General features: G+C 37.7%; 2 protein-coding genes and 1 pseudogene across 2 annotated transcripts; 2 read left to right on the top strand and 1 right to left on the bottom strand.

The window, feature by feature from the left end:
- Positions 1 to 161,261: 161,261 nt before the first annotated feature.
- Positions 161,262 to 171,611, top strand: LOC149179032 (Golgi apparatus membrane protein-like protein ECHIDNA pseudogene; annotated as a pseudogene).
- A 327,388-nt stretch (positions 171,612 to 498,999) lies between these two features.
- LOC149179031 (uncharacterized) lies at positions 499,000 to 500,047 on the top strand. The gene has a single exon (XM_089420493.1). The coding sequence runs from the start codon at positions 499,318 to 499,320 to the stop codon at positions 499,927 to 499,929; it is 612 nt and encodes a 203-aa protein (XP_089276619.1). The 5' UTR covers positions 499,000 to 499,317; the 3' UTR covers positions 499,930 to 500,047.
- Positions 500,048 to 516,263: 16,216 nt separating this feature from the next.
- On the bottom strand, positions 516,264 to 516,743 carry LOC149179030 (uncharacterized). The gene has a single exon (XM_089422328.1). It carries the CDS (start codon positions 516,741 to 516,743, stop codon positions 516,264 to 516,266), a length of 480 nt encoding a protein of 159 aa, XP_089278454.1.
- Between the last annotated feature and the right edge of the window lie 636,690 nt (positions 516,744 to 1,153,433).

Below are 1,153,433 nucleotides of genomic sequence, written 5' to 3'. Positions count from 1 at the left end.
TTCAATGGGAAAAGTGCAAAAGAAGATCTCGTGTATCTCTATATACATATACCTGTTCAACCACTCTTCCTTTGATAAGCATGGATTCCTGTTTTCTTGCACCACGAACTTGTGAATCTTCTAATCCAACCACTTTTCAATTTCTTTCTTGGTCAGATTCTGATGATGCGATATCACACATCGCCTTCAAGTAGATCCTAGTCTCGACAACAGAACCATTTTTGGCTTAAGGGGTCCTGACCCAGGTTCAGAGTTAGTTGCACCAACCAATAAAACCATACACTACTGGTCCTTTTGGCAACAATCTGTGTAGCGCAGGCTGCAGTCTCACCTGAAGCAATATGGGTGGATGCAAGAACCAAGTTTCTGCACCCAGAGACTAGTGTGATGTCTTCCAGCGCCTCAAATCTTCCTTTTCACAGATCGATAAAATCTTAGGGCACGTTGTTGAAACGCTGTTGAAATAGCCTTCAGACCTTCATAAAGGTCTATGACCAGCTCTTGCGGACCTCTAACAGTCTATTCACCTACTTACATGCATTAGAGAGCAGTTCTAAATTAGTGTTTGCATAGATTTACTTCAGTGGTTAGTAAACATAAGAGAAATCACCAGAGTCTTCACGAAATTACTTAAACATGCATTGTGTACATTATTAAGATTTATTCAAGAGAATTGCATAACATTTAGTCAATATTTCATAAACAAATCATTCATCGGCAACATATAACATTAACAGAGATAAACATAATTACTCAAGAATTCTTAGGAAATTGTCTTTATTGATCTTCAATTTAAGGTTACAGACTCATAACTTCCTTGCGCACTCAACTGTAGACTCTACCTAGGTCTTTGCGCACTCAGCTACAGAGCCTTTCTTCTTCTTTCTTACCGACTTCTCCCTTTCTATCCCTGCCTTAGACTCTCTAAGAGACACCTATTTATAGTCTTTTTCATAAAATTCCATGGACCATGGACCATCGTTGAATCTCAAAACTGACTCAAAACTTTACATAAAACAAGAGGCTAAACCTCTTTGAATCCTATTCATCTACGCACTTCGCATCCACAAATCACAAAGACTTTACATTATTTACAAAAACTGTACCAAACTTGGGTTATCTTAACCCCAAACTAACCCAGGAGACCCCATCCCAACACATATCACTATCAACCCTCCCATTTTCCCTTTGCAATACATCTTCTCTTGTCTCCCTTCCCTATTGCAATTGCAATATCGCATATCGCAAATTATCCACCCGCTAATATCGCAAAACCCTTCTTCTTGACGATTACGATATCATCCCACTCGTTGATTGGCCTCCTCTGTCGATATCGCTTATTTCATGTTTCTCCCCTCCGATTTCGATAAACTTTTCCTCACCGATTGCGATAAACCTATCCCCGCCAATTGCAATATCACATATCATAAAATCCTCCGCCGATTGCGATATCACAAATATCTCATCCTCCATTGATTGCAATATAGCAAGTCTTTCCTCCACCTCACTAATTTCGATAACCTTTCTCCTTCCGATTGCGATAACCCTTCTCCCACCGATTACAATATCACAATTAGGCATTGCACAGTCATAAGTTCCTCCTCCTCGAAGTCCTTTCCGACTTGTGATTGCAATGTGCGAGAACCCTCCCGTATGCGATAATTTATGTGATGCATTCTATAAACCATCACGTATGGAATATCGGGGAATTACCATGAATCAATGTTAAAGGTACCTTCTCCTGTGTTACGATTGCAATGTAAAAAGGCCCAGATCAACAACCCAAATTAGCTCAGATCAATGGCGCATATCATGAATATTAAAATATCTATTCTGTGTCCACTCTCTGAGACAACGAGGGTGTTTTTCGCATTTCTTTAGCAGCATGTTCATTAAATGGAATTTGAGAAAAGAGGGAAGCGAGACACAGAGGGCAGAAAAACAGAGAGGAAAATGAGGCACTCTTAGCATGTTTGACCATAAACAACACAACAAAATTCCGAAAAGCCATATGTTCAAGTTTCCACAAATACAGTGCCATGCTACAACAATTTGATTTTCCTTAATAATTGTAACTATTAGATAGGTTCTATTCATATGACTCCCATTTGTATTCAAACTATGTTGTAATGGAAATTCCTATGAAGGCTTGAAGTTTTATTAATTATATAGGATTTGATCTCATAGATATTGATGGAATCCATCCCAGTTGGCATATTTTGTAAAAGAGATATTTCTCTAGATTCTAAAATCTGCATAGAGTGTGGGGGGGGGGGGGGATCAATGTAGTGAGAAAAACATTGTTGTATTGTTTTCAATTAATAGAAAATAGAGTTGCAGCATACTCTCTTTTAACCTGAGATTCATTCTGGTTTCAATCCTATCCTATCATGCTCCTTTCTTATTATTTTTCAGAGCTTATTTGATTACTTGGAATTCAATGTTGCATTGCTCCAACTTCCTTCAATTCATTGCGATTACTATGAATGTCCATTTCCACATTAGTAAACCAAAGATGCCTCGGCTTCCATAAAATAGTGTTGTTTTTTGTTGTTTTTCTTTAATTGACTCCATGCCTAATGGTGGCAGTGATCACATTTTTCTTCACCTACAAAATCACAAAAAGAAACCAGAGTTAAACATCTACATTTAAAAATATAAAAAAAATTAGGAGAGCCCTCTGAGATTGGAAGGGATAACTTCTAGTCAAATTTTGGTTTGAAATAGTTACACTAGGTTGAAGGTTGACACAGCCCAATCCTTTCTAGCCTCGTTGATAAAATTTTGGTGTGTCTGCTGAGAGCTGAAAATCTCGTTTTCCGGGATTCATTTTGAGTCTCTTCATTCTGATTCTTGAGGGCAATAGGAAATTAAAAGTTTCGAAGGTTGTAATATTACCCTCCTGACTCCACTCTTAAAAGATACTGAAGATCGAAGTTTCATGGTGACTCTACTGCTTACAGATCAGTAGCTTGAAGGATATTCAAGATGAGTTCTATTGCAAGTCTATTTCAGTTATCATTGAAGGTGAAGTTTCTTCTAATTACAAGCTCAAGTGATGGATTCAGTTTTATTTATGAGTTGCCAATATATGATCCACTATCGATTTTTTTCAAGCACAGTCAAGGAGCCCAGGTGTTGGATCAACTCTTTGTCTGGTTATACTAGAGATTTTATATTGCTTGAATTAACAGGTGGATTTTCATATATTAGAATAGGTACATAAATAAACTTGTTGAGCTAGTATTTCCTTCAACTTTAGATTACATTTTGAAGTTTGCTTTTCAGTTTGGTGAAGTGGGTTTGAATGTTGTCTTCAGATGGGATCAACCCAATGGTAAGGCAACTAGTCTACTGGTTCTTTGCTAGCCACAGGGGTGCAACATCCCCATTGGAGCCAATGTTATCCATGATAACAACTAAAAATAGTTTTTAGTTTTATTAGTCAAGGTTTTACACCATTGATTCTTACATCTATCTGCTATTTTTCTCAAAGAGGTTGATGTGCTTTATATTTGAAGATTTAAGGAGGAGGAACAAGTCAAGTTTTATTTGTTTTGGAGAAATTCTCTAAAACTAACTTCCCTCACTCATTCCATTTAATCCTTTGTCTTTCTAACACTAGCCGCATACCCATTCCTACTCTAACCGCATTCACCCATTCCAACTCTAATCGCAGACCCATTTCCAATTCTAGCTGTGTTTTCCTCATTTTCCTTTGTAATACTTCAAAACACCATAAATATGGCATAGTCATTTTATAAGGCTGAAGCACACAAATCATATCGTTATCGACCCTCCCATTTTTCCTTTGAAATACATCTCCTCCCATCCCCCTTCCCGATTGCGATTGCGATATCATATACCACAAATTCTCCACCCACCAATATCGCAGAACCCTTTCGCTCGCCGATTGGCCTCCTCCACCGATATCACATATCGCACGTTCCTCCCCTCTGATTGTGATAAACCAGTCCTTGCCAATTGTGATATCGCATAATTCTATGCTGATATTGCATATCGAAAAATACCCTGCCGATTGCGATATCACAAATATCTCATCCTTTGTCGATTGTGATATCGCAAGTACTTCCTCCGCTTCGCTGATTGTGATATCTATTCCACTTCCAATTGTGATAACCCTTCTCCCGCTAATTGTGATATCACAATCGGGCATCGCACAATCATAAGTTCCTCCTCCTTAAAGTCCTTTCTGACTTGCGATTGCAATGTGTGAGAACCCTCCTGGATGTGATATTTTATGTGATGCATTCTATAAACCATCACGTCTAGAATATCAGGGAATTACAATGAATCAATGTTAAAAGTACCTTCTCCTGTTTTGTGATTGCAATTTAAAAAGGCTTGGATCAACGACCCAAGTTAAATAAGCTCGGATCAACAACCCAGATCATGAATATTAAAATATCTATTCTATTTCCATTCCATGAGATAGTGAGGGTGTTTTTTTGCATTTCTTTAGTAGCATGGTTATTAAACAGAATGCGAGAAAAGAGGGCAGCAAGACACAAAGGGTAGTGAAACACGAAGGAAAACAAGGCACTCTCAACACGTTTTACCATAAACAACACAACAAGATCTCGAAAAGCCAGATGTTTGAGTTTCAACAAATATAGGGCGACGCTACAACAACTTGATTTTCCTAAATAATTGTAACTATTAGATAGGTTATGTTCATATGACTCCCATTTGTATTCGAACTCTGTTGTAACAGAAATTCCAATGAAGGCTCACAGTTTTATTAATCAGATAGGATTTGATCTCATATATATCGATGGAATATAGCCGAGTTGGTAGATTTTGTAAAAGAGATTTTTCTCTATAAATATGTAGATTCTCGACTCTGCATAGAGGGTGGGGGGGAATCGATGTAGTGAGAAAACCACTGTTGTATTGTTTGAATTAATAGAAAATACAGTTGCAACATACTCTGTTTTAACCCGTGATTAATTTTGGTTTCAGTCCTATACTATCATGCTCCTTTGTTATTAATTATCAGAGCTTATTTGATTACTTAGAATTCAATCTTGCATTTCTCCAACTTCCTTCAATTTGATGTGATTACTATGAATGTCCATTTCCACATTAGCAAACCAAATATGCCTCAGCTTCCATAAAACAATGTTGTTTGTTGTTGTTTTTCTTTAATTGACTTCATGCCCAATGGTGGCAGTCATCACATTTTTCTTCACCTACAAAATCACAAAAAGAAACCAGAGTTAGCCATCTATATTTAAAAAAAAATATAAAAAAAATTGGGACAACCCTCTCAGATTGGAAGGGCTAACTTCCAGTCAAAATTTGATTTGAAATAGTTACACTAGGTTGAAGGTTGACACAACCCAACCATTTCTAGCTCGATTGATAACATTGTGGTGCATTTTCCAGGAGACAAAAAGCTCGTTTTCCAGGATTCTTTTTGAGTCTCTTCATTCTACTTCCTGAGGGTAACAAGAAATCAGAAGTTTCGAAGGTTGGTGAATCCACTCTTAAAATATACTGAAGATTGAAGTTTCATGGTGACTCCACTACTTGCAGATCAATATCTTGAAGGATTTTCAAGATGTGTTCTACCGCAAGTCTATTCTAGTCATCAATGAAGGTGAAGTTTCTTCCTTTTACAAGCTCAGGTGATGGATTCAGTTTTATTTTGGAGTTGCCAATATATGATCCACTACTAATTTTGTTCAAACACAGTCAAGGATCCCAAGTGTTGGATCAACTCTTTGTCTGGTTATACTGAAGATTTTCTATTTCTTGAATTAAGTAGGTGGATTTTCAAATATTAGTGTAGGTACATAAATAAACTTGCTGGGAAAGTATTTCCTTCAGCTTTAGATTACATTTTGCAGTTTTCTTTTTAGTTTGGTGGATTGGGTTTGAATGTTGTCTTCAGATGGGATCATCCCAATGGTAAGGAAACTGGTCTGCTAGTTCTTTGCTGTGCCATAGGGGCGCAACATCCCCTTTGGAGCCAATGTTATCCATGATAATCACTAAAAATTATTTTTAATTTTAGTAGTCAAGGTTTTACACCACTGGTTCTTACATCTATCTATTGTTTTTCTCAAAGAGGTTTTTGTGCTTTATATTTGAAGATCTAAGGAGGAGGAACAGGTCTAGTTTTGTTTGTTTAGGAGAAATTATCTAAATCCCATTTCCCTCACTCATCCCATTTCATCCTTTGTCTTTCTAACTCTAGCCACGTACCCATTCCTACTCTAACCACATTCACCCATTCCAACTCTAACCGCAGACACATTTCCAAATCTAGCTGTGTTTTCCTCATTTTACTTTGTAATACTTTAAAACACCGCAAATATGTTGTAGTCTTTTTATAAGGCTGAAACCGGAAAATCATATCGCTATCAGCCCTCCCATTTTTCCTTTAATACATCTTTCCCCGTCCCCGTTCTCGATTGCGATTGTGATATCACATACTACAAATTATTTGCCCGTTGATATTGCAGAACCCTTCCACTCACTAATTGCATTTATGTCCCACTCATTGACTGTCCCCCTCTGCCGTTATCACATATCACACGTTCCTCCCCTCTGATTACGATAAACATGTCCCTACCGATTGCGATAAACTTGTCCTCACCAATTGCAATAAACTTGTCCCTGCTAATAGCGATATCGCATAGTGCAAAATCCCCCGTCGATTGTGATATCAAAAATATCTCATCCTCAGCCGCTTGTGATATCATTATTCTTTGCTCCGCCTCACCAATTGCAATATCTATTTCACTTCTGATTGCGATAACCCTTCTCCCGCTCATTGTGATATCACAATTGGGCATCGCACAGTCATAAGTTCCTCCTCCCTGAAGTCCTTTCTGACTTGTGATTGTGATGTGCCAGAACCCTCCCGGATGTGATATTTTATGTGATACATTCTATAAACCATCACATCCATAAAATGGGGGAATTGCCATGAATCAATGTTAATAGTACCTTCTCATGTGTTGTGATTATGATGTAAAAAGGCACAGATCAACGACCCAGATTAAATCAACTCGGATCAATGGCCTAGAGCATGAATATTAAAATATCTATTCCGCTTTCACTCCATGAGACAATGAAGGTGTTTTTCAACATTTCTTCAGCAGCATGGTCATTAAGTGGAATGTGAGAAAAGAGGGCAGAGAAACATAGAGGACAGCAAGGCACTCTCAGCACGTTTTATCAGAAACAACACAACAAGATTTCGAAGAGCCAGATGTTCAAGTTTCCACAAATACAGTGCCACGCTACAACAATTTGATTTTCCTAAATAATTGTAACTGTTAGATAGGTTCTGTTCATATGAATCTCATTTGTATTCGAACTCTGTTGTAATAGAAATTCCTATGAAGGCTCAAAGTTTTATTAATTAGATAGGATTTGATCTCATAGATATCAAAGGAATCTAACCCAGGTGGAAGATTTGTAAAAGAGATCTTTCTCTATAAATATGTAGATTCTCGACTCTTCATAGTGGGGGGGAATTGATGTAGTGAGAAAATCACTGTTGTATTTTTTTCAATTAATAGAAAATATTTTTGCAGCATACTCTGTTTTAACCTGAGATTCATTCTAGTTTCAGTCCTATCCTTTCACGCTCCTTTGTTATTAGTTTTCAGAGCTTATTTGATTACTTGGAATTCAATATCGCATTGCTCCAACTTGGTTCAATTTGACGTGATTACTATTAATGTCCATTTTCACATTAGTAAACCAAAGATGCCTCAGCTTCCATAAATCAATGTTGTTTGTTGTTGTTTTTCTTTAATTGACTCCATGCCCAATGGTGGCAGTCATCACATTTTTCTTCACCTAAAAAATCACAAAAGGAAACCAGAGTTAGCCATCTGTATTTAAAAATAAAAAATAAAAAAATATTGAGAGAGACCTCTTAGATTGGAAGGTCTAAGTTCCAGTCAAAATTTGGTTTGAAAGAGTTACACTGGGTTGAAGGTTGACACAACCCAACCCTTTCTAGCCCATTTGATAACATAGAGAATGAAGATAAACCTTGATAAGCTAACACATCTAACTTAGTGTGATGTTGCATATGCTTTTAATATTTTAATATTTTCCTTAGGAGGACAATTTTGGACCCAAGTTACTTTAATGTCGGGAAGTTAATCACCAAATGTACATCCTTATTAACACCTTTTTGAATAATAGAACTAAATAGCAATGATAATTCAAGAACTATTGGCAGTAGGGATCATATGTATTAGTATAGTCATCAGCAATAGTCATGGTGTTAAAGTAGGAAGAATACTGGTGCACGTGTCTTGATTTTAGGGCTCTTAATAAGTTCAAAATCAAGGAAAAATTTCCTATCCTTGCTCTTGATGATTTCTTTATGAACTTCATTGAACCAATATTTTCACTAAGCTTGATCTATGTTTAGGATACCGCCAAATCAACTTTGAAAGAGATAAAGAACCTTATAATATACTTTAGGACACACAAAGGTCATTATGAGTTTCTAGTGAATGATTTTCATCTTCTCAATGCTCCATCCACTTTCTAGAGCCTCATGGAAAAGATATTCAAACCCTTCCTGCACAATTTTTTGTTATTATTCTTCAATGATATCTTGATGTCCATTAAAGCATGGGAATCACACATAGACCATGTTGATAATCCCCCTCAACTCTTGAGGGTCAACCAATTATATGTTAAACACTCCAAATGTGCTTGTAGGGTTCCCAAGGTTGAATATTTGGATTACATGGTAAATCGAGGTAGAATATGAATTAATCCCAAGAAAATGGTGGCTATGCAAAATTGGCCCCATCCAAAAAGAATAAAGATCTTGCAACGATTCTTAGGAATTACAAGATACTATAGACAATTTGTGATATTTTATGGTGAATTTGTAGTCCCGCTCTCTTTGTCCATTAGAAAGAATTATTATGTTTAGAAAAAGGTAGAAACATCAACCTTTGCTACCTGATGCCATGTGCACTACTTTAGTATTAACAATGCCTAATTTTACTAAGACTTATATCTTGGATTGTGATGTCTCAAGTACAGGTCTCAGAATAGTATTGATGTAAGAGTAACGCCCTTTAGCATTCACCAATAAACATTTACGTGACCACAATTCGGTAAAAAACACATATGAGAAGCAAATGATGGTTATCCTTCATCCCATGGAGACATGGGATTGATATCTCATATGGCGGTATTTTCAGATCAAGACTAATGTAGTGTGCAATATTTCCTTGAACAATAGTTTTCTTCAATCAAGCATTATAAGTGGGTCACCAAGGTGTTGGGGTATGATTATGATATCATATATAAGAAGGGTAACTAAATGTTGTGGTTGATGCTTTATCCAGAAAATTTGAGGAAGATGGATCACTCTTACCTTATCCTTACCAATTCATGGATAGCTTTAGGAATTCCATTAGGAGTGGTTGGAAAATAATACTTTAAGGTATATTATCGAATAACTTCAAGTAGATAACAACCCAACTAAAGGTTATCCATACCAACAAGAAACATTGTGGTATAAAGGGCAAATTATTCTAGAAAAATATTTGACCCTAAAATAATAAGTCTTATAGAAGCTAAATTATGCTCGTCAGTAGGTAAACTATGTGGGTCACAATGCCACTCTCCAGCTTACTAAAGTTGACTTTTCTCACATTTATTTACATATTTTGTTATATTTTTCTTAGTGAGAGGGGTGAAGGTGAGTTACTATGTCATGTGGCTTAATATGTATTAAATGCAAGAATTGGAGCAATTTTGGGTTGACTTAAGTGCAGGAAATTGAAGTGGGCAAGAAAGAGAGATTTTAGGAGATTTGTCTTCGTCAAATACTCAAATCATTCGAAGATGCCTCCACCATATCTCATCATCTAGAGTTACTAGTAGCCAAGTAAGCTGGGTCCATTGTGACTATTATTGTTATGTTGTATTTCACATTTTGATGATAATGAGAAATTCTACCTTGATAAAGCACTGATTTGACGTAGAGGGCTAAATCTCTTGGGTTAGGGCCCAACCCTAGCAGAAAAAGTTCCTCTTTTTGTATTTGTATTCTTAGATTAAAATGGTAGTTAGCTGCTAAAGTTATTTATGTTTTCTTTAGCTTAATAAGTATTTGAATTATTTCTTAACCTAGTTTCCATTAGTTTGAAGAGGTAGATCAGTGGTGCAATAGTGAAGGAAAGTACTTCAGAAAATCTTGTGATAGTGGCCTCTATCTCATCTCTCTCATGGAATCATGATTAGAGGGCCCCACTCTCACAACCCCAAAAACAAATGTTTTCTTTTGGTCGTTGCGTAGCTTAGGGTTCATTCTTAGCTAGATCATTGTTTATGATTTCTTGGAAGCACCTGCATTTGTTATCTTATTTCCTTAAGTTTTCTGTAGCTTAAAAAGGAGTTCCATTTCATAGATCTAGTATTTAAAAATAGATAGATCAACTTTCTCAAATTCAATTCATCTTTTTCATGTTGACATCTAATATTGCATAAATGAAAAGAAAAGCAGGTTTTGTTGCAGGGATTGTTGATCTATAGGGAAGAACTTATCCAACCAGCTTCACCTAGGTCCTCTCCACTGTTATAGACATTTTTGTGCCTTACAGCATAGAGCATGAAATGTCAATAATCTAAGGGATCCAAAGTCCCTAAACATGTTGTTCTTACCCTTAGAGGAACAAGGTCAGCAAACCACAGCACTGCAAATCAGTTCTCCACTGAAAAACACTCAAAAACAGGTCAGTTTTGGATAATTGCAGCTGCTCCACTAGGCATCTGCGCTGCATAGCAAGTACAACAAAGGCTACCTGCGTTGCATAGCAAGTAGAACAAAGGCTACCTGCGTTGGGCATACTTGGACATGTGGAGGAATCTTTTTCTCAAAGTGCCAGTGCCCAGGAAGCTTCTAAAAAGACACTTGATGATAAGATTCGCCTAATGATGAGTTAAGAGCTTCTAAGACTCCAAGTGGAAGACAGAAACTCCGAGTGAAGAACTGAAGAACAACTGGAGTTGAAGAGGACAACAAGTCACACATCAAGCTGACTTATCTTCACTCCAAAACTCTATATAAGGATCTCATCCCATGGGATCTAGAGGCCGGAATTTTGTGCAAAGAATTGTTGTTGGTTTACAGTTGTGAGCATTGGGTGATTGCTTGAGGGAGGTGAAGAAGAGATTTCTCTCCGTCGGGAAGGTGATGCTGGATTGGACCTCTCATGGTTGTATCACCGCCTGAACCTTACTTCCATATATTAATAAAGCATTTGAGGTTCTTCTATTCGCATGTGTTTCAATGGTGTATTGTCTTACTTGCGTCTTTGATTTATGCTAATCCTTGAATCGATTATGAATGCATGCCTCTTGTAGTTTCCTTTTCTTGTCTTATTTGCAGGATCTCGTGTAGCTGGGCCCGTGAAAAGACTTGGATCTGGGAGCAAGCGGCAAACGAAGGAGATTGGATCGACCATTTGCGCAAGACATCGGTAAGTGGATCTCTTCCTTCTATCTCTTGCATGTCATAAAGAAGAAACTTTAGATAGCTTTGCTTTCAGCTGTTGCTAAGGAACTGTCACCCTTAGAGTGCGTTAGGGTCATTCCGAGTTGGATACTTTCCCCCACAACAGACTGGCGACTCCGCTGGGGAGGCCGGAATTTAGTGCAAAGAATTGTTGTTGGTTTGCAGTTGAGAGTATTGGGTGATTGCTTGAGGGAGGTGAAGAAGAGATTTCTCTCCGTCGGGAAGGTGATGCTGGATTGGACCTCTCATGGTTGTATCATCGCCTGAACCTTACTTCCATATATTAATAAAGCTTTTGAGGTTCTTCTATTCGCATGTGTTTCAATGATGTATTGTCTTACTTGCGTATTTGATTTATGCTAATCCTTGAATCAGTTATGCATGCATGCTTCTTGTAGTTTCCTTTTCTTGTCTTATTTGCAGGATCTCATGTAGCTGGGCCCGTGAAAAGACTTGGAGCTGGGAGCAAGCGGCAATCAAAGGAGATTGGATCGACCATTTGCGCAAGACATCGGTAAGTGGATCTCTTCCTTTTATCTCTTGCATGTCATAAAGAAGAAACTTTAGATAGTTTTGCTTTCAGCTGTTGCTAAGGAACTGTCACCCTTAGAGTGGGTTAGGGTCATTCCGAGTTGGATACTTTCCCCCACAACAGACTGGTGACTCCACTGGGGATCATGTCTTTTTGGTAGCTTGTGTTTCTTGCTATTCTTTTCTTAAACAAAAGGGTACCGAATCGAAAATTGCATTCGAGTTCTTCGAATGCAAAGTAGAGGGCAGCTACTCTAGCCCAGTGCTGGGCATGTTTATGATTTGAAGAGCTGATCCACAAGGACTCTTTTTAGCTCTTTGTGATAGTGTTCATCTTCCTTTAATCATCCTCTAGAGTATACTTGACTGATAGCAACTGATTTGGCCAAAAACCGCTCATTTTTGAGCAAACTGTGAGCCGGAATCTGAGAGAGACGAGAGTTGTCTCGTTCAGTGCAGCTGCAACAAAGGCTACCTGCACTGCAACGCAGGTCCCGAAGGGGCTACCTGCGCTGCATCTCAGATTGACAGTGCAGCACCTGCGCTGATCTAGTCTTGCCTTGTGCAGCTGGGATTCTCCACTGTCTGTTGCCCAGTTTTCAGTACTGTTTTTGCAGCCTGTTGTCAACCTGTATACCCAGCTGAAACCACTTCTCTTTGCCTTCATTCCGCCTCAGTTGTGTGAAGAAACCGTGATTGTTCTTATTGTATTTCTTGCTGTCATTCACAGTTTCCCATAGCGAAAGTGAACTAGTCTTGCTATGACCTCTTGAATCTAGACCTGTGAGAAAGTGTCGTTGTGATTCTAAGAGTTAGTTTATTGCTGTTCATAGCTGCTTGAGCATTTGCTTTCGTTATATGGTTCGGATCTCAGTATTTATTGTGATTGAAACGAGTAAATCTTAAGGTGTTCTTTTGATTATTGGACAATACTTGTTTGTTTTCGCTTGAAATTGAATTCGAAATCGTACAACAGCTTTCTTTTTGTCATACACCAAACATTAAGAAAGAAGAAAAGAAATACTTGCATTGTGCATGTGCATTTTGACAGTTTGCATGTTGATTTAGGAAAAGTGCATCAGTGTGTGCTCTATGATCTGTTTGAAAAGATGATGTCTTTCTTTTCCTTCAGTAGTTAAGGTTTTCATAAGTTGAAAGAATTGAAAAAGCTTGCTTATCATTCTTAGACTGCATTTAGGAGTTGTCTCATACATCACGTGGTGATCCATAAAGGCAAACTGCTAAGCAAGATCAACCTAAAAAGAACTGAATTTATCTAACAACGCTTTGAAACATAACGAAACACAGTAGAGGTCTAGGTAGAGACGTGAACCGGCGTCGTTAAACATAGTGACTGTCGATCTCTACGAAGGTGGGTGATTCCTCCTGAGGGACGATAGCACTAATACGGACTTGTGCCCCCGCGTACCGTCGTGTATATTGGGGGACCCCTATAGGAACAAAGCCTTTATCCATAGGAAGCCGTGTCGGCCGCCCTACTGATCGCGATGCAGTGAACACAGCATTCACGAAGATCGACCACTCGTACCGTAAAACGTATTCTGTGGTTTCGCGAAAGGTTTGGCACACCCTTGCCTAGAACTCCAGAGTAGTTTCTTTTGGCCTTTTTCAAACTCTATAACTGAAAAAGTCCATCCGAGCATTTGTCACTTCGGGCTCGTTAATACATCGAAGGAGACTAGAGTCATCTTTAGCTTTTTCTCGACTCTTAAAACATGAAAAAGCAAGTTGTGTCTTAAAAGCGTCTAAAATTAATTCAATTCGAAAACACATTTTACCCTGTGCATTGTTGGTTGATCAAGTAATCCGCAATCGTGGAAGAAAGTCAATCGATGAACCGTCGTTCGCGGAGGAATACGAGACAAACGTCTTTGTCTCCGGAATCGAAAACAACCCGGGCAAAGCGACCTCGTTCAACTGGTTCCAAATCACCTGTCAAAGTTAGAACGAGTGTTCCAACGACATCTGAGGTTCCGGTTACTCCAAACATTTCTGGAAACCCTGCCCCTATTGAAGAAGTTCAACAGCCCCAGAAGGACAGTAACACTGATCCTAGTCTGAGAACAAATACTTGTGTTACTGAATCAGGTCCATCAGTGATCGGTTCAGAGAGTCTTGCTCCTCAGACAACTGTCGCTGTCGAAACAACCCCTTCTTCGGCACCAGAAATATTCTACGGACCTGACGGTCTTCCTCTTCCACCCGGTCTGATCGCAATAGAAGAGATTGTAGAAGATCCGCAAGCAACTACTCCAACACATTTTGGAGCAGGGATCACTCTACTTCCTACTGCATCAGAAGCTAGCCTACCACCCAGAGAAGTTCCTGAAGAATCACTAGGCAATCTACTGGATAGACTAAAAATGTCTGAACAACCGTCGACATCTAGGACTGTGCCAAATGACACAGCGACAGCAGAACTCCCTGCAGTCACTCCGACGATGTTCGCCGGCATACCATCTGTCCCAAACTCTCAACAGCTGGGAGGGGTCCCTTCGGGGGCCATGACGACAGTGTGGTCTGTTCTTGTTTGTTCTCCCGGGATAACACCCGGTAACTCCTATGTTGGAACTCAACAGATTGATCCTTTTGGAAATCCGTTGGGACAATCCGGTCCTCGAGGTGTATTAAATCCTCTCAGTGCCGGACCACCACCGTATGGGGGGCAATATGCTTTTTCATTACCCCCTCCTGGAGGGTACCCATACGGGAGTTCACAACCATACCCAAGTTATACTGGAATAACTGCAAGTGGTTGGATACCTATGCTACCCCAGCAACCAAGAGTTGTGTATTCTATGCAACAACAGATGCCTGTGACGAACATCCCGACGACACCAGCAATTGTGACTGTGTCGCAAGTTCAAACGATACCTGTTACATGTCAACCTCAGTTTTCTCAGGTTGTAATGCAACAACCCGTTGACCCTGCAACCCAACCGCAATCGCCGGCTAGCGAGGCGTCACAAACACAAACGGGTACCCTTACCCCTCATCTTGGCCCAGTGGTAAGCATCGCACAACAACCAATGGTATCACAACCATGGTTGGTGCAGTATCAACAACCGCAGTTCCAGCAAGTGTACCAAGGTACCGAGCAGCAAATTTTTGCGAATAATGGACAACCGTACCTACAATACGGTCAAAACCAACCACTCTATGGTGGAGCAGTCCATCAACCGTATCAATCATATCAGCATCAATTACATTATGCTGGTATGCAAAGACCAACTGCTCAGGCGATTCCGTCGTATCCTGGGTACGCTTCACCTAACTTGAGTCAACAGCTGCCATTCGTGGCAACTCTGGAGTTACCCGATCTACATCGGTTGACAAACGATCCTATCGCCTACGCCCCTTGGTGGCCCATGATTCCTCACAAACTTCCATCGGACATTCCTAAATTCAATGGAAATCCAGGTGAAGACCCGTCGAATCACGTCATGACCTTTCATCTGTGGTGTTCATCGAACACCCTGAACGATGATTCGATAAGACTTCGCCTCTTCCAGAGGACATTGACAGGTCCGGCGGCCAAATGGTATATAGAATTGCCAAGAGCCTCTTTCGACAATTTCAGCTCCTTAGCCACGACTTTCTTAACCCACTTTCAATTACCTATCAGGTATGAAACAGGAACCGAGATACTGACCAACTTCAAACAGACGACAGCTACTCACATATCTGACCATATACATGAGTGGCGTCGTCGACGTAGGATGGTCAAAACATACGTTCCTGATCAGCTACTAGCTGAATGGTTTATAAAGTCATTACTTCCGGCTATAACGGAAGATGTGGCCAAGGGGGGGGTCATAACGGAGGAGCAAGTCATTGCTCGTGCTCAGTATTTAGACTTGGTATATACTCAGTCGGGCACGCTCTATGACAAAATACCTGATGCCCCCAGACCTGAATTTTCAATTCCTCCCCCTCCTAAATCGAATATTGACTCTCATGCCGAGATGGCGTGATTGGCACTGCAAGCGCGAAGTAGAGAAAGGCTTCACCTCAGAAAGCCCGTAAGACTTCAGATCGAAATTCCCATGAAGAGATTCTTGCTTCGGAAGTAAATGCCATATCAGCAGATAAAGGCAAAGAAACCAATCAACCAGGAAGCAAGAAGAAGCAAAACAAAGGGAAGAAGAAGCAACAGGATGATCCGTCACCTGAGAAGGCTTCTTCAAGCTCTCCTAGGAAAGGGAAACAGAAAGAGAAGTCACCTGGTCCATGTTCTATATGTGACGAGGACCATTGGACACGAGATTGTCCGTACAAGGCTGAGCTCAAGAGATTCTTTAAAAGTCCAAAGAACCCAGCTGTGTTGACTGACCCGTTTCCCAACCCAGGTCAAAATATGGTTGATAGTGGAAAAGCTTCCCCGTCGCAAGTACTGATGTTGTCGATCTCTAAGCACCAAAATGATGCTTTGATTTCGACAAGGAACAAAGATTACGGGAATCCGCAACTGTCAAACGAAAAAGGTAACGATCAACCTAGTAGTTCGACAACAACTTCGTCAGAAGTTGTCCCTCCCATAATGCCGGAATTAACGATAAAACCACCTAAGGGTGTGGTACACAAGTCGACTTTTAATCCTCGTGCCAGAGCGGCGCAGCATTATAACATAGTGGAAGATTTGGCTCAATCGCCATCCGCTATGTCGACTCTAGAAGTACTACAAAATTGTCCATCCCAAAGGCAGGCATTGTTATCGGCAATAGGGGGGGTTGATCCTAAGGATTCCAATCTTGTGTCCTTTGATCACAAAGGGTATGACCCTCAGTTACCAGCTCACCTAGCTTTCCTGATTCAAGTGAAGGCCCTCAACAAAACTGTTCACAGAACAATTATTGACGAGGGAGCATCGACATGTATTATGTTGATGAGCTGCTGGAAAACGCTAGGGTCACCAACCTTGTCGAGATCTTCGACAACACTAAAGGCTTTCGACGGTAGGACATATACCCCTTACGGCATCCTAAGTAACTTGAAAGTTGAACTAGGTGGAAAAACGGTAGAGATTGATGTTGAAGTCATAGATGGAAATCTAGATTACAACATCCTACTGGGAAGACCATGGATCTATGCCATGGCAGCTATCGTGTCGACTTATTTTAGGAAGATCGCTTTCCCGTTTGAAGGAGGGATTACGGTCGTCGACCAACAGAACTTCCTCCTTAATGTTTCACAAGTTACGGGAAGCATTCCCATGATCCATGAAAGCGACCATTCAATTCAAGATATAGGAGTAGGACTGTTGAAAGACCCCACGATGATGGGGACTTTCTCACTACCAAATCATATGTACATAGGAAATGTACCATTGGTGGCCACCTGCAACATGATATCTTCCACGAAGGTCGCAAAAGACAAAGTCATCATGGATCGGGCAATGGTGTTACACCCGAGCCCAATCGAAATATTGTAGCAATCAATGTTTCAGGCATGGGAGGCGAGCCCAAATCAATGCTCGTCAAGCGTTTGGGTAGATAGGTCAGGAGAATGTGGAACCCCCTTTGATCCTTGGTCACGAGTGCATGCAAGTGACGAAGGAATCCTCCAATCAATGTGGATTGAGGGGGCGCCATGGGAGGATAACCACCATCGTTCCCTTCCTCAGGAAGATACTCAAGGCGACCTATATCACCCTTCAGTATTTGAATTCCTAACAAATACTGTAAATACGGTGGATTCCGAGAGAAACCTATCCAATATAGAAGAGACTATAGCCATAAATATCTCGACCAAAACAGACATTGTAGAGAATATTTATGTCGGCAAAGGTTGTTCCCCTTCAGAACAAGAAATATATAAAGCTCTTTTCCGCGAATTTAGAGATGTCTTTGCTTGGTCATATGATGAAATGCCAGGCATCGACTCGAGTATAGTTGAACATGAAATTAAGATGTATCCTGATGTCAAACCAGTAAGACAACGGCTTCGGCAGGTGCACCCCAAGAAAGTCGTTGCCATCAAGGCGGAAGTTGAAAAACTCCTCCATGCTGGTTTCATCTACCCGGTTCCTCTAACCGATTGGGTATCGAATATTGTCCCTGTTATGAAGAAACAAGGAACAATACGAGTGTGCGTCGATTATAGGGATGTAAATCAAGCTTGTCCAAAGGACAACTACCCTACACCCTTCATCGACCAGATAATTGATGAATGCGCCGGATGTGAAATCTTTTCATTTATGGACGGATTTTCCGGGTATAATCAAATTAATATCCGCCCACAGGACCAGTCAAAGACTGCATTTATTTGTCCGTGGGGCACATTCGCTTATCGAAAATTACCCTTTGGTTTAAAGAACGCAGGGGCGACATTTCAGAGAGCAATGAATTATGCTTTCCATGACATCAAGAACATCGTTCAACCTTATCTCGACGATCTTCCGGCTCATTCGCAAAAGTGGACTGATCATCCGCATCATTTAAGAGCAATATTTCTACGTTGCCGACACTACAAGATAAGACTCAATCCACACAAATGTGTGTTTTGCGTCGGTTCTGGTCGTTTACCTGGCTTTATAGTCTCCAAGGATGGGATTCGTCTCGACCCTTGCAAGGTGCAGGCAATCATTAATTTGCCTCCACCTTCGAACTTGCTTCAGATTCAGAAACTCCAAGGGAAAGCAAACTTTCTGAGGAGGTTCATTCCAAATTACGCAGAACTTGCTAAAGGTTATACCCGTCTCCTGAAAAAGGATGTACCTTTCGTCTGGGACCAGGTTGCACAAGCTTCCTTTGATGCTTTGAAAGAAGCGCTAGTCAAAGCATCATTAATGTACGCCCCAGACTATCTAAGGGATTTTAACCTGTATCTGGCTGCAGCAGATACGACCATTGCAATGGTTTTGGTTCAAGAAGTCAATGGAATTGAACATCCTATATATTATTTAAGTAAAAACTTAAATGATACGGAAAGTAGATATTCTATTGTTGAAAAGTTGGCATTAGCAGTTGTTCAAGCGATTCAAATATTTCGACATTATGTCCTCTTTAGGAAGACCACTGTATTGTCAGATTGCAACCCCATGACTTATATACTGTCGCGACAGTTGCTTGGGGGCAAATATTAAAAGTGGATAGCTATCCTTCAAGAGTTTGATCTGGAATTTGTGAAATCCAAATCAAAGAAAGCTTTAGTTTTCGCAGAATTATTATGCGATCTCCCGTCATCGTACAACGATGTAACGTCCAAAGAATCGATCGTGGACGAAAGTTTGTTTCTGATATCAACAAGTGATGAGTGGTATGGAGATATAATAATTTATCTCCAAACCCAAAAGTTTCGGCCAGACACCTCTCACTCAGAACGAAAACGCATTCGATACCAAGCAAAAGACTACATGATCGTCGGTGATACACTTTACCGTCGTGGTGTCGATACGGTCCTGAGAAGGTGTCTAACCCATGAGGAAGCCGAAAAAGCCCTAAATGAATGTCATTCAGGCACCTGTGGGGGGCATCAATCTGGATATGCTACAGCACAAAGAATCTTACGAGCAGGATACTTCTGGCCAACCATGTTCAAAGATTGCATAACTGCGGTTAGAAGTTGCCATGCATGTCAGATTTTTGATAGCAAAACCAGAAGACCCCCCGCTCCTTTACAGCCAATAATAGCTGTGGGGCCTTTCGCCAAGTGGGGCATCGATTTCATGCAATGTAACCCCACCTCGACCGGGGGGCATGGGTATATTATAGTCGCAGTTGACTATTTTACCAAATGGGCCGAGGCGATGCCTACATTGGATAACACTGGTGAAACAGCAGCCCTATTCTTTTTTAATCATGTAGTCGCCAGATTCGGCGTGCCACAGGCCATAGTAATAGATCATGGATCACATTTTCGCAATCACATGATGGTTGAATTAACTGCCAAACTAGGATTGTCTCACGACAGCTCTACTCCGTACTATCCGCAAGCTAACGGACAAGTTGAAGCGATCAACAAAGTCCTGAAGCGCATGCTGCAAAGGATGGTGGGGGTTCACAAAAGAAGATGGCATTTGATCCTATACTCGGCTTTGTGGGCCTACCGAACATCGGTAAGGAATGCCACTGGGTTCACACCGTTTCAACTGGTGTATGGCCTGGAAGCGATCCTACCGATCCAGTGCGAAATTTCGTCCCTTAAACTCGCAATTGATCTCCTCCCCGGAACCTCAGAAGAAGAAGCTCGTTTCTTAGAGTTAATCCAGCTGGATGAAACTCGTCGTGATGCCGCCTTGGCCAACGAAGCCCATAAGAAATGAGTCAAAGCGCAGTTCGACAAAAATGTCAAACCCCGTGTCTTCTCGGAAGGTGATTTTGTCTTGCTTTATGACCAAGAATCCGATAAATTGGGAGCTGGGAAATTCAAGTCCTTATGGATGGGCCCTTATATTGTTAAAAGTGTATTAGCAAAAGGTGCCTACGAGTTGGTAGATTATGACGGAGTTCCACTGGCGCAACCTCGCAACGGGTTGTACCTTAAGCGTTACTATGCCTAGTAGTAACCTGTATGCTTTTGTTACATTTTTGTTTTCGCTAAAGCGTTTGTTCCGCTTTAAGTAATCCACTTTTTACACTTATTGCAGATGTCAAATCCATTGGAACCGTGGGTCGGATATGCTGACGGAGCGAGTCGTAGTTCGAGGAACCTATCCTCTGCAGCATGGGCCATTTTTAACCCAAGCGGCGAGTTAGTGAGTTTCAGGGGGGTATGTATTGGTCAATCAACAAATAATATCGCTGAGTATAGCGCGTTGATAGAGCTCCTCTCTGATGCCATCACCCATGGCATACGCCGGCTAGTCGTCAGGCTAGACTCGCAGCTCGTGGTACTACAGCTCAATGGTACCTACTCTGTCCGAAATCCAGCTATTTATCGCAAGTTCCTAAGAGTTAAAATCTTGGAAAGACGGTTTGATTTTATCCAATATCAACACATTTCCAGAAACTTAAACACATTAACTGACTCGTTAGCAAACTATGTGTTAGATAGACATCTGCAAAATTGATAAAAAGAGAAGCATCATCGATGTTTCATACATGGATCACATAAAAACTGGAATAAACTCCGAAAATCAAAAATATACACAACTGTTTACGGTTTACATGTAATGTTCTGTAACCAAGACAAAATCGGTCATATGACCCCAAAACTCAAAAATGGCTGGGGGGCACCCTAGCCTAGTGATGCTCATGATAACATGCCACGGCCTGTGCAATCATGCGCAGAAGACGAGACCATCGTCTGGGAACACCAACAGTATGTCGCTGCAATCGTAGAGGCAACTCGTCGATCCGTACATCCGGAATCCCAAGGGTAAGACCCTCGACATGTTCCTGCACAGCTGTAAGAGTCTCGGCCAAGTCAAGGTCACGGAGAATAGCTCTCCCAGGAGCCTCCCCTGCGAGGGCAGCGGCTGGAGCTCTCGGACGAACTGCTGGACGGACAGGGCCCACATCTGCATGCGCACATGAGTTTGATTAGAGTCTTGATAGAGTAAAGCACAAGGACATTATAAATAAAAAACAGTAAACAGTGATAAGGTCAAAATATTTACCAAGATCACCCCACTGCTCGCCATCCGGTAGTACCAAATCTGGATCACCTCGGAAGTCCATGCCAATATATGGATACTCGGAAAAAGCCATATCCTGCCGCTCAAACCACGTAAAGAAGGCATCAGTAAAAGTAATCTTAGATTGACCCGCATGCCTAGCCATGTGGTCAACCCACCTCTGCATGCGTGGCTCAATAGGAGATGGCAAGTCGAGAATAATGTACTGAGGTTGCATGAGGGGTATCTTCTCCAAAGCGAAGGCAGTCAAAACTGAACCGAAGCCAAAATTCTTCAGTTTCCCGTCCTTTACTTTGGTCAACTGGTTTTTCATCTGAACTAATACTGCATCACACCAGTTAAAAACTTTCGGCTGAAGACACTCCAGGGCGTGCTGCACATATGACCTGTTGGCAACGTGAGGGGATGCACTACTGGCCATCCTACAAATCGTGTACAGAATAGACCTGAGAGACCTGTCAGTGACATCACAGATAGAAATCTTGCCGTCTCTGCTCGGCTGAGATCCCTCCCTGCAATACTGACGGATATAATCTTTCACGGAATCACTCCCTCGGGCCGAACCGGACAAGGAAACGGGGGCACCCCGCCTTGACAAACCAGTCAAGAAGTAGATGTCCACTATGGTCAAAGGGATGGACTTGCCCCTAATCTGGAACACTTGGTTAACAGGATCCCAAGCATCAAGCAGGTACTGCAGTAAACGTATCTGTGCCCTCATGCTAGATATGCGGAAGAATTTTAGCAAGCCACAGTTCCGCAACGCGCTCACAGTAACAGGATCATGGAGGGCAATCATGTCCTCCTCTTCATGCTCTCGTTCTCGCCACGTAAGAGTCATTCTGCTCCAATAAACTCTGCAAAACAAACAAGAGGAGGAGTAAGATCCCTGACTCAGTAAAGAAAATGGCAAAAATCTCATGAAAAATTGTGCAACCAAGATGTTTTCTGCGCCCAACGCAGGTAGGGAAGGGTCTCACCTGCGTTGGGGCACAAACTGCCTTTGAAAATGAGAACCCCAACGCAGGTTTCGATATAGGGAACCTGCGCTGATGGCAGAGCGCCCTAGAGAAACCCCAGGGGCTCATGGGGGCAGGAAAACAAGCATAAAACTGAGAAATAAGACCATGAAAAGATAGAGCTAGGGTTTAGCTCCTACCTGGTGGAAACGGCGCTGAAAATCGTCCACAGAATCTCCCGAAATCAGCTGGTGAAGAATCAAGAGGAAGAGGCACCTCCAAAGCTCCAACAAACCAAATGCACACGAAATGGCAAAATGAGAGGTAAAAACATCTTTTAAATTTCTTTTTACGTAATTCAAAGTGGAATATTAGTATTTTTACTTCATGTTATTCGTTTCTAACAAAGTTTGTTGCAGCAATTGATGATACAGTACTATCTCTGAAAAAGAAAAAGCTAGTCATGGTAAAATATGAATTTGATCTTATCAAATGAGCAGTTTTGGCAAAGTTCATGCTCGTTAAAAAATAAACGCAAAACAGAGCAGTTTTCGCAAGTGTTCATGCTCGTTAAAAAATAAACGCACATGTGAGCAGGCTTCCCCCAGTGTTCAAGCTCATTCAGAAAAAATGAACCGGTAAATAACCATTTGAGACCGTAAATTCATTAGCCATAAAAGCCTTGGTCGTGTTTGTGCACCGTCACCTCCACTTTTCCTTTGGCCGATCATTCACATCCACTTGATTGTTTACCTATTTTGAGGAACAGCTGCGAAGAGTGATCCCATTTAGCCATCCTTGTAATACTGCCGTGATTGGAAAATTCCAACCTGTACCTGGAATCTGCTGCTATCCCTGTTTATCACTCGTTCCTCAAAATACGAGTCTTCTTTGAGCTCTTTTCACTGACTCGTAAAAAAATGAAAAGTTTGCCGAGTTTTGGCCTTCCAGCTCGTTAAAAGGACCAGAAGAGCTATCCCTCCTCTAGATTTTAATCTTTTTGGACCTGAGGGATTAGTGCACAAAAAGATCGAGCGCTTGTCTGGTTCGGCTCGATAAAGATATCGAACATTCATCCCTTCTGTATTGTTTTATACTTTTTCGGACTTAAGGGATTAGATGACGAAAAAGGACCCCTGGAGTCCACTTTATGTACCCTTTTCAGACTCTCTAAAAATGAAAAGGATCGAGTTGTCTTTGTCGCTGGGCTCGTTAAAAATATTAGATAGCGACAAACTTGTCTTTAGACAAGAACGAGTTTCCCTATCGCTTGGCTCGTTAAAACATAGCGATGGGCTTGCCCGAAGGGCAGGTTATAGATCAAGCATATGTTATCCTCCTCAAGCTTGACAAAAATAAAGAGGTACTGGTCAGAAATGACTGGGGAAAAATTGGGAAGAACCTCAAAGCTTAATGGTAGCAAGTCGCTCTTGAACATGACACTTTTGGCCTCTGTAAATATCGGGTTGGGTTATTATCATTCACCGGTCCCTTCACCATGGTCTCGCCATACCATCCATACATGGGGTAATGCTACCGATCCATCACATCAGTGTCGTTATATGTTCAAGAGATGTCATTCAGAAAGTGTCAACCGGGTCCCATCCACTACCATACATCATCTTTCATCCTTCCATGACCGCCACCCTGAATCATATTTCACAGATCGTTTTCACCATCATCACTAGCTCCGTTTCGTGTCACTGATGTGGGATTCATTAAGGCCCTCCTTTGACAGATCACTTCTTGTCGACATCAGCTCATTATCCAAGAAGTTGATCTAGGAACACCCCCTCAGTACTTTGAAGCTTGCATGCCTCAATGGCAAGTTTCTCACTTCCGGCGATAGGTATACATTAATGACCTTCGACCGGGAGACTTTGCGTGGTGTTCGACGTCAGATCCTATATTCACACCACGTGAATTGTGCTGCAGTACCTTAAGGGTCATCATCATTATCGGTGATTCCTCTCGCGCTTGTTAACAGTTTACATTATTGACTGGTAATCAAGCGATGTCTTTCCATGTTCGACTTCAAGAAATTCTCACATGGATCGACTTGTACTAGAGTGAAGATCGAACAAGTTTGAAGACCCCGGATCTAGTTTCATCCATCCGGGCTGCGATATATATTCAGGAGATAAAAACATAGACATGTGCAGCAGATGAGCATCCTGCTAAAAGGATGATAATTAAAAGCAGAGAATTATCCGTCTCTTATCAGACGATCGTCTGTTTATGTACAACAAATGTATTTATAAAGCTGATCATGGGAAATGCCCGCATCAGCTAGATCATGAAAAGAAAATATGAAAAGATAATGTATTGTATTGTATTTTGTTATAGGTCACCTCCCGGCGATTGAATGAACTTCGGATCCTCCTAATAAAGCATTTCACCTGATAAACGACCTCATACTTTAGGGGGCAACTGTTATAGACATTTTTGTGCCTTACAGCATAGAGCATGAAATGTCAATAATCTAAGGGATCCAAAGTCCCTAAACATGTTGTTCTTACCCTTAGAGGAACAAGGTCAGCAAACCACAGCACTGCAAATCAGTTCTCCACTGAAAAACACTCAAAAACAGGTCAGTTTTGGATCATTGCAGCTGCTCCACTAGGCATCTACGCTGCATAGCAGGTACAACAAAGGCTACCTGCGTTGCATAGCAAGTAGAGCAAAGGCTACCTGCGTTGGGCGTACTTGGACATGTGGAGGAATCTTTTTCTCAAAGTGCCAGTGCCCAGGAAGCTTCTAAAAAGACACTTGATGATAAGATTCGCCTAATGATGAGTTAAGAGCTTCTAAGACTCCAAGTGGAAGACAGAAACTCCGAGTGAAGAACTGAAGAACAACTGGAGTTGAAGAGGACAACAAGTCACACATCAAGCTGACTTATCTTCACTCCAAAACTCTATATAAGGATCTCATCCCATGGGATCTAGAGGCCGGAATTTTGTGCAAAGAATTGCTGTTGGTTTACAGTTGTGAGCATTGGGTGATTGCTTGAGGGAGGTGAAGAAGAGATTTCTCTCCGTCGGGAAGGTGATGCTGGATTGGACCTCTCATGGTTGTATCACCGCCTGAACCTTACTTCCATATATTAATAAAGCATTTGAGGTTCTTCTATTCGCATGTGTTTCAATGGTGTATTGTCTTACTTGCGTCTTTGATTTATGCTAATCCTTGAATCGATTATGAATGCATGCCTCTTGTAGTTTCCTTTTCTTGTCTTATTTGCAGGATCTCGTGTAGCTGGGCCCGTGAAAAGACTTGGATCTGGGAGCAAGCGGCAAACGAAGGAGATTGGATCGACCATTTGCGCAAGACATCGGTAAGTAGATCTCTTCCTTCTATCTCTTGCATGTCATAAAGAAGAAACTTTAGATAGCTTTGCTTTGAGCTGTTGCTAAGGAACTGTCACCCTTAGAGTGGGTTAGGGTCATTCCGAGTTGGATACTTTCCCCCACAACATCCACCTTCTTCCAAGTCATACGAACCCATAGTCAGAACCTCTGTTTTGTAGCCACCGTGAGCAAGCCATCTTAGGGAAATCCAACCTCCTTAGAGTGTTGGGCTTAGTATTGGGTAATGTGCACCTTACCTATACCTTCTATCACCACAATACATCTCTCCAGCACCCCATATTTATTTTATTTCCCCCCTAATCCCTTCAGCTAACTTCTTATAGCAAACTAAGAGATCCTATAGCATATCAAGAGATCATGTAGCCGTTTCCTATAGCAGCTACAAGATCTCCTGTAGCAGCTACATGATCTCCCATAACAGCCTGTTTGACCCTGTTGTGACCAAAGATGATAGTATAAGAGCAGGTTGGGCCCTCATCTTGGATTACATGCCTATCAGTGCCACCTGAGATCAGCTCTCCCATGCCTTCTCCCTCTGAATGATCAGACATAATAGCATAAAATTTACATTTTCTGAATTTAGCAATTAAAAGATTCTTTTTCTGCAAATGTAAAATTAGATAGTTAGTTCATGTATGTATGAGTCCTAGAATGATAGAACAACTTTCCATTTTCAAAAAGTCCTAATATTTAGAGGATAAATTGCAAGGTTAACATAGTTCTTTTCGCAAGTCATTTGTGTCATTTCTGAGCTAGATGATTTATGTCATTTCATAGCATTTATAATTCAATAACTTTCATTTCCTAAATAGGAAATAATTTACTTTCCTTCATTAGAACTAGATTTACATTCATTGTTAGTAGTGAGACTCCTTCTAGTCAATAGAAGACTGGTCATGGAACCCTAGTGGTTTAGTGCCCTAGTTGAAAAGTGACACAAGTAGAATGTTGCATCTTTTAGGAGTACAACTTTGAGGTGATTGTGAAGCCCGGGTGATTGAATGTTGGTCCTGATCATCTAACCCATATTGAGACTAGTGATGAGCCTACTAGTTTGGAACAAGGGTTGCTTGATGCGCAACCCTTTGTTGTTCGTTTCGGAGACGATCACTTTGATGATATAATCCAGTTTTTAACAATTAGCACAACCCCAGAAGGATATTATACATAGTAGAAGAAGGATTTGGTGGTTCATGTGGCTGATTTTTCTATGATTGCTAGATACTTATATAAAATTGGGTCTGATGAAATAATGCGCCGATATGTCCCAGAGTTTGAACGATCAAGTATCCTCGCATAAGCACAGGGAGGAGTAGCAGGAGGACATTACACATGAAGAGTGACTACGCAGAAGATCTTGCACATAGGAATTTGGTGGCCAATGGTGCATAAGGATTCAAAAGAGTATTGTAGGGCATGTGATGTTTGCCAAAGGATGGGGAAACCATCATGAAGGGACGAATTTCCCTTAAATCCACATATAACTTTGCAGGTGTTTGATAAGTGGGTGATTGATTTTATGGGTCTAATCTAGCCACCAGGGAAAAAGATAGGAGCACGATATATTATTAAAGCAAATAAATACTTGATGTGATGGGTGGAAGCGCAACCAGTAAAGGATTGTAGCACAGCTACCACTGCGAAGTTTGTTTTTGAATTTATCTTGTCCCGCTTTGGCTACCCTAAGATATTAATGAGTGACAGGGTCACTCACTTCTTAAATGAAACGATTGTTGCGATGCTTGAAGAATTCTAGGTTTGTCATAAGAAGAGTATGCCCTACCAACCTCAAGCTAATGGTATGGTTGAAGTCTTCAAAAAAATCCTAGAGAGCGCTTTGATGAATGTTTGCAACACGAAGCAAAATGAATGGGATGTGTGCAAACTAGTAGTCCTGTGGGTGTATAAAAACACTTGTAAAAGTTTAATAGGCCAAACCCCCTTCAGATTGGTCTATGGGCAAGAGGTTGTGATTCCCATGGAATATATTCTGCCAAGTCTACGGATTGCAACACTGACCGATATGGCTGATCGTGATACTATGGAGGAGCGTCTCACGTAACTGATGGAATTGGAGGAGGACCAATTTTTAGTAGTATTTCACCAACAGGTGAAAAAGGAGCATGAAAAGGCATGACATGATCGACATATAAAGAAGCACACCTTCCAGGTTAATGATTTGGTATTATTATATGAAAACAAATTTATGAAATTTACTAGAAAGTTTCAAATGCATTGGCTTGGACCGTAAGCGGTAAACGGAATTATAGATGGTGGTGCAGTTTAGCTCGGGAAACTGAATGGAAAACTATTTCTAGGAAGAGTCAATGGAAGTCGATTGAAGTTTTACAAGGGTGATCCCACCCCGATGCAATGATTATATGATGGTGGGATAGTCTTAGTACTGCAAGGGAGTATGCGACTCTAAAATAGACTACCCAAAAAGTGGAAAGACGATGTAAGAGAACTGCACAATGGAAGAAAGTAGGGTGTCGAGGGGAGCTATGCCACAAAGGTTGGTGCCATGCAGCCTAGTCCAAAAGTAGTTATTGGTAGCATTGTAGATGATTGGATGGAAAATTTTCCATTAGGAGGAGAGGGGAAGGCGCATTTATGGGGAAAATATTTAGAAATCTACCACCAAAGATGCATAAATAATAACAATTTAAAGGGAGTGGTTGGATTCAAATTCAAATTCGCCTATAAATGTGACAGACCACCCCACATTCGAACACTTTGCTTCCAACAAGTTTGCCTTAAAATTTGCTACTAGGAAAAGTACCATATGTCTGAAAAGGTTTGGGACAAAATACTAGCACAACCGAAGTTCACCAACTTGTCTAATTAGCACCATGAGATCATCTTTGAGAGAATGATGGCCACTCCCCCTACAACAGAAGCAACACCCTCATTTGAAGCTGCACCCTCTGTTGAAGTAACACCCTTTGTTCCTATGGAATTTCTGAATACAACACCTAGGTATCCTAGACGTAATCCCTCTATAGCTGACAAGAAACAAAAGAACCCACAACAAGTTCTGGTGAGGCAATCACTGCAACAAATTACCACGGAAATCAGTTAGAAGGGGAGGATGGACAGAGCACAGCAGCGACATGAACTCCTTGATTTGGATGAAGAAGAACTGTCTGGAGGTATCGAGGAGATGGATTCTACGGAGGATGAGACTATGAATCAGCTACTAAAGTATATCCCACCGTGCAAGGGCACGACTAAGGTGCCTAAGGACCCGAACAATGCCAAATTTATGGTCTCTACACCACTGTTACCAGAGAAGTTGGTGTTTGAGGGCACACTGTTGGGCTGCATTCTAACGCTCAAGCTAGAGGATTGGGATTTTGGAGATCATGTGAAGTTCCCTCAGCTTGCACTAAGCAAATACTTGTCAAATATTTATTATGAGGAAACCGGGGTTACGCGATTGGAACCTATGAAGAGGGTCGTAGGTGTTGAGAAAGTAGGCCTCCTGAACATGCTATGGGTGCCTCAGTTTAGTCACACCATCATTAACACTGTATGTGTCTAACAACTACTCACTTTGGTGCACAATGGGTGTCTCTAGCTGAGAGAATTTGTCCTAATTACAGATATGTTGATCCACTGGATCACTTTGCTGCCCTAGCAAGGTGTGGATCAAACAGAAGCTTTTGGATGGAAAGAAAGGAAACAACTTACAAATTAGATGAAGAGCGAGTTCATATTGGTTAAAATTCACGCGGATATTCCATTTGCCCCATTTTAGATCCTGTAGTGCAGTCCGTCGTGCAGATATTGGCGTGCAAGATCATGCGGAAGTGTCACGCAAACGAGGTTTCGGTGCCTATGATATCTTTGTTTGCACGTTGCGCTAAAGGAGTCCAGTACAAATGGGATCAATAACTATGAAAGAGTTCTTGGAGAACTTTTGGGAGGCCTAGGATGAGGGAAATGCATTTCATTATGCCTGGCTACTACTATTGATAGAATTAGTCACATGGAGGACGTCGTAGTATATCTAGTTTCCTCCCCAAGAATCTGTCCTCCTGGAGGTAGCAAAGTTCCCTTTGCTCTGGGCAATGAAGGACCCTGCGTGGGTCACAGAGACTAAGATGTTCTAAGTGTTGGTGGAGATGGATCTGCACATGGTGATTAGCCAAAGGCCGAGGCTATCACCTACCTTATATGAGTAGTATGAGCCTTATATTGACTTCAAGGCTGAATTTCATAATGTATTTGTTCATGCGAGAAGGGATTCAAAGAAGATATGGCACAAGTTTCCTTATCTTGTTGGCGAGGCAGATGTCGTAGAGGTTGTAGGTAAATGGCTAGGAGAGTAGCTTTACCCATTCGATCCAGGTGCAAGAATGAGAAAGGCAACCAAAGGTACCACTGCGTAGACATCAGCCACACAGACACATAAAGAAGCCAAAAAGGATGCAGCTCCGAAGAAAGATGTGCAACAAAAAGAAGCCACAACTAAGGAAGTTGTTACTAAGGAAGCTCCTACCAAGGCAGTTGTTGACAAAGAGTGAGCGACCTAGGAAACCACAATTAAGGCTAAGGAGTCTGAATCTCAGCACACACAGGACCGAGAAGGGTTAGATACAACAGAGGGTGGGGGCACGGAGCAGGGAACCCCCATTGTGGTAAAAAAAAGAACAAAGCAAACAACCGCGGGGCTATGGAAGAAGAAGAAGTCGATTAGATTCTCCCAGGTGGATCTGTTAGTCATCACTAAAGGGGACATAGACAAAATTGGTGACAAGATCCGGGACACTACAACAAAACTATGGACCCAAGTTTAGCAGTAGTACTAATAGGCACTGGGAAATGTATAGAAGGATTTGCGCAATTTGCAAATCTAGACGTGATGAATCCAAGTGAGCATAGGTCAAGCAAGCAGTATTTAGCAGAGGTTGCATCAAGTGAGCGTGATAATATTGGACACAGATCTAAATTTGGATCTCCATGTGATTCAGTTTCCAGATGGGACCCTGCACGTCGACTCAAAAGAGGCAAACACCTAGCTTTCACAGATCAAGAATTTGGGCATCAACCTCGTGACACTCCCTATCCAAACAATACATGAGTTGCACCAACAAGTATCGGATGAGCTAAGGGTAAGGAAGTAGTGCACACTACTGGTTATTAATGAAGTCAAAATAAACAATGTGCATATATTTGAAGAAAAGACACAAGAATTGAAGGAAGAGGAAGAGATTGCTACCCACAGTCAGCACTTAGAAGCAACAATTACATAGGCATGTAATGAGCTGCCTGAACTCAACATTTTAGATGACGCAGTGTCAACCAAAAAGATCCAAAATTTGGCCGCAATGGTCAAAGAGTCCAAAGTCAGGAAAGTCTGTTTCCTGTACTTAGGCAAAGGGGAAGGCTCCTACAACTGAGTGTGCGGAGACCTTGGTAAGTCCACAAGCTAAGTGCCCAGGCCCCTACAGCTGAGTGTGCAGGGAAGGAAAGTATGTACTTTGAAAGATCATCTAATGAAAGACAGTTTTGATCCATACTTTGCATATATGCTTATCTATATTTACTTATGTAATTTTTGTGTTTCCACTTTGTATCTAAAGGGATATGAATAAGTGTTTATCTAATGCGTGAAAGTGGTAGATCAATATAAATTATGCATGTTATGACTAGTTAAGGACCTTTGTGAGGATATAATTGTTGTGTGTAAAATTTATTTCTATTAACTGTTCCAGAAGGGTTAGGGTTCATGAATACATGACTAAGCCCTAGAAGCCGCAAGAACCCATCACACAGAACTTTGGATGTAGAAACCTAGTTCTGTCATCCCCCAATACTACTTCCAGTGAGACTGCAGTCTGCTATGCAGGTTGTTGCCGAAAGGGCCAACAATTTAGGGTTTTGTTGGTTGGTGCAGCTAATGTTGAACCTGGGTCAAACCCCTTCACGCCAACATTAAACCATGGCTTAAAATAGAAAGAGGACTGAAAACATAAATGAAGGTTCTTTTCCCATTAGAGAGACTAATGGAGATGCTAGGATGAAAAACATAAGCCCCTCTGACCTTCCTCACTTCCATGTCTTAACCTTAGAGGACCCTGACACCTTTTAGTTTGAGTTTGTTGCAGAACTTATGATTATACCTCTGATGACCAAGAGTTAAAGTTGTTCACATCCACCCTTAAGGATGCAACCTTGCACTGGTTCATGGGTTTACCTGGGGACATCATCAGTACTTGGGCTCAAATGCATCAATCCTTCACTGACAAGTATAGGGACTACTGTAGGTCCAAGGACACCAAAGAGGAAATATGCATAATGACCTTGGGACATGATGAATCCTTGGAGGATTATGAAGAAAGGTTCCAACTCAGCTACAAAAGGGCAGATGCACCCTTGATCTTCAATCGCTCAAGTTAGTCCTTCTTAGAGCAATTAGGGAAGATATCCTAGAAACCCTAAACATGCTGTCTGGAGGGGACATCTATCAGCTATCTTATGATGATATCAAGATAGTTTTCAAAAATCGTTCTAGGGCTACTGAAAAGAACGGTAGGGCTAGTCAAGCTTTAGCCAGTTCCTCTTCCTCCAACACATCTATCAAGAGTGAAATTGAAAACATGTTGGAAGACTTTAAAAGTGAAATGTTGCATACCTTTTCTCTACAAATGGACACCATGCAGATCAAGAGGAAGCAAAGTGAGCTGTATCTGTCTTTTTCCCTAGATGCACTAAAAGGCACCCCATAAATGAATGTCCATTGCATGTTATAGAATTCTTCTCGTTTTGTGAGGAAAAGCACTCCACAAATAATTGCCCTTCTTTGCCTAGATTGAATTTTTTATATCAAGGGACTAAATATGGGGCTAAACAACTATGTTATATTAACCAAGGAGGCCTCAAGGACCTCGACCATAACAATAGGGCATGCAAGGGGCATCCTATTCATATCACAATCCCAATCAGAATTCATCCCTTCCACCTTGGTGTTCTCCTGCTCATCCTTCATGGTCCACACCTTATCCTTGGTCTTATGCACCTCAATACCCTTCCCAACCTACCAATCAGTCATTTTAGCCATATGCTCCCCCACATCCTCAGTGGAATACCCTATCATGGGGATGGACGCCCCCATTCAACCAATCTCTAGCCTTAATACCTACACCTCCATCTCAACCACAACTCCTTCATCCTGCTCCACCTAAGCAACCTCAGATGCCTACTCAACCAAATCCGAACCTGAAAAACAAACATGCACAATAGGTCTATAGTGAAGAGACATCCTACCCTACTTATGCTGTGGAAATTCAAGAAATCAACCTCAGGTATGGAAGAGTGCTTCTAGATAACCAACCTCCATCGCCACTTGAGGATCTTTAAAAGGAAAAAGAGGAGTGTGTTCCTAAACCCAATCAACCTCCTTTTCCTAAAATATTGATCCATCCTAGTCAGCACACCCCAGAAGAGACTGAACTTCTAGGAGAATTGAAAAACTTGTGTGTTAAAATCCCACTCCTCCAAGCCATCAAGGATGTCCCCATCTACAACAAGCTAATCAAGGAGAAATGCTTCAAACATCCTGGGAGGAGAAAGAAAAACACCCCTACCATTAATGTCACTAGATAGTTGTCTGACTTAATGTTGGGGAGAGCGATTTTCCCAAAATATCCAGACCCTAGAAGTCTTGTGGTAGATGTGCACATTGATGGCATCATTGTCCCCCACACCTTGATTAATCTTGGGGCAATCAATGTGATGACTAAGGAGAACATGCTCAAACTGAATCTCCAAGGATCATTAAGAAAGACAACAACAATATTGCATCTTGCATACAGATCCATAGTAGCTTCCGAGGGAGTTGTTGAGGATGTGATGGTCTCTATTAATTCTTGGGAGTACCCTGCCGACTCCTTAGTTCTCCCTCCCAACACCAAATTCAATGGTTATCATCTCATCCTTGAAAGGCCATGGCTAGCCACTATTGATGCTTACATAAGTTGCAGGGTTGGGAACATGACCATTAAGAATGGGCATTTGTCCAAACAGTTACTCTTGTACCCTCCTTCTCAACCATCCCTAGAGCATGACTTACCCTTATGGTTGGAAGAGGAAGAGGAAGATGAAGTATACCATACCACATCCTACCCAATATGTACCCTAGATACTATTATAGGAGGAGAGCAACCTGATGAAGATTACCTAATTGATCAAATCCTCCAGAACCAACCCCCCAACACCATGCCTCTTGATGAGATGGTGAAGAAATCAGAAGATAACCCTTGGACTGATTTATGCCTATTTGACTCAAGTCGTGGTGATATCAAAATGGTAAAATTTGGTCCATCTAAAATATTGAAAATCAACCCCTCTCTCTCAGCCCATCAAGAAGAGAAGTTGTGCAACATGTTGAGAGAGAACTTAGATGCTTTTGCCTGGACCTATAAGGAAATGAAGGGAGTGCATCCTTCGGTGTGTACTCACCACATCTACATTAAGGAAGGATGCAAACTAGTGCGCCAACCTCAAAGGAGAATGAACCCAGCCCTCAAAGACATAGTCAAAGAAGAACTGCATAATTTGTTGGATGTAGGGTTCATTTACCCCATCTCAGATAGTGAGTGGGTGTATCCTCTAGTTCTGGTCCCAAAGAAGAATGGAAAATGGAGGATCTTTGTGGATTACATACAGTTAAAAAAAGTCACTAAAAATTACCATTTCCCTCTACCTTTCATTGAGCAAGTCTTGGATGGTCTTGCAGGAAAGAAGTTCTTCTCTTTCTTGGATGGATTCAGTGGTTATAATCATATCCATATCAGCTGAGAGGACAAATATAAAATGGGGTACCTTTGCTTATAGTGTCCTTCTTTTTGGATTATTTAATTCCCCTGCCACTTTTCAAAGGGTAGTTTTGAGTATCTTTTTTGAGATAGTCCATGACTCTATAGAAATCTATATGGATGATTTCACTCCCTATGGGTGTGATTTCCTAGAGGCTCTCTCTAACTTGGGGAAAGTATTAAATAATTGCATTGAAATGAACCTATCACTTAGTCCTGAGGAGTGTGAATTCTTAATGAATGCAGGGACTATTTTGGGTCACTCAATATCCCAAGAAGTACTACAAGTGGACCAAGTAAAATTGCTATCATAAAAAGGGTCCCTACGCCTCAAAAGAAGAGGGGTGTCACAAGTTTCTTGGGCTTAGTTGGATACTATAGGATATCATTAAATAATTTAGCAAAGTAGCCTCACCATTGTTTGGACTATGGGCCAAGGAATCTAAATTTGGCTAGTCAAAAAGTTACCAAGTGGCCCTAGAAATATTGAAGGACAAGTTGATTACTGCACCCATACTCAGAGGCCCAAATTGGGCTCTTCCTTTCCACATCCATTTTGATGCATATAACAAATTTATAGGAGCATATCTAGGCTAGATAGATGATAGGTTTCCTTATGCCATTTACTTCATTAGAAAAAATCTATCCAAGGCTGAATTGAACTACACTGTGACTAAAAATGAACTCCTAGCTATTGTCCACTCCCTGAAAAAATTCAGACACTACATCACTAGTTATCAAACCTTTGTGAATACTGACCATGCTTCCATCAAATACTTAATGAACAAACCTGATGTGAATGCTATAATTCTTAGATGGCTGCTCCTATTACAACAGTTTGATTTAACTATTGTTGATAAGCCAGGAAGAGAAAATGTAGTTGTAGATTTTTTGTCTAGACTTGATTTGCTTGCATGTGAGGAAGGAATGGTTGATGATCAAATGTCAGATGAGAATTTTTTTGTTATCTCAGTTCTCTTCTCATGGTTTTCTTACATCACCAACTACCTAGTTTCTGCACAGTTCCCTCCAAATCTGTCATCCAAGGAAAAGAATTGTAAGGAAGAGTGCCCCATTCACTAGAATTGGGGGAAATATCTTCAAGCTGGGCCCATATCAGATTTTGAGGAGGTGTGTCAGGGAGGAGTAAGTCTTTGACATCCTTCTAACCTGTCATGATGGGCATTGTGGAGGTCACTTTGCATCCAAGAGGACAACTTTCAAGGTACTGCAAGCTGGCTACTACTGGCCCACTATCCACCAAGATGCAAGAAGATAAACTAGTCAATGTGATTAGTGAGAGAGAATGGGAAATCCTACTCCCAAGGATGAAATTCCCTTGTAGCCTCAGGTGGCTCTAGAGCCATTTGACGAGTGGGGCATCGATTTCATTGGGTCCATTGATCCACCATCAAGGGAAAAAATTACATCATTGTATGCACTGATTATTTGACAAAGTGGGTTGAGACCAAGGCTATCAAGGTAGCAATAAAAGATAAAGTGGTTACATTCTTAAGGGAGAATGTATTTGACAAGTTTGGGTACCCTAGAGAACTAGTCACTGATCGGGAAGCTCAATTCACATCACATATCATCGAGAATTTGTTGGAGCAACATAGGATAAAACATAGGTATTAAAATCCTTATCATCCTCAGGGAAATGGACAATTAGAGGTCTCTAACAGAGCATTGGAAGGCATCTTCACCAAGATTGTGAGAAACAACAAAAAATATTGGGTTAATAGACTAGTGGAGGCCAGTTGGGCCTATAATACAACTTGGAAGACAAACATTGGCTTGATCCCTTATGACTTGGTCTATAGAAATAAGTATCTACTCTCCATTGAGTTTGAGTACAACTCTTTGAGAATAGCAACATAGTTGGATTTGGATGTTACAAAGGAATAGCAGGAGAGGTTGTTCCAACTCAATGGGTTGGATGAATTCAAGATGCATGCCCTCATACACATTGAAGTTATTCAAGTACAGAGGAAGGTTTGGAATGACAAGAACATCAAGGAAAAGTTTTTTCAAGAAGAGGATTGGGCTGTGCTATATGACTCCAGGTTCAACAACTTCGAAGGAAAATTGATGACCACGTGGTTGGGCCCATATCTGATATAGAAGTGCCATGACAATGGAGTTGTTCAAATCAAGACCATTGATAAGGAAGGTATTCCCTTGCTTGTCGATAGATACAAATTGAAAGCCTATAAAAGACCTCTGTCCAGGGAAGACTTCATCAATACCATTAATAAGGAGGTAAATATGATTGGAAGTCTCTTAGCTTCTAGGTCACACAATTCTTGAAGTCTATTTTTATTTTTGTGAAAAGAAAAAAGAAAAAAAAGAAGAAAAAACAATAAGGGGCCTGATGAAAACCTCTATGAGGCGTCTAAGGTCAATTCTTGGGTTGAAAACCTCCTTAAGGTAGCTGAGGAGTGAAAAAAGAAAAATAAAAAGATCCATGTGTGAAAACCTCCTTTGAGGCACCTAGGGTAGGCAGGTTGGCTCAAAACCTCTTCTAGGGTAGTTTTTGTGTCTTTCAAAAAAAAAGGAAAAAAGAGAAGAAAAAAACTAGAAATGCCATGGCAGGGACCTCAAACCTGCCCACTAATAAATTCTATGATTTTTCAAGTTTTTGAAGGAAATAAAATATTCAGAGTTGTAGGGACAGCATGCCAAGAATCATCTCATTTTTTATTCCATCCACTTCAGTCATTCATGCCTACCATGTCCCCATCATTCATCTCCATTTTCAGGCATGAAAAATCATTTTTTTGGCATTTTTTAGATTGTTGCAAGATGTCATGTAGCTGCTACAGGAAGATCCTGTAGCACTACAGGATGTCCTAAAATGCTACAGGAAATGGGTCTCGATAGGAAAATCACTATGCATGCATATTCTAGGTTGAGTTGGTACCCTACACCTCATCATAGCTCACCCATCATCAATGTTCTAAGCCATCATATCCATACCTAGCTATGTGTCATTCAAAAATCACAGGAAAATGAAAAAAAAGGAGAGACCCATAGGACATGTCCTCCCTTGCCTCAACCATTCACCATTTCATCTAAGCCTTCATCATCATTCTCAAAGCCCTACACCACTACCTAGCCTCCATCTAAGAAAGAACACTGAAACATGAAGAAAAAGGTAGCTACAGGGTTTCCTGTAGCAGCTACATGGTTTTTTGTAGCAGATACAAGATCTCCTATAGCAGCTACAAGATCTCATGTAGCAACCTATGCCATCATTTCTACTAGCCTGAGCCTACATTCTCCTTCACCACCAGCGTAGAGGGGAGCACCAACATCTCTGAAGACCTTATTTCTCCTAGCCAAAGCTCCACAATAGCAACAACAACAAGAATGTACCAAGCACCTGCCCACATGGAACAACACGAAGTCAGCTACAATTAAGGGGAAATAAACATGAATGAAAAAAGGAACACTTACTTGAGTAGTAACACAGTAGGCCAATCCTCCAACATGCATTGATTAGCAATGGTAGGCACAGATATGACCACTCATCCAACTCTTCGCCAAACGTGATATGATAAAAATGTATAAATGTTGAGATTTTTTTTTTTTTTATAAGCTGGAGGTGGCGAGTTAACTTGGCCAACCTTACCTCGTGATAAAAAAGTGAGCTCCCAGTCAGCATGCCACATTGTAGTGTCAAATAAATGGGCATTAGTCAAAAAGGTGGTTGATTCAGTTATGTGAGAGTGGGTGATGATTACGAGGGGAAATTGTATGATCACCAACGATGGGCCAACAATCCCAATGAGAAAATCTCGTACCACTTCCAACCAGCACAACACTCCAAGCCTAAACCATAAATAGCATAAAATTCCAAAATTTCATGCATTCATTTTTCATTTCAAAATCAGAGAGACTCAGACCAGCTAGGAAGTCATCGGAGAGTCAAACATTATGTTGGCCACCCTATAGGAAACAGAGCTATAGGAAGCTATAGGAGACTCATAAAGCTACAAGAAGCATTGGAATTCCACAAGAAGTATGCAAGGGGGTGCCTAGGGTCAAATTGGTTAGAAATTCTCATAATACCAAGCATCACAGTGAAAATTAAGTGGCCCATCTCTCCTATGTTGATGATTTGATAAATAGAAATAAGAAAAGGTAAAGACTTTGCAAGCTTCGAGCAATTACAGTTGGCTAGAGAATTAGACAGAATTTTGGGAATTGTGTGCATATAGAAAAGGATAAATTGCAGTCATCCACCAAAAAAAATTTAGGCTCTTAGCCACCCAAAACTCATATTGAAGCTAACCTACAAAACCACCTGCATTTAACTATAACCAAAGAAGAGAAATAGGAGGGGGATTCAATAGAAGAGAACCCAATGAGACATCAAGGATTCACCTTCATCCCCCTGTGATAGATATCTTTAGGAGGCATCACTGGTTGGGATTCTTTGAGTTTCTCAGGGGGTACAATGATGATATAGCTCATGAGTTTGCCATGGCACTCAACCCTCAAGCAAGAACAAGTGCTACCATTATGGTGAGAGGATTATCCATTACAATCAACCCTGAGGTGATTAGCAGAGTAACCACATTTCCTGAAGGGGTACATTGGAGGAGGGAGGACAAGGCTAGCAACACCTTTGCTAAGAAAAACTTATTCCTAAATTATGAAGAGCCAATTAAAGACAAAAATGGGGTCAGGAGGGAGAGACTTCCCTATCCTTGGGATGAGGTGAGCTACCACATCCTTAAATACATTTCTTGTGAAGGGAGGCTCAGTGTAGTCTATGGCTACCAATTGAGACTCCTCCATGAGTTGAGGTTCAGAGATGATTTACCCATAAAACAAAGGTGCAATGTGCCTTATTTCCTTTTGCAGTCAATTATAGACATGAGCCAGAAGGTGCAATAAGGGAAACACCAACAATTAGCACATCATGGACTCATTAAGCCGATACTAGAGGATGCCTTGTGTGAATTAAGAATTCCTGTTCTCTAGTCCACATTTAGAGACATGGAAAGAGAGGTTTTCCTTGAAATCCAATCCCTTAAATATGGTGGGACCCCAACCTCTATTGATGAAGAGGAAGCAGAAGAAGAGGAAGAAGAAGAAGCAAAAGAAGAAGAGGAGGCAGAAACAAACAAAATAGAAAAATAAGGAGAAGAAGAACAAAAAGAAGAAGAGAATGAAGAAGAGGAGGAGCAAAAGGTAGAGACCATACATGAGAAAGATACTAAAGAAGAGGAGAGATCTCCAAGATTGTCTTGTAAGCCCACTGAAAAGGAGGTAGCTGCTACCTTGGATGCCCTAAGAACACCCATCAATTTCAATAAGAAAAGATAGAGGCAGTCTCCCCTCTATTTTAAAACAAGAAGAAGCACCGGGATCAAGTAGGGGAAGACACAAACACCTACAAGAACTCCCATCATAATTGAAGAGTCACCAAACAAGCGGGAGGAGCTAGGTTCCTGAGGAATGAAGAGTGAGGAAGGCACATTACAACAAGCAACCCCAAAGGCTCCCATCACCTATGTTAGGAAGCTTGTCACCAGGTAAACATCAGCAAAGAAAACCATGGCACCTATGACCCTCTTACAGAAAGGAAAAAGCTTGCTATAGGATCCTCATATTTTGCTACAGGAAACACTGTCAATGCTACAGGAAACATAGGAAAAGCTACAGGAAGGACAATAGGGGCAGAAAGAAGGCAAGGAAGCAACAACATAGGTGCATGGAGGGAAAATTCTCCAAAAGCATATGCGAGAGATTTCACAAAGTTGAAGGAGCCTAGCCCACAACCAAATATGAGTTCTTACTACAAGTTCATTGAGGGAGGTAGAGTAATACCACAGACATTTGGAAGCCATCTCTTCTTTGAGATTGAAAAAGAAATGAAAAGAAAACATCACTAGATGCAAATTTCCAAGTCAAAGAAAGTAGAAGATGTGGGCCATATGGAAGAAAAACTCATAGAGACGGGAAGGCAGTTCAGTGAGTTGAGAGACAAAGAACACATCATGAGATCTCAATTACAGGCATAAAAAATAGGGCCGAGGAGGCAGTTGCAGGAAAAAGAGAGCCAATTGGCCACAATGGCAAGCCTCTCCATGGAGGAACTTCAATGCAGGATTCCATCCAAATCATATGCACTATACCTCAAGGATAAATGGCTGTAATTTCAAATTAAGGCAATAGCACAATAGGGGACCATGCCATTCCAAGACTATAGACAATTCATAGAGCTATGTGATAAGAGCACCTTAGAAGACAAGGCCAAAATATCTAAATTTTACCTACACAACTTTGCCTTGACAAATTTGAATGTGTGGGACCCCAATGCAAAGTTGGGGGACTTGCAGCTAATAGCCCTTGCATCAAGGATATGTCATGAGAAGGCTAAGGCTAAGGAAGTGAAGAGAATAGTAGAAAAAGAGGAAAGAGAGCCCCTCTATATTAGAGCAGAATAGATAAATTCTATGACTGTCATTAGTAACCACAACATCATTTCCAATGATGCCCAACTTGAACCAAGGTACCTAGCTACACAAGGACAGGCCATCTCCCATTTTGAGAACACTTTAAGATTGATGGGGAGTGAAAGCTAGCAAGAATTCTAGAGGATATGGAGCAACCTGCCACACTATCTAAGGATCAGAGAGTACCACACCCCTGAGAGGTTGATAAATGCATTGGAAAGGACCCCCTGTATAGTAATTCCATGTAGAGACTAAAGATAAATTGGATTGGATTAAAAATCAGTCCAACCTTTCTATCAGGTCTGTTAGAAGGTAGGAAAGAAGAAGAGGAAAGAAAGCAGTGGGAAGATATAGAGAAAAATGCAGGGTTCTATCCTCAAGAGGAAACTCCATCAATAGATGCCTTGAATTTCAGAGAGGCCACAAGAGATATGAAAGATATGGATATAGACGAAGTTGCTCAGAGGATGAGAAACACTTTCTGTAGGGGGTTGATGATGAGCCTCATCAATAGGTAAACTATATGGGTCACAATGCCACTCTCCAACTTATTAAAATTGAATTTTCTCACATTTATTTAGATATTTTGTTTTATTTTGTTTAGTGAGAAGGGTGAAGGTGAGTTACTATGTCATGTGGCCTAATAAATATTAAATGTAGGAATTGAAGCAGTTTTGGGTTGATTTAAGTGTAGGAACTCAAAGTGGGCAAGAAAGAGATATTTTAGGAGATTGGTATCCCTCCTTGACTCCTCGAATCATTCGAAGATTCCTCCACCATATCTCATCAACTCAGAGTTACTAGCAGCCAAGCAAGCCGAGTCCATTGGTAGCCAAGCCAATGACAGTTTAGAAAGATTCATTCTCAAGTTAGGGAGCCATGTCTCCCTATTTTCTAGGGAGTTGTTAGGAGATCCAGTTTTGTATACATAAGAGAGCCAAGGGACTCATTAGGATTCAATTTTTTGTTGTAGCCAAGAGGCCATTTTGATCTAGATATTTGTGAATCATATTGTTATGTTGTATTTTATATTTTGATGATGATGAGAAATTCTAGCTTGATCCAAAACTAGGTTGACTCAGAGGGTTGAATCTCTTGGGTTAGGGTCGAACCCTAGCAGTAGAAGTTCCTCTTTTTGTATCTATATTCTTAGATTAAAATGATAGTTAGTTGCTGAAGTTACTTGTGTTTTTCTAGCTTAACAAGTACTTGAATCATTTCTTAACCTAGTTTCCATTAGTTTGAAGAGGTAGATCAGTGGTGTAGTAGTGAAGGAAAGTACTTCAGAAAATCTTGTGAAGGTGGCGTCTATCTCATCTCCCTCATGGGATCATGATTAGAGGGCCCCACTCTCACAACCCCAAAAGAATAGTTTTTCTTTTGGTCATTGCATAAATTAGGGTTCATTCTTAGCTAGATCATTGTTTATGATTTGTTGGAAGAAACTGTAGTTATATTGTTTCCTTAAGTTTGTTGTAGCTTAAAAATGCATTCTATTTCATAGATCTAATCCTTAACAATAGATAGATCAAATTTCTCAAATTCAATTCATATTTTCCATGTTGACATGTAGTGATGAATAAATGAAAATAAAAACAAGTTTTGTTGTAGGTTTTGTTGATATGCAGGGAGGAACTCATCCAAGAAGCTTCACCTAGGTCCTCTCCACCTTCTGCCAAGGCATACCAACCCATAGTTTGAACCTCTATTTTGCAGCCACCATGAGAAAGCCACCTTAGGCAAATCCAACCTCCTTGGAGTGTTGGGCTTAGTATTGGGAAATGTGAACCTTCCCTAAACCTTCTACCACCATCAACATATCTACAACACCCCATATCACTTTTCTTTCCCCCCTAAGCCCTTCATCTAACTTCCTGTAGTAGATCAGGACATCCTGTAGCAATTTCCTTTAGCAGCTACATCATCTCCTGTAGCATCATGTTTGACCCTATTTTTACCAAAGATGATAGTATAAGAGCAGGTTATGCCCTCATCTTGGATCCCACGCCTATCAGTTCCACCTTAGATCAACTATCCCATGCCTTCTCCCTCTGCAAGATCAAACACAATAGCATAACATTTACATTTTCTGAATTTAGCAATTAAAAGATTCTTTTTCTGCAAATGTAAAATGAGATAATTAGTGCATGTAAGTATGAGTCCTAGAATGATAGAACAACTTTCCATTTCCAAATAGTCCTAATAGCTAGAGGATAAATTGCAAAGTTAGCATAGTTCTTTTCCGCAAGTAATTTGTGTCATTTCCTAGCTACCTAATTTATGACATTTCATAGCATTTACCATTCAGTAACGTTCATTTCCTAAATAGGAAAGAATTTACTTTCCTAAATTAGAACTAGCTTTACATTCACTATTAGTAGTCAGACTCCTTTTAGTCAATAGAATATTGGTCATGCAACCCTAGTGTTCTAGTGCCCCAGTTGAGAGGTGACACGAGTAGAATGTTGCATCTATTGTGTATATAGCACTGTCACCTCCAAGTTTGTATGAAACCACAGGTTGATAACGTAAAGTTGGTAGCCATAGAAGTTGCAGATGCCTTGCTGCAATACTGAGGCTCATCACAAGTCACTTTTTATTTCCTAAAACCAAAGAAAGAACCAAGTGCCCATTCTTTTAGGAAGGAATTAAAATAGATATCTAGGTATTCATAGCATTATATGAATCTAGCCAAAGAGATAAGGGAGGGATAGTGAAGATACCAAGGGCATTGCAAACCCTTCAAATTTTAATATAAAAATAGAGATATATATTAATGGATTTTTTCATGGGACTCCTAAAAGTGATTAACAAATTAGTCATCATGGTGGTGTATTGACCATCTTTCAAAAGTTTCTCATTTTTATGCCCTAAATCATCCTATCACTCCTTCCTCATCCACCCTTCTTTATTGATCATATATTTAAGCTACATGGCATGTCTACTTCCATTATCTCACATTGGGACCCCACATTAACCAATTTTTTTTATAGGAACTATTTAAAAATCAAGGTACATAGTTGAATATGAGAATTGCATATCATCCCCAAATTGGCGGCGAGGAAAAAGTGGTCAACACGTGCTTAGAAACCTACTTGAGATGCTCAAATTGATAAAAACCACACCAATGGTAATAATGGCTTCTTCTTTCCAAATGGTGGTATAATACCAATTATCATGGAGCTACCAAAATGACACCATATGAAGTTGTTTATGGTGCAAAACCATTGTTAACAATGTCATATGCATTAGGCACATCCAAGATTCATGTATTAGATAGAACACTTCACACCAATGAAGCCATTATCCATATCCTTAAGGACAACTTAGTTATGGTGCAAAATTGAATTAAAATAGAAAGCTTATCAACATAAATTAGAACATTATTTTGCTAAACAGGATCAAGTGTTTCTTTTCCTACAAAATCATAGATAAACATCTCTCAAAGATAAAGTTCCCTAGAAGTGGACTCCCAAGTTCTATGATCCTTGTTACATTATACAATGCATTAGATAGATGTCCTACAAGTTGGATCTCCAAACCCATTCTAAGATTCATCTAGTCTTTGCTGAAGGTTGTAAAATCAATGTCATTGATTTCCTCTCCATATTTTGGTTCCAAAGCAATACTTTTTTCAGTAAGTTGATCTACATTTTCATGAAATGAAACTCTTTGTTGTAAACTCCCTGATCCATCTAATTGAACAATATTTCCTATTTTCTCCACTTCATTTGTCAAACTCCATAGACTCTCTAAACATTTCTCCTCCTTCGCATCTTCTTTCTGAAATATCATTTGCTTTCAATCCTTAATCTTTCACATTAGTTAGCTTGTTCTCCTTTCATACACAACTCCACTAGTTCCTTTATATGTACTTTAGTAATCCTTTCTTTACTCATCATATCCTTCACTATTTCATCTCTTTGAATTCCTTCATCTTATTCAACCACCACTTATTTTTTATTGTGTCTCTCTTCAATTCTCTCTTTTCTCTCTCCTGAACATGTGCTTCCTCCATGGTACTATTTATCTCTACTTGTTCACTTTCACTAGTCCCATCTTAGGTCAATACTAGTAATACATATTTTCACAGCCATAGCTATTGGGATTAAAGGCATAAAATATTCCACAACCAAGAAAATTTTCACCTAATTTTCAACATCTATCACCAATATTCCATGAGCTCTCTTCTTGAGATCCTCTTCTACTCTTGAAATTTACTGGTTCAACTCCACTATGAACTCAATGACGTATCCTTTTATATTTATATTGACCCAAATTTTTATGTCCCTTTCAATATTATGTCTGAAACCATATAACATAACTAAGCTTTATAGTTTCCACTAGTTCTCTCTCCTTTTCCAAGTTGTGCATCTATTCTCTCCTGGTAATTTTATTTCTTAAGTAGTACAGTCAATAACTCTACCAAAAATATTTCATAAATTTCATGGTTATAATGCATCCATCATGATCAATCATTATTAATCTATTATTCCTAAAAGTGGTAAATTTTCTAGACCGATCAATCATTTATATAGATTTAATTCAATTGAACAATTATTCTACTAGAATGCCATGCAAATGATAAATGGTCTAAGAAATGCAACCATTCATTGTCTCAATCTCAAACCAAGGTCTATGTATGTGTCTAACGAAAGGGGTATATTGTAATTTAAACATCGACATATTCAATCTCTAGGAAGGGGAAGGCATAACCCAAATAATTGTGCCAAGAATAAAGGTTGTATAAGACTTGAAAAAAATGATTGACATTCACCTCAAATTTCATAGTTTCCATTAACTATTTCACTGGTGATTTATCCATCATAGCATAATTCTAATCAATCACACAATTACCAACATAACCATCATATCTAGTACTATTATATATCTAAGTGAACAAAATATAAGATCAAATATTATGCATTCATAAGCACAACTAAGGAACAAAAATAAAATAAATCATCATCATATCCAAGGAAGACAATGGAAATTTTGGATGAGGTATCTTTCCACTTAATTCATTATGACCTAGGACTTTCTCATATATCAGATGGGGCTACACCATGCAAAGAAAAGTACAAAAATCATATCCAAAACCAACCCATACTCATTTCGAAAAATATATGAGTATTATAGTCACTAACTATATATTATTTATCAATCAATTGACTAACAACAAACCCCTTAGGCCTACACTATTATAATATATATCCTTGTGCTCAAGGGTAGGAGTATACATTCAAAACTCTAGAAATTCATTGTATTTATTTTAGTATTAGCTTGATGGAATTGTAATTATCTCGTTTTTCTTTAGTCAAGTGTCTTCCTTATTTTCCCACCTCATACTTAATGGCTAGGATCCTACCTACGGCTTTGATCCTTGTCCTCCTTCAACATCAATACTCTTTACTATTTGTAACTATATTTTCTCCATGTAGCACAATTCTAACCTATTATATTTGTTGATCTTGCACCACCCTATCCTTATTGTTGTCATAATCATGCTATTTTCATAATTAACGTAGGGCCCAACAATATCAACTTGCAATATATTTTTAAAACAAAAATTTTAACCAATGAATTAAATATATTGATTATGATTGGGATAATGTTTTCTTGTAAGAAGAAGAAGGTTATTTATTTATCACCCATAGAGATTGTATTTAAAAATTTATTTAATGCCAACATAGGTAATGTGGATTTCAAAAATAATGGGTGAGCTCATATTTCCTTTTGGGAATTCGATTGTGGTGTACTATGATAAACAACAGAAATATTGATCTCATTTCCCTTAGTAAAATAAAGCATGTGGAGCTTATCACATTGTTTGATGTAGTTGGTACTAGAGGAAGTTGTCTCTTTTTTCAGCATGATATATGATCATATTGTTAATATACTTATGAAGCAATAAAAAAAAGTTAGGTATGTGAAACTTTTGGCTACCCTTAAGCTTGAAGAATATGCAATTATGAAGGGGTGTATGAGATAATTTCACTTCCTAAATAATAGTTTTGTTGATGTGTGTAGTGGGGAGGGGTTTTGGGGGAGCGGGGTAGGTGTGCGTTGTGGGATTGATAGAACACTAAGGCCCTCATATTTCTAGAGTTAAGGGAGTCAATCAATGCAATTATAGAGACAATAAAATATCAACTAAGCGGTTTGTTAGTTAGTTAAAATTGTTAATGGTGGTCCTAATCATGCTAACTAGTGTAAAATTGGAGGCATGGAATATGGATCTTAAGCGCTCTTAAGGTGATTAAAGTGGGCTAATTATTCCTCATTTGAGGGAGCCAGTAACATATTTAAGTGTATACACCATTTCCACTATCAAAGTTGAGAATCAAGTGTAGGTTGGGATTTCTCTTTATCAGTGATGGTTGGTGTTTTTTGTTCAGCAACCAAAAGTGTTTTTAACATCCATAAAGAATCAACCTTATATTTGTTGTTTTTTCTTCACCGAAAATATCAAAAGAGAGGACTTTTCTCTTCCACTGTGGCTCTAAAATTGTTATTCTAGAGGGGTAGATAAATACAATTCAATATCTTTATAAAGTAATGATTCTTTAGTCAAAATAAACTAAAGTAGCAATAAAAGAATTTTCTATTTAGTTATTGAGAAAACAATGGAGCCCTCTTTATGTGTGGAGAATTCAAACAATGTATTGATCCTAAATCATTACTTCACATTAGTATATGAGAAGGGGGCATTTTCTTGGCACATCAACTAAGTGATAGATTTCTAGTCATAGATAGAGGCAACTTAGGAATCCTTCTTAGGGGATGTTACAATATTAATAATATGATTAATCATACAACAATATAAAACACCACATAACTTTACTAATATAACCCCCTATGCATAATAAAAACCCTTAATCAATAAAAGAAAGGAGACAAGATATGAGAGAACAAACACACCAAATTTATTTGGTAAAACCCCAATTGGGGAAACATCCATGGGAAGGTCATAACATCTTTATTATCTTCAAAAATATCCAATATTACACCACCACAAATGTTTCACCACTTTACAATGATAATAATATCATATTAATTATATGTTTCTTGACCTCTATTATATACCAAGAGGCATGGAGGAATTACATCCCAATAATACATGTGGGATAATGTAATTTCACCTCTTTATATAATAAATTAAAAAAGGTATTTTACTCCATGATGAATGTGAGATATACCTCTTTTACATCAAATTAGATATTTTTCTAATATAAAATAAACATTGTTACCTTTGAAAGGGACACATTCCAATAGAGGATATGGTGGTTTCATAGAGGTTATGTACCCAAATGAAAAAGGTTTCTTCACCTTATTTTTCAAGGAGGACAAAGACAAAGTTATAATCAAGGGGACTTGGTTTATAGAAGACATAGGTTTCTTTATAAAGTGATGGAACCTTGAATTTAACCCTCACACATATACCTTGGCATATTAGGACAAAAGATGAGTTTTCTTGCCCATTAAACTCTTAAAATAGTAAGGTAGCTAGACTCCAATATCAATAAATGCTTTGGGTAGCTTCATATCATGGCTCCTAAAACTAGAAATATTGTTTGCAATAAACTCTTGAATATGTATTTTTGTTTAATTATGCCAAGAACATCTTGATCATTTATTTCAAAGAGTGGGGATAAAATGCAAACACAACCTTTAGACTACAAAAATATTTCTTTGCAGTTTGATATTTATTTTGAAAACATATATGTCACTACCTTATGTAAAAATGAAAAATATTCATAGACCACTAAAAGGAAAGACAACATGCCTTCCTTGTAATACACCTTATCAACATAGAACACTAATATAAAAGTATATGGTAAATGGGTAAGTTCATTACCATGCCATTATGTTGGAATTAATAATACAAATAAGAAAGTAATATAATCAAGGCGCACTTGGAATATATATCCCTAGGAGCATCATGGGGAAATGAACCAATAAGAGGGGAAGTACGGATAGTCCATAGAATATTACTTATTATTGATACCAAGTGTTCTTATTTGAAGCCTCCTTATATTTTTTCCTTATGTGCCTTAAATGTCTTATGTCCTAAGTTTATGGGAGGGCATGTGGTCCTCACACAAGCCCATTTCTCATGCAAATCTTGGGAAGGAATTACTAACCTTTGTAGAAAAACAATTCTATTGTTTGTTCATTCTTTGATGGGGAGTTTATGTTGGGTATGCTATAATGTTGTGCCATAATATGCATGTTGCAAAAAGAGATAAGATGATACCATGATTATGTGGAAGCCAAGGTTGTGTTTATGGATAGTTTCTAAGATTAAGAAAAAGTAATTTACAATTGGTTTTCCTTGGTTCTTCATAGTAGAGGATTTCTACCCACCCTTTATGGAGAACAAAAGGGAAGTGGGATAGCCTATGTTTGATAGTGAATGAGAACGTGTTCCTTGTGTTATGTAGAGTTGAGGGGATCACGTTCCTTGTCATACACCAATAAATTAGGATGGATGAGGGTGTACATAAAGTAAATAGCTCCAACATTGGGTTAGGGCGATTTTTATGATAATGGTCTCATACATCAATAAATGTCTCATCATGTAGGTGTTAAGGTATGGAGATTAATGACCACACTATCATTATTTAGTCTCTACCCTCCTTTATTAGGCATGTGTTCTTATGTTCTATATGATGGATTTATGGAAGTTTGAATGTGGGTTTATTATTATGGTTTTACATTGGTTTAATGTTATTTTTTCCATCCCCATCTTTGGTATATTGTTTGGAAATGAAAATATAAAATAATTAGGTGAGGCTTTAGTTTTTTTGTCTCAATAGAATCCCTGAAATCGACATCACCTATTTTTTCTTGATATATAGTATGCAGATAGTAATGTAAAAGTTTTGGGCCTAAGTATTTTTGCTAGAAGTAATGCCTCTTTTTTAGTATGCAATTAGGGACCTCTACATAATTTTTCAATATTGATGGCTCTCTATCATTGTTGAAAGAATTGTTGTGTCATATGCGAGATTTAAGAGGTTAAACAAGGGATTAGAATGTGCGACCATGAAGTGGTGGACATACAATATAATGTGATTAATTCCACCATCTAATGGAATTACTAGCAAGAATAATGTGATAACAAATTCAAGCTAAAAAAATCAGTTTAGGGATAAATATGTAGTGGAAGTGAAAACCCAACTTTTGTGACTTAAGGAAATGAAGAAATTGGTAACAACTTAATGCAAATTTGTTATAGGAAATATTGGAGTTAGTGTTGGAAATGATTTATTTGGGATATTTGGTTGAATGGACCTCTACCCATTTGAATTTCCCCTTGGAAATTGTCTCATCTCCTTCTTTGGATTTCATAACTTTTGGGGAGCCTTCTCTCTATGAATTTTATTTGAGTATGAAGGAGGACACAACCGTACAATACATTATGAAACACAAACCTGATAAGTATTGCAAATGGACGAAACCTTGTAGCACAATTTGAAGTGGAAACACAACCTATTGATGTAGCTTTGGAGACTAAGGTGGCCATGAAATTTGAATCTGCCAAGGGGTATTAGTATTCTTGTTTCTACTACTATGTTTTCTTAAATAGTTTTTCTACTGTTTTGATATGTACAACAATACACTTATCAACCCTTTAAAGATTGGAATAGGACACTCAAATCTAAGATAATTTTGAAGGATAGACTGTATTATGTTGTTAGGAAGTTTTATGATCTAGGTGGATATTGGTGGCCACCTACCTATTCCCCTTGGACCCCCACCATTGTTTCTTTCAGTTTTTCAATTTCCTTATTTGTAGCATAATTTACTATTTTTGGAATTTTTTTGGGTCCTAAACTTCCGGAGCCGTTTTGAGGCCCTAAACGAAATTTTTGGGAAAACCGGGGCCAACATGGTACATTGCCTAATGTTGGTCCTTCAAAATTTTAGTCCTCAAATATATCTTTCTAACGAGGTATTTTGCATGTCAAACAGAGATCGTATGCCAAAGTTATGACCTCGAGAAGTTGATGTACCAATTACCCAAACGGGGCCCATAGTTTGGCGCTTCATCTCCTAGGGTTAGGTTTTTGGATGTTTAGGGTTTTCCATTGCTTTTCAATAATAAATAGGCCTTTGAGACTCATTGTAACATAGATCAAAGGCATGTAGACACCACATCTCTTCTCAAAGATAAGCTACCATTGCCCAAGCTAGTCTTATTTCCTTTCTATTTGTAAGCATATTTCAGTATTTGATATTAATGAAATGAAGTGTTATTTATGTTTCATCTCTATATTTGTGGTTATATATGTAATTTATTGTGTTCCTATTTAAATATGTATCAGTGGTATCAGAGAAGTCTGCTCTTTCTCTATTTTTCTTTGCATGTCCCCAACGAGGTCAGGATATAAGGATTTAGGTTTCAATCTAGTTGAACCTTTGCAATATCAACCTCACAAACCCTGATGACCACCCATGGGGGGAGAAAAGAAAGAAGAGGGTGTAGTATACCTAGGGGGGGTATTATGGGGTACAGAGGGAGGTACCCAAGGGAATAAGGGAATAATGAGATGTAAGGATAATAAATAAGTGGGGCATCATTAATAAATAAAGTGGTTAACCTACATCATGTAAGGGACCACTAGTACTTAGAAATAATGTGATAAGCTCGTTGTATTAGATATATGGTATCGAGAAACCCATGGTAATGATCCAGGGTATTGTATGTATGAATCCTATATAGAGGCTAGAGACTCCCTATTGAGAGAGGTGAAGGATTACTGTATTGGCAAGCATATGGCTTGTGGAGTGTTCTGCTTCCTTAAGGAGTGATTGTATGGTGTTACCCTACATCAAGGGCTTGTATATTAATAAAGATCTGAAGTTCATCCATTTCTCTCTTGTTATTTTTGGGCATATTTCTATTCTCATATATTTTCAGGTCAGATTTATTATAGAGGGAGTAGGAGATCCTATCAAAATATTGCTCAAGGAGGCCTTCAAGAAGCAAAGGAACATGATGATGGATAAATTTTCCCAAATCCTTAAATGGTTGCCCACCAACAGCGTATCAACATCTAGCAGCCACTCTAGAGGCCCCACTCCTTTTAAGTTACAAGTAAACTTTGATGTTCCAATATTTAAGGGACAAAGATGTAGATGGCATAGATAAATGGTTAAATCTGCTAGAAGGATATTTTTATGTTCATGATTTTTACAGCGAGGAAAAGATTAATTTTTCTCTTCTTAAATCCAGCCCCCACGTGAACGACTGTTGAGAAACTACTGTGAGCAAAAGGACGAAAGTGCGACCTCACTAATTTCAGTTGCACCCACATGGAATTCATTCTAATACGCCATTAAGGAGTAATACTACCCTGTCGAGAGCTATGAGGATAAATACATAAAGTGGACCACGCTACGGCAGGAAGAGACCAAGATGTGTCAAAGTTTACCAATGTTTTTCATACCCTTCACAAGAAGTCGGGTATCAAGGATTTTGAGAAACATTTGGTACTCAAGTACCACGAATACCTACATAGGTACATCCAGGATGAGATGGAGTTCCTAGGCATCTCCTCGCTCGGAACTATATACCAATATGTCGTCAAGATTGAGCAGAAGTTTAAACAGAAGAAGCGAGAATTTGGATCTACAATTCTGAAGCAAGTGAAAGGTTCCCCCAACCCGTAGAACAAAGGACAAACCAAAGGTGACGCAACCCAGGATAACCTACCAAATCCACAAGAAAATAACAACACCGCAAAGCTGAAGAAGGAAATGGGAAAGTGGTGTGAGTTCCATAAGAGCTCCACTCACAACACAAGTGAGTGTCGGGCCAAGTAGTCACTCGTGGCCGAGCTGAAGGCTTCATAATCATATGCATTTTCCAACTTTGAGTCAGAGCCCGAAAAGGGGAATGACACAGGGAAGCAGATTATTGATGCTGATCCCAATGCCACAATTTCCACTACGAATATCCAGAAGGAGGAACTCGAAGATCCAGAGGAAGAGGAGCACCTCTTCCACTCCTAGATGTGGGTAAAGGGTTCCCTGCTAGAGTTCATTATCGACAGTGGGAGCCAAAAGAACCTCATTTCTAGAGAGGTCGTGAAGCGGCTGGGCTTACCAACCACATCAAACCCACAACCGTACACCACTGGGTGGCTTCACCAAGGACGAGATATTTGCATGAGCCAACATTGTCGCCTTCCATACAGCATCAAGCCCTTGACGAATGAGGTATTATGTGAAGTTTCTCCCCTTGATGTTTGTGATGTATTATTAGGCCAACCATAGTTGTGAAAATGACATGCTGCATATGAGTCGAGGCCTCACGCAATTATTGTTATCTTGGAAAATAAGTTGTACAGGATACTAGAGGTAGCACCTCCAAGCTCATTTCCAAAACCAAAAAATTTGTTTCCCTGATGATACACCCTCACAGAAAGAAGAAGACGGTGGCCACGACCTCCACATAGGGCCCATCTGCATGACAACAATAGATGGACAAGGTCATGGAGGAGTACGAGGAAATCTTCACCTCCCCCACACGAGTGCCTTTGTACTGTAAGGTCAATCACTCCATCGATCTGACCCCAAGTGTGTTGTTGCCTAATGAACCAATATATCGATGCTCTGTTTTGGAGAACGACAAAATGAAGAGGAAGATTCAGGTGTTGTTGCAGAAAGGTCACATCCCACCGATTTCATCACCCTATGGGAGCATGATCGTGTTGGTACAGAAGAAGGATAGGACTTGGAGACTTTGTATTGACTATCGGGTGCTGGAAAAGACCATTGTCCATTATAGGTACCCAATCCCATGGATTGATGACCTTCTAGACCAACTCAAGGCGGAAAAATATTTCAGCAAGATTGATTTGAAGTCTGGATATTACTAGGTACCAATTGAGACCTCCGATGTGTGGAAGATTGTCTTCAAAGCCAAGGAGGGCCTTTTCTAATGGTTGGTTATGCCTTTTGGGTCGACGAATTCTCCTGGAGCCTTCATGAGGTTGATGGATGACATATTGCAGCCATTCACCAACTCATTTGTAGTGGTATACTTGGATGACATCCTAATCTTCAGCCAGAGGTGGGAAGAGAACCTCCACCACATTCGACAGGTTCTCCAAACACTGCGGGAACAAAAAATGTGTGCCAATTTGATGAAATGAACTTTTGGCATGACCTGGGTTTAGTATCCGGGATACATTATTGATGAACAGGGGTGCATGTGGATCCATCCAAGATCCAAGTCATTCAAGATTGGCCAGCCCAAACCACTTTTACAGAGCTCCACAACTTTCTGGGTCTTTCCAATTTCTACCGCAGGTTCGTGTTGGGGTTCTCTCCTATCACTTGGCCCTTGAGTAAGTCACCAAGAGAGTAGTGAAAGAAAAATTATTTTGGTCTGAATCTAAATAGAAGGACTTCGCAAAGTTGAAACATCATCTTTGTTCTGCACTAGTGCTCACATTACCAGAGTTGCAACAACCATTTGAGATCAAGAAACATGCCTCTGACTATGCTATTGCGTAAGTCCTTACTCAACAGGGGAATCCAGTGACATATCACAGTGAGACACTTTCAGACTGATGAGACTCATCATTATGAAATTATATGGGCCTTAATTCACCTCCTAGCTTATTCAACCAACTTTTCTCACAACTTATTACATTTTTTTTATTATATTTTGTTTATCAGATGAGTTAGAGTTGGATATTACCCTAGTGGACTAATATGCATTGAATGCAGGATTGAAGGAGAAAATCGAGGAATTTTTGCAAATACCAAGGTTAAAAATTGAATGGGACAAGGGAAGAGGATTGTAGGAGGTAAATCATCCTCATTTACTTATCCCCCATTCAAATATTCCTCCATCCATCACACCAGCTTGGAGTGCAAGCAGCCAAGCCATGAGGATTAGAAGGTAGCCGAGAAAGTGAGAGACAAAGAACTAGTTTATCTCGAGTTTGGGAGCCTAGCCTCCTTGATTTTAAGGAAGTCACTGGGGACTTTAGTTGTATAATTAGAGAGGCCTAGAGCCTCATTAGGATTGGAATTTTTGTTGTAAAACTCTGAGCTATTTTTGAGCTCCAAACTTGTGAAATTTTTATTGATGTAATTTTATGTTTTGGTAATAAGAATGATTTTTGTTTTTGAACCAGCACTGAGTTAACTCAGAGGTCTAAATCTCTTGGGTTAGGGCCCAACCCTAGCAGCCAAGGCTCCTCTTTCTTATATATGTATGTTTAGTTTAGTTTCATAGCTTCATTGTTAATTTTCTTTTAGATGCATTTCCATTGCAAGTAGTGTAGATTGGATTGGTTGTTTATTAGTTTACTTCCATTTGTGCCTTACTTCAGTAGCAGGTTAGTAGGGATAAAAGGAGCATCACAAGGTCATCATTAGTGTCTCAGCCTCACTTCCTCCCTCTGGGATCATGACTTGAGGAAGGGACCCTTATGCAGCCACAAAAACAAATATTTCTATTTATTTTATAAGCTTTGGAGTTTGATGTCCTTAAATTAGAATTTGGTCAATTTTGCAAAGTAGGACTTCATTGTCACCTTTTTTATATTAATTTTTGCAGTAGATCTCATCCATTCTTTCATTTCTTTCAGCAACTTTCCTCATGCATAATGTAGGCAATTACTTCATTAATTCTGCTTTTCTGGTTGATGAGAATGTTTCTTGTTTACATAGTTTTTTGGAAAATATACATGTTTTGTGCAGAGTAGGTACTCCAGGAGTAGACAAAGACTTCATAGCCAGCCACCACCTTCCACTTCATCCACCACAACCATTCCTTGTTTCACCATTGCCTTCACTAGTTTTCATCATTTTTCATAGAAATTCTTCCAAGCACATTGAGCGAATCCAACCATCCTCTATCTTTGTTGTTGATTTCTGAGTGATCCTAGAACTTTCCTCACTTCATTCTACCCACCTACCACCTTACCTAAGCCTTCCACCACCTACCATTTTTCTCTCAGTTGTATCTTGTAGGTTTTCCTAAATGTCCTGTTTTGAGGCCGAATTGAGGGAAAACCTCTAGGAAGTCACGAAAAGCCTCCCAAGGGTCTCCCACACCATCCAAACATGATCCAGGTGGATGTTGGTGGCCACCCACCTATCCCACTTGGACCCCCACAACTGTCTCTTTCAGTTTTTCGGTTTCCTTAATTATAGCGCAGTTTACTAATTTTAGCAGTTTTTCGGGTCCTAAATTTCCGGAGCCGTTTTGAGGCCCTAAACGACGTTTTTTGGAAATCTACCGCCAGCGATTTTTTTGATAAAAATCATCTTTTCCGTCGTAGTCCTCGGAGAGATCTTTCCAACGGGCTATCATGCGCGTCAAACGGAGATAATACGACCAATTCGCGACCCCGGGAAGTTGGCTGTCCAACTCACCCCAAAACGGGGCCCACAATTGGGCGTTTCATCTTCTAGGGTTAGGTTTTGGAATGCGAAGAGTTTTCCATTGTTTCTCAATAATAAATAGGCCTTCGAGCCTCATTGTAAAGACAGTTCAGAGGCATGTAGCCGACACATCTCTTCTCAGAGATAAGCTACCATCGCCCTAGCTGGGTTATTTCTATTTGTAAGCATATTTCAGTATTCTCCATTAATGAAATGAAGTATTATTTCCGCTGCATCTCTATTTTTTATGGTTATCGCATCTCTGTATTTATGGTTATCTATGTAGTCTATTGCGTTCCTGCTTAAATCCGGATCAGTGGTATCAGAGCGGTCTGCTTTTTCTCTGTTTTTCTTTGCATGTCCCCAACGAGGTCGGGATATAAGGAGCTAGGGCTTGAATTGGTCGAACCTTTGCAAGACCAGCCTCGCAGATCTCGATGACCTCCCATGGCGGATGAGAAGAAAGAGGAGGGGGCAGGAGATCCTATCAGAATCTTGCTTGAAGAAGCCCTCGAGCGGCAAAGGAACGCGATGATGGATAGCTTTGCGCAAATCCTTCAGCGGCTACCCAGAGGTGACGCATCAGCTTCCAATAGCTACTCTGGAAATGCCACACCGTTTAAGGTACAAGTTAATTTTGAAATCCCCATCTTCGAGGGTCAAATAGACGCAGATGCCGTAGATAAATGGTTAAATCTGCTAGATGGGTATTTTTCTGTTCACGAATTTTCAAGTCGGGAAAAGATTGTTTTCGCTCTTCTCAAAGCAGCCCCCCACGTCAAGGACTGGTGGGAAACCTACTGCGAGCAGAAGGATGAAAGTACAGGCTCACTATTTTCAGTCGCACCCACTTGGAATAACTTCCGGGATGCCATCAAGGAGCAGTACTACCCTGTCGGAAGCTATGAGGACAAATACATCAAATGGACCACACTGCGGCAAGGATGAGACCAAGATGTGCCGGAGTTCACAAACATTTTTCATACCCTTCGCACACAATTGGGTATCAAATATTCTGAGTTGCATCTGGTACTCAAATACCGCGGCTGCCTACACAGATACATCCAGGAAGAGATGGAGTTCTTAAACATCTCCTCACTCGGCACAGCATACCGATACGCTGTCAAAATCGAGAAAAAGTTCAAACAGAAGAAGCGAGACTTTGGATCCGCAAATCCAAAGCCCAAAGGACAAAGCCAAGGCGGGGTGACCCAAGACAACCCGTCAAAGCCGCAAGAAAAGAGCAACACCACGAAGCCGAAGAAGGACACAGGAAAGTGGTGTGAGTTCCACAAGGGTCCCACTCATAACACAAGTGAGTGTCGGACCAAGCAGTCGCTGGTGGCCGAGTTGAAGGCTTCTGAATCAGATGCATGTTCCGACTCTGAGTCAGAACCCGACAAGGGGAATGACAGAGGGAAGCAGATCATTGATGCGGATCCCAGCGCCACTGTTGCTACTGCCAAGATCCAGAGGAGGGGGAACGTCTTTTCCACTCACAGATGTGGGTGAAGGGTTCGCCGCTGCAATTCATTGTCGACAGTGGCAGCCAAAAGAACCTCATTTCAGCAGAGGTCGTGAAGCAGTTGGGCCTACCAACTACACCACACCCACAACCGTACAGTATCAGTTGGCTTCACGAAGGACGAGATCTCAAAGTTCGCCAGCAGTGCCACCTTCCCTACAGCATCAAGCCCTTCACAGACAAGGTATTGTGTGATGTTACACCTCTAGATGTTTGTGATGTACTATTAGGCCAGCCATACTTGTGGAGGCGACATGCTGTGTATGAGTCAAGGCCTCGCGCTGTCATCATTTCTTTGGATAATTCATTATACAGGATATCGGAGGTAGCCCCACCTACCGCCACCTCTTTGATCACTGCTAAGAAAGGCAGCAAGCTCATCTCACAGACTAGGAAATTTATTTTCTGTCTGGTTCGCTCCCAAAGTAAGGGGAAGATCGTTGCTACATCCATGACCCCCGCAAAGGGTTCCTCCACACAGCAGCAACAACATAGGGATACAGTCATGACAGAACACAGGAACAACTTCTCCTTACCCAGAGGGGTACCACACAAGTTTCAGGTGGGCGAAAAAGTTTGGTTACATTTGCAGAGAGAACGCCTTACCAGAACCCATCAGAAACTCAGACCGCTTCGACATGGTCCTTACACCAGTAACAAGGCTGTGGGCAACAATGCTTTGAAGCACAGCATTCCTCCATTCCTTCGCTTGCACCAATTGTTCAATGTGGACCATCGCCGACCATGCTTCCCACCATTTCTGGACACATCAAAGATTGCAGAACGGCTCACCAGAGACCCAGCTCAGCAGAAGCTTCCTCATCTCAAGGAGGAACTCAACGCAATGGAGACCATTGCTTCCTAAGGGGGGAGGAATGATCCAGGTGGATGTTGGTGGCCACCCACCTATCCCACTTGGACCCCCACAACTGTCTCTTTCAGCTTTTCGGTTTCCTTAATTATAGCGCAGTTTACTAATTTTAGCAGTTTTTTCGGGTCCTAAACTTCCAGAGCCGTTTTGAGGCCCTAAACGACGTTTTTTGGAAATCTACCGCCAGCGATTTTTTGATAAAAATCGTCTTTTCCGTCGTAGTCCTCGGAGAGATCTTTCCAACGGGCTATCATGCGCGTCAAACAGAGATAATACGACCAATTCGCGACCCTGGGAAGTTGGCTGTCCAACTCACCCCAAAACGGGGCCCACAATTGGGCGTTTCATCTTCTAGGGTTAGGTTTTGGAATGCGAAGGGTTTTCCATTGTTTCTCAATAATAAATAGGCCTTCGAGCCTCATTGTAAAGACAGTTCAGAGGCATGTAGCCGACACATCTCTTCTCAGAGATAAGCTACCATCGCCCTAGCTGGGTTATTTCTATTTGTAAGCATATTTCAGTATTCTCCATTAATGAAATGAAGTATTATTTCCGCTGCATCTCTAATTTTTATGGTTATCGCATCTCTGTATTTATGGTTATCTATGTAGTCTATTGCGTTCCTGCTTAAATCCGGATCAAAACATCTCCTAACCCTTCCATCCATCCTCCAAAATCCTTAATTCACCTGTCACATCACCGAAAGAAATTAGTTTGCATACTTGATTTTGCATGAAAAGACAAAATGACCAAAACAGATTTGTTTCAGTCCCTTTACTTGCACATTAGTGATGTTTGATGCTTCTTACTCCTATACTTAGTAGCATTTGGTTCATGTTAATTTAGCATTTTTGCAAAGCATAGTTTCTTAGCAGTTAATTAGCAAATAGTGTGATTTAGCATTGAATTTTGGTCTTCTCCATTATTGCAGTAGAGTACCTCTCTCTTAGAGTATATTTACCTTTCTTCCATCAAGAAATCAAGCTTCTTATGACTCCATAGAAGTATAGCTTGAAAACCCAGTGGTCTCTCGCTAGCTGAATAGTGACAACAGGCAAAACCAACACTTTTACTTGTGTATACAACATTTTCAACTCCAAGTTTGTACGAACCCCAGGTTGATAAAGTAAAGATGGTATTCCAGGAGTTGCAACATTCTTGCTGTAATACTGGCGCTCATCACAGACACAATCCAAAAATGTCCCACTTATGACAAATATATGTATTCCATTGTGCAGGCCTGCCGACAATGGAAGCATTACATTTTGGGAAGGAAATAGTGATCCACACAAACCACCAACCCCTGCAATTCATACAGACGCAATGGAAGTTGCAGAATTATCACCATCAAAAGTGGTCCACATACCTACAACAGTTCCATTTTAATATCAAGTACAAGAAGGGCAACACCAATAATGTTGCAGACTTCCTCAGCCGACCACTGATCATGCAGTTAACCACTGTGCTAAACTCTTGTGGGCAAGAGACTTCTGATTGGCCACTTCTCTACAAAAGTAACCTAGAATTTGGCCACACATACCAGATACTTTTGAGGGTCACAAAGTTCTAGATTTTCACCTCCAGGATGCCTTGTTATGCCACCTAGGACATCTTTGTGTTCCTTCAAGCAAGCGTGCCAAGATTATTTGGGAAGCGCACTAAGTTCGGGCCGCAAGGCATTTCTGGGTCGAGAAAATGATGGCAATACTACATAAGTATTTCTATTGGCCGAATCTTCGACAAGATGTTAGGAAGTACATCAGATCCTGCACTGCCTGTGCCATTGCCAAAACGACCATCAAGAAATAAGGGCTCTATACTCCATTGCCTACCCCTAGTCGACCTTGGGAATGTATCTCCATGGATTACATGTCGGGCCTTCCTTCTACTAAGCATGGCAACGACTGTGTTTTTGTGGTCGTCGACAGATTCTTGGAGGCGGCCATTATAGTGACCTGTATGAAGAATATAATAGCAGAAACAACTGCTAAACTCTTCTTTGAACAAGTGTGGGTACACTTTGGGATCCCACAGTCTATCATCTTAAATCGGGACAACAGGTTTTGTTGGGACAGGAAAAAGGTATGATTTCTCTTCATAAAATGCTTTATTTATCATTCATCCTTATACGATTATCTCCATTTATAGATTAAAATGAGGAAAATATTGGCTAAATTTGGATGAAACTATTTGGTGATAGAATAGGTAAATCTAGTAACTGATTCTTTGCTATCTATGTATGCAGAGGTGCAATTGGGAAAAAGCTATTCAGTTGGCAGAATAGCACAAGGCCATAAAAGGGAAAAACCACGGCATTTGGGGCAGACAAGGAAGCAGAAGATCAATTCGAACATTCCTGTTTTATCATATTATTAGATTTTATATTGAGAAATCCTCAAGATCCCCTGATCTTGAGGCTTCACTTTTATCCAAGTTTCTCTTTTATGTTATATATAGGGCTGAAAGGCAATTCGATACAGTTCATACTTTTAATTTGTATTTATTCTTTTTGAAACATAAACGTTGTTAATTCAGTGACTCCGTCAGTTGTTACCTGAAGTTAATGAAAGAAGGTTGTGTTTGATACATATTCGTATTCTGTGTTTTTATTAAGCAGAGGCTTCTGGCGACTCTGGGCCCAGTCCCAAGAAGTTCCACTGCTCCTTTGTGTTATAGTTTTATATTCAGTGTTTGCAATTGTTTTAATGTTTATTTATTTCATTTATCGTGAAGATTTGTGATATTGATTTATACTACTGTTCAAATAGATTCAAAGTGAAGTTGTGAGATATACTTAGGTAGTGCTTTGATTAGAATGAGTGAATGCGTGTTGAATTGTTGTTCATTTGAATAGATGTTATCATAGATCTTGAAAGACAAGACTGATTAACTTGTACAGATTGCAATATAAAACGTTTTCCATTTAAGAATCCTTTATCGCTATTTGTTATTCAATTACTAATTGTTGATTATTGTTCACTTACTATTGTTGTTCAATTGAGTAATGCAGATTGATTTGGGTTGTTATAGATTAACAGTGTTGTTCAATAGTCATAGTTTCTTTACTTGATTAAGTGTGATTAGTCTTAAGCTTATTTGAACGATTCTAAGTGTAATTCTTATTTGCATTCAGTTTCAATTGATTTCGAAACAAGTTGTATAGAATTGCAGAGTCTGTTGAGAGTATTTCTTTCATAGATAGTTCTTTTCAAAGTTGTGTGAATTGAATTGAAGAATTAGCCTTTAGTGATTACAACGATTCATCATTAGATAACCTATAGCTTAACTACACATATTGCGTTGGAACTCTTGAGATAGAAAGACCTACCTCAGCTTGACAACTAATGTAGGGATTAAGATTGCCTATAAAAAGACATCTTAGTGAGCCAACATTTTGGCATCATTGCCAGAGAGAGTGTTTCAAGTGATTGTTTTTATTTCTTTGCTGTAGGAGAACTGGGTTTTAAAAACAGAAGGTAAGAACCTGTGTACCTAGCAAGTAAAGTGTTTGCTTACCTGTCGGCTTTACAGCAAAACCTTAGAGGTTAAATAGGAATTTGTTTTTATGAATGACTAGAAATAAAAAGATAGAAAAAGAGAAGAATCCTCCACCAAAACCCACAAAACCCAAAGTATCAGTGAACCTTGGGAGAACGAACTTTATAGACGAAATCATCAGAAGAGCAAAGTCTCAAGCATCAGTAGGATTCCAAGCTATACCTGGAAAATGTTCTGATCCTATCCCTCAAGCATCAGGCTCACCATATACAGCTCATGCTAAGATTTAAAGCCAAGTAGGAGGATCAGAACAGAATTTTCAAGCTACAATAAGCTTACACTACAATCCTATACAAGAGGGAAAATCCTATAACTTAAGAGAAGGAAAAGGAGAAACTAGTGAGGCTGATAAAGCAGAACCATAGTTGTCTAAACAAGGATCTCTTGAGATTCTAGACCTAGGAAGTGTTGTAAAGCTAGCTCGGGTTGCTAACTCTCTGCTTACTCTAGAAGCACCCCTTGAAATCCCTAAAGATTATTGTAATATCTTTGATCAGATGGCAGATCAGCCACCCCAAGGTCAAACCTCAACATTAGAGTACCCCATAGTCGACCAGGTGGCCAACGCCCCTATGAAGGCTATTCCTCTGTAGAGCATCCCAACCTTCCATGGGATGATCACAGAGGATTCTAATGCTTTCATGTTTGATTTTGATGTCCCCTGTAAAGGCTATGACTATACCACCCACCCCCAAAAGATGAAATTGTTCCCTTCCACTCTGAAAGGGGCAGCTTTGAGATGGTTTATGGGTCTAGGTGGGCGAAGCATCAATTCTTAGGATGAAATGAAAACCTCCTTCCTTAAAAGATACCATGACTTTTGTAAAACTATGGAATTGAAAGATGATATTTTTAAGATGACTACAAAAGGTAATGAAACACTAGAAGAATCTGTAGAATGATTTAATTATAATTTGCAGAGGTCTCCACACACTGGCCTTCCAAAAGAAGTCCTAAGAGCTATCTTCATTAAAGGAATGAAAGAGGAATGGGTAGAAACTCTAAACTTAATGGGAAAAGGAGATATTTCTCAGGAAGATTATGATGAAATTATTCGCTTGTGTATTAGGTGTTTGTGAGGAAGCACACGTACATGAGCAGCTAGCTGAGATCCAACGAGAAGAGGAAGCAAACCACATATTGGAGGTGTAACACGGATGGAGATCAAAAACCTCCTGGAAGATTTTAAGACAGAAATCCTAGGCACTCTTACAACACAGTTGGACGTCCTATAGGCCAAACAAAAACAGGCTTTATCAGAACAAAATTTGGCCACCTTCTGCCCATGTTGTCGAAAGAAGCACAACCAACGAGAATGCCCGTTAGACATGGTTCAAACATGCGCCATTTGTACTAAAGATCACAACATTGAACAATGTCCATCATTACTCGGGCTGAAAGCAGTATTCAAAGAAGCAGAGGAAGAAACAGAACCGGTATATCTGATGAACTAGTGTCGACAATGGAAAGCTAAACCTACAGGTATGTCACAAGATGCATCCCACTTCTTTCCTTCCTCGCAATTTAATCAACAGCAGAACCTTGGGGCAGCCTGGCAAGGCCAATCACCCTACCCAAATTGGAAAAGCCTACCATTCCCTATGACATCCTAACCAGCACAATCTTTTCCAGGGAATGGTTGGCCGAATTCTCCTTTTAATCCTGTTTGGCAAGGCAATCCCTATCTGTCCCAGTGGCCTACCTCCACCTCTCAAAATCTGAATTGGTCTACAAACTGGTAACAACCTCTAGGGATATCTAATGTACCTATGGGGTCAAGCCCTCAGCCTCAATCGGCACTATCAGCTCCTTATACATTACAACAAAATTCTCAACCTCTTCTGTAGCCATAGTTACTAACTCAACCAAACTCGAATCCTAATAACATACCAGTCCAGTTGGTATAGATTATTGAAAACCTAGACTATGTGATTGAGTAGAAATAATGTAATGATCTCATATTGAAGTCAGGACATGTCATTACCCTTAAGGAAAATAGGGACCAACCTTCAATTGAAAACGTAACTCCACAAATACATATTCCATCACCTGTACATGTTCCACCACTTGTAAATAATACTAAATCAAAGCAAGGGGAAGAAACAGATCAACACAATGACCCTGAAAAAATTATAGTCACTTCTCCTTCGTTCCCTGAAAGGCTAACAATACCTAAAACAATCACCTACCCTGATTTCGACCTTGTAGGGGAACTAAAAGAAACTTGTATTAAGATTCCTCTCCTCCAGGCTATTCAAGACATTCCCATCTATGCCAAAACAATCAAAGAATTGTGTGTAAGGAAACCCGTGAGAAAGGTAAAAACCTCACCAACTATCCATGTTGTAGGAACCTTATCCGATCTACTCTTGGGAGAGGAAACTCCAATAAAGTATGAAGATCCTGGAAACCCCATAGTAACAGTTCAGATATATGGCTGCTCTTTTCCAAATACACTAGTTGACCTAGGAGCTGCCATTAACATATTAACAACAAAAACTTGTCAAGCACTTGGCATTACAACCTTAGAACCAACCACCACTTTATTAGAACTTGTTGATCGATCGGTGGTAAGACAAGAAGGGACCTTACAACATATCACAATTTCTATTGACTCATGGGAATATCCAATACATTTCCTGGTTATAAACCCGAGGAGTAGGTTGGATGGGCATCCTTTTATTCTGAGTTGACCTTGGCTAGTAGTAGCTGATGCATATATTGGTTGCCGAGAAGGCAACATGACTATTACAAAGGGAGATGTTGTGAAAAAATGGTGTTATATCCTCCTGCCAGGCCAAGCTTTCCCATTGTAAAAATATGTAAGTAGCCACCAGCGTACCTGGAAGAGAGCATTCATTCACCACTCACAGTAGCGGAAGCATTGGAATTTAAATATTAAACTAAAGATGACGTTATCATCAATTTTAAGAATCAACCAGCTAAGGTGAGTAATTTACAGTGTTAGATGTTGAAATAAATCCTTGATAACAAAGCCATGGAAGATCCCCTGAAGGATACAGACGATCAACATATTCAGACGACTGCTTTTCATAACAGCAAACCAGTTGAGATCGAACCATGCAAAGTTCTAAATATCAATGTTGATCTAGATAGCGAAAAACAAAAAAAACTTATTCAGGTATTGCAGAAAAATAAAGGGGCTTTTTCCTGGGATTATCTTGATATGAAGGGATAGACCCACAACTATGTACACACCACATTTATACAGAGAAGGATGCGCGACCCATCTGGTAGCCTTAACGGAGGTTCAAACCACACCTCAAGGATATTGTGAAAGAGGAATTGCAGAAGCTACTAGATGTAAAATTTATTTATCCTATCTCAGATAATAAATGGGTCTCTCCATTGGTGGTTGTCCCTAAGGAAAATGGGAAGTGGCGTATTTGTGTAGACTATCAAGAGCTAAACAAGGCAACACAGAAAGATCACTTCCCCCTCCCATTCATTGATCAGGTCCTCGATACGTTGGCAGGGAAGCAATTCTTCTCCTTTTTAGATGGCTTCAATGGTTACAATCAAATTTAGATTGCCCCTGAAGACTAGGAAAAAACAACCTTCATCTATCCTTTGGGCACATTTGCATACAAGGTATTACCATTTGGCTTGTGCAATGCCCCAGCCACGTTTCAAAGAGCTATACTAAGAATTTTGGCTGATCTAATAAATGAAGGACTGGAGGTATATATGGATGACTTTACTCCATATGGGGATGATTTTGATCAAGAATTGCAAACACTAGAAAAGGTCCTAGAACGATGCATTGCTACCAGGTTATGTTTAAGCAATGTCAAGTGTCACATGATGATGACTGAGGTCATGATTCTGGGACATTACATCTCTGCAGCAAGAATATAGGTAGATCCAGTAAAAAAAGAGGTAATTATTTTACTGCTTATCCCCTACACCCAGACAGAGGTACGCAGTTTCTTAGGATATGCAGGTTATTATTGTAGGTTTATCAATATTTTTTTCATAGATTGCGGCACCCTTATATGCTCTAACTGGAAATGTTGATTTCAGTTGGTCTGACAAGTGTGACATAGCTTTTGCAAGGTTAATGAAACTAGTCTCAACAACACCAGTATTACATGCAGGAGGACAATAAACCTTATGTTATATATTAAATTAGAAAAAATATCACTCCTATAGAACTCAATTACATAGTGACAGAAAAAGAATTCTTAGCTATTATTTATGCAATAAACAAATTTAGAGACTATATAACTGGCTACCAAGTCTTTCTATACTCTGATCACTCTGCCATTCGATATATAGCTAATAAACCAATCACAAATGGTTGAGTACCATGATGGTTTATAGGAGTTCAACATTACTATTAAAGATCATTTAGGGAAGGAAAATCCAGTTGTTGATTTTCTATCTCGAATCCCGAAGGTTAATGATCCACTGGTGCTAGATGACCAATTTCTGAATGAACGCCTGTTTTTCATGGCAGTTAAGACGCCATGGTATGCAGATGTGGCAAATAATCTGGAAGTGGGAAAGCTACCTAAACATTTAACGACAAGAGAAAGAAAATTGATTTTTCAGTGCAACGCTTGGTTCTCTTGGATAGGCAGATATCTTTTCCATACAAGAGCCAACATGTGTATACGTAGATGTATCCGTGAGGATGAGATCCATGAAATTATGAAGGCTTGCCATGAGAAGCCCTGTGGGGGAATTTCACAGACCGAAGGACAAGACATGAGATATTACAAATGGGCTATTATTGGCCCACTATTTTCAAGGTTGCTAAAAAATATGCCCGGGCCTGCGATAGTTGCCAAAGGATGGGTCGGCCTGACCAATCTGATGAAATGCCTCTACAACCACAATTTGTCATAGAACCCTTTGAGCGTTGGGCATTGGACTTCGTAGCTCCATTCTATCCGCCATCCAATTAGAAGTCCTACATATTGGTAGCCACGAGTTATGTGACAAAATGGGTGGAAACAATAGATTTACCAAGAGACACAGAGGAAGCAGTGATTAACTTCCTTTTTGGGCTATTTGTGCAGTATGGATTACTGCGAGAGGTGATCACAGATGGAGGAAAGCAATTCACAGGGCACAAGATTACTGCCACTCTCAGAAACCATCATATCACTCACAAGATCACTTCTCCATATCACCCGTAGGCAAATGGGCAGATCAAAAACACCAACAAGGTTATAGAAGCAATTCTGACCAAGACAGTCTCAACACACCGATGAGATTGGGCTGCTAGACTACCAGAGGCCTTGTGGGCCTATCGTATGACTTGGAGGAATACTACTGGATACTCTCCCTACCAGCTTGTGTTTGGTAAAGAACCAATTTTTCCAATCAAATTCAAAATAAAGACTCTAAAGACGGCTCTGGAAGTGGGTCTGGATTTAACAGAAGCCCAAACCAAGCATCTTCAGCAGATTAATGAACTAGATGAGGCTCAATTTCTTTCTTTGCAACGAACTGCAAGAATACAAAAGCATAGGGCAAAATGGCATGATAGCCTTATCAAGAAGAAAACTTTTCAAAAAGGGGATTGGTCACTTCTGTATGATTCCAGATTCTAGGACTTCCCGGGAAAGTTGCAAACACGATGGCTTGACCCTTATGAGATTCAAGAAGTACATAACAATGGTACTCTTACCTTGAGTACCATAGATGGATCCGCCCATTCCTTTAAGGTAAACGGGCATCGAGTGCAACTCTATCATCAACTGCTTACCAAGGAGTCTTTCTGCGAGAAGGTAAGTGAGACCCCTCCATGCAAATTCTAGCTGCAAAGAATGATAACCTTGCAGCTTTTCTTAAAAAAATTGAAATTGCTTGAAAAATTGTAAATAATGTACATACCTCTATAGGCATCACCATGTAAATATGATTTTTTTTTCATTTCATTATTCTCTTCTTTGTTTTTGTTGTTCAAACAAGTGAACATTTTCTGTTCAATTGATCGAACAACGTAGCTTTCTTTTGTCGCATTTCATTGTTCAAACATTTGAACGTTTGCCGTTCAATTGATTGAACAACGCAACTTTCTTTTGTCACATTTCACTGTTCAAACAATAAATAAAAAAAGAGATATCAAATATTTTTTTAAATAACTATTAATAGCTCCATAATTTCACGCTCTCTCTTCTCAAAATACAAATCACATTGCCCTGATGATGGACTCACCAAGCTAGTCCGAAACGTTGGTTTCATAAATTGTTCACAGGTTTTTCCACAAGCATAAAATTGAACGTTTGTCGTTCAATTGATTGAACAACGCAATTTTTCTTTTTGTTTTTCATTATTCAAACAATTGAACGTTTGCCATTCAATTGACTGAACATCACATTTTTCTTCTTTTTTTCACTGTCCAAACAATTGAACGTCTATCATTCAATTGATTGAACAACACATTTTTGTTTTTGTTTTTTTGTTGGTCAAACAATTGAACGTTTGTCGTTCAGTTGATTGAATATCACATTTTTCTTTTTATAATTTGTTGTTCAAACAATTGATCATTTGTCTATCAATTGATAGAACAACACATTTTCCTTTGTTGTTTCTCGTTGTTCAAACAATTGAACGTTTGTCGTTCAATTGATTGAACAACACATGTTCCTTTTTGTTATTTGTTGTTCAAACAAGTGAACATTCGTTGTTCAATTGATTGAACAAAACATTTTCCTTTGATTTACTTTCGATGTTCAAACTATTGAATGATTGTTATTCAATTGATTGAACAACATAATTTTTTCTTATTTGTTTTTGTTGTTCAAACAATTGAATGATTATCGTTCAATTGATTGAATAGCGAAATTTTTCATTTTCTTTCACTATTCAAACTATTGAACGAATTTTGTTTAATTGATTGAACAACACAATTTTTCTTATTTGTTTTCGTTTTTCAAACTATTGAACGACTGTCATTCAATTGATTGAACATCACATTTTTTCTTATTTATTTTCACTGCCCAAACAATTGAATGATTATTGTTCAATTGATTGAACAACATACTTTTGTTGTCGTGTTTCATTGTTCAAACCATTGAATGTCTGTCATTCAATTAATTGAACAACACATTTTATTTTTATTTTGATTTTTCCGTTCGAACAACTAAACGATTGTCATGCAATTGATTGAACAAAATTTTTGTTTTTGATTGATTTCGATGTGAAAATGATTGTATGAGTGTCGTTCAATCAATTGAACAACCCTTTTTATTTTCTATTTTAATTTTTCCATTCAAACAATTGAAAGATTGTTGTTCAATCGATTGAATCGCACCTTTTAAGAGCTAAATTGTGGATTTTTCACATTTTTCTCTTGATCATTATGCCATTTTCTTCTTCTGTGGTATTGCAAATAAGCACCATTTACATTGATTTTTGCGTCTTCTAAAGAAAATGGTAATAAAAATATCATTATGACTTCTAAAAGCCTTTTGTTGGTTATCTTTATCCATAAGCTAATACGGTGTATCTTTACAATCACTGTCTAAACATCTTTTCTTTTGGACACATCATGAAATGATTCATTATTCTTAATCCATGTTGGCTTGTTTTTATACTTCCAAATGGATAGAGCTCATCAATATAATGTTAAGGGGATAAGAGTTTAACACTTCCATTGTCATCTTCTTACTTCTTACACCATCCTTGACTCTTAAGGAGCAAATGAGCCTCTCTTTTTCTACAAGAAAGATTCCAAAAGAAAAATAAAATAGAAAAATGCTTAAAACTTTGTCCAAAGAGGATATGGGGTCTCATCACGAGCTAGCCTACCATGATCATAAAGATGTAACAGGTGAAATTCCAAATTGGCTACCAAACCAAGGCAATGACCTTCTTGATAATTAATTTGTCAGAAGAACGAGGGGTCTCATCACGAGCGAGCCTGATCATTTTTTTTACACCCTAGTGAGTGGCACTATGGTTATCTGGTCACCATGCCAACATTGATGGTCTCTTTGTGACAAAAGAATGAAATATTATCTGTAAGAAGTGTTGGCATTATGATTCTGGTATGGCTTTATGATACATATGTTGTACTTGATGGCAACCCACTCATCTCAGATGATAAATTATAGTGCAAAAAAGTTCACGCACTTATATGCAAAGAAAAGCTTATTCTATGTAGAGAAAAGTTCACGCACTTCTATGCAGAGAAAAGTTTATTTCATGTAGAGAAAAGTTTATTTCATGTAGAGAAAAAGTTCACGAACTTTCATGTTGGAGAACTTACCTTTGGTCCATGGTAGTTAGTCCTTGGTATTTGAACCTATGTTTTTGGACCATGGTACCTCGTCAAAAGTGTGTATATGTTGGAGAACTTACCTTTGGTCCATCGTGGTTAGTCCTTGGTATTATTGAGCCCCATGTTTTTGGGCCCCTTGTATTGGTTATCTATGGTATTGATCCATGATTTTAGGAAGAAGCTTGCCTATATAAAGCAAAGGAGATCACTTGGCTAATTCATTCTTGCAAATCGAATATCTTAAGATCTGAAATATTGGGTTATTGTTTTAAAAGTTTGATCTATGAAAGGGAAGTTGAAAGCGAATCTGTGAAGGGTGATCTCTCGAGCGCTGCAGCTGCGGAAGTGCAGAGGCGCCACAGAAGGCGCAGTGCGGAGGCGCCACAAAAGGCGCAGTGCGGAGGCGCCACAAAAGGCGCAGTGCGGAGGCGCCACAAAAGGCGCAGTGCGGAGACGCCACAGAGGTGCCACAGAAGGCGCAGTGCGAAGATGCCACAGAGGCGCCACAGAAGGCACAGTGCGGAGGCGCCACAGAAGGCGCAGTGCGGAGACACCACAGAGGCGCCACAGAAGGCGCAGTGCGGAGGCGCCACAGAAGGCGCAGTTTGGAGGCGCCACGAAGGCGCAGTGCGGAGACGCCACAGAAGGCGCAGTGCGGAGGCGCCACAGAAGGCGCAGTGCGGAGGCGCTGCAAAAGGCGCAGGTGCGGTGGTCGCGGCGCCACAGAAGGCGCAGGTGCGGAGGTAGTACAGATATCCGCAGATCTATACCAGTGAAGTTGCCATCCCTGCTTAAAATTTGTTTTAACTGCCTTTGACTATTCTGTAGGGTTTTGGGTGCATAACTGATGTTTGGTTACTGGTATTGAGTTCAGATAACAGCATGATTAATGACTTATCTTTATGTACTAGATCTGGTTGATAACTCTCATAATATCATTGTATCTGTATGGATCTGGTGATTGGGTGATTCAGAAGGTTGTTTGATTATGAGCTTCAATGTTGTTGTTGGATCCAGTTTGAAAATTTATGAAAAGTGGTCCTTGAAAGAAAAGAAGTAGGGGGTTGTAGCTCCCTTCCAGGAGCGACTGGAAAACGAGAGAGAGTTGTAGCTCTCTGCAGGTTGCAGCCTGCGTACTGGTAAAGGACTGCACCAGTACAAAATCATTGTAACAGGAGTTTCTAATTTGAAAGAAGATAGAGACATATTGCAGCAGGTGGTTTTCACCCACATTGGGTTTCCACCTTATATCTGGTGTTCTTTGGTGTGACTATCTGTTTTTCTTGTTCATGCTCATTATTTTATGGTACTGATATGTAAAAATAATTCGAAGTGTAAATAAGGAAGATTTGTTAAAAGAACTTGATAATACTGATTCACCCCCCCCCCTCAGTATTATTTTCAACAATTGGTATCAGAGCAGGTCCTTCAGAGAAGCTTGATCGCTTGAAGGTAGATCATTCATCATGAGCAACTACGAGAGAGAAGCATCAATCAGGCCACCAATTTTTGATGGGACGAACTTCAATTATTGGAAGATAAGAGTTACTGCCTATCTTCAATCTCTTGGTACAGAAGTTTGGGATATCATAGAGACAGGCTACACTTTTCCTTCAGCTACTCCTACAGATTCGGCCGAGAAGAAGAAATATGAAACAAATGCGAAAGCAGTCAATACTCTATTGGGATGCTTATCCCAATCAGAATTCGTGAAGGTAATGCACTATAAATCCGCAAAAGAAATATGGGACAAAATTGTCACGAGCTATGAAGGAGACGAACAGGTAAAGCGTGCTAAACTTCAAACTTTCAGGATTCAGTATGAGAATCTCAGAATGTATAATGATGAAAGTGTGGCTAACTATTTCCTTAGGGTAGATGAAATTGTTAACTGCATGAAAAACTTGGGTGAAGAAATAAAAGAGGCTATTGTGGTTGAAAAAGTCCTAAGATCCTTGTCCCCCAAGTTTGAATCTAAAGTGTACGCTATAGAGGAAAAAGAAAATCTACAAACTCTCACCATGTCTCAACTACAAGGAATTCTAACTGCTTATGAAATGAGAAAGGGAGGTCCATCAGACAGAAGAGAAGCGGCTTTCAAGGCTTCAGGCAAAGGAGATTACTATGAAGCAAGTCACGTGCCAGAAGAAGAAGAAGAAGAATCAAATTTTGTCAGAAATCTTCAAAGGGGTTCTGGAAGGTTCAGAGGTAAGTTACCTTTTAAATGTTTTGCTTGTGGAAGAGTAGGTCATTATGCTGCAAAATGTCCTTATAAGGATAAAGGAAAGGAACCTGCTAGATGGAACAAGAAACAGAGTGCAAACAAGAAAAGTTACTACACTCATGAAGATAGTGATGGTCTATCGATTAGTGATGAAGATGAACAAGGTAATGACTATAAACTGTTAATGGCATTTGAAGATGATGATTATATGGATGCTATAGATGTGGATAGCCTTTTTGAAGAAATTACTAGACTCAAGAGATGTATAGAAGAAAAGAATATGATCATTGATACTCTACAATTTCAAATTGATGAAAAGGAAAAACATCTTGAAAAATTAGAGGGTGAAATTGTTGGTCTTAGAAAAGAGATTGAGAAAACAAAAGCTATTAATCTTAAGTTTGTCAAAGGATCTGAAACTTTGGATGAGATTATCAATGTACATCGTTCTCCACTAAACAAGACAGGTCTGGGCTATAATGGAGAAACTTCTCAAGCAACCACTTCAAAAAGTTATCTTGATGCAGCAAGAAGGAATGAGCAAAAGCACAATGAAGACCATCAGGCAAGGCAGGGACGAATTGAAAACAGAGACTATCAAGGGCAATCCGTTTTAAGGGTGAACAAAAGCTACAACCAGCCACAGGTAAAATCTTCTCAATTTAGTTCAAGAATGGATGACAATAGAAATTACAATCATTTGGCCAGTAGATTTGATAACCGCAGAAATTTCTTCAATGGACAATGTTTCTCTTGCCATAACTTTAGTCACAAAGCAGCTCAATGTGTTGCATATAAAACAATCATGACTAGAGAAGCTCAAAAACAAAGAAGTATGATCGGGATTACAAAAAGGACCTATAACAACTTTTCGGCTCTTGAAAATGAAGTTGAATGTTCTATTTGCAATAACTTTGGTCATGAAGATTCTGAATGCAGGAGCAGGTTTCAACAGACAAAGGAACAAGCCTCAAACACCAAAACATGGAGAATAAAGGAACCACAAACAGAAAGATGTGGGATAGCATTCTATGCAGAGGGACAGGAAAATCTATGGTACATTGACAGTGGATGTTCGAAGCATATGACAGGTGATAAAGAAAAACTTGAGTCATATTCTGCTCTAGAAAAGGGAAAGAAAGTTTCTTTTGGAAATGATACTCCTGCAACTATAAAAGGAAAAGGCACTGCTCAGTTAAAAGAAAAGGTCAAGGCTGGAAATGTTTTGTATGTTGATGGATTGAAACATAATCTTCTAAGTGTCAGCCAGATGTGTGATCAAGGAACCGAGGTGATATTTAGAACAAATGGATGTCTTGTTCGTGATCTTGATACAGGTAAAACGGTGATCAAAGGTAAAAGAACTCCAAATAATCTATACGTATTTGAAGAAGGACAACAACAATGCTATCTAAGCAAGGATGATGAACACTGGCTATGGCATCGGAGGTTGGGGCATCTAAGCTTTTCACAAATAAGGAAAGCATGCAAATATCAGGCAGTTCGCGATCTTCCAGATATCAAAATTCCAGACAACACCATATGCAAATCATGTCAGTTTGGAAAGCAAACCAGAACTAATTTTCCAGAGAAGGAAGGATCAGCTAGCATGCCTCTTGAGCTAGTACATACAGATACATGTGGTCCATTCAGAAAAAGAACACCTCGAGGAGAAGAATACTTGATATTATTCATTAACGATTTCTCCAGGTTTGTCTGGTTAGGACTAATGAAGCACAAAGATGAAGCATTCGAAAAATTCAAATCCTTCAAAGCCTTGGTTGAAAATGAATCAGGATACAAAATTAAGTGCCTCAGATCTGACAGAGGTGGGGAGTTTACCTCGAATGAATTTTTCAATTTCTGTGAAGAACATGGGATAAGAAGAGAATTCTCTACAGCTAGAACTCCTCAGCAAAATGGAGTTGTGGAAAGAATGAACAGAACAGTCCAACAAATGGCTCGTGCTATGCTTGATGAGTCGGGTACTCTCGCAACTTTCTGGGGTGAAGCTGCACATGCTGCGGTTGTTATTCTCAACAAAACAAATGTCCGTGTTAACAGCACTCAAACCCCTCATGAGCTCTGGTGTGGTGAGACTCCTTCGGTGAAGCACTTCAAAATCTTTGGGAGCAAATGTTATATTAAGAATACTGATGAGCAACTTGGCAAACTTGAACCTAGAGCAGATGAAGGCATTCTTCTTGGTTATTCTCCACATAGCAAAGCATACAAGTGCTACAATAAAAGACTTGGCAGAATTGTTGACAACATTGATGTAGTGGTTGATGAGAAGGGATACATTCCTAGGCAAGTACATCATGAAGACATCGAAGAAGATGAAGGCTACCCTCAAAGACAGAATGATGAAGAAGAAGAACCTCAAGAAGAACCAGAGGAGCAGACAAGAATAGAAGAGAAGACTCCATCCAGATATGTTCAGAAGAATCATCCAGAATCTCAGATTGTGGGGCAGAAAGAAGCAAGTGTACAAACAAGAAGAACAATTGTAGAAGCTTCAAGCTATTTGGCATTACTCTCTTCCACTGAACCACAAAATGTGAAAGAGGCATGCAAAGATGAATGTTGGGTCAAAGCAATGGATGAAGAACTTGAGCAGATCGAAAAGAACAACACTTGGGAGTTGGTTCCTAGACCAAAAGATAAGAATGTTATAGGAACAAAATGGGTCTTCAAAAATAAATTGAATGAAAATGGAGAAGTAATTAGAAACAAGGCCAGACTTGTTTGTAAAGGGTATGCGCAGCAAGAAGGAATAGATTTTGAAGAAACCTTTGCTCCTGTTGCAAGACTTGAGGCCATCCGAATGTTCCTTGCTCTCTCAAGCTTTCAAAACTTCAAAGTATTTCAAATGGACGTGAAATCATCCTTTCTGAATGGAGACTTAGAAGAAGAAGTATATATTGAGCAGCCAGATGGTTTCATTCTTGGAAATGATCCAAATCTTGTATGCAGATTGAAAAAGGCTCTCTATGGTCTCAAACAAGCTCCAAGGGCTTGGTACTATCGTTTGGACAAATATCTTCATCAACAAGGTTTTTCAAAAGGATCAGTAGATAGCAATCTTTATATAAAAGTTGAAAATGACAAATTGCTAATACTTGTTGTGTATGTAGATGACATTATCTTTGGCAGCAATGAAGAAGCTATGAGTCAAAGCTTTGCCTTGGTCATGCAGAAAGAATTTGAAATGTCCTTGCTGGGAGAACTGACATATTTCCTTGGTTTGAAAATCCAACAAAAGGAAGGAGGAATCTTTTTGTCTCAAACCAAGTATCTCAAACAGATTTTGAAGAAATATGGCATGGAAGGTGCAAAACCAGTATGTACACCCATGGTCACAGGATGTAGCCTCAGTGCAAATGATGAATCTGCAGCAGTACATCAACCAACCTACAAATCTATGATTGGAAGTCTACTTTATCTGACAGGTACCCGACCGGACATCATGCATGCAGTTGGAATAGTTGGAAGATTTCAGGCAAATCCGAAGGAGACTCATCTTCAGGCAGTGAAGAGAATTTTCAAATATCTTCAAGGGACTCAAAATTATGGTTTATGGTATCTTAAAGATACAAATCTCACACTTCATGCTTATACAGATGCCGATTGGGCCGGAAGCGTGGATGACAGGAAGAGCACAAGTGGTGGCGCATTCTTTATGGGTTCCAGACTAGTATCTTGGTTCAGCAAGAAATAGAGTTCGATTGCCTTATCTACAGCTGAAGCAGAATATGTTGCTGCTGCATCTTGCTGCACTCAACTCCTTTGGATGATGCAGACCTTGTAGGATTTTCAAATCACTTGTACACCACCTATCTCCATCTTATGTGATAACACAAGTGCAATCAACATCTCAAAGAACCCAGTCATGCATTCAAAAACCAAGCACATACAAATCAAGTATCATTTTCTTCGGGAACAAGTGCTTGAACAGAAGGTCAAGTTGGAGTATGTTCCTTCTAAGGAACAAGTTGCTGATATACTCACCAAACCATTGCCCAGGGAGACTTTTGAATACCTCAGGCAAAAGCTGGGGGTTGTTGATGCATCATCTTGTTGTTGAATCTCTTTTGATTGTTGGTTGTACAGGAATATGCGTACATGTGCTGGGTTGCGGATTGGTTGAAGATCAAATAGCACTGGTTCAGGGGGAGCTTATAATGCATTGTTGGCATTATGGAGGATGTACAGAAGGCGATCATGGATGCTGATCTGAATATTACTGCAATATGTCTCTATCTCTTTCATGGTCATTTATGGTGTTTGGTGGATTATGTTTCTTCTTTACAGATCTGGTTCATATTCAGGGGGAGCATAACCCTTTGCCCTTGATGTCAAAGGGGGAGAATGAGCTGAAGATTTTGAGGTTGCCATCAAGTCCAAAGGGGGAGATTGTTGGCATTATGATTCTGGTATGGCTTTATGATACATATGTTGTACTTGATGGCAACCCACTCATCTCAGATGATAAATTATAGTGCAGAAAAGTTCACGCACTTATATGCAGAGAAAAGCTTATTCTATGTAGAGAAAAGTTCATGCACTTTTATGCAGAGAAAAGTTTATTTCATGTAGAGAAAAAGTTCACGCACTTTCATGTTGGAGAACTTACCTTTGGTCCATGGTAGTTAGTCCTTGGTATTTGAAGCTATGGTTTTGGACCATGGTACCTCGTCAAAAGTGTGTATATGTTGGAGAACTTACCTTTGGTCCATCGTGGTTAGTCCTTGGTATTATTGAGCCCCATGTTTTTGGGCCCCTTGTATTGGTTATCTATGGTATTGATCCATGATTTTAGGAAGAAGCTTGCCTATATAAAGCAAAGGAGATCACTTGGCTAATTCATTCTTGCAAATCGAATATCTTAAGATCTGAAATATTGGGTTATTATTTTAAAAGTTTGATCTATGAAAGGGAAGTTGAAAGCGAATCTGTGAAGGGTGATCTCTTGAGCGCTGCAACTGCGGAAGTGCAGAGGCGCCACAGAAGGCGCAGTGCAGAGGCGCCACAGAAGGCGCAGTGCGGAGACGCCACAGAGGTGCCATAGAAGGCGCAGTACGAAGACGCCACAGAGGCGCCACAAAAGGCGCAGTGCGGAGGCGCCACAGAAGGCGCAGTGCGGAGGCGCCACAGAAGGCGCTGTGCAGAGACGCCACAGAGGCGCCACAGAAGGCGCAATGCAGAGACGCCACAGAGGCGCCACAGAAGGCACAGTGTGGAGGCACCACAGAAGGCGCAGTGCGGAGACACCACAGAGGCGCCACAGAAGGCGCAGTGCGGAGGTGCCACAGAAGGCGTAGTGCGGAGGCGCCACAAAAGGCACAGTGCGGAGACGCCACAGAGGCACCACAGAAGGCGCAGTGCGGAGGCGCCACAGAAGGCGCAGGTGCGGTGGTCGCGGCGCCACAGAAGGCGCAGGTGCGGAGGTAGTACAGATATCCGCAGATCTATACCAGTGAAGTTGCGATCCCTGCTTAAAATTTGTTTTAACTGCCTTTGACTATTCTGCAGGGTTTTGGGTGCATAACTGATGTTTGGTTACTGGTATTGAGTTCAGATAACAGCATGATTAATGACTTATCTTTATGTACTAGATCTGGTTGATAACTCTCATAATATCATTGTATATGTATGGATCTGGTGATTGGGTGATTCAGAAGGTTGTTTGATTATGAGCTTCAATGTTGTTGTTTGATCCAGTTTGAAAATTTATGAAAAGTGGTCCTTGAAAGAAAAGAAGTAGGGGGTTGTAGCTCCCTTCCAGGAGAGACTGGAAAACGAGAGAGAGTTGTAGCTCTCTGCAGGTTGCAGCCTGCGTACTGGTAAAGGACTGCACCAGTACAAAATCATTGTAACAGGAGTTTCTAATTTGAAAGAAGATAGAGACATATTGCAGCCGGTGGTTTTCACCCACATTGGGTTTCCACCTTATATCTGGTGTTCTTTGGTGTGACTATCTGTTTTTCTTGTTCATGCTCATTATTTTATGGTACTGATATGCAAAAATAATTCAAAGGGTAAATAAGGAAGATTTGTTAAAAGAACTTGATAATACTGATTCACCCCCCCCCCCCCTCTCAGTATTATTTTCAACAAGAAGGACTCTGGCCCATCTGGGAGGGTTGAAAAGCAACCCTACCGAGGTTATGAATGCTTTCTAGCAGCAATGGCTCTGCTTGTGGTGCTGGAGTATCATCTTATATTGACATATGACATCTACCTCTTATCACCTATGAATTTATTTCTAACGAAAATTTTCATTCGGTAGCACTTTTACAGGCTGAATAGCATGGTGACTTTAATCTATATTTATTATATTCCATACGTCCAAGCATTAAATGACAGACATTAAACATAAACCGTCAATTATGCTGATGTGATTAATTATGCTCATGGTAAAGATCTTTGACATAATGACTTTAAATTACTATTTTTATTTTATTTGGCAAATTCACATTTGACGACAGATATTGCTTTAATGCTTTACTAATTTTGTTGTGGTGTTCTTTAGATTGGTTGTTGGAATTTATTTTGCATTGGTTTATTTTCCTTTTTTTTTCTGTGTGCTGAAAGGACGTGGATGCCCTTTTCTCGTCAGAGGGGGGATGGCCTGTGTATGGACGACAAGTATTCCAGTTATGGATAACTATGTGAAAATCATTCGAATTACCTCCGGAGTATGAACTACTTGATGAGCATGAATGTGTAATAATTAGTAGAAAATTTTGATTGGTCAAACAATGGAAACCATTATGGTGGGCATGTGAAACTACGATTTTGCATTAAGTATGGCTGACAATATGAATGACTTAACTAAAAATGATAATAATTATCCAAGCAATGTCATTTCCTTGATAGTTATTGTAATATACATTGTTGCTATGTTGAATTACAGGGGTAAAACACAATTGTATACAAAAGAATTAGACTCAAATGTAGTAGCTATGGATGGATTAGCAATCCAGAGTGAACGTCCAGTACTGTTGGTGTCAGATCAAGCTCGTGAAATCCTTGAACACACTAGTTGGCTGCAGTATTTAAACATATTGTACGGATTCCATGAAGAGCTAACACTAGAATTTCTGCAAAATCTGCAGAATTGTAGTACAATGGTCAAAGGCATAATCATGATGGTTTCTAAAGAAGTCCTGGATGAAGTCACCTAACTTCCGGCAGAAGGGGTGAAATGGGTAGACAAACGTGTCCTTTTATACAACGCAATTGAAGCATTCCGGGGCCTAGGCGAGTGGATGGTACAGACATGGAAAGGAATTCATCCTTCGATGTTGCAGCAACCATGGCAAGAGCTGGCTGTCATCGTCCAAAGATATGTCACTTGCGATGGCCGGCATGACGTGGTAAAGCCCCGACAACTGAAATTTCTAGCCATTTTAAAGCAAATAATTTCAATTAATTTACCATTTTATCTAAATTCCCTATTACACGATGTTGCCCAATGGGTAAGGACAGCCAAGGACCCACATAGTGTAGTCAGCCATCATGGGTTAATTAAGTTAATCATCACAAATAGATTGGCACAACAACAATTAACATGGGACAATATCATAAATCATACCTTGGCTCCACCCCTGAAAAATGAGGAAACAGAGTAGCAAGGGCCAAGAACCCAAGGCCCAAAGAAAATAATAAAGTGAAAGAGCCCCTCTGCACCCCTAGAATCAGCTAAGCGTAGATGCTCTATGCGAGTAAAAGTGCAACGACGCATCCCAATCCAAGCAGAGGAAGTCGGACCATCCCGCACACCTCCTCTTAGTCCACAAGACCCCCCTTTGCAAGGCTTTTGGGAAGCATGGGAGTGTTTACCAATGATAGGAAACAACCAGGGAACACTGAAAAACAGAATTGCACCCCTAACCCGTCGGCCCTTGCTGACAATTTCGGTCATGAACAAATTCATCCATGCACTGATGCCATGGAGGAACATAAGGAGTCAATTTTTGTTATGGAAACACCCCTCGAAGCTGAGGAACATGAAGAAATGGCTAGCTGAAAGGAAACTCAAGAAATAGACACCGATCCAGTAGACCCCCCAGCAGAAGGAAACCCTGAAGATGAAAACTTGAGATATGCCAATCAACCAAGTGAATTTCCCTTTTCAAAGTCCCCTGTGGATGAGGCCTACCAAGGAGAAGACCAAGAGAATAATGATTGTTCAAGAGGTACCATTGCGTTGGGATCTCCTGAAAACAAAATACATAATAATTATGAGTTGGAAGGAGAAATTCCACCAGAAAACAAAGTTCCAATTGGAAACATTCCTGATGATGGCATAATATAGCCTGTACAGGTAATAGAGGATAACGCAGCTCTAGATGGAAGCCCTAGAGTAGAAAATCCCTACAGGGCTAGGATTAAAAAGGTGCTCAGAAAATATAGAAAATAGAAGCAAGTAATCAGGCAACTGAACTATTGGTTAAAAGAAGCAACCAGAACGAGGAAGTTGAAAGCAGAAATGGAAAATGCAAGAACACAAACAGAAAAATGTTCTGCGAAGGATGCTAAGACTCAGATGGAGTTTCTTGAGGTTTTTTCAAAAGAAACCCAGACTAAGCCAACTATGAGAGAAGATACTACCATACAAACTGAGGAGCCCTATATCTTTTCACAAGGAACTCAAACAACCTACCCCACTACGGACATTGTTGTCCAAATAGATGTTGAAGAAAATGTTCAAGTTGATTGTGTAATTCCGGAAGAAGCTAAAGAGGCTACGCAAACTGACCCTGTGGAAACCCCAGGATGCAGAAGCCCAAATAGATGAAACACCCCTTTACATCCCCTTGATAAGAGACGTAGTTATTAGAAAATTACAGAATGAGCTTCTGATAGTTAACCAAGAACTGGCTTAGCACAAGGAAAAGGTGGTCCCTCTGCATGAACATCAAGGCTAAAGAATAAGTTTGAAGCACTTACTAGGACTGAGGATGAGACCTTTGCTCAATATAAGGCTGAGCAAAAGAAGGTTGAAAATTTAGAGGGTCAATTGCAAAAATCTAGGGAGCAAATGGAGACTATATGTTCTCTCTATTCAGACACTCTATCTTGTTGAGCCCCCGCCATAAATTAGGCTTTATTTCTTATGGAAAGATACCTCTTGTTAAAAGTTGGCTGTTATGGCTGGTAACTGGAAGAAATCAAAACCACTCCTGACTTTAGAAAATGCTTTAGAGAGCACAATGAGAAGGTTCAGTGCCTCCTTTGTGAACTCTATTTGCATAATTTTGTTTTAGAGGATGACAGGGACAACCACCTTGCCCCTTTTATAGGAGACATTCAATTTCAGGCGTTCCTCTCATTTACTGTTAATCAACTAAAATGGGCCAAGGCTTACAACACGTTCAAAAGGTGTGAGTATGGTATTGACCTATGGGTCAGAGGTGAGCCTACACAGCCATTACTCCTATCTGTCCAGCATAAGAAATTTATGAAAAAAGACCGTGTCGTAGGTAAATTAGGGCCACTCCATACAGATATCATTCAGGCCGGAAAGGAATGCTTCCACGAAATTAAAGAAGAAGCCTTGGCTGCATCAAGGCAAAGGTGGGAAGTTATCAGTAACACTGTGAGGGGCCGAGAGCCGTTTGGATATCGAAAATACCAAGCTGCCTCTTCCCATTTTTATAAATATAGCAATATGATTTTAACAATGGGGCTAGATTGGATAGGATGCCGCTATAGAACCCCAATCATATGGTACTCTCCTAATTAATACCGTAGTGATTATAACTTAAAGGATCATGAGGTAACCCAGACTTTTCCTGTCCTTAAGCAAAAGAATGGTTTTAGGAATTACAAGGAGGAAGTATATCCTACTTATTCCCTCACTCAGTTACATATGAACTATACGCTTGCACGGGGACGTGCAACAAGGTAATCTGGGGAGTATGTTGGGACAGGAAAAAGGTATGATTTCTCTTCATAAAATGCTTCATTTATCATTCATGCTTATACAATTATCTCCGTTTATAGATTAAAATGAGGAAAATATCGGTTAAAGTTGGATGAAACTATTTGGTGATAGAATAGGTAAATCTAGTACGAAAAAATGACTCTTTGCTATATTTGTATGCATAGATGAGATTGGGAAAAAGATATTCAGTTGGAAGAACAACACGAGGCCATAAAAAGGAAAAGCCACGACATCAATGGCAGACAAGGAAGCAGAAGATCAATTTGAACATTCATGTTTTATCATATGATCAGATTTTATATTGCCAAATCCTCAAGATCCCCTAATCCTGAGGATTCACTTTTATCCAAGTTTCTCTTTTATGTTATATATAGCACCAAAAGGCAATTAGATATAGTTCAGACTTTTAATTTGTAATTATTATTTTTGAAACATAAACATTGTTAATTCAGTGACTCTGTCAGTTGTTACTTGAAGTTAATGAAAGAAGGTTGTGTTTGATACATCTTCGTATTCTGAGTTTTTATTAAGCAAAGGCTTCTAGCGACTCTGGGCCCAATCACAAGAAGTTCCACTGCTCCTTTGTGTTATAGTTTTATATTCATTCTTTGCAATTGACTTAATGTTCAATTATTTCATTTATTGTGAAGATTTGTGATATCAATTTATACTGCTGTTCAAATAGATTCAGAGTGAAGTTGTGAGATATACTTAAGTAGCACTTTGATTAGAATGAGTGAATGCATGTTGAATTGTTGTTCATTTGAATAGATGTTATCATAGATCTTGAAAGACAAGACTAATTAACTTCTACAGATTGCAATATAAAACGTTTTCCATTTAAGAATCCTTTATCGCTATTTGTTGTTCAATTACTGATTGTTGTTCAATTACTGATTGTTGATTGTTGTTCACTTACTGTTGTTGTTCAATTGAGTAATGCAGATTGATTTGGGTTGTTATAGATTAACAGTGTTGTTCGATAGTCATAGTTTCTTTACTTGATTAAGTGTGATTAGTCTTAAGCTTATTTGAACGATTCTAAGTGTAATTCTTATTTGCATTCAGTTTCAATTGATTTTGGAACGAGTTGCATAGAATTGCAGAGTGTGTTGAGAGTATTTCTTTCATAGATAGTTCTTTTCAGAGTTGTGTAAATAGAATTAAAGAATTAGCCTTTAGTGATTGCAACTATTCATCATTAGATAACCTCTAGTTTCACTGCACATACTATGTTGGCACTCTTGAGATAGAAAGACTTACCTCGGGTTGAAAACTAATGTATGGATTAAGATTTCCTGTAAAAAGACATCTTAGTGAGCCAACAGGTTCCTCAGTACATTTTGGTTCAGCCTTTGGTCGATGCTAGACACAAGGATCACTAAGTATACAACTTTCCATCCCCAAACTGATGGCCAGATAGAAGTCGTCAACTAGATGATCATACACATTCTACACATATACAACTCAAAGCATCCATGAACATGGGATGAGAGCCTCCCCTATGTCCAACAAAGCTATAATCAGGCTCTCCACAACTCGACTAGCCACAACCCATTTTAGGTGGGATTGGGCTTCCATCCACTATGTCCCATTGACGTGGCCATACCATTTGCAGCTATTTAGGTAGATTCAACTCATGTACAGTCTGAAGTCGATAAGGCAAACAAGTTCATTGAGAACTTTCAACACATCCCCCAGTAGGTCCAAGAGATTCTGGAGAAATCAAATGCCAAGTACAAGTAGCGACATGATCAACATTAGGTGCCACACAAGTTTCAAGTGGGTGACAGAGCCTGGTTGCATTTGCAGAAGGAATGCCTTACTGGAGCCTATCAAAAACTTAGACCACTCCTATATGGTCCTTGCACCATTAACAAGGCTATGGGATACAATGAATTTGAGCTCAATATTCCCCCGTTCCTTGGCCTGCACCCAATGTTCAATATCGACTACCTTCGACCATACTTCCCACCATTGTTGGACACATTAGACATTATAGAACAACTCACACCTATAGATTTAAATCCAGGATGCATGGAACAAGCCACAATTGATCGGATCATGGACATGCATATCAAGAACACCCAACAACAAAGGATCCAACTATAACGAGTTGCCAAAGCAGACCAACTCCTTCACCAGGGCAAGTGGCTCACCAAGGACTAGGTTCAATAGAAGTTTCCTCATCTCATGGAGGAACTCAATGCAATGGGGACTATTGCCTCATAATGGGGGAGGAATGATCCAGGTGGATATTGTTGGCCACTCGACTATTCCACTTGGACCCCCACCATTGTTTCTTTCTATTTTTCATTTTCCTTATTTGTAGCAAAATTTACTACTTTTCGCAGTTGTTCGAGTCCTAAACTTTCAGAGCCATTCTGAGGCCCTAAACGACGTTGTTTGGGAAAATCAAGGCCTACATAGGTCGTAGTCCAATATTGGCCATTCAGAAGTTGTATTCCTCGGATATATATTTCTAAAGGGAAGTAGATTATTAATGCGGAGCCCAACGCCAGTGTTGCCACCATGAAGATCCAAAAGGAGGAACCCGAATATCCAGAGGAGGAGGAGCACCTCTTCCACTCCCAGATGTGGGTAAAGGGTTCCCCGCTATAGTTCATTGTCGATAATGAGAGCCAAAAGAACCTCATTTCAGCAGAGGTTGTGAAGTGGTTGGGCTTATCAAGAACAACACACCCACAATCGTACACCATCAGGTGGCTTCACCAAGGATGGGATATTCATGTGAGCCAGCAATGTTGCCTTCCATACAACATCAAGCCCTTCACGGGTGAGTTATTATGTGACATTTATCCCCTTGATATTTGTGATCATGTATTATTAGGCCAACCATACTTATGGAAGTGACATGTTGTGTATGAGTCAAGGCCTCACATTGTTATTGTTAACGTGGAAAATAAGTTGTACACACTACTAGAGCTAGCACCGCCTACCACCATCTCTTTTCTTACTACAAAACAATGCAGTAAACTCATTTCCAAAACCAGAAAATTTACTTTCCTGATGAAACGTCCTAAGAGAAAGAAGAAGACGATGGCCAAGACCTCTAGAAAGGGCCCCTCCTATTGGGATAGGGTCAATTTTGGGGTTAGTTAACCCAATTTTTGTAAACTTTTTGTAAAAAGATGAAAAGCCTTTGCGAAATGTGGATGCAGAGTGTAGCTAGATAGGAGTCAAAGGGGTTTAGCCCCTTGTTTGGATAAGAAAATAGGTCAGTTTTGAGACTCACCCCATGATCCGCAAACCATGGTATTGTATTAGAAATGCTATATATTTGAGTCATAGCGAGTCAAGAAGATGTAACTAATAGTATTTGATAACTTGGAGTCAATATAGAGATTGTTTTGGGAAAGTGCTAAGGCAAGAAGGCTCTGATTCCTGTACTTAGGCGAAAGGGGAAGGCTCCTGCAGCTGAGTGCACAGGAGACCTTGGGAAGTCCGCAGCTGAGTGCACGGACCCCTGTAGTTGAGTGCGTAGGGTGAAAGAGTCTGTAATATGAACGTTGAAGATGAATAAAGATAGATTTTGAAGAACTATCTTGCAATCTGAGCATTATTTTTTATTCTATTTATGGTATGATCTGTCACTTTATAATATGTTTTCTATGGAATAATGAATAAATTCATCATGAAACTACTGATCTATCTTATTTGTGCATGACTCAAGTAATTATCTATTTTTGCGAAGATAAGGGTTAATTCTGCTGTGATTTTTTATGAATTGGGTAAATCTGCGTGAAAGCAGATCTAGGGAAATTAATTAGTGTGTGAAAGTAGATAGACTGCTTCCTTAGGGCCTATAAAGCATGATCGCAGACCTTCGCGAAGGTCTAGAAGTTATTTTACTCAAGTTATAGTAACCATCCATAAAAGGATATCAATCTCGCGAAGGCATATTTGAATTGTAAGAGCTTAAGGTTGCTTATCACACTACCTCTAGATGCAGAAACATGGTTCTAGCATCCCCAAATACTACTTCGGGTGAGACTGCAACTTGCACTATGCAGGTTGTTGACAAAGGGCCAACAGTTAGGGCTTTGTTGGTTGGTGCAAACAACTTTGAACCTAGGTCAAGCCCCCTAAGGCAACAAATGGTTACATTGCCAGGACTAGGATATATCTGAGAGATGTGTTATAAATGGTTTCCTATGAGGAAAGAGATTGATAAGTGGATTGATTGAAAATCGCACACATTTGGAGCTTAGGAGAACATGGGCCCTAAACTATCCAAGGAGCAATGGTTGCAGATATTTTTGTACACAGACAAGACCAACGCGTTCTCTTGTTTCTTCCCTGAATAACTATATGAGTGGTTGTCTAAATTGACTGATAGTCAAGGGGCGTGGAGGCTTGAATGCCCTAAAGTGTGGAATATTGAACTCATGCGATGTCTGGAAGTATCAAAAATCATTATCGCAATAGGTGTGGATCACTAGATTGATCACACATTGGGAAGAATTGTGACTTATTTTGCGCTCAACAGGATTATCAGTTATAGTGAAGCAGAACGAAGGATCCTTAAAGGACCGCGAGGTAAGTATTTGAAATCATTGAAGACTTGGATTAATTTTTTTTTATGTGAAAAGAGGGTTACATAATTACCTTAATGTTTGGGGCTACATGAAGTGGGAGATTCTTTAGAAGAAACAGAGGATCTAGCTCAGAATATAGTTCGCTCATTGAACCCCCTTCAAGCAATGACGAAGGGATAGTGCTGATGACGCCACGAAGTGTAGTTTAGTTAATTACGCAAGGTATTCTGAGGATACCTCGACCTTCCCCCCCTCCACCTCCATTTCCACCATTAAACATGGCGAATGCGATGAAGATGCCAATTTTTAAAGGAATAGGGAGTGAAGATCCATAACAGTTTTGGTTTGTCGCAGGAGCTATTTGGACAACACATCAGATTACAAATGATAATATTAAGAAATCACAGTTGGTTATAGCCTTACAAGATCAGATATTAACATGGTATATAAAGTATTGCATTGATAACCCCAACGAAATGTTGGAGGATACCCAACTAGATTTGAACGAGGAGTTGAGTAAGCCTAAGTCAAAGGAATAGTCAGTAATTGAATTTAAGGAAATCTGACAGAAGATAGATTAGACACCTTGGGACTTTAATTAAAGGTTGAAGTGCTTGATTAGGTAGGCTAATATGATAATCTCATATTCCCAACATCGTGACTGGTTTATAGCATCTCTCTTGCCACATTTAAGAATACCTCTATCACAGTGGAAGATAGCAATGCAAGAAGAAGCCTTGGAAATCGTGATGAGGATGAATGCAGTGCCTATATAGGATACGAACCTAGGAGTGAAACAGATTCATTCATAGTTGGAAAGCCTGCACTTGGAGTTGCAGAGCTTGAAGAAAGGAAAGGAAGATCAAATGGAAGTGCACGCTAAGATCTAGTGTCTGAAGTGTAAGAGCCACAAACATGATAAGGATCATTGTCTAGTCTACAAGAACTATATTATAGGGGGAGGGCCTGTTCCCCTGAAACCAGAGAATAATGTTGGGACGAGCGTGGGAGTTGTGCTATGTTTGAGGTAACAGGACATCATGCTACTCATAAATGCAATTTATTGCAAAAGTTTGTAGAGACCCCTCAGAAGTTGTCTTGCAATTTCTGTAAGTCTGTAGGACATGATGAATGCCACTGTAGGAGTTATGACTTGATGATGGATAGAACCCCTACCTACAGGATGCAAGCAGAGAATCAGCCTCAGGATCAAGGCGTAAGAGAAGCATACAGAGGATTCCAAGGCTAAGGATGAGGAGAGGTGTTGGACCAGGTTGAGGGCATGAACAGATAATCTCCTATAACTATGGCGAAGCAGTGCACTTCGCGCGAGATTGTACAAACCCCATGCATCCCTCATGTTAGTATTGTCGACAGTTTGACCATGTCATAGAGGAATGTCCAGTCCTTATGGAAAATATGCAATAAGAGAAGGTGTGTCCCCAACAACCTACGCAAAACATTCAAATGATGAGTGTTGAGCCCCGCAAAGAAGACTAGAGCATAAATATTGTGCTGAGAAGTGGTATGAAAACTGGTGCAGATAAAGGTAAGAAACCTAAAGAAGATGGATGGGTGCACAAGGCTGTTGAGAAGGAAGTAGATTTTGATCTTAATCATGCTAAGTAGAAATTCATGGAAGAAAAGAAGAACTTCACTGAGGCCTCCACGTCAGGAGGTCATGAGAAAACACTAGAACAACGCACAGTAAGAAAGATTGGTAAGCATAAGAAGCGAATGGGGCACAAGATGAGATTAACTATAGAGATAGGTGAATATGAAACGGACCAAGTCATCTTGGATCTAGGTTCTGATGCAAATGTCCTACCTAAGAAAACATGGGAAAGGATGGGGATACCTGTGCTATAGTGGTCCCCTATTCAATTGTGCATTGGAAAATCAACAGAAGATTATTCCAATGGGGCACTTATATGGTGTAACGGTGGACATTGAAGGTGCAAATGCGCTTGCTGAATTTGACGTCATTGAAATCATGGATGAAATTAACCCATACCCTGCACTACTAGGAATTGACTAGGATATTGATATGAACAAGGTAATCAACTTTAAGAAGTGTAAAATGACATTTGAGAAAAAGTCACTTAGGGTTGTAGCGCCACTAGACCCTGCAGAAGGTACGTGTTATACTGAACCTGTTCACGTCTATGTAGAAAGTGATGATGATCTAGACCAGATATACAAGATAAAAATGCATGATGAGGATTGGATCAACCCTACAACCGATGATGAATTGTGTGGGATAGGGATAGATCCTATGCCTCAAATTCGGATGACGAGCTTGAACACTGGAAAAATTGGTTACATGAATTCTCTACACTCCATTGCAATATGATGACCAAATCGTTGGGGTGTGTCTTGACTAAGCTAAGAAACCTTCTGCATTATGATGGTTTGACTGATGTTGAGTTGTTTTTAGATGATTTGAAAGGGAATTATTAGAAGAGCATCGATTCTAGGCACTGGAGTTGGCGCTGCATGCTATGCCTGCCCGTTGGTGTGGTACATGCAAGGAGTTCTTTGCCGGATGGAGAGAATACAAAAGAATGATGAAGTTAAGGTTTGGCCATGCTAATACTAGAATGAAAGAAAAATACAATGGGAAGGATGTTCCATGTGACCACTTAGCACAATGGACTAAGGCTTGGGGAATAGAACCACAACCCGAAAGGGTGCATATTTTCTGTCATACATTAGATACTATCCCAATGAACTAGTATATGGAGACGTAGCTTGGCCATGGAACAACTGAATGGGACATTTTAAGGGAGAGTTTTCCATTGAATTTTAACTTTGAGGATGGTTTTGAAAGAATTAATGAGGCGCTATAGGATATAAAATCTTATATATTCAAAACCCCAAAGGAACCAGTAGAATGGGCTCTACCAGACTCGAGTACACAACTACGCCATGCCCTGGAATGTTGTAATGTGACTACTAAAGAAGAAGAGGATGCTCTGAGGAATATTACCATTCCTGAAACTAAAGGACAACGCGAAGTCGAAGGACCGAAGGTGGCAAACCCATATATCTCAGAGCCGTTAAAAACTTGACAAGTAAACATTGGATTTGAAGAAGAGCCTAAGTTTGCGAAGATCAAAGACTATTGGGATGAAGATACGGTTGATAAGGTAGTTGATTTGTTGAGGGAGTACTAGGATTTATTCCCAATGAAGTTTCAGATTTGAAAGGAATCATCGGAGATTTAGGCATTATGAAGATAATATTGAAACCGGATGCAAAGCCTGTTAAGAAAAGGCCTTATCGGATGAATCCAAAATATCAAGAGAAGGTGTGCCAAGAACTGTATAAGATGTTGGATGCCGGTATTATTGAGCCAGTAGAGGAATCAAATTGGGTAAGCCCAACGGTGGTCCAAGAAAATAAACAGAAAGGTGAAATTTGCATATGCATAGATATGCAGAAGGTCAATGATGCTTGTGTGCATGATCTGTTACCAACACCATTTACTGACGAAGTGTTAGAGAATGTTGGCAGACAGGAGATGTATTCATTTACTGATTGTTTTTCAAGATATCATCAAATCAAGATCATGACAGAAGATTGAAGCAAAACAGCCTTCATGACTGAGTGGGGTTTCTTCCAATATACAATTATGCCATTTGGATTGAAGAACACACCTTCAATCTTTTCCCAGGTAGTGATCGCAGCGTTCAAAGATTTTATTCATAAGTTCCTGGAAGTATATTTTGATGATTGGACTGTGTTTGGATTAGTGAAGCACCATGTTGCGAGTCTACACCTCATGTTGGATAGATGTTGAGGTATCATATCATGCTGAACATGAAGAAATACATATTTTGTGTACCCTTTGGGATTTTTCTTGACCATGTTGTATGTAAGCAGGGATTGATGGTGGACCCTGTGAAGATCACCATAATTGTGAATTTAGAAGCACTTAGGAACATGAAAAAATTGTGCGCAACATTGGGACACACTCGGTATTACAAGAAGTTTATCAAATCGTATGCCTAGATAACCTCGCTAAACGATAAATTGTTAAAGAAAGATGTGATGTTTTGCTGGGATGAAGACTGTCAGCACAACTTGGATGTCTTGAAGGAGAAAATGATGACAATGCCTATTTTAGTGTTTCCGAACTAGAATAAGTAATTCCATGTGCATGTAGATGCCTCTTGCATTGCGTTAGGAGCTATACTAATACAAGAAGGTGAGGGAGAGATTGATCATCTTTAGATTTCACGAGCAGGAAGTTATCCAAGCTTGAGAAGAGTTATTCCACTATAGAGCGTAGTTGAAGTGGTAGTATTGTAGGTGAGCTAGGTGGTCTTTGCATCAAGATTGAGGTGCTGGCTGAGTGACTTGGGAGTAAGTCACCATATTTGTGTTGGGGGCCTATTGGGATAGGGTCCCTAGGGTCAGTTTTGGGGTTAGTTAACCCAATTTTTGTAAAAGTTTTGTAAAAAGATGTAAAGTCTCCATGAAATGTGGATGTGAAGCGTGTAGCTAGATAGGAGTCAAAGGGGTTTAGCCCCTTGTTTGGATAAGTAAATAGGTCGGTTTTGAGACTCACCCATGGTCCGTGGACCATGGTATTGTATTGGAAATGCTATATATTTGAGTCATAGCGAGTCTAGAAGAGGTAACTAATAGTAGTTGATAACTTGGAGTTAAGATAGAGATTATTTTGGGCAAGTGCTAAGGTAGGAAGGCTTTTCTTCCTGTACTTAGGTGAAAGGGGAAGGCTCCTGCAGCTGAGTGCACAGGAGGCCTTGGGAAGTCCGCAATTGAGTGTGCAGACCCCTACAGCTGAGTGCATATGGTGAAAGAGTTTGTAATCTGAATGTTGAAGATGAATAAAGATTGAATTTGAAGAATTATCTTGTAATCTAAGCATTATTGTTGATTCTGTTTATGTTATGATCTGTTGCTTTATAATATGTTTTCTATGGAATAATGAATAAATGCAGCACAAAACTACTGAATCTATCTTATTTTGCATGACTTAAGTAATTATTTATTTTCACGAAGATAATGGTTAATTCTGTTGTGATTTCTGATGAATTGGGTAGATCTGCGTGAAGGCAGATCTATGGCTATCAATTAGTGCGCGGAAGTAGATAGATAGCTTCCTTAGGGTCTATAAAGCTTGATTTCAGACCTTCGCGAAGGTATAGAAGCTATTTTACTCGAGTTACAGTAGCTAGCCATAGAAGGATACCGATCTATGCGAAGGCAGATCTGAGATGTAAGAGCTTAAGACCACTTAACACACTCTCTCTGGATGCAAAAACTTGGTTCTACCAACCCCCAATACTGCTTCGGGTGAGACTACAACCTACGCTATGGAAGTTGTTGCCGAAAGGGCCAGCAGTTATGGTTTCGCTAGTTGGCACGAGCAACTCTGAACCTGGGTCAACCCCCCCAAGCCATCGCCTCCACACGAAAACAACAAATGGACAAGGTCATGGAGAAGTACGAGGAAACCTTCACCTTCCCCCACAGGTTCCTCTGCATTATCAGGTCAAGCACTCCATCGATCTGACCCCAAGTGCGTTGTTGCCTAATGAACCAATATATCAGCGCTCTATTCTGGAGAGAAACGAAATTAAGAGCCAGATTTAGGAGTTGCTGCAAAAAGGTCACATTCAGATAGGTTCATCGCCCTGTGGGAGCCCGATCATGTTGGTACATAAGAAGGATGGGACTTGGAGACTTTGTGTTGACTATCAGGTGTTCAACAAGATCATTTTCTAGAATAGGTGCCTGATCCCATGGATTAATGACCTTCTCAACCAACGTAAGGGGGGGAAATATTTCAGCAAGATTGACTTGAAGTATGGATATCCCCAGGTACCAATCGAACCTTTTGATGTGTGGAAGACAGACTTCAAAGCCAAGGAGGGTCTTTTTAAAGGGTTGGTTATGCCTTTTAGGTTGAAGAATGCTCATGCAACCTTCATGAGGTTGATGGATGACATCTTGCAGCCATTCACCAACTCATTTATTGTGGTATACTTGGATGGCATCCTAATCTTCAGCCAGAGTTGGGAAGAGCACCTCCACCACATCTGATAGGTTCTCCAAACAGTGTGGCAAGACAAGTTGTGTGCCAATTTGGAGAAATTCACTTTTGGCATGACCCAGGTTCAGTATCTGGGATACATTATTCATGAACTAGGGGTGCATGTGGATCCAGCCAAGATCCAAGTCATTCAGGATTGGCCAGCCCCAATGTTATGAAACTAGCTCACAAAAAGATAGAAAAGAGAGATCAACACCTTAGAATTTAGCCTCTTCGAGGGGGCAACCTCCTTTACATTACACAAATGAACAATTCTTGGATGATTCAAATGACAAAACCTCCTTTCTATATATAGGAGTCTAAGGAGTCACAATATAACCCAGCCGACCTAACAATAATAATATAAAGCCACAAAAATAACAATAAAGGGATTCTATGGGGCACAGTAATAACAATATGGGGACAATAGGGACACAACAATATTAATCATGGATACAACTACAATAGTAATGGGGTAATCACTAGTATTATAGGGACCCAACATGCCTGTCTCCTTCAAAAAAGTGTTGTCCTCAACGCTTGAGTAGTTATGGATGCTTCTTTATAAAATTCTCATCCTCCCATGTGGAATCTTCAGCGGATAAGTTCTTCCACTTGATAAGATACTCCAAAATTGATCGATTTCTTAACTGTCGAGTTCTTGTTTCTGTGACTGCTTCTGGTTCCAATATAATTTTTCCTTCCTCGTCAAGTTCTGGCAATATTGTTTGAACTGGGAGCTTGTCGCCTATAACCTTCTTTAAACATGAAACATGGAAAACTGGGTGCAATCGAGAAGCTGCAGGAAGCTCCAATTTGTATGACATAGTACCAATCTTTTGCAACACCTTGTACGGACCATAATACTTTGGTCATAATTTATTATCCTTCTTAGCTTGCTTGATGGACATTTTCTTATATGGTTGTAGCCGTAGGAATACCCAATCACCTACATCAAAACTTCTTTCACTGTGATTTTGATCTTCCTGTTGTTTCATTCTATTCTGTGCCAACACGAGGTTATCCTTTAAGAGTTGGAGGATTTGTTGTTGATGTTCGATGTGGTGTTCCACTGCTTGAACCTTAGAATTTTCTCTTAAATATGATGTGATGGATGGTGGCTGATATCCATAAAGTGCCATAAATGGGGTCATTTTTTTTGCTGTATGGAATGAAGTGTTATACCACCATTCAGCCAGAGGCATCCATTTGACCCATTGTGTCTGTTTATCAGATACAAAGAAACGAAGATATCCTTCCAAACATTTGTTTACTATCTCAGTTTGCCCATCAGATTGAGGATCATAAGATGAGCTATGAGCTAATTGAGTACCAAGACAAGAAAATAATTCTGTCCAAAAGTTTCCAGTGAAAATGGGATCTCTGTCACTTACAATAATCTTTGGGTTTCCATGTAGCTTTTGAATTGTTTCCATAAATGCAGTAGAATCTGTACTGGATTTAAATGGATGTGATAATGCACAAAAGTGTGCATACTTGGTAAGTCTATCAACTACCACCATGATGACACTCTTTCCCTCAGACTTGGGTAAACATGTGATAAAATCCATTGAAACCTCCTCCCAACGTTGGCTTGGAATGGATAAAGGTTGTAATAGACCTGGTGTCTTAATTGTTTCAACTTTATTTTGTTGGCAAACCAAACATTCCGCAAAAAATTTTGAATATCTGATTTAAGGCCCTCCCAAAAAAATTCCTTCTTAACCATGTGGTAAGTTTTTAAAAATCCTAAATGCCCTCCTAAGGGAGAAGTGTGCAATTCCATAAGAATTTTTTGTTTTAGCTGGGAATTCTTACAGAGGTATAAGCGATATTTGTACCATAACGAATCATTTTGCCAGCTAAATGTATCAGACGTACTGGAGTCTTGTTGTAACTTTCAAATAAGTGCCCACACTTCTTCCTCGTTCTTCCATTCCTCCCTTGCTTCATTTATCCAATCTGGTTGGATAATAGAAATGGTGCACAACAATGCTTCCACATCCTCATCCTTTCTTGAGAGTGCATCTGCCACCGCATTTTGCTTCACTTTTTTGTAGATGATTTCAAAGTGATAACCCAACATCTTTGTGACCCACTTTTGTTGCTCTTCAAAGGATAATCTTTGTTCTAAAAAGTATTTAAGGCTATCATGATCCGTTTTTACCTTGAAGTGTCTTCCCATTAGGTAGGGTCACCATTTCTTAAGTGCATGGAGTATTGCCAACATTTCCTTCTCATAAATAGCTTTGTGTACAAACACTCCCTTGATTGGACGACTTTCAAAAGCAATGGGTCTTTCATCTTGCATGAAAATAGCACCAATTCCATTTCCTGAAGCATCACATTCCACAATAAAGGTTTTTGTGAAGTCTGGTGTAGCTAAGGCCGGTGCTTGGCACATTGCCTCTTTAAGATGTTCGAAGGCCTTTGTTGCTTCTGGAGTCCATGAAAATGCATCTTTCTTCAATAATGTTGTTAGAGGTGCTGCTATTCTCCCATAATTCTTAACAAACTTGCGATAATACCCTGTCAACCCGAGAAATCCTCGCAGATGCTTTATGGATGTGGGGATTTTCCATTCCTTAATGGCTTTAATTTTGCTAGGGTCTACCTTAACTCCTTCATGAGATACAATATGACCCAGATATTCCACCTCTTGTACTCCAAAGAAACATTTGGATCTTTTTGCATATAATTGTTTCTCCTCCAATAGTTGTAGCACCCTGTCAACATGTTCAACATGATCCTTCCAAGACTTGCTGTAGATTAGTATATCATCAAAAAATACTAACACAAATTTTCTAAGGAATGGTTTGAAAATGGAATTCATCAAACCTTGAAATGTTGAAGGTGCATTGGTAAGGCCAAAAGGCATGACCAAAAATTCATAATGAACCTCATGAGTTCTAAATGTTGTTTTCAGAATGTCTTCAGTCTTCATTCTAATTTGATGATATCCTGAATGAAGATCCAACTTGGTGAAGTAAATTGATCCATGCAATTCATCCAGTAATTCATCAATGACAGGAATGGGAAACTTATCTTTAATAGTGAGCTTGTTGAGCTCCCTATAATCCGGACACATGGCCATGATCCATCCTTCTTGTGCACCAATACTACTGGAGCAGAGAAAGAACTTTGACTCGGTTGAATTATACCAGCCTCTAGCATTTCTGCAACCATACGTTCAATTTCACTCTTTTGGGCATAGGGATATTTGTACGGCCTGATGTTTGGAGGAACACTTCTTGGAATCAGATGAATAGCATGATCATGATCATGAATAGGTGGGAGACCTTTGGGAGTCTCAAATACCTTGGAATGATTGTCCAAGACTTTTTGGAGATCTGGAGAAATAGATGATTCCAATGTGGAAACATCTAGCGAACATAATTGTGCAATTACACCTCTTTGTTCCTTTTTTAGAAGCTTTGTCATACCGTTAGAGCTGATTATTTTTCCCAGTTTCCCTACAATACCCCTTAATTCAACTTCCTTTCCTTCCACAGAAAATTTCATGAAAAGTTCTTGAAAATTAAAAGCTATTGTACCCAAGGATTGTAGCCATTGGACTCCTAGTACAACATCAACACCTCCCATTGGAATGGAAAGCATTGGGCTAGTCAATACATATTCTCCCATGGATAGCTTGATATTATGGCACTTTCCAGAGCAATTTATTGTTCCTCCATTTGCAACCATCACTTGACACTCTGGTGTTGGATATAAGAAGCAATTCAATTCTTTTTCTACCTTACAATGAATAAAATTGTGGGTACTTCCTGAATCAATCAACACTATTACCTTTTTCTTCTTGATTTGTCCTTCTATCTTGATGGTTTGAGGAGTGGTTATTCCCGCCAATGCATTACAAGATATGGTCAGATTCATTTCTTCTTTATCTAGGCTTTGTTCCTGGAGTATATCCTCTTCTTTTGACCTTTCTTGCCCCTTTTCTTCTTCCTCTTCACAATCTATGTAGAATAATTTCTTCTCAGCACACTTATGACCTTTAGTGTATTTGCTATCACAACTGTAACAAAGCCCTTTTGCTCTTTTTTCTTCCAATTTTTGTGTTGTCAACCTTATAGGTTGTGGAAGACTAGGGGCAACAACACTTCCATCTTTATAGTTGTGAGTGGTATGCTTCCTGGTTGCCATAATTTTGCTTTCCATTTTTCTTGCTAACCTGAATGCCTTCTCTAATGAATCAGGTTCCCAAAGGCGAACATCATGTTGGATATTATCCTTTAAAGTCCCTATGAACACATCAATCCTATGCTCCTCTGGAAATTTTTTACCCTTATGTTCAATTTTTGGAACTCCTCAATGTGCTCCATTATTGAACCCTTTTGTTTGAGACTTATCAATTGGCTAAAAAAAGTGTTGCTTTTTGTATCCTCATAATGTGCTGTCAATTCTTCCGTAAAAATTGCCCAAGTGATAATTTGTTTACAAGAGCAAAGCCATTGATACCATACAAACTGATTTGGTTCCAAATATAAAGTTGCAATACGTACCTTTTGTGTGTTTTGCACATTATTGAGATCGAAAAATTGCTCCATCTGTAATATCCATGTGGCGGGATCCTTGCCATCAAACTTCCTCATATCGATTTTTGGAATATGGTGGGTCTTCGATCCAACATTAGAGTCTATGGAATCATGATTAACATTTCTTTTGTTCTCATCATGAGTTTCCTTTACTACCCTTTCACCATTAGTGACCATTTCTTGTAGCAACTTATTCATATTTATCTTCAATTCTTCCATCTTATCATCCATGCCATCAATTTTAGTGTCCATGCCATTCATCTTAGCTTCCATGCCATCCATCTTAGCTTCTATGACTTTCTTTAAACAATCCATCTTAGCTCCTACACCTTTATTTATACCATCCATCTTAGCTTCTACATCTTTCCTTAAACCATCCATCTTAGGTTCTGTTGCTTTTTGTGCACATGACACTTGTTGCACTTGGTCTCGTAATTTTGATATATCATGTTGAATTTCTTCCTCTTCTTCATGAGTCATGCTAGAGCTTTCAGGTTTCTTACTAGGTGTTTGAATTTTATTTCCTCGGGGCATCAATTACCAATTCAAACTAATTTTTCAAACCAAGCTTATGAAAAAATTAAAAAAAACTACACACCTTTTTTCACTTTGTAGAAGCTCGATATTGAATCTGATGTATCTCTGCAATTTTGGATCATCCAGTTCTAAATTGTGATCTTTAGTAGCCCTCTGTGTCCTCTTTCCAATGCCACCAGTCTAATCCAAATTGGATTCTCCAAGGAAGAGTTATGCACAATCTCCCAAGATGACCTGATTATAGACTAGTTCAGTAGAGCGAACTTGTATGACGTGCCACGAGTCACCTTTGGCTCTGAAAAATATATACAAGAAATTATAGTCCGTCCTATTTCTGTACCTTCTTACGAAATTTCAATCCGATGCTCAAAGAGAAAGTTATGACGATTTTCCCCAGGTCACCTGTTTGGAATGTAATTTAGGAGTCTGCAAAAAGACCAACTTCTTCAGATCATATCTCCTCAAATATAGCGCGAAAAGCTCTGAAATTTGGATCTGAGATTTAGAGAGATTTCTTCTCAAATGGGTTTTTTTTTTAGCTTCTGAAACATCACAGAAAAAAGTTATAGCGAAAATTCCACAATGACCTGTTTGGAGCAGCGAAACCCTAGAATCCAAAGCTCTGATACCAAATGTTATGAAACTAGCTCACAAAAAGATAGAAAAGAGAGATCAACGCCTTATAATTCAGCCTCTTCAAGGGGGCAACCTCCTTTACATTACACAAATGAACAATTCTTGGATGATTCAAATGACAAAACCTCCTTTCTATATATAGGAGTCTAAGGAGTCACAATATAACCTGGCCGACCTAACAATAATAATATAAAGCCACAAAAATAACAATAAAGGGATTCTATGGGGCACAGTAATAACAATATGGGGACAATAGGGACACAACGATATTAATAAGGGATACAACTACAATAGTAATGGGGTAATCACTAGTATTATAGGGACCCAACACCCAACCACTCTGACAAAGCTCTGCAGTTTTATCAGTCTTGCTAATTTCTACTGCAGGTTCGTGTTGGGGTTCCCTCATATCACTTGGCCCTTAAGTCAAGTCACCAAGGGAGGAGAGAAGGAAAAATTATTTTGGTTTGAATCTCAATAGAAGGCCTTCGCAGAGTTGAAACATCGCCTCTGCTATGAACCAGTGCTCACATTACCAAACTTGCAACAACCATCTGAGATTGAGACAAATGCCTCTGACTATGCTATTGGGGTGGTCCTTACTGAAAAGGGACATCCAATGGCATATCACAGTGGGACACTTTCAGACACAGTCTGAAAGTATCCCACTTATTACAAAGAGATGTATTCCATTGTACAGGCCTACCAACAATGGAAGCATTACATTTTGGGGAAGGAAACAATCATCCACACAGACCACTGGCCCCTATAATTCATACAGACACAAGGGAAGTTGCAGAATGATCGCCATCAGAAGTGGTCCACATACCTGCAACAATTCCATTTGAATATCAAGTACAAGAAGGGAAACATCAATAATGTTGCAAACTACCTCAGCTGACCACCGATCATGGTGTTAACCACCATGCTTAACTCTTGTGGGCACAAGACTTTTGATTGGCCACTTCTCTACAAAAGCGACCCAGAATTTGGCCACACATACTAGATGCGCTTGGACGGTCAACAAGTTCCATATTTTCGCCTCCAATATTCCTTGTTATGCCACCTGGGAAATCTTTGTGTTCCTTCAAGCGAGCGTTCCAAGATGATTTTGGAAGCACATTATAGTTGAGTCGTAGGGCATTTCGGGGTTGAGAAAATAGTTGCAGTATTGTAGAAGTATTTCTATTGGTTGAATCTTCCATAAGATGTCAAGAAGTACATCATATCCTATACTACTTGCGCCATTGCCAAACTGACCATCAAGAAGCAAGGCCTCTATACTCCACTGCCTACCCCTAGTCAACCTTGGGAATCCATCTCCATGGATTACATGTCGGGCCTTCCTTCTACTAAGCATGGCAACGACTATGTTTTTGTGGTTGTCGACAGATTCTTGAAGACAAACATTATGGCAGCCTACAAGAAGAATATCACAGTAGAATCCACTTCTAAACTCTTCTTTGAATGAGTGTGGCTACAGTTTTGGATCCCATAGTCTACCATCTCATATCAGGACAACAGGTTCCTCAGTACATTTTGGTTTAGTCTCTAGTCAATGCTGGACACCAAGCTCACTAAGTCCACAACTTTCCATCCTCAAACTGATGGCCAGACAGATGGCGTCAACAGGATGATCGTACACATTCTATGCATGTACAACTCAAAGCATCCATGCACATGGGATGAGAGCCTCCCCTATGTTCATCACAACTATAACCGATCTCTCCACAGCTCGATTGGCCACAACCCTTTTGAGGTGGGCTTGGGCTTCCATCCATTATGTCCCATTGATGTGGCCATACCATTTCTAGCTATTCAGGCAGATTTGGCTCATGTCCAGTCTAAAGTTGATAAGGCAAAGATCTTCATTAAGCACATCCAACACATTTACCAACAGTTCCACGACATTCTAGAGAAATAAAATGCCAAGTACAAGCAGCAACATGATTAACATCGAGTGCCACACAAGTTTCAAGTGGGCGACAAAGTCTAGTTTCATTTGTAGAAGGAACGCCTTACTGGAGCCTATTGGAAACTCAAACCACTCTGATATGGTCCTTACACCATTACCAAGGTTGTGGGAGATAATGCGTTTGAGCTCAGCCACGGAAAATTTTAAGAACCCCCCCTAAATTTATAAATATAATAAATGGGCGAATCTCCATGGTATATAGGAAAAATGGAAGGCGATTTTATCAATAATATAATATGTATATATAATTTTTTGGGGAATCTCTCACCAGGCATGGCGAATATTTTACTCAATTATAAAATCTTGTAAGATCTTGGCGAGTCTTTCACTAAATAATAAAACTTTGTAAATTCCTAGTGAATCTTAGCATAGGCTACATGCTGGTTTAATTCCCCCATTTAAATAGGCTACATTCCAGGTGAATACCATGGGTCAATACCATGTGCCATTTTGGTGAATACCATGGGTCAATACCATGTGCCATTTTTATTTTTATTAATTCTAATATTAGGGTTAATAATGGTTTTTTGCATGGTATTAATAACAATCTAGTCCATGGTATTTGTCCCATAGTATTTTGGCCATAAGTTTCACCTAAATATAACCCATTTTTTGAGTGTTCGTAAATATAAGGTGACTTATGGAGTAAATATAAAAAATGTTTTATTTGTTTACCATACCTCTCGTTTATTTATATTTTTATTAATTTACCATACCTCTTTTACAAATATGGTATTTGGCCCATAGGATTCACTTAAACAAAACCTCTTTCTTGAGCCTTCATAAATAGAACGAGGGTTATGGACTAAATATAAAAAGAGGTTTTATTTATTTACGATACATCTAGTTTATTTATATTTTTATTTATTTACCATACCTTTTGAGTAAGTATAAAAAGACGTTTTATTTATTTACCATACCTCCACTTTACTTATATTTTTATTTGTTTACACTCTTACATGTATATAAGGTGACTTATGGAGTAAATATAAAAATGTTTTATTTATTTACCATACCTCTCATTTATTTATATTTTTATTAATTTACCATACCTCTTTTATAAATATGGTATTTGGCCCATAGGATTCACTTAAATAAAACCTATTCTTGAAAATGGGCTAATGGATTCACTTAAATAAAACCTATTCTTGAAAATGGGCGAATGGAAGGTTGTAAGTCCTAATTTCAAGGGCTAAATTTACCTTTTTTACCCTCTCCCTTAAAATAAGGTGGGCTATTTGAGGTGATTTGTAAAAATGTACTATGATACAAAATATTCGCCCACTAAAAATTTAAAACCCCTTAATTTCGCCAAAGGGCGAACATTCGCCCCTAAAGTTATCCTTGAGCTCAGCATTCCCCCATTCCTTGGTCTGTACCTAGTGTTCAATGTGGAAGGCCTTTAACCATACTTCCCACCATTGCTGGACACATCAGACATTGCAAAACAACTCCCACCTACAAAGTTAAATCCAGACTGCATGGAACAAGCCACAACTGATCGGATCATGGACACCCAGTTCAAGAGCACCTAATGAAAAAGGATCTAACTATATCGAGTTGTCAAAGCAGGCCAACTTCTTCACCAGGGCAAGTGGCTCACGAAGGACCAGGGTCAGTAGAAGTTTCCTCATCTCATGGAGGAACTCAATGAAATGGGGACCATTGCTTCCTAAGGGGGGAGGAATGATCTAGGTGGATATTGGTGGCCACCTACATATTCCACTTGTACCCCCACCATTGTTTCTTTCAGTTTTTCAGTTTCCTTATTTGTAGCACAATTTACTATTTTTGGCAGCTTTTCGGGTCCTAAACTTCTAGCGTTGTTTTGAGGTCCTAAACTACATTTTTTCAGAAAACCAGAGCCAACACTAATTATAGTCCAATGTTGGTCATTCAAAATTTGTATTCATCGGATAGATCTTTCTAACGAGGTATTGTGCGTGTCAAACGATGATCGTATGCCAAAGTTACAACCCCGAGAAGTTGGTGTACCAATTTACCCAAACAAGGCCCATATTTTGGCACTTCATCTCCTAGGGTTAGCTTTTCAGACATTTAGGGTTTTCCATTGTTTCTCAATAATAAATAGGCCTTTGAGCCTCATTGTAACATAGTTCAAAGGCATGTAGCCGCCACATCTCTTCTCAGAGATAAGCTACCATCGCTTGAGCTAGTCTTATTTCCTTTCTATTTGTAAGAATATTTCAATATTTGATATTAATGAAATGAAGTGTTGTTTCTGCTACATCTCTATATTTATGGTTATATCTGTAATTTGTTGTGTTCCTATTTAAATCCGGATCATTGTAGCCAAACTCCATAAATTTTGTATCATATACAATTTTATCTTATTTAGTCACAATGTTTTCAATATAAAATATAACCATAAAACATAAACTAATATAAAGTTATTTTATCTCAAAGTCTCTTACATAATAAAATGTTTAGATTTGTGTTATGTAAAAAGTTAAACTATAATCGATATAATTATTTAGCTTCATGTATGAGACTAACGCTAGTTGCTACTATAAAGTACATGTCTTAATAGAGGTAGCTTCATAGATGACAACAAGGCATATTGACTTTCTTGTAGTTATTATCTAAGTTGAAATTGTTTTTTCATCTTAGAGTATGACCTAAAATTAATTTTGGTTGGTTAAGTGTTCATTTTCGTCTTATTTTAGGAAATATTTTAATAACCTAAAATTTAAAGACAATTGGTAAGACCCATAGTCTTCCCCTTACAAACTACCAACAAATTATCAAAACTGATTTAGTTTTTATTAAATCATAGAAATGATAATAAATTATACCACATTTAAAATAATAATCAATAATAAATCATTTTTATTGCGCTGAGATGCACGCTTTGGCCCAACATGATAGAGATGGTGTAATGTTTAACATTTTGACTTGGTCAAAATAAAATAAAATAATTAATAGTTGATAATTATAATTGTCAATAAAATATTTTAACTGATCCAAATTACACAAAACTAAAACTAAAAGTAAAGTAAAGTAAAATCAAAAACATAAAATTAATAATGATAATTATAATTAATAATTAAACGAGCTCAGCACTAAGAGGGATCAAATTTATGAGATGTAAACTTCTTTTTAAGTAAAAAGAAATTTAATTTCTCTTAGTACTTTGTAGATTTGAAATTAAAATAAATGTAAATTAGTTATCAATTAACAACTAAATTATGATAAACAATATCACATTAAACAAATTAAATTAAACATTAAAAAATGAAAAATAAAATCTCTTTAAGAGAAAATTAAAAAAAATAAAATCTCTTTAAAAGAAAATTAAAAAAAAAAAAAAAAATCTTACCCTCCTAGTGATATATATAATCTCATGTTAAAGAATTATCAACCTCTTGAATTTTCATATATATAGTCCATAAGTTATCCCATGACTTAATTCTTAAGTTATTGTGTGAATATTCCATCACAAATATGTATAATAATAAGAAATAGAAAAATAATACAATATATAACCAGGGTTGGAGGCAACGGAAGTCCTTGGTGAGCAAGTGAAGGAGAAATTGGGGAGTAGTGATAATGCATTGATGCCAATTATGGCAAGCAAAAATTTGTTTTCAAATTATTATAGTTTCCACTGCAATCCCATCAATGCAATTATAATAGCCTCCTCACATGCTTTGAGTGCCACTATTGTTGGCTTGGTCTTGTTGTTAATGATACAAATTTTGTAATTTGCAATCCCCACACAAGGTTGTAATAACCTCACATCCTTTGATTTCCATTATTTCTGGCTCGCTCTTGCATTGTATCTAATCCCTCTGAACAAATATTTTTGGATGCCAGAAAACATAGCTTGACGTAGATGCAAGTTGGACATACTTTCTCATCACAAACTTTGATAAATTGTATCAAATTCCGTTGTGTGTTGAAATGATCTCTGAAATACCAGTAGAGATGAGATGCATATCCATTATTGATCAAATATTTTATAGTCCTTCCCTAGGTGATTGATGGGAAAGACAAATAATGTGATTCTCCTGTAAAAATTGTCATAATTAATTTATTTGTATATCTTTAGGTGTTTGATTGAGAGGTTTAGAAGGTCTGCTCTCCACCAGCAAGTCTGCATGGAAAATATTACCAGTCAGTCACAAATAGTAAGGAACGGACTATTAATTTTATTTTTTGGATTTCTTACCCAGTTTGTGGGGGAGTGTTGAATCCATAAGCCATCTCTTTTGTCTATGGAATCCATATATGAAATTTATGCTCACTTGCCTTCATAGATTTGCATAAAGAAATATACCTCAATATAAGCCAAACAAACTAAAAATGAAAAGTGGAATCAAACAAACAAAGGGTGAATGAGATGGAAAATTATAGTTTCCAATACCTTCATATTGGAAGTTCCTCCACTTTCAAAGGCTAAAATGCGGGGGTCGCCCGAGTTCTAACTCTATCACTAGAATTCATAGGTGTACTCAAACCTATGTGGGAAAAACCTTGATCAATTTGTAGAACATGTGTGGTAGACACATTTTTTCTATAGAACCAAATACTTCATTGATGTTTTCCCCTACCCTTGACTCAACAATCTCAAGCTGCATATGCACTTTGCTTTACTTCATTAATAGTAATAAGTAATGAATTCTTTGACGTACTTCAAAAACCCAAAGGAAAGAAGGTGAGGACTTACAAAATCCATTGATATTGAGACTTGGGAGGAAGTAGGCTTCGTTTCAGAATGAGAGCGAAGTGTTCTCTCTGATTAAACCAACAAATAATGCAAAGGAGAAAGAAATCATAGATCAATGCACTACACATCCCTGATCATAAACAAATAGAAATACCAAATGAAACTAACAATAGGTCAAACTATGTGTATACCTTCACTTTCATCTCCTCCTCAGTGGCTCCCCTTCAAGATTTTTTCTCAGGCTTGAAGGTTAGTGTTTCATAACATAACTAGATGGTTTGGACAACATGGAATAGATGCAAACCTTGTACGTGTTGACATGGACAAAAGTGTGGTGGATGGGTAAGACATCAATTTTTCCATCATGATGGTAGTGCTCCTCCTTATGTGCACCTATGCATGATAAATAATTTTTTTCTCATAATTTGTATTTGTTGAAAGATACAAATAAATAATCGCTCACATTCTTACCCTATGATTGTTGTGTTTTAGGATATCAAAGGTATCTTGAAGCCATGTGTGAAAGAATTCAAGTGGAGTGGTTGTGAAATCCTTAAGAATGGGGGCCTTTCCTTGATGTCCTCTATTTCTGTCTTATTATTCCCTACATCAATATTATTATTATAATTAAATTTAACACGATTATTTATCTATAATACTCCTATTCACTCAATAGTAGTTGATTCCAATAGCTAATGATATTTTTATAGGTCATTTTGTCACATATGCTCAAATGGCCCAGAAACCAGATCAATCAACATCCTTGACACCTTTAAATCATACCTTTGCAAAGCCTTAAGCATTATCTCTCCAAAAAGTCCAAGTTTTCTAAGTTAATCAGTTAAAAAAACCTAGTTTTTGACCCATCACACTTTCTCTTCTAGCAACTTGTATGGTTGCATGTTGCATATCTGAGCAATTGCACTGACCAACACATGTTGCCTTCACTGTAGGTGCGATGGTTCTAGAATTTCAGGAAAAATAAAAAATAATTTTGAATCTTCTCTTTCCAGAAGCTTCTAAGATGGTTTTAATCATTTAATATTGATTGAGATCTCAAATTCCTATCCCAGAGGTCTTATCTCTTATCACTAGAGCTTATCCTCCCTGAGATCTATGTTTAGATTGGTAAAACCCAAACTACCCTATTTACCCTATAAATTCACTACATCCCATAGATTCTTGGTTGGCTTTTGGAATCTTAAATATGCCCTGATGTTGTTGCTTTTGGAGCCGGAGTTGGAGCTTACAAGCGAGGAGAAGAGGAGAAATTGTGTTGGACTCTAGGTAGATCTTTCCTCCATGTTCTAATTTATCTAAGGAAAGCACAAGACTTTTGTCTTTGTTGTTTATAGATCAAGCCACTAAATCTAGGGAGTTCACTTTTGTCTGCAGAAGAGAATTTTTCGTCAAATAGATACCCTAGAGCCCAAGCCCATAGAATGTTTAGGTTTATTCAAAAGATTTTTTCAAAATTTTTGTGGATTTATCTAAGCCTGCATTGAACATAGGAGCAAATCTAGAACAAACGAGGTGGCAAATTTCCTGGAAAAATGAGACAAGTGGCACTCATAAGTGAAATGTGTAGTCCGTGCAAGTCCTTTTTTATATTTGTGACTACATGTATCACTTCCAGTTAAACAGTAATTATAGGACTTCTTAACCTTTGATTTAGGAAATTATAAATTATGATTAAAACTATTTACCGTCCATTTGTCGTTCCTAAAAATTCAGCATTTATTATGGTGAATTGTACATTTAGGTCAGGTCGGGAAGTTGGTTAGATTTGCTTCATTTGGGTAGATAGTTAGTAGATATTTTTAGAATTATCAGGTAGACTATGTGTTCATACTAAATTCAAATGGTGGGTGGTGAGATTTCATGTGGCTTTTGATGGACTTGCTAGGCATTTGAGATTTCAATATTCATGCCTCATCTCTAATTCAAAATATATAATAGAAACAACAAATGGTTCACTAAAGGGTTGTCACTAACTTGGAATCATTGAAGGCAACAATTAGCAGAAAGATAAGTAGGCAACAAACAGAAATATGACCCTCTTGACTTATCTAGAGAGGTGATTTGCTTCGAGGCACTTTGTAGATAGAATGGCTCACACCAGTTCCATGCATTCCATTGTAAATAAAGTATCTCAAGGCTCGAAGGGGCTCTTATGGTCTCAGAGTACCAATAGACTATATGTTTTTATCTGCATGGGAAGAATGCAAGGAACAATTCCTTGTACATTTCCATTTTTGTTGGTTTGGCCAACAATGGCATCAATTTCAATGCATTGTTTGAGTTAAATATGTAGGATGACATTGAGAAGGGAAAACACAAGGCTCCTAGCCATTTGGACTTGGAACTTAACATTATGGTAAGTTATTTAATATTTATTATTGTATTTTGGATTACCCCACTTGGAATATATCTAACATAAAACACATTTCATTTATGCAAGATTAACAATTTTTCTATCATAATATCTTGTCATTGTCTCTTAGAAAAAAAATGAATATGAAAAATACAATTTTTTTTTATAAAGAATGAAAACAATCCACCAAGATATTTGATTATCATAGTATACGTATTACATATTTGTGTTCGTCAAGTTAAATGGAAATATTAAAAAATGTAGACAACATTGTAAGTGTTAAATCTACTGACAATAGAAAAAAAAAAAAGCAAATCTAGTTGTTATGGGCAATATTTGATGATATTGTGACAGAAATAGTTATCAACCCATCACTAATTTCTAATGAATAAAATGAATATTTCCACAATGCAATTATATATATTTGGAAAACATAATGTCATTACCATCACATCAACCTCACTACAGTTAGAAGCTAATGAGAGATCTTGTTAATTTTTTGTTCAACACATTACAAGTTATGGATGAAATGCTTATAGGTGGTTCCATGTTCCACTTCACAAGTTGAACAAGTAATATCAAAAGCACCATGGAAATGCATCTTACATATTAGCTTTACTTTTCATAATTGTGTGGAAATGAGTTTGTTTGTTGTTGTCATTGCTTTAGATGTTAAAAACTAAATATTTGCGTACTTTGTTCAAGGTGGCCAATATTTTCCAATATTTCCCTAGATATTGCCAATAAGTTATATCCCAAACCCTTAGCAATATATTTGCACATAATATAAGTAATGTTGCCATTTCTTCCAAACTTTTTGCATTAACCATAATTTTTCTCTTTATTTTTGTGCGTGTTTTTATTTTTATTCCAACAACATGTGTTTATATACAAAAGGTTGTATGACCATGTACAAATAACTAATGGGTCACCTATGTAAATAATTGAGTGATTTAATAACATGAAGTAGGAGTTGAGTTCATAATATAAGTAACTAGCTTAATAACATGGGAACTAAGAAGCCTCCTTGGAAATGAATTTAACAGAGGAAAAAACTATGTGTTTATTTCTCTAGAAATAACAAGAAACATGTGCATACCATTTAGACATTAACTTGCTCTTGCAACCAAATTCCCAGACTAGAAATTTTTTGCGCTCCATTTCCATTGCAGTTAGTTGATTCGTTACCCACTGTCTGCAATTGAATTAAGATTCAATTAGTTTCAAGCATAGAATAGAAGTAATTGTTTGCACAATAACACTATCCTTGCCATAATTCATTCAGGTACTTGGATTCATTTTTTGATTTGATTTTGTAGATGGAAAGAAGAAATAGAATACTATTCATGCAAAGGCGGTGAACGAGGTGTGGTAGATGTGATGAAGGTGTCCATAAGTGGATTGGCAAGAAAATCCTCATGAGCATCAGTGCGGTGCCTGAGAAAGCCCTTGGAAAGGACTTGGTAAAAGGACATGTATAAAGAAACACAACTACTTCACCGGGCTTGTCTAGTATCCACAAACAATAAAACAAGGGTTGCACGAAAAAGCAAACAAGAGGGTAAATTTCTAAAGAAAGAAGGGTCAAATATTTACGGAAGATTGAATTATATAATATGTACATTGAAATAGTGTGAATAGTAGTGACTAAAGGGTAAAGCTGTAGGACATGTGGATGAGAGATACGGACATGTGGATGAGTGTTGGATTCGAGAGAAGTGTGAGCTTGACATGGGGCATCACCTTGCATAAGGACAAATAAATTTTCTAAAACTGTGGATATATATGCAGTTTCAGACTTTGGGGAGATATGTTTAGTTTAAAATCTTGGATAAAAGGTGAATATATGATAGTCTAAAACCAGTTTCAAAACTTTGGATAAAAAATTTAAAAACGTCGCATGAGTTTTTTGAAACTTGGGTTAAAAGTTTATTGGACATCAAACATTTCAAAGTTTGGATAAAACGTTAAAAACACCACATGAGTTTTTTGTAACTTTGATTAAAAGATTGTTGAACATCAAACATTGCCTCGGGACATGTGAAGGTTCCAATAAGAGGTCGGGATCAAAACTTTATATAAAATTTTGGTGAATGGAAATTGCAACATGAAAGTTTGGGCAAATTTTGGTGGAGTGGAGAAATTTTTGGTCAAAGTATCAATTAATGGTCAGTCAATCCTCTAGCGATCACTAGATTTCCTGCAGTGCTGAAGGTAGGGAATAATAAGGCGTGGATAAGGTTACACCTTTCAAATTGGTATGGAGGCCATTACTAAAATTCCAAACACATTTAGCTTATAGTTATGGCATGATACATGACATCACCTTCCAATTCCCAAGTAGTGTGAAATAAAATATTGCAATTTATTATTATTATGTTTTTATTTAGATGCTTAATTTTTAAAATCATGGTGAATTGGTAATTTATTGGAGTAATTTAGGCAAGGCTCAAGATCAAACATATTTTTTTTCACTATAACATCAAGAGTATATCCAACAACTTGCAAGCCAAATATACTTATAACTTATAATTTAACAAGAGTCGAGATGTCCCAAACCCCATAAGGGAGCTCTATCCTAGAGGTTGCCTACTCTTCAAGCCTTATCACAATGTGTCAGCATGTCCCTCACAAGAATTGAAACTAAGTGGAGGGGATAACCAACCATTATCCCAATCACTTAGTCTAAACCAATGAGACTTATTTATAAGAAGGAAATGAGAAAGGTTTTGATCTTGTGCGGGCCTAATGGTTAAGGACATGCTTTTTCTCGTAAAATGTCATAGGATCAAATCTAAAGATGGTAAAGTATGTACACCTCTAGAAAATTTAGCAATTACATTGTTAAGCAGATGGGGTCCCTTTCCCACAACCAAGAGAGTCTTATACACTAAATTGGTGTCTCACTTGACCACAACCTTAAAATTAGATTATTATTAGTACAATATAATCAAGAATGAGGAAAAGGTTTTTAATTTATAAATTACTTTACCCACAATGAATACTATACAAATTATCATCAACTATTATAATAATCCAATCTCTCTCTCTATAGATATATTCCAAAAGAAAAAGAAACGTCAGAGATTTCTATTAATAGAAATAATCCGAGAACATAAATCCAAAAATTCCGAACATATAGTTCATAACAAAAAACTATTAAATCTTTGGGGTTTGTTGGTTTTTGTTGATCATTTTCAGTGATTTTATTTATAAGGATTCAAGTTCTACTATTGATGTAGTGTTTGGGCGGTCCTCTCTCGACTCCCTCCTTAGCTAGCTGGAAGGAGTGCATTGAGTTACTTAAACACTCTTTTGTGAATATTACATTTATCCACATGTATAGGTAGCTCAACACAGTGGCAGACGAGTTATCTAAGCGTGGTTTGGTTGTTCTAGCAGACTCTATCCATTACAAATTTTTTTTGTTGATATAATGTTTCTATTTTCAATAATTGTTCCGGTGGACGATATCCTTTTTGAATCATTGAGTTTTTACCTGCAAAATTTTAAGTTGTTGAATTAATTCACTAAGTAGTATATCCAAACTATCAAAATTAAACTAAAACTCTTAATTTTTGTTTACTTATTAACTTTAAATTATATATATAATTATATATATCTATAGATATATATATATATATATATATATATATATATATATATATATATATATATATATATATATATATATATATATATATATATATATATATATATATATATATATAATAAGAACGGTTGAGGGATCCGGATAGTCTTGGAGAGATGAGGATGGGATTCGATCGATGGTCGCCGGATCTGGTACGACCAGGCCGTAACATGGCCTGAACGGGATTTTTTCTTTGGTGTTACGGGGCTGCAGGCCGACATCGGTCCTGCAGCCAGCCCTGCCTCCGTACCCCTCCCTTCGAGCTTTGAGCTGGGGTGATTTTTAAAATTTTTATTTACCTTTCATCTCTCCTCCCGGTTTTACCCTCCTCCCACCTCCGCAAGCGCTCTTCATCCCGCTCGGTTTTCACTTTTCCCTGATCCGCCTACCCCTCTTTGCTGCTCGAAGCGAGGTATCCGACGCCACGCCTAAGCCCCTGGCTACAGCTACAGGTCATTTTCCCCCCGTCGTTTTCCACCCGGACGGTTACCTGCTGTCCCCCTATTCCCGCACCTGAACGGCACAACGATTTCCCGACTGTCGGCGACGGTCCCCGACAGTTTCCTGGTTCCGAGGACACTATCTGTCCCAAGCAGCTGGCGATGGATCTTGACGAGGTGGACTACTCGAACTCTCCGCTGGCAGACGGTTCCATCTGGCGCTCCACATTCTCGGCTTCTGGAGGTATGTACAGTGAAAGCATGTCCGCTAGTTTTGAAGACCCTGCACAGTCGTCAGATCCGACTCTTACTGCCGCTTTCCAGTCTGCCGATCCCTCCACTTGGGCTCCTTTCTCTGTTCCTTCGCCGGCATCCCTAGGGTTTCTAGCGGAGTGCCTCCACTCCTCCCCCTTTGAAGCTGGTCCCTCGAATTTGCAGGCTCCTCATCCCCTCCCTCCGCATTCTGACGTTCCCCTCATAGCCCCCCCCCCCTACAGCTCCCCTCCCCCTCTCCGCGCCCCCTGCCACATCGGGCAGCTACAACCCCATCCCCCCCCTCCCGGAGGCTATCCCCCCCCCCTCTCGATCCCCCTCCCCCCTCCTCCGGTCGACGCTCCTGCTGAACCTAGGGCACCAGCAAACCCTAGCCGTATGTCCTCCCGCCCGAAGAAGAAACTTCGCTGCTTTAAATCCAGACCAGAAGACATAATACTGAGGCTCGAAGAAGACATACAGTGGGGAGATGTGATGGACCTAGCGGACAGAGTTCTAGTGGGACGCATCAGGGGTAGGAACTATTCAGCAGAGAAACTGAAGACCTGGGCATCTGAAATATGGTGACAATACCTGGCAGAAATCCCTACGGTCCAAACGTTCGTGCGAGGCTGGTTCGCGTTGAGGTTCGCGAGGGCTGACCACACGAGCTGGGTACTGTCATCCTTCTGGCACTTTGAAAAAGCTCCAGTGCTGCTTAAAAGATGGATGCCCCTCTTCGACCCAGAAACAAAACAAATTGGGGTTGGGCCTGTATGGCTTAGACTCCCGGGCTTGCCTCTTCAGTACTGGTCCGAGGACATTTTCCGGAGAATTGGAAACTCGTTGGGCACCTACATGGAATCAAACAAATCCTACATTGCGACAGGGATGATGGCATATGCCAGGATTCTAGTCCATCTTGACACAAGAGGAGGCCTGCAGGAACATATCACTATACAGTGGAAAACATTCTCGAGGAAGCAGAAGCTTGACTATGAAGGGATTCCTTATCGATGTAGGAGATGTCATCAAGTGGGTCACCTCTACAAGGATTTCTCCCTTCTAAAAAAGGCCCAACAGGAATCCATATTGCAGGAACATCCGACTTCAGCAGAACCCCAAGCTCCTCATGCAGCGGCAGTACCTCGGGCGGAACTCATCAGGACCTCAAACACAGTGGAGGCGCCGCTTGCCCCTTTGGCAAAAAAGCAGGGCAAAATCTTGATCAGGCCACCTTCTCCTCCTCTGACGCGCTCAAGGGCTGCAAAGGGCATCGTTTTCTCATCGGGTATGTCTTTTCCCCCTGTTAATACTGCTTCGCATCTTGTTTCTTCTTGTTTATCGTTATCTTCCCATATGCCCCCTCCTGTCTGGATCCCCGGCCCATCATCCCCTTCGGCACTTGACCTGGTGATGGGCTCTCGCCTGCCCTTTCCCCCCATCAAACCTCCCCACCTCTATGTGACCTGCCCTCTCCCTCAGCCGACGACTTTCCTCTCCTCCTGCCCCCTTTCCTCCATCCAATCCCGTCCCCTCCCCTCGCCCTCCCCCTCGGTAAATTCCACTCCGAGATACTCCACCCGCTCTACTGCTAAACAGAAAGAGCCGGACGCCATAGGCTTGGATTCTGCCCCCTCCATACTCTCGCCCAAGCAGGGTAGAGGCCGACCCTCCAATATTCACAAGGCCAAAAATCAAGCTGGGGACGAAGTGATCCAGGGTAAACAACATACCATTGAAAGGGTTCTTAGAGCAAAGGACACCCTTCCCCCATCCCCTCCATGAAGCTCTTGTCCTTCAACTGTAGAGGGATGGCCAGTCCCGAGAAAAAGCTGGCTCTGAAGTGACTCCTCCTTTCCGAGACGGTTGATATCATCTTCCTGCAAGAAACCCTCTGTAATGCGGTATCAGCCATTTCAACCTTAAGCTCTTGGCTGCATGATTGGTCTTTCCATGCTATCGATGTCTCGGGCCGCTCTGGAGGCATTGCAATTGGCTTCAAGAATCGTTCGATAAATCTGAAGAATATATGGGGTGGTGAGGGCTTTCTGGGAGCGGACATATACTCCAAGGAGCTAGAGGAAGAGCTAAGAATCCTTAATGTTTATGGACCATGTCAAAATTGGGAACTATTCTGGAGAAAGCTCCTCAGCTCCCATCTTCTACAATATGGGAATTTAATTCTTGGGGGAGACTTAAATTTTTCTATGGGCTTCTCAGAATCCTGGGGCCATATGGCTCAGATTGACCCACTCTCTGATTTCTTTGAGCAGCTGCTCGAGACCCATCAATGGATCGACATTCCCTCGGCCAAGATCCAACACACCTGGAGGAGAAATCGGACAGGTGATCAAAGCCTAGCCAGAAGACTGGATCGTTTTATCATCAAGGAGGCCTTTCACAACAGCCACCCAAGATCGAGACAATGGGTTGGCAGCGGAGGCTTGTCGGACCACAGGCCTATCTTTCTTGAAATTGGGGAAAAACTCCTGAAGCAAAAAGCTCCCTTCAAGTTCAACTCCACATGGCTCCGGGACCCCTCCTACATCAAGCTAATATCCGATTTCTGGAGAACACACCCTATCTCTAAGGAGGAGGATCCAACAATATGCTTTATAAAAAATCTCTCCGAACTTAAAGGACTATCTAAAGACTGGGCTCACAAAAAAAGGGAACAAGAAGACTTAATTATCTCCCAGGCAGAACAAGCAATTGCTGACCTTGAATTGTTGTCGAATGGCACTTTTAACTCTCAAGAACAGAAAGCCAGGTATGGATCCCTGATCAACCAGAGAACCCAAATCCTCAGAGACAGAGAGGCAAGCTAGAGATTAAGAAGCAGAGCAATCTGGATTAAGGAAGGAGATGAAAACACAAAATTCTTCCACCGCTTTGCAAACGGACGGAAAATGATCAACACTATCTGGGAATTGCAAAATGACCGGGGACACCTAGTGAACAACTCTAGAGAACTAGCCTCAATGGCCACCTCACACTTTAGAAGCATATATGAGGCCCCGAGGGAAGCCAACCTGTTAGAGATAATGCGGGTTGCCGAGCTCTTTCCTAGGTTTGTGAACGAAGAGGATGCTGAAGATCTCATCAAGGAGGTCACATTAGGGGAGCTAGAAGCCACCATGCGAGGTTTCCAAAAAGATAAGAGCCCGGGACCTGACGGTTGGACCATTGAATTCTACCTCGGCTTTTTTGATCTTCTAGGACAGGACCTCCTCAAAGTTATCAATCATTGCAACCGATCAGGAAAGATCCCCTCAGCCATCAAAGCCACTTTCATAGCCCTCATCCCCAAGTCCGACAAGCCTGCCTCTTACAATGACTTCAGGCCCATCTCTCTCTGCAACTGCCTTTATAAGATCATGGCCAAAATTCTCGCGAATAGGCTAAAGCCCATCCTCTCGGCTCATATCTCCCCTGAACAGTTTGCATTCCTCCAGCATCGCCAGATCCATGAAGCTATAGGCACGGCACAAGAACTCCTTCACTCAATGCACAGCTGTAGACTGAAGGGAATGATACTAAAAGTGGATCTCTCCAAAGCCTTCGACAGGGCAAGCCTGCTCTACATTCGAATGCTTCTCACACACCTGGGGTTTCCCTACTTGTACATCAAAAGGATAATGAGCTGTATTACCGAAGTGCCGTATAGCATCCTCCTAAATGGCTCCCCCACGCCTTTCTTCACTGCAGAAAGAGGTCTCAGGCAGGGATGCCCTTTATCTCCCCTACTCTTCCTGCTCATCATGGAAGGCCTAAGTCGATTGATCGGGACAGAACACAGGAGAGGCAGGATCTCTGGCATAAAGATAACGGATAATTGCGCTCTCACTCACCTACTGTTTGTAGATGATGTGCTCATTTTCTTAAATGGCAGCCTGGCCGACTCCTCTGCCATGCAGTATGTTTTTGATCTATTTCAGAAAGCTACAGGTATGATCATCAATATCCACAAATCCTCCCTCACAGAGACAGGCTGCACACAACATGAGGTTCATTATATCCGACATCGTTTCCCCTTCCCACCACACCTGATGGAGGAAGGGTTGAAATACCTAGGATTCAGAATAAAACATGGAGGATACAAGATTGCTGACTGGACTTGGATTATTGCAAAGGTGGAAAAGCGATTAAATATCTGGTATAATAGATACCTATCCAGGGCTGGAAGACTCACCCTCATCAAAGCTGTACTGGAAGCAACCCCTGTTTACTGGATGTCCTTGGCCTGGATTCCAAGAGGGATCCTTGACAGACTACAAAAGATCTGCTGCAGATTCTTATGGAAAGGGAAAAAACAGGGAAACCTCTTTGCTTGGGTTAAATGGGATACTATCGCTAGACCAAAGAAATGGGGAGGTTGGGGAATCAAAAGACTAGAGCTCTTTGCAAAAGCTTTGGCAACAAAATTGGGATGGCTGCTCATCACCTCACACAGCCTCTGGACAAAAGTGGTATATGAAAAATACATTGCTCTGGAAAAAAAATTCAGTTGGTTTCGCAGGGAACACAGAGGGAGTGGAAGGCATTCCAATATATGGAAAGCGGTCCTCAATTCACTCCCACTCATCCGGGAAGGTCTAACATGGAGAATCCACCAGGGACAAGCTATACGCTTAGGATCGGATCCCTGGATCGGATGTGGGAACGCCCATCGCCTCCCTGCACCATTAATCGCCTATCTCCAGGATATAGGTGTCTCCCACATAGGCCACATTGCAGACCAAGCAAGCACCACCCCTTTCCAACAAGCCTGGAAGACAGCCGACGATCTACACATACCGGGTCAATGGAGGCATGACATTGACGCTCTCACTCAAGCCCACATAAGAATAACTGAGGGAGAAGATGAGATTGTATGGGCACTCTCAAAAAATGGAACCTATACCCCCAGGGAAGGATATGTAAAGCTCATACATTCTGTACAGCCTGCTATCGTCTAGCCCTGGTGGAATGCGCTGTGGAAACTCAAAGCAGCCCCCAGAACGCGTATGCTAATGTGGACCATCCTGTTCAACAAAATTCCCACTGGTGCTAACTTAATGAGAAGATCATTCCACGGACCCTTCTGGTGTCATCTATGCAGGTGCAATGAGGAAGACACAAATCATCTATTCCTAACCTGCCCTATTGTCTTTGCTCAATGGTCCCTCATAACCTCATCCTCTCCATCCTTCAACAATTGACAAGGTCAGAACACATCAAAAGCCTGGTTGTCTTGGCTAGAGAAACACAAAGGCAGAGAAAGGAACCTACCTCTCCTCATGTGTTAGGCCATCTGGATGGCTAGGAACCGAGCTATATTTGACCACAGAAACCCCATCTGGCCTTCCATCAGATCCCAGGTCCTAGCCGATTACGAATTACTCCCGGAAGACCTCTCTCAGCCCTCTCACAGAACCATTATCCCTGAGCTCATTGATAAATCCTATCCATGGGCCTACTTTGATGGCTCGGCCCAAGCTTAAGGCTGCGGAGGAGGAGCCCTCCTTTACCTCAGGGAGGGCCACTGCTTCCATATTCAGATGCACCTGGGAAGGGGCACAAATAATTATGCCGAATTGACCACTGCCAAACATCTTATACATTTTGCTCTTGAGAAAGGCTGCACAAAGCTACAACTATTTGGAGACTCAAAACTTGTCTGCAACTGGATAAACATAACATCTCAATGCTCTGCTTTTTCATTGAGACACATTCTGGATGAGACTCTCAGGCTCACAGACTTATTTGAACTTTTTGCTTGTCACAATATTTACATGGAGCGCAACTCAAGGGCGGACCTCTTATCCAAACAAGCAGTGCAAAGGCAAGAAGAAGACTGGCTGATACAGGAAGAGTTGGATGGACTTTTCCATCAACACTATCACAGACCTTTTGTCGACCAGCGCTCTCTCCGGAGGACATAGTCATGAGGATGCTCCTTTTTTCTATGTAATTACAGAACTATACACAGACTCTACTTTTTTTTTATGATACTCTTTTGGTACACAGACAAAACTAGAAGACTGTGGCTGCTGTAACCAGTGGAAATTTTTTGATCCCACAACAGTATCAAACTTTTTTGAGGAAATGCAGATGATTATATTTTTTGTTCTTTTCAAACAGCATGTCTCCCTGCGTGGAGTACTCTTTGTTTTTTCAGTAAATTTTGGTAAAAGTCACAAAACTAAACTCCCTGCGTGGAGGAAAACTGTTTCTTATTGCTATTATCTGGTGGAGGCGATCAGCCTCATCATGTACATGCCTAGGCATCTACAAAATGTAATTTCTTTTATCTAATAGAAGTTACGACTTTTTCTACGGGAAATATATATATATATATATATATATATATATATATATATATATATCACATTCTACCATTGTCCCCCAAAATTAATAGAAATTGCCATATTAAAATAGGTTCAACCCTTAAAACGAATTACTCTCATCTATAAATAGATAGCCATAAGGTTATTTTACTAGCTTCTTAACGTAAAAACCATAATATTACATTATTTCAATTATCTCAATGAAATCTAAATCTAAATTAAACTCTCAATATTTTATATCTTTTAAAATGAGAAATATGCATTTTCTCAACCAACAATAAATTTTATACATTTAGGTTGCTCTCGGCATTTTACTACTAGGAGTGAATCCATAAAATAATTTTTAATTTAATACACCTCATTAACCAACCATTTATATTAACATCCACAATAAATCATAAATTCCTAACATCAAATCCTCTCGACATTTCATCTTCGTTAGTATATATCTCAAATTCAAGCACTAATGCATTACTGAATAATTGTTATTACTGAATAGTTGTTATTTCATTTCATGAGTAACCATACTTTTCCCCTAATTCCCCCGTGTAAAAAGTAATTAGTTTAAATTTATTTTAATTTTAGATTTATTAAACATTTAAAAATCAAATTTTTAGGAGTGTAAATATTTTATTCAATGTAAAATTTGAGAAAAGGTTTGTACTTCATAAGGTTTGATTTCTATTGACATTATAGATTCACAATTAAGATAATATTTGATCTCTTTTAACGTTATAGATTCACAATTAAGATGGATCTAAGTGGTTTAAGTTGTATGCAACCACACAAAATTTGTCAAACATATAATTATTTTAATCATTTTATTTATGTTAAATATGTTTAATATTAATTTGATGAGTTCCTCATCTCCTACATCTCATGCATATTGGACCTATATTGTTTTAAATACCCAAATTCCAACATACGAATCCTTGCATGCATGAATTATTTGAACTTGAGCTAATCAATAAATCGTATCCTAAAATTTTCAATGTGTAGAGTTACAATATGAGCTTAGGAATAAATATGTTTTAAAAATATTTTTTTTCGTATGCCTGAGTTGGTTGAATATTGTTTTCTTTGTTGATATGCTCTTTATTGTTCATCTTTAATTTCTTTTCTTCTTACTGGTCTTCACTTGTCACTTTCTATGTTTTTTTTGTCAATTTCCTATCCATTGTGTATTTTCTTGTATTCTTTTCCCATGGAAATTTTGAGTTGTTATTTGTTATGTCTTTATTTGTCAATGTTCTCTTTGATATGTTGTTTGTCATTCGTCTTTTTATTTCATCTATTCTTGTTGCTTTTTAGTTGTCATTTGTTGTGACTTCTTTTGTTGATCTTCTCTTTGTTTCTCCATTTCTTGTTAATACTCCTTAGTTGTCATTTCCTGTGCCTTTCTCTTTCAACTTTCTCTTTTTTATTCATTTCTATTTAAGAAAAATATAGGATGATTATTAAGATGGATCTAAGTTCTTTGTTTTTCATTTCTATTTAATATGGATCTAGGATGATAACATAGAAATCAATGGACTTCATCAATAATCACTTTGTGTATGCATTGAAATTAATGCACACTATTAATCTAATAAATTTAAAAGCAATGCATATCATCCATCTATTTACATCAGGTTATAAATTAGCATCCACATTGAAATCAATGCATCTAGCACAAACAATCAAATAGGATTAAAAATCAACATCTACACTAAAATCAATGCATTCTTAGTTATCATTTCTTGTGTCTTTCTTTGTCAATCTGTTTTTTGCTGTTCATTTCTATGTACGATAGATCTAGGCTAATGATTATGATGGATATAAGCTCTTTTTTGTCCATTTCTATTTAATATGGATCTAGTTTGACAATTATTATAACACATAATTCAGTGCACATCATCAATAATTACTTTTTGCATCCACTGAAATCAACACACACTACTAATCTAATTACTTTGAAAACAATGCACATCATCCATCTAGTTGCATCAAATCAGAAATTAACATCTACACTGAAATAAATGCATCTAGTGCAAAGAATAAAATAGGAACATGAATCAACATCTACACTAAAATCAATGCATTAAGTGCAATCAATCAAATAGGACTATAAATTAACATATACATTGAAATGAGTGCACTATTTTAGTAAAATGACAAAATATTAGCATCAAAATAATCTAAACTTGTGTTAGGAAAAAGAAAAAAATATTAATGTCCAAATAATCTAAACTTGAGTTAGGACCTTACATATGGATTTCCCCTTTAATATGGTGAAATTTCAATAAATTTTGGTATCTTTTTTTATGCCTTTATAAATCCAACTTCTTCCACCTTTTTCAAAAGAATTACTCGTTTTCCTCTATAGTTAATAATGTTCAATATCATATAATACTATATAATATTAAACATAACATTATATAGTATTATGCTCTTTTTTTGTTGATCAAAAAATTTTCATTAGATTTTCAAAATAGCATAGCATACAAAATCAGTCTCAACAGTCCCCACACTCTCATACCAACCATACTTTTTGAGATTGGAGACTGGAGGATACCAAAAAGGACAATTGACATACATTATTTTCATAAGGCAATGAAACCATAGCATACTAGGAATAACCAAAAAGGAGACCAGAACTAACATCAATATATCAAGGAGGGGGGTGGGGGGGGGGGGAGAGTACAAGGGGGGCTGCAAAGTGACCAACATGATCATGAATGTGGAAATAAATGTGTTCCACTCATGCTTCCAAGTTGCGAAGTGATTGTGTCTAACACTGTCCAATTGAGCCATAATTTCATTTTGATTGTACTAAATATCAGTAAGATAGGCCACTATTTCATTTTGATCATCATACTTGTGGTCCTTGAGGATATCCAAATCAATTTGGATGTTCCGCAGCTGCTCAACAATGGACTCCATAAAAGCAAGGTCCTTAATGTGGCTTGGAGAGCGAGCTATAGAAATATCTTTGGCACCTTTTATCTCTGTGATAGCCCAGTTGGTGGAGGACGAGATCTATCCAGGCTCGAGGTGACCATCATGGGTATGGTGACCCCTCTCTCGACGTGGTCGGCCTCGTTGGCGACGCATACCAAATTTGATATGGCTGATGGTCGGCTCAGGGTGAAGAACAAGAAGAGTTTGTCACTAGATCCATAAGAAACAATACGAAACCAAAGAACACGGAACTACTACCCTAACTCAGAAGATACCAGAAGACCGACACAATGTGTAATGGAACAAGATGGGAAGGAAAACAACCATAACAGAGAGTTGGATGGAACATACCCCACCTACAACCCAAGGAATTTACTAGAATAGAAAACATAACCCCAGTTGAGAAGAGAAGTAATTTTAGTAACTTCGACCTAGAACAGACCCCCAAACCACCTAACGAATGTACTAGAGGTTGGGGTATCACCTTCACACCATTGTAGGCCAAGAGGAGCTACGAAAATTGAGGCCATAATAGAGCATCCGCCAAAACACATACACAAAACCTTGCAACAAAATAATCATGCAGAGGATGTGAGAGAAATAGAGACCTTACCCCACACACCGGATGGGAGGAACCTGGAGCTTTTGAATATGCGATGACAACCGAAGACCAGAAATGGCATAGAGATTATACTAGGGACCGTCTTCTCAGGTATTAGGATTCCAGGGGTAGACGAGCAGAAAAAACCCAACCCAAACCAGAAAACCACAACTGCCCACATCACTCATTAGCCAAGGCCGAAACCCTAGAGAGTTGCCATGGCACCATATCCAAACACCTCCAAATTCCTCACGACTCAAATTCATCACCCAAGCTTCCAAATTGGAGCGAAACAATATCTATACAACAAATTTAACAGTCGAATGTGTGGAATAAATCATCACACAAGGGAATTGATTGCAGGGATGACACATTAAGGAAGATTTAATACCCGCATGGCAAAGGAGTAGGCCCCAATGGCCGTGCTTGAGACACTTGTACTCAGTTGTTATCACCCCCATCGGGGAATTATATAGTATTATGTTAAAGATTATATAATATTTTAATTTTAAACATTATAATATAATGTGAAATATTATAATATTATTTTTAATATAATATAATGTAAATATTTTATATAATTAATTAATATTTAATATTATATTATATTATATGATATTAAACCAAATAATATATATTTTTTGTGACCTAGAGGAACCCAGTAACCCGCTTGACACGTAACTATTAGTAAACCTCTAGGGGTCTACGACTTATCCTCCTCTTTGTAAACTGGGTCACAAACAAGGGGATTTGAACATGGGTCTCCCGAGTTTCAACGATTTCATATATCTCGGATTACCAATTGAGCTACAACCAACCCCCCCCAGGGACATTAAACTAAATAATATTAATATAACAATATATTAATATTAAATCTAATATTATATTACAACTCTTTATATTATTCAAATACCTAGACTTATAACTATCTCTCAAACTACGGTAAGGGAAAATTGGATAACACTATCTAAACTGGTTCTCGATGACAATATTCTCCTTATTTTCAGAGATACTAATATCTACTATTTTATTCTAGATAAGTTAATAATAAGTATATTATACTAATATAATTATTATTAACCTATATAATAGTATTATCATTCTTCTCAATCCTTATTATCCATATTATTGTTGAGATGTAATTATATAATAATAATAATTCATAATAATAGATCATTAGCTTTTGTGAAACGTTTTCACATATACATATGACATACAAGACTACATCACATGAAACATGTAAACCTATGGAAAATTAGAATAACATGAAATCTAGAAACTCTAAGAGGGGTTATTTAATTGAAATGACTCTACATGAAACCTATAAAACTAAGAATAACTACATTTACATGAAAGCTAGAAACCTCAAGAAAAAATATTGTTAGATAATAGAAGCATTAATATCTTGAACTGAGCCTTGAGGGTTAGCTCAATTTGTCAAGTCCTCATCATTAAAGCACATTTTCTATTGAGAGGTCACAGGTTCAATTCTCTCGACACTCTCAGGGTCAAGGTCCATGGTTGAGCAAGTTGTGATCCCTTCGAGTGGATATGCTTGGTACAAATATTTCGTGGACATAGTTATCAACAATTGAGTGGATCTGCTTGGTACAAATATTTTGTGGACATAGTGATCAACAATCTCCCTGGTCTCTAAACCATATAGAAAAAAAAATTAATATTTCAATCTCACTAGCCATGTTTCCTAACATGTATTGAAAGTGGGTGATGTTGATAATACATGTTAACACTTTTTTTGGGATCAATAATAGTTCCTAGCCTTTATTGAAAGTAGGTGATGCTGATTACACATGTTAATAATTTTTATGGGATCAATATTTACAATCTTAGAAATGATGGTAAAAATAGTGGGGTTTCCTTAACTCTTTCATAATTAGGTGTTGATATTGTGGTGTATAAAACTTTACAACCAAACAATGTACTAACCAATATTGTCCAATGAAGAACTCATGACAAATTTAATGCCCTTCAATGCCAACCGTATGTTTCCATTGTTGAATCTAGAGGTGAATTATTTTTTCAAAGAGAATTCTCAAAGAATTAATACATTTATATTATTCTTGTTATCATGGAAATCGATTGAAAAATGGAGGAATTTGGTGCATTTGTGCCAACCCTCCTACCATTTTGTTTTTCATTTTAAGTAGCTACTACAAAGTGGGATCTATAATCTTTGAAAGAAACTATTTTTGAGTTGGCATTTAAATGTTTACACTTATTTACCAATACTACAATATCTACTCATGCTAATTTTTTATTGAGTTGACATTTAAATGTTTACACTCACATGTAATGTTTAACATTTAACATTTAAAATTTTTAATCTAATGTCGGCCTTATTTAAAAATAAATTTAATTATTATTATGTATAAACACAATATAAATTTAAAATATAAAGAGGTTTACGAACACTCAAAAAGAGGTATGGCAATTAAATAAAAATATAAATAAATAGGAGGTATGGTAAATACATAAAACCTCTTTTTATACTTACTTAAGAGGTATGGTAAATAAATAAAAATACAAAGAAACAAGAGGTATGGTAAATAAATAAAACCCTTTTTTATATTTACTCCATATACCTCTTTATATTTAAGAAAACTAAAAAGAAAAAGTTTTATTTAGGTGAAGCCTATAGACAAAATACCATTTTAATACCATGGGATAAATACCATATTTATAAAAGAGATATGGTAAATAAATAAATATAAAAGAGGAATAAAGAGTTATGGTAAATAAATAAAAATATATCAAATAGGATTAGAAATCTACATCTAATTATATGCCAAGCCTATGGGCCAAATGCCATGGTAAATAAAAGAGGTATGGTAAATAAATAAATAAACGAAATTTATGATAAATAAATAAAACCTCTTTTTACATTTACTCCATAATCCTGTTTATATTTACTAACACTCAAAAAAGAGGTTTTATTTAGTTGAAGCCTATGAGCCAAATACCAAGGGCCAAATTATTATTAATACCATTGCAAAAAAAATAATTATTAACCCTAATATTATATTAAAAGATTATTATTATTATTATTATTAAATATAATATTCATATTCATATTCATATATTATAATATTAATATTATTAAATTTAATAACTTTGGAATAATACAATATTAATTTTTTTATATTATAATATATATTAATATATCATGATATATATTAACTCTAGATATTTATGGGAGGGAAGAACAAAGACATAAAGTGATAGAGGTGGAGAGACCGGGAGAGTGACAAGGGAGATATGGATATAAATTGAAGGAGGGGGGAGAGGAGGAATGAACAGAGAGAGAGGGAGAGGAGTGACAGAGGTAGATAAGGGTAAGTGAGGGAGAGGGAGACATAAATATGGAGGGGGGAGAGAGAGAAGGAGAGAGGGAGGCAGATAGTGAGAGGATTGGATGGAAGAGAGAGAGAGAGAGAGATGCGGGAAGAGAGAGGGAGGTAGGAGAGAAAGGGAGAGAGGAAGGATGAGAGAGATGACTTGAGAGGGAGGAGGAGAGAGGAAGGGAAGAATAAATACATAGAGAGTGAGAAGTGGAGAGAGAGAGAGGGAGTGACAAGGGAGAGATGGAGAAAGAACGTGTATGTTTAGGGGTGAGATAAAGAGACAAATAAGGAGATATGGAGAGAATGGGGGAGAGAAGGAGAGAGGGAGGGATATAGAAACATAGAGAGAGAGAGAGAGAGAGAGAGGGGGGAGAGAGGGGGGTAGGAGAGAAAGGTAGAGAGAGTAAGGATGAGAGAGAGGAGGAGAGTGATAGGCAAAGAGAGAGGATTGGAGAAAGAAGAGAGAGAGAGAGAGAGAGAGAGAGAGAGAGAGAGAGAGAGAGAGAGAGAGAGATGTGGGGGAAGAGAGAGGGAGGTAGGAGAGAAAGGGAGAGAGAGGAAGAGAGAGGGAGGGAAGAATAAATACATAGAGAGTGAGAAGTAGAGAGAGAGAGAGAGAGAGAGTGACAAGGGATATATGGAGAGAGAGAGTGTATGTTTGGGGGTGAGATAAAAATACAAATAAGGAGAGATGGAGAGAAGGGAGGAGAGAATGAGAGAGAAGGAGAGAGGAAGGGATATAATAACAATGTTGGAGGGTGGAGAGAGAGAGAGAAGGAGAGAGGAAGGGATATAATAACAAAGTTGGAGGGTGAAGAGAGAGAGAGAGAGAGAGAGAGAGGATGTGAGAGAGTGGAGAGATGGAGAGAAAGAGAGATGAAGTTGGAGGGGGAGTGAGAGGAAGGTAAGAATAAATTCATAGAGAGAGAAAGATGGAGAGAGAGAGGGAGAGGGAGTGATAAGGAAGATTGAGAGAGAGGAGAGCAGGAGGAAAGAGAGATAGAAGTGAGGGAGAGGGAGATAAGGGGGAGAGAGAGAGAGAGAGAGAGAGAGAGAGAGAGAGGAGGATCAAGGGATATATAGATATATTGGAGAAAGAGAGTGTATGTTTTGGGGGTGATATAGATAGATAGAGGGAGATAGATATATTGATGGAACGTGAAGAGGGGGAAGAAGAGAGATTGAGAGGGGGAGGGAAGGACAGAAACATTGATAGATATGGAGTGAGAGAGCGTGTGTGTTTAGGGGGGTGAGATAAAGAGACAAAGGAGAGATGGAGGGACATATAGATATATATGGATGGGGGAGAGAGGGAAGAATATTTCTTGCACTAGATGTATTGATTTCAGTGTAGATGGTGATTTCTAATCCTATCTGATTGCTTCCAATAGATGCATTGATTTTAGTGTATATGTTGATTTCTAATTATATTTGATTGCTTGCACTAGATGCATTTATTTCAATGTAGATTATTTCTAATACTATTTGATTGCTTTCACTAAATGCATTGATTTCAGTGTAGATGGTGATTTCTAATCCTATTTGATTGCTTGCACTAGATGCATTGATTTCAATGTAGATGTCGATTTCTAATTATATTTGATTGTTTGCACTAGATGCATTGATTTAAATGTAGATGATTTATAATCCTATTTGATTTCTTGCAATAAATGCCTTGATTTCAGTGTAGATGATCATTTCTAATCCTATTTGATTGCTTGCACTAAAATTCATTGATTCAGTGTAGATCTTGGTTTCTAATCCTATTTTCTTACTTGCACTAGATGCCTTGATTTGAGTGTAGATGTTGATTTCTAATCTTATTTGATTGCTTGCATTAGATGCATTGATTTCAGTGTAGAAGTTGTTTTATAATCTTATTTGATTTCTTGCATTAGATGCGTTGATTTCAGTGTAGATGTTGATTTCTGATTTTATGTACTTGGATGCATGATGGTACATTAATTTGAAAGTGATTGGATTAACAGTGCGCATTTATTTCAATGTAAGCACAAACAATTATTGGCAATGTACATTGATTTTTGTGTTATAGTAATTTGACCTATTAATATTGGAGAGAAAGAGAGACAAAGTATGATGTTTACTACAACAACTCGAGCTAAAGATTTAAATGGTTTATGATTTCAACTATCCTTTTCATATAATTGATATGAAAAGATGATGAAATTGACAAGGGTGACAATAAGAATAGTAGAAGAAAATAGTTTGAGATTCATCACAATGAAGACTATTTGTAATTGACTACATTCTTATTATTCACATATTCTATCATTCAACACTATTACATTGTCACTTTGCATTTAAAATTTCTATTTAATCATTTCTCATCATTAAAGTTCTTAACAATATTTAACATCTCAACAAACTTAGGTAACTAAGAAAAATTAAAATTAAAATGACCAGATTAATCTCAGACATATTTAGCATATTTAAAATGATTATATTAATATTAGATGTATTTACATATTATTGATAAAATTAATCATATTTTTGATAGATTTTTCTTGGCCGCACATGACTGAAACCAACCTAGATCCATGTCAACTTCAGATCTATCAAGCTCTGAGAGGGATCAAATCTCTCGAGGTGCAAACCTTTCCTCAGGTTTTTCACTCAGAAAAAAAGTTTGCACCTCAAGAGATTTGATCCCTCTCAACGCTTGATATATCTAGGCTAATTTATAGAGACTAGAACATCTTCCTCATATTAAATTATAGCGTCTTTTGACACAATCAATATATAACTATCATAATTAGCAAAATAATATTAAAATATTAAAATCTAGATTATCATATTTATCAACGTAATAAGGGATAAATAACATCATAATGCTTTCTATAGTGGAAATGCTATTTTATTAATAACTATTATATTATTTATTACATAATTAGGAGAATTATATTAATTTAAATATATTAAAAATGTTTTAGCAAGATTATATTATAGGTTTCGTTTCTTCATTAACAAAAATATATCATAGGTTTCGTTTGAATTCTTGGACAAAAAATGATATAAACTACATTCCCATAGCAATGGCTATTTATATTATTATACAAAATTCTTAATATTTCTTAACATTATATATCTGATAATATAGATTTAAAATTTTAATGTCCTTGAAAAACATTGTGCTTAATAATAGGCATGATGTTTGGTAGCTTCTTTCTGGTCAAAGATGTAAAGTCTTGTTTTACTATATCTATCTCATCAATGAGTTTGTGCATAATTTCATTTTTGTTAGATCTAATACTTTTGTGATCCATAATTTAGAGAGCAGTCTTTCTTGTCCTGAGAATGAACCACATTAGTTGGTTCGAAACGTCGACCCAATCCTTCAATGTGATTAATCCAGAACGCTGCTCTCTAAATTTCATTTTTTTTTCTCCCTTAATTTGAATTAATCGACAATTCTTGAATAGATGTTATTGATTGGTCTCCCTTGCTCATTTTTATTATCATATTCATAAGAATATTACATTTTTCTTTAGGAAAAAAAAATATTTTACTTTTGTTCCACAATAGCATTCATGATCACTACTATTTGAGAATTGGCATGGTGGTCATTCTCATTGACTTTATAGGTGACAAATAATATAGATGACATATTACATTCATATTGCACAATTGTGTTACCATATTCATAAAAATATTACATTTTTCTTTAGGGAAAAAAATGTTTTACTTCTGTTCCACAATAGCATTCATGATCACTATTTCAGAATTGGCATGGTGGTCATTCTCATTGACTTTATAGGTGACAGATAATATAGAGAATTGGCATGGTGGTCATTCTCATTGAATTTATAGGTGACAAATAATATAGATGACATATTACATTCATATTGCACAATTGTGTTACCATATTCATAAAAATATTACATTTTTCTTGAGGGAAAAAAATGTTTTACTTCTGTTCCACAAGAGCATTCATGATCACTATTTCAGAATTGGCATGGTGGTCATTCTCATTGACTTTATAGGTGAAAAATAATATAGATGACATATTGCATTCATTTTGGTCCTTGTGATTTATGAGGACTCTTATAATCCCCCAAAGCTCTTTGTTATCCATTAAGGCTAAATGTTGTCCAAAATCCTTAAACAAACTTATATTCCTAAATAACCCAATTCCTGAATCCTCTGCTATGAGTTCCGAGGCTAGGTTAACATATAAATTCCAATGCTTTAGAGTGATGGGAGACAAACTTCTAACTACAGAGTGATGAATGATGGTCAAAGACTGGAAACAAACAGGAAAATTGACGCAATATTCGTTCTATCCTTTAGAATTCAGACTAGAAACAATTTCGAGATTCATTAACCCCCCTTTAGAATCGTCTTAGAGGAGAATGTTTCAAATAAAATAAATATAAGGAAAATCAATAAATGCAACCTCTACCAAACAAACATGAAATTTGACCAATCTACATAGGGTTATTTTCCAAATTTCCAATAGATGATTTCCCATTAAAACTTCCATATTCCCACGTCAATTACTCCTCACTGGTCTTGGAAAATTAATTTATGATATATTTTATCACTTTCGAAAAAGAAATATATAATAATTTTATATTATAATCTCACTTTATCTTTATTTCAAAGATTTAAAGTTAATAAATAATTATAACCTATTGATATAATATATATTCATACTCATATAAATTAATTTTTAACATCAATATTAATATACCTATAATATTGGAATATGTCTTGGTCGAAGCCTTTGGAACAATCCTAATGCAAGAAGGGAATTGCTTAGAATTCACCAGTAAGTAATGGTGTGACCATAATTTGAGAAAATGCACATACGCGAAAGAGATGACTATCACCCTTAGTGTTGTTGAGACCTAGCACTGTTATCTCATTGGGAGATATTTTTATATTAAGACTAATAATCTTAGTCTAAAGTATTTTCTAAAACAAAGGTTATCAAAGTAGCATATGTGGATCACTAAGATGATTTGGTACTATTATGAGATCATCTCTAAGAAATCTAAAGAAAATGTAGTCGTTGATGATTTATCAAGGAAATTTTAAGGAGAAAGGATCCCTCTTTGCTTTTCCTTTCCTAGTTTAGCATTGAGGAATCTTGTCAAAAGTGAGTGGAAAAGAATGCTATGGTTCATCTCATCCAAAGTTTTGAGGAAGGTCCCAACTCTCCTAAAGGGTGTGTATGAAAACAAAATATATTTATATACAAAGGACACATTATTATGGTAAATAATTCTACCTTAAAGCAGAGGGTCTTAGAGGAGTTACATTTATTACATAAGATGGGTCACTATAACTTTCATAAAACCTATGAACGAACTAAATGATCCTTCTTTTGGGAAGGCATGGAAATACACATCGAAGATTTTATATTTCCCTATGACATTTACCAAAAAAATAAGGGTGAGATGGTGAAGACATCAGGGGAATTGTAATCACTACTAGTACCAAAACATATATGGATTGGCATCTCTATGGATTTTATAAAGGGCTTTCTAAGAAGTGGTAAAAAATCAATTGATCATGGTGGTAGTTTTCCATGTTTCCAAATATGCTTGCTTTTTTGCCACTGTTACATCCATTTACACCTTCCTTAGTTACCTAAGTCTTAATGGATCAAAATTTAAATTACATTGTATGCACACTTCCGTTGTCTCAAATCGAAATCCTACATTCACTAACAAATTTTGGCAAGCTCTATTAAAACATAAAAATAATGGGGACCCTTATTCTTTCAAAAATATTTCATGTCATATTAAACTTTTACAGTTATTTATTGTAGAGTCAAAACCTTTATAATTGCTTGATTTCCTATGTGTGTGTGTGTGTAAGCCCTAATGGATCCTTTATAAACATTTTTCACACAACCATGTCTTCATTATGACATCATTGTGTTCCTGACCCCCCAAACAAATACATTAAACTTTCATTGAAAAATTATGAGAGATTGTGCAGCTCGAAAACCGTGTAGACAATTGTTAAGTGTAGCAAAAAATTTCGCCAGTTGATGGTAATATTGTCATCACATCCGTAGGTTCCCATGCAAGCTCATCCGAACTAACTTTGCAAAACTAGTCGGGACCATGTTGTTGGGGTTGCCTAGTCCTCCATCAACTCCAAGAAACCTTCCCTTTAGTAGATGGTGATATTCATGTCCCATCCCTGGTCCATTCACCTTTTAAAATTTGCTATGTTTAAAAGGTCACATTGTGCATCAAATCTATCCATCATTCGCAAAATGTCACATCTTCTTGGCTTATAAACTACCATGTTCTCATGTCCTTCAGGCCCCTGGCCCATTCTTGTACTAGAACTTCACACATAGTCAGGGCCATGAGGATAAGGATTATGGTTAATCATTTATTAAGCTAATATAATTGATAATTAATGAAATAATTATGGTTAATATTTTAATTAAAATTCATTCCCGCGAATCTTTCATTTGAATGATAATGTTTTCATTTTGTTCATGCACCACTCTACAAAGCATAATCATGTTGTTTCATGTGCAATTTCCATTAAACTCATAAGTGCACCTCTGGCTTCATCAAAGAACTCTTATTTCCTTGGATATTTTACTAGTGTTCTCACTTATTGCTTCCATTCTACTTACAAGTCTTGCACACAACATATGCTTCAATAGTTCATAACACGAGGAAAAAGGAAACACTAATGCCTACACATAAGGAAGCACAAACCCATTAGATGGAGGATCCTGATGATAATATCCCAAATGTAGGAATATTCTTTGATACTAAATTCAAATTAAAATCCAACACCCTTGTATAAGTTGTTTGAAGAAGAATGCCAAGCTAAATCAAAAGAATATTAGGATAAGATCAGGGCAACTTATTCCACTATGCACGACATAACCAGTTTAGCTCTTCATAAAATAACAGCTACAAAAAAACTTTTTCCTACATAAACATGGTTCACTAGGCACTGGAACATGTTGACCTACCAACAAGGACCACCTAGTCTAACCAGAATGACAATATCATTGGTTCCTTTAGACCAGACAACATACCCAATATGTATAAAATCCCTAAACCAAAAATTACTTATAATATTGAATTATTTTAGAATTTTATTGAGAGTGAATGTGCTTAATATTATGGATTTGCATCAATTAATAAGAGAATTGAGAGACAAAGACAACAAATTCAAGGAAGAAACCACTCAATTGTATCATGTAGCCCCCTCTGGAAGAAAGGACCCACATATGTTGCAATAATGTTGTCTAGGTTATTTAGAGAGAAAGATCCTACTCATTTCAAACTAGATTGGGTGCCTATCATGGACAAAACCCTTTGTAGGTATTTCTTCAGTTGGACCACAATTTTATCAAATAACTTTTGTAGGAAAATTGAGACCTATAGGAAAGCTACATTTGACTTAGGGATGCCTCCTATCAACATTTCTACTTATATCTTGGATGCTATTTGTTTTCCGCTCCCTTTTCTCAATTTGGTTTTCACTAGAGCAAGGAGTCTAAAGAAACAACCATATTTATAACTTAATGATAGAGGAAGATAATGTTGGAGTAATTTTTTATTGGATTTTTAAATTTGTAAAGGTTGTGCTATATCAAAATTTCTGTAATACCTTGCCTCCTCAGTTTTCTTAGGAAGAAAAGAAGAGTATTGAGGATGTTAGGGATTGGTATATTGAAGAGACATTCTCCTACATCCAGGTTTATGGGTGTCAAGCCCTTCCTCATTCCCTTCCCATGTATGCACCACATATGTTGGTTTGTAGGGAAGTATCTAATCATATGGTAGAGAAATTCATTACTAAAGAGTTTTCTAAAGCATGCAAGAAGATTTTTCCATTTCTTCCCTTACAGGTTGGCCCCTATGTATTTCTAATATTGTTCATGGTGGTAAAGAAGCCACAATCCTCTTTTATCTTAAGTTGTCTATTGAGTTTAAAGCTCATGATCCTCTGAAGATTTTACCTAAGCCTTATTTACAAATTTACTTTAGAAAATATATAGATGACGACTCTCCTTTTGATGACATCTTTAAAACAAAAGATTCTTAGTTAGTGGTCCAACAAAGAATAAAAAAACTTTGTAAGGAGCATGAGGGCTTCACTCAATGAATCTCTGACATAGCATGTGTGTTATGGCATACTAAACAATACCCTTAATTTGGCTACATATTGTAAAATACCTCTAAAAATCACTTTATATAAACCCATACCAATATGAACCCAATACACCTTCCCAATTTAAAAAACCCCTACTTTCACTAGATATTGTAGGTATCCATTTTTTTAGTAACATTTTTTATACCCCTTTATATTTATATCCATAGTATAGTGATATGATGCCTCTCTTATAGCCCCACATGCATTCTACAATGCACCTTCTTTTGATATACATTGTAGGTGGATATTGTTTCTCTGTGTGGCCAATGTATTGTATAAAAGACACATTATGGTACATATTGCTATACAACATATAAAATCCCTTTACCCCCCTATTGTATGCTTAATACATTATTTCATTTTTTCCTCATTTTTTATTCCCCAATATGAATGCATGTGGTGTGGTATTACTTTGTCAGTGACGCCCCCATGGTAAGGAGCCACTAACTAACTTTATGCATTTTCAAATAAACAAAAGAAGATGTCTTCCAATAATTTTGCAAAACCAAGGTGTGGAACAAGTCCTGCTTGAGTTTGGTAGTTCATTTGCTCAACATAATCCTAAAGAAATAGATGTTCATGAAGTTTCACAACACGTGTCTTCTAATCCTAAGGAAACAAAAAAGGGAATTTTATACATTGCTAAGCAGGTATAGAGGCATTGATAGAATAAGTATTAAAGAAAGAAATTGTTGACAAAACCATTGTTGTAGACGAGTAGGTAAGATTACAGGAGGAATGGCTCAAGTTTGAAAAAGTGCAAGTAGAGAAGGAAAAATAAGCTCAATTTCAACAACAAAAACCACTATAGACTAATTTTCCTATCCCCAACACTCCAGCAGGTCCAACACTCCCAGGATTGTTGCCTTAGAAGTTCTATCCAAAATCGTCTTGCTATAATTCTATGTGACATCCCTAGGATACCATTATTGTTTCTTCTCTATTTCTAATTGAATTAGAAGAAATACCCCCCCATTGACTACTTATTCAGTCCAAAGAAAAAAACCATTGTCAAGGGGAAGCAGAGAAAAAGGAAATAATACCAACTAGAGGAACTCCCTACCATGGAAACCATAGTTTGGGATAGTTCTAAGCATAATGATGAACAATCATCTAGGGAATCAGCTAGTACAATAGGTGCTTTCACTATGTCTAATTTGTGGTATGTTAATAATTTGATGGAGATATTAAAGAAAAAGAGTGAACAAATTGTTCACTTAGAGAAACAATTGAGCATAAAAGAGAACCTATTGGAGGGAAAAGCGAGGCTAAAGGCCTCTAAGGATTAGCAATGACAATAACAACAATAGTTGAAGAATTAGATTGATAAGATTGAAACATGATTTTATAATTTTTTATAAGAGGAAGGATACTCAGATCACTAAGTTACAAATGTAAATCAAGAGCCTGAGTGGTAGCATAATATATATTGAATTTTTTAATAAGGAATCTTAGCAAGCAAATGATCAACTCCTAAATTCTCAGATTAAGTTTTTGAATAGTTAAGCTTGGTACAAAGTTAGTAAGAAATAATTTACAAGCTCTTGGATGAAATCACTGATAAAAATTCTGAAAGAAAAGAGGTAAATGAAAGCATATTGCAATTAGTCTCCTGGAAGGATGCAACCAAAGCATCAATTTTGAGAATCCCAAAGGAATCATAGGTCGAGATAATGAGGAGCAAGATTTCCCTGAAGAGGTGGAAGAGGAATTTGTAGTAGTCCAAGGAAATGACCGGAAAAATAGAGCAATCTCGCTTATAGTTAATTGAGTTGTCACTTCAAGTTATTAAGGAAGTAGATATGCCAAATGTTCTATTAACTGAAGGTTCCAAAACAACAATTTTTTTCATTAGTGATGTGTTGAGTCATAGGAAAGGTATGCAAAGTGACATTGAAAGTGTGGAAAGACTTGACATAGAATCAATTTCCAACTTCTTAGTTAAACCACGAAGAAACTATCTCATGGTACAAGAAACAACATCAATCGCTCAAGAACTACATATCCTGGAAAATAAGATCTATGTAGGTCAAATTAGTATACATTTTGACCAACCAAATCTGATTACCCACATCCTTGGCATTCACAGACAATGGCAAACAACCTTGGAAGCTTCCAACTCAATTTCTCTTAATAGATGATTCATCAACCCTGCCTCACATCTCAACAAATTATCTTTTACTATCTTTTACTTTTCTATTTTTTATTTTCTATTGTAACAAAATCAAAATGAACTATTGAAGCTTAGATTCCTATTTAAGCAAGCCCCATACACAATGCTTGAGGTTCTAATTTTTTGAGAAAATAGACTATTTGCATTGTTGTAAAGTATATTTTGGAGTAATACAAATTCTAAACCATTTCTAATAATGTAAACTTTGAAACGGGAACTATAAACTCAAAACGAGAACTCTGCTCAAAAACCCCGAAAAAACATGAAAAACAGTGCTAAAAACAAAAAGTGTGTGTACTAGAACGATGGCTTTTTTTTAAGGGTCAATTTTGAACATGTTTTAAAAATGGCAGTGAGAACGAATTTTTTGTGCAAAAACTAGCCTGAAAATGAAAAGTGCTAATAATGGAACGATGGATTTTTTTTTTTAGGGTTAATTTTCAACATTTTAAAAAAATGCCAAAAAAACCAAATTTTTATATGCAAAAATTGTGCAAAAAACACTCTCAAAATGAAAAGTGTTGATGCTCGAATAACATTTTTTTTTTCGTAAATTTTCAACATTTTGAAATAATGGTGTAAAAGATTCTGTTATGACTCCGAAAAACATTAAAATTTCAAAAAAATAATGAAAACATAAAATTAAAATAAAAACAATAAAAAAAACACAAAAAAAAAGTTTTAAAAAATACTAAAACGTAAATAAAAATATATATAAAAAAAATCAACCTATAAAATATAAGAATTAAGAAAAAAATAAAAAATAATAATAAAAAAATAAAAACTAATAAGAAAAACATATTTTCAAAAAAGTAACATTTCTTTTTTTAATGTGGTAAAACATAAAAAAAAATGGAAAAAAAAAATAAAATAAACTATAAAATTAAGTAAAAATAGGAAATTTTAAAAAAGCATTAAGAAAAACAAAAAAAATTAAATTAAATTAAAAACAAACTAGATTAAAAAAGAAATAGAAAAATAACAAAAAAAAATTAAAATACTACAAAAATTAAGATTAAAAACATTTTCAAAAAACCCTAAAAAAACAAAAATACGCTAAAATTTAAAATAAAAAAACCCGAAAAACAATTAAAATTTTAAAAAAATACATATTTTCAAATTAAACATAATTTTCAAAAAAATATTAAAATTAAAAAAAACAAAATATATTTTTGATATTTTTTAAAATAACATTTAAAATATTTAAAATATATATATTTTACAAATATATATAAAATTAAAAAAAAAAAAACATATATATATATATATATTAACAAAATTTACTTTTTATTTAAAAAAAAACAATTTTATCGGCCACTGCCCCCATGAGCGGCTAACGGTGGCTATTCGATTCCGAGAAACGAATAACCACTTCCCGGCCACCCCTATGGGAGGTTGGGTGGTGATAGCCACCACTCAGCCGCCTGTGGGGGTGGCCGGGTGGTGGTTATCTGATTCTCAGAATCGGATAGCCAATACCCCCACGTGGGGGCGGCCGAGCAGTGGCTATCCAATTCTCAGAATCAGATATCCACTTCAAAGATGGTCAAGGGGTGGTTATCTGATTCCGAGAATTGGATAGCCATCGCCTGATCACCGTTGGGGGTGGTTATCTGATTCTCGGAATTGAATAGCCATCAATCGACCGCCCGTGCGGTGGCTATCCGATTCTCGGAATTGGATAGCCACTGCCCAGCCACACGTGGGGGTGGTCGAGCGGTGGCTATCCGATTCTGAGAATCACATAGCCATCGCCTGGCCACCCCCACGGGTAGCTGGGTGAGGGCTATTCGATTCTCGGAATCGGATAGCCACTGCCCGGCCACCCGTGGGGGTGACCAGGTGATGGCTATCTGATTCTCAGAATCAAATGGCCACCGCTCGGCCGCCCGTGGGGGTGGTTATTCAATTCTGATTATGGGAACTGATACTGTTATGCGTTCAATATTTGTAATATGTGATTTTCGCATTAATTTTTAAATTTATCATTATTTTTTGAAGAAAAAAAGTGATTATTATTATTTTTTTGACATGAAATTCATAAAAAAACTATTATTTAACCATTTTTAGTTAAAATTTTCATATAAAAATTGTGATTTTGACATGTCAATTCTAGCAAAAAATTATCAAAACGTGTAGTTTTTTAATTATGTTTATGTTAAAGATGGTTATTTTCATGTCCATTGTTAAAAAATATTCTTTTTTAGAAACAATTATTTCATGTGGATTGAAAAATTAATTAAGGATGTATAAATATGTAGAATATCGAAAATTCAAAATATCGACCTTCTAATTTAAAAATGCAAAACAATAAAAACCTCACTACAAAAAAATTAAAATTAAAATAAAAACAAGAAAATATGAAGAAAACGATCACTTCAAAAGTTATTAAATTTACAAAATAATTATTTACATTTTATACATTAGAAAATTTAAAGTCAAAAAGTAGGTCTTTTAAAAGAAGGGTCTGATGCAGAATTACCACTTTTTTAAATCAGCATGAAAATCACTACCATTCTAAAACGCAATGTACATAAAAAAAATAAAGTGCCAAAAACTATGCTCTAAAAAAAACATGTGTGTTTTGCATCACCGCTTTTCCAAATCAGGTCACCTTTTCGCTATCTCTACGAAACGAGTAATAGTATCAGTTCCCGTTTCAAAGTTTACATTGTTTTCTGATTTCCAATTTGTTGTGCCCCAAATGAATACGATATTTTTTCTATGATTTCTTTTGATTCTTTTATATGATATTGAAGTCTTTCTTTAATTATCGATATTTTTATGTAAATCGGTAGTTATTGTTAACTATTTGTTTTATCAAGTTATAGAAATAATTGAGTAAAGGATACATGTATGAATGTTGTGTTTGCATTTAATTAAATTAACTATTTAAATGAATTTAATTTCATTTGTAGTATACCTTATTTGATCCATTAGTCTAAAAATCTAAACCTCAGACTTCTTGCTAGTCTTTATAAATTCATTCATGATAATAATATAATCCAAGGATCTAATATAACAGTGTGATAATAATTTAGTTGTATTCACTTTCAAATAAAGAGAATTTCAGCCCTTAGTTTATTGAAAATATTTTCAATACTTCTCCCAAAACTATAGTCATTACTACATTCCCTTAGAAAGTCTCCAACTTTTGGAGCAAACTCTCTAGGTGGTAATTGGGCCCACATACTGGTCGGAATCACCACCCCAAATAGATAAGGTTCTAATTGGTACCTTGACCGAGTTATTTTCCAAAATGTTGGCTTATACATTTCCAAACATCAATAGATAACCAACAAATGAGGATTATGTATCACTGCTAGACATATGGTCAAATAGAAATGGGTAATAAGTGCTTATACACCTGCTTGTGATTCCCCTTGCAGAATGGAGGTAAAATGAAACTTATCAAGTAGCTACTTAAATGTCACCTTATGAAATTATCTATCACCGAAACCCATTGTCAATGGCACCTATTTACCAGGCATATTTAAGACTCATGTAGTGGATTACACACTTCACATTAGGCAAACCATTATCTATGTAATAGCCCTTGGTTAAAAGTTCATGTAATAAAATTTCATAAAGGAAAAATAATACCACGATTAAGGGACACTTATTCCAAGATGAATGTTGGGAAAAACATCCTAGTGGGTGTTAATTTGGATTATTATGACTAAAGGAAATTGAAAAAGGCAATGACAAAGGCTTTGGAAAGGCAAAATGACATTTTTTGCACATTTATTTATGAAAATAATGGAAATTAAGAGAAAATGAAGGTGAAAGGTCACAGGTTGCATGTGAGGAGGAAAATGAAGGAAAATAATGGAAATTGAAGAAAAGAGAGATCCCATTAATAAAAAGGCTTCTGAGGATTAGTTGGAAAGCTTTTGTTCATGCTTGGTCAGTGTAACCTTTTGTCAGTTCAGTTTTGGAGCTCTCTCATTATTCTCTCTCTCTCTCTCACTCTTGGAAACTTAAAGTTTTCTTGGAGCATTCTAGATTTGGAGAAAGGAAAGAAAAAGAAGAAAAGGAACGACAAGGAAAATAAAGGAAAGCAAAGAGAAAGCAAGGAAGAGCAGGATCAAGCATCTTTAGCAGGAATACCTGTAGGTAACATATTACATGTGTGATTTCCTAGCTAGTTTTGACATGCATGCCTTTACATGTTGGTATTTGGTTCTCTGCTTGCCGACGGAATGGTATTGTTCGGTTATGGAAGTGGTTTTCAACCTTGTCTTGCCTTTTTCCGAATAGCCATGGTGTGATGGGATTTTTTCTCAATTTTAAGCTTTGGAATTACCAGATGGTTTCAGAATCCGCGGTGGTGGTGGTCTCAGGAAAATTCCCAAAGGCCTAGGAATCACTTGACCGGTTTTGGCGGGATACATGGTAAAGTCTGAGAGTGGAGTCTCAATTTAGGGCCTATTGAACCGGTGTGGATTACGGTAAATCCTGAGAGACAAGGAGATAGAAAGTTCCTCAAGGATAGTGATGGAGTTCAGAAGCATTCCAAGCTCGGTTTGGTTTTGTGATCTCGGTGTCGGTTTCGGGAGATCGCGGTTTGGTGAGGGTTGAGGTGGTTTAACCTATGGATTCCCTTAGATCTTTTTGGATTGGTTTATCCACGAGATCCCATATTCATTCTTGGAATATGGCACGGGGGTGACTAGCTGAAAGAAGGATATGGTTCAACCATGTTTATGGTTAGGTGGTACATGGAAGTCCTAAACTTGGTTGGATCTTGCCTATATTTAATAAAATTTAAGATTTCTTGATTTTGTACTTGTTATTATGTGGCCTTAATGGATGTTATCTCATTGTTATTTACATGGCTTAATGATGGTTATAACCATGGTTATATCACTGGTTATAGTCATGGTTAATTCATGTATTTACTTGTAACTGAAAGGATAATGGATGAAAGACCTAATTGATGTCAAAATAGTTAAGGGAAGAGGGTGGTGATCCTTATTGTCAAGTCTCATATGAGTTATCATTCATTTATGCTCTATCTTGTATTCATGTCATGTAGATTTCATTGATGCCAAGTGTTTGACAGAATGTCAATCTTGGTTGGGGATAGGCAAGCCTAGTTGTGGAGCCAGTTTTGGCTTGCAAGTCTTGTTGTCATGTAAACTATGGATTTTGAAAGCTACGAGGGTTTTTGGGTAGTGACTTGGATTTTGGGCTTGAAAAGTGGCACAAATCTCAGAGTCACAGGCACATGACTGAGGAGAAAAGTCCCCAGACACACCCATGCCTTCTTATGGGAGCGTCTGGAGCCTCATAGAGGCACCCTTGTCCAGATCAAGGGAGCATCCAAGGGTTTGATGCACTAAAAACTCAGTGGTACCCAGGGCCTGGTCATGGGGATGAATGGGAAGACTTTTGGGAGTCTTGTAGCAGTTATAGAAGGTATGTGTTGTGGGTTTTTGTCGATTCCACTTCCTTAAGAGCACCTAGGAGGTTGTGTCATAGTAGCCCCTCATCTCATGTTTACCCTGGGTAAGTTGGTGAAAGTGGATAGATATGAGGGGAGGTATCATTATAGGGTGGTATCAGAGTGGGTCTCGTTCTCTTTAGGGAATTCTTGGTTTATGTTCTCTTTGGATGTTATCTGATACCACAGACTAGTATCAGGCCATTGTTCACCCCTCAAACTGGATGGGCTGTGTGTTGGTCATGCATTCATTTCAGTTGCATATGTGTTTATTATGTTGTAAGACTATGTGCTTCTTGCATTTGCATGGTGTTGATCATGTTTGTAGTGATGTCGTCATGTGAAGGTTGATGGTGTTGTTGTGGGATGTGTCATCATTAGTGTATGGTTGTATATGCATTTGTTATGGATGTTAGTGTATATATGTTTTTATGCATGCATTGTCATGGTTATGGTTATGCATGTATGGTAGGTCAGACATGCATTGTGAGGTCATTGTATGAAATTAGGTCATCATGATGATATTGGAATGTTATGATGCTAATGCGTTGGTTGAGATAGAGCAAGAGATGAAAATCATTAAAGTGAAGTTGCAACAATGGACTTCGAGGTAAGAGAAGATCGTCATACAGGTTTGTATGGAAAGTATGCAGGTATGTTGGTTAATGTTTGTTATAATCATTATGGTTACTGATATGCTTGTCACTCTATTATTATTATCTTTACATATATGATAAATGCTACTTGATTAGTGTAGTCATATGCACGTGTTAGATAGTCATGAATGATAGTAACCTGTGGTTGTATGCATTGATATTGTTTTTTTATGATAATTAACTTGATGATTATGTTATATGTTGTTGATGAGCATGTTATATTTTAACTTGTTGCTTTATAGGTTAGTTAATGATTAGGGTCATTGCATTAATATCTTGATGTTATATGTATCATGCTAAATTGGATTGTCCTATGCAGATGGTTAGGGTCATGACATTAAGGTATGAGTTTGACTATGTTATCTATTTGATGTTTGAGTGTATGATTATGTCATCTAGTTGATTTATTCAACATTGTATGTTTGCAAGTTGGTTGAATGTTTGATGAATTGCATAATATGACTATGTGTATGTAAGATTGCATGAAAAAATGATCTTGTTTTAAGATGGTTTTACTCACACATGTGTTGAGATAGTTGACATGTACTTGAGTGTAATAGGTGACAATTGTAGCATTATGTCTAATGAATATGAGTTGACTATGGATTATGACATGATTGTTAGTCTTGGTAAAGGTTGATTTCAAATTGATAGATATGATTGTCTTGATATTTGGAACATGTGGTTGACATGTGTGAGCAGTGGCAAAGTAACATGCTTGGCTTTAGTGTGACAAGGTAAGGTAACTAGTATGTTTTTATGTTTACTTATGCACTAACAATTATTTGTTATGGTAGTATGATACAAATAATTGCATGGAAAAGAAATTGCCATGGAATCTTGAATAAAACTCAAGTTGAGGTTTCCCTGGGAACCATGGGGATTGAGTCATGGTGTATGTGATTAGTCTTGTGCTTTGGTCCCTTGTCATTTTCTTGCACTTGATTTGTAGTTTTTTTATGTCAAGTGCATGATCATGTCACTTTTTTGTGGTGTTGTATTGTTATTGGTTTTCATTATTTTCTTCTTGTTTGATTCTTGTTCTTTCCTTTTATGTTTTGAGGGTATTGGGAATTGGTTGGGAAAGAAGAAAGTTGATGGAACTTTGGGAGAGTTGTGTGGAACCCAACAGGTAATAGAAGACTCGGATGAAGTTGGTGCATGTATAAGGGTAGCTAAAGGTAAGAGTATGATAGTATGCTAAGTTGGTTTGGGTCCATTAGTGTAAATGGATGGTAGCAGGACAATTATGAGAAATCTAATAGGAAAGGTAAAGTGAATGGATGTGAGGAATCCAATTCCTTGGCTATGTTGGGAACCGTTGTTCTCAATGTTTTGCATGTTGTGCATGGATAAAGGGAGTTCTCTTAACTTTGACCTTATGATATTTGGCAATTATGTTGTGATCATGTTTATGCTAATGTTTATATATATGCATGTATATATGTATGTATGTATGTTGTTGTCTGATGTGATCATGATTGTTATATATATGTGTGTGTGTGTGTGTGTGTGTGTGTGTGTGTGTCGTTGTATGGCAGGGTTGTTAGGAATCACTCTTGTAGAGGACTGATTTCTTACGCAGGTGAATGACATCAAGAGGTTCCTAGTTTATGAGGAATCAAGTGGGAAGAGTTGTCTTGAAAAATCTACGAGATCAATATCATGTAGTTATGAGTTGATATTATGTGATTATATTATGTCTATGTTTTGGACAAGCTATACTAAGGGATACACTAGCGAAATGAAAGCAACGTGATCCATGACATGTTAGGATAAGCATGGATGATGAAGAGACATTCAAAGCAAGGTTGCTTAGTAGAGGAAGCGTGGTCTTGGATGTGTAGTGTTATTGTGGTGTATATGTTGTGCATATTTTATATTCAGTGATTGTACCTATGGTGTTGTGTGCATATTGCATATGCAGTGCTAGGTATAGATGGTGCTATGTACATGTTGGATATGCGGTGTTGTTTACATATCATACTATGCACGTGATGGATATGTGGCATTGTGCGCATATGGTGTTGTGCACATGTTGAATATGCAGTGTTATGTACATATGATGCTATGTACTTGTTGTATATGCAATGTTATGTACATATGGTGTTGTGTGCATGTGGTGTTGTTTATATGTTGTACATGTGCTGTTGTGTGCAAGGGGTGTTGTGTACATGTCGTGCATGTGATATTGTGTACATGTGGTTTCGTGTACATGTTGTGCATGTGGTACTGTGTACATGTGGTATTGTGTACACGTTGTAGAAGTGGTGTGGTGTACATGTGGCATTGTGTACATGTTGTGCCATGTACATGTGTTTTGCACATGTTGTGTAGGTTGTGCTATGTATAGGTGGTATTGTGCAGGGAAAAGTTTAATGATGGAAAATTCTCTTGAAGTTTAAAAACATTGGCGAATCTCACTAGTCCCTAATATGAGAAATATAAAATGTTTATTGATGTATTTGTAAAATTATTCAAATTTATAATGATTGTATATGTACTCTCTATATAATGTTGGTGTTTGCTTAGTGGGGCTTGACCCAGGTTTGGAGTTGAGTTAGCCAAACAATTCCCGATACTACTAGCCCTTTCGGCAATAGTTCGCGCAGTGCGGACTGAGGTCTCACCCGAAGTAGTATTGGAGGGTGCTAGAACCAGGTTTCCGCACGCTAGGGATGTCTTGATGGTTTCAAGTAGTCCGCGGTTTGACCCTGCATGCACATTGCTACGCTCATTTACCCATACCTTGCAGCCTAAGATGTTGCCTTCGCGCAGCCCTACTCGGGGGCCGAACAATGTTATTACCCAAGTCCTTGCCAGTACCCATTATTAGTTAATTAACTTATCTTATTTGTATGTGTTTAGTTATACTTAACAGTATTCACCATTCATACAAGTGCACACAATAAATAAAACAGTATAATTGCAGATGATAGCAAACATATAATAACTCGAAATAGATACACAAGATTGGTAACACAACTTCTCTTTATTATCTTATTCTTTGGTTACAGACTCGACTCTACCTTGCACACTCAGCTGCAAGGGTTCGCGAACTCAGCTACAGACTCTACTAGGCCTCTGCACACTCAACTGCAGAGCCCTTTCCTACTCTATGACCCAAGATACACTTCGCACTTCTTTTATGCTTTTCTATTCCATTTCATCCATTCTATTCTATCTATATCTATATCTATATCTCTTTACAACTTAGAGCCTCACTCTATTTATACCATCCCATGGTCCTCGGACCATGCGTAGGCCGACACTACATTCAAAACTTAGGGCAGATAGCCCTATGACTCTAAAATACAATTCGCGCTCTACACCGCCAATTCGTGGAGTATTTCCAACAATATTGCTCAAAACTTGGGCTTTGAGCCCTAAAACATGATATGGGGGGATTCCATGCCCAACAAGCCCCCAACACAAAGATCGTGACTCATCCTCGAGTCACTCTATTGGCACAGTGATCTTGGTGCAGAGTCCCTCCAGCTAGTCCCAAATGGTCTTAGCACACTGAGCTGTTGCTTGTTGAACCTGCTACATTCTCTCTTTCAAGACCTCTATGTCCAAACTGTTCTGATCCCTCTCGACCGTATATTTTTATACTCCCGCGCCTTTGTTCGGCTTCCTGGAGCGCGAAGATTGTACTTCTGTCGGAGAGTAAGATAGCCGACCCACCACAACCCTGCATGAAGAACCTTTTAAGCATCGCTCGTCCGGCATAGTTTCCTCCTGCAGCACCCCCATGTGCTTTCGCGAGGATTTGATTTCATTCAAATTCTTGTACGTATCGTCACAATATCTCAACATTGCCCATTTTATAGAGGTGCTCCGCGATGACAAAAAAATCCACTATGCGCACTACCAATTCCTTTTTCTTTTGGATGGAGTATCCCTCCAACTCAGTCCCTATGGTCAAAAAGTGGATTATATCTTCGAAGTGTCTGTCCGCGACGCACATAGCAAAAAGCTTAGCGTCAGGGAGTACCTCTTCCAAATTAGTGGGTTCCTTACCTGTCTTGATGCGCGACAAGTGATCTGGTCCTACGTTTAAACATTCGGCTTTACTATGACTTCAAAGTCATATTCCTGAAATAATAAAAGCAACATGCATATGCCCCCCCCCCCCCAACACAGGCTTATTGACCAAGTATTTCAGCACGGAATGGTCTGTATGCATCTTGAAATGTCCTCCTAGCAAATAGTGTCAGTATTTTTGGAGCGCATATACCATCGCTAACCCCTCACGCTCGGTGGTGGAATAGTTCTTCTCATCTTTGGATAGTCTCAAACTTGCAAACACGATCAAATGATCCAAGACTTCTCCGCCCTCTTGTGTGAGTACTCTGCCCAACGGAATACATGACACATCAACATGGACATGAAACTCCACATCCCATTTTGGGAAGACCAGGATTGGAGTGAAGGCCAGCTTCTCCTTCAAGACATCCAAACTCTTCATACAATCATCGTTCCAAAAAAATATAACATCCTTCTTCAATAGTTTTTCCATCGGCGTGGTGATTTGGGCATAGCTTTTGATGAATTTCCTATAGTACCCGGTATTACCCAAGGTAGCACACAACTATTTAACACTTCGTGGTGCTTCGAAATTGAGAATAACGGCAATCTTCGTAGGGTCGACCATCAGTCCCTGTTTGCAGACCACATGTCCCAATAGGTTCCCAAAGGGAACTAGAAAGGTGCACTTCTTAATATTCGACACAATCTAGCATCATTGGCAAGTATCCAACATCAAGCGTAGGCTTTCTACATGGTGCTTAACCAATATGAAGATCGTCCAATCATCTAGATAGATCTCTAGGAATTTGTGTATGTATTCTTTGAATGCGGCAACAATGATGCGTGAAAAGATGGTTGGCGCTTTCTTTAGCCCAAATGGCATGATGGTGTATTGAAAGCAGCCCCATTCCATTGCGAAGGTTGTTTTAATCCTGTCTTCTCGCACGATCTTGATATGATACCCTGAGAACCCATCCGTGAACAGTATGCTTCCTATTCGCCAACACTTTCCAATACTTCATCTGTGAACGGTGTCAATAATGGATCATGTACACAGGCATCATTTAGCTTCCTGAGGTCCACACATATTCATATTTTGCCCTTCTGATTTTTCTCCTGTCTTACTATAGGGCTCACCCAATCAGATTCTTCCTCCAGCTCAATAAGCATTTTGTCTAACTCTACATAGACCTTGTCTTTATACTTCGGATTCAAGAGGTAAGGCCTCTGCTTGACGAGCGTCGCGCCGGGTTTTAGGGTGATCTTCATCATTCCTAAACTTCCAACGATCCCTTTTAAGTCTGTAATCTTGATCGGGAATAAGTATTGGTATTCGTGAAGTAACTCAGCAACCTTGTCCACCGTGGCATCATCCCAATAGTCACCTAGTGTTGCATACTTTGGTTCCGCCTCCATGCCAATGTTTACCTACTTTGCTTTTAGCAGTGCAGTGATGTCGGGATCCTCAATCAATGGTCTGCGCACCTCACGACATCCTTCTATTTCCGGAATGTTAATATTCCGTGGGTCCTTGTCATCCTCTTCAACATTTACATTGTAACGTTCCAGCGTGCAGCTCAGCTGTGTCGCCCATTCTAGCTAAAGCACTTTCATTGGCTCCTAGGGTATTTTGAAGATAACTGCTTGTAGCACATCATCAATAGTATCCAACCAACGGTCTTCAAATGTGAAAGTTAGCAGAAATCCCTCACGCAAGATATCCCATTCACTCATACCATGGCGAAGCTCTATCTTAGTATACCAATTCATGGGGATGACGTCCAGGGTATGACAGAACAAGTGCACCCATTCAGGCTGTGGCTCTTCCCCGTAGACCTTGGTCCATTTCGCGAGGTGTGTACGCGGATCATTGCGTCCGTCATATTTTTCTGTTATTCGCATTTGCGATTTCCCAAATCGTAAGGGCATCATCTTTTTGCAGTCGTGCCAATCCTTGAAACTCCATTGATGCGTACCCCACCATCTTGCCGACGTAGCACAGTGCCCATTTCAGAGCATCGAACCACTGTTGTTCTGGAACTTCGCTTTCAAATTTGTTCAAGAATTCATCCACCGATGTCAACCTGCCATACATAGGCAAATACCTTGCCTCTATTGCTACACAGTGAGCGACCTTATCATCATGTTTCAATTTAGCATGGTTACCTTGTGTAACCGGTTCTGTCATCATTCTACTTCTTCTTCTGAATCCGAAGTGCAGGAGTTGTCGTGCTCCCACAAAATTCTTCCATTTGTTATTGGATTCACCCAATCCTTCTCTCACGTGGTTATCTTGTAGATACAGTTGATATTGTCATCACTATCATCATTAATCATTGGTTCTGTGTAGCGTGCTCCTTTTGTAGGGTCTAAATGTACCGCTACGCTTAATGACTTTTTGTAATATTCCTAATTAGCCATGGCTAATTGGAATATTCGATTTTTCCCAAATTTTTGCCTTCTATAGTTATTTATAAATAAAAAGTGAGGACAGGGGACATAACTCACTTTAAGAATAAAAAGTCACTTCCTAGTAGCACAATGTTGTGACTTAAGGAGGAGCTAAGGGGGCCAAAGGGGGATGCAGAAATGGGGCCCAAGAAGACACATGGAGGGACTGCGCAGGAGGGAAGAACACATGGCAAGAAGGGAATCATGCAGGAGGAGGTGAGCCTAGGGATTGTGTGAGGCAGAGGCTATAAAATAGAGAGGCGCCCCCTCATTTTGGATCATTCAGTTATGTGCATTTTCAGCTAGTCATTTTGACTTCTGAGCACGCTGGCTGTTTAGCTAGTCTGCAGCACTGTTTAGTGCATTGAGTGTCTCCGCTCGGAGATCTCACCCTTAGCCCCGGGGGACTTCGAGTGCCTGCTTGGGCAAGGTATTTCCTTTTTCATTTCAACAGTAGTTTATCAGTATTCCAGCAGCAGTTTCAGTAGTGTTTTGGAGGCCTGCGCGGCAATGGGAGAGGGACGCAGTTCTTTTTGGTTGTAGTGCTGGATTGGGGTTTTGCAAGTGGAGTTATGCTAGGAGATTGAGCAGGGGTCCATCTCTTCTCTCATTAGAGGATTTTTGGCAGGGTTTCAGGCAGTGTTTCAGGCAAAGTTTAGAGGGGTTTTCTTCAGTGGTAGCGCAGGGCATTGAGGAACTGTGCAGAACCCCAAGAGGGTGTTTTCGGGGGTTGGCCATTCCAGGAAAGCTTTCTGGGTTTTTCTAGGTTTCTTGAGTAGAGCCCAAATCCAGAGTTTCAAATTTTTCCGAGGAGGGGATCAGCCCCAAATCATCATTTGTTTTCTAGCAGCAGTAGAAGCATCCACGCAGAGAGGCCATTCTTGTCATTCTGAGAGTATTTCTTCACTTGCCTTGTGCAAGTCGAGGTTCCATCTGTTTAATCACCTCTTGTACTCATTTTATTGCTCAGTTTAATAAAATGGCTTAGCATTTCTCACTGCATTTCTTGTGTATCTGCTTATATTTCTGGTTTACATTATTATATGTTGTTCCATTGTTATTTTACCACTTCTAGGTTATTATATCATTTGCACATATTTGGTTGGAGTTTTTTCTGGGATTTGAGGAGTGTTCTGGGTTAGGAATATTACAGTGGTATCAGAGCATAGATCTGGCTCAGCCTGTGGGGCTAGCAATCTATGACACCAGGAGAAAAACCCTACATTTGTTACAGAGGTAGGAGGTACAGAGACACTAGATGTAGGTTGGAGAATACCTACGAGGAGGGAGACTATGTTCCTGTGGTGGACACAAAACAGGTGGAGCCTATGGTAGACACAGAACAGAGAGAGCCAGTAGTGGACGTAGAACAGATGGTCGATGAGGATGGGAAGAGATTTGCAGATATGCTCCTCAAATCAGTGTAGGATCTATCAAGGCAATTGAGGTGATGGGGCAAAGATTCACGGTAGTAGAGGCCAGACAGCGTGAGAGCCCACGAGTTTTTCAGATTGGTGAGGGATCAGGTGCATCCCATCACTTGCCAAAGCAGCGTGATACTGCGCAGCAGGTGGCCTCACATGCCCTACATGCTCTACCATGCCCACTTTCTTAGGAGCAGACACGGGGGCCATAGCCCAGTAGGAGGTAGAGCCCGGACATAAGGGCGATTATTTTGTAGAGTACCAGGACTATGGGTAGGATTTGAGGGAAGCCCTCTCATTCAGAGATTTTCTTCAACTCCAACGAGATATCAGACTCCGCGACCATCACAGAGGGTACTGACATTACCATGATGGTGACACCCACCGTGCAGTGAGTAGATTCCACTTGCCTACGTTTGATGGCTCATCAACTGTTCGACAAAGTCTTGGGTGGAGAAGCTGGACATTTATTTCCAGCTTAACCAGATGTCGGAGGTAGAGGCCATCAAGGTGGCAACATTACATTTGGATGGCGAGGCCCAAGATTTGTGGTTTCATGGGATGGTTAAACTGGGCCACTCCACAGTGATGACGTATGTCGAGTTTACCAGGAAACTAATGGAGCGATTTGATTTGAGGGATCCAGAGCAGCATTTTGTTGAGCTAATGAGGCTCAAACAGACAGGGAGCCCAGAGACCTACATTGCAGATTTCTTGAGGGTCTCCGTGATGGTGCCAGACCTATCCACAGCACGAAGCATCTATATGTATGTTGAGGGATTAACAAAGCCACTTCGGGGTCTAGTCAGATCTGCTAGACCGACCACCCTTCAGGATGCTATCAGCAGGACCCGGGACCTACAGGATGTCTTACCCAGAACTCGAACACCTTACCCCCAGAAACATGCTTTCTAGTCTAAGGGGAAGGATGTGAAGATTCCACCTCCAAAGGGGAATCCAAGACGAGTGCAGATTGACGATGATGTCAAGAGGGAGCTGAAGAAGAAGTGGTTGTGCTTCACATGTCAGGAGCCATGGGCACTAGGGCATAGATGTGCTGCTGGCAAGGCACATTTCATTGAGGTCTTCTCCGAGAGCAGTGGAGAAGAGGATGACGAGGAGGATGGGGAGGCAGGAGATAGTCATGCCATATAGGGACCTTTGCCACCTCCACCACTAGCAGCAGGTGGTGCATATTTTACACCCACCGAAGGGGCCCTTGCAGCGTTGTGAGGAGTTCCCAAGTATCTGATGGTACACGTACGAGGGACACTATGTGGCCAACATGTATCAGTTTTGGTTGTCAGTGGGGCAACCCACAACTTCATTGATGCATAGATGGTTGAGCGGAGAGGTATTCAAATAGAGAGCTTTGATGGGTTTTCAATATTGGTCCCAGGAGATCAAACCATGATGTGTGCTCATTATGTCCCAGAGCTTTCAATGACAATGGGCACCTACACATTAACTGACCACTTTTTCGTGGTTGATATTCTAGACACCAACATGATACTGGGTGTTCAGTGGCTTATTACTCTAAGGAAGGTCATGACGGATTGGAAGACCCTAGAGATGGAGTGGGATGGTGAGAAGATAGGGAGGCATGGGAAGATACAGGGACAACACACATATCCACCTCAGACTGTGTCGGCTCATTAGATGGAGGCAGTCTTCCAGAAGGGAGACATAGAGTGGGCAGTAGAGCTGCGTGCATCAAAGGCAGGGACTACAGGGCAAGCGGTACATCCAGAGATCCAGTCCATCCTTGATCGGTATGCCATAGTGTTTGGAGAGATTCCACCAGGACAGCCACCGGATCGGGGGTTTAAGCACACTATCGAGCTTGAGCAGGGCATCTAGGTAGTGATCACCACTCCCTATAGGCACCCCAAGGGCTATCGGGACGAGATTGAGTGGGCTATCTAGGAGTTGTTGGCTCTTGGGCACATTCAACCGAGCACGAGCCCTTTTCCTTCTTTTGTGGTGTTGGTGAAGAAGAAGGATGGTAAATTGAGGATGTGCATCGACTACAGGGCCCTGAACAAAAAGACCCTGAAGAACAGGTACCCCATACCCAGTATCGATGAGTTGATGGACGAGTTGAGAGGAGCAGGGTTCTTCTCAAAGATTGATTTGAGATCTAGGTACCATCAAATTCGCGTGAGGGAGCAGGACATTCCCAAGACCGCCTTTAGGTGTCACTTTGGGCACTTTGAGTTCTTGGTGATGCCTTTTGGGCTAACTAACACCCTAACTACATTTCAGTCCTGGATGAATCACATATTCCGTAGTCACTTGAGGAAGTTTGTGTTGGTATTCTTCGATGATATTCTCATTTACAGCGGGACTTGGGAGGAGCATCTCCAGCACATTGAGACAGTATTGAGTATCTTACAGGAGCAGCAGTTCTATGCCAAACTCTCCAAGTGTGAGTTTTGGTTGACGAAGATGTTATATTTGGGACACATCATAGGGGTGGACGGAGTGAGGGTCCATGAGGAGAAGATCAGGGCCATCAGAGAATGGCCAGAGCTGAGAAATGTGACTGAACTTCGAGGATTCATTGGCATTTGTACTTACTACTAGAAGTTCGTCAAAGGTTTCTCACAGCTTGCTGCACCCTTGATAGATTTGATGAGGAAGGGGGCATTCAATTGGTCGGACACAGTGTAGCAAGCCTTTGATAGGTTCAAGGAGGTTATGAGCAGCTACGCAGTACTTGCATTGCCAGATTTTACGCAGCCATTTGTTTTGGAGTGTGATGCATCAGGAGAGGGGGTCAGAGCAGTATTGATGCAGGGAGGTCACCCTATAGCCTTTGAGAGTCGGAAGCTCATTCCACACGAGAGGTTGTATTCTATATACGACAAGGAGATGCTGGCCATCATGCATGCATTAGCTAAATACTGGCAGTATCTGGTGGGTAACAGGTTCAGGGTGAGGACTGATCACAACAGCCTCAAGTTCTTTTTGGAGCAGAAGCAGCTATAGGAGAGGCAGCAAAAGTGGATCAGAAAGATCCAAGCATATGACTTTGACATTGAGTATGTCAAGGGTAAGAACAACGTGGTAGCAGATACCATTTCACGTAGACCAGCCACGTTGTCTCTTATGAGCTTGGATACAAACTGGAGGGCTCGACTCTTAGTAGAGTACACCAAGGACAAGTTTTCATGTGAGTTTCTGGATGGGCAAGTGGCAGATGACAGGTACAAGGTGGTCGATGAGATTGTCTATTACAGGGACCGGATCTTCTTAACTGAGGGGTCTCAGCTCTAGAAGAAGATACTCCAGGCATCACATGATTTGTCGTTGGCAGGACATCAGGGGTTTACCAAAACCTACAGGGCCATTAGGGAGAGGTTCTCATGGAAGGGCCTCAAGGAGGACGTACTCCGGCACATCCGAGAGTGCGATGTTTTCCAGAGGAACAAGGGAGAGATGAGCCATCCCACGGGGTTATTGCATCCTCTTCCCATTCCAGAGGGAAAATGGGAGAGTATTTCGATGGAATTCATCACAAGATTGCCCATGGTACAGGGCAAGGATTGCATCTTTGTCGTCGTTGACCAAATAACAAAGTACGCACACTTTTTTGCCACATCCGCACACTATACAGAAACACAGGTGGCCGAGCTGTTCTTTAGAGAGATCTTCAGGCTACATGGTCTTCCTAAGACTATCGTCAATGATAGGGACAACCGTTTCATGGGCGGGTTTTGGCAAGAGATTTTTTGGTTGGTGGGGATGGAGTTGACACCGAGTACCAGTTATCACCTATAGACGATGGGCAGACAAAGATAGTTAACAAGTGGCTAGAGGGCTACTTGCGTAACTATGTCAGTGGGCAGCAGCGAGCATGGTTGAGGTCGCTGCATCTAGGGGAGTACTGCTACAATACTTCACATCACATGTCCATTGGTATGTCACCATTCTATGCTTTATATGGGTATCATCCTTTATCTTTTGCTGATGTGATTTTTGGTGATAGCAAGGCTCCTAGAGCCAAGATATGGATCCAAGAGAGTCAGGATATCCTACGAGCTATCAAGGATAACATGGCTACAGCACAAAACCAGCAAAAGCTGTATGCCGACAGGGGTCGGGTGGAGAGACAGTTCGAGGTAGGGGACATGGTCTACCTATGGTTACAACCATACCTACATTCGTCACTAAAACAGAAGGGGGTTGAGAAGCTTAAGCCTTGCTTTTATGGGCCGTACACGGTGATACGCGGGGTTGGACAGGTTGCATATGAGTTGGAGCTACCCCAAGGCAGCAAGATTCATAATATTTTCCATGTATCATGCCTGAAAAATGCATTGGGGTAGCATGTGACAACGACAGATGAGCTACCACCCATGGATGATGAGGGCCATTTGGTATTGCAGCCAGAGGCCATCATTGATACCAGGGAGAGGCAGCTGTGGAGCAGGACGGTCCGGGAATTCTTGGTGAGTTGGAAGAATTTGCCGGATGAGGATGCCACTTGGGAGAGTGAGAAGATCTTGCAGCATCCATCACTTCAGTTGCTTGAGGACAAGCAACATTTTTCCGAGGGGGACTATAATATTCCTAATTAGCCATGGCTAATTGGAATATTCGATTTTGCCCAATTTTTTTCCTTCTATAGTTATTTATACATAAAAAGTGAGGACGGGGGACATAACTCACTTTAAGAATAAAAAGTCACTTCCTAGTAGCACAACATTGTGACTTAAGGAGGAGCTAAGGGGGCCAAAGGGGGATGCAGAAATGGGGCCCACACAGACACATGTAGGGACTGCGCAGGAGGGAAGAACACATGGCAAGAATGGAATCATACAGGAGGAGGTGAGCCTAGGGATTGTGTGAGGCAAAGGCTATAAAATAGAGAGGAGCTCCCTCATTTTTGATCATTCGATTATGTGCATTTTGAGCTAGTCATTTCGACTTCTGAGCACGCTGGCGGTTTAGCTAGTCTGCAGCACTATTTAGTGCATTGAGTGTCTCCGCTCAGAGATCTCACCCTTAGCCCCGGCGGACTTCGAGTACTTGCTCGGGCAAGGTATTTCCTTTGGCATTTGAGTAGTAGTTTATCAATATTCCAGTAGCAGTTTCAGCAGCGTTTTGGAGGCCTACGCAGCACTGGGAGAGGGACATAGTTCTTTTTGGTTGTAGTGCTGGATTGGGGTTTTGCATGTGGAGTTATGTTAGGAGATTGAGCAGGGGTCCAGCTCTTGTCTCATTGGAGGATTTTTGGCAGGGTTTCAGGCAAAGTTTAGAGGGGTTTTCTTTAGTGGTAGCACAGGGCATTGAGGAACTGCACAGAACCCCAAGAGGGTGTTTTTTGGGGGTCGTCCATTCCAGGAAAGATTTCTTGGTTTTTTTGGGTTTCTTGAGTAGAGCCCGAATCCAGAGTTTCAGCTTTTTCTGAGGAGGGTAGTAGCCCCAAATCATCATTTGTTTTCTAGCGGCAGCAGCAACATCCACGCAGAGAGGCCATTCTTTTCATTTTGAGAGTATTTCTTCACTTGCCTTGTGCAAGTCGAGGTGCCATCTATCTAATCACCTCTTGTACTCATTTTATTGCTCAGTATAATAAAATGGCTTAGCATTTCTCACTGCATTTCTTGTGTATCTGCTTATATTTCCGGTTTACATTATTATATGTTGTTCCACTGTTATTTTATCACTTCTGGGTTATTATATCATTTGCACATATTTGGTTGGAGTTTTTGCTAGGATTTGAGGAATATTCTAGGTTAGGAATATTACACTTTTTTTCAAAAATCATCTTGCACTTTTTCAGATTTATTACTCTATTCATATCAGTGGCCCAATCTATTCCCAGTAGCACAGGATAGGGATTGTTGTCATCGACAATCTCTATCACTTCGAAATCGGCAGTGCACTGGCACCTTCAATATCCACCGTTACTCCTTGTAATCTCCCCATTAGTAGGATCTTTCGCTGGTTCGCCATTCTCAATTGAATAAGGGACCATTGTAGCCGGGCTTACCCATGTGCTCCCATGTCTACTTTGGTAGAACATTTGCATCCAATCCTAGATCCAAAATTATTTGATCCATTTCATATTCCCTAATTTGCGCAGTCAATCTCATTTCCCTTCCTGTTTGCAATGTATGTTTCTCGAGCTTCTGGACTACACGTGGTTCTCTTATCCCAGCGCACCTAGTGATAAGTTCCTGCAGTCCTTTCACAGCCTTGCTGTCGCACAACAACTTCATACATGTCTCCAGAAAGGTAGTGAGCATTGAAGGATCCATCTTTGGTTCTAGTTGATCCTTACTACCTGAAGTGGAGGCCTTTGTGAAGCTCTTTTTATCTTCCATGAATGTCTCCTTCGCGTGTTCCAAATCAAATTTAGGTTCCTTTGTAGGAGCCTTACAAACCCACGCACTTTCTTCAGGTTGCTTACCATTATCATCTCCTGTCATGATACCACTTCGAAGAACTATGTTTATATTTGGGTCTTCTTCATGCAGCTCAAACCTCATCATCTATAGGTTCTGAGTCGAGGGAGGATGGAGTACTCCTTTATCTCGCAACCTCGCTATTAGAGTAGGGTAGTCCTCTATCTCATGATCAAATTGGGCACAATAAAAACATGATGTTCTCGTCCGATTTGTACAATCGTGGGCATAATGCCCTGGTCCTCCGCAATTGTAACAAATCAGCTGTCTGTGACCCCTTCCTGGTCCCATTCCACCTCAACCCCAGCTGCACCCCTGAAATCTAGTGCACGCCATTCCTACATTTGGATCGAGAGCTCACGTTTTGGTCTGCACCCTGTAGGCAAGAGTCTGATCCATCATCAACTTGTAACTTCTACAGGCATGCTCATCATGGCCTACCAACCTGCAGAAATTACAAAACAATTGTTGGGACGTCTACGTATACTTTTGTAATAGATGACAATTATCCATAGCATGTTTTCCTCTTATCTGAAAACATCGCGCACCATAATGCAGGCACTGTGCTCAGTCCTGTTTGTGCCTCTGGTCTTAATGGCATCGACCCTCCTCCTGCCAAGTAGTTCGCGAAGGCTGGACAATGGTCCTTGTCGTGCCCTTGGCCTTTGCATTTTATGCACCATATTTCCTCTCGCACCTTTGGGCGAGTTGTCCTATCCTGCTTTGAACTCTGCATTTCCAAACATAAGTTTTTCAGTTGTGCGTGGATTTGCTATACCCCTAAGCTAGGATCCTGTATTGGGGTCTCGTGCAGCCTCATTGATATTTCCAAGGCTTCAGCCTAAGTGGATAGCATCTGTTGCGACATCACGGTCCTAAGATGCAGCATTAGTGACGCTACAAACCATGTGCGGTGCTATCCATCTCTCAAAGTCATTTTGGCTTCGCGAATCATAACTTTGAGCCTTTGATCTAGCTCCTAGGTGGTCTCGCTCGGAAGCATCGTAATTTCTTTAAACCTGATAATCGACTGTGTTTCTGATTTCAGCCTGCTAAATTCCCTGTTCAACGTGGCATGAATATCCGTGATCCCCGCATTCAGATGGTCATTAGAATGCTTAATGTACCATTTTAATGTGTGATCCTACGGCACGCTTACCAGAGTTATCTTCTTAATATTGTCATCTGTGACTCCTTGTGCTTCCCATACAGCCTTTACCATGAACCAAAATTGGTCCAGATCTTCGTTCCCTACTCCTCTGAATAGCGGAAATTTTATTGTGCTCACCATATTAAACTGTGGTGGTGACAGAGTTGGTCTGGGCAGATATGGGGGTGATGATGGTGAAACCGATGGTGGTGTAGGTGGAGGTGGTATGCGCGGAATTCGCTACCTTATCAGACTGATCGCGCTTCTTGGAGAAATTTTCCCGAGCTCCTCCTCGCTCTCTCACAGAGGTGAAATCAAGGGACTAGTCTCTAGTTCTTCACTACTATTTCTATAGATCCTCCCACTTTTCATTGCCCCAAACATTAATTTATTTGCATAACCTGCTTTTCACACAATAGCATTTTAATCCAAGTGTTCAAAGATTTAATGTACTTACCTCGCTATCCTTTGAGGAAGAATTGTTCTGCCTCACTGTAACTGACTCTTGTATCTACCGCGAACTTGGTGATGAACCCTCCTATAATTCAATCGAGCCAATGGTCCACAATGCATGTGATCTTATTTTCCGATGCTTCTAGTCTGCGCACCAATTCTGGAGTTCACACAATTGGTTTGTCGAGCCTACAACTTCTGTGACTATCTGTTGGCTTCACGATCCAATCATACAACTCAGAGGGGAAGGATGCAAAGAAAATTTCATGGATTTCTGTATATAAGTAGTGCTCTGACCATTTTTCCTTCGATACTCGCAGATTCCTGTTTTCCTGTGCCGTGAACTCGTGAATCTTTCTGTCCAACCAATTTTCAATTTCTTTCGTTGTCACATTCCAGTGACACGACATCAGATATCCCTTATGTAGATCCTGGTCTCAACAATGGAACCATTTGTTGGCTTAGTGGGGTCTGACCCAGGTTCGGAGTTGAGTTAGCCAAACAAATCACGGTACAACTAGCCCTTTCAGCCATAGTCCGCGGAGCGCAAACTAAGGTCTCACCCGAAGTAGTATGGGAGGGTGCTAGAACCAAGTTTCCACACCCTAGGGATGTCTTGATGGTTTCAAGTAGTCCGTGGTTTGACCCTGCCCGCACGTCGCTATGCGCACTTACCCGTACCTCGCTACCTAAGATGCTGCCTTTGCGCAATGCTACTCGGGGGCCGAACAGTGTTATTACCCAAGTCCTTGCCAATACCCATTATTAGTTAATTAACTTAGCTTATTTGTATGTGTTTAGTTATACTTAACAGTATTCACCATTCATACAAGTGTGTGCAATAAATAAAACAGTATAATTGCAGATGATAGAAAACATATAATAACTCGAAACAGATACACAAGATTGGTAATAAAACTTCTCTTTATTATCTTCTTCTCTGATTACATACTCGACTCTACCCTGCACACTCAGCTGCAGGGGTCCGCACACTCAACTTCGGACTCTACTAGGCCTCTGCGCACTCAGCTACAGAGCCCCTTCCTACTCTATGACCCAAGGTACACTTCACACTTCTTTTATGCTTTTCTATTCCATTCCATCCATTCTATTCTATCTCTATCTCTATCTATATCTCTTTACAACTTAGAGCCTCACTCTATTTATACAATCCCATGGTCCGCAAACCATGGGTAGGCCAACACTACATTCAAAACTTAGGGCAGACAACCCTATGACTCTAACATGCAATTCGCACTCCGCGCTCGCAATTCGCGGAGTCTTTACAAAAATATTACTCAAAACTTGGACTTTGAGCCCCAAAACATGCTGTGGGGGGGTTCCAGACCCAACAAGCCCACAAATATCGTGACTCATCCTTGAGTCACTTTGTCGGCGCGACGATCTTGGCGTGGAGTCCCTCCGGCTGGTCCCGAATGGTCTCAGTGCACTGAGCTACTGCTTGTTGAACCTGCTGCATTCTCTCTTTCAAGACCTCTGTGTCCAAACTGTTCTGATCCCTCTTGACCGGTATATGTTTATAGTCTTGTGCCTTCGTCCGGCTTCCTGGAGCGCGAAGACTGTACTTCTGTCAAAGAGTCAAAGAACTGGCCCACCACAACCCTGCGTGGAGAATCTTTACAACAATATTAATCAAAACTTGGGCTTTAAGGCCAAAAATATGTTGTGTGGGGATTCCATGCCCAACAGTTGGTGATTTTTTAGGTAAAATAATTTTATATTGTAAAATTTGGGCGAATCATTTTTATAAAAAATAGAAAATGGTGATTTTTTTTTTTTTGGAAAAATCATGGAAAATTAACCCACCTGTGAATATTAGCCCCTAAAATTTTCTATGGTATTGTGTACATGTTGTACATATGGTACTGCTATACATGTGGTATTGTGCGCATGTCGTACATGCTATGTTGCGGGTATGCAGTACTATGTATATGCATTGGGTAGTCGTGGTATCATGACATATGTATTCATTGTGTTGTGGGGTACAGTTGATGTAGGAGTATGTATTATGTTCTGTTGTACACTCGGTGTAGGTGTATGTGTGGTATGTTAGGTGTAGGTGCATGTATTTCATGGTGTTGTATGTCATGTGTGGTTGTATGTGTGTGATGCACACTATGAGTATGTGCACATGGTTGAGTAGAAGGCACTAGGTGTTTTTCGGGTGTGGAAACTAATCCGTTATGCATACAGAATAAAGAGAAAGGTAGAAGATAAGGATTGATTAAAGGATAAGTATTAGTAGTTTATTTTAGTTTTACTATGCATGTGATTTATGATTCTGGTCTATGATGATTACACGTGATCTATGATTCTGGTTTATGATGGTTACATGTGATTTATGATTTCGATCTATGATGGTTTTGTTCTGAGCTAACCTGATGTGATATGTTTTTACATGATGATTCAGTCAAAAATGCTAGTTTGACTTGTTGTGACAAGAAACAAACATAATTTCAAGTGTACCTTGTTGACAGGCCACAAATCAAGTATGATTTGAAGTTATCTTAATCTATTTTGAATCTAATGGAAATTATGTGCTTGGTACAAGAAAGCATGAAATGCCCAATTGGGTGGTTGAAACCTATGGAAAGCATTAGCAACAACAACAAAAGGAATTGGAACATGCAGCAGTATGCTAGTAAAGCACTTCAAGAGTAGGGCCATTGTGGGACACTGGTGCCCAATAGTGTCCATTGATTTCCATAAGCATGCTATGACTAGTATGATGGTTTTGAGGCAGGTATATGCCTTGGTTGTTTGACCTTCCAATGCAAGGAAGCCTTGACGAGGGATGGATCTCCTAGGATAGGGGATGTCGGGGAACTTGGAAGGTAAGTGACTGCACAAAAGGGGGTGACTGGATTGCCCAAGATATTGTGTATCAGAGAAGAGAAGGTCGGGGATGGATTTGTTTTGGTCATTAGCATTGCCAAATGGAATTAGATGCATATTAGGAGTGCGCCTTAAAACAATGAGCTGGCAATTGTTTGTTGATAGGAAAAGTGGTGTAGGATTGTAGCGTTAGACATTGGATGCATCTTTGACTTTGGTAGTGGATTCTGTACTTCCTGGGAAGGAAGTGAATCTTAGCATTACTTTTGAGGGTGGAGGTGTAAACCTCTAGATTCCCTTGTTGCTGATGCATACATCCTATCCTTTTATTTGTTGGTTTAACAAATGTGCATATGTGTATATCTGGTTATTATGTAGCTACTGCCACGAGCTATGTTATAAATCTCCAATAAGCTATATTGTTGTTATCTTGTCATGTTGTCATGATGTTTATCTTTTGAGAAGGTCAATCATTGTAAATACTACAACGAGCTAAGTTATAAAGCTCCATGGGAAGTATGTTTGTTTTTCAACAATTTTGCTGAGGTCTTGGTGTGGTTTAACACCGAGGACAGTGTTCCCCAAGGGGGGGGGGGATCTGTAACAAACCCTAGTTAAAAGTTCATGTAATAAAAGTTAATAAAGGAAAAATAAGATCACAGTTAAGGGACACTTATTCCAAGTTGAATGTTGGGCAAAACATCCTAGTGGGTGTTCATTTTGGTTATTATGGCTAAAGGAAATTGGCAAAGGAAATGGAAAAGGATTTGGAAAGGAAAAATGGCATTTTTGGCACATTTATTTATGAAAATAATGGAAATTAGGAGAAAAGGAAGGTGAAAGGTCATAGGTTGCATGTGAGGAGGAAAATGAAGGAAACTAATGGAAATTGAAGAAAATAGAGGCCTCATTGATAAAAATCTTCTGAGGATCAGTTGGCAAGCTTTTGCTCAGGCTTGGTCAATGTAACCTTTTGTCAGTTCAGTTTTGGAGCTCTCTCATTATTCCCTCTCTCTCTCACTCTTGGACACTTAGAGTTTTCTTGGAGAATTCTAGATTTGGAGCAAGGAAGGCAAACAAGTGAAGGAAGGACAAGAAAAATAAAGGAAAGAAAAGAACAAGAAAAGAAGAGCATGATCAAGCAACTTTAGCAGGAATAATTGTAGGTAACATATTGCATGTGTGATTTACTACTTGGTTTTGACATGCGTGGCTTTGCATGTTGGTATTTGGTTCTCTCGTTGTCAGTGGAATGGTTTTCCGGGGTTGCAATAGTGGTTTTAAACATTGCCTTGCCTTTTTCTAGATATCCATGGTGTGATGGGATTTTTCTTGGTTTTGCGCCTTGGAATTACCGAATGGTTTCCGAATCAGGGGCGGAGGTGGTCTCGGGAAAATTCACAAAGGCCTAGGAATCCCTTGACCGGTTTTAGTGGGATACATGGTAAATCCTAAGGGTGGAGTCTCAATGTAGGGACTCATGATCTGGTGTAGATTACGGTAAAGACTAAGAGACAAGGAGAAGGAAAATTCCTCAAGGATAATGATGGAGACCATAGGCATTCCAAGCTCGATTTGGTTTTTTGATCTCGGTGCTGGTTTTGTGAGATCACAGTTTCATGGGGGTGGAGGTGGTTTAACCTACGGATTCCCTTAGTTGTTTCTGGATTGGTTTATCCATGAGATCCCACATTCATGCTTGGAATATTGCACAGGGGTCACTGGCTGAAAGAAGGATTTGGTTCAACCATGTCTATGGTTGGGTGGTACATGGAAGTCCCGAACCTAGTTGTCTCCTGCCTATGTTTAATAAAAACTAAGTTCTCTTGCGTTTGTACTTGTTATTATGTGTCCTTAATGGATGTTATCTCATTGTTATTTACATGGTTTAATGTTGTTTAAAGGCATGGTTATATTCTTGGCTATAGTCATGGTTATTTATTGTATTTACTTGTAACTAAAAGGATAATGGATGTAAGACCTAATTGATGTCAAAACAGATAAGGGAAGAGGGTGGTGATCATTCTTGTCAAGTTTCATATGAGTTATCAGTAATTTATGCTCTATCTTGTATTCATGTCATATAGATTGCATTGATGCAAAGTGTTTGATAGAATGTTAGTCTTGGTTAGGGATGATCACGCCTAGTCCTGGAGCCAGTTTTGGTTTGCAAGTCTTGTTTTCATGTAAATTATGGATACTGAAAGCTACAGGGGTTTCTGGCCAGTGACCTAGATTATGGGTTTGAAAAGTGTCACAAATATCAGAGTCGTAAGCATAGGAATGAGGAGAAAAGTCCCCATACACACCCATGACTTGTTGTGGGAGAATCTGTAGCCTCATAGATGCACCGTTGCCCATATGAAGGGAGCGTCCATGGGTTTGATGCACTAAAAACTTAGTGGTACCAAGGGATTGGTCATGGGGATGACTCGGAAGGCTTCTAGGAGTCCTGTAGTAGGTATAGAGGGTCTTTATTGTGGGTTTCCATCGATTCCACTTCCTTAAGGTCACCTAGGAGGTCAATTCTTTTCATTATCCCCTCATCTCATGTTTACCCCGGGTAAGATGGTGAAAGTGGATAGATATGAGGGGAGGTGTCGTTACAATCCACACACTTAAGGACAATTTTGTTATGGCTCAAAATAGAATGAATCCTACACACTAACCAAAGAGTAGTCTTTTGTAGAAGGGAATCACGTGTTTCTTCATCTTTGGCCCTATATAAAAACATCCCTCAAAGATAAATCCACCCAAAAGTAGCACCAAAGGTCTATGGACCATATGCAACCAACTAATGCACTGGCCAAGTAGCCTACAAAATAGTTCTTTTAGCCCGTTATAAGATTCATCCGTTATTTCATGTGTCTTTTTGAAGAAGGTAGTTGGATCAAATTGCTAGGTGCAAACTAAATTATTGGAACTTGATGAAGAATGGTCCATTGGGCTCTATCCATAAGCAAAGAAGTATTGATCTAGTGGAAAGATATGGAGCCAAAAGATGCCACATGGGAACCAACAATGATTCTGCAACATTTTCCTCACCTCCAGCCTTGATGGCAATGTTGTTTTTAAATGGGGATAATGAAGGTTTTTACCCTATATATAAATTTTTGCAAATCAATTCTTAAAAAAATAGAAAATATGCAATGGTGAGAACATAAAATATAAGCAAATATTTTTCTCTTGGAACCAAAAACTGAGAAAACCAAATTGATTTTTCATTATGTTCCTTTCAATGTTACAATATATTATATGCATGCCAAAAATCATAAACTTTGTATCCATTAACCCTGGATTAGAACACAATTGTAGTTCCTTTGACTGTATCTACGAAAAGAAAGTAGGTTAAACCATCATGCATAAAACCATGGGTGGGTCACCATCATTGGGTTTTTCCAACCATACTTACGTCCACCTAAAAAATAAAAATTGGGGTGTTTCCTAAACCCTGTGCAAGGTGGCTGTTGCCCCCTTGCAAACCCCCTGGTAGGGGGGCTTGCAGCCACCTTGCTATGCTAGCACAACCTAACAATGCCTACTACTAGTCATGCAAAGAATATAATACATACCCAACAAAGAGCATGTTAGGGTCCTAACCTAACAACAGTACTATAGGTTAATTAATTGATGTACGTGGCCATATTCTTTGAATAAGGCTAATTAGATAAGTAGTGGATAGTTATTTAATTTAAAAGGGTCACCTTCATCAAATAAGGCCCACTAGGTAATTGGTTCTCATTAATGAAGGAACCACAAGTATTGAGGCTTTCACTATTATGATCACATTTGAAGAACATGTCGGCATTAATGTCAATAGAAAAATATGGACTTATGTACATATGTTCTTTCATGCCTATTTCATATCTCATGATATGCGACACCTCATGCAGATGAAAACCATAGGCACTTACCAAGTATTTTTCACATGGTATTTGGTGCAAGAGTTTGTTTAATATGGTCATCATTAATGAAAATGAAATGTAATTAACGAGTTGATTTAGTCCATTTTGATGAAGAATAATTGGATATAAATGTATTATGTCAGTGATGGAGAGGAGTTAATCTATAGGTCATAATGATGCTTTTTGTATATTTGTAGCATTGATCATTTTAGAGAGTTAGAGCTTAGTTGAAGACTTGAGATGTTTTTGTAATGTGCATGTTGAGTAGACCATTGGACCAAGTGTGAAAGGTTGTGAAACGATGTCCACATAGAGGTTGAGGAGGTTGGGGCCTCAGGAAAGTGGTGGCTTGCCAAGATAGGAGTATGGCTTCTTGTTGGTAGTGGCCAAAAAACAATTGATAGAAGGTTGGGGCCTTCTAGCTAGTGGTGGCCAACAAACTGTGGTAGAGATCCACTCTCCTAGTTGGTAGTGGCCAGCTAATCTATGTAATGAATATGTTTTATGACTAATAGAAGAATCAGAGTAGTGCAATAACAGTAGGGTGGTTTTTTTCCCTTTGGGGTTTCCACCAGAAATACTTGTGTCTCCTTGTGCACGGTTGTCTTAATATTTATTATGGTGTTTATGTATTAATTTTGTGCTAATTTAACGCATTCAAATCTGTTATATTATGTTGGGTTACCAATTGTTCAGAATTTTGGTGAAAAGTTTTAAAACATTGCATAAACCATTTTACTACCGATTCACCCCCCAGTAGTGATATGATTTTCAACAAGTGGTATTAGAGAAGGTTCCTTTGTTGTATCTTAATTGCTTAGTCCTGCAAATTTTTACGAATGGAGAGAGAAGTTGAAATTAGACATATCTACTCATGGATATGAATTTTGGAAAATGGTGACAAATGGTTATCATGGTAAAACCCCTTCAAATCAATCTTGTCAATGAGATGCACAGGCCAAGTGTGCAATGTATGATAATATTTGCAATTTAGACATTGAGAAAATCAAGGATCTCAAGACAGTAAAAGAGATATGGGATAGGTTGCATGCACTGCATGGAAAAGAAATCAATATGAATTGTGGATAAAGGGAGAGATTAGTTGAAGATCAAGGTCATCTTAGCTCAACATTGGTAGAAACAAAAGGATCTCAAAAGAAAACAAAGATCTTAAATGGCTCCTTGAAATAATTGATGAAAGGGTGTACAATTTTTAAGGAAGAAATTTCTAATATGAAAACCCAACGAGAGGAGGAAAAAAACAATGTGAAGAACTAGAGGTTGAGGTAGATTATGCAAGAAATAAGTCAGAAAATAGCATATCTATTTTAGAGGCAACTACAATCAAATGAGAAATCCAAGGACAACAACAAAAGCAATGAGGCAAAGAGGGTTTGCCAAGACCTTTTCCTCCTGAAGATCGAAGAAATAAAAGGCCAAAGGTGTCTAGGTATACAAATTCTTTTCATGGATTTTGTCATTTGTGCAATATTTTTGGCCATAAAGCCACTAATGGTATATATTATGTAAAAATAAATTTGAGTACATCATTTGGGAAGAATAGGTATTTCCCTCCATTTTTAGGTCACATAAAATGTTATAAATGTGACAAGTATGGCCATAAACCATGAGATTGTAGGTATGGAATGTGTAGATCTCATCACCAGTTTAAGAAATCTAGAAAATCAACCTAGTTCATGAAGGATAAGAGGAAAAATAAAAAATACCATTGTATGGTCATCCTCACTACAATGTGTCAAAGCAACCTGCCAAAGAAATGCAAGAGAATTTGGAGGAGAAAAGGGAAGATAGAGAGAGGTGCATATATTAGAGATTGAATCGTTAAAGAGTGGACAGAAAAGTTATAACAAAAGGCTTAATAAAAAAATTAATTCAACTTGGTATTAGGGGGAGCGTGTTGTAGAAGGTGCATGAGCTTAGGGCGAGCTCCTCCAAGAAAAGAAGGCTTCTTCAGTTTTGATAGCAATTGTTTCAGTATTTCCTTTTTGGTATTAAAGTTTTCTCCATTCCAAAAAAGTAACAAACACAATCCATGGGAGTACACACACACTTGATCTCTTTAGATCCAGCATTATTTTGAATTTTCATCTAGTACATAAAGAATTCACCCTTTGGGCCAAAGAATTGAACACTCATTGTTGTTATATTTGAGTTTGTTCATGGTCAAACCGTTAGTTGGTTGATCTGGTCATAAATGTGGAGTTAATACATTTAATCCTTAATCCTTGTTAGATTTGACCTAGTCCAAAAGTTTGATTGAGCATGAACATAGTAGTACCATGGATATGGAAATTGTTAATGGAATAACTTCAAATCATTTTTTATTTGATCCTCTAATACTTGATCTTGTCAAGATTGATCAATTGATTTAGTTACATTTGATCTAGTTGAGTGTCAGATGGGAAATTAAATTATATATGTCATGTTGTAAATTGTGTAAAGGTTAAACACATTAAATATTTAAGTGATGGTTGATCTGGTATGTGTGTAGTCTAGCATCTGGCTCGAATTGGCATTTTCAAACAAGTTTAAATGTGTTGTTGTGTACATTCAAGAGGTTGGATTGCATGTATCATGAGTTGCGTTGAATGGAGCATCTTCTTGGTAGCACTCTTGATTGGTCATGGTTCAAAACACACTAATTATCTGATTTTTCATTGATTCAACCTTCATAAAAGGTGAAGAGGAGCATACCGTATGAAATTAATTAGTCATGGTGAGTAGGAGTTTGATGCGGTCTTGGTCCAAAAGCGTACTGACTAGTGGGTCTTCCAAATAGTTGTGAAAGCATTTCTGGTGAGTTCATTGGGTTGTTGGATTCACATGGATCTAGTTCATTTTAATTTGATGAATTAAACATTTTTTTTGTAAGTTTAGTATTGATGAGGTTACATTATGTTTATGTTTAAGAATAATATTCGAATAGGGGGAACTGAATCAGTGGCTTAACATTTAGGAGGGCCTACAACATGGTCATGTCCAAAAATAACATCTGAATAAAACCGTGAATTGAATCTATAACTTCGCTAATTGAACCATGACTTAACATCTAAAAAAACCTTAACAATACAACCAACATTGTTAACTTAAACAATTAAAGTTAAAATTACAATGTATAAGTTATCAATTAAAGTTAAAATTACGATGTATGTGGGGTTCGATTAGAGTGTATACATGTCCATGACAGAACATTACGCGGTCGCTATGAAAATGACAAAATCAAGTGGAGAAGCCAAAAGTGAACTCTTACTGCATGGAGTAGTGCTAATGGTTTGAACTTTGAAGCGATAATAGATGTTCATCCAGTGAGAACAATCGTTGTTTCTTGAAACATGGTACAGGGGAGAGCTATGCCCATCCAAAGACATGTTTCTTTACTTTGTGATCGACTTTGTCGTCACAAACATGGCACTGGGGAGAGCTATGTCCATCCAAAGACATGTTTCTTTACTTTGTCGTCACGATTTTGTTGGTCACTCTGGACTTCTGGATTGTTAAGAATGTTGGCGGAAGGATATTGGTAGGCTTAAAATGGTGGAATGAGATAAATGGGCGTGGGGAAGTATTTGGAGATATGAATGTCTTGGTCAATATTCATTAGTGCAAATAAATAAGAAGGATTACTGGTTTTCCAGGTGGACGCTCTATATTGCGACCATTATTTGGTCAACACTTGCAATTGTGGCCATAGTCAAGATTAATATTGATTATCTTTTAGTGGATGGAATCTTATAAAAAGAGTTTCGGCGAAAATCACATGAAAAAAACATTTGTCGACGCGTTTCGAACCAACCAGTGTGGTTCATCGTCAGGCCAAGTTGAAGAAATAGATCCAGCTTAGCATGTTAAATAGTCTGAGCAGAGCCTCCAACGGTTAACTTGACCAACGACTAATTTTGACTTTAGGACCATGTTCAAGGAAATTAGTTATATTAGGTAGCCAATCCCTTAAAATTTATAAAAAATATATAAAATAATTTTAATTGGTTTTAATAGTTAGTTAATAAGTATTATTTAATAAATAAAAATTATAATCAAATGGAAAGTAGTTATATAAAGGACCTATCTTATAGTATATGTCTAGATTAAATGTATATATAAATATAAATATATATTAAAGGGTTGTTACGATAAAAGTTAGTTAGTATAAATATATTAGAACGAGAAATTAAATTAATTTAACTTAAACAAAAAACAAAAAACAAAAAAAAATTAATTAATTAATTAAAATAAATAAATAAATAATGAGTAGATAACGAGAAAATAATATTAAAAGATAATAAAAATAAAAATATTGTTTATATTATTGTGTTATAATATTAATTTCATTTAAATATTGAAACACTTAATTCTAATTTAAATTCATCCAATGAAAATAAATAAATAAAAACTACTAGGGGATAAATTATTATTGAGTAATGGTTAAAATAATTTCTAGTTTTTAATATAATTAAATTTTTAAATTTTATTAAACTTATTAATATAATTAAATTTTGTTCATAAGGTCAAGGAAAAAGCTTAATAACAAATAATATTAAGAAAACCATGAAAAGGAAAAAATAAAAATAGAACGAGCGACAGATATTAATTACTAGAAGGACCAGAACAGGACAATAGGAAAAAACAAAACAAAGGAGAAACCTTAGGAGGATGGAAAGGGCAGCAAAAGGAAAAAACGGAAACCTCGAAAATTAAAAAGGGGGGAAGGGGGAAAAAGGAAGGACTAAGAAGAAAGGGCAGGGATCCAGCAACTACTAATCTTCCAGCCATCATCTCTATTAAGATTGTTAGGCCTTCTTTCAATTTCAATCGCCTCCCTGAATTTACGGTGATGAAATTGCGCCACCTTGGTAATAACCTTGGCTTCCTCAATACAGACCTGATGCTTGGTCTTTTCCGCGTGCTCCGCTAACGCTGAAGACTTGGTTCTCCCATGTCTTAGGTCAGCTGCGTGTTCACTGATCCTTTGATGGATAGAGCGCCCTATTTCCCCGATATAGGGGGTCCCACAAGAACAAGGGATCAAGTAGACACCCTTCATGTCCTTAGGGTCAATGGGATCTTTCACCGATCGGAGGGATTTACGAATGGTATTGAGGGGCCTAAAGGTAGAGGGAATATTAAACTTCTTAAGGATCCGAGCAATCTTGTCCGTGGTTCCCTGGACATAGGGAAGATGGAAACCTGGCAGGTGTTCTTTAGGAACTTTATTAATAACAGAATATTTAGAAGCTTTAAGAAAAGCCTTCTGACCTAAGCACCTACTATAGCCATTCTCCATGAAGACATTAAGGAGATGGGATTTCTCCTTATCAAAGCTCTTATTATCAGAAATCCTAAGGGCACGAGTAGCGAGGGTGTTAAGAACACCCAATTTTTGAGCGGGGAAATGATGAGAATCGGCATGAAGATACTGCTCAGTATGCGTTTTCTTCTGGAATACTGAGTGGGAGAGGGAACCGTCCTGGTTTTTAGAAATAAGAATATCCAAGAAGGGGAGGCAACCATCAACTTCTTTTTCCATGGTGAACTTAATGGTAGAAGATTGACAGTTGAGGTGATTGAAGAAGAGATCCAACTCCTCCTGGCCATGGGACCAGATGACATTAGTGTCATCAACATATCTTTTCCATAGCTTGGGAAGGAGACGGGCTGAGGCTAAAGCTTTGGCTTCAAAATCCTCCATAAAAAGATTCGCAACAATAGGGGAAAGGGGTGAGCCCATGGCAACACCACAGGTCTGCTCAAAGAATTCACCCTCGAAACAAAAAAAAGTGGAAGTGAGACAAATCTCAACCAGCCGAGCGGTATCGGGATTTGTTAGGCGATAGATCACTTCCAAGGCCTCCTTTATAGGGATGCAAGTGTAAAGGGAAACCACATCGAAGCTGACGAGGACGTCTTCAGGGTCAAGCTTTATGCAAATAATACTTATTAACTAACTATTAAAACCAATTAAAATTATTTTTTATATATTTATATATTTTTTATAAATTTTAAGGGATTAGTTACCTAATATAACTAATTTCCTTGAACATGGTCCTAAAGTCAAAATTAGCCGTTGGTCAAGTTAACCATTGGAGGCTTTGCTCAGACTATTTAACATGCTAAGCTGGATCTGTTTCTTCAACTTGTCCTGACGATGAACCACACTGGTTGGTTTGAAACGCGTCGACAAATGTTTTCTTCATGTGATTTTCGCCGAAACTCTTTTTATAATTGATATGGATCACAAAAGCCTCAATTCAATAATGGATGGAATCTGTTTGACACTCACTATTGCAAACATCAACGGCTTTACCAAATGTCGTAAACATGCAAAGAGACAGATTCAAGACTTTGCATCCCACTTATTTGCTTCACATGTTTCATCAACATTGCATTCGATATTTAGTGTTGTTTGATGCATTTGAAAGCAATGGAAATGGTGTTATAAAACAATTTGGTTGTTTATTCATTGGCCTGTAGTCAATTTATTCAACAAAACTATAGTATTTTCTAGCTGGGATCGGGAAATCCATACGGGTTCAATGCCACAAGAGAATTGACATTTCAACATCCACATTGTTGGAATCGGGTTCAATGACACAAGAGAATTGACATTTCAACATCCACATTGCTGGGCTCCTCATTCTTTCATATGTGCCAATTATAAAAAATCGATATATGATGTGCAAACAAATAATTAGAAGCTGAACGAACATTGTGTATGTATGATGCCAGCTGAGAATAGGCTGACTTGGGTTTGGATTTGGGAATGCAATGTTGGAATCATGTAAAATTGACCTTGGTAAATTTGAAAAAATTTAAAAAACCTTGCATATGCACCTAGAAGGAAAACCTAGAAGAGTAATCAGCCTCATGAATAGTCCAGATCATTGATCTACAATTGTGCAGATGGGAATCTCAAAGGACGGGTTTGAAAATCGCATAAAAAAGGAAGGTCAAGTGAATTTGTGCTTTCAATTTGTTCATATATTGAGCTTGGGTTGGATTTCTAGCACATGGTTCATCTTTTTTTATAATTGTCTTCCTTTTTTCTTGATAATAGTCAACCTGTACTAGATCCTGTAATGTTATAATTGCAGCCCTTAGAATCCCAGACACACATGATTCGAAACTAGTGTGTGAAAATCAGAGTTAAAGGTGCTTGTACATAAATATTGATGACAGAATTTGTGGTTGCAAGGGCTATATTTCCCATATCCATGAGTTCTGGGTGACTTTTCCCTGAACTTATGCCTTGCACATGAGCGTGCGTGCACATATATATATTAGGTGGTATGCAATGGTCTTTGCAAAATGCATAGTCAAGAATAAGCCGTGTATATGTTGTTAGCTTTACTTTCTACTATAAATGCCAAGTACTTGGCTAAGTTATGTCTCGTTGTGAACTCATATTGCTATCATGTATTGCTGTAGATTGCTATGAGCCCTATATTGTATGGTTTTGTTTGTATAGGTTAGCAATTCCATGTAAAGCTATGTAGTGGTGGAAATCTTGAGCTATCATGTCATTAAAGTAGTCTTATTGAGAGAGTATTCCTAAGAGATATGTTGATATAATGTTATTGTACGGGAGTCAAAAGAATGTTTCCACAGGGGATTCACTAGGGGAGGAATACCATACCACATGCATTCATATTGGGGGATATATATTGAAGAAAACAAGGCATAATATATTAAGAATATAATAAAGTGTAAAGGGTTTTTATATTGGCAGGTATAAAAAATGAAGCTCAAAGTTAATGAAAAAATATAAAAAGTTATAAAAATGTTAATGAAAAATGGTACCTACAATATCTAGTGAAAGTAGGGGTTTTTTAAATTGGGAAGGTGTATTGGGTTCATATTGGTAGGGGGTTAAATAATGTACTTTTTAAAAGTATTTTCTAATATGTCGTGAAATTAAGGGTATTATTTAATATGCTACAAACACACGTGATATGTCAAAGGTTCATTGAGGGAAGCCCCCGTGAATGTTGCCAAGGGCTTGTCATTAGATTGTTGACTTGAGAGTTATGTTGTTGTCATTGTTTGTTCAGAGGTTGATATATGTTGCTGCAAGAATATGAGCCTTGTAATGCCATATTTTAATTGCTAGTAAGAGATGGAGAGAGTAGTGTTGTTGCCAAGGTCTCGTCATCTTACATTACTACTGATGAGAGAGTATGGGTGAGTTTGAAAGGTCATATCGATGACCTGTATTTTGTGTTATTGTTGATGTATGCTACCGCTATGATTTTTTGAGGATAGTATTGTTGATAAGAGTTTGTTGTCATTGCTAAAAGGAAAAAGTATTACTTGTTTCCGTGATGTCATGTGTATTGGGCATGTATTGTTAAGTGTTGATATGTTTGTTTAAGGATAGAGAGTATTTGGCCATGTTATCTTGTATTGCTAACTTTTGTGTTGATCACAAGAGTTAGCATGTGTCCAAGGGGGGTATTTCAAATGTCTCTAGTCGTTATTTGATCAATGGAGGATTGTTGGCTCCATTGACATTGATATCGTTTCATTCATCTGTATCCCTTTGCCATTGATGTCAAAAGGGGGGGGGGTGGGAGAGCTAGGAGATCAATTTTCAGGAGCCAGCTTCAAGAGGAGTCTTTAAGGGCTAGCTTCAAGTGGAGGAATCGTGTTCAGATTGAAGGCTCAAGTTGGCTTAGTAGGTCAACATCAATGCCAAAAGGGGAGCTTGTTGGCATTGTAGTGTTGACATTGATGTCAACGAGCAAGATATGGACTTATGTACATATTTTCTTTCATTCCTATTTCATAACTCATGATTGTATGCTAATGTTAATGTGATATGTGTCACCTCATGTAGATGAAAACCACAGGCAATTACCAAGGGTTTTTCGCATGGTATTTGGTGCGATATTTTGTTTGATATGGTCATCATTAATGAAAATGAAATGTAATTAACAAGTTGATTTAGTCCATTTTGATGAAGGAGAATTGGCTATAAATGTATTATGCCAGTGATGGAGAGGAGTTAAGCTATAGTGCATAATGGTGTTTCTTATATATTTGTAGCATTGATCATTTGTTAGAGAGTCATTGTTTAGTTACAGACTTGAGATGTTTTTGTAATTTTTGTGTTGAGCAGATCATTATGCCCACTCTGAAATATTATGAAACGAGGTCCACATAGAGGTTGGGAGGTTGGGTCCTCCGACAAGTAGTGGCTTTCCAAGATAGGAGTATGGATTCTTGTTGGTAGTTGCCAACAAATAGTTGATAGGAGGTTGGGGCCTTCTAGCTGGTGGTGGCCACTACCAACAAGACGCCATACTCCTATCTTGGCAAGCCACCACTTGCCAAAGGCCCTAACCTCCTCAACCTCTATGTGGACCTCGTTTCACAATCTTTCAGATTGGGCCCAATGATTTGCTCAACACAAACATTAGAATAACATCTCAAGTCTATAACTAAACTTTGACTCTCTAACCACTGATCAATGCTACAAACGTACAAGAAGCATCATTATGCACTGTAGCTTAAGTCCTCTCCATCACTGGCATAATACATTTATTTCCAATTTCCTTCATCAAAATGGACTAAATAAACTCGTTAATTACATTTCATTTTCATTAATGATGACCATATCAAACAAACTCTCACAACAAATACCATGGGAAAAACCCTTGGTAATTTCCCGTGGTTTTCATCTATAGGAGGTGTCACACATAACATAAATATACAATCATGAGATATGAATCGAGTCTCCTAGCTAGTAGTGGCCAGCTAATCTATGTAATGGATTTGTTTGATGAATAATAGAAGAATCAATGTAAGACAACAACAACAAGGTGGTTTTTGTTCGTTTGGGATTTCCACAAGAAATACATGTCTCCTCGTGCATGGTTGTCTTGATATTTATGATGGTGTTTATGTGTTAATTTTGTGCTAAATTAACATATTCAGATTTGTTATGATATGTTGGGATATTGATGTATAGAATTTTGGTGAAACATTTCAAAATATTGCATAAACCCCAATACTATTGATCCACCCCTTCCCCTCCTCTCAATAGTGATTTGATTTCCAACAGAGCAAGAAAGCTATGAAATGTTTTTGTTGAATATTGTAATATTTTATGTTCTACCTAATGAAAGATTGCCTAACTTGAAGCAATTAAATATTGATTTTTTTTTAATAATCATTCTAGCAAAACATATTTCAAATATTTTATTTAATTGGTCTCCGTATCTTGTTTTCTACATTCATAATTTCTACTTTTATTTTTATGAAATATCAATCCACTTCCAAAATATATTATTTATAATTATATTAATATATTTATTTGTGTTTTCTAGAAAAACTAATTCATATTCACAATGCATGAGTTTGCAATATTTGTTGTGTGCATACTTATCAATTTCAATGCAATATAGTTTGGGAATTTGAATTTGAGAATAAACTAGATTTATTAAACTACAATTAGTCTCCTCTTTAAGTAAATTGGAACAAAATACAAATACCCATAATAATAATAAAAACTTTGTATAAATATTTTTAAATATAAATAGTATTGGTTTGTGAATTTGAAAATAAACTAGATTTATTCAACTACAATTTATCTCCTTTCAAGAAAATTGAAACAAAATACAAATACCCACAATAAGGAAAAAAAAAAACAAGAAAATTGAAACAAAATACAAATACCCACAATAAGGGAAAAAAAAAAAAAAAAACCTTTGTGTAAATGGTTGTAGATATAGGGTGTAATAATTAGTTTTTCATTGCACACATTTAGGCTAAAACAAGCATAATCACACATGTCAATAAAAAATGAGAATATTTTGTTGGGAGCTTTTGCAAAGTACTTACTAAGACATCTGCAAGTTGGTAAACCTACCTTAAAGAAATGGCTAAGTACCAAATCTAGTAAGGTAATAGGTGTGAACTAAGAAAAGAAGGGGCAATTTGGCAAACACGTTGATAAGCGAAATAATCATGGAAGTAGTTTTTGAGCATGAAGTCTAACGAGGTGGAGGAGTTGTCTGGAAAGTTATGGAAATTTCGGTTTTATTTAGAGAAATATGGCAAGGATTTTTGTAAATCCAAGTTATAGTTGTTAAACTTCAAAATTTTAGGTGTCTTAGACGTTTTTGATGGTGCTGAATCCATTTCCACCATCAAAAACACGATTCAAAGACTGCTTCTACAATATTTTTGAAATTTTTTTGCCCAAATTCCAGCCAGCACTCCGTTTTTGAGGAAGTCCTGGTCAATGAAGCGGATTCTTAAATAAACTCCCTCACGGTGTTTTCTCACTCCTCAACTTCAAAATATGACACGTTAAGTATCCATCACATCCATAACATAAGCAAGTTGAGAATGGATGATTAAATGAATACCATATGTAACAAAGACCTGGAAATGTTTCTTTCGCTTTTTTGGAAACCCTATGGCCGCCATGTGCATCTACACTTATAGACATTGACATGTGGACCCTCTTTTATACATAAAAGATTTGGTATTATAGTTCATCACATGGTGATGATGGACGATGCAGCCTTTTGTTTTGATGTGATAACATTGTCCGTGGTAAATTTATTTGATCATTAACAATAATGAACATTATTTGCATTTCACTGCTTTCCAGCTCTCGCCTTTATCATCAAACCCACTCATTTATCCTCTTAGCAGGTTTAGTCCACTGCTAGCATCAAAATGATTTTGAAGTTTAGAGACAAAAACCAATGGAATCATGTGCCCTCTTAATGAACGCATGTGCTTCTCAAGCAATGAAAGGGATAATGTATACAACCCGAATCATTTCCTTGATTTGGTTTCATTGAGGGTGAAGCATAGTTGAAATTTTGGGTAAGCAAAACATAATAGTTGAAATTAATCAAAATTATGATGATAGTGATGTTACTCAGAAATTTTAGAGCTTAACCATATTTTAGTAATTACACCAATGTATTGGAATATATTTGATTTATATTTAATTATGATTAAATTTTATTTAAAAGTAATTATTTAAGAAAATATATATATATATATATATATATATAATTTATTTGAAGAAAGTATTCTCATAACTAAACATTAATTTGATCAAAAAGTGATTGGATATACTTTAAATAAATATGAGAGGATTTAATGAGAATACACATTTATTTGAACACGATAATTATTTTATAAGTTTAACATTGTTCTAAAAGTTTTTTTCAATTTATTTTTTTCATATTATTCATTCTTTATATGTTTTATAAATTTATTCTTTTGCAACTATTCAAAATAATGGGAAGGGAAAATAATTTTTAATATAAAATCTAGCTAGTCTACAGGGTGTAGAATAGATGGTGACGGGATGTACTCTTAAGTCACTCCGCGATGTGAAGGTCACCGTTTTGAAACTCTGTGGGAAGAAATCCAGTCACGCTAAGAGTTTGTGTGGCCCAGGCTGAGTGCAATCCCCAAGTGATCTTGACGCCTTAGATGCCCCTAGGTCATGGTTTTTCAAGCCAAAGGTTAAGCCTATAGTCATCTTTGGAGGAAACAAACAACTTGACAAAAAAAAATGAAATCTAGCTAGATTCACTTTGGATTGATGGAACTATAGATATCGATTGTTAAAATTACAAGATTGAGTTGCAATAAAGGTATTTAAGGGAACTTAATCCATTTTTCATTAAAAGAAATGATTTCAGTATTTTGAAATTACAATTTCAAGAAAGATTTTATTGCCAAGTTAGGATAATGACAGATTGGTAAAGATCATAATCATAAAATGTTGATCTTTATTATTATTATTATTAAAAAAATACTATTATGCTGAAATTAGTGTTACAAGAGAATGTTGCACATCTTGAGTTATAAGATGTGCATCCCGTTGTAGTAGAGTAGAAAACTTGTGAAATTATGAAAAATAAAGTGTTATCTAATTATCATGGATTTTATGGTGAGTGAACTCACTTGATTTAAGTGGTCATTTGAAGTCATATAAAAAATAATCTCAATATTAATAATTTCTAGCTATTCAATTTTTCATGCATTTTTGGAGGTTTTCCCACATATTTTTTAGGATTCTTATGCCTTGACAAAAACATAAAACCGCAAGTACATATTCTCTTTCCAACAAATTACCAAAGACTCAAGAAAATTCACATAATGAAAAATTATGGTGCAAACAAAGATCTTTTTTTTCAAACAACTCACGTTCGTCCAATTTAATGTGCATACATGGTCCTAACTTCATTTAATAGGGTTATGGTTATTACATTTTAGGGGTTTTTCATTATTATCAAATGTAGTTGCATCCTTTCTTTATCAACTTTATATGAATCACTGTAGTAGCCTCATATTTTCTCAAGGATGACTATCATTGTTTTAGCGATTGTATTTGCATGGTAATTTTCACCACTCCTTGAGTAATAAAATTTGGTTTTCCCTATATTTATGTGTTAGTGTTATTTCATTTTGTTTTTCAACATAATCTAATTCATCAATAGATAGGGACCAAAATCCTTCAAAGGACCAAAATCAAAACCTTAGTAGATGCTTTCGTTAGTAGGAGGAACATCCATTAAACCAAAAGCAACAAAAGGCATTCAAATAAGCCTTCCTTAATTTTGAAAGTAGGTTTATAAACATTTTAGGACTCTTGAGGGATGTAATGTTATGCTAACTTGAGGTTAAGCTTGTTAAATAACTTAACATCCTAAAAACCATGAAATAAATTATTAATCAAAGGGGTAATATATCTATTCTTTATTGAAATCTTATCAAGAGTCTTGTATTTGATGCACATATGCCATGTCACATCTTTCTAAAGAACTAGGATGAATGGACTACCACAAGGAGAAGAAATAGGTTGAATACGTTATTTTTCTATTGACTATTGAATTTATCTATGGATTTCTTCATTCTATAAAACTATCATTTTGTGAAGAGATGCATTGACTAATAACATACTTAAAACAATATGGAGTGTTTTATCTAGGAAGTTGGATCTTTGAATACATATTTGTATTCTTCAAGTACTTTGTCAACTTGTTGTTGTTGTCAAGAGTTATTGTTTGCGGTGAGTCAACTAGTTGTTGTTATCTTAATCTTAGAATGTTGAGGTTTAATGATCAACAACATGAATATCTAAGCATGGTTGATAAGATTTTTATCGCACTTTGATGAAACAAAACATACTCTTAACTTATGTAGACATGGGTATGCCACATCACTATTCCTTGATATGGAAATTTACTTTTTGTTGGATGCATTGATGGCTACTCAAGAGTATGCTTTTTCAAATAGTACACCAATTATCGAGAATGATGCTAAATCACAAACCTCTTCATCCTTAAAGGTCTTGATAAACTAGGCAAGATCGCACTATCAAGTGATTTTGAGTTCACATCCTTCCTTCATCCAACAATGTTATATTGTTGTGGATGCAAAATTGTAATATTACCTAATATCTTCATAATGTCTTCAAAGAAAAGTTTTTCTTACTACCATTGTCAATGATCGAATGTAATGTGTTGTTTTTCATCCATATCTAAATGTATACATCAATAATTACCTTTCCTCCTTGTTAATAATGGTTGAATTTGTGCGGCTACTAAGAAAGATCCAAATAAAGACAATGCTTTAGGATCAAATTCAATAATATATTTACTTCTATCATCAACCAAAACCAAATGTATAATTGAATTGGTGTTAAAGTAAACATTTATGACAAGAATGTTTTCCAAACATTGCATTCATTTGCATTATACCAATTCAATTATAGTAATTATACCTGAATTTGTGTTAAACTAAACATTTGTGAGAAGAATGTTTTCTAAACATTGCATTCATTTACATTATTCCAATTCAATTATAGTAATTATACCATTTTTTATAATAGGTTGACTATTGCATTTTCCCTAAAAATTATTGCTTCTCACTTTCTATTTTTTTTTTTGCAATTAATCAATTGTGTAAATTCTCCTTAACTTTAAGAAAGACGGTTGTTTAAACATGTTATGTTTTAGAGATTTTGCCAAAATTTGATGATTTTTTTGCTAAATCTTGATTTATTTTTTTTAAATGAATTTTTGACTACATATATGGATTCAACATCTTAAAAAACCCTTGGGGCACTTGGATTATGGAGAATTTAAAACTTCAACTTGTAATTCCAAGAAATTCCTATTAAATTCTATGCAGATTAAATTGAAAAATATGTCAAAAAACCTTCCAAAATGCAAAACGAATATACTTTGAAATCCAAAATTAGATATACTACTGCTTAAAAAAGTGACCCAATCCCAAATTGGGTAACTATTCAAGAACGGTCTTATGAGTTGTTAACGAGATAATTGACAAAAACACAATGATGAATGGTGTACTCTACACACCACTGATACAAATAGTTTGAGGGTGTCCTTGTCAAATAAAGTTGTATTTGAGATGAACTTCCTCGTGTTTGCCATTCAATCTCAAAATTAAACACGCTAAAGTTTCAATCATATCAGCTACTTGAGTAATGGAATAACATGTGTTTTCCCTCATAACACAATCGACTTTTTTAAAACACCTATTCACAATCCACTTTTTTAAACACCCATGGTTTCGATTTACATCTATGTTCATAAAAAATTGTAAGCTGTGGACCCTCTTTTATACATAAAGATTTTGGTATCTTAGTTCATCACATGGTGATGATATTCCTTGCAATAATCCTGCAACATGCAATTTGTATGTGGGCCTTTTATATAGAATTTTAAATTAAAAGCGAGCGAAACATACGAAGATGTTACTAAATGTAAAGATAACACAACTCAAAGGGCAATAGTAACCATGATGAACTTTAAGTGCAATTGACCACTTTTCCCACCTTGCCTTTATCATGTAATCCACCGTTTATTCTTTTGCCATGTTTTGAATTCCAATATAAAAGACTCATGTCTCCATAGGAAACCAAGGGAAGCATGTGCCCTCTTAAGTAATGAAAGGGATATATTGCACACAAGTTGAATAATTTACCTAATATGGTTTCATAGGGGTTAAACATAGTTGAAATTTGGTGAGGAAAAAATGATTAAAAAGAGTTGAAATAAGTACCTCTTAAGTAATGAAAGGGATATTGTACACAAGTTCAATAATTTACCTAATATGGTTTTCATAGGGGTTAAGCATAGTTGAAATTTGGTGAGTAAAATTTGATTAAAAAGAGTTGAAATAAGTAAATTAGATGATATTGATGTTAAAATTAATTTGTTTTTTAAAATAAAATTATGTAATTTGAATATTTTTATTTTATATTAAATTTTAGTGAAAAATAAATGGAGAGATACAAGTTAAATAATTTACTTGATATGGTTTTTATAAGGGTTAAGTATAGTTGAAGTTTGGTAAGAAAAAATTCATAAAAAAGAGTTAGACAATAATTAAATTAGATGATGTTGATGTTGATGTTTTTGTTTTTGTATTCTTATTTTTTTAAGTTCGGTATTAGTGAGGCTACATCATGGTCATGTTCAAGAATAACATTCAAATAGGGCAGATGATTGAACAGATGACTTAACATCTAGGAGTGCCTTAACAGTACACCCAATCACCATGTATCCAAGGCCCCGTGGACAAGATAATGTTGAAGCTATAATTAATTTGTTTTTTAAAACAAAAATTATGTAATTTGAATATTTTTATTATGTATTAAATTCAGTAAAAATGAAATTGAAAGTAAATTTAAGGAGTTTGAATATTGATTGCTTCTATTGTATTATATTAAGAAAATAACTTCATAAATATGTATTAATATTACCAAGTTGTGGTTGGGTATATTTTATGGATGAGAAGAGGCATATGGGAGTCTTCTTATTTATACATGATTGATAAATAAAATATGTACTTAATGCACATATTAAATGAACATGTTAATTATCCCATATGTTTAACATTGATTTAAAATTTCTTCCAACAATTTTCTCTACCTTTCTTGCTATATGATATTTTATTTGAAGGGAAATCATCCTCTCTCTCTCAAGCCAAGGGTAAGAGTGACGATCAATACAACAATATTCATAGGAACATAGTCATTACAACAATATTTCTCATAATCATGTCACTTATAGGGAATTGAACCTAGGTGGGGGGATAGCAATTATTTTTCTCAGCCACCTGAGATAAACCCAATTGGGACTTGCTATATAATATTGATATTGATCATTGGACAATACACTTTCAAATTTATTGGTCTTATCCTTCCAATTTTATATCGTTATCAACTTATGTCTATTTTAATTTTGAATTTATTAAGCTTTGACAATGATCAAATTTCTTGAATTCAAACATTTTTGACACTATAAAGTTTTAAGGAAATATTGAGCCATTTAGGGTTTTGATCCCTCTTGATGAATGATGCATCTAATCTTAATATGTATCTAGTTTGGTTTATATAAATTCTCGCTTTTGATAAATCTAAGGTTAACATGAATCTAGTTTGAAGTGTGTGGGTGTGTCATTCTTATTATGCATTAGGAAGAGCTTTGCAACTCAAGTACATATTCTCTTTCTAATGAGCTAAAGAAGACCCAAAAAAAGTCATAGAATGAAAAGTTGTGGTCCAAAATAAGGACCTATTTTTTTCAAACAATTGAACTTTTTCTAGTTCAATGTGCATACTTAGTTGTGACTTTATGTAGTAAAGTTATGGGTCTTGCAACTTAGGGATATTCCATTATTATAAAACATAATTTCATCCTCTTATTATGAATATTTTACAAATGAGTGTATTGAGCACATATTGTCTTAGAGATAACTATTACCATTCTAGCCATTGAATTTGTTTAGTATTTACTAATAGTTGTGGCCATGGAGAGTCGACTAGTTGTTGTGCTCATCTAGGAATATTAAGGTTTAATGATCAACTACATGAATCTTTGAGCATGGTTGATAATTTTTTAGCCTATTTAGTTGGAAAGAAAGAGATTGTTGAGTTAGGTAGACAATTGAATATGTCATACCATAGTTTCTTGATATTGGTGATCACTTTTTATGGCCTATACAGATAACTACCAATGATCCAAAATGGATCTAACATAGAATTCTAAGTCTATGAATTTTCCTCACAGAGGAAAAATGAATGTCGAAGGATGCTCCTGGAAATAGTCTCATTGCAGAGATCTCTTCATTTTGAACCTAACTCAACTTGAATGGGCTAAAATGGACTTTGGATGATGAAGTTATTGCAGAAAGAAGGTTTCCTTTGTCCTTTGAAAAGGAGGCATTTCTTCTAAAAATGGCATAAAAGGCTCCTTAAGGAAATCGCATCGCAAATGTGCAAAGGGGAGGACTTAAGGCAAGGGTGGAAGGAACCCCGATTGCGACTTCTGACTTATCGCATCGGAGGTAGGCCTTCGCCCGATATCGGGACCCCAGACTTGGTGATTGCGATTATGTGACATTGCGATTGCCGATGATCGGATCGGCGGATCGGGTCGACACAGTCCATAGTCAATGGAAAGAACCCCCGGGCCGTTCCAAATGCGATATGTGATAGTGATACGTGATGTGCAATGTCAGCCGTCGGATTGAGGAGTCAGATCAACGGCCAGGATCTAATGGGGGTGATCGACGATCGACGATTAGTGATCCCCGATACAGAGGGCCAATGCAATAGCGATATGCGATGTTCGATATCAGCCATCAGATCGGGAAAGGAATGGACAGTCCAGATTTAATCAGCAATCGGCGGATCCTCGATCCAAAGGGGCGCTACATGCACCATGCGATTTGCGATAGCGATATGCCGATAAGGGTCGGATTCGATGGGTTTATAGACCCGATTTCATATTATTTGAAATCCAGTTTATGCAGATTTTCTTTGTATTTCCGTGTAATTGGGTTTTAGCCTTATGCAATGCGATTTGCGATGAGTGATGAAGAACACAGACCCGATAGGTTTATAGGGGCGATTCTATACTATTTGAAGTCTGGTTAAATGCTCAATGATGTGTTTTCGCCAGTTTTTCCTGTGTATTGTGTTATGTGTTCGAATGCGGGATTTCTGCAGGAGAAAGGCCAAAATGACCGGGTTTCCTGTGCCGCCAGTTCATTTCCATTTGGAAACAGCCATCATCCCTTGTGCCACGCTACAAGCAGGCGTTTCTGTAACAGGGATGTGTTTTGAAGTGCGAAGAGGCAAAGCTGGAAAAAGGATGATTCCTCATGATCACAATTGACAGAGGAACAATTGTGGAAGCCGCAAAGTCAAAGAATGCCTCACAAAATCTAGAGAGCATGATTGAGAGGCAGGCAGAGAGTTTTGGAGTCACTTGGAGGTCGAGTGAACCAGAGAGCTCAATTGACAGCAGCGAAAAGTTGCCAAGGTCACTGGAAGGTTTCCGAGAGTCACTTGGAGGTCAAGTGAACTACAGAGGCACATAGAGGCCGAGAGAAGATTAGAGCGAGATCCAGAGAAAGAGCCAAAGCCAAGAGCCAGAGCCAGAGCCAAGAGCTAGAGCCAAGAGCCAGAGCTAGAGCCAGAGCTGAGAGCCAGAGCTAGAGCCAGAGCCAAAGTGAGATCCAGAGCCAGAAAGCCTGAGAGCTTCAGAGCTAGGGATAAGATGGTGTTTAAGCTCATTGTTTTTGTGTAATCCAATGGAGTTGAGCATGGAGCTTGTAAAAGAACTTATGCCATAATCCCAAAGAGCCTAGTTGAATTAACTAGAGCTCAAGGAGATGTAGCCCAAGAGTTTTGGGTGAAATCCATATTATATTGGTGTCTTATGTGTTTGCTTATTTGCTGTTCTATTTACTATTATATGTATTTTATATCAGCATAAGCAAGTGAACTTAAATCACATAACAATTAAAAACAAACACCAACATACACCTATTTTCAATCACTTTTTAATTCCGCAATTGGTTAATCATAAGGTCTTGGGAATATTTAAGCTTTGGAAGTGGGAGAGGTTCTTGTAAGATTGACAAGAATCCTTTAGTGCCCCATGTTCAGATCAGGTGGTATCGGAGCCTGAGATTGATTAACCCCACCTTCAAAGAAGGTGATATCAAAGCTGGTTATACCAGAGCAAGTGGTATCAGATCAAGATGCTTGATTGACAGAGCAAATATTGCTTGTATGAAAGGTGTTTAAACAGTCAGAGGTTGATTGTATGCTTATTTGCAGACTGACTATTGTTTGAGTTTACAGAGGTGAAGCGAAAGCTATTGATAGCTCAGTCCAGGAGAGGACAAAAAGGAAGAAGGGCTGAAGGCATTCTTCTTATCCCAAAGGACCTCAAAGAAATCCTTGAATCACAAGAGGTTTGTTGCAAAAGGTTTCTTGAATAAGCTCTTTGTTAGTCTTGTTTGAAGTTCTTTTGTTCATTTTGATAATGACAACTTCTACAAGTGAGTCCTCAAATTCTTCTTTCTTCAAAAGATTCTTTGATGAAGACAAGAAGCAAGACTTGTTCACCATGATGGATATGGTGAGAGAAATGTATGAGGATGGAAGGAAGAGTAGCATACTTAGAGAGCAGTTGAATTCTGTGGAGGAAGAGAAGAAGTTGCTTTCTGACAAATTGTAGGTAATGGAGAGGCAACTTCATATTGAAAATATGAACCTGAAAAGGATGCATGAGTTGGAGACACAACTCTTTGTTGCCAAAGAAGCCTTAGTCAAGTATCAGCTTGAAGAAGAGGTAAACAATTCCTGTTCGTCTTCAAATTCTTCTAAGAATGCTTATATTAGTTCTTTTGAAAAACATACCAGAGGCATAGGTTCCAAGTTAATGTCGAAGATGGGCTATGAAGGAAAAGGCTTGGGCAAACATGCACAAGGTATTGTTGAGCCAATAATAGTTGAGGAAAGGCCTAAGTTTTTGGGTCTTGGCTATGGACAGTCTTATGGAGAAAGTTCCAAAGCTTCCATGAAGGCCATTGAAACAGTTCCAAGAAGGAGTTTCATTTCAGGTCTTCTACCTCAAGAGTGTAAAGATTGTATTTGTGGAGAGTGCAATAGCTTGAAATATCATTTGTAGGATGCAGGTGTTCACAAGCATGCACTTGAACCAAAGAGTTGTTGAAACTCTGACAACCTTGAAGAGATTGATGGTGTTCCAAGGGGAGCCACTTCTTCATTCAATTCACCTCCTCATGAAGGCAATAAAGGTGAAAGAGAAAGGTATAAATCTAGTTCTTATCGTATTCCTTTTGATTATGTTAAGCATGATAAATTTCCATATAAGTATGGGAAAAGAATTGCATGTTCCTTTTGTGGTTTGGATAACCATAATGTTTCTAGATGTTGGAAGAGAATGACCACATACATGAAACTTTTGAAGGAAAGGAAGAAAGAAGCCAAAGGTCCATTGGACAAGGCAAATCATGTTGTCAAGAGGATGCACATGTGTTGCACTTACTGCCATAAGCAAGGACATATTGCTACAAAATGTTGGACTCTGAATCCAACAATGCTTCCACAAAAGTTGAAGAAGGTAGAAAGAGAGAATGGTAGGAATGGAAAGAAAGTTTCCATGGATGATGTGTTTCAGGATGATTCACATGTTGATGCTGATGTGCAGACAAAGGAAGCACCTTTGAAATGGATTGGTAAGAAATGGTTAGAGTTCTTATCCAATTAAAATTGCATGTCTTTTTGCATCTATTTGCATTTCTTTGTTAATGGAATGCAAGTTGCAGGTATTTTACCAAGAAGGTGAATGGAAAGGTTGAGTAGGAGGCTCACTTTATTGCTACAACATTATATTTTGTTTCAGCTTCGAAAGTACAATGTGCTTAAGCGAATGTTGAAGGATTAAATGCATGCTAAGAATGATGTTCATGAACACAGGGATGTTGATGATTTCCTTGTATTTGAACATGTATGTGTAATTAACTTGAAGGGTTGATTGCTTTGTTGTAAACATGCATGTAATATTGACTTGAGGAAAGTTGATTTGGTCTCCAAGATGGAGATAATGATGAAGTGTTTCATCTTTTGAAAAGAATCCTTGAGATCTTTTCTACATGCTTGACTTGAAGGGTCATTTGGTTTAAAGGGATGTTTTGTGGGCTTGGTATATTGTAAATCATTTGTATGTAGATGTAAGACATGGAGGTGTTCACAAGATGTCAAAATCTGTTTCTTTTGTAGAAGCAGGAGTTTAGGCCATCCATTTGTTGTCTGTATTTTTGTTGTTGTTAACAGTTGTTGTTGACAGCTTGTCAAACAAGTATAAATGAAATTTTTTTGAAGCAAATGTAACTTCACATTTGTTTGAGTCACCTTGGATCAATGATCAAGGCAGAGAAGTTCAAACTACCTTCTGTGACCATCTCAGCAGGAGTTCTGCATGAAGTCAAGGAGGAAAACAGTTCTTCCCAAGAGGACCAGCACATCCAGGAAGGAGAGTGGTCAAAGGCTTTGGTTCAGAGGCACTATGCAAGGCAAGTGTATGGAGGCTGAAAGAAGAGGGTGTTGTTACTCTCATTTACTATTCATATCAATATGTCAGTCTTTTGGAGACCAAAAGTTATTTTAGTGGGAAGGCGTGATCCAAAATGGATCTAACATAGACTTCTAAGTCTATGAATTTTCCTCACAGAGGAAAAATGAAAGTCAAAGGATGCTCCTGGAAAATAGTCTCATTGCAGAGATCTCTTCATTATGAATCTAACACAACTTGAATGGGCTAAAATGGACTTTGGATGATGAAGTGATCACAGAAAGAAGGTTACCTTTTTCCTTTGAAAATGAGGCATTTCTTCTAAAAATGGCATAAAAGGCTCCTTAAGGAAATCGCATCGCAAATGTGCAAAGGGGAGGACTTAAGGCAAGAGCGGAAGGAACCCTGATTGCGACTTCCAACTTATCGCATCGAAGGTAGGCCTTCACCCGATATCGAGACCCTAGACTTGGCGATTGCGATTATGTGACATTGCGATTGCCGATGATCGGATCGGTGGATCGGGTTGGCACAGTCCATAGTCAATGGAAAGAACCCCCGAGCCGTTCCAAATGTGATATGCGATAGAAATACGCGACGTGCAATGTCAGCCGTTGGAATGAGGAGTTAGATCAATGGTCAAGATCTAATCGGGGTGATCAGCGATTGGCAATCAGTGATCCCCGATACAAAGGGCCAATGCGATAGCAATATGCGATGTGCGATATCAGCCTTCAGATCGGGAAAGGAATGGACGGTCTAGATTTAATCGGTGATCGGCGATCAGAGGATCCCCGATCCAAAGGGGCGATACATGCACCATGCAGTTTGCGATATCGATATGCCGATAAGGGCTGGATCTGATGGGTTTATAGACCTGATTTCATATTATTTGAAATCTGGTTTATGCGGATTTTCTTTGTATTTCCGTGTAATTGGGTTTGGCCTTATGCAATGCGATTTAGGATGAGCGATGAAGAACATGAACCCGATAGGTTTACAGGGGTGATTATATACTATTTGAAGTCTAGTTAAATGCTCAATGATGTGTTTTCATCAGCTTTGCCTGTGTATTGCGTTATGTGTTCGAACGTGGGATTTCTGTAGGAGAAAGGCCAAAACGACTGGGTTTCTTGTGTTGTTGGTTCATTTCCATTTGGAAATAGGCGTCATCCCTTGTGCCATGCTGCAGGTGGGAGTTTCTGTAACAGGGATGCGTTTTGAAGCGCGAAGAGGTAGAGCCGGAAAAAGGATGATTCCTCATTATCACAATTGACAGAGGAACAACTGTGGAAGCTGCAGAGTTGAAGAATGCCTCACAAAAGCCAGAGAGCATGATTGAGAGGTGGGCAGAGAGTTTTAGAGTCACTTGGAGGTTGAGTGAACCAGAGAGCTCAATTGACAGCAACGAAAAGTTGCCAAGGTCGCTGGAAGGTTGTCGAGAGTCGCTTGGAGGTCAAGTGAACTACAGAGGCACGCAGAGGCCGAGAGAAGCTCAGAGCCAGCCAGAGCCAGAGCCAGAGCCAAGAGCCAGAGCCAGAGCCAAGAGCCAGAGCCAAGAGCCAAAGCCAGAGCCAGAGCCGAGAGCCAGAGCCAGAGCCAGAGCCAGAGCCATAGCAAGAGCCAAGAGCCAGAGCCAGAGCTAGAGCCAGAGCCAGAGCCAGAGCTAGAAAGCCTGAGAGCTTCAGAGCCAGGGATAAGATGGTGTTCTAAGCCCATTGTTTCTGTGTAATCCAATGGAGTTGAGCGTGGAACTTGTAAAATAACTTATGTCATAATCCCAGAGAGCCTAGTTGAATTGACTAGAGCTCAAGGAGACATAGCCCAAGAGTTTTGGGTGAACTCCATATTATATTGGTGTCTTATGTGTTTGCTTATTTTCTATTCTATTTATTGTTATATGTATTTTATATCAGCATAAGCAAGTGAACTTAAAGCACATTAACAGTTAAAATCAAACACCAACATACACCTATTTTCAAGCATTTTTTAATTCCACAATTGGTTAATCATAAGGTCTTGGGAATATTTAAGCTTTGGAAGTGGGAGAGGTTCTTGTAAGCTTGACAAGAAGCCTTTAGTGCTCCATGTTCAGATCAGCCAAGTCCATCCCATAGGTATGGTTTTCAAAATAATACATTATTTGCTAAGCTTGGTTCTACATCACAAAGCACTTCATCCTTATAAGTCTTAATAAAGTAGGAAAGATTGCACTATTAAGTGATTTTGAGTTCTTTTCCTTCCTACATTCAACTGATGTTGTAAGGTTGTAGATGTGGAATTGTAAGATGAGCTAATTTATTTAGAGACAAAGTTCCTTTGATTTCCATTATCCATAATAAGATGCAATGGGTTGTCTTTCATCCACATTTGTGTATGTATTATATTTCCCTTTCCTTCTCATCGATAATGATCTAGTTTGTGAGGGTTGTCGAAGAGGATGCAAATAGAATTAATGTTGTAGGATTAAATTCCATGATATATTTACTTCTATTATCAATTTGATGTGTGACTAAACTTATTTCAGAAGTGCATATTTGTAACAAAAATAGCTTTCCAACATTGCACCCAAATGCATCATGCCAAGATGAACTATTATAATCTTATCATTTTCCTATAGGAGGTTGGTCATTATGTTTTCCTTGAATATATTTTCTAAAAGGATTCTTGTCATTATTTCCTTTCTATTGGTTAGTCTATTAAGTAGATTATTTTTGCTTGATAGAGGTAGTAATTAATTATATTTCTTATCAAAAACTTAGAGAGTCAATTTTTTCAAGAATAATCCTTTCCCTTTTAGTTTCACTTCAAGCTTGATAACATAGTGGAATTATTTTATAAGATTGTTAATAGTAAGGAATTTCGTATCTTGTAGATGCAAAGAGTGAAACCATACATATTCTTCAAAATATGTAATTTTTCCTCCTCCCTAGGATGAAGTCAAACCACTAGTTAATAGTATTTGTTAGTGCAACTCTATATAGTTCTATATTTCCATTATTTTAATTGTTTCCATTTCTTCTACTATTTTTCTATGTGTTTAGGTGGATAAAATTCCTTCCAAACATGGTCAATGTATTTCTTCTACATGTCAATGGGTCTAATAACTTGTCTTGTTTGGTCAAAAATTTCCCTGTTAGTAGTGTGCAAAGGTTAACATTTCCAAGGATATATTGAGACTCGACTATCCCTAAGTCAATAGATTTAGGGATCCCATTTCCTACTTAAAATTTGTATTAAAATATACATTTATTAACTTATATAGTCTCAATGGCTATCTTATGAGTTGATTGTGAGTTAAAGGTACTAATTGGTTGCTTCCCCTAGTGTTGGAATGCAGCCTTAGTTTTGCACCATCTCTTGATCTTCACTAGTTTCATATGATGGAATATGAATTTTGCTTTAACAATCATTCTGAATATTTATGTGGTACATGATTTGATTTAGTCTCATTTTTGTTTCCTTGCTTTTGCATAAGATTGCCCCTAGCTCATTTTTTCATGTGTCTTATGATTGACTTATGTGATTTCATGGTTTAACATGAAATTATATCTCGTTTTATGGTTTTCCATGCATTATCACCATGATTGATAATTAAACACTAATCAACATAAAAACTACTCAACATATGGCATAGGAGGCCATGCATACAATTAACGAGTGGGAGTGAGCTTGTGACACACAAACATGCAAATGGAAAGAAACTATGTCATATAGTTGTAGAAAATGGTGGTTATCTATAGATGCATGTAATGAATAAATATCATAATTCGTCCACTAACAAATCATGAAATTCAAGGCATTGGTGCTAGAGAACACACTAATAAGCGTGGAAAAGATGGCATGAAAAGTCGAAAAATGAAGGAATTGGATAAGACCATTCCTATGAGTAAATTATATGGCTTTGTATAAGAACATTATACTCATTCCTAGTCACCACAACCCTCCTGGTTCAACTTTGCACCAAAGTAGTGATCTTTACCACATTCCCCCCATAGGTCCTTTGGCATCTAAAGGCCTCCTTCACAAGCTAAAATTAGATTCACTTTAATATTCTAGAAACATTAGTGACCTAGATCAAATAACATATATAAAGGAAGATAGATGCATAGAAAAAAAATCATTTTGGAAAAGCAATGCTTCATGTGAGTTATGAACTTTAACCTCAAAGGGAACTTTTTGGACATTTTTGGTTGTTTATCAAAATGAGTTTTTGAGTTATAGAGGACATTTTGGATTTTGGGACTATAAATTGACTTAATCAATGAAATTTGATTCCAATGCCCACAAGTACCAAATATGTATTGAAGAATTTCCTATTAATGAGGTAGTTTTGCTTTCCAAATCATAAACTGAAGTAAGAGAAAGGATTTTTACAACTCATTGGAAATTTCTCCATGTCCTCTATAATAAGAAATAAAAGGTTTAGAAAGATAATGTTGATGAAGGAGTTATGGTTTTATTAAATTAAAATATCAAGGAATCTTGTAGTTTCTCATTTTAATTTATTTTTATACTCACCAAGATTCCTTTGAGTTTGATGATGATATTGAGATCATACAGGAGGTATATTGATATGTATAAGGCTACAACAACAAATCTCCAAGTGTTACTTCGATGTGAAAATAACTATGAAGGAGTTGAAGCTATAATGACTTGATTTTGACCACTAATGAGCTAGAAATGACTTGTATTCACCAAATAGCCATGGAAACTCAACGATTCAAAATAATAAGAAATGTGATAAACTGTGAGGAAGTATAATTTTACTTTGTAGATCCTTCAAGAACATTTCATTTGCTCCAAAGTATGTTTTGGTAAGGAAAAAGTGAAATTGTTGATTTGAGGAGCTTGAAAGCCGCAAAAGCCAACAATTTATCTCATGAAGGCTAAATCACAAATATGGGACCCTAACAAACTTATAAATATAGTGATTGGGATGTAAAAACTGAAGTGGGAAAAAAATGTCTTTCTATGACAATTAAAAAGTGTACTTATCCTACTATTTTTAGATGATAGGCTAAGGAAAGGAAAATCACTAGATAGCTTAGGTTGAAGCTTCTTAAGCCTTGAGGTTAGTGAACTCTCCCTAATAGGAAAATATCTCACTTTATAGAACTACCTACGCTCCAAATCTACTGTTTACTCATTATTAGAATGATGTGAAGTGCCCATTTGCAAAATTGATGTATAAATTCATTGGCATTCCAAGAGAAGCATTGTAAACTTTTAATGGTTTTGTATGGTTTGGTGTGAAAAAGGAGCTTGGGAAACCCTCTAGAGGTGCATTTTCATCCCTAAATAGAGAGGAAACTAACCCTCTTGCTTTTCTAAGCTTCAAAGTAAATAAATTCTACATTGTGACATTCATCAAATAGTTTCCAAATGATAAATAATCTGGCCACAAGCAATGCCAATTAATTTGAAGTTTTTGGGTAATGTTAGGGGAAAGAAGGAGAAATATTTGATATCAAAGAACAATAACGAGAATAATTTTATTGTCTTGGGATTTAATATTCCCCTATGAAAATGGATAAATGGAATAATAATGAATAAATATCTTGATGGGTTATTAGACAAGATTTTCACTTTACATTAAAAAAAGAAATCAACTCATGAACTTGATATCACACTATTATTTGTTGGTTGCATGCTTGAATTTGCATTAATAACCATTTCAAGAATAGTATGTTGATGTTTTGTAAATTTTATGCTTGATGGAATGATGTCCATGTCTAAGGGATCATTGGCAGAAGGAATTTTTTATGAAGTCATACCATTGAATTTATTTTTCCTCCAATTTCCAAATTTAACTCTCAAATGTATGATGTACAATTTTAGATTTAAAAGAATGGAATTTGAAGCTTTACTTCTCATGTCAAAATCATTTACATTTAGAGAAGTTGTGAGAAAAAAAATGGAGGAACACGAATTTCAATGGAACTAGTCACACCTTAACCTCACCACCATTCCTAGAGAATAAATGGTTTTATGAAAAGTGGCAAGGATGAGTAGTACACATTTTGGGGTGGACATACAACTGAATTTGATAAAATATCCCCATAAGTCTTATGTGCATCATAAGAATATTCTTGGGGAATTTTCAATAAAACATCTTGGTGGCATCGCCTTGAAAAAATCTTTTAATCAATGCATAAATTTTTATTACTTGAATCTTTGAATGTTAATTGAATTTATGGCATGGTTGTAATCTACATTTATGTGCACATTTAAGAATTTCTAATGATAGATCATGAAATAACTCTATCATCTTAAATGTATTACAAAAACCATTGTTATTTACATTTGTTACAAAGAGTTTGATTCACAAAAGCTTGTTTTCATTTACTCGCTCTCACAACTTTCACATTTTAACTATTTAAGATAAAAATGGTTCAAGATTGTTTATCTCCCATAGATATGATAAATTATCATCTCATTGTCAATGGAGCATATATAGTGAATGTTTAATTACATTGTTCTTGTGTAATTTCATAAAGATTATGAAAAAACAGGAAGAAATTATTAAAGATCCCATGATTTAACAAGTGTCAAATCCCTTGCATTTATGTTCCTTATTTGTGCATTTTCACCATTTATATGAGGAAATTGAGCTAACACGAAGGAAGCCAAAATGTAGATATGAAGCATGGAAAGGAAATACACATACACAAATTGTGAAGATGACATCCAAGTAAAAGTCATATGATCAACAAAAGGAGAAAAGAGAGAGCAACCTCCATCCAAGAAGACTTAACAAATATGATGGTCTTGAAAAATGGAGGCCCCATGGAAAAGAGGAGAGAAGGCATATAATGTGAGTCAACAAAATGTATTTTATGAGGAACCCTAGTGCCTAAGGTCATGGATAGGATTGTAAGCACTAGAGGACAAATTATTGGGTGTACATGCATATGAATGGAGGAATATTCTAATTTTTATTTTGTTATTAATGTCCTCATCGTCCAATATGCCACGAATAAACATGTTTATACAATAGGATGGCTAAGTAGAATAGGAACACTAACAATCAAGTATGAAAGCCAAATATATAATAGTACTCCTCGTCAGGATGGTGCTACCTTGCTTAACATATATTTTTTCAACTAATACTAAATATTTTACATTCCAAAATAAACAAGTTTAAAAACCTAGCCAACAATTCTAACTTACTAATAAACAACACAACCTTTTCTATGGTAAAATAATACTCATCTACATAAATCATAGTAGCATAATAGTCATAAGGTACTTATAGTCCTTCATCATAAAAAGGACTAGCCTCTAATCTAGACTAGTTCTCTACAATAAAACATAGCAATCAAGGGGGAAATTTGTGTCTAAGGGACATCTTTACACCCTGTCAACGTAGCCACTTAAATGAAGGTTCTACCAATGTTTCGGTTTTCAAACAACATAAGTCATAACTTGTCAAACCACATTTGTGAAAAAATATCATTTACCTTAGGTGATAACCGATTGATTTATTGGTACTATCTTTAAAATTTGGCAACAACACCATTCTATTAGTGTCACACGTGCATCATTGACGATAATTAACAAAAAATGTCATAATGGACTATTTAGAGAGAGAGAGAAGGAAATAAAAAGCTTTCACATTAACTACATGGAACTCATAACAAAAACAAATGGCAATGAAAAATATCTTTAGAAATACATGGAAACAATTCTACACATTAATATACAACATGATATACCATCTAGATATCGAAGGAAGCGAAATAAATAATAGAACTAAAGTATTAAAACTCTTTTCTTTTTTCTACATAAATTTAGGTGAGTCTCATTGAATATTCATGATTTTCCCAAGAATAGTTGCTACTAAATAATTATCCATATTTAGTAAATATTCCAAAAAAATTGTGATGGTGATTTAGGTGGATATTGATGGCCACCCGCCTATTCCACTTGGACCCCCAACACTGTTTTCTATCAGTTTCCTATTTTTCAACATAGTTTCCTATTTCGATAGATTTCTATTTTTGGTCGTTTTCAGGTCCTAAACTTTTGGAGATTTTTTTAGGCTCTAAACAACATTTTTTTGGGAAACGAGAAAACATGAGTCTTTGATTAATGTTTGTAGTCGAAATTTTTTGTTCCCATATAGACCTTTCTAACAGCCTATTGTGTGCAGCAAAAAAAGATGCTATTTTGACTTGTTGTGACAAGAAACAAACATAATTTCAAGTGTACCTTGTTGACGGGCCACCAATCAAGTATGATTTGAAGTTATTTTAATCTATTTTGAATCTAATGGAAATTATGTGCTTGGTACAGGAAAGCATGAAATGCCCGATTGGTTGGTTGAAACCGATGGCAAGCATTAGAAATAACAACAAAATGAATTGGAACATGCAGCAGTATGTTGGTAAAGCACTTCAAGAGTAAGGTCATTGTGGGACACTGGTGCCCAATAGTTTCCATTGATTTCCATGAGCATGTCATGACTAGTATGATGGTTTTGAGGTAGGTATATGCCTTGGTTGTTTTACCTTCCAATGTGAGGAAGCCTTGACAAGGGATGGATCTCCTAGGATAGGGGATGTAGGGGAACTTGGAAGGTGAGTGACTGTAGAGAAGGGGGTGACCGGATTGCCCAAGATATTGTGTAGCAGAGAAGGGAAGGTCGGGGATGGATTTGTTTTAGTCATTAGCATTGCCAGATGGAATCAGATGCATATTAGGAGTGTGCCTTAGAACAATGAGCTGGTAACTATTCTTTGATTGGACAAGTGGTGTAGGATTGTAGCATTGGACATTGGATGCATCTTTGACTTTGGTAGTGGATTCTGGACTCCCTGGGAAGGAAGTGAATCTTAGCATTACTTTTGAGGGTGGAGGTGTGAACCTATAGATTCCCTTGTTGCTAATGCAGGGACCCTGTCCTTTTATTTGTTGGTTTAACAAATGTGCATATGTGTATATCTGGTTATTATGTAGCTACTGCCACGAGCTATGTTATAAATCTCCAATAAACTATATGGTTGTTATCTTGTCATGTTGTCATGATGTTTTTTATTTTGAGAAGGTCAATCATTGTAAATAATGCAACGAGCTAAGTTATAAAGCTCCATGGATAGTATGTTTGTTTTTCAGTAGTTTTGCTGAGGTCTTGGTGTGGTTTAACACCGGGGATAGTGTTCCCCAAGGGGGAGGGATTTGTAACAACCCCTGGTTAAAAGCTCATGTAATAAAAGTTAATAAAGGAAAAATAAGATCACAGTTAAGGGACACTTATTCGAAGTTGAATGTTGGGCAAAACATCCTAGTGGGTGTTCATTTCGGTTATTATGGCTAAAGGAAATTGGAAAAGGAAATGAAAAAGGCTTTGGAAAGGAAAAATGGCATTTCCGGCACATTTATTTATGAAAATAATGGAAATTAGGAGAAAAGGAAGGGGAAAGGTCACAGGTTGCATGTGAGGAGGAAAATGAAGGAAAATAATGGAAATTGAAGAAAATAGAGGCCTCATTGATAAAAATCTTCTGAGGATTAGTTGGCAAGCTTTTGCTCAGGCTTGGTCAATGTAACCTTTTGTAAGTTCAGTTTTGGAGCTCTCTCATTATTCTCTCTCTCTCACACTCTTGGACACTTAGAGTTTTCTTGGAGCATTCTAGCTTTGGAGCAAGGAAGGAAAAACAAGCGAAGGAAGGAGAAGGAAAATAAAGGAAAGAAAACAACAAGAAAGGAAGAGTATGATCAAGGAGCTTCAGCGGGAATAATTGCAGGTAACACACTGCATGTGTGATTTCCTACTTGGTTTTGACATGCGTGGTTTTTCATGTTGGTACTCGGTTCTCTCGTTGTCAATGGCATGGTTTTGTGGGGTTGTGATAGTGGTTTTCAACATTGCTTTGCCTTTTTCTAGATATGCATGGTGTGATGGGATTGTTTCTTGGTTTTGAGCTTTGGAATTACCAGATGGTTTGCGAATTAGGGGCAAAGGTGTTCTTGGGAAAATTCCCAAAGGCCTCGGAATCCCTGGACCAGTTTTAGCAGGATACATGGTAAATCTTGAGGGTGGAGTCTCGATTTAGGGACTCGTGATCCTGTGTAGATTACAGTAAAGCCTGAGAGACAAGGAGAAGGAAAATTCCTCAAGGATAATGATGGAGATCAGAGGCATTCCAAGCTCAATTTGATTTTTTGATCTCGTTGCCGATTTTGTGAGATCACAGTTTGCTGACGGTGGAGGTGGTTTAACCTATGGATTCCCTTGGTTGTTTTTGGATTGGTTTATCCATGAGATCCCACATTCATGCTTGGAATATTACACGAGGGTCACTGGCTGAAAGAAGGATTTGATTCAACCATGTCTATGGTCGGGTGGTACATGGAAGTCCCGAACCTAGTTGGCTCTTGTCTATGTTTAATAAAAACTAAGTTCTCTTGTGTTTGTACTTGTTATTATGTGGCCTTAATGGATGTTATCTCATTGTTATTTACATGGTTTAATGTTGGTTAAAAGCATGGTTATTTCTTGTATTTACTTGTAATTGAAAGGATAATGGATGCAAGACCTAATTGATGTTAAAACAATTAAGGGAAGAGGGTGGTTATCCTTCTTGTCAAGTCTCATATGAGTTATTAGTCATTTATGCTCTATCTTGTATTCATGTCCTATAGATTGCATTGATGCCAAGTGTTTGACAGAATGCCAGTCCTGGTTGGGGATGGTCACGCCTAGTCCTGGAGCCAGTTTTGGCTTGCAAGTCTTGTTTTCATTTAAATTATGGATACTAAAAGCTACAACGGTTTCTGGGCTGCGACCTAGATTATAGGCTTGAAAAGTTTCATAAATATTAGAGTCGTAGGCATAGGAATGAGGAGAAAAGTTCCCATACAAACCCATGACTTGTTGTGGGAGCGTCTGCAGCCTCATAGATGCACCCTTGCCCATATCAAGGCAGCATCCATGGGTAAAAACTTAGTGGGACACAGGGATTGGTCATGGGGATGACGGGGATGTCTTCTAGGAGTCCTGTAGTAGGTATAGAAGGTCTCTGTTGTGGGTTTCCATTGATTCCACTTCCTTAAGGTCACCTAGGAGGTTGATTCTTATCATTATCACCTCATCTCAGGTTTACCCCAGGTAAGATGGTGAAAGTGGATATACATGAGGGGAGGTGTCACTACAATCCACACACTTAAGGACAATTTTGTTATGGCCCAAAATAGAATGAATCCTACACACCAACCAAAGAGTATTCTTTGGCAGAAGGGAATCATGTGTTTCTTCACCTTTGGCCCTATAGAAAAACATCCCTCAAAGATAAATCCACCCAAAAGTAGCACCAAAGGTCTATGGACCATATGGAACCAACCAATGCACTGTCCAAGTGGCCTAAAAATAGTTCTTTTAGCCCGTTATAAGATTCATCCATTGTTTCATGTGTCTTTTTGAAGCAAGTAGTTGGATCAAATTGCTAGGTGCAAACTAACTTATTGGAACATGATGAAGAATGGTGCATTGAGCCCTATCCATAAGCAAAGAAGTATTGAACTAGTGGAAAGATATGGAGCCAAAATATGCCACATGGGAACCAACAATGATTCTGCAACATTTTCCTCACCTCGAGCCTTGATGGCAATGTCATTTTTAAATGGGCATAATGAAGGTTTTTACCCTATATAGAAATTTTTTTCAAATCAATTCTTAAAAAAAATAGAAAATATGCAATGGTGAGAACATAAAATATACACAAAGATTTTTCTCCTGGAACCAAAAACTGAGAAAACCAAATTGATTTTTCATTATGTTCCTTTCAATGTTACAATATATTATATGCATGCTAAAAAATCATAAACTCTGTATCCATTAACCCTGGATTAGAACATAATCGTAGTCCTTTGACCGTATCTACAAAAAGAAGATAGGTTAAACCATCATGCATAAACCATGCAAAAAACCATGGTTGGGTCACCATCCTTGGGTTTTTCCAACCATACTTACGTCCACCTAAAAAATAAAAATTGGGGTGTTTCCTGAACCCCGTGCAAGGATGCTACTGCCCCCTTGCAAACCCCCTAGTAGGGGGGATTGCAACCCCCTTGCTATGCTTGCACAACGTAACAATGCCTACTACTAGTCATGCAAAGAATATAATACTTACCCAACAAAGAGCATGTTAGGGTCCTAACCTAAGAACACTACTATAGGTTAATTAATTGATGTACGTGGCCATCTTATTTGAATAAGGCTAATTAGATAAGTAGTGGATAGTTATTTAATTTAGAAGGGTCATCTTCATCAAATAAGGCCCACTAGGTAATTGGTACTTATTAATGAAGGAAGCACAAGTATTGAGGCTTTCACTATTATGATCACATTTGAAGAACATGTCGGCATTAATGTCAACAGAAAAAATATGGACTTATGTACATATGTTATTTCATGCCTATTTCATATCTCATGATTATATATTAACATGATATGCGACACCTCATGTAGATGAAAACCATAAGCAATTACCAAGTATTTTTCACATGGTATTCGGTGCAAGAGTTTGTTTGATATGGTCATCATTAATGAAAATGAAATGTAATTAACGAGTTGATTTAGCCCATTTTGATGAAGGAGAATTGGATATAAATGTATTATGTCAGTGATGGAGAGGAGTTAATCTATAGTGCATAATGATGCTTCTTGTATATTTGTAGCATTCATCATTTGTTAAAGAGTTAGAGCTTAGTTGAAGACTTGAGATGTTTTTGTAATGTGCATGTTGAGCAGACCATTGGGCCGAGTGTGAAAGGTTGTGAAACGAGGTCCACATAGAGGTTGAGGAGGTTGGGGCCTAAGGCAAGTGGTGGCTTGCCAAGATAGGAGTATGGCTTCTTGTTGGTAGTGGCAAACAAACAATTGATAGAAGGTTAGGGTCTTCTAGCTAGTGGTGGCCAAAAAACTGTGGTAGAGATCCAGTCTCCTAGTTAGTAGTGGCGAGCTAATCTATGCAATGAATATGTTTTACGACTAATAGAAGAATTAGAGTAGTGCAATGACAATAGGGTGGCTTTTTTCCCTTTGGGGTTTCCACCAGAAATCCTTGTGTCTCCTTGTGCATGGTTGTATTGATATTTATTATGGTGTTTATGTGTTACTTTTTTGCTAATTTAACGTATTCAGATTTGTTATGTTATGTTGGGTTACCAATCATTTAGAATTTTGGTGAAAAGTTTTAAAAAATTTCATAAACCCTTTTACTACTAATTCACCCCACCAATAGCGATGATGGTGTGGGCAGAGATGGGAGTGATGATGGTGAAACCGATGGTGGTGTAGGTGGAGGTGGTATGCGCGGAATTCGCTACCTTATCAGACTGATCACGCTTCTTAGAGAAACTTTCGTAAGCTCCTCCTCACTCTCTCGTAGAGGTGAAATCAAGGGACTAGTCTCTAATTCTTCACTACTTCCATTTATATAGATCCTCCCACTTTTCATTGCCCCAAACATTAACTTATTCGCATAACCCGCTTTTCACACAGTAGCATTTTAATCCAAGTGTTCAAAGATTTAATGTACTTACCTCGCGGTCCTTTAAGGAAGCACCGTTCTGCCTCACTATAACTGACTGTTGTATCTACTGTGAACTCGGTGATGAACCCTCCTATAATTCGATCGAGCCAATGGTCCACAGCATGCATGATCTTATCTTCTGATGCTTATAGTCTGCGCACCAATTCTAGAGTCCGCACAATTGGTTTGTCAAGCCTACACCTTCTGTAACTATCTGTTGGCTTCGCGATCCACTCGTACAACTCAGAGGGGAAGGATGCAAAGAAAATTTCATGGATTTCTATATATAAGTAGCACTCTAACCATTGTTCCTTCAATACTCGCAGATTCCTGTTTTCCTACACCGCGAACTCGTGAATCTTTCTGTCCAGCCAAATTTCAATTTCTTTCTTTGTCGGATTCCAGTGACACGACATCAGACATCCCTTATGTAGATCTTGGTCGCGACAACGGAACCATTTGTTGGCTTAGTGGGGCCTGACCTAGGTTTGGAGTTGAGTTAGCCAAACAAATCCCAGTACTATTGGCCCTTTCGGCAATAGACCGCGGAGCGCGAACTGAGGTCTCACCCGAAGTAGTATGGGAGGGTGCTAGAACCAAGTTTCTGCACCCTAGGGATGTCTTGATGGTTTCAAGTAGTTCGCGGTTCAACCCTGCGCACTTACCCGTACCTCACAGCCTGAGATGCTGCCTTCGTGCAGCCCTACTTGGGGGCCAAAGAATGTTATTACCCAAGTCCTTGCCAATACCCATTATTAATTAATTAACTTAGCTTATTTGTATGTGTTTAGTTATACTTAACAGTATTCACCATTCATACAAGTGCACGCAATAAATAAAACAGTATAATTGTAGATGATAGAAAACATATAATAACTCGAAACAAATACACAAGATTGGTAACAAAACTTCTCTTTATTATCTTCTTCTCTGGTTACAGACTCGACTCTACCCTGTGCACTCAGCTACAAGGGTCCGCGCACTCAACTGTGGACTCTACTAGGCCTCTGCACACTCAGCTGCAGAGCCTCTTCCTACTCTATGACCCAAGGTACACTTCGCACTTCTTTTATGCTTTTCTATTCCATTCCATCCATTCTATTCTATCTCTATCTATATCTATATCTCTTTACAACTTAGAGCCTCGCTCTATTTATACAATCCCATGGTCCGCGGACCATGGGTAAGCCGACACTACATTCAAAACTTAGGGCGAACAGCCCTATGACTCTAACATACAATTCACACTTCGCGCCCACAATTCGCAGAGTCTTTACAACAATATTACTCAAAACTTGGGCTTTGAGCCCCAAAACGTGTTGTGGGGGGATTCCATGCCCAACAGGCCCCCAACACAAATATCATGACTCATTCTCGAGTCATTCTGTCGACGCGACAATCCTGGCGCGGAGTCCCTCTGGCTGGTCCCAAACGGTCTCAATGCACTGAGCTGCTACTTGCTGAACCTGTTGCATTCTCTCTTTCGAGACCTCTGTGTCCAAACTGTTCTGATCCCTTTCGACCAGTATATGTCTATAGTCCTGCGCCTTTGTTCGGCTTCCTGGAGTGCAAGGACTGTACTTCTGTCAGAGAGTCAGATAACCGGCCCACCACAACCCTGCGCGGAGAATCTTTACAACAAAAAACATGCCATGGGGGGATTCCATACCCAACAGTTGGTGATTTTTAGGTAAAATAATTTTATATTGTAAAATTTGGACGAATCATTTTTATAAAATATGGAAATTGGCAATTTTTTTTTTGGAAAAATCATTGAAAATTAACCCACCTGTGAATATTAGCCCCTAAAATTTTCTATGGTATTGTGTACATGTTGTACATCTGGTACTCGTGTACGTGTGGTATTGTGCGCATGTCGTACATGCTATGTTGAGGGCATGCAATACTATGTATGTGCATTAGGTAGTTGTGGTATCATGACATATGTATTCATTGTGTTGTGGTGTATAGTTGATGTACGAGTATGTATTATGTTTTGTTGTACACTTGGTGTAGGTGTATGTGTGGTATGTTATGTGTAGGTGCATGTATTTCATGGTGTTGTATGTCATGTGTGGTTGTATGTGTGTGATGCACACTATGTGTATGTGCACATGGTTGAGTAGAAGGCACTAGGTGTTTTTCGGGTGTGGAAACTGATCCGTTATGCGTACGGAATAAAGAGAAATGTAGAAGATAAGGATTGATTAAAGGATATGTATCAGTAGTTTATTTTAGTTTACTATGCATGTGATTTATGATTCTGGTCTATGATGATTACATGTGATCTATGATTCTGGTTTATGATGGTTACATGTGATTTATGATTTCGATCTATGATGGTTTTTTTTTTAGCTAACCTGATGTGATATGTTTGTACATGATGATTCAGTCAAAGATGCTAGTTTGACTTGTTGTGACAAGAAACGAACATAATTTCAAGTCTACCTTGTTGACGGGCTACAAGCCAAGTATGATTTGAAGTTATCTTAATCTATTTTGAATCTAATGGAAATTATGTGCTTAGTACAGGAAAGCATGAAATTCTCGATTGGGTGGTTGAAACCGACGGCAAGCATTAGCAACAACAACAAAAGGAATTGTAACATGCAGTAGTATGTTGGTAAAGCACTTCAAGAATAGGGCCATTGTGGGACACTGGTGCCCAATAGTGTCCATTGATTTCCATGAGCATGCTATGACTAGTATGATGGTTTGGAGGCAGGTATATGCCTTGGTTGTTTGACCTTCCAATGCAAGGAAGCCTTGATGAGGTATGGATCTCCTAGGATAGAGCATGTCGAGGAACTTGGAAGGTGAGTGACTGCACAGAAGGGGGTGACCAGATTGCCCAAGATACTGTGTATCAGAGAAGGGAAGGTCAGGGATGGATTTGTTTTGGTCATTAGCATTGCCAAATGGAATTAGATGCATATTAGGAGTGAACCTTAGAACAATGAGCTAGTCACTGTTCATTGATAGGACAAGTGGTGTAGGATTGTAGCGTTGGACATTGGATGCATCTTTGACTTTGGTAGTGGATTCTAGACTTCCTGGGAAGGAAGTGAATCTTAGCATTACTTTTGAGGATGGAGGTGTAAACCTCTAGATTCCCTTATTGTTGATGCAGACATCCTATCCTTTTATTTGTTGGTTTAACAAATGTGCATGTGTATATATGGTTATTATGTGGCTATTGCCACGAGCTATGTTATAAATATACAATAAGCTATATGGTTGTTATCTTGTCATGTTGTCATGATGTTTTTCTTTTGAGAAGGTCAATCATTGTAAATACTACAATGAGCTAAGTTATAAAGCTCCATGGGAAGTATGTTTGTTTTTCAACAATTTTACTGAGGTCTTAGTGTGGTTTAACACTGAGGACAATGTTCCCCAAGGGGGAGGGATTTGTAACAACCCCTAGTTAAAAGTTCATGTAATAAAAGTTAATAAAGGAAAAATAAGATCACAGTTAAGGGACACTTATTCCAAGTTAAATGTTGGGTCAAACATCCTACTGGCTATTCATTTCGGTTATTATGGCTAAAGGAAATTGGCAAAGGAAATGGAAAAGGCTTTGGAAAGGAAAAATGGCATTTTTGGCACATTTATTTATGAAAATAATGGAAATTAGGAGAAGAGGAAGGTGAAAGGTCAGAGGTTGCATGTGAGGAGGAAAATGAAGGAAAATAATGGAAATTGAAGAAAATAGAGGCCTCATTGATAAAAATCTTTTGAGGATCAGTTGGAAAGCTTTTTCTCAGGCTTGGTCAATGTAACCTTTTGTCAGTTTAGTTTTGGAGCTCTCTCATTATTCTCTCTCTCTCTCACACTCTTGGACACTTAGAGTTTTCTTGGAGAATTCTAGCTTTGGAGCAAGGAAGGAAAAACAAGCGAAGGAAGGATAAGGAAAATAAAGGAAAGAAAAGAACAAGAAAGGAAGAGCATGATCAAGTAGCTTCAGCAGGAATAGTTGCAGGTAACATATTGCATGTGTGATTTCCTACTTGGTTTTGACATGCGTGGCTTTGCATGTTGGTATTCGGTTCTCTCGTTGTCAGTGGCATGGTTTTGTGGGGCTGCGATAGTGGTTTTAAACATTGCCTTGCCTTTTTCTGGATATCCATGGTGTGATGGGATTGTTTCTTGGTTTTTCACTTTGTAATTATCGGATGGTTTCCGAATGAGGGGCGGAGGTGGTCTCGGGAAAATTCCCAAAGGCCTAGGAATCCCTTGACTGGTTTTAGCGGGATACATGGTAAATCCTAAGGGTGGAGTCTCGATTTAGGGACTCATGATCTGGTGTAGATTATGGTAAAGCCTGAGAGACAAGGAGAAGGAAAATTCCTCAAGGATAATGATGGAGACCAGAGGCATTCCAAGCTCGGTTTGGTTTTTTGATCTCGGTGCCAGTTTTGTGAGATCACAGTTTGGTGGGGGTGGAGGTGGTTTAACCTATGGATTCCCTTAGTTGTTTTCGGATTGGTTTATCCATGAGATCCCACATTCATTCTTGGAATATTGCATAGGGGTCACTGGTTGAAAGAAGGATTTGGTTCAACCATGTCTATGGTTGGGTGGTACATGGAAGTCCCGAACCTGGTTGTCTCTTGTCTATGTTTAATAAAAACTAAGTTCTCTTGCGTTTGTACTTGTTATTATGTGTCCTTAATGGATGTTATCTCATTGTTATTTACATGGTTTAATGTTGTTTAAAAGCATGGTTATATGCTTGGCTATAGTCATGGTTATTTCTTGTATTTACTTGTAACTGAAAGGATAGTGGATGCAAGACCTAATTGATGTCAAAACAGTTAAGGGAAGAGGGTGGTGATCCTTCTTGTCAAGTCTCATATGAGTTATCAGTCATTTATGCTCTATCTTGTATTCATGTCCTATAGATTGCATTGATGCCAAGTGTTTGACAGAATGTCAGTGTTGGTTGGGGATGATCACACCTAGTCCTAGAGCTAGTTTCAGCTTGCAAGTCTTGTTTTCATGTAAATTATGGATACTGAAAGCTACAGGGGTTTCTGGGTAGTGACCTAGATTATGGGCTTGAAAAGTGTTAGAAATATCATAATCGTAGGCATAGGAATGAGGAGAAAAGTCCCCATACACACCCATGACTTGTTGTGGGGGCGTTTGCAACCTCATAGATGCACCCTTGCCCAGATGAAGGGAGCGTCCATGGGTTTGATGCACTAAAAACTTAGTGGGACCAAGGGATTGGTCATGGGGATGACTCGAAAGGCTTCTAGGAGTCCTGTAGTAGGTGTAGAGGGTCTTTGTTGTGGGTTTCCATCAATTCCACTTCCTTAAGGTCACCTAGGAGGTCAATTCTTGTCATTATCCCCTCATCTCATGTTTACCCCAGGTAAGATGGTGAAAGTGGATAGATATGAGGGGAGCCACACACTTAAGGACAATTTTGTTATGGCTCAAAATAGAATGAATCCTACACACTAACCAAAGAGTAGTCTTTTGTAGAAGGGAATCATGTGTTTCTTCACCTTTGGCCCTATAGAAAAACATCCCTCAAAGATAAATCCACCCAAAAGTAGCACCAAAGGTCTATGGACCATATGCAACCAACCAATGCACTGGCCAAGTGGCCTACAAAATAGTTCTTTTAGCCCGTTATAAGATTCATCCATTATTTCATGTGTCTTTTTGAAGAAGGTAGTTGGATCAAATTGCTAGGTGCAAACTAACTTATTCGAACTTGACGAAGAATGGTCCATTGGGCTCTATCCATAAGCAAATAAGTATTGATCTAGTGGAAAGATATGGAGCCAAAAGATGCCACATGGGAACCAACAATGATTCTGCAACATTTTCCTCACCTCCAGCCTTGATGGCAATGTTGTTTCTAAATGGGGATAATGAAGGTTTTTACCCTATATAGAAATTTTTGCAAATCAATTCTTAAAAAAAAAAAAAGTATGCAATAGTGAGAACATAAAATATACGCAAAGATTTTTCTCTTGGAACCAAAAACTGAGAAAACCAAATTGATTTTTCATTATGTTCCTTTCAATGTTACAATATATTATATGCATGCTAAAAGATCATAAACTTTGTATCCATTAACCCTGGATTAGAACATAATCGTAGTTCCTTTAACTGTATCTACAAAAAGAAAGTGGGTTAAACCATCATGCACAAAACCATAGGTGGGTCACCATACTTGGGTTTTTCCAACCATACTTACGTCCACCTAAAAAATAAAAATTGGGGTGTTTCCTGAACCCTGTGCAAGGAGGCTACTACCCCCTTGCAAACCCCCTGGTAGGGAGGCTTGCAGCCACCTTTTTATTCTAGCACAACGTAACAATGCCTACTACTAGTCATGCAAAGAATATAATACATACCCAACAAAGATCATGTTAGGGTCCTAACCTAACAAGACTACTATAGGTTAATTAATTGATATACATGGCCATCTTCTTTGAATAAGGCTAATTAGATAAGTAGTGGATAGTTATTTAATTTAAAAGGGTCATCTTCATCAAATAAGGCCCACTAGGTAATTGGTTCTCATTAATGAAGGAACCACAAGTATTGAGGCTTTCACTATTATGATCACATTTGAAGAACATGTCAACATTAATGTCAACAGAAAAATATGGACTTATGTACGTATGTTCTTTCATGCCTATTTCATATCTCATGATGTGCGACACCTCATGTAGATGAAAACCATAGGCACTTACCAAGTATTTTTCACATGGTATTTGGTGCAAGAGTTTGTTTGATGTCATCATTAATGAAAAAGAAATGTAATTAACGGGTTGATTTAGTCCATTTTGATGAAAGAGAATTGGAAATAAATGTATTATGTCAGTGATGGAGAGGAGTTAATCTATAGGTCATAATGATGCTTCTTGTATATTTGTAGCATTGATCATTTGTTAGAGAGTTAGAGCTTAGTTGAAGACTTGAGATGTTTTTGTAATGTGCATGTTGAGCAGATTATTGGGCCAAGTGTGAAAGGTTGTGAAACGAGTTCCACATAGAGGTTGAGGAGGTTGGGGCCTCAGGAAAGTGGTGGCTTGCCAAGATAGAAGTATGGCTTCTTGTTGGTAGTGGCAAAAAACAATTGATAGAAGGTTGGGGTCTTCTAGCTAGTGGTGGCCAACAAAATGTGGTATAGATCCACTCTCCTAGTTGGTAGTGGCCAGCTAATCTATGTAATGAATATGTTTTACGACTAATAGAAGAATCAGAGTAGTGCAATAACAATAGGGTGGTTTTTTTCCCTATGGGGTTTCCACCAAAAATACTTGTGTCTCCTTGTGCATGGTTGTCTTGATATTTATTATGGTGTTTATGTGTTACTTTTGTGCTAATTTAACGCATTCATATTTGTTATGTTATGTTGGGTTACCAATCGTTTAGAATTTTGGTGAAAAGTTTTTAAAAATTGCATAAACACTTTTACTACCGATCCACCCCCCAGTAGTGATATGATTTCCAACAAGTGGTATTAGAGAAGGTTCCTTTGTTGTATCTTAATTGCTAGAAGGTGGATCTAGGTGAATCATGGGTTCTCAAAGTGCTTTGTTGCTTAGTCCCGCAAATTTTTAAGAATGGAGAGAGAAGGTGAAATTAGACATATCTACTCATGGATATGAATTTTGGAAAATGGTGAAAAATAGTTATCGTGGTAAACCCCCTTCAAATCAATCTCGTCAATGAGATGCATAGGCCAAGTGTGCAATGTATGATAATATTCACAATTTGGACATTGAGAAAATCAAGGATCTCAAGACAGTAAAAGAGATATGGGATAGGTTGCATGCACTGCATGGAAAAGAAATCAATATGAATTGTGGATAAAGGGAGAGATTAGTTGAAGATCAAGGTAATCTTAGCTCAACATTGGTAGAAACAGAAAGGATCTCAGAAGAAAACAAAGATCTTAAATGGCTCCTTGAAATAATTGATGAAAGGGTGTACAGTTTTTAAGGAAGAAATTTCTAATATGAAAACCCAACAAGAGGAGGAAAAAAAACAATGTGAAGAACTAGAGGCTGAGGCAGATTATGCAAGAAATAAGTCAGAAAATAGCATATCTATTTTAGAGGCAACTATAGTCAAACTAGAAATCCAAGGACAACAATAAAAGCAATGAGGCAAAGAGGGTTTGCCAAGACCTTTTCCTCATGAAGATTGAAGAAATAAAAGGCCAAAGGTGTCTAGGTATACAAATTCTTTTCATGGATTTTGTCATTTGTGCAATATTTTTGGCCATAAAGCCATTGATGGTATATCTTATGTAAAAATAAATTTGAGTACATCATTTGGGAAGAATAGGTATTTACTTCCATTTCTAGGTCACATAAAATGTTATAAATGTGACAAGTATGGCCATAAACCATGAGATTGCAGGTATGGAACATGTAGATCTCATCACCAATTTAAGAAATCCAGAAAATTAACCCAGTTCGTGAAGGATAAGAGGAAAAATAACAAATACCATTGTATGGTCATCCTCACTACAATGTGTCAAAGCAACCTACCAAAGAAATGCAAGAGAATCTGGAGGAGAAAAGGGAAGCTAGAGAGAGGTGCACATATTAGAGATTGAATCATTAAAGAGCGGAAAGAAAAGTTATAACAAAGGCTTAAAAAAAAAAATTAATTCAACTTGGTCTTAGGGGGAGCATTTAGTAGAAGGTGCATGAGCTTAGGGCGAGCTCCTCCAAGAAAAGAAGGCTTCTTCAGTTTTGATAGCAATTGTTTCAGTATTTCCTTTTTGGTATTAAAGTTTTCTCCATTCCAAAAAAGTAACAAACACAATCCATGGGAGTATGCACACACTTGGTCTCTTTAGATCCAACATTATTTTGAATTTTCATCCTGTACATAAAGAATTCACCCTTTGGGCCAAAGAATTGAACACTCATTGTTGTTATATTTGAGTTTGTTCATGGTCAAACCGTTAGTTGGTTGATTTGGTCATAAATGTGGAGTTAATAAATTTAATCCTTGATCCTTATTAGATTTGATCTGGTCCAAAAGTTCGATTGAGCATGAACATAGTAGTACCATGGATATGGAAATTGTTAATGGAATAACTTCAAATCATTTTTTATTTGATCCTCTAATACTTGATCTTGTCAAGATTGATCAATTGATTTAGTTACATTTGATCTAGTTGAGTGTGAGATGGGAAATTAAATTATATATGTCATGTTGTAAATCGTGTAAAGGTTAAACACATTAAATATTTAAGTGATGGTTGATCTGGTATGTGCGTAATCTAGCATCTAGCTCGAATTGGAGTTTTCAAACAAGTTTAAATGTGTTGCTATGTACATTCTAGAGGTTGGATTGCATGTATCATGAGCTACGTTGAATGGAGCATCTTCTTGGTAGCACTCTTAATTGGTCATGGTTCAAAACACTAATTATCTGATTTTTCATTGATTCAACCTTCATAAATGGTGAAGAGGAGCACATCGTATGCAATTAATTAGTCATGGTGAGTAGGAGTTTGATGCGGTCTTGGTCCAAAAGCGTACTGACTAGTGGGTCTTCCAAATAGTTGTGAAAGCATTTCTGGTGAGTTCATTGGGTTGTTGGATTCACAAGGATCTGGTTCAATTTAATTCGATGAATTAGACATTTTTTTTGTAAGTTGAGTATTGATGAGGTTACATTATTTTTATGTTTAAGAATAATATTCGAATAGGGGGAATTGAATCAGTGGCTTAATATTTAGGAGGGCCTATAGCATGGTCATGTCCAAAAATAACATCTAAATAAAACTGTGAATTAAATCTATAACTTCGCTAATTAAACCATGACTTAACATCTAAAAATACCTTGACAATACAACCAGCATTGTTAATTTAATCAATTAAAGTTAAAATTACAATGTATTGCACTATTGTGGGGTTCGATTAAAGTGTATACATGTCCATGGCAGAACATTACGCGATCGCTACGACAATGACAAAATCTAGTGGGGAAGCCAAAAGTGAACTCTTACTGCATGGAGTAGCGCTAATGGTTTGAACTTTGAAGCGATAATAGATGTTCATCCAGTGAGAACAATCGTTGTTTCTTGAAACATGGCACAGTGGAGAGCTATGCCCATCCAAAGACATGTTTCTTTACTTTGTGATCGAGTTTGTCTCACAAACATGGCACTGGGGAGAGCTATGCCCAACCAAAGACATGTTTTTTAACTTTGTCGTCACGATTTTGTTGGTCGCTCTGGACTTCTGGATTGTTAAGAATGTTAGCGGAAGGATATTGGTAGGCTTAAAATGGTGGAATGAGATAAATGAGCGTGGGGAAAGTATTTGGAGATATGAATGTCTTGATCAAGATTCATTAGTGCGAATAAATAAGAAGGATTACTGGTTTTCCAGGTGGATGCTCTATATTGCGACCATTATTTGGAATTGTGGCCATAGTCAAGATTAATATTGATTATCTTTTAGTGGATGGAATCTGTTTGACACTAACTATTGCAAACATCAACGGCTTTACCAAATGCCGTAAACATGCTTAAGAGACAGATTCAAGACTTTGCATCCCACTTATTTGCTTCACATGTTTCATCAACATTGCATTCGATATTTAATGTTGTTTGATGCATTTGAAAGCAATGGAAATGGTGTTCTAAAACAATTTGGTTGTTTATTCATTGGCCTGTAGTCAATTTATTCAACAAACAACACTGTAGTATTTTCTATTTGGGATCGGGATATCCATACAGGTTCAATGCCACAAGAGAATTGACATTTCAACATCCACATTGCTGGAATCGGGTTCAATTCCACAAGAGAATTGACATTTCAACATCCACATTCCTGGGCTCATCATTCTTTCATCTGTGCCAATGACAAGAAACCGATATATGATGTGCCAATTATAAAAAATCTATATATGACGTGCTTGGAACAGAAGTTAGAAACAAATAATTAGAAGCTGAATGAGCATTGTGTATGTATGATGCCAGCTGAGAATAGGCTGACTTGGGTTTGGATTTGGGAATGCAATGCTATGCTGGAATCATGTTAAATTGACCTTGGTAAATTTGAAAAAAAAAAAAACTTGCATGTGCACCTCTAACCTCTGTACATGAAGGGAAATCTAGAAGACTAATCAACCTCATGACTAGCCCAGATCATTGATCTACAACTGTGCAGATGGGAATCTTCAAAGACGGGTTTGAAAATCGCATAAAAAAGGAAGGTCAAGTGAATTTTTGCTTTCAATTTGTTCATATATTGAGCTTGGGTTGGATTTCCATCGCATAGTTCATCATTTTTTGATAATTGTCTTCCTTTTTTCTTGATAATAGCCAACCTGTACCAGATCCTGGAATGTTATAATTGCAGCCCTTAGAATCCCAGACACACATGATTTGAAACTAGCGAGTGAAAATCAGAGTTAAAAGTGCTTGTACATAAATATTGATGACAGAATTTGTGGTTGCAAGGGCTATATTCCCCATATCCATGAGTTCTGGGTGACTTTTCCCTGAATTTATGCCTTGGACATGCGCGTGCCCACACATGTATATATTAGGTGGCATGCAATGATCTTTGCAAAATGTATAGTCAAGAATAAGTCCTGTATATGTTGTTAGCTTTACTTTCTATATCTAGTGAAAATAGGGGTTTTTTAAATTGGGAAGGTGTATTGGGTTCGTATTGGTAGGGGGTTAAATAATGTACTTTTTAGAAGTATTTTCTAACATGCAGTGAAATTAAGGGTATTATTTAATATGTCACAAACACGCGTGATATGTCAAAGGTTCATTGAGGGAAGCCCCCGTGAATGTTGACAAGGGCTTGTCATTAGATTTTTGACTTGAGAGGTATGTTGTCATTATTTGTTCAGAGGTAGATATACGCTGCTGCAAGAATATGTGCCTTGTAATGCCATATTTTAATTGCTAGTAAGAGATGGACAAAGTAGTGTTGTTGCTAAGGTCTCATCATCTTGCATTACAATTGATGAGAGAGTATGGGTGAGTTAGAAAGGTCATATCGATGACCTGTATTTTGTGTTATTGTTGGTGTATGCTACCCCTATGATTTTGTGAGGATAGTATTATTGATAAGAGTTTGTTGTCATTGCTAAAAGGAAAAAGTATTACTTGTTTCCATGATGCCATGTGTATTGGGCATGTATTGTTAAGTGTCAATATGTTTGTTTAAGGATAGAGAGTATTTGGCCATGTTATCTTGTATTGCTACCTTTGTGTGTTGATCACAAGAGTTAGCATGTGTCTAGGGGGGGGTATTTCAAATGCTTCTAGTCGTTATTTGATCAATGGAGGATTGTTGGCACCATTGACATTGATATCATTTCATTCATTTGTATCCCTTTTCCATTAATGTCAAAGGGGGGAGAGAGAGCTAGGAGATCAATTTTCAGGAGCGAGCTTCAAGAGGAGTCCTTAAGGGCTATCTTCAAGTGGAGGAATCGTTTTCATATTGAAGGCTCAAGTTGGCTTAGTAGGTTGACATCAACGCCAAAAGGGGAGCTTGTTGGCATTGTAGTGTTGACATTGATGTCAATGAGCAAGATATGGACTTATGTACATATTTTCTTTCATTCCTATTTCATATCTCATGATTGTATGCTAATGTTAATGTGATATGCGTCACCTCATGTAGATGAAAACCACGGGCAATTACCAGGGGGTTTTCGCATGGTATTTGGTGCGATATTTTGTTTGATATGGTCATCATCAGTGAAAATGAAATGTAATTAACAAGTTGATTTAGTCCATTTTGATGAAGGAGAATTGGCTATAAATGTATTATGCTAGTGATGGAGAGGAGTTAAGCTATAGTGCATAATGGTGCTTCTTGCATATTTGTAGCATTGATCATTTGTTAGAGAGTCACAGTTTAGTTACAGACTTGAGATGTTTTTGTAATTTTCGTGTTTAGCAAATCATTATGCCCACTCTGAAATATTATGAAACAAGGTCCACATAGAGGTTGAGGAGGTTGTGTTCTCCGACAAGTAGTGGCTTGCCAAGATAGGAGTATGGATTCTTGTTGGTAGTTCCCAACAAATAGTTGATAGGGGGTTGGGACCTTCTAGTTGGTGGTGGCCACTACCAGCAAGAAGCCATACTCCTATCTTGGCAAGCCACCACTTGCCGAAGGCCCCAACCTCCTCAACCTCTATGTGGACCTTGTTTCACAATCTTTCACATTGGGCCCAATGATTTGCTCAACACAAACATTACAACAACATCTCAAGTTATAACTAAACTCTGACTCTCTAACCACTGATCAATGCTACAAACGTACAAGGAGCATCATTATGCATTGTAGCTTAACTCGTCTCTATCACTCGCATAATACAGTTATTTCCAATTCTCCTTCATCAAAATGGACTAAATAAACTCGTTAATTACATTTCATTTTCATTAATGATGACCATATCAAACAGAGTCTCACACCAAATACCATAGGAAAAACCCTTGGTAATTTCCTGTTGTTTTCATCTATAGGAGGTGTCACACATCACATTAACATACAATCATGAGATATGAATCGAGTCTCCTAGCTAGTAGTGGCCAGCTAATCTATGTAATGAATTTGTTTGACGAATAATAGAAGAATCAATGTAAGACAACAACAACAATAGGGTGGCTTTTTTCCTTTGGGGTTTCCACAAGAAATACACGTGTCTCCTTGTGCATGGTTGTCTTGATATTTATGATGGTGTTTATGTGTTAATTTTGTGCTAAATTAACATATTCAGATCTGTTATGTTATGTTGGGATATTGATTGTTTAGAATTTTGGCGATTTGTTTTTTTTAAATTGCATAAACCCTAGTACTATTGATTCATCCCTTCCCCTCCTCTCAATAGTGATTTGATTTCCAACAGAGCAAGAAAGCTATGAAATGTTTTTGTTGAATATTGTAATGTTTTATGTTCTACCTAATGAAAGGTTGCCCAACTTGAAGCAATTAAACATTGATTTTTATTTTTTTTCTTTTAAATAATCATTATAGCAAACATATTTCAAATATTTTATTTAATTTGTTTCCAGTATCGTGTTTTCTATATTTATAATTTCTACTTTTATATTTATGAAATATCAATCCACTTCCAAAATATATTACTATAACTATATTAATATATCTATTTTTGTTTTCTAGAAAAAGTAATTCATACTCACAATGCATGAGTTTGCAATATTTGTTGTGTAGTACTTCATACTTATCAATTTTAATGCAATATAGTTTCTGAATTTGAATTTGAGAATAAACTAGATTTATTAAACTACAATTTATCTCCTCTTCAATCAAATTGAAACAAAATACAAATACCCATAATAAGAAAAAAAAAACTTTGTATAAATAGTTTTAAATATAAAGTGTATTGGTTTGTGAATTTGAAAATAAACTAGATTTATTAAACTACAATTTATCTCCTTTCAAGAAAATTGAAACAAAATACAAATACCCACTGTAACAAAAGAAAAAAAAAAAAAAAAAACAAACTTCGTGTAAATAGTTTTAGATATAAGGTGTAAGAATTCCACATCTAGGCTAAAACGAGCATAATCACACATGTCAATAAAAAATGAGAATATTTTGTTGGCAGCTTTTGCAAAGTACTTAATTACTAATACATCTACAAGTTGGTAAATTGGTAAACCTACCTTAAAGAAATAGCTAAGTACCAAACCTAGCAAGGTAATAGGTGTGAACTAAGAAAAGAAGTGGCAATTGGGCAACCACGTTGATAAGCAGTAACATATGTGGAACCATGGAAGTAGTTTTTGAGGGAGTCCTTGTCAATGAAGCGGTTTTTTAGATAAACTCCCTCACGGTGTTTTCTCAATCCTCAAACTTCAAAATTTGACACGTTAAGTATCCATAACATAAGCAAGTTGAGAATGGATGATTAAATGAATACCATGTGTAACAAAGATGGGGAAATGTTTCTTTCGCTTTTTTTGGAAACCCTATGGCCACCATGTGCACCTACACTTATAGACATTGACATGTGGACCCTCTTTTATACATAAAAGATTTGGTATTATAGTTCATCACATGGTGATGATGGACGATGCAGCCTTTTGTTTTGATGTGATAACATTGTCCGTGGTAAATTTATTTGATCATTAACAATAATGAACATTATTTGCATTTGACTACTTTCCATCTCTTGCCTTTATCATCAAATCCACTCATTTATCCTCTTGGCATGTTTAGTCCAAAATGATTTTGAAGTTTAGAGATAAAAACCAATGGAATCATGTGCCCTCTTAATGGAAACATGTGCTTCTCAAGCAATGAAAGGGATAATGTATACAACCCGAATCATTTGCTTGATTTGGTTTCATTGAGGGTGAAGCATAGTTCGAATTTTGGGTAAGCTGAAATTAATCAAAATTATGATGATAGTGATGTTACTAAGAAATTTTAGAGCTTAACCATCTTTTAGTAATTACACTAATGTATTGGAATATATATTTGATTTATATTTAATTATAATTAAATTTTATTTAAAAATAATTATTTAAGAAAAATACATATATAATTTATTAGAAGCAAGTATTCTGATAACTAAACATTAATTTAACTAAGAAGTGATTGGATATATTTTAAATAAATGTGAGAGTATTTTATGAGAATATACACTTATTTGAACACGATAATTATCTTATAAGTTTAACATTGTTCTAAATTTTTTTTTCTTCATATTATTCGTTTTTTATATGTTTTATAAATTTATTTTTTTGCAATTATTCAAAATAATGGGAAGGGAAAAGAATTTTTAATATAAAATTTAGCGAGTTTACAGGGTGTAGAATAGAAGGTGATGGGATGTACTCTTAAGTCACTCAACGATGTGAAGGTCACCGGTTTGAAATTTTGAGGGAAGAAATCCAGTCACGTTAAGGGCTGGTGTGGTCCAGGCTAAGTGCGATCCACAAGTGATTTTGACGCCTTAGATGCCCCTGGGTCATGGTTTCTCAAGCCAAAGGTTAAGCCTATAGTCATCTTTGAAGGACACAAACAACTTGACAAAAAAAATATGAAATCTAGCTAGATTCATTTTGGATTGATGGAACTATAGATATCGATTGTTAAAATTACAAGATTGAGTTGCAACAAAGGTATTTAAGGGAACTGAATCCATTTTTCATTAAGGGAAATGATTTCAATATTTTAAAATTACAATTTCAAGAAAGATTTTATGACCAAATTAAGACAACGACATATTGGTAAAGATCATAATCATAGAATGTTTATCTTTATTATTATTACTATTTAAAAACACTATTATGCTGAAATTAGTGTTACAAGCTAATGTTACACATCTTCCACATCTTGAGTTGTAAGATGTGCATCCTAATGTAGTAGAATATAAAACTTGTGAAATTATGAAAAATAAAGTGTTATCTAATTATCATGGATTTTATGGTGAATGAACTCACTTGATTTAAATGGTTATTTGAAGTTATATAAGAAATAATCTCAATATTAATAATTTAATATTTCTAGCTATTCAATTTTTCATACATTTTTGGGAGTTTTCCGACATATTGTTTTAGTATTCTTATGCCTTGAAAAATAACATAAAATCTCAAGTACATATTCTCTTTCCAACAAATTACCAAAGACCCAAGAAAATTCACATAATGAAAAATTATGGTGCAAACAAAGATTCTTTTTTTTCAAACAACTCACGTTCGTCCAATTTAATGTGCATACATGGTCTTAACTTCATTTAATAGGGTTATGGTTATTACATTTGAGGGGTTTTTCATTATTATCAAATGTAGCTTCATCCTTTCATTATCGACTTTATATGAATAACTGCAGTAGCTGCATATTTTCTCAAGGACGGCTATCATTGTTTTAGCGATTGTATTTGCATGGTATTTTTCACCACTCTATGAGTAATAAAATTTGGTTAAATTGGGTTTTCCCTATATTTATGTGTTAGTGTTATTTCATTTTGTTTTTCAGCATAATCTAGTTCATCAATAGATAGCGATCAAAACCCCTCGAAGAACCAAAATCAAAACCTTGCTAATTGTTTTAATTAGTAAGAGGAGCATCCATTAAACCAAAAACAACAAAATGCATTCAAATAAGGCTTCCTTAATTTTGAAATTAGGTTTATAAACATTTTAGGACTCTTGAGGGATGTAATGTTATGCTAACTTGAGGTCAAGCTTGTTAAGGAACTTAACATCCTAAAAACCATCAAATAAATTATTGATCGAAGGGGGGAGATATCTATTTTTTATTGAAATTTTATCAAGAGTCTTGTATTTGATGCACATATGTCATGTCACATCTTTCTAAAGAACTAGGATGATTGGACTATTACAAGGAGAAGAACTAGGTTGAATATATTATTTTTCTATTAACTATTGAATTTATCTATGGATTTCTTCATTCTATAAAACTATCATTTTGTGAAGAGCTGCATTTACTAATAACATACCAAAAACAATATGGAGTGTTTTATCTAGGAAGTTGGATCTTTGAATACATATTTTTATTCTTCAAATACTTTGTCAACTTGTTATTGTTGTCAAGAGTTATTGTTTGTGGTGACTCAACTAGTTGTTGTTATCTTAATCTTGGAATGTTGAGGTTTAATGATCAACAACATGAATATCTAAGCATGGTTGATAAGATTTTTATCACACTTTGATGAAACAAAGCAGACCCTTAACTTACATAGACATGGGTATGCCACATCACTATTCCTTGATATGGAAATTTACTTTTTGTTGGATGCATTGATGGCTACTCAAGAGTATGCTTTTTCAAATAGTACACCAATTATTGAGAATGATGCTAAACCACAAAGCTCTTCATCCTTAAAGGTCTTGATAAACTAGGCAAGATCGCACTATCAAGTGATTTTGAGTTCACATCCTTCCTTCATCCAACAATGTTATATTGTTGTGGATGCAAAATTGTAACATTACCTAATATATTCATAATTTCTTCAAAGAAAAGTTTTTCTTACTACCATTATCGATGATCGAATGTAATGTGTTGTTTTTCATCCATATCTAAATGTATAGAGCAATATTTCCCTTTCCTCCTTGTTAATAATGGTTGAATTTGTGAGGCTACTAAGAAAGATCCAAGTAAAGACAATGCTTTAGGATCAAATTCGATAATAGATTTACTTCTATCATAAACCAAAACCAAATGTATAATTGAATTGGTGTTAAAGTAAACATTTATGACAAGAATGTTTTCCAAACATTGCATTCATTTACATTATACCAATTCAATTATAGTAATTATACCTAAATTTGTGTTAAACTAAAGATTTATGACAAGAATGTTTTCTAAACATTGCATTCATTTACATTATACCAATTCAATTATAGTAATTATACGCTTTTTTATAAATGGGTTACTATTGCATTTTCTATTAAAATTATTGCTTCTCACTTTCTAATTTTTTTTTTTGGCAATTAATCAAGTAAGTAAATTGTTTTCTCTAGCTGGAATGGGTAGTGCATTGAGAATTTTTCATAGATTTTTTTTTCAAGGTACTCATAACTTACTCTAACTAAGAAAGACGGTTGTTTAAACATGTTATGTTTTAGAGCTTTTGCCAAAATTTGATGATTTTTTTGCCAAATCTTGATTTTTTTTATTTGTTTTTTTAAAATGAATTTTTGATTACATATATGGATTCAGCATCCTGAAAAACCCTTGGGACACTAAGATTATGGAGAATTTAGAACTCAAACTTGTGATTTGAAAAATATTCTATCAAATTCCATGCAAATTAAATTGGAAAATATGTCGAAAAACCTTCCAAAATGTAAAACAAATATACTTTGAAATCCCAAATTAGATACTACTACTTAAGAAAGTGGCCAAATCCCAAATTGGGTAAATATTCAAGAACGGTCTTATGAGTTGTTGACGAAATAATTGGCAAAACACAATGATGAATGGTGTACTCTACACACTACTAATACAAATAGTTTGAGGGAGTCGTTGTCAAATAAAGTTGTATTTGAGATGAACTTCCTCGTGTTTGCCATTCAATCTCAAAATTGAACACGCTAAAGTTTCAATCATATCAGCCACTTGAGTAATGGAATAACATGTGTTTTCCCTGATGTGACAAAGACTAAGAAATGTCTCTTTGTGATCTTTGCACAATCCACTTTTTTAAACACCCATGGTTTCGATTTACCTCTATGTTCATAAAAAATTGTAAGCTGTGGACCCTCTTTTATACATAAAGATTTTGGTATCTTAGTTCATCACATGGTGATGATATTCACTGCAATAATCCTGCAGCATGCAATTTATATGTGGGCCTTTTATATGTGGGAATTTTAAATTAAAAGCGAGCGAAACATACGAAGATGTTACTAAATGTAAAGATAACACAACTCAAAGGTCAATACTAATCGTGATGAACTTTAAGTGCAATTGACCACTTTTCCCACCTTGCCTTTATCATGTAATCCACCGTTTATTCTTTTGCCACGTTTTGAATTCCAATATAAAAGACTCATGTCTCCGGAGGAAACCAAGGGAAGCATGTCCCTCTTAAGTAATATTGCACACAAGTTGAATAATTTACCTAATATGGTTTTCATAGGGTTTAAACATAGTTGAAATTTGGTGAGGAAAAAATGATTAAAAAGAGTTGAAATAAGCACCTCTTAAGTAATGAAGGGATATTGCACACAAGTTGAATAATTTACCTAATATGGTTTTCATAGGGGTTAAGCATAGCATGGTTGAAATTTGGTGAGGAAAAATTGATTAAGAAGAATTGAAATAAGTAAATTAGATGATATTGATGTTATAATTAATTTGCTTTTAAAAATAAAATTATGTAATTTGAATATTTTTATTCTATATTAAATTTTAGTGAAAAATAAATTGAGAGATACAAGTTAAATAATTTACTTGATATGGTTTTTATAAGGGTTAAGTATAGTTGAAATTTGGTGAGAAAAAATTCATAAAAAAGAGTTAGACAATAATTAAATTAGATGATGTTGATGTTTTTGTTTTTGTATTTTTATTTTTTAAAGTTTGGTATTGGTGAGGTTACATCATGGTCATGTTCAAGAATAACACTCAAATAGGGTGGATGATTGAACTGATGACTTAACGTCTAGGAGTGCCTTAACAGTGCACTCAATCACCATGTATCCAAGGCCTTGTGGAAAAGATGATAGTTGAAGCTATAATTAATTTGTTTTTTAAAACAAAAATTGTGTAATTTGAATATTTTTCTTATATATTAAATTCATTAAAAATGAAATTGAAATTAAATTTAAGGAGTTTGAATATTGATTGCTTATATTTTATTATATTAGGAAAATAACTTCATAAATATGTATTACTATTATCGAGTTGTGGTTGGGTATATTTTATGGATGAAAAGAAGCATATGGGAGTCTTCTTATTTATACATGATTGATAAATAAAATATGTACTTAATGCACATATTAAATGAACTTGTTAATTATCCCATATGTTTAACATTGATTTAAAATTTCTTCCAACAATTTTCTCTACCTTTCTTGCTATATGATATTTTATTTGAAGGGAAATCATCCTCTCTCTCTCAAGCCAAGTGTAAGAGTGACGATCAATACAACAATATTCATAATAACATAGTCATTACAACAATTTTTCTCATCATCATGTCACTTATAGGGAATTGAACCTAGGTGGGGGGATAACAATCATTTTTCCCAACCACCTGAGATAAACCCAATTGGGACTTGCTATATAATATTGATATTGATAATTGGACAATACAATTTCAAATTTATTGGTCTTATTCTTCCACTTTTATATCAGTATCAACTTATGTCTATTTTAATTTTGAATTTATTAAGCTTTGACAATGATCAAATTTCTTGAATTCAAACATTTTTGACACTATAAAGTTTTAAGGAAATATTGAGCCATTTAGGGTTTTGATCCCTCTTGATGAATGATGCATCTAATCTTAATATGTATCTAGTTTGGTTTATATAAATTCTCGATTTTGATAAATCTAAGGTTAACATGAATCTAGTTTGAAGTGTGTGGGTGTGTGATTCTTTTTATGCATTAGGAAGAGCTTTGCAACTCAAGTACATATTCTCTTTCTAATGAGCTAAAGAAGACCCAAAAAAAAAATCATAGAATGCAAGTTGCGGTCCAAAGGATCTGTTTTTTTCAAACAATTGAAATTTTTCTAGTTCAATGTGCATACTTAGTCGTGACTTTATGTAGTAAAGTTATGGGTCTTGCAGCTTAGGGATATTCCATTATTATAAAACATAATTTTATCCTCTTATTATGAATATCTTACAAATGAGTGTATTGAGCACATATTTTCTTAGAGATAACTATTACCATTCTAGCCATTGAATTCGTATAGTATTTACTAATAGTTGTGGCCATGGAGAGTTGACTAGTTGTTGTGCTCATCTAGGAATATTAAGGTTTAATGATCAACTACATGAATCTTTGAGCATGGTTGATAATATTTTAGCCTATTTAGTTGGAAAGAAAGAGATTGTTGAGTTAGGTAGACAATTAGATATGCCATACCATAGTTTCTCAATATTGGTGATCACTTTTTATGGCCTATACTGATAACTACCAAGTCCATCCCATAAGTATGTTTTTTCAAAATAATACATTATTTGCTAAGATTGGTTCTACATTACAAAGCACTTCATCCTTATAAGTCTTAATAAAGTAGACAAGATTGCACTATTAAGTGATTTTGAGTTCTTTTCCTTCGTACATTCAACTAATGTCGTAAGGTTGTAGATGTGGAATTGTAAGACGAGCTAATTTATTTAGCGACAAAGTTCCTTTGACTTCCATTATCCATAATAAGATGCGATGGGTTGTCTTTTATCCACATCTGTGTATGTATTATATTTCCCTTTCCTTCTCATAGATAATGATCTAGTTTGTGAGGGTTGTCAAAGAGTATGAAAATAGAGTTAATGTTGTAGGATTAAATTCCATGATAGATTTACTTCTATTATCAATTTGATGTGTGGCTAAACTTATTTCAGAAGTGCATATTTGTAACAAAAATATCTTTCCAACATTGCATTCAAATGCATCATGCCAAGATAAACTATGATAATCTCATCATTTTCCTATAGGAGGTTGGTCATTATGTTTTCCTTGAATATATTTTCTAAAAGGATTCTTGTCATTATTTCCTTTCTATTGGTTAGTCTATTAAGTAGATTATTTCTGCTTGATAGAGATAGTAATTGATTATATTTCTTATCAAAAAATTAGTGAGTCAATTTGTTCAAGAATAATCCTTTCCCTTTTAATTTCACTTCAAGCTTGGTAACATAGTGGAATTATTTTATAAGATTGTCGATAGTAAGGAATAGCGTATCTTGTAGATGCAAAGAGTGAAACCATACATATTCTTCAAAACATGTAAATTTTCTTCCTCCCTAGGATGAAGTCAAACCACTAGTTAATAGTATTTGTTAGTGTAACTCTATATAGTTCTATATTTCCATTATTTTAATTGTTTCCATTTCTTCTACTATTGTTCTATGTGTTTAGGTGGATAAAATTCCTTCCTAACATGGACAATGTATTTCTTCTACATGTCAATGGGTCTAATAACTTGTCTTGTTTGGTAAAAAATTTCCCCGTTAGTAGTGTGCAAAGGTTGACATTTCCAAGGATATATTGAGACTCAACTATCCCTAAGTCAATAGATTTAGGGATCCCATTTCCTAAATATTTGTATTAAATATACATTTATTAACTTATATAGTCTCAATGGCTATCTTATGAGTTGTTTGGGAGTTAAAGGTACTAATTAGTTGCTTCGCCTATTGTTGGAATGCAGCCTTAGTTTTGCACCATCTCTTGATCTTCACTAGTTTTGTATGATGGAATATGAATTTTGCTTTAACAATCATTTTGAATATTTGTGTGGTACATGATTTGATTTAATCTCATTTTTGCTTCGATGCTTTTGCATAAGATTGCCCCTAGCTCATTTTTTCATGTGTCTTATGATTGACTTATGTGATTTCATGGTTTAACATGAAATCATATCTCGTTTTATGGTTTTCCATGCATTATCGCCATGATTGATAATTAAACACTAATCAACATAAAAACTACTCAACATTTGGCATAGGACGCCATGTATACAATTAACGAGCGAGAGTGAACTTGTGACACACAAACATGCAAATGGAATGAAACTATGTCATGTAGTTGTAGAAAATGGTGGTTATCTATAGATGCATGTAATGAATAAATATCATAATTAGTCCACTAACAAATCATGAAATTCAAGGCATTGGTGCTAGAGAACACACTAATAAGCATGCAAAATATGGCATGCAAAGTCAAAAATTGAAGGAATTGGATAAGACCATTCCTATGAGTAAATTATATGGCTTTGTATAAGAACATTATACTCATTCCTAGTCACCACAACCCTCTTGGTTCAACTTTGCACCAAAGTAGTGATCTTCACCACATTCCCACCATAGGTCCTTTGGCATCTAAAGGCCTCCTTCATAACCTAAAATTAGATTCGCTTTAATATTCTAGCAACATTAGTGACCTAGATCAAATAGCATATATAAAGGAAGATAGATGCATAGAAAAACAATCATTTTGGAAAAGCAATGCTTCATGTGAGTTATGAACTTTAACCTCAAAGGGAACTTTTTGGACATTTTTGGTTGTTTATCAAAATGATTTTTTGAGTTATAGAGGACATTTTGGATTTCAAGACTATAAACTGACTTAATCAATGAAATTTGATTCCAATGCCCACAAGTACCAAAATATGTATTGAAGAATTTCCTATCAATGAGGTAGTTTTTCTTGCCAAATCATAAACTGAAGTAAGAGAAAGGATTTTGACCACTCATTGGAAATTTCTCCATGTCCTCTACAATAAGAAATAAAAGGTTTAGAAAGATAATGTATGATGAAGGAGTTATGGTTTTATTAAACTAAAATATCAAGGAATCTTGTAGTTTCTCATTTTTATTTATTTTTATACTCACCAAGATTCCTTTGAGTTTGATGTTGATATTGAGATCATACAAGAGGTATCTTGATATGTATAAGGCTACAACAAAAAATTTCCAAGTGTTACTTTGATGTGAAAATAACTATGAAGGAGTTGAAGCTATAATGACTTGATTTTGACCACTAATGAGCTAGAATTGACTTGCATTCACCAAATAGCCATGGAAACTCAACAATTCAAACTAAAAAGAAATGTGATAAACTATGAGGAAGTATAATTTTACTTTGTAGATCCTTCAAGAACATTTCCTTTGCTCCAAATTATGTTTTGGTAAGGAAAAAGTGAAATTGTTGATTTGAGGAGCTTGCAAGCTACAAAAGCCAACAATTTATCTCATGAAGGCTAAATCACGAATATGGGACACTAACAAACCTATAAATATAGTGATTGGGATGTAAAAACTGAAGTGGGAAAAAATTGTCTTTCTATGCCAATTAAAAAGTGTACTTATCCTACTATTTTTAGATGATTAGGCTAAGGAAAGGAAAATCACTAGATAGCTTAGGTTGAAACTTCAACTCTCCCTAATAGGAAAATCTCTCACTTTATAGAACTACCTACGCTCCAAATCTACTACTTACTCATTATTAGAATGATGTGAAGTGCCCATTTGCAAAATTGATCTATAAATTCATTGGCATTCCAAGAGAAGCATTGTCAACTTTTAATGGTTTTGTATGGTTTGGTGTGAAAAAGGAGCTTGGGAAACCCTCTGGAGGTGCATTTTCATCCTTAAAAGAGAGGAAACTAATCCTCTTTCTTTTCTAAGATTCAAAGTAAATCAATTCTTCATTGTGACATTCATCAAAGAGTTTCTACATGATAAATAATCTGGCCACAAGCAATGCCAATGCATTTGAAGTTTTTGGAAATGTTAGGGGAAAGAAGAAGAAATATTTGATATCAAAGAACAATAATGACAATAATTTTATTCTTGGGATTTAATATTCCCCTATGAAAATGGATAAATGGAATAGTAATGAATAAATATCTTGATGGGTTATTAGACAAGATTTTCACTTTACATTAAAAAAGAAATCAACTCATGAACTTGATATCACACTATTATTTGTTGGTTGCATGCTTGAATTTGCATTAATAACCATTTCACAAGACTAGTATGTTGATGTTTTGTAAATTTTATGCTTGATGGAATGATGTCCATGTCTAAGGGATCATTGGCAGAAGGAATTTTTTATGAAGTCATACCATTGAATTTATTTTTCCTCCAATTTCCAAATTTAACTCTCAAATGTATGATGTATTTTTTAGATTTAAAAGGATGGAATTTGAAGCTTTATTTCTCATGTCAAAATCATTTACATTCAAGAAGTTGTGAGAAAAAAATGGAGGAACACGAATTTCAATGGATCTGGTTACACCTTAACCTCACCACCATTCCTAGAGAATGCATGGTTTTATGAAAAGTGGCAAGGATGAGTGGTACACATTTTGGGGTGGACATACAACTGAATTTGATAAAATATCCCCATAAGTCTTATGTGCATCATAAGAATATTCTTGGGGAATTTTCAATAAAACATCTTGGTGACATTGCCTTGAAAAAATCCTTTAATCAATGCATAAATTTTTATTACTTGAATCTTTGAATGTTAATTGAATTTATGGCATGGTTGTATCTACATTTATGTGCACATTTTTGAAGAATTTATAATGACAGATCATGAAATAACTCTCTCATCTTAAATATATTACAAAAACCATTGTTATTTACATTTGTTACAAAGAGTTTGATTCACAAAAGCTTGTTTTCATTTACTCGCTCTCACAACTTTCACATTTTAACTATTTAAGCCAAAAATGGTTCAAGATTGTTTATCTCCCATAGATAGGATAAATTATCATCTCATTGTCAATGGAGCATATATAGTGAATGTTTAATTACATTGTTCTTGTGTAATTTCATAAAGATTATGACAAAACATGAAGAAATTATTAAAGATCCCATGATTTAACATGTGTCAAATCCCTTGCATTTATGTTCCTTACTTGTGCATTTTCACCATTTATATGAGGAAATTGAGCTAACATGAAGAAGCCAAAATGTAGATATGAAGCATGGAAAGGAAATACACATACACAAATTGTGAAGATGACATCCAAGAAAAGTCATATGATCAACAAAAGGAGAAAAGAGAGAGCAACCTCCATCCAAGAAGACTTAAAAAATATGATGGTCTTGAAAAATGGAGAGGCCCCATGGAAAAGAGGAGAGAAGGCATATAATATGAGTCACCAAAATGTATTTTATGAGGAAACCTAGTGCCTAAGTTCATGGATAGGATTGTAAGCACTAGAGGAAAAATTATTGGGTGTACATGCATATGAATGGAGGAATATTCTATTTTTATTTTGTTACTAATGTCCTCATCATCCAATATGCCACGAATAAACATGTTTATACAATAGGATGGCTAAGTAGAATAGGAACACTAACAATAAAGTATGAAAGCCAAATATATAATAGTACTCCTCATCAGGATGGTGCTACCTAGCTTAGCATAATATTTTTTCAACTAATATTAAATATATTACATTACAAAATAAACAAGTTTAACAACCTATCCAACAATTCTAACCTACTAATAAACAACACAACCTTTTCTATGGTAAAAACAACTCATCTACACAAATCATAGTAGCATAATAGTCATAAGGTACTTATAGTCCTTCATCATGAAAAATACTAGCCTCTAATCTAGTCTAGTTCTCTACAATAAAACATAGAAATCAAGGGGGAAATTTGTGTCTAAGGGACATATTTGCACCCTATCAACGTAGCCACTTAAATTTAGGTTCTACCAATGTTTCAGTTTTCAAACCACATAAGTCATAACTTGTCAAACCACATTTGTGAAAAAATATCATTTACCTTAGGTGATAACCGATTGATTTATTGTTACTATCTTTAAAATTTAGCAACAACACCATTCTACTAGTGTCACAAGTGCATCATTGATGATAATTAACAAAAAATATCATAATGGACTATTTAGAGAGAGAGAAGGAAAGAAAAACCTTTCACATTAACTACATGGAACTCATAACAAAAACAAATGGCAATGAAAAATATCTTTAGAAATACATGGAAACAATTCTACACATTAATATATAACATGATATACCATCTAGATATCGAAGGAAGTGAAATAAATAATAGAACTAAAGTATTAAAAGCCTTTTCATTTTTCTACATAAATTTAGGTGACTCTAATTAGAATTCATGATTTTCCCAAGAGTAGTTGCTACTAAATAATTATCCATATTTAGTGAATATTCCAAAAAAATTGTGATGGTGATTTAGGTGGATATTGATGGCCACCCGCCTATTCCACTTGGACCCCCAACAATGTTTTCTATCAGTTTCCTATCATAGTTTCCTATTTCGATAGATTTCTATTTTTGGCAGTTTTTGGGTCCTAAACTTTTGGAGCATTTTTGAGGCTCTAAAAAACATTTTTTGGGGAAATGAGAAAACATGAGTCTTTGATTAATGTTTGTAGTCGAAATTTGTTGTCCTCATATAGACCTTTCTAATAGGCTATTGTGTGTGGAAAACAAAGATGATATGCCAAAGTTACGACCCCGAGAAGTTGACGTTCCAACTTGTTAGGGTCATATAATTTAGGGTTGAAGTGTTTCCTTCCTGTTCTTCATTTTGAGAATTTGATGGCCAATTTTAACTTATGTATCACTAAGGTGTCATAGCCTAAAGGTTTACTTGTCGAAGGAGCCATTTAGTTCTTGAATTCCTGTGGTCAAGACAAGTCTGAAAGTTTGGAAGGTTATTTGCATATAAAGTTTGGTTTAGATCATATGTCAGGTCTTTTTATTAGAAATTTCTCGGAATAAAATTTCCAACGGTATATCTGGTTCTTCAAAACAACTTCCGAATCAAAATATAGAGAAAGTTTAAGTTTTTCTCCTCAAAACCAGAAAACAAAGGAAAAACATGAAAAATTCTAAGTTTTGGGTATTTTCCTTCTTCCACGTGTCAACTTGGTGTGACATCAGAGAATTTCTGATGTTTTCATATCGGAAGGATATGTAAGAGGCACATTGGAGCAAGTGAAAATTGGAGATCTAAGGTCTAGCGAAATCGGCAATCGCATATCGCATGTCAGAGGCATATGTCATATCAGCAATCGGCGATCGATGAATCACAAGTCCAGGGCATATCGCATATCGACAATTGGAAATCGATGGATTAGAAAATGTGACTAAAATTAAAAAGTGTGATATGAAATTTTGTGAGATACAAAGGGGCCGATAGTGTTAAACTGCTGGGAAAAAGTGCTAATATTGTTAAATCATTGGGGAATGTCTAAACAGACTAACAAATAAATTCATTGCAAAACCAACACAGGACGAGCCTTTTCTCTCTCCTCTAGCAGGACACATGGCGCAATATGATTGGTTTTGATAAGGGACACATGACGAAATATGATTGGTTCTGATAAGGGATGCACGACGGAATATGATTGGATTCAATAAAGCAACGTGGCATCTGACATCAACATGATGTGTCGGTACATAAGGACATGTGGCAGGAAGTTTTTGCATTTTGAGGGGTCCTAAGGGGGGAAATCAGGGTGACACATGTCACCACTCATGATGTGCCACGTGGCAGTGATGACATCATATCGGTGGTTGCAAATCAGAGGTTGATGATATTAGCATTTTGTAACACTTTCACTTGAAAAGCTTCGATTGAAAAGTTTCGATAGAGGGTCTAACGCACAGTCGTTAAGATTTAAAGAACTAAGGGCTTAAAGTAATTGATAAAGGAAAATATCCCCCGACAGCTAATAAAAATCGTTAGCACCTGTTATGAAACCAGCTCACAAAAAGATAGAAAAGAGAGATCAACGCCTTAGAATTCAGCCTCTTTGAGGGGGCAACCTCCTTTACATTACACAAATGAGCAATTCTTCGATGATTCAAATGACAAAACCTCCTTTCTATATATAGGAGTCTAAGGAGTCATAATATAACCCAGTCGACCTAACAATAATAATATAAAGCCACAAAAATAACAATAGAGGGATTCTATGGGGCATACTAATAACAATATGGGGACGATAGGGGCACAACAATATTAATAAGGGATACAACTACAATAGTAATGGGGTAATCACTAGTATTATAGGGACCCAACATGCCCCTCTCCTTCAAAAAAGTGTTGTCCTCAACGCTTGAGTAGTTCTGGATGCTTCTATATAAAATTCTCATCCTCCCATGTGGAATCTTCAGCGGATAAGTTCTTCCACTTGATAAGATACTCTGAAATTGAACGATTTCGTAACTATCGAGTTCTTTTTTCTGTGACTGCTTTTGGTTCCAATATAATTTTTCCTTCCTCGTCAAGTTCTGGCAATATTGTTTGAATTGGGAGCTTGTCGCCTATAACCTTCTTTAAACATGAAACATGGAAAACTGGGTGCAATCGAGAAGCTGCAGGAAGCTCCAATTTGTATGCCATAGTACCAATCTTTTGCAACACCTTGTACGGACCATAATACTTTGGTGATAATTTATTATCCTTCTTAGCTTGCTTGAGGGACATTTTCTTATATGGTTGTAGCCGTAGGAATACCCAATCACCTACATCAAAACTTCTTTCGCTGCGATGTTGATCTACCTGTTGTTTCATTCTTTTTGTGCCAACACGAGGTTATCCTTTAAGAGTTGGAGGACTTGTTGTTGATGTTCGATGTGATGTTCCATTGCTTGAACCTTAGAATTTTCTCTTAAATATGATGTGATGGATGGTGGCTGATATCCATAAAGTGCCATAAATGGGGTCATTTTTGTTGCTGTATGGAAGGAAGTGTTATACCACCATTCAGCCAGAGGCAACCATTTGACCCATTGTGTTTGTTTATCAGATACAAAGCAACGAAGATATCCTTCCAAACATTTGTTTACTATCTCAGTTTTCCCATCAGATTGAGGATGATAAGATGAGCTATGAGCTAACTGAGTACCAAGACAAGAAAATAATTTTGTCCAAAAATTTCCAGTGAAAATGGGATCTCTGTCACTTACAATAATCTTTGGGTTTCCATGTAGCTTTTGAATTGTTTCCATAAATGCAGTAGAAATTGTATTGGCTTTAAATGGATGTGATAATGCACAAAAGTGTGCATACTAGGTAAGTCTGTCAACTACCACCATGATGACACTCTTTCCCTCAGACTTGGGTAAACCTGTGATAAAATCCATTGAAACCTCCTCCCAACGTTGGCTTGGAATGGATAAAGGTTGTAATAGACCCGGTGTCTTAATTGTTTCAACTTTATTTTGTTGGCAAACCAAACATTCTGCCACAAACTTTTGAATATATGATTTAAGGCCCTCCCAAAAAAATTCCTTCTTAAACCTGTGGTAAGTTTTTAAAAATCTTGAGTGCCCTCCTAAGGAAGAAGTGTGCAATTCCATAAGAATCTTTTGTTTTAGCTGGGAATTCTTATAGAGGTATAAGCGATCTTTGTACCATAATGAATCATTTTGCCAGCTAAATGTATCAGACGTACTGGAGTCATGTTGTAACTTTCGAATAAGTGCCCACACTTCTTCGTCATTCTTCCATTCCTCCCTTGCTTCGTTTATCCAATCTGGTTGGATAATAGAAATGGCGCACAACAATGCTTCCACATCCTCATCCTTTCTTGAGAGTGCATCTGCCACCACATTTTGCTTCCCTTTTTTGTAGATGATTTCAAAGTCATAACCCAACATCTTTGTGACCCACTTTTGTTGCTCTTCAGAGGATAATCTTTGTTCTAAAAAGTATTTAAGGCTATCATGATCCGTTTTTACCTTGAAGTGTCTTCCCATTAGGTAGGGTCGCCATTTCTTAAGTGCATGGAGTATTGCCAACATTTCCTTCTCATAAATAGCTTTGTGTAAAAACTTTCCCTTGATTGGACGACTTTCAAAAGAAATGGGTCTTTTATCTTGCATTAAAACAGCACCAATTCCATTTCCTGAAGCATCACATTCCACAATAAAGGTTTTTGTGAAGTCTGGTGTAGCTAGGACCGGTGCTTGGCACATTGCCTCTTTAAGATGCTCGAAGGCCTTTGTTGCTTCTGGAGTCCATGAAAATGCATCTTTCTTCAATAATGTTTTTAGAGGTGCTGCTATTCTCCCATAATTCTTAACAAACTTGCGATAATACCCTGTCAACCCGAGAAATCCTCGCAAATGCTTTATGGATGTGGGGATTTTCCATTCCTTAATGGCTTTAATTTTGCTAGGGTCTTAACTCCATGAGATACAATATGACCCAGATATTCCACCTCTTATACTCCAAAGAAACATTTGGATCTTTTTGCATATAATTGTTTCTCCTCCAATAGTTGTAGCACCCTGTCAACATGTTCAACATGATCCTTCCAAGACTTGCTGTAGATTAGTATATCATCAAAAAATACTAACACAAATTTTCTAAGGAATGGTTTGAAAATGGAATTCATCAAACCTTGAAATGTTGAAGGTGCATTGGTAAGGCCAAAAGGCATGACCAAAAATTCATAATGACCCTCATGAGTTCTAAATGTTGTTTTCGGAATGTCTTCAGTCTTCATTCTGATTTGATGATATCCTGAACGAAGATCCAACTTGGTGAAGTAAATTGATCCATGCAATTCATCCAGTAATTCATCAATGACAGGAATGGGAAACTTATCTTTAATAGTGAGCTTGTTGAGCTCCCTATAATCCAGACACATGCGCCATGATCCATCCTTCTTGTGCACCAATACTACTGGAGCAGAGAAAGAACTTTGACTCAGTTGAATTATACCAGCCTCTAGCATTTCTGCAAACCATACGTTCAATTTCACTCTTTTGGGCATAGGGATATTTGTACGGCCTGATGTTTGGAGGAACACTTCCTGGAATCAGATGAATAGCATGATCATGATCACGAATAGGTGGGAGACCTTTGGGAGTCTCAAATACCTTGGAATGATTGTCCAAGACTTTTTGGAGATCTGGAGAAATAGATGATTCCAATGTGGAAACATCTAGCGAACATAATTGTGCAATTACACCTCTTTGTTCCTTTTTTAGAATCTTTTTCATACTGTTAGAGCTAATTATCTTTCCGGTTTCCCTGCAATACCCCTTAATTCAACTTCCTTTCCTTCCACAGAAAATTTCATGAAAATTTCTTGAAAATTAAAAGCTATTGTACCCAAGGATTGTAGCCATTGGACTCCTAGTACAACATCAGCACCTCCCATTGGAATGGAAAGCATTGGGCTAGTCAATACATATTCTCCCATGGATAGCTTGATATTATGGCACTTTCCAGAGCAATTTATTGTTCCTCCATTTTCAACCATCACTTGACACTCTGGTGTTGGATATAAGAAGCAATTCAATTCTTTTGCTACCTTACAATGAATAAAATTGTGGGTACTTCCTGAATCAATCAACACTATTACCTTTTTCTTCTTGATTTGTCCTTCTATCTTGATGGTTTGAGGAGTGGTAATTCCCGCCAATGCATTACAAGATATGGTTGGACTCATTTCTTCTTTATCTAGGCTTTGTTCCTGGAGTATATCCTCTTCTTTTGACCTTTCTTGCTGCTTTTCTTCTTCCTCTTCACAATCTATGTAGAATAATTTCTTCTCAGCACACTTATGACCTTTAGTGTATTTGCTATCACAACTGTAACAAAGCCCTTTTGCTCTTTTTTCTTCCAATTGTTGTGGTGTCAACCTTATAGGTTGTGGAAGACTAGGGGAAACAACACTTCCATCTTTATAGTTGTGAGTGGTATGCTTTCTGGTTGCCATAATTTTGCTTTCCATTTTTCTTGCTAATCTGAATGCCTTCTCTAATGAATCAGGTTCCCAAAGGCAAACATCATGTTGGATGTTATCCTTTAAAGTCCCTATGAACACATCAATCCTATGCTCCTTTGGAATATTTTTTACCCTTATGTTCAATTTTTGGAACTCCTCAATGTGCTCCATTATTGAACCCTTTTTTTTTAGACTTATCATTGGCTAAAAAAAGTGTTGCTTTTTGTATCCTCATAATGTGCTGTGAATTCTTCCGTAAAAATTGCCCAAGTGATAATTGTTTACGAGAGCAAAGCCATTGATACCATACAAACTGATTTGGTTCCAAATATAAAGTTTCAATACGTACCTTTTGTGTGTTTTGCACATTATTGAGATCGAAAAATTGCTCCATCTATAATATCCATGTTGCGGGATCCTTGCCATCAAACTTCCTCATATCGATTTTTGGAATATGGTGGTTCTTCGATCCAACATTAGAGTCTATGGAATCATGATTAACATTTCTTTTGTTCTCATCATGAGTTTCCTTTACTACCCTTTCACCATTAGTGACCATTTCTTGTAGCAACTTATTCATATTTATCTTCAATTCTTCCATCTTATCATCCATGCCATCAATTTTAGCATCCATGCCATTCATCTTAGCTTCCATGCCATCCATCTTAGCTTCTATGCCTTTCTTTAAACAATCCATCTTAACTTCTACATCTTTCCTTAAACCATCCATCTTAGATTATGTTGCTTTTTGTGCAAGTGACACTTGTTGCACTTGGTCTCGTAATTTTAATATATCATGTTGCATTTCTTCCTCTTCTTCATGAGTCATGCTAGAGCTTTCAGGTTGCTTACTAGGTATTTTCATTTTCTTTCCTCGGGGCATCAATTACCAATTCAAACTAATTTTTCAAACCAAGCTTATGCAAAAATTTAAAAAAAACTACACACCTTTTTTCATTTTGTAGAAGCTTGATATTGAATCTGATTTATCTCTGCAATTTTAGATCATCCAGTTCTAAAATTGCGACCTGTAGTAGCCCTCTGTGTCCTCTTTCCAATGCCACCAGTCTGATCCAAATTGGATTCTCCAAGGAAGCGTTATGCACAATCTCCCAAGATGACTTGATTATATACTAGTTCAGTAGAGCGAACTTGTATGACGTGCCACGAGTCACAGTTTTGACCTTTGGCTCTGAAAAATATATACAAGAAACTACAGTCTATCCTATTTCTGTACCTTCTTACGAAATTTCAATCCGATGCTCAGAGCGAAAGTTATGACGATTTTCCCTAGGTCACCTGTTTAGAATTTAATTCAGGAGTCTACAAAAATACCAACTTCCTCAGATCATATCTCCGTAAATATAGCGCGAAAAGCTCTGAAATTTGGACCCGAGATTCAACACGATTTCTTCTCAAATGGGTTTTTTTTTAGCTTCTGAAACGTTGCAGAAAAAATTTATAGTGAAAATTCCACGATGACCTGTTTGGAGCAGCGAAACCCTAGAATCCAAAGCTCTGATACCAGATGTTATGAAACCAGCTCACAAAAAGATAGAAAAGAGAGATCAACGCCTTAGAATTCAGTCTCTTTGAGGGGGAAACCTCCTTTACATTACAAAAATGAGAAATTCTTCAATGATTCAAATGACAAAACCTCCTTTCTATATATAGGAGTCTAAGGAGTCACAATATAACCCAGCCGACCTAACAATAATAATATAAAGCCACAAAAATAACAATAGAGGGATTCTATGGGGCACAGTAATAACAATATGGGGACAATAGGGGCACAACAATATTAATAAGGATACAACTACAATAGTAATGGGGTAATCACTAGTATTATAGGGACCCAACAACACCTCAAGGCTAGGCGAAATGGTAAAGCCCTAGGTCTTATGGCGAAGAAATGCAGGAAGGGATAAAGAAAAGGGAGCTAGGATAAAATCAAAAATTCACGTTAAATCACGTTATAGAGGGGCACTGACAGCATTAAGTCAACAATCATTGGCCTAGTTATATAAAAAAATAAAGCCAAAGGATCAAGCACAAGTGGCTAAAGAGTATGAGTCAAATAATAAAGTGGAAACTTCTCCAATAAGACCATGCGGAAGTGTTAACATATAGATGGGTCGAAATCTATTGAAATCGAAGGAAAATAGGGGATGATAGTTTAGAATGGGAAGCTCACATCTTGTAAAAAAACAACTACAACCACTACAGATTTAAATACGGAGGATCAACATTAATGAACCGATTTTAGATTTGAAGGCTAAAGATTTTCCAAGCAGTTCCATATTTCTTGCATTTTTCCAGTGATTGTTTTTATTTATAGTGTATTGTTCAGTTATTGTTTCTAGAGAATCAATGATAAATTTCCTTCAAATATTCAACAGAACAACCAAATTTGTCCATAATTCCTATTATTTAGTTCTGTTTAGAAATATCTACACTTTTTAGTAGATATTATTTTTGTAATGAGTTTGATTTGAAGCCTAAATTTATTCAAGATAATCTATAAATATGTTGTAATAATACTTATTAAGGTTTGGAATGTGTTGGATTGTGCATGAAGAAAAGAGTTGTACGCTGATTGGATTGTACTCAAAGTGATCAATTTACAGAAATATAGAGAGTTTGTTCCAAAATTGTTGTGTCAAGAAATTGGTGATGTGTTCTTTCATGTAAAATTGTTTATTTTCCTCGGTTTCCATATGCTTTCCTCCTCCTTATTGTTACAAGAAGATTAAGGGCCGAATTTTCTTAAGTGTACTCTATTGTGGCTTGTTAACAATATCAATGTTTTCTTCTGATATTTAAGTATAGAGTTCATCTGTGTATGCTCTATATTTAAATTGATCCTAAATTTGATTAATTTTATTCATACCACAAGCAATCTATAAAATCCAGGAGTTTGCCCACCTTGCCTTGTTACAGTTCTTCTATCATTTATGATTGATTACTCAAAATTTTATGACTCCATCCCCAATAGAATTTTCCAGCATATTTCAACCAAACTTTTGAAAAACCCAACTCGAACTTAAATAACTAGCCTAAAATCTGAAGCAAAAATATAAATTAGATAGAGAGATCCCTCTTTGAAGCTAGAAGGGCTAGATCCCAGCTTTAAAAGTGGTTTTATGGTTACATCTGGGATTCTCTCCTTAGCCTAGGGAAATTATAGAGTGATAATATTCTGGCGACCATACAAGGGACACTAAATGTTCTTTCTTCCCTAGGAAAGATCATCAAGTTTTAGATTTGATTGTTGATGGTGGACAATGATCAGAAATAAGAAGGCTGAAACATTCACTTGGCAATTCCAATCATCATTACATTTATATTTAGAGACTCCATAGGAGAACGAAACTTTTTGACAGAGTAATAGAAGGGCATTTTAGAAAAAATAGGTATCAGGTATTCATTCTCATCAGGTACCTTCTATCCTTTCCTGAAAATGTCAAAAGGATTTTCCTTTACCCACTGTATCCAAAAGAAGATTACAAATCTTCACATAATTCTCCTTTTAAAATTGTATATCATTCCTTTGAAGTTGCAAATGGATCTCCTTATTGTATTATGTGATCCTGAACAAGATCCAAATGATAATCATAGTAAAATTTGTACAATTCCATCTCAAAAAACTGTAGTCATGGTTACTACCCGATATGCTCCATTAGATGTGCAAGCTACTTTACATGATTTACCATAGAACTATGGTCAAAGGTTGCCTAAATTTGATGGCATTAGACCCACTACAACACAACAACACATAGACAAAATTGATGACTTTGTAGATGTTGAAGAAGTTGATTTTGATGATGTTAAGAGGAGGCTTTTTGCCCAAAGCCTTGTTGTAGAGGTCAGAAAATGGTATAGAGGACTAGAAACAGGTAGTATTGTTAATCTTCAATAGTTTGAGAACACTTTCCGTGATATATGGGAGGTTAAAAGTAACCCTTTCTAGATTATGGTTGAGTATAGGAATCTAGAGAGGCAATCGAGAGAATCGGTCCAAGATTTCTCAACTAGATTCAATAAGGTTTACAATTCCATCCCAGCAGACATAAAGCCTCCCCTAGGATTGACTTTACTTCACTATTTGGATGGATTTAATGTAGAGATAACCTATCAATTAAGGGAAAGAAACCTAGCAACTTTGGAAGAAATGTAGAAAAATATTGTTGATATAGAAGCAAATCTGTTGATCAAAAGGGCCAAAATGGAAGTTGAAAGAAGGGGAGTGGTTAAGGAGGAGTTTCCTCCATCATCAGAAAATAATATGGATGCATTAGTGAAAATCATGCAAAGGTTGATGGAAAAATTCACTTTTCAAAACAAACCTACTGTTAGGGAGCAACAAAGAAGACCTCCTTTCCAAGTAGATTTTGCAGAAGAAGGAGAGATTGTTGATTCATGTCAACATGAGATACATACTGATTGTTTTATATATTCACTTGAAGAAAACAATGAAGAACATGAAGAAGATATCGAATCAGGTGAAAAAACTTTCCCCTTGTGTTTTGCTTCATTTCAATTACTGAAAGAGAACTTTCATAGTGTTATAAGTCAACAATCTCATAGTCTTGGAATCAAACATGAGGAAAAAATGAGTTAGCTGATGGAAACCCTCTACCATTATCTTTTGCTTCATTTCAACTGTTGAAAGTTTAGGTTTTTCTATAGATTCACAGCTCATGTAATTTCCTAAAACGCAAGACAAGAATCTGCTCTACTCTTTATATCGGAAGCCCATAAAGATCAATGAAAATAGTACTCGACAAGAGGAAGATAATCAATGGCACATAAAAAAATATGTATCCAGGGAAAGCCACAACTCAAAACCCCTACTATCTATATTGCATTAATCATAAATCCAAGATGAGAATACAATGCTTGTTCCCACAAGAACAATCCCTCCACAAGTATAATCAACTCTCAGCTCACAAGCAAGCTCAAGCCAAATCCTTAGCCTATTTTGAAGCTCCCCAAGCCCATATTTACTTGTGCAATTTCTAGAGGAATCAACCTCTATTTAATGAGGAAATCCTTCTTCCATAACTGTGCAATCCAAACTTAGGTCTTGCACTGATTGCATGCACCATTTGTACAACTCAGAAAATTATACAACTAATAGTACATTGTCCTTGCACTCTAATCTCAAGTCATTATTTCTCTGATCTGACATGCATGAGTTATTCTTGAGTGAATCTTCAGTTACCTGGTGTGGCAATGAGGATGCACTGGTGCACCAACTCAATACTAGACCTCTACTAGTTCCTCCAATAGTTAGAACTAGTTTAATTGACTATAACTCAGTTGAACTGAGTTATCTAATTACAATTCCAATAAACTCAATTTGGACCCCTAAAACTTAGGGATCACACTTATATGACTCCAGATAGACTTCCAACTCAAAATTCATGAGTTAACTAAGTCAACTTAACTTAGTTAACTGTTACAAGTTGCTATGAGAAAAGAATTGCAATTTAATTCACAATTTAATTCATGGACAAATTAAATTGGAATTTCTAGATGGAATTTTTAACATTTCTTCTTGTTATTTTTAACACCCTCTCTCAACAAGAAAGGAATTCAACTCTATCTCGATCCTAAACCTTTGGAATTTTCTACATGCAACACTTCTATCTAGTGTTATCGATACAACAACTCCTGGAACTAAAAAAAACATCCAACCTGAGTCAGTATGATCCATATGTCATTAAATTCTTTGACTGTTACTGCCTCTCTCGACTAAAAACTCTGTGCTTCTGCTGACTCTACCTTTCTGCACTATTGCAAATGTTCTCTGCACTCTTCAGTATCTAACTGATCTAGCCTCTGTCACTCTGATCTTGGACTGCATCAACCGCCATTGATCCATCTTTCTACTATGTACTTTTGGCTCTCATAGCAAGGTATGATCCATGAGATAAAACCTCTCAGTGGACCCTGCCCAATTTCAACCTTCTTGGGACTATCACTTCACATCTCCTCACCTCACACCTAGAGGTATGGTTGCATGTGCTTCCTTTGCCCACTTGGCTCGAAATTTCCCCCTATTGGAGGTCTATGTAGGAGTGGATGCCTCCACTTAGTCTCCTCTCTACTTCTTCAAGTGTGGCAACTCCACAACTTTCTGAATCCGCTTCTTCTCTACTTGAATGGATCTCTCCACTCGGTATTTTCTTTGCTTCTCCAATTGTGGATGCTCCACAATTATTTGAGACTGCTTCTGAGACTTCTTGAGTGGATCTCTCCACTCATTCTTCTCTATGCTTCTTCAATTGTCGCTGCTCCACAATTGTCTTAGACTACTTTTGAGGTTTCTTCTGGGGCTTCATGTTGAGAGGTAATTCACTCTCCCTCTCAACCGCCAAGTCTCTAACCTTTGCCTTGCTCTTCAAGGCTTTGCATGCATATTGAACCTCAAGAGAATACAAGTTCTTGACTTGTGAACCAATCTGTTTCACCTGTCTTATGGAGATTTGTCTAAGGAAAACCTTTCCCTTGCTATAAACCACATCATAGCCACGGTCTTCCAATACCGCAACTGAAACAAGATTCTTATTTAGTCCTGGAACATACATCACATCTGTGATTCTAAGAGGGGAGCCAGACTCCCTCTGAAAGGTAATTGTACCGATCCCGGTAGCTCTATACCTCACGTCATCTCCAAACTTTATGCTCTTCTTGAGGTCTTTCTCCTAAAAATCACTAAATAGATCTTTGTTCCCCGTCATATGGAATGAGGCACCACTGTTAAGATACCACATGCCTGCAATGAAATTGCTGGCCATGCATATAATGAGAGTGAAATAAAGTTTGAATTGTGAAGCTAAAGCTTCACCTGCTGCAACCACTGCATGCTCCTTCTTGCTTTCTTTTTTATGTGGGCAATTCATGACATAGTGCTCATGCTCGTGACAATGAAAACACTTAACTTTTGACAAGTCCATATTCTTGTCACCCGCCTCGCCTTGGGACTTCTTTCCCTTAGACTTATTTGCCTTACCCGCTAACAAAAAATCCTCTTCCACTTCTTTGGAAGCAGTCCCATCTCTGGTGTTCCATCGAAACTCCTCTTGTACCAAATCTAAACACAATTGTTCCCAATCTAGAAGCTTCTTCCGCCCATTGACAGAGACCTGATAACTATGCCAACTCTTAGGAAGTCCTAGAAGAGATAGGCTCATCATATCATCCTCAGCATCAATGATTCCAACACTTCCAAGCTCATCCCAATGATGGGTGAACTTTGTCAAGTAATTTGGAATTGACTCGCCCACCTCCATCTCCATTTTTTGAAGTTTGTCCTTCATTGCCAACTTCCTATGGTCATTGTTGTTCTGAAACAAGTTCGTCAATGCTTTCTACATAGCATGGAGAGTTTCATTTCCATGGATACTCAAGACAATGTGGTCACGAACTCCCTCAAGGATAATTCACCTCGCTCTTGCCACACACTTCTTCCATTTGGCCAGATCTTTAGCGTATGATGTTGGAGGCTTAGGAATGTATTGATTAATGAATTATTTGGGGTCATTATCTTCCAGCATTGCTTCCATCCTATCCTTCTAGGTTATGTAATTCAAGCTTCCATCCAAGGCATACTTGAGTCTCAACCAATAGAAAGCCATTTTCCGATTCTGAAGTATGTATTGAAAATTCGAATTTCACCTATAACCCCAAACTCAAAATCTCCTCTATTATACTGTAATTAGGTTCGATACCATGTAGATTTTCCTGTAGATTCATAGCTCATGTAATTTCCTAAAACACAAGCAAGAATCTACTCTACTCTTTACAATAGAAGCCCATAAAGATCAAGAAAAAAATAATTGATAAGAGGAATATAATCATTGGCACATAACACAATATGTATATGGGGAAAACCACAACTCAAAAACCCTACTATCTATATTTTATTAATCAGAAATCCAAGATGTCAATACAATTCTTGTTCTCACAAGAACAATCCCTTCACAAGTATAATCAACTCTCACCTCACAAGCTATCTCAAGCCAAATCCTTAGCCTATTCTAAAGCACTCCAAGCCCTTATTTAATTGCACAATTCCTAGAGGAATTAACCTCTATTTAATGAGGAAATCCTTCTTCCATAACTACACAATCCAAACTTAGGTCCCGAATTGATTACATGCACCATCTATACAACTCAAAAAATTATACAACTGATAGTACATTGTCCCTGCACTCTAATCTCAACTGGGTCTTCCTCTGAACTGACATGCATGAGTTATTCTTGAGTGAATATTCAGTTAGCTGGTGTGGAACTGAGGATGCATTGGTGCACCAACTCACTACTAGACCTTTACTAGTTCCTCCAACAATTAGAACTAGTTTAATTGAATATAACTTAGTTGAACTAAGTTATCTAATTACAACTCCAATAAACTCAATCTAGACCCCTAAAACTTAGGGATCACACTTACATGACTCTAGATAGACTTCCAACTCGAAATTCCTAAGCTAACTAAGTCAACTTAACTTAGTTAACTATTACAAGTTGCTATGAGAAAAGAATTCCAATTTAATTCAAGGACAAATTAAATTGGAATTTATAGATGCTATTTTTAACATTTCTTATTTCTATTTTCAACAGAAAGAAAATTATAATATTACTAATGAAGCAGGGAGGCAAGTTGAAAATAGCATAGATTGGCAACAACCTTTTCATGTATTTGATGACCCTATTATTTTTTATATGGAAGACTCTTTTAGTTCAAAATAAAAAATAATTGAGTAACCATGAGATTGAAGATGTAGTTGGAGGGTTGAAACATGAAGAACCTTGTGGATTAATTCAAGGTGGTTCTATGCTATTAAGTTTTGGTTCATTTGAGTTCTTGAAGAAAAATGTTAAAACTATCACTAGAGCAAAGGATACTGAGCTTAGAGAGGGGCCTATAGTCTCTTTGGAACCAATACACAATAAATTGCATGAGCCATTTCAGTTTTCAATGATCCAATAGTTGATCTTTTGGATGGTTTATTTAGTCAAATTTCTCTTCATTTAGTTAGTTGTGAACTTGAAAACATGGATGATGAAGACTTAGTTTGGTAGGAAACATCATTGTTTTGTCCAATAGTGGTTTCATTAGAAAATTCACATGAAAATTTGGAGCCTTATCATGACAGCTATAAGTTGAAATTGCATAAAAGAAAGAATGCATATAAAGGTTCGTATTCCCGGTATGTAGGCCACTTGGAGAAAAAATTTAATCTGTTAGATGAGTTGAATTTCAGTGATCATTCATTTCTAAATCCTTTTATAAGCCTCTTGGAATAATTAGTCAAGGTAGATCTTGTTTTGTTCACTAGTGCAAAGATTGGATCCAGTTTGAGATTTGAGTTGCCATTCTCTTTCTTCTTCTGTCTACTCAAGGTAACTGCAAGCAAAACTCAGTGAAGTAGCCATTTTATTGATTGGCTACATTGGAGAGAAGAGATCACCTAGTGTATCTACTTTAGCAGGTGTGGACAACCATCATCAATGTTTGAAGCCCGAGGAGAAGGCCCTAAGAATTTGGTGATGTGTTGTCAAATTTCTTATTTCCTTTAAAGTTTTCAGTTTTGTAGCCAGTTTTCAGCCAGTTGAGTTTTATTCTTTTTGTTTTTTATTCCATTTCCCAAGGGAGAAGGCTACTGATCTACGGTGTTCTTGACACTTCACAGGGAGGATGTCATCCCCATTTGAGCCAATGTTAGGGTCATATAATTTAGGGTTGAAGTGTCTCCTTCCCATTATTCATTTCGAGAATTTGATGGTCAATTTTAGCGTATGTATTACTAAGGTTTCATATCCTAAGAGTTTACTTGTCAAAGGAGCCATTTAGTTCTTTAATTCCTGTGGTCAAGACAAGTCTTAAAGTTTGGGAGGTTTTTTGCATATAAATTTTGGTTCAGATCATATTGCAGGTGTTTTCATTTGAAAGTGCTCAGAAGAAAATTTCCAACGGTATAACGGTTATTCAAATTGACTTCCAGATCAAAAGATAGAGCAAGTTGATGTTTTTCTCCTCAAAACCAGAAAACAAAGGAAAACAATGAAAAATTCTAAGTTTTGTGTATTTTCCTTCTGCCATGTGTTAGCTTGGTGTGACATAAGCGAATTTCCAATTTTTTCCTATCAGAGGGATACATAAGAGGCATATCAGAGCAAGTGGAAATCAGTATCAAAGGTCTAGGGCAATTGGCAATCACATATTGCATTTCAGAGACATATGGCATATCAAAAATCGACGATCAACGAATTACAAGTCCAGCGCATATCACATATTAGCAATTGGCAATTGCTGACTCATACAATGTGACTACATTTAAAAAGTGTGATATGAAATGTTGTGATATACAGAGGGGCCGATAATGTTAAACTATCGCGAAAAAAAACTGATAGTGTTAAACCATTGGGGAACGCCTAAACATATTAACAAAGAAATTCATTTGAAAACCAAAGCAGGACAAACAATTTCTCTCTTCTCTAGTGGGACAACTGGTGCAATATGATTGGTTCCAATAAGGGACACATGGCGTAATATGATTGGTTCCAATAAGGGAAGCATGGCAGAATATGATTGGTTCTGATAAAGCTACGTGGCATCTAACGTCAGCATGACATGGTAGTACATAAGGACACGTGGCATGCAGTTTTGGTGTATTGAGGGGTCCTAAGGGGGAAATTAAGGTGACACATGTCACCACTCACGACGTGCCATGTGGTAGGCAGTTTGGCGTATTAAGGGGTCTTAAGGGAGAAAATCAGGGTGACACGTGTCACCACTCATGATGTGCCACATGGCAGTGATGACGTAATATCGAAGGTCGCAAATCAGAGGTTGAGGATATTGCTGTTTTGTAACACTTGCCACTTGAACAACTCTGATTAAAAAGCATCAATTGACAAGTTTCGATAAAGGGGCTAGCACGTGATCATTAAGGTTTAAAGAATTAATGGATTAAAGAAGTTTATAAAGGAAAATAGCCCACATCAGCTAACAAAAATCCTTAGCACCTAAAGGCTAGGAAGAATGGTAACAACCCTCGGTTTTATGGTGAAGAAATGCAGGAAGGGATAAAGCAAAGGGAGCTAGGATAAAAGCATAAATTCGCGTTAAATTACATTATAAAGGGGTGTTGATAGCATTAGTCAACAACCATTGGCCAAGTTATATAAAAAAATAAATGCCAAAGGAGCATGTGCAAGGGGCTAAAGAGTATCAGTCAAACAATAAAGCGAAAACTTCTCCAATAAGACCATGCATAAGTGTTAACAGATAGATGGGTCGACAAAGGTTGAAATCGTAGGAAAAGAGGGGATGATAGTTTGGAATGGGAATCTCACAGCTTGTGCGAAAACAACTACAACCACTCCAGATTTAAAGGTAGAGGATCAACATTAATGGACCAATTTCATATTTGAAGGTTGAAGTCTTTCCTAGCAATTCTAGATTTCTTGCACTTTTCCAGTGATTGTTTTTATTTTTAGTATATTGTTCAGTTATTTTTTCGAGATAGTGAGCGAAAAATTTCCTTCAAATATTCAACAGAACGACCAAATTTGTCCAAAATTCCTATTATTTAGTTTTGTTTTATAAATATGTACATCTTTTTAGTAGATACTATTTTTGTAATGAGTTTGATTTGAAGTCTGAATTTATTCGAGACAGTCTATAAATATGTTTTAATAAGACTTATTAACGGTTGGAATGTATTGGATTAAGTAGGATCATGGATGAATAAAAGAGTTGTACATTGATGTATGCCTTGGATTGTACTCAAAGTGATCAATTTAAATAAAAACAGAGAGTTTTTGTTATGAAACCAGCTCAAGAAAAGATAGAAAAGAAAGATCAACGCCTTAGAATTCAGCCTCTTCGAGGGGGCAACCTCCTTTACATTACATAAATGAACAATTCTTGGATGATACAAATGACAAAACCTCCTTTATATATATAGGAGTCTAAGGAGTCACAATATAATCCAGCCGACCTAACAATAATAATATAAAGCCACAAAAATAACAATAGAGGGATTCTATGGGGCACAGAAATAACAATATGGGGGTAATAGGGGCACAACAATATAAATAAGGGGTATAACTACAATAGTAATGGGGTAATCACTAGTATTATAGGGACCCAACATGCCCCTCTCCTTCAAAAAAGTGTTGTCCTCAACGCTTGAGTAGTTCTGGATACTTCTGCATAAAATTCTCATCCTCCCATGTGGAATCTTCAGCGGATAAGTTCTTCCACTTGATAAGATACTCTGAAATTGATCGATTTCGTAGCTGTCGAGTTCTTGTTTCTGTGACTGCTTCCGGTTCCAATATAATTTTTCCTTCCTCGTCAAGTTCTGGCAATATTGTTTGAACTGGGAGCTTGTCACCTATAACCTTCTTTAAACATGAAACATGGAAAACTGGGTGCAATCGAGAAGCTGCAGGAAGCTCCAATTTGTATGCCATAGTACCAATCTTTTCCAACACCTTGTACGGACCATAATACTTTGGTGATAATTTATTATCCTTCTTAGCTTGCTTTAGGGACATTTGCTTATATGGTTGTAGTCGTAGGAATACCCAATCACCTACATCAAAACTTCTTTCACTGCGATGTTGATCTGCCTGTTGTTTCATTCTATTTTGTGCCAACACGAGGTTATCCTTTAGAGTTGGAGGACTTGTTGTTGATGTTCGATGTGATGTTCCACTGCCTGAACCTTAGAATTTTCTCTTAAATATGATGTGATTGATGGTGGTTGGTACCCATAAAGTGCCATAAATGGGGTCATTTTTGTTGCTGTATGGAAGGAAGTGTTATACCACCATTCAGCCAGAGGCAACCATTTGACCCATTGTGTCTGTTTATCAGATACAAAGCAACGAATATATCCTTCCAAACATTTGTTTACTATCTCAGTTTGCCCATTAGATTGAGGATGATAAGATGAGCTATGAGCTAACTGAGTACCAAGACAAGAAAATAATTTTGTCCAAAAATTTCTAGTGAAAATGGGATCTCTGTCACTTACAATAATCTTTGGATTTCCATGTAGCTTTTGAACTGTTTCCATAAATGCAGTAGAAACTGTACTGGCTTTAAATGGATGTGATAATGCACAAAAGTGTGCATACTTGGTAAGTCTGTAAACTACCACCATGATGACACTCTTTCCCTCAGACTTGGGTAAACCTGTGATAAAATCCATTGAAACCTCCTCCCAACGTTGGCTTGGAATGGATAAAGGTTGTAATAGACCCGGTGTCTTAATTGTTTCAACTTTATTTTTTTGGCAAACCAAACATTCCGCCACAAACTTTTGAATATCTGATTTAAGGCCATCCCAAAAAAATTCCTTCTTAACCCTGTGGTAAGTTTTTAAAAATCCTGAGTGCCCTCCTAAGGGATAAGTGTGCAATTCCATAAGAATCTTTTGTTTTAGCTGGGAATTCTTACAGAGGTATAAGTGATCTTTGTACCATAGCGAATCATTTTGCTAGCTAAATGTATCAGAAGTACTGGAATCTTGTTGTAGCTTTCGAATAAGTTCCCACACTTCTTCGTCATTCTTCCATTCCTCCTTGCTTCGTTTATCCAATCTGGTTGGATAATAGAAATGGCACACAACAATGCTTCCACATCCTCATCCTTTCTTGAGAGTGCATCTGCCACCACATTTTGCTTCCCTTTTTTATAGATGATTTCAAAGTCATAACCCAACATCTTTGTGACCCACTTTTGTTGCTCTTCAGAGGATAATCTTTGTTCTAAAAAGTATTTAAGGCTATCATGATCCGTTTTTACCTTGAAGTGTCTTCCCATTAGATAGGGTCGCCATTTCTTAAGTGCATGGAGTATTGCCAACATTTCCTTCTCATAAATAGCTTTGCTTAAAAACTTTCCCTTGATTGGACGACTTTCAAAAGCAATGGGTCTTTCATCTTGCATTAGAACAGCACCAATTCCATTTCCTGAAGCATCACATTCCACAATAAAGGTTTTTGTGAAGTCCGGTGTAGCTAAGACCGGTGCTTGGCACATTGCCTCTTTAAGATGTTTAAAGGCCTTTGTTGCTTCCGGAGTCCATGAAAATGAATCTTTCTTCAATAATGTTGTTAGAGGTGCTGCTATTCTCCCATAATTCTTAATGAACTTGCGATAATACCCTGTCAACCCAAGAAATCCTCGCAGATGCTTTATGGATGTGGGGATTTTCCATTCCTTAATGGCTTTAATTTTGCTAGGGTCTACCTTAACTCCTTCATGAGATACAATATGACCCAAATATTCCACCTCCTGGACTCCAAAGAAACATTTGGATCTTTTTTCATATAATTGTTTCTCCTCCAATAGTTGTAGCACCTTGTCAACATGTTCAACATGATCCTTCCAAGACTTGCTGTAGATTAGTATATCATCAAAAAATACCAACACAAATTTTCTAAGGAATGGTTTGAAAATTGAATTCATCAAACCTTGAAATGTTGAAGGTGCATTGGTAAGGCCAAAAGGCATGACCAAAAATTCATAATGACCCTCATGAGTTCTAAATGCCGTTTTCGGAATGTCTTCAATCTTCATTCTGATTTGATGATATCCCGAACGAAGATCCAACTTGGTGAAGTAAATTGATCCATGCAATTCATCCAGTAATTCATCAATGACAGGAATGGGGAACTTATCTTTAATAGTGAGCTTGTTGAGCTCCCTATAATCTGGACACATGCGCCATGATCCATCCTTCTTGTGCACCAATACTACTGGAGCTGAGAAAGAACTTTGACTCGGTTGAATTATACCAGCCTCTAGCATTTCTGCAACCATACGTTCAATTTCACTTTTTTGGACATATGGATATCTGTACGGCCTGATGTTTGGAGGAACACTTCCTGGAATCAGATGAATAGCATGATCATGATCACGCATAGGTGGGAGACCTTTGGGAGTCTCAAATACCTTGGAATGATTGTCCAGGACTTTTTGGAGATCTGGAGAAATAGATGATTCCAATGTGGAAACATCTAGCGAACATAATTGTGCAATTACACCTCTTTGCTCCTTTTTTAGAAGCTTTGTCATGCCATTAGAGCTGATTATCTTTCCTGGTTTCCCTGCAATACCCCTTAATTCAACTTCCTTTCCTTCCACAGAAAATTTCATGAAAAGTTCTTGAAAATTAAAAGCTATTGTACCCAAGGATTGTAGCCATTGGACTCCTAGTACAACATCAACACCTCCCATTGGAATGGAAAGCATTGGGCTAGTCAATACATATTCTCCCATGGATAGCTTGATATTATGGCACTTTCCAGAACAATTTATTGTTCCTCCATTTGCAATCATCACTTGACACTCTGGTGCTGGATATAGGAAGCAATTCAATTCTTTTGCTACCCTACAATGAATAAAATTGTGGGTGCTTCCTGAATCAATCAACACTATTACCTTTTTCTTCTTGATTTGTCCTTCTATCTTGATGGTTTCAGGAGTGGTAATTCCCGCCAATGCATTACAAGATATGGTCGGATTTATTTGTTCTTCATCTAGGCTTTGTTCCTGGAATATATCCTCTTCTTTTGACCTTTCTTGCTCCTTTTCTTCTTCCTCTTCACAATCTATGTAGAATAATTTCTTCTCAGCACACTTATGACCTTTTCTGTATTTGCTATCACAATTGTAACAAAGCCCTTTTGCTCTTTTTTCTTCCAAATGTTGTGGTGTCAACCTTGTAGGTTGTGGAAGACTATGGGCAACAACACTTCCGTCTTTATAGTTGTGAATGGTATGCTTCCTAGTTGCCATAATTTTGCTTTCCATTTTTCTTGCTAACCTGAATGCCTTCTCTAATGAATCAGGTTCCCAAAGGCACACATCATGTTGGATATTATCCTTTAAAGACCCTATGAACACATCAATCCTATGCTCCTCTGGAATATCTTTTACCCTTATGTTCAATTTTTGGAACTCCTCAATGTGCTCCATTATTGAACCCTTTTGTTTGAGACTTATCAATTGGCTAAAAAAAGTGTTGCTTTTTGTATCCTCATAATGTGCTATCAATTCTTCCGTAAAAATTACCCAAGTGATAAATTGTTTACGAGAGCAAAGCCATTGATACCATACAAACTGATTTGGTTCCAAATATAAAGTTGCCATACGTACCTTTTGTGTGTTTTGCACATTATTGAGATTGAAGAACTGCTCCATCTGTAATATCCATGTGGCGGGATCCTTGCCATCAAACTTCCTCATATCGATTTTTGGAATATGGTGGGTCTTCGATGCAACATTAGAATCTATGGAATCATGATTAACATTTCTTTTGTTCACATCATGAGTTTCCTTTACAACCTTTTCACCATTAGTAAGTATTTCTTGTAGAAAATTTGTCAAATCTGTCTTCAAATCTGCCATGTCTGTCTTCAAATCTGTCCTCAAATTTGTCTTCAGATCATCCATCTTAGCTTCCATGCCCTTTATCTTAGATTCCACGCCATTTATCTTAGATTCCACGCCATTTATCTTAGCATCTGTTAGCTTTTGTGAGCGTGACATTTGTTGCACTTGTTCTTGTAATTTTGATATATCATGTAGCATTTCTTCCTCTTTTTCATGAGTCATGCTAGAGCTTTCAGGTTCCTTACTAGGTGTTTGCATTTTCTTTCCTCAGGGCATCAGTTACCGATAATAATGCTTTACTATGCCCTTTGAATTCCTTCAAACCAAACTTATGCAAAAATTAAAAAAAAAAAAACTACACACCTTTTTTTTTTACTTTGTAGAAGCCTGATATTGAATCTGATGTATCTCTGTAATTTCGAATCATCCAGTTCTAAAACTATGACCTGTAGTGGAATTCTATGTCCTCTTTCCAATGCCACTAGTCTGATCCAAATTGGATTCTCCAAGAAAGAGTTATGCAAAATCTCCCGCGGTGACCTGATTATAGACTAGTTCAGTAGAGCGAATTTGTATGAAGTGCCACGTGTCACTGTTCCAACCTTTGACTCTGAAAAGTATATACAAGAAAACTACAGTCTGTCCTCTTTCTGTACCTTCTTACGAAATTTCAATCCGATGCTCAGAAAGAAAGTTATGACGATTTTCCCCAGGTCACCTGTTTTGAATTTAATCCAGGAGTCTGCAAAAAGACCAACTTCCTCAGATCATATCTCTGAAAATATCGCGCGAAATGCTCTGAAATTTGCACCCAAGGTTCAGCGCAATATCTTCTCAAATGGGTTTTGTTTTTAGACTTCTGAAACGTCACAGAAAAAAGTTATAGCGAAAATGCCACGATGACCTGTTTGGAGCAGCGAAACCCTAGAATCCAAAGCTCTGATACCAAATGTTATGAAACCAGCTCAAGAAAAGATAGAAAAGAAAGATCAACGCCTTAGAATTCAGCCTCTTCGAGGGGGAAACCTCTTTTACATTACATAAATGAACAATTCTTGGATGATACGAATGACAAAACCTCCTTTATATATATAGGAGTCTAAGGAGTCACAATATAATCCAGCCGACCTAACAATAATAATATAAAGCCACAAAAATAACAATAGAGGGATTCTAAGGGGCACAGAAATAACAATATGGGGGTAATAGGGGCACAACAATATAAATAAGGGGTATAACTACAATAGTAATGGGGTAATCACTAGTATTATAGGGACCCAACAATTTTGTTCCAGGATTCACGTGTCAAGCAATTGGTGATATGTTATTTCATGTAAAATTGTTTCTTTTCTTTAGTTTCCGTATGTTTCCCCCTCCTTATTGTTGCAAGAAGATTAAGGGCTGAATTTTCTTAAGTGTACTCTACTCTGACTTTTTAACAATATCAATTTTTTCTTTTGAGATTTAAGTATAGAATTCATGTGTGTATGCTCCATATTTAAATTGATCCTAAATCTGATTCATCTTATTCATACCACAAGCACTCTATAAGATCCAGGAATTTTCTTACCTTTCCCTTTTATAGTTCCTATGTCACTTTATGATTGATTACTCAAAATTTTATGACTCCATGCCCAATGGTTTTTTCCAACATCTTTCAACCAAACTTTTGAAAATCCCAACTCGAACTTAAATAACTAGCCTAAAATATGAAGCATAAATCTAAATCAGATAGAGAGATCCCTCTCTGAAGCTGGAAGAGTTAGATCCCATCATTAAAAGTGATTTTGTGGTTACCTCTAGCTTTCTCTCCTCATTCTAGGGAAATTACGGAGTGATAACACAACTAACCCCATCAGGGCCCATACCAATTGGCATTTCATCTCCTAGGGTTAGGTTTTTGGATGTTCATGGTTTCTCAATGTTTCTTCATGATAAAAAGGCCTCTAAGCCATGGTTTAGAAGGCATGTAGCCATCACATCTCTTATTAGAGATAAGCTAACATTGCCCAAGCTAGTTTGTTTTCATTCTATATGTAAACAATTTCTAACATTTGATATTTATTAAATGAAGTTATTTTGTCTTATATCTCTGTGTTAATGTTTAAATCTGTATTTCATTTCATTCTTTCATAAATCTAGATCATGTGGGTAATCACTTATTTGAAAAATTGATTGAGAAAATCATTATTTGTTCATGGAAAATGTTTGTATTTAGGTGAAAAATATAAGTGTGTGCATAATTATAATCATAAATTAGGCTACCATTTTGAATTTTTAATGAGCATATGAAATTTCTTTATCATAATTTTCTTTAAAAAAAAAAATTAATTTCACCAAATTGATGAAAATTTTCTTTTAAAGAAAACATTGGGTTCTACCCCTTAAGTAATGCTCAAGAACAATGAGGTCTATGATAGGAACATTGATTTCTCAACAAGTTTACTCACTTGTATTATAATCAAATTCAAGGTTGGTCAACCACAGTGTCTAACATACCTGAAATCAAGGATTACACATCCAATTGATAGCCATAGTGTGATTTAGAGGCACATGGATTTACAACACTCCCATACCCCACAAAGATATGGTTTACAACTATATTACTACCACTCAAGCCCCTAATGCATACCCATAATTATTTAGGCAACATAATAATGGCACCATTATACAAGGATATCACTACTACTCTAGTCATTCATGAATGCCCTCAATTTTTCAAGAATCATACTTAGTATTGGAATCCCAAGGCCTAAATAAAAAACATTGGAAAAGATCAAATGAGCATTAGTACCCTTGGTTGGTCAAGTACTTTCTGAGTAACGAATAGGCTAACGAAGCTATCAAAATACTCCCAAAAAACCCATAATGCAAGTAGTTCTCTTTCTCAAGGAAAAAACTACCTATGATATGATAGCCTTCGAACCCTTATAAAACTTAGGCACCTCCTTTATAATTTATCAAGTTTAATAACTATCCATAAGATTGACCTTTGAGATTCTTTATCCCCCTACTATATCATACATGGTGTAACATTAAGCTTATGAATAAAATTAAAAGTGTCATAAGTTAAGTAAAAGTAAACTATAGCCAATTTCCCTTAGTCGTTTTAATCCAAATCACTTTATTATTCTTTTAACATCATTCTCCCTTCATAAGGATTCCTAGGTACCAGAACTAGGTGGTCACCCTTAATAACCCAGAATAACCACAAGCCATGTTTCCCTTAGATGATATTTCCCATCTCTTTGATAATGTCTCACATATAGGATGTTATATTTTCCAATAATACCACACACATGTATATATGCATCAAATAATGATCCATCATAACATATTGAATCATAGTGCATCATAAGAAAAGCTCTAACATTAATGATACATATACACAATCATCAAGTTAATTATCAATGCTAATCTCTACATTAAGAGATATTTATCACATGTTATTAAAGACAAGGTTGTGATAATCATTAATTAAAAACATATATATTAATGATCAACAAAAATAATTAAGAAGCTACTTATTAAAAAATTACCTAGGAAATCCTCATCGCCAATCATAAAGGGAAACCCATCAATAATATCACTAGGGAAGTACTCACCACTAAACATTAAGGAAACACCCATCAATAGTTCACCAAGGAAATACTCATAAGTGTCAACAAGGGAATCATTAAACATTGGGGACATAATCACCCATAATAATCATCTTGGACATGATAATCATTATGATAATCAAGAATGATATCACCAGTAATCGTTACTAGTAATTAACAAAGAGACATTCATTAAAAATCATCCATAATCATCAAGGGAAATACTCTTCAATAGCCACAATTAATCATTTAAGTATCTTTAATCATCAAGGGGGTAATCAACTTTAATCATCAATAAACATTAAGGAAGTAAACATTAATAGTCATCATTAAATACATGTATATACCAACATCAAAGTAACATTAATACTCAACAATACTATCAAGGAATTTTCCCATTATACCCAGTGAGGAAGATAGTGATAATAGTTTTTAAGTAAACATATATGTCCCATGTCTCAATGTAAGTCAACATCAATGGAAGAATAATAAGGGGGAATAATGAGTCCAAAAAATTGTCTCCTAATAGCCATCATAAGGTGCATAATAATAAACAAATGTTCAGAATCAATATTGACAAGTAAGTTTCCATAAAGTTACAATTATTTCTCTCACATAAGGGCTATGATCCTAGAGGCATGTCATTATTAAGTACGCAAGAATAAACTTACCAATGGAGAATCTATAGGTCATATATTGAAATCTAATTAATTTCCTCATGGTTAACAACTACTATTGAAGTTGGAGATTGAGCTACTTGCTATATATATAATCTCCAATGGTTGGATCAATTAGTTGAATCATCCACCCAAGACATGTTCCCAATGGGGAATCCATAAGTTATAGTTTCAAATCTATCCAAGTCCATTAAGGTTAATATCTACTATTGTTGTTAGACATTAAGCCATCTTTCATCTTCATATTCTAGTAAAGAAAAGAAAACTCTACAAAGTTTTCCTTTATGTGTGCATGTGTAGTTTGTGAGAAATCAGTTGATTTTGAAATATCATTATTAGATGTCATCCAAATATTCTACATATTCACACTTTTTTGGTTGTTCAAAATAATAGGAAATGAAATCAACATTTTAGCATGTAAATTTTCAAAGTTAGAAATATGATGATTAAAGCTTCTAGAATATTGTGCAAGATTATTGAGCTATCCAATGTTTTAGGTGAACACTTCACCTAAACCATCAAAGACCTCAGAAATCAACATTATTTTCCTTCAAATTTAGCAATAATCATTTTGAATCGATGGAATTTGGGATAACAATTTTTATAATTGCAAAATTATGTTGTTGTTGGGGTAGGTAATCACATCTCTTTCTATATTAAATGATTTGAACATTTCAAAAATTGCAGTTTCAACACAAAAGTTATGGTTGAGTTCTAATAATGAAGAAATGACATATAATATTTATTCTTTTTCTTCAAGTATTTATATATTTTGGGTCAAATTTAGTGTTACACATCTTTGCCACATTATTTCATAGAATGCATCTCTTAATCAGTAAGGCGGAAAATTTATAATGTGGAGAAAAAAAAATCAAGTGATATCTTGTTGCTAGGAGCTCTTGGAGGGTAAGATCACTTGATTTATGTAGTCATTTGAGATTATCACAAAAAATTCCTGAATAACAATTTCTAGCCTTGAAGTTTTTTTACGCATTTTTGAAGGAATTTCCATATATTTTCATGGTTCTGATGTCTTAGAAGAAACATAAAAACCTAAGTACATATTATCTTGACATCGAGCTAAAGAAAACCAGAGAAAAGATCACACAATTCCTTGAGTCTCCATTTTGTCACCATTTTTTGGCATCCCGTTTCAACCCAAAAGAACATTTTTTTTATGACACATTCCTGAGTCCTTTAACCAAAAAAAAATCAAGCATAAAAGGGAAAAAAATATTCCTCGTTATCATTTCCATTTGATAAGTTAAAAAGTTAAAAAATGGCTTTATTATTCTATTATTATAGGAACTATTCATGTGATCTTTCGTTTGTTATCATTTCCATATGGTAAGGTATGTGGAGTTCATGGCATGGATTATTTCCTATTGAGGCGTCTTGGAAGTGATGGGAAGCTCTCGGTTAAAAGGAGGTTTTTGATAATCACAGCAATGATCATGTAGCATCTTGTACTGGCATGTAGATTTGATGCAACAATATTTTCCACATGGAAACAGTTCATGAGCTAAGAGAATCATATAGTTTGTAACTAAAGAGATGCGACTCTAATCTTATTAATCAAATCCTCATATGTGAATCAAGTGTAGACATTTCCAAATCTACAATCCAAATGACAGATAAGTTTTTTTTTTTTTTCCCGTGGAAAAAGTTGTAATTTTATTCATAAGTTGTTATCTTTTCTTTATAATAAATAACTGAAGCTTGGTCGATGAGAACATATGGACATATATATAGATAATAGGAGATACAGAATATCTAAAGAACATAGTACCATGTGAATTTTGTAAATTAATTTCAAGTTGTAGTTAATGAAGGGATTTTCCTTTGTGAATAGTCTTTGACCTGAAATATTTCCTCTATGCACATGTTGGGACAGAAAGCCCCCCTCCTCTAGTATATGTCAAAGCATTTTCTTTTCTTTCTATTTGTTTTAGAATAGAAGAATTTACTACATCATATTGTCAATTATCGCAGTGATAGTTATGCAAGCTTGTTTTTATCAGTTTCAGTTATAAATGTCATTTTAAGGCATGTATACTTCCACAGGAGATGATATCACCCCACTATGAGTTATAAATAGTTGTTAAAAGTATTGTCATCATCTTACTCAATCCAATAATTGAATAAATTTGGTGACTTGTATTTCCACCATTGTGGCTATGTAGAACTGCATGTTTAGATGAATTGAAGCCTTTGTTAGTTTTACAAATAGATGTTTTCTTACTTCAAACACTTTTTTCTTAGATCAAAATTTACTATTTTCCAAAACATTTGTTGCAGTTGATGAAATATTTATTTTTATTTTTATTTTTAAATTTGATTAAAAGAGAGCATTCATTGTAACAAGATCCATTGATCCATGCTTACAACTTGCATTTCCACCCTCCCTAATCAATGGTCACAAAAATTCTTATATAAAAACTAAACTATTTAGACTACATTTGTTTGGATTGAATGTTACAAATTTAGTTAAATAGATTAAATCTTTAGAAAACTAGTTCTCCATATATTGTGATTACATTTCATAAATTTAAAATCCCCGGTTGATAAGTTTATATTTAAAACTTATACAAATAAGTTTCCCAACATTTTAGTGCCATGGTTGGGGAAGTGAAACAAGATTGGTTTTAGGAATTTATAGTTTATTTTTTGCATTTTTTTCAATATAAACGTTCAAGACAAGGAAGAGTGAAAGAAAGATGAGAGGCAAGAACTGACAAATTCACTTTACTGAGTATGTAAAAATCCTCTTCATGTTTATATATGTGTATATTAATTAGACCTAGAGATGGTAAATATTGATTTATTAGATTAAGAAGAGAAACCACACCAGCCGAAACAAACTCCCTTGTCACTAATCTAACTACAAAAACTCATGTGGCACAGGAATAATCGTTAGCTACAAAGTAATCAAGAGAAGGAAAAATACAAACAAGTTCATCTAGTGGAACATTAGAAGATAATCATAAGAATTGCACTAAAGAATTTTGGATTCTTTAGGAAGACAAGAAGCTAGATCATGAATAAAAATAACCCAATATTGAAGCTACAAGAATAAGAGAAGAATGAGAGAGGATATCAAGAGAAAGAGAAAGAGAAAGAGAAGAAAAAGAAAGACAAACAAAGGAAGGAGGATACGAAGAGGAAAGAGGATCTAATGCAGAAGTAGTGAAATAAAGAGTAAGAAAATAAAAAGGTGAACAAACTGGAGCAAAAGAAGCAAAAGTTTATTAACCTTTGGATTTCCAATTCTTGAAATACGTTCAATTCTTCATAACAAAGTTAAGATGAAAAACATTTCGTCAACACTTTTATTAAATTTTTATGGTATAGTAATTAAAGACCCTAATGATTTCCCCTTTGAATTTGATATTATATATCATTGATCAAGAATAGATCATTATATATTTTTTCATCCATCTCAATGCTTTTAGAGTGGAAACAATTTGGAGGAGTAAGCTCACAAGACCATTTTTACCGCCATGACCTAGTTTGGAAAATTAGGATTTGAAACCTTCCATGAGAATTTTTAGGAATCAAATGGAAATTTTTGGTGGGTAAAAATTTGCCACTTTAGTGCAGCACCATATTTTTCTAATTGACACACATATACCTTTCCAATGATGCAATAATTTGCTCTAGAAGAGTTTGTATGAAAAGGTTATGCCACTCAGAATTTTGACCTTCTTGTTTTGACCACCATAATTCGAGAGGAAGTCAGATCAACCCCCATTACTAATGGAAAAGGGTCTAGCCATGTAATCATGAAGAAGAAGACTCTAGAAGAGTCCATAAATCTAGTTAAGAGTTGAATGAGTCAAACTTAACCATTAGTAGGCTACCAATCTGTGTCATAACTTGGCTACTAGGAGGAAAAATGGTTTCATTCTTTTCGAGGGATTCTTTTTCCATAATTGAGCAGAGTAGCCAAGAGGGATAGGGAGAGAGCACACAACGACGATCATGCACTATAGTATCCCATGGGCCACATGGCTTACTTCTTTGTTTTTGCAACCATTTTTTATTCAGAGAAAGAGAGCTGAGAGGCATCATCTTCTAGTAGGGTTTTCTCTCGAAAGAGTTTCCTAGTGTAGGGTTTAAGCCTGTACAGAAATTATTTTCATACGAATTCTAAAAACAAAAAAATAAATAAAGGCAAGAGCATAACACATAAAACAAATATACACAGATATTTTCCCCTGGATCCTAAAATCAGGTCTAACAGATTGATTTTTCATTATATTCCTTTCAATGTTACAATACATATATATACATGTCGAAGCATCCATAAACCCCAATCCATTAACCCTTGATTAGAACATAACTATAGTTCCCTTGACCAGATCTATAAAATACCATGGACCAAAAACCATCACGCCCAAAATCATGTGAGAAATCCATGCACAAAACCATAGGTATGCTAGTCATGGAAAGAATATAACACAACCCAACATTCTCCCACTTGTTGTTTTCATTCCACAGGGGGGCCCCAGGAGAGCTTAGTCATTGATCCAACCCTACAATGCACATTGTTTCTCTACACCAAGAGAACTTCTCAAAGCTCACATATTTTTTCAATGCATCTATAGTATTCATCAATGTGTCCACCTTTACCAGCAACACCTTTTTGTCTTCTATCATATCCCTCACAAAGTGATACTGAACATCAATGTGCTTTGTCTTTGAATTATAAGCAGGGTTCTTTGCCAAGAAAATTGCACTTTGGCTGTCACAGTCTATCCTTATAGCTCATTGTACTAACCCCATACTTGAACACAATCTTTGCAACCAAACTGCTTCCTTGCTTGCATGAGTGGCTGCCATGTATTCTGCCTCTGTAGTTGATAGTGCCACTACAAACTGTCTCTTACTCATCCAACTGAATACACCTCCAAATAGGTTAAACACATACCCACTTGTAGATATTCTCTGATCCAGATCTCCAGCCCAGTCTTCATCAGCAAAGCCACAGATGTGCAAAACTCTCTCCAATCCTGGTCTTCCTTGGTAGCACAAACCATAATCACTAGTTCCATGCAAATACCTAAAAAATCACTTCACTGCTGTTCAATGCTCCTTCCCTAGTTTTGATATAAACGTGCTCAATACTCCCACTGCATGTGTAATGTTTTGTCTAGTATAGACCATCGCATACATCAGGCTACCAAATGAACTTTCATATGGAACATGGGACATGTCCTCTTCCTCTTCTTGTGTCTTGGTACACTATTCAACAAATAACTTTACACCTACAGGAATAGGAACCTTCACAGGTTTACTATCCTGCATATTAAACCTCTACAGCATTGTCTCGACATACTTCCTCTGGTTTAACCAAAGCTTCCTCTTTGCCCGATCTCTTTTCATTTCCATGCTAAAAATATTAGTTTGCAGTAACAAGATCTTTCATGTCGAATTTGGAGGACAATTGGGTCTTCAAATCCTGGATAATTTCTTTGTCATTTCCAACTAGCAACATATCATCCACATACAAGACCAGATAAATAACATGGTCACCAATTAATTTAAAATATAGAGAGTGATTTGATTTTCTTCTAGTGAAGCCAAGTCCCTGTATAAATGCATCAAATTTCTGATACCACATTCTTGGTGACTATTTTAACCCATACAAAGACTTTTTGAACTTGCATACTAGTTCTTTCTTACCCTTCACCACAAATCCTTCAGGGTGCTTCATGTAGATCTCTTCTTCCAGATCCCCGTGAAGAAATGTTTTCTTCACATCCATCTGTTCTACCTCAAAATCAAAAGCAACAACAACAGATAAAAGTAATCTAATAGAAGCTACCTTGGCAATAGGAGAAAAAATATCACCAAAATCAATTCCCGATACCTGGGAATAACCTTTTTCTACCAACCAAGCTTTGTATTTCTCCACCTTTCCTTCTGCATTCATCTTCTTCTTGAGCACCCATTTTCTGCCAATGGGTTTCCTTCTAGCTAGCAACTCCACCAGATCCCAAGCCTCATTTTTGTGCAAAGATGCCATTTCATCAACCATGGACGAGTCTTTCCAGAGTTTTCCATCCTCTAAATCTACTGCCTCCTTCACAGTTCTGGGATCATCATCAGTAATAGATAAACCAAAATTTGAACGAAAAGTAGATGGACTATACCTTTCTGGCTGCCTTCTTTCTCGAAATGATCTTCTCACAACTGGAGTTCATGGCTCTTCATCTTCTAGTTCCTCTTCTACTGTAGAGTCTGATTCTTCCTCCTTTAGCTGAAACTTTATCTTCTCAGGTTCTTTTGATGGGAATTCATGTTTAATAACATCTTTCACCTCTCTAAAAACCACATCTCAACTATACACAACCTTCCTTGTTACTGGGTTCCAAAGCTTATAACCTTTTAAACCATCCTTATACCTAATAATGATGCACTTTTCGGATTTACTATCCAACTTTGTTATTTTCTCCTTTGGAACATGTACATATGCATCACATCCAAATACCCTCAGATGTGAAAGAGAAGGTTTCTTACCATTCCATACCTCTTGTGGAGTCTTATCCTCCAATGTTGATGAAGGTGATTTGTTGACCATGTAACATGCAGTCTCCACCACCTCTGCCCAAAATTCCTGTCCTAACTCGGCACCACTGAGCATGCTTCTTTCCCTTTCCATCAACATCTTGTTCATTCTTTCTGTAACTCCTTTTGATCAGGTGTGTATGGAGTAGTCTTCTGCCGTGCTATATCACACTTATTACAGAATTATTAAAATTCCTTCTTGTAAAACTCTCCACCATTATTGTCCTCAACACCTTAATCTTCTTCTCTATTTGGTTTTCCACCAGAGCCTTAAATTCTTTAAACCTGTCAAAGACTTCAGATTTCTTCTTGAGGAAATATATCCATGTATTCCTTGAGAAGTCATCTATAAATGATACATAGTACACAGACTTACCCAATGATGGAACCTTCACAGGTCCAAACACATCACTGTGCACAAGCTCTAATCACTATTTCTCCCTCTTACCACCAGAGGGGAAACTCACCTGATTCTATTTCCCATATACACAATTTTTACAGAAATCAAAATCCAGAGAGATATTATTCATACCTTCTACCATACCTTTACGGTGAAGTATTTGAAGGTCCTTTTCTCCAATATGCCCAAGCCTTTGATGCCATAACATGGTCTTTTCTTTAGAGACCACTAGATTTTCTGCTCCACTTTTAGGAACCACAGAACTGTTGCACCCATCAATAATAGTGTTACCTTACAGCTTGTACAGAGTTTCAATCTGAACTTCCCGCATCAATACCAGTGCACCTCGAACCATCTTGCAGGTATCTTTCTCGAAAATTATTTTTAAACCTGCATCATTCAGCTTGCTTACAAAAATCAGATTTCTGGCTAATGCAGGAATATGCAGAACACCCGGAAGTGTTCTAATCCTTCCACCTTGCAACTTCAACTTGACTTTTCCAAAACCAACGATTCTAGCCTTCCTGTCATTTTCCAAGAAGACATCACCATGATCATATTACTCATACTCGCTAAACCACTCTCTGTGGGGAGTGAAATGAAAGGATACACCTAAGTCAATCAACCATGCCTCATGATCTACATGTGTAGTTGAAGAAGAAGCCAAGTACACATCCCGACCTTCATATGAGGTGGTTTCCGCCTCTGTAGAAGGAGCATCATTAGATCCCTTTCCTTTCTCATGAGATTTAGATTTACAGTCCCTTTTGTAGTGCCCTTCATTACCGCATTTCTAGCACACATTTACAGGTTTTCTTGGAGATTTAGATCTCCCTCTAGATTTAGATCTCCCACTCAAGGACTTATTTTTGTTTCTTTTTTGGGACCATCCTCGTACAGAAAAGGCATCGCCATTCTGGCTCTCCGTATTTTTCCATCTCATCTCCTCCGTCAGCAAGGCTGAGACTATTTCATCAAACTGTAAGGCAGTTGCATTGGTACCTATTGCAACAACTAGACTATCCCACGAATCTGGTAGAGAAAAAAACAAACTGATCCACATATCTTCTACTAAATTTTTAATATCAACAGATAATAATTGGCTTACCACAGTATTAAATGCATTCAGATGCTCTATCATTGAGTCTCCATCTTTCATCCTCAAGTTACACAACTTTTTCCTTAGGAACAATTTATTCAACGGAGACTTAGATTGGTACAAAGTTCCTAACTTATCCCACAAAGCCTTCGTTGTAGCTTCCCCTGATGCATTCAGCAATACTAAATCTGAGACACATAATTGTATTGTGCCTTTTGCTTTCCGATCCAACTTCTTCCATTCTTCATCAGACACTCCCATTGGTTTAGTACCTGGATCTACCATGATCCACTGATCTTTATCCACCAACAGATCCTCCATCTTGATTTTCCATAACTCAAAACTCTGACCATTAAATTTCTTGATATCTATCTTTCCACTGCTCGCCATCTTCTTTCACCACCAAAATCGATCCCACTAATCTCCCACTAAACAGTGTCTACCACAGGCCCGAGCAAAACCCCTTAGAAACAAAGGCATCCCCTTTAAGCCAAAACAACTTTGATACCAAATGTAGGTTTTAACCTTGTAAAAAAATTACCTGCATTCAAATTCTAAAAATAGAAAATAAATAAAGGCAATAGCATAACACATAAAACAATATACACAAATATTTTCCCCTGGATCCGAAAACCAGGACTACCAAATTGATTTTTCATTATATTCCTTTCAATGTTACAATACATATATATACATGCCGAAGCATCCATAAACCCCAATCCATTAACCCTGGATTAGAACATAACCGTAGTTCCCTTGACCGGATCTACAAAATACCATGGACCGAAAATGATCGCGCCCAAAACCATGTGTGAAATCCATGCTTAAAACCATAGGTAGGCTAGTTGTGGAAAGAATATAACACAACCCAACACCTAGGATATATCTAGTGTCAATTATGGTTTGTGGATTTTTATTTAGTTATTATAGATTTTGTACATAATTGTAATTTGAATGCATACACAATAAAAAATACTTTATAGATCAACCAAAAATATAAATAGAAATTAACCCTACAGATTTTGGATTTTTAAGTATAATTTATCAAATCTATTGTGACGAATCGTCTAGTGGAATATCCATGAAATTTTGTAGAACGTATTCATATGAGAGTAGGTTTATTTAGGTATATTTTGGATATTTTCAGTAGATGTAGATTGGCTAAGCCAAAAGTAATAAAACCTCGTTCATGGCCAATGAAGTTATGAATAACCCTCATGATCCTGTAGAGTATAGATTTTCTCAGTTGAAAGCATAAGTATTAGATATAAATCATAATGTTTCCTCATGATGACCCTAAATAATAAGCTTGGGATATTAGGGCAATATGTGGGTTCTAACACATAGTTTTTATTATAGGGGAGATCAGGAGATCAAGAAGAAAAAAAGAACAAGCCAAAGAAAGGACATGAATAAGATCAATCCAATTCGAGTGCCATGAACCATTCACAGTCCCTGTTCAAAATGGAAGAAAAGTTTTATATCAAGCTATATTAAGGTGAAATTGATGTTGTAAATCTAAATCACTAGTTGCAACAATTAGAAGTTTATTTTAGGGTTCATCATATAGAGGAAGAATAAAAGATTTCATTTGGGTGACTGAAGTTAGAGGGCCATGCCCAAACATGGTGGGAAAGCGACACAAAAACTTTAGTGTTGGAGGAAGATCATCTAGTTACTAAGTGGGGGGAATTTAAAACCCTCATAAATTCACAATTTGACCCTATTATATATGTAGAGGACCACTAGATCCAGTGAAACTACTATAAGTATAAGTATGGTTAGAGTGTATAAGAGTACAACAAATAATTTGGAAATATGGCCATAATGTTGGGTATATCTCCAAAGAACCCATATATAATCCTTAAGTATCTAAGGGGTATACAAAATATTCTAAATAAAGTGATGTTATTCCATCCCATATTGATGAATGAGGCTTGTGTACAGGAATAATACCTAGAGAATATAGGCTTGAAGAAAGGGAAATACAATGGATTGAAGTAGAAGGATCACCAGGACGCTTCTAAGGAGGGGAAGAAGAAGTGGAAGGGGGGAATATAAAAGGATAATGGTTGTAACATGCCAATGTAAATATCTTAGAAACCACTACAATAATTGTAACATTGACAGACATACAAATGAGAAGTGATGGAAGTTGTATTCATAGCTTAACCGCAAAAAGAAAAGGAAAGATAATAAAAAGAAGAATATCAAGTCCACCGATTCGAGCAACGAGGTTGAAAGAAAATCATATGTGGATTAGAATATTTTTGGTACATAAGTGCAAAAGGAGGTGAATATGAGATCCTTCAACAACATGAAGAGAATGAAAATGCTAGGATATTCCATATAAAGAAAAGGTTAAAAAGACAAAGATTGATGCTTTGTTTGACTTTGGATCACAAGTGAATCTCATTGTAGTAGAACAAGTTGAAAATTTGGGATTAGAAGCTCATGATCATCCAATCCCATAGCCATTCACATGGGTAGATAAGGATGAAAAGAGAAGGTAACAAAATAGTGTGAATTAGATTTCCTATGAGTGATTATTTTATTGATGAAGTAGAACTAGATGTAGTTCCCATTGATGTATGAAAATTTGTGTTTGGAATCCCCTACATGTACATGCAGGATGCAATCTTCATGCGAAGAACCTACTGATATTGGATTTTCAAGGATGGGAAATCATTCACCATCAATGCGCACAAATAAGGCCAATTTTTTTCTAGTAAGTGCCAACCAAGCCAAGAAATTGATCAATTCAAGAAAGAAGTATGTACTAAGAAATAGAAGCAAAAACTAGAAGAGATACTATAGGCATATAGGGGTGTGTTCCTGGAGCCTAAAGGGATACCAACCAAGCGGAAAGTGGAGTGTGAGATCTAGCTATTGCTAGACTCCCCATTGTCAAACACGGGGTTGTATAGAAAATCTATTATAGAAGCAAGTGTGGTGAATAAATAGTTGTAGTAGCTATTGGTACGAGGTGTCATTCGATCGAGTACATAACCATGTGGGACGCCCATCATCATGTCAAGGAAGGATGGGACTTGGAAAATGTGTATATATTATATGGAATTGAACAAAATTACATTCATGAAATGGCACCCCTTACCAAGAATAGATGACCTACTAGATTAGTTGCAACAAGCGAAATACTTCACTAAGATGGACTTAAAGTATGGATATTACTAGGTTTGCGTTAAATAAGAAGATACCTAGAACCACATTAAGAACTAGAAAAAGTTTGTATGAGTGGTTATTCATGCCATTTGGACTATGTAATTCACCAATCACATTTATGAGGTTAATGAATGATATATTGCGCCCTTTTATAGATTCATTTGTCATTGTCTATTTGGATGATATATTGGTATATAATGTTATCTAGGAGTAGAATATCTCACATTTGACATAGGTGATGGAGACATTAAAGAAACACCAAATGCTAGCAAATCTCAAGAAGCATGAGTTTTCATAATAGTATTTAGTGTCTCTGGGGTACATGATAGGTGAAGAAGAGATGAAAATAGATCTTTCCATGATGGAGGCCATCATGAAATGGACGATTCCTACTAATTGTTTCTAACATTATGATTTTTGTTGGGGAAAAACAATACCGAAGGAAACTTATAAACTCATTTTTGGTGGTAGAAACACCTCTCCATGCCATAATAGTGAGTGGAAAAAGTTTCGTGTGGGGAAAGGGTCAACAAAGGGCCTTTGAGGAGCTAAAGAAGAAGATCATTCAAGCACCAATTTTTTCATTAACGAACTTGCGGAAACCCTTCGAAGTGGGGATAAATGCAATCAGGTATACAATGGGAGTGGTCTTGATGTAGGGAGGGGCTTGTATACTACCATTATGAAGTGTTTCATGGGGCAATTATTAACTACCCTACTTATGACAGGGAACTATATACCTTGGTGCAAGTTATGAAGAAGTGGAAACACTATCTCATGGGAAAGGAGACAATAATCCACATAGATCACCAAACACTGTAGTACTTGTAGGACACAAATAAGCTACAAAAAACTTGCATTACAAGTGGATGGGGTTTCTACAAAGGTTTCATTTAGTGATCATTTCGAATAAGGGAAACATAAACAAGTTTACCATTATGATTTCAAGGCCATCCACATCAAAGATCAGAGTATGGTTATAGTTGAACAATGAGTGACTATAGGGTCCTGTTACATAGTATTTTGTCACACCTCCTGCACTTCCATGTGCCATACCCCGAAGTTCCTAAAACTTGGCAATCAAGCAGTGTACCCATCCTAATATGCAGCTTGGATCCTCCTTGAAACACTGATGGAAACACGCCTTGAGCCTTCCCTGAAGAAGAAAGCTCTAAAAGCCTAATTTCAGGACCAATGCGACCTTGACACTAGAAACTCATGTTGATTGCTAGTTGAACTATACTAGTCTCGCGATGCTAGCGCAATTTTCACTTGGATACCTACGCTGATCCCTAAAAGGCAAGTTTTCCCAAAGCGGACAAGAAGCTTCATGATCTAGAGGCTTCCAGAATGACAAGCTGGAGGTTTTTCGGTGTGGATGTGGTCGAATTCTCCCAATATTTCCTTTTGATATTATCCCTATGAACTACCTACTTGAGATGAGGGCCTTCTCCTATCTTTGGAGAGATCCTAACTCCCTTTCCCTACCGATAGATTCGTCCTCTCCCATTCCCAAATGGTTGGTCTTTGACTATTTGCACCCTTATGCTGAGATAGTGCCTACATGATACTCATTTGGCTTGGAGAAGGAGTGCTTGGAGAGCTTTAGCTTGGACTTGGACATTCACTCAAGGAGAGCTTATTGACAAGGCTTGGTTTATGCTTCCTCCTTTATTTTATTAATATATACAACTGTTGGTTCACTTTCCATAAATGTTTATGTTAATGCATCGTCTATCTTAATGCTCCTTGATCTGTTAAGTGGATTACTTTCGATTACGCTATTTATACTTGTATGCTTTGTTGTGTCTTTGATCTCTTGTATAGGAATCCAAATGTTGTGAGCAGTAGAGCTGAGCCGGAGGTGTAAGTGATTCGAGGTCTTCAACGAAGGAGTAAGTTATAGCATCAGAACGAGGTAGGCCATCTTCCTCTTCTCTCATTTCGATTGTAATTTAGGAAAGTGTCCTTGTAGTTGTTACATAGGTTTCTAGTCCCACTAATTGGGCTAGAGGGATTGTCTTTGTCTGCAAAGAGGATTTGCCTATACAAAAAAACGGTGACTCCACTAGGGAAGATATAACCTTTCCATCCATTTATTTGATCTGATCCTCTGATTAGTTTGACCAACCATCAATTTCTCGCCTTGTGTGCATTAGTCTAGATTTATATCATCACTGATTGTTGCCTTAGAGTTCTAAGTTTTGGATTTTTTTTGAAATATTCTTTGTTTTTTCCCATATTACTCGCTCAGTGTGACTTTTATCAGTGACAGTCACGTTGGTTTTTACCTGTACAGTCATGCCAAAAACCTTGTTTTCCATTGTTTTCTTGCGCTGAAAATCAACACTACTTTTGCAATATAAAGAGTGTTGATGATCTCGACCAACATGGGTTTGGCTATGAAAAGTAGCGCTAATGACCCAATCAGCACGGATTTTTCTATATAAAGTAGTGCTAATCCTTGAACGTGAGAATTTTTAATGTTTCTGCCTTAGAATCTAGTGTGTCTTAGCCCCTGAGGTCTTTTCCCATCCTGTATGCTCAGATTTGTCAGTTCTTTTATGGATTGTATTGATTAATTTCTAAAATTTGTCTCATTGACTTCGAAGTGAAATCTGACTGAGTTCTAGATTTTCTAGTTAATTGGTCATCACTTGCTTCTTTTTGGTGCAATTGGGATGTTGGTTTTGTTGAATGATTGAGTGTTGTTTTCTGTGGAAATCATTGAAAACATCATTTTGCATTTGTTTTAGCTTGTCTTTCAAAGTTTACTTTTCATGAAAATGCATTATATTAGTTGCATTGAAAAGTTATTTTTTAAGATTCATCATTGAAAATTGTTCACATTTTTCAGTGATTGAAAGCTAAAGACTCTATTAGGTGCATCAAATCATTCAAAACGAAAAGAAAATAATAACTCATATAAGTGCATCTTAGTAAAGTTAAAATCATTTTTCTTTCGAAGAGTTGCATTTAGGATAGTGAAAAGTGAAAATATTTTTACCTTTTGCATTGCATTTGGAAGATGAAAGTGAAATTTAATGGAAGGCATGTTGTTTGATTCATTTTGTTTGATGCATTATTGATTGAATTTCTTCCCTCGGTTAGTTTATCTTTCATTGAAACAAAATTTTTTCTTTTTCTCATATATTTGCATAATAGGATTTCAAGTGACATCGTTTTGAGCCTTAAAACCGAAACTTGATTGAAGATAAACTTAAAATTTGCCTCAATTAACCTAAGGAGCTTTTGGAACTTAACACAAAAATTTAGAGGTCTATGCTATAGACTTGTTTCGACATTTATAAACCTAGCAGCTGTCGTTAATGGCCTGCATTTTATCCCGGAGGTGAAATCCCGTTCCAGTACGGAAGTATATTGAAGGTTCTCCATTACTTTCGGGTATATCAGACACACTTTAGTATGGAAAGTATATGGGAACGCTCTCATCAAATGGTTATGCATTAGAAAATGCTAACACAGATTTGTGCTCCCCATACTGTCGAGTATATATTGGGAGACCCCACTAGGTTGTTATACTTTAGCGATAGGTAGTTGAGTCTGCCGCCTTGTAAATGTGATACACTGAACACAACATTCGAGGATATTGGTTGCCATATCTTAAGTCCTTGGTTTTGAATAATGTGTATATAGTGGTTGACAGATACTTGGTAAACCCTTTTGCCTAGATTAACCCTTTTTTGTTTATTTTTGTTAAAGTTATAAAATCAATTAATTGACTGCAGAAAAACATCTTTTTGTGGAAATACTCCTTAGTATATCTTAGGTTAATACCAATGGCAACATTTCCTGAGTCTATGAGTCAAGGAAAACCCTCTGATGGGAATCCTAGTTCTTTTCCTTCTTTTGGAAATACTGGTGCTCCCTAAAAGGTAACATTGTCCCTTCCTGGATTGACCATTAGTCTGCCAATTTGGTTATTTTCGACCTCAGTGATTCCAATTGTCGAAACTTCTTTTCAAACGATTTCTACTCCACCTGAAAAACATCAGCATCATGTTGATACTAAAGTTGAACCCTCACCTTCGTCTCTTGTTTCTTCACCCCACTCTTCCTCTTCTCCTGGTGAAAGTATCGATTCTAGTAACCAGGAAGTTAAGAACAAGAAGAAGAGGATGAAGAAGAAGAAGAAAAATAAGCAAAGGGGGCAATCAAACAATTATTGTTACTGATGCAACTGATGTAGAATAATTCTTCCCACCAACCCGTGAAAATAAAATTCCCTTGCATGTTATATAAGGGTGACCACCTTCTTCGAAGTTGCCCTGGAATTCCCAAGGTCTTAGAAGTGTGGTCCATAAGTTCACACCGACCTTTGTCATCAGCCTTCGATGATCATGCTAGTGATAAAACTTCAACTAGTAATAATAAAGTCCACGGGAAAAACAGAAAATTCAAATTTCCTTGTAATTTGTGTGAAGGTAATCATCCCATTCACCTTTGTCCTCTTATGGATGAGGCTTCCCAAGAGTTTGAGAACCTCACAATGTCCCAGCCTTGTCTTACATTTGGTTATCAGAAACTTTTCCCTAATTCTTCACTAGTTGATCCAACGATATATCAAAAGTCATCTTTGGTCAACCCTGCTCTCTTTGAAAATGAGTCTCGTGAGTCCATTCTTGACCAACCATTGGTTGAGAAAATGGTAGACTTGGCTCTACCTTTAGTTAACTGTATATTTTTGGTAGAGAGTGAACCTCGTACTGCTCAGGTTCTTCTTGTTTCTTCAGTTTCGAATGAACTGGAGGGAAATCCTCCTGTTCCCGAGGTGCATGAGAGAAGTTTTATTATTCCCATCGAGCAAGAGAGCAACTTTCTCGTTCTTATGACACCCCCTCCGAGTAGTTTAGTCACTTCTTTTGATTGGAGTCGACTGGCAAGATATCGCCTTCCGTCTTATGTTCCGTTCTAGATTATAGTACATATGGTCATACCTAGAAAACTCATAGATAAGGCGCATTTGTTAGTATACTGTCCTCAACTGCTTGACAAGATTTAGGTCCTCCTCAGCTTGTCCTCGTCACCCAAAATATTTTATCTTTTAATAGAGGAAACAATCAACCGTTAGGGATAGTTCCTAATTTTCCGATTACTTTGGGAGGAAATATTGTCTGTATAGACATGATGGTTGTCCAAGGCCCTTTATATTCTAATCTACTCCTTGGCTGTGACTATGTCTACATCATGGGAGCTCTTGTTTCCTCCCTCTTTCGAGTCATGTGTTTGTTGGGTCCCTATAATACTAGTGATTACCCCATTACTATTGTAGTTATACCCCTTATTTATATTGTTGTGCCCCTATTACCCCCATATTGTTATTTCTGTGCCCCATAGAATCCCTCTATTGTTATTTTTGTGGCTTTATATTATTATTGTTAGGTCGGCTGGATTATATTGTGACTCCTTATACTCCTATATATAGAAAGGAGGTTTTGTCATTTGTATCATCCAATAATTGTTCATTTATGTAATGTAAAGGAGGTTGCCCCCTCGAAGAGGCTGAATTCTAAGGCGTGGATCTCTATTTTCTCTCTTTTTGTGAGCTGGTTTCATAACATTTGGTATCAGAGCTTTGGATTCTAGGGTTTCACTGCTCCAAACAGGTCATTGTGGCATTTTCGCTATAAATTTTTTCTGTGACATTTCAGAAGTCGCAAAAAAAACCCATTTGAGAAGAATTTGCGCTGAATCGTGGGTCCAAATTTCAGAGCCTTTCGCGCGATATTTGCGGAGATATGATCTGAGGAAGTTGGCCTTTTTGCAGACTCCTGAATTACATTCAAAACAGGTGACCTGGGGAAAATTGTCATAACTCTCTCTCTGAGGATCGGATTAAAATTTCGTAAAAAGGTACAGAAAGAGAACGGACTGTAGTTTCTTTTGTGTGTGTTTCAGATTCAAAGGTTGAAACAGTGACTCGTGGCACGTCGTACAAGTTCGCTCTACTGAACCAGTCTAAAAGCAAGTCACTGTGAGAGATTTCACATAACTCTTCCTTGGAGAATCCAATTTGGCTCAGACTTGTGGCATTGGAAAGACGACGCAGAAGGATACTACAGGTAGCAATTTTAGAACTGGATGATCCGAAAGTACAGAGATACATCAGATTCAATATCAGGCTTCTATAAAGTGAAAAAAGGTGTGTAGTTTTTTTTTAAATTTTTGTGTAAGCTTGGTTTAACGGAATTCAAAGGGCATAGTAAAGCATTATTATCGGTAATTGATGCCCCAAGGAAAGAAAATGCAAACACCTAGTAAGGAACCTGAAAGCTCTAGCATGACTCATGAAGAAGAGGAAGAAATGCTACATGATATATCAAAATTACAAGAACAAGTGCAACAAATGTCACGCTCACAAAAGCTAACAGAAGCTAAGATAAATGGCCTGGAATCTAAGATAAATGGCATGGAATCTAAGATAAATGGCGTGGAATCTAAGATAAATGGTGTGGAATCTAAGATAAAGGGCATGGAAGCTAAGATGGACGATTCGATGGTAAATTTGAAGATAGATTTGAAGACAGACATGGAAGAATTGAAGAACTTGCTACAAGAAAGGGTCACTAATGGTGAAAAGGTAGTAACGGAAACTCATGATGAGAACAAAAGAAATGTTAATCATGATTCCATAGACTCTAATGTTGGATCGAAGACTCACCATCTTCCAAAAATCGATATGAGGAAGTTTGATGGCAAGGATCCCGCCACATGGATATTACAGATGGAGCAATTCTTCGATCTCAATAATGTGCAAAACACACAAAAGGTACGTATGGCAACTTTATATTTGGAACCAAATCAGTTTGTATGGTATCAATGGCTTTGTTCTCGTAAACAATTTATCACTTGGGCAATTTTTACGGAAGAATTGATAGCACATTATGAGGATACAAAAAGCAACACTTTTTTTAGCCAATTGATAAGTCTCAAACAAAAGGGTTCAATAATGGAGCACATTGAGGAGTTCCAAAAATTGAACATAAGTGTAAAAGATATTCCAGAGGAGCATAGGATTGATGTGTTCATAGGGTCTTTAAAGGATAATATCCAACATGATGTGCGCCTTTGGGAACCTGATTCATTAGAGAAGGCATTCAGGTTAGCAAGAAAAATGGAAAGCAAAATTATGGCAACTAGGAAGCATACCATTCACAACTATAAAGATGGAAGTGTTTTTGCCCATAGTCTTCCACAACCTACAAGGTTGACACCACAACAATTGGAAGAAAAAAGAGCAAAAGGGCTTTGTTACAATTGTGATAGCAAATACACAAAAGGTCATAAGTGTGCTGAGAAGAAATTATTCTACATAGATTGTGAAGAGGAAGGAGAAAAGGAGCAAGAAAGGTCAAAAGAAGAGGATATATTCCAGGAACAAAGCCTAGATGAAGAACAAATAAATCTGACCATATCTTGTTATGCATTGGCGGGAATTACCACTCCTCAAACCATCAAGATAGAAGGACAAATCAAGAAGAAAAAGGTAATAGTGTTGATTGATTCAGGAAGCACCCACAATTTTATTGATTGTAGGGTAGCAAAAGAATTCAATTGCTTCCTATATCCAGCACCAGAGTGTCAAGTGATGATTGCAAATGGAGGAACAATAAATTGTTCTGGAAAGTGCCATAATATCAAGCTATCCATGGGAGAATATGTATTGACTAGCCCAATGCTTTCCATTCCAATGGGAGGTGCTGATGTTGTACTAGGAGTCCAATGGCTACAATCCTTGGGTACAATAGCTTTTAATTTTCAAGAACTTTTCATGAAATTTTCTATGGAAGGAAAGGAAGTTGAATTAAGGGGTATTGCAGGGAAACCAGGAAAGATAATCAGCTCTAATGGCATGACAAAGCTTCTAAAAAAGGAGCAAAGAGGTGTAATTGCACAATTATGTTCGCTAGATGTTTCCACATTGGAATCATCTATTTCTCCAGATCTCCAAAAAGTCCTGGACAATCATTCCAAGGTATTTGAGACTCCCAAAGGTATCCCACCTATGCGTGATCATGATCATGCTATTCATCTGATTCTAGGAAGTGTTCCTCCAAACATCAAGCCATACAGATATCCATATGTCCAAAAAAGTGAAATTGAACGTATGGTTGCAGAAATGCTAGAGGCTGGTATAATTCAACCGAGTCAAAGTTCTTTCTCAGCTCCAGTAGTATTGGTGCACAAGAAGGATGGATCATGGCGCATGTGTCCAGATTATAGGGAGCTCAACAAGCTAACTATTAAAGATAAGTTCCCCATTCCTGTCATTGATGAATTACTGGATGAATTGCATGGATCAATTTACTTCACCAAGTTGGATCTTCGTTCGGGATATCATCAAATCAGAATGAAGATTGAAGACATTCTGAAAACGGCATTTAGAACTCATGAGGGTCATTATGAATTTTTGGTCATGCCTTTTGGCCTTACCAATGCACCTTCAACATTTCAAGGTTTGATGAATTCAATTTTCAAACCATTCCTTAGAAAATTTGTGTTGGTATTTTTTGATGATATACTAATCTACAGCAAGTCTTGGAAGGATCATGTTGAACATGTTGACAAGGTGCTACAACTATTGGAGGAGAAACAATTATATGCAAAAAGATCCAAATGTTTCTTTGGAGTCCAGGAGGTGGAATATTTGGGTCATATTGTATCTCATGAAGGAGTTAAGGTAGACCCTAGCAAAATTAAAGCCATTAAGGAATGGAAAATCCCCACATCCATAAAGCATCTGCGAGGATTTCTTGGGTTGACAGGGTATTATCGCAAGTTCGTTAAGAATTATGGGAGAATAGCAGCACCTCTAACAACATTATTGAAGAAAGATTCATTTTCATGGACTCCGGAAGCAACAAAGGCCTTTAAACATCTTAAAGAGGCAATGTGCCAAGCACCGGTCTTAGCTACACCGGACTTCACAAAAACCTTTATTGTGGAATGTGATGCTTCAGGAAATGGAATTGGTGCTGTTCTAATGCAAGATGAAAGACCCATTGGTTTTGAAAGTCGTCCAATCAAGGGAAAGTTTTTAAGCAAAGCTATTTATGAGAAGGAAATGTTGGCAATACTCCATGCACTTAAGAAATGGAGACCCTACCTAATGGGAAGACACTTCAAGGTAAAAACAGATCATGATAGCCTTAAATACTTTTTAGAATAAAGATTATCCTCTGAAGAGCAACAAAAGTGGGTCACAAAGATGTTGGGTTATGACTTTGAAATCATCTACAAAAAAGGGAAGCAAAATGTGGTGGCAGATGCACTCTCAAGAAAGGATGAGGATATGGAAGCATTGTTGTGTGCCATTTCTATTATCCAACCAGATTGGATAAACGAAGCAAGGAGGAATGGAAGAATGACGAAGAAGTGTGGGCACTTATTCGAAAGCTACAACAAGATTCCAGTACTTCTGATACATTTAGCTGGCAAAATGATTCATTATGGTACAAAGATCGCTTATACCTCTGTAAGAATTCCCAGCTAAAACAAAAGATTCTTATGGAATTGCACACTTCTCCCTTAGGAGGGCACTCAGGATTTTTAAAAACTTACCACAGGCTTAAGAAGGAATTTTTTTGGGATGGCCTTAAATCATATATTCAAAAGTTTGTGGCGGAATGTTTGGTTTGCCAACAAAATAAAGTTGAAACAATTAAGACACCGGGTCTATTACAACCTTTATCCATTCCAAGCCAACGTTGGGAGGAGGTTTCAATGGATTTTATCACAGGTTTACCCAAGTCTGAGGGAAAGAGTGTCATCATGGTGGTAGTTGACAGACTTACCAAGTATGCACACTTTTGTGCATTATCACATCCATTTAAAGCCAGTACAGTTTCTACTGCATTTATGGAAACAGTTCAAAAGCTACATGGAAACCCAAAGATTATTGTAAGTGATAGAGATCCCATTTTCACTGGAAATTTTTGGACAAAATTATTTTCTTGTATTGGTACTCAGTTAGCTCATAGCTCATCTTATCATCCTCAATCTGATGGGAAAACTGAGATAGTAAACAAATGTTTGGAAGGATATCTTCGTTGCTTTGTATCTGATAAACAGACACAATGGGTCAAATGGTTGCCTCTGGCTGAATGGTGGTATAACACTTCCTTCCATACAGCAACAAAAATGACCCCATTTATGGCACTTTATGGGTACCAACCACCATCAATCACATCATATTTAAGAGAAAATTCTAAGGTTCAGGCAGTGGAACATCACAACGAACATCAACATCAAGTCCTCCAACTCTTAAAGGATAACCTCGTGTTGGCACAAAATAGAATGAAACAACAGGCAGATCAACATCGCAGTGAAAGAAGTTTTGATGTAGGTGATTGGGTATTCCTACGGCTACAACCATATAAGCAAATGTCCCTAAAGCAAGCTAAGAAGGATAATAAATTATCACCAAAGTATTATGGTCCGTACAAGGTGTTGGAAAAGATTGGTACTATGGCATACAAATTGGAGCTTCCTGCAGCTTCTCGATTGCACCCAGTTTTCCATGTTTCATGTTTAAAGAAGGTTATAGGCGACAAGCTCCCAGTTCAAACAATATTGCCAGAACTTGACGAAGAAGGAAAAATTATATTGGAACCGGAAGCAATCACAGAAACAAGAACTCGACAGCTACGAAATCGATCAATTTCAGAGTATCTTATCAAGTGGAAGAACTTATCCGCTGAAGATTCCACATGTGAGGATGAGAATTTTATGCAGAAGTATCCAGAACTGCTCAAGCGTTGAGGACAACACTTTTTTGAAGGAGAGGGGCATGTTGGGTCCCTATAATACTAGTGATTACCCCATTACTATTGTAGTTATACCCCTTATTTATATTGTTGTGCCCCTATTACCCCCATATTGTTATTTCTGTGCCCCATAGAATCCCTCTATTGTTATTTTTGTGGCTTTATATTATTATTGTTAGGTTGGCTGGATTATATTGTGACTCCTTAGAATCCTATATATAGAAAGGAGGTTTTGTCATTTGTATCATCCAAGAATTGTTCATTTATGTAATGTAAAGGAGGTTTCCCCCTCGAAGAGGCTGAATTCTAAGGCGTGGATCTCTCTTTTCTCTCTTTTTGTGAGCTGGTTTCATAACAGTGTTTCCCGCATGAAGGAAGCATTGTGATCATTGATCAACTTACATTCATTAGTCCTGAATCAACTCCCCATCAACCATCATCCCTAAATGGTTCTTATGTGGAAGCAGTATCACCCCTGCCACAGGTTAATTACCTGGCCACCTGTTCCGTGCCCACATCTACTGATGATCTAGTGGGTGATGTAGTACATCATGTACATGGGGCATTGGAGCCTGATTTTTCATTTGGATCCTTGAACATGTATCCCTTCCAGAGTGTTGTTCTCCCATATGTTTAGAACCTCTTGGAAGCCATGGCCTCTTTTGGGTTTTGATAAAGGGTCTGAAGCAGAGTTCCTTGTCTTGTGTCAATCTTGTTAAAAAATGAAACAAGGAGCATGAGGATAGTTCTTTTACTATTTCAACCTCATTAAAAAATGAAATAGGTCTCCATGAACAGAGTTCTTTTACTTGTGTCAAGCTCGTTGAAAAAAAAAAAAAAAATGAAACAATGTGTCATGAGCATAGTTCCTTTACTTGTGTCAAGCTCATTTAAAAATGAAACAAATTCCCTTCCAATTCAAGTCTTTGATTAGATCTTGTAAAATCCCAATCAAGTCTTTCACTTGATCTCGTAAGTGAACCTTCATTCCATCCACCTGTTAGTAACCGGTAGTCTACTTAGGTGAATGAAATGAAGCTTGTGGAGCATGTACCTTGAATTGAGTCATTATGTTGGGGGCATGCAAACTTATGTCAAGCATAGTTTATCTTTGTTTCAAGCTTGTGTAAAAATGAAACCAAATCTAAGCATAGTTTTTCTCATGTTTCAATCTTTTGAAAAATGAAACCATCCTCAAGTATACTCAAGCATAGTTTCCCATGTTTCAAGCTTGTGTAACAATGAAACCAGTCCCACTTTACATCTCGTGATTGTCACTTTCATTAGCCTGCTTATCCAGATGAGCCTTGGATTTTTCATTCCATCATCACCATCTCTTTGGCCGATAATATGCTTTCACTTCATTGTTTTACCCTTGCTTGAGGAACATCTTTGATGAGTGGTGTTATTAACCCATAGGGGCTTCACTTGGGGAGCAATACCATACCACGTGGGTTCATATTGGGGGATATTTATTGAGGAAAAAATGACATAATATATTGGGGGATATATAGAGGGGAGAGGGTTTTTATATTAGCAGGTATAAAAAATGGAGTCCAAAGTTAATGAAAAAATATAAATGGGTATAAAAAATGTTAATGAAAAAATGGATACCTACAATATCTAGTGAAAGTAGGGGTTTTTAAATTGGGAAGGTGTATTGGGTTTGTATTGGTAAGGGGTTAAATAATGTGATGTTTAGAAGTATTTTCCAATATGTAGTCAAATTAAGGGTATTTTTTAGTATGCCACGAATGCACGTGATATGTCAGAGGTTCATTGAGTGAAGCTCCAGTGTATTAACCAACCTCTTGACCTTTAGATGTTTTGAGCAGTTCCATCATGACGAGAACCAGTTTTTATCCTTTTATACCACTCATTCCTCCAGGAGGAGACATCTTTAAGTTCTTTTCTTACTTTTGAAAAATGAAAATATTGTCGAGTACTTGCCGTTTCTAAATCGTAAAAGTAAATGAAATGACATCTACTCAGTATAATTTTAACCCTTTTCCGGACTGAGATAGACTATTGTACGAAAAATGAACACCTTGGTCGACATAGTCAAGAGGTTCTCTCGAATGTTGTTTTCTACCTTTACGGTTTTGAGAGACAATTATGAAAAGGGACCTGTTGGAGTTTTCTTTTTCGTCTCTTTTCAAAACTCTCTAAATATGAAAAAGAAACTGAGTTACTCTTCCATCGGAGTCATAAAAATTAAACGACAAAAGAATGTCACCATGACGAGACTGAGTTTCTCCTTCCTAGGACTCATAAAACTTACTAGGATGGATTCATTCGAAGAATGAACTTATATGACAAGCATCTTCTATCCCCTTCAAGATTATGATTAAAAATAATGGGGTACTCACTAGAAATAGTGGGGAAAAAGTGAAAGTGAAACATCTCTTGCATAGGCAGCATGTCGCTCTTGAACATGACACTCATCTGCATCTCGTGTTGGGTTTGGGATATCCTCGCTCAGTCACTTGGCTTTCCGGGTTTGGGTGATCCATTTTGCCTCTCATCTGACTATTCTACTTCGTTAGCATGACCCATGGTCCTATGTTGAGTCAAATTCTGCCACACTCCGGAGTCGTGTCACCGATATGTTCAAGAGAAGTCCTATCTACATTTTGTTACCTGTACATTATCTAACCTTTTGCTACAGTCTTGATCATACTCATTCATTTCACTTTATTCCTTGTTTTGATGTTGATGATGGGGAAATCATCATGGTCCTCCTTCGATGGGTCACTTCTTATCAACTTCAACTCATTATCCAGGAAAATGACTTAGAAACTCCCTTTCAGTACCTTAGATCTTGCATGGCTTAATGGCAAGTTCTTCGCATCCGATGATAGGTTTTCATTATCGACCTTCGATTAGGTGATTCCATGAGTGTTCGACATCAACTTCATTTTCACATTCATGGATTGTACTATTGTACCTTGAGTACCATTGTCATTATTGGTGTTTTCTCTCATGCTTGTTAACGGTCCACATCATTGGCCAGTAATTAGGTGGTTTTCTATCATGTTCGACTTCGACACATTCATTCACATGTTAGGATTCATACTTTCATTGGGTTGGGATGCAGTGCAAGACCCTGATTTTTGTTTGATATGACTCAAGTTGCATCGAGTTATGCATTGATCATGATTTTACACATGTTTCTTCTATATGGATGGCTATGACCATATTTTGAGACTTTATATTTATGATGATGATCCTTCTATATCAGGTGGTTGCGTCCATGCCTTGGATCTTAGATTTATAGATGATCCTTTTCATTTGGATGGCTATGCCCATGACGTGGATCCTTTCACATAGTCCTTTCTATCCAGATGGTTGCATCCATACTGTGGATTCATGTTTTGATATCAGATATGTATATGTATATCCATCCTTGATTTGCATGTCTCTTGACAGTGTTTATTCTCTTCCTTGCAAAAGACTGTAAAGCATCTCAGCCATCACTCTTTGTTCTGCCTTCATGCTTTAGGGGGCATCTATTACACAATATTTTTTCACACCTCCTGCACTTCCCTATGTCATACCCCTAAGTGCCCAAACTTTGGAAATCAAGATGTGTACCCATCTTGATATGCAGCTTAGATCCTCCCTGAAACATTGATGGAAACATGCCTTGAGCCTTCCCTAGAGAAGAAAGCTCTAAAACCCTGGACCAGTGCGACCTTGACACTGGAAACTTGCGTTGATCACTAGTTGCACTATACTAGCCTCGCAATGCCAGCGTGATTTTTGCTTGGATACCCACGCTGATCCCTAAAAGGAAAGTTTTCCCAAAGAGGATAAGAAGCTTTGTGATCTAGAGGCAAATGACGAGCTGAAGGTTGTTCGGTGCGGATGTGGTCGAATTCTCCCAATACTACCTTTTGATCTTATCCCTATGAACTACCTCCTTGAGATGAGGGCCTATTTCTATATTTGGAGAGATCCTAAATCCCTTTCCCTGCCTATAGATTCATCCTCTCCCATTCCCAAATGGTTGGTCTTTGGCTATTTTCTCCCTTATGTTGAGATAGTGCCTACATGCTACTCATTTGGCTTGGATAAGGAGTGCTTGGAGAGCTTCATCTTGGACTTGGACATTCACTTAAGGAGAGCTAATTGACATCAAGGCTTGGTTTGTGCTTCCTCCTTTATTTTATTAATATATAAAACTGCTGGCTCACTTTGCATAAATTTTTGTGGTAATGCATCTTTTATCTTAATTCTCCTTGATTTGTTATGTGGATTACTTTCGATTATGATATTTGTACTTGTATGCTTTGTTGTGTCTTTAATCTCTTGTGCAGGAATCTAAATGTTGTGAGTAGTAGAGTTGAGCCTGAGGTGCAAGTGATTCAAGGTCTTCAAAGAAGGAGTACGTTATAGCATCAGAGTGAGGTAGGCCATCTTCCTCTTCTCTCATTTCGATTGTAGTTTAGGATAGTTTCCTTGCTGTTGTCATGTAGGTTGCTAGTCCCACTCATTGGGCTAGAGGGATCATCTCTGTCTATAGAGAGGATTGTCCTAGACAACAGGTTCTAGTAAGAAAATAAAGGCTCTATTGTAAGGTCCCTTTCAGATACTAGAAAAGGTGTGAGATAATTCCTATAGACTTAGTATACTCCCATATATGTGAATTTACTCGGTTGGGAATGTAGGGAATCTAAAACTCTATGAGCTTTCCATGCTATATTAGGAAGAGGAACAAGTCTTGCCTTTTGTACATGATTTGGAATTAAATCCTTAAGGAGAATTAATAGAGGATATGGTTTTTTAAATCAGGTATTAAACTACAAGATAGGGGCAACATGATATTGGTAGATTGGGTTGAAAGGATAACTTCTAGGCAAGGCTAAATGGCACACCTAAGAGAAGGTGGAGGAGACATTTCCTTACCTCATTTAGTAGCATATTTTTATGACTAAAAACCCTCCCAGAATGGGGATATGTGATATATATTGGATCATTATACTATTTTTCATCCATCTCGATGCTTTTGGAGAGTAAAAAGTGAAGGAATCAACTCATAGGACCAAATTTACCGATGGGACACAATTTGGTGAATTGGGGCCTGAAACCTTTAAGGAGCATTTTGAGGCATCAAATGGAATTTTGTGTGGCTAAAAAATTGTTTATTTAATGAAACACTAATTTATTTATATTCTATAGACAAAGACCTTTCCAATGCTGCAAGAATCACCACAATCAGAGTCTATGCACTAAAATTATGCCACCTAGAAGTTCAACTTCATATTCTCACCACCATAATATTTCAAGAGGATGCCATGCCATCCCCAATTACTCATAGAAAAGGGGACAACCACTTGATCATGATGAATAATAATATAGAAGAGTCCATATAGTATCTTTGATTAAGAGTTGAAGGAGTCAAACCTAACCAATAGTAAGCTATAAGGTCGTGTTGCTGGGCCACTAGGAGGAAAAGGCATTCCATTATTTTCAAAGGAATTTTATTCCATAGAAAAGAAGAGTAATTGAGAGGGATAGGGAGAGCACACATAAAGAATATTTTCACTATACTAGCCCATGATCCACATGCCTTACTTCTTTGTACTTGTAGCCATTTCTATTCATAGAAAGAGAGTAGAGAGGCCTCACCTTCTAGCTAGGTTTTCTCTTGAAAGAGTTTCCTATGATATATCTTGTGTCAATTATGGGTTGTGAGTTTTTATCTCAATATTCTCTATTTTCTGCATAATTATAATTTTCATGCATTTGCAATAAAAAACTCTTTACAAATCCATAAATCTAAAGGGAAATAAACCTTGTAGAATTTGGGATTTTAATTATAATTTATCATATATGTTGTGATGAACTATCTAGTGGAATATCCACAAAAGTTTATGGATCATATGGGTATCAAAGTATGTATCTTTGGGTATATTGTGAAAATTTATATGGTATTTAGATTGGCTAAGCCAAAAGTCAGAAAACCTTAGTCATGGATGATGAATCTATGAATAACCCTTGTGAGCCTGCAGAGGAGAGGTTTTTATGGATAGAAGCACAAGTTGGATATATGAATTGTAAAATGAATATCCTCATGGTGGCCTTGACCAATAAGCTTGGGATTTCAAGAGAAGATGGGGGTCCTAATGCAGAGGTCTGATCAAAAGGGAAACTAGGAGATTAGGAAGAAATAGAGAATGATCTGAACAAAGGACCTGAAAAAGATCAACCAAGTTCGAGTGTTGTAAACGATTCATAGTTCCTATTAAAAATGGAAGTGAAGGCAAATATCAAGTTGTATCAAAGTGATATTGATGCTCTAAATCTAAATCACTAATTGTAGCAATTAGAGGTTTATTATAGTGTTCATAATATAGAGGAAGAACAAAACATTTCATTTATGTGACTGAAATTATAGGGCCATGCCCTGACGTGGTGGGAAAGCCACATGAAGACCTTAAGGTTGGAGGGAGATCCTCTACTGACTAAAGGGAGGACGTTAAAACCCTCATAAAATATCAATTTTACCTTGTCGAATATGTAGAGGATAAGTGGATAGGGTGGCACTACTTCAAGAAGAAGCAGGGTCAGAGTGTACAAGAGTACACCATAGAATTTAGAAACATGGTCATAATGTTGAGTATCTATCCAAAGAACATTCCTCAAGTATTTGGGGGCTCTAAAAATCCATATTCAGAAGAAAGTGATGCTATTCAAGCCTAGACTAGTGGACGAGGCTTGTGTATAGGGACAACACTTGGAGAACATAGGCTTGAAGAAAGGGAAATCAAGTGGTTTGAAGAAGAAGGAGAACTGAGATGCTTTTAAGGAGGGGGAGAAGAAGTGGAAAGGGGTAAAAGATAAAAATATGATATCCACAAAAAACTAGTAAAAATATATTATAAACCACTACAACCACTATATCATTGATATTCGTATAGAGGAGAAGTGTTGGAAGTTGCATTCAGAGCTTAACCCAAAGAACAAAAAGAAAGATAATAAGAAGAATAATCTCATGGCCACTAATTTGAGCAAACAAGTTGAAAGAAACTTGCATGTGGATGATAATATTTTCTATAGATAAATGCAGAAGGAAGTGAATATTAGTATCCTTTAGCAATATGAAGAGAATGAAAAGACCCTGCTCTTCCATATAAAGATACAAGTTAAAAATACTAAGATTAATGTTTTTTTACTAAGGATTGTTGGTGAATCTCATTGCAACAGAGATGGTCAAAAAATTGGGATTGGAAGTTTTTGATCTTCGAAGCCCATATCCAATGGGATGGGTAAATAACGATGCAAAGATAAAGGTAACAAAACAATACAAATTTAGATTACTATCAGTGCTGATTGTATAGATGAAGTAGAACTAGATGTAGTTCCCCTTGATGTATGTGGAATTATTTTTGGAAATACCTACATGTACATGTGGGATGCACTCTTCATGTGAAGATCCAACAAGTATTAGCTCATCAAGGATGGTAAATCATTGACTATCAATGTGCACAAAGACAAGTCACCGGTAAGTGCCAACCAAGTGAAGAAATTGATTTGTTGAAGAAAGATACATGATTTATTATTTTTAAGAGAAAAATAGTCTATAGAAGAGTCCATAAGAGAAAATGTATCCTTGGTGTGGTGTGCAAAGAAATAGAAATAGAAATAAGAAGAGTTGCTATAGTCATACAGGGATGTGTTCCAAGAGCCTAAAGTGATACCACCCAAGAGGGAAGTGTAGCACAAGATCCAACTATTTATGGAATCTACATTACCAAAAATTGGGTTGTATATATAGTATATTATAGAAGCAAGTGAGGTGAAGAAACATTTGTAGCAGTTATTGTAATGGGGTTTCATTTGATTGAGTATGTCACCATGCAGGTCAACCATCATCATTATGTCAAAGAAAGATGGGGTATGGAAAATGTGTATATATTACAGGGTGTTGAAAAAAATTATGCTCAAGAACAAGTAACCATTTCCTAGAATAACAATGCATTTTATTAGTGGTAGCAAGTGAAATACATCACCAAGTTGGACTCGAGGTTTGGATATGACTAGATTCGAGTTAGAGAAGTAGATACCTATAAAACCACGTTCAAAACTAGGAAAAGTTTATATGAATGTTTAGTGTTGGGAAAGGGAACCCCCAAGGATAGTTTTGGGGCTAAAAGCCCATGTTTTGGGTGAAGTTTTGTAATAAAGTGTAAATTCTCCGCATTTTATGGTCGCGGAGCACGAAGGTATCATGAGTCATAAAGGGTTGTCTGCCCTTATTTTGTAAAGTGTAAAGTTAGCTATAAAGATCTACCCATGGTCCGCAGACCATGGGATTGTCTAAAAAGAGCTAAGTAAGTAAGCTCTAAGAAGTGATAAGTTGTAGAAGAAGTCTTGAGCGATAAAGAGAGAAGTCAAAAGTTTCGAGTCTTAGTGTAGGTAGAAGCTCTGCAGCTAAGTGCACATAGGCCTAGGGTAGAAGTCCGCAACTGAGTGCACGGACTCTTGCAGCTATGTGCGTAGGGCGGATAGAGTCTATAATCATCTGAAGATATCAATAAAGAGAAGTATTATACAAATTTTGTGTCTTTGTTTCCTGTTAATGCATCTTGTCCTATTGTGTATGAATTTCATTTATAATACTTATGTGGTGTGTGAATGTATGTAATTACATCGGTTAACTGAAAGCTAGTAAGGATATATGTTTACGCGGCGCTAACTGTGTTTGTTTAATAAGATAAGTAATACACTTAAGCTAGTTTTGGAATCTGCATGATAGGCTCCCTTAGCAGTGCCAAAGTACTTGAATCATAGGTGAGGGCTGTGTGAAGGCAAATCGTACCCCTTCGCAGAGGTAATGAAGGGTGGGATAAAGGGCTAGACTGACAAAGCCCTAGAACTTAACAACTTGCACGAGAGCAGGAATAGAAGGAATACACCGACATCATGACCATATTAGGGTGCAGAAACTTGGTTCTAGCATCCCCCCATATTGCTTCGGGTGAGACTTTGGTTTGCGCTCCGCGGGTTGATGCCGAAAGGGCCAGTAGTATAGGGATTTTGTTTGGCTAACTAATGCTGAACCTAGGTCAGGACCCACGCAGCCAACAAATGGTTCCGTTTCCAGGACCAAAATCTACATAAGAGATGTGTGATGTCGTGTCACTGGAATCCAACTAAGAAATATATCGAAGACTGGTTGGATAGGAAGATCCACGAATTCACAACACAGGAGAACATAAATCCATGACTGACAAAGGAATAGTGGCTGGACAAGTACCTATACACAAAGATCCACGAGATATTTTTATGGTCCTTTCTAGTTGAGCTACATGAGTGGATCGCGAAGCTAGCAGATATCCAAGGAAGGTGGAGACTTGACGGTCCTATTGTCTGGACCCCGGAGTTAGTACAGAAATTGGAAGCCTTTGAGGATAAGATCGCCCGTATTTTCAATCATTGGCTTGATTGCATCATAGGAGGATTTGTGACTGAATTCACAGTCGATACCTCAGTCAGCTATAGTGAAGTGGAGCTGCGCTTTTTCAAAGGTCCATGAGGTAAGTACTTGAAGTCTTTAAATACCTGGATTAAGATGTTATTGTGTGAAAACCGGGTTATGCAACTACCTTGATGCACACCACCTCCAACTTCACCACCATCACTTGCGACTTCACCCATACCATCACCACCTCCACCACAGTTCAACATGGAAAATTCAATGAAGCTGCCTTTGTTTAAAGGCTTGGAAAATGAGGACTTGAACCAGTTCTGGTTCATCATGAAAGTTGTATGGGAAGCTCAGGGCACCACGGATGATCACATGAAGAAGGAAACATTGGATTGTGCTTTGCAGGATCATGCGCTAACTTGGTACATCAAGTACTCTAGTGATAACCCAAACGATGGGGTGGCGGACATCTAGACTGCACTGAATAAAGAATTCAGTAGGCCTAAATCTGAGGTATAGTCAATTGTGGGGTTCAAGGAAATTGCGATGAAACCAAGTAAGACAACTTAGGAATTAGATCAAAGATTGAAGTGTAAAATACGTGAAGCTAATATGAACTTAACAGATGGACAACGCCGCGAATGGTTTGTGGATTCACTCCTGCCACACCAAAGGGTTGCACTATCACAACAGAAGATAACGACTCAGGGAAAGGCCTTGGAGATTGCAATGAGACTGCATGAAACACTGATGTAATATACGAATCTTGGGGTTCAACAGATCCATGCGCAATTGCAAAATCTTTGCCTTGAAATGAAAAGTTTGAAGTAGGACAGAATAGTTCGGTCGGAGGTGCGCGAAGAGGTATGGTGCCTGAAATGCAAGGGTCAAGGGCATGACAAAGACCATTGCCCAGTCTTTGCGGACTACATTATAGGAGGGGGACCGATGCCTTTCAGGCCAGAAGCTCAAGTAGGACCAAGCGCGGGGCCTACATTGTGGTGTGCTATATGACAGGTAGCAGGAAAACATATGATAGATAACTGTCATTTGCTCCTGAAGTTTGTACAAACACCACAACAACTGTTCTAAAACTTTTGTAGGTCGGTAGGGCATGATGAGCACAATTGTAGAAGTTATGAATTGATGATGGATAGAACACCCTCCTAGAGGGTTCAGGTAGAGACGCGACCCCCTGACCAGAGCGCGAGGATGGCGCAAACAGGCTTTTAGGGGCGCGGACGAGGCCGAGGTGGAGGAGGACCTCGCAGAGGTTGGGGACAACTAATCTACTACAATTACAGAGGACTAGGACACTATGCTATGATTGCACTGACCTAATGTGTCCTTTGTGCAAATATTGTACTATGTTTGATAATGAGACAGAGGATTGTCCTACGCTGATAGCGAGGATACACAACAAAGGGGAATTACCACCTCAGCTGACTCAAAACCTATAGATGATGAGGTTTGAGCCTCACGAAGAGGATCCAAATGTGAATATAATGCTCCAAAGTGGAGTTTCAACAGGGGATGATAAGGGGAAACAACCCGAAGACAACGCATGGGTTTGCAAAGCTCCGGTGAAGGAGGCTGAATTTGATTTGGAGCGCGCATGCGAAACATTCATGGAAGCAAAGAAGAGCTTCGTTAAGGCCTCCACCTTAGGGAACAAGGATAAGCCTAATCAGTAACTGGACCCTTTTATGCTTACTACCTTTCTAGAGACTTGCATGAAGTTGTTGCGCGACAGCAAGGCTGTGAAGGGATTACAGGAGCTTATAAATAGATGTGTCAGAAACACTCCAGGTGAATTGCACATGGTACGAAAGATTGGTAAGCATAAAACAAGGACAGTATGAGAGATGAGGCTGATTGCACAGATAGGAGAATACGAAATGGATCAGGTTATTTTGGATCTGGGGTCAGACGCAAATGTCCTACTGAAGTAGACTTGCGAACGGATGGGAAGATCTGCGCTGCAGTGGTAACCAATTTAGTTAAGGATGGAAAATCAACAGAAGATCATCCCCATGGGGCACGATATTGAAGATTAGAAGGCGTGACTATAGATATTGAAGGCACGAGCACGTTGGCTAACTTTGAATTAATAAAAATTGTGGATGACAACAACCCCTACCCTGCACTCCTTGGCATTGATTGGGCTATTGATATGAACAGGGTAATCAACCTAAAGAAGAAAAATATGATATTTGAGAAGAAATCGCTTCCCGTAATAATACCCCTAGATCCCACTGAAGGATCACCCTATACTGAACCAGTCCGTGATTATGAGAGAAATGACGATTTGGACTGTATATATAAGATAATAGCATGAGACCAAGATTGGGTGAATCCAACAACAAATGGAAGAATTACATGGGATCGCGAGAGTTAATGCACCTCGGACTCCGATAAAGAATTAGAGTGCTAGAAGAAGCGGTTAGATAAAGTAACCACGTTAAGTTGTAACATGATGACCCGGTCACTACATTGTGTGTCGTCAGAGGTAAGAAATCTGCCCACTTATGATGGCTTAAATGATGTAGACATATTTGTGGATGCATTCGATAGGGAGGTACCAGAGAAGCAGCACTTCCAGGCTTTGGATTGGGCACTGCACGCTACGCCCTTAAGGTGGTGGGGCATGCACAAGGGTAGCTTTGATGATTGACGTGACTATAGAAGGATGATGAGAACACGCTTTGGGAAGCTGAAGGTACAAATGACAGACAAATATTATGGGAAGGATGATCTGTGCACGCACTTAGCCAAATGGGCCGAGGCTTATGGAGCGAAGCCCCAACCTGAATGGTCGCACTTGTTCTGTCGCACTTTAGATGTCATCCCGATGAACTGGTACTTGGAAACAGAGCTCCGCCATGGTATAAGTGAATGGGATATTCCACGTGAAGGATTCATAATGACATTCAGCTTTGAGGATGGGTTTGATTGTATTGACGAGGTGCTACAAGAAGTGAAAGCAGAAATCTTTAGGATACCGTAGGATCCTTTGGATCTGATTCAAACCGATTGGACTACTCAACTAAGCCACGCGCTGGAATGCTATAACGTCACTGTTGAAGAAGAAGATGAGGATCCACGAAAGATTAACATCCTTGAAAATGAAGGTCACTGCGAGGTTGAAGGACCGTAGATTGAGAATGCTGATATAATCGCACCATTGAAAACGAAATAGGTGAATATTGGTATGGAGGCGGAGCCCAAATTCGCTAATATTGGAGATTACTGGGATAATGAGACGGTGGATAAAGTCGCTAAATTGCTCCGTGAATACCAAGATTTGTTCCCTACCAAGTTTACGAATTTAAAAGGGATAACAGGAGACCTGGGTGTTATGAAGATCACAATGAAGCTTGATGTGAAGCTGGTTACACAAAGACCTTATCATCTCATTCTGAAGTATAATGAGAAGGTCCAATTGGAGCTAGATAAGATGCTCGCAGTAGGCATCATTGAGCCCATAGAAGAATCTGATTGGGTAAACCCAGTGGTGGTACAAGAAAAGAAGCAAAAGGATGAAATGAGGATATAAGTAGATCTCAGGAAGTTGAATGACGCTTGTCTACATGATTAAGTATTAGACAATGTGGGCGGTCAGGAAGAATATTCCTTCACTGATGGGTTCTCTGGGTACCATTAGATCAAAATTGTGCCAGAGGATAGGAGCAAGAAGACCTTCGCGACTAAGTGGGGATGTTTTCAGTACATTGTAATGCCTTTCGGATTAAAGAATGCGCCTACGATTTTTTTGTACGTAGTCGTTGCAGCATTCAAGGAATTTATTCATAAGTTCCTCGAAGTGTACTTTGATTACTGGACTATGTTTGGGCTGGTGAAACGCCATGTGGCAAGTTTGCGCCTAATGCTAGATACCTGTCGAAGATACCAGATTGTGCTTAATTTGGAGAAATGCTTGTTTTGTGTTCCTTTTGGGACCCTACTAGGTCATGTGGTTTGTAGATAGGAACTAATGGTAGATCCCATGAAGATCGTGGTGATACATAACTTAGAAGCACCGAGGAGTGTGAAACAGCTGCACGCTACCTTACGGCATACTGGATATTACATAAAGTTTATCAAGGGCTATGCCCAGATCACTGCGCCTATGGAGAAGTTGTTGAAAAATGATGTCACACTCTATTGGAACGAGGACTGTAAGAAAAGCTTGGATGTATTGAAGGAAAATATGGTGACTACACTGATTTTAGTCTTCCTGAATTGGAAGAAGGAGTTCCATGTACATCTCGACACGTCATGTATAACACTGGGAGCAGTACTGACACAGGCTAGTGGAGGAGACTTGGACCATCCTATAGCGTTCGCAGGTGGAAGGTTATCTAAGGCGGAGAAGAACTATTCCACCACCGAGCGCAAAGGGTTAGCCATGGTATACACACTCTATAAGTTTAGACACTATTTGATGGGTGGCCATTTTAAGATGTATATGGATCATTCTACGTTGAAATACCTGGTCAATAAGCTTGTGTTGGGGGGAGAATTTGCAGGTGGTTGTTATTGTTCCAGGAGTATGATTTTGAAGTTATTGTGAAACTTGGACAACTGAATGCGGGACTAGACCATCTGGCACACATCGAAATAGGGGAAGAGCCCACTAATTTGGAGGAGGGATTACCTGACACGCAACTATTTGCAGTTCGCATCACGGATGGTCATTTTGAAGATATCATACACTTCCTAACAACAAGAGCTGCTCCAGAAGGATACACCATCCAACAGAAGAAGAAGTTAGTGGTGTACGCAACAAACTTTTCTGTCATTGTTGGGCATCTGTAAAAAATTGGGTTTGATGAAATATTGCGATGATATGTACTAAAGTTTGAAAGGAGCAGTATCCTTACGGATGTTCATGGGGGCACCACGGGAGGACATTATGCAGGGACAGTGACTGTGCAGAAAATTATACGCGTAGGGTTGTGGTGGCCAACCCTCCATTAGGATTCAAAAGCATACTGCAAAGCATGTTATATATGTCAAAGGACTGGGAGGCCATCACAGAGGGATGAGCTGCCTCTGAATCTACAGATGACATTAAAACCCTTTGAAAAATGGGCGATAGATTTTGTGGGACTCATTCAACCCTAAGTGAAGAAGACGGGAGCGAGATACATTATCACCGTGACAAAGTATTTGACTTGATGGGCAGAGGCACAACCTATGAAGGATTGCACAGACACGACTGCTGCAAAGTTCCTCTTTGAGTATGTATTGACGTGATTTGGGTTTCCAAAGATTTTTGATGAGTGATCACAGTTTGCACTTTTTGAATGAGACGATCAGTGCGCTGACGGAGGAATTTCAGGTATATCACCAGAAAAGCATGCCTTATCACCCGCAGGCTAACGAGACGGTGGAAGCATTCAATAACATGCTGAAGAATGCAATGACCAAGGTTTGCAATGCTCAATGAAGTGATTGGGACCTGCGCATACCCACAGTACTATGGGCCTATCAGACAACATGCAAGAAGTTGACTGGACAAACGTCGTTTAGGCTTGTATATGATGTTGAAGCGGTGATGCCCATGGAATACATTGTGCCTAGTCTGTGCATAGTAACACTCACAGGTATGATGGATCGCGAAGCCCTGGAAGAGAGGCTTGCACAACTGGCTGAGCTTGAGGAAGAAAGATTTCTATTGGATTTTACCAACAGGTCTAAAAGCAGCGCAAAAAATCATGGCATGATCAGCACATTAAGTTGCGCACCTTTAAGGTAAATGACCTAGTTTTTTTATATGACAGCAAGTTTGATAAATTTCCAGGGAAATTCAGAATGCATTGGTTAGGGCCCTATGTCATTAAGGAGATTACCAATGGAGGAGCGGTTCAGTTAGTTAAATTGAATGGAGATCCCTTCCCAGGAAAGGTGAATGGCATTCAATTGAAGCCATACACCGGTGGTCCGGCCATGTGACTATATGAAGGTAGCACAGTCTTAGCACTCCAGGTAGCTGAAAGGAGGTGCGGGACTATAAACTACACTGCTCGGGTTGGGGAGCTACGTGATTGGAGGATTGTGTGAAGCAAGGAAGTGTCACAGGGTTTGCGACAGCGCGAAGGGAGCTACACTACCCAGGAAGAAATCGTGCAGGTTGGCTAGAAAGTAGCCATTAAAGTCACTGTTCATGATTTTATGGTAGAAATGCAGCCAAATGGAGCAGGCAACTGGCATTTAAGACATAATTTATGGGTCATATCCTTGAAAATCTACCGCCAATTCAGCATTAATGAACTGAATGTGGGGGGAACGGTCGGATTTGAATTCAAAATTCCCTATAAATTACAGGTGGCTACCCAACGAAAAACACTTGGCATTTTGAACATTGAGTTGTTGAGCTCTTAAGCGCACATGAAACGATAATTCTTCGAGGCTTTAATAGCGAGTCCAGCGTTTGCGAACTTACCATAGACATCATGAGCACTGTTGGTAAGTGTTATGTTGGCACCCACAGAAGCTATAGATATTGAAGAAGTAGAAAAGGAGTCGGTGCCAAAAATTGTTATGGAGGTAGAAGAAGCTACTCCAGAGGTTGTTGAAGTATTAGTGGAAGTCCCTAAATCACCAAGGACGTTGAGACCAAAGCCCACCCCAACCAAGGAGAGTGCGAAGGATAAGAAGGGAAAGTAACCTGCAATACCAGTGCGTGCATCACCAAGAAGAAACCCACCGAAGGACAGGCCCACCGCACAGGAGAAGGGCAAAGCCATCAATCTAGAGCTGGAGGAGGAAGAAATCAAAGACATCCCAATTGATGATGAGGATGTGGGAATAGATGTGGAGGAAGTTGAAGCTTAGTGTGCTAACCCTATCACTCGGTTGCCTGAGTACGTCTGTTTGTGTAAGGGCAAGGCCAAGGTACTAAAATATATCAACGAGAGCAAGGTCCCCTTGCAAACCCCTCTGCTACTAGATGAGATTGTTTTTGAAGGACCGTGCTTGGTGCGGGTTTCTTTGTTAAAACTCGAAGACTGGGACTTGGATGACCATGAGAAGTTCCCACACCTGGCGACCGAGCAACTGATGTGTCGCATTATCGATACAACCACCAGAATGACCGCACTGGAGCCACAGAGGTGGCTCAGAGGAGTAGACAAGGCAAGTCTACTCAACATGCTATGGGTGCCGCACTACAACCACACCCCGATTACAGTCTTAGTCATCAAGCAGCTACTATGTTTGGTGCATGATGGGTGTCTGTGGCTTGAGGGGCCAATACCCATCACAGACAGATTGATCCACAGGATCACATGGTTTTTATACACAGGAGAAAATTCGGCCATGATATTTGGCGGAAAAGGTGGTGAGCAGGCCCTTGTGAAGGCCATGAAGGAGAAGTTTAAGCTGGTGAAGAATCTACGTGGATATGCCATATCAAGCATCAGTGACCTTGTTGTAAAGGTTCCTACACAGATTTTGGCAGGGAAGGTGATGAGGAAGTGTCTGCCAATGAGGTGCCGACACCTGTCGTCGTGCTAGCAGCCCAGTGCATCGAAGGAGTTCAGTTCAATTGGGAAGACTATCTCTACGATGAGTTCCTTGTGAACTTCAGTGAAGCACAGGAGCTTAGCAAGACATTCCACTACACGTGGCTCTTCCTGTCGATTGTGCTAGTGGCATGGGAGATGCCAGAGGATAGTCAATTCCCTTTGGTCGCGCAAGACTTGCTAGAATCAACGAAGTACGCTTCGCTATGGGAGACCAAGGATGCGCAACGCATCAAGGACAACAAGATCTTCTGGATCTTGATGGAGATGAACATCCACATGGCCATCAATCACAAACTGCGGTTGTTGCCTGTGGTGTTTTCCAACCTATAGGGCTATGCAGAGTTTAAAGTAGATTTTCACCATGTGTCCATCAGGGTGCGGATGGACCCTGCGTAGACATGGTATGATTTGCCTTACCTGGCAACGGATGACACCATTGATGCAGTACTTGATCGATGGTCAGCAGAATGGCGCACTACAACAAACTTGGCAGTGGGAGGAAGCAAGTCCGTCGCGCAGTGCAAGAAGGAGGAGGCTAACCTAAAAATGACGTAGCTGGCTGAAAAGAGAAAGAAGGAGGATGCTAACAAGGCCCAATCAGAGCGTGATGTCACTCAGCAGACGGAGAAGCAAACAGGTGGAATAGAGTGGGGCTCTAACAAAGGCGCGAGGTCGCCTTCACCTGAGACAGAAGAAGAGACGGATGAGCAAACAGAGCAGCATGACGCAGACCCACATGTGACATCCTCCCGCATCAAGTGTCCAAGGGAGCAAGAGAAAGGAGGGTCCAAGAAGAAATCCAAGGCCACTAAGACATCAAAATCATGCTCACAGAGAGTGACTTGCACGATATTGGAGACACGGTGCGAGATGTCACCACGGAGGCCATACAACTGTTTGAGCAGCAGCAGCAACTAGTATTGGGGGTTATCCAAATAGGTTTGTAGGAGCTACAGACCCATGCATCGCAGGCTGGCATAGTGCCCACCAGCCTTGCTATCGACACTTTAGAAGCTGTTGCGATGCTATGTGCAAAGGCTTCCAACACGATAGTACTGCCTGATGGAGTGATGACCACGGAGAATGAAGCTGACAGGCCCACTGTCAGTGCCCTCAAGGGAGTAGGGTTGAATCTAGCAGCGCTCCTGGGCGAGGTGCTCCACCTATTGTAGGATGGAGTGATTGCAGAGTTGAGGGCCTGTGAGCACCGCGCTCTACAGGTGATCAGTGAGCAGTGGATTAACAATGAGTATATGGCACTACAGCGAGACTTTTCCATCGCCGCCTTGACCGAGGTGACCACCCAAATAAGCATATAATGCAAGTCGTTGAGGAGGCATGCCGAATGGTTCCAAAGTTTTCCATTTCTAAGGAAGAACTAGTCGAGGTGTGCGTCCGCAAGCTGGCTACAAGGGTGCGTGATGCTCAGATAGAAATGGCGAGGGTTCAGTTGGAGTTGAACCTACAGATGACTGAGTTACAGTTGAGGGCCCAGCTTTCAACTCCACCAAGAGTAAACGAGAAACATGCAACCACTGTCACAGAGGAAATAGCGACAGTTGACAGTGTAGTAGCAGACTACACACAACTTTTTGAGCAGTTGTTCGATGTCCTAACGAGCTTGCAGGAAGACCCTAATGTATAGTGACTGGAGACAAAACCGTGAAAGCTGCAATAATGCTATGATGAGGTCAAAGTCACATCGTGAATCGTCGTGCTCACACAGAGATTAACGAAGCTGCAGGAGGCCAAGCAGCTGAAAGAACAGGTGCATGCAACGCTACACAAGGAAGTAGTGCTAAAGGCGTGACTGAAGCACTGGTTAGATGAGGCTTGCATGGTCAAAGCCTCTATTGAAGGAAAGCTTGTGACTCTACAAGAAACTAAGCAAAAGCTTCAAGCTGACAATTCAAGAGCAGTGACCGAGAAAATGGTTGAAGACGCGAAGTAGGCGGCCACATAGTGCACTGCCCAGGTTGCGGTCATACATGTCGAGCAGGGAGGTCTTCGCACTAAGATCTCCGCATCTGCAGAGTGACTCGAAGGTGAGTCACGATGCTTGTGTTGGGGGCCTGTTGGGAACGGGATCCCCCAAGGACAGTTTTCGGGCTAAAAGCCCATGTTTTGGGTCAAGTTTTGTAATAAAGTGTAAAGTATCCACATTTTATGGTCACGAAGCACGAAGGTGTCATGAGTCATAATGGGTTGTCCACCCTTATTTTGTAAAGTGTAAAGTCAGCTGTAAAGATCTACCCATGGTCCACAGACCATGGGATTGTATAAAAAGAGCTAAGTAAGTAAGCTCTAAGAAGTCATAAGTTGTAGAAGAATCTTGAGCGATAAAGAGAGAATTCAAAAGTTTTGGCTCTTAGTGTAGGTAGAGGCTCTGTAGCTGAGTGCGCAGAGGCCTAGGGTAGAAGTCCGCAGCTGAGAGCGTGGACCCCTGTAGCTATGTGTGCAGGGAGAATAGAGTCTGTAATCATATGAAGATATCAATAAAGAGAAGTATTCTATAAATTTTGTGTCTTTGTTTCCCGTTAATGCATCTTGTCCTATTGTGTATGAATTTCATTTATAATGCTTATGTGGTGCACGAATGTATGTAATTACGTTGGTTAATTGAATGCACGTAAGGATATCTATTTACGCGGTGCTAACTGTGATTTTTTAATAAGATAAGTAAGAAACTTAAGCTATTTTGGGAATCTGAACGATACGCTGCCCTAGCAGCACGAAAGTACCTGAACTATAGGTTAGGGTTGCACATAGGCCAATGGTACCCCTTCATGGAGGTATTGAAGGGCGGGATAAAGGGCTAGACTAACAGAGCCCTAGAACTTAACAACCTGCACGAGAGCAGGAATAGAAGGAATAAATCGACATCACGACCATCTCAGGGTGCGGAAACTTGGTTCCAACATCCCCCCATACTTCTTCGAGTGAGACTTCGGTCCATGCTCTGCAGGCTGATGCCGAAAGAGCCAGTAGTGTAGGGATTTATTTGGCTAACTAATGCTGAACCTAGGTTAGGCCCAACGCAGCCAACAATTAGTCATTCCATTTGTCCTATTCAATGCACCAAATATTGAGGGTTTATATGAATGGTTAGTCATGCCATTTGGCCTATTAATTCTTTAAATTATTTGTGATCTCACTCACTTGATGAAGATCTAGCCTCACTTGAGACAAATCATCTTTGCTCGATACCCTATTCTGATGTCTAGTGCGTCATGTGAATGTTTGAACGTAAGTTTGACTTTGAGATTGTTGTCAACTATAATTCTTTTGTCTTCTCCCAGTAGGTGGAAATCCATATAGGAAACATTTGTCATATTCCCATATGCTCTAGTTGATTTATCTCTCATGGAATTTATTATAACCTTGAATTTGGTTGTATAATGTTAATGAGATTTCAGAAAGTTTCATATTTCGTAGATCATTCAAATTGAATCAAAGTTATAAAGAAAAATGTATAGAATAGAGAGAGTTAACTTATTTTTTATTCATGTAGCTTTGATGGTTATTATTTAAAAATATTATTGTATTTATTCACTAGTGGGTGGGAAAATGATTGAAAGAGAAGGTAACAAACTATCAAAAGGATGCAATTCTTGTGGCTCAACATTGTTGGAGAGAAAGTTTCCCTAAGGTAAGGGTTGACAACCTCAACAGAGCAAAACAAGATAATCAACAAAGATTAGTCAAGAAATCATTCCAAACATATGAATTACTAAAAGTGGAATTGGAAACATACCTCGATGTCCTACGTTTAATGATGTTCCCGTAGGGTCCAAACCATTTACTTCCTGAAGAATGAGCAAGCTTGCAAGTCAATTCACAAAAGCACATACATGATAGATAATTTAATGTGCATACATAAAATATATGTTAGATCATCATATATAAGCATATAAATTACTAATCATGAGACAATAACATATTAGGAACAAGACATGAACTTATTTATTGATTAACATCAATAGGTACAAGAAAGGTACAACCTGATCCAAGCCAAAGAACAAACGAAGCCTTCCACTGGATCCATCTAGTCCGAGCCATGAAGATAACCTCTGTAACAAATGCAAGGAGATGATATAAATATGATGAACATATTTGCAAAGGAAACCAGGGTTTCCATAGAGACTGGGAGTGCAGGAGGAATGGGTAAATCAAACTTAATCTGGGAGAAAAATGGGTACAATGTTGATAGACCTTCTCTTATGTCTTTTAGGCCTACCCAAGGGGTGTATATATACCACCTAAAATTAGTTAATCTAGTTGTGCTACAGGCTCTTGTAGGTGGGCTCTCAGTGAAACCCATGAACCACACTCGAAAAATAACATATTATTTTAGTATTTCATATTTTAAAAGGTATATGTGGGTATAGAGTTATAAGACCTGCGTATGTACGCATTTTAGTGTGGGAAGAGTCACGTATGGAATTTGAAATATTTTTTTTAATATAAGATCAAGTCTACATGGGAAAATCTTTCCCAAGGCCATATAAGAGCATCAAGTCTACAGGAGTGCTAAATGATCCTATAACATATGCCCCCTAATATATGAGCTCAGAAGGGGTATGTGATGGCCAAAATATATTAAGTATATAGAGAGGAGTCATCCGAAACCCAGGAGGAGATCACTAGATTCTAGCTTACTGAATATGTGTGGAAGGAGTTAGAAATAAAACTCATGTCTGAGGCAAGCATACCCATGCTCAAAAGTAATAAATCATGTTTGTTGATCAAGTATAAAGCAGATCCAAAATGTATACATAAGTGACCAGAAGGAGTTGTAGAATCCATAATGGATCATCAGATCATAGCCGCAAAAGAACACAACAAATATATGTCTCAATATCACATATAGAATAATAAATCATTAATTATGCTAGAAGACTATCTAATCAATGGTGTTGCATAATTGATCCTCAATAAAAGTACCAAGTCATATAGGTGGAATAATGGTACTACATAAACTCGGGTGCCAACATATAAGATGCTGCTGTGAAGGACTACAACATATAAAGGTGGAAGATGTCATTGGCAGAAAACTGAAGGAGATGTCAAGTGAACCAAAAAGCTAACCCAACCCGAGGTCTTCATCGATCACAAATGGTACATTTCTACACTATGGGAATAAATGAGTTGAAGTCGACCATGTGAGAAATCATTTGATTACTGGTCATTGATGTATCGTTAACAAACGTGAAACAACTCACCAATAATGATAATGAGTGTCAAGGTACCCTAGTACAATCTAACAAGTTTGAATAAATGTGTTGAATTAGAACACTTGAAAGAATCTACCAATCAGGAGACAATGATGTATTCTCACAGTCGCTAGTGGATGAGTCGGCCACTAATGATTGCAAACCCCAAGGTACTGAAAAAAGGACTCTAGACCTTATTCCTAGAGAAATGAGTTAGATTTTATTGGAAAAAATCTGTTGGAAGAAAGAAATTAAGGAATCCCACATCAACCAACGTGAGTGTAACCTGCAGACTAATAATTTGGAAGGACTTAGACGAATAGAGATGAAGTAACCATTTTGAAGTTCATTTCTGTAATATAAAAGATGTGGCTAGCACACGGTAGAAATCCTCTGAACCAACCAATAACGAAATATGGCACGGAGCTGGTGAATCCACCAGTAGGGTCAAATGGAAACCAAGGTATTGCATAAATCCCAATGTGTGATAATGTGAGCTGACGTCGAATACAAAGGAAATCACTCAGTCTATGTTAGGTCCATGTAATACTATTGTATTCCATTATTATTATTGTCATTGTAGTCCCTTATTGTTGTTGTTGTGCCCATGTTGTCCTCATATTTTTATTATTGTGCCCCATAGAAGCCCACTATTGTTATTGTTGTGCCCTTAGATTATTATTGTTATGTTGGCTCTGATTATATTGTGACCCCTTAGACTCCTATATATAGAAAGGAGGTCTAGTCATTTGTATCATCCACAAATTTTTGACTTGTGTATTTTAGAGGAGGTTTCCCCCTCAAAGAGGCTTATTTTGAAATCATTTATCTGTCTTTTCTTCTATTTTGTGAGTTGGTTGCATAACATTTGGTGTCAGAGATTTGGATTCTAGGATTTCGCTGCTTCAAATAGGTCATCAAGGAATTTTCTCTATATTTTTTTTCTACAAAGTTTCAGAAGCTAAAATTAAAACCCATTTGAGCCGAAATCTTTATGAAACTTGGGTACAAATATCTGATCTTGTATCGCTATATTTTCAGAGATATGATGTAAGAAAGTTAGGGTTTTTGCAGGCTCCTAAATTATATCTCAAACAGGTGACTTGGGGAAATATTCATAACGTTTTCTTTGAGCATTAGAGTGAAATTTCTTAAAAATGTACAAAAATAGGATGAACTTTAGTTTTCTGTGTATCGTGTCCAGGTCTGAAGGTCAAAAAAGTAACATGTGGAACTTTGTAAAAGTTCACTCTACTGAACTAGTCTATAATCAGGTCATCGTGGGAGATTTGAAATAACTTTTTCTTGGAGAATCCAATATTGATCAGACTTGTAAGGTTGGAAAGAGGACTCAGAGGGATAGCTAGGGACGAAATTTCAAACCTTGGAGATCTGAAATTACAAAGATACAATAGATTCAATATCGAGCTCCTACAAAGCGAAAAAAGGTGTGTAGTCTTTTTAAAATTTTGCATAAGTTTGGTTTGAAAAATTAGTTTGAAGGAATTCAAAGGGCATAGTGAAGCATAATTATCATTAATTGATGCCCCGAAGAAAGAAAATGGAAACACCTAGTAAGCAACTTGAAAGCTCTAGCATGACTCATGAAGAAGAGGAAGAAATGCAACATGATATATCAAAATTACGAGACCAAGTGCAACAAATTTCACTCTCACAAAAAGTAACAGAAGCTAAGATGGATGGTTTAAAGAAAGGCATGGAAGCTAAGATGAATGGCATGGAATCTAAGATGAATGGTGTGGAAGCTAAGATGGATGGCGTAGAAGCTAAGATGGATGGTTTAGAAGTAAACATTAAAGATTTGAAGAAAGACATGGAAGGTTTGAAAGGAGGTTTAGATGGTTTGAAAAATTAGTTTGAAGGAATTCAAAGGGCATAGTCAAGCATAATTATCATTAATTGATGCCCCTAAGAAAGAAAATGGAAACACCAAGTAAGCAACCTGAAAGCTCTAGCATGACTCATGAAGAAGAGGAAGAAATGCAACATGATATACCAAAATTACGAGACCAAGTGCAACAAATTTCACTCTCACAAAAAGTAACAGAAGCTAAGATGGATGGTTTAAAGAAAGGCATGGAAGCTAAGATGAATGACATGGAATCTAAGATGAATGGTGTGGAAGCTAAGATGGATGGCGTAGAAGCTAAGATGGATGGTTTAGAAGTAAACATTAAAGATTTGAAGAAAGACATGGAAGGTTTGAAAGGAGGTTTGGAAAGTTTCTATAAGAAATGCTTCTTAATGTTGAAAAGGTAGTACAGGAAACTCATAATGAGAACAAAAGAAATGTTAGTCATGATTTCAAAGCCTCTAACATTTGATTGAAGACCCAACATGTTCCAAATATCAATATGAGGAAGTTTGATGGCAAGGATCCTGTAACATGGATACTACATATGGAGCAATATTTCTATATCCATAATGTGCAAAACACACAAAAGGTATGCATTGTGACTTTATATTTGGAACCCAATCAGTTTGTATGGTATCGATGGCTTTGCTCTCGTAAAAAAATTGTCACTTGGGAAATTTTTACGGAAGAAATGATAGAAAATTATGAGGATACAAAAAGAAACACCTTATTTAGCCAATTGATAAATCTCAAAAAAAGGGTTCAATGGTGGAGTACATTGAGGACTTCCAAAAATTGAATATAAGGGTAAAATATATTCCAGAGGAGCATAGGATTGATGTGTTCATAGGGACTTTAAAGAATAGAATCCAACATGAGGTGTGCCTTTGGGAACCTGATTCATTGGAGAAGGCATTCAGGTTGGCAAAAAAAAACGAAAGCAAAATTATGGCAACAAGGAAGCCTACCAATCACAACTATAAAGATGGAAGTGTTGTTGCCACTAGCCTTCCACAACCCAAAAGTTGACACCACAACAATTTGAAGAAAAAATAGCAAAAGGGATTTGTTACAGTTGTGATAAAAAATACATTAAAGGTCATAAGTGTGTTGAGAATAAATTATTTTACATAGATTGTGAAGAGGAATAAGAAAAGGAACAAGAAACATCAAAATAAGAGGATACACACTAGGAACAAACCCTAGAGAAAGAAGAAATGAATCTGACCATATCTTGTAATGCATTGGCCAGAATTACCACTCCTCAAACCATCAAAATAGAAGAAAATATCAAGAAGAAAAAGGTAATAGTGTTGATTGATTCGGGTAGTACCCATAATTTTATTCATTGTAAGATAGCGAAAGAATTGAATTGCTTCCTATATCCAACACCAGAGTGTCAAGTGATGGTTGCAAATGGAGGAACCATAAATTTCTCTAGAAAGTGCCATAATATCAAGCTATCCATGGGAGAATATGTGTTGAATAGTCGAATGATTTCCATTCCAATGGGTGGTGCTAATGTAGTACTAGGAGTCCAATGGTTACAATCTTTGGTTACGATAGCTTTTAATTTTCAAGAACTTTTCTTGAAAAAAAAATCAGAATGAAAGGAAGTTGAATGAAGGGGTATCACAGAGAAACCGGGAAATGTAATCAGATATAACGGCATGAGAAATATTCTAAAGAAATAACAACGTGGCATAATTGCACAATTATGTTCCCTAGAGGTTCCCACATCAAAATCATCTATTTCTCCTGATCTCCAAAAGTCTTGGAAAATCATTCCAAGGTATTTGAGACTCCCAAAGGCCTCCCACCTATTCGTGATCATGATCATGCTATTAATTTGATTCCATGAAATGTTCCTCCAAACATCAGGCCTTACAGATATCCCTATGCCCAAAAGAGTGAAATTGAACGTATGGTTTCAGAAATGATAGAGGATGGTATAATTCAACCTAGTCAAAGTTCTTTCTCTACTCTAGTAGTATTGATGCACAAGAAGGATGGATCATGGTGCATGTGTCTGAATTATAGGGAGCTCAACAAGCTCACTATTAAAGATAAATTTCCCATTCCTGTCATTGATGAAGTATTGGATGAATTGCATGGAGAAACTTACTTCACCAAGTTGGACCTTCATTTAGGATATCATCAAATCAGAATGAAGACTGAAGACATTTTGGAAACAACATTTAAAACTCATGAGGTTCATTACGAATTTTTGGTCATGCCTTTTGGCCTTACCAATGCACCTTCTACATTTCAAGGTTTGATGAATTCTATTTTCAAACCCTTCCTTAGAAAATTTGTGTTCGTATTTTTTGATGATATACTAATTTACAAGTCTTGGAAGGATCATCTTCAACTTGTTGATAGAGTGATCAAACTATTGGAGGAGAAACAATTATATGAAAAAACATCCAAATATTTCTTTGGAGTACAAGAGGTGGAATATTTGGGTCATATTGTATCTCATTAAGGTGTTAAGGTATACCCTAGAAAAATTAAAGCCATTAAGAAATGGAAATTCCCCACATCCATAAAGCATCTGCGAGGATTTCTTGAGTTTACAGGGTATTATTGCAGGTTTGTTAAGAATTATGCGAGAATAATAACACCTCTAACAACATTATTGAAGAAAGATGCATTTTCTTGGGCTCCAGAAGCAAAAAAAGCCTTTGAACATCTTAAAGAGGCAATGTGCCAATCACCGGTCTTAGCTATGATGGACTTCACAAAAACCTTTATTGTCGAATGTGATGCCTTAAGAAATGGAATTGGTGTTGTTTTAATGCAAGAAGAAACACCCATTACTTTTGAAAGTCATCCAATCAAAGCAAAGTATTTACACAAAGCTATTTGTGAGAAGGAAATGCTGGCAATACTTCATGCACTTAAGAAAAGGCGACCTTACCTAATGGGAAGACACTTCAAGGTAAAAGCAGATCATGATAGTCTTAAGTACTTTTTAGAAAAAAGATTATCTTTAGAAGAGCAACAAAAATGGGTCAAAAAGATGTTGGGTTATGAATTTGAAATCATCTGCAAAAAAGGGAAGCAAAATGTTGTTGCAGATGCACTCTCAAGAAAGCATGAGGATGTGGAAGCATTTCTTTGGCCATTTATATTATCCAACCAGATTGGATAAACGAAGCAAGGGATGAATGGAAGAATGGAGAAGAAGTGTGGGAACTCATTCAAAAGTTGCAGCAAGATCCTAGTACATATAATACATTTAGCTCGAAAAATGATTTGTTATGGTACAAAGATCGTTTATACCTCTGTAAGAATTCCCAACTAAAACAAAAGATTCTTCTATAATTTCACACGTGCCCCTTAGAAGAGCATTCAGGATTTTTAAAAACTTACCAGAGGGTTAAGAAGGAATTTTTTTTGGATGGCCTTAACTCTGATATTCAAAAGTTTTTGGCAGAATTTTGGTTTGCCAACAAAATAAATTTGAGACAATTAAGACTCCAAGTCTATTACAAACTTTATCCATCCTAAGTCAATGTTGGGAGGAGGTTTCAATGGATTTTATCACAGGTTTACCCAAGTCTGAAGGAAAGAGTGTCATCATGGTGGTACTTGATAGAATTACCCATTATGCACACTTTTGTGCATTATATCATCCATTTAAAGCCAGTACAGTTACTACTGCATTTATGGAAACAATTCCAAAGCTACATGGAAACCCAAAGATTATTGTAAGCGACAAAGATCCTATTTTCACTGGAAATTTTTGGACATAATTATTTTTTTGTCTCAGTACTCAGTTAGCTCATAGCTCATCTTATCATCCCCAATCTGATGGGAAAACTGAGATAGTGAACACATGTTTGGAAGGATATCTTCGTTTCTTTGTATATGATAAACAGACACAATGGGTCAAATGGTTGCCTCTGGCTAAATGGTGGTATAACACTTCCTTCCATACTAAAACAAAAGTATCCCCATTTCTGACACTTTATGGATATCATCCACCATCCATCAGATCATATTTAAGAGAAAATTCTAAGGTTCAAGCAGTGGAAGATCACAATGAGCATAAAAAAAATTCTCCAACTCTTAAAAGATAACCTGAATTTGCCACATAATGGAATGAAACAACATGCAGATCAACATCACAGTGAAAGAAGCTTTGATGTAGGTGACTAGATATTTCTACAATGACAACCATACAAACAAATGTCCCTCAAGCAAGATAAGAAGGATAATAAATTATCACCAATGTATTATGGTCCGTACAAGGTGTTGCAAAGGATTGGTACTATGGTATACAAATTGGAACTTCCTACATATTCCCGAGTGAACTCAATTTTCCATGTTTCATGCTTAAATAAGGTTATAGGTGACAAGCTCCTAGTTCAAATAATATTTCTAGAACTTGACGAGGAAGGAAAAATCATATTGTAACTTGAAGCAGTCACTGAAACAAGAACTCGACAACTACGAAATTGATCAATTTAGAGTATCTCATCAAGTGGAAGAACTTACCTGCTAAAGATTCCACATGGGAGGATGAGAATTTCATACAGAAGCAACCATAACTACTCAAGCATTGATGACAACATTTTTTTGAAGGAGAGGATCATGTTAGGTCCCTGTAATACGAGTGTATTCCCTTATTATTATTGTCATTGTAGCCCCTTTTTGTTATTGTTGTGCCCATGTTGTCCCCATATTGTTATTATTGTGCCCCATAGAAGCCCACTATTGTTATTGTTGTGCCCATACATTATTATTGTTATGTCGGCTTTGATTATATTGTGACCCCTTAGACTCCTATATATAGAAATGAGGTCTTGTCATTTGTATCATCCAAGAATTGTTCATTTGTGTAATGTAAAGGAGGTTGCCACCTTGAAGAAGCTAATTTTGAAGTCGTTTATCTATCTTTTATTCTATTTTGTGAGTTGGTTGCATAACAGTCAAAGACCCATAATATTGATCGATGTTGAGCACAAGGTCACTTATAAATGATATATATAGGGCGAGGGTGCAAATCTAGGTCTACTCTCAAAGGAATTTGTCGGAGTCGATAAGAGCAGACCTGCGAGTAAGAAGTCAATGGGGACCTCCTTAACCAACAGAAGTGAAGGACCAAATAGATGATGTGATACTGAAGATAACTTGACAGACTAGGTATGGCCGACAGAAATGAGTCAAGGGACACTGTAAAATCGCTGACAACAGGTTTACTTCCCTTGAACAAATGCATGATTTGATGTCAATTTATGGTAACATACGATAACTTTGTATAAGTTTTCAATGCAGGAGGCATTAGAAAAATTTCCATATGATTGGAAGAGATAACCAACTGGAGGAGGACTGATTCAAGAACAAGGTTATGGCTTCTTTTTTACGATTATGGACCCGCCAACATTTAGGGGATCTCCTCAGTATGAAATTCCAACTAGACCTCACACCATTTGGTGTAGGAGTCCCATCTGGTATGATGGCCCATTTGCCATTATCTTAAATATATGCCTTAGCTCTTTCTTTCCAACATGTGAGAGTGGTTTGCTTTGTCTTCGAACATCGAGGTTCCCGTTCCTAGTGAGTGCTAGTGTTACTTGTGTCAAGGTTCTTTCACCACACAGGGAGAGGGTGGAAGTGAGTCTCTAGTTGAAAGGGAAGAGTCCCAACTCTCTCAGAGACGCACAACACAACAGGACATGCGCAACTTCCGGCAGAGTAGTCCACATAGATGTGGCAGTCACAAACACACAATGAACAGATAGCATGTAGAATACCCAACGGAATAGTCCACGTGAGTGCGACGGTCATTATAACAAGTTTATGGGAATGGTTCTCTCTAGTGTCTGGCAAGGTAGCCCACATGGTCAAGGCAACGTTAACAAATTATACAACACATTTTCATAAGCATATGCATTAGAACAACCAAAATAATTCAACTATCTTAACAGAGGTTAAAGAAACATGCATTACAAGTGTTCAAAGAATAGTCTTACAAACAATTACAATACATGTGTGAAAATGTGTTGGCCTATTAACAGGCTTTTGAATTAAGCGAAAGCTCCAAGACTCATTATTGCACCATACATCACTAAACCCGTAAAGCAGGGTGTTGGAGCCACTTCTCTCTCCTCAAAGAAAAGATTACAGACTCTCAAGGCTATGTGGGAGGAGCCAAGGTGAAAAGTCTTTTGCATGTACAAATGAGGGGTATTTATAGCCAAGGGTAAAATTGGCCCTTGTGATTGTTCGACTTACATGACTCTTCAACTTTACGTGACCCTTCAAATTTACATGTGGGTCTCTTGGATTTCCACGTTACATTACATTAATTACAATAGTATGGCCCACAATATTGATGTGGCCGAGATGACTCATGACATGACTCAACATGACAAAGCTCGTATGTTCATGTTGATGGTGGTGTCCATGTTGAGCTGCAGTGCTTATGAGTGATGAATGTGCTTTTGGTGTATCATAGCTTCATCTCCAGATGGTCTTGGTGTTCACTTGATGTTTGCATGTGCATGTTCCTCCTTCGCTTGTACTTTGACATGCTTCATGTGTTCGTCCATTTACAAAGAAATCTCCTTGCTTGCATTCCTCATTCATACATTAACAAAAAAATCTTCTCGCATGTATTCCTTATTCATTCCTTCAAGAAACAATGTCCTCACATGCATTCCTTATTCGTCCGTTTGTGAACAAACATCCTTGCATGTGCTCTCCTTGTTCATCATGTTCGTTGTTGCGTCATGTATCATCCATGTACGTATATCTGTAATCACTTATGACAATATGGCACCAAATCTAGAAATCACCTAGTCTACCATGATCCATTATCTTTCACTTTAGGATGCAGATGACCTTGAGAGAGGAGAAGGCTCTTGAAACTACGCAAGTCATATTTCAAGCTGGGATGCAGGCTTTGGGCACTTCCAATGAAAATTACGCAGAGGTCACTAGGAGACTGATATGGGTAATTTGTATCAGCAGTGGCTGTCCATGGGATTTGGCTCGGCTTTGGGGCAAATCTGTGTAATTTTTTTATTGAAGCAATGCAAGTAGCAGAGGGGTTGGCAGCAAAAACTGCGTAATTTCTCCAGGGAGCTCATAGCGGGCTGAAAGAGTCTACTGGAAAAAATGTGTGATTGCTGGGAGGCTGGTCTACTAAACATCCTTTCGCATTTTCTAAGCTAAGAGGGATGCTAGGCAGCTAGGTGACTTCTCATTAAAACTGCACAGTTTTCGAGGTGAGCAGCAAGCTGGCTGACTGGGTGACTCACTGGAAAAAATGCACAATTTTTTGAGGGAGACTGTGACATAGACAAGTTGTTTGTCCAGCATGTCTGCGCAATTTCTTCAGTCAGTAGAGCGGGAATGCTTTGCAAATTTTGCGCAATTTTTTGGGGGAGTGAGTCTCGGGGTCACTGCCTGGTCAAACTCTTTGGTTGACCAACTAGAGGCTCAGTTTATGTGCTTGTGTGAAGCACAAATTGAAATGGCTCGCTCAAAAACTTCTGCGTTGTTTTGGGTGAGAGTCGTTTGAGTCGATTCCAGGTTGCACAGTGCAGATTGCCTGGAAGGCAGCCTCAAGCTCTGTGCAATTCTGGGCAACAATACATAATCATTAAGAGTTGAAACTGCGCAATGCAGCTTAGTAGTTGTCCGACTATTGGAGGATGGTCCAATCAACATAACTTTAACAAAATGACCAAGTGTGTGAATGAGTGAACTCGTGCATGTGTGACCTTGCGAACACACACTCAACATGAATTGATGAAAAGACACCTCGAACCATCAAGACAACGACACTCAGTTTGATTGACCGACGATGCAAGTGACAAGTGCGACACTTGTGATAGATCGTTGAATGAACGTGATGACACTTGCACAACAGTGCATACAACATCGTGTCTGAGTGTGATAGATGTGTACATAGCGAACATAACTCAAACACAACCTTAATCATCACTTGAATGAGGTCGCAAGCATGACATAGAAATCAACATGCCGAAGACGATAGTTCATCAAACAAGTGAAAAGGAAGCAAGACATGTAGAAGAAACACATGAGATGAATTTTCATGGTTGGACACATGCATGTTACTGAGGATAGGATGATATGACAATGAAAGGCAGTCCTTCCAACTCAACTAAGAGGTGTACTTCAAAATATGTTCTTACTTACCATACTTACCCTCAAGATGATCATGTATCCGATGGAGTTTGCATGCATCTTTTCCATTGATTGGTTCCTTGGTCCCTCTCCTCAACTCCTTGGAAGTGATTTCAACATGTCACCCTTTCTTGTAGTCACTAAGAGGTATATCTAAGCAATTTCAATGGACAGTGACTATTGGAATGAGGCCCTAGGAGGCCCGTTTGCACAGTTTATGCATGCAAGACAAGCAAGACAACTTGGACAACATTGCATAGTTTTTAGGCTTAGGGCACTACTATGGGACAAGGGTCTTGGGAGGAAAAATCTGCACAATTTCTAAGTGTAGTGTAGCTAGACTGCTCTACGCATTTATGGAGAGAAGTGCTAGATGGTGCCTCTGCAAGCTACGGGATTTCAACAGGCAAGGGAGGTTGGTGTCTCTATGCACTGCGGGGTTTGACCAGGCAAGGGAGGAATCTTGAGGGTTGTAGAAGCAAAGCACACAGTTCCGGGAAGATGGACGAGGCTAGGTTTCCTAGAATAATGACTAAGTATGAGATTAGTGAAACATATGTAAACATTGATAGGACTTGATTGTGATTTCACACGGACACTTAGTGACACAACGTAGACCATCCAGAATGCATAAGACATAATTTTCTTGATGCAACAAAATTCGTGATGTGAGTGTGTGAGGTGATTGTGAAACATGTTTATGTGATGACAACCACTCATATGCACACAATTCCCTTGAAGCAATAAAGCATTCCCTTTTCATGACAAACAAAAACCCCTATGCCCAAATATGACACATGTTGCATGAAAATGAGAACACGGACAACTCTTAAGATCAAGGAGGGGAGCTTGAAATCATCATCTTACCAACAAGCGACCAAGGATAATCAATTGTAAGATCTAAGGTAGGCTCCAAAATGTGCATGCGAGCCAAAATTTTGGAGGGTGGTCGTAGCCACTACAACACTTGGTGACACATTGGTAGAAATCCAACTCTTTCAATGAACCTTGTTCCATGAGAAGTGAGTCTAACCCTTCTAGAAGTATTGTTAAATTCATTGATCATGATGGCTTCCACACTAGCTTGTGTGAAATATGTACTCCATACCATTCTCTTGATCGGTCAGCACACATTCCAAGCCAAGTCAACTTATTTATTTCAATTGGGGATGAGGGGTATATTGGTGCACAAGTAATATAACTGTCAGAGTTTAAGTTTCATCTTTGGTGTTGCTCCACTGCTAGCAGGCCTAGATGATACCCTGACAGAGTCACACAGGAACACAAGCATCACTCCACTTCCAGCAAGCCTGGTCAGTACCTCAAAGGAGTTACTTGCATCACCTCCCTACGTAGGAAGCCTTTCTCTTCATTCGCCTTATTCATTTTTCATTTTTTTTTCAATAACTATGCATAGGAACTTATTTATTTCAGAGGTGGAAGAGGGATCCCAACTTATTAAGAGCAGAAGAGGTTGTTCCTTATGAGAAGTATGTTATGTATACCTCTAACATACTTGTTAAGGTTTTCCCCCTCACCTTACTCTACTTGACTGAGATGACAAGGGTTAAACAAAAGGACTGAATAGAGTAAGCAGTACTAGTTAACAATGCAAGTGTTTTTTTCACCAAGACTCACTCTAAACCGAACATATTTTCCATCAAGGCATCATCGACTGAAGAAAACAAGTTCTTCATTAAGATAGAGGAAAACAAATAATCAGATGTTGATAGCTGTACAAGTCCTCTTAGATTCGCCTAGTTTATCTTGAGAGCTAAACACATTTTCACAATGGGCTAACTTACAGGTACAAGCAAGCAAAGAAAGAAAAAAGAAAAAAGCAAAAGTAAAGTGATAGAAAAACAAGTAAGAAAATCAAGAAAGAAAGAAAACCAAACCAGGCAAGCAAGAAAGCAAACATGCGAACTAGAAAGCAAAGCAAAGCAAGAGGAAAAGACTACTCCTACTCCTATGCTAAACAATGCATGGGCCTACACACGTGAAGTGATATTTCCAATGTAGCCACCAGTGCATTGGATGGCCCATGTTGGTGAAGGCATGGTACGCGAGAAGTATAGTCTAGTGAGCTAGAAAACATAAAAGATATAAAAATGAAGATCAATACGCTCCGAGTTCTAAAACTTCCACAGAAAAGAAAAGAGTGAATGCATAAGACAGACATTCTCGTGACTTAACATGGTGTTGTGACATACTGCGTGTAGATGATAAACATGCACACTCTTTGTACGACGACATACGAGCGAACATGAGAAAGACCAAAAAATCATGCTTTGCAAGCATTCTTGTTGTGTAAGATTTCTCCAAAGCTTGAGCGATAGGATCATGTGATTTCGGTGGAGGAAGGGAAATCTGTTTGTTGGATTGATCTTCAGTGCATACAGATGAGTGATGAGGAGCCTTGGTGCTTCAAAAATTTTATAATCAGAAGTGGAACCAACCTCAGGACAATGAGGGCTTGACATAACCATTAGCCCAGGTTAAAGTGCCTCGACAATTTGCGGGGTTTCAACTCTGTCAATGGGTAGATCATCGGAGACCAATGGCTTAGACAGATTAATAGTGAGTGAATCAACATCATGAAAAATGAAGTAGTATGGGGATCATGAAAACCATGATCAGAAAATTTAGGATGTTCGTTGGCATCCTCATGATTTGATTAATCATACAGAGGGGTAGATGAGAAGAAAGAATGTTCACCCTCTACGTTTCCAGAAAAAGTAGAAGAAATGTCAAGTGGATTATTGATGAAAGCTTTGTCCTCTTTGCTACCGAATGTCAAACTAACATTGGGTGTGTTCTGTGAATGATTGGAAGTAGGTGCATCCATGGATGAATTTTCAAAAGGGAAATCATAGATAAAAAAATCACGAGAGATGTCAGGAAAAGGAGGAGGAGGCGTGGATAGAAGGAGGTCATCCTTTACCGCAAGTTCATGTTCAGATTCTGGCACACACTCATCATGAATGATAACAAAGGTTCGCTGTGCAACATCAACTCCATCAATAGATCGATCCTCGTTTACAACATGTGTGGAGTCTGGAATGGAAGAACACAGGACAATACAATCTGGAGGATCAATGGAACGTGGGGATAGAGGTTGAGGGAACAAATCCACGTGTCAACAAGCAGTCTTGCAAGCCAAATCTACAGAGATATCAAGAGCAGGTGGGGTAGGAGGATGTGACAGTTGAATAAACATGTGTGCATGTTCTCCCACATCACTCTACGGGGGTGGAGTTTTTTTATGAGGGGAAGGTGGACAATCACTTGTGACAGCCACTTGTCTTCTTGTGCTTGTGCAACTCCATCACCGAAGTATGCTTAGCGGGGTTTGAACTTAAATTGATTTTGGGATAAAGTGATTTGGTAAGGCAATATTCGAATCTTTCCATGAGATATCGGAATTTCATTTGATTTTTCAGAGCCTCAAACTTGAACATACAGAAGCACTGCGAAAATCCATAGGTGATTCATGCAGGGCCTTATATTGTTTTAACAATTTTTTATCAAGTGCTTAAGGATCAAAATGGTGAAAAACATATTCAATTAGATCACTGAACTTCTTGAATGAGTGCATGGACTTATGAGGCAGTATGCTACACCATTGCAATGGGTGGTCGTGAAGTGTGTGTGCAAGAAAAGAAAATCCCTTTGTTTAGTTAAAACCTTCCACGTTCTCTATGAGCACATGGAAGTCATCTAAGTTCTCAAGCCGAGCCACTTCGCCTTCACCATCATACATGATTTGTGACAAGTCATCTAATAACTCCTTCTCGACATGAAAGATATGTCCGTTGGATAGACATTTCAGAGGGTGACTATAACAAACTCCATGATAGATGTGCGACGATTCAAAATAGATTGTGAGGACTCAGCTTGTCATCTGGCACTCCTTCTAGCACAAGAAATGTTGATGCTGCTGGACCCACCAACATTCATGGGATCTCCCTGGTATGAAGTCCCAACTAGACCTCACACCGTTTGGTGTAGGAGTCCCATCCGGTACGATGGATCGGTTGCCATTATCTTAAACATATTCCTTCACTCTTGCTTGTCAGCATGTGAGAGTGGTATGTTTTGTCTTCAAACAACGAGGTTCACATGCCTGGTGAGTGCTTGTGTTACTTGTGTCAAGGTTCTTTCACCGCAGAGGAAGAGGGTGGAAGTGAGTCTCTAGTCAAAAGGGAAGAGACCCAACTCTGGTAGATACATACAACACAGCAGGACATGTGCAACTTCCGACAAAGTAGTCCACACAGATGTGGCAGTCACAAACACACAATGAACAAATAACACATACAACACCTAGAGAAATAGTCCATGTGAGTGCGACAATTGTTAATAGTTATAACAAGTTTATGGGAATGGTTTTGTCTAGTGTCCAACGAGGTAGCCCGCACAGAAAAGACATCATTAACAACTTATACAACACATTTTCATAAGCATATGTATTAGAACAACCAAAATAGTTCAACTATATTAACATAGGTTAAAGAAACATGCATTACAAGTGTTCAAAGATTAGTCTTATAAACAATTACAATACATGTGTGAAAATGTGTTGTCCTGTTAACAGGCTTCCGAATTAAGCGAAAGTTGCAAGACAAATCGGTACACCATACATCACTAACCTCGTAAGCGGGTCGTTGGATCCAATGATTGCTCCTCAAAGAAACGATTACAGACTCTCAAGGCTATGTGGGAGGAGCCCAGGTGAAAAGTCTTTTGCATGTACAAATGAGGGGTATTTATAGGCAAGGGTAAAATTGGCCCTTGTGACTGTTCGACTTCCCTCATGACTGTTCAACTTACATGATTCTTCAACTTTAAATGACTCTTCAAATTTACATGTGGGTCTCTTGGACTTCCACGTTACATTAGATTGATTACAACAGTGTGGCCCACAATTTTGATGTGGCCGAGATGAATCATGACATGACTCGACACGATAGAGCTAGTATGTTCATGCTGCTGGTGGTTTCCATGTCAAGCAACAGTGTTGTTAAGTGATGAATGTTCTCTTGGTGTATCATAGTTTCATCTCCACATGTCAGTGTGTGCAAAGTCTTTGATGGTCTTGGTGTTCGCTTGATGTTTACATGTGCATGTTCGTTCTTCTCTTGTACTTGGACATGATTCATGTGTTCATCCGTTTGTGAACAAATCTCCTTGCATGCATTCCTAATTCGTTTGTTTGTGAAACAATATCCTCACATGCATTCCTTGTTTGTCTATTTGCAAAACAATCTCCTTGCATGCATTCTTTGTTCATCCGTTCACGAACGAATCTCCTCGCATGTGCTCTCCTTGTTCATCAAGTTTGTCATCGCATCATGTATCAACCATGTATCTATATCTGCAATCACTCATGATGAGACGAAATCAAATCCAGGAATATCCTAGTCTACCATGATGCATTTTCTTTCACTTTCAGATGCAGGTGATCGGGAGAGAGGACAAGGCTCTTGAAACTGCACAAGCAGATTTGAAGCTGGGATGTGACCTATGGGCACTGTCAGTGAAAATTGTGCAGAGGTCACTGGGAGACTGAGATAGGAAATCTGGATCAAAAGTGACTACATGTGGGATCTGACTCGGCTAGAGGGTAGATCTGTGCAATTGTTTTAGGGAAGTAGTGCAAGTAGTAGATGGGTTGGCAGCAAAAACTACGTAATTTCTTCGGGGAGCTGGTAGTGGGCTGTAACAGTCTGCTGGAAAAATTGTGCAATTGCTAAGAGGCTAGCCTCCTAAACATCCTTGTGCAGTTTCTAAGCTGAGAAGGATGCTAGGCAGCTGGGTGACTGCTCATGAAAATTGCACAGTTTTCCGAGTGAGCAGCTATTGGGTAGCGGAGGTCCCACATAACGGTTTTGGGACAGAAAGCCTAGAAATTAGGATTAAACTATTGTAAAAACTCTGAAGTATGCAGAGCGTGATGTGTAATAAGTCAAATTCTAAAGGGTAGTCCACCCAAAAATAATGTAAAGAAATGTAAGTTGAGTCGGCCCGCCTATGGATCACGGTCCATGGAAAGGTATATAAGTTTTCAAATTCTAAAAACCGAATGCAATGTTTGTCTCTCCGTGTGATGGCTAACGAATTATGATTATTATAATAATTATTTGTAAAACAATCTGATATTATTTAGTTTAAACATTATTTAGTTTAAATGTAATTTAATTAAAGTAAAAATATTTAAAGTTTAAAATCTTGTTAATTTAGAATTTATTTATTGGTAAATTAAGATATTTTGTTATTTGTAATTTCGTATTATTGTTGTGAAGAATTTAATTTTAACCAATAACAATAATAATGGTTTATTAATCAATTTCTATGAATTATAATTAATTTCAATAACTATAGTTGATTTTTAAAAATATATTAGATTTTCTATAACTTATTATATTGTTTTGCAAAATTAAATAATTATAAGAATATTGTAGTTCAAAAAAAAAATATATATATATATAAATTTATATAATACCAAATAACAATAATAAATAAAATAATATATAATAACAATATATAAATAAAATAATATTAATAAATATATTAAATCAAATTTCTACTAAAGAAATTTGAAATACATTTATAAGTTATTATTAAGATATATTCACCGGTCATAATTAAGAAAAATATTTTAAAAATCAATTGAATTTGCAGATCGGACAAAACATTGGAAAATGAAAATAAGAAAAATCTATTGGATTTTCAAAGACGGGACTGAACAAAAGAAACAGGTCGAGGAAAAGAGATATATGAGGATATGGGTCGATAATTACAGTGAAGTGAAGAATCTGCATTAGAAGAGTAGGAAGAGAGGAATATTTAGAAGTATGTATCAATTGTATTTTCGTGCAATGGGAGAGGAATGATTATTAAAGTAATGGACTATTGCTTAAATTTATTATTTTGTTTTGAGTAAAATTTCCAATACAAATGGTAGATATAGAGTCTAAAATATTCAATAAATTAGAGCAAATAAAACATGTTAATTTAATTTAAAGCAGACATAATGAAATTCATAGAAAGATGGACTCACTTAGACTCACTCAGACTTTAATTCATTACAAACATAATAATTTTAAGAAGTACAAGTTCTTGAAATGAGAAACTACTTGCAATTAAATTAATATTAATATATGTCATTTCACAAATTTTCACTGACCTAGCTCAAATAATGTTACGAGGGAATGTAATGTTATGAGGGAATGTTCATAGTCACACGTTACCAAGCATGGCTCATACGGAGTTGTTTTTAGCGCAAATTTTTGGACTTTCCTAGCAGAAAAATTTGAGGTGAAATCTTGATTTGTGTTATTTAAACTGGGCTTTTGACTCTATATATGGATTCAACACCCTGAAAAACCCCTAAGGCACTTGGATTGTGCACGGTTACCCATCAAACTTCTGATTTCAATAAATTACTACCAGATTTTAGAGAAATTAGACCGAAAAAGCCAAAATCATAAATATCATCCACTAAAATCATAAATATCATACCACCAAAATCACATGTTACGAGGCAAGGCCCAATAACATCTTGAAATTTATAGCCAATAGCTTTAAAAATAAATGCTAGTAAAAAAAAAAATACAAGTTCCACTTTATTAAATTGAAAATTATTTAACACTTTTAACTAAATTAATAAGAAGTTAGCCTAAAATCCACTATATTTCGCAACAAACATAGTAAATAACATAAACACTATATATTTATTTTTTAATATTAATAAACAATAAATCTATATATATTTAAATAAAAAAATTCTACCAAACTATTTCAGGTAATCATAAATGTGCACCAAATCTCTTTGTGATAGCTATATACAATAAGTTTCAAGTCATTAATCTCTTTGTGATAGCTATATACAATAAGTTTCAAGTCATTTCAGGTAATCATAAATGTGCACCAAATCTCTTTGTGATAGCTATATACAATAAGTTTCAAGTCATTTCAAGTAATCATAAATGTGCACCAAATCTCTTTGTGATAGCTATATACAATAAGTTTCAAGTCATTGTAAATATTTACTTAGCTAGAGCTTAAACCTATTATATAAAAATATTAAATTTGAATAAAAAGATAATTATATTTTAATCATAGATCTTTAATCTTAACTCTAAATCTTGATATTTACATCAACCACATGCAAGAGAAGTGTGAGAGTCAAAGGCATATTTGTTTTTGCAAAAGCAAAATGATTTCTCTTCTTAAAAGATTTAAATAGGGATCTTATATTACTTAAAATATAATGATAACATTGATCACAATTACCACAATTTTCCTACAACTTTTTCCACTACCATTAACAAGTTCTTTACTTATGTGTCTTGCAAAAAGAACAATAGAACTTTTAGTTGATCCATAAACTATCGTGGATATTCCCAATAGAACTTCTAGTTGATCTGTAAACTGTCATGGATATTCCACTGGACAATTCGTCACAATAGATATAATATTATATTAAAAATTCTAAATTTCTACACTATTATAGTTTTATTAAACCTCTAGATCTGTTAATTTAATTGTAATTAGTGTATGCATGCGAATGGAAATTATGTCGAAAATTAGAGAAAAATAAAACAATCTCATGCACACACATATAAAACATAAGATATGCTCTGGAAAACCCTTTCTGGAGAAAACTCAGTTGGAAGGTGAGCCTGCTTAGCTCTCTTTCTCTATCTGGAAAATAAGGTTGCTGGTACAAAGAAGTAATGCTTGTAGCCTATGGGCTTCTACAGTGCGCAAACCCTCCCTATTTGCTCTACCTCCTATTTCTCCTGGCTATCTTTGCTCAGCTATGGAACAAAATTCTCTCGAAATAATAGAATGCCTCTTCCTTTTAGTAGCCTGGTTATAACATATCTCGATAGCCTACCAGTGGTTAAGTTTGACTACAACAACTCTTAACTAAAGTTACAATATCGACCCTTCTATAGTATTTTAGATCACAAACACATGGCTAGCCCCTTTCCATGAAAAATGGGGGATGACGTAGCATCCTCTCGAACCATGGTGGTGAAAACAGGGAAGTCAACTTCTGAGGGGCATAACTTTTGCATACGGAATCCAACTGACATTCTTCTTGCATCGTTGGAAATATCTTTATGTGTAGAATAGTGTTAAAAAGTGTGATGCTACATCGACAAAGTTTTACCCCCAAAAATGTCGTTTCATGCCTCAAAATGATCCCAAGATGTTTCAGGCCTCGTTTTGCGAAACTGGGTCCCACAGATAAAAACAGTCTCATGAAATGACTCCTCCACTTTTTCCACTCTTAATTCATCGATATGGATGAAAAAAAATTTAATGATCCAATTCAAATCACACCTCCCCATTTTGGGAGGCTTTTGGCCTCCAAAATATTTTACTTAATGAGGTGAGAAAATTTTCCTCCACCTTCTCTCTGGTTTACCATTTAGATTTACCTAGAATTTGTCCCTTCAACCCAATCTCCCAAAGGTCACACTACCCTTGTCTAGTAGTTATGGACCTCTTCTGCAAAATTGCGTCCTCTGTCAACTTTTCTTAAGCATTTGGTGCCAAATACTCCATAGAAGGTATTACTTGTACCTCTTCCTGATCTAGCATGGAAGGCTCATATAGTTTCAAATTCTCTACATTCAAAACTAAGTAAGTGCGCATATATGGTGGTAAATTGAGTCGATAGTCATTATCACCCACCTTTTCTTGTATCTTAAAGGGACCATACCTCAAAGCCTTTATTTTCTTACCAAGCCCCTACAACCTTTTCTTACCAAGCCCGTGCAGCCTCTCCTTGTTCAATTGTAGCCATACTTTGTCTCCCACCTTGAACGACTTCTCGGTGTTGATCATGCCTGGCCTTATACTTCTCTTATGGCTTCTGCAATGTTTAAGTTATACAATATTTTTACTCCTTACGATATGCTCAGTATATAAGTTTTCAAATTTTAAAAACCGAATGCAATGCTTGTCTTGTCATGTGATGTCTAATGAATTATGATTATTATAACAATTTTTTGTAAAACAAGTACTATATAGTAGTTAATTGGATGCTATTTAGTTTAAATGTAATTAAATTAAAGTAAAAGTACTAAATTTAAGTTAGTGTTAAGGTTTAAAATTTTGTTAATTTAAAATTTATTTATTGGTAAATCAAGATATTTTGTTATTTGTAGTTTCCTTTTATTGTTGTGGAAAATTCAATTCTAACCAACAACAATAATAATGGTTTATTAATCAATTTCTATGAATTATAATTGATTTCAATAACTATAGTTGATTTTTAAAAAGATATTATATTTTCTATAACTTATTATATTGTTTTGCAAAATTAAATAATTATAAAAATATTGTAGTTAAAAAAAAATTATTCAAATAATACCAAATAACAATAATAAACAAAATAATATATAAATAAAATAATATATAATAACGATATATAAATAAAATAATATTAACAAATATATTAAATCAAATGTAAAAATCAAATTTCTACTTAAAAAAAAAAGTGAAATACATTCATAAGTCATTATTAAGATACATTCACCAGTGATAATTAAGAAAAATATTTAAAAAAACAATTGAATGTGCAGATCGGACAAAACATTGGAAAATGAAAGTAAGAAAAATCTATTGGATTTTCAAGGACAGGATTGAACAAAAGAAACAAGTCGAGGAAAAGAGCTATGTGGGGATATGGGTCTACAACTACAGTGAAGTGAAGAATATGCATTAGAAGTGTAGGAAGAGAGGAATATTTAAAAGTATGTGTCAATTGTATTTTCGTGCAATGGGAGAGGAATGATTATTAAGGTAATTGATTATTGCTTAAATGCATTTTTTTGTTTTGAGTAAATTTTCAGTACAAATGATAAATCTAGAGTCTAAAATATTCAATAAATCAGAGCAAATAATACATGCTAATTTAATTTAAAGCAGACATAATATACTACATAGAAATATGGACTCACTCAGAGTCACTAGGACTTTAATTCACTGCAGACATAATAATGTTAAGAAGTACAAGTTCTTGAAATGAGAAACTACTTGCAATTAAATTAATATTAATATGTCATTTCACAAATTTTCACAGACCTAGCTCAAATAATGTTACGAGGGAAGGTTCATAGTCACACATTACCACACATGGTTCATACAGAGTTGTCTTTAGCACGAAATTTTTGGACTTTCCGGTGTCGGAATCCAGCGGAAGAATTTGAGATGAAATCTTGATTTGTGTTATTTAAACTAGGTTTTTGACTCTATAAATGGATTCAACACCTTGAAAAACCCCTAGGGCACTTGGATTGTACAAGGGTTACCCATCAAACTTGTGATTTCAATAAATTATTGTTGGATTTTAGAGAAATTAGACCGAAAAAGCCAAAATCATAAATATCATACCACTATAAATCATAAATATCATACCACTAAAATCATAAATATCATACCACCAAAATCACATGTTACGAGGCAAGGCCCAATAAAATCTTGAAATTTATAGCCAATAGCTTTAGAAATAAATGCTAGTAAAAAAATTGCAAAAAATAATCTGTAAAGTTCTACTTTATTAAATTGAAAATTATTTAACATTTTTTACCAAATTAATAAGTGGTTAGCCTAAAACCCAATATGTGTTGGCCACAAGAATAGTAAATAACATAAACACTATATATTTATTTTTTAATATTAATAAATAATAAATCTGTATATATTTAAATAAAAAAAAAAAAAAAATCTACCAAACTATTTCAGATAATCATAAATGTGCACTAAATCTCTTTGTGATAGCTATATACAATAAGTTTCAAGTCATTGTAAATATTTACTTAGTGTGAGCTTAATCATAGACTTTTAATCTTAAATCTAAATCTTGATATTTACATCAATCAGTGTGAAAGTCAAAGGCATATTTGTTTTTGCAGAAGTAAAATGACTTCTCTTCTTAAAGGATTTAAATAGGGATTTAGATTGCTTAAAATATAATGATAACATTGATCACAACTACCACAATTTTACTACAACTTTTTCCGCTACCATCAACAAGTTCTGTACTTATGTTTCCTGCAAAAAGAACAATAGAACTTCTAGTTGATCTGTAAACTGTCGTGGATATTCCACTGGACAATTCGTCACAACAAATCTGATAATATTATATTAAAAATTATGAATTTCCACACTATTACAGTTTTATTAAGCCTCTAGATATGTAAATTTAATTGTAATTAGTGCATGCATGCGAATGGAAATTATGTCGAAAATTAGAGAACAATAAAATAATCTCACGCACACACATATAAAGCATAAGATATGCTTTGGAAAACCCTTTCTAGAGAAAACCCAGTTAGAAGGTGAGGTCGCTTAGCTCTCTTTCTCTATCTGGAAAATAAGGGTGCAGGTACAAAGAAGTAATGCTTATAGCCTGTGGGTTTCTACAGTGCATAGATCCTCTCTGTTTTCTCTACCTCCTATCTCTCTTGGATATCTTTGTTCTGCTATGGAACAAAATTCTCTCGAAATAATAGAATGCCTCTTCCTTTCAATGGCTCGGTTATAACACATCCCAATAGCCTACTAGTGGTTAAGTTTGACTACATCAACTCTTATCTAGAGTTACAATATCGACTCTTCTAGAGTATTTTACATCACAAACATGTGGCTAGCCCTTTTTCCATGAATAATGGGGGACAATGCAACATCCTCTCGAACCATGGTGGTGAAAACAGGGAAGTCAACTTCTGAGGGGCATAACTTTTGCATACGGAATCCAACTGACATGCTTCTTGTGTCGTTGGAAATATCTTTGTGTGTAGAATACTGTTAAAAAGTGTGGCGCTACATCGACAAATTTTTACCCCCAAACTGGTTTCAAACCTCGTTTTTCCAAACTGGGTCTTGCTGGTAAAAACGGTCCCATGAGATGACTCCTCCACTTTTTCCACTCTTAATTCATCGATATGGATGAAAAAAAAATTAATGATCCAATTCAAATCACACCTCCCCATTTTGGGAGGCTTTTGGCCTCTAAAAGATTTTACTTAATGAGGTAGAAAATTTTCCTCCACCTTCTCTTTGGTGTACCATTTAGCTTTACCTAGAAGTTGTCCCTTCAACCCAATCTGCCAAAGGTCGTGCTACCCTTGTCTTGTAGTTATGGACCTCTTCTGCAAAATTGTGTCTTTTGTCAACTCTTCCTAAGCATCTGGTGCCAAATCCTCCATAGAAGGTAGGACTTGTCCCTCTTCCTGATCTAGCATGGAAGCCTCATATAGTTTCAAATTCTCTACATTCAAAAATAAGTAAATGCACATACATGGTGGTAAATTGAGTCGATAGTCATTATCACCCACCTTTTCTTGTATCTCAAAGGGACCATACCTTAGAGCCTTTATTTTCTTACCAAGCCCCTGCAACCTCTCCTTGTTCAACTATAGCCATACTTTGTCTCTCGCCTTGAACAATTTCTCTGTTCAGTGTTGATCATGCCTAGCCTTATACTTCTCTTATGATTTCTACAGTGTTTCTTGCACCTATAGATAGATCTATATGATATTCTCTATAAATGTTTCAGCCCTTAAAGCATCTCCTCTAAGATCTTCCCTCACTCCGCCTTGTTGCACATATGTAATATCAAAAGGTGAAGGTGGAAAATATCCAAAACAAGTTTCAAATGGGGACTTTCCTATAGAAGTGTGGACTATTCTGTTGTAAGAATGTTGTATATATACCATATTTTCATCCCAGGTCTTCGAATGATTTTGTTTGTATCCACTCAAAAGCTGCACCAAAGTCATATTGAATACTTTTATCTGCCCATCTGTTTGTGGATGTAATGTTGTATATCACTTCAACTCTTTTTTCCATCTTCTACCACAATGTAGTCTAGAATGCACTAAGAAATCTTCTATCCCTATCTAAACTGATGCTCCTTGATATCCCAAAACGCACCTATACTTGTCCAAAGAACAAGTTTGATGCTTCTTTCCCAATGATGGTATTTTTACAGGGCATCAGAACACACATCTTGTTGAACCTGTTAGTTACCACGAATATGTAGTCATGTCCCTTCCTGGTTGTCGATAAAACTCCCACAATGTCCATGGAAATGCTTTCCCAAGGATGAGTAGGTACAAGTAAGGGACAATATAAACCTTGTTTCCTATTACTAGGCTTGTTGGTACAACAAAGGATGCATCCCCTTATGAACCTAGCTACCTGCTCTTGCATCGTGGGCCAATACACATAACTCTGCAAGTTAGCCATGGTCTTCCCTACACCAAAGTTCCCTGCAACCTTGGAGGTGTGAGCCTCTCTAATCAGTTACAATCACTCACCTTTAGGAACACATAGCTTATCCAGCCTGCAGAGTAACCCATCTTGGAGACAATAGTCAACAATGTTCTTGCCATCATGCACATGACTCTAACTCTACAATTGTTGATAGACCTCCTTGAAGTCCTCATCCTCTAAATATGCCTCTCTGTATGCATCATGGGTGAATGGCTTCATGTGCATAAGAGTCCCTAAAGTTTTGATCTTTGATGTAGGTGGCCTTGAAAGAATGTCAACCAACTTGTTTGTGTTGCCCTTCTTATATTTTATCACCAAATGAAACTATTGTAAAAACCCCATCCACTTGTAATGCTTGGTTTTTTGTATCTTACTTTGGGCTTGAAAGTATTGTAATGATTGGTGATCTGTGTGGATTACTGCGTCCTTTCCCATTAGATAGTGCTTCCACTACTTCATAATTTGCACCATGGAATAGAGCTCCTTCTCATAGGTAGGGTAGTTAATAATTGCACCATGAAATACTTAAAAATGGTAGCATTCAGGCCTTCCTCCCTAGATCAGGACAACTCCCATAGCATACGCACTCGCATCTATCTCCACTTCAAAGGGTCACTACAAGTTTGGTAATGCCAAAGTTGGTGCTTGAGTGGTCTTATTTTTTATCTCCTCTAAAGCCTTCTGCTGACCTTTTCCCCATTGGAAACTCTTACCACTTAGTGTTATGTCATGGAGCGGTGCTTCTATCGTTGAAAATGGGGCTATGAATTTCCTCAAGTACTATGCTTCCCTAATGAAACTCCTAACCTCAAAAACATTAGTACGCACTAGAAATTTCATGATGGCCTCTATCTTGGAAGGATCCATCTTCAGTTCTCCTCGACCGATCACATACCCCAAATACACCAAAGACTATTGCGCAAACTCGCACTTCTTGAGATTTGCTAGCAATTGGTGCTTCTTCAATGTTTCCAGCACCTGTGTCAAATGTGAAATATTCTCCTTTCAGGTAGCACTATATACTAGTATATCATCTAAATATACAATAACAAATGAATATATAAAAGAGTGCAGTACATTATTCATTAATCTCATAAATGTAGATGGTGCATTACATAAGCCAAATGGCATGACTAACCAATCATACAAACCTTACCTAGTTTTGAAGGCAGTCTTCCAAGTATGTTCTTTTTTAAGTCAAACCTAGTGATATCCAGACTTCAAGTCCAGCTTGGTGAAGTATTTTTCTTGCTGCAACTGATCCAATAGATCATCTGTCCTGGGAAGGGGGTATCTGTTCTTGAGCACGATTTTGTTCAACACAGTGTAATCTATACACATCCACCAAGTCACATCCTTCTTCTGCACAATGATGATGGGTGACCCACATGGTGATGTACTCAGTTTAATGACACCCTGTTCTAGCAGTTGCTGCAACTATTTATTCACCTCACTTACTTCTATAACAGACTTCCTGTACATCCCAATATTTGGCAATGGGGATTCCAGCAATAGTTGGATCCCATGCTCCACTTCTCTCTTAGGTGGTAACCCTTTAAGATCTCAGAACACATCCCTGTATGCCTATAACAACTCCTCCAATTGTTTATTTTGTTTCTTAGTACACTCCTCCACGGTGCCTTACCTCTTATTGACTCTTCTACAGACTGACATTCTCTTAAAAATAATAAAACATGCTTCTTGTTGGAACTGATCAATTTCTTAGCTTGGTTGGCACTTACCAATGAAATTTTTGACTTGCCTTCATGCGCATTGATGATGAACAATTTTCCATCCTTGACGAGCCAATATTGGTTGTCTCTCCTCATGAATATTTCATCGCGCATGTACATGTATGGACTCCCAAAGATGACTCCACATACATCAAGGGGAACCACATCTAGATCTACTTCATTAATAAAATCAACGCTGATAGAAAATATAATTTTACACTACTTTATTACCTTCAGCTCTGGATCCTTATTTACCTATCCTAGTGGATATGGGTTTGGATGATCACGAACTTCCAACGCCAAATTCTTGACCAGCTTTGTTGTAATGAGATTTTCCTGTGATCCTGAGTCAAATAGAGAATCAATCTTTGTCCTTATGACCTATAACTTTATATGGATGAGTTGTGTCATTTCTTTCTCTTCTTGTTGTTGAAGGCTACTCAAGTTCACCTCCTTTTGCACTGATGTGCAAATGATCTTCTCATCCATGTACAAGTTTCTTTCAACTTGGTTGCTCGAATCTTTAGCCATGAGATTCTTCTTCTTGTTATCTTTCTTATTATTCTTCAGGTTTAGCTCTCGATGCAACTTCCAACATTTCTCCTTTGTACAACCACCAATGTTGCAGTGGTTGTAGTGGTTACTATGATCTTTACACTAGTGTGTTTTGGCTATCGTATTTTTATCATTTTCCCCTTTTTTCTTCTTCTTCCCCTCCTTAGAAGCATCTTGTTGCTCCTTCTTCTTCGATCCACTTAATTGCGCTCTCTTTAGGCTTATGTTTTCAGGTATTGCACCTATATATAAGCTTCGCCCACTAATTTGGGATTGAACAATATCCCTTGTTCACGCAAATGGCAGTGCAAACCCCCCAATTACTTGAGGATTACATTTGCGTTCTTTGGAGAGATACCTAACATTATAGCCATCTTTCTGAATTTTGTGGTGTATTCTCGCATGCTTTGGCCCGACTTTTTCCTGAAGTAATGCCATTGGATCCACTAGTCCTCCACATACCCAATGGGATAATATTGTGACTTAATGAAGGTTTTGAAATCATCCCACTTAGTTACTAGTGGTTCTCCTTCAAACCTCATACTTTCCGTGTGGCTCTCCTACCAAGTCAGTGCATGGCCCTCCAATTTCAGCTGTGCAAATGAGATTTTTTGTCTTTCTTCAATCTGATGGATGCTGGAATACAATTCCAGCTATTGATCCCAATGGTTCAGCTTCAGAGCATTGATATCACCATGGTATGGCTTGATATTGACTTTTCTTCCATTTTAAACAGGGACTATGATTGGTTCAGGACACTCAAACTGGGTTGATCCTTTTCGATTTCTTTCTTCGACTGGTTCTATGTTCTCCCCAATCGTCTAATCCTCGTTCTAATTTGTCCTCTGTATTCAAACCCCCATCTTCTCCAAATATACCCAACTAGTTATGGTTGATATCTATGACTTGTTCCAACCGCGTAAACATCACCTTTGCAGGATCACGAGGTTCGTTTACAGATTCGTCGGCCATGATTAGGGTTTAAAAATTTTCAGCCCGTTGATTTAGATCCCCACAATCTCCTCAAAATTCCCAAAGAAAATTGCTTTGATATCAAATGATCCGTAAACTGTTGTGGGTATTCCACCAGAAAGTTTGTCACAACATATCTGATAGTATTATATTAAAGATTCTAAATTTCTACACTATTACAATTTTATTAAACCTCTAGATCTGTAAATTTAACTATAATTAGTGCATGCATGTGAATGAAAATTATGCAGAAAAGTAGAGAATGACACAATAAGCTCACACACACATATAACACATAATATATGCTCTAGGAAAACACTTTCATGAGAAAACCTAGCTAGAATGTGAGGTCACTTCACTCTCTTTCTTTATCTAGAAAATAGGGCTATAGGTACAAAGAAGTAATATTTGTTCTCTACCCCCTATCTCTCATGGTTATTTTTTCTCAACGATGGAATAAAATGCTCTCGAAAGAATGGAATGCCTCTTCCTCCAAGTGGCCTGCTTATAACACAACCTAATAGCCTACTAGTAGTTAAGTTTGACTACATCAACTCTTAACTAGAGTTACAATATAGACTCTTCTAGAGTCTTTTACATCACAAACATGTGGCTAGCCCATTTTCCATGAATAATTGGCACTGATGTGGCATTCTCTCGAACCATGCTGGTGAAAATAAGAAGGTCAACTTCTAAGTGGCATAACTTTTGCATACAAACTTTGATTGAAGCGATTTTTGGGCTGTTGGAAATATATTTTGTGTAGAATAATATGAAAATATATGGTGTTAAAGTGATAAATTTTAACTCCCAAAAAACATCGTTTGATGCCTTAAAATTCTCCTAGAAGGTTTCAGACCCCATTTTGCCAAATTGGGTCCCACTAGTAAAAATGGTCCCATGAGCTAATTCCTCCACTTTTTCCACTCTGAATGCATCGAGGTGGATGAAAAACAATATAATGGTCCAATTCGGATCACTAACCCTTGGTATGATAATGATTGTAAAATTGTCAAGAAAATAGAGATGATTCTAACAAAACTATAATGCTTGAAAAAATAAATATGTACAAAGCTCTTATCAAAAGAAAGAAAAGATCTTATATAAATGGGAGGTAAGAGCATCTACTTTACCTTCCTAAAGTTAAGCCCATAATTTTTTAAAGGAAATCTCTTGTTCATAAAACAAAAGAAACAACTCAATCCCTTTAAAGAATTGACATATCTGTCTTAAGAATCTTTATGATTCCCCTAAGGCCATGGGCGCTATCTTGGACACTCCTATATAGGAGGATATATTCTCTTTAGAAGGTGTTGAGATCGGGATTAAGAAACTTGCTAATGGGAAAGCCAAGGATATTAAATGTTATCAAGTTGAAATTCTTAAAATGGGAAGATTTGTTCTCATCCTTCATATACACAAACTCCTCAATCTGGCAGTGAAACTAGGCTTCCCTAAGCCTTGGACACAAAGCCTTATTGTGCTTATATTTAAAACTGAGCATAAAAACATTCCCTCTAACTACAAGACCATTATGATTATCCACATTTTAGCGAAGCTGTATGGGCTCATTTTAGAAAAGAAGATTAGTCTTTGGCTTGAAAGCCATGGTAAAAGAGTTAAAGGGCAAGCTATATGTAGGATACATCGCTCCACTATAGAACAACATGTTACTCTTAGGATTAATGCGGCGGAATGCCACAATAATAATACTAATCTCTTTTGTTGTTTTGTTGACTTTAGAAAAGCTTTCAAGATTGTTCCTTTGGATAGGCTATGAAAGAGGCTAGAAAAGATAATGGTTCCTCCCGAGCTGAGGGTTGTTGTGATTAGGCTATATGAAAATGTTATTACCAAGCTTAGGACCACCGAGGGTTGGTCAAAACAAATTACATGCAATATTGGAGCTAAGAAAGGATGCCCCTTATCCCCTACCCTTTTTGGCATTTACATTGATACGCTAGAAGAGTGGTTAGAAGCTACAGGATGTGACAACCTCGGGCTCACAACTATGGTCATTACTCTTCTCCTTTATGCGAATGATATCATTCTTTTAACTAGGAGCCATGATGATCTTGACAAGCAACTTAGAATGATTCGAAGATTACTGCTCCAAGATGGGTATGACTACTAATACTGACAAGACTAAATTCATGATAATTAAATCCAAGAAGATCAACTATGGTAATTTCATTTATGATAATAAATACTTTGAGAAAGCTTTTTCATACAAATATCTAAGAATCAACATTCATCATCGGCTCAATTGGAGTTATAACATTGAGAAAATGACTATTGGATTTTGGAAAGCCTATTATGGGCTTAAAAACAATTTAAGTTGACAGATCTTTGGGCATGGAGTAAAAAGAAGTTCCTCTTTCATGTTTTCTTCACCCCTATTATTTTATATGGATGTGAGGTTTAGGGTTGCAGTATATATAGAGAATCGTGGAGGAATATTGAGTTGATCCGAAAGAAATTTATAACCTACAACCTCAAGATTAAAGGATGTACTCCCTACCCTATCCTCTTGATTGAAGCTAGCTTTTCCCCCATTGAAAACATAGTTATGGATAGGTATCTCATGTATAAGAAGAAGCTATACAACATGGAAACCAAGAGGTTTCCTAAAATTGCATCTAACTCTAGCCAAAACCCCCACCTTCAGCTCAAGCAAGGTTAGCATAAGGATGTCTGATCTTAGCTAGACCATTGGGCGGTAAAAGAGAACATATTACAAAATAAAGATATTAAAAATATTATTACTCCTAAATTTAAGGATTAGTTGTGGGACAATGAAGAGGTAGAGAGAAAGATGAAGCTAAGGTATTATAAGGAGGTGATCAACCCAAATCTCGAAAACCAAACTTATCTTTCTATCCTAACTAGTGCTAAGAAGAAAATGAATATTGCCAAGAAAAGAACTAAGACTCACGAGCTTCAAAGTGAAATTGGGTGTGGGCCAATTCCAAAAACTCCTTGGGACTAAAGAGTCTAACACCTTTGTGATACTAAGATGGTTGAATATGAAAAACACTTTCTCTTGGATCGCCCTGCTCTTACTCACATAAGTTCTAATTTTTAAATCTTTGCCACACTACCAACCTTCTTGACTTATTAAATCAACAAAACTATGATGATCTAAGAACGCTTCTCTCTCTTCTTTTCAATCATAAAAATAAAATATTAAAAAATCTTATTTAATCTCTTACTTTCTTAAAGTCATATAAACCATATTAATTTTAATAAACATTAATTATCATCATCAATTATTCTATATTTATAGTAAATTTTTAAATTTTAATTTTTTTCAAAAACCTTGTTATAAGTTTACTATGTTTTTAATGTTGATCGAAGAAATATTATATGTAGATCGTCTCCAACTTTATATGTTGTTTTGGGTCAAAGTAAATCGTTTACAACTTTACACTTTTTTGTCAAATTTTTAAGCGTGAGCCGAAACTCTTATAAATAATTATTAAAAAAATATAATATGAAACTATTATTTTTTGGATTAATTATTAAAAAAATATAATATGAAACTATTATTTTTTGTATTACTTATTAAAAAATATAATATGAAACTATTATTTTTTTGGATTAATTATTAAAAAATTATAATATGAAACTATTATTTTTTTTTCCTATCGTTGAGAAAAAAAATCCTATTGTTGAAAAAAATTGGATGAAATTATTAATATTAACTTCCATCCAAAGCCTGCCAAATTCAATGGACGAAATTATTAAGATTGACCTCCAATCCGTCTGGATGAGACAATCTAACACATATGCAGGTTGACTTTGATAATTCTAGAGTGTGAGGACCATCGCCGATTTTTGTAACCTTTATGGGTATAGTTTGTTTAAAGTTGACCTTTTTAAAGATTCTTATTCAAAAGTCTTCGATCGAAAAAACAAGGGAAAAATGTAAAATTTATTGAAAAATGTAAAATAAATAAATTTTAGATAATTGATAAAGGATTTTAATGATATAAATAAAGATTTATTAATGTTAAAATTGGTTTAAATTTATTTTAATTTTGGATTTATTAAAGATTTAGAGGGAGGCTTGAGGTGTAAATTTCTTTTGGAATGAAAAGAAATTTGATTTCTTTTGGCACTTGGGTAGATCCTTAGTTAAGATGGATCAAATTTGGTATCATATAAATTTGACATCTCTTTTTTCTTATGAGGAAATGTCAAAGTGAAATTGGGTGTTAGCCAATTCCAAAAACTCTTTGAGACTAAAGAGTCTAACACCTTGATGACCTGTTTCTCTCTTTTGACAAATACGGTCATATTTTCACTATCCTATGAATATGTATCCGTTATGGGAACCGTTATATTTCTTATTTAATACAATACGGTCATATTTTCACTATCCTATGAATATGTATCCGTTATGGGAACCGTTATATTTCTTATTTAATACAATACAGCTTTTTTCGTTCTGAAAAAAGAGTCTAACACCTTTGTGATAGTAAGAGGGTTGAAGATGAAAAACACTTCCTCTTGGATTGTCCTCCCCTTATTCACATTAGTTCTAATTTTTAAAATATTTGCCACATTACCAACTTTATTGACTTATTAAGTTAGAAAAATTATGGGGATCTAGAAATAAAATATTAAAAAATCTTATTTAATCTTATTTTTTAAAATCCAATAAACCATATTACTCTTAATATTACTCTTAATAGACGTTAAATATTATCATTGTCATTGTCATTTATTATATATTTATAATAAATATTTAAATTTCAATTCTAATATTTTTCAAAAATCTTATTATAATTTCGATATATTTTTAATGTGGGTATAATTAATATTATATGTAAATCATCTCCAACTTTATACTTTTTGTCAAATTTTTTAGTTTGAGCCGAAACTATAATGAATAATTAAAAAAAAAAAAAAAAATTCCCTTTAATTAAAAATAATTGGATGAAATTATTAATATTAACTTCAATTCAAAGCATGCCAAACTCAATGGACGAAATTATTAATATTGACCTCCAATCCATCTTAATGAGACAATCTAAAACATATGCAAGTTGACTTTGGATACTTCTAGAGTGTGAGGACCATCGATGATTTTTGTAACATGAGAAAAACCTTTAGATGTGTAGTTTGTTTACAGGTGACCCTTTTAAAGATTCTTATTCAAAAGTCTTCTAACGAAAAAAACAAAGGGAAAAATGTAAAATAATTCAATTTTAGATAATTCATAAAGGATTTTAATGATATAAATAAAGATTTAATAAAATTAAAATTGGGTTAGATTTATTTTGATTTGGGATTTATTAGAGATTAAATATTTTGAGGTGAAAAAATTTTTTGGAGTGAAAAGAGATTTGATTTTTTTTGGTCATAAATTTTACATCTCTTCCTTTTCCTAAGGGCAAATCCACCCGAAGGGGTCACATCCCATCGGTTTATTAGCAGAGCCTAACCCTGAGGGCGTCAAAGAAAGATTTGATCATTTTTGGCAATAAATTTCACATCTCTTCCTTCTTATGAGGAAATATCCGGGCAGATCCACCTGAAGGGGTCACATCCAGTCGGCTTATTAGCAGAGCCTAACCTCAAGGGCGTCGAAGAGGATTGGCCTTGTAACCTCCCATTAGCAAAGTGCTTTAACAACAGTAACTTGACCAATTGAGCTAACCATTGAGGCTTATAAATTTCACATCTCTATATATATGAGTATTATCATTTTTCATTTTATTAGAACCTTAATTTAATTTCTATGGAATATCCACAAATAGTAGTGAGGGTAGAGGGTTTAGATATATCTTAAAAGTATAACATTTTTTCTTTTAGATTTCATTAAAAAAATGTTATTAACTAAAACTAAAATTAAATATTTATAGAATATTTTGATTTTGAAATGAGTTATGGTTTTTAGGCATGTGGTATTGGCTCATGGTATTGTAACAAAGCCTATTTACAAGTTAATAATATCCATGGTAAAGTGGGGTTAATATCTGTGGTTAAAAATCTTGTTATATTGTAAGTCTGTTGTAGGTATTAAGTTTTTATGTGCTTATTAAGTAATTTTAAATATGGTTACAAAATTATTATTAGTCTCTACCAAGGTAGGAGTTTGGAAATCAATTTTCTCATTGACTATTATTAGTTTAGCATTGACCAATGCAACTTATAATATTTAACTTTGAAAATTAATTATTTATTTGTCAATATTATTAGAAAATTTATTTTTCAAACATTTGATTGGATCATAACTTGAAAGTCTTATTGTAGCCTTTGCATGATATAATGTCATATGTATAAGTGCATCACATATTTTATGCCATAATTTATTGATATTGTTCTAATATTCATGCATAATTTTTAGATATTTGTGTAGATTGTTTTAATCCAAAAATAAAATCACTGAAAATGGCTAATATTCATGCAAATAACATATTTACTATCAGTTACTTTCCAACATAATTTAAGTAAGCCTTTACATAAAAAACAGATAGAACTAAGCCTCAAGGGTTATCTCAACTAGTCGAGCCCCCGTTGTTAAGTACCTCGCCAATCGGGAGGTCACAAGGTCAATTCTCCTCAGCGCCCTTGGGGTTAGGCCCTGCTAGTTTGGTCGATGGGCTTTAAAAGATTCCCTTCAAGGTTGATCTGCCAAGATTTTTCCAAGGAAAAAAAAACAGATAGAAATAACATGTAAATAAATATAAACTCAACATATTGAGTCGACGTTTAAAAAATGTTGTCATATTACCTTTCTTTCTGTCGAGATTTTTCCAAAGAAAAAAGAAAAAAAAACATATAGAATTAACATGTAAATAAATATAAACTCAACATATTGTGTTGACATTTAAAAAATGTTGTCATACTGCCTTTCTTACATTACGCCTAACGCCTACACATCTCCCTTATACTAGGTTGTAGAGCGCCTCTCGGGACAATTATGATTTTTTTGGTAGGTTATCAAAATGGAAAATTATTAAAATATAAATTAAGCAATTTGAATTTAAAATTTAAAAAATAATAATAATAATAATAATAATTTTTTTATTAATTTAGAAGTAAATTTTGATTTATCAATTATTGAATCTCTTTATTTATTAGTTTGTGTAGGCCTAGAAGTTAAGAGTATATATTTCTTTTTAAGAGGTCATATGTTTAAATCTAAAGAGGATAGAGTATGTACACCTCCATAAACTTTAGCAATCGAATCATTACAAAAGATAGATCATTTATTCGACAAACCAAAAAGTCTCATACACTAATTTGATGCCTTCACAACCTTACAAAACTATAAATATCTTTCACCTTGCCAATACTAATTATTATTATTATTAAATATTCTGATTAATAATTATTGTTATCTTTCCTTTAATAGATCCATTTCTAGAGTTTAAAATATGGTTAGGTGTTTCCTCTTTAATTTGGCATATTTTTCTTATTATATGGCCATTTAGTATTGTATGCATTGAATGTGTGTTTCTCAATGATCATTAATGACTTTCCATCTTGCTCTTCAATCCTTAAGATTAATAATCCAATATCTAATAACTCATAGTATACATGTTTCCTCTTTAATTTGGCATATTTTTATTATTATATGGCTATTTACTATTTTATGCATTGAATATGTGTTTATCAATGGTGATTAATGACTTTCCATCCGGCTCTTCAATCCTTAAGACTAATAATTCAATATCCAATAACTCATGATTAATAATCCAATATCCAATAACTCAAGTTATACTTATTGGTTCCAAAAAGTGGTAATTATTTATGGGAATATCTTATTTTTAGGACTAATCACTCATGGATTAAACTTTACTAATCCAATATCTAGTTACTATTGGTAGATTTTATGTCAAGTTTTAATTAATAGTAGTCTATTAATAAATCAATCTTGTGTTTTGGTTAATTAATGTTTAGGAGGACCTTGGTGCTCTATTCCAAGGTTCTAAACCTATAAAAGGATCCATGTAGTTGTAGGCCTCAGTTAAGAATGATGCTCATTACAGATAGACTTATTAAACCATGTTTACTTAAGTAATCCCCAACATATATTTATGTTTAAAAAAGTGTAGTCCATTTTAGTAAAATAACTAAAAATATTAGCGTTGTCACATAATTATGTAAACCATAGAAAATGAATTCACTCTTTAAAGTTACTATTTAAATTTGAAATCCAATCATCCACAATTAGTTATCTAGAATTTATTTATAGTAAATAATGGACAATAATATCATTTCATAATATCTAATTTCTAACTTAAATCTAAATAGTTTTTCAATATAAACCAAGTGCTCATGTAGTGAAAAGTACACCATCACTACAACATGGCGTGGAGAGTTTTCTTGACGTGATTTGTCAATTTCTAGGAAGAAAATTGAAGTAAGAATGAGGACTAAATCTTAACACTTCATTCGTGGATCACACAAAAGCACAATATTCAAAATGTTAAAAATCGTGTTTTAATGTAGTTTTAGGAGTGTATAGACATGCTTTAAAGTGAAAAATGTGCTCAATTAGGTTTGGAGCATGATCCTAAAATCCCACCCACTAGGAATTTTTTGGGATTCACTCCTAGAGAAATTTTTTTATTTGAAGTGTAATTCTAAAATAAGAATAAGAGGCCCTAAAGTACTCCCAATTAACTATGATTTGAATTCCACAATTTCCTTTGCTAGCATTACTAGATAATGCCTAATTTCTTACTGTAAAATACAGTATTTTACTAATTTTTATATACTCTATTGAGCATCATAAAATTAAAGCCTACTTAAACAAAAAACGAAAGGAGAATTGTCATTTTACTTGAATCCCCACATATCCCTAGGGAAATTGACTTTATAGTGAACATATAAATCAAGGAACATGAGCCAAAAGTTTCATGAAATCTAGTGGATTACCATACTTTGTGCATATGCAGATAGCATCACTCATGAGTTACATGTCATATTATCGGTGTCACATATGGAGTTTGACCATACAATTTGTTAATATTCTTGTCATGTGGTGCAACATGTTGTATGTATACTCTCATTATTTATAATCTTCCACTTAGTTTTCTTTCAACTTAAACTTCATTTGACAATATTTATCCTACATTTATGTTAGGATTGTATCATATTTGGTATGCACATAAATTATCATTTACTTTATTAAGCCTTGAAGGCTTAAACTGGATACTAGCATACTCTATTTGTGAGCATAAATATCATACCTAGTAATCTTAAGTTGTGTCCATATATCACCCATATGTACATTGTGCTCGGTCATAATATGGTGTTGCTCCATGGGAGCCACATGTCATAGCAATGCCATTATGCATGGAGTACGATTGTACCACCTATTGACATTCTTATCACATAAAATCATTTATCATATAAAATTTGGTGTTGCATGATGTTAAGCCATCGTAGTTCGAAGTGAAAAAACTTTACTTGATTCTTTGTTCAATGATAAAATGTATGGATATATTAAATTCAAAAATCTTGTAAGAATTTTTGACAAAAAGTGTCACAGTGAAATTAAAATAGTTATCAACTCCATCGGGTTATATTAATCTTTGGTAAAAATTATTTTATTGCTTCCATATTTCATTACCCTCTATAGTTCAAATGCTTCATTATCCTAGATATTTTAACTTTCAAATAATTTATTAAATATTCTATTGCATAAATATGTAAAATATAAATATGTAAAAAATGAAGAACAAATAGAACAATCACTCGCAAACCACAATAAGATAACATATAGTATGGGAAACCATTGTTGTTGAAAAATTTTACTTCGTGAAACAAGTTTTGACCGTGGGGTGCTAACAAAGTGTCTGTGGTAGTCTAGCATGTCATCGGCATTTTCAATCCTCAGCAAGGGAAGAAGGCCTCACCCGAGGTGTGCCGAGACTAACAAGTGATGTGTTGGGGTTTTAGAAAGTGACAAAAATTAAAATTAATTAAAATTATTTTTATTTTTAATCAAAAAAAAATTAAAATTTGGATTAATATTAATATTAATACTATTAATAATTAATATCAATATTAATATTAATTCTTAATCATTTATTCTAAATTAACATTAATTAAAATTATTTTTATTTTAATCTTATTCAAAAAAATGGATTAATATTAATATTAACATTACTAATCATTTTAAAAATTAATTATAATTAATTATAATTAAAAATTAATTAAAATTATTTTTATTTCAATCTTAATATGAAATTCAATTAATTCCAATTAAATTAAAATTATTAATTGTAATAATTATTAAGTATTATTAATAATTATCGTTAATTATTAATTACCCTTCCCTAAGACATGGTCAGCAACCATCATTCTCGTTCGAGCTATTTCATACCTCTATTTATTCATTCCATCGAGATTTGTCTTACACACTTATTGATCTATCTTGATGATGAGCCACAGTGGATGGCTCGAAACGTCGATTCGAACAATTATGGATGCGATGATTCTGGAAGAAAACTCTACACAAAGATTCATTCCATTCATTAAAATACACATTAAACCCATAAATATTCATAGATCTTCAGAATAACCCATGCACAAAAGCAAACAAATGCATAACAGTAAATTTAATAAAGAAATTAAAAAAAAAATTATAGAGGGCTACACAACACAATCACAATCAATTATAAATTCACACATAGATCCTCACAAAAAGCTCCTTTTTATATTATATTTATGGAAATTCAAACATTACATCATAGATCCGCAAAGTCTCAACAGGATCTTTCCCGAGCTCCATCCCAACTCTCACTACATAGTCATATTAGATTCAAAAGGATGACATAATATAGCCACAGAATCTAAGTTCTCATTCCAGCAGCATGATGACCCTTCTCTTTGAACTCTCTCTCGCAACTTTATCTACGCGGTTATATATATATATATATATATATATATATAGATATATATAGTCCTCTTAGATCTTGCCCATGCTTGCTTGATATGGTCTAACTTAGCCAACTTGACAAGATCTATCTACTTGGTCCACTTTTGCTTGATTTCTTCAAACTTAGCATCTCGATCCTTCCTCTATAAATTTGATGAGTTCCAACGTAACTACTTTCTTTCCTTAGTTTTCACTTTCTTCTTTCTATTGCAGCTTTCTTACTTGTTTCGCCATTTTCTTTTCCACTTGTGCTTCATATGCTTGCAACTCCTTTTTGTCAAAATTGGTCAAAATTGCTCAAAAAAGAAAAGGACCTAACATGCCCCAATCTAAATCTATTGACTTGCCCTCGAGTCAATCCTTTGCTTGCAAACTTGGTCCTTCTTATGGTTGTGTGATTACTATTGATGAGATTTGTCTTTGTGCAGATGCTTATGCTTCAAATGAAGGGCCCAACTCTAGAACGGTCTCCAAAATTTGGCTTAGAAAAATGTTGTACATGTCCATGTCATCTTTGCATGTGATAATAAATGTGGAAGCCTTATAACCAAATTGTGTGGCAGTCTCTGCATCTGGCTTATTAGGGTAGGACACAATCAATTTCTACCACTAAGTATCTACATCAAATTTAAGTTCACATAGCTGCATGTATTTGAATTTAGTTGCCTCCTGAAGGTTCTGAAGAGTTGTTTTAGCTTTATGTGACTCCTATTCTAACCCTTGAATCTATTTGTCAATCTTTTCAACCTAGTCAAAGAGATTTTTTTGGTGCAAAACATTTGCAATAGTAAGGGCTTGCTTAGTTAAATTTTGTCTGTGTTCTTGCAAGTTGTATAAGGGGCAGTTACATTTGGCAACCAATCCTAGCTAATATTGTAGATGGAATAAGATCTCTTTAGTGTCTCTGGTTTGTTGTTGTAGCATAACTCTAAGTGTGGATCCTTGCTCGATGGTTTGACCAATCTGTTGTTGAAACTACTTTGTAGGGTCAGGAGTCTTGCTACGCTTATCTGAAATAGTATGCTGTGATCCTTTATTTGTAGCAATTAATTATGTGCAAGCATTTTCAAAAAATTCAAGGAATTTCATCGACTCATATGAGGAAATATATTCAAGTGCAGTAGAGGCAATGTCCACAACTACTACCAAAATTTGTTGGATTTTAGCATTGATTTCCTCAACATATTGTTGAATTTGTTCTTTCTATTTTTGCAGTTGATCTCATTCTTCTATAACCCTAAGGAACTCCTATTGCTACTGCTCATATTTGATAGAGAGATCGGTATATATAGTATCTATGAGAACCAAATGATCCTTAAGTTGCACTAATGATGCCCTAATAAACTAGAATATTTTTTGCAAGGATGAATGTGGGATATCTACAGTTGAAATACTATCAATGGTTGCAAGACTTCCTTACAATAACTCAGGTCATGGACAAACGTAGAGTGCTACGCTAGAGAAATAATATTTCTTGTTGCTAGTTTCGTTGCAGAAAGAGGTTGCACAGGTGGCAAATATATTGTTTCTGGAATCTTCTCATGTCCCCTTATATCCTCTGGCTCCGAGACTATCTCCATATCATTTACATTCTCAGTGGTGTCTTCAGGATCATAATGTTGGGAAGGATAATTAGAAATGGTGTCAAAAGTTGCAGGAGACTATGGCAATGAAATAGGGTTATGTGGAGTAGATGTGGTGGGTGAATGAACAATTTGATCTTCAATAATGGTTGTAGCCCAAATAGGCCCTACAAGTTCATCATCAGGAATATATACTATGGTGGAAATATATGGAATAGTGGTAGGGGGCTTATACCTTATAGCGACTAACACTGTTGTTGTACGAGTAAAGGTGGGATATTCAATAGAAGTCTCACCAAGTGGAAGGATAACAGGGTCAACAGTAGAAATAGTAAGTGGAGTGGAAGATAGTGGGGCTATAGATGCCAAAGGGAGAGCTGGGGGCTTGAATGTTATACCCTGGTAAGGAATAGCATCTGGAACATAAGTGGTTGCAACATGAGTACTTACCATGGATTCCATGTTAGAGACAATGGCGTGGAAAGAAGATAACATGCTTGAAGCTGCTTAACCAAAGGTTGGAAATTAGACTCGGGTGTAGTTTAACACTTGTAGGATGATGATGGAGCATTAGAAGACAAAATTCATGGTGTTAGGCCTTCAAGAGAATAGTAATTACAAAGAGGGATCTTTGTGCATTGGAATCTAGGCCATGACAAAACTTCTTTATGGAATGCTTCTTGACTCATATAATATGGTAATGGCCTCATTTTCAATGTTTCCTTGCTAGCAATTTTTGGCTTGACTTAGGTGTTGTTGTGGTCAATGTTGAACCCCATTTGGTAGAAGTACTTTTCTAAAATTGACAGAGGGACAATGATGATCATTTTAGCATTAATCATCTTGTTATACCAATTCTCAAAAGTTGTTTCATTGAAAGCGCAAGTTGCAGAGTCAGCTTGGGTTTACCATGGAGCAAAAATTCATGACCTTCCAAAGTGCACCATTTCATCATGGCGATGACCACAACTAAATATCCATAAATAAATTAGGTGACTCTCTTGTAAACTTCATCACAGGTAGCAAAGAACTCATCTAATAGATACCTACACCAATTCAATTGCATGTCCTAAATGCATAATTCAGCAGCAAAGATGGTATCCAAAGTGCATTCCACTTTAGTATAGTGTCTAGCTATCTTACCTACAATGAGGTAGCATGCAAACCTAACCTGCTTATTTATCAGCTCAATCATTGCTCCACAACCTTCGTGCTTGGTGTCATACTTCCCATAAAGGTTTACAATGCCAACCTTCTTTCTTCTCTTGGAAGTTCCTTGAAATGCTATTGAAATGACTTCGCCATGCATCAACAATCCAATTATCTTGTTAATGTCATCTACATGGATCGAGTATTCTTTGTGCAATCAAATAGAACCTTCGTGGATTTGACTGGTAAGAAACTTTGTGTAGCATGCAATTTCATTGGTGATTCCAAATACGGACAAATCCCATAGCTTTATAATAGTGGAACTATGTACTGGCTGGAAATCAGACTTAATATATGAAATAAGTTCACCAGAAAGAGCATAGATAGTATCCATGTAAATATTTGGTCGAAGAGCTAGAAATAGGGTAGGGTATGAAAAATAATTGTTAGACAGGGTTACTTTCTCATATTTTCCCAGTATATCATCCATGGGCTCGATGCGGTTATCAGATAAATCAAAACAAACATCTGTTTTAGTCAGTAGAGACATGGTGGTAGACTGGAAACTAAAGACAAATTGAACGAGAGGGCACTGACGATTTTTGGAAACAGAGGTTCTGGATGCAAAATTCAGAATGAAAGACTTAAGAAATTATAAACACAAAGATGAGTGATATCACTTCGATTCCCTCTACTTATATAATAATGCAATACTGCGGTAACAGACTTGAATTTTGGACATTAAATAATATGACCTGGCGAAATCGGGGTTCGATTCGAGAATTGATGATAACAAGAACACAAATCCCCAAGCCATGATGCAAATGACCAAAAGGGATATGAAACAATAGAAAAACATAAGTGATCATGCCATTGGCTAATTAAACCATAAATTTAATTATTATGGGGAAAAGACTTGACAACTGAAAAGACTTACATTAATTGACTCACTAAATGACAAAAAACATGACTAATATCTCCCCAACCACAATGGGTTGTAATATATTGCAACTAAGGAATATGACATGACTAATGCAATTGAAACAACCAAAGAACCAACACGACTGGCTCTATCCTAAACCTAACTTACGTTCTCGGACAAAGAGAAATCATAACATAATGATTTTAATGGCCATAGTAGGGTTTAATCATGTGTCTTTCACCCAACTAGGAAAGAGAATTCCATCAAGTTGCACAAGATTTACAACTCGAGATTCCCTTTTTTCTACAACAATAAAAGGACCCAACCAATGCATCTAAAGTTTTCGAAGGTGCTTGCAATACTTAATATTATACAACATAACCTAATCCCCAACTAAAAGAAGACTTAGATTTGATATGTCGATCATGCCAAAAAAAATTTCTTTCTTTATCCAAACTCTTATGGAAATATGTGAGGAAGAATTGCTCATCAAGTTCCCATATCTCTTGTAAGCGTTCTGCAACAAACTCATATTCAAACATCTTAGTGGCTTATGCAATAAGTAAATTAGGAACAATAAACTTGATAGCTACCACAACTTCTCTGCCATATAGAAGATGAAAAGGTGTGTACTTGTGCATCCTTTTGACAGAAGTCTAATAATCCCATAATGTAGCAGTAACCCTCTCATCTCAGTCATCCATGTTAGTATAACATACTTTAGTGAGTACCTTATCCAATATTCTATTGAAAGCTTCAACTATCCCATTTGGTTATGGATGATACATACTACTTTTGTGATGTTGAATCAAGAACTCTCACGTAAAATTTGTGATAGTCTCATTGATGATGTGGGATCCTTAATCACTAGTCAAACTCCTTGGATAGTGAATTATGTAATAATGTTCTCAAACATTAATCTGGCCATCGTGCTAGCAGTGCAATCTTTAACAGAAGTTGCCTCTACCCAATGCGTTAAATAATCAGTTAGGGTAATGATATAGCAGGAATTTGAACGTCACATATGAGGGTTAATGGGACTAATGAAATCAACAATCCACTTCTCAAAGGCTTAAAGAGCTCAGACTATATGCAGTGGAATTTCATCTTGATGAGAAGGTCTTCCAACTCTTTGACTTTCATCACAATTTCTAGCAAACACCTTGGCATCCTTAAATAAATTTGGCCACCACAAACTTGCCTATAATACCTTTCTCGTAGTAGATCTTCCTCTCATATGTCATCCCGTAACACCAATATGGAATTCCCATAAAACATCATTCCTCTCATGGTTTAAAATACATCTACACAAGATACTAGCCAGCACAATTTTGTACAACTAACATGCATTTAACTGGTAGTCGGTAGCTCTCACCACCAAATGTTTCTTCTATGTAGTGGAATAATCATCTTGACACTTTCCAGTAGTTAAGAATAATGTAATATATTCAAGGTACTTTGGGGCAGCCTCAATTCTGAACAAGTCTACATCAGGTAGCTAATCATCAACTGAACCTCCATATTCTCCTTATTCTAAATGAGAGAGATGATTAGGCCCCACATTGGCTCGACCTAGCTTAATAATAACTTTAAAAGTAAATTCATAAAACAATAAGATCCATCTACAAATCCTTCCTTCTAATACAAGCTTATTAACTAAATATTTCAACGCAAAATGATTAGTGAAAAAATTAAGATGACCTCCAAGCAATAATGCCAAAATTTTGAAGTGAATATGCCATAGCAAGAGCCTCACGTTTAGTTGTGGTGCAGTTACATTCAACAGTAGAAAGTTTTCGACTAGAAAAATAAATAGGATAATCAAGATTACCTTCTCCGAGGTTGTGCAAGAATGGCACCAAAAGCAATACCAGATAAGTCAATATGTACATGGAATTATTTATTCCAGTCTGGATAGACTAGAATCAGATCACTTGCTAGTTTTTATTTCAATGTATCAAAGGCAATATCACACTCAGTGGTCCACATAAAAGGCTCAGTCTTCTTTAACAATTTCTCTAGTGGTGCAACGATCAAAGCATAGTTGCGAATAAATCTTCAATAATACCTTGTATGCCCCACAACATATTTGCAATTGTTTAATTCTTATAGGTGGCAGCATATTGAAGATGATGACAACTTTGGCAAGGTCTACTGATACACTGTATTTGCATACAATATGCCCCAACAGAGTTCCAAAAGGCATAGAAAAAATACAATTCTTTAAATTTAATGAAATCTGCAACTACTTGCATCTATCAAACATAACCCATAACATACTAGATTTTTTTTTCAAAAGACTGTAAAATGTCCAATCATCCATATGAAATTCAAGAAATTTATGTATATAGTCCCTAAATGCAGCAATAACTATTCTAGGAAAGGATGTTGGAGCATTCTTAAGACCAAAAGGCATAACACGATAGGCATATGAACCCCATTCAATGTTGAAATTGGTTTTCTTCTTGTCCTCCTTGGCAATTCTGACTTGGTGATAACCAAAAAATCCAACTATTAAAGAATAAGCTTCTTGACCCACAACATTATCTAACACTTCATCAAAAGTGATAGCAGTGGAAAATGGATCATGATCTCGGGAAATATTTTGACTTTGATAATTTACACAAACCTTGATATCATCTGAATCCATTTGACTTCATCAATGAGTTATATGAGACTTTCAGCCAACATCTTATCAATTTCTCTTTTAACCTTTTATTGGACTCGCATATTCAGAAGACATCGGTGATGCTTAATTGATCTAGAATAATTTTTCAAAATTATCTTCATCTCTCACAAATATTTTTTTATGCCTTTGAGATTTGAAATTGATGCATGAAACATATCCTCATACGCTTTCAGCAAATCAAACATCTCCTTAATAGTTTTTTCATCCCAGTAATCACCAATAGAAGCTAGCTTGGGTTTATCTTCAGTTCCAATATTATGTTGGCACAACTTTGAAGGCTTCAAGTTCAAAGCATCTTTAATACTCTTCTCCCCTTTAGATTATTTGATGGACAAATGTTGTAATTCTTCCGATTCATCAACTTCAAGCTCCCTGTTTACATTGTTTCAAGTGACAACTTCTTAGAAACTACAATCAAGTAGGACTCCGCCACTGACATTACTACCAAATTCAATAATCAACTTCTCACTAGGAAATTGTGACCTCTTGATTTCTTTTAGAACTTCATTAATTTATGTATCCTCATCAAAGAAGGAAAATTCACTACAGAATTGCGCTATCAATGCATTGTTGAAAATAGCAACAAGAAATGTTAAAAATAGCATCAAGAAAGATCCTAATTTAATTTGTCCTTGAATTAAATTAGGAATAAATTGTAATTCCACATCTCATGACAACTTGTATTAGCTAACTAAGTTAATTTAACTTAGTTGGCTCAGTTAATTCGAGTTGAGGGTCTAACTAGAGCCATGTAGAGTGTCTCCTATAATTAGGAGCACTATTTGATTTTATTTTGAGTTGGAATTATTTAATTTAGTCTAACTGAGTTAAAGTTAGTTAAACTAGTTCCAACTAATGGAGGAATTAGTGGGAAGTCCAGTAGTGAGGTGTAACCTATAGTAGTGGCATGTAACCTGCGGTAGTGGGGTGTAACCTGCAGTAGTGGCATGTAACCTGCAGTAGTAGGATGATTCCTATTGAACAATGGGGTGTTGCCTAAAGTGCAGTGTGGTGCTACCTGTAGTGATCAACCAGTGAACTAAAGATTCACTCATAATTAACTCATGCATGTTAGATCAAAGAAAGACCCAGTTGAGATTGGAGTTTAGGGACAATGTACTATCAGTTGTAAAATCATCTAAATTAAATAGATGGTACATGCAGTCAGAAGAAGGCCTAAAATGAATCATTCCTTCATTACAAAACTCACTAATTTTAACCATTCGAATTTCCTTTAAAAGGAGGAATGAAGGCACAAATTTAATCATTGTTTTGGTGAGCATGAGTTGGTGAGACTAAGAAATAGGAAGCATAAGTTTTTGCGTGGAGCTTGTGAGAGCAAGGAACTATGAGCTTGGAAGGCTAGGAATTTTGCTAAGTATTGGCCAAAGGCAGTCAGTTAGGCAGAGGATAGAAAATACTTGTGCAGGTTGAGCTCAAGGTTGAGCGGAGTATATTGTATTCATCGAAGACTTATCTAGGAGGCAGTGAGATAGATAGAGATAGTGTAGAGGTTTCTTGGGATTGAGAAAAACATTGTAATCTTCTCATATTTTTTAATTAATGCAATATACAGATAGCAGGGGTTTTTAGATGTGGTTTTCCCTAAGAAATCATTGTGTAATGTGTTGATTGAATTATTTCTCTTGTATGCTTCGTGATTTCACGATCGTTTAATAGTTGTTGCTGATGAGTAGAGTAGATTCAAGTCTTTTTTTTACCATATTACAATATGCACTTTGAATCTACATGAATTTCTACATGGTATTAGAGCTAGATTTGTAGAAATTTCTACATGGTATCAGAGCTAGATTTGTAGAAATTTCTACATGGTGTCAGAGCTAGATTTGTAGAAATATCTACATGGCATCGGAACTTAAATTACAATAGAGGAGAATAGTTCAAAGTTGTCCTTGCAAATTGATGGAGCTCTAGTTCATGGCAGATTGACAAGACCCTATGTGCAGATTTCTTAATGGAGCTAGAAGGTTGCTAGTGGGAAGATCAGTGAGCCAATGTTTAGTGACACAAAAAGGAGTTGTGATCATTGACATTGGCATATTGAGGAGAAGAGAGATTTCCCACAGGGAGATTGAGACTCAGAGGGAGTCTAGTTTTGGAGGGAGTAGCCCTATGGAAGTTAGTACTTCAAGATCTGGGGAGATCAGACCCATATTTATTGCAGTATTTGCAGTAGTAGTGCAGAACAACGAAACTAGCAATAGAGGTATGAGTAGATCATATTTCTCCATGCATGTATCTATACCTCCAGGAGTGAAGTGGGGCGATATGAAACCTTAGTCCAAGAATATCAGAGATTGGGCAGGGTCCATGGAGATTTTTTTTGTCTCATGGATCATTACCTTTGCTCTAGGAGTCCACAGTATCATAGTAGCATATTCAGTGTCAGCAGGTGCAGGCAGTGATCGAGATGACAACTGCATAACTAGTTGCAGTTAGTACCCGGAAGACAGTTGCAGAACTAATTGCGGTTACACAGGCAGTGCAAATTTTCCAATTGTAGTATGCAGGTGCAATTCTAGCTAGGAAATTTCCCGTGCAAAGATTTGTAGTCTACTTTCTAGTGTAAGAGGACAGTGTAAGTTGCTAGGAGGGAGCAGAGAGATTTCCCATAAGGAGACCAACACTCAGAGGGAGTCTAGCTTTAGAAAGATAAGCCTTATAGAAGCTATTACTTCAGGATCTGAGAGATCAGATGATTCAGATTTAAACAAGAACGCAACAAATTACAGAGATAGCCATAAACACAAAGATGCAGTGGAAATAATACTTCATTTCATTAATGTAAAATACTTATATATGCTTACAAACAGAAAATGGGAATAAACAGTGAGGCCGGTGGTAGCTTATCTCTGAGAAGAGATGTGGTGGCTACATGCCTCTAAACTGTGTTAAAATGAGGCTCGAAGGCCTATTTATTGTTGAGAAACAATGGAAAACCCTAAACATCCAAAAACCTAACCCTAGAAGATGAAACACCAAAATGTGGGCCCCGTTTGGGTAAATTGGTGCATCAACTTCCCGGGGTCGTAACTTTGGCATACGATCTCCCTTTGATGCGTACAATATCTTGTTAGAAAGATCTATTCAAGAACTACAACTTTGGGAAGAGCAACATCGGTCCATGGACCCATGTTGCTCCCAGTTTTCCCAAAAAACGTCGTTTAGGGCCTCAAAACAGCTCCAGAAGTTTAGGACCCGAAAAACTGCTATAAAGATGTTCAAACTGTGGATTCTCCGATCACTAATTCAAAAGACACAAACCACAGATCTCTTAAATCCAAAAATAGTAAACTGTGCTACAATTAAGGAAACTGAACAGCTAAAAGAAACAATGGTGGGGGTCCAAGTGGACTTGGTGGGTGGCCACCAATATCCACCTGGATCATTCCTCCCCCCACAGGAAGCAATGGTCCCCATTGCGTTGAGTTCCTCCATGAGATGAGGAGACTTCTGCTGAACTTGGTCCTTGGTGAGCCACATTCCCTGGTGAAGGAGTTGGCATGCTTTGACAACTCGATAAAGTTGGATTTTCTGCTGGTGAGTGTGCTTGATCTGTGTGTCCATGATCCTATCAGTTGCAGCTTGTTCCATGCAATCTGGATTTAACTCTGTGGTTGTGAGCTGCTCTGCAAGGTCGGATGTGTCTAGTAATGGTGGAAAGTATGGCTGAAGGTGGTCCACATTGAACACTGGGTGTAGGCCAAGGAATGGGGGAATGCTGAGCTCAAATGCATTGTCTCCCATAGCCTTGGTAATGGTGTAAGGACCATATTGAAGTGGTTTGAGTTTCCTATAAGCTCCGGTAAGGCGTTCCTTTTGCAAATGCAACCAGATTTTGTCGCCCACCTGAAACTTGTGTGGCACCCGATGTTGATCATGTCGTTGCTTGTACTTGGCATTTGATTTCTCCAAAATGTCATGGACTTGTTGGCGAATATGTTGGATGTGCTCAATGAAGTTGTTTGCCTTATCTGTTTCGAACTGGACATGAGCCGAATTTGTGTGAGTCGCTGCAAGTGGCATGGCCACATCAATGGGACATAGTGGCTGGAATCCAAAGCCCACCTGAAAAGGATTATGGCTAGTCGAGCTGTGGAGAGCCCAGTTGTAGTTGTGCTGAACATAAGGGAGGCTCTCATCCCATGTGCGTGGATGTTTTTAGTTGTACATGCGTAGAATGTGTACAATCATCCTGTTGACAACCTCTGTCTGGCCATCAGTTTGAGGATGGAAGGTTGTGGAATTAGTGAGTTTGGTGTCCAGCATCGACCAGAGACTGGACCAAAATGTACTGAGGAACCTGTTGTGCTGATCTGAGATGATAAACTGTGGGATCCCAAAGTGTACCCACACTCGTTCAAAGAAGAGTTTAGCAGTGGCTTCTACCGTGATATTCTTCTTGCAGGCCACCATAATGGCCATCTTCGAGAACCTATCGACGACCACAAAAACAAAGTCGTTTCCATGCTTAGTGGAAGGAAGGCCTGACATGAAATCCATGGAGATGGATACCCAAGGTCGACTAGGGGTAGGCAGTGCGGTATATAGGCCTTGCTTCTTGAATGTCGGTTTGGCAATGGCGTAGGCAGTGCATGATCTGATGTACTTCCCGACATCTTGTCGAAGATTCAGCCAATAGAAATACTTATAGAGTACTGCCACCATTTTCTCGACCCCGAAATGCCCAGCGACTTGACTGTAGTGTGCTTCCCAAATCATCTTGGCACGCTCACTTGAAGGAACACAAAGGTGACCCAAGTGGCATAACAGGGCATCCTAGAGGTCAAAATCTGGAACATGTCGACCATCTAAGAGTGTCTGGTATGTGTGGCGAAATTCTGGGTCACTTTTGTGGAGAAATGGATAATCAGAAGTCTTGTGCCCACAAGAGTTGAGCACAGTGGTTAGTGACATGATCCGTGGTCGACTGAGGCAATCTGCAACATGATTGGTGCTACCCTTCTTATACTTGATATTCAAATGGAACTGTTGCAGGTATGTGGACCACTTCTCTTGGCGATCATTTTGTAATTTCCCTTGGGTGTATGAACTAGAGGGGTCGGTGATCTGTGTGGATGACCGTTTCCTTCCCCAAAATGTAATGTTTCAATTGTCGATAGGCCTGCATAATGGAATACATCTCTTTGTCATAAGTGGGATACTTCGGGACTGTGTCTTAAAGTGTCTCACTATGATATGCCACTGGATGCCCGTGTTGAGTAAGGACTGCCCCAATAGCATAGTCAGAGGCATCTGTCTCGACCTCAAATGGTTGTTGCAAGTCTGGCAATGCGAGCACTAGTGCCGAGCAGAGGCGATCTTTCAACTCTGTGAATGCCTTCTGTTGAGATTCAGACCAAAGAATTTTGCTTTCACTCCTCCCTTGGTGACTTGACTCAAGGTCCAAGTGATATGAGAATATCCCAACACGAACCTATGGTAGAAGTTGGCAAGACCTAGAAAGCTGCGGAGCTCCATTAGAGTGGTTGGAGAGGGCCAATCCCAAATGACTTGGATCTTGGCTAGATCCACATGCTCCCCTTGTTCATCAATAATCTATCCCAGATACTGAACCTGGGTCATGCCAAAAGTTCATTTCTCCAAATTGGCACATAACTTGTGTTGCCGCAGTGTTTGGAGAACCTGTCGGATGTGGTGGAGGTGCTCTTCCCAACTCTGGTTGAAGATTGGGATGTCATCCAAGTATACCAGTACAAATGAGTTGGTGAATGGCCATAAGATGTCATCCATTAGCCTCATGAAGGTTGCAGGAGCATTCGTCAATCTCAAAGGCATAACCAACCATTCGAAAAGGCCCTCCTTGGCTTTGAAGGCAGCCTTCCACACATCGTAGGGTTCGAATAGTACCTGGTGATATCCTGACTTCAAATCGATCTTGCTGAAATATTTTTCCCCCTTCAGTTGGTCCAGGAGGTCATCAATCCGTGGGATCGGGTACCTATTACAGGAAGTGATCTTGTTCAGTGCCCGATAGTCAATACAGAGTCTCCAAGTCCCATCTGTTGTGAAACCAACTCACAAAAAGATAGAAAAGAGATATCAACGCCTTAGAATTCAGCCTCTTCGAGGGGGCAACCTCCTTTACATTACACAAATGAGCAATTCTTAGATGATTCAAATGACAAAACCTCCTTTCTATATATAGGAGTCTAAGGAGTCATAATATAACCCAGTCGACCTAACAATAATAATATAAAGCCACAAAAATAACAATAGAGGGATTCTATGGGGCACAGTAATAAGAATATGGGGACAATAGGGGCACAACAATATTAATAATGGATACAACTGCAATAGTAATGGGGTAATCACTAGTATTATAGGGACCCAACATGCCCCTCTCCTTCAAAAAATTGTTGTCCTCAACGCTTCAGTAGTTCTGGATGCTTCTGTATAAAATTCTCATCCTCCCATGTGGAATCTTCAGTGGATAAGTTCTTCCACTTGATAAGATACTCCGAAATTGATCGATTTCGTAACTGTCGAGTTCTTGCTTCTGTGACTCCTTCTAGTTCTAATATAATTTTTATTTCCTCGTCAAGTTCTGGCAATATTGTTTGAACTGGGAGCTTGTCGCCTATAACCTTCTTTAAACATGAAACATGGAAAACTGGGTGCAATCGAGAAGCTGCAGGAAGCTCCAATTTGTATGCCATAGTACCAATCTTTTGCAACACCTTGTACGGACCATAATACTTTGGTGATAATTTATTATCCTTCTTAGCTTGCTTGAGGGACATTTGCTTATATGGTTGTAGCCATAGGAATACCCAATCACCTACATCAAAAATTATTTCGCTGCGATGTTGATCTGCCGGTTGTTTCATTCTATTATGTGCCAACATGAGGTTATCCTTTAAGAGTTTAAGGACCTGTTGTTGATGTTCGATGTGATGTTCCACTGCTTGAACCTTAGAATTTTCTCTTAAATGTGATGTGATGGATAGTGGCTGATATCCATAAAGTGCCATAAATGGGGTCATTTTTGTTGTTGTATGGAAGGAAGTGTTATACCACCATTCAGCCAGAGGCAACCATTTGAACCATTGTGTCTATTTATTAGATACAAAGCAACGAAGATATCCTTCCAAACATTTGTTTACTATCTCAGTTTGCCCATCAGATTGAGGATGATAAGATCAGCTATGAGCTAACTGAGTACCAAGACAAGAAAATAATTATGTCCAAAAATTTCCAGTGAAAATGGGATCTCTGTCACTTACAATAATCTTTGGGTTTCCATGTAGCTTTTGAATTGTTTCCATAAATGTAGTAGAAACTTTACTGGCTTTAAATGGATGTGATAATGCACAAAAGTGTGCATACTTGGTAAGTCTGTCAACTACCACCATGATGACACTCTTTCCCTTAGACTTGGGTAAACCTGTGATAAAATCCATTGAAACCTCCTCCCAACGTTGGCTTGGAATGGATAAAGGTTGTAATAGACCCGGTGTATTAATTGTTTCAACTTTATTTTGTTGGCAAACCAAACATTGCGCCACAAACTTTTGAATATCTGATTTAAGGCCCTCCCAAAAAAATTCCTTCTTAACCCTGTGGTAAGTTTTTAAAAATCCTGAGTGCCCTCCTAAGGGAGAAGTGTGCAATTCCATAAGAATCTTTTGTTTTAGATGGGAATTCTTACAGAGGTATAAGTGATCTTTGTACCATAACGAATCATTTTTCCAGCTAAATGTATCAGACGTACTTGAGTCTTGTTGTAACTTTCGAATAAGTGCCCACACTTCTTCGTCATTCTTCCATTCCTCCCTTTCTTTGTTTATCCAATCTGGTTGGATAATAGAAATGGTGCACAACAATGCTTCCACATCCTCATCCTTTCTTGAGAGTGCATCTGCCACCACATTTTGCTTCCCTTTTTTGTAGATGATTTCAAAGTCATAACCCAACATCTTTGTGACCCACTTTTGTTGCTCTTCAGAGGATAATCTTTGTTCTAAAAAGTATTTAAGGCTATCATGATCCATTTTTACCTTGAAGTATCTTCCCATTAGGTAGGGTCGCCATTTCTTAAGTGCATGGAGTATTGCAAACATTTCCTTCTCATAAATAGCTTTGTGTAAAAACTTTCCCTTGATTAGACGACTTTCGAAAGCAATGGGTCTTTCATCTTGCATTAAAACAACACCAATTCCATTTCCTAAAGCATAACATTCCACAATAAAGGTTTTTGTGAAGTCTGGTGTAGCTAAGACCGGTGCTTGGCACATTGCCTCATTAGGATGCTCGAAGGCCTTTGTTGCTTCTGGAGTCCATGAAAATGCATCTTTCTTCAATAATGTTGTTAGAGGTGCTGCTATTCTCCCATAATTCTTAACAAACTTGCGATAATACCCTGTCAACCGTAGAAACCCTCGCATATGCTTTATGGATGTGGGGATTTTCCATTCCTTAATGGCTTTAATTTTGCTAGGGTCTACCTTAACTCCTTCATGAGATACAATATGACCTAAATATTCCACCTCTTGTACTCCAAAGAAACATTTGGATCTTTTTGCATATAATTGTTTCTCCTCCAATATTTGTAGCACTCTGTCAACATGTTCGACATGATCCTTCCAAGACTTGCTGTAGATTAGTATATCATCAAAAAATACTAACACAAATTTTCTAAGGAATGGTTTGAAAATGGAATTCATCAAACCTTGAAATGTTGAAGGTGCATTGGTAAGGCCAAAAGGCATGACCAAAAATTCATAATGACCCTCATGAGTTCTAAATGTTGTTTTCGGAATGTCTTCAGACTTCATTCTGATTTGATGATATCCAGGACGAAGATCCAACTTGGTGAAGTAAATTGATCCATGAAATTCATCCAGTAATTCATCAATGATAGGAATGGGAAACTTATCTTTAATAGTGAGCTTGTTGAGCTCCCTATAATCCAGACACATGCGCCATGATCCATCCTTATTTTGCACCAATACTACTGGAGCAGAGAAAGAACTTTGACTTGGTTGAATTATACCAGCCTCTAGAATTTCTGCAACCATACATCCAATTTCACTCTTTTGGGCATAGGGATATATGTACGGCCTAATGTTTGGAGGAACACTTCCTGGAATCAGATGAATAGCATGATCATGATCACGAATAGGTGGGAGACCTTTGGCAGTCTCAAATACCTTGGAATTATTGTCCAAGACTTTTTGGAGATTTGGAGAAATAGATGATTCCAATGTGGGAACATCTAGTGAACATAACTGTGCAATTACACCTCTTCGTTCCTTTTTTAGAAGCTTTGTCATACTGTTAGAGTTGATTATATTTCCTGGTTTCCCTGCAATACCCCTTAATTCAACTTCCTTTCCTTCCATAGAAAATTTCATGAAAAGTTCTTGAAAATTAAAAGCTATTGTACCCAAGGATTGTAGCCATTGGACTCCTAGTACAACATCAGCACCTCCCATCGGAATGGAAAGCATTGGGCTAGTCAATACATATTCTACCATGGATAGCTTGATATTATGGCACTTTCCAGAGCAATTTATTTTTCCTCCATTTGCAATCATCACTTGACACTCTGGTGCTAGATATAAGAAGCAATTCAATTCTTTTGCTACCTTACAATGAATAAAATTGTGGGTACTTCCTGAATCAATCAACACTATTACCTTTTTCTTCTTGATTTTTCCTTCTATCTTGATGGTTTGAGGAGTGGTAATTCTCGCCAATGCATTACAAGATATGGTCGAATTCATTTCTTCTTTATCCAGGATTTGTTCCTGGAGTATATCTTCTTCTTTTGACCTTTCTTGCTCCTTTTCTTCTTCCTCTTCACAATCTATGTAGAATAATTTCTTCTCAGCACACTTATGACCTTTAGTGTATTTGCTATCACAACTGTAACAAAGACCTTTTGCTCTTTTTTCTTCCAATTTTTGTGGTGTCAACTTTATAGGTTGTGGAAGACTAGGGGCAACAACACTTCCATCTTTATAATTGTGAGTGGTATGCTTCCTGGTTGCCATAATTTTTCTTTCCATTTTTCTTGCTAACCTGAATGCCTTCTCTAATGAATCAGGTTCCCAAAGGCGAACATCATGTTTGATATTATCCTTTAAAGTCCCTATGAACACATCAATCCTATGCTCCTCTGGAATATTTTTTACCCTTATGTTCAATTTTTGGAACTCCTCAATGTGCTCCATTATTGAACCCTTTTGTTTGAGACTTATCAATTGGCTAAAAAAAGTGTTGCTTTTTGTATCCTCATAATGTGCTATCAATTCTTCCGTAAAAATTGCCCAAGTGATAATTTGTTTACGAGAGCAAATCCATTGATACCATACAAACTGATTTGGTTCCAAATATAAAGTTGCGATACGTACCTTTTGTGTATTTTGCACATTATTGAGATTGCAAAATTGCTCCATCTGTAATATCCATGTTGCAGGATCCTTGCCATCAAACTTCCTGATACCGATTTTTGGAATATGGTGGGTCTTTGATCCAACATTAGAGTTTATGGAATCATGATTAACATTTCTTTTGTTCCCATCATGAGTTTCCTTTACTACCCTTTCACCATTAGTGACCATTTCTTGTAGCAACTTATTCATATTTATCTTCAATTCTTCCATCTTATCATCCATGCCATCAATTTTAGCGTCCATGCCATTCATCTTAGCTTCCATGCCATCCATCTTAGCTTCTACACCTTTCTTTAAACAATCCATCTTAGCTTCTACACCTTTCTTTAAACCATCCATCTTAGCTTCTATGTCTTTCCTTAAACCATCCAACTTAGATTTTGTTGCTTTTTGTGCAAGTGACACTTGTTGCACTTGGTCTCGTAATTTTGATATATCGTGTTGCATTTCTTCCTCTTCTTCATGAGTCATGCTAGAGCTTTTAGGTTTCTTACTAGGTGTTTGCATTTTCTTTCCTCGGGGCATCAATTACCGATTCAAACTAAATTTTCAAACCAAGCTTATGCAAAAATTAAAAGAAACTACACACCTTTTTTCACTTTGTAGAAGCTTGATATTGAATCTGATGTATCTCTGCAATTTCGAATCATCTAGTTTTGAAATTGCGACCTGTAGTAGCCTTCTATGTCCTCTTTGCAATGCCACCAGTCTAATCCAAATTGGATTCTCCAAGGAAGAGTTATGCACAATCTCCCAAGATGACCTAATTATAGACTAGTTCAGTAGAGTGAACTTGTACGACGTGCCACGAGTCACTGTTTCGACCTTTGGATCTGAAAAAGATATACAAGAAACTACAGTCTGTCCTATTTTTGTACATTCTTACGAAATTTCAATCTGATGCTCAGAGAGAAAGTTATCGCGATTTTCCCCAGGTCACCTGTTTGGAATGTAATTCAGGAGCCTGCAAAAAGACCAACTTCCTCAGATCATATCTCCACAAATATAGCACGAAAAGATCTGAAATTCGGATCTAAGATTCAGCACAATTTCTTCTCAAATGGGTTTTTTTTTTTAGCTTCTGAAACGTCACAGAAAAAAAGTTATAGCGAAAATTCCACGATGACCTGTTTGGAGCAGCGAAACCCTAGAATCCAAAGCCCTGATACCAAATGTTATGAAACCAGCTCACAAAAAGATAGAAAAGAGAGATCAACGCCTTAGAATTCAGCCTCTTCGAGGGGGAAACCTCCTTTACATTACACATTGAGCAATTCTTGGATGATTCAAATTACAAAACCTCCTTTCTATATATAGGAGTCTAAGGAGTCACAATATAACCCAGCCGACCTAACAATAATAATATAAAGCCACAAAAATAACAATAGAGGGATTCTATGGGGCATAGTAATAACAATATGGGGAAAATAGGGGCACAAAAATATTAATAAGGGATACAACTACAATAGTAATGGGGTAAACACTAGTATTATAGGGACCCAACACCATCCTTCTTCTGTACCAACACGATCGAGCTCCCACAGGGCGATGAACTCGGACGGATGTGACCTTTCTGTAGCAGGTCCTGAATCTGCCTCTTGATTTTATTATTCTCCAGAACGGAGCACTGATAGATTGGTCCATTATGCAGTGGCGCACCTGCAGTCAGATCGATGGAGTGCTTGACCTGATAGTGGAGAGGAACCCCTGCGGGGGAGGTGAAGATATCCTCGTACTCCTCCACGACCTTGTCCATCTCTGGTTGTCGTGTGGAGGGGCCCTATCTGGAGGTCGTGGCCACTGTCTTCCTCTTTCCTTGAGGGTGTATCATCAGGAAAACAAATTTCCTGATTCAGGAAATGAGCTTACTGCATTGTTTTGCAGTAACTAAAGAGATGGCGATAGGCGGTGCTACCTCCGGTATCCTGTACAAAGTATTTCGCAAAGTAATAATAATAGCACAGGGCCTTTATTCATACACAGCATGTCGCTTCCACAAGTATGGTTTTCCTAATAATACATCAAAAACTTCAAGTGGAGCAATGTCACACAATACCTCATCCGTGAAGGGCTTGATGTTGTATGGAAGGTGACACTATTGGCTCACGCGAAGATCTCGTCCTTGGTGAAGCCACCCTATGGTGTACGGTTGTGGATGTGTTGTGGTCGGTAAGCCCAGCTGCTTCACGACCTCTACCGAAATGAGGTTCTTTTGGCTCCCGCTGTCGACAATGAACTGTAGTGAGGATCCATTTTCCCACATCTGGGAATGGAAAAGACGCTCCTCCTCCTCTGGATCTTAAGGTTCCTCCTTCTGGATCTTCGTGGTGGCAACGGTGGTGTTGGGCTCCGCAAATGCAACCAAATTTTGTCGCCCACCTGAAACTTGTGTGGCACCTGATGTTGATCATGTCGTTGCTTGTACTTGGAATTTGATTTCTTTAGAATGTCATGGACTTGCTGGTGAATATGTTGGATGTGCTCAATGAAGTTGTTTGCCTTATCTGTTTTGGATTACACATGAGCCGAATCTGCGTGAGTCGCTACAAGTGGCATGGCCACATCAATGGGACATAGTGGTTGGAATCCTAAGACCGCCTAAAAAGGGTTGTGGCCAGTCGAGCTGTGGAGAGCCCGGTTGTAGCTGTGCTGAACATAGGGGAGGCTCTCATCCCATGTGCGTGGATGTTTTGAGTTGTGCATGCACAGAATGTGTACAATCATCCTCTTGACAACCTCTATCTGGCCATTAGTTTGAGGATGGAAGGCTATGGACTTAGTGAGTTTGGTGTCCAGCATCAACTAGAGGCTAGACCAAAATGTACTGAGGAACCTGTTGTCCTGATCTGAGATGATAGACTGTGGGATCCCAAAGTGTACCCACACTCGTTCAAAGAAGAGTTTAGCAGTGGCTTCTGCTGTGATATTCTTCTTGCAAGCCACCATAATGGCCATCTTCGAGAACCTGTCGACGACCACAAAAACAAAGTCGTTTCCATGCTTAGTGGAAGGAAGGCCTGACATGTAATCCACGGAGATGGATTCCCAAGGTTGACTAGGGGTAGGCAGCGGAGTATAGAGGCCTTGCTTCTTGACTGTCTGTTTGGAAATGGCACAGGCAGTGCATGATCTAATGTACTTCCCAACATCCTGTCGAAGATTCGGCCAATAGAAATACTTCTGTAGTACTGCCACCATTTTCTTGACCCGAAATTCCCAGTAGCCCGACTGTAGTGTGCTTCCCAAATCATCTTGGCACGCTCGCTTGAAGGAACACAAAGGTGACCCAAGTGGCATAACAGGGCATCATGGAGTTGAAAATCTGGAACATGCCGACCCTCCAAGAGTGTCTAGTATGTGTGGCCAAATTCTAGGTCACTTTTGTAGAGAAGTGGCCAATCAGAAGTCTTGTGCCCACAAGAGTTGAGCACGGTGGTTAGTGACATGATCCGTGGTCGACTGAGGCAATCTGCAACATTATTGGTGTTGCCCTTCTTATACTTGATATTCAAATGGAACTGTTGCAGGTATGTGGACCACTTTTGATGGCGATCATTCTATAATTTCCCTTGGGTCTGTATGACCTGGAGGGGTCGGTGGTCTGTTTGGATGACCGTTTCCTTCTCCAAAATGTAATGTTTCCATAGTCGGCAAGCCTGCACAATGGAAAACATCTCTTCGTCATAAGTGGGATACTTCTGGACTGTGTCTGAAAGTGTCTCACTGTGATATGCCATTAGATGCCCGTTTTGAGTAAGGAGTACCCCAATAGCATAGTCAGAGGCATCTGTCTCGACCTGAAATGGTTGTTGCAAGTCTTTCAATGTGAGCACTGGCGCCGAGCAGAGTCGATCTTTCAACTCTGTGAATGCCTTCTGTTGAGATTCAGACCAAAAGAATTTTGCTTTCTCTCCTCCCTTGGTGACTTGACTCAAGGGCCGAGTGATATGAGAAAATCCCAAAACGAACCCGCGGTAGAAGTTGGCAAGACCTAGAAAGCTGCGGAGCTCCGTTAGAGTGGCTGGGGAGGGCCAATCCCGAATGACTTGGATCTTGGCTGGATCCACATGATCCCCCTATTCATCAATAATGTATCCCAAATACTGAACCTGGGTCATGCCAAAAGTGCATTTCTCCAAATTGGCACATAGCTTGTGTTGCTGCAGTGTTTGGAGAACGTGTCGGATGTGGTGGAGGTGCTCTTCCCAACTCTGGCTGAAGATCAAGATGTCATCCAAGTATACCACTACAAATGAGTTGGTGCTTGGTGGCAAGATGTCATCAATTAGCCTCATGAAGGTTGCAGGAGAATTTGTCAATCCAAAAGGCATAACCAACCATTCGAAAAGGCCCTCCTTGGCTTTGAAGGAAGTCTTCCACACATCGGAGGGTTCGATTGGTACATGGTGATATCCTGACTTCAAATCGATCTTGCTGAAATATTTTTCCCCCTTCAGTTGGTCTAGGAGTTCATCAATCTGTGGGATCGGGTACCTATTACGGACAATGATCTTGTTCAACACCCGATAGTCAATACAGAGTCTCCAAGTCCCATCCTTCTTCTGTACTAACACAATTGGGCTCCCACAGGGCGATGAACTTGGACGGATGTGACCTTTCTGTAGTAGCTCATGAATCTGCCTCTTGATTTCATCGTTCTCCAGAATGAAGCGCCAATGGATTCGTCCATTAGGCAGCAACGCACCTGGGGTCAGATCAATGGAGTGCTTGACCTGACAGTGCAGAGGAACCCCTGCAGGGGAGGTGAAGATGTCCTCGTACTCCTCCATAGCCTTGTCCATCTGTAGTTGTCGTGTGGAGGGGCCCTGTCTGGAGGTCGTGGCCACCATATTCTTCTTTCTTTGAGGGCGTATCATAAGGAAAACAAATTTCCCAGTTTTGGAAATGAGCTTACTACATTGTTTTGCAGTAACCAAAGATATCGCGGTAGGCGGTGCTACCTCTGGTATCCTGTACAACTTATTTCCCAAAGTAATAATAACAACACGAGGCCTTGATTCATACATAGCATGTTGCTTCCACAAGTATGGTTGTCCTAATAATACATCACAAACTTCAAGGGGAGCAATGTCACACAATACCTCATCCGTGAAGGGCTTGATGTTGTATGGAAGGTGACACTATTGGCTCACGCGAAGATCTCGTCCTTGGTGAAGCCACCCGATGGTGTACGGTTGTGGATGTACTGTGGTCGGTAAGCCCAGCCGCTTCACGACCTCTGCCAAAATGAGGTTCTTTTGGCTCCCGCTGTCGACAATGAACTGCAGCAGGGATCCCTTTACCCACATCTAGGAGTGGAAGAGATGATTCTCCTCCTCTGGATCTTCTATTTCCTCCTTCTGGATCTTCGTGGCGGCAATGGTGTCGTTGGGCTCTACATCGATAATCTACTTCCCTTTGTCATTCCCCTTGTCAGGTTCTGACTCAGTGTCGGAGCATGCATCTGATTCTGAAACCTTTAGCTCAGCCACCAGTGACTGCTTGGCCCGACACTCACTTGTGTTGTGAGTGGAGCTCTTATGGAACTCACACCATTTTCCCGTGTCCTTTTTCGACTTCGCGGCGTTGTTCTTTGCTTGCAGCTTTGGCGGGTTGTCTTGGGCCACCCCGCCTTGGCTTTGTCCTTTGTTCTGCAGTTTGGGGGCACCTTTCCCTTGCTTCGGATTCGCAGATCCAAAGTCTCACTTCTTCTGTTTAAACTTTTGCTCGACCTTGACAACATATCGGTATGTCATGCCGAGCGAGGAGATGTTCAGGAATTCTATTTCTTCCTGGATGTACTTATGCAGACAGCCACAGTATTTGAGTATCAAATGCTGCTCTGAATCCTTGATACCCAACTTTGCGCGAAGGGTATGGAAAATATTGGTAAACTCCAACACATCTTGGTCCCTTCCCTGCCGCAGCGTGGTCCACCTTATGTATTGATCCTCATAGCTTCCGATAGGGTAGTACTTCTCCTTGATGGCATCCCAAAATGAATTCCATGTGGGTGCGGCTGAAAATAGTGAGCCGGTACTTTCATCCTTCTGTTCGCAGTAGGTTTCCCACCAGTCCTTGACATGGGGGGCTGCTTTGAGAAGAGTGAAAATAATCTTTTCCCGACTAGAAAAATCATGAACAGAAAAATAAACCTCTAGCAGATTTAACCATTTATCGATGGCATTTGCATCTATCTAACTCTCGAATATGGGGATTTCAAAATTAACTTGTACCTTAAATGGTGTGGTGTTTCCAGAGTAGCTGTGGGAAGCCGATGCGTCGCCCCTGGGTAGCCGCTGAAGGATCTAGGAAAAGTTGTCCATCATCGCGTTCCTTTGTCACTCGAGGGCTTCTTCAAGCAATATTTTGATAGGATCTCCTGCTCCCTCATCTTTCTTTTCATCCACCATGGGAGGCCATCGAGTTTTGCGAGGCTGGTCTTGCAACAGTTCGACCAGTTCAAGCCCTAACTCCTTATATCCCGACCTCGTTGGGGACATGCAAAGAAAAACAGAGAAAAAACAGACCGCTCTGATATCACTGATCCGGATTTAAACAGGAACATAAAAAATTACAGAGAACCATAAACACAAAGATGCAATGGAAATAATACTTCATTTCATTAATGTAAAATACTGAGATATACTTATAAACAGAAAATGGAAATAAATAGCTAGGGCGATGATAGCTTATCTCTGAGAAGAGATGTAGTGGCTACATGCCTCTAAATTGTGTTACAATGAGGCTCGAAGGCCTATTTATTGTTGAGAAACAATGGAAAACCATAAACATCCAAAAACCTAACCCTAGTAGATGAAATGCCAAATTGTGGACCCCGTTTTGGTAAATTGGTGCATCAACTTCCGGGGTCGTAACTTTGGCATACGATCTCCATTTGACACGTACAATATCTCGTTAGAAAGATCTATCTGAGAACTACAACTTTGGGAAGAGAAACATTTGTCCATGGACCCATGTTGCTCCCAGATTTCCCAAAAAACGTCATTTAGGGCCTCAAAACGGCTCTGAAATTTCAGGACCTGAAAAACTGCTAAAAATAGTAAACTATGCTACAATTAAGGAAACTGAAAAGCTAAAAGAAACAATGGTGGGGGTACAAGTGGACTTGGTGGGTGGCCACCAATATCCACCTAGATCATCAGACTCATTATTGCATAGTTACAGCACTAGTGCAGAGGTAGTTGCAGTAGTATGAGTAGATCAGAGTCCGAGAGCTGCAGAATTTGGTCAGGGTTCATTGAGGTGTGTTTGTCTCATGGATCATTACCCTTGCTATAGGGGCCAATAGTATTTAGTAGCAGGAGTATCAATTTAGTAATATATTGAGGAGTGTAGAGCATAGTTGACAACATAGTAGGAGGCTCAGTGGTAGAGTCAACAACAGCATAGTTTTCCCAGTAGACAGTTGCAGACACAGTTGATTCAGTTTATTTTGTTTGAATTCTTTTTTTAGTTGCAGATTTTGCAGTAGCAACAAAAAAAATGACAAGTGTTGCATGCAGAACATTCCAAAGGTATTGGATTTAGATAGATGTGAATCCCTTTTTTGTTGAGAGGGAGTGTTAAAAATAGAAACAAGAAATGTTAAAAATAGCATCAATAAAGATCCCAATTTGATTTGTCCTTGAATTAAATTGGGAATAAATTGTAATTCCACATCTCATGACAACTTTTATTAGTTAACTAAGTTAATGTTACTTAGTTGGCTCAGTTAATTCGAGTTGAGGGTCTAAATAGAGCCATGTAGAGTGTCTCCTACAATTAGGAGCACTAGTTGAGTTTATTTTGAGTTGTAATTATTTAATTCGATCTCACTAAGTTAAAGTCAGTTAAACTAGTTCCAACTGATGGAGGAATTAATGGGAGGTTCAATAGTGAGGTGTAACCTGCAATAGTGGGGTGTACCCTATAGTAGTGGGGTGTAACCTGCAGTAGTGGGGTGTAACCTATAGTAGTAGGGTGTTTCCTATCAAACAGTGGGGTGCTTCTTGAAGTGCAGCGTGGTGCTAACTGCAGTGATCAATGAGTAAACTGAAGATTCATTCATAATTAACTCATGCATGTCAGATCATAGAAATACCTAGTTGATATTGGAGTTCCTACATTATACAGTCAGTTTTAAAATCATCTAAATTACATAGATGGTGCATGCAGTCAGAAGAAGGCTTAAAATAAACCATTCCTTAATTTAAAAAATCACTAATTTTAATCATTCAAATCTCCTTTAAAAGGCGAAATGAAGGTACAAGTTTAATCACTTTTTTAGTGAGAACGAGTTGGTGAGACCAAGAAATAGGAAGGACAAGTTTATTCGTGGAGGTTGTGATAACAAGTTAGTATGATCTTGGAAGGTTAGGAATTTCGCTAAATATTGGCCAAAGGCAGTCAGTTAGGTAGAGGATATAAAATACTTGTGAAGGTTGAGCTCAAGGTTGAGAAGAGAATATTGTATTCATCCAAGACTTGTCTAGGAAGAAGTGAGATAGATAGAGATAGTGCAAAGGTTACTCGGGCTTGAGAAAAGCATTGTAATCTTCACATATTTTATAATTAATGTAATATACAAATAGAAGGGGTTTTTAGCTGTGGATTTCCCCAGGAAATCATTGTGTAATGTGTTGATTGAATTCTTTCTCTTGTATGCTTCATGATTTCACGATCGTTTAATTGTTTCTATTGATGAATAGAGTAGATTCAAGTCTTTTTTTTAGCATATTACAATATGCAGTTTGAATCTACAAGGAATTTCTACATGAATCCCAACTAGTTTTCTACCTCTTTATATCTTCCTTCAAATACCAGGCTTGAGGAAGTGTACCCAAAGTATATATAAATTAATGAACCCATAACTCAGAAGGAAACCTGATTTCTTCCAAATAGTGTTGCATGTATGAATATGCTTTTGAGGGCTAATACAACCCTCATACACAAGGATTGTATTTGGGTTCTTTCCAGGTATCATAGCATATTTGACAGAGTCCCAAGTTTGGAACTAGTTGCGATGAGCACCCCACTATCGTGCATGAGTGGCTTGCAAAGAAGCATCCATTAAAGGGATTTTTTACTATTGTTGCCTAAGTGGGTCCTGATCCAGGTTCAAATTTAGTTTTGCCAAACAAATCCCTACACTACTGGCCCTTTCGGCATCAATCTGTGGAGAGCGGACTGGAGTCTCACCCGAAGCAGCATGGGGGGATGTTGGAACCAAGTTTCCGCACCCAGATATTAGTGTAATGTTGTTTTATGCCCTAAATCTACCTTCGCACATATCGATAAGCCTTTATGGCTTATCGATATAACTCCCTCTAATCGGCCTTTAGACCTTCGCAAAGATCTACGACTATCTTTCACGGACCCTGAATAGGTGGATCAACTACTTAGGTGTATCAAAGATGACTTATAACCCAGTAATTACTCTGATTGGCTTAAGTGTTCAATAACTTCAACATACAACAAGGTAATCTTCGCGTAAACAATTAATAGTAATTGCGTTCATGTAACAATATCAATCGTGTAAAGTCACGCATCAATACATCATTATTTCATAAACCCATTATAACATAAGGCACATTCATATAAATAGAAGTAAAGAGATAACACAAGTATTTCTACAACAATCTTCTTTATTGATAATCAGTTCAATCTTACAGACTCAAGACTTCCCTCCACACTCAACTACAGGGGTCTGCGCACTCAATTGTGGACACTAATCTAGGCCTTTGCGCACACAGCTGCAGAGCCTTTCTTCTACTATAAGAATTCTACGCTCTTCCTCTTACTTACCCGTTACATTCATCTTCCTTTCTATTGCTTTCCTTAGACATCCTAAGACACACCTATTTATACAATCCCATGGTCCACAGACCATGGGTAGATCTTTGAAAGCTGACTCAACTTTACATAAAATAAGGGTAAAACCCTTTATGAAAATTTAACTATCTACACGCTCCGCAACCACAACTTGCAGAGACCTTACATTTTATACAACAAAACTTGGGCTTTTGCCCCAAAAATGACCCTAGGGGACCCCATCCCAACAGACCCCCAACAAAAAGATCGTAATTCGCCCCCGAATCACTCTACTGGCGTGGAGATCTTACTGCGAAGACCTCCCAACTCTACTTGTGCCACTGCCACTTCAGCTGCCCTTTGCGTGGCTACATATTTGATCTGCTCCACTAGCTGCTCTATTGCCAGTCCTGCACTATCCTCCTTGGTTTTCTGTTGCGTGCTCTATAGGCTCGCCAACTTCTCCTGAACGTTGGCAGAGATAATGTAGGCCTCATCCATCCAAGGCCCTAATCTGGCCTTGAAGACCGCCTCTTTCTTCTGCATGGCTTCCACCTGTAGATGCAGCTTCCTCGCCTCCTACAAATTAGAAATCCATTGTGCAGCAACAATGTTGCGCGCCATTGCCCTTACTTCATCATACTGTTGTTGGAGTTCACGAGCTGTTGTATTCAAGGCTTGCATGGTGGGATATTCCTGTAGAGCCGTGACTACCTCCATTGCTTGCTCAAAAAGCGTGGTTTATTCTGCCACTGCAGCATCCATTGTCGCAACTCCATCCTTCATAGCAGCTTCACGATGTTCCCTCACCTCTGGCAGAGTTGAAGGCTGTGACTTAAACTCTAACTCTGTGATATTCAAGTTCAACTCAAAATAAACTCTAGACATTTATGTCTTGGTGTCGCGAATGCCTACAGCCAGCTTTCTAATGTTCACCTCCAATGGCGCTTCCTCAGGTATACGTAGTTCGGGCACTGTTCTGCAATCTTCTTCCACCGTGGCTGCAAGCTGGTTGTTCTGGGCCTAGACAATCTTTTGTGCCTCTAGTGGCACATATGTTCGTTGTTTACTCTATACTCGTTTATAAGGCTTAGGGAACGATACTCCCGAGCTTTAACCTTTGTTATCACACTTTCTTGCAACATGTGAAGAAACTCATTGGGGAGCACAGCCAGGTTGAGGCTGATCTTCTTCAAAGAGCTGACAATAGCCTTGTCAACAGACACCTCCGTGCTCAAAGATCCATCTGGCAAGCGTGACTGCTCGGAGATCCAGTGACCGAACCATCCTAGCTGCTTGAGTGGTCCTTCATGCCAAAATTGTTGATGAAACATTGCTCTGCCCTGCACTACCTGGATCCTATTTTCCTGGATCTGCAACTCATGTAGATCCTTCTGAATAGCACTTAGCGTCTTATGTTGCTGCTGCTTGAACTACTGCAGCAGTTCTGTGGTGGTATCCTGCACCTTATCACCTATTTCATCGAGATCGCTATCAGTCAAAGTAATTGGGTCCAACGATGGCTTGGTGGAATTTATTTTCTTCCGCGACCCTTCCTTTTCTCGCTCCCTATATAGCTTCACTCAGAAGGGAGTGCTATGCTCGTCATGACCACCCCTACCCTGGTCTGACTGCTCTTCCTCCTCTGTTTGGGGCGAAGGGGAATTCTCACTCTGCTCGGAGCTGCGCTCTTCCTATTCTACCTGTTTCTTCGCAGCGCACTCTGCTTCCACCCAGGCCTTCTCCTCGACCTCCTTTTTCTGCTTCTTGTCCAACTGCTGAATCTTTTGCTTGGTCGCCTCCTTCTTCTTTTTCTCCGCGGACTTGCTAGTCCCTGTAGCCAGATTGGATGGTGAATTCCAATTCGTCGTCCAGCCCTTGATGATCTCCTCAATAGCGTCATCTGTAGTAAGGTATGGTAGGTCGAACCATTTTTTCTCTGGATCCTTCCGTGCCCAAATGTATATGTGGTGGAAGTCGGCTTTGAACTCTACGTATCCTAAAAGTTGTTCAAACACATTTGGTGACAACCGCGACTTCTAGTTGATGGTCATGCGAATGCTCACCTCCATCAGCACCCAAAAGACTTTGCTCTTTGTGACCCGTGCAACATCTTTTGTGGCCTAGAGAGAGGCAAACTTTGCAGCTTCTGGAAAATCCTTCACAACAGGAGGAAACTGGCTATCCTCCGACAAATCCCAGGCAACTAGCACAATCAAGAGCAACAACCAGGAATAGTGGAATGTTTTACCCTCGTCGTGTGCCTCTCCGCAGCTTGCGAGGAACTCACTACACAAGTTTTGTGCCCAGTTGAACTGCACACCCTCTGCGCACTATGTAGCCAAGGAAACCACTAGCACCGGAACCTCATCCACGCAAAATTTTCTCATAACCTTGCCAGCCAAAATCTACGTGGCAACCTTTACTGCAGGGTTAGTGACCGAGGTAATAAAGTAACCGCATGGCTTCTTGACAAGCTTGAACTTGTCCTTCATCTTTTCTGCAAGGTCGCGCTCGTTCGTCTTCCCGCCAAATGCCTTGGCCAGATTCATTCCTAAGTGTGGTAATGGCATGATCTGATGGATCAGCATATTAGTGATGGGGATTAGCACACTCAACCATAAGCACCCGTCATGAACTAGGCATAACAATTGCTTAATAACGATCAAGTTAATATTGGAGCGGTGGTAGTGGGGCACCCACAACAGGTTCAACAACCCCGACTGGTTAACTCCGCAAATCCACTCCACAGGCTCCAGCGCAGTGACACTAGACTCTTTGTAGAAGACCCTCTTCATGTAGGTGTCTGTAGCAAGGTGGGGGAAACACTCGTGGCCCGCCAAATCCCAATATTCTAGCTTCAAATGTGGGATCCATGCCAAGCGCGGACCTTCAAAGTTTAGGTTCTCTGGTAACACAGGTGTGTTGAGGAGGAATTTCCCTGCATCTGGGTCCTTAGGGACCTTCAAGTTTCCCTTGCACAGAGGGATATACTCCAGAAACTTAGATATAGGATCCACCCGTTCGATATCTATATCCTCCATGCCCTCCTCAGCCTCCAAATCCACAACTTTCCCCTTCTCTTTTGTGCTCAGAATTTAATTCCTCTGGGCTAGTGTGGAAGCATGCTTTCTCGATGACTCACACACTGACATCAACTTCTTTTGCTTATCTTTCTTTGGCTTGGGGACCTCTCTCACTAGCGTAGGCTTCGGCCTAGGTGACCTCGGCGTCGTAGGCACTGCAATTGGAACCTCCATGCTCATTACCTACGAGGAAGCTCCCTCAGAGGTGATAGTTCCTCCAGTGCTAGTGGTTTCAGCGGGACCTAGTCCTAACATGATGTCAGTGATGAGTTTTTGACCTAAATCAAGCAACTTGTCGAACACAGGGCTTTCGATTAGAGCTTTAAAATACTCACTATTCATGCGCACCAGACACCACAACATAGAAATTCTAAGGATGCAAAGTGTTTTCCGCTGAACGGCCATGCATAATTTATAGGTGAATTCAAATTCAAATTTGACCATTCCCCCCAAAATCCGTCCATAAATGCTAGATTGGCATAAGATTTTCCAAGATTGCACTCTTAAATTCAGCCTTAAATGTCGCCCCACGGTCCTCTTAACCGTCTCCTAGCAGTCAAATCATGAATAGTGACTGTAACGGTTACTTTTTGGCTGTGTTGCACGGTCTCTCCTCCTATAGCGCAGCTCCCTTCGCACTTCTTCTAGTACTATGACACTATCCTGTTTTGTGCAAACCCCCTGTCACACAGTTCTACAAACCGGGTAGTGTAGTTTATAGTCCCACGCCTCCTTGCAGCTTCCTGGAGCACTAATACTATGCTACCACCATGTAGTCATTGGCTCGATCCCTAGTGCATGGCTTCAATCGACTTCCATTTACCTTCCCCAGAAATGGATCTCCATTCAACTTCGTGAGCTGAACTGCTCCACCGTCTGTAATTTCTTTGATAACATATGGCCCTAGCCAATGCATCTGAAATTTTCCTAGAAACTTATCAAACTTGTTGTCATATAACAAAACTAAATCGTTTACCTTGAAGGTGCGCAGTTTGATGTGTCGATCGCGCCAAGATTTTTCACGTTCCTTCTGAACATGCTGATGGAATCCTCAAGCTCTGTTAGCTACGCGAGCCTCTATTCTAAAGCTTTGTGGTCCTCCATTCCTGTGAAATCCACTATGCATAGACTAGGCACGATATACTCCATAGGCATCATAGCCTCTATGCCATATACTAGCCTAAAAGGTGTCTGACCAGTAAGCATTTTACAGGTAGTTTTGTAATCCCATAACACTGCTGGTACGTGCACGTCCCAATCATTCCGTTGTGCGTTGCACACCTTTGTCAGTGCATTCTCCAATATCTTATTAAAAGTCTCAACCGTTCCATTGGCCTGAGGATGATATGGCGTACTCTTCTGATGATAAACCTAGAACTCTTCTATTAGCACGCTGATCGTTTCATTGAGAAAATGTGTACCATGATCACTCATCAAAACCTTCGGGCAACCAAACCTGGTCAACACATACTCAAACAAGAATTTCGTTTTTGTTGCCCCTGTACAGTCCTTCAAGGGTTGTGCCTCTTCCCACCGAGTCAAATATTCGGTCATGGTGACGATATATCGTTCTCCTGTCTTCTTGCCTAGAGGCTGATCGGCCCTACAAAATAAATTTCGCACTTTTCAAATGGATTCAATGACACTTACGGATTCAGAGGTATCTCACCCTCCGCAATGGCTTGCCTGTTCTCTGACATGCATCGCATGCCCTACAATATGCTTTGGAATCCTTATTTAGTGTCGGCCACCACAACCCAACACGTAAAATCTTCTGCGATGTCGCTTTCCTTGCATAATGGCCTCCCGCAACTCCTCCATGAGCTTCAACGAGGATACTATTTCATTCAAAATCAGGCACATAACGTTGCAGTATTTCGTCTGATCCCATCTTGTACAAATGCCCTACAATAACTGAAAATTATGTCACACGCACTACCAATTCTTTCTTTTGTTGACTCGTGTATCCCTCTGGCACTGTTCCTGTAGTCAAGAAGTGGATAATGTCTACAAAGTGATTATCCGCTACGTGCACCGTGAAGAGCTGCGCGTCAGGCAGCCCTTCCTCCAAATTGGTGGGATCCTCTCCTATTTCAATGCGTGACAGATGATTAGGCCCTGCATTTAACCTTCTTGGCTTCACAATCACCTCAAAATCATACTCCTAAAATAATAGCAACCACCTATATATTCCCCCCCCCCAACATAGGCTTATTAACTAGGTATTTCAATGCAGAATGGTCTGTGTACATCTTGAAATGTCTGCCTAGCCGGTAATGTCAGAACTTCTAGAGCACGTATACCATATCCAACCCTTCATGCTCTGTTATCGAATAATTCTTTTTAGCCTTAGACAACTTCTTGCTTGCAAACGCTATAAGGTGATCCAATTCTCCTTCACCGGCCTGTGCCAGCACTGCTCCTAATGCAATACATGACGCATCCACATGCACATGAAATTCCTTCTTCCAATCTGGGAAAACTAGGATCGGCATGGTGACCATTTTTTCCTTTAATACATCCAGACTCCGCTGACACTCTTCGCTCCAACAGAACATAGCGTCCTTTTTCAGTAGCTTTTCCATCGGTGCGGTAATCTCAACATAACTTTTAATGAACTTTCGGTAGTATCCAGTATGAACCAGTGTTGCGCGCAGCTGTTTAACACTCCTTGGTGCCTCCAAATTAATTATAACCATGATATTAGCAGGGTCCACCATCAATCCTTGTCTGCATACCACATGACCCAGAAAAATGCCAAAGGGGACGCAAAATAAGCATTTCTTCAAGTTTAGCACAATCCGATACCTTTGGCATGTGTCCAACATCAAGCATAAACTGGCTACATGGCGCTTTACTAGTTTAAACATTGTCCAGTCATCAAAATATACCTCCAAAAAATTGTGAATGAACTCTTTGAACATCACAATGACCACACGTGAAAAGATCGTCGGCGCATTCTTAAGTCCGAAAGGCATCACTGTATACTGGAAACATCCCCATTCTGTTGCGAAGGTGGTCTTAATCATGTCTTTTGGTGCGATCTTAATCTGATGGTATACAGAGAACCCATCAGTGAATGAATAGGCCTCCTGCCCGCCAACATTATCCACTACTTCATCTGTGAACGGAGTTGGAAAAGGATCATGAACGCAAGCATCGTTCATCTTCTTGAGATCTACTCAAATCCTTATTTCATCTTTATGCTTCTTTTCTTGAATGACCATTGGACTCACCCAATCAGATTCCTCTACTGGTTCAATAATACCTACTGCAAGCATCTTGTCCAACTCCAGGCGGACCTTTTCCTTGTAATTGGGATTAAGGCGATATGGCCTCTGCTTAACAGGCTTCGTGTCCGGTTTCAAAGTTATTTTCATTACTCCCAAATTGCCTATGATGCCTTTTAAATCCGAAAATTTGGTAGGGAATAAATCTTGATATTCATGGAGTATCTCAACAACCTTATCTACTGTGGCATCATCCCAGTAGTCTCCAATCTTCACAAACTTTGGCTCCACTTTGGTGACAATGTTTACTTGTCTAGTTTTCAGCGGCGCGGTGATATCTGTATTCTCTATCTGTGGCCTCTCAACTTTGCAGTGGCCTTCTGCCTCCGGGATGTTAATGTTCCTTGGATCCTCCTCTTCGTCTTCGGCAGTCACATTATAACACTCCAGTGCATGGCACAACTGGGTGCTCCAATCTGGTTGAATCAAGTCCAAAGGATCTTGCAATATTCTGAAGATCGCTACCTTAACCTCCTGCAGTGCCTCATCAATGCATTCAAACCCATCCTCAAATTTGAATGTCATCAAGAATCCCTGTCTCAAAAGGTCCCGCTCTTCAGTGTCGTGGCGGAGCTCTGTTTCCAAGTACCAATTCATTAGTATTACATCCAAAATGTGATAGAATAAATGCACCCACTTAGGTTGCAGCTCCGTTCCATAAACCTCAGTCCATTTTGCTAAATGATTGTGCAGATCATTCCTTCCATCATGTTTCTCAGTTATCCAAATTTTTGGGCGACCAAACTGCAATAGCATCATTTTTTTGTACTCGCGCCACCCATCAAAACTGTATTTATGTGTACCCCACCACCTTGCAGGCATAGCGCGCAACATCAAATCCAGTGCTTGGAAGCGATGCTTCTCAGGTACTTCCCTTTCAAATGCATCCAATAATTTATCTACGTTATTTAGACTGTCATAATAAGGCAAACTTCTTACCTCCGATGATACACAGCGCAATGATTTAGTCATCATATTACAGCACAGTATGGATACTTCGTGCAATCTATTATGCCAGTGTTCCAATTCCTCATTGGAATCTAATGTACAGGAACTTTCGCGGTCCCATGCAATGCATCCATCAGCAGTCGGATTAACCCAATCTTAGTCTCACGCTATTATTTTATAGATTTGATCCAAATCATCATCACTTTCCTCATAATCGCAAACTGGCTCAGTGTAGCACGGTCCTTCTGCAGGGTCCAAAGGTACTACTACGTGGAGCAATTTCCTCTCAAATGACATTGTCTGCTTCTTCATATTGATTACCCCATTCATGTCGATAGCCCAATCAATTCCAAGGAGTGCGGGGTATGGATTGTTGTCATCAACAATCTCTATCACTTCGAAATCGGCCAATGCGCTCGCACCTTCTATGTCTACTATTACTCCATGCAATCTTCCCATAGCGTTATCGGGAAAACTAGTGTCTATGCAGAGCTGCTAGTCCCACTAAGGCTGGTAGCTACCTTAGAAACAAACAAACTAAAACTACTTTCGTTTTCCTTTATGAGAAATAGGTAAGAGGGGAATAAGGAGACCAACCTCTGTCTTGCGCTTGGTTCCTTGCTCGATTCCTCTCCCTTTTGATAGATCTTTGCCACTCGCTTCCTCGTCTACCCAGCTTCAAAGAGCACCTGTAGAATCAAAGCAGCATAACACTATCCAAGAACATAGATCTATTATCATAAACAATATAGGACCAGATATATATTGACCACACAAATGCATATAACATCAATCATACAAGAATGTGGAGGAAAACTTGAATAGCTTTATTGATAATAAAGAAAGAGCAAAGAGGATTACAACCAATTGTTCTGACCCAGCATCATCCTCTCAGCAAGAAAGCCCTTCTTCACCTCATGAAAAGCTTAGATCACCCAACACTGTGATATTGCACCAAGAAACCAGTAGCACTTCCTTACAAGATACAAAATTCCAGCCTCTGGATCTCTAGGATGAGGGATCCATATATAGATGTTTGCAAGGGAGGTGAGTCAGCTTTTGAGAGTTGATTAGTGTCCTCTCTCTGATAGTTCTTGATTCCACTTGGAGATTGATGATCTCTTACTCATCCCTGGGCGAATGCAGAGAGGCAAGTGTCATAGGAGAAGTTTCTAGAAGATTCCATGATCCTCCACCTTGCAGATTGACCCTGCCATTTGTCCACTCTCACCCATCGCACCCCATAGAAGGGCTTTTCAAGATGCATCGCACCTACTGTGTGTATTTAGGTGGGATGCATCGCACTTTGACCATGGAGCAAGTGAGATGGTCCAGTTTTGACTAGTTCTGAGCAGGTTTTCATGGAGAACTTTTGGGAGAAGATGTAATCAGTTGACCTTGTTCTTTTAGAGGTTGGAACAACACTTTTAGGGACTTAAGAGCCCTTGGTTCATGGACATTTATGATTGGTTTTGCAGTGCCCAAAAATGTCTATAACATTTGCCCCCTAAAGCATGAGGTCATTAATCTGTGGATGTCGGGTGAAATGCTTTACCATGAGGATCTGAAGTTATTTCAAGCTGGAGGGCGACCTGTACTAAGATACAATACAATACATTATCTTCATAATATTTTCATGATCTAGCTGAGGCGGGCATTCCCATGCTCATCTTTATAAATTCATTTTCATGTACATAAGATAGACAATCGTCTGAGTGTAGACTGATGATTCTGGTAGAGCCATCATCCCTTAGGTTGGATGATTATCTGTGCAGTAATGATGTACATTTGATGTCTTTATTTTCCTGAATATATATCACAGCCCAGATGGATGAAACTAGATTCGGGGTCTTCAATCTTGTTTGATCTTCACTCAAAGTACAAGTCAATCCATGTGAGAGATGTTCTGCAGTCGAACATGGAAAGACCTCACCTGATTACCAGCCAATGATGTAAGCTGTTAACAGACGCGAGAGGAATCACCGATAATGATGATGACCCTCAAGTTACTAAAGTACAATTCACGTGGTGTGAATAAGGGGCTTGGCATTGAACACCACGCAAAATCTTTCGGTCGAAGGCCATTGATGTAAACCTGTCGCCAGAAGTGAGAAACTTGCCATTGAGGCATGCAAGCTTCAAAGTACTGAAACGGTTGTTCCTAGATCGACTTCTTGGATAATGAGCTGATGTCGACAAGAAGTGATCCTTCATAGGAGAGCCTTAATGAATCCCACATCAATGACACGGAATAGAGCAAATGATTTTAATGGAGGTGAAAATGATCTGGTGATATAAGGTTCAGGGTGGCGGTCATGAAAGAATGGAGCGTAAATGTATTGCAGTGGGTGAGACACAGGTGAATTCTCTGAGCGACTTCTCTTGAACATATCAGCGACACTGACATGATGGATCAGTAGCATTAACCCCAAATATGTATGGTGTGACGGAACCATGGTGATGTGACCAGTGAATGGAACAGCGCAACCCGACTCGGATGCGGAGTGAAAGTGTCATGTTCAAGAGCGACTTGCTACCGATAAAGTTTCTTCAAGTTCTCTCCCAAATTTTCCCAGTCATTGCTAACCAGTACCTCTTTATTTTTGTCAAGCTTGAGGAGGATAACATATGCTTGTTCTATAATTTTCCCTTCGGGCAAACCCATCGCTATGTTTTAATGAGCCTAGCGATAGTGAAACTCGTTCTTGTCTGTATGGACAAGTTTGTCGCTATTCGGTTTTAACGAGTTTAACGACAAGGATAACTCAGTCCTTTTCAATTTTAGAGAGTCTGAAAAAGGGACGTAAAGAAAACTCCAATAATCCTTTTTCGTCATATAATCCCTTGAGTCCAAAAAAGTATAAAACAATACAAAAGGGATGAATTTTCGGTACTTTTAACGAGCCAAACAAAACAAGTGCTCGATCTTTTTGTATAATAATCCCTCAAAGTCCAAAAAGATTAAAATCTAAAGGAGGGATAGCACTTCCAGTCCCTTTAACGAGTTGGAGAGGCCAATGGCTCGGCAATATTTTCATATTTTACGAGTCAGTTGAAAAGAGCTTAAAGGAGACTCGTTTTTTGAGGAACGAGTGATAATTTCGAGTAGCAGCTGATTCCAGGTGAGGTTTGGAATTTTCCAATCACGGCAGTGTCACAAGGAAGGCTAACAGGATCACTCTTCGCAGCTGTTCCTCAAAAAGGGTAAATAATCAAATGGAGGTGAATGAGCGGCCAATACAAAGTGGAGGTGATGATGAGAGCATGACCAAGGCTTCAAAGGCTGGTGATAATACATTCACGATGGTTGTTTACCGGAAAATGGTTAATTTTTTAATGAGCTTAAACTCTGGGGGAACATTTGCTCATTGCTTATGTTTATTTTTTAACGAGCTTGAATTCCGCGTTAAAACGGCTCGATTAATCCTGTCGTATAATAAGGATGTCTCATATATAAACGGCATTTTTTCAAAGCTTTGCCCCGCATCCTTTCTTTATGCAAGTTAGGAAACGACCAATCCTACGAGTTTAAAGGGTTAGAGGACCTATAAATTTAAAAAATAAATGGTCGCTCTTCGCTTGCATGCCAAAAGGTTTGCATGCCCCCAGGTATAGCGAAGTAGAGTTTCTAGGTTACCCCTCAATTTGCAGACAAAACACTTGTTTTATCTGGAAAGGCCTAACTTTTCCAGGTTACCCCTCAATTTGTAGACAAAACATTTTTTCTATCGGGAAAGGCCTACCTTAACAGAAGTATCTTATTCCGGTCTAATCCCATTTTCCAAAATGGACGGGTGTGTCAGCCAGTCATATATCCTCTGCGGAAACCAACCCTATACCCAAGGTTTTCCTGTCGAAATAGGCCAGGGTGCATTCCCCCTGGGATTCAGTCATATCCTCCGAATCACTCGCGCTCATCAGGAGGACGGACTGGGGATTGATGAGACATTCCTTGTGTAAAAAGACCATTCAAGGTTGGTAAATGACTATTTGCTATGTGTGAACCAGGGAATGAAAGCTGGTCTACGAGCTTGACCACTCTTCCTTCATGCGGAAAACACATTACTCTAAAGAGTGAGGAGACAATGGCTCCCATGCAATAAATATAGTCTCGTCCAAGGAGTAGATTATAATCCAGGGGTCCTTGGACTACCATTACGTTCATGTGAACGGTTTTCCTTCTCAACGTTATCGGCACATTGGGAAGGATCCCTAACGGTCGACTGGTTCCTTTGTCAAAGCCTGTTAGATTTCTCATCTCAGGCAAAAGCGATGGCGGGCCAAGCGCTTTCCAAGAAATTGAGGAAAGGATACTCACAGAAGCCCCTTCATCTATGATGGTACCGGCCATGACCATTCTATATATTTGAGCAATGATTCGAAATGGTACACTAGCCAGTAAGCGGGGTCTGCCTAGTAGATTCCAATCGAAGGAAACAACTAGGTTGCTTGGAGGTGGGACCGAATAGACGGCCGGATACGACTCTGACGAACTTCCTTCCTGCGGTAAAGGAACGGGTAGACTGCCCCCATGTTCATCGGAGTCTGTGCTTATGAAAAGAATTTGGACGGTGTCATCCTTGTTCTCTTCGGTGACTGTATCATCTGAAGATGGATCCTTTGAAGGCAAGACCGGGTCAACTGCTGCCTTGACCTTTTGAATTTCGTCTGGTGTGGATTCAGATGGTTTATCTCCAGTGATAGACACTTCGGCCGACCACAAGGGCGGGTCAGCCAGATTTTCAACTAGTGACGGACTTGGCAAGAGCTTCTTATATCCAGGAGGAAGTCGTAACGGTGAGACCGAACGGTCGTCCAAAACTCTTTTAGCCTCGTCTAAGAAGGGACAACGGTGGACGGCGTGATCGCCTTCACACAGTTTACAAGGAAATCTACATCTTCCTTTTTGTCCAAGGGCTTCACTTTCACTAGTTGACGGTGTACTTTCAACATGACCATCAGAGGTTGATGACACCGGATTGTGCAAACGAGGAGACCAATCCCTTAAGATCCAAGAGATGCAAGGAAAATCTCGATGATAGTGGTCTCCTTTGCAAATGACACATGGCGATTTAGGCCTGGATGGTGCAGTGTGTGGATTTTCGCTAGACGACGCCTAGTCGCCCCTTTTCGCCTTTGGCTCCTTCTTCTTCTTCTCTTTCTTCTTCTCCTCCTTCTTCTACTCAGTTACTTGATTTTTGGCTTTACCAGCTTCATCAAACGAAGAGGAAGGAGGAGAGGAAGAATTGGACGAAGTAGAGGGTTGGGGGGTAACTTTGGTACCATTTAGTTGCTGACTTGATTGTTCGGGAATCACGGTGTTCTGAACAACAGAAGTTGAGAAGAGCCATACGGGCAAACCAATTATCAATTCCGGAAGCGACAATGTGGCCATATGGGGCGCACCAACATCTCCCCAAGAGGAGAAGGGACTAGGATTTCCCCCAAGGGGAACTCCTTGGTTGGTGGGCTCCATTCTTCTCAACCTAAGACCAACGTAGGAAAGGTGATATTTATTCCGTTTAAAATAAATTTTAGACGCTTTGACACAACTTGTTTTTTCAATTTTTAAGAGTTGAGAAAAAACAAAAGATGACTCTAGTTGCCTTCGATTTTTAATGAGCCTGAAGTGACAAGTGCTTAGATGGACCTTTTCCTCTAAGGAGTTTGAAAAGGAATGAAAGAGAATGCTCTGGAAATCTAGACAGAGGGATTACCAAACCAATCGCAAAACTGCAGAATACTTTTTATGGTACGGCAGTCAATCTTCCCGAATGTTGTGTTCAGTGCATTGCGATCAATAGGGCGGCAGACACGGCTTCCTATGGATAAAGGATAAATCCTATTGTGGTCTCCCAATATATACTCGACGGTACGTGGGAGCACAAGTTCGTATTGGCACTTATCGTCTCAAAGTGGAGGAATCACCCAACCAACAATGAAAACAACAGTTACCAAGCTTTACAATGTCAGAATACATCTCTAGCCTAGACTTCTAAATGTTGTGCGTTAGGTTCCAAAGCATTTTTAGATTCATTAAATTTATTTTACAATTGATCTTGTTTAAGAAATTTGCCTTTCAGGTTCACCACGTGATGTAGATATACAATTCCTAAAATGCAATCTAAGATGATAAACAGTTGTTTAATCTTCTTTTTGCAATGAAAATCCTAGCTACTAAGGAAAGAGAGATGGCGTTCTTTCAACATAGAGTAGAGAGCACACACTATATGCACTGTCCTAAATCAAACCAACAAACAGTCTAAATGCAAAATGCACATGCATGTATTTGTTTTCAGCCTTCTTAATGTGTGATTGATAAAAAGAAAGCTACGCGCAAATCTGAATTATTTTTCAAAGCGACGTTACTAACAAGTTTCTTTTCAAGACAAAATGAGGAAAATGACGACACTTTGCGATTTGGAAATGAAAACTTGATTTTGACACTTGAAAAACTACTAATTCAAATCAAATAGAAGAGTAACAGTGTAATCGACTATCAAGAACAATTAGATTCTCTTTTATGACTGAAAACAACACTTGCGACACTTTCAAATCAAGAAACGACAGTACGATTACGCTACTTCTTTGTAAAAGAGAACTGAAAATGGCTCAAAATACATAAAAACATTTACAGTCCTTTGCACAATGGAGGCGGAATAATGGCAAGGAAGGGGGTTTCAACAGAGGTGTACTGACTACAGGCAGCGAAACTCTTGAATAGAGCTGAAAAGAGTGAACACAGAAACCAAATCTAGTAGCAGGAAAGGCCTTGTCTGATCAGCGCACCTGTAACACAGTGAAAAAGAGATGCAGCACACCTAACACACTCGGGAAGTGCGATGCATCTAGAATTCACAGAAGAGATAGTGCGCTGGACCAGGGAAGAGACTTTAACTGGGTTCCGGGTCACAGTTTGGAGCTCAGTTCAGGGATTTAAGCCGAGCAAGTGGTAATCAGTAAATCAATCACAGGGGTAGATCTAAAGAGGTTATTAGAGCCACCACAAGGGCAATTAGAGAGCTTGTAAATCAATTGTTCAGCTCATAAACAAAACCCGGAGATAGACTGAAGCAGCATTGATCTACTTTGCACTTGCATAGCAAATGCAATTCGAAGGCTAGCTGGCTTAACTTCAGGCTCCGTCTGTAAGTTTATAAAGTAAACAAATGTAGATAAACAAACAATCTATTCGCTCCCCAACGGAGTCGCCATTTTGTTATCGGGAAAACTAGTGTCTATGCAGAGCTGCTAGTCCCACTAAGGCTGGTAGCTACCTTAGAAACAAACAAACTAAAACTACTTTCGTTTTCCTTTATGAGAAATAGGTAGGAGGGGAATAAGGAGACCAACCTTTGTCTTGCGCTTGGTTCCTTGCTCGATTCCTCTCCCTTCTGATAGATCTTTGCCACTCGCTTCCTCGTCTACCCAGCTTCAAAGAGCACCTGTAGAATCAAAGCAGCATAACACTATCCAAGAACATAGATCTATTATCATAAACAATATAGGACCAGATATATATTGACCACACAAATGCATATAACATCAATCATACAAGAATGTGGAGGAAAACTTGAATAGCTTTATTGATAATCAAGAAAGAGCAGAGAGGATTACAACCAATTGTTCTGACCCAGCATCATCCTATCAGCAAGAAAGCCCTTCTTCACCTCATGAAAATCTTAGATCACGCAACACTATGATATTGCACCAAGAAACCAGCAGCACTTCCTTACAAGATACAAAATTCCAGCCTCTGGATCTCTGGGATGAGGGATCCATATATAGATGTTTGCAAGGGAGGTGAGTCAGCTTTTTAGAGTTGATTAGTTTCCTCTCTCTGATAGTTCTTTATTCCACTTGGAGATTGATGATCTCTTACTCATCCCTAGGCGAATGCAGAGAGGCAAGTGTCATAGGAGAAGTTTCTAGAAGATTCCATGATCCTCCACCTTGCAGATTGACCCTGCCATTTGTCCACTCTCGCTCATCGCACCCCATAGAAGGGCTTTTCAAGATGCATCGCACCTACTATGTGTATTTAGGTGGGATGCAGCGCACTTTGACCATGGAGCAGGTGAGATGGTCCAGTTTTGACCAGTTCTGAGCAGTTTTTCATGGAGAACTTCTGGGAGAAGATGTAATCAGTTGACCTTGTTCTTTTAGAGGTTGGAACAACACTTTTAGGGACTTAAGAGCCCTTGGTTCATGGAAATTTATGATTGGGGTTGCAGTGCCCAAAAATGTCTATAACACATAGGGATAATCTTTAGTTGATTTTCCATTATCAATTGAATCGGAGAACACTGCAGCGTAGGTCTCCCCATTCTTTCCCATGTCTGTTTAGGTAAAACATTCGCATCTGACCCAGATCCAGAATGACCTAGTCCATTTCATACTCTCCTATTTATGCAATGAGCCTCATCTCACACCCTGTTCTCGTCTTCTGGTTTCCTATCATTCTAACTACGTGATGCCCTTCAGGAGCAGTTTCCTTACCAGCACACTTGTTTATCAGTTCTTGTAACCCTTTCACAACCCTTTTGTCGCGCAATAGCTTCATACAAGCCTCCAAAAAGGTGGTAAGCATAGAGGGGTTAACTTCTTCAGATAAATTATCCTCACTTCCTAAGGTAGAGCCCTCATCGAAGATTTTCTTTGCTTCCATGAATTTTTCCCTCGCGTGCTCTAGATCAAATCCCACCCCCTTTCTGGATACTTGCGAACCCACTCGCTTTCTTCAGGTTTTTTCCCTTTATCATCACCAGTCATCATCCCACTTCATAGCACAATATTCACATTGGGATCTTCTTCGCGGGGCTCAGCCCTCATCATCTGTAGATTCTGGGTAGGTTGTTGAGGTTGCGCCTTCTTCTCCTACATCTTAGCTATCAGTATAGGGCATTCCTCTATCGTGTGGCCAAACTGAGTACAATATCGGCATGACAAGAATTTTTGGCTCATACACTCTCGCACGTAGTGTCATTGCACTCTGCAATTATAACAAATAGCTTGCCCTCGATCTCTACCAAGTCCTCCTCCTCCTTATCCTCGTCTGCGTCCATGATATCCTCCACGTGCTCCCCCGATGCCTTGATCTAGAGGCAGAGTTTCTATTTGCATCTGATATGCAATCATTCTTTCCATCATTAATTCGTAGCTACAACAGTTATGCTCATCATGGCCTACTAATTTACAGAAATTGTAGAATAATTGTTGTAGTGTCTGTACGAATTTTTGCGGTAAGTCGCAATTGTCTGTTACATGTTTCCCTACTACTTGACAGATAGCACACCACAGCGCAAGCCATGTACTTGGTCCTTTTGGGGCTTTTGGCCTTAGAGGTATGGGCCCTCCTCCTACCATATAATTCGCAAAAACAAGGCAATGGTCCTTATCATGCCCCTGGTTCTTTCACTTGAGGCACGAAACTTCTTCGTGTACTTCCGGCCGAGCCACTTTTTCCTTCTTCAAGCTCTGAAACTCCAAGTAGAGGTTTTGCAACTCTGCATGAATCTGTTGAACTCCCAATGTCGCATCCTGGATAGGTGTCTCATGTAATCTCATTGCGATCTCCAGTGCTTCTGCCTGCGTTCCTATCTTTTGTTGTGATAGAGCAATCCTTAAGTGAGGCAGGAGCACGACTATAAACCAGTCGCGGTGTTGGATGTCTGTGAGATTCAAATTGGCTTCGCAGATTCCACACTTTAGTCTTTGATCCAACTCCCAAGGTGTTTCACTGATCCTCATAGTGATTTCCTTGAACCCCAATACCTATTGTGTTTCAGACTTAGGCCTACCAAATTCCTTGTTTAGAGTAGTCTGAGTGTCTGCTAATGACACCACCGGGTTGTCAGTGAAGTACTTAATGTACCACGTCAACGCGCGATCCTAAAGAGCAGTAACCAATTGCGCTTTCTTCATATGATCATCTGTAATATTCTGTGTGGTCCACACGGACTTCACAACAAACCAAAACTGGTCTGGGTCCTGATTTCCCAAGCCCTTGAAAACGGGAAATTTCATCATATTCGACATATTGAATATTGGCGGATGTGGTGGTGGTGTGGGCGAAGGTGTATGTTGTGGAGGTGAAGGTGGAGGTGGCGTGGATGGAAGAGGTATTCGTGGAAACCCTTGCTTTATTAACTGAACAACACTCTACGGTGAAGCCTATGCTACTCCCTCGTCATCACTCAAAGGAGGCTCAATCAACAGCTATATTCAGGGCCTGTTCTCCCTCTATCCCTGAAGAACTTTTCACTTCGCATAGCTCCAAACATCAAGGTAATGGCATAACCCGCTTTTCACACAAGAGCATTTTAATCCAAGTATTCGAAGATCTTAAATACTTACCTCGCGGTCCCTTGAAGAAGCGTCGCTCTGCTTCGTTGTAGCTGACCAAGGTATCGACTGCGAATTCTTTCACAAATCCTCCTATGACTCAATCAAGTCAATGATCGACGGCGCGTGTGATCTTATCTTCAGAAGGTTCCAATCTCTGCACTAGCTCCGGGGTCCACACTATTGAACTTTCAAGCCTCCACCTTCCTTGGTCGTCTGCCAATTTAGTGATCCACTTGTATAGTTCAATCGAGAAGGTGCAGAAGAATATTTCGTGTATCTCTATGTATAGGTATCTTTCCAACCACTGTTCTTTCGTCAAGGGTGGATTTATGTTTTCTTGCGCCGCAAATTCATGGATCTTTCTATCCAACCACTTCTCAATTTCTTTCTTTGTCGAGTTCCAGTGATGCGGCATCACACATCTCTTTATGTAGATCTCGTTCCTGGAAATGGAACCATTTGTTGGCTTAGTCGGTCCTGACCAAGTTTTAGAGTTAGTTTTTCCAAACAAATCCCTACACTTCCAGCCCTTTCGAAATCAATCTACAGAGCATCGACTGAAGTCTCACCCGAAGCAGTATGGGGGGATGTTGGAACCAAGTTTCTACACCCAGAGATTAGTGTAATGTCAATTTATGCCCTAAATCTCCCTTCACGGAGATCGATAAGACTTTATGGGTTATCTATATAACTCCCTCTAATCGGGGTTTAGAACTGAGTGAAGATCTACGATTGTCTTTCACGGACCTTGAATAGGTGGATCAACTACTTACGTGTATCAAAGATGACTTATAACCCAGTAATTACTCCGATCAGCTTAAGTGTTCAATAACTTCAACATACAACAAGATAATCTTCGTGTAACCAATTAACAGTAATTGCATTCATGTAACAATATCAATCATGAAAATTCGCGCATCAATACATCATTATTTCGTAAACCCATTATAACATAAGGCGCATTCATATAAACAGAAGTAAAGAGATAACACAAGTATTTCTGCAACAATCTTCTTTATTGATAATCAGTTCAATCTTACAGACTTGAGACTTCCCTGCGTACTCAGCTGCGGACTCTACTCTAGGCCTCTGCGCACACAGTTGCAGAGCCTTTCTTCTACTCTAAGAATTCTACGTTCTTCCTCTTACTAACCTGCTACATTCATATTCCTTTCTATTTCTTACCTTAGACATCCTAAGACACACCTATTTATACAATCCCATGGGCCGCGGACCATGGGTAGATATTTGAAAGCCGACTCAACTTTACATAAAAGAAGGGTAAAAATCTTTATGACACTTTAACTATCTACGCGCTCCATGACCAAAACTTATGGAGACTTTACATTTTATGCAACAAAACTTGGGCTTCTACCCCAAAAATGACCCTAGGGGACCCCATCCCAACAACTATATTCAATGTACAACTGATCTTCTTCAATGAAATTAACAACATGACCAATTCCATTAAAAGTGGGATAATCCTTACCTATGTACCAATCCATCTAGCACAGCGAATTGTTTCTCAATGTCTAGAGTATAGCTCATGGTCTCCATGTTGCCATTCTTCCAACGCAGCTTTAGAAATATAACATCCCTGAGTTAAAATTTCATGTAATAAAGGTTAATAAAGGCAAAATAAGACCAAGGTCATGGGATTTGCATTCCAAGTTGAATGTTGGACAAAAATATATAGTGGGAATCACTTGTTGTTTATTATGGCTAAGGAAATTGGCAAAGGCATTGGAAAAAGAAAGAGACATTAATTGACATTTATTAATGAAAATAAAGGAAAATAAGAGAAAAGGGAGATAAAGGGTCACATATTTGTATGAGACAAAAAATTGAAGAGGAAATAGAGGAAAATGAAGAAAATAGAGGCCTCAATGATAAAAAGGATTTTGAGGATCAGTTAACAATTTTTGTCAGTTCAATTTTGGAGATGTCTTCTATTATTTCATTCTCTCATACTCTTGCACATATAGAGAATTATTGGAGCACTATAGCATTGGAGAAAGGAAGGACAAGGAAAGCAAATGATAAGCAAGGAAGGTTGGATCGACCTGCTTCAACAGGAGGATTTTGCAGGTAACAGGCTGCATGTGTGATTTCCTAGTTAAGGTGTGAATGCATGGTACATGAATCTGTTCATTTGGTTCATTTGATGTCATTGGCATGGGTTTTGCCTAGATTGACAGTGGTTTTATCCTTGTCTTTCCATTTCTTGGATAGCCATGGGATTCATTTCTTGGTGGAGCTTTGGATTGTCGAAAGGTTTTGGAACTGGGTGAGGTGGTCTCAAGAAAATTCCAAAGGGTTGGGGGTGGAGATGGTTTTCTCTAGGAAGCCCTCGACAAGTGGGTGGAGATAGGTAAATTCCTTAAGGTAATGGTGAAGAAATTTTGATGCATCCAAGCATGCTTAGGCTCTGTGATCTCTTAACCAGTTTTGGTGAGATTGTGGTAACCTGAGGGTGGAGGTGGTTTAATATTCGGGAATACCTAGTTATTTATGTCTTTAGATCCCACATTCATGCTTGGACTATGGAATGAGGGTGATTGGTTTAAAGAAATATTTGGTTCAACCCAATCTATGGTTGGGTGGTACATGGAAGTCCCTGACTTGGTTGGCTTTTGCACAAGTTAATAAGAATCATTTTCCTATTGTAATCTATGAGAATTTGTACTTGTTATTATGATGATTTGATGGTTTTCTTTCATGGTTAATAATCTATTTATATGTTGGTTATATTGAATTTGTAATGTTCTCTAGTTATGATTTGTTCTGGATTTGATAAGTATAAGAATGGTTGATGAATGCATGGAATAACAAGTGTCATTGAAGATAATATGAGAGGGAATTAGACCTTCTTAATGATTATAAGATGGACCACAAACCATTATGATCAAATATGCATTCATTACCTGTAACTCTTATGTTAGCCATGTGTTTGACGAAATGTTTGTTATGGATTAGGCATGTTCTGAGACAGTTCTTGTTCAATTTTTGTATGAATGGATTTTTTTATTATGTCATTTATCATTCTAAGAATTTACAGATAGTTCTAGATAGTGGTCTAGAGGCTAGCCTATAAAAGTGGCTCAGATCTTGGGACCACACCCTCTGAACTTGAGGATTTGGGCTACAATCGCATGGAGGAAGTTTTGTGCATGCGGTTGGAGGGTCAAAACCACACCCTTGTAAGATTGTGCATGTGTTTGGGGTGTTAGGTCAGAGAAAAATAACTTTAGCTCAGGGTTTGGTCACCTGGGGTGGTTATATGGCCCTTGATTCTCTTGTAAGCCTCGAAGGATGTCTGTGAGCCATTAGTTGTCGGCCACACATCCATAACTGAACCTTGGAGGTAGGGTCATGTCATAGTGGCGCTTCGCTTCACATTTACCCAAAGGGCTTGAAAAAGAGGGTAAGTGTAGGGTGGCAATGTTACAAGAACCAACCTTAGTATGTCGAACACTCCTTTAATTAAGAGATCAATTGAGAGAACCATCTACCGTAGGATTAATGTAATCCTCTCTATTCCCTATAGTTCACTGATATAACTGATCCAAGACATTAATCTCCTTTGCATCATCAACAAGCTCCATGAATCGTAGATCATGGTAGGGATCCAATGGTTGTATGACTCTAACTCCATCCACTTCAAAGGTCATAGTTTCTCGCTTGAGATCAATGACAACATAATTTTCGTATGCCCAGTTGACTCCCAATAAAGTTGGATCTTTATTGCCAATAATATCAATGACCGTAAAGCCTACATATGTCTTGACTCTGAAAATATCAACTTCTACATCCTTCAATCGACCAATCGAGATAATGTGGTACTTGTTGGCTATACACAACTGGATCATAAATAATACCATCTTGGGATTTCCTAATGCTTCCAAGGTCTTCCATGGAAATATATTCACATTGGAACCCATATCTAAATAATCTTTGATTTGGTATCCAACAATATGGGCATCAATATAGAATTTCATCCTTGTTTAAAGCTTATTATGGTGTACATGTTTGGAATATCGCTGTGGAAATTTAGTGAAAATGGGCTTCTCTGAAAACTCTTCATCTCTTACAACACTTTTGAGTTTATTATACAACTTATTAGACATTTTATCATGATTCATAATATGCAGAAATAACTTGAACCATTCCATGATAGGTTGGGACACCTCGTATGAAATTCCAGGACTCTTCATCTATCCCTTTTCTTGTTGTTCTTCACTAAGGTTGTAAGAAGAAATTAGCTACTTGAAAATATTAGCATCCATTAAAGAAATTTTGAGGTCTAAAATGGGATTCCTAAGTAATATTATAAAATAATAATGGAAATAATAAAGTAAGATTATAATACATCATCAAATTTTAGAAGGAAAAAAAAAACTACTTTTTCAACTTATATTCCTACGATTTTACTCAAATTCGAGCGGGAGCACTCTTTGGATGCAGAATTTAATTCCTCATCCAAGGAGTACACATGTTGCATATTTTCGATGGGCCATGCTACACGGAAAATGAGAAATACATGAAAAACATGATTGCAACCACATTTTTCATGTATTTCTCATTTTTCGTGTAGCAAAGTCCATTGATAGTATGCAACATAGGTACTCCTTGGATGAGTAATTAAATTGCATCCAACAAGTTCTCCTGCTCAAAATTTGAGTAAACCCTGAGGGAGATAGGTTGAAAATACAAGTTGAAAAAGTAGTTTTTTTCCCCCATGGTTGGAATCATCATCTTGAATCTTATTAGTTCTTATAAAGTTTATTTTGGTTGTACTTTTTTGTTTTGAGGCCCATTGCTTACCTCAAAATTTCTCTAATGATCCTTGTAATACTCCTTCTATTGAATATGATCATACAGTTTCTTCGGAGATGAAAATTTTATAATATGAGGATGCTTAGGCACCTCCCTATCAACTCCATTGAATTACCCCCTCTAGTGACAATATTAATGTTAGGTTGCAAAGGTGATTCAAGCTCCCTTGGTTTTGCATTAATCAAATTATCACCTCTCTATTTGTTATGTTGTTCCCATTGAGCAATTAACTCTGGACAATCTTCAGTGGCATGAGTATTCACTTGGAAATGAGAATACTAAGGCCTCCTTGGCAATGGGTAGTCTCAAGAAACATGACCTTCTTGGTCATAGTTATAGCAATGAACTAGACCTCTACCTCCAGTCCTTCCTCCTCTTTATCTACATCATCCTCTTCCTTGAGGTGTCTCATTAAACCCAAATGCAGTACCGTCTAGACAATCAATCAGAGCATCCAAGGCTCTACACTAGTTAGTTTGGTGATTCAGAGATCTGGAAAACTCACAGAACATCTTATTCAAAACATTAGAATATTTTTGTAATACAAGACAAAGACAAGGTGCATTTTCATAAGTACGACATATGTCGCAATAATCATTAGCAGACATACCTTGCTGATTAGGGAACACATGGTACTGGGTATGCCCCTAATAATGAACATTAGTTGAAACTTGCAGGACCCCTCCAAAATGTCTTCACTGTGAAAAAGGTGGTCTCGTTGGTGCAGTAGAGGGTCCTGTGTTGAAATGTGCAACAAGAAATGCTAAAAATAGCACTACTATAAATATCTCGGCTATAAATAGCAGTTCAGCCATTGTGGATCTTAGCAAAAATGGGTGAAAAGTTAAAGTGCTAAAAATAGCTTTTCTAAAAATAGCATTTCGGGATCCCTTCTTGTTTTAGTCAGTCCGTGGACTAAACATAGGAAGTAAAATTCGAATTTGATGTTAACAGGTGTTTGTAAATTGATTGATTAATTCATCTTGAGTTAATTAGTTAAGGAATTATGAACATGAAGTCTATGTGAGGACATGCAACAGTTTCTCCTTTGATTGAGGGATTTATCCTTCAGTTAAAGAGATAAGAGTGAGTTGTAATTAGTTGGCTCAGTTAACTGAGTCAAGTCCAATTAGATTAATTTAACAGTTTGTGAAATTAATGAGAGTTCAGTTAGTTAATGCTTGCATGCATGTAACTACTGTATTTCAGATAATTGAAGATTCACTCATGGATAACTCATGCATGTCATTTTAGTCAAAGACCCAATTGAGATCAGATGGAGGGACAGTGTACTATCAATTGCAAGAATATTCCATTGTGAATATTCCTTGCATGCAGAAGGAATATTATTACTTAAGGATTGCACAGTTGGATCAGAGGTTACAGTGAGTGTGATGAGGCCAATTCATACATGTGATATCATTGGACCCCAATCAAAACTGCCAAGGAAATAGGAGGCTTGGAGGGCTTGAGGAAGACATATACTATGTCTATTCATTCTGTGAGCTATATTGTTTGATTGCAGTGAGAGCAAGATAGCTTGAGAGCTGATTCTTTTTGTAACTTGAACAAGATTTCCACTTGTATGATAATATAGAGTTGGGGTTTTAGGCTGGTGCTTTCCCCGGGATATAGTTTCTGTGTTATGGTTGATTACTTCTCATTCGCAGTTATATTTGTTCTTGATTGATGTTGCTCATGTTCGATTAAGCTTCCGCTAAATTGTTTGTAGAAGTAGATCAAGTGTTTGCTTTAGTACATTGCATTACCAGGTGATCTACAGTGGGAGAATTCTACATGGTATCAAAGCAAAGGTGATCAAAGAAGAATAGTATACAAGCAGGAGAAGTTCGAAGTTTGGTTTCTGAATATTGAATTGAGTTCTTATCACATCTATTTCACCGATGGAATTCAGTGGTTTAAGACTCGAATATGCCCTTGATGGAAGTTCGAATTATATAGCCTAGAAGGATCACATGGAGGCAGTATTAGAAGATAACGATCTCAAGGACTTCATTGATCAAGAAGTCCAGAAGCCGACTGATGCTACTCAATTGGTGGAATGGAAAAAGTGTGTGGCTAGAGCAAGGAGAATCCTCCTGGAGGGAGTTCGAGATCACATTTTCTCGAGCCTCCATGGGAAGGAGACTCTGTTTTCGATGTGGAAAACATTGAAAGATCTTTATCAGAATAGCAGCGATCAAAGGAAGCTGGCACTGAAAGATAAGCTTCGAAAGATCAAGTGCGAAAAGGGCGACACAATCTCTACGTTCCTAAACAAGCTCACCACCTGCAGGGATGAGCTTGGAAGTGTAGGGATCGTGACAGCTGATGATGACATGGTGAGTCTTGCACTCCTTGGTCTTCCTAAGAGCTGGCATAGCTACCAGGACTCGGTTAATGGAAGAGAGAAACTGCCATATTGGGAATGACTTTGGTTGGATCTGATGCAGGAGGAGATAAGGCAAAGCACCAAGGATGGATCTTCATCAAAACAAGATGATGAAGAAAATATAGCTTTAGCGAGTAAAGCTAAGAAAGGGAAAGGGAAGGCGTCCCAATCCAAATGTTCTCATGGTGGGAAGAAGGTTGACAAGTCAAAAGTGTGATGCTTTCACTGTCATGAAGTGGGCCATTATGCAATGAATTGTCCACAAAAGAAATCCAAGAAGGGTTCCTCCAAGGGATCTGATGGTGATGCATTAGCTTCATAGTTTGAGTTGGACTTCTCTCTTATCACATGCATGGTTTCATCCATGGTGAGATGTGTTTGGTACCTAGACAGTGGAGCTTCTTTCCACATGTCGGGTGACAAGAATCTTTTCAGTACATTGGAAGAGAAGGATCTCCAGATGCGGATCGAGATGGGCGATGATGGAAATTACTGTGTCTTAGATGAAGGTACAGTTGTGTTTCAGAGGGAGCATGGTGCTTCTCTCACCCTATCTACTGTTAAAGTATGTACCAGGTTTGAAAAAGAATCTTGTGTCTGTTTCTATTCTAGAAGATAAAGGCTATGATGTAGTCTTTAGTAAAGGAAAATTTTTTCTAAGGCATATCGGGACCAGACAGACCAAGCGAATAAGGATTCGAGTAAAGAATCTCTACAAGCTGGAGGTAGATGATTGTGCTGCACATAGTTCCAAAGCAAAGGTGGTGCAAAGCCAAGATATTGGTGAGGTGTGGCATAAAATACTGGGCCACTTGCATCACGGAGCCTTGAAGATCATGCAGCAAATTTCTACCTACTTACCCAAGGGAAAACTGGAGCAAACAGACACATGCAAAGGATGCACCCTAGGTAAGTATGCAAAAGCTTCCTTTCAGGATCGGGATAGTAGAGCTAGAGCAATCCTGAAGTGAGTTCACTCAGATGTATGTGGACCATTCTCTACAGCCTCCACCGCTAAGCAAAGGTACTATGTTATTTTTATTGATGATTTTTCTCGTATATGTTGGATCTACTTTATGCAAAAGAAGGATTAGACCTTCTTGAGGTTTTGTGAGTTTAAAGCCTTGGCAGAGAAAGAATCTGGAAAGAAAGTAAAAGCCTTGTGTAGCGACAATGGTGGAGAGTATGTTTCCCAGCAGTTTAAAGACTTCTGTGCTGCAGAAGGAATTAAACGGGAACTGACGGCACCTCATAACCCACAATAGAATGGGGTGGCTGAAAGGAAGAACAGATCTATTGTGGGAGCAGCTCGAGCAATGTTACATGACCAAAGCCTACCACTTCATCTGTGGGCTTAGGCATGCAATACAGCAGTGTACCTTCAGAACAAAAGTGCTCATCGTATTTTGGGGATGAAGACACCTATGGAGGCTTTTTCAGGGAAGCGACCAAATGTGAGTCACTTCCACATCTTTGGATCACCAGTTTTCTATCATGTGACCAAAGATGCTCGGAAGAAGCTAGACCCAACAGCTAAGTTGGGGATACTTGTGGGGTACACTGATACACCCCACAACTATAGTCTGTTTCTGCCTGCCAGTCAGAGGACCGTATTGCGTAGGGATCTGAAGTTCGACGAGCAGAGAGCCATGCGAGTGTCACTTTGAGAGGGAGCTCAAGTTGCACGGTGATGAGGAACTTTTATTTCCAAAGGAGGAGGAGCCTCCTAATGATGTGGATCAGCCACATGCAGAGGAACTAGTAGTGGAGACCACCACTCCTGGAGAGTCTTCCAAAGATAGGCAGAAACACTCGTTGGAAGCTGACAGATTGATGCTAGATGTGAGAGAGAATGGGGGGTAGCCATCCTCTCAGTGCAGACAGAGGAGATATCCCAAGAGATACATTGGCTACATGGCCCTGGTTGGGGAGTGTGTAGCGACCGAACCTTCTTCTTTTCAGGAGGCAGTGCAACAACCAGTCTGGGTTGATGCAATGGTAGGAGAGTATGATTCTATCATACGGAACAATGTGTGGGATGTTGTCCGTAGACCTGGGGACAAGTCAGTGGTTAGTTCCGGATGGCTTTACAAGGTAAAGCAGGCAACTGATGGCAATGTTGAGAAACACAAGGCAAGCTTTGTTGCCCGAGGTTTCTCACAGGTTGAGGGGATTGACTATGATGAGACCTTTGCTCTCATAGCAAGGTACTCATCTATCAGATCGATGCTAGCTCTATCAGCTCAAATGGGCTGGAAGATCTATCAGATGGATGTGAAGACGACGTTCCTCAATGGGAATATTGAGGAAGAGTTATACATTGAGCAGCCCGAAAGATTTGAGACCTTTGATCGCGAGTCGCATGTTTGCCGACTCAAGCGAGCATTGTATGGGCTGAAGCAAGCACCCCATGCTTGGTATACCAGGATCAATAGCTATTTCACCAGATTGGGCTTCACCAAGAGTGAAGCAGATGCAAACCTTTACCACATCATGTTAGAAGGTAAGCCATTGATTATTGTACTTTATGTCGATGATCTGATTTTGACAAGTGATGATCAGCTGATCAAATCTTGCAAGGAGGACCTTGCAAGAGAGTTTGAGATGAATGACACGGGCCTCATGCACTACTTTCTAGGCATGGAAGTGTGGCAGAAAGATGGGGAAGTATTTGTGTCTCAAGGCAAGTATGCCAATGCGATACTCAGGCGCTTTCACATGGAGAAGTGCAAACCCATGCAGACTCCTCTAGCTGGGAACTGGAGGAAGGAGGATGCTACCTCAGGTGAGGTAGTAGTTGCTACTATTTATCAGCAGCTAGTGGGTTCACTTATGTATTTGGTGAACACACGACCCAACTTATGCTTTGTTGTGAACCAACTGAGTCAAGCTATGGTTCAGCCTACCAAGCTGTTTTGAAAGGCAGTGAAGCATGTGCTGAGATATCTCAGAGGCACTACACAGTACGGATTGTGGTACAGATGGACAGAGGGAGTGAAGTTGCAAGGCTTCACAGATGCGGATTGGGCTGGTAGTCCATCAGACCGGAAGAGCACTTCTGGAGGAATCTTCAACCTTGGTTCAGCTATAGTTTCTTGGTATAGCAGGAAACAGAGATCAGTTGCACTTAGCTCAGCAGAGGCTGAATACATGGCTGCCAGTCAGGCAGCATGTGAGGCCATTTGGATGTGGAAGATTCTAGTGGGATTGTTTGGTCAGATGATGGATCCTACAGTGATATACTGTGATAATCAGAGTTGCATAAAACTCTCTGAGAATCCAATGTTTCATGACAGGTCCAAGCACATAGATATCTGTTATCATCATCTATGGGACTATGTGGTCAAGAGGATCATGATGTTGTAGTATGCTTCAACCGAGGAGCAGGATGCAGATATTTTGACTAAGGCATTGTCAAAATGCAAGTTCGAGTTCCACAAAGACAGGATCGGGGTTACTGATAATCCCTTTCTTGTTGAGGAGTGTTGAAATGTGCAACAAGAAATGCTAAAAATATAACTGCTATAAATAGTAGTTCAACCATTGTGGATCTTAGCAACAATGGGTAAAAAGTGAAAGTGCTAAAAATAGCATTTCGAGATCCCTTCTTGTTTTAGTCAGTCCCTGGACTAAACATAGGACGTAAAATTCGAATTTGATGTTAACAGCTATTTGTAAATTGATTAATTAATTCATCTTGAGTTAATTAGTTAAGGAATTATGAACATGAAGTCTATGTGAGGACATGAAACAATTTCTCCTTTGATTGAGGGATTTATCCATTAGTTAAAGAGATAAGAGTGAGTTGTAATATTGAGTTGTAATTAGTTGGCTCAGTTAACTGAGTCAAGTCCAGTTAGATTAATTTAACAGTTTGTTAAATTAATGAGAGTTCATTTAGTTAATGCTTGCATGCATGTAACTACTATATTTTAGATAACTGAAGATTCACTCATGGATAACTCATGCATGTTAGTTCAGTCAGAGACCCAGTTGAGATCAGATGGAGGGACAGTGTACTATCAGTTGCAAGTATATTCCATTGTGAATATTCCTTGCAAGCAGAAGGAATATTATTCCTTAAGGATTGTGCAGTTGGATCAGAGGTTAGAGTGAGTGTGATGAGGCTAATTCACACATGTGATATCATTGGACCCCATTCAAAACTGCACAAGGAAATAGGAGGCTTGGAGGGCTTGAGGAAGACATATACTATGTCTATTCAGTCTGTGAGCTGTATTGTTTGATTGTAGAGAGAGCAGGATAGCTTGAGAGCTGATTCTTTTTGTAACTTGAACAAGATTTCCACGTGTATGATAATACAAAGTTGGGGTTTTAGGCTGGTGCTTTCCCCAATTATATATCTTCTGTGTTATGGTTGATTACTTCTCATTCTTAGTTATATTTGTTCATGATTGATGTTGCTCATGTTCGATTAAGCTTCCGCTAAATTGTTTGTAGAAGTAGATCAAGTGTTTTGCTTTAGTACATTGCATTACCAGGTGATCTACAGTGGGAAAATTCTACATCCTGCACTTCACGACCTTAGGCATTCTATAGCATGATACCCTTCAACATGAAAAATAGTACACCAAACTTGCAGATGACTAGGTCTAACAACATTCATATCCTTCAATTGTTCATTTAGATCAATGATTTGATGGTGTAACCCAATGATAGCAGGGTCACTAGAAGAAGAAGTTTCTCTATAGTCATGAGGATACCCCACCATTGCCTCGAACTTCATAGTCTACTCCAAAACATCTTATATACTGTCAATATTCTGATGCAATAGGGGAATTATGGTCAACAGTAACAATGCTTTGATGAACCAGTCCTTTTGGTGATGCAGATTAATTTTATAAGTCAATTTCCCAAATCAAACTTGAAATATTTTATGCATTCACATGTACTTTATCCATCTCGTTGTTTAATATCCCATGAATCAGCTAATCCTTGCTTCTTTGTTTGAGGAATTTTGTGCTCTTTAATAAATTCTTGTTTGATTCTATCTAGAGTCAAATTTTGATTTGTCACATACAACTTAACAAACCATCATAGGGCTTTATCCCTTAAGGTAGTCTGAAACAATTATTTTGGAATCATATTGAGTTTGTCTAGCCCTCCAAATAGCTTTGCACAAGTACCAATGTTGTTCTACATATTGGTCTCCTTGACCTAAAAACTCAAGGTACCAAGTAAACAATCCCACCACATTCTTAGTCATTGAATTATGACCATGCATAACTAGAATGAATCCTCTCGAATCCATTTGTGAAAATTTTGTAGAGTGGATCTAACCACTATTACTAGAACTACCAGCTACATATACCTTATGATTTTTCTGAAATTTCAATATTTTAACTAAATTTGAAAAACAAATTGACAGGATTTTGATAAAGTACTAGGGAAAGGTTAGGGAGAGAGCTAACCACACTTTTATCTTACAAACTTCTACTTGTAGGGAAGGAATTTTCCTCATGAAATAAATTCCTCATAACAAAATACATCTCCTCATCCGTAGGGAGTATTTTGATCAGTCATCACAACCATCTATCTTGGCATTTCTGGTGTTCATATTCCCTTTGATTCCTTGTGGGATCCACTATCCCTATTGTGACCTTTTATCTCATCCCTTCTAGCTCCTCCTATTGTTCTATAATTTTATCCTTCACCTACTTCCACATTTTGTAACTCTGGGATGCTCATCCCTCCTAATCTCATGCTTATTCCATTCCTTCCATTCATCATCTAGTCACGCCCTTCTAAGTGCCATAAAATATCATGCCTGCTGCAACTCCTCCTCGTCCATCAGAACTTCCTCTCATCTTCTACAACTGGCCAACATCTCTCCCACGAACCCTACCCTAGTACAAGGATTTTACGCTGCCATATTGGATTGTTGGAACGGAAAAACCCTCTCTTCCACCATAAGAAATTTAATCCACAAAGGAATTTATTTTAAAAGTCTACCTCTTAAACCTTACTTGAATACTACTTCAGCCTTAGAAAATGACTAGCGATTCTCTGCAGCAAACTCAATAATATAGCCTTCCAACATGTCTTGCGCCAAAATATCGACAACCCTAGTTATTTTATTATCCATCCAATGTAGAGCAGCCAAGTAGCTATGGTATAAGACCTAAAGATTCGCCCAACACCTCCATTTCCTGAGGTATGCTTTAGTCTACTCAACCAATGGTACAATTCTTCAGGAAATTTGCACCAAAATATTTCATATTGGTCACATGCAGGCTCTGCAAAAAGGATCTCTTCTCTAATGCAATCTAGGTTTTTCTCCCTCAAGCCAACTTGTTGATGAAAAAATAAATCAAGCTTCTCTTGCCACCATTCTCGAATACTATTTTTGAGAATCAGTGTCACCACTATCCAAAAACCCCAATTAATCTTTGGGTCCGAGCAATGGAACCATTTTTTGGCAAAAAACATTACTATGTGACCCAAGGTTTGACTCCAAAGTACCAACAAAGGATCTGTGGTAGTCTAGCATGTCGCTAGCATTTTCAATCCTCCACAAGGGAAGAAGGTATCACTTGAGGCATGTTGAGACTAATAAGTGATCTTTTAGGGTTTTAGAAGGTGACAATATTCATTCCATTAATTAAAATACACATTAAACCCATAAATACTCACATATATTCAAAATAACCCTTGCGCAAAAGAAAATGGATTCTTAACATTTAATTTAATAGATAACTTTTTAAAAAATTAAAAGGGGCTACACAACACAATCACATTAAATTATATATTCACACATAGATCCCTGCAACAAACTCCTTTTATATTATATTTGTTATATTCCTATACCAATAGGTGTCATATTTCATGATTGACTTGATGAGCTCTATAATATGTTCATCCCTTTCATTGTTGCAAAGGTTTTCCATATTATCAAAAAATCAAAAAATTTAAAAAATGTAAAGAGGGTATGCCCTAAAAGAAAAATCAAAGGGTGAAAAGAATAAAATGGTCAAAAAAGTGAAAGAAATGAACCCCAAACAAAGAAAGACCAGGAAAGTGTGCAAGTCCAAAAAGCCACTACTATTTCATTTTTCTGTAAATAAGCATTGTGTGCAGCTTGTTAACTTTATGCCACAATTGATGAATGGCCAAACAGCTCAATCTTGGCTAGTTCATGTTTGGATTTCCTGTTTTAGAGATACAGAATAAAATCTGACCAAACTGTTTAATCTTGGCAGATAAGTAGATAAGTAGAGAAGAAAAGGAGCTCAACAGTTTAATCTGAGCCCTTGGATGTAATAAGGGCTGACTTAGGTAGTGTTATAGACATTTTTGGGCACTACAACCCCAAGCATAAAATGTCCATAAACCAAGGGCTCCTAAGTCCCTAAAGTGTTGTTCCAACCCCCAAAAGAACAAGGTCAACTGATTACAGCTTCTCCCAGAAGTTCTCCATGAAAAACTACTCAGGACTGGTCAAAACTGGATCATTTCACCTGCTCCAAAGGCAAAGTGCGTTGCATCTCACCTAAATACACACAGTAGGTGCGTTGCATTTCAAAAATCCCTTCTATGGGGTGCGATGGGCGAGAAGGGACAAATGGCAGTGTCAATCCGCGAGGTGGAGAAGCATGGAATCTTCCATAAACTTCTCCTGTGACACTTGCCTCTCTGAATTCGACCAAGGATGAGTAAGAGATCATCAATCTCCAAGTGGAAACAAGAACTATCATAGGGAAGACACTAATCAAATCACAAGCTGGCTCATCTCCCTTACAGATATCTATATATGGATCCCTCATCCCAGAGATCTAGGGGCTGGAATTTTGCATCTTGTAAGGAATTGTTGTTGGTTTCTTGAGGCAACATCATAGCGTTGGGTGATCTAAGCTTTGCATGAGGTGAAGAAGGGCTTACTTGCTGAGAGGATGATGTTGGGTCAGAACAACTGGTTGTAACTCTCTTGGCTCTTTCTTGATTATCAATAAAGCTATTCAAGTTTTCCTCCATACTCTTGTGTCATTTATGTTTTGTGCATTTGTATGGTCAATTTACATCTGATCCTAGATTGTTTATGATAATAGATCCATGTTCTCGTATAGTGTTATGCTGCTTTGATTCTACAGGTACCCTGTGAAGCTAGGTATATAAGAAAGCAAGTAGCAAAGGACTATCAGAAGAGAGAGGAATCGAACAGAGAACCAAGCGCAAGATAGAGGTTGGTCTCCTTTATTCTTCTCTCATCTATCTTTCATAAAGGAAAACGAAAGTAGTTTTACTTTGTTTGTTTCTAAGGTAGCTACCCACCTTAGTGGGATTAGCAATTCTGCATAGACACATTTCCCTACAACAAAATGGCGACTCCACTTGGGAGCGACTAGGTTGTTTGTTTATCTACATTTGTTTACTTTATAAACTTACAGACGGAGCCTGAAGTTGAGCCAGGTAGCCTTCGAACTGCATTTGCTATGCAAATGCAAAGTAGATAAATGCCGCTTCAGTCAATCTATAGGTTTTGTTTATGAATTAAACAACTGATTTACAAACTCTCTAATTTCCCTTGTGGTGGCTCTAGTAACCTCCTTAGATCTACCCCTGTTGTTGATTTACTGATTACCACTTGCTCGGCCAAAATCCCTAAACTGAACTGCAAACTGTGACTCGGAACCCAAGCAAAGTCTCGTCCCTGGCCCAACGCACTCTCTGTTCTGTGAATCTCAAATTCAGCGCATTTCCCAAGTGTAGTAGGCGCACTGCATTTCAAATTCACTATGTTACAGGTGCGCTGATCAGACTAGGCATTGTTCCTAAATTTTGGTTTCTGTGTTCACTCTTTTCAAATCTATTCAAGAATTTTGCTGCCCGTAGTCAGTACACCTCTGTTTGAAACCCCTTTCCTTGTTGTTATTCCACCTCCATTGTGCAAAGAACTATAAATGTTTTTGTGTATTTGTTGAGTCATTTTCAGTTCTCCTTTGCAAAAAAGTAACGTAATTGTACTGTCGTTTCTTGATTTGAAAGTGTCGCAAGTGTCGTTTTCAGTCATAGAAGAGAGTCTGATTTCTCTTGATAGTCGATTACCCTGTTACTGTTGTATTTGATCTGAATTAGTATTTTTTCTAGTGTCGAAAGCAAGTTTTCATTTCCAAATCGCAAAGTGTTGTCATTGTCTTCATTTTGATTTTGAAAAGAAACTTGTTAGTAATTGTTGCTTTGAAAAGTAATTCAGATTTGAGCATTAGCTTTCTTTTTATCATTCACATATTAAGAAGGCTGAAAACAAATACATGCATGTGCATTTGCATTTAGACTGTTTGATTGGTTTAATTTAGGATAGTGCATATAGTGTGTGCTCTTTGCTCTTTGTTGAAAGAATTATGTCTCTCTTTCCTAAGTAGCTAGGATTTTCATTGCACAAAGAAGATGAAACACTGTTTATCATCTTAGATTGCATTTTAGGAATTGTACATCTACATCACGCGGTGAACCTGAAAGGCAAATTTCTTAAGCAATATCAACTATAAAATAAATTTAATGAATCTAACAACGCTTTGGAACCTAATGCACAACATCTAAAAGTATAAGCTAGAGACGTATTTCGGCGTCGTAAAGCTTGGTAACTGTTGTTCTCATTGTTGGTTGGGTGATTCCTCCACTTTGAGATGATAAGTGCCAGTACGGACTTGTGCTCCCATGTACCGTCGAGTATATTTCGGGAGACCACAATAGGCTTTATCCTTTATCCATAGGAAGCCGTGTCTGCCGCCCTATCAATCGCAATGCACTGAACACAGCATTCGGGAAGATTGACTACCGTACCGTAAAAATTATTCTGCAGTTTTGCGATTGGTTTGGTAATCCCTCTGCCTAGATTTTCAGAGCAGTCCCTTTCGTTCCTTTTCAGACTCCTTAACGGAAAAGGTCCATCTGAGCACTTGTCACTTCAGGCTCATTAAAAATCGAAGGCAACTAGAGTCATCCTTTGTTTTTTCTCGACTCTTTAAAATTGAAAAAACAAGTTGTGTCAAAGCGTTTAAAATTTATTTTAAACAGAATAATCATCACCTTTCCTACGTTGGTCTTAGGTTGAGAAAATGGAGTCCACCAACCAAGGAGTTCCCCTTGAAGGAAATCCTAGTCCCTTCTCCTCTTGGGGAGATGTTGGTGCACCCCATATGGCCACATTGTCGCTTCCAGGATTGACAATCGGCTTGCTCGTATGGCTTTTCTCAACCTCCGTCGTTCAGAACACCGCAATTCCTGAACAATCGAGTCAGCAACTAGACAATTCCAGAGTTACCCCCCAACCCTCTACTTCGTCCAATTCTTCCTCTCCTCCTTCCTCTTCGCTTGATGAGGCTGGTAAAGACAAAAATCAAGTACCTGAGAAGAAGAAGGAAAAGAAGAAGAAGGAGAAGAAGAAGAAGGAGCCAAAGGCGAAAAGGGGCAACCAAGCATCGTCTAGTGAAAATCCACACACTGCACCGACCAGGCCTAAATTGCCATGTGTCATTTGCAAAGGATACCACTATCATAGAGATTGTCCTTGCATCCCTCGGATCTTAAGGGACTAGTCTCCTTGTTTGCACAACCCGGTGTCGTCAGCCTCTGATGATCATGTTGAAAACACACCGTCGACTAGTGAAAGTGAAGCCCCTGGACAAAAAGGAAAGTGCAAATTTCCTTGTAAACTGTGTGAAGGCAATCACACCGTCCACCGTTGTCCCTTCTTAGACGAGGCTAAAAGAGTTTTGGACGATCGTCCGGTTTCACAGTTACGACTCCCTCCTGGATATAAGAAACTCTTGCCGAGTCCGTCACTAGTTGAAAATCTGGCTGACCCACCTAGGTGGTCGGCCGAAGCATCTATCATTGAAGATAAACCATCTGAACCCATACCAGACGAAAGTCAAAAGGTCGAGGTGGCAGTTGACCCGGTCTTGCCTTCAGAGGTTCCATCTTCAGATGATACAGTCACCGAAGAGAATAAGGATGACACCGTCCAAATTCTTTTCGTAAACACAGACTCCGATGAACATGGGGGAAATTTACCCATTCCTTTACCGCAGGAAGGAAGTTCGTCAGAGTCATACCTGGCCGTCTATTCGGTCCCACCTCCAAGCAACCTAGTTGTTTCCTTCGACTAGAATCAGCTAGGTAGACCCCATTTACCAAGTAGTGTACCATTCCGAATCATTGCTCAAGTATATAGAATGGTTATGGCCGGTACCATCATAGATGAAGGGGCTTCTGTGAGTATCCTTTCCTCGACTGCTTGGAAAGCGCTTGGTTCACCATCGCTTTTGCCTGAGATGAGAAATCTAATAGGCTTTAACAAAGGAACCAGTCGACTGTTAGAGATCCTTCCCAATGTGCCCATAACATTCAGAGGGAAAACCGTTCACATGAACATAATGGTAGTCCAAGGACCCCTGGATTATAATCTACTCCTTGGACGAGACTATATTTATTGCATGGGAGTCATTGTCTCATCACTCTTTAGAGTAATGTGTTTTCCGCACGAAGGAAGAGTGGTCAAGCTCGTAGACCAGCTTTCATTCCCCGGTTCACGCATAGCAAATAGTCATATACCATCCCTGAATGGTATTTTCACGCAAGGAATGTCTCATCAATCCCCAATTCGTCCACCTTATGAGCGCGAGTGATTCGGGGGACATGACTGAAACCCAGGGGGCATGCACCCTGGTCTGCTTCAGCAGGAAAACTTCAAGTATAGCGTAGGTTTCCGCGAAGGATATATGACTAGTCTGACACTCTCGTCCGCAATTGGAAAAGGGGGTTGGACTGGAACAAGATTCCCTCATCAAAGTTATGCGGGTGGAGGCGTCTGCGCCACTCGCCTTTGTCTATTTCGGTAGACATCGCCGAAGAAGTGTCTTGTTTGCGCTGTGAATAGAACAATCTTTGGTAACCTGAAAGAGGTAGGCCTTTTGGCAAAACAAATGTTTTGTCTGCGAAATTGTGGGGTAACCTTGAAACTCTATGTCTCTATACCTGGGGGCATGCAAACCTTTCGGCATGCAAGCAAAGAGCGACCATTTATTTTTTTAAATTTGTAGGTCCTCTAACCCTTTAAACTCGTAGGATTGGTCATTTCCTAACTTGCATAAAGAAAGGACGTGGGGCAAAACTTCAAAAATTGTCGTTTTTATATATGAGACATCCTTATTATACGACTAGATTAATCGAGCAGTTTTAGCACATAGTTCAAGCTCGTTAAAAAATAAACATAAGTCATGAGCAAATGTTTCTCCCCGCGTTTAAGCTCATTACAAAATGAACTAATTTCCGGTAAATAACCGTCGTGAATGTAGTACTTCAGCCTTTAAAGCCTTGGTTGTGTTCACATCATCACCTCCACTCTGTATTGGCCGATCATTCACCTCCATTTGATTGTTTACCCCTTTTGAGGAACAGCTACAAAGAATGATCCTGTTATCCATCCTTGTAACACTGTCGTGATTGGAAAATTCCAAACCTTACCTGGAATCAGCTGCTACCCAAATTTATCACTCGTTCCTCAAAGACGAGTCTCCTTTAAGCTCTTTTTAGCTGACTCATAAAATATGAAAAGATTGCCAAGCTATTGGCCTCTCCAGCTCGTTAAAGGGACCGGAAGTGCTATCCCTCCTTTAGATTTTAATCTTTTTGGACCTGAGGGATTATTACACAAAAAGATCGAGCGCTTGTTTTGTTCGGCTCGTTAAAAGTATCGAAAATTCATCCCTTCTGTATTGTTTTATACTTTTTCGGACTTAAGGGATTAGATGAAGAAAAAGGATTTTTGGAGTTTCCTTTACATCCCTTTTTAGACTCTCTAAAATGGAAAAGGACCGAGTTATCTTTGTCGTTAAACTCGTTAAAATGTAATAGCGACAAACTTGTCCATAGCAGACAAGAACGAGTTTCACTATCGCTAGGCTCGTTAAAACATAGCGATGGGTTTACCCGAAGGGCAAATTATAGAACAAGCATATGTTATCCTCCTCAAGCTTGAAAAAAATAAAGAGGTACTGGTCAGAAATGACTGGGGAAAAATTGGGAAGAAAACTTGAAGAAACTTTGTTGGTAGCAAGTCGCTTTTGAACATGACACTTTCACTCCGCATCCAAGTCGGGTTGGGTTGTTTCATTCAACGGTCACATCACCATGGTCACATCACACCATCCACATTTGGGGTTAATGCTACCAATCCATCATGTCAGTGTCGCCGGTATGTTCAAGAGAAGTCACTCAGAGAATTCACCTGTGTCTCACCCGCTGCAATACATTTACACTCCATTCTTTCATGACCGCCACCCTGAACCTTATATCACCAGACCGTTTTCACCTCCATTAAAATCATTTGCTCGTTCTGTGTCATTGATGTGGGATTCATTAAGGCCCTCCTATGACGGATTGCTTCTTGTCAACATCAGCTCATTATCCAAGAAGTTGATCTAGGAACACCCATTTTAGTACTTTGAAGCTTGCATGCCTCAATGGCAAGTTTCTCACTTCTGGCGACAGGTTTACATCAATGGCCTTCGACCGAAAGATTTTGTGTGGTGTTCGAAGCCAAGTCCCTTATTCACACCACGTGAATTGTACTGCAGTACCTTGAGGATCATTATCATTATCGGTGATTCCTCTCGCGCCTGTTAACAGCTTACATCATTGGCTGGTAATCAGGTGATGTCTTTCCATGTTTGACTCCAGAACATTTCTCACATGGATCGACTTGTACTTTGAGTGAAGATCGAACAAGATTGAAGACCCCGGATCTAGTTTCATCCATCCGGGCTGCGATATATATTCAGGAAAATAAAGACATCAAATGTACATCATTGCTGCACAGATAATCATCCAATCTAAGGGATGATGGCTCTGCCAGAATCATCAGTCTACACTCAGACGATTGTCTATCCTATGTACATGAAAATGAATTTATAAAGCTGAGCATGGGAATGCCCGCCTCAGCTAGATCATGAAAATATTATGAAGATAATGTATTGTATTTTATCTTATTACAGGTCTCCTTCCAGCTTCAAAGAACTTCGGATCCTCATGATAAGGCATTTCACCCGACATCAAAAATATTAACAACCTCATGCATTAGGGGGCAGCTGTTATAGACATTTTTGGGCAATACAACCCCAAGCATAAAATGTCCATAAACCAAGGGCTCCTAAGTCCCTAAAAGTGTTGTTCCAACCCCTAAAAGAACAAGGTCAACTGATTACAGCTTCTCCCAGAAGTTCTCCATGAAAAATTACTCAGAACTGGTCAAAACAGGATCATTTCACCTGCTCCATAGGCAAAGTGCATTGCATCTCACCTAAATACACACAGTAGGTGCGTTGAATTTCAAAAATCCCTTCTATGGGGTGCGATGGGCGAGAAGGGACAAATGGCAGTGTCAATCCGCGAGGTGGAGAAGCATGGAATCTTCCAGAAACTTCTCCTGTGACACTTGCCTCTCTGAATTCGACCAAGGATGAGTAAGAGATCATCAATCTCCAAGTGGAAACAAGAACTATCAGAGGGAAGACACTAATCAAATCACAAGCTGACTCATCTCCCTTACAGATATCTATATATGGATCCCTCATCCCAGAGATCCAGGGGCTGGAATTTTGCATCTTGTAAGGAATTGTTGTTGGTTTCTTGAGGCAACATCATAGTGTTGGGTGATCTAAGCTTTGCATGAGGTGAAGAAGGGCTTACTTGCTGAGAGGATGATGCTGGGTCAAAACAACTGGTTGTAACTCTCTTGGCTCTTTCTTGATTATCACTAAAGCTATTCAAGTTTTCCTCCATACTCTTGTGTCATTTATGTTTTGTGCATTTGTATGGTCAATTTACATCTGATCCTAGATTTTTTATGATAATAGATCCATGTTCTCGTATAGTGTTATGCTGCTTTGCTTCTACAGGTACTCTGTGAAGCTGGGTATACAAGAAAGCAAGTAGCAAAGGACTATCAGAAGAGAGAGGAATCGAACAAGGAACCAAGCGCAAGACAGATGTTGGTCTCCTTTATTCTTCTCTCATCTATCTTTCATAAAGGTAAACGAAAGTAGTTTTACTTTGTTTGTTTCTAAGGTAGCTACCTGCCTTAGTGGGATTAGCAGTTCTGCATAGACACTTTTCCCTGTAATAGGTAGGCTTGCTATGAAAACAAAATAAAAGTTGATGAGGGTTTGCTAGTCTAAGTGCACCCAAGTAAAGAAGGAAAAAATGCTAGGACTAAAGTAGACAGGGTAGGTAGAATGGTGTTGCAGAATGATACTTGTGATGGATTATGTTTCTAAAAAAGTGTTAACTTTTACTTCTATCACAAGTCCAATGGCGAACATTATACTTGGAGCAGCTCAAGCAGGACAAGATCCCATAACTAAACTCCCCTTCATCTTCTTCCCTAATCATTTACTAATTCCCCCCCCTAAAATATTAAGAAATTGGAAAAAGTTTCCCATAAATCCCTTTTTCCCACTATAGCCTAAGTTTTAAGTGTAACTTCTAACATTTTAACTTAGCGCTGGTTCATTACCTTTTTTTATATTAACTCTAACTTTTATTATATAAATCCTGCTTTATTACCCAATCCCGTATTATATATAAATACATTAAAAAACCCCAAAATACCATGTATCCTCCCCCGGTCGAATACGACCATAGTTGTTGTATAAACATGGAATTGATAGATTTATTGAAATTTAATGATAAAACTTTCTCCGCACGCCATAAGGGATTAATTAACCTCCGGTTGATTAATAACCACACTACCGCGAAGCAATGAAAACAGCGCCCGATACATTTAAAAAATGGTTTATTGCGTTGGCCCTGCGAGTTAAACCCCCACCATATGCAAAACCCGTCAGCCGTCTGATCCTCGCTCCATCATCCAACGGTCCACATCCATTTCGCAACCCCCTAACTTTCGTTGATCAATGCGCGATCGGCCGGTGGTTTTGCCGCCATACCAAAGACATGTGTCGCCCATCTGGGGTGATCGCTCACCCTCCGCCCTAAATCGCCTAGCCCCAAAAGCGGTGCGAGAAAAACCACTTACCACCATACTCCCACTGATATCACTGCCACGTCACCTGCCCCCGTACTCCCGCTGACGTCATCCGTCCTCCAATTCAAAAATTCCCACCAAAACTTCATTTCGTCGAATAAAAGGGTTAAAATATCATTTTTTGCTATATTTCGCTGCAAACAGTGTTGCGAGCATAAAATCGACCGAGTCTGCTGTTCCAGTTTTTCAACTATCAGCTGACCAATAAAAGACTCCAGCAACGAGCTCCACAGCCTACCATTCAACCTGCAGTGCACGTTCCTCCTCTTTAACACCGGTGCCATTTGAAACTTTTCGAAAATCAGGAGTTGGTGCATCAATTACCATGGCTTCTTAGCAAATCTCCACAGGACTCAACATACCAGCCACAGAGAGATCCATAGTTGCGTTGTTACCGTGAGGTAAAAGGCGAATTTTGGGAAATTAACCGTAGGAAGGTAAACACGATAGACGGCGGTGAGCAGGGGTCAGATCAGAATGAAAGAGTAGCGGAGGAGCATTGAAGAGTATCAGATCAAAGTCAAAGTGTATCAGTTCATCATTAAAGAGTTTCAGAGCATAATTAAATGAAACAGATCAGAATTAAAGAGCATAGTTAAGACAGGAAGCCGGCACAAAGTTACTATAGAAGACAATTGACTGCCGAATTAAAGAGCCTGCCTCCAGCACAAACATCAGTTCATCTTTGTCTAGCTGTTTCTATTTTATTATTAGTCATCTTAGATATTATCTCACAGCTGTTATGAGATATTTGTTTTGTAAGTTTTGAGCATAAATACCCCCTCCATTAGAGTTTTGAGGAGGGTGTGGATTTCCTAGACTCTACTGTAATATTGAAATTTTGGAATAAAGAGCTGTTGGAATCAACTGTTGTCTAGCCTACTGGATGAAGAATTGAAGCAGAGGACTTGTCACAAATTTCTTGAATCAACCACTGGATCAATAAGTCCTCTATATCTTGTGTTTTACAGTTTTCTTGTTTATGATATCATTTGTGTTTCATAATCTGGATGATAAAGAAAAGGTTAATTTCAGAATATGCTTGATTGCACTTTGTTTTTGGTCTTTATTGTTCTCTGTGTTTTCTTCGGAATTAGAATAAACAGTGAAATCTTTATTGCTCCTGTTTGTTAATTCTTTCATGCTAATTATTTGCTAAAGAATACTTAACTTCTCCTTATCAGTAATCATCCACTTTCCCTCTTTCAATAGGTTGAAGGATTCTTAATTTCCCTTCACCAATTTGAGCCCATTCCATCTGTTTCAAGCCTTGATTTGTTCCTTGTTTGACTACCTTGCACTGTGAAGCCATCCTCTATTAAGAAACCAAATCCAGAAATCCATCTTCTTTGACTCCATTAGCCCAATGGACTGAACTACTCTGTTTTACCTCTTTGTTCTATCGAATCTCACCACCCAAAATCAAACAAAACCCTTGAACTTCATAACTAGCCTAATACCTTTAAAAACAAAGCTAAATCGTAAAGAGATAGCCCTCTTTGGATACAGATTGGCTAGATTCTTTATCTAAAAGATTGGTCTGTGGTTACCTCGGCATCCTTCCCTTTCTTACAACTTTGGGGAAAACCTGAGTGATAACAATATTCATGGAAATTCAACCATTACATCATAGATCTACAAGAACTCTGTGGGATATTTCTTGAAATCTATCCCAACTTTCACTTCAGAGTCATATTACATCAAAAGGACAATAGAATATAGCCACAAAATCTAAGTTCTCATCCTAGTAGCATGGCATCCCTTCTCTCTTATCCCTCTCTCGCAACTTGATCTACGTGGCTATATATATATTTCGAGCCTCTTAGATCTTGTCCACGCTCACTTGATATGGTATAAATTATCCAACTTGACAAGATCTATCTACTTTGTCCACTTTTGCTTGATTTCTTCAAAGTTGGCATCTCAATCCTTTATGCAACTTTGATAAGTTCAAACATAACTACTATTTTTTATTGCTCGTTGCTTTCTTCTTTCTATTGCCACTTTCTAGCATGTTTGACCGTTTTCTTTTCCACTTGTGCTCCATATTCCTCCAACTCTTTTTTGTCAAAATTGGTCAAAATTTCTCACAAAACGAAGGACCCAACAACCATTTCGTGAGAAAACCCAGCTGCAAGGTGAGGCTACGTTGCTCTCTCTTTCTCTGAAGGGAAATGGATACAAGTATAAAGGTATGAGACCTATGGCCCATGGGATGCTATAGTATACAATCTCTCTCTCTCTCTCTCTCAACTAATCTGCTCATTTATGGAATAAAAATACACTCAACTAGAATGGAACCCCCTTTCCTCGTAGTGGCCTGGTTATAACACAACCCAATAGCCTAGTAGTGGTTAAGTTTGACTCCTTCAACTCTTTACTAGAGTTACAATATCCACTCTTATAGATTCCTCCTCATCATAATCATGTGGGTAGACCCTTTTCCATGAATAATGGAGGTTGTAATGTCATCCTCTCAAATTATGGTGGTCAATTTTGATAGGTCAAATTTCGAGAGGCATAAATTTCTCATATGTGATTTGATGAAGGAAATTATTATGCCATTTGAAAGGTATTAGTGTGTGTATTATAGAATATAGGTCCATAGTAAGGTTGGGAAAACCAAAAGTGATCAATTAAGGCCTTAAAATAGCCACTAAAGTTTTTCACCTAAAAATTTTCAATTTGAGACTACTAATAAAAATGGTCATATGAGTTTATTCCTCCATTTTTCCACTCTAAGAACATAAAAATGGATGAAAAATAATATAATTAGCCAATCCAAATCATCTCTATATTTTGATTTATGTTAACAATGGTTTATATGGGAAGCTAAATCAAAGAAGATTCTCCAAGAGTTATACAAGGTTAGAAGGAATATTAGAGTTGGTGCACAGTGATGTGTTTGGACCTATGTCAGTTACATCATTGGGTAAAGCTATGTACTATGCCTCATTTATTGATGACTTCTCAAGGAATACATGGATTTATTTCCTTAGGAAGAAACATGAAGTCTTTAACAAATTCAAAGTGTTTAACGCTCTTGTGGAAAATTAGATAGAGAAGAAAATTAAGGTGTTGAGGACAAATAATGGTGGAGAATTCTAGGGAAATGAATTAAAAGAATTCATTAAGAATTGTGGTATAGCAAGGAAAAAGAGTATTCCATATACACCTCAATAGAATGGATTTGCAGAAATGATGAATAAGACACTAATGGAAAAAACAAGGAGCATACTCAATGGCACCAAGTTAGGACAGGAATTCTAGGTAGAGGAAATTGACATTACATATTACCTAGTAAATATATCACCCCCATTAGTGTTATATGAAAAGACTCCATGTGAGGTATGGACTAGTAAGAAGCCCCTGCTTACTAACATCTCAAGCTATTTGGTTGTGATGCTTATGTACACATTCCGAAGGAGAATAGGAGTAAGTTGGATAAAAAAGTTAAAAGTGTATCTTTATTGTACATAAAGATGGTCTAAAAAGTTATAAGCTTTGGAACCCAAAAACTAAGAAGGGTGTGTATAGAGATAGGGAATTTAGAGAAATCAAAGATGTCGTCAACCATAGAGTGCTACAAAGGGAGAAAAAACTAGAAAAGATAGATTTTGAATTGAAGTATGATGAACCAAACTGTAAAAAAGAACAAGAATGAAATGAAGAACCACATACTCTAGTATCGAGGAGATCAATTTGAGAAAGAAGGGAGCTAGAAAGGTGTAGACCACCTAATTTCCATTAAAAATTTTCTTTGTTTACTACTGATGATAATCCTAGAATTGTTAGGGAGGTAGTGGATTCTAAGGATGGGAAACTCTGGAAAAACACCATGGTTGAAGAAATGACATCATTAGACAAGAAGGAGGCTTGGGATCTAGTGGAGTTTCCAGCTAGAAGAAATCCTATTGGTAGAAAATGGGTATTTAATAAGAAGTTTAAGGTAGAAGCCAAAGTGGAGAAATACAAAGCTTGATTAGTAGCAAAATGTTATTCCCAAGTAGAGGGAATTGACTTTGGTGATATATTTTCTCATGTTTCCAAGTTAACTTCCATTATATTTATTTTATTTGTTGTTGTTGCATTTGATTTTAAAGTATAACAAATGGATGTGAAGACAATATTCCTACATGGGGATATAGAAGAAGAAATCTCCGTGAATTAGCCTGGAAGATTTGCAAAAAAGGGAAAGAAAGAGTTGGTGTGTAGGCCGAAAGAGTCCCTTTATGGGTTAAAAAAATCAACAAGGATGTGGTATCAAAAATTTGATACTTATCTTTTGGGACTTGTCTTCACACAGAGCAAAGCATATCATTATGTGTATTTCAAATTAGTTGGTGATCATCTTATTTATTTGATATTGTATATGGATGATATGTTGTAGATTGGATATGACAAGGAAATCATCCAAGAAGTGAAAACTTAGTTGTACCTTAAATTTGACATAAAGGATATTGGTGCTACACATTTCATTTTCGGAATGGAAATTAAAAGAGATTGGACAAATAGGAAAATTTGGTTAAATGATAGGAAATATGTCGAGACAATTTTGTAGAGGTTTAATATGTAGGAATGTAAATTGGGAAATGTCTCTATTCCTGTATTAGGTGTAAATTTATCTACGGAACAATGTCCCAAGATGCAAGAAGAAGAAGAAGAGGACATGTCTCGTGTTCCATATGCCAATGTAGTTGGGAATTGAATGCGTGCAATAGTTTGTACTAGACCAAAAATTGCACATGTAATGGGAATATTGAGCAGGTATATGTCAAAACTAGGGAAGGGGCATTGAACAACAATAAAGAGGATTTCCATGTATATGCATGGAAATGTTGGTTATGTATTGTACTGCCATGACCAACATTTAAAAAGTGTTGGACATACATGGCTTTGTTGATGCACATTGGGCTAGAGATATGAATCGTAAAAGATCTATATGGGGGTATGTGTTTAGCCTATTTAGAGGAGCAATCAATTCGATGAGAAAGAAATGGTTTATAGTGGCACTTTCAACTATAGAAGTTGAATACATGGTAGTTACTCATGCAAGCAAGGAAGAAGTATAGTTACAGAAATTGTGTTCAACTATTGGATTGGTACAACAAGCCATGAGGATAAGTTGTGCTAGTCAAAGTGCACTCTTCCTAGTGAAGAACCCAACATATCATTCTAAGAAAATCAAATTGATGTTAGTATAACTTTGTGAAAGATATGGTGTAAGAAAAGAAGGTGATGAAGGTGAAGGTGGACATGTTAAATAATTTTGCAAATTCATTAAAAAAATCTATGAGCACAGAGAAATTCTCCCAGTGTAGATAAACAATGGCATTATTTCCCCAGATTGTTAATCATGTATTCCTACAACCCCTTGTTTGCAAATAAAACAACAAGTGGGATAATGTTGGACATGTGTTATATCCTTTGCAAAACTATCCCCATGCACTATATGTTGTGCCAAGTGCAATGAGGGTGAAGTCCCCTTACACAGGGGTTTGAGAGCAACACCCCACCAGAAAAATTGGGAGTTTTTTTGCATTTATTTTTGGTGGTTTTTTGCACATAGTTTTTTCCTTTAAGGTTTTTGTGGGACATGGTAGTTTAGCCCATGGTTTTGTAGTTTTGGTTAAGGAGAGATGTTTGTATTCTAATCCAGGATAAATGTATTGTCAGTTGATGTATGTTTTTTTCTTTAATTGTAATTCCATTCATAGGTATGAGTGAAAATTTCATTCCTTATATACACAATCGATATGTATTCGAATACCCAAAGGTACCAAAAGAGAAGAACCTGTGATAGATCAAAGAAAAGACAGAGCCCCTATCACCGTGAGTTTGTTTACATGCTAAAACATTAGAAAATTTTGTTGATAAACATATACAAATATACATTTTTTTGTGGCAGCCATATAGGCAATAAAAAAACTAGTTGAATATCGCGCCAATTATAGAGTATATAATAGAAAAAAGAACAACATCAGGGAATTTAAACTGATTGTGATGTTGCTAGTGACTGGAAAATGTCCCTATAGGGCTGGTGATGAAAGTAAAAAAATTGATCATCCTTGTGTTCTACAATATTCCACAAACCTAGTACCATATTGAGCCCTTCTTTTGACAGTCTATCTGACATTGTATTTTTGTCCTTGTAGATATGGTGGCATGAGAAAAGAGAGAAAGAATCAATGATACACATCATTTCCTCCATTATTGGCACAAGGATGATATTTCTGAAGACTTGTGATTTGTTTAAACGCAATTTGTGGTGAGCACCGAATCCCTAAAAATCTAGATTTGTGTGCAACCTTTCTCCAGGGAAAATAATAGAAGAAATTTGCAGGCAAGGAATTATTCCTAGTTGTTGGTCCCACTACCCAAGCCAATTTTAACCTGATAGAAATGTGCTTTTGATATTAAGAGGATGAATCCTCCTCTACTTTGTTGCCCCCTGTTAGATGAGGCGTCATTGAAAAAATCCCATGGATGCAATTTGTCTATAAGTTCTGGCCTGGGAACATGAGGAGGAGAGAGATCTTTTTCCCAAGCGAAATGAATTAGAATGGCTAGAACTTCCGTAGCGGAGTGTTGAAGGATCGATAGTTGATCAAGAAATATGTCCTTGTTTCAGGCCAACCAGAACCCCCAAAAGGTAATTAGTGAGAGAACTTTGGTAGAACAACTGATGGGGTTGAAGTACCAAGACCTCTGTACTTCTTCCATATCCATTCCTTCCCATGAAGGAGGGTGGCCAACTGCGGTCTATCAAGCAATTCAGACATGTTGAAACAAGGGGCAATAAATGAACACGTGTGAAATATATTAATCATTGTTTTTGCATAGCGGGCACCAGCTGAGACCAATCATATATTTTTTTGCAGAATATCCTAGGTTGGTGCCTTCCTTGCCATAAGGCACCACAGAAATAGTTTTGCTTTAACTAGGAATTTGCACACCAGACTGCCTTCCACCACCAAATCTGGTCAAGTTCAACCCTATCTACTAGAAAAGACAAGTAGCCCAACTTAGGGGCATAGGCACCAAAGGGGGATATGCTCTAGATGATTTTGTCCTCTCTGCCTGTCAATCTGATGTGGTCAACTAATAAGACCTACACATCAGCTTATCATAGGCAACAAAAGGCCTCCTCAAACCCTGACTGCTTGGCAGAAAGACAACCTTGACTCCAAATTGAGAAATATGCATGATATACAACATGTGACAGTTTGGTAATGTCTTTATCTCTCAAAAGATCAATGAGAGGAGGAGGAAGCAAGTGGTTTTGTCCATTATTAAGTCAGGGATCTAGTCCAATTTTGATTATGCTCCCCCCTCTAATTCTCCAAGCCATAACATTTAGTGTCAAAAGAGTTGAACACGACCCTCTAAATAACTTAAGTCAGGGATCTAGTCCAATTTTGATTATGCTCCCCCCTCTAATTCTCCAAGCCATAACATTTAGTGTCAAAAGAGTTGAACACGACCCTCTAAATAACTGATATATTTGAATAAGGCTTGTTTGCCTGTTAAAATATGTTTTTCATTGCAATATTTCTCTTTTATTAAGATTATATTTTCACCGATTAATAATACAAAATTAAAACATACAAATATAAATTACAATATTAAATAATATATTTTAAACACCATCTTATTAAAAAAAAAAAAAAAAACAAAACAAAACAAAAAACATTTAAGGAAAAAAAAAAATCTCTTACAAATGATATAAAACAAAGAAAGAGTGTCATCTTTTGGGATAACAAAAGGGGTCAAATGGATATTGGGAGGTTTGACGAACATAAGAGTTACTCGTTAGGTGAAGATGCTGATGAATGATATTTTTCTAATATTATATCAGAATGGTTTTTATTTAAATTAAAGGTTTTACTAAATAAATAAATCATAGCATATATAGGGAATTGTGACCAACATGAGGGTTACTTGTGTGGTGAGGATAAGTGATGTTTGTTTTTTTAATATTTTAAAATAATGATTATCATCGTTATCATTTTAAATTAAGGCAGAAGTCAGAACCTATAGATATAGGGAGGTGTGACCAACATATGAGTTAAGTCATATCATATAGATAGGGGAGGTGTGACCAACATATGAGCCATTTCTTTGGTCAAAATGAATGATGTTTTTCAAATATTATATTATAATTATTATAATTTTAAATTATATATATATATATATATAGTTTTATATTTTTATTAAATTTTAATTAATTTATTAATTATTATAAAATGTATGAATATAGTTATCATACATTATTTGTTATCCCCTCTTTACTTTTTCTTCTCACATGTAAATTTGGCTGAATTAGTTTATATAAGAATAGTTAGGAATATGTTTAAGAAGGAAAATGGTTTTACTTAATGCATTAAGTATAAATGTATATGAGTTTATTATGATATGGGAAAATTTATACATAAATTAATAATAATAGTAATATTGGCTTAATTTTATAATTATATATAATTTAATTTTAAAATTATAAAATTAAATTAAATTTTGAATTAATGTAAAAAAGATTTTTATTACGAAATGATTTTTTATTATCCTATTATCATAATGTATAATATGTGATTTATGAAAATATTCCGTATATTTTTTATAAATTATATCATTATATTATTTTTAATTATAAAATATGGTTTAATTTTTAATAATTTAAATTATCTTTTATTAGAATTTATCATATATTAGGAAAGATAAACAAAATAATTTTTTTAATAATTTAATTTTATATAATTATATAAATTCTAATCATATATTAGAATGGATAAACAAAATACAATTTTTTAATAATTAAATTTTATATAATTATATAATTTAATAATATTAGTTTAATTTTATATAATTATATAATTTAATAATATTAGTTTAATTTTATGATTATATATAATTTAATAATATTAGTTTAGTTTTAGGATTATATATAATTTAATTTTAAAATTTTAAAATTAAATTAAATTTTGAATTAATGTAAAAAAAATCTTATTATGAAATAATTTTTTTATTATTATATTATCATAATGTATAATATATGATTTATGAAAAGATTCTATATGTTTTTTTATAAATTTTATCATTTTATTATTTTTAATTATTATATTATGATTTAATTTCTAATAATTTAAATAAATTAAAATATTTTCCATTAGAATTTATCCAATATTAGGAAAGATGAAAAATTAAAATTAAAAAATTAAGATTTTATTTTATATAATTTATTAATTTGTTTATATTGAATGATTAAAAAAATACATTTTTTAATATTTGATAAATTTATATTTAAAATAAATTTAATTTGGTTTTATTTTTAAATATTATAATATTTTTTTTGTTTTTAAAAAAAAAATATAATATTATTATAAGATAATATTTTAGTGAGATATAATTTATAATAGATTGTTTTTTTGTATTAGAGGAACTAGCACACTTAACACATAGTTGATTCTGGCCACTACCATTATATCTCTAGGGCCTATAACAGTCTTCTTTCTCTTTATAAACAAAATTACTCCATTTAAATCTTGGATCTTTTAATTTACAGATTACTTCATATCAAGATAATTGTCAATTAAATTGATCCTTAAGACTCCCCATAATAAATTATAAATAACCACCTATTTTCCATAAAAATTATAAAATACATTATTAAATTATTATTATCAATAATATTATTAATAAAATAAAACAATACAATATTATTAATAATATAATATTAATAATTGAGCCTTTGAATAAAATAAAATAATAAATAGTAATAATATATTCTTTCTCCAAAGGGTTAGTGTGATGCAGCCCAGGCCTCTCCCAGGCCACTACTACCAGGACCTTTCCCTTAACCGTGCATGTAAAAGCTTACTCCATGATGATTTATAAAAACAATGCTCCAACACCCATGTTTGACTTCAACTCCAATTAACTACTCATTAGTTTATAAACAATCTCAAATATGTTGGCTGCGCTCAATCAAGAGTGCGCCTTACCTCAGAGTTCAATTCTCAATGGCACAACATTCTGATTGTAATCATATTATGGTCCGCAGGCATATATGCATATTAATTCCATCGCCATCAATTTTCCAACAATTCATATGATTTACATCCAATTCATATCGCACTGGTTTATGGATACCTATACAGCAATTTATGAGCATTCCCCTTACCTTGTTACGCTGCTGCGGATTCACATCATAATATATAGATATATATATATATATATATATATATATATATATGCTACGTCGATAGCGCATACATTGCCATGTCCAAGGATTACCACGCCTCTGCATAACTATAAGGTTCAATGCGATGCTATCAAGCGGTTCATCAGTGAACAGTATTTGCGTGTTTGAAAAAAAACGATATCTACCATTCTCGCCCAGATCTGATTATAAAAACATGTGTGGACAGAGCGTTAATATTACTGAATCGCCAACACAAATGGATGATATGCTCGCTGATCATAAAGTCTTTATGATCTGATCAGAGTGTTTAAGCACGCTGTATATATTTTCCTCCGGTTATATATACGCTTCCAAGCAGATCGCCTTAATTAATTTGTTGAAACCTGTAATCAAATTCAACCGAACAGTAGATTATCATTATGCGCATTCGATGCATATAAGGCATACGTTGGACAGCTTCAAGCATAATTAATTGTGCACTGGTAAAACGCCATTCCACCGGTTAATAACCAACAGTTTGTATGCGCCTTCGCTGCGTAATGAACTACAAGCGCTCTTGCCATGCCAAGAAGACCAGTTTGTTATGCGAGGGAAATCGATATCCTCAATTCAGTCAAACAAAGGCTGTCATCTGATTTTAATGAACTTAATTTAGAATGCACAGTCAAATAACTAAGCAGAGAATTAAAAAGACCATCAACGCCTTCCAATCCACAGTTAAATCAACCATTGGATAAATGCATAGATCATGTCTCAGAATTTAATAAATGCACCCATGATAATATCAACTGAATTCAACCACTCATATTTACATAAACCAAGCATACATAACAAATACATTCATGGCCAGATATGCAAATCTATGGCCCTCTTACAACTGCCCGAAGGCTGAGAACACTTCCTTGCTTCCCACACTCACTCCTCACACTTCCTCTCTGCCTAATGCCTTGGAGGCTTCTTAGTTTATTAACTTAGCATGATCTAAAATCACTCAACTAAAAGCTCTAACTCTACATGCAATGCATACACATGGAAAAGCATCTTTTTGTCTTTTTCCATCTTTTTCCTATTCTAAAATAGAAAAGCTATCCTTATCCTTTACTGATCCACATCCATCACTTTTATGCCTAAAAGCTCTCCTAGTTTTATTTGAGAATATCTAATTAACTAATGCATGACCCTATGTCTATTATTTACAATAATTTCCTTTTTGGCTAGATGCTCCCGCATCATACTCCCAAGGTAGAAAAATTTCATGATCTCCTGATCATGTGTTCAGCTCCATGTTTGCCTGGATCCCATATCTTGTACTGTAACTTTCCATTTGTCGCTGCTTCTGTCTGTTCTTCTCCAGGTCTCCATATTTTATGCCGCTTTGCTGCACTAGCCTCACTCTTGCATTCTCCTGTTGTCTTCCTCTTGCTGCTTCTCTTTTGTTTCACTGTTGCTGGTCTCTTCCGGAATTTCTTCATCATCAGTCGCCTCATCATTTCAATTTCTTTGTCCAGCAGATTTTCTCCATCTTCTTTAGTAAGACCTGTACTCACAAAACAATTGTTAGAATAAAAAATATAAGGCATCAGTGCCTCTTTTGCTGCTAGTGTTGTCTCAGCGGTCACTATGAATGTTGCTGCCTCCCAAACTTCCTGTCCCTCTGCAACATTCGGTTGCTTGTCACCTGCAAGTTCATCTGAAATTTCATCTGCAACTTTTTCCTCAGCTTTTGCTGACAACACTTCAATATGCTGCTCTGAGTTTCTTACCAGCTTCTCTGTCAGCACATCAGTATGCTGATTCGCATTCACCATGAGACTGTCATCTAGTCTTGTCTTCTTATCATCTATCTCCAGGATGTCTTTCTGCTCTGGTGCACTGTACTGAACTCTTTCATCTGCTGCAATCTCCTTGTCATAATTTGGATTTTCCAAGCAATATTATAACAATGCAATTTCTCTGTAGCATTGTTGAAGCATCTCATCATCACTTACATTCATACGAACTTCCTCTTGTGCTGTAACAGTTGCACAAGGTTGCACATCCTCCTTCTTCTCCATCTGCTTCTGAGATTTTGCTAACTCATTATCGATCTGAACAGCCTTCAGGTTCAACTCTTCTTGCACAAACTCTAAAGCTTGTTTATCTTCCTATTCTGTACCTGCAAACATACACAATTCATTAGTTTTAAAACCACAAGACTTTTCAGTCTTGACTGCTTCCTTCAACATTTTTCTTTTAATATCTCTGCATGTGGGAATTTCAAACTTCAACTCTGGCGCAAGAACTCTAAGTCCCTTTTTCAACAAGGCAATCATAATTTGCTTCAACCTCCTCTGCAACTGTCGCCAAATCACTCTTTTTCCCTTCAGTGGAAAGATCCATTTCCCATTTTGATCTTTCTGCTCTTGCAGCCATTCTTCCATTACCTGCAATTGTAACTTCATTACTGCAATCTCTCTTTCTCGAACTCCTGCAGTCATCCCATCAGCTAATTGTCTTTCACCTGCAAACATCCACAAATTGTCAAATTTAAAACCATATGACCCTTTGGTCTTACTTGAAGTTTCAGTCTTCAAGCCTTCATCTTCGCTATCTCCTAGAAATTCTCCTTGTTCTGGTTCACAAATGTATTCTTCAACTTCAACTTCCTCTGGACTCATCTTCTTGCCATTTACCTTGGCATCCTCTTTCTTTTGTCCTCTACCGTGGCTTTTTCCTGAACCTCTTCTATGCCTATCAGTAGTCATCTTCTCCTTCGCCATGAGTTCCTCACCTATGCGTTGCATGAAGCTTCTACCACAGCAAGCTCTCTTGCTGCCATTTACCTCACCAATCCTTCCCTCAGGATCTGGTCTTTTGGTAATCATTGGTCCTCTGCTGGAACCTTTCGAGCATTCTCTACTACTCCTGTAGGCTTCTCTCATCTGCAACTTTATTCAACCTCTGTTGAATCTTCTTTGCAACAAGCCTCTGCAACAGCTAGTCCTCCTGGCTGCAATCTTACCTCACTAAGCTCCCCTCACTTAGTCTTTTGGCAAGCACGGTCCTTTGTCTAGAACCTTCTCCTGAGTAACACCTTTGCTCCCTCTAGGCTTCTGCAATCTCCTTCTCTCTCCTGAGAACACTTCAGTTGTCCTCTTTATCCAATTCCTTATTGGATTCTTCAGGTTCACTGCCACTTTTCTCTCTGCAACCATAAACTTCAATTCATCAATTTCAAACCAGAAAATAATCTCACCTCTTAAGACCTTGCATGATCTTGTCTTCCGTCTTCTTCTGCAATCCTGTTTACCTGTGGAGTTTGCATATCAAATTTAAAACCCATTCATCACACATTCAAAGAAACATACTTCAGTTTTCCACTGTACTCATATAAAAAAACCTTTCTTCAACAAAATGTTCCGGCTCTGATACCACCTGATGCAGCCCAGGCCTCTCCCAGGCCACTACTACCAGGACCTTTCCCTTAACCGTGCATGTAAAAGCTTACTCCATGATGATTTATAAAAACAATGCTCCAACACCCATGTTTGACTTCAACTCCAATTAACTACTCATTAGTTTATAAACAATCTCAAATATGTTGGCTGCGCTCAATCAAGAGTGCGCCTTACCTCAGAGTTCAATTCTCAATGGCACAACATTCTGATTGTAATCATATTATGGTCCGCAGGCATATATGCATATTAATTCCACCACCATCAATATTCCAACAATTCATATGATTTACATCCAATTCATATCGCACTGGTTTATGGATACCTATACAGCAATTTATGAGCATTCCCCTTACCTTGTTACGCTGCTGCGGATTCACATCATAATATATATATATATGCTACGTCGATAGCGCATACATTGCCATGTCCAAGGATTACCACGCCTCTGCATAACTATAAGGTTCAATGCGATGCTATCAAGCGGTTCATCAGTGAACACTATTTGCGTGTTTGAAAAAAAAATGATATCTACCATTCTCGCCCAGATCTGATTATAAAAACATGTGTGGACAGAGCGTTAATATTACTGAATCGCCAACACAAACGGATGATATGCTCCCTGATCATAAAGTCTTTATGATCTGATCAGAGTGTTTAAGCACGCTGTATATATTTTCCTCCGGTTATATATACGCTTCCAAGCAGATCGCCTTAATTAATTTGTTGAAACCTGTAATCAAATTCAACCGAACAGTAGATTATCATTATGCGCATTCGATGCATATAAGGCATACGTTGGACAGCTTCAAGCATAATTAATTGTGCACTGGTAAAACACCATTCCACCGGTTAATAATCAACAGTTTGTATGCGCCTTCACTGCGTAATGAAACTACAAGCGCTCTTGCCATGCCAAGAAGACCAGTTTGTTATGTGAGGGAAATCGATATCCTCAATTCAGTCAAACAAAGGTTGTCATCTGATTTTAATGAACTTAATTTAGAATGCACAGTCAAATAACTAAGCAGAGAATTAAAAAGACCATCAACGCCTTCCAATCCACAGTTAAATCAACCATTGGATAAATGCATAGATCATGTCTCAGAATTTAATCAATGCACCCATGATAATATCAACTGAATTCAACCACTCATATTTACATAAACCAAGCATACGTAACAAATACATTCATGGCCAGATATGCAAATCTATGGCCCTCTTACAACTGCCCGAAGGCTGAGAACACTTCCTTGCTTCCCACACTCACTCCTCACACTTCCTCTCTGCCTAATGCCTTGGAGGCTTCTTAGTTTATTAACTTAGCATGATCTAAAATCACTCAACTAAAAGCTCTAACTCTACATGCAATGCATACACATGGAAAAGCATCTTTTTGTCTTTTTCCATCTTTTTCCTATTCTAAAATAGAAAAGCTATCCTTATCCTTTACTGATCCACATCCATCACTTTTATGCCTAAAAGCTCTCCTAGTTTTATTTGAGAATATCTAATTAACTAATGCATGACCCTATGTCTATTATTTACAATAATTTCCTTTTTGGCTAGATGCTCCCGCATCATAGTGGTTGAAAGGATTTAAGTTATATTAGCCTTAATAAATCTTTATTATTTAGATTTCATTATAACTTTTTATTTATATACAATTAATAATTAAAATAATAAAATAACTAACTTATAGATTATTTAAACTAATTCTCTCTATCCCTATCCCTTGATCGAATCAAGTCAAATATAGCCGTTGTCCCTATCCTTTGGTCCAATCTAGTCATTTGGTCCAATCTAGTCAAATATAGACGTTCCTAGTCTATTATAGTCGTTTCTAGTCAAATATAGTTGTTGGATGATCTTCTATGTCTATTTAACATGTAACCATGATTTGGTTCTTCAACTTGCCCTGACGTTGAACCACACTTGCGTCCACAATTGATTGATAATATGATTTACGCCAAAACCCCTGTCATATAAATATTTATCTTGTTAAATTATAATCAATAATAATTTAATAATTTTAAAACAATATTTAACTAAAAATTTATACATCTAAATTTTAATTTATCTTTCTTTTAATTATTAATATAATTTATAAAATAATTTTTATTACTCAGTTCACATCAAAAGGATAAAATACACACAATTTTATAAATTCTAATAATCCAATTGTTTTTTAAAAGCAAATTATTTATTATATAAATAAAAAAACAAATCCCATACAACAATCAGATGTCTAACTTCATTATAATCTTATTTATAAATTATTATTTTTTAATATTTATATAAAAATTATATAAAATACATCAATTCTTTATGTAACTTAACTATATTTTTATACCTATATTATTATTTTTTTAACAAGGTCAGGTACTTATATATTAAAAAAACTTCAAAAGTGGGACAAGTCCCATTACATATGCCTGAGGTAACACAGTTGAATTGGTGCAAAATGGGCACGCAGTCCCGAAAACCAATTCACTGCACTTGTTTCTTATGATTTGAAAGACATAACAGCTATATTGCCGTAGGAACTGACCTAAAAGCAGACAGTAATTACATTGCATGGAGAGTTAACACCAGAATTGGTTGACTGAGTCATCTGGGGGTTGGTCCTTCTTATCACTGTTCTTGGTGGATGCTTCACCTTATATACTTTGATTCAGCGTTCTTATGTAACTGATGGCTTCTTCTAAATGATTGCACTTTTCTTTAAGACCTTCGATTTCTGCCTTCTGTTTTTCAAATTTTTTCCTCTTTGATTTATTCTCAGACTGGACTTCTGCTTTGAGTTCATTGAAGTACTTTATGAAGCGGGCTATCATAAAACAGTGTGCCTTGCAGAGAGTGCAACTAGTGTTGGTTTCAATGCTTTCAGCCATTGTTCGAGTAAATTTGGTTATATTTGTAAACTTGTTTCTAGACTTGATCCACTGACTCTAGGAGGGAGAATGATGGACAGCAGAAATTCTGAGAATTAAAGACAGACGGAACAAGGGATTGAGGACAGAAGGGCAGACCTGAGAGGAAAAAATGAGAAACAGAACTCTGAGGACTAAGTGAAGCGGGGAACGAAAGATGACGGGGAGGGAGGGGAAGCCACCGGGATTGAGGTGAGAGGGAAAGGAGGCAGAGTAGAAGGCGAGGGGTGTGGGAGGATGGAAATGGAGAAAAGAGGGAACGATCCACAAAGAGTGAAAAGCCGCAGAATTTGAGTGAATCTGGTTCACAGAGACATACCAGAAGTTAGTGGGAAAATAAAATATGCAATCACAACAGGCAGAAACAATACCTTTCACGACCAGAGAGAGGATGACTCTCCCGCCGGGACCACTGCGACACCTGAAACGCACAACAAGCAGCCTGATTCGATAATAGCAAGAACCCAAGCCTTTGCCAAGCAAAAAATGATCTCCTAACTTATTTCCACAAGCACTGAGCTTCTGTTGAAACCTTCGCACCCCGAGCTGCTTATAATCCCGCTCGTTCACTTGATCCTCGTGAGGCGGATCATCCATCACGAGAATGCTCTTTTCCCAAACATAATTTCGGATTTTGCTTGCACAGTCTCTGAAGATTACGAAATGACTGATACCAGAATTTTGAGTGTCCTTCCCACAAGAATTTCCCAGCTCCGACATCCAATGCAGATCTTCTCTTTGTCTAGATATTTTCCTGACTGTTCTAAGGGGAAGATCGAGGATAATGTCAATGCTGAGAAGATCGAACATCCAACTATTTTGACTGTGAGGAGAAGTGGTCATTTTGCTGAGTGACTGATGGAACACTGAGTCTTATACCCAGCCACGTGGAGTGAAAAATTATGGAATTGATTTTTCATATAGACTATTGTTATCTTGAACTTGCCCAATAGGCCTGTTTACTGCCTTATTGGCTAGGGAGTCAGCCTCACTGTTGAAATTTCTCAGGACATGTTTATATTTTATGATCCCCAGCTATTTCGTGTTTTCCACAATCCTTTGCTTAATTCTATTGAGGGCCTGGTTTTTAAATTCTCCCCCTGAATCCATAGCTGCGATGATTATCGCTGAGTCGCCTATTATAACTGGGTTTTTGACGTGAAGATTTTTGAGAATGCATGTGCCAAAAAGCAGACTGTAAGCCTCTACTTTGTTATTTGTCATATTGCCAAGTCCCCATTCATAAGTAGAGATGGCTTTCCCTTCTTGATCAAAGATAATACCCCCAGCTCCTGCTTTACCGGGGTTGTTTTTGGAGGCACCATCAAATTGAAGGGTGAAAGTCTTTTGGTATTGTATCCACTGTTTTATTTCATTTTGGGTTCCCCTAAGTTTCCATTCTTTTTTTCTTTCCCCTGACTTGACTAACACTTGTTTATGCATTGAATAAACCAACGGGAATTTGTTGAACCATTCTTCCTCATCTTTCTGCCAATTGGTTTGATCGATTTTATACACTGAGTTAGCACTGATCATTTCTGCAACTATCCCCAAGGTTTTAGCCAGAATGAGAGTTGGGTTTGGCTTTTGGTTTTTGAAGATACAGTTGTTCCTAGAGAGCCAAATTTGCCAGTAGAGAGCCGATGGGATGCATTTCCAGATTCGCATAATTGTAGATTTACCTTTTTTTGCATATGGATAACCTTTTTCCCAATTCCTGTTTAGAGTTGTAAGTTGATCAAAATTTTCCATAGGCAACCTCAAGGGACTTATGATTTGTCGCCAGCAGTGCTGAGCAATAGTGCATTCTATGAATAAATGTTGGCTGCTTTCCTCCTCATTGCGGCAAAGACAACATATTGATGGCCCTTGAATTCCTTTTTTCCTGAGATTTTCAGCAGTGAAAATTTTACCTTTTAAAAGGGTCGATGCAAAAAATTTTATTTTTGGAAGGCATTCGTTCTTCCAAACAGCTGCCCGGAGGTTCCAATTTTCGGGGTTATTGCTGGGTTGGAGGAACTAATACCCGGCTTTCAATGTAAACTTTCCTCCGCTTGGGTCCCAAACAAAGCTGTCTTGAGAATTTTTGTTTATTGGGGCGACTCCAGTCAGCGTTATTTTCAGATCAGCCCACTGATTTTTTAAGTAGTTTGGGAGAGGGAGGTCCTTCCAAGCGGACCAACTATTTTGATCCCAGTTAGAAATGTCATGAAGGGAGATTAAACTTTTTGCCTCCATCCAATTTTTCAAGGATCTATACTGCTGACATTGGCTTCGTGGCTCCGAACCCATTATTCTATCAATCCATATATTTATGTCTTTTCAATTTCTGGGGATCTTTGAAATATGATCTTTGATTTGAGGAATGACCTTTTTGATGAGTCTCCATGCTTGAGTGCATGGTCTTTCCATGATCAGATCAGAGAGAATCTTTGAATGCTGTCCATTGAGATATTTCTTTAGAAAAGCCTCAACCCACCAATTGTCTTTCTCTACTAGCATTCACCACACAAGTTTAAAGCCCATTGCTTTATTTGTTAGACTTGGGATCTTGATGGATATGCCTTCTTTTTCAAAGGGAAGAATCACCTGTTCCCAGCGAACCAACCTGAATTTTTTTGTGTCTTTCTTCCCTCCTTGCCAGAGGAAGCCTCTCATGATTAGCTTCATTTGTTTATGGATGCTGGCTGGAGCCAAAATAACAACATACTAATAAATGGGAAGAGCTGAAAGAAGAGATTTAATGAGGATGGTTCTACCCGCTAAATTTAACCACATCAGCCCCCAGCTTTGGAGATTCCCTCTCATCTTTTCTATCTGCTTGTTCCAGGTCTCAGACTTAATCACTTCCTTTGCGAGAGGAAGACCAAGGTAGGAAAAATGGCTCCAGTTCCTTTGAACCAGGATGTCCATAATTTGAGAGATCCTTTGCATTACTTGGGGCGAGACATTCCAAGTATATATTCTGCATTTCTTATTGTTAAGCAGTCCCCCTGAGACAGCCAAGAAAGTATCCAGAATTTTCTTGAATCTCCTAGCTATTAAACTTGAAGCTCCTCCAATTAGGAGTGTGTCATCGGTGAAGAGAGAGTGATTGATCTCTTTTATTCCTCTCGCTATGCTGATGCTTGTTATCTCCCTTTTTTCCCTTTGATTTTCAAGATGTAAACTTAAAGTTTCCGCCATGATGATGAAAAGAAAAGGAGAGAGAGGACAAACTTGTCTCAGCCCTCTGGTACTTCAGAAGTAGTGGCTAGGCCTTCCATTGATTAGGGGGGTTGTTTAAGGATTTGAGATACATTCCATTATGATATTGATGAATTTGTTGGAGATTCCAAACTTCTGAAGTACAGCCACTAGAAATTGATGACTGACCCTATCAAAGGCATTTTCCATATTGAGTTTAATGACCATGCCTTTTTCTTTTCTTTGTATACTGTTGTGGATGGCTTCTTGCACCATAACAACATTATCAGTTATCTATATTTTTGGGACAAATCCTCCTTGATTTTCTGAGATGAGGGTGGGCAAGAGTTTTTTCAATCTGTTAGCCAGTATTTTTGGGACAATTTTATAGGAGGCATTACAAAGAGAAATGGGTCTGAAACGGTCAAAAGAGAGGGGGTTTGGCTCTTTGGGGATGAGAACCAAATGAGAAGTTTTTGTATTTTCTCCCATATTGTTTTTTTTGAAAACATTTTTAACCATCCTGATAAGATCTTTCTTTATTATGTCCCAATGAGTCCTGTAAAAAGCAATGGTGAAGCCATCTGGCCCAGGAGCCTTGTCCGGCTGCATACTCCACGTGGCTTCTCTAATTTCTTCCTCAGAAACATCCTGATCCAACTCGCTATTTTGCTGCCCGTTGATTTTACATTCCAAAGGATGGAGGAAAACAGCGTTGTCTAGAGGCTAGGCATCAGCTGATAAGAGGGATTTAAAATGATTATGGGCTGCCTCTTTGATTTCCTCTTGCTCTTTTATTTCTTTCCCCTCAGCAAGGATTTTGTCTATTTGATTGCCAGCTCTTTTGAGCTTTAGACTGTTATGGAAGAAAAAAGTATTTTTGTCTCCCGCTTTGAGCCAAAGGCACCTCGATTTTTGTCTCAGCTCCTTTTAGATTGTTATGGAAGAAAGAAGTATTTTTGTCTCCCGCTTTGAGCCAGAGGCACCTCGATTTTTGTCTCAGATCCTCCTCCTCATGTCTGTTCTGCCTGTATAATTCCATAAAAATTTCTTTTTCCTGGACTTGTTCTTCCTCTGATGTTTGCTGGCTTTCCTTTTCCTGGCTCCAATTTTCCAATTTTTTTTGCAGCTCAATTTTTTTATTTTTCTCTATTGTTGCATTCTCTCTTGCCCACTTTTTTATTGTTGTTCTTAGATTTTTCAATTTGGATTCCCAAACAAAGTGAGGGGATCCAAGAACTTCAATCTCCCAACTGTCTTTGATGATCTTGCTAAAGTCCTCCTTGCTGTCCCAATTTTTATTATATTTGAATGGGATTGGCCCAAAATTTTCTATTCTGTCCAGAATCAGGACCACTGGTTTATGGTCTGAGGCTGTGGCATGGACTATCTTGCTTTTTATGGATGAGAATCCTGCTATTATACTTTCATGAATTAAAATCTTGTCAAGTCTTTCTTTGATATTATGGGTTCCTGCTCTTTTTTTGCTCCATGTAAATTTACCATTACATGGCGGTATGTCAATGAGCTTGTGGGCTTCTATTATTTCTTCCAGAGCAGCTCTTGTTGGGTCACTGAGGTATTTCCCTCCCATCTTTTCTTCAATGTTCCTTATTAAGTTCAGGTTTCCTCCCAGAACCGTCTTTCTTCTTTGGCAATCCTACATTTCTAATTTGACAGAGTCCCAACAAAAGGCTTTGTCCCTGTAATGATTTGGAGCATAAATATTTAACACTGTAAATTCTTCATTTGTGATTTTGTTTTTGAAATCAGTTCTGACCCACCAGTGATTTGATTTTTTGTTGGTGAGGTCCCATTTCTTCTTGTTCCACATTGTGCCTATTCCTCCTGAGACACCCAATAAGTCTATCGTTGCTCCTTCAAAGCTTTTATGTTTTTCATGGATTTTTGAAAGTCTTGGTTGGACATTTTGGTCTCTTGGATCAAAAAGATATCTGGTTGTTCTTGACTGATGATATCCCGGGCTGCGTTGGATTTAAGAGAGGAACCCAAACCCTACTGTTCCAAAAGACCAAAATCATTACTTACTTGCTTTTTGGTGAGCACCACTCTTCTCCTTCAACTTCTCCCCACTTCCTCTTTGTTTGGCCAAAAAAGAATCCATCGGTTGTTGAGTACCTGTGGCCATTTCTTTAGCTGCTGTTGAGACCAAAATCATTACTTACTTGCTTTTTGGTGAGCCCCACTCTTCTCCTTCAACTTCTCCCCGCTTCCTCTTTGTTTGGCCAAAAAAGAATCCATCAGTTGTTGAGTACCTATGGCCATTTCTTTAGCTGCCGTTTCATCTCTTATTTCTGTGTTCGACTTCCTGCCAGCTTTTTTAGGTTGTTCTAAGGTGTTGCTTGATTCTTTGACTTTGTTTCTTGTAAGGATTCGATCTATGGTGGGAGGAGGGGATGAAAGGTTCTGGATGGGGGAGTGTATGACTGCTAAGGCTTTGTCTTGAGAAGGAGAACGGGGGGAAGGAGGTTCTTCTTCTTCCAACGATTCGAATGGGTTTGATGATGTGGGTATTGGCTAAGTCAAGATGCGAGGGGGAGAGGAGGAAGCAGCTAGATTTTCTAGAGGTTGCTTTGGTTTTGGACCAGATTGCTTGGAGTTTGTTTTCTTTTTTCTTACTTGTTCCCATTTTTCTTCATTGACTTCTAAATTCTCAGTCGTTTCAGTTTCCTTTGGTTTGCTACATCTATTAGCAAAATGATCGTATTCATGGCATACCTTACATTTGAACGAGATTTGTTCGTAGTCCAGCTGCTGAATATGGGTCCACTAATCCACTTTGATTTTGATTGCTTCCGGGAGGCCCTTCCCTAAGTCGACTTCTACGCAGATCCTGGAGCAGGCGTGCATATTGTCCTTTGGTTTGCATTCGTTGATGTATTTTCCAACAACATTTCCTATAGCTTTAACCGATTCGTCTCCCCAACAGTGGAGAGGGAGGTGAGGCAAATGGACCCAAACCGAGACTGCATTAGGGACGTCCATTTTTGGGTCAAAATCTGAGGACCATCTGTTTAGGTAGAGACCTCTTGAGTCCATGAAATCAGGGCCACTTCTGAAAATGAGATTCTGGTCTTCTTTGGTTTCAAAGAGGAAAGTATAGTATCCTCTGCCACAAAATCTTATTGCGATTTTTCCTTGAATGTTCGCACTCCAGTTACGCTCCACCCATTTCTAAACAGCTCTGGGGGAGAGCCACAATCTAGTAAATTGGCCAACCAAACCTCTCTCCGCTAGAGAAATAGTTGCTTTCCTTGGGAAACAGGGAGGTAAAGAGATTTCTGGGATATCAGCTAGTTTTTTGACAAGCATGGATGCTATGGGTTTGTTTCGTGGGGCACCATTTTTAGAGATTAGAGAAGCGAAAATCACCGCTTGTTCATCAGAGTCTTGCAACTGGGAGGAGTCGCTCCCAGCGATGAGAACCAGGGGGGCGAAAGAGAGCTAGCAACAGAACTGGCAGAAGGTGGAAGGCAAAGCCCGAATGCGGGGATGCCAGGAGCAGGAGCAGAGGGCCCAGCAGCAGGGGCTGCCAGGCAGAGGGCCTGCAGGAGGCCGAGGGAGCCAAGGCTGAGCAAACACGTGGGAGCTCCAGTTCGAAAAAACGCTCTCTATACCTATATTTTTATTATTATTATAAAAAATATCTATTTTTAAATTTAAAAAATTAAAAATTAAAAATTATCAAAATTTTAAAACCATTTTTCAAAAATAATATACAAACTACCAACTCATTTGCATGCCTTCCAACACAACTCATGTGCAAAAAGTATCGCCATATACATATATGTGTTATATGATATTTTTACTTCTCATCTTCTGAGACTTAATTTATAAGTTTTCAAAAAAAATAATAATATATAAATGCGATCCCTGCTACCAAGTGATGGCTAACTAGTTATGATTAATATAGCAATTATTTATAAAGTAATTACCGTAAACTCCATGTATTATAATTTTTATTTTATTTTAATATTTAATATGTATTAAATGTGTATATGTTAAATTATAATTTGTTTAGACAGTTTTCCAAGTAATTATAAATATGCACCAAATCTCGTTGTTCCTTTAACAAAAATATTAAAAAATCTCATTTCATTTTTGAGATATTTTAGGAATTCAAATATATCACATAAAATATATAGATATATATATATATATATATATATATATATATATATATATATATATATATTAATTTTAAATAAAAAACAAAAAACACTATTTTATATAATTATATTTATTATAATTTTAAATTTAAATTTATTAAGTAATTATATTTATTTTAATTTTAAATTTAATAATCGAGGGAGATTACACTTTTTTTACTCTAAAAAACGTTTACACCTCAAGAAATTTAATCTCTTGGTGCTTGGTAAATCCGGAGTTAAGATGAATCTAGACTGATTTTATTATAATTAATTATAATTGTAATTATTTATTTTATTTTATTTTTATTTTTATTTTAGTTTTATGTAATTTGATAGGAGTCAAAATGTTTTAATTAATAATTCTAATTCTAATTCTAGTTATTTTATTTTACTTCTATTTTTATTTTTTTGTAATTTGACCGAGTCAAAATGTTTACATAACATGTCAAGGCATGACATGACAATATATTTTCCATATTGAGCTCGAGAGCGCTTCTTGAAGCAATTATTTAATTTATATCTAATTAAAAATTATTATATAATTAATTATTATATATTTCTAGGTCCCTAATGGGAGTACTAATTGAGGAGGATGGGTTTCGGGGATGTGCCCGCCACCCTTAGGAGACATAGATCTGCATTAAATGATGGAGGTGGCGTGGTCACCCCCATGTATGCATAAGCATGTGAATGAATGCCCTTATTTTAGTCATGGTTCGCGGCACACAAAGGAGGAAGGAGGGTCGACAAGTCTACGAGGGGAGCAGAGCTAAGGGGAAGCAACTCGACCTCCCGGAGAAATTGGTCTAATATCCTCATTTTGGGGGGAATGTGTTTGAACATGCTTCAAATTCCTAGTCGCTTTCAGCTTAAGGTGAGATACATTTATCCACTTTGAGAGAGACATTGAAGAGAACCAAAAACAGAGCATCTCTAAGAGATTGTGGCTTGGAGAAGAAATTAATGACAATTCTGTAGAGCTCATGTTTGAGGAGATATCTAGGTTGTGGTTTGTTGGACACCCCCTCAACCTTCACATTGGGGCCCTCTTCAACTCTACACTCTGGAGTTCAGTGGTCATCGCCCTTGGGGTAACTCTATATCCTTTCATTTATTATCATAAATTAAAAGTTTGTATGCAATTTGGGTCATGGTGTTGATATTGTTGTCTACTTGCATGGTTTTACAATGTTGTGTTAAGAATGGGGTTGTTTATCAGTTTATGCGGTTTCAGTAACTAGTTTCATGGGGAGGGGGGTGGTTTAAAGTGGTTTTGTTGTGTAATACTAGCAGTGAGACCCTACCCTTCATTGCATTAGCTTCTCCTTGAATTCTAAACCCCCTGCATTTTTCTATATTTTCATTCTGCCTGGTGGTGGGTTCCCTTGTGTGTTAGCTAGTCTTTAGCCCATCAATATTCCCTCAACTCCATCTCGTTGTTGTTCTAGTATTTTTTTCCTCTGTCACTCAACCTCTAATAACAACCCTGCCTATGTAGGAGCTAGCTCACAGAGTTTGTTAGCCACTATGCAGAGACAAAGGATGAAAAGACGACATGGGCGGGGGGAGGAGTCTGTGGCCCCCAAGGCCTAAATAAGGGCTAGCAACCAGTCTAGAAGGCTGCTACAACTTTCCATTCGACCATCCCCCTTGAGGCCATAAATAAAACTCGATAATTTGAATATCTAATTGCCAAAGATAGGTAAGATTTTTCCAATTATGAGATTATGGAAGATGTTGGTCAATGGATTCTTGATAGGGAAAATTTTAAGAACCCCCCTAAATTTATATGTATAATAAATGGGTGAATCTCCATGGTATATAGGAAAAATGGAAGGCGATTTTATTAATAATATAATATGTATATATAATTTTTTGGCGAATCTCTCACCAGGCATGGCGAATATTTTACTCAATTATAAAATCTTGTAAGATCTTGGCGAGTCTTTCACTAAATAATAAAACTTTGTAAGGTCCTAGTGAATCTTAGCATTGTGAACTCTTAGAGAATTTTTTGAAAAGGTATAAAACCATATATGACAAGAGCCACATGGTGGCAATATCACTGTTTTTTTTCACATTTCCATGACATGGAACTTGTTTATAAAATTATAAAAAAGCCAACCAAGTCCCTTATAATATGCAAGTAATCTTATAACAGAGTCTGATACATCTACTATGCTTGTCTTCGTTCAAGTGTCATAGCTACTATACTTAACACTGTGAATCACAACTCTCTCAGAACTCAACTCTATAGTGTAATTAAAACCTTTGGAAATTGAATCTGACAACTCTATAAAAAGGATTAGTGAAATAGAAGCTTTTGTGAATGAGCCCACTAATTATCACTGTTAAACAATCAATCTAGACTATGAAGTCTTCCATCTTGATCACAATCGTGCTCACGATCAAGGGAGTGCAACCACCTAGCCTGACATAATGGCCATCATAGCTTCCAATAATCAACAACCACCTTGCAAGGACATCCTAGCTCATGTCTCATGAATTTTATTCATCAATCTTAACTGATATAAATCTTATAAAGATAATATTAGAATCATCTCCGCATTCACTGTTAATACAAGGGTAAAGGAAATTTTCTAGCTCAAGGCACTAGCCAATACCAACTTTGGTATTTGTGACCCCTTTGTGGGGATGCACCTACCCTGCCTCGTTGGGTTTCTGCCTTGTAACATAGTTCAAGGATCACAAGACTTTCCAATCTTCCTACTCCATTAGACACACTTTATATGCTATACATAGTGAATGGAAAAGAAGCATTATAGAACACACAATTTCACAGAAGGAAGAAAAATCTTAACCAGTTCAATATCAAAATCTTAACCACTGATTAATAAAGAATAACAAGTAGTGTAATGAATTGTTCCGAGTTATTTATTTACAAGCTGTAAAGAATGTAGTGGAATGGAAAATATTACTTAGGCAACCCTTCAATATTTTCCACTAATATGTCGGTGCATGTACATATGAAATTAAGAGCATTCTTGAATACAAAGTTTCCTTTTATCTTGCCTCCATTTTGAAAAATTAGTGTGAAATCAGTGTCACTTTGAATCTCCTTTCCTGTGTGGATTTTTTGACAAATCAATGTGAAATCAAAGTCACTTTGAATTTCCTTTCCTGCAAAGGATCACATCCACAATTGATTAGTAAAATATAATCTATTATATATTATGTTCAAGAAATTGACTGCAATCTATAGTGGAAATGAGACCTCAATTCTTATTATGAATTTGAATATCTCAGGACAACATAAGAGATAAAAATGCATATGGCCTTAGTAGCTAGAAAACAATCACTCCATCATTACAAGACCACCTAGATTTCGGCACTTAATCTAAATAATGGCACTAGTTGTAGTGCTTATTTGCATTAACACCATGGAAAAGCAACAAAAATGTTTCAAAGCACACTTACTAGAAAAGTTGTAACGTTATGAGAATATTTAATGATAGCAACTAAACCTCATAGCTATGGTGGGGAAACTAGGGAACCCAAATATTGGAAGATATCTATACCAAATCTGAGAAAAAAATAAAAAAGGGAAAAAATCAAAATCTATAAATCAAGCAATGAATTGTTTACAAATCAAATACAATTCCTTTAACTAACAGTTAAATTGTGGTGATATATTTAAATATTTAGTAAGAGGGTAACTTCAAACCATGGAATATTACCTTTGTCATTACTGTCATCCCTCAGTGACTGAGATTACAAATCAATACTTATGGAAAGATTGTAAGAAATTCTGTGAAATAGTAAAGCGTAACCTCTATTTTCAAGCAACAAAATCAAGACATTGTTACATCAAGAGCCATAATTGATACATAATCAATGAATCAAGTCCTTGTATGGCACAAGCTTGTTTCACAACCTTTATTTTCTCAATAACAAAATCAAGACATTGTATGTGGTTATTGCCAAAAGGAAATTGCATTCTAATTTGGAAGAGGATCTTATCAAAAGACATGGATTTATTCAAAGCTACAAAGCCTAATGGGTCACTGAAAAATAAGTTGGAATATGGGATCATGATACTTAAATTGAAAAAATATGCTTTCCTTTTAGAAACATTACAGTTATACAATGTTTTTTGAAAGCATTAGAATTTGAAATTGGGCCTTTCTATCAAGACAAATTTTCATTAACAGAATGTACTTTCCTACCTGAAACGTTGTAGATATCCAAGAAAAACTTGAAAAGCATAAGAGAACTTAGCATAATGTACTTTCTTTCCTTCCTTAAAATTCTTAAAGAGTTGAGGTTCCCCAAGTCATCAGGGAACTTTCGAAGGAAATGACAATTAGTAATAGTCCAATTCACAACTGAAGATGTGTCACAAATACGAGGGGGCTTCTCCTCCAAATCACAAAAGTGCTCCAGGTTAAAATCTAGCATTATTGGAAGCTTAATGCTCGACTGGGTGTTATTGAACCCAGACATTTTTCCAATCTTCACTAAAAGCTTAAAGATAGCTTCTCTAAGTTCTACATGACTTTAATATGCTCTTGAAGTAGGGGCACGTGCAGGCTCTCCAAGTAATAGTCTTAAACTGAGTGAAGATAAGGCCAATAGATCATTCCGTGTGGATCTCTTTAACCCATAATTGAATGCTATGTCTCTCTTGAACCCATAATTGAATACTATTAGGACTTTCAAATTTTTCATGGAACTCAAAAATGTTGGAAGAAAGTATTTGCTTCCAGAAAAGAGTAAAACTAAAGCCTCTGCTTGAGGACAATTGATGTCACACCACTAACACTTCTCCATGGAATCTGTTTAGGTAAACCACAAATGCAGAATTCCATTAGAATATTGTGTTTATTGAATACACAAATGAAATCATTGCATTTCTTTAAAATATCTTTTAAAATGAAAATTACAGAAATTACATATCGATAACCTAGTGGGTGTAGGATAAAATTCACCCGTGTCATTCATAGAAAGCATGAGAAAAAACCTAATACTATATATAAAAACAAGAAAATTCAAATTCATCACTTCTAGGGACCTCGTAACCACCCTGCCAATACATAAGTATGTTCTTGTTTGCAGTTAGAAAAATTACCCAAATTACAATTTGTTTACTCCAGCATATGTTGGAAAGTTATAGAAGGATGACTAGTGCAATCAATCCATTCCTTTTAGCCATGGATTTGTTTCAGTTTAAAACAGAAGTATACAAATATACTTGTCCAATGTATATGCTTTAACCATTCACCTTAAGATGTTTTTACAATATAATTTCCTAAGTCTATTTAATATCTTCATTATCATAAAAACCAACCTATATCCATCTTAACTCCACATCTACCACTCTTAGGGGATGAAATCTATTTATCCCTCTGAGCACTTGGTAGACCCAGAATTAAGATGGATCTAAGATGATAGAATTTCCCCTTTAAATAGTCTATGCTCACATGAATACCACGATATTACCATGTGTCAATACCATGGGTTATCATAAACCTGGAGCTTAAAAATTACTATTAGTAATTTATAAAAACTAATAAAATTAATAGTTGATTTTTATTTTATTTTTTATTTTAACCAAGCTAAAATGTTTAACATACATTAAATTACAACATCCATTTTTACTCTTGATCCACCAAGCCCAGAGAGGGATCAAATATTTTTTCACTCTATGCTAGTTTGCATATCACGATATTTGATACCTCTCGGGGGTTAGTAGATCCAGAGTAAAGATGGATCTATGCTGGTTTAATTCCCCCATTTAAATAGGCTACATTCCAGGTGAATACCATGGGTCAATACCATGTGCCATTTTTATTTTTATTAATACTAATATTAGGGTTAATAATGTTCTTTTTGCATGGTATTAATAACAATCTAGTCCATGGTATTTGTCCCATAGTATTTTGCCCATAGGTTTCACCTAAATATAACGCATTTTTTGAGTGTTCGTAAATATAAAAAAATGTTTTATTTGTTTACCATACCTCTCGTTTATTTATATTTTTATTAATTTACCATACCTCTTTTACAAATATGGTATTTGGCCCATAGGATTCACTTAAATAAAACCTCTTTCTTGAGCCTTCATAAATAGAATGAGGGTTATGGACTAAATATAAAAAGAGGTTTTACTTATTTACCATACGTCTAGTTTATTTATATTTTTATTTATTTACCATACCTTTTGAGTAAGTATAAAAAGATATTTTATTTATTTACCATACCTCCACTTTACTTATATTTTTATTTGTTTACACCCTTGCATGTATATAAGGTGACTTATGGAGTAAATATAAAAAAAAAAATTATTTATTTACCATACCTCTCATTTATTTATATTTTTATTAATTTACCATACCTCTTTTATAAATATGGTATTTGACCCATAGGATTCACTTAAATAAAACCTATTCTTGAAAATGGGCGAATGGATTCACTTAAATAAAACCTATTCTTGAAAATGGGCGAATGGAAGGTTGTAACTCCTAATTTCAAGGGCTAAATTTACCTTTTTTACCCTCTCCCTTAAAATAAGGTGGGCTATTTGAGGTGATTTGTAAAAATGTACTATGATACAAAATATTTGCCCCCTAAAAATTTAAAACCCCTTAATTTCGCCAAAGGGCGAACATTCGCCCCTAAAATTTTCTATGATTCTTGACCCTAGTCATACTAGGGGTAGGAGAAGTAGTATTTTGGTGTTTTTTCATTATATTGGAAAATGAAAACCTTGCGGGCATGGTCCTCACAAAGAAGCAAGTTGATAGATATAACATCTTTGGAAGCCTTGAAGATGTCAAACAAGTTCAAAGAATATGAATGGGTGTCCCTTGAAAGAAAAGATGCTAGGTTGGAACATATTGAGCGCCACATCCAGTATGTCCCAGCTACCTCAGCACCTCCAGTTACAAGTGCCAAAGACCTGACATATGTTATTTCATCAGGCTCTTAAGTTACATAATGTTCGCTTTTAGTTTTTATTTTGTGAACTTGGTAATAGATACTTTAAATTGTTAATACTATTAGAATTTTAGACTAATTATTTCATAGGTAGGTGGTCAAAAATATTTGGGTCCGCTAGACAGATTGAGACCACCTACTAATAAACATAGTTAAGATGAATAACTGAATAATTTTATGATTTTGTAAAAAAATACAATATTAATCTTTATATATAAAAAAAATTAACTAGACAAAACATTTCACTGTATTTTCGTTATTTATTAAATTAATATTATGTGAATCATTTACGACTTTATACAATTTTCAATTTTTTTAAACTTCATCGAAAAATATTGTAAATAACTATTTAAAAACAAATGATGGATTATTATTTATGTATTATTGAAAAATTTTGGCCGAAATTATAAGTATTAACTTCCATTCAAAGCATGCGAAACTCTATGGAGGAAATTATTAAGGTTGACTTCTAATCCATGTTAATGAGAAAATCTAACACTTATGGAAGTCGACTTTCAATCATTATTTAGAGTGTGAGAATTATTGATGGTTTTTATATGTGATGAAGATAAGTTATATTGTTTTTTATTTTGGTTTAAAAAAATATTTTCAATTATTTTTGAAAATTTTATATGAATTTTAGGAATTTTGTTAAAGTTTTGAAAAAATAAATATTAAACTAAATATCTTGAAAATTAAAAAAAAAAATGAAAATTGGTTTTTCTAATTGGTTGATGACTATTTTTATGTGGTTTTAAATCGATTTGTCGATATAAAAATTATATTAAAAATTAAAAATCTAAACAAAGTTTCTATTCACCAATTGTTATAATAATTTAAGTCTTCTTAAAATACTGTGGGCAAATATCATGGCTTATCAATAGTACATGCCCAAAAACCATAACTTATTTCAAAATCCAAAATAAAATTTCTATTATATGAGCGATTGGGTTTTTTTCAAATTTAAAATAAAATTCGATATATATAGACTTAAATCCAAAATAAAGGTTGGTTTATATAAACTCTTAATCCGGTTGTAGATAAAAATTTTGATCTTTCATAATCATTATGAAAAAACTCTTATTATGTTAAATTTTTATATTAGTTTTTAATATTATATTAATTTAAAATTATAATTATATATATATATATATATATATATATATATATATATATATATATATATATTGTCAATTTTTTTTGTATAAGACGCAGGTATCAAGCAGTAATGTTGATTAAGTGGTAATGTTGCATATTACACTTGTTGTATAAGGATATGAATAAGAAAAAGCCTTACGACATGGTTTGTTTAAAGGTAATACTTTTAAATGATTCTTATTCAAAAGCTTTTTTAGTACAATTAAAAATATATATTTTAAGATATTAATAAAGTTTGTTTGTTTTTATTTTTTTGACTTGTCTTGATCCATTTTAACTTTGGACCTCAAAAGATTTCTTTTTACTCTAAAAAAGGTTTGCATCTCAAGAGATTTGATCCCTTTCAATGTTTGATAGATTCATAATTTTCATGAATATAGGCTCGTTTAATTAATAATTGTAATTGTAACTATAAATATAATTATTTTATTTTATTTGTTTCTTAATTTTTTATTTTTTATTTTTTTGGAACGAGATAAACTATTTAATAGGACATGACAATATCTCTTACATACTTATTTTATTTTTTTCTTTTATTTTGACTGAGTCAAAATGTTTAACATGACATGATAAGATCTCTTTTATATTGGGTTAGAGAGCGCATCTCGACATAGTTATTAAGTATTAATTTTTAACTTTATTTTTATTTTTATGTAATTAGACCAAGTCAAAATGTTGACATAACAGGACACGATAGGGCAAGACATTACAACATTTCTTTCATACTGGATTGAAAAGTGCCTCTCAGTGCAAATATTTAATATAAATATAGATTTAATAATATTAAAGTTGTGATTTCTTTAATAGGTTATCGAAATTGAGAATATCAATTATTTTGTGTACAAACTTTTCGAGGGTGCAAAACTCTACCTTTCTTTGGATGCAACCACATGTTTGACTACTACCTCAAGGTGTTCCCATGGCTTTGGGGCTAAATCTTCATGGAAATTAAATCTTACCCATGGGTGAAAACTCCTTACCCTTCATCATTGAATTTTTTTGTTATTGATATGTTTTTTTCTTTGAAATGTTACATGTCTTAAACATTGAAGAAACTACGATCTCCCTCATACCTTGAATTAGAAAGCAATGGATAAGAAATATTTCTCCCTCACTCTATTTATATATCTCCAACATACTAAGCAGTATGAAGAGATTGATTTTTTTTTACTTTCAATTACTTTGTTTCTATATTTTTGTGCATGTGAGGTTGATATAAATTATTTTATTTCAGGTGCGCATTGAAATATTTTATTTTGAAATATTTTATTTATGGTCATTATTATTCTCTCTATAGATATATATATGAAGTTGATACTGAAATATATTAATTATTATGGATATTCAAATATTTTGTTTAAAGAAAACACTCAAATATTTTAAATAGTAAAGGAATTACACATATCCCACATACTAGAAAGTAAAAAATATATATTTTTTGTATTTTCAATTACTTTTGTTAGTATAGTTCAAGTAAACTTGACTAGGTAATAACATCAATTTACTATTGACATTTTCGTGCTCCAAATTTTGATAACCTGTGTTTTTTCCCATGGAATTTTATGCAATGTAGCCTAGCCTACACAATAATTTTCCTATGGCCACCAAATAAAATGTTGAAGTTCATATACAAAAGCTACCATCTACCGGAATACATGGGTAACTAGCCGTTGTATTTGTCATTTTACTAGGATAATTGTTCTTGTACATGGTTCATCAACCATCTCACATCGTGAGATTTCACATTTTACCCCCTCAAGTTAGTACCACCATTGTACCTATCCAAGTGGTTCATTCCACAAACTGAGACATCCATAACCCCATGCACCACCACACTCGAACAACTAAACTCAAGCTAGTGTACAAGTACACCTACCACCCGCGTACCTATTCAAGTGATTCATTCCACAACTTGTGACATCATGTGTTATTGCGCTACATGTATGCCTAAACATCAGTTCTTACAACACCCTTAGGGAATACAACATGCATATGGCTAGGATTTACAACTTAGACCAAACATCTTTAGAGTGTTCACACATGACTATGGCTCCCCATAACACATTGGCTTATTCACTAAACCTTAGCACCAACAACTCCATATACTTTCTCTTGTGCATGTGAGTTGTCTCTCTCGCTATATCTCCAACCTGTGTCGATCGATACCTTGACTTGGCCTTCCAACACAATTTGTGTGTGCCATATTTACACAATATTTCATGAACATAACTTGTGTCCATATATTGGGCATCATTCTCCTTTATTATGATTGTTGAAAATGTGTAGTTGTTGTTGGTATTTGAAGACAAAAAGCCAAAAGGAAAATTATTTTTTTATACAATTCATGTAGGCTCCCACTAGGGGAATTTTGAGGTCTAAAATGGGCCTCCTAAGAAAAACGTATAACCAAAATAAACTTTATAAGAAAAATAGGATTCAAGATGATGATGCCAACCATGGGGGATGATTCATCATTTTTGGATTAAAAAAGTAAAAATATTAAAAATTAATAAAATAATAAAACTGCTTTTTCAACTTGTATTTTCAAATTATCTCCCTAAGGTTTTACTCCAATTTCGAGCAGGAGTACTTTTTGGATTCAAAATTTAAGTCCTCATCCAAGGAGTACCCTTGTTGCATACTTTTGATGGACCTTGCTACACAAAAAATGAGAAATACATTAAAAACATGATTGCAATCACGTTTTCATGTATTTCTCATTTTTCGTTTAGTAGGGTCCATCGAAAGTATGCAACATAGGTACTCCTTAGATGAGGAAATAAATTCTGCATCCAACGGGTGTTTCCACTCGAAATTTGAGTGAACCCCCAGGGAGATAAGTTGAAAAATTAGTCTTTTTCTTTTTTCCCTCTAAAATTTGATGATGTAATCTAATCTTATTTTATTATTTCCACTATTATTTTATAATTTCCTTAAGAGGCCCATTTTAGACCTCAAAATTCCCCTAATGATGATGGACAGGTCGGCCCCACCTCATGAAGGGGTGTGACCCTTGGATTTATTTCACTTGGTGAACCACATATAAATTAAGAATCTTGACCTCCTCATTTTGCATCATTACAACAACAAGTATGATATATTCAAGAAGTATTATGTCCACATGTGCAAAGGATAAGAAGGAGAATATGACCAATGAATTTGACCAGGTATTCTATTTGTTTGACCAACATTGTCTATGTCCTTTCTAGTACTGTTTAAACAAATTTTTGACTAAGCAAGAAGGCAACATATTCTTGGGATATTTGACTTTTTGTTAACTAAATTTTGGAGAAGGAATTTTGGCATTGACTAAAATTTGACCGTGGCTCAAATTCTACAGTTTGATAAAAAATTCCAAGGCGCATTAGGACCAAATTTCAACCCCCTTTGACTGTTGTTGACCAGGAGCAACAAGGCTAAAATTCAACCTCTTTGACCATATTTGACCAGTGAGCCGAAGTTCAACTTTTATCTCTCCTTTGATTTGGTTTGACTTTGATTTTCTCATAGTCTTTGTAATGATATGTTGACTGGATATCATATGTACAAATTGATTTGAATTGGACAAATTCTCATAAGAAAGGGTTGCCAGAAATTTCCCGTGGTTTAGGTTTTTCCCAGCGTAAACTTTATTTTTCTATGATCTCTACTGCCCTACTAGATTTATGGTTGAATTTTTTTGAAGTGTAATTGATTTATGATATGAATGTGTTAAATAAGAAATTGTACCGTTCGAAGTAATTATCTCGTGGAAAATTTGTGCTTGTCTCAGTTTCACTATAAATATTAACATGGTATCAGGGCTTTGGTGAAGGAAAGGGCATTGAAATCACTTTTAAGCGACCTTCTTCTATAACTTTATCATTGTCCATATTTAACCATGGGTTCTTATACTAAGATAGAGAACAAGTTGGAAGGTGCCTCTAACTTCAGGGCTTGGAAGGAAAACACATTCGAACCTCAAGACAATGATGGAAAGGAAAGATTCAAGAAGAATGAGATCATTTCCATGAGGATAATTGTTAAATCCATTAGAGATCGCTTGATCCCATATATTCAAATTTGGATTCTCCAAAATGTATGTATGATGTTCTAATAGGATTGTACTCCATCAGCAACGTTGGTCAGATAATGAGTTTGAAGAATTAAATTTGAGATATTTGTATGTCAAAAGATGATATTGTGGCCTCTTATTTCATAAGGATCCCACAAATAAGAGACTAACTTAAAGCTCTTGAAGAACTTTTTTATGATGTAGAGCTTGTAATTACAACACCCAATGGGTTGCTTATTTCATGGGAAGCATGTGTAGCTAGTATTAATGCATGAAAGGAAACTCCAAGTTTTGATGAGTTATCAACCTCTTGCACTCAAGAGGAATCTAGACTTTCTTGAAGAGGGAGGATTCAAAAACATCAATATGGCGATCAAGCATTTGCAGCTCATTATAGGAATGGGCAAGGAAGGAGAAATTTTCGAAATTTTCAAAGGAATAAAAGAAGAAGGCCCATTGTAGGAAAAAGGCTTCCTCCCTCTCAAGGAAGAAGAGATATGTCAAAAGTTAAATGTTTTCATTATCAAAAGTATGGTCACTTTCAAGAAAAATGTTTTGAACATAATGATACCAAGAAGAAAATAGGCAAGCAACATGCCTCAACTACAAATTTTGATGAAAGCCAAGCACATATGAAGAAGCCAAAGAATTATGATGATAAACTTTTCTTTTATTCCGCACTTATAGGTTATATCACTAAAAAATATGTTTGGTTGATCAATAGTGGTGCTTCCAAACATATGATAGGATATCATGAAGGCCTCACTAAGTAGTGGAAAAGAAGACTACTCAAACAGTGGAGCTTGGTGATGAAGAAAACTATGCAGTCAAAGGCATTGGTTCAACATCCTTTCATCTGGAATTAGGAGGTAACATTTTCTTAAATGATATATTGTATGTACCTGGTTTGAAAAAGAACTTGGTCTTTACATCATGTTTGGAAGATTAAAGATATAGAATTACTTTTACTAATGTTCAAGTACTAGTTTGGAAGAAAGGATCAAGCATAGATTCTGCCAAAGTAATTGGTGTGCGAGAAGGAAAATTGTATAGACTCTTGGGATGATAAATTCAAGAATTGATACACAATGATATTGATCTTTGTGAATTATGGCACCGAAGATATGCACACATTCATTACAAATCCTTGTCTAGAATGAAAGAAAGTGTTACAGGTTTACCAGAAATCAAGGTTGAACATGAAGGAGTTTGCAAAGGATGTGCACTTGGGGAAAATATCAAGGGACCATTTCCTAGTAGTAATAGTAGGTCCAAAGGACTTTAGATCTTATACATTCTGATGTGTTTGGACCCATGACTATGAAATCCTTGGGTGGATTTTTGTACTATGTAACCTTCATTGATGATTTCTCCCAAAAGATATCGATTTATTTCTTAAAGAAAATGATGAAGTCTTTGACAAGTTTCAGGAATTCAAGGCTCAAGTGGAAAATTTTATAGGAAGAAGAATCAAAATTCTGAGGTCTGATAATGGTGGAGAATATACCTCCAAGGAACTTATTAATTTTTGTAGAGATGCTAGAATTGAGAGGGAGCTAATAGTACCCTACAATCCTCAACAAAATCGTACGGCAAATAGAAAGAACATAACTATTATGGAAGCCACTAAAACCATGATTCATGATCAATATTTGCCTATGTTTCTAAGGGGAGAAACTTCCAAGGTTGTTTTTTGTATTCAAAATAGAATTCCTCACCGAGTATTAGCGAATAAGACTACTAAAGAAGTCTTCACCAATAAGAAGTCGGGAGTTGGACATTTAAGAATATTTGGTTGTCTTGTCTACATTTATGCACCCAAAGAAAACAGGACCAAGTTGGAGCCTTAAGGGAAGAAGGAAACTTTTGTTGGATACAATGAGACATCGAAGGCTTACATAATTTATGTTCCATGATACCGAACAATTGAGATTAGCAGAGATGATATTTTTTATGAAGATGTTACCTTCTAGAAGTCCAAAGGATCACACTTGAATTTTGATGATGGTGAGAAAGTAGCTCCCAATAACATGGATTCAAGACCTATGGATCATCCTCATGATCATCAAGAAGAACATGGAGGACCTAATGATCCTATGGATCCTCCAAAAGATATTGTACATGAAACCAGAAAAAGACCAACATGGCTTGAAACAACATTGCAAGAAGTTGAGGGACACGCAGCTCCACGTTGGACTTTTAGGGAATCCAAACGTGTCAAGAAATACTCAAGTTATGTGGCATTGATGAGCAAGAGGATTGAGTCCAATTCATCCAACTATGAAGAAGAAACAGGTCAACAAATTTGGAAATATGCAATGTTAGAAGAGTACCAGTCTATTATGAAGAATGATGTCTGGGAAATCATGTTGAGGCTTGAAGGGAACTCAATGGTGACTTCCAAATGGATGTACAAAATAAAATAGATAGTTGATGGCATCATAGAAAAGTACAAAGCAATATTAGTGGCTAAAGGATTCTCCCAGAAAGAGGGAGAAGATTATGAAGACACATTTTCTCTCATTTCTAGGCACACCTCCATTAGATCTATTATTGTTATTGCTTCTATTACAGGTTGGAAATTACATCAAATGGATGTCAAAATTGTTTTCCTTAATGGATTGATTGATGAGGAGGTGTACATATAACAACCTCAAGTATTTTAGGTTCATGAGAGGGAGACTCATGTTTTCAAATTGAAGAAAGCTTTGTATAAACTTAAGTAGACACCTTGGGCATGGTACTCTCCCATTGATGGATATTTGATAAGTCTTGGATTTACCAAGAGTGATTTTGATCCAAATCTATACTTCAGAATTGTTAAAGGTGAGCCTGTGATTTTTCTATTATATGTTGATGACTTGTTTCGGATGAAAGTAGAGAATCTCATAGTCCAGTGTAAGAGGGAGCTAATTTTTGAATTTGAAATGAAGGATCTTGGTTTAATGTATTATTATTTGGGACTAGAAGTATGGAAAAATCCTGGTGAAATTTTCCTTGGTTAAGGAAAGTATATTGTTAAGATCCTTCAGAGATTTTACATGATGGACTACAAGTCCATGGATACTCCCATAGTGATAAATTTGAAGAATTTGCGAGACTGTGATTATCACTTGGTCGATCCCTCTATGCATCGGAAGATGATTGGCTCATTAAACTATTTGGTTAACACTAGACCTGATATTTGTTATGCAATGAACACTCTGAGTCAATTCTTGGTTGAGCCCATGCATGTACATTGGATTGCAGCAAAACATATATTGAGATATTTGTGTGGCACTATTCATTATGGATTGATATATGTATCAAATGGTGAACTACAGCTACATGGATTCACTGACTTTGATTGGGTTGGAAGTGTTGAAGATAGAAAGAGAACTTCAGGATGTTTTTTCAGTTTGGGCTCCACTATGATATCTTGGATGAGTAGGAAACAAACATCTATTGCACTTAGTACTACTGAAGTTGAATATATTGTTTGTCGTTTGGCGAGTTATGAAGTAGTGTGGCTTTGGAAGTTACTAGCGAGATTGTTTGATCTTATGTTGGAACCGACCATCATATGTTGTGACAATCAAAGTTGTATGAAACTTTTTGAGAACCTAGTTTTCCATGACAGGTTGAATCACATCAAGATCAAGTATCATTACATGTGGAGCATTATTCAAAAGGGACTGGAGAGGCTCCAATATATATCTACGAATGACCAGGTTGTTGATATTCTCACAAAGCCCTTTCCCCTGATGAAGTTTTCTTACTTTAGGTGTGGCTGATAATCTTTCCCTCTTGGAGGAGCATTGATTTTTCTTTTCATCTATGATAATCTCCATAGGTCATGGGCTTTGACTGGGAAAACCATGGGATTCGGTTGGGGAGATTGGTTCTAACACCTGTAGTGCTTCCTTAGGTCATGGAGATTGATTGGGAGACCATACTAGTCGAGAATATTGGCTCTATGAGAATCAAACTTGGATTGCTCTTGGAATCCATGGGGTTTGGCTAGGATATTGGCTCTATGTGTATTGAGACCTAGAATTCTCTTTTATGTCATGGTGTTTTACTAGGAAACCATTAATCATGGTTGGAGAGATTGGTCCTATGATTAATTTATTGCCATAGACTTTTGGCTAATGAATTCAACCCTTTCTTATGAATGAATTTTATTCATCATATGTACATCTATGGAAGTCAAGAAGAAAATACCTCCTTGGTTAGGAGGGAGTGTTGCAAATGTGTAGTTTCGATCGATATTTGAAGTAAAAAATTCAAAAGGAAAGTTATTTTTTTATATGGTTCATATATGCTCCATGATGGACAAGTTAGCCCCACCTCATGAAGGGGTGTATCCCTTGGGTTTATTCCACTTGGTAAACCACATATAAATTAAGAATCTTGACCTCATCATTTGGCATCATCACAGCAACAAGTTTGATTTATTTAAGAATTATTTTGTCCACATGTATGAAGGAGAAGGAGTATAAGTTGACCAATCAATTTGATCAAGTCTCATATCTATTTGACTAACATTGACTCTATCCTTTTCGCTCCTCTTTGACCAATTTTTTTACTAAAGAAGGCTGAATATTCTTGGGATAATTAAATTTATGTTGACAGAGTTTTGGAACAATAATATAGGCGTTGGCCAAAATTTGATCACAGCTCAAAGTTTGCAACTTTGAGTGAAACTTTTGAGGAGCAGTAGGACTGAATTTCAACCCCCTTTAATAGTATTTGACCAGAAGTAGCAGGGTTGAAATTTGGCCTCTTTGATCAGATTTGACTTGGATTTTGTCATAGTCATTGGAATGATATGTTGACTGGATTTCAGATGTACAAATTGATTTGAATTGGACAATTTCTCATAAGAAAGGGTTGTTGGGTTTTTCCCCTGGTTTGGGGTTTTCCCAGGGTAAATTGTGTGTCTCTTATGTATATTTATTTTTCTGCGATCTCTACTACCCTATTGGATTTATGGTTGAAATTGTATGAAGTGTAATTGCTTTATGATGTAAATGTGTTAAAGAGAAAATTGTACCATTGGAAGTAACTTTTTAGTAGAAAAATTATGCTTGTCTCAATTGCACTATAAATCTTAACAATGACCACTATAGTTTTATGTTTCACATGCACACTCTCTTCCCGACAGCTTCTCCATGGCCTCTAAAACCTGATCCATCGGTCTAGATGCATGCTCCACTCTAATGACTTATAAATCCAAGTACTCTCAAAATATCTCAACTATGCTCCATCTTAACTTTTATTTATTATTTAGGAAAAGGAAGGATAACCACATGAGAAGGAAATTCCTTCATCATATCTTAGAGTCTCCTTCATCCATCTACTACTTATCGCCATAGGACGTAAAACGACTAGAAATGTGAATGCCCAATAGTTTCATAGTATGCTTTTCCACAATATCTTTGATCTACCCAGTCTGAACAATTTTCTCTAATAGCAGTTGTTAGAAAAACCACCAATGATCCTCTCTTTCGATCCTTTGTGCAACAATTTAAATGCTAAAGTGTAGATAAATGTACATACTCTACCGACCTCATAGAATGAAATACACATTCTTAACCATTAGGCCCACTACATTGATATAAAATTATTTTATTTACATTTTTCTCTTTTATAGAGACATATGAACTTGAAATTGAAAAATATTAATTAACATGTATATTCAAATATTGTATTTAAAACCAACACTAAAATATTCTGAAATAGTAAAGGAATTATATATCTCCCTCTAGAAAGTGAATATATATATATATATATATATATATATAGATACCTTTCAATTACTTTATATCTCTCTTTATAAAATTTGTATAAAATTATGTTACTTAATATGAACATTGATATATTTAAATTTTTTTTAAGCTTGGAAGGACTGTATCTTCATCATGTCCAATATAACACCCTGATTGGGGTGGGGAATTAAAACAATGACTTCACATCAAGGAGTGTCTTAACAGAGCACCTAATTACCATCTATCGAAGACCTCGTGGACGAACATTAATATATTTTATTTATAGTTAACATTTGAATATATTTTTACAATTAAAAAATAAATACCATATGTCAAATTTATGTTGAACACGAAAATAATTTCATAATAAGCTTTATATTGAACACGAAATGAATTTCATAATAAACTTTATGTTGAACACAAAATGAATTTCACAATACTTAACTATAATATCTATAATATTATTTTAATAACACACGCCAAATCTATATTAAGTATGACTCATACTAAAAGTTGAAAGCATTTATAGAAAAAATTAGAGATTTTTCACTTTTAATTAATATTTATGGTCAATATTAATATATATATAATTTATATTTCTTAATTGATTATGTAAGTACTAATTTATTTTTTAAGTGTTGTGTTATGGAACAAATATTTTTAATTGATTAAGTATTAATTTATTTTTTATTTGTAATGTTATGCGGAAACATCTCTCCTATATTTGATTGTAAAACATCCCATCATATAAAAAAATATAAATTAAATAATTTGAATTATATATATATATATATATAATTTTTTAAAAAATCATTATTTTATCAAAAGTTTAAATTTATCTATTTATTAACTATTTCCCATTCATGATAATTTAATTAAAATAATTTAAAATGATATGTATTAAAATAGAACATCAATCTTACAAAACTATAAATATCTTTCAAATTGTGAATATTAAATTCCTTTTATTTATTGGTAATGTTTTTGTCATTATATGGTCATCTAATCTTTTATGTATTGAATGTGTGTTCTCCATGATTATTTTAATTAAAATAATTTAAAATGATATGTATTAAAATAGAACATCAATCTTACAAAACTATAAATATCTTTCAAATTGTGAATATTAAATTCTTTTATTTATTGGTAATGTTTTTGTCATTATATGGTCATCTAATCTTTTATGTATTGAATGTGTGTTCCCCATGATTATTAAATTACCATTTATATTTTTCTTTAATTTTTAAAAGTTATTAATATCTAGTAACTCATAATATACATATTGTTTTTAAAATGTGGTAATTTTTTATTAGGATATCTCATAATTCTAAGATTAATAATCATCTAAATTTCTTATTGTAAATTTTATTAATCCAATATCTAGTAACTAGTGGTAGACATTACAAGTTTTAATAAATGGTATTCTATTAATAAATCATGTGTTTTGGTTTATTAGTTTTAGGAGGATTTTGGTGCTCCATCTAAGGTTCCAATTTTTTATAGGGATCTATGTAATTGCAAACTTTAACTAAGAACATTGCCCATTATAACTAGATTTATTAGATCATGTTTACCTAGAGTAGCTCACAATAATTATTTGTGACAAAAAAGTGAGAGTCCATTTTAGTTGAATAACCAAAAATATTGGCAAAACCACATAGTTGTGCTGACCATAACCAATGAATTCATAGTTTTAAATTTATTATTTAAATTTGAAATCCAATCATCCACAAGTAGTCATTTACAATGAATTTATATCTAACCATGAACAATAGTAATCTTTGATAATATCTAATATCTAAGTTATATCTAAATATGTTTTTAAGATAAACCAAGTTTATATGTAGTGAACAATACACCATCACTACAACATGGCATTCCGTACATGGATCACACTAAAGCACAATCTTGAAAATGTTAGAAAGCAAGTTTGAATGTACTCTAAGGAGTGCATAGAAATGATTTAAAGAGAAAATTGTACTCAAGTAAGTTGGGAGTACGTTCCTAAAATAATATCTATTGGGAATATTTAGGGATGTGCTCCTACTTTAATTCTTTGATTTGAAGTGTAATTCCAAATTAAAAGCAACAAGCCCTGAAGTACTCCTAATTAACTATTATTTGAATTCCACAATTTCTTTTGTTAAGTATTACTAAGATGATGTTTAATTTCTTATTATAAACTAAAATGTTTTACAAAGTTTTATATACTTTATTAGGTGTCATAAAATTAAAACCTACCTAAACAAAAACCAAAAGAAGTGTTGTCATTTTACTTGACTCCCCACATATTTTCAACTATTATCTCTAAGGAAGTCTATATGATGGAGAGCGTAGACATCATGGGATATGAGTCCAAAGTTCATAAAATCTAATGGATGACCATACATTGTGCATTCATAGGTAGCATCACTCATGAGTGTCATATGGCATATTATTAATGTCACATATGGAGTTTAACCATACAATTTGCTAACGTTATTGTCATGTGTTGTATGTCTATGATTATTATTTATATGCTTCCACTTAATTTCCTTACAACATTAAACTTTGTTTGATAATGTTTATCCTACATTTATATTAGGGTTGTACAATATTTTTTATGCACATAAATCACTATTGAATTTATTACCCCTTGAAGGCCTAAACTAGCTACTAGCATACTTTATTTGTGAGGATAAATACCATACCTAGTAACATCGACTTGCATCCTTATATTTCCCATACATACAATGTACTTAGTCACAATATGGTGTCCCTTCATGGGTGCCACATGTCATAACACCACCATTATCCATGGAGTATGACCTTACCACCTATTGACATTCCTATAACATAGAATCATCTATCATACAAAATTTGGTGTTGCATGATGTTAAATCATTGTTGTTGTTCATGCAAGTTTATGCTATGAGGTATGATATTTATCCTCTTTCAAACTTTCATTACCTTTGAATAAAAGTGAAAAAACTTTACTTAGTTTTTTCTTTAATTATAAAATGTGTAAATTTCTTTTTTTTAATTTAAAAACGTTATAAGAAATTTTAACCAAAAAATGTCATATTAAAATTAAGATAGTTTCCAATTCCATCCAATATTATGATAAAAATGTTACATCAATCTTTAATAAATATTATTTTATTATTTTCATACTTCATCAATTTTTATAGCTAAAATAATTCATTATTCTCCATAGTTCTATTATCCTCCATAAATCAATGATTCAAATACTTCATTACCCTCCATAATTCAACTTTAATTTCATAAGAATCCAAGTTAGTAGTGTACATCAATTTCATTTTATCCTTAAGTATAAAGTCACAAATGTATTTTAACTTGGATACTGTGACACATTGTATAACCATTCAACAATGCACAACATCAAAGACAATACACAAGATATTTTTAGGCGGAAACCATTCTGGGAGAAAAACCACCGAACACTTTTAATACAAATCATAAATATTACATGAACAGGAAGCTCAAACTTCCAATATTCTCCAACAACAATTGGAAGGAGGCTCCAACCCCCTGATTTACCAACTCCAAATAAAAGGATGTGCCAACCTTCTACTTTTATCAACTCCAACTGAAAGGACGCTCCAACACCCTAGTTTTATCAAATCCAGTTGAAAGAATGCTCCAACTTTCCTTAGCACTGCCCTGCCACCCTAAAGTGTTCTCAGGATCCAACCTAAAGGAGACTCCAATCTTCACCTTGCACCACCCTGCCACCCTACCTGGCAAGCCACCACTTTCCCTAAAGGCTTCAACCTTCACTTCACCAAAGAGGACCATATTTCATATATTTTCAGACTTGATCCACCTCTACTCAATATCAATATAAACAACATCAAACAATATGTGTACTCTGTAAATCTTACTTTGACCAGTAGCACTCAACACTTTATGCTCACTAATATCATCAAACTATCAAACCCTAGCAATAAACATCAACATTGTAATAGCAGCAATATCATCAGGATAATTTGGTCACTGTATCACCTAACCCTAGCAACATACAAAGAATAACCAACCTTATCTTCAACAAAAAACCAAACTCTTACTCTATCAAAAATTAATTCAATTGTTACCTCTAGTTATCATTAATAACCGAAATTTTTCCAATGCATTAACAGAGATACTTAGAACTTTGTTTCTTGATGAACCTGAGAAATACTTTCTTGATGTATGTGTGTGTCCTTGAAAACAATAATGATAGAATTTTGTGATCAAATATGATTAATCAACACCTAGTTATGAAAGTACACTTAAAATTCTAATCACTGATAAAAATGAGATAGTGTGCTTGGAAAACTACTTTAGCATATATACACTTCAAGCAACATAACCCTATTAGCAAGACTTAGTCATCAAGTGTATTCATTGCATAATTATGAGCATTGAAACTGAAGCTAAAATGGGTCTCCATAGGGAATCACATTGTAGGTGGCTACAAAGTGAACTGAGCCTTCTACATTGTCAAGTCATAAATTGTGTTGGCGAGTTACATACTGTGTTGACAAGTCATATACTGCATCGAAAAATTGACTTACGTAGACAAATTATGAATTGCGTTAACATGTATAAACTTCGGGCCTAGCGTAGTGTCCTATGTGGCTACATGATGGATGTTTCTGACTTATTATCTAAACATGTGTGAAAACAACTTCTACCATGGTGCACACCTCAGCATGTATCATTGTCATATTCAACTATAAACCTGATGTTCAGCTTATTGTAGTCATTGTGTTATATTACATTTGTGTCAACCAAATCACCTGTGATCAATAGTCATTCGATGCATCATGGATAAATTGAAACCAAAGGTGACAAAAAAATTATGAGCTCATGGACCATGTCGAACTTCAGTAGTCAGTCCAATGCATCTTGTCATAAGTTAATATTTATGTAAGGTCTGATACAATAATGGACCAGAACTGAGCCTTAATCCTTCGCTATTAGTAAAAAATAAATGTTTTTTTATTGCATTTACCACTGTACCCCAAATTATCACAAAAAATTCGAATAATATCAACAAGTTTTAATACTTCAAAAATATTACCATTCAAATTGTGCACTACAAATATATCACTCATAATCTTGATCGATTTTGAGACAAAACAATATGCAATATATCAATTACATTAAGAGACCACTATAACAGGATTTCTTATGTACCAGACTTCATGAGAGACTGAAATCCTTCAAAACTCCTTTATTGACACTTTTGTGCACCAAGCTTATGCATCAACATATGTATTTATATCACACTTATTCTATACTCCAAATCATGCCACCATTCTTAGACTTAGATCAACCTAACATTTCATTTCTCAAATTGCTAGCATTTCATCGCACACCAAATCAAAATTAATGTTAATTGGTGACTTCACATATCTCATAACGCACAATTTAATCATGCTATGAAAATGCCTTAGCCAGAACAAAAAACAAAAGAAATTGAATTGGATATATAACACATACTCCCCTCTGCTTCAACAAAAGCACAGAACAAGAGATAACAATAAAGCTCATAAACTTTGGCCTTCTCCCTAGATATGTCTGACACTCCTAGCCTCAATAAAAATGCAAAAATGATAAGCCTTTTTTTTTATTGATGCCTTTGAATGAAACTGAGGCCCTCATATATAGTTTAAGGAGGGGGCTAGATGAGGGCCTAATTTCCCTTAAAGCAAGGATCCAACCTCACTAAGAATCAAAATTTAAATTCATAAATTTAAATTTTAACTGAGTCAGCCTTATCTATAAGCTTAGAATAAATTCATAATTTCAAATTCATTTTAGGCCAACCTTAACCTTTCTTTATGATGCCATATTCAAATAACAATATCCTGCTTTTGAGGTTTAATAGATCAATGCTTGTAATAGCCAGGACCAGTTAATATTTACTCAATTCTTATGCCAAAACTTGGACCAAAAACATCATCCATATTTGGGAACCATGACCACACATTCGAGGATCCAAATTTGATGATTCATATCTCCTCAACCGTGAGGATTTATGTGGCATGCCACCTACAATTAGAAATGGAATGATGACTACTATTAGTTGATGATGGCCTTACTTGTTCAATTTCCTCATTAAATGTGGGGCATCATGACCACACCATAGGGGCTTATAAACTTTTGGGCTTCCCTCTCTTCCTTCAAGGGATTATTGCCCATTGGAGCTTTTGATTAATGCAATCTACAGACAAATATTAAGATCATTCAAATACTAACAATGACATAAATGACAACTCCATTTAATGATCTCCCCCTTTGTCATTAATGGCAACACACATACTCCCCTTGCGATTATTACTCCCCCTGTCTCCATGATTCTAATATTTCTCTCTTGATTTATCTCCCCCTTTGACATCAATGGAAAATGGTAAGTCCCCCTGATGAAGTGTCTTCCTTTGTCTTTCTACAATAGGCCTTTCTCCCCTTGTTAGTTTCTCTCCCCCCATATGTTATACCTCCCACAACTTGTCACCAGTTGATTTCAATTGTTAATATGCTTTACTGAAAAATTCACCTCTATGATAATGACAACGAAACTTTCTGCAATCATTCTTGATCTTAGTCTTCAACTACCAAAAAATTGTCCATGACTTTGCTTTTCAAATCTCCACAAAGTTTTCTAATCTTCCCATAATGTTGATCATGTACGCCATCAGTTACTGAGATTCTACCATTCCAAATCAAACTACATAAAAGATAGATCTTCATTTGGTAGTTGTTGCTACTTACACTCCCCCTCTTCAACATTCATAATACAGGGGGGTCTAAAATTTAGATTTTTAGAAATATATATGAACCTGCTCTATTGCCGGATCATTTTGAACCTTGACATCTTCCTTTCTACCTATAGAATCATCATGGTATTACAACTTCACAAATCTTATAAGCATGATTGTTGATATTTCTTCATTCGCTTGTTCTTCTTGTTTTTGTTTTCTTCTCCAAACCTTCTTATATCTTATATCAAAAATTTCTTTCATGGAAGGCTTCATCATGCTTCTGCAATCATGAGATGTGTGTCCATAGTTATGGCATTTGAAGCATTCTATATGGTACTGAAATGATGGAGCCATTGACATATACTTTCTATTGATGGGGGCATTTGGAAATCGGTCTTGTGTTCCTACAAACTTACTTCTATGGTTTTGATAATGACCTTGATAATCATCCCTGTCATAAGCTTTGCAATCCCTAGCCATATGCCAAAAATTTGTACATGAAAAATAGTAGCCAAGAAATATACTAGGGTACCTAGATGAGATGTCTTTCCTTGATGATCTTCTGAAGGCATTCTTTCTTAGAGGTGGATCAGCACTTTGTTGTTCCTTGTCCTTGATGAATTCAATATAACTTCTTATAACAACAACATTTTCCATTTTCTTCTGTCTTTCACTTTGATTTGGCCTTTGAAGGATTTTTCTTCTAGGATTTGCTTCAACCTTTCTCTGAGGGGACTTGGAACGTGTGCATTCATTGCATGGAGCTCCACTTTCTTCTTTTGCCTTCATCTGTAAGTGATCAATTTCTTAATCATCTTCATTAATGACATGATTCCTCTTTTTAACATCCTACAATTTCTCCTTCTGCCATTCCTTGAGCTTGTTTATTTCACTTGGAGCTACATCAAGATCCTTTTTCTTTTGAATACCTTTTGCCTCGTATTTCAAAACAAATTCCTCAAATAAGCTTGCCAATATTTTATCTTTCTTCTCGGCTTCCTCCATTTGAAGTCTCGGGAGAGTAACTTCTTCTTCGAGTATACAATTTTTCTTTTCTGTTTTCTTAAAATCACTTAAGGCACTAATCAATTCTCTCTCCAAGTCCACTTCTTCTTCTTCTTACTCTTCTTCGATATCAGATTATTTGATTTATGTATCTATTCTATTTGGATCACGACCATCATCATCTTCATCTTGACCTACATGATTCTTTGAATACAGATTTTGAAGCTTCTTCCAAAGCCTTTTGGTTGATAAGCATTGATCCACTTTGGCTTTCATAGAATCTAGCAAAGCACTTAAAATGGTATTCATGGATTTTGAATTGTACCTTCTTGATTCATTGGTAGATGTATTTCTCGAAACAACAAAATGCCATACATCATATCCAAGAGCTCCCAAATAGGCTTCATTCTATCTTTCCAAAATTCAAGGCATGATTCATCGAACAGAGGAATTGGACCAACTTGTTTCTCTTGATTAGTTGTAATAGGTCCTGAAACTGGTGAAATACCAAAGACTTCATTTGAATGTTTGCATGTGTGCTTCCTTGATTTACCCCTCTCTGATCCCCTGAGATCTGCCTTCCAGTTGCTAGGTTGCAACTGAAGGAACTTGTTATGATATGAATTGTTGAAATATTCACCAATATTGAGAGGGGGGTGAATCAATATTGGGAATTTTTTAACAGTTTTAATCATTTGGAGTCATCACATTCATGTTTGTTGGAATCGAAATTTCGAACCAACCTCTGTGGTTCATCATCAGGATTAGATCCATGAGTGAATAAGTCAAAACTCAATAGGTTGAGTTATGACTTATTCACTCATGGATCTAATCCTGATGATGAACCACAAAGGTTGGTTTGAAACATCGATTCCAAAAAACATGAATGCGATTACTTTGGAAGATAACACTACACAGAATATAGATCGCAGAAGCCTCAAATCAATAGTTTTAATCATATAATGTAAATATTAAACAATTAGCAACACCATTCAATAAAGCACAACATCTAACATAGTACACAAGAGATTTTTAGGTGGAAACCCTTCTGGGAGAAGAAACACTAAACACTTCTAATATGAGTCTTAAAGATTACATCAACAGGAAACTCAAACTTCCATGATTCTCTAACAACAACTAGAAAGAGGCTCCAACCCCCTGATTTATCAACTCCAACTGAAAGGTGCACAAACCCTAATTTTATTAGCTCCAACTAAAAGGATGCTCCAACACCCTATTTTTATCAACTCAAACTAAAAGGATGCTCTAACACTGTACAAGCTCCAACTTACCCTAGCACCACCCTACCACCCTACTCAACAAGCCACCACTTGCCCTAAAGGCTCCAACCTTCACTTCACCATGGTGGAAAATGTTTCATATATTTTCAGATAAGATCCACCTCTACTCAATATAAATATAAACAACATCAAACCAATATGCTTACTATGTCAATCTTACTTTAACTAGTAGCATTCAACACTCTTTGCTCATGAATATCATCAAAAATGTCAAACCCTAGCAACAAAGATCCACATTGTAATATCAACATTATCAAGATAATCTCGTCATTGTATCACTAGACCTTAGCAACATGCAACAAAAAACCAATCTGATCTTCAACAAACAAACACACTCTTACTCTATCAAAAATTAACTCAGTTTTTACCTCCAGTTATTATTAACAGCCAAAATGTACTAATGCATTAATAAAGATACTTAGAACTTTGCTTCTTGATAAACCTAAGCAATACTTTCTTGATGGATATATATCATTGAGAGAAACATTGATAGACTTGTGTGATCAAATTTAAGTAATCAACACCTAACATTGCAAGTAGACTTAGAATTATGATCACTAATAAAATGAGCCACAATGTGCTTAGCAACCTAATTTAGCATATATACACTTGTAGAAACATAACCTTGTTAGCAATACTCAGTCATCAAGTGGATACATTGCATAATTCTAAGCACCGAAACCAAAACTGAAATGGGATCTCCATAGCGAATCACATTGTAGGTGTGACTGCAAAGGGAAAAAAACCTTCTGCATTGACAAGTCATAAATTGTGTTGACGAGTTACAAACTTCATTAACAAGTCATAAACTATGTTGACAATTTGGCTTACATTGATAAATTATGAATTCCTTGACATGTATAAAATTTTGGCCTAGAGAAGTGTCTTATGTGGCTACATGATGGTTTTTTCTTAATTATATGTTGAACATGTGAGACAAAAAATTCCACCATATAGAATTTTGTAGAATTTTTCTACAAATCAGCTAGCTCTGATACCATGTAGAAATTCCCACTGTAGATCACCTAGTAATGCAATGTACTAAAGTAAAACACTTGATCTACTTCTACAAACAATTTAGCGGAATCTTAATCAGCCATGAGCAACATATATAAGAACACATATAACTGATAAGAAGGAATCAATCACACATAACACAGAAGAATTTACCTGGGGAAAGCACCTACCTAAAATCCCATCTCTGTATTATCATACAAGCGGAAATATAGTCTGGATTACACAAAGCCTTAAGCTCAGAAGCTATCCAGCTCTCAGTAGAATCCCTCTGCTGCTCATAGACAGTCAAAGGCTTTTCACAAACCTTCTCCTCTGCCCTCCAAGCCTCCTATTTCTATGCACAGTTTTTTCCTGGGTCCTCCAGCTGCAACCTATGTGATTCTCACCTCACACACAACACTGACCTCTAAAATAACTGCACAAACCTGAAGGAGATAAATCCTCATCATGGATGAGCTTCCTTTATAGGAAAAATATTCATCCAACTGATAGTACACTGTCCCTTCTCTGATCTCAACTGGGTCTCTAACAGAACTGACGTGCATCAGTTATCCATGAGTGAATACACAGTTATCTGAAAATAATAGTTGTCACATGCATGCAAGCATCAACAAACTATATCTCATTAATTTAACGACTTGTTAAATTAATCTAACTAAACTTGACTGAGTTAAACTAAGTCAACTGATCCTCTCAATATAGAACTCATCCTTAATTCCTCAATCATTGGAGCAAATCAAGGACACATTCCTCAATTAGTGGAGAAATAATTGCATGTTCTCACAAAGACTTCAAGTTTGCTTTTCCTTAACTAATTAACTCAAGATGAATTAATTTTCAAACCGCTGTTAATATCAAATTCGAATTTACTTCCTATAGATAGACTAGGGACTGCTATAAATAGGAAGGGACCCAGAAATGCTATTTTTAGAAGATGTTATTTTTAGCAGTTTCACCTCTCACCCAAGGTGGCCAAAATGCTCATTGGCCAAACTGCTATTTTTAGAAGTGTTATTTTTAGCAGTTCTATTTTTAGCACTTTCTAAATTTAGCATTTCTTGTTGCACACTTTTCAACACACCATGATGCGCAAATCGTCATGGTATAGTATAGATACTTTCAATGCAACCTCTGTATCACTTTCAGATTCAATTATAAACCTAATGTTCGACTTATTATAGTCACTGTGTTAGATTATATTTGTGTCAACCAAATCATATGTCATCAATATTCATTCGTGCATCATGAATAAATTGAAACCAAAGGCTAGTAACCAAAATCTAAGCCTATGGTTCTGATTGAACTTCAACAATCGATCTAATGCATCTTGTCGTAAGTTGATATTTATGCAGGGTTTGAACAATAATGGACCAGAACTAAGACTTAATCCTTCACTATTGGTAAAAAAGCAGTGTTTTGTATTTCATTTAACACCGCAACCCGAATTATCACAAATGAATTGAATAATATCAACAATTTTTTATACTTCAAAAATATCACCATTCAAATTGGGCACTGTAGAGATATCACTCGCAGTCGTAATCGATTTTGAGATTGAAAAATTCACAATAGATCAATTACGTCAAGGTTTCACTGTAATAGGATCACTTATGCCCCAGACTCCATGAGATACCACAACCCTTCAAAACTCATTTATTGACACTTATGTGCACCATGCTTACACACTCAGCATATGTATTTGTATCACGTTAACGCCAGACTTTAGATCATGGCAACATTCTTAGACTTAGACCAAACTAACATTTCATTGCTCATATTGCTAGCATTTCATCACATACCAAATCAAAAATCACATTAATTGATGACTTCACATATCTTAGAATGCACAATTTCCATCATGCTACGAAAATGCCTTGGCCAGAACAAACAACAGAACAAATCAATCTGTATATATAGCACATACTTGTCTCTGTTGATAAATCAATGCTAGTAGAATTAGGGTTAGATTTCTCTTTCTTGATAATTACTTGTGAATTATGTTGTTTTATTTTACTTATTTGTTATATTATATTTCATCAAGCAATTACCAAATTATGTGTGCATGAAGATCACAAAAACACAAGACACAAGATGTAGGCACTCTGCCAAGGCAAAACCCCTATCTAGGGGAAAACCCAGTCAAAATCTCTTCCTTCAATAGTTTTTCTTGAGACTCTTCAACCTAGACACATACCTCCTCCACACCAAGTCAACCTTTCCTTCTTCAATCCAACCTTCGACCTAGTAGCAGCAACACTTCGACCCCAACAACTTCAACTTGGCAGCTTCCGACATCAACTGGCAATAGCAACAACTTCAAATTTGACAAAGAGACTTTGATCTCCTAAAGTAGCCCACACAATAGAGAGAGAGAGAGAGAGAGAGAGAGAGAGAGAGAGAGAGAGAGAGAGATCCCAAAACTTCGATTTTGTCCTTCCCTTCCTTCTTGACCAAACTTGCACTCCTTTTAGCCTCCTTCTTCACCTTCGCACTTTTCCCAGCTCTTTCTTGGATATCGAACTTGTGAGAGAGTATGCATCCAAATGCATTCGATCTGCTTCAATATTTAGAATTTTGGTGAGGTTGAATTGCTCAGTTGAGGCCGACTTGATCTCCTTGAGGCCAACTTGGTGTGGAGGTTACATAATTCATATTTGACTCAAAAATAATTATTCTTACATTGTTCGAAAGCCCAAGAAGGGTATCATAAAATATACAATGACTCTAATGACTCATTATTAATTATAGGAGTCCATAAAGGGGACTTTGACTAATAAAAAGATGACCCAAGCATGAAACCCATGCTTTAATAAGTCATTGTAACAATAATAAAAATACATTTTATGAAGATCAAACCTAGTTACATTTTTCAACAGTCTATGCTTCAACAAAAACACATAACAAGAGATAACAATAAAGCTCGGAAACTTTGGCCTCCTCCTCAGATATGCATGACAATCTAGGCCTCAGTGAAAACATAAAATGATAAGTATTTTTTATTGATGCCTTTGAAGGAAACTGAGGCCATAATATATAGTTGAAGGAGGGGGGTAGATGAGGATTGACTTTCCCTTAAAGCAGGGAGTTGACCTGACCAAGAATCAAAATTTGAATTTATGAATTCAAATTTTGACTAAGCCGAACTGATCTATAAGCTTAGAATAAATTCATAGTTACAAATTCATTTTAGGCGAACCTTAATCTTCATTTATGAAGCCATATTAAAAGAAAAATATCCTCCTTTTGAGGTTGATTAGATCAATGCTTGCAACAATAAAGATCAATCAATATTTATTCAATTCTTATGCCAAAACTTAGACAAAAAATATCATCCATATTTGGGCACCATGACCACACATTAGGGTCTCCAATTTTTAAGAGTCATATATCCTCGACCGTGAGGGGTTATGTGGTATGCTACCTACCATTAGAAGCAACATGATGAGTACTATCATCTGATGATGGTCTTGCTTTCGAATTCATTGGTATTCCCATTAAATTTATTCATCAAATATGGGTCATCATGACCACACCGCATGGGCTTCTAAACTTTTGGACCTCGTTCTCTTCCTTCTAGGGCTTCTTATCCATTGGAACTTCCAATTAATTCAATCCATAAATGTATATTAATAACATTTAAATAAGAACATTGGCAACAATGACAACACGATTCAACATATTAGATTTAGTGCACAATGATGTGTTTGGGCCTATGTCGGTTCCATCATCGGGTAAAGCCATGTGCCATATCTCATTTATTGATGACTTCTTGAGGAATACATGGATTTATTTCCCTAGGAATACACCTAAAGTCTTTGAAAAATTCAAAGAGTTTAAGGCTCTTATGGAAAATTAGATAGAATAAAACTAAGGTGTTGAGGACAAATAATGGTGGAGAATTCTACGACAATGAATTTGAAGAATTCTTTAAGTGTTGTAGTATAGCAAGGAAAAATACTACTCCATATACACCTCAATAGAATGGAGTTGCAAAAAGGGTGAATAAGGGGTTAATGGAGAAACCTAGAAGCATGCTCCATGGAACCAGGTTAGGACAGGAATTATGGGTAAAAGAAATGGGCATTGCATATTACCTAGTAAATAGATCACCCCCTTTAGCGTTAGATGAAAAGATCCATGTGAGGTATGGACTAGTAAGAAACCCTCCCTTAACATATCAATTTATTTGGTTGTGATGCTTATGTACACATTCAAAAGGAGAATAGGAGTAAGTTGGATAAAAAGGATGCAAGTGTATCTTTATTGGACATAAAGGTGGTCTAAAACGTTATAAGCTTTAGGCCCCAAAAAATAAGAAGGTTGTTTATAATAGAGATATGGTATTTAGAGAAAAATAAGATGATGCCAACCAAAAAGTGCTACCAAGGGAGAAAGAAATAAAAATGATAGAGTTTGAATTGAAGGATCATGAATCAAATTGTACAAAAGAATAAGAATCAAAAGAAGAACCACATACTCTAGTATTAAAGAGATCAGTTCAGAAAAGAAGCGAAACAAAAAGGTGTACACCACCTAATTTCCATTCAATTTTTTCTTTGTTTACTATTGATGATGATCCTAGAATTGTTATGGAGGTAGTGGATTCAAAGGATGGAAAAATATAGAAAATGCCATGGTTGAAGAAATGACATCCTTGGAAAAGAAAGAGGCTTGGGATCTAGTGGAGTTGCTAGCTAGAAGAAATCCCAGTGGTAGGAAATGGGTGTTTAAGAAGAAGTTGAACATAGAAACTAGAGTGGAGAAATATAGAGCTTGGTTAGTAGCAAAAGGTTAGTCCTCGGTAGAGGGAATTGACTCCAGTGATATATTTTCTTGTGTTGCCAAGTTAAATTATATTAGATATCTTTCATTTGTTATTGTTTCCTTTGATATTGAAGTAGAACATATGGATGTGAAGACAATATGCCTACATGGGGATCTAGAAGAAGAAATATACATGAAGTAGCCAAAAGGATTTGCAGTAAAAGGAAAGAAAAAGTTGGTGTGCAAGCTGAAAAAGTCCCTCTATGGGTTAAAGAAATCACCAAGAATGTGGTATCAAAAATTTGATACTTATCTTTTTGGACTTGTCTTCACAAGGAGCAAAGAAGATCACTATGTGTATTTCAAATTAGTTGGTTATCATCTTATTTACTTGGTGTTTTATATGGATGATATGTTGTTGATTGGAAATGTCAAGGAAATCATCTGAGATGTGGAAACTTAGTTGTCCACTAAATTTGACATAAAGGATCTTGGTGCTGCAAATTTCATTTTTGGCATGGAAATTAAAAGAGATTGGACAAATAAGAAACTTTGGTCAAATAAGAGGAAATATGTTGAGTCAATTTTGTAGAGGCTTAATATGCAAGAATGTAAACCGAGAAATGTCTATATTCCTATACTAGGTGTAAATTTATCTACATAATAGTGTCCCAAGACATGGGAAGAAGAAGAGGACATGTCTCATGTTCCATATACCAGTGTAATTGGAAGTTTAATGCATGCAATGGTTTGTAGTAGACTGGACATTACACATGTAATGGGAGTGTTGAGAAGGTATATGTCAAAATGAGGGAGGAGCATTGAACAACAATAAAGAGGATTTTCAAGTGTTTGCGTGGAATTATTGGTTATGTATTTTACTACCAAGGAAGACCAAGATTGGACAAGTGTTGGACATACATGGATGGATTTATTGATGCAAACTAGGCTAGAGATATGAATTGTAGAATATATACAAGGTGGTATGCATTTAGCCTATTTGGAGGAGCAATCATTTGGATGAGAAAGAAATGGTTTGTAGTGGCACTTTCAACTATAGAATTTGAATACATGGTAGCTACTCATGCAAGCAAGGAAGAAGTATGGTTACAGAGATTGTCTTCAACTATTGGGTTGGTACAACAAGCTGTGAGGATAGATTGTGCTAGTCAAACTATAATCTTCCTAGTGAAGAACACAACATATCATTATAAGATAAAGCAAAATAATGTTTAGTATCACTTTGTGAAATATATGGTAGAAGTAAAGAAGGTAATGTCGGTGCAGGTGGACACATTAAAAAATGTTTCAAATTCAATAAAAAATTATATGAGCACAAAGAATTTCTCTTGGTGTAGATAAACAATGGCCATTATTTCCCTAGATTAATAATCATGTATTCAAGCAACCCCTTGTTTGCAAATAAAATGACAAGTGGGAGAATGTTGGGTATGTATTATATTATTTGCATGACTATCCCCGTGTATTATATGTTGCAACCGGTGCAACGACGATAAAGTCCCCTTACAGAGGGTTTGAGGGTAGCCACCGCCCCCCAAAAAAAATGGAAATTTTTTTGTGTGTCTATTTTTGGTGCTTTTTGGCACACATCTCTTGCCTTTAGTGGTTTTGTGTCACATGGTAGTTTAGCCCATGGTTTTGTAGTTTTAGTTAAGGAACTATGGTTGTATTCTAATCTAGAATAAATGTATTGGTGGTTTATGTATGCTTTTTGTTTTTTTCCAAAAATAAAAATAAAATAAAATAAAAAACAACAACAACAATGACATAATTTTGGTCATCGGTATGAGTGAAAATTACATTTGTTAGATACACATCGATTTGTATTTAGATATCCAAAGGTACCAAAAATAGAAGCACCTGTGGTATTTCAAAGAAATACAAAGCTCCTATCATTGTGAGTCTGTTTACATGCTAAAACATCATAAAAATTTGCTGATAAATATACATAAACATACAAGTTTTTTGTGGCAGCCACATAAGCAATCAAATAACTAGTTAAATATCGCCAATCATAAAGTATAGAATAGGAAAAAAAGGACAAGATCATAAAAGAAAATGATTTTGATGCTTCTAGTCGTTGGAAAATGTCCTTGCAGGGCTAGTGATGAAAGTCAAAAAGTTGATCATCCCTGTGTTCAACAATTTTCCATAAATTTGGTGCCATATTGAGCCCTTATTTTGAAAATATATCTTCCATTGTATTTTTTTCCCTATAGATATGGTGGCATGAGAAAAGAGAGAAGGAATCCATGATACACATTATTTCCTCCATTATTGGCATAGGGATGATATTTTTGCAGACTTGTGATTTGTTTAAGAAGTTAGAATAGAATTCAACTGGAATTTCTATAGTGGAGTGTTGAATGATCGATATGATCAAGAAATATGGCCTTGTTTCAGGCTAACAAGACCCTCCAATAGGTAATTAGTGGGAGACCCTTGATAGAATGATTGTTGGGGTTGGAGTACCCAACTCTTCATACTTCTTCTAGATCCATGTCTTCCCATGAAGAAGGGTGACCAAGTGTAGTCTGACAAGCAGTCTGAACCTACTGGAAAAAAAAAGGGGCAAGAAATGAACATGTGCGAAACAAATTCATCAATGTTTTTGCATAGCAAGCACTAGTCTGAACCAATCATATATCTTTTTTGCAGAATATCCCAGGTTGGCGCCTTCCTCACCATAAGGCACCATATAAACAATTTTACTTAAGTTGGGAATTTTGCATGTTAGACCGCCTTCCACAACCAAATCTAGTCAAGTTCAACCCTATCTACTAGAAGGGAAAAGTAACCCAACTTAGGGGTGTAGACACCAATAGGGGATATGCTCTAGATGATTTTCTCCTCTTTCTTGATCAATATGTGTGGCCAACTGATAAGGATTGCACATAGGCTTTCCATGGGCCACGAAATACCTCCTCATGACCTAAATCCTCAGCAAAAGTCCAACCTTGACTCCAAATTGAGGCGAATGCATGACTTGCAACATGTGACTATTTGGTAATGCCTCTATCTCTTAGAATGTCAATGAGAGGAGGCGGAAGTAAGTGGTTTTGTCTACTACTAGGCTAGGGATCTAGTCCAATTCTGACTCGGCTCCCCCTTCTAATCCTCTAAACCAGGTCATTTCCTATAGTGTCGAAAGAGTTGAGCAAGACCCTTCATATGACTGATATATGTGAACGAGGTTTGTCTACCTGCTGAATCCAATCTATTTATGTATGTTGATATATATATGAAGTTTCTATAATAAAATATATATTAATGTGTGTGTTTTTCATTACAATTTTTCTATTTTATTAAAAATCTATTTGCACCAATTAATTATACAAAATTAAAACTTACTAATATAAATTACAATATTTAATAATATATTTTAATCACCATCTTAAAACATAATTTTAACCCAAAAAAAAAAACTCCTTATTTAAAATAAGTAAAATTTATTTTACAAATGATGTAAGAAAAAGAAAGGGTATCATCTTTTGGGATAAAAGAGGGATCTCCTCATCAACTACAAGCCCTCTCGCTTGTCTAATTTTCCTTTTTGATTAAGACCCTTATATAGCATAACCATTTTAACAAGAGGTTAAGATTAAGGAAAGACGTTTTAACATGATTAACAAGTTAGATGTGAATTAGGTCATTGTGACCTTCTCATAGAAAATAGATATAGGGAGGTTTGACCAACCTAAGAGTTACTTGTTTGGTGAAGTTGAACAACATTTTTACAATATTTTATTAGAATGCTTTTTTATTTAAATTAAAGGTTTTAATAAATAAAGCATAGCATATATAGGGAAGTCTGACCAACATGAGAGTTACTTGCGTGGTGAAGATATTTGTTTCACTTGCGTGGTGAAGATGAATGATATTTGTTTTACTTGCGTGGTGAAGATGAATGATATTTGTTTTCTTAATATTTTCCTATAATGATTATCATCGTTATCATTTTAAATTAAAGATTCTACTAAGTCATAACCTATGGATATAGGGAGGTGTGACCAACATATGAACTATAGGTGTGACCAACATATATATAATTTAATTTAATTTAATAATTATTATAAAATATATGAATGGAGCAGCCTCAAATCATTTGTCAACCCACTCTTTGTTTTCTCCTATCATATGTAAACTTGGTTTAGTTTATATAAGATTAGTGATGGATATGTTTAGGAAGGAAAAGGACTTTATGCGATGCATTAAGTATATGAGTTTATGATAATATAAAATGATTATACATCGTTTAATGTTATGATTATATGTAATTTAATTTTCAATTTATAAAGTTGAATTACCTTTTAAATTAATGTATATTGTTTTATTATGAAATAAGGTTTTTAGATTATGTATATTTTTATAAGTTATATTATTTTATTGTTTTTAATTAATTACATTATTTTTTAATAATTTAAAATAAATAATTTATTTTAGATTAGAATTTATCAAATATTGAGATCAAAATTTTTAATTTATATTTTTAATAATTTAATTTTATATAATATATTATATTTTTATTAAATGAATACAAAAATTACACATTAAATAAAAATGGTTTTTTTAATATTTGATAAATTTATATTTAAAATAAATTTAATATAGTTTTATTTTTTATATATGGTAGTATTTTATTGTTTTATTTATTATATTTATTTTAAAAAGAAATGATAAAATATTATTATAGGATAATGTTTTAGTGAGATATAATTTATAATATTTTTTTTTGGTAACATAGGAATGGGAAATTGGGTTTGATTGATATTCTCATGACATAAAATTGATTATGATCACTACTTATACTACCACCATATTTCTTGGGCGTATGAGTCTTTTTCTTTATAAATTTAGTTACTCTAGGGATTTGAACCTTGAATCTCTTAATTTACAAAACATTTCATATCAGAATAATCACCAATTGGATTGCTCCCTAAAACTCCCCTTAATAAATTATAAATCACCAAACTATTTTCAATCAAAATTATGAAAATACATTATTAAATTATTATTATCAATAATACGATTAATAAAAAAAATTATAATATTTATTGTAACCGTTATAATCAATAATAATTTAATAATTTTAAATAATACTTAATTAAAAATTTATACATCTATAATTTTAGTTTAGTTTTCTTTTAATTATTAATATAATTTATAAAATAATTGAATTAAAATATAAATATAATATATATATATATTCCTTTTACTAATCAAATCCTTTTGTAAAAATAAATTACTTATTATATAAACAAAAAACAATCATACATCAATTAAATATCTCACTTCACTATTATCTTATACATAAAATATTATTATTTTAAAATATATATATATATATATATATATATATTAATCAAATTATTTTGTAAAAATAAATTACTTATTATATAAAAAAAAACAATCATACATCAATTAAATATCTAACTTCACTATTATCCTATACATAAAATATTATTATTTTAAAAATATATATATATAAAATACATCAATTCAAGTCTAACTTAATTATAATTTTATATATATATTATCATTATTATAAAAAATATCTATATAAAAAAAAAAAAAAAAATAACCCCCACACACATATATACATACTTTAAGTAACCCACACACATATATATACGTAATACATTTTTTTTCAAAAAATAAAAATAAAAATGAATGCGATGCAGGCTACCAAGAGATTGCTAACAAGTTAGGATTATTATAACAATTATTTATGAAGTAATTACCGTAAACGGCATATACTATCTTCCTTTTTAATATTTAATATGTATTAAATGTCCATATGTTAAATTGAAATTGGTTTACGAAGTATTCCAAGTAATCATAAATAATCAAATCTCTTTTCGCCTTTAACAAAAATATAAATAAATAATTTCATTTCATTTTAGCCCTTTTTAAGAATTCAAATATAAAAAATATATATTAAATTATAAAAAATAATAATATTTTATAAAATTATATTTATTTTAATTTTAAATTTATTAAGTGTTAGAGCGTTTTTAACAAAAATATAAATAAATAATTTCATTTCATTTTAGCCATTTTTAAGAATTCAAATATAAAAAATATATATTAAATTATAAACAGATGATAATATTTTATAAAATTATATCTATTTAATTTTAGATTTATTAAGTGTTCAGCGATCAAATAAAAGATATTTGTATCTTAAAATATTTAGTCTCTTTTGGAACTTGTTAGATTCCAAATTAAGATGAATCTAGGTTAATTTGATTATTAATTATAATTTATTATAATTTTATTTATTTATTTGTATTTTTATATTTATATTTTTGTGTAATTTGACCCAGTCAAAATCTTTACATAACATAATAAGACAGGACAGGACAACATCTCTTCCACAGTAGGCTAGAGCTCAGTGCAATTATTTAATTTATTTCTAACCAGCCTAGATCTATCTTAACTCCGAATCTACCAAGTGTTGAGAGGGATCAAATCTCTTTTCATTCTAAAGGAGGTTTGCACCTCAACACATTTGATCCCTCTTGACCCTTGGTAGATCCAGAGTTAAGATGGATCTAGGTTGGTGTAATTATTAATAATTGATAATTATAATTATAATTTACTGTTATGTAATTTGACCTAGCCAAAATATTTTAATTAATAATTGTAATTATTATTTTTTTTTTAATTGTATTTTAATATTAATTTTATTGTTATGTTATTTGACTAAGTCAAGCTGTTTACATAACATAACATAACCTTATATCATCTCTTCCATACTGGGCTAGAGAGCGTCTCTTGGCGCAATTAAAAATTATTATATGATTAATTATTATATATTTGTAGGTCCCCAATGGGAGTGTTAATCGAGGAGGAGGATGGGATTGGGGGTTGTGCCCACCACCCTGGGAGACGTTTGCATTAAATGATAGGGGTGGCATGGTCGCCCCCATGCATGCATAAGCATGCAAATGAATGCCCTTATTTTTGCCATGGTTCACGACATGCAAGGGAGGAAGGAGGGTCGACGAGTCCCAAGGGGGAAAAGTGTTGAGGGGAAATAACTTGGCCTCCTCGAGAAATTGTTTTAGTCTGTTGGTTGTTGGGGGAATGTGTTTGAGCATGTTGCAAATTCCTGGTGGATTTTGACATAGGGTGAGACATATTTATCCACTTTGAGAGAGACGTTGGGGAAAACCAAATACAGGGCATCTCTAGGAGATGGTGGATTGGACAAGAAAATAGTGGTGGCTCTGCAGAGGCCATATTTAAACAGATCTCCAAGTTGCATTTCCTTGACTCCCCCTCAACTATCACACAGGGGACTTCTTCAACTTTACACTCTTGGAGTTTAGCGGTTGTCACCTTCGGGGTGGCTCTAAATCTTTTCAGTTATCATCGTAAATTAAAATATTGTGTGCAATTTGGGTTATCGTGTTGGTATTATTATCTACTTGAGTGGTTTTACAGTGTAAGAGTGGACTTGTTTAGTAGTTTTAAAAGTTTCAGTAACTAATTTTGTGGTGGGGGGCTTTAAAGTGGTTTTGTTGTATAATACTCACAGTGAGACCTTACCCCCGCATTGCATTGGCTTCTCCTTGAATTCTAAATCCTGCTGCATTTTCATGTGTTTTCATTCCACTTGGTGGTGGGTTTCCCTGTGTGTTAGTTAGTCTTTGGCCCACTGGTATTCCCTTAGCTCCATCTCACTGTTGTCCTAGGCTTTGTTTTCCCTATACCGTTGAGACTCTAATAACAATATGACCTGTGTAGGAGCTAGGTTACCCAATTTGTTAGTCACTATGCAGAGACAAATGAGAAGATGACGTGGGGGGGTTGGGGAGGAGTTCATGGACCCGAAGGCCGAAATAGAGCCCAACAACAGGCCTAGGAGGTTGTTACAACCTTCAATTCGACCATCTCCCCTGAGGCCAAAAATGAACCTTGTCAATTTGAAAATTTGGCTCTGAGATATAGGTAAGATTTCTCTGATTTAGATATTATGGAAGATGTTGGTCAATGGATGCTTAACCCTGGTCATACTAGGGGCAAAAGGAAGCAATATTTTAATGTTTTTCTTTATATTGGCAAATGAAAACTCTTGTAAGAAGGGTCCTTACAAAGAAGGAAGTTAATAAATATAACATCTTTGCAAGCCTTGAAGATGTCAAACAGGTTCATAGAAAACAGTATGTGTGCCCTGAAGGAATAGATGTCATGCTAGAACATATTGAGCACCAGATCCAATGTGTCCTTGCCACCTCAACACCTCTAGGCACAAGTGTCGAAGACTCCATGCATATTACTTCATTGGACTCTTAAATTACATAATGATCACTTTTAATTTTTATTTTATAAATTTGGTAGTAGATACTTAAATTTGCTAAAATTGTTAATATTATTAAAATTTTAAACTATTGTTAATATTATTAAAATTTTAGACTAATTATTTCATAAATAGATGGTCAAAAATATATGGTTGGTTGTTAAACAAATTCAACCTACGTACTAATAAACATGCTTAAAATCATATTTAGATTTTGACTTTGTAAAAAAATATAATATTAATTTATATATATATATTAAATTTTTATAAATAAATTTTTATATTTTAACAATATTATTTTTCGAAAGTTTCATTATATATTATATTTTAGTTGTTTGTTAAATTAATATTATGTGAATTATTTTTAAATTTGATCCAAAAATATTGTAAATAACTATTATTTTAGTTGTTTTCTAAATTAATATTATGTGAATTATTTTTAAATTTGATCGAAAAATATTGTAAATAACTATTTAAATTTGTTCGAAAAATATTGTAAATAACTATTAAAAATAAATGATAGAATTTTTTTTTATATATAAATATTATTGAAAAATTTTGGACCTCCCATCCAAGGCATGGGAAATTCTATGGAGGAAACCATTAAGATTGACTCCCAATCCATGTTAATAAGAAAATCTAACACCTATGGAAGTTGACTTTAGATTATTTTAGAGTGTGAGGACCATCGATGATTTTTGTAGTTGGATCATAAGAAAAACCTTTAATTGTTCGAAGTAATGTTTTTAAAAGATTTTTATTCACATATTTTTAAGGAATAAAAATTGGAAAATATATATTTTAAGATATTAATAAAGATTTTTAATATTTTTAAAATTAATTTAGATTTATTTTAATTTTAGATTTATTAAATTAAATTTATTTTTAGTTTAAAATAGGTTTGCATTTCAAGAGATTTAATCTCTTTTGAGGTTAAATAGATTTAAGATTAAAATAGATTTAAAATATAATTAATTATAATTATAGCTTTACAGATAATTATTTTATTTTGATTTTGTTTTGTTTTATTTTGAACAAGTTAAAATGTTTATGAGAGATTTTTCGGTGTAAATCACAAGATATATCATTTATTTATTTTTATTTTTATTTTTTTTGAACTATTAACTTAACAACCAATTTTAAAATTCTTTATATATTTACATATATATATATATATATATATATATATATATATATATATATATATAATTAGTTAGTTATACCTCTATAAATAAATAGTTATACGTTTTATTCTAATATTTATATTTTCTATGTATTTATTAAATAGTTAATACCTTTCAACTAACTATTAAATTAACAACCAATTAAATTAAATTACTTTATACATATAATTTATATATTTATTTAGAGGTAAGGTCCCTTATTATAACTAACTTCCATTTAATTATTAAATAACTGGTTTTTGACCCTGGTCCCTAGTCAAATTTAGTCGTTGGTCTAGTTAGCTGTTGGAGGCTCTGCTCAGACTATTTAACATGCAAAGCTGGATCTGATTCTTCAACTTGTCCTGACGATGAACCACACTAGTTGGTTCGAAACGCGTCGACAAATGATATATCTTGTGATTTAGGCCGAAAAATCTCTCGTAAACCTGATATGGATCACAAAAGTCTCAATTCAACAAGTTAAAATGTTTAATATATATTTATACGTGATAATATCTCTTACATACTCATTTTACTTTATTTTATTTTATTTTAACCAAGACAAAATGTTTAACACAACATAACAACATCTCTTACATATTAAGCTGGAGAGCTCATCTCGGCACAATTATTAATTACTATTTTTATTTATTTTCATTTCTATGTAATTTGACTAAGTCAAATTATGACACATATTACAACATTTCTTCCATATTGGGCTAGAAAATGTCTCTCCAATATAAATATAGATTTCATAATATTAAAGAGTTATGATTTCTTTTATAAGTTTGGCATTGTGATACTATATCATGGTCATGTCCAAGAATAACATCCAAATGGGGCATGGAATTGAACTAAAAACTTGTCATCTAGGAGTATTTTTATTTATTTTCATTTCTATGTAATTTGACTAAGTCAAATTATGACACATATTACAACATTTCTTCCATATTGGGCTAGAAAATGTCTCTCCAATATAAATATAGATTTCATAATATTAAAGAGTTATGATTTCTTTTATAAGTTTGGCATTGTGATACTATATCATGGTCATGTCCAAGAATAACATCCAAATGGGGCATGGAATTGAACTAAAAACTTATCATCTAGGAGTGTCTTAACAACACACTCGATCACAATCTGTCGAAGACCTCGTGGATGATTTCTTTTATAGGTTATCAAAATTGAGAATATCAATCTTTTTGTATGTTCAATTACATTTTTTTCTATATTTCTATATATGTGGGGTTGATATAGTTAAGGTGGATATTGAAATATTTTATTTATGGTCAATATTATTCTCTCTATGGAGATATATGAAGTTGATATTGGAATATATTAATTAACATGGATATTCAAATATTTTGTTTAAAGCTAACATTCAAAAAAATTTAAATGGGAAAGGAATCACACATATCCCTCGTACTAGAAAGTGTGTGTGTGTGTGGGTGGGTGTGTATTCAATTGTTTTTGCTAGGATAGTTCAAGTAAACTTCATTAGGTCATAGCATCAATTTACTGTTTTATAACCCATGGTTTTTCCCATGGCATTTTATGTAATGTATCCTAGAGTTCATGGTAATTTTCCTATGGGCCACCAATAAAATGTTGAAGTCCATATAAAAAAGTTACCATCTACTAGGATACCCTTTTTGTACACGGTTCATTAACCATCTCACATCTTAATATTTCACATTCCCTCCTTCAAGTTAGCACCACCCTCGTACCTATCCAAGTGGCCCATCCCACAACTTGAGACATCCATAACTCCATGAATCACCAGACTCCAACAATTAACCTCAAGCTAGTGTACAAGTACACCTACCACCCTCGTACCTATTAAAGTGGTGCATTCAACAAGTTGAGACATCATGTGCTACCACGCTACATGTATGTCTAAACATTAGTTCGTACAACAACCTTTAGGAATACAACATACTTATGGCTAGGATTTACAACTTGGACCAAAGACCTTTAGGGTGTTCACACATTATTGTGGCTCCCCATAATACATTGACTCCTTCACAAAAACTTAGCACCAACAATTCCATCTACTTTCGCTTATGCATGTGAGTTGTCTCTCTTGCTATATCTCTAGCCTATGTTGATCCATACCTTGACTTGGCCTTCCAACACAATTTGTGCTTTCCAAATCCACACAATCTCTCATCAACACAACTTGTGTCCATATAGTAGGCATCGTTCTCCTTTATTATGACCACCATAGCTTTTCATTGCACATGCACACTACCTTCCCTACATCTTCTCCATGGCCTCTAAAACCTTTTCCATCAATCTAGATCCATGGTCCACTCTAACGACTTAGAAATCCAAGTACTCTCAAAATATATCAACTATGCTCCATCTTAACATTTGTTTATTATTTAATGAAAGGAAGGATAACCACATGTGAAGGAAGGTCCTTCATCATATTTAAGAGTCTCATTCATCCATCTGCTACTTATCACCATAGGACGTCGAACGACTACCCAATAGTTCCATAGTATGTTTTTCCACAATAGCTCTGATCTACTCATTTGAACAATTTTCTCTAATATCGATTGTTAGGAAAACCGCCAAATTTGATCCTCTCTCTCTTGATCCTCCACACAACGATTTGACTATTAAAATCTAGATAAATGTATATCCTCTACTAACCTCATAGGACGAAACACACATTCTTTACCATTAGGCCTAGCAAGTTGATATAAAATTATTTTATTTACATTTTTTCCCCCTTATAGAGACATATAAACTTGATATTGAATATATATTAATTAACATGTATATTTAGATAGTTTATTTAAACCCAACACTTAAAAAAATTTAAAATAGTAAAGGAATTACATATATATATATATATAACTAACTAACTTTCAATTAATTGATATCTCTCTTTATAAAATTTGTATAAAATTATGTTATTTAATATGAATATTGATATATTTTATTTATATTTAACATTTAAATATATTTTTGCTATCAGTATTTTTTTTTAAATATCATATGTCAACTTTATGTTAAGACAAAATGAATTACACAATATTCGGTTGTAATATCTATAATATTACAAATAAAAAGCATGTGTAAACTAAATTAGAGATTTTTCACTTTTAATTAATATTTATGATCAATATTAAATTCTTTATTATTAATAATATTTTCTAATTGATTATATAAATATTAATTTATTTTTTAAATGTAATTTTATGGGCCATATGTCCCCACACTCTGTTGTAAAGCATCCTTCCATAGAAAACAAATTAAGTTAAATAATATGATATATATACCAAAAATTTTGACTTTATTATTTGAAATTTATCTAATTGTCAACTTAATCTAATTCATAATAATTTAACTAAAAAATTTAAAATAATATAGATTAATTAAATTTAAAATAATATAAATTAAAAGAGAACATCAATCTTACCAAACTAAAACTAATTCATAATACTTGTCAACTTAATCTAATTCATAATAATTTAACTAAAAAATTTAAAATAATATAGATTAATTAAATTTAAAATAATATAAATTAAAAGAGAACATCAATCTTACCAAACTAAAACTATAAATATCTTTCACTTGTGAATATTAAAATTCTTTTATTTTTATTATTTTTAAAATAAAATTAAATGTTCTTCATCAATCTTACAAAACTATAAATATCTTTCACGTGTGAATATTAAAATTCTTTTATCTTTATTAATTTTAAAATGATATTAAATGTTATCATCATTATGACTATTAGCTATTGTTATCTTTCCTTTAATGGGTCCACTTCTAAGGTATTTTTTCTTTAATTTAGTAATGTTTTTGTCATTGTATGATTATCTTAATTTTTTATGTAGTGAATAGGTGTATAATATGTGTTTCATTAAATGATTATTTATATTTCTTTTCAATCCTTAAAACTAATAATCTAATAACCAATAATTCATATTATACAACTGATTATAAAATGTGGTAATTTTTTTATTGGTATCTCTTTTATTTCTAGGACTAATCATCATCTAAATTTCTTAGAGTAAAATTTACTAATCCAATATCTAATCACTAGTGGTGCACTTTAATAAGTGGTAGTCTATTAATAAATCTTATGTTTTGGTTCATTAATTTTTAGGAGGACTTTGTTGCTCTCGTCTAAGGTTCCAATCCTATATAGGGATCCATGTAGTTGTAGACCTTAACTAAGAATGATGCTCATTGTAACTAGACTTATTAGACCATGTTTACCTAGAGTAGCCCCTAATAATTATTTATGGACCAAAAAGTGAGAATCCATTTTAGTTGAATAACCAAAAATATTGGCAACGTCACATAGTTGCGTGGACCATAAATGAATTTACACTTTTAAATTCACTATTTAAATTTGAAATAGTCACCTACTGTGAATTTATATCTAATAATGAACAACAAAAATATTTGAAAATCTCTAATATCTCACCTATATCTAAATATTTTGTTAAGATAAACCAAGTTCATATGTAGTGAACAATATACCATCACTACAACACGACATTCCATACATGGATCATGCGAAAGCACAATCTTGAAAATTTTAAAGGCAACTTTGAATGTAGTCTTAGAAGTGCATAGAAATGCTTTAAAGAAAAAAATGCACTCAAGTAAGTTGGGAGTGTGTTCCTAAAATTCTCATCAAGGATGAACTTCTACATTAATTCTTTGATTTGAAGTTTAATTAAATTAAAAACTGAATTACTCTCAATTAACTATAATTTGAAATCTACAATTTCTTTTGTTAAGTATTACTAAGGTGATGTTTAATTTGTTATTATAAACTAACATGTTATACAATGTTTTATATAGTTTATTGGATGTCATAAAATTAAAATCTACCTAAACAAAAAACAAAAGAAGCATTTTCATTTTACTTGACTCCAACAAAAAAGTAAAAGAAGCATTGTCATTTTACTTGACTCCCCTCATATTTTCAACTATTATCTCTAAGGAAGTTTATATGATTGAGAGCATAGACATCATGGGACATGAATCCAAAGTTTCATAAAATCTAATGGATGACCATACATTGTGCATTTGTAGGTAGCATCACTCATGAGTGTTACATGTCATAACATCAATGTCACATATGGAGTTTGACCATACAATTTGCTAGTGTTATTGTCACGTGTTGCAATGTGTTGTACGTCTATTCTTATTATTTATACGCCTCCACTTAATTTCCTTGCAACTTTAAACTTCGTTTGACAATGTTTATCCTACATTATATTAGGATTGTATAATATTGTTATGCATATAAATCACTATTGACTTTATTAGCCCTTGAAGGCCTAAAGTGGCTACTAGCATACTTTATTTGTGAGAATAAATATCATACCTAGTAACCTCAAGTTGCATCCTTATATCGTCCATGGTACAGAGTACTTAGTCACAATATGGTGTTGTTCCATGAGTGCCACATGTCATAATACCACCATTATCCATGGAGTATGACTATACCACCTATTGGCATTCCTATCACATAGAATCATCTATCATACAAAATTTGGTGTTGCATGATTTTAAGTCATTGTTAATGTTCATGCAATTTTATGTTATGAGGTATGGTATTTATCCTTTTCAGATTTTCATTACATCTAAAAAAAAAAAAAAAAAAAACTTTACTTAATGTCTTTTTTTAATTATAAAATGTGTAAAAAAATTGATTTGAAAATATCCTTAAAAAAATTAGCAAAAAAAAATATCATAATAAAATTAAGATAGTTTCCACTCCATTCGATATTATGATAAAAATAATGCAACAATCTTTAATAAACATTCTTTTATTATTTTCACTTTATCAACCTTTATAGCTAAGATACTTCATTATCCTTCATAGTTTTGTTATCCTCAAATATTTCATTACCCTCCATAATTTAATAGCTTTTATTTGGTAAGAATCCTAGTTGGAGATGTACATCAATCTCATTATATCGTTCATTACAAAGTCACAAATGTCTTTTAACATAGATACTATAACACATTCCAAACCTCTTTGACACTTATATCTTTTAACGTGGATACCATAACACATTGCAAACCTCTTTGACACTTAGTATCATTGCCTTTGTAGTCCACCTCTCAACGCTTAGAGATCTAAGATTGTGATCACAAACATCAATTTCATCAGATCTTCCATTATAGGCACAAATGTCTTTTAGTATGGTTACACTGGAACACAATATATATGATTACATTGGAACACGGTATATATAAAATTGTCTTCCATGGTAATGTGTCATAAGGGTGAGAAATCTTAATTTTGTGGGTGATAAATATTCTTTTTCATAGCCTTTTTTGCTGCTGATACAATACATGTGCAATATCGGTGCCATGTATTCATATTTTCCAAGATTGCAGTCATATATGTAATTCTCTTTTATATTTCCATTCATAGTCTTCTTGCTGCCAATACCAGGTTGTTTTTGCCTTGGTAAATAGTTCGCCGATGCTCTCTTTTATATCTTGACACATAGCCTTTTCATGCTGCTGATACTCTACAGGCGCAATATCGGAGCTATGTATCCATATACTCTAAGACTACGGTCTTATATGTAACATGATCCATATCTCAATATATATATGCCGATTTTTTCCTACTGAAAAAAAAAAAAAATATTCTTTTTCATTATATTAATTGGTTAAGGTTTTGTTACTAAAACACTTTGCTATAAGAGGTCATGGGTTTAATTCTCCTCAAGGCCTTTAGGTTAGGTTCAGATTAATTTGGTCAAATTTGTAGTCTTTGTAGTCTCTTCAATTGGACCCTCGATTTTGCTTAATAAAAAAGAGATATTCATAAATGTCTTTTAGTATGGACAATTAATTAATGCCGTTATAGATCACAATGGTCTATTAGTGTGGATATATTGGGTTAAATTATAGGTAACAAAGAAATTAGAAGGGTGCGGTGTACCAAATAAGAACTTGGATTGAAAAAACAAATTTTCGTTGAAGAGAGCAGAGGTGAGGTGCACCAAAAAAGAATTTTGATTGATATGTAAGTGTATGGAGAAAATGTTGAACCTATACATATTTTTGGAGTTTTTGACATTTGACTGGCCTGGAAGTGGGTTTGTTTCTTCATGATTTAAGCACTGTTTGGTGGACTGATTTTTATATTTCGATAGCCCACATAACACTGTCATTCATCATTTGGTTTGACAAGCTTTTGAGAATTTGAGTGCAATGGCAAATATGATTCCAAAAATCAACGTGTATTCCGTGTAAGCCAAGGTAGCGATAAAGTTTTGTTTTCACAGGTAAGAGGGTTTGGTGTTGAATGCAATCGGCGTTGGGAGGGAAGAATAATGAGATGCGAGGACTGAATGAAATGGGTTGTTGAATAGTTACTATTTATTATTGGTAGACATATGAAGAAGCACGTCAGTCCAACGTAACGAGCGATTGGGTGACGGGTCCCCTCTGAGTTCGCAAAGGACGATCCGGAGAAGATGGAACCCACCCGTCACTACCCCTTGGGGACATTCACACAGTTGGCGTTGGCGTTGGCGGGAAGGGTCCGCGTCACGCACCAGAAAAGTCGGGAGGGAACAGAAGCCTTCATCGCATCTTCTTTCAATTTTGTCATCGACGTCTCCTGCAGGTAAAGCGGGTGAGTGTGTGCTTTTCTCGTCAGGAAGGACACACAACATGACACGCACACAGCGCGCCGATGCCAGTAAAGCCTGCCTCACTGACTTTCTGCTCCATTCATTCTCGATTCCCGCCTTGCATGAGACGCGGGCTCGGCGCTGCTTCAAAGTCACGAACTTTTCTCCGCTGTCCATCACGAATTCCAATGCTTTTTAAATTAAGGTACCCTCTATTCACACATTCGCCTTAAATGAAAGTTGTCAGTACGATTTTTCATATTTATAGTTTTGTTGTTTGTTTAGCTTTTTAAATGCCAGCTGTCAGTGTCATCTCTCTCATATTTATGGTAGGTTCCCTATACAATACTCATAAACCCATAAAATCTTCACGTACTTTTGACACAACTATGCTCATAAAACCTGAACGTACCTTTGACCAAACCATGAATAAAAAAACTAAATCCTTGTTTTCTTACCACATATTGTGAAACACTCCACAGTGGTCTTTTTAAGGGGGGTTTAGCAGTTAACCCAACCCACTCCACAGTGTACCTATCCCTAGAAGCGTGGGACTGTGGAGATATTGCGCAAGGTTTTCCTATTTAAGAACGCCCTTACTCCCACGGTTCTGTTGTCAAGCGTGAGATGAGCTTAATTTCATCACTCGGGGTTAATCGATAGAGTAATCCTCCTTCTAATCACATAAAAGATAAAAGTTGTTCTCCCAGATGACTGTAAAAATTAATACAATAAAATAAAATTTATGCCATATTTGTTACATCAAATGTGAAGAGAGGGCCTGTGGACGACCATTCCTCTGCCTTAACATCTTACACATCTCCATGTGAGCAATTTCACAGCCGTGGTTGAAGGATAATTTCCAATTTTCACTTTGATTGATTACTCATAATTACAATTAATCCCAATCCTTTTGGACAATTCCTATTTCGCACCCTATAGGAATTTTAATGCGGCCTGACATGGGGTCGGTATAAGGCGATACAACACGCCGCTAGGTGATGAGAGAGGAAAAAAAATAGCGGCGTGTTGTATCACCTTATACCAGCCCATGTCAGGCCGCATTAAAATTCCTATAGGATGCGAAATAGGAATTGCCATCCCTTTGCCTACATAAGCATTTATATCTATTCAAAGATGGGCAATAAAATTAGAGTTTGAATGTGGACTAAAGAACTAATGACTTTCGCCTAAGTCTCCTTACTTTTTATGGTTAGTTGGCTTATCCAAATTCCTACATGGACATTTATATCTATTATTCAAATGACTTTCACCTAACTCTCCTTACTTTTTATGGTTGGTTGGCTTATCCAAATTCCTTCGTGGACATTTATATCTATTATTCAAAGATGGAAATTACATTGACATTTATATCTGTCATTCAAACTCTATTATTCAAAGATGGAAATTAAGATTAGGCTATTATTCAAAGATGGAAATTAAGATTAGGCTTTGTTTTTACTTTTTATGGTTTCTTGGCTTATCCAAATCTTTATATAGATATTTATATTTGTTATTCAAAATTGGAAATGAAGATTAGGGTTTGAAAGTACGTTAAAACACTCATGACTTTTGCCCAGTTTTTTTTTTCTTTTAATTTTTTTTTTTATGATTGTTTGACTTAAATATATAACAGGAATTTGAGAAGTCTTTTTGCTTAAGCTTACACGTCTTATGGGATAGTTTATTTTCTCCATATATGGTTAGTTAGCTTAACTATTTCCCATGAGATTTGAACTTGAAACTTAATGAGAATTAAACCCCAAACAAACACTTGGTTTACACCTCATGAATATCCTTTATTTGTCTTTTTAATAACATAACATTGCTCACGAGTCACAAACAATGCATTTTGAGTTGGTTTAATTATAATAATAAGAACTTCACAATGGACTTTAGTATTGCAATAGTTTTAGGAAGATTATTTAACAAAAATGTATAATCACTTGATTCTCGATTTATGAAATTGCGTTAATATTCATTGATAGTTTAACCTATGATTTGGAGATCACATCTGTTGATTCATAAATTAGGGATTTACAATGCACTTGCTTCATCAACATGGATCATTTGTGTTGAAAATTGGCAACAAGAAATTGCTAAAAATAGCACTACTAAAAATAGCAGTTTGGGCATCAGTGTTGGATTGGGCAACGGGGAATGAAAAATGGAAGTGCTAAAAATAGAAGTTCTATTTTTAGCAATTCAAGTTGGATTCCTATTTTTAGACAGTCCCTGGTTTAAAATAGGAAGTAAAATTCGAATTTTGTCTTACCAGCAGTTTGGAATATTAATTAATTAATTCTCCATGAGTTAATTAGTTAAGGAAAAGCAAACTTGAAGTCTTTGTGAGAACATACAATTATTTCTCCACTAATTGGGGAATGTGTCCTTGATTTGCTCCACTGATTGAGGAATTAAGGATGAGTTCTATAATGGGAGGATCAGTTGACTTAGTTTAACTTAGTCAAGTCCAGTTAGATTAATTTAACAAGTTGTTAAATTAATGAGATATAGTTTGTTGATGCGTGCATGCATGTGACAACTATTATTTTCAGATAACTGAGTATTCTCTCATGGATAACTTATGCATGGCAGTTTAGATAGAGTCCCAGTTGAGATCAGATGGTGGGGCAGTGTTCTGTCAGTTGCTAGGATATTTCTAGTAAGTATTCCTTGCATGCAGGAGGAACTTGAGTCCTCAAGTATTGCGTAGTTGGACTTGAGGTTGACAAGCAGGTATGATCAGGCCAATTTACATGTGTTTTGTAATTGGACCCCAATCAAAACTGCGCAAGGAAATAGGAGCTTGGACCTGAGGTGCAGCCTTTATATATAGGGCTAGGTAGTCCATGAGCTTCATCATCAAAGTACAGAGAGAGCGGGATAGCTTTTGAGCTGATTCTTTTTGTATGTTGTTGAGGATTTCCACTTGATTGATAATACAGTGTTGGGGTTTTATGTTGGTGCTTTCCCCAATGATATATTCTGTGTTATGTGTGATTGACTCTTTCTTATCAGTTATATGTGTTCATGCTTGATGTTGCTCATGTTCAATTAAGCTTCTGAAAAGTTTATGGTAGATGTAGATCTAGTATTATGCTTTAGTACATTGCATATATCAGTTTGATTTGCAGGTGAAATTTCTACATGATATCAGTGAGCTAGCTGATTTGTAGAGAAAATTCTACATGGTATCGGAGCACAGGTGATCAAGGAAGAATAGTATACAAGAAGGAATTCGAAGTTTATTATTCGGGATATAGATCTCAAGTTCTTATCACATCTATTTCACCAATGGCGTTCTATGGTTTGAGGCTTGAGTATGCCCTTGATGGCAGCTCAAACTATATAGCTTGGAAAGATCGCATGGAGGCAGTATTGAAAAATAATGGCCTTAAGGACTTCATTGATCAAGAAGTCCAGAAGCCGACTGATGCTACTCAACTGGCGGAATGGAAGAAGTGTGTGGCTAGAGCTAGGAGAATCCTCTTGGAGGGAGTTCGAGATCACATTGTCTCGAGCCTCCATGGGAAGGAGACTCCGTTTTCGATGTGGAAAACATTGAAAGATCTTTATCAGAATAGCAGTGATCAAAGGAAGCTGGCACTGAAGGACAAACTTCGAAAGATCAAGTGTGAAAGTGGGGATACGATCTCTATGTATCTGAACAAGCTTACCTCATGCAAGGATGAGCTTGCAAGTGTAGGGGTCGTGACATATGATGATGACATGGTGAATCTAGCACTCCTTGGCCTTCCTAAGAGCTAGCACAACTACCATGACTTTGTCAATGGAAGGGAGAAACTGCCAGATTGGGAATGACTATAGTCGGATTTGATGCAGGAGGAGATTAGACAGAGCACCGGAGACGATTCTTCATCCATGGAGGATGAAGAGAACTGTGCCTTAGAGAGTAAGGCGAAGAAGGGGAAGGAGAAGGTTTCTCTTTCCGAATCCAGTTCTTCCCATGGTGGGAAGAAGGTTGACAAATCAAAAGTGTGATGCTTTCGTTATCATGAGGTGGGCCATTTTGTTACAAATTGTCCACAAAGGAAATCCAAGAAGGGATCTGGGGAAGGATCTAAAGGTGAGGCACTTGCTTCACAGTTCGAGTTGGATTTCACACTCTTCGCATGCATGGTTTCATCCATGGTGGGAAGTGGTTGGTTTCTTGACAGTGGAGCTTCTTTCCACATTGCCGGCGACAAGAGTTTGTTCAGTACTTTGGAGGAGAAAGATCTCTAGATACTCATAGCGATGGGTAATGATGAAAAGTATAGTGTCTCAGGTGTAGGCATGGTTATTATTCAGAGGGAGCATGGAGCTCGCCTTACCTTGACCAATGTCAAGTGTGTATTAGGATTGAAGAGAAACTTGGTGTCGATCGCGATGCTAGAAGACAGAGGCTATGGTGTAGTCTTCAGTAAGGGAAAGGTTTTCCTCAGACACATCATCACTAGACAGGTGAAGCAGATTGGTTCATGTGTCAAGAACCTGTATGCTCTTGAGGTTCAAGATGCATGCAAAGCCTTGAGCAGCAAGGCAACTGATGGAGACTTGGTGGTTGAGAGGGAGAGTATATTACCTCTCAACATGTAGTGCCAGAAGAAGTCTCAGATGATTGTGGAGGAGCCACAATTGGTGCAGCAACTTCAGGAGGTTGTGGAGCAGCCATAACATGGGGAAGCTGAGTGGAGATCAAGTAGAGACATCTACTCATGCAGAGATCTCCAATATGGGGAAACTTCGAGCCAGGTGGGCAGAGGGATCACATGCAACCATACCTCCAAGTAGGAGGTGGGGTGATGTGGAGTGATTGTCCCAAGGAGAACGAGCAGGATCCTTGAGGTACCCAACCTCTTGGATGAGACCTTGCTACGGGAGCCCCGATGTGGAGTAGCGGGAACTGACTGATTGGGTAGAGACAGATGCAGATGGAGCGACAGAGAGAGCTACAGTGTAGGGAATCCTAGGACAGCGTAGAGCATGCAGGCTGCAGCAATGCGAGAGGCACAAGTGTGTTGCACAGTGCAGGGTAGCACAGAGAAGGGTGCAACGGTGCGAGATGCATGGAGATGTTGCAGTAGCGCAGAGGTCAGAGAGGGAGCACTTGTTAGCAGCAGGTAGAGCTTCAGCATCAGAGTATGTTTCTAGCCCAACAGAGAGGTCAGTTGGGAGTTTTTTTTTGTTTCGAGAGTTGCTGGAGCAACCACACTTGGTAGATGTGTTGCATGCAGAACATTCCAGAGGTATAGGATCGGGTTCGAGAGGAAGCCTTTCTTGTTGAGAGGGAGTGTTGAAAATTGGCAACAAGAAATTGCTAAAAATAGAAGTGCTAAAAATAGCACTGCTAAAAATAGCAGTTTGGGCATCAGTGCTGGATTGGGCAATAGGGAATGAAAAATGGAAGTGCTAAAAATAGAAGTTCTATTTTTAGCAGTTCAAGTTGGATTCCTATTTTTAGACAGTCCCTGGTCTAAAATAGGAAGTAAAATTCGAATTTGGTCTTACCAGCAGTTTGGAATATTAATTAATTAATTCTCCATGAGTTAATTAGTTAAGGAAAAGCAAACTTGAAGTCTTTGTGAGAACATGCAATTATTTCTCCACTAATTGGGGAATGTGTCCTTGATTTGCTCCACTGATTGAGGAATTAAGGATGAGTTCTATAATGGGAGGATCAGTTGACTTAGTTTAACTTAGTCAAGTCCAGTTAGATTAATTTAACAAGTTGTTAAATTAATGAGATATAGTTTGTTGATGCGTGCATGCATGTGACAACTATTATTTTCAGATAACTGAGTATTCTCTCATGGATAACTTATGCATGGCAGTTTAGATAGAGTCCCAGTTGAGATCAGAGGGTGGGGCAGTGTTCTGTCAGTTGCTAGGATATTTCTAGTAAGTATTCCTTGCATGCAGGAGGAACTTGAGTCCTCAAGTATTGCATAGTTGGACTTGAGGTTGACAAGCAGGTATGATCAGGGCAATTTGCATGTGTTTTGTAATTGGACCCCAATCAAAACTGCGCAAGGAAATAGGAGCTTGGACCTGAGGTGCAGCCTTTATATACAGGGCTAGGTAGTCCATGAGCTTCATCATCAGAGTACAGAGAGAGCAGGATAGCTTTTGAGCTAATTTTTTTTGTATGTTGTTGAGGATTTCCACTTGATTGATAATACAGTGTTGGGGTTTTATGCTAGTGCTTTCCCCAGTGATATATTTTGTGTTATGTGTGATTGATTCCTTCTTATCAGTTATATGTGTTCATGCTTGATGTTGCTCATGTTCAATTAAGCTTCCGCAAATTTTATGGTAGATGTAGATCTAGTATTATGCTTTAGTACATTGCATATATCAATTTGATCTGCAGGTGAAATTTCTACATGATATCAATGAGCTAGCTGATTTGTAGAGAAAATTCTACAATTTGCGGAAATAAACAATGTTTCAATGCAATGCTAGTTCACAATGCACTTATTCGTTTTTTATAATCATTGTTGTTGTAACATGCCTATATAGTGTTGCATGCAATTAATTGTGTAAAACATCATGTCCTAGTATTGCTCTAGTCACTCAAAAAATAAGGCAACAATTAGGTAGGTGCAAATTTCTAGTGTGTTCATCGACGATAAATTCAATGAGACAAAGCTTTGTTGTTCAAATGGTGCCTTTAACCAATATGTTAACAATTACCCTTGTTTATTCTCTTTAAGGTTTGGTAATGCTTAAGCCAATGGCAATAATGGAAGCCAAATGCACCCTTCCAATCGTAAAGATATATACACCATCCAACAACGGATATCTCTCCTTTTGTTATAGCAATTTGTAAACAATTTTCCAATTGAATGGATGGATATGAAAGTTGTTAACCAAAGTGCCAAAAATGTACTCAAAATATGTTAATACTATTCATGCCCAACATTCATGTTCCAATTGATTTGCATGGTAAAATATAATGAGAGACTCTTTGTTTGATTATAGAAGTGTCAATCCTCATGGCCTTGAGGGTGATCTCATTAGCTATGTATACATTATTAGGTTTGCATATCTTTGGTAGATGAATGGTTGGACTTTACCTTATTGTGTAATATGCAGAGGAGCAGCATCCAATTATTATCAAATGTCATTGCATACATATATTTGCATTGGATGCTTGTATAATGATTCAAACATACCCAAACTTGGACAAGGTGTACTTGATAACCAAGTGTTGCATGGAATTGCATATGTATTAGTTGTTAGTTTTACATATTGTTGGAAGATGAATGGTTGGACTCTACCTTAGTGTGCAATACCCAAAGGAGAAACGTCCAATTATTATCAAATATCATTACATACCTATTTTCCATTGGATGCTTGTATGATGGTTCAAACATACCCAAAATTTGACAAGGTGTACATGATATCCAAGTGTTGCATTAAATACACACTACATCAATGGCTATTTAATTAAAGGAATGGATATTCAATGAATTTACAAGCAAAGGATTGACCAATGCACAATAAAATATACCCGTCAACAATTTACATACCTAGAATGTAAGTTATGATTTATGGGTACAAAATACTTAAGTATCCTCTATATTGTTGAGTTCGGGCATAATGAATACATTAGGGACCAGTGGCTCATCAAGCATGGAGAGGAAATAATGTACTAAACCCAATTTTCAAACTATTGACAACACATTGTATGCATGAAAATTGGCAAGGCAACAATAATGATTTTGTACAACTACTACTGAAATCTCATATAGTGGATCAAAACATTAACATAAACAAACAACCATGAACTTGACAAATCTCTTAATGGCTTAGAGAACCATGTAAAAGATGGCACTGAACTTGCAATGTTTTAACAATAGATGATGAACTGTACAACCATGGATTAAATGATGTCGGAGATCACAGCAGACGGGTGTGTATGGTATGTACAATCATGTATAGTTTTGGTGACCTCTATAGGGATTTCAAATGGTTTAGGGGATGCGTAGAACTGATTGGACAACTAAGATTAACATCAAATTAGCTCAACACGTAAGAGCATTTCTTAGAGGAGAGGGGTTTGGTCCAAGAAGAGAGAAAAATACACCATTTTAGAAACCTCCTATGGAAGTATGGATTTGAGATGAAAATGATTAACCTTTGGTCCTGGAAATGCATCCTATAGTGGTAGTCATAGCTTTGTTATACTTTGTATTAGACAAGTAAAACCAATAATGCAATAAATCCACAAGTTTGATTACACATTATTCTCATTTACAATTCCACTATTCATTAGTAGCCATTAAAATTAGAACTTAACATACAAATACATAGAGCCCAACCAAATATCCATTAAACACCATAAGACAAACAAAGGTTATTTTATCTTGAAAACTCAAGTTGGAAAACTAGCTTTGAATGGTTATTCAGTGTCTATTTTGACAATCTATAGTTTATAATGTAGGTTGTAGTCTTATGCGACAACAATTTGCGTAGCTCCTCCTTTGCTTTTTCTCCCCTTGGCCAAAATATGTTGAAGAGTGAAAGTAAAATAAGAAATAGGCACCACTAAGGTATTGGGAAGACCAACATGCTTGACCTTTCATTTCTCATATCTCAACTTTTTGTCTCTTATTATTTATTTTCATTTTCATTTTTAGTTTTCAATTTCTTTTGACTCTTTTATGTTAATTTTCATTGTCTTTACTAAAGTATTTAACCTTCATAGATTGTCTAATTTTACTTTTAGGTACTTAGTCTTACAACCATTCAATTGTTTAGATCCATTTTGGATCACACCTTTACCATTGAGAGGATTTTTGGTCTCTAAAAGCTTAGAGGAAACCAATCTCAATTAAAGTGCTTCATCTCTACATTTTTGAAATGTTTATGATAGTCACTTCTAGCGACAACTCTAAATTTGGCTTTGGCTTAGGCTTGTGGCTTTCTTCACTACCTTAGGTTTTAGCTATGGCTCTAGATTTGGTTTTTCGCTTGTGTATTCCTCTAATGTAGAAGTATACTTACTAATTCTCATCTCTAAGCAATCTCTAGATCCAAACTTTGCAATCAAAATTCATTCCCATCTCGATGGTCCATCTTAGCAATGAATAAAGCCATGTCATGTTTGTTCTGTGAGATTCCAACAATGACGCTCTCATGCAACAACCCCATGAAAGGAAGTGTGCCATCTATTCTTTTACTAAGATTAGTTGTTTTCTAACCCATAAACAACTCTCTAGCACATCCTTGCAAGCAATTTGTCTTCACAAAAGTGACATTTGGATGACCATCTTGGTATGTAATCATAACATCTTCCTTTGTCAAAGGCATTTGGTTTTGGGGGTTTTGACATTTGAAAGGCTTTGAAGTGGGTTTGTTTCTTCATGATTTCAACACTTTTTGGTGGATGGATTTTTATCCAACGAATCCTACACATGTATGGTTTTGGGGTTTTTGACATTTGAAACGCCTTGAAGTGGGTTTGTTTCTTCTTGATTTCAACGCTCTTTGGAGGATGGATTTTTAATTTTGGATTAGCCCACATAACACGACCATTCATGATTTAGTTTGACAAGTTTTTAAGAATCCTAGTGTGATGGCAAATATGATTCCAAAAATCAACGCGTATTTCGTGTAAGTGAAGGTCACGCGGAAGTTCTATTTTCAAGGGTGGAAGGGTTTGGTGTTCAATGCAATCGCCGCCGAGAGGGAAGAATAATGAAATGTGAGGACTGGTCCAGCCAGTCACAAGAGATCGAAAGAAACGAGTGGTTGCATAGCTATTATTTATCGGTAGACAAATGAATAAGCATATTAGTCCAACGTAATGAGCGATCAGGTGATGTGTCCCCCTTCGGATTTGCAAAGGACGAGCCGAAGAAGATGGAACCCACCCGTGACTACCCATTTGGGACATTCACACAGTTGGCATTGGCGGAAGGGTCCGTCTCACCAACTACGAAAGTCGGAAGGAAACAATAAAACATAACCCTTTATTGCATCTTCATTCAATTCTGTCATCGACGTCTCCTAGAGGTAAGCGGGTGAGTGTGCTTTTCTGGTCAGAGGGACAAACAACATGAGAGGCACAGAGTGCGCCGATGCTAGTAAAGCCTCCCTGTCTGCCTGATTTTCTGCTTGATTCTCGATTCCCACCCTGCATGGGACGTGGGCAAGCGACTAAAGGCTCGGTGTCCATCACGGATTCCTTGCTTTGCATTCTGATTGCTAGGGATATGGGAAGCTTGTTATGTGTGTATCTTATGGAGTGTAGTAAAGTAGGGGTGGAAGCATTGTCTCCTACCAGTGTGGTAGCCCCGAATCCGATAGGAAGCAATCCAAGCTTTAGACCATTATAGGGAGCTAGGATGAGTGTCTTGGTTGTCCGGCTTGGCCTCTAGGGATGGAATTTCACTCAAAAATTGATTGTCACTAGGTGATTGGTTGGTCAGATATTATTAAAAGATTAGTAAAATTGACAATATTTTTTTTTTGAAATTGTGAAGACTAGCAGGGAAGTGTGAAAACCGTCAAATTTGACAGAGTGTGAAAACCGTTAAATTTGACGGATGATCTTGTTTTGAAATTCGAACCCGACTTCCCTCTAATGTATTGGTTACCTCTAAGAGATAAAATCTTAGAATGTGTGTCGATCTTAGATGTATTGTGTGTAGGGAAGTGGTATCACTTTCAATCAATTCTAATTTGTCCATGGTGTACCAAATATCTATACTGGGGGCTTTAAATGAATTTCTGCCTCGTCGCCTTAGCATTAATAAATTAATAAATCAGAGTATGGATTGTCATGTAGATTGACTTTATAAGTGTCGATATTGGAGTGGTTTTCTCTTTATTAATTCAATTTCTTTTCTAACATAACATTGTGTTGGCCCCCCAACAAATCCCTTTCTATTTTTTTGAAATGAAATGATCTCATGTAAATAGATTACTCCTGTTGATTTTTATATAGTTGATTGGATTGATAATGATGAATATAATCATTTTATTGTTTCAAATTGGGAAAGTTTTGAAAGATCTTTTATCCTCAAAACTTATCGTGATTTCGATTATTTACCTTGTTAAATTTTTTGAATTTCATGACCGTAAGTATGAAATTCAAAACATGATTATGACGAGTTTTCCTATGCCTTTCAATACCATTAACGATTCCATGATATTCTTATGCTTATATGCTCTAATGAATTAAGGGATCTGATTTAGTTCTTAGTTGTAGCCTCAATTATATACAAGGTGTTTATTTTTGTAATCTTAAATGCTTTAACTTTATTCTTTTCTAAAAGTTGGAATGATTTGTCTATTTTTATATATCCCATGTTCATTTTTGCTTTTAAAAATACGAATACCCTAGTCATATAATCACGACTAACCTTTCGAATTGGATTTTTGCAATGAGTCAATGTTGTGAGAAATGTTATGTATATGGTCTAATTCTAAGCAAGATGGTATATCATTTTTCTTAATCAAACTCCATGTTTTGCCAATCTTTCGATCATGTCAAACTTAGAATGACAATCATGTCAACCATATATTAAACACTAAGGATTTTGTCACATTCTTATGATCGAAATCTTTGAACTTAAGTGTTACACTTGGCAATTAAATTTTTTGATGGTTTTCATGAGTCATTTCTAGCATCGTGACAATATTTGATTGTATGGTGGATTATGTGTCTAACACTTGGATTATAATAATAAGTGGGATCATCCCGCGAACTGCTTATGCTCATCATACAACAAATCCTTCAATTACTCTAACCCTATGAACTCGATGATCGAAGTACAATGTCGTCTCATGCTAGTTCAATGCCTATTTTGGTGGTTATCACTAATTCCCTTGATATTTTCAGAGGGTATAAGGGTTTTTCGCTCTTTTACATTACCCAACCTTGTGTTTCTCTCCTCTGTGAGCAAATATAACTATGGATTTGTTTGACCTACTCAGTGTTCCTGTGGCGCAAATTGAACTTGAAGGGGCCTAAATCATAGAAGCCTATGATGAATACTTGTCTTTGTTTAAGAATGTTGGGTGGTGGGAATTTATTAGAGCTTTTCGTGGCCACAACATGGAAGGTGCTAGAGCTTTCGCTCGATCTTTTAATGACAAGATAGCTCAAGTTGGAGACATTGAAATCCGGTGAATGAGGCATTGATACCTCAGGCTACTCGCTTGCTAGTTGTGGGAGAAAGGTGGTCAACAAATTGCCCCATAAAAAACATACCCTAGAGAGAGTTCTTAGTGTCAAATAAATCGTCATATACTAAAAAAAATATGCATGTGGCCCATCTAAAGGATAAATGACTTGATACATACCCTAGAGAGAGTTCTTAGTGTCAAATAAATCGTCATATAACCAAAAAAATATGCATGTGGCCCATCTAAAGGATAAATGACTTGATACATACCCTAGAGAGAGTTCTTAGTGTCAAATAAATCGTCATATAATCAAAAAAATATGCATGTGGCGCATCTAAAGGATAAATGACATGATATGGTCGTAATTGTTAGGCATTACATAACCTATGAAGACCATTACGATCTGGTTTTTTATTATCATTTCTGTTTTGGTTTTCCTCAGTCAAAACTCAATCTCCCCTATTATCTATACAAGAGTCTTACCAAAATGTCCAAGTTTTATCAATGAGGGTTTAAAAATCCCAATAGAAGTTTGTTCCATTATGGTTTAATCTAAATCCTAGTTGAATTTAGGTTGTCACAATTAGGAGACTCTTGGGATGGTTTTCTCCACTAGAACAATTTTGATAAAAATTTTGGTTCAAGCCAAGAACGAAAAAAGAATTCCTCGAAAGGTTGATGATACTTAGGGGGTTATTTATGTAAATGTTTCCAATATCGAGGTATCATCAATCTATCAAAACTTGACACCAAAAACCGTTGATGAATAATCCGAGTTAAACCCAATGAATAACACAACTTATGTCAATGAGTTTGCACACCCAACCTTCTCTCACATTACTGACAACACAACCAAAATATTTAAAATTGGTCTTTGGGGTGAAGGTTCCAAACTTGTATCACCTGGAAAATGTAATCCCAAACTGAAATTAGCAGTCTATCGTGTCGACAAAATCCCTCCACATAACCTTGCAGTTGAAACAATATATCATGAGGAAAATCTAAGCAAACAAAATCATTCTAAAGTTAAGCAATTGGCACGAAAATTAGCTTGAGCTAACATGAATAAATCCAAAATGGTTTCAAGTTTTGCAGTTCCTATTGAAGTTGTTATTGTAGAAGAAACCAAACTTGAAGAGAAAAATCCTAAGTCTAAATCTGATGGGGATTTCGGTTGTGACTCTGATTTCAACCAGTTTGCTGATATCAGGACTAGGTTTAAGGATGATTTCATATGTCGTGTTTCTTCCTCAAATGGCTATGAACATGAACAATATTTAGATAGGTGCTTGATGAGTTGGTTTTCAATGGAAAAGTCTAATGTTTTAGTATGAGTCCTCAAGTATAAAATTGTTGAGTTACAACTTGAAAATCAACGATTGAAGATCCAAAAACAATCCATGGTTGAAGAACAAGAGAAGCAAGTCACAAAATTGAACAAAAAGCTCCAGTTGGCTGAAAAACAAGTAATTATTAAACCCTTTGGATTCAATGTCATTATTACTTCAAATTTGTAGAATCTTGTCAATGCCAAATAATTGATGTCTAGTTTATTTTCTTCTAAGTTTGTTTAAATTTTTGATATCTTTTTTGAAGTGGGAGTACCTATTTGATTTTATGTTTTATTTTTTTTATTCGTTTAATTTACAATAGCTATAGAATCAAAGATTCTGTAGCCACTCTTTTAAAAGATATAAGTTATTATTATAATTCGTTTTATATTTTACAAGTGTCCATTAATAGATACTCAGTTGAGCTATGGTTTCCAAATATGCCAAATCCAATCCATGTAGTTAGTATGTCTTGATGTGACAAGCTCTTTTGTTACATTCAATTGTTAGAATTTGTTTAATTTGAAGAAACTTTGATACGATTTATAAGATCAAATTTATTGGGTAAACAATACCTTCCTAATTTTTGGGAAACTTTGTCTCTAATATTTTAGACATTAGTTATTTAGTATGATTTGTATTATCATAACTCTTTAAAGTATAAATAGAGTATGAAAGACAGGTGAAAGAGGGGACATAAAGGATGAAACTTTCATGAATGAAGCCAATGAAATGTTGTGCTTAACCATACTTCTATAAGTTTTGTGTTGAATGTCTTTAATGCAAAACCATAGTTGTTTATCTTTTGAAATGTCCATTGTCATATGTTATTCATCTGATAATTCTTTGACTGTGTTTCAAGAGTTCAATGGAGATTATATTACTATTATGTTCCTCAATTGTGTATCATGGATTAATGATTGGATATTTATTCATATTTCTTATCTTTGTTAATTCTCTTTACTAGAATATAGATTATATTAGTTCCTGAGGTTGTTTCTTACATGAATTAGTTTAAGTCTTTGTAATATGTACGTTATAATTCGCAAAATGACTTTTATAAGTTAAAACTGTCACATATACATTTCTGATGAGAATAGAATTAACATTGTGATTGTTTTACTTTTTGGATATTATGTCGTAGTATTTTATTTCTGTGAATTAGATGTCTCTGGTTCACAGTGTTGGAAGTAATGCTTCCATGTCATGTGTAGTTGTCATTAAGACTAAAAAAGAGTGAATATATAAGCTTTTGTTTCCTATGTATGAGTTGTAGTCATGATTTAGATGCGTGGAAGTTAAATATTTATGTCCTATATATGTGTAATTGTTGTGATCAATAAAATATCACAGTGTGTTTGGTGTAGTGTGTTTAATCGCTCTCTCGCTCTATAATTTCTAACATGGTATCAAAGCTGGTTCAACCCTGACTCTCTCATGAGAGGGGTTGAGATCATGCAATTTTAGCCATGATACTCCTTTATACGCATATTAGTTTAATATAGTGTTTGATCTATTATTTGTGTGAATATTTGATTTGTGTGTAGATTGTGGATAGTTGCATGCAAATGAGAATTGTGAATATCCAGTGTAGTTGTTGTTGTGTGAAGTTCCATTATGGACAAGTCTTTGTAAAAGAAGAGGATATCTTCTTGTGAAGAAGTTGGATCAACATAGATTTGGTTTGATCTAGTGTGGATCTACAATTTAGAGCAATGTTTACATGTTTTAAATGGTGGTTCTCGAGATTATCAGATGGTGCAAGATGTACAACTACGACATGCAAGTGGAATGTTGACATTTCTCATTCTAGATCTGAACTAATAAAATATTGTGGTATTGTTTATCCAGAGATCAAGATCCAAACACTGCAGATCTGATGGCAAATACCAATATGCAAAGTTATTATTATTATATTTGATTTGATCTACACAAATCAATAAAGAGCAGTCATTGATTTTGTCTCTATATGTTTTGGTGGTTGGTGTTTGTGTTTTTATTGGTTATAAAAAGGGTTGATGGTTGTGTTTTTATTGGTTATAAAAGGGTTGGTGGTTGTGTTTTTATTGGTTACAAAAAGGGTTGGTGGTTCTTAAACTAGAAGCCCCGGTGTTCGAAACATCAATTCTTTTGTGTTAGCAAGGTGAAGTTGTTTGATCAACTTTTGAACACATTCAATATCCATACCTCCATCCTAGCAACTAACGGATAGCTGAAAGCGAAATATCTGACATATGTTGGTTAGTCCATAGGATGGTTCATTACTTGACGAATCTTATAGCAGAAGCCCCGACGAGCTGAGGTGTCAATATTGTTGATCTTGCAAAGTTCATCAACGATGGTAAGAGGCAGTTACGTTTTAAATGGAGGTCAAGTGACAACTTGAAGATGTAGTGGTGAAAAAGCAGTGTTTGCAAGATTCCATAGTGGATGTGAGTGCTGATGAAGACTAGTGAGACATAGATTATCCTTGTTGTTGTAATATGTGTTTTTCATGTTTGCATGTAAGCATTAAGGGAGGGTGTTGGAAGTAATGCTTCCATGTCATGTGTAGTTGTCATTATGACTCACGAGGAGTCAATCTAGAAGTTGTTGTTTCCTATGTATGAGTTGTAGTCATGATCTAGATGCGTGGAAGTCAAAGATTTATGTCCTATATATGTGTAACTGTTATGATCAATAAAAATATCACAGTGTTTGGTGGTGTGTTTAATCACTCTCGCTCTCTAATTTCTAACAACAATGAATGAATGATCATTCTATTAATGCAAAAGTGAATTCAATCATTTAATTTATTTTATCTTTTTACCAAAATAAGTAATTAGTTATTTTTATTTGTAATTTTTAGTGTGAATTAATTAAAATAATTTGAAACTTATTTTTTTGGGAGAATCGAAGAGTTTGGCAATGATCTACCTTGTTGCCTCTTATTTTTGTTCACATTTGAAATTGTTTTGTTTTATAGCTTTAAAATTATTCTAGTTTCTCACTTGGAATTTAAACTTCTTCCTAAATTCTCTTATACCTTATATTAAATATGACTCCTCATCGATTAAGATCTGCTTGGTGATTTTATAATCTGTATAATTATATATAAGAGTTTATTTCTTATAGGTTGTAATATGAATATAAGACCCTTAGGAGAGCTTTTAACGCTTTCTTTTTTCTGGGGAATTCTTTGGCTACTCGACGGGAACAACCGTACCAAATAAGTTGGGTTAGATTTAGAAAACCTCGAACTAGACTAGATTGTTTCTCTGGTTAACCTATAATTAATTATATATGTCAACACACTAACATGACATAAATTAAAAAAATAATATGTACCATAGAACAATAAAAAAATATATAGATTAAATATATACCGTAAGATTCACTTAAATATAAAGTAATGAACATTGTTGAGTATTTGACATGTATATGTACCTAAGAATAGAACCATGAATGATACATGGGAAGTGTAATATAACGTGATACTGACCTGATATATAAATTAGAAAAACATTATATACAACAAAAATAAAAATAAAAATAATATTGTACAAATTAAATATATGTAACAATATTATTTAATTATACAGTAATGAATATGAATATGTACACAGGAATACTGTAATGAATGAGGTATATAATAACATAAATTATAATAAATAATATAAAATAGTATATATATTGAGAATATATACCTTATCCGAGACACTGTAATTTGACTGTTCACACTTCGTCATATAATATTACTTTGTTTATTATTATGTATAAATATCTACTTAGAAACAGAGTAATGAATCATGTACAAGATGATAGGTACTATACTAAATTATACAAAATGGTATATTTATTGAGAATATACACCTTATGGTATAGTGTAATTTGAATTTTCAGACTTTGTTATATAATATGATTGATTTTGTTTATTGTTTTTAGATTATTTTAATTATAAATACGTGGAGCTAGGAAATAAGTTTGTATAATATTTTAAAAGCGTTAAATTTATTTAGGCATATTATAATGAAAAATGGCACTATAATTGTATTGCAAAATTTCAATTTATAAAAAAATAATTTGTTTAAACTTTAACGTCTATACAATATTATTTTTTTCATTTTTTTAATGACATATATTATATTAATATTAAAGATAAAATATTTTTTTCATTATTTATGACATATATATTATGAATATTAAAAATAAAAAGATATTTATTAATATTAATATAAAATTAATAATATATAATATAATAAAAAAGAGATTCATCTATATTATGAATTTATAAAGTTTAAATTTTTTTTGAGGTATAGTTTTTTATTTTATTTTTATTTTTATTTTCTTAAATAATTTTATTTAATTTTTTATTTATTTTTTAAGTTTTAAAAGGTTTATTCTTGATTTTATATGAATCATTTAATTTTTTTTTCTTATTTGAGATTTTGACAAAAAAAAATAATTGAGTTCCATTTATTCATATAGTGACAAAATTTTTGATTATTGAATTGACTTAAAATTGGATGAAATTATTATAAATAATGTTTCATTATTTACATAGTAAAACATATATATATATATATATATATATATTAGAGATTCTATTTGACAAATGAAATATCTTGTGATGTACACAGAAAAATCTCTCATAAAGTTAATATGGATCACAGAAGTCTCAATTCAACAATATTAGAGATTCTTATGAATTTTATTGTGAGTAAAAAATTTTAATATAAGATAAGAGATATAGATAAAAAGTAAATTTAGTGTACCAAGTTGAAAAATATCAAAGAGATTTATGAAGAAAAAGAGTCCATAAGAAAAGAAAATTATTTTTGCATTAGAGAAACACTTTTAAAATTGATGGTGAGAATAAGCCTAATGATATATCTCAATTTACAATGCTTCATGGATCTAAAAATATTAAAAAAAATAATAATTAGAGTGACATAGAGACTCTAAACGATCTATAGTTAGATAGTTGTTGGCACAAATCAAACACAACACCTATCCTCCAATCCATAATAGGGGAGTATATGGAAACAAAACACTCCTCAATCTATGAAGGTATAAAAAGAAAGTATGACAAACACTGTAAGGGAATATAATTGTTTGAAGAAAAGTTTGAATTATACTAGAGGAACTTAGGCAACTTGATTTTAATGTATCTAACATGTTTGATGAATCTATAGTTAAAGAGTTAAAGTGTTTTTAGAAATTAAAAATGTGAATTAAAGGCAAGCCTTGTAAATTTCAGTGAGAATGTTTTTTTTTAATATTTATTCCCAAAACTCTTAAGTATTTATTAAGAATGTGTATAAAGTTGTACAATGCTAATGGCTTAATGATTAATAACATGTGTTTCATTTTTAAAGGTTATAAGTTTAAAGCCAATGAAAGTTTCTCACTATTATGAGGTTCAAGAGATAAGTGTTCTTGCTAAATCACAAATTCTTATCAATATTCACTTCAAAAGATTCTATCAATATTGACTTAAAAACTTGCAATGCTAATTTTACACAATTTTAAAACACAGTTTAATCAATATACATATAATTAGCACAACCATATAAATTCAATGAGTTTTAAAAACATATAAGCATCAACCCATGATACAAATCAATACACTTACCTCATGATACATTTTATATGAGTTAAAAATATATACATCTAAACAAAAACATGTAATAAGATTATTAACCATGTAGATTTACCCCCATTTTACTATGGAGATTAATTTGTAAATAACCATTGTTACAATACCATGGCTTATCAATACCACATACTTAACATGACACATGTTGATATAACATTTTCTTTAATTAATTAATTTGAAATCAATCAATTAAAATGACATAACTAATTTAAACATAAATCTTAATGCTTGATTTGTGAAGGCCATTAAAAATATTCAACTTATTTTAAAGATTAAATATTTACTATCTACCTAATAATGTTTTATAATTAAATTAAAACTCTAAAAAACCTAATTTAAAATAAACACACCTTATACGTAATCATTTCCTGGAATCCCAAACCCAATAAAACTTTACTTTTAAACCCAGTGAAATGGAGGCTTATCTGACACTCTTGGCAACAAATGTTGACTCATTTTATAATCACTAATAACCTCTGAAATTTCAAAACTGTACTACTGGACAGTGAATTACCTGGAAAAAGAAAACCAGCGCCCCAAAAGAGAGAAAAATCACCCCAAACTTCAAAAAACTGATCCAGAAGTGTTAGGTGTAACCACGAATTCATGGGCTCCGTCGGTTTTAGGTAATCCCCGGGAATCCAGAATGATGTCGACGCATGTGGCTCGGCACTAAATCTTGATACCGCCATCACGTCACCAACATTGTATGGGTCACCCTTCCCTTCAATTATGGGCGGTCCGACGGTGACCGTGGGAGAGTACAGACGATAAGAAAATGGTGGGCCGGGCAGCGGGACCCGGACCCAGGCGGTCGGGCCCCTCTGCCTCTGCAACGACAAGGAGTGCGTAATAATCACGCCGTCCGTGTTGTAGATGGATGAGTTGATTTAACTGATACGGTCTACCCATACCGGACCCCACCATCCATCTCAGTACTTGCGTCCAAAAGTGATTAAAAAGCGGGAGATGTGTAGCTTTACGAGACCCACTTTCGATATTTTTTAATGGTGGAGATACAGAGTCACGCCTCCTGTACATCTCGCCGTCGGCAGCGGGGTTTCCTATCTGACCAACCACCTGCCTTGTCTTGAATGATTCTGCTACTACCCGGGTCTCCTGTCTTTTCCTTTACTTCTGCCTTCTCAATTCATATAAAAAACCCTTCCTCTCCTCCATTCCCATGCCATAAGCCATGCCTGCTACTTTTTGTAAAGTTATTATACTTTTACTTAATCTATCGTGGGTATGCATTTAGGACTTAGCCGGTTTGGGGGTTTTTGTATATAAGGGCTTCAGGCTGCTTCTAGCTTTTTATCTCTGGTTTTGAAGGCCTTGCAGTTTACTGTAGTGGGATTATGGATAGAAAACGTGGGCGGGAGGAGAATGATGAGCTTGGCTCTTGTGATGTATCAGAGGCCAAGCGTTTCAATGGCCTAACAGCTCAAGGTGAGGAGCTACTCCACCTGTTGGAGGACATGGATCCCAATGATGAAAAAAGTCTGGAGGATCCTGAAGGGCTTGTTGAAGGGGTCATTAGAAGCCTAGAAGAGGAGATTGGGGTCCATCCCTCTTATAGCACCAATAGATTGGATGAGAATATTGAGTTGGAGGATTTTCTATTAGCTGGTAATAGTTTGGATACCAATGTTGAGCTGGGCTATTTGTTGGAGGCATCTGATGATGAACTTGGCATTCCACCCACACTGACTGGGGTTCCAGAGGATCAAAGTTCATCTGAAGAAAGCTGCGCTGGTATCTTAGATAGCCATGCTGTTGAAAACAAGTGTTATGGTGATTTGTGGCAATTTGAGGATGAGGTCTCTGGTTATAACATGTTGGAGTTTGGGTATGGTTTTGATGTGAGTAGATTCAATGACACAGAGGGGAAGGACTTTGTAGTCAATAATGGTATGCTGTTTGAGCATTCTGATGTAGACCAGCCTTGGAGACAAGAGGCAACCTGTTGAATATGAAGAAACTGAATGAATGTATAGTTTGTGCTTCTGTTACAAACAAAGACTTGTATCATATAGCTCCAGTTGGCTCTTAAAGATAAAAATTATTTATAAAATTTGTCTTTGCAAATATGGTTTCTAAAGTAGATTCTTATTTTCTTTCAACATTTTGTGAAACAATCCATGGTTGTCTGTTTGAAGGGGTTTAACAGGTTAACCATCCCCACAGGGTATCTATCCATATAAGTGTGGGACTGTAGAGATGATTGCGCAAGTTTTAACTTTATGTGTTTTTATATTACCTTTTGGGATTACTGTGCAAGGTTTTCCTATTTAACAACGCTCTTGCTACCACTGTTTGTTGTCAAGCGTGAGATTGGGTTGAGTCCACTATTCAACGTTAATTGATAGAGTAATCCTCTTGTTAATCGTATAAAAAATAAAAGTTGTTCTCCCTCGTGACTGTAAAAAATAATACAATTTTTTTGCATGTAAAATTTATACCAAATTTGTTACGTTAAATATGGAAAGTCTAGGGTCAGCAAGACTACCACTTATGGGGTATACATCTCCATGTGAGCACTTCTCCACTTCTGATGACTGATTATTCATTGCAACTAATTCCAATGCCTACATAAACATTCGCATGGGAAATGGGATTAGGGTTTGAAGGTGTGTTAATGAATTAATGGCTTAGACCAAGTGTCCATACCCTTTTTTTTAATGAGTGCTTGACTTATCAAAATGTCTACATAACCATTAAATATATATATTTTTATAGGTATTTGACTTATTTAAATATCTGCATTAACATATTATATATATATATATATATATATATATATATAAAATATATATATTTTTATAGGTATTTGACTTATTTAAATATCTGCATTAACATTATATATATATTAAAAAATATTTATGGGTATTTGGCTTATCTAAATATATGTATAAATAATATATATTTAAAAATATGAGAAATATTTTTATTGGTACTTGGCTTATCTAAATATCTGTATGGCTTATCAAAATATTTGCATAAACATTATATATATATATATATGAGAAATAAGATTGGGGTTTGAAAGTGGGTTAAAGAATTAATAATGTTAGCCAAGTTTCCTTTAATGGCTTTTGCTTGGTTTGTTGTTGTCTTTAGGTTGTTTTGTTTAAACTATATGCAACCAGAACTCGGGAGATATTTTTTCCAAATTTGAAGTGTCTTATGGAATAGTTTATTTTCTCATGTGTAATTGTCAAGTTTAACCCTTTCCCATGAGGTTTTAACTTGATATTCAATGGATATTAAACCTGACACAAAACAACTTGTCTACATCTCATGAGAATCCTTTATTGCTTTTATTTTATTTTTTATTTTTTGGAGGAAAGAAAAATCGATTGGTTTTTGTAGAGAAATTGGTTACATATAATTGATATACGCCGGTTTAAAAAAATATTACATCATTATCAGAATTTGGTATGCATCCCATAATGTATCTAAAGTTAAAAAAAATCAGCATATACTAACCACTTTAAAAACCACTGGTTAAAGTTTTACTTCATACATGGAGGCAAACTATCAACAACATATAAAAAACTCAAGTAAATGGTATCTTCCCAGTCTTATGAAGTCTGCCAAAACAGAAAGCAGAGAAATAGATCACCTGACGGCTATATTTATGACCATGAGCAATACTGTTTTGTTCCTGATATATATGGGAAAATGAAACCCAATTGATGAGTGCAGTGAACATTTTGATTATGTGCATCCAGTTGATAGTCTTTGAAAACATTCAATGTCCTAATTGATAGCCATCTAGTGCAAAATAATAGGCCCAATAGAGCAATGAACTTTGCTCGAGTGTTTGTCCCTGCACTGCTATTCCAACTAAAAGGATAATAAATATTCGGTTTTATGACAATATATGCTTCACTGCCGCATATATCTAGATGTGTTGTCCCATCAAAAAATCCAACTCGATAACTGTCTCAACATTTTTTTAGATGAATGCATCGTTGAACACCCTTTTGTGTCAAAGGTCCATATTCATTGAGTATGCATATATATTGGCGCAATTTCTATTTATGTCATAAGGAATATTTTTAAAAATGTATGCATCCATGCATCTCCAGATACCCCAAAAAATATAGAAAGGAAATGTTCTAACTTATATCCCGTCTTCCAAGTTAAGAGACATTCTTCAATACATATATAATCCCAAATCACATTGATGTTTAAACTTTGTAATACACGTATCTAAATGGCCACAACATACAAGAACTTGAGAAATAATTGAATGACATTTTCATTTTCTCTCCGACACAGTATGCCCGAACCCATGAAGGCCCACTTGCACAGATTCTTCCATGTTAGAATCTTGTTTTGCCAAACCAATAATCTGAAAAATTTGAGTTTCAAGCGCATATTCCATGACCAAATTTTCCAGAACCACCATCTATCTATTGCAACCTGTTGAGCAAGGGAAATATACTTGTAGATCTCCTCAACAAAGATCATAACCTGTATTTTTTTGCCATCCCATTTGAAATAATCAACCTTATCCATCAATGTGATGCTCTCCATGTATAAATTAACCACATGTTTGTCCCAAATCCCAAGAGCTCATCCTTGTAGGATATAGATAGATATGATCATAAACAATATGGATTTGATTAATGAAATATATACCCTTGTTATGGAGGAACCTAATAAGATTAATAGGCAAAGATGCCCAAAAAACCCTTGATCGGGTCTATTCCAATTTCCATTGCGGTGCCCTATCCAATCTCCAACATAGATTACCAAGCATCCAATTTCATTTTCATGAAACAATTCAAGATATACGAAATATTATAAGGAGCCCTAGCCCCCCGACTTGATATATTTTTGTAGTGGTTGATTTTTAAAATATTTTTCCATGTTAATATATTGCCAAAATCTAGATCCAATTATAGCACACCAAAATCTCTTTATAACCAAAGGCCACCCAAATTTCTCAATATTCTTTAAACCCCATCCATTCTCCTCTTTCCATAAGGAAATATCCTTTGATTGGACAAGATGAATCTTGTTAGCACCTTTCAATCCAGATCATATAAAATTCGATACAATAGAGTTGATCTTTTTAATGATATGTTTGGGCAACAAGTATAGATGCATCCAATAAACATAGATATTTTGCAAGAGCGACTAAGCTAAAATTAATCTACCCCCAAGAGAACCAATTGTGTGCCCATGAATTCAATCTACATTCAAATTTATGAATCAATGGTTGCCAATCTCGAATCTCATATTTGTTTGGCTTAAGATTGAAGTTGAGGTATTTGAAACACCGATCCATTAGAGCCACATCAACCGAAAATATAACAATGATCTCTGAAACAAAGCACAATTCAAAGGATGCTTGAATAAGTAAAGATTTTAATTTGTTCATGTAAATCCCATAAGCATCACCGAATTGAGAGATAATCTAATAAACTTGCATCCATTGAATAATGGAAACTTGTCCGAAGAGAACATCATCCACAAACATGAGATGAGTAATAGAGATATTTTTTGTGACCTTCACTCCCACAAAATGACCCCCATTATAGCCTTTGTACTTTGCTTGGTCAAATCATCAATCACCAAAAGGAATAAAAGGGTGGATAACGAGCATCACTAACGCAACCCCCGTGATGCCTTGAAGAATTTTGAAGGCACACTGTTTATTAACACTGTGTTGTCGTTGTGACAAACACCCTCCCAAATTTTGCCTATGCTTGAATTTTGGAGCCTCTTTGTGATATTATGCTCTGTCATTTCAAGTTGTATGTTGTAGCTTCATGGTCAGTTGATGTTTTCGAAGTGCTTAATCCTTCTTCTGAGATTTTAAGTGTCGAAGCCACTTGCTTACACATGCTTAGTGTTTTGATGCATCCTTAAGTGTACCCTCTTCTGGCAAGCTTAGTAGTCATTGTTTACCCTTGAAGACAGACATTGCATAATCCTTGAGAGTAGTGCCTACATAGTGTCTGGAAATAATCCCTGCGCACTCCCTAGATACAGTATTTATGTTGTGACCAGTGATAGTGACTGCGCAAATCCCAATGATGGTGACTACACAACTGTCGTTGACAATGACTATGCAATTCATAAAGACACTCACTGTGTAATCCATTAAGACAGTGAGTTGCAAGTGTACCATCATCCTAGCGAGTTTTTTCAACTGTCGCTTTTATGCGCATTTGCTTTCATAAGGGTTGCTTTCACTTTTGGGACTGCCATTTTTCTTGCTTTTATTTTCGGAATTGTCGTTTTTTCTTCCTTTAGCTTTTGCATGTGCCACTTTCACTTTCTTTAGCTTTTGCGAGTGTTGCTTTCACTTATTCTTACTGTCGCAAGTGTTGTTTTTTATTATTTCCACTCTTGTATTGGTACACTCAGGCACACCACCAGGGGAAACTCTAGCACACTCTTCTGCATTAGCCAATCATAAATATCATAAGAATATGCACTGACACTCTCCCAAAACTTAGCGTACTTTTCACTAACACTCTCCCAAAACTTAGCGCACTTTCTGGCTGCAGTCAACACTTGTGTCATAAGTTGTATTCTAGGTGTCGCAAAGCAACGCTTCAATTGTCGCACTTAGAAATAAGTGTCACTTTGTCGTTGTTCCAATGGATGCGTGATGATTCTAGGTGTTAAGTGTTTCATTGTCATGTGGTTGATCGTTTATGAGTGTGTGATCATTTTTAAGTCTTGTTCATGCTCTGGTCTCATCCTTCTGCTTCGCTGATCCCACACTTAGTCAATTCTTGAGTTTTCTTGCCTTCGCAACTTCCCCAATCAACCACCCATCCTCTTTCCTTCTTGCACTGCGCACTGCATAGTCATAAGCCCCAGTCAGTCATCTTTGCCTCTTGGAACTACGCACTGCACAATCTCTGCCTCCTAGAACTGCACATTGCACAATTCCAGTGCTTAGTCCCTGCGTCTTGCATTTGCGAACTATTCAATCACTGCTCAGTCAGGGTTCTACTGCGCACTATGCAATATCAATGAACAGTCGACCTTGTCTGAGTCCTTGAATTTCTCAATTGCACAATCACTAGTCGACCTTGTCTGAGTCCTTGAATTTCTCAATTGCACAATCACTTGCCTCAGTACTTTCGGAAATGCGTATTTCACAATCATAGTGAGCAAGCCTGCTTCACTACATCACTAACTCCCTCAACCATGGAAAATTTTAGGGGTGAACATCCTTTGGCGAAATTAAGGGGTTTTACATTTTTAGTGGGCGAATATTTTGTATCATAGTACATTTTTACAAATCACCTCAAATAGCCCACCTTATTTTAAGGGAGAGGGTAAAAAAGGTAGATTTAGCGCTTGAAATTAGGAGTTACAACCTTTCATTCGCCCTAATTTTCAAGAATAGGTTTTATTTAAGTGAATCTTATGGGTCAAATACCATATTTATAAAAGAGGTATGGTAATTTAATAAAAATATAAATAATGAGAGGTATGGTAAATAAATAAAACATTTTTTATATTTACTCCATAATTCACCTTCTATACATGCAAGGGTGTAAACAAATAAAAATATAAATAAAGTGGAGGTATGGTAAATAAATAAAAACTCTTTTTATACTTACTCAAAAAGTATGGTAAGTATGGTAAATAAATAAACCTCTTTTTATATTTAGTCCACAACCCTCTTTCTATTTATGAAAGCTCAAAAAAGAGGTTTTATTTAAGTGAATTCTATGGGCCAAATACCATATTTGTAAAAGAGGTATGGTAAATTAATACAAATATAAATATACGAGAGGTATGGTAAACAAATAAAACATTTTTTTTTAATATTTACTCCATAAGTCACCTTATATTTACGAACACTCAAAAAATGCATTATATTTAGGTGAAACCTATGAGCAAAATACTATGGGCCAAATACCATGGGCTACATTATTATTAAAACCATGCAAAAAAACATTATTAACACTAATATTAGTATTAATAAAAATAAAAATGGCACATGGTATTGACCTATGGTATTCACCTGGAATGTAGCCTATTTAAATAGGGGAATTAAACCAGCATAGATCCATCTTTACTCTGGATCTACTAAGCCCCGAGAGGTATCAAATATCGTGATATGAAAACTAGCATAGAGTCAAAAACTATTTGATCATATCTTGGTGGATCAAGAGTAAAAATGGATGTTGTAATTTAATGTATGTTAAACATTTTAACTTGGTTAAAATAAAAAATAAAACAAAAATCAATTATTAATTTTTTATAAATTACTAATACTAATTTTTAAGCTCCAGATTTATGATAACCCATGGTATTGACCCATGGTAATACTATGGTATTCATGTGAGCATAGACTATTTAAAGGAGAAATTCTATCATCTTAGATCCATCTTAATTCTGGGTCTACCACGTGCTCAGAGGGACAAATAGATATCATACCCCTAAGAGTGGTAGATGTGGAGTGAAGATGGATATAGGTTGGTTTTTATGATAATGAAGATATTAAATAGACTTAGGAAATTATATTGTAAAAACATCTTAAGGTGAATGGTTAAAGCTACATTTAGTCACTTCACAAAATTTAGTAAAAAAATACCAATATCTCCATTAATATTGGTTTTTAACTTTTTTCTGATTTAACAAAAAAAATTCAAAACAATGAAACCTTATCACTCTTTCCGCATCACCCTCGCAGAAGATTTCTCACCATTTTTCAAACATTTTCAATATGATATTTTCATGAAAAAATTTAGGTACTGATGTTGGATTAGTTGTCTGAAAAATAAGTTGGTTTGTACAACCATCTTTTGTGTTATTCTTATTTTGTCCTAATGATCTATAGGGGTTGGAGCCACTGCACCAATATTTTCCTAAAAGGTGGAGATTGTTCACCAAAAAGGAAATTAATCTACATGTTACAACGCTGTTAAAAAATGCGACACCTATGAGGGTAGTGAATTACGCTAATAAGCAATTTACATTGGGAGAGACGTAATTAAATTTTATTATTTAATTGAAGATTTCCAATTAAAATAATAATAATAAATCTACATTTATATATTCATATATTGATTGGAAGTTCTCACAATGGTCACTTCTTTCAATTAGATCCCCTTCAAGCCCTTGGGATATCTAATACTTTCTTATATAATATAGTTGGGGCTTGCTACTTGTTGGCGTGTTGGGGTAAACAAACTTGATGTGTTTTTTTTTATCTCGCAGTTGGAGTCTATGGAATAAGAAAGAAATTTGATAACTTGAAAAAAGTGGTAGTTTGACAAAAGTTGTAGAGAAAAGATTAATCTCTCCTACCTTGACAGAACTCGTTGTCAATATCAACACCTACAAGAACTTTGCTGTGGAATATTATCAAAACTAATAGAAGGATATGAAAGAGTGTATTGTAAGAACCTTGACAAACACGGCCATTGAAACTTGGAACATTGTTTGTAGGAAGAGAAAATTATGTTTCCTTTTCCAAACATGTATGTTAGTATATTACAGTTTAATGAATATGTTTTCTTATTATCATATATGGTTTCATACTTTAACAAAACATTCGCCAAGACTTCCCAATGTTTTATTATTCAGTAAAATTTTTTCCAAGATCTTACAAGATTTTATAATTTAGTGAAAGATTCTCCATCACTATACAAGATAATATAATCTGGTGAGAGATTCGCCAAAAAAATTATATATACATATTATATTATTGATAAAATCGTCTCCCATTTTTCCAATGTATGATGGGGATTAGCCCATTTATTATACATATAAATTTAGGGTGGTTCTTAAAATTTTCCTTGCCCTCAACTGCGCAGTTCTGCCTTCCAGTGTCTCAACCACTATGCATTGTGCAACTATAGTGACTAGACCTTCACTACTTCCTAGAACTGTGCACTGCATAATCCTTGAGCCTCCTCCTCTGTTCTGCACTCTGTCCTGGATCAATCATTGTGCTGCGTGAAGAACAAGATAGACTAGGAGATTTCCAGATTGATGTCGTCTTGTCATGAGTAAATTCCATACGCAGGTATTGTTAACTTGACATGACAGGATGATGCTCAAGGAGGATGCCAAGGATAACATGTAAGAAGACAATTGAGAAGCTGAAGATACAAAGAGATCATCAAGCCAGAAGATGAAAGGACACTAGATCGTGATAGAAGAAGGAAGATCAAGAACACATAGAGAGTTCCACATCACTCTAGCCTCTTGGAGGATGAAGATGAGGTACTTGAAAAATCTTTCATGAAGATACAAATACGGCTGCAAGGAGGAAAGCTTGACATTGACACATCACTATGAAGTTCCATGTCATTAGTGCTAATTCATGGCTTGTCTGAGTGTCACCATAAGAGTCTCATGTGTCATTGTATTTTGCCACATCATTTGTGGACGTAATTATGTAATTTCTGAAAATGAGAGGATTTAAAATGTGTGGAATCCCAAGGGTCCCACATGGAATGTGAAAAGTCACTACAAAGTTCTAAGGTCATGTAGAAGCTCAAAGGTCATATAGGAATTCAAAAAGTCATAATAGGAGCTCAAGAGTCATGAAGGAGGTTAAGAGTCACATAGGAGGTGGAGAGTCACCGCATTTGTTATAAATACACCCTCATAGCTCAAGAGGGAGGACTTTGGACTTTTCACCTTGGCTTCTCTAGTTTGACATAAGAGAGAAAATCTTTCTTTGGAGGAGCAAGTGGTGACTTAATGTTCCACTATTGGGGTTAGTGTGGTGGAATTTTAATTGCATATCTTGGGACTTTCACATAATATATGAATATCTAAGAGCTGACACACTTTCATGCATATGTTGTGAATGATTGTGAAGCTATTCTTTCATTGTTTGTGGTGTATGTTCATGTTAACACATACTAATGAAAATGAACTATATCGTTGGCTTTGGTATGCTTATTGTTGTATTTGCATTGTTACTTACATTTATGATTGTTCTTATCTTGTGAGCTACTTTGTAGGTTAATCAACGATTATTTCATGCTATTATGCGTCTCTTTTAGAATAGTACTATTACTTTTCTTCTATAGGTACACTCTCTCTTTTCCCTTTCGTGAAAGTACCTTATATAAATTGAAATTGTATGCCTCACAATGTCAACTTACTTGCTTGTCCCAAAGGTCATTTGTATAATCTCTTATGTTGATATTTGCAGCCAAGGCAAATTCCTAAGGATAATAGCAAACCACCTTATTTCTTGGTTGGGGATCCTACTCAAAATGGTGTGAGGTCTAGTTGGGACTTCATACTAGGGAGATCCCCTTGGTTGACGAATTTCTAGCACTGCCAACAGAGTGCATAGCTAACTAAAGTGACACGAGCCATAATCCAATAAATGACCCCCACCAATAGTCCAATTTTATGTAATACCATCTGCAGAAAATCCCAATCCACACAGTCATAAGCTTTATGAAAATCCAACTTTAATAGAAGAGACTCCTTCGTTTAGACCTTTATGGAATGCATGCATGCCTATGAAATGACCACAATGTCCTAAATTTGGTGTTGCTTTAAAAATCCAAAATTTTCAGGGGTGATATAAGAAGAGAGCTTATCTTTCATACGAGACGCAATAATCTTAAAAACCATTTTGTAGGCAATGTTGCAAAATGAAATAGTTCGATAATCCTGGAAGGTAGTCGTCTTTGATACCTTTGGAATTCATGCAATGAATGTAGAGTTTAAAGAACCAAAGATTTTACACAAAACTCTCTATTCTTCAGCTGAATTTAGCAGATCAGACCCCATGATATCCATAAAATTTATAAAAATCTCCACAGTCCACTCGTATGGTGCTGGAAATGTGTCCTTTGCAAAAGACTTAAGAACATAAGCCAATTCTTTGATAGTGATTGATCTACCAATGAAAACATCATCTTCTGACATTTGAGGATATGCCTGAATGACCTCTAGTTTATTATCAATGTCCACATCGATCCATTCATGAAAAAGACTCCCAAAATATCAAACTACCTCCTTGTAGAGATCCTGGAGTTTGCAAATTTCCCTGCCCTGGCCATCCATCAAGTCCCAAATATTGTTTTTACTCCTTTGTGAAGGAAACTTATGAAAATATTTTGTATTTTTGTCACCACGTGTGATCTAGACGACGCAGCTCTTGATTCATCACTCCTATTGTAGTTTTAAAATATGTCTTTTAAGAACCTCCATGATCTTTTGGGTCAGATAATAGGGACATAGCCTAGTCAATCTCAACAAGTTCCATTCTATATTTCATCAAGAACCCTTTACTTGTCTTTTCATAACACAACATTGCTCTAAGTGTCACATACAATGTATCAAATAGTTTACTTTTCCCACAAGTAATTAGCAAGTTTAACCCCTTCCCATGAGGTTTGAACTTGATACTCCATGAAAACTAAACTTGACACAGAACAACTGGTTTACACTTCATGAGAATCCTTTACTTGTCTTTTCATAACATAACATTGCTCTAAGAGTCACACGCAATACATCAAATAGTTTATTTTCCCCATAGGTAATTGTCAATTTTAACCCCTTCCATCAGGTTCTAACTTGGTATCCTTTACTTGTCTTTTCATAACATCACTTTGCCTGAACTGTCACAGGAAATGTACCAAATAGTTTACTTTTCCCATAGGTAATTGGAAAGTTTAACCTCTTTCCATGAGGTTTTAACTTGATATTCAATGGAAACTAAACTTGGCGCAAAACAATTGGTTTACACTTGATGAGAATCCTTTACTTGTATTTTCATAACATTAGTAAAGATCCATCTTAAGCACAGTCTAACATGAGCCGAGAGGGATAAAATTTATCCAGGTGCAAACTTCTTTTAGAATGCAAAATACAATGTGTAATTTTTGATTATTTAAATTGTATCTTTGAATGCTATATACAATACATAACTTAAAATTGTAAGTCGAAAAAATCTTTGTTGGATTTTGACAAAAAAAATTATACATAAAAAACGACCAAACTGTAAAATATTGAGACAACTTCAAATGTTTTAACCATAAAACTTATTTTTTCAATAGCTTTATATGATACATATATGATTTTTTTAAAACAATATATACTATATACATAGTTTACATTAAAATATTTTTCATAACTTGTGCATCGATACATTTGATCTTCACATATTGAAACAATTTTTATGTTAATAATATACTTTTAAGTATACGTCAATATTAATCCGTACAAAAATATTTTATTGATAACCCACATTGAATATTTTATTATATACAACATTAAAATATTTTCTTTTAACATATATATATATATATATATATATATATATATATATATATATATCTATATATATATATATATATATATGAAGTTGATATCCACGTAAATTATTTTTTTTTCCTCAGGAAAAATGTAATTTTCATTAATAATATAAGAAAATTACATGTTGTATAATACTGCATGTATGAGATGCTGTCACTAGAGAGGTTCAGATTCTAAATATTATAAGCAATAACAGAAAGACCACCATGATGTAAACTGATAATAAACTTCAGCGAAGTCCAGTAATCATTAGGAGAGTATATACTAGAGTTTGTTCCAAATAAAAACTGTAGAAAGGACTGTCTATGTACATAGAAAACAAAGGAAAAAAGGAGATAAAACCTGAATGATCTAGCGATCATTCAGTGGGCGATCATTCATATCCATGAATGGTCGGTGATAGTAACTGTAGAAAGTGTCCTCCCTGTATTCCTGTATCTGCCTTTGGCCTCTGATCAACTGCGCTGCCTCTTTGGAAAGACAATCAACGATCTCATTCCTTTCCCTGTATGTATGTAAGCATGTAAAGGAATCAAATTGGGACTTTAGAGAAATGATATCAGTAAGAATATCTCTGAGTGTGTGCATGTGACATTGATTAACTTCATTGGTCCAGTTTATAGTGAGCTGTGAGTCGCCAAAGATCTGAATTTTTTGATAGTTAAGTTTTGTTGTAGTAAGGAGGAGGTGTTTGAGACTACTCAATTCAGCAAAATTGTTAGTGCCTCTACCTAGGCCAAATTCGATTCTATAGTTTACGATGTTGTCGAGATGCAGAATGGATCCAGCCCCACAACCATTGGTTTGAGCCGAGCCATCAAAATAACCCCAAGGGATATTTGAGTCAATGATTTCTGGAGTGATGTTCCGAAGGATTTTGATAGCCGGATCCTCCGAGATCAGGTTGAATATAGCTAACAACAAAATGCTGGAAACTTCCTAGTCAGCCTTTGCATCCATGAAGATGATTTTGTTCCTGTTAAGCCAGATTCCCTAGCAAATGAGCAAAGGAAGGTTTCTGATTTTCTGAGAGTTCACTTTTAACCACCAATTATGACAAGCCTCTTCAACTTTTTTCCTCGTCCAGTCAATATGAATATTCAGTGCAACAAGGATTCTTGACCAAAATGATTTTGAGACAGGGCAGGTAAGAAATAAGTGAGTAGTGTCTTCCTCATGTTGACAACACATGCAACATCTGGAGGGACTGGAGATGGCACGATGCATAGGAATTTGTTTGGTAGGGACTTTATCCATTAAAATGAACCACATAAAAAGTCTGGTTTGGGGGAGCTTTTAATTTCCAGAGATGTCACCACCACCAAGAGAAATCCCCAGAGTGTCTGGCAACCATTGAGTATGCATAACCTGCTTTGGGCATATAGCTGCCTTGTGAATCAATTGCCCAAATAAGGACATCCTGTTTGTCAGTGATCTGCACATTGGCCTCCTCTAGAGTTCTGGTGAAACTCTGCCAGTCCGCAACCCAAGCTTCGGGAATGTTGAACATTATGTGATCCTTCCAAAATAGTCTTTGCATATTGTCCTGATTAACAGTGGCTATCTGTGCTAGGTGAGTGATGCTAGAGGTCTGAAGGAATAAGTAAAGTGGCCTGAGAAGAATATGGGCATTCTCACAGCCATTCCATGCATCTAGACCGATCCGCACTTGCTCCCCGTTGCCAATTTTCTAGGCCAGGCCTTGCTTGATGAGGGGAAGAGATAGAGTAATTGCTTTCCATATTATGGAGGAACCAGCCGAAAGAGTAGAGTGGTTGTGGATCTAGTCCAAAACTATGACTGGATAAATATACTTGTAATAAGTAACTTCTTGCCATAGACTTCTTGAGTTAATAAGTTGCCAACCCAATTGTGCTGCCAAAGCCTCAGCAAATGACTGCAAGTTTTTTATGCCACAGCCTCCCTGATTTTTTGGTTTGTCGATACAGTCCCAACGAACCCAGGCAAAGGTTCTACCCGCACTTTGACCTCGCCAAAGGAAACGACAGAAGAGCTATTGTATTCTTTTTAAGATGCCTTTATGGATCCAAGCCAACGATATCCAATAAAACGGAATAGCTTCTAGGACAAATTTGAGTAGAGTGAGTCTGCCTGCATGAGAGAGCCAATGTTGTTGCCAAATGTTGATTCTGCTTTCTATCTTAGCAATAAGCCATGCCTAGTCTACTATTCGATAACCATTTGGTTTTAGTCTGAAGCCCAAGTATTTTAGGCCAACATCTAGATCTTGTCTCGTATATGCAAATAGTTGACTGGCCAGTCTTGCTTCATTCGGCTGGCAATTGACTATGATAATTACCTGTAGCTTTACAAAAAAGGGATAATATGGATTTGAAGGCATATGAGTCTTGATAGGAGCCATTTAAAAAAATCATAACATCATCTACAAATAAGATATGGGTAAGATAAAACATATCAGAGATCCAGACACTAGCCAAGGAGCCTTCCTATTTTCCTTTAATTATCAACCTGCTAAACCATTCCATAATAAGGAGAAAAAGAAAGGGAGAAAGAGGGCATCCTTGCCTAAGTCCTCCTTCCACATAAAAGAAGCCCGTGGCTGCATCATTGATGAGAATGTTGTAGGTGACTGAGGTAAGACAACCCATAATCCAGTTGATGAAAGAAAAGGGGAAGCCAATGTGGGTGAGTATGAATCGGAGGTAGGACCAACAGGCACGGTCGAAAGCTTTGGAGAGATCAATTTTTAGGATGATTTATTTTTTGTGGAGTTTTTTGATAGAGTGTAGAGCTTCCTGAGCGGTACTAATGGCTTCATGGATCTGGCGATGGTGGAGAAAGGCAAATTGTTCCTTGGAGATCATATGGGAGAGGAAGGGCTTGATTCAAAGAGCAATTGTTTTGGATATGATTTTGTAGATGCTATTGTAGAGGGATATGGGCTTGTAGTCATCAAAGGAGGAGGGGTTGTCGGTTTTGGGAATGAGTGCAAGGAAGGTAGAATTAAAAGCCTCCAAAACTCTGCCAGATCTTCGACATTCTTCTATGGTCTGGAGAAGATCTTCTCCTATTAGCTCAAAAAAGGTACTGTAGAATTCAGCTGGCCAACCATCTGGTCCCGGGCTCTTGTCCTTTTTAAAACACTTCAGCACCACTTCAAGCTCTTCTCTGGAAACCGGGGAATTCAAATCTTCAATTTCCTCAGGTTTGATAAATCTGGGAAGAGTTTCAGCTATGCGGATGATGCTTGGAAGAGTAATTCCTATAGGGGCTTTGAGAAATTTGGAGAAATGTCTAATCCCCATGTCAGCTAGCTGCTCAAAAGAGTCGGCTTTCCTTCCATTCATATCTTGTAGATCCCAGATTGTGTTGATGGCTTTCCTACCCTTGGCATAATGTTGAAATAATTTTGAGTTTTCATCCCCAACTTGTAGCCAGATTGCTCTGCTCTTTAGTCTCCAACTTTCTTCTTTTGAGCGAAGTAGTTTAACTCTATCAGTTTCAAGCTGAACCAACTGGGCCTTTTGTTCAGCTGAGGATGTGCCATTGGGGGCTGATTCTTCAAAGGCTAAGAGAGCCGATTCGATCCTTTGGAGATCTTCATCATCTTTCCTCCATTTTTCTCTAGCCCAGATTATTGTTTTGGCTTTTAAGGTTACTAAATTCTTTGCAAAAATCTCCCTAGGGGAGGAGAGCTCTTCCTGAGAGCAGTGAATCTAGGTAGCCGAGACTAAGTTCCGAAAACTTGGCTCCAACAGCCAAGAGGAGTTGAATTTGAAAGGCGAAGGGGGTTTTGTGGAGTTTCCCTTGATCTCCAGAAAAATGGGAGAATGATCAGAGATCCCACCACTCCCCACCCATTGACGGAAAAGCTTTAAACAGGCCATAAGAGGGGCTTTAATCAAGAACCGGTCTAGCCTTCGGGCCAAAGCATCAGCCCCCACTCTGCGATTCCTCCAAGTTGGTTTAAGCTTCATAGGATCAATATTTAGAAAATCATGGGAGTCCAGGAGATTTTCAAAAAAGACTGTGAGATGGTCGCTTTGCCTCGGGAGCCCTAGGATTCAGCTAAACCAAGAGAGAAATTAAGATCCCCTCCAATGATTATATTCTCTTGAATCATAAAGTCAACACTCAAAATCTGATTCCAATAAACTTCTTTGTTCTGACAAGGCCCATAAATGTTGAAAATCCTGAAAGGTCTGTTGAAATCCATTGATATAATGTCAACCCCTAGAAAACCTTCACCTCCCCAGACATTGAGGATTTTTATGGTGCATTTATTAAATCCCAAGGCACAACCACCAGAGCGACCCTTCACATCCAGGAAGTGGAAATCCCAATCTGGGAGAAAACTTAAAAGGAGCTTATTGACCTGTAGACCTTCTCCAAGGGTTTCTTGAAGGAGAATTGCATCCAGTTTTTCTGACAGACAGAGTCTCTTTAGAGCTAGTTTTTTTATATCTAGGTTGGCTAGACCCCTACAGTTGAAAGAGAGACAAATCATGGGGGGGTAATGGGGGGGGGGGGTTTCTCTTTGCTCTAAGAACCCAGTCGATTGGGGTTTGAACCCCAGAAGCCACTTCTACACTAGCCCTTTTGATTGCCTTGGAGAGTTTTGATTGGCAGTCGCGAGGGGGTTTAGGGGTTAAGGAAGGGATGGGATCAGATTCCAGACCGAGGGCAATCGAGGGAGCAGCAGGTAAGGACCGAAGGAAGTAACGGTGCAACCCACTTGAGGGCGTGCATTCCTCAAGCAGGGAGGAGGTCGGTCCACAGAGGGTTGAGGGATGGGGGATGAAGAAGAAGGAGGTGCAGATGGAACTGGGAAAACCAGAGAGTACAACAAATTAACTTCTACTAAAGAACCAGCGAAACTCATAGAAGTAGATAAATTAACAGAACCCAAAGCAGCTTGTGATAAAAGAGGAAGAGAGGAGGAGGGAATACCCGTAAATGTCGAGTCCCGGGGATGGGATTTGACTGGAGGAGGATCAGCAGCTCTGGCGGATTGATGAAAAGCTGTCTGCTGCGGCTCCTAGGATGAGGGAGGTGGAGACTCTTGGAGGTCCACTGGAGAAGGAAATTCTGATTCCTGAGTTTGAGTGGAGGATGAGACCAATAACTTTGCCGGAGAAGGATTTTGCCCTGTAATTCTCGGGCAGTCTTTATAGAGATGCCCCACTTCGTGACATTTCTGACAACGGAAAGGAATGCCTTCATAATCCAATATTTTCCTACGAGTTATATCGCCCATCTGGAGCAGGTATCTTTCTACCAATCTTTCTCTGGTGTCTAGGTGAACGAGGATACGAGCCATTGCCAGGCAACTAGTATCCTGATAAGTTCTGTCGTGATCCAAGTAGACACCTAAGTCATCTCCTATAACCTTGAAGATCTCCTCCCCCCAGAACTGTAAAGGAAGTGCAGGCAGACGCACCCAAATAGGCCCGGCTCCATGGTTTTCTTTTTCTGGATCGAACATCGACGACCATCTTTTCAACAAAACTGGGGTCATCTCAATATGCCAATACCGAGTGAGAACCCAGTCAACCTGATCTGGGTGAGCGAAAATCAGAGCAAACTAGCCCCGGGAGAGCGAGAGAATGCCTGGAAGCTGAATGAGAAGATTTCCCCAAATCTCAGCCATCCACTTCCGCAGGCGCATCGGGGTGTAGTTCTGGCCTCTTACCCTTCCAACTAACACAGTGCTCTTAGTAAGGGCAACTTGTGCCATAGTGATGCCTTCGCCAAAAATTAAACGCCTATCCCTTTCTCTGATTTTTGAACTTCTTGAATTTTTTGGTCGCTTAGGTGGTGTCTTGGAGGCCTGTATACCTTCTGCAGTGCCAGTGTCCTCGGAGTCTATAGAGTGGATGTCCTTTGTATCATGCTCTTTTCTAGGGATACCAATGAAGCAGCCTGAGGAGGGAGCAGTGCCAACCGGTTGGAAGGCCGTATAGAAAGGGGTTGAACCAAGGATGCCAAGCTGTTCTGACTGCAGACATTGCGAAGGGGGTTGTTGTCCACTCGTTCCTTCACCTAAAGAGCCCGCTCCTCCTTGAGTAATCGTTTCTTTCTGAAGAGCTTACGCCCAATTGTTCAGTGTCGTAGGAGACGGGATGGTTAGGAAAGGTCCCTCCGAGCCCACTTCTGAGGTGTTTATACCTTCCAAAACTGCCAGAAATGGTTGTGGGTCAAAAGTCTGAGTTGTTACCTCCATGTCCTCCATTTGCATAATAACTTCCTCAACCCTTGTGACTGGAGGACTGGCTGACAACGGCTCAGACAGTGTTGGAATTGGTCGGGAGAAATTGACCCAAATGTCTTCTGCGGTTAGTGAGTCTGTAGAGTAGTCTAAGAGTTGTTCATCCATCCATCAACCAGCTGCCCGGGGAATCTGTAACTGTTTCAAGGAATCGATGTAAAGATGATTCTAGGTGACCAACAGAGGATAATAACCTGAGGGGGAGGGATAATAACAGTGGGGAAAGCTCCGTTCCATAAATCTCCCTACCGTCACCGTAACTGCTTAGGTTACCTTGGAAGCAGCTAATAACCTCAAGACCCTAGGGACTTTGTCAGTTCCTTCTTTCAAGCACAACTAAAACCCTTGAAGTGGTAACGGACAGGGTGGAGACAGGGGGAAATAATTTAATGATGCTACTAGGCCTAACCCACAAGCCCGTAAACCCCTGGAAAAAATCCCGTGACTGCAGCTGGAAACCCTTTCAAATGTTAAAATGTAAAACCAAAGTCTAATCTAGAGTCGCATGGATAAACAAGAAGTAGAGGTAAAACCCTAGCGAGGATGTCCAAGAACTGCTGCTCCTCTTCTCTGTTGGGCTTTGGAGGAAGGACCCCCACTGAAAGTTTATTGGGTAGTAAGAGTGGCCATCAAACGGGCGAAACCAGAAACCAAAAAACTGTTGCTAAACCTTCATTGTAGGTTAAGACCCAACTTCGAAACCTGCAACAAAAACCCATCCCCGCTCTTCATCCTATTTCATCCATACATCATCCACGTAAATTAGTTAACATAGATATTCAAATAGTTTATTTAAATTCCTTGTTGAAATATTATTTGTAAAAGTATAAGGTTTAAACCTTTTACTGACACATTTTTGTTACTTTTACTTTACATGAAATTATATTACATCATATGGACAACTAACTAAACATGCATAGACTATTCATTTTTTATTATTATTATAGTCGACATTGATTTTGTATTTAGATAATATTTTATTTTTATTTTAAGAGGGACATGTGTCAACTGCACATTGAGCATAGACGAAATTATACATCACCCTCATACTGGGTTGTAGAATAAGCCTCTCAGCTCAATAACACTGCTCTAAGAGTCACAAACAATGTACCAAATTGTTTATTTTTACCATTGGTAATTGGAAAGTTTAACCCCTTCCCATGAGGTTTTAACTTGATATTCAATGGAAACGAAACCTAACAAAAAACAATTGGTTTACACTTGATGATAATACTTTACTCGTATTTTCATAACATAACATTTCTCTAAGAGGCACAAATAATGTACTAAGTAGTTTACTTTTCCCATATGTAATTGGCAAGTTTAACCCCTTCCCATGAAGTTTTAACTTGATATTCAATGGAAACTAAACTTGACACAAAACAACTGGTTTACGCTTCATGGAATCCTTTACTTGTATTTTCATAACATAACATTGCTCTAAGAGTCACAAACAATGTACCAAATAGTTTATTTTCCCCATAGTTAATTGAGAAGTTTAACCCCTTCCTATGAGGTTATAACATGATATCCTTTACTTGTCATTTCACAACATAACATTGCTCTAAGAGTCACAAAAATGTACCATATAGTTTATTTCCCCCCTAGCTAATTGGAAAGTTTAACCCCTTTCCATGAGGTTTTAACTCGATATTCAATGGAAACTAAACCTAACACAAAATCACTGGTTTACACTTCATGAGAATCCTTTACTTGTCTTTTCATAACATGGCATTGCTCTAAGATTCATAAACAATGTACCAAATAGTTCATTTATCCCATAGGCAATTGGCAACTTTAACCCCTTCCCATGAGGTTTTAACTTGATATAGTTTACTTGTATTTTCGTAACATAACATTGTTCTAGAGTCACAAACAATGTACGAAATAGTTTATTTTTCCCATAGGTAATTGGAAAGTTTAACCCCTTCCCATGAGGTTCTAACTTGATATTCAATGGAAACTAAACCTGACACAAAACAACTGGTTTACACTTCATGAGAATCCTTCACTTGTCTTGTCATTACATAACATTACTCTAAGTGTCACAAACAATGTAGCAAATAGTTTATTTTTCCCATAGGTAATTGACAAGTTTAACTCCTTCGCATGAGGTTTAAACTTTATATTCAATGGAAACTAAACTTGACAGAAAAAAACTAGTTTACACTTCATGAGAATTCTTTACTTGTCTTTTGATAACATAAAATTGCTCTAAGAGTAACAAAAAATATACCAAATAATTTATTTTTCCCATAGGTAATTGGAAAATTTAACCCCTTCCCATGAGGTCTTAACTTGATATCCTTTACTTGTCCTTTCATAACATAACATTGCTCTAGGACTCACATACAATGTACCAAATAGTTTGTTTTACCCATATGTAATTGGCAAGTTTAACCCCTTCCCATGAGGTTTTATCTTGATATTCAATGGAAATTAAGCCTAACACAAAGAAACTGGTTTACACTTCATGAGAATCATTTACATGTCTTTTCATAACACGACATTGATTTAAGAGTTACAATGCACCAAATAGTTTATTTTTCTCGTAGGTAATTGGAAAGTTTAACCCCTTCCCATGAGGTTTTAACTTGATATCCTTTACTTGTCTTTTAATAACATAAAATTTCACTAAGAGTCACAAACAATGTACCAAATAGTTTATTTTTCCCATAGGTAATTGGAAAGTTTAAACCCTTCCCATGGGGTTTGAACTTGAGATTCGATGGAAACTACAACCAACACAAACTAACTAATTAACACTTCATGAGTATCCTTTACTTTCCTTTTCATAACATGACATTGCTCATTAAGAGTCACAAAAAATGCATTTTCAGTTAGTTTAACTATAATAATAACTTCACAATGGAGTTTGGTCCTAGAATAGTTTAAGGAAGGTTGTTTAACAAAAAAGTATAGCAACTTGACTCAATTTATGAATTTGTGTTGCTATTCATTGATAATTTTTAACCTATGATTTTGAGATCATGTGTTGATTCATAAATAAGAGATTTACAATGCACTTGCTTCATCAACGTGGATCCTTTGTAGAAATAAACAATGTTTTAGTGCAATGCTAGTTTACAATGTGCTCTTTAGTTTTTTTATAATAATTGTTGTTCTAACATGCTTACATAATGTTCTATACAAATAATTGTGAAAAATATCATGTATTATTACTGCTCCAACTGCAAAAATAATGCCCTAAGGCAACAATTATGTAGGTGTAAATTTCTAGTGTGTTCACTAATGGAAAATTAAATGACACAAAGCTTTATCATTCAATGGCGCCTTTAACAAATGTGTTAAAAATTGTCTCTATTCATTCTCTTTAAGGTTTGGTAATTCCCAAGCCAATGCCAACAATGGAAGCCAAATACATTTTTCCAATGGTAATGATATATACTTTAATCCAACAATCGATATCTCTCCATCTCCTCAAGCAATTTATAAACAATTTTCCAAATTAATGGATGCATATAAAAGTTGCTAATCAAAAGTGCCAAACCATGCACTCAAAATATGTTAATAATATTCATGCCTAACATTCATGTTCCAATTGATTTGTATGCTAAAGTATAATGACACACTCTATGTTTGATTATAGAAGTGTTAATCCTCACGACCTTGAGGGCGATCTCATTGGCTATGTATTGGTTGTTAGGTTTGCATATCATTGGTAGATGAATGGGCGGACTCTGCTTAGTGCACAATACCCAAAGGACCAAAATCCAATTATTATCAAATATCATTGCATACATATATTTGCATTGGATACTTGTGTAATGATTCAAACATACCCAAACTTGGACAAGGTGTACTTGTGACTATGTATTGGTTGTTAGGTTTTCATATCATTGGAAAATGAATGGTTGAACTCTGCCTTATGGTGCAAAACTCAAAGGAACAACATCCAATTATTATCAAATATCATTACATACATATTATTACATTGGATGTTTGTATAATGATTAAAAAATGCCCAAACCATGGAAAATTTTAGGGGCTAATATTCGCCCAGTGGGCTAATTTTCCATGATTTTTCTAGATTTTTTTTTGCCAATTTCCAATTTTTATAAAATATGATTCACCCAAATTATAGAATATAAAATTATTACCTTAAAAATCGCCAACATTATATAGAGACTATATATAAATTCATTATAAGTTTTAATAATTTTACAAATATATCAATAAACATTTTATAGTTTGCATATTAGGGATTAGTGAGATTCGCCAATGTTTTTAAACTCCAAGAAACATTTTCATCCTTAAAATTTTCCTTGACCCAAACTTAGTTGAGGTGTACCTGATAACCAAGTGTTGCATGAAATGCATGGTAAATTATTTAGTTATTTAATTAAAAGAATGTATACCCAATGAATTCACAAGCAAAGGATTTACCAATGTACAACAAGTTATACCCATAAAAAATTTCCATAAGTAGAAAGTAAGCTATGATTTTGGGGTACAAAAATGCCTAGGTATCCCCTATACTATTGAGCTAGGAATAATGAATACACCAAGAACTAATGGCTCATCATGGAGAAGAAATAATGCAAAAAACTAAATGTTCAAACTATTAACAACATAGTGTATTATTACAATTTGATAAGGCAACAATACTGATTTTGTTGAATGTTTATTATTGAAACCCTATAGAGTGGATTAAAACATGAACATAACCAAACATCAATGAACTTAATAAATCACTTAATGGCTTAGAGCACCATGTAGAAGATAATGCTCAAGTTGCAATGTTTTAACAATAAACGATGAAATGTACCACCACAGATTAATTGTTGTAAGTGAGCATAACAGACAAGTTGTGTATGGTTTGTCAATCTTGTATGGTTTTGATGACCTATACAAGGATTTTAAATGGTTTAGGGGATGCACACAATGATCCAAATTAGGAAGGAAAGAAATGAAATACAAATTTAGACAAAAACATAAAGATGTAGCGAAACAAAACTTCAATTAATAAATAGCAACCGCTAAAATTTTTTCACATGAAAAAAGGAAACTAACTAGCTTAGGCGATGGTAGCTTGTTTTTGAGAAAATATGTAATGGTTACATGCCTTATGAACTAAGTTACAATGAGGTTCTGAGGCCTTTTTATCATGAAGATGTTGGGTATGTGTTATATTCTTTCTACAACTAGAATCAGGTGATGTACGTTGCGCTAGGTGCAGTGGGGGGGGGGGGGGTCATAGGGGGGATGCCCCCCTGCATGGGGTCTTGGGTAGCAGCCCGAGAAATTTTATTTTATGCAGACACAATAATAGTTGGGCGGACCCAAGGATGGGGGGCGAACCCAAATATGGTGGGCAGACCTACCCATTGTTTTTTGCATGGGGTTTGCTCATGGTTTTGGGCATGATGGGTTTTTTCCCATGGTATTTTGTAGATCCAATCAAGGGAACTAAAATTATGTTCTAATCCAGGGTTAATGGATTGGGGTATGAATGCTTCGACATGTATATATATGTATTGTAACATTGAAAGGAATATAATTAAAAATCAATTTGGTAGTCCCAGCTTTGGGATCCAGGGGAAAATCTCTGTGTATAGTTGTTTTATGTTCTTGCCATTCTGTATTTTTCTATTTTAAGAATTCATTTGTAGGTAATTTATGTACAGGGTTACAACCTACAGAAGAAACAATGATAAACCCTAAACATCCAAAAACCTAACCTTAGGATATGAAGCACCAAAATTTTGTGGGCCTCGATGGGGTTAGTTGGAACATCAACTTCCTGGGATTGTAACTTTGTCATACTATCTCCATTTGGTGCACACAATACCTCATTAGAAATATATATATGAGGATATTTTTTTCGACCACAAATGGTAAGCTTGCAGTCCTCGTTTGCTCGTTTCCCCAAAGAACACTCTTTAGGGCCTCAAAACGACTCTGGAAGTTTAGGACCCAATAAATTGCTCAAAATAGAAAGTATGTTGGAAAATATGAAACTGAAAGGAAACAATGCTTGGGGTACAAGTGGAATAGGCAGTTCCCACCAATATCAACATAGATAAATCCTCCCCCCTTAGGAAGCAATGGTTCCCACTGTGTTTAGTGCCTCCATGAGATGGGGAAACTTCTGCTAAACTTGGTCCTTGGTGAGCCACTTGCCTTGGTGCAAGAGATGAACGGCTTTGAAAATCTGATATAATATGATCATCTGTTGGTAAGTGTTCTTGATTTTTATGTTGAGAAATGGAAACAAGAAATTCCAGTTTAATTTGTCCTTGATTAAACTGAGAATTAAAATTGAATTCTATTCTCATAGCAATTTGTAAATAGTTAATTAAGTTTAATTAACTTAATTAGCTTAGGAATTTCGAGTTGGAAGTCTTTCTGTAGTAATGTATATGTTCTCCCAAAGTTTTAGGGGTCCAGTATGAGTTTAAATTGAGTTGGAAATTAGATCACTCAGTTTACTGAGTTAAGTTTAATTAAATTAATTCTAAATTGTTTTTGCAACTAATAGAGGACTAACAGTTAGTTGGTGCACTAATTCATACACTAGTGCTACTCTAGTTAACTGAAGATTTCCTCATGAGAAACTCATGCATGTTAGTTTAGAGAAAGACCTAGTTGAGACTAGAGTGCAGGGACAATGTACTATCAGTTGTATGATTTACTGAGTTGTATAAATCATGCATGCAATCAGGAATTGGACCTAGCTTGGATTGCACAGTTTTGGAAGCACCGGATTCCCATTAATATGGGATATTCAACCATAGGAATTGCGCAAGGAAATAGGGGCTTGGAGAGATGCAATATAGGCTAAGGGTTTAGCTTGAGCTTGCTTGTGAGCTAAGAGAGTTGAGCATACTTGTGCGGAATTATTCTAGTGAGAAGAAGATTTGTATCTTCACTCATATTTCTGATATATGCAATATAGATAGTGGGGTTTTGAGTAGTGGCTTTCCCTAGATACATATTGTGTTATGTTCCATTGATTTATCTTCTTCTTGTTCTTATTGTTTTCATTGATATATTGGCTTCCACTGGTTGAAAGTAGAAGTAGATTCTTGCCCTGTGCTTTAGTAAATTGCATGAACTTGTGAATCTATGGGATTTTCTAAATAGCATCGAAGCTGAGAACATTATACTAGAGGAGATTTCGAAGTTTTGAGTTTTGGGTTACAGGTGAAATTCGAATTTGCAATACATACTTCAGGATTGGTAGATGGTGTTCTACGGTTTACGGCTTGAGTATGCCTTGGAAGGCATCTCAAATTTTATAGCTTAGAGGCACAGAATGGAGGCTGTGCTAGAGGATAATGGCTTGAGGGAATTCGTTGATCAAGAAATTCCTAAGCCAACAACATCAGATGCACAAAATTTGGCTGAATGGAAGAAGTGTGTGGTGAAGGAAGGGCAGATAATGCTTGAGGGAGTTTGAGACCCCATTGTCTCGAGTCTCCATGGAAAGGAAACTGTGTATGCTATGTGGAAAGCATTGATGGACTTGTATCAAAACAATAGTGACCAAAGGAAATTGGCACTGAAGGAGAAACTTCGAAAAATCAAAATGGAGAAAGGCGAGACTATTTAAAAATACTTGAACAAGTTCACTCAATGTCGTGATGAACTTGGAAGTGTAGGAATCACAGTTTCCAAGGATGATATGGTGAGTCCTGATGTTCTAGGACTCCCAAAGAGTTGACATAGTTATCAGGACTCTAGCAATGGTCGGGAGAAACTGCGAGACTAGGAATGACAGTGGTCGGATTTGATGCATGAGGAGATCAAGAGGAACACCGGGGATGGCTCTTCATCAAAGACTGATGATGAAGAGAACTGTGCCTTAGCGATTAAGGCGAAGAAGGGGAAAGGGAAATATTCCCATTCCAAATCGAATTCTTATCATGGAGGTAAGAAGAAAGACATGAAGAAAGTTAAGTGCCTTCATTATCATGGGTTGGGCCATTTTTCTACAAATTGTCCACTCAAGAAGTTCTCAGGAGGAGTGGCGGGTGAGGCTTTGGCCTCTTAATTCGACTTGGACTTTTCACTCATTTCATTCATGGTGTCATAAATGATGGGAAGTGTATGGTACTTAGACAGTGGAGCTTCATTCCACATGACTGGCAACAAAGAGTTATTCACTGACCTGGAGGAGAAAGATCTCCATATGGATATCGAGATGGGTGATGACGAGAAGTATAGTGTTATTGGATTGGGAATGATTACTTTTTAGGGGGAGCATGGGGCTCCACTCACCTTGAAGAATTTTATGTATGTTCCCGGCTGAAGAAGAACTTGGTATCCATTTCCATGTTTGAGGATAGTGGCTATAATGTGATCTTCTTGAAAGGAAAGGCATTCCTTCGACACATAGCCACGGGTCAGGTAAAGAAGATAGGGATTTGGGTGAAGAATCTCTATAAGTTGGAGGTAGAGGAGTGTGTTGCTTTGAGCACAAAAGCAGAAAGGGTGTAGAGCTGAGACGTTGGTGAGTTGTGGCACAGGCGATTGGGCCACTTGCATCATGGAGCTTTGAAGATATTGCAACAGATCTCTACTGGTCTTCCCAAAGGTAAGCTTGAGCAAGTTGATACAAGAAAGGGGTGTAATTTAGGAAAATACACCAAGTCATCCTTTCATGACAGAGACAATCAAGCAGAGGCTATTCTAGAGAGAGTCCATTCATATGTGTGTGGACCATTCTCAACAACATCCATGGCCAAACACAAGTATTATGTTATATTTGTTGATGACTATTCTTGTAAATGTTGGATATTTTTCATGCAGAAAAAGGATCAAACTTTCACAAAGTTTTGTGAGTTTAAAGAATTGGTGGAGAAACAGTTGGGAAAGAAGGTGAAAGCTCTACAGAGTGATAACGATGATGATTATGTCTCAAACGAGTTTAATAACTTCTATACAGTGGAAGGGATTAAACGGGAGTTGGTGACACCCCATAAAACTCACCAGAATGGGGTGGCCAAGAGGAAGAATAAAAGCATAGTAGGGGCAAGGAGGGAAATGTTTCGTGATCAAGGCCTACCACTACACTTGTGGGTGGAGGCATGCAACACAACGTTTTATGTTCAGAGCTGTAACCCACATCAGATACTTGAGATTAAGACACCAGAGGAGGCTTATTCCGATAAGAGGCTAGATGTTGTTCACTTCAGGAGTTTTGGGTCATTAGTATATTTCCATGTGACCAAAGATGCATGGAAGGATATTGAGCTAACAGTAGAGTTGGGGATATTTTTGGAGTACACTGATACACCTCACAACTATCGGGTGTACTTTCCGACCAACAGGATGACAGTGGTTCGCAGGGATGTGAGATTCGATGAGGTTAAGGCCATGAGAGTTTCCCTTGAGAGGGAGCTTGAGCTATATGTGGATGAGGAGATTTTAGCTCCTAAGGTTGAAGAGCCTCAGATTGTGTGGATCAACCAGATGTAGAGGATCTAGGAGTGGAGACATCCACTCAGGTAGAGTCTTCGAGAGAGGGAAGAAAGTGCAATAGAGAGGCTGACAGATTGTTGGATGATGCATGAGAGAATGTGGGAGCACCCACTTCTCAGCGTAGGTAGAGGAGGTCACTTGAGAGGTACACTGGATACATGGCTCTTATGGGCGAATGTGTTGTGACAAAGCCATCTTCCTTTAAGGAAGCAGTGTAATAGCCAGTTTGGGTTGATGCCATGGTGGAGAAGTATGACTCCATAGTTCGTAACGGTGTTTGGGATGTGGTCCCGAGATGGGAGGACAAGTTAGTGGTGAGCTCCCATTGGCTTTACAAGGTAAAGCAATCTACAGATGGTAGTGTGGAGAAGCATAAGACTATATTTGTGAGTTGTCTTTAGTGCGACTTTTTGGAAGCTTTTCTGGTGGAATTTTCACGGTGCTAAATCCATATATACAGTCAAAAAACAAATTTAAATAACACAAATGAAGATTTCACCTCCAAATTTTCCGTCCGATTCCAACACCGGAAAGTCCAAAAAGTTGCACTAAAGGCAACTCCCTATATTTGTGGCCCGTGGCTTTTCACAGGTAGAGGGGATTGACTATGATGAGACCTTTTCTCCTGTTGCAAGGTACTCATCAATCGGATCTATATTGGCACTATCAACATAAATGGGTTGGAAGATACATCAGATGGATGTGAAGACATCCTTCCTTAATGGCATGATTGAGGAAGAGGTGTACATAGAGCAGCCTGAAGGTTTTGAAACCTTTGACCGTGAGTCGCATGTGTGTTGACTCAAGAGAGTGTTGTATAGGCTGAAGCAAGAAACTGGTGCTTGGTGTACCATGATAGATAGCTACTTCACTGGGTTGGGCTTCACGAAGAGTGAAGCAGATGTGAAATTGTACCACATAGTGGTGGAAAGTAAGTTGCTGATAATTTTACTTTATGTTGATGATCTCATACTGATGGGTGATGATCAACTGATCAAATCTTGCAAGGAGGACCTCGCAAGAGAGTTTGAGATGAAGGACATGGGGTTCATGCATTACTTTCTTGGCATGGATATATGGTAGGGAGATGGGGAGTTGTTTGTGTCTTAGGTGAAGTATGCCAACGAGATACTCGGGAGATTCTACATGGAGAGCAACAAACCCATGGAGACTCCTCTAGCAGGTAACTGGAAGAAGGAGGATGCTACTTCAGGGGAAGTAGTGGAAGCTACTGTTTATAGGCCACTTGTGGGTTCACTCATGTACTTGGTGAACACATGACTGAATATGTGCTATGCAGTTAACCAACTTAGTCAAGCGATGGTTAGGCCTACCAATCTGTATTGGAAGGCGACAAAGCATGTGTTGAGATATCTCAGGGGAACTTCTCAGTATGGATTATGGTACATACGGATGGAGGGAGTGAAGATTCAAGGCTTCACCGATGCAGATTGGGCAGGGATTCCATCCGATAGGAAGAGCACATCAGGAGGGATCTTAAGTATTGGGTCAACGAAAATTTCTTAATACAACAACAAAAATAGATAGGTTGCACACAGTTCAACAAAGGCAAAGTACATGGCTGCGAGTTAGGCAAAATGTGAGTCCATCTAGATCAGGAAGACCCTGGTTGGTTTTTTGGTCAATAGATGGATCCAAATATTATTTACTACGATAATCAGAGTTGTATCAAACTCCCTAAAAATAAAGTTTTTTCATGATCTATCGAAGCATATTGATATTTGATATCATCATTTCAGAGATTGTGTATTGAGGTGGATTATGTTGTTAGAGTACATTCCCACAGAGGAGAAAGATGCTGACATGTTGATAAAGGCATTGTCAAGATGTAAATTTGAGTTTCACAGAGACAAAATCGGGGTAGCTGATAATTCCTTTCTTGTTGAGAGGGAGTGTTGAGAAATGGCAACAATAAATTCCAGTTTAATTTGTCCTTGAATTAAACTGAGAATTAAAATCGGATTCTATTGTCGTAGCAACTTGTAAATAGTTAATTAAGTTTAATTAACTTAATTAGCTTAGTAATTTCGAGTTGGAAGTCTTTCTTTAGTCATGTATATGTTCTCCCTAAGTTTTAGGGGTCTAGTACGAGTTTAAATTGAGTTGGAAATTAGATCACTCAGTTTACTGAATTATGTTCAGTTAAATTAGTTCTAAATTGTTTTTGGAACTAATAGAGGACTAACAGTCAGTTGGTGCACTAATGCATCCACTAGTGCTACTCCAGTTAACTGACGATTTCCTCATGAGAAACTCATGCATGTAAGTTTAGAGAAATACCCAATTGAGACTAGAGTGCAGGGACTGTCTACTATCAGTTGTATGATTTACTGAGTTGTATAGATCATGCATGCAATCAGGAACTAGACCTAGTTTGGATTGCACAGTTTTGGAAGCATTGGATTCCCATTAATATGGGCTATTTAGCCATAGGAATTTCACAAGGAAATAGGGGATTGGAGAGATGTAGAATAGGCTAAGGATTTAGCTTGAGCTTGCTTGTGAGCTAAGAGAGTTGAGCATACTTGTGCGGAATTGTTCTAGTGAGAACAAGCTTTGTATCTTCACTCATATTTCTAATATATGCAATACAAATAGTGGGTTTTTGAGCAGTTGCTTTCCCCATATACATCTTGTGTTATGTGCCATTGGTTTATATTCTTCTTGTCTTATTTTTTTCATCGATATATTGGCTTCTGTTGGTTGAAAGTAGAAGTAGATTCTTGTCCCGTGTTTTAGTAAATTGCATGAGCTTGTGAACAAAAAGATTTTCTACATTTTGTGTCCATGATCCGATCAATTGTGGCTTGTTCAATGAAAACTTGGTTGAGCTTTGTTGGTGTCAGCTGATCAACAATTTCTGATGGGTCCATCAATGGTGGAAAGTATTGTTGAAAATAGCAACAAGAAATGTTAAAAATATCATTTAGAAATTCTAATTTAATTTGTCCTTGAATTAAATTGTAATTCTATTCTCATAGCAACTTGTAATAGTTAACTAAGTGTTGACATAGTTGGCTCAGTAAATTCGAGTTGGAAGTCTATCTAGAGTCATGTAGAGTGATCCCTAAATTTTAGGGTCCTAGATTGAGTTCTTATTGAGTTGTAATTAATTAACTTAGTCTAACTGAGTTATAGTCAATTAAACTAGTTCTAACTATTGGAGGAACTAGTAGGAGCTCTAGCAGTGGGGACGTGCACCATTGCATCCTGAGTGCCACACCAGTTAATTGAAGATTCACTCATAAATAACTCATGCGTGTCAGTTCAGACAAAGACCCTGTTCATATTAGAGTTCAGGGACAATGTACTATTAGTTGTATAATTTTTTGAGTTGTACAGATGGTGCATGCAATTAGTTGAGGACCTATGTTTGGATTGCACAGTTATGGAGAGTGGGTTTCCAAATTAAATATGGGCTAATTCCCTTAGGGATTGTGCAAGGAAGTAGGGGCTTGGTAGACAACAAAATTGGCTAAGTGTTGGCTTGAGCTGACTTGTGAGAGAGAGAAATAGATTGTACTTGTGCAAAGATTGTCTAGGTTGAATAAGCATTGAATTTTCTTCTCAGATCTTCTGGTTAATGAAATATAAATAGTTGGGGTTTTGAGCAGTTGCTTTCCCCAGAGAAATATTGTGTTGTGTGCGATTGAAATTCTTCCTTTTCTTCTTATTGTTTTCATTGATCAATCTTGGTTTCTGCTAAATAGTTGAGCAGATTCTTTGCTTGTGTTTTAGCAAATAACATAAGATGTTGAATCTACAGTAAAAATCTACATGGTATTGGAGCTGAAGATAATATAGAATAGGAGAATTTTGTTGTACAAGTGATAATCGAATTTGCAAGTTCATACTTCAGAGGAGAAATATGTCATTATACAATTTGCGACTTGAGTATGCCTTGGAGGGAAACTCAAATTACATAGCTTGGAAGGAAAAGATGGAGGTAGTGCTGGAAGATAATGGCCTCAAGGAGTTCATAGATCATGACATTCCTAAGCCTCCAACATTTGATGCTAAAGATATGGCTGAATGGAGAAAGTGTGTGGCAAAAGCGAGAAGGATTATCCTGGAAGGTGTAGAAATTTCTCTATAGATCAACTAGCTCTAATACCGTGTAGAAATTCTCAGTGTAGATCACCTGATAATGCAATGTAACTAAAGGAAAATACTTGATCTACTTCTACTGTCAAACTTTGCGGAAGCTTAATCGATTTGAGCAAGATCAAACAGAACACATATAACAGAGAAGAAGAATCAATCACACATGAAACACAGAAGAATACTCTGGGGAAAGCCTCAGCTAAAAACCCCGCTATCTGTATTATCATACAAGGTGGAAATATATCAGAATTACACAAATCCTTAGCTCTCACAACTAACCAGCTCTCAGTACAATCCTCCTGGATGCTCACAGGAAAACAAGGCTTCTCACAAACCTTCTCCTCTGCCCTCCAAGCCTCCTATTTCCTTGCGCTATTTCTCCTGGGTGATCCTACTGTTACCAAGTGTAACACTGATCACTCACACTGATCTCACACCCTGTAAAACTGCGCAATCCTCAAGGAACCTTATTCCTTTTGTGTGCATGAGTTTCCTTTATAGGAGAAAACATGCAACTGATAGTACACTGTCCATGTCTTTAATATCAACTGGGTCTTTCTCATAATAGACATGCATGAGTTACTGATGAGAGAATATTAAGTTATCTGGAGTACACTAGTTGGATGCATGCATGCATTAACTGATTGAATTCATAATTAGTTCCTCAAACAGTTTGGAACTAATTTAATTAGACTTAACTCAGTAAACTGAGCTAACTAATTACAACTCAAATACAACTCAATCTTATCTCCTTAATTAAGGTATAATCTCCTTAATTTAAGGGATAACCTCCTTAATTTAAGGGATAACTGTTGCATGACTTCACAAAGACTTCTAACTTGAATTTATCCAACTAATTAATCCATAATGAATTAATTATTTATTTTTCAAGCAACTAGTGAGACTAAATTTGAATTTAATTCACAATTTTAATTCAAGGACAAATTAAAACTAGAATATTCTAGATTCTATTTTTATCATTTCTTGTTGCTATTTTCAACACTTCCTCTCAACAAGAAAGGAATTCAACTGGATCCCGATCCTGAACCTTTGGAATGTTCTGCATGCAACACTTCTCTGGAGTGTTGTAGCTCCAGCAACTCCAGAAACAAAAAAACATCCGACCTAATTCAGAATTATGCCTCTGCCATCAAAGTCTCTGACTGTTATTGCCTCTGTCAACTGAAAACTCTGCACTTCTGCTGACTCAACCTTTCTGCACTGTTGTCAATCCTTATTGGCACACTTCAGTATCTGACTGCTCTAGCCTCTGTCACTTTGATTTCTGACTGCATCAATCCCACCGATTCCTCCCACTACTATGTACTTTAGGCTCCCATAGCAAGGTACAATCCATGAGATAAAACTTCTCAATGGACCCTGTCCAATTTCAGCCTTCTTAGGACTATCACTTCACATCACCCCACCTCACACCTGGAGGTATGGCTGCATGTGATCCCTCTGCTAACTTGGCTCGAAATTTCCCCCTATTGGAGGTCTCTGCATGAGTGGATGCCTCCTTTCGGTCTCCTCTCAGTATTTCCAATTGTGGCTCCTCCACAATTGTTTGAGACTTCTTCTAAGGATGTATGTTGAGAGGTAATTTAATCTCCTTCTCAACCACCAAGTCTCTAACAGTTGCCTTGCTCCTCAAGGCTTTTCATGCAGCTTGAACATAAAGAGCATACAGGTTCTTGGCTAGCACACCAATCTACTTCACCTGTCTCGTGGTGATATGTCTATGGAAAACTTTTCCCTTACTGAAGACAACATCATAGCCTTTGTCCTCCAACATCGCAATCGATACCAAGTTCTTCTTCAGTCTAGGCACATACTTCACATCTGTCAAGGTAATGAGAGCTTCATGCTCCCTCTGAAAAGCAACCGTGCCTACTCCTGAAACACTATACTTTTCATCATTACCCATCTCTATGCGCATCTAGAGGTATTTCTCCTCCAAGGTACTGAATAAACTCTTATCGCCGGTCATGTGGAATGAGGCTCCATTTTCAAGAAACCAACCACAACCCATCATCAATGAAACCATGCATGTGATGAGGGTAAAATCCAATTCGAACTGAGAGGCCAATGCCTCACCTTTAGATCTTTTCGAGGATCCCTTCTTGGATCAATAGAAAATTAGTTGCATAATGGCCCACCTCATGACAATTAAAGCATCTCACTTTAGATTTTTCAATCTTCTTCCCACCACGAGAAGAACTCAATTTGGGATGAGAATCCTTCTCCTTCCCTTTCCTTGCCTTACTCGCTAAGGCCAGATTTTCTTCATCCTCCTTGGATGAAGAACCATCTCGTGTGCTCCTCCTGATCTCCTCCTGCATGAGATCCGACCACAGCTATTCCCAATCCGATAGTTTCTCTCTTCCATTCACCGAGTCCTGGTAGCTATGCCAGCTCTTAAGAAGACCGAGGAGAGCAAGACTCACCATATCATCATCGGCTGTCATTATTCCTACACCTCCAAGCTCATCTCTCCAGGTGGTGAGCTTGTTCAGATATGTAGAAATAGTGTTGTCCTTTTCACACTTGATTTTTCGAAGCTTGTCCTTGAGCACCAGCTTCCTCTGGTCACTACTGTTTTGATATAGGTCCTTCAATGTCTTCCACATTTAAAACAAAGTCTCCTTCCCATGGAGACTCGAGACAATATGGTCTCGAATTCCCTCCAAGATGATTCGTCTCGCCCTCGCCACACACTTGTTCCATTCAGCCAACTCTTGTGCATTAGTTGCAGCTGGCTTGGGGATTTCTTGATCAATGAAATCCTTCAAACCATTGTCTTCTAATACTGCTTCCATGCAATCTTTCCATGCTATGTAATTTGAGTTGCCATCCAAGGCATGCTCGATTCTCAAGCTATAGAACGCCATTGACCAACCCGAAGAATGAGATGAATTCGATTTGTACCTTCAATCCCGAACTTCAAACATTGAATTTCCCTTCTCAGTATACTGTTCACAGCTTCGATCACCTTTGCTCTGATACCAAGTAGAAATTTTTCTATAGATCAGCTAGCTCTAATACCATGTAGAAATTCTTACTGTAGATCACTTGATAATGCAATGTAACTAAAGCAAAATACTTGATCTACTTCTACTATCAAACTTTACGGAAGCTTAATTGATTTGAGCAAGATCAAACAGAACATATAACAGAGAAGAAGAATCAATCACACATGAAACACATAAGAATACTCTGGGAAAAGCCTCAGCTAAAAACCCCACTATCTGTATTATCATACTTGAAGGTGGAAATAGATAAGAATTACACAAAGCCTTAGCTCTCACAGCTAACCAGCTCTCAGTACAATCCTCCTGGATGCTCACAGGAAAAAAAGGCTTCTCACAAACCTTCTCCTCTGCCCTCCAAGCCTCCTATTTCCTTTCACTGTTTCTCCTGGATGATCCTACTATTACCAAGTGTAACACTGATCACTCACACTGATTTCACACCCTGTAAAACTGCACAATCCTCAAGGAACCTTGTTCCTTCTGCATGGATGAGTTTCCTTTATAGGAAAGCTCATGCAACTGATAATAACCTGTCCCTGTCTTTAATCTCAATTCAGTCTTTCTCTGAATAAACATGCATGAGTTATTAATGAGAGAATCTTCAGTTATTTGGAGTACACTAGTTTGATGCCTGCATGCATTAACTAATTGAACTCACAATTAGTTCCTCAAACTATTTGGAACTAATTTAACTGGACATAACTCAGTTAACTGAGCTAACTAATTACAACTCAAATACAACTCATCCTTATCTCCTTAATTAAGGGATAATATCCTTAATCTAAAGGAAAACTGTTGCATGACTTCACAAAGACTTCTAGCTTGAATTTATCCAACTAATTAATCCAAGACGAATTAATTAATTATTTTTCAAGTAGCTGGTGAGACTAAATTCGAATTTTAATTCTTAATTTTAATTCAAGGACAAATTAAAATTGGAATATACTGGATTCTATTTTTATCATTTCGTGTTGCTATTTTCAACAGAAGGAGCTCGAGATCACATTTTCTTGATTCTCCATGGCAAGGATACACCATATGCAATGTGGAAGGCATTGACATACCTGTTTCAGAATAGCAGTGACCATAGGATGTTGGCACTGAAGGACAAACTCATAAAGATCAAGATTGAGAAGGGCGACTCAATTCTGAATTACTTGACCAAGTTCACCCATTGTCGGGATCAGCTTGGAAGTGTCAGGATTACTGTTGCCGAAGAAAATATGGTGAGCCTAGCTCTTCTAGGACTTCTCAAGAGCTAGCATAGTTACCAAGACTTTGTTAATATGAGGGAGAAGCTACCATATTGGGAGCGACTGTGGTCAGATTTGGTACAGGAAGATATTCGACGGAACACCAGAGAAAGGACCTCTTCCAAAGAAGTGGAAGACGACTTTGCATTAGTGAGAAAAAAAAAACCAAGGGAAAGAAGCCCCAAGGTGAGGCGGGTGACAAGAAGAAGGACTTTTCAAAAGTCAAGTGTTTTCATTGTCACGAGTATGGACACTATGCCACGAATTCCCCATAGAAGAAAGCAAGCAAGAAGGAGCCAACAATAGCGTCAATAGGTGAAGCTCTATGTTCACAATTCGAATTTGATTTCACTCTCATTGCATGCATGGCCAACACTATAATGGGAAGGGTGTGGTATCTCAACACCGATGCCTTGTTCCATATGATGGGGAATAAAGATTTCTTCAATGAATTTGAGGAGAAATACCTCAAGCAGAACATAGATTTTGGAGATGACGAGAGGTATAGTGTTACCGAGATTGGTACAATTACATTTTAGAGGGAGTTGGGATCCCCTCTCAGAATCAAAGATGTGATGTGTGTTCCAGGACTAAAGAAGAATCTTGATTTTGTCATGGTATTGGAAGACTGTGGCTATGATATGATTTTGAGTAAGGGAAAGGTTTTCCTTAGACACATTGCCACGGGACAGGTGAAACATATCAATGTGAGAGTCAAGAACCTATATGCTCTCAAGGTCTAAGATGCATGCAAAGCCTTGAGGAGCAAGGAAAAGGTTAGAGACTTGGTGGTTGAGAGTTTGCATGAATTACCTGTCGACATGAAACCTCAGAAAGTTGTGGAGCAACCACAATTAGAGAAGCATAGAGGAGACCGAGTGGAGGCATCCACTCAAGCAGATACCTGCAGTAGGGGGAAATTTTGAGCCAAGTGGGCAGAGGGATCACATGCAACCATACTTCTAGGTGAGAGGTGGGGCAATGTGAAGTAATAGTCCCAAGAGTGCAAAAATTTGGGCAGGGTCCATTGAGATGTTTTGTCTCATGGATCATTACCTTGTTATGGGAGCCCATAGTACACAGTAGCAAGATGGATCAGTGTCAGTTGATGCAGTCAGATGTCAGAGTGTCTGAGACAGAGACTAGAAGCAATTAGATACTGGGGAGTGCAAAGCAGAGTTGGTAGCAGTGCAGAGTTAGTAGAAGCACAAAATTTTCAGTAGACAATGTAGTAGGTAGTAAGCAGTCAGATACTCTAGTGACAAATGCATCATACTGATTCAATTTGGATTATTTTTAGTTTCAGAAGTTGCAGTAGCAACAATATTAGAGAGAAGTGTTGCATGAATAACATTCCAAAGGTACTGGATCGGGATAGAGTTGAATTATTTTCTTGTTGAGAGGGAGTGTTGAAAATAGAAACAAGAAATGTTAAAAATAACATCTAGAAATTCTAATTTAATTTGTCCTTGAATTAAATTAGGAATTAAATTGTAATTCTATTCTCATAGAAACTTGTAACAGTTAACCAAGTTAAGTTGACTTAGCTGGCTTAGTAAATTCGAGTGGGAAGTCTTTCTAGAGTCATGTAGAGTGATCCCTAAAATTTAGGGGCCCAAGTTGAGTTCTTATTGAGTTGTAATTAATTAACTCAATCTCACTGAGTTATAGTTAGTTAAACTATTTCTAGCCGTTGGAGGAACTAGTAGGAGGTCTACTAGTGGGGACGGGCACCAGTGCATCCTTAGTGCCAAACCAGTTAACTAAAGATTCATTCATAAATAAATCATGCATGACAGTTTAGAGGAAGACCCAGTTAAGATTAGAGTTCAGGGACAATGTACTATCAGTTGTATAATTTTCCGAGTTGTACAGATGGTGCATGCAATCAGTTGAGGACCTATATTTGGATTACGCAGTTATGGAGAGTGGATTTCCCAATTAAATATGGGGTAATTACCTTAGGGATTTCAGAAGGAAGTAGGGGCTTGGCAGGGAGATGAATTGGATAAATGTTGGCTTGCGTTGACTTGTGAGGCAGAGAGATAAATTGTACTTGTGCAGAGATTGTTTAGGTTGAACAAGCATTGTATTTTCTTCTCATATCTTCTAGTTAATGTAATATAGATAGTCAAGGTTTTGAGATGTTTCTTTCCCCAGAGAAATATTGTATTATGTTCGATTGAAATTCTTCCTTTTCTGCTTATTGTTTTCATCAATCAATTTTGGTTTCCACTGAAGAGTAGTTTAAATTCTGTCTTTCGTTTTAGAAAATCACATAAGCTATTGAATCTACATGTTGGCTTATTGGGCCCTGACCCAGGTTTGGAAGAGTTTTAGCCAAACAAATCCTGTACTACTGGCCCTTTCGACAACAATCTGCACAGTGCAGACTGAAGTCTCACTCGAGGCAGTATGGGAGGGTGCTGGAACCAGGTTTCCACACCCTAGGGATGTCTTGATGAGGTCTGGAGGATTCACAACCCAATCTATGTACTTATGCTATTCTGCACAACAGTCTGGCCTTCACGCAGATCTGCGGGGGGTGTTTCTTAGATCCTGAGTCCTATTGCAGTTATTATAGATTTGATTTATTCTTCAAGTTCTTTAAGTGAACATTTAACAGTTAAACCCAGAGCGCGTAATCATAAATCTTAAATTCATTTATAAAACCATAACATAAACATAAACATTCAGATCTGCAATCAGATACACAATAATTCAGAAATATTTAACTTTATTAATCTTTCCATTCAATACAATCCAATTCCTCCCTATGCACACAGTTGCAGGGGTCCGCGCACACAGCTGCGGACTCTACTAGGCCTTTATGCACACAGCTGCAGAGCCTACTCTACCCTCTACTACCCACGACTCGGACTTACAGACTCATATTACTCTTGCTTTCACAAACCAATACATCAAAGCTATCATCCAAAAAACTACCTTCTAAACCTATATCCTTGCTCTCTTTATACATTCCCATGGTCCGCAGGCCATGGGCAAGCCGACACATTCTAGATTAATCTATAATATTTTAGGGTGGACTACCTTTGGACTTTACCCATTACAATTCATGCTTCGCGCACTTCGCGGAGCTTCTATCATACTCTTACCCAAAATTACGTGCTTTAAGCCCCAAAACCTTTACGCAGGGGATCCCTTGCCCAACACTACAATAAAAATATACAAGTATGGACGAAGGCAATCCAGATTGAATAATGGGTGTAGGCCAAGGAATGGGGGAATAATTATCTTGAAAGCATTGTAATCAACAACATTGGTGATGGCGTAAGGGCCAAATTAGAGTGGTCAAAGCTTTCGATGGGCTTTTGTAAGGCATTCCTTTTGCAAATGCAACCAAACTTTGTCACCTAATTGAAACTTATGTGGCACCAATGTTGATCATGATGTTGTTTGTACTTGGAATTGGCTTTATCCAAGATATCATGAACCTGCTGGCGGGTGTGCTAGATGTGTTCAATAAACCCGGTGGCTTTATCAACTTCAGAATGAACACATGCATATTCTTTATGTGTACTTGTAAGAGGCATTGCAACATCAATGGGACATAATGCTTGAAATCCCATGCCCAGTTGAAATGGGTTGTGGCTAGTCAATCTATGGAGAGCTCTATTATAGCTGTGTTGCACATAAGGAAGAATCTCTTCCCATGTTCTTGGATGCTTGGAGTTGTACATGCATAGTATGTGCACGATCATCCTATTGAAAATCTATGTTTGGCCATTGGCCTGAGGATGGAATGTAGTTGACTTGGTGATTTTAGTGTCCAATAATGACCAAAGGCTCGACCAAAATGCACTCAGGAACCTACTATCCTGATATGATATAATGGTCCATGGAATCCCAAAATGTACCCTCACCCATTTGAATAAGAGTTTGGTAGTGTCTTTTGCTAGGATACTCTTCTTGTAAGCAGTCAATATAGTCATCTTAGAAAATCTATTAATGACCAAAAATACACAGTCGTTACCATGCTTGATAGAAGGAAGGCCATGCATATAGTTCATGGAAATGGATTCCCAAGGTTGGCTAAGAATAGGAAGATGAGTGTACATGCCTTGCTTATTGATGGTTGGCTTGGAGATGACACAAGCAATGCACAATCTAAATAATTTCCAACATCCTATCATAGTTTTGGCCAATAGAAATACTTCTACAGTATTGCCATAGTTTTCTCCAAACCAAAATGTCTTGCAACCCAACTGTAGTGTGCATCACAAATCAACTTGGCACGCTCGCTTGAAGGAACAAGAAGGTACCGCATGTAGCATAAAAAATTCATCCTAGAGGTGGAATTCTAGTACTTTCTTGCCATTGATCAACGTCTGGTATGTGGGGTAAATTCTAGATCATTTATGTATAGTTGTATTCATCCAGAAGTCTCGTGCCCACAAAAGTTGAGACAAAAGTCAGTGCCACAACTGGGGGTCGATTGAGGCAATCTACAACATTATTGATACTTCCATTTTTGTATTTAATATTAAAATGGAATTGTTGCAGATATGTGGACCGTTTTTGATGGCGATCATTTTGCAACTTCCCTTGTGTTTTCATAAATTGAAGAGGTGGGTGATCTATGTGGATGATCATCTCATTCCCCAGAATGCAATGTTTCCACTGTCGGTAAGCTTGGAAAATGGAGTACATCTCCTTATCATAGGTGGGGTATTTCCAAATAGTGTCAGAGAGTGTCTCACCATGATAGGCCACTATTTTCCCTTGTTGGGTGAGAATTGCACCAATAACATAGTCAAAGGCATCTGTTTCAAATTCTTATCGTTGTTGCAATTCTGGAAATGGGAGTGCTGACAAAGAGAAAATTCATTGTTTCAGCTCCGAAAATGCCTTCTGTTGTGCCTCAAACCAAAAAATCTTTGCTTTTACTCCACCCTTGGTAATTTGACTCAAAGACAAAGTGATATGAGAGAATCGTAACATGAACCTTTGATAAAAATTGTTAAGGCCCAAAAAGCTGCGAAGCTCTGTGAGAGTTGTTAGGGATGGGAAATTTCGAATGACTTGGATCTTAGCTGAATCCACATGCACGCCTTTCTCATCAATTATGTAGCCTAGATATTGGACTTGGTTTATGCCAAAGGAGCATTTCTCCAAGTTGGAACATAGTTTGTGCTGCCGCAAGGTTTGAAGGACCTGCCAAATATGTTGCAAGTGATTTTCATAACTCTTGCTAAAGATGAGGATGTCATCCAGATATACAACCATGAACAAGTTGGTGAAAGGTTGCAATATTTCATCATCAACATCATAAAATTTTCAGGGTCATGTTTCAACCCGAAGGGCGTGACCAACCACTCAAAAAGAGGCCCTCCTTGGTTTCGAAGGTGGTCTTCCATACATCTGTGGGTTCTATTAGGACTTGGTGATAACTAGACCTCAGATTAATCTTGTTGAAGTACTTGACCCCCTTGAGTTGGTCCAAGAGGTCATTAGTCCATGGGTTTTAATATATTTTCTTGAAAATTTTCTTATTCAGTGCCTGATAATCAATGCAGAGTCTCCAAGTCCCATCATTCTTTTGTACGAGTATAATTGGGCTCCCACAAAGTGAGGAACTTGGTCGGATATGCCTTTTTGTAGCAACTCCTAGATCTACCGCTTGATTTCCTCATTTTCTTAGAATAGAGCAGCATTACATTGGCCCATTGGGTAGAGTTTCTCCAAGAGTCAAGCCAATCGAATGCTTGACCTGACAGTGCAACGTTAGCCCTACGGGTGATGAGAAGATGTCCACGTACTCCTCCATAACCTTATCAACTTGCTTTTGCTATGCGAAGGAACCCTTTCTATGGGCTATGGATGTGGCTATGATCTTCTCCTTACTTTGAGATTGAATCGAAAAGTAAACAAATTTCCCAGTCTAAGAGGTGATCTTACTGCATTTCTTATCAAAGATCAAAGAAATGGTGGTAGGTAGGGATACCTCCGATATCTTGTATATTTTTTTGCCAAAGTAATAATAATAGTGCGAGGTCTGAAATCATACACAATGTGATGCTTCCACAAGTATGGTTGGCCTAATAAAACATCATAGACTCTAAGAGGAGCAACATCACATAATACCTCATCTATGAAGGGATTGATGCTTTAGGGAAGGAGGCACTACTAGCAGACACAAAGATTTCATCCTTAGTGGAGCCAATTGATGGTGTATGGTTGCAGTTGTGGTCTGGTCAGTAGGCCCAATCACATAATGAAATCTACTAAGATGAGGTTCTTTTGGCTTCCATTGTCGACAATGAATAGGAGTGGAGAACCCTTCACCCACATACGTGAGTGGAAGAGACGCTCCCCCTCCTCTAGATCTTCAGGATAAATATTTTGGACCTTGGTAGTAGAAACAGTGGCACTAGGTTCTCCATTAATAATATCACTATAAGGAAAAAAACCTTCTAGCAGAGGTTTTTACGGAAGCCCCTATAAAAATAACCCAAAAGTTTGTTTGTAGCGAAGGTCACTAGTTGATCTGAGTTGACTCAACTCCCAGATTTAACCAAGATCTTTTGCTTCTGTGATGTGATTAAAATTGCATTTAAAATAGAATAAAGGAACCTATATGCATGATGTAAAGAAGAAGGAACAAAACAAGAATCAACAACATAAAACACAAGGCATTGATAACGGAGTTTGTCTAGGAGGGACTATGTCTTCGGGTGTCAAGATGGTGTAGGCCGCTGCATTAAGTGCTGTCAATAGTGATGATGTACATAGGTGGTGATGCCGCTATCACACAAGGAAAATTCCCTCACACAGGAGTGGCTCCACGAGATGTTCTGCTACAGGAACTCTCACGCACAAAAAGACTCCTATGAGTATGACATAAACTCCTGCATGATGATAATGAGCATCCCGCAAACATGGCATCAAAGGGATCTCAATGCAAACATACATGGCAACACATGAGTATCCTATCAACATGATGACAAAGGGATATCAAACAAAACATGATGAATCATGACAACAAGTACATCCCATAGATGATTCTGCGTCACATCAAGAAGGAATCCTGAAAGAAGTAAGAAAACAAGATCCCACATCAAAATAAGAAAACAAGATCCCACATCAAACATCAAACAGGGATCTATGCAGCATAATGCATCTCATAGCAAAAAGGAGTACATGAGCACACTGCATATACCTAGCATCTTAGGGCTATCTGAAGAAAAGGATGTCAAATCACTGAAGTTGGCCATACCATCAATCTCGCGACGTCGAATCTCATGGAAATGACTGCTTGCACATGAATGCTAATGCCTGCACTCCACTTTGAAAAGTGGCTTAAAAATGGAATGATCAAATGGAAAATCTGATTGCACCATCAGATTTGTGGCATCGAATAGTGGAAAATCGACTGTCAAATTTCTGAATTCTGAGAAAGTGGAAATCTGGGGCTACATGAATCTTTTAGATTCCTCAAAGATTCCCTCCTTCAAGAAATATGAATATCTATTGCTCAGATCAAAATTATGACTGTGCCATTAGGTTCGTGTCACTGAGAGGTGTAGGATTGACATAAAGTTTGTCCAATTTGGACACTGGCAAAATTTTTCCCTCTTGAGAATTTGGCTCAATCATGGTTCTGCCTGTGTTTTTCCAGGATCATGGTTCCACCTGAAAATTAATTAATTAAAGAAAATACATCTCGATCTACGTGCACGCTCCTCTGCTACTCCATGTTGGGCGCACTATGCAAATGAAGGTTTATAATAAAGTTCGTGGGTGGAAATTTCCAAGGGAACTTGTTGGCGTAACAATGGCACACTATGTTGGGCTGACGGAGGTCACAAGGTCGAAGCCTTGTCCTACCGTTACATAACTTTGGCACGGATTTTAATGTTGGTTTAACCGCACTTTAATTTGGTGTGTTGACCCCTTCATACAGAGGCATTTTTGTTTTGGTAACTGTGATTTTTGTGTGCATTATTGTTTTGGGGCAGAGGTTGGTACATGGGGCCGCCCAGTGGGGGCTGGCCCACATGGGCCAGGCGGGTATGATCCCTGTCAACCTCACATTTAATTAATGACACATGTGGTTGGGGTCTGGGCCTACCACACCCCATGTAATTTTGGTGGTTGGTTGGGGGTCTGACGGGGTCATGGCCGCTGGCCCATAATATTTGTTATGTATGTTGGTTGTTGGGGGGTGGCGGGGTTGGTGGCCCTCCACCCCAAATATATATATATATTTTGATTTTTTCATATAATAATAGATTTTTTAATTTTTGTCTAATATAAGGGATATTAGACATATTAACGACCCAACAAATTTTCTCGCTTTCGAGCACTAGGTTTCATGCCCCGGGGTTGGTCAAATTGTAGGACACTTAAACCTCACCCACTGCCCACCTTTGACTGGCTCATTCTCCCTCATGTGAGCTCGGATTTGAGTGTCATTCACACTGTTGGAATTAGGGCGACCAACACTTCGATCTGGTGCTGGTTCGGGAACAATCTGGCCACTTTGAATTTTGCCCCTTTCTGAGTCCTCTGGGACTTCTCCCTGTGTCTGGAGCCACCTGGATCAATCCTCCCCACTGAGGAGCTTTTGCTACTCCAAAAGCATGAAAAATAATCTGCAACTTCTCTGTACCTTGTTTGCATCTCAAGCGTCTTGAAAAGGTCTCGCTTCCATCTCCTTCACCTTTGTTCTTCGAACCCTTGAGCAATGAGCCGACACCTGCAACCTCTGCAAACTGTAGTACAATTCTGCAAATTACATTCTTGATTCACATGACCAACTAATGACCCAAGAATCCCATACTTGCCACGATTTTATAACACATACTCGGTGGTCAAGTTTACATCAAAATGGAAACAATACCCTAGCTACGAAAACAAGGCCAACATATCATTGTTGCTTCAACAAGTGATGGAAAACACATCATCACTACAACATATGATTTACAAAAATAAGGCCAAATACTATTGTTTCTTTGACAAGTGATGGAAAGATAACATCACTTTCATAGTTTAACATGCAACACAAAATAAGACTAGACATCATTGTTGCTTAACAAGTGATGGAAAACACATCATCACTTTTACATCTTAAAATGAAACAAATGATTTACAAAAGCACGACCATGACAAGCTAACATATCTAGAAACCATTTTCCACTTACAAATGTGAATGGGTCATCCCCCTATGGTGGTTTTGCTTGTCAAATAAGTGTTTCACCTGGTTCATGCACTGACACTTTGTATTTAAGGCACTGTTCTGGATGGAGCCTCCAACACGTGGCTCTTTGATGGCCACTTCTGTCGCAATGACTGCAATAGGCCTTCTTCCTCCAGATTTGCTTAACATGTTTCTTTGCCTGCTGTTGAGAGGGTATTTCATTCCTCATCCTTTTTTGTGCTACCATTATTTTCCAACACTTAGAAAATGTATGGTTATGTAATCCACGAAAGGTACATGTTTTTCGATGCCATGTTTTATGTCCATCATTAACAACATGATTATAATCGAAAAGAACATTCGAATATCAAGATTGGTTATACCTTTCCTTGATGTCTTTGGTGTCATTATGGCGATGAGAGCTTGCCTTGACTCTTTCCCTGCAATGGACACTAGATGATGGTGATGTGTTCCCATTATTCTCTTTCCTCGAAAATTTCGACAATGTCTCAGATGAATTTGACACCTTCGAGCATTCTCCTTCAGTGTATCCCAAGCCTACGAATCGAGGTCTCTGCACAACCTCCAATGGTTCAGTTATGCCTTGGTTATTAACACCAATTTTTTCTTCCTCCTGTGCCTTGTCTGGGTAAGGAGACTCATGCTTGTCCTTGTAATTGGGATCTCCAAATCTCCAGTAGAAATCATACTATGTGAAGATGAAACTAAAAGGAAATCAACATCTTTTACCTCCATTGTCAAGTTGGAAAGAACTTATGAGGGTGCATCATCATCTATTGTTGGTGGTTCGCTATCTGTCTTGGCGCATTCCCCAACTTCCTTCCTGACATACCCAAGTCTTTCCTGACGGGGTAATTCCTCTACTTTGACGGGGTTGAAAATACCTTGGCCATTAATTCCCGAGCCTTTTGCTTCATAACCCATTTTCTTCAACAGTTTGGAGCCAATTCCTGTGGTATGATTTTCAAAAACAACGAAATCATCATCAGGACACATACATGAATTTAGAGAATTACTTTTTACCTCACATGGGTCATGCTACAGCTTTTCCAAGTCCTCGTCCTTAGCTTGCAACTGTTGTAGAAAACTCTATTTTTCCTCTTTCTCTTCATGTAGAAGCAACTTCAATTCAACGTTCTTTGTTTGAAGATTCTATTTGTTGTGCTTCAGTTCTTCTAGGGCCTCTTCCATGGCTTGCAATTGAAGCTATAGTCTCTCCTTTTCCTCTGTCTCTTTTTGTAGAGCTTCATACATTATTTCCACCCTTTGGGAAATTTTGAGCATGGTCTCGTACATCACTTTTTCATCCTCTGTCGTTGCACATTCCATTGTTCACACTTGCAATTCACATCCACACAAAGAACACTCTGATACCAAACTTGATCCGAGTTGACTCAACTCCTGGATTTAACCAAGATCTTTTGCTTCCGTGATGTGATTAAAATTGAATTTAAAATAGCATAAAGGAACATATATGCATGCTGTAAAGAAGAAGGAACAAAATAATAATCAGCAACATAAAACACAAAACGTTGATAACGAAGTTCGTCTAGGAGGGACTACGTCTTCGAGCCCGGTGTCAAGATGGTGTAGGCCGCTACATTAAGTGTTGTCAATAGTGATGATGTACATAGGTGGTGACATCACTATCATACAAGGAAAATGCCCTCACGCAGGAGTGGCTCCATGAGATGTTCCGCTACAAGAACTCTCATGCACAAAAAGACTCCTATCAGTATGACATAAACTCATGCATGATGATAATGAGCATCCCACCAACATGGCATCAAAGGGATCTCAATGCAAACATACATGGTAACACATGAGTATCCCGTCAACATGACGACAAAGGGATCTCAAACAAAACATGACGAATCATGACAACAAGTACATCCCTCTGTCATTTCCAGACAATTTTTGTGCAATATGTATTTTCCTTTGCTTTGATCACATAATGCAGAAAATAGATTCCAAGGTAGAGTAAAACTCCGCATAGCACAATTCGAGATAGATGATTCTGCATCACATCAAGCAAGAATCATGAAAGTAGTAAGAAAATGAGATCCCACATCAAACATCAAAAAAGGATCTATGTAGCACAATGCATATCATAGAAAAAAGGAGTACATGAACACACTACATATACCTCACATCCTAGGGCCATCTGAAGAAAAGGATGTCAAATTGCTGAAGCTGGCCCTACCATCAATCTCGTGGCATCGAATCTCATGGAAATGACTATTCACACATGAATGATGACACCTGCACTCCACTTTGAAAAGTGGCCGTAAAATTGAATTATCAAATGGAAAATATGATTGCACCATCAGATTTGTGGTGTCGAATAGTGCAAATTTGACTATCAAATTTCTGAATTTTGAGAAAGTGGAAATCTGGGGCTACAGGAATCTCAAAGATTCCCCTAAATTCCTCAAAGATTCCCTCCTCCGGATCATCTGAAGATCTGCTACTCAGATCAAAATTCTGACAGCGCCATTAGGTTTGTGTCGTTAAAAGGTGTAGGATCGACATAAATTTTATCCAATTTGGACACTGGCAAAATGTTGCCCTCCTGAGAATTTGGCTCAATCATGGTTTCGCCTGTGTTTTTCCAGGATCATGGTTCCACTTGAAAATTAATTAATTAAAGAAAATAAGTCTTGATCCACTTGCACACTCCTCTGCTCCTCCATGCTGGGCACACTAAGCAAATGAAGGTTTATAATGTTGGATTTTAATGTTGGTTTAATCACGCTTTAATTTGGTGTGTTGACCCATTTATACGGAGGTGGTTTTGTTTTGGTAACTGTGATGTTTGGGTGAATTATTGTTTTGGGGCGGAGGTTGGTACATGCGGCTGCCCGGTGGGGGCTGACCCACGTGGGCTAGGGGGGTTCGATCCCCACTGACCTTGCATTTAATTAATGACACATGTGGTTGGGGTGTGGGCTGGGTCCACTAGAGGTGGCCTGCCCACCCCATGTAATTTTGGTGGTTGGTTGGGGGTTCTTCGGGGTCATGGCCGCCGACCCATAATATTTGTTATGTAATTTGGTTGTTGGGGGGTGGTAGGGTTGGTGGCCCACCACCCCAAAAAATATATATATTTTTTGATTTTTTCATATAATAATAGATTTTTTTTTTGTCTAATATAGGGGATATTAGACAAATTAACAACCCAAAAAATTTTCCCGCTTTTGGGCGCTAGGTTTCATGCCCCGGGGTCGGTCAAATTGTAGGACACTTAAACTTTGCCCAGTGCCTAACTTTTACCAAAACTTTGACTAGCTCGTTCTCCCTCATGCGAGCTTGGATTTGAGTGCCATTCACACTGTTGGAATCAGGGCAACAAGCACTTCGATTTGGTGCTAGTTCAGGAACAATATAGCCACTTTAAATTTTGCCCCTTTCTGAGTCCTTTGGGACTTATGACTGTGTCTGGAGCCACTTGGATCACTAGCAGAGGTGGGTAGGTGGATGTTTAAGCGGATTTTTTTTAAACAATGCATCTACAATATACAAACACATCGATCTTTACCATATACACAAGCAACAATGTCGTATAAAACATGGCGCACCGTGGAATTTTTTTTTTTTATAAAATAAGAAAAACATGGTGCGCTAAATAAACAAAGCACCAATATTTGAATAATTGAAAGCACCGGAAAAAAGTTGACTTTTCAAAATTGTTGGTGCTATATACACCCGCAACATCAGTGCACTTCATGTAGTAAAATGACTGGGTGCATACCAAGAAGGAGCACTGCTATAATTTTTAAATTTCAAACAAATGTGGTGCTATTTTCCAACGATGCACTATTGCGGTTAATGTACTAAAACGCCTTGGGGTGTCTTCTAAAGGGCATCACTAGGCGGTTTTTAATTTAAAAAAAGAAAGAGTGGTGCTATATTCAAATAAAGCACCGGTGCGGTACTTGAATTAAAACGCCTTGGGGCATCTTACCAAAAACACCGCTATAGATTTTTTAATTAAAAAAAATGATGCTCTTGGATATCTTCTGCACCGGTGCAGTTATCATAATGCATCAGACGAGGGTTAATTAAAAAAAAACCTCCTAGCCATAATATATATATATATATATATATATATATATATATATATATATATATATATATATATTATATATATATTTTACCATTTATAGTTTTAGAGATCTCTGAAGCATCGATGCCACTGTTGCCTCATGCAAGCGCCCTGATGTCGATGCTTCTCTTATTTACCATCCTTTTGTACCATGCTCACCACCCGACTTTCCAATTTTTTCAAACCATGGTAAAATTTGTTTTCCTCCATTACGTGCCATCAATGCCTCCCTGATGATGAAATGTCTAGGTAATGTCTATGTTTCTCTCTAATTTAACTTTTTAGTGGATTAAAATTTCAAATTAGCTTAAAATTTCCATTGTTTTTTATTTTTCTTCCCTGTGCGGTGCACTCGATATGTTCGGCTCGCACCGATAGTGGTGCACACTATAAATTTACAGGCTGCACTATAGTTCGGTGCATGAATGTAACACACTGATATTGTTGTGGTTCGTTTCGTAAATGAAAATGTAATGGGAGAGCTATAAATTGTATATCAGTGCGTTACCCCTCATGCATTTATATTTAGCAAACACACCGCAAAAATAATATTTAAAAATATAGCTATAGATCGGTGCGTTCGAGAACCTGAATGTTCCGTACTAGTGTGAAAAGTTTATATGTGCTCACTGGTGCATAAGCGTGATGCATTGATATGAAAATTTAAATTTTTGAACAATCAACGATGTGTCATATATATGTGCGCACCATTTCCGGTGCGACTATGTTTCATAACACATCGGAGCCGGTGCATGACTGTCTTTTGAGTGCACTGATGATTTTTTGCTTCTGTTTTTTAAATTGAAAGTTATGTTTCCATATTTATAAATATATTTTTCATTTAACAAAAAAAATGTATTTTATTTATGAGGCTGATGTATTTTATATGTCAATCATGTAGTAGAGATGTCAGCAATGGGAACAACAACAGGGGTAGGAGAAAATGGCAGACCCATAGACTATGGTCCAACCATAAGAGGCCAGAGAGAGGGAGAACACATGATTGTTGTCCTACAATACACATTCTAGGTGTCTTACCTAGATCTCAGAGGTCCCTACTACAAACTATGATGATGCCATGGATTTCATAAATGGAATTTTGAAATGTTTATACTTTGTTAAACATTTCTGGTTCAAATGGTGAAAAAGGAGTGAAATGAGAAGGTAGTGGTACAAAGAAAAGATATCAAATTAGGGTTTCATGGGTATTACCAGTCACACACCAAACACCGTGAAAACTTGCAGGCATGCCTTTCATGCCACTACTGTATCATACAATTGTTTTCCTTCAAATTGACGATGTGATGCATATGGATTAGGCTTCTGACATTCAATGCCATGATGCATATGGTTTGAGATCGTGACCTTCAATGATCATTCTGGGCAGGATAGATTTTAATAATATATCACACGCAACAACTTATTATGTAGCCTTATCACTTATTATTACCAAAATTTTATATATAATATAATCTTCTTAGCATTGCGGTAATACTCATCATACTGATTTGGGGGGGGACTGGCTATAGATGAAGTTGAGGTGCGTAGAAGAAGGAAGGAAAGGCAAAGGGCACTTTATAGAGTAGAAACGAAAGTGTTTGTATGCGAATGGCGAGTTCTTGTTCTTCGTATCGACGAGTGAATCTCGAGAGCAGAATACTCATCATACTGATTGAAAAATATGAAAAAAAAATCAAAACCTAAAAAATCCGACTACACTTTTTCTAAATATTCAAATCAATTTAAATTTAATTTTCAACTTGGAATATTGGAATAATATTATTGTGACATCGACAATGTCTTCCAAATTTGAAAAAGCTGTTGAATATTATTATCAGGCCATAATGACATCCTCCCAATTTGAAAGAGTTTTTGAATCACGTATTCTAATTATTTGCCGATTTCTTTCAATGAATTTTGTTTTAAATGTTGTAGGAAATTGTTGAAATTATAACTTTGAAATGTGTAATTTGTATGATTTGAATATTTTAAATGTTGTTAAATATATTTATATATTATAACTAAATAATCAAAATTATAATTTATCCTAATTTATGTTCTTTAAAAATAAAAATATCAAAGAGCGAACTTGTGCAGATACACAGTTCCAGTCTCCAAATGATGCTCAAATGCAATCAAATTAAAACACAATGAGCTCAGAGCTTGAGGTAATATAAGATTGTAGTGCAATTAAAAGACATTTCACTGTGGAAAGGGAAAGAAACATATGAACATCGATTTCCACAGTGTCAGAGATGCGCTTGTCCTAATAAGAGGTTTAGACATTTTTGAAAGAAGGAATATTTTCTGCATCTAAACTCGATTATGAATAAGGATCCAAAAAATTTGGATACATTTTTATTCAATTTGACATGGATTTAAAAAACTAAATTCAATTAGATAATTGAAATATAAATAAAATATGAACTTACTGGAGATGGAAAGGGATAACTCCGTGATAACTCTGTGAAGGACTTTGATCAACAATATGGAATGAGTTGGAATTTGAAGAATTAGCCATTTGATATTATTGATATTTTGTCCATGCATTTGAGAAAAATGAGAAATACAATTTTGTGACCATATCTAAAATTAATCTCGAGAACCATATAATCAAAATCTAAATTTCAATATGGTATTCAAACCATTTTTCAAGAATAAGGTGACTTTAAGCAGAAAATGTATATCATGAAATATTGTAATTCATGTGGATGCGTCCTAAGGGATAATATGAGATTAATATGCCATTTTATGTGAAAATAAAATTTCAGATAACTTTTAAGCATGATCGATGCGGTTATCATAACGGAGTGCATCGATGCATTTAAATAATACTAGCATAAGTTCCTTCAAATAATACCTGTATTTGTTTCCTGCATTCTGAAAAAAAAGTTATCATATCGGTGCTCTTGTACAGAAACACACCAATACGCTTCAAAGAAAAGCAACGCCGATACGCACCTATTTCTAGATTTTAGAAAATAAAAATGAATTCAACCATCTCGATGCTCTTATACCAATTATAACATTGATGCTTTTAAATACAAACTGCACCGTTGCGTTAAAAAAATTAATCGCATTGTTTTTGGATTTCAAAAATAAAAAAGAATTGTATCATGTTGGTGCATTGAAAAAATTTGGCGCCTCAGAAATGTCATTGCACTTTTCTTATAAACACACTGGTGTGCTTGATTATCGAACGCATCGAACGTTTAGATAAATTGAAAAAAAACCTGATTCTTTTATTTTTTTAAAATTCAAAATTGAGCAACTATTGATTTTTTGAAATCTAATTTCATAAATTCTTTTAAATAGTAAAAAATTATTCACTATTTCATTATTTTTCCCAAAATTTCAATGGAGTGATTTGCAAGAGAGACATACCAGGAGCACTGTATAATAGCATAATACTTTGGAGAATCAAAACTATTCAAAAGATCAGAAGTTGAAAGGTATGGTGATTCACTCAAAACCCTGCATAATAAATTTTTTAATTATTGTTTAGTTTACTAATATTTTTTTTTACAATTTCTGTTAGGGTTTAGTTAAAAGAGAGGTCATTTTGTTGGGAAAAATATGGAGAGGGAAAGTGAATTAGTATTTTGAACTCAATTAAACTTTTTAATTCTTATTCTAAATTCTATATGCCACTGTTAGTTATGCAACCCACGTATGTACACTCTTTTAGTGAATGCAAACAATGTATACCTAGTTTACTTATTCTGTCATTAATCCCATTAGTGAATTAACTTATCCATTGCATTATTCACTCATTTCTATCCATAATGCAATAAGGAATAGATAAATCACATCACATAAGCAATCACATATAGAACACCTTGATTTTTAGGTGGAAACCCAATGTGGGAGAAAACCATCGCTGCTACTATCTTTGTCTTCTTTCTTATTATATAAAGAAAATATTCATCACATTTTTGTACTGATGCAAATTCTTACCAGTAAATAGGCACCCACCTGCAAGAGGCTACAACCTCCACTTGTTCTCCAACACCCACTGGAAGGGAGATTCAAGCCCCTGGTCTCATTTACGACTCCTACTGGAAGGGAGCACCTACCCCCTTTTTGAAGGCTGTAACCCTCAACTCCTTGTGGACCACTTTTCAGAATGTTTCAAAGTGAATCCACCTATCAAACTGGACCTAGATAAAAAAAAACCTAAATTGGCATAACAAATTGAAATACTGAATCTAGGTCATTGAGGAACAGTAAATCAACTTAATTTTTAAAGAATCAAACCACTGAATGTAGAACCCAACCAAAACAAAAAAATATAAAAATATGTACGTAACTGTACCGAATAAAAATCATGTATGTATGCGCTTCCTCTGAGTAACACCTACGTAAAAATCTTAAACTACTGAAAAATGATCATGAATAACTGTAATACTAAATCAATCACTGGACCATACATAGATCAATCACAGATTACTGAACCAATAACAGATTCCCACACTGTAGCATCATTACCAATCAATCAACCCAATCATCACTATTATACACAAATCATCAAGATAGATTATCATTGACAGAAAATAGAAAACAAAGAAGAACTCATCAAGTGTCATCATTAAGGCGCACTACAAAACCTAACATATATACATGACTTCCATAGAAAAAATAAACATATGTACGCAACAACCATGTCTGATACCTACATATATATTTCAATATACAAAGTAAATTATCACAAAATTTATATGCTACTTTACTGAACCTCATCCATGTATGTATGCAACTTACCAGAAGAAAATTTGCATAGAGACCTTGAGTTACTAAATCAACCCTTCATTGCAATTCTCAACATCTATTAAAACAAGATCTCGACATACATCACTATATTTAGATCAAACCATCATCATAACAACAAATCTAACATTACAATCATAAATAGATCAAACAAGTATTTTCATTAGCCTTCACAACACTTTCAAATCTATGAGATCTAAACCATCTCTGTGCTCCCTGGTACACACCTGTTTCAAATAAAATCACACATAAATCATTTACTTTGCACGATTAACACTTTGATCTCCATCTACTTATATAGTTCTAGCCTTAGCTAATACCTTAGGTAAATCCCTTATTGATTTCATTAGTATTCTTTGACGGGGTCAATGAACTGTTGTCGCTCCAATTACTATGGGCTAATATCATGGTAAAAATCCCTTGTATCCATATTACCATGGTTCATATTCTGTACATGAATTTTACTTATAGGAATTGCGTATGCACATGACCCTTCTTCATAGGATCTGTGTATATTTTCTCAAAATTCACCTTTATCATAAAAATGTCATTGAACTGTCATTCCTCTATCCATGTCCTCTGTAGTATCTGTACCAAATTGCATGAGAATATTTTAAGTACATATTTATCAATCAAGTTTCCATCAAGGAAAACACATTAGGCAGAATTCCAACAATCTCCCCCTTTGGACTTGATGGCAACCACTTTGGTGTTTGGACACCATCTACAAAAACATCTGGAAACAACTGAGTCTTGTCTCAAAACACACCAAGCTTATTTCCAAGCATTTTTCTCCAAACAACAAGCTCCTCCCCCCCTTTGACATCAAGGGAAAAAGGGTAATCTAGGTTGAATGAAGTGATTCCCTTGTAGTGCTGATTGTTGTAGGTCTAATCGATTGAAAAACTGCATATTGACCATGCCCCCCCTAAGCATATGCTGGAACTTTTGAATATATACAATTAAAGCACAAGGTTTTATGACTAAAAAAAATATGACCTTTCCTATCATGAATGACTTATGATTACATCAAACACTGATAATATTGGGTTTACATATTGGATCCAAATTTTACAAGATAATGGGATTACATACATATCATGACTTAACCCCAATAGTGATCCAGGTGGATATTGGTGGCCACCTGCCAAGTCCACCTGGACCCCCACCACTGTTTCTCTCAGCATTTTTAGTTTCCTTAATTGTAGCACAACTTACTATTTTTAGCAGTTTTTCGGGTCCTGAACTTCCGGAGCCGTTTTGAGGCCCTAAACGACATTTTTTGGGAAATATGGGGCAACATGGGTCCATGGACGGATGTTGCATCCCAAAGTGGTAGTGCTCGGATAGATCTTTCTAACGAGCTATTGTACGCGTCAAACGGAGATCGTATGCCAAAGTTACGACCCTGGGAAGTTGGTGTACCAATTTACCCAAACGGGGCCCACAGTTTGGTGTTTCATCTTCTAGGGTTAGGTTTTGGAATGTTAAGGGTTTTCCATTGTTTCTCAACAATAAATAGGCCTTCGAGCCTCATTATAACACAGTTCAGAGGCATGTAGCCACCACATCTCTTCTCAGAGATAAGCTACCATCGCCCTAGGTGGTTTATTTCCATTTCTGGTTGTAAGCATATTTCAGTATTTTCCATTAATGAAATGAAGTATTATTTCCGATGCATCTTTGTGTATATGGTTATCTCTGTAATTTGTTGCATTCCTATTTAAATCCGGATCAGTGGTATCAGAGAGGTCTGCTTTTTCTCTGTTTTTCTTTGCATGTCCCCAACAAGGTTGGGATATAAGGAGTTAGGGCTTGAACTGGTCGAACCTTTGCAAGACCAGCCTTGCAAATCCCGACGGCCTCCCATGGCGGATGAGAAGAAAGACGAGGGGGCAGGAGATCCCATCAAAATCTTGCTCGAAGAAGTCCTCGAGTGACAACGGAACGCGATGATGGACAACTTTGCCTAGATCCTTCAGCGGCTACCCAGAAGCGACGCATCGGCTTCCAGCAGCTACTCTGGAAACGCCACGCCCTTCGAGGTACAAGTTAATTTTGAAATCCCCATATTCGAGGGTGAGATAGACGCAGATGCCGTGGATAAATGGTCAAATCTGCTAGAGGGTTATTTTTCTGTTCATGAATTTTCGAGTCGGGAAAAGATTGTTTTCGCTCTTCTCAAAGCAGCCCCCCACGTCAAGGACTGGTGGGAAACCTATTGCGAGCAGAAGGATGAAAGTTCTGGCTCACTATTTTCAGCCGCACCCACCTGGAATTCATTTCGGGATGCCATCAAGGAGCAGTACTACCCTGTCGGAAGCTATGAGGATGAATACATAAAGTGGACCACACTGCAGCAGGGAAGGGACCAAGACGTGCCGGAGTTCACCAATCTTTTCCATACCCTTCGCACAAAGTTGGGTATCAAGGATTCGGAGCAACATTTGATACTCAAATACCGTGGCTGCCTGCACAAGTACATCCAGGAAGAAATACAATTCCTGAACATCTCCTCACTTGGCGCAGCATACCGATATACCGTCAAGGTCGAGCAAAAGTTTAAACAAAAGAAGCGAGACTTTGGATCTGTGAATCCAAAGCAGGGGAAAGGTGCCCCTAAACCACAGAATAAAGGACAAAGCCAAGGTGGGATAGCCCAAGACAACCCGCTGAAGCTGCAAGCAAAGAACAACACCGCGAAGCCGAAAAAGGACACGGGAAAATGGTGTGAGTTCCATAAGAGCTCCACTCACAACACAAGTGAGTGTCGGGCCAAGCAGTCACTGGTGGCTGAGCTAAAGGTTTCAGAATCAGATGCATGTTCTGACTCTGAGTCAGAATCCGATAAGGGGAATGACAAAGGGAAGCAGATCATTGATGCGGATCCCAACGCCACTGTTGCTACCGCCAAGATCCAGAAAAATGAACCCGAAGATCCAGAGGAGGAGGAGCGTCTATTCCACTCCCAGATGTGGGTAAAGGGCTCCCCGATACAGTTCATTGTTGATAGTGGGAGTCAAAAGAACCTCATTTCGGTAGAGGTCATGAAGCGGTTGGGCTTACCGACCACAACACATCCACAACCATACACCATTGGGTGGCTTCACCAAGGACGAGATCTTCACGTGAGCCAGCAGTGTCGCCTTCCATACAACATCAAGCCCTTCACGGATGAGGTATTGTGTGAAATTGCTCCCCTTGAAGTTTGTGATGTATTATTAGGACAACCATACTTGTGGAAGCGACATGCTGTGTATGAATCAAGGCCCCGTGCTGTTATTATTACATTGGGAAATAAGTTGTACAGGATACCAGAGGTAGCACCACCTACTGCCATCTCTTTGATTACTGCAAAACAATGCAGTAAGATCATTTCCAAAACCAGGAAATTTGTTTTCCTGATGATACGCCCTCAAGGAAAGAAGAAGACGGTGGCCGTGGCCTCCAGACGGGGTCCCTCTGCACGACAACTACAGATGGACAAGGTTGTGGAGGAGTACGAGGACATCTTCACCTCCCCTGCAGGGGTTCCTCTGCACTGTCAGGTCAAGCACTCCATCGATCTAACCCCAGGTGCGCCGCTACCCAATGGACCAATTTATCGGCGCTCCGTTCTGGAGAACAATGAAATCAAGAGGCAAATTCAAGAGCTCCTGTAGAAAGGTCACATCCGTCCGAGTTCATCGCCTTGTGGGAGCCCGATCGTGTTGGTACAGAAGAAGGATGGGACGTGGAGACTCTGTATTGACTATCGGGCGCTGAACAAGATCACTGTCCGTAATAGGTACCCGATCCCACGGATTGATGACCTCCTGGACCAACTAAAGGGGGCGAAATATTTCAGCAAGATCGATCTAAAGTCAGGATATCACCAGGTACCAATCGAACCCTCTGATGTGTGGAAGACTGCCTTCAAATCCAAGGAGGGCCTTTTCGAATGGTTGGTTATGCCTTTCGGATTGACGAATGCTCCTGCAACCTTCATGAGGCTAATGGATGACATCTTGCGGCCATTCACCAACTCCTTTGTAGTAGTATACTTGGATGACATTCTGATCTTCAGCCAGAGTTGGGAAGAGCACCTCCACCACATCCGACAGGTTCTCCAAACACTGTGGCAACACAAGCTATGTGCCAATTTGGAGAAATGCACTTTTGGCATGACCCAGGTTCAGTATCTGGGATACATCATTGATGAACAGGGGGTGCATGTCGATCCAGCCAAGATCCAAGTCATTCGGGATTGGCCATCTCCAACCACTCTAACAGAGCTCCGCATCTTTCTAGGTCTTGCCAACTTCTACCACAGGTTCGTGTTGGGGTTTTCTCATATTACTTGGCCCTTGAGTCAAGTCACCAAGGGAGGGGTGAAAGAAAAATTCTTTTGGTCTGAATCTCAACAGAAGGAATTCATGGAGTTGAAGGATCGCCTCTGCACGAAACCAGTGCTCGCATTACCATATTTAAAACAAGCATTTGAGGTCGAGATAGATGCCTCTGACTATGCTATTGGGGCAGTCCTTACTCAACATGGACATCCAGTGGCATATCACAGTGAAACACTTTCAGACACAGTCCGGAATTACCCCACTTATGATAAAGAGATGTATTCCATTGTACAAGCCTGCCGACAATGGAAGCATTACATTTTGGGGAAGGAAACGATCATCCACATAGACCACCGACCCCTGCAGTTCATACAGACCCAAGGGAAATTGCAGAATGATCGCCATCAGAAGTGGTCTACATACCTGCAACAGTTCCACTTGAATATCAAGTATAAGAAGGGCAGCACCAATAATGTTGCAGATTGCCTCAGTCGACCACCGATCATGGCGTTAACCACCGTGCTCAACTCTTGTGGGCACGAGACTTCTGATTGGCCACTTCTCTACAAAAGCAACCCAGAATTCGGCCACACATACCAGACACTCTTGGAGGGTTGGCATGTTCCAGATTTTCACCTCCAGGATGCCCTGTTATGCCACCTGGGTCACCTTTGTGTTTCTTCAAGCGAGCGTGCCAAGATGATTTGGGAAGCACACTACAGTCGGGTTGCTAGGCATTTCAGGGTCGAGAAAACAGTGGCAGTACTGCAAAATTATTTTTATTGGCCGAATCTTCGACAGGATGTTGGGAAGTACATCAGATCATGTACTGCCTGTGCCATTGCCAAACCGACCATCAAGAAGCACGACCTCTATACCCCGTTGCCTACCCCTAGTCGACCTTGGGAATCCATCTCCATGGATTACATGTAAGGCCTTCCTTCCACTAAGCATGGAAATGACTGTGTTTTTGTGGTCGTCGACGGGTTCTCGAAGATGGCCATTATGGCAGCCTGCAAGAAGAATATGACAGCAGAAGCCACTGCTAAACTCTTCTTTGAACGAGTGTGGGTGCACTTTGGGATCCCACAGTCTATCATCTCAGATCGGGACAATCGGTTTCTCAGCACATTTTGGTCTAGTCTCTGGTCAATGCTGGACACCAAACTCACGAATTCCACAACCTTCCATCCTCAAACTGATGGCCAGACAGAGGTTGTCAATAGGATGATTGTGCACATTCTACGCATGTATAACTCAAAGCATCCATGCACATGGGACGAGAGCCTCCCCTATGTTCAGCACAGCTACAACCAAGCTCTTCACAACTCCACTGGCCATAGCCCTTTTCAGGTGGGTTTGGGATTCCAGCCACTATGCCCCATTGATGTGGCCATGCCACTTGCAGCTACTCACATAAATTCAGCTCATGTCCAGTCCGAAACAGATAAGGCCACCAGCTTCATTGAGTGCATCCAACATATTCGCCAGCAGGTCCATGACATTCTGGAGAAATCAAATGCCAAGTACAAGCAACGACATGATCAACATGGGGTGCCACACAAGTTTCAGGTGGGCGACAAAGTCTGGTTGCATTTGCAAAAGGAACGCCTTACTAGAGCCTATCGGAAACTGAGACCACTCCGATATGGCCCTTACACCATTACTAAGGCTATCGGATATAATGCATTTGAGCTCAGCATTCCCCCATTCCTTGGCCTGCACCCAGTGTTCAATGTGGACCGCCTTCGGCCATACTTTCCACCATTGCTAGACACATCCGACATTGCAGAACAACTCACACCCACAGAATTAAATCCAGATTGCATGGAACAAGCTGCAACTGATCGGATCATGGACACACAGATCAAGAACACTCGCCAGCAGAATATCCAACTGTATCGAGTTGTCAAAGCAGGCCAACTCCTTCAGTAGGGCAAGTGGCTCACCAGGGAACAAGTTCAGCAAAAGTTTCCTCATCTCATGGAGGAACTCAACGCAATGGGGACCATTGCTTCCTAAGGGGGGAGGAATGAACCAGGTGGATATTGGTGGCCACCTGCCAAGTCCACCTGGACCCCCACCATTGTTTCTCTCAGCATTTTCAGTTTCCTTAATTGTAGCACAACTTACTATTTTTAGCAGTTTTTCGGGTCCTGAACTTCCGGAGCCGTTTTGAGGCCCTAAACGACATTTTTTGGGAAATCTGGGGCAACATGGGTCCATGGACCGATGTTGCCTCGCAAAGTGGCAGTGCTCGGATAGATCTTTTTAACGAGCTATTTTACGCGTCAAACGGATATCGTATGCCAAAGTTACGACCCTGGGAAGTTGGTGTACCAATTTACCCAAACGGGGCCCATAGTTTGGCGTTTCATCTTCTAGGGTTAGGTTTTGGAATGTTAAGGGTTTTCCATTGTTTCTCAACAATAAATAAGCCTTCGAGCCTCATTGTAACACAGTTCAGAGGCATGTAGCCACCACATCTCTTCTCAGAGATAAGCTACCATCGCCCTAGGTGGTTTATTTCCATTTCTGGTTGTAAGCATATTTCAGTATTTTCCATTAATGAAATGAAGTATTATTTCCGCTGCATCTTTGTGTATATGGTTATCTCTGTAATTTGTTGCATTCCTATTTAAATCTGGATCAAATAGCGCATAAATGACTGAATTTTACAATGATTTACAACATGGGTCCTTTTATGACCTTTACATCAAGAGACATATATGGCATTTACAACCGAAAACAGTGACCTCAATAGTGAGGCAACATGATCATGATCATCATCAAGAAACACCATGCGCCATAGGGGAATCTGCAACATAAACATTTGATAACAACAACATAGATGTCATAATGATAGTAGCATGAATATCCTCATCAATAAATATTAACATATCATTAACAACTTCACCAAGTGTCGCTTAAGAAACATATAGGCTTCATCCATAACACCATCACATGCAATCCACACATCAAAACATAATGAAAACAACATATATCTTCTCATCAATGGCAAAAAATAGTTAGTGGGTCACATACTCATTATAAACACCATCATGTAACAAGGAACTATAATTCTAACAATGAAATATTAGAAGCATAGTAGATTCTCCCCCTAAACTTGTGCCATATTCTCACCATAAATTCTGATCACTTTATATTCATCAGACCAACCAACAAATGTACCAAATAACTATTTCAATAGAAGCAATATTATTTGGAAACAACATCATGAACCAATCATCATTCCTAAGAATCACAAGGACATCACCAACAGTCTATAATAAATCAATATTAGAACCAGAATTCCAATAATTAACTGATGGAAGCATATTAGAAGCTCCCCCTGAATCTGTGCCATTCCTCTTGTATTACTAAGAGGCATACACTATCTAACTTACAAACCATGTATATACGTGACTATCTTTCATGCTATCTTATTACATAAAGTAAAATGTAGGAGTTTACAAACACAACTCCCCCCTGAACATGATATGCCTATTAGGACAATTAGCAAAGTGAAGAAGCATGAAACATTCCTAATTTTTTTATGATATATTCAAATGAATCAAGAGGAAGTGGCTTTGTAAATAAGTCTGCAACTTCTTCCTTTGAAGGCACATATTCCAGTTTGACCTTTTGTTCAAGCACATGCTCTCTTAGAAAATGATATTTGATTGGAATGTGCTTAGATTTTGATTGCATGGCAGGGATTTTAGAGATACTTATGACACTGGTGTTGTCACGGAGAATAGGTATAGGTCGAGGACAAGTGACTTGAATATCTTTCAATTTTTGGATCATCCATAAAATTTGAGTACATCAAGATACAATATTTACATATTCTACCTCAATAGTAGATAATGCGATACAAATTTGTTTCTTATTGAACCAAGAAACTAAGTGAGGTCCCAAATAAAATTCTCCTTCACTAGTACTTTTGTGGTTATCCATATTACCTGCCCAATCTTCATTTGTGTAAGCATGAAGTGCAAAGTCTGTGTTTTTGGGATACCATAGACCAAAATCTTGAGTTCCTTGCAGATACTTGAATATTCTCTTAACAACTTGGAGATGAATTTCCTTAGAATTTTCTTGAAATTGTCCAACTATACCAACTGCATACATGATGTCTGATCTTGTATCTGTATGATAGAGAAAACTACCAATCATAAATCTATATTATAGTTGATTAACTAAAGGAGAATCATCATTTTTACTAATATTGCATCATGTTACCATTGGTGTGCATACAGGTTTGCAGCCTTCCATTCCATATTTCTTCAATTTCTATTTGAGATACTTGGTTTGAGAAAGAAATATACCATTGTTAGTTTGCTAAAATTGAAGACCAAGAAAGTATGTTAGTTCATGAGGTAGAGACATTTCAAATTATTTATGCATAGCTGAAGAAAATACTTGACTCATAGATTCTACATTACTTCCAAATATGATGCAATCTAAATAAACTATCAGTATCAAAAGTTTGTCTTTATCAAATTTTATATATAAATTACTATCTGCAGATCCATTTTTGAATCCTTGTTGTTGAAGATACTTCTCAAGACAACAGTACCATGCACGAGGAGCTTATTTTAACCCATAAAATGCCTTCTTAGGCTTGCAAACAAGATTTTTATCATTGCCAAGAATGAATCCTTCAAGGTGTTCAATGTAAACTTCTTCTTCTAGATCCCCATTTAAAAATCTAGATTTAACATCCATTTGATATACATTAAAGTTATCAAAGCTGGAAAATGAAAGAAACATCCTTTTGGCTTCAAGTCTAGCTACAAGTGCAAATGTATCTTCAAAATCTATCCTTTCCTGTCGAGCATAGCCTTTACATACAAGTCTTGATTTGTTTCAAATTACTTCATTTTAATCTAGTTTGTTCTTGAGGCCTTGGTACTAATTCCCATGTATGGTTATTTTCTATTTGATCAAGTTATTCATGCATTTCCTTAACCCAACATTCATCTTTTCTTGCTTGATTCACATTTTTAGGTTCAATTGTGGATAGTAAGGCTAAGTGACTAGAAGTTTCAACAAGAGTTCTCCTATATTGTATTCCTTCTTCCTTTTCACCTAGGATTTGAGATTTAGAATGTTTTTTTTTTTTTTTTTTTTCTAAACATACCTTGATGGTGTATTTTATGATATATCTTTATTTTGATTTCCTTATATTGATGCTTCTTTATCTCCTTCTCCTAGAACCTTTTGGCTTGTAGTAGGGAGAGGTTCATTATTTGCTTGTTCTTCCCTTTTGGTACTTGTGGATGCTTCATCAATCACAACATCTATGCATTCAACAATATTTTGAAGCGTTTTATTGTAACATTTATATCCTTTGCTTATAGAAGAGTATCAAAGGAGGATTCCTTCATCAACTCTAGATTTGAACTTTTCAAGCTTATCATCATTTTTCTTTATGAAAGATTTACTTCCAAAAATTCTGAAGTGTTTGACAGTTGTAGGCTTACTAAAATAGAGTTCATATGGAGTTTTATCACTGTTTACTCAAACACAAGATTTGTTAAGAATATCCATGCCTCTATGTGCTGCATCTCCCCAAAAGGTGTGAGGTGTCTGTGACTCATCAAGCATGGCATGTGCCATTTGTTGAACTATCATGTTCATTCTTTTTTCCACTCCATTTTGTCAAGGAGTCTTGGCTATGGGAAAATGTATTTTGATGCCATGTTGTTCACAAAAATTGAAAAACTCATCCGATATAAACTCCAGTTTTCTATCAGATCTGATTCATTTTCTATTTAGATCTAATTCATTTTCTACCAAAGCCTTGAATACTTTAAACTTATCAAATTCCTCATATTTTTACTTTAGTAAACCAGTCCAACACATTCTTGTAAAGTCATCAATAAATAATATGAAGTATTGTTCACCATGAGGAGACTTCTTTCTCATAGGACTACATAAATCAGTGTGCACAAGTTCAAGGGGTTTACTTGAAGTACTTATTCTTGTAAATTCATCAATAAATAATATGAAGTATTGTTCACCATGACGAGACTTCTTTCTCATAGGACTACATAAATCAGTGTGCAAAAGTTCAAGGGGTTTACTTGAAGTACCTTCTTTAGCTTTAAAATGAACTGTAGATTGCTTACCAAATTGACATGATTCACAGATGTTATTTTTAGGTGAATATTTGTTTGGAAAGTCACGAATTTCTCCCATCCTGCTTGATTTGTATAATTGATAAAAGCTAAGGTGCCCCAAACTTTTTTTCCAAAGCCAACTTTGCTCAAATAACAATGTTCTTAGCTGCCTTCTAAGACATAGACATTTCCTGGAGTTCTCGTTCCTTTTATTATGATATTACATGTATCCAAATTTCTTACCACACAATTCTTTGATCTGAAAATAAATTCATGCCCTTGATCACACATTTGTCTAACACTTAACAAGTTATGTCTTAACCCATCAACACATAATACATTTTCAGCCTTGACCTTTTTCTTTAAAAACATAGTTCCTTTCCCATTGATAGCAGTAGGTGAGTTATTACCAAGAGCCACATTCTTTTATTTCTTTATTTCATTAAAATAAATAAACTTATCCTTTTAATCTATCATATGATTTGAAGATCTGCTGTCAATGTACCATAGATTCTCTTGACCCCCTGCATATAGTGCTAGAACACAATTTTAAGAGGAAATAATTTTGCTTTTCCATACCTTGAGTGGCATTGTCTTCTATTCATACTTGTAAGATGCCTTCATCCTGATTCTGCATTCAGTTTCTTCATGACAAAAGTTATTGCAAATAGAACATTCAATTTCATTTTGAAGAGGTGAGAAAACATTATAAGAATATTTCTTTGCCTTGATCTCATTTTGTTGTTTTCTTGCTTCTCTAGTGATAATTGTTTTATAAGCAACACAATGAATTGCTTTGTGACCAAAATCATGAGAAGTGAAACATTTACAATTGAAGTAAGAATCCTGGGTGTACAACAACTTCTTGAGTTGCTTGCCTTTTGTTCATGGGAAGGTTGTTTTGCATGGGAAAGATTTGATCCTTCAATATTTTGATGAGGTTTATAATTCTGATGACTGCTTCCTTTTACCGCATTGATGTAGCTTCCTGTACCTATTTTAGAATATTTCATAGTTTTTTATGTTCCACCATTTGGGTTGTATCCAATACCTATCTTGATTAAAGGATAGAATTTCACTTTAATGATTTTTTCTAAAGTATTAGATCCTTTAGAAAATCTGAGATTTAGGTCCTTAGTTTTCTCAAGTTCCTTTCTTAGACCCAAAATTTCAAGTTCTAAATTTTCACAGTGCCTTTCCTTTTCTAGAACTTGTTTCTTCAAAGACTCTTCAACTAATTTAGCTTCTTCTAGACAAATTTTCAGCTGAGTTATTTATTCAACAACAATGTTTTCCTTATACATACTGATTTCCTTTTCTTGATTCTTGTTTATATCCCCGATTCTATCAATTTCTTCTAGAGAATTCATAAAGGCATCATCAAATTCATCTACATGTGTTTATTCAAATGCCATAAGTAATGGATAATTCTGATCTGATTCATCATCCTCATTACTGGAAGAACATTTATTAGCTTCATGAGTATAAAAACTTTTCTTGCTATCAAAATTTATTTTAACATTCCTATTTGGAACATTCTTCCCTTTCTCATTATTTTAATTATAAGGACATTTAGCGGCATAGTGACCTACTCTTCCATAGGCAAAACATTTAAAAGGAAGCTTAACTTTAAATCTGCCAGTTACTATTGGAGTTTCTTCACAAAATTGGCTTCGTCTTCGTCTGAAATGTAACCTGTTTCCTTAGGATCTTCCTTTTCTTTCCCTTCGTTTGTAGCTTAGAATGCTACTTCTCTAATAACTGATGGACCCATTTTCTCATCTCATAAGCTGTTAGAATCCCATGGAGATATTCAATAGTGATATTCTTCAAATCCTATCTTTATTCAATGATAGAGACTTTGGAATTGAACTTTGAGGTTAGAGATCTTAAAAATTTCTCAACAATACTAGAGTCCTTTATTTGTCAACAAGATTTTTCATTGAGTTAACGATATCATCTACCATAAAGAAAATTTTTGTAATACTTTCATCATCATGCATTCTAAGAGTCTCATATTTAATTATAAACGTTTGAAGTTTAGTGCTCTTTACCTTAGTGTCACCTTCATAGCTTTGAACAATCTTGTCCCATATAACCTTTGCAGTATTCAATTGCATGACCTTCACAAATTCAAATTCATCCAAGCTTCCCAAGATAGCATTGACTGCCTTCACATTGGTCTCATACTGTTTCTTCCCTACATCATCTATGTGAATGGAGATTGGGTATTGATATCCACGTTCAACAATTGCCCATACATTAGTTCCAAGTGCCTGCAAGTATGTTCTCATTCTAACTTTCCAAAATACAATGTTAGTTCCATTAAATAAAGGTGGCTTAATAGAAAATTCCCATTCTTGACTGCTCATCTTGATGGATCTCCTTTTAAGCGATCAAGCTTCTTTTGAGGGAACTGCTCTAATACCAACTATTGGGAAAAATATTGAGGGGGGGGGGGGGGGTGAATCAATATTTTAAACTCAATTAAACTTTTCAATTCTTATTCTCAATTTTGTACACTACTGTTAGTTATGTAACCCATGTATGTAAGTTCTTTTAGTGAATACAAATAACCTATACCCAATTTACTTATCATGTCATTAATTCCATTAGTGAATTAACTTAAACATTGCATTATTCATTCATTTACTATCCTGAATGAAGTAAGGAACAAATACACCACAACATGTAAACAATCACACAAGAACATTAGGATTTTTAGTTGGAAACCCAATGTGGGAGAAAACCACCACTGTTCTTGTCTTTCTCTTCTTTCTTATTATATAAAGAAAATATTCATTACATTTTTATACTGATGTAGACTCTTACCAGTACGCAAACACGCACCTGTAGGAGGTTGCAACCTCCACTCATTCTCCAACCCATTAGAAGGGAGCTCCAACCCCCTGATCTCGTTTACTGACTCCTACCAGAAGGGAGCACCTACCCCCTTTCTCAAGGATGCAACCCTCAACTCCTTATGGACCACTTTCCAGAATGTTTCAGACTAGATCCACCTATCAAACAATTATCAAACAACCTATAGGCCACGTTTCGTCATATTTTCAAACTAGACCCATATCAACACAAAACTGAAACTAAAATAACAAACTAAAATACTAAATGCGAGTCACTGAGGCACTGTAAATCAACTGAATTTCTGCAAGATCAAACCATTGAATGTAGAACCCAACCAAAACAAATAAATATCATTATATGTACGTGACTTTACTAAATAAAAATCACATATGTACATACATCCTCTGAATAACACCTGCATACAGGTCTTAAACTGCTAAAAACCGATCATGAATAATTGTAATACTGAATTAATCACTGGACCATACACAAATCAATAAAAATTTACTGAACTAATCATAGATTCCCACATTGTAGCATCATTACCAATCAATCAACCCAATCATCACTATCATATACAGATCATCAAGATAAAGACATCATTGACAGACAACAAAAAATAGAGCGTAACTCATTAGTGTCATCATTAAGGCACACTACAAACCCTAACATGTATACATGACTTCCATAAAACATATCAACGTATGTACACAACTACCATGCCTGACACCCACTTATATATTTTAGTATACATAATAAATTATTGCAAAATTTATATACTTCTATGCTGAACATCATCCGCGTATGTAAGCGACTAATCATAAGAAAACCTACGTACATATATTGAGTTATTGAATCAACCCTTCACTGAAATTCTCAACATCTGTTAAACCCAGATCTTAACATGCATCATTATATTTAGATAAAACCATCATCATAACAACAGATCTAACATTACAATCATAAATAGATCAAACAAGTACTTTCATTAGCCTTCACAACACTTTTATATCTATCAAATCTGAAACATCTCCTTTCTTCTTGTTGCACACCTGTTCTAAATCAAATCACACATAAATAGATCATTTACTTTGCACACTTAACACCTTGATCTCCATATCCTTATATAGTTTTAGCCTTAGCCAATACCTTAGGTAAATACCTTAGTAATGTTGTTATTATTCTTTGACGAGATCAAATAACCATTGTTGCTCTAATTACTATGGGCCAATACCATGGTAAAAGCCCCTGGTATCTGAATTACCATGGTTCAGAGTTTGTATACGAATTTTACTTATAGGACCTGCATATGTATGCGACCCTTGTTCATAGGATCTGCATATACTTTCTCAAACTTCAACTTTATCATCCAACTTTCATTGAACTATCATTCCTCTGTCCATGTCCTCTCTAGTATCTGTACCAAACTGCATGAGATCATGTTAAGTACATCTTTATCAATCAAGTTTCCATCAAGGACAACACATTAGCCATAATGCCAACACATTTGCAAGAGAGACATACTCAGAGCATTGTGAAGCAGCAAAATATTTTGGAATCGTAGAAAGATCAGAATTTGAAAGATATGGTGATTCACTCAAAACCTTGGATATAACTTTTTAAATTTTACTGTTGAAATATTTTACAAATTTCTGTTAGATTTATTCACAATTCAAAAAAATATATTAAAAACCTTGTATAATAAAAAAATTAGTATCGATTTTACTAGAAATTTTTTGATGATCTCTATTCGTATTTAAATTTAATTAAAATTCAGAAAAACAAAAAAAAAATCAATACTTACCTTAAACTCTTGCTTCTTCCTGCAAAATTTCACTTTAGGGTTTAACTTCCTCTACAATTTCACAATTAGGGTTTTTCATTTTAATCATTTTAGATTTAATGGGTTTGTGTAGTTACTATATATAGGGTGTTTGACATGTAAAGAAGGGGAATTGCTTATTGAATTAGATCCAAACCTTGTTAGCCCTATCCGTTTTTTTAAAACGAATATATCTTCCACGGTGTGCCCTGTGTAATATAATGCATCGGTGAGCCCTATGTAATACAATTTACCGATATATTATAACACTATCAGTTTTGCCGAATCTGTTCATCATTGTTCTTGGTGATATATAACACACCAATGCGCCTTTTCCAAATAGCACCTGTAAATCATTCAATGCATTTAGTGTTACAAATCGCACCGTAATGATTTAAAATAATTAATTTTCCTTGGCATTGTCGAATAATTAAATGCCTAATGCATTTAAAGGGATAAACGTACATGTGTGTTTATTCAGATAAATGAATTGGTCACTAGAGCTCTTTTTGGCTGAAAATTATTTGATTTATTTATAAAATATATTTAATGGATTATGTATTGAATGGTACAGGTTGTATATTGATAAAAAAATGTTTGTGAAGGTGTAAAGTAACAAAAATACCGATCGACACAATGATAGCACATCGAAGAAAGAAGAGAAGGCAAGTTCTTTGTAAATTCTTTACAAAGTTGATATGTTTGAACCATATGTAAGTTTAACTAATATGTATTAGTTAGGGATAGTCATGCAGGGACACAAAATGAAGAGGGTTGATAATATTATTCTAATATAAGTCTAGAAGAGCTTAAAATCCTGATAGAAAATTTGCAAAAGGATGAATCAGGTGGATGAAAAAATATTATTTATTTATTTTCTTTCGCATTTTCGTTAATAATATACTTAAGAATATTAGATAACATGTTTCAAACAATCTATTAATTCATATATGTTTAATTTTCTATAGGGAGCAATAATGAATGAAAATATCAATTTCATTCTAAGAAAAGAAAAATTATAGAACATGTAAATGATGATGAATTGATCCTTTGCTCATTTGGAGTGGTGTTAGAGGTTAATGAAAGGGAGTTTTTTTTTTACAAAACTATGAGGGATCTAGTGGAACAAATGTATAAATATACGTTCCACTTACAATACAAAAATCAATCCAATTATTCTAAGAACCACATTATATATAAACTATAGGAAGCATTTCCAAGGCAATGATCAATGAGACATGTCATACTTGCAATAGAAAGAACATACAACAACAAAAAAGGATCATTCAAAAGGTAGTATTCCTAATTAAAATGATTTTCTAGAATTATATGTATATATTACTACAAACCATTCATTTTTTAATATAAATTTTGTTATATTTAGTTTTCGTATATCAATATAAAAATAGTTTATTACATTTTTATGGAAGATTATGAAAATACAAAATGATCAACGAGCTGATATGTGAAACATGCCAGTAGGAATGTACAAAAAAGTGTACAAGGAGATGGTAAAAGAAATGGGCATAATTTCATCACAGGAGGAGCCGTCTCAACTACATCGTGCTTCAAATGTATGTAATCATTATTGAATTTGTACATATTGTTATAGACATATTTGTGCCTTACAGCTCTAAGCATGAAATGTCCATAATCCAAGGGATCCTAAGTCCCTAAAAGTGTTGTTCCTACCCCTAGAGGAACAAGGTCAACCAATTACAGCTTCTCCCAGAAGTTCTCCACTAGAAATTGCTCAGAATCAGTCAAATCAAGATCATTTCAGCTGCTCCACTAGCTAGCTGCGTTGCATAGCACCCCAGTACACTAGCTAGGTGCATTGCAACGCACCTAAATGCACTACCAGGGTGCACTGAGCGGGAAATGACAAATGGCAGTGTCATTCCGCGAGGTGGACAGACAATGGAAGCTTCCAGAATCTTCCCCAATGACACTTGCCTCACTGAGTTCGACCAAGGATGAGTAAGAGGCTCTCAGTCTCCAAGTGGAAGAAAGAACTCACAGAGAGAAGCCACTAGTCAAATCATAAGCTGACTCATCCTCTTTGCATACATCTATATATGGATCCCTCATCCCAGAGATCCAGAGGCTGGAATTTTGTACATTGCAGAGAATTGCTGTTGGTTTTGAGATAGAGATCAGTGTATTGGGTGATTTATGCTTTGTTGGAGGTGAAGAGGGGATTCCTTTGCTGGGGGGTTGATGCTGGATCAGGAATCATCGGTTGTAACTCCTCCTGGACCTTCTTGTTATATCAATAAAACTATTTGAGTTTCTCCTACATGCTTGTGTATCAATGATGTTTTGTTATATTTGCATGTTTAGCTTAAATCTGATCCTAAGCTATTTATGAATGTAAATCCATGTCTTTGTGTAGTTTTCCTCTTCTGTGATCTTGCAGGAACTTGGTGAAGCTGGGCAAGTAAGGGAGCAGGTAGCTGGAAGCTGTCAAAGAGGAGAGAGATTGGATCAAAGGACTAGCGCAAGACATAGGTCGGTTCATCCTATTCCTCTTCGTTTATAGTTCATAAAGAAGAATACGCAAGTAGTTTTCCTTGTTTGTTTCTAAGGTACTGTCACACCTTAGTGGGATAGGGGCGTTCTGAGTAGACACTTTTCCCGTTAACAAAATGGCGACTCCGCTGGGGATCGTGTCTAGTTAGTTTGTTTGTGTTTCTCTTGTTGTTTGTTTCATAAACACAGAAGTAGCAATCGAACTGCATTTGCCATTATCAAATGCAAAGTAGACACCTGCTACTTCAATCCATTCATTGGATTTGTTTATGATTTGGATAGCTGATTCACAAATGATCTGATTACCCTTTGTGATAGCTCTTAGACCTCCTTTAAATCCACCCTCTGATTGTGCATTACTGATTGCTTTTACTCGGCCAAAAACCATAGATTAAACTGCAAACCGTGACCCAGAACCCGGATAGAAGTCTCATTTCTGCCCCAGCGCAGGCACAGTGAAGAGATTCTGCATTTCAACGCAGTTCCCGAGAGGGCTACCTGCGCTGCAATTCAGTTTCTCTGTGTAACAGGTGCGCTGATCAGCCTAGCCCTGTGCAGCTGAGGTTCTTTGCTTCATTTTTTCAGTTTTGTCTCTGATTTTGCAGCCTGTGATCAGTGTGTGTCTGTTTAAAAACCCCTTTTCTTTGCCTTAATTCCGCCTCCTTTGTACAAAAATACTGTAGATGTTCTTTGTGTGTTGGTTACATCATTTACAATTTTCCATTGAAAAAGTAGAATAGTCATACTGTCGTCCTTGGATTTAGATCTGTCGTAAGTGTCGATTTTGATCTTAGGAGAAAATTTATTTGCTGTTGACAGTCGATTGTGCTTTTACTTTTGCCTTTGGTTTGAATTTGTCACTTTCTAGTGTCAAAACGAGTGTTTATTTCAAAATCATAAAGTGTCGTAATCTTCTCTACCTTTTGATTTCGAAAAGAAGCTTGTTTGTGTTTGTCGCTTGAAAGCAAATTTAGATTTGTACATCAACTTTCTTTTTAGGCATCAATATTAAGAAAGTGAAAACAAATACATGCATATGTGGATTTGCATATTGATAGTCTGTTTGGCTTGATTTAGGAAAAGTGCATTTACAGTGTGCTCTTTGCTCTTTGAGAAAAGATTGTGTCTTTCTTTTCCCCTTGTAGCTAGGATTTTCATTGCTGAAAAGAGATAAAATCTTGCTTATCATCTTTCGATTTCATTTTAGGAATTACATCTACATCTCGTGGTGATCCCAAAAGGCAAACTTCTAAGAAAGATCAACTTAAAATAAATTGAATGAATCTAACAACGCTTTGGAACTTAACGCACAACATTTAGAGGTCTAGGCTAGAGACGTATTCCGGCGTCGTAAAGCCTGGTAACTGTTGTCCTCGCTGATGGTTGGGTGATTCCTCCACTTTGAGACGATAAGTGCCAGTACGGACTTGTGCTCCCACGTACCGTCGAGTATATATTGGGAGACCCATATAGGCTTAAAACCTTTTATCCATAGGAAGCCGTGTCGGCTGCCCTACTGATCGCAATGCACCGAACACAAAATTCGGGAAGATTGACTGCCGTACCGTAAAAATTATTCTGCAGTTTTGCGATTGGTTTGGTACTCTCTCTTCCTAGATCTCTAGAGCAATCCCTTTCGTTCCTTTTCAGACTCCTTAACGGAAAAGGTCCATTTGAGCACTTGTCACTTCAGGCTCATTAAAAATCAAAGGAGACTAGAGTCATCTTTTGTTTTTTCTCGACTCTTTAAAATTGAAAAAACAAGTTGTGTCAAAGCGTCTTAAAATTTATTTTAAACGGAATATTCACCCCCTTTTCCTACGTTGATCTTAGGTTGAGAAAATGGAGTCTACCAACCAAGGAATTCCCCTTGGTGGAAATCCTAGTCCCTTCTCCTGTTGGGGAGATGTTGGTGCACCCCATATGGCCACATTGTCGCTTCCAGGACTGACAATTGGCTTGCCAGTCTGGTTCTTCTCAACCAATGTTGTTCAGAACACCATGTTGGAAATAATACTGAGGGGGGGGGGGGGGAATCAGTATTATCTAGCAATTTACCAAATCTTCCTTATTTGATCTTTTGAAATATTCTTGCATATCAGTACCATAAAACAATGAGCATGAATAAAGAAAATAGACAGTCACACCAAAGAACACAAGATGTAAGGTGGAAACCCAATGCGGGAGAAAAACCACCTGCTGCAATAATGTCTCTATCTTCTTTCAAGAAATTCTTTTTACAATGATTTTGTACTGGTGCAGTCCTTTACCAGCACGCAGGCTGCAACCTGCAAAGAGCTACAACTCTTTCTCGTTTTCCAGACTTCTCCTGGAAGGGAGCTACAACCCCCTACTTCTTTTTCAAAATGATCAACAAGTATACAACAGATACAGTCTACTACAGATATCAGATCAGTAATTACAGAAACAACCCAGAACACCTTATGAACAGAAATATACAGTTAACAGATCATCTTGAGATAGGGACGCATATTTTCTTTCTGTGGCCTGCGACTGGACGCAGTATACCTTATGCTGTTCTGCGTGCAGACGCACTGTTACTTTTGCTTGTCTGCGACCGACGCACACATCAACACTATCGCGCCGCGTCTTTTGCTTCAGAGACGCACCCAATACCACAGTCGCGCCGCGTCCTTCGCTTCAGAGACGCACCTGATCCTTTACTGTACTGCGTCCCGGCGCACTTTCCCTTCACTGAATCTGCGTCCCTTTAGATATAGAAGATAAGAGGACTTCAGAACCAACCCAAACACTCAGATCCACAGATCTGATCATGCGCCATATAGATCGTAGTCCATTAGAAGATTTACCCTTAAAGATATGGACTAGATCACACCAAGAGATGATCAACCAAGATGATGCATAATCCAAATGAACTCCTTTGCTTTATATAGGCAAGCTTCTCCCCAAAGCGTGGAACAATACCACGAGCCGACACCATAGAAACACGCAACCGTCGGCTAGATACCACACAAGAAGCCCCCACGAGCTTTTCTCTACCTTGAAATGTGTGCACTGGGCGGACGCACCTTCTGAACGGCTGGCCAGCGTCCCTGGACGCGGGTTCTGTATGGAATACCTGCGGGGACGCACTTGCTGAACAAAATTTCCTGCGTCCTTCTTGATTTACCATCTGAAAGAGTTTGCCATCAAGTACAACACCTGAATCATAATGCCAACAAACTCCCCCTTTGGACTTGATGGCAACCACATAATCTTCAGCTTCATCATTCTCCCCCTTTGACATCAAGAGCAAAGGGTATGCTCCCCCTATGCTCATGCTTCTCCAGATTTGTAACCAGAAATCCATCATGAAGGAGACAGAGACATATTGCAGCTATTTCCAAGATCTCCTTCTCCATAATGACAACAATGCATTATGTGCTCCCCCTGAGCCTATACCATCAATAGGAAGATGGTCAACAGTGAGATGATGCATCAACAACCCCCAGATTTTGCCTGAGGTATTCAAAAGTGTCCCTGGGCAACGGTTTGGTGAAAATATCAGCAACTTGTTCCTTAGAAGGAACATACTCCAACTTGACCTTCTGTTCAAGTACTTGTTCCCGGAGAAAATGGTACTTGATTGGTATGTGCTTGGTTTTTGAATGCATAACCGGATTCTTTGAGATGCTGATTGCACTTGTGTTGTCACATAAGATAGGAATAGGAGGTGTACAAGTGATTTGATAATCCTGCAAAGTCTGCATCATCCAAAGAAGTTGGGTGCAACAAGATGCAGCCGCAACATATTCCGCTTCAGCTGTAGACAAGGCAATTGAACTCTGTTTCTTGCTGAACCAAGATACCAGTCTAGAACCCATAAAGAATGCACCACCACTTGTGCTTTTCCTGTCATCCACGCTTCCGGCCCAATCTGCATCTGTATAAGCATGAAGAGTGAGATCTGTATCTCTAGGATACCATAGGCCATAATTTTGAGTCCCTTGAAGATATTTGAAGATTCTCTTTACTGCTTGAAGATGAGTCTCCTTTGGATTTGCCTGAAACCTTCCAACTATTCCAACTGCATGCATGATGTCTGGTCGGGTACCTGTCAAATATAGTAGACTTCCAATCATAGATCTGTAGGTTGGTTGATGAACTGCTGCAGATTCGTCATTTGCACTGAGACTACATCCTGTAACCATGGGTGTACATACTGGTTTTGCATTTTCCATGCCATATTTCTTCAAAATCTGCTTGAGATACTTGGTTTGAGATAAAAGGATTCCTCCTTTCTTTTGTTGGATTTGCAAACCAAGAAAGTATGTCAGTTCTCCTAGCAAGGACATCTCAAATTCTTTCTGCATGACTGAGGCAAAGCTTTGACTCATAGCTTCTTCATTACTGCCAAAAATAATGTCATCTACATACACAACAAGTATTAGTAATTTGTCATTTTCAATTTTTATATAAAGATTGCTATCTGCTGAACCTTTTGAAAAACCTTGTTGATGAAGATATTTGTCCAACCGGTAGTACCAAGCCCTTGGAGCTTGTTTGAGACCATAGAGAGCCTTTTTTAATCGACATACAAGATTTGGATCGTTTCCAAGAATGAAACCATCTGGCTGTTCAATGTACACTTCTTCATCCAAGTCTCCATTCAGAAAAGCTGATTTCACATCCATTTGAAATACTTTGAAGTTCTGACAACTTGAGAGAGCAAGAAACATTCGGATGGCCTCAAGTCTTGCAACAGGAGCAAAAGTTTCTTCAAAGTCTATTCCTTCTTGCTGTGCATACCCTTTACAAACAAGTCTGGCTTTGTTTCTAATTACTTCTCCATTTTCATTCAATTTATTTTTGAAAACCCATTTTGTTCCGATAACATTCTTATCCTTTGGTCTAGGAACCAGCTCCCAAGTATTGTTCTTTTCGATTTGCTCAAGTTCTTCGTCCATTGCTTTCACCCAACATTCATCTTTGCATGCTTCTTTCACATTTTGTGGTTCAGTAGAGGAGAGTAATGCCAAATAACTTGAAGCTTCTGCAACTGTTCTTCTAGTTTGTATACCTGCTTCCTTTTGTCCCATGATCTGAGATTCTGGATGGTTCTTTTGAACATATCTGGATGGAGTCTTTTCTTCTATTCTTGTTCTTTCTTCTGCTTCTTCGTGAGGTCCGTCTTGAAATTGTTCTTGCGGTTCTTCTTCTTCATCATTTTGTCTTTGAGGGTAGCTTTCATCTTCTTCAGTGTCTTCACGATGTATTTGCCTAGGAATGTATCCTTTCTCATCAACCACTACATCAATGCTTTCAACAATTCTGCCAAGTCTTTTATTGTAGCATTTGTATGCTTTGCTATGTGGAGAGTAGCCAAGAAGAATTCCTTCATCTGCTCTAGGATCAAGTTTGCCAAGCTGCTCCTCAGTATTTTTGATATAGCATTTGCTCCCAAAGATTTTGAAGTGCTTTACTGAAGGAGTTTTACCACTCCAGAGCTCATGAGGAGTTTGAGTGCTGTTCACTCGGACATTTGTCTTGTTGAGAATAATAACTGCCGCATGTGCAGCTTCACCCCAGAAGGTTGCAGGAGTTCCTGATTCATCAAGCATAGCACGAGCCATTTGCTGGACTGTTCTGTTCATTCTTTCCACTACTCCATTTTGCTGAGGAGTTCTAGCTGTAGAAAATTCTCTCCTTATTCCATGTTCATCACAGAAATCGAAAAATTCATTTGAAGTAAATTCTCCACCTCTGTCGGATCTGAGGCACTTAATCTTGTGACCTGATTCATTTTCAGCCAAGGCTTTGAAGGATTTGAATTTTTCGAAAGCTTCATCTTTGTGCTTCATAAGTCCTAACCAAACAAACCTGGAGAAATCGTCAATAAATAATATCAAGTATTCCTCTCCTCTAGGTGTTCTTTTTCTGAATGGTCCACATACATCTGTATGTACTAGCTCAAGAGGCATACTGGCTGATCCTTCTTTCTCTGGAAAGTTAGTTCTAGTCTGTTTTCCAAACTGACATGATCTGCACATGGTGTTGTCAGGAATTTTGATATCTGGAAGATCGCGAACTGCCTGATATTTGCAAGCTTTCCTTATTTGTGAGAAGCTTAGATGTCCCAATCTTCGATGCCATAACCAGTGCTCTTCATCCTTGCTTAAATAGCATTGTTGTTGTTCTTCATCAAAAATGTATAGATTATTTGAAGTTCTTTTTCCTTTGAGAACTGTTTTACCTGTATCAAGATCACGAACAAGACATCCATTTGATCTGAATATAACCTCGGTTCTTTGATCACACATCTGGCTTACACTTAGAAGATTATGCTTTAGTCCATCAACAAACAAAACATTTCCAGCCTTAACATCTTCTTTTAAAGGAGCAATACCTTTTCCTTTTATAGTTGCAGGAGTATCATTTCCAAAAGAGACTTTCTTTCCCTTTTCTAAATTAGAATAAGATTCAAGTTTTTCTTTATCACCTGTCATGTGCTTTGAACATCCACTGTCAATGTACCATAGATTTTCTTGTCCTTCTGCATAGAATGCTATCCCACATCTTTCTGTTTGAGGTTCCTTTATTTTCCATGTTTTGGTGCCTGAGGTTTGTTCCCTTTTTTGTTCTTGTACCTTTCTTTCTGGAAACCTGCTTCTACATTCAACATCTTCATGTCCAAAATTATTGCAAATAGAGCATTCAACTTCATTTTCAAGAGCTGAAAAATTGTTATAGGTCCTTTTTGTATTCCCTGTCATGCTTCTTTGTTTTTGAGCTTCCCTAGTCATGATTGTTTTATACGCAACACATTGGGCTGCTTTGTGACCAAAGTTATGGCAAGAAAAGCATTGTCCATTGAAGAAGTTTCTGCGATTATTGAATCTACCAGCCGACTGATTGTAATTTCTATTTTCATCTATTCTTGAACCAAATTGAGAAGGTTTTACCTGTGGCTGGTTGTGGCTTTTGTTCACCCTTAAGCTGGATTGCCCCTGATAGTTTGAAGTTTGTCCCTGCTTTACCTGATGATCTTCCTTGTGTTCTTGCTCATTTCTTCTTGCTGCATCAAGATAACTTTTTGAAGTGGAAGCTTGAGAAGTTTCTCCATTGTAGCCCAGACCTGTCTTATTTAGAGGAGATCGCTGCACACTGATAATCTCATTCAACGTTTCAGATCCTTTGACAAACTTGAGATTAATAGTTTTTGTTTTCTCAATTTCTTTTCTAAGACCAACAATTTCACCTTCTAATTTTTCAAGATGTTTTTCCTTTTCATCAATCTGAAATTGTAGAGTATCAATAATCATGTTCTTTTCTTCTATACATCTCTTGAGTCTAGTAATTTCATCATAAAGGTTATCCACATCTATAGCATCCTCATAATTATCATCTTCAAATGCCATTAACAATCTATATTTGTTACCTTGTTCATCTTCATCACTGTTTGATAAGCCATCGCTATCTTCATGGGTGTAGTAGCTTTTCTTATTTGTACCCTGTTTCTTGTTCCATCTAACTGGTTCCTTTCCTTTATCCTTATAAGAGCATTTTGCAGCATAATGACCTACTCTTCCACAAGCAAAACATTTGAAAGGTAGCTTACCTCTGAACCTTCCAGAACCCCTTTGAAGATTTCTGACAAAGTTTGATTCTTCTTCCTCTTCTTCTGGAACATGACATGCTTCATAGTGATCTTCTTTGCCTGATGCTTTAAAAGCAGCTTCCCTTCTGTCTGATGGACCTCCCTTTCTCATTTCATAAGCAGTTAGAATTCCATGCAGCTGAGACATAGTGAGAACACGGAGATTTTCCTTTTCTTCTACTGCAGATACTTTAGATTCAAACTTGGGAGATAAAGATCTTAGAATCTTTTGAACTACTATAGTCTCTTTTATTTCTTCACCCAAATTTTTCATACAATTAACAATCTCATCTACTCGAAGAAAATAATTAGCCACACTTTCATCATTATACATCTTGAGAGTCTCATATTGAATCCTGAGAGTTTGAAGTTTAGCTTCTTTTACCTGTTCATCTCCTTCATAGCTAGTGATCATTTTGTCCCATATCTCTTTTGCTGATTTGAAGTGCATGACCTTCATGAACTCTGTTTGAGATATACTTCCTAATAGAGTACTGACTGCTTTTGCATTTGTTTCATACTGCTTTTTCTCAGCTGGATCTGTAGGAGTAACTGAAGGAAAGGCATAGCCTGATTCTACAATGTTCCAAACTTCTGTACCAAGAGATTGAAGATATGCAGTAACTCTTACCTTCCAATAATTGAAGTTTGTTCCATCGAAGACGGGTGGCCTGATTGATGCTTCTCTCTCGTAGTTGCTCATGATGAACGATCTACCTTCAAGCGATCAAGCTGTTCTGAAGGACCTGCTCTGATACCAATTGTTGGAAATAATACTACTGGGGGGGGGGGGGAATCAGTATTATCTAGCAATTTACCAAATCTTCCTTATTTGATCTTTTGAAATATTCTTGCATATCAGTACCATAAAACAATGAGCATGAATAAAGAAAATAGACAGTCACACCAAAGAACACAAGATGTAAGGTGGAAACCCAATGCGGGAGAAAAACCACCTGCTGCAATAATGTCTCTATCTTCTTTCAAGAAATTCTTTTTACAATGATTTTGTACTGGTGCAGTCCTTTACCAGCACGCAGGCTGCAACCTGCAAAGAGCTACAACTCTTTCTCGTTTTCCAGACTTCTCCTGGAAGGGAGCTACAACCCCCTACTTCTTTTTCAAAATGATCAACAAGTATACAACAGATACAGTCTACTACAGATATCAGATCAGTAATTACAGAAACAACCCAGAACACCTTATGAACAGAAATATACAGTTAACAGATCATCTTGAGACAGGGACGCATATTTTCTTTCTGTGGCCTGCGACTGGACGCAGTATACCTTATGCTGTTCTGCGTGCAGACGCACTGTTACTTTTGCTTGTCTGCGACCGACGCACACATCAACACTATCGCGCCACGTCTTTTGCTTCAGAGACGCACCCAATACCACAGTCGCGCCGCGTCCTTCGCTTCAGAGACGCACCTGATCCTTTACTGTACTGCGTCCCGGCGCACTTTCCCTTCACTGAATCTGCGTCCCTTTAGATATAGAAGATAAGAGGACTTCAGAACCAACCCAAACACTCAGATCCACAGATCTGATCATGCGCCATATAGATCGTAGTCCATTAGAAGATTTACCCTTAAAGATATGGACTAGATCACACCAAGAGATGATCAACCAAGATGATGCATAATCCAAATGAACTCCTTTGCTTTATATAGGCAAGCTTCTCCCCAAAGCGTGGAACAATACCACGAGCCGACACCATAGAAACACGCAACCGTCGGCTAGATACCACACAAGAAGCCCCCACGAGCTTTTCTCTACCTTGAAATGTGTGCACTGGGCGGATGCACCTTCTGAACGGCTGGCCAGCGTCCCTGGACGCGGGTTCTGTATGGAATACCTGCGGGGACGCACTTGCTGAACAAAATTTCCTGCGTCCTTCTTGATTTACCATCTGAAAGAGTTTGCCATCAAGTACAACACCTGAATCATAATGCCAACACACCACTATTCCTGAACAATCAAATCAGCAATTAGGCGAGTCCAGGGTTGCCCACCAACCTTCTACTTCCTCTAATTCTTCCTCTCCTCCTTCCTCTTTGCTTGATGGGGCTGGCAAAGCCAAAAGTCAAGTTCCTAAGGAGAAGAAGGAGAAGAAGAAGAAAGAGAAAAAGAAGAAGGAGCCAAAGGTAAATGGTGGAAAACGAGTGTCGTCTAATGAAAATCCACACACTGCACCGACCAGGCATAAATCGCCATGTGTCATTTTCAAAGGAGACCACTTTCACAGAGATTGTCCTTGCATCCCTCGGATACTAAGGGACTGGTCTCCTCGTTTGCACAATCCAGTGTCATCAACCTCTGATGATCATGTTGAAAGCACACCGTCGACTAGCGAAAGTGAAGCCCCAGGACAAAAAGGGAAAGCTAGATTTCCCTGTAAACTGTCCGAAGGCAGTCACGCCATCCACCGTTGTCCCTTCTTAGACGAAGCGAAAAGAGTTTTGGATGATCGTCCGGTTCACCGTTACGACTTCCTCCTGGATATAAAAAACTCTTGCCGAGTCCGTCGCTAGTTGAGAATCCAGCTGGCCCGCTCAAGTGGTCGGCTGAGGCGCCTATCATTGAAGATAAACCATCTGAATCCATACCAGACGAAAGTCAAAAGGTCGAGGCGGTAGTTGACCCGGTCTTGCCTTCAGAGGTTTTATCTTCGGATGATACAGTCACTGAAGAAAACAAGGATGACACCGTCCATATTCTCTTCATCAACACAGACTCCGACGAACATGGGGGCAATTTACCCATTCCCTTACCGCAGGAGGGAAGTTCGTCAGAGCCATACCCGGCCGTCTACTCGGTCCCACCTCCAAACAACCTAGTTGTCTCCTTCGATTGGAATCAACTAGGCAGACCCCGTTTACCAACAAGCATACCATTCCGAATTATCGTTCAAATATAGAGAATGGTCATGGCTGGTACCATCATAGATGAGGGGGCTTCTGTGAGTATCCTTTCCTCTATTGCTTGGAAAGTGCTTGGTTCGCCATCGCTATTGCCTGAGATGAGAAATCTGACAGGCTTTGATAAAGGAACCAGTAGACCTTTAGGGATCCTTCCCAATGTGCCCATAACATTGAGAAGGAAGACAGTTCAAATGAATGTAATGTTTGTTCAAGGACCCTTGGATTATAACCTACTCCTTGGACGAGACTATATTTATTGCATGGGAGACATCGTCTCCTCACTCTTTAGAGTAATGTGTTTTCCACACGAAGGAAGAGTGGTCAAGCTCGTGGACCAGCTTTCATTTCCCAGATCACGCATAGCAAATAGTCATATACCATCCCTAAATGGTCTCTTCACGCAAGAAATGTCTCAATCCCCAGTCCGTCCTCCCGATGAGCGCGAGTAATTCGGAGGGATATGACTGAAACCCAGGGGGCATGTATCCTGGTCTGCTTCGGCAGGAAAACTTTGGGTATAGAGTAGGTTTCCGTGGGAGAATATGACTAGTCTGTACCCCGTCCGTGATTGGAAGAGGGGTTATTCTAGAATAAGATTCTTTTGTCAAAGTTATGTGAGTTGGCGGGCGTCGTTGCTCACCTTTGTTTATCTCGGTAAACATCGCCGAAGAAGTGTTATGTTTACGCTGTAAATAGAACAATCTTTGGGTAACCTGTAAGAGGTAGTACCCTTCCTAATAAAACGAATGTTTTGTCAGCTCGAATAAAGGGTGACCCTTCCTGATAGAACGAATGTTTTGTCAGCTCAAATAGAGGGAGACCTCGAAACTCTGTTTTACACTTGGGGGCATGCAAACCTTTTGGAGTGCAAGCGAGGGGCGGCTATTTATTTTTTAAATTTTTAGGACCTCTAACCCTTTAAACTCGTAGGATTAGTCGTCACCTAACTTGCATAAAGAAAGGATGTGGGGAAAAAATCTAAAAGTTGCCATTTTATATGAGACACTCTTATCATATGACTGGATTAATCGAGCAGTTTTAGCACATAGTTCAAGCTCGTTAAAAAATAAACATAAGACATGAGCAAGTGTTTCCACCCGCGTTTAAGCTCATTAAAAAATGAACTATTCCCCGGTAAATAACCACCGTGAATGAAGATTTCAGCCATTAAAGCCTTGGTCGTGTTTGCACCGTCACCTCCACTTTTCCATTGGCCGATCATTCACCTCCATTTGATTGTTTACCCATTTTGAGGAACAACTACGAAGAGTGATTTCACTAGCCATCCTTGTGACACTGCCGTGATTGGAAAATTCCAACCATTACCTGGAATCAACTGCTACCCTTTTTATCACTCGTTCCTCAAAAGACGAGTCTTCTTTAAGCTCTTTTCAACTGACTCGTAAAATATGAAAAGATTGCCGAGTTTTGGCCTTCCAGCTCGTTAAAGCGACCAGAAGTGCTATCCCTCCTCTAGATTTTAATCTTTTTGGACCTGAGGGATTATTGCATAAAAAGATCGAGCGCTTGTTTTGTTCGGCTCATTAAAACTATCGAAAATTCATCCCTTCTATATTGTTTTATACTTTTTCGGACTTAAGGGATTAGATGACGAAAAAGGAATTTCGGAGTTACCTTTACGTACCTTTTCAGACTCTCTAAAAATGAAAAGGACCGAGTTATCTTTGTCGTTAAACTCGTTAAAAAGATTAATAGCGACAAACTTGTCTTTAGACGAGAACGAGTTTCACTATCGCTAGGCTCGTTAAAACATAGCGATGGGTTTGCCCGAAGGGAACATTATAGAACAAGCATATGTTATCCTCCTCAAGCTTGACAAAAATAAAGAGGTACTGGTCAGCAATGACTGGGGAAAAATTGGGAAGAAACTCAAAGAATCTTTATTGGTAGCAAGTCGCTCTTGAACATGACACTTCCACTCCGTGCCTAAGTCGGGTTGGGTTGTTTCATTCACCGGTCACATCACCATGGTCACGCTATACCATCCACATTTGGGGTAAATGCTACCAATCCATCACATAAGTGTCGCAGACATGTTCAAGAGAAGTCATCCAGAGAAGTCACCCGTGTCCCATCCACTACCATACATTATACTTCATTCCTTCATGACCGCCACCCTGAACCATATATCATCAGATCATTTTCACCTCCATCAAAATCATTTGCTCCGTTTTGTGTCATTGATGTGGGATTCATCAAGGTCCTCCTTTGATGGATCGCTTCTTGTCGACATCGGCTCATTATCCAAGAAGTTGATCTAGGAACACCCCATTCAGTACTTTGAAGCTTGCATGCCTCAATGCAAGTTTCTCACTTCCGGCGACAGGTATACATCAATGACCTTCGACCGAAAGATTTTGCGTGGCGTTCGACGCCAAGTCCTTTATTCACACCACGTGAATTGTACTGCAGTACCTTGAGGGTCATCATCATTATCGGTGATTCCTCTCGCGCTTGTTAACAGTTTACATCATCGATTGGTAATCAAGTGATGTCTTTCCATGTTCGACTTCAAAACATTTTTCACATGGATCGACTTGTACTTCGATTAAAGATCGGACGAGATTGAAGACCCCGGATCTAGTTTCATCCATCCGGGCTGCGATATATATTCAGGAAAAATAAATACATTGACATGTACAACATTGCATCACAGATAATCATCCTACCAAAAGGATGATGACTTCATCAGAATCATCAGTCTACCATCAGACGATTGTATGTCCTGTGTACATAAAAATGAATTTATAAAGCTGAGCATGGGAATGCCCACCTCAGCTAGATCATGAAAACAGTATGAAGATAATGTATTGTATTGTATCTTATTACAGGTCTCCTCCCAGCATTGAAAGAACTTCAGATCCTCCTAATAAAGCATTTCACCCGATAAACGACCTCATACTTTAGGGGGCAACTGTTATAGACATATTTGTGCCTTACAGCTCTAAGCATGAAATGTCCATAATCCAAGGGATCCTAAGTCCCTAAAAGTGTTGTTCCTACCCCTAGAGGAACAAGGTCAACCAATTACAGCTTCTCCCAGAAGTTCTCCACTAGAAATTGCTCAGAATCAGTCAAATCAAGATCATTTCAGCTGCTCCACTAGCTAGCTGCGTTGCATAGCACCCCAGTACACTAGCTAGGTGCGTTGCAACGCACCTAAATGCACTACCAGGGTGCGCTGAGCGGGAAATGACAAATGGCAGTGTCATTCCGCGAGGTGGACAGACAATGGAAGCTTCCAGAATCTTCCCCAATGACACTTGCCTCACTGAGTTCGACCAAGGATGAGTAAGAGGCTCTCAGTCTCCAAGTGGAAGCAAGAACTAACAGAGAGAAGCCACTAGTCAAATCATAAGCTGACTCATCCTCTTTGCATACATCTATATATGGATCCCTCGTCCCAGAGATCCAGAGGCTGGAATTTTGTACATTGCAGAAAATTGCTGTTGGTTTTGAGATAGAGATCAGTGTATTGGGTGATTTATGCTTTGTTGGAGGTGAAGAGGGGATTCCTTTGCTGGGGGGTTGATGCTGGATCAGGAATCATTGGCTGTAACTCCTCCTGGACCTTCTTGTTATATCAATAAAACTGTTTGAGTTTCTCCTACATGCTTGTGTATCAATGATGTTTTGTTATATTTGCATGTTTAGCTTAAATCTGATCCTAAGCTATTTATGAATGTAAATCCATGTCTTTGTGTAGTTTTCCTCTTCTGTGATCTTGCAGGAACTTGGTGAAGCTGGGCAAGTAAGGGAGCAGGTAGCTGGAAGCTGTCAAAGAGGAGAGAGATTGGATCAAAGGACTAGCGCAAGACACAGGTTGGTTCATCCTATTCCTCTTCGTTTATAGTTCATAAAGAAGAATACGAAAGTAGTTTTCCTTGTTTGTTTCTAAGGTATTGTCACACCTTAGTGGGATAGGGGCGTTCTGAGTAGACACTTTTCCCGTTAACACATATAAAAAAATAATTTAGCATTGAATGTTAATTTTCAATAATTTTGTTGTAGAAAAGAAAACAAAATGGAACTCATTCAACACATAAAACAAGATGACAAGGAAGAAAAGGGTTGATTCAAAGTTTGTGAGTAATTCTTAATATTTCCTTATAACAACTCAAGTTTTCATTTTTGTATATTTTAAGTTGTTTTACAACAATCATCCTTGAATGTCTTTAAATAGGTGCTAACATACGCAGAAGAGCTATCAGAGGAATTGATTGAGATTGGGTTAAATATGGGTTGTGAGTATATGTTGGCATATCAAAACTTAATTGTATAATTTGTAAGTATCTATGTTGTTTTACTTCTTTGAGTTTATAATTAATAGAACAAAAAAATCCTTTATACTAAATCTATGATTTATAATGGGGTTTAAAACATGCAGGAAAAAAACGATGGAATTATGCTAGAAAAATACTTGTTGCAAAAAGGCATGGGACTTGGTTTTAAAGCCATGTGCACAGTTTGAGTCACTTCTTGTTATGGTACATTTCTATTCGTTTTACATTGATTTTTATTATTTATTTCAACTTTAATTATTCTCACCAATGTAGATACACTCATTACACCTTATTTTTATGTTTGTAGATGGAACAAGATCAAGAAGATGAAAATAATTGATGAAATCAACAAAACATTCCTCCAAATAACCCAAGTCATGGAAGGAGCTCGAGCATTAACAACAATTCTAGTGAATAATGATGATCTATTTGGATACCAATGCAACCTATTGTATTTTTTGAAAGAATTGTCTCTGAAAGTCAGACATTTTGTTTAATGTAATAGACATAATGGCCCAATTGAATGACAAGGGGTTACCAATAAAAATTCAATTTTGTATGACAAAAATCCTCTTATTGATATATAGTAAAATACATTTTAATTTATTCTATTGTGTTATCCAATGTTGCTGTGAAATATTAAACCATTGATTAAATATATTTATGATTAAATATTATAATGAAGAGATACAAAATTTGATAATATAACAAATTAATCCAAAAATCGTATACAAATGCACTAATCAAATTTTAATTTATATGAATACTATTATAAGATATATGTCGATTTTTCGATGAATAACAGATTTAAAAAATTACAATAATTGCACTATCCCAAGACGGTGTTTCCAAAAAAGAGAAAATCTCATACAAAAAACCGGTGGGTCCATAACATAAAAACAAACGGTGTGTTATGTTATATAAAAGCATAGTGACGACATCTTTTTTCATGACCGGTTCCTTTTCAGAAAACGATAGCATTGAGGCATTTATTTCTTCAAGTACCAAGATTGTTTGCAATTAACACCTTAGTGAATTGTAATTCTTAACGCACCAATGCTTTCTTAGAACTAACAACTCGGTCCTACAAAATATTACTTCCAGCCCCAGTGGATTATTAAAATTAATAGCACTGGTCCTTTTATATCCCTAACGCATCAGGGTGTTTATATAAATAATACACATATGCACTCCAAGTTTAAACAAAAGCACCAGGACTACAATCATTTTTTTGCGTGCTCCCGTATCGTTCCTTAAAAGAACATCCTGGGACATTTTTTTATAGATAAGCACTAGGGTGGTATACATTTCAGTATCTAGTGTGATTTGCATTCAATTCCTTGGTTCTTTTAGTTATGTATGTAACTCAGTGATTTTATATATGTAGTGCACCAGTGCTACATGTTCCATGAAGCACACCACAAAAAAAAATCCGTTAAAACCTCCGACTGCCCAATTTTTTTTAGTTGTGATGAAATTTCGTTATAATCTACGCTAAAACATCCACTATCACCAATGAATGTTTTAACATATGTTTTTTTGACAAATTTTCCAATTTTATAACACTAAAAACCTCCCTTTTAACCTCCACTAGAAGCTATTTTCCTTGTAGTGTCTACTTCCGCTTATCATTCCCTTGTCAGGTTCTGGCTTAGATTCAGAACATGCATCTAACTCTGAATGTTTTAGCTTGGCCGCTAGTGACTACTTAGCATGACACTCATTTGTGTTGTGGGTGTGGCTTTTATGGTTTGTCCTAGCTTGCTACACCTTAGCTCTGTACTTTGTTATTAGGTTTGGAGGTACCTTTTCCCTGCTTCAGATTCGCAGATCCAAAAGCTTGCTTCTTTTATTTAAATATCTGCTTGATCGTCACAAAATATTAGTACGATGTGCCAAGCAAGGAGATGTCGAGGAACTACACTTATACCTATATGTATTTGTGCAGACAACAACGATACTTGAGTATCAGATGCCACTCAAAATCCTTGATACCCAACTTCATGCATAGGGTATGTAAAATGTTCATAAAATTCGACACGTCTTGATCCCTTTCCTATTATAGTGTGGTCCACCTTATGTACTTATCTTCATAGTTCTCGACAGGGTAATATTGTTCCTTGATGACATATCAAAAATAATTCCAAGAGGGTGCAACTAAAAATGGTGAGGGTTCCTCCTTGTCCCTATGCTCATAGTAAGTTTCCCACCAATCCTTGACATGGGGGGCGACTTTGAGGAGTGCAAAATAAATATTTTCCCTATCGGAAAAATTATGGACCTAAAAATATCTTTTTGGTAGATTTAACCATCTATATAAGGCATCTGTGTCTATATGACCTTCAAATATAAGAATGTCCAAGTTAACTTGTACCTTAAAGGGGATGACACCTCTAAAGTGACTGCTGGATGAAGATGATTTTCCAGCTGATACTAGCCAAAGGATTTGGAAAATTTTTCCATCATCTTGTTCCTTTATCGCTGAAGGGCCTCTTTGAGCAACAATTTGAAAAGGATATCCTACTCTCTCATCTTTATTTTCTTCCACCATGGGAGGGCATCGTAGTTGGCGAGGCCGGTCTTGAAAGGGTTCAACTAATTCAAGTTTGAACTCCTTATACCCTGTAACACCTCCTCCCACATTTACCCAAATTCACAAGTTTGCCAGGGTAAACATGAGACAAGTGTCACTATGGCATGACGTGACCTCCAAGTTTGAGTGATGGAAGTGGGGCCAACACACTAACAACTTACATACATCCCTTAGGAACACTACATCACCCAAAAGTTAGTCCACAACCTCTGATGACCAAATCCTAACCTCGAGATGCATTTTCACAAGCTTAACCCCCAACCACATGCACAACACAGCGTGCATGTGGTTATGATCCTCCAACCGCACTCATAAACTAACTTCCATGTGGTTATGAACTAAAATCCCCAGTTCAATGCCAGCTAGTTTGAGATTTGAGCCACTTTTGCATGCTAGCCTCTAGACCACTGCCCAAAATTGTCTGCAACTTTCCATAAGGAAACAAAGGTAATGAAAATTCTAATCAATAGAAACTCAAGCAATGAGTTGAACTAGACATGTCTAATCAATGTTAGACATTTCTTCAAACATAGGTATTGAATGCACATCTAATCATAAATTGATAGTATCATTTGAGAATCACCAAGAAGGCTCCAAGACTTCTGTAGCTAGCTGCAACAACACTTGTTAGCTCATGCATTCATCCACCATTGAATAACTTATCAAAAAATGTCAATAACCATAGATAGAATAGATCATGTAACCAACATATAAACATAATCAAAACCGTGGAAACCATAAAATCACCAGCATAATCACCACAAATTCTCATAGATCACATTAGGAAAATATCTCATATTAATATATGAAAATTCCAACCAAGTCAGGGACTTCTACATACCACACAACCATAGATTGGGCTGAACCAAATCTCTTTTTTAGAAAATCACCCTAACACCATATTCCAAGCATGAATGTGGGATCTCATGGGTTAAACTAAAATAAAATCAACCAGGGATTCCAGAGGCAAAACCACCTCAAACCTCAACCATAGTGATTCCACCTCTATGGTTCGGAAATCACTAACATCAACCAGATCAGTCTTTACTCAAGCTGTCCAAGGCTCTAGGAACTAGTAAATCAACGCATAGCCTTCCAGGGCTCCAGAGAATTTGTTCCAATCAAGGCTCCAGGAACTAGTAAATCAATCCACAAAGGGCTCCAGAGCATATTCCCCAACTACGACTCGAAGAACTAGTAACTCAACCCAAACTATTCTAGGACTTTTAGAGTGTTTGTTCCAATCCACAACCACAGGGAACCTGGACACTAATCACAAGTGGGAAACCCACAACACCATGGCTATCTAGGAAATGGAAAGGAAAGGATGAAACCATTTTAAATCCAGGAAAATTTCCATGCTAATGACAACACATAACCAAGGAAAAACATGCATATACCATGCATCCAAAAATCAACAAGGAAATCACACATGAAACCTCTTACCTGCAAATTATCCTCGTTGTAGCTGTTGATCAAACTATTCCCTTGCACTCCCTTTCTTTCCTTTGCTTTCTTTATCCAATCCAAGTGAATACTAGAATGCTCCAAGCATGCTCCAATAATTCTCTAAGTGTGCAAGAGTATGAGAGAATGAGACAATGAAATGAGAGAGCCAAAAACTAAACTGACAAAAGTTGTGAACTAATTCATTGAATCCTTTTTATCATTGAGGTCTCATTTTTCTTCATTTTCCTTCATTTTTCCTCTAATTTCCATTGCATGAAAATCTATGTCTCTTCACCTTCCTTTTCTAATATTTCCCTTTATTTCCATAATTAAATGCCAATTATTTCCTCTTTTCCTTTTCCAATGCTTTTTCCAATTTCCATAACCATTATTAACCACAAGTGATGCCCACTAAAGTGTTTTCCCCACCATTCAGCTTGGAATACGTGTCCCATGACCTTGTTATTATTTTATTTACATGGAAAGTCATCTAGGGGATGTTACAAAAGCCCCCCCCTTGGGGGAACACTGTCCACAATGTTTAATGACACTTATATCCAACAAAACATGCTGCCCATGGAGATTTATAACCCCACTCGATGCAACATTTATATCACACAAAACTACTGAAACCATGAGCACCATACTACTTATTGAAGCTTTATAATGCAACTTGATGCAATATTTACACCATTATTACTTCTTATTGGAGCTTTATAACACAACTCATTGCAGTATCTATTATACACATATCCATAAACATAAACCAAAACACATAAATAAAACTCATCTATTCAAGTAACAAATAAAGAAGGATACATAGCCCGCATCTTATCAGCGATCTCCCATGTAGATTCATTGGGCACAAATTGCTTCCACTGCACTTTAACTTGCTCGATTGCTCTATTTCAGAGCATAAGCTATTTTCATTGCAAAATGCACCAAGGTTCTGGCTAGAATTATCCCTACGGTTCCACTTGAAATATAAACTAATCAATCACATGATCAACATCTTGGACATATCTCTTAAGTAATGAAACATGGAAAACATCATGGTATTTCACTATTGGCGGCAGTGTAAGTCTATAGGCCATGTATCAATTCCTCTCAAGGATCTTAAAAGGCCTACAATACTAAGGTGCTAGCTTGGCACATGATCCAATCCTTAAGGAGATCCTTTTAGGCTTGATGCATAAGTACACATGATCCCCAATCGGAAACTCCTTGAATGTTCTATGTTGATCTGGATAACTCTTCTACCTGTCCTATTTTGCCTTTAAATTCTTCTTAAGAACCCACATCTGCTGCTCTATCTTAACCAAAATATCTGGTCCAATCAACACCATATTCACTGGATCACTCTAGCTGATAGGAGTATTACAACTATGCCTGTATAAAAGCCTCAAATGGACTCATCCTCACGGACTCCTAGGACCCATTATTATATACAAAGTCCACTAGTGGAAGATAGTCTTCCCACTTCGTCTACTGATACATGAAATGCATCCTTAACATGTCCTCAAGAATCCTGTTGACCATCTCTGTCTGTCCATTTTTCTGCAAATGATAAGTTTGACTGAAAGCTAACTTTGTCTCCAAACCTGCAAAAAACTCGTTCCAAAATCTGGAAGTGAACTTGGAACTTCTGTCTAATATGATCTTCTTGGGAACACCATGCAACCTCACTATCTCCCTGATAAATGTTGAAGAATGTAACTAGTTTTAGTCTTCATAATTGTATTTGTCTCATGACGCAATGTAATTATTATTGTACTTAAGAAAATGAATTTTTTATTATAAAACAAAATTACTTATTTGTATGGGTTTCATGCTTTGTTCAATGGTCAAATAGGTCAAAGTGCTGAATTGCTGCTCTAGGTATTTTTTATATTGAGTCGAGTCAAAGTCACGATGTAAAGTTCCTTGGAAGGTTCTTGTATCAAAGTAAAGAAATGTATTTGATGTAATAAAAGGTTTGTAAACCTCCAAAAGTTCAGGTTGTGCAACCCATGAAGTCAGCCTAGAAGAGGCATGTGCACCCACTCAAAAGAATATATAAAGAGGAATATTAAACCTCCTTTGGATACACTTGAGAAATCAATCTTCATGAGTACACATAAGGTAGATAAGAAGTTCTTAGAGGAGCATAAGATAGTAAAGAAGAAGGGTTTCTTTGTTTGTAATAATTGGATGAATTCTTTCTCTTAGAAGAGGAACAAAAGAAAATGAAGAAGAAAGGTTTTCCTTGTAGTAGGATGAATTTTCTTAGTAGGTAGTAAAGAAAAAAAGTTTTCTCTGTTCTTGATAGTTGGACAATTTTTTCTCTTGGCATTCGAATTTCTATGGAAAGCTAGGGTTTCCACAAGTCCAAAATTTTGTCTTCATTAAAAGAATTTCTATAAGAAGAGGAAATTCTCTAGGTTTTCCCCTTGTAGGTTTTTCCTTGGCTTGGAGCCTATCTCTGGTTTCTTGTGATCTTCTTGTTTTACATTTATCTTGATGATGAAAAGAGCATAATAATAATGGAAGTGAAATAATAATATATCAAAGTAAATGTCAATATAAAGAGAAATATTGTAATAATTCAACCCTAATGGAAGCCCTAAATTTCTCAACATGGTATTAGAGCTAGGGAATTGGGATAAAGGGAGGTTATAAGGTCACTAAATGTGTCAAGTGCCAAGCTATTAGTGAAAAATCATAACGAATTATGGGCACTCCAATTAGCCCTATATTCTATGGCTAGGCCGCAAGCCTATGCTAGAAGGGTGAAGGAACTAAATGATCTATTTTGTAAAGATAAAAGGCTAGACCATTACCTCCAACAAGGATGAGTTCTTCGAGCTGAAGATAAAAGTCCTAGTCTTAGTTAGAGATCACTAAACAAATACAAACTTTGAGGTAAGAATTCTGGACACTTTATATTAACCATTACTTTAGTCACTAGGCTGCAGTCCGGAGAAAGGTATGCAAAAGGTCTAGGAAAGTTGCTACAAGATCATATGGAAGGAAAATTGAAATCCTGTGTATAGATACTAAGGATTGAATTTACCATTCTAGTGTTACCTTAGAGGGGCCAAAATTCAGAGCTTTGTGTATCATTTTAGAGATATCAAAATTAATATAAAAGTGCCAAGGACGAGTTCCTTATGAAGCGAAGTTCTAGGCATAAAATTTAAGGGTATCATTTTTATAAAGAAAAAAGGTCCCAAATTATTGTGTCATTACAGAGATTCAAGTCCTATGCAATATTAAAGGATGATCAAATTATTTGAAGGCATTGTAATCCTACCAAGGCACAATAAGGGGTCGAGACTCCCATTTAGAAAGGGTGGATAACTATTGCAGTCACCCATGTGAAGTCCGAATTCTGATCTGATGAGTAAGACACAATTATGAGCATATATATATATATATAGATATAGATATATATCTATATGTAGGTTGAGATACCTCAGTGACAAAGGAAGCGAACTTTAGAAAAAAAGTTGAGTGGTTGTTTATTTAACAAGAAGCCTCTTGGGAATTCTGAGTACAAAGAACATATCTCTGTAGTGAGCTTGTGTAAAACATATCTATATCTCTTGGAAGTAAGTCCTTGACTAAGTATCTTGTCTATTAAACAAATCTATATGTGTTCCAGTTAAAAAGACAATAAAAAGAGATCACTCTGAAAAGCATATAATCCTATCTCCTTGGAAGCTTCTACTATAGAAGAATTCTATTCATTGCTGTTCACAAGGAGTAGTCCATATAAGAACCTGAAGAATCTCCAATATTGAAAGAATCAGTGGCATCATCAAGAAGACCTATAGTTTCACTCTTGTTTTACTCATTAAAGACTCATTGGAAAACATCCTGTGCTAGAAATGACGTTGAAAGAAAGAGTCTTTCTGATAACATGTAGCAACTATCCTGAAGAGTAGTAGAAATGTATTCACTCTTGAAAGCGATCAGAAGAGCATGGAATCCAGTAGAAAGCATTGTGGAAGCCTCTTTGATCATGGAGAACAAATGTACATAATTGTAAGGTATGCATATTCTTTCATTAAGGGTCTAACATGAAATATTTTCAGGGTTTAGTGGATTATATGATTCTAGGGTTTGTATACTTCGTTGGGTGAAGGTATTTCCATTATATAAATTATAAATCTTAGATGGTTCGTAAAAAAACCTATCCACATGGAAACCCTAACCCTGATTCACTTGTTCCCTCATAAAAACCCTAACCCTTGGTGTCTAGGGTTTGTGAGCAATCTAGGACATATCACAAGTATTAATGGATGAGGATAATGAGTTGTATATGTCATCTAGTCCCTAGATATAGGGTAGGTATTTGTAAACTGTATATGTCCATCCTCTAAGGCCCCATGGAAACTCTATATTTTTAGATTGACATCATTCATTTGTTATAATATATTTTCTTAGTTGAGTTTGTTAATAAGTATTGCAGGAGCATCACAAATAAAGAAAAGGAAGATGGCTTAGGAAAACAAATCATGTGGTTTGGTAAGTATGATAGAAGGAGGGAAATGGAAGAACCCTGAGAATGGTAACTTGGTAAAAAATTTGTATCTTTGGGCACTATGATGTGTATAATTCATATAAAATAAGGTCGCATCGATACATGATTGAGAAGATCATAATTGTGAGCTAATTGATGAAAACGATTTGGCACAAAATACTAAGAAAGTCAACTATACATCTATAATAGAAGATCATGCAACAACTAGTTGGTGAGGGTCAGTCAAGAATCCTCCATTAGATGAATTCATGGGAATATTTTTTCACCTAGTAGAAGAAGGACCATGATGAAACTGCAAACATTTTCTACTCTCTCAGATTTGGGGCAAGCTTCCTAGAATTTTGCTGATACAGTTTGAGTATGATGAAGTCCCATCCTTAGGATAGGGAATAGTTTTAAGAAATCTAAATGACCAGCTAAAGGAAGAGACATGTTGGTAGTAATCAACATCTGATATGATATGAAATACTTCCGAATTTAGAGGAAGCTACAAGAATCCCTAACAACATGACCTGATGTGAGAATGAATCTTCCTAATAATTGAATAAGGACACTGACAAAGACAAGGAATGGCATAAATAATCTATTGTAATCCGATGAGTTTGATGGTTCAATATAGTTTTTATACAGAAAGAAGATGCTTTGTAGGAATATTTAGTGATAAACATATATGATATGATTGAGATTCAATTGCATAAATTAAGTGGATGACTTTGATAGTCTAAGTCCAAAGGATATATATCATTGATAGGAAAGATAGTAGGTTTCTGATGATTCATGTCTTGGTAGCTCACTTTCCTGAAGCTCAGAAGGAGCTATGTTCAAACTCCATAGTGTATGGTTTGTGAATATGCAATAGATAAAGATTGATGATATGGAAAGTGATGGTTTGTACCTATGAGAAGTTGTAAAAGAATATGGCTCCATGATGTGCATAGAAGTTGATGATGCATAAAAAAGGAGGCCACATAGTACCATGATCCCATAGAAGAATAGACATCTAATATTGGAAGCAAGTCCCTAGTTGAGAGGGAGATTGGATATATTCCTTTCATGTGTAAAGGAATGAGTAGATCCTTCTTGATTGAAAGGGAGAGATAGACACATCATTATTGTCTTCGTATAAATGAAGAACAAAGGAGGATTGGGTAAGCATATGAGACTGATACTTCTTGATGATAGAAGTATTCTCGAGAGCCGATTCTCTTTGAGGATGAGGTAGGGAATAAAAAAGAAAGAGTAGTCAAAGAGGAGATTCCTCGAGGATGTGTAAATCAAAGAGAGGAATGGTCTTAAAAAGGCATACCTTGTGAACATACGGATGGGGTACGTGCCTTGAGAGACAATGATGAAGGTGTCTATAAATCATTGTCTCCCCAACATTGTGCTCTGATCTGGTGGAAAGATAGAGTTGTTAGTCAAGGCCTTGATATATGACAATGCTCGTCGATATGATGAGATGCATTAACATAAGTAGAAACGATAGCTTATGAGATGGCTTACCAATCCAACTCTTCTTATGAGAAATTTTAAATGGAAGAACTGTCCTTGTACTTGTGGTCAATTATGAATATCTCCCTAGTTAAGAGGGAGGCTTGAAGAATGTAATTATTTTTGGTGTTCATAGTTGTATTTGTCTCATGACACAATGTAATTATTATTGTACAAAAGGAATTTTTTATTCTAAAAGATATTGACTTATTAAAGAATGGGTTTCATGCTTGGGTCAATGGTTAAATAGGTCAAAGCACCCATTGTGTGTTCTAGGCATTTTTCATATTGAGTTGAGTCAAATTCATGATGTAAATTACTTAGAAGACTCCTGTATAAAACAAAAGAAATTTATTTTATGTAATAAATGATCAAGAGACCTTCAAAAGGATTAGGTTTGCTAGCCCATGAAGTCATCCTAGAAGAGGCATGTGCACCCACTAAAAAGAATATATAAAGAGGAAGATTGAACCTCCTTTGGATACACTGGAGAAATCAATTTTCTTGAGTACATATGAGGAAGATAACGAGTGTGAAGAGGAGAAAAATATAGTAAATAAGAAGGGTTTCTTTATTTGTATTAGTTGGATGAATTTGTTCTCTTGGAAAAGGAGTAGAACGCGAAGTGGAGCAGAAGATAGTGAAGAAGAAAGGTTTTCTCTGTAGTAGGAATAATTTTTTCAGTAGGCAGTAAATGAGAAAGGTTTTCTTTGTTTTGATAGTTGGATGAATTTTTCTCTTGAAATCCAAATTTCTGTGGAAATCTAGGGTTTCTAGAGGTCCTAAATTAGGCAAGAAGAAGCTATAGATCTTGTCTCTAGGTTTTCCCTGTTAATGTGAATATTCTTAGTATGTGTACCAAAAATGCTTCACTTAACTCACTGGTGACTAGTGACCCTAACAACATAATATGGTTGTCTATGCCTTTAGATCTGCAATTAAAAAGGAAGAAAAACCCTGTGGTAAAATATCATATGCAACCAAAAACATATAACAAAAAAGATAAAAGTGTAGCAATCCAATGGATCATATGAATAAGAAATTTTTTATTAATAGAAATGATACACCCGGTGAGGAGAAATTATAAACTTGGGTCTATAGATCCCCCTCCATGGTATGGGTCCTTTTTTCCTTATGCTTCAGAAATTTGTTTCTCTCTCTCAACTTGCAATGGGCAGAAAAACAAAAAAGATAGTTTGAACTCAAGTGGGAGTTCAAACGTGATGAGACGATAATGGTGACCATGAGAATGATGATGGAAAAGAATGAATGGAAACCCTCTATTTAAAACAAAGTATTGAGATGGATTAGGAATTAGAAAATAATAAAATATTATTGACTAAATCAAAATCTATCCGTTGAGAATACTTTATTATATTTTTTGAGAGGGAAAAGATATTCAAAATGGTCAAATATATTTATTTATAAAGTTGTTGAAGTAATTAACAAATAAAAATGATTTATTAATCATTTTGTGAGAATTAAAAAAGAAATAATTATTTAATAGTGGTTTAATAATTATATCATAAGGAAAATATGGAATAAAAAAGGAATAATAAATAAATAGTGATTTATTTAATTATTCCAAGGTAATTAAGTCAAAAGTAACTAATAAATAATTATCCAATAAGGATTTAATAATTATTTCTAGAGAAAATTAAATAAATAATGATTTATTCAATTATTCTCATGGGGTTTTTGAATTTTAATGAGGAATAATTTAGGAAAAATGGTCTACTAAATTATTTCCTATGGTGAAAGCGGGTTTACCATGGTAAACTTAATCCTACATGGTGTATTCCGATCCACCTAGTAAGAAATTGCTAGGTGATCATTGTTTGGGTGATAAAAGATTGCGCCCCAACGTAAGAGTGTCAGGAGAAAATCATACGACCAAAATATGTTGCAGGTTGCACTTTCACGAGACACTGAAGGGGATTCATAGATAGCGAGAGAGAGAGAGAGAGAGAGAGAGAGAGAGAGAGAGAGAGAGCTGAAGCAAGGCAAGGAAGGAATGAGAATGGAGGGGGCGAGACCTACTTAGCTGGTAGAAGTCTCCTTTTATTGGTAAGTACACAATCTCAAATGATGCGGGGGAGGCAGACCCATACTTGCTGAGATAATTTATTACAAATAATAATGAAGTACCCAACAATGTGGGTATGAGAAACAAAGTACAAGATACATGATATGATGAAATCAATGGGCCAGAAAGTGATACAAAGATACAATGAGTATCATATACATAATGTGCTTGGAAAAATAGAGGCCAGGACTGAATAGAATAATATTTGCTAATTTGAGCACATGAGACATAATGCTCCCCAAGATGATATGGTGGGGGGATCAGAACCAAAGAAGCCCTGCTGAATAAGAAAGGGCTCTGGAGATCTAAATGGATCATTTGAAGGAGACATGGATGATGTGGGCACTACATGTGGTTGAAACCAAGCCAATCAAATTTACAGAATTGCATCAGAGGCAAGATCATAATCTACTATGTTCCAGGCATGTGGGGGGATACCCAAATGGCCACCCCCTCATGAGGTCTAGAACATGTCACACACACCCAATAAATGCTGTTACAATATGTTGGATCATGGGACCATTAAGTGTATGATTCTCAATTGCCTGATGATGAGTTGAAGTCGAGCACACGAGAAACAACCAAGTCATAGGGAAATTATGATTCCCTATGCTTGATTCGAGGCAATGAAAAATGATGAAGGCTAGATCTAAGGTAAACTTTACTCTAGACCTATCAACTAGAATAGATGTGCTGAAGTTGACAGAGGAGGGCTCGCCAGGGTCGAGGCAATAAGGAGTCCCCAACAAAGGCACGAGGATCATAGTATTGTGATTGATAGAATGACACAATGGATGAGGAGGTAAGGATAAGATGAATAGTAGACTGACGACTTCCCTTTTAAGAGCATAATATGCAAGGTTCACCTGGCAGTGACTAACTTGATTCTAGAGGGGATGGTCAGTTACTTAGATGGGGTATTTTCAAAGATAGATCCGTAGAGCTAGAGTCCAAATATGAGTGAAATTGGATGAATGCGATGAAAATATGGATGATACACTGTAACAAGACTCAATGCGACTCTAAAAAAACTCCATGGATGTAAGGGAGACTCATCTCAGATACTCTGAATAATGTTGCCACATGGAGTAAGCCCAAAGGGGACCATAAAAACATGAGTAAATAATGGTTACCCATGATGAAACTTGACACATAAGTCAACAAGTGCAAAGGAAAACTGGTACTAGAGTATAGGTGACTGATATGACGGGAGTCAATTTTGAGAGGCGGAAAGTGAGACTCCATGGAGAAAATGGCATCTTAGTGAAGTGTCAAATTACCAAAAATAAAGGGAAAACCATGATAGAGCTCAGTGAGAGCTTTCTAACGGTGCTAATGGTTCGTCAAAATGAGCTACAATTTTCTCGTAATGACCAAGGGAAAAACTAGGGGTTTTCCTATAAAAGGGCTTCTTGCCCCCATTTCCAATTCATTGGCACATTGATCTGTTGGAGAATTTGGAAAGGAGGAGAAGGCCATAAATCTTGGTGAGATTGTAGCTGAAAAATCGATAGTCAGAATTTGGATTTGCGACTTTTAGGTAGGTGGCCTAACCTTACTCATCATTTGCAGTGAATTAAGTTCTTAGATTATGGCTTTACCTGATAGGGGGAACCCTATCTTTTCTTCATAGTCACAATGCACCTGTTGGGTCTTTTTATGCAATCTAGGGCATAGAAAATGGGCTGAAAAGTTCACCCAACACAACTTTTGGTGGAAAAGCTGTGCTCTAGACCCACGGGAAAGACAGCTCTAGTGGTTTCCAGGAAGTTGAAGCTAAGGATTGGAAATGCATTTGATGGCTCTGCATCGACAAAAAATGATGTTTTTTCTTTTCAGGTATGGTAGAGCTAAAGTTGGTGTGGAGAAAACAAGATTTTGATGATCTTCATACTGAGACTTGAGGGAATCAAGGTGTTAGAGGGGCTCTGGCACACTATGGGATGGTCAAGTTCGTGGAGAACCCTTTGATGAGGGTGGGTGACCCATTTTCATCCTGGATTCAGAGTTACTGAGATCCAGATCATGAGGCCTTTGTGATACAAGGGCACATGATCAAGATCAGGATTTAGGACATATACAGTTTACCAAGATTGCCACCCTTAGGGGTAGTGAGAGAGATTCATCTAGTGCTATCTAGTGGGAGGCACATTGGAGAGTTTTTGGTCCATCATTATGTATCTGGTACTCAGGTAAAGGACACAAGTATTTAGATACATGACTTATATAGGATTGAGACATGAGCTACATCCACAAGAGTGGTGTGGATCTTGAGTAGTCATGCCTTCCATCACATTTATGGAGGGAAGATGATGGTGGTGGAGAGTGTGTTGGTAGGAGCCTACTATGGGTGCGTTTAGATGTTGCTGACGTCATTGAAACACCAGTTTGTTCTATGTAGACAGTGGGCAAATTATAACTGTTCTTTTGGGACAATACTATGCTCATTCTTCTTTGAGAATATCCCTAACCTCCAACCACATGTACAGATCCATGATGGGGGCCCATAGGAGCCTAGGATTTGTAGCTAGGGTTAGCTATTGCAATAGGATGGGGTGGGGGGGGGGGGTGCGCTGAGTCCAACAGGTGTTCTGACCTAAGTTATTTTCTCATTGGGAGCAATTCCACTGCACATAGATGACTATCCATACAACAGGAATGAACTTCCAGGGAGATCTTGATCTACTATTACCACTAGGATGAGAATGGGGTCTAAATGGTAAGTGATAGTTACTATATGGTGGTTGCATGTATAGTTTAGAAAATATGTGTACATGGTACTGATTTTCAAACTTGTGGGATGCAGATATAGCATTGCTGAGGCCAACATGATATATGGGGCAAGTTGCAGCATCTGGGGTTATAGACCACGGGGGTCGACATCACTGCAGAGACCAGATAGCGATGAATTATTGGAGTATATCCATCATAGGTTTGAATTGATATTGACCGGGGTGATATAGCATGGGTGGTACAAGCTAGAAGACCAGTATATAGATGCATGTACCAGTCTTTCCTCTGAGTGGTGAGGTATCACCATGCACATAACAATGGCTGGTTAGGAAATTCAAGACTTATGAGATGGGGGAATGGACCCATTGGCATGGGATATGCCAGAGGATGATGAGTAGATGAAGGGATACAGCTGCAACCCAGTTGTATGTATAGTTATAACATGTGATGGGCATGCTAGATATGTTTGGAGTAGTGGGCTTCAAACACTATATGATGGATATTTTGATGCTTTCATTCACCATTTTTTTATTTTATGGTTATGTTCTTATGGTAAGAATTGATAGATATAGTTAGAGAAAGGAAACGGTAGATTACAAATCTCATTTGGAACTATATATATGAGTCAAATGGACTAAATTTTTGGGTTCACATACACGATGTCACCATACCAAAGAGTGGCTTTGGACATAATGAAGTAAAGCTCACTTAGATGACATAGGTGTTGGACAATAACAATGTCTAAGGGATTGGATTGTTGATGTAACATGCATGAATGATGAAGTGGATCATCCCTAGGGTGATCTGGAGAAAGACGAGACTCTAGAATTTATTCAAGGTGGGGAACAATGATGGGACTAGAATCAACACTACTAGATGCAATAAGAGGGTTGGAGAGAATTTCTTCTCTTGGACTCTAAATAATGTATGCCCCCTTACCCAAACATTGAGTGGAAATGTAATGGACACAAGGTGGATGTGCTTCAAATTCGTGGGTTGGAAGTAAGGGTTGGTTTAACTAATCATCATCATGGGAGACATAGTTCACATGTGCATCGTCAGAAAGTTTTAACAAATGACTAATAGATGTGACATCTACCGATGTTGAGAACGAAGTGTCTTCCCGAAGGAGGTTCGAAAGAAGAACAATAGGAAAATCTTAAAGAGTCCAAATATATAGATCCCACGGATGATGATAAGTAGAGAATAGGGGTTGAACTATCCGTCATCTTGACATCACAAGGGGGAATCACAATGGTGGGTTGAGAAACCTCCTATCCTAGTGATGCATTGGGGCCAAGGCCCACAGGTAAAGTGGAAGTGGAGTCACTATGAGTGACATCTAACTCATTATGCACTTGAATTTTATCATAAAAATATTCAAGATAGGGACAATGATGCGAATAATGTCCATAATTATCACACAATCCACAAGGGTAATTCGTGCGTAAGGTTTTTTTCTTCTTAGGGGACTTGGGTAAGGTAACATGTACCTCAAGAATGTTAGGGTCGGGAAAAGCATCAGAGCCCACATTTTTAATATGAGGGAGCTCATGACAGTTATTGGTGGCATGCACAAAAAAATCACAGAAAGCACATGGAGAATAAGGCTTTGGTGGTTTGGGAGGAGTGGGAGTTGCTTGGGGTTCCTTGTCTTTTTTCCATTTTTTTGGGCTCCCCCCCTCACTTGATTCTTTTGCAATAGGAGTGGCTTCCTATTGAGGTTACTATGGAACTAAAGCAAAAGAAGGGGAGGGAATAATGGGTTGAAACAAAGTCAAATATGTATAAGAATTGAGTTGGATGGGAGGAGTGTTTGTGGGAGGATCAATGTACCAGACTGTGATCCCAAAAGTGATGTTAGGAAGACTCAACATAGTCATTACAGGGGTAGGAAATATTCCTGATGGAAAGAACAAGAAAGGTATATGACCAGAGGGGTAATGACCTGGAGGAACTTCTCCTGGATGAGAGAGACCTAGGGGAAAGGTTCCAGGTGGAAAAGGATTGGGAGATATACTAGGAGTAGGAACTGGCCTGGAGTAATTATAACAAAAGGACGAGTTGAGTCTTGAGCAGGAAGTTGCGGAGAGGCTGGCTGCTGAGAAGGTGTACCAGACCACTTGCTAGCGGACCCTGACACTTAAAGCATGCAAATAATCGAAGCACTAGGGTCAGAAGAAGTAGGCGATGGGTCGTTGTAAGCCCCAAGTAGCGTGGAATTCTTATAGACCCTAGCGGAAACATCGATAAATGAGGACATGGTATGATTTATAGTCTTTGATGAAATAGTGGTATGAGGAGAGGTCTGATATTAAGGGTCATAGTAAGTCAACTGATCGATAGTGGTGATATTTTCATGATGAGGGAATCACATCTTGAAAAAGACAGAAGATGAAATAGCTAACATGGCATAGGTGTAACTATTTCCCAAAAAGATATTATAATCTAAATGGGCGTGAATAACTTCAATATCAATCAATACTGTTTTTCCAACAACAGTGATGGGGAAATTGCATATAAAATGAGGGGCAGCGAGGGGTTACCATCCCAAGCATGAAGAGTGATAGTGGATGGTGATAGGTCAGGGTAACCAAGTTTCTTCCAAACACCAACGACCATCACACAGGTGGAGGCGCCTTCGTCTATTATACACCTTTTAATATTGATACTTTTTATGGAGGCTGGTATCTGAAAGGAAACAAATGAAAGTAAGGGGGTATGCTCCACTTTATCAACATTAAATAAAATCAATCAATCATCAAAAGGACCCACAATTCCCACAACAGATAGTAGATATATCTGTTGGCATGGGCTCATTTAGAGGATTTCCATTGTTGACATGGAAGTAGGAGACTACGCCAAGTAATATACTATAATATAGGTATGGGTGGATTTATAAGAAGTAACATTTCAACATAATGGACCTTTTGAGATCTTGGGATTGACCTCTACCTTAGGCTGAGGGATTTTTAAAGTACCATTTGGTGATGAGAAGGGCTCAATGGAACTTTTGGGTTGGAATTCATTCACTGAATTATTAGGAGGGTTGTCATATTGGCGTGACTGAGTCTAGAGGTTGACATCTTTGCAATCCATCATGAGAATCTGGTAATTTCTTAGATCAGATTGTGAAGGTTGGGGGGTTTTAGTACTATGCGTGGGTTGGGCAACCACATATCCTTGATGAGGAAAAGGGTTGGTAAGCACTACTAGTTGTGATGAAGTAGGAGGGGGAGGAGGTGGGGAAATAGGATGAGATCCTCTCGAGGCAGCTGCTTGAGCTTCCTATACTTGACACATCTAAGGTAAAGGGGACATTCATGAGTATAATGGAAAAAATATACACAAAAATCATAAGATTGATTAGTTCTAAGAGCTTTTTCTTGTTAGGGTTGTCCGTCCCGTTGATGGGTTCCAGGATTAGGCTGGTCACCCTTAGCGACATTAGGTTGTTGACCTTGATTTCCTTAGTTACCTTAAGATTTCTAATTCTGGTTACCCTTCCCCTTATTCCTTCTCTTGGGGTTAGGGGGATTGGTAGCACTCTCATTATCATACACTTCATTACGTGGAGGTGGTTATTGTTATGACAGAGGAGGTGGAGGCATGGGAGGTTAAGGCACTGGTTCTTGTGGGGCTGGAGTGTTAGGTGGTGCATAAGGATAGTAAGGATTCATGACAACATTTGGATTACTAGGTTGAGCAATAGCTAGCCATGGCATCAATTAATGTGGATGGGGATATTCATATGATGTGCTTGTACCCTGGTTAGAGTTGACACGCGAAGGATTAGGAGGGTGATAGGTGCAAGCGGAATTGGTCCCCTCTTGGGGTTGATCATAAATCACGGGAAGCTAAGGATATGGTGTTGGTTTAGGGTGGGAAAGATATCAAATGATACTGTCAATGACATGAGATGCCCCCAATGCATTAGCAGTACCAGGCTAAGGCAGATTGGGGTGGATAATATAAACATAACCTGACTAGGAATATATCAGATCATATTTCAGGGCTATCTGGAGGGCTTCATCCTCAGTCTTAGGAAAGTGAGAAGAAACATATTTACCTATGGGGGCCAAAAGAGTTCTTAGAAACCAATCCCTATATACAAAATCTTCAAACTCAGGGGCTATATGACGCCATTCTTGAACATGGGAAAAAAGGTGGGTGGAAAAAGTTTGAAAAAAAGAGGTCAAGGTTTTGGTACCTGTGTCATATCAGAGAGGTAACTGGAAATATGAAAGAAAATATTTGGAAATAGTTTCAAAGGTAGAATGGGAGGCATGTGGTTGGTCCACATACCATTTGGCAACTACTCCAGTTAGAGTGCGTTGGAAGAGATGAAGACAAATGGAGTCTTCAGTAATGGAATTTGATGAACACCATGTGTGAAAAGAGCAAACATAATTGGTGGGGTGTTCTCTAGGATTACCTTAAAACTTGAGAATGTTAGAAGGAAGCTTGGTAGGCATAGGAGGCTAATTGGGGTTATAGAGAAGAGGATTGATGATACGCTGACTGAAATCAGGGAGGCTCAAACAAGCCATATAGGGAAGCAAGGGTGGGTTAGTGGCCATACCTGAAGAGGTTCTGACTGTGGGGTTACCATGGGTAAGACCTTGGTTACCACCTAGGTTTCCACCACCAAAATTGGTGCTTGACATGGTGGTAGTGCAGGGATGGGAAGATACTGAATTAGAGGAATAACTCAAAGAATAAGAAGAACAAGAGTTAATACGGGGACTCAATGAAGGACTAGGTGAATGTCTTCAAACTTGATGAGAGGGAGTAGGATGTCCTAAAGGAAACTGGGGGCAAAGGCCATGAAGTCTCCATTACAAATTCCTAGGGATGCAATGGTGTCAAGACAAATATGACTCAAGAGGCTAGGGGGTGATGATAGAAGAAAAGAGTAATAAACAAAAAGAAAACACCTAGTGCAGTGGTGCTAAGTGTAAACTAACTATAATGATATGCTAATATAATTCAAGAAAACATGTCCTATCAAAGAAAAAATGACCTCTAGCCTAAATTTTATCTAAATCCTTAAACAAGTCCTAATTCGACCATTTTAGATGGCCTTCCAAAAGAATTCTTACTTGACAGAATATGAACCCTGCAAGAAGAGCTATCTAGAGAAAGGTGGGGTAGAGGACCAATTTCTTACCCACAACCATTCCTATAGTGTGTTTTCCTAATATTAGGCACTAATTTTTCCTTCATCCCATGGGGGTGGTTGAGTCTTGAGCTTCTTAGTGATCAACCATGACACAAAATTCCCTACCATGGGTTGGGTAGCCATGAGGAGATCTTCCCACATAGTGATCTAGCCTAACCCCCTTTGAATCGGCTTTCTGAATCACTCTGACTTTGGACTATGGGATGGTGAAGGATTTTAAGCTTCCTAATATGTGAATTTCTATGTCTCAATGTAAGTGATCAGTGGGTGTTATTGGAAATCTATCCCACTGATCCTACACCTAACTACAAATATTGTTTTGGCCTTGGTACCCAAGTGGCCTTAATCTATGTGAGTTAAGTTATTAAGGTCAATTGTTTCAAGTATTAGATTAGCGGTGTTAACCAAGCTCACATTCGCTTAGGGTTTGAATGTGTGACAAATGTGTCAAGAGGATGAGTTAATTAAGCATGTTTTGATGATGCCAATGCTGCTAAAAATAAAGTGCATAAAACTATAAATATCGTTGAAAATGGACAGTAAAATAAATAGCAAATTGAAGCACACAACTCTCCACCCAGAAAGGAAATCAAGTAGAAAAATAAAAGAGGGAAAACAAGCAACTCAAGGACAAACAAAAAGGATAAAATATCTAATGTCTATGGGACTGGGATCTAAAGGCAAAAATCTACTGAAAATGGAGCATAAAATCAACAAAAAACAAAGGTAAAAATGCTGGAAAAAGACAAGAAAGAAGCTGTTAAATCAATGATACACAAGGGGATCTTAAGGGGTAAAGGAAACACAAGAATTCAAAGGGAGTAACGTGTTTTAAAAACCTATCTATAATGACCATAAAATAGTGGAAAAAACACTAAAAAGTAGTGGTTAAAAAGGCTGCACACTCCTCAACCCAACAATTCCCTTCTTAAATGATGGAGGGTACTCTAAACCCTAGGGGAACTTTTACTTCCTCAACAAGAAACTACTAATTGAATCCAGGCCTAGAGGCAACTTGGTAAATAATATAAACCCTTCCTGACACACATGCAATAGTCTCAACAAAAATTGAAAAATATGATTTTTTTTTTGAAAAATTGCAGAGTGCAGAAATCGACCTGAAAAATGTGTTGGGTGAAGTTTTTGCGTTGAAAAGTGCATTGGGCACAGTTAATGGGCCAAAAATTTCACTCTATTCCCATTTCTCTCGCTCGACAAATATGACCTAGATTGTGCTGTCTCTTGCTTGGCTAGTACCTGTGACCTACGGAAAGATGTGAAACACTAAGAAAGTGGAAATTTTTCGAGAAAATAGATGAGATATAAAAACAAAAATTGAGAGGAATGAAAATTATGAAGAAACACTGAAATTAGCTGAAGAAATAGTCACCAAAGTTATGAATTACTACACCAATAGAGTTACCATTTGTTAGTGTGGATATTCTTAGTATGTGTACCAAAAATGATTCACTTAAGTTACTGGTGACTAGTGACCCTAACAACAAAATATGGCTATCTATGCTTCATATCTGAAATTAAAAAGGAAGAAAAACACCACAACAAAAGATCATATGCAACTAGAAACATATAACAACGAAGATAAAAGTGTAGCAACCTAATGGATGATATGAGTAAGCAATTTTTTATTAGTAGAAATGATACACATGGTGAGGAGAACTTGTAAACTTGGGTCTATAGATCCCCTTCTGTGGGATGAGTCCTTTTTTCATTACGCTTCAACAATTTTTTTCTCTCTCTCAACTTGCAATGGGTAGAAAAACAAAAAAGATTGCTTGAACTAAAGGGGAGCTCAAATGTGATGAGACGATAGTGGTGACGATGAGAATGGTCATGGTGAAGAATGAATGGAAAGCCCTCTATTTATAACAATGTATTGATCTAGATTAGGAATAAGAAAATAAGAAAATATTATTTACTAAATCAAAATCTAGCCGTCGAGAATACTTTATTATATTTGTTATGAGGGAATATATATTCAAAATGGTCAAATATCTTTATTTAGAAAGTGGTTGAAGTAATTGACAAATGAAAATGATTTATTAATCACTTTGAGAGGATTAAGAAAGAAATAATTATTAAATAGTGGTTTAATAATTATCTCATAAGGAAAATATGGAATAAATAAGGAATAATAAATAAACAGTGATTTGTTTAATTATTCCAAGGTGATTAATTCCAAAGTAATTAAGAAACAATCATTTAATAATTATTTCTAGAGATAATTAAATAAATAATGATTTATTTAGTTATTCTCATGGGGTTTTTGAATTTTAATGAGAAATAATTTAAGAAAAATGGTTCACTAAATTATTTCCTATGGTGAAAGTGGGTTTACCATGGTAAAATCAATCCTACATGGTGTATTCCGATCCACCTAGTAAGAAATGGCTAGGTGATGATTTTTTGGGTGATAACATTCACCTCCTAGTTTTGCTCTGGTTTGGAGCTTATCTCTGGTGTCTTGTGATCTTTTTTTTTCTTTCTTTTTTTCCATTTATCTTGATGATGAAAATAACACAACAATAATGGTAATGGAATAATAATATATCACTAGTAAATGTCAATATAAATATAAATCTTGTAATAATCCAACCCTAATGGAAGCCCTAGATTTCTCAACAATGAAGATCTGAGCTACCTCACTAGTTGAATTTGTAGACTTTACTACAATGGAGTGAGCTACCTTACTCAACATTTCAACCACAACCATGATAGAATTGTTGGCCCTCAGTTTTGGTCTATTTTTGCTTAGGGAAACCTACTTAATCCTTATATTTTCCATCCATTTTCCATCACATCCATCTCATTTTTATGTATTTTATGCATATTCAGGTGTTTAATTTTAATTTTGCAATTTCTAGAAGTTTTTATGAAAATTGAGTTTCAAGTGCAATTTTGGACTGAATCAGAAATTCTCGTAATAGCTATGTGGATGACATATTTGCAGGACACTTGGGCTCAAGTTTGATGCATGGATGGACAGCTTGGGAACTAGGACTAAGCTAACTCCACTTGGTTCGGCCAGAAAAATCTTTATTAGGACCGGTCAAGGCTGGTCAAACATGACTAGTCACCAGAAAATCCCTAGGAAATAGGGCAGTTTTGAGATTTTATGGGATTGACCATATTTCTTGGGATGAATTGGATGAGTTTGACTTAGATAGGTGGATATGAGTAGATATGAGTGTTATAGATAATATAGATCAGTTTGTTTCATTAAACCTCTATTTAAAGCCAAGACTTTGATGGCTTTTGTATTGGAATTTATATGTAACTTTTGTATAATTTGAGTTGGAAGCTAATTTGAAGAACTTGTTTCATTTCAATTTGTTGTTCATGCTTGGTTGATTTGCTGAAGTTGTTGTAGCTGAGATTTCTTCAAGTGTGCAAGGCGAGGGTGGAGGGCCCCCACACTAAGCTAAGTACACTTGGTTCAATTTTCATAGTTTTCATAGACTAGTTTTTGTTTCAAATGTATTTAGATGTGTGATGATTGCTGAATGAATATTGGTTTAATTCTAATCTACATATGAAGGGACACGAAGGAATTTAAGTTAAATTCCCCTTCTATTTGATCTTGAACTAAAACTAAATTTCATTCTCCATTTCTCATTTGAAGTTATTTCTGCATTTCTGGTTTGAAGCAATGGTGATTGTGATATAGTAGGATTGTGAAGAAGGACAATTTGGACCTCCTTAGTTAGGAGCATCTTCTTCTACATCTTCTGCATCATAAACCATTGTTAATTAGTGTTCTTAGATTTATCTTCATGAAAGTAGTATTGTAGGGAAAGACAACCTGGTTCTCCTAAGTTAGGAGCCTCTTCCCTCATATATTACATAAATGAATTAGAAATTGTTAAAATAGGTTTATATTTGTAATATGTACTTCTTTAAATCTTCAAATTTTATCTTCTAAACTTGATTATATCTGATGTCCATATACAGTGGATTTGCCTCCAAGTTTTACAAACCCGGATTGATAATTAAATACTTGTGTTAATTTAGTCAATAAATTAGCTCAACATTTTGGCGCCGTTGCCGGGGAGGTAATTATCAGCATAGTCAAATAGAAGATAAATAAAAACACTAAAAATTTAGTTAAGATACATTTCTTTTAGTTATGTTTCTTTATGCCTAGAAATAGAGATCCTAAAATTAGGTTTCCAAAACAAAACCCCCCAATAAAAACATAAAATCAAAAAAAAAAAAAAAAAACTACAAAATCCATTTTCAACGACAAGATGATGTTAAAGAATAGATTACAACACTACTCCATTCTTCAACATTCTTTCTCATCAAATCATTATGATTAGATAAATTTTCATGTCCAAAATTTCATTAAAGTATATTTTTCAAATTTGGATATGAGTTTACTTATGATCTTGTTACGAAAATGGATGCACTGGAAATTCTCTTATACTTGAGAGAATGAATTAGTTTTCTAAAATAGAATAGGATAGAATAGAATAAATAATCAAGTAGAATAAATTCACAATAAAACTTCCATAATAAATTTGTTTGAAACAATTTCTTCAAATCAAGGTTCAATATTCATTTGAAAGGACTACATGGAAAAATGCAGTAAGAACAAGCCTATTTTGGGTAACCATATAGGATCATTTGAAATGATGTTGTTTTTTTTACATATCACTTGAAATCTAGTTTTGGAATCCATTTTGAAGTTCTCAATTTATATCACAAATAAAAATGTGATCAAAATCAAAACTAGGTCTCAAGTGAAATGTTGAGGACAGAGTTAGTACAACCTATATTTGAAGTGTCTAATGGAAACATTTTTATCTGAAATTCATAGGGAAGATATCCCTTGGAATCTAGTTTCCAAATCAATTTGAATCACTTCAATCAGGTATCATATGAAAAAGTTATTCTTGAAATACTAACTGCTTGTCGAAAAATCTGCAAGGTGACAATTCTAGGTCTTGACTGTTCATTGGCATATTTGAAATACCAAATCATCTTCTTTTCAAAATTGTTTATATGGGAGATATATATTCAAGTCTAGTTTAAGACACAATTTGAATCATCCCATTTGGAGGTGAAATGAAAAAGTTATGCCACATTTAATGACTGCATGTCTTCAAAACAATATAGTAAAACTCTGCCTCCTAGCCCTGTTCATCACCAATTTTGTGATATCAAGCCTAAGAATTTTTAAAACCTGTTTCTACTGGAAATAAAAAAATGAATCTACTTTAATATCCAAGTGGAATCACATTTATCTGATCTTTATCAAAGAAGTTACGCTTCAAATAGTGACTGTTGGTCTAGTTAAAAATTAACAAACAACTCTATCAAACATGGAACTCCTTATAATATTTACCATATCATTTTAAACCATTTTGAAAACCTATTTATACTGGAGGTAGCCATATGAATTCACTTTAACTTGGCTTTGGAATCACTCTAATTGTATATAAAACAAATATTTTGTAAACAAAATACCGCTAGGAGGTCTAGGCTGGCCACCATTCCTCAAAGGGGTAAATAAATGCATTATGTTTGTCTATCATCTTTGTACTTGTTTTCTAAGAAATGATTGTAATGATTTACATGTTTATTGGAAGAAGAGAGACTGTACACCTCTCTTCCTCCATTATCTAATGTTGTATTGCAGGCAAGTGCTATGTTTTTACAGGTCATAGGAAGAATGAAGGAGTGAATTCCATGGATGAAGTAATTTTCAAAGTCAAATTCATATTCCAGAATATGAATACAAATGTTCAAGTCAAAGCAAAGTGAAAATTCACTTGATGTTGAGTTCATTCGATGGAACTCCAACTCTTGAAGCGTGCTCTTCAATGTTGACCAACAACACCACCAAACCCTACAACATGATCGAGATCAAGGCAAAAAGACATGAAGACAATCATTAGAAGAAGCAGTCAAGTTCAGTACTATGTCAAGTCACATCAATATTCAAAGAAGTCTTTCATATTGAATTCATATTGTTCATGATTTGATCATCATCATTTGTTCATGATTTGAATTCATATTGTTCATCATCCATACTGTATGTTAAGCTCCATGACCAAGCATGTTGAAGTCCAGATTTACTACTATATCATGACTTCAATATAACCTATTTTCATAAGATTTTCATACTTCCCTACTCCATTACACCCCACCTCCATTGAGAAAAGGAAAAAATAAAAAAGTAGAAAAAATAAAAAATAATAAAGGAGTTTGGTTGTGAAAATCCATGAAAGTAGCACAATACAAACTCGAATTCATATTGGAAAACCAACCAGCTTGGCCAATATGAATTCTCTATTTTGTTTTACCATTTCTTCAGTTTGAGTTTGCAGGAATCATCCTCCAAAACAAAGAAGACTTGAGGACAAGTCTTCCCATCAACAAGGGGGAAGGTTCACAAAAAGAAACTTAGTTATGCAGCTGCATTGACGACGGAACTTGTATTGTTGGCAGTTGGGACCTGAAATATTTTTCAAATCAATTGCAGAGGGACCTGAAATGTTAGAGAATGCACATGTATATATTGCATAAAAATGTACATGACAGAAGGGACCTGAGTTATTATGAATCAATTGCAGAGGGACCTGAACGACATCAACAATCAATGGACCAGAACCAATGAAGGATGCTCGAATAGAAGGCAGAAATAAGCTCTATGTTTCTATCTATCTACGATATTCGAACAAGACAATTTCATCCAATATTGTTAAAGAAGAGCAGCATTCATCCAATACTATCAGGGAAGTACAAGTATAGTAAGTTCTCTTGCTCTTGTAAATTCAAATTTTTGTAGAAATTTTTAGACTTTATTAAAATTGAGTTAATACTTGAATGCATATATTCATTACATCACCCATTATCTTAGACCTAATCTTATATTTACATTCCATTCATTATAATTCATATCCATTATCCTTTCCTCCATTAACCACATTCCTATTCATTATATTCATTTCCATATTCATTATCCTACCCATTTAACTATCATTCCATATTCATTATCCTACGCATTTAACTATCATTCCATATTCATTTCATAACCCTAACCCTAAGTATCTTTCCATAAAGAAAAAGGGATCAAAGTGAGGATTTAATAAGTTGAAACCTGCACCACAAATAAAACATTAGTATTATGGGAAATAATTTTAAATATGACCAAAATGGTCATTTTAAAATTAAAGAGATATATTACCAAACATATGGGATGTGCGCATTATGAGAAAACATACAAAATAATTCATGAAAAGTAATACTATTGAAATGGTAATATGATACGATGGTGTGAGTTATAATGGCAAAAACGATTTGGTGGCAAGTATATAGTAATATGATGGGGTAAGGTTATTATCATAGCAGACTTATGGAAATACAATTCAAACTTAAATGATGAATTCAAAACGTCGTAGGTAATGCCGAAAGTACCATGATTCATGCAACAACGTGGAAATCAAAACAAAAACAAACAGTCAAAGGCAGGGTGATTTGATATGCAACAAAGCTTAATGATATGTGCACATCATTCCGGTCAGCGGACAACAACCAAACAGTGAATGGTCAAAACATTTTGCACAAGCAGAAAAACTTTGTGCGTATTAACAAAGAAGTAAAACGTTTTGGACAAAAGCCCTATGCTTTGCTGAACACACTCTCTCAGCTATTATGCAACGTGGCCACAGGAAGGATGCAACTATGAATGATGCAGAACAAAGAAATCTGTGCTGCAGAACCATGAAAACATTTTTTTAAAATTATGATCAAGCAATGTGAAGTATCGTATAGGAAATGGGTCAAAACGTTTTAAAAAAACACAAGGAAAAAACCACGTTGCATTCCAGTCAGAGCATAGCAAAGGTAATAAGAAAACAATCAAATGGTTTTTAAAAAAACAACAGCGGAAACCTTGTACAAATACAGTCAATGGTAAAAACGTTTTGAAATGAGCCCTGTACGTTCACCAAAGAAGAGCTATACCATTGTTGCAGATCAGAATCATGAATTTTTTCCATCACAACCCTTGAAAGCTCAGGAGAATAGCAGCCAGAGGATTAAAAGCGTTAAAAACGTTTTGACAGAGGAGGTAAGTAAAAATAGCTGAGTCTATGCAGAGCTAAGTGGGTAAATAGTGTCGTTGGTTGCCCACAATCTCGTGGAAACAAATCAGATAAGACTAGATTTGATTTCCTTCTTTTTTGAAGAAGATCGCAGAGGTAAAGTCGGGATCATGATTGCCGAAGTCTTTGTTTAGAATTGTCTGTCATTTATTTAAAATTCCTTTATGCCACCAGTCAACAAATAAGCATGTTTAATAGGGGGAAATGATATGAAATGCAGCTAATTGGGCCACGAATCAAGGGGATCACGACACTTCAACAACAATCTGGTAAATCGATTTCGATATTCCATGAAATCGCCAAGTCTGCTAATAAAAAGAAGTGTTTATACAATGAGCTTAAATGCACATGCAGTGGGCTTAATTGCACAATCAATAAATGGTGACATAGCTGGAGATTAAAAAAAAAACGAAATGAACTCAGTGGTGCATGAAAAATCTTCCACGGGAATTTAAAACAGAGTCTGTTCATATATTCTGATTGCATGAAATAAGGAGCTTTGTGTAGTTTTGTAAAACGTATAGCAGCCAAGTTTACAACTGCAATTTATCAAACAGTATGACAGGAATTTCAGTTTGATTTCAAAATGGAAATTATCAATGAAAATAGTGTACAGGGTTCATAATGAGAAAAGAAATTCGTTGATTATAAGGTACGAGTGCACATACAATGGCTTCAATTCAACAATCTTAAGAAAAACGAAAATCGAAAGGAGGAATTATGATATGATTTCGTTTTTTTGTATATTTCTTTTCCAAAACAGAGTTCAATTTCTTTCTTACAGAAGTGTGTATAAAGATGGATATTTTGTTTGCATGGAAAGAGCAGAGATGCTGCAAAGACAGAGACAAAGGTGTTTTTAAATTTTTTTTTGATGAAACAGAGGATAGAATATAAGAAATAGATTAATAAAAACATGTTTATTATGTTTTTATAATCTTTTTATATCAAAGCTTTGTGTTTGCGGAAGCAGTAACTTCACATTTTTGGAGGATTGGTCTCATCTCTTTGTCAAGGGCATTAGAAAAGAGGTAAGCAGGATGATGGAGAAACATTTGAAGAGAAAAAAATTGATTTCAAATTAAATGAGCATTCAATCTCAGGAATGCATTTCAATTTTGATAAGCCATTATTTTTCGTTGCCTTTTTCTGAGTAAAATAAAATGAAATTTGAAAAACGGAAACATGGGTTTTCTTCAGAACGAGCCTAATTACACTCCATGCGAACAGTTTTCTCAAGTTCATTTCTATTTCGGGATATTTTTATGGTTCTTTCAACCCCTATTTTGCAGATTGCATGGGTAAACGAGTGGCTAAATTGAAAGTGAATGCCTAGACATAAAATATTTTGCTTCTTTTAATGAGATGTAAGGGCAACTGGATATTAGATCCTTTGAGTAAAATTGTTGATTTGAGAGGGACATGAATCTTGTGTCAGAATGTATTGCAAAATTCAAGTTTTAATTGTCGTCCGAAGCTGCTCATCCAGAATGATATATTGGTAAAGAAAGTCATCCACAAGAAAAGAGAAGAAGTACATGAAAGCATAGATATCCTTTTACAGGTAGCTCAAGAGAAAGCTTCATCTTCAAGGGACAGAGCCATCGGTAGAATAGCAAGGGAGGTCAGCATACAGAGGCAGAAGATCAATGAGACAAAGACAAGCATGAGGACATGCTTGAAGATCAGCAAGGGGGAGATGTTGGCCCTCAGTTTTGGTCTATTTTTGCTTAGGGAAACCTACTTAATCCTTATATTTTCCATCCATTTTCCATCACATCCATCTCATTTTTATGTATTTTATGCATATTCAAGTGTTTAATTTTAATTTTGCAATTTCTAGAAGTTTTTATGAAAATTGAGTTTCAAGTGCAATTTTGGACTGAATCAGAAATTCTCGTAATAGCTATGTGGATGACATATTTGCAGGACACTTGGGCTCGAGTTTGATGTATGGATGGACAACTTGGGAACTAGGACTAAGCTAACTCAACTTGGTTCGGCTAGAACAATCTTTATTAGGACCGGTCAAGGCTGGTCAAACATGACTAGTCACAAGAAAATCCCTAGGAAATAAGGCAGTTTTGAGATCTTATGGGATTGACCATATTTCTTGGGATGAATTTATGAGTTCGACTTAGATAGGTGGATATGAGTAGATATGAGTGTTAGAGATAATATAGATCAATTTGTTTCATTAAACCTCTATTTAAAGCCAAGACTTTGATGGCTTTTGTAATGGAATTTATATGTAACTTTTGTATAATTTGAGTTGGAAGCTAATTTGAAGAACCTGTTTCATTTCAATTTGTTGTTCATGCTTGGTTGATTTACTGAATTTGTTGTAGGTGAGATTTCTTCAAGTGTGCAAGGCAAGGGTGGAGGGCCCCCACACCAAGCTAAGTACACTTCTTGGTTCAATTTTCATAGTTTTCATAGACTAGTTTTTGTTTCAAATGTATTTAGATGTGTGATGATTGCTGAATGAATATTGGTTTAATTCTAATCTACATATGAAGGGAAACAAAGGGATTTAAGTTAGATTCCCCTTCTATTTGATCTTGAATTAAAACTAAATTTCATTCTCCATTTCTCATTTGAAGTTATTTCTGCATTTCTGGTTTGAAGCAATGGTGATTGTGATATAGTAGGATTGTGAAGAAGGACAATCTGGACCTCCTTAGTTAGGAGCATCTTCTTCTACATCTTCTGCATCATAAACCATTGTTAATTAGTGCTCTTAGATTTATCTTCATGAAAGTATTATTGTAGGGAAAGACAACCTGGTTCTCCTAAGTTAGGAGCCTCTTCCCTCATATATTACATAAATGAATTAGAAATTGTTAAAATAGGTTTATATTTGTAATATGTACTTCTTTAAATCTTCAAATTTTATCTTCTAAACTTGATTATATCTGATGTCCATATACAGTGGATTTGCCTCCAAGTTTTACAAACCTGGATTGATAATTAAATACTTGTGTTAATTTAGTCAATAAATTAGCCCAACAAGAATCATTCATCTTCGATGGCCTCAACAAACTTGTAATTAAGTTCATGGAAATGACCCAACATTTCCACTTTGGAAACAGAATCAGTTGTAACAAACCAGCTAGATACTTACACTCTGCTACTTGTTGACAGTCCAAAAATCTAGTAGCAAACTCAACCACCTCTTTCTTCAAGTTCTTCCAATGATAGAACTTCTTAACAACTATTAAAGTCTTATGATATCCTAGGTGACTTGAATACGGCTTGAAATGAAACTTCCTCAAGATAAGATTCTTGAGCTCACTGCTGCCCGACACATAAATCCTATTCCTGAATCTGAACAAGCCATCTACTATTAGGTGACAATCCTCATCCCTATCACCTTCACCCTGCTGCTGCAATATTTGCTTTAGCTACTGGTACCTGTCATCATGCTGCCTTACATGCAAGATCCGATCTTACAAATCTTTCCCATATGAACTCATAGTTGAAAGGTTATTCTCATGCACTCTCCTACTACGAGCATCTGCATCCCTATTCTCCTTACCCTTGATGTACCTGATATCAAATTCAAACTCATTGAGCATAGCCAACCATCTAGTTTTCCTGGCATTCATATTAACTTGGTAACAAGTACCTCAACCCACTGTGATCACTCATCAAGACAAACCTACTACCAAGAAGATAATGTCTCCACATTTTGAGTGCATGAATAATAGCTTCCAACTCAAGATCATGAGTCACATAATTATGCTTGTGCTCATTCAATTTCCTTGACTCATAGAATACCACCTACCCTTCTTGCATCAGGACTCCACCAAGTCCTTCCTTGTAAGCATATGTGCATACCATGAACTCTTTATCAGGATCTGCAATCTTCAAGATTGGATAATTTGTAAGAAAATGCTTCAACTACTCAAATCTAGGTGAACACTCCTCAGTCTATTCAAATTTCTTCCCTTTTATCTACAAAGATGTAATAAGATAGCCAATCCGTGAGAAGTTGCTGATGAACTGCCTGTAATTACCTATTAGTCCCATGAATGATCTGACTTCAACCACATTACTAGGAGCTATCCACTCCATGAAAGCTTTAATATTTTCGAGGTCCACTACTATACCTTCCTTGGAAACAACATGTCCCAAGTAATGAACTTCAGTTTGAAAGAAACTGCACTTGTTGAGCTTAATATACAACTGATGATCTCTCAACAATCTTAATAATGCTTCTAGGTGCTCTGCATGCTCTTCTTCATTCTTGAAATGTATCAATATATCATCAATGAACACTATCAAAAACTTGTCCAGATAAGGGAATGTGACACACTTTTCATCAAACACATGAAAGTAGTTGAAATATTAATAATACCAAGTGGAGACACCACAAACTCATAATGCCCATACCTGGTATGGAATTCGGTTTTGTAAATGTCTTCTTCTTTGATGCGTACTTGATGATATCCTGATCTCATATAAATATTTGAGAAGATTGCTGGTCCCTCCAGTTAATCAAAGAAGTCATCAATCCATGACAATGTATAATTTTTCTTGATAGTCACCTTGTTCAATTGTCTGTAATAATTGAGCAACCTTAGAGTACCATCCTTCCTATTTACAAGCAACACTAGTGCACCCCAAGGCGATACACTTGGCCTTATGTGTTCCTTATCAAGCATTCCCTTAAGTTGCAACTTCAATTCCACCAACTTTGGAGTACTCTTCTTATATGGTGCCTTAGAAGCTGCTGCTACTCATGGTATCAACTCAATAAAAAAGTCCACTTCCCTATGAGGAGGAATGTTATGAAACTAGCTCAAGAAAAGATAGAAAAGATAGATCAACGCCTTAGAATTTAGCCTCTTCGAGGGGGAAACCTCCTTTATATTAATAAATGAACAATTCTTGGATGATTCAAATGAAAAAACCTCCTTTTTATATATAGGAATCTAAGGAGTCACAATATAACCCATCCGACCTAACAATAATAATATAAAGCCACAAAAATAACAATAGAGGGATTCTATGGGGCACAGTAATAACAATATGGGGACAATAGGGGCACAACAATATTAATAAGGGGTACAACTACAATAGTAATGGGGTAATCACTAGTATTATAGGGACCCAACATGCCCCTCTCCTTCAAAAACGTGTTGTCCTCAACGCTTGAGTAGTTCTGGATGCTTTTGTACGAAATTCTCATCCTCCCATGTGGAATCTTCAGCAGATAAGTTCTTCCACTTGATAAGATACTCTGAAATTGATCGATTTCGTAGCTGTCGAGTTCTTGTTTCTGTGACTGCTTCTGGTTCCAATATAATTTTCCTTCCTCGTCAAGTTCTGGCAATATTGTTTGAACTGAGAGCTTATCGCCTATAACCTTCTTTAAACATGAAACATGGAAAACTAGGTGCAATCGAGAAGCTGCAGGAAGCTCCAATTTGTATGCCATAGTACCAATCTTTTGCAACACCTTGTACGGACCATAATACTTTGGTGATAATTTATTATCCTTCTTAGCTTGCTTGAGGGACATTTGCTTATATTGTTGTAGCCGTAGGAATACCTAATCACCTACATCAAAACTTCTTTTGCTGCAATGTTGATCTGCCTGTTGTTTCATTCTATTCTGTGCCAACACGAGGTTATCCTTTAAGAGTTGGAGGACTTGTTGTTGATGTTCGATGTGATGTTCAACTGCTTGAACCTTAGAATTTTCTATTAAATATGATGTGATGGATGGTGGCTGATACCCATAAAGTGCCATAAATGGGGTCATTTTTGTTGCTGTATGGAAGGAAGTGTTATACCACCATTCAGCCAGAGGCAACCATTTGACCCATTGTGTCTGTTTATCAGATACAAAGCAATGAAGATATCCTTCCAAACATTTGTTTACTATCTCAGTTTGCCCATCAGATTGAGGATGATAAGATGAGCTATGAGCTCACTGAGTACCAAGACAATAAAATAATTCTGTCCAAAAATTTCCAGCGAAAATGGGATCTCTGTCACTTATAATAATCTTTGGGTTTCCATGTAGCTTTTGAATTGTTTCCATAAATGCAACATAAACTGTACTGGCTTTAAATGGATGTGATAATGCACAAAAGTGTGCATACTTGGTAAGTCTGTCAACTACCACCATGATGACACTCTTTCCCTCAGACTTGGGTAAACCTGTGATAAAATCCATTGAAACCTCCTCCCAACGTTGGCTTGGAATGGATAAAGGTTGTAATAGAACCGGTGTCTTAATTGTTTCAACTTTATTTTGTTGGCAAATCAAACATTCCACCACAAACTTTTGAATATCTGATTTAAGGCCATCCCAAAAAAAATCCTTCTTAACCCTGTGGTAAGTTTTTAAAAATCCCGAGTGCCCTCCTAAGGGAGAAGTGTGCAGTTCCATAAGAATCTTTTGTTTTAGCTGGGAATTCTTACAAAGGTATAAGCAATATTTGTACCATAACGAATCATTTTTCTAGCTAAATGTATCCGACGTATTGGAATCTTGTTGTAACTTTCAAATAAGTGCCCACACTTCTTCGTCATTCTTCCATTCCTCCCTTGCTTCATTTATCCAATTTGGTTGGATAATAGAAATGGCGTAGAACAATGCTTCCACATCCTCATCCTTTCTTGAGAGTGCATCTGCCACCACATTTTGCTTCCCTTTTTTGTAGATGATTTCAAAGTCATAACCCAACATCTTTGTGACCCACTTTTGTTGCTCTTCAGAGGATAATCTTTGTTCAAAAAAGTATTTAAGGATATCATGATCTGTTTTCACCTTGAAGTGTCTTCCCATTAGGTAGGGTCGCCATTTCTTAAGTGCATGGAGTATTGCCAACATTTCCTTCTCATAAATAGCTTTGTGTAAAAAATTTCACTTGATTGGACGACTTTCAAAAGCAATGGGTCTTTCATCTTGCATTAAAACAGCACCAATTCCATTTCCTGAAGCATCACATTCCACAATAAAGGTTTTTGTGAATTCCAGTGTAGCTAAGACAGGTGCTTGGCACATTGCCTCTTTAAGATGTTCGATGGCCTTTTTTGCTTCTGGAGTCCATGAAAATGCATCTTTCTTCAATAGTGTTGTTAGAGGTGTTGCTATTCTCCCATAAACTCTTAACAAACTTGTGATAATACCCTGGCAACCCGAGAAATCCTCGCAGATGCTTTATGGATGTGGGGATTTTCCATTCCTTAATGGCTTTAATTTTGCTAGGGTCTACCTTAACTCCTTCATGAGATACAATATGATCCAGATATTCCACCTCTTTTACTCCAAAGAAACATTTGGATCTTTTTTCACATAATTGTTTCTCCTCCAATAGTTGTAGCACCCTGTCAACATGTTCAACATGATCCTTCCAAGAATTGTTGTAGATTAGTATATCATCAAAAAATACTAACACAAATTTTCTAAGGAATGGTTTGAAAATTGAATTCATTGAACCTTGAAATGTAGAAGGTGCATTGGTAAGGCCAAAAGGCATGACCAAAAATTCATAATGACCCTCATGAGTTCTAAATGTTGTTTTCAGAATGTCTTCAGTCTTCATTCTGATTTGATGATATCTTGAACGAAGATCCAACTTGGTGAAGTAAATTGATCCATGCAATTCATCCAGTAATTCATCAATGACAGGAATGGGAAACTTATCTTTAATAGTGAGCTTGCTGAGCTCCCTATAATAAGGACACATGCGCCATGATCCATCCTTCTTGTGCACCAATACTACTGGAGCAGAGAAAGAACTTTGACTCAGTTGAATTATACCAGCCTCTAGCATTTCTGCAACCATACATTCAATTTCACTCTTTTGGGCATAGGGATATCTGTACGGCCTGATGTTTGGAGGAACACTTCCTGGAATCAGATGAATAGCATGATCATGATCACGAATAGGTGGGAGACTTTTGGGAGTCTCAAATACCTTGGAATGATTGTCCAAGACTTTTTGGAGATCTGGAGAAATAGATGAATTCGATGTGGAAACATTTAGTGAACATAATTGTGCAATTATGCCTCATTGTTCATTTTTTAGAAGCTTTGTGATACCGTTAGAGCTTATTATCTTTCCCGGTTTCCTTGCGATACCCCTTAATCCAACTTCCTTTCCTTCCACAGAAAATTTCATGAAAATTTCTTGAAAATTAAAAGCTATTGTACCTAAGGATTGTAGCCATTGGACTCCTAATACAACATCAACACCTCCCATTGGAATGGAAAGCATTGGGCTAGTCAATACATATTCTCCCATGGATAGCTTGATATTATGGCACTTTCCAGAGAAATTTATTTTTCCTCCATTTGCAACCATTACTTGACACTCTGGTGCTGGATAGAAGAAGCAATTCAATTCTTTTGCTACCTTACAATGAATAAAATTGTGGGTACTTCCTGAATCAATCAACACTATTACCTTTTTCTTCATGATTTGTCCTTCTATCTTGATGGTTTGAGGAGTGGTAATTCCCACCAATGCATTACAAGATATGGTTGGATTCATTTGTTCTTCATCTAGGCTTTGTTCCTGGAGTATATCCTCTTCTTTTGACCTTTCTTGCTCCTTTTCTTCTTCCTCTTCACAATCTATGTAGAATAATTTCTTCTCAGCACACTTATGACCTTTAGTGTATTTTCTATCACAACTATAACAAAGCCATTTTGCTCTTTTTTCTTCCAATTGTTGTGGTGTCAACCTTATAGGTTGTGGAAGACTAGCGGCAACAACACTTCCGTCTTTATAGTTGTGAGTGGTATGCTTCCTGGTTGCCATAATTTTGCTTTCCATTTTTCTTGCTAACCTGAATGCCTTGTCTAATGAATCAGGTTCCCAAAGGCGAACATCATGTTGGATATTATCCTTTAAAGACCCTATGAACACATCAATCCTATGCTCCTTTGGAATATTTTTTACCCTTATGTTCAATTTTTGGAACTCCTCAATGTGCTCCATTCTTGAACCCTTTTGTTTGAGACTTATCAATTGGCTAAAAAAAATGTTTCTTTTTGTATCCTCATAATGTGCTATCAATTATTCCGTAAAAATTGCCCAAGTGATAAATTGTTTACGAGATCAAAGCCATTGATACCATACAAACTGATTTGGTTCCAAATATAAAGTTGCAATACGTACCTTTTGTGTGTTTTGCACATTATTGAGATCGAAAAATTTCTCCATCTGTAATATCCATGTTGTGGGATCCTTGCCATCAAACTTCCTCATATCGATTTTTGGAATATGGTGCATCTTCGATCCAACATTAGAGTCTATGGAATCATGATTAACATTTCCTTTGTTCGCATCATGAGTTTCCTTTACTCCCCTTTCACCATTAGTAAGTATTTCTTGTAGAAAATTTGTCAAATCTGCCTTCAAATATATCTTCAAATCGTCAATCTTGGCTTCCACGCCCTTTATCTTAGATTCCACGCCATTTATCTTAGCTTTTGTTAGCTTTTGTGAGAGTGAAATTTGTTGTACTTGGTCTTGTAATTTTGATATATCATGTAGCATTTCTTCCTCTTCTTCATGAGTCATGCTAGAGCTTTCAGTTTGCTTACTAGGTGTTTGCATTTTTTTTCCTCGGGGCATTAGTTACTGATACTAATGCTCTACTATGCCCTTTGAATTCCTTCAAAATAATTTTTCAAACCAAGCTTAAGCAAAAATTTTAAAAATCTACACACCTTTTTTCACTTTGTAGGAGCTCGATATTACCTCTGATGTATCTCTGTAATTTTGGATCATCCAGTTCTAAAATTATGTCCTGCGATAGCCTTCTGTGTCCTCTTTCCAATGCCACCAGTCTGACCCCAATTGGATTCTCCAATGAAGAGTTATGCCAGATCTCCCATAGTGACCTGATTATAGACTAATTTAGTAGAGCGAACTTGTACGACGTGCCACGTGTCCCTGTTTCAACCTGTGGCTCTAAAAAATATATACAAGAAACTATAGTCTATCCTCTTTCTGTACCTTCTTACAAAATTTCAATCCGATACCCAGAGAGAAAGTTATGATGATTTTACGCAGATCACCTGTTTGGAATGTAATTTAGGAGTTTGCAAAAAGACCAGCTTCCTCATATCATATCTCCGCAAATATAGTGCAAAAATCTCTGAATTTCAGACCCAAGGTTTAGTGTGATTTCATCTCAAATGGGTTTTTTTTTTTCGCTTCTGAAACGTCGCAGAAAAAAGGTTATAGCGAAAATGCCAAGATGACTTTTTTGGAGCAGCGAAACCCTAGAATCCAAAGCTCTGATACCAAATGTTATGAAACTGACTCAAGAAAAGATAGAAAAGATAGATCAACGCCTTAGAATTTAGCCTCTTCGAGGGGGAAACCTCCTTTACATTACATAAATGAACAATTCTTGGATGATTCAAATGAAAAAACCTCCTTTCTATATATAGGAGTCTAAGGAGTCACAATATAACCCAGTCGACCTAACAATAATAATATAAAGCACCAAAAATAACAATAGAGGGATTCTATGGGGCACAGTAATAACAATATGGGGACAATAAGGGCACAACAATATTAATAAGGGGTACAACTACAATAGTAATGGGGTAATCACTAGTATTATAGGGACCCAACAAAGAAACTCTGAAATATCTGCACAAAACACATCCTAAAACAGCTATAAAAATGGATACCTCTTCAAAACTTCATTTTGCTCAATGTTCTTCCCTTTGTCACTGGAAATATGAATTGCAAACAATAAACATCCTTTCCTACAACTACACTTTTCTTGCATAGTTGTAACGATTCTCACTGATGTAGGATTCTTCTTTTCCTACAAGATTCTCCTTCCCCATCATCATCTAGGTGCTCAATAGCCTTGTCATAGCAGTCCACTTTAGTGTTGTGAATGAAAAACCAATACATGCCCAAAAGCATAATATATGAACCCAAAGGAAGAACATTTATATATGTTGATGTAGGCATACTATTTAGATCACATGCACAAGATCTCACCCAATGATGAACTCTTCTCTTGGTCCCTATCACCAATTGCACCAACAAATATTCTGCATGCACTTCTTTATTCAAGAAACACTTATCCACCAGGTTAGGATTGATATAAATATAATTAGATCATGGGTCAATCAAAATAGAAACAACTTGATCGAAAAGCTTACCTTCCATCTCAATAGTGGATGCCTAATGATCAACCTGCCTATTATCCACTACTACATAAATCTGAGGAATACTCTGCCCAACATATCCAACTGTCTGTGTCTCCTTAGCATTGTAAATATGATGTCTGCCACCCTATTGTGACAGAAAATCTCTCCTGCGATGCTCTCCACCACATGTCCAACACTATAAAGTCCTACCATCACCCTTATTATGCTACTTAGACTAAAATCCATGTCCTCTATCAACTACATTTAACTTCTTACAAGGTGCCATATTCTCCTTATCACTTGCATCCTAAGGCCTTCCTTGTTTCTTACCCCACTTTCCTTTAGTCTTATCATTACCTTTCCAATTCCACTTAGGATTAAACTTACACTTAGACTGCTCATAAAAATGCTTCAACTTCCCAATGACTTCCTCCAATGAACGAGGCTCATCATACTCAATCCAATCTTTAAATACTAAAGGAAATGCACTAATTAACCTTTGAATCTTTGTCTTCTCATCCTTAATATATGGCACATACATTAACAACTCCAAAAACTTAGTTGTATACTCTTCATATGTCATAGAACCCATCTTAAGATCATAGAAATCCTTTGCCTTTCCATCATAATGTATCTTTGACAAGTACTTCTTTCTGAAGAGTCTTTTAATATCACGCCAACTCAACTACTTTATCTTGATTCTACTGGGAAAATTCTCATCTTCCCAGGAGATAGATGCTTTTCTCTTAAGAATGAAGATAACTATCTTGGCTTTTATATTCTCTGAATAATCATGCAATCTAAAGAACTTATTCATCGCAAGTAGCCATGCTTCTGCATCTTCTGGTTTCTTCATCTCTCCATAAAATGTAGGAGGCTTGGATTGCCTGAACACTATTGGAAATACTATTTCTCACTCCTCTTGTAAGGATGCTGGTGGTAATGATCACGATGTATCTCACAACTATAACTAGAATAAAATCCATGAGGGCTAGCCCACCTGTCGGGTGTATCCAAAGAACTGCTACCTTTAACTGTGTCATCCTTGTCCAACTTGTATCCTGATTGAGACCTACTACCATATGCCCCATTAGTCCTTTCCTCCTGTCCATGACTGATTTGTGGCTATCCCTGTCTCTGCAGATCTGATAAGATCTGAAGTATCATTGCATTAACTTTTGCTTGCTTTTCTTGAGCTTTGGAAAGTCTTCCTGTGACTCAATTATCCCTTTATTGTCTACCTTCCAACTTCTTATTTTTGCCTTCAAACTTATCATTATATCCTGTAAATAAGGAGAATACTAATCTCCTCTCTTCTCATTTGATCTGCAAGGAGAGTCACGTGAGCTGTAATCCACCATTATTCTCATCATCCCTGATTTGCTATCTTTTACAAACATGCCATGTTAGATAAACCAAATATAGACATAATAAAAATCATACCTCAGTGAAGTTAAAGGGAGGAAATATCATATGCACAAATTAGTCCATATTATCACAACACACACACACACACACAATGACATCGACATATGAACATCTCAAAATTGACATCATGCATGATAGCTCAAACTATAACATTGACTATATACATGGCATCCATAACCACTGCAATGCATGAATACACCTGATATGCATGGATAAAAATCACATCTAGCTCGTCTAGTACAAGTGTTTGAACCTGGACGATCTGATACCACCCTGTGGTACCAGATATCACCCAAAGAGAATGAAACTTGCTTTGATACCACCCTATAATGGCCTACTCCCACATTTACCCAAATTCACAAGCCTTCCAGGGTAAACATGAGACGTGTGTTACTATGACATGATCCGACCTCCAAGTTCCAGTGATGGAAGTGTGGCCGAAACATTGGCAACTTACAAAATTCCCTCAGGAACACAAGATCACCCAAACGTCAGACCAAAACCTATGATGACCAGATCTTGAGTTGAAAATTATTTTTCAAAATCTTAACCCAGAACTGCACACACAACACAATGTGCATGTGGCTATGAACCTCCAACCACGCTCATAAGTGTGTTGAAAATAGCAAAAAGAAACGATAAAAATAGAATCTAGAATATTCGAATTTTAATTTGTCCTCGAATTAAAATTGTGAATTAAATTCGAATTTAGTCTCACGAGCTGCTTGAAAAATAAATAAATAATTCATTATGGATTAATTAGTTGGAGAAATTCAAGTTAGAAGTCTTTGTGAAGTCATGCAATAGTTATCCCTTAAATTAAGAAGATTATCCTTAATTAAGGAGATAAGATTGAGTTGTAATTAGTTAGCTCAGTTTACTGAGTTAAGTCCAGTTAAATTAGTTCCACACTGTTTGAGGAACTAATTGTGAGTTCAGCCAGTTAATGCACGCATGCATCCCACTAGTGTACTCTATATAACTAAAGATTCTCTCATCAGTAACTCATGCATGTCTATTATGAGAAAGACCCAATTGAGATTAAAGATAGGGATGGTGTACAATTAGCTGCATGTTTTCTCCTATAAAGGAAACTCATGCATGTAGAAGGAATAAGGTTCCTTGAGGATTGCACAGTTTTACCGGGTGTGAGATCAGTGTTACACTTGGTAAAAGTAGGATCACCAAGGAGAAACAACAAAAGGAAATAGGAGGCTTGGAGGGTAGAGGAGAAGGTTTTTGAGAAGCCTTGTTTGCCTGTGAGCATCCAGGAGGATTGTACTGAGAGCTGGCTAGTTGTGGGAGCTAAGGTTTTGTGTAATTCTGATATATCTCCACCTTGTATGATAATACATATAGTGGGGTTTTTAGCTGAGGCTTTCCCCTGAGTATTTTTGTGTGTTTCATGTGCATTGATTCTTCTTCTTATGGTTATATGTGTTTAGCTCTGATTCAACTCAATCTTTAAGCTTCCGCAAGTTTGATAGTAGAAGTAGATTATAGTATTTTGCTTTGGTATATTGAATTATCAAGTTAATCTACAGTCATATTTTATACATAGATTTTAGAGGTAGATTTGTAGAGAATTTTCAGGAAATTTTACATGGTATCGGAGCCAAGTTTATCAGAGCTGTGAACAATATATTGAGAAGAGAATACAAAGTTTGAAGTTCGGGGTTGCAGGTGCAAATCTAATTCATATCATACTTCAGGTTGGTCAATGGCGTTCTATGGCTTGAGACTCGAGTATGCCTTGGAAGGCAGCTCAAATTACATAGCATGGAAGGATCACATGGAGGATGTATTAGAAGACAACGTCTTGAAGGATTTCATTAATCAAGAAATCCCAAAGCCAGATTCAACTAATGCACAAGAGTTGGTTGAGTGGAAGAAGTGTGTGGTGAGGGAAAGATGGATCATCCTTGAGGGAGTTCGAGACCATATTATCTCGAGTCTCCATGGGAAGGATACTCGATATTCAATGTGGAAGAAATTGAAGGACCTCTACCAGAACAATAGTGACTAGAGGAAATTGGTGCTCAAGGATAAGCTTCGAAGGATCAAGATGGAGAACTGTGATACTGTTTCCACATATCTGAACAAGCTAACCACTTACAGAGATGAGCTTAGCAGTGTGGGAATAACTATTGTTGATGATGATATGGTGAGCCTTGCTCTCCTTGGCCTCCCAAAGAGATGGAATAGCTACCAAGACTCTGTGAATGGAAGGGAGAAACTACTGGATTGGAAATGATTGTGGTCGGATCTCATGCAGGAGGAGATCAGGAGGAGCACTCAAGATGGTTCTTTATCCAAGGATGATGATGAATAAAATCTGGCCTTAGCAAGTAAGGCAAGGAAAGGGAAGGGGAAGGCATCCCATTCTGAATTGAATTCTTCTCATGGAGGGAAGAAGGTTGACAAGTCTAAAGTGAGATGCTTTAATTGTCACGAGATGGGTCATTATGTGACTAATTTCCCATCGAAGAAGTCCAAGAAGGGATCCTCGGAAGGATTTGAAGGTGAGGAATTAGCCTCTCAGTTCGAAATGGACTTCACCCTCATCGCATGCATGGTGTCATCGATGATGGGTTGTGGTTGGTATCTTGATAGTGGAGCCTCATTCCACATGACTGGTGATAAAAGTTTATTCAGCACCTTGGAGGAGAAAGACCTCAAGATGCGCATAGAGATGGGTGATGATGAAAGGTATAGTGTTTCAGGAGTGGGCACGATTTCTTTTCAGAGGGAGCATGGAGCTCTTATCACCTTGACAGATGTGAAGTATGTGCGTAGATTGAAGAAGAACTTGGTATCGATCGTGATGTTGGAGGACAAAGGCTACGATGTTGTCTTTAGTAAGGGAAAGGTTTTCCTTAGGCACATCACCACGAGACAGGTGAAATAGATCGGTTCACAAGTTAAGAACCTGTATGCTCTTCAGGTTCAAGATGCATGCAAAGCCTTGAGGAGCAAGGAAAATGTTAGAGACTTGTTGGTTGAGAGGGAGAGTAAATTACCTCTCAAAATGTATCCCTAGAAGAAGTTTCATACAATTGTGGAGGAGCCACAATTGAAGATGCTTAGAGGAGACCGAGTGGAGGCATCCACTGATGCAGAGACCTCCAGTAGGGGGAAATTTCGAGCCAAGTGGGCAGAGGGATCACATGAAACCATACCTCTAGGTGTGAGGTGAGGTGATGTGGAGTGATAGCCTTAAGAAGGCTGAAATTGGGCAGGGTCCATTGAGAAGTTTTATCTCATGGATTGTACCTTGCTATGGAAGCCCAAAGTACATAGTAGCGGGAGGAATCAGTGGGATTGATGCAGTCAGAAAACAAAGTGACAGAGGCTAGAGCAGTCAGATACTGAAGTGTGCAGAGAAGGATTGACAACAGTGCAGAAAGGTTGAGTCAGTAGAAGCGCAGAGTTTTCAGTCGACAGAGGCAATAACAGTCAGAGACTTTGATGACAGAGGCATCATTCTGAATCAAGTCGGATGTTTTTTTGTTTTTGGAGTTGTTAGAGCTACAACACTCGAGAGAAGTGTTGCATGCAGAACATTCCAAAGGTTCATGATCGGGATCGAGTTGAATTCCTTTCTTGTTGAGAGGGAGTGTTGAAAATATCAACAAGAAATGATAAAAATAGAATCCAGAATATTCTAGTTTTAATTTGTACTTGAATTAAAATTGTGAATTAAATTTGAATTTAGTCTCACCAGCTACTTGAAAAATAAATAAATAATTCGTTATGGATTAATTAGTTGGATAAATTCAAGTTAGAAGTCTTTGTGAAGTCATGCAACATTTATCCCTTAAATTAAGGAGATTATCCCTTAATTAAGGAGATAATATTGAGTTGTAATTAGTTAGATCAGTTCACTGAGTTAAGTCCAGTTAAATTAGTTCCAAACTATTTGAGGAACTAATTGTGAATTCAGTCAGTTAATGCATGCATGCATCCAACTAGTGTACTCCAAATAACTGAATATTCTCTCATCAGTAACTCATGCATGTCAATTATGAGAAATACCCAGTTGAGATTAAAAACATGGACAATTTACTATCAGTTGCATGTTTTCTCCTATAAAGGAAACTCATGCACGCAGAAGGAATAAGGTTCCTTGAGGATTGCACAGTTTTACAGGGTGTGAGATCAATGTTACACTTGGTAACAGTAGGATCACCCAGGAGAAACAATGCAAGGAAATAGGAGGCTTGGAGGGTAGAGGAGAAGGTTTGTGAGAAGCCTTATTTTCCTGTGAGAATCCAGGAGGATTGTATTGAGAGCTAGCTAGCAATGGGAGCTAAGGATTTGTGTAGTTCTGAGATATTTCCACCTTGTATGATAGTACCGATAGTGGGGTTTTTAGCTGAGGCTTTCCCCTGAGTATTTTTCTGTGTTTCATGTGCATTGATTCGTCTTCTTATGATTATATGTGTTCAACTCTGATTCGTCTCAATCTTTAAGCTTCCACAAGTTTGATAGTAGAAGTATATTATAGTATTTTGCTTTGGTATATTGCATTATCAAGTTAATCTACAGTCATATTTTCTACATAGATCTCAGAGGTAGATTTGTAGAGAATTTGCAGGAAATTTTACAACATGAACTTCCATGAGATTATGACCTAAAATCCCCAGTTTAGTGCCAACGATTTTGAGATCTGAGCCACTTTCTAAGGCTAGCCTCCATACCACTACCTAGAACCGCTTGTAACTTTCCATAACTCAAAAAAAGATAATGACAATGCTAATCAATCAAAAACCAAGCAATAACTTGACCTAGACATGTTTAATACATGATATAAATTTCATGAAACATATGGAAAACATATAAACTACATGTCATGAATTCATAGCTGATCATAAACTGATAGTATTCATACGAGAATCACCAAGAAGGCTCCAAGCCCTCTCACATAGCTGCAACAACACTTGTTATCCCATGCATTCATCAACCATTCAATAACTTATGAAAACATGTCAATATTCATAGATAAAATGCATCATATAACCAACATATAAAAAGAATGAAAAAAATGGCAAATCAACCATAAAATGACCAACATAATCACCACAAATTCTCATAGATCACATTAGGAAAATATATCATATTAACATATGAAAATGCCAACCAAGTCGAGGACTTCTACATACCACTTGACCATAGATTGGGCTAAACCAAATCTCACTTTCAACCAATCACGCCAGTGCCATATTCCATGCTTGAATGTGGGATCTCTTGGGTTAAAGCAAAACAAAATGGACCAGGGATTCCACAAGCCAAACCACCTTAACCCTCAACCATAGTGATTCCACCTTTATTGTTTGAAAATAACTAACATCAACCAGATCAATCTCTACCCAAGATATATAGGGCTTTAGGAACTATTAACTCAACTTGCAACCTACAAGGGCACCAATTTTTTTTTTTTTTTTTTTTTTTCCAACTGCGGCTTTAGAAACTACTAACTCAACCCACCAAGGGTTCTAGAGCATTTGTCCCAACCTATGGCTCTAGGAACTAGTAACTCAACCCAAATTGTTCCAAGGATTCCAGAGCGTTTGTTCCAACACACTTCCATAGGGAACCTAAGTACCAATCAAAAAAACAAGTGGGAAGCCCACAAGACCATGGATATCCAGGAAATGGAAAGGCAAGGTTGAAACCACTGTCAATCCATGAAAATATCCATGCCAATAACAACACATAACCAAGGAAACACATGCATATACCATGCATCCAAATATCAACAAGGAAATCACACATGCAACCTATTACCTGCAAAGTATCCATGTTGTAGTAATTGATCCAACTGTTCCCTTGCACTCCCTTTTTTCGTTTGCTTTCTTTAGCTAATCCAAGTGAATACTGGAATGCTCCAAGCATTCTCTAAGTGTGCAAGAATATGAGAGAATGAGAGGATGAAATGAGGCAAAAATTGAATTGACAAAAGATGTGAATTGATTCTCTAAAGCATTTTTGTCATTGAGGTCTCCTTTTTCTTCAATTTACTTTATTTTTCCTCTAATTTCCCTTGCATGAAAATCTGTGTCTCTTCACCTTCCTTTCTCCTATTTTCCTTTATTTCCATAATTAAATGTCAACTATTGCCTCTTTTCCTTTTCTAGTGCCTTTTCCAATTTCCATAGCCATTATTAATCAAAAGTGATGCCCACTAAAGTGTTTTCCTACCATTTAGCTTGGAATACATGTCCCATGACCTTGGTCTTATTTTATTTACATGGAAAATCAACTAGGGGATGTTACATACCCCAACCTCGTTGGGGACATGCACATAAAAATAGAGAAAGAGAAAACTACTTTGATACCATTGATCCATATTTATGAAGGAACGAAATGAAATATATGTTTAAACAAAAACATAAAAATGCAGTGAAATAGAACTTCAATTGATAAATAGAAACCGCTGAAATCTCTTTACATGCAGAAAAGAAACAAACTATCTCGGGTGATGGTAGCTTATCTTTGAGAAGAGATCTGATGGCTACATGCCTTTTGAAGTAAGCTAAAATGAGGCTCTAAGGCATTTTTATCATGAATAAACAATGAATACCATAAAGATCCAAAAAGCTAATGTTAAGAGATGAAGCGTCAAAAGTTTGTGGGCCTCGATGGGACTATGTAGAATGTCAACTTCCCTGGGTCATAACTTTGACATATGATCTATGTTTGGCACATGAAATACCTCATTAGAGATATCTATTAGAGGACAACAATTTTTCGACCAAAAATAACAACTAATATCCTCATTTTCCCTTTTCCCCCAAAAAAACCGTTTAGGGCCTCAAAACGGCTGTGGAAGTTCAAGACCTGAAAAACTGCTAAAAATAGAATGTATGTTGGAAAATAGGAAAATGAAAGGAAATAGTGTTGGGAGTCTAGGTGGAATATATGGGTGGACACCAATATCCACCTAGATCACACAACCTCTTGGACAACTAATATTAACCTCAAATTAGCTCAATAGATAAGACGGTTTCTTAAAGGAGATGGGTTAATGTCCTAGGAAAAGAGAAAAACTCAAATAAACCATTTTAAAAAATCCTATAGAAGTGCAATGGATTTGAGATGAAAATGATTAATATTTGGGCCTATAAATGCATCCTATAGTAGTGATAGCTTTGGTATACTCTATATTAGACAAAGAAAACCTATAATGTAGTAAATCCATAAGTTTAATTTCATATTATTCTCATTTATATTTCAACTATTCATTAGTAACCATTAAATTAGAATTACATAGGAATACAAAAATCCAAAACACATAGCCATTAAACAACACAAGAAAACATTGATTATTTTATCTTGAAAACTCAAAAGGGAAAACTATCTTTTAATGGTTGTCTAATATCTATTTTGACAATATCTAGTTTATAATTTAGGTTGTGGTCTTATGAGGCATTCAACAATTTACATACTTCCTCCTTTGCTTTCTCTCCTCTTGGAAAAAAGATGTTTGAGATTGAGATTACAATAAGAAATAGGGATCACTATGGTGTTGGGAATACCAACAGGCCTAACCTTTCATTTCTCATTTGTCAATTTTTTGTCTCTTCTTATTATTTATTTTCATTTAATTTTTCATTTTAATTTTATTTTTTCAATTTCTTTTGTCTAATTTGTATTTACATTTGCATTCTATATAATAAATTATTTAACCTTCATAAATAATTTAATTTCACTTGTAGGTACTTAGTGTTATAACCATTTTCATGTTTAGATCCATTTTGGATCACACCTTTCCATTGAGGGGACTTTTGGTCTCCACTTTCTTAAAGGAAACCGATCTCAATCAATGTTCTCTAGCTATACTTTTATAGAATGTCTCTGATAATCACACTGCAACTTTACATTTGGCTTTAGATTTGGATTGTGTCTTTGGTCATTACATCAGGTTCTGGATATGGCTCTAGATTTACTTATTTTCTAGTGTATTCTTGTAATGTAGAAGCATTCTCATTGATTGTCATCTCTAAGCCAATCTCTAAATCCAAACTTTGCAATAAAAATTCATTCCCATATCTCTCAAACTTAGAGATGGTCCATCTTAGCAGTGAATGAATCCATGCCATGTTTGTTTAGTGAGACCCAAACAATGATGCTCTCACACAACAAACCTATGAAGGGAAGTTTGGTTGATGTTCTTTTGCTAGGATTAGTTTTCTAACACATAAACAACTCTCTAGTGCTTGCACATATTTGGAAGCACTTTCTCTTTGCAGCGATGTCATTTAAATGAAAATCTTGGTGTTCAATCATAGAATATTCCATGTTCAAAATCATTTAATGGATCCTGCGCATGTACAGTTGTATGGAATGATCATCAATAGACTACAATATTAAGGATGAGGGAATGCTTTAATATTTGGATAGCACAAGGATGCAGGCTTATCATTAAACTCCCTACACCAATATCCAACACATATCCAAGGAGGGAAACCTATTTTGAGATATTACAGGAAACCATTGGAATGTGGCTACCTTTATTGTTGGCATCAATGTGTAGTTCCCTTCGATGGTGACACATAATTCCTATGTTGCCATTTCTTCTTGAGTTAGAGATGTAGGAAACTCTTCATCTTCTTTACTTTTTACTATCCATGCTCATTTCTTGGTTGTGCAATGTCAACCTAATTTATTGGCATAAATTAGGACATGATATTTTAATCAATCCGGGAGTTTGTAAACATAGAAGCACACAATTGTTTGTCATATTAGGAAGTGGAAAATTATTATTTGTTCTAACGATTGGATCTAGGTTTCTTAAGTTAACTAGGAGACAATTTAGCAAATTAAAATCTAAAGCTTGTGAACTAACAAAATAAAAAAATCATGAAACAAAACTATGATTAACAACCAAAACAACTAAAATAAACTAATAACACTTCTTAAAAGTAAAAGAACAAGTTCACTTAAAATCTTTTGGAAGATCAAGCATGCACTATTTTCCCTCAAGTTGTATTTTCTTTGGATTCAAAGGCTAATAATAGTTGACTTAGTTTTGTACTTACAATCAGAATTTATTTCAAGTATTAAAATAAAAATTACATACTTAGAAATGGATATAATGCTTGAGTAGGTCTAGTTTGGTGGAATGTGCTTGCATTAAGGCCTTTTCTTGACATAGTGTCTCTCCTAATATTTTATCTAGTCTATCAACAAGCTTTCTTTCAAGAGAATTGTCTAATCTATAATAAAAAAATTTGATTTGTTCATGAAGAACAACAACAAAATCAAGATGACTAATAAAGTAACAAGCCTAATAATTGAAAACAGTGAGTTATGAAGAAATATGGACAAAAAAAAGCATGACATGGAAAAGGTAGTTAAAATATCATGAAAGTGAAGACTTGTTTGCATAAGCATAAACATGAAAGGAAAATATACAAAACTATGTATCAACATCTATAGATATGAACAATAATGAAGAAATTGCACACATTGAGACAATGGATGCCCTCATGCTTTAGCTTGTACACCGAAGCCTACTAGATAGTGAAAACTCAAAAGGATTGCATATATTACTAATAATGAAGCTTAATGATTAAGTTTTAGAAGATCAAGATTACAATATCATCTAAGTGTTTGAAATCTAACGTTTTATAGGAAGCTTCACTCAATATTTTCTTTTATATAGAAAATATGAAACAAACTATTGAAAAATATCTTTGGGGCTAATACGAGACTAATATAAGCCTTCTTCTAAATAAAAAATTATTTTTCCCATGGAAAAAATTGTGGGAAAATCACATTTGCTCATACATAGGGCAAATTTCTTCACAAAATCTAGGTTTTTAGCATATAAAGTGGCTACATTGATCGTGAGTTGACCAAACTTCTCTATGTACTGGTTTTTGGGAAACCAAGGAGAAACTAACCATCTCAAGATCATGGGAGACAAAACCCATGTTCCCTTTTTTGCCTAGTTGGCCTATGAGTATCAAAACAAAGGATCATGTATGAAGATTTCTACTTTCAATAAAAATCTATTAAACTAGACTTACAAGGCATACATTTTCATGAAATTTCAAAAAATAAAAATTAAAAGAAAATTACCTTAGGAAGTTGTTTATTGATAAAAATAAGTTCAAAATGTAACAAAAATGGCATGAAATAAGTTTATTAAGACTAGCATGTGGTATTTTATCATAGAAAAATCATGAAAATAGAGGATTGACATGCAATTTCTAGCGTGAAGCTTTGTGTAGCATACTGAATACCTTCAGTACATCATTGAGAGTATGGAGTTGTTGTTGGTGGGCCAACCTGCTCCCTTTTATTTTTGACAAAAAATAAGGGCCCCTCCTAAACTTTTAATATTTTTCTTGTTTTGACTTAATCGGATTTGTAGTCGTGTATCCCTTCCTCTAATCATCATTTTGATTTTTATGGCATGATGGTTCACTGTATGGTATATTACTTCATACGTTGGGATATAAGGATTATTTTCTTATATCGATATGATTAATATCAATCAATATTGCTCCTAATATCAAACACATATTTCAGTTCAAGGGCCACTACAAAATCACATATTTTGTAGCAGCCCAAAATTGAGTTTCTGATGCTAATGGAATAATATTATTGAACTATCATATTGATTCCTATGATTATCTTTTTATTCCAATGTGATGTGTGATTTTAAATATTTCATGTTCAGATCAATGGGTCCTAACCTAAATTGTATAAACTATATGGGTGGCATTGTATGTTTTAATTTCTCATTGATATTTTTTAATTACACCATATCCACCTTTCATATGCACTCATTAATGGTCCACTGATTTCAAATTAAATACATGATTTTAGATGATTTTCTTTACGGATTCACACTTATGGTAAATACTTCTTTTAACTAATGTGTTATGCTATTAAGCCTAGTCATCCACTAATATGGAACCTTAAGTCCCAAGTGTCGATCTGTAGCAATGTCGATTGTCCTGTGGCTCATTACCCAAAGAATACCACTCATTGATCATATCCCAATGCCATCCTAGCCCTGTATAATATTGGTACTTGATAGTTGTTGATTTGATCATGAGGATTTTCTTAAGAACGTTTCATCAAACCAGTTCATTTCGATGCTTCTCATTTTGGTCCTGAGGGTTCTGCAACTTAGGGTTTCATGTCTAGTCTTTATTTTCATGAACCTTGTTTGATTTATACCTATAGATTTTCCTCTGAAACATGCCACCAGTAGTCTGAACTAAGCTTATCGATGCAAAACTTATTCAGGAAAATGAGGAATGCTTGGCTCTATTTTTCCATGTCGATGGGTGGGATTTTTGTAAATATTTCAAGGGCATAGAAATGAAGTAGTCAAAGCCTTTTCTTATTCATTCAATGGAAGGAGATCCTATGTGGGAAACTTGGAGATTAAAGTTATCTTAAATTTGTGGTAAAAACCATGCATTTACCTCTTGAAGGCGAATTCTAGTCCAATAATGTTCCATGGAGGAAATTGCTAGCTAACAAGAATTGTAAATATTTTGTCAACATTATGCTAGTATCATTCTTGAAACCCAAATGGCACGAACATTTGTATTTGATTCACATATACATAGCTTGTGAAGGCTGATATAGTTTTTTTTTCATGTATCATGTTCAACTTTTAATGACTTTCTTAGGCCAAAAACTTAACTTGCCTTATTATTTGCTTAAGAGTTTAACCAGAATGTATAGGGCTTACCAAGCCATCCATAAGAAACCTGGACGATCCCTTTTTTACCATAGCTTAATCTACATGTTAGGCAAATATAATTTGCCTAAGATTGGTGATAGTTGGGAGTCTTTTCTCTCCTGTAAATATTATGGTAAAACTTTGGACTTTGACCCTATTCAATATTCCACCACCATGGCGCCCGACCCTTCTCATACAGATTCAACTCCATCATTGGCCAAGGAATTATGGCAAGATGAGTGAGAGGCATCTATCCAAGCACTAGGGTCACCTTCCTCAGAGGATAGTCAGGTTAAGGTTTCGAAAATTCTAACCTCTCTCTGAGTTACCAAGAGTGCAAATAAAGCTCACAATTGGAAGCCGTTTACTGAATCTCCTCAGCCTAAACCTCAGTCAGTTCAACCTACACAAAAACGGGAAACTGGTCAAATACATAGAAATGAATAAGACCATTAGAGAAATTTTGCAGTATAAAATGGGCCTCCTAAGGAATATTATAAAATAATAGTGGAAATAATAAAATAAGATTAGATTACATCATCAAATTTTAGAGGGAAAAATAAAAAACTACTTTTTTCAACTCGTATTTTCAACTTATCTCCCAATGGTTTTACTCAAGTTTCGAGCAAGAGCACTGATTGGATGTAGAATTTAGTTCCTCATCCAAGGAGCACCCATGTTGCATACTTTCAATGGACCTTGCTACACAAAAAATGAGAGATACATGAAAACATGTGTTTACAATCATGTTTTTCATGTTTCTCATTTTTCATGTAGCAGCTAATCATTGGATGAAGGCTTAAATTATGCATTCGCTTGAAATTGGAGTAAAATCGTAGGGAGATAAATTGAAAAAGTATTTATTTATTTATTTATTTTTTAATGTATTTGTTTTTTACTCCAAAAATGGTGAATCATCCCCATGGTTGACATCATCATATTGAATCGTATTGGTTCTTATAAAGTTTATTTTGGTTCTTATAAAGTTTATTTATGGCAGGTAAAACAATGGCAAAGGAAAATTGCTAGAGCTCGAAGGACCATGCACAAAACTCCCCTTGAGACTATTGATAAGGCTCACCATTGGGTAAATATATGGACCTTAATACACCTCCAATATTACTAAAGTCAACTCTTCTCATAATTCCTTACATGTTCTAATTATATTTTTCTTAATGATATGAGTAAAAGTAAGATGTTATGTCTAGTGGTCTAATGTGCATTGATTGCAGGTTTTTGGGAGAAAATTATGGCAATATGGCTAATTAAGGTGCATCAACTCGAATGAGACAAGAAGGAGAGATTATAGGAGATGGATCTTCCTCATTCATCCTCACTCATTCAAATATCCTTCAATCAAATCACACTAGCTCGGAGTTGCACGCAGCCGAGTCATGAAGATCATTGGCAGCTGAGCTAGTGATAGTTAAAGAACCAGTTCATCTTGAGATTGGGAGCCAAGCCTCCCTAGATTTAAGGAAGTTGTTGGGAACTTCAGTTGTATAGATAAGGAGGCCTAGAGCTTCATTAGGATTCAGATTTTTTATGCAAGATAACTAAGCACTTTCGAATTAAAGGATTGTGGAAAAACACTATTATGTATTTTTTTGATATGTTAATGAAAATGAGCATTTCGTTGATCCAACACTGAGTTGATTTAGAGGGCTGAAGCTCTTGGGTTAGGGCCCAACCCTAGCAATAGATGTTCCTCTTACGATACTTGTATTCTTAGGTTATTTCATAGATTACTTGTTGAATTAATTTTGGCATTGTTTCCTTGCAAGTATTGGTGAATTTTGTTAGTTTGCTTCCATTTGTGCATAGATTTTGCAGTAGCTTTAGAGAGATAAAGTAATACCAAAAAGGCTTATAACAGGTGGTTCTTGCCTCACTCCTCCTTTCAGGGACCATGGTTTGAAGGTGAAACTCCCATTCAGCCCCAAAAAGACAGAATTATGGTTTCTTATGAAATTTAGGGTTTTCTGCTCATTAGGCTAGCGTCTTTCAGTTTTCAAGGATAGGTTGCAGTTGTTATTTATGATATCTCGAACTTGGTATTAGATTTCATGGTGTTTCACAATAGGTTGCAAGTATTTCCATGGATGAACTAGGCAAATGAATGATGAACTTTTGTTTTCTTATGTTGATGGAGATCTTTCTTGTTTTGACATGATTTATGGGTAAATGCCAGTGATGTGTGTATTACAGGAGTTTCAAGAGTGTAGGAAGAATCTCATGTCAACAGCCCCAGCCTAACCTCATCCATCCACAATTTCCAAGAGCCACTAAGTCCATAAATCGAGTTATCATTTCATAAAACCAACTTTCCATGCTTGTTGAGAAAATCCAACCATCCTACAAAGTTTGGTTTGAATTCTGAGGAAGTCCTAGCCAATTCCTTAACTTATTCCTTTCATCACTCACCTTCCCTAGGTCCTATACCACTGTCTAAAACACTCCTTTTTCTTTCGGCCTGTTCCTGTAGGAATACAGGGGATCCTGCAGGTGCATTATGACATCCTGTAGGACAACCTGTAGTGCCCTATTTTAAGGCCAATTTGTGAAAAATGCATCAAGAAAGATAAGAGAAGACCCCTACTTACCTCTTGTTGGCTTGAGGGGGCCCGACCCAGGTTCAACATTAATTAGCCAAACAAATCCCTATACTACTGGCCCTTTTGACATCAGCCCATAGAGCACGGATCAAAGTCTCACCCGAAGTAGTATGGGGGGATGCTGGAACCAAGTTTCCACACCCTGAGATGGTTATGATGTCATTTGATTCCCTCTACCCCTGCCTTCGCATAGGTGGCTTCACTCTAGGGCTTGCAAGACAAACTTGCTATTCCAACCTTTAATACCTTCACAAAAGTATACGATCAACCTTTGTTTAGCCCTAATCTGTGGCTCAGGTACTTTCATGCTGCAATGGTAGCGTGCCATGTAGATTCCCCAATTATCCTAAGTGATTTGCTTAGCTCGTCAAATACTTAAAGTTAATGAAATGTAAGCAGATATTCGTAATTACATTCGATTATTCAATGTAATTGCATTAATTCGTGCATCATATCAGTATAATAAAGGAAATTCATACATAAAATATTCAAGCACATCAATAAAACTAAGACATAGAATTGCGGAATAACTCCTTTTATTAATATCTTCCAAATTTGTACAAAATCTGTCCACCCTATGCTCACAGCTGTAGGGGTCCACGCACTCAGTTGCAGACTTCTACCCTAGGCCTCTGCACACTCAGTTGCAGACTTCTACCCTAGGCCTCTGCGCACTCAGCTGCAGAGCGTCTATCTACACTACAACCCAAGACTTAGACTTCTTCTTTAGAGCTATCACTCTATTACATGATCTACCATTCTATTCCTCTTTTTAAACTACTTAGAGCTTAGCTTTTTTTATACAATCCCATGGTTCGTGGACCATGGGTAGGTCTCTTACAGTAGACTTTACTTTACAAAACTAACGATGGACTACCCTTTTGGACACATAACACCTTCGCACTCCACGACCACAAAATGTGGAGTCTTTACAATTATATTACAAAAATTAACTTAACATGGGTTTTTAGTCCCAAAACTGCCCTTGGGGGATCCCGCTCCCAATAGGCCCCCAACACAAACATTGTGACTCACCCTCGAGTCACTCGGTAGGTGGGAAGATCTTTGCATGAAGCCCATCCAACTCGACCCGGATGAGCACAACTTTGGTCGTGCACTGAGCTATTTCCTGCTTCACATCTTCAACTGTCTTCTCGGTTACTGCCCCTGCACTGTTAGCTTGAAGTTGTTGTTGGGTTGCTTGCAGTGTCGCAAGCTTGCCTTCAATGTTTCCTGTGATTGCGTAAGCTTCCTCCATCCAGGGTTTTAGTTTCTCCTTCAGAACTGCTTCCTTGTGCAACGCTGTGTCCACCTGTTCCTTCAGCTGCTTGGCTTCGTGCAACTTGGGTAACCTCTGTGTCAGCGCGACAGTTCGCTTTGTGCCCTTAACTTCGTCATAGTGTTGTTGGACTTTGCACACTTCTGTCTCTATCCTCTGGATGTTCGGGTCTTCCTGCAAGCTAGTCAGGACCTTAAATGATTGTTCGAACAACTATGTGCAGTCTGCTACTGCACTCTCTATCACCGCAACTGATTCTATGACAACGGTGCCTACTGTTCCTTTACCTCTGGCGGTGTTGAAGGCTAGGCCTTCAACTGGAGCTCTGTAATCTGGAGGTTCAGCTCCAACTGAACCCGCACCATCTTTGTCCGAGTGTCGTGCACCCCTGTGGCCAATTTCTGGATGTGGACCTAGACTAGCTCCTCCTCTGGAATGGCCAACTCTAGGACCGTTCTGCATGCCTCCTCCATGACCTGTATGATCTTCTTGCTCTGGCTAGTTGCCTTGGCCTTAACGATGATGGTAGCATTTCTTTGTAGGGCCATATGTTCATTGTTTATCCTTTGTTAATTGATCAACTGGAGGGAACGGTGCTCATGGGCCCTTAGCTCTGTAATTACTCCATCCTACAAGAGGTGGAGTGCTTCACACGGAAGCGCTGCCAGGTTTAGTCCAACTCCCTTCAAGGCGATGACAGTGGGCCTGTCAGCCTCATTTTCTGTTGTCAGTGCTCCATATGGCAGCACTATCAGACTGGAATCCTTTGTGCACATCATATCAATTGTATCTGACGTGTCGATAGCCAAGCTGGTGGATAGTGTACCAGCTTGCAACGTGCGGGTCTACAACTCCTGCAGCCCAGTGTAGATGGCCCTTAGGATGATATGTTTCTTCTTTTCAAATTGCTGCAGGGCCTTCACGGTGACATCTTCAATTGTGTCACCAATGTCATATAAGTCACCCTCCATCAATGTGATAGGGTGCAACGAGGTCTTTGTTGCCTTGGATTTCTTGCTAGACCCTCCCTTCTCCAGCTCTCTTGGGCACTTAATGCGGGTGGACGTCTCCTGAGGGTTCGCACCATGCTGCTCTATGTCTTCCTCTTCGGTCTCAGGTGAAGGCAACCACACGCCTTTGTCAGAGCCCCACTCTGTGCCACCTATTTGTTTTCCTTCCTACTTTCCTGCCTGTTCCACCTGGGCCTTCTCAGCGGCTTCCTTTTTCCTCTTTTCGACCAGCTATGCCATCTTCATCTTGGCCTCTTCCTTCTTCTTCTGTGTAGTGGACCTGCTTCCACCCACCGCCAAGTCTGTGGTAGTGTGCCACTCTGCCAACCATTCATCAAGCACCACATCGATAGCATCATCTGTGGCTAGGTACGAAAAATTGTACCACTTCTGCGTAGGGTCCTTCTGTGCCCTGATTGATATCCATTGGAAATCATCTTTAAACTCAGCATAGCTCTGAAGTTTGGCGTATACCACAGCTAAAAATTGTGGCTTGCAATTAATGGCCATCCTGATATTCATTTCCATCAAGATCTAGAAGATCTTGTTGTCCCGAAGTCGCTCCGTGTCCTTGGTTGCCCACAGCGAAGCATACTTTGCTGCTTCAGGAAGGTCTAGCACGATCGAGGGGAATTGGATTTGCTCTGGTAGCTCCCACGCTAGCAGCATGATCGACAACAAGAGCCACACATAGTGGAAGGTCTCACTTTTCTCTTACACTTTGCGACAGTTCGCCAGTAACTCTCCACTACTGTGCAAGCATGACGACAGGCACCAACACCTCATCTGTGTGGCACTTCCGCATCACCTTCTTTGCAAGGATCTGTGTTGCCACCTTCATAGCAGGGTGACAAATTTTGGAGATAGCGTACTTGCGCAACTTCTTCACCAGTTTGAACTTCTCTTTCACTGATTTTGCGAGTGCCTTCTCACCACCCTTACCTCCAAAGATCATAGCTGGATTTTTGCCTATATACGATAGGCGCGTTATTCTATGAATCAACATATCAGTGATGGGTATCGACTCCTCCAGCCATAGACACCCATCATGCACCAAGCACAACAACTGCTTGATGACCAAAACTGTCACGGGGGTGCGGTTATAGTGCGGCACCCAGAGTAGGTTGAGTAATCCTGCCTTCTCTACTCTTGTGAGACACTTATGTGGCTCCAATGTAGTCATCCCCATATTCGTGTCTATGATGCGGTGCATCAACGACTCAGTCGCTAGGTGCGAGAACTTCTCGCGGTCTGCCAAGTCCCAGTCTTCGAGCTTCAATATCAGCACTCGTGCCAAACGCGGACCGTCAAAAGCAATTTCATCTGGTAGCAGAGGGGTTTGCAAGGGAGTCTTACTTTCATCAATGTCCTTAGGGACCTTGGACTTAGGCTTGCATGGAGGGACATACTTCGGCAACTGTGTAATCGGGTCTGCACCTTGGGCTTCAACCTCCTCTATTTCCACTCCCACATCCTCATTGTCCATCGAGATGTCTTCGATATCCTCCTCCTCTGCTTCTAGGTTTATAGCCTTGCCTTTCTCCTAGGCAGTGGGCTTTGGTGGGTTTCGTCTTGGTGACACGCACACTGGTATAGCAGGCTGCTTGCCCTTATTATCTTTCATAGTCTCCTTGGTTGGGGTTGGCTTTGGTCTTGGCATTCTCAGGGATTTACAGACCTTAGCCAATACTTTGGCCACTTCCGAGGCAGATACTTTGGCCCCCATATCAATTTCCTACACATTCTCCTTGGCTACTTCTCGTTTGGTGTCCATAGCTTCGGTGCGTGTCAATATGACACTATTCACTAGTTCTTGTGTCTCTTTTGACAATTGTTCAAACGCTGGACTCACTACCGGATCTTGAAATAATTCACAGTTCATGTGCACCTGAGAGCGCAACAACTCAATTCTCAAAATGACAAGTGTTTTTCGCTGGATAACCACTTGTAATTTATAGGACATTTTGAATTCAAATCCAACCGTTCCCCCAAAAATTGTTCCATTAATTCCAGATTGGTGGCAGATTTTCAAGGATCTGAGCCATAAATTTCATCTTAAATGCCGGTTGCTTGCTCCATTTTGCCTCACTTCTACCACTATTTCATGAACAGTGACTTTAATGGTCACTTTTTGGCCAACCTGTGCGATTTCGCCTTGGGTAGCACAACTCCCTCTGCACTGCCGCGGACCCAGTGACATGTCCTTGCTTTGCACCATCTTCCAATTGTGTAGCTCCCTGACCCGGGCAGTGTAGTTTATAGTCCCACACCTCCTTTCAGTTTTTTGGAGTGCTAAGATTATGCTACTTTCATTTAGTCACATGGCTGGACTGCCGGTGTATGGATTCAAGCGACTGCCATTCACCTTTCTCGAGAAGGGTTCTCCATTTAATTTGACCAGTTGTACCGCTCCTCCTTCGGTAATCTTCTTAATAACATAAGGCCCTAACCAGTGCATCTTGAATTTCCTTGGAAATTTATCAAATTTACTATCATATAACAAAACCAAGTCATTTACCTTAAATGTGTGCAGCTTGATGTGTCGATCATGCCATGCCTTTTCGCGCTGCTTTTGGACCTGCTGGTGAAATCCAGCCAAAAAGCTTTCTTCTTTGAGCTCATCTAGTTGTACGAGCCTCTCCTCCAGGGCTCTACGGTCTATCAAACCTGTGAGCGCTGATATGCGCAGACTAGGCATAATGTATTCCATAGGAATTACCGCTTCCACTCCATAGACAAGCCTAAAAGAGGTTTGTCCAGTCAACTTCTTGCTTGTCGTTCGATAAGCCCATAGTACTGCAGGTATGTGTAGGTCCCAGTGACTTCGCTGAGCATTGCAAACCTTGGTCAACGCGTTTTCGAGCACTTTTTTGAACGCCTCCACTATCCCATTAGCCTGTGGGTGATAGGGTATGCTCTTCTTGTGGTAAACCTGAAATTCCTATGTTAGTGCACTGATCGTCTCATTCAGGAAGTGCGTACCGCGATCAATCATCAAGATCTTCAGACAGCCAATCATGTCAGTACATGCTCAAATAAGAACTTCATGGTAGTCACGTCTGTGCAATCCTTCACTGGCTACGCTTCTGCCCAATGAGTCAAGTACTTTGTCATAGTGATAATATACCTTGCTCCTATCTTTCCTTGTGGTTGAATGGGTCCTACAAAATCTATTGCCCACTTCTCAAAGGGTTGCAACGTCATTTGTGGATTCAAAGGCATTTCATTCCTCCGTGATGGCCTTCCCATTCTTTGACATACATCACACGCCTTGCAATATGCTTTTGAATCCTGATGAAGGGTTGGCCACCACAACCTTGCACGTAGAATATTCTGTGTGGTTGCTCTTCCTACATAATGTCCTCCCGCAACGTCCCCATGAATGTCCACGAGGATGCTGCTTCTTTCAAACTCAGGTACATACCATTGCAATATCTCATCAGTCCCCATTTTGTACAGATGCCCATTAATGAAAGAAAAATCTACCGTGCACACCACTAATTCCTTCTTTTGCTAGACAATGTATTCTTCCGGTGCAGTTGTTGTTGTTAGGAAGTGTACTATATCCTCAAAATGACCATCTGCGACACACACTACAAATAGCTACGCATCAGGCAATCCTTCTTCCAAATTAGTAGGTTCCTCCCATGTTTCGAGGAGCGACAAATGGTCTGGTCCCGCGTTCAATCATCCAGGCTTTGCAACAACTTCAAAATCGTACTCCTGGAACAATAAGAGCCATCTACAAATTCTCCCCCCCAACACAGGCTTGTTGACTAGGTACTTCAGCACGGAGTGATCTGTATACATCTTAAAATGGCCTCCCAACAAGTAGTGCTTATACTTCTGGAGCACATACACCATAGCTAGCCCTTCACGTTTAGTGGTGGAATAGTTCTTCTCTGCTTTGGATAATCTGTAGCTTATGAACGCAATAGGATGGTCCAATCCTTCTCCACTAGCCTGTGTCAGTACTGCTCCAAGCGCTATACATGATGTATCAACATGTACATGAAACTCTTTCTTATAGTCTGGGAAGACTAGAATCGGCGCAGTAACCATCTTTTCTTTCAATATATCCAAGCTCTTCTTGCAGTCATCGTTCCAGCAGAATGTGACGTCTTTCTTCAACAATTTCTCCATAGGCACGGTGATCTGGGCATAGTCTTTGATAAACTTTCTATAATATCTTGTATGTACTAGACTTGCGCACAACTATTTCACACTCCTTGGTGCTTCCAAGTTCAGTATCACCATGATCTTCACGGGGTCTACCATCAATCCCTGTCTGCAAACCACATGCCCCAATAGGTTTCCAAAAGGAATGCAAAATAGACACTTCTTGAGATTGAGTGCGATCTGGTACCTTCAATAGGTATCCAACATCAGGTGCAAGATTTCTACATGGCGCTTAACCAACCCAAATATAGTCCAGTCATCAAAATATACCTCCAGGAACTTATGAATAAATTCCTTGAATGCCACAACAACCACGCGTGAGAAGATCATAGGTGCATTCTTCAATCCAAACGACATTACAATGAACTGAAAACAACCCCACTTAGTTGCGAAGGTTGTCTTTCTCCTATCCTCCGACACGATTTTGATTTGGTGGTACCCAGAGAACCCATCAGTGAAGGAATATGCTTCCTAGACACCTACATTGTCCAACACTTCATCAGTGAATGGAGTCGGGAAAGGATCATGCACACAAGCATCATTCATTTTTCTGAGATCCATGCATATCTTATCTCATCCTTCTACTTCTTCTCTTGCACCACCATTGAGCTTACACAATTAGATTCTTCCATAGGCTCAATGATGCATGCCATGAGCATCTTGTCTAGCTCTAAGCAGACCTTCTCCTTATATTTCGGATTGAGACGGTAATGCCTTTTCTTAACTAGCTTCACGTTGGGCTTTAACGTGATCTTCATCATTCGTAGGTCCCCAATTATCCCTTTCAGATACGTAAACATGGTAGGGAATAAATCCTCGTATTCGTGGAGTAATTCAGCAACCTTATCCACCACTGCATCATCCCAGTAGTCTCCAATCTTCGCGAATTTGGGGTCTGCCTTAGTACCAATGTTTACTTGTTTCGTTTTCAATGGTGCACATATATCAGGGTTCTAAATCTGCATCCCCGAACCTAGCGGTGACATTCTGTTTTTGGAATGTTAATCTTTAAAGGATCCTCGTCCTCTTCTTCAACAGTTACATTATAACATTCCAGAGCACGACTTAGCTGAGTGGCCCATTCAGGCCGAATCAGGTCTAAAGGATTCTGCGGTATCCTAAAGATTGCTGCTTTCACCTCCTGTAGCGCTTCATCAATACTATCAAACCCATCCTCAAAACTGAACGTCATCATGAATCCTTCACATAGGATATTCCATTCACCTGTCCCATGGAAAAGCTCTGTTTCTATATACTAATTCATTGGGACAACATCCAAGGTATGACAGAACAAGTGCACCCACTCAGGTTGGGGCTTTTCTCCATAAGCCTGGGTCCATTTGGCCAGATGCGCATGCAGATCATTCTGCCCATCATACTTGTCTGTCAGTCACATCTTAGGCTTCCCAAATCATGTTCTCATCATCCTCCTACATTAGCGCCAGTCATCAAAGCTTCCCTTGTGCATGCCCCACCATTTTGCGGGCATAGCGTGCAGTGCGCAGTCCAATGCTTGGAAGCACTACTTTTCTATTACCTCCCTTTCAAATGCATCCAAAAATATATGTACCTCATTCAGACCATCATAAGTAGGCATATTTCTTACCTCTGAGGACACATAGTGCAGCGACTGGGTCATCATGTTGCAATTCAGCGTAGTTACTTCATGTAATCGATTATGCGAGCATTCTGTTTCTTCATTGGAGTCCGAAGTGCAGGAAATCTCACGACCCCATGTAATCCATCCATCCGCGGTGGGATTCAACCAACCTTGCTCTCGCGAAGTTGTCTTATAGATACAGTCTAGGTCGTCATCACTCCCATAATAGCAAACAGGTTCAGTATAGTGCAATCCTTCTGTAGGATCAAGGGGTACTATTACACGCAACGACTTCTCCTCAAAGGTCATCTTTCACTTGTTTAGATTGATTACCTCGTTCATATCAGTAGCCCAATCAATTCCCAGGAGCGCAAGATAGGGATTGTTGTCATCCACTATCTTTATTACTTCAAAATCAACTAGCACGCTCACTTCCTCAATATCCACGGTCACCCCCTATAGTCGCCCCATGAGGATGATCTTTTGCTGATTCTCCATCCTTAACTAAATCAAGGACCATTGCAGTGCATGTCTCCCCATTCACTCCCAAGTCTGCTTTGGTAGGACATTCGCATTTGACCCAAGGTCCAAAATGACCTGATCCATTTCATTCTCTCGTATCTGTGCAGTCAGTCTCATCTCCCATCCCGTCCTTGTTTTATGCTTGCCAATCTTTCGTACTACGCGCGGCTCACCTGGCACGGTTCCAGCACATCTATTGATGAGTTCTTATAACCCATTCATAGCCTTACTATCACATAGTAACTTCATACAGGTTTCTAGGAAAGTTGTGAGCATAGAGGGGTCCATCTCCTGCTCAGGCTTATCCTTGCTTCTCGAGGTGGAGGCCTTAGTGAAGATCTTCTTAGCTTCCATGAAGGTTTCACGTGCACGCTCCAAATTGAACTCAACCTCCTTTTCTAGGGCATTGCGAACCCATGTACTATCTTCTGGTTGTTTCCCCTTGTCATATCCTATAACGATTCCACTTTTGAGCACTATATTTACATTTTGATCCTCTTGGCTTGGCTCATATCTCATCAATTACAGGTTCTAAGTTAGTTGAAGTGGTAGCTCCCCTTTGTCACATATCCTAGCTATCAGTGTAGGAAAATCTTCCGTTTCATGATCAAACAGTGTACAATACTTCCACGACGGATGCATTGGATTAGTGCAATCACGGGCATAGTGTCCTGGTCCTTCGTAATTGTAGCAAATCAACTGTCCTCGACCCCTACCAGGTCCTCCTCGGCCTTGACCTCTTTCGTGCCCCTCAAATCCTATCCGCGCCATTCCTGTGCTCTGGTTAAGGGGTCGCGTTTCCACCTGAACCCTAGAGGTCGGAGTTCTATCCATCATCAGTTCATAGCTCCTGCAAGTACACTCATCATGCCCTACCGACCTACAAAAGTTGTAAAACAATTGTTGCGGTGTTTGTACAAACTTTTGTAGCAAGTGACAGTTATCCGTGGCATGTTTTCTGGCTACCCGACAGATAACGCACCATAATGCAGGCCCCACGCTAGGTCCTGCTTGAGCTTCTAGCCTTAAAGGCATCGGTCCCCCTCCTGAAATATAGTTTGCAAAGACCGGATGATGGTCTTGTCATGACCCTGACTCTTGCTTTTTAAGCACCATACCTCCTCGCGTACCTCTAAGTGAACCGTCCTATCCTAATTCAAACTTTGCATCTCAAGGCACAGATTCTTCAGCAACACACAGATTTTCTGAACTCTTAAATTAGGATCTTGTATTGGAGTTTCATGTAGTCTCATGGAAATCTCCAAGGTCTCTGCCTAAGTTGTTATCTTCTGTTGTGACAATGCACTCCTTATGGGTGGTAATAGGGAAGCCACAAACCACTCGCGATGTTGTCCATCTGTCAAATTCATGTTGGCTTCGCGGATTGTACATTTCAGCCTCTGATCTACTTCCCAAGGCATCTCACCTGGTTGCATCCTGATCTCTTTGAATCCCACAATCGACTGTGCCTCATATTTAGGCCTACTAAATTCCCTATTTAGTGCTTCCTGGATGTTTGCTACTCTAGCATTCAGGTTATCATTAGAGTACTTAATATACCAGGTTAGCGTGTGATCTTACAGAGCACTAACCAGTTTTTCCTTCTTGATATGATCATTTGTAGCACCTTGATCTTCCCATACAACCCTCACAACAAACCAAAATTGGTTCGTCTCATTTCCCAAGCCTTTGAATAAAGGAAACTTCACAGTATTTGCCATACTGAACCGCGGTGGAGGTGGAGGTAGTATGGGTGAAGTTGGAGGTGAGGGTGGTGAAGTCGGAGGTGGTGTGGGAAGAGGTGGTATTCACGGGAATCCTTGTCTTATTAATTGAATAGCACTTCGCAGAGAAACCTTTGCTATCCCTTCTTCATCACCTCGCAAAGGTGAAATCAAGGGACTATTCTCTGGATCCTTTTTCCTTCAGTCTTGTAAGTTTTTCCGCTTCACGTTGTCCTGAACATCAAGGTAGCTGCATAGCCCGTTTTTCAGACAATATCATTTTAATCCAGGTATTCAAATATTTTACGTACTTACCTCGCGGTCCTTTGAAAAGGTGTTACTCCACCTTGCTGTAGCTGATTGAGGTGTCGACCGCGAATTCAGTCACAAATCCTCCTATGACGTGATGGAGCCAATAATTGACAGCACGGATGATCTTATCCTTCGATGCTTCCAACCTTCACACTAGCTCTGGGGTCCACACAATAGGATCGTAAAGTTTCCACCTTCCTTGGCTATCTGCTAGCTTTGCAATCCACTCGTATAGCTCAATAGGGAAGGAGCAGAAAAAGATCTCGTGGAACTCTATATACAGGTATCTGTCCAACCACTATTCCTTTGTCAGTCATGGGTTTTTGTTTTCTTGCACCATGAATTCGTGGATCTTTCTATCCAACCAGTCTTCAATCTCCATCTTAGTTGGATTCCAGTGATACGACATCACACATCTCTTTTGCAGATTCCGGTCCCAACAACGGAACCATTTGTTGGCTTGAGGGGGCTTGACCCAGGTTAAACATTAATTAGCCAAACAAATCCCTACACTACTGGCCCTTTCCGAATCAGCCCACAGAGCGTGAACTGAAGTCTCACCCGAAGCAGTATGGGGGGATGCTGGAACCAAGTTTCTGTACCCTGAGATAGTTGTGATGTTATTTGATTCCCTCTGTCCCTACCTTCGTAGGCGGCTTCACTCTAGGGCTTGTAAGACAAATCTGTTATTCCAAACTTTAATACCTTCGCGAAAGTATACAATCGACCTCTGTGCAACCCTAATTTGTGGCTCAGGTACTTTCGCATTGCTATGGCAGCGTGATGTGCAGATTTCCCAATTATCCTAAGTGATTTTCTTAGCTCGTCAAATACTTAAATTTAACACTGCGTAAGCAGATATTTGTAATTGCGTTCAATTATTCAATGTAATTGCATTCATTTTCACATCATATCAGAATAATAAAGGAAATTCATACATAAAATATTCAAGCACATCAATAGAACTAAGACACAAAAATTGTGGAATAACTCATTTTATTAATATCTTTCAAATGTTTACAAACTCTATCCACCCTGCGCACACAACTACATGGGTCCGCGCACTCAGCTTCAAACTTCTACCCTTGGTCTCTGCACACTTAGATGCAGAGCCTCTATCTACACTACGACCCAAGACTTAGAATTCTTCTTCAGAGCTATCACTCTATTACATGATCTGCCATTCTATTCCTCTTTGTAAACTACTTAGAGCTTAGCTCTTTTTATACAATCCCATGGTCCGTAGACCATGGGTAGGTCTCTTATAGTTGACTTTACTTTACAATACTAAGGGCGTACTACCCTTTTTGACACATAACACCTTCACGCTCCACGACCACAAAATGTGGAGTCTTTACAATTATATTACAAAAATTGACTTAACATGGGTTTTTAGCCCCAAAATTACCCTTGGGGGATCCCGCTTCCAACACCTCTCAAGCCATCTAACCCTTCACAACCACCTCTCAAGCCATCTAACCCTTCACAACCACCTCTCTCCACACCTAATCCAGCAGCCATATAGTGAAGAAGAATTAACATTCATGTTTTCACAAAAAAGACAAAAAGAAAAGGTTGTTCTGTTCAATTATATGCACAACAGTAAAGTGTTTGATTAGATTAGATTGCATGCTTAGGATAGTTAGGGTTCCACATGGGTAGCTTAAAACTCTCCTGAAGTAAGATATCTTAACATATAGATATATGAGTGGTGTGTTTTAAGCATTTATCTCAGTCTTTCATTACTGCAGTAGATAATATTTCAATTCTCGTAATTGGGGAAAAATTCCCCTTTCTCCATTGGTAATCAAACTTCTTCTAAATTAATAGAAGGATGGTTTGAGAAACCCTAGTGGTCTATCACCAGCTCAGCAGTGACAAAGAGTGGATCCATTGCATCTATTTGTGTATACAACACTGTCACCTCCAAGTTTGTACAAACCATGGGTTGATAAAGTAAAGTTGGTAGCCCCAGGAGTTGTAGCATTTTTACTGCAATACTGGTACTCATCAACTGTTTCCTTGGTTAACTTGGAAAATAATCCTGAGCCATCATTGGAAATAAATAAGCCCCACTTGTAAGGTGCTCCTTGTGGTCATGATAACATTGCATATTGTGATGATTATTCCTCGGGTAACCCCCATTTGGATGATTTAATTGCCAATATGTATTGGAAGAAATAGTATTTGCTCACTGTCCCTCATTTGGAACACCGAATTAGCCAAGTAATTTATTAAAATAACCAACTTAGGGCTTTTCTCCAGACAAAGGATAAGTCTAATGAAAAAGAATCATCCAGTTTCAAAGGTAAACCTCAGTCCAACGATACTCACATTGTGATACACTTTTTGAATCTAAAAATTACCATTTCTTCTAAATTAGAGGAATATGATGCAGGAAAATAGTCAAATTATTTTTATTAATTCATCAGAAGTGTTACAAGTAATCTTTGTTTTATTTAGTTTTCTATTTTTGAATAAAACTTGGGTCAATACAAAATCAGATATTCTGTAGCAACATCCATTAAAACATCATTATCCGATTATCGACTTATAGTTTATTTCTTTAGTAGGTTTTCCATGCTGGCATGACACTCATCTTGGATATCATGACCGAGGGTACTTCCAGTCATTGTGTTCCCTTTCTTAACCCTATATGGGAATCTTGTCTGCCACACGTTTTCTTTTAATTTGGTCATTCGGCCGAGAGGCCTGAAAATGCAACAATTCACTTTATTTTTTGCAACTGACTTATTTAAAGACAATTTTTAGTTTTAATTTGTGTGGAAAGACTGAAGGCCTAGGGTTATATATACCCTATACTTTGATTGAAAACAAGATTTGAAAAGGGAAAATTTGGCACAAAGAAATTTTGTTTATATTTTGACTTTGGAATTTTTTTAATACAAGTGCATAGATTTGTTTTTTTTCAATCTGGTTCTTGAGCTATTATGTTCCATCGTCATGTGAATGTCCTCTTTATTTTTCCTACTATTAATTCTTGAATATTGAGAGGATAATTTTTGTTTGCTTAATGGTTTTAATCCTTAAGAAAAAAATTCTATTTATTACATTTCTTTGTCAATTACAACATTAAATTGATTTGTAATAATTTCAAGTTGATTGATATTGTCCTTCAATGAATTATGTCCTAAGAAGAAATATTAGACTAAACATTAGTTTAATTTGAATTTATGTGAATGAATTCCAGATTTTCAAGTTCATAGAAAATATCAATATTTATTTGCAAGTTAATGATAATGTTGTTGCTGTAGATGATAATCATATTTCTAGTGTTACTTTAGCTAATGGTCGATTAAATGTGTTCATTAGCTACTAATTATATTACATGAATTCTAAAACAATATCATTTGCAATTGTCCCTTTTATTAATTTGGCCAAACAAAAGCTAGAGTTAGAGATCAGTTAGCTTTTTCATATGTTTCTTAATGTAAAACATGGAAAGAGACATAGTTGATTTGTGTTCATCTTGCAGGATAAACAACTTGTCATTTACAATTACTCGTTCTAATTCTTATTTACATTGAGGAATATCTTGAATTTAGTTTTCATTGGATTTAGGGAAAAAAATTAATTTTATTTCAGTTTGTGAAATAGTTCATCTTCTTTAATCCAATTGCGTTTTGTTCTGGCCCATTTCATTTACCGTAACATAGTACTGTACATTCTATATCATAATATGATTTTTCAACAAGATTATTGTATCATACTATAATTATAATTTATAAATGAAATATATAAATTAGAATTACCTAGTATATCTTAGTTCATTTACGATGAAACACTGAACCCTTGTTTAAATATTTATATATATCAGACATAGCTTGTTTGATTTCCATTATTTCTTTTACAAAGGTAACTTAATAATTTAATCATAGTATATTGTCAACCATAGTTTAGCGTAGAAATAGTTTAGATTAATATAGAATAACCATAGTTTATATTATTTTAGATTAGGATTAATTTTTCCCCAGATTCAATCCTTCATAAGAAGAAAGGATCCAAGACTAACAGAGCCTACAAACCCATCAAGGGTAGTTATACCAAATGACCTGGGATATTAAAGAATCTTGATCTAGGCTATTCCTCCCTTGTTGACTTAGGTGCATAACACCCATGTCAACAAAATGGTGCTATAAGGAGGGAAAATATGACTATAGATTGAAAAGAGTAGTCATAAATGACAAAGCATTAGGTCACAAATTGTCACTAGGAGTCACAAGGACCCTCCCCTTAATGACACTTCAGTGAGTTCTCTGCCACAACCTGAAGAAACACAAAATGGCCTACTACCTTGACTTGGCCATATTCATAAGTTGAATTGACCAGGTCCTTCAAATATCTCGAGAACTTATTAATCAAACTCAAGAGAGATCTGAAAGGACTTCTTCTCTTCAAAGAAGATTATCTCAGTACTTGGTCACACTTCTTGATTTGCACATACAAGAACCTACGGTGCTTGAGTCACATGAAGGCATTCGTAAGGCTACCGTCACAACAAATGATAGGTTGCATGACATCCTTATTGGTAAACTTACTGACTTGTGTGAATGACCCACTGGTGAGATCAATCAACCAAATTTTCTGATTTGATTCTCCTCCTTCTCCACCTAGTTTGCCTTCATCCTCAGGAAATTCCTTGGGTGAAGAAGGCTCTTTCGAGTCCTCTGAATCAGAGGGATCCCCTAGGATGGAATATAATCAATGTGACAATCAAGGCAACCCACAAAATGATCATGTGGTCCCTTGATTAGATATGGATGTCGTGACTATTCATGGTGTATAGAATCCCTTGCCAAGGAACCCCCACAAGTTCTTACCAATGTTTGACCCCGATTCGAAGAAATTTTATAAGGGTCACATCAAAGCATTTATTCTTTCTATTAGGCAAAAAAGTGTCCTCCATGAGGATGTAGTCTGTAGATTGTTCACATATACCTTAGAGGGAAAGGCCACTACGTGGTATTTTTCTCAACCTCCTTAAAGCATCATTTCTTGGGTATAGTTTGAATAAGATTTTATTTAGATGTTCGAAGATGAGAAGCCACCAAAGGTTCTAGTCAATGAAAAATCAAACATGAAAATGTAGAACAAAGATAAGGTAAAGGGATTCAATGTTATATTTTTGTCATTGAAAAACAAGATACCCGTTGAATCCTTGCTGGCTCAAAATATCGTAGTCACTTACTACATCAAAGCTTTCTCTCATGATATAGCCATTTTGGTAAAAGGGGAACAAAATACAAACTTATGGAAACCTTTGAGGAAGCCTTAAAAGTTTAAAAGGACATTCTTAGTTTAAAACCTGTTACTGATAAATAGTCAGACATTGTCTCCTCTTCTAAAAAAATACCAAAACGATCAAAACAACCTACAGTAATAAAGGACCAGTTAAGTTTAGACTTAGAAAGCTTCCAAAAGGTCATAAATAATTATCCAATGAGATAATTGACCTTAAAAAAAGAAAATTTGAATGATCAACTGATAGGGGAAATTTTAAGCAATCATTTAAGAGATATCCTCCTCAAAAATAACCTCTCCTAAATGAAATATTGCTTGTTGAAGGAATAGAAAATATTTACAGGATTTGACAAAATATCTTGATTCAACACCTAATAGTAGTGAAGAAAAAGAAGTTGGATCGGATTTTAAAAATCAAGATGAAATTTAGCCCCCTGATTTTTTGTTGAATTAATTTGAAGAGGATATTAGCCCTGTTTTTACTCGTAGTAAATATTTAGATAAAAGTCAAACACCACCTACATCAGATAAAAATGCAAACAAACCATCAGCTAGGACTCATAAATCTACAACTTTAAATATTGAATATGATCCACTAGATGATATGAAGAAAATAATATCTCCTTGTAGGAACTTTGGAAAATTCTTGTAATTCAAAAAAACGTTCAGCATCATATTGTTGGCTTAAAACTTCCTTCAGATAAATATATAACTTCTTTTGATAAAGCTTCTTTGGAAAATGTTCAGATCTTAAAACACCCTTCTACTCAGAAAAAGAAACCCGCACCATTCTCATTAACCCTGAAAATTTGTAACCGTAATGTCCACAATTGTATGATTGATACAGATGCTTCTTCAAATGTAATGTAACTTTCCATTTGTAAGAAGATTAATGCAAATATTAAACCTTTTAATATAAAAAATGTACAATTGGATAAAACGTATGTTAAAGTAGTAGGGGAATTGAATGATGTTTTGATTATATTTTCATAAGACCATAAAGTCCATCAGATTATAGATATTGTGATTGCTAACATTCCTGAAGTATATGGATTATTTTTGAGTAGGGATTGGCTGCAACACCTTAAGGGATTTATGGACAATGATTTCATTCAATTGTGGCTACCCTAAAATGGGGAGACAAAAAAAATCAATATTAAAAAACATCCATACATGAAACATATCATTACTAATTTGAATGATTCAAATGAATGAGTAAAGACTGTTGATTTCAATGGATGTTGACTCTTTCTTTGGAAATTTTGTTTCTCATTTTTCTCCTTTTTTGAATTTAGAACAACAACTTGATTTAGAAATAGTCAATCCATTAGTTAAAGTTGATCAAATAATTCCACATATTAGTGATGTGTTGAACCTTGCGAAATATGAAATATGGTCATTGTATTTTGATGGTTTTAAGTCTAAAGAAGGAACTGGTGCTAGATGTATGCTTTTAGATCCTCATGGAAGCAATTTTTTTATTGCATGTAGATTATAATTTCAATGTAATAATAATTTTGCAGTGTACGAAGCTATTATTCAAGGACTTGACAATGCTCTAGATGTTGGATTTAATTGTATAAGAGCTTACGGTGATTCTGAAATAATTGTTAGACATGTAAATAATTCTATTCACTTCCTTTCACCACACTTAAAGGTTTATCAAGCTTAAGTATGTGAATTAATATCAATGTTTTCAGATTTTAATATTTATCTTATTTCTAGAACTACAAATTAAGAAGCATACTTGTTAGCTAATGTGACTTCTAGATTCCAACTGAAAATTTTGACCTTGATTCTTTTAGAGTAGAATTACTTTTTATACCATCCATGCCTAACAACATCACTAACTGACATGTGTTTGATGTTGATAAATAGATCATTGAATTTCTACATATGGAGGGTACATTTAATGATGAAATAATTGGTGAGGCCACTCATGAGGAGAATTTTTAATACTTCTCTCAGATCAAAAAATATTGTTCATCATATGAACTCTTTGACATGGTAAAACCAATCCCTAAATCTATTGTTAGATTGAAGAATCTATATGAATTGCATGATAGGTTTAAGAGATTTAAGAACTATAAAACTAACAAATTTACCATGGAATTCAAAGTTATAAATTTGGGGTCAAAAGATAATTCACAATGCATCAATTTAGGAATAAAATGTTCTCCCAAAGAAAGGTCAGTTTTCATTAATTTGTTTAAGCTATACAAAAATGTAGTTTCTTTGACTTATAATGATTTCAATGTTGGCATTATGAGACAAGTATTGTCCTTGATGGCAAATCACACTGATAACAAATCATAGTGCAGAAGGATAGCAGCAAGGAATTGATGATCAGTCTACAAGTATGAAGAAAAATATATACATGCTGGTTCACTATATACCAAGTCGCGTATACAAGCAGGTTCACTATATACCAAGTCGCGTAAACGCAGGTTCGCTATATACCAAGTCGCGTGTACACGCTGGTTGGCTTCAGTAAAAGCGCGTGTACGTGGAAAACTTATCTTTGGTCCACGGCGGTTATTCCTTGGAAGTTGTGCCTATGGTTTTGGACCTTGGTGTCTCGACGGACGTGTTGATCCCTAGTTTTGAAGATGATGGTATTGGATTTCTATGGTTTTGGCCCTTGGTATTGAACAAGGCCTAAGGCTATATAAGGAGAAGGAAATCATTAGGCAAGTGTATCTGAAATGTCTTGAATATCTGATGAAGTATTAGATCCAGTATGCAGGTTATTGGTTGATGATGTATTGCTTGATCTGAGCTAAGGAGAGATCTCATCGGTTGATGGAGAACAAGATCTAAGGAGAGATCGGGATCAAATGGTTTGAAATGAACTATCTTTATATAGTTGATTATGCGTATTTCTAGATCTGCATACTGACGCAATGTTATGTTCTGGGTATAACTGATGTCTGGTACAGCTGCAAGTTATGAAAAATTATTTTTAGATCTGTACGCAGGTTGTCTTCGGTAAAACCGCGTGTATATGCGAGTTTCCTTCATTGAAGTAGCGTATATCTTTTGGAGCGTGATTTTTGGGTTGCAGCTGGGTCTGACTGTTATTGCAGAGTTCTGTAGTCTGCTCTGTGCTCTGGTGACTGGGTTTGATAGGGTTTCAGTGGTTCAGTGATTGTTGGTTGTTTTGTAATCTGCTATGAAAGTTGAATGAATTATGGTCTTCAGATTGTAATGTTGTGCTTCAGGAGTATCCAGTCTGAAAATTGATGAAAAGTGGTACCTGAAGGAAAGAAGATTGTAGGCCAGCACCTACGTACTAGTATCTTAGCTAGTACAAGAGCAAAGGGGGTTGGAGCTCCCTTCCAAGGAAGTTTGGAGAACGAGAGAAGGTTGAAGCCTTCTGCAGGTTGTAGCCTGCGTACTGGTATAAGGCTGCACCAGTACAAAAGATTGTAAACTGAAGTTCTTATTAAAGAAAGATAGAGACGACTTGCAGCAGGTGGTTTTCACCCACATTGGGTTTCCACCTTATATCATGGTGTTCATGTGTGTGGCTTTTGTGTGATGATCTGTTCTGTTATACTGCATCTTTTTACTCTTAATATGATGAATAATGTCCTGATGCATTTAACTGAAGATAAACTAACTGAATTATAAGATTTATGGTTATACGCTGGTTTCTTTAGACACAGTAGCGTGTACACGCTGGTTCACTTAACTGAAGTAGCGTATATGTTTCTGAGCATTGAAAAAGTTTTATTGATCTGATAATACTGATTCACCCCCCCCTCTTAGTATTATTTCCAACAATTGGTATCAGAGCAGGTCCTTCAGAGAAGCTTGATCGCTTTAAGGTAGATCGTTCATCATGAGCAACTACGAGAGAGAAGCATCAATCAGGCCACCGGTTTTTGATGGGACAAACTTCAATTATTGGACGGTAAGAGTTACTGCCTATCTTCAATCTCTTGGTACAGAAGTTTGGGACATCGTAGAGACAGGCTACATTTTTCCTTCAGCTACTCCTACAGATGCAACCGAGAAAAAGAAATATGAAACAAATGCGAAAGCTGTCAATACTCTATTGGGATGTATATCTCAATCAGAATTCATGAAGGTAATGCACTATAAATCTGCAAAAGAAATATGGGACAAAATTGTCACGAGCTATGAAGGAGACGAACAGGTAAAGCGTGCTAAACTTCAAACTCTCAGGATTAAGTATGAGACTCTCAGAATGTATAATGATGAAAGTGTGGCTAACTATTTCCTTAGGGTAGATGAGATTGTTAATTGCATGAAAAACTTGGGTGAAGAAATAAAAGAGGCTATTGTGGTTGAAAAGGTTCTAAGATCTTTGTCCCCCAAGTTTGAATCTAAAGTGTCTGCCATAGAAGAAAAGGAAAATCTGCAAATTCTTACTATGTCTCAGCTTCACGGAATTCTAACCGCTTATGAAATGAGAAAGGGAGGTCCATCAGACAGAAGAGAAGCTGCCTTCAAGGCTTCAAGCAAAGAAGATTATTATGAAGCAAGTCACGTGCCAGAAGATGAAGAAGAGGAATCAAATTTTGTCAGAAATCTTCAAAGGGGTTCTGGAAGGTTCAGAGGTAAGTTACCTTTTAAATGCTTTACTTGTGGAAGAGTAGGTCATTATGCTGCCAGATGTCCTCACAAAAATAAGAATGACAAGGGAAAGGAACCTGTTAAATGGAACAAGAAACAAAATGAAAAGAAGAAAAGCTATTACACTCATGAAGATAGTGATGGTCTTTCAAATAGTGATGAAGATGAACAAGGTAATAGATATAAACTTTTAATGGCTTTTGAAGATGATGACTATATGGATGCTATAGATGTAGAAGGCTTTTGTGAAGAAATGAAAGATCTCAAAGTTTGCTTAGAAGAGAAGAGTGCTATTATTGATTCTCTACAATGTCAACTAGCTGAAAAGGAAAAACATCTTGAAAAATTGGAATGTGAGATTGTTTGTCTTAGAAAGGAGATTGAGAAAACAAAAGAGATTAATCTTAAATTTGTTAAAGGATCTGAAACCTTGGATGAGATTATCAATGTGCAGCGATCTCCTCTGATCAAGACAGGTCTTGGATATAATGGAGAAACATCTCAAGCCTCTACCTCTAAAAGCTATCTTGATGCAACAAGGAGAAGCGAGCAAAGGCCAAATAAAAGTCATCAGGTGAATCAGGGACAGTTTACCTCAAGAACAAATAAAGACCATCAAGAAATTCGGGGACAAACTGCCTTAAGGACAAACAAAAGCTACAATCAGCCTCAGGTAAAATCTTCCCAATTTGCTCCAATAATGAATGTGAATAGAAGCTACAATCGGTTGGATGATAGATCTGATTATCGCAGAAGTTTCTTTAATGGCCAATGCTTTTCTTGCCATAACTTCGGTCACAAAGCTGCTCAATGTGTTGCCTACAAGACAATCATGACTAGAGAAGCTCAAAAGCAAGGGAGAATGACTGGAACCATGAAAAGGACTTATAACAACTTTTTGGTTCTTGAAAATGAAGTTGAATGCTCTATTTGTAATAACTTTGGTCATGAAGACTCTGAATGCAGGAGCAGGTTCCGGAAGACAACTCAGAAGGAACAAACCTCAAATGTCAGAACATGGAGAATAAAGGAACCGCAACCAGAAAGATGTGGGATAGCCTTTTATGCGGAAGGTCAAGAAAGCCTATGGTACATTGACAGCAGATGTTCGAAGCATATGACAGGGGACAAAGAAAAGCTTGAGTCATATACCGCATTAGAAAAGGGGAAGAAAGTTTCTTTTGGAAACGATATCTCTGCAGCCATAAAAGGAAAATGTGTTGCTCCATTAAAAGAGAAGGTCAAAGCTGGAAATGTTTTGTATGTTGATGGATTGAAACATAATCTTCTGAGTGTCAGTCAGATGTGCGATCAAGGAATAGAAGTAATATTCAGATCAAATGGATGTTGTGTTCGTGACCTTGACACAGCTAAAACAGTGATCAAAGGAAGAAGGACTCCAAATAATCTATACATATTTGAAGAAGGACCACAACAATGTTATTTGAGCAAGGATTATGAACACTGGCTATGGCATCGAAGGTTGGGGCATCTAAGCTTTTCACAAATAAGGAAAGCATGCAAATATCAGGCAGTTCGTGGTCTTCCAGATATCAAAATTCCAGACAACACTATATGCAAATCTTATCAGTTTGGAAAGCAAACCAGAACTAACTTTCCAGAGAAGGAAGGATCAATCAGCATACCTCTTGAGCTAGTCCATACAGATGTATGTGGTCCATTTAGGAAAAGGACACCTCGAGGAGAAGAATATTTGATATTATTCATTGACGATTTCTCCAGGTTTGTTTGGTTAGGGCTTATGAAGCACAAGGATGAAGCATTCGAAAAATTCAAATCCTTCAAAGCCTTGGTTGAAAATGAATCAGGACACAAAATTAAGTTCCTCAGATCTGACAGAGGTGGGGAGTTTACCTCAAACGAATTTTTCGATTTCTGTGAAGAACATGGGATAAGAAGAGAATTCTCTACAGCTAGAACTCCTCAGCAAAATGGGGTTGTGGAAAGAATGAACAGAACAATCCAACAAATGGATCGTGCTATGCTTGATGAATCAGGTACTCCCACAACTTTCTGGGGTGAGGCTGCACATGCTGCGGTTATTATTCTTAACAAAACAAATGTCCGAGTAAACAACACTCAAACACCTCATGAGCTCTGGAGTGGTGAGACTCCTTCGGTGAAGCACTTCAAAATCTTTGGGAGCAAATGTTATATTAAGAATACTGATGAGCAACTTGGAAAACTTGAACCAAGAGCAGATGAAGGAATTATTCTTGGTTATTCTCCACATAGTAAAGCATACAAGTGCTACAACAAAAGACTTGGCAGAATTGTTGACAGCATTGATGTAGTGGTTGATGAGAAGGGATATATTCCTAGGCAAGTTCATCATGAAGACATTGAAGAAGATGAAGGCTACCCTCAAAGGCAGAATGATGAAGAAGAAGAACCTCAAGAAGAAGAAGAACCTCAAGAAGAACCTGAGGAGCAGACAAGAATAGAAGAGAAGACTCCATCCAGATATGTTCAAAAGAATCATCCAAAATCTCAGATTGTGGGGCAGAAAGAAGCAGGAATACAAACAAGAAGAAGAATTGCAGAAGCTTCAAGCTATTTGGCATTACTCTCTTCCACTGAACCACAAAATGTGAAAGAGGCATGCAAAGATGAATGTTGGGTCAAAGCAATGGATGAAGAACTTGAGCAGATCGAAAAGAACAACACTTGGGAACTGGTTCCTAGACCAAAAGATAAGAATGTCATAGGGACAAAATGGGTCTTCAAGAATAAATTGAATGAAAATGGAGAAGTAATTAGAAACAAGGCCAAACTTGTTTGTAAAGGGTATGCACAGCAAGAAGGGATAGATTTTGAAGAGACCTTTGCTCCTGTAGCAAGACTTGAGGCCATCCGAATGTTCCTTGCTCTCTCAAGCTTTCAAAACTTCAAGGTATTTCAAATGGATGTGAAATCAGCCTTTCTGAATGAAGACTTAGAAGAAGAAGTATATATTGAACAACTAGATGGTTTCATTCTTGGGAATGATCCAAACCTTGTATGCAGATTGAAAAAGGCTCTCTATGGTCTCAAACAAGCTCCAAGGGCTTGGTACTATCGGTTGGACAAATATCTTCACCAACAAGGCTTTTCAAAAGGATCAGCAGATAGCAATCTCTATATAAAAGTTGAAAATAACAAATTGCTAATACTTGTTGTTTATGTAGATGATATTATCTTTGGCAGCAATGAAGAGACTATGAGTCAAAACTTTGCCTTGGTTATGCAGAAAGAATTCGAAATGTCACTACTTGGAGAATTGACATACTTCCTTGGATTGCAAATCCAACAAAATGAAGGAGGCATCTTCTTGTCTCAAACCAAGTACCTCAAGCAGACCTTGAAGAAGTATGGCATGGAAGAGTCAAAGCCAGTATGTACACCCATGGTTACAGGATGCAGCCTCAGTGCAAATGATGAATCAGCAACAATTCATCAACCAACTTATAGATCCATGATTGGGAGTTTGCTTTATTTGACAGGTACCCGACCAGACATCATGCATGCAGTCGGAATAGTTGGGAGATTTCAGGCAAATCCAAAGGAGACTCATCTTCAGGCGGTGAAGAGAATTTTCAAATATCTTCAAGGGACACAAAATTATAGATTATGGTATCCTAGAGATACAGATCTCACACTTCATGCTTATACAGATGCAGATTGGTCCGGAAGCGTGGATGACAGGAAGAGCACAAGTGGTGGTGCATTCTTTATGGGCTCCAGATTAGTATCTTGGTTCAGCAAGAAACAGAGTTCGATTGCCTTATCTACAGCTGAAGCAGAATATGTGGCTGCGGCATCTTTTTGCACACAACTTCTTTGGATGATGCAGACCTTGCAGGATTTCAAATCACTTGCACTTCACCAGTCTCTATCTTATGTGATAATACAAGTGCAATCAGCATTTCAAAGAATCCAGTCATGCACTCAAAGACCAAGCACATACCAATCAAGTACCATTTTCTTCGGGAACAAGTGCTTGAGCAGAAGGTCAAGTTAGAGTATGTTCCTTCTAAGGAACAAGTTGCTGATATTCTCACAAAACCATTGCCCAGGGAAACTTTTGAATATCTCAGACAAAAGCTGGGAGTATTTGATGCTTCATCCTGCTGTTGAAGCTTGTCTGTTCTACAGAAAAGTTGGTATACGCAAGTTACGTAAGGGATATCCGCGTATATACGCCGATCTATGCTGGGAAAGTAGCGTGTATGGTGTACGCGTGTTGTAGAAAGCATATCCGCGTGCATACGCTGTTTTATGCAGAAGAAGTCGCGTATATGGAGTTCTGAACAGCAAGGGCAGACTCTGGTTGGAGAAGGTCTGAGATGGGTATGCCAGAATGCAGCAGGCACAGGTTCAGGGGGAGCAGCTTAAAGTCTCATAAAGAATTGTTGGCATTTAGATGCTTTTGGTTCTAGTACACAACTGTTGTTGGTTTCAGGAGAAGGAGCTCAGAAGGAAATCTTGGTTGCTGATCTAAAAAGATGTTTATCAGATGCTGCTTGTGATCTTCATAAGTCTTGGTCTAGATCTGTTGTCTCTATGTCATGTATTTTTTTGTAATATCTCTTTTATGGTGTCAAGGTCATGTAACGGCCTATGTTGGTTTCCCCACTATGCCTGGGATGAATGATGTAATATAATTGGTTGTTTCTGATGTATCCCCTCTTGGTTGGGAGTATGGATTGAGTCTTTTGGTGATAGGGAGGTCCCTTATGGTGTATAAGTCTTGGTTCTTTTGAAGAACATCTTTTGCAGACCTTGCCTACAGTCAGGGGAAGCATTATTTAGCACAGCCAAGCAAAGATATCAGCATGTACTCAGGGGGAGCACAGCCCTTTGCCCTTGATGACAAAGGGGGAGAGTGATTTGATTTGGTGTTGTTTCCATCAAGTCCAAAGGGGGAGATTGTTGGCATTATGAGACAAGTATTGTCCTTGATGGCAAATCACATTGATAACAAATCATAGTGCAGAAGGATAGCAGCAAGGAATTGATGATCAGTCTACAAGTATGAAGAAAAATATATACATGCTGGTTCACTATATACCAAGTCGCGTATACAAGCAGGTTCACTATATACCAAGTTGCGTATACGCAGGTTCGCTATATACCAAGTCGCGTGTACACGCTGGTTGGCTTCAGTAAAAGCGTGTGTACGTGGAAAACTTATCTTTGGTCCATGGCGGTTATTCCTTGGAAGTTGTGCCTATGGTTTTGGACCTTGGTGTCTCGACGGACGTGTTGATCCTTAGTTTTGAAGATGATGGTATTGGATTTCTATGGTTTTGGCCCTTGGTATTGAACAAGGCCTAAGGCTATATAAGGAGAAGGAAATCATTAGGCAAGTGTATCTGAAATGTCTTGAATATCTGATGAAGTATTAGATCCAGTATGCAGGTTATTGGTTGATGATGTATTGATTGATCTGAGCTAAGGAGAGATCTCATCGGTTGATGGAGAACAAGATCTAAGGAGAGATCGGGATCAAATGGTTTGAAATGAACTATCTTTATATAGTTGATTATGCGTATTTCTAGATCTGCATACTGACGCAATGTTATGTTCTGGGTATAACTGATGTCTGGTACAGCTGCAAGTTATGAAAAATTATTTTTAGATCTGTACGCAGGTTGTCTTCGGTAAAACCGCGTGTATACGCGGGTTTCCTTCATTGAAGTAGCGTATATCTTTTGGAGCGTGATTTTTGGGTTGCAGCTGGGTCTGATTGTTATTGCAAAGTTCTGTAGTCTGCTCTGTGCTCTGGTGACTGGGTTTGACAGGGTTTCAGTGGTTCAGTGATTGTTGGTTGTTTTGTAATATGCTATGAAAGTTGAATGAATTGTGGTCTTCAGATTGTAATGTTGTGCTTCAGGAGTATCCAGTTTGAAAATTGATGAAAAATGGTACCTGAAGGAAAGAATATTGTAGGCCAGCACCTACGTACTAGTATCTTAGCTAGTACAAGAGCAAAGGGGGTTGGAGCTCCCTTCCAAGGAAGTTTGGAGAACGAGAGAAGGTTGAAGCCTTCTGCAGGTTGTAGCCTGCGTACTGGTATAAGGCTGCACCAGTACAAAAGATTGTAAACTGAAGTTCTTATTAGAGAAAGATAGAGACGACTTGCAGCAGGTGGTTTTCACCCACATTGGGTTTCCACCTTATATCATGGTGTTCATGTGTGTGGCTTTTGTGTGATGATCTGTTCTGTTATACTGCATCTGTTTACTCTTAATATGATGAATAATGTCCTGATGCATTTAACTGAAGATAAACTAACTGAATTATAAGATTTATGGTTATACGCTGGTTTCTTTAGACACAGTAGCGTGTACACGCTAGTTCACTTAATTGAAGTAGCGTATATGTTTCTGAGCATTGAAATTTTTTTATTGATCTTATAATACTGATTCACCCCCCCCTCTCAGTATTATTTCCAACATTCAAGACCTTAGATCTAAATAGAATGCAACATGTTAGTCCTATGAAACCCAAAACCAAGCCCTTTCAACAGAAACTTAGGAAAAGGCACCCAAGTCTCTAGTCCTCGGTTAAATAAGAATTAAATAAACTCCTGATAGCTAAGATCATTTTCCATGTGTGACACAATCGGTGGGTTGCTAACTTAGTATCTGTTAGGAAGAAAAATGGTGACATACGTCTTTGTGTTGATTTTAGAAATTTAAACAAAGCCTCTGAAAAATACAAGAACCCGATACCATCCATGGAATAAATTATCTAGCGTGTCTTATGCTCCAAGATTCTATCCTTCATGGATGGATCCTCAGACTACAATCAAATTATGGTAACACCTGATGACCAATTGAAGAACAAATTTTGAACTCCTTGGGGTACCTTTTCCTACAGGAAAATGCCCTTCGGATTGATAAACGTTGGGGAAAATTTATAGTGGGTAACAAATATCACTTTTAGATGTTTGATCAATGAACCCGTGTTTATATACTTGAACGATATCATTATTTTCTCCAAACAGAGGTTGTTAGAAAATAAAAAATGAAGAAAATATTTTCTTATATTTCTAATTACTTGTGATTTATTTTGTCCTTGTTAGTTATTCTTTTAACTTCTTTATGTCTTCTTTTATCTTCTCATCATAAAGAAACCATCAAACCATAAAATCATGAAGACCAAAACAACAATGACACAAGATGTAGGTTCTCAGCCAGGGAAAAACCCCTCTCCTAGGGGAAAATCCAAAAAATTCTCTTCTCTTCTTTTAGAACCAAATCAAATGAAACAAAAAATACACTTGACACAACGAGATGACCTTATCCACCCACAAGGACAACATTCCCAAGAAATCTTCTTTTAACAAGTCAAAGATCCAAGTCAACAAACTTTGATTCTCCAAAAGTCAACTCAAACAAAGTAAATTTTCTAAGAAATAAAGTTTCAACGTTTTCTCTTATCCTTGCAACTTCTTTGGCCTTGCAATTCCTTATTCTTACTAGCATGTGTGAGCACAAACATAGAAACTTTGGTCTATTTGGCTTGAAAAAGGTTCTGCTCTTCATTGCTTGAATTTTCCTTTTCTCTTGTATACTTTTCACTTTTCTTCTCTTCCTTTCTATTGTATATCGAATAGATTATTAGATGATCCCCCACAATAGGTCGAATACTTTATTTATATATAGTATTCAAGGTGGTCGAGTCTCTTCAAAAGGTTGACATGTGGGAAGGGTGGGATGACTTGGTGGAGGAGGTCTACATGATCAATTACATAAAAATAATTTTCCTTTATTTACATAATATACCCAAGAAGGGTATTTTAACTATGACTATGAATTTTGACACAACCCTAGTGGCGTTCAATGGAGGCTTGACCTAGAAAAATAAATAAATGAGCATGAAATCCATGCTTATAAATAATTTTCTTTTACATTAAATTTTATTTTATTTCCTTTTGACAAATAAATTACATCATAACTCAAATACAATTATGAAGATTGACACTAGTTACATTTCTCAACACTCCCTCTTAACTAGGGAGATATTTATAATTGTTCAACCAGTACAAGGTTGACCTCAATTTGAAATTTTCTTAAGAAGAGTACAACAATAGACACAATTTTTGGGATACCCTTAATGCCAAGGTATCCTCCCAACTAGGACTAAGGTGTCATAAAAGAAATATGCCACTATAGGTATGATCAGGCTATAACCCTGGCATCAATCCATCAGGATATATATACCATCTAGGCCTCAATTCGTTGACACCAACCCTCCCATGGATCCACGTATCATCAAGAAGGTCAACACTAAATAGAAGCTCCATAAGACCAATATACCCTCCAAAAATGGGATCCAAACATCATCTGGGTGACCTAACCACAACATGAGATATCAATACCAACCTGGCCAAGATTTCCTCCCAAGTACCATCATATGGGTAGTTTTATGGTACTTCATCTCTTCCTTTCAACCAAATCAAAGACAATTATCATTATCCCGACTTTTAGGAAGAGATCAACACATCAATCAATTCAAGCATGCTCCTAAAACTAACTTGGGAAGAGATTTCGTCAACACTTCAGCGACTTGTTCATCTGTTAGCACGTACTCTATCTTCATGCACCTAATCATGATCCAAACTTCAAATGTACATATTATTGTATTCTAGGGTAATATTTGGGGTCATTCAACTATTCTAATGCTGCTTAAGTCATCACAATATCCAAAACATTTCAACAAAAGATTCCTTCTTCAATTTCTCTAGTAGCACCAGACTAAACCTTAGCACTTTCCAAAACATCCAATTCTTATTTACATCTTCATTAATTACAACTTTATTAATTATGAATACAAATCATGAATAACCATCTTTAGTGCTTCAACTATTCTCCAATCTCAAACATCCCCATGGTATTTGCATTAAGTTATCAACTGGAGGAGATTCACTTTTCAACCAATCTCCCTCTCAACTAGGGAGATATATACTTTTATCCAAGTTTCTTCTCAAATAGGGGACAAGTCCATCAATAGTTTTATTCTTCCAGCCACACAAGCTCTTTCATTAGCATCATCATTTCATCAGAGAATTTTGATCTTCCAAAACTTTATTTCTTCAAGGACATCATTCCTTCTAATTTCACATGGTAACAAGGTCATTTTTTTAATGCCATAAATATTCTTATAGCTCCTTCTTTCCATCATGCCCAGCATCATCATCAAATATGATTTAGGTAAGTATCTACAACATCTTGAAGAATATGTACCTGCAAACCTTAAACAACAAGTAGGACCAAACACACACATATATATATACAAGAGAATGAAGTCAATATAAGTTTAGCACATCATAAAAATGGGAGCATATAGATTTATAAAAAAAATAAAACTTTAGATATCTAAAACCTAAACTTAGATTTACAATCAACAAGGGTTACACCTTTCATGTCCTATACCTTCACAACCATATTTGATAGGGTTTTTGTTACAAACCCTAGATTTCATCATCAAGATGAAATCCTAAGATATCAATAAATAAATCAAGTTAGGATTTCAATCACAACGAAACATTATTACATCTAGAGTTTCATTATCATGCCCTAGAAACTTATGACAATCTCTACTAGGGTTTTGTCGTAAACCCTATACATAAACATCAAAACTTTAATGTTATATATGCAACAACTCAATCAAGCTATGGTATCAATCATGTGGAAACACATACACTTAGGGTTTCATTCCTAGGATCTTACATTAACTATTACAAGGATTTTTCCATAAACCCTAATTCACCAAACCATAAAAATATAGGGTTTCATCATATAGCCTAAACATCAACAACAATCGTTAAAAGGATAGGGTTTCATAGCATCAAAAAAACCTAAAAATTAGGAGAGTAGGATTTCATCATATGTTCTATAATTTTTAAACAAACCCTAATTAAACTAAGGTTTTATAGTGTGTTAGTACTCTCTGATTTCCTTAGGCTGAAAAAGGAATCCCAGAGGTAACCACAAACTGCTTTAGACTAGAATCTAGTTCGTCTAGCTTGAAGAGGGCTCTCCCACTTAGGTTACTAAAAAAATAGGATTTTAGGGTAGGTTATAAACTCAACAAAGTTTTACTTTTATAGGTCTGTTGATGAGAAAAGGGGTAGATCCATTGCGCATGGAGTCATGTCAAATCATATTTTGTCTAGTGAGATGATGGAAAATAGAGGGTTTCTTCACATCGGCAAGGTAGGCAGCTTTGGTGGTGGATTTAGATAAAATTGTTGTAGGAGGAGAATTTAGAAAGGATGAAAAGTCTAAAACATTAGAGCATCAAATCATGGATTAATTCTAAAGTGTTTATTTTAGCTAAAAACATTAATAACTTGGCAAACTAAAATAGAGAATTCATTAAAGATGAATTTTGAATTAATCATTTGGTTTTCCAAGCAAGTCAATGAACGTTTAAAGAGATGTAAACAAATATATTAACTTACAATACCAAAGGATCTCAAAACCACCAAAATTCTGACTCACAAATCCCTGCAAATTTCACCTTTGTATTTCATTCATTCACTAGAAAAAAGTATTAAAAAAATAGTGCACAAAGTCTTATCCTCTAATCTCAAGAAACAAAACCATTTACAATGTTTTTTATATATTTATACATCATTAAAGATTTTATCTCCTACCATAGGTGGTCAAATTCATTGACCAAAACCAACTTTAGCTAGATACATCCAAAAAATAGTGCATATACTGAAAAATAGGATTAGTTTCACCTACTACCAATCACTACCTAATACATAGTTAACTTGGAATATATGAAATTAAGCCTTAATTGCATCTCCTAAAAAGTATGCCACCTATCCATAATGATCTAACTACTAAGAGAAAAAAATCGAAATTTGAAACAAAATAGAGCTCACTGTCCAAACTCGTAGTGCATTAGGCAGACTCACAACACATTGAAGTGGCTTCCATGATTTGTATGGTTGCGGCTCCTATCACTTAAAAATAAGCAAATGGGTATGGTTCAAATACCCTTTTGATGGTGCTGGACCTCCTAATTCAAAACCCATGTAGACATCCCTTTGACCCGAACCCCACTTTCATAGCGCACTGTCTGTTTTCGCAGCGCCTCCAAAAAATGAAACACATGATGACTTTTTCTTAATGTGTAATGTCGGAAACATCAAAATGGGTTCTGGAACCATAATATAACTCCCTCATGACATCAAAACTTCCAACTTCACTATCCCACAATTCTCAAAATGTATATATGAAAAGTGCAACAAGCCCCTTGTTGCGGTTTTGCAATTTTCATCAAAATTTTACCTTTTCTGATCTCCTGAGCCAAAAACAAGGTTTCAGAGTTGGGTTGAGGTTTCTTGTTGGAGATTCACATTTTAATTAGCCTCTGGAAGTAAGTCCAACTTACCTCTTTTCCTATTCCTTCTAGATTCTTTGACTTTAGTAAACTTGCTCTTCACTAACCTAAGTCTTCGTTTTAGGACCAAGTTTTGTACATATAAAATTTTCACTTTCCTATGCAGAGTCAAGTTCCACTTTAGTTTATTCTTAGCTTTGTCAAGGACTGGTATAATAGTCTCCACCTCTCTAAACACGACCAACTTATCCCTATGATATTTCTCTGCAAGTTGGTCTAATTGATATTGTATTCTTTCAAGATGTTCTAGTAGCTTCTCGAATTCCTTCTGTTCATAAAAAATGACAGGATGAACAACCTCCTTTTATTTCATATGCACCTTGGAAGCAGTCCTAGTCTTAGGTCTCCTAGAATGCTCAACTATCTCCTTCAACTCTTTGACATTAATGACCATTTTACCCTTACCTTTGGCAACAAGTGCCAATGTTTCCTTTGATGGCTCTTCTCTTCTAACTTGGATAATCTCTTGAGACACTTTTTTCCTAAGATATGTATTATACTGCTACAAGAATGTTATTGTCACATGGGTCTTGTCCAACTGACCTTGTAAATCCCTAATTTTCTGGTCTTGTTCATCAATTTCTACTTCTCTTTGTGTTCTTTCTAATTCCATAATTTGAATTGGTGATTATGGAGGAACCACTAGTAATTTCTTGATTTCAACTCTAGTTCTTGGCACCTTTACCACCTTTTCTACCTCAGGGGAAAACTGTAGCTTCTTAGCACTTTTCTTACCAACCAATTTGATTTTAGTCAAATATTTCTTGGCCGAGCTAGCTGCTGCAGGTGAAGCTTCTTTAATCACAACTGAAGGAGTGTATTTCTTAGTCTTTTGACTAGTTGAATATTGGTCTACCCATCCTAAAGAAACCAAGAGCTCCTGCCATGAATTCTCTTTCTTCTCAAGCTCCTTAAGTACCAACAATTTAGTTAATGAAAAATGGAACAAACTGGCCTCAACTTGAATTCCTTTAGTTTGAACCTAGTCAACCATTTTACATAAAATCCTAAAGAAATAATAGGGAAGATTCAAAGATTTCTTGCCAGTAAAACGCATTAAAAGTCTAATGTGATAGTGATACACCCCGCTGAATCTACCCTCACATGTGAAGTACCTTTGGATGACCTCCAACAATTTTCTATGATGATCTTCTAAATAATTCCTTGGAATAAATGAATCATACCTTTCCTATGTTTTGGCTTGAGAAAGTCCTTGAAAGAAACCAAATCAAAATCCATTCCTTTGAACCATTTCTCTCCAATCAAAGGTATCTCAGTGGACTCAGCTATTGATTGAGCTAAGACAAGAAAATTCATACTTCCCACCTTTTCTTATACACCATGAAAACCCCTAACAAATTACTTTGTCAATTGCAAATGATATCCCTGATTTCTCTCACAGAATCTCATACACCCTACCTGTTCAAAATCCATCCTAATGGCTGGATATGCATTATTGGATGTGGTGTACTGTGGTTCAAAACGTACAATGGCTCCTGCTTTGTGTTTTTTGTCTTTTGGTGCTGACATGGCTTCAATTTTGTAGCAAAGGATATTTTGAATTTATGAACAACTTATTTGCGAAATTATGGAGGTCTTATGGATTTTAAATCTTGTGACAATATCTTAAAATACAACCCAACAATTTCACCAAGAATCAGAACCACAAAATTTCTTAGGCAAACCCTATTGGACTCAGAATTTTGTAATTTTTGGCAAAAGATTAAATTAAGGACAGTCACAACACACAAGCCAAAAATGCAATTCCTAAGAAAATTCGACCTCTAAACACCTTTGAATATAAATTTTAAAGGCAAAATCTTAGTTATAGTCTTTGGACCAAGGAAACAATTTGTAGGTAGAGGTTGTCATAGTGGAAAGGAAGATTGACAATGAGAAAAGAGGGAAAAGTCTCATTGTGTGCATTTGCATTGGGTTGGGATGAAAACATAGTGTAGAAGAGGAAAAAACATAGAAAATCTCAGAAAGACAACGATTGCAATATTATCCTATTTGCAAGATCTAAATGGTGTGCGTTGGCTTCAAAATGCAATTTTATAGTTATATTGTGATTGAAGGACAAAGAGAAAAATGAATTTGCACTTGTGAGGGGGTTTTGACTATCGATATGCAAGGAATTGAGCATTATGTGGATTTGCACCACCCTTACCTCCCTTTCGCAGGAAAATAACCAGACCTCTGAGCTTTCCGTTGTCGAAAATGAATAACCAAGCATTAAGTGTTGTAGTGTTTTCTTCTCAATGATGTACGAAAAGAACCTGCTTAAGATTGTGGATTACAAACAATCTGAACAATAGAAATGACTGCTAAACATTGTAGATCTGCAGCTATTGATAGAAACAAAACCTACCGAAATTCTAATCTATGCTACGATCATAGTTAAACAGTGAAAGAGTAATAACCCCAAACATCCAATGGAAACCAGATATGTAAAGAAATTTTTTATAATAACACCTGTGAAGAGAACAGATAAATGTTAGTAGTCCCCCTCTATGAGATGGGTTCTTGGCTATCCTCAAACATTTTCAGCTTCTGTAGAGTCTCTCTCCTCTATAATGCATAAACCCAACAAAAATATGGCGTGCGACGATGAAAATAATCAGAGTTACAACAATGAGTGCAACAACGAAATAATCAAAATTCAATAATGAATGGAAAACCCTTCTATTTATAATGAAATATTGAGTTATCCTCAAATAATGAGCAATAATAAAATATTATTGATCCCATTCTTGGAATAACCACCTAGAATATTTTGTTATATTTGTTTAGGAGGGAAAAAGTATTTAAACTTTTATTTAGAAATAATAAATTAAAAAATGATTTATTTATCATCTCAAGGAATTAGTTAAGGAATAATAATAAATAAGGATTTATTTAATTATTCATAAGGGATTTAGTCAAATTTAACAAAGAAAAATAATTAATTAGCGATTAATTAATTATTCTTAGAGAAAATAAGATAATTAATGATTTATTTGTTTATTTTTCATGATTGGGTCAAATATGACAAGGAATAATAATTAAATAGTGGTTTAATTAATCATTCCAAGAATAAAATCATGTAAATAATGATTTATTTAATTATTCTTCATGGGTTTAACTATAAATTACTTAACCAAGGTGGTTTTTTAAGTAATTTCTCATAGTGAAAGAAATTTTACTATGGTAAAATTGGATTTACATGGTGTACCTCAATCCATCTAGTAAATTAGGCTAGATGATCAATTTTTTGGTGATAACAGATTTCCCCTCAATGTACGAGTGTTAGGAGGAAAACATATGCCCGAAGTACGTTGTAAAGAAACAATCACTTAGACAACATAGGAGAGTCAAGGAGAGAGGGAGGGAGCGAGAGAGAGAGAGAGAGAGAGAGAGAGAGAGAGAGACTAATGAAGTTGAATATGAGAGAGGATAGTGACAGAGGGGGTGAGACTAATGCAAGTCTCATTTTATGTTGTGGTATCAGACCTCAATGAGGTGGGGGAGGCATACCCATACCCGCCAAGATAACCTAGTACAAAAATAATGGTTTGCCTAGAAATATGACACTGTGCAATAAAGTACATGCTGAATGGTACATGAGATGTTGGCATAACAGAGCCAGAAAATGATAGAATGTGTCCCATATATATAATGCACCTGGTAAAAACATGAGCCAGTATTGAATACAATAATATATGAATACATGAGATACAAAGCCCCTTCCCTCAAGAAATGGGTGGGAGGGATGGTAGAACAACCAGAGAAGCCCTGCTGAACAGGGAAGGGTTCCGCAAAACTGAACAGATCATTTGAAGGAGACGTGCATGCTTTGGACACTGTGATCGGTAGGAACTGAACCCATCAACTCCATGGAACTGCATCGGAGGTTGTAGCATAGTAGGTATGCATCTGGGCATGTGGGTGGGCTACCTGAAGGGCCACCCCATCATGAGGTTTGAAAACATCTCTCACACACCCGGGAATCACTGGTATAGTCTACTGCATCATTGGACCATCAAGTGTATGGATCAAGAACATGAAATGATCAAGTCAAAGGGAAATAATGGGACCCTCTTCTCGATCCAAGGCACAGAACAAGAATGGAAGCTAGAACTGAGATACACTGTCCTCCAGGCCGTTATTTTGGAATGAATGAGCTGATGTTGAAAGAATAGGGCCAATGATAGATGAGGCAATGAGGATACTCAACTAAAGCACAAGGGAAAAGAGTAATGTGACTGATGGACTGACACCAGGGATAATGGGGAAATGGGACTGAGGGATAAACATACGACTGCCCTTATCAGAGCATAAAGTGCATGGTTGACCTTGTAGCAACTGACTCAACTCCAGAGGGGATGGGGACAGTATGAATGGAGGCCAAAATGGGCAACACAGGATGAACATTATGCAAATATGGATGGACTATGGTGACATGAGATGATGGGAGATGAAATAGACTCCAAGAATGCAAGGGTGACTCATCACGGATGCTCTAAACAAAGATGACTTGATGACGCTGCCACACAGATAGGGCTGAGTGGGGACCATGAAAACATGAGTAAAGGATGGTTACTCATGAAAAAAATAGACATATGGTACGATAAGTATTTAGAGGAGGTGGACCTCAAAGTACAAGTGTCTCTTTATGATGAAAGTCGATTTTGAGGGGTAACAAAGTGACCTTTCTTGGAAAAATGGTTTCCTGGTGAAGTGTCAAATCATCAAAACCGAGGAAGACCCATTTTAGAGCTTGGTGAGGTATTTCCAATGGTTCTAACATTTTGTCAAATTGAGCTATGGTCTAGTAATAATGGGTGATAGAAAAATTAGGGATTTTTTTATGAAAGGACGTTTTCCCTCCAATTTGGATTCATTTGCTAAGTGACCTGTGGTGAATTTGGAGAGGAGGAAAAGGCCCTAAATATTTTGGAGATTGTGGTAGACAAAGCAACCATCTAAATCATGAATTGTGACTTTCAGGTAGGTGGCCTTACTCATTTCTTCAATTTTAGTGGTTTATTTCCTAATTTTTGGCACTTAGCAGCTCCCTGAGAGACCCTTGCCTTTGCTCATGGTTGCGTCACACTTTTTGGGTCCAGAAGTGCGATATGGCTCGCTGGAAACAACTAGAATCCTATGAGCTCACACTTTCTAGGATAAAAATTGTGATTTGTGGTTGGAGGAAGGGTTGGTCTACTGGTCTGGTGGGGGTTGTAGGTTGACCAGTGTAGCTAGTTGTTTTCTTTTCTGAACTGACAAGACATGTGGGTTTTTGTAGATATGACAGAGCTAAAAATCAACTGGCATGAGTGAGACTTGGATACTCTTCGATCTGATATATAGGGGTATCAAGCGGTTCAAGGGGCATTGGTTGGTTATGTGTTTTTGAAGTTGGTAAAAAACCCATTGATGTGGGCAGGTGAGCCCTTGCTATCGAGAACTGTGAGCTATTGGGATCCAAAACAGGAGGTCGCTGTCATGCAGGGGCACAAGATCGAGTTCACATTACAGGATATTTACTTCTTGACTAGACTTCCTGCCCTTGGAGTGGTGGGGGGTATTCATCCAGTGTTACCTCGTGGGAGGAAAATTTACGAGTTCGTGGAGTGCCATTGTTAATGGTGTGTTCGTGTCAGGGCATGACTATCCCGCTTGTGGATCTAGAGAGGCTAGAGACACAGGCAGTTTCCGCAGTTTTGCTACAGTTCTTGGGAAGCCAGGCATTCCACCACATCACTAGAGGGAAGATGATGTTAGTTGAGAGCATTTTGGCTGGGACCTACTATGGGTGGGCCTAGATGATGTTATCGTTGGTGAAACGACAGTTGAGTCTTTGTGAGAGACAGGTGAATCGTGACTGCACTTTTGGTATAGTACTGTGTGCATTCTTATTTGAGAAGATACTCACTATATGTCCTCATGTACAAATCTGAGACGGGGGCCCACACGAGCCCAGGATGCGTCGCTGGAGGCAATTACTGCAGAGAGGAGTAGGAGGGGGAGTTAGATGGGTGTTCCGACTCGAGTTTTTCACACAATGGGACCAGATGCCCATTTTCATTGATGACTACCCTTATAGTGGGATGAGCTATTAGGGGGATCCTGACTTGCCACTTCCATCTGGGTGAGCATGGGGACTAGACAGTAAGTGTTAAGTTGCTGTGTTTTAAGGTGCATTTTATATTTCTTTCACCTATATGTGGTACTGAGTGTGAAACATGTTGTATGCAGACATCGCACTAGTAAATCTGGTAGGATATGCAGGTCAAGTAGCAGTGCCTGGGGCTGCAGATCAAGGGACATAATCATCACATCAGGGTCTAGAGGATACTATGCTGCTTGCTGATTTGCATCGTAGGTTTGATGTACTCTTGACAGGGGTTTCAGAGTGCGAATGGCATGAATTAGATGATCGGTACACATATGAGTGCATCAGTCTTCCCTCAAAGTGGCGAGGCATCACGCGGCACGTGGAAATGGCCGGTGAGGCAGTACGTGATCTACGTATAGGTGAAGCAAATCCTTTGGCACGAGATCTGCTGGAAAATGACTAGATGTAGGGACATGTGGGTCCATTTGATTGTGATTTTTGTAACGTCTATGGGCATGTTAGATGTATTTAGGGGTATGGCTCCAAACACTTTTATGATACATAATATGATTATGCATTTTGTATGATGATGATGGTTCACCATTTGTGCGGTTATCTTTTGTGGTATACATTTGATGAATGCCAATATATGAATGTCGTTTGTAATGGTATCTACGTAGTGATTTTGGGCTCTAGGCACGACTGAAATTAATGGTTTCAAATTCATGTACCAATAGCTTCACTCGTAGATATTTTATAAATAAGACTTGGTTATGCACATGATACACACCATTCAATTGCATGACAAGTAGCGAGGAATCTAAATGAACATGAATATGAAGGATGCAATGAGCAAGGGCATTGAATAAAAAACCTATCACTACATCATATTCGGCCTAATTATTGGTGGCAGATCCAATGCACATGTCGTTTGAAAGGACTAACGTATGAAAGGAGGTAAAAATGGCCCAGGCTGTCAAGGCTAGATTCCGAGAAAAGCGACTTGCACCATCGGCATGACCAGTATATGGTGTGGATGATGGATCCATCTAAAAGGTGAAGAAGACAACGAATGAGATGATGCCATCTACTTAACTTGATGGCAGAAATAAAGACACACAAATCAAAGGGCTGTGCTATGAATAGAATTTCTTGAGGTAGAGCACATTGGGGGAATTAAGAGGGAAATGGCCTGAAAATCCTATGAAGAAATGCTTCATTAATAAAGGGTAGGGGTAATGAGGGGTAGACATAGCTTCCATGGTGTCCTCATCAGGATGGGAGATGGGCGGACGGGAGGAAGACTGACTACATGATGCGGCGGCATTACCTGGTGCATTAACCTGCAGAATAAGGTTCACATACACATCGTCTTGAATGGTAGATGACAGAATGGTAGATGGAGGGGGAAAAATAACAATAACAATAAGGGGAATACAATAGTATTATAGGGACATAACATGCCCCTCTCCTTCAAAAAAGTGTTTTCCTCAATGCTTGAGTAGTTCTAGATGCTTCTGTATAAAATTCTCATCCTCTCATGTGGAATCTTCAGCGGGTAAGGAGGGTCTACTGATGTTGAGACCTTGGATTCTATCGAAAAATGTTCGATATAAAGGCACGCAACAACCTTAGGAATATTTTCTAGTGAGGAACTCAAGGAGGACGATAGGTAAAGCATGGAGCATGTGGTGTCTGTCATCTCGACATCGGGGGGAGGGATCAATAGTAGGGCCAGATTTTCGCTGTTCTGGTTGAATGGTGGTACTAGAATCCATAGGTAGAGGAGCAGAGGTTCCACTATGAGTGGCCTCGTATTCACAAATTTCCCCAAGGAAATCACGAAATTCATCAAGATGATGGCAACAATGGGAATAGTTACCATCAAGGTCACACAAGGCACAAGGATGGTTTGTGTGAAGCTTTTTGAGTTTCTTAGGTGGGACCAATATGTTAACATGGAATTTTGGAATATTCAACTTAGGGAACACTTCATGAACCAACAGTTTGAGTTGAGGAAGTTTAGGACAATTGTTGGTGGTGTGCCCAACAACGCCACACAAAGCGCACGGGGGTGTCGAAATCCTATTCATCCTTTACAATGATCTTATAGATCATTCGATAGGGTTGGTAGCTTAGTGGATCAGAGTTCATGGTTTCGGACCGTGAAGTCAATGGTTCACTTTGGGGCCTTAGGGGTTGGAGGAGGTTGGGGAGCCTTTTCCTTCAAATAGTTCCTTTTAGCTTTGCCCCTCTGACTAGATGCTTTTGCAATAGGAGCTGGTTCTTGTTGAGGTTGTGATGGAACTAAAGCAGTAACAGAGGTCATGGGGACCGGTTGAACTGGGATAAAGTGTGATATGGTCTTGGCTGACCAGGTGGAATGTTTGAAGGGGGATCGATGTACCATACTGGGATCCCGAGAGTCATGTTAGGAAGGACCAACCAAGCCATGATAGGTACAAAAAAAATTCCTGGAGGGGTGAATAATAAATATATCTGGCCAGAAAGATAATGTCCCAGTAGAATAGCTCCTAGATGGTTAAGACTTGGAGGAGCAGTTCCTAGAGGGAACATAGGAGAGGAACCCAAAAATGGAGGAGGTCTTGGGGGAGGGGGTCCAGAGGGTTCAGCTGGAAGAGCAACAACAGGATGTTGAGGAGTAGGTTGTTGATTAGGTGTACTGGACTATTTAAGGGTAGCCTGTGACGCTTGTAACATGCAAACACTCATGGAAGTAGGTTCAAAAATGGGGGGGGGGGGGGGGGGGAGGACCAGGGAAGGCACCCAACAATGAGGAATCCTTATAGACTCTGGGTGAGACACTGGTGCAAGGAGTTGAATACTAGTTGTCGGACATCGACAAGATGATGGACTCGGAGGAGGTCACAAATGCTGGCTCGTAGTAAGTCAACTAAGCAATGATAATGATCTTCCTTTCATGGGGAAAGCACATCTTGTGGAACACTGCAGATGTGACAGCTGACATGGGATATGTGTAATTACGACATAAGAGGATGTTGTAATCCAAAGGGGCACCAATGACTTCGATATCGACAAGGACAATCTTGCTCACAAGGGTCACTGGACAGTTGTGGTACATGCCAAGGGGATGGGAGGAGTGTCCATCCCACATATGAAAAGTGATGGTGGAGGGGGACAACTCAGGTGACTTGAGTTGTTTCCAAAAATCAATGGACATCACACAGGTGGATGCGTCTTCATCAATAATGCATCTGGGGATGATGGCATTATGGAATCTAACTGGTATCTGGAAAGCAACAGATGAAGGTAATGAGGGGTGCTTTGATGTATCAACCAGGAAGACAATCAAACGATCGTCGGAATGATCCAATGCACCCAAGGTGGTTAGTAGAGCCTTCTTTTGGGAAGGGCATGACTGGAGGACTTCCATTGTCGACATGGTGACAGGTGATTGCACCAAGTCGTCTACTATACTGTATGTATGCATAGCTCGGTTAGAATCCGCATTACAACATAATGGTTCCTTTTGGATCTTAGGAATGGCCTCAATTTTGGGTTGAGAGATCTGTAAAGTACCATTTGGTGTTGTAAGAGGCTCAGCGGATTCTTTGGTTTTGGACTCGGTAGCAGATGAAGTGGAGGGTTTTTCATATTGGTGCGACTGAGTTTGTTGATATTGGAGGGTTTGACCTCATCAGAGTTCATCATTAGTATCTGGTAGTCACCAGGACCAGAAGGTTGGCAAAGGTGGGCTGCTTGACCTAGTTGAGGTTGAGCAGCAACAAATCCTTGCTAAGCGAAAGTATTTGTGAGCACAACCCGTTGAGGTGGCGTAGGATTCTGGGGTGATTGTTGACCTCTAGAAGCTGCTTAGGCTTCCCACATTTGGCGCATATAGGGTAAAAGAGGACACTCATGTGTATAGTGGCCATGTACACCACAACATGCAAAGGGCTTGTTCATATGAATAGCCTTGTTCTGCTTGGGCTGGCCACCCTGTTGCTGGTTTTTGGTGTTAGGCTGGTTCCCTTGGGGTTCACTAGGCTGGTTACCTTGGTTACCCTTGTTACCCCTGTTACCCTTCCCCTTATTATTTTTCTTCGAATTTGGGGGATTGGTAGCATTCTGTTGTGAAAACACCTGACCCTGAGGGGGTGGTGGCTGCTGGGGCTGAGGATGCATGGGAGGTTACAACGCTAATGCTTGAGGGGCTAGAGTGCTAGGTTGTGCATAAGAAGGAGAAACAATTTGATAGATGGATTGGGGCCCTGGAAACATGTTTCTAGAATGAGGGGTATGAATTTTGGAGGAATTAGTGCCCCCTATGGATAGCCATAACTATGTTGAGAATATGGCGAAGAGTGTGAAAGGGATCTAACAATACCATTGGCGGCATGAGATGCCCCCAGTGCATTGGCACTTCCAGGATGAGGGAGGTCTAGAATGATGATATAGACATAATCAGATTGAGCATAAATCAGATCATATCTCAAAGTGGTCTGGAGAGCTTCTTTCTCAATCTGAGGAAAATGGGATGCAACATCTTTCCCAATGGGGGATAAAAGGCTCTCAAGAAACTAATCTAGATAGACACGGTCTTTGAAAGGCGGGGCACGACATGTGATCCTCCTCCGACACCACTCTTGAAAATGGTTAGAAAGGTGAGTGGTGAAGGACTGATGGAATGTGGTCAAGATCTCCGTACCAGTGTCATACCAGAAAGGTAACTGAAAATATGATAAGAACACTTTAGTAAGCGTCGCAAAAACAAAATGAGAGGCAGAGGGCTAGTCTACATACTATTTCACAGCATCTTCAGTGAGCGTGCATTGGAAGAGCCGAAGACGAATAGAGTCATTGGTTATGGAATTGGACGAAAAACAAATGTGGAAGGATCAAACATGGTTGGTAGGATCCTCTCCAACAATACCATCGAAATTTGGGATGTCTGAGGGAAGCTTAGTCGGCATAGAGGACCAACCAGCATCATGGTGTATGGGGTCGTTTATCAACTAGTTAAGATCCAATAGACTTAAACTAGTCATAAAGGGGAGCATGGGAGCTACCAGAATGGTTCTTGAGACTATTCCGCCTGATGTGACCATTGGTATAGCACTGGAGGAACCATGAGTTTGGGTTCCTTCACCCGCTGTGGGTCAAGAGATGGTGATGATATGTGGTGAAGGAGGCTTGAAATAAGAAGGAACAGGAGAAGAGTCAGTATGGGGACTTAGTGGGCTATGAACTCGAACTCGACGGGGAGGGGTAATATTCCCAAGCAGAAACTAAGGGTGAAGGCCTAATAGTCTTTGTGACACACCCCTTGGTGGCGCAATGAAGGAAGGACACACAAAACATAGAAATGGTGAAGGGAGAACAACAATATATCTTCTATCTTTGATGCGGTGAGATAAATTTATTATGTTAAGTCTTGGCTTGGTGGTGTAAACCAAGTGCCCTTCGCTTAAGGTGTTCTTGTGTGTGCAAGTGTATAAATTGATTAAGCCCAGATCATGTTTGTAAAAAATAAAAAAGCTTGTTGTAAATAAACTGAAATAAATAATAGAAAATAAACAACAAAACAATTAACCAAACCCCACCCAAACTGGGTTTTCAAACACTATACTTCCTAGTGGCTAAACTGATGGAAAACATACCGAAACTGTCAAGAGATCTAAATGTTAGTGTGACTGGGATCAAGTGACTCTAAGCTGCTGGAAAGTGGTGCAGCATCAACAAAAAACCAGAGGGGAAGATCGCTGAAAAAGATAGGGAGATGGGTGAAACACCTAGGGAAACTCATGGGACCCTAAGCGAATGACCAAACAAGTTTGAATGTGAAACTATGGATGGTAGAAACCTATCTTATCAAATCTGAAACAAAAGGTCATAGATCTGGAAAATGTGGCTGAAAGTGCTGCAAAAACTCAAACTTCTCACTCAGCTAAACTCCTCCTAGAAAGGTGGAAGTGTACTAGAGGCCCTAGGGGAGGCTAAGTTCAACTTCGATGAGTAAAAAATAATGGATCAAGGCCTAAGTGGTATAAGACAGAGGTCAACACCCAACAAAAGCTCTCAGCAAAACCTAGAAACAAATATGAGAACCCTAAAACCTAGAAATCATAGGTTCTAACCTGTTTTTTGATGAAATCAGACTTTTTGGGCTGAATTTTGCATTCTGGAGCCCATATCACACCTTTTGGGCTGAAAACTATGAGTTCTATTCTGAGACTCCCGGTCTACAAATTTCAGCAAAAAGTGCCGCCTTTGCTGCAACTGGTTCCTGTGACCTACGGAAACGATTAGAAAGATTACAAAAGTTAGAAATTTATTAGATCTAGGGTTAAAACACTTGGAAACACTAATATAATTGAAAAAAGAATAAACCCTAAGTTGAAAACCAAAGGTCACCCAAGCTTCTGGATCTAAAGTATAAAGCCCAACGGAGTCACCAATTTGTTGTAGTGTTTTCTTGTCAATGATGTATGAAAACAACCCACTCAAGATTGTGGATGACAAAAAATCCCAACAATAGAAATGACTGCTAAACATTGTAGATCTGTAGGTATTGATAGAAACAAAGCCTACCAAAATTCTGATCTATGCTATGATCATAGTTAAACAATGAAATAAAGAGTAATAACTCCAAACATCCAAAGGAAAGCATATATGTAAATAATAATTTTATAATAACACCTATGAAGAGAATAAATAAATCTTACTAGTCCCCCTCTATGGGATGGATTCTTGGCTATCCTCAAACCTTTTCAGCTTTTGTAGAGTCTCTCTCCTCTATAATGCATAAACCCAACAAAAATATGGTGTGCGTTGATGAAACTAATTAGAGTTACAACAATGAGTGCAACAATGAAAATAATCAAAAGTCAATAATGAATGGAAAACCATTTTATTTCTAAAAAAATATTGAGTTATCCTCGAATAATGAGCAATAATAAAATATTATTGATCCCATTCTTGGAGTAACCACCTGGAATATTTTATTATATTTGTTTAGGAGGGAAAAAGTATTTAAACTTTTATTTAGAAATAATAAACAAATAAATGATTTATTTATCATCTCAAGGAATTAGTTAAGGAATAATAAATAAATAAGAATTTATTTAATTATTCCTAACGGATTTAGTGAAATTCAACAAAGAATAATAATTAATTAGTGATTAATTAATTATTCTTAGAGAAAAATAAGAAAAATAATGATTTATCTACTTATTTTTCATGATTGGGTCAAATATGACAAGGAATAATATTTAAATAGTGGTTTAATTAATTATTCCTAGAAGAAAATCATATAAATAGTGATTTATTTAATTATTCTTCATGGGTTTAACTATAAATTACTTAACAAAGGTGGTTTATTAAGTAATTTCTCACAGTGAAAGCAATATTACTATGGTAAAATTGGATTTACATGGTGTACTTCGATCCATCTAGTAAATTAGGCTAGATGGTCAATTTTTTGGTGATAACGCTAAGGGATAATAAGGTAGGTTCAAATGATGACCTTCAATGGTGTAGAGAGTGAGAGTGGATGTGCTAATTATGATTTGGAGAGAAACATCATGAATGAAAAAGATTTTTTCTGAAAACGTAACGCATTGGGAATTTAAATGACTATCCTTTGACCATTATCCCTTGCTAAGCTCATATGTTGTCCTTTTGAAATGGAACCCAAACCGATATAAGAAAGCCTCCTAAATATTTTCATGATCATTACATTATTTCTTTGATGAAGACATTATTTCCAAACTCAGGTGTCTTAATAACTATGATTTAAGATGGGACTAAACAACTCACTCTAACTTAGGACTTGCAACATGATTTTTGTACCCTTTTACAAGTGACCAAAGACCTTTCATGATTTCCCTTTGTAAGGAAAAACATAACTTTAGACATTGGCCTCTTAATAAAAATGACAAGCCTTACATGATACCCAATCTAGACCTAGACCTTTTAAACAATAATAATCAGTTTATTCATGACTAATATTTACAATTTTGACCTTAGATACATTGAAAGACTAACAAGACTAAGATTCCTAGACATAGGACACTAACATAGTGAACCCTAAAGATTAAGGTTTTACCAAAGTTAACAAAGATAAATAGTATGAAAATGGTCTTTCTGATCTAAAGATCAATCATCATTAACAACATAAGAATATTTATGATTCTATGTAGAAACCATAGACATGAGAGAGTTAGTAATATAAATAAAAGTTCAAAATTATCACACTTGCTTATTTACTACAAATCTTGCAATTTTACATACCTAATGGTGCTCTTGTAACAAAAATTGTAGGGTTTCCTATTGAAGGACTTCCTCTTAATATTCTCGTTATTCTTTAGTATATACCTACAATCTTAGTTCTTCCAAGGAAAATATAATAGAGAGAAAAATAATCAAGAAACAAAGATGACTATATATATATATATATAGGAAATACTTATCTCTTGTGGGAAGGTGAAAGATATTTCTTGAAGGGCTCCCTCTCATCATGAAGTATCCTAATGGTATAGGGTCAACATTTCTTTATATAAGTTAGTTCTTCCTGAACACAAGAAGTTTGTTGAAACTTTTTCTCTTAGATGTCGAGGGAAAGGACTGCCTTCAAAGGTATTGCAACTTTCATCATGATCTTTTCACAATATGACTTCAAACTTATTATAGACTTTGTAACTTTATGTTACTGAGATGACTTGAAGACCTTTTTATAATGCTAAAATCTTCAATCTCTCTTTTGGAGTTGACTTGCATCATATATTTACATTGTAACACCCTCCTCCCACATCTACCCAAGTAACCAGCCAATCGGGGTAAACATGTGATAAGAAGTTACTATGATATGATTCAACCTCCTATGTCACTTTAAGGAAGTGGAATCGATGTAAACACACCATATAGACCTTCCACATTAATAATAGGACTCTCAGGAACCATCCCAACCTCTATGGTAATTATCCCCTGGGTCCCACTAAGTTTTTAGACTAATTAACCACTAGACGCTCCCATGATATGGGCATGCCAACATCTAGAGGGATCTGGACGCTCCCACAACATGGTATGCCACCATCTAGGGACTATTTTTCTCAGTGTTGTGCAAGCATCCTCAGGATTTGAGCTAATTTTTCAGGCCCATAGCCCACGTCACTACCCAGACTTCAATGATACCTTTAGAATAGAAATATAATAATGGAATGATGATACAAATGCAATTACTTGAACAAGCCCTTAACTAGACCCCTACTAGTCATGAAATAAATTTCATCAAACATATTACAAATATGTAATCTATAGTTGTAAATAACAGATCTAAGCATAGGGATTTCACACTCATCTGTGAATCACTAAGATGCATTGATGCCTCAACATATTAGCTACAGTTTCATCCATTAGGCCATAGATACATTGTTTCTTCATTTACAAGTGTTAACATGATGAGATCCATACATAGATACTGCGATAATACATGTTCATAACTAACATGATAACCACATAAATACCAAGGAAACAACAACCATATGATCGACATATAAACTGGTACAATACTCATAAAATAACAAGGAGAAATAACCTCATATTAATGATGCAAATGCCAATCCGTTGTGGGACTTTCATGAATCACCCGACCGTAGACATCGCTGAGCCAAAACAATCTTCAACCAGTCACCCCTGAGCCATATTCCAGGCATGAATGTGGGATCTCATAAAAACATCAATCCAAAACCATCCAGAGCTTCTAGAGGCCAACCACCTCAACCTATCAAATAGTGATTCCACCTCACAGCCGGACATCACAAAACCATCATCAGATTGGTCTCTACCCAAGCCTTCTAGGGCTCTAGAGTGTTTGTTCTAACCAAGGCTTCTAGGACTAGTAAATCAACCCACAGTTACCACTAGGCTTCCAGAGCATTTTTCCAATGAGGGCTTCTAGGACTAGTAACTCAACCAGCCAAGGGCTTCTAGATCATTTTTCCAACCAAGGCTTCTAGGACTAGTAACTCAACCCAAGTTGTTACAGGGATTTTAGAGCGTTTGTCCAACCATGGCTTCCAGGAACTAGTAACTCCACCCAAGCTAAAGGAAACATGAGAACCAATGAGAAAAACAAATAAATGAACTAACAACACCATGGCTATCCAAGAAATGGTAAGGTGAGGAAAATACGCTATCAATCCAAGCACTCCTCCATGCTAGTGATAGATCATGACTAAAAAACCACATGATTATGCCATGCATACCAAAACTAATAAGGAAAACATACATGTAACTCGGTACCTACAAGAAAAATGCATTATAGCTATTGATCTCGATGTCCTCTTGCGCTTTCCTACTCTTTCTTTTCCTTCTTTCTCCAAACATCCAAGTATTCCACACTCTCCAAGAGTGCTCCAAGAAAACTCTAAGTGTCCAAGAATATGAGAGAGAGTGAATAGAGAGAGAGCTCCAAAACTAAACTGACAACAATCTGTGAACTGATCCTCAAGAGCCTTTTTATTAATGAGGCCTCTATTTTATTCATTTTCCATTATTTTCCTTCATTTTCCTCCTCACATGCAACCTGCGACCTTTCACCTCCCTTTTCTCCCAATTTCCATTATTTTCATAAATAAATGAGCCAGAATGCCATTTTTCCTTTCCAAAGCCTTCACCATTTCCTTTTCCAATTCCTTATCCATTAGTCAATCACCAGTGGTCCCCATCACTATGATTTTCCCAACATTCAACTTGGAATAAGTGTCCCATCAACCGTGATTATTATTTTTCCTTTATTAACTTTTATTACATGGAATTTGCACCAAGGATGTTACAGAGCCCTCACCCTTGGGGGAACATTGTCCTCAATTTTCAACAAAACCTACAACCAACAAGGTTGATGTAAGCAAAACATACATCACATGGAGCTTTATAACTTAGCTCATTGCAATATTTACAATGATCATTCCGCTGAGAAGTAAACCAACATGAAAACATAACAAGTATACATCATAATGGCATGACACCCATACCGCTTATTGGAGCTTATAACATATATCATGGAAGTATTTACATCCATATACATAGGTACATATAATAAACATCACCAAAACATGTACCGAAAACATATACAGAAGACATATACCAAAACATATACCAAACACCCGCTCAACTTACGAATAGGAAGGATACATAGCTCACATATGATCCGCCATATCCCATGTAGCTTCATCAGGGCCAAAGTGCTTCCATTTCACTTCAACCTACTCGATTGCTCAATTCTGGAGCATGAGCATATTTCCCTGCAAAATTCACTGCGGTTCTGGATGGAATTCTCCTTCTAGCTCCACCTGCAATATAGACCAGTCAATAACATGATCAACATATTTACCATCTTAAGCAATGACACATGGAAAACATCATGGAATTTCACTATCAGTGGCAGTGCAAGTTGATAGGCTACTGGCCTAATCCTCTCAATAATCCTGAAAGGTTCGCAAAACTCGGGTGCCAACTTGGCACATGATCCAATCTACAAGGAGCTATTCTTCAGTTTGATGTGCAATTACACATATTCCCCAACGTGGAACCCCCTTAACAACCTATTCTGATCTGCATAGCTCTTCCGCCTGTCTTGTACTGCTTTCAAATTCTTCTTGATTACCTGCATTTCCTGCTCCATGTCTGCCAAAATGTCTGGTCCAATCAACATCGTGTTAACTGGATCACTCCAACTGATGGGAGTATTACAAATCCACCCATACAATACCTCAAAGGGACTCATCCTTAAGGACTCCTGATACACATTGTTGTAAGCAAAATCTACTAGTGGAAGGTACTCTTCCCACTTTTTCTACTAATGCATCACATACATCCTCAACATGCCCTCCAATATCTTCTTGATCCTCTTTGTCTATCCTTCTGTCAGTAGATGATAAGCTATACTAAAGGCCAACTCTATGCCAAATCCTGCAAATAACTCCTTCAAAAATTTGGAAGTGAACTTTGCATCCATGTCTAACATAATCTTCTTTGAAACACCATGCAATATGACCACACCTCTGATGAATACCTATGCTATATCGTTAGCTTAAAATGTAGACTTCAATTGGATGAAGTGTACAACCTTTGTCAACCAGTCCACCACAACCATGATGGAATCATGCTGTCTCAATGTCCTCGGAAAACCTGTGATAAAGTCCATGGAAATGACCTACAATTTCAACTCTAGAATCACAATTAGTTGTAGTAGTCCACCTGGGTGCTTACATTCCGCCTTCACTTATTGATAATCAAAACACCTAGCCACAAACTCTCCTACATCCTTCTTTAGATTCAGCCAATAATAAAATTTCTTCTCTGCAGTCAATGTCTTCTAATTTCTTGGGTGACCTGACTATGGTTTCACATGAAACTCCCTTAAGATCATCTTCTTTAGCTCACTTCTATTCTACACATATATCATGTCTCTAAATCTAACTAAGCCGTTTGTCGTGAGACGATAGTCCACATCCTATGCACCTATACGTGTACTTGTACCTTTACCACTACATGTGCTACCACCTGTACCTGTATATGTTCCACCACATGTACCTATACCTATACCACCACATGTACCTATACCTATACCACCACATGCACCTGTACCTATACCACCACCTATACTTGTACATGTACTACGACATGTACCTTAGCTGTACCACTATCTAAACTCTGCTGCAGCCTATGCACAATCTCCATATACCTGACATCTTGCTGACCTTTCTACAAGATCCTATCCTGTAATTCTATCCCATAGGTGCTCATACTTGCTAAGTGATTTACTTATATCCGCCTACTAAAATAATTTTCCACCATGTTCTCTTTACCTTTGATATACTTGTTCTCAAAATCGAACTCACTGATTGTGGCCAACCACTGAGCGTGCCTACCATTCACATTTTGTTGGTCAAATATATACCACAAACCACTGTGATCACTCATCAATACAAAACTCCTGCCAAGAATGTAGTGCCTCGACATCTTCAATGCATGTATGATTGTTGCCACCTCAAGGTCATGTGTGGGGTAGTTCTGCTTGTGCTCTTTCAATTTCCATGACTCATAGCATACCACCTGTCCATCCTCCATAAGGACTCCACCAAGTCCTCTCTTTCAAGCATATGTACATACTACAAATTATTTGTCTGGATTTGCAATCTTTAACACTGGTGCATGTTTCAACAACTGCTTGAGCTGCTCAAAACTTGCCACACACCCCTTTGTCCATTCGTACTTCTTACCTTTCCTTTGCAATGATGTGATAGGATAAGAAATCTACGAGAAGTTACTCATGAAACTCCTGTAATAACTTGCTAAACCCATGAAAGATCTCACCTCATCCACATTCCTGGGAGCTTCCCACTCCATGATAGATCTTACCTTTTCTAGGTTCACTGCTATGCCATCCTTGGAAACCACATGTCCCAAGTAGTGTAACTCAGTTTGAAAGAAACTGCAGTTGCTAAACTTATCATAGAACTGATGCTCTCTCAACAATATCAACACTACTGCTAAATGCTCGACATGCTCTTCTTCATTTTTCGAATATACCAATCTATCATCAATGAAAACAATAAGAAACTTATCCAAATACGGATGCAACACACTATTTATCAAGCACATAAAGGTATTTGGAGCATTAGTTAAACCAAATGGAATGACAACAAACTCATAATTCCCATAGATGGTATGGAAAGTTGTCTTGTAGATTTCCTCTTCTTTAATGCGTACCTGATGATATCCAGATCTTAGATCAATCTTCAAGAACATTGTTGCTCCCTTTAGCTGATCAAACAAGTCATCAATCCTCAGAAATGAATACCTGTTCTTGATGGCACTTTGTTCAACTTCCTGTAGTCAATGTACCATCCTTCTTCTTTAGAAACAATACCAATGTACCCCAAGGTGATACACTTGGCATAATGTATCCCTTGTCAAGCATTTCCTTTAACTACAACTTCAGCTCTACCAACTCTAGAGTGCTCATCCTATACGGTGATTTTGGTGTTGGAGCTTCCCGTTGCACCAACTCAATATAAAAGTCTACTTCCTTGTGAGGTGGAAAATCTGAAATATCTGTAGGAAACACATATTGAAACTGCTATAGAACGGAGTACCTGCTCAAAACATATATATCCTCAACTTCCTTACTTTTGTCTCTAGAAATAAGCATTTCAAAAAACACACACCCTTTCCTTGGACTACTCTTGGCCTACATAGCTGTCACAATTCTAACCAATGTTTCTTTATTCTTACCCCACAAGACTCTTGGTTCTCCATTTTCATCCAAGCACTCAATATCTTTGTCATAACAATCCACCTTGGTTCTATGAGGGTACAACCAATCCATACCCATCAACATACTGTATGATCATAATGGTAATAAATTCAAATGTGTTGTGGTAGGCATAACAATGAAATCAAATGCATAAGCTCTTACCCAATGATGAACTTGCTTCTTAGTACCTGTACCCAACTGCACTAACTAAGACTTTGCATGCACTTCTTTATTCAAACCACACTTATCCACCAGGTTAGGACTAACATAACTATAATTAGATCTAGGGTCAATAAAAATAGAAACAACTTGATCACACAGCTTACCATCCATCTCAATGATAGATGCTTGATGGTCTACTTGTTTATTATCCAGTGTTGTATAGATCCTAGGAATACTTTGCTCAACATATCCTACTTTCTGTGCCTCCTATGCACTATATATCTGAGGCCTACCACCCTGATTCTGTGGAAAATCTCTCCCGCAACAATCCTTGCCACAAGTCCAACACTCTATGGGATTCTGGCCTGGATCCTTATTTTGATCCTCAGATCGAAATCCCTATCCTCTGTCAGATGCATTGAACTTATTAGATGGCACTGCATTCTATTTATTACTTGTACCCTGAGGTCTTTCTTGCTTTTTGTCCCATTTTTCTTTGTTCCTTGCATTACCTTGCTAGCCCAACTTAGTCTCAGATCTATGCTTCATTTGTTCATAGAAATTCTTTAGCTTTTGAATGGCCTCCTATAATGATCTCGACTCATCAAACTCAATCTGGTCTTTGAATGTAATCAATAATCCACTAATGAATCTCTGAATCTTTGCCTTCTCCTCCTTGAGGTAAGGCACATACCCCAGTAGCTCTAAGAACCTGCTAGTGTACTCCTCATCTGTCATTGATCCCATATTTAGCTCATAAAATTATTTTTCCTTGTCATCAAAGTATCTCTATGATAGGTACTTATTTTTAAATAATCCCTCAAACTCACTCCAAGTCAAGTCCTCCTCATGAATACCTATGGCATTCTTCACATCTTCCCACCAAATATCTTCTTTACCTTTGAGACTGAATGTAGCTATTCTGGATTTCATGTTCTCTGAGTAATCATGCAATTTGAAGAACTTCCTCATACTAAGAAACCATGCCTTTGCATCCTTTTATTTCTTCATATCTCCATAAAAAGTAGGTGGATTTTATTTCTTAAACTCATCTAGCATCCCCTATCACTCCTCCTATAAGGATGATAATGACGTCAATCATCATGCCTATCAGAACCAGAACTAGAGTAATACCTGTGTCCATCACCTCTCTTATCTGGAGTGTCCAACAACCTGTCATCTCACATTGTGTCATCTCTATCTAATCTGTGACCAACATGAGACCTACTACCATATTATTCCCCATTAGTTCTGTCCTCCTACTCATGATTAATCCAAAGTGGTCCCTGTCGCTACAATTTTTACAAAGTCTAAAACATCACTGCATTTACCTCTGCTTGTTTCTCCTATGCTTGTATGATTTTTTCATTGTTGGCCTTACAAATCATTATTTATACCTTTAATATTCTCAATGTGTTTGCCAAATCAGAAGAGTTCCCAACACCATGCTGCTCATTTGATCCATAGGGAGAGTCTTGGGAACTGTAATCTACCATCTTGCTAGTCATGTAATCTACCATCTTGCTAAACCAAATCAAAATAAACCAACGTACCTTAGAATAGTTTGGGGAGGATACCTCATGTGCAAGATCAACCGATCAGCGTAATACATGTATTAAAAAATAAGACAACACATATACATATAGCACATAATCATATACATATATAACCATCATTCTTGCTGGAGACCAATCATCAATGCATGACCATATCACTACACACACCATGACCTCATGCATGACAAAAACCACCACACTGATGTACACTTGAAAACATGTGAATACTAACATGCATAAGCAATGCATAATCAACCATACACTCATGACAACCCACTTCATAACAACAACATCAACTTCCCATGGTGAGCTCACTAGAACCATGACCCATACCGTACAAATGCAACAAGCAAATGGTCTAAAAACACAAGAAACACATATGCAACCGACATGAATGCATGAAAAACACACAACCCATCCAGTTCGAGGGGTAAACCATGCTCTGATACCTATTTATAACAACCTCCTCCCACATCTACCTAAGTAATCAACCAACTGGGGAAAACATGCCACGAGAAGTTACTATGATATGATTCAACCTCGTATGTCACGTTAAGGAAGTGGAATTGATGGAAATACACCATATAGACCTTCCACATTAGCAACAAGACTCATAGGAACCATCCCAACCTCTAGGGTAACCAATCCCTGGGCCCCACTAAGTTTTTAGGCCAATTAACCCCCAGACGTTCCCACAATATGGTATGCCAACGTCCAGGGACTATTTTGCTTAGTGCTATGCCAATGCCTCCAGGATTTGAGCCACTTTTTTAGGCCTATATTCCAGGTCACTTCCTAGAATTCAATGATACATTTAGAACAAAAAGATAATAGTGGAATTATGATACAAATGTAATTACTTGAAAAATACCTTGATTGGACCCATACTAGCCATGATAGGAATTTTGTTAAACATATCACAAATATGTAATCTACAGGTGTGAACAAAAAATCTAAGCATAGGGGTCTCATACTCATCTGAGAATTGCTAAGAAACATTGATGCCTCAACACATTAGCTACAGTTTCATCCATTAGGAAATAGATATATTTTTCATTCATTTACAAGTGATAACATGATGAGAGCCATACATAGCTACTGTCATAATACATGTTCACAACCAGAATAATAACCACATAAATACCAAGAAAAAAACAACCATATGATCCACATATAAACTAGTACAATACTCATAAAATAACAAGGAGAAATAAATGCATATTAATGTTGCAAAGGCCAACTAGTTGTGGGACTTCCACGAACCACCCAATTGTAGACATGGCTGAGCCAAAAATCTCTTTTTCCTATCACTCCCATGCCATGTTCCAAGAATGAATGTGGGATCTCATAAAACACATCAATCCAAAACCATCTAGGGCTTCCAAAGTGTTACATGGTATTTTATCAAACTTCCTTTCCCGTATCCTAAAGCGTTAAATGACAAAAGTTGTTAGTGTATTGACCATGAAACATGTTTAGAAGTACCCATGAAGAACAAAAGAAAAAATTGCCTTGAAAGATTTATGAAGAAACTTGTCCAAAACCTTATTTTCAAGATCAACGCTTTTTGCATCACTAGTGACCTGTGCTAGTAACTTGTTGCACTATACTGACCTAGTGCTGCCAGCACAACTTTTATAAGGAAACCCCACACTGAAACTCTGTAGACAATTTTTCCTAAAGAGACGGATAATATTCTCTTACTAGAATTCTTGAGAACGATGAGATGGTTATAGGTGAATAAGGATTAGAGCGAGATCTCCCATTCTAGGTCCTTGATCCTACTTTTATGTATATTTCCCTTAAGATATGGAGCCTCTCCATCCTTTTATGAATCCTTGACGCCCTCTCCTTCCCTATATATAAGATCCCTAATATCCACAATTAGTTGGTTGTTGCTTGGTTTCCTTCCTATACTTAAATTATACTAAATGATGCACATTTTGCTAAGGAGAAAGGAGTGCTTGAAGGTCTCGGATAGGTCATGGAAACTCATCCAAAGGAGGCTTCCAACACCAAGGCTTAAGTGGTTGTATTCTTCCCTTAATTTCTATTAATAATACATTATGTGTTTGCTTTCCATAAGTGCGTAAATTATTAATAATTTAGTGTGATACTCCTTGATCTGTCACATATTTTATGTTAGAATGAAATATGTTATGTATGCTTTTGTCGTATTTGTTTGAACTTCCTTGCAGGTATTCATCCACAATAATGTAGAGAAGATTGAACTTGGAAGTGAGAAGATCGAGAACGACATCAACCAGTGTTAGTATGAGAGTGAGGTAGGTCATCTATCTTCCTTTTTATTTTATGATATAAACTAGGAAAGTTTACACATATTTTTCTAGTTTGTTGCTCATTCCTCCAAGGGGACTAGAGGGATCGTTTCTGTCTGTAGAAAGGATTTCCTACACAACAAAATGATGAATCCACTGGGGAACCTATAACCCTTCAAACCTCCTTTTTATGTTTGGTCTTTTTTTTTTTAGTTCAAGGCCAACCTCCTAGTGGTCTATAATTAGGTCCATTATGGGTCTGAATTCTAAGTAGTATGTTATTTAGAGTGTCAAGTTTGAATATATCTTTCTTTAGAGTTTCAAGGTAATCCTTTTTGCTGACAGAAATGATCCCTCTAGTCCTATGGGAGGATCTAGCAACAAACTAGACAAATATGTGCAAACTTTCCTAGTTTATATAAGAAAATACAAAGGAAGATAGATTACCTACCTCACTCTGATGCTAGCACCCGTTGATGTCGTTATCAATCTTCTAGATTCTAATTTCAATCCTCTCTATTCCGTTGTGGATGGATAACTAGAAGGAATATCAAACAGAGATGACAAAGGCATACATAACATAATTCATTCTAACATAAACTATGTGACAGATCAAGGAGTATCACACTAAATGAGTAATGATTTACACACTTATGGAAAGAAAACACATAATATATTATTAATAGAAAGTAAGGGAAGCATACAACCACTTAAGCCTTGATGTTGGAAGCCTCCTTTGGATGAGTTTCCAAGTCCTAGCCAAGACCTTCAAGCAACTTCTTTCTCCTTAGAAAAATGGGTAGCATTTAGGCATAGTTTCAACATAGGAAGGAAACCAAGCAATAACCAACCAGTTGTGGATAGTAGGGATCTTATTTATAGGGAAGGAGAGGGTTTCAAGGATCCATAAAAGGAGGGTGAGGTTCTATATCTTGAGGGAAATATACATAAAAGTAGGATCAAGGACCAATAATGGGAGATCACTCTCTAATCCTTATTCCCCTGTAACCAACTCATCGTTCTCGAGAGTTCTAGTAAGAGAAGCTTCTCCTCCACTTTAGGAAAAGCTACCTGAAGAGGTTCAGTGTAGGTTTTCCTTATAAAATCCATGCTAGCAGTGCTAGGTCAGTATAGTGTAACAAGTTAGCAACATAGGTCACTAGTGATGCAAAAAGCATTGACCTTGAAAAATGGGTTTAGCACAAATTTCTTCAGAAATATTTCAAGGCAAGTTTTTCTTATATTCTTCAAGGATACTTCTGAACATTTTTCATGGTTAGTACACTAAAAAATTTCATCATTTGATGGTTTAGGATAAGGGACAGGAAATGTGACAAAATACTGTGCAACGCAGAGGTCAACCACCTCAACCCATCAAACAATGATTCCACCTCACTTTTAAACATCAATAAACCATCATCAAATTGGTCTCTACCCAAGCCTTCCAGGGCTCTAGAGTGTTTGTTCCAACCAAGGCTTCCATGACTAGTAACTCAACCCATAGTTATTGTAGGGCTTCCAGGATTAGTAACTCAACCCACTAAGGGCTTCAAGAGCGTTTGTCCAACCAAGGCTTCCAGGACTATTAACTCAACCCAAGCTGTTACAGGGCTTCCTGTGAATTTTTCCAACTGGGGCTTCTAGAGCATTTTTCTAGCCAGGGCTTCTAGGAACTAGCAACTCCACCCAAGCTAAAGGAAACATAAAAACCAATCATATAAACAAATAAATGAACCTATAACACCATGGCTATCCAGGAAATGGAAAGGCTAGGAAAATCTACTATCAATCTAGAAAATACTCCAAGCAAGTGACAGATCATGACCAATAAACCACATTCATATGCCATGCATACTAAAACTAGTGAGGAAAACATACATGCAACTCGGTACCTGCAAGAAAAACTCATTGTAGCTGCTAATCCTGATGTCCTATCGTGCTTTCCTACTCTTCATTTTCCTTCTTTCTACAAAACTCCAAGTATGCCACACTCTCCAAGAGTGCTCCAAGAAAAATCTAAGTGTTAAGGAGTATGAGAGAGAGAGAATAGAGAGAAAGTTGCAAAACTGAAATAACAAAAGTCTGTGCATTGGTCCTCATAAGCCTTTTTATTAATGAGGCCTCTATTTTCTTCATTTTCCATTATTTTCCTTCATTTTCCTCCTCATATGAAAAATGTGACCTTTCACCTCCCTTTTGTCCTAATTTCCATTATTTTCATAAATAAATGTGCCAAAATTCCATTTTTCCTTTCCAAAGCCTTTGCCATTGCCTTTGCTAATTCCTTAGCCATTAATAAATCACCAGTGATCCCCATCACTATGATTTTTCCCAACATTCAACTTGGAATAAGTGTCCCATAAACCGTGGTTATTATTATGACTTTATTAACTTTTATTACATGGAATTTTCAACAGGGTTGTTACATACATTGTATAGCAAATATTTTTACCAATTGCAGTTACTGGATTTCGAATCCTTATGATAGAGTTTTATATTGACTTGCAACAAGATACTTTCTCGGATTACTTGTCATGGTCAAAACTTTATTGAACTCCCTTATATACTGAGTTAGTTATAACTCCTTTCAACCATGTTTTACTTTATCTATGATGTCGACCTAATTTTTTGCAGAGACTATCTTAACTGTATGTGTGTATTGATGTCAATGTATTGTTGTCACCTTTCCAATGTCAAGTTACCTTCAGATCTCAACATCACTTTTATGTTACTATATTGTATTAGTAATGTACCTCATATTATTGTCATTATGTAACTTGTATCACACAAGTATTGTAGCTTCACCATAGGCCTTTCAATTAGGCCTTTAATGCTTCTATGCAATTTAGACTAGGACTGTTATTTTTGCTCGCTATGAGAGCTAAATTTAGTCTACAAATTACATGACATAGTGACCCATGAAAAAAATTGGATCTCTGAGGTGACATGTAGTAAATGATGTAGGATTCATACAATTTTGAGATCCTAAAATTTTGAGCACAAAATTTTGCTTTTTATCACAAGGGACTCGACCTTGTTAAGCCTTAATTTTTAGTCTTTCGGATCTCCAAATGATGCTATTAATATCCTCTTATAGGCTTAGGTCTATGGCCCAATTGCAAAGGTATGAAATTTTAAATGCGCCTAGAAAGTTGCTCCTATAACATTGATCTTCTAGCTGCCTTTTTCCAATTACTCCTTTTCCTTAGCTCTGAAACCTTGTTAGAAAATAAAAAAATCAAAACATATTCTCTTATATTGATAATTAATTGTTTCTTCTTTTAACTGATTCATGTCTTATTTTATCTTCTGATCATCAAGAAAGTATCAAACCATAAAAGCATGAAGATCAAACAACAAGGACACAAGTTGTAGGCTCTCAGCTAAGGAAAAACCCCTCTCCTAGGGAAAAACCCGACAAAAATATCTTCTCTTATTTTAGAACCAAATCAAATGAGACAAAAAAGACCTTTGACATAACAATATGACCTTCTCCACCCACCAAGTCAACCTCCCCAAGAAATCTTCATTCAACAAGTCAAAGATCCAACTCAACAAACTTTGATTCTCCAAAAGTCAACTCAAACAAAGTAAATCTTCTCAAAAATAAAGTTTCAGCCTTTTCTCTTATCTTTACAATTTTTTCGGCCCTGTATTTCCTCAATCTCACTAGCATGTGTGAGAAAAAATACACAAATTTTGGTTTATTTGGTTTGACAAAGGTTCCCCTCTTCATTGCTTGAATTTTTCTTTTCTCTTCCAGACTTTGCACATTTCTTCTTGTCCTTTCTATTGCAAATCAAATAGATTATTAGGTGATATCCCACTATAGGTAGAATACTTGATATCTATATCTATATCTATATCTATATCTATATATATATATATATATATAGATATATATATATATATATATATATATATATATATATATATATATATATATATATATATATATATATATATAGTATTCAAGGTGCTCGAGTCTCTTCAATGAGGATGACATGAGGGAAGGGTAGGCTGAATTGGTGGAGGAAGTTTACATGATCAATTAAATCAAAATAATTTTCCTTTCTTTACATAATAAGCCCAAGAAGGGTCTTTTGACTATGACTATGAATTTTGACACAACCCTAGAGGCCTTCAAAGGAGGCCTTAGCTAAAACAAAAAATAAAATGAGCATGAAACCCATGCTTATAAATAATTTTCTTTTAAAATAAATCTTCTTTTCTTTCATTTTGACAAATACATTACATCATGACTCAGATGCAATTATGAAAATTGATACTAGTTACGTTTCTCAATGAATGTTTGGCCATTTATTGCACTTAAAAAATGTGCTTGGAAGATGCCGCAAATTTGAAATCTCCCTTAATCCTAAAAAATATATTTGCGTAGTTACTAAAGGGAAATTGTCAGGATGTATCTCTAAATCTGGAAATATTGTTGAAAATGCAACATGAAAAACCTAATTTATTTTTTTCCTTCAATTAAATTGGGAATAAACTTGTAATTACACATCTCAGGACAACTTGTATTAGTTGACTAAGTTAATTTGACTTAGTTGGCTAAGTTAATTCGAGTTGAGGATCTAACTAGAGTCATTTAGAGTGTCTCCTACAATTAGGAGAACAGGTTGAGTTTATTTTGAGTTGTAATTAATTTATTCAGTCTAATTGAGTTAAAGAAGTTAAACTATAGAGTTTAGGCTTCTGTGATCCATATCAAGTTTATGGAAGATTTTGAGTCCAAGGCTCTTAACTCTTCCCGGCTCTTGCCTAAGCTGTGGAGAAGGTATGTGGATGACACCAATGTCATCTGGTCTCATGGCCAGGAGGAGCTTGATCTCTTCTTTGATCATCTCAACAATCAATCCTCAGCCATTAAGTTCACTAAGGAGCAGGAAGTTGATGGATGCCTTCCATTCCTTGATATTCTTATTTCTAAGAATAGTGATGGTTCCCTCGCCCATCAAGTTTTTCGGAAGAAAACTCATACGGAGCAGTATCTTCATGCCAGTTCCCACCATTTCCTGGCTCAAAAGATGGGTGTTCTCAATACCCTTGCTACTCGGGCCCTAAGGATCTCGGACAAGAAGAGCTTTGAGAAAGAAAAATCCCATCTGCTTGATATCTTTGTTGAGAATGGTTATAGTAGATACATGGGTCAGAGGGCTTTCCTTAAAGCTTCCAATAACTCTTTAACTAAAAGGGAACCGAAGGAAAGAGTTCCAGGTGTCCATCTTCCGTATGTTCAGGGGACCACTGATAGAATTGGTAGGATTCTCAGGAAGCATAGTATCCCTGTAACCTTTAGGCCCCTGAACACCATTTGTATGTCCCTCAGATCGGTGAAGGATCCTATCGACCCTAAGGATATGAAAGGTGTTTATATGATCCCTTGTTCTTGTGGGACCCCCTATATTGGGGAGACTGGTCGCTCCACCAATCAAAGGATTAGCGAACACATAGCGGACCTTAAGCATAGGAGAGCTAAGTCCTCCGCTTTAGCTGAACATGCTAAGAAAACCAATCATCATGTTTGTATTGAGGAGCCTAGTGTTATTGCTAAGGTTTCGCATTTCCATCATCGAAAGTTTAGGGAAGCGCTTGAGATTGAAAAGAGGCCAAGCAATCTCAATAGGGAGGATGGCTGGAAAATCAGTAGGTGTTGGGTCCCAGCACTCTCTTCCTAGTCGTTTTCTGTCCTCCTCTTTAGGGCGTCTTTATTATTATTATTATTTTATTTTTATTTTTATTTTTATTATTTTTATTTATTTATTATTATTATTATTATTATTATTATTATTATTATTATTATTATTATTATTTTTAATTAATTAATTATTATTATTATTATTATTATTATTTTTTTTAATGTCTTTTTGTTTTCTCATCATTATTTTTTCATTTAATTATTTATTTTTAAAGAGTTAATTTTTTCATTATAAGGTCCTTTGGGTCTAATTTTTCATGTGAATTCTAATCAGCTTATTATTTTAATAATTCTCCCATTTCATTATTTTTATATATGTAGAAGGTCCTTTATATAACCAATTCTCCATTTTAATTCTAATCTACTTATAATTTTTAACTAATTTTCTAACTAATTTTACTTTATTTTATTTAGATATTATAAAATCCTTTATGTAACTAATTTCCATTTAATTATTAATTAACTTATAATCTTTGATAATACTTTTTTACTTTATTTAGGCATTTAATTTATTCATATATTATTTGGTCCTTTATTTAACCAAAATTCCTTTTAAATAATATTTAGCTTATAATTTTTAATAATATTTTTTGAACTTAATACCCTTTAAAATTATTTTTATATATATTCTAAGGGATTGGTCCTAAATATTATTTTTTAAAATTATATATATATTTGATTATTAATAAATAAATTATTTAATTACTTTCTCGACCTATGATTAATTTATTTATATATATATATATATATATATATATATATATATATATATATATATATTATTTAATTACTTTCTCAACCTATGATATATATATATATATATATATATATATATATATATATATATATATATATTATTTTAATAATAATTATTAAATAATTTAAATAAATAAATAAAGTATCTTTTTAATCTAACTGTTAATCCTAACTTTTACCTTAATAACCGAATATTATAACTTTAATTATAGAATATATATATATTTTTTTGTTAATAAATAAGTTAAATAAATAAATAATTACATCTTTAACCTTAAAATTATTTTATTTTTATATTTTAACTAACTTCCATAAAAATAAACTAACCATTGAATTATTATTGAATAAAAATACTAGTCAACTTATGATTTTAATTAAATATATATATATATATATATATATATATATATATATATATATATATATATATATAGAATACCAATAATAATTATTTAATAATTTGAATAAATAAATAAATTATCAAACCAACCATTAAAATTTTTAATCCTACCTTAATAACCTAATATTATATATATATATATATATATATATATTAATTTTAATTTAAATAAATTCCCTTTTTAAAACCAACCATTTTACCTAATTTAACTTATTTCCATAAGAAAAATAATAAATAATAATTATAATAATAACATTAAATTAATAAATAAGGATTTGACCTGGGTCCTAATGTCAAAATTGGCCGTTAGTCAATTTAGCCGTTGGAGTCTTTGCTCAGACTATTTATCATGCTAAGCTGGATCTGTTTCTTCAACTTGTCCTGACGATGAACCACACTAGTTGGTTCGAAACGCGTCGACAAATGGTATTCCATGTGATTTTCGCTGAAAAATCTCTCATAAACTTGAAGTTAAACTAGTTCCAACTAATGGAGGAACTAGTGGGAGGTCTAGTAGTGTGGTGTTGCTTGTAGTCGAGTTTGGTGCTTCCTGAAGTGCAGTGTGGTGCTGTCTGAAGTGCAGTATGGTACTGCCTAAAGTGTAGTGTGGTGTTGCATGCAGTGATTACCGAGTAAACTAAAGATTCACTCATAATTAACTCACGCATGTCATATTAGAGAAACACCCAGTTGAGATTGGAGTTCAAGGATAGTGTACTATCAGTTTTATAGTCATCCAAATTGTATAGATGTTGCATGCATTTAGAGGAAGGCCTATGAGGATTGCACAATTCATTATTGAGGAATTTTCAAATTAAGTATGGGCTAATTCCTTGAGGAACAACGCAAGCAAATAGGGACTTGGGAAAGCCCAAAATTGGTTAAGTATTGGCCAAAGCTTGTCTAGGAAGTAGTGAGATAGATAGAGATAGTGCAGAGGTTCCTTAGGCTTGAGAAAAGCATCGTAATCTTCTCATATTTTTTGACTAATGAAATATATATAGTAGGGGTTTTTAGCTGTGAATTTCCCCAGGAAATCATTGTGTTATGTCTTGATTGAATTATTTTTCTTGTATGCTTCATGATTTCATGATAATTTAATTTCTTATGCTAATGAGTAGAGTAGATTCAAGTCTATTATTTTAGAATTTTACAATTAGCAATTTGAATCTACAAGGAATTTCTACATGGTATTAGAGCTAAAATCACTATAGAAAAGGAGAATATGAGTTTGTCTTTTGTAGGTGAAATCAAATTTGTAGTATCATACTTCAGAGCCAACAAGATGTCATTCTTTGGTTTTAGACTCGAATATTCCCTTGAGGGTAGTTCAAACTATATTTCTCGGAAGGATATGATGGAGGTAGTGTTTGAAGACAACGAGATTAAGGAATTCATAGACAAATATATTCCTGAGCCTCCAACAACTGATGTTCAAGATCTGGAAGAGTGGAGAAAATGTTTGGCAAAGGCGAGAAGGATTATCCTAAAATGAGTTCGAGATCATGTTGTCTTGAACCTCCATGGCAAGGAGAATCCATATGCAACTTGGAAGGCCTTGACAAACTTGTTTCAAAAAAATAGTGACCACAAAAAGCTGGCACTGAAGGACAAGCTCAGAAAAATCAAGATGGAGAAGGGCAACACAATACCAAAGTACTTGACCATGTTCATCCAATGTGGGGATGATCTTGGAAGTGTCAATGTTACAGTTGCTGAAGAGGATCTAGTGAGCCTAGACCTTCTAAGCTTTCCCAAGGGCTGGCACATGTACTAGGACTCAGTTAATGAGAGGGACAAGCTACTAGAGTGGGAGCATTTATGGTTTGACTTGGCACAAGAAGATATTTGACAGAACACTAGAGATGGATCCTAATCCAAGCATGATGATGAGGAGAACTATGCCTTAGCTAGAAAGGTCAAGAAAGGGAATGGGAATTCATCCCATTCAAAATCAGATTCCAGTAAGGGAAACAAGAAGAAGGACATGTCGAAGATTAAATGTTTTCACTATCACGAGCTGTGACACTATGCCACAAAGTGTCTGCAAAAGAAGGTCAAAAAGAATCCCTAAGGAGGAGAGGCAGGTGAAGCTCTCTCTTCACATTTCGAGTTGGATTTCACCCTCATTTCTTGAATGGTGACATCGTTGATGGGTAGTGTGTGGTACCTGGATAATGAAGTCTCATTCCATATGACCAAGAACAAAGAGTTCTTTAGTGAATTGGAGGAGAAGGACTTCTAGATTCACATCAAAATGGGAGATTATGGGAGGTATAACACGACCGACATCAATACTATTAGCTTTCAGAGGGTGTTTGATTCTCCTCTCAAATTAAAATATGTTATGTATGTTCCAGGTTTGAAGAAGAATTTGGTTTTAGTTTCCATGTTGGAGGATCATGGCTATGATGCGATATTTAGCAAGGGAAAGGCTTTTCTTCATCACATAGCCTCAGGACAAGTGAAGCAAATCAGGTGAAGAACCTCTACAAATTGGATGTAGAATATTGTGCTTCTTTGAGCACAAAAGTAGAGAAGTTGTAGAGCCGAGACATCAGTGAGTTGTGGCATAGAAGATTGGGTCACTTTCACCACAGATATGTGAGGATCATGCAAAAAATTTCTATAGGAGTTTCCAAGAGTACAATAGAGTAGAGAGACACATGAAAAGGATGTACATTGGGGAAGTACACCAAAGCTACCTTTCATGATAAAGACAGTAGAGTGTAAGCAATTCTTGAAAGAGTTCACTCACATGTGTGGGGACCATTCTCGAGAGCCTCCATGACCAATTACAAGTATTATGTAATACTTGTAGATTATTTTTCTTGTAAGTGCTAGATTTTGTTCATGTAGAAGAAAGATCAAACATTTGCTAAATTATGTGAATTTAAAGCACTTGTGGAGAAAGACACTAGTAGGAAAGTTAGAGCTCTCAGGAGTGATAATGGTGGATAATATGTGTCGAATGAATTCAAGAACTTATGTGCATCAAAAGGTATTCAACATGAGTTAATAGCACTCCATAACCCATAGCATAATGGGGCAATGAAAGGAAGAACAAAAGTATTGTGGGAGCTACATGTGTGATGTTACATGATCAAGTCCTAGCATTGCACTTGTGGGATGAAGCATGCAACACAAATGTTTATGTGAGGAAAAAAATACCTTATCGAATTCTTGGGATGAGTACACCAGAAGAATATTTTTCAGGTGAGAAACCAGAGGTGACACACTTCAGGATATTTTGTTCATCAGTCTATTGTCATGTTACCAAGGATGCATGAAAAAAGCTAGAGCCAATAGTTGTGTTGGGCATAATTTTAGGGTACACTGATACACCTCACAACTATCAAGTGTACCTACCGTATGATAGGATGAAAATAGTTCGTAGATATATGAAGTTTGATGATGAGAAGGCCATGAGATGCTCCCTTGAGAGGGTGCTTCAGTTGCATGGAGAAGAGGAGCTTTTAGATCCTAAGGAAGAACCTCAAGATGATGTGGAATAGCCGCATGTAGAGGAGAAAAGAGTGGAAGCATCCACTCATGCAGAGACTTCCAGAGATGGAAGGAAGTGCATGAAAGAGGCTGACAGATTGATGTATGATGTTAGAGAGAATGTGGGAGCACCCACATCATGCGTACGTAGAGGAGCTCACCAGATCGGTACAATGGCTACATGGCTCTGATGAGAAATAGTGTAGAGGTTGAGACATCCTCATTCGAGGATGTAGTGAAGCAACTGGTATGGGTGGATTCCATGGTTGAGGATTACGACTCCATTATCAGAAACAATGTTTGGGAAGTGGTACCAAGACTGGTAGACAAGTCAATGGTGAGTTCCAGATGGATTTACAAGGTAAAGAAAATAGTAGATGGGAGTGTGGAGAAACACAAGGCCATATTTGTGGCTAGAGGGTTCTCTTAGGCAGGGGGAATTTATTAAAAGGAGACCTTTCCTCTAGTAGAAAGCTACTCTTCAATCAAATATATTCTAGCACGTTCATCATATATGGGATGGAAGATATTTCAGATGGATGTGAAGACAACATTCCGTAATGATGTGATTGAGGAAAAGGTGTAGTTTGAGTAGTTGGAAGGATTTGAGACCTTCAACAGAGAGTCACATGTGTGTAGAATCAAATGAGCATTGTATGGACAAAAAAAAGCACCTTGTGCTTTGTACACTAGGATTGATATTTATTTCACTAGGTTGGGCTTCACCAAAAGTAAAGTAGATGCGAACTTTTACCATATTTTGGTTGAAGGTAAATTGCTGATTATAGTATTATATGTGGATGATTCGATTCTAACAAGTGATGAGAAGATACTAAAATCTTGCAAAGAGGATATTGGAAGAGAATTCGAGATGAAGGACCCAGGGCTCATGCGTTATTTCCTTGGTATGGAAGTATGACAAGGAGATGGGGAAGTGTTTGTCTCTTGGGAAAAATATTCCAATGAGACACTGAAGAAGTTCCACACGCAGAGCAGAAAACCCATGGAGACTCCTCTAGCAGGTAATTAGAGGAAGGAAGATGCTACTTCAGGTGAAGTAGTGGATGTTACGATTTACAGGCAGCTTGTGGGCTCACTTATGTATTTGGTGAACACACGACTGAAAATATGTTTTGCAGTTAACCAGTTTAGTCAAGAAATGGTTAATCTAAGTAAACTCTATTAGAAGGCAGCTAAACATGTGTTGATATACCTCAGAGGAACCATCCATCTTGGTATTTATTATAGATGGATAGAGGGATTGAAGCTTCAAGGCTTCAAAGATATAAATTTGGTAGGGAGTCCATCCGACAAGAAGTGAACATCAAGGGGAATCTTTTGTATTGGGCCAACAACAGTTTATTGGTACAACAAGAAGCAGAAATTAGTTGAACCCAGTTAAGTAGAAGTAGACTAAATGTGATCTGGATTTAAATAGGAACACAACAAATTATAGATATAACCATACATACAGAGATGCAGCAGAAACAATACTTCATTTCATTACTGCAAAATACTGAAATATTCTTACAAATGGAAATGGAAATAAAGTGTCTCACTGTGATATGCCACTAGATGCTCGTGTTGAGTAAGGACCACCCCAATAGCATAGTCAAAGGCATCTGTCTCGACCTCAAATGGTTGTTGCAAGTCTGGTAATGTGAGCACTGGTGCCGAGCATAGGTGATGTTTCAACTCTGTGAATGCCTTCTATTGAGATTCAGACGAAAATAATTTCGCTTTCGCTCCTCCCTTGGTGACTTGACTCAAGGGCCAAGTGATATGAGAAAATCCCAACAGAAACCTGCGATAGACGTTGGCAAGACCCATAAAGCTGCGAAGCTCTATCAGAGTGGTTGGAGATGGCTAATCCCGAATGACTTGGATCTTGGATGGATCCACATGCACCCCCCTTTCATCAATAAAGTATCCCAGATACTGAACATGGGTCATGCCAAAAGTGAATTTCTCCAAATTGGCACATAACTTGTGTTGCCACAGTGTTTGGAGAACCTGTTGGATGTGGTAGAGGTGCTCTTCCCAACTCTGGCTGAAGATCAGGATGTCATCCAAGTATACCAATACAAATGAGTTGGTGAATGGCCGCAAGATGTCATCCATTAGCCTCATGAAGGTTGCAGGAGAATTTGTCAACCTGAAAGGCATAACCAACCATTTAAAAAGGCCCTCCTTGGCTTTGAAGGTAGTCTTCCACATATCGGAGGGTTTGATTGGTACCTGGTGATATCCTCACTTCAAATCAATCTTGCTAAAATATTTTCCCCGCTTCAGTTGGTCCAAGAGGTCATCAATTCGTGGGATCAGGTACCTATTCTAGAAAGTGATCTTGTTCAGTGCCCGATAGTCAATATTGAGTCTCCAAGTCCCATCATTCTTCTGTACCAACATGATATGGCTCCCACGGGTGATGAACTCGAATGGATGTGAACTTTCTGTAGTAGCTCCTGAATTTGCCTGTTGATTTCATCGTTCTCCAGAATAGAGCACCAATAGATTGGTCCATTGGCAAATGATGCACCTGGGGTCAGATCGATGGAGTGCTAGACCTGATAGTGCAGAGGAACCCCTGCGGGGGAGGTGAAGATGTCCTCATACTCGTCCACAACCTTGTCCATCTGTAGTTTTCATGTGGAGGGGCCCTGTCTAGAGGTCGTGGCCACCATATTCTTCTTTCCTTGAGGGCGTATCATCAGGAAAACAAATTTCCCAGTTTTGGAAATGAGCTTACTGCATTGTTTTGCAGTAACCAAAGAGATGGCAATAGGTGGTGCTACCTCCAGTATCCTGTACAACTTATTTCCCAAAGTAACAATAACAACATGAGGCCTTGATTCATACACAACATGTTGCTTCCACAAGTATGGTTGGCCTAATAATACATCACAAACATAAAGGGGAGGAACGGCACACAATACCTCATCCGTGAATGGCTTGATGTTGTATGGAAGGTGACACTGCTAGCTCACGCGAAGATCCCGTCCTTGGTGAAGCCACTTGATGGTGTACGGTTGCGGATGTGCTATGGTGGGTAAGCCCAACAACCTCACGACTTCTGCCAAAATGAGGTTCTTTTGGCTCTCGCTATAAAAAATGAACTGTAGTGGGGAGCTCTTTACCCACATTTGGGAGTGGAAGAGGTGCTCCTCCTCCTCTGGATCTTCGGGTTCCTCCTTCTGGATCTTCGTGGTGGCAATAGTGGCATTGGGCTCCACATTGATAGTTTGCTTCCATTTTGGATTCCCCTTGTCGGGTTTTGACTCAGAGTTGGAACATGCATCTGATTCTGAAAGCTTTAGCTCAGCCACCAGTGACTGCTTGGCCCGACACTCACTTGTGTTATGAGTGGAGCTCTTATGGAACTCACACCACTTTCCCGTGACCTCTTTCGGCTTTGCGGCGCCGTTCTTTGCTTGCAACTTTGGCGGGTTGTCTTGGGCCACCCCACTTTTTCTTTGTCCTTTGTTCTATGGGTTGGGGGCACCTTTCCCTTGCTTCGGATTTGTAGATCCAAATTCTCGCTTCTTATGATTAAATTTTTGCTCGATCCTGACAGCATATCGGTATGTTGTGCCGAGCGAGGAGATGTTCAGGAATTCTATTTCATCCTAGATGTACCTATGTAGGCAGCCACAGTAGTTGAGTACCAAATGCTGCTCCGAATCCTTGATACCCAACTTTGTGCAAAGGGTATGGAAAATATTGGTAAACTCTGGCATGTCTTGGTCCCTTCCATGCCACAGCATGGTCCACTTTATGTATTGATCCTCATAGCTTCCGACAAGGTAATACTGCTCCTTGATGGCAGCCTGGAATGAATTCCAAGTGGGTGCGCCTAAAAATAGTGAGGTTGTACTTTCATCCTTCTGCTTGCAATAGGTTTCCCACTAGTCCTTGACGTGGCGGGGGGGGGGGGGCTTTGAGAAGAGCGAAAGTAATATTTTCCCAACCGGAAAAATCATGAACAAAAAGATACCCTTCTAATAGATTTAACCATTTACCTATGGTGTATGCATTTATCTGACCCTCAAATATGAGAATGTCAAAGTTAACTTGTACCTTAACGGGTGTGGCGCTTCGAGAGTAGCTGCTGGAAGTAGATGTGTTGCCCCTTGGTAGTCGCTGACGGATCTGGGAAAAGTTGTCCATCATCGCGTTCCTTTGTTGCTCGAGGGCCTCTTCGAGTAAGATTTTGATAGGATATCCTACCCCCTCATCTTTCTTTTCATCCACCATGGGAGGCCGTCGGGATTTGCGAGGCTGGTCTTGCAAGGGTTCGACTAGTTCAAATCCTAACTCATATCTCGACTTCGCTGGGGACATGCAAAGAAAAATAAAGAAAGAGCAGACCGCTCTTATACCATTGATCCGGATTTAAATAGGAACACAACAAATTACAGATATAACCATACATACAGAGATGCAATAGAAATAATACTTCATTTCATTACTATAAAATACTAAAATATGCTTACAAACATAAATGGGAATAAACTAGCTAGGGCGATGGTAGCTTATCTCTAAGAAGAGATGTGGTGGGTACATGCCTCTGAAATGTCTTACAATGAGGCTCAAAGGCCTATTTATTGTTGAGAAACAATGGAAAACCCTAAACATCCAAAAACCTAACCCTAGGAGATGAAATGCCAAACTATGGTCCCTATTTTGGGTAAATTGGTACATCAACTTCTCGGGGTCGTAACTTTGGCATACAATCTCTGTTTGACACATACAATACCTCGTTAGAAATATTTATTTGAGGAGTACAACTTTGGGATGCGCAACATCAATCCATGGACCCATTCTGCTCCTAGTTTTCCCAAAAAACGTCGTTTAGGGCCTCAAAACGGCTCTGGCAGTTTAGGACCCGAAAAACTGCTAATAATAGTAAACTATGCTACAATTAAGGAAACTAAAAAATTGAAAGAAGAAATGGTGGGGGTCCAAGTAGAATTGGCGGGTGGCCACCAATATCCACCTGGATCAACATCATTGCTAGTCAAGAAGCTTGTGACGCTATTTGGATGAGGAAGATCCTTGTTGGGTTATTTGGTCACCAGATGGATCCTACAATGATTTACTGTGACAATCAGAGTTGTGTCAAACTCTCTGAGAATATAGCTTTTCATGATCTGTCCAAGCATATCCACATCCAGTATCTCCATCTACGAAATTGTGTACAGAGGAGAATCATGTTATTGGATTACATTCCTATAGAGGAACAAGATGCATATATTCTGACAAAGTCATTGCCAAGATGCAAATTTGAGTTTCACAGAGGTAGGATTAGGGTAGTAGATTATACCTTTCTTGTTGAGAGGGAGTGTTGAAAATGAAACAAGGAAATCATAATTTAATTTTGTCCTTGAAATAAATTGGGAATAAAATTGTAATTCCACATCTCATGACAACTTGTAATAGTTAACTAAGTTAATTTGAATTCGTTGGGTAGTTAATTCAAGTTGAGGGTCTAACTAGAGTCATGTAGAGTGTCCCCTACATTTAGGAGCATTGGTTGAGTTTATTTTGAGTTGTAATTAATTAATTCAATCTAACTGAGTTAAAGTAGGTTAAAATAGCTCCAATTGATGGAGGAACTAGTGGGAGGTCTAGTAGTGTGGTATTGCCCGCAGTCCAGTGGGGTGCTACTTGCAGTCGAGTGTGCCACTACTTGAAGTGCAGTATAGTGCTACCTGAAGTGGGTGTGGTGCTGCCTGAAGTGCAGTGTGGTGCTGCTTGAAGTGCAATGTGGTGCTTCCTGAAGTGGAGTGTGGTGATACCTAGAGGGTAGTGTGGTGATTCCTACAATTATAAAGTAGTAAATTGAAGATTCCCTCATAATTAACTCATGCATGTCAGATTAGAGAAAGAACCAGTTGAGATTAGAGTTCAGGGACACTGCACTATCAGTCTTATAATAATCTGAATTGTATAGATGGTGCATGCAGTCAGAGGAAGTCCTATGAGGATTTTGCAATTCATAATTGAGGAATTTCCCAATCAAATAGGGGCTAATTACTTGAGGAACAACGCAAGGAAATAAGGACTTGGGAATGTAGAACATTGGTTAAGTATTGGCCAAGGCTTGTATAGGAACCACTGTGACAGATAGAGATAGTGTAGAGGTTGCTAGGGCTTGATCAAAGCATTGTAATATTCTCATATTCTCTGACTAATGCAATATACATATAGTAGGGGTTTTAGCTGTGGCTTTCCCTAGGAAATCATTGTGTTATGTGTTGATTGAATTCTTTCTCTTGTATGATTTGTGATTTCACAATGAATTAATTGTTTTCCCTGATGAGTAGAGTAGATTCAAGTCTATTGTTTTAGCATATTAGAATTAGTAGTTTGAATCTACAAGGAATTTCTATAATTATAATCGATCCCGATGGGATGTAGGCCATTAAAAATTTAACCCCAGAAAATTCTAAAAATTCTTTACAATCTTTTATGGGAAAGATTAATTTTGTTAGATGATTTGTTCCTATATTTTCTAAAATTGTAAAACCTTTTCAACATTTAGTGAAGAAAACCGTTGTTTTTAAATGGGGAGAATCATAAAAACAAGCTTTTAGCACTAGTAAACAAGTAATCACAGATGCTCCTACCTTAATAAGTCCCGATTTCTCTAAAGAATTTCTTTTGTAAACACTCAATTCAGACTTTGCCTTTATTGATATGCTTATGCAAAACGCTGATCCGAATATTGAAACCCTTGTTTCTTTCATGAACTCAACTTTTAAGGGAAAAAATTTAAATTGTGCACTAGTGGAGAAACAATCCTTTTCTGTTTGCAAAACATGTAAGAATTTTCATTTCTATCCGCTTAAATCCAAGACAAAAATTTTAGTCCCATACCCGACAATTAAAAATATTTTAATCCAAAAGGAACTCTGATAGAAACGTGCTCATTGGATGACATCCTTGCAAGAATTTGATTTCAAAATCAAACCAACACGAATCATCAATGGTCGGGGTATTTGTAGATTGGTTGCCAAATATGTTTCTTCCCCTACCGGCTATTCCACTTTTCTAGATGATTCATCGCTAAAGAATGGAGTATCTTTATTACACAATGAAGTCTTGCATCAACAATATAGTCCCGATTCTTGGTATTGAAACATTAGATTTTATTTGGAAAAGGGTACAACTGCCTCTCATTTTAATACAACTGAAAGAAGAGCATTAAGATTAAAATCAACACCTTAACATCTTATTAATTATGTTATTTAAAGAATACATTACAATGGGGTGTTACTTCACTATCCAAGGTAGGGAGATGATTTAAAAATACTCCTTGAACTCCACTTTGGCTCTGTTGGTAGACATTTTGGTGGTGATATCACCACACACAAGGTTCTAAGGGAAGCTTATTATTGGCCCACTCTATTTAAAGTCATCCATGCCCTTGTAAAAAAATGCAAAACCTACCAAAAGACCGTTGGTATGGTAAATAAATCTACTTTTCCCCTACATCCAATCACCGTTGTAGCTCCATTTCAATAATGGGGCTGAGACATAACTGGACCAGTTAATCTTCCCTCATCCCAACAACATAAATTCATTATAACAACTACAAAGTATTTTACTAGATGGGTTGAGGCAACAACTCTGCATATGGTAAATGCTAATTAAGTTATTAATTTTCTTGATTATCAAGTTATTATTGGTTTTGATGTTCTTAAGTCATTGGTATTTGATAATTCATCTTATTTATCATATAATGAGTTAGGTGCATATGCCATAGAAAAAGGGATAAAATTTAAATATTCTACAAACTATTATCCGCAAGGAAAGGGTCTTTGTGAATAATCAGACAATAAATTGCTATTTTTTTTTAAAAGAATACAATCAAAAAATCATAAAAACTGTCATATTGCACTATGTAATGCATTATGGACTTACAGGGTCACACCAAAAGCTGCTATTGGCAACTCACCCTTTTTCCTCCTTTATAGCAGAGAAGCCATATCATCTCCTCATTTTTTCTTCCTTTTCTACAACTATTCAAAAGTGTCCAAGAAATTAAGTCATTAGTTATGGAGGATACAATCTATGCTTTATTAAAATTAGAAGAAAAGAGAAAGAAAGCTAAAACTAAGTTAAGTCAACATCAACAACTAGTAAATTGATAGTCTGATAATAATTCTTCTTCTAACTGGTATATTGAAGATGGTGATCTAGTTTTGAAATGGGACAAGGACCATGAGGACAAGAGGGTACACAACAAGTTTCAGATATTGTAGTCAGACCAAATACATTTTGACTGCAAAATTTGAAGGGTTAAATTGAGTCTCTCCCAGTCAATGGGAAACTTTTAAAAATATATTTTGCATGATCTCCTTGAGGGAACTTTTGTATATATTTATGTTTATGATTTTATTTAATTTTGTGTGTTTGAGTTTGCTCTTTCGAATATGTTATTACTTGGTTTGGATTCCTTTTGATGTTTCTTTTCTGTATCATTCCATAGTCAAATCTACCTGGAAACATTTTTAAACAAGATTTTTATTAGATAGTCTATTAATTCATGTATTAGTTGCTGAATCAATTCTTTCAGTTTGATTTTAGCAAAGAGGTTTCTCTGTTCAGAGATATATCTAGATATTGCCTTATTTATAGGAATTATCTCAGCCCCCTCTTATTCAAGTAGAGTTCATATTTAGAAAAAACATATTACTTTTAACAACATTATTAATCTGAGGTTGGATAGGTAAACTTTTCATGCCATCTCAAGCTCTTACTAGAGCAGATTTTAGTTTGCATCTATTAAGCAATCCGTTAAAGATTATTTTTTATGAGGGTGTAATTCAAAAATATAAAAATGAAAAAAATATATACACTGAAATATAGGAGGTCTCATCATAAGCTGGCCTACCAAGATCATGGGTCCTAACAAAAGTGGCATTATTGTTGTTGGTCACCAAACCAAGGTAAGGGTTTTAGTCAGAAGGTTGAAAGACAAGAGGTCTCATTACAAGACAACTTTTTCACTCTTGTTACTTCTTGTGAGTGTCACTGCCACTATCTGGTTACCAAGACAGGACAATGAATTTCAGTTACTTACTAAGAAAACTTTTGAGGAAAGGAAAAACTCTTAAAAGATTGGAATCATTACCTAATGAATGGGATACATGCATATTAGCGGGTTAAAAGGTACCCCTGTCAAGGCTATGGATTCTTGTTGGCACTAGTGGCTCTACCTGTGGTATTAAAGTTCATCATGCAAACTTCCATATTTTGATGTGTATCTCTTGAATCCGTTATCCTTATGGATCCTTTTGAATATTTAGAGAGTTTTATTCTAATTTCTATAAATTTCTAATTCTTTTAACAAATGTATTGATTAATACTTATATTGTTTTGCAGATTGAATTGAAAGAGACTACTTTTCAGTATGTAATGCATGATTATAATTGTTTTTGACTCTTTCTCCTTGCATTTTATTTTTCATGTAGAGAAAATTAATTTGGCCCACTGAATCGCCAATGTTGGCAAGCCAACCTACTCCCTTTTATTTTTAACAAAAATAAAGGGCCCCTCCTGAAATTTTACCATATTTCTTGTTTTGACTTAATCTAATTTGTATTGGTTTGATTCATGCATCCCTTCCTCTAATCATCATTTTAATTTTTATGGCATGATGGTTCACTGTAGGGTCTATTCCTTCATTCGTTGGATTATAAGGATTATATTCTTATATCATTATGATTAGTGTCAATCAACATTACTCCTAATATTAATAAAATATTTCAGTTCAAGGGCTACTATATAATCATAGATTATGTAGTAGTCCAAAATTGAGTTTATGATGCTAATGGGATAATTGTTTTGAACTATCATATTGATTCCTATGTTTATCCTTTTATTTCAATGCAATTTGTGATTTTAAATATTTCATGTTCGGATCAATGGGTCCTAACCTAAAGTGTATAACCTAGTTGGGTGGCGCTATATGTTTTAATTTATCATTGATATCATTTAATTATGCCATATCCACCTTTGATATGCACTCATTAATGATCTATTTATTAAGAATTACATACATGATTTTAGATGATTTGTTTTACAGATTCACATTTACGATAAATACTTCTTTTAGATGATGTGTTATGCTATTACGCCTACTTATCCACTGATATGGAACCCTAAGTCCCGAGTGTCAATATGTAGCGGTGAAAAGTTTCATGTGGCTCATTATCCCATTACTCTCACTTATTTCTCATATCCCAAGGCCACCTTACCCCTTTCCCAACTCGGTACTTGACAATTCTTGATTTTATCATCAATATTTTGTCAAGAAAGTATAATCAAACTACTTCATTTCCATCCTTCTCGTTTTGGTACAGAGGGTTATGCAACCTAGGGTTTCCTGTTTGGTCTTTGGTTTCCTAAAACCTATTTCATCCTGACCTATATCTTTTCCTCTCAAACATTCTACCAATAGTATGAATCAAGCTTATTGGAGTAGAAATTGTTGAGGAAAATGAGGAATGCTTGACTCTATTTCACCAAGTTAGTTGGTGGGAATTTTTGCAATTATTGTGGGGACATAAAATTGAAGTGGTCAAAGCCTTTTTTTTATTGATTCAATGGAAGGAGAGTGTATGTGGGTGACTTGGAGATTAAATTTGATCTAGAATTTGTGGCACCAACCACACATTTGCCTCTTGAAGGTGAATTCTTGTCCAAAAATGTGACAATTCAAATCGTTTCATTCAAGAAATTGCTAGATGAAAAGTATTGTAAATATTATGACAAATATATGCCAATATCTTTCTTGAAACCAAAATGGAATGAGTTGCTGTGTTTGATTTGTAGATACATAACTTGTGAAGGCTGGTATAGTGTTGTTTTCATGTATCATGTTTCGATTTTAATGGCTTTCTTAGGCTGAAATCTTAACATACATTATTATTTTCTTAATAGTTTAACTGGAATGTCTAGAGCTTACCAAGCTGACCAAAACATCCTTGAAAGGTTCCTTTTTCATCATAGGTCAAAATGCATGTTATTCAAACATCATTTGGTTCCTATTGGTGATAGTTGGGAGTCTTTTCTCTCTCGTAATGGTTATGGTAGACCTTTAAAGTTTGACCCTATTTAGTCTTCTGCCACCATGGTTCATGACCCTTCTCCTATAGATTCAACTCCATTATTGGCTGAGGGATTATGACATAATGAGTGTGAGGCATCTATCTAAGCACCATTATCACCTTATTCAAAGGATAGTGAAGTTAAACTTTCGAAAATTCTGACCTCTCCCTGAGTTACCAAGGGTGTAACTATAACACATCCTGCCACATTTACCCAATTTCACAAGCTCACCAGGGTAACAAGAGATCGATGTCACTATGACATGACTTGACCTCCTAGTTCCAACAATGGAAGTGGGGTCGACACACCGACTAATTACTAACATCCCTCGGGAATGCTAGATCGCCTAGAAATCAATCCACAACCACTGATGACCAGATCCTGAGCTGGATTTTTTTTTTTCACAATCTTCACCCCAAACCGGATTCATAATACAACATGGATGCGATTATGAACCTCTAATCACTATCATAAGACAACTTCCATGCGGTTATGACCTAAAATCTCCAATTCAGTGCTAACGGTTTCAAGATCTGAGAAACATTTTTAGTCTAGCCTATAGACCACTACCCAAAATTGCCTGTAACTTTCCAGAATGAAAACAAAGGTAATGACAATGCTAATCAATCAAAACTCAAGAAATAAATTGACCTAGACATGCCTAATCCAGGATAGGAATTTTGTCAAACATATAGAAAACATATAAGCTACAGGTCATGAATACATATCTGATCATAAACTTCTGAATTTCATCTAAGAATAACCAAGAAGGTTCCAAGCCCTCTTTTTCTAGCTATAGTAACACTTGTTAGCCTATGCATTCATCCAAAATTAAATAACTTATAAAAACATGTCAATATCCATAGATAAAATGCATCATATAAGTAGCATATAGACAAAATGGAAACCATGGAGAATAAACAATAAAATAACCAACATAATCACCACAAATGCTCATAGATCACATTAGGAAAATATCTCATATTAACATATGAAAGTTAGAGCTAAGTCAGGGACTTCCATGTACCACCCGACCATAGATTGGGCTGAACCAAATCTCTCTTTCATCCAATCACCCCCACGCCATATTCCAAGCATGAATATGTGATATCATGGGTTAAACCAAAACAAAACCAACCAGGGATTCTAGACAGCAAACCACGTCAACCCTTAATCACAATGATTCCACCTTTATGGTCCAGAAACCACAAACACCAACCAGATCAGACTCTACCCAAGCTGTTCATAGATCCAAGAACTATTAACTCAACCAATAGCCTTCTAGGGGTCTAGATCATTTGTTCCAACCCCGACTTCAAGGACTAGCAACTCAACCCACCAAGGGCTCTAGAGAATTTGTCTCAACATACGGCTCTAGGAACTAGTAACTCAACCCAAAATGTTCCAGGGTTTCTAGAGCATTTATTCCAACCCACAGAAACAAGTGGGAAACGCACAACAAAATGGCTATACAGGAAATGGCAAGGCAAGGATAAAACCAACTTCAATCTGGGAAAATCTCCATGTAAATGACAACACATAACCAAGGAAACACATTTATATACCATGCATCCGAAAATCAATAAGGAAATAACACATGCAACCTATTACCTGCAAAGTATCCCTGTTGTAGCTATTGATCAAACTGTTCCATACACTCCCTTTATTTCCTTTTCTTTTTTATCCAATACAAGTTAATACTAGAATGCAATGAGAGATCCAAAAACGGAACTGACAAAAGCTGTGAACTAATTCTCTGAAGCCTTTTTATCATTGAGGTCTCCTTTTTTCTTCATTTTCCTTCATTTTCCCTCTAATTTCCCTTGCATTAAAATATGTGTCTCTTCACCTTCCTTTTCTCCTATATTCCTTGATTTTCATAATTAAATTCCATTTATTTCCTCTTTTCCTCTGTCAATGTCTTTGCCAATTTCCATAGCCATTATTAACCACAAATGATGCCTACTGTAATGTTTTTCCCACTATTAAACTTAGAATACATGTCCCATGACCTTGGTCTTACTTTATTTACATGGAAAATCAACCAGGGGTTGTTACAAAACCCTCTCCATTGGGGGAACACTATCCCCGATTTTCAACGATGCTTATAACTAGAAAACATGCTGCCCATGGATCTTTATAACCCACCTCCATGCAACATTTGCATCACACCAAACTGCTGAAACCATGAACACCATACTACTTATTGGATATTTACAATACAACTCGATGCAATATTTATAACATACTGCTTAATGGAGCCTTATAACGCAACTCATTCCGGTTACAATAAACATATGCATAAACATAAACCAAAACACATAAATCAAACTCATGTTCTCAAGCAACAAATAAAGAAGGATACATAACCTGAATCTGATTAGCGATCTCCCAAGTAGCTCCATTGGGCTGAACGTGCTTCCATTGTGTTACATAGTATTTTTTTCACACTCATCTTGTATACTAAAGTGTCAAAATGATGAAAGATTTCAATCTATGCACCATGAAACATGTTGAGAAGCATCCCTAAAAAAAGAAGAAAAATTGCCTTGAAAGAATTCCAAATAAACTTGTCAAACAACTTGTTTTCAGGATAAGTGCTTTTTTAATCACTAGTTACCCATGCTAGTACCTTGTTGCACTATATTGTCCTAGCACTACCAGCATAGCTTTTATCAGGAAAAACTGCACTAAACCTCTTCAGACAATTTTTCCTAAAGTGGAGGAGAAGCATCTCTTACTAGAAGTCTCTAGAATAGTGAGATGGTTACAGGTGAATAAGGATTGGAACAATATTTCCCATTCTTCGTCCTTGATCCTACTTTCATGGATATTTCCCTTAAAATGTGGAACATCTCCCTCCTTTTATGGATCCTTAACTCCCTCTCCTTCCCTATAAATGATATTCCTATTATTCACAACTAGTTGGCTATTGATTGGTTGCCTTCCTAGTGCTAAACTATGCCCAAATATTACCCATTTTGCTAAGGAGAAAGGAGTGCTTGAAGGTTAAGGCTAGGACATGGAAAATCACCTAAAGGAGGCTTCCAAAATCAAGGCTTAAGTGGTTGTAATGCTCACTTTACCATCTATTAATAATACATTATGTTTTTTCTTTCTATAAATGTATCAATCATTCCTCATTTAGTATAACACTCCTTGATATGTTATATGGTTTATATCGGAATGGTTTTTTCTATGTATGTGTTTGTTGTCTCCACATGATTTTATTTGCAGGTATTCGTTCATAATGGCGAAGAAGAGATTGAGCTTGGAAGTGGAAGAATCAAAGATGACACTAACGGACATTAACATTAGAGTGAGGTAGGTCATCTATCCTCCTTTGTTTTTCTTTGGTATAAACTAGGAAATTTTACACATATTTGTATTTGTTTGATGCTAGATCTTCCCATAGGATTAGATCGATCATTTTTGTCCACCAAAAGGATTACATGCACAAAACAGTGTTGACTCCACTAGGGAGCTTATAACCCTTCAAACCTCCTTTCTATGTTTGGTCTTTTTTATTATTTTTGCCAACCTCCTAGAGATCTTTAAGTTAGGTTCATTGTGGGCCCGCATTCTGAGTAGTATGTTATTTAAAGTGTCAAGTTTGGATCTCTCATTGAGTTTCTTTTCATTTTCCTATGTATTTCTCACCCAACGCGTTTTCTTCAAAAATAGTCGCTTTGTCAGCACTGATGTTTCCCATTATAGTCACACTGAAGACCTTGTCAGCCTGTTAGCACAGATTTTTACCATTAAAGTAGTTCTAAAAACCCCTGTGAATGTAGATTTTGACAATTAGAGAAGCGTTGATTTGAAAAATCAGAATTTTTAGGGTTTCTACAAGTAAGGTCTAGTGTGTTTTTATCTATGAAGTGTCCTCCTCCTCTGTGTGCATAGAAATTTCCATTATTTTTGTTGATTTCTCATTGGTTTGCAAAAGTCCATCCCATTGGTTGAAGTAGCGAGTGAATTTTGATTGGGTATTTAGTTCTTTGGGTCAATTGAATTTACTGTTTTCTTCTTGTATGTGTGGAAGGAATACTGATTTGTTGTTGGTTAAAGCATTATTAGTTCTTTTGGAAACCATAAAAGAAATGACATTTTCATTTTCTTAGCTTTCATCTCAAAGTTTACTTTTCGAAATTGCATTAGATTACATTGCATTGAAAAGTCATTTTTGGGATTATCATTGAGCATAGATTACATTGCTTAGTGTTGAAAGCTGAAAAGTGCATTCTCATTCATTGAAAAGAAAAAGTGAAAAAATTCATGTAGGTGCATCTTAGTGAATTGAAATTCATTTTACTTTTGGTGGGTGCATTGGAATAGTGAAAGTGAAAGATCTAGTTAGGAAGTTTTTTTTATTGCATATTTTGTTATTGTATCAATGTTTGAAACTTATTGTCTATGCTAGATAGCCTTCATTGAAATGGAAATAATATTTTTTCTTATTAGTTGCATCATAGGCGTGTTTAGATGACATTGATTTTTGAGCTTTGAAACCAAAACATAATTCAAGATCAACTTTAAAATTCATCTCAATTAACCTAAGGAGCATTTGGAACATTATCACAAACATCTAGAGGTCTAGGTTAGAGACGTGTTCCAGCGTCATTAAACATACGATATGCCATTATTTTCTAGCATTTCATCTTAGGGGTGAAATCCTCTTGTGCGTACAGAAGTGTATAGGACCATTCTCTAGTACTTTCAGGTATATCGGAGGTTCTCCACTCATGGTAATTATATGGGAACACTCTCATTGAACAGTTATGCATTAGACAACACTACTATAGATTGCACTCCCATGTACCATTGCATATATTTTGGGAGTCCCATATAGGTTTCTATGCATCCATAGGTAACCAAGTCTATTGCCTTGTATACCATGATACACCAAACAGAATATTTGGGGAGATTGGCCACCATACGTTAAGCCCTTGGTTCACCAAGGTGTATATTGTTGTTCATGGTTGCTTGGTATACCTTTATTCCTAGTTACTCGTTTTTTAAATTTTTTTGTAAAGTTATAAAATTAATTGACCGCAAAACAACATCCTTCCTGTGGCAATACTCCTTAGTAGATCTCAGGTTGAGACTGATGGAAGCAATTGTTGAGTCCACCAATCAAGGAAACCCCTCTAATGGGAATCATGGTCCTTTATATTCTTTAGGAAATATTGGTGCTCCTTATATTGCAATGTTGTCCCTTCCTGGATTTACCATTGGTTTGCCCTTTTGGTTCTTTTATATCCCTATGCTTCCGAATGTCCAAACTACTTCTCAACTGATTTCTCCTCCACCTAAATAGTATCAACCTCCAGTTGATCCTAAAGTTGACTCTTTGCATTCCTAGCCTATTTAGTCTTCTTGCTCTTCTTCCTCTTCGTCCTGCAAGGAAGTAACTAGGACGATAAGAAGAAGAAGAAAAGGAAGATTAAGAAGAAGAAAAGAAAGCAAGGGGACAACCAAGCAACCATTGCTATGGATGCAACTAGTAGGGAGAAACCTTCCAATCAACCCTTCAAAGTGAAATTCCCTTGCATGATTTGTAAATGTGACCACCTTCTTAGAGGTTGTCCTAGTATTTTGAAGGTATTAGAAGTGTAGTCCTCAAGCTTACATCGGCCTTCATCATCAACCTCTGGATATCATGCTGGTGACAAACCCTCAACTAGTGATAGTGAGGTTCATGGGAAAAAGGGTAAAGTCAAATTTACCTATAGGTTATGTGAAGGGAATCATCCTATTCACCTTTTTCCTTATATGGATGAAGCCTCAAAAGTGTTGGAAAACCTTAGAACTTCTCAACCTTGTCTTACGACTAGTTATGGAAAGCTTTCCCATGATCCTCCACTAGTTGACCAAGTGATTAGTCAGAACTCAGCTCTAGCCAATCCCACTCTCTCTGAATGTGAATCCCATGAGCTCATTCCTGAGCAGCCATTGGTTGAGAAAATGGTTGACTTGATTCCACTTTCAGTCGATCATAACTTTTTCTTAGAGAGTGAACTTCATACCTCTTAGGTTCTTCTTTTTTCTTCAGATTCCAATGAATTGGGGGGCAATCCTCCTTTTCTCAAAGAATTTGGGGAAAATCCCCACGTTATCATAATACAGGGGGGAAATCCTCCCATTCCCATAATGTAAAGGGGAAATTCTCCCATTCCCATGGAACCCCCTGCAAGTAGTATGGTCACTTATTTTGATTGGATTCGACTGGCAGGATATTGTCTTCCTTCTTACATGCCCTTTCAGGTCACAATACAAGCTTATAATATACCCTTACTTGGAATAATCATAGATGAAGGCGCATCTGTTAGTATTTTTTCCTCAACTACTTGGTAAGATTTAGGTTCTTTGGAGCTTGTGCCAATTACCCAGAATCTGTTGGCTTTTAACAAAGGAACCAATCAAACGTTAGGGGTCCTTCCTAAGTTTCCTAAGCTCCTTAAAAAATGAATCAAGGTTCTTAGAGCAGAGTTCCTTGTCTTATTTCAAGCTCCCTAAAAAATGAATCAAGGTTCTTGGAGCACAGTTCCTTTTCTTCTATCAATCTCCTTAAAAAATGAATCAAGGTTCTTGGAGCACAGCTCCTTTTCTTGTGTCAAGCTCCTTAAAAAATGAATCAAGGTGTTCGGAGAAGGGTTCCTTTACTTAATTCAAACTCGTTAAAAAATGAAATAAGGTTTCACAAGCATGGTTCTTTTCCTATGTCAAGCTCATTAAAAATGAAACAAATCCCCTTCAAATTTGAGTCTTTTATTAGAACTTGTAAAATCTTAGTCGAGTATTTCACTTGATCTCGTAAATGAACCCTCATTCCATCCACTTCTTAGTAACCAATAGTCTACTTAGGTGAATGAAATGAATATTGGGGAGCATATGCCTAGAATTGAGTTATTAAGTTGGGGGCATGCAAACTTATCTCAAGCCTAGTTTTTCTTTGTTTCAATCTTGTTTAAAAATGACACCAATCTCAAGCATAGTTTGTCTCTATTTCAAGCTTGTGTAAAAATGAAACCAAATCCATGCAATATAGTTTTTTCTCATGTTTCAAGCTTGTGAAAAAATGAAACCATTTTCAAGTGTCCTAAAGCATAGTTTCCCATGCTTCAAGATTGTGTAAAAATGAAACCATTCCCACTTTACCTCTCGTGATTTCCATTTTTATCATCTTGTTTTTGCCAAATGAGCCTTGGTTTTTTCATTCCATCATCACCATCTCTTTGGCCTATCATATGCTTTCACTTGGTTTTTTTACCCTTACCTAAGGAACATTTGCGATGAACAGTATTATTAGCTAGCCCCTTGACCTTTACATGTTTTGAGAAGTTCCATCATGACCGGAACCAGTTGATATCCTTTTACACCACTTGTTCCTCTAGGTGGAGTCCTATTTTATCTCTTTTCAGACTCCGAGAGTATGAAAATATTGTCGAGCTCTTGTCTCTTCGACCCGTAAAAGTAAATGAAAAGACATATACTCAATATAAGTTTAACCATTTTCCAGACTAAGATAGACTAGCTATGAAAAAGGAATACCTTAGTCGAACATAGCGAAGCGTTATCTTGAGTATTTATTTCTACCTTTTTAGACTTGAGAGACTATCAACGAAAAGGGACATTTGGAGTTTTGTTTTCTTCCTATTTTTCAAACTCTTTAAAAATGAAAATGATGTCGAGTTACCCCTTCGTCGAACTCATAAAACTGAAATGATGAAGGACCTGTCACGATGATGAGACCAAGCTACTCCTTTCTAGGGAAATTTATAAATAATAGGATGGATTCATCCAAAGGATGAACTTATACGACAAGAATATGGTATCCTCTTCAAGCTTGAGATTAAAAATAAAGTGGTACTTACTAGAAATAGTGGGGAAAATGGATGTAAACATATATCCTGTATTTTGTATAAAAAAACATGTCGCTCTTGAACACAACACTTGTCTATATCTCATGTCGGGTTTGGGTTATCCCCACTTTGTCACTTGGCTTACTATGTATTTGGAATCCATTTTCCTCTCATCTGATTATATCCTATTGTCATCATGACCTCTGATCGTATGCTGAGTCAAATGTTTCCAAATTATAGAGTCATGTTGTAGATATGTTCAAGAGAAGTGCCATGTGAAATTAAACCACTTATACCCTGTTTGACTTTTCTGCAAAATCCTATGTTTCATGTTGATGATGTGGGAAACATTATGGCCGTCCTTCAACAAATCACTTCCTGTCGACTCTAACTCATTATCCAGAAAGAAGATCTAAAAACTCACTTTCAGTACCTTGGAGCTTGCATGCCTTAATGCCATGTTCTTCGCATTCGTCGATAGGTTCACATCATTTCCTTCGATCGAATCATTCTGCAAGTGTTTGAATTCAAATTCATTATTCAATCTCATGGATTGTGTTTTTGTACCTTCAGAGCCATTGTCATTATTGGTGGTTTCTCTCGTGCTTGTTAATGGTTGCCATCATTGGTCGGTAATCAGGTGGTTTCTACCATCTTTGACTCTCACACATCTATTCACATGGTGGTATTCCTATTTTGGTTTAATCGAGACAGAGATGAAGACCCTGGGTTTCATCATATAATTCTAGGCTATGTGGATTTATTACATATTCATGATTGCACACATGATCCCTTCTATTCGGATAGTTGCGTCCATGCCATGGATTCATACACATGATACTTTCTATTAGAATGGCTATGTCCATGCTGTGGTCATGTATTGTTAGATTCCTACTCAAAGATGTCTTATTAGGCATACATGCATCAGATATGTGAAATATCTTGTATCGTGTTTGATTTACAGGTCTCCTAATGGTGTTTCTTTGGGTCCTTTCCTTGAATTGTAAAGCATTTCAACCATCACTTCCCATTTTGCCTTCATGCTTTAGGGGGCATCTGTTATACAATATTTTTTCACACTCCCCATCTCATATCTTGAAGTGTCAAAATGACGAACGTTGTAAGTATGTTCACCATGAAACGTGTTTAGGAACATCCCTAAAAAAATAAGAAAATTTTCCTTGAAAGAATTATGAAGAAACTTGTTAAAACCTTGATTTCGGTATCAACAATTTTTTGCATCACTAGTGAAATGTGATGTTACCTTGTTGCAATATACTATCCTAGCACTAATGGCACAAATTTTATCAAGAAAAATCATGTTGAACCACTTCAAACATTTTTTCCTAAAGTGGAGGATAAGCTTCTCTTACTAGAAGTCTCAAGAACGACGAACTGGTTACAAGTGAATAAAGATTGGAACAAGATTTCCCATTCTTGGTACTTGTATCCTACTTTCACGGATCTTTCCCTTAAGATATGGAACCCCTACCTCCTTTTATGGATCCTTAAATCCCTCTCCTTCCATATAAATGAGATCCTTACTATCCACAACTGGATGGCTATCGATTGGTTTCCTTCCTAGTGTTGAACTATGCTCAAATGCTACCCATTTTTCTAAGGAGAAATGAGTGCTTGAAGGTTAAGCCTAGGAATTGGAAACTCACCTAAAGGATGCTTCCAACATCAAGGCTTAAGTGTTTGTAATGATCCCTTTATCCTCTATTAATAATACATTATGTGTTTTCTTTCCATAAATGTGTCAATCGTTGCTCATTTAGTATAATACTCCTTGATCTGTTATATGGTTTATATTGGAATGGTTTTTGCTATGCATGTGTTTGTTGTCTCCACATGATTTTATTGCAGGTATTCATCCATAACGATGAAGAGGAAATTGAGATTGGAAGTGGAAGAATCAAAGATGACACCAACAAATGATAGCATAAAGTGAGGTAGGTCATCTATCCTCCTTTGTGTTTTCTGGTATAAACTAGAAAAGTTTGCACATATTTGTCTTTGTTTGTTTCTAGATCCTCCCATAGAACTAGAGGGATTATTTCTGTCAGCAAAAAGGATTTCTTGCACAATACACTGCACTTTAACTTGCTTGATTGCTCTATTCTAGAGCATGATCTATTTCTGCTGCAAAATGCAATGAGGTTTTGGTTGGAATTCTCCCTTTGGTTCCACTTACAATACAGAACAATCAATCACATGATCAAAATCTTGGAGATATCTCTTAAGAAGTGAAACATGGAAAACATCATGGACTTTCACTATTAGCGACAGTGCAAGTCTATAGGCCATCGTTCTAATCCTCTCAAGGATCTTAAAAGGCCCACAATACCGAGGCTCCAACTTGGTACATGATTCAATCCACAAGGAGCTCCTCTTGGGCTTGATGTGAAAGTGAACATGCTCCCTAACCTGAAACTCATTGAATGCTCTATGTTGATCCACATAACTATTCTACTTGTCTTGTTTTGCCTTGAAATTCCTCTTAATAACCTACATCTCATGCTCCATCTTAACCAACATATCTGGTCCAATCAACACCCTCTTCACTTGATCAATATAGCTGATAAGAGTATTACAACTCCACTCATATAGAGCCTCAAATGGAATCATCCTCAAGAAATCCTGATACCCATTATTATATGAAAAATCTACTAGTGGAAGACACTCTTCTCACTTCCTCTATTGATGCATGACATACATCCTCAACATGTCATCAAGAATCCTATTGATCCTCTTTATCTGTCCATCTATTTACAGATAATAAGTTGTACTGAAAGCTAAATATGCCCCAAAACCTACAGACTCATATTTCATCAATCTAGAAGTGAACACAGAATCTATGTCTGATATGATCTCCTTGGGAACAACATGCAACCTCACTATCTCCCTGATGAATATCTAAGCTACCTCACTAGTTGAATTTGTATACTTTACTGCAATGAAGTGGGCTATCTTACTCAAATCATCAACACAACCATGATGGAATCATGTTTCTTTGATGTCCTCTGAAAACCTACAATGAATTCCATGGAAATGACCTCCCATTTCCACTCTAGAATCAGAATTAGTTGTAAGAAACCAACTGAATGCTTACACTCTACTTTTACTTTTTGATAGTCTAAACATCTAGCAACAAACTCAACCACCTCTTTCTTCAAGTTTGGTCAATGATAGAACTTATTAACAATTCTCAAAGACTTCTGATATCTCGGGTGACCTGAATACAAATTAACATGAAACTCCCTCAAGATAAGCTTCTTGAGCTCACTACTTTCTAACACATAAATGTTGTTCTAGAATCTGTCTGAGCTATATTCCATGAGGTGATACTCCTCATCCCTATCAACTTCACCCTGCTGCTGTAATCTCTGCTTCCACTGATGGTACCTATCTTCATGCTGCCATGCATGCAATATCCAATCCTACAAATTTTTCCCATAAGAACTCATATCTTAAATGTGATTCACTTACACTATCCTACTAAGAGAATCTAAAACCCTGTTCTCCTTACCCTTGATGTACTTGATCTCAAATTCAAACTCACTAATGGTATCGAACCATCTAGCTTGCCTAACATTTAGATTGGGTTGGTCAAACAAGTACCTTAGCTCACTATGATCACTCATCAAGATGAACCTTCTACCAAGAAGATAATGTCCCCTCATCTTTGGTTCATGAATAATAACTTCCAACTCAATATCATGAGTCACATAATTCCACTCATTCTCATTCAACTTCCTTAACTTGTAACATACCACCTTTCCTTCCTGCATAAGGACTCCACCAAGTCCTTCCTTGCAAGCATCTATACATACCACAAACTCTTTATCTGTATATATAATCTTCAATATTGGAGCACTTGTAAGAAAATTATTCAACTACTCAAAGCTAGTTGCACACACCTTATAACATTCAAACTTCTTCCCTTTCCTCTGCAAAGATGTGATAGGGTAGCTAATCTTTGAGGAGTTCATGATGAACCTCCTATAATAACCTGCTAGTCCCATGAACGATCTCACCTTATTCACATTCCTAGGAGGTGGCCATTCCATGATAGCTTTAATATTTTTGGGTCCTGTTAGGGCCTCGATCTACCCTAGGCTAAAGGAAGGCCGGTCTAGGGTAACATCAAACCATGCTTAACCTGGTAGCTAACCCTACGAGGTCGGAAGAGTGCTCTCTCCTTGTCAATATCAATTAGGATATTGGCAATTAGGGCTTGAGATGATTGAATTTAATGTAGATTTTAGGTTAGGTATAGTAGACCAGGGTTTCTGGTTTGATTTTTAGGTTTTGGTTGCTGGATCAATTGGAGAAGGCAAATTGGGTCCGGGAAATCAACTCAGGGATACAGTCATGTTCTGTTGGGTGAGGTAGACAAGGTTTTATGTACTAGAAATGGATTAAGATGGTAGATTAAGACATCTGAGGAGTTGATGAGGGCATAAAGAAACTATTAATCCTCTTCAAATAGTTGAAAACATTGAAAACCAAATGCATTCCCAAGACAAAGCACAACAATGTATTTTGTCCATTCACCTTGATTCATTTAGTTTTAGAAGAGAAATATGGATTTGGATACATATAAAACATAAGAAAAACTCATTACAAAGAAGAAACAATACATAAACTCACTGTCACAAGAATCCCACAAAAATAGCTGTGAAACCTGGTTTTATTCCTTGCCAAATTGCTGATACAAATGTTCAATGAGTGCCACCACTTCCACCAAAGTCCAACCTTTACAAATGACTAAGAAATTACATAATATAGGCAAGGAAACCACTCATGCTAGCTATTAGGGTCGAATCCATGAGAAAAGGGGTGGTTTCAACCATATCTAAACTAGGAACACAAAAGTAGGCAGTGGAACAACTTGCCTCTAAAACTTAGGGAACCAATTCATTACAACTCAAAACCACTTGGAACTTGATGTATCTACCCTATGAGGTGATTTTCATCTATACTTACATCAAATACATCATTTACCATGAATACATTTACCTAAACAAGAAGAAAAGTCAACCACTGAAGAAACTAGGCGAAATTTTGAGTTTTAGGCAAAATTGACAAAATCTTCTTGATGCGCAACACCTTGAACTTGATGCGTAGCGCCATTTTAAGGCTGCCTTTGGAGGCCTTACACTTACCAAAATCAGGCCCAAGATGGATTTTTGGAAAGCTCTGCCTATCTAGTTTCTGGAACACTTTGAATTTTCTAATTTAGAGTTGATTGGACCCTCCAAAAGCTGATTCTCCCAAGACTGCTTCGTGTGGGTCCAGAAAGTGGTAGAGAGGGCATTTTTTAGGTGTTTTTTTTCCCTTTTGGTGGCCTGGATCTTCTCCAAAATTGATGAAACTTTCTGGGTTTGCTTAATTTTTGATGCTGAATCTAAATCTATAATCCATTTGTCAAGAGGATGCACCAATTCAATGCGTAGCACCGGTGGCACTGCACATCAGCCGGAATTTCCTGTGTTTCTATTTTCAAAAATGCAAAATGACAAAAAATTTCCAAAATTTCCTCAAATTTGGTAAGAGGCAACCTCATTAAGTGCTTTGCTAAGCTAATGAAGCTTCAGCCAAGATTTTGAGTTTATCATGTTCTTTCTTGGCCCTCAAGGCTCTCTTTAACTTAGCTTTTAGCCTCTTTGTCCTTGCATTGCAGATTTTGTTCCGGGTTAAGTAATGATAAGCCATATGGTGCAAAATTCTCTTCTCTTTGTTGGCTTTCTCAAGCAACTTCTCAAGGTGAATGTTCACCCTTTCCAACCATGTCTCTCGGTCATTCTCAATTTCTTGCTCAAGGGAGGTCATCTTGATCTTTGTTTTCTTTGCCTCTTGCCTATCTTCCCTAATCATCTGTAGCTCCATAATAGCTTGCTTATCTGTCAATTGTTTGTTCTCCTGCTCAAGATAGTTGATGATCCATTTGGCCCTCTCAAGGTTAAGTGATAAGGCTTGTATTTCTGCCTCCTTCTCTTTGATAATCATGTCCTTAATTCTTGAGCTTTGAGAGCCCAAGTCAGTGACATCCTCCTTAATCAAAATAAACGCCCTGTCTTTCCCTTCAGTAGGGCTCTCCTTATGCATCTTTTTCTTTCCTTTGTCTCTGATCTTTGACTATCGGCCAACCTATATAGATCGAGAAGAAGGCAAAGCCCCTTCCACCCCTAGTGAAGATAGCATTTGCTTGTGGTCTGGTGAAGAAAATGAGACCCCTTCCACCCCCGGTGGAGATAGTACTCGCCTGGCAGCAACAAAAAGCTTCCTTGTGCCTCTCTCATAGGTGAAAAACACAGGAACCTCCTCTGTTTTATTTTCAGGCTCCTTTTGTTGCCCGGAAGGTTCACCTTCCTCTTGGGGATCTGAAAATATTTGAGGCCCTTTGAAGCACTCATGGGCAATGAAAGTTTCCCATGTTATTCCAAACTGAGTGAGTTGATGCAAGACAATAATTTTGATGACATAAAAATGATAAATGCTATTGAGTTGTTGTGGATATGGTTTTCTCTTTGCAATCACTGTCATCCTCTCTATGTTTTTGCATATGAAATAAGGGATGCTCATCATTCTAACCCTGGTGAAGTGCATGAGCAATCTGATGTGGTAGGCATAAAGTTTGGAGAACCTACCTTCACATGTAAAGTATTTAATGATAAGTTTCATGAGTGGAACTTATCGATCCTCCAGGTATTTAAAAGGAAACACCCTGCTGAGTTTGCCATGGTACTTGGCCTTGATATAAGGCTCATAATGCTGCTTACTAATATTTTTCCTTTTGTTCCACTTTTCCCCTACATCTGGAATTCTTGTGGCCTCTGCAATGATAGTTGGGGAAAGAGTAAAGTTTACCCCAACAAGATGTACCACATTGTTATCCATGTTTATCACAAACTGCCTTGCTAATTCATGATGAAATTTGACCCTCTTAACCATTTCACAAAACTCAAAACAGGACTGATATCTGAAACATGAGGTGGCTAGTGTGCAAGCAAGGAGTTCACTCATGCTGATAGGTTCCTCCCTGTTGATTTTTCCACCTTTGTGAGGCTTCCTGGACTGCACATTACTTTCTCTTGAGCTATCGCTAAGTGTGTATTCTTCAAAATCTGATTCACTGCCTCTTTCGATGCGTGTCTCTATGAGATAATGTGGTGATGATATGGTGAATAATGGATAATAGGTGGGAACAAAAAGGTGAGTATGAAGAGATTTTGTAAATGGAACAATAATAATTAGGTGAGGTAGGGGAACGAAGGGAATGATTTGGGGAACTAGGGTTTTGATGAATGAGGGACTTAGGGTTTGATAAAGGGTATTAGTTTCTTAGGGAAAATAGGGAAAGGGAAAATAGAATCAAGGGGTAGTTTTAGTGCAATGAAGTTGGGAAAAGAGACAAGGGATTGTGGTTTTGAAATGATGTGAAATAGAGTATAGAGGCAAGCTAGGGTTTGACCTTTAGGAAGCAAAAAGCATGAACCAAACATGAAAAACCTTATTTAAGCTTAGGAAGTATTGACACTTACTTGGTAGGAGGTGAATGCAACATTTGGGAGGATTTGAGATGAATTTGTGTGGTTTTGAAGCCTCACTGGACAATGCGTAGTGCACTGAGCCCAATGTGTAGTGCCAGTGTATTTTTACATAGGAAAACGCTGTCTGATGCGCAGTGCTCCTCTAATGCACAATGCCGACCCTCTGATGTGTAGCGACAGGCATACTTGCTGCAAATTTCGGGTTTTCTTCCTCCTTTGCTCAATCTTCCTTCAAAACACGATTTCAGCTCTCAAATTGATTTTTTGCACAATGGAATGGCTTGCTATCATGAATTTGCTTTATATACCATACACTTTGATTTTTCTTCATTTCAAACCCACTTTTATAAAGTCTTGGTAACTTTTTCAAAACTCTGTTTTTCAGTTTGAAGCTTGACCCCTTTTCTTGGCAATTTGATGGATTGATGTCTTGATACTTTTGCTTTTGCAGTGGTAGGAATTGGCATGGTGACCAGGAACAGCTGCTGAGTGCTTATTACATATAGAAACAATTAAATTACATGAAATTTTACAAAAATGGAACAATACTCTGTTTTCACCTCAAAACATAGTTTTGAGGTGAAAAAGATTTATTGAGCATACAAGAAGTAAACTTATGAATTTATGAACCTTCATGTGCCTGCTGACCTCTTTATTTGAGCAACCCTAAGACCTAATGGGACTAAACCCTAGGACTAGTTGTTATACATGAAATGAAACATGATGACTGTGAATGACTAAAAAAAATGAGTAAATAGGTCAGCAGGTGGATGTCATGAGGGAAATTGACATGAAACCACTACAATCAGTTGATCCATGACCTAATGGAATGCAGCTGATCGAATGGGACACCTAATATGCATGCAAAAGAGAAATTTGATCACTGGTGGTAGTGTGAAGACACTGACACTAACAAGCGCACTGCTATATATTCCTTAGAAAAAATATGTCCCAATTAATGAACTTAAGTCTGAAAGAAACTACACTTGCTGATCTTGCCATACAATGTTTTCTCTCTCAACAATCTCAATAATACTTCTAGGTGCTCTGCATGCTCCTCCTCATTATTATAATATATGAATATATCATCAATGAAAACTATCAAAAACTTATCCAGATAAGCATGCAACACACTGCTCATCAAACACATGAAAGTAGCTAGAGAATTATTAAGACCCAAAAGGAACCACCACAAGCTCATAATTCCCATACCTAGTAAAAAAATTGGTCTTGTAAATTTCTTCTTCTTTGATGCGCACCTAATGGTATCCTAATCTAAAGTCAATATTAAAAGAAAATGTTTCTCCATTCAACTGATCAAACAAATCATCAATTCGTGTCAATGGATACCTATTCTCGATAGTCACCTTGTTCAACTACCTATAATCAATGCAAAAACTGAGAGTACTATCCTTATTGTTTACAAACAACACTGGTGCAGCCCAAGGTGATACACTTGGCATTATGTATCCCTTATCAAGCATTTCCTTAAGCTGCAACTACAATTCCAACAACTCGAGAGTACTCATCCTGTACGATGCCTTAGATGCTAGTGCTGCTCCTCACATCAAATCAATAGAAAAATCCACTTCACTATAAGGAGGAAACTCTGAAATCTCTATAGGGAACACATCCTAAAACTGCTGCAAAACATAATACCCCTTCAAAATTTCATGATCCTCAATATTCTTCCCTTTTTCATTGGAAATATGAGCTGGAAACAATACACATCCTTTCCTACAACTATACTTTTCCTACATAGCTATAACCATTCTCGCTGATGAAGGCTTATTCTTTCCTTTCAAGATTCTCGATTCCCCATCAGCATCCAGACACTAAATAGCCTTTTCGTGGTAGTCCACTTTAGTCCTATGAATGAAAAACCAATTGATGCCCAAAAGCATATTGTATGAACCCAAGGAAGCATATTTAGATGTGCTAAAATAGGCATACTATTTAGCTCAAATGCACAAGATCTCACCCATTGATGAACTCTTTGTCCTTGTAGCCAACTACACCAACCAAGATTTTGCATGCACTTCTTTATTCAAGAAACACTTATCCACCAGGTCAGGACCGGTATAACTATAATTAGATATGGGGTCAATAAAAATAGAAACAAATTTATCACAAAGCTTACCTTTCATCTCAATAATGGATGCCTGATGATCAACCTGCCTATTATCCATTGCTGCATTAATCCGAGGAATACTCTGCCCAACATCTCCAATTGTCTATACCTCTTGAGCACTGTAAATATGAGGATTTCCACTTTGTAAATCTCTCCTGTAATGCTCTCCACCACAAGTACAACACTACAAAGGCTTCCTTTCATTGACCTTATTATTCTCTTCAAACTAACATCCATGTCCTCTATCAACTACAATGAACTTCTTACAACGTGTCACATCCTCCTTATTGCTTTCATCCTGAGGTCTTCCTTGTTTCTTACCCCACTTTCCTTTAGTCTTATCATTACCTTTCCAATCTTGCTTAGGCTCAGACTTATGCTTAGACTATTCATAACAATGCTTCAACTTCCCAATTAATTCCTCCAATGACTGAGGACCATCATACTCAATCCAATCATTAAATGCTAAAGGAAACCCATTGATGAACCTTTGAACCTTTGTATTATCATCATTAATATATGACACTATTGACGTTGCTGGACCTGCCAACATTCAGGGGATCGCCCTGATATGAAGTCCCAATTAGAACTCACACCATTTGGTGTGCGATTCCCATCCTGTATGATGGCCAGTTGCCATTGTCTTAAGGATTTGCCTAAACTCTTGCTTGTCAGCACATGAGAGTGGTCTTCTTTGTCTTCAAGAAGTGAGGTTCATGTCCTTGGTGATTATAAGTGTCACTTGTGTCAATGGTTCTTTTACTATAGAGGGAGAGGGTGGGAGTGAGTCCCAATTTGGTTGGGATGAAGTCCCAACTTGGCTATGAACACACAACACAATAGGACATACATAACTTCCAGAGGAGCAGTCCACACGAATGCAGTAGTCACAACACACAAGGTAAGATAACACGTATGACACTCAACGAATGAGTCGGAATGTGTGAAACGGTTGTTAATTTTTTTTTTATGTGAAAGGTCTGTCTGGTGTCTGTGAGAGTAGTCTACACAGGTGAGACAATGTTAACAACATATACAACACATTTCCATTGATAAATTATGTATTACAACAAGTGAAATAGTTTAGATGTAGAACACAGGTTAAAGAAACATGCATCACAAGCGTTAAAGATTAGTCTTATAATAAATACAATACATGTGTGAAAACGTGCTGGCCTGTTAGCAGGCTTCTAAATTAAGCGAAAGTTCCAAGACACATTGTTACACCATCCATCACTAACCCGGAGTGCAGGGCGTTGGAGCCACTACTTACTCCTCAAAGAAAAGATTACAGACTCTCTTGGCTGTGTGGGAGGAGCTGAGGTGAAAAGTCCTTCATGTACAAATGAGGGGGGTATTTATAGCCAAGGATGAAACTGACCCTTGTGGTTGTTCGACTACCCTCATGACTATTTGAATTCCATGGATTTTCAAATTTGCATGAATCTTTGTACAACAAGTTGGTCTCTTTGACTTCCACGTTACATTACATTAATTGACAACATAACCCATAATAGAGATGTGGATGACATGACTCATGACATGACTCGACATGACAGTGTTGGTACATTCGTGCTACTATTGGAGTGTATGTCGAGCTATAGCGATGATGGGTGATGGATGTCTTTATGGTGTATCACAACTTCACCTCCACATGGAAACGTGTGTTGAGTCTTCGATGGTCTTTGGTTCGCTTGATGAAGCTTTGGCATGTTGTTCCTTTCTTACATGTTGGGAGGCTTGATAGGTTCATCTGTTCGCGAAGGTCCATGTTCATTAGTTCGTGAGCACATCTCTTTGTATGCATCATTCATTTGTCTGTTGGTGAACATGTTCTTCTGCATGTGCTCCCTTCATTCATCCCATTATTCGTCGCACCATGTTTTTTGGTGTACTTGTACCTTTAGTCACTCATGATGACACGACATCAAATCCAAAACCTCTTAGTTTTCCATGACACATGATCATTTTGGATGTAGGTGATGGGGAGAGGCAGCAAGGTTGTGAAGCCGGATGATGGCTTTGAGCACTGCTGATGAAAATTGTGCAAGAGTCATTGAGTGATGAAGATGGGCAAGCCAAGTTGACAATGATTATCTATGAGGTATGGCTCCACTGGAAGGAAAAGTTGCACAAATTTTGGGAGGGACAGTTCAGGCTACAGGAAGGCAAGGTAAGTAGGATCTGCGTAGTTTATGGAACGAGTTGGCAGCAGGGGCTGGAAGGACAAATTTGCACAATTTTCTAGAGGAACAGGCCAGGCTGTAAGGAGGGTCAATAGGCAGAGATTGCACAGTTTTTGAGAGGAACTGCCCGAGAGCCTAGCAGCCAAAACTTCACAATTCCGAAAGGGAACTAGTAGTTGGCTGTTGGGTCACTAGCAGCCAAAACTACGCAATTCCCAAAAGGAACTGGAAATTGGCTGTCGGGTCAGTGGAAACCAAAACTATGCGATTCCCAGAGGGAACTAACAGTCGGCTGCTTGGTCACTGGTAGTAGAAACTGGTGGTAGACTCACCGAGTTTTCCGAGTTTTCTTCATGTCATCAACAATGTTGTAATCTAGAGGTGGTACACTCACTGAGGTGTCCGAGGTAAAATGAGTGTTCGTGTTGTCCAACAGAGTGTTTTACAGCTTGCTTCTCATGGATGTGCTTTTGTCCGTTGCTGTCTTCCTGGACTTTCTTTGTGTTTTTTGCTTTGGGGCGGCGGGTGGATCAGTCCTCCTTATCAGTAGTCTGATATTTTCTTGCATCTCCCCAAGTGTGGGGGGAGCCCCTTTACTCCTAACATTGAAATGGTCAGTTTTCTTTTGGGGCTACTTCTCGATGTTCATCTTTGACATCGTTTGCGAGCATTGATACACACTCACCACATGCCCAGAGATTGATGGCTCATTAGGTGCAACCTTTTCGTCATTGTTAGTGTCTTCCGATTGCTCCTTCTTATTGCTTCTTGCATCGAGTGTATGACCGTAGAAAGAATTTGTAACTCGCTTCCAATCCGAACAAGAGTCCTCAGGATGATGTTCTTCGTGGAAAGAATAGAATTTCAGATCTGTACACTGTTCGAGCTGGAATATAGGATTCCGCACAAGTTTTGAAGCGAATTAGCTTGTGCTGGATGAGCTACTTGCCTGTATCTGCCTAGGTGGTGACTGTTTGCAAATGTGTCAGTTTTATGTTGTTTCAGTTTGGACATTTTAGTGGTCAAGCTCTTTACAAGACGAGTGAGGGTCTCAATATCGGTTATTTGCTTGTCTCTACCCTTGCTCGCCATTTCTTGGGACTTGCTTCTTGCATCCTTGGAGTCCTTTTCCGATTCGTGATCCTTGATGACTCCAACTGCACGCAGGTCTTTCTCAATAGTAATAGCCTCTTCACAGTTTTCCAACAGTGCTGGTTTTGCAGCTCACTTGATGAATTGTGCAATGCTGGTTGGTAGTGTGGACGTGTAGTAATCAGTGGTGATGGATTCATGAGGTTTAGTGTCTGCTGCAAACTTGTTCAATATACGTGTAAACCTCTGATTGAAATATTTCACTTTCTCTTTTCCATCCATGTTGAGGCTTCCCAAATCTTTGATTAGCATGGTTGGAGTCTTGTCATCAATGAACTTCTCAAGGAACATACCTTTGAATGCAACCTAGTTATATATAGAGTTCGGTGGAAGGTTGTGATACCAAGCAGCTGCACCACCATCCAAGGTACATGGGAAAAATCTACATGCTACATCATTATAACGTGCCTCAAGGGTCTACAAATTTAGGAAGAAGTTTTCTAAGTGGTCTTTTGCCTTCAATGTGCTATCAGAGTTGAACTTGATATTCATTCTCTCCACTCACTTCGTCATCTTGTGTAGAAAAATTGGGAGAGCCAATGGTCCCTGAGTCATCCATTCAATATATGGGTCAGCCATCTCTTCTTCTTCTTCATCCTCTTCCTCTCCTTCGGATTTTGATGGTTCCAACTCTGAGTCAGTTGGTTCATCTTCGCCTCCGCCTCCTCCACTACCTTCCCCTCCACCTCCTATACTGGAGTCTGATCCCAAGATCAAAAGAGTGTCTTGTTCACCTTGCTAGAAGACCAAAGGTTCCTCTCCGTCTTCAATAGCTTCTACCAGACCTACAAGTGTGGAAAGGACTGCTTCTTCCATCACTGATACAACAACTTTGGTGGGAGTGGCTTTTGACTTATTTGATGAGTATGGAAGATGTTGTATGCTTGGGATCAGTCCGACTGCTTTCGCGAACTGGCGAGTGATGGGATGGATGGTGTGAAGGTCTTGATATGGAATATCGTGTTCAATTCTAGGAGGTGAGGAGTAACCAACTGTAGATTCGTGTGTAGGTGAGAGGGAGTGCAAGTTACTACCTTGACCAGATGGTTGATGAATGAGTGTGAGGGGAATTTCAGCCATATACAACTATCTTCCCTCCTTCTAGCACCAGAAATGTTGACGTTGATGGACCCGCTGACATTCAGGGAATCACCCCGGTATGAAGTCCCAATTATACCTCAAACTGTTTGGTGTGGGAGTCCCATATGGTATGATGGCCCAATTGCCATTGTCTTAAGGATTTGCCTCAACTCTTGCTTGTCAGCACATGACAGTAGTTTGCTTTGTCTTCGAGAAGTTAGGTTTGCATGCTTGGTGAGTGTAAGTGTCACTTATGTCAATGGTTCTTTCGCTGTAGAGGGAGAGGGTGGGAGTGAGTCCCAAGTTGGTTGGGATGAAGTTCCAACTCGGATATAATCACACAACACAACAGGACATGCACAGTTTCCGGAGGAGAAGTCCACATGGATGTGACAGTCACAACACACAAGGTAATATAACATGTACGACACTCAATGGATGAGTCCGAATGAGTGGAATAGTTGTTAGAGAAAGTTTTATTTGAAAGGTTTGTGTGGTGTCCGGGAGAGTAGTCTACACGGGCGAGACAATGTTAGTAGCATATACAACACATTTCCATTAATAGATTATGTATTACAACAAGTGAAATAGTTCAAATTTAGAACATAGGGTAAAGCAACATGCATCACAGGTGTTAAGGATTATTCTTACAACAATTACAATACATGTGTGAAAATGTGTTGGCATGTTAGCAAGCTTCTGAATTAAGCGAAAGTTCCAACACACATCATTACACCATACATCACTAACCTCGAGTGTGGGGTGTTGGAGCCACTACTTAATCCTCAAAGAAATGATTACAGACTCTCTTGGCTATGTGGGAGGATATGAGGTGAAAAGTCCTTCATGTACAAATGAGGGGGGTATTTATAGCCAAGGGTGAAACTGACCCTTATGGTTGTTCGACTGCCCTCATGATTGTTTGAATTCCATGGATTTTAGAATTTTCATGAATCTTTGTACAGCAAGTGGGTCTCTTGGACTTCCATGTTACATTACATTGATTGACAACATAACCCATAATAGTTTTGTGGATGACATGACTCAACATGACAGTGCTGGTACATTCGTGCTGCTGCTGGAGTGTATGTCGAGCTATAGTGATGCTGGGTGATGGATGTCTTCATGGTGTATCATAGCTTCGCCTCCACATGGAAAAGTGCGCTGAGTCTTTGATGGTATTTGGTTCACTTGATGAAGCTTTGGCATGTTGTTCCTTACTTGCATGTTGGGAGGCTTGACGGGCTCATCTGTTCGCGAAGGTGCATGTTCATCCGTTCATGAGCACATCTCTTTGTATGCATCATTCATTCATCTGTTGGTGAAAATGTCCTTCTACATGTGCTCCCTTCATTCATCCCATTCGTCGTCGCACCATGTTTTTTGGTGTACTTGTACCTGTAGCCAAGCATGCCGAGACGACATCAAATCCAAAGCCTCCTAGTCTGCCATGACACATGATCGTTTTGGATGCAGGTGACAAGGAGAGGTAGCAAGGTTGTGAAGCGGTATGATGGCTCTGAGCACTGCTGATGAAAATTGTGCAAGAGTCATTGAGTGATGGAGATGGGTGATCCAAGTTGATAGTGATTGTCAGGAAAAATTGTGCAAATTTTGGGAGGGACAATTCAGGCTGCATGAAGGCAAGGTAAGCATGATCTGCACAGTTTTTAGAACGAGCTGGAAGCAGGCGATGGAAGGAAAAGTTTAAGCAATTTTCTAGAGGAACAGGCCAAGCTGTAAGGAGGGCAATAGGCAAAGATTGCACAGTTTTTGAGAGGAACTACCCGAGAGATTGGTAGCCAAAACTGCACAATTCCCAGAGGGAACTGGTAGTTGGTTGTTGGGTCACTAGTAACCAAAAATACGCAATTCCCAAAGGGAACTGGTAGTTGGCTGCTAGTGTTGTGGGGAAAAGTATCCGATGCGGATGACACTAACCCTTTCTAAAGGTGACAGACTTTAGCAACAACTGAATGACAAAGTTTTCATGTTCATCTTTATGAAAGCACAGAGAGAATAGAAAGAAGATCAACCAACCTGGTGTCTTGCGCTTAGTCGATCCTTGTCCTTCTCGCTTTGTATCCCGCTCCCAGCTCTTTACTCTCCAAGCCGATCCAGCTACACACAGAATCTGCACAACAAAAGGGAGCAAACTACGAGATACAAGCAATCATAATTGAAGCATGGATTAGGTTGCATCAAATATACATGTAAACACAAAAGCATCTATGTAAAACAAGTATATAGAAGAACATGCAAACTTTATTGATAGAAAGTAATAGGGTTCCAGAGGAAGTTACAACCAATGATGTTGGCCCCAATCCAGCAGCACCTCCTCGGCAGCAAGAACTCTCTTCTTCACCTCTAGTAAAACAATCACCCAATAATCCTGGCAGTATACCAACAGCACCTCCTTGCTTATACAAAATTCCAGCCTCCTTAGACCTCATAGAAGAGCTCTATATATAGGAGAGAAGAAGAGAGGATGAGTCAACTTGAGGCTGGCATAGAGCTGACTAGTGTCCTCTCCCTCTTCAGTTAATCTTCAGTTCTTGAGTCCACTTGGAGATCCTTGGTTACACATGGTGATCAAGTACCTCTTACTCATCACAAGGCGAATCTGATGAACCAAGTGTCAGTTTGGAAGCTTCCTGGGCAATTGACACCTTGCAGGAGGACTGTGCCACTTGGCCAATCTCGCCCAGCGCAGGTAGCCTTCATTGTTTTTGACTTCCAGCGCAGGTACAGAGTGGGACAGTTGCAATACAGCGCAGAAGCTCAGTTAAGCAGCTGACATGATCCAAAATAAGCCTGTTCTGAAGTGTTTTCAGGTGGAGAACTGATTGGAAGTGCTGTTGATTGATGACCTTGTTCTTTTAGGGGTAAGAACAACATGTTTAGGGACTGAGGATCCCTGTAATTATCGACATTTCCTGCTCCTTGACGCGAGGCACAAAAATATCTATAACAGTTGCCCCCTAAAGTATGAGGCCGTTAATCGGGTGAAATGCTTTAGCTAGAGGGTCCGAAGTTCGTTCCAGTGCTGAGGAGAGTGCCCTGTAATACAATACAATACAATACATTATCTTTCATTCATCATTATTCTCATGATCTAGCTGAGGCGGGTATTCCCATGCTCAGCTTTCTATAAATACATTTTGGTACATATGACAGACGATCGTCTGAAGACAGACTGATAATCTTCCGCTAAAATTATCATCCTTTGAGGAGGATGATCATCTGCTGCAATGATGTACATGGTAAATGCTTTTATATTTCCTGAATATATATCGCAGCCCGGATGGATGAAACTAGATCCGGGGTCTTCAAACTCGTTCGATCTTCACTCTAAGTACAAGTCGATCCATGTGAGAATTACGCTGAAGTCGAACATGGAAAGACATCGCTTGATTACCGGTCAATAATGAAAACCGTTAACAAGCGCGAGAGGAATCACCAATAAGGACGATGACCCTCAAGGTACGGCAGTACAATTCACGTGGCGTGAATAAAGGACTTGGTGTCGAACGCCACGCAAAATCTTCTGGTCGAAGGTCATTGATGTATACCTGTCACCGGAAGTGAGAAACTTGCCATTGAGGCATGCAAGCTTCAAAGTACTGATGGGGGTGTTCCTAGATCGACTTCTTGGATAATGAGCTGATGTCGACAAGAAGCGATCCGTCAAAGGAGGGCCTTAATGAATCCCACATCAATGACACGGAACGGAGCTAATGATTTAGTGGAGGTGGAAACAAACTATGACATATGATTCAGGGTGGCGATCATGAAATGGATGAAGGAAAATGTATGGTAGTGGATGGGACACGGTTGACACTTTCTGAATGACCCCTCTTGAACATATAACGACACTGATGTGATGGATCGGTAGCATTACCCCGAATGGATGGTGTGGCGAGGACCATGGTGATGAAACCGGTGAATGAGACAACCCAACCCGATATGATACGGAAAAAGTGTCATGTTCAAGAGTGACTTGCTACCTCTAAACTTTGATGTTCTCCCAATTTTTCCCCAGTCATTTCTGACCAGTACCTCTTTATTTTTGTCAAGCTTGAGGAGGATAACATATGCTTGTTCTATAACCTGCCCTTCGGGCAAGCCCATCGCTAAGATTTAACGAGCCTAGCGATAGGGAAACTCGTTCTCGTCTAAAGACAAGTTTGTCGCTATTTAATTATTTTAACGAGTCTAACGACAAGGAAAACTCGGTCCTTTTCATTTTTAGAGAGTCTAAAAAGGTACAGAAAGTCAACTCCATAATTCCTTTTTCGTCAGCTAATCCCTTAAGTCCGAAAAAGTATAAAACAATACAGAAGGGATGGCTGTTCGGTATTTTTAACGAGCTGAACCAGGCAAGCGCTCGATCCTTTTGTGCAATAATCCCTCAAGTCCAAAAAGATTAAAATTTAGAGGAGGGATAGCGTTCCGGTCATTTTAACGAGCTGGAAGGCCAAAACTCGGCAAACTTTTCATATTTTACGAGTCAGTGAAAAGAGCTGAAAGAAGACTCGTCTTTTGAGGAACGAGTGATAAACAGGGATAGCTACAGATTCCAGGTACAGGTTGGAATTTCCAATCACGGCAGTGTCACAAGGATGGCTAGGTGAAATCACTCTTCGCAGCTGTTTCTCAAAAGAGGTAAACACACAAATGGAAGTGAATGATCGGCCAAATGAACGGTGGAGGTGGTGGATGAAAACACGATCAAGGTTCTTATGGCTAATGAATTTACGATCTCAAAAGGTTATTTACCGGTTCATTTTTTCCATGAGCTTGAACTCTGGGGGAAACATTTGCTCACACTTTTCTATTTTTTAACGAGCATAAATTCAGGCCTAAAACTGCTCGAATTTCGCGTTTATTTTTTAACGAGCATGAACTATATGCTAAAACTGCTAGATATACCAGTCATAAGAATGCCTCCTATAAGGACCAATTTTTATAGAGCTTATGCCTTACTACAGCTATGCTCTTATTTTAGCAAATTTTACTTCTGCCCCACAGGCTTTCTTTCATGCAAGTTTGGAAACGGCTAATCTTAAAACCAGATAAATAACCGCCCCTAGCTTGCACTCCAGAAAGTTTGCATGCCCCCAGGTATAGGATAGAATTTCGAGGTTGCCCCTCCTCTCTCCTACTTCTGCTTTTCTTTGGGTGTTCACAGTTATTTGTCATCTTGCTAATCTAATGCTAACGATACTTGTCTTCTCGTTATTTTAAGGGGTCTTACGCAGTACTCAGACTTCCTGTCGGCCCACTTTTAACAAACAGCTATTGTGACAATAGAAGAACACTACTCAAAGATAAAACATTGGTATTATCGAGGGAGGCTTGCCTCTTTCTTATTATCCGAAGAGTGGTTCTATTCGCTGCCGCAAATCAATCTCTTTCTTCGGCGGTGTCTATCATTGGGTTGTCCAAAGATGGTTACCCTCTGTCACAACAATACGGTCTCCTTCTTAGTTTACTGCCCCTGCTTATCCTTCAAAACATATGTTTCGATGGGCGAGGCTTGAATTTAAAGATGGTGACTACTTGTTACAATAAGGGAATTCCTACTTGGGCATTGCCCACTTTTTAGACAAAGGTGAATGATTCCCAAACACATAACTTTAACAAAAGATCATTATTCCAGAACAACCCCACTTCCTTCGGACGGGGTACGGACTAGTCATGTTCTCCTGCGGAAATTCTTCCTTATACCCGGAGTTTCTTCTGCCCGAAGCAGACCAGGGTGCATGCCCCCTGGGTCCTAGTCTTTCTTTCCGAATTACTCGCGCTCATCGGGAAGGAGGACTGGGGGCGGAGGCGAATCTTGAGTGAACAGACCATTTAGGATTGGTATTTGACTATTTGCGATGCGAGATCCCGGAAATGAAAGCTGGTCTACGAGCTTGACCACCCTTCCTTCGTGTGGAAAACACATTACTCTAAAGAGTGAGGAGACTATCGCTCCCATGCAATAAATATAGTCGCGTCCAAGGAGTAGGTTATAATCCAAGGGTCCTTGAACTACCAACACGTTCATCCTGACGGTCTTCCCCTTCAATGTAACAGGTACATCGGGGAGGATTCCTAATGGTCGACTGGTTCCTTTATCAAAACCTGAGAGATTTCTCAACTCAGGTAAAAGCGCTGGGGAACCCAGTGCTTTCCAAGCAATAGAGGAAAGGATACTCACAGACGCCCCTTCATCAATGATAGTACCAGCCATAACCATTCTATAGATCTGGACAATGATTCTAAATGGTGTACTGGCTGGTAACCGGGGTCTGCCTAGTTGATTCCAATCAAAGGATACAACCAGGTTGCTTGGTGGTGGGACCGAATATACGGCCGGATACGACTCAGATGATGTTCCTTCCTGCGATAAAGGAATGGGCGCATTGCCCGGATGCTCGTCGGAGTCGGTGCTGATAAAGAGAACCTGGATGGTGTCATCCTTGTTCTCATCAGTGAGGGTGTCACATGAAGACGACACTTCGGTGACGGTGTCATTTGAAGATGGGTCTTCAATGACGGAGTCATTGGACGATAGAACCTTTGAAGGAAGAACCGGGTCAACTGCCGTTTCGACCTTTAGACTTTCGTCTGGTCTAGATTCGGTAGGTTCATTCTCAATGACTGACACATCAGCTGACCACTTGAGTGGTTCAACTGGATTTTCAACTATCGAGGGATTAGGCGCGAGTTTTCGGTATCCAGGCGGAAGTTGCACCGGTGACACCGGGCGATCTTCCAAAACTCTCTTTGCCTCATCTAAGAATGGACATTTGTGGATGGCATGGTGACCTTCACACAATAGACAGGGTGATCTTGGTCCCCTTCTTCGTCCTTCACTCTCGCTAGTTGAGGGAATGCAATCAACTTGACAACCAGAGGTTGATGCTACCGGATTGTGCAACCTCGGGGACCAGTCCCTTAGTATCCGGGGAATACAAGGACAATCACGATGGAAATGGATCCCTTTGCAAATGACACATGGCGATTTAGGCCCGGTCGGTGCAGTGTGTGGGTTTTTGTCAGTTTTCTTCTGCTTGCCCCCAGTCGCCTTCGCCAGAGGCTCCTTCTGCTTCTTCCCTTTCTTCTTCTTTTCCTTCTTCTCCTTGGGAGGCTGACTTTTGCCGGCTCTACCCTGCGAAGATGAAGGATCAGAGGAAGTATCAGAAGAGGTAGAAGGCTGGTGGGTAGTTCTAGATTGTTCTGACAGTTGATTCGACTGCTCAGGATTAGTGGCGATTTGGACAACATTAGTTGAAAAGAGCCAAACAGGAAGGCCGATTGTCAATCCTGGAAGTGACAATGTAGCCATATGAGGCGCACCAACATCTCCCCAAGAGGAGAAGGGATTTGGACTTCCGCCAAGGTTACTTCCTTGGTTGGTGGGCTCCATACTTTTCAACTGAAAGATCAACGTGGGAATAACAGGTGATTATGTTCCGCTTTAAAATAAGTTTTATTTACGACGCTTTTAGACACAAACTTGCTTTTTCATGTTTTAAGAGTCGAGAAAAAGCTAAAGATGACTCTAGTCGCCTTCGATGTATTAACGAGCCCGAAGTGACAAATGCTCGGTTGGACCTTTTCAGTTATAGAGTTTGAAAAGGGCCAAAAGAAACTGCTCTGGAGATCTAGGCAGAGGGTGTGCCAAACCTCTCGCGAAACCACAGAATACGTTTTACGGTACGGGTGGTCGATCTTCGTGAATGCTGTGTTCACTGCATCGCGATCAGTAGGGCGGCCGACACGGTTTCCTAAGGATAAAGGATAAAAGCCTATAGGGGTCTCCCAATATACGCGACGGTACGCGGGAGCTCAAATCCGTGTTAGTGCCACCGACTCTCAGGAGGAATCACCCACCTTCGTAGAGATCGACAGTCACTATGTTTAACGACGCCGGAACACGTCTCTACCTAGACCTCTAGATGTTTGCGTTAAATTCCAAAGCGTTGTTATGTAAATTGAGTTTATTTTAATGTTGATCTTCCTTAACAGTTTTCCTTTCAGGTTCGCCACGAGATGTATATATACAACTTCCTACATGCAATCTAAGAATGAGAAGCAAAATCTTTTCAATCTTTCAACTTTGAAAACCTTAATCTACTTGAGGAAAGAGCAAGACACAACTTTTTCCACAGATCAAAGAACACACACTAAAATGCACATTTTCCTAAATCGTCAAGCATACAGTCAAATGCAAAATGCACAATGCATGTATTTCTTTTCGTTATCCTTAATGTTGATGCTTAACAAAAGGAAACTGTTGTATGATTTTTGAATCAACTTTCAAGTAAAAATAAACAAGCTTGTCCACAATCAAAAGAACACCTTATGAAAGACTTGTTTTAAATACAGGAAAAGTATAGATTCAAACCATAAAGTGAGAAGCAAACCAATCCAAAACAGCTATGAACAGCAATAACACTAACTCATAAGATCGCAATCTAAGAGGCCACAGCTACTAGGTTCGCTTTTCACAATGGGAAATTGTAACTGAAACAAGAAATACTGAAAGAACGTTTACAATTTCATCACACAACTGAGGCGGAATAATGTCAAGGAGAAGTGGTCTACAGCAAATACAATAACCAGCAAGCAATCAGCCAAAAACAAGTGCAAACAGGGCCAAGACACAAAGGAAGAGCTGAGCTAGACTAAGGCCAACTGGACCAGCGCAGGCACTGGTCTGCCAGTTTCACTCTCAGCGCAGTTCCCGAAGGGAGCACCTGCGCTGTAATGCAGACTGCCTGTGGACAGCCTGCACTGACTTACGAGAGTTACGTCTGCTAAGAATTCCGGGTCATAAAAAGCTCAAAAATGTACTGTTTTGACTGAAATAAAATGCTATGGGTTAAGTACAGGCTAAGGGATGATCAAGAGGATAAAGATCTATCACTAAGAGTAAGGATTCATCTGTAGATTAGCTCTTTAAATCTTGAATTTGCTCAGCAAAGGAGCAAGAGTAGCAAAACCCTCTACTTCGCTTTTGATAGAGTCAAAAGCTTTTCGATTCGGTACTCCTTTCTTTAAGAAATGAATAGCAAAATTCTACAACAACAAGATACTAGGATCTCCCCAGCAGAGTCGCCAGTTTGTTGTGGGGAAAAGTATCCGATGCGGATGACACTAACCCTTTCTAAAGGTGACAGACTTTAGCAACAACTGAATGACAAAGTTTTCATGTTCATCTTTATGAAAGCACAGAGAGAATAGAAAGAAGATCAACCAACCTGGTGTCTTGCGCTTAGTCGATCCTTGTCCTTCTCGCTTTGTATCCCGCTCCCAGCTCTTTACTCTCCAAGCCGATCCAGCTACACACAGAATCTGCACAACAAAAGGGAGCAAACTACGAGATACAAGCAATCATAATTGAAGCATGGATTAGGTTGCATCAAATATACATGTAAACACAAAAGCATCTATGTAAAACAAGTATATAGAAGAACATGCAAACTTTATTGATAGAAAGTAACAGGGTTCCAGAGGAAGTTACAACCAATGATGTTGGCCCCAATCCAGCAGCACCTCCTCGGCAGCAAGAACTCTCTTCTTCACCTCTAGTAAAACAATCACCTAATAATCCTGGCAGTATACCAACAGCACCTCCTTGCTTATACAAAATTCCAGCCTCCTTAGACCTCATAGAAGAGCTCTATATATAGGAGAGAAGAAGAGAGGATGAGTCAACTTGAGGCTGGCATAGAGCTGACTAGTGTCCTCTCCCTCTTCAGTTAATCTTCAGTTCTTGAGTCCACTTGGAGATCCTTGGTTACACATGGTGATCAAGTACCTCTTACTCATCACAAGGCGAATCTGATGAACCAAGTGTCAATTTGGAAGCTTCCTGGGCAATTGACACCTTGCAGGAGGACTGTGCCACTTGGCCAATCTCGCCCAGCGCAGTAGCCTTCATTGTTTTTGACTTCCAGCGCAGGTACAGAGTGGGACAGTTGCAATACAGCGCAGAAGCTCAGTTAAGCAGCTGACATGATCCAAAATAAGCCTGTTCTGAAGTGTTTTCAGGTGGAGAACTGATTGGAAGTGCTGTTGATTGATGACCTTGTTCTTTTAGGGGTAAGAACAACATGTTTAGGGACTGAGGATCCCTGTAATTATCGACATTTCCTGCTCCTTGACGCGAGGCACAAAAATATCTATAACAGCTAGGTCACTGGCAACCAAAACTATGCAATTCCCAGAGGTAACTCGTAGTTGGTTGCTTGGTCATTGGCAATAGAAACTGCACAATTCCTGGGAGAAACTAGCAGTTTGCTACTAGGAGCTGCTGGAAAGGGGAATTGCATTAAGGCTAGGAGGCTGACCTGCTGATCACCTCTACGCAATCCATGAGTTGGGTAGACTGCTGGGAAGAAAAATGCCTCCTCATGAAAACTGCACAATTACTTGGATGAGCATTCGGTCGACTCTCAGGATGATTGACTAGGAAAACTGCGCAATTTTATTATGGACCGAGGGTGGTGGGCTCCAGTATTGTAGCAATAATGCTACAACTCCTGGAGCTTCCTTCTTTAATTTTATCAACCCGGTTGTTCGTAACAAACTTGGAAGCGACGGTGCTGTATGCACAAGTACTAGCTCTTGCCGCAGCTGTCACTTGGTCAGCTGGCACAAGTTCGCTAGGGGCTTAAGCCAACTTCTATGAGCTCTTAGAAGAATCTTTTTAACTGATGGACGAAAGCTAACTCAAAGGAAGCTAATCTACTTGCAGAAAGGAACTGAAAGCCAATGAGAAACGCAAACCCTAACAAACCCTAATTCTACCAGCTAGTCCTACTAATGCAAAGATGGGCATGCAAACTACTGAAAGAGATGCCATTACTTCTATGAAGGTAAGATGCATGTGTCTAGACTACTTCTACCTAAAGAAAACATCTTTTTGTATTTTTGAATAAGTTATTTAGAATTATCATGCATGTACTTGTAACTGGCTTTTTACTGTGCAGAGGCGGATCATGGAGGGGAAATGCTTGGAAGAGGTCGAGAAGGTTCAGAGAGGGTCTAAGGAGTCCCTAACATCCTCCCAGAGAGTTTCACAAAGTTTGGCTGCCAAGAGACCGTGTTTATGAGCTTCTACAGGAAGTCTGCAGGGGTTCTACAGGATGTTTCAGAATTTCTACAGGATGTTCAGTAATTCCTACAGGATGTTCTACGATTGGATTTTGGATGATGGGTGAGTGGAGGAGGCTGCATGGATGGATAGGGAGGTAGGAGAGGGGTTTGTGATGACTTAGTGACAGAGAGATGAGGTGATGAGAGGGTGTGGAAAACTAGTTTGTCTCAAAGAGGGCAGAGGGAATGGAAGGCCAAAAAAACGTAGGATGACGTGGGTAGTAGAGTAGTTGTGAGACGAGGGGTCTAGTTTGGAGATGAGCAGTTGGCCTAGACGAAGCTTAGAAGGATGAGAGAGTGATGGAGTAGCACTGCACAGTGTAAACTGAACCAAATCATCCACGTCCTGCACATAATCAAAACATTCATAATCTATCCTAACTATTTAATGAAACCAATGAACAACAACGTTATTTCTAAAGAGAATCATGTATTGTACCGAAGAAAAGAAACATTCCAAGAGGTCTGAGCGCATGGATAACTTCTACAAATGAAAATAGTGCACCAAAGATTGCATGAGGGCGTAAACCAATGTTTTTGGTGGGTAGCACTGTCTGCAATTCCAGCCCCTAGAAAGAGGTGAAAATGAGAGTGCCGGCAACCCTTTTCTGAAACTTTTATCAATCCTAATCTCTTCACTCTATTCTAAACATCTGAAGCAACTCTATCTTCTAACAGTGACCTACTTAACCATACCACGAAATCTAACTCAACAAACTGCGTTGCAAATGCATGTAAAGAAAACCATACTGCTGAAAGAAAAGATATCAATACAAAAGAAGGAGGCCCTAGGCTCTCAGGTTGGGCCCAACCCCGAGAGCTATGGCTCCTTTAGAAACTCAGAACTGAGATCAAATCTGACTGCTTCCCATTAAAAAATAATAATCATAAGTCAAAAGGTCTGCCAATGATGGCTACAAAAGAGCAAAAACAGAGCTAGCAGCTCGTAGTGCAGAATGTGCAACAATTTTCCAAAAGTCCTTTTCGAAGGCTAAAGCCTTATCATTTATACATCACGAGGCCCCAAGCTGGCCTCCTAAATCTGTGGGACTCGGCTGACCAAACTGGGAGTGAACAGCTGCTTCCTCAAAATCCGTTTGGCTGCCTTCTAGATCCGGTTGTGGTGGCTGTTGGAGCTCGGAGTTGGGGGTGAAGATCCCGAGGAAGGCCATTTAATGCTGTGGAAAACCCTCCTACGAATCCTCAACCCCATCTTGGCTGTCTCCTAGCCCTTATCTACTCGATTTTGCTCCAACATGTGTCAAAAAAACCTGAAATGAGCACGTGTTAGCCACCTAGGAATAGTGACTGCCCTTATTCGTACAAATGACATAAACATACTAAAAAATGATGCATAAGTTATGAAAAATGAAGGATTGAGCAAGGGTAGTTAGGCCAAATGAGCCCAAAATGTTACCAAATTTGGGGCTCATCATCACCCCCCAGCTAAAATGATTGCTCATCCCTGAGGAACTAATCCAGCTCCTCGTCCTTCATTGCTTTCACCGCCACCCTCACATCCCAGGCTTCTGAAGTAGTATCGTCCTCACTGGCATGGAACCCAGCCTTCCTTTCCACCTCTTCCCACTGCTTATGCTTGTCTTTTTCTGTGCTGCCTTCCATCAATCCTAAAAGCAAAGGTGGGCTTAGCTTGAGGCCAATCCAGCTGGCTTGGAGGTTCTGTATGGACTTCTTGTAGAGGGGCACCCGTGCTAGAGCTTCCCTCATTCGAGTTGGAGTGTGATATTCTCTGATTTTGAGGCTGTGGGGCAATGTGTTCCATCGGCGGGTGCAAGCATGAACACAGTTGTCCCCTAATAGTCGCTCCATATCCTCAAAATGTGCTATAGCCTGAGCCTGTTGATCCATGTATTTCAATAAAGTTTGAGGGTTGGTGGCTAAGTGTTGGTGGGCCGATATCAATGCAGTGGGATCCCCTGGCTCTGCTCTAATCAGCAGTGGCTCATGTAATTCTCGGTTCACGACCTCTTTGACCTCTGCTGCTTTCTTTTCTTCATGGTTCAACCATGAGGCAAATGCCATCAACTGCATATCTCCTACAACTGTGTTGGGATCCCATGAAGTCACATTAGGAAGGGCCAAATTATGGAGATAGAACTCCGATAGCTTGGCCTTGTCCTCTAATGAACTGCTATTACATAACTCTGTGAACTGTTGGGGGTCTTGGATTTGGGAGATACCCCTCTGTGCCAATGCATTAATTTGAAATTACAGCCACTGGTCCCGTAGGTATAGGCCATAAGATTTGGCCGGTTGTCTACACTGTAGAGCATCCATGGCCCAACTGGCCATGCAGGCTAGTTGTGCCTCTTTTTGCTGCAACTGCTGTTTGAGAGCTTGTATCTCGATTCGTGCTTGCAGTTCCCTTTCCTGTAGATGCGAGGTTAGCTCCCCAAGACCAACTTGCAGTCCTTCTTTGCCTTGATGTTCTGTTGTAGTGTCCCCTGATGATGTGCCCCTTTCTTTCCTCAGTTCCTGTAGCTGCAGTTTGAGTTTCTCATTCTCTTCCTGTAGGAACACTCGCTGGCAGTTTGCCACGTGTTTGGCCATAGCTAATTCTCTTCGTGCCTCCTTGAGTTTTTCCTCCAAGGGGCCTATATCTGCCACTCCTTTTGATTTAGCTATCTTCATCCACGTGTGGGTTCTCACTCTTTCTTCCTCCAACGCAAAGAAAAGCGGCACTGTGAATTTCTGTGGTATAATTTTTCCAGCCTCCAAAAAGTTATAATACGAGCTCAAGCTTGGCTGGGGACTAGGTTCCAGAATATGCTCTACCCCTTCTTCCCTCGGTGGCTCTACTCCGTCTTCCCTCAGTGGTGATGTGGCTGCCTCTCCCTCCATTTTCTCGGTCTCCTTGAGCAGGGCCAATGTTTCTTGTAGAATGGCCTCAGCATCCTGTAGCGGGGTTTTTGAAGCCAACCTGTCCATTCTCTCCTTCCAAGCAGTTGTCTTTGGGCTCCGCCGCTCATAAGTGACTGATATTTTTGAGGGGGACCTCTCCCTTGGCGAGGTAGGGGTGTCTTCTATAGTAATTGGGTTGGTGGATGGAGGTTGGGGCCTGCCTGTTTTGATCCTCACACTTCTCCTTGCTTTGAAATACAGAGGGATCTCCCTCTTTCGTTTTTCCCTCGGCTTGGGAGGGGTACTAAGGGTGGCCAGCACGGCTACTGCCTCCCTTGCAAGGATTTCGGCTGTCTTCTCCTTTGGTTTTCCTTTCTCAGGACTTCCTGTAGAAGGCCCTGTAGCGGCTGATTTCTGGCTTCCTGTAGAAGCCGTTTTTGGTTTTCCTGTAGAAACAGGTGGCACCGTTTTAGCCTGTTTGGCTGAGGGTTCTTTGTCTTTTGACTTTGCTTAGGCTGCTTTCGAGGTGCCTTTACTGACGTGGACTTGGTCAGTCCTTTCCACCCTACTTTGTAACCTTTTTTCCCTGGGTGTCAATGTGGGTTTGTCATCCTCTTTTTCGGCAACCTGGTGTTTCTCTTGTTTCCCCTTTTGTTCTTTCTTCGGTGCTTTGGCCTTGGTTTCTTGGCCTTTCCCTTTCTTCTCTGTGTGTATTGGTTCCTTCTCCTCGTTGTTGGAGGAGGTGAGCTCCTCGGTCAACATTTTGATATCGCCATCCTTAGTCAAATTTCGGAAGGCTTCCCATGAGAGAGGGACAGTGTATGTGTGGAGTGCATCCTCCACGAGGAGCTTAATGAGGCCATGATGGGCTACCTGGTCTGGCGTGCCCTCTCGTAATTTGGTGGCACATTCAGTCATGGACTACAGGAGGAAGTAGGGAATACTTAGCTTGTTTTCTGAAGGTAGGTCCATCTGGTGCCTAAGTTCTGTGAGCAGCCGGAAATGGTACCCATATATGATGCTAAATCGTCCTTCGCACGTGATATATTTCATAATTTGGAGGCTGACCTCACTCCAGAGCGGCTATAGGCTAGTTCTACGAACCCCGTTCTTATCCTCTAAGAATTGCTCCTCCGGCAGAAAGAACTCCTTTTTAGCCTTCTGGCCTAGTTTTCTTTCCTCCTTATCCCACGGTACCCCCATTGGGAGATCAGTGAATCTGCTGATGAGCTGTGGGGTGAGTATGAGATTCAAACCCCTGAAATTAACAACGGCCGGCGTTTTTGATTTTGGCTTTAGAGCTCGCAGGAATTCCTCTGCCACCTCGTCATCGTAACCCTGCAGCTTGTCGCAGAACGACAACCATCGTGCATGAGAAAAAAGGTCTACCACCTCAGGGTTTTCCCGTAGCTTCTTTGAGTCTGTCCGTTCCTTCCTAATGAACCCACCCGGCATGGTGAAAGTTTGCTGTGTTAGCCGGAGGTGGCTGGCGCGTATCACAAGATGGGCCTTTGGGATTTCTTTGGACAGAGCGTAGAATTACGCCTCTGTTAAGCACACAGTGCATGAATTCTCGGCTATCTACAGGTGAGCCTTGACAGGGCCTTAATTACGAACCAAATCCTGTAGAAAACCCCGCATATACTACGACGACAATTCTCATGCAAAAGGAAGACGACGGTTGCAATTTTATGCTCAGACTGTAGTTTTACTTTTTTAGGACGCCGACTTCGCCACCCTTCAAACCAATTGCATGGGAGGAACAGGTTCAGGCTTACCTTTTCCAATTTTCCACCTTTGATGTGAATAGATTGATTTCCTCCGTAGCGGCGAGCTTCCTGTAGCGCAACTTCCTGTAGAAGTCGCGCACAGGTTCTGGAGAGCGCGTCAGTGGTTCCGGGCCTTCTGTGCAACCACCAGACGTTTGAACAAGTCGAGGACTCGGAGTAACAAGCTTCAGGGAATTCCAGACGCTTACTCGACTGCAAAGCGGTCAATGATAAATGAGTGGAGTGACGATCTAGCCGGTGGATTTGAATCCCTGCGGAACTCGTGGCGCGGGGGTGAGCTGTCCCTGCCGGACCATTGGACGACGTCACCTATTCATTTCACTGCAAGTCTGCCTGACCGCCACATCATTCCCTGCATATCTACCGCTGCCATTTCTGTTATATCGCCGCTTCTCCCCAACTGGACGCTTCCCACGTGTCCATTTCCTGTTTTGCTTGACACGAACAACACTTTCCAAATCTAACGAGACCATCGGACTGGTCGTGGTGGCCAGTTGAATGGCTACCCGACTGGCTCAACCCATTCATTTTCATACTCGCAAACATTTCAGAGCATTGTTCATGTAATTTGACGAAAAAAGGGTGAGGCACTTACCTGTGCGGCCGCGACGTTATTTTCAGGCTTCAGGACGAGCGTGACGGATCCGTTTGCTGCTGCTTCATGCACAGGCACGGTGGTTCCTCCTTGCCGACTGCTGCTGGTTATGAAACTTATTACCTGGCTGCGGATGGTGCATGTGCCCGCTCTATGTGTTGCAGGTGTCTTCATGGTGTACGCTCTAGCCGGATAAACTGCTACGGGATTCCTGTAGGATATCCTGTAGCTGTTTCTCCTCCTCGGGTGCATGCCGAAACGGTGGAGACGGTGGCATCACGGTTACGGTCGCAGGGTCCTCGGATGGCTTTGATAAGTAGCGCATGGGGCCTCTGCATCCTTTATTCCATTTGAGAATTGTTTCTTCTGAGAATTCACCGTTCTGATTTGACTGTGCAGGTATTTCCATTGCATGGCAACAGGGGTGGTAGAAGGAGGCGACAGCAGTGGATGATGGAGAAAAACATTGGCTTGCATGCCTCCGTATTGGACCTCGGGTTTCAGATATTCCCACACAGTCAGTCCTGGGCCGTCCAAAGATTCTACAGGAAGTTTCCTGTAGAAATACAAAACTTCCTGTAGAAAGTCCTGTAGCTTCCTGTAGAAGGCTAAACTGTGATCAAATCATGCCCAGACCTTGGAAGAGATGAGTGTTTCTGGAGGGAGTGCTGGTGAGGTCACCTGGTAGCATAGTAGGGACCCTTGTCCTTGAGTTGAGGGACCTCTTTCCCTGCATGGAATACTTGCAACCTACATAAATTGTCAAATCTTGAATCTGTTTTCCCTGTTTCTTTGTTTGTTTGTTTTTTTTTTTTCTTTTTTTTTTTTTTTTTGAAAGACAGCAGGGGCGCCTCCATGAGGTTTTCACCCTTACCATCTGCCTTGAGCGCCTCAGAGAGGTTTTCACCCAAGGGTCTTTTTTCAAACATTTTCAGAAGACAACATGGACGCCTCAATGAGGTTTTCACCCCTACCATCTTCCTTGGGAGCCTCAGAAAGGTTTTCACCCAAGGATCTTTATTTATTTTTATTTATTTTGAGATCTTCAGGGTATGCCCAAAACAGAGGTAGAACCCTTCTCTATGACCAGCACTGATTTTTCCACAGTTTTGATGAATTCTTGCCTTGAAAGAGGTTTTCTGTAGATCTGTAGTCGATGCCCATTGACGAGCATGGGGATGGCCTCCTCATCAATGGTCCGAATAAGAACAGATCCATTGTCATTACATTTTTCCACTGCATATGGTCCCAGCCATCTGGTTCTCAGCTTCCCCTTGAAATCCTTATGCCTGGAGTCATACAACAGTGCCCAATCTCCCGGTTGAAATTGCTTGTCATTGAGGTGTTGGTCATGCCATACCTTCCTCTGAAGTTGAACCACTTTTAAGTGAAGAAGGGCCTGCATTCGGTGCTTGTCCAATCCATTCAGCTGCAATAACCTTTCTTGTTGGGCATGGCTGAGATCCAGGTCAAGCTGAGCTGCCATCCTCAAGGTGTTGTACTCGAACTCAATTGATAGCAAAGCTCTCTTCCCATAGACCAGCTCATAAGGTGTGAAGCTGGTTGTGGTCTTCCAGGTGGTGTTGTAAGCCCACGTGGCCTCAACTAGGCGATCTGCCCAATCTTTTCTACTGCTGCTCACCACCTTAGTCAAGATCCCTTCCAATGCTCTATTGGTGACTTCCACCTGCCCATTTGCTTGAGGATGATAGGGGGTGGAAGTCCTATGCTTGATTTTGTGATGAGCGAGTAGGTCTTCAATTAAGTTGGAGGTGAACTGGCTTCCTTGATTGGTGACTAGCTCTCTTGGGTAGCCAAATTTGTAGAAGATGTTTTCTCTTAAGAACTCGGCCACCTTTTCTTCTGTCGCTGCTTTGATTGCCTTGGTTTCTGCCCACTTTGTCAGGTAGTCTGTGCACACAATGATGTAAGACCTTTGCCTTGAAGGAGGATTGATTGGAACCACAAAATCCATACCCCACTTCTCAAATGGCTCAAGAGCCACTTGAGGTTGGAGAGGCATTTCGTCCCTTGGAGTCGGTTTCCCCATCCTTTGGCATCGGTCACATTGGCTAATATAATTTCATGACATCTTGATGAAGCGTGGGCCAATAGTAGCCTGCCTGTAGGATTTTGAAGGTAGTCCTTTTGGCTGCAAAATGTCCTCCACAAGGCCCGTCATGACAGGTTAGGAGGATATCAAAGACTTCCTCCTCCCTTACACAAAGCCTTAAGATCTGATCGGGGCCAAGCTTGAATAGGTTGCCCCCGATCCAAGTGAATGAGGCACTCTTCCTTACGATCCTGCTCTTCTCCTTTGAGGATAGGTGCAGAGGGAACTGTGCTAAGACAAGGTAGTTTGCTATATCAGCAAACCATGGAGAGAGTACTGAGATAGAGAACAGATGTTCATCTGGCATCTGGTCATCCACCGTTCCATCCTCACCTGCAGGTAAATCCAATCTAGACAAAAAGTCAGCAACAACATTTTCTTTACCTGGTTTGTCAACGATAGTCAAACCAAACTGCTGCAACAAAAGTAACCATCTAATAATACGAGCATTCACATCTGGTTTATTCATTAAATATCTAATTGCAGCATGATCAATATGTACAAATGTTTGATAGCCAGTGATATAATGTCGGAACTTGTTCAGTGCATGGACCACGGCCAAGAATTCTTTCTCAGTTACAGTATAATTTAGTTTTGCCTTGGATAAGTTTTTGCTGACAAAGTATATGTCATATGGAAGTTTTTGTTCAACTTGTCCTAAGGCTGCCCTTATGGCTTTGTTCGAGGCATCAGTGTGGATGTGGAAAGGTAGGGCCCAATTTGGACCTCTCAAGATTGGGGCAGACACCAACTTGTCCTTTAATCCATTCAGAGCCTTCTGACAATCGTCAGTCAATTTAAACTCAACATCTTTTGTCAAGAGGCTAAATAATGGCGAGGCTAGCTTGTTGAAGTCTTTAATGAATCTCCTATAATACCCTGCTAAACCTAAGAAACTTCGAACATCTCTTACCTTCTGAGGAGGTGGAACTTTCTTGATGAGAGCAATTTTGTTAGGATCCACCTGTAACCCTTGGCGAGAAATGGTATGTCCTAGCACGGTCCCTTCAGTCATCAAGAATTCACACTTTTTAGGACTAAGGGATAGGTTCATCTCAATGCACTTGGTTAGGACTTTTCCCAGATTGGACAATGCTTCCTGGAAGTTGGACCCATAAGGAGTGAAGTCATCCATATAGATTTCCACCGAATCATGGACCAACTCAGAAAAGATGCTCAAGACGGCTCTTTGGAAGGTGGCAGGAGCATTGCATAGTCCAAAGGGAAGAACTCGGTAAGCAAAGGTGCCCCAAGGACAAGTGAAGGTGGTCTTATCTTGGTCTTCCGGGCTGATTTGGATTTGGTTATACCCGCTAAACCCATCTAAGAAAGAGAAAAACTTCTTTCCTGCCAGTCCATCCAACACTTGATCTATGAAGGGTAGAGGAAAATGGTCTTTCTTGGTGGCTTTGTTCAGTTCTCGGTAGTCCACACAGATTCTCCACTTCCCATTTTTCTTGGGAACCAACACCAGAGGGGACACCCATTCGCTATCCGAGATGGGGTAAATGAATCCGACATCCAACAGTTTTTGCAATTCTTCCTTGACGATGTCCTTAAGAGCTGGATTCATTCTCCTTTGGGGTTGCCTAATTGGTTTACAATCTTCTTTGATGTAGATGTGATGGGTACAGACCGAAGGATGGACTCCTTTCATCTCCTTATAGCTCCAAGCAAAAGCATCTAGATGACTGGCCAACAGACTACACAGCTCCTTTTCCTGGGAAGGAGATAGGGAGGAGTTGATCTTTAACGTTCTCTCGGGGCCGAACTCCACATTTTTGACTCTGGGAGCGACTGGGTTGGTCACACAAAGGTCCACTAAGATGCTGGCTTGGGCATCCTCCACCAATTTCTCTAAGGACAATGCACTGGGAGGTGGATTCTGAATCAAGGTCTCAATCAAATCATCCTCGGCTGGGGGGCCTCCCCTAGTGGTGTCTAGGGTGCACAAAGGTGCTGAGTACACCTCATCCTCTTCTCCTTCCTCCAACCAAAGTGGTAAGTCATGCTCTAATGAGGGTTGGGCAGGAGGGTACAGGAATAGCTGCTTGGACATAGGACCATTTTTGATGGTCATGTTTCCTGCACGGCAACTTATGTAAGCATCTGCAGTGGCTAACCAAGGCCTTCCCAAAATAAGGGGGTATCCAGTAAGCTCTGCCTTTGGTTGCAGAACCAGGAAGTCTGCAGGGTACTCCCAAGAGTCAACAGAGACCAAGACATCCTCTACAATCCCTTTGGGAGTCACGGTGGAGCGATCTGCTAGTTGCAGGACTGTCGAGGTCTTTCTCAAGGAACCCTGAAGGTTGAGTTTGAGCATGGTATCTCTGGTCATCACATTAATGGCAGCCCCCAGATCAATCAATGTGTGTGGTATGATGGTGCCATTGATGTGTACATCAACTACAGGACTCCCGGGATCCAAATACTTTGGGCAGATTACTTGCCCCAACATAAGATCAGACAGTTGTCCTATGACATTGATGGTTGAAGCATCTCTTTTTCGCCTGCCTGGGTGTTTGAAACACTTTTCCTTAACCAGTTTGTTGTATATCGGTACATCTTTGATGGCTTGGAGAAGTGGTATTCTCACACACAACTGTTTGAGTTCTCCTAGAAGCTCATCCTCCTCTGGGTTGGGTTGTGTGGTGGCCGTTAGTATCTCAGGGAAGGGTGGAATGGATTTTGGTTCACTTTCCTATTTATCTTCCTCGTCCTCTGGGGGAGGAGGTTGGCGATCCAAAAGAGTCTTTCGAGATCGCAGGTTGATCTCCTGGATCTCCACAGCATAGGTAGGGCATGATGTCTCCCCAGTATATACTTGCTGGGCCTGTCGGTTGTTGGGGTTCGGGTTCGGTTGAGCAGGCATTTGGGTTGCCTTGGAGGAGGAGGAGGTAATGGTTGTGGTTGAGCTGGTGGTGGAGGCAAAATGGCGGGGGGAGTATTGTACTGGGGCCTCCACCCCGGTTGAGGTGCATTCCACTGAGGCTGTGGCTGGGCATGTGAGTGAAACGAATGAGTAGTGGGCTGAGTATGGTACTGAGGCGGGTAAGACCATGGAGGAGGCACAGACCAGGAAGGATGAGCAGGGGGACCCCAGGAAGGCATAGGAGAAGATTGGTTGGGGCTATAATAAGCTTGGGGTGCCCCTTGCATCCCTGTGTGGTAAGGTCTAGGTCCATGTGGCCTCCTTTGGTTGAGGAAATAGAGAGGTTCAGTGGGCGCTTCTGTCCCTTGATACATGGCTTTAAGCCCAGGTAAGGTTGGACATTGGTTTGTGGGATGGTCCTCCTCACAAACAAAACATACCTCAACCGAATGTAATGGGCACTAGTTCTTAGGGTGCTTCCTTGTACACCTAGGGCAGAAGATAGCCAAAGCCCTCTGAGCTTCCTCTTTCTTCTGCTGGATTCAGAATGTATCAAGTTGCATGGCAATGGTCTGTCTCACCTCACTCTTGAGGTCCTCTAATTGATTTGCAAACTCATGTTTGGAGAAAGGAATACCAGCTGAGAGGAGGTTTCCTCTACCTCTTTTCCGGGCTGCCCTAGATTGGTTTCTAAACACAATCTTTATATCCTCATAAGGTAGTTGGTAAATATCTCCTCCAGCTAGCATGAGAAGGGTATCTAAGAGGTCTTCAGGGACTCCTCGGAGTAGGACCAACTTGAGAGATTCAGGGTCAAGTGTACACCTGGCCCGTTTATAGCTAAGTTGGAACCTTTCCTCATAATCTTCTAAGGACTCATCATTCCCCATGGTCATCCGAAAGATTTCTCCCTTGCCTTCCTTGGACCTACAGTAGTCCCGGTATTTGGTATTGAAAGCTTGCTGCATCTGGGCCCAAGTGGTGATACTGTTCCCAGGTAAGCCCATGAACCAGCGCAATGCTGCATCCTTAAGGGTAGAGGGGAAGAGTTTCAGTTTTTTCTCATCTTCGGTATAGTCATAGGTTCGACAAAGGACGGCAAACTCAAACAGGAAGGTATCAGGGTCTTCAGTAGTCAGTCCATGGAAGTGAGGTAAAGCGGAGGGGCTTATGTTCTTCATTTTCATGTCTCCATTGGTCTCTCAGATGGGGAAGGCACCTTCAATTCTCTCATATTCTCCCTTATTGTCAGCCATAGCTTCAGGTGGAGTGTTCTCTATCTCTTCTTCTGCTATAGGATCTTCGTATATCTCAGGAGGTTCGCCTATAGGTTCTTCTGGATCACTGTCACCAAAGAAGAGAGAAGGGTGACTCAGTGATGTGGTGGGGGTGTTGGGTAAGAATTTGCTTGTTTTATCTCGGTTTCTACGAGGCATGAAATGGAAAGACTTTTGATTGCTTTTGTTCTTTTTCTGGTACCTGCAAAACTTAAAATAGATTGAACTGCAACTAACTATCTTGCTGAAATGGAAATGCAGAATTGAAATGAAAGCGTGAAAGAACTAATCTATTTTGCTCAAATGAAATTGCAGGAATGAAATGCTAGGTTACGCTTGTGGAATTGAAATGCTAATCTACGCTTGCAGAACTGAAATTGTGGAATTGAAATGTTAATCTATGAAAGCAGGAAATGTCTATGCTACTTTTGCAGAATGGAAATGAAATAAACTACTTAGCAGAAGGCGAGAGTAGGAAAATAGAAGAAAAGCAACAATCACCAATACTCTGACGCTTCCTCGGAAACGGCGCCAAAAAGATGGTGGGCTCCAGTATTGTAGCAATAATGCTACAAATCCTGGAGCTTCCTTCTTTAATTTTATCAACCCAGTTGTTCGTAACAAACTTGGAAGCGACGGTGTTGTATGCACAAGTACTAGCTCTTGCCGCAGCTGTCACTTGGTCAGCTGGCACAAGTCCGCTAGGGGCTTAAGCCAACTTCTATGAGCTCTTAGAAGAAGCTTTTTAACTGATGGACAAAAGCTAACTCAAAGGAAGCTAATCTACTTATCGAAAGGAACTGAAAGCCAATGAGAAACGCAAACCCTAGCAAACCCTAATTCTACCAGCTAGTCCTACTGATGCAAAGATGGGCATGCAAACTACTGAAAGAGATGCCATTACTTCTATGAAGGTAAGATGCATGTGTCTAGACTACTTCTACCTAAAGAAAACATCTTTTGTATTTTTGAATAAGTTATTTAGAATTATCATGCATGTGCTTGTAACTGGATTTTTACTGTGCAGAGGCAGATCATGGAGGGGAAATGCTTGGAAGAGGTCGAGAAGGTTCAGAGAGGGTCTAAGGAGTCCCTAACATCCTCTCAGAGAGTTTCACAAAGTTTGGCTGCCAAGAGACCGCGTTTATGAGCTTCTACAGGAAGTTTGCATGGGCTCTACAGGATGTTTCAGAATTTCTACAGGATGTTCAGTAATTCCTACAGGATGTTCTACGATTGGATTTTGGATGATGGGTGAGTGGAGGAGGCTGCATGGATGGATAGGGAGGTAGGAGAGGGGTTTGTAGTGACTTAGTGACAGAGAGATGAGGTGATGAGAGGGTGTGGAAAACTAGTTTGTCTCAAAGAGGGCAGAGGGAATGGAAGGCCAAAAAAAGGTAGGATGACGTGGGCGGTAGAGTAGTTGTGAGACGAGGGGTCTAGTTTGGAGATGAGCAGTTGGCCTGGATGAAGCTTAGAAGGACGAGAGAGTGATGGAGTAGCACTGCACAGTGTAAACTGAACCAAATCATCCACGTCCTGCACATAATAAAAACATTCATAATCTATCCTAACTATTTAATGAAACCAATGAACAACAACGTTATTTCTAAAGAGAATCATGTATTGTACCGAAGCAAAGAAACATTCCAAGAGGTCTGAGCGCATGGATAACTTCTACAAATGAAAATAGTGCACCAAAGATTGCATGAGGGCATAAACCAATGTTTTTGGTGGGTAGCACTGTCTGCAATTCCAGCCCCTAGAAAGAGGTGAAAATGAGAGTGCAGGCAACCCTTTTCTGAAACTTTTATCAATCCTAATCTCTTCACTCTATTCTAAACATCTGAAGCAACTCTATCTTCTAACAGTGACCTACTTAACCATACCACGAAATCTAACTCAACAAACTGTGTTGCAAATGCATGTAAAGAAAACCATACTGCTGAAAGAAAAGATATCAATAAAAAAGAAGGAGGCCCTAGGCTCTCAGGTTGGGCCCAACCCTGAGAGCTATGGCTCCTTTAGAAACTCAGAACTGAGAGCAAATCTGACTGCGTCCCATTAAAAAATAATAATCATAAGTCAAAAGGTCTGCCAATGATGGCTACAAAAGAGCAAAAATAGAGCTAGCAGCTCATAGTGCAGAATGTGCAACAATCTTCCAAAAGTCCTTTTCGAAGGCTAAAGCCTCATCATTTATACATCACGAGGCCCCAAGTTGGCCTCCTAAATCTGTGGGACTCGGCTGACCAAACTGGGAGTGAACAGTTGCTTCCTCAAAATCTGTTTGGCTGCCTTCTAGATCTGGTTGTGGTGGCTGTTGGAGCTTGGAGTTGGGGGTGAAGATCCCGAGGAAGGCCATTTAATGCCGTGGACAACCCTCCTACGAATCCTCAACCCCATCTTGGCTGTCTCCTAGCCCTTATCTGCTCAGTTTTGCTCCAACATGTGTCAAAAAACCTGAAATGAGCACGTGTTAGCCACCTAGGAATAGTGACTGCCCTTATTCGTACAAATGACATAAACATACTAAAAAATGATGCATAAGTTATGAAAAATGAAGGATTGAGCAAGGGTAGTTAGGCCAAATGAGCCCAAAATGTTACCAAATTTGGGGCTCATCAGAGGGACGAGAACTTGATGTTTTTCTGGCATGTTTGTGCAATTTCCTCAGTCAGCCAAGCAAGTAAGGTCAGTTGCCTCTACGTAATTTTGGAAGGGAGTCAGTCCTGGGGTGGCTATTGGGTCTGACTGTTTGGGTGGCCAACATGAGATCTGATTGAATTTATTGCGATCAGTGTAGCTTGGAAAGAATTGCTTAATGGTTCTAAGTTACTTTGGGTTGTAGTCGATCAAGTCGACAATGAGGTGATATTCCAGCTGTAAGAGGGGAGTCTGGTCATCAGAACTTCAGCAAAATGACTAAGTGTGTGAATGATCGAAAGATGCATAGGTGATCATTCGAACACACACTCACATGGCTTAACAACGAGACAGATCAAACCATCCAAACACACATGATCAACATGACTGAATGATGGTGCAAGTGGCAAGTGCGACACTTGTGACTGATCATTGATCGACTGTGATGGTGCTTGTGTGACAGTGAATGTGACATTATGTGTGAGTGTGACAGATGCTTTCATAGATGACACAACAAGTACACACGAAGTGAAGACTTTGAGAATAACCAAAACATTGTCATAAGCATGACTTAGATGCCAAGATGCAGAAACTTGAATGAAATTCACAAGCAAGGTGGATGCAAAGGCTTACACGGGCTCATGGAGTGAACTTGGGTGTGTGTAGTCATCAAGCGAAACTCTCAAGGGAGGCTCTAAAATTGGGTGCAGGCAGAAATTTTGGAGGGTGGTTTAGACGCTACAATAGACACATACCTCAACAACTCAAGAAACGTATCTGTATAGTTTTCATCTATCATATAACACATCTTAATCTCATAGAACTCATTAGCCTTTCCATCATAATATCTCTCTAACAAGTACTTCTTTCTGAATAGTCTTTTAAAGTCATGCCAACTCAACTCCTTTGTCTTGATGCCTCTAATATGCTTCACATCTTCCCACCATATATATGCTTTTCCACTAAGACTAAAGATAAATATCTTGGATTTCATATTATCAAAACAATCATGCAATCAAAATTACTTCTTCATCCCAAGCATCCATGCTTCCACATCCTTTGGTTTCTTCATCTCTCCATCAAATGTAGGAGGCTTGGATTTCTTGAAATCTTCTAGATGATACTACTTCTCACTCCTCTTATAAGGATGTTGTTAGTAATGACAATGATGTCTCTCAGAACCAGAACTAGAATAGAATCCATGAGTGCTAGATTGCCTATTAGATGTATCCAAAGATCTGCCACCTTTGACTGTGTCATCCCCATCCAACCTCTATCCTGATCAAGATCTTCTACCATATACCCCATTAGTCCTTTCCTCTTGTCCATGAATGATTATTGGCTGTCCCTATCTCTACAAATATGATAAGCTTTGAAGGATCACTGCACTAACTTCTCCATTCTTTCCCTGATCTCTGGAATGTCTTTCCTGTGACTCAATTAACTTGTTATTCTCTTCCTTGAAACTTCTGATTTCTTCCTTCAAATTTCTCAGTGTATTTTCTAAATCAAGAGAATACTCATTTCCTTGCTGATCAACTCATCTGTAAGGAGATTCTTGTGAAACATAATCGACATCATGCATGATAACTCAAACTGTGACATCGACTATATACATGACAACCATAGCCACTGCAATGCATGTATATGACTGATATGTATGTATAACATGCACATATAGCCCATATAGTCCAAATGTTTGAACCTTAAAGCTCTGATACCACCTTATGGTATCAAATATCACCCAAAGAGAACACAACTTGCTCTGATACCACATTGTAAATCCTCCTTCCACATTTACCCAAATTCACAAGGTCGCTAGGGTAAACATGAGACGAGTGTCACTATGACTTGACCCGACCATTCAATAAATTATCAAAACATGTCAATAGGAATTGATAGAATACATCATATGACCAAAATATAACCAACATATAGATATAATGGAAAACATGGTAAATCCACCATAAAATCAGCATCATAATCACCACAAATTCTCATAAATCACATTAGGAAAATATCTCATATTAACATATGAAAATGCCAACCAAGTCAGGGACTCCGAAGTACCACTCGACAATATATTAGGCTAAGCCAAATCTCTCTTTTAGGAAATCAACCCCGTGTCATATTCTAAGCATGAATGTGAGATTGCTGTGTTAAACCAAAACAAAACCAAGCAAGGCTTCCATGGGCCAAAAATCAAACCTCAACCATCTTGATGCCACCTCTAGTGTTTGGAAATCACTAACATCAACCAGATTGGTCACTACCCAAGTTGTCGAGGGCTCCAAGAACTAGTTACTCAACCCACAACCTTCTAGGGCTCCAAGAACTAGTAACTCAACCCACAACCTTCTAGGTCTCCAAAGTGTTTGTTTCAACCGTGACTCTAGGAACTTGTAACTCAACCTACCAAGGGCTATAGGGAATACAAAACGTTTGTCCAAACCTATGGCTCCAGGAACTAGTAACTCAACTCAAACTATTCCAGGGCCTTGAGAACCAATTAGAAAAATAAGTGGAAAACCCACAACACCATGGCTATCTAGGAAATGGAAATGCAAGGTTGAAACCACTATCAATATGGGAAAATATCCACGCCAATGACAACACACAACCAAGGAAAGACATGCATATACCATGCATTCAAAAATAAGCAAGGAAATCACACATGTGACTTGTTACCTACAAAGTGTCCCTGCTATAGCTAATGATCCAACTATTCCCTTTTGTTCCCTTTCTTTCATTTTCCTTCTTTCTCCAATCCAAGTGTGTTATAGGCCATTTTGTCACATCTGATCATTGAGCCTCCTAATGGGATCATCCACCATCATATTCGTACTTGTCACTATCCTGTACAAATACCTAAGCATGTTTCCTTCATCGCCAAGAATTTTAGCCATAAACTGCATCATCTGATCCATTTTTAGGACGAACGCTCCCAGTATGCACACTGGGGTGTGATCACCTATAGGTTGCTCCATTGTGGTCTGTGTTGGTCACTAGCAAGTTTCTCCCCTTTTTAGCTGTGTTGGTTCTAGAAATCTAGGAGAATGATTGGGGTTCTGGAGGCTTCCCCTTATAGGCGTTTTTAGAAGTTGTTTCAACTACTTACCTTTGATAAAACATTTAACTCCTATCCCACCCTACTTTTTCACGACTTATCCTTTGATCCCATCCTCCCATCACTTTTGGATCTCAAGCCTAGATTGGTAAATGGATAAGAATTCGTGAGCTATCTCTCCTTCCTATATATTTACCTCATTCCACAAGCACCTGGTTAGTTTTGGGTTGGCTTTTGGAGAGTGATTTTGTCCGTATGTTGCTGCAATGAGTGGTTATTATATCATGCATTTATGGTGATTGGAGGTGCATATTGTGACAAGGAAAGGACAAGTCAACAACTTGGAGCAGCTCTTCTACAAGATCAAATGCTACTTATGGTTGTAATCTCCTTCCATTTATATTAATGAAAATATTTCATTGTTTTCTACATGTGAAGTTGTTATTTCATATATTTCAATACCATTTTGATCTATTGAATGAAGTATTTAGATGATATTGCATAGATCTTGTAGTTTCTTGGCTTGTGTTACCTAACTGTGCATGTTCTAATTTTTGCATTCGGAGTTGGAATTGGAGCTTCCAAGCTATTAAAGAATGATTGAATTGTGTGAAGGATTCCATGTAGGCCTCACTCCGTCATCTATTTACGTTAAGGAAAAGCATTGGGTTCCTTGCCTTTATATAGTTTTAGGTTAGCCATTGACCCAAGGGAGATACTTTTGTTTGCAATCGTAAATATTGTCTATCAAAGTGAATATTAGAATGCTCCAAGTGTGTAAGAGTATGAGAGAATGAAATGAGAGATCCAAAAATTGAATTGAAAAAAGTTGTGAATTGATTCTCAAAATCCTTTTTATCATTGAGGTCTCCATTTTTGTCCATTTTCCTTCATTTTTCCTCTAATTTTCCTTGCATGTAAATTTGTGTCTCTTCACCTTCTTGTTTTTCTATTTCCCTTTATTTCCATAATTAAATTCCATTTATTGTCTCTTTTCCTTTTCCAATTCCTTTGCAAATTTCCATAGCCATTATTAACCACAAGTGATGCCCACTATACTGTTTTTCCCACCATTCAACTTGGATTATGTGTCCCATATGTGTTCCGTAACCTTGGTTTTATTTTATTTACATGGAAAATAAACCAAGAACACATATTTCATTAAATTTGGAATTAAATGGTAGATCTGGAATTTCAAAATAACCAAAAAGCTCAATTCTAGTCATTGTCCTTGTAATAAAATAATTCCAAATTTAATGAAATATGTGTTCAAGGTCTATTACAACAATGTAATATCACAATTGGAAACCCTTTACTGAATCTCCTTGTCTTGAACTTATGTCTGTTCAACATGCACAAAAATAGGAAACTGGTTAGATACATAAAAATGAATAGGACATGGCTAAGGTAAAATAACTACAAAGGAAAATTTCTAGATCCCGAAGGACCAGGAAAAAAAGTTCCCATGAGACTTTTATTGATTTACTTCAAAACTAATGTTGAGCCATCACTGAAAAGAAATAAGCCCCACATGCAGGGTGCTCCTTTTGGTCACGATAACACTGCATATTGTGATGATTCTTCCTCGGGTAACCCCCATTCAGATGATTTAATCACCAATATTTATTGGAAGAAACAATATTTTCTCATTGTCCCTCGTCTAGAACACTGAATCAACTAACTCATTTATGAAATAAACCATCTCAGGGATTCGTTCCAAACAAAGGATAAGTCTAATGAACAAAAATCATACATTGTCGAAGGTAAAACTCGGTCCAAGGATACTCACATTCTGATAAACTCTAAAAATCTCAAAGTTACTATTTCCTCATAATTAGAGGGATATGATGTAGGAAAATAACCAATTTATCTATATCCATGTATGAGAAGTGCTTCAGCTAGTCTTAATTTTATTTAGTTTTCTATTTTAAAATAAAAGGGTTGCTACAAAATCACTAATTTTGTAGTAGCCTCCATTAGAGTATCATTACCATATTATCTAATTTTAGTTTGTTTATTTAATAGGTTTTCCATGCTAAAAAGACACTCATCTTAGATATCACGACCTAGGATAGATTTAGTCACCCTGTGCTTGTTATTAAGCCCGTATGGGAATATTGTTTGCCACATGTTTTATTTTAATTTGGTCATTCCACTGAGAGGCTTGAAAATGCTACAATTCACTTTATTTTCTGTAATTGACTTATTTAAATAAATTTTTAGTTTTAATTTGTGTTGAAAAGCTGAAGGACTAGGGTTATATATACCCCTAACTTAGATTGAAAATGAGATCCCAAGAGGGAAAATTTTGGCACAAAGTAATGTTGTTTATATCTTGACTATGGAATTATTTTAATATGAGTGCATATATTTGGTTTTATTCAATCAAGTTCTTGAGTTGTGGCTATTCGCCTACCCTCATGACTGTTTGACTTTCATGGATTTTTGATGTTACATGACTCTTTGTACTACAAGTGGGTATCTTGGAATTCCACGTTACATTACATTGATTGACAACATAGCCCATAGTAGAGATGTGGGTGACATGACTCATGACATGACTCGACATGACAGTGCTAGTACATTCGTGCTACTTCTAGAGTGTATGTCAAGCTACAATGCTACTGGGTGATGGATGTCTTTATGGTGTATCACAACTTCACCTCCGCATGGTGAAATGCATGAAGTCTTCGATGGTCTTTGGTTTGCTTGATGAATGTTTGGCATGTTCTTCCTTGCTTTCATGTTGCGTGGCTTGACAAGCTCACCTGTTTGTGAAGGTGCATGTTCGTCTGTTTGTGAGCACATCTCTTCGCACGCATCATTCGTTCATTTATTGGTGAACCTATCCTTCTGCATGTGCTCCCTTTGTTTGTCCCATTCGTCGTCGCACCATGTTTGTTGGTGTACCTATACCTGTAGTCACTCATGACGAGACAACATCAAATCCAAAACCTCCTAGTCTACCATGACACATGATCATTTCGGATGTAGATGATAGGGAGAGGCAGCAAGGTTGTGAGGCGAGATGATGGCTCTAAGTACTTCTGATGAAAATTGTGTAAGAGACACTGAGTGATGGAGATGGGCGATCCAAGTCGAAGGTTATTGTTTGTGAGGTATGGCTCTGCTAGAAGGAAAAATTGTGCAAATTTTGGGAGGGATAGTTTGGGCTATAGGAAGGCAAGGTAAGCAGGATCTGTACAGTTTCCAGAACGAGCAACCAGCAGGGGCTGGAAGGCAAAATTTGCGCAATTTTCTAGAGGAACAGGCCAAGCTAGAAGGAGGGTCAATAGGCAGAGATTGTGTAGTTTTTGAGAGGAACTACCCAGGAGCATGGCAGCCAAAACTACACAATTCCCAGAGGGAACTGACAGTTGGCTATTGAGTCATTGGCAACTAAAACTACACAATACCCAGAGGGAACTGGAAGTTGGCTGCTAGGTCATTGGCAGCCAAAACTATGCAATTCCTAGAGGGAGAGGCAACAAGGTTGTGAAGCAAGATGATGGCTTCGGGCACAGTTAATGAAAACTACGCAAGAGTCATTAAGTGATGGAGTTGGGCGATCTAAGTCGACAGTGACTGTCTCTAAGGTTTGGCTCAACTGGAAGGAAAAATTGCGCAAATTTTGGGAGGGAAAGTGTGGGCTACACAAAGGCAAGGTAAGCAGGATCTACGCAATTTTTGTGATGAACGGGAAATAGGGGTTGGAAGGCCAAATTTGCACAATTTTCTGGAGGAAAAGGGTCGGCTTCAAGGAGGGTCAATAGGCAGAGATTGTGCAGCTTTTAAGAGGAACTGCCTGGCAGCCTGGCAGCCAAAATTGTGCAATTCCTAGAGGGAACTGGAAGTTGGTTTCTGGGTCACTGGCAACAAAAACTGCATAAGTCCAGTTAGCTGCTTGGTGACTGGCAGTAGAAATTGCATAATTCTTGGGAGAAACTGGCAGTCTGATGCTAGGAGCTGCTGGTGAGAGGAACTGCACTAAGGCTGGGAGACCAGCTTGTTGATCACCTCTACACAATTTTTGAGCTGAACGGATTGTTGGGCAGCATAAGGCATGCTCATGAAAACTGTGTAATTCCTTGGATGCGCAGTCAGTCAACTGTCAGGATGACTAACTGGGAAAACTGTGCAATTTTCTTAGGGAGACAGGGATGGGCACTTGATGTCTGCCCGACTTATTTGTGCAATTTCCTCAGTCAGCCAAGAAGGTGAGGTCAATAGCCTCTGCATAATTTTGGAGGGGAGTCAGTCTAGGGGTGGCTGCTGGGTCTGACTGTCTAGGTGGCCAACATGAGATCTGATTGAATTGCTTGTGATCATTGCAACTTGGAAAGACTTGCTTAATGCTTTTGCACTGCTCTGGGTGACAGTTGATTGAGTCGATGGTGAGGTGAGGGTCTGACAATCAGAGGGGAGTCCGATTGTCAGAACTTCAGCAAAATGACTAAGTGTGTGAATGATCGAAAGATGCATAGGTGATCATGAAAACACACACTCACATGGCTTGACGACGAGATGGCTCAACATGACTGACCAATGGTGCAAGTGACAAGCACAACACTCATGACTAATCGTTGATCAACCGTGATGACGCTTGTGTTATAGTGAATGTGACACCGTGTGTGAGTGTGACAGATGCTTTCATAGCGGACACAACAAATACGCATAAAGCGAAGACTTTGAGCATACCCAGAACATGGTCGCAAGCATGACTTAGACACCAACATGAAAAAACTTGAATGAAATGCACAAACAAGGCAGATACAAGGATTTACATGGGCTCACAGAGTGAACCTGGGGGTGTGTATTCATCAAGCCAAACTCTCAAGGGAGGCTTTGAAATTGGGTGCAAGCCAAAATTTTGGAGGGTGGTTGTAGCTGCTACAACACTTGGCGACACACTGGTAGGACTCCAACTTCTCTGTTTTGGTTCATGTCTAGCACAGGGCCTTGGTATTTTGAGGAGTATTGAATCACTGTGCAGGTTACTTTGGCTTGCCCACTTACGCAATGGACATGCATGGTTCACCTTTTTCCAACTCAGTCAAGCACAATCAAAAGTTCAGCTTAATCTCAATGTTTCGAATTTGGGAAGGGTAGTTTAGCTCGCGAGTTGAAGATTTTCAGAGTATAAGTTTTCATCTCTGGTGTTGCTCCACTGCTAGTAGGCTTGGGTGTACCCAGGCTGAGTCACATAGGAACACACACATTGCTCCACTGCCAGCAAGCCTAGTCGGTGCCCTGGTGGAGTTGCATGCTTCACCTCTATGTGTAGGAAGCCTTTCTCTTCTTTCGCCTTTGAATTTTTTTCAAGAGGACTGTGCGTAAGCACTTATTTATTTTTGGGGAAAAAGAGGGATCCCAACTTATTATGTTGTTCCTTTAGAGAATCATGTAAGACCTATGACATAGGTTTGCTCGTTTAGATTTTCCCCTTCTCCATTTCTACTAGTTGGATGAGCTTGAACGCACATAGCAGAAGGCTAAGTATAGGCATGGGGCTTCGCAGTGTGGACACAAGTTCATGGTTGGACCAAAACTTCCCTTGCAGATGGTTCATATTTTCCATCAAGTCTTCATAGGCCAAAGGTTACAACTAAGCATAGAGAAGACAGACCCAAGACTAGCCAAGTGCTATAGTGTCACAAGTTTCTTCAAATTTCAGCCACATACTCTATTCAGAAACTAGAACGTAGTAGCTGATAACACTTATTTTTGGAAACAAAAATAATAATATATCAAACAAACAAAATGAACATGAATAGAGCTAGTAAGAAGAACCAAACAAAGTAAAAACAAAGATGATAAGAAAGGCTAACAAGATGAAAATAACAAGCAACAAGCAGACTATGTAGATGGCACGGGCATGGCCCGACCTACTGAAAATAATGCTTGAGATCTTGGCCATTGATAGGAAGGTTGTCAATCCTCCCATCAAGTGATCGCAAATGATATGTGTGTGGGCCAAGCTTCTCATGGACTGTGTATGGGCCAATCCACAGGGATTGGAAATTCGTATGTTTGTCTTTGTCTTCATAGGGCTTATACCATTTCAGAACTAAGTCACCCACATCGAAGTTAGCTTTCCTTGCAAACTTCTTATTGAACCATATCTTGATACAGTTTTGGTGGAGTGTGATTTTTTCTTTTGCTTTCATAATTTCTTTCTAAAGCTTATGGAGAGCATCCATCCTACGCTGAATTAGCTGGCAAGGCTTGCCATGGGATTCTTGGGAAAGCTGAAGTGCAGGCAAGTAGATATTTGGCGGTAGGATGGATTCTTTACCATAAATTAGGAAGTATGGTGAGGTATTCAGAGAGGGCTTAGGTGTTACATGGTCAGCCCATAATGCATTCATCAGGGCGGTATGCCTGTTACGCTGCTCAGAGAAAACAGTCTTCTTGATTATACGGATGATGTTTTTATTCGTGGACTATGCTAGACTGTTTCCTTGTGGGTAGTAGTTCAATGAATGCTTTATCACAATACGACTATGTAATGCAATGTCATAGAGTTTCAAAGACAAAAAATAAGTTGCATTTTTTAAAACAAGTGATACAAGAATGCCAAACCGTGAGATGATAGTCTGCTGGAGGAAGTTGATGACCTCCTGGTCGTTCACTTGCTTGAGTGGAACTGCTTCTGTCCACCGCATGAAGTAGTCAGTTGCTGTTAGGATATAGTCGTGTTGTTTTGACGAATGAGGGAAAATTTCCCCAATGATGTCCAGGTCCCACTGTCAGAATGGTTCGGTCACTACAAGAGGCTGGAGTGGGGCTACTGATATTCGTGTTCTGCTGGCGCATCGCTGATAGACCGGGCACTTGCAGGCATAATCATGTGCATCATTGAATAATTTGGGCCAGTAAAAAGCAACTTGCATAACTTTGTGTGCAGTGGTATTTATCACAAAGTGACCCCCGATGGGTCCGTCATGAAAATCTTGAAGTACCTTCTCTGATTCATGTGCCTGTAGGCACCTGCGAAAAACTCCATTACTGTGCTTTCTGTAAACCACTCCATGCATCGACTGATATGCTAAGCCTTTCAGGTGCAATGCCCTCTTCTGTCTGATAGAAAAGTGAGAGAGTATGGTGTCGTTCTCAAGGTACTGGCACACATCTGCATACCAAGACGTTCTGTCTTTAGTGGGTGTTACTCACCTTATGTCATACATCTCAATCTCCTGATCCCAATCGGCAAGCTCTTCTTTGTTCTCCAGAGCGTGCAATGCTTTAGCTGCAAGTATATAGAGCCCATGTCCTTTGATCCTGTGCACTGGAATGATTTCAAGATCATATTCGTGCAAGCCTATCATCCAATTCGCATGTCGTTCACCCAATTCTTGTTGTACAAGCAATGTGTGGACTGCTAGGTGGGGGACAAAGACTAAGTAGGGCCTGAAGTGTTTCACTTCCTTGTAGAATGCATAACCTTTCTTGTCAATGGTGGGGTAGTTGAGCTTTGGGCCTTGCATGCTTGCACTTACGAAAGAGATGGGACATTCATCATTGGATTTGTCTTTCTAAGTGAGTATTACAACTAGTGAGTTATCAGAAGCGAATGTGTATAACAGGAAATATTTCTTGAAATTTTGGCTATAGAGTGGATGCGCTTCTACAATGGCCTACTTGATCTGAGTGAATGCATACTTTTCCTTCTTACCCCAGCTGTAGACTACATCTTTCTTGATCATGTCCTGCATGGGCTTAACTATCTGCGCATAATCTGAGATGAACTTCTAGAGGAAGTTTATCTTGCCCAAGAAGGATTGCATAGCTTTCTTGTTGACTGGGTAAGGAATCTGTGTAATGGCTTGGACCTAGTCTGGATCCACCTTGATCCCACTCTTGGCAACAATGTGTCCGAGGAGGTTCCCCTCCAACACAGTGAATATGCTCTTTTTGGGATTCAAGGAAATCCCGTATCTCCAGCATCGCTCAAAGATTTTCTTCAGATGGTGTATGTGATCTTCTCGTCTTGTTGAGCACACAGTCACATCATTGAGGTATAAGACCACGGTCTTTCCAATGAGTCCACGAAAGGTGATGTCCATAGTGCACTGAAATGTTGTGCCTGCATTTACAAGCCCAAACGACATTGGTCTATAAGTGAACGTACCCCACTTGGTACGGAAAGTAGTTTTGAGTCTGTCAGGTTCTGCCACCAAAACATGAATGTATCCTGAGAAACCGTCAAGGAGAGAAAACATCTGTGCCCCAGATACTATTTGCAAAATATGGTCCATGGATGGAACGGGGTAGTTGTCTTTGTTCAAGGCACAATTTACATCGGAGACCCACGTGGAATGTCAAACTTTGTATATGATCCATGCATCCAACAGCTTAGTAAGCTCTTTTTGTATGAGGGGTTCAAGCGACAGATGTACTTTCCTCAACTTCTGTTGATATGGCTTGACCCCTTCCTTGTTTGGGATGATATTTTGGATGATCCGCGTGTCATAATTTTTCAGATCATCATACGTCCAGTGAACACATCTCGGTATTGTTTGAACAAGTGGATAAAGGCTTGCCGCTCTTGTTGTGTACAAGATGTACCAATATTGACAAACTTCAGATCCTCTTCTGTTCCCAGGTTTATCAGTTCATGCCCCATGGTGGAACTCTGGGTCCTGCTGTTCCTTAGCCACTGGAACCATTCTTTGCAAGTCATATAGCTTTTCCAATGATTCCACACCTTTTGTGATAACGTGGTCTTTCATGTTACTAGTTTCAACTTGCAGAGAGCACTCATGCTCATCATCAATTATCACTACATCTTTGAAGACGTCAGCGTTGGCCATGAAATGTAGTTGTTGATCATCATTAAACACGCATAAGTTAGTTATGTTGTATGGGATAGATGGTTTGTACAAAATTTCAATTGTAAATCTATCCCTAATCAGTGACATTCTTGAGGCTTCATTTGCCAGTGCATTGGCAGCTATGTTACACATACATGGTATGACAATGATATTAAATGCTTGAAAGTTTGAGATAAGCTTCCATACCTCTTTTTGGTAACTTTTGAGAGGCGGTGATAAATAGTGAATGGTGTTGCATACTTGCTGTACCACTATCTCTGAATCACCTACCACTTTGAGTATGACAACGTTGAGGCTGATCGCTTTCTGCAAGCTGAGGAGCCTCATCATTGGGTAACTATATGGACCTTAATTAACCTCCTAGCTTAGTCAAATCAACTCTTCTCATAATTTATTACATGTTTTGATTATGTTTTGTTTAATGAGATGAGTCAAAGTGAGATATTATGCCTAGTGAACTAATGTGCATTAAATGTAGGTTTGTGAGAGAAAAACAAGGAATTTTGGCAAGATTAAATACTCCTCATTTACTCCTCCCTCATTCGAATATTCCTCCATCAATCACACTAGATCGGAGTAGAAGCAGCGAAGTCATGAAGATAAAAAGGCAGTCGAGCAAGTGATAATCAAAGTGTTAGTTTATCTCGAGTTTTGGAGCCGAGCCTCCCAAGATTTAAGGAATTCATTGGGAAATTCAGTTGTATAAATTAAGAGGCCTAGAGCATCATTAGGATTTGAATTTTTCCTGTAAAAACACTAGTTATTTTTGAGCTCCAGAATTGTGGAAGACATCGCTATGTAATTTTTTGTTTTGATAATAAGAATGAGCTTTTTCTTGATCAAGTACTGAGTTAAGTTAGAGGGTTGAATCTCTTGGGTTAGGGCCCAACCCTAGCAGCAAAGGCTCCTCTTCTTGTATATGTATGCTTAGATTAATTTCATAGATTCATGGTTAAATTGTCCTTAGAAATATTTCATTGCAAGTAGTATATATTTGATTAGTTGTTTATTAGTTTGCTTCCATTTGTGCTTTACTTTAGTAGTAGCTTAGAAGGTATAAACAACCATAAAAAGCTATCAATAGGTGTTTTAGCCTCACTTCTCCCTTCAAGGATCATGATTTGAGGAAAGGACTCCTATGCAGCCCCAAAAAGACATAATTCTACTTTCTCATAGAATTTAGAGTTTTCTGTACTTAAGCTAGCATTTGATCAAGTTGCAAGAGTAGGATCTAGTCATCATTTCTTCCATCTTCAACCTTACCATATATATCGTCAATGATTCCATCTCATTTTGCAAGTTTTCCTCATGCATGAAATAGACATCTAGCTCATTAAACTCTGTTTTCCTAGCTTATTGAAATTCTCCTTGTTTTCATGACTTTTGGGCAAATATCAATGTTTGATGTAGTGCAGGTGTTTTAGAAACAAAGAGGGATCTCATAGCCAACAACCTCCTTCAAAATTCATCCATCCATGATCATTCTTTTCTTTCACTAAGACCCTCACTAATTTCATCATTTTACAAGGAAACTTCTCCAAGCATGTTAAGAAAATCCAACCATCTCCCAACCTTGGTTTCGATTTCTGAGTGATCCTAGGAATTTTCTTGCTTCATTCCATCCACCAAACACATTCCCTAAGCCTTCCATCACCTTCATCACCCATAATATTTCTCACGGTTGTATCCCGTAGAAATACAAGGAATCCTGTAGGCTTTTAGGACATCATGTAGGTTTTCCTGTAGTGGCCTGTTTTGCAGCCAAATTGAGGGAAAACCTCTAGGAAGCCAAACAAGGTCATCTAAGAGTCCCCCAAACCTTCCAACCATCCACCAAAATCCCTGAGCCACATGCCACATCACCGAGAGAGATTAGCTTTCACACTTCTACATAAAAAGGGAAAAAATACAAAGAAAAAAACAGATTGATTTTAGCCATTTACATGCACAGTAGTAGAATGTTGATGTTTTGAATTTACATGCTTAAGGCAATAGAATTTTATACATGTTAATCTAGCATTCTTTCTGAAACATAGTCTCTTAGAAGTTAGGTAGTAAATGGTGTGTTTTAGCATTGGATTTTAGTCTTTTTCCTTATTGCAATAGACAAGATTTCTCTTAGAGTAGATTCCTCTTTCCCTCATTAGTAATCAAGCTTCTTCTAAATCCATAGAAGTTTGTCTTGAAAAACCCTAGTGGTCTCTCGCCAGCTGAATAGTGACAAAAGGTAGAACCATCGCTTTTACTTGTGTATATAGCACTGCCACCTCCAAGTTTGTACGAACCCTGGGTTGATAAAGTAAAGTTGGTAGCCCCGGGAGTTGCAACATTCTTGTTGCAATATTGGTGCACATCACTTTTTGGCGCCGTTGCCGGGGAGGTGTCTGAGTAATATGTGATTACTGCTTTCTTTCTTCCATTTCATGTTTATGATATTTTTCTATTAGTTTCATTTCTGCAAGAGTAATTTAGTTTCTTTCTTTTTCCATTCTTCATTATTTAATTTCCTTTCCATTCTGCAAGTAATATTCCATTCAAATAGTTAGTTTTCATTCAGTTAGTTAATTTTCATTGAATATGCAATTTCAATTCTACAATCACCTTCAAAGTTTGAAAAAAAAACTCAAAACAAAAGAAAAATATGTATTTCATGCCTCACAGGATTAGGGATAACTTAGGGAAATTTTTTCCAAATACCCCCACTGCTTCAAACAACCAACCTTCCCTCTTCTTTGGTGGCTATGAGTTGGAAGAACCCTTAAGTGAGCAACCTGAAATATTTGAAGAAACTACAAGGGAAGAAGAAGAACAAGAACCCATTCCTACTGATCCAATGCCTGAAAATAGAAATGACAGAGGAAATAGAGAAAGAGTTGAGGGTTCCTTCCCCATCAGGGAAACCAATGGGGATACTAAGATGAAGAACATAAGCCCCTCTGCCCTTCCTCATTTCCATGGCCTAACCACAAAATATCCAGACACTTTCTTATTTGAATTTGCTATCATATGCAAAACCTATGACTACACCAATCATGAGCAAAAGTTGAAACTATTCCCATCCACTCTCAAGGATAGAACTATGCACTGGTTCATGGGTTTACCCGGGGATAACATCACCACTTGGGCTCAGATGCAGAAAGCCTTCAAAAACAAGTATCGAGACTATTGTAGGTCTAAAGACACTAAAGAGGAAATTTTTAAGATGACCTACGGGCATGATGAATCCCTAGAATATTATGAAGAAAGATTCCATCTTAGCTACAGAAGGGCCAGGTGCACACTTGACCTTGAGTCACTAAAGCTAGTCCTGCTTAGAGGAGTGAGGGAAGATATGCTGGATACCCTAAACATGTTAGCAGGAGGGGACATCTACCAGTTACCCTATGACGATATCAAGACTTTCTTTAGAAACCATTCTAGGGAAGCTAGGAAGAAGGTTAGGGGTAGTCAACCTATGGTCAGTCCATCCTCTTCCACCTCATCCATCAAAGGTGAAATTGGAAACATGTTGGAGGATTTCAACAGCGTGATGCTGCAAACCCTTACCCTACAGATGGACACTATGCACATTAAGAGAAAATAGGAGGAAGCAGAGAAAGCCTTAGCCATTTTCTGCCCTAGATGTACTAGGAGGCACCCTAGGAATGAATGTCCATTGAATTCGATTGAAATCTGCTTAGTTTTTGAAGAAAGCCACTCCACATACAAGTTCCCTTCTCTACCTGGACTAAGAGTTGTATATCAAGGAGCTGAAGGGGTAACTGAATAGCTCTGCTACATAAACCAAAGAAGACCCCATGGGATTAAGCCATACCAAAAGGTCATGCAAGGGTCATCCCATGCATATTACAACCCACAACAGACCACATCCATTCCCTCTTAGGGACCACCTTCTCATCCTTCCTAGCCTACACCTCCTCCTTGGTCCTTTGCACCTCAGTATCATTCCCAACCAACCAGCCAGTCATTTCAACTATATGCTCCACCACAACATGAGTGGAATGCACCGCCCCAGGGGTGGAGGCCTTCATACAACAATGCTCTAGACTTATTGCCTTCACCACCTACTCAACCATAGATTTTAGACTCTGCTCCACCTAAAGAACCCCAGATACATGCCTAGCCAAATCTGAATCTGAACATCAGATATGCACATGAAGTATACAGTGGAGATACATCCTATCCAGCTTATGCTGTGGAAATCCAGGAAATCAACCTGAGATCTGGGAGAGTAATCCCAGACAACCAACCTCTACCTCCACCTAGGAAGGTTGAGGAAGAAATATAGGAAAGCATGCCTAAAGTAAATCCACCACCCTTTCCTGAGAGATTAACCCAACCACTCCAGCCTACCCCATAAGAGATTGAACTTCTGGGAGAATTGAAAAACTGTTAGGTCCCTATACTACTAGTGTAACCCTTATTATTATTAGTGAAACCCCCTTATTATATTTTTGTGCCCATGTAGTACCCATATTGTTATTATTGTGCCCCATAGAAGCCCACTATTGTTATTGTTATGCCCCTTAGACTCTTATATATAGAAAGGAGGTCTTGTCATTTGTATCATCCAAGAATTATTCATTTGTGTAATATAAATGAGGTTGCCCCCTTGAAGAGGCTTATTTTGAAGGCGTTGATCTCTTTTTTCTATCTTTTTGTGAGCTAGTTTCATAACATTTGGTATCAGAGCTTTGGATTCTAGGGTTTTGTTTCTCCAAACAGGTCATTGTGGCAGTTTTGTTGTAACATTTTTCCTGCGATGTTTCAGAATCTAAACCAAAAACCCATTTGAGATGAAATCTTGTTGAACCTTGGGTCTAAATTTTAGATATTTTCTCGCTAGATCTGAGGAAGTTAAGGTTTTTGTGAGGTCCAAAATTTCATCTAAAACAGGTCATCGTGAATTTTCACTATAAATTTTTCGCTACGAAGTTTCAGAAGCTAAAACAAAAACCCATTTGAGAAGAAATTGGTCCGAACCTCGAGTCAAAATTTCAGATCTTGAAGCTCTATACTTTCAAATATATGATCTGAGGAAGTTAGGGTTTTGTAGACTCCGGAATTACATCCTAAACAGGTGACCTTGGGAAAATCATCATAACTTTCTCTCTGAGCATCAGATTGAAATTTCATAAGAAGGTATAGAAAGAAGATGGAATGTATGTTGTTTGGGTATAATTTTCAGAACCTAAGGTTGAAAAAGTGACACGTGGCACGTCGTACAAGTTCACTCTACTAAACTAGTCTATAATTAGGTCATCTTGGGAGATGGGGAATACATCTTTCTTTGGCAATCCAATTCGAACAGACTTGCAGAGTTAGAAATAGGACTCAAAGGGCTATTACAAGCCAAAATTTTAGAACTTAAAGATCCAAAATTACAGAGTCACAGGCATTTCAAGATCGAGCTCCTAAAATAAAAAAAAGTGAGATGAGGAAGTTTGATGGCAAGGATCTGATAAATTGGATACTACAGATGGAGAAATATTTTGATTTACATGGTGTACCACTATTACAAAAGGTATGTATTGCATCTAATTATTAGAATCGAATCAATTTTTATGGTTTAAAGGGCTTTGTTCTCGTAAACCACTTGTTAGGTGGTCAATTTTCATGGAGGAAATGATAGCACATTATGAGGATACAAGGAGAAACAACTTCTTTAGCCAATTGATAAATCTCAAACAAAAGGGTTCAATGGTAGAGCACATTGAGGGCTTTCAAAAATTGACTATAAGGGTAAATGATATTCTAGAGAAGCAAAAGATAAATAGTTTAATCTATGCCATGAAAGCTGATATCGATGGTATGAAAGCATATTGGAAGAAAGGCATGGAAGATTTGAAGAAAGACATGGAGGGTTTGAAGGAAGGTGGGACAAAGCTACTACAAGAAAGTCCTCCTAATGATGAAAAGGATCAAGAAACATCAAAAGAAGAGGATATACACCGGGAATCAACCCTAGAGAAAGAACAAATGAATCCGACCATATCTTGTATTGCAATGGCAGGAATTACCACTCCTCAAACTCTCAAGATAGAAGGACATATATAGAAGAAGAAGGTTCAAGCAGTGAAATATCAGGAAGAAAAGTATCAAGAAACATCAAAAGAAAATGATACTCACCAGGAACCAACCCTAGAGAAAGAAGAAATGAATCCGACCATATCTTGTAATGCATTGGTCGGAATTACCACTCCTCAAACTATAAAGATATAAGGACATATCAAGAAGAAAAAGGTAATAGTGTTGATTGATTCAGGTAGTACCCATAATTTTATTCATTGTAAGATAGCTAAGGAATTGAATTGCTTCCTATATCCAGCACCAAAGTGTCATGTGACGGTTGCAAGTGGAGGAACCATAAATTTCCTTGGAAAGTGCCATAATATCAAGCTATTCATGGGAGAATATGTATTGAATAGCCCAATGATTTCCATTACAATGGGTGGTGTTGATGTTTTACTAGGAGTCCAATGGCTACAATCCTTGGTTACAATAGCTTTTAATTTTCAAGAACTTATCACGAAATTTTTTTCGGAAGGAAAGGAAGTTGAATTAAGGGGTATCACAGGGAAACCATGAAAGATAGTCAACTCTAACGGAATGACAAAGCTTCTAAAGAAGGAAAAATGAGGCATAATTGCACAATTATGTTCACTAATGGTTCCCACATCAAAATCATATATTTCTTCAAATCTCCAAAAAGTCTTGGACAATCATTCCAAGGTATTTGAGAATCCCAAAGGTCTCCCACGTATTCGTGATCATGATCATGATCATGCCTTATAGATATCCATATGCCCAAAGGAGTGAAATTGAACATATGGTTGCAGAAATGGTAGAGGTTGGTATAATTATCCAACCAAATTTGATAAAAAAGCAAGGGATGAATGGAAGAATGGTGAAGTACGGTGGAAACTCATTCAAAAGCTGCCGAAGATCCTAGTTCCAATGATATTGCCAAAGCTTGACAAGGAAGGAAAAATCATATTGGAACCTAAAGCATTCACAAAACCGAGAAGTTGACAGCTACAAAAGAGATCAATTTCAAAGTATCTCATCAAGTGGAATAACTTACCCGCTGAAGATTCCACATGGAAGGATGATAATTTTATATAGAAGCATCTAGAGCTACTCAAGCATTGAGGACAACACTTTTTGAAGGAGAGGGGCATGTTAGGCTCCTATACTACTAGTGTAACCCCTTATTATTATTAGTGTAACCCATTTATTATATTTTTGTGCCCATGTAGTACCCATATTGTTATTATTGTGCCCCATAGAAGCCCACTATTGTTATTTTTATGCCCTTACATCATTATTGTTATGTTGGCTCTGATTATATTATGACCCCTTAGACTCCTAGAAAGGAGGTCTTGTCATTTGTATCACCCAAGAATTGTTCATTTGTGTAATTTAAAGGAGGTTTCCCCCTCGAAGAGGCTTATTTTGAAGGCGTTGACCTCTCTATCTTTTTGTGAGCTGGTTTCATAACAAAAACCTATGTGTCAAAATTCCACTTCTCCAAGATATAAATGATGTGCCTATTTACAACAAGTTGATCAAGGAGAAGTGCTTCAATCATCCAAGGAAGTGAAGAAGAGATTCCCCTACCATTAATGTCATTGGACAACTATTCGACTTAATGTCGGGGTAGGTAATCTGTCCAAAGTATTTGGACCCTAGAAGCCTTGTAGTAGATGTGCACATCAATGGCACCATTGCCTCACACACTCTGATTGATCTTGGGGCTGCCATTAATGTGATGACCAAGGACACTATGCTCAAGCTCAACCTCCAGGGTTCATTAAGAAAGACCACAATGGTCCTGCAACTTGCAGACCACTCCACAGTGACCCTTGAGGGGGTTGTGGAGGATGTGATGGTATGCATTGACTCTTGGGAATACCCTGCAGATTTACTAGTTCTCCAGCCTAAGACTAAGCTTATTGGTTACCCTCTTATCCTTGGGAGGCCCTGGTTAGCCACTACCGATGCCTACATTAGTTGTAGGGCTGGAAATATGACTATCAAGAATGGGGATATGTCCAAAAGTTAGTCCTATATCCTCCTACCCAACCATCTCTAGAACATGACTTACCTTTATGGCTGCAAGAGGATGAAGAAGATGAAGTGTATTCCGCCCAACTCTATACCTTATTAACAACCATGGGAGGGGGACAACTGGATGAAGATGATTTGATTGAACACATACTCTAAAGTCCAACTCTCAGTACATTGTCCTTAGAATAAGTAGTAAAGGAAACCTAGAACAACCATCTGATTGATCTATGCTTAGCCGATTCTAACCCTATCTGTGTCAAAACCATGGAATTTGGCCCTTCGGTCTGTACTCACCACATTTATATCAAAGAAGGGTGCAAACTAGTCTGGCAACCCCAAAAGAGGATTTATCAAGCTCTCAAAGATATAGTCAAAGAAGAACTGCAAAAGTTGTTAGATGCAAGATTCATTTACCCTATCTCCGACAGTGAGTGGGTCTCTCCTTTGGTTTTGATTCCAAAGAAAAATGGTAAGTGGAGGATTTGTGTCGATTACAGAGAGTTAAACAAAGCCACAAAGAAGGAGCATTTCCCTCTACCATTCATCGACCAAGTGCTAGATGGCTTGCCAGTGAAAACGTTTTTCTCTTTCCTAGTTGGATTCAGTGAGTACAATCAAATCCATATCAGCCTGGAATACCAGGATAAAACCACCTTCACTTGTCCTTGGGGTACTTTTGCCTATAGGGTCCTTCATTTTGGCCTATGCAATGCTCTTGCCATTTTCCAGAGAGAAGTCCTGAGTATCTTTGCTGAGTTAGTCCATGATGTAGTAGAATTTTTTATGGATGATTTTACACCTTATGGATGTGATTTCCAGGAGGTTCTTTCCACCTTAGGTAAGGTTTTTAAAAAACGAATTGAAATGAACTTGTCTCTTAGTCCCGAAAAATGTGAGTTCTTAATGACTGCAAGGATTGTGCTAGGTCATTCAATCCTAACAAGGACTGCAGGTGGACCCAAACAAAATAGCTATCATCCAAAGGGCCCCACCTCCAAAAAAGAAGAGAGATGTCAGAAGTTTACTAGGGTTATCTGGATACTATCAAAGGTTTATAAAATACTTCAGCAAGTTAGCTTCTCCTTTATTTGGGTTGTTGGCCAAAGACTTAGAGTTTTTATGGTCAAAATGCTATCAAGAGGCCTTGGATACCCTGAAGGACAAATTGACCACTGCATCGATTCTCTGAGGCCCAAATTGGGTCCTTCCTTTTCATATACGTGCTGATGCCTCAAAGAAAGACATAGGATTAGATCTAGGCCAGATAGATGAAAAATTGCCTTGTTTCATTTACTTTACCAGTAAGAATCTGTCAAAGGCCGAACTGAACTACACAGTGACCGAAAAGGAGCTCTTGGCTGTTGTGCATTCATTGAACAAATTTAGGCATTACATTACAGGTTATCAAACATTTGTACATATTGACCATGCTGCAATAAAATATTTAATGAATAAACCTGATGTGAATGCTCAGATTATTAGATGGTTACTTTTATTACAACAGTTTGATCTAACCATTGTTGATAAGCCTGGCAAGGAAAATGTTGTTGCAGATTTTTTGTCTAGATTAACTTTGCCTGCAGGTGAGGAAGGAATGATTGATGATCAGTTACTAGATGAGAACCTATTTGCCATTTCAATTCTCTCTCCATGGTTTGTTGACATAGCAAACTATTTGGTATCCACATAGTTCCCACCGAATTTGTCCTCCAAAGAGAAAAGAAATATTGTGAGGAAGAGTGCCCCATTCACTTGGATTGGGGGCAACCTCTTCAAACTAGGCCCAGATCAAATTCTGAGAAGGTGTGTCAGGGAGGAGGAAGTCTTTGACATCCTTCTAACCTGTCATGATGGGCCCTGTGGTCACTTTGTAGCAAATAGGACAACATTCAAGGTGTTACAAGTTGGTTATTATTGACGCACTATTCATCATGATGTGAAAAGATATACTATTCAGTGTGATCACTGCCAAAGGATGGGAAAGCCTACTCCAAAGGATGAAATTCCTCTGCACCCTCAAGTAACTTTCGAGGCATTTAACAAATGGGGCATGGATTTTATTGGACCCATTGACCCTACTTCCAAACAAAAGCAGTACATCATTTTGTGCTTTGACTATCTAACTAAGTGGGTTGAAACGTAGGCAATCAAGGCAGCAACAAAGGAGAAGGTGGCTGATTTCTTAAGGGAGAATGTATTTTACAAGTTTGGGTACCCTATAGAATTGGTCACTGATCAAGGTAGCCATTTTACCTCCAAGATGATTGAAGACTTGTTAAGCCAGCACAAGATGAAGAATAGAACCTCCACTCCCTATCACTGACAAGCTAATGGACAAGTGGAGGTGACCAACAGAGCGCTAGAGGGAATTCTAACCAAAGTAGTCAGCAACAATAGAAAAGATTGGGAAAATCGACTAGTTGAGGCCACCTAGGCCTACAATACCACCTGGAAGACTACCACTAGATTCACACCCTATGAGTTGGTCTATGGATAAAAGGCCCTACTGTCCATTGAATTTGAGTACAATACATTGAGGATGGCAACCCAACTAGATCTAGATCTCAGTAGTGTACAAAAAGAGAGATTGCTCCAGTTGAATGGGTTAGATGAGCTCAGAATGCAGGCCCTCTTACACACATAGGTAACTCAAATTCAGAGGAAGATCTGGCATGACAAGAAAATCAAGGACAAGCAATTTCAAGAAGGTGATTGGGCTTTTTTATATGATTCCATATATAAAGAATTTAAGGGAAAGTTAAGGACTAGATGGTTAGGGCCTTATGTCATAGAGAAATTTCATGATAATGGTTCAGTGTAGATCAAAACCATAGATGCAGAGGTCATTCCTTTACTTGTTAAGGGGCACAGATTGAAAGTTTACAAAAGGCCATTGTCAAGGCAAGAGTTCATTGATGGTATCAACAAAACAATGATGGTGATGGAGCAACTCTCATCTCCTATCTCATTAAGTCACTGAGAAAAAGAAAAAAAAAGAAAAATAAGGAGACTCGGGTGAAAACCTCCATGAGGCACCTGAGTCCCACAATTGGGTTGAAAACCTCTTGAGGCAACCCAATGGTGTCAAAACACAAAAAAATAGAAAAAAAGAAGAAGAGAGAAATAAAAAGATATCTTCGTGAAAAACTCTTTTGAGGCACCCAGGGAAAGCAGCTAGGATGAAAACCTCTTAGAGGCAGACTAGTTGTTTTTCAAAAGAAAAAAAATAAAAAAAAATAAAAGAAAAATTATGAAAATATTGTTTGCAAGTCAATAGGAGGATGATCATAGTGACAATGGAGAATCAAAAGGGACATATTTAGCTCATATTTTTATTTCTCCATGCATTATCCTTCATCATTCCACCACTCATTTCATTTTTTCACTCAGTTGCCTCAATTTTCAAGGGTTCTATGTTTTCTACAGGATTACCTGTAAACCTACAGGATCCCCAGAAAACCTATAGGATGATCTTGTAGGAATTACAGTGGCTTGGGAATCCTAAAGGAAGTTACCCTAGAGTAATAAAATGACTTGTCCCTGCCAAAGAAATAAATTCCTACATCACCATCTCATTACCATACCTCTCTCCACCATGATCACCCCCTACATTCATCAAAATCATCAGTTTCGAAAAAAATTATAGTTTAAAAAAAAACACATAAAAAAATGATGAAGACAGAGAGCAAGGGGAATACACTTGAAGGTTATTTTTCATCATTAACAAAACCCTAGACCTCCTCTCTACCCATGCTAATCATCCTCAGGATCCAATAGTAGAATATGATTAATTTTTTTGAGGGAGAAGCAGCTACAGGACATCCTTTTGCAACCTATCCCATGAAACATAAATCATAGGTTGTAGCAAGTTTCAAGCATGGAGATCCAAAGGTAGAAGAGGCTCCTCCAGAGCCTAACAATAGCATCAACATCAACATCATCAACACCAGGTACCTGCACAACAAAGAAAATCATCAAAGGACAATATAAAGAGAAGGGAGAAATCACATGCAGCTAACACACATAAAAAACCTCATCTCTTCAGCAAACTGCAGCAAGGTATTGTTACCATAGGTAAGTATCTCGCTTCCACTCTCTTATTCGCATAATGTGATCAAAAGATGTAAAAATTGTGAACAAGTTGGTTTATAAGAGAAAGGTGGCCAATTAACTTGGCCACCTTCATTCAGTCAACAAGGACAAAACAATTAGTCGTCACACACATGGTAGCAGTCAAGTCAAAGAAAAGGAGGTTGATGTTGAAAGAAGTTAAGACTACGGATGCCCAAAGTGGGAGTTGATTACAAGGTGAGGGGAATGATGATGTGGTAGTGGGACCAACGGCCCAAAAATAGATATTCGTACCTCGACTGCCAGCACACCACCTCACTCAAATCAACGAAAAGAGGAAATAAATGTTGATCCCCATGCATAGATGCCTTCACATTCACGAGGCTCACAATAGAAAAGTAGCTCTTGGTCCCCAAGCAACCTACAGGAGAGGAAAAGTTCACTTTTTTTCTGCGCATGACCTCCTACAAGACCCTACAGGAAATCCTATAGGATCCCATAGGAATCCTACAGGATATAGTTAGGCAGTCTATAGGATTGGCAGTGAAAAATTTCAGAGGGAGAAAAATAGGGGTTGGATACATAAAGCATTGTAAGGAGGTAGGCTCTACATTTCCTCCTATTTTTTCAAGTGAATGGAACATAAATCTTCTAGTTTCTTGAAATTGATTGCAGTATAAGGAAATTATATCCACGAAAATTTCAGTTCCATTTCCTCCATTAAAATTTTGTATCAGACATCTCTACTCCTCCATTCATCAGACAAAATGACAGGGGGGTTTAATAGGAGGGAGCCCATCAACAGCGTGAGGATTCACTAACACCCTCCTATGCTAGAAATATTCACAAGGCATAATTGGATGGGGTACTTTGAGAAATTGAGGGGGTATGATCATGAAGTAGCCCAAGATTTTTCTCTCTCCTTCATTCCACTAACCAAGACCCATGCTAATGTTGTGGTGAAAGGCCTCTCGATAGAGCTCACCCTTGAACTCATACGCAAAATTACCACACTTCCCTTAAGAGTGCCTTAGAGAAAGAAAGACAAGGGAAATAGCCAAACTGCAAAGGAGAAATTCTTTTTAGAGGGAGAGGAGGCCATGGCAGACAAGAATGGAGTGAGAAGAGCAAGCCTACCATACCCCTGGAATGAAATAATCTACCACCTTATAAAATACATATCATGTGAATGCAGGTATAGTGTGGTATATGGATACCACTTTAGGCTTCTTGAAGAATTGAGGTTTGGAGCAGATACACCTCCTCACCATAGACTCAACATACCCTACTTCCTTCTTCAATCACTGATAGATATGAACATGAAGGTGAAGGAAGGAAACTACTAATAGCTGGCCCATCATGGGTTAATTAGACTCATCATAGAAGATGCCCTCCACAACCTTAGAATTCCTATCACATGTGCAATTTTTAGAGACATGCAGACAGAGGAGGATATAAAAGAACTCACATATGACAAAATCCCTATTACCAGTGAAAGGGATGAAGAATAATTAGAGAGGGATGAAGAGGAAATAAATGAGGAAGAAGAGGAAGACAAAGAGAAGGAAAGTAGTGAAGAAATAGAGGAAGATGTCAAGGAGGAAACTGATGAACAAGGTGAGGATCTAGAGGGAGAAGAAGGGGAGACAAACAAAGATGAAATTGGAATGGAAAAGAGGATGAAAAAGACAAGGAGGAGTCACCGAGGGTGTCTCCAGAACCCACTGAGAGAGAGGTAGAAACTGCTCTCACTGCCATTAGCACCCCTATCAAACAAAAAGGCAAAATATAGAGAAAAACTCCATTATACTTATGAACAAGAAAAAGTACAAGCATAAGGCAGAGAAAACCTCAAACTGCCACCAAGCTACCTATTTTTATTGAATACTCACCTAAATAGCAGGAGAAAATGACTCCTCTTATAAAAAATAAAGGAGAAGGATCCTCATGGAAAAATCTCCCCTAAGTCTCCTATCACTTATGTAAGAAGGCTTGTGACTAGATCTACCTCATCCAAAGGAAAATACATCCTACAGGATACATAATAGGACCTACAAGAAGCAGAGACAATCCTATAAGAAACTCTACTAAACCTACAGGAAACTCAAAAATTGGATAAGGAAGGGAGTATGCAGCAAGAACCAAAGAAGGAGGACCGAGAGCTAAGGGAACCTAGTCCTCAACCTAACCTTGACTCCTACTATATATTTAATGAATGAGGTGGGGTCATTCCACAAAATTTTTCCATCCCATTATTCTTTGAGCTTGAGGAAGAAAGAGAAAGAACACATAGATGGATGCAAATTTCCAAGTCCAAGGGAGTGGAGGACATATTTCACATGGAGGAAACGCTGAAAGAGATGGACAGAGAACTAAGCAGCCTAATGGATAGAGAGGCTATAATTAAAACTTAGTTGGAGGCAGAAAATGCATGGTTGAAAGGAAAATTGCAATAAAAAGAGAATAAATTGGTAACCATGGCCAGTCTATCTTTAGAGGCAATATCGTGGAGTATGCTAGCTAAGTCCTATGCATTATACCTTAAGGAACAATGGTTGTAGTTCCAAATCAAGACCTTAGCACAAAGAGGCACTATGCCATTCTAGGATTATAGACAGTTCATTGATGTTTGTGATCAAAGCACATTGGAGGATAGGGCTAAGATGTCTGAGTTCTACTTGCGTAACATGGCCTTGACAGATCTGAATGTATGGGACCCTAATGCAAAACTAGGGGATTTACTGTTGATGGATTTGGCATCATGGATGAACCACGAGGAAGCAAGTGCTGCAAAAATGAAGAATTTATTGGCAAGGGAACAAACCAATCGTCTCATGATAAGAGATGAGCAGTCAAACCCAATGGTTGTCATCAACACCCATAATTTAATTGCAAATGATTCTCAACTTGCAGCCAGGAATCTTGCTTCCCAAGAGAAAGAAATTACATATTTTGAGGATATGTTCAAGCTGCTAGGGGATGACAACATGCAAGCCTACCAAAGGAGATGGAATACTTTTCCATATAGTTTGAAAATTAGAGAGTACCATTCTCCTCAAAGAATGAGAGAAACATTGAATAGGACACCCATGTACAAGAAAACCATCCAATGACTCAAAATCAATCGGATTGGCTTGAGACTCAGTCCACCACTACTCTTGGGGATGTTAGAAGGTAGGAAGGAAGAAGAAGAAAGAAAGCAGTGGGAGGAGATATAAAGGAAGGCATGATTAGATGCACAAGAAGAGGAAACCATAATAGAATCATGGAATGTGAGGGAGGCCACTAGGGCTATGAAAGATATGGATATTGATTGAGTTGCTCAGAGGATGAGCAACACTTTCAGTAGGGGGTGATGATGAGACTCATCATTGGATAACTATATGGACCTTAATTCACCTCCTAGCTTAGTCAAATCAACTCTTCTCACAATTTATTACATGGTTTGATTATGTTTTGTTTAATGAGATGAGTCAAAGTGAGATATTATGCCTAGTGGACTAATGTGCATTAAATGCAGGTTTGTGAGAGAAAATCAAGGAATTTTGGCAATATTAAAGGCTGAAACACGAATGCAACAAGGAAGAGAGATTGTAGGAGGTAAATCATCCTCATTTACACCTCCCTCATTAGAATATTCCTCCATCAATCACACTAGCTCGAAGTACAAGCAGCCAAGTCATGAAGATCAAAAGGTAGCCGAGCAAGTGAAAGTCAAAGAGTTAGTTTATCTCGAGCTCGGGAGCCAAGCCTCCCTAGATTTAAGGAATTCGTTGGGGACTTCAATTGTATAAATAAAGATGCCTATAGCCTCATTAGGATTCAAATTTTTGCTATAAAAACACTAGTTATTTTGAGCTCTTGACTTGTGGAAGACATTGTTATGAAATTTTTTTTTTTGATAATAAGAATGAGATTTTTCTTGATCTGGTATTGAGTTAACTTAGAGGGCTGAAGCTCTTGGGTTAGGGCCCAACCCTAGCAGCAAAGGCTCCTCTTCTTATATCTGTATGGTTGAATTGTCCTTAGAATTATTTTATTGCAAGTAGTATAGATTTGATTAGTTGTTTATTAGTTTTCTTCCATTTGTGCTTTACTTTAGAAGTAGTTTAGAAGGGATAAAGAACCATAAAAAAGTTGTCAATAGGTGTTTTGGCTCCGTTCAGGGATCATGATTTGAGGAAAGGACTCCTATCAACCCCAAAAAGATAGAATTCTACTTTCTCATAGAATTTAGAGTTTTCTGTACTTAAGCTAGCATTTGATCAAGTTGCAATAGTAGGACCTAGTAATCATTTCTTCCATCTTCAGCCTTACAGTAGATCTCATCAATGATTCCATCTTATTCTGCAAGTTTTCCTCGTGCATGAAATAGACAACTAGCTCATTAAACTCTATTTTCGTAGCTTATTGAAATTCTCCTTGTTTTCATGATTTTTGGGAAAATATCAATGTTTGATGCGGTGAAGGTGTTTCAGAATCAAAGAGAGATCTCATAGCCAACAACCTCCTTCAAACTTCATCCATCCATGATCATTCCTTGCTTTCACTAAGACCCTCACCAATTCCATCATTTTACAAGAAAACTTCTCCAAGCATGTTGAGCAAATCCAACCATCTCCCAACCTTGGTTTTGAGTTCTGAGTGATCCTAGGCATTTTCTTGCTTCATTCCATCCACCAATCACCTTCCCTAAGCCTTCCATCACCTTCAAAACCCATCATTTTTCTCTCGGTTGTATCCTGTAGAAATACAGGGAATCATGTAGGTTTTTAGGACATCCTGTAGGTTTTCTTATAGTGGCCTGCTTTGCGGCCAAATCAAGGGAAAACCTCTAGGAAGACAGGAAAGGTCACCTAAGGGTCCCCCAAACCTTCCAACCATCCACCAACATCCCTAAGCCACTTGCCACATCACCAAGAGATTAGTTTTCACACTTCTCCATAAAAAGGGAAAAAAGACAAAAAGAAAAAAAATAGATTTAGTTTAGCCATTTACATGCACAATAGTAGAATGTTGATGTTTTGAATTTACATTCTTAAGATAATTGAATTTCATACATGTTAATTTAGAATTCTTTCTTAAACAAAGTCTCTTAGCAGTTAGGTAGGAAATGGTGTGTTTTAGCATTGGATTTCAGCCTTTTTCTTTACTGTAGTAGACAAGCTTTCTCTTAGAGTAGATTTCTCTTTCCCTCATTAGTAATCAAGATTCTTCTGAATCCATAGAAGTCTAGCTTGAAAAACCCTAGTGGTCTCTCGCTAGCTGAACAGTGACAAAAGGCAGAACCATCACTTTTACTTGTGTATACAACATTATCACCTTCAAGTTTGTACGAACCTCGTGTTGATAAAGTAAAGTTGGTAGCCCTAGGAGTTGCAACATTCTTGCTGCAATACTGGTGCTCATCACAAGCCCAATACGAGTGCTTCATAATCTGCTACATTGTTTGTGCACTCAAAATCTAACCGACTTGATACCAGATGCTTCCTATTGCAAGGGTCGATCGGAACAAACTTGGCTCTTGAGCCATCCTGTGTCTTTGATCCGTTAAAGTACATGGTCCGCAGGACATCTGTACATAGACCACTTGATGTGCTAGTACTAGTGCTACTACTATTGCTGCTACTACTGCTACTATTGGTACAATGTGCTATACAAGTTTCATTACATTCAGTTGGGAAAGGAAGGAGTCCCAACTACACGTCTGGTGGGGTTGGAGCTAGACAAGCAGGATAACACCCTAATGCTGTCTTAAGGAGGCAGTTGCTGAACATGAGTTTTGTGAAGGCCAACGGTTTGTTCACACCATTGATTTGAGTGACATTATGTTTCATGTACCTCTCAAATTCTACATGGATCTGGTTTCACTTTCCCTTGTATGGAAGCCACATGTGAGAATAGTTTGTAGAAAAATTATCCATCTAGCTTGCTGGACTAGTCTATGTTGAGTAATAGACCATATTCTTCTAGTATTTCCACAACAACTATGTTGATGCATTGGTGGAATCGACTGTCATGGGATAGTCGGCTAATTACGTCTCGTAGTTCACCAATGGCTAGGACCGATGTTCGATCAAGTTGGATGATTCACGCGGATGTCTCACTCCATTGTGCATTGATATTCTTAGTAATGGAGAGCAGCATGACGTTGGTCACTGCGCTGGAATCAACCAAATAGTTGTGAAAAATGCAGTTGAAAACATCAAATGAAAGTAGGAATGGAGGGAAACCTAAGTTTTCTTCTTCCATCCAGAGTGTTTTGAGCACCATGGAAAGTGATCCAGGAGGTGTGCTTTCTCCCTTGCTGGTAGAGGCTACGCTATCTGTCTAAATGTGCATAGCAGGATATCTCACTGACTTTGGATCATAACCAACTTGAACAAATTGATGTGCGCCCGAGTTTTCTTCATGTCATCAACAATGTTGTAATCCAGAGGTGGTAGACTCACCGAGGTGTCCAGGGTAAAACAAGTGTTCGTGTTGTCCGACGGAGTGTTTTGTAGCTTGCTTCTCATGGATGTGCTTTTGTCCATTGTTGTCTTCTCGGACTTTCTTTGTGTTTTTTGCTTTGGGGCGGCAGATGGATCGGTCCTTCTTATCAGCAGTCTAATATTTTCTTGCATCTCCCCAAGTGTGGGGGGAGCCCCTTTACTCCTAACATTGTAATGGTCAGTTTTCTTTTGAGGCTACTTCTCGGTTTTTGTCTTTGACATCGTTTGTGAGCACTGATACACATTCACCACATGCCCAGAGATTGATGGCTCATCAGGTGTAACCTCTTCATCATTGTCAGTGCCTTTCGGTTGCTCCTTCATATTGCTTATCGCATCGAGTGTACAACCGTAGAAAGAATTTGTAACTTGCTTCCAACCCAAACAAGAGTCCTCGGGATGATGTTCTTCGTGGAAAGAACATAATTTTAGATCTGCACACTATTCGAGTTGGAATACAAGCTTCTGCGTAGTTTTTGAAGCAAACTGGCTTGTGCTGGATGAGCTACTTGCTTGTCTTTGTCTAAGTGGGTGACTGCTTGCAAATGTGTCAGCTTTATGTTGTTTGAGTTTGGACATTTCAGTGGTCAAGCTCTTTACAAGACGAGTGAGGGTCTCAATATCGATTGCTTCCTTGTCTCTACCATTGCTCGCCGTTTCTTGGGACTTCCTTCTCACATCCTTGGAGTCCTTTTCCGATACGTCATCCTTGATGACTCCAACTGCACGCTGGTCTTTCTCAATAGTAATAGCCTCTTCACAGTTTTCCAACAGTGCTGGTTTCGCAGCTTGCTTGACAAACTGCGCAATGCTGGTTGGGAGTGTGGATGTGTAGTAATAAGTGGTGATGGATTCATGAGGCTTAGTGTCTACTATGAACTTGTTCAATATATGTGTAAAGCTCTAATTGAAATTTTTCACTTTCTCTTTTCCCTCCATTTTGAGGCTTCCCAACTATTTGAGTAGCATGGTTAGGGTCTTGTCATCAACAAACTTCTCAAGGAACATGTGTTTGAATGCAACCTAGTTCTATATAGAGTTCGGTGGAAGGCTTTGATTCCAAGCAGCTGCGCCACTATCCAAGGTACATGGGAAAAATCTACATGCTACATCATTATAACGTACCTCAAGGGGCTACATCTTTAGGTAGAAATTGTGTAAGTGGTCTTCTTCCTTCACTGTGTTATTAGAATTGAACTTGATGTTCATTCTCTCTGCTCCCTTCGGCATCTTGTGTAGAGAAACTGAGAGAGCCAACGGTCCTTGATTCATCCATTCAAGATGTGGGTCAGCCATCTCTTCTTCTTCTTCATCCTCTTCCTCTCCTTCGGATTCTGATGGTTTCGACTCTGAGTCAGTTGGTTCGTCTTCGCCTCCGCCTCCTCCGATGCCTTCCCCTTCGCCTCCTATATTGGATTCTGATCCCAAGATCACAAGAGTGTCTTGTTTGCCTTGTCAGAAGATCGAAGGTTCCTCTTCGTCTTCAATAACTTCTGCCAGACCTGCAAGTGTGGAAAGGATTGTTTCTTCCACCGTTGATACAACAACTCTGGCGGGAGTGGCTTTTGACTTCTTTGATGAGTATGGAAGATGTTGTATGCTTGGGATCAGTTCGACTGATTTCGCGAACTGGTGAGTGATGGGATAGACGGAGAGAAGGTCTTGATATGGAATCTCATGTTCAATTCTGGGAGGTGAGGAGTAACCAATTGCAGAGTCATGTGTAGGTGAGAGGGAGTGCAAGTTACTGCCTTGACCAGGTGGTTGATGAATTAGTGTGAGGGGAATTTCAGCCATATCCAACTATCTGCCTTCCTTCTAGTGCCAGAAATGTTGACAATGATGGACCCATTGACATTCACGGGATCACCCAAATATGAAGTCCCAATTATACCTCACATTGTTTGGTGTAGGAGTCTCATCTGGTATGATGGCCCTGTTGCCGTTGTCTTAAGGATTTGCCTCAACTCTTGCTTGTCAGCATAGGACAGTGATCTGCTTTGTCTTCGAGAAGTGAGGTTTTCATGCCTGGTGAGTGTAAGTGTCACTTATGTCAATGCTTCTTTCACTATAGAGGGAGAGGGTGGGAGTGAGTCCCAAGTTGGTTGGGATGAAGTCCCAACTCGGCTATGAACACACAACACAATAGGACATGCATAGTTTCTGGAGGAGCAGTCCACACGGATGTGGCAGTCACAACACACATGGTAAGATAACATATACGACACTCAATGGATGAGTCTGAATGAGTGGAACAGTTGTTACAGAAAGTTTTATGTGAAAGGTTTTTCTGGTGTCCAGGAGAGTAGTCTACACATGCGAGACAATGTTAGTAGCATTTACAACACATTTCCATTAATAGATTATGTATTACAACAAGTGAAATAGTTTAGATGTAGAGCATAGGTTAAAGAAACATGCATCACAAGTGTTAAATATTAGTCTTACAACAATTACATTACATGTGTGAAAACGTGTTGGCCTGTTAGCAGGCTTCAGAATTAGCAAAAGTTCCAAGACACATCGTTACACCATACATCACTAACCCCGAGTGCGAGGTGTTGGAGCCACTACTTACTCCTCAAAGAAAATATTACAGACTCTCTTTGCTATGTGGGAGGAGTTGAGGTGAAAAGTCCTTCATATACAAATGAGGGGGGTATTTATAGCCAAGGGTGAAACTGACCCTTGTGGCTATTTGACTACCCTCATGACTATTTGAATTCCATGGATTTTCAAATCTGCATGAATCTTTGTACAACAAGTGGGTCTCTTGGACTTCCACGTTACATTACATTGATTGAAAACATAACCCATAATAGAGATGTGGATGACATGACTCAACATGACAGTGCTGGTACATTCGTGCTGCTGATAGAGTGTATATCGAGCTATAGTGATGCTGGGTGATGGATGTCTTCATGGTGTGTCACAACTTCACCTTCACATGGAAAAGTGTGCTGAGCTTCAATGGTCTTTGGTTCACTTGATGAAGCTTTGGCACGTTGTTCCTTGCTTGCATGTTGGGATGCTTAATAGGCTCATCTGTTCACGAAGGTGCATGTTCATATGTTCGTGAGCACATTTCTTTGTATGCATCATTCATTTGTCTATTGGTGAACATGTCCTTCTGCATGTGCTCCCTTCATTCATCGCAATCATTGTCACACCATGTTTTTTGGTGTACTTGTACCTGTAGTCATTCATGACTAGACGACATCAAATCCAAAACCCCTTAATCTGCAATGACACATGATCATTTTGGATGCAGGTGATGGGGAGAGGCAGCAAGGTTGTGAAGCGGGATGATGGCTTTGAGCACTGTTGATGAAAATTGTGCAAGATTCATTGAGTGATGGAGATGGGCGATCCAAGTCGACAGTGATTATATGTGAGGTATGGCTCCCCTGGAAGGGAAAATTGCGCAAATTTTGGGAGGGACAGTTCAGGCTGCAGGAAGGCAAGGTAAGTAGGATCTACACAATTTCCAGAACGAGCTGGCAGCAGGGGCTGGAAGGACAAATTTGTACAATTTTCTAGAGGAATAGGCCAGGCTGTAAGGAGGGTCAATAGGCAGAGATTCCGCAGTTTTTGAGAGGAACTGCCCGAGAGCCTGGCAGCCAAAACTGCACAATTCCCAGAGTGAACTGGCAGTTGGCTGTTGGGTCACTGGCAGCCAAAACTACGTAATTCCCATAGGGAACTGGTATTTGGCTACTAGGTCAATGGCAACCAAAATTATGCAATTCAGAGAGGGAATTGGCAGTCGGCTGCTTGGCCACTGGGAGTAGAAACTGCACAATTCCTCGGAGGAATTGGTAGTCTGCTGTTAGGAGTTGTTGGTGAAGGGAGCTGCATTGAGGCTAGGAGGCTGGCCTGCTGATCACCTTTGGAAAATCCATGAGTTGGTAGATTGCTGGGCAACAAAAGGTCTGCTAATGAAAACTGCACAATTCCTTGGATGAGTAGTCAGTCGACTCTTGGGATCACTGACTAGGAAAACTGCGCAATTTTCTCAGGGAGAGAGGGATGGGAACTTGATGTTTGTCTAGCGTGTCTGTGCAATTTCCTTATTCAGCCAAGCAGATAAGATCAGTACCCTCTACACAATTTTGGAGGGGAGTTAGTCCTGGGGTGGCTGCCGGGTCCGATTGTCCAGGTGGCCAGCATGAGATCTGATTGAATTGCTTGTGATCAGTGTAGCTTGGAAAGAATTGCTTAATGGTTCTACATTGCTCTGGGTTGCAATCAATCGAGTCAACAATGATGTGATAGTCCAGCTATAAGAGGGGAGTCCGGTCGTTAGAACTTCAGCAAAATGACTAAGTGAGCGAATGATCGAAAGATCCATAGCTGATCATGCGAACACACACTCACATGGCTTGACGATGAGACGGCTCAAACCATCCAAACACACATGATCAACATGACTGACCGAGGGTGCAAGTGACAAGCGCGACACTCATGACTGATCATTGATTGATTGTGATGGTGCTTGTGTGACAGTGAATGTGACATTGTGTGTGAGTGCAATAGATGCTTTCATAGATGACTCAGACACCAACATGTAGAAACTTGAATGAAATTCACAAGCAAGGTGGATGCAAAGACTTACATGGGCTCACGGAGTGAACCTGGGGGTGTGTAGTCATCAAGCGAAACTTTCAAGGGAGGCTCGGAAATTGGGTGTAGGTAGAAATTTTGGAGGGTGGTTGTAGACGCTACAACAGACACATACCTCAACAACTACAAAAACATATTTGTATACTCTTCATCTATCATATAACCCATCTTAAGCTCATAGAACTCATTAGCCTCTCCATCATAATATCTCTCTGACAAGTACTTCTTTCTGAAGAGTCTTTTAAAGTCATGCCAACTCAACTCCTTTGTCCTGATGCCTCTAAGATGCTTCACATCTTCCCACCAGATATATGCTTTTCCCTTGAGACTAAAGATATATATCTTGGATTTCATCTTATCAAAATAATCATGCAATAAAAATTACTTCTTCATCCCAAGCATCCATGCTTCTGCATCTTCTGGTTAATCCATCTCTCCATCAAAAGTAGGAGGCTTGGATTTCTTGAAATCTTCTGGAGAATACTACTTCTCACTCCTCTTATAAGGATGTTGTCAGTAATGACAATGATGTCTCAAAACCAGAACTAGAATAGAAGCCATGAGTGCTAGATTGCCTATTAGATGTATCCAAAGATCTGCCACCTTTGACTGTGTCATCCACATCCAACCTGTATCACGATCGAGACCTTATACCATATACCCCATTAGTCCTTTCCTCTTGTCCATGAATGATTATTGGCTATCCCTATCTCTACAAATATGATAAGCTTTGAAGGATCACTGCACTAACTTCTGCATTGTTTTCCTGATCTCTGGAAAGTCTTTCCTGTGACTCAATTAGCTTGTTATTCTCTTCCTTGAAACTTCTGATTTCTTCCTTCAAATTTCTCAGTGTATTTTCTAAAACAAGAGAACACTCATTTCCTTGCTGATCAACTCATCTGTAAGGAGATTCTTGTGAAATATAATCATCATCATGCATGATAACTCAAACTATGACATCGACTATATACATGACAACCATAGCCACTGCAATGCATGTATATGACTGATATGCATGCATAACAGGCACATCTAGCCCATATAGTCCAAATGTTTGAACCTTAAAGCTATGATGTCACCCTATGGTATTAGATATCACCCAAAGAGAACATAACCTACTCTGATACCACCTTGTAAATCCTCCTTGCACATTTACTCAAATTCACAAGGTCGCTAAGGTAAACATGAGATGAGTGTCACTATGACTTGACCCGACCATTCAATAAATTATCAAAACATGTCAATAGGAATTGATAGAATACATCATATGACCAAAATATAACCAACATATAGATATAATGGAACACAGGGCAAATCAGCCATAAAATCGACATCATAATCACCACAAATTCTCATAGAACACATTGAGAAAATATCTCATATTAACATATGAAAATGCCAACCAAGTTAGGGACTCCAAAGTACCACCCGACCATATATTAGGCTAAGCCAAATCCCTCTTTTAGGAAATCACCCTCATGTAATATTCTAAGCATGAATGTGAGATCGTATATGTTAAACCAAAACAAAACCAAGCAGGGTTTCCATAAGCCAAAAATCAAACCTCAACCATCGTGATTCCACCTATAGTGTCTAGAAATCACTAACATCAACCAGATCGGTCACTACCCAAGTTGTCTAGGGCTCCAAGAACTAGTAACTCAACCCACAACCTTCTAGGGCTCCAAAGTGTTTATTTCAACCATGACTCTAGGAACTAGTAACTCAACCCACCAAGGGCTATAGGGGATACAGAGTGTTTGTCCAAATCTATGGCTCCAGGAACTAGTAACTCAAATCAAACTATTCCAGGGCTTCCAAAGCATTTGTTCCAACCCAAAACCATAGGGAACCTGAGAACCAATTAGAAAAACAAGTGGAAAACCCACAACACCATGGATATCTAGGAAATGGAAATGCAATGTTGAAACCACTATCAATCTGGGAAAATATCCATGCCAATGACAACAGACAACCAAGGAAAGACATGCATATACCATGCATTCAAAAATAAGAAAGGAAATCACACATGTGACTTGTTACCTACAAAGTGTCCCTGCTGTAGCTGATGATCCAACTATTCCCTTGTGTTCCCCTGCTTTCATTTTCCTTCTTTCTCCAATCCAAGTGTGTTATAGGCCATTTTGTCACATCATATCAGTGAGCCTCCTAATGGGATCAACCAACATCATATTACCACTTGTCACTATCCTGCACAAATCCCTAATCATGTTCCCTTCATCGCCGAGAATTTTAGCCCTAAACTGCATCATGTGATCCATTTTTAGGACGAACACTCCATGTATGCATACTGGTGTGCGATCACCTATAGGTTTCTCCATTGTGGCCTGCATTGGTCACCAGTAAGTTTCTCCCCTTTGTAGCTGCGTTGGTTCTAGAAATCCAGGAGAATGATTGGGATTCTGGAAGCTTCCCCTTATAAGATTTTTCAGAAGTTGTTTTAACTACTTACCTTTGATAAAACATTTAGATCCTATCCTACCCTACTTTTTCACCACTTATCCTTTGATCCCATCTTCCCATCGCTTTTGGATCTCAAGCCTAGATTGGTAAATGGATAAGAATTCATGAACTATCTCTCCTTTCTATATATTTACCTCATTCCAAAAGCACCTGGTTAGTTTTGGGTTGAATTTTGGAGAGTGATTTTTCCTGTATGTTGCTGCAGTGAGTGGTCATTATATCATGCATTTATGGTGATTGGAGGTGCATATTGTGATAAGGAAAGGAAAAGTCAACAACTTGGAGTAGCTCTTCTACAAGATCAAATACTACTTATGGTTGTGATCTCCTTCCATTTATATTAATGAAAATAATTCATTGTTTTCTATATGTGATGTTGTTATTTCATATATTTCAATACCATGTTGATCTATTGAATGAAGTATTTAGTTGATATTGCATAGATCTTGTAGTTTCTTGTCTTGTGTTATCTGACTGTGCATGTTTTAATTTTTGCATTCGGAGTTGGAATTGGAGCTTCCAAGCTATTAAAGAATGATCGAAGTGTGTGAAGGATTCCAAGTAGGCCTCACTCCATCATCTATTTACTTTAAGGAAAAACATTGGGTTCCTTGCCTTTATATTGTTTTAGGTTAGCCACCGACCTAGGGGAGATACTTTTGTCTGCAATCATAAATATCGTCTATCAAAGTGAATATTAGAATGCTCCAAGTGTGTAAGAGTATGAGAAAATGAAATGAGAGATCCAAAAATTGAATTGAAAAAAGCTGTGAATTGATTCTCGAAATCCTTTTTATCATTGAGGTCTCCATTTTTGTCCATTTTCCTTCATTTTTCCTCTAATTTCCCTTGCATGTAAATTTTTATCTCTTCACCTTCCTTTTTTTCTATTTCCCTTTATTTCCATAATTAAATTCCATTTATTGTCTCTTTTCTTTTTCAAATTCCTTTGCCAATTTCCATAGCCATAACCACAAGTGATGTCCACTATATTGTTTTTCCCACCATTCAACTTGGAATATGTGTCCCATAACCTTGGTATTATTTTATTTACATGGGAAATAAACCAAGGGCTGTTACAACAATGTAATATCACAATTGGAAACCCTTTACTGAATCTCCTTGTCTTGAACTTATGTCTATTCAACCTGCACAAAAATAGGAAACTGGTTAAATACATAAAAATGAATAGGACGTGGCTAAGGTAAAACAACTACAAAAGAAAATTTCTAGATCCCGAAGCACCAGGCACAAAATTTCCCATGAGACTATTTTATAGATTACTTCGAAACTAATCTTGAGCCATCACTGAAAAGAAATAAGCCCCACATGCAGGGTGCTCCTTCTGGTCACGATAACACTGCATATTGTGATGATTCTTTCTCAAGTAACTCGCATTCAGATGATTTAATCACCATTATGTATTGGAAGAAACAATATTTTCTCATTTTCCCTCATCTAGAACACAAAATCAACTAACCCATTTATGAAATAAACCATCTTAGGGATTCATTCTAAACAAAGGATAAGTCTAATGAACAAAATTCATACAGTGTCGAAGGTAAAACCCGGTCCAAGGATACTCACATTGTGATAAACTCTACAAATCTCAAAGTTACTATTTCCTTATAATTAGAGGGATATGATGTAGGAAAATAACCAATTTATCTTTATCCATGTATGAGAAGTGTTTCAGCTAATCTTCATTTTATTTAGTTTTCTATTTTCGAATAAAAGGGCTGCTACAGAATCATTGATTTTGTAGCAACCTCCATTAGAGTATCATTACCATATTATCTAATTTTAGTTTGTTTATTTAATAGGTTTTCCATGCTAGAATACACTCATCTTGCATATCACGACCCAGGATAGCTTTAGTCACCTTGTGCTCGTTATTAAGCCTGTATGGGAATATTATTTGCCACACGTTTTATTTTAATTTGGTCATTCCATTGAGAGGCCTGAAAATGCAACAATTCACTTTATTTTCTGTAACTGACTTATTTAAATAAATTTTTAGTTTTAATTTGTGTTGAAAAGCTGAAGGACTAGGGTTATATATACCCCTGAATTGGATAGAAAATGGGATCCCAAAAGGGAAAATTTTGGCAGAAAGAAATGTTGTTTATATCTTCACTATGGAATTATTTTAATACAAGTGCATATATTTGGTTTTATTCAACCTGGTTCTTTAGTTGTTTTGTTTTATGGTCATGTGAATGTTCTCTTTATTTTTCCTATTATTAATGCTTGAAGATTGAGAGGATACGTTTTATTTGTTTAATGCTTTTATTCCTTAAAAAAACAATTATGTTTATTACATTTCTTTGTCAATTAAAACATTAAATTGATTTGTAATCATTTCAAGATGATTGATATTCTTCTTGAGTGACATATGTCCTAAGAAGAACTATTAATCTAGACATTAGTTTAGTTTGAATGTCTGTGAATGAATACTAGATTTTCAATTTCATAGGAAATGTCAATCTTTATTTGCAAGTTAATGATAATGTTGTTGTTGTAGATGATAATCATATTTCCATTATTACTTTAGCTAATGGTTGATTGAATGTGTTCATTAACCATTGATTAATGTACATGAATTCTAAATGATATCATTTGCATATGTCCCTTTTATCTGTCTTATCCAAGTAATAGTTTAAGTTAAGTATTAGTTAGCTTTTGCATCTGTTTCTTAATGTAAAATCGTAAAAGAGACATAGTTGATCTATGTTCATCTTACAAGATAAGAAACTTGTCGTTTACAATTACACGTTCTGATTCTTATTTACATTGAGGAATAATTCAAATTTAATTTTTCATTGCATTTAGGAACATAATGTGATTTTATTTCAGTTTGCAAAATAGTTCATCTTGTTTGGGCTAGTTACGTTCTGTTCTGGCATGTTTCTTTCATTGTAACATAATATTGTACATTTTGTATCATAATCTAATTTTGTAACAAGATTACTATATCATACTTTAATTCTAATTTATAAATGAAATCTATAAATAAGAATTACTTAGTATATCTTAGTTCATTTATTGTGAAATATTCAACCCTTGTTATATATATATATATATATATATATATATATATATATAAGATCTAGGTTGTTTGGTTTCCATTATTTATTTACAAAGCTAACTTAATATTTAATTGTAGTATATTTTTAACCATAGTTTAGCGTATAATTAGTTTAGATTAGGATTAGTTTTTCCTTGGATTCAATCCTTCATAAGAAGAAAGGATCCAATGCTAACAGAGTCTATAAAATTGTCAAGGGTAGTTATACCTAACGACTTGGGCTATTAAAGAGCCTTTGACTAGGCTATTCCTCCCTTTTTGACTTAGGTGTACACTGCCCATGTCAATAGGGTTAATATAAATTTCACAAATTTTCCCTATGTCTATGCTATAATACCACATTGTATTAGACATATGTTCCATACACATGGTACATTTCAACATTGTTTTGACTTGTTTCATATTTTCTATAATTAACAAATTTAATTCCATATAATAATCTATTGTTCAACCATAATATACACTGTAATATACATATAAACTACTCTAATATTGTATGTATAATATTTTGGCATATGATACAATAATGCAAGAGAAACAAGATGCAATTTCATGTATAACAACATAACCATATAGAAAGATAATATAAAATATTCATTAATTTTAGGAGTAGAAATTAAACATATAAATTGACATTATAAATAACAATAAAAACATATATACACATAACACTTGAATGAAATCACCATTTTTATACAAACCTTAGACATTTCACTTAGTGATATACATTGTTGTTCTAGCTCTCTCATGATGTAGGAGCATCTTTCCTCCAAGTCAAAACATGTTTTGACTAGATATAGGGGTCTTTCATTTACCAAGGGAGTCGGTTCCCTAATTGAGTGTAATTGTTTAAATTATTTGTATTTCTTATGTTTTTATGGAAATCTAGAAATATGATGTAAATAGGATTGAGACTTAGTTGTAATAATATCTAGAGGATTTGAAAATTATTTGGAGTTAGAGAGATCATAGAACTAGTTAGATATCTTGAGAAATAGGTGGATCAAGAGGATCCTAGAGATAGAGATTTGTTAAGGATTCTCTAGACCTGAACTGATTATGGTTACTAATCCTATTGTAAAAATGTAAGCAAAAAAAGCATGAAGTGTGTGTGAAAGAGACATCGAGAGGATTGACAGAGAAAGGCTAACTATGGCCAAATATAATTAGAGACCAATCATATGTAGATCAAGCCTCAAAGGCTAAAATGACTTGTGCGTAAATATCATTTATTGGTTGCATGAATATTAATGGAAATAGACACGATGTTCGAGTGTGAAAAGTTTGTGTGAATCCTTTGTTGTTGTGTGGATTTGAACCCTATATATTATGTTGAATTCGAGTGTGATATAAGTGTTTTGCAGACTTATTAAAGCTCAGGAGGGGAAGAGTAGCAAAATAGTGTAGACAATACCGAAGGTCCTTTTATAGCTGAGGAAGGTTCCTAATTGATCGTTGAACAATGTGTGGGATCAAAAATTCAATTCAACCAGTGAAGTGTAGCGAACGAATGATGAATCAGGGAATATTGTGAAGGATCGAGGGAGTGAGTGAGTTTTTTTGTAAGAATTCAAATGAACGGGCCGAGAAAAGAGCATAGAAGAAGTAATACTTAGTTTTAAAATCTATGGGGGTCCATCTTAAAATAGATATATGATGGCATAAAGGAAGAATCATTGTCTAAAAATATAAGTTACTCTAGAAGGTCAAAGGAGCAGAGAAAGTCAAAGCACTAGGGCCAGTTCTTAACAGAGGTTGGGGACAACGGTTAACAAATAAATTCCCACCCCAGAGTTTGTCTCCCCTAGAGTTTACAAGTGAGGCTTGGTTCCATATCACTGGGGTCCGGGGATGACATTTGATAGAAGTTATAAGTTACAATTAATGGTAAATATTCCTGTCCCAGTGTCTGTATCCTGAGGAGTTTTAGAAAGTGGCTCAATGTAAAAGTTCAAGGATCCAAGATACATAATCAAAACTTGACAGAAAAGAATAAATAGTAACTAAGGGAGAAGAATTCCTATCTCGATTTATGTTCCCTAGGAGTTGTGGAAGGTCAAGGTGCCACGATGACATGGAAGGTGCTAGGTTGATGTGGAAAGCATCATGACGATGTGGAAAAAGTTGTGAGGACGTGTCAAGTCTGGAAAATTTTTTGAAGCACTAGTGTGTTAGAATTTATAATCATTGGGTGAGGGATTGTTAAAAGATGAAGACAAAAATATCTTCATCCCCAAGAATCTTTTTCTCTGGAATAAAATGGGGTTGTGTGGAATTGAAATGCTAGGGTCTAGGGTTTTGAGGACCCAAGTCACAACATTAGTCACATTAAAATTGGAGTAAAGCAACGAGGGCATATGACTTAGGCGTGTAATTTGTATGGTCATGTGAATATGAGAAGTATGAGTATGAGCCTCCATTGTGAATATGTCGTGGTCACAAATGTTGTTGAGAAAGGAGATTTGTCAATAAATGAAAGGAGTTCGACCAAGGAGAAGGTTTGTGATATAAAATAGGCATGCACATATGATAAAGATAAGGTTCCTCCCTATGCACATTATTGTATAATTGAGCCTGTGTGCATGTTGTATAGTATCTTGAATACAATGGTTTTTATGTTATGGGACTATCCCTCCACCCTTGTGGTTCCTCCCACATGGTTTTGAACTCATTCCCCTGGGTTGTGCTATCACCCATCTCATTCCATGATCATGATTGAAATTTAATTATAAGGGGGAATTACTCCTCTATAGGAGGGTTGAGGGAAGTGCCCATTTGAATTTGGATTAGATGGATTACAAGTAGATCTTGTCCCTTGCATCATCTCAAAAATAGGTTACCCGTGATTTGAGGATATGACTCCATTAACATGAAGGATATTTGAGCCAACTAGGTGTCACAGTCAGTATAAATGGTGTCCGGGTCAAGGTAACAAACTTTGGTAACAATTCTAACAAGCCACTCTCATTACCCTCAACTTGCACAACCAAAGGAAGTGTACTCGCTTCTTTGCACCACAATCCCTTATGCTATCCCACTTTCTTTCTATGGTTCCAACATAGGTCAGATAGGAATTCTTAGAGTTTTAGAACTAGGAGAACCATTTATGCCAATGGAATCTCTAACCCTATGGGCCTCACACACTTGGTGATCTTACCCACATAATTCTCCGTTTAGGGCTCCAACCTTTCCCAAAGAAACTCAAGGAGAATTGTTAGACCCAAATCCATCTAGGATTCACATGGTTCATAAGGTAATATTTGGTTCTCTTGGTTCCCACCATACATACCATATTAGGAATTCCAAGAGTGGAATAAATATTCAATTGAGCCCTCATCTAAGGGGATCACTACTTGTGAAATTATTACATTTTCAAACTTTGGACAAATTTTGGAATGATTTAAATGTAAATTATTAGTACTTTCTGTGAGCTTAAAGTGCTCTTGTATTTCTCACTAATTTATATAAAAAAGGAAAGTAATTATGTGTGAGAATCCACCTCACAATTAGTTTCCTAGTCTCAAGGAGAAGTTGAGAATCTCATGGACATGGTTGGGATTGTCTTTCATTTTTATCCCTTGAGTGGTTGTAGATCCTAATTTCGTGATCTTGTATTTTCTTAAAAAGCTTGTAGATCCTCTTTCAATGGATTTGGTCTCCTTGGATTATGGAGTCATGAAAATTATTTAAATCTCTTGTGTGATCTTTTGAGGGTGCCTTTTAGGGAGCTTTTAGAGGATCTTTATAAGAGATAAAATCTTGGAGCTTGTATTGATGGAAAATTAGCCTCCTTGTGGTATGAAATGTCGTTTATGTGAGTTCCTTTCCCTTTTGTGAGAAGGAAAATCCTTATGGAGCGTGATCCATATATCATGAGATGTTTCAACATTTTTTTAAGAATGAGATTACCTCAATATCAAGCAATTATTAGTTTAAAGTGAATCCAAAGACGTAGCCCCTTCCCCCACAATGAAATCCATTATCCAAATGCTTGTTTTGCTCATTTCTTTGATGTTTTCTTCTTTTAATAATATTTATGTGTCAGAAAAATATTATTTAAATATTGTTTTGATCATGTTCACATGTGAATCTTGTCAGTAAAAGGTCCTGCAATGAAGATTTATGTTTAAGTAAGTACTAACAAAATTTTTCAGATTAAACCCCCAAATTATATATTCGCGGCCCATTTTTTGACTAGTTCCACCCTAAGAGCCCATTTCCCACCACTTGGGAACTCACCCCATTCATTAGGAACTTAGGATCATGATATGAGGACTTAAGCTAATAATATTATATTATTTCCTTTTCTTAACCCCTTTCCCTATGCCCTTATGCCCCTTTCCATCTTATGGAGTCTTATGCCCCCATTTTCTTTTCCTAGACTAAGTTTGTAATAATACTATTTTTTAATTCATCACTGTATATACATATTATAATGTTAGGATCTCCATAATTTGATCATTACAAGCTCTCCAATCCAAAATATTGCATGCACTTCAACACAAAATCAAACTAGATCACCATCCTATAACTAATATGCACATAAATATATTACAATCTAGGGAAAAAGCTAGGGGTAGTACATTCCCATGTACCTACACAACCTAATTAAGCATGCTCTCTTCATTGCTCCATGGTGCCTTAGGCTGTCCCACTTCCCTTCCAAGGGAATATCAAAGGATGGCTAGAAAGTTTGAGAGTTGTAGCTCTAGGAACTTCAATTTTAATTGTTACACAAAATATTGTCACCATGACTATTTGCAGTCAGTGTGAGTCTATAACCACTCATACTGTCCTCCTTTGCAAGTCTCAAACCTCAGCTCTTCATGTCAAGCTTTAAAAATGAGAGAAAGTCCTTAAAAATCAATAAGGCTCTGGTTCCGCACTTTCTCTTACTATTACCTGCGGTCCTGCACCCCTTGGTCATGTTACCTACGGACCTACCCGCTCTGTCTCTAAAGGAGTGGGTGCGGACCCCTGTGAAAGTAAAAAAGGAGCAAGTTTATTCCTAAAAACTCACTTTGAGTTAATTCTGGATGCTTCTAGAAGGAATCTTGATGTGGATTGTTTGCTCCTAGGTGGTCCATGCATCCCATAACTAAAGGAGCTAATCCCTTGATGAGAGGAGCTTATCCCTTTGAAGGAGGGCTCTATCCCTTTGAAGGTGGACCTAGTAACTTCCCTCCATTACACTATAAATTAAGGCATTGGGATGGTTGCTGGAGAGGTTGAAAGCTAAACATTTTTTAGGGTAAATGCTGTTGGAATTAAGACTTCCTAGTTAAGCTTGAGAGGAGAGATTACATACCTTTTGGCTTCTTTGGGAAGAGAGTGAAACTTGTCAAAGTAGAGGGGATTCTTGCTGGACCCTGGGAGGAGCTTGTACAGCATCAAGGCACCAAGGTTGTAAAGTTCTTCTTTGATTAAAGTTAATACAATCAGATTAATTTTTCTCAATAAATTTTCTTATATGGTTTATTTCATGAATTCCTTGATCATCATGATAAATATGTTTTATTATATTGGCTTTTTAGATGCTATTTGATGTGTGTGCCTGTTTGTGTTTGTAGATTCTTTACAAGGGATCTCATTTGGATCAACAGAGCGTGGCTTCCACAAACTAGCACTGGACCCGAGGTAGGCCTAAAACATCTGTTTGCCTTTATTTATAAATTGCATATTTAGATAAAGATAGAATTTTTTTGGTTTGCTTGTCGCTAGATATCATTAGATACTAGGGAGGTCGGTCTTGTCCGCAAGAACGACTTATTCGGCTGAAAAAATGGCAACTCCACTGGGGACTTGAATTTTTTATTTTTTTCCCTTTGCTTTTACTTTGACTTGAGAAATTGTGTCTCTGTTTTTGGTTTTTAACTTGATGTGTGTGGGATTGGGTAGGTTCTGTAGATTTTGAATTATTTTTTGTTTTTCGAACTTTTGGAAGAGGACCACACCCTCTGCTTGTAACATAGTGCGGACATACCCACACTTTTGCTTCACATACAGAGCGATACCACACCTGGGTATACTGGGAGCCTGTGAACCCTGTCAAAATTTTTGAAAAACTTGAAATTTTCTCATTCAGTCAGCTTATGATTTGTTTATGTGTTTTTAGCCTCTGCCCAGATCTGTACGTGACTTGTCAGAAACTTTTCGTAGGTTAATTCCATTGGCATTTAGGTTTTAGGTGAAATTCCTAGAAGCTTTGTGTGTCAGGCTTGATTTTCGTTTTGGTATTTGTAGTAACTCAGAGCTTAGAAGCCTTAGAAACCTCATATCATCTTGGTTTTTTCAGGCCTTCTTCTGAGTCTGACCGTTTTGTAAAATCTCCCTTTGTTGAGGAATCCATTTTGTTTTTCTCTTTGCGAAACTTTGAAAGAACTTGTGTTGAGAGTTTTGGATTTCATTTTTAGAAAAGAAAACAAAAGCTGGTTGTTTTTTGATTAATTTGTGATTCTGGACAAATTAGTCCTTAGTTTCATCATAGCTAAGTAAAACATCCTTGAAAAGAAATCTTGTAAGCTTTTACTTCAATTAGTTTTTTAGAATTTATAGATCTTAAGATTAGATTTTTCAATAGTTTTGAGTGTTTATAAAAATAAAAAAAATCTCTTTTGAAAAAGTTTGTTTTTGTAGTATTTGTTAGGATATTCCGACACATAGGAAATAGTTAAGTACAACTTGGTCTAGTATAGAGTTAAGTATAGAGTTAGGTAAAGTGTGTTTCTTTACTATGTACATTTTGTAACTTACAATCCGACGGTCACGATATGTAGTGATCTAACGGTTCATTCTCTCCTTGGTATTACCGACACTTGATCCGTGGCTTAACACCTGATTGGTCCATGATCTCTATTTAAAGAGCATGGAGGGTCATTTGTAGGGTAATCCGTCTATGAGAGAAGCATATGTAAATTTTCATTCTTTTATTAATAAATTGCCTGAAGTGGCTGCGTTGGCTCAGGCCGTGGACTGTTTTCCTCTTTGAGGGTTTTAACCACGTCAAAATACTGGTGTATTGATCTGTGATCTGTTTGTGAGTGGTGTGCTTTGGTGTTCTGTCTGAGGAACTTGCCCTATAAATTCCTCCATGGTATCAGAGCTATTTGAGGGCCGCGTCCGTTGGTGATCCAAATCTGAAGCCAGTAGAACTGCATCCGAAAACCGTTTCCTAGATCTATTGTTTCTGACTGCTTTCGGGCCGAGAGGACTGCTCTTTTGTGTTCGGAGCATCTGTTCCAGTGAGGAACCCCTTTCGTTTCATGCGAAAAGGTTTCCGGTAGCCCTAGCTACGTCATTTTTAAGATCTGGAGGTATATAGTGTTTATTTGCAGTTTACAGTCATTTTCTCTCTGTTTATTTTGGTTTCGATTTATTTAGCCTTTTTATTACCGGATCTGAACCTTTCATTTCTGCATATGCTCTTTGCCCCACGACTCTGTGCGATCTGGGCAAATAAGAAACAGAAAGGAAGGATTTTTCTCATGCGTATGCTCTTTTCCGCTGCGCCTTAGTGTGATCTCGGAAAATCAGAAACATTGAGAAAAATATTTAGTTTCCGGCTAAAGCTAACTTCAAGCCATAAGGTTCGTTTTTTTTTGTATTTCCATGTTGGGTTTTGTGTTTTTTGTTTTGTATGGAAAAAGAGCTTTCTCAAAGCAAGCACGCAACCCAAAGCTTCACCCCCCTGCCCCCCCTCTCTCTCTCAAACTTTTTGTATAGCTCACTTGGTCCAAAGCTAATTTATGAGAGTAGAGGTCTTGGGTTCAAGTCTCCATTTTGTGGGGGCAGATTTTTCATTTCCGTACATTCCCGCACTTCGTCGGCGACTTCATCAAATTTTCTTCAAAAAGCCCTAACTTCTTCATCCGGAAGCCGTTTTCAGAACCGTTTTTTTTTAAACAGCCTAATTTTTCGAGATCTTTCCATTGCAACACTTAGTTTCAGCATCTATAGCTTCAATTGTTTTTTTTTTAAATGGAAATTCCATGCCAAGTTATTCTTGACAGCACCAACTACTTCCAATGGTGGTCCTACATTGTGGATTTACTTAGAAGTAAAGGTCTTTACAGAATAGCCACAGGCCAAGAGACCAAACCAAAAGATTAAGACAAGGCAACTAAATGGGAAAATAGGCAAGACCAAGCACGTGGGTTGATAGGGATGTCTATTTCTCCAAATCTTAGATTCCATATTGCAGAACTTGATACTCCTGATGAAGCAATGAAAAAGATTACTAAAGTCTTTGGAATTAAAAATGAACTTAAAGCCCATCAACTTGAAAATGAATTGCTTACATTGGACCCCAATAATTTTTCTTGCATTGAAGATTTTTTGTCTAAGTTCAAGACCCTTAGACTTCTCTTGGAAGGTGTTAAGGTTAAGAAAGAAGATAGTAGCCTTATCTACTCCATTCTTACTAAGTTGGGACCAGCCTATTCTGTGTTTGTTTCCACCTTCCATTCTACAAGAGAAGCCTTCATTTCTCAAGGACAAACCTACAAGTCCCCTTCCTTTGATTCCTTTTGTGATTCTTTAATAAGAGAACAAGAAAAAATCTTACACCTTGGTCTTCTTCATCTTGGAAACGCTTATAAGAAAGCGTTAGCCGCCTAGCAGCAACCAAATCCAAAGAATCCTAAGAAGTTGTATCCTAAAAAGAATGGTCCTAAACCAAACAAGGGTCCTAAGCAATTTCAGCCTCAAAATGAAAAATCATTTCAACAAAATGATAAGAAAATAAAAACAAAGGGAAGAAGACTGATAGACATTGCAACTTTTGTAATCGAGATGGCCACTTAGAATCCAAATGCTTTAAGAAGATGAAAGCCTTGGAAGCAGCAATGAAGAAACATAACATCCATTTGGAGCACTTTTCAACTTCAACTTCATCTTCAGGAATGGCACTTTCTGCATGTTGTTGTCAAGCATCTCGGTCTGGCTATGCACTAAATGTATCTTCTTCTTCTCATTCTCATGAGTGGCTCATTGATTCTGGAGCTTCTTATCACATGGCCAAAAACAAAGCCATGTTTTCTTCTTTAAATGATTGTAACACCAAAAATATATATGTTGGTGATGATAGATCTCTTAGTGTTGTAGGGACTGGAACTGTTCATATAGACAATGGTCAGTTTAATGATGTATTATGTGTTCCAACCTTAACCTGCAACCTTCTATCTGTATATCAGATAACTCATTCAGGTGAAGGTAAAATCGTTGAATTTTCACCTCACGATGTTGTAATTAAGGACCTAAGAGATCCTAGACAGATTTTAACTACTGGCATTGCTGATGATTCTACAAGGTTGTATAAGTTTCACAACTTTGGGTCATCAAATCTTCCCTCAGTATTTGTTGCTCATAATGATGAAGTGATCAAACTTTGGCATGAGCGATTTGGTCACTTAAACTATCGCTCTCTTCAGAATCTATGTAAAGAAAATATGGTGACAAGTCTTCCAATGGTATCTTGCAGAGATGGTGTTTGTTCCGGATGTGTACTCGGAAAACATCATCGCGAAAGTTTTGAAAAACATGCCTCTTGGCACGCCTCAGCTCCTTTACAACTTGTGAATAGTGATTTATGTGTTCCACTTCTAGTTGCTTCATTCTCTGGCTACAAGTATTTCTTAACTTTCATTGATGATTTCTCCAGACGCACTTGGGTATACTTCTTAAAACTCAAGAGTAAAGTATTTAACATGTTCTTGGCCTTTAAGGCCTTTTTGAAAAACAATCTGGACATCAAATTCTTAAGTTAAGATCTGATAATGGCGGAGAATATGTTAAAAACACATTCATCAACTTTTGCACTGAGAATGGAATTCAAATGCAACATACTGTTCCATATACTCCACAACAAAATGGTGTAGCTGAAAGGAAGAATCGCACCTTAAAGGAAATGGCTAATTGTATGCTTCAATCTAAAGGACTTAGTCTTAATTATTGGGCAGAAGTGATTAAATGTGCAAATTAAATAATAAATCGTACTCCTACTAAGGTTTTAAAGAATATCACTCCAGAAGAAGCATGGACCTCAATTAAACCAGATGTAAGTCACTTTCGTGTTTTGGGAAGTGAAGCATGGGCCCATATTTCAGATGAGAAACATAAAGATTTAGAACCTAAGAGTGAAAAATGTATTTTTGTTGGATATTCTGAAGATGTCAAAGGATATAGACTTATTCCACTTAAGTCCAAAAATGTTATCATTAGAAGAGATGTAAATTTTGCTGAAAATATATCGACCTGCGAGCCTAGTTCGGCGGATGTGCCACCTCTCCCTATCTCTTCTACTTTTGAAAATATTTCTTCTTCAGATGATGAAAGCGAGGATGAAACTCCTCCCCCACCTTCTCAAGATCCTCCTTCAGCTCCTCAGCTTCCAAAATAGGTCTGTGGTACTCGGGATGCAGCAGGTGATCTTGTCGGTGATCCTACAGATCAGCGACGTACACGTTCTCAGTTCGATAGAGCCTCTTCTTTACTGGCTCAAGCTTCAGTGAAGTATGATCCTGACACCTTTGCAGAAGCTTTAGGCCATCCAGATTGGGAAGCAGCTATGAATGAAGAATATCATTCACTATTGGCAAATGATACATGGGATCTTGTTCCTCTACCAAAGGGACGAAAACTTGTTAGATGCAAATGGGTTTACAGAACCAAGTATGGACCAGATGGGAAAGTGTTGGCATTATGTTTCTGGTATGGCTATGTGTTACAAATGTTGTACTTGATGGCAACTCCCGTGGCAAGGCCCTCATTTTGTTGAAAATAAAGAAGTACGCAGGAAATCAGATCATAAGGTGCGTACCCGCAGGTACACCATGCAGGGACCGCGTCCAGATACGCAGGCCAGCCGTTCAGGAGGTGCGTCCCCCAGTGCACACATTTCAAGGCAGAGAAAAGCACACGTGGGGTTTCTTATGTTTTACTCTTGGTATTTAGCCGACGGTTTTGGGTTATTATGGTGTCGGCTCGTGGTATTGTTCCATGATTTTAGGAGGAGCTTGCCTATATAAAGCAAAGGAGATCACTTGGCTAAGCATCTTTTTGCAATTGAATATCTTTAGATCTGAAATGTTGGGTTATGGTCTTAAAAGCTTGATCTATATGAAAGGGAAGTTGAAGGCGATTCTGTGAAGGGTGATCTCTCGAGCGCATGATCAGATCTGAGCAACTGTGCCACTCTGGTGGACTGCCTATTCGGCCCTAATCAGAAGGACGCAGGTGTTTAACAGAAGAGCTGCGTGGGTACGCAGTGCAGAAACAGGAGATCTGCGTCGGGACGCAGTGCAGAAACAGGAGATCTGCGTCGGTACGCAGAGCAGAAGAAAGATACCTGCGTCGGTATGCAGAGCAGAAGAAGAAGAGCTGCGTGGGTACGCAGAGCGACTAAGGTTCAGGTGCGTCCGCATAGTAAAAGTACGCGGTGCGATAATGTCTTTGGGTGCGTCCCTGCAGTAACAGTACGTGGCGCGATAGTATCCTTGGGTGCGTCCCTGCAGTAATAGTACGCAGAGCAGTTCAAGGAACAGTGCGTGGGCACGCAGTCCGGCAGAAGGGTCTCTGCGGGTAGACGCAGGAAAGCAGAAGGTGAACTGCGTAGCGACGCAGGCCACAGAAGGGAAAACTGCGTACCTGTCTTAAAAAGTTCTGTTGATTGAATTTTTCTGTTGATAAGGTGTTCTGGGTTAGTTCTGTTATTGCTGATCTGATAACTGTAGTGAACTGTAACTTTCATGTACTTGATGTTCAATTGATGCTTTATGAAAAGAAGTAGGGGGTTGTAGCTCCCTTCCAGGAGAGACTGGAAAACGAGAGAGAGAGAGAATTGTAGCTCTCTGCAGGTTGCAGCCTGCGTACTGGTAAAGGACTGCACCAGTACAAAACCATTGTAAAAGAAGTTTCTAAGTTGAAAGAAGATAGAGACATATTGCAGCAGGTGGTTTTCACCCACATTGGGTTTCCACCTTACATCTTGTGTTCTTTGGTGTGACTATCTGTTTTTCCTTGTTCATGCTCATTATTTTATGGTACTGACATGCAAAAATAATTCAAAGAACAAATAAGGAAGATTGATTAAAAGAATTAGATAATACTGATTCACCCCCCTCTCAGTATTATTTCCAACAATTGGTATCAGAGCAGGTCCTTCGAGAAGCTTGATCGCTTGAAGGTAGATCGTTCATCATGAGCAACTACGAGAGAGAAGCATCAATCAGGCCACCGGTTTTTGATGGGACAAACTTCAATTATTGGAAGGTAAGAGTTACTGCCTATCTTCAATCTCTTGGTATAGAAGTTTGGGACATCGTAGAGACAGGCTATGCTTTTCCTTCAGCTACTCCTACAGATACAACCGAGAAAAAGAAGTATGAAACAAATGTGAAAGCAGTCAGTACTCTATTAGGATGTATATCTCAATCAGAATTCATGAAGGTAATGCACTATAAATCTGCAAAAGAGATATGGGACAAAATTGTCACAAGCTATGAAGGAGATGAACAAGTAAAGCGTGCTAAACTTCAAACTCTCAGAATTCAGTATGAGACTCTCAAAATGTATAATGATGAAAGTGTGGCTAACTATTTTCTTCGGGTAGATGAGGTTGTTAATTGTATGAAAAATTTGGGTGAAGAAATAAAAGAGGTTATTGTGGTTGAAAAGGTTCTAAGATCACTGTCCCCCAAGTTTGAATCTAAAGTATCTGCAATAGAAGAAAAGGAAAATCTACGAATTCTTACTATGTCTCAGCTACATGGAATTCTAACTGCTTATGAAATGAGAAAGGGAGGTCCATCAGATAGAAGAGAAGCTGCTTTCAAGGCATCAGGCAAAGGAGATTATTATGAAGCAAGCCACGTCCCAGAAGAAGAGGAAGAAGAATCAAATTTTGTCAGAAATCTTCAAAGGGGTTCTGGAAGGTTCAGAGGTAAGTTACCTTTTAAATGCTTTGCTTGTGGAAGAGTAGGTCATTATGCTGCAAAATGTCCTTATAAGGATAAAGGAAAGGAACCTGCTAGATGGAACAAGAAACAGAACACAAATAAGAAAAGCTACTACACTCATGAAGATAGTGATGGTCTATCAAACAGTGATGAAGATGAACAAGGTAATGAATATAAGTTGTTAATGGCATTTGAAGATGATGATTATATGGATGCTGTAGATGTGGATAACCTTTATGATGAAATTACTAGACTCAAGAGATGTATAGAAGAAAAGAACATGATCATTGATACTCTACAATTTCAAATTGATGAAAAGGAAAAACATCTTGAAAAATTAGAAGGTGAAATTGTTGGTCTTAGAAAAGAGATTGAGAAAACAAAAGCTATTAATCTGAAGTTTGTCAAAGGATCTGAAACTTTGGATGAGATTATCAATGTGCAGCGGTCTCCTCTAAACAAGACAGGTCTGGGCTATAATGGAGAAACTTCTCAAGCATCCACCTCAAAAAGTTATCTTGATGCAGTAAGAAGAAATGAGCAAAAGAACAAAGAAGATCAACAGGTAAAGCAGGAACGAATTACAAACAGAAACTATCAAGGGCAATCCATCTTAAGGGTGAATAAAAGCTACAACCAGCCACAGGTAAAATCTTCTCAATTTGGTTCAAGAATAGATGAAAATAGAAACTACAATCAGTTGGCTGGTAGATTCAATAACCGCAGAAGTTTCTTCAATGGACAATGTTTTTCTTGCCATAACTTTGGTCACAAAGCAGCTCAATGTGTTTCATATAAAACGATCATGACTAGGGAAGCTCAAAAGCAAAGAAGTATGACAGGGATTACAAAAAGGACCTATAACAACTTTTCGGTTCTTGAAAATGAAGTTGAATGTTCTATTTGCAATAACTTTGGTCATGAAGACTCTGAATGCAGGAGCAGGTTTCAGCAGAAAAAGGAACAAGCCTCAAGCACCAAAACATGGAGAATAAAGGAACCTCAAACAGAAAGATGTGGGATAGCATTTTATGCAGAGGGACAGGAAAATCTATGGTATATTGACAGTGGATGTTCGAAGCATATGATAGGTGATAAAGAAAAACTCGAGTCTTATTCTGCTCTAGAAAAGGGAAAGAAAGTCTCTTTTGGAAATGATACTCCTGCAACTATAAAAGGAAAGGGCATTGCTCAGTTAAAAGAAAAGGTCAAGGCTGGAAATGTTTTGTATGTTGATGGATTGAAGCATAATCTTCTAAGTGTCAGCCAGATGTGTGATCAAAGAACCGAGGTTATATTTAGATCAAATGGATGTCTTGTTCGTGATCTTGATACAGGTAAAACAGTGATCAAAGGAAAAAGAACTCCAAATAATCTGTACATATTTGAAGAAGGACAACAACAATGCTATCTGAGCAAGGATGATGAGCACTGGTTATGGCATCGGAGGTTGGGGCATCTAAGCTTTTCACAAATAAGGAAAGCATGCAAATATCAGGCAGTTCGTGATCTTCCAGATATCAAAATTCCTGACAACACCATATGCAAATCATGTCAGTTTGGAAAACAAACCAGAACTAACTTTCCAGAGAAGGAAGGATCAGCTAGCATGCCTCTTGAGTTAGTTCATACAGATACATGCGGTCCATTCAGGAAAAGAACACCTAGAGGAGAAGAATACTTGATATTATTCATTGACGATTTCTCCAGGTTTGTCTGGCTAGGGCTTATGAAGCACAAAGATGAAGCATTCAAAAAATTCAAATCCTTCAAAGCCTTGGTTGAAAATGAATCAGGTCACAAAATTAAGTGCCTCAGATCCGACAGAGGTGGGGAGTTTACCTCAAATGAATTTTTCGATTTCTGTGAAGAACATGGGATAAGAAGAGAATTCTCTACATCTAGAACTCCTCAGCAAAATGGAGTTGTGGAAAGAATGAACAGAACAGTCCAACAAATGGCTCGTGCTATGCTTGATGAATCAGGAACTCCCGCAACTTTCTGGGGTGAAGCTGCACATGCTACGGTTGTTATTCTCAACAAAACAAATGTCCGGGTGAACAGCACTCAAACTCCTCATGAGCTCTGGAGTGGTAAGACTCCTTCGGTAAAGCACTTCAAAATCTTTGGGAGAAAATGCTATATCAAGAATACTGATGAGCAACTTGGCAAACTTGAACCTAGAGCAGATGAAGGCATTCTTCTTGGTTACTCTCCACATAGCAAAGCATACAAATGCTACAATAAAAGACTTGGCAGAATTGTTGACAACATTGATGTAGTGGTTGATGAGAAGGGATACATTCCTAGGCAAGTACATCATGAAGAAGAAGATGAAGGCTACCCCCAACAACAGAATAATGAAGAAGAAGAACCTCAAGAAGAACCAGAAGAGCAAACAAGAATAGAAGAAAAGACTCCATCCATATATGTTCAGAAGAATCATCCAGAATCTCAGATTATGGGGCAGAAAGAAGCAGGTGTACAAACAAGAAGAACAGTCGCAGAAGCTTCAAGCTATTTGGCATTACTCTCCTCTACTGAACCACAAAATGTGAAAGAAGCATGCAAAGATGAATGTTGGGTAAAAGCAATGGATGAAGAACTTGAGCAAATCGAAAAGAACAACACTTGGGAGCTGGTTCCTAGACCAAAGGATAAGAATGTTATCGGAACAAAATGGGTCTTCAAAAACAAATTGAATGAAAATGGAGAAGTAATTAGAAACAAAGCCAGACTTGTTTGTAAAGGGTATGCGCAATAAGAAGGAATAGACTTTGAAGAAACCTTTGCTCCTGTTGCAAGACTTGAGGCCATCCGAATGTTCCTTGCTCTCTCAAGTTTTCAAAACTTCAAAGTATTTCAAATGGACGTGAAATCAGCCTTTCTGAATGGAGACCTGGAAGAAGAAGTATACATTGAACAACCAGATGGGTTCATTCTTGGAAATGATCCAAAACTTGTATGCAGATTGAAAAAGGCTCTCTATGGTCTCAAACAAGCTCCAAGGGCTTGGTACTACCGTTTGGACAAATATCTTCATCAACAAGGTTTTTCAAAAGGATCAGCAGATAGCAATCTTTATATAAAAGTTGAAAATGACAAATTTCTAATACTTGTTGTGTATGTAGACGACATTATTTTTGGGAGCAATGAAGAAGCTATGAGTCAAAGCTTTGCCTCGGTCATGCAGAAAGAATTTGAAATGTCTTTGTTAGGAGAACTGACATATTTCCTTGGTTTGCAAATCCAACAAAAGGAAGGAGGAATCTTTTTATCTCAAACCAAGTATCTCAAACAGATTTTGAAGAAATATGGTATGGAAGATGCAAAACCAGTATGTACACCCATGGTCACAGGATGTAGCCTCAGTGCAAATGATGAATCTGCAGCAGTACATCAACCAACCTACAGATCTATGATTGGAAGTTTACTTTATTTGACAGGTACCCGACCGGACATCATGCATGCAGTTGGAATAGTTGGAAGATTTCAGGCAAATCCAAAGGAGACTCATCTTCAGGCAGTGAAGAGAATTTTCAAATATCTTCAAGGGACTCAAAATTATGGCTTATGGTATCCTAGAGATACAGATCTTACACTTCATGCTTATACAGATGCAGATTGGGCCGGAAGCGTGGATGACAGGAAAAGCACAAGTGGTGGTGCGTTCTTTATGGGTTCCAGACTGGTATCTTGGTTCAACAAGAAACAGAGTTCGATTGCCTTGTCTACAGCTGAAGCGGAATATGTTGCTGCTGCATCTTGTTGCACTCAACTCCTTTGGATGATGCAGAATTTGCAGGATTTTCAAATCACTTGTACACCACCTATCCCCATCTTATGTGATAACACAAGTGCAATCAGCATCTCAAAGAATTTGGTTATGCATTCAAAAACCAAGCACATACCAATCAAGTACCATTTTCTCCGGGAACAAGTACTTGAACAGAAGGTCAAGTTGGAGTATGTTCCTTCTAAGGAACAAGTTGCTGATATTCTCACCAAACCATTGCCCAGGGACACTTTTGAATACCTCAGGCAAAAGCTGGGGGTTGTTGATGCATCATCTTATTGCTGAACCTCTTCTCATTGATGGTACAGGTTCAGGGGGAGCATATAATGCATTGTTGGCATTATGGAGGGTGTGCAGAAGGAGATCTTGGAAGTAGCTGCAATATGTCTCTATCTCTTTCATGGTGGATTATGGTTCTTTGCTGCAGATCTGGTTCATTTTCAGGGGGAGCATGATCGTAGGGGGAGCATACCCCTTTGCCCTTGATGTCAAAGGGGGATAATGAAGCTGAGGTTTGTGAGGTTGCCATCAAGTCCAAAGGGGGAGATTGTTGGCATTATGTTTCTGGTATGGCTATGTGTTACAAATGTTGTACTTGATGGCAACTCCCGTGGCAAGGCCCTCATTTTGTTGAAAATAAAGAAGTACGCAGGAAATCAGATCATAAGGTGCGTACCCGCAGGTACACCATGCAGGGACCGCGTCCAGATACGCAGGCCAGCCGTTCAAGAGGTGCGTCCCCCAGTGCACACATTTCAAGGCAGAGAAAAGCACACGTGGGGTTTCTTATGTTTTACTCTTGGTATTTAGCCGACGGTTTTGGGTTATTATGGTGTCGGCTCGTGGTATTGTTCCATGATTTTAGGAGGAGCTTGCCTATATAAAGCAAAGGAGATCACTTGGCTAAGCATCTTTTTGCAATTGAATATCTTTAGATCTGAAATGTTGGGTTATGGTCTTAAAAGCTTGATCTATATGAAAGGGAAGTTGAAGGCGAATCTGTGAAGGGTGATCTCTCGAGCGCATGATCAGATCTGAGCAACTGTGCCACTCTGGTGGACTGCCTATTCGGCCCTAATCAGAAGGACGCAGGTGTTTAACAGAAGAGCTGTGTGGGTACGCAGTGCAGAAACAGGAGATCTACGTCGGGACGCAGTGCAGAAACAGGAGATCTGCGTCGGTACGCAGAGCAGAAGAAAGATACCTGCGTCGGTACGCAGAGCAGAAGAAGAAGAGCTGCGTGGGTACGCAGAGCGACTAAGGTTCAGGTGCGTTCGCATAGTAAAAGTACGCGGTGCGATAATGTCTTTGGGTGCGTCCCTGCAGTAACAGTACGCGGCGCGATAGTATCCTTGGGTGCGTCCCTGCAGTAACAGTACGCAGAGCAGTTCAAGGAACAGTGCGTGGGCACGCAGTCCGGCAGAAGGGTCTCTGCGGGTAGACGCAGGAAAGTAGAAGGTGAACTGCGTAGCGACGCAGGCCACAGAAGGGAAAACTGCGTACCTGTCTTAAAAAGTTCTGTTGATTGAATTTTTCTGTTGATAAGGTGTTCTGGGTTAGTTCTGTTATTGCTGATCTGATAACTGTAGTGAACTGTAACTTTCATGTACTTGATGTTCAATTGATGCTTTATGAAAAGAAGTAGGGGGTTGTAGCTCCCTTCCAGGAGATACTGGAAAATGAGAGAGAGAGAGAATTGTAGCTCTCTGCAGGTTGCAGCCTGCGTACTGGTAAAGGACTGCACCAGTACAAAACCATTGTAAAAGAAGTTTCTAAGTTGAAAGAAGATAGAGACATATTGCAGCAGGTGGTTTTCACCCACATTGGGTTTCCACCTTACATCTTGTGTTCTTTGGTGTGACTATCTGTTTTTCCTTGTTCATGCTCATTATTTTATGGTACTGACATGCAAAAATAATTCAAAGAACAAATAAGGAAGATTGATTAAAAGAATTAGATAATACTGATTCACCCCCCCTCTCAGTATTATTTCCAACAGAAAGTTGATAAACATAAAGCTCATCTTGTTGCTAAGGGTTTTTCACAAGTTGAAGGCATTGACTACACTGAAACCTTCTCCCCTGTTGCCAAAATGAACTCTATCCGCCTTGTTCTTTCCCTTGCTGCTTCTTTCAAATGGGAAGTCCATCAGATGGATGTTAAATCTGCCTTCTTGCATGGGGACTTGCATGAAGAAATCTATATAGAACAACCTATTGGCTTTATACAAACAGACTCCAGCCTTGTATGTCGGCTTAAGAAATCCCTTTATGGTCTCAAGCAAGCTCCTCGAGCTTGGTATGCCAAAATGGATAAGTTTCTTTTAGAATCTGGCTTCTCTAGGTGTCATTTTGACAATACTGTCTACACCAAGAAAGTGGGCAAGTCTCTTATCATTCTTGTTCTTTATGTTGATGATCTTATCCTGACTGGTAGTGATCCCAACCTTATAAACCATGTGAAGTCTAGCCTTAAAAGGAAGTTTGAAATGACAGACTTAGGACACTTACATTATTTTCTCGATCTTCAAGTCTTGCAATCCAAGGAAGGTATTTCCCTTTCTCAGTCCAAGTATGCCTGTGATATTCTACGCCATTTTCACATGGAAGACTATAAGCCAGCCCCTTCTCCCTTTCAGTCTGGAGTCAAACTTTCAGTCACTTGTACTTCTCATGAAGTTGATGCTACCTTATACCGTCAACTTGTAGGAAAACTTTTGTATCTAACCCATACTCGTCCTGACCTTTCCTTTGCCGTTGGCCTTGTTGCTCGGTTTATGCAAAACCCACATGAAAGTCATTGGAAAGGAGCTAAAAGAATACTTTGTTATGTTCGAGGTACAATTCAGTTTGGGATTCATTACAGTGCCGAAGCAGCTCCTCTATTGGTTGGTTTCGCTGATTCCGATTGGGCTGGTGACCCTGATGATCGGAAGTCCACTGCAGGTTATGTGTTCACTCTTGGTTCAGGACCTATTACATGGGCTTGCAAGAAACAAGGTGCCATTTCTCTTTCTTCAGCAGAAGCAGAGTATCGTGGTGCCGTAGAAGCTAGTAAGGAAGCCTTGTGGCTTCGTCAGATCCTGTCAGAGTTTGGCTTTCAGCAGTAGCATCCGACTACACTTTGGTGGATAATCAAAGTGCCATTCAGCTATGCAAAGATCTAGTCCAACATCAGCGTAGCAAACACATTGAACTTCACATGCACTTCATCAGAAAGCTCATTCACGACCATGTTCTTGAAGTGTAATATTGTTCAACAGATGATCAAGTTGCAGACATCTTTACAAAGGCTCTCACAGAGGCGAAGTTCACTAAACTTCGATTTATGGTTGGAGTTCAAGAAGTTGTCACTAAGGGGGGATAGGCTCTAGTGCCTCCTTCCTTCTCCTATTGTGTCATATTTGTAAATCCTTCAATCCTATCCCAAGTTGTTCTTAAGGGGGGATGTTAGGATATTCCGACACATAGGAAATAGTTAAGTACAACTTGGTCTAGTATAGAGTTAGGTATAGAGTTAGGTAAAGTGTGTTTCTTTACTATGTACATTTCGTAACTTACAATCCGACGGTCACGATATGTAGTGATCCGATGGTTCATTCTCTCCTCGGTATTACCGACACTTGATCCATGGCTTAACTCCTGATTGGTCCATGATCTCTATTTAAAGAGCATGGAGGGTCATTTGTAGGGTAATCCGTCTATGAGAGAAGCATATGTAAATTTTCATTCTTTTATTAATAAATTGCCTGAAGTGGCCGCGTTGGCTCAGGCCGTGGACTGTTTCCCTCTTTGAGGGTTTTAACCACGTCAAAATAATGGTGTATTGATCTGTGATCTGTTTGTGAGTGGTGTCCTTTGATGTTCTGTCTGAGGAACTTACCCTGTAAATTCCTACAGTATTTGAGTGTTTGAAAAGAAAGGGAAATTTTCGTGAGCATAACTAGTTGTCTTGTTTTGAGTGTATTGGAAAAGACAAAAAGTTCTTCTTTTGATTTGATTATTAAGGAAAGATTTGTTTTTTCAAGCATTTGCATTCTCAACTCTTTCTTTAGCTAGAAATTCATTGAAGAAAAAAGGATTGTTTTTCATCTTAAGTGCATTTTTAGTGATTTGGAGTCGAGTATTCACACCATAAAGTTTCATCTCCGCACCTTTTGACTTAAGAAAAAACCAATAAAAACAACGCTTAAGGTAAAATATATCTAGCAATCTTTTTATTCTCTAGGGCTCTTTATCACCAACATAGCTTAGGCTAGTATCTTGGAGTAGGGAGTAATTAACTCTCCAAGATAGTAAAATAAACAAGTAGCTGTATCTTGCGGTAGGAGATAAATTCCAATTGTTACATCTATGCACTGGGAAGCTCCTCCTAGAGGAGTCAAGCACGAGATCATGTCCGAACCAGTGGGGTAATCAATCCTTCGTCATTGGGAATGATACTAGATATACACGTATTAAAAACGGTAAACCTCAGATTAACCATTGTCGAGGAGCCTGGGGTCATTTGTTGGTAAACCTTGGATTATGTCAAGTAGTCTTCAAGGGGATTGACCTTGCTACTCTGCCCTTGCGTGTGTATCGGATCACAGACTATTCCCCCAGGTATATTTGTTTCCGTTGGTAACCATAGTGACCATATTCTATAGGATTCTTTCCTAAGGTGACGGTGGAGGGAAGATCCCACTGTACCTGGAGCAGACGTCGACTAGACTCACTTGGATTTTCTGGGGGGTTCTCTTCACTCGAGACGGTTTAGTGGAGAAACTTGTGCCAGTCTATTCATTAAGCAGGTTGCTAGGGTAACTGTTCCAACCGCCATTTCTGTATTGAATTCTACGACGTTGGATTTCATCACCAACTAGTGTTTTCGGTACGGAAAGTTAATGTTTGTGTGTGGTTTGACCTCCTAGATTCTTTAGGCATGTGATTCAAAATTGTTTGGTTCTTTAGAGACTTTAGGTGGTTTTCATTGATATTTTTCTTTGTTTGCGTGTGAAGTAGTTAAAATATTTAATCGTGGCTGAATTACCAAGGAAGTCTCGTAGACTTCAGGGCCAACCACCTGAGTTTTCATCGAGCCAGCTTGAAGGGCTACGAGCCCTTGTAACTCCTAGTGACAGTAGAGTTGGGTCACCTGAAGAAGGAGAGTCTTCTTTAGTTATACATCCTGATTATCAAGTGCAAGCACCAGAGTATATTTTAGAACCTGTTTCTTTTTCCGAAGTTACTGGTAGTCTTCCTTCTACTAGTGAATTAGCCGAGGAACCTGAAACTGAACCTGCTGCTACTCCAACATCAGGATTTGCCTCTCTAACTTCCAGTGGTCCTGGTTCACCTAGGGTAGAAAGATTCATTACCCAAAATCTTCCTTCTGGACTTATTGCTATTGAAGAACTTGTTACTCTGGAAGAAGGTATACCTATCCCTGAAAATCAACCAGCTATAGAACTTATGGAGCGTGAATCGATCTTTTACAGTCCACCTAGGAGGGACGCTTGGTATCTTTCACTGACCAATTTTTTGGAAAACCCGGGACTAAGTTTTTCACCACCTCGCATTCATTTTCATCCAACACCTAGGGGTTATTATCCTCTTTGAATATGTCGAGACAATCGTTCATGCTTTCTCAATCTCCAGAAGCCTTTTTATATGGCGGTCCTTCTGTTCCCTCTGGGTATCAGTCTCTTACTGGTACTTTTTCGGGAGCATCTCCTCAACCTATTAAACAAGGGTTATTAACTGGTAATAACGGAACTAAGCCATTGAGTGTAGAAGATATTCTTATGATGTCAGGTACCATTCCAAATCCGCAACCTCAAGGTGGCCAGTTACCGCTTGGGGGGCAGCCTCAAGGTCCTCAATTATCGCCTGGGGGGCAACCTCAAGGTACCCAATTACCACCTGGGGGGCAACCTCAAGGATAGTGGTGAGCCCCAGTATTGTAGCAATAATGCTACAACTCCTGGAACTCCCTTCTTTAATTTTATCAACTGGTAGTTCGTAACAAACTTGGAAGCGACAGTGCTGTATGCACAAGTACTAGCTCTTGCCGCAGCTGTCACTTGGTCAACTGGCACAAGTCCGCTAGGGGCTCAAGCCAACTTCTATGAGCTCTTAGAAGAAGCTTTTTAACTGATGGACGAAAGCTAACTCAAAGGAAGCTAATCTACTTGCGGAAAGAAACTGAAAGCCAAAAAGAAACACAAACCCTAGCAAACCCTAATTCTACCAGCTAGTCCTACTGATGCAAAGGAGAGAATGCAAGCTACTGAAAGAGATGCCATTACTTCTATGAAGGTAAAATACATGTGTATACACTACCTCTATCTGAAGAAAACATCTTTTTGTATTTTTGTTCAAGTTGTTGGAATTATCATGCATGTGCTTCTAACTGGCTTTTTACTGTGCAGGGGTAGATCAAGAGGAGAAATGCTTGGGAAAGGTTGGGAAGGTTCATAGAGGGTCTAAGGGGTCCCTAACACCCTTTCAAAGAGTTTCACAAAGTTTGGCTGCCGAGAAACCGCGTTTATGAGCTTCTACAGGAAGTCTGCAGGGGTTCTACAGGATGTTCTAGGATTTCTACAGGATGTTCTGTAATTTTCCTACAGGATGTTCAGAAATGGGGTTTTGAAGCATGGATGGAGGGAAAAGGTGGAGGAATGAGTATGGAGGTGAAATAGGGGTGTAAGGGAGTTCAAGACTTGGAGGATGGAGTTGAGGAGTGGCGTAGATGGTGAGATTTGTTCAAGGAGGGATGAAACGATGTTGCACAAGAAGATGAGAATCATGGCAAAGTAAGCGAATGAGGCAAATGTAAGGTAAGGGTTCTGAGTGAAGGGTGAAGCAGGTAGGTTGGATGGAGTATGTGCAGGTAAGGATGGGTAATAGGTACTCTGCAAGTGGTTTTCCAAACTGAACAAACACACACTTATAAAACCTATGACCTAGTTACTTTACTCTCTTCTGACCTAAGTAACAACAGAAGGAAACGAACAGAAGTTTATTCAAAATGGAATGCGTGAACTAACTTATGCCACTAAGAAATCATGAACTGAAGCATTTAAACACTACTAATATCAACATCTACAAAAGAGGATTACAACACTAAGAATTGCATGGCAAAGCAAAACAACGTTTTTGTTGGCAGCAAAGTCACATTGGTCCTAGCTCATGATTCCACTGAGGGGGAGGTGAGATCCAAGGTGTTTGGTAGCCTTTTTCTGAAGATCTTCCCTATGATTAACCTATCAAACAAATCTGAACATGAAAAACCTTTTTAATCATCAAAAGCAACCTAAACAACAACACAATATTGAAATCTAAATAGCAGATTTTATTCTAAGAATGCAGCAAAGACACATGAAAGTAAACAAAGGAGGTATTGGGCACTTGAGATGGGCCCAACCCCAAGAGCTACAGCCTCCTAAGAGAGATTTAGAGCTGGTGCAACGCTGGATTCATCTTTATTGATCAAAAGAAATGTTACATTCCAAAAACTGTCCACAAGGAGAACTTGAAAATGTGCTGAAAGCAAAGCTAATCTACTGCCTAAAAATCGAACTACAAAATGACTACAAAATGAATACAAAATGACTAACTACTGGCTACAAAATGACTAACCACCAGCTAACTACTAGCTAACCAAAATGAGGCCCTAAGCCTTCTTATTTATACACATTGAGGACCCCAACAGTCCTCCTAAAGTTTAGGGACTCGGCTGCCCAAAACTTGTAGTTAACAACAGTCCTACTTGACTTGCTTGGCTGCCCTTGTGCTAATTGATTTGGTGGTCCTTGAACTCTGAGCTGATGGTGGAGAATTCGAGGTAAGGGCCCATAAATGAAGGGGGCACCTTCCTACAAATCCTCTCCCTTGTTCTCCCACGAATTTTCCTGCCAAGTGCTCATTAAGACCTTCAATTTTGTCTCCAAATTGACCAAAAAGGCTACACAAAGCACACATTAGACTTGTTGGCATAATGACTAACCCAATTCACTCTATTAGCATAAATATAATAAAAAAAATGCAATAAACTAATGACAATGGTGGATTAAGTAGAATTAGGAAGTTGAATGAGCCCAAATAATCATCCATTTTTGGGGCTCATCATCACCCCCCTACTGAAAGTGTTGCTCATCCTCTGAGCAACCAATCTATCTCCTCATCTTTGATGGCCCTGGTAGCCTCCCTGTCATCCCAAGCTTCTGAAGTGATTTCCTCTTCTCGGTCATGAAACCATGCTTTTCTCTCCGCTTCTTCCCACTGCCTACTTCTTTTCCTAGAGAATCCTCAGCCTTGGTATGATTGTGCAAGCATATTCAATCATATGAAAGGAGATGAAACCAGTGGAGGATGGAAGAAAATAGTGGTTGCATGCCTCCTCAACTGACCTCAAGCTCCAAATCCCTCTTCATAATCAATTATGGCCTGCCCAACGGCTCTACAAGATGTTTCTGGTAAAAATACAGAACTTCCTGTAGAAAGTCCTGTAGCTTCCTGTAGAACAGTTTTCTGACTTCCTGTAGAAACTGTTTTGGTCTGTTTCGCTGGATGTGGCTTTCCTTTAATTCCTGTTTGGTTGCCTTGGTTGTGCCCTCCTTTGTTTGGACTTTTTCAGTCCTCTCTGCTCCATCATCAAGTATCAAACTTGTCAAATTTGACTCCATTTCAGCTACCTGTTCGTCAAGGTAAATTAAGAAGCTTTGATATGAGTCAATCCCTTTGAAAATTGCATGGAAGTAATCATCTTCGATCTTCTCTCTTTTTGCCAAAAGGCCCTTGGTGTCTACTTTCTTATTTATCTTGTTGCCGTTTTCACCAGCATCATTTACATCAGTTCTTAGAACTTAATCCATATTAGTATCCTTGCTGCCTGGATCCAACTGAAATGTTCTACTAATTTTTTCTGGCACAAGATGCAACTTCTTTGGAAGAGACAACTCTGGCTGGTCCCTCAGTCTCTTTTTCAATATCCATGTCAAAACGTGTAGACATTATGGTTTTAATTAATTGGGTTTCCTTTACTGAGATTGCCTCACCAAGCTTTGTCAAAAGCTCATCAAGAAGCTCCACACGGTTTTTACAATTCTCCAAAGCTTGCAGCACTTTCTTTTTTCCAGAAGCATTTCTCTTGCAGAAGATTCCTTTCCAGCCTTTACACTAGCAGCAGCCTGGAGTTTAAGTTTGTCCACAGCTTCTGTTAACCACATAAATCGAGATCTTGCACGGTTTGCTCTTTCACAACTGCAATCTCGATGAAGAAAAGTCCAAGCTTCTCTGCTTCGAAAGGATATGCCATACTTCCTATAGAACTTCTTCTTGTAGAACTCTGGACGGCTTCTGTAGGATGTCTCTGCGCCTTTGAATGATCTTGGTATGCGGGAGAATTTTGAACAAGCCGAAAAACTTGGAAAAGGACGTCGGTTTAACAGAATTGAGAGGCAGAGGATTCATCCGAAGAGGTTTGCAAGTGTAAATGAATAGCAGTTAACGTGAGTCTTCAGCCGAGCATTCCTTTAATTACTACATGATTTATGGTGAGGTGGCAAAAACATGTGTTGTCTTCATTTGAACTATAGTGATGTTATAAACTGTATGTTCTCCTCTATCTGTTAATTATTTGACGTCCTGTGCACTGGAGTTCAATAGATCTACCACTAACTGTGTTTTTCAAATTTCTCATGAATGACCATACACGTATGCTGCGTGATTTTTCCTTGAGCGCTAGAGAACTGGATGTCAAGTTAACCTTGCTATATTCGTGGCTTAATTTCACCATTCCATTCGTTCATGCATTTCTTTAATTAGATTCATGCAATAGAGGAACAGGTTTTAGTCACGTACTTGAAGTCAAATCGCTGCTGTGAAGTGCTTTTTGTTGCTGCATGCACATATTCTGCTGCTGCATGCCTAGATCCTTTGGTTGCATGAGGGCTTGGCTGATGATTTTTCGTTGTTTTTCCTTGTGCAGGTGTCCTCTGACCAGATCTAAGCTGCAGGCATTTGTTTCCACGTTCAAATCTACACCTTCAAGCTGTTGCTGCTGAATTTTCACCGGACCAGAACTTGTTTTCGCCATTGCTTCCAAACGGTGAACCGGATTGATCTAAAACTTGCTGAGCACGTTCCTATCGTCATTATGCACCTCCCATAGCAAAATCGCGATCAATGGATGCACATATTTCGAGAAAAATGGAAAATGGCTGAAGATTTCAGAGATCAATTTCTCGGAAACTGTGCATCGGAATCGGCTAAAACTGCTTTGGTAGGCTACTATCACCCATGTGCATCTCCCCATGAAACAGGTTTTGAAACAGATGCACGGATATGGAGAAAATGCAAAAATGGCTGATGGTGATGGAGGCTGATTTCTTGGAAACCGTGCACCGGAATTGGCTGAAACTGCTCAAGCATGTTGCCATCACCCCTGTATGATTCTCTGTAAAATTGTTTTTCAAATGGATGCATGTTTTTCAAGTTATGGAAGAAACAAATTCTGTTCTAGGTATTTTTGCTTCAAGGCATTTTGCAGTTTTGTTGCATGGTATGAAAAATGAACTTGGGCTGTGATGCAGGTATGGAGATGATGGAGGAGGAGTTTGAATATCGCAGGAGGAATTCTGAACCCTTGAGGAAGCTACCATGTTCGCCAAATCACATTTTTGAAATCCATTTCTAGCTTCCTACAATTTCTACAGGAACTTCCTATAGAAGCACAATGTAGAAGCACAATGAGGTGGAAAAATGATGGAGAAAGGCGAGGGATGGACACAGAGGTGCTTGCAGGCCTAACCAACAGATTCCCACCATCATATTCCCTTTTAAAATTGAATTTGGTTCGTCCAAAGGTTCTCCAGGATGTTTCCTGTAGAAATACAGAACTTCCTGTAGAAGGCACAAAAATTCCTTTGACCTTGTTTTGAGTGATCCTCCTAACCTGAAATGTCCTTCTTGCAACCTGCAATTAGCCAATGGAAATTAGTTTTATTTTTTCTTTTCTTTTTCTCTTTTTTTTTTGAAAACAACTAGGGCGCCTCATGGAGGTTTTCACCCTAATTGCCTGCCCTGGGCGCCTCCAAAGGAGGTTTTCACCCAGGGATCTTATTCTCTTTTCTCTTTTTTTCCAACCCATTGACCGCCTCATGGAGGTTTTCAATAAATGAGCCAATCTAAGGCGCCTCTGAGGAGGTTTTCACCTTAGATTTTTATTCTCTTCTTATTTTCATTTTTTTCTCTTTTTTTTTTTTTTTCTACCCTACCCTACTTGAAAAACAAAATCATTTTCAAGTGTAAGAATACTTCCAATGGAGCCATGTGCACATCGAGATTAGAGACAAACTGATGTGGAGGCTTGAAATGCATGCTTTGACAACTATCCAGATCTCAGAGACAAAATGATTTGACTTTGAAGGGATCAAACATAGTTGAGGAAGAGAGTACTGCTGCAACTTAGTGACCGTCTGAAACCATATCTCAATATAGCTTTGATATCCTTGGTCCTTTTTCTGATTTGGGTCATGTTTCATGTCACTTTCTACTATGACTTCCTCATCTTCCTCTTTTTGCTGATCTTTCTCTTGAATACATGGAAGATTTGATGGTAACCATGAAGGATCTTTCTTTATCTCTGCTTCTGATGTCTTCTCTTCATCAAGTAAAGCCCATGGTTCTTTGATTTCCTCTTCTGAATCTTCTTTTGCCTGATGTGGTGCTTCAATGCTTTCAATATAGTCTCTTTTTTGCAATACTCTTCTTGAGCTATGGTGAAGATCATTGAGCTCATGAGCAGTTTTTTGGACATGTTGTGCCTCAGCTTTGCAATTGGTTTGAGCTGCTCCATGGTATGGATTTGGAAATGGTGGTATGGGTAGCTGAGTGGGGGTGTATATTTGAGATGGATGTGGATGGGGTTGTGGTTGGGTAGGCATTTGGGGTTGCCTTGGTGGAGCAGGAGGCGATGGTTGTGGACAAGCAGGTGGTGGAGGAAAATAAGTAGGAGGAGTGTTGTATTGGGGCCTCCACCCCTGATGAGGTGCATTCCACTGAGGCTGTGGCTGAGCATAAGGGTGAAACGAATGAGCAGCTGGTTGGGCATAATATGGATCTGTGAAGGAACAAGGAGGAGGTGTGAACCAGGAAGGATGAGTAGGGGGACCCCAAGAAGGCATGAAAGTGGCTTGATAGGGGTCATAATAGGTCTCAGATGTCCCTTGCAGTTCCTGCTGATAAGATCTAGGTTCATGTGGCCTCCTTTGGTTCATATAATAGAGTGATTCAGTGGCTCCTTTGGCTCTCTGATATGCAGCTTTGATTCTGGGTAAGGAAGGGCACTGATCTGTAGGATGGTATTCTTCACATACAAAACACACTTCTATGGAGTACAATGGACATTCGTTCCTAGGATGCTTTCTAGTGCACCTAGGACAAAAAATGACCAAAGCCCTCTTGGCTTCTTCTTGCTTCTTTTGGATCCGCAAGGTATCCAGTTGCATGGCAAGAAACTGCCTCATATCACTCTTGAAATCTTCGATCTGATTTTCAAATTCATCTTTGGACAAGGCGCTGCTCCCAACATTTCTGCTTGTAGCCATTTGCTCCAGAGGAATGGTTTCTTCTTCTTCTTCCCTTGAGGTTCTTCAAATATGTCTTGCTGTCCACCTAAGGGTTCTTTAATCACAGTCATCGAAGAAGAGAGAATGTTGGATGTGTGAAGTAGTGCGGGGGTTGTGCAATCATTTTTCTAACTTATCTCTACTCCTACAAGGCATGGAATGAAATCTTTTTGGTTGATTTTTGCTTTTTTTCTCTTTTACCTGCAAAACTAGAATAGATTGAAATGCAACTAACTATCTTGTTGAAATGATAATGCAGAATTGAAATGAAATCAGGAAAGGACTAATCTATTTTCCTCAAATGAAATTGCAGGAATGAAATGCTAGGCTACGCTTGTGGAATTGAAATGCTAATCTATGCTTGCAGAAATGAAATTGTGGAATTGAAATGCTAATATATGAAAGCGGGAAATCTAATCTACTTTTGCATAAATGAAATCGCATAATGGAAATGAAATAAAATACTTAGCAGAAGGTTGTAGTGGAAAATGGAAGAAAAGCAGCAATCACTAATACTCTGATGCTTCCCCGGCAACGGCGCCAAAAAGAGTGGTGAGCCCCAGTATTGTAGCAATAATGCTACAACTCTTGGAACTCCCTTCTTTAATTTTATCAACCGGTAGTTCGTAACAAACTTGGAAGTGACGGTGCTGTATGCACAAGTACTAGCTCTTGCCGCAGCTGTCACTTGGTCAGCTGGCACAAGTCCACTAGGGGCTCAATCCAACTTCTATGAGCTCTTAGAAGAAGCTTTTTAACTGATGGATGAACTAACTCAAAGGAAGCTAATCTACTTGCGGAAAGAAACTGAAAGCCAAAAAGAAACGCAAACCCTAGCAAACCCTAATTCTACCAGCTAGTCCTACTGATGCAAAGGAGAGAATGCAAGCTACTAAAAGAGATGCCATTACTTCTATGAAGGTAAAATACATGTGTCTACACTACCTCTATCTGAAGAAAACATCTTTTTGTATTTTTGTTCAAGTTGTTGGAATTATCATGCATGTGCTTCTAACTGGCTTTTTACTGTGCAGGGGTAGATCAAGAGGAGAATTGCTTGGGAAAGGTTGGGAAGGTTCAGAGAGGGTCTAAGGGGTCCCTAACACCCTTCCAAAGAGTTTCACAAAGTTTGGCTGCCAAGAAACCGCATTTATGAGCTTCTACAGGAAGTCTGCAGGGGTTCTACAGGATGTTCTAGGATTTCTACAGGATGTTCTGTAATTTTTCTACAGGATGTTCAGAAATGGGGTTTTGAAGCATGGATGGAGGGAAAAAGGTGGAGGAATGAGTATGGAGGTGAAATAGGGGTGTAAGGGAGTTCAAGACTTGGAGGATGGAGTTGAGGAGTGGCGTAGATGGTGAGATTTGTTCAAGGAGGGATGAAACGATGTTGCACAAGAAGATGAGAATCATGGCAAAGTAAGCGAATGAGGCAAATGTAAGGTAAGGGTTCTGAGTGAAGGGTGAAGCAGGTAGGTTGGATGGAGTATGTGTAGGTAAGGATGGGTAATAGGTACTCTGCAAGTGGTTTTCCAAACAGAACAAACATACACTTATAAAACCTATGACCTAGTTACTTTACTCTCTTCTGACCTAAGTAACAACAGAAGGAAACGAAGAGAAGTTTATTCAAAATGGAATGCGTGAACTAACTTATGCCACTAAGAAATCATGAACTGAAGCATTTAAACACTGCTAATATCAGCATCTACAAAAGAGGATTACAACACTAAGAATTGCATGGCAAAGCAAAACAACGTTTTTGTTGGTAGCAAAGTCACATTGGTCCCAGCTCATGATTCCACTAAGGGGGAGGTGATATCCAAGGTGTTTGGTAGCCTTTTTTTGAAGATCTTCCCTATGATTAACCTATCAAACAAATCTGAACATGAAAAACCTTTTTAATCATCAAAAGCAACCTAAACAACAACACAATATTGAAATCTAAATAGCAGATTTTATTCTAAGAATGCAGCAAAGACACATGAAAGTAAACAAAGGAGGCACTGGGCACTTGAGATGGGCCCAACCCCAAGAGCTACAGCCTCCTAAGAGAGATTTAGAGCTGGTGCAACGCTGGATTCATCTTTATTGATCAAAAGAAATGTTACATTCCAAAAACTGTCCACAAGGAGAACTTGAAAATGTGCTGAAAGCAAAGCTAATCTACTGCCTAAAAATTGAACTACAAAATGACTACAAAATGAATACAAAATGACTAACTACTAGCTACAAAATGACTAACCACCAGCTAACTACTAGCTAACCAAAATGAGGCCCTAAGCCTTCTTATTTATACAAATTGAGGACCCCAACAGTCCTCCTAAACTTTAGGGACTCAGCTGCCCAAAACTTGTAGTTAACAGCAGTCCTACTTGACTTGCTTGGTTGCCCTTGTACTAATTGATTTTGTGGCCCTTGAACTCCGAGTTGATGGTGGAGAATTTGAGGTAAGGGCCCATAAATGAAGGGGGCACCTTCCTACAAATCCTCTCCCTTGTTCTCCCACGAATTTGGCTGCCAAGTGCTCATTAAGACCTTCAATTTTGTCTCCAAATTGACCAAAAAGGCTACACAAAGCACACATTAGACTTGTTAGCATAATGACTAACCCAATTCACTCTATTAGCATAAATATAATAAAAAACATGCAATAAACTAATGAGAATGGTGGATTAAGTCAAATTAGGAGGTTGAATGAGCCCAAATAATCATCCATTTTTGGGGCTCATCAGATAGTACATACCTACGGGACAGTACATTCCTCAAGGTCAACCCCAGACTCAGTATGTACCTCAAGGTCAACCCCAGTATAAATATATACCTCAAGGTCAACGCCAGTATCAGTACGTGCCTCAAGGTTATCAACCTCAAGGTCAGTACCCAACCCAAGGTTTCCAACCATCTTTCGGTCAGTCCTTTGTCCAAGAAGCTAGAAATGTACCTTTGAATTATCAACCCTACCCTCAACCCGGTTATGGTCCTCAATATACTCAACTTTCTATGGGCCCATACCCCGGAATGAACTTAGTGTGGGATCCATCTCAATCCCAACAGATCTTGCAAACGAATGTGCAGTTGTCATCTCAATTTGGACAACCCTTGGTTTCTGGTTCAACCCAGCAACCTGTCCAACCTACTATTCAAACTTCTGCACCTTCTGTAGTTTCTCAGCCTGGGCATAGTTCCCATCGAAATTCGCCTCAAACGACTACTGCAACTGCTGCAACATTTGTTCCATCTACCCCACATACTTCTAGAGTATTGATAGCTCCGGTTTCTACTGTTCCTGCATCAATTCCTCAAGCATCTTTACCTTAGTCTGGACCCAGAATTCAGACTTCGGTTCAAATCCCTATAGGACAACTTGGTCCAAGTATGGTTGTCACAAGTCAACCTCAATTTACTTATCAACCATACCAGGGACAGTACCAATTCGGTCTTGCTATGGAGAACCTAGTCTATCAGTATCAACCGTACCCTGGATATACTTATCAGCAACCTCAACAACCCCAGTACGGTCCGGCTAATCCTGGTTTTCCAGGAGGATATAATATCCCAAATGCAATTCCAATTCCTAGTTATCCTGGATATCCTCCTCCTGGGGTTGGTCTCAAGACCCAGGGTTTTAGGGACCCTAATCATCAATTACCATTCATTGCAACTTTGGACTTGCCTGATTTGTCGCGCCTTACGAACGATCCAATTAATTATATTCCGTTTTGGCCGCTAATGCCGAATAAGTTGCCTAGTGATATTCCTAAGTTTGAAGGTAAATCAGGCGAGGATCCATCGAACCATGTGATGACTTATCACCTCTGGTGTGTGTATAACTCCATTTCAGATGATTCAATCCATTTAAGGCTTTTTCAACGCACTCTAATTGATCTTGCAGCCAAGTGGTACATTGAGTTACCGCGAGCCACTTTTTATAACTTTAGTCAGTTAGCTACTTCGTTTTTAACTCATTTTCAGTTGCTAGTCAGATATGACAATGACACGAAATTATTAACTTCATTAAAACAGTCAACGTCCACTTAAATTCCAGATCACATTCATGAATGGAGTCGTCGACGACGTTTAGTGAATGTTTTTATTCCGGATCAGATCTTAGCAGAATGGTTTGTCAAATCTTTATTACCGAAAATCACTGAGGATGTAGCTAAGGCAGGATTGTTATTGAAGAGCAAGTAATTGCTCAAGCTCAGTACCTTGACCTAGTTTATATGCAGTCAGGTACGTTACACGAGAAAATCCCTGACCTTCCTAAACAAACTCAAATAACTGCAGCTCCTTCAGGGTCTCATGCCGCTGATGGCATGATTGGTACAGTTAATACCAAAAGTAAGAAGAAATCTTCCAAGAATTCTTCTCCTATCATAACTTTACCAGATTCCTCGACAGGAGATTCTTCCGCAGAAATTTCTGCTGATATTCATGTTGTAGAGTCATCTACAACCAAATCAAAATCTGGTGGTAAAAAGAAAGGGAAGAAGAAAAATAAAACAGATAAAAATTCGAAAGAGAAACCAGAAAAAATGGAATATACTGATGAGAAACGCAAACATCGTTATTCTTTTCTCATTTGTCATGAAGAGCATTTTACAAGAGACTGCCCTCATTGCGCTGAGGTTGTGAAAATCGTCAAAGGTTCCCAAATGCCTGCTGTTTTGAAGGATCGTTTTCCTAGTCAAGATAGTAAGATGATAGGTTCTTCCTCAAATTCCTCCGAAGAACCCATAATGATGATGTCCCATGTTAGGATTGCGACACAATCGCAAGATTATGGAAGTAAAAGTCCTGTTGGTGGTAAGGAAGCATAATCTTCTAATTTGAACCCATCAACTTCAACTCCTGGTTCCGATCCACTACAGATCGAGAAACCTAACCCAGAATTAGTGATCAAACCGCCCGCCAAGGGTATACTTCGAATGTTAGCTTTCAATCCACATGCAAGAGCTGCTCAGAACTATAACATTGTTGAAGATTTGGCTATTTCACCTTCAGCAATGTCAGCTTTGGAGGTGCTGCAATCATGTCCAACACAGCGTAAATTGCTATTTTCGGCTATAGGAGCTCTTGATATTCAGGACTCGAACCTTATAGTCTTTGATTTAGAAAATAATACACCTCGCTTACCTCATCAAATGGCTTTCCAGATTCCAGTGTTAGTAAAAAACAGACCTTGCTATAGGACTGTGATTTATGAGGGAGCCTCAACGTGTATTATGTCGATTCAGTGTTGGAGATCGCTTGGTTCTCCTACACTTAATTAATCCTCGACGATTCTAAAGGCCTTTGATGACCATGGGTTCCATCCTTTTGGCATTCTACAGGATTTACCTATAGGGGTTGAAGGTAAAACTGTTAATCTAGATGTGGAGGTGGTTGATGCCCCTCTAGACTACAACCTTCTATTGGGTCGTAGTTGGTCTTACGCTATGACTGCTGTTGTTTCATCGGTCTTTCAGCTTATAAAGTTTCCTCATAATGGAAAGATCATAACTATAGACCAGCTAACTTACTTTTCATCTGACCCAGCCTCTTCTGAAAGTATCCAGCATGTCGGCAAAACATTTATCCCTTATAAGGATGTTGGAGTAGGACTAGTTAAAGATTCTGGTTTATAAGGAACTTTTTCCTTTCCTCCTCCCAACGTATCACCTTCTACTGCAACCATTCATATGATTTCATCAGACACTATTGTTTATGATGATCCTTGGATCGTACCTTCCGAATCTGAGATAGATTCATTTGGTGATGCTATGCCTTTGAGTCCATATGAAATTGCGTATCAGGCCGTATAGTCGTTTTTTGACCCTTCTTCAACCGAAATTGACTTAATGAATGTGGTCCATGAAGAATCACTTTCAACATCAAACTCAGATTCAACAATTTTTTCCAAACTTGTTCACACTGATGAGCAAATTCGTGAAATCTTGTGTGTTGATGATTTACCATGTGAAGATCTTCATCATAGATCTTCGTTTTTACCTGAGATTGATCGCTTTGAAAATGATTTTTCATCTATTTTTACGACTGATTATGTCAAGGAACCTCATAATCCAATGAAAAATCCTGATTTTGAGTTAAATTTGGGAAATATTTCTTGAACTATTCCTATTGACATTTCGGTTAAGCCTGGAATTGTTGAAAACATTCATATAGGTGCCTCTTGTACAAAAGATGAAATTCAAACATATAAGGCCCTATTTCAAGAATTCCGTGACGTGTTTGCCTGGTCATATGAGGAAATGCCAGGAATTGACACAACGATTGTTGTTCATGAAATAAAAACTTACCCAGATGCTAAAGCCGTCCGGCAACATTTGCGTCAGATCCACCCGCGAAAAGATGCTGCTATGAAAGCAGAAGTTGAAAAATTACTTAAAGCAGGTTTCATTTATCCAATTCCCTTAATGGATTGGGTATCGAATATTGTTCCCGTTAACAAAAAGCAAGGAACAATAAGAATATGTATCGATTATAGGAATATTAATCGAGTCTGTCCAAAAGACAATTACCCAACTCCCTATATTGATCAAATCATTGATGATTGTGCCGGTAGTGAAATATTCTCCTTCATGGATGGTTTTTCGGGATACAATCAAATAAATATTCTACCTGCTGATCAACCAAAAACGGCTTTCTTTTGTCCATGGGGGACATTTTCTTATTGCAAAATACCTTTTGGGCTCAAGAACGTCGGGGCAACTTTTCAAAGAGCCATGTATTACACGTTTCATGACATCAAGCACATTGTGCAACCCTATCTCGATGATTTACCTGCTCATTCATTTCATCGAGCCGATCATCTCATCCATTTACGAGCAATATTTATGAGGTGTAGGCATTACCGAATTAGATTGAATCCACACAAGTGTGTTTTCTGTATAGAAACGGGTCAGTTACTGGGGTTTGTTGTTTCAAAAGCCGGCATTGGCTTCGATCCCTCGAAGGTTGAAGCTATTATCAAATTGCCTCCTCCTTCGAGTCTTCGCCAACTCCAAAGTTTGCAAGGGAAAGCAAACTTTTTACATCGATTCATTCCTAACTACGCCGAAATCACAAAGGGTTTTACCCGGTTGTTGAAACAGAATAATCCATTCTTTTGGGATGAGATAGCTGAAAAATCTTTTGATGCACTAAAACACGCGTTGACCCATGCACCGTTATTGCATCCTCCCAACTACAACCAGGACTACTTCTTATATCTTGCCACCTCGCATTCCACCATCAGAATGGTGTTAGTTCAGCAAGATGAATTCGGTAGTGAACATGTGATACATTACCTTAGTCGAACCTTAAATCCAACTGAGCTAAGATATTCACATGTGGAGAAATTGGCATTGGTAGCTGTTCAAGTTGTCCAACGTTTTCGTCATTACATTTTACTACGCAAAACTACAGTAATTTCCAATTGCAACCATATGATCTATATTTTGACCAAACAATTGCTAGGAGGCAAGTACTCCAAATGGATTGTGATGCTGCAGGAGTTTGACTTGGAATTTGAGAAGTCTAAGTCAAAGAAATCTTTAGTTTTTGCGGAGTTAATGTGTGACTTCCCGCGTGCTGACACTAAAACTGTGGCGGAAGAGCCCATTGCGGATGAATCCTTGTTTCTAATCAACACTTTAGATCCATGGTATGGGGAGATCATAGTTTATCTCAAAACCCAATCCTTTCTGCTTGAAATTTCAAGATCAAAGCGTCGAAAAATACGATTCCAATCCCAACAATACAAAATTATTGGAGATACACTTTATCGTCGTGGGGCGGACTCTGTTTTCCGACGTTGTTTAATTCATGAGGAAGCTTAAAGGGTTCTACATGACTGCCACTATGGAGTGTGTGGCGGTCATATGTCTGGGTTTGCCACAACACAAAAGATATTGCGCGCTGGCTATTTCTGGACGTCTTTGTTTAAAGATTGTATTAACGCGGTCCGAAAATGCCATAACTGCCAAATTTTTGATCGAAAGATGCACGCTCCACCCGCTCCTCTCCACCCTATAATAGTCGTCGGTCCTTTTGCGAAATGGGGTAGCGTTTTTATTACATGTAACCCTCACTCGGCCGGGGGCATGCGTATATCATCCTTGCAATAGATTATTTTACCAAGTGGGTCAAGGCGATGCCTACATTTGAGGCAGATGGCAAAACAGCTGCGATTTTCGTGTTCAATCATATAATTGCTAGGTTTGGTGTTCCACACGCGATTATCACTGATCATGGGTGTCATTTTCGAAACATTATGATGACTAAAATAACAAACCAACTTGGCCTGCGTCACGATAGTTCAACTCCATATTATCCACAGGATAATGGTCTGGTTGAAGCCATCAACAAAGTTCTAGTCATCATGATCCGACGAAACATTGGGATTCATAGGTCGAATTGGCATAACATGCTATTTTCAGCACTTTGGGCATATCGAACCTCAGTAAAAACATCAATCGGTTTCACTCCTTTCCAACTAGTTTACAGTTTGGAAGCTGTGTTACCCATTGAATGTGAAATCCCGTCATTGCAAATGGCCATAGAATTACTTCTAGCCACTTCCGAAGAGGAAAAACGTTTTTTGTACTTGGCTCAACTAGATGAGAATCGACGTGATGCTGCACTAGCAATCGAAGTTCATGCCAAACGTATTAAAGCTCAGTATGATCGAAATGTTACACCTCGTAATTTTTCAGAAGGAGACCTAGTCTTACTGTATGATCAAGAAAATGATAAGTTAGGCGCTGGAAAATTCATACCCATGTGGCATGGTCCTTATGTTGTTAAGCGAAAGCTGACAAAAGGGGCCAATGAATTGGTAAACTTTGACGGGGTCTCTTTAGGTAAGCCTAGAAAAGGTCTTTACTTGAAGAGGTATTATGCTTAAATCTGGGTGTGGAGATTTTTAGTTAGGTTAGTTTTCTTTCTAGCTGGTGTGTTTTAGATTAAAAAGTGTGCTTAGCTTAGAGAGTGTTTTTGTCATTATTTCTACTTATCTTGATTTTACTCTTGATATTGCAGATGTCGACGTCTCTCCAAACATACATTGGTTTTGCTGATGGTGCTTGTCGTAATACATGGAACATTTCTTCCGTAGCTTGGGTTATCTATTCGCCCTCTGATGAGTTGGTATCTATGCATGGGGTAAGCCTCGGTCAAACAACGAACAACATTGCAGAGTATAGTGCAGTGACTGAGTTATTATCTGAATCCATCTCATTTGGGATTCAGAGTTTGATTGTGAGGTTAGGTTCTGAACTCGTTGTGTTACAGCTTAATAGAGTGTATGCCATTAGAAATCCAGTATTATTGAGATTATTTTTGAGAGTTTGTCTCTTGGAATGTGAATTTGACTATATTGAATATCAGCATATTCCAAGATATTTAAATACATTAGCAGATGCAATTGCTTCTCAAATGTTAAGTAGACATTTGTAGTAATCAAGCAAGTAAATTTAAAAACATTCCATAACATGTTTTAAAATATAGCCGGTAATAGTGATATAGCATAGCATAGAAGTGTGTCATATATACATCGTCTTGGATCATAGGTTGAAAAACACCTTATGATCGGCAAAAATGATAGTACAAAAAACAAAAATGTCATATGAGTCTACAACAGGTGATCATCCTATCACTGGTGATGATCACGATAAGAAACCACTGTACGGGCCACCCTACAAAGGAACCTCCTGAAAGGTCCTGGGACCCTAATCACATAGCACTGTAGTCTAAGAGGAATGTCATCTATGCTGGTCTCTGGAATGTCTGTTGTCAAATGCTCTAGATGGTTTTCCAATTTGGCCAGGGTCTTTGTAGATTCTTCCTGTGGGGCTGGTGCTGCTGTAGCTGGTTGTTTCCTCTCATAGGGCCGGAGAGTGGCTGGTCGCCGTGGACCTACATCTACATTTGAAACTTTTTATTATCAATTTTTGGATGATTTAAAAAAAATAAATTAAATTAGAAAATGTTGAAAATGATTTTACCTGAGTCATCCCATTGCTCTCCTGGTGGAAGAGCCATGTCTGGGTCACCACGATAATCCATCCCAGCATAAGGAAAATCCTGAATAGCAAATACTTGGTTCTCCAACCAATGAAAATACTCAGGAGGAAATCGAACGACTTCTGTTCCCTCCTCAAGATGACGGGCCATAACTGCAACCCAACGCATCAGTTTGGGCTCTCGGGGAAGTCCAACTCCAACGGAAAGATGTTGTGGGACCAACATTGGGACCCTCTCTAGACCAAAGCTCACAACTAAAGCACCGTATCCAAAGTTCTTCAGTTGTCCGTTCTTTGCCCTAGTTAGTTGGTCTTTTACATTAGCCAACACAACCTCACACCAGTTGAAGATGGTGCCCCTAAAGTAGTCTACTGCCATCCACATTTGGGATCCAGTGGCCACATGTAGTGTTGCGCTTCCGCAGAGCCTGGTAACAGTAAATGCAATCACTTTGAGTTCAGGACGGGAGATGGTTTTGATATCAATCCCTTTGTCTCTAGTTTGGTCGTTACAAAACTCTAGCCGGAGGCTATCGACAGACTGGCCACCTGGCCTAGTCCCGAATAGAGTCAAATGTTCACCTCTCTTAGGCAAACCAGTCAAAAAGTAAATGTATTCCGGCTCCATTTCGAGTTGGTGGCCACCAATAAAGAAACACTGGTCCTGTATATTCCACCTGTCTACCAGCCACTGCAAAAAGTCCACCTGGGCCCTCATGCCAGGTATGGCCCAGAACTTGAACAAACCGCATGCCTTCAATGCATCAATCGAAGGTTGATGATTAATCGCGGCGAGATCCACATCCTCGTGCTCCCGTTCCTGCTAGTCAAGCATGATGTATATCCTACATTCAATAAAAAGCGGATTAGAATATTTAAAATCACAATTTTTGGGTGGAATTTGAAAAATTTAAGTTTGAAAACCTATTCTGCGGGGACCGCACCCTCTATGTTAGAGATAGTTCATAGGTCCGCACTCTGCCTTAACGGCAAGTGCGGGCCCCTGACTTTTTTCCTTTTACAAAAAAGTCGGGGTCCACAGGTTTCATATGCTATGCCTGCGGACCCCCGCGTGCGGGTTTTTAACCTAAATATTTCCTAAAAAACAAAATAAAACCCTAAAAACAAATTTCAAATGGATGAAATGAAAGAGTAAGATGATGTGGATTACCTGGAGGTGACGGTGTTCGATTCCAACGGACGGATTTTCCACAATATTCATGGGAAGTTTCTTACCAAAGGCTCTCTTTTCTCACTCTGAAGTCAAACGGTAAAAATGAATTTACAAAAGCCCTTTTTATAAGCTTTTTTGAATAAATGAATTGTTAGTTTGTTTATTTTTCACTTTAAAGAGGTAACTTTTGAAGCATTTTTATCTATTTTAAATAGGTATGAGTAATGTTTGAGTTTTTATGCAGGATAACGGATTTTTCAGGCAAAATTGGTCATTTTTGACAAAAAACATTAGAGTCGCCTTTAAGCTCTTTTCTAACTCCTAAAATATGAAAAGATTGCCGAGTTTTTCTTTTTAAGCTCGTTAAAATGGAATTAAAAAGATGGTCCACTTATAGCCCTTTTCTGACCGTAAAAACATGAAAAGATTGCCGGGTTTTTATCGTTTCAAATTCGATATTGGTTATAAAACGACATGTCATTGGTCATTTTTTTAATTTTTCGGATCAGAGGCACTAATTATGAAAAGTACTCCTTGGTCGTAATGGTCAAGCGGTTCTCTCAAGTATTATTTTATACTTTTTTGGGCTTGGGAGACACAAATTTACGAAAAAGGACAACCATGGAGTTTTCTTAAGTTTTTTTAGACTCCCTAAAATTGAAAAACGCCGAGTTTCTCCTATGCTGGACTCGTTAAAATTTAACAGTAAAGGACCTGTTCAATTACAAACAGGAACGGACCACTCCTTCTTAGGGTTCGAATTTAAACTAAGTTGGACTCATCCAAAGGATGAGCTTATAATCAAGCAAATGTTATCCTCCTCAAGCTTGTAAAAAATAAAGAGGTACTTGTCAGAAATGGTGGGGGAAAAGAGAGAAAAATGAACCTGTTTGTCATACTTTGTGTCTCAGAAAAACATTTAATCACTCTTGAACACGACACTTTTTATTCACCTGGGTTTGGAAATCCTTTGCCTAACAGTTGATCAAACCACATTGAAAGTCTTCAGCCAGTTTCTGGGTATTAAATTTGGGTCAATTGTCACCAAACCATGTGTTGTGTCATTATGTGTTCAAGAGGTCAGTGCAAATAAACCATTCATCTGCAAAATATATGCCATCCATCTTGACCATCCCTGAGTCAGTCCTTGCAACTATATTTCTTCAAACTTGATCTATGATTTCGTGTTGTGGGCTTGCCTACGATGGATCGCTTTCTATCGACTTCAGCTCATTATCTAGAAAGATGATCTAGAAATCGTCAGTACCTTGGGATCTGTATGCCTCAATGGCAGGTTTCTCGCCTTTGACGATAGGTTGCATCATTGACCTTCGATCAAAGGATTCTGTGACATGTTCGACATCAACACATCTATTCACTTTTCATGGATTGCACTGAGTACTTTGAGAACCATTGACATTACTGGTGGTTTCTCTCACACTTGTTAACAATTTACATCATTGACTGGTAATCAAGTGGTTTCTACCATGTTTGACTTCGACACATTCATTCACATGGATAGAATTGTACTATTTCGGGAAGTAGAAATCAAGACCCTGGATCTAGTTTCCACCATCTAGGCTGCGAGGAATTTTGTATTCATTATACAGTAAACTATTCATAAACAAATGGCTGCGTCCACACTGTGTCTACATGTGTCTATACTTGTGATGTATTACAAGATCATTCCCATATTAGAGCAGTAGTTAGTTTTCTAGTCAGTTTTGATCTGAGTATGGGAATGCCTACCTCAACGATGATATGATCTCATATATATATTTTCTTTTGAATTTTTTACAGGTTCCAACCGGGATCTCCACAAGATGATCCTCGAAATGATAAAGTACTTCACTCTTCTTAGATGATAAATGAAATCCTCATCTACTACAGACTTCGCACTTTAGGGGGAAATCTGTTACACAAAATATTGTCACCATGACTATTTGCAGTCAGTGTGAGTTTATCACGACTCATACTGTCCTCCTTTGCAAGTCTCAAACCTCAGCTCTTCATGTCAAGCTTTAAAAATGAGAGAAAGTCCTTGAAAACCAATAAAGCTCTGGTTCCGCACTTTCTCTTACTATTACCTGCGGTCCCGCACCCCTTGGTCATGTTACCTGCGGACCTGCCCGCTCTGTCTCTAAAGGAGTGGGTGCGGACCCCTGTGAAAGTCAAAAAGGTGCAAGTTTATTCTTAAAAACTCACTTTGGGTTAATTCTGGATGCTTCTAGAAGGAATCTTGACATGGATGGTTCGCTCCTAGGTGGTTCATGCATCCCATAAACTAAGGAGCTAATCCCTTGATGAGAGGAGCTTATCCCTTTGAAGGAGGGCTCTATCCCTTTGAAGGTGGACCTAGTAACTTCCCTCCATTACACTATAAATTAAGGCATTGGGCTGGTTGCTGGAGAGGTTGAAAGTTGAACATTTTTTAGGGTAAATGCTATTGGAATTAAGACTTCCCAGTTAAGCTTGAGAGGAGAGATTACATATCTTTTGGCTTCTTTGGGAAGAGAGTGAAACTTGTCAAAGTAGAGGGGATTCTTGCTGGACCCTGGGAGGAGCTTGTACAGCATCAAGGCACCAAGGTTGTAAAGTTCTTCTTTGATTTTTGTTAATATAATCAGATTCATTTTTCTCAATAAATTGTCTTATATGGTTTATTTCATGAACTCCTTGATCATCATGATAAATATGTTTTATTATATTGGCTTTTCAGATGCTATTTGATGTGTGTGCTTGTTTGTGTTTGCAAATTCTTTACAAGGGAGCTCATTTGGATCAACGGAGCGTGGCTTCCACAAACTAGCACTGGACCCGAGGTAGGCCTAAAACATCTGTTTGCCTTTATTTATAAATTTCATATTTAGATAAAGATAGGATTTGTTTGGTTTGCTTGTCGCTAGATATCATTAGATACTAGGGAGGTCAGCCTTGTCCACAAGAACAACTTATCCGGATGACAGTAATAATGGAGTCGCCATTTTTTTCAAAATATTTGTGGGTATGCCTCCTACATTATATCTTCTAATTCCCACTTTTCCTCTTCCAAGTTATAACTGGTGTACATTAGACATGAATTATTGTATGCCTTTGTTTATTAGCTCTATTTCCTTTTTGTTTTCACTGGTATTGCATTCCTTTTTCCTTTGGAATACACAATCTCTTGGTGTTCATTTTTCTAGGTACTCAATTTATGTGTTTTATCTCCAACTATTATTATAATAGCCATTTAGAAAATATACATCTTATAGGCATTATCATGCAACAATATCTTATCTATGTGAGTTTTCAACTTCAAAATGTAATCGTGTATCTAAAAATAAGTTTGCAATCATAGTCTAATACGTATTTGTGTGTATATTTCTATGCTTCAAAAAGATGGCATAGGTAATAATTCACTCTTTGAGACACCCTCATGATTCCAACCACATGCATTCTTAAATTTCCTCTTCTTTTCTATATTAAGCTTTCAAGTTCACACCTCCCGTTCATTGCTACTAGTGCCTTGTGCGATCCATCATTTGCCAATATTTTCACGTGCAAGGATAGCACCAATATACTACTAAACATCCACCAATAGCCATTATTCAACAACTCATGACAAGCATAGGATATGATGTCATCATAATGGCTATATGTGTGTGTGTGTGTGCATGCATGTTCATTGCGTGCACGCATGTTCATTGCGTGCACAATTTTATACTTTACTCATGCTTACCTACTGAACGTATCATTACATTGATTTTTGAATACTATCTTTCTAGATCACACATTCCATAATGATGAATTGGAAGGTCTAGCCAATGGCTTTACACACCATTCAAACACTTTCCTATTACTTGTTTGACCATCTAGATACTTTACTTTTTAACCTAAACACAACACCATGAATATAATCTTTAGTGCTCTTTTGTGTTGGAAAAGAGGGTGTAGTAAAAAACCATTTGTTGTGTGGTGCTATAGCCTTTCAATATCTAACCACATTATGGATTCACGCATGGACGACTCTACTAATATTGATTTATGTAACATGTGTATATCTTTTGACCTATCTTGGTTATGAAATTATAACTAATATAACATAACATGCCATTAAATTTCATGAGATTATATTCAAGCCTTAAAAACTTTTTTATATTCAAGGCCTTATCCCTTTAACACTTATGAGTGTCATGCTTATAGTGCACATCAATTCAAATAATGGATTGTTACTAAGGGAAATCTTACCTCAATACCCTTTAGAATTTATACATCCTAAGCCACTAAATTCATATTTGCATGGTTAGAATCAATTTACTTGATACTACCTAATTAGTTCCCCTATTGTAGAGGATCATAGGATCCCTTCACCAACCTCTTGTCTAGCATTTTACCATCCTCAGTTTATCTTCATATGGATGGGTTTCATATAAAGTAACATCATCAGTACTTTTAGACATGCCATAATATGTTTTCCCTGGGTACATAATCTATCATTAGACACATTCAACTATCATAACATCGTTATCTCATATATAACTACAAAATACTCCCAGTCTATAATATATTATATGTATGCATAAACATTTCCATATGCATTGATGTATATCTATATTCACTAGTGAAATATACTCAATAGAAATACTCAAAGGAGAAATGTAAATAACACTAAGATATTTCACATAAAGTAATCAAAATAGTGACCACAATGTTAATAGGAGCCAAAATATAATACCTTAATTATTAAGTGCATTTTTCACTTTCCTCTTTGAGCAGGAAACATCCACTAGAGAAGAGATTTATTGCAACACTTGTCCATGACATCTTTTAAAATGCTTCTATCTCCTTATATACTAATTTATATCCACTAAGAACCTTCTACGGAAGGAACATTCTAATAGGCATAACCTTTTAGTAAGTCTTTTTACAAAAGTTTATTCACATTACTACATGCCTTATTTATTAATGATGGGTTTCTTTACACAACAATATATTACTTTACCTAGTTAGGGGTTAGCAAGGTTAGGACCCTAACATGCTACCCCTTAAATAAAAAACCTCGATTTCAAGTCTTTATATGTGTAAATTGTTGCAAAATGGTGGAACCTCATGAGGCATCCTCTGGCTCAATATATTTCCATTTGATTAAAACTTATTGAATTGTGCACTAATAGAGAAGATGCTCGCAATGGTCAAGGTTGACTTGCAATTCTGGTTGGCACAAGTTAACTATCCTCCATATATAATAATCTCATCATATTATTCATTTTTCAAACCAGGGGAATTCCTTTTATTTTAAGGCTATCACACATTATCTATGTAGGCTACAATTAATTATCAGACATAGGGTTATTTACGATTAACGGAATTAATGAATTCTTGGAGTTCATTCAAAGGAAGGCGCTTTCTATTACTTTTTCAATAGGAATTCAAAATAAATGTAACAATGAATATGAAATCTAATAATTTGGTCATCATTTTGAACATGTATTCCACAATTACTAAACATGAATCGATAACACAAATATTGACAACTTTAATTTAAAACAACAATTAGAACATTCTAACATAAAATAAATTAACAGATCACCAAGTCGGGTTTGTATTATGCAATTTCTATCAGCATGAATCATACACAAAAAGGATGTCATCTTAGTTTTAAAACAATAATTAAAATTGCAGTGACATAAGTCAATTAACAAGTCACCGAATCAAATATGGGAGTTTAATTGTTATAGGCGTGAATCAAACATGAGAGTTTAATTTCTTTGTTCATAAAATTAGAATGTCACTTTAATCTATATAAAAAACCATGCACTTCTCTGTGATGTTAACAATCTATCTAACTAAAAAGACATAACGATAGCTTCTCATGTGAGAGGGTCCTCCTCTTAGAATAGAATATGATTGAAGAAGCTTCACTAACTCATGAATTTAACTCCAATGATACACATACACATTCACAAAGGAAACCAACTACTCTATATATTAAATGAAACCTTGATACAACTTATATGTTCAAAATATTAAGATGAGAATTGATAACCTTGCTGTTAGAAGGGAGCCCATTTATACATTGAGCTTATGTTCCAAAATCAAGACACAATCTGGCTTCAAATAATTGATTTCAGCCATATCACATTACCAAAGAAATTATAAAACAATGTTTTTCTTTGCCATATAAAAACCATATAAATTATAAAACAATGTTTTTCTTTGCCATATAAAATAAATACATAGTTACCGCTTTACATTTCTAAGAAGTCAAATTGGAAAATACAACTTGAGTTCCCAACAGTCTAAGTAAAAATGTCATCGACAATTGGGGAAAGTGGTAGCAATTTCTACTTTCACAATGGATATCATTTTGTAACTTCTGCAGTGAGTACTCATTCTATAGCTTTCATACCAAATTCTCATCTTGTAGCTATTATAGAAAAAACCTTGTAATGGAATCTGCAACTGCGAACAATAATGGTCAAAATGCATATAATTCCTCTACTTACACGCCCAAATGTCTAGTAAGATGTAAAGAGTGTAATCAAGTATATCTAGTGTCAAAGCTCATATTATTTCATACATAAGTTGTTAACTTGTGTTTGATAGATATGTAGTATGAGGAAAATAATGAAGAAAAAATATAATAAAAAATGAAACCTGTATGACTCAATATCACCTGCTAGTTAAAGAGGTTGCATGTCCTCATGCAATGAAGGTTGTTTTGGTTGTTATTTAGAGGATAATGAGTCAATGGATAAGGTTTTAGAATAAATGTTTCTCCAATCACAAACTAGGTGTCTTACTTCTTCTTGTGCATAAAAGCATAATTAAGAGTGCATGGTAACAAAAAATTCCACTTTCAATTCCACTATATGCTGCATGATAGGTAAATAAAACTTAAAATTGATCCACTTAATACCATGATATTTGAGACAATTAATATTCCTATGCAAATGTTTCAAAGAAGTACCAAAGTGAGAGTAGGAAAGGGTCTCTCTACACTTTTGTTTTTGCAGTTAAGAACATTTTTATATTTTTAAACAATATATTGCTTTCAACTTATATAGGCATGTCCAATTTTCACAATAGGTGATACTTGAACTTTTCGCTTCCTTGAAAAAATAAAAAAACACATAGAGAATTTTCTCTTTGCGTTTATACCACACACTAGGTGTAGGATCTCCTCATACCCATAGAGGCTCATTCTCTTATGTGGATTCAAAAGGAGTTATTGCCTTCATCCGCCTCAATTGAATGTTAAAAAAAATGTGACTTTTTATAGTTGACTGTTTCCCACATTTGTATTGGGATGCCAATATCATAGCTTGTTGATGATAAAATCATGTTAGAACAATTCATAGAGCATGTTTTTATGATCTTATTCACTATTAAAATATAATTGCAAAAACTAATCAATATTAACGATATAGCTCTAGTTGTTTTTTATGAGAGAATTAAACTAGAGAAAGACTTTATGTTCCTTAAGAAACATTGCATAAGCAGGGGAAGGAAGCCTACAAGATAACATAATATAGTCCAAATGGAACACGTAATATTTATCCTAATGTAATTGCCTAATATTATGGTTCAATTTATAGACCTATAGGGCATCAATATCAAATTATAGTCATTTAAAGGCTTTGTTCCAACTAATCATTGTCAGGTTCTCCCCTTACTTCTCTAGTGGGAGGGATATCTTCCTAGGTGTCCTTAAAGTTAGTAATGGTTCCATTTCTATACTTGGTGAAATATATACATCATCATACTTTGGGTTATCTATATTTAAGAGAGGATACCCTTCTCTTGTATGCAATTCTTATGTATTTTGATTGTCTTGTTCACCATCATGTGAAGCATATGGTGACACTTCATTTCGTTCATCAATAATTGTAAGAAGGGAATTCAATACTTGTTTGGCTTCATAAAATCACAACTTATTATGGGCTAATGAAACATTCTGGCACATTTTCTAATTTACCTTTTCTATCATTTGGTTGCACTTCCTTAATTTCTTACAAGCTTGTCAAATATACTTAGTAGAATGTCAAAATCGGTTCTTGTCAATCAATTTTTTTTGGTTATTCCCAAAATTTTTTATTCTCTTAAATCATTCTGCCATTGTAACATCATTCTCTGGAGTTAATTCAAAGTCTTATTAACTATGCCCAATAGGAGCAGAGAAGAGAGTTATTCCCCTTAGGGTTTTGATGATGCATTCTACACTGCTTATAGAGGGGGGAATAATTGGTTCTTTATCATAGTCTGGTGGAAACCAACTATGGAATTCTCTTGGGAATTTTAGCTGGGATTTTTTCTAATGTAAATGGGTTCATCGTCATATGAAACAATGGAATTTTCCCACAAAGTTTTGTCTTTGAATAGTCTTGAAAATCCTAGGTCTTTTCCTAAGAACCTTGGGTAATTTCTACAACCTTAGATACTTTAGGAAAATTTTGAGTGGTTTGTGATAGAGGATTCTATCCAACCAAAGAAATTAAGTCCCGTTGTGTTGTTAGTATATAATCTTTGACTAATAGACTTATCGTCCCATGATGGGTTAGACATGCTTAAGGATGTTTTCTCTATCTAGCCTTTGAACTCATCAATTCAAGAGAACATATAAGAAAGTATGAGAGGTTGACATACCATTGGTGCCTCAAATGTGCCTATAGATTGAAGTGGCACCCATAAAATAGCTTGTATCTCCATTCATATGTAAGGTATCACTAAATGTAGAGGGTGACTTCTAGCCATGGTGATGGAAAATAATTCGTTAATCTACCCTTATCGTCACCTTGAAGCTTCTCATCACTTACAATAAATTATTGTTGCAGGGTGAATACAAAAGTATTTATCATGCAAACCACCTTTCCCCTTCTATATACAAACCTGTTACTCTAGCAATTTTTTCTTTTGTAACTTGAATGACCACCCCATGCATTATATCAGTAGGGAGTTTAAGTGAGTGGGAAAACTTGAGTGCTATATCTGAGTTGAATCCATTCAAATGATAAAATTATCATAGCCATCCAACTTCTAGATATATTACCAATACCTAAGGGTTGTTGTTAATAGTTGATGTGTATATAGTCTCACTATGTATGGGTAGACTTCCATGGTTGGGTAAATCTTGAAAACATGGGAATGCTTGGAATGATGAACCATAGTAGAGTGCTCAAAGATAAAATGATTATAGAAAATAATTGATTTATTCAAGATAGTAAATTTTTGGCCAATAAGGTAGAGGAAAATGACATAAATAAAGGGACATGTCAAGATTTTATGTTATGATTATGTCATTATTACCAAAATTTATGCAAAGAATAACATCATTCAGTCAGGGGGATTGTGGTGCTTGTAATATTGATTGGTGATGCATGCACCAGAGATTGAAATATTTCAACATGATGGCAGTAAGTGGTCCAAGCATGTGGCTAATTTTTAATAGGACTACTAGCATGTACCCATGCTTGGTAAGGGAGCTAACTTTTTATTGAATTAGGAAACTGTTACCTATTGAGAAAATGGGCCATATATGGAAAGAAACATATGCTAAGCGAAAATAATTCCTACCGCCAAGAGTGAAGTATTTTTTTTCCTTGGAAAATAAAGGAATATAGAGTGACATTATTTTTCTTTGGTTACACATTGAACATTCTACTGTATAAATAAAACAAATCATACCTGAACATTATGTGTAGGAGTGATCAGATGAAGTATTTGAAATCTAGTTGAAAATGATGTTATATAATGATGCCCCTCATTGTTATAGCCTATTTTATGCACATTGAGTTAGTAGGAGAGACGATTGACTTGTTGATCTCGATGAATAGATTTTTCTAATGTGTTTTCCTCTTTTACAGTAGAGACCCTCTTCAGATATTGACATACTACATCCAAACTCTAGTTTAAAATGTACATCCTAAGTCTTAGGATGTAGGTTTCCCTTTTACAACCTATGCCTTTGTTGAAACTTCTAGATTTTTTCATTCCTAAGTAGATCAACTTAACCTACTTGTCTCTGAGTTTCATAGGGGTCAATTATTGTAGAAGTTTCCTAACTTCTCAATTCAATATATGCCCAAATACATCCTCTCAGAGAGTGAAAAATGTTTATATAATCTAATCATGTCAAAAGGAGAAGAGTTAATTAGAATGACTGAGAGAGATTTGTAATATTGGTGAGACTATCCCTAATCTAGGAGACTAGGATTGCAAGTTGAGGAGGAGGACTCTCATGTTTTCGATATATTGTATCATTTTGATTATTAATGTAAGTTGGTTCCTTTCCAACCATACTGTTTTCTTTTTTCTCTTATATCTTATACAATGGATTTCAATTGTGGTCATGCTAATGGACCTTGTAGGAGATGTAAGTTGGTAGATCTATTTTTTGAATGTGTGTAGGTTACCAACATTTAAGTGAAGATTTTTAGTGTATCCCTCAAGATGGTTGCACCAAAAAATTACCTCTTCAGTTAAGAGGTACATTCCATTTCCATTATTTGCAATTTTCTATGATTTTATGAATATATTTAGGATTGATTTGATTTCACTTTCTTCACACACATTCTAGTGGATTTTGGGAAAAATCCATGGAGCAATAGCTCCTTGTATCAAATGATTTTTGGTACAATTGAATTAGGAACCTCACCAGGGATTCTAATCCTAATTTTGTGTGTCTCCTTCTTTGGCTTTAGATCTTGGTTTTATTTTTGTGTCTGAGTTTTCTTCTCTATTTTTTTACTTGGTTTGAGTGTTTTTCAAGATAATTTTCCTTAGATCTAAACAGATCTATCCTTAAATTAAGTTTTCAATGCACATTGCTCAAAAGACATGGGTTTTTAGTGGATCACCAAGCATATTTTCATAAATACACAAATTGTACATTGAACACTTGGATTTTAGTATGCTTTCTACACATAATTTACCTGCACCTTTATTGAAAAAATGAGTTTTTTGAGCGGTTTTCCCTTAGATCACTCTCTCATTTTTTAGATTTGTTTTTTGTTGATTGCATAGGTCTAGATCTGTTTCAATATTCTTTAAATTTTATTTTTTTTGGATTGGATTTTATTTGTTTTACAATTTTAGTTTTTCATCAAGGTTGTTTTTCTCCATTTTGGTTGCTTTCATTAGCACTCTTTTCCTCTATTTGTTGTGGTTGTGAAAAATTATATATGAGGGGTATGGTTATGTTTTTATAATCCTTTTATTTGATTGGATTATTAAGGTTATCATTTGTCTTCATAATTCTCAATTCTTATCCTCCAATTAGGGTTTGGTTTTTGACCTTTATGGATCATTGTTGCTGCATCATTTTTGTTGTCTCCATTGAAATATCAATCTAAAACTTTATTCACACTCATTTTCTCTATTTTTCCATGTGTGATAGACTAATTTTGGTGATTCTTCTTTTGGAAAACCAAGTTTGAGATTTTGAGTGTTTTGTGTTCTTGCTTGGTTTTTGTTTGAAATCCTTTTGTGTTTCTTCTTTTGTTGTTTTCTGGATCAGATTTTTGTTATGTATTCAATGAATTTCAGGGATGAATATTAAGATTGTGTGAGGTTGTTGTCATATTTTTTAAGGAAAAAGGAATCTCTTCCCTTCAGTAACTAGCTTTCATTGAACGAAAAAGAAAAAAAATCATTTCATATAGCTTCCATTAGGATTGGGTCTTGAGTCTTTACGCACCATATCAGTTGCATGTTGCTTCCCTTGAGTAAATAACAACCCATAAAATAAATGCTCAATAAAATTTATTCAATATTTTTCTTTTCTTTTGTAACACACCCATAGTAGGCCAGGCCAGGGTATTATATTAGGGGAGTGAGTTAAACTCTCCAAGGCCATGAAATAAGCCTAGTATCTTGTGTTAGGGAGTGAAAATCCATTTGTAGTGGCAGATTGCTTGGGAAGCCCTTCTTACAGAATGGTCAATCACAATGTCACATTATACGCAACAGAGTCATCTACCCCACTTCATTGGTATTACTGGCATTGTTTTGCATGTATTACTTAGGGATATCCTTGAGAGGCATCTGACTCTCTTTGAGCAATGTCTCAGGAGATTTCAGCCTAGTTTCCCTACCCTTATGTATAGACTTGATTGATGACTATTCCTATAGATTAGGTTGTTGGCGACACTCAAACATCCTTGTGGGAGGAAGGTAACTGTAGTGACCAACCTTAGGAAACCATCCTATAGGAATGGCTATGGGAAGTAGTTGGTTCTCTACCCTACCTTTCTCTAGGCAACCCTGCTTGCGGGGATAAGTTTCCATAAAGTAAGAAGTTCTTTGGAAGGCGATCTAAAATAGTAGATCCAGGATTGTTCGAGGATTTAGATCACTTATAAGCTAGAGGTAATTTTCTTTAATAGGACGTGTTTTCTTGTGTTAGAGTAATATAATTAAAATAGTTAGTTTACACTTGGCACCACTGCACTAGGTGTTTTCTTGCTATTTTTTGCTCCTTTATTCCTATCATCACCCTTTAGTTCTTAGATCACCATTGTATTGACATCATTGCGCCCCCTAGGAATTTTTTGCGTCAAATTTGAGGTCTTCACCCTCAATTCTTGTTAGGACATATTACTCCTCCCTTCGAGTTGGATTTCATCCTCCCAGTCCTCCATCGAGTCATCATTCGTATTCTTATTCTACTGATTCATCCTATTCCTCCTTTGATTTTGCGTTGCCTCAACCTCGTATCGCCACCATGCTAGGCACCAATGTGGGTGTAGGAAACTAGGGCGGTAACCCAGTCACCAACAAGGGAACCCCCACCAACAGAACCCCCACTGGTGTGGGCACTCCTACTCCACTGCTTCCTTTTATGGCTACTTTGACTTTCCCCAATTTTAGCCAACTTATCAACAATCCTCTTCCCCATGATCCCACATGGCTGTGATGCCTACTAAATCCCTTCATATATCCCAAAGTTTGAAGGTAATCCTGGAGAAGATCCAACTAACCATGTTTTCTCATTCCACATGTGATGTTCATAAAATTCTATTACTGAAGACTCCATTCGTCTTTGTCTATTCCAACGCATATTCACTGGAGCTGCTGCGAAGTGGTATGTCGATCAACCCAAAGGCAATCATTCCAATTTTGTGACTCTTTCGATATATTTTATTTCATATTTCCAGTTACCTCTTCGTTATGACACCAATACAAACTTTTGACTTCTTTCTGTCACACTTCTTCCACCCACCTTTACGACCATGTTCAGGAGTGACGAAGAAGGAGGAGCATCTGTAGATCTCATGAATTTGAAGACTGAGTCTATATAGATTGGTTCCTTAGATCATTATTGGCCCCCATTGCTAAAGATTCCATGTCACACTTCCCCCAGTCTGAGGAAGATTCACTCCAAGTAGTCTTAAAATTTGATCTAATTTACACCCAGTCAAGTTATGTTTACATTGTCATCCTTGATTTGCCTCATCTTGGTGCTCCTAATGCACCAGGGGCATCTCAAGCTATAGATGGCATAGTTGGAACCATTTCAGACCCCCAACCATATTCTCCACCTCAAATGAGCTATGGTCCAACTTAGGGAGGGACTAGTTCCACTTATAATTATCCCTCCCCCAATCATTGATAGGGAAACCCTTATCTAGATCTCAACACACCATATGCATATCCCCATCCATTTCAGCATATGCTAGATTCAGCCATTGCACCACCTATTTATTCCAATGTCGCCCCATCCCCTTATTATCAGTATGCACCACCTATTGCTCCAGCCACTCCATCACCAGCATCGCTGCCCCCCATACATGCTCCCCCTCTAGCAAAACAACCACCTCCTTGACAAGGTCAAGTGTATGCTTAGCAAAGCGGACCCAGTCCCCCAAACCCTAAGAAATGGAACAAGGGGAAGGGTAATCAAAACTAGCAGTATCAAGGTAATCAAGGAAACTAGGGTCCTCTACCCAATGCCCCTCAGGGTTCTCCACCTAATCTTACAACCTAGCAACAGAGTTGTAAGAAAAATGAAAACAAGGTTCTTCATACGAATAAACCTTGTGCATGTTGCGGCGTATATGATCATTATACCCATGATTATCCTCTTTTACCTCAGATGCATCAAGTGTGTGAAGCTCAAGAAATGTATCAAGGATTGCAACCCATCGATCCTCCACCCACTCTTGCTTCATATCAATCCACGGTGCTTACCAATCCTTTCCCTCACCAAGGATATATAGCTACACAAGGTCAGGTAGCTCAAATAATGCCACCATCTGGTCACCATGATTATTAGATTCTTATGATGAATTCTGATGAGTCTAATACTGAGAAAGTCAACTTTCAGACACGATCGGACCAATACAACAAGCCATCACTAAATTCAATGACTGATTCACAACCCAAAGTTTTCAATGAGCCTCTATCATCACCCAATGGTACTTTACAGATCCCTCAGCCACAGTTCATGGTTATTCCCAAGATCCCCGAAGGTATGTTAAATTGAAATGATGCTTCTGCCAAAGCTGCCCATACATATAACATATTTGATGAGTCGACATAGTATCCTACTTCCATGTCAATGTTGGAAGTCCTCTAGACGTGCCCATCCTAATGTAAAGCTATAATATTTGCTTTGGATGTCGTGGATCCTCAAGAAGATCACATGATTGTATTTCATGTTGATAAGTAAGAAAATCCTCCCTAGCTTCATCCATTTCATTTCAAATACAAATCTCCATTACAAACACCACAGTTTAGCAATGTATCATCGATGGAGGTGCCTCCACCTATGTGATGACTTCCAGTGTTTGGAAGAAACTTGGTTTGCCCCACCTATCCCCATCCACCATCACTCTTCATGCATGGGATGGTCATCCTTCACAACTGCTTGGCTTATATCACAACTGCCCAATCACAGTTGTTGGAAAGACTATCTGTATTGACATTTAAGTAATTGATTCTCCCCTCAACTATAACATCCTTTTGGGTCATAGTTATACTTATTCCATGTCAGTTGTCACATTTGTGGTTCACTGTAAGATGTGCTTTCCCCACAATGGAAAGATCATCACCATTGATCTATTGATGTACTATGACCCCAAATCCCAGACATCACTTTTGTCCAACATTTCTTTCGTGGTTGACAACACTACTATCGCGTCCTTCACCAATGTCTCTCTAGGATTCTACAAAGATTACAGTTTGCTTGGTGCTTACTATGGTCCACCACCTACCCCTTCTAAGCCTAGCTCATCTAGTGTTTGCATGCTCCAAGAATCACGAGTCACTCACAAATAGTTCGGTATGCCTTCATAGTAGATCACACCTCCGCAACCTATTATTCCTAACTCATCCTAGAGTTTTGGTACAACTCCTCAAGGATCATTTTTTTTCTAGTGTCTCTCCTAATCCATTTATGCCCAAAACCACAAGCCTTAACCATGTCGAAGAAGTTCCTCTAGGCCACTATCCTTCTTGTCGGATATCATTATTATTTCCACCTTTTGGAGTTTATTCTACACCTGTCATGGCTACATTGAGTCTACCCAACATTACCTTTGGGATCCCAGTCTGGTACATCAATCCTCCCTAAAAAACTCCATTGAATAAACTCAAACCTTACACTACCTGGTCCAACCTATTGTTCCAACCCCTACCTTTGCTTCAGTTCCACAAAAACCTAAAAAGGATCCTACTCCTGTTGCAAAATCATCTGGCTAGGGGGGAAGATCTCGAGAAAATGGAACTAAAGACAAGCCCCCCCCCCCACCAACTCCAACTTCTCCTAAGCTGCCAAGGCCTATTCCTCCTTGTGCTTTGTGTGATGTTGTCGGTCATGCCAACAATAATAGTCCTGAACTCCCCCATGTTAAGGATGTGGTCGCTGATACCTTCCCTGATTCTAACATTCTTGAGTTCCATGTCACCTTACCTGAGTCAGCTAAGAAGAACATATCGTTACGCACAAATCACCCATGTGCTTTGTGTGATAATTATGGCCACTATTCTCATCACTGTCCCCATCTCGAAGATTTTTGTGATACACTTCAAGTGATCTGTGAATTAGAGGCCGCTCGTAGTGAGTACACCTCTCCTCTACCTGCAAATTATGCAAATTATGGTCCCACTCCTATACTGGAATGGGAGGTCTCTCAAACACCCATTGTGATATGTCCTTGATATCGAGATGACGGATAGTACCACTCCTATTCTCTACCTATTGTAATCCATGAGATCGATGCCTTGAAACTCCCCTGACGTCTTCTTTTGTGATTCTGTTAAACCCTTTTTGATGAACACCCCGGTCCTAACATTAGTAGATATTCCATTTACTTGTCATACGTCTCCCAACCTTGACAATGCATATGTGAACCTTGTCTCTCATGAATCTGCTTCAGGTAGCTCTTCTCCATCATGTGGTCCTTCCTCCTCCAGTCCACCCATCTTTCATTTTGATGAAGACATCATGGAAGCTATGACCACCCGTGATTATCCTTCGGATGATATACACCATCGTGCGTACTTCCTTCCGCAGCAAACCCATGACCAATATTTTATGGAGTCCAAATACTTTATTCATGGTGAAGTCGATTGGTTTAAAAATCTCATTCTCGCACCAGATGTTTTTGAATAAGGAAATATGGCTAACATTTCCCCCACCACTAAAATTAACATTTTGAATAAACCATGGGTTAAAGAAAACATTATCTTAGGGGCATAGTGCACCCCAGAATAAATTGATTCTTACACCTCGCCTTATTATGAAATGACCGGACTAGATCCTGCCATTGTTGAATATCACATCGACACTTGGCTCACTTCCATACTCATCCACTAAAAGAAAAATCCTATCCCTTCCAAACGTGAATCTATAAAAGCTAAAATCGATAAACTCAAGCAGGCTAGTTTCATCTATCCCATTTAAAACACCACATGGGTGTCCAATCTTGTTCTCATTCTCAATAAACAAGGCACCATCCATGTCTGCACTGACCTCTGTGATTTGAAAAAATCTTGTCCCAAAGACAAATTTTGCACACCCTTCAATGACTAGGTCATTGATGAGTGTGCGGGGAATGAGGTTCTAACCTTCATGAATGGATTCTCCAGATGTAACCAGATACATATCTGTTATGCCGATCAACTTAAAACCACTTTCACTAGTTCACGGGGAACTTCCGATTACAAGGTTATGCCTTTAATTTTAAAGAATGTTGGGGCCACTTTTCAGCGTGCTGTGTCCTACTGCTTTCACGACTTGGCTCATATTATCCTTGCATATATCAACGATATCTTCACCTGTTCCAAACTTCGGTTGCAACACCTACATGATTTGCGTACCTCGTTTCTGTGATGTTGCAAGTATAACATTCACCTCAATCCCCTTAAGTCATTATTTTCGGCCAACTTTTGGGCTTCATTGTGTCCAAATACAATATCACTCTTGACTCGATCAAAGTTCAAGACATCCTTCGACTTCCTCATCCTTGTACCCTTGGCCACTTACAAAGGCTCCAAGGCAAAGCTAACCTTCTTCGTTGATTTGTTCCTGACTATGCCACCATTGATCATGGGTTCCTTGGAATCCTTTGATCTACCATTACATTTATTTGGGATGACCAATCTCAATAGTATTTTGATGCAATCAAACATGCTCTCAGTTTTGCTCCCTTAATTATTCCACATAGCTTTGAGAGGGATTTCATCTTGTACATATCTACATCCACCCATTTGGTTGCTAGGGTCCTCATACAAGAAGATTTTGCAGGTATTGAGAATTTTATATACTATGTCAGCAAGAACCTTAATGGTCCCCTTGTTTCTTATTCCCAAAAAGAAAAGCTAGCACTAACTGTTGTGTTCTATGTTCAAAATATTCGTCATTATATCCTTATGCATACCACCAAAGTTGTGACCAATTCTGACCCCGTGGATTTCTTGTTGAGTCGACGGATGATTAGTGAGAAGTACACTTCTTGGATCATTATCCTTCAAGAATTCAATATCGAATTTTTCATCCCCAAGAGTAAGAAAGGTTTAGCCCTTGCTGAACTTATATATGAATTTTCCATTGGTGCTCTTGATCCAACGGTAAATGATGATCTTCCAGACGAACACTTGTTCTCCATCACCTCAGATGATCCTTAGCATGGTGACATCCTCACCTATCTACAAACCTATAAATTTTCTCCCCACCTCACCCGTGATTACTGACAACATATTCAACATCATTCCCCTCACTACCTCCTCATCAGAGATGATCTTTATCGTTGCGGTGTCGATACTATCCTTTGTCATTGTCTCACCCATGATGAAGCTAAGCAAGTGCTCAATTCCTGCCACGATGGCGCTTGTGGTGGTCGCCTCTCTGGAATGGCCACTTCTTAGAAAATCATGCACATCGGGTACTTTTGGCCTTCTCTCTTTAGCGATTGTATTGAGGCAGTAAAACACTCTCCAAATTTCCATTTATATGCCCATAAGGTGCGAGCTCCACCTACTCCCCTGAATCTCGTTGTTAGAATGGGTCCTTTCTATAAATGGGTTATGGACTTCATGGAGTTTTGACCCCCATTTGCTAATAACCACAAGTATATTATCGTGGTCACCGACTATTTTACCAAATGGGCTGAAGCGATGCTAACATTTAATAACAATGCGACTACTACATCCCTCTTATTCTTTAACCATGTTATCGCTTGATTTGGGGTTCTGAAACAATTGGTGTCTGACCATGGCCAACACTTTGAAGATGAGATATGGCATGAGATATCCTCTCTATTGGGCTTTGAACATCAATATTAGACGTCTTATTACCCCCAAGGAAATGGCCAAGCTGAAATTGTATACAAGGTCCTTGAGATTATGCTTCAGTGCAAGGTGATTAAAAACAATACCAAATGGAATTTAATGTTGTTCCCTACCTTGTGGGCCTATAGAACTTCTGTGAAGATCTCCATTGGGTTCACTCCTTTCCACCTTATTTTCGGAGAAGAGGTAGTTTTACCAATCGAGTGTGAAATCCATTCCCTTTACCTTTCCATTAAACTCCTCCAAGACACACAACCATTAGAACAATGAATCATCATGCTTGAGCACGCCACTAAAGACCGCCATGTTGTATTTCAAACCATCAAAGAAGCCAAAAAGAGCACCAAAGCTCAGTATGACCGCAGAGTCCACCCTTATACCTTCCATGAAGATGACCCTAGTTTTGTGTATGACCAAGCTCATGATGTCCTAGGATGTGGGAAGTTCGATCCATTATGGCTAGGGCCTTATATCATTCATAATTGTTTGGGAAAGGAGGCATACTTGTTAGAGGATCTAGAAGGAGAAATCCTTCCCAATCCTCGAAATGAACTCTACCTCAAGAAATTTTACCCATAGAATTTCCCATTGAAATACGTGTATCTCTTTATTTCTTCTTGCATTTAGGTAGTTTGCATCCCCCACATTATTACACATTGCCTTCTTGTGTCTTTCATATGGACCCTTCATCCACACCTTATATTGGTTATGTCGATGGTGCGAGTCACTTCACGAGGAATCTAGCCTCGACAGCTTGGGCCATTTTTTGCCCCTTGCATTCATTAGTCCACTCCAATAGGATTAGCATTGGATCTACCACCAATAACCAATCCAAATATGATGATGTGATAGGTTTGTTAGCCAATTCCCTTGCTCATCTCATCCTTCACCTTCATGTTTGTCTTGATTCCTTGCTACTTGTCATGCAATTGAATGGCTTTTATCGTGTTCATAATCCTGTCCTACTTAGAAAATATCTATGAGTTACGCTTTTGGCACATGAATTTGAATCCATTTTACTCAATCATGTTCCTAGAGCCCAAAATAACTATGTAGATACCATTGCTAATAACATTCTAAATTGGAATTTATCACATGTAAGAAGACATCCATAAAAAAATGGTGAACCACAATCGTCACAAAAAGATGCATAATCATAAATGTGTATCGTAATACAATGTTTTGAGTCCACTACTTTAAATACATCCGACATTCTCATTCTCATGTTATCATAAGACAAAAATGGGAAACCACATGTACCTATGCATAATCACTATCATCTGGAGGCTACCAAGCCAACAACTCCATTCCCAAGCCCATAGATCTTGTACTACTTGACCAACCATCGCAACACGCTGCATGATTCCTCGCCACTCCGAGGGAAGACCTACACACTCATATGTATACTGATATTCTAGACCATGTCACCCGCACTTAGTCACCTTGGTCAGTAATACGTTGCATCTGTGTTGAAGATCCTCCATTAGAGAATCACCACCTCGTCTTTGTTGTGATGAGGTACCACCCTGATCTGTAGCCCCTGGCACTACACCTCATTTTGTGTATCCTGTTGTCCTCATCGGTGCTATAACTGCATACCACAAAGTTTAGAATAAGTACAACATACATATATTTCTTAAACTATAAATGCATCAAATGTATAATAGCTTTCACTTAACATTTGGGCCCCATGCTTGTCCTGGTGGAAGTGGTAAGTCAGGATCCCCCTAATAGTTCATTCCACTATATGGATAGTAATATATGAACAGTGGAATTTGGTCCCAATGATCAAAAAAATCAGGTTAGAACACACGTCTGACTCCCCCCCCCCCCTCAATCTCGTCTAAGTAGCTATCCCCAATGACGCATCTTGGGCTACTCTGGATCCCCATCACAGATCTAAACATGAGGTTAAATAGTGGGGATCTTCTTAAAGAATAGTGAGCATAAAATTGTCTCAAATGAACAGTTATCATTGGTCCTCTATTTTCATAATGTCAACTTCCATTTCAATGATGAAAACATCATCTAGGCCCACCCATAGTAGGTCCCTCCCAAAAACTATCCACCAGCATCATCTGCCCTCCAGTGATATGGTTGAAGGCATGATTAGAAAAGAATCGTAGCATTGCTATAGCTGTAGCTCGTGTCTGAAGCCTCTCCAAGTCATTAATCTGTATGGTCATTCCCTTTGCACGATTCCTAGGTACATAGTGACGATCAACAAACTTATTTATTTGCCTCCCACAAGGAAGCATTGAATGTATCTCCCCTACCACCCCCAAGGGGGTAGTCCTGTTAGAAAATATATGTCTTGGATCATGATCTCAATCATGTGCCCTTGTATTACATAGGCATCCTGATATGGGTTCAATTAACTCACTGTCCTCGACAACAAGGGCTCACCAAACCTCCTCATGTGGTTCTCTAAGAACTTCAGCACGCCATATCATGCTAACACCCCTCTCACTGCTTGATTCCCCTGAATCCTAGCACAGAGGGACTCCAAATCTCATTCTCGCCATGATGCCTTCATCTCTACCATACTTGCAAAGTACCATTATGTTTTGTCAGTCCAGAGTTAAAGACATGCATGTCCAATACTTAGCTTCAATTCTTAGTAGATCACCAGTCTTGCCACATTTGACTAAATCCCTTAGGAATAATTAAATAAATCACTATTTATTTATTATTTCTTATTTATGTTATTGGATTAATTATTAAATAACTATTTAATAATTATTTCAATTTCACACCATTCTTAATTCTCATGAAATAATTAATAAATCATTTTATTTTTTAATTGTTTCTAAATAAAGATATTTAAAAATTTTAAACGTCTTTTCCCTCCCCAATAAATATAATAAAGTATTCCAAGTGGTTAGATCTTGATTTGGTTAATATTATTTTATTATTATCCATTTTCGAGATAAACTCAATACTTTTTTATAAAGAGGAGGGTTTTCCATTCATTCTTCACCATGATGATAATCATGATCATCATTAGCATCTTTTTTCTTTTGAGCTCCCATTTGAGTTATGCATATTTTTTCTGGGTTTTTTACAGATTGAGAGAAAATCATTTTCTAAAGAATCAAGGACATCAAAGGACCCATCCCATGAAGGGGATTTCCAGACCCTTTTTGTAGATCTCCTTCAGCAAGTGTTTTTAATAAAGAATTTATTCAATTAAAGTCTTTCGATTTGGTTTATTGCAATGGATATATTTACTGCCGCTTTTTATTCTAGACCATCTATACTTTTGCAAGTTAAGGAGGAGGACTCTCTTACTGTCAATATATTGTATCATTTTGATTTATTAATGAAAGTTGATGCCTTTTTTTGGATGCGTGAACAATACTGAGAGGGGGGATGAATCAATATTATGCTACATGGATCAATTTTACTGCCTTTTTCCTTTTCTTACAAACCATGGTTTATTAATTCATTAGTAACATAATACATGATTAGATCTATGCATAAATAATAAGCATTAAGTAAACATGAAGTATGATTATATCAACAAAAATGATCAACAACACTTCAATTAACACATGAGACACAAGATATAAGGTGGAAACCCAAAGGGTAAACACCATTGTCTGCTGATAGTCTTTGTCTTTTTTTTTATCATTAATATTCAAATCTTCTTTTAGATATGATCACTGGCCACCACTAGTGTGTAAGCCACAAATTTCCAATCATGTGAGCGACTACTTGCTCTAGGCCACTATTTATATGAACTTTGTAGGCCACCACCTTTTGGATGCCCTAATGCCTAGTAGTATATCCTGCCACCACTGGATGGAAGCCATCACTCCCAAGTTCTCAGGCCTCTACTTAAAGGATGCCACTACACCATGTCACAGAAAGACACTACTTGCCTCAATGAAGGCCCTAACCTTCAAACACTCATGTGGACCATTTTTCATAATGTTTCATAGTAGATCTTCTTCTCTCTATGTTAGGCCCCTATACTACTAGTGTAACCCCTTATTGTTATTAGTACAACCCACTTATTATATTATTGTATCCATGCAGTCCCCATATTGTTATTATTGTGCCCCATAGAAGCCCACTATTTTTATTATTGTGCCCTGACGTTATTATTGTTATGTGGGCTCTAATTATATTATGACCCTTTAGATTCCTATATATAGAAAGGAGGTCTTGTCATTTGTATCATCCAAGAATTGTTCATTTGTGTAATGTAAAGGAGGTTGCCCCCTCGAAGAGGTTGAATTCTAAGGTGTTGATCTATCTTTTCTATCTTTCTGTGAGTTGGTTTCATAACATTTGGTATTAGAGCTTTGGATTCTAGGGTTTCGCTGCTCCAAACAGACCATCATGGAATTTTCACTATAACTTTTCTTCTGTGAAGTTTCAGAAGCAAAAAAAAAAAAAAACCCATTTGAGAAGAAATCGTGCTGAACCTCCAGTCCGAATTTTCAGATTTTGTCTCTTTATACTTTCGTAGATATGATCTGAAGAAGTTAGAGATTTTGCAGACTCCTGAACTACATCCCAAACAGGTGACCTAGGGAAAATAGTCATAATGTCTCTCTGAGCATCAGATTGAAATTTCATAAGAAGTTACAGAAAGAGGACAGACTGTAGTTTCCTATGTATATCTTTCAGATCCGAAGGTAAAAACAGTGACACGTGGCACTTCATACAAGTTCACTCTTTTGAAAAGGTCTATAATTAGGTCATCACGGGAGATTGGGAATAAATATTTCTTTAGGAATCCAATTGCAATCAGACTTGTGGAGTTAGAAATATGACTCAGAGGGCTATTACAGACCTAAATTTTAGAACTTAAAGATGCAAAAGTATAGAGTTACAGTCATTTCAAGATCGAGCTCCTAAAATCAAGAAAAATTGAGATGAGGAAGTTTGATGGCAAGGATCCGGTAAATTGGATACTACAGATGGAGAAATATTTTGATTTACATGGTGTACCACTGTTACAAAAGGTATGTATTGCATCTTCATATTTAGAATAAGATCAATTTTTATGGTATAAAGGGCTTTTTTCTCGTAAACCACTTGTTACGTGGTCAATTTTCGCGGAGGAAATTATAGCACATTATGAGTATACAAAGAGCGACATGTTCTTTAGAGCAACACCACAACAATTGGAAGAAAAAAGAGCAAAAGGGCTTTGTTACAAAGTGGCAAGAAAAATTATGGAAACAAGGAAGTCTACCCCTCAAAACTATAAAGATGGAAGTATTGTTTCTCCTAGCCTTCCACAACCTACAAGGGTTACACCACAACAATTGGAAGAAAAAAGAGAAAAAGGGTTTTGTTACAATTGTGATAGAAAATGCACTAAAGGTCATGAGTGTGCTGCGAAGAAATTATTTTACATAGATTATGAAGAGGAGGAAGAAAAGGATCAAGAAACATCAAAATAAGAGGATATACACCAGGAACCAACCCTAGAGAAAGAAGAAATCAATCCGACCATATCTTGTAAAGCATTGGCAAGAATTACCACTCCTCAAACTCTCAAGATAGAAGGACATATCAAGAAGAAAAAGGTTCAAGAAGTGAAAGATCACATCGAGAAAGAAGAAATGAATCCAAGCATATCTTGTAATGCATTGGCCGGAATTACCACTCCTCAAATTATCAAGATAGGAGGACATATCAAGAAGAAAAAGGTTCAAGCAGTGAGAGATCACATCGAGCATCAAAAACAAGTTCTCCAACTTTTAAAGGATAACGCCACTTTGGTGCAGAATCAAATGAAACAACAGGTAGATCAACATCGCAGTGAAAAAAGTTTTGATGTAGGTGATTGGGTATTTTTACGGCTACATCTCAAGCAAGCTATTTATGAGAAGGAAATGTTGGCAATACTACATGCACTTAAGAAATGGCAACCTTACCCAATGGGACACTTCAAGGTAAAAATGGATCATGATAGTCTTAAATAATTTTTAAAACAAATATGATCTTTAGAAGAATAGAAAAAATGGGTCACAAATATGTTGGGTTATGACTTTGACATCATCTATAGAAAAGGGAAGCAAAATTTTATTGCAGATGAACTCTCAAGAAAGGATGAGGACGTGGAAGCATTATTTTGTGCTATTTCTATTATTTGACCAAATTTGATAAACAAAACAAGGTATGAATGGAAGAAGGATGAAGAAGTGTGTCCACTCATTCAAAAGTTGCAGAAGATCCCAATTCAAACAAAATTGCTAGAACTTGAAGATGAAGGAAAAATCATATTGGAACCTGGGGCAGTCACATAAACAAGAACCCGACAGCTACAAAATCGATCAATTTAAGAGTATCTCATCAAGTGGAAGAAGTTACCCGTTGAAGATTCCACATGGGAGGACAAGTATTTTATACATAAGCATCAAGAAGTACTCAAGCATTGAGGAAAACACTTTTTTAAGGAGAGGGGCATGTTAGGCCCTTATACTACTAGTGTAACCCCTTATTGTAATTAGTACAACCCCCTTATTATATTGTTGTACCCATGTAGTCCCCATATTGTTATTATTGTGCCCCTTGGAAGCCCACTATTGTTATTATTGTGCCCTTACATTATTATTGTTATGTCGGCTTTGATTATATTATGACCCCATAGACTCCTATATATATAAAGGAGGTCTTCCCATTTGTATCATCCAAGAATTGTTCATTTGCGTAATGTAAAGGAGGTTGCCCCCTCGAAGAGGCTGAATTCTAAGGCGTTGATCTACTTTTTCTATATTTTTATGAGCTAGTTTCATAACACTCTACAATCCAACACTTGTGGGCCACATTTCTTCCATTTTCATAATAGACTTGCAATAAAACAATCTACTCATATATCAAACTCTAAATACATTCCTTTCAACATAGTCTTCACCACAATCAATACATCATATGTTTAAAATTGACAGCTATGGTCATAATCATTATATAAATTTTGAGGTTTAGAATGGGCCTCCTAAGCAATATTATAAAATAATAGTGGAAGTAATAAAATAAGATTAGATTACCTCATCAAGTTTTGGAGGGAAAAAACAAAAAACTTATTTTTCAACTCGTATTTTCAACTCACCTCCCAATGATTTTACTCAAATTTCTAGTGGCAGAAATCATTGGATGGATAATTAAATTTTTCATCCGAGTACCCATGTTGCATATTTTTTATGAACCCTACTACACAAAAAATGTGAAATACATGAAAAAACGTGATTGCAATCACATTTTTTCATGTATTTCACATTTTTCATGTAGTAGGGTCCATCAAAAGTATGCAACATGTGTACTCCTTGGATGCAAAACTAAATCATGCATCCAATGAGTTCTCCTGCTAGAAGTTTGAGTAAAATTGTAGGGAGATAAGTTGAAAATATAGGTTGAAAAAATAGTTTTTTTATATTATCTTTTTACCTTTTACTCCAAAAATGGTGAATCATCCCCCATGGTTCACATTATCATATTGAATCCTTTTGTTTCTTATAAAGTTGATTTCAGTTGTACATTTTTGTTTTGAGGCCCATTTTTGACCTCCTAATTTCTCTAATGTTATCACTGAAAAATTATGCAGAAAAGTCATATTTATGACTTTGACCAAGTCGGCCTCAAAGACCATCAATTCAACTCCATAGTGGAAAAGGACCCTCGTCAACCACATATAAATAGACCTTTGTTGACCCTCTTTTGGAACATCACATCCTCCACACCCATTCAATCTAAAATTGTAGAGAAAGTTCACACGTGCGAAGGAGAAGGCTTATTTCTATTTAATCGAGAGTTGAATTCATGTTATCTTTTGACTTGTGTTGAATTTTTTTGACTGGGCTATTTTTTGTTGCTTTGACCAAGTTCTTTGACTATGCATGAAGGCTAAATATTCCAAGAATATTTGAATCTATTTGACTGCTATTTTGGGCATATTTTTTGAGGTTTCCCATAGGCTTTAACTAGGGTTTAACCGAAGCATTTGAACAAGAAGTGCGAAAGAATTTGACTCTATTTTAACCAAGATTGTGATTATACTTGGAGGCCGAATCTTTGGCAGGAATATTCTTTGTGTTGACCAATTATATGAATTTGTTTTCTAGGCATTGACTGAATGTTTGACTATACTTTGACCACAGGTTAACTAAAGAATTTTACCAAACTTTCACAGGCCAAAATTCAACCCTCTATTGCAGACTAAATTTTAACTAGTGTTGATTGTATTATCTCTCATTTATTCGTTTTGAAGTGGGTAACCTAGAAAATGAAAGGGTTGACTTTGATTGGTTTATGGATGTATTATTGGACTATATATCTCTTGTTGAACATTTTTTGACTAAGAAGAAGAAGAATTGGTTGTGGGTTTTACCTCTTGTGGGTTTTTTCCTTGGTATTTGACCAAAAATATTCGTGTCTCATTGTGCTTGGCTATCTTCTATTGTGCATTATTTTTTACTGTTCTATCTATAATTTCTTAATTGTTCCTAGGATGAATGGAATTGTTTTAAGTGATTATAACAACATAGAACACATGTGAAAATTTAACATGGTATTAGAGTTGACGTGAATATTAGCCTTTGGAGACAAGAGAACACCCGTTTGAGACACTTTTCACACTGATTGGGGATCAACTCTTTTAGACAAGATGAATTCCTCATACTTCAAGATTGAAGAGAAGATTAATGATGCCTCCAAATTTGCAACATGGAGGGCTAGATTGGATCTTACTCTTAAAGAGAATGATTTCATGGAATATGTGGAGGGAAAGGTAGATGAACCTCCTAAGAATGCCAATGCTAGTGTCAAATCCAAGTACAAGAAGGGTGAGATAAAGGCTAAGAAGATCATTATTGATTCTCACAGAGATGTTCTCATTACTTATGTGTCAAAGTTGAAGAAGTCAAAGGATACGTATGATAAATTGATTGGGATGTATAAATTCAACAATCTCGGCCATGTAATTTCCTTGAAGAGTCAACTTCATGACATCGAGATGACTAAGTCAAAATCTATAATAGGATACTTCATGAGAATATCTCACGTAAGAGATCAACTTCTTTCCATTGGAGAAATCATTTTTAATAAAGAGCTTGTGCAAATGACCCTTGGAGGACTTCCCATGTTTTAGGAGACATTTACTATAGGCATTAGTAGCAAAAAGGAGCTCCCTTTATTTGATGAACTCTTGGGTTCTTGCACTCAAGAAGAATCTAGGCTCATTTCTAGAGGAAAAATTCAAAGACAAGAGGAAGGCGAACCTACAACATTTGCAACAAATGTTAAGAAAGGAAAAGGGAAAGGAAGAACTTCTAAATGAAAGTTAAAGAAGCTAACTCCAACATTCAAAAATAATATAAGGGACTTGTGTTGGAATTATGATACAGGTGGTGTCCTTGATGGAAACTCACATATATGATAACTAGATGGTGTATCCACAGGTCAATTCAAATATGATAAAGTGATGCATGATGGCAACTCACATTGTAACAGGTCAATTCAAAGGTAACAAAGTAATGTCACAAAAGAACGAGATGATGAGACAAAGGATTGGATATCAGAATCAAGAAATTGAGGAAAGAGAATGTTTTAAGTTGTATACGATGTTTAACCTATTCCAGGTCACGTATACAAGCGGGTACACATAATAAAATACACGTATACGTATTCACGTAGTTTCACAGAAGGAAAAGAGCGTATGGGATGGAAAATTAAGGTTAAATAATACCAAGTCCATACCATGGTATTAACCCACAATATTGAGCGAAATAAAGGTTACTTGATCCCGTCTAGAATACCATAGGTTCTAAGTGTTGTTTTTGTGCATGGTATTGACAAAGTCTCTAAGTATATAAGGAGGAGAAAATCAAAGGGCTAAATGTGCAAGTGAAAGGGCTTTTTAGGAATACTTCTATATGAAGTATATTTTGTGTTGTAAGGGCTATGGTTATGATATAGATTTGAAACATCTTGTGCACCCTTGGATACAATTTTGGATCAGGATCATGAGACCTGAAATGACTTATCATTGTATGATTTGATAATGGATAGGCTAGATCTGAGCGCTAATGCATGTTTTATCCTTTAAATGCTATGATTTGGATATTCTGAAGTCTTGAAAAGATATGAAGTTATAAGTCATTATTTGCAGATCTATACACTGGTTCACCACGGTGAAGGCATGTATACACATGGATTTGACACTTCCAAATGGCATATGCAAATGAAGCACTTGTTATTTAGAAATGACTGATCTATCTTATCAGAGATGTTGTTTTACTGCTATTTGTCAATGATGTCTTCGTTATATATGAAGTTAAACTAATTGTATAAGGAAATTGAGTCTGGCTGACTAATTGATTGAGTAAGAAGAATAATCTTTTGTTGCTATCTATTTAGAACTCTATAATTTGACAGTAGATCTTCAGAATGTCTTTGGTTAGTACAGTTTTTGGTTCAGAAGTTTTATGATTTAGTATCTTTAGAGGTATGTGCAGGTTAAGTTATAGATATTAGCGTATACACGTAGGTTGTCCTCATTAAGGTGGCGTACACATTCTGACATATGATTTTTGAGGTTGCAGTTGGTTCTGGTTGTTGATGCAGTGTTTTGGTGATAGTGATTTGACTGTTCATATTTATTGATTGTGTTTTGTTTCATAGTTGATGGGTTTCAGTGATTAGTTGATGTTGTTGTGTTTGATGGTTGAATTGCAGTGGTGATTAATTTTGAGCTTCAATGTTATTGATGGGTCTAGTCTAAAAATTTGATGAAATGTGGCCTACAGATTGTGTTGATGTGTACCAGGAGTATCCAGTCTGAAAATTTATGAAATGTGGTCCCTGGATAATGAATGAAGGTGGTAGCCTTTTGCAGGATGACACCTACATACTGGTAATCATATCAGCCAGTAAAAGAGCTAGGGGGTTGGAGCTCCCTTCCAGTAGAAGCTGGAAAATGAGTGAAGGTTGTAGCCTTCAGTAGGTAGATGCCTACATACTGGAAAGAGTTTGCACCAGTACAAAACTTGTAAACACTTTTATAATAAGAATATTGAATACTGAGATGACAAATGGGGTGGTTTTTTTCCCACTGTCAGGCGGAAAGAGTCGATTGTGCGGACACAACCAACCTCCCTAGGAGCCTAAGACTCTCTAGTGACAAACAAGACAAACAAGAGCAATCCTTCTCTAAACATGCATTTACTATACGGGAAATCAAGTGTTTAGATCCTACCTGTAATCCAACGCTGTTGTAGCAGTCCAGCTCCGCTGATCCGGATGAGCTCCTCCTTCACTTTGAAACCTGCATACACTAACAATCAAACGATTAAATAGCACTTGATAATCTCATAGAATAAAACATATTTAACACATAGACCAAGGAGTACATGAAACAACTCATAAATAACAAGTTATTGAGAAGAATGGACTCATTTGCATTAATAGGTAACAAAAGGAACAAATACAACCTGAGCCTTGGTGTTGTGCAAGTCCCTCCCAGGGTCCATCAAGAGTTCTCCTTTACTTTGACAAAGCTCACCCACTTCCAAATAGAACAAGCAAAGATGGCAATCTCTCCTCACAAGCTTCTAAATGGGAGTCCTAATTCCTGCAGCATTTACCCTTAGAAATGTATAGCTTTCAACCTCCCCTCCTTCTGGCCCAATGCCTGTATTTATAGTGCTCAAGAGGAAGTTAATCAGGTCCACCATCAATGGGATAATCCCCTCTTTGGATGGGATAGCTCCCTTATTGATGGGATAAGTTCCTCTTTGGTAGGAGTGCATGAACCATCTGGAGGCGCTCAATACACGTCGAACAACCTTCTAGAATGCTCTAGAAATGACCACAAGTGACTTTTTAAAGATGAAATTTGCGCATTTTAACCTTTACAGGGGGACGCACATACCCCTTTACATACAGAGCGTCCAAAGACGCAGCTTTTGTGAACATTGGGTGCGTCCCCGCAGGTAAGGTTGAGAGAACCTGCGTCCCCAGAGATAAATACATTTAGAAAGACTTTCTCTCTTTTTTGGAGTTTGACATGGAGAGCAGAGGCATAAGACTTGCCTAAGAGGGTAGCATGACTGTTGATAGAGCCATCCTAACTGTGAATAGTCATGGTGACATTTTTTAGTGTAACAGATTGCCCCCTAAAGTGCGAAGCCTGAAATAGATTAGGGTTTTGTATTATCTAGGAAGGGTGAAGCGCTTTATCATTTCAAGGATTATCTCATGGAGAGCCTGGTCGGAACCTGCAATTTTCAACACAAAATACATGTATAAGATTATATCATCACTGAGGTAGGCATTCCCATACTCAGATGAAAACTTTAACTAACAGACTAACTACTCTGATACAGGAATGATCTTGCAGTACATCATAATCATAGACTTTTGTAGACACAGTATGGACGCAGCCATCTGTTTATGATTAGTCTACTTAGATAATGAATACAAAACTCCTCGCAGCCTGGATGGTGGAAACTAGATCCAGGGTCTTCATTTCTACTTCTCAAATTGGTACGATTCTAGCCATGCGAATAAATGAGTTGATGTCGAACATGGTAGAAACCACTTGATTACCAGTCGATGATGTAAACTGTTAACAAGCGTGAGAGAGACCACTAGTAATGTCAATGGTTCTCAAAGTACCCAGTACAATCCATGAGATGTGAATGAATGAGTTGATGTCGAACATTTCACGGAATCCTTTGATCGAAAGTCAATGATGTAAACTGACGTCAAAGGCGAGAAACCTGCCATTGATGCATGCAGACTTCGAAGTACTGACGATTTCTAAGTCATCTCTCTAGATAATGTGCTGATGTCGATAGAAAGAGACTCGTTGCAGGCAAGCCTGCAACACGAAATCATTGTTCAAGTTGAAGAAATGTTGCTATAAGGACTGACTCAGGGATGGTCAAACGGATGACAAGTATTTTGCAGATGAAAGTTTTGCTTGCAGACCTTTTGAACACATAACGACACGACAGATGGCTTGGTGATGAATAATTCAAACTTTATCCCCGGAGCCCGGTTAAAGACTTTCAAAGTGGTTTGATCAACTGTGAGGTAAAGGATTTCCCAACCCAGGTGAATGAAAAAGTGTCGTGTTCAAGAGTGGTAATAAAGTTTCTTCTGAGACAAAAGGTAACAAATAGGCTCATTCTTCTCTCTTTTCCCCCGCCATTTCTGGCAAGTACCTCTTTATTTTTAACAAGCTTGAGGAGGATAACATATGCTTGATTATAAGCTCATCCTTCGGATGAGTCCAACCTAGTTTTGATTCGAACCCTAGGAAGGAGTGGTTCGTTCCTGTTTGTAATTGAACAGGTCCTTTACTGTGAAATGTTTAACGAGCCCAGTATAGGAGAAACTCGGCGTTTTTCAATTTTAGAGAGTCTGAAAAACTTAAGAAGACTCCAAGTTGAACTTTTTCGTAGATTTGTGTCCCTCAAGCCCGAAAAAGTATAAAATAATACCTGGGGGAACCGCTTGATCTTGCGACCAAGGAGTACTTTCATAATTAGTGCCACTGACCTGAAAAGTAAAAAGCGATCAAGGGCACGTCGTTTTATTTCCGTATCGAGTTTGAAACGACAAAAACCCGACAATCTTTTCCTGATTTTACGGTCAGAAAAGAGCTATAAGGGGACCGTCTTTTAATTCCGTTTTAACGAGTGTAAAAGAAACGCTCGGCAATCTTTTCATTTTTTAGGAGTCAGAAAAGGGCTTAAAAGATGACTCTGATATTTTGGTTCGTGAAAAATGACAATTTTCCCTCTAATTCCCTTTGTCCTGCACAAAAACAACACATTACTCATACCTGTTTAAGATAGGCAAAAATACATCGAAAAACATCCTTCCATGGTGAAAAATGAACAAATTCATCCAAAAAACCTATAAAAAGACTTTTTACCATGTCATTTTTACCATTTTACTGTTGAGGTTGAAAAAAGGGCTTTTGGCAAGAAACTTCCCGTGGTCGCTGCGGAAAATCCGACCGTCAGAATCGAACGCCGTCTCTTCCAGGTATTTTACAACATCCTACTCTTCAATTCCATTCGATTAAAATTGTATTTTAGGTTTTAGTTTTGTTTTTTGGGGGGGTTTAGGTTTCAAAATGCGCTCCTCGGTGGACGCAGGTGCCCTTCGGGTGACCTGCGTCCCCCGACTTTTTCCTATACAGGAAAATGGTCGGGGGACGCAGCCCACCTTCAGGCCAGCTGCGTCTGGACGCCCTGTGTTCTAAACGCGGGGTGCGTCCTCCGTGGAACGCGGAATTTGAAACCCCAATCCTCACAAACAACCATTCAAATTTCCCCAAATTAATTCTAATCATTGTTTCTTGGTGTGTAGGGCACTCACCATGTTGGATTGGAGAGAGAGAGAGCACGAGGACGTTGATTTAGCTGCAATTGAACATCAACCTTCCATTGATGCCCTAAAAGCATGCGGGTTATATAAATACTGGGCCATACCAGGCATGAGGGCTCAGGTAAGATTCTTAGAATGGCTGGTTGAGAGATGGAACGTTCAAGAGCAATGCTTTTACATAGGAGGGCACCAGCTCGAGATAGAGCCCTCTGATGTATACTTTCTCACTGGCTTGCCAAATAGAGGCGAGCAACTCAATCTAGCCGGGACTAGGCCGGGTGGCCAATCCCTTGTTAGTCTCCGGGAAGATTGGTGCACACCCAATGCACACCATTCGAAAGGCGTGGAAATCAAACACATCTCTCTGCGTGAACTCAAAGTTATAGCTTTCACGGTTACCAGGATTTGCGGCGCAGCTGCTTTACACATTGCTTCCGGGTCCCAAATGCGGATGGCAATTGACTGTTACCAAGGCACCATTTTCAACTGGTGTGATGCTGTGTCGGCTAATATGAAGAGCCAACTGACTAAGGCAAAGAACGGACGACTGAAAACTTTTGGATATGGGCCTTTAGTCGTGAGCTTTGCCTTAGAGAGAGTTCCGATGCTGATCCCTCAGCAACTCACTGTTGATATCTTGGGTCCTCGGGAGCCAAAGCTGGTACGATGGGTTGCGGTGATGGCCCGACATCCTGACGAGGGCACGGCGGTTGTTCGATTCTCTGATAGTTATTTTCACTGGTTAGAGGACCAGGTTTTTTCGATCCAGGACTTTTCGTATGCCGGAGTAGATTTTCGACATGATCCGGACACGGTTCTTCCACAGGGAGAACAATGGGATGACAGAGGTACTTTATTTTTCACAAGTTTTCAAATTATGTATTTTTTTTTTGTTTTTTATATATATCGTCTCAAAACTGACAATAAAAATTTTCAAAATGCAGATGTTGGTCCACAGCGCCCAGCCAACCTTCGGCCTTTTGAAAGGAGACATCCAGTTGCACCGGTACCGGCCCCACAGGACGCGGCTGCAGAGGTACTAGCTGAGTTGGAGCATGATCTAGAGCGTCTGACGGCGGATATGCCTGAGACTACCATGGATGATATTCCTATCAGGCTTCAGCGCTATGTAGTCGCAGTCCCTGGACCGTTTAGGAGGTTTTTGCGTAAGGTAGCCCGTGCAGTGGTGTCGTATAGGGAGCACCACCAGTGATTGGCTAGTCACTTTGTAGACACATGCGACATTTTTGACTTTTTGTACTTTATCATTTTTGCCGATCATAAGGTGTTTTTCAACCTATGATCGAAGACGATGTATATTTTTTGACACACTCCTATCTATATATATCACTATTACCGGCTTATCTTGTTTAACATATGTGATGAAATGCTTTTAAATTTACTTGCATGATTTATCGTAAATGTCTGTCCAACACTCGAGAAGCAATTGCATCTGCTAATGTATTTAAAGACCTTGGAATATGCTGATATTCAATGTAATCAAATTCACGTTCCAAGAGACGCACTCTCAAAAACAACCTTAATAACACAGGATTTCTAATGGCATAAACTCTATTAAGCTGTAATACAACAAGTTCAGAATCTAACCTCACTATCAAACGTCGAATTCCAAATGAAATAGATTCGGATAATAATTCAACCACTGCACTGTATTCTGCAATGTTGTTCGTTGTTTGACCGAGGCTTACCCCATGCATAGAAACTAACTCGTCAGAGGGTGAATAGATAACCCAAGCTGCGGAAGAGATATTCCGTGTACTACGACAAGCACCATCAGCAAATCCAATGTATGTTTGGAGAGGCGTCGACATCTGCAATATCAAGAGTAAAACCAAGATAAGCCAGAATAATGACGAAAAACACACTCTCTAAGCTAAGCACACTGACTAACTAACAAACATACTAGCTAGAAAGAAAACCTAACCTAACTAAAAATTCTCCATACCCACCATTTAAGCATAATACCTCTTTAGGTAAAGTCCATTTCTGGGTTTACCCAAAGAGTCCCCATCAAAATCAACCAGCTCATAAGCCCCTTTTGCTAGCTTTCGCTTTACAATGTAGGGTCCATGCCACATAGGAACGAATTTTCCAGCACCTAGCTTATCGTTAGCTTGATCATATAATAGCACTAGGTCTCCCTTCGAAAAACTTCGAGGGGTCACATTTCTATCATACTGAGCTTTCATTCGCTTCGCGTGAGTCTCGATTGCCAATGTAGCGTCACGTCGAGTCTCATCTAATTTAGCTAAGTACAATAAATGTTTCTCCTCTTCGGAAGTAGCTGGAAGTAATTCGACAACCATTTGAAGTGATGGGATTTCGCATTCAATGGGTAACACAGCTTCCAAGCCATAAACTAGCTGGAAAGGAGTGAACCCTGTTGAAGTTTTCACTGAGGTTCGGTATGCCCATAGCGCTGAAAATAACATGTTGTGCCAATTCGACCGATGAATACCAATGGTTCGTCGGATCATGATAACTAGAACTTTGTTGATAGACTCAACCAAACCGTTGGCTTGCGGATAATAAGGAGTAGAGCTATCGTGGCGCAAACCAAGCTGGCTTGTAAGCTCAGTCATCATGATGTTTCGAAAATGGCTCCCATGGTCAGTAATGATTGCTTGTGGGACACCAAACCTAGTTATAATATGATTGAATACGAAAACTGCAGTTGTTTTGCCGCTTGCGTCGAATGTAGGCATCGCCTCGGCCCATTTAGTGAAATAATCAACCGCGAGGATGATATACGCATGCCCCCCGACCGAGTGAGGGTTACAAGTAATAAAGTCGATACCCCATTTGGCGAATGGACCAACGGCAATTATAGGGTGGAGAGGAGCAGGTGGTGCGCGCATCTTTCGATCAAACACTTGACAGTTGTGGCACTTCCGGACTGCAATGATACAATCTTTAAACATAGACGGCCAGAAATAGCCAGCGCGCAACACCTTCTGAGCTGTGGCATACCCAGACATATGACCGCCACATGCTCCAGAGTGACAATCATTCAAAACCTTCTCAGCCTCTTCATGAGTTAAACAACGTCGAAAAACTAAGTCTGCCCCCCGGCGATAAAGTGTATCTCCAATAATTTTGTATTGCTGGGATTGAAACCGAATTTTTCGACGTTCCGTTTTGGAAGCTTCAGGCCGAAAGGTTTGGGTTTGGAGATAGATGATTATATCTCCGTACCACGGATCTAAAGTACTGATAAGAAACAAAGATTCGTCCGCAATGGACTCCTCTGCCACAGTCTCTGTGTCAGTACGCGGGAAATCACACATCAATTCCGCAAAAACTAAGGATTTCTTAGACTTGGACTTCTCGAAATCCAAGTCGAACTCTTGCAGGATAACGATCCATTTAGAGTACTTGCCCCCTAGCAGTTGTTTTGTCAAAATGTAAATCATAGGGTTGCAATCCGAAATAACTGTAGTTTTACGGAGAAGAATGTAGTGACGAAAACGCTGGACAGCTTGAACGGCTGCCAGGGCCAATTTCTCCACATGCGAATATTTTAGCTCAGTGGGATTTAAGGTCCTACTGAGATAATATATCACATGCTCCGCTCCGAATTCATCTTCTTGAACTAACACCATTCCAATGGTGGAATGCGAAGCTGCGAGGTATAAGAAGTAGTCCTGGTTGTAGTTGGGAGGATGCAACAACGGTGCATGGGTCAACGCGTGTTTAAGTGCATCAAAAGATTGTTGGGCAATCTCGTCCCAAAAGAATTGTGCGTTCTGTTTCAACAACCGTGTAAAACCTTTAGTGACCTCGGCGTAGTTTGGGATGAATCGGCGTAAAAAGTTCGCTTTCCCTTGCAAACTTTGGAGTTGGCGCAAACTCGAAGGAGGAGGCAATTTGATGATAGCTTCGACCTTCGAGGGATCGACGCGAATGCCGGCTTTTGAAACAACAAATCCCAGCAATCGACCTGTTTCTATACAGAAAACACACTTGTGGGGATTCAACCGAATTCGATAATGCCTACACCTCATAAAGATTGCTCGTAGGTGGACAAGGTGATCAGCTCGATGTAAAGAATGAGCAGGCAAATCATCGAGGTACGGTTGCACAATGTGCTTGATGTCATGAAATGCGTAAGACATCGCCCGTTGAAAAGTGGCCCCGGCATTCTTAAGCCCAAAAGGTAATTTGCAATAAGCAAATGTCCCCCATGGACAAATGAATGCCGTTTTTGGTTGGTCGGCAGGTAGAATATTGATTTGATTATAGCCCGAAAAACCATCCATAAAGGAAAACATTTCACTTCCGGCACAATCATCAATAATTTGATCGATATAAGGCGTAGGATAGTTGTCTTTTGGACAAGCTCGATTTATATCCCTATAGTCGATACAGATTCTTATTGTCCCTTGTTTCTTGTTGACTGGAACAATATTCGATACCCAATCCGTTAACGGGATCGGATAAATGAAACCTGCTTTCAACAGCTTTTCGACTTCTGCTTTAATCGCAGCCGCTTTTCGAGGGTGAATCTGACGCAACCGTTGCCGGACGGGTTTAGCATCCGGGTAGGTCTTTATTTCATGAACAACAATGGCAGGATCGATTCCTGGCATTTCCTCGTAAGACCAGGCAAACACATCGCGGAATTCTTGGAATAGGGCCTTGTAAGTTTGGATTTCTTCTTCTGTACATGCGGCACCTATATGAATGTTTTCCTCAATTCCGGGCTTCACTGAAATATCAATGGGAATAGTACGAGAAATATTCCCTAAATTCAACTCTGAATCAGAATGTTTCGTTGGATCCTGAGCGTCTTTGACATATTCAGCGGTAAAGATAGATGAAAAATCATTTTCAAAAGCATCATCCTTAGGTAAAAACGAAGATCTGTGATGGAGATCTTCCCATGGTAGATCGTCTACACTTAGGATTTCGCGAAGTTGCTCGTCAGATGACACGACTTCGGGAAACGCTATCCGTTCTAAGGTTGAGGTGAAAAGTGATTCTTCACTGACCACATTCATTTGGTCGATTTCGGTTGAACGCGAGTCGGTAAAAGACATGACAGCTTCATAAGCAATTTCATATGGACTCAAAGGCATAGCATCACCGAATGAGTCTATCTCAGATTCAGATGGGACAATCCAAGGATCATCATAAATAATGTTTTCTGATGTAATCATATGAATTGTTGCAAATGAAGGATCTACGCTGAGTGGAGGGAGAGGAAAAGTTCCCAGTAAACCGGAATCTTTAACTAAACCTACACCAACGTCCCTATAAGGGATTGTCGTCTTACCGACATGCTGGATACTCTCTGAAGAGGCTGGGTCGGATGAAAAGTATGTCAGCTGATCAATAGTCACGATCTTACCGTTATGTGGAAACTTAATTACTCTGAAGACCGATGAAACGACCGTCGTCATAGCATATGACCAACTTCGACCCAAAAGAAGGTTGTAGTCTAGAGGGGCATCAACCACTTCCACATCCAGACTAACGGTTTTACCTTCTACCCCTATAGGCAATTCCTGTAGAATACCAAACGGACGGAACCCACGGCCATCAAAGGCCTTAAGGATGGTGGGGGATTGGTTCAACGAAGGAGAACCAAGAGATCTCCAACATTGAATCGACATAATACACGTAGAGGCTCCCTCATCAATCACAGTTCGATGAATAGGCATGTTTTTTACTATCACTGGAATTTGGAAAGCCATTTGATGGGGGAGACGTGGTGTACTATTTTCTAGATCGAAAATTATTAGATTCGGGTCCTGAACATCAACAGCTCCGATAGCCGACAAAAGTAATTTTCGTTGTGCTGGGCATGATTGCAGCACTTCTAATGCCGACATTGCTGAGGGTGAAACAGCTAAGTCCTCAACAATGTTGTAATTCTGGGCTGCTCTCGCATGTGGATTGAAAGCAGACCTTCGAAGTACACCCTTGGCGGGCGGTTTAATTACTAAGTCCGGGTTAGGTTTTTCGATCTGTAGTGGATCGGAACCAGGAGCTGAGGTTGATGGGTTAGAATGAGAAGATTCTGCTTCCTTACCATCAACAGGAGCCTTACTACCATAATCTTGCGATCGAGTCGCAATCCGCACATGAGACATCATCAAAATGGGTTCTTCACTGGCATTCGAGGAAGAACCTATCATCTTATTCTCCTGCTCCGGAAATGGATTTTTTAACACAGCAGGAGTGGGAGAACCTTTGACTATTTTCACAACCTCGGCCCGATGAGGGCAATCTCTCGTAAAATGATCCTCTTCACAAATAAGACAAGGATATCGAGGTTTGCGCTTTTCGTCATTGGTTTCCGACTTTTCCGTTTTCTCCTTCGGAGCCTTGTCTGCTTTAGCCTTCTTCTTTCCTTTCTTCTTTCCACCGTTTTTTGATTTGGCCGTAGATGACTCTACAGCGTGAATATCGGCGGTAAGTTCAGGAGAAGACTCTCCTGTCGGGGAATCAGGCAAAGTGATAATAGGAGTAGTTGAAGCCTTGGAAGACTTCTTCTTGCTCTTTGTATTCACGATACCAATCATACCATCAGCGGCATGAGATCCCGAAGGAGCAGCAGCGATTTGATTCGACTTTGGAAGATCCGGAATCTTCTCGTGTAACGTACCCGACTGAGTATAAACTAAGTCAAGGTATTGCGCCTGAGCAATGACTTGCTCCTCAGTAACTACTCCGGCCTTAGCTACATCTTCAGTAATCTTCGGTAATAATGATTTAACAAACCATTCAGCTAAGATTTGGTCTGGGATAAAAACTTTCACTAGCCTTCTTCGACGTCTCCACTCATGAATGTGATCAGAAATATACGTGGACGTTGATTGTTTTAGTGAAGTTAATAACTCCGTGCCGTTATCGTATCTGACCGGCAACTGAAAGTGAGTTAAGAACGAGGTAGCTAACTGGCTAAAATTGTAAAAAGAGGCCCGTGGTAACTCAATGTACCACTTGGCCGCGAGACCAATGAGTGTACGCTGGAAAAGACGTAAGCGGATCGAATCATCCGAGATAGAATTTGAAGCACACCAGAGGTGGTAAGTCATCACGTGATTGGACGGATCCTCTCCAGACTTACCTTCGAACTTGGGTATATCGCTGGGCAACTTATTTGGCATTGGCGGCCAGAACTGAAGATATTGAATTGGATCGTTCGTTAGGCGCGTCAAGTCTGGTAAATCCAAAGTTGCGATAAACGGTAACTGCCGGTTAGGATCTCTAAAACTCTGGGTCACAATACCAGCCCCAGGAGGAGGATATCCAGGATAACTAGGAACAGGAGTCGCATTTGGGATATTATATCCTCCTGGAAAACCAGGATTAACCGGACCGTACTGGGGTTGTTGAGGTTGTTGATAAGTGTACCCAGGATACGGTTGATACTGGTAAACCGGTTGTTGGACAGCTTGCCCAGGTTGGTACTGTCCCTGGTACGGTTGGTGAACAAATTGAGGTTGAGTAGTGACAACCGTACTTATACCAGGCTGACCTACAGGCATCTGGACCGTGGTTTGAATCGTAGATCCAGACAACGGTAAAGATGTCTGAGGAGTGGTCACAGGGACAGTAGAAACTGGAGCCGTCGATACTCCAGAAGTAAGTATGGTAGATGTGGCGGTAGTTGCAGCAGCCGTTTGAGATGGAGTACTAGGTGCAATTGGCGGCTGAGTAACTACCGAAGTTACAGAAGTTTGAACATTTGACTGGACAGGTTGCGGTTGCTGGGGTGGACCAGAAACTACGGGTTGTCCAGCTTGAGGTACCGACTGTATACTTGGCTGCAACACCTGTTGACCCTGTGATGGATCCCACACTAACATTCCAGGGTATTGACCCGTAACAGGTTGAGGATACTGAGATCCATAACCGGATTGAGGATAGGATTGATAATTGTAAGGTGCAGTTCCCATACCTTGACCATATGATTGACCTTGAGGTGGTTGATAGCCTTGACCTGAGTATTGACCTTGAGGTTGATAACCTTGAGGTAAATACGGATACTGGGGTTGACCTTGACCTTGAGGTTGGTACCCTTGAGGTTGATACCCTTGGGGTTGATACCCTTGGGGTTGCCATCCTTGAGGTTGCCATCCTTGAGGTTGATATTGATACTGAGGTTGACCCTGGGGTACATATTGAGGCTGGGGTTGACCTTGAGGTATGTATTGCACCATAGGCGCGTACTGACCTTGAGGTTGCCCCCAGACACAAATGATGTACCTTGAGGTTGCCCCCCAGGCGTTAACTGAGGCTGCCCCCCAGGCGGTAATTGGCCACCTTGAGGTTGGGAAACGGGAACTGAACCTGACATCATGTAAATGTCTCCTACACCCAATGGTATATTACCACTGTTTCCAACTAATAACCCATGATCAACGGGTTGAGGAGATGCCCCCGCAAAGGTACCAGAAAGAGATTGATACCCAGTGGGAACAGAAGGACCGCCGTGTAAGAAAGATTCAGGACTTTGAGTAAACACGGACGACTGACCAGACATATTTACAGGAGTATGAATACCTCCAGGTGGAAAAGGAGTACGAGGTGTAGAAAAACCTAGCCCAAAGTTGTCTAAATAATTGGTTAACGAAAGGTACCAAGTAGTACTTCTAGGAGGACTGTAAAAGATAGATTCACGCTCCCTTAGATCAATAGTAAGTTGATCTTCAAGGTTAGAGACGCCTATTTCTTCCTCTGGAGCAAGTTCTTCAATAGCAATCAAACCAGTAAGAAGATTTTCGGTGATAATTCTTTCTATTCTCGGTGAATCAGGAACACTAGAAGTCGGAGTAACAGGTTCAGATATTTCTGGTTCTTCGCCTGTATCACTAGCAGACGAAAAACTACCAACAAGCTCAGAAACTGTAACAGCTTCGGGATTATAACCTGTCTCTAAGCCTTGGTAATCTGAATGGACTACCAAGGAAGATTCTCCTTCTTCAGGTGAACCTACTCTACTGCCACTAGGAGGAGTTACAAGGACCTTTAAACCTTCTAGATTACCTGGGTCGTCTCGAGGAGGCGATCCCCTAAGCCTACGGGATCTTCTCAACAATTCAGCCACAGAAACAACTTCAGGAGACTGGCCCCGAAGTCTACGGGACTGTCTCGGTAATTCCGCCACAGCTAAAAACTTTTAACTACTACACACGAAAACAAAATAAAAATTCAAATCAAACCACCTAAAGTCTCTAAAGAACCAAACAAATTTGAATCACACGCCTAAAGAATCTAGGGCGTCAAACCAAGCACAAACAGTAGCCTTCCAGACCGAAAGCGCTAGTTGGTGATGAAGCCCAACATCGTTGGATTCAGTACAGAAGTGGCGGGTGGAACAGTTACCCCGGCAACCTGCTTAATGAATAGACTGGACCAAGTTCCTCCACTTTAACCGTCTCGAGTGAAGTGAACCCCCCAGAAAATCCAAGTGAGTCTAGCCGACGTTTGCTCCAGGTACAGTGGGACCTTCCCTCCACCGTCACCTCGGTAGAATCCTAAAGATAATGGTCACTAAGGTTACCAACCGCAACAAATGCACCTGGGGGAACAGTCTAAACTCCGACACCACGCAAGGGCAGAGTAGCAAGCTCAATCCCCTTGCCGGCTCCTTGACAATAATCCAAGGTTTACCAACAAGTGACCCCTGGCTCCTCGACAATGGTTAATCCGAGGTTTACCGTTTGTAATACGTGCGTGTCTGGCGTCGTTCCCAACGAGGGGGGATTGATCCCCTCACTGGTTCGGACACGAGCTCGTGCTTCTCCTTTAAGAGGAGCTTTCCCAGAGTACAAGTGAGACAATTGGATTTATTCTATCACAAGATAAGCTACTTGTTTGGTTTTGTTGTCTTGGAGAGTTAATTACTCACCTACTCCAAGACACTAGCCTGGTCTAAATTGGTGTTTCAGAGCCCTAGTAAATAAAAGTTACTACGTCGATTTTACTTTAAGCGTTAATTTAATGGTTTTTCTTAAAGACAAAAGGTAGCGGAAGTGAAACCAATGGTGTGTAGACTCGACTCAAACCACTACAAAGATGCACCTAAGATGATTTACGCTACTTTCCTTTTTCAATGAAATTCTTAACTAAGAGAGTTGAGAGATGCAAATTTTATAGAAAACCACTTTCTTAGAAAAGACAATCAAAGAAACAATTCTCTTTATCTTTTCAAGCATACAAACATGACCACTCCTTACGTGCACGAAAAAACTCTTTTTCTTTCAAAACTTTTCAAAGCTACTTGAAACAAAACTTTTCAAAGGAGATGTTTTTGTATTTTCTCTTTTTAATTAAGCATATAAATCTATTGTAACGAAAATCAATCTTAAAAGTTATAAAAACTATGAAAACTTGACTCACAAGAAAATCAAAAGGAAATTACTCTAAGCAAACCTAACAAGGCAAAAGCTCACAAAGATGATTCTAGGTTGTTTTACTTGACCAAAATCAAATCAAGGACCAGCTAATGCAGAATCAAAAGACTAGTCAAAACAAAACTCAAACCTTTTTGTTCTTTTTGTAAAATGGAATTCAAGACTTAAACAACAAGCACTTCGAAATTTGCCCAAAGAGACAACTCAATGGTAAGTTGCTCACACAGGTAGACTTTATGACAGGTCTGACTTCTTAGAATGCTGACAAAACCAGAGAGATCTAAGGCTTGACAACTTCTACCGCCAAAGTCACTACAAGACCTACTCAAAAATCAAACCCTAGGGCTTAAACTTCTATGAAATCCACTAAAACACTCAATGCTATCGAAACAAGTTCAGGTGAAGATCTTTGACAAGGGACTAATGAATCTGGGCAGTAAAAACTAAGAAAAAACAAAATCTAAGAGTAAAATTGCAAAAAATGGAATTTTCTCAAATTTTAGCAGGGGACGCAGGCGACCCGTTAGAATAGGTGCGGGCCTGCTCTGTGCACACAGCGACAGTGCGTCCAGGGACGCACTGTGCAACACTCAGAGGGTGCGTCCTACTGAAAAACTCAAGAAAAAACAAAATGAATCTAATCCTAAGCTAACCCACCCAAAGACAAAGTCATAGAGCCAAAACCAGAAAAATAAACCAATTTTCTCAGAGCAAAGTTCACACAAAGGAAAAGACTTTTCACATCAATGGAGTCCCCAGCGGAGTCGCCAATTTGTCAGGCGGAAAGAGTCGATTGTGTAGACACAACCAACCTCCCTAGGAGCCTAAGACTCTCTAGTGACAAACAAGACAAACAAGAGCAATCCTTCTCTAAACATGCATTTACTATACGGGAAATCAAGTGTTTAGATCCTACCTGTAATCCAACGCTGTTGTAGCAGTCCAGCCCCGCTGATCCGGATGAGCTCCTCCTTCACTTTGAAACCTTCATACACTAACAATCAAACGATTAAATAGCACTTGATAATCTCATAGAATAAAACATATTTAACACATAGACCAAGGAGTACATGAAACAACTCATAAATAACAAGTTATTGAGAAGAATGGACTCATTTGCATTAATAGGTAACAAAAGGAACAAATACAACCTGAGCCTTGGTGTTGTGCAAGTCCCTCCCAGGGTCCATCAAGAGTTCTCCTTTACTTTGACAAAGCTCACCAACTTCCAAATAGAACAAGCAAAGATGGCAATCTCTCCTCACAAGCTTCTAAATGGGAGTCCTAATTCCTGCAGCATTTACCCTTAGAAATGTATAGCTTTCAACCTCCCCTCCTTCTGGCCCAATGCCTGTATTTATAGTGCTCAAGAGGAAGTTAATCAGGTCCACCATCAATGGGATAATCCCCTCTTTGGATGGGATAGCTCCCTTATTGATGGGATAAGTTCCTCTTTGGTAGGAGTGCATGAACCATCTGGAGGCGCTCAATACACGTCAAAGAACCTTCTAGAATGCTCTAGAAATGACCACAAGTGACTTTTTAAAGATGAAACTTGTGCATTTTAACCTTTACAGGGGGACGCACCTGCCCCTTTACATACAGAGCGTCCAAAGACGCAGCTTTTGTGAACATTGGGTGCGTCCCCACAGGTAAGGTTGAGAGAACCTGCGTCCCCAGAGATAAATACATTTAGAAAGACTTTCTCTCTTTTTTGGAGTTTGACATGGAGAGCAGAGGCATAAGACTTGCCTAAGAGGGTAGCATGACTGTTGATAGAGCCATCCTAACTGTGAATAGTCATGGTGACATTTTTTAGTGTAACACCCACATCGGGTTTCCACATGAAAAATCCTAGTGTTCATGTGTGCTACTTATGTGTGTTGATTTATTTTGTTCTTACTGCATCTGTCTACTTCTTAGTAAATGCATCACACTCTGATTTAAGTTAAACAGACAATGAATTAGTTTATGAACATGTTTTTCAGCGATAATCACATCAAAATCCATTTGTCGACGTGTTTCAAACCAGCAAGTGTGGTTCATTGTCAACTTGTCCTGACGATGAACCACACTTGCTAGTTTGAAACACGTCAAAAAATGGATTTTGATGTGATTATCACTGAAAAACATGTTCATAAACTTGATATGGATCACAGGATCCTTAATTCAATAATGAATTAGTTGTTTTACAAGCTTATGATATATATGCTAGTTTCATTCATTATGGTCGCGGACATACACTGTTTGGTTTTTTTAAAATTGTGTATATAGTTTGAAAAAGAAAAATTATTGTTGTGAAAGTTTAAATACTGATTCACCCCCTCCCCCCAATATTTTCCCTAATAATTGGTATCAGAGCAGGTCCTTCAGAAGAAGCTTGATCGCTTGAAGTAAGATCTCTCAAGATGAGAAATCAAGATGGAATGGCATCTATCAGACCACCAATCTTCAACGAAAATAACTTATCATATTGGAAGATAAGAACCAAAGCCTATCTTCAGTCACTTGGAGCTAATGTTTGGGAAATTGTGGAAGGAGGATACCAAAATCCAACAACAGTCCCCACAGATCCAGCAGAAAATAAATCATATGAAACCAATGCCAAATTTTTCAATGCATTATTGGGAAGTCTATCAGAATAAAAGTTCATCAAATTCATGCAGCTCAACACAACAAAAGTAATATGGGAAAAAATCATTCAGAGCTACGAAGGAGTGCTAAACTCCAAACTCTCAGAATTCAATATGAAACTCTCAAGATGCATAGTGATGAAAGTATTGCTAGTTACCTTTTATGAGTAGATGAGATTGTAAATCATATGAAGAATCTGGGTGAAGAAATAAATGAGGCTACTATAGCAGAGAAAATTAAGATCTCTATCTTCTAAATTTGAGTCAAAAGTATCTGTCGTTGAAGAGAAGTAGGATCTACAATCTGTGACTATTATTCAACTTCATGGAATTATAACTGCCTTTGAAATGAGGAAAGGTGGTCAATTAGAAATCAGAGAAGCCGCTTTCAAAGCCTCTGCAAAGGGAAAAGAAAAGGAAGATCTCAAGGAATCAAGATATATATTAGAAGAAGATGAGGAAATTTTTTTGAAGAAACTTCAACTGGGTTTTGGAAGATTCAAAGGTAAGCTTCCCTTCAAATGTTTTTCTTGTGGTAGAGTTGGTCATTATGCTGCTAAATGTTCTCATACAGATAACCATGACAAAGGAAAGGATTTTTCAAAAGGTAATAGGAAACAATTTGTTAATAGAAGAAGTTATTATACTCATGAAGATAGTGATGGCTTGTCTAATAGTGCTGAAGGTGAATCTGATTGAGATATTAAACTACTCATGGCTTAATATAAAAATGAAAAGTTTATGGATGCCTTAGAAGGAGAGGATTTTCTTGAAGAAATCACTCAACTCAAAATATACTTGGAAGAAAAGAATATAGTCATAGAAACTTTGACACATCAACTCATGGACAGGAAAAATCATAATGAAAACTTAGAGTGTTAAGTAGTGAGTCTAAGAAAGGAACTTGAGAAGTCAAAATCTTTTAATCTTAGATTTTCTAAAGGATCAAAAACCTTAGAGGAAATCGTCAAGGTTCGACATTCTCCTCTTATAAAGACTGGTCTTGGATACACTAGAGAAACATCCCAACCAAAAAAGTCTTCAGCCATCACCATAAGCTATCTTAATGCAGCAAAAACCAATAAAAAATGCGTCAATCCTCAGCAAAACATAAAGGTACTCCCTAGGTAAATCATGCTTATTTTACTCCAGGGGTGAACATCAATAGAAGCACTAACCAAAAATTGAACAATAAGAAAAGATTTTATGATCACAAAAACTTCTTCTTTATTGGACAATGCTTTTCATGCCATAACATTGGTCATAAGACTGCTCAATGTGTTGCTTACAAAACTATCATGACTAGAGAAGCAAGAAAACAAAGGAGCATGACAAGAATCAAGAAGAGCTCTTATAATAACTTTTCACCTCTTGAAGATGAAATTGAATGTTCATTTTGCAATAACTTTGGCCATGAAGAATCTGAATGCAGGAGAAAATTTCGGCCAACATATCAAAAGGAGAAAACATCATCAAACTCCATGGTATGGAAAAAGAAGGAATTACAGTTAGAAATATGTGGCATAGCTCTTTTTGCAGAAGGACAAGAAAATTAGTGGTACATTGATAACGGATTCTCAAAACACATGGCAGGTGATCAAGATAAACTCATTTCATACAATGCTTTAGAAAAGGAAAAGAATGTCTCTTTTGGAAATGACACATCAGCTGTCACTAAGGGTAAAGGTTCTATTTATCTAAAAAAAAAGGTTAAAGTTGGAAATTTTATGTATGTTGATGGATTAAATCATAACTTATTGAGTGTTAGTCAAATGTGTGATCAAGGAAATGAATCTGTGTTTTGATCAAAAGAATGTGTGGTTTGTGAGCTTGACACAGGAAAGACCATAATGAAAGGTACAAGAACTCCAATCAATCTATATATACTAGAAGGAGGTCAAGAATAATGTTATCTAAGCAAAATAGAAGAGAACTGGTTATGGCACATAAAATTGGGGCATCTAAGCGTTTCTCAAATAATAAAATCATGCAGGCTCAAGGTTGTTCGTGATCTTCCATATATCATCATCCCAGAAAGTACCATCTGCAAACCATGTCAATTCGGTAAGAAAACCAGAGTTCAATTCAATTCCAAAGAAGGATTAGAAAGTAAGCCTCTTAAACTCATTCATACTGATTTGTGTGGACCAACAAGGAAAAAGTCACCTCGTGGAGAAGAATACTACATTTTATTCATTGATGATTTTTCTAGGATGTGCTGGATTGGGCTAATAAAACATAAAGATGAAGAATTTGAAAAGTTCAAGGTATTCAAAGATTTATTTGAAAATGAATTAGATCTAAAAATAAAATATATTAGATCTGATCAGGGAGGAGAATGCGCATCAAATGATTTTTTTGAATTTTTTGAACAACATGGAATAAAGAGACAATTCTCTATTGCCAGATCTCATCAATAAAATGGTCTGGCAGAAAGAATGAATAGAAGAGTTCAACAAATGGATCGAGCTATGCTTGATGAATTTGAAACTTTTGACACCTTCTAGGGTGAAGCTGCACATACCGCAGTAAATATTCTCAGCAAAGCTCATTTACGTGTAAATAGTGATAAAAATCCATATGAAGTTTGGTATGTTAAGATTCCCATTGTAAAACACTTGATATTTTTTGGAAGCAAATGTTTCATCAAAAACAGTGATGACAAACTTGGTAAGTTTGAACCCAAAGCAGACGAAGGAATATTTCTTGGTTATTCATCTAGAAGTAAAAGATACAAATGTTATAATAAGAGAATTTGAAAAATTGTTAAATGCATTGAGGTTGTAATCGATGAAGCATGCAAAAATCCGAAATACTTGACATCAACAAAATAAGATGATAACAATGAAGATGGTGAATGCTTTCTCGTACCAAATCAAAATGATATAGAGGAAGAAACCAATGAAGCATCAAAAGAAGATACATCTAATAGGGAAAAGTCTCCAGCCAGGTATGTTCAAAAGAATCATCTAGAATCTCAAATTCTAGGAGAAAAAGGGTCTAGAGTACAAACAAGAAGAACTCTTGTAGGATCTTCTAGTTATCTAGCCTTATTATCCTCCATAGAACCACAAAATGTAAATGAAACTAGCAAAGATGAATGTTGGGTTAAGGCCATGGATGAAGAACATGACCAAAGTGAAAAGAATGATACTCGGGAATTAGTTCCTAGACCTCATGATAAAAATATTATACAAACAAAATGGATATTCAAGAATAAGTTGAATGAAAATGGAGAGGTAATTAGGAATAAAGCAAGGCTTGTTTGTAAAGGGTATGCACAACAAGAAGGTATATAATTTGAAGAAACATTTTCACCTGTAGCTAGAATTGAAGCCATAAGAATGTTTCTTGCTATTTCAAGGTTTTGAAAATTCAAAATTGATCAAATGGATGTAAAATATGCATTTCTTAATGGATATCTAGAAGAGGAAGCATACATTGAAAAACAAGAAGGATTCATTCTGGGAAATTATGCAAAGCTTATATGCAAACTCAAAAATGCTTTATATGGACTGAAACAAGCTCTAAGGCCATGGTATTATCATCTTGACAAATATCTTCAACAAGAAGGCTTCACAAAAGGATCCACAGACAACAACTTATATACAAAAATTGAGAATGATAAACTACATTATTGTTGTTTATGTTGATGATATCATCTTTGGCAGTAATGAAGAATCTATGAGTCAAAAATTTTCTTCTGTTATGCAGCAAGAATTTGAAATGTCTTTACTTGGAGAACTAACCTATTTTCTTGGTCTTCAAGTGCAATAAACAAAATATGGCATCTTTCTCTCACAAATTAAATATCTCAAGCAGATTTTGAAGACATTTGGAATGGAAGATTCCAAACCTGTATGTACTCCAATGGTAACATGATGTAGTCTTAGTTCTAATGATGATTCTCCTACAGTGAATCAACTAGAGTACATATCTATGATTGTAAGTCTACTTTATCTAACAGGTACCAGACCAGATATCATGCATGCGATAGGAATTGTTGGAAGATTCCAAGACAATTCGAAGGAACCACATCTTCAGGTAGTAAAGAGAATATTCAAACATCTCCAAGGAACTCAAGACTTTGGTCTATGGTATCCTAAAGATATAGATCTCACCCTTCAAGCATATACAAATGTGGATTGGGATGGAAATGTTAATGATCGAAAGAACACTAGTGGATGTGCATTTTATATGGGATCACGATTAGTATCTTGGTTCAGCAAGAAACAGAGTTCAATTGCCTTATCTACAGAGGAAGAATAATATGTGGTTGTTGCATCTTGCTACACACAACTTCTCTAGATGATGCAAACATTACAAGATATTCAAATTAAATGTTCTCCACCCATCTCCATTCGATGTGACAATACAGGTGTGATTAGTGTTTCAAAAAATCCTATTATGCGCTCCAAGACCAAGAACACACACATTAAGTACCACTTTCTATGGGAACAAGTACTTCAAAAAAAGGTTAAATTAGAGTATATTCCCTCCAAAGATTAGGTTGCTGATATATTTACCAAACCTCTTCCCACAGAAGCATTTGAATATCTTAGACAAAAGTTGGGAGTTGGTTCTACATCATCTTGTTGTTAAAACCAGTTTGTTCAGATTCAGAGGATTGTTTTTCTATATGTGGATTTCATGAAGCAGAGTCACGTAGATACACGAGTTTTTGTACCGGGAGTAGCGTATGTGTTTTTCTAAAAGAAAAACAGTGTGTTAGAATCAAAATCAATTTTTGACATGCATGCTTTTGATGGATACAATTTGCTGATATGATTTTGTCATTGATGTTTATTTGATTGATGAAATAATTGTTGACAATACATGTAGCATAGGTTCAGGGGGAGCATTAGCCTTCAAAATATTATGCATTATTGGCATGATGTTTGTTTGATTCAACTATGGTCTCAGTTATTAATGTCATTAGATGAAACGGTCATGTAAAGACCTATGGTGTAATAATATGTCTCTTTCTATCACAGTCTATTATGGATGAGTCCCTTTGGACACATGATGTAATCTGTACCCCCACTATGCATGGGAAGGATGATGTAATAATTGAATTTTTTAGTCATGTATGAACATTTGATGTATCCCCACTTTGTTGGGTGATTGTTGTATGTATGAGTCATTGGTGATAGGAAGGTCATAGTCACATAGTTGAGTTATAAAGACATGTTATTCTTTTGAAAAATATTTCTGCAGACTCTGCATGTGCTTAGGGGGAGCATGGACAATATAATGTATCTCAACATGTACTAATGGGGAGAATAAATTGGTCCAACCTTTTCCCTTGATGTCAAAGGGGGATATTATCTTGGTTTTGTTTGATATATTTAACAAGTTCTACTGCTTGAAGTGATAAACACCAATATGGTTGCCATCAAGTCCAAAGGGGGAGATTGTTGGCATTATGATACAGGTGTTGTCCCTTATGGAAACTCACATATATGATAACCAAATGATGTATCCATAGGTCAGTTTAGAAATAATAAAGTGATGCATGATGGAAACTCACATTGTAACAGGTCAATTAAGAGGTAACAAAGTAATGGCACAGAAGAACGGGATGATGGGACAAAGTATTGCAGAGCAGAATCAAGAAATTGAGGAAAGAGGATGTTTTAAGTTGCATACACTATTTAACCTAGTGGACGTTCCGTATACATGCGGGTACACAGAGTAAAAGATGCGTATACATATGCACGTAGTTTCACAGAAGGAAAAGCGTGTATGGGATGGAAAATTAAAGTTAAATAATACCAAGGCTCCATACCATGGTATTAGCCCACAATATTGAGCGAAATAATAGTTACTTGATCCCATCTAAGAATACCATAGGTTCTAAGTGTTTTTTTGGTGCATGATATTGACAAAGGCTCTAAGTATATAAGGAGGAGAAAATCAAAGTGCTAAATGTGAAAGTGAAAGGGTTTTTCAGGAATACTTCTGTCTGAAGTACATTTTATGTTGTAAGGGCTATGGTTATGATATAGATGTGAATCATCTTGTGCACCCTTGGATACAATGTTGGATTAGGATCATGAGACTTGAAATGACTTATCATTGTATGATCTGATAATGGGTAAGCTAGATCTGAGTGCTAATGCATGTTTTATCCTTTAAATCCTATGATTTGGGTATTCTGAAGTCTTGAAAAGCTATGAAGTTATAAGTCATTATTTGTAGATCTATATGCTAGTTCGCCTTAGTGAAGGCACATATATACACAGAATCATCACTTCCAAGTGGCGTATGCAGAGGAAGCGCGTGTTGTTTAGAAATGACTAATCTATCTGATTAGAGCTATTGTTTTATAGTGGTTTTTCAATGATGTATTCATTAGATTTGAAATTAAGCTAATTGTATAAGGAGATTGAGTCTGGCTGACTGATTGATTGAGTAAGAAGGATGATCTTTTGCTGCTATATGTTTAAAACTCTGTAATTTGACAGTAGATCTTCAGACTGTCTTTTGTTAGTACAGTTTTTGGTTAAGAATTTTTATGATTTAGTATCTTTAGAGGTATATGCAGGATGAGTTACAGAAAGTAGCATATACATGTAGGTTGTCCTCATTAAAGTGGTGTATACATTCTAACATATGATTTTTGAGGTTGCAGTTGGTTCTGGTTGTTGATGCAGTGTTCTGGTTTCAACTTTGTGTTCTGGTAATAGTGATATGACTGTTCAGATTGATTTATTGTCTTTTTCTTCATAGTTTATGGGTTTCAGTGATTAGTTGATGTAGTTGTGTTTGATGGTTGAATTGCAGTGGTGATTGATTTTGAGCTTCAATGTTACTAATGGGTCCAGTCTAAAAATTTGATGAAATGTGGCTTACATATTATGTTGATGTGTACCAGGAGTATCCAGATTGAAAATTTATGAAACATGGTCCTTGGAGAATGAGTGAAGGTGGTAGCCTTCTGTAGGTTGGCACCTATGTATCGGTAATCAATCAGCTAGTACAAGAGCTAGGGGGTTGGAGCTCCCTTCCAGTATAAGATGGGAAACGAGTGAAGGTTGTAATCTTCAACAGGAAGATGCATGCGTACTGGAAAGAGTTTGCACTAGTAAAAAACCTGTCAGGCCAGGCAGTAACTCCACAAAACAAAAACTGGTACGTGTATTATTCCATAGGTAGGTCATTGTTATATACAATAGGGAGTGACTGTTCAGTTCATCTCCCGATGACTGTTCACATTCCTAATTTAATTATTTACATAAAATTCACCCAATCATGAAGATTAGGTGTCAACATTCCCCCCCTTAATCTGAAGGGATGTTGGTGAGTCCAAGCATCATTCTGAATCGTTCAAGCTTTTCCCTTCCAAGTGCTTTGGTGAAGATGTCTGCAATTTGCTCATTTGTGGAACAATGATGGAGATGGATTGTTTTGGCCTCAACAATTTCTTTTGTTGCTTCAGCTGCTTCCACGTATTCTGCTTCTGTGGTGGAATCTGCTGGAACTAATTGTTTGCATGATCTCTAGGAGACAGCTCCCGATCCAAGACTCAGAGCATATCCTGAGGTTGATACACCAGTTTCTTTGTCTCCATCGAAGTCTGAATTAGAGTATCCAATCAAACTGAAGTCGTTCACCTGTGTATACTTGATTCCAAAGTCTTGAGTTCCCTTCAAGTACCTTAGAACTCTTTTAGCAGCAGACCAATGTCCCTCACAAGGATTTTGCATAAACCTGGAGAGGATTCCAACAACAAACGAAATGTCTGGTCTGGTCGTAGTTAGGTAGTTGAGACTTCCTACAAGCTGTCTATACTTTGTTGTATCCTCAAATTCTTTTCCTTCAATAGATGTGAGCTTTAAGTTTTGTTCCATTCGAGTAGTGAGAGAATTGCACTCTGTCATGCCAAACCTGTTCAACAGATCTCCAGTGTATTTCTTTTGAGAAATAAATATGGACTTTGGATGTTGGGTTACTTCAATGCCAAGATAGTAATGAACATAGCCCAAATCAGTCATTTCAAAACTTTTCCCCAATTCCTTCTTTATGGATGCAATGTAGCTTTCATTGTTCCCTGTCATCAAAAGATCATCTACATATACCACAAGATATACAACTGTTTTGCCAACTTTCTTGACAAATAAAGTTGCATCATCAAGATCAAAATGTTTGAAATTGAGTTTCAGAAGATGCTCAGTTAGTTTTTCATACCAAGCTTGCGGTGCTTGTTTGAGGCCATACAAGGACTTCACAAGTTTGCATACTTTATGTTCATGTCCTTTCACAGCAAATCCTTCAGGCTGGGACATAAAAACATTCTCTTTTAGATCTCCATTCAAGAAAGTAGTTTTTACATCCATTTGATGGACTTGCCAACCGTTCCGAGCTGCTAGTGCAAAGAGTGTCTGGATGGTAGCCCATTTTGCTGTGGGGGCAAAAGTCTCCTCATAATCGACCCCTTCCTTCTGTGAAAAACCTTTTGCCACAAGCCTAGCTTTGTGCTTGTCAAGTGAACCATTAGCTTTATACTTGTTCTTGTAGACCCACTTGCAGCCAATTGGTTTGCTTCCAAATGGAGGATCAACCAGCTTCCAAGTGTCGTTCTTTATGAGGGCATCATACTCCTTTTGCATCGCTTCTTTCCATTCATCGTGGGAAGCAGCTTCTTTGAAGGAAGTTGGTTCAAAATCTGTAGACAAGTTTAATTCACAATCATAAGAAACATCCATATCAACAGGTGAATTAGAGTCATCTACATCACCTCCATTTTGTCGGTTTGAATTTCTGGTTCCTGTTTTTCCAATTTCATCAGGATGAACACTTTCAAGTGTCTTCACCAGCCACTTGGGGGACCTTTCTGAGATGGTCCAGGCTGCTCTGTTGATTGAGTTGGGACTGAATCAAGATTGAGTCTCCCAATTCTATCAATTACATCACTTAAAGCATCATCCGTTGTTGGAGTTTCATGCGGGGGAGAGTGTTCTTCAGAAGAACATTCCACATGTTGATCTAGTATAGGAATCCCCCCTTCAAGATGTGGAATCTGATTATCAAATTCTTGAAATGATTTTGTTTTTGCGAATCTATCCAAGCGATCAAGTTGCCGCTCAACAACATTGTCAGTTTTGGATGATTCAAGAAAAATTACATCTCTAGATACAAAAAACTTTTTATTTACTTCCTCATAGAGGCGGTATGCTTTGGAGGTGTTTGAATATCCTAGGAAGATACACTTACGACTTCTAGCACCAAGTTTGTTTCTATGTACCTTTGGTATCAAAGCATAACAGGTGGAACCAAAGACCCTGAGATGTTTTACCGAAGGAACATGTCCATACCACAATTCATAAGGAGTCTTGTTTCTTATAGCATTAGATGGACATCTATTTTTTATATATGTAGAACATAGAACAACATCAGCCCAAAACATTTTCTTTACATTTTTGAAGAAAAGCATGGATCGTACCATATTCAAGATTGTTCTATTCCTTCTCTCAGCTACACCATTCTGTTGGGGATTATAAGGCACAGTTGTTTGATGTTTGATCCCATGTTGGCGAAGATAGTTTTCAAATTCATTTGATGTGTATCCTTTTCCATTATCAGTGCGAATAGGCCCAATATGAGATTGTGCATCATTTTCAATCCATTTATGAAAATTCTTGAATGTTTGAAAAGCATCAGATTTGTTCTTCAATAAATAAACCTAAGACATTCTAGTGTAGTCATCAATAAATGTCATGATATATTTATTTCCATTTGCAGAAGGAACATGCATTGGACCACATAAATCTGAATGAATGAGTTCAAGTTTCCTATGTGCTCTTGAATGTGAATCATGAAAAGACTGTTTTCTATGCTTTCCTAGAATGCAAGCATCACATTGCTTAATTTTTCTAGGAATTGTAGGCAAACCAGAAACACTATTTTTCTTCAATAAGCGGAGACTGTCATAGTTCAAATGTCCGAATCTAGCATGCCATAATAAACTTGATGGAAGTGTACCTTCTTCATGATGAGAATTGTATGAGAAATGTTGTGCATGAGCAGATGTTCCTTGCAGTTTGAGAAGCCTTTCTTCTTCTATTCTCCTCATGACAAGTGAGTGGTCAGATGCTTTTCTTACCTCAAGCTTTCCATCAAACATATGAATGGAGTGACTTTGTTGGCGGATGTGGACCAAGGACAGCAAGTTTCTCTTGAGCTGTGGGAGATATAGAACATGATACAGAAGAAAGTCTAGAAGACCAGGCAGTTTAAGCCTGATTGTGCCAAGCCCTGATGGCTTGATTTTTGATTGATCTGCAAAGTATACTGCTCCATCAACATTTTCAGTAAAATCATCAAAAAAATCTTTTCTATGAGTCATGTGACAGGTTGCTCCTGATCAAGCAACCAATCATTTTTCCAGGAAGCAAGTGAAGCATTAAACAAATCTTCATTTACTCCAATGTTACATTGTGCCTCAACATAGTGAGTGGATTCAGGTGCTTTACCTTTGTCTGTATCATCAATTTTACCTTTCTGTTGGTTTCTTTTCTGCTCAATTTTGTCCCATGGTCGCTTGCATGTAGAGGCATCATGTGATCCATTTCTTTTGCAGCGAATGTAGTGCAAATATTCCTTTTCTCCTTAAGAATGTCTGCCCCCCCGCCTCTGAAATATCTTCCTCTTCCTCTTCGTCCACCTCTTCCTCTTGTAGAACCTTGAGCAGGATGCTTTTCTTTATGAGCAAGGCACACAGTCTCTTCAGAAGATTCAGTGGTTGTCTTCTTTCCAAAAGCTTTCTCTCTTTCATCAAAGTTTTTCACAAGAGAGTCAAAGGTTATATCTTTGAGATTTCCATTTGCTTGCAATGACTCAAGATAATTGGAATAAGTAGGATAAAGTGCCTTGAGAAAAGAAATAAGAGGAATATCCAGCTCAACCTTAGTGGAATTGATATCATGCATTATAGACTTTACTTCAGATGCAAGAGCAAGAGGAACATTATTTTGCAATTCAAGAGTGAAGAGTTTAATCATGAGTTGAACAACTTCAAGTGCTGAATGTTAGTCATAGAGTTCTTTCAGCTTTTGTAAAGCTTCAAAGGCAGTTGAATATGACAAAATATGGCGACTCACCTCTTCATTTACAGATGCTGCGATTAATGCATAGGCTTTGCTGTTCTTGTTTTCCCAAATGATGAGCTCTTTGTCTGAGGTAGGCTGTGCTGGGTCATTGTCTCCTTCTCCGACACACACTCCTTTCCACAACTCATTGAAGATGAGGGTGTGTTTTATCATCCGGGACCATTCAGGATAGTTCTTCGTGTCAGTGAGAACTATTCCCACCATGGATATGATTGAATGCATTCTGTAAAAAAAATATTTCTGCTGATAGAAAAATACTTATGCTAGCAAAGAGCAAAACTATATTTTATCCATATAGAATATCACCATTTGTAATTTCAACCTTATTTCATACAATATATCAAGCATCCATGCCCTTGACAAGAAAGAATTGTTCAATGCACCATTATCAATATATTGTATTCCTTAAATCCAAAATGACTAATAAAATAAGGAAAATCTTGAGAAAAATTGTTTCTGCTCAACGCCCCTTTTTTTTTTCAGTGATACCAAGGTTAGCCAAACACCTTCATAGTCTTAACATCTACCACACAAAAATTAAACTATTACTCTTTTAACCCTCTGCCCTGATACAATCATAAAACTGTGGTGAAAATTATTGAAATATGGCCATGTCATCTTCGCTCGCCATTGTAAATTCTTTCGCAAAGCTTGCACGCTATTATCCTTTTACCAACTTTGCACGATTCAGCTCATTTCTGTAAGTTAGCTTGTGGTTTCCTAAATCCGGATGCCACCAAGGCGGCTAGCCAATTCTTTACTGCCTTGCGGGTATAAATAAGCGATGCTTTAAAAATTTACTCAGCGGAATTCCTCAACACTCCAGCTTGTCTTAACAGTGAAAATGCTTCCAATGCCATTCTTGCGTCAAATTTAAGGAACAACAATGCAAGTTTTAGACAGATTTTCCTCAGCCATAGCTAATCATGGAAACTTAAGTAAAATCCTCCATATCAAATCCATTAACATAACCATGCATATCAGGACAATAACATAACCATGCATATAACTGTATCAACATATTAAAAATAATTGTAACAGAAGTGTTTTCATTGAAAAACGGAGAAAATGGGAGATGCTTTACAAAACCAGATACCCATATGTCCAAGATCGAGTATGCTAGGCAGAGGCGTAAGGTCGAGAGGTCGATAGTGAGTTTGCAGTAGCGCTTGGCATCGATTTTTTTTTTTTGGAATATGGACAGAGGCAGCGCTGGAAATGAATATGGCAGAGGCAGCACGTTATGGACAGAGGCAGCGCTGGAAAGGAATATGGCAGAGGCAGCGTGTTATGGACAGAACAGAGAGCGTAGGTAACTCAGGACTATACCATGTCAGGACAGAGGAGATATGGCAGACAGAGGAGTTACAGGAGCATAAGAGCTAAAAAAAGGAGCTGGCTCTGATACCATGTCAGGCCAGGCAGTAACTCCACAAAACAAAAATTGATTCGTGTATTATTCCATAGATAGGTCATTGTTATATACAATAGGGAGTGACTGTTCAGTTCATCTCCCGATGGTTGTTCACATTCCTAATTTAATTATTTACATAAAATTCACCCAATCATGAAGATTAGGTGTCAACAAAACCTGTAAACACTTTTTATAATAAGAATATTGAAGACTGAGATGACAACATCGATGGTTTTTTTCCCACATTGGGTTTCCACTTGAAAATTCTTGGTGTTCATGTGTGCTTCTTATGTGTGTTGATTTATTCTATTCTTATTGCAACTGTTTACTGCTTAGTAAATGCATCACACTCTCATTTAAGCTCAACAGACAATGAATTAGCTATTTCACAAGTTTATTATCTATACTCTAGTTTCATTCATTATAGTCATAGACATACGGTGTTTGGTTTCTGTAAAATCACATATACAGTTTAAAAAAGAAAAATTATTATTATGTAAGTTTAAATACTAATTCACCCACCCTCCCTCCCCTCTCAGTATTTTTCCCAACAACTTGTCCAAAGTCCATTGCTACAAGTGTGAAACATTTCGCCACATAGCTAGATATTGTCCTAAAAGAAGTGCTCCAAGGCCCAAAACCAATAACAATGGAAACAACAAAAAATTCAACAATAGAAGGAGAAGAGGAAGTCTTGCTTCCCATGCAAGTGTTGAAGAGACTCAACACCCTCAAAAGATGTTCAAGAACACAAGGTATGCTGATAATGTTGCTAATACTCAATCTAAATATTTTCTTATTACTTCTCTTTCTAGCTCATCTTCAGATAACATTGATAGTTGGCTAGTGGATAGTCGAGAATCTAAACACTTTACTAGGTATTGTGAACTCCTCTCAAATTTGGTTGAGAGGGAGACTAATTTGAAAATTATACTTGGGGATAAATCTACTCATCTTGTCAAGGCCAAGGAAATATAAGTTAAGGGAAACCTTCACACTTGGCATTAGAAAATTTGAAGGCCTATACAAAATTTGTGGATGACTAATTCAAGTATTGGTGCATAATACTAGTAATCAATGAGAGCTTTGGCACCAAAGATTTTCTCACCTTCATTACAAGGATTTTCCTGACTTGAGCAGAATGGTTTCATAGATTCCCAAGATTCAACTAGATCATGAAGGTGTATGTCATGGATGTGCTAGTGGCAAGAATGTCAGGGGACCATTCCCTTCTAGTAGAAGAAAATATAAATAGATGCTTAAACGCATTCATTCTAACCTTTGTGGACCCATGGTAGTTACATCTCTTGGAGGATATATATCAGTATACGATTTTTTTATGAATTATCCTCTAAGACTTCTATCTTCTACTTGAAGACAAAGGATTATGCTTTCAACATGTTTAGGGACTTCAAAGCTATAGTGGAAAATCAAACTGGAAAGAAGATCAAGATCCCGAGGACAAAAAATGGACGAGAATTCACTTCAAATGACTTCAAGGATTTTTGTAAGGAAGCTAGGTTTAAGAGGGAGGTGAATTTTCCATATAAAGCTAAAAAAATGGAGTTGCTGAGAGGAAGAATAGGACCATCTTGGAAGAAAAAAAAATCCATGATTCGTGGTCAAAAAGTTCCTATGTTTTTGTGGGGATAATAAACAAATATTGTTGTATATGTCCAAAATAGAAGCCCTCATCAAGCCTTGATGGACAAGACTCCTGTAGAAGTTTTTACAGCTGTGAAATAAGAATTTGGTCACTTGAGAATATTTGGCTTACCTATCTACTTTGATGTACCAAAACAGAAGAGGTGAAAGCTAGAGTCTTTGGGAAAGAAAGACATGTTTGTTGGTTATTGCAAAAATTCTAAAACTTACAGGATATATGTGCTGGGTTATAGGAACATTAACTTTAGCTAGATGTGACCTTTGATGAAGACGATGCCCTTGGAAAAGCAAGGGACTCTCCTGTCCCTGCAAACATTGAAAGAATATATGATTTTATGGATGTAGATGCAGAGCCATCCATGCTCACCCTTGACCTTACAAATGATCTTATGACACCTTTGGATCCTTTGAATCCTCCTCCTTATGATCTTCTTTATAGGAATAGACCTTTTTAGGTTCATGATTCATTAGAGGATGTAAAGAGAAATTCATCATTGAGAAGCACCTTCAAAGAGAGAAAGAATCCTTGTAGATATAGGGGATATTCTACATTGATGAGCAACATCATTCAATATGAGCCTTGCAAATATGAATAAGTAGCAAAGGAACAATTATGGAGAGATGTTATGGCCATATAATATTAGTCTATCATGAAAAATTATGTAAGGGAGGTTGTTCTAGGACCTGAGGGGAAGTTTGTTGTGACTTCCAAGTGGATATATAAAATCAAACATGCAACTGAAAGTAGCATTGAGAATTTAAAATCAAGGTTCATGGCTATATGTTTCTCCTAGAAAGAGGGGGAATATTATGATGAGATATTTGCACTTGTTGCTCGATACACTACCATTTGAACTATTATTTCTCTTACTGCTAATGAGGGTTGGAGTCTTCATCGGATGGATGTGAAGACAACTTTTATTCATGGAATACTTAAGCAAGATGTCTACCTCAAGCAATCTTAGGGCTTTGAGGAACATGATAGGGAAACCCATGTTTGTATATTTAAGAAATACCTCTATGCATTGAAGCAAGCCCCCAGGGCTTGGTATGCTTGGATCCATGGGTATGTGATGAAGCTTGGATTCAACAGAAGTAATGCTAATATGAACCTATACTTTAGGGTTGTACAAGTTATGCCTTTTATTTTTGTTTTATATGTTGATGATTTATTCATGACAGGAGTAGGGCCTCTAATCATCCAGTGTAAGAGGGAGCTTTCCCTTGAATTTTAGATGAAAGTATTGGGCTAATGCAGTATTTCCTAGGCATAGAGGTGTGGTAGAGATCTAGATAAATTTTCCTTATCTAAGGAAAATATGTTGTTAAACTCTTGGAGAGATTTGGGATAGTGGATTTCAAATCCATGACCACACCGATGGAGGTAAAATTCAAGAAGTTATGTGGTGAAGCTGGATGACTAGATCAAGTGGATCCTTCTATGTACTGATAACTGGTTGGGGCTCTGATATTTTCTGGTTAACACAAGACTAGATATATGTTTCGTTATTAACACCTTGAGCCATTTCATGGTGGAACCTTTGCATGCTCACTGGGTGGCCGCAAAACACGTGTTGAGATATCTACACAGGACAATGAATTATGGACTAACATATCTCTCCGGTGATTATTCAAGACTACATGGATATAGAGATGTAGATTGGGATGGGAGTGCTACAGATAGGAAGAGAACATCAGGGTGTTTCTTTAGCTTTGTATCTTCCATGATTTCCTGAATGTGCAAGAAGAATAAATATGTCGCTCTCAATACAACCAAGGAAGTGAAGCTGTGAAGCAGTGTGACTGCAAAATCTCTTTATGGAGTTGTTTGATCATGTGAAAGATATGAGCCTAGTAAACTGTGACAAAAAGTGGGATCATAATTTTAGAAAATTCAGTATTCCATGACAGTTCGAAGCACATTGAGATTAAGTACCACTATGTGAGAGATATGGTACAAAGAGGAGCGATGAGGCTTCAACACATCTTGATAGATGAGGAGGTTCATTAGAGAAATTTTGAGGTCTAAAATGCACCTCACAACAAAAAAGTACAACTAAAATTAGATTTATAAGAACCAATAGGATTCAATATGATTATGTCAACCATGCAGGATGATTCACCATTTTTGGAGTAAAAAAGTAAAAGATTAAAAAAAAACTTCTTTTTTTAACTCGCATTTCAACTTATATCCCTATGGTTTTACCCAAATTTTGAGTGGGAGCATTCATTGGATGCGGAATTTAATTTCTTATGCAAGGAATACCCATGTTTCATACTTTTGATGGACCCTGCTACACAAAAAATGGGAAAACATGAAAAAAAATGTGATTGCAATCACATTTTTCCATGTATTTCCCATTTTTCGTGTAGCAAGGTCCACCGAAAGTATGAAACATGGATACTCCATGGATAAGGAATTAAATTACATATCCAGAAAGTTCTCCTACTTAAAATTTGAGTAAAACCGTAGGGAGATAAGTTCAAAATATGAGTTGAAAAAGTAGTTTTTTCTTTTTTCCTTGTAAAATTTGATAGTGTAACCTAATATTATTTTATTATTTCCATTGTTATTTTATAATAATTCTTACAAGGCCCATTTTAGACATAAAAATTTCTATAATGGAGGAAATTCTCACCAATCCTTTGCTAAAATTGAAGTTCTTATTCTTCAGAGAGTGACTTGGAGTGAAGGAGAATATATCCCTCCCTGCGAGGGAATACTGCTAATTGAGAATAATGAGCATATGCTCTTCCTCGAGTCTTTTGATTAGCCATGGAATTGGTGGGGGTGAATGAGTAGTGAGGTTCTTGGGTGTGACGGTACTCCTTGAAGCCATGGACTTGGCTGAGTACATGCCCGAGTATGCATCTTACCCACAAGTACCTTCGTGTCTTTACTAACCAAGGGCCATATTACGATGGTTAATATTGCTGATATTTCCACCCATCTAGCCAGTGGGTTAAGAGATTTATGTTTATGTGATCTTTACCTAAGTCAGACGTGACTGGCATGGACTTGGTTAAGGTAAATTGATCTCCCTAAGTATTGGATGCAAGGGTTCTACCACTTGATCATAGAGGATAAAGTTGGGTGAGGATCAATGAGTGGAAAATGTGTGTGATATTTACTAAGGTCATTGATGATTGCCATGGCCTTGGTTTTGGTAAATTGATCTCCCCTATTGTACATTTGGATCATTCTTCTTCTTTTATGGATTGAGCCATCATTGTTCAATTAAGATGAGATGAGATGAGATTCTCTTATGTTGACACATGTACATCTGATACGAGACTTATGATGCAGCCGGAAATTCCTCCCTAGTTGAGAGGGAGTGTTGAAAATTTGCAGTTATGGTTGGAATTTATCAATGGAAAATTATGAAGAAAAGTCATATTTGTTACTTTGACCAAGTCGACCTCAAAGACCATCAAGTCAGCCCCACAATAGAAATGGGCCCTTCTCAGCGGCATATAACTAGACCTTCATTGACCCTCATTTGGCACATCACATCATCCACATCCATTCAATCTAAAACTGTAGAGCAAGTTCAAAGGTGAAAAGGAGAAGGGGAATTCCTTCTATTTTATTAAGAGTTGACTTTCTGAATTGTTTTGACCTTCTTTGACTTTTGCTGACTGGACTATTTTCTACTTCTTAACTGAGCTATTTGACTATGCATGAAGACCAAATATTCCAGGAATTTTGACTCTGTTTGATTGCAAGTTTGACTAAATCACTTGACCAATAATTGAAAAATACTTTGACTCTCACTTACTTGGAGGCTAAATATTTGACTGGAGTATTCTCTACATTGACCAAATATCTGGGTCTATTTTCTGGGCATTGACCAAAGGTTTGACTTGGATTTGACCGCAGGTTGACTGAGGCATTTTACTTAACTTCCATAGGCTGAAATTCGACCCCAAGTTGTAGATTTGACCTTTGACCATCATTGACTGTGTTATATCTCATTTGATTGGTTTTGAATTGGTTTAGTTGGAAAGTCAAAGGTTTGAATTTGACTAGTTTATGGATGCACTGTTGGACTTTGTATCTCATGTTGAACATTGATTGACTAAGAAGAAGAAGAAGAATTGATCTTGGGTTTTCCTCTTTGTGGGTTTTTTCCCTTCTCTTTGACCAAAATAATTTTTGTCTCATTATGCATGAATATCTTCTATTGTGCATTACTATTTATTGTTCTATCTAATTTTCTTAACTATTATTAGGGTGAATGAAATTGTTTTAAGTTCTTATAACATAGAACACATGTGAAAAATTAATACCACCTCAACACAATTAGAAACTTACATATAAATATGCAATACCACAATGAATCTGATATACAATATACCAAACATCAAACATCCAACATACACACTCTCAACACAACTCTGTGAACAACATAACACATTTGATCATGAAAACTCAGCTATGTATCAACAATAGCAACAATGCAAGACATAAACTACAATGCTACAACCATATAAAAATTTTGCAATAATAAAACATGATTTGCTAAGCTACATGCATACATGATGTTAGAAATACAAATGTACCATAGAAAATGTGCTAACATCCAATCTCTAAGGTAGTAGCAATATCCTCAATCAAATATATTCATAAACCTAAATAAAACATTTGCTAAAGCATGCACACAAAACTTTGCAATCAAACCAATCTCCTTTAGCAATATGCCTCAACTATGTCTCTCCTCTCACCATTGGATCTCAATTTTTTCAATGATCTCCAATTTATCACTCTCATAAAAGAACCAACCTCTCCAACGTGAAGCTACCTACTATAAATATATAATATGAAGTGATTAAACAATAATAGCTCACAGATATGGAGAGACAAACAATCATGGTCATACTTTGGCATTTTTCTCCTTGACATGATCCTCCATCTTCTCCATTCAATGAGAGGCTTTCATTCTAGAACGAATACCAACTAAAATTGACTATAAACCATCATAATCCTTGGGAAAATACCTTGGTAAATGCTCATGGTAAATTATATGTTCACACAATTCTGAAATTCCTCTCTATAGCTATTTTCATTGGGAAAAAACCATCTCTTAGAGATTATTGTCGCTTGGATAGTATAGGTATCCCAGTGACAATGTTGCTATATTTTCTTTGCGCGTAACTACCTCCAAGAGAAGGTACCTAAACACATGGAAAATTACCTCTTCTCTGCCTAGAAATTTTCCATTTGTCTTCAATGGTTCTCCAATACTTATAGAGCCTCTATGAACATTAGGAACACTTCGGTAACATGTCATCAAGCCTCTGATCATCATGAAAAATCCTTCAATCTTGTTGACATCAGTTGCAACACAATTGACTCTGTGGTTGACTCCTTAGGTAGACATCAATGCCAAAACCATGAGGCCAACACCTTTCCCACCTTATTGATTTTGTTTTCTCGCTTATATGTTATACATTGGATTTCAATTATGGTCATGCTAATGGATCTTGCAGGATATGTGGTTTGGTAGATCTACTGTATGTGTGCAGGTTCTCAGTGTTTGAGTGAAGTCTTTTGGTGAATCCCTCAAGCTAGCTGCATCAAACAATGACTACTTAAGTTAAGAGGTATGTTCCATTTTCATTCTCTGTAATTTTATATGATTATGTGCTTGCACTTGGGATTGGTTTTTTATTGCACTTTCTTCACACATGGTCTGGTGGATTTTGGATGAAATCCATGGAGCAATAGCTCCTTGTATGATATTATTTTTGGTACAACACTCATTAGTGGAAACTTAGAGAAATTAACAATTTCACAAATGAAGGAATTGTGTCTAGAATGGCCTGTAGCCAAAATTATAGACTGTAATTACATTGATTTGAGTGCCAATAAAAAATATTGATGAATCTAATTATAACTATTGATGAAAAGAATAAAATGTCAATGAAGCTAATTCTAGGTGCTAATGAAGAGAAAACAAATATTTATGAGGATAATGTTGAGTGTTAGCAATGATGAAGGTGAAGATGCAGAGTGATCCAAGTGTTAGGTAAAATTGACTTGGGGAAAGAGTTAAAAATCACTAGGTCATTAGTAATGGTTTTGGGCCCATGGTTTTGTGCCAGTGGATTTCATGTAATGAAGCCTTTAAAAGAATAGGAAGACTTCATTGTAATGGGGCTAGGAAAATGAACAATGAAGGTTCAATTGGCCGACATCAACAAGTTTTGGCCAAGGGACTAATGGAATTCCATTGGTTTGATTTTTCCCTAGAGTTGGGGTTTTATCAGGACTAACTTCTAGAAGATGGTTAAAGGGAAGAATCTCTCTCATTAAGTGAAGTTAGTGGCAATATCAAGTCAAGGAGCTAAATCTAAACCAATTCAAGTGTATGAACAGAGATGCTGAGTGCTCCATCTCTTGTAGCAGTTACTAATTTAATCATATCATAAATTTACAAATAAAGGATTGCTATGAGGTTATTTGGTTATTTATCTTGAGTGTGTGAGGGAATTCCATTGAGAGGGCTTTGAGAGAGAAAATATATAGCTATAGTTACTCACACATATTTGTAAAAATATTTCAAAGTGTTGTATGTACGAAACAAAGATCAAATTTGATGAGAAGATGTGGTGGTTGAACACCATAATAGTACATGCTATGTATTAATTTTATTTTCATTGTAGTTGATGGTTGAGTGGATTGAGAAATGTGCATGGTGTCTATAGATGCATATTGTATATCAAATTTCATTGTGCAAGTCCCTAATTTTGTTATGCATATAACAATGTTCAGAGAAGAGAAGAGGTGGCTATAATTGGATGATAAAGAGAGAGAATTTGATTTGGAGATTTTTTGCTACTGATCTATTATGGTTATGCTATAGATATTGATGCTTTGATGAGCTAAGGTCCTAGTTTGAAATATTATAAAAAGTGGCCCTAGGGATTTCAGGGGTGGTGGCTTCTTATTGGTGGTTGCCAGTAGAATAGTATTTTGGCAGCTGTATCTCTATCCATGGTGGAGGATAGTCTAGTAGTAGTTGGGTGAGGCTTCTAGCGGATGGTTTACCACAAGTTCGTGCGAGTAGAAATTTCCTAGTTGTTGGGTGTCAATAATAATGATGTAAAACAAGGTTTGATTAATGCAGATTCAGAGTAGTACAACAATAATAGGGTGATTTTCCTGCCCTTGAGGGTTTCCACCTGAAATACTTGTTCCTTATTGTGCATACTTGTGTTGATTCTTTTCATGACTTTTATGTGTTGAGTTTATGCTACTTTTATTTTAAGCTCTATTAATATTGTTATGTGTGTGGCTATTTGGTAATCTGGTTTTTTTTTTTTTTTTTTAAGTAATATAATTTCTATCACCACTGATTAACCCCCCCTCTTAGTAGTAATCTAGCTTCTAGCAATTGGTATTAGAGCCAGTGCCTTTGTTGCAGCTTAACTTATGAAAGGTGTATCCAAGAGAATTATTAGTTATCAATATGCACCGTGACTCAATGCCAAAAAAATTTCGAGCATGGAGAGAGAAGGTGAAAAAAAATATTTCTGTTCGAGAATTTGAAGTTTAGAAAATGGTGATAAATGGATATTATGACAAAACCTCTTCAAATCAAGTTCATCTATTAGATGCACAGGAAAAATGTGTAATGTATGATAATCTTCATGATCGAGACACTGAGAAAATTTCAGATCTCAAGACTACAAGAGAGATCTTGATAAGTTGCATGCATGCATGGAATAAAAATATGGAGAAATGATGAAGAGAAGGAGAAATTAGTTTAAGATAAAAATAAATTTACTGCAACATTAGAAAAAATGAAACAACTCTCAGTAGAAAATAGATATTTGAAAAGGCTTATCCAAATTTTTGATGAGAAGGAATGTGCCTTCAAGGAGGAAATCATTAGATTAAAAACTTAGCTGGAAGAAGGAAGGAGAGATGAAGAAGGAATGAGAAAGAAATCCATAGAAAATGATAATCAGTGTGAGAGAGTAGAAGATGAAGTGTAATTATAAAAAAGAGTTTTAGAGAAGAAAACAACTCAGCTGAAAAACAACCAAAATTCCACATCATTCAAGCCAGATTACAACATGCATAAAGGAGAAACTAGCTTAGTTGCAGCTACAAGCATAAGAGATGACAACAGTAGCCAAAATATCAAGAAAGAAAGATATCAACACAACCAATATTTAAATAAGGAGTTGATTGAAGGAAAGGCAAAGGTTATGCCAAGAAAATAATCTAGAAGATCATTCTCACCCTTGGGAGATGTGAGACGCTTCAACTGTCAGAAGTAAGGACATATCACAGCAAATTGTAGAAGCATGTAACAAAATAAGTAGTTGTATAGAAGACCCTCTCAAGAATACAACCAAAGAGGACTTCCCCCTTCATGAAGTTCAACCAAAATAAGGTATAATGGTCATTTTTATAGTTATTTCTACTCATGCAATGATTTTGGACATAAGGCTATTGAATGTAGTTTGCAATCAAAGAGGAGTAAAAGGAAAATCAAGATATTCGAGTCTTTTCCTCCATTCCTTGGTCATATAAAGTGCTACATACATGAAACTTTGGGTCATATGGCCAAATATTGCAAGATGAAAAAAATCTTAAGGCCTTCCAATAAAAGAACGAAGAACATGAAAAGTAGTTCATACCAGACTCAAGGGGTGCATATGGTGCATGTTGTTTTGCATGTAGATTCATTGTAGATGTTGCCATAGAAAGAGAAGTGCATGTTAATATATTTTCTTGTTGAAGAGTTATTTTGATGTATGTAGCTAGGGTTTGATTATGCTTATCCTTTTTGGTGATGATCTTCTGATGCTAGATTCGTGCTGCTAAGGTTGTATTTGTAGAGGCTATTGTGATCAGGTTATGATAGAGGATCTGTGATGTGAGCATGAGCACAAATATCTATAGGAAGAAGGCTGACAAAGTGTGATGACATATGTTCAGGGGGAGCGTCTCATATGCTTCCAATATTTTAGTGGTATTAATGACATCATGGTTCCTTGGAGGAGTTGGCTATGTATTCCATGCTATGTGATTATCTAACATTGATTCATTGCAAGAGTATGTGTTTTGGTTGTGCATGAATTATATGTTATCGGTAGTATTACATGAATTAATATGCAGTTGGCTTGTATTAGCTTAAGGAAAAACATGTTTCTGGATTGATGATGTCATGTATGTGTTGGTTCCATGGAGATTAGTATGATGGTGATTTCTTTCTGCTCATTCATCATGTTATTTTCTAGGCCACTTACTCATGATGTTGATGATTGAGATCTACTTAGGGTTTCTATGATGATACCGTTGTTGGAGTTTTTGCAAGGAGAATATTGGGATGTATAGACACATTTGATACTAGAGATATCCTCACTAGTTCCTAATCTACTATCTAGTGTAGTAGCTTGCTTTTTTGTCGGAGTATTGTTTAATTATGTTGAGCCATGTGGTGTATGATGCTTATATTTACAAGGATGTTTGCTGATACGATATGTATTACTACTACCACTGTATCATTATGTGTTTGTTGTTGCTACCAGTTCATTTCTTCTTATAGAGACTCATGCTCCATATGATGGTTATTTTTGTTGCCATGTATAACTTCATAGGGCTTATATATTGTTCATGATGATTGTTGATTTTTTTATGAGGCCTCTCATGTTGAAAAGATCTTTCATGATGTTTGTTGAGTCTTGAAAATGTCATTCATTTCCATTACACTTTCACTATTATGTCCATTATATCATCTCCATTCCACCTCCATTTCACTACTATGTCACCACATTCATCCCACTTCCATTATCATTAGGCCACATTTATGTTTTTCCAATCTTTATTAATTCTAAGCCTTTTAAGTGAATTTGTGGTTAAAAATTAGAAAATAATGTGCATATGCTTATACCTAACAAATGGGTTGAGATTGTTGACATGTGTAGGTTGAAAGGAGGCTTCTAGAAGACCCTTATGTGGCACTCTAAGGCCAAATTCGAATTTGAGTGGAAAGAATCATGGGATCATGAGGATATGTGTCACATCTCCTAATTGTATTGTAACTCTAAGAAGACATGTGTCTTATCAGTTCCTATTTTGATTAGGACTCTAGAGGTAGAGGGAGAGATTCATGGACTCTCATTAATGAGATGGCTTCTCATATTTTTGTATAAATAGGAGATCTCTCTCCTTCATTTGTTAGCTTAGAGTTTGGAGTTCTTAAGTCTTTTAGCTTGTGAGTTCTTTAGCTTGGAGTTTGTAGTTCTTCCTTGATGGCTTTTGAAAGCTTTGGAGAGCTTTGTTGTACTTTGTAATATTGAAGAATTTGAATAAAGCTTTGATGTTCTCAACATGGAAGGAGATGTGAAGTAGATTTCATGGAGCATATTAGAATGTAAGGTAGAGTAGATTTCATTTTGTAATTTTGCTTTGATTTCATTATGTCATTTAATTGCTTTCAAGTTTGATAGATTAGATTTTTCATTCATGCAATTTTAATTCATGCAAGTGTGTTCAACCGGTTGATTGTAGGTTAGTAATGCACATAGCTTTTTAATGACTAATGACATGATGGAATCATCTTGTCCTTCTACTGATTTATTTTTTTTGAGTTCTAATTCCAGCATTGTTATTTCAATCAGTTTTGTTTTGCTCATTTACTTTCCTGCAATTTAGATATCATATTGCTTAACTTGTTCATGATTGCTTCCCATAAGGTAGATTGAGCTGAAGGGTAAAGGATCAGAAGAGTTGAAGTAGTGTGATTAGTTTCCTTTATGCAATTTAATTTCTTGCAATTTAGATATCATATTGCTTAACTTTTTCATGATTTCTTCCCATAAGGTAGATTGAGCTGAAGGGTAAAGGATTAGAAGAGTTGAAGTAGTGTGATTAGTTTCCTTTATGCAATTTAATTTCTTGCAATTTAGATATCATATTGCTTAACTTGTTCATGATTGCTTCCCATAAGGTAGATTGAGCTGAAGGGTAAAGGATCAGAAGAGTTGAAGTAGTGTGATGAATTAGTTGCTTTTCTTTCAGTCTTTGAGTTGCTTTAAGTTCAGTTTTTACTTTCTTTTTCATACAGCAACAACGATACTGGGTTTCATAGTCACTAGCTCATTGATTGGTTATTGCATTCTATTTTGATTGAAGTAGCTGCATATTTACACTTTTGTTTAAGTACTAATTCCATCAATAACATGTTTTAAGATCTTTTGAAGTGCTAAGTTTTGGAAGTTACCATTAGGGACATAGGCCTTGTCTTGAAATCTCTATCCATACTTGTCCTTTAAAAGTATTCTTAAGACCTTAGAATAGGATTTTCATTTGCATTAGACACTTTAGGAAACCAACAAGAACAAAACCCCCAAAACAACATAAACTATAAAACAATGAAGTAAGAAAAAGGTTAACTAAGCACATATGGTGCACCACACTTCATCAGTTTACGATACCCGAATTGATAATTTATGTAGAGCAATTTAAGACATTAAATTGACTAGACAATGTTAGTGTTAGTATCTGCATACTTCCATCAGGGATCAAATTTGCTCTTTGCATTTTCATTTTAGGGGTCCCATAATGAAATTTTTACACCATTTCATTAGGTCATGTCAAACTGATCCACTGATGATTGTCTTCTCTTCAGAAAATCTAATTTCTCCCTCATAGAGTATACTTGTTGACCCTTCTTCAAGTTGTCTTCAGTTATGGTTTCATGGTCAATTTGCAATCATGCTTTCATTAGGTCATAGGGCATGTTTCATTAGGTCTTATGGTTTCATTTCCAAGGTCAAGAGCATGATTTAAAAGTGTAAATAAAGGGCAGAAAGGGTATGAGGATGATAAATAAGTCAAGTATGATGGCTAGTAAGTCATAGCCACTATATAATTATCTTTTAAACTAATGTAATTTTCACCTCAAACAACATGTTTTTGAGGTGAAAATAGAGTATTTTGAGTTAATTGTATTTCTTATGTAATTTTAAGTCACTTTATGTAATAAATGATCCTCGTTGCACCAAAGCATCTCTCCTTGCTGCAAGATAAAGAAACACTGCAAAAATTGGTTCAAGTTGAGCATTATCCACTTGAAAAGAAACAAAAAAGGAAAGGCATTAAAAATAGAGTTTTGAAAAAGGCTAAGAAACAATAGAAAGTGGGTTTTTCAAGTGAAAAAACAAAATTTACTCCTATATAAGGTCTCACATTTCATTTTCAAAGTTCATCATTCTCATTTGGCAAGCAAGGAGTCAAAAAGTGAGAACAAGAGGAAAGGTTGAGTGATTTTTTGGCAAAGGATAAGTGGCGCTACGCTTCTGAAGGGTGGCACTACACGTTTGGAGTAGTGGTGAAGTGGCGCTACGCTTCTACAGTCTGGCGTTGCGTGTTTCAGGCAAGAGGGTTGGCGCTGCATGTTGAGAGTTTGGCGCTGCGTGTATGGGCCTGGTGCTGAACGTCTGGAGATTTCCACAGTGTAAATTTACACTGTGATGCACTTATGGAGGTGGCACTGTGCATCTGTGGGTTGGCACTGCGTATTGAGCAAAAGGGCCAGAAAGGCCTCAGAATTCATAAAAACTTCAAGATTGCCCTCTCTTCCCTTCATACAAGTAAGTTTTCCTCCCATACTACATTTTTGGTTTTTAATCAAACTTTTAAGCATAATTCCCCATGGTAAATGTGAAACCCTAAATTTTCTCCTAGTTATGCCTAAAACACTAAACCCCAATTATTCTTCCTATCCCCTATCACTAAAACTCTAAACTCTTTCCCTATTTCACCCCATAACATCCACATCCCTTTATCCCTCTTCCCAGACAACAATATCTCAAACAAACCAAGTCCTCCCTCTCATTTTTATGACTCATACCCTTCGCTTCATTTTCTAGTCTACCAAAACACCTCATGAGGTCATCTCCCATCCCCTCACTCCTAAATCACTCTCACTCACTCCCTTCATCCCTTTTCTTGTAGTGTATAACCTCAAACCTTGCAAACATGGACAGAGAAGACCAAGACTATGAGGAGGAGGAAAACAGAGGTAGTGACAGTTTGACAGATAAACCTCGGCATCAGAGAAAACCACACATGGGAGGTAGAATTATCAGGGAAGAGCCACCAAACCTCAGAGAATTGCAGGCCTCTCAGTTGGCTGTCACTTGTTTCAGACATCTTGGGTGCTATGAGTTCTGTGAGCAAGTAGAGAGAGCTCAACACCACCCTGAGCTCACTAGACTTTTTTTAGCCCATCTTCAAGACAACAAGGTGACTCTTGTTGGGGTGACATTTACAGTTTCACCTTCCATCATTGCAGATGCAACCAAGATTCCAAATGTAGGGGAGAAGTGGTACAAGGCACATTACCTGGATGAACACTGTTATGAACCTTATATCAAACCCAGGTATAGAAACGAGGCAAAAAGGCTTTTTCCTTTCAGATTCCTTGAACACAAGTATGCTCCCATGATGAAAATCATCATGAAATATTTCACTTGTGAGGGTATATTTTCCAGGTTGTACACCTATCACATCATGATTCTCATGCATTTTACCGGGGTGAGGATGTTAAACCTCCCTTATTTCTTGTTCAAGAATATTGAGAAGATGGCGCATTTTGTATAGAAAAAGCCATACGCTCAGCAGATGAGCAGTCTCTATCATTCCCTAATCAAGATGATTGTGCTTCATCATCTTAGTCTCCTCAACATCTCTTGGGAGACATTTATCGCTCATGACATCTTTAGGGGTCCTCAAATTCCTCCACTAGTGTCTCAAGAAGTAGCGGGACTTTATAGCAGTGTTCAGGTGAAAACAGATGAGGAGGCCAAAGAGAATAAATCTACCAAGGTGTGCAGAGCTTACATGACATATAAGAGGGGCACAAGGATATTGTTTGCAGCTGATAGGCAAGTGTTTTCTCCACAGGATGTGGAATGGGCTTTGCCTTCTTCATCAACATAGCAAGTACAGGTGTAGCAGCTGCACAAAGGGAAGGAAAAGATGTTGGAGGAGAGTTTTGATGATGAGGAGAAAGAGAGGGACTTTGATTTGAAAGAGCATGATGACCCAGAGCAGTGTTATACTCATCATGGCATGGAAATAATTGACTTAGAGGCTCGGGATGAAGAAACAATAAAGGACATCATCATATAGGAAAAGGAGGCTCAAGTCCAAGCTTTGATGGACAATTTGGAGAGGGCCAAGTATGTAATCACATATTTGGAACAAGAAAATAAGCAGTTGAGTGATAAGCAGGTCCTCATGGAGTTGGAACTTCTCAAAGTAAAATGATAAAGTGACAAGGAGGCATAGGTCACTTTGACTCCTATTAAGAAGGAAATTGAAGATGATAGAGAGACTTGGCTTGAGAGATTCAATTTGCACCTAGAGAAGTCGTTGCAAAATGCCAATAGAGACAACTAGATGACCAGGCACATGGCCTACCATTACAGGACCCGAAACAAAATTTGCAACATGAGGGTCAAAAGGATGAAAGCTAGGCTAAGGCGGGCTCTAAAAGGCAAAAAGGAGGAGTATAGGCTTAGTTTCCTTGCTAAAGCTTCCTTGGCTCATCAGGATACTTGATGATGGTGCTTCTCACCAATTTTGGTCAAGTTTGGAAGAGGTTTTTTCATTTGCAAATTTTGAAATTTTAAACACAAAAAATTAGGCTCAACGCGCAGTGCCACTGGCATTGCACTTTTCTTAGGGGCACCCAATGCAAAAATGGTTTGCATTTTTGGATTCCGAGTGATGAATACATGCACCCTATGTATTTTCTAAGTTTTTGGGGCAGAAATGGTTCACCAAAAGGTCAAAAAACACCCTAAAAATGACCTTTCTGCCACTTTTTGGACACATAGAAGCAGTGTTGGGAGAATCAAGTTTTGAGGGGTCAACTGAGCCTCAAATGAAGGAATTCTAGGTGTTTTGGAAAGTAGACTTGAAGACCTTTCCAATGAGCTATCATGAGCTGATTTTGATGCCGGGAAGGTTTCCAAAAAGGACATGAAAGTGGCACTGCGCGTTGGGCCAGTGGCTCTGCACGTAGGGAAAATTTGCACAGAATGGCTATTTTTCCATTTTTTGACTGTGTTCATGGATTTTCTGTCATGGAGGATGTTTTACCATTGTAATTGATGACTTGGAATGTAAATATGATATATCATTAGTAGTATAGGGTAGATTCATTGCATTAAAAGTCAATTTGAGCTCAAATGAATCAGTTTTTCACTTTTAGAGGCAAGTTGTTAAGATGCCTATACTCCTATTTCTTGTTCAGTGTTGGTTATATTAGCTCCTCATCTTAGGGATTCGACCCCTAAGGATGGGAGGAGGTTGAAACAAAGCCTAGATATTATTATTATTTCTCATTGTAAAGGGTTGGACTCAGTTGGATGCTCAGACCTTGATTATACATCATTTTGTAGCAGTTTAGCAAGAGATTAATAAGAATTGCAACTATTTTTATGGGATCCATGTGGTATGGAGTTTTAGTACAATTTCTTCTCTTGTGATCATATCTTAGTATGTTTTTTGTATTCTGTTAATCATTTCATTGCTTCTAAGTGAATTCTTTCAAGTTGATAGGTAGAATTCATTACATCATTGCTCTGCTTTGGGAAAACATTCACCATTTCATGTTTTCTACTGTTTAGGAAGGATCCATGATAATCACTTGCTCTTCCTAGCCTCTCACCAATCTTAAACACCTCACCCATCAAGCCCTAGAGTGCTAAACCTTATGCCTACCTTGCCCCATTGAACACCCTGCAATTTTGACCTAATTCCCTAGCCCTAAACTGTCCAACTCCTCCTGATCTAGCAAAACCCCTTAAAAATCAAAACTTCGTGCTACTATACCTAGCCAAAAATTCTTTTCCTGATCCAGTCATCTTGGCTGAGATCCTTATGGAGAGTGCCCTCTCCCAGCCTAGTAGGGCTAGCTACTTGGCTAAGCGTGGTTTGTGGTTACCCTGGCATTGCCTTCCTTCGGCTTGAAGTTTAATCCAGGTGATAACACATGATGATAATGATATATGTTGTTGTTTGGGCACTGAGCATTGTTATCGATTACATATTGTTCGTGATGATATTTTGATCTATGGCTGATGATTTGGAGAGGTTGACACATGGCTATCATGTGATATGTATTTCATTATCATGCTGATATGTAGGGAATTTATTGATGATGATATATATCATGTGCTTGTTTATGGTATGCATTGGATTGAGTGTTTGTTTCAACCACACATCTTGTTTCTTTATCACATGGGTCTACTAGTTGATTCATACATGAGAGTGTTTATTAGCAAGCACAATAGTGGGAGATATATTGTAGCCATGTATGAAGTGTTAGTGTCATTTTACCATTTGAATATTTCATTGACGAAGCCTTGTAATGTGCTTATGAAGCCATGTACTGTCATCGTAGGTCATTTGGTCTTAGTCATAGAGTTATGAGCCATGATTGACTTGTGTTGTATAGTGAGTCATGAGAGTTGGTGTAGCTATGTATGGGCTATTAGTGTTATTTGTACAATAATGTAACTCATTTATTATTCATGTATACTCTCACACTTATCATAGTGGGAAATTGTTGAGTCATGCATGCAAAGAGAGAGAGAGAGTTATGTGAGACATGTCTCAACCATATATGGGCTTATTGATGTCATTGTAAAACCATGTACTATCATTCTTGTAGCAATGTAATAGGCCTATGAAGTTATGTACTTTCATTTCATATCATTAGGTCATAGTCATTGGTCCATGTGGAGTAGCCTCTTGCAAGTGGCAATGAGGTAATCACAATGATACTGATTAGTGCACAATCAACCATGGAGATGTTTGCATTCATAAGGCTATGTTCATATTTTCATAGATATTGGGCAAAGTTATTATTTCATAGTATTAATGGTTTGTTGTTGCTGCTAGAGATGAACAAAGAGAGGTTTTTGTTGTTACTATATGAGTTTTCTGCTGCTATGATCTAGTTAGGACAATGTGGAGGTGCACACATGAGATATACAAGATGTATATGTTGCTGCCACTTCAAAGTTGATTGGATGTATATTTTTCTATTGCTATAAAGTTGATCAGAGTTTGTTTCTACTGATGACATGAAAAGAGCATAACTACATTAGTGTTTTGTTTAGACCTAGCGTGTGTCCAAGGGGAGTTTATTGTGAATCTTCTTCAATTATGAGATCAATGGAGTGTTGTTAATTATTTCATCTTCCAACCATGTATCTCATTTTTTATCATCTACATATGATGTTGAGTGGACTTTCTCATATGGTTGATGGAGCCCATTTCATGTAGAGGAGGAGAATGTTCTATTTGTATAAGGCATAGTGGTTGATCTTGATATGTTTTTCCCCTTGCCATTGATTTCAAATCGGGAGAGAGATTTTTGTGTGGTCAGCTTCAAAAGTTGACTTGAGAGAGGGAAGTTTTAGGTTGCATCATTAGCAAAGGGGGAGTCTGTTGGCATGTTGGTTTTTCCATTGATGTCACTTGACAAATATCATGACTCATATGCTTGTATTTATGCATTCCTAATTTATGTCATGTTTTCACAGTCTTGCAGTGATTTATCATGGTGCTAAAGGGTCTGAAGATGCTATGTTGTCTCATGTTCACTTCTGAAGCTGACCTATTACTAGATGGAGGTGACTTAATGCTTGCATAGGGAGATTGAACATGTTTGGAGGTCTTGTCATGCTTATCAAGGTCTTGATGTTGTAAAGGTCTTGTATAAGCTATTATAATGTATCAAGCTCATTTCCGAAGCTGAGCTACATGTTTCATACCACGTGATGCAACTCTTCCACTCATGAATTTGTTCCTACACTCATGAAGTCTATGTCTTGTATGAGCTCAACAAGAGGTTGCAAATTTGTTTGTAAGACTTGTCATGGCTTGGAAAAGTCCTACAGATGTTGGAGAAGTTTTTCAAGTAGTTTGATAGAGTTATGAGTTGAAAGGAGTTGAGTTTTTGTTATCCTCTAGCCCAGTCGTTGGGAGAGAGTGTCATGGATGTGGCTGAAAGAATTAAGCCAAGGTTTTACAGTGTTGTGCATGTGAATTTAAGCTTTTCAAGAGGTATTTGATAATGTTATTGGTGCTAGAATTTCCTCGATTCCTCATGCATCTCATGTGTTTTACTGATTTTTCCCATTTTTTTGTTTGAGAATCTTTATCAAAAGGTCAGAAAAATTTTAACTAACTTGTAGAAGATGTTTAAAGTGGAGAATAATTCTCATTAAGTAGTGGCAAGATCAAGTCAAGGAGATGAATTACAATCAATTCAAGTGCACGAGAAGAGTTGTTGAGTGCTCCATCTATTGTAGAATTTACTGATTTAATCATCTCATTAATTTACAAATAGAGGAATGATATGAGGTTATTTTGTTGGTTCTCTTGAGTGTGTGAGAGAATTCCATTGAGAGGGAATTGAGAGAGAAAATAAATAGTGGTAGGTTCTCACACAAATTTGCAGAAATATTTTAGAGTTTTGTATCTGGGAACCAAAGATCATATTTGATGAGAAGATTTAGGGATTAAAGACCATCACAATACATGTTATGTATTGATTTTATTTTCATTGTAGATGATGGTTGGATGGATTGAGGGATGTGCATGGTGGCTGTAGATGCATATTGTATATCAGATTTTGTTTTTCAATTCCCAAATTTTGTAGTACAGATAATAATGTTCAGAGAAGAGAAGAGGTGGACGATAATTTGCTAATAGAGAAAGAGAATTTGATTTTCATATTTGTTGTTGCTGAGCTATCGTGGTTATGATGTAGAGATTGCTACTTGGATGAGATGGGGTCCTAGTTTGAAATATTCTGCAAAGTGGCCCTAGGGAGTTTAAGGGTGGTGGCTCATTATTGGTGGTTGCTAGCAGAACAATATTTTTGGAGTTGTATCTCCATTCATTGTGGGGGATAGCCTACTAGTAGCTAGGCGAGGCTTGTTGGTTGTGGAGGCTTCCAACATATGGTTTTCTGTAGAGTTGTGTGAGTAGAAAATTCCTAGGTGATGGGTATCAAAAATACTGATGTAAAATAATATTTGATTAATGCAAATTCTTAGCAGTACAACAATAGTATGGTGGATTTTCTACCATTGAGGGTTTCCACTAGAAATACTTGTGTCTTATTGTGCATGATTGTGTTGATGATTTTCATGGATTTTATGTCTTGAGTTGATGCTACTTCTATATTTAGATCTATTAATGTTTTTACGTGTGTGGCTATTTGGTAATCTGACAATTTTTTTTAAATTAGTATACTTTCTATCACTACTAATTCACCTCCCCTCTTAGTGGTGATCTAGTTTCTAAGATAGGGTTTCCAAAAATCGGGTGTGTATATGTATAACGACAAGGATTTGATGGAGGGATCTGAGTTGCATACAAAATACAACATGGATGGATGGTGGACAAGACACTTTGATGTAGAACTATGTGAACATGAATAAGTAGATATGAAGGTGCATGCTAGAGTTGGAAGCCTTGGTGTGTACCTCCATAGGAGAGAAGCTTTGGGTGTTGGTTGTAGCAATAGTAATACAAAAGGATGGAAATTTAAAAAGAGAAATAGACAATTTATTATTATTATTATTATAATTCAATCAAAATTATTGCATGTAAATGGGTATACCGCTATAAGACCTAGTAAGGCATGTGTACCCCTCATAAATTCTTGGTAAAGTATGGTGTTAGACCTAGTGATAGGGGGCGTGTTAGGTTAATATATAACCTTGGTATAAAGTTTGAGGTGGGTTAAGGGCTAGAGTGAGTGGTGATGACTCACATGGTTGGTTTGGATGGATTTGGTAAAGGAAATCCCACGTCAATGTTTAAGGGGGGATTGTTAGGTAAAATTGACTTGGGGAAAGAGTCAAAGTTGATTGGGTCATTAGAAGTGGTTTTGGGCCCATGGTTTTGTGCCAGTGGATTGCATGTAATGAAGCCTTTAAAAGTCTTGGAAGACTTCATTGTAATAAGGCAAGGGAGGTGAGTGGTGAATGAACACTTGGCCAAGGGACTAATGGAATTCCATTAGTTGGGATTTTCCCTAGAGTTGGGGTCTTCCTTGGATAAAAACTATGCATATTATGTTTAACGTTTATAATTGTCGTTGGTTGTTTAATTTTTCCTCTTAGTAAATTTGTTTCTCTCCGCTAAAATTTTAACAATGAATACTAAAAATGTTGTGCCTCTGTAGTGGTTGTGTTCCATTGTTGTGATAATAGAATGAGTTGCATTCAACAATTAATAGGAGTATAGAAAAAATGAAACTAAGATGAAGAGTCTTCTAATCTGCAAATTTGAAAAAAAATTGATGACTCTATCTGCCTAAATTGTAATTTATTTCCATTTATTTCCTTTTTCTTTTAAATTTCTTTCCAAGTGTCTCACATCAAAGGACTAAAGTTTCAAAATATAACTTTCTAACTATTCCTCCAAGGATGTTTTCACAATTAGAATACAAATTTCGCCTCCATCTCTCTTAGACACACACCCCTAGTGATACCAATCAGAAATTGGTATTTTGGTAGCATTGAGTCTTTTAGGGCCCAAAATTGGATTTTTACTGTGAGATTTTTATTTTTATGATGTTATTTTTTCTCTTTTTCCTTTTTCTAAACAAAAAAATTATATTGTTATGACATAGATGGTGAAGTTGCTAAACCAAAAAATTCTAAAGCTCTCTAATCATTCAATGTTTTAACAGACACCTCCTTGGAGAGTGGAAGATTGTATACCCACAACTGATGCCTGTTAGTATGTACTGCATGGAAAATTTTAGGGGCTAATGTTCGCCCAGTGGGCTAATTTTCCATGATTTTTCCAAAAAACGATTCGCTAATTTCCAATTTTTATAAAAGATGATTCGCCCAAATTTTAGAATATAAAATTATTTTACCTTAAAAATCGCCAACATTATATAGAGACCATATATAAAATCATTATAAATTTGAATAATTTTGCAAATATATCATTAAAAATTTTATAGTTTGCATATTAGGGATTAGTGAGATTCGCCAATGTTTTTAAACTTCAAGAAAATTTTCCATCCTTAAAATTTTCCTTGGTATGTAGTGGAGTTTGTTCTTAACCAATAGTTCTAAATTTAATGGTACCATTTTCAAAGATGGTGTCCACTTTGTAAGGGCATAAATAGCATGTGAAAAAATTCCATTTGAAGTCCTCGAAGCAAGAATCATAAAGAAAATTCCAATCACCTACTTTAAATATTTTCTGCTTGATGACTTTATCATGCCATTTTATTTTTTGGAAATAGAAGTTTTGTGTAATGTAGATTGATGAAGCTTATATAATGAATTAAGTTGATATATGTGGTTTTGTTGTGATATTTTAATATAATAACCCACATCTAAAGAAGTCCTTAGTGTTTTTACTTTAAATTCAATTGAAAAAACAACATACTTACCATAAACGAGTTCATGGGGAATAAATTATTTGGTGTTCTACCATGTGGTATTTTAGGCTCAAATCTAATAACCTAGTAATGGTGGTGGAATTTCATGGTCTTTGTTAGAATGGATTTTAATACCTTCTTAATGATTTCTCCTTTCCTATTGGCTCGTGGATGATAAGGAAAGGTAGTACAATGTTAAATATGATATTCCTTGAAAAGCTTCTAAATTAAATGAGAGGTAAAATATGGTACTCCATTAGTGACAATCTCTCATGGTACTCCAAAATAGACAAATATCTCTTTATAGGGGAAACCTACTACTGCTTGTTCCATAATTCATGGAAGTGGTATAACGTCTACCCATGTCGTCACAAAATTGGTGTAAACCAAGATATGAATCTTTTGACTAGATGGGGATGGATTGGACATAAAACGTCTAAGGGCCACTTCTCAAATGGTTCAATAAAAATTTGGGTTTCTAATGGCATGTCATTTGATCTGATTGACTAGCCCATCCTTTGAAAACTATCTTGGTGTTGTACATACTTCTTGGCATCATGTATTATATTAGGATAGAAATAGCCCAAACAAAGTATTTTATGAGAAATTCATTTTTCCATGAAGTGTTTTCCACATGGTTCATCATGACAATATTTTGAATATTTTTTATCATAAGGTCATTCCTCGTGTAGAATAAGTAATCCTAGATCCAATATTTTTGATCCTTTTTCAAATGATGTGTTGTTGTTCCTTTAGGGAAAGGTGTTCTAGAAGCTTTCCTACACCTAAATAATTATCAATATTTTCAAACCATGGTATGTGAATATATAATTCAAAATGGTACTCATTAGGAAAGTTATCTACTATGGGCATGGCATCACCTCATTGACTAGTCTGCATTAAAAAATTTGCAACAACATTATCCTTGCTAGGCATATTGGTAATGGTAATGTAAAACTCTTGTAGAAATAGCAACCATCTAGTTAGTTTGTTGATAGTGATGGTGTTATTCATCAAATAACATATGGAAAATGATTTGTATGAAAAAATAGGGTACACAACTATATAGTGTCTAAACTTATTTATAAAATAGATAAAGACACTTATTTATAAAATAGATAACCATAAGAAATTCCTTTCTGAAAATTGTGTGGTATAATTTTTTTGGATTCAAGTTTTTTCTAATGTGGTAAATGGAATATGGATTTTTTTTCTCGTTTTTTCCTATCACTGCTCCAATGGTTCTATCGGAAGCCTCCATAGATGAAAGGGTAGGGATTAGTAAGGTCCTCTTAAAGCATGGGAAATAGTTAGTTAGCCTTTAAGAACTTCTAATGCAATTTGGTAGTCATAATTCGGTAGTCTTAATTCTAACAGAATTTAGTATCTTTAGAAAGTAAAGAAAATAAAGGAGATGTAAGCTTATTAAAATTATCAATAAGAAAGGATAATAACCATCTTTTCCTAAGAAACTACATACCTATTTTGTGGTTTGTGACATGGATATATTTGATTACAAATACGTTTGTTGGGTCCACCTTGACACTTGTGGGGGAAATATGGCAGCAAAGAACACTACCTTATGTAATCATCACGCGGCATTTTTAATTGCTAAAAGAGAGGTTAGTTTCTCTACATTGCTTATGCACGTCCTCTAAATTATCGAGGGCCTCTTTGAATGTTGGCCATAGGCTATAAAATTATCCATATAGAAATCAACGCAACAAGAAAATTGCAAGGAAAACGCATTGGAAGTTTGTAGGGGGCATTAAATAGCACAATGCGCAGCTCTCAATATGAAAATGTCCTCCATGGTCAAGTGAAGTTTATTTTAAATTAATCTTTTTGGGTTGTCTAGATTTGATTATATTTGTTGAAGCCATTTAGAAATGAAAAGTATTTTTTCCCAACTAAAATATCGAGGACTTGATCAATAAATGGAAAAGGAAAATGATTTTAATGCATGGTCTTGTTTATTTCTCGATAATCGGTACATATTATCCATTTTCCACATTTTTCTTGGCACTATCACTAAAGGGGAGACCCACTGATTGTCAGAGATGTGGTAGGTGAAATTAGTGTTCATAGTTTTTGTAACTCTTGTTTCAATATATCCTTCAAAGATGGGTCCATCCTATGTTGAGGTTGTCTAACAAGTTTTGAATCATTATTTATATAAATGTGATAGTTACACAGTCTTGGTGGATACCTTTCATATTTGTATAATCATATTTAAATCTTTTACTTTTTTCTCATAGAATATTAGTCAATTATTGTTTCTATGATTAAGAAAGGTGTGGGTTAATGTTCAAGGTTTTTACATGACTAATTTCTATGGAAGTGCTAGTATAATTTGTGTCTAGATTAGGAATGCCCGCAGTTAAAAATTTGAGAGGTCGACCCTAAATGATAAATATCTGTTTGGTAGTATTGATTATGGCATCTAGGAAGTGAGAGTTAGTGTGATAAGTATGAGGGTCACCAAGGAAGCAACTTATTATGTCATCTTTTGTATCATTTTTAAGGGAACGTTCTCTATCAATGGTAAGAAATTGCTAAATTCTTTCCTCATATTCTCCTTGATTTTACATCCACATAGGGATATCATGGTCCATGTTGGGTTTGAAAATTGGGTATAAAGTAAGTTTTTTTATAGAGTTGTCATGAGATGTTCCCACGCTACCAGATATGTGGCCAATATAAGCATCAATTGTGGCTAGCCATATTCTTCCTAGCATAAGAGAGTTTCAACCCAAAGTGGAATTTGGTTGCAGGATGATATGTAAACTGCCATGGATATTCAACTGGATAGTTTGTCACAACAGATTTGATAAAATTATATTTAAAAATCTGAAATATACACTATTACAATTTTATTTCCCTTTAGAATCTGGATATGTAATTTGTTGTTAATAACATATGAATGCAAATTAAAATTATGTACAAAACATAAAAAAGTGAAATAAAAGCTCACACACACATTTGACACAAGATATGACTTGGGAAACGCTTTCGAGAGAAAAAACTAGCTAGAAGGTGAGGCCACTCTACTCTCTTTCTCTGAATAGAAAATGTATGGGAGTACAAAGAATAATGGCCTATGGCCTTTGGACTACTATAGTGCATAAATCCTCTATGTGTGCTCTATCTCCTATCCCTCTTGACTACTTTTTCTCAAATATGGAGAAAATGCACTCTAAAGAATGGAACCCATTTTCCTCTTAGTGGCCCGATTATAACACAACTTGATAGCCTGCTAGTGATTAGGTTTGACTACCTCAACTCTTAACCAGAGTTACAATATAGATTACTCTAGAGTATCCTTCATCATAATCAAATGGATATCCCGTTTTTCATGAATAATAGGGGCGAACATGGCAACCTCTCAAATTATGGTGGTGAAAATAGGAAGGTCAACTTCTAAGTGGCATAACTTTTGCATACAGACTTTGATTGGCGTGCTTCTTGCACCCTTGGAAATGTATCCATGTGAAAGTTAATAAAAAAGTGAAACTCTAAAGTGGAAAAGTTTTACGCCCTCTAAAATTGTCGTTTGATGCCTCAAATCACTCCTAGAAGGTTTCATGCCCCAATTTTCCAAATTATGTCCTACTAGTAAAATTGGTCCTGAGAGCTAATTTCTCAGCGTTTTCCATTCTAAAAGCATCGATATGGATGAAAAACAATACAATGATCCAATATGGATCACAAGACGATAAAGTTAGATGGATATTCCCAATATTAAATAGATATTATGACATTATCTAGGACCCCTTTAGGCTTAAATGTTGATTGGTTTGTGAGTTGTAAAATTATGGGCGTCTGTCTTAAATTGGCCAGCCCAAGTTTTTCCATGGTTTCCCTAGCCATTATGTAATGGTAGCACCTAAATATACTAAAGTGTTAGATATATATACATATTTTATATGGACATCAACAATTGGATTTCCTAGATCATTGTATTTAGTGGTTAGATATTTTCCTAACATTAAACCCACTATTTGACCAACTACCTGAATAATTTGAGGATCCAATAGTTTTCTATCAAGATTTTAGGTACATAGTTCGTTGACAATTTAAGCATATGATGGAAAATCCTTTATTTCTTGTAATAATGGAATTTTTATAGACTTGCTCTAGTTTTGCTAGTAAATCAAACTCAGTTCGAGCTAGAGATTTTTCTAAGCCCAAAATTTCTAGGAAGGGAGGAAACTATTTAGTCCTAGAAGACCATGGTTGGGTTATCTATGGAAAATAGGGAGTGGTGTAGTAAAAATGTCCCAAGTGATATATATTATTATGATATTCCATAGGGTTATTAGTGTTTTCCTTGTTTTGTTCAATAATAATTGGGGAAGATTTACTAATTATTGTTTTCTTTGATTGAAATTGAATTCCTTTAAATTTGATAGTGGAAATGGAATATGCAGTATATTTAGGTCATTTAATAGTACACACATATTATGTGGCTATACTGTTGGGGTTAGGGGTGGATTGTGCTAGGATTTGTGCCCTTGGAGGGTGATTAGTTGGTAGTAGCTGTAATTGTGATTGATGGGAAAAATAAGGGAATTATTGACTTCCATGAGAGGTATTTTATTGCTATTGGGGATCTTGTGGGTTTCCCTAATGGTTTCCATTCCATTTTTGTGGCCATTAATATCCAAGGGTTGGTTGTGATGGACAAGTTTTCCATGGTGTTGGACGGTTACTATGGCTAAAATGGGGAAGGACACTCCAATTGTTTTCTAGACCAACAATCATTAGGAAACTGATAGGGGTTGTGACCCATACCTATTGGTCAAGGTTACCAAGGTCATTTTTGATAGACAACGTAGAGTTGTTTTGTTTCTTCATAAGGACCTTGGTAGGATGCTTTTATTTTTGGAGAAGAAGGGAAACTGTTGATGCAGTGTTCATAAATTCTGCAAATGTCAACAAATTTAAGTGGATATTATCCTAATGGATGTTTCTATCTACATTTTGGTAAAAATATAGATAATTCATTTTTGACTTTAACCTACTTTTGATGATTTTTTAGAGTGGTTATTTGAAAAGCTAATGAGTTGAGGATGTTAGTTTTGAAACTATTCAATATATTGCATATTTTTGTGTGGGTAATTCCTCATGCAACCACTTTGTTGCATTTGGTGATAATGCCTCTCAATCCTTTACCTTGTTTGGAGATCCCTCTTGAATACGTTCTACACAACTCACAGATATCATAATAATATTGTTGGGAAATGTCTCCTCCACCCATGATATTTAGGAGATTTCTACATCCAATTTTTTTCCACTCAAGTAGGATACTCTATAGGGTATTTTTGTCCAACCTAATATTGGAACACTAGAGATTGTATTGAAACTATTCTATGTAATACTCTAGGTTCTAATCCTTCTTCTGGGTCATTTTAAACATCTCTTGTAAAAAAATATCTCCCCTTGTAATAACCTTGATACCTCTATAAGTATTTTTTCTTCATATCAAGTGTTGATATTTTTTCCATTGATCTCCATGAACCAACATAATGCAACACTCTTAAGGATAGTGGAGAAAATTTCAACTGCTAAGCATATAAAATGTTGTAGTAAATAACATAAAATATTAAATTCAAATAGAAAAGGATCACGCTATTTTCTTGATAACCCATGAAAGTTGGGAAGAGTAGAGAGGGATTTTTTTCATTGGGGCCCTCACCTCTAATATCTCTAATTGGAATTACAAAATTCATATTAGAAGCTATTTCCTTTTCTTCCATGATGATATCAGGGAAATCTAGCGTCTCTACATCTTTTAACTCTTTATACCCAATAGAAAATACTAGTTCATCCATTGAGCTGTATTGAGAATTAAAAATCATAGATAGGATATCCACTATTTAGTTCTCTATTCTCTCATTGTCCTTTTCAAGGAGGGATGTATTCTTATTCTCTCTATGGGGATTCCATGAGGGGAGAGGCTGCTACAAATTTCCACTATGTGTAGCATGATCATGTGGGTCACATCCAAACATACCCATTAAGGTTAACATAATCCAATTATGCTTCATGGTTAAGATATTATGCCCCTAGAATAAATTCATAAAGTTTACCTCAATGGCCTCAACAAGGATGCTGCAACTAGGCATAAAAATTTGATGAAGCCTTAGATCGATAAACCATTAATTACATTGTATCTAGGACATTGGTTTACAACTAAGTTCACAAATCACCCATAATTTCATTCCATAAATTCCCTTTTATTCGATGATGGCGAGGACTGTGATTTTTCTCAGTGAGAGATAGTGCAAATTTTCCCCAAGGGGGGTCAATCTTTTAAACAATTGTCGGAGCCACTGTGGGTGGCATGATCATGTGGGCCCTAGCCACGTAGACTTGTAAAAGTTCACAAAACCAGGTTATGTTACATGGTTTGGATTTTTTGCCCCTGGACTAAATTCACAAATTTTCCTTGAATGGTCTTACCAAGTGACCTACAACTAAATATAAAAACTTGACTAGGCCTAAACTCAATGACTTGTCAATTAAATTGGATTTAAAAAATAGTGCTCTAACTAGGGGAACCATTCATCCATGATTATATTTCATGGATAAATTTCATTCAATGATATATAGAACTAAGTATTCACTTAATGAGGGATAGAGCAATTTTTTCACAATGTTGAAATTGGTTTTTAATTGATGTCAAAGGCAATCCAAATGAAGGAGAATATTACATAGTAAAATAATACATTGAGACCTTTCTGATGGTATATGGCATGGATCCTAACTCCTCCCGGTTGAGGAGGTATGAATGTTTGAAGTTAATCATTGATATACACTACCAATTGGTCAACCCTACCATGTATAAGTTGGCCCTACTTTGGGGGTTAATCACACTATTTAAAGGTGTGAGCTAGAGGCATTTAGTCATTCATTGAAGAAATTTTGGGTCTATTTTAGGTAGTGAAGGAAAATATTAAGGTGAAGTATGAGTTGAGGGTGAGCATAAGAGAAGAAGTAGGCCAAGTTTAAGGAACAACAAGCTGAGGTTTTTGGCACAAATGTTTGAAGGATTTCAAACTAGTTTGAGGCGTGTTCTACCACAAGCTTAATTTTGTTTTGAAGAAGGCTAAATTAAATGAGGGTGAGATTAAGTCCCATGGAGGTTGAATCATGTTCAAGGTTGAAGTTTGTGGAGGAGGTCAACTTCAGGTGTGAATCAGGTTGAATTCTGGTAGCTAACTAAGCGAAGGTCGAGCCTTGGTGAAGATTATGTTCTAACCTTGATTAGAGATGAAGATAAGAAGCATAATTGTTAAGAAAGGTGTGGATATTATCTTGTATTTTTTGTATGTATTTTTAATTATTATTTTATTTTGAGGAGGTTGAGCCCTGATCTATTTAGGCCACACATCTAAAGGTTATCCAAATAAAAAATGATAGTAGGATTATGTGGATACAAATAATCTTAAAAGGGCGACATAGGCAGCATCAATGTGATTGCAACAAAAATTGGGGGATCAATTGAATATTCTACAACCTATGCTCAACTGGAATTAAATGGGAAGGGCAAGGAGGCTGTTCATTTAAGTGACCGATGTTTTAGGAAAACACTTCTTTTGGAACTGAAGACTACAAGGCTGACAAAAGGATGTGGTGATCCTCATGAATGTCTTTAATATTAATAAAGATTCTTGATCTTCAAGTTCCTCTTTTAATAAAGGAAACAATGCTAGATTTTGGTGAAATTATCCATGTGACATGAGAATTGACAACAATAATAAGGCATGTCAATTTGTGAGTATGTTGGATAGTCATCTATAGTTTAATATTGAAGTGTGTGAAACTTGGAAGAGAGTGTAATAGTGGAACACTAACTTAGTGGAACATCAATGTGTGACCAACATAGTGGAAGAACAATTCTATGGAGCAATAAAGGATTAGAGTGAATATTGTTCTTGTGTAGGTTGACCAAGGTAGGCCATCAAACAAAGGAAACAAAAAATATTGTTGTTGACAATTCTAAGGAACAAATTGAAAAAGTATGTTGGTGCCTAAAAATTATCGAGTTGGTGTTGCGCTAAGAAGATTAGAGTCTCTTGCAGGTTGGTTCCTACAAATTTTTTGAGTTGGTGCTTAACTAAGCAACTTAAATATTCTATAGGATGGTTCCTACAAAAAATTTAAGTTGGTGCTTTCTAAGGATTGGTGTTCTCATATTCTCTACAGGTTGGAGCCAATAGTTTTTGTAAGTTGGTTCTTATATAGGATTTGTGTCCTCATAGGTATTGTAATGAATTGAAGACTATTTGAATAAGCATTCAAGTGTTTCTTATGAAAGATAAGTGTTTCATGATTTATGTGCATTAATATTTTTTTTAAATGTTAAAAATTCTTAATTTTAATGAAATACTGATTCACCCCCTTCTTAGCATTTTCAACACAAAAAGGAGGTCAATATCTCAAAACAATTTCTCAAACCACTATGTGTGGCATGATTATGTGGACCATTGCCAAACACACTAGTTAGATTAGAAAAACCCCGATTGTGTTGCATGGTTGGGATTTTATGCAATGGGACCAAATTGATAATGTCATTGAATAGCCTCAACATGGATGTTGTAAAACGACATAAAAACAAGACCAACCCTTGGATCATGAACCATATATAAAATTGGATTTAGGAAACTGGGTTCTAGTAAGGGCCACCCATCTCCCATGATTCCATTTCATGGATTCCATTTTATTTGATGACACTTGAAGCTATGGTTTCACTTACTGAGTGATAATGAAATTTTTGCACAAGGGGGTCAATCTTTTAAAACAATTTTTTAGACCAGTATGAGTATATTGATCACATGGGACCCAATGAATAACACCTTTCAAAGTATATGAAACCCAATTCTGCTATACAATTTCGATTTTATGCCTTGAGAACAAATTTAAAAATGTCGCTAATTGGATTTAACACGAGTTATAAATGGGCATAAAAAATTGACCAAGCCTTAGATTAATCAATTGTTGAATACATTGGATTTAGGACACTCAGTTTCAGCTAGGGGAACCCATCACCCATGTTTCCATTTCATGGATGCTATTTTATTTGATAATATCTAAAACTGTGGTTTTGTACAATACAAGATTTTGTCATCCTAAGACTAGGTATCCTTAGTATATATATAAGAGACAAAGAGTACAATTATAATAAAATGGGACCATGAAAGGTTCTAACCTACATAATAGTATAGCACTATAAATGTGGTCACTTAATATATAACACTTAATAAGGGGTTTTAGGGTTAACATGGGGATTATATATGGATTAACATGCCTCTACAATTGAAGCAAGTCTTGTCCTCAATGCTTGACTAATTTTTAGTGATTCTACATGAATAAGCATCTTCCCATGTAATCTTTTTCACTGGTAGGTTATTTTGTTTAACAAGGTACTCCATAATTTCTAGATTACTTGACTGCTTAATCCTTATTTTAAGTATTGTTTCTACTTCTAGCATAATTTTCCCTTATTCATTTATCTATGGTACACTTCCCAACTAAAAATGAAAAACCATTAGGAATTAATCCAACTACCTTGGAATGATTGTTGATAACTTTATGGAGATCCCTTGACATTGATGATAGTGAAGTTTGGAGATTTAGTGAACACAATGGTGCAATTAACCATGGTGCCCTTTTTGATTATTTTTGTTATTCCATTAGAGCTTATCACTTTAGAAGGTTTCGCTTATATACATCTAATATCAGCTTCCTTGCCTTTAGATGTAAATCTTATGAAGAGATCTTGAAAATAAAGAGTCATTGTTCCCAATGATCGTAACAATTTGATGTCTAATATAACATAGAAACCACCCATTGATATTTCAATCATGGTACTATCCAATAAATACTCCCCCATAATGAGATTAATACTATGTAACTTCCATGAACAACTTATGGTACCTCCATCTGCAATCATTACTTGAAACTCTAGTGCTAGAAATATGAAACAATTCAGAAGTTTTGCTAATTTGTAATTTGTGAATTTATGGTTACTACTAGAATCAATCAACATTATTACCTTTTTCTTTTTGATATATCCTTCTATCTTGAAGGTTTATGGAGTATTGATGCTGACCTATGTATGACACGATATTTTTGCAGTAGTTTCTTTTAGCTATAGCTCTTTAGATGGTTCTAATTCTTGATCTTCTTCCCTTTTAGAATCTACGTAGAATAATTTAGTCTCACCACATTTATGCCCTTTATTGTTTGTCACAATTGAAACATAGTATTTTTCTATTATTTCACTCATTTTCTAGGGAATTAGCCTTGTTGCTTGAGTGAGGTTGGGAAAGGGAACAAGTTCTCTATAGTTGGTTGTGGCTGTATTTTTGCTTTCAACTTTCCTGGCTAGATTGAAAGCATGCTCTAGCTATTTAGTTTGAAAGAGATGCACATCATGTTGGATGCTTTCCTTCAAAGTTCTCATAAATTTATCTAACAAATTATCCTATGAAATGTTATTTACTATGATACTCGACTTTTGGGATTGTTAAATGTAATATTTAATTGGACCATTTTGTCAAATATTTACCAATTGAATAAATAGTGTATTTCCCTTAATATCAGCATAATGTGTTATCAATTCCTCTATAAAAAATGGAGCAATATATAACATAATACTTTTTCCTTTCACAAAGCAATTGATACCATACATGTTGGTCTTGTTATAAAAGCATGGATGAAATATTTACCTTTTCTAGTAATTCTAGTTGGTGTGGATCAATTTATTTCTCCATCTCGAGTATCCATGTTATATGATTGTTACCATCAAAATTCCTTGTATGAATATTTGAAATTCAGTATTTCCTTGTTGTTGACTTGAATCCATGATGATGTGGACCTGGGATTGAAAATTCCTAATTATAGTTTTGTAATTCAACATTTCTACTCTCCAATTATCATAGCATACTCCCTATATGTTGTTGAGTCTCAACACCATGCTTCTCCTTGTGTTCATGATCTCCTTGGATATACACTTCCCATTTAGGGATATCTTTTAAGAGAATGGTTTGTAATTTTTTCATCTCTTCTCCGATGGATTTTTGTATATCTTCCTTGGAATTTTGCATTTATTCCTTATTTTCGTTCATATTATTTTCCAATTCAACCACAATTTATCTTTTAAGGTTCCCTTGAAAACCATATAAGCCCAACCTTTTCAATATATAACCATCGATTTCATTAAATTTATTCTCTAATTGGAAGAACCTAAATTCTAAGTCTTCACTATCTTAAAAAGTATCGTATAAGCCTTCAGGAGGTTTAATTGGTGTAGTAGTTTTTTTATGTTTCTTTGGATCCATGTTTTCCAGTCACCCAAAAAATGTATCTTCTTTTCAATATTTATGTTACTTGTAAGTTAGGTACCTTCAAAACCTTAATTTTTAGAATATTTAAATGACTGGCCTTTTGCTTCATATTTATCTTAAATGTGAACCCTCTTTAATCTAGTATTTGGTTTATAATTCTTTTATATGTATTCTCTACAATTCCATAGGTTAAGCAAAATGTGATATGCCAAGTGAAAGTTAATGCAACTTCCCTAAACCTTGTTTAGTATTGGCCTCCTATGAGAAAACTTGTATAGTATGCCATGTGTCCATTTCATCAAATGTAGTTATGAAATGATTATTTGAGGAACATATATATGTCTCCTAAGATCCTTGAAGGTTTCACAGTCTGAAAGGTCCTACAAAATAAGCCATAAAAAATACCAAGCCGACCTATTTGAAATTGATTTTGGGATCCTTCAGAAGCCCTAACTTACATAGAATATTATATCTTTGAAATTAGAGAAAACCAAACTCTAAAATTGAACTAGATGTTCCCCATTATCTTGACTCAAAATTTTCCAAGTTTCACCATCTAGAATGTCCTAGAGAAAAATATATCAAAAATGCCAAACTGGCCTGTTTGAAATTGATTTCAAGAGAATTCAAGAGCCCTAACTTCATTAGAACATATATTTATAATTATAGATAACCAAGACATGAAATGTAAACCAAATGTTCCTCAAGGTTTATCCTCAACATTATCAAAGATTCACCATCTAAAACCTCTCTATCTCAAAAAAAAAAAAAAACGTTATAGTCAAACTTCTAAGATGACCTATTTGAAACAACAAAAAACTAGGTCCGTATGCTCTAATACCAAATATTATGAACCGTGTGCCTTAAAAATTATAGGAATCTATTAATTACAATACTCTTTTAAGGGGAAACCTCCTTTTATGATGAATATGATGCTTTAGACAATAATCATTCTAAGACTACGTATCCTTAGTATTTATGTATAGGAGGCAAATGATACAATTATAATAAAATTGGACCATGAAAGGTTTTAGCCTACATTGTAACAATATAAATGCAGTCATTCAATATCTATGAATTAATAAGGGGTTCCAGGGTTAACATGAGGCAAATATAGGGTAAAAAATTCCTCAGTGAGGGTTAGTGAAATTTTTTCATAATGGGATCAATCTTTTAAAACAATGGCTTACCAAAATGTGGGTGACATGATTGTGTGGGCCCCAAATAAGCAAACCTTTTAGAGCTAACAAAATTAGGGTATGTTGCATGCTTTGTATTTTATGTGTCCAAAGTAAATTCACAGTGTCCTTGAATGGCCTTAGTAAGTGAGTTGCAACTTCCCATAAAAACTTCAATGGGTATTGGCTCCACTAATCTTTCATTGTTTTGGAATTAGGACACTGGGTTAAAACTAGGGTCACCCCTCATGTATGATTCTATTTCATGGATACCATCTTATTTGATGGTCTCTAGAACTAGAGTTTTCCTCAAAGAGGGATAGTACAATTTTTACAAAAGGGGTTAATCTTATAAAAATATGGCTCAAACCACTATGGCTTATATGATCATGTAGGCTTTTCCCGGACACACCTGTCAAAGATGTAAGTTAGTTATGCTGCATGGTTTGGTTTTTATGCCCCCAGACCAAATTCACAAAATGGCATAGAAATTGCCTCAACAAGCGATTTGCAAGTAAATAGGGTAAATTGTTAGCCCTAATTAAGGAACCTAAGCTTGAGAGGATTAAGAGAGTCAAACCCAAGTACAGTTTTAGATCTTAAACTAATGTTTAATTCGAGTAAATATTGACTTTAGTAATTTATATTGTTTATAAATATGGGCTTGTTGAAAAGGATAATTTAATATGGAAATTATCAATATGATATAAATATGTTATGAAAAGACACCATAATTATCATTTTTATCAAAATTAATATTTTAGAAGTTAGTTTGGATGGATCTATTTTCCAAATGATTATTTAGTAATTAAAATTCCCATAATCGATTAGCAACATAAATACTTAACTACTTAACATATACTCTTAACCAAGTTACACCATTCACTTGGCTACACCCAAACATAAATAATTGAACAAATTACACCATAAAATATACATTTAGTCAGTTATCCATCATAGCAACGATTCATTTCATTCACTAAACAAAAAAAGCTTAACCAAGTTACACCATCAAATATGCATTTGGTCAATTATCCATCATAATGGTTAATTTGAAAACCAATGAAGCTTGATTCATTATATTAATGTTCATTATAGCCACATTCACAATTATAGCTTATAGCTTCCAGTCGAGCTACTGTTGCAAAGGTTTCTTCAAAATCTACCCCTTCTATTTTGGCATACCCTTTGCAGACCAGTTGAGATTTGTTCCTAATTACGTCACCCTATTCATTCAATTTGTTCTTGAAAACCCATTTAGTTCCAATAACATTTTTCTCTGTCGGCTTTGGAACAAGCTCTCATCTATCATTTTTTTCAATATGGTCAAGTTCTTCATTCATATATTTCACCCATTTTGTGCTTTTGCTTTTTGATCAAGATTGACTACTCCTTTTCGCTTGATTCTTGCTCAAGCATTGTTTCAAAAGTGACATTGCTTCCTATTTCCTTTTCCTTAAGTGACAAAAAATTTATTTTTCCCCAGTCATATGTTTGGAACAACCACTATCCACATACCATTGGTTCTCTTGATTATGATATGATAAGGCGAGTCCACATTGCATGGTCTTTTTAGTCTTTGGTTTCCATATACCCTTATCCTTTTGGATAGTTGTGTTTTTGAAATTTTGGGACTTAAACAAGTATTCAAACCTGATTTTGCACTTACTTGTTTTGTCCCCAAAATTATTACATTTGAAGCATTATACTTCACTTATAAAGGGAGAGAAGACATTCTAATTTCTGAGAGAAGAGTTTTGAGACTTAGAAATTTGATGCGTATTATATATGGTATTTTCATCTCTTTCAAATTTGCTCCTTCTACAATCAATGGATTTGTGTGCAAAGATATGGCACTAATAGCAGTGAACATAAAAAAATAAGCATGGCTACTGTTAGAAGCATCATGAGATTGTGCAAGAAAATACCTTGGTCATCTAATTGATTGGTTCTTTCTCCATTGACGATTTCCTCTTTTCCTGGATTCTCTTTTGCCTTTATTAATTCTTTCATGATGCTTCTTCTCATGGATCTATGATTCTTCTAATCTTATGGAACTGAAGTTTATCTTCCCAATTGAAGATTCTTGCATCTTAGAGTATCACAGACCGGTTTTGATTCCTGAGGGTCTTTGACTATTCAGGATTTGATCTAGTCTCCTTGTTCCTTCAACAAATTTTCCATTTAGACCCTTCTCGATCTTTTTTTTTTCTCAAGATCGTTTCTTAGAGAGGCAACCTTCACTTCAAGAGTCTAAAAATTATCTTCACATTCTTGAATCAGGTCTTGACAAAATTCTTCTTTTCATTTGACCTCCTCCAGACCAACTTTCAAAGATATAATATCATCTTTGCGTTTCTATGAGATCATTCCCCTTTTTACCTTGAGCATCTCCTATGTCAACTGCTTGTTCTCTTCTTCCAGTCTCTCATAGTTTCCTTGTTTTCCTTTCAGTAGAAGGACTAGACTGTCCTTGATCTTTATAGTGTCTTCAAGTTTTTCTTTCTGATAGGAAAACTGCTCATTATCAGAGTTATACATACCTTCCTCCACACATTGTAATTGTTCCTTCAACTGCTTATTTTTCTTCCTTTCTTTCTTTAATTCATCGAGGGAACTGATGAGTTCCCCTTCAAGATCTACTACTACATCTTATTCTTCCTCATCAGAGTCCATAATACCATGTTTTTTGGAGTCTCTTTCAAAAGCCATAAGAAGATACCTATTTGACTCATTCTTCAATGAGTCTTCATAGTCTAATTATGGTGCTGATATATCCTCTTTGGAGTAGAACCCCTTCTTCTTATAGGGATTTTTCTTCTGATGTGTCTAAGAATTGTTTCCAAATTTTTGATCCTCTTCCCTTTCAACCTTTTCTTTATAATGATATTTGGAAGAGAAATGTCCAACTATTCCACAATCAAAAAACTTAAAGGGAAACTTCTCTTTATATTTTATTGAGCCATTATTCAAGTTTTTGGCTAGTTGAGCCAACTCTTCATCAAATTCATAGCTGAATCAGTCTTAATGTTCATTTTGCTACTTTCCCTTTCTGTATACTTTGAATGCATCTTCCTTCGGTTTAGATTTTTCTATTCCTACTCTCATCTCATAGGCTATGAGAGTACCATGCAGTTGATCCATCTTGAGATCCTTTAAGTTAACCATTTCCTCAATAGCTGAGATTTTGGAAGTAAATCTCATGGGTAGATATCTTAATATTTTTGGAACAATCATCTCTTCCTTGACTTCTTCACCAAGTCCTCTAATAATATTGGTCACTTCATCAACTTTGAGGAAGTATTCTACTATGATTCCATTATGATTCATTCTAAAGCTTTCAAACCTCATTTTGAAGCTTTGAAGTTTTGGTTTGTTGACTTTGTCATCTCCTTCATGACTTTAGTTAAGTTTTACCGACACTTCCTTAGCAGAATTACAATGCATAAATTTTACAAGTTCTGATTGACTAAGAGCAAAGAGAATGACATTCTTGGCTTTAGCATTTTTCCCATATAATGTTTTACCATTTGCATCAGTGAGAGGAATATCAGGGACACGATATTCTACTAGTATTGAAGTCCAAATGTCTACTCCCAGGGACATAAGATATGCTTCCATTCTCACTTTCCAAAAAGCATAATTGATTCCATCAAAGACTGGTATTCTACTCTAGTATTCCCCTTGAATCTCTTGCCTAGACATCATTCCTTATAGATCTACCTTCTAGTGTTTAAATTATTGTTGAAGGAACTTGGATCTTATACCAATTGTTGAAATAAGGAATTGTTGAGAGGGAGGGGTGAATCAGTAATTAAGAAACTCTTTTCTTTTTCTTATTATGCTTTTAGTCCCTTCGTATATTTTTTAACTTGTGAGAGAATTCATTCAAACAAATAGTGAGCCAACAATATTTTAGACATAAATTTTCAAACAACAATCACATGAGAAACACACATTTTTACATAGGGTTTTTAATGTGGAAGCCCAAAAGGAAAAACCACCAATTTTCTTGTTTGTTTATGATGAAATTAAGAACCCACTTAATTACATCTGTTTTTCTTTTAGAATCTACTCACAGGAGGCACCTACCCCGTTTGTTTAGCAAGCAACAACTTTCCAAGATGCACAAACCTCTTCAGTATGCAGCCACCAACATCATTTCGCCACTGCTCTACTATTTCATACAATTTTTAAACTAAAAATAGAGGCAAAGAATTATATAGATAATTCATAGATTTGACTTATGGATTCTCCCTTTTGTGTTCACTTATAGTAGATCTCCCCTCACTTCTTACAACAAAACTTCCTCTATGCTCTACCTTCACTATCAAGGGCTCTACAACAACTTCACGTCAACACCGCCCTTGCAATTCTTCACACAGTCCTCACGCTGCTCTTGTTGATGTATTACACAATATCCTATAAGGTGCTACAACCTCTCTGCTTCAATTCACACTATCACAACATTGCACTCTAAGACATATGCTCACATCCCCATTTTTTTGTTGTCTTTGATGATTTTGTTGCACTGAGGCACTATGAACAAGAGAGTCTCCTCGTTCTGTCCTCTAGCTACCAATCTATACTTAGTCTGACTACAAAGAGATCCTATGCTGAGAAATTAATTCTCAGATGACCTGTACACTCCTCTGAGAGTCCCATGCTTATTTATCATTCCACAGATCTTGATATTCCACAAAGGTGATCGTTCTATTCTTATTTACCACAACCATTTGTGCACTCGAAGCAGTCAATTGCTTCCTTCATGCTTTCGAATTCATCTATGTTACAAATGTTGTCCTTGGTTTCTTGTTACAAAGTCTTTCGCAAGATTAGCCCTTTTCAACTACCAACTCCTCTGTCCTTGCATTCAATTTCACAGCTATTGACCCATAGAGTCTTTACGTCTTTGTACTTTATTTTCATAGAAAATCCATATCACAACTTCACAATGGTGCAACATTGTAATATCTTCAACCACTTGGTACTCAGCACGTTGAGCGTTTTCAGGTCCTAGGCCCGTGACCGTCAGATTAATGCCATATCGGAGCCCCCTTTGTATCATAACTTTTACAAAGTTTTGATTATGTATTATCTACTTCTCCTTAGCCCTCACTACATTTCTCATCATAGGACCGCTGCTTGTGACCGCCAATGTAGCACATATATGCCAAGCATTTAGACTCCTGTTGGGGGCCAATATTCCTTTGCTACTACTCTTCGCCCTTAGCTCTATGGACTTACATGACCAAGAGCCTACCTAATATTGGAAGCCCCCTCAATCAGAACTTTTCAATAACCAACTGTTCTAGAGTTTTGATATCTTAATCCTTCGATATGCGAGCTCTGATATGACATCATCAATCCACCTGGTGTCTTTATAGCGGTGGCATGTGTCACCTTGATCTGGCATACTAGGGCACCCAATATTGTTGAATCAAACTACCACGTGTCCTGTCGTACTTCTATGTCATGCTAACGTCAGATGATGTTGTAGCTTATCAGGACCAATCTCATGTTGCCATGTGTCCCACTGGGAGGAGAGAGAATAGGACTCACCAACCCTTGGATTTGCAACAAAATATTTTATTAATCTTGTTTGGCATTACTTGACACTTTTTCATAATATCAGAACTGCTGGACTGTTGGGTCCCTATAATACTAGTGATTACCCCATTACTATTGTAGTTATACCCCTTATTTATATTGTTGTGCCCCTATTACCCCCATGTTATTATTTCTGTGCCCCATAAAATCCCTCTATTGTTATTTTTGTGGCTTTATATTATTATTGTTAGGTCGGCTGGATTATATTGTGACTCCTTAAACTCCTATATATAGAAAGGAGGTTTTGTCATTTGAATCATCCAAGAATTTTTCATTTATGTAATGTAAAGGAGGTTTCCCCCTCGAAGAGGCTAAATTCTAAGGCGTTGATCTATCTTTTCTATCTTTTCTTGAGTTGGTTTCATAACATTTGGTATCAGAGCTTTGGATTCTAGGGTTTCGCTGCTCCAAACAGGTCATCGTGGAATTTTCGCTATAACCTTTTTTCTATGACGTTTCAGAAGTTGCAAAAAAAACCCATTTGAGAAGAAATCGCGCTGAACCTTGGGTACGAGTTTCAGAGCTTTTTGCGTGATATATACGGAGATATGATCTGAGGAATTTGGTCTTTTTGCAGACTCCTGAATTACATTCAAAACAGGTGACCTAGGGAAAATCGTCATAACTTTCTCTTTGGGGATCGGATTGAAATTTCGTAAGAAGTTACAGAAAGAGGATGGACTTTAGTTTCTTGTATGCATGTTTCAGATCCAAACATTGAAACAGTGACTCGTGGCACGTCGTACAAGTTCGCTCTACTGAACTAGTCTAGAAGCAAGTCACTGTGGGAGATTTCACATAACTCTTCCTTGGAGAATCCAATTTGGGTCAGACTTGTGGCATTGGAAAGAGGACGCAGAAGGCTACTATAGATCACAATTTCAGAACTGGATGATCTAAAATTACAGAGATACATCAGATTCAATATCAGGCTTCTATAAAGTGAAAAAACGTGTGTAGGTTTTTTTTTTAATTTTTGCGTAAGCTTGGTTTAACGGAATTCAAAGGGCATAGTAAAGCATTATTATCGGTAACTGATGCCCCGAGGAAAGAAAATGCAAACACCTAGTAAGGAACTTGAAAGCTCTAGCATGACTCATAAAGAAGAGGAAGAAATGCTACATGATATATCAAAATTACAAGAAAAAGTGCAACAAATGTCACGCTCACAAAAGCTAACAGAAGCTAAGATAAATGGCGTGGAATCTAAGATAAATGGCGTGGAATCTAAGATAAAGGGCATGGAAGCTAAGATGGATGATTCTAAGACAAATTTAAAGAGAGACATGGCAGATTTGAAGACAGATTTGAAGACAGACATGGCAGATTTGAAGACAAATTTGACAAATTTTCTACAAGAAATACTTACTAATGGTGAAAAGGTTGTAAAGGAAACTAATGATGTGAAAAAAAGTAATGTTAATCATGATTCCATAGACTCTAATGTTGGATTGAAGACCCACCATATTCCAAAAATCGATATGAGGAAGTTTGATGGCAAGGATCCCGCCACATGGATATTACAAATGGAGTAGTTCTTCGATCTCAATAATGTGCAAAACACACAAAAGGTACGTATGGAAACTATATATTTGGAACCAAATCAGTTTGTATGGTATCAATGTCTTTTCTCTCGTAAAAAAATTATCACTTGGGCAATTTTTACGAAAGAATTGATAACACATTATGAAGATACAAAAAGCAACACTTTTTTTAGCCAATTGATAAGTCTCAAACAAAAGGGTTCAGTAATGGAGCACATTGAGGAGTTCCAAAAATTGAACATAAGGGTAAAAGATATTCTAGAGGAGCATAGGATGAATGTGTTCATAGGGCCTTTAAAGGATAATATCCAACATGATGTTCGCCTTTGGGAACCTGACTCATTAGAGAAGGCATTCAGGTTAGCAAGAAAAATGGAAAGCAAAATTATGGCAACCAGGAAGCATACCACTCACAACTATAAAGATGGAAGTGTTGTTGCCCCTAGTCTTCCACAACATATAAGGTTGACACCACAACAATTGGAAGAAAAAAAAACAAAAGGGCTTTGTTACAGTTGTGATAGCAAATACACTAAAGGTCATAAGTGTGCTGAGAAGAAATTATTCTACATAGATTATGAAGAGGAAGAAGAAAAGGAGCAAGAAAGGTCAAAAGAAGAAGATATACTCCAGGAACAAAGCCTAGATGAAGAACAAATAAATCCAACCATATCTTGTAATGCATTGGCGGGAATTACCACTCCTCAAACCATTAAGATAGAAGGACAAATCAAGAAGAAAAAGGTAATAGTGTTGATTGATTCAGGAAGCACCCACAATTTTATTCATTGTAGGGTAGCAAAAGAATTGAATTGCTTCCTATATCCAGCACCAGAGTGTCAAGTGATGATTGCAAATGGAGGAACAATAAATTGCTCTGGAAGGTGCCATAATATCAAGCTATCCATGGGAGAATATGTATTGACTAGCCCAATGCTTTCCATTCCAATGGGAGGTGCTAATGTTGTACTAGGAGTCCAATGGCTACAATCCTTGGGTACAATAGCTTTTAATTTTCAAGAACATTTCATCAAATTTTCTACAGAAGGAAAGGAAGTTGAATTAAGGGGTATTGCATGGAAACAAGGAAAGATAATCAGCTCTAATGGTATGACAAAGCTTCTAAAAAGAGAGCAAAGAGGTGTAATTTCACAATTATGTTCGCTAGATGTTTCCACATTGGAATCATCTATTTCTCCAGATCTCCATAAAGTGCTGGACAATCATTCCAAGGTATTTGAGACTCCCAAAGGTCTCCCACCTATGTGTGATCATGATCATGCTATTCATCTGATTCCAGGAAGTGTTCCTCCAAACATCAGGCCGTATAGATATCCCTATGTTCAAAAAAGTGAAATTGAATGTATGGTTGCATAAATGTTAGAGGCTGGTATAATTCAACCAAGTCAAAGTTCTTTCTCTGCTCCAGTAGTATTGGTGCACAAGAAGGATGGATCATGGCACATGTGTCCGAATTATAGGGAGCTCAACAAGCTCACTATTAAAGATAAGTTCCCCATTCCTGTCATTGATGAATTACTGGATGAATTGCATGGATCAATTTACTTCACCAAGTTGGATCTTCATTCAGGATATCATCAAACCAGAATGAAGATTGAAGACATTCTGAAAACGGCATTTAGAACTCATGAGGGTCATTATGAATTTTTGGTCATGCCTTTTGGCCTTACCAATGCACCTTCAACATTTCAAGGTTTGATGAATTCAATTTTCAAACCATTCCTTAGAAAATTTGTGTTAGTATTTTTTGATGATATACTAATCTACAGCAAGTCTTGGAAGGATCATGTTGAACATGTGACAAGGTGCTACAACTATTGGAGGAGAAACAATTATATGCAAAAAGATCCAAATGTTTCTTTGGAGTCCAAGAGGTGGAATATTTGGGTCATATTGTATCTCATGAAGGAGTTAAGGTAGACCCTAGCAAAATTAAAGCCATTAAGGAATGGAAAATCCTCACATCCATAAAGCATTTGCCAGGATTTCTTGGGTTGACAGGGTATTATCGCAAATTTGTTAAGAATTATGGGAGAATAGCAGCACCTCTAACAACATTATTGAAGAAAGATGCATTTTCATGGACTCCGGAAGCAACAAAGGCCTTTGAACATCTTAAAGAGGCAATGTGCCAAGCACCGGTCTTAGCTACACCGGACTTCACAAAAACCTTTATTGTGGAATGTGATGCTTCAGGAAATGGAATTGGTGATGTTCTAATGCAAGATGAAAGACCCATTGCTTTTGAAAGTCGTCCAATCAAGGGAAATTTTTTAAGCAAAGCTATTTATGAGAAGGAAATGTTGGCAATACTCCATGCACTTAAGAAATGGCGACCCTACCTAATGGGAAGACACTTCAAGGTAAAAACGGATCATGATAGCCTTAAATACCTTTTAGAACAAAGATTATCCTCTGAAGAGCAACAAAAGTGGGTCACAAAGATGTTGGGTTATGACTTTGAAATCATCTACAAAAAAGGGAAGCAAAATGTGGTGGCAGATGCACTCTCAAGAAAGGATGAGGATGTGGAAGCATTGTTGTGTGCCATTTCTATTATCCAACCAGATTGGATAAACAAAGCAAGGGAGGAATGGAAGAATGATGAAGAAGTGTGGGCACTTATTCGAAATCTACAACAAGATTCCAGTACGTCTGATACATTTAGCTGGCAAAATGATTCGTTATGGTACAAAGTTCGCTTATACCTCTGTAAGAATTCCCAGCTAAAACAAAAGATTATTATGGAATTGCACACTTCTCCCTTAGGAGGGCACTCAGGATTTTTGAAAACTTACAATAGGGTTAAGAAGGAATTTTTTTGGGATGGCCTTAAATCAGATATTCAAAAGTTTGTGGTGGAATGTTTGGTTTGCCAACAAAATAAAGTTGAAACAATTAAGACACCGGGTCTATTACAACCTTTATCCATTCCAAGCCAACGTTGGGAGGAGGTTTCAATGGATTTTATCACAGGTTTACCCAAGTCTGAGGGAAAGAGTGTAATCATGGTGGTAGTTGACAGACTTACCAAGTATGCACACTTTTGTGCATTATCACATCCATTTAAAGCCAGTACAGTTTCTACTGCATTTATGGAAACAATTCAAAAGCTACATGGAAACCCAAAGATTATTGTAAGTGACAGAGATCCCATTTTCACTAGAAATTTTTGGACATAATTATTTTCATGTCTTGGTACTCAGTTAGCTCATAGCTCATCTTATCATCCTCAATCTGATGGGCAAACTAAGATAGTAAACAAATGTTTGGAAGGATATCTTCGTTGCTTTGTTTCTGATAAACAGACACAATGGGTCAAATGGTTGCCTCTGGCTGAATGGTGGTATAACACTTCCTTCCATACAGCAACAAAAATGACCCCATTTATGGCACTTTATGGGTATCAACCACCATCCATCACATCATATTTAAGATAAAATTCTAAGGTTCAGGCAGTGGAACATCACATCGAACATCAACAACAAGTCCTCCAACTCTTAAAGGATAACCTCGTGTTGGCACAAAATAGAATGAAACAACAGGCATATCAACATCGCAGTGAAAGAAGTTTTGATGTAGGTGATTGGGTATTCCTACGGCTACAACCATATAACAAAATGTCCCTAAAGCAAGCTAAGAAGGATAATAAATTATCACCAAAGTATTATGGTCCGTACAAGTGTTGGAAATAATACTGAGAGGGGGGGTGAATCAGTATTATCAGATCAATAAAACTTTTTCAATGCTCAGAAACATATACGCTACTTCAGTTAAGTGAACTAGCGTGTACACGCTACTGTGTCTAAAGAAAACAGTGTATAACCAGAAAACTTATAATTCAGTTAGTTTATCTTCAGTTAAGTGCATCATGTCATTATTCACCATATTAAGAGTAAATAGATGCAGTATAACAGAACAGATCATCACACAAAAGCCACACACATGAACACCATGATATAAGGTGGAAACCCAATGTGGGTGAAAACCACCTGCTGCAAGTCGTCTCTATCTTTCTTTAATAAGAACTTCAGTTTACAATCTTTTGTACTGGTGCAGCCTTATACCAGTACGCAGGCTACAACCTGCAGAAGGCTTCAACCTTCTCTCGTTCTCCAAACTTCCTTGGAAGGGAGCTCCAACCCCCTTTGCTCTTGTACTAGCTAAGATACTAGTACGTAGGTGCTGGCCTACAATCTTCAGGTACCACTTTTCATCAATTTTCAGATTGGATATTCCTGAAGCACAACATTACAATCTGAAGACTATGATTCATTCACAAATCATTGAAGCATAAAACAACCAATACTAGCATCATCAATCTTTGAATCACTGAACCACTGAAACCCTGTCAACACCTGTCACCAGAACACAGAGCAGACTACAGAACTCTGTAATATCAGTCAGACCCAACTGCAAACCCAAAAATCATGCTTCAAAAGATATACGCTACTTCAATGAGAGCAACCCGCGTATACACGCGCTTTTACCGAAGACAAGCTGCGTACAGATCTAAAAATAATTTTTCTTAACTTGCAGCTGTACCAGACATCAGTTAGACCCAGAACGTAACATTGCGTCAGTATGTAGATCTAGAAATACGCATAATCAACCATATCATAATAGAGCTTTTCAAACCATTTGATCCCGATCTCTCCTTAGATCTTGTTCTTCATCAACCGGTGACATCTCTCCTTAGCTCAAATCAAGCAATGCATCATCAACCCATAACCTGCATACTGGATCTAATACTTCCTCAGATGTTTCAAGACATATCAGATGCTCTTGCCTAATGATTTCCTTCTCCTTATATAGCCTTAGGCCTTGTTCAATACCAAGAGCCAAAACCATAGAAATCCAATACCATCAACTTCAAAAACTAGGGATCAACACGTCCATCGAGACACCAAGGTCCAAAACCATAGGCACAACTTCCAAGGAATAACCGCCATGGACCAAAGATAAGTTTTCCACATACACGCACTTTTACTGAAGCCAACCGACGTGTACACGTGACTTGTTATATAGCGAACCAGCGTGTATTACATAGCGAACTAGCGTGTATATATTTTTCTTCATACTTGTAGACTGATCATCAATTCCTTGCTGCTATCCTTCTGCACTATGATTTTTCATCAGTGTGATTTGCCATCAAGGACAACATTTGTTTCATAATGCCAACAATCTCCCCCTTTGGACTTGATGGCAACAACACCAAATCAAATCATTCTCCCCCTTTGTCATCAAGGGCAAAGGGCTGTGCTCCCCCTGAGTACATGCTGATGTCTTTGCTTGGCTGTGCTGAAACATGCTCCCTCTGACTGTAGGCAAGACCTGCAAGAGATGTTCTTCAAAAGAACTAAGACTTGTACATCATAAAGGACCTTCCTATCACCAAAATACTCAATACATACATCCATACTTCCAACCAAGAGGGGATACATTAGAAATTTACATATAATAACCAATATTCATCCCAGGCATAGTGGGGAAACCAACATAGGCCGTTACATGACCTTGACCCCATAAAGAGATATCACAAAAGAGGTACATGACATAGAGACGAAAAAATCTAGACCAAGACTTATGAAAGACACCAGCAGCATCTGATAAACATCTTTTATATCAACAGCTAAGATTTCCTTCTGAGCTCCTTCTCCTGAAACTAACAACAGTTGTGAAACAGGACCAAAAGCATCTAAATGCCAACAATGCTTTATGAGACTTTAAGCTGCTCCCCCTAAACCTGTGCCTGCTGCACCCCCTGAAACTGTGCCTAAAGAATTCTGGCATACCCATCTCAAACCTTCTCCAACCAGAGTCTGCCCTTGCTGTTCAGAACTCCATATACGCGACTTCTCCTGCATAAAACGGCGTATGTACGCGGATATAATATCTGCAACACGCGTACACCATACATGTGACTTTCCCTGCATAAATCGGTGTATATACGCGGATATCCATTACGCAACTTGCGTATACCAACTTTTCTGTAGAACAAACAAGCTTCAACAACAGGATGAAGCATCAATTACTCCCAGCTTTTGTCTGAGATATTCAAAAGTTTCCCTGGGCAGTGGTTTTGTGAGAATATCAGCAACTTGTTCCTTAGAAGGAACATACTCCAACTTGACCTTCTGATCAAGCACTTGTTCCCAAAGAAAATGGTACTTGATTGGTATGTGCTTGGTCTTTGAGTGCATGACTGGATTCTTTGAAATGCTTATTGCACTTGTATTATCACATAAGATAGAGACTGGTGGAGTGCAAGTGATTTGAAAATCCTGCAAGGTCTGCATCATCCAAAGAAGTTGTGTGCAACAAGATGCCGCAGCCACATATTCTGCTTCAGCTGTAGATAATGCAATCGAACTCTGTTTCTTGCTGAACCAAGATACTAATCTGGAACCCATGAAGAAGGCACCACCACTTGTGCTCTTCCTATCATCTACACTTCCGGCCCAATTTGCATCTGTGTAAGCATGAAGAGTGAGATCTGTATCTCTAGGATACCATAAGCCATAGTTTTGGGTCCCTTGAAGATACTTGAAGATTCTTTTGACTGCCTGAAGATGAGTTTCCTTTGGGTTGGCTTGAAATCTTCCAACAATTCCTACTGCATGCATAATATCTGGTCGGGTACCTGTCAAATAAAGCAAACTCCCAATCATGGATCTATAAGTTGGTTGATGAACTGATGTTGATTCATCATTTGCACTGAGGCTGCATCCTGTAACCATGGGTGTACATACTGGCTTTGAATCTTCCATGCCATACTTCTTCAAGATCTGCTTGAGGTACTTGGTTTGAGACAAGAAAATACCTCCTTCATTTTGTTGAATTTGCAATCCAAGAAAGTATGTCAATTCTCCAAGCAATGACATTTCAAATTCTTTCTGCATAACCAAGGAAAAGTTCTAACTCATAGCCTCTTCATTGCTGCCAAAGATAATATCATCTACATACACAACAAGTATTAGCAATTTGTTATTTTCAACTTTCATATAGAGATTGCTATCTGCTGATCCTTTTGAAAAACCTTGTTGGTGAAGATATTTGTCCAATCGATAGTACCAAGCCCTTGGAGCTTGTTTGAGACCATAGAGAGCCTTTTTCAATCTGCATACAAGGTTTGGATCATTCCCAAGAATGAAACCATCTGGCTGCTCAATATATACTTCTTCTTCTAAGTATCCATTCAGAAAGGCTGATTTTACGTCCATTTGGAATACCTTGAAGTTTTAAAAGCTTGAGAGAGCAAGGAACATTCGGATGGCCTCAAGTCTTGCAACAGGAGCAAAGGTCTCTTCAAAATCTATTCCTTCTTGCTGCGCATACCCTTTACAAACAAGTCTGGCCTTGTTTCTAATTACTTCTCCATTTTCATTCAATTTGTTTTTGAAGACCCATTTAGTCCCTATGACATTTTTATCTTTTGGTCTAGGAACCAATTCCCAAGTATTGTTATTTTCGATCTGTTCAAGTTCTTCATCCATTGCTTTGACCCAACATTCATCTTTGCATGCCTCTTTCACATTTTGTGGTTCAGTGGAAGAGAGTAATGCCAAATAGCTTGAAGCTTCTGCAATTCTTCTTCTTGTTTGTATTCCTGCTTCTTTCTGCCCCACAATCTGAGATTCTGGATGATTCTTTTGAACATATCTGGATGGAGTCTTTTCTTCTATTCTTGTCTGCTCCTCTGGTTCTTCTTCTTCTTGAGGTTCTTCTTCTTCATCATTCTGCCTTTGAGAATAGCCTTCATCTTCTTCAATGTCTTCATGATGAACTTGCCTAGGAATATATCCCTTCTCATCAACCACTACATCAATGCTGTCAACAATTCTGCCAAGTCTTTTATTGTAGCACTTGTATGCTTTGCTATGTGGAGAATAACCAAGAAGAATGCCTTCATCTGCTCTTGGTTCAAGTTTGCCAAGTTGCTCATCAGTATTCTTAATATAACATTTGCTCCCAAAGATTTTGAAGCGGTTCACTGAAGGAGTCTTACCACACCAGAGCTCATGAGGAGTTTGAGTGCTATTTACTAGGACATTTGTTTTGTTGAGAATAATAACCATAGCATGTGCAGCTTCACCCCAGAAAGTTGCGGGAGTACCTGACTCATCAAGCATAGCACGAGCCATTTGTTGGATTGTTCTGTTCATTCTTTCCACAACTCCATTTTGCTGAGGAGTTCTAGCTGTAGAGAATTCTCTTCTTATCCCATGTTCTTCACAGAAATCAAAGAATTCATTTGAAGTAAACTCCCCACCTCTGTCAGATCTGAGGCACTTAATTTTGTATCCTGATTCATTTTCTGCCAAGGCTTTGAAGGATTTGAATTTTTCGAATGCTTCATCTTTGTGCTTCATAAGTCCTAACCAGACAAACCTGGAGAAATCGTCAATGAATAATATCAAATATTCTTCTCCTCGAGGTGTCCTTTTCCTAAATGGACCACATACATCTGTATGGACTAGCTCAAGAGGTATGCTGGCTGATCCTTCCTTCTCTGGAAATTTAGTTCTGGTTTGCTTTCCAAATTGACAAGATTTGCATATAGTGTTGTCTGGAATTTTGATATCTGGAAGACCGCGAACTGCCTGATATTTGCATGCTTTCCTTATTTGTGAAAAACTTAGATGCCCCAACCTCCTATGCCATAGCTAGTGTTCATCATCCTTGCTCAAATAGCATTGTTGTGGTCTTTCTTCAAATATGTATATATTATTTGGAGTCCTTCTTCCTTTGATCACTGTTTTGCCTGTATCAGGATCACGAACACAACATCCATTTGATCTAAATATTACCTCTGTTCCTTGATCGCACATCTGACTGACACTCAGAAGATTATGCTTCAATCCATCAACATACAAAACATTTCCAGCTTTGACCTTCTCTTTCAATGGAGCAACACCTTTTCCTTTTATGGCTGCAGAGATATTGTTTCCAAAAGAAACTTTCTTCCCCTTTTCTAATGTGGTATATGACTCAAGCTTTTCTTTGTCCCCTGTCATATGCTTCGAACATCCGCTGTCAATGTACCATAGACTTTCTTGACCTTCTGCATAAAAGGCTATCCCACATCTTTCTGGTTGTGGTTCCTTTATTCTCCATGTTCTGACATTTGAGTTTTGCTCCTTCTGAATTGTCTTCCGGAACCTGCTCCTGCATTCAGAGTCTTCATGACCAAAGTTATTACAAATAGAGCATTCAACTTCATTTTCAAGAACCGAAAAGTTGTTATAAGTCCTTTTCATGGTTTCAGTCATTCTCCCTTGCTTTTGAGTTTCTCTAGTCATGATTGTCTTGTAGGCAACACATTGAGCTGCTTTGTGACCGAAGTTATGGCAACAAAAGCATTGGCCATTAAAGAAACTTCTGCGATAATCAGATCTATCATCCAACCGATTGTAGCTTCTATTTATTCTTGGAGCAAATTTGGAAGATTTTACCTGTGGCTGATTGTAGCTTCTGTTTGTCCTTAAGGCAGTTTGTCCCCAAATTTCTTGATGGTCTTTATTTTTTCTTGAGGTAAACTGTCCCTGATTCACCTGATTACTTTTATTTGGCCTTTGCTCGCTTCTCCTTGCTGCATCAAGATAACTTTTAGAGGTAGAGGCTTGAGATGTTTCTCCATTATATCCAAGACCTGTCTTGATCAGAGGAGATCGCTGCACATTGATAATCTCATCCAAGGTTTCAGATCCTTTAACAAATTTAAGATTAATAGCTTTTGTTTGCTCAATCTCTTTTCTAAGACCAACAATTTCACCTTCTAGTTTTTCAAGATGTTTTTCCTTTTCATCAATTTGAAATTGTAGAGTATCAATGATCATATTCTTTTCTTCTATACATCTCTTGAGTCTAGTAATTTCATCATAAAGGTTATCCACATCTATAGCATCCATATAATCATCATCTTCAAATGCCATTAACAACTTATATTCATTACCTCGTTCATCTTCATCACTATTCGATAGACCATCACTATCTTCATGAGTGTAGTAGCTTTTCTTATTTGCACTCTGTTTCTTGTTCCATCTAACAGGTTCCTTTCCTTTATCCTTATAAGGACATTTTGCAGCATAATGACCTACTCTTCCACAAGCAAAGCATTTAAAAGGTAACTTACCTCTGAACCTTCCAAAACTCCTTTGAAGATTTCTGACAAAATTTGATTCTTCTTCCTCTTCTTCTGGGACGTGGCTTGCTTCATAATAATCTTCTTTGCCTGATGCCTTGAAAGCAGCTTCTCTTCTGTCTGATGGACCTCCCTTTCTCATTTCATAAGCAGTTAGAATTCCATGTAGTGGAGACATAGTAAGAATTCATAGATTTTCCTTTTCTTCTATTGCAGATACTTTAGATTCAAACTTGGGGGACAATGATCTTAGAACCTTTTCAACCACTATAGCCTCTTTTATTTCTTCACCCAAATTTTTCATACAATTAACAATCTCATCTACCCGAAGGAAATAGTTAGCCACACTTTCATCATTATACATCTTGAGAGTCTCATACTGAATCCTGAGAGTTTGAAGTTTAGCACACTTTACCTGTTCATCTCCTTCATAGCTCGTGACAATTTTGTCCCATATCTCTTTTGCGGATTTGTAGTGCATTACCTTCATGAATTCTGTTTGGGATATACATCCTAATAGGGTACTGACTGCTTTCGCATTTGTTTCATACTTCTTTTTCTCAGTTGCATCTGTAGGAGTAGCTGAAGGAAAAGCGTAGCCTGTTTCTACGATGTCCCAAACTTCTGCACCAAGAGATTGAAGATAGGCAGTAACTCTTACCTTCCAATAATTGAAGTTTGTCCCATCAAAAAACCGGTGGCCTGATTGATGCTTCTCTCTCGTAGTTGCTCATGATGAACGATCTACCTTCAAGCGATCAAGCTTCTCTGAAGGACCTGCTCTGATACCAATTTTTGGAAATAATACTGAGAGGGGGGGGGGGTGAATCAGTATTATTAGATCAATAAAACTTTTTCAATGCTCAGAAACAGATACGCTACTTCAGTTAAGTGAACCAGCGTGTACACGCTACTGTGTCTAAAGAAAACAGCGTATAACCAGAAAACTTATAATTCAGTTAGTTTATCTTCAGTTAAGTGCATCAGGTCATTATTCACCATATTAAGAGTAAACAGATGCATTATAACAGAACAGATCATCACACAAAAGCCACACACATGAACACCATGATATAAGGTGGAAACCCAATGTGGGTGAAAACCACCTGCTGCAAGTCGTCTCTATATTTCTTTAATAAGAACTTCAGTTTACAATCTTTTGTACTGGTGTAGCCTTATACCAGTACACAGGCTACAACCTGCAGAAGGCTTCAACCTTCTCTCGTTCTCCAAACTTCCTTGGAAGGGAGCTCCAACCCCCTTTGCTCTTGTACTAGCTAAGATACTAGTACGTAGGTGCTGGCCTACAATCTTCAGGTACCACTTTTCATCAATTTTCAGACTGGATATTCCTAAAGCACAACATTACAATCTGAAGACTATGATTCATTCACAAATCATTGAAGCATAAAACAACCAATACTAGCATCATCAATCTTTGAATCACTGAACCACTGAAACCCTGTCAACACCTGTCACCAGAACACAGAGCAGACTACAGAACTCTGTAATATCAGTCAGACCCAACTGCAAACCCAAAAATCATGCTTCAAAAGATATACACTACTTCAATGAGAGTAACCCGCGTATACACGCGCTTTTACCGAAGACAACCTGTGTACAGATCTAAAAATAAATTTTCTTAACTTGCAGCTGTACCAACATCAGTTAGACCCAGAAAATAACATTGCGTCAGTATGTAGATCTAGAAATACGCATAATCAACCATATCACAATAGAGCTTTTCAAACCATTTGATCCCGATCTCTCCTTAGATCTTGTTCTTCATCAACCGGTGAGATCTCTCCTTAGCTCAGATCAAGCAATGCATCATCAACCCATAACCTGCATACTGGATCTAATACTTCCTCAGATGTTTCAAGACATATCAGATGCTCTTGCCTAATGATTTCCTTCTCCTTATATAGCCTTAGGCCTTGTTCAATACCAAGAGCCAAAACCATAGAAATCCAATACCATCAACTTCAAAAACTAGGGATCAACACATCCGTCGAGACACCAAGGTCCAAAACCATAGGCACAACTTCCAAGGAATAACCGCCGTGGACCAAAGATAAGTTTTCCACATACACGCGCTTTTACTGAAGCCAACCAGCGTGTACACGCGACTTGGTATATAGCGAACCAGCGTGTATTATATAGCGAACCAGCGTGTATATATTTTTCTTCATACTTGTAGACTGATCATCAATTCCTTGCTGCTATCCTTCTGCACTATGATTTGTCATCAGTGTGATTTGCCATCAAGGACAACATTTGTTTCATAATGCCAACAACAAGGTGTTGCAAAAGATTGGTACTATGGCATACAAATTGGAGCTTCCTGCAGCTTTTCGATTGCACCCAGTTTTCCATGTTTCATGTTTAAAGAAGGTTATAGGCGACAAGCTCCCAGTTCAAACAATATTTCCAGAACTTGACGAGGAAGGAAAAATTATATTGGAACTGGAAGCAGTCACAGAAACAAGAACTCGACAACTACGAAATCGATCAATTTCAGAGTATCTTATCAAGTGGAAGAACTTATCCGCTGAAGATTCCACATGGGAGGATGAGAATTTTATGCAGAAGTATCCAGAACTACTCAAGCATTGAGGACAACACTTTTTTGAAGGAGAGGAGCATGTTGGGTCCCTATAATACTAGTGATTACCCCATTACTATTGTAGTTATACCCCTTATTTATATTGTTGTGCCCCTATTACCCCCATGTTGTTATTTCTGTGCCCATAGAATCCCTCTATTGTTATTTTTGTGGCTTTATATTATTATTGTTAGGTCGGCTGGATTATATTGTGACTCCTTAGACTCCTATATATAGAAAGGAGGTTTTTTCATTTGAATCATCCAAGAATTGTTCATTTATGTAATGTAAAGGAGGTTGTCCCCTCGAAGAGGCTGAATTCTAAGGCGTTGATCTATCTTTTCTATCTTTTCTTGAGCTGGTTTCATAACATGGACATCGAGAATTATTAAAGTGCCTCAGTTACAAATTTCTGATGCTCTGATGTCCCGAACCTCAGATATTTTGATATCACGATGTGGCACTCTCTTGTTGTGCTTCCCTCCAGGTGTTGGGCCACAAAATTAGCATACATTTTCACTCCATTTTCACCTTTATCCTCATTTTGTCACCTCATTTCATGACATTATCATTACATAACTCTATATTTCCATTACCATATGGGTTTATATTTTCATTTTCCAAAGTTATTAATTTCAAGTATTTAGAGTGAATTTATGATTAAAAGTTAGAAAAATAACATGTATTTTCTTATACCTAAAGGTGGAATGAGATTGGTAACATGTGTAGGTGATTTGGAAGGCTCCAAGATACTATTATGTGGCCTCCAAGACTCAAATTCGAATTCTCTTGAAGATTTGAAGGAGATTTGGGATAGGGGCCAAGCATATCTCATGGAGAAAAATCGTGGATAAAGGAATATGTGTCTCATATTGGTTGTAACCATATGAGCGATTAGTGGATCCCCATTAATGAATTAGTTGCTTAAATTTTTGTATAAATAGGAGCACCTCCTCCATTCCAAAAGGAGGACTCTTGGAGCATGTATCCAACTTATGATGGAATAGAATAAAGCTTCATTTTACATAAATTTCCATTCTATAGTTTTAGATGTAAATTGTCTTAATGTAGTATATGGAATAGCTTGTCACTTTGTTCTTAAGAGAATTGAGCTCACGCTGAAAAGATCAAAGAAACATTTTATTTCATAATAGATTTTATTTCATTTAGTTGCCTAGATGTTTGAGGATTTGTTTGTGATTGACGAATGGGTTTTAAATTAAAATCTTATCAGCATATGAGGAGACAACCAAGGGTCTAAGTTAGGCTCCCTCTATATTTGATTTGAATGATAATTAGAATTCATTATTTTGCTTTTAAGTTTCAATTTATTTCATTTCTTATGCTTATGAATGAATCTTAGTTTAGTTTGGATCAGTATACGAGGGGACAATCAAGGGACTAAGTTAGTCTCTCTCTCTATTTGAATCTGAACAACAATTAAAATTCATTCTCTTGTCTTTATTTCAAGTTTCTGGTTTTATGTAATCAATGATTTCTTTTCAATCTATAATACTGTAGGGAAGGACAACTAGGACCTCCTCAATTAGGAGCCTCTTCCCTTGCATATTATATTGAATCAAAAATCATTTAGTTAGTCATAGAGTTAGTTGCCTACTCCTGCATATATTTTGCTGGCATCATCACAAGCTTACGAGTTTCCCTGGTTGATAATTTAATGAAAGCAATTTAAGCAATTAAATTGCCCAACATTTTGGTGCCGTTGCCGGGGATGGTCCTAAGGGATTAGGCATTAGAAATTTAATTTAGTACTAGTATTTTTATTTGGAAAAACCAACTCATGTTGAAAGGATAATTTGGTGACAAAAAGATCTTAGTAGCATGGGGAGGTTTACACAGGTGTTTATTTTGAAAGTTTAGACAATTCATTATAGTTCAATTCATTATTAGATGCATATTTAAAATTCATGTTAAAAATCATTTAGATGCATAAATTTCAATCAATCTTTGTACTACAAGAACTTTTGTACTAATCCATTTATGGACAAAAGATCTAGAATGATGTTCAAGCATTTGGAAGAGAACCAAGAGAATGAAGACTATATTGAAGATTGGTTTCAAAAGGTGACTAGGGGACAACATTCTTCCATTCTTCAAAGAATCCTAGCATTTAATCCAAATGTGAAATTGACCTCTCATATCCTTGTAAACATTCATGTATATTTTTCACACTTGGATATGAGCATACTAGATATTTTTATCCGTAAATGGCTTCATTGGAAATACTCCTATACTTTAAAAAACAAAAAAAAAATCTCGTTCTCAAAATAGAATAGGATAGAATAGGAAAATAAAACCAAGCTTGGAGAGTTTTTCTAAAGTTTTTTATTTTCAAATTTGATTTCATTTTCTTAGAAATTTTGGTGGTGCAATAAGAGCCACCTCATTCACTAACGTTTGGCAGGAAGATCTACAATCAAAATGATATTTGTGAAGAAGGAAAACAAGTGGAGTTTAGAGCACTAAAATTTGAGATTTGAATGATCAATTCTTCTTACTTTGTTTTTCAAAATTCCAAATTTCAATTGTATAAAGAAATTGGCAAAACTTCAAGGAATGCTCTCTTCTTACTCTGTGTGACCCTAAAAAATCAGAAAAGAAAATTGGATAGGTTAGCTTTGAAATTTCACAATAAAATTCATAGATCTAAAAATGGCTAAGAGATGTAAATTTACTATTCATTCTATAATTTATTTTTTTAATCTCTTAATTACAATTATATCTACTTTAAAATATGTAAAATATTCTTAATTTATTTATATAACCAAAAAAAAAAAAGACTAATTCCTTTTCTCAAAACTTGTAAACCTAATTTCTTTATCAATTCGCTACATAAAAAGGACAGACATATAAAATGTAAGGTTGAGAGCTAAAAAAAAAGAAGGGACACATGGAGCTAGGCTCGACAACATATAACCAAAAGCAATACCAATAAAACAAAATTGTTGCAAAGTTGATATTTGGCCACTTAAGCTCATGCAACTTCTAATTTGGGTTCCATCCATTGCTGGGCTTCAACATTTAAATCTGCAAATAAAAATCAATTTGTTGTCTCACTTTTAGAGAAAATGGATTTGTATGATGGAAATGGTTATGCAATTGTGTTAGTGTTAATCGGTGCAAATGGAAATTGAAAAAATAAAGGAAGATAAAAAGCTCGAATTTGAATCTAAATTGATCATTTCGGTGGCAAATAGGAAGGAACACTTGTGGCTTAATATTTAGAAAATCAGTTTAATGAGCTTATTAAAATTCGAATTTCAACACGCTTAGACAATGGCAGAGTATAGAAAATGCATGCCAGGAAGTCTCTTGTTGAAAGACGATGTGGCGGAAATTGATTGTTGGCCCTTGGTGATGCTCAATGAGATTGCAGAGTCAAGGCGATGAAGAAGCAAAGGTAATTTTATATACCTGAACATTTGCCAGAATGCGTAAGAATTTAAAAAATGTCATTTTTTTTAAAATACTTTTTGGGACTAAATAAAAACGAATCTTAGAAAAATAAAACATGGGTTTTAATAAAAAATGGGTGAATTATGTTTAGTGTGAGATATTTCATAAAAATTCCCAAGAAATTGAGATATGTTTGAGATTTTATAGAGCTTTATTTGCCAGATTTCGTGGAAAAAATGGATTTTCAATTAAATGAACATACAACAGTTGCGGCCATGCTAATTTTAACAAAGGAAGTGAGACCATGTTGTTTAAGCTATTGATTTTATCTATTTGGTAAATGAAGATCGATGAATCCAGCGAAAATCTCCAATAATCTAAATCTCGTAATAAATACATCATGATCCTATTGCATGCGTTGATGGAGGAGAATCTTCATTAGATCATAACTTAGTTTATTAAATTGGCATTGTCTAAACACAAGAACTCAAAGATATCTAAGAGATATTACAAAATCACTTCCAGATAAGGAAATCTCGCAAATTCCTCATGCGTAGTTAAGGTCCTGTGGTTGTGATTTTCAATTTTGATTTTGGAAACAGAATTCTTCTTATCTTTTACACAGTGAGTAGTGCATGTTGAGTTCAAAGTCAGTGTTAAGGTTGTGAATGCATGAGCGTTGGAGCTAAAACTGAGTGGAAAAATCGTAATTTCCAAGATCTGTTATTTCATCCCTAGTCTGTTCTCAATCAGTGGCTCAAGGAAAACGTTGCATTAGTTTTGGAGGTCGAGGGCATAAATCATGGCCTTGATGGTTCTTGAAGAAATATCGCCCTTGTCTGGTAAAATTCAGTTAAGTTTAAAAATGAAAAATGATTGTCAGCATAGATAATGACTCTGAGGTTTATTCTTACTTCATTTTTTGGAATTGTGTTTGGATTTTTTTAATTTATTGGTGCTTCCTTGCTAAGTATTGGCCTTTCAAAGATCAACATTTCATCTTTTCTATCCACAAAGAAATGTGGATTTATCAGTTCCATACAATAGAAAGAAAATCCACCCATCGTCTCTCACAATAGAGGAATATGGTTTGAAAAAAGAATGGAACTTTTCAGAGCATGTTTTGATAGAGAAATTTTGTTGATGAAGAAAATTCCGTTCATCTATAGCTTCAAAACAATTCAGATATTTATCATTGCTGGCATTTTCGTGAGTGTTTTCTTCCTTACCAATATGCATCACAGAATTTTATCTAATGGAAGCAAGCCTCAAAATTACAAGAGCAAGGGTGTGCATAGGGTTAATTTTGAACAGAATGTAGACTTTCAACTTACAGAATGGGGTGAGCTGAAAAGTAGAAAAATGCAAGCAAAAGAATCTGCAATATTCATTTCCAAAAATCAAATTCAATTTTTGAGGGACAAAGAGGAGTGTTTCATTCAAACTCAAATTCGAAATTGTTAAAAAGCACTATTTTTCATTGCTTTTTCTGAGCAAAAGAAAATGAAATTTGGAAAACAAAAACATGGGTTTTCTTTGGAACAAGCCTAATTAGGCTCCATGCTGGTAGTTTTCTCAAATTCATTTCTATTTGGGATATTTTTATGGTTCTTTAAACCCCTATTTTGCAGATTGCGTGATGGATTTTCTATTGGTCGCTCTGGCATTGGCATTCGCACTAGACGAGAATGGGGACTACATGCTGAAAGGTTTCCTATGAAGAAAGTAGGGATGCTGCGAGGGAGAAGATGCAAGAAGAGCCTTTGGAAAAATATTCCTACTTTGAGCATGCATGGATAGAAGCCACTTCATCACAATCATGTTTTTTAAGTCGATTGCAATTCTCTAGATAAATTGATTGTTTTCATTTCATTTCTACTAACATGTTTTTATACAGAATGATCATGTTTCTTTTAGTCTTGCAGGTATAAAATCCAAAGGCATCAAAAATTGGAAAATCTTATGCCATGGCTCAGCCAAAGAAGATTGACAAGATTTCTTTTAGATGCAGGAAGGGCACAATCCTACAGCCTAGAAACCTCTTGACAATTTTCACTGTTTCACCCAAATTTCAAATAAGCACAACTTTCTCATACGACATCGGATTTCAACGATTCAAGTGTCTTTGGAAAGATCTCGGTGAGATATACACAATGAGAAAGCTTTCAAAATAGTTTGAAATAGTTCAAGAATGAAGAAATTGCTGACAAGACATAATAGGTAAAATGAGGCACTAGTTTCAAGACAGGTAAAAATTCTTTTGGTTTTTCTTTCAAGAATTTGTTTCATTAGTACCAATTCTCAGTTTCTTTTTGTAAATGTCATAAATAGAGAGATTGATCACCTCTCTATTATGATAAACTTACATTTCATTGCAAAAAAAGTACTAAGTTTTTTCAGGTTCGAGGAAGATAAACAAATGACCACAAGCAAACAATGTCTTTTAAAGACCCCATTTCAAGCATGAGGACATGCTTTTGGGTAAGAAAAGGGGGAGAATGTCATCATATCTATCAAATCATTGAAAATCCTCTCAAAGATGACATTTCTTTCATAATAAAATGATCAAAGTAGAAACAAAGATGAAACATCAATGCATGAGCACATGATGTCAAATCAAATCCATCACTTGCAAGCCTTTCAGATGCCAGTGTCTCCATTGCATCCATGATTCTTTAGTTAATAAAAATTTGCCTCATTTCCCTTTACATTCGCCATTATATTTCTACTCCTTTTTAGTAAATAAAAACTTCATTGCATTCCCACTTCTTTAGTCAATAAATTTTCCATTCCATTTTCCTTTTCATGTTTTCAAATAAAACCTTGATCCATTATTCATTTTCCTTCACAGTCATTTTCCTATCTCTTTCACTAACCTGTAGCCCATGAATAAAGTCATTAAGCTCCCTTACGAATCTGAGTCACCCCATTTTCCTTTTCTTCCAAATAATCCATGCTTCAATGCAAATTTTCCATCTATGGTCCTTCAAAATCATTATTTCATACTCGTGTTAGATGATGGAGGATTCCTTAAGGCCTCCCTTCTAACAAGTCTTGACCCATCGACCTCAGCACCTTATCTGGGATAAAGACTAGAGTAATTATTAGTACCTTGAGGTTGCATGCCTTAATGGCAAGTCTTCTCACCAATGAACAATGGGAATACATTAACATCCTTTGTTTGTTGGATCTTGCAAGTGGCTCAACATCAGCTCATCTATTCGCACTTCGCAAGATGTACTTAGGTACCTTGGCACTCATTGACATTAATGGTGAGTTTGCCTCACATTGGTTAACGACATTCATCAATGGGCAGTAATCCAGTGACTTCTTTCCATGTTCGACATCAACACATTTATTCACATGGAAGGAATTGTGCCACGATATGGAATGACATGAAGACTATATGGTTCAGTAGCACATTCAACAATAATAAAGGATCAACATTTACGACTTCATCCATCATGTATGCAACCAAGACACAGATCAAATTATTGTATTCTCCATTCCATGATTCAACAACAGGAGCTACACTTTTCTACATATGCACAGTTTGTCCACTTAGGTAAGTAAAGGTATGTTCTTTTCTAGTTTTTTATCATACAATTCCCTTAATACTAAAATTATATTTTTTGGAAAATGTTTCACCATGTTCTTTCACATTCACATTCACCATGTTCATATTCACATTCATACTCCATTATCACCTTCCATATGTAATATATGTCCTTTCTACACATATCATCCTAACCAACATACTTTCTCCAAACAATTACTATTACATTATGATTCAAACGTTACATGTTTTGTAAATATGTTGCAATCAAATGTTTTTCAAGAAAGAAGACTTTGCAAAAAGGAACAAAAGTGTCAAAAAGAAAATTATGTGAAGTTAATAAAATCGATATCAGCCAAAGTTCATGTAAAAGCAAGACAATTTAAAAGATCAAATCATGATCAATGTAATAGATTGCATGAGGACATGCAATAACTTAAGTTGGGGGGTATATTGGGTCGCCAAATTAGCATACATTTTCACTCCATTTTCACCTTTTGTCACCTCATTTCATCACATTATCATTACATAACTCTATATTTCCATTACCATATGGGTTTATATTTTCATTTTCCAAAGTTATTAATTTCGAGTATTTAAAGTGAATTTATGATTAAAAGTTAGAAAAATAACATGTATTTTCTTATACCTAAAGGTGGAACGAGTTTGGTAACATTTGTAGGTGATTTGGAAGGTTCCAAGATACTATTATGTGGCCTCCAAGACTCAAATTCGAATTCTCTTGAAGATTTGAAGGAGATTTTGGATAGGGGTCAAGCATATCTCATGGAGAAAAATCGTGTATAAGGAATATGTGTCTCATATTGGTTGTAACCATATGAGCGATTAGTGGATCCCCATTAATGAGTTAGTTGTTTAAATTTTTGTATAAATAGGAGCACCTCCTCCATTCCAAAAGGAGGACTCTTGGAGCATGTATCCAACTTATGATGGAATAGAATAAAGCTTCATTTTACATAAATTTCCATTCTATAGTTTTAGATATAGATTGTCTTAATGTAGTATATGGAATAGCTTGTCACTTTGTTCTTAAGAGAATTGAGCTCACTCTGAAAAGATCAGAGAAACATTTTATTCCATAATAGATCTTATTTCATTTAGTTTCCTAGATGTTTGAGGATTTGTCTATGATTGATGAATGGGTTTTAAATTAAAATCTTATCAGCATATGAGGAGACAACCAAGGGTCCAAGTTAGGATCCCTCTCTATTTGATTTGCATGATAATTGGAATTCATTCTTTTGCTTTTAAGTTTCAAGTTATTTCATTTCTTATGCTTATGAATGAATCTTAGTTTAGTTTGGATCAGTATACGAGGGGACAATCAAGGGACTAAGTTATTCTCTCTCTATTTGAATCTGAACAACAATCAAAAGTCATTCTCTTATCTTTATTTCAAGTTTTTGGTTTTATGTAATCAATGATTTCTTTTCAATCTATAATACTGTAGCGAAGGACAACTAGGACCTCCTCAATTACGAGTCTCTTCCCTTGCATATTATATTGAATCAAAAATCATTTAGTTAGTCATAGAGTTAGTTGCCTACTCCTGCATATATTTTGTTGGCATCATCACAAGCTTACGAGTTTCCCTGGTTGATAATTAATGAAAGAAATTTAAGCAATTAAGTTTCCCAACACCAAGGTTCTGATATTCTGATATGCAGATGTCCTGATGTGCTGACCTCTGGGGTTTCGATATTTGATGACTAGTTTCCGGATCACCGACATGCCGATGCATAGATATCCTGAACCTTCGGTATTCCCATATCACGATGTGACACTCTCCTGATGTGCTGACCTTTAGGGGTTCGATATTTTGATATGATGATGTCCTGATGTGCTGACCTCTGAGGTTTTGATATCCGATGACTGGTGTCCAGATCACTGATATGCCAATGCGCCGATATCCTGAACCTCCAATATTTGGATATTCCTTTCTTCCTAAGGCTTCATAACCTTGTACTTTAGTAGACCATATCTTTTGATCGAGGGATCCATTTCTGAACACCCGCATATCGTAGGAAAACTCTTCTAGAGCACATTGCATTGGATAGGGACTAATGTAGGATTTGATTTCTTCCACTCGGTGGAAGACGATTTCAAACTTCTCTTCTCATTGACTCTTTGGAAAAATGAACTCACAACCACCATGATGATCTCCTAATGGCTTCTTCAGTAAGCCTACTACTATGATGATTCTCTACAAGGAGCCTATAGCTACCATAGAGTTCCATTTGGACCATCACTATAATCATCATTTTATGGCTTCTTCAGTAAGCCTACCACTGTGATGATTTTCTACAAGAAGGCTACAACTACCATGGGATTCCTCCCAAACACCCAATCATCACGTTGACCCTTGTTTGACATTAATTCCAACACTCACACAACCACCCATACACCATCAAATATTCAATAATTTCCCCCTTTGGCATTGATGGGAACATCATAAACTCCCCCTCAGGCTAGGCATGGTCTACTCTGATTCCAATCTTCTCCCCCTTTGACATTAGTTAAAAATAAAACTTCTCGAGCACTCCCCTTGAACCATTGCAGTCTACTCTCCCATGAGTTCCACATGCTGAGTAGTTGCCACCACCTTATAAAATGAAGTCATTTGGAGGGAGGAGTCACAACTCCTATCTGCTCCCTGAGATATTCAAATGGTTCCCTTGCTAGTGGCTTGGTAAATATATATTCTAGTTGCTTTTTAGTGGGTACATATTCAAGTCTGACAGTGTTGGTTGCAACCTTTTCTCTCAAGAAATGGTACTTGATAGGAATATGCTTAGTCTTTGAATGCATGACTAAATTTTTGGAGATGTTGACACTTCTATCGTCACACATTATTGGAATGTGATCAGAAAAATCTACCAGTATATATTTCAAGGTTTGATTCATCCATAGAATCTGTGTACAATAGGTAGCAACATGAATATACTCTGCTATAGTAGTCGATAGAGAGATAGAACCATGTTTCTTGCTGAACCACGACACCAAGAATTTACCGAGGAAGAAATTTGCACCAGAAGTACTCTTTATGTCATCAATACTTCCAGCCCAATCTGCATTTCTGTAGGCCTTTAATTTGATATCTTCGCTCTTAGCATACCACAGTCCATATTCTTCTATAGCTTGAAGGTTTTTGAAAATCCACTTGAACACAACAACATGACTCTCCCGTGGAAAGGCCCAAAATTTGGCCATAATCCCCACTACTTACATGATGTCTGGCCTTGAAGCTATCATATACAATAAGATTCCAATCATTAACATGTATTCAGTGTGATTTATCGGCGGTGTTGCAATTTGCATCATGTATTCATGGGCGTGCTATATGGTTTGTAATATTCCATTCCAAATTTCTTCAGGGTTTCCTTGAGATATTTGGATTGGGATATAAATACTCCTTGTGGAGACTGAGTAATTTACAGACCTACGAAGAAGGATAGTTCTCCGATCATGGACATTTCAAACTCTGTTTGCATACATTTTACAAATTGATGCCCCAACTGCTCCATATCACTGCCAAATATTATATCATCCACATACACAACTACTATCAGTAGATGGTCGCCTTTAGATTTTACATACAGTTTATTGTCCTTTGTGCCTTTCTTAAACCATTTTAAATGAAGGTACTTATCCAGTCTTTCGTACCAAGCTCCAGTGGCCTATTTTAATCCATACATGGCCTTATTTAGTTTGCATACGAGCCCTTCATTTGAGGTGAGTAGAAATCCTTCTGGCTACTAAATGTAAACTTCTTCTTCTAAATCTCCATTGAGAAATGTTGACTTCATATCTATATGATATACCTTGATATTATTATGGATGGGAAGAGAAAGAAAGATCCTGATAGCTTCCAGTCGAGCTATTGGCGCAAAGGTTTCTTTGAAATCTACCCCTTCTATTTGGGCATACCCTTTGCAGATCAATTGAGCTTTGTTCCTAATTACTTAACCCTGTTCATTCAATTTGTTCTTGAAAACCCATTTGGTTCTAATAACATTTTTCTCTCTCAGCCTTGGAACAAGATCCCATGTATCATTTGTTTCAATCTAGTCAAGTTCTTCATTCATAACTTTCAGCCAAAACTTTTCTTCACTTTCTTCACAAAGGTTCTTGGGTTCTATCTGTGATAGAAAAGCCAAATTTGCATAACTTGCACTTCCCACAAGTCCCCTTCTAGTTTGGACATCATGTATTTGATCTCCAAGAATCTAAATATTAGGACGTTCCTTCTGTACATACCTAGAGGGTGTCTTTGGATTTCAAGACATGTCTGCTTCCTCACCTTCAATGTCTAAATCTGTTTCATTTAGATCAATGGACCTCAAGTCTGAGCTTTTTTCATAATCTCAGTTCATATTAATTTTAGAGGATTCATGTTCTGAAACTACTTCATCTACTATTACGTCGATGCAATCCTCAATATTCCTTGTCCACTTGTTGTAAGAATTATACCCTTTTCTTCAAATAGAGTACCCGAGAATATTCCTTCATCAGTACGTGAGTCAAACTTCCCAGGGTTCTTTTCATTTTGTTTAATGAAGCACTTGCTCCTAAACACCTTGAGGTGTTTAACTGATGCATGTCTTCCCTTCCATAACTAATAGGGAGTTTTATCACTATTAGGCCTAAGTTGCATTCTGTTTGACAAATATACTATTGCTTGGGCTACTTTTCCCCAGAAGTTGTGAGACACTTTTGCTTCATCCAACATTTCTTTCGCCATTTCTTGGATTTTTTTTTGTTCCTCTCTACTACTCCATTTTGCTGAGGAGTTATAGCCAATAAGTACATATACATTATTGTGGGTTCCAATTGCTAATTTCTTTTCCCACTAGTTTTCAATTCTTTGTGTTGCAGATCTCACAGCCTTTAGATCAAAAGGTCACATCATATCCATTGTCACACATCTGGCTAACACTGAGAAGATAGTGCTTAATACCTTCTACATACAACACATTTTGTGGTTCTATTTTTTTATCAAGACTGACTTCTCCTTTTCCCTTGATCCATGCTAGAGTATTGTTTCCAAAAGTCACATTTCTTCCTCTATCCTTTTGAATCCTCAAGCGAGAGAAATTTTCTTTTGTCCCCATTCATATTTTTGGAACAACCATTATCCATGTGTCATTTATTTTCTTGATTATGAGCTGATAAGGCGAGTCCACATTGCATGATATTTTGTCTTTGGTTTTCATCTCCCCTTATCCTTTTGGATAGTTGTCTATCTGACATTTTGAGACTTAGATAAGTATTCAAACCCGCTTCTTCACTTACTAGCTTTGTGCCCAAAATTATTGAATTTGAAGAATTCTACTTCACTTAGCAAGGGAGATAAGACATTCTGATTTCTGAGAGACGAGTTTTGAGACTTAGAAATCCGATGCATATTATATATGGAATTTTATCTCTTTCAACTTTGATCCTTCTACAATCAATGGATTTATGTCCAAATATATGACAATTATAGTAGTGTCCATAAAAAAAATGGCCATGCCTATTGTTAGAAGTATTATGAGATTGTGCAGGAAAATACCCTTGTTGTCTAATTGATTGGTTCATTTTCTCCTCTTTTCCTGGCTTCTCTTTTGTCTTCATTAATTATTTCATGCTGCTTCTTCTTATGGCCCAGTGATTCTTCAAATCCCACAGACCTAAAGGTTATCTTCCCATTAGAATATTCTTGTGTCTTAGAGTATCCCAGTCTGATTTTGATTCCTGAGGGTATTTGACTATTCAGAATCTGATCTAGTCTCCGTGTTCCTTCAACAATTTTTTCATTTAGACCCTTCTCGATCTTTGTTTTCTCAAGATTGGTTCTGGGAGAGACAACCTCTACCTCAAGACTATGCTAGTTCTCTTCCCATTCTTGAATCAGTTCTTGAAGAACTTCCTCCTTTTGTTCGACCTCCTCGAGCTCAACTTTCAAAGACAAAATATCATCTTTGCAGATATGTGAGATCATTCCCCTTTTTAACTTGAGCAAATCCTTTTTCAACTACTTGTTCTTCTCTTCCTATCACTTAGAGTTTCCTTGTTTTTCTTTTAGTAGAAGGACTCCTTGCTCTTTATAATTTTTTCACGCTTTTATTTTTGATAGGGAAACTCCTCATTATCAAAGTTATATATGCCTTCCTCTTCACATTTTATCTATTCCTTCAGCTGCTTATTTTTCTTCCTTGCTTTCTTTAACTCACCAAGGGAAAATTGATGAATTCCCCTTCAAGGTTTACTACTCCTTCTTCTTCTTCCTCTTCAGAGTCCATAATACCCTGTTTTTTAGAGTCTGTTTAAAAATCATAAGAAGATACTTATCTCACTCATTATCTGATGAGTCTTCACAGTCTGATTCTGGTGCTAAGCTATCCTCTTTGGAGTAGAACTACTTCTTGTTATAGGTATTTTTCTTTGGATATGTCTGAGACTTGTTTTCTAATTTCAGATTCTCTTCCCTTTCAGGATTTTCTTTATAAGGACATTTGGAAGAGAAATGCCCAACTCTTCCATAGTCAAAACACTTAAAGGGAAACTTCCCTTTATATTTTCCTGAGCCATGCTTCCATTTTCTGGATAGTTGAGCCAATTACTGATCAGATTCACAGCTGGAGTAGTCTTGATGTTCTTTGTGCTCCTTTCGCTTCATGAATACTATGAATGCCACTTCCTTCAATTCAGGATTTTCTATTCCTACTCTCATCTCGTAGGCTGTGAGAGTACCATGCAACTGATCCATCTTGAGATCGTTTAAGTTAGCCATTTCCTCAATAGATGATATTTTGGCATTAAATTTCATAGGTAGAGATCTTAATATTTTCTGAACAATCATCTTTTCCTTGACTTATTCACAAATTTCTCTAATCATATTAGTCACTTCATCAAATCTGAGTATGTATTATGCTATGCTTTCATTCTCATTCATTCTCGGGCTTTCAAACCTCATTTTGAAGGTTTGAAGTTTTGGTTGCTTGACATTGTCATCTCCTTCATGCCTCTGGTTAAGATTTATCCACACTTCCTTAGCAGACTTACAATGCATAATTTTTACGATTTCTGATTGTCTAAGACTAAAGAGAATGACATTCTTGGCTTTAGCATTATTCCCATATATTTTTTTACCATCTGCATTAGTGAGAGGAATATCAGGGACATTGTAGTCTACTAGTACTGAAGTCCAAACACCTACTCCCAGGGACATAATATATTCTTCCATTATCACTTTCCAAAGAGCATAGTCGGTTCCATCAAAGACTTCTATTCTACCTAAGTAAGCCTCTTGATTCTCTTTCCTAGACACAATTCCTTATAGATCTACCTTCCAGTGTTTAAACTGTTGCTAAAGGATCTTGGCTCTGATACCAGTTGTTGAAATAAGGAATTTCCAGGGGGGGGGGTGTGAATTAGTAATTAAGAAACTATTTTCTTTTTCTTATTATTCTTTTAGTCCCTTCTTATATTCCTTAACTTGTGAGAGCATTCATTGACAAAAATAGTGAGCCAACAATATTTCAGATACACACGTTCAAAAAAAAAATCACATGATCGGCACACATTAGGGAAATTTTGAGGTCTAAAATGGGTCTCCTAAGGAAATTATAAAATAATAGTGGAAATAATACAATAGTATTATATTACATCATCAAATATCAGAGGGAAAAAAAACTACTTTTCAACTTGTATTTTCAACTTATCTCCCTATGGGTTTACTCAAATTTCGAGCGGGAACACTCGTTGGATGCAGAATTTGATTCCTCATCCAATGAGTAGCCATGTTGCATAATTTTGATGTACCCTGCTACATGAAAAATGATAAATACATAAGAAGACGTGATTGCGATCACGTTTTTTCATGTATTTCTCATTTTTCGTGTAGCAGAGTCCATCGAAAGTATGCAACATGGGTACTCCTTGGATGAGGAACTAATTTTTTCATTCAATGAGTACTCCCACTCGAAATTTGAGTAGAACCTTAGGGAGATAGGTTGAAAAAACAAGTTGAAAAATAGTTTTATTATTTTATTATTTTTTAATATTTTTACTTTTTTACCGAAAAAATGGTGAATCATCCTTGATGGTTGACATCATCATCTTGAATCTTATGGTTCTTATAAATTTTATTTTGGTTGTACATTTTTCTTAGGAGGCCCATTTTAGACCTCAAAAGTTCTCTAATGATTTAACACATTGTTTTTCATGCAGAAACATAGAGGGAAAAAAACCACCAATTTTGTTTTTTGTTTATGATGTAAATTAAACACCCACTTAATTAGATATCTATGTTTGTGAGCACCCACTCACAGGAGGCACCTACCCCCTTTGGTTAGAAACTACCAACTTGCCAAGAGGCACCAACCTCTTCAGTGTCTAGACACCAACCTACTTTTTCCATTGCTCTACTATTTCATACAATTTTGAAACTAAAAATAAAGGAATACAATTATACAGATAAATACCAAAAATGGTTGTTCATAGATTTGACTTCTGCAGTTTGCCTTCTGTGTTCGCTTTTTAGCAGATCTCCTCTCACTTTTTACAACAAAATTTCCTCTGTGCTTTGCCTTCACTGTTAAGGGCTCTACGGTGACTGCACTTCATCAGTACCCTTGCAATTCTTCACACACTCCTCACGCTACTCTTGCCACTGTATTACACAATATCCTCTCAGGTGTTATAGCCTCTTTGCTTCAATGCACACTTTCGCAACACTGCACTCTAACACATATGCTCACATCCCCACTTTTTTGTTTTTGATGATGGTTTTGTTCCACTAAGGCACTCTACGCGAGAGAGTCTCTCCACTCTATCCTCTAGCTGCCAATATGAACTTAGGTATGGCTTCAGTTGCCACTCTTGCATCTTTTTATAGTTTCTTGTCAAATGCCCAAGATAGAGATGGACCTTGCAGTTCTTCATAGTCTAACTGCATAGAGCTCCTATGATGAGAAATTAATCCTCAGGTGACCTGCACACTCCTTTGAGAGCCCATGCTTATTTATCATTCCACAGATCTTAACAGTCCACATAGGTGATTGTTCTGTTCTTATTTACCACAACCATTCGTGCACATGAATCAGTCGATTTCTTCCTTCATGCTTTCATATTCATCTCTGTTACAAATGTTGTCCTATGTTTCTTGTTACAAAGTATTTCATAGGATTAGCCCTTTTCAACTACCAACTCCTCTATGCCTACATTCAATTTCATGGTTGCCGACCCATATAGTCTTTACGTTTATGTACTTTATGTTCAGAGAAACTCCATATCGCAACTTCACAATGGTGCAGTGTTTTGATATCCTTAGTTGCTTGGTGCTTAGCTACCTGAGCGTTTACTACCTCATATGACTGGGCCCATGACCATCGACTTAATGCCATATTGGAGCCCACTTTGTACCATAACTTCTGCGAAGTTTCGATTGTGTCTTAGCTCCTGCTTAGTTCTCACTACATTTCTCATCATAGGACCGCTTCCTGTGACTGCCAGTGTAGCACATAGATTCCAATCCTTCAGACTCTTGCCAGGGGACAATCTTCCTTTGCTACTGCTCTACGCCATTGACTCTATGGACTTACATGACTAAGAGCCTACCCAATATCAGAAGCCCCCTCAATCAGAACTTTTCAATAACCAATTGTTCTAGAGTTTCGATATCTTAATCCTTCGATATGCCGAGCTCTGATATGACATCATCACTTCGCGTGGTGTCTTTATAGTGGTGACACGTGTCACTTTGATCTGGCACACTAGGGAACCCTTTATTGATGAATCAGCCTACCATGTGTCTTATCATACTGTTACGTCATGCTGACGTCAGATGACATTGTAGCTTATCAGGACCAATCTCATGCTGCCATGTGTCCTGCTAGGAGTTGGGAGAAGAGGACCCATCAACCCTTGGATTTGCAACAAAATCATTTGTTATTCTTTTTTGACATTACTTGACACCTTTTAATACTATCAAAACTGCTAGACATTGGGACTTCTTAAAGTGCCTCAGTTACGAATTTCCAATACTCTGATGTCCCGAACCTTCAATATTCTAATATCGCGATGTGCCACTCTCTTAATGTGTTGACCTCTAGGGTTTTGATATTCCAATATGAAAATGTCTAGATGTGTTGACGTCTAGGGTTTTGATATCCGATTACTGGTGTCCGGATCACAAATATGCCGATGTGTCAATATCTCGAACCTCTGATATTCCGATATCATGATGTGCCACTCTCTCGATGTGCTGACCTCTAGGGTTCTGATATTCCGATATGCTAATATGCCTATGTGATTACCTTTGAGGTTTCGATATTCGATGACTGGTGTCTAGATCACTATACCGATATCTCGAACCTCTGATATGTCGATATTCCTTTCTTCCTAAGGATTCAAAACCCTGTACTTTAGCCGACCATATATTTTGATCCAAGAATCCATTTCTGAACATCCACATATTGTAGGAAAACTCTTCCAAATAAATTTCCATTGGTTAGCGTCCAATATAGGCTTTGAGTCCTTCTTTTATGTGGAAGATGATTGCAAACTTCTCTTCCCATTGACTCTTTGGAAAAATGAACTCACAACCATCGTGATGATAATTTTATGACTTCTTCAATAAGCCTGCTACTGTGATGATTCTATACAATAATCCTGCAACTACCATGGAGTTCCATCTGGCCCATCACTGTAATCATCATTTTATGGCTTCTTCACTAAGCCTGCTACTATGATGATTTTCTACAAGAAGTTTGTAGCTACCATGGGATTCCTCCCAAACACCCAATCATCATGCTGACCCTTGTTGACACCAATGCCAACAGTTACACAGCCACCCATACACCATCAAATGTCCAACAAGTTCTCTAAGATGGGTGATACCATTTCTAGCATGATCTTACAAAACTATATATCAAGGTTTCAAACCAGCATAATAAGCTTAGATGGGGCTATGATCCAAGAAATTATTTCTCTATTAAGGAAGCATATGGATTGGTAGTATGCTTACAATAGCATCCTAAAGTTTTTATATATCAAGCCATCTAGAAACAAAACTTATGACCAAAGGTGTTTTTTTTTTTTGGCTCTTAGCTCAAGGGAAAACTCTCACAATGGAAAATTTACAAAAGTGAAACTACTTAGGAGCCTCCATATAAAATTCTTGCCATCTAGTAGCTGAAGCTTTTGAGCACTTATTCAATCATTATTTTTACAACACTAATATCTAGAAAATATCGGAGTTATTCATGCACCATTTGGATTAGGATCCCTCTAGTATCCCACTCACTATTAAGTGATGGAGAACATATATTTTCCATTTTACCATTCTAAACCAAATATGGTCCCTTATATCGCGATTCTTACCATGGGCCATATAGAACTAATGTAATCATCATCTCTTAAAAAGAAGCACTCATTTATGATGCCATATGGCTCCTTATCAAAAAATAAAACTGAGAATCCATAGTCAAATCTAGTCAAAGTAATACTGACAAGCCCATATGGAAGAAATTTCCATCCTCCAAGATTGGAAAATCCACCTTGAATCTCCTTATCCCATGCCCACTTCATTGGCATACCATTTCTCTGGTTCTTCCCTATAGCAACCCTCGCTCATAGCTTTCCTCAAGCTAAATTTTGGAGCATCCAGAGGAAACCTAGGACCTACAGGCTATGGGAGTGATTTTAGACACCATCATGATGATACCCATTACATTTACACTAACCCACAAGGAAATAATATTAATAATGCATCTGAGCTAAAAACACTAGAATAAGGACTTCATATATTTCACTCTCATGTTTCTCCAAAATCGTCATTGAAGAGGACTCCCAGATTATGACTCATCATGATCTCCAATCTTCTCAACAACACCAAGTTGAGAAGAGTCTCTCATGGCCAACACCTCGAAATCAGTTTGGAGAGAGTAAATATTTTCCTTCACTCCATTCTTGTGATCATCCCTTAGCACATTTTCAAATATGCAAATTTGACAATAGATATTCTAGCCAATGTGGGAAAAAATCACAAGCCTCCATAATATCTTTCTCATGGAACACTTTAGTAGATTCATCTTGAAAACATGACTATCTGGAGCTAGCCCAAAAATACTCATCTTCTCGGATGGGGTGTTCGATATAGGTTAGCTGGGGGAATTAGAGAAATTTTGAGGTCTAGAATGGGCCTCCTAAGGAATATTATAAAATAATACTAAAAATAATAAAATAAGATTAGATTACATCATCAAACTTTAGAGGGAAAAAAGAGAAAACTACTTTTTCAACTCGTATTTTCAATTTAACTCCCTATGGTCTTACTAAAATTTCAAGCAAGCACACTCATTGGATGCATAATTTAATTCATCATCCAAGGAGTACCCATGTTAGATACTTTCAATGGACCCTACTACACGAAAAATGAGAAATACATGAAAAAATGTGATCACAATCACACTTTTCATGTATTTCTCATTTTTCGTGTAGATGGGTCCATCGAAAGTTTGCAACATGGGTACTCCTTGGATTAGGAATTAAATTATGCATCCAACAAGTGTTCTCGCTTGAAATTTGAGTAAAACCATAGGGAGATAAATTGAAAATACGAGTTGAAAAAGTATTTTTTATATCTTTTAATCCTTTTACTTTTTTACTCTGAAAATGGTGAATCATCCCCCATCATTGAGATCATCATCTCAAATCCTATTGGTCCTTGTAAAGTTTATTTTGGTTGTACATTTATGTTTTGAGGCCCATTTTTGACCTCAAAATTTCTCTAATGCCATGTGACCATCATCCTACTAAGAATTTAGGCATAAGGACGTAGAAGACATAGAAGTGCACCCCCCATGATTAATCATCATGTGCATCACATTAACCTCCTATTTTAATGGATCATAAATCGTTTACATTAGTGTAGGCCTCTTCATCTAGTCATGGTTTGATGCATGATTCACACAGGAAATGACAAAGTTCCTATTGGGCGATGGTTAATTATCTGGGGCAACCAAACAATTTAGTTTGGTTAGACCCTCTTGTGTTGATTGGTATTTTTTGGCAGTGAGAGGCTCATATGATGAATAGTTCTACCACGTTGCATGTAAGTAGAAAAACTGGCACTTTATTTTGATATTATGTTTGGTTTTATGGGACTCCATGGCCTGTATACGTTTTTCTCAAAGAACTATGGTGTAGGTAATTTGGGTTACTTTTAATATGATTACTACTTCTTAGTTTTCTTAGCATTACTTCTAAACCTCCATGTTGGAAATGGAGGACATTGTAGTTGTTTCCTTTTATAGTTTTAGGTCCTTATAGAGGAGCGAGGATTCCCTCTCCCTCCCATGATGCTTCACCCTCCCTATCGCTCCTCCTCACTTAGTTCCCCCATCTCGTGCCTTGCACCCTCGTTACCCATACACTGTCAAATATAACTCTGTGCATATTTCTTTTCTAGTTCAAGAAATGAATTTTTTTGTTGTGGACATCATGCCTTGTCAATGGGTTTGAGTCTGATGTGGAGTAGCCTATTATCAAGAGTAGGAAAGATCTTGTTCCTAGCAATAGACGGAAAGCTCAGTGACCAAATTTAGAGAACACACCCCGCAAGCAGTGCAAGAGGATATTGCTTAGGTGGAAAGAGAGATTATTAATGGATGTCATTGGTTTACATATTTAGAGGTCTTGGATGAAGTGGCTGACTAGATCCTGGACATGGGTCACACTAAAGGCTATTACAACCAGTATATGTACACCATTGAAATATATTTGCATTTGAAGTTGCTGCTAGGATGAGTGCTTGTCGATAGAAATGAAGCTAAAGAAGATATTATTTTGATGTTAGATGAAATGAAACTAAATATGTGCTTCATGGATGTGAGGCATAGTAGAATTGAGGCACACTTGGGCATTTCTCCTAACCCTGGGTGCTTTACAAGCTAGAGTTACAATGCCATTTCAGTGGAGGTATTTGAATTTGGAAAATCCTAGATATGATGTTCATGCTACCTTCCATTTTAAATTTATGTTCTATGTTTCATTTTTTATAGTATAAGGATGTATTAGAGGCCCACTATATTATCTTGGTTTGTATGTTTTCTAGTTTTTTATTAGTAAAATTTCTACTTGGTTATTATTAAAATTGAAGTTTTGCATTTGGTTTGGTTTCCCCAGTGGTAGACCAAGACAAACTTAAAATATTTTTGAATGTCTATCTTTGAATTACAAGAATATAAAATTTTTATTTTTCACACACACACACGCATATGTGACACATTTTTATGGTCAAAAAATTTCAATGCCATGCTACTCAGTACGATATAGAAATATAATTTCTTACGTTTCAACATGGAGTTGACATGTGACATTTAGGAAAAGTATTAATTAGAAAAATATATTTTAATGTCTATCATAAATAAAATAGTTCAATTTCCACCTTAACTTGTATATAAGAATGTTTGGAAGAATTTATGATAATCCTCTAAGAATTTTGCTCCACGTTTGCTATGATTGTCAATACTAACAAAACTAAAGTCATGATAATTAAATCCAAAAAGATCACATATGATACTTTCATATATGAAAACAACAACTTGGAGGAAATTCCTTCATACAAATATATTGGAATCAGTATCCATCACAAGCTCAATTGGAATTATAACAAAAATTGTCACCAACTTAATGAGAGCTTTATTGAGTTCTTTTTTTCTTGGAGCTGACATCACGTCATGATTTTCATGATGATTTTGTAAAGTGGCGATGCAACATCACCCTTTTTTCATTTTAGGGTTAAAATTCAAACATTTCTTTAACCATGTCATTAAAAACCAAATATCATGGTTATGAAAGACATGAAAATCTGATGTAGGTAAGACCACCTAAAGGCAATTTTCCCTACTTTCCCTAATCACCTTACGCAAGCCTATGGGTTACAACCACCTATCTCAATCGAAAGCTTTATATCTATGGTTTTTCATAAAAAACTAAGGCCACACAACTTGGTCAAAAATACACAGAAGCCATGGATACACGGGGAAACCCCACTTCGAAATACTTAGCCGGACTTCAAATGCATTACGCCGCATCTATAAATCATCGGATCCATATCATCGCCTTTCCGTTGTGATATGCCATCCTTCGTTATCTCCGATCGCCGATAAAAAAACTTGCATGACAATCCTCCACCATTGATCTAACACACTTGATCCGACGGCTGTCAGAGATTTCGGGTGGACAAATAGCACAAAAATTACCTGCCCGAAAAAGCGGTTTCCTCTCTCCTCCTCACTGCTACGTGTCACTATTTGTATGGAATTGGGTCCATCGTTGGGAATACCACTTATGGTTTTGAGGCTGCCTGATAATCGGTTTGCCACCTTATGAAGACTACTTTTGCTTCTTAGTGCCCTCGCGTCTATGCCATGCGATGACCGTCGATCTGTTAATCCATCAATTGGACGATCAACATCTATTTACTCTGCCATTTTCCTCATTAACTTGGTTTCATTAGCATTTTCTGGTTTCTGTGTTAAACTGCCTTCCTCTGCCATACTTTATTTCGACATCCATATAATGATTAACTATGATATCTTGGGTATTGTTGGATTGCCATCAATCCTACAGTGATTGATGGTCGATCAACATGCCTACAGATGGAATTTTAGTCATCCACGCACATACATATAACAAAACTTTGAAAATGGCACAATACATAGTTCCTCTGCCTCTCTATGTTCACCAAATTCTGCTTGGATACATATGTTACACAGAATCACTAATGTAACTAGAATTTATCATTTCATATTGAATCACACCGTCCACACTCATAATTAACTCTTTGTATATAACATATAAACACATAATTACATATTTGAGGCTCTCCGTCCCTCTTTGGCCTGATTCTTCTAATTAAAGCCTCTGTTTCCTCTAATCTGCCCGTAGGCTTACAATTCCATCATGAATCCTCTCAATCATCCCTCTATGTCCTTTTAGAAAAGAAAGGAAATACAATAGATCTAAGCTAACCATATCCTCCACAATTGAAGGGATAGACTATATATTTAAGAATGAAATCCTATCCTAATCTGAACAAACTAAATTACTTGGCCTGATCGCCAAGTAGGGAGGATCAACTTGTCACCTATTCTCTCTTTTCCTTAATATTTGGAAAAAATATAACTACTTACATACTTTGCAATTTGTAGAAATTAAGTAACCAATTCTTCTTCCAAACTCTCATTAGCCACAACATGTGACCACACCATCACATTGCTGGTTAGGCCTAGATGCTCCTGCATCAGACTCCCAAGGTTAAAAATAATCATGATCTCCTGATCATGTGCTTCTGATCTATGTCCTCCTGGATCCCATACTTTGTTCGGTAGTCTGTCCTTGGTTACTGTTGTTGTTGGTTGTCGTTCTCCAGGTCTTTTTCATGTAACTTATTGCTTTTTGCACATCATCACAATTTATACTAGGCTTCCACACCTTAATTTTCAATTTACCATTACCTTCACCTGTACCATTCTTTCTAGCCAATCTTCCTTTCTCCTTTTGTCCTCTATTTATTCTATTGGAATGTTGTTGTATGAGTCTCCACAACTCATCAATTTCTTTGTCCACTTTGCTTCTCAGATGATGAATACTATTCTCCTGCAACTGGATGTGTTCTTGCATACAAACATCATAATCCATGTGCCAATATCTTCCCATATATATTTCTAAAATGTACAAATTCTTTCTCCATTTATCCCCTGCAACAATTCCAGTTCCTTCTTCTGGTTTCTCATTGATGGCTTCATCACTTCTTACTTCAATTCGTAGTATACCTACAATTCCACAAATTTCTTGAAAACTAATAATTATTCCTGCTTGCTTAGGTACTTGGAATACCTCTTCTTCTAGTAACTTAATTTTTTCACCGTTAAGGATTATGGCATCATATTTGTCTGCTTCTGAAATGTCATTTTCAGCCTCTTCTTCATTAATAACTCCCTGCTACACAATAGTATTCTTGTTACTATCATCCCTTGAACTCATCTCCATTTCAACAATTCCATACTATAATTTCAACATCATTCCATCTTTCTGAGACATTTTGATCTCACCCTTCCTTACTTTGATCTGATCTTTAGAATCAAATCCTTGTTTCAAATTGACTTCACATTGCCTTGCTTCTACAGATAAATCTTCACCGGAATCAATCAATTCATTAAACACAAATGCTTTACCCTGTTTCCTTATTATGCCAACATTTTTGACAACTTCTTTTCCATATTTGTCATTAATAACAACCTCTTCATTCTCATTCAGTTTTGGTTGTACAGTCTGATCACTTATTCTTTGGTTTTCTTGCCTCTTCTCCAAAAGACTTGACTCATGCCACAAATTTGCCATCTCATTTGGAATTTCTCCCAAGAGCTTTGCATGATCTTTACTAACTTCATTGTCTGCAACATCTGTCTTTAGTCCTTCTCTGCTATGGCTTTCTTCAAGGTCAATAATCTTCAGTAACTGTTTAACATCTACCAAGTCTTTTGTATCAATCTTCAGTAGCTACTTTCCTTTGGCTTCAGTCCTCAATAGTTGTCTAATATATGCATAATTCACTACAGTTATGTTTAATAGCTGCTCTTTCCTCTGCATCACAAGATTATGTGAATTTCATTCTTCTAACTTCTGAAAAATCATATCTTTACTTTTCCTTTCCCTTATGACAACATTAAACAGTTGCCTTACTTCAATGTATCCTGCATTTACACTCAAAATATTAGGTTCATAACTACGAAACACCAAGGTCTCCTCAAATAATTTCATCATCAATTCTTCCAGTTGACTCCCACTTCCTAAATACACCATAAGATTCTCTATGTGGTTTGTATTAGCTTCATCATTTTTCCTGAGAAAACTCTTTGTTCCATATTCATATCAATGGATCTCTTCCTTTCCAAACACTTCTTTGATCTCAATAATTCCTTTGCCCTCCTCATTTTGATTTATCCTTTGGATGTCATCTGACTACAACTTTTCTCTTTATTCTTCATATGACTGTGGGTAGTCATCTTTTCACCTGTTGATATGACAGTTTCCAATAACTGCTTGTTTTTCCCTAAGCTTACATGACCTGCAAGCACACAACAATCATTAGTTTTAAAAATACAATACCTTTCATCCTCTTTTGATGCCTCAAGCACCAATCTTCCATCATAGATCTTCTGGATTTCAGCAGATCCTTCTCGCTATGACTCCATTTCTTTAAGTTTCTCCTTCTCTAACAAATCAATATGAATTTGTTCAAGTTCCCTAAACTCGTTTATCAGCTTGTCATTCCACCTCTATTGCAATAGCTTCCACTTGACCCATTTCTTCGTTCTCCATCTGTATCTTCGATCTTCACTTGTCTTTGTTTGCAGGCCCTCCGTTATTATATTTACTTCTCCTCTCATTATTGCCAGACTAATCTCTTGTTCTTCATTCTGCTGTCAGTTTCTATACTCCTGTAATCTAATGCCTTCCTCAAATTCACTCTCATGTTGCTGATCATCTCTTTTAAATTGTTGGTTTCTTCCATCTTTATCCTGCTGGATTAATACTTCTATTTCCTTCATGTCTCTAAGGATATAACTTTCTTGTTACTCCTGATCTTCCATTTCACCTTCAAATAATCTCTGCTCAATTTCTCTGATTTCAACATCATATTTATTAATGTTGTCTTCTGTACCTACAGTCACATCATTAACTGAAGAGTCTAAACATTTACTTAACTCTATAAATGTTTGAGACATTTCATCTTTATTATGCATGGTAACCATAATCTCTTATTTATTAGGTTCTGAAAGCTTCATTTCTCCTTCAGCTTCCTTGAGTAATCTTTCCAAGAACTCTATTTCCATGTCAAATCTTTCTAGCAGTTCATCACAACTTTCATTCTCAACTTCATTCTTTTCTTGGCAATCCTCCTGAGTTATCCTATTTTTTGCACTATCATATTGCAAAGTTCTTTCATCAATTTCATTAGACAAATTCATTTGCTTACCTTCTTGGAATACCACTATGGCAATTTCATTAGACTTCTGGTCCATATCAACTTCATCTGACTGTCTTACACCAAACATAAATTCATCTATGAACTCTTTCTGCTGCAATAAATCAACACCTTCTTCCTCTAAAAGGCATTCTCCATCATACTTCACCTCAAGAGCTTCATTCCTGTTTGTGACAGTTTCACTAGACTATCCATCATCCTCTGCATATCCTGCAAACATACAAAAACTATGAGAATTAAAATCACAAGGCTTCATTGCCTCATCTGCTTCCCTTGACAACATATCTTCTAATTGTTTTGAACTATTCCAATAGTTCATGAGATATTCAAATGACCTCTCATTATCCTCTTCACCCAAACTTTCTCCCTGTTCTGGTCTACAAATGGAAACTTCCATTTCTGCTTATGCTTCTCCGAGGTTTTCCATCAACCACTTTACTTGTTTTTGTTGTAGCCTTTTTTGCAACTCAGGCCACTTCACTAGCTTCTTCTTTAAGACCCAACCTAGTCTCTGGTTCTCCTCTAGTAGCATTACTAACGCATCGAGTTCTTCTCTTATCTCAGATATTTCCTTGTCAAGGTCTACTTGACTCATCCGTTTCCTACGGATTATTTGAGCACCCTTATCCTTCATTTTGTAGCCTTCTTCTGAACATTCCATATGACTTTCCATAGCCATCTTCTCTTATGTGTGAGTTCCTACACTTGCAACCAATCAACTTCCTTCTAAGTTGATCTTCTCACCAAGCTTCTCCTCTGCCTGGTCTCCAAGTCCTCTTTCCTAAGAACTTGTACTGAGCAATATTTCTCTCTTAAGGACTCCTCTATTCCTATCTATTCCAAGCCTCAGTTGGAATGAGATTCTGCTACAATCTCTACGAACTTCCCAAAAATTCTTCCTACAATATTATTGTTGTAGTCCTATGCCAAACTTTGCATTCATTCAACATGCTGCGAACTCTCGTACCTTTTTAGTCATAATATTCACAAACAAGGCATCCTTGCTCTGATACCAAATGATGCAGGTAAGACCACCTAAAGGCAATTTTCCCTGCTTTCCCCAATCACCTTAAGTATGCAAGCCTGTGGTTTATGACCACCTATCTCAATTCGAAGCTTTATATCTATGCTTTTTCATTAAAAAATAAGGCCACACAACTTGGTCGAAAATAGATGAAAACCATGGATACATGGGGAAACCCCGCTCCGAAACACTTATCCAGAATTCAAATGCATTACGTCGCATCTATAAATCATCGGATCCATCTCATCACCTTTCTGCTATGCTCTGCCATCCTTTGTTATCTCCGATCGCTGATCAACAACTTGCACGACAATCCTCCACCGTTGATCTAACACACTTGATCCGACAGCTGTCAGAGATTTCGGGTTGACAAATAGCATGGAAATTACCTACCCGAAAAAGCAGTTTCCTCTCTCCTCCTCGCTGCTATGTGTCACTGTGTGTATGGAATTAGGTCTATCTTTGGGAATACCACTTATGGTTTTGAGGCCGCCCGATAATCTGTTTACCACCTTATGAAGACTTCTTTCGCTTCTTAACACCCTCGCATCTATGTCATGCGATGACCGTCGATCTGTTAATCTGTCGATTGGACAATCGACATCTATTTACTCCACCATTTTCCTCATTAACTTTGTTTCATTCACATTTGATGGTTTCTGTGTTAAACCGCGTTCCTCTGCCATACTTTGTTTCGACATCCATATAATAATTAACTATGATATCTTGGGTATTGTCAGATCACCATTGATCCTACAGTGATCAATGGTCGATCAACATGCCTACAGATGGAATTTTAGTCATCCACGCATATACATATAACATAACTTCGAAAATGGCACAGTACACAGTTCCTCTACCTCTCTGTATTCACTGAATTCCACCTGGATACATATGTTACACAGAATCGCTAATGTAACCTGAATTTATCATTTCATATTGAATCACACCATCCACACTTGGAATTAACTCTCTGTATATAACATACAAACACATAATTACATATTTGAGGCTCTCTATCCCTCTCTGACCTAATTCTTCTAATTAGAGCCTATGTTTCCTCTAATCTACCTATAGGTTTACAATTACATTGTGAATCCTCTCGAATCCTCCCTCTCTATCCTTTTAGAAAAGAAAGGAAATACAATATATCTAAGCTAACCATCTCCTCCACAATTTAGGGGATAGACTATACATTTAAGAATCAAATCCTATCCTAATTTGAACAAACTAAATTACTTGGCTTGATCTCCACGCAAGGAGGATCAACTTGTCACCTTTTCTCTCTTTTCCTTAATATTTGGTAACAATATAAATACTTACATACTTAGCAATTTATAGAAATTAAGTAACCAATTCTTCTTCCAAACTTTCGTTAGCCACAACATGTGACCACACCATCACATTGCTGTCTAGGCCTAGATGCTCCTGCATCAAAATCAATGATGAAATGCAAAGTGATGACGCTAACATCACCTCTTTTTTTTCGGTTAAAATTCAAACATTTTTCAATCATGTCATTAAATACCAAATATCATGACTACAAAAGACATGAAAAAAAACATGTTGAAATGCAAAGGTGATGTTGATGTTGATGATGATGATGATATTGAAATGCATTTTTTAACCATAATGTGAAAAAAAAAATTTCATGACTACAAAAAGCTCTAAAACTTAGCACTCAAAATCTGTCTACCTTTCTATTATTTTTTTAAAATACTTGTTATTTTAAGTGTTTTTCAATATTGTCTAACTTTTATTTTATTTTTGGGGTTAAAATTATGAATTAATTGACATTACAACCTTGACAATTGGTATCATTGAAAGAAAAGAGCATAATATCAACTATAAATTTAAAAATGACATTACATAATTTTTATTTAATTAAAAATAATTTACATTAAAAAAATTTATACATATATATTAAAAAAAAAAACAAAACTTTGAGTTCAAAAAAAGTTTAAAAATGCTATTTTTTAACAATTAAAAAAGCATTTCTTTTAAAGAGGCAAAACTTTAAAAAATTTAAAAATACTAATTTTGAAAAACAAAACTAAGAATAGAAAATAATGAAACATTTAAAATTGAAATTAAAAATAATTAAAATAATTAAAAAAAATTATTATTACTTATTATTTAAAAAAAAAAATTTAAATTTTTTAAATAAGACACTGTAAAATAAAAACATAAATTTTAAAAGTTAAAAAAAATATATTATAATATAAATTTGTAAAAATTATAAATAAATAAAATAATGGAAAAAAAAAAGGCAAAGGGGCAATGTTCAACGTCCTATCCATGTAACACACAAGCTATATTTATTTAATTATTTATTTTGTTTTCTTAATTGGTTAATTAATTAATTTATTTATTTATTTATTTATTATTATTATTATTTTTAAAATTATATATATTTTTTATTTATTTTAATTAAATGTATTTATTTAATTTTTTTTTTTTTTACTTTTAATAGACATTGTTCATCATTGTCATCATCATCATCACATACACATATACATTATTATTTTTTTTACTTTTTTTTTAATATTTATTTTTAAACTTTAATTGTTTTATCATTTTTATTATTATTTATATATATTTTTTAATTGTTGTCTTTTTAAATATGTTTTTAAAATTTCCTTTATTTCTTTTCTAATTTTGTTTAAATTTATTTTGATAAATTTTTATTGATTTTTTTCAAATTTATTTAAGGAATATATAATATTTTTAATTATTTAATTTGTTTTCTTCTTTTTTCATTTATTAGATTGACACATGGGGATTTAAACCTTAAATTTCATGGTTTACATAATACTTCATAACACAATAATTGCCAATTGAGTTCCCTATAAGGGCAATTATAATTTCTTTAATTTGTTTTTTATACTTTTAATTAAAAATTTTGAAAAAAAGGTAACGAGGTGTTCTTGAGTGGCTAATTCAATATATGGTAGATAAAAGGAAAATAACGGCGACAGATTACCATATTGAGGAGGTTCTATATTTGAGTTGGCGTCAATGGATTGTGGTGAAAAACTGGCATCCTAAATTAGGCAAGGTAGTATGGTAGCAATATTGGAGAAATTTACAAAAGTGTAAGATACCTGATTCCAACCAAGAGGATAAACTACGACGGCGGCTTAAACCTGAAGGTATCATCTTAGTAAGTGAAGGATATCAACTAGAAGTGGGCCATCAAGACATACAATAGAAGGAGATATGGGCTAAAATCTGGAAACAAAAGTTATGGCTGAAAATATCCATTTTCCTCTGGATTTTGTTATAGAATAAACATCTAATTTGGGAAAATATCTAGAAAGGAAACTACCAAGGTCCCTCTAGATGTCACCTATGTTCGATGCACTCGACAAATTTTGAGCACTTATTCAAAAGTTGTACTTTCTCTATGGGACTATGGAATAAAATATTCGACTTATTCCTGAGAACGGATAGAGATCCCTTTAGTATAGCTAATATTATAGCCATATGGCGATCTCAAACTTTCTCTAATCTGGTTCTTAACCATAATTGGATCCTCTTGCCTAGATTCATCCTTTGAGGAATTTGGAAAGAGCGTAATTGAAGAATTTTAAAAGGGAAGTCTATTTCTCTGGAATCCACATGGTATTCCATAGTTAGTCAAATTAAGGAATCAATCTTATCTTTATCTTAATCTCCTTAGGATTGGCAAGAATTATCCCATGAAGCAAGTATTTTTAAGGAATTCCTTGCCTCTCCTCCTAAAGGGCTATAACTTTCCCCTCCCTTGTCTGGACAGGATTGAAGCCCTATCAATTAGCTCCCCCTTGCCCCCTTTTCTGAAATGAACTTTGAGGGTGTAGCCAAAGGTAATCCAACACCTACAAGATATGGGGGAATAATTGAAGATCACGTTGGATTCCCCATTTTCAATTACTTAGGTACGATTGACATTAGAAACATTAATGCCACAAAACTAATGGCTCTTCGTATGGGACTGAAATATGCTTGTGCAAAAGGATTCTCTAGCTCCTAGTGGAAGGTGAATCCCAATTTATAATAAATATGCTCCGTAAATTCCGAAATGTATCTCAAATTCACATTTGTCATCAAGATGGAGGTTGGAATCCCCTTTGGAACATGTCTCCTCTCCCATATCTCGTATTCCTACTCTTATCCCTTGTCATGTTTGAAGAACTGGGAACAAAATTGTAGACCTACTGGTGAACCATGGTTGTTTAGAACCCTCTACACAACTAGCTTCAAATTTGAACCTCCTATTGGATTCACATTTGAAAGTGGCTGGCTTGTTAGCAATTAACTTAGAAGGACTATACAACCTAGGATAGGGTGACAAAGGATGCAAGGATGGGTGTTGGACACCACTGCTACACTTGGAAAATGTGTTTTGGGACATGGAAATCAACCCCTCGTGAAGATAAATGCATCATTATGGATGTAGAAAAAATGTTATTAATTTTGATGGGTTGGAAAAGGTGACAAAATGTGGTTGGCGAGATAAGTGGTTTATTAGTGCAACGGTAGGAGTGATGATTACCCCACCCAGGTTGTGAAATATGCAGCAATGGAATGTTGGATTCTTGGTGGTTGTGTCCATAGCACTGGTTATTAGTGAAACTAAGATGGGAGAAATATATGAAGGGTCTTGCAATGTAGAAATGCCAATTGCCTAGTTGGTTCACCTTTGCAATGTAACTAGTGCCCTCCTCTAGATACAAATTTCTTTATTATTTGATAATAATGTGTTTCCTTCACTTTCTACTGTTACAATTAATTTGGAATTTCTCCAAGGGGCTGTCTGTGGTGTCTAAGTGAGATTTATGGTTTGTGTTTTTTCCTTCCTTTCTCTCCTTTCCTTGTTATTCTAAGTGGAGCTTTCCAATTTTGTTGTTAGAAAATTCTTTGAGTGTTGTGCTTCACCCATCCCCTCAATTTCACTTTAATATTTTCACTCTCTTTTTCCACCCTATCCAAGCAATGTTATTTCCCTTCTTGCTCGGATTTTATCCTATTCTGAGCAAAGTTCTAGCCTATTATTTCTTTGGTATAGGTGCTAGGTTGTGTTGGGAAGGGAATTCGTGGTCAGCGGACCACTTTGTTGCTGTTCATTTTCCTAGCTTTCTATTTCTATTGTCAAGCGATTTTTGGATGGTGTATCTAGCTCCCATTCTTTTCTATTGTCTAATTTTTGTTCTCTTGATTCACCCTCTCTGCGAATGGTGTTGGGGACCTATTGTCCTGTAGCATTTTCTTTTATCAGGAGGGGGTTCTTTAGGTATTTTATTGTCTTTGTTGGTGGTTTATATTGGTCCATACTTTCATGGATGGTGGAATTGTATGTTTTCTCTTTCTTTCCAAGGTTGTTTAGAGGTTTATTTTAGGTTGGATATTTCTTGGGGAGACACCACTGCACCTCCCACATATTGGACCAAGGTTAGTCCTTTTCTAAATTGATTATACTAATAGATTTAATCCCCATACCATACCAATTGGCTTAAGTTACAAGATGGGTTACTTATTACCAAGAGCGGGACCACAAATGCCGAAATTATATGCACCACAGACTAGAAGGATTTGCATCTTGATATTGGGACCTTACACCAACCAATGTTAAGGAAGATCTCTCTGGATTGGAGGGAGAATCTTCCTCTCATAGGATTACTCTCTTGAAAATGGAGGTTCTAATTGAATAGGTTGATTGGATCATGGATACAAGACACAAAGGGGCAAGTTCAACCAATACATGCAGATTGTAGACCTTTATTGGCATATGTAGTTTTTACTGGGACAGACTATCTTACACTGGCTTGAGAACTATATGGGCATCATGCAATCTCTTGAACACTTACACATGCATATGAGGGATCTAGATTGGAGTATGGAAAGGATTGAGTGACAGCTTAGCATTCCTCCAACAGTGGGTGGTACTAAAAAAAACACAAGTGCACTCACCTAGGTTCCAACATCAAGTACAAATCCTTCGGGTTAGATATGTTATGATATTGGTCATGGATTTTATATCTTTGCTTTTAGATACCTTTGTAGAAGGCCATTTAGGATAGTTTCTTTGTCTCATCTAATTTCTTTTTGTCTATGTTAGAAATTAGTTATCTCTCTCCTCTTTATGGAGGGTTTATTTTTGGATATGGTTAGGTCTCCCCAATGAGATAATGACCTTACAATATATTCTACACTATGTAAATGTCAATTTCTGATGATAATAGAATTCACTCCCAAAAAAAAAAAAAAAATTGCATTACATCATTTAATTTTTAGAGATATTTCTCATGATTTTGTGTATTCTAATGATGATTTTGTAAGCCATAGTTAAAAAATATTGCAATTTTAGTGCCCCATTGAAAATTGGTCAATTTTCCTTAGGTTAAGTTCTCAAAACAGTTATAATTTTAGACTTAAAAAAAAAAAAAAAAAAAAAGATTGCTATGGGTAGAATTACTATTTCATTTAGATGTCAAATTTTATTGTATTTTAGTCATGATATTTGGTTAATAATGCCATGGTTGAAAATTGTTGAAATTTGAAGGTTTTTTTAACTCATTATCTCTGCTTTTAATTCAATGGTTGAAAAATGTGAGAATTTTAAGATTTTTTTGAGTGATGTTGTTTGATTTTAACATTGTTAGCATTGAGAAAACAATAAGTGGAGGATAGAAAACTTAATATGGCCTTGAAAAAAATTGTAAGTCAATAGATCTTTGGATATGGGAGAAAAAATCTCCGCTTAAATACTCTCATTGCTCTTATTATTTTATAATGATGTGATATTTGGGGTTGTTGTATCTCTAGAGAGTTATGGAGGAAGACAGAATAGATTCAAAACTTGTCTATAACTTACGTCTCAAGATTAAATGAAATACTACCTGTCCCATCCTACTGATTAAAGTAAGCCTTCCCCCACTGAAAGCATGGGTATGACTAGGTATTTTACATGTATACAAAAAAATTAAACAGCATGAAGTGTAAGATGTTTCCTCAAATTGCTTCTAACTTTAGCCAAAATACCCACTTTTGGCTCAAGTGGGGGCAGAATAAGGATAACTATCCTTGTTAGACCAATGGGGGATAAAGGAGGGGATCATTTTGTAGAATAAGGATAATATTAAAAGTATTATAATTTACATCAAAATTTAAGGAAAAATTCTTGGGTGATAAAAAGTTAGAGGAAAAACTAAACTAAGATATTGTAAAGATATTGTCAAATACAATCTCAAAAATAAAATAAAAAATCTATTTGTCTTGAGTAATGCTAAGAAGAAAAGTAGTATTATTATTTTTGGGGGATCAAAATTGGGGCTCTGTAATCTGAACTAGGGTTTGGCATTGGTAACCATGGCGGGTCATCGAGGAGAGAGTTCTGCTCCCTCCTACAGTCAAATAGCTACGAATAGAAGCAAGGAAACTGATCTGCATCACTTCAAGAAACCAACGGAGGTGATAATTGAGGATACTAACACAGGAAATATCAAACCTCATGAAGAAAGAGAAAATAATGAGGAATATAGTAGGGAGAAGAGGAAAGAGGGCAGCAGTCAGAAAGCTACACCTTCAAGGGCGACAGGGGTCTGCAAACCCAAGTCGATCATTACTCCTCAGGTCGTTTTAAGTAACCCAGCGCTACAGGTGCACAGAGATCAAATGGCGGAACACGCGATCATATGCAAATTTATGGGGATTTGGCTGACAGAAAAGGCCTTACATGCATGGATAAGGAACCACTAGAAACCTAAGGGGGAAATAAACCTTCACCTTGGATCCAAGGGCTTCTTTATAGGGGTGTTCACGAGCTTAGAAGATAAAGATAGAGTGTTCGAGGGAGGTTTATGCTACTGCAGGCCTTTACATGCGACCATGGGTGATGAATTTTGACCCAGAACAAGAAATGTTCACTTCAGTACCGGTATGGATAAGACTATACTCCCTTCCTTTAGCTTACTGGTCGTCGGAGTCTCTAAAGGCTATCAACAACAAACTAGGGAATTTTATAAAGACATCAGAGGTGACATTAAGAGGAAAATACACTTCCTTCACCCGAATTTGTGTGGAAATGGACCTATCTAGGGCACTCCCGGACGAGATCATTTTATAAGTTTATGATGAAGAATGGGTGCAGGCGGTGGACTATGAGAATGTCCCATTAAGGTGTCATAAGTGTCATGAACATAGGAACCTATACTGAGACTGCCCATTAAACAAACTGGAAAGAAACAAAAAAACAACCACAAGCAAAGATCTCGAGGGTTTCACTAAGGTGCGGGGTAAGGGGAAAGGAGGAAAGTGGTACCAAAAGAAAGTCAATGAGGACAGGTAACTGAGCCACAATAGTTTCAAAATCTTAGAAGAAGAAGTTGGAAAAAATGGGGCAAACTAGAAATCAAAACCAAAACCAATGAGAAGGATAGGGATACTAGCATGGAGGACATACCAGAGAATAGCCAGCAACAGGATGATCTACCGAGCATTGTGGAGCTCAGTTGGGACCATGAGATGACCCCAAGTGAGGTAAGAACAGAGGACCATGAACTATAGGAGATTCTTGAGAGGGAGAACTTGGATCTAGAAAAGTTTCTGGAGCAGGGTATTACCAAAGGTGTTGACTCCCTACTAAAAGAGGAGTTTGACAGGGTTCAACAGCTCTTCCTATGGAGATCCTAAGCTAAGGGTCTTGGAGTCAAAGGAAACCATGACAACCAGGAAAATAGAGGGATGAAGGCAATGGAGGAAACATCGAGGCACTCTTCCAAGAACCCAAGTAGGAAAAGAGGAAGGAAGAGGCAAAATGAGCTACTACTAGAATGTGGAAAACTCATGATCACCTTAGGTAAGATGAAAGATCTCACCAGTTACTCTTTTACAAACCTTTCTTAACGAAGCTTACAACCTGGAATATTAGGGGCCTAGGAAGTAAAAGCAAACAAAGAAATCTCAGCAGTAGAATAAAAGAAGAAAAATCAAATATGGTTTTCATTCAGGAAACAAAGTGCTCGATGGATAAAATCAGAGAAATACATAGAAAATGGTTAAGAAGGTATGAGTATCTAGAGGTAAAGGCAGACAACTCGATAGGGGGGATTCTTATGCTTTGGGATCCCCAAAAACTTGGAATCTTGGATGTGGAAGTGTCTAGGAACTATCTTTCGTTGGCAATACAACCTGTGGGTGATAAGGAGATTTACATGATTACAAATGTCTATGGTCCTCAAAAATTAGAAGAAAAACTCAAGCTTCTCACTTCCCTTGAGGAGCTAAGAAAGAGATATCCTTATATGCCCTGGATTATGGTAGGGGATTTAAATATGATCAAATCTCTTATAGAGAGAAAAGGGGGTACCAGAATACTAGGCAGAGACTCCATTTCCTTCCAGAACTTCATAAATAACATGAGATTAGTGGATGCTGAAACAATAAATGGTACTTCCACTTGGAAAAACAAGAAAGGAGGGGCTTCTCAAGTTGCCTCTAAACTAGATAGATTCATGATCTCAGAGGACCTATTTCTCACAGGCCCTGACATGTCATCTTTAATCCTTCCTCTTGGAGGCTCAGACCATTGGCATGTCCAGCTTGAAGCCACTTTTATGGGTATACCGAGGAACAAACCTTTTAGGTTTGAAAATGACTGGCTCTCTTACCCTGACTTCACCAGCAACAATGAGAAATGGTGGATGGAAGATTTTCCCTTTCAAGGAACTAAAATTTTCATGCTACAGAAAATACTTAAACACATCAAGGCCAGACTCAAAGATTGGAACAAAAAATAGTTTGGTAACATTTTCAAAGCCAAAAAAGAAGTTGAAAAGAAAATTCAAGGTATTATTCAGCTCATAATCACAGATGGTTTTATCGAGGAAAGGAAAACTCAAGCTGATTCTCTTCAGAAGGAATGGGATGATAGGTGCAAGAAAGAGGAGATTTTCTGGAGACAGAAATTGAGAGTTCAGTGGATTAGAGAATGGGAAAGAAACACAAAGTTTTTTCACAAATCAACTTTGAGTCACAAGTCACATAACAGAATTTTAAAACTTAGAGATCTTCAAGGGAATGAGCTCATCACCCACAAAGAAATGGAATATATCCTAGTACAACACTTCCTTAGCATTGCAAAGGAGCCTCTCTTAGACAGGTCATAGTTCATTAACAAATTCACAAGGCACATTCCCAAGCTTGTAACAAGGGAAGACAATCATAATCTTTATAGGCCAGTGTCTAAAGATGAGGTCAGTGAAGCTATCAGGGTAAAAGCATGTTAATGTGTCTCATTATATGGCAAAAGCAAAAAAGTACTCAAATGAAAAAAGATAAAAAAAAAATATATAAAAATATCAATTAAATGAGTTGAGTTTCATACTTGTTAATTATAAAAAAAAGCTAAATTTGTAACAAAGCTAACTCACAATAAATTTTTGTAAAAGCTATAGTGAACCTATTTATGGGTTTAGAAAATATAAATAATGTTATAAAAAGTAAATACTAAATTTGCAAATAAGTCAACTAATAATAAATATTGGTAAAAGCTATGGTTAATCACTCACAAAATAGAAATAACTTTATGTAAAGTTAAATGAAATGCTAAAACTCTTTAAAATATATATATAAAAATAGAAGTAGAATTTCTAAACAAATAATTTTCTATATTATATTTTGAATAATATAAAATATGTTATTATAATCATAATTAAAAATTTTATTATAAAAAATATAAAATTATATATTTTAAAAATTTTCAAAAAATAATTTTAACATTTTTTTATATGTTATTTTCAAATTTCTATTAAAAAAAATTGATTTTATAAACTTGAAAGGGTAGTTTCTTGGGTCGCGGTTTTATATATACGAAAATATGATCATTTTTACTAGTATTTTAATAATAATTAAAAAATATGCTTATTTTTTATTTTTAAATTTGTTTAGCAATCTTTAGAATGTTTACAACACATCTCTTAAAGAAATTGGAATTAAAAAACATAAATCAATAGAGAAATCGGGGGTCGCGGTTTTGTCACTACTTAAAAATTTATGTAAAATATTAACGATACCTTTTAAAGAAAATGAATAAATTAGATAAAAATTATATATTAAATTCTAGAAAAAATATGACATGAAATTGAATTTAAATTGACATGTTTTGTCTTCTTTTACCACCACCTAGTTTTTGATGATTTTGTAATTTTAAGAGTAAACATTCCAACTCCATTTATTTTTATAAAACTTCTTTGCCACAAAAAGGGAAAAAGTGATACACATTAACATGCTTTTACCCATCAACGAGATGCGAAATGGGAAAGCTCCTAGCCCGGATGGTTTCAATGTGGACTTCTTCAAAGCATGCTCGAAAACAGTCAAACAAAACATCCTTGATGCAATGGAAGACTCAGAAGGTTCAAATCGGTCCTAAAGGCTCTCAATGCCTCTTTCATAGCTTTGATTCCAAAGCAGGAAAAAGCTATGACACCGGACAGATTCAGACCCATAGCTTTATGTAATGTGGTGTACAAAATTATTTCCAAAGTGATCGCTAATAGACTCAAGCCCCTTCTTCCGGCTCTTGTCTCAGAGGAGCAAACTGGTGATGTGGAAGGAAGACAGATTCTCAACAACATCATACAAGTTGATGAGATGGTACACTCAAGAGTAATAAGCAAGCTGGTATGATCATACAGCTTGACCTAGCAAAAGCTTATGACAAACTAAGTTGGTCTTACATCAGGGCAGTGCTGAAAGCTTATGGTTTTGATCATAATTGGATCAGATGGGTTATGGCCTCTATATCCATAGGCAGTTTTTCAATCCTTCTTAATGGCTTGACCTTAAGAACCTTCATGCTTTCTAGGGGTCTAAGACAAGGAGATCCGCTCTCCCGCTTCCTCTTTGTGCTCATGATGGAAGGGCTAGGAAGAGTGATACAAATGGCAAGTGCTGAGGGAAGAATCCAGGGTTTGAAACTCACCATAGATGGAGCTGCTTCAACTCACCAACAATTTGTGGATGACACTATGCTGCAGGGCATTCCCATGGTCAAGGAAGCCAAAGCTTTTAAACAAATCTTGAATGACTTTGCTATGGCCGCTGGTACAGAGGTAAGCCTTAACAAATCAAAAGTTTTATTTTTTAACACTGACATTGCTACTCAGAGAAACATTATGAGAATCATAGGGTTCCAAAGGGATCAACTATCCTCTAAGTACCTTGGAATGCCCCTTACAGACAAACCTCTAAGCAGGGGAGTGTGGGAGCCGGTCATTAACAAACTGTAGGATAGGGTCAAGAAATGGACATGTAGATCTTTGAATTTAGTAGGGCGTCTTGTGCTCACAAACATTGTCCTGTAGGCCATACTCATTTTCATGATGTCAACTCTTCCTGCTCCTAAATGAGTTTTGCAATAGATCAGGAACATTCAAAGGGATTTTCTTTGGGGTGAAGGGGAAGAGAAAAAGAAATGGGCTTTGGTAGCTTGGGATAATCTTTGCAAACATAAGGCCCATGGAGGTTTGGGGCTTCATGACCCTGAAACCCTAAGCAGAGTTTCAGATGCAAAGATTTGGTGGAGGTGGCTCAAGGAATCAGCTACCCCATGGGCTAAGCTTTGGAAACAGAAATATGCAAATAATTGGCAGGAGAGGGATCATATTCCAATGTCTGGACATATCAAGGGCTCCCACATTTAGAATCTTGCTTGGGAAAATAGAGGCATTGTCCAGCAGCACAGCTTCTGGGAGATCAGAGATGGGAACCTGGAAAAATTCTGGGAGGACAACTGGTGGCAAGAACCAAACCTATTTAGGGAAGAACTAACAAATCTCAAGAATGATACTGACAACAAAGGCTTATGCATGGTAAGTGACTTCTGGGATCAGTTTAGGAACAATGGAAAATGGAGAGTATGGAAGGATCTAGGCTATAGGGAAGAGAGTCCTTTGATAGCTCAGGCAAACTCTCTTGCTATGGACTTGGAACAGAGGAAGATTTTGGTGTCATCCTCGTCTGACCAACTTAGATGGGGAAGAAACACAAAAGGTAACTTTAACCTCAAAGAAGCCAAATGAATAGCCCTAGGGTTTGATTACCAAAACCCTGATAAGGTATGGAAGGACCTTTGGCAGAACCCGCATTGGATAAAAATAAAGTTGTTTATGTGGTTGGTTCAATAAAAGAAAACTCTAACTTGGGAAAATATTCTGAGGAGAAGTTTTGTTGGCCCATCCAAATGCTATCTATGTGGTTCACAAGAGGAGATGATGGAACACTTACTCAACCTCTGCCCATTCACCTCTACCTTGTGGGATTGGGTGGCCTCAGTCTTGAGAAAAACTGACAAGGATGGCCTCAGTATTACCAACACTTTAAAGAATTGGAAAAATACTTCTCAAGTAATGATATCATCAACAAAGCATGGACTCTAGTTCCAGGCTTCTTAATCTTGGATGTCCGGAAAGAAAGTAATGGCAGGAATTTCAAGAACAAAACTAGCTCAACCCAGAACACTATTTCACAAATAATAAGACAATTCAAAGACATTGTTGGTGCTATGTTAGGGAGACCTCCTGAGAACCTGACTATGCCCCAGGACACTAGTATACTTCTACAGTTGGGCCTCCAAGCGCTAGTTCCCTAGAGGATACACAAAGATGTGAGCTAGGTAAACACTGGTAAAGACTTTTGGCAACCTCTGCCTCATGGTTTCTTGAAAATTAACATATATGGAGCCTCTAAAGGTAACCCAGGGATGTCTAGTTTTGGTGGGGTCAACAGAGATGAGCAGGGGTGCATAAAGGACATCTTTCATAGTCATTTGGGGACTGCCACTAATAACATGGCAGAGCTCCTGGCCTTAGAGCAGTGCCTGGAAGTACTAATTGAGTCAAACTCTCATAATGCCATCATTGAAGAAGACTCTAAATTGGTTATTAATGCGGCCAAGACGATCTCTAATGGAAAAGCACCTGGAAAAGTTTCAAAACATTGGCGGCTTTTGCAGGTCTTTCAGTGAATTCACTCCCACCTACAAACCCTGAGAACGGCCAGCTTCATTCATGTGCAAAGAAAAGCCAATATGCTAGTTGATCATCTAGCGAATGAAGGATTGTCTTGCAAAGAAAGTTATAGCAGGTATGCTTGGGATTCGACACCCTCAGGGAAATTGTGTGAGGATTGCCAAAGATAGGTAGCCAAAGACATGGAAAACTTCCAAACTACTAGGAATGAAAAAGAAGGAAGACTAGTGGTAGTAGGAGAAAGCGGAAGTGTAAGTCATTCTTAACCGTTGATCCCCAAAGGAAAAGAAAGATAAATAGAAAGAAAATGCTCAAAATAGAGCATTTTACAGGGGAGAGGCACTTGGTAAACAACAAGACGCTTAGAATATCGTCGACCACAAATCTTGACAGCCTTCGTCATCGAATGGCCATTAGGTAGAAAAGTAATTGAAGGTTAACTATTCAAGCGGACTTGAAGTTTTTTAGATTCGCGGTTTATAATCTTCATCGAGTCTGAAATGAAGGTAAAGATCGTGCAGGTTTCCATTTCGATATCTCAGAGGACTGTCAGATCAACAGGGGCTTAATCGTGTGGTTCTCGGGTTCTCAAAGTGATCGTAGCTTAAGTTTCAAACCGGACCCGAACATTTATAAACTAACGACTCACAATCCTTATTGGGTTCGTGAACTAGGTAAAAGGGGTGCATGTTGCCGAGACAACAATGTTTGTGACTGTTGGATCTCATAGGATCTAGATCGAAAGGACATTGGGCATACACATAGGAGGAGGCTAGGTGCAAAAACAGACATGAAGTTTTACACTTTGACTGTTTATTTACCCTGTCAGATCTGTAAAGCTGATAAAGACCGAGCTCACCTTTGAAGCAAATTTTGTAATAACCGTCGGATCACTGGGGGTCTCATTTAATGGCCATCGGGTTGGATCATGGATGTTGACCTGTTTTTTAAGCCTCAAGTTGAGGGTTTCGGTTTTATTTCGAGTTATGTAGTTGGTTACCCTTCATAGGGTTAGCCCTTGATGGTCCTTACATTTGTAAAGAAATGTAACATATGTAATCTTTCTTGTGGTTAATAGAAGGCTCTACTCTTATTTGACCAAAAAAAAGAGTAATGCTAAGAAGAAAATAAACATTGCTAAAATAAGAATAAATTCTCATGCGATTCATAGTGAAAATGGGCATTGGTCAATTTCCAAAACATAATGGGATGAAATAATTTGTAAAATTTGCAATGCTGAGAGGGTTGAAGATGAAAATAAGTTTCTCTTAGATTATCCATCTTATACTTACGTTAGATCTAATTTTCAAAATATTTTTCACACTACCAACCTTCTTGAGCTTTTAATTCAACAAAACTACGATGATCTTGGAATGCTTCTCTTGATGCTTTTAGGTTATAGAAATAAAATGCTAAAGAATTTTGAGTAATATCTTACTTTCTTAAGGATTTTAGAGCATAGAAATAAAATTCTAAAGCATTTCTAGTAATCTCTTACCTTCTTAAGGTCCAATAGACCATATTGGTGTTATTGGTCATCATCATATATAGAGAAATTGAGAGTAAAAACCTTTTTTATAGTTAAAACATTTCATCATCTTCAACATGGAATTGAGAAGTGACATACAACACAACCATTACATACTCATATGAGCTTAGCATGTCACATGTGGGAATTGAACCGAGTTGGGGAGAATAACAACATTTTTCCCAATCACTTCATCTACATCTAATTGAATAACAAATAACAAGCACATACACACAAATGTGTGTGTGTGTGTGTATATATATATATATATATATATATAATGTTTTGTACACTCTCTCTCTATATATATATAGATATATAATATTTTGTACTCTAAAAAATGTTCACACCTTAATCTCTCTTAGTATATGATAGATATAGAACTAAAATAGATTTACACTAATTTTTATCCAAATAAAAAGTAATCCGCAACTTTATTCATTTTAACTTCTAACCATTCCCATAAAAATTATTCTTTATAAAAATCAAAATTTTCAAATTCATAAATCCTTTTAATCACTTTTAGTTAAATTTCATTTATATCTTTCACCTTAAAAGAAAAATATGCATCTTCTTATTTTCTTCTTTATTTTAAAATAAAATATTTATGTCCATAAGCTTAGTATATATTGAAATTGACTTCCATAAATTTGTATTCTTTAAAATATAAAAAATTATAAATGACCTTGATTTACTAATGCACTTCCTCCGATGGATGAAAATAAAAAGTTATCTCCATTCATCAAATTCACAATATTTTTTTGTTTGAATTCACATATTATTATAAATGATCATTCCACTTGGACCTCACCGTTTTGCTTTATTGTGTCTCCCTTTTGAGCAATCAACCGTTTCATTAATCCATGGCTCACTCGGTTAATTAATTTCTAGAAATTCGTGCTCTCGGTGACAAGTTGTTCGTGGAAGGTAGCGAGGACGAAACCCATACTGGTTTAGTTATGGACTTTAGAGAATGGGATAATCACATAAGTTTGAGAATATTTCATTACAATAATCACTGTGACGGCATTTAACCCCTCATTGCTTCAGCTTACATTCCCCCATCTGAGAGCGGAGCGCCGTGAAATCGAAAGAGAAACCATTGAAAGAAAAACCATGTGTTGGCTTGTCCTTGCCATCTGATTATGTACCCATGCAGATGGTATCGCTTACACATAAATTTGGGTAGGTGCATGTTGGTCTTACTCTCTTTTTTTTAAAAGAAATTTTCATAGGATTTCGTTGATGTGTTTGTGTCGGTATGAGATAAAGCATCTAGAATTGATGTGTTTGTGTTGGTATGAGATAAAGTACCTACATTTCCCTTTCCATTAATTGATAGTTTGTGCCACTAATTTGGAGTGATGGTGAAATATAACCCTTTGTTAAATATTATATCAAACTATTTAATTTGTTTTATCTATTCATAATTTTTCACCATTGATAATATCTTTCTATTCGCATTCTAATAGTATAGATGCATGGGCATTTTTTTTTTTAATATTAAATCAAACTATTTAATTTCCTTTATCGGTTCATAATTTGAATATAAATTTTCACCATTGATAATATCTTCATATTCGCATTCTAATAATATAGATGCATGGCCCCTTATCTTCATATTCGCATTCTAATAATATAGATGCATGGCCCCTTTAAGTTACATAGTTCAAAAATATCAAAACTATTTTCGCTAAACAATATTGAACCAATTTTCTTTTGAGGTGACTTGTATATTGATTATTAGTTGAATCAATTCAAATCCAAATTAGGGGGAAATGCTCGTTAATCTAGAATAAAATAGTTACACACTAAAAAGATTTTGAAAACCACCTTTCTCAGTATTTAAAATGGTAAATGGTAAGAGAGATCTCATTTTTTTTTAAGGTACAATGAGCTTCATATTGGGCTGTAAAATAATCGTCTAAACTTAATGACAAAAAAACCTATTATAGTAGTTTATTAAGATTTAATATTAATATTATTAATGTTAGGTTTAAAATTATTGATATTATTGATTTTTACTATTAATATTAAATTTTAATTTTGTCAATTTTAATTTAATTAACAAAAATTTATTAACCATATATTATGTAATTTATTTATTAATATATTATATAAATAATTAATATAAATTTATCAATATATATCGACTACATTTATTAATATATATGTAAGAATTAATTTTTAATCTAAACTTTTGAGTAAACATTAATCTTTTATCATAGAAATATTTTTGGAAAAATCACATCAGAAGAATTTTGTTGAAGTGTTTGGAACCAACTAGTGTGGTTCATTGTTAGGACAAGTTGAAAAATCAGATCATGGCTACATGTTAAATAGTAACAGAACTTCCAATGGCTAGGTTTGACTAGAAAATGGCTATATTAGACTAGAAGGCTACATGTTAAATAGTAACAGAACTTCCAATGACTAGGTTTGACTGGAAAATGGCTATATTAGACTAGAATGGACAAACGCCTATAATCTACCATGAACTGGTAGATTTGACTAGTCAAATTATTTAGTTAAAATAATATTATTAGAATAGTTAATATATGTATTAATGTTTAATATTAATATATTTTTATAACATTTGTCATTAAAGTTAAATACAAATATTACTTTAATATTTTTAGTTGGTTAAGTAAAATGTTAACCAAATTTGATTTAAAAATAATAAAACTTGGGGACTATAATAAAAATTAACATGTAACATATATTAAAAGATCTAGGAATAATAACAATTAGTAATGTTATGGATTTTAATAATATTAAATATTATTATTATTATTACTATAATATTATTCATATTATTAAAGTTTGGGTAACTTATTAATATAAATTTCATTAGTTAACCTATCAAAAGGGAACTTAAACTTACTATTAAATTAAAATCATTATCTTATCATAGCTAATGTTAATCTATTTAGTTGGTCATAGATTACGTTATTAATGGGGAAAGGTAGGGGGAGAAAAAACGACTAGGAAGAGAGAGCAAAGATCCAACAACTACTGATTTGTCAACCGTCATCCCTATTAAAATTACTTGGCTTTTTTTCATCTCAATAACTTGAAAATTTCAGTAATGAAATTGTACAACTTTAACAATGACCGAGATTTCTTTAATCTCTTAACTTCCTAATAAGCATGGTTAGCGTGTTATGTTTATATTGTGATCATCTTCAGACCCTAAATATAATTGCTTACATAATTATAACGTACTTTTGTTTTGACTTGTGCTTTATGAAACTCCATTAAAGCGTTGGGGCCGTATATTCCTATGCGGTACCCCACAGCCCGGGCTCGGACAAAAGAGATTTAATAATTAGAGTATAGGTATTTCTCTATTTACGTAACGATAAGGTCTTTATGGGTATCTCTATTTACGTAACGATAAGGTATTTTAGAATCCGAGAAGCTCCGTCATCGATGACGAGATGGGCGAGCGCACATTTTTATTGTTGGAGATAGAGATGACAATATACAGTGGGCGCAGGTCGAGTCGTGGATCTCTAATAGTTAATTGTACATAGCGATGACGACAAATCTCATTGTGTAGGTTTCTGGAAGATTTGAAGGATTTGCTTTCCGTTCCACGGTTCTAAACATCATGGCCGGAATCTGATAAGAAATTATGCCTCCTCTCACCTCGTCACCCAATATTATTTTACTTTTCAGACGCAAATCAATCAGTCTCAATCTTGTGGCGTCCATTATTTTTATTGTCGAGCTCCATGGTCCGGCGATCGAGTCCCACTGGGTCCCTACTGAGATGACCCGCCTTCTTATCTTTATCTTTTTTCTTCAGTCAGGTATCTCAGGAACATTATTCCTTTAGCGAGCCACGTCTTGTGTGTAGATTAGGTATCTAAGGGACATCATTCCTTAAGCGTCCCCTGTTAGCTTTGTAATTTTTCCAATTATTATTACGCGGTTTATTGTATCAATTTGTTATTGTAAATGATGTCTAGTCTTAGTCGTTGGAGGGTTAAATGATCATTTTTCAACCCTGGTTTGTAAGGTTAAGCCAGGCTTTTTCAGTACTGATTTTTTTTTTTTCAGTAATATTTACCTTAAAGTATTTAGAAATATTAAAATAGATAATAATTTTATATAATAAATATAATATATCATAAAAATAAAACTGCGAGAAAACAAAAAAAGGACAATTCTTACTCTACAAAAAACAACAAACAATCCCCACCACACAAATTACACTCCCAATATACATTTTAAACAAAGCAGTTTGGCTGTCCAGTCAGGGTAATCTTTATTAGGTGACTGGTAATCTTTATTAGGTGCCTCAATAGTCATTTAGATGTTAGAAATACGTTTTCTCAATTTCAGACGAATCGTGAACGATTTGCCAAAGCACCTGATAGGCTCACACTCGTCATCTTTACGTTTGGATGAACCCAACTTTATTCACTAGTAGTTGCTTCTCAGCACTCATTTCTTGTCCTGCAGAGCAAAAGATCAACAAAAAATAATTGTCTCCGCATATCCAACAAATTGAAATCTTATATTTTCAATTTTAAATTTCTAAAAATGGAGACATGTGGATATGCAACCTAAATACGTCCACATACCTATCCAACCTATCCTATTAGATGTGGACTATGGATTGATATTTATTTTTTATTTATTTTTAAATAAATATTAACTCATGAGGGCTATAGATTGTTTGGGCCATGGATTGTTTTTTTGTTTTTTTTTTTTTTTTTAAATAAATATTAAAATGAGTTAGTACAAAAATATAATTTTTAATTTTTAATTTATTTCAATAATTTTTTGAGAAAAATTTAATCATTATTTTAAATCAAAATGTAAGAAAAATAATCATGATGTTGATAATAAATATGGTTAATGAATTTGATTTTGTTTTACGAAAATTTTAAGATATATTAATAAATAAATAATCAACTTGTATTAATATTTTGTTTTTTATCATAATCGTAAATTGAAAGGTAAGAAAAATAATTATGATGATGTTGATAAATTTAGTTTTGATTTATTAAAATTTTAACATATATTAATAAATAAATTATTAATTTGTATTAATATATTAAATTTAAGATAAATAAATAAATAATCAATTTTTGTGTTAATATTTTATTTTGGTAAAAAAACAGATTAGTTGATAATGGAGAATACTATTAAGTTATTCCTTGTAACATGGCTAATATAAATTTTGTGTGACTAGTGTGTTACAATGTTTTAGGGTGTGGTGTGCACCTAAAATTTATCATGATAGGGCAAGTCAACCCATGTTGAGTCGTGATTAGACTAATTTGGCTTTTTGTTATCTAAAATAAAAATTGAATGAAAAAATATATAATTTTTTACATATCCAATTAACCTAAATCTTTTTAGTCTAAATTTTTTAAATTTAAAATTTAAAATTTGTTAAAAATGAGACATATGTACCCTGATTACATTCACATTCCTATTATATCATATATGGACTATAAATTGGATTTATTTATTATTGTTTTTAATATTGAAATGAGTTAGTAAAAACAATTGAAGCTTTAATTTATTAACATATTTAATTAGAGAAAAATAATGATGATAATCATCATCATGGTTATTGTTGATGTAGTTGACTTTAATTTACCATACTTTTAAGAAAAATTAATACAAAACTAATAAATTTGTTTTAATATTTGTTTAGATAATGTTTTAGGGATTAAGTCATTCATTATGATATAGTTAGTTTAAATCTTGGGTAGCTTCTATGGCATTGTTTTGTTAAGTCACTTTTTATGACATAACTAGTTTAAACCTTTCTTAGCTTCTATAGTGTTGTGTTGTTAATTCAGTTTTTGCCCTATAACTAGTTTTAACCTTGCCTAGCTCTTGTATGTTATGTTGTTAGGTCACTCCTTATAACATAGTTAGTTTAAACTTTGTATAGCTAGTGTGTTGTTGTGCATTGCACTTAACAGTTATAGTGGCAAGGGTATGTTGACCTAGTTACAGAATTCTATAGACAAAAATAAATAAAAAACAAAAATTATTTTGATAATTAAAAATATTAAAACCACTTTTACTTAAATTTTATTAATTAATTTAATTTAAGACTTTGTCAATATAATTAAAGAGATTAAAAAAAATTCTTATTTAAATATTTTAAATATTGTTAAGTTAGCATAATATAAAGATGATGAATGCAAATTGAACTTGAGATTTAATCGAAATATAAAATATATTTAAAAAAAATATTTTACATTTTCTATCTTCTTAATATCATAAAAAATAAATTATGTCATCTTATAAAATTTTAAATACTTATTATTATTTATATAAAAATATAATTTTATTATTTCAATTATTTTACTTTTCTTTATCTTCTATTTCTTTCACACACAACTCATTATTTTAAATTTAAATATTATAAATTTTTAAATAATTATAATATATATTTTTCCTATTATTCAATAATTGAAAACAAAAGTCTTTATTCCTTTCCTTTCTTTATTCCTTTCCTTTTTAGTGGTTAGGAATTACAACTCAAAATCTGAATAATCATTTAAAAACATGTCTTTAAATTATTTTAATTACCATATATTGATACTAAAATGTTCTTAGTAATTATTTTAAAATTAATTATTTTATATATTAAATTGACACTAGTGTTTTAAATATCTCTTATTAATTTAATAATTAGTATTTTAAATTTGATTATCTTCTCACCTAATAAATTTTGTAAAAGAAAATTATAATGGAACTCTCCATCAGTGAAACAAAACAAAAATCCTAAAATTAAAATTCCACCAAAAAGCAACGAGCCTTATCTACCTCATAAATTATTACTTTAATTTTTAGTGTCATCGAATGGTTGATCCACCCATATCATGCATGGTCGACAAGGATACAACTCTCTATGATAAAATTTCCACGTGTTCCATCCTCCCTATTAGCTTTTAAGATAAACCAAATCTAAATTGAAATATTATTATTATTATTTTATAATTTTTTTTTTGGAATTTAGGAGATAGTTTTCTAACATAGTTCACCAATAAGTGTATATATGTAAACTTTTGGTGGAAGAGGCTTTGTTGACTTTTTGAAGTAGTGGTCATGGTTTATTTTTAAAGAATATAACTTTCTTCTTAACATCTATCTACGGTGGAGATGGCTTAGGAAGGGAAAGGAACCAGACAACAGCCCAGATCTAGCAATCTAATTTCCATCAAACACTCGACGCGTGTAAATTGACTTTACTAACAACAACGTGAATCTTGTCATCTAACTATCATCCAACATTGGTGAGACGTGTGTTCAGCACACTAGCTCCACAACAAGCATATCCACATATATTTCAAGAACAAGAATAAACATTAAGGACAATGTTTCGAACCAGGGGGGAAGATGTAACACTTTAGTTAGTTTAGGAAGATGTTGGTAATTTCTTTTACTGCAAGTAAATTTGACATAAAAAACTTAGATTGACATAAATATTTCCTTATGTTGAAAGAAATAAAGAAAATATATTTTTGAAAAGGGAACTCTCGAAGGAGCTCTAGAGAAAAACCTAACTTCCAAATAGTTGTGATGGTTATCGGTCTTGACTCTCATTCTCCAAATAAGGAGACTCGATGAATGAGAGAGTTTTTTTTTTTAGAATTCTGGAAAGGAAAAGAAACTGGAGAAGGATAGGAACAGACTCAGTAATGAACATGGAACTAGCACAGAGAGGTACCCTGTAATGTATCAATTACTTGAGTTGGGTGAATGTTATAGACAATTTTGTGCCTTGCAGCATCAGGCATGAATTGTCAATAATCCAAGGGATCCAAAGTCCCTAAACATGATGTTCCTACCCCTAGAGGAACAAGGTCAGCAAACCAACAGCTCTCAGATCAGTTCTCCACCTGAAAACACTCAAAAACAAGCAATCCTGAAATCAAAGCAGGTGCTCCACTAGGCTTCTGCGCTGAAACTCAACTCCTCCATGGTGTACCTGCGTTGCAAAGCAAGTGGAACAAAGGCCACCTGCGCTGAGCGAGATGGGACAAGTGGCACACTGAGTCATTGCTCTGGAATCTTCCAAAAATGACACTTGGATCAGGGATTTCGCCTTGTGATGAGTCAGAGGCTCTGTTTCTCCAAGTGGAAGCAAGGTTCTCCAAGTGGACTCAAGAACTGAAGATCAACTGAAGAGAGAGAGGACACAAGGCAGCTACACATCAGTTGCAAGCTGACTCATCCTTTCTCAATTCATCTATATATTGAGCTCTCTCCTATGAGCTCAGGAGGCTGGAATTTTGTGCAAAGTAATGATATGCTGTTGGTTTCACTATAGAGCTATTGGGTGATTGCTTGAAGGAGGTGAAGAGGAGAAATTCTTTCTGCTGGGAGGTGTTGCTGGATTGGGGCCTTCAATGGTTGTAACTCTCTCAGAACTTTACTTCTTCATTAATAAAAGCTATTGAGGTTCTTCTATATGCATTTGTTTCAATGATGTATTGTGATGATTGTATATTTGATTTATGCTAATCCTTGAATCAGTTATGAATGCATGCTTCTTGTAGTTTCCTTCTTTGTTATTTTGCAGGGTCTCATTGTAGCTGGGCCAGCAAAAGAGCAAGGAGCTGGGAGCAAGCAGCCAAAGAGAAGAGTTTGGATTCGACATTAAGCGCAAGGCAACGGTTAGTGCATTTCCTCATTCTCTCTTGCTTTCGTAAAGAAGTAAACCTTAAGTAGTTTTCTTTACAGTTGTTGCTGAGGTACTATCACCCTTAGAGTGGGATAGGGTCATCCGAGTCGGATACTTTTCCCTACAACAAACTGGCGACTCCACTGGGGATCGTATCTGTTTGATTGTTTGTAGTATTTTGCTATTCATTTCCTGAACAAAAGAGTACCAAATCGAAAAGCTTTTGACTATATCAAAAGCGAAGTAGAGGGCAGCTACTCTAGCTCATTTCTGAGCATGTTCATGATTTGAAGAGCTGATCTACAAGGATCCTTGTAAGCTCTTAGCGATAGCTTTTCATCTTCCTTGTCATCCCTTAGTGTGTGCTTGACTGATAGCTTCTGATTTGAGCAAAAACTGTGAATTTTTGAGAAAATTGTGACCCGGAAACTGAGAAAACGCAACTTTCGTTTTCCAAAGCAGGTAGTACACAGGCTACCTGCTTTGCAACGCAGGTCCCGAAGGGGCTACCTGCGCTGAGAGCCAGACTGGCTGAGCAGCACCTGCGTTGGCCCAATTTTGCCTTGTGCAGTTGGGGTTTCCTCCCTTTTTCTTTCCTGTTTTCACTATAGTTTTTGCAGCAAGTTGTCTTTCTTGTACCTATTCTGAAACCGACCTTACTTGCCATCATTCCGCCTCTGTTATATAACGAAATTGTACTTGTTCTTTTGTATTTCTTACATCATTTACAATTTCCCATAACGAAAGTTAACCAGTCTTGCTTTGGCCTCTTAGATCTGAACCTGTGTTAGGCATTTTGCTGGTCTAAAGAGTTAGCTTGTTTGCTGTCCATAGCTGATTAGTCTTTTTACTTTCGTCATTATGGTTTGATTTCATGTATTTCCAGTGTTTAAATAAGTGAATCTTAAGGTGTCTTTTGATTTTGGACTAGCTTGTTTACTTTCGCTTGAAATCGAAATCAAAGTTATATAACAACTTTCTTTTTGTAATACATCAACATTAAGAAAGGGAAAAGAAAATACATGCATTGTGCATTTTGCATTTGACTGTTTGCATGCTGATTTAGGAAAATTTGCATTAGTGTGTGCTCTATGATCTGTGTGAAAAGATTTGCCTTTCTTCTTGTTGTGGGGAAAAGTATCCGACTCGGAATGACCCTATCCCTACTCTAAGGGTGATAGTTCCTTAGCAACAACTGAAAGTAAAGCCTTGATATTTTCCTTTATGAAAGTATAGAGAAGGAAGAAAAGATTGACCAACCGATATCCTTCACTTTTGTCGATCTTGTCTTCTCTCTTCGTCCCTTGCTTCCAGCTCCTTGTTCTCTTGCCGGCCCAGCTACACAAAGATCCTGCACAAACAAGAGAGGGAAACTACAAGAAACATGTACTCATAACTGATGCATGGATTAGAGTGAATCAGATATACAAGTAAATACAATACATCAATGCAATACAAGTATATAGGAGAACATTCAAAGCTTTATTGATAGAAGTAAAAGGGTTCTGAGAAGGTTACAACCATCAATGGCTCCAATCCAGCAGCACCTCCCCAGCAGCAAGAAATCTCCTCTTCCCCTCTATAAAAGCAATCACCCAATAGCTCTAACTATAAACCAACAACACTTCCTTACTTTGCACAAAATTCCAGCCTCCTTAGACCTCATAGAAGAGCTCTATATATAGGATAGAAGAAGAAAGGATGAGTCAGCTTGAGACTGACATAAAGCTGCCTTGTGTCCTTTCCCTCTTCAGTTAATCTTCAGTTCTTAAGTCCACTTGGAGATCCTTGCTTACACATGGAGATCAAGTACCTCTTACTCATCACAGGGCGAATTCCTTGAACCAAGTGTCAGTTTGGAAGCTTCCTGGGCAGTTGACACCTTGCAGAATGACTGTGCCACTTGGCCAATCTCGCCCAGCGCAGGTAGCCTTCATTGGAGTTGACTTTCAGCGCAGGTACAAGGAGGAGCAGTTGACATTCAGCGCAGTTGCTCAGTGGAGCAGCTGACATGATCCAAAAATAGCCTGTTTTTGAGTGTTTTCAGGTGGAGAACTGATAGAAAGTGCTGTGGTTTGCTGACCTTGTTCTTCTAGGGGTAAGAACAACATGTTTAGGGACTGAGGATCCCTGTAATTATTGACATTTCATGCTCCATGCTGCGAGGCATAAAAATGTCTATAACAGTTGCCCCCTAAAGTATGAGGCCGTTTATCGGGTGAAATGCTTTATCCAGAGGGTCCGAAGTTCATTCAAGTGCTGAGAGGTGCCCTGTAATACAATACAATACAATACATTATTTTTTCATTCTGTTTTCATGATCTAGCTGAGGCGGGCATTCCCATGCTCAGCTTTATAAATACATTTTGGTACATAGAACAGACGATCGTCTGATGGTAGACTGATAATTTTCTGCTGAAATTATCATCCTTTGAGTAGGATGATCATCTGCTGCAATGATGTACATGACAAATGCTTTTATATTTCCTGAATATGTATCGCAGCCCGGATGGATGAAACTAGATCCGGGGTCTTCAAACTCGTTCGATCTTCACTCTAAGTACAAGTCGATCCATGTGAGAATTTCGCTGAAGTCGAACATGGAAAGACATCGCTTGATTACCGGTCAATGATGAAAACCGTTAACAAGCGCGAGAGGAATCACCGATAATGATAATGACCCTCAAGGTACTGCAGTACAATTCACGTGGCGTGAATAAAGGACTTGGCGTCGAACGCCACGCAAGATCTTCTGGTCGAAGGTCATTGATGTATACCTGTCGCCGGAAGTGAGAAACTTGCCATTGAGGCATGCAAGTTTCAAAGTACTGATGGGGTTGTTCCTAGATCAACTTCTTGGATAATGAGCTGAAGTCGACAAGAAGCGATCCGTCAAAGGAGGGCCTTAATGAATCCCACATCAATGACACGGAACGGAGCTAATGATTTTAGTGGAGGTGAAAACAAACTGTGACACATGATTCAGGGTGGCGATCATGAATGGATGAAGGATAATGTATGGCAGTGGATGGGACACGGTTGACACTTTCAGAATGACCTCTCTTGAACATATAACGACACTGATGCGATGGATCGGTAGCATTACCCCAAAATGTGGATGGTTTGGCGAAGACCATGGTGATGAGACCGGTGAATGAAACAACCCAACCCGATGTGGTACGGAAGAAAAGTGTCATGTTCAAGAGCGACTTGCTACCATTAAGCTTCGATGTTCTCCCAATTTTTCCCCAGTCATTTCTGACCAGTACCTCTTTATTTTTGTCAAGCTTGAGGAGGATAACATATGCTTGTTCTATAACCTGCCCTTCGGGCAAGCCCATCGCTATGATTTAACGAGCTTAGCGATAGGGAAACTCGTTCTCGTCTAAAGACAAGTTTGTCGCTATTTAATCATTTTAACGAGTCTAACGACAAGGAAAACTCGGTCCTTTTCATTTTTAGAGAGTCTGAAAAGGTACAGAAAGTTAACTCCATAATTCCTTTTTCGTCATCTAATCCCTTAAGTCCGAAAAAGTATAAAACAATACAGAAGGGATGGGTGTTCGGTACTTTTAACGAGCCGAACAAGACAAGCGCTCGATCTTTTTGTGCAATAATCCCTCAGGTCCAAAAAGATTAAAATCTAGAGGAGGGATAGCTCTTCCGGTCGCTTTAACGAGCTGGAAGGCCAAAACTCGGCAAACTTTTCATATTTTACGAGTCAGTGAAAAGAGCTCAAAGAAGACTCGTCTTTTGAGGAACGAGTGATGAATAGGGATAGCAGCAGATTCCAGGTACAGGTTGGAATTCTCCAATCACGGCAGTGTCACAAGGATGGCTAGGTGAAATCACTCTTCGCAGATGTTCCTCAAAATGGGTAAACACACAAATGGAAGTGAATGATCGGCCAAATGACGGTGGAGGTGACGGTGCACAAACACGACCAAGGCTTTTATGGCTGATGAATTTACGATCTCAAAAGGGTATTTACCGGTTCATTTTTTCTGAATGAGCTTGAACTCTAAAGGAAAGCCTGCTCATAAACTTATGTTTATTTTTTAACGAGCATGAACTATGCGCTAAAACTGCTCGGATCTTGCGTTTATTTTTTAACGAGCATGAACTATGTGCTAAAACTGCTCGATATACCAGTCATAGAATAAGAACGCCTCCTGTGAGATAGCTATTTTTTAAGGAGCTTTATCTCACGAAGCTATGCTCCAATTTTGGCAAGTTTTACCTTTGCCCCACAGACTTTCTTCATGCAAGGTCGGAATCGGCTAATCCTACGAGTTTAAAGGGTTAGACCTACAGGTTTAAAGGGAGGACCTAAAAATTTAAAAAATAAATAGTCGTCCCTCGCTCACATTCCAAAAGTTTGCATGCCCCCAGGTATAAAGTATAATTTCGAGATACCGCCATCTCTTACTTATTATTCGAAGAGGGTTCTATTTGCTGCCGCAAATCAATCTCTTTCTTCGGCGATGTCTATCATTGGGTTACTCAAAGATGGTTACCCTCTGTCACAACAATAGAATCTCCTTCTTTGGAGGCTGCCCCTACTTATCCTTCAAAACATTTGTTTTAATGGGTGAGGCTTGCTTTTCCCCAAAGATGGTTACTACTTGTCGCAATAAGGGAATTCCTACTTGGGCAGTGCCCACCTCTTTAGACAAAGGTGAATGACTCTTTTGCCAAACACATAACTTTAACAAAAGAATACTATTCCAGAACAACCCCTCTTCCATCCACGGACGGGGTACGGACTAGTCATATTCTTCTGCGGAATTCTACCTTATACCCAGGGTTTCTTCTGCCCGAAGCAGACCAGGGTGCATGCCCCCTGGGTTCCAGTCTTTCTTTCCGAATCACTCGCACTCATCGGGAAGGAGGACTGGGGGCGGAGGCGAATCTTGTGTGAACAGACCATTTAGGAATGGTATTTGACTATTTGCGATGCGAGATCCCGGAAATGAAAGTTGGTCTACGAGCTTGACCATCCTTCCTTCGTGTGGAAAACACATTACTCTAAAGAGTGAGGAGACTATCGCTCCCATGCAATAAATATAGTCACGTCCAAGGAGTAGGTTATAATCCAAGGGTCCTTGGACGACCATCACGTTCAAATTAACGGTCTTCCCTTTCAATGTAACAGGCACATTGGGGAGGATTCCTAATGGTCGACTGGTTCCTTTATCAAAACCTGAGAGATTTCTTAACTCAGGTAAAAGCGCCGGGGAACCCAGTGCTTTCCAAGCAATAGAGGAAAGGATACTCACAGACGCCCCTTCATCAATGATAGTACCAGCCATGATCATTCTATAGATCTGGACAATGATTCTGAATGGTACACTGGCTGGTAACCGGGGTCTGCCTAGTTGATTCCAATCAAAGGATACAACCAGGTTGCTTGGTGGTGGGACCGAATATACAGCCGGATATGACCCTGATGATGTTCCTTCCTGCGATAAAGGAATGGGCGCATTGCCCTGACGCTCATCAGAGTCGGTGCTGATGAAAAGAACCTGGATGGTGTCATCCTTATTCTCTTCAGTGAGGGTGTCGCATGAAGATGACTCTTCGGCGACGGTGTCATTTGAAGATGAAACTTCTGAAGGTAGAACCGGGTCAACTGCCGTATCGACTTTTGGACTTTCGTCCGGTCTGGATTCAGTAGGTTCATTTTCAGTGACTGACGCTTCAGCCGACCACTTGAGCGGGCCAGCTATATTTTCAATCAACGAAGGACTTGGCACGAGTTTTTTGTATCCAGGAGGAAGTTTTACCGGTGAAACCGGACGATCTTCCAAAACTCTCTTCGCTTCGTCTAAGAAGGGACAACGGTGGATGGCATGACTGCCTTCACACAACTTACAGGGGAATCTTACTCCCCCTTTTTGTCTTGATCCTTCACTTTCGCTGGTTGACGGAAAGCCATCAACCTGATTGTCAGAGGTTGATGCCCCCGAATTGTGCAGACGAGGGGACCAGTCCCTTAGTATCCGGGGAATACAGGGACAATCTCTGTGGAAATGGTCTCCTCTACATATGACACATGGCGATTTAGGCCCGGTCTGTGCAGTGTGTGAGTTTTTGTCAGCTGTCTTCTGCTTGCCCCCAGTCGCCTTCGCCATAGGCTCCTTCTGCTTCTTTTCTTTCTTCTTCTTTTCCTTCTTCTCCTTGGGAGGTTGACTTTTGCCAGCTCTACCTTGCGAAGATGAAGGATCAGAGGAAGTATTGTAAGAAGTGGAAGGCTGGTGGGTAGTTCTAGACTGTTCTAACTGTTGATTCGACTGCTCAGGATTAGTGGCGATTTGGACTACATTAGTTGAAAAGAGCCATACAGGTAGGCCAATTGTCAATCCTGGAAGTGACAATGTCGCCATATGAGGCGCACCAACATCTCCCCAAGAGGAGAAGGGATTTGGACTTCCGCCAAGGTTGCCTCCTTGGTTGGTGGGCTCCATACTTTTCAACTGAAAGATCAACGTGGGAATAACAGGTGATTTTGTTCCGCTTAAAATAAATTTTATTAACGACGCTTTTAGACACAAACTTGCTTTTTCATGTTTTAAGAGTCGAGAAAAAGCTAAAGATGACTCTAGTCGCCTTCGATGTTTTAACGAGCCCGAAGTGACAAATGCTCGGTTGGACTTTTTCAGTTATAGAGTTTGAAAAAGGCCAAAAGAAACTGCTCTGGAGATCTAGGCAGAGGGTGTGCCAAACCTTTCGCGAAACCACAGAATACGTTTTACGGTACGGGTGGTCGATCTTCGTGAATGCTGTGTTCACTGCATCGCGATCAGTAGGGCGGTCGACACGGCTTCCTATGGATAAAGGATAATTTCCTATAGGGGTCTCCCAATATATACGCGACGGTACGTGGGAGCACAAGTCCGTATTAGTGCCACCGACTCTCAGGAGGAATCACCCACCTTCGTAGAGATCGACAGTCACTATGTTTAACGACGCCGGAACACGTCTCTACCTAGACCTCTAGATGTTTGCGTTATGTTACAAAGCGTTGTTATGTAAATTGGATTTATTTTAATGTTGATCTTGCTTAGCAGTTTGCCTTTAAGGATCACCACGAGATGTATATATACAACTTCCTAAATGCAATCTAAGATGAGAAGCAAAACTTTTCAATCTTTCAACTTTGAAAACCTTAATCTACTGAGGGAAAAGAAAGACATCAACTTTTCACACAGATCATAGAACACACACTAAATGCACTTTTTCCTAAATCAACATGCAAACTGTCAATAATGCACATGCACAATGCAGATATTTCTTTTCTTTATCCTTAATGTTGATGTAAGACAAAAAGGAAACTGTTGTATAACTTTGAATCTAATTTCAAGCGAAAGTAAACAAGCTTGTCCAAAAACAAAAGACACCTTAAGATCGACTTGTTTAGACACTGGAAATGTATAGATTCAAACCACAAAATGAAAAACAAACAAACTCAAACAGCCATGAACAGTAACAAAACTAGCTCTTAAGATCACAAAGACACTTCTACAGTTCAGGATCTAAGAGGCCACAGCTATACTGGTTTGCTTTTCACAATGGGAAACTGTAACTGAAACAAGAAATACTGAAAGAACAATCACAGTTTCATCACACAACTGAGGCGGAATAATGTCAAGGAAAGTTGGTTTACAGCAAGTACAAATGACAAGCAATCAGCAGCAAAAATAATCAGTGAAAACAGGGATAAGACTCAGTAGGAAACCTCAGCAAGACATAGCCTAACTGGTTCAGCGCAGGCTCTGGTCTGTCAAACTGACTCTCAGCGCAGTTCCCGAAGGGAGTACCTGCGCTGGAATGCAGACTGCCTTTGGACAGCCTGCACTGAGACACGAGAGTTGCGTTTACAAGGATTTTCGGGTCATAAAAAGCTCAAAAATTCACTGTTTTTGCTGAAATAAAAAGCTATAGGTCAAGTACAAGCTAAGGGATGATCAAGAGGATGAAAAGCTATCACAAAGAGCACAAGAGTCTTTTGTAGATCAGCTCTTCAAATCATGAATCTGCTCAGAAAATGAGCAAGAGTAGCAGCCCCTCTACTTTGCTTTTGATATAGTCAAAAGCTTTTCGATTTGGTACTCTTTTCTTCAAGAAATGAATAGCAAAGATACTACAAACACCAACAAGATACTAGGCTCCCCAGCGGAGTCGCCAGTTTGTTGTGGGGAAAAGTATCCGACTCGGAATGACCCTATCCCTACTCTAAGGGTGATAGTTCCTTAGCAACAACTGAAAGTAAAGCCTTGATATTTTCCTTTATGAAAGTACAGAGAAGGAAGAAAAGATTGACCAACCGATATCCTTCGCTTTTGTCGATCTTGTCTTCTCTCTTCGTCCCTTGCTTCCAGCTCCTTGTTCTCTTGCCGGCCCAGCTACACAAAGATCCTGCACAAACAAGAGAGGGAAACTACAAGAAACATGTACTCATAACTGATGCATGGATTAGAGTGAATCAGATATACAAGTAAATACAATACATCAATGCAATACAAGTATATAGGAGAACATTCAAAGCTTTATTGATAGAAGTAAAAGGGTTCTGAGAAGGTTACAACCATCAATGGCTCCAATCCAGCAGCACCTCCCCAGCAGCAAGAAATCTCCTCTTCCCCTCTATAAAAGCAATCACCCAATAACTCTAACTATAAACCAACAGCACTTCCTTACTTTGCACAAAATTCCAGCCTCCTTAGACCTCATAGAAGAGCTCTATATATAGGATAGAAGAAGAAAGGATGAGTCAGCTTGAGACTGACATAAAGCTGCCTTGTGTCCTTTCCCTCTTCAGTTAATCTTCAGTTCTTAAGTCCACTTGGAGATCCTTGCTTACACATGGAGATCAAGTACCTCTTACTCATCACAGGGCGAATTCCTTGAACCAAGTGTCAGTTTGGAAGCTTCCTGGGCAGTTGACACCTTGCAGAATGACTGTGCCACTTGGCCAATCTCGCCCAGCGCAGGTAGCCTTCATTGGAGTTGACTTTCAGCGCAGGTACAAGGAGGAGCAGTTGACATTCAGCGCAGTTGCTCAGTGGAGCAGCTGACATGATCCAAAAATAGCCTGTTTTTGAGTGTTTTCAGGTGGAGAACTGATAGAAAGTGCTGTGGTTTGCTGACCTTGTTCTTATAGGGGTAAGAACAACATGTTTAGGGACTGAGGATCCCTGTAATTATTGACATTTCATGCTCCATGCTGCGAGGCACAAAAATGTCTATAACACTTCTCCCTCAGTAGTTAAGATTTTCAAAGTTGAAAGATTGAAAAGTTTGCTTCTCATCTTAGACTGCATTCAGGAATTTGTTACATACATCTCGTGGTGATCCTTAAAGGCAAACTGCTAAACAAGATCAACATTAAAATAAATTCAATTTACATAACAACGCTTTGTAACATAACGCAAACACATAGAGGTCTAGGTAGAGACGTGTTCCGGCGTCGTTAAACGTAGTGACTGTCGATCTCTACGAAGGTGGGTGATTCCTCCTGAGAGTCGGTGGCACTAATACGGACTTGTGCTCCCACGTACCGTCGCGTATATATTGGGAGACCCCTATAGGAACAAAGCCTTTATCCATAGGAAGCCGTGTCGGCCGCCCTACTGATCACGATGCAGTGAACACAGCATTCACGAAGATCGACCACCCGTACCGTAAAACGTATTCTGTGGTTTCGCGAAAAGTTTGGCACACCCTCTGCCTAGAACTCCAGAGAAGTTTCTTTTGGCCTTTTTCAAACTCTATAACTGAAAAAGTCCATCCGAGCATTTGTCACTTCGGGCTCGTTAAAACATCGAAGGAGACTAGAGTCATCTTTAGCTTTTTCTCGACTCTTAAAACATGAAAAAGCAAAGTTGTGTCTAAAGCGTCGTTAATAAAATTTATTTTAATCGGAACATAATCACCTGTTATTCCCACGTTGATCTTTCAGTTGAAAAGTATGGAGCCCACCAACCAAGGAAGTCACCTTGGCGGAAGTCCCAATCCCTTCTCCTCTTGGGGAGATGTTGGTGCGCCTCATATGGCCACATTGTCACTTCCAGGATTGACAATTGGCCTACCTGTATGGCTCTTTTCAACTAATGTAGTTCAGATCACCACTAATACTGAGCAGTCGAATCAACAGTCAAACTAGTCTAGAGCTACCCACCAGCCTTCCACTTCTTACAATTCTTCCTCTGATCCTTCATCTTCGCAAGGTAGAGCCGGCAAAAGTCAGCCTCCCATGGAGAAGAAGGAAAAGAAGAAGAAAGAAAAGAAGCAGGAGGGGCCTATGGCGAAGGCGACTGGGGGCAAGCAAAAGACATCTGACAGAAATCCACACACTGCACCGACCGGGCCTAAATCACCATGTGTCATTTGCAAAGGGGCCCACTTCCATCGTGATTGTCCTTGTATTCCCCGGATACTAAGGGACTGGTCCCCCAGGTTGCACAATCCGGTAGCATCAACCTCTGGTAGTCATGTTGATTGCAGTCCGTCAACTAGCGAGAGTGAAGGACGAAAAGGGAGACCAAGATCACCCTGTATGTTGTGTGAAGGTGATCACGCCATCCACCGATGTCCATTCTTAGATGAGGCGAAGAGAGTTTTGGAAGATCGTCCGGTATCACCGTTACGACTTCCTCCTGGATACCAAAAACTCGTGCCTAATCCCTCGATAGTTGAAAATCCAGCTGGCCCGCTCAAGTGGTCAGCTGAAGTGCCGGTCATTGAGAATGAACCTACTGAATCCAGACCACACGAAATTCTAAAGGTCGAAATGGCAGTTGACCTGGTTCTTCCTTCAGAGGTTTCATCCTCAAATGACTCCGTCATTGAAGACCCATCTTCAAATGACACCCTCACTGAAGAGGATAAGGATGACACCGTCCATATTCTTTTCATCAACACAGACTCTGATGAGCATCAGGGCAATGCGCCCATTCCTTTATCGCAGGAAGGAACATTGTCAGGGTCGTATCCGGCCGTGTATTCGGTCCCACCACCAAGCAACCTAGTTGTATCCTTTGATTGGAATCAACTAGGCAGACCCCGGTTACCAGCCAGTATCCCATTCAGAATCATCGTCCAAATCTACAGAATGGTGATGGCTGGAACTATCATTGATGAAGGGGCATCTGTGAGTATCCTTTCCTCTATTGCTTGGAAAGCACTGGGTTCCCCGGCGCTTTTACCTGAGATGAGAAATCTATCGGGTTTTGATAAAGGAACCAGTCGCCCGTTAGGGATTCTCCCCAATGTTCCAGTTACATTGAAGGGGAAGACAGTTCATATGAACGTCATGGTCGTCCAGGGACCCTTGGTTTATAACTTACTCCTTGGACGAGACTATATATATTGCATGGAGGCAATAGTGTCCTCACTCTTTAGAGTTATGTGTTTTCCGCACGAAGGAAGAATGGTCAAGCTCGTAGACCAACTTTCATTTCCAGGATCACGCATCGCAAATAGTCGAATACCATCCCTTAACGGTTTATTCACTCAAGGAATGCCTCCACCCCCGGTTCTACTTCCCGATGAATGCGAGTGATTCGGAAAGATGTAACTGGGACCCAGGGGGCATGCACCCTGGCCTGCCTTGGGCAGAGGAAACCTTGGGTATAAAGTTAATTTCCGCAGAAGAATGGGACTAGTCCGTACCCCGTCCGAAGGAAGGAAGAGAGGGTTGTTCTAGGATAAAGTTCTTTTGTCAAAGTTATGTGAGTGAGATAATCAGCTTCTCGCTCCCTTTGTCTAAAAAGTAGGCTCTCCTGAGGGAGGAGATCCATTTGTGGCGGCAAGTAGCCACCATCTTTGAAGGCAAGCCTCACCCATTAAAACATATGTTTTGAAGGATAAGTAGGGGCAGCCTCCAAAGAAAGAGATGAAATTGCTGCAACAAGTAGTCACCATCCTTAGCAACCTAATGATAGACATCGCCGAAAAGAGAGTTTAGTTTGCGGCAGCGAATAAAACCATTTTTCGGATAATAAGTAAGAGGCAAACCTCCCTCCGTAACGCCAATGTTTTATCTGTTGCGATCTTGCAAAAATCAAAAAGTGAACTGATGGGAAGACAAGTACCGTCGGCACCGAAAAATAACGAGAAGACAAGTATCGTTAAAAATATAGCAAGACGACAAGTAGAAAAATAGAGGTGGGACAGAGGAGGGGTAGCCTTGAAATTATACTTTATACCTGGGGGCATGCGAACCTTTTGGAGTGCAAGCACGGGACGACTATTTATTTTTTTAAATTTTTAGGTCCTCCCTTTAAACCTGTAAGTCTAACCCGTTAAACTCGTAGGATTAGCCGTTTCCAGCTTGCATAAAGAAAGGATGTGGGGCAAAAGTTAAAACTTCCCAAATCGAAGTAACTAGTGAGGTATAGCTCCTTAAATATGACTACCGCACCTGAGGCGTTCCTTGTATTAAGGCTGGTATAATCGAGCAGTTTTAGCAATGTTCATGCTCGTTTAAAAAATAAACGCAAGATCCGAGCAGTTTTAGCACATAGTTCATGCTCGTTAAAAAATAAACATAAGTTGTGAGCAATCTTCCCCTAGAGTTCAAGCTCACTCAGAAAAAATGAACCAGTAAATAACCTTGGTAAATGTAACCTTTGACAGCCATATTAAAGCCCTTGGTCGTGTTCTTGCAGTCTCACCTCCATCCGTTCATTTGGCCAATCGTTCATCTCCATATGTGTGTTTACCCATTTTGAGGAACAGCTGCGAAGAGTGATTTCACTTAGCCATCCTTGTGACACTGCCGTGATTGGAATATTCCAACCTGTACCTGGAATCTGCTGCTATCCCTATTTATCACTCGTTCCTCAAAAGACGAGTCTTCTTTGAGCTCTTTTCACTGACTCGTAAAATATGAAAAGTTTGCCGAGTTTTGGCCTTCCAGCTCGTTAAACGACCGGAAGAGCTATCCCTCCTCTAGATTTTAATCTTTTTGGACCTGAGGGATTATTGCACAAAAAGATCGAGCGCTTGTTTTGTTCAGCTCATTAAAGCAATCGAAAATTCATCCCTTCTGTATTGTTTTATACTTTTTCGGACTTAAGGGATTAGATGACGAAAAAGGAATTTTGGAGTTGACTTTATGTACCTTTTCAGACTCTCTAAAAATGAAAAGGACCGAGTTATCCTTGTCGTTAGACTCGTTAAATTCATTAAATAGCGACAAACTTGTCTTTAGACGAGAACGAGTTTCCCTATCGCTAGGCTCGTTAAAACATAGCGATGGGCTTGCCCGAAGCGCAGGTTATAGAACAAGCATATGTTATCCTCCTCAAGCTTGATAAAAATAAAGAGGTACTGGTCAGCAATGACTGGGGAAAAATTGGGAGAACCTCACAGCTTTAATGGTAGCAAGTCGCTCTTGAACATGACACTTTGTCCTCCGTATCACATCGGGATGGGTTGTTTCATTCATCGGTCTCATCACCATGGTCCTCGCCACACCATCCACATTTGGGGTAATGCTACCAATCCATCACATCAGTGTCGTTATATGTTCAAGAGATGTTGTTCTGCAAAGAGTCAACCGAGTCCCATCCACTGCCATACATTGTCCTTCATCCATTTCATGACCGCCACCCTGAATCATACATCACAGTTTGTTTTCACCTCATCACAATCACTAGCTCCGTTCCGTGTCACTGATGTGGGATTCATTAAGGCCCTCCTTTGACGGATCGCTCCTTGTCGACATCAGCTCATTATCCAAGGAGTTGATCTAGGAACACCCCCCTTCAGTACTTTGAAGCTTGCATGCCTCAATGGCAAGTTTCTCACTTTCGGCGACAGGTATACATCAATGACCTTCGACCAGAAGATTTTGCATGGTGGTCGACGCCAAGTCCTTTATTCCCACCATGTGAATTGTACTACCGTACCTTGAGGGTCATCATCCTTATCGGTGATTCCTCTCGCGCTTGTTAACGGTTTACATCATTGACCGGCAATCAAGCGATGTCTTTCCATGTTCGACTTCAAGAAATTCTCACATGGATCGACTTGTACATCAAGTGAAGATCGGAAGAGATTGAAGACCCCGGATCTAGTTTCATCCATCCGGGCTGCGATATATATTCAGGATATAAAGACATTTGATATGTACATCATTGCAGCAGATGATCATCCTTCTCAAAGGATGATAATTTCAGCAGAGAATTATCAGTCTATCATCAGACGATCGTCTGTTCTATGTACCAAAATGTATTTATAAAGCTGAGCATGGGAATGCCTGCCTCAGCTAGATCATGAAAAAGAATGAAAAATAATGTATTGTATTGTATCTTATTACAGGACACTTCTCAGCAGATTGAATGAACTTCGGATCCTCCTAATAAAGCATTTCACCCGATAAACGACCTCATACTTTAGGGGGCATCTGTTATAGACAATTTTGTGCCTTGCAGCATCAGGCATGAATTGTCAATAATCCAAGGGATCCAAAGTCCCTAAACATGATGTTCCTACCCCTAGAGGAACAAGGTCAGCAAACCAACAGCTCTCAGATCAGTTCTCCACCTGAAAACACTAAAAAACAAGCAATCCTGAAATCAAAGCAGGTGCTCCACTAGGCTTCTGCGCTGAAACTCAACTCCTCCATGGTGTACCTGCGTTGCAAAGCAAGTGGAACAAAGGCCACCTGCGCTGAGCGAGATGGGACAAGTGGCACACTGAGTCATTGCTCTGGAATCTTCCAAAAATGACACTTGGATCAGGGATTTCGCCTTGTGATGAGTCAGAGGCTCTGTTTCTCCAAGTGGAAGCAAGGTTCTCCAAGTGGACTCAAGAACTGAAGATCAACTGAAGAGAGAGAGGACACAAGGCAGCTACACATCAGTTGCAAGCTGACTCATCCTTTCTCAATTCATCTATATATTGAGCTCTCTCCTATGAGCTCAGGAGGCTGGAATTTTGTGCAAAGTAATGATATGCTGTTGGTTTCACTATAGAGCTATTGGGTGATTGCTTGAAGGAGGTGAAGAGGAGAAATTCTTTCTGCTGGGAGGTGTTGCTGGATTGGGGCCTTCAATGGTTGTAACTCTCTCAAAACTTTACTTCTTCATTAATAAAAGCTATTGAGGTTCTTCTATATCCATTTGTTTCAATGATGTATTGTGATGATTGTATATTTGATTTATGCTAATCCTTGAATCAGTTATGAATGCATGCTTCTTGTAGTTTCCTTCTTTGTTATTTTGCAGGATCTCATTGTAGCTGGGCCAGCAAAAGAGCAAGGAGCTGGGAGCAAGCAGCCAAAGAGAAGAGTTTGGATTCGACATTAAGCGCAAGGCAACGGTTAGTGCATTTCCTCATTCTCTCTTGCTTTCATAAAGAAGTAAACCTTAAGTAGTTTTCTTTACAGTTGTTGCTGAGGTACTATCACCCTTAGAGTGGGATAGGGTCATCCGAGTCGGATACTTTTCCCTACAACAGTGAACTAGTGGAACTAATCATTTGACAAAGAAAAGTATGGAATTATTCAGATTGGACTGAGGTAGTCTTGATATCTAAATACTTGACTCATAATTTACTGTCACCAATTTGTTGGAAGAGTAGGAGCTCGGGGGAGGCAAAGATGTAATTGTTGGTCTCATTGGAAGGGAGGAGAGCACTTCTCTTATGAAGTTCCTAGCTTGCACGGATTGATAGCAGATAAATATATTTAATAGAAGTTTGTTTATAATTTTGTTAGTATGCAAATCTAATATTTATGTTAAATAACCTCGTGGAAACAGTTTCATAGGAACGCATTGAACATTCTCATTGCCACAGGCTATAGTTGTTGAAAGAAGGTTAAACCGTAAACATTACAAACCAAGAGAATCAATCCTTAGTACTTTTTTAGTAACACGCATGTTGTTGTAGGCAGTACATAATATCACAGTTTAAATTGGGGATAGGGTTAGTCCACCCATGGGAGGGTAGACAATCCACTACCATTGTGGTTATATCAACCTGAGCAACTTTGAATTCCCAACCCGAGGTGCAAATTTAACTAGTAACGAAAGGAAAACAGTAAGCATAAGAATTTTTTGTAGGAAAAACATACGAATGAAATAAAATAACTAGTAATGGAGATGAGAATTTGACAGAAGAATTTTATGTAAAACAAATACATGAATAAGAAAATGTACAATTCTGACAACCGAACTATATACATTTGGATTCACGCTGGAGCAATTTGCGTAAAGGAAACTGGAAATATAATCATGATATTTTATATGAAAAAGAATTATGTTATTGGATATTAAGAAAAGAAGGCCATTCATTCACCTTAAATACATAATAACGGAATTGTCCAAATTACAAAGATGACCGAAACTAAAAACCCACAACAAATCAAATAGGGGAAGGCTAGAACTTAACATGAGTCTGCACGAGGAATTATATTCTTCCACTCACTTGGATGGCTAACTATCTCTTACAATCATAGATACCAAAAAAACCAAAATTAACCTCAAATATGGAGGTATTATATTTATAGATGATAACCATAGTTTAAATAACAAAAGCCATGCATAAAAGGACTCAAAATGAAGTCCAAAAAATACATTTAAACTTGGTAAAAGCTACAACCAAGGCCTATAGTTAAGAAAATAGTGATAACCAGCAAAGGCCTGCCATCAATTAGAAAGAACCAATAGGATAAGTACCTCGGGGATACTCCATACTTTACACTAGAGACTTCTTCGCCTGAAATAAATGAGGCATGCCTATTAAACATGGTCGTGCAGGTTAAAGACCTAACCAGGTAAGATTTATTGGAAAATCGAATTAGGCCATAGTGCACTTGTTTGTTAGCATAACGGCAAAGGTCATCAATGCGAGAAACTATTAACCCTAGTCATCAACAAATTCCAAAAGTGATAATCAAAGAACTAACTGAATCATTACTTGTTGAATGAGTCAATTGGATGCTAAGATTTTCCCTGATAGATGTGAAACATTGACAGATTCAACGTTGATAGTTTGTTAAAGGAAAAGGAGAGCCATAGTTGAAAACCTTCAATGTCATTTACTTGTAGCTTCATTGGATTGTAAGCTTCTGAGTTGGGCAAAACCATGGTTTGAGAAGGAAGTAGGGTAGGGTAAGATTTACAAAAAATTAGTTGTAGCAAACCTTTACATCGGAGGAAGTCCAACTGAAAATCATAATTCAATAAACCATAGACTGTAATGAAAGATAGGCTACCTATCGTTACCCCGGGAAGCTCATGGTGGTAGCAAAAGCGAAGATGGTGTTGTAGAGCTGTTGTAGCAAGAGAGAAAGCAAATGAGAGGGAATTTGAAGGTTGTGGTAGGGTTGATAACCTAACCAATTCATGAGTAACCTTAGCCATCGAAAAATTAGAGATCAAATCCACCCCGTTCCCATTAATTTTATTCTCAACCCTTGATTTAACAAGTTGACACAGATCTCCATAAGGTGATATCCAATGGTATAGCTGCATTGGAATCATACGAGTATTAACTGGATGCTAAGGTATTAGTTGACAACTAGGAGTTTGCTTTATTATTCATACCTTGCTAAAAGGTCCTCGTATAAAAACTGTAGCCAACCGGGGTATGGAGGATCCTGTAGGCATTTAGTGTTGTGTTTAAACATTACCATACGATAGCGTACTAATATTAATGCTCGTAATTACTATGGTAAAATGACGAGTACTCTAACTTCTCATTAACATAATTTTCTGTCAAAATTTTTGATGTGAGGTTAATCAATTTTGTAGTCATATGAATTTATTTTTGAAAAATTCATTATCTATTGTTCATTTATTTTTAATATTTTTCACTATATTTTGAATTTTCCTTAGTTTTAGAATTTTCCTCGTCGCCTTGGATAGTTCGGAGCACTAGGAAGCGACCCCTCATGAGTGATTTCAACAAATTTATTAGGGATTTTAGCAAGTGATTTTTTTCACTGTTTAACGAAGAAGAAACATAAATAGAGAAACATCTCATTATTTTGACCGGGTTATTATATTAATAGTGAACCGTCACATTATTAGTTGATGGCATCCATCTCAACTTCGATTAATTTTTAATCATTAAATTTGACAATGCTCAAAATTTAATATTTTATGATTGGAAAAAATTAAAGGATAGTATGGAGAAAATGAAAAAATGTGAATGAGGTGTAGACTTACGAATAATTTTATGAATTGTTCTCAAATTGAATCAATGTTTAATAGTTAGGTTTGGAAATGTGTAAGAGTTTAATATTTTATAATTAGAAATTAATGGGTAATTTATGATTTAATGAGTTTATTGAAAATCGAATAATAAGGAAATATTGCAAATGTATATTTATATTTTTAATTATATGACAATGAGGTTCACTGTTGACAACATAATCAGTATCAAAGAAAACATTTTTCTTTAAGAACTTTATTCTTTAATTAATGACCTTTCTTTGTATCATACAAGCTCATGGGGAAGTGATCGACTCATATGACTCATAACTTAATGTGGTGTACTTTACTCCGTGTGTAAACCCGAGGATTAAAAAGCAAAGGCGAGTGATGACAAAAGGTTATGTCATAATCTAGCCATGGATGAAATTAGATATTGTCCATCTAATTCAAAGAATATGATTGTTTATTTCAATAGTTTACTATGGAGTTGAATCCCTCATGGGTAATCTAAAAGGTATTCCTTTTTTCTCCATTACTTTCACACATCTAGCATTCTATATCTAATATAAATACGAAACTCGATGTGAATGGAATGGTAAGATAGATAGTGCTTTCCAAACCAATTTTTTTTTAAAGAAAAACAAAAATTCAATAAAACACTCTTTGCGGGGATTTTTCATATTTTTGAATAATTTTTATTGTTATCCATATATCTAATATAAATACGAAACTCGATGTGAATGGAATGGTAAGATAGATAGTGCTTTCCAAACCAATTTTTTTTTTAAAGAAAAACAAAAATTCAATAAAACACTCTTTGCGGGGATTTTTCATATTTTTGAATAATTTTTATTGTTATCCATATATATATATAAAATTCGAAGACCATGTTTAGATACTAATTTTTATTAGGAAAAAGTTAATATAAATTATAATATATTACGTTAATACATTACATTATTAATAAAGGTCAATATATTATTATATCAAAGTATTAATAATTTTAATAATAAGTTAATATTTCTTTTTGATAAGTAAGAGAAGAACCTTCTATTAAGCTAGTCAAAACTAAATAATTTACAAGAAACCGCACTCGCTCTGAGAGAGTGTCCCAACTAGCAGGGCTAGCAGAAACCCAAAAGAAGCCCAAAGAAACCCTGGAATTCATGGACCGAGGCCCACCAAAGCCTACAAGTATCCCATCGAGGGTCCATAATGGGACCCACAACGGACCACACTACAACCAACAAACGGACCCGATGACAGCGATAGGTTAAGATCACTAAACTAATTTGGGTCCGAATCTCTCGAGCAACAAGCACGGACCAAACCTCGCCATTGATTACTCAACACCGATCCAACGGCCATCGTGGATATCGGGTGGACGAGAAGCATGGGGTTAACCATTCAATGAAGGCGCTTTTCTCTCACCTCTTGCTGCAATGTGTCACACGATGAGTGGAATCGGAGGCACATTATGAAAAACCAGATACCATTCTTATCTCGCCTGATATACCAATTGTGGTTTTGCATTTGAAGTTTCGCGGAAAAACTAGAGCGCTCTGTCGCCAAGTGATGACCATCAAACCATTCCCGCGGAAATTTTTGAGCCTTCCGCCTAGATTCTCCATCAAATACCTATTGTGCCAAATGTAAACATGCAAGCAGATCTGTGGTGTTGTCCGATTCGTTACCTTCATCATTCAACCTAAAGTGATCAGAGTGTTGGAGAGCAACCAAAACAAAAAATGTAGATGATTTAGGTAACTCCATCCTCCTGTTTGTCTCTTGAATCCCTTCGATCAGTTTTGTTCATCCATAGTTCCATATCTTTGTTTGCCAGATGGAAACAATCCTCTTGCAGTTTTATGGTAGGTAACAACTCCCAAGCATGCCGAGAATCCTTGTCCCTATTGGTTACTCCTTCGTTGGCCAACTGATGCACTAACATATTTGCTTTCCTTTTCACATGAACAAATCTTATCGTTTTAAGGGTTTGAAGATGAGAGTGGATACCGTAAAAAACCTGCAGTAGCTTCCAATGCTTTGACACTTTATCTGGCAAAGTTCCATTGTGTATTTTCTTGGCTGCTCTAATGACCAATTCTGAATCTGATTCAATGATAACATTCTGTAAATTTGCATCCACCAGGATCTCCAAGGATTGCTCTAATGCCAGAAGTTCAGCCATGTTATTTGTACCCTTCCCCAAGTGGCCATGGAAGATGTATTTTGTTTGCCCCTGATGATCTCTTATGGCACCCCCAAAGCCAGCTACCCCTGGATTGCCCTTAGAAGCTCCATCAATGTTTACCTTGAAGAAACCCTGTGGAGGGGGCTTCCAACTACTGGCCCCTGTATTTATTGTTCTCACTCCCTTTATTATTCCTTGAGGACTGATGGACTGGAGTCCCAAATTAAGTATAATATTCTCCTCTTGAGGTAGAGGAGGATCCTTAGGAAGTGACCTCAATAGGCTTTTTACTACATCTTTAAGCTGTTTTAGAATTTGATTGATTATGTGTTGGGGCTCGCTAGCTTTATCTTTGAAGATACACCTGTTGCGCTGTTTCCAAACATTCCAAATGACAAAGCCTGGTACCAACATCTAGGCTTTGTTAATGATCTCATTCCTTGAGAATTTCTTCCTCCAGTTTTTCAAAGTATTGGAGATACTGAGACTATCCCTATCAGATTGTCTGAAGATTGAGGCCACCCAATTCCACACCTTAGCACAAAAAGGGTAGAGTTTGAGAAGGTGTTCAATTGTTTCCTCATGTAAGCCACAAAGGTGACATTTGGAAGGGCCCATGAAGCCTTTCTTTAGGAGGTTTTCCCAAGTTAGGATCTTTCTTTGATGCACTAGCCAGATGAATAACTTTATTTTCATCTGGTGAGGAGTTTTCCAAAGCTCCTTCCAGAATTGATCAGTATTCACAAAGTTAAATCCTATGACTGCTTGTTTTGCTTCCTTGAGGTTAAAGTTACCTTCATTATTCTTCCCCCATCTTAATTGGTTAGGTGAGGAGGAAACCAGAATCCATCTATGCTCTAAGTTCTGGATAAGAGCATCTGCCTTGGCCTTCAAAGGACTCTCATCACTGTAACTTAGATCCTTCCATTTCCTCCATTTTTCATTATTTCTTCCATGGTCCCATAAATCTTTTACCAATAACAAACTTTTTCTATCTGTGTCTCTCTTGAGGGCTGTTAGGTCATTCCTGTATAGGATGGGTTCTTGTTGCCAGCTGTCCTCCCAAAATCGAGCATGGTCTCTTGCTCGGACTTCCCAGAAACAGTGTTTCTGAACAATGACTTTATTCTCCCAAGCAAGGTTCCAAATGTGTGAGCCCCTGATTTGTCTTGACATTCTAATATGATCCTTCTCCCACCAATGCTTGGCATACTTTTGTTTCCAAATCTTGGCCCAGGGGGCATTCAGCTCCTTGATCCATCTCCACCAAAACTTATCTCCCGAAACTTTGCTGAGAGTCTCTAGATCATGCAGCCCCAAGCCGCCATGGCTTTTGGGCTTACAGAGCTTGTCCCAGGCAACTAAAACCCACTTCTTTTTCTCTTCCCCTCTGCCCCATAGAAAGTCTCTTTGTATGCTCCTTATCTGCTACTTAATACCTTGAGGAGCAGGGAGAGTTGGAAACATGAAAATGGGAATGGCCTGCAAGACCGCCTGTGTGAGCACAAGTCGCCCTGCTAAGTTTAAAGATCTGCATGTCAACTTTTTGATCTTGTCCTGAAGTTTATTTAAAATTTGTTCCCATATTTTATTGCTTAGAGGTTTGTCAGTAAGAGGAATGCCAAGATATTTGGAAGGTAACTGTTCTCTTTGAAAACCAAGAATCCTGGTAATGTTTCTTTGTATAGCAATATTAGTATTGAAGAAAAAAACTTTGGACTTGTTGAGGCTTACCTCTATACTTGCTGCTATAGCAAAGTTGTTTAGGATATTTTTGATTGCTCTAGCTTCCCTAACTCTGGGTATGCCTTGAAACATAGTATCATCCACAAATTGTTGATGAGTGTTAGCCTCTCCATCTAGGGTGAGCTTGATACCCTGATTTCGACCTTCAACATTTTCCATTTTGATCGCCCTACCTAGCCCTTCCACCATGAGGATGAAGAGGAAAGGTGACAGTGAATCTCCTTGTCTGAGCCCTCTGGAAGGTGTGAAGGTACTTGAAGGAGCTCCATTAAGCACAATGGAAAAAATGGTCGTGGTAACTAGTGCCATAACCCATATTATCCAGTTTTGGTCAAAGCCATAGGCTTTTAAAATAACTCTGATATAAGACCAATTGAGTTTGTCATAAGTTTTCACAAGATCCAACTAAATGATCATACCTACTTGATTGTTGCATTTGAGAGAGTGTACCACCTCATGTGCTTGGATGATGTTGTTGAGAATTTGTCTTCCTTCCACATAGCCTGTTTTCTCTTCCGAGATGAGGGAGGGTAGCAGGGGCTTGAGTCTATTGGCTACCACTTTGGAGATGATTTTATACACCACATTACATAAGGCTATGGGTCGAAATCCATCTGGAGTCATAACATTTCCTTTTTGGGGATTAAAGCTATGAAGGAAGCGTTTAGTGCTTTCAGAACCTTTTTGGATTTTCTCGAGTCTTCCATAACCTCAAGGATGTCCTGTTTGACTATTTCCTGACAGGATTTTAAGAAGTCTACATTGAATCCATCTGGGCCTGGTGCTTTTCCACTTTGCATTTCCTTAATCACCTCACTGACCTCCTCTTCCGAGACTACCTATTAAGATTGTGGTTGTCCTCTCTGGTAACCAACTTAGGAATATACTGGATGAACTGATCAATGAACCTAGATCTATCCTCCATTGGCCCCTTTGCAATATAGAAGAAGTGTTGTACTAGACTCGATTCCATGTCTTTGTGAGAGACAAGCTCAATACCCTGAGAATATTTTATCTTTGTGATTCTATTGTGTGCCCTGTGGGCCATAGCGGATTTGTGGAAGAACATTGTATTTATTTCTCCCTCTTTGATCCATTGAATCCTAGATTTCCGTCTCCAGAAAATTTCCACTTGTAAGCATCGATCCTCCCATTTTTCCTGCAAAGAGTTAGTTAGTTTTTGCCTCTCTTCATTGAATCCCTCTGTGATATTGATTTGATTGATTTCCTGGAGTTTTTGCTCAGTTTCTATTCTAGCTTTGAGGATATCGCCAAATTCCTTTTTGTTCCAAGCTTTAAGTTTGGATTTAATATGTTTCAATCTATGCTAGAGCATGAACATTTTAGTACCCTGAATATTCAACTCCTCTTTCCACCATTTATCAATGTTACTGGTGAATTCGGGGTGTGAGAGCCAGGCATTTTCGAATTTGAAGAGCTTGTTTCTTGCAATGTCCATAAAGGTAGCTTCTAGCTAAACTGGCTAGTGATCCAAAGCTCCAAAAGGCAGAATGGAAGCTGTGATAGTTGGTCCTGTGAGGAGGAGAATCTCAGAAACAATAAATCTATCAAGTTTGGAAGCCACTTGAGAAGCCCGTCCCCTTTTATTGTTCCAAGTGAAGGTTCCATTTATTGTCTCAGTGTCCACCAGTCCCATGTTCATAATGAAATCTTGGAAGGCTTCAAAGTCTTTGCCTAGCTATCTAGTGCCCCCTTTTTTTTCTGAAAGAGATTTTATCATATTGAAATCACCTGCAACTATCCAAGGCATATTGGGATGTCTTGCTCTTAGACCTTCCCAAGAGGTAAGAAGCTTGAGTTTATCTACTTGCTTTTGAGGTCCATAAACATTTGTTATCATGTATGTGTCCTTATCACCGACATGATTACACACCAAAGATAGATAGTTCCTGGATGCTTTAGCATCGAGGATTCCAAATTTCTGTGGATCCCACAGCGTAAGAATCCCACCTACCGAGTTATTTGCCTTAACCTCTAGATACTCATACTTGATTAACCATCTATTATGAATTTCTCTTATTTTGTCCATTGAACATTTAGTCTCCTGAATAAATACCATGTTTGGTTTTCCTTCTTTTATTCTATTACTTAGATTCCTTTGCTTCCTTGTACTACCTATACTTCTAATATTCCAAGTTGTGAGCTTCATTAAGAAAGGTTAGTAAAGGAATAGCTGGTAAGATCTTTCATTTTACTTGAGTTAATCAGTAGTTTTCCACATTTGTTTAACAATTCATTCTGTCTTTTCCTTCCTCTTTTCCTTCCCGAGTTCTTTGGAGATTGTGCCTGTGAGTTCTCCATCATTTTGATCCCGCTCGGCTCCTCGCTTTCATGTTTTCTTTTGACACCAGTTCCCTTCGATTGTGCCCTCCATAGAAAGAGCTGTTGAACTCAATCATAATCTTCTTTTGGCAAGGAGTCCACTCCTTTGTTCTTTCCTTGTTCCAGAAATACTTCTAGATCTAGATTTTCCCTCTCTAGAATCTCCTATAGTTCATGGTCCTTCGTTCCTACCTCACTTGGACTCATCTCATGGAATGTGAGCGGGCTTGGCCCAGGCAAGTCACTCCTCGCGACTAGTCAATGCCCTCACTCAGGTTTGAGCACAAGACCTCATTGTCTTTACAAGTCCGACTTTACCAACCAGCCGCCTCTGCCAACCTTAATAATAAGTTAATATTAATATTAACATTAAATTTAATTTAAATAAAGTTAATAATAAAGTTAGTATTGTTATTAAAGTTTAATAAGGTTATTTTAATATTTAAATTTAATATTTTTAATGTTAAAATTAACATTAACATTAATAAGTTTGGTAATTTTAATTTTAATATTAATTAATATTAAAGTTTAATAATTTTATTAATAATATTAATAAGTGTTCACTATTTAAGATTGTTACTTTTTAATATTAATAATTAAGTGTCACCCACCACATTAGTCAAACCATATCACTCTCTATAGTTAATGTTTAAATATAATTTCTGTTGAAAAACAATAATAAGGGAGGGAGAATAATTTTAACTTACATTTGGATTGGTAAGAGTAAACCCTTGTCAACCATCGTCAATCATGGTCAATCATAGTCTAATGTCACATTGTGATAAAGATTGTCTCAATATGAAAATCAACCATGGTCCAATATTGCATTGTGACAAAGATGGTCTCAATATGAAATTCAATTATGGTCAACCATGGAATACCATGGTCCAACATCACATTGTGATAAAGGTTGCCTTAATATGAAAATCAACCATGGTTAACCATGTTTATTTTAGTGTTTATAATAGGATTTTCTCAATTTGAAAATCAATCATGGTCAACCATGGTCATTCAAGGTCAAGATTGGTCGAACAAGGTCGACCATGCTCAATTATGGTTAACCGTGGCTAAAAATGGTCAACAATGGTTCAACGTCGCATTGTGACAAAGATTGTCTCAATATGAAAATCAACCATGGTAAACCATGGTCCAATGTCACATTGTGACAAATATTGTCCCAATATTAAAATCAACCATGGTCAATAATGATAGTCACATTGTGACAAAGATTTTCACTTGGCCCAATGTCACATTGTGACAACCATGTTTATCCATGGTCAAGCATGGTCGACCATAGTCCAACGATGCATTGTGACAAAGATTGTCTTCATATGAAAATCAATCATGGTCGACCATAGTCCAACATTGCACCGTGACAAAGATTGTCACAATATGAAAATATATCATGCTCAAGCACAGTCCAACATCACATTTTGACAAAGACTATGTCAATATGAAAACCACCTACAGGAAACCATGCTTATTTTAGGGTTTATCCATTGGGTTTATAATATCAATCCCCTGGGTTTATTAATCTAAGGGTTCATATTCCGAGGGTATAATATTATTCATAGGCTTTATAATATTAATCAACGGCTATATATAAATACCTTGTGTTTATAATCATGGTCTAATGTCTCATTGTCACAAAAATTGTCTCAATATGAAAATAAATGATGTTCAATCATCGTCAACCATGGTCAATGGTCATCCATGGTGCAACGTCACATTGTGACAAAGATTGTCTCAATATAAAAATCACCCATGATCAACCATGTTCAATCATGGTCAATCATGGTCCAACTTCGCATTGTGACAAAGATTGTTTCATATGAAAATCAATCATGGTCAACCATGGTCAATCGTGGTTAATATCATGATCAACAATGGTCAATCATGGTCAACCATGATAAACCATGGTCCAACGTCACATTGTGACAAAGATTGTCTCAATATGAATGTTAACCATGGTAAACCATCATCTACCATGGTCAACAATGGTAAAACATGGTCAACCATGCTTAGTCTTAACCATGGTCAACCATCATCTACCATGGTCAACAATGGTTAAACTTGGTCAACCATGCTTATTTTAGGGTTTATAATATTAATCCCTTGGTTTAATATTATTCCCTTGGGTTTATAATGCCTTGGTTTTTTAGTATTAATCCCTTGCCTTTATTAGTAACTTGTGTTTATAATGTCAATCCCTTGGGTTTATTAATCTAAGGGTTTATATTCCCATGGTATAATATTATTCAAAGGGTTTATAATATTAATCCTAGGGTTATATATATATATATATATATATATATATATATATATATATATATATATATATATATATATATATATATATATATATATATATATATATCCCTTGGTTTATAATCATGGTCAACCATGGTGCGACATCATATTGTGACAAAGATTATCTCATTATGAAAATCAACCATGGTCAACCATCATCTAACGTCGCATTGTGACAAAGATTGTCTTAATATGAAAATGAATCACTGCTTCAATATGAAAATCAACCATGGTTAACAATGTTTATTTTAGAATTTATAATATTTATCAAAGGGTTTATATACTTAGGTTTATGATATTTATATTAGGGTTTATTATAGGGTTTTCTCAATATCAAAATCAATCATGGTCAACCATGGTCATTCAAGGTCAACATTGGTCGAACAGGGTTGACCATGGTCAATTATGGTTAATCATGTGTTAAAAATGGTCAATAATGGTTCAAGGTCATATTGTGACAAAGATTGTCTCAATATGAAAATCAACCCTGGTCAACCATGGTACAACATCACATTATGACAAATATTGTCTCAATACGAAAATCAACCATGGTCAATAATCATAGTCACATTGTGACAAATATTGTCTCTTGGCCCAATGTTACATTGTGAAAACCATGTTCATCCATGGTCAAGCATGGTCAACCATAGTCCATGACACATTGTGACAAAGATTGTCTCAATATGAAAATAAATCATGGTCGACCATAGTCCACCATTACATTGTGACAAAGATTGTCACAATATGAAAATAAATAATGCTCAAGCATGGTCCAATGTCGCATTTTGACAAAGTTTGTGTCAATATGAAAATTAACCACGGTCAACCATGCTTATTTTAGGGTTTATACATTGGGCTTATAATATCAATCCATTGGGTTAATTAACCTAACAGTTCATATTCCTAAGGTATAATATTATTCATAGGGTTTATAATATTAATCCAGGGTTATATATAAATACGTTGGGTTTATAATCATGGTCAATCATGGTCTAATGTCTCATTGTCACAAAAAATGTCTCAATATGAAAATAAATGATGTTCAATCATCATCAACCATGGTTAATCATGGTCATCCATGGTGCAACGTCACATTGTGACAAAGATTGTCTCAATATGAAAATCAACCATGGTCAACCATGTTCAATCATGGTCCGCCATGGTCCAATGTCGCATTATGATAAACATTATCTCAATATGAAAATAAATCATGGTCAACCATGGTCAATCATGGTCAATATGACGATCAACGATGGTCAATCATAGTCAACCATGATAAACCATGGTCCAACATTACATTGTGACACAAATGATCTTAATATGAATATTATTCATGATCAACCATCATCTACCATGGTTAACAAAGGTCAAACATGGTTAACCATGCTTATTTTAGGGTTTATAATATCTATCTTAAGGTTTATATACCTTGGGTTTATAATATTAATCCCTTGGTTTAATATTATTCCCTTGAGTTTATAATGCCTTGGGTTTTTAGTATTAATCCCTTGGCTTTATTAGTAACTTGTGTTTATAATGTCAATCTCTTGGGTTTATTAATCTAAGGGTTCGTATTCCAAGGTATAAAATTATTCATAAGCTTTATAATATTAATCTTAGGATTATATATAAACCCCTTGGATTCATAATCATGGTCAACCATGGTCAATCATGGTCTAACGTCACATTATTACAGATATTGTCTCAATATGAAAATAAACCATGTTCAACCATCATCAACCATGATCAATCATGGTTAACCATGGTGCCACATCACATTGTGACAAGGATATATCAATATGAATATCAACCATGGTCAACCATGGTCAATCATGATCTTATGACACATTGTGACAAAGATTATTTCAATATGAAAATCAATCATGGTCAATATTAAAATCAACGATGGTCAACCACGGTCCAACGTCACATTGTGACAAAGATTGTCTCAATATGAAAATCAACCATGGTCAACCATCATTTACCATTTTCAACCATGCTTATTTTAGGGTTTATAATATTTATCTTAGGGTTTATATACCTTAGGTTTATAATATTAATCCCTTGGGTTTAATATTATTCCGTTAGGTTTATAATTCCTTTGGTTTTTAGTATTGATCCCTTTGGTTTATTAGTACCTTGGGTTTATAATGTCAATCCCTTGGGTTTATAATATCAATCCCTTGGGTTTATTAATCTAAGGGTTCATATTCCTAGGGTATAATATTATACATAGGGCTTATAATATTAATCCTCGGGTTATATATAATTCCCATGGGTTTATAATCATGGTCTTTTATGGTCGATGATGGTCCAACGTCACATTGTGAAAAAGATTATATCAATATGAAAATAAATCACGTTCAACCATCATCAACCATCTTGTGGCGACCATTATTTTTATTGTCGAGCTCCTTGGTCCAACGATCGAGTCGTAGTGGGTCCCTACTTAGATGACCCACCCTCTTCTCTTTATCTTTTGTCTCCAGTCAAGTATCTTAGGAACATTATTCCTTTAGCGAGCCACATCCTCTGTGTAGATTAGGTATTTGAGGGACATCATTCCTTAAGTGTTCCTTGTCAAATTTATAATTTTTTCAATTATTATTATGTGGTTTATTGTATAATCTGGTATTGGTTAAAGCTTATCAACAATATTTACTTGCGGCTATTTAGAAATAATAAAATAGATAATAGTTTTATATAATAAGTATGTTATATCATGAAAATGAAACAAGAAAAGAAAAAAGACAACCGACAGTCCCCACCACACATAAAAAACAACAAACAATCTCCACCACACATAAAAACAACAAACAATCCCCACTACACAATTGTATACGTTTTATACAAAGCAGTTTGGCTATCGAGTCGGGGTAATCCTTTATCTTCTTTATTAGGCGTCTCAATGACATTTTCCTTCATGTTTACGTAATAGATTTAGATTTTAGAAATACGTTTTCTCAAGTTCAGACGAATCGTGAACGATTTGCCAAAGCACATGATAGGCTCACACTCATCTTTACGTTTGGATAAACCGGACTTTATTCAGTAGTAGCTGCGTCTCAACATTCATTTCTTATCATGGATAACAAAAAAATTCAGCCAAAAATAATTATGTCTCTACATATCCAACAAATTGAAATCTTATATTTTCAAATTTTTCAATTTTAATTTTCTCAAAAAATGAGACATGTGGATATGCAACCTAAACACGTCCACATACCTATCCAACCCATCCTATTAGATGTGGACTATGGATTTAACTTTTTATTTTTATTTTTTAATATAATTTTTAGTTTATTTAAATAATTAATTTTTTATTAAAAAATTAATTATTAAATTTTTAATATAATTTTAAATCGAAATGTAAAAAAAAATAATCATGATAATGATGATGATGATGTTGATAATAGATATTGTTGATAAATTTGATTTTGTTTTGCTAAAATTTTAAGATATATTAATAAATAAATAATTAATTTGTATTAATATTTTGTTTTTTATTATAATTTTAAATTGAAATGTAAGAAAAATAATCATGATGATGTTGATAATAGATATTGTTGATAAATTTGATTTTGACTTATTAAAATTATAAGATAGATTAATAATTAATTAATTAATTTGTATTAATATATTAAAGCTTTAACATAAATTAATAAATAAATAATTAATTTGTGTTAATATTTTATTTTGGTAAAAATACAATTTAATTGATAATGGAGAATACTATTAAGTTACTCCTTGTAACATGGCTAATATAAACTTTGTGTGACTAGTGTGTTAGAGTGTTTTAGGGTGTGGTGTGCACGTAAAATTTATCATGATAGGGGCAAATCGACCCATGTTAAGGCATGTCTAGACTAATTGACGTGCCTAGCCTAATTTCCTCTTATCACTGGCTTTTTGTCATCTAAAATAAAAAATGAATGAAAAATATATAATTTTTTACATATCCAACTAACCCAAATCTTTTTAGTCTAAATTTTTAAAATTTAAAATTTGTTAAACATAAGACATGTGGATATATACCCTAATTACATTCACAGTCCTATTATATCATATAAGGACTATAAATTGGATTTATTTATTATTGTTTTTAATATTAAAATGAGTTAGTAAAAACAATTGCAAGTTTAAAACAAATTTAATTAGAGAAAAATAATGATGATAATCATCATCATGGTTATAGTTGATGTAGTTGACTTTAATTTACCATATTTTTAAGAAAAAATAATACATGCCTAATAAATCTGTTTTAATATTTGTTTAGATAATATTTTAGGGATTAAGTCATTCATTATGATATAGCTAGTTTAAATCTTGGGTAGCTTCTATGACATTGTTTTGTTAAGTCACTTCTTATGATATAGCTAGTTTAAACTTTTCTTAGCTTCTATAGTGTTGTATTGTTAAGTCACCTTTTGCACCATAATTAGTTTTAACCTTGCCTAACTCTTGTATGTTGTATTGTTAGCTCACTCCTTATAACATAGTTAGTTTAAACCTCGCGTAGCTAGTTTGTTGTTGTGCATTGCACTCAAAAATTATAGTGGCAAGGGTATGTTGACCCATGTCAAACAAGTACGAGCATAGCCTAGTTTCAAAATTCTATAGACAAAAATAAAAATAAAATAAAAAATATTTTGATAATTAAAAAAATTAAAACCACTTTTGCTTAAATTCTATATTTAATTAATTTGATTTAAAATTTTATCAACATAATTAAAGAGATTAAAAAAATATCTTATTTAAATATTTAAAATATTGTTAAGTTAGCATGTTATAAAGATAGTAAATGTAAATTGAACTTGACATTTATAAAAAAATATAAAGTATATTTTAAAAGAAATTGTTTTTCATTTTCTTCTTAATATTATAAAAAATAAATTATATCATCTTATAAAATTTTAAATACTCGTTATTATTTATATAAAAATAAAATATAATAAACAAATAATTTTATTATTTCAATTATTTTAATTTTCTTTATTCACACACCATATCATTATTTTAAATTTAAATATATAATTTTTTAAATAATTGTAATATATATTTTTTCTATTATTCAATAATTTAATAAATAAAAAAAGTCTTTATTCGTTTCCTTTTTAGTGGTTAGCGATTACAACTCAAATTTTGAATAATCATTTATTTAAAAAAAACACAAAACAAAAAATTTCTTTTCATTTATTTTAATTATCTTATATGTTATATTGATACTAACATATTTTTAATAATTATTTTAATAGTTTATCCCAGTCTGAAAAAGGGGTAAATGTATAATGGGTAAACGAAGTTTCGAAACCATTTACAAGGTGAAAAATGATAAGAACTCTGCAATCTTTTTGTGTTTTTAGAGTCTATTGAGAGCTTGAAGTGGACTCCCCATTTTTATTTTCTTTAATGAGTCAAAAAGGAAAAATACTCGGCAATATTTTCATTTCATTTTTTACGAGTCAAGAAAGGAGCTTAAATACGACTCCAGTTTTGCATCATCACCGGCAAACCATCACCTGTCCCTGCACAAGAAGAAAATGCATTATCTAGTTCTAAGGAAAAAATGGTGAAAAATACTCTTTAAAACCCTAAAACATAGTGAAAGGCTTATAAAAGGGGAAAAAAATAAAACATTTTTACCATTTACCTCATATACCTCATTCGTAGAAATTTTTACCCACTTGTGCCCTAAATCTTCAGGACTGGATTTCTGCAGATCCAGGAAGCTGATCATCGAACCGTTTGTTGCAAGTAAGAGCCGAGGCCCTAATATTTGCATTGATACTTGTTTTTCAAGCATTTAACCATGTTTTTAGGGATTTTAGAGAGTTTTTTACAAAAAAATCACCCACGGTTGGTGTGGGGTCTAGGCACAGGACCATGCCGATCATGGGTTTTTAGTACGAGGACTCACCCCATTGGTGTGCCTATTTTAAAAACAGTCGCGTCGATGCAGAGAACCAAAAATTCATGGTTTTTGCCTAATTTAAACGCTTTAAATCAACAATTTCCCTTTCAAAGGCTGATGCTAAATTAAATGTGGGGTGTTTGTAGGAAAATCAAAGCGAAAAGATGGTGATTGAGTGGAAAGAATGTGAGCATGAAAGAATAGATCAAATGGCCTTGGAAGATCCAAACTGTCTGGACACATTGAGGAACTGTGGGCTCCTCAAGTTCTTTATGACAACAACCCTGCAGGCTCAACCTGAGCTACTACAATACCTGATTAGTCTAACAAACATTATACGGGAGGTATTTCTGATCCATGACCAAAAGCTGGAGTTGGAGACTTCATACGTTTACTTCATTACCGGGCTATCTCGCAGAGGGGAACCAGTCCAACTATATGGAGGTAGGCCTATTGGGGTGAGTGTAAACATGTTGCTTGCCCAATATTGCCCAAGAGCTCTGAAATCTACAAGTGGTAAGATCGACATCATCACCATAAACGATATTTTATTGAAGGTAATACTCTTGACCATCAATCAAGTGGTTGGGGCTCAAGCACTACACGAGTCCAACAAATCGCGCTGCCAATATTCTGTGGATTGCTTGGTGCCCATTGCCTTCAACTGGGTAGAGGCCATGAAGGTAAACATGAAACACCAATTATCCAAATGCAAAGCAGAAAACTTGATGCAATTTGGATATGGCTCTGTCTTAGTGACCTTTTTCTTGGAGCAGATCCCACTGTTCCATTACCAAATGGCAGAGGTGAATACCCCAGTACCACGAGATCCACGGATGGTCCGATGGAGCGAGCTGATGCCTAGATCTTGAGGTGGCCAACAGAAGTCCTATAGGTTTTCCTTCTTTGTATGGCTTAGATGACAATTGATCGTGGTGGAGGATTGGCCGTACAGTGGGATTGACTTCCAGGTGATCCTGACATAGCACTACCAGAGGGAGAAGATTTTGATGATGGAGGTGAGCAAAACAATTTTGGTTTTGGTTTTTTATCTTTCTTGCATATATGTATTCGTGACACCTTGACATTTGTAATTACAGATGTTGGACCAGAGAGACCACAAGGAATATCCCCTATAGCTAGACGCATGGCACGACAGTTTGAGGTCTCTCCTTATGAGGAAGGAGTGGACAATGAAGAGGATATTGCCTGAAATTTGGAGGGCCTGATGAGAGGGATCCCAGAGTATGAACGAATCGAGGACATTCCTCACTGTTACCAGTGGCACATGGTGGGTGTGTTGGATTAGAGCCATCAATTACTGACTTGTGTAGTATGAACAGTAACATGTTATCATGATCACCACGCAGAGTAGTCCATATTTTTCATTTACAGTTTTGAGGCTTGCGAGGCATGGATGTACTTGGAACACATATATTATTTTTGGACTTTGATGTATTACACTCAAACATTATCAACATACATATGCTATATTTCTTATTTACTATGATACAATGTTTTTTCACATATTGCGTAAATGTCTGTCTAAAACATAATTAGCCAATGCATCTGTTAATGTATTCATATGCCTAGGAATGTGATGATATGTGATATAATCAAAATTCCTTTCCAATAGATGAATAAACAAATAAATTATCAATAATTGAGGGTTTCTGATAGAATATTTCCCAATGAACTGAAGAACAACAAGTTGCGAATCAAGGTTTACAACCATTTCTCGAATGTCAAGAGCAATGGCTTCTGACAAGATTTAGATAATTGTGATATATTCAACAATGTTATTAGTTGTTTAACCTAAAAAAATACCTTTAATATCAATCAACTCACCATGAGGGTCATAAATAGCCCATGCCATGGATGATAAATTTCAGGTACTATGGTAAGCACCATCAGCGAAATCGACATAAGGAGTCATAGACATCTGCAAAGTAGGTGAAGACATAATAAGCAGGAAAGCTGCTTGAAAAAACACACCAAACCAAACTGCACAAAAATGAATAACACACTTATGTACATAAGTAACCATGCGAGATGACTCACACATAATACATTTTTGAGGTACAACCCATTGTGGGGCTTTCTCAAAGGGTTACCCTCATAATCCATTAGCTCATAGGCCCCTTTTTGTAATACACGCTTGACAATATAGGGCCCATGCCACATTGGTTCAAATTTTCCTGCCCCTATATTATCGTTAGCTTGCTCATATAGCAAGACCAAATCTCCCTCAGAAAAATCATGAGGAGAGACTAACTGATCAAAGTGGGATTTAACTCGCTTTTTCTGTGCTTCAATGACTAGAGTAGCAAGATGACATGTTTCATCCAGCCGTTCTAAATATAGGAGATGCTCTTCTTGAGTCGAGGTTTCAGGGAGTGATTTGACAAGCAATTTGAGTGAGGGAATTTCACATTCAATCAGTAAGTTAGCTTCCAGAACATTGACGGTGTGAATCCAGTTGCATCCTTAGTCGAGGTAATTTGGTAGGTCCACAGAGCTGAAAAAAGAATGAGATGCCAATTGGATTTTTGCATCCCAATGGTGCGCTAAATCATAGATGTAACTAAAACTTTGTTTACGCTTCAACTTGGCCATTGGCTTGAGGTTAATAGGGAGTTGAGCTGTCATGATGCATGTCCAATTGAGAAGTCAACTCAGCCATCATATAGTCACAAAAATGGGAGCCATGGTTAGTGACAATGGCTTGAGGCACTCCAAACCTGGAAATAGCTTGATTGAAGATAGATTGTGCCACATTTTTACTGTCAGGTGAATATGTAGGCATTTCTTCGGCCCATTTGCTGAAGTAATCCATGGAAACGATAATATAACCATGCCCTTTGACGTCGAGGATTACATGTCATAAAATCAATGCCCCATTTGGCAGAGGGACCAACGAGAATAACAGGGTGAAGGAGAGTGGGTGGGGTGTGAATTTTCCGTTGATAAATATGGTAATCATGGCATTTATGGAAAACAAGAATGTAATCTTTAAAAATGGAGGTCTAGAAATAGCCAGCGTGGAGGATATTTTGAGCAGTGGCATAGCCAGATAGATGACCACCACATGCGCTAGAATGGCAGTCATTTAAGACTCTTTCAACCTCATCGAGAGTTAAACATCGGTGAAGAATCGATTCAACACAAACACAATATAAAGTATCCCCAATGATGCGGTAAGGTTGGGATTGATACCGAATGCATCAGCGATCATCCTTGGACAATGCAGACTGGAAGGTAGAAGTTTGGAATACACAATTATATCATTGTACCAAGGATCAAGAGTGCTAATTAGGAAGAGAGTCTCGTCGGGGAGCTGCTCATTGGCACCAATAGGAAGAGAAGTAGAGGGAAAAGATAAAATCAACTCAGCAAATACAAGTGATTTCTTCGATTTGGCAGTAGTGAACACCAAATCAAATTCCTATAGGATGACAATCCACTTGGAATACTATCCCCCAAGAAATTGTCTATTCAGAATATAAGTCATGGGGTTGCAATCAGAAATCATGGTTGTAGTGCGGAGGAGAATATAATGCCAAAAACGTTGAATAGCCTGAACAGTAGCCAAAGCCAATTTCTAGGCATGAGCATAATGGGTCTTAGCATCAAGGAGATTGTGGCTAAGGTAATAAATGACATGTTCATGACCTTCATCATCATCTTGTACCAGAACCATAGTAATAGTGTTAGAAGCTATAGCTAGATAAAGGAAATAATCACGATGATAGTTTGGAGGGTGCAACAAAGGAGCATTAATGAGGACAACTTTCAACTCATCAAAAAGATATTGGGCAATCTCATCCGAATGAAATGGAATTCCTTGCTTAAGTAATCAGGTGAACCCTGAAGCTAGCTCAACATAGCTAGGCACAAAGCAACGAAGGAAATTTGCTTTTGCTTGCAGACTCTGTAATTGATGCAACAAAGAGGGAGGGGGTAGATTAACAATAGCCTCAAATTTGAGAGGATCAAGATGAATACCATCCTTCGAAACAATAAAACCTAGAAGTTGTCTAGACTCAACGCAAAAGACACATTTATGCGGATTAAGCCAAATGTTATAGTGTCGACAACGAAGAAAGATTTATCAAAGGTGATTGGGATGGTCATGGTGCTTACGTGAATGAGCAGGAAGATCATCCAAATAAAGCTGAACGATGTTTTTAATTCATGAAAAGCGTAAGACATTGCTCATTGGAAAGTAGCCCTAGCATTCTTATGACCAAAAGGGAGCTTTTTGTATGCAAAAGTCCCCCATGGACAAATAAAGGCAGTCTTTGTTGATAAACGGGTGCAATGTTTATCTAGTTATAACCAGAAAAACCATCCATAAAGGATAAAATCTCACTCCCAGCACACCATCTATAATCTGGTCTATAAAAGGAGTGGGATAATTGTCCTTCAGACAGGCACGATTAATGTCATGGTAATCGACACAAACGTGAATGGTGACTTGTTTCTTAGTCATCAGTACGATGTTGGACACCAAATATGTGATAGAGTTAGGATAAATAAATACATCTTTAAGAAGTTTTTCAACCTCTCCCTTGACGGCGACCGCTTTTCTAGGGTGCACCAGACGAAGCAGTTGACGAACGGGCTTTACATTAGGATAAGTCGGAATTTTGTGCATGACTATACTTGGGCCAATTCCAAACATTTCTTCATATGACCATGAAAAAACATCTCGAAACTCTTGAAAAAGGTGAGTATAAATCTTGATCTCATCAGGAGAACAAGTTACCCCAATATGAACGTTTTCAACGATACCAGGCTTAACAGAAATATCAATAGGAATTGTTTGGGAAATATTACCCATGTTCCCTTATGACCAGACTTCATGGGTCACGATAGGTGTCTAAAGTGGTTGGGCCGGGAAATGAGAAGAGAAATTCTCAAGACAGGTAGACATGACTTCCTGGATAGGTAAGAATGAGGAACGATGATGAGTATCATTCCAAGGTGCTTCCTCAAAAGACATAATTTCCATGATACTTTTGTCAATAGGAAACGTCTCGACTAAGGGATCAGAAGAATATGAAGAAACAAGCCAAGGAGATTGAGAATACGTGTCAAGAGAAGTGCCCAAAGTAGTGCGATCAGTAGATACCGAGACCGAAGCCGAAACAATCTTCACATAATTAATCTCGGCAGGGCTTAATGACATGACATCACCCCATGAATCAACTTGATCAAGAGGGGGAATGACCCAAGGATCAAACTTAACTGAGATCATGTTGATCGAGGCAACGTGTGGAGGTGGAAGAGGAAAAATACCCATTAAGGTTGGATCTTTAAAAAGTCTAGCCCCCACACTCTCATATGGAGCACTGATATGCATCACGTAAGGAAAATTTCCATCTGAGGAGGAAGATGTAAAGAAAGACAACTGGTCAACCGTGACGATTTTCCCTTGATGAGGAAAATGGAGCACGCGGAATAGAGAGGAGGATACAGCATGCATAACATGGGTCCAACTCTGTCCAAGTAGAAGATTATAGTTAAGATTCGCATCAACAATTTTTACTTTGACATTAACTGTCTTGCCTTCCAAGGTAATGCAATATTAGGAAGGACACCGAATGGTTGAGAATTTCGTCCGTCAAAGGATTCCAATGTGTTAGGTGATTGGTTCAAGGTAGGAGAACTAATTTCCTTCCAACAAGACACAAACATGATGCAGGTAGAATCGTCTTTTCATTAATAATCACTTGAATGATAAAGGCAATTTGATAGGGCAAGCGTAGAACATGGTTTTTCGGATCAAAGCAAGTGATATTTGAATCATATAGATCAGCACCTCTATTTGTCAAAAGTAATGCCTTCTGCTGAGAGGGATAGCTTTGAAGGACCTCAAGGGCAGACATGGCTAATGGCGCTTGATTTAAATCCTCAACAATATTGTAGTGATGAGCATCTTGAGCATTTGGATTATACGAGGACTTTCGCAGCACACCTCGAGAGGGTGGTCGGGCAGTAGAATCTGGATTATGTCACTTTATATGGAGAGGACCAGAGGTCAACGGGACAAAGGAGGAAGGGGTACTTTCACTCTCTTTCCCTGCCATCAGGGTTTGATAATCTGTAGATCTGGAAGCCACATTTATAGGTGTGTTCATCATAAACACTTGGGAACCTGAGGGAGTGGAAGACTCAGGCTGGTCTACCATTTGGGTCTGTTGGGATGGAAAAGGTTCTTTTAAGACAGTCAGGGTCCTTTAACAAAGTGACTAACTTCAAATCGTCGGGGACAATCCTTAGTGTAATGATCCTCCTCATAGATGAATAATGATACTTCAGCTTTCTTTGAGAAGCATCGCCAGCAGAAGATTTAGGAGGGCCCTGTTTTGGGGCATTAGCTTTGGCCTTGCCTTTGCCTTTGTTTTTACCCTTAGAGGTTTTGTCCGTTGTGGTAGACTAGACGTTGTGAAGGTCACAGGTTTTACCAAGACCAGGTGAATTTCTAGAGGGATCATTGGAACCTGTGTTCGAGACTGATTTCTGCATGGAATAAGATTTCGCGAGAGTTTGAGACATAGAACCAACCACTCCATCAACAGGTGGTGTAACTGGAGATTTCAATGTTGTCAAATCGAATGATGGTCTTGGAGCATCGGGTAACATCTCATATAATGTGCCAAATTGCGAGTAGACTAAGTCTAAATACTGGGCATGAGTGATGGCTAGTCCTCAGTAACACACCCACCCATAGCTATGTCTCTAGAAATTGGGCTGACGAATGATTTTGTGAACCATTATGTCAGCAACTGATCAACCATTTCAAACTTGATTAGGTGACCCCGACATCTCTATTCGTGGATGTGATCAAATGTATGGGTCGCAGTGTCTTGCTTAAGTCACATAAGCAGATAGGTGTCAGTTTCATAGTGAACTGGCAACTAGAAATGATTGAGGAAAGCCATAGTGAGAGAGTTGAAGTCACTATAGGTACCTCGAGGCAATTCAATGTACCATTTTGGTGCAACCCCTATGAGAGTTCTTTGAAAAAGTCAGAGATGGATAGAATCATCAACGTACAAATTGGAGGAGCACTAGAGGTGATATGTCATCACGTGGGCTTGTGGATCCTCCTTCACTTTTCCCTCAAATTTTGGGCAATCACTCAGAATTTTCGTTGGAACTAGAGACCAATAAGGTGAATGAAGGATAGGATCATTGGTGAGCCTTGAAACATCTGGGAGTTCCAACATGGCCAAGAATGACAATTGTGTATTTAAAGGCATTTTGGCCTTTGAGTAGACCTAAAATGCAGAATCCATCCTTATTGATAGGGATTTTTCCCCCATAGTGGAGGATTTTATCCATACAGAATCTGATTTTTCCCCCACTGTAGGTTACCTTGCCCGTAGGGGGGATTCTGTCTTGGGTAGACTTGATATTGTCTTGCCATAGGCCATTGATAGGCATATGGGTTAAAAGGTTGTTGAGCCTATTGACCTTGGATGTAAATATTTTGGAATGACTGGCCCTGGACATATGGATTTTGCACCTACTTCCCCTGGACATAAGGATTTTGAACTTGCTACCCTTGGACATAAGGATTTTGAACTTGCTACTACAAGGGTTGACCTTGACCTTGCAAAGTTTGACCTTGGCCTTGCACAGGCTGACCTTGCTGGTATGCATATATGGCCTGTTGCTACAGAGGTTGGCTCTACTGCTGCAAAGGTTGACCTTGTGGTTGTTGCAAAGGTTGGCTTTGCTACTGCACAGGTTGACCTTGTGGCTATTGCAAAGGTTGCGCCTGCTTCTACAAAGGATAACCTTGCGAGGACGAAGGTTGGAGCATTGTTGAACAAACTATGTTTGTAGTTGCAAAGGTTGTTGCGACTGTTGCAAAGGTTTCCCTTGCAGTTGTAGCAGTTGTCCTTGCTGCTATAAAGGTTGCCCTTGTTGCTGCAAAGGTTGCTGGACAGTTCTCGAATTGAATCTGGCCATACCTACCACGCACAGTGGATTGTCCAGGCTGAACATAAGGTCCAGCTTAAGGAATATAAGATGGGGTAACCAAGACTTGTGAACCATATGGAACATAAGCTGGTTGGAACGAAACCTGAGCCATGTATGGCTGCTAGTATTGGACGTTAATAGACCCGGATGGATCAACAGGGTTAGGAATAGCGTTGTAAAAAGGTTGATTCGTTCCAACCATGTGAGATTTTGATCCACTCACATTGGTTTGGCTTGACATCATCGAGATATTCGGATCTTGCCCCCCAGGTGGCGGCACAGTCTGTCGACTCACTGGAGGGGTAGAAGAACTTACTGAGACCTTACTTATTGAGACCATTAGTTTAACTGGAAGAGTCGGTTGAAATGGTGAAACAAGTTGAGATGGAATGGTAGGTTGAACCAGAACTAAAGTGACTACAATTTGTACAATCGGTTGAGAGGTCATGTTCTAGACGAACAAACCTGATGTGGGCATGGTGCTAGAAGACCAAATGGTTTTTGATACAAGGACGAGGCAATAGGAGTGCCTGAAACCAACTGAGCTAGAGAGGTGTAACCATGCACCAATAAGGGCTCACTAAACTCAAGATAAACGCTAGACGGGATGCTTCCCGTATAAGGGAAACCTTTCGGATGAAACTCATATGCCTGCTCATCACCCACTTGAGGAGTGTGAGTAGTAGAAAGTTCCGACTGACTGGAAGAGGAGATTTTAATTTTGCCTTCTAGCTCCATATAAAACAATCGTCAATGATCTAAAGATGAACGAGGAGACAACTCCAATGGAACACTAGGCTGATTGTACAGACTATAAGGATGTTGTGGAGATACCACAAAAGGGTCTGTAACCAGTCCCTATGGACTATCAAAAGTTTGCGGACTCTCGGGAGTCTGGATAGGATTATCAGGGGATTCCAAGCCAGATTCATAAGGTGACTCATTATCTGACGGAGGCGTACAAGAAGACAAAGGTTGAATACTTAGAACAATTCCAAGTTCAACACCTTGATCCTCAAGTGACTGCGGAAGTTCAGGGAAAGTTTCTCTAGATGACCTTCTAGATGGAGGAGAAGAAGAGGAACGAGTCAAACCTGATGGTTCAGCCACGACGACTTTGTCTCAAACAAAAGAGAAGATAGATTAATTTCAAGGATTTTAAAATATATTACGGATATACTCACGATATGGTCTAGAATAAAAATATTAGGAATGTGATGTGATCATGGGCAAAAAAAAAAATCAAGGAGTTGAAATGGACTGATGCCTTTTCATATTTCAATAGTTGAGAAAAAGGAAAAGATGACTCTAGTCACTTTTAGTTTGAACGAGATCGAAAGGACAAGTGCTCAATGATATTTTAAATTTAAAGAGTCAAAAAGACCAAAATGACTGCTTAGGATAATCTAGGCAAAAGGGATTACCAGGTAACTGTGAACTACAAAATACCTCCCGGTGAACCGAGAAGTACGGGTAGGAAATCTCCCTAAATTTTGTACTTGGTGTATCATGTTTACAAGGCAGCAGACTTGGCTTCCTGTGGATAAAGGATTGCAAACCTAGTGGGGTCTCCCTTTATATACACGATGGTATAGGGAGCACAAGTCCATACTAGCACTGTCTAATGCCGCAGCGAATGATAACTGCTAGGTTTAAAGAGGCCAAAGCATGTCTCTAGCCTAGACCTCTAAATGTGAGCGTTTAGTTTCAAATGCACCTTAGGTTAATTGAATATATTTTAAAGGTTTATTTTGAAATTAAGTCTTAGTTTTTAAGGCCTATTGATGTCACCTAAAAAACCCTTATGTGCATCTATATGAGACAAAACCCTTTCAATTCAATGAATGCTTACACTAATTGAGATAAGAGAAAACAATCAATGCAAAAAACAAGCAACCAAAAGTAAGATGACTCTTCACTACTTCACTTTTCAAGACAAAATAATGAAAATTCTTTTCACTTCCTACTCTTCTTATCAAATGCACTTCAACTAGTCCTTTTAACAGTAAAAGAAGTTCATTTCATTTCAAATGCTCATGACAATGTAATTCTAGTTTTCAATGATGCTACTTAATGCAACATATCAATTAAAATAACTACAATGATGTATTTTCTTCAATGGAATGCTAAAATGGATCTTTCACATAAAAATTTCAATGAACATTTCTAAACACTCGAACATCAATCAAGTGCAAAGCATGATAAAAAGAACTCCTTTCAAACCAAATGAAATATTCAACTAAAACAAACTGAGCAATGTGATCTATGCTTAGAAAGAGACATTCAACAAGAGAAGAGTAAACGAAACTTTTTCACTTGTCAATTGAAACCAAAGCGAGATAGATGCAAGGACTAAAAAATGAAATGCATGAAGCAACTAATTAACAACTTGACTTGATGAGCAGACAAACAAATGAATGGACAATGATGTACATGCCCTAAGAACACAAAGTATCCAAAAACTCAAAAAATCAAGGCAATCCCAATCCAATCAAGCAAACAAATCAAGCCAACAAAGCATTCTAGCTAGGGAGAATAAAGGAAAACAAGCCAAGAAACATAATTTATGAGGACAAGACACACTGGCAATTATTTAAGAGAAACCTTGATTTTAACCTATAGGCATCGACGTGACTGTCTAACTAGAAATAAGCGCTAGATGGGGCAGTTGAGCGACTGTTCAAGAGGAACTCATGCTGGTCAGTGCTACTGTTAGAAAATTAACAGCGTTGATAAAGGGATTCAAAGAAAAAAGAAAAAACTCCACAAACCAAAACTAGACTTGTCACTCTAAATTCAAGAATCAAAGCAGTAGATGACTTCAAGTACATATTACAAAAGAGAAAGAGCGAGACGAGAAAAGTTGTCACAAATCATGAAATGAAAAACAATCCAAAGAGGGGGATGGCTCCCTAGTGGAGTCACCAATTTGTGGGGTAGGAAGATTCTCTCTACAGATAGAGACAATCCCTCTAGCACAGGGGAGAGGGTCTAGCCACAAACAAGACAATTAGACATAAGTTCCCTTAGATTAAGAATGGATAAGATCTCACCTCTTATGTCGCCAATCCTTGTTTGATGAAGTCTTTGTGCCTTTGCTCCAACGATCATCTCCTTAATGTCAATCAAGCACCTGAAACAAATAGACAAGAAACCAAAGCACATATGATAGCATACAATATATTCAACCTACTTAAAGGGCTAAGGAGTCTTAAGCTACCAATTAACATATGAAATTGATATAGGAAACAAAATATTAGTTGTATTATTATGACAAAAAGGAAAGTACAACCTTTGCCTTAGCATTACAGGTTTCCTTCGATGTGTCTGGGTTAGAGTACGACTGTTAGCATCTCATGATTCACCTCAAAAAAATGGAAGTTCAAGCCTTCTTCCTCTTTTTTCCAAACCAAACATAACGACAAGCTCATTCTCCCTTTACAAACACAAACTAGAAGGCTAAGGCTCAAAAGAGTTGTCTTGGCTATCAAGATTTTCCAAATTATTCCATCCCTTTCATTAGCTAGCTAAGGTTGGAGAAGGAGGAGATTATATAGCTTGAGAGAGGGGAAATGTATCCTCTTATGATTGGAGAGGCCTTATCCCTTTTGGTTTTTTCCATTTTAATAAGGGAAAGGAGCCCAAACAGTCTCTCTCGGCTCTATCTCACCTAACCATTTACCAGACTTCTATTCACGAAGCTTCTATTCCTGGAAACTTCGACTCCAATTAAAAAAAAATTCCAAAAGAGGGTCAGTGCGGGCCATGAATGGATTACCAGCATTGTTCAGCACTAGGTCTAGTGTTAGACTCTGCAAATCAGCGTAGGGAAGAAACTGAGTGATAGCGCTGGTCTTGAAAACTAAGTTTGAAGGAATATTCTTAGAAAATGATGTAAGAGGGAAATGTTCTGTAGATGAAGAGAGATGTAGGGACATGTTCTTCATGATAGGAAAACACATGAGGGTCACTGTAGAGGTCCTCGAGGATCAAGGAATGGGGAGTACAGAGACAGTGACAAAATGTTATGTAACACTCCAATTAGAATTTGTAAAACCTGTCAGCTTGACTTCCTGGATATCATACTTTAGGAAGTGATGAATAGTCCTCGTAGATATCTCAATATATGCTTGGTAGCTATCCAATGATCATGATGAGGCTCCAATTGAAATTGACTAATAATGTTCACAAGAAAACATATATTTAGTCTATTGTTTACCAGATACATCAGAGAACCCCCAAGCTTTCGATAGGAGGTAGGATCTAGGAGACTTGAGTCAGAGCTTCTTAACCTCTTGAGATTGGTGATAATGGGAGTAGTCATGGGCTTGGAATCCATCATGCTGAAGTTTTGCAACAAATTGATTATATACTTTTTTTGCCCCAAATAGATTTCCCTAGGATTCTTCCATACTTCCAATCCTAGGTAATAATGCATTAGACCCAGATACTTCATCTCAAATTTGGATCCTTGCATCTTCTTGCATTCTTGTATCCTTCACTCTACACCTGTAATAAAAAGATCATCCACATATATTATAATAATGGCTAGCTCATTATCTACAACCTTGATATAGAGATTTGGACCAACAAAACTTTTGATGAACCTCATTCTTAGAAGGTATGCATCCATTCTTGCATACCATGCCCTAGGATCTTGCTTCAAACCATACAGGGCCTTCTTGAGTTTGCACACATGAGTGTCTTTTCCATTTATTTCAAATTCTTTTGGTTTTTCAATATATACTTCTTCATCTATGGTCCCATTCAAAAATGTTGTTTTCACATCCATTTGATAGATATTCCATCCCATTGTTGCAACCAATGAAACCAAAGATATTATAGTAGTATACCTTGTGGTAGGTGCAAAGGTTTATTCATAGTCTAAGCCTTCCCTTTGAGAGAAACCCCTAGAAAAATATGGTTCTGTACTTATCTATTCTTCCATCAACAACGTGGTTGATCTTGTAGATCCATTTGGAAGTGATTTGTCACTAGGTCTAGGAACAATTTTGCAAACCCCATTCTTCATGATGGATTGATATTCTTCCTGCATAACTTTCTGATGAGAATCATTCTCAAATGTATTTGGTTTAGCTTCTATTAGCCTTGTCATGTATGGAGCATATCCAGAGTATATTTTTGGTCTTTTACTTTCTATAAAGGTTCCTTTCATAGCTCCATGTCCTTCGGCATCTTCAAGAGTAACTTCTAACTAATTTGACCTTTCCTTGTGTCGGGTATGATCACAGGTTCAACAAGCTCACTTTGTCCTTCTTCTTTTCCTTCTTAATTTTTTGTAGGATTTTTGTGGTGTTGTTCTTCTTCGAATAGTGGTATGTCTTTGTCATCAAAATTAATAAGAATATCTTTGGATCTTTTGTAGGCATGATTTTCATCAAATGTAACATTCTTCTTACTTCAATGTGTCTTCCATATTTGATATATATTTTATATGCCTTTGAAGAAATAATGTAGCCAACAAATATCCCTTTAATTCTTGTAGAATCCAACTTATTTCGTTTCTCCTTTGGAACGTGGATATAGGTGGGACATCCAAAGATTCAGAGACGGTCCACACAAGCCTTCCTTCCTGTGAATGATTCTTCAGGTGTCATATTATCAAGGATTCTATGAGGAATTCTATTTTGAATATATACATCAGTCATTGCAGTTTCTCCCCATAGAAATTTTGGAATGTCTTGATCAAATATCATTGTTCGAATACATTCTTCAAGTTTTCTATTCTTCCTTTTTGTAACTCCATTTTATTCGGGATTATAGGGAACAATGAGCTCCCTCTTAATTCCTACTTCTTTGCAATATGCAATTATTTCTTTTGAAGTATATTCTCCACCATTATTGGATCTTAAGGTCTTTATTCTTCTTTCAGTTAGGGTTTCTACTTCAAACTTGAATTCCTTGAATTTTTCAAATACTTTGTCCTTTATTTTGAGTAGATAGAGCCATGTCTTTCTAGAGTGATCATCAATGAAGGTTACATAATAGAGATGACCTCCAAGTGAATTTTCAGGCATAGGCCCAGATACATTTGAATGGATAAGGTCCAATTTTTCTTTAGACCTTGTTTCACTGCTTGTAAATGGTTTACTTGTATTCTTTCCTAAGGCACATCCCTTGCATATTCCTTCACGATCTTCTTTAATATTGGGAATGCCATTTACCAATTTTTTGAGAGAGCGAATAACCTTGTAATGTAGATGACCATATCTTCTATGCCATAGTTCAATGGTATTAATTTCCATGTGAACTAGGGCTTAAGGAGATGGGGTCAATACTCTATATAAACTTCCTTCATGAATTCCAATGACTCTAGCTTTATCGATCCTTGAATCTTTACTCCAAGTCAAAAAATTTCCAGCTATAGAAGAAACTCTATCACTTTTATCTTCTAAGTAAGAAATTGAAATTAAGTTCTTTTTGAAACATGGAATATATAGTATATTGTTGAGATGTAGCTTTGCTCCATTGTCCATCTTTAAAGAAGTTGATCCCATGCCTTTAACATCATAGATTTTGTTGTCTCCCAATTGCACTGCATGAGAAGGTTTCTCCTTTGATAGAGTATGAAGTTGTTTTTTGTCTCTTGTCATGTGTTTTGATGCTCCACTATCAATAATCCATGCATTGTCATCATTGAATGAACCTGTGAGAGAAACTAAAAATCCTTCAACTTTGGCTTTGTTGAATAAGTTATAAATGACCCATTTGATCCAACTTCTTATAACGTTGAACCCCATTTTCAAGTATCTTATCATAGAGGTAGTGGCCCTTTCTTTCAAGCCAATAGAGTGATCTCCAATCTTCTTTGACCTTAGCTTTGAAACCATGTTGAGAAATAAATGCTAGTAAAATTAGGGTTAGATTTCTCTTTCTTGATAATTAATTGTGAATTGTATTGGCTTCTTTTATATATTTTTTATATTATCTTTCATTAAGGAATTACCAAATTATATGTGTATGAATATCACAAGAACATGAGACACAAGATGTAGGCACTCTGCGAGGGAAAAACCCCTATCTAGGGGAAAACCCAGTCAAACTTCTTCCTTCAGTAGTTAAGATGAGATAATCCATGACTCTTCAACCTATACATATACCTCCTCCAATCACCAAGTCAACCACTCCTTCCAGCAACATCAACCTGGATCTTCGACCTTGCACCAACAACACTTCAACCCAACAAATCTAGATTTCAACCTTCCAGGATCAGAATCTTTGACCCAACACTTTTAGAACTTCAACCCCTCCAACAGTATAACTTCGATCCAACAACTAGCCCAGTAACTTCTCATAAGAGAGAGAAACAGATAGCCCAAATTCTTCAACTAGTATTTCGTCCTCCTTCACCTTGAAATTCACACTATTCTGTATTTCCTTGATATAGATCGAACTTCTTGAGTTGATGTCTCCAAATGAAATCAAACTGCTTGTATATATAGGCTTTAGGTGAGGTCGAATTTCCCAGATTAAGGCTAACTTGATCTCCTTGAGGGCGACTTTGTGTGGAGGTGACAAATACGTTATTTGACTCAATAATAAACCTTTTTACATGATTCAAAATCCCAAGAAGGGTCTCTCTAAATGGACAATGAATCTAATAACTCTAAATAAATACTACAAGTTCTCAATGGGAACTTTGACCTAAAACATGATGACGCAAGCATGAAACCCATGCTTTAATAAGTCGTAATAATAATAATAATAATATATTTTTCATTCTTTGACTCAAATATAAATATGAATACCAAACCTAGTTACATTCTTTAACAATAAGAGAAATGTTTCATGATCAAGTACTGCCACTATGCCTATGGGTAGAAGCATACAATAAAGTTTTTTATTTACATAATAGGAGCCCTCACAAAATTCTTGGAATGATCACACCTGAAGAGGCTTTCTTTGGGAGGAAGCCAGATGTATCACACTTTCACATTTTTGGATCCATGGTCTATTGTCATGTCTCAAAATATAGTAGGAAAAACTTGGCACCTACTACAAAGAGGGGGATCTTTGTAGGATACATAGAGACATCATATTTACTAGGTGTATATTCCTTTTCTCAAGATGACTGTGATGAGGAGAGATGTCATATTTGATGAGGAGAAGGTCATGAGAAGTGCTCTAGAGTGAGGGTTGAGCATTCAACTAGAGGAGGATCTTCTAGCTCTGAAGGAGGAGCCCTAGCCCTATCCAGAAGATGTGGTGGCGTAGACACTTGTGGAGGAGAATATAGGAGATAGAGTGGAGGAACCCACTCACACAGACCTTCTAGAGAAGGGAGGAAGAGAACCAGGGAGGAAGATAAACTAGTGCAAGATGCTCAGAGCATGTTGGAGCTCCTAGCTCGCGCAGACAGAGGAGATCACAAAAAAAATATATTGGATATATGGCACTTATGACAAAACTAATTGATTTTGAGCCTTATTCATTTTATGAGGTAGTTTCCCCAGAGGTGTGGGTAGATGTCATGGTGGAGGAGTATGACTTATCATGAAGAATGATGCTTGGGAGGTTGTACCGAGGCCTGAGGGAAAATCTATCATTGGCTCTAGGTGGGTGTATAAGGTGCAACATGTAGGTGATGTAAGTGTTGAGAAGTACAAGGCTAGATTTATGGCCAAAGGATTCTCATAGGTAGAGGGAGTTGATTATGAGGAGACATTTTTCCATGTAGCAAGATATTCTTCTACCAGGGCCATACTAGCATTAGCAACATAGTTTGGGTGGAAGATCCCCCGAAGGGATGTTAAGAATACCCTCCTCAATGGAGTGGTTGCGGAAGAGATCTACACTGAGAAGCCTAAGGGATTTGAGACATTTGATAGGGAGACACATATGTGAAGAATAAGGATATCCCTCTATGGTCTTAATCAAGTACCTCGTGCCTGGTACACTTGCATAGATTCCTATCTTAGTGGATTAGGCTTTACTAAGAGTGAAGAAAGTGCTAATCTCTACTACATTTTGGTAGATGGTAGTTTTCTCACCTTAGTATTGTATGTATCTGACTTTATACTCACGGGAAATGAGAGGTTGATCCAATCTTGCAAGGAGGACCTTGCAAGAGATTTCAAGATGTAGGATATGGGCTTGATGCACTACTTCCTTGGCTTGAAGGTGTAGAGGGATAGAGAGATATTTGTTGGTTAGGGGAAGTACACCTCTGAAATCCATAAAATATTCCATATGTAGGATTGCAAGCCCGTGGAAACTCCTCTAGCTATTAACTACAACAAAGAGGATGCTTCTGCAGGATAGGTAGTAGATGGAACTATCTACAAAAAGTTGGTGGGGTCCTTGATGTACTTGGTGAACACAAGGCCCAATATTTATTTTGTAGTTAATAAACTTAGTCAGTTTATAGTGGAGCTAACCAAGCTTCACTAGAAAATAGAAAAACATGTTCTCAGATACCTTAAAAGCACAATAGATTTTGGTTTATGGTACAAGAGGACTGATGGAGTGAAGCTCCAAGGCTTCATGGATGTAGGTTGGGCAGAGAGTCCATGAGATAGGAAGAGCACATCAAGAGTTATATTCAGTTTTGGGTTAGCAACAATTTCTTGATATAACAGGAAACAAAGAATTGTAGCACTCATCTCAGCAGAGGTCAAGTATATGGTTGTTAGTCAAGAAACATGTATGGTGATATGTATGAGGAAGATCTTGGTTGATATCTTCAGTCAGGGGATGGATGCTACATTGATTCACTGTGATAATCAAAGTTGTATCAAACTCTCTGAAAATCCAGTGTTTCATGATAAGTCCAAACATATAGACATCAGTTACCATCACCTAAGAGATTGTGTGCAGAGGAGGATCATCATGTTATAGTACATTCCTACAGTGGAGCAAGATGCAGACACTTTGACAAACACTTTGTCAAGAGGCAAGTTCGAGTTCTAGAGGCGTAGGATTAGGGTGGTAAAGAACCCTTTTCTTGCTAAGAGGGGGTGTTAAATTGTAGCAAGAAAATGATTCATTTGACTTGTGCCTTAGTAAAATGGAGAAATTCTATTTTACACATCAACAGGATGAATTGAGTTCCAGTAAGTAGGAGTGACATGGAAAAATCACTCAATTAAATTAGTCAATTCGGGTTTGTAGGCTAGAAGTAGAGTTTTGCATGAGTTGATTGCTAAAATATAGTAATCTAGTGGAGTTTTTGTTAGTTAAACTTAGTTCTTAGAGCTCTAGTCATGAATGGAGTTAGTAGAAGACTAGTTAAGTAGTTGTATATGTTGTTAACTCACTGATATCTCAGTTAACTAATCAATTTACTAAAAATAGCCCCATCCATGCATGGGATTCAAATTTCCTAGTTGAGGTGGAGGAAAAGGCACATTGTAATTGTCAATTGTATACTAACATAGTGTACAGGTTTTGCAATGGAGCAAGTGATCAATTCCTTCATGATTTTCACAAGGGAATAGGGAATTCTCTTATATTTTAGGAGCTAATTTCCTCAAGGAATACACAAGGAAATAAGAGGAAGGTTGAGACCTACTTTAGCTAAGTGTTGATCAAAGCAGGCCAGAGAGCAAGAGATCAGTATTAGAGTGAAGGTGGTGATTCAAGGACTGAAGTTGTCATTGTAATAGATCCATATTCTCATATAATTTAATGCAAAAAAAGAGGAGGGGATTTTCCCAGTTAGGTTCCCCAGTAAAAATATTGTCTTCATTGTGATGGAATGGTTCCATGTTATTGCATGTGTTTCTATTTTATGTTTTCCTTTCTGTAGTTTGAGTAGAAGAAATTTGTGCCTATTGTTTTCAGCCTCAACTGAAAATTTCGAGCTATTTCTACATACATTAGGTTTGTGATATTAATTATTTGGGTTTATAATATTAATCCCTCAAATTTATAATATTAATAATCCCTTGGAGATATTTATCTTGTGGTTTTATAATATTAATCCATTGGATTTTTATATTGATATATTGATATAAATATATTAGTATCACTATTAAGATGCTCATTGAATAATAAGATTAATATTATAAACCCAAAAGATTAATATTATAATCATAATAGTATATAACTGTATTTTATTTTACTTGAATGTACCATATATATTTAATATTATTAATATACTATAATGTTATAATATAGTTACTATTATTGATAACTATATTATTTATATATGGTGGAAATATTATTAATATAATCTAACCTATAGATATGTATGTATCGGTTAAATAAGTATTGTTAACAATAACCATATACTATTATCATATTATATTAATTTTGTTATAGTTAGAAATACAATTGTTTATATATATATATATATATATATATATAATTTTTAATAGCCATTTTTACGCTAGGCATATAATAATTATTAACACTATAAATGTCTATGAGCGCATGTCATCCACATTAGTAAATGTGATTGTGCTAGTATATAGTTTATTAATAAAGTTGTAAATGCTCAATTGGCAATGGTCATGGAAATAAAGACTTACATTAAGTAATTTTGTTTTGGCGCTCAACCCATGTGGAACATTAAGTATTCATTGTGAAATCTAATTATTTTAGAATTTTGATTTTGGGTTGGTAAAATTATTATTTTTAAAATTTGTTGATATATTATTATTATTATTATTATTCTTTTATTTTATTTTATTTTATTTTATTTTTTAATAATTTTTTTTTAAAACTTGAAATACATTTTTAAATGTATAAATAAATTGAGAGAACAATAAATTTGCATAAATATAATCATTCAAAATGATTATTTTAAGAAGTCTTGACCAAATTTTAAACAAATTTCATTAAAACATTAAAAAATGAAAAAACTAAAAATATTTAAGCGACATTAATTATATATATATTCTCACTTTTTCAATATAAAACATGAAAATAATATTTAAATTGATAGGTGTATTTATTTTGGAATAGGTTTTTCAAAATTTTAATTTAATTATCAATAATTATTAGGTGGATTGTAGTGATTTAAGTTCCCTTAAATATTTTAGAATATTCTTAATAATACTCATAACTCAAAGGTTGGGATTTACCTCAAAAATATTAATTAAATTGATTAATTAAAAAATATGTTATATAAGCATGTGTCATATAAACATTATTTATGGTTTTTTGGATACGTGGTATTAGTAAGCCACGATATTGACTCATAATATTGTAAAATCTTTTTACAAATTAAGAATATCTATGATAAAGTAGGAGTTAATAAAGTAAGAATTAATTTGAATGGTTAAAAATCATGTTACATACTTTTCTATCTATCTATCTATATATATGTTTAATTCGTGTATTAATTATCCCATAATTAATAATAATAATAATTTAAAACAAAGTTATAATTTAATTAATTTTAATAAATAAATCTTAACCATATAAAATGTATTATAAAATAAATTTTTAATATTTATGAGTGTTTATCCATCATTTAATTTAACTGTCATAATTAATAATATATATATAAAATATCTTATAAAAACAAAAACATTCCCGTGCCTTCAAACAATTACCACCTTATCATTCGGCCTAGAGTATGCCGTAAAACTGCTTCTGCTTGGCTAAGAGCTCGTCTTCCTCGGACGTAAGGAAACAGGTTAACGGCCAAGACCCAGAGGCATCTGGCAGGAGTGAGAGCCTGCTCCCGATTACGGACCACCAGCAGGGTTATGCCAGGTGGCGTGGTTTTCCTATTTAACAGTGATGAGTCAAACCCAGCATTCGCGGATGATAGCAGCCAGAGATGGCTGTCCTCACTGTTGGTTTGACACCTGAGTTGATAGGTTTTACCACCTTCGGAAAAAAAAAAATTACCACCTTATCACTTTATTAAAATAAGATTAAATTTTATTCTAATTAACCACGGTACACTTTTACAAAAATTATGCTAAATTCAAAATACATTTACTAAAAATAAATAAATAAATAAATAATAATATAAATAAATCACCATAATAATTATAAATATAACCATGCCAACCTCTAGAAGATATAAATTAATAATATATTTAATGTTTACAATAAGGATATAAAATATATTATTTTATTTCAACGCTCTAATTGAACTCAAGACGCGACAATCATGAATCTTTGAACTAATGTCCCGCATGAAAGAATAAAAATTATAAAATTTTCTTATTAATAAGGCTCAGAATAAAAGGTTCTCGAGATAGCATAAGGTTCCAACTCCTGGAACTTGGACCTAAAGCTATGAAGCTTTGCTCGGGACGAGGTTCCATCTTGAATAAACGAGAGTAGTGGTCACAGGGGTGCCATAGTAGTAAGGGGTAGTGCGAGAAGGGGCTCTGCAATCAATCAGGGCCGTGTTCGCGGTATTGAGGGTGGTTTAGTTCGCAGTCCCCACCCCGAAGAGTAGTATCATAGGGTTGCCATAGTGGTAAGGGGTAGTAGGTGGAGGGGCTCCACGATAAATCAGGGTGGTCCACGTATGTTCGCGGTATTGAGGGCGGTTTAGTTCACGGTCTCCACCCTCAGCATTAATTTTTGACGTGACTAGAGGACCCACAAGGTGTTTATCTGGGACCCTTTGTGGCGATGCATATTATCAGGATATAGTTTTATTAATGCCGAGGTTGTATATGTTTATTTCTGAATAATGTGCCTACTTAAATCCGAATGTGCTTTACTTAAATCCAATAGTGAACTTATATATTTATATATCAGTGTATGCTTATTTCTGGATATTGTACCTATTTAAATCTACAGCCCGGCACATATACAGCTTGCACGTTTCCACTTAGCTTTAATCTTTGACGGGACTAGAGGGCCCACAAGTTGTTTATTTAGTGGACCCTTTGTGGCTATACATATTTACCAAGCTATAGTCTTATTAATGATCATAGATAATGTATTTGATTAAATCTAACAGTAGACATATGCAACCCCAAATTAATAAGCTTATAGACTAGTAAATATTGATTGCTACTCTTTATTCAAAATAGACCACTTGAAAACTAGGCCAGTGATAACTACTATGCAGTGGTACTGTTCGTAGATGGCCTCCACAGAAGAAAACATCCCATCAACTGTGGTTACCACCAAAGTCCATGGTAGAGTTCTAAGGATTCTGACTAATTTTGGAATTTCAAAACAAATCTGCTTGTCTAATTCTTGTCAAATTAGACAGTTTTCACACTTTCCTAATTAATTTTTACAATTTAAAATAAAAAAATTAAAAATATAATAAATATTTTAATCATATTTAACTAACAAAATCACCCCATTACAAACCATTTGATCGTCAAATTCCATCCCTAATTGTGACGAGCGCTTCAGAGGCAGCAATTCAATCACTAAACAAACCCGAGAACTGAGAAAATGCACAACATTTGATGATTCCCGATATAAGACCATTGACTTTTCCCTGGCCTTGTAGAACTAACGAAAAACTCTTGGAAACATTGTCGGAGAAAAAGCAGGGGAAGCGTTTGGAAAATTTGAACAACATTCTCTACCCGAGGGATTGCGGTTGGAGCAAGAAGTAATTCATTTGGGTGAAATATGGAAAGTTGACTTAAAATCCAATTTTCTCCGACTGCAAAACAGTGTCTACGCAATGTTATTCTTAGACAATAACCTTGTGTTATGAATTGGATTCGTGGCAATTAAATTTGTAAAAATTGAAGGCAACTAAATGTGAAAAATTAATAAATATAAATTACATTTGTTGAGATGTTCGGTACCAAAGTCGCTGAATGAAATGAATAAAGAATCATTAACTTTGGTATTCAACCTTCAAACTATAATTTAAACGGGTAGAAGACTTTTTATCTGGCTGGATCAATGCGATAGCTAAGTCCATTTGCAGCATGAAATTCTCTTGCTATTTATAGTCTGTTTAATTAAATGAAATAGCTTGTTATCTTGAAAATCCACTGATTTATGATGCCGTTGTATAGTAAATAATTATGATTTCAAAGGTAACTTTTCATTGGAATTGAATATTTTTTTATTTTGTAAAGTTTTTATTTATAAATATTTTTATTTGAATTTTGAAAGTAGAAATAGATTTAACATTTTTAAAATTCAAAAATACTTAAAATTTTACTATTGTACAATTGTAACTTAAATTTCTAATTTTTTTATTAAATTTAAAAAAAAAACAAAAAAAAATATTTTGAAAATAAAATTATCACCTAATTAAACTACTCTTCTAAATAAATAAATTTAATACCTTCCTCTTAACCTGTAAGTTTTTTAACATAAACCTTTTTTAACTTAATAAATTCAAAAATAATTTAAATACCTTTAATTCTATGCCTAACGAGATACATATTATCTATCTTCTTTACAACTCGGCACATACTCTGTGATCATTGAGATACTGTGTGAGTAACATTAGTTTTTCCAGTGATATGGGGTTTAACGGTAAGTTTCCCTAGATGAAACCCAGGAGATGAGGGTTCAAATCTCATTGAGTATATATATGACCTGTTGTGTCTTGGCTAGAAGAGTAGGCCACCCCAGAGTGGATGTCTCGACTCTTGTTGAGGCATATGTTTCCTGCTATTGTGCCGCTTGCAGGTGGTTGCTCCTAGCCTAGGTTTATAGTGGCAGCCAGTTAGATTTGATCCTGGATCTGTTCAGGATAACTCTCACCAGTCACTGATTATCCTAGATATAAAAAAAAGAACATTAGCTTTTCCAGCAAAGTCTCACTTTGCTGCATTGTATTGTCTCTTAATCGCTGTATATTCTTTCATTGCTATCACAATTTTTGTTCTGGGGAGTTAATTTTATCTTTTAAAAAGATAGATTGTTAATGTTGTAAATATACTAATATAAATATGAGGATTATATTTTTTTAGATATAATTTTATTTTATAGTAAAATAAACTTGTAATTTTATATTGTTTAAATTATATTTTTGAATGTTATAAAGATTACATATGTATTGAGTCATCTTATCAAAACATATTAAACTAAGATTTTTTGCTATTAATATATTTTTAAGTATAAGTATATTTTTAAATATATTTTCAAGATGCAAGCATGGAAAACCCTTCAATTAAGAAAAACCCAAAGTGGTATTGCGTGTCCCATGGTGGTTTTGTAAACTGGGAGAGAGGCCCGGCTACCAACCCTCGTCATCTACGTAGGGTAGTAGTATGTTACGGTGGTTTTCCCGCCGACCCCTCCTAGGTGTTAAACCTCGGCACGAGACGAGCCTCCCTTTGTTACTGATTCAGTCAACTTGCATGTTCACTCAGCAACATCCCCACAGATTTCTGTGGGTCTACTATCATACCATTTGAGGTTTAATGATAAAGGAGAAGTCCAAAGTGTGTCGGGTCCAATAGAACGACCCACAGCGACTGTTGAGTTAGCACCAGGTTCATAATGCGTGGTCTAACCCCGGTGTTAAGGACTGTTAATTTTGGAAACTGTGTATTGGTTGAAGTTCCAGCTCTAGTTCCATTTACCACTTCAGTCTGCATCGCTTGCTTACAACAGTGAATGAGCATGATTATTCATCACTATTTATTCATCACTATTTATTGCTAGAGGGGCTGGAGTTGGAATCTTGACATGATTATTTATTGTTATTCAGAGTTGGGAAAAAAATAAATTAATTGATTTAAATTATTATTATTATCTAATTTTAAGTTTAGTTTCGAATTTGTGACATTTTAAAAGGAAACACGTGCTCTTAACCATTAAGTTTACTCAAACTGTAGACAATAACAATCAGAAATAAAATCAACATAGTTTGAATCAATTTGAAATTATATTTACAAATTTAAAAAAATAAAAAAAAAAATAGATTTATTTTCAAAATTAAACATGCTTAAAAAGAAAATGATATGAATTTTCAGTGGTTTTTCCAAATTTTAGATTTTACTTAAATAATATAAAGTGAAATAATAATGTAATATAACTAATGCCCTCGTGGGTCAACGACTAATAAATTGAAATAGATAAATGAATTAAACTTAAATTTTTTTAATTTTACCAAACACTTTTCAATATTGATCACCAAAACCCTTAAATTATGGAGTTTCAATTTTTTTATTTTTAATACATATTTTTATTTAATAAAAAGTATTTTAAATTTTAATATAAAATTTATTTAATTTTTCACATAATATTTATTTAATTTTTCAAAATAATATTTAAGTTGATGAGTATATTTATTTTGGGATAGGATTTTCACAATTTTATTTTAATTATTAATAATTATTAAGTTGGTATTTAAAGATTTAACTTTCACAAAATATTTGAGAATATTCATATTAGTATACACAAATAAAAAATTGAGGGCCAATTATTCCTGTTCTCTCTTTTCTCTTAGCCTTTGTTTGGCAAGCTGCTGTAAGTTTTCGATAAAAAGTATCCCCTTTTTTCTTTTTCAAGTTTTTGGGTCGCTGTCATTGATCCAATTTTTGTATAACTCTTTCCATTTTTTTGTGACAGAAGTTCTATCCTTGCTCCACCCGACGATACCAGATTCAGATACCTTATCTGCTCCCGGATAAAAACTTTTATCTCCAAAATAGTTAGTCTTTTTCTACAATTTAGTAAATTGATTAATTAAAAAAAATTATCATATGAGCTTCTATCATATAAAGATGGGTTATGGTCTTTTGATGCAGGTGCATTACGCCCAGCACATAAAAATGATAAGTTATTAAAGTCAGACCAAGAGCCTAGCAATGTGATGAATTGATCACATGTAAAGCTAGAACAATTAAAGTTTATTTGTGAAAGAATTTTTGATATTCAATTAAGATTAGTTAGGAATATCTAATTAAAAGAAATGATTTAATAGCTAGTAGGTAGTTAGGGCTATGGAAAATTGGTTCACATCCATGAATTCATTTCTTAGACAATTGTTTTTTTGTTTTTGGGAGGAGGATCATTTTTGGGTGTTGGAAGTTTTGGTGTGAGATTGAAGTTAATTGAACAACATTTCTTAGACCAAGCGTTTGTATCAGCAAATCGAATTTGTAAGTGTGTCTGAGAGAGTTATTTGCATATTTGTTTGTGAGGTTTTTGAACCATGATATATATCTAGAGATTGAAATTGATTTGGTCTTTAAATTGCTGTGTTGAATGAAATATTCTTGTACTTTATTTTCTTTGTTATTTACATTTAAATGAGAACCTAGAGAATCATATTTTAGTTAACATTTTAATCTAATACTTTTGCATCCAAGATTGTGTATTAGAAAGAGTAATTTTACATTACAAGTTTGAGAATACAAAAAGCTTTGTATCAAGCAAACAGAAGGAAGAAAATTCGTAAAGGAAAACCGTCATCAATTTTGCAAGTCAATTTCTGATCAAGGGAAGAAGAATTTCGAAATTATGGCACCTGGGTTTTGTGCAGAGCAGGGTCTATTTGGTAATTCATGAGCAATTTCCCAAAAAGATCCTTGGTTGGTGAGTTACGAAGGGATATTTAAACTGTGTTTTTATAGACTACGTGGCTGAGAGAGTCTGTAAGAGCACTGTAGTTTGCTGAGAGAGCTTGTAACAACATTGTAGTTTGTTGAGAGAGCCTGTAACATCACTACAGTTTACTGAGAGAGCCTATAACAACACTGTAGTTTGCTAAGAGAGCCTGTAATAACATTATAGTTTGCTGAGAGAGTCTGTAATAACACTGTAGTTTGCTGAGAGAGCCTGTAACAACCCTGTATTTTTCTATGAGAGCAAGGATTTTTTGTTTCTCCTGTAAAAATAATGTGGTTTGCTAAGATAACAACCATCAATTTGTGGTATCAAAGCCTCAACTTTGTTGGTCTCTACAGTATAGAGAGATGAATAGGCATGCAGGAAGGGCACGAGGATGAGGAGGTAGACTTGTGGGAAATGTAGAACTCCAAGAAGAGATAAGGAGACTACAAATTTGGTTGGAAGCCATGGAAGTAGAGAGACAACGGGATCTTGAAGGCGGAGATGTTAGTGAGGCTGAAGAGGAACTTGAAGAAGAAGGAGCAACACTTGTTGAAGAAGTTGTTGAGTTTAAGTTATTGAGAGCGGTATTGGGCTCAAGTTCAAGGCCAAAGCCTGAAATCTGTATTTATGATGGTAGTTTGAGAGATGAGAATCTACTAGATTGGATCAGTGAGATGGACAAGTCTTTTGAATATGAGGAAATTAACGAGGATAAGAGAGTCAAGTTTTTTGTGACAAGGTTGAAAGGCCATGCTGCACTATGGTGGGATAATGTATAGGCTGAAAGAAGGAAGAATGAAAAACCATTGATCAAGAGCTGGGATAGAATGGTGGCAAAGATGAAGAGTAAGTTCTTGCCAAAGGATTACCAGCTAACTCTTTACAAACAGATGCAAAATCTTAAACAAAAGATAATGACAATGAGAGAATACACCAAAGAGTTTTACAAGGTGAATTTGAGAGTAGGCTATGTAAAAGATACCCCGGAAAAGGCAACAAGGTATATGAATAGTTTAAGGCTAGATATTCAAGACGAAATCAACATACTTTCTCCAAGGATAATAGAGGAGGCATACCAGTGCACTTTGAAGGTAGAAGAAAAAATATCTGGGAAGAAAAGATCTGGTAGAGGATGTGGTTTTTCCAAAGGGAAAGGACAGACAAATGGAAGAGGAAAGTTTCATGCACAAAAGAATGATGAAGGCAACTCAAATCAGCAAGGGCAGTCATAAAAAGAAGGTGGCAGCAGAGAAGGAAGACCTTACTAGAGAGGTTGAGGTAGAGGAAGATGTAGAGAGACTGTCTACCGGTGCTACAGATGTAACAAATTGGGTCACCGATCTTTTGAATGTCTTGAGAATGACAATACGGGACAACGAGGTGCATACATATCTCAAACCAAAGCAGTAGAGGCATAAGTACCTGAGGTAGACAATGTGCCAGAGACTGGAGAGGTGTTGATGATGCATAAAGTCCTTTTAAAACCAGCAAAGGAGACTGTTGAACCAGTCCAAAGGAAATCCTTATTCAAGACAATGTGTAAGGAAAATGGAAAATGATGCAAATTGGTGATTGATAGCGGAAGTACAGACAATCTAGTTTCCCAAGAAATGGTGGAAAAATTGGGATTGAAAAAGAATAAGCACCCCACACCTTATAAGGTATCGTGGTTGTAAAAAGGACACCAATTGTTGGTGCATGAACAAAGTGATGTTGAGTTTCAGATAGGAAGGTATAAAGACAAGGTGCTCTATGACGTAATGCCAATGGATGCTTGTCACATTCTTTTGGGTCGCCCATGGAAGTTTGATAGGAATGTGACACATGGTGGAGAGAGAAATTGTTATAAGTTCAAAAAGGATGGCATCAAGCACGCTATTGTACCATTGAAAGAGGAAGGTACAATTGAAACAAGTAGCCCAAAAGAACTGACACTTAGTGGAAAGGAATTTATATTGTTGAAAATAGCAACAAGAACTGCTAAAAATAGCATTCTATAAATAGCATTTCAGGATACCTTCCTATTTTAGTTAGTCTCTAAACTAAAATAGTGAAGTAAAATTCGAATTTGATCTTAGCAACTATTTGTAAAATAATTAATTAATTCATCTTGAGTTAATTAGTTAAGATAAATCAAACATGAAGTCTATGTGGGGACATGCAACAGTTTCTCCATTAATCGAGGAATTTATCCATCAGTTAGAGAGATAAGGATGAATTGTAATATTGAGTTGTAATTAGTTGGCTCAGTTAACTAAGTCAAGTCTAGTTAGATTAATTCAAACAATTTTTTGAATTAATGTAAGTTCAGTTAGTTAATGCTTGCATGCATGTAACTACTGCACTTTAGATAACTAAATATTCTCTCATAAATAACTCATGCATGTCAGTTCAGACAGAGACCCAGTTGACATTAGATGGAGGGGCAGTGTACTATCAGTTGCTAAAATATTCCATTGTGAATATTCCTTGCATGCAGAAGGAATTCTTTCCTTGAGGATTGTGCAGTTGCTTCTTCAGGTTTAATGAGTGTGATGAGGCCAATTCACACATGCGGCTTCACTGGACCCCAAGAAAAACTGCGCAAGGAAATAGGAGGCTTGGAGGGCTTAAGGAGGACATACACTATGTCTATTCAGTCTGTGAGTTGTATTGTTTGATTGCAGAGAGAGCAGGATAGCTTGAGAGATGATTCTTTTTGTAACTTGAACACGATTTCCACTTGTATGATAATACAAAGATTGGTGTTTTAGGTTGAGGCTTTCCCCGGATTATTTCTTCTGTGTTATGTGTGATTGATTTCTCATTCTTAGTTATATGTGTTCTCTTGATCTTGCTCAATTCGATTAAGCTTCCGCAAAGTGTTGTAGAAGTAGATCTTGCATTGTTTTTTAGTATGTTGCATAATTTGTTGATCTACAGTGGGAATTTCTACATATACAATAGATGGAAGAAGAAGAGGTAAGCTATGCAGTGATTTGCAAGCCAAAGGTAGTACTTCTGCACATTGAAATGGTAGATTTACCTATTGAAGTTCATGAGTTGTTGCATGAGTTTCATGATATCATAGTTGATGAATTGCTAAGTGAGTTGCCACCCAAAAGAAGCATCAGTCATCACATAGACTTGATACCGGGAGCAAGTCTTCCGAACAAGGCTGCATATCGAATGACATCTAAAGAGAATGAGGAAGTGAGGAAGCAAGTCCAAGAATTGTTGGACAAAGGACTAATAAGAGAAAGTTTGAGCCTGTGTGCCGTACCTACAGTATTAAGTCCAAAGAAGGGTGGAGAATGGAGAATGTGCATTGATTCTAGAGAAATCAACAAGATCACCATTCATTATAGGTTTCCATTGCCACAGATGGATGATATGATGGATTTCTTGGGTTGAGCAACTTACTTCTCAAAGATTGACTTGAAAAGTGGTTATCATCATATTCGGATCAGAGAAGGAGACGAGTGGAAGACAACTTTCAAGACCAATGAAGGCTTGTACGAGTGGATGGTCATGTCATTTGGCTTGTCAAATGCACCCAGTACCTTTATGCGGCTGATGAATGAAGTCTTGAAGGAGTTCATTGGTAAGTTTGTCATTGTTTACTTGGATGACATTTTAATTTTTAGTCAAACTAAATAAGAGAACTTAAGACATTTGAAGTATGTTTTAGAGAGTTTTCAACAAGAAAAGCTATTGATTAACATGAATAAATGTTCTTTTATGAAGAGTGGACTTGTATACTTGGGTTTTTTCATTTCTAAGGATGGCTTGAAAATGGATCCAGAAAAGATAGAGGCAATTGTAAATTGGCCCTCACCTAAGAATATTTTTGAGGTGAGAAGTTTTCATGGTTTAGCCAGCTTCTATAGAAAATTTATTAGGAATTTTAGTGGCATTTGTGCACCTATCATTGACACCATCAAGAAGAATAGGCAACCATTTTATTGGATAGAAAAAACAGAAAAAAATTCAACTATTGAAGAAGAAGATCACTGAGAAGCCAGTGTTGAAGTTGCCAGACTTCAATCAGCCCTTTCAAGTGAGATGTGATGCTAGTGGGACAACCATTGGAGCTGTACTGAGCCAAGAAGATAAGATCGTTGCATATTTCAGTGATAAGTTAAGTGAGTCAAAACATAAATACTCTTCCTATGACAAATAATTTTATGCAGTGGTTCAAGCTTTGAAGCATTGGAGGCATTACTTGATGCCTAACGAGTTTGTTCTATACACAGATAATTCTGCCTTACAATACATTATGCAATAACATAAGTTAAATTATAAGCATGGAAAGTGGGTGGAGTTCCTTCAAATTTTCACTTTTGTTTTGAAGCATATTAGTGGAAAGGAAAATAAGGTTGTCAATGCATTGAGTAAGATATGCTTAATCATGTAGGAAAGTAAAATAAAATTTTTAGGCTTTGATTATTTGAAGGACTTATATGAAATTGATGTTGATTTTAAAGAAGCTTTTGCAGCGTGTAAAAATCCAGTCAATTGGGACAACAATCCATGAAAAGAGTTTATGTTGCAAGATGGGCTATTGTTCAAGAACAATCAACTATGTATTCCCAATTACTCAATGCAGGAAAGCTTGGTCCAAGAAAGCATAATGGTAGGTTGGTTGGACACTTTGGTGTTGAGAAAACACTTGGGCAGCTGAGTCACTTCTATTTTTGGCCTAAGGTGAAGGCAAATGTACAAAGGTATGTGAGTAAGTGTAGGGTATGTCAACATGCGAAAGGGAGAAGTCAGAATGCTGGACTATACATAGCATTACCCATTCCCAACAGACCTTGGGATTCGGCGAGTTTGGAATTTGTTATGGGTTTACTGAGAACTCAACAAGGTAATGATTCAATCCTTGTAGTTGTGGATAGATTTACTAATATGGCTCATTTTATTCCATGTTTCAAAATAGTGATGCTACCCATGTGGCTAACTTTTTTTTGGATGAGATTGTTTGGTTGCATGGTTTTCCAAAAAGTATAATCTCTGATAAGGACACAAGATTCACCGGACATTTATGGAGAACCTTGTGGAAGAAACTTGGCACTAAGCTAAATTTTAGCTTAGCCTATAATACATAGTCTGATGGGCAAACAGAGAATGTAAAGAAGAGTTTGGTTAATTTGTTGAGGAGTTTAGTAGGTGACCAACCAAAGCAGTGGGATCATGTGCTAGCCCAAGCTGAGTTTGCATATAATGACTCACCAAATAGGACCACAGGAAAGAGTCCATTTCAAACCTTGTACAACATGCATCTGAGGGGAATTTGTGAGATAAGAGAGTTGGGAAAGCTTGAGAATAGAAGTGTTGATGGAGAGGATTTTACAATAGCCATGAGTGAGTTTCATGAGCTCGTAAAACAAAGATTACAAGATACAAACAACTGCTACAAGCAACAAGAAAATGTACACAGGAAAGAGGTAAACTTTGAAGTGGGAGATCTGGTCCTAGCTCACCTGAGAAAAGAGAGGTTTCCAAGGGGAGAATATAAAAAATTGAAAATGAAGAAGATAAGACTTTGTAAGGTCCTCCAAAAATTTTCAGCGTCAATGCTTATGAGCTGGAGTTACCTACAAGAATTGGCATTTCACCCATTTTTGATGTAGCAGATTTGTATCATGTTGATGGCGCTGGACCCGCAAATGTGTCAAGGGGACCTCCCTGGTAAGAAGCCCCAATTAGACCTCAGATAGTTTGGTGTAGGAGTCCCAGTGGTGGGTCATAAGGTAATGCCTTGATGCGATGTCACATAGAGGCAAGTAAGATAACTCTATTAGCAACAAGGGTCTGACTGATGCAGTGAGTCAAGGAATGATTATGATAGGTTTCAACACTTCAGAGGGGGAGGAAGGTGAAGGTGAGTTCCAGGTTGAAAGGGATCAGTCCCAACTCAGCTAGGAACACACCACACAAAGGACATGCACAACTTCTGGTAGAGCAGTCGACACAGATGCAACAGTCCCAACATACAAGGTAAGATAACACGAACAACACTCATGGATCAGTCCGAGACGAGTGTGACAGTTGATATAACAAGGTTCAGAGAAAGGTTTGTCTAGTGTCCGACAGAGCAGTCGACACGGACAGTGACAACATTAACAACATATGCAACACATTAACAACAAGATTCATATAATTGCATGTGAATCAGTTCATACACAAGTACGCAAGTTAAACAACATATATCATTAAGGAAACTGGAGCAGTCCAACTACAATAACAACATATGCATGAAAATGTGCTAGCTTTTATTATATAAAGAAGTGCAAGTCACAATCATGCAATACACCATGTAAACATGCTAGCCCTATTAGTAGAACGTTATATCCACATCCACCTGCTCCTCCAAAGAGATGTACTAGCTTTGTGCAATGGAGAAGCCAAGGTGTGTTACAATATTGTCCAAACCTTCTTCAAGATAGTCTTAGTAGAAGCTTCACTGACCAAAAGCCTAAACAATGAGTTATGAGGGACTATTTATAGCAAAGGGTGGGGTGACCCTTGACATTCCCCTTTGTGACAGTTTAACTACCCTCATGACTTTTCACCTACTCTATGACTATTACATCCAACTGTTGACACTCGACTTACACTTGACATGACTTAACATTACAATGCACATGTACTCATGTGAGACAACATGGCTTAAGCAAGCCTTTCAAGACATCACTGACACTCGATCTGTTGTGGTGAGACCAACTCTTTGATATGCTTGTGATGGTGAATTTGTGAGTTGATGCCAAGCTTGGTCATCCGTGATGGTGTGCATGCACCTCATGGTGACATCTTGTTGAAGCGAACACTTGCCTCTATTGCAATCAGTGCATTGGTTCGGCCCCTTCATCTAACTCGTCTGCTAACATGTGCATGGTCTTCTTGGGTACAATTGAACCGGCAACACACTGATGCATAATGTCCGTGCTGATCTTCAAGTGTGTATTGGTGGTCATGCGCATCAACTGGCTGAAGTTCATGTTCAACCCGAGTTGGACTTGCTTCTTGTCTTCGCCTTGGTGAGTGTGTCGAATGGGTTGGATTGCATGCATGCGCTCAACAACATGCATGATGTTGGATCCTTTGCATGTGATCAACAACAATTCTCACCATGTTTGCTCTATGTCAGCTGTTGGGATGGATCCTTAACTTGTACACGTGCAGTTTCATATATGAGTGCATGTTGCAGCCACTGTTGTTTATGTTCCTGCTACAACTCATTAGTCTGTCTTTGCAGCTTCATGTTCTTCCTGAGTTGTTTCTTCAACACATGCACCTCCTTCTTTGTCCCATCTTCTGCCTTTACGCAATATTCATGTTGCGTCGTCACTTCATAGCCTGAGTCTCTAAAGTTGCATTCATTATGAGTGGATCTGCTTGATCTTGCAACTTTGCTCCACCTCTATGTTGTCAACAGCCTTCCTCTTGCATTCGCTATGTTTGTTGCATTCGGTATGCTGCCTTTCACTGTTTTTCATGATGTTGCTCACTGTTATGTTGTTTCTTGATGTCCTTGTCCATGAACAACTTGATGTCTTCATGAGTAGGTAAGCCCATGGACACTTGATCGACTGCATCCCCAAGCGTGCTCTGAACGGTGTCTTCATCTCTGCTCTCCTAGAAACCATTGTACCTGTACTGCTAAGAGGAAGATCAACACGTGATACCTAGAGACATGGCAACACTCATAGCAAGAAATCTATCAGTTGAAAACCAAAATGAACATGAGAACTGACTTGCAACATACCTGGGTGAATGATCATGAAGGTTGCACAATTTCGACCGGGAGGTCGGGACACCGACTACCAAGACTGCACAAGGCATAGTCCAAGCTGCTGAGAGACTGTATGACTACTAGAACTGCACAATGCACAGTCCAATTGGGTAGTTGGCTGCTGGGATTACGCAATGAGCAATCCCAGTTGGGAAAGACTGCTGGCCCAAGGACAAATTTGCACAAATTTTTGGGCCAAGTAGCCATTGACCTCCAGAAATGTGCAATTCAGTCCAGGAGGCTAGTGCTAGGCTAGAGTGCACAAATTTGGAGAGGAAGGTGAGCCTTCCTTCTCCAGATTGCGCAATGCAGCCTTGGTGAAGGCAGAGACTGGGCCAAGATTGGCCTAACTTGTCGATGGGAACTGAAAGCAAGTAAGTTGATGGAATGCATCGTGACACTAAGTGATAGCAGAATTTATAAATAGTGCATGCAAAACATGAATGGAGGATTTAACAAACAAATCAACATGCATGTGGGTAAGGCCATTTTCCTGTTGGCCAAATGTCCGTGCAAAATAGTTTCATGCATGTGCCAGCAATGAGATAGCAACAGAAATTGAAACAAAGCTAGGATAAGCTAGAATATATGTAAACGACAACATACATTAAAATAAATCAATCAAACAACACTCACACAAGCGAATACACAAAAAGAAACAAAAATGCTGAAAAAGACAAGTTGAGGCCACTTACCCTTGAATAGATGAGCCCGATGTGTCGAAGAGTCCTAGATGTGTTGTACGATGTTAGAGCTCCAAGATCAATGTGAATGAACAAGCTTTGATGTGTCAAATGAATAAGTTGGGTCTCAAGACGCGAATGCCACAAATCTAGGAAAAAGCAACACTTGGAAGAAACTTCTAAAACAACTTTGCATGTAATCCCCGGTTGATAAAAATAGCTCCTTGAATCATGGGATGCCTTTTGCATGTTGCCTCTTGCTACTCTAGGGAGATCAAGTCATGCATGCATGCAAGTCAATTTTTCTTGGTCCCGGGTGGAACTGATCAGCCAGACTATCCATGCATGCTAGTGCTCAAATACTTGGGAAAAATGCACATTCCTGACTATAAGCTGGGCTGACTTCCCAAGGGGATTGCACAATTTTTGGACCCAACAACTGACCGCTACCTAGATTTGTGCAAATCTTGGGCTAAACTACCTATTGGTGGGAAAATTATGCAATCCTTGCTGGGAGGGTTGGCTAGCAGGATTGCGCAATCCTGGAGACCAACAGGTTGACAGAGAGGATTGCGCAATTCCTAGAGGGAACTGCTGGTTTCCCTCTAGGAATGCACAATTTTTAGGGGGAAGCTACTCAGCTTGTAGCTAGACCAAGTCTAGGTAAGCAGCCTGTGAGGGGAATGGATTGATTGTGTTCGATAGGCTGCCTTTGTGCGAGGAAAGCACTGAAGCTTGAGTACTTGACAAAGCAAGACAAAGTTTTGTGTAAGGTTGGTACGGAGGCTCGAAAACAGGCTAAGGAAAAATTTTGGAGGGTGGTTGTAGCCGCTACAACACTTGGCGACACACTGGTAGAAATCCAGCTCTCTGCATAGACCTTGTTCGTGAAAAGCAAGTCTAACACCTCCAGAAGTATTGTTCAGTTCTTAGCTCATCTTGGTTTCACACTAACTTGATTTTAAGATGTAGCATCTACCAGACTCTTCGTCGATTGACACACATTCCAAGCCAAGGCAACACATTTGTTTCGATTGGGGTTGAGGGGCATATAGGTGCACAAGCAGTATAGTCGTCAAAGTCTTAGTTTCATCTCTGGTGTTGCTCCACTGTCAACAGGCCTGGACAGTACCCCGGTGAAGTTACATAGGAACACAAGCATGGCTCCACTGCCAGTGAGCCTGATCAGTGTCTCGGCGGAGTTACTTGCATCACCTCCCTGCACAAGAAGCCTTTCTCTTCTTTCACCTTATCCATTTTTTTCATTTTTCATTTTTTGACTTTTCATTTTTTTTCATTTTCACTATGCATAGCACTTATTCATTTTAGAGGCGAAAGAGGGATCTCGACTTATTGAGAGCAGAGGAGGTTGTTCCAACAGAGAAGTAGTTTATTATATCTTTGACGTGCCTGTTAAGGTTTTCCCCGTCACCTTAATCTACTTAACTGAGCTAACAAGGGTTAACCAAAAAAAATCAACTAGAGAAGGTGACACTAGTTAGCACACAAGCATTGTGTTTACACCAAGGTTCACTTCGAAGAGTACATATTTTCCTTTGATGTATCATGGACTAAGGGTAACAAGTTCATCATACAGAGGCAATATGATAGATAACCAAGCATCGATAGTTGTACAAATCCTCTTGTACTTTACCCAATTCGTTTTATGAGTCACACATGCTTTCATGTAGACTAACCTACAAATGAACGAAACAAACAACAAAGCAAAGAAAAAGTAGAAGAAAAAATGAGAACAAAGCAAGCAAACAAACAACCAAGAAAAAAAACAAGAAAACAAAGCATGAAAGTAAACAAGCATGCAAGCAAACAATTGAAAGCAAACACTACTCCTACTCCTACACTAACAGTGCATGGGCCTGATCATGTGACGTGATACTTCCAATGTAGCCACCAGTGCATTGGTAGACCCATTTGAGTGAAGGCTTGGTCCGCGAGTAACCCAGTTGTGCGGACCAGCATACAAGAAAGATATGACAGTGAAGATAGCCACACTTCATGTTTCAAAGTGGCCACATGACATAAGTGACTGCATGTGCATGATAGACAGTTCGTGGACTTATCATGGTGTTGTGTGACATTACACACAACTTTGACGCAAAAGCACACTCTTGAATGAGACATGCAAGAAAACGAAAGAAACAAAGATAAATTGCATCATGCATGAGTGCTTGCAATGTAAGACTCCTCTAATGCATGAGCAATGGCATAGTGCAGTTCAATTGGAGGAAGTGTGATCTGTGTGTGAGATGGATCTTCAATGCATACAGATGAGTGATGAGGAGCCTTGGGTGATTGAATAGTTTCATGATCGGAAGTGATACTAACCCCAAGAGAGCGAGGGCCTGGCATAACCATCAGCTTGGGCTGAAGTGCCTCGACAGTCTTGGGTATCACAACTTCATCATCAGGTAGATCATCATAAATCGGTGGCTTCGAAATATCAACTGCGATAGGTTCTTGATCATGATAAAAATTGGAATCAATTGGATCACGACCACCACGATCATAAAAATAAATGAATTCTTTAGCATCCTCATGATCAAATGAATCAAACAGAGGGGTAGATGAAAAGTGAATGAACTCATCCTCTGTGTTTCTGGAAAAGACAAATGAAGGATCAAGTGGATCTTCAATGAATAACTTATCCTCTCCATTGTCAAATGATGGACTAGCATCTGGTGAGTCGTGCGAGTGATCAAAAATGGGTGCATCTGTAGATGAAGACACACATACAAAATCATGGATGGTAGGTTCACCAAAGAATCTAGGAAGGAACGAAGGGGGCTCGGATGGAAGGGAGTCATCCTTCACCGAGTGTTGATGTTCAAGCTCCCACTCATACTCTTCATGAATGACAGCGCATGTTGGTTGTGCAACACCAACTCTGTCAGTGGGTTGTTACTCATTCAAAACAAGTGAAGGGTTTGGAATGGATGAACAAAAGACAACATCATCCGGAGGAACACCTCAGTGCAAAGACGGAGATCAAAGAAACGAATATGGGAACTCGAAGGACTCACAACCAACTCTATGACAAAATTAAGTGGAGTGGTGTTAGGAGGGTGTGAAGAATGAACAAATGTGCGAAAGTGATCCTCGTCATCACTAGGCAATGGTGGAGCTATTGAATGAGAGGGAAGTGGAAAGTCAGTTGAGACAGTGCCCACTCCCACATGAGATTGCGCAGTTCCATCAATGAAGAAGGTTGAGTGAGGCTTGATCTCAAACTTTCTCTTGGGACGAGTAGATTTCTTAAGACAATACTCGAACCGATCCCAAAGATAAGAAAACTTCATCTGGCTCCTCGGAGCTTGAAACTGCAAGTCACAGAAGCATTGCCAAAAATCAATAATAGATTCATGTAGAGCCCTCTGTTGGTGTAACAGTTTTCGTTCAAGATGGTTTGGATCAAAATGATGGAACATGTCTTCAATAAGACCATGGAAGTTCTCACATGAGTGCACGGTGTCAGTTGGTAGGCTGAGCACCCAACGAAATGGGGATTCGTGAAGTGTGAATGCAAGTAGTAGACTGGCCTACTCATCAGTAAACTCATCTTCCTCATAAATCATGGAAAGGAAGTTATGCAAGTGCTCAGGCCAGGCCACTTCGCCTTCGTCATCATACGTGTGATTGGACAAGAGATTGAAAAGCTTCCCCAAGATGGAGACATCTTCACGATTCGAAAAACACCTCGGGGAAAGAAGAATGCAAGATTCTGTTATCACTGAGAACTGCAGTTGCATGTATATAAGTTAAGTCCAAAATTTCATGAGTAAAAATGAATGTTATATGGTTGTTCTCCTATGCTTACCACTTAGGGGTCATGTTCTTCAATGATATTGTTGAGAATCATTTTCAAAACCACGAGTCATCCTTCATCATGATTGATTAAGATATGTCTTGTCTCGTATGTGTCATTTGTCCTTTTCGCAGTTTCGCAACACCTTTTCGCAGCACTGTTTGATTGGCTGATTTTGCAGCGTAGTAATGTTTTAGCCTTTTCGTAGCGCCAGCCATTTCGCAGCACATGTCACTGAATTATAACTGTCTGCGCTACGAAATCGCGGATTCGGGATTTTGCAGCGCACATTCTTAAAATGTCATGTCCAGGGATGAGTCATTGTGTCCGGTCGGATTGTTGTCAGTTTATGTACCTTCCAAACAATTACGAGGCATCATTCCACCAATAGGTTCAGATTCATGCACATTAAGTTCATTTAAATGTCCTTGTCATGCATGGTTGTGTCATGATGTTCTATTATTATTACTTGAAGCGGCAGGTATAACAAAGTTTATTCATATCATTTCAAGTTGTTGCTGCATTTCACGGGTAAAGCACCTATAGATCTCCCATTCTACTTGTTTCGAAGCCTCAGTAAAATGTGTGATAAAATTCAATTGAGGAAGGATGATTGTGAGTCATCACTGTTTCATCATGGCCTAGTTAAACTGTTAGTGATGGATGGCTTACAGAAGATTGGTAGGGATTGGGATTCTTTCATTTATATGGTCGGGTTCCAGAGCAAGACAGGCCTCACCCCACAGCCACTCAGAGAAAGAGAAGAATTGATGGAGGAACCCACTATTGCTGAGCTTAGGAAGGAGGCTAGTGAGAAAAAGAAAGTTAAATCTCAGTTGAACAAACCAGTCAAACCCTTGGTTATTAAAGAGCCACCTCAGCCACCTCAGTCATCATCAAAGGAAAAGGTCAAGCAAAAGAAGGAGGTTCATGGATCAGCTGAATCTAAAAAAGCATCAAGAGTTAAAACTAGGGGTCAACTAAGCAAGGAGAAAGGTAAATCAGTAGCTGTGGAAGAGAGTCCAATTTCAAAGGCTAGTCTAAGTGACCTACTTGAGGCTATTGAATTTGAACAGGGAGAACCAGTGCATCTTGAACCCATGCATATTGATTTGACCCAATCTTCTCCTGAGAGCACTAAGAAGTCAAAAGCTTCGAAAAGATTAAGGTTTGATGAGCCTAGTGAGGTCTTTATGTTCAAGCCAAGAAGGCCAGTTACGAGGAAACAAATTAAAGAAGCCGAGAAATGGAATAAAGAAGAAGAAGCTATAAAGGAGAAAGTGCATAAAGCAAAGAAAGTTGTAAAGTCACCCAGAACTGAGGTAATTGATGTATTGACAAAAACAGTGGAGGCAGTCAAACATAAAGACAAGAATAAGAAGGTTATCATCACCCAAGGAGGAAATGTGATTGCCATAAAGAGTCAAGTGAAGACAGCCATGAAAGATCAGGTGGGAGCAGCCAAAGAAGAAATTGTCAAAGCCAAAAATGTGACTAAGGAGCGTGCAGTTAGGTATGCCAATTATAAAAGAGCTGTGTTGAAGGGCAGCAGAAACTTAATGGGTCAGACAGACTCTGTGGCTGATGTATATACTTGGACCGTCCCAGCTCTAAAACAAGATAAACTCCTCAGACAAATGAACCTGACTCTGATAGCTAAAAACAAAGCTTTAAAGAAGGAGGTTTCAAATTTGAAGATGCAGCTAGGTCAGCTAGCTCATTGATTTAAGGAAAAGGTGATATTTTCAGTTTTGGTCAATTTTGTTTGAGTTTCACTATTTTGAAGTCATCTAAGTTTTTGGCACCTGTAGAGGAGGTTTGAAAAGTTAAAAGTTCAAGCAAAGGAAGCTTTAGTGCAAATGCATTCTGTTTTGGTAAAAACATTAGTTTCGTAGCGCGCTACGAAACTGCTGTAGGTGCAGTTTTATAATAAAAACAAGGAATTTAATGATGAGGTCAGCAAATTTTTGAAGAGAAAGCCTCAAAGACATAAGGGAAACCATAAAAGAATCTCCTAACTATTCAGAGAATGACAGATGTGCATTTTGAAAAGGTGAAATGTTTTGTTTTTAGCTCAAGTCTCGTTAAAGGTACTTTATGACCGAATTGTTAGGGTTTCTGTTGAGGTTATCGGAGATTTTTGTTTGTACACTTGTTCAGCTCACAAAGCTTCCAGCTCATTGGAGAGTAAGGTGATATGCGTTGTTTATGAGGAATTAGAGAGCAGGGGACATGTTCTTTAAGAGATGAAGAATGTTGGGAGACAGAGACCGTAAAAACAGAGCACATCTTTTGGTCAATTAATGAGCCATGTGCGCAACAAGGATCCAAAGCTAGCTCGTTCAGTGTTTTCTCCTCCAAGATACCTCAACCAAAGCAGATAGAGGACATGTGTCAAGACTCAGAAAAACATCATGCTACGAGGAGGACAGATTTTGGGTTTTGAGTAAATGAAGACCATTTGTAATTACAGTTCAGTTATCATGTAATTAATGAATTAGTTATGTAGTAGATAAGGATAGTGAATAGCAACCTTCGATGCTCCCCTCATGCTGGAGGAGGAAGCTCGAGGTAGTAAAGTTTGTTTTCCTATATATAGTGAAAACTCTGATGTAATGAGGGTTGGATGTTATTGAAAACAGAGTTTTACATTTGCTTATGTAGAAGACTTGTTGCAGTAATATAATAGATTACTTTTTCTTCTCAAGATTCATATTGTGTTCAAATGCTCAAGATGTAAGTGGTTTTGTCTTATCTTTCATATTTTACAGCTCCATAGATGTGCAATCACTCTGAATTCACCTAGTTGCTCAGATTTCCTGTGCATATTTATGAGTTGAGGTTCCTTTGAGAAATGTTTTGAGTGTTTAGACATTATATGCCTTGACTTCCATGAATGAGTAGTTGATAGTTTACTGGAATGGTGTTTGACTCCATGAGCCCAATGGAAAAATCTTATGTTGTCTGTCCAACCAACATGTTATTAAGTTTGCATTTCAAGAGTTAGCCCTCTTAGTGTTAATCACAATCAGTAGTTTGTTTTGAGAGAGCCCTCTCAGGTTAGGGAGGCTAATCCTTAGCCAAGAGTCTGGTCTGAAATAGTTACATAAAGTCTAACTGGTTAGCAGCCATCAGTACATGATTTTGTGATAACAGATTCCATGAAAGATATGAAAAGGTACAAAACTAGATGAGAGGACACTACTTGTCATAAGGCCCTCCTTCTAGTGCTAGAAATGTTGAGGGTGATAGCCCTGCCAACATGTCAACAAGATCTCCATGGTAAGAAGTCCCAATTAGACCTCAAACCATTTGGTGTAGGAGCCCCAATGGTGGGTCGTAAGGTTATGCCTTGACTGCGATGTCACATAGAGGCAGGTAAGATAACTCTATCAGTAGCAAGGGTGTGATTGATGCAATGAGTCAAGGAATGAGTATGAGAGGTTCCAACACTTCAAAGGGGGAGGAAGGTGAAGGTTAGTTCCAGGTTGAAAGGGATCAATCCCAACTCGGCTAATAACACACCACACAAAGGACATACATAGCTTCTGGCAAAGCAGTCAACACATATGCGGCAGTCCCAACATACAAGGTAAGATAACACGAACAATACTCACGGATCAGTTCGAGACGAGTGTGACGGTTAATATAACAAGTTTCAGAGAAAGGTCTGTCTAGTGTTCGGTAGAGCAGTTGACATGGACAGTGACAACATTAACAACATATGCAACAGATTAACAACAAGATTCATATAATTGCATTTGAATCAGTTCATACACAAGTACGTAAGTTAAACAACATATATCATTAAGGAAACTGGAGCAGTCCAACTACAATAACAACATATGCATGAAAATGTGTTAGATTTTATTATATAAAGAAGTGTAAGTCACAATCATACAATACACCATGTAAACCTGCTAGCCCTATCAGTATAACGTTACAGCCACATCCGCCTGCTCCTCCAAAGATATGTACTAGCTCTGTGCAATGGAGAAGCCAAGCCACGTTACAATACTATCCAAGCCTTCTTCAAGATAGTCTTAGTAGAAGCTTGGCTGACCAAAAGCCTATACAATGAGTTATAAGGGACTATTGATAGCAAAGGGTGGGGTGACCCTTGACATTTCCCTTTGTGACAGTTCAACTACCCTCATGACTTTTCACCTACTCTGTGACTGTTACATCCAACTGTTGACACTCGAATTACACTTGACATGACTCAACATTACAATGCACATGTACTCATGTGAGACAACATGGCTTAAGCAAGCCTTGCAAGGCATCACTGACACTTGGTCCGCTGTGGTGAGACCAACTCTTTGACATGCTTGTGATGGTGAAGCTGGTGAGCTGATGCCAAGCTTGGTCGTTTGTGATGGTGTGCATGCATCTCATGGTGACATCTTGTTGAAGCGAACTCTTGCCTCTGTTGCAACCAGTGCATTGGTTCGGCCCCTTCATCCAAATCGTTTGCTAACATGTGCATGGTCTTCTTGGGTACGGTTGAACCGGAAACACATTGATGCATAGTGTCCGTGCTGATCTTCAAGTGTGTGTTGGTGGTCATGCACATCAACTTGCTGAAGTGCATGTTCAACCCTAGTTGGACTTGCTTCTTGTCTTCACCTTGGTGAGTGTGTCGAATGGGTTGGATTGCATGCATGCGCTCAATGACATGCATGCTACTAGATCATTTGCATGTGATCAACAACAATGCTCACCATGTTTTCTCTATGTCAACTATTGGGATGGATCCTTAACTTGTATTGGCGCAATTTCATCTATGAGTGCATGTTGCACTCACTGTTGTTCATGTTCTTGCTACAACTCATTGGTCTATCTTTGCAGCTTCATGTTCTTCCTGAGTTGTTGCTTCAGCACATGCACCTCCTTCTCTGTCCCATCTTCTCCCTTCACACGATCTTCATGTCGCGTCGTCACTTCATTGCCTGAGTCTCCAAAGTTGCTTTCATTATCAGTGGATCTGCTTGATCTTGCAACTTTGCTCCGCCTCTATGTTGTCAACAAACTTCCTCTTGCATTCGTTGCCTTTGTTGCATTTGTTATACTGCCTTTAGCTGTTGTTCATGATGTTGCTCACTATTATGTTGCTGCTTGATGTCCCTATCCATGAACAACTTGATGTCTTCGTGAGTAGGTAAGCCCATGGACACTTGATCGACTGCATCCCCAAGTGTGCTCTGAACGGTGTCTTTGTCTTTGCTCTCCTGAAAACCATTGTACCTGTACTGCTAAGAGGAAGATGAACACATGATATGTGGAGACATGGCAACACTCATAGCAAGAAATCTGTCAATCGAAAACCAAAATGAACTTGAGAACTGACTTGCAACATACTTGGGTGAATGATCATGAAGATTGCGCAATTTCGACTGCAAGGTTGGGACATCGACTGCCAAGACTGCACAAGACATAGTCTGGGCTATTGAGAGACTGTCTAACTGCTAGAACTGCATAATGCATAGTCCAGTTACGCAATCGCAGCTGGGAAAGACTGCTGGCCCAGGGACAAATTTGCTCAAATTTTTGGGCCAAGTAGCCACTAACCTCCAGAAATGCGCAATTCAGTCCAGGAGGCCAGTGTAGGGCCAAAGTGCACAAATCTCGAGAGGAAGGTGAGCCTTCCTTCTCCTTATTGTGCAATGCAGCCTTAGTGAAGGTAGAGACTGGGCCAAGGTTGGCCCAACTCGCCAACGGGAAACTGAAAGCAAGTAAGTCAATGAAATGCATGGTGACACTAAGTGATAAACAGTGCATGCAAAACATGAATGGAGGATTGAACAAACAAATCAACATGCATGTGGGTGAGGTCATTTGCCAGTTGGGCAAACGTCTGTGAAAAATAGTTTCATGCATACGACAGCAGCGAGATAGCAACGAAAATTGAAACAGAGCTAGGAATAGCTATAATATATGTAAACGAAAACAGGAATTCAAAGAAATCAAGCAAACAACACTCACACAAGTGAATACACAAAAAGCAACAGAAATGTTGAAAAGACAAGCTGAGGCCACTTACCCGTGACTAGCTGAGCCAGATATGTCGAAGAGTCCTAGATGTGTTGTGGGATGTCAGAGCTCCAAGATTGTTGTCAATGAAAGAGCTTTGATGCGTCGAATGAATAAGTTGGGTCTCAAGACATGCATGCCACAAATCTAGGAAAAAGTGACACTTGGAGGGAAACTTCTAAAACAACTTTGCATGGGTTACTAAAACTAGCTCCCTAAATCATGGGATGAATTTTCATGTTGCCTCTTGTTATTCTGGGAAGATCAAGTCATGCATGCATGCAAGTCAAGTTTCCTCGGTCCGGGGTGGAACTAGTCAACTGGACTGTCCATTCATGCTAGTGCTCAACTGCTTGGGAAAAATGTGCATTCTTGACTGTAAGCTTGACTGACTGCCCAAGGGGATTGCAAAATTTTTAGGCCCAACAACTGAATGCTGCCCATATTTGTGCAAATCTTGGGCTAAACTGCTTGTTGGTGGGAAACAATGCGCAATCCCTGCTGGGAGGGTTGGTTGGCGGGATTGTGCAATCCTGGAGACCAACAAGTTGACAGAGAGGATTGTGCAATTCGTAGAGGAAACTGTTGGTTTCTCTCCAGGAATGTGGAATTTTCAAGGGGAGGTTGCTCAGCCTGCAGCTAGACCAAGTCTGGGTAAGCATCTTATGAGGGGAATGGATCGAATGTGTTCAACAGGTTGCCTTTGTGAGGAAAGCACTGAAGCTTGAGTACTTGATGAAGCAAGACAAAGTGCTTTGTAAGGTTGGTATAGAGGCTCCAAAACAGGCTAAGGCAAAATTTTGGAGGGTGGTTGTAGCCGCTACAACATATCCCTAGATAGTTGGTGATGCGGATCAAGCTTCTGGGAATCTTGACCAGGATGAAGGAAAGGAACAACAGTGGCTGAAGTAAATGCCTATGGCAAAGAGTTTAGAGGTTGAATAGATTTTGGATACACGTGTTGCCAAGAAGAATATAAGGAAAGAATACTTGGAATATCTTGTGAAGTGGAAAGATCGTCCATTGGTGGATTCTACTTGGATGGATGAAGCAACACTACAGAAAGCAGGTCATTCTATAGAAGATCTTATGAGCAAGAACTCATAAAATTTTTGTTCTTGGGGAGTCTGATGCAGATGCATTAGATCGAGCACATAAAAATGATAAGTTATTAAAGTCGGACCAAGTGCCTAGCAATGTGATGGATTCATCACATGTCAAGGCTAGAAAATTTTAAAGTTTATTTGTGAAAACGTTTTTGATATTTAGTTAAGATTAGTTAGGAATATCTAATTAAAATAAATGATTTAATAGCTAGTAGGTAGTTATGGCTAAGGAAAATTGGTTCACATTCATGAATTCATTTCTCGGACAGTTGTTTTCTAGTTTTTGGGAGAGAGGAGGAACATTTTTGGGCGCTGGAAGTTTTGGTGTGAGATTGAAGTTAATTGAACAACATTTCTTAGACCAAGTGGTTTTTTTGTATCAGCAAATCGAATCTGTAAGTGTGTGTGAGATAATTATTTTCATATTTGTTTGTGAGGTTTTTGAACCATAATATATATTTGGAGATTGAAATTGATTTGGTCTTTAAATTGTTGTGTTGAATGAGAAATTCTTGTAATTTATTTTCTCTGTTATTTACATTTAAATAAGAACCTGGAGAATCATATTTCAATTAACATTTTAATCCAATTATTTTTCATCCAATATTATGTATTGTGTTATCACTGACAAAATTTCAAAGAAAAAAGGTAAGGGAAGAGTTAATTGATCCTGGATATATCCATGCTGATCTTGGTCGTGTTCATGCAATAGACATTTGATACAATTCTTAGTTTGAGAAAACAAGCCCATGGTGAGCAGACATTAGAAGTCTTCATCAAATTCAAGCAAGGCAAGATACATCAGATGGATTAATAATAGGCTCAGACCCAACATCAGAATTATGAAGAGGAAAATTGAGGATTTGAAGATACAACTAAGCCAGCAGAAAGGATTTCCTTAGCTAAGGAAAATCACACAGCAAACAAGGTTAGTCCTAAAGTTTGATCATTTACCTTTTTGAAGTTTTCCTTAAAGAGTGGTTCCTCTGCATTCAGTTTTGAACAGCTTCAGGGCACCGAAAATGGAAATTTCAAGATAAAGAAGCTCAAGATGGTCAATTTTTGGCATTAAAACTGCATTTTTGAAATTACACAGCAGTTTCGTAGCGCGCTACGAAACTGCTGAAGATGATGCCTAATGCACAGCAGTTTCGTAGCACGCTACGAAACTGCTGTAGCTGCATGTTATAATTCAGTTGATCAATTGAGAGTGAAAAAGGGAAAATCATTAAAAAATTATGAGCATCCAGCAAAGGCAGAACAAGCAGAAGAAGGACATATATGAACTCTAAAGCTATGTGTTATAAAATGGTCATTATTCATAGCTAGTTTTGTTCATGATGCATCAGGTAGCATTAAACGGTTTTGTTTTCACATATACATGGGCCAAGTCTGAAGTGTATGTAAAACAAGATAATCCAATGCAATTTTATGAAGAACAATAGGGATAATTGATTTCGAAGATCCTTGTGGAGACCAAAAGCAAAAAAAGGAGGAACTTTCTCTCCTTGTTTTTACCAGTCAATTTCTAGAAGAAGTTTTGAGTAGTTGAAAACCCATCTCTGAAAAGTGAAAGAGGTTTTCATTCCTAAGATACTGATGTACAAAAATCTCTTCCACTTTATTCAAATCAATTATGATCTTGGAAAAATGAAAGACTAAACTTGCGCTACGAAACTGTTGTAGGTGCAGTTTTTCAAAAAATCAAAATTTCCTGTTTTACACGTCTTCTTCAAGGATCAATTCTGGGAAGCTGGAGTAGTGTTTCAAAAAAAAAAAAGAGGTTTTTGTTCAGCATGGATTGGTTCACAAAAGCCTCCTTCAGTTTTTCCAAATACAGTTTTTATGAGAAGTTATGAGCTCTGTCCCAAGACCTATTTTGCAGCCAGAACAGAGCAAGGGACAGTCTCCTAGTTTCTAGGAACAACAAAAGGATGAGTCATCAAGGGCCAGCTAGAAGGTTATGAGCACCATCAAATTCGACTTCATGGAGTTTTAGGTGTCAAAGAATGTTTTAAATGTTTATATAAGGTTGTTGTAATCATGATAAGGAGATACACTCCTAGTTGTATTAGGTCTCTAGGACTGCTAGTTAGGTGTCATTTGCATTTAATAGTTAGTTTTGAGTGTCATTAGGTGTCAGGTCAGGTAGAATTCGAATTTTCCTCATCCTAGAAGAGGAATCTAAGTTGTGTAAAGAGCTCTATATATAGCAGAAGAGCTGATGTACAAAGGGTTGGAAAATGTTAGAGAAAAAGACTACTTTTGTAAATGCTATGCAGGGATTGATATATACAGAAGCAGTTGGACTTTTCTGAAGCTGAGATTCTTAGTGTACTTCAGTGAGATTCATCTTTTATCTTTGAAATGCTTTACTTCCATAGTCTTAATGCTTATTACTCAGGATTCATGAAGGATTTTTTATGTTCAGAATATGTGATGTTGTCCTTTCCTTAATTCTTACAGTGGTATGGATGTATAATCACTCAGAATTCACTGAGTGTGCTCTGACTTCCTGTATACATTTATAAACTGTGTGGTCGCATATGATTTTATGTTCTGAATGTTTAAATGCTAAATGCCCTGACTTCCTTTAGGTATTAAACTATGATCTATCACTTTAAATTCTTTCCTTTTGAATACCTTGATGTATCATTACTCAGAATTCATGCCCACATGCTCTGACTCCTATGAACTTCAAGTAATTGAGGCTTTCTTGAATGTGTCACTCTTTCATTGAAGTATATACAAGCCTCAGTTTTATAAGAAGAGCTATTTGTTGTCCTTATCTCTGTCACTGACTCCATATCACAATGGTAGCAAGTCCCCATCTTCCAATCTACAAACATATAAAATCCAAACCATAGAGTTAGCCATCTATCCATATCTTTAATCAATATCATTAACCCTTTGAGAGAGCCCTCTCAGGCTAAGGAGGCTAAGCCTTAGCTAAAAGATTGGTTTGAAATAGTTACTTAGAGTCAACCTGACTAGCAGCCTATCAGGGCCTGATTTTGAGATAACATTTTGGTGCGTCTGACGGGAGTCTGAAGATTATTCATTCCCGAAATCAAGAGACTGAACTTCTGAAGGTAGCAGGAGCTCAGAAATCTTTTTGAGGCTACAAATCTACCTTGGCGACTCCATTGTTGAAGAATTCGAAATTCATAGATTCATGGTGATTCCACTGGAGTTATGAAGGACCCAGATGCTACCATTCTTATTTCAAGGTATGCATGCATAAATTTTTCAGGAATTCATGGTTTCCCAAATCATTTTCCCAAGGATGCATATTTTCTAAGGAATGGTCCAAAATTCAATGGAGAAGATTTGAGTTTAACTTTGAAGCATATATCAGATTTTTGTGATTTTACAGAGCTTCTTAGAGTTAAACATGAGGATGTTTGCATTATGTTGTTCTATGATTCATTTCAAGGGAAATGTAAACAATGGATTGAAAGCTTTCCTACCAAATCCATTAAGTCATTTGAAGACTTTTGGCTTATGTTTTTGGAGGAATGGATGGATAGATTAGATGTGGTGGCAAACTGTCCTTCAATTCAAGGTTTCAAACAGTGGAATGATCATCATATTAATGAAGAAATAGTTGAAAATTTTTCTTTGTCCTTGTCTTCTTATCTAAAATCATTTGACTGCAAGGCAGAGGATAAGATGAAATTTTTGGATGAATTTGCCAAAAACATTGAGAAAGATATCGAATGTTTACAAGGTCAAATTCAACCATATAGTCTTCGTGGTTGTGATCATTCTTTTCAAAATATTTTTATGGCAGCACATAAGGAGAGAGTGTTGCTTCCTTTCTCTTTCACGATTGAGGAAGAGTACACTGTTGTTGAATATCAGTTTTCACAACCAGAAAGTTACAAGAATCATCAAGCTGATCATGTATCTTGGGATCCTATAGCCAAATATATGGAAGAGTTTTACTCTCCAGTGTTTCAGTTTTTCTATGAAGATCAGAGGCAATTTCAGTGGCAGTGGTCATCACAATATCATAGTGGCTCTGAACTCCGATGCAGTCAAAGAAATCAAACATCAGATAAGACAAATGATTGGCTACATTGGAAATTTCACATTGATTGAGCTGAAAGAAGTTTGAAATTGATAGGGTAGGTAGGTAGGAAAATGCAAATAAGCTCAAGGTTGACTGAGCATTTTTTTTAGTAGATGTAGATTTCTTTTTCCTACAGTGATCATCAAGCTTAAGCCTGAGGTGAAGGCCCAAGGAACTTAAAGGAGATGTTTGTCAAATAATTTTTTGTTTATCATAAGAGGATAAGGCACTGGAACTGCAGGTTCTTAGTGTACCACAAGGGCACACTATCCCAAGTGGAGCCACTGTTATCACTGACAAAATTTCAAAGAAAAAAGGTAAGGGAAGAGTTAATTGATCCTGGATATATCCATGCTGATCTTGGTCGTGTTCATGCAATAAACATTTGATACAATTCTTAGTTTGAGCAAACAAGCCCATGGTGAGCAGACATTAGAAGTCTTCATCAAATTCAAGCAAGGCAAGATACATCAGATGGATTAATAATAGGCTCAGACCCAACATCAGAATTATGAAGAGGCAAATTGAGGTTTTGAAGATACAACTAAGCCAGCAGAAAGGATTTCCTTAGCTAAGGAAAATCACACAGCAAACAAGGTTAGTCCTAAAGTTTGATCATTTACCTTTTTGAAGTTTTCCTTAAAGAGTGGTTCCTCTGCATTCAGTTTTGAACAGCTTCAGGGCACCGAAAATGGAAATTTCAAGATAAAGAAGCTCAAGATGGTCAATTTTTGGCATTAAAACTGCATTTTTGAAATTACACAGCAATTTCGTAGCGCGCTACGAAACTGCTGAAGATGATGCCTAATGCACAGCAGTTTCGTAGCACGCTACGAAACTGCTGTAGCTGCATGTTATAATTCAGTTGATCAATTGAGAGTGAAAAAGGGAAAATCATTAACAAAGTATGAGCATCCAGCAAAGGCAGAACAAGCAGAAGAAGGACATATATGAACTCTAAAGCTATGTGTTATAAAATGGTCATTATTCATAGCTAGTTTTGTTCATGATGCATCAGGTAGCATTAAACGGTTTTGTTTTCACATATACATGGGCCAAGTCTGAAGTGTATGTAAAACAAGATAATCCAATGCAATTTTATGAAGAACAACAGGGATAATTGATTTCGAAGATCCTTGTGGAGACCAAAAGCAAAAAAAGGAGGAACATTCTCTCCTTGTTTTTACCAGTCAATTTCTAGAAGACGTTTTGAGCAGTTGAAAACCCATCTCTGAAAAGTGAAAGAGGTTTTCATTCCTAAGATACTGAAGTACAAAAACCTCTTCCACTTTATTCAAATCAATTATGATCTTGGAGAAATGAAAGACTAAACTTGCGCTACGAAACTGCTGTAGGTGCAGTTTTTCAAAAAATCAAAATTTCATGTTTTACACGTCTTCTTCAAGGATCGATTCTAGGAAGCTGGAGTAGTGTTTCAAAAAACCAAAAGAGGTTTTTGTTCCGCATGGATTGGTTCACAAAAGCCTCCTTCAGTTTTTCCAAATACAGTTTTTATGAGAAGTTATGAGCTCTGTCCCAAGACCTATTTTGCAGCCAGAACAGAGCAAGGGACAGTCTCCTCGTTTCTAGGAACAACAAAAGGATGAGTCATCAAGGGCCAGCTAGAAGGTTATGAGCGCCATAAAATTCAACCTCATGGAGTTTTAGGTGTCAAATAATGTTTTAAATGTTTAGATAAGGTTGTTGTAATCATGATAAGGAGATACACTCCTAGTTGTATTAGGTCTCTAGGACTGCTAGTTAGGTGTCATTTGCATTTAATAGTTAGTTTTGAGTGTCATTAGGTGTCAAGTCAGGTAGAATTCGAATTTTCCTCATCCTAGAAGAGGAATCTAAGTTGTGTAAAGAGCTCTATATATAGCAGAAGAGCTGATGTACAAAGGGTTGGAAAATGTTAGAGAAAAAGACTACTTTTGTAAATGCTATGCAGGGATTGATATATACAGAAGCAGTTGGACTTTTCTGAAGCTGAGATTCTTAGTGTACTTCAGTGAGATTCATCTTTTATCTTTGAAATGCTTTACTTCCATAGTCTTAATGCTTATTACTCAGGATTCATGAAGGATTTTTTATGTTCAGAATATGTGATGTTGTCCTTTCCTTAATTCTTACAGTGGTATGGATGTATAATCACTCAGAATTCACTGAATGTGCTCTGACTTCCTATATACATTTATAAACTGTGTGGTCCCATATGAGTTTATGTTCTGAATGTTTAAATGCTGAATGACCTGACTTCCTTTAGGTATTAAACTATGATCTATCACTTTAAATTCTTTCCTTTTGAATACCTTGATGTATCATTACTCAGAATTCATGCCCACATGCTCTGACTCCTATGAACTTCAAGTAATTGAGGCTTTCTTGAATGTGTCACTCTTTCATTGAAGTATATACAAGCCTCAGTTTTATAAGAAGAGCTATTTGTTGTTCTTATCTCTGTCATTGACTCCATAGCCCAATGGTAGCAAGTCTCCATCTTCCAATCTACAAACATATAAAATCCAAACCATAGAGTTAGCCATCTATCCATATCTTTAATCAATATCATTAACCCTTTGAGAGAGCCCTCTCAGGCTAAGGAGGCTAAGCCTTAGCTAAAAGATTGGTTTGAAATAGTTACTTAGAGTCAACCTGACCAGCAGCCTATCAGGGCCTGATTTTGAGATAACATTTTGGTGCGTCTGACGGGAGTCTGAAGATTATTCATTCCCGAAATCAAGAGACCGAACTTCTGAAGGTAGCAGGAGCTCAGAAATCTTTTTGAGGCTGCAAATCTACCTTGGCGACTCCATTGTTGAAGAATTCGAAATTCATAGATTCATGGTGATTCCACTGGAGTTATGAAGGACCCAGATGCTACCATTCTTATTTCAAGGTATGCATGCATAAATTTTTCAGGAATTCATGGTTTCCCAAATCATTTTCCCAAGGATGCATATTTTCTAAGGAATGGTCCAAAATTCAATGGAGAAGATTTGAGTTTAACTTTGAAGCATATATCAGATTTTTGTGATTTTACAGAGCTTCTTAGAGTTAAACATGAGGATGTTTGCATTATGTTGTTCTATGATTCATTTCAAGGGAAATGTAAACAATGGATTGAAAGCTTTCCTACCAAATCCATTAAGTCATTTGAAGACTTTTGGCTTATGTTTTTGGAGGAATGGATGGATAGATCAGATGCGGTGGAAAACTGTCCTTCAATTCAAGGTTTCAAACAGTGGAATGATCATCATATTAATGAAGAAATAGTTGAAAATTTTTCTTTGTCCTTGTCTTCTTATCTAAAATCATTTGACTGCAAGGCAGAGGATAAGATGAAATTTTTGGATGAATTTGCCAAAGACATTGAGAAAGATATTGAACGTTTACAAGGTCAAATTCAACCATATAGTCTTCGTGGCTGTGATCATTCTTTTCAAAATATTTTTATGGCAGCACATAAGGAGAGAGTGTTGCTTCCTTTCTCTTTCACGATTGAGGAAGAGTACACTGTTGTTGAAGATCAATTTTCACAACCAGAAAGTTACAAGAATCATCAAGCTGATCATGTATTCTGGGATCCTATAGCCAAATATATGGAAGAGTTTTACTCTCCAGTGTTTCAGTTTTTCTATGAAGATCAGAGGCAATTTCAGTGGCAGTGGTCATCACAATATCATAGTGACTCTGAACTCCGATGTAGTCAAAGAAATCAAACATCAGATAAGACAAATGATTGGCTACATTGGAAATTTCACATTGATTGCGCTGAAAGAAGTTTGAAATTGATAGGGTAGGTAGGTAGGAAAATGCAAATAAGCTCAAGGTTGACTGAGCATTTTTTTTAGTAGATGTAGATTTCTTTTTCCTACAGTGATCATCAAGCTTAAGCCTGAGGTGAAGGCCCAAGGAACTTAAAGGAGATGTTTGTCAAATAATTTTTTGTTTATCATAAGAGGATAAGGCACTGGAACTGCAGGTTCTTAGTGTACCTGTTATAGACAATTTTGTGCCTTACAGCAACAGGCATGAATTGTCAATAATCCAAGGGATCCAAAGTTCCCTAAACATGATGTTCCTACCCCTAGAGGAACAAGGTCAGCAAACCAACAGCTCTCAGATCAGTTCTCCACCTGAAAACACTCAAAAACAAGCAATCCTGAAATCAAAGCAGGTGCTCCACTAGGCTTCTGCGCTGAAACACAACTCCTCCATGGTGTACCTGCGTTGCAAAGCAGGTAGAACAAAGGCCACCTGCGTTGAGCGAGATTGGACAAGTGGCACACTGAGTCATTGCTCTGGAATCTTCCAAAAATGACACTTGGATCAGGGATTTCGCCTTGTGATGAGTCAGAGGCTCTGTTTCTCCAAGTGGAAGCATGGTTCTCCAAGTGGACTCAAGAACTGAAGATCAACTGAAGAGAGAGAGGACACAAGGCAGCTACACATCAGTTGCAAGCTGACTCATCCTTTCTCAATTCATCTATATATTGAGCTCTCTCCTATGAGCTCAGGGGGCTGGAATTTTGTGCAAAGTAATGCTATGCTGTTGGTTTCACTATAGAGCTATTGGGTGATTTCTTGAGGGAGGTGAAGAGGAGAAATTCTTTCTGCTGGGAGGTGTTGCTGGATTGGGGCCTTCAATGGTTGTAACTCTCTCAGAACTTTACTTCTTCATTAATAAAAGCTATTGAGGTTCTTCTATATGCTCTTGTTTCAATGATATATTGTGATAATTGCATATTTGATTTACACTAATCCTTGAATCAGTTATGATTGCATGTTGCTTGTAGTTTCCTTCTTTGCTATTTTGCAGGATCTCATTGTAGCTGGGCCAGCAATAGAGCAAGGAGCTAGGAGCAAGCAGCCATAGAGAAGAGTTTGGATTCGACATTAAGCGCAAGGCAACGGTTAGTGCATTCTTTCATTCTCTTTTGCTTTCATAAAGAAGTAAACCTTCAGTAGTTTCCTTTACAGTTGTTGCTGAGGTACTATCACCCTTAGAGTGGGATAGGGTCATCCGAGTCGGATACTTTTCCCTACAACAAACTGGCGACTCCACTGGGGATCGTATCTATTTGATTGTTTGTAGTATTTTGCTATTCATTTCCTGAACAAAAGAGTACCAAATCGAAAAGCTTTTGACTATATCAAAAGCGAAGTAGAGGGCAGCTACTCTAGCTCATTTCTGAGCATGTTCATGATTTGAAGAGCTGATCTACAAGGATCCTTGTAAGCTCTTAGTGATAGCTTTTCATCCTCCTAATCATCCCTTTGAGTGTGCTTGACTGATTGCTTCTGATTTGAGCAAAAACTGTGCATTTTTGAGAAAATTGTGACCTGGAAACTGTGAAAACGCAACTTTCATTTTCCAAAGCAGGTAGTACACAGGCTACCTGCTTTGCAACGCAGGTCCCGAAGGGGCTACCTGCGCTGAGAGCCAGACTGGCTGAGCAGCACCTGCGTTGGCCCAATTTTGCCTAGTGCAGTTGGGGTTTCCTCCCTTTCTCTTGCCTGTTTTCACTATAGATTTTGCAGCCAGTTACCAGTCTTGCACCTATTCTGAAACCAACCTTACTTGCCATCATTCCGCCTCTGTTATATAACGAAATTGTACTTGTTCTTTTGTATTTCTTACATCATTTACAATTTCCCATAACGAAAGTAAACTAGTCTTGCTTTGGCCTCTTAGATCTGAACCTGTGTTAGGCATTTTGCTGGTCTAAAGAGTTAGCTTGTTTGCTGTCCATAGCTGATTAGTCTTTTTTACTTTCGTCATTATGGTTTGATTTCATGTATTTCCAGTGATTAAACAAGTAAATATTAAAGGTGTCTTTTGATTTTGGACAAACTTGTTTGTTTTCGCTTTGAATCGAAATCAAAGTTATATAACAACTTTCTTTTTGTAATACATCAACATTAAGAAAGGGAAAAGAAAATACATGCATTGTGCATTTTGCATTTGAAAAAGTTTGCATGATGATTTAGGAGAAAGTGCATTAGTTTGTGCTGTATGAACTGTGTGAAAAGAGTTTCCTTTCTTCTCCCTTAGTAGTTAAGATTTTCATCAGTCAAAAAGATTTGAAAAAGCTTGCTTCTCATCTTAGGCTGCATTTAGGAATTTGTCATATACATCTCGTGGTGAACCTTGAAAGACAAACTTTAAAAAGATCAACTTAAAATATACTGAATGAACCTAACAATGCATTTGAAACATAACGCAAACATATAGAGGTCTAGGTAGAGACGTGTTCCGGCGTCGTTAAACATAGTGACTGTCGATCTCTACGAAGGTGGGTGATTCCTCCTGAGAGTCGGTGGCACTAATACGGACTTGTGCTCCCACGTACCGTCGCGTATATATTGGGAGACCCCTATAGGAACAAAGCCTTTATCCATAGGAAGCCGTGTCGGCCGCCTTACTGATCGCGATGCAGTGAACACAGCATTCACGAAGATCGACCACCCGTACCGTAAAACGTATTCTGTGGTTTCGCGAAAGGTTTGGCACACCCTCTGCCTAGATCTCCAGAGCAGTTTCTTTTGGCCCTTTTCAAACTCTATAACTGAAAAGGTCCAACCGAGCATTTGTCACTTCGGGCTCGTTAATACATCGAAGGAGACTAGAGTCATCTTTAGCTTTTTCTCGACTCTTAAAACATGAAAAAGCAAAGTTATGTTTAAAAGCGTCTAATAAAATTCATTCAAATCGGAAACACAAATTTTCCCCTTTATATTTTGGTTGATCGAGTAATCCGCAATCGTGGAAGAAAGTCAATTGAATATCCGTCGTTCTCGGAGGCTTGCGAGTCAACCGTCTTTGTCTCCGGAATCGAAAACAGTCTGGACGAAGCGAGCTCGTCGAACCAGTTCAAAATCTCCTTTAAAAGTTAGAACAAGTGTTCCAACGACATCTGAGATTCTGGTTACTCCAAACATTTCCGGAAACCCTGCCTCTATAGAAGAAGTTCAACCGCCGCAGAAGGACAGTAATATTGATCCTAGTCTGGGGGCAAATACTTGTATAACTGAACCAGTTCCATCTGTAACTAGTCCAGAGGGTTTTGTTCCTCAAACATCTGTCGCTGTCGATACAACCCCTTCTTCGGCACCGGAAATCTATTACGGACCTAACGGTCTTCCTCTTCCACCTGGTCTGATTGCGATAGAGGAAATTATAGAGGAACCACAAGTATCCACTCCAACTCATTTTGGAGTAGGGGTCACTCTATTTCCTGCTACAACAGAAGTTTGTCCATCACCAGTGGAAGTTCCTGTAGAATCACTAGGCAATCAATTGGATAGACTCAAAATGTCTGAACAACCGTCGACATCTAGGATTGTGTCAAATGACACGGCGACGGCAGAATTACCTGCTGCAAATCCAACAATGTTCGCCGGCATACCATCTGTCGCAACTAGCTCTCAATCGCTAGAAGGAGTCCACCAAAGGACTATCTCGACAGTATGGTCTGTTCCTGTTTGTTCCGGAGTAATGTCTGGTAACTCTTATGGTGAGACTCATCAAATTGACCCTTTTGTGAATCAATTTAGGCCATCCAGTCCTCCAGGACAATCAATTGCCTTGAGTTCTAGATTACCACCGTATGGGGGGCAGTATGCCCTCTCATTACCCCCTCCGGGAGGGTACCCATACGGGAGTTCTCAACCTTATTCAAGTTATGGTGGAATTGCAACGAGTAGCTGGGTACCTATGCTATCCCAGCCACCAAGAGTTGTATATTCTATACAACAGTGTGTACCTGTGACGAACATCCCAACTACAACGGCTATCGTAACCGTGTCGCAAGTTCAAACAATGCCTGTTGTATGTCAACCTCAGATTTCTCAGGTTCTCATGCAACAGCCCCTTGACCCTGCGACCCAACCACAATCGCCTACTGGTGGGGCGACACAAGTACAATCGGGTACAATTACCCCACATCTTGGTCCAATGGTTAGTGTAGCGCAACAACCCATGGTCTCGCAACCGTGGATACTGCAATACCAACAGCCACAATTCCAACAAGTGTACCAAGGTTCTGAACAGCAAATCTTTGCGAATACTGGACAACCATATATCCAAAATGGCCAAAATCAACCACTTTATAGTGGTCAAGTCCAGCAACCGTATCAATCATACCAACATCAACTCCATTATGCTGGTATGCAAAGACCAACTGTTCAGGCAATTCCATCGTACCCTAGTTACGCTTCCCCTAACTTGAATCAACAGTTACCATTCGTGGCGACTTTAGAGTTGCCTGATTTGCATCGGTTAACCAATGATCCAATTGCTTACGCCCCATGGTGGCCAGTGATCCCTCACAAACTTCCATCCGACATTCCTAAATTCAATGGAAATCCAGGTGAAGATCCGTCGAATCATTTGATGACATTTCATCTATGGTGTTCGTCGAACACTTTAAATGATGATTCGATAAGGCTTCGCCTCTTTCAGAGGACATTGACAGGTCCGGCGGCGAAATGGTATATAGAATTGCCAAGAGCTTCGTTCGACAATTTTAGCTCCCTTTCCACGACGTTCTTAACCCACTTTCAATTACCAATAAGGTATGAAATGGGAACAGAAATATTGACTAACTTCAAACAGACAACCGCAACTCATATATCAGATCATATACATGAGTGGCAACGTCGACGAAGAATGGTTAAAACATAGGTTCCTGATCAGCTTTTAGCTGAGTGGTTTATAAAGTCGTTACTTCCGGCCATAACAGAAGATGTGGCAAAGGGGGGAGTCGTAACGGAAGAGCAGGTTATTGCTCGTGCGCAATATTTGGACTTAGTATATACTCAGTCCGGCACGCTCTATGACAAAATACCAGACGCCCCTAGACCAGAGTTTTCAATCCCTCCTCCTCCTAAATCAAATAGTGACTCTCATGCCGGCGATGGCGTGATTGGCACGGCAAACACGAATCCGAAAAGGACCAATCAAAAGAAGGCCCGTAAGGATTCGAATCAAAATGCGCATAAAGAAGTTCTTGCTTCGGAAGTAAATGCCGTATCGACAGATAAGGGCAAAGAAACCAATCAACCAAGAAGCAAGAAGAAACAAAACAAAGGGAAGAAGAATAAACAAGGTGAGTCATCTCCTAAGAAAAATTCTTCAAACCCTCCTGGGAATAGGAAACCGTATCCATGTCAAATATGCGATGACAAAGATCACAACACTAAGGATTGCCCATTCAAAACTGAGCTAAAGAGGTTCTTTAAAAGTCCTCATACCTCAACTGTGTCAAGTGATCAATTTCCTAACCCAGGTCAAAATCTGGTTGATAGTGGAAACGCTTCCCCATCTCAAGTGCTTATGTTGTCGGTTTCAAAACAGCAAAATGATGCTTTGATTTCGACAAGGAACAAAGATTACGGAATCCGCAGGTGTCGAACGATAAAGGTAAAGATCAACCTAGCAGTTCGACAACAACTTCGGCTGAAGTTGTACCCCCCATCACGCACGAATTAACGATAAAACCGCCAAAGGGAGTAGTACACAAGTCTACATTTAATCCTCGTGCCAGAGCGGCACAACATTATAACATAGTGGAAGATTTGGCACAATCGCCATCTGCCATGTCGACTCTTGAGGTACTACAACATTGCCCATCCCAAAGGCAGGCATTGTTATCAGCAATTGGTGGAGTGGATCCTAAAGATTCCAATCTGGTATCCTTTGATCACAAAGGGTATGATCCTCAGTTACCAGCTCAACTAGCTTTCCTCGTCCAAGTGAAAGCCCTCAACAAAACAGTTCATAGAACGATTATTGATGAGGGGGCATCGACATGTATTATGTCGATGAGTTGCTGGAAAACTTTAGGATCTCCAACCTTGTCGCGATCATCAACAACATTAAAAGCATTCGACGGAAGGATATATACCCCTTACGGTATCCTTAGTAACCTGAAAGTTGAACTAGGGGGCAAAACAGTAGAAATAGATGTTGAAGTCATTAATGGCAATCTTGACTATAACATCCTACTGGGAAGGCCATGGATTTATGCCATGCAAGCTGTTGTGTCGACTTATTTTAGGAAGATCGCATTCCCCTTTGAAGGAGGGATTACGGTCGTCGATCAACAAAACTTCCTCCCTAATGGTTCACAAGTTACAGGAAGCATTCCCATGATCCATGGCAGCGACCGGTCGATTCAAGATATTGGAGTAGGTCTGTTGAAAGATCCCACTATGATGGGAACTTTCGCACTACCACCTCCTAGTTGCATAGGAAATGTACCATTTTTAGCAACATGCAATATGGTATCCACCTTGAGAGACACTGAAGGCAAAGTCGCTATGGATCACGCAATGGTTTTGCCACCAAGCCCCATTGAAATATTGTAGCAATCAATGTTTCAGGCCTGGGAGGCGAATCCCAATCAGCGCTCTTCGAGCGTTTGGGTAGATAGATCTAGAGAATATGGTACCCCGTTAGATCCTTGGTCGAAAGTACATGGGACTGACGAAGGAATCTTACAATCAATGATGATTGAGGGGGCACCATGGAATGATCACCACCATCGTTCCCTTCTTCCGGAATACGAAGAAGATACTCAGAAAGATCTTTACCACCCTTCAGTCTTTGAATTCCTAACAAATACTGTAAACACGGTGGATTGTGAGCGAAACTTATCCAATATTGAAGAGACTATAGCCATAAATATCTCGACCAAAACAGGTATTGTAGAGAATATTCATGTTGGCAAAGGTTGTTCCCCTTCAGAACTGGAAATATATAACGCTCTCTTTCGCGAATTTAGAGATGTATTTGCTTGGTCATATGATGAAATGCCAGGCATCGACTCAAGTATCGTTGAACATGAAATTAAAATGTATCCTGATGTCAAACCAGTAAGACAACGGCTTCGACAGGTACATCCTAACAAAGCCACTGCCATCAAAGCAGAAGTTGAGAAACTTCTCCATGCTGGATTCATCTACCCGGTTCCTCTAACCGATTGGGTATCGAACATTGTTCCTGTTATGAAAAAACAAGGAACAATACGAGTGTGCGTCGATTATAGGGATGTAAACCAAGCTTGTCCAAAGGACAACTACCCTACACCTTTCATCGACCAGATAATTGATGAATGTGCCGGATGTGAAATCTTTTCCTTTATGGACGGATTCTCCGGATATAATCAAATTAATATCTGCCCACAGGACCAGTCTAAGACTGCATTTATATGTCCGTGGGGCACATTCGCTTATCGAAAATTACCCTTTGGTTTGAAGAACGCAGGGGCGACTTTTCAGAGGGCTATGAATTATGCCTTCCACGACATCAAGAGCATTGTTCAACCATATCTCGACGATCTTCCGGCTCATTCGCGAAAGCGGACTGATCATCCGCAGCATCTAAGAGCGATATTTCTACGTTGCCGACACTACAAGATAAGACTCAATCCACACAAATGTGTGTTCTGCGTCGGTTCTGGTCGTTTACTTGGCTTTGTAGTCTCTAAAGATGGGATTCGTCTCGACCCTTGTAAGGTTCAGGCAATCATCAATTTGCCTCCACCTTCGAATTTGCTTCAGATTCAGAAACTCCAAGGGATCTTTACCGTCGTGGTATCGATACCGTTCTGAGGAGGTGTCTCACCCATGAAGAAGCCGAAAAAGCCCTGAATGAGTGTCATTCAGGCGCGTGTGGGGGGCATCAATCAGGTTTCGCTACAGCCCAAAAGATATTAAGAGCAGGATATTTTTGGCCAACAATGTTCAAAGATTGCATAATTGCAGTCCGAAGTTGCCATTCCTGCCAAATCTTTGATAGCAAAACCAGAAGACCACCCGCACCTCTGCAACCAATAGTTGCAGTTGGGCCTTTCGCCAAATGGGGCATCGATTTCATGCAATGTAACCCCACCTCGACCGGGGGGCATGGGTATATTATAGTCGCAGTTGACTATTTTACCAAATGGGCCGAGGCAATGCCTACATTGGACAATACTGGTGAAACAGCTGCCCTATTCTTTTTCAATCATGTAGTCGCCAGGTTCGGCGTACCCCAGGCTATAGTTACAGATCATGGATTGCATTTCCGCAATCACATGATGGTCGAATTAGCTGCCAAACTAGGGCTATCTCACGACAGCTCTACTCCGTATTATCCACAAGCCAACGGACAAGTTGAAGCAATCAACAAGGTCCTGAAGCGTATGTTGCAGAGGATGATCGGAGTTCATAAAAGAAGATGGCACCTAATCCTGTATGCAGCCTTGTGGGCCTATCGAACCTCGGTAAGAAACGCAACCAGATTCACACCTTTCCAATTGGTGTACGGTCTAGAAGCAGTCTTACTGATCCAGTGTGAAATTTCGTCGCTTAAACTCGCAATTGATCTCCTCCCCGGAACTTCGGAAGAAGAGGCTCGTTTCTTGGAATTAATCCACTTGGATGAAACCCGTCGTGATGCCGCTTTGGCTAACGAAGCCCATAAGAAACGAGTCAAGGCTCAGTTCGAAAAAAATGTCAAACCCCGTGTCTTCTCAGAAGGTGATTTGGTCTTGCTTTATGACCAAGAATCCGATAAATTAGGAGCAGGTAAATTCAATTCCTTATGGATGGGCCCCTATATTGTTAAAAGAGTGTTAGCAAAAGGAGCCTACGAGTTAATAGATTACGACGGAATTCCACTGGCGCAACCCCGGAACGGGCTGTACCTCAAGGGTTACTATGCTTAAATAGTAACCTGCATGCTTTTGTTGTATTTTGTTTTCGCCAAAGTTCTTGTTTTGGTTGAGTGATTCTCCTTTTTTATTTGTTGCAGATGTCAAACCTTATGGAGACATGTGTTGGATATGCCGATGGAGCGAGTCGTAGTTCGCGGAACCTATCCTCCGCAGCATGGGCCATTTTTGATCCAAGTGGCGAGTTAGTAAGTTTCAGAGGTGTATGTATTGGGCAATCAACGAATAACATCGCTGAGTATAGCGCGTTGATAGAACTACTCTCTGATGCCATCACGCGAGGCATACGCCAACTAATTGTCAGGCTAGACTCACAGCTCGTAGTACTACAACTCAATGGTATATATTCTGTTCGTAATCCAGCTATTTATCGCATGTTCCTAAGAGTAAAGATCTTGGAAAGACGATTTGATTCAATTCAATATCAACATATTTCGAGAAATCTAAACACATTAACTGACTCATTGGCAAACTATGTGTTAGATAGACATTTGCAACATTTATAAAAAGGACACATCATAAAAAGTGTACATATGAATCATCCAAATCAACCAGAATGAGACTCGAAAATCAAAAATATATATAAGCTGTTCATAAAGTTCATACATAATGTTCTGTAACCAAGACAAAATTGGTCATGTGACCTAAAAACTCAAAAATGCTAGGGGGCACCCTAGCTTAGTGATGCTCCTGATAGTAAGCCACAGTTTGGGCTATCATGCGCAGAAGACGGGTCCATCGTCTAGGTACACCGATAGTGTGCTGCTGCATCGGTAAAGGTAACTCGTCAATCTGTACATCCGGAAGACCACGGGTAAGGTTCTCAACCTGCCCCTGCACAGCTGTAAGGGTCTCAGTATCGCTAAGATCACGGATAATAACTCTCCGAGCAGGTTCCTCTGCTGGAGCAGCAACAGGTGGTCTCAGACGAACCGCCGGACGAACAGGGCCGACATCTGCAAGCACACATGAGTTCAATTAAAGTCTTGATAGAATAAAGCACAAGAACATTATAAATGAAAACAATGAACAGTAATATGGTTGAAGTTCTTACCAGTAGCATCCCACTGAACACCGTCTGGCAGTACCATATCCGGATCACCCCGGAAATCCATACCAACATATGGGTACTCGGAAAAAGACATCTCCTGGCGATCGAACCACCTGAAGAAAGCGGCATTGAAAGAAATCTGGGATTGACCTGCATGTCTGGACATGTGATCGACCCATCGCTGCATACGTGGCTCGGTAGGAGAAGGCACTCCGAGATCAATGTACTGAGGTTGCATCAGAGGGATCTTCTCCAAGGCGAAGGCAGTCAGAATCGAACCAAAACCAAAGTTCTTCAGCTTCCCGTCCTTCACCTTGTTCAATTGATTTTTCATCTGAGTAAGCACTGCATCACTCCAGTTGAAGATCTTCGGTTGGAGACATTCCAAGGCATGCTGCATATGAGATCTGTTGGCAACATGTAAAGATGCGCTACCGGCCATCCTACCAAGAGTATACAGAATGGACCTGAGAGGCCTGCTAGTAACATCACGGATAACCACCTTGCCGTCTCTGCTCGGCTGGGACCCCTCCCTGCAGTACTGGCGGACATAATCTCTCACGGAATCATTCCCCCGAACTGTACCGGATAAAGAAATGGGGGCACCCCACCTTGACAAGCCAGTCAAGAAATAAATATCTGTCACGGTCAATGGAATAGGTTTGTTCCTGATCTGAAACACTTGGTTAACAGGATCCCAAGCATCAAGCATATACTGCAGTAGAGAAATCTGTGCTCTCATACTAGAGATACGGAAAAACTTCAGTAAACCACAGTCTCGTAATGCGGCCACCGTAACAGGATCATGAAGGGCAATCATATCTTCTTCTTCATGTTCTCGTTCTCGCCATGTTAGGGCCATCTTGATCAAGAATCCCTGCAAAACAAACAAGAGAATGAGTAAGCTCCTGAAATTGATGAAAAACTGGCGAAAATTTCATCAAAATCTGTAAAAAATTGTTGCTTTTATGCCCCAAAGCAGGTGCCCAGTGTACTACCTGCGTTGGGAGACAAGCTGCCTTCAAGCAGCTTGGATCCCAACGCAGTTTTCGAATGGGGAACCTGCGTTGATCAGAGGGCGCCCTGGCAAAACCCCAGAGGCTCAATAGAACAGCAAAACAGGCATAAAACAGGAAAATGAAACCATGAAAATGAAGAGCTAAGGCTTAGCTCCTACCTGGTCCAAACGGCGCCGAAAATCGTCCGCGGAATCTCCCGGAATCAGCTGATGAAAATCGAGGGGAAAGAGGCTCCTCCAAAGCTCCAACAAGCAAAATGCAAATGAAATGGTAAAGTGAGAGGTAAAAACCCTTTTTATTTGCTTTCTTACGTAATTCAAGGTAAATATTAATGTGTTAATCTCATTTTCAAGTAAATATTACTCATTTCTAACTAGTTTGTTGCAGCAATTTGAAAATGCAGTGCTATCAGTGAAAAAGAGAAGCTAGTTATGGTAAAAAATCAAAAGTAAACCATATCTTCGAGCAGTTTTAGCACACAGTTCATGCTCGTTAAAAAATAAACGCAAGATCCAAGCAGTTTTAGCACATAGTTCATGCTCGTTAAAAAATAAACATAAGTTGTGAGCAATCTTCCCCTAGAGTTCAAGCTCACCCAGAAAAAATGAACCGGTAAATAACCTTGGTAAATGTAACCTTTGACAGCCATATTAAAGCCGTTGGTCGTGTTTATATGCCATCACCTCCATCCGTTCGTTTGGCCAATCGTTCATCTCCATATGTTTATTTACCCATTTTGAGGAACAGCTGCGAAGAGTGATTTCACTAAGCCATCCTTGTGACACTGCCGTGATTGGAATATTCCAACCTGTACCTGGAATCTGCTGCTGCCCTGTTCATCACTCATTCCTCAAAAGACGAGTCTTCTTTGAGCTCTTTTCACTGACTCGTAAAATATGAAAAGTTTGCCGAGTTTTGGCCTTCCAGCTCGTTAAAGCGACCGGAAAGCTATCCCTCCTCTAGATTTTAATCTTTTTGGACCTGAGGGATTATTGCACAAAAAGATCGAGCGCTTGTTTTGTTCGGCTCGTTAAAGCAATCGAAAATTCATCCCTTCTGTATTGTTTTATACTTTTTCAGACTTAAGGGATTAGATGACGAAAAAGGAATTCAGGAGTTGACTTTATGTACCTTTTCAGACTCTCTAAAAATGAAAAGGATCGAGTTATCCTTGTCGTTAGACTCGTTAAATTCATTAAATAGCGACAAACTTGTCTTTAGACGAGAACGAGTTTCGCTATCGCTAGGCTCGTTAAAACATAGCGATGGGCTTGCCCGAAGGGCAGGTTATAGAACAAGCATATGTTATCCTCCTCAAGCTTGACAAAAATAAAGAGGTACTGGTCAGCAATGACTGGGGAAAAATTGGGAGAACCTCACAGCTTTAATGGTAGCAAGTCGCTCTTGAACATGACACTTTGTCCTCCGTATCACATCGGGTTGGATTGTTTCATTCACCGGTCTCATCACCATGGTCCTCGCCACACCATCCACATTTGGGGTAATGCTACCAATCCATCACATCAGTGTCGTTATATGTTCAAGAGATGTTGTTCTGCAAAGAGTCAACCGTGTCCCATCCACTGCCATACATTGTCCTTCATCCATTTCATGACCGCCACCCTGAATCATACATCACAGTTTGTTTTCACCTCATCACAATCACTAGCTCCGTTCCGTGTCAATGATGTGGGATTCATTAAGGCCCTCCTTTGACGGATCGCTCCTTGTCGACATCAGCTCATTATCCAAGGAGTTGATCTAGGAACAACCCCTTCAGTACTTTGAAGCTTGCATGCCTCAATGGCAAGTTTCTCACTTCCGGCGACAGGTATACATCAATGACCTTCGACCAGAAGATTTTGCATGGTGGTCGACGCCAAGTCCTTTATTCCCACCATGTGAATTGTACTGCCGTACCTTGAGGGTCATCATCCTTATCGGTGATTCCTCTCGCGCTTGTTAACGGTTTACATCATTGACCGGTAATCAAGCGATGTCTTTCCATGTTCGACTTCAAGAAATTCTCACATGGATCGACTTGTACATCGAGTGAAGATCGGAAGAGATTGAAGACCCCGGATCTAGTTTCATCCATCCGGGCCGCGATATATATTCAGGACATAAAGACATTTGATATGTACATCATTACAGCAGATGATCATCCTTCTCAAAGGATGATAATTTCAGCAGAGAATTATCGGTCTACAATCAGACGATCGTCTGTTCTATGTACGAAAATGTATTTATAAAGCTGAGCATGGGAATGCCCGCCTCAGCTAGATCATGAAAATGTATGAAAAATAATGTATTGTATTGTATCTTATTACAGGACACTTCTCAGCAGATTGAATGAACTTCGGATCCTCTCAATAAAGCATTTCACCCGATAAACGACCTCATACTTTAGGGGGCATCTGTTATACACAATTTTGTGCCTTACAGCAACAGGCATGAATTGTCAATAATCCAAGGGATCCAAAGTTCCCTAAACATGATGTTCCTACCCCTAGAGGAACAAGGTCAGCAAACCAACAGCTCTCAGATCAGTTCTCCACCTGAAAACACTCAAAAACAAGCAATCCTGAAATCAAAGCAGGTGCTCCACTAGGCTTCTGCGCTGAAACACAACTCCTCCATGGTGTACCTGCGTTGCAAAGCAGGTAGAACAAAGGCCACCTGCGTTGAGCGAGATTGGACAAGTGGCACACTGAGTCATTGCTCTGGAATCTTCCAAAAATGACACTTGGATCAGGGATTTCGCCTTGTGATGAGTCAGAGGCTCTGTTTCTCCAAGTGGAAGCATGGTTCTCCAAGTGGACTCAAGAACTGAAGATCAACTGAAGAGAGAGAGGACACAAGGTAGCTACACATCAGTTGCAAGCTGACTCATCCTTTCTCAATTCATCTATATATTGAGCTCTCTCCTATGAGCTCAGGGGGGCTGGAATTTTGTGCAAAGTAATGCTATGCTGTTGGTTTCACTATAGAGCTATTGGGTGATTGCTTGAGGGAGGTGAAGAGGAGAAATTCTTTCTGTTGGGAGGTGTTGCTGGATTGGGGCCTTCAATGGTTGTAACTCTCTCAGAACTTTACTTCTTCATTAATAAAAGCTATTGAGGTTCTTCTATATGCTCTTGTTTCAATGATATATTGTGATAATTGTATATTTGATTTACACTAATCCTTGAATCAGTTATGATTGCATGTTGCTTGTAGTTTCCTTCTTTGCTATTTTGCAGGATCTCATTGTAGCTGGGCCAGCAATAGAGCAAGGAGCTGGGAGCAAGCAGCCATAAAGAAGAGTTTGGATTCGACATTAAGCGCAAGGCAACGGTTAGTGCATTCTTTCATTCTCTTTTGCTTTCATAAAGAAGTAAACCTTCAGTAGTTTCCTTTACAGTTGTTGCTGAGGTACTATCACCCTTAGAGTGGGATAGGGTCATCCGAGTCGGATACTTTTCCCTACAACAGTACCACAAGGGCACACTATCCCAAGTGGAGCCACTGTTATCACTGACAAAATTTCAAAGAAAAAAGGTAAGGGAAGAGTTAATTGATCCTGGATATATCCATGCTGATCTTGGTCGTGTTCATGCAATAGACATTTGATACAATTTTTAGTTTGAGCAAACAAGCCCATGGTGAGCAGACATTAGAAGTCTTCATCAAATTCAAGCAAGGCAAGATACATCAGATGGATTAATAATAGGCTCAGACCCAACATCAGAATTATGAAGAGGCAAATTGAGGATTTGAAGATACAACTAAGCCAGCAGAAAGGATTTCCTTAGCTAAGGAAAATCACATAGCAAACAAGGTTAGTCCTAAAGTTTGATCATTTACCTTTTTGAAGTTTTCCTTAAAGAGTGGTTCCTCTGCATTCAGTTTTGAACAGCTTCAGGGCACCGAAAATGGAAATTTCAAGATAAAGAAGCTCAAGATGGTCAATTTTTGGCATTAAAACTGCATTTTCGAAATTACACAGCAGTTTCGTAGCGCGCTACGAAACTGCTGAAGATGATGCCTAATGCACAGCAGTTTCGTAGCACGCTACGAAACTGCTGTAGCTGCATGTTATAATTCAGTTGATCAATTGAGAGTGAAAGAGGGCAAATCATTAACAAAGTATGAGCATCCAGCAAAGGCAGAACAAGCAGAAGAAGGACATATATGAACTCTAAAGCTATGTGTTATAAAATGGTCATTATTCATAGCTAGTTTTGTTCATGATGCATCAGGTAGCATTAAACGGTTTTGTTTTCACATATACATGGGCCAAGTCTGAAGTGTATGTAAAACAAGATAATCCAATGCAATTTTATGAAGAACAATAGGGATAATTGATTTCGAAGATCCTTGTGGAGACCAAAAGCAAAAAAGGAGGAACTTTCTCTCCTTGTTTTTACCAGTCAATTTCTAGAAGAAGTTTTGAGCAGTTGAAAACCCATCTTTGAAAAGTGAAAGAGGTTTTCATTCCTAAGATACTGAAGTACAAAAACCTCTTCCACTTTATTAAAAATCAATTATGATCTTGGAGAAATGAAAGACTAAACTTGCGCTACGAAACTGTTGTAGGTGCAGTTTTTCAAAAAATCAAAATTTCCTGTTTTACACGTCTTCTTCAAGGATCGATTCGGGGCAGCTGGAGTAGTGTTTCAAAAAACCAAAAGAGGTTTTTGTTCAAAATGGATTGGTTCACAAAAGCCTCCTTCAGTTTGTCCAAATACAGTTTTTATGAGAAGTTATGAGCTCTGTCCCAAGACCTAGTTTGCAGCCAGAACAGAGCAAGGGACAGTCTCCTAGTTTCTAGGAACAACAAAAGGATGAGTCATCAAGGGCCATGTAGAAGGTTATGAGCACCATCAAATTCGACTTCATGGAGTTTTAGGTGTCAAAGAATGTTTTAAATGTTTAGACAAGGTTGTTTTAATCATGATAAGGAGATACACTCCTAGTTGTATTAGGTCTCTAGGACTGCTAGTTAGGTGTCATTTGCATTTAATAGTTAGTTTTGAGTGTCATTAGGTGTCAGGTCAGGTAGAATTCGAATTTTCCTCATCCTAGGAGAGGAATCTAAGTTGTGTAAAGAGCTCTATATATAGCAGAAGAGCTGATGTACAAAGGGTTGGAAAATGTTAGAGAAAAAGACTACTTTTGTAAATGCTATGCAGGGATTGATATATACAGAAGCAATTGGACTTTTCTGAAGCTGATATTCTTAGTGTACTTCAGTGAGCTTCATCTTTTATCTTTGAAATGCTTTACTTCCATAGTCTTAATGCTTATTACTCAGGATTCATGAAGAATTTTTTATGTTCAGAATATGTGATGTTGTCCTTTCCTTAATTCTTACAGTGGTATGGATGTATAATCACTCAGAATTCACTGAATGTGCTCTAACTTCCTGTATACATTTATAAACTGTGTGGTCCCATATGAGTTTATGTTCTGAATATTTAAATGTTAATTGCCCTGACTTCCTTTAGGTATTAAACTATGATCTATCACTTTAAATTCTTTCCTTTTGAATACCTTGATGTATCATTACTCAGAATTCATGCCCACATGCTCTGACTCCTATGAACTTCAAGTAATTGAGACTTTCTTGAATGTGTCACTCTTTCATTGAAGTATATACAAGCCTCAGTTTTATAATAAGAGCTATTTGTTGTCCTTATCTCTGTCACTGACTCCATAGCCCAATGGCAGCAAGTCTCCATCTTCCAATCTACAAACATATAAAATCCAAACCATAGAGTTAGCCATCTATCCATATCTTTAATCAATATCATTAACCCTTTGAGAGAGCCCTCTCAGGCTAAGGAGGCTAAGCCTTAGCTAAAAGATTGGTTTGAAATAGTTACTTAGAGTCAACCTGACCAGCAGCCTATCAGGGCCTGATTTTGAGATAACATATTGGAAAGAGTCATTTTACATTACATATTTAAGAACATAGAGCACTTTGTATGAAGCAAATAGAAGGAAGAAAATTTGTAAAGGAAAACAGTCATCAGTTTTGTAGGTCAATTTCTGCTCAAAGGAAGACGATTTTCGAAATTCTGGCATTTGGATTTGGTGTAGAGTAGGGTTTATTTGGTAACCCATGATTTATTTCCCAAAAAGATCCTTGGTTGGGGAGTCATGAAGGTGTCTTTAAACTGTGTTTTTACAGAGTGTGTGGCTGAAAAAAGAAACAATTTGTTCCTCCTGTAATAGCAACGTAGTTTGTTGAGAGAGTCTGTAACAACATTGTACTTTGCTGAGAGAGTCTGTAACAACATTGTAGTTTGATAAGAGAGCCTGTAACAACACTTCAGTTTGCTGAGAGAGCCTGTAACAACACTGTAGTTTGTTGAGAGACCCTGTAACAACACTGTAGTTTGTTGAGAGAGCCTGTAACAACATTGTAGTTTGTTGTGAGAGCAAGGATTTGTTGTTTCTCCTGTAATAGCATTGTGGTTTTCTAATATAGCAACCATAATATTTTAGGCATGTGATATTAGTAAGCCATGATATTGGTCCATGGTATTATAAAGAAGCCTATTTATAGATTAAAGATATTCATAATAAAGTAGGGGTTAATTTTTATGATTAAAAATCTTGTTATTTTAAATGTATAATATGTTTAACTATATTCAATATTTTTATAATAATAATAATAATAAGTTAATTTTTATGCTTTTTTTTTTAAATCTTGATAACCTGAGATGTATCATGAAATAAGTGTTTTAATATTTATCGATGTTTATTAATAATTTAATTTATAGTGGTTTAGCAGAAAAATTATTAGTGAGAACCAAAGTATCAATCATTAAATAAAAAGACATTAAAAACTCAAATTACGATTATGTTTCAATGAATTCAACCCTTCAAGTTTGTTCATTTAAATTTATTTAAATTTATAAATCATATAATAATATGAAAAAATATTATTTAAGATTTCAAAAAAAGTTTATAATTGATAATATTATTAATTTAAGTTATATTAACAGAATTTTAAGCTCTTAAACACACAATTATATCCGAGTTATATATATATATATATATATAGATATATAAGTAATAAATAAATTACAAAGTTAGTATAATATTAGACTTTCTTTCAAATACGTTAAAGAGAGCTCTGAGCACATATGTGGAAAAAATCTTCAAATCCTAGAGCGTCGACAATTTTCTGCTTCAATCACTCTTCCTATGGAGAAGGCCACTAGAGGGAGTGAAAATTCCTCATACAACTAAATAGTTGTAGAAGGCCATGCAATGGGCAATCATAAGATCTCACATCTAAGTTCTTCCAAAGCCACTCCAAATTCAGAACAACCAAAATAACAACAAGAAATAAATCAATCCAAAAGACAAAGACGAGACAATGGCTTACCAAAAGTAGTTGTAGATATGAAGTATGAGGTCCAACCTAACCAGATCAGGGAGTTCATATAGTACATGCATTATCATGTGGCCATAAGAAAATTCATGGCTATCTGACCTATCAAAAAATCTTAACCTAATGAATCCAGATTAAATGGAAGCTAAAGGGGATATTGAGATAGAGCTCAGTGCCATAGGTTTTTTCACCATTATATTTTTCAATATAGAAGATCACAATCAACCTTTGAGGATGGACCATATTTCGTCAACTCGCTCGGATTGTACCTTCACTGGTGAACTGAAAGATTCAACCCAAACAAATAAGATTTTAAAATATCTCTGATATGGATCTACATGTATTCACTAACAAGGGATTTATGCGAAGAGGAGACACTAACTAGCATTAGAAAATCTCTTGGGCAGTATGTCAAAGGATCTGAGGCCATGAAGTAGGGAAGATATGCATAACACACCCATATATATGTGTATATGAATATCTTTGAGCCCCTCTAATAATTAATTGATATATACTTCCAAGATGAGGTATGGAAACAAACAATTTATTATGAGGATATCCCTTTTAGATGCAGAAGGCGTCATGACCATGGGCACTTACATCAAGATTTTTCACTGGTCCAACAGACTGAAACCTTAGAAACGACGCTAATCCAAACCCAATATGGGTTTAAGGTGGTAGACCTAGGTTTAAAAACCCAAAACTGGTCAAACATCAATCCACACTGATGAGGAAAGATGAAATGGAAAAATGATTTGATTTGTTGATGTCCCTAAATGAAGCAATTAACCTAGGGAAATAATAATCAGCTTGATGTGGAAATGCATGTGATAATAGGGCCATCAACAAACTCTGAAAGTGAGAAACATCTACAGGCTCCAAACAATATAAAACATTCAGTGACAACAACCCCAACGCCAATGGAACATCAAGTACCACCATATTTGTACCCATTTGTTTCCTCTAATGCATCGATGTACCCACTGATTGAATTGTGTGTAATTCTGGAGGATGTAGACTTGATCCTAGAATAGGTTAATAATATGGAGAAAGACTTAGAAGCGATAAATCTACCAGAAATAATAGAGGATTAGCAAGGTAAGGACCCTTTTACTCTCCCTAGAGAACATGTATCTATGATAGGTCACGCTTACCTAAAGTACAAGCATCTAGTAGCTAAATCAGGCTCAGGATCTGGGTCACTAGGGGTTCAAGTGCAAGATTTGAATTATTTAAGAAAATCACATAAAGAGCTAAAAAAACGTTGACCCAAAAATAAACTACATATGTTGGGTGAATAAGAGGTAATCATGTGAATTTTGGGCATTTCATGGTCATCATGGAAGTATTTTGTGGGTCTAATCAGCCTTTTAAATGAAGATCATTTCTTGGAATATGAGAGGTATCAATAGTTGGGGAAAGCAATGAATTTTAAAGGAGAAATGGACTTAATAAAAACTCACTATTATGATGATTCTAGGAACAAAAATATTAGGGGAAGACCTAACCAAGCTAACTAATAAATGGAGATGGAATTTCTAGTTAGTGGCAGTACATGCTCAGGGCCACTCAGATGAATAATGATCATCTGGGATGAACAAGATGTCAAGGTGATAAATATTTTTGCCACATTCTGAGTCTACATATTGCAAGTAAATATGGTGGAATCAAGAGAGTATTTTTATATATCAAATTCATATGGACCAAATATCCCATAGGAAAAGGCTAAGTTTCTCTAGTCAATATCCCATACTAGTGTACTCCTCTACCCAAATCCTTGGATAATTGGTAGGGACTTTAATCTAATAAAATACTTGGATGAGAATAAAGGAGGCATTCGATGTTTGGATGTGGAATCTACATTGTTCCATGAAACCATGGAAATAACAAGACTTATAGAGGTTAAAACAATCAATTGGGTGTATACCTGGAATAATAAAAGAAAAGGTCTGCACCAAATTGCCTCCAAACTACACCAATTTTTCATTACTTAGAACATTATAGCTTGGGATTTATTCCTAGAAGCCTCCATACTTCCCAAGCATGGCTTAGAGAACTAGAAAATTAGCTTAAATATAGAACTACAGTCACACCCTTGCAACCATCCCTTTAGGTTTGAGAAATTTTAGCTTCGGAATCCATAATTTCTTACAAATGTTCATTAATGATGGAGGGAAATAGGTGCCATAGAAGGTTCAACAATGTTCTATCTACATAAAAGGCTAAAGCATATAAAATGGAAATTAAAGGGATGGAATAAAGAGAGGTTTGGAGATATTTTGAGGAAAAACGAAAAATATAACTTAAGATGTCAAACATTCAACATGATGTTATAGAAAAGGGTCACTTAGATGATATAATCAAAGTAGAGGCAAAAACGTTGCAGGCATAAGAGGAACACAAAAAGTAGGAAGAAATAATCTAGAGGTAGGAGGTGTGGATTAAATGCCTAAAGGAGGGCAGGATGAATACATTATTTTTCCATAAGTCTATGCTAAAACACAACCACAACAAGAAAATCTCTTCTTTGAAATGGACTAATGGTCAAAAGATTGAGACTCCTCAGAAATCGTCTCATGAAATTGCTCATACTTTTACCACTTCATTTCAGAACCTTTGGTAGATAGATAGGAAGCCATATGATAGATGACCATACACTTCCCCTCAATCATCAAAACTGAGCAGAACAAGGCACTCCTTAGGGAAATCACTCAGGAAGAGGTTGAATCGACCATTAAGGAGATGCCCCCAAACAAGGCTCCTAGTCTCAATGGTTTCACAATTGAATTCTTCCAATCATGTTAGTTGACAATTGGAGAAGAGGTCTAGAGGGAAGTGGAAAAATCCCAAAGAGAAATAATGGTTCTAAAAGCTTTGGATGCCACATTCCTATCGTTGATCCCTAAAAAGGTGAAGGTGGAGGTACCTAGTGAATATCAATTGATTGCATGGTGCAACATAATAAACAAAGTTATAATTAAGATTATTGTTAATCGACTTAAGCCTTTCCTCCCCAACCTTATTTCCCTAAAATATATAGAGTATGTGGAAGGTAGACAAATATTTGATGGAATCATGATAAAACACGAGGCTATCCATTCATTGAAGGTTACAAAAAAACTGGGGATGATGTTAAATCTTGATCTGTCCAAAGCGTACTACAAACTGAACTAAATTTTTTTGTGTAACATGTTAAGAGCCTTTGGATTCATAGATGACAAGATAAAATGGGTATACAACTTGGTCTCCTACACATCCTTTTAAATTTTATTTAATGTCTCTACATCTACACCCTTTTAAATATTCTCCAGGGGAATTCGATAGGGGGATCACCTCTCCCCCTTTTCATTCATCCTTGCAATGGAAGGAATGGGGTGTGTCCTTAAGACACTAGTGACTGAGGATAGACTGAAAGGACTTAGATTGTCTTGGGAGGACTTGCCCCTAACACACCAACAATTTTTTTATGATAAAATGGGACTCAAGGTAACAATGGTGTAGGTAGCAAGGACATTCAACAAGATTTTGGATGTTTTTCAACCCATCAAGTATGGATATAAACATAAATAAATCCAAATTGTTCTTTTTTGATATGCCAATGAGTGTTCAGGGACGTGTTACCAAAATCTTAGGAGTCTTGATTAGAAAAATCCCCTCAATCCAAATATCTTGGAGCCCCCTAGTAGATAGTTGACTTCATCAAAGTGTGTGGGAATATATGTTAGCTAAATTAGAAAAGAAATTGAGAAGATGGACCTTTAGATCTTCTATGTGGCCACTCATTTGGTGCTGATCAAATCTATTTTACAAGTTTTTCCAATATACATGTGTTCATCAATGATGGCTGCAATGTCCATTCTCCAAGAATTTGGGAGGATTAGAGAGCCTTCTTATAGGAGGGTTGGGACTACGTGACCTAGTAATAATGGCCATAATGTTTGGGGATAAAATTTGGCAGAGATGGATCTAAGGTGGGAACGATCTCTGGAAACGGATATAGACACATGAAAGAATACATGAAGTACCCCCTCAACAACTGATTAGCTTGAGTGAATAATATCATCAATGTGGTCACTAGCAAAGAAATGTTTCGACTTGATCCAAAAAAATTACTTTTGGGAAGTCAAGAATGGAAGATGAACAATTTTTTGGGAAGATTCATGGAAACAATTGTTGAAAATGGGTAATCAAGGAGATATTGAATGGATAAGATAAAAAATGGTTTCCCAAGAAGAAGTTAGAATAAAATATTACTGGGAGGAGGGGATGTAAGAGAATCTTTGGAGAAAATGGTTGAACACTGAAAACTGGAATCCGAAACCAACTGAAGAGATTTGGAAAAAAAGTATGGAAGCAGAAACAATAATGACATATTCCTCTCTCTTTGCAACAAGACAAGCTCAAATGGGGATATGGATCTAGGGAACTTTCTTTGTCAAGGAAGCCTATCAATTGGAAGCAAGACTGCATGATCATCAATTAGAAGAAGTATGGTTAAAATTTTGGAGACAATAATTATGGCACAAAGATTTAATATTTATATGGCTGCTAGTTCAAAACAAACCTCTCAAATGGGACAATATTTAAAAGAAAAACCTTCAGGGTTGTTCTTTGTGCCATTTATGCTTAATATATAATGAAACTTTAGGGTATGTGTTTAGCTTATTTCCTTTTTAGGTGAGATTCTGGAAAATTTGGGAGCTTGTCTCTCAAAATCATATTGGATACTTGAGATTCCTCAAAATAAAATAAGAAGTTGGAGGTTACAATCGCTTAATAATCCTATTCTTATTTTTCTCTAGTATATCTCTCCTAGGTTCCTCCTATGAGGCATCTGAAGGAAAGAAACAAGAGGACTTTCAAAGGAATGGTGGTGCCTGTGGAAACCATATGGAGAAAATTTGTTAAAAATGTTAAGGAAACTATCAATGCTTTGAAATGGTCAACCTAATACTGATAGGTGTCAGGGGGTAAATCTAGGATCATGCAAGAATGGTTTCTTTCAATCCTAGTGAATCTATCCATTTTCAAAGCCTAACAATGTAAACTTTGAAATGGGAACTGTAAACTCAAAAATGGGAACTCTCGCTAAAAAACTCCCCAAAAAAATGAAAAACAATCCAAAAATGAAAAGTGTGTATTTTGGAATGATGTTTTACTTTTTTTAGGGTTAATTTTCAACATTTTAAAAATATGGTAGTAAAACAATTTTTTTTTGGTGCAAAATAAATGAAAAAAACACACTAGAGTTATTGGTAGAATAATATTTTTCTTTCCCACGTATAATTTCAACATTTTTTAGTAATGGCATTAAATATAAAACAATGGGATCTGAAACACATTAAAATTCCAAAATATTTCATCCATGTCGTTAAACATATAACAACATGACACTAAATATCACTAAAATTCTGATTGTATTCAACCATAACATTAAAGATACAAAAAAATTGAAGATTTTTCAACCATTGAATTAAAAAACTCTAAGTTTTCAACACATTTCAACCATGACATTATGAAGAAATTACATGACTAAATTAATCAAAATATCAATCCTTGTAGATTGAATGAAACATAAATTATATCTCTAAGTTATTGTTGCACTGTGGATATTCAAAGAAAATAAATTCATCATAATTTAAAACATATAATCCAACAAAGATAAAAATGACTCATAAATTCATGTAACATCATATGGAAATTAAATTTTTTATTTGAGGATTCCATGCAAACATCAGTTATATAAATTGTATTAGACAGTTATTCCAAATCACTCATTGTTGTGCCCACCCACGACATAATAGACGTGTAGCATGCCCGCTGTGCCGCAGGCAGGCGCATCCACCTTTGGGTGCATTAGTGCCCGCCCATGTCACAATGGATGTGAAACCTGCACACTCGCTGTACAGTGGGCAGGAACACCCCCGTTCGAGCATGCGTGTCCACAAGCATAGGGCCTATGCTTGTGGGCACACACACCCGGTCATGGGCATGCCCACTCATTGTGCCGTAGAAGGGCATGCCCATAGCTAGACACATATCCCTAATGGCATAGGCTATGGTTGTGCTTGTGGACGAGCACGCCCATGGTCGAGCATCCCGTCGAGTTCAAAGCGGCCCCCAGCAGGCCACGGGGTTGTTTTTAGGAATCATCCCCCTAACCTGCTAGGGGGATTCCCAGAATCGACCCCTTAGACTTCTGGGGGTCTATTCTCAGAATCGCCCATGGAAGGCCAAGGGCCTGATTCTGGGAATTAGACCTCTAGCTTGCGAGGGGTCGATTCTAGAATTTACCCCTTGGTCTATCGGGGGCCAATTCGACTGGATTCCGGGAATCAGACTCCAACATCCCAAGTGGATGATTTTGTGAATCCGCCCCTAGTAGGATAGGGGGCCAATTCATGGAATCGGCCATCATCCCCATGGCCTGCTAAGGGGCTACTTTAACCTGGGTAGGCACGCCCACGACTAGGTTCGCCTACCCACAGGCATAGGCACAGGCCTGGGTCAAGGCGGCCCCTTGGCAGGCTAGGGGGGCGATTTTGGGAATTAGCCCCCTAGCCTATTAGGGGCTCGACCCCCCTGGCCTACTGGGGGCTCGGCCCCCAGGCCTCCCGAGGGCATGGTCCCCTCCTTCTTAGGGCCATTTCCCAGAATTGACCCCCGGTAGGCCAGGTAGCCGATGCCGGCCTTGGAATTAGCCTGCGACAGGCCAGGAGGCTAATTCCTACTAGAGACCGATTCTGGGAATCAACCACCTGGCCTGCTGAGGGTCGATTCCCAAAATTTCCCCCTTTTCCTGCGAGAATCAGCCCCTGGTAGGCCAAGGGGCCAATTGTTGGAATCGACCCCTGATAGGCCAAGGGGGCGATGTTATGAAACTAGCTCACAAAAAGATAGAAAAGATAGATGAACACCTTTTAAATAAGCCTCTTTGAGGGGAAACCTCCTTTACATTACACAAATGAACAATTCTTGGATGATACAAATGACAAGACCTCCTTTCTATATATAGGAGTCTAAGGGGTCATAATATAATCAGAGACAACATAACAATAATAATGTAAGGGCATTATAATAACAATAGTGGGCTTCTATGGGGTACAATAATAACAATATGGGGACTACATCGGGTCAACAATATAATAAAGGGGTTGTACTAATAACAATAAGGGGTTACACTAGTAGTATAGGAACCTAACATGCCCCTGTCCTTCAAAAAGTGTTGTCCTCAATGCTTGAGTAGTTCTTAATGCTTCTGTATAAATTCTTGTCCTCCCATGTGGAATCTTCAGCGGGTAAGTTCTTCCACTTGGTGAGATACTCTAAAACTGATCTATTTCTTACATGTCGATTTCCTAGTTCTATGACTGCTTCAGGTTCCAATATGATTTTTCCTTCCTTGTCAAGTTCTTGCAATACTATTTGAATTGGGATCTTCTGCAACTTTTGAATGAGTTCCCACTCCTTTGGGTATATGGATATCTGTAAGGGCTAATGTTTGGAGGAACACTTCCTGGAATCAAATGAATAGCATGAACATGATCACGAATAGGTGGGAGGCTTTTGGGAGTCTCAAATACCTTGGAATGATTGTCCAAAACGTTTTGGAGATCTGGAGAAATACATGATTTCGATGTGGGATCCTCTAGTGAACATAATTGTGTAATTACACCCTGTTGTTCTCTATTTAGAAGCTTTGTCATGATGTTAGATTTGATTATCTTTCCAGGTTTCCCTTTGATACCCCTCAATTCTACTTCCTTTCCTTCCCAAACAAATTTCAAGAAAAGTTCTTGAAAATTAAAAACTATCATACCCAAAGATTGTAGCCATTGGACTCCTAGTAAAACACCAGCACCGCCCATTTGAATGGAAATCATTGGCCTATTCAATACATATTATCCCATGGATAGCTTGATATTATGGCACTTTCCAGAGCAATTTATGGTTCCTCCACTTGCAACCATCACTTGACACTTCGGTGCTGGATATAGGAAGCAATGCAATTCCTTGGCTATCTTACAATCAATAAAATTATGGGTACTGCCCGAATCAATCAACACTCTTACCTTTTTCTTATTGATATGTCATTCTATCTTGATAGTTTGAGGAGTGGTAATTTTTTCCAATGCATTACAAGATATGGTCGGATTGATTTCTTGAGACTCGATGTGATCTTTCAATTCTTGAACATTTTTCTTCCTAATATGTCCTTCTATATTGATAGTTTGAGGAGTGGTAATTCCGTCCAATGCATTACAAGATAGGGTCGGATTCATTTCCTTTCTCGATGTGACCTTTCACTTCTTGAACCTTTTTCTTCTTGATATGTCCTTCTATCTTGAGAGTTTTAGGAGTGGTAATTCTTTCCAATTATTTACAAGATATGGTCGGATTCATTTCTTCTTTCTTCGGGGTTGGTTCCTAGTGTATATACTCTTCTTTTGACATTTCTTGATCCTTTTCTTCCTCCTCTCCACAATCAATGTAAAATAATTTCTTCTCAGCACACTTATGACCTTTAATGTATTTGTTATCAAAATTGTAACAAAGCCCTTTTTCTCTTTTTTCTTCCAATTGTTGTGGTGTAACCCTTGTAGGTTGTGGAAGGATAGGAGAAACAAGACTTCCATCTTTATAGTTGTGAGGGGTAGACTTCCTTGTTGCCATAATTTTTCTTTCCACTTTGTAACAAAGCCCTTTCTCTCTTTTTTCTTCCAATTGTTGTGGTGTTGCTCTAAAGAAGGTGTTGCTCTTTGTATCCTCATAATGTGCTATCATTTCCTCCATGAAAATTGGCAATGTAACAAGTTGTTTACGAGAACAAATCCCTTTATACCATAAAAATTGATCCGGTTCTAAATATGAAGATTCAATACATACCTTTTGTAACAGTGGTACACCATGTAGATCAAAATATTACTCCATCTATAGTATCCAATTTATTGGATCCTTTCCATCAAACTTCCTCATATCGCCTTTTCTTGATTTCAAGAGCTCGATCTTGAAATGATTGTAACTATGTACTTTCAGATCTCAAAGTTTTGAAATTGTCTCCTACAGTAGCTATCTGAGTCCTCTTTCTAACCCCGCAAGTCAGATCAGAATTTGATTCTCCAACAAAGAGTTATGCCCAATCTCCTAAGATGACCTGATTATATAATGTTTCAGTAGGGAGAACTTGTACGATGTGCCACGTGTCACTGTTTCGACCTTCAGATTTGAAAACTATGCACATAAAACTACAGTTCATCCTCTTTCTATAACTTCTTACTCAATTTCAATTTGTGGCTCAGAGAGAAAGTTATGATGATTTTCCCAGGGTCACCTTTTTAGGATGTAATTCGGGAGTCTGCAAAAACCCTAACTTCCTTAGATCATATATCCAAAAATATAGCCAGACAAGATCTGAAATTTGGACCAAAGATGCAGAAAGATTTCTTCTCAATTGGGTTTTTTCTTTAGCTTCTGAAACTTCATACCAAAAAGGTGATAACGAACATACCACGATGGCTTGTTTTAGATGAAATTATGGAGCTTCCAACAACCCTAAATTCCTCATATCATATCTCTGAAAATATAGCAACACAAGATTTGGAATTTGGACACATGGTTTAGCAAGATTTATTCTCAATGGGTTTTTTTTAGCTTCTAAAATGTTGCGGAAAACAAGTTATAGTGAAAATACTACGATGACCTATTTGGAGCAGCGGAACCCTAGAATCCAAAGCTCTGATACCAAATGTTATGAAACCATCTCACAAAAAGGTAGAAAAGATAGATGAACGCCTTATAAATAAGCTTCTCTGAGGGGGCAACCTCCTTTACATTACACAAATGAACAATTCTTTGATGATACAAATGACAAGACCTCCTTTCTATATATATGAGTCTAAGGGGTCATAATATAATTAGAGTCGACATAACAATAATAATGTAAGGGCACAATAATAACAATAGTGGGCTTCTATGGGGCACAATAATAAAAATATGGGGACTACATGGGCACAACAATATAATAAGGGGGTTGTACTAATAACAATAAGGGGTTACACTAGTAGTATAGGGACCTAACAGATGATTCTTGGAATTGGCACCCGACAGGCTAGGGGGTTGATTCTTGAAATTGACCCCCTGGCATGCCCAAGGCCACTTTGACCTGGGTGAGAACACCCACGGTCAGGCACATCTGCCCACAGGCACAGGTAGTGCAGCGCCTATACTTTTTGGCAGGTGGCCGAGCGTGCCCGCAACACAACGAGCATGCAGGCGTCACTCTAGATGTGCCACGAGTGGGTGTGCTCGCCCATAAGAACATGTAGTGCCTGGTCCTGTGGACCTATGCCTATGGGTGGGCACGCTCGACCTTGCGTGTGCCCTATGCCTATGGGTAGGCATGCCCGACTTTGGTCGTTCCCGCCTTGGGAAAATCGGCTCCTTGGCAAGCGGGGGTTAATTTTGGAAATCGACCCCCAGAAAGCCAAGGGGCCGCTTTTCCCTTAGCGAGCATGCCAATATGTAGGGGAAAGTGGCCCCCTGGCCTGCAAGGGGATGACTCCTGGAATCGGTCCCTAGTAGGCCAAGGGGTTGATTCCGAGAATCAGCCCCCGGCAGGCTAGGTGGCTCATTCCCAAAATCGGCCCCTGGTAGGCTAAGGGGCCGATTCTGGGAATCTATCCCCTGGCCTGCTCGGGGTTGATTCCGAGGTTGAGGACCGATTCTGGGAATTAACCCCTTGGCCTGTCAGGGACCGATTCTGAGAATCGACCCTTTGGCCTATCAGGGGACGGTTATGTGAATAATCAATCCCCAGCAAGCTAGGGGGTCGATTCTCATAATTGACCCCTCGCCTTCTAGAGAGCCGCTTTGCCCTAGGCAGGGATGGTCATTGCCAGGGGTGCACACCCACATGTTTGGCAATCAGCCCCCAGGGCAACGACTTGATTCTGGGAATTGGCCCCTGGCAAGCCAGGTGGCTGATTCCAAGAATCTACCCCTAACCTTCCAAGTGCCTTAGGGCACCACTTTGACCCAGGTAGGCATGTCCATGACTGGAAGCGCCCACCAAAAATTGTGGGTGGGTGCACCCAGCCTATGCCTGTGGGTGGGTGTCCTTTGCCGGTGGGCAGGCACGGTCGGCCATGGGCATGCCTATCCGCAGCATACCGAGCACACAAGCAACACTCTGGCTATGTCGTGAGCAGGCATGCCCACATGTGGGCACTCCCATCGACAGGCACAGCCAGACAGTGTGCCTGTGCCTGCGGCTTGTGCCTATGGGCAATCATGCCCAAGGTAAAGTAGCCCCTTGGCCTACCGGATGTTGATATCCAAAATTGGTCCCATGGCTTGGCAAGGGGCTACTATGCCCAGTTGGGCACGCCCATGGCTAGGCGTGCCCATCTAAAAGCACGTGCATGTGGGTGGGTGTGCATGTGCCTATGGGCAGGCACAACTGGCCGTGCACATGCACACTGGTTCAAAGCGACCCCCTAGCAAGCCAGGGGGTTTTAGTAAGCCAAAGGGTCGATTCTGGGAATCAAACCCTGACCCTAGCCTACCAAGGCTGATTCTCGAAATCAACCCCTTAGACTGTCAGGGGTCAATTATGGGAATCACCCCCTACATCCCCTTGCAGGCAAAGGGGTCAGTTCTGGGAATCGGTCCTCGACAGGTTAAGTAAATGATTCTTGGAATCAGCACCCGGTAAGAAAAGAGTTTGATTTTCGGAATCACCCCCTTGTAGGCCAAAAGGCCGATTCAGGGCAAGCCAAGGGACCGATTCCTAGAATAAGTCCCTTGGCCTACCGGGGGACGATTCTAGAAATCGACTCCCAGCAGGCCAGGGGTGCGATTCCTAGAAATCATCCCCTAATAGTGAAAGGGGTTGATTCTAGCGCCAAGGGAAATTGTCTCCCTACCTTGTCGGGGGTTGTTTCCTAGGCTGGGGGAATCGACCCCTTTGCCTATTGGGGGCTGATTCCACAAATTGGGCCCCAACCCAAAATCATCCCCTGATAAGCCAAGGGTTTGATTCTGCGAATCAGCCACCGACAGGCCAGGTGGCTAGCGTGTGGCTGATTTACAGAATCAGTTCGTGGTAGGCCAAGGGGCCGATTCTGCGAATCGGCAACTGACAGGTCACGTGGTTGGCCAATGAATGATTCACAGAATCAGTCCATGGTAGACCAAGGGGCTGATTCTAGGAATTGACTTCCTACCCTATCGGGGGCCAATTCCTAGAATTAGCCCCCTAGCCTGTTAGGGGTTGATTCCGAGGCTGGGTGCTAATTTTGGGAATCAGTCCCTTGGGCTGTCGGAGGCCAATTCTGAATATCGGCCCCTTGGCCTTCTAGGGGCCAATTATGGGAATTGACCCCTTGTCTTGTCGGAGGTTGATTCGAGAAATTGGCCCCCTAGCCTGTTGGGGGCTGATTTTGGAATCGGCACCCTGGACTATACGGGCAACCAGTAAGCCTGAAATCGACACCCCGGCTTTCCAGGGGCCAATTCTTGGCCCCGACAGGCCAAGGGGTCGATTCCTAGAATTGTCCCCTGACTTGGGAATTGACCCTTAGTAGGCTAGGGGAAGGAAATCAGCCCCCTGGCCTTCTAGGGGCTGCTTTTATCAAGGCGGGCGTGCCCACAGCTGGGCATGCAGGCCCACATGTATGAGAATCATTACTCGACAAGGTAGGGGGCCGCTTCGCCTACCTTTGGCTGATTCTCAGAATCAGTCCCCTACCCTACTAGGGGATGATTCCCAGAATTGACCCCTTGGCCTACTGGGGGCTGATTCCTGGAATCTATCCCCTAGCCTGTCAGGTGGCGATTCCTAGAAACTATCCCCTAGCCTGTCGGGTGTCGATTCTTAGAATCGACCCCCTGGCCTACTAGAGGGTCCCTTTGACCTAGGAGGGCACGTGCATGGTCGGGCACGCTCGCCTATAGGCACAATGCTTGTGCTTGTGGGCAGGCATGCCTGCCATGTGTGTGCTCGTCCATGACACAATAAGCATGCAGGAAGCATTATGGTTGTGCCGCGAACTGGCATGCCCACGGCTAGGTGCTCCAACCCACATCCATAGTGCATGTGGGCAGGCGTGCCCAGGGCAAAGCGACCCCCTGGCCTTTCGAGGGTCGATTCCTAGAATTAGCCCCCTCACCTACTAGGGGCCGCTTACACCAGGGCAGGCATGCACAACTGCAAGCACGTGTCAATGGGCCGACGCGCCCGACTCGGTCAAAGCAGCGCTCTGGTAGGCCAAGGGACCAATTCTAAGAATCATCTCCTAGCAAGCCAGGGGACCAATTCTAAGAATCGTCCCCTGGAAAGCTAGGGGGGTGACTTTAGGAATTGACCCACTGGCCTACGGAGGGTCGATTCCCATAATCGGTCCCTTGGCCTGCCGGGGGCCAATTTTGGGAATCAGTCCCTGGCAGGCCAAAGGGTTGGCCCTTGGTAGGTCAAGTCGTTGATTCTTGGAATTGGCCCCTGGTAGGCCAAGGGGCTAATTCCGAGAATCATCTCCCTGGCTTGGTGGGGGTTGATTCCCAGAATCGTCCCACAGCAAGCCAAGCAGCTGATTCCGAGAATCAGCCCCCGACAGACAAGGGGGTTGATTCCCAGAATCAGCCCCCGGTAGGTCAAGGGGTCGATTCTAGGAACAAGACCGCAACAAGCCAAGTGGCTAATTCTTGGAATCGGCAACTGACAGACCAAGGGGTTGATTCCAAGAATCAACCCCCTAGCCTGTCGAGGGCCTATTTAAGGAATTGGCCCCCTGGCCTGCCTAGGGTCGATTCCTAGAATCAACCCCTTGGCCTGTTTGAGGTTGATTCCTGGAATCGGCCCCTAGCAGGCCAAGGGGTCGATTTTGCCCCTCATAGGCTAGGTGGCAGATTCTTGAAATCAACCCCTAGGTAGACTTAGGGGTGGATTCCCAAAATAGCCCACGTGACCTGTTGGGAATCAGCCGCCGCAATAATAGGTGGTTGATTCCTTAAATTGACCCTCGGTATACCAAGGGGCCAATTCTGGGAATGCCCAGAATCAACCCTCGGTAGGCTAGGGAGTTGATTCTGGGAATCGGCCCCTGAAAGGCCAGGGCCCCAGCCAGTCGGGGGCTAATTCCCAAAATCAGCCCCTGACAGGCCAGGGGGCCAAGAATCAGAATCGACCACCTAGATTATCGAGGGTCCATTCCCAGAATCAACCCCCTAGTCTACTGGGCACTAATTCCCAGGCCAGGGGCCGATCTGGGAATGGGCCCCAGGAAAGCCAAGGGTAAAATTCCCAGAATAGGACCTCGATAGGCGAGGTAGCTGATTCTTGGAATCGACCCCCTGACCTGCATAGGGATGATTCCTAGAATCGACCCCTTGGTTTGATTACGACTGATTCCAAGGGACCGATTCTAGGAATCAACCGCTGGCATGACAAGGGGTCGATTCCAAAAATCGGCCCCCTACAGGCCAGGCAGTTGATTCCTGGAGTCAACCCATTGGTCTATTGGGGGTTGATTCCAAGAATCAACCTTGTGGCCTACCTAGGGCCAATTTTTGGAATCAGCCCCTTGGCCTACCAAGGGCCTTGAGTAGGCCAGGGAGTTGATTCTTGAAATCGACCCCTTGGGCTACTAGGGATTGATTCTAGGATTTAGCAAACTAGCCCCCCGGCAAGCCAGGGGAATCGGCCCCTTGGTCTACCAGGCACCAAGGGCCGATTCCAAGAATCAACAATATAGCTTGTCGGGGGGAAATTCTGGGAATTAGTCCTAGGCAAGCAAGGGGGCCAATTCTAGGAATCAATTCCTAGAAGGCCAGGGTGTTGATTATGGGAATTGGCCCTCGACAAGCCAAGGGGTCAATTCTCACAATCGACCCCTGACAGGCCAGGATGCTGATTCCCGAACTTGTCCCCCTAGCCTGCCTGGGAGTCACATTGACCCGGGTGGGTGTGCCTGTGGGCAGGTGCCCCCAGCCATGGGCATGCTTGACCTGGGCAATGCGTCCCCTGGCTAATATGGGAATCGATGCCTAGAAGGCCAGGGGTTGCTCTGCCCCAGTTATCGCCCCCCCTGGCCTATTGGAGGCCGATTTCTAGAATCAACCCCCTAGCCTTCTTAGGACTGATTCCAAGAATTAGCCCCCTAGTGTGTCGGGGGAGGATTCCTTGAATCGCTACATGGCTTGCCAGGGGTCGATTCCTAAAATCAATCCCCGACTGGCTAAGGGGCCAATTGGGATGATTCCTAGAATCAGCTCCTTGGCTTGCGAGGGGCTGATTCCTGGAATCATCCCTTGATAGGCCAATGGGACAGTTCCTAGAATCGGACCCCAGTAGGCTAAGCGGTTGATTCCCTATCGAGGGCGATTCCAACAAACGACCCCCTGGCTTGCTGGGGGCAAACAATCCCTGGTAGGTCAAATGGCCAATTCCTATAATTGGCCCTTAGCAGGCTAGGGCGCTGATTCTCAGAATCAACCCCTTGGCCTGTCGGGGTCTGATTCCCAGAATCGGCCTCTAGAAATCTAAGGGGGCACTTTGACCTGGGTTGGCATGCCCATAAGCATAAGCAGTGCTTCCTGTGCCTATGGGCATGCATGCCCAATCGTGGGTCTGCCCACCTATGGCGCCGCAGGTGTACATGCAACACTCGCATTGTGTCGTGGGTGGGCATGCCCACAGATGGGAGTGCCCACCCATAGGCACACACTGTTCCTATGCTTGTGACCGGTTTGCAGATGCCTCGGGGAAAGAGCCCCCCTCACATTCGAGGGGGCTAGTTCTGGGAATTGGCCCTTGGTAGGCCAGGGGGCTACTTTGTCCCAGGTGCGTCTGCCCATAGGCATACGTAAATCCTATGCCTATGGTCGGGCGTCCCCACCCGCGGCACAACAAGAATTGAACTTTTACTATTTCATGTTATAAGTAAAAGTAAAATCTTATTAACCATGGAGATCAACCAATTATAAGTGATTGTGAGTTCGTCCATATTGAAATTTGGACAAAATATGATAGCTATAAGCATATGCTTCTTAATCGGGTAGATGGAAAGAGTCATAGCCAAGCACTGATTTATGATGTTGTTGTAAAAAAACTAATATATGAAGATAAACAAGCAAAAGGAGAGATAGTTAACATTTATAAAAAACGAAACTCATTTATTAACTATCTTATGGACTTATGTTCAAATGAAGGAGATTGGGTTTTGGATTTATTCTCAAGCTCACGTAAGTTTTATTATGTAAAATTGAATTTCAATATCTTCTTTTTTAATTTATATGTGATTATACTAATTTACTTCATTATTTCTTTTGTGCTTGATAATTAGGTACAAAGTAGCATGTTGCCTACAAAAATGAAGAAATTGCATTACCATTGAAAAAGACCTAGTACAATGCAATTTTTTTCAGCAAAGATTTAATGCTCTTCAATTACTTCCAGATGCAATGCAAGAAGTTGGTTTGAGGAAAGGGGATTTTAATGAATCATGTGTGGCGAAAAAGGCAAAGGAACACCAACCACCATTAGATGGAATAATTGGAAAGATATACATTGGGAGATTCGCAGACATCAAAGATCCATCAGAAGAGGAAAATAAGAAAACTGAAGCAAAAAATATTGTGAAAGAAGACAATGATGAAACTCTAGAAGATGAAGAGTATGGATTACGTGATATTATTGATTAAATTTAAGTTATGCTTGGAAATAAAACTCAATTTTTGTAACTATTAATTAGTTATACTTGTAATGTTTTGACTTTGACATTTCATGAGAAGAATAAGTATTTAGTTAATGTCGTTATATGTTCAATATTTGTATTATGTGATTTTCGCTTTAATTTTTATGTAAATCATTATTTTATTTTTTAAATTGTGATTATTATTATTTGTTGACATGGAATTCATTAAAAAAATATTATTTAGCCATTTTATGTTAAATGTTCCCTATAAAATTTACTTATTTAACATGTCATTTTTAGCAAAAAAATCTCAAAACGTGTAACTTTTTTTTATATATTTATATTCAAAATGTGTATTTTTATGTCAATTGTTAAAAATTACTATTTTTTTAGAGACAATTATTTGATGTGAATTGAAATGTTAATTAACAATATATAAATATATAGAAGATTGAAACTTTAAAATATCGACCTTTTTTTTATCTATGCAAAAAAATAAAGATCTCACTACAAAAAAAAAATTTAAACAAAAACAAAAAAATACGAAGAAGACGACTACTTAAAAAAAAATTAAATTTAGAAAATAATTATTCACACTTAACACATTAGAAAATTTAAAATTAAAAAATGTCTTCTAGGAAATAATACTGAGAGGTGCGGGGGAGGGGCGGGGGGAATTAGTCTTTACAAATCAACAACTTTTTCATTTCTATAATTAGATTTATATACACTACTTCAGTGAAGGGAACTTGCGTGTGCACACAACTATTCTTAAGGCGACCAGTGTATATCTAGTGAACTTACGATTCAGTTAATTCATCATATGTTGATTTTTAATCAGTGCATAAGTACTTTATTAAACATTAAATAGTAACCATGTGCAATAATAACAAAATAAACCATCACACATAAGCAACACACATGAACACCAAGATTTAAGGTGGAAACCCAATGCAGGAGAAAAACCACCTATTGTTATTGTCTCTGTCTTTTTTTAATATAAAGAATAATCTGTTTACAATCTTGTACTGGTGTAGACTCATACCGGTACGTAGGAATCCACCTATAGAAGGCTAAAACCTTCTCTCATTCTCCAGCTACTACTAGAAAGGAGCTACAACACCCTAGCTCTTGTACTAGACAATATGTTTACTAGTATATAGGCGGCGGCTTATAAAAGGCTACAACCTTCACTCATTCTCCAACTACTACTGGAAGGGAGCTACAACCCCCTGGCTCTTGTACTAGCCGATATGTTTACTAGTATGTAGGCGTCGACCTACAAAAGGCTACAACCTTCACTCGTTCTCCAGCTGCTACTTGAAGGGAGCTCCAACCCCTTGATCAAATCACCAGCCACTACTGGCAGGAAGCTTCGACTTCCTCACTGAAGAATCCAACCTTCAGTATCCTTGTTGGCTTGAGGGGGCCTAACCTAGGTTTATATTTAGTTAGCCAAACCAATCCATACACTATTGGCCCTTTCGGCATCAGCCTACAGAGTGCGGACTGAAGTCTCACTCGACGGAGTGTGGGGGGATGCTGGAACTAAGTTTCCACACCCTTGAGATGGATGTGATGTCAGTTTATTCTAGTTATACCTGGCTTCGTGCAAGTTGCTTAGCCCTTTGTTCCACCCTTTAGTATCTTCACGAAATGGTGCAGTTGGTTTTTGCGCATCCCTAACTTGCGCTTAGTTACTTTCGCCCTGCTAGGGTAGTGAACTGCAATATCTCCCAAACTAGGCTAATAGTTTTACTTATCTTATTAACCGATCTTAGTTAGCTTCGCGTAAATAGATGTTCTTACTTGTGTTCACTTAACCAACACATTTACATGCATTCATGTATCATATAAGCATTATAAGTGAAATTCATACCCAATATAACAAGATTCATAAACAGGAAATAAAGACACGGAAATTGTAGAATACTTCTCTTTATTGATAACTCCAGATGATTACAGACTCGACCCGCCCTGTGCACTCAACTACAGGGGTCCGCTCACTCAGTTGTGGACTTCTAGGCCTCTACGCACTCAGCTGCAGATCCTCTACCTATGCTACAACCCAAACTTAGACTTCTATTTTAGAGCTATCCCTCATACATCATATCTTCATGTGTCCCCTTTAACTACTTAGAGCTTAGCTCTTTTTATCCAATCCCATGGTGCGTGGACCATGGGTAGATCTTTTACAGCTGACATTACATTTCCAAAATAAGGGTGGACAACCCTATGACTATTTAACACCTACGCGCTCTACGACCACAAAATACAGAGCCTTTACACTTGAATTACAAAATTTGACCAAAATATGGGCTTTTAGCCCCAAAACTACCCTTGGGGGATCCCGCGCCCAACAGCCTCCCAACACAAAATTGTGACTCTCCCTCGAGTCACTCTGTAGGCGCGAGGATCTTAGCATGAAAAATTCCCAGCTCCATTTGGATGATTGCAACCTCAGGAGTGCACTGAGTGGCTACTTGCTGGACTTCTTCCACTCGCTGCTCAGTGACTGCTGCTGAACTGCTACCTTGAATCTTCTGCTGAGTTACCTGCAGTGTCACGAGCTTTCTTCAATGGAAGCTTTGATCATATATCCGTCATCTATCCATGGCTATAGGCACGCTTTTAGGACCGCTTCTTTGTGCCGAGCGGCATCCACCTATTCGTTAAGCGCCTCTGCCTCTTGCATCTATGAAAGCCTCTATGTAAGGGTGACCATCTATGCGGTCCCTTTGACCTCATCATATCTTTGTTGTAGCTCGTGCGTCTCTGTCGCCAGCCGCTCTACATTCGGGTCCTCCTACAGGGTGGTTAGGACCTCGAATGATTGTTCAAAAGGTCATGTGCAGTCTGCTACTGCATAGTCGACCACTGAAATTGTTGTTGTAATAGTGGTGGCATGTTGTTACCTGACTTCCGGTGGAGTTGAAGGCCGAGCCTTCAACTGCAATTCTGCAATCTGCAGGTTTAGCTCCAGCTGAATCCTGGCCATCTCTTTCTGAACATTGCACACCCCTGTGGCCAACTTACGGACACGTGCCTCAATCAGTTCTTCTGCCTGAATGTCCAACTCCGGGACCATTCGGTAGGCCTCATCCACTACCTGCATGATCTGCTTATTCTGTTCTACTGCCTCATTACACTGCAGGCCCAACTACTCGATATTGATGTGTTGCTCGCTCATCACCTAGAGAGCATGACTCTCTTGGGCCCTAAGTTCCACGGTGACTCCATCCTACAAGAGGTGGAGCTTCTCTCAAGGGAGCACGACCATATTCAATCCCACACTATTCAGGCTGCTAACCATGGGCCTGTCGGCCTCATTTTCTGTAGCAAGTGCCCCATCTGGTAGTAGTATTGCATTGGTCACCCTTGTGCACAACATCTCCTCGGCAGCTGAAGTGAAGATCACAACGTTGGTGAACACTATGCTAGCCTGTGGAGTGCAAACCTGCAACTCTTGCAGCTCTGTCTGAAGAGCCCCTAAGACCAATTGCTACTAATCTTTGAACTATTGGAGGGTCTCTGCAGTGACATCCCTCACTATTTCTCCAATATCATGCAGATCCCCCTCAGTGAGGGTGATTAGGTCGAAGGATGTCCTTGACACCTTGGTTTTGTTTCGTGGCACTGCCTTCTTTTGCGGGCGCTGACACTTGAGTTGGGTGGACTTCATCTATGGGTTTGCACCACCTTGTTCTGATGGTTCCTCTATTTCTGATTTAGTCTAGGGTGAAGGTGACTTCTATCCTTCGTGCTCTTCTCCTCCCACCCTTTGTTGTTCAACCAATTTCACGGCGTCACACGCTACCTTGGCGTTCGCCTCCACTTCCTCTTTGTTGCACTTCTCAGCCAACTGCACCATTCGGAGTTTTGTTTCTTCCTTCTTACGTTGTGCAACGTACTTTTCCCTTTCCACTCCAGAGCCTATTACAATGCACCACTCTGACAGCCAAGACTCAAGGACTACAAAGATAACGTCATCAATCGCCAGATATGGTAAGTTATGCCATGTCTTGGTAGGGTCCTTTTGTGCACTGATAAAGACATGGTGGAAATCCACTTTGAACTCTGCAAAGCTTTGCAAACTAGCGTGTACTGTGGGCGACAACCGTGGCTTGCAATTGATCCCCATCCAGATACTCATCTCCATCAAGATCCAAAATATCTTTCTTTCTTTTATGCATTGCACGTCCTTGGTCACCCACAGTGAAGCATACTTCGCTACCTCTAGAAGGTTCAGCACAACTGAAGGGAATTGGATGTCTTCTGGCAGCTCCAATGCCACCAATATGATGGACAACAAGAGCCACGCATAGTGAAATGTCTTGCCCTTCTCCTGTGCCTCACGAGAGTTCGCAAGGAACTCGCCGCATAGATAATTCTCCCAGTTGAATTGGATTTTTTCAATGCATTGGGCCGCTACTGCAATCATAGGCACAGGCACCTCATTTGCGCGACACTTCTACATCACCTTCCTTGCTAAAATTTGTGTTGATACCTTGATTACAGGGTTGTTAATGATGGAGATGGCATATCCCTGCTTCTTCTTATCCAACTTGAATTTCTTCTTCATAGCTTTTGAAAGGGCCAACTCACCACCTTTTCCTTCTGATATATTGGTTGGATCCTCCCCTGAGTAAGCCAATCGTGTGATCTGATGGATCAAGTGGTACGTGATGGGAATGGGCTCCTCCAGCCATAAACACCCATCATGCACCAAGCAGAGTAGCTTCCTGATGATGAAGACGGTCACTGGGGCACAGTGGTAATGCTGCACTCAAAGCAAGTTGAGAAACCTGGATTTCTCTACACCCTTGAGCCATGTCTGTGTCTCCAATTCAATTATTCCAGCAATCGCGTCAATCCGTCAGTGCATTAGTTGCTCAGTCGCTAAATGTGAGAATTTCTCGTGATATTTGAGGTCCCAATCTTCAAACTTTAGTATAGGAATCCACCCTAAGTGCGACACCTAAAAAACAATGTCATCTAGGAGCAACAGAGTTTGCAAGGAGCTCTTGCTCTCGTCTATGTCCTTCGACACCTTGGATTTGCCCTTGTGTTATCACTTAAGAAATGATTTCTAAATTTGGAGCATCAGTTCTATTCCAAAGGATTGGTGTTAGTCTTGGTCTAGTCTTTCCATGGTTGCTTTAGTGTCTAAGATCTAGAAAAGAGTCTTGTTGGTATGGTCAAATAGGGTCAACACTCCATTCTTGCCCATCATTGGTCCCACATCACACATTATTTCCATGTATCAAGCTTGTGTCAAGGTTTACATTTTACAATTGTTCCTAAGTCATAATGTTAGATGGTGGTTAAGTCGCTTTTATGGTTTTTAGAGTCTAAGTCATAGGGTTAGAGTCTCATTTCCATCATCAAATAAAGCTCAACAACCTTGTTTTACACTTTATGGATCTCATATCATGTTTTGAAAGTCATGTGTTTAGCCATTTTGGAAAATTTTTGAAACTTGCTACGAATCCACATTTTTGTAGCGCAAACAGTGTAAAAAACCAGTTTTGCACTATGAAATCACTGAACTAGGAGTTTTTGTAGCACGCTACGAAACCCCTGAAAAAACCTGTTTCAGCATAAAAAACTTTGTTTTCTGCGTTTACTAGTCAACTTCTAGAAGGGGTCCTGAGCAGCTGAGAACTCAATTTTGAAAAATGAAAGAGGCTTTTCTTCCCAACATACCAAAATACAGAAACCTCTTTCAGTTTCTTCAAATTCATTCTGAGGTGGGAGTAATTAATGGTTAAACTTGCACTACGAAACTGCTGAAAGTCAAGCTTTCTCTTCTAGTTTTAGCAGTCTTTTTCAAGATCATTTTATGGTCACAGGAAAAGGTATTTTGGAATTATTAAGGAGGTTTCTATTCACCAACTCTCCAGCTACAATAACCTATCTCAATATATTCATAAGTGTTTTCAATTGGGATATAATAAGCTTTCTTTGAGACCCTAATTTCAAAGAACGAATTTTTCCTGTTTGACATGTGTTTTTCAAGGACAGATTCTAGACAGCTGGAGAAGTGTTTTAAAAAACCAAGAGAGTTTTTTGTTCTAGACGGCATGGAATACAAAAAACTCCTTAATTTTCATAAAATATGTCATGAGTGAGAAGATAAGGGCTCTGTCACACGTGCCATTTTCAAGGATCCTAAGCCTAAAAACAGGGAAACATATTCCCTAATTTCTAGGGTTTGTCATCAGCAGTCAGGTGACAACATGGGAGGCTTCATCAAATTTGAATTCATGAGGTTTCATCTGTCAAATAATGCATTTAAATGTTTAGATAAGGTTGTTGTAATCATAATAAGGAGTTACACTCCTAGTTGTATTAGGTCTCTAGGACTGCTAGTTAACTGTCAAATGCATTTAAAGGTTTGTTTTATGGTTAGAATAGGTGTCACTGATGGAAAATTCGAATTCCCCTCATGCTGGAGGAGGAATCTAAGTCATGTAATGAACTCTATATATTGGAGAAGATGTGATGCACAAAGGGTTGGAAATTTTCAGAGAAAGACGCATATTGTGCCATTGTAGAAGATTATGTTTGTATGAATGCAAAATTTGGCTTTACTTCTCAGGATTCAGAAGGAGTTCAATGGTGGCTTGTTTATGTTTGTCCTTATTTCCTTATGTGTAGTAGTATGAATGTATGACACTTAGAACTCATGGACATGCTCTAACTTCCTTCATACATTTATGGACTGTGTTTTCCTACATGTCTCTATCTGTTAACTTATATATTGAACTGTTGATGCCCTGACTTCCATGTTTAGCTGATACTGTTATCATACTAAGATTTTCTGACTCCATAAGCCCAATGGATGTTTATTGATTGTGTTTCAACCACTTACACTTCTTCATTTATTTAATAGATTTAGCCATCTAATCCATTATCAATATCATTAATTCTTTGAGAGAGCCCTCTCAGGTTGAGAAGGCTAAGCCTCAGCCAAAAGTAGGTTTGAAAGAGTTACACAAGGCCTTCCTAATCAACAACCTATCAGGCCAAGGTTTTGTGATAACACCTTGCACGAAGGAACATATTTAGGTAACCTGGCAATAGGGTCCACACCCTCGGTTTCAACTTCGATTTCCAAGTCCTCCTCATCTGCCAGGATTTCTTCAGATTCTTCCTCATCTGCCTCCAAATTAATGGCCTTCCCCTTTTCCTTCAAAGTGTTCTTGGTCCTCTATGGGTTTCTTGGTGAGACACACACCGGAATCATAGTCTACTTATCCTTCTTTGGTCTTGGTGTTCTGGGTGATTCAGGGACTTCAACTATCACTCTGGCACTCTCTTGGGCAACTTCTACTACCTAAATTTCCTGCATCACTTCCTCGAGTGTCGACATCATTCTATTCGGGAGGTCTTGTGTCTCCTTCGACAATCTCTCGAACGACGAACTTTCTTTGAAAGCCTCAAAGTTTGCACGGTCCATACACACTTGATAGCACAACAACTGAATTTTCAAAATGCCAAGTGTTTCTCGTTGGATAGCCACTTGTAATTTATAGGGCCTTTTGAATTCAAATCCGACCGTTCCCCGCACATTTGGCCCATTAATGCTAGATTGGTGGCAAATTTTCAAGAATCTAATCCATAAAGTTCACCTTAAATGCATGCCACCCGCTCCATTTGGCCATAATCCAACCATAAAATCATGAACAGTGGCTTTAACGGTCACTTTCTAGTGGACCTGCGCGCTATTTCCATGAGTAGCGCAGCTGCCTTTGCACTATCGCAGACCCTGTGGCACTTCGCTGCTACGTGCAGTCCTGAAATCGGGTAGCTCCCCAACTCAGGAAGTGCAGTTTATAGTCCTATGCCTTCTTTCAGCTGCCTCGAGTGCTAAGACTATGCTACTTTCATTTAGTCACATGGTCGAACTATCGCTGTATGGCTTCAAGCGATTGTCATTCACCTTTCCTGGGAAGAGTTCTCCATTCAAATTAACCAACTAGACCACGCCACCATCGGTAATCTCCTTAATAAAATAGGGCCCGGGCCAATGCATTCTGAATTTTCCTGGAAATTTATCAAACTTACTATCATACAACAACACCAAGTCATTCACCGTAAAGGTGCGGAGCTTAATATATCGGTTATTGTTATAGACATTTTTATGCCTTACAGATCCAAGCATGAAATGTCCATAATCCAAGGGATCCAAAGTCCCTAAAAGTGTTGTTCCTGCCCCTAAAGGAACAAGGTCAACCAATGACAACTTCTCCCATAAGTTCTCCACCAAAAACTTCTCAAAACTAGTCAAATCAGGATCAATTCAGAAGCTCCGCTAGCTGGCTGCGTTGCAAAGCACCCAAATACACTGGCTAGGTGCGTTGCAACGCACTTGAATGCACTACCCAGGTGCGTTGAGCGGGAAATGACAAGTGGCAAAGTCATTCAACGAGGTGGAGAGACAATGGAAGCTTGCAGAATCTTCTCCAATGACACTTGCCTCACTGAATTCGACCAGTGATGAGTAAGAGGCTCTCAGTCTCCAAGTGGAAGCAAGAACTGACAGAGAGAAGCCACAAGTCAAAACATAAGCTGACTCATCCTCTCTGCTTACATCTATATATGGATTCCTCATCCCAGAGATCCAGAGGCTGGAATTTTGTACTTTGCAGAGAATTGTTGTTGGTTTTGAGATTGAGATTAGTTCATTGGGTGATTTATGCTTTGTTGGAGGTGAGGAAGGGATTCCTTTGCTGGGAGGTAGATGCTGGATCGGGACTCACTTGGTTGTATCTCCTCCTGGACCTTTTTATTATATCAATAAAACTATTTGAGTTTCTCCTACATGCTTGTGTATCAGTGATGTTTTGTTATTTTGCATGTTTAGCTTAATCTGATCCTAAGCTATTTATGAATGTAAATCTATATCTTTGTGTAGTCTCTCTCTTCTGTGATCTTGCAGGAACTTGGTGAAGCTGGGCCAGTAAGGGAGCAGGTAGCTGGAAGCTGACGAAGAGGAGAGCGATTGGATCAACAAACTAGCGCAAGACACAGGTTAGTTCATCCTTCCTCTCTGTTTACATTTCATAAAGAAGAATACTCAAGTATTTTTCCTTGTTTGTTGCTAAGGCACTGTCACACCTTAGAGTGGGATAGGGGCGTTCTGAATAGATACTTTTCCCAACAAAAAAATGGCGACTCCACTGGGGATCGTGTCTAGTTAGTTTTTTTGTGTTTCTTTTGTTGTTTGCTTCATAAACACAGAAGTAGTAATCGAACTGCATTTGCCATTATCAAATGCAAAGTAGCTGCTACTTCAATCCACCCTTTGGATTTGTTTATGATTTGAAAAACTGATCAACAAATGCTCTAATTGCCCTTTGTGATAGCTCTTAGTCCTCCTTTAAATCATCCCTCTAATTGTACCTTACTGATAGCTTTTACTCGGCCAAAATCCATAGATTAAACTGCAAACCGTGACCCAGAACCCGGATAGAAGTCTCGTTTCTGCCCCAGCGCAGGCTCTGTGAAGAGGTTCTGCATTTCAACACAGGTATTTTGTTGTTGGGAAAAGTATCTATTCATAACGCCCCTATCCCACTCTAAGGTGTGACAGTGCCTTAGCAACAAACAAGGAAAACTACTTGAGTATTCTTCTTTATGAAATGTAAACAGAGGGGAGGATGAACTAACCTGTGTCTTGCGCTAGTTTGTTGATCCAATCGCTCTCCTCTTCGTCAGATTCCAGCTACCTGCTCCCTTATTGGCCCAGCTTCACCAAGTTCCTGCAAGATCACAGAAGAGAGAAACTACACAAAGATATAGATTTACATTCATAAATAGCTTAGGATCAGATTAAGCTAAACATGCAAATATAACAAAACATCACTGATACACAAGCGTGTAGGAGAAACTCAAATAGTTTTATTGATATAATAAAAAGGTCCAGGAGGAGATACAACCAAGTGAGTCTTGATCCAGCATCTACCTCCCAGCAAAGGAATCCCTTCCTCACCTCCAACAAAGCATAAATCACCCAATGAACTAATCTCAATCTCAAAACCAACAACGATTCTCTGCAAAGTACAAAATTCCAGCCTCCAAATCTCTGGGATGAGGGATCCATATATAGATGTAAGCAGAGAGGATGAGTCAGCTTATGTTTTGACTTGTGGCTTCTCTCTGTTAGTTCTTGCTTCCACTTGGAGGCTGAGAGCCTCTTACTCATCACTGGTAGAATTTAGTGAGGCAAGTGTCATTGGAGAAGATTCTGGAAGCTTCCATTGTGTCTCCACCTCGTTGAATGACTCTGCCACTTGTCATTTCCCGCTCAACGCACCTGGGTAGTGAATTCAAGTGCATTGCAACGCACCTAGCCAGTGTATTTGGGTGCTTTGCAACGCAGCCAGCTAGTGGAGCTTCTGAATTGATCCTGATTTGACTAGTTTTGAGTAGTTTTTGGTGGAGAACTTCTGGGAGAAGCTGTCATTGGTTGACCTTGTTCCTTTAGGGGAAGGAACAACACTTTTAGGGACTTTGGATCCCTTGGATTATGGACATTTCATGCTTAGAGCTGTAAGGCACAAAAATGTCTATAACAATTGCCCCCTAAAGTATGAGGCCGTTTATCGGGTGAAATGCTTTATTAGGAGGATCCGAAGTTCTTTCAATGCTGGGAGGAGACCTGTAATAAGATACAATACAATACATTATTTTCATACTTTTTTCATGATCTAGCTGAGGCGGGCATTCCCATGCTCAGCTTTATAAATTCATTTTTATGTACATAGGACAGACAATCGTCTGATGGTACACTGATGATTCTGATGAAGTCATCATCCTTTTGGTAGGATGATCATCTGTGCTGCAATGCTGTACATGTCAATGTCTTTATTTTTCCTAAATATATATCGCAGCCCGGATGGATGAAACTAGATCCGGGGTCTTCAATCTCGTCCGATCTTCACTCGAAGTACAAGTCGATCCATGTGAAAAATGTTTTGAAGTCGAACATGGAAAGACATCGCTTGATTACCAGTCAATGATGTAAAATATTAACAAGCGCGAGAGGAATCACCGATAAAGATGATGACCCTCAAGGTACTGCAGTACAATTCACGTGGTGTGAATAAAGGACTTGGCGTCGAACACCACGGAAAATCTTTCGGTCGAAGGTCATTGATGTATAACTGTCGCCGGAAGTGAGAAACTTGCCATTGAGGCATGCAAGCTTCAAAGTACTGAATGGGGTGTCCCTAGATCAACTTCTTGGATAATGAGCTGATGTCGACAAGAAGCGATCCGTCAAAGGAGGGCCTTGATGAATCCCACATCAGTGACACGGAACGGAGCAAATGATTTTGATGTAGGTGAAAACAATCTGATGATATATGGTTCAGGGTGGCGGTCATGAAAGAATGAAGTATAATGTATGGCAGTGGATGGGACACGGTTGACTTCTCTGGTTGACTTCTCTTGAACATGTCGGCAACACTTGTGTGATGGATCGGTAGCATTTACCCCAAATGTGGATGGTATGGCGAGACCATGGTGATGTGGCCGGTGAATGAAACAACCCAACCTGACTCAGGCACGGAGTGGAAGTGTCATGTTCAAGAGCGACTTGCTACCAACAAAGATTCTTTGAGTTTCTTCCCAATTTTTCCCCAGTCATTGCTGACCAGTACCTCTTTATTTTTTTCAAGCTTGAGGAGGATAACATATGATTGTTCTATAATTTGCCCTTCGGGCAAACCCATTGCTATGTTTTAACGAGCCTAGTGATAGTGAAACTCGTTCTCGTCTAAAGACAAGTTTGTCGCTATTAATCTTTTTAACGAGTCTAACGACAAAGATAACTCGGTCCTTTTCATTTTTAGAGAGTCTGAAAAGGTACGTAAAGTTAACTCCAGAATTCCTTTTTCGTCATCTAATCCCTTAAGTCCGAAAAAGTATAAAACAATACAGAAGGGATGAATTTTCGATAGTTTTAACGAGCCGAAAAAAACAAGCGCTCGATCTTTTTGTGCAATAATCCCTCAGGTCCAAAAAGATTAAAATCTAGAGGAGGGATAGCTCTTCCGGTCGCTTTAACGAGCTGGAAGGCCAAAACTCGACAATCTTTTCATATTTTACGAGTCAGATGAAAAGAGCTTAAAGAAGACTCGTCTTTTGAGGAACGAGTGATAAAATGGGTAGCAGCTGATTCCAGGTAAGGGTTGGAATTTTCCAAGCACGGCAGTGTCACAAGGATGGCTAGTGAAATCACTCTTCGCAGCTGTTCCTCAAAATGGGTAAACAATCAAATGGAGGTGAATGATCGGCCAATGGAAAAGTGGAGGTGACGGTGCAAACACGACCAAGGCTTTAGTTGCTGATAATGTTACATTCACGGTGGTTATTTACCGGAGGATAGTTCATTTTTTAACGAGCTTAAACGCGGATTGAAACACTTGCTCGGTCTTATGTTTATTTTTTAACGAGCATGAACTATGTGCTAAAACTGCTCGATAACATGGTCTAGTTTTGATTTTTTACCATACATAGCTTTGTCTTTTCAAAGATAGTACTGTACCTTCAATTGCTACATCAAACTAGTTAGAAATGAACAACATTTGCTTGAAAATGAGATTAAAACGCTAATATTTTACCTTGAATTACGTAAAAGGCAATTAAAAAGTGTTTTTACCTCTCATTTTACCATTTCATTTGAACTTGGTTTGTTGGAGCTTTGGAGGTGTCTCTTCCCCCTTGATTTTCATCAGCTGATTTCAGGAGATTCTATGGGCGATTCTCGGCACCGTCTGGACCAGGTAGGAGCTAAACCTGAGCTCTTTCATTTCATGGTTTCCTTTCTGCATTCTGTGCTTCATTCTCTGCTTTTCTGAGCCCCTGGGGTTTGATGGGTTCGTTCTGCCATCAACGCACCCTGGGCATATCGAAACCTGCGCTGAATGTGGGTCATCATGAAGGTAACTTGACATTCAACGCACCTATAACACATGTGCAGGTGCGTTGGGCGCAGAAAGGAAAGTTGTTGCACAGTTTTTAATGGAATTTTTCCCTGTTTCTCATCAAAATCAGGATCTAATCTCCTCTCTTGTTTGTTTTTGCAGAGATATTGGAGCAAAATGACCCTTACATGGCGAGAACGAGAACATGAAGAAGAGGACATGATTGCCCTACATGATCCTGTTACAGTGAACGCGCTGCGGAACTGTGGTTTGCTGAAGTTCTTCCGCATCTCTAGCATGAGACAGCAGATCAACCTACTGCAGTATTTGCTCGATGCTTGGGATCCTATCAATCAAGTTTTCCAGATTAGGGGCAAATCTATCCCCTTGATCGCAGTAGACATTTACTTCTTGCCTGGCTTGTCGAGGCGGGGTGCCCCCATTTCTTTGTCAGGTTCGGCCCGAGGGAGTGACTCTGTGAGAGATTATGTCTGCCAGTATTGCAGGGAAGGATCTCAGCCGAGTAAAGATGGCAAGATCATCATCCGAGATGTCACTGATAGGTCCCTTAGGTCTATCCTGTTTACTTTTGGTAGGATGGTCGGGAGTGCGTCCCTTCATGTAGCCAACAGATCTTATATGCAGCATGCCTTGGAATGCCTCCAACCAAAAATATTCAACTGGTGTGATGCAGTACTTCTTGTGATGAAAAGTCAGTTGACCAAGATAAAGGATGGGAGGTTGAAGAACTTTGGGTTCGGTTCTATTTTGACCGCCTTTGCCTTGGAGAAGATACCACTGATGCAACCGCAGTACATTGCACTTGACTTGCCTTCTCCTACTGAACCACGTATGCAGAGATGGGTTGACCATATGTCTAGGCATGCTGGTCAGTCTCAGATTTCGTTTTCTGATACCTTCTTCAGGTGGTTTGATCGGCAGGAGATGGCTTATGCCGAGTATCCATATGCTGGCATGGACTTCCGGGGTGATCCGGATTTAGTACTGCCGGATGGCGAGCAGTGGGACGCTATTGGTAAAATCTTTGACCATATCACTGTTTACTATTTTTATTCATAATGTCCTTGTGCTTTATCCTATCAAGACTTTAATCAAACTCTTGTGTACATGCAGATGTTGGTCCTGTTTGTCCAGTAGTCCATTTGAGAGTGCCAGCCGCTGCCCCAGCAGGAGAGGCTGCCGGGAGGGTTATTCTTCGTGACCTTGATGTGGCCGAGACTCTCACAGCTGTGCAGGAGCAGGTTGAGAGCCTTACTCTCGGTATTCCCGATGTGAGGATCGACGAGCTACCTTTGCAGTTACAGCGACATACTACTGGTGTGCCTAGACGATGGACTCGTCTCTTACGCATGATCGCATAGGCTGTGACTTGCTATCACGAGCATCATTAGACTAGGGTGCCCCCTAGAATTTTGAGTTTTTGGGTCATGCGACCGATTTTGTCTTGGTTACAGAACATTATATGTAAACCGTAAACAACTATATATATATATATATATTTTGATTTTCGGGGTTTTATTCTGGTTGAGCTATATGATCCACATGTAAAACATTGATGATGTGTTTCTTTTTATAAATGTTGCAAATGTCTATCTAACACATAGTTTGCTAATGAGTCGGTTAGTGTGTTTAAGTTTCTGGAAATATGTTGGTATTGAATAAAAAAAAATTGTCTTTCCAAAATCTGAACCCTTAGGAACATGCGATAAATAGTTGGGTTTCGGACGGAATATATACCATTGAGTTGTAGTATTACGAGTTGTGAGTCTAGCCTGATGATTAGTCGGCGTATACCATGGGTGATGGCATCAGAGAGAAGTTCTATCAACGCGCTATACTCAGCGATGTTATTCGTTGATTGACCAATACATACACCTCTGAAACTTACTAACTCGCCGCTTGGATTAAAAATGGCCCAGGCTGCGGAGGACAGGTTCTGCAAACTACGACTCGCTCCGTCGGCATATCCAACACATGTCTCCAAAAGGTTTGACATCTGCAATAAATGTAAAAAGGTGGATTACTCGACCAAAACAAACACTTTAGCGAAAACAAAATACAACAAAAGCATATTGGTTACTATTTAAGCATAGTAACGCTTGAGGTACAACCCATTACGAGGTTGCGTCAGTGGAATTCCGTCATAATCCATTAACTCGTAGGCTCCTTTTGCTAACACTCGTTTAACAATATAGGGGCCCATCCATAAAGACTTAAATTTACCTGCTCCCAATTTATCGGATTCTTGGTCGTAAAGCAAGACCAAGTCACCTTCTGAGAAGACACGGGGTTTGACATTTTTGTCGAACTGCGCCTTGACTCGTTTCTTATGGGCTTTGTTAGCCAAAGCGGCATCACGACAGGTTTCATCCAATTGGATTAATTCCAAGAAACGGGCCTCTTCTTCTGAAGTTCCGGGGAGGAGATCGATTGCGAGTTTAAGAGACGAGATTTCGCACTGCACTGGTAAGACTACTTCCAGGCCATATACCAGTTGGAAGGGTGTGAACCCGGTTGCATTCCTTACCGATGTTCGGTAAGCCCACAACGCTGAGTACAGGATTAGGTGCCACCTTCTTTTGTGAACTCTGATCATCCTTTGCAACATACGCTTCAGGACCTTGTTGATTGCTTCAACTTGTCCATTGGCTTGCGGATAATATGGAGTAGAGCTGTCGTGAGACAATCCTAGTTTGGCAGCTAATTCGAGAATCATGTGATTGCGAAAATGCGATCCATGATCCATGACTATAGCCTGTGGTACACCGAATCTGGTGACTACATGATTGAAAAGGAAAAGGGCAGTTGTTTCACCAGTATTGTCTAATGTAGGCATCGCCTCAGCCCATTTGGTAAAATAGTCAACTGCGACTATGATATACCCATGCCCACCGGTCGAGGTGGGGTTACATGTCATGAAATCGATGCCCCATTTGGTGAATGGCCCAACAACAACTATTGGCTGTAGAGGTGCGGGTGGTCTTCTGGTTTTTCTATCAAAAATTTGACAATCATGGCAACTTCTGACTGCGGTTATGCAATCTTTGAACATTGTTGGCCAGAAGTATCCTGCTTGTAAGATTTTTTGTGCTTTAGCATATCTAGATTGGTGCCCCCCACAAGCTCCTGAATGACACTCATTCAGGGCTTTCTCGGCCTCCTCATGGGTGAGGCACCTTCTCAGAACTGTATCGATACCACGACGGTATAGTGTATCACCGACGATCATGTAGTCTTTTGCTTGGTATCGAATACGTTTTTGTTCAGAGTGAGAGGTGTTAGGCCTAAACTTTTGGGTTTGGAGATAAATTATTATATCTCCATACCACTCATTGCTTGTAGATATCAGAAACAAATTCTCATCCACGATTGATTCTTCGGATGTTTCATCGTTGGACGACGATGGGAGATCACATAATAATTCTGCAAAAACTAGAGCTTTCTTTGATTTGGATTTTAAAAATTCCAGATCAAACTCTTGAAGGATCGCTATCCATTTTGAATATTTGCCCCCCAGCAACTGTCGCGACAATATATAAGTCATGGGGTTGCAATCTGACAGAATGGTAGTTTTCCGGAAGAGGACATAGTGTCGAAATCTTTGTATTTCTTGAGCAGCTGCAAGCGCTAGTTTTTCAACATAAGAATATTTACTTTCTGTATCATTTAAGTTTTTACTTAAATAATATATAGGGTGTTCAATTCCATCGACTTCTTGAACTAAAACCATTGCGATGGTTGTATCTGCTACAGCCAGATACAAGTTAAAAACTCTTTGATAATAGGGGGCGTACATTAATGATGCTTTCATTAGGGAATCTTTCAAAGCATCAAAGGAAGCTTGCGCAACCTGATCCCAGACAAAGGGTACCTCCTTTTTCAAAAGACGTGTATAACCTTTAGCAAGTTCGGCGTAATTTGGAATGAACCTCCTCAGAAAGTTTGCTTTCCCTTGGAGTTTTTGAATCTGAAGCAAATTTGAAGGTGGAGGCAAATTTATGATTGCCTGGACCTTGAATGGGTCAAGACGAATCCCATCCTTGGAGACTACAAAGCCAAGTAAACGACTAGAACTGACGCAAAATACACATTTGTGTGGATTGAGTCGTATCTTGTAGTGTCGGCAACGTAGAAATATCGCTCTTAAATGCTGCGGATGATCAGTCCGCTTTCGCGAATGAGCCGGAAGGTCGTCGAGGTATGGTTGATCGATGTTTTTGATGTCGTGGAAGGCATAATTCATTGCACTCTGAAACGTCGCCCCTGCGTTCTTTAAACCAAAGGGTAATTTTCGATATGCGAATGTGCCCCACGGACAAATGAATGCAGTCTTTGACTGGTCCTGTGGGCGGATATTTATTTGATTATACCCGGAAAATCCATCCATGAATGAAAAGATTTCGCATCCGGCGCATTCATCAATTATCTGGTCGATGAAGGGTGTAGGGTAGTTGTCTTTTGGACAAGCTTGATTTACATCCCTATAATGGACACACACTCTAATTGTCCCTTGTTTCTTCATAACAGGGACAATATTGGATACCCAATCGGTCAAAGGAACCGGGTAGATAAAACCAGCATGGAGAAGTTTTTCAACTTCTGCTTTAATGGCAGCGGCTTTCTTGGGGTGCACCTGCCTGAGCCGTTGTCGTACCGGTTTGACATCTGGATACATCTTAATTTCGTGTTCAACGATACTCGATTCGATGCCTGGCATTTTTCTGTATGACCAAGCAAAGACATCTCTGAATTCGTGAAAAAGAGCGTAATATATTTCCAGTTCTGAAGGAGAACAAAATTTTCCAACATAAATATTCTCTACAACATCTGTTTTAGTCGAGATATTTATGGCTATAGTCTCTTCAATGTTGGATAAGTTTCGCTCGGAATCCACCATATGTACAGTATTTGAAAGGAAATCAAATACTGATGGATGATAAAGGTCATGTTGAGTCTCTTCTTCACAATCCGTAAGAAGGGAACGATGGTGGGAATCATTCCATGGTGCTCCTTCAACTACCATAGCTTGGAGAATTCCTTCGTCGGTGACATGTACTTGCGACCAAGGATCTGAAGGGGTGCCATATTCTCTAGACCTATCTATCCAAACGCTTGATGAGCGTTGATTTATCTCTAAGCATGAATTGTCCATAATCCAAGGGATCCAAAGTCCCTAAAAGTGTTGTTCCTGCCCCTAAAGGAACAAGGTCAACCAATGACAGCTTCTCCCAGAAATTCTCCCGAGAAACTGCTCAAAACTAGTCAAATCAGGATCAATTCAGAAGCTCCACTAGCTGGCTGTGTTGCAAAGTGCCCAAATACACTGGCTAGGTGCGTTGCAACGCACTTGAATGCACTATCTAGGTGCGTTGAGCGGGAAATGACAAGTGGCAGAGTCATTCAACTTGGTGGAGAGACAATGGAAGCTTGCAGAATCTTCTCCAATGACACTTGCCTCACTGAATTCGACCAGTGATGAGTAAGAGGCTCTCAGTCTCCAAGTGGAAGCAAGAACTGACAGAGAGAAGCCACAAGTCAAAACATAAGCTGACTCATCCTCTCTGCTTACATCTATATATGGATCCCTCATCCCAGAGATCCAGAGGCTGGAATTTTGTACTTTGCAGAGAATTGTTGTTGGTTTTGAGATTGAGATTAGTGCATTGGGTGATTTATGCTTTGTTGGAGGTGAGGAAGGGATTCCTTTGCTGGGAGGTAGATGCTGGATCGGGACTCACTTGGTTGTATCTCCTCCTGGACCTTTTTATTATATCAATAAAACTATTTGAGTTTCTCCTACATGCTTGTGTATCAGTGATGTTTTGTTATATTTGCATGTTTAGCTTAATCTCATCCTAAGCTATTTATGAATGTAAATCTATATCTTTGTGTAGTCTCTCTCTTCTGTGATCTTGCAGGAACTTGGTGAAGCTGGGCTAGTAAGGGAGCAGGTAGCTGGAAGCTGACGAAGAGGAGAGCGATTGGATCAACAAACTAGCGCAAGACACATGTTAGTTCATCCTTCCTCTCTGTTTACATTTCATAAAGAAGAATACTCAAGTAGTTTTCCTTGTTTGTTGCTAAGGCACTGTCACACCTTAGAGTGGGATA

This window comes from Pinus tabuliformis, chromosome 4_1 (assembly GCF_031772625.1).
Source record: "Pinus tabuliformis cultivar Carrire ecotype Pingquan chromosome 4_1, CPIR1, whole genome shotgun sequence".
Lineage (NCBI taxonomy): Eukaryota > Viridiplantae > Streptophyta > Pinopsida > Pinales > Pinaceae > Pinus > Pinus tabuliformis.
This window is presented reverse-complemented; position numbering and strand designations above follow the sequence as displayed.

What these genes read in the sequence shown, in the direction of transcription:
- LOC149179031 (XM_089420493.1), top strand. Translation starts at nt 499,318, where the DNA reads ATGGATAGAAAACGTGGGCGGGAGGAGAATGATGAGCTTGGCTCTTGT.
- LOC149179030 (XM_089422328.1), bottom strand. Translation starts at nt 516,743, where the DNA reads ATGACCCCAGTTTTGTTGAAAAGATGGTCGTCGATGTTCGATCCAGAA.